The following is a 1,153,433-nucleotide window of genomic DNA, read 5'->3' on the forward strand; positions in this document are numbered from 1 at the left end:
TCGGCGTCCTGTATGACAGCGCCGGAGAGGGCGCTGGCATCGTGCAATCTTCTCAGAGACGGGAGGTGAGTTACCTGATTTGCGTATACTGCCACACTAGCACCAACCCTTGGTCCTGCAAATAATGATGCTCCTGTTGGCGGGCTTTTTGTGACCAATGCACAATTAGTGTCTTATGATGATGCCACAATATCGACTCCAGTGCTTTGGTCACCTGCGCTAGGTTCCTTAGTTGAGGATCCATGACGTGAACAGTCTGATTGATGTGGTCACAGAGGTTCTCGATTGGGGTTCAATGCGGGGAGTTCAGTGGCTAGTGGAGTACAGTAAACTCATCCTGGTGCTCGTCGAATCTCCAAACACAGCTTATAGTGTGCGACACTCCAACCCTCACCACCATGCCCCTACTCCAGAGGGAGATTAAAAACTTTACAACTGAAAATAAAAACCACTTTCATGGAGGAAACTGAGAACTGGTTCAAACATCCAGGAATCGACCATCAATATTAAAGGTAAAGTGAAGGGAAGTCTGTACTTAGTATGCAGAGCCAAAAGAAGGGGGCATTCCACCAAAAAGTGGACTACTGACTGGAAGGCTCCACAACCACAAAGTGGGGGTGGCTCTTTATGCACAAGAAAACCATGGGTCAGTCTGGTATGGCCGATGCGGAGATGACACAGGGTGGTCAAGTCCTTTCGGGAGAGGCGGAAAGAAGAATGCTACAGGGCAGGTGTCACTTTAATGGCAATAAGTTTATTAGACAGGGGGGTAGCCTCCCAGGAGTTGGCCCATGATTGTGTGAAGTGGGATTTGATATGAAGCCGTAAATCCGCCGCAGGTAGGGTTACAGGGAAGGGGGGGAGTAAGTGACTGCGCCCCCAGCCAAAGATTCAGCAATCTCATTACCTGGGATACTCACATGGCCAGGGACACAAAGGAAGTCAGTGGAACAAGCAGCACAGTGAATATCAGTGAGATGGTCATGGATGGCCGAGACCAAGGGATGGTGGAAAAACACCGGTCAAGAGCCTGAAGGCCACTTATTGAGTCTGGACTTAACAAAACGCAGTCGAGTTGGGACTGTTTAATAAAGGTATGCGCCTGGGAAACTGCCATCAATTCTGCAGTAAACACCCCACATGCAGTTGGCAGGAGATGATTTTCCATGCCAACAGAGGATGTGAAGGCATATGCCACATGATCAGCAGATTTCGAGCCATCAGTGTAAAACGCAACAGCATCCTGATACTCCCATAAAATTCGGCGGAAAAAACAACGGAATACCATCGGGGGAATGGAATCTTTTGGACCTCGGTGGAGATCCATCCGAATCTGGGGCTGAGGAACTAACCAAGGAGGGGTGTTGGGAAGGGAACGTGGGAGACAGGACAAAGAAGGAAGCTGAATATCACGGCGAAGAGATGCAAGGTAGATCCCAACCAGTAAACCCACCTGAGAGCGAGAATCAGGTGGGTGATGTATTTAGTCTGGGAACAGGATAGAATAGGAAGGATGAGTGGGAGTGGAATGGACAGTGATTGCATAAGAAACCAGAAGCTGGGACCGCTGAACAGAAAGAGGGAGGATACCAGTCGCAACCAGGAGACTATCAACGGGGCTAGTAGGGAAGGCACCAGTGGCCAAATGGATGCCATGATGGTGGACTGGATCCAGGACGTGCAGTGTAGAAGGAGCAGCTGAACCATAAACTTGACAACCATAGTCCAAGCGAGACAGCACTAAAGCCCAATAAAGGCGGAGAAGAGTGGCACGAACTGCATCCCAAGAAGTGTGGGTAAGGATGCGAAGGACACTGAGTTTATGGGAATATCCTATCTTCAGAAGTCTGATAGGGGCAGCCAAGTGAGCTTGTCGTCGAAAAGAATACCAAGGATACGAAACTGTGGGACCACAGGTAATCGTTGTGCATCGAGATAGAGCTCCGGATCAGGGTGGACCATAGTACAGTGACAGAAGTGGACGACCTGCGATTTTAAAGAAGAGAATTGAAATCCATGTGAGAGGGTCCATGCAGAGGCACGCCATATAGCACCCTGGAGCTGCCACTTTGCAGAGGCCATCGAAAAGATGGCACAATGCAGAAATCATCCATATATAGAGCAGAGGTGACCAAAGGACCGACAGAGGCCACAAGTCCATCTATTGCAATGAGGAAAATAAGTACACTCAAGATGGAACCCTGTGGGATGCCATTCTCCTGGGTCCATACCAACCCGAACCCTGAACGACCGATGAAACAAGAACTGGCGGATAAAAACAGGGAGTGGGCCCCAAAGACCCCACTCACGAAGTGTAAGTAAGATATGGTGGCGCCAAGCCGTGTCACAGGCCTTGCGAAGATTGAAAAATACTGCAACCAAATGGCGGCACTGGGAAAAAGCCTGCTGAACTGCGGATTCCAAGCAGTAAATGATCCATTGGAGACCGACCGTCTCAGAAGCCACAGTGATAAGGGGACAATAGATCCCGAGATTTGAGGACCCAATTGAGCCGACCGGCTACCATCCATCAGACTAATTGGCCAATAGCTTTCGACAAACAGGAGGTTCTTATGAGGCTTAAGGACGGGAACCATGATGCTATCCCTCCACTGAGAAGGGAAGTCACCCTGGAGCCAAATACGGTTAAACGCCCAGGGAAGATGTTGCCATTGTGGAGCACTGAGATGTTGAAGCAGTTGGTTATGAATGGAGTCTGGGCCAGGGGCCGTATCATGAGTAGAAGAAACTGCAGAAAGAAGTTCCCATTCAGTAAAAGGTTCGTTGTAAGATTCTGACTGATAAGGGGTAAAACGTAAGGTGGAAGCTTCGGCCTGCTGTTTCTGGTGGAGGAAAGCAGCCAGACAGGAGGCCGATGCTGTTGCAAAATGGGTTGCAAGATGTTCTGCGAGAATCAATGGGTCCGTGCAAAGGCCATCCAGGAGGTGAAGGCCCATGAGGGTAGACCGCAAATGGCAACCTTGGAGAGAGCGAAGTGTAGCCCATACCCTTGACATAGAGACAGTAGAACCGAGGGAAGAAACAAAGCGTTCCCAACACATCCGTTTGCTCCATTTGATTAAGTAATGGGCTTTAGCGCGAAGGTGTTGCAAGGCTTGACGGCGATCACAGATGGCAATGGCAATGGCTGTACTCCACCACGGGATCTGCCGGCGGCGAAATGGTCCAGAGGAGCAGGGGATAGCAAGGCTAGCAACGCGAACAATCGTGTCAGACACGTCACGTAGGACGTCATCAGTACAACCTGACAAAAAGGGAGAGAAAACGACCTGTGCAGTACATAGAGCCCAACTGGCGTGTTGGAAAGACCAGTGAGGTAACCTATCCATCGGGGAGCGGGAAGGGAGCGAGAGAATCAATGGGAAATGGTCACTATCGCAAAGGTCGTCGTGTGACGACCATTGTAATGAAGGGAGGACGGAGGGAGAAGAAAGAGAAAGATCAATGGCATAAAATGGCAGAAAAGGTACCATGACTGGCACTGAAATGAGTAGGGGAGCCATCATTAAGAAGGCACAAGTCGTGGTCTGCAAGAAACTGGTCTGTGAGAAGACGCCAACTAGATGGAAATGCACTGCTCCACAAGGGACAATGAACATTAAAATCCCCAAGAAGGAGGAAGAGAGGAGGAAGTTGCTGAAGAAGGACAGTTAAGGCAGCAGGTGTAAGAGTCCTGTCCGGAGGGAGATAAAGACTGCAAACTGTGACCCCAGAGTCCAGGTGGACCCTAACAACAACTACTTCCAATGTAGTTTGAAGAGAAATCCACGTATTAGCAATATCCATACGGACCAATGTATAAACTCCACCAGAGGCCCACAGGGGTCAACCTGATTTCGACAGAAAGCATGGAATCCACAGAGGATTGGTGAGTGATCATCAGTAAAATGAGATTCCTGCAGAACCACACAAGCTGCAGAGTAAAACGAAATAAGGGATGTCAACTCCAGAAGGTGATGGTAATATCCATTACAATTCCATTGGATAACCACAGAACGATGATTAAAACTGGGGGTGAACAGGCTAAAGCCAGTCATGCCACTGGGTCACCATCTGTCACTGACAAGGAGGGGGCGACATCCATGAATAGCAGGTCAGAGTCAGGTTGCGAAGGTGGGGATGGGACCTCTGGCGACACCAGAGGCTCCTTGTACCGGGTCTTATGTTTCTTCTTCTTTTCTGTTTGAGATCGAGGAGGGCTGTGCTGCAAAAAGGAGCCAGCTGCAGCAAGATTTGGAACAGAAAGAGAACGGGCGACCTGGAGACCCACAGACTGTGGTTCTCGTGGTCGCCATGTGGCAGCAGACCTTTAGCCTGGAAGGTGCCGGGAAGGGGGAATTCCGGGAGGAGCGCCCTTGACCGGCAGACACTGAAGAAGTGGGACACTTCCAGCTGGGGAGGGGGAGTGGCACCTGGAGGGGAGGCTATGGGAACTGCAGGGGAGGAGGGGAGGAGAGGGGTGTGGGACTGGGGTAAGGAAGGGGGAGGAAGGGGTGAAGATGTAACTAAACCATAGCTTGACGTCATTGACACAGGATGAAGATGTGCTTATTTCGTTATGAGCCTCAGTGTAGGTTAGACGATCAAGGGACTTATACTCCTGTATCTTCTTTTCCTTCTTATAAACCAGGCAATCCAGCGAATCTGGAGAATGATTGCCACGACAATTATCACACACACAGGAGGGGGAACACAGGAACTCCCCTCATGGAGGAGACACCCACAGTCACCACAGAGAGGCGTCTGCAAACAACGGGAAGACATGTGTCCAAAACACAAGCACTGAAAACTTCTCATAGGTGGTGGGATGTAAGGCTTCACGTCACATCGATAAACCATAATCTTGACCTTCTCAGGGAGGGTATCGCCTTCAATGGCCAGGATAAAGGCACCAGTATCAATGTAGTTGTCCTTTGGGCCCTTCTGAACATGCCGAACAAAGTGAACACCCTGCCATCCTAGATTGTCCCTAAGTTCTTCATCAGTTTGAAGGATGAGATCCCTGCGAAAAATTGCACCTTCAACTGTATTTGCAGACTGGTGGGAGGTAATTGACACAGGAATTGTGCCAAGATGGTCACAGGCATGAAGGGCTGCAGATTGGGCAGCTGAAGCAGTTTTGATCAACAACAAATCCGACCGCATCTTGCTCAGAGAGTCCACTTTGCGAAACTTGTCCTCAATGTGTTCCACAAAAAAATGGTTCAAATGGCTCTGAGCGCTATGGGACTTAACTTCTGAGGTCATCAGTCCCTGAAAACTTAGAACTACTTAAACCTAACCAACCTAAGGAAATCACACACATCCATGCCTGGGGTAGGATTCGAACCTGCGTCCGTAGCGGTCGCGCGATTCCAGACTGTAGTGCCTAGAACTGCTCGGCCACTCTGGCCAGATGTGTTCCACAAAAAATAAAGATTTGGTATTGGTGAAAGTATCCCCATCAGTACTGGTGCAAATCAGATAGTGGGGGAAGGGTTTCACCCTAGCCGACGAGCCTGACCCTCCTCCCAGGGGGTAGCCATGGAAGGGAAGGCCAAAGGGACAGAAGAAGCAGCACGAAAAGAATCCTTGTCATTCAAAGAGACAGCTGTAGAAGAATGGCCAGAGTTCTGGATCAGTATGCATTTCATTTGAATAGTGTCCGCCCTGGTACCACCCACTCCAATCAGGGGCTCTCCACACAGGCGCCATCCAGCCACAGCAAGGGCCGTCTGGCACGGCGGCCGTTGCCAGGAGTTCCGATGCTCCAGGATGACAAGCAACCACTACTTACATGAGGAGGTCACAGCTCAGGTATCAGAAGTGTGATCCCTGTGTATTCAGGGGCCTCAACCAAAAGGGTGCATAGTGACCCCACCACTTGGGCTGGCTACCGTGCTGGCTATGGACCCTAGCATCGGACAACGACGTGAAGGAGAAGATGATAGGAAAAAGGAGGGCACACGCCGGAGACACTAGGTAAGGTGCTCTTCCCCAAATGGCTCACAATATGGAATAGAAATTTAGTAATGGAGGTCAAACCCCATAGGGGGATCAGAGAATGCCAGAAGGATGGGATGATTACGCAACTAAACCAAATGGCAAAGGCAACATAACCAGGAGAACAGCGGGGCTGTCATAAACAAGGACACCAAGAGAGGGAGAGGATAGGGTGGAGGGGAAGGAGCAAGGACAGGAAAGGAGGGGATGGGAAAGGAAATGCAGCGCAGGAAAGAAGGAAGGCTGCAATAGCTCATGGCGCCGTGCTCGCCACGCACGTACTCCCCTCTGGGGAGTAGATGTCATCGCGCCAACGAGAGACAAACTACATTTAGGGCTGGACGTGGTCCCTAAGGATGGACTGATACTTTCGTTGATCCATTGTGCATTCCAGAACGACTAGATCACCCAAGGAAAGGTCCGAAAACATTCCCCAGACGATAATGCTCCCTTCTCTGGACTGGATCCCTTTGCTTTCAGATATTTCACGTCGTTCACACCAACGACTATCAGTCCGATGGAGCATAAAACGTGATTCATCTGATAAGGCCACCTGTCGCCACTCAGTGGGCGTCCACTCGCGGTATTGGCGTGCAAATTCCAGCCTTCGTCGCCGATGAGCAGCAGTCCACGTGGGTGCATGAAACAGCACCTGCTGTGGAGGCCCATATGCAGCAGCGCTCGTTGAACAGTCGTTGAGGAGACACTGTTGGTAGCCCATTGGTTTATCTGTGGCCCATATGCAGCAATGCTCGTTGAACAGTCGTTGAGGAGACACTGTTGGTAGCCCATTGGTTTATCTGTGGCCCATATGCAGCAATGCTCGTTGAACAGTCGTTGAAGAGACACTGTTGGTAGCCCATTGGTTTATCTGTGGCCCATATGCAGCAATGCTCGTTGAACAGTCGTTGAAGAGACACTGTTGGTAGCCCATTGGTTTATCTGTGGCCCATATGCAGCAATGCTCGTTGAACAGTCGTTGAGGAGACACTGTTGGTAGCCCATTGGTTTATCTGTGGCCCATATGCAGCAATGCTCGTTGAACAGTCGTTGAAGAGACACTGTTGGTAGCCCATTGGTTTATCTGTGGCCCATATGCAGCACTGCTCGTTGAACAGTCGTTGAGGAGACACTGTTGGTAACCCATTGGTTTATCTGTGGCCCATATGCAGCAATGCTCGTTGAAGAGTCGTTGAAGAGACACTGTTGGTAGCCAATTGGTTTATCTGTGGCCCATATGCAGCAATACTCGTTGAACAGTCGTTGAGGATATACTGTTGGTAGCCCATTGGTTTATCTGTGGCCCATATGCAGCAATGCTCGTTGAACAGTCGTTGAGGAGACACTGTTGGTAGCCCATTGGTTTATCTGTGGCCCATATGCAGCAATGCTCGTTGAACAGTCGTTGAGGAGACACTGTTGGTAGCCCATTGGTTTATCTGTGGCTCATATGCAGCAATGCTCGTTGAACAGTCGTTGAGGAGACACTGTTGGTAGCCCATTGGTGTATCTGTGGCCCATATGCAGCAATGCTCGTTGAACAGTCGTTGAGGAGACACTGTTGGTAGCCCATTGGTTTATCTGTGGCCCATAGGCAGCAATGCTCGTTGAACAGTCGTTGAGGAGACACTGTTGGTAGCCCATTGGTTTATCTGTGGCCCATATGCAGCAATGCTCGTTGAACAGTCGTTGAGGAGACACTGTTGGTAGCCCATTGGTTTATCTGTGGCCCATATGCAGTAATGCTCGTTGAACAGTCGTTGAGGAGACACTGTTGGTAGCCCATTGGTTTATCTGTGGCCCATATGCAGCAATGCTCGTTGAACAGTCGTTGAGGAGACACTGTTGGTAGCCCATTGGTTTATCTGTGGCCCATATGCAGCAATGCTCGTTGAACAGTCGTTGAGGAGACACTGTTGGTAGCCCATTGGTTTATCTGTGGCCCATATGCAGCAATGCTCGTTGAACAGTCGTTGAGGAGACACTGTTGGTAGCCCATTGGTGTATCTGTGGCCCATATGCAGCAATGCTCGTTGAACAGTCGTTGAGGAGACACTGTTGGTAGCCCATTGGTTTATCTGTGGCCCATAGGCAGCAATGCTCGTTGAACAGTCGTTGAGGAGACACTGTTGGTAGCCCATTGGTTTATCTGTGGCCCATAGGCAGCAATGCTCGTTGAACAGTCATTGAGGAGACACTGTTGGTAGCCCATTGGTTTATCTGTGGCCCATATGCAGCAATGCTCGTTGAACAGTCGTTGAGGAGACACTGTTGGTAGCCTATTGGTTTATCTGTGGCCCATATGCAGCAATGCTCGTTGAACAGTCGTTGAGGACACACTGTTGGTAGCCCATTGGTTTATCTGTGGCCCATATGCAGCAATGCTCGTTGAACAGTCGTTGAGGAGACACTGTTGGTAGCCCATTGGTTTATCTGTGGCCCATATGCAGCAATGCTCGTTGAACAGTCGTTGAGGAGACACTGTTGGTAGCCCATTGGTTTATCTGTGGCCCATATGCAGCAATGCTCGTTGAACAGTCGTTGAGGAGACACTGTTGGTAGCCCATTGGTTTATCTGTGGCCCATATGCAGCAATGCTCGTTGAACAGTCGTTGAGGAGACACTGTTGGTAGCCCATTGGTTTATCTGTGGCTCATATGCAGCAATGCTCGTTGAACAGTCGTTGAGGAGACACTGTTGGTAGCCCATTGGTGTATCTGTGGCCCATATGCAGCAATGCTCGTTGAACAGTCGTTGAGGAGACACTGTTGGTAGCCCATTGGTTTATCTGTGGCCCATAGGCAGCAATGCTCGTTGAACAGTCGTTGAGGAGACACTGTTGGTAGCCCATTGGTTTATCTGTGGCCCATATGCAGCAATGCTCGTTGAACAGTCGTTGAGGAGACACTGTTGGTAGCCCATTGGTTTATCTGTGGCCCATATGCAGTAATGCTCGTTGAACAGTCGTTGAGGAGACACTGTTGGTAGCCCATTGGTTTATCTGTGGCCCATATGCAGCAATGCTCGTTGAACAGTCGTTGAGGAGACACTGTTGGTAGCCCATTGGTTTATCTGTGGCCCATATGCAGCAATGCTCGTTGAACAGTCGTTGAGGAGACACTGTTGGTAGCCCATTGGTTTATCTGTGGCCCATATGCAGCAATGCTCGTTGAACAGTCGTTGAGGAGACACTGTTGGTAGCCCATTGGTGTATCTGTGGCCCATATGCAGCAATGCTCGTTGAACAGTCGTTGAGGAGACACTGTTGGTAGCCCATTGGTTTATCTGTGGCCCATAGGCAGCAATGCTCGTTGAACAGTCGTTGAGGAGACACTGTTGGTAGCCCATTGGTTTATCTGTGGCCCATAGGCAGCAATGCTCGTTGAACAGTCATTGAGGAGACACTGTTGGTAGCCCATTGGTTTATCTGTGGCCCATATGCAGCAATGCTCGTTGAACAGTCGTTGAGGAGACACTGTTGGTAGCCTATTGGTTTATCTGTGGCCCATATGCAGCAATGCTCGTTGAACAGTCGTTGAGGACACACTGTTGGTAGCCCATTGGTTTATCTGTGGCCCATATGCAGCAATGCTCGTTGAACAGTCGTTGAGGAGACACTGTTGGTAGCCCATTGGTTTATGTGTGCGGTCAGTTGCTCAGCAGTTGTACATCTACTCGCCCTTAACACACTTACACAGTCGTTGTTAACCCTCGTCATTTATGGTCTTTAGTGCACCACAGGTGCATCGGCGCTGGTTTTGGATAGCGCCATTCTCCCATGCACCTTATACTTTAATCGCGGCGGCATACGAACACTTTATAAATTTAGCCCTTTCCGAAATTCTTTTACCCTTGCCCGAGAGCTTGTGATGATGACCTTTTGTATGTCAGATAAATCGCTGTATCCGCATTATAGCAACGACCAAACTGTTTTCAGCGTTCCCCGGACATGCTTTGTATACCCTCTACTAATAGTGCTGCCACTTGCCATCTGTGAGTAGTTTACTGCTTCATTGCAGACTCACCGTCTCTCTCCGGTCATATGTTGCACTGAACTCTTCTGTGCCGTTTTCTGTCAGAAATAACCCTGTATATAGCCTGCATTATGTTTCATAAGAACGTAAACGTTGTTAACCGTAAACAAGAGAGTGTACCATTCCGTGCCTATCTCAGTACCACAAGCAAGGCAGAACACAGTCAACAAAGAAACACACATACAACAAACAGGATCCGCGAAAAAGGACAACGTTCACAGCGAGACCTAGTAATCAGAATTTTCGCGAGCGTGCACAGGTATCGGACAAAGTAGATTGGCCGATCGTAGCAGGAGCGTTGTTGGGCTATCGGGTGTTGTGTGTGCCGCGTAACGTGACGAATGAGGTCACGGTGCTTTGTTTGCGATACTCTGTTGTGTTAGTTTCCATTATCTCCATCACAAAGCTTTCCGTATCGCCTTCAGGCCACGACACTAAATCCCTTTGCCGGAAGGCGGCACATATGATCAAAGAGGTTTGTGTTGGCTCTTTCAGGTGGATTGACAATAATGACGTAAGATTTCGGGTGGCCAGTAGCATGGTCATCTGCGTCCTTCCTGGGTATATAAATACATGTATCTAGTGATGTAAACAGTGGCTGTTCTGACTAGCGAAATTGTGGAGACGATTCCGCTGGAACAGATGTCGAAGTATTTCGGTACAAATACGTGGTTTGTCACTGATAAAATCAATAAATCAGTTACTTGTGATATATTAAAATTCACCAATCGTTTAGAAATACCTCCTTATAAGACACTCAACTATGAAATATTCAGCTCATTCTTTTGAAGTTGGGTGGTTAATTACTCCGCTCACTCTGTCATCTTCACAACTAAAGAAAACTGTACTTGTACCGACTTGAGATTTTACTTAATGGAACGAGAATCAATTGAATAAAAGTTCTAAAACTGCCTGTTATATGTGAATGCTGACTACATGATAAAAAATGGACCCGCCATCCACTTAAAAGTCACTGGCATCGTCATCTCAACACTTTTACTGGGAAAAGTTGTAAAACGCATGTTACACTGTTGCCGTTGGCAGTTAGTGTAGTAGATTGGTTTCCAGCGAAGCTAGTAGCTTGCAATTAAAATGTTGTGTATCGAATGTGGCACTTCACAGGCTTCACTTACTGATCGATCTTTTGCCAGAGAACGAAACTGTGTGCCAATGGACAATATCCTATTCTTAACCTGATGAGCATTAATTCCTTCCATCTGTGTCACTGGCATGAGGTTCATGACACCTGAGTGGTTGATTTGATTGAGTGCAGTATCTTTACCACCTGCAACAAGTTGTATTTCGACTGATGCATGATCCTTATGTCTAACAGTGAGATGGACGCGAGCAGGGCGATGGCATATAGGACAACAACTCCTCCAGTACACACTTACTAGGCCGCTTTATCGCCTACATCATTTAGCCATGTCCCGAAGTGTTCTAGTATCTAGCAGATGTGAAACATTCTACTGTGGTGGCTTCTCATCTGCTCTAGTGCCTTCAGTACTCTGTATGCCTCATCATCATGATTTGTTAATTGTTTTTGAGAAGTGATCTCTGAAATACTTCTCAGGGAAAGTAGATGAATAGCCAAGTGTATTCCCTGGTTAGGTCAGTCTGTATTTATAACAACAAGAGTCAGGCAGCAGCATCCGGCCGAGACAGACGCAGCAACAGGGAAGTAACCGATTTTGTGACTTTTACGAGTTCCTATCTAGGAGCGAATAGTATAATTTAATCTATGTGCTTTGATAATTTAGTTTCTGAGTTTCTATGTGTTAATTTAACAGTTCTCGCGTTTTCGTTTGTGTCGGAAAGTAAATCGATTTTGTGACATATTACAAGTTCCTAATCAAGGGAAAATTGTTTCATTAAATCTGAGCGCTTTTGTAGTTAGATTTTTGAATCTCTGCGTATTAATCTAATTTATTGGACACAGTTCCTACATTTTGTCAGGGTCTACAGTAGAGTTCTACAGCACATGCCGATAGTTCGTTGTCTGGATAGTTTAGTTTTCCACGATCCTTAGTAGGGATAGGGATTGTGATTGTTGTGTACAGATGCGATCCGAGTTGGTGACCCTTCTCTCTCAGATCCAGACTGTGATGGCTTCAGTTACACAGCTTGAAGCTGCAGCAAATGGGCACCATTATTGTGGGCCGGCCGTGGCGATCCAACAGACATCCAGAACGTGCGATTCCTCTGATTGGTCCTCGCCGGTGGCCGGCCCAGTTACTGACCACACTGATTGACCCCTCACCTGTGGTCAAGTGGGAGGTCGTCCTGGGGCATAGCAGGTGGCGAAAGATTTCCCAGGCGGCCACATGTAAGGCCTCCCCAGTCTGTTTGACAAACAGGTTCCAGGTGCTGTCGTGGCTGACAATGTCGCTCAACCAAATGCCATCGCCTGTCCTGTTTCAGAGGAAACCACTCAGCTTGCAAGATCTGGGCAATCACAGACAGTGGGATTATCAATAGTTAGGAGCTCCAACGTTAGGAGCGTTATGGGGCCCTTAGGGACATACAGGTAGGTACCAGGAAGGGGAAGAAAGCGAATGTGCACTCCGCGTGGAGTCCTTCCAGACGTGGATCGGGTCCTTCCAGATGAAGAGCACAGGGTGCAGCCAACTGCAAGTGATGGCTCTCGTCAGGACCAATGGTGTGTGACACTTTGGATTGGAAGAGATTCTCTGTGGTTTCGAGCAGCTAACAGAAGTGGTAAAGGCTGCCAGTCTGCTTGCGAGATGAAAGGAGAGCTGGCCATTGGCAGTGTAGTCGAGAGGACCGATTGCGGACCTCTGGTGCAGAGCGGAGTGGACGGTCTGAATCAGATGCTCAGACGGTTCTGCGACCGTGTAGGCTGCAGATTCCTAGACTTCCGCCATAAGGTGGTTGGGTTTCGGGTTCCACTGAATAGGTCCGCAGTCCACTACACGTAGGAAGAGGCTACACGGGTATCAGGGACTGTGTGGCGTGGACTGGGCGTTTTTTTTTATGTTAGAAGGTCGCGGGAAAGAAAACTTGAGTTTGATTTCAAACACGTACCCGACTCATACAATTGTAGTTGGTGGTGACTTTAATTTACCATCGATATGTTGGCGAAAGTACATGTTTAATTCCGGAGGTAACCATAAATCATCGTCCGAAACTGTTCTAAACGCATTCTCTGAAAATTATTTCGAGCAGTCAGTTCATGAGCCCACGCGAATAGAAACGGTTGTGAAAACACACTTGACTTCTTAGCGACGAATAATCCTGAGTTAATAACGAGCATCAAAGCGGATACAGGGATTAGTGATCACAGGGTTGTCGTAGCGAGACTGAATATTGTAACCCCAAATCCTCCAAAAATAAACGAAAAATGTACCTATTCAAAAAAGCAGATGGAAATTTACTTGACGCTTCCTGAGAGACTCTTTCCAAATTAATAATATAAGTATAGACCAGATGTGGCTTGAATTAAAAGAAATAGTATCGGCAGCAGTTGAGAGATTTATACCAAATAAAGTAACAAACGACGGAGCTCATCTTCCTTGGCACACAAAACGGGTCAGAACACTGTTGCAGAAACAACGAAAAAACCATGCCAAATTTAAACAGGCGCAAGATTGGCGATCGTTTACAGAAGCTCGAAATTCAGCTCGGACTTCAATGTGAGATGCTTATAATAGTTTCCACAACGAAAGTTTGTCTCGAAACCTGGCAGAAAATCCGAAGAGATTCCGTTCGTATGTGACGTATGCTATCGGCAAGACATAATCAATGCTTTCTCTGCGCGATAGCAATGGGGATACTATCGAAGACAGTGCTGCCAAAGCAAAGTTACTGAACACAGCCTTCCGAAATGCCTTTTCAAAAGAAGACGAAGTAAATATTCCAGAATTCGAATCAAGAGCAGCTGCTAACATGAGTAACTCAGAAATAAGTCTTTTGGTCCAGACAGTATACCAATTCGGTTCCCTTCACAGTATGCTGATGCAATAGCTCCATACTTAACAATCATATACAACCGTTCGCTCAACGAAAGATCCGTACCCAAAGACTGGAAAGTTGCACGGGTCACACCAATATTCAAGAAAGGTAGTAGGACTACCCTACTAAATTACAGGGTCATATAATTAACGTCGATATGCAGCAGGATTTTGGAACGTATGTTGTGTTCGAACATTATGCATTACCTCGAAGAAAACGGTCTGTTGACACAAAGTCAGAACGGATTTAGAAAACATCGTTCTTGCGAAACACAACCAGCTCTTTACTCGCAAGAAGTGTTGAGTGCTATCGACAAGGGATTTCAAATTGATTCCGTATTTCCGGAAGGCTTTTGACACTGCATCACACAAGCGGCTTGTAGTGAAATTGCGTGCCTATGGAATATCGTCTCAATTATGTGACAGGATTCGTGGTTTCCTGTCAGATGTCACAGTTAGTAGTAATTGACGGGAAGTCCTCGAGTAAAACATACGTAATTTCTTGCGTTCCCAATGGTGGTGTTACAGGCCCTTTGCTGTTCCCTATCTATATCAATGATCTGGGAGACAATCTGAGCAGCCGTCTTCGGTTGTTTGTAGATGACGCTGTCGCTTCTCGTCTACCAAAGTCATCAGAAGTTCAAAATAAATTGGAAAACGATTTAGAAAAGATACACGTATGTTGCGAAAATTGGCAATTGACCCTAAATAACGAAAGTGTGAGGTCATCCACATGAGTGCTAAAAGGAACTCGTTAAACTTCGGTTACACGATAAATCAGTCAAATCTAAAAGCCGTATATTCAACTAAATACCTGGGAATTACAGTTACGAATAACTTAAATTGGAAGGAACACATAGAAAATGTTGTGGGGATGGCTAACCAAAGATTGCATTTTATTGCCAGGACACTTAGTATATGTGACACATCTACCAAGGAGGCTGCCTACACTACGCTTGTCCGTCCTCTTTTAGAATACTGCTGCGCGGTGTGAGATCCTTACCAGATACGATTGACAGAGTATATCGAAAAAGTGTAAAGAAGGGCAGCATGCTTTGTATTATCGCGAAATAGGGGAGACAATGTCACTGAAATGATACAGGATTTGGGATGGACAACGTTAAAATAAAGGTGTTTTTCGTTGTGAAGGAATTTTTTTTACGTAATTCCAGTCACCAGCTTTCTCCTCCGAATGCGAAAATATTTTGTTGATGACGACCTACGCAGATAGAAACGATCACAACGATAAAATAAGAGAAATCAGAGCTCGTATGGAGAGATATAGGTGTTCGTTCTTTCCGCGCGTTATACGAGATTTGAATAATAGAGAATTGTGAAGGTAGTTCGATAAACCTTCTGCCAGGCACTTAAATGTTAGTTTCAGAGTATCCATGTAGATGTAGATGATCTTGATACAATATTAAAATGGAAGAAAATGAAGTTTTATATATGTAGTCCGGAGTTCAGCCTAAAATCGTTTTGGGCCTCTGGAGACACCAAATCGGCAGTCTGTCCCCTCACTGTCTCCTTCTTCTGAGGTCTGACGCATTCGGAGCCTGGGTGGGTTCATTACTTGTGGCTGATTCCAGAACATCCGCTCAAAGTTTGGACAGTCCATCACACTAAAAGTCAACGGTGAGGCAACACTAACATTTTCGGTTCCCGTCTTACCATGACGTGGCATACAGGTGTCGTGGACTCCATTGACAGATCCGCATGAAAGATGTTACAGTCCACTGGTGGTGGTGGTAGAGTGTCGGAACTGGTAACAATTGCTCTGAGAAATGGGTCTGCTAATTGAGTATGTGTGTCCAACAAATATGAAGTTGGTTAAGAGGGACCTGTCTGCACTGTCCTGGGGTAGGCTGAGGGTGCCTGGAGCTGGCGTCAGGAAATTTAAAAATCCAGCAGATGGAGATTCGATTACTGCTGTGACGAAACGTTGTTTGAGTGTAAATAGTATTTGCTGTGGGTACATCCAGCGAGCGTATATGACCGATACATTCAGCCCAGAGTGGATCACGGTGCAGCTATAGATTTGTGTGGGGCCCTAGACGTACAAATGTGCTACCGGATGTGGTTGAAGAGACTTCGCCGTTGACAAGTGTCATCCTTTAAGTGCTTCTCAATGACGGTAATGCAGCTGATGTTGAATTTCCTGTAACTGTCTCTAGCACCTGCTTTTTAAACATTCAAAATATGAGTTCCGCCTCCTCGTTATTCTGATGATATAATTTGAGTAAGGACGAAAGTGTCTTGCTTTGGTGAGAAATGTGAATCCCTGCTGGCTCGACGATAATTTTTGATAAGCTATCTATCGTCAGGACCTCCCTAAGTTGCCTTCAGTAATAGTAATACATGTTTCAGTAATGTGTTGATACTTGGACAGGGCATCGCCCACAGTTAACCATATGATTTTTAAAAGTTCTGGGCTGTACATGTGTCATCTAAGATTTCTGTGCAGTAAAGTAGGAACTTTTGCTTGTAGGGTCTCAGAAACGACCTGGTCTGTGTTGGTACCAAATAACTACACTCAGTCAATGAGCAAAAGGCAAAAGACGATGGCGGTTTTAACGGAATGTGCCATATGAGGGATGCTTTGACTATGGTTCTACAAATCCCGGTATGTGAGCTGTACTGTGTTTGTCACTATCTCGTTGGCATGTATGACCAAGCCAGCTGTTCTGGCCGCGATTGGAAAAACCTATATGAACCAAAAATTGTCATTTTACAGTGTAAACTGTTAGTTGTTTGATGTATTTTATAACAAGATGATAATAGCGATAACATTAAATAACGTACACCAGTAGATGTGGGCATGACGTATATAGGGTGGTCCATTGATAGTGACCGGGCCAAATATCTCACGAAATAAGCATCAAACGAAAAAACTACAAAGAACGAAACTCGTCTAGCTTGAAGGGGGAAACCAGACGGCGCTATGGTTTGCCCGCTAGATGGCGCTGCCATAGGTCAAACGGATATCAAGTGCGTTTTTTAAAAATAGGAACCCCCATTTTTTATTACATATTCGTGTAGCACGTAAAGAAATATGAATGTTTTAGTTGGACACTTTTTTCGCTTTGTGATAGATGGCTCTGTAATAGTCACAAACGTATAAGTACGTTGTATCACGTAACATTCCGCCAGTGCGGACGGTATTTGCTTCGTGATACATTACCCGTGTTAAAATGGACCGTTTACCAATTGCGGAAAAGGTCGATATCGTGTTGATGTATGGCTATCGTGATCAAAATGCCAAACGGGCGTGTGCTATGTATGCTGTCCGGACCGATCGCCGGATAGTTACGTTATTTAAGGAAACAGGAAGTGTTCAGCCACAGGGGAAACGTCAACCACGACCTGCAACAAATGATGATGCCCAAGTAAGTGTTTTAGCTGCTGCCGCGGCTAATCCGCACATCAGTAGCGGAGAAGCTGCGCGAGAATCGAGAATCTCAAAAACGTCTGAGTTAAGAATGCTACATCAGCATCGATTGCACCCGTACCATATTTCTAAGCACCAGGAATTGCATGGCGACGACTTGGAACGTCGTGTACAGCTCTGCCACTGGGCACAGCAGAAATTATCGGACGATGACAGATTTTTTGCACGCGTTCTATTTAGCGACGAAGCGTCATTCACCAACAGTGGTAACGTAAACGGGCATAATATGCACTATTGGGCAACGGAACATCCACAATGGCTACGACAAGTGGACCATCAGCAACCTTGGCTGGTTAATGTATGGTGCGGCATTATGGGAGGAAGGATAATTGGCCCCCATTTTATCGATGGCAATCTAAATGGTGCAATGTACACTCCTGGAAATGGAAAAAAGAACACATTGACACCGGTGTGTCAGACCCACCATACTTGCTCCGGACACTGCTAGAGGGCTGTACAAGCAATGATCACAAGCACGGCACAGCGAACACACCATGAACCGCGGTGTTGGCCGTCGAATGGCGCTAGCTGCGCAGCATTTGTGCACCGCCGCCGTCAGTGTCAGCCAGTTTGCCGTGGCATACGGAGCTCCATCGCAGTCTTTAACACTGGTAGTATGCCGCGACAGCGTGGACGTGAATCGTATGTGCAGTTGACGGACTTTGAGCGAAGGCGTATAGTGGGCATGCGGGAGGCCGGGTGGACGTACCGCCGAATTGCTCAACACGTGGGGCGTGAGGTCTCCACAGTACATCGATGTTGTCGCCAGTGGTCGGCGGAAGGTGCACGTGCCCGTCGACCTGGGACCGGACCGCAGCGACGCACGGATGCACGCCAAGACCGTAGGATCCTACGCAGTGCCGTAGGGGACCGCACCGCCACTTCCCAGCAAATTAGGGACACTGTTGCTCCTGGGGTTTCGGCGAGGACCATTCGTAACCGTCTCCATGAAGCTGGGCTACGGTCCCGCACACCGTTAGGCCGTCTTCCGCTCACGCCCCAACATCGTGCAGCCCGCCTCCAGTGGTGTCGCGACAGGCGTGAATGGAGGGACGAATGGAGACGTGTCGTCTTCAGCGATGAGAGTCGCTTCTGCCTTGGTGCCAATGATGGTCGCATGCGTGTTTGGCGCCGTGCAGGTGAGCGCCACAATCAGGACTGCATACGACCGAGGCACACAGGGCCAACACCCGGCATCATGGTGTGGGGAGCGATCTCCTACACTGGCCGTACACCACTGGTGATCGTCGAGGGGACACTGAATAGTGCACGGTACATCCAAACCGTCATCGAACCCATCGTTCTACCATTCCTAGACCGGCAAGGGAACTTGCTGTTCCAACAGGACAATGCACGTCCGCATGTATCCCGTGCCACCCAACGTGCTCTAGAAGGTGTAAGTCAACTACCCTGGCCAGCAAAATCTCCGGATCTGTCCCCCATTGAGCATGTTTGGGACTGGATGAAGCGTCGTCTCACGCGGTCTGCACGTCCAGCACGAACGCTGGTCCAACTGAGGCGCCAGGTGGAAATGGCATGGCAAGCCGTTCCACAGGACTACATCCAGCATCTCTACGATCGTCTCCATGGGAGAATAGCAGCCTGCATTGCTGCGAAAGGTGGATATACACTGTACTAGTGCCGACATTGTGCATGCTCTGTTGCCTGTGTCTATGTGCCTGTGGTTCTGTCAGTGTGATCATGTGATGTATCTGACCCCAGGAATGTGTCAATAAAGTTTCCCCTTCCTGGGACAATGAATTCACGGTGTTCTTATTTCAATTTCCAGGAGTGTATGCTGATTTCCTACGTAACGTTCTGTCGATGTTACTACAAGATGTTTCACTGCATGACAGAATGGAGATGTACTTCCAACATGATGGATGTCCGGCACATAGCTCGCGTGCAGTTGAAGCGGCATATTTCATGACAGGTGGATTGGTCGTCGAAGCACCATACCATGGCCCGCCCGTTCACCGGATCTGACGTTCCCAGATTTCGTTCTGTGGGGAAAGTTGAAGGATATTTGCTATCGTGATCCACCGACAACGCCTGACTACATGCGTCAGCGCATTGTCTTGCATGTGCGAACATTACGGAAGGCGAACTACTCGCTGTTGAGAGAAATGTCGTTACACGTATTGCCAAATGCATTGAGGTTGACGGACATCATTTTGAGCATTTATTGCATTAATGTGGTATTTACAGGTAATCACGCTGTAACAGCATGCGTTCTCAGAAATGATAAGTTCACGAAGGTACATGTATCACATTGGAACAACCCAAATAAAATGTTCAAACGTACCTACGTTCTGTATTTTAATTTAATAAACGTACCTGTTACCAACTGTTCGTCTAAAATTGTGAGCCATATGTTTGTGACTATTATAGCGCCATCTATCACAAAGCGGGAAAAGTGGTCCAACTGAAACATTCATATTTCTTTACGTACTACACGAATATGTAATAGAAAATTGGGGTTCCTATTTAAAAAACGCAGTTGATATCCTTTTGACCAATGGCAGCGATATCTAGCGGGCCAACCATAGCGCCATCTGGTTTCCCCCTTCAAGCTAGACAAGTTTCGTTCTTTGTAGATTTTCGTTTGACGCTTATTTCGTGAGATATTTGGCCCGGTCATGATCAATGGACCACCCTGTATACATCACAGATATTCTGTAGGTTTTGACAAATGCTCAGTACAATTTTGCAGTATTCCACTTGGTATGGCCACACGGCTGAAAACTGAAATAATAAGTTTTACAAGTAAATAATCTTGCAGTTAAAGGCGACCATCATGTCATTTAAAGGGAGGTGGTTTGTAGAGGTGGTAAAAGATCTGTCAAGAATTCTACACAAAAAGCTTAATGGGCAACAGATATTACATCCAAAATCTGAAAAGAAATATAGAGGCCAGACGTGAATCGTGAAGGAAAGGAAATTAACCAAAGAAGAGTATGAGAAAGCCAGACTGAGACTGAGCCTCAATGAAGAAAGTTTTTGATGTAACACGCATCACTGCTATCTGATACACATAACAATATTAATATTATATTTCATAATAAATAATTAATTAAATAATGATAAAGGCAAACTAATTATGGAAGAATAAAACACTACAAAATTTAAATATCTATGTGAAGTAATACAACCAAAACCTTTGGACAAAGAAGATAAATTAGCAAAGACAAGGAAAATGGAAGTGGCTTTTCAACTAACCAAAGACTTATTAACGTGGAATCTATTTACATAAATGCTAATCTCCAGCACTACAACACTATCATTAAACTAGAACGCCTTCATGCTTCAGAATGTCTTTCATGAAATACAGCAAAACAACTGGGTGAAACAGAAAACAAGAAAAGAAAGATAATTCTGAAAGTCTTGGGTAGAATTTATGAGTGCCAGATATGGAGATTAAGAAATAATAATGAAAGTTACGAAAAAATAGATTCGATATCAAGTGCAATGATGGAGAGTTATATTCTACAGACAAATCAAATGGCTCTGAGCACTATGGGACTCAACATCTTAGGTCATAAGTCCCCTAGAACTTAGAACTACTTAAACCTAACTAACCTAAGGACATCACACACACCCATGCCCGAGGCAGGATTCGAACCTGCGACCGTAGCAGTCCCGCGGTTCCGGACTGCAGCGCCAGAACCGCTAGACCACCGCGGCCGGCTTCTACAGACACTTCAAATGGTTATATGAAAAGTAGGTAACAAAAAGAATATTTAACTTTCTTGACAGAAGCCCAAAAATACCAATGCCATAGATGAAAGACGTTAAGGCAGACCTGAAAGAAATGGAAATAACAGAGGATGAAGCAGGAGAAAGAGAAATGTTCACACCAAAAGTAAAAAAATTTAAAGACATCCAAGAGAAAACAAAGAAAAAGACAAGTGCAGTAAGGACAGAAGAAAGAAGAGAAAAGCATTGGGAAAGAATGAAAAACTACTGGAAAGAAAGAAAGGAGAGAAGAAAGAAGACATGAGTTATTAATGTGGTCCTTAGTAGGCGAAATCAATAAAACACACACACACAACAAATGAAAAATATCAAACCACACACACAACACAAACACGACAGTTAAACACACAACAGGTGCCAACACCACAGACCAAAAAAACACGTATGTTGATCACAAAATGAAAGCGAAAGTGATGTACGCGACGTGACAAATGTCGGCGAAAGAACGCCAGAAATCGGCCAGCTGGAGGATGGAAACCAACGAATACATACCCATGACCACACACGAGTTAACAACGCTGGAAATTTTAACAGCGAACGATAATTTCACATATGAAATTTGTGCTACAAAAGTTGATTCTAACCTAAAAACAAGAGCAAAACACGACAATATTTAACATAGCAGCATATGGTACCACCACATAATACGTTTATTGTATGTATAAAAAGAAACATGTATTACAGGCCACTGAAGATGCTTTCCAAATAAAAGAAGCGAAACGCGTATGGCAATAAACAAACTGCCGTCAATTAGTTGCATAGATGGAACATACGTCCACGAATCAAGATAAGTTCACTGGCTGATAACCTTGTTACTTGAAGTAATTTTGTTGGGCTGTGTGTCAGAGTCGATCCGTGTATGTTCAAGCAGGTTTCTATTTAGTCTCCTAAGTATTTAAAATTGGTCGACCCTATTTCAGACATATACTTGAAAGAAAAAGACGAGATAGCTGAACATTGCAACAACCCGGAGTAATGGTCGCAGTCGCTCCAAAAACATTGTTGTTGTTGTTGTGGTCTTCAGTCCTGAGACTGGTTTGATGCAGCTCTCCATGCTACTCTATCCTGTGCAAGCTTCGTCATCTCCCAGTACCTACTGCAACCTACATCCTTCTGAATCTGCTTAGTGTATTGATCTCTTGGCCTCCCTCTACGATTTTTACCCTCCACGCTGCCCTCCAATGCTAAATTTGTGATCCCTTGATGCCTCAAAACATGTCCTACCAACCGATCCCTTCTTCTAGTCAAGTTGTGCCACAAACTTCTCTTCTCCCCAATCCTATTCAATACCTCCTCATTAGTTACGTGATCTACCCACCTTATCTTCAGCATTCTTCTGTAGCACCACATTTCGAAAGCTTCTATTCTCTTCTTGTCCAAACTGGTTATCGTCCATGTTTCACTTCCATACATGGCTACACTCCATACAAATACTTTCAGAAACGACTTTCTGACACTTAAATCTATACTCGATGTTAACAAATTTCTCTTCTTCAGAAACGATTTCCTTGCCATTGCCAGTCTACATTTTATATCCTCTCTACTTCGACCATCATCAGTTATTTTACTCCCTAAATAGCAAAACTCCTTTACTACTTTAAGTGTCTCATTTCCTAATCTAATTCCCTCAGCATCACCCGACTTAATTCGACTACATTCCATTATCCTCGTTTTGCTTTTGTTGATGTTCATCTTATATCCTCCTTTCAAGACACTGTCCATTCCGTTCAACTGCTCTTCCAAATCCTTTGCTGTCTCTGACAGAATTACAATGTCATAGGCGAACCTCAAAGTTCTTACTTCTTCTCCATGAATTTTAATACCTACTCCGAATTTTTCTTTTGTTTCCTTTACTGCTTGCTCAATATACAGATTGAATAACATCGGGGAGAGGCTACAACCCTGTCTTACTCCTTTCCCAACCACTGCTTCCCTTTCATGCCCCTCGACTCTTATAACTGCCATCTGGTTTCTGTACAAATTGTAAATAGCCTTTCGCTCCCTGTATTTTACCCCTGCCATCTTCAGAATTTGAAAGAGAGTATTCCAGTTAACGTTGTCAAAAGCTTTCTCTAAGTCTACAAATGCTAGAAACGTAGGTTTGCCTTTTCTTAATCTTTCTTCTAAGATAAGTCGTAAGGCTAGTATTGCCTCACGTGTTCCAACATTTCTACGGAATCCAAAGTGATCTTCCCGGAGGTCCGCTTCTACCAGTTTTTCCATTCGTCTGTAAAGAATTCGCGTTAGTATTTTGCAGCTGTGACTTATTAAACTGATAGTTCGGTAATTTTCACATCTGTCAACACCTGCTTTCTTTGGGATTTGAATTATTATATTCTTCTTGAAGTCTGTGGGTATTTCGCCTGTCTCATACATCTTGCTCACCAGATGGTAGAGTTTTGTCATGACTGGCTCTCCCAAGGCCATCAGTAGTTCTAATGGAATGTTGTCTACTCCCGGGGCCTTGTTTCGACTCAGGTCTTTCAGTGCTCTGTCAAACTCTTCACGCAGTATCTTATCTCCCATTTCATCTTCATCTACATCCTCTTCCATTTCCATAATATTGTCCTCAACTACATCGCCCTTGTATAAACCCTCTATATACTCCTTCCACCTTTCTGCCTTCCCTTCTTTGCTTAGAACTGGGTTGCCATCTGAGCTCTTGATATTCATACAAGTGGTTCTCTTCTCTCCAAAGGTCTCTTTAATTTTCCTGTAGGCAGTATCTATCTATCCAAAATCATACGATGTGGAAAACAGCGGAACCGGGATGAGTCATTATGATCGCAGAGAGATGGGGAACACTTTAGGTCCAGCATCGCCCGCTTTTGTGTAACAGGGTAGGTCATTTACGCCACATTCAGTGGGTGCAGGGCCGCCAAACGAAGTGGAAACGCATGAAAAAGTGCCAATATGCCTCGTCGACGTGAAAGGGCGTACTATCAGTACGTGAGTGAATTTCAACGGGCCCGTATGACTGGTCTGTGGGAAACGGGTTTATCGTTCCGTGAAACTGAGGCTTGTTCAGCGCACGCAGCTACTACAGTTAATCGTGTGTGGAACCAGTGAATAGAAAAGGGTAGTACACAGTGAAGAGTGGGTTCTGGATCACACAGTATGACCACAGCGAGAGATGACAGCCATCTTGTCTGCATCACCGTAGCTGACAAAAGAGCATTGTCCACAGTGAGGACGCGAACACGGAGCGCCGCTACTGATGTCGACATGTCTGTATCGATGGTTTTACGCCACCTTCGAGGGCCGGCCTGGTGGCATGCATGCCATTGCTTCGACTGCCATTGATCAGAAGCCACCAAAGCTTCAGGCTGCAATGGGCACGTGAGTGCCGTCATTGGCTTGCAGAGTAGCAAAATGTAGGGTTCTCGGACGAGTCCCGCTTCAAGTGGTCCTACAATGATGGCCGCGTACGTGTTACACGCTACAGTGGTGTATGCAATCGGTAGGTATATGTTGTTGAGCGGCACAGCGGACAAACGTCAAGTGCGATGATCTGGGCCACCACTGATTATGACCAGCGATTTCGTCTCCTCCATATTCAGGGCAATCTGAAAAGCAGCCGCTGCATTGGGGAGCTTCCAGAGACTGAGGCACTGTCCCTCCCTCAGGGAGCTCAAAGTGGCAAAATTTAGCAGGACAATGCCCAGCCACATGTGGCTAGCGATGTGCAATCTTTCTTCAAAGTGGCTCTGAGCACTATGGAATTTAACATATGAGGTCATCAGTCCCCTAGAACTTAGAACTACTTAAACCTAGCTAACCTAAGGACACCACACACATCTATGCCCGAGGCAGGATTCGAAACTGCGCGACCGTACATTCGCGTGGTTGCGGACTGAAGCTCTTAGAACCGCTCGGCCACAGTGGCCGGCGCAATCCTTCTTCGAAGAGCAGCAGGTACCACTACTTCGCTGGCCAGGCATGTGGCCTGTCGAATATGTCTAGAATATTGTTGGTCGACAAATTGTTTGTTCTGGTTCTCCTGCAACCACTGTCGATACTTCGTGGTTGTATCTGCAAACCACGTGGCAATGTGTTCTGCAGCACCATATTCCAGCCCCCTTTGATTCCATGTCACAACGCCTAGAGGCTCTGACTGCAATATGTGGCGGCTCCACATCGTATTGGATTCTCATACTCAGAGTGTTTGTACAGTTACGTATTTCTAATCGGTTGTGTAGTGTTGTGTTCGTAATCTGTGGAATAAATTCTGTTGTAATCGGATGTCTCCTTCTTGGCGTTGCAATTTTCACAAACAGTGGTGTAGTTAGGAATGCTTTCACTTTTCTTGCAGAGGAGGAGGAGAAGATTAGTGTTTAACGTTCCATCGAATACGAGGTCATTAGAGACGGAGCACAAGCTCGAATTAGGAAAGCATGGGGATGCAAAGCGACCGTGTCCTTTTGAAGGAGCTGTATAGGGGTTGGGTTGGGTTGTTTGGGGGAGGAGAGCAGACAGTGATGTCATCGGTCTCATCGGATTAGGGAAGGACGGGGAAGGAAGTCGGCCGTGCCCTTTCAAAGGAATCATCCCGGCGTTTGCATGGAGCGATTTAGGGAAATTACGGTAAACCTAAATCAGGATGGCCGGACGAGGGATTGAACCGTCGTCCTCCCGAATGCGAGTCCAGTGTGCTAGATCTATATGGGGAAATCACGGAAAACCTAAATTAGGATGGCCGGACGCGGGTTTGAACCGTCGTCCTCTCGAATGCGAATCCATTGTGCTAACCACTGCAACCACTGCGCTACCGCGTTCGGTTTTTCCTGCAGAGATCGTCAATTATTTTTAATGTAACACATTCTGCACAGCATGCTTCAAACAATCTTGGAAATCGCCAAACAAGAAAAGTCTCGAAAAAAAAAAGAAGGTAACGAACCTCTACGCACTTCTGTCTGTCTTCTTGACTTTATCGTACAGATCGGACTCTCTGCATACTGTAGTACGAATGCACAAGGGGAAAAAGACGCAAACTACTCATGAGTAGGGTGACCAGACGTCCTGATTAATCCTGAAATGTCGTCCTTTTTACCTCTTTGTCCGGGATCCGGACGGATTTTTACAGTGTCCGGTTTTTTCACAAAGTTGAGCGTAATACAGTTAAATTTACAATTCGTCCCGTTCTTTTGCTCCTTTCTTAAATACCTTAACTATTGGAACACCTTCGTGATAAACACGCACGAAGGCGGTGTTAGTAGGTGGCACCAGGATCGTCGATGTTATCGTTGATCGACCTATAAGCGAATGCATATATCGATTATTTAAAATTTTCGTTTCATATCTTCGCTTTGTATTGACTTTGCTCCATGTGGTGCACATGTGATTTGTGAGTGTAATTTTTAACTGAGTGAGTTACGTAAAATATTTGGCTATGGCTAAACGAAAGTGCACATTTTATGATGTCCTTTCCTGCAAATATCCGGCTTTCAAGAAAGGGAGAAATGAATATGAAGCGGAATGTAAGATATGTGGAGCTGGAACGTACGCCTCAGTGGCCAATAAGATAAGAAATAGCTCGACAGATTAAATGTCATGGTTTTATTTCATTGTTTCATAGTTATTCAATTTATTTGTATTCGGAAGGTTAAAATGCAGTTTACATGTCGTCAGCTACTGCTTGAACTGTAGATATTGGTAGCGGTGGGTCGAATGAAGGGAGGTGAATGGTCTTACGTTTTTCGCTTTGTAAACAATTCCGTGTTGTTGAAATAACAAAACGCCACACTGTCACCACAATCAATGTTTTTAATTTTTTTTATATTTCTCAGTTAACCACCACCTGACCATCAGTAACAATTAACTACTAGTTTTACCTGTATTTCCCGGCAGTCACGTGACTTGTCCAAAGCAGACGGGTGGTATCCTCATCTGCAGTGTCCTCTTTTTTCTTCCTTTGTCCTCCTTTTGAAGCTGTTTCTCCTCCTTTTTAAACAATTGCATCTGGTCACCCTACTCATGAGAAATGCAGGATTTTTCTTTTTTTTGCGATCTGTCGTGAAACTAGAACATTTTTCGATGTACCGACGTATTGAAGTGTAGGCGATGTTTTGGAGTCTCGTGGAATGCTATCGAGTGCTGCCGGCTCTTGAAGCTTTCTGACTGGTCTCACCCTCTCTTCGGGGAAATGTAGCGCAAGTGCATCATAGCTTTTTAGGGCAGCGCACAAGAACTCCGCATCAGGCGGAACAGGCGCGCTGGAGTGGAGTGGGCGGAGATCCTTCCAGTTCTTTATGGCAGCGCCCGGGTGGGGCAGTGAAGACGCCGCGGCCGTCGAGGCTGAGTGCAGCAGATTGATGGCGTCCACCCGGACCGCAAGAAAACCGGCTGCCGCGCGCCTCGCCGTAATTCAAGGTGGCAAAGGGGAGGGCGAGAGGGGGGGGGGGGAGGAGAACGCGGCGGACAAACGACGTCCACGTGTTCTGCGCGTGTCGCTGCTAGTCCCGCGGCGGAGTCGACAAACAGCCCCGGCTCTTCCATTATCCAATTCCGGCCGCGGCCGTGCAATGTCTCTTGTCTTCTGTGTTCTCCCACGAATTTTACTGGGGTTTGAAAAGGCTTTGCGGCAGTTATACCACTACCACATGTTTCTGCTTGGTAGTCTTTTTTTGTTGTGAATCGTAACTTTTACAGTGATGTATTCAACATCACGTTTTCATTTCTGTATCTACGTAACGACCAATTCACAATGGGTATAAGGCCCAAATAGAGATGGGGCCCCTCCACGCCCGCACCAACGTGGTGACCAAACCAAAAGTTCTACTGTCATCTCCGTCAACATGTTAAGTTATCTAATAGGTTGATCAGAGATGCTGGGCTGTGATGTTATCCGTGCGTCTGGGCAAGACTACGCATTAACACGGTCCATCAGGTGGACGAAACGCGAATGAGGGTAGCAATTTGAAGAGCAGAGGGAAAAAAGTGGCAAGGCTCGTGCTGTGGGAAAAAAACCTCTGCGACAGTGGGATGGGTAGTAAGAGCAGTAGTGGCTTACTAGCTGCGATAGTTCATGCAAGGTTGGGTTTGTTAGTGCGGATATCATGCATCATTACCGTGGCAGGCGATGGCGATGTATCCAAGTCTGCTGCAGCCGCTGCATTCCTGGAGCAATCAGGATCGTTATATATTAGTGGCAGATCGGCCATAGATCACCTCACTGTGTGGGGGCGTGTGGAACTTGTCTGCATGTAGTGTACGGTACGGCTTCCCTCGGTGGTGGCAGTTATTGGGCAAGTGTGTTCCAACAGGATATCCAGGAATGGTGGCTGATTAAGAGGGGCTCACCTGTACCGTTGTGTTTGCGTGTACTTGGCCATAGATGTTAGGTCCTTACAAGTAGTCTTTTGGTCTTTTATGTTCCCATGTATGGTTGTGGTCGTAGTTCCCTAGATACAGAATAAACGGGTTCTTGTGGTGAGTTTGTGGATTACCTCCATGAGAGTCTCAAGTCGGTATTCTCGGTGAAGGTCCGCGATGCATGTGTATCGTGGAGCATTGCTTATGATTTTGAGTACTTTGTTTTGTATGACCTGCAGACGGCGCAGGCGTGTGGGCGCAGAGTGTCCCCAGATAGGGGCTGCGTACGTCATCAGGGGTCGAATAAGTGTCATGTACATGGACCTCGACACCCTTCTGTTCAGTGTGCTACGCCTGTTGAGCATAGGGTAGAGCTGTTTGAGCCTCGCGCTTGCTCGGCTGGTCATGTGTTGTATGTGGTCCCCCCAGAGTAATTTCCGGTCCAGCCAGATACCGAGGTATTTGACATTCTCGCGGAAACGTATTGGGCGTGCATGTAGAGTTATTGGTCTGCAGTATCGGATAAGGTTTCTATATTGTACAATTATCTGCCATGCAGTTATGTTAAGGATCGTGCAGGTCTGCAAAGATCTCCAAAGAGTTACTACGGGCATGCTGAAAAGTAATGTCTCCAAATGCTTAGGCAAAAACTCTTAAAACTTTTTAAATAAAACAATATTATCAACATTCTGCATCTTGATTCTTCATGTCTACACATTTATTTCTCAACATATTCATCCAGGCGACGAACACATTTCTCCCAATAAGAGACCAATTTATTGATACCGTCATTGTAGAATGTTTGACTTCATTGAGGGAGCTTGTAATGGTTCTTTATTTACGTGACCATTACGGCACTCCAACCCCAGTTCTCGATACCAGTAATATCGTACTACTTTTCTGCGAAGTAACACACATATTTTTGCGACAACATTCACATTTTGTTTTATTAATGTATAGGTACTCCGATGTATCGATATATTACAGTGATATGGTTCTTGTGTGTATTCATTTCTGTGAGACTGTCATAATCTTTGACTTCCTTGTAACCGTTTTGGCGCTAATGCGCACAGAGCAGTCTTTGTTTCACTTTGCAGAAGTTTTCTTATTTCGCTTTGTAGAAGAACAGCCAAGTCTTGTGATTGGTTAAAGTGGAAATTAAATATATGAAGATCGATACAAAACTGTTTTCTTGATGATGTGACAATTAAGAAGTAGTATATTTACAAGAAGTTTGATAAAAATGTGGATCGTAAACACCAAGTCAAAAATTATTTCTACCACACCATTGTCCTGATCTGGGATTGTTTGATCATTAAGAATTTCCTGAAAAACGCATTTGTTAGGTCTTCAAATATTGCTAAAATACAGATCTGGACCTTCTAGCAGTCTAGAATCAACAAGATGAGGCATAACAACTTCGACGAAATCTCCGTGGGAATCCATTCAAGATAAGTGCCAAAATTAATGACTTTTTTACAGTGACTTCATTATTTCCATTCTGACGATACCATCCACAGTCAATAACTTTGTTGTTGCCCGATAAAGCGAACATATGCTGCATGAGCAACATTATTAATCTGGTGTCTAACCTACTTTGCAAGTGGTGGTATTGTTAGAAGCTACAACGTCAGCTCTGCTTACATCGCTTTATCATTATGTAAGTGAAGTGCTCGAGGGTGTTCTCTAAGTTTTGGCAATAGATGAAAATTGGATGGTGTCAAGTCGGGACTGTCTGGGGGATGATCGATGACAGTGAACCCAAGGCATCGGATAGTTGCAGATATTGTAGCGCTCATGTGGGCTCTGGCATTGTCATGCTGAAGGAGACGATGTTCCTATTGTGGACGAACACTTCGAACTCGAAACTCGATTACAGAATCCTGTTCCTCACGCACCGACACAGGTATGTTGCCACAGCCACGTTACACGTTACAATTCGGAGCCCTGTAGCGGCAGAGATTTGCAAATACGTAGACATGAAGAATAAAGATGTAGAATCTTAACACTTCGGAGACTATGCATAATTATAGATATGGACAAAACAAGGCAGTACCAGTCAAGAAGCCGGCCGCGGTGGTCGTGCGGTTTTAGGCGCTCCAGTCCGGAGCCGCGCTGCTGCTACGGTCGCAGGTTCGAATCCTGCCTCGGGCATGGGTGTGTGTGATGTCCTAAGGTTAGTTATAGGGGACTGATGACCACAGCAGTTGAGTCCCATAGTGCTCAGAGCCATTTGAACCATTTGAACCAGTCAAGAGGCGGGTTGCGAGACTTGCGTACATTGTTGTCATATGAAATGAGACCAGTCTGAAACCGAGCGAAGTGGCGCAGTGGTTAGCACACTAGACTCGCATTCGGGAGGACGACGCTTCAAACCCGTCTCCGGCCATCCTGATTTAGGTTTTCCGTGATTTTCCTGAATCATTTCAGGCAAATGCCGAGATGGTTCCTTTGGAATGGTACGGCCGATTTTCTCCCCAATCCTTCCCTAATCCGAGCTTGTGCTCCGTCTCTAATGACCTCGTAGTCGACGGGACGTTAAACACTGATCTCCTCCTGCTCCAGTTTCAAAGCGACTGGTGGCTCGCGCTTCGAGAAAATTGCAGCCCGACCTCTAATCGGCCGCGGTCTTTGTAACACAGGCGCGGCCCGAGCTGCGTTCGGGCTTGGTCTTCAAAGTGTTAATAACGTTTGTTTTATTTAAAAAGCTTTAGGAGTTTTCGCACAAAAAGTTACAAGGCTCTAGTTTTCAGCACGCCCTCTCATAGACCTACAGAGTTCCACGGATTTAGTTGAAAGTACTGGCAGCTGTTTTAAGAAGATGAGGTTAAAGGAGGGCTTTACTGGTATGGTAATGGATGCAAAAGTTCTTACAGACAAACTTAGATTTGAATTAGACTTTGAAACAGAAAAGAAAATCCGTCCCAGGAGAGTCAAGAAGCAATTTACCTGTGAGTCTAATGATGAAGGCGGAGCAGGATATGCCTTTAAGATAATTTTTTTTACTTTATCGTTTGTGCAGCTGTGTATCCACTGAAAGTAAGATTTGAGCTTATGGGTAGTAATAGTAAGAGCTTCAGCCTTCTACCCAATATTCATGACGCAAGATTATGAAAAAAAAACCTTGTGCATGGCCCTTGAAACTGTGTTAAGTGGTCGTGATGAATGTGACATCAATGGGAAGGAACTAAACTATGAAGAATTGAGCTTAACTCCCAGTCTTCCTGTTGCAAGTTCTCTGCAAAGCTCATTATCTTGTATTACAAAAAGAATAGACATTTTATCCAACATTTCTGTAAGCTTACGAATTCCGTTGATCGTATGTGTCCGTAGCTAGTGGAGAAGGCAGCTTTTTCAAAACTTAAATTGATCAAGACACATCTTAGCTCAACGCTACACAAGAATGTGCTCTGTCAACTTAAGGTAAAATATCTTGCACAGTTTAACAGCTTCTTATGTTTAACACACCAGTGTAAAATTTTATTATTTTTTTGTATCTTTAGCCCATTTTTTCTGATAGAGAGTAAAATAATTTGAAAATTAGAGGTATAAGAAGCTTCGTTATTGAAGGAAAAGAGAACAGAAATTTTGTACATTTATTATTTCCAGCCAGTTTAGTAGGTAACATGTTACTATCGAAGCTATAACAATATAATGAGCTAGTTATTTCTGCTTTTACTGAAAGTTTTTAAAGATCTCAGCAATTGTCTTCAATGGAAATGAATTGTTTCTTTTTTTAATATTTAGCACAGGTATACAGTTAAAAATTTGTTGCTGTGGAGAAATGCTTAAACAGTATTTATTTTGTGGCGTCACATATCAATACCCTCCCACGGCCGTTATAGCAGTGGAACTGTAAGTTTCTGTTAGATGCCGATAGCAGTTGCACAGCATCTGGTGGACTCAACAGCCGAGTAACACCCCAGGCGGCTCTAGACCATGAGCGCCCTCTGCTGCCCCAATATATGACAGCTGGTGGCAGACATTAGCTCCACGTACACTAGGAAGCCACGAAGGTGCCGCCTAGTCACGGCTCTGATTTCATCATTCGTGCTTTATTACAGAGAGCCTCATCCTTGTCGACGTTGACAGCTGGATTCTGTTTCTCGCTGCTACACTGGTGCACAAGACGTGAATGCTTTGCATAGTTTTCTGATTAATCACGGGAAAATTGCCCAAGTCACAGCAGCGGATCGTGATCTGCAGATTCTGTTGCACTACATCCACACTGGTTGGCTGCGTTCAGCTTGACAGATTCGTAGCTCTGCGGCTCGCTGATATTTTGCTCATTAGCACGCCCCTGCGTTTCAACAAAGGTGTAATTTTGCTTCGCACGGATAATGGCCAGTCACATGTTGTGGTTCCCTAGGCTCTCCAGCTGTACGTACTTCGATTGTTACACCGCTTTCATTGGGTCGTCGTTCGCAGCAAGCAGTCGGCGCGACGTCATAGCACTTGGTTTGGGTGCACAAATTGTGTGGTTGACTTCTCAGTGCCAAGGCTGTACTGAACATCGATGAGCCACACATCAGCAGTTCTTTGAATGGCCCAAACCTCATGCGCCTTGGAAACATTTGCAGTTGAATTTCATAGGTCCTTACTAGAATACATGTTCGCTCATTGTCGCTGGCACTTTCAGCAAATTTCGCTTCATGGTTTCTACGTACTCTACTATGGCTCAGTCGGTGGTGTCACCGCCAGACACCACACTTGCTAGGTGGTAGCTTAAATCGGCCGCGGTCCATTTAGTACATGTCGGACCCGCGTGTCGCCACTGTGTGATCGCAGACCGAGCGCCACCACAAGGCAGGTCGCGAGATACGGAATAGCACTCGCCCCAGTTGTACGACGACTTTGTTAGCGACTACACTGACGAAGCCTTCTCTCATTTGCCGAGAGACAGTTAGAATAGCCTTCAGCTAAGTCCATGGCTACGACCTAGCAAGGCGCCATTAACCGTATCTGAAGATAGTCTTATTTGTATTATCAAGAGCGATGTACCACAAGGGTAATTAAAAGTTAAGTATTCGAGGAGCTGCATACTTTTCTTGCATACCATTCACTACTTATCCTGTTCCAGAATTCGCGCCAGTCGGCGTGTGTGTACGTGTGCCTTTCGGCTACCCGTCACTGTGGACTGGCTGCCTTGTCAGTCCACTACACAGTCCACAATCCAGACCTTATCGTTGATATTTTGCTTCGAGGGTTTTCCTGAAATGATTGTGACTGATAACAGACATCAATTTGTCGTCCTCGAATTTCAATTGTTTTGCACCAGCTCCAGCATCAACCACATCATGAGTGCACTGTTTCACCCGTAATCCAACGTCAAAGCTGAACGCTTTGTACGAAAATTTAAGCTCTATAGCTATTCTTGTCTTCCTACAACTCCCAGCCACATGGTGGACCATCACTGGTGGAGTTGCTACATGGACAGCGTCACAGCACCTTGCTTCAGTTACTGCACACGCCACAACGAGATACGCCTACATCACCTTGATTAGGAAAGTATCACACTAACGATTTGGTTTTTTAGAGATTGAAGAACGGCTGAAGGCTCTGAGAATGAGACACCACTGTACGTTTTTTGGGCATTCTGTGTTTCTCCTACAGCGTCCAAGAGGATTGCTACAACACCATCAGAATCAAACGGATCCATGTGAAATGCGTGATCATGCGAAGACTTTGTGCTTTTGGATTACATGCCTCCCCAGAGGCAGTGGCCCTCGCTGCCTCCAGCTCCTGTGGGTCCCTCGATATCGGCGCCAGTCCCAGAACCGAAGAAATTCGATGCCCTTTCATGGTCGCCGCCGTCTCGACAGTTACCATCATCTGTGGATGGGCTCCTCTCCCCAGCAGCTGTCCACATGCTGTCTACTCTGCAGTCATCAAGAAGCCACCATCTTCGTTTGCTTCTCTGCTTTGGATGTGTGTGTGCGTCCTCTGTCCAGTTTTTTGCCTGGTGTTCTTGCGTGGACACAGGGCTTTGTAGTAGGGCAACAAGGACATCAGTGCATTTTGTTACTGTGAATTGCCTACATCATGGGCAAGTATGCAGAAGGGACAAAGCTATTGTTCTCCTTTGATTGACAGGTCATTAACCTATTGTTCTGCTAAAAGGATCCTTCCTTTTGATTGGCAGGTCCTTAACCTCTCGTTCCCCCCCTCCTCCTCCCATCCTCCCCTCCTCCCCTCAGGAAACCTCCAACCCACCCCCTTTCCCTCCCTGATATGGGTACACTTTAAGGTCTAAGTTATTCGAATAGCCCCCTCTCACTCCTTAAAATTTGATTATTTAATCAAATTCATCAATTAATTAACCCCTCCCCCTCTGGTAGATCTTCTCTGCCCCCACTCCCAAGAAATTCGTGGGAAAAAGACTGAGTTGATTGGTCATTTGGAGAGAGTTTTAGTTTATGGAACACTGTTTCAACAATTTAGACAATGTATAGAATATTGCTTAATTATTTATGGCAGTGTATGGAATATATGGAAATTAGTGGCTCTGTGGTGGAGAGGAAGGACCTCATAACAGGAAATTCAAGGGTATATTGTTTATTTATAAAAAATTCAGTTTGTTGGGGTTGGATTTCTCTTGTTTATCATTCTCTGCTATTTGGGAAGATATAGGTCTTTTAAGAAGTAATTACATGGGGCAAACATATTGCATAACCTAATGTTTGGCACTGTAGTCTTGGTGCTCGGCCCTTTGTCGGCACTTAACCTATTGTTCTATTAAGTGGTTTTTCATGTCACCAACATCCCCTTAAACTATTATACTGTCTTTGATACCAAATTAAGTAATTTTTTATGTCCTCCCACCATTTTCTTCTACATTTTTCGAATTTCACACAACTTTGAATACCATTTCTGGTGCACTCCCCCTTGAACTATTGTACAGCGATTTACATAAAAAATTATGCAAATTATTTATGCAAATTAACCTAGTGCACTGCTCTTAACTTACTGTTGTGCTCCATGTTCCTCCCCCCCACCCCCCCCTACCATCACCCCTTAACTATTGCACTGTTAACACCATATTAATATAAAAAATTTATGTCAAATAATTATCAAAATTAATTAAATCCATATTCTTCACATGTATGGAGTAGTTTATTTAATTCCCAGGATCCTATTGATGTGAGACATCAATGAAATATAGCTTAAACGAAAGATCACTAATAAAAAACACATCTTGCCACCAGCACCCGATGCCGACACCACCAACTCTGCACACACGCATGACAGGGCCAGCTAGGCTTGAGTACTCGTAACCGCTGGAGAGATGGACCCCGGGGCATGAACCACCACTCTCACGCTGCTGTCAGCTGCAACCAGTAGGTGAAAGTCACATCTATTTTTGGGTATACAGTTAAAATTCTTCAAGTGTTATACTAATGTCACATGTGTATGTAAATAACAGCCAAGTCTTCCTCTGGATGCGATATAGAAAACTGATTCAACTTGTCTTTGAACACTTGAACAAAGAACGCATCACCTTACTTGCAGAACATTCCATAGATACCTTGCCCCCCTCTTGCTTGAACCAGTCTGTAGAGGTTCCTATGCCCCAGCACAAAGGATGTCTTGTGAATGAAAGGAGCATTTTGACTGGCTCTTACTGGATGTACATACAAAACTGCTGCTGCCGGTGTGGGAGCACTGTTCGCCATTTTTTTCTGCAGATGAGACTTTCAGCAGCAAAACTATTTTGTACAGATCGCAATATTGCACTGACAGTTAAACCCTGCAAATGTGGTCTATGGATCCTCAAATATGTTTCCTCAGCTACACTGCTGTACCACAAATGATGGAAGCTTGAATATGTCAGCATGAAACCGATCTCCACATACCATATCGATGTAGTTAACATACAATTCGTATCCTGCGCCATACAAAATTGCCACTTCTACATCCTGCAGATAGCTATCGACCACCAGACACTCATACATATACTACAAAGACAGACAGCACAAGTACATGCACTGTATGTACTCCTCACAGCACTAAATGTTTTCCACAAGGTTGGGTGGTCATCCACTGCAGCTGACGGTCACAAGTCACCTGGCCCCATACACACACTGGTCTGATGCATGACCAGAGTGCCCTCAATGGACCAAGGTCACTCTCCAAACTGTTGTACAAAAGCTGAGGTGGTTCCAAATGTGTTACTGTTTCTGGCCCCTACCTGCTTGCTTGCTTGCTTTCTACACCCATCTCCAGCCTCTGGGATTACAAGACGATATGTATTTTCACGTGGTTTGCCAAAATACCGTAGTATTTGCGCGATACTTCTCGATATCAAGCACTTAGCAATATGCTATCGATCGCTTGCGCACTATAATTCCGAAGGTATAGGCTGGAAATTATTTCTCCAGAAACCCGAAACTTCAGCGAGGTGGAGCATGCTATAAACCACTGAATAACTAGAAACTTATCTACTCTGCGAAGACCTTTATGTGAAAACTCGAAAAAAATAGAGTGAACTGATATGTCTACTCGCAAATATTGATTTCGGTGATATAACAGATTTCAAATCATCCTTATAATTTGCAAAGTGAACTAAGTGTTTCTCATGTCTAGAGAACCAGCAAAGTTTCTTCCACACGTCTTTCACCTGCCAGACAGACACAGTCAGTGTTGTCTCAACCAAATAAAGATGGAAAATGTGCAGAAGCAGTCAACTGGACAATATACATGGTAGGGAACAACTGTCTAGCGCAAACGCATGTCCATATTGAATGTTCTCAAATTTCCACAGACAACATACAATCACGAAGGTTGCCCAACACATACTGAGTATCAGTATTATTTAGCTATTCAGCCCTCTAGAGGGCGACACAGTTAGGTCAGCTACATTTGTGTACCCAACCAGTCTCTCCATTCGGACGGCTCCTGCAGTTAGCTGGAAATGTGAATTTTTATCGCCACAGACCACTGCCGATGTGTGCTGCACACCTTGAAACAGAATATTCCTAGGAATCCGGCCACACATTTATTTGATCACTTAAATATTATGATTGCAGTCTCAATTGAACGACATTCGACAGTGAACGAAGTATCAGAAATACTCCCTGCTAACGGCTGTTCGAAATGTTCAAATGTGTGTGAAATCTTATGGGACTTAACTGATAAGGTCATCAGTCCCTAAGCTTACACACTACTTAACCTAAATTATCCTAAGGACAAAGTCAAACATCCATGCCCGAGGGAGGACTCTAACCTCCGCCAGGACCAGCGGCCACAGTCCATGACTGCAGCGCCTTAGAGCGTTCGGCTAATCCCGCGCGGTGAAATGGTTCAAAAGGCTCTAAGCACTATGAGACTTAACTTCTGAGGTCATCAGTCCCCTAGAACTTAGCACTACTTAAACCTAACTAACCTAAGGACATCACACACATCCGCCCAAGGCAGGATTCGAACCTGCGACCGTAGAGTCGCGCGGTTCCTCACTGTAGCGCTGACGGCTGTGGCTCTGAAAATAGAAATATCTGTGCCATTCTTATGAATTGCGATAGTTTTTCAAGTAAAAAATAATCTTTCATTTCTTTGCGGTATAGAAGTATTCTACGTCAAATCCATACCTTCCCTTACGACATGACATAATCATTTTCTTTGCACATGCCGGAACACACACACACACACACACACACACACACACACACCTTATAAGCCTGATGCTCAAGACGAACCTATCACGCATTACCTACTACTTAGTAAAATACTCCTCCAATAACCGATTGCTGGCGGTACGAAACAATGCTGACCGAAAATCAGCGATGGGTGGACATGTCTCACAAGTTTTTCTTGTGAGTAGTACCACGCTGTCTTAGGGAGGCGTAATCGTCATACAAACCGCCAGATGTTAAAAACACGACGGTCTTGATTCTAGAGCTGCTCATAAATATCGCTAACGATATCCTCGCTGAAAACTACACAAACCTTACAAATCGAGGCATGGCATTACCTCCAAATGAAGTCGTTTTTCCAGACAAATATCGCGACAATGAATATAGACAGTGATCGAAGGAGTTTATATTATCAGACCAAAAGTGCGGTTACACGTTGCCAGAGGGTTTAAGATCGTAACAAAATCACCGAATTTCGAAAGTGATTCTGGTAAGGAACTCGGTATGAAGCCGGTATTTGGAGCTCCCTCATGCCGTCGCTAGATATTTCTCTAGGAACTGGGAGAAGGACGAGAATTTTGCTACTGCATTGTGGTGCGTCTCCAAAATACATACAGTGAAAGGGTCCTGTAGCCACCTTTCATTAGTCCAGTAGCCCATTTGCACTAGTATTTCTCTTTCCTTCCTTGTTTCTCTTTTCTCATAATTATCATAGTCGTGTGATTGAATGAATGTGGTTATGTGTCACGTTGCTAGACGGTGGCGTAGTCTGCTGCAGAAAGTCTACGATAGTCGTACAGATTCAGCAGCAGTTGTACAGAATAGCCAACTCTCGTAGTGGTCAAGTAGGCAAAGAGGTTTTCGATACTTGTGAGAAATGGCATCTTTGGGTTTTCCGGGCCACGCGGAGCGTAGAAGAGGCTGGAGAAGAAGCGGGAGGCAGTCTGCAGCCGGTACAGGAAGCGTCCACAGCTGTGCTCCAGTCGAAGAAGGGTGAGTTAGACTGACCGCGTGGCGCGTTGTTACTTAGCAAGAGGAGAGCTGTTAGCTTTTGGTCTCGCTTTTCAACTCTGAAAGATTGCTCTGCCTTGTCGCAGCAAGGAATGCAAAACTTTGGCAGATTTTTCTTTTAGTGAATTTCTGTAGGAGCCTTGGATCCGCCGGAAGAGCGCCACACAAAGGTGTCGATAAGAAGTGAGCACTCGCTTCTGTATGAATGTCTGTTTGCCGTCAGCTGTGCCTGTATAAGCTTTCATTTTTCTAAATATTAATAGCTTTGCCTTCTCGTAAATTTTCCTTGCTTTATGTATTTTTCTTCCATAGGGAGCCGACCACGTGGTTTAACATTAGGGTTTGTTGGGCTACCGTCATCACTAACTGCCTGGTCTCATGTTTGTTTTAAAGAATGTTAACTGTTCATGATTGTGTGATGTGATATTGTTGCAACTTGGCTACGATACCTAGAAATTGCGTCTCCACAAACCACGTGGGCACGCGAGTGTACTGCGAAACGTGTACCGTTTCACGAGTTATTGCGATCGGTTATCAGACAACAGCAGTTGTATGAATGATTCAAACCAATGATTTTAGGTGTAGATTATAACGGTGTATGTATCGATGCTTTTCTTTAATGTTTTAGGATGTTATCAGGAATTGTGTACATGCCTCACTTCCATATCTTAGGAATAAATGATTTTATACAAAATTTTCTCTTGCATTCCGAGGTTACGTTTTTGCACCTAAGCCACTCACCTCGTAGCTTTCCTGTTAGCACATCCAACGAGTTTCCTTACGCACAGGTCCAGTGATTAGTTTCCCCTTTTATTTTAAAACAAATGCTTTAGATTAAGTCTTATTTTCAGGTGTGTTGCTGGGAGCTGATCTTCTGCACAGTGTTCATGCATGTGCTGTTTTACTTTAAATGGTTGATTCTCGTGGGCAGTGCACGGGAAATACTATTAATTACATCGCATCTCCTATGAGCGATATCACGACGTACGAATTTTTATGAGTTTTTGGTCTGTGATCAAATTACTTTATTTTCCGACTCGGCCAAACCTTTGATTAGTTTTATTGTTAGAGTCGGTGGCGACCCTAATCTTCTCACGTTAGTTTCACAATCAATAAACATTTCTATTCCCACTCTTGACGTAATAACCCGTAGAAACAGGTTAGTTACAACAGGTACTGCAGTCCAAAGCAGATCCGCATCCTTAAGGGTAGATGCACATCTATCACCCCAACATTCTATCATCGTTATTCTGTACCACGTAATAAAGAAAAATTACGAACTATAAAAGCTTTGCTAACTTCACCCAGTAGGAACTCGACAAGATTTTTACATCTCTCTCTTCACCGGTTATGACATACCGTCTGCGATGCAAACAAACGATCAATATACACTCCTGGAAATTGAAATAAGAACACCGTGTATTCATTGTCCCAGGAAGGGGAAACTTTATTGACACATTCCTGGGGTCAGATACATCACATGATCACACTGACAGAACCACAGGCACATAGACACAGGCAACAGAGCATGCACAATGTCGGCACTAGTACAGTGTATATCCACCTTTCGCAGCAATGCGGGCTGCTATTCTCCCATGGAGACGATCGTAGAGATGCTGGATGTAGTCCTGTGGAACGGCTCGCCATGCCATTTCCACCTGGCGCCTCAGTTGGACCAGCGTTCGTGCTGGACGTGCAGACCGCGTGAGACGACGCTTCATCCATTCCCAAACATGCTCAATGGGGGACAGATCCGGAGATCTTGCTGGCCAGGGTAGTTGACTTACACCTTCTAGAGCACGTTGGGTGGCACGGGATACATGCGGACGTGCATTGTCCTGTTGGAACAGCAAGTTCCCTTGCCGGTCTAGGAATGGTAGAACGATGGGTTCGATGACGGTTTGGATGTACCGTGCACTATTCAGTGTCCCCTCGACGATCACCAGTGGTGTAGGAGATCGCTCCCCACACCATGATGCCGGGTGTTGGCCCTGTGTGCCTCGGTCGTATGCAGTCCTGATTGTGGCGCTCACCTGCACGGCGCCAAACACGCATACGACCATCATTGGCACCAAGGCAGAAGCGACTCTCATCGCTGAAGACGACACGTCTCCATTCGTCCCTCCATTCACGCCTGTCGCGACACCACTGGAGGCGGGCTGCACGATGTTGGGGCGTGAGCAGAAGACGGCCTAACGGTGTGCGGGGCTGTAGCCCAGCTTCATGGAGACGGTTGCGAATGGTCCTCGCCGATACCCCAGGAGCAACAGTGTCCCTAATTTGCTTGGAAGTGGCGGTGCGGTCCCCTACGGCACTGCGTAGGATCCTACGGTCTTGGCGTGCATCCGTGCGTCGCTGCGGTCCGGTCCCAGGTCGACGGGCACGTGCACCTTCCGCCGACCACTGGCGACAACATCGATGTACTGTGGAGACCTCACGCCCCACGTGTTGAGCAATTCGGCGGTACGTCCACCCGGCCTCCCGCATGCCCACTATACGCCCTCGCTCAAAGTCCGTCAACTGCACATACGGTTCACGTCCACGCTGTCGCGGCATGCTACCAGTGTTAAAGACTGCGATGGAGCTCCGTATGCCACGGCAAACTGGCTGACACTGACGGCGGCGGTGCACAAATGCTGCGCAGCTAGCGCCATTCGAAGGCCAACACCGCGGTTCTTGGTGTGTCCGCTGTGCCGTGCGTGTGATCATTGCTTGTACAGCCCTCTCGCAGTGTCCGGAGCAAGTATGGTGGGTCTGACACACCGGTGTCAATGTGTTCTTTTTTCCATTTCCAGGAGTGTATATAGTATTAGAATTAAGGTACTAGCAATGACAGAGTGTATTAATGGTCAAAGTAGAATTCATAACAGATGTTCTTGACAAATTTTGTATGATAAACTACTAAGAAATAATAGTGAAATTTTCTAAGGAGTTATCGTCTGATTGATGGAGACGCAGCGATGTGTTTTATGCTCTGATGCCCATTCCAAAACGAATTGTCCTGCGAAGATCAATGCGAAATTTAAAAAAATGACGGGATATTGAAAATAGTCCTCTTGTAGTAAGTGTAGAATCCAGGATGGTGGACCTAGGCACACCCCTCTGATATCCCGGGCTACTTTTACTAAAATAAAATAGTGGGGAATTAAAAAAATCCGAGATTGGCAACTGTCCTATATTTGGCAAACTCAAAAATTAAAAACCGTCACTCATCAAATCCAAGACAGTGGACCTGAGCGTAGCCTTCATCATGGGCAATCCAAGATGGCAGAAATAGAGAATCCAAGAAGGTACACCTAGCCCACTTCCTACTGCGATTTTCACCACACTTCTGATGTTTCAGTGAAGGTAGGTCGCTTGTGCTGACTAAGTTTAAAATGGAGGGAAATTAAAAAAATCAAAGCTGATTGAACTAGCACAGTCGCCCTAAATTTAAAATGGTGGTAAATTCAAAAACTTCACTGAATTTTCCCAAACCAAGCTGTCCTAAGCTTAAAATGGTGCCACAGTAAGCATTTACAGTCGCTGGCATGGGATGGGAGTCTTTATTTATTTCTTGCAACAATTGGAACCTCAGCTCTAAATAGCTGTACGACTAAGTCACATACAGCACCATCTGTGTGAGTTGGTCAGCTAGACCAGTCAGAACAGACTACGACATGTCCATGGTCTTCACATTCCAATCCTGCTGATATGGGGCATTCAATAGGTGCAACATCATGCTAGCTTTCATAAGTAAGCCAGTCACATCTCCGTAGGATGAAGCGATCACGGCGACATCACCTGGCTACTGGGAACAGCCTGCTTCCATACAATACACTGCTAGTAGAGCACTGACATACCAATCTAACTGATATGGGGCTATTAATTTTTGCAACATCGTGCTAACTTTTACCTAAGTGAGTTACACCAATGCAGATCAGAATGTTCCGGTAAAATTCATATTCAAAATGTTATTAAGCTGTTGTTAATGATTAAGTTTCTTCTCACATATACAAAACTGTAGTATGTTTTCAAAATGCACTGACGGAAAAATATCACAACACCAAGAAGGATTTCTATGACGTAAACGAAACTTGATAGGCGTGTTTCTACATATGAAAATTTATACCTATTCCAGTTTTGCTCCAGTCGCTTAAGAATCGTACTAGTTGCACCACTATGAGAATTCAAATCAAGTTTGCCTTAAATACACGCTGCAACGGTCGTTAGCGCTAGTTACCTTAGTCTGAATGTATTGAATTTATGTTTCTCAAGATCATCGAAACATCCGGCAATGTCTCGTAATGTGATGGCAACACAGCAGAGTGATTCGCATTACTGAATTGAAACAGCATCCTTGGTTAAAATTGTTTTGACAGAAATACAAAAAAGAGGTCTTCCCCAACGACTTTTACAAGTTGATGAATAATCCAATTGTCGGGGAAGCTAGAAACCATCTCCATCACCATCACCATGGTTCGCAGGAGAGCTTCTGTAAAGTTTGGAAGGTAGGAGGCGAGGTACTGGCAGAAGTAAAGCTGTGAGGACGGGGCGTGAGTCGTGCTTGGGTAGCTCTGATGGTAGAGCGCTTGCCCACAAAAGGCAAAGGTCCCGAGTTCGAGTCTCGATCCGGTTGGTTGGTTGGTTTTGGGGAAGGAGACCAGACAGCGTGGTCATCGGCCTCATCGGATTAGGGAAGGATGGGGAAGGAAGTCGGCCGTGCCCTTTCAGAGGAACCATCCCGGCATTTGCCTGGAGTGATTTAGGGAAATCACGGAAAACCTAAATCAGGATGGCCGGACGCGGGATTGAACCGTCGTCCTCCCGAATGCGAGTCCAGTGTCGAACCACTGCGCCAGCTCGCTCGGTGTCTCGATCCGGCACACAGTTTTAATCTGTTAGGAAGTTTCACCATCACAATAGTTATTTAGTCAACTTGTGGGACGGACGTTCTGGCAGAAGGAAAACTGATCATTAGATCAAATGTTAAATGGACCATACCATTAAATAAAGAGTTCGCAGCTCGGCGAAGATTTCGGTACTCTTCACAAAACTTGAGCATTTGTAAGGATGAGATTGGATTCCTACCACACTCACAGTGTTCACTTGAGTGTGAGGGAAGAGAGAGAGAGTCGTTGTGTATCTTGCATATGTACTGTGTATGTGTGTGTATGTGGAACAGAATGACCCATTTAACATTTTATACACCTGGATTTACTGTATGTGCATGCATGCGGGTGTGTGTGTGTGTGTATGTGTGGGGGGGGGGGGTCCCGATGTATCTGTATATCCAAGATTGACTGCATTTAGTATATGCCAGTTAGACAGGTTGCACACTGTGTGTGACGTGACATATTTTATTCCATGCTGATTGCCATAAAACCAAGATAATATTTTTTATATCTCACACGCGAATTGTAGAGTTCCACAATTGTGTTAACTTAAAATTGAGCACAGCATAAACCGCGAAAAAGATGCTATGACGTTGTAAAACTGTTGAACTGTGTTACATCAATAACTGTTCTATGCTGTGAGAGCTGTATTTTGTAAATATTGTGCACTGTAAAATTGTTGCAACTTGTTGGACAGATATTTTGTAAATATTGTACACTGTTAAACTACTACTATGTGTTTTATACTTCCATTCATATGTTTCTACCTTACCCTCAGTGAAAACATAATTATTATTATCCACACTCTTAAAGTGGCTGAAGTGTATTATCTGTTAAACTGTAAATATGTAGATACAGCAAAAATATAGTACTATTTTATATCTGTGAGAAAAAATAAATTTACTTTTTTAAATTGCAGTCACTCATTTTCTCTCTACATCAACCTTATCACATTTTATCAATAATTGTTCACAACACTTGAACAGAGATAGATATGCCATACAATGTGCAGTCACATCTGCATTGCATGCATCTTCTCTATAAGAAGAGATGCATTTGCACTTCATTAATAGCAGCCTGATAGTGTGGTTGGGTCCAGTTTCACAAGATACAGTGGCCAGGCACATCCACATTGCAAGCATATTTTATACAAGAAGTGGTGCATTTACATTTCCTCATTAACAGCAGTCTGATGCCGTTGTGAAGTTAAATTTTACTGCAAAATTGTGGTCTGAATCGACATGCCTGACAGAGTTGTGAATGGTAACATGATGTTGAAACTGTTAATAGCCCTGTATCATTGAGACTGGTATGTCAGTGCCCCACTGGTGATGTAGTACATATTGTCAGGCTCTTCTCAGAGGCTGTGTAGGGTTGCTCTATGGTCATGCGTATTGATTCTGGCCTGTATTGCTGTAAGAGTTAGCATGATGTTGAAATTATTAGTAGCCCTCTATCCGCAAGATGTCCACCATGGACATGTCAAGACTCTTCAAAACTCATTTGGGTGGCCTATTCAGGTAACTCACACATATGGTACTGCAGTAACTGCCCCCTGATGTCACTACTGTATCAGGTCGGAATTGTGGTGTTAATTGTTGAAATAAATAAGTAAACATTCCCATCCTTTGTCAGTGGCGGTAAATGATCGGTGTAACACCGTTAGCCACACCAGTTCAGACCACAATTTTTCAGTAAGCTTAGGGCACTCTGTCTTGGGGAAATTCAGTGAGGTTTTTGAATTTCCTGCATTTTAATATTCGACTAACTATGCTTGTTCGTCATCTTGGATTTTTTGAATTTCTCTTCATTTTATCTTAGGACAGGCTTAAAGTTGCCACAAGCGATCTACGTCTGCTGTGACATTAGCGGTGTGGAGGTACATATCTGTAAAACAATTGGACTACGTCCATCATCTTGATTTCTTTGTTTCCGCCATCTTGGATTGTCTGTCATGTAGGCTGGGTTCGTACCTGCCATCTTGTGTTAGACAAATGCCCAACTTGGATTCCATACTTACCAGAAGTATTTGGCGACCATGCATGCTGTTCTCAAATCCTCCTTCTTGGATTCTCTTATTCTACAGTCTTGGATTGCGCATGTAGGCTGTGCTCAGATCCACCGTCTTGGTTCTGTCAAGTGGCCATGTTGAATTTTTTAATTTTCCATCAATAGGACAATTGCAGCTTGAACTTTTTATTCAATTTTCCGACATAATTAGCTCAGGTGACCTGTGTCATGAGAGGACGGTGCTCAGGTTCACTATTTGGAATTATATTATTAGAATAATTGGACTATTTTGAATATGCCGCCATTTTTTGTATTTCCTGCCATTTTATGAACGGGAAATTGATCTACGTCCACCATCTTGGATTTTGATGTTAGAGGTATGGGAGAAGAGTAAGGATAAAATCTGGTAAAACTGCATGTCATCAGTGCAGTTTGCAACTTAATGTAGCTCAACGGCCATATTTTACAGAAATGTGCGAAGTGGGAAGTAGATTATATCCAAGCCAACTGCAGGTGAGTGCAGTTGTTATGTCTTAAAAATGCAACACAGCCGTTGAGCATTACAAGGTGAGCCAGCCAGCAGAAAGAAAAGTGTTTACTATATGTTCTACAAGGTACCGTAAAGCCACAGCAAGTGCAGCCCTGGAGCATAGAAATACCTAGCTGCTTGTACTGAAATATTCTTGTGTTAATATTGTAGCAATACCAACATGGGGCTGTGATACTTGAGCTGGAGTACAGAATGGTATATGGGTTCTGCAGTATTATTTGATGTCAGGCAGCCTGCTGTGAGACATGAGACACAGAGCTGCTGCTGCTGCAGGGACTGCCAAGTCCCGGGACACGGCACGCTGGCCACAGTGCTCCTACAGTGGATGATGCCGCCCCTAGCGCTGGAGACATCAGCCAAGCCTCAGCCACCGCTGCCTTACCAGACGAGCCTTGAGGACGTCACTGACGGAAGCATTGGTGATATGCCACCAATCGACCATGCCACACTGTCAGCATTGTAGGATGCCATGCACACACCTGAAGGAGGCAACTGGATGCCTCAGCCACACTGCCAGTGCTTGAAAGGTTTCCTGGCGGAGAGGTACACTAAAGGAACTAGAAAGCACAAAATAAATCTACTTACTGCAATCCTATTTCATTAAGTATAGGCTGTTCAGGGATAGTTGGTGAGACCTTGTAGTGCAGGTTACTTATGAATCTCCTGGGCCAAAGCACCCCTCCCTAGGATACCCGCTCATCCGCCATGCTGCCGTGCGGGGTAGCAATGCGGTCTGCAGCGCCTTGTAACGGTTCGCGCGGCTGCCCCCGCCAGAGGTTTGAGTCCTCCCATGGGCATGGGTGTATGTGTTGTCCTTAGCTAAGTTAGTTTAAGGTGGATTTAGTAGTGCATAAGCCTAGGGACCGAGGACCTCAGCAGTTTGGTCCCATAGTCTTTACCAGAAGTTTCCAAAATTTTTCCGTCGTACTAATGTCGTCTTTTATAACAGATTCTGATAAAGTTTAATTACCAAGTCGATGACCATTAATTATAGGTAGGCATATCGCAAACAAAAGTTTCATGGTTTATTTCTATGTTGTACATGATCTGTTGCAAAAATCCGATTGCTAAACAATTAAATAAACAGTTATGTATATATCTCAAAAAGGACAGCTTGCATTTGTTTACATGTCTCATTACGGCATGCTTTGCAACTACGTCCTGTTGCAGATTATGAATGAAAACCTCAAGAGATGCTCCATCCACCAGTAGATGAAGTTTTTGTATATATCTTATAGTTTTTGTTCAGTCATATTCTGAAACCATAGAGGTACTTCGAATGACCCTGTGCAGTCAACATGTAATAACTTTGTAATATTGTTTACCTCTGATCCTTCAAGCACTGGAAACAATAACTGGAATGAAAACTTCACAAGCTAAGATCGCTAAAAAAAGCATTTTATTAGATGATTGGTTTCAACAGAGCTATGCTGTCATCATAGGACGTTATGCTTTAAAATTTTTACAACATATTGCCCACCAGTACTGCAAGTCGCTTCACATTGTATATGTACTTTCTTCTAACATGAAGATCACTACACCTCGGCATATCAAATGCAAAAGTATTATGTACAAACATAAACACAACTACACTTCGCCGGTAGCAAGTGTTTGTGTTGATCACCAGCTGGCATCTGACTTCATCCCTCTCTCTGCCAGTCTCTTCTTCCTCCTTCTTTACGTCCTTTTCCTCTTCTACAATCCTCTTACGTATTTTTCCTAGCCTGAGCCTTATTTATTGTTATTACACGGGAAATCTTGATTGGGAACTGAAGTGACTTAAGATGAGTTTATACAGCAGTTGGGGTCATTGGTTATGACAAAAACCTCTCCAGCTGTGACAATAACATCACAGTGTTTCACATGGTTTTAATTTGTGAATGAGTAGGATTATGAAGCCCCAGGCATTCAGGTTCCACAATAATATTCTAATCATAGGTCGATAAGGCATAAACTCAATTTCCCTTTTTCTACGTAGCTGACAGGAAAAAAGAAAACGAAACACCATGTTGTTATATAAACAATTTTTATTTGAAAATATATTTGAGAAAAAACAATTTGAGTGGGAGAAACAATTTGTATAACACTTTACAAGCGCTCCTATCATAGCTGAAACAGACTATGAGAAAGAAATTGAAACAACAGGTTTTCACAGCACAGCAAATCATTTTCTTTGTCGCAGTCGTTTTAATTGAAAACCTGTACATTGTATTTTAGAAAAACAAATAGTCTCCATCCATCTTAGTCACCATCCATCAGGATATTTGTTAGAGTATTGTGTAAAAAATGAAGTTAATTGGTCAAAAATTTTTCGAGGTATCTGGTATCAAACTTAATAGTGGCACCTATTTATTCACAACCGATACAAAAGAGTTAGACGTTTGTACCTGATACTGTACTTCAAAGTAGTCACCAGCGTTGTGTAGAGCCCGTTGCCAGCAATTTGGAAGGTGTAGTATACCGTTCGCAGAGACTGTTCTGTTGATGGTGCGAATCGAACGGTCTGCTGCCTGTCGAATCTCTGGAACAGTTCTGAAGCGAATGCCACGAAGTGGTTTCTTCATCTCCGGAATCAAATCGAAGTCACAAGGACTTAAGTCGTATTACTGTTCGTTTTTGGAGCATCACCTGCGACCAGCTTTGTGAAAGAAGAGCCGACACTTTCTGTGCAACCCACCTGTGGTGTCACCGCCAGCCACCACACTTGCTAGGTGGTAGCTTTAAATCGGCCGCGGTCCATTAGTACATGTCGGACCCGCGTGTCGCCACTGTCAGTGATCGCAGACCGAGCGCCACCACACGGCAGGTCTCGAGAGACGGACTAGCACTCGCCCCAGTTGTACGGACGACTTTGCTAGCGACTACACTGACGAAGCCTTTCTCTCATTTGCCGAGAGATAGTTAAAAAGCCTTCAGCTAAGTCCATGGCTACGACCTAGCAAGGCGCCATTAGCATTATATTGCATTTATCTAGAGAGAGTCTCACTTGTATCATCAAGAACGCTGTATACAAATGATGGATTAAAGTTAAGTATTCCAGAAGCTACGTACTTTTCTTTATAGCATTCATTACGTATCCTGTTTCAGACCTAACGCCCGCCTGCGTGAGTTAGCGCGTGCATCTTGGCCGCCTCTTTCAATTAGTGTGCGTAGTGTTGGCAAGTCTGCCGACACTACACCACCCATCATTTTGCCCGACAGTGCGCGGGTGCATACAGCGCAAGCTGTGGCTGCTCAGTTCGGTCGATGGGAATGAGATGTACTGTACCGTCCACCATAGTCCCCAGACTAAAGACCTTGTGACTTTGATTTGATTCCGAAGATGAAGGAACCATATACCATTTTATATTAGATACATTAAATATATATAGCTCACGTCTGTTCAAATGTGCAATACATTATCATGTAAAAATTTGAAGTAAGTATGTCAACAACTTTTCGAAATTTTTAGTATCAAAGTTTTCCATTTATAAGTTGCATATACATATATTTATATTTAGAGCCTATGTCCATCAAATGTTCATTGCAGTATCACATAAAAATTGGAAGTAAATTAGTCAAGACTATTTCCCCTTAATGTATTACTGATATATCTGTATATTAAAAGTATATATCGTATGTCTTTCCTAATTTTCATCAGAGTATCGTATAAAAATTTGAAGTAAATCATTCAAGAACTATTCTAGATTTTTGGTAACAATGTTTCTCCTTTGTATATATATGTATAGAGTGTATGTCTGTCCAAATCAAATTCATTAAAGTATTGTGTATAAATCTGAGGTAATTCGGGCCAGAACTTCTTGAGACTTATGGTGACGATATTTCCCATTTATTATTACATATATCGTTATATATTACATATATTAAAAATAAATATCCAATTTCTTTACAGTGTCATCTAAAAGTTCGAAGTAAATCGGTCAAGTACCTTTTGAGATTTTAGTAGCAACGTCTTGTCTATATATAGTAGGATTTACTGTGAATGACAATGGTAAGTAGCCATATACTGCAGTACTGGTCAAAAATATTATAATCAAGACCGTTTACTGTATTGATTGACTCACAAGAAATCTATTTTATAAATCTGCATTTACATCTGGATCTGTTTAATAAGGATGGATACATTGGCAGCACAGTTGAAGCACAAAGTACTTTGTGAAATGATGATCACATCTTATCAGGGCATGGGGGATGCAGGGTGACGATCGGAGAGTGGTGAAAAAGTGCTAGTGGAAGGGAAGGAAGAATGATGTTGACCAGTATATCAGAAACTGTGTAGAATGTGCACTGTGCGTGGATTGGAATCAGAAGCAAGTACTACTTCTGCAGAGGTTGTCAAAAACAACAGCAGTATTTTTTGGGCAGCGAGATGTAATATTATCCATCCACAGTGGGCCACTTAGTTTAATTGCAAAAGAGATAATTAGGCTGGTATTTTCAGGTGTACAAGGATTAGCAAATAGTAATGGGATGCTTAAGGAGGTATCAAAGGAACACAGGAAGTTGCTCGGGGCATATGCATGACTGGGGAAGCAGCTGCAGGAAGGTTGGGGGTGGTGACATGTGAGTGAAGGAAGGTAAAAAGGTGGTGAATTGATGTTGAAGGTAGAACATTAAAGACAATATTCAGGATAGTAGACACAAGCGACATGAGCAAATTGAACAAAACAGTGGAAGTCACAAGGGGGTTAGCAGAGGTGAATAGTTAAGTCCAGTCTTGTCCCCTGAACAGTATCTGATGGGGTTGAGAAAAATGCGGGGAGAATTACCGCTGTGATTACAGTTGGTAGCGGAACTAGCCATTTTACTACTGTGGAGCAACTGTAGGTATGATGACAGATAACACACAGCTGTACACATCAGTGAGGATTTGGGTAGCAAATAAGTGTCCATTATTAAACGTTACATGGTTCACACTTATTCAGTGAAGCTCTTGGCAGTAGGGAAATTCATGTAAGAGATGAGGGGGTATTACAAGTGGCAAAAAATTGGCATTGACATATGGTGGTGGCCAAGGGTGAGCATCAGCAATGTTAGAGTGGGATGGTCATCTTACACTTGACTAATGAGGTTGTGATGGGTGGGAGCACATGCATCATGTAGTTGTTCAGGAGTGAAGTAGAACATCCTTGCCAAAAAATGGTCATGGAATCAAAGCCATATTTCCAGAGAGTAGGTGTGCACTGGATGTACTCAGTACACATTGGCATAGTAGTGGCTGCTAGTTACTTTGAGCGAGGAAATCTGATGGGAGCAATATATTTGGAATTACAAAGCAGTGGATTGTTGATTGATGGGACTATGTGTCATGTCTCTAGGCCCATGTTTCATTTTCCAGCTATGATGATGGCGTTCACTTGATCGAGTGCAACACAGCTGCAGCTATATTGGCCAGACAAACTTCTAGAAATATTGTCCAAACAAAACTTTATCTTCCTAAATGACACCTGGAAACAAAGCCTTGACCATTCTCTAAGCCAGATGATAGCCACGCAGGAGGGCTATATCACCACAGACCAGGATGGTAGACATCAGGCTACCATGACTTTGAGTGTCGTATTTCCTAGGACCATAGTAACTCTGACTCTTCCCTGTCTAGCTTTTATCGTATTTGAAATGACGGGCTGTGCGGAAACCTGATCAAGTGATAATTTGAGTTCCTGTGGACTGGATTCCTCAAGCAAGGGATGAGAAATAGATTTACAAAGCGGCCAGGTTTTCTTCATAGAGGGAGGCAGTGTAGTGTAACAACCCAGTCTTTTAGCAAAAGTAGTAGGTATTTTAGGAAAAGCAATTTGAAGTGGTGAAAAACCCATCTTGAAGTATTGTATTAGTCACTGCAGGCTGGTGGGTCAGATTAACATGCATGAAGGGCTTGTGAGATGATGCTAGCTGCATTAATCAGAAAAAAGCACTGCATATTGGTAATAACTGTAGAAGGCAGGTTGATGTCACCACATCAGGGCAGGTCTCTTGATGGATGATTTGACTAGGTGCCAAGTTATAGTGAAACAAATGTGTCTCAAAAAATGGTTCAAATGGCTCTGAGCGCTATGGGACTTAACATCTTAGGTCATCAGTCCCCTAGAACTTAGAACTACTTAAACCTAACTAACCTAAGGACAGCACACAACACCCAGCCATCACGAGGCAGAGAAAATTCCTGACCCCGCCGGGAATCGAACCCGGGAACCCGGGCGTGGGAAGCGAGAACGCTACCGCACGACCACGAGATGCAGGCAAATGTGTCTCAGAGCTATACAAACATGTCTGAATCTTGAGGTGGTAGCACTTGCTTTCACTAGAGTCCAGGAATACCACCATAATACCTAGGCCACTCTGAACAGTGAGATGACTGGTTGTCACCAGCATCCGCCATTGGTTCAGGATCTGGCTGTGCCTGTTGCCACCAGCACTGAGTTCCTCATGCGACATAGTGCCTCATGGCCAGCCGCTGTCCAGCCCCTGGCAGAGGGCAGTTGGTCGAATCTCATGCACAGCTGTTCCATATGCTGCCACAGTGAACACATGCTGGGCTCAGGGGGTCTCCAGGTGCCATGCTGCTGAGTTCATGGCCATGGGCTACAGAGGCCTGCAGCCACCCACAGAGCTGCTGTCAGCAATGCAGGGTGCCTACACAGCATTCTCTCACTGGGGTGGAAGCCCCCAGCCATGCATCTGTGGCAGCCAGATTCAACAGAGCGAGGCACGTTTTGCCTCACTGAGCCACAACAAAATGTGTACCGAACTTATATAAAAGAATTTTAGCTATCAGAAATGTTTCCACTGGCTCTATGGTGCATCACCACTCATCCCACCAAGTACAACTGCACTCTTCACAGATGACATCTCTGTGTGCGTCTGGCACAGATGGCGAGTTTAGACAGACAAAGGCGCAATCAGTCAAGAGCTGACTGACTGCATGACTTCTGTGTTAAATTGTAGGTATGAGTTAAGAGATGATGCTGACAATGACATGGATCCAGATACTTCTCATTTCAGTATTAATTTTAAAATGAATTTATATTACCAATCTGTAGATATATGGAAGATTTTTGCTGTCAGTATCATTTTACTGTGTAAGGTTGTAAAAGAAAGGTGGTTACCGTGTTTTTTAGTGCTTACAGACAATGTATCGAGTCTATGGTGGATAGTAAAAGTTTGCCTTTCTTTCTAGAGAACATTATAATGGAGTCAGTGTCCATAATTGTGATAAAGACTGGCATACAACGATTTCTTCATGTGTGCAGCGTAAGTACTGTAGTTATAAATCAAAGCTTAACAAACACAGAAGTAAATCAACTTTTTTTGCTTAAGTTCTACGAAATAACATTGCTTGATGGTATTGTGTTGAAAAAAAAAGTTTTCCCCACTGCATTAATACAACACTTGTATAATGGTACAGGTGTTGGTTTGCACATGACAGTAGATAAGCTATGGCTTGCAAAAATACTTAGTCAGTACTTTTAGCTGTCACTGACTTCAGGGAAATACTTGTGGGTAGTTACAACAAAATTGTGATCTGCCTAATAGAGAGATTACGTCGAACAAATATTCTAAGATACGTGATCCCTAATGCATATTAATAGTACCCAAATAGTTAATGTTAATGCTTTACACAGTCTTGATATTTGTGGGGTGCTTAAGCATATGTTCAACACTTTGCTGTTACATATGAAAACCATTAATTATGGAAAAATTGGCTACCATTTTCTTTTGGTCTAGTCACACACAATTCTCCTAACAGTCTAAAATACCCCTAGGATTCACGCACACCAGAATGTCGAAGCATCTTACTGTAATATTTATCACATTTTTTTTGGAATGTGCTGTGACACAACACACACTCTAGTGTCAATGTATCTCCCCTCGCCATTTTTTTTAAAACTCTGCTTCTCACTACAGTGGATATGGATGATAGCAGTTCAGCAATCATTAATGCTCAGCTCTCGAATATTTTAAATCTAAATGCACATTCACAATAATGGATACGTTTGCACGTCCAGCAGTCTTCATTGCATGAAATGTATTCAAAGTTGTGAATATGAACAACCATCAGCTGTACAAGGGAATGACAACAATGCAAAATTTGTATTATGCTGGGACTCGAAATTTCCTGATTAACACGAATGGTTGGGTTAATCACTTTGGTAGTCCATGTGTGACACACAGCCATCCCAAAATTCCATATCTCGTCGTCATTCCTGCTTCACAGCCTGTACTCAGACAGATACTATGTAATTCCCATATGGGTGAGGACATTTTAATTCAAAGTCATTGCCTGCTATAAGGGTCTATCTGCTACGAAGAACAATGCAATGTTCCTTTGGACATGCATGCACGCCTGAAGGAACATGACATCGTTCTTCTTAACAACACATTGTAGCCTTTTTTGGCTGGTACATCTATATAATGGTCTATTATACCAATTTTACCAATTTCTGTTTTCGCCTCCCACAAGATACCAGTTTTATAGTCAGTTTTACCAGTTTCCATTTTCGGCACCATTCAACTAACATTTTTATAGACTACACTCTGACGTCATTGTTTTATACTGTCGAAATATCTTTCTACATCCTGTGCGTGACATATGTATGCTTATGGAAAGTGTACATGTAGTGTATATATGGATAAGTATGGTGTATATGTGATGTATTAGTGGTGTAACTGAGGCATATGTGGAGCATACTTACTGCATAATAGTGGCACAAGCAGCGTAATTATGAAGTAGTTGCGGTGTTTGTGGCTTGTGTATAGCACTGTGACGCCGATTTACTTACTTTATAACTAATTTTACCAATTTATGATTTGGCACCTTCCCAAAATGCCAATTTTAAAACCAATTTTACTAACTACCAGACTTGGCGTCTGATCAGTTTACTGTTAATGAAGTCAGTTTACCAATTCCCAGACTGAATGTCCTATCAATTTTACAACCAATTTTAATAATTTCCTATTTGGTGTCCTATCGATTTACCAACAGTACAAGCAGTACTAAAATTTTCCTACCAATTTAAAAACGTAATACGCTTGACAGCTGCAAGACTGCTGCTGCAAAGTGAACTACTACCACTATATAAACTTCAAGTATGTGTGTGCTGATTTTGATTCATAGGGTTGAAAATAGAAAAGATGGTTTTATATTTTTTGGCACACACACACACAGATATATATATATATATATATATATATATATATATATATATATATATATCCAGTTGACACTGGCTGCCGTTATTAACGTAATAATATGTCACCAATCACATTTATGTTTCGATACAGCACCAGATCAGGTTCCATATAAATAACAACAAAAGCCAAGTATAAAAACATTCAATATACTGTTTGTATGGAGTTCTTGTAACATTATTAATTTGTCACAATAGCTCAGCATGTCCATAAAATAAACATGTAGTAGTTCTCTAATTCCTGCATGGAAGCAGTACAATGTTAACTACTGCCCTCGCACTGTGTTGGAGTGCTGGGACATTCACACACAAATTGATAGGTTTTTCTAATAATAACCATAATAAAAAAGAACTGACAAATACTTACTGATAATATTCTTCTTTGCAGTTTATTGTTTCTACTGGTTGTGCATCATATTGGACACAGTACAGACAGAAAACTATGGCGCTCAAGCAATCGAATTATAAATATTAAAATTTTCAGAGGTTGTGGCAGAGTTTGCACACAATTCATGCCCTGGGGTCCCACAGCAATTCGCACGTATGTAGCACCACAGTTCTCAGTAAATAGTTTAGACAGTACCGCATGCAAATTAGAGCACTCCCACTATGTGTGGGTGTACAAGGGTGTGGGGAGCAGAGGATAAGAGGTGGAGGAGTGGGTTACGGCAGGGTGGGGGCATGGGGTTGGGAGGGGGGACTTCGTAGGGCAATGGCATGATGGATTCTTGGTCTTGGTGCAATTGTATGAACGTGGTGTCAGAATGTATGGAATGCTGATGATGTCAGTTAATATACACTGCTGGAAAAAATTAGTGCACACTTTTAGAAGTTTACAGTTCACTCAAGATTTATTGTTGCAACAGTCCATACACAGGACATGAAATGACTAAATTTACAGATCAACAGCACAAGTGGGTATTGACCCATGCTGAAACACCCATATTAGTACATGGTGTAGACTCTCTGGCATCCAGTCGATCATACAGATAGTGAAGCCTGTTCTGGAATACGTTATTCTATGCCTGCTAGACTTGTTCATGTAGTTCTGTAAGAGATGTTAGTTGATGAGTTGCACGAGTCAGTTCTCATCCCATAATATTGAGACTGTTCACATGACCCCTGATACCAGCATTGTTGCATAACTCATGCAGCATGTCCCATTTGTGTGCCAATTATCCGAAAGGACTATCCCATCACTTGGAAGGCCACAGTCTGACCTCTTTCAAACTCGCTCAGTTGGCTGGAGGATGCATGAATGCATCTCTGTGGCATGGCTGCCTGTTTGCTCGTATATTTGTACCACACTGAGCCTTCTGGCTGTAGCATTCTGTATTGACAGGTAGACACAGATGGCGCCCTGATAGATTTTCCACTACAGTATCAACTGGCAGACGACATTGAAACTGTTATCAGTACATCTACTGTCCCCCAGAGTGACTGAAAAAACCACATGCAGTCAGCGCAAGGAAACATTCATTTTCGAACGGCTACAATCAGTCTAGGTAGCACAGTGATTGTACAGAATGGAGTACAGTGGTCGATTAGCTCCTCATAAGCGACGCATTTCTGTAGTCAGTGGTAAGTGATGCTTGAGGTGGTGTAAAGAGAGACGACGCCACTGGACAGTGGATGTCCGAAAACAAGTGATTCCGAGCACACTATTCCCTGTGAAAATAGAATTGAAGTGTTTGAGTTCGGCGGAAGCTGGAGTAACGTTACCTACGTTCATGTCTAGTGCTGACAGTGAAGTATGGAGTAGGTGGTGTTACAATATAGGTATGTTTTTCATGGTTAGTGTGAGGTCCTCTTATTGTGCTTAAGAAAATACTAAATGTCGAAAGATGTGAACATATTTTGGAGAATCGTGTACTGCAAAGAATAGAGGAACTATTCAGTGATCATCATTTGTACCAGTATAACAATCCACCCAGTCATAAAGCAGCGTCTGTGAGCCAGGTGATTGTGAACAGTGACATTCCAGAAATGGACTGGCGTGCCCAGAGTCGCTACCTGAACTCGATGGCACAACTTTAGGATGAGTTAGAGCGTCGACTTCGATCCACGCCGCAGGTCCCCTTCTCTGATTTTTGCTCTTAAGAAGGAATGAGCTGCAAATCCTCCACACAAATTCAGACACCACATTGAAATGTACCCAGTCGATTACCAGCCATCATAAAGGATCGACACACACATATTAATATCCACTCACGGGTGTCCAAATACTTTTGATCAGCTCGTGTACAGGTCGACTGAAGATGATCACTTGATGAACAGTAGCCCTGACAGCGAAGAATACATCCCTGCAGTAGCATTTTGGTGTTTCATAATGACGTTTGTATTTTGTGAAACTTCGACAGTCTGCACGACAGTCTGCAGAACGTGTCCACAGTATTTACATGAGGATAGCTGCTATGTCACCTCTGATGGGTATTTACACTACTGTCCATTAAAATAGCTACACCAAGAAGAAATGTAGATAATAAACAGGTATTCATTGGTCAAATATATTATACTAGAACTGACATGTAATTACATTTTCACGCAATTTGGGTGCATAGATCCTGAGAAATCAGTACCCAAGACAACCACCTCTGGCCGTAATAACGGCCTTGATACGCCTGCGCATAGAGTCAAACAGAGCTTGGATGGCGAGTACAGGTATAGCTGCCCATGCAGCTTCAACACGATACCACAGTTCATAAAGAGTAGTGACTGGCGTATTGTGATGAGCCAGTTGCCCGGTCACTCTACTGACCGGACGTTTTCAATTGGTGAGAGATCTGGAGAATGTGCTGGCCAGGGCAGCAGTCAAACATTTTCTGTATCCAGAAAGGCCCGTACAGGACCTGCAAATGCGGTCGTGCATTATCCTGCTGAATTGTAGGGTTTCGCAGGGTCGTAACACATCTGAAATGTAACGTCCACTGTTCACAGTGCCGTCAATGCGAACAAGAGGTGACCGAGACGTGTAACCAATGGCACCCCATACCATCACACCGGGTGATACGCCAGTATGGCGATGACGAATACGCGCTTCCAATGTGCGTTAACCGCGATGTCGCCAAACACGGATGCGACCATCATGATGCTGTAAACAGAACCTGGATTCATCCGAAAAATGTTTTGCCATTCGTGCACACAGGTTCGTCGTTGAGTACACCATCGTAGGCGCTCCTATCTGTGATGCAGCGTCAAGGGTAACCACAGCCATGGTCTCCGAGCTGATAGTTCATGCTGCTGCAAACGTGGTCGAACTGTTCGTACAGACGGTTGTTGTCTTGCAAACTTCCCCATCTGTTGACTCAGGGATCAAGACGTGATTGCACGATCCGTTACAGCCATGCGGATAAGATGCCTGTCATCTCGACTGCTAGTGATACGAGGCCGTTGGGATCCAGCACGGCGTTCCGTATTACCCTCCTGAACCCAGCGAATCCATATTCTGCTAAAAGTCATTGGATCTCGACCAACGCGAGCAGCAATGTCGCGATACGATAAACCGCAATCGCGATAGGTTACAGTCCGACCTTTATCAAAGTGATGGTAGCATTTCTCCTCCTTACATGAGGCATCACAGCAACGTTTCACCAGGCAACGGCGGATTACTGCTGTTTGTGTATGAGAAATCGGTTGGAAACTGTCCTCTTGTCAGCACGTTGTAGGTGTCGCCACCGGCGTCAAACTTGTGTGACTGGTCTGAAAAGCTAATCATTTGCATATCACAGCATCTTCTTCCTGTCGGTTAAATTTCGCGTCTGTAGCACGTCATCTTCGTGGTGTAGCAATTTTAATGGTCAGTAGTGTACTTGTTCTCCAGTCCAATTATCAGTGGGCCTTTCACATTTGCGGCGAGGGGCTTTGCCATAATGCAGAATCTGAAATTGCGAGTCGTGTTTATTATGTATAGCTCTGTGAGTGCATCGTTTGCACGCAGTGTTTGCATCGCAGAACGTGAGTTCCGCAAATTATGAATTGCGAATGCGAGGTAAGTGCTTCTACCGGAAATGCAGCGGCAGTTCCTGTCTGCTACTGTCCGCGCTCACGCCGGAAGCATTCAGTGTCGCACACAATGGTCCCCATCCCCACTCGCCAGCTGACGCCGTACCTGGCGCAGCACTCAGCCATGGCGGGCCGGGCGTCTGCGGTTAGCTGAAAGAGCGAGCAGGATGATGAATGGGGCAAACGCTTGTACAAAGCTATGCTTACCGCTCCTCAGTCAGCACTACAGTAGTTCCTCCGTGCCACCTCGGAAGCTCATCGCCAGCTGTTTCAAAGCGATACGCTAGTACTGCATCACCTGAAAATATACAGCGGCGCATCGGCGGGGTCTATAACGTCTCTATTCATACCCCTTTCTCTTCAGCTAATATTATTTTACACGACGCAGTTCGATCGTTTATGCGGCACCTAGGATTTTGGAGACATTGGTTTGCCATTGCTCTAGCTGTAGTTATTTCAGAGACTTTAGGGAACATGAAAAAGTCGAAATAGGGAACAGAAGAACACACAATACTGAGCGCTACGAAACACACTGAAAAATGCTAAGAACACGCTGCTTTCATGGAAGCTGATGAAGAGAGAATGTAGGCTTCACAACGAAAAAAAAAAAAAAGTTCAAATGTGTGTGAAATCTTAAGGGACTTAACTGCTCAGGTCATCAGTCCCTAAGCTTACACACTACTTAACCTAAATTATCCTAAGGACAAGCACACACACCCATGCCCGAGGGAGGACTCGAACCTCCGCCGGGACCAGCCGCTCAGTCCATGACTGCAGCGCCTTAGACTACACCGCCGTGGCCGAGCGGTTGTAGGTGCTTCAGTCCGGAACCGCGTGACCGCCACGGTCACAGGTTCGAATCCTGCCTCGGGCATGGATGTGTGTGATATCTTTAGGTTAGTTAGGTTTAAGTAGTTACAAGTTGTAGGGGACTGATGACCTCAGATGTTAAGTCCCATAGTACTCAGAGTCATTTGAACCATTTTTTTAACTACATTTGTATGCGTACATGTTTTACTGTTGGCCAGCAAACGGTTCATGACATGGGTTTGCAGAAATCTCTTACAGTGCAACCAGTGGCATACAATATTCATGTGAGGCAGAGAAGTTGTAAATGTTGACATCTCTCTGTGACTCAGGGTACTTTCATACTGAGTCGATAATACGAGAATTGTGTTCATGTAGTGACAATATTAGTAGGTGGGTTCATCATTGCAGGTGGCAGTTAAGTAATTATAAGGAGTGTAAGGGGTGTAAGTGCAGATATTTCTGTTGGTGACTGATGATGGTGTGCTGACCGACATTACGTTAGTATTTCTATCATTTGCGGACTGATAATTGTACCCAATGTAAGTTTTATGTTTTAAGTTGGTTAGTACCTACATGTGTCAAGAGCAAGTCATTAATGTTTATTTTCCCCTGGACAGCAGGTCAGGTGTTGAGGTGTGGGTGCATGGATGCCAAACGGTTAGTCTATACTTATAGGTGTTGCCCACTTACTCGTGCAGTACAGACAGCTATACAGAAAAGATCCGACAGTGAAGTTTGTGATGCATTTGTGGGAACATTGTTCGATGCAGTGAGAAAGGAACCAACACACTGATGTGTGTACGTATCAGGGTACCACATATAAAATTATCGGCACTTATAGCCGTTATGCCGCTTACTATGATGAGTCAAAACACTATGGCCATCTGCTTAACGGCATGGGTATCCATCTTTCGAATGCAATACAGCAGCGATCCTGCACAGCATGGATTCAGTCGCTCCTTGCTGTTATTCCAGAGATATGTGGCACAAGATGTGTATGCACAAGACACTCAGTCCCCATAAATTACTGGCAGGTGGTTTGTGGGTGGAGATATGTCACAGATGTGTCACAATGGGTTCAGATCAGGCGGGTATGATGGTCAAGACTTAAGCTTGAGTTCACCATGATGCTCCTCAAATGACTGAAATGCAGACACGGAGAGTTATCCTGCTGCAAGACATAGCCGCTGTCGAAGAAACCAAACATGAAGGGGTGCTGGTGATCCTCAGTAATGCTGCCATATTGCCTTCGATTACTACGATAGGTCCCATTGAAACTGAAGAGAATGTCCCCTATAACAAAACAGTAATACTGCCCTCATTGGCCTTCGTCCGAGATGCGGCTTAGTTTGGGGCAGCTGTTCGAAAGCAGTTCCGGGCAAGACCTGATCTAAGAAGAAACGTTATTCATCCGAGCAGACGACACGTTTCTATTCATCCACCGTCCAACTCGACGACCCTGTGCACATAAATATTGTAAAAATGGATGTATACGTACACTGGGTGATAAAACTTATAGTATAGTAATATGCAAATATACCGATGGCGACAGTATCGCTTACACCAGGTATAAAGTAGTAGTGAATTGGCGGAGCTGTCATTTGTACCCAGGTGATTCATGTGAAAAGGTTTCCGACGTGATAATGACGGCATGATGGGCGTTAACAGATTTTGAAATTGGAATGGTAGTTGGAGCTACACGCATGGGACATTCCATTACGGAAATCGTTAGGGAATTCAGTATTCTGAGATCCACAGTGTCAAGAGTGTGCCCAGAGTACCAAATTTCAGGCACTACCTCTCACAACGGACAATGTAGCGGTCGACGGCCTTCATATGACGACTGAGAGCATCGGCATCTGAGTTGAGTTGTCAATCCTAACAGACAAGCAACACTGTGTGAAATGGCCACATAACTACTGTGGGACGTAGGACGAATATATCCGCTGGCATAGTGCATCGAAATTTAGCGGTAATGGGCTATGGCAGCAGACGACCGACACGAATTGCTTGGCTCATAGCACGTCATCGCCTGCAGTGCCTGTCTTGGGCTCTTGACCATTTTGCTTGAACCCTACACTATTGGAGAACAGTGGTCTGGTGTGATGAGTCTCGATTTCAGTTAGTAAGAGCTGATGGTAGTGTTCGAGTGTGGTGCAGACCCCAAGTAGCCGCGGACCCAAGTTTTAAACAAGGCAATATGCAAATTGGTGGTAGCTCCATAATGGTAAGGGCTGTGTTTACATGGATTTGACTGGGTTATATGGTCCCACTCACCCTGTCATTGACCATTTGCAATCATTCACGGACTTCAAGTTTCCAAACAACGTTGGAATTTTTATGGATGACAATGCGCCATGTCACCGGGCCACAACTGTTCGTAACTGGTTTGAAGAACATTCTGGACACTTCGAGAGAATAATTTGACCACCCAGATCCCCTGACATGAGTCCCATCGAACATTTATGGAACATAATTCAGAATCCTTTCGTGCACAAAATCCTGCACCGGCAACACCTTCGCTATTATGGTGGGCTATATGGCTCAATATTTCTGCAAGAGTCCATGTTGTTGTTGTTGTGGTCTTCAGTCCAGAGACTGGTTTGATACAGCTCTCCATGCTACTCTCTCCTGTGCAAGCTTCTTCATCACCCAGAACCTACTGCAACCTACATCCTTCTGAATCTGCTTAGTGTATTCATCTCTTGGTCTCCCTCTAAGAGTTTTACGCTCAACGCTGCCCTCCAATACTAAATTGGTGATCCCTTGATGCCTCAGAACATGTCCTATTAACCTATCCCGTCTTGTAGTCAAGTTGTGCCAAAAATTTCTCTTCTCCCCAATTCTTTTCAGTACCTCCTCATTAATTACGCGATCTACGCATCTAATCTTTAACATTCTTCTGTAGCACCACATTTCGCAAGCTTCTATTCTCTTCTTGTCTAAACTATTTACCGTCCATGATTCACTTCCGTACAGGGCTACACTCCATACAAATACTTTCAGAAAAGTCTTTCTGACACTTAAATCTACACTCGCTGTTAACAAATTTCTCTTCTTCAGAAACGCTTTCCTTGCCATTGCCAGTCTACATTTTATATCCTCTCTACTTCGACCATCATTAGTTGTTTTGCTCCCCAATTAGCAATACTCGTCTATTAATTTACGTGTCACATTTCCTAATATAATTCCAACAGAATCACCTGATTTAATTCGACTACATTCCATTAATCTCGTTTTGCTTTTGTTGATGTTCATCTTATATCCTCCTTTCAAGACACTGTCCATTCCGTTCAACTGCTCTTCCAGGTCCTTTGCTGTCTTTGACGGAATTACAATGTCATCGACAATCCTGAAAGTTTTTATTTCTTCTCCATTGCTTTTAATTCCCATTCCAAATTTTTCTTTTGTTTCCTTTACTGCTTGCTCAATATACAGATTGAATAATATCGGGGATAAATGGCTCTGAGCAGTATGGGACTTAACATCTGTGGTCATCAGTCCCCTAGAACTTAGAACTACTTAAACCTAACTAACCTAAGGACATCACATACATCCATGCCCGAGGCAGGATTCGAACCTGCGACCGTAGCGGTCACGCTGTTCCAGACTGAAGCGTCTAGAACCGCACGGCCACACTGGCCGGCTGACATCGGAGATAGGCTACAACCCTGTCTCACTCCCTTCCCAGATACTGCTTCTGTTTCATGATCGTCGACTCTTATAACTGTCATCTGGTTTCTGTACAAATTGTAACTAGCCTTCCGCTCCCTATATTTCGCTTGTGTCACCTTCAGAATTTGGAAGACAGTATTCCAGTCAACATTGTCAAAAGGTTTCTCTAAGTCTACAAATGTTAGAAACGTAGTTTTGCCTTTCCTTAATCTATCTTCTAAGACAAGTCGTAGGGTCAGTATTGCCTCACGTGTTCCAACATTTCTACGGAATCCGAACTGATTGTCCCCGAGGTCGGCTTCTACCTGGTTTCCCATTCGTCTGTAAAGAATTCATGTTAGTATTTTGCAGCCGTGACTTATTAAACTGATAGTTCGGTAATTTTCACACCTCTCAACACCTGCTTTCTTTGGGATTGGAATCATTATATTCTTCTTGAAGTCTGAAGGTATTTCACCTGTCTCATACATCTTGCTCACCAGATGGAAGAGTTTTGTCATGGCTGGCTCTCCCAAGGGTATATTTTCTTTCGAGCTTACAGGGATGTTCGTGGAGTCACTAATATTTGATTAGAGTGATGCTATTTTTCCAAGGACTTTGTAGGAAAACTCACGCAATTTGGATCAGACGATGAATGTTTATGTACGATACATTCGTGACATATCACTCCTGCGTACGAGCGATTATCATGTCTACATGTCGATCATCGTAGAGACTATGATACTCAATGTTTGCTCTGTCGTCTTCTCAACCATCGCGCTCCCTCTTATTTATCTTCAACTCATATACGGCTATCTGAACAGCACAACAGAAAACTTTTTCGTAAGAGAGAAATCCTCGCTGCACCAATGCATAACACTAAAACGGTTTTTAAATAATTTTTTGCATCAGAAACCCGAATTTGGAACAATCTCCCTTAAAATATCAGAAAGATTAAATCTCACTCAAACTTCCAACAGCGGTATCTCCCGCACACTACTCTGCAAGTTACTCTCTTCAGTACCCTCTTCCCCACGACTTTTCCCTTCCCGCTGTCGGCAAATTTCTCCACCATTACTGTCACTGCCATTTGAGTCTTCACCCCTGTCTTTATCCCTTCCGATTCTGATAATACTAAACTTGGCTTCAAATAAGCTAAACTAATCTATACCATTCTTAATGCCCTTCACTATTATTATTACTATAATTATTATTATAATTGTGAATACTTTCTATCATTTTTGTTATAGGTTGTTCCTGGTCAGACGTAAGAAGGGCGTTAGTGTCCTAATCTGGTGAGCCCTAAGCAGTAAATAACTAACTAACTAAATAAATATATAACTATTGCTATAGTCTTTTCTAAGATCTTCAAAAACGTCAGAAGAGAAGGTGTCAGTCACCACCTTGATGCATCGCAAGACAAATGGAGACAATTTCAGGATTCTCGGGATTCATGGCGTCGACGAAGGACAGTCTCAGAACATAAGTTACGTACAGCAGCTGCAGTAGAAGTCAACTTAGAAAATTACGAGCTTTGGACATGTGTGCTCCTTCGTGGTTCAGAAACACTGTTCTATAACCAGAAGACGAAAAATCAGATGCGCGTTATTCTGATCGAATCTTGAATAATAACAATACAGTATTTTACGTCTAGTATAACCAGCAACTGGTTTGATATTGTCCTTCATCTTTTTCTATCCAGCAATAATTTCTCGTATTTATGTAACTCCTACATCTATTATCCCCTATAACCTGTTTGACACTGTCTTGTCCTTGCCTATCCGTATTACTTTTTCTCTATACTACTCCTGCCAGTGCCACTTTAATCGTTGTGTTCAGTGTTACACAGATCAAAAAAAGTTTTGCATCACATCGCTTCCGAGAGTTCCGGAAGCTGTACAGAAAATTGGAATAGAGATCAACATAAAAATCATTTCCACCCTTTTCATTGCTCATGAAAACCACACATTGCGTGTTGTACCATCATACAGCGAGACCTTCAGAGATGCTCGTCCAGATTTCTGTACGCACCGACACCTCTAATACCCAGTAGCATGTCCTCTTGCATTGATGCATGCCTGTATTCGTCGTGGCATACTATTCACAAGTTCATCAAGGCACTGTTGGTCCAGATTGTCCCACTCCTCAACGGCGATTCGGCGTAGACCCCTCGGAGTGGTTGGTGGGTCACATCGTCCATAAACATCCCTTTTCAACCTATTCCAGGCCTGTTCGATAGGTTTCATGCCTGAAGAATATACTGGCCTCTCTAGTCGAGCGATGTCGTTATCTTGAAGGAAGTCATCCGCAAGATGTGCACGATGGTGGCGCGAATTGTCGTCGATGAAGAGGAATGCCTCACCAATATGCTGCCGATGTGGTTGCACTATCGGTCGGAGGATGGCGTTCACGTATCGTACAGTCGTTACGGCGCCTTCCATGACCACCAGCGGCGCACGTCAGCCCCACATAATGCCACCCCAAAAAGGCAGGGAACCTCCACCTCGCTACACTCGCTGGACAGTGTGTCTAAAGCGTTCAGCCTGTCCTGGTTGCCTCCAAACACGTCTCCGACGATTCTCTGGTTGAAGGCATATGGGACACTCATCGGTGAAGAGAATGTGATGCCAATCCTGAGCGGTCCATTCGGCATGTTGTTGGGCCCATCTGTACCTCGCCGCATGGTGTCGTGGTTGGAAAGATGGACCTCGCCATGGACGTCGAGAGTGAAGTTGCGCATCATGCAGTCTATTGCGCACGGTTTGAGTCGTAACACGACGTCCTGTGACTGCAAGAAAAGCATTATTCAACATGGTGGCGTTGCTGTCAGTGTTTCTCTGACCCGTAATGCGTAGGTAGTGGTCATCAACTGCAGCAGTAGCCCTTGGGCGGCCTGAGCGAGGCATGTCACCAACAGTTCCTGTCTCTCTGTATCTGCTCCATGTCCGAACAACATCGCTTTGGTTCACTCCGAGACGCCTGGACACTCCCCTTGTTGAGAGCCCTTCGTGGCACAAAGTAACAATTCGGACGCGATCGAACCGCGGTATTGACCGTCTAGGCATGGTTAAATTACAGGAAACACGAGCCGTGTACCTCGTTCCTGGTGGAATGACTGGAACTGGTCGGCTGTCGGACCCCCTCCGTCTAATAAGCGTTGCTCATGCATGGTTGTTTACATCTTTTGGGTGGGTTTAGTGACATCTCTGAACAGTCAAAGGGACTGTATCTGTGATACAATATCCACAGTCAATGTCTGTCTTCAGGAGTTCTGGGAACCAGGGTGATGCAAAACTTTTTTTGGTGTGTGTATATATACCATTAACCTCTCCCTTCTTCTGGCGAGGTCATGAACAAGCCGGTTTATTCACTTTCTTTTGGTACTTCTTCATTTCGTACTTTGTCTGCTGTAACATTATGTGATTGCCTTATCATTTTAAATCATTCACTAATCGAGTAGTCGCTCGGCAACAGCTACAGTTAGCAAATAATGTTGCGAGAATGTAAAAGGTGAACGACCTGTGACGTAACTTGTTTATTGTCGAAGCGCCGTCAGAGATGCAGTGAGTTATTGACTTTGAAAACCGCGGCGCGGAAAACGGACAGAAGAAGAACACTTTTACACATTTTTTTTTGATGTACGAGATATTCTCGATGAATAGTTACTCTTTCTTCTCTTGTCTCTTGTAACTTGTGTCGGACGCGCATGTCTTTTCGCCGTATTATTATCGTTAAAAATAATAATATTTTAGTGTAAAGTAAAAGAGCAATACTAAAAGTGAAATACTGCATAGCAGTAGAGTTATTGTGTTACGTGTATGTGAAAACGTCAAAGGAATTATTTTTATTACGAGAAGAGAAGTGCCAGTCAAAACGGCATCCATGTTAAATCCTTCATTGCAGTGTAAGTTCATCTATTAATTGCCATAAATTCAGAGTTAAATGGAACTGGTGTATGGACTATTTATTTAATATAGAATCCATGTCTCACTCCTTCATGAAGTTATGTAATTTTCTTTATGTTTCTGCCAAATAGAGAGTTCACAGTCACGAATTCTTTCGTCGAAATCGGACGGAAGTTGTATGCGGCGAAATATTTTCTCCGCGCCATATTCTACTGGTAAATGCATGATAAACTACGGTCCCTTAGGAAATTCATGTGGAGCTATCCAAAAATAATTATATTTTGAATAGGCATTTACTCTCCTCTGCAATGCAACTTCCGACTGATCAGACGATCCAACAAGAAACAGCCCCACACGGTCGGCGTTCGCAAATATATTTCCACCGCTGATTATAGCTATATGTTACAGCACAAAAGTAATCATATTGTTATAATTAGTGACTACGAACGGGGACATTTATACTGCCCACTCAATTTTTAACGTATAGCTGTAGCCTCTCATTTTTAACTTACCGTTGTAACCTCTCACTTCAAATGCCTCCAGTTTTTTTCTTCTCTGGATTTGCTATGGTCTACGTTTCACTTAGTTCCAAACAACAAGAAGTACATTTTCAGGAACTTCTTATGAATATCCCAACAGAGCTTTTTGCAACAATTACGAATTCTTACATAAATAAATAAATAAAACTAAGGGAATGACAGAACCAGGGAATCGTAGGACGAGCTGGAATTTCAAAGCCACCCACCAGCGACGCAAATGTCCACAACAGGAAAACGTGGTGCTGAAGCCATAAAAGCTGGACTACGGAGCAATGAAAGAAAGTAATTTGGTCGCATTACTCTCATTCACATTGTTTTCAACTTCGTGGGAGTGTACGTCCTAAGAGTGAAACATGGCGGAGGTTCGGTTATGATTTGGGGAGCCATATCGTGGTATTCCACCGACCCCATGGTTACTCTGCAACGTCGCACTGCGGTCAGGAATTATGTGACTATTTTGGCTGATCAGGCCCAACCCGTGCTCCAATGTTTCTTCGCCAATGCCGATGCTGTGTTCCAAGCCGACAGGGCCCCTGCTCACATACCTCGCATCGTCTACGAGTGGTTTTGTGAGCATGAGCAGGAATTGTCGCATCTTTCCTGGACACCAGAGTCACGAGACCTCAATGTTATTGAGCTCTCGTCGTGTACTTTGGAGACAATTGTGCGTGACCGCTATCCATGTCCATCCTCATCACCTCAACTTGCCACTATTTCGCAGGGGGAATGCTACAAAATTCCCTTGAAAACCGTATTGTATCTGTGTTTATCTATTCCGAAACGAGTAGAAGCTGTTTTAAAAGCCAACGTTTCCTACATCATATTAGGCACGGTAATATATCGTGTTTTTGGTGATTAATGTTTTTTTGTGCACCCCCTGTAGAGTTTAGTGGATTTCGTCTCCAGTTTTCGTTCTAGTTTTTCGTGTACAACCCTACTAGCAGATAATAGCGATGTGTTTACATCGGTGGCATTTAGGAGTTTCTGCTTCGATATGAGAATAGCAGATACTGTCACAACACCTCGCTACCCTAATCCCCCATTTCCGGAGCACGTGAATCGAAATTTCCGTGCAGCACTCATTACCTCCTATCAAAACGACCTCACTAAGTGGAATATGTCCTTCTGTCGGTTCAGCCACGCTCTTAAGACTGCTGTCCATGAATCTCACAGGAATACCCCCACCAATCTGATGTTTTCAATTAAACGTAGTTCGCTTGTCTCCGACATGTCGTCCTTAATTATTTGTTGCTGGAGGAGATTGATGATGTACAAACCTGAGAGATGTGGAGAGTGGCTTGAACAAATCTCATAATGAATCATGAAAGGACTAATCAGCATTACGAAGTGGGGAGCCGACACACGTCGTTGAAGTTGCCCCCTTCTAACAGCCGTGTACCGCAAGTCTCTAGAGGAACGGAAGGTTCCGAATGATTGGAAAAGAGCACAGGTAGTCCCAGTCTTCAAGAAGGGTCGTCGAGCAGATGCGCAAAACTATAGACCTATATCTCTGAAATCGATCTGTTGTAGAATTTTAGAACATGTTTTTTGCTCGCGTATCATGTCATTTCTGGAAACCCAGAATATACTCTGTAGGAATCAACATGGATTCCGGAAACAGCGATCGTGTGAGGCCCAACTCGCTTTATTTGTTCATGAGAGCCAGAAAATAGATACAGGCTCCCAGGTAGATGCCATTTTCCTTGACTTCCGGAAGGCATTCGATACAGTTCCGCACTGTCACCTGATAAACAAAGTAAGAAACTACGGAATATCAGACCAGCTGTGTGGCTGGATTGAAGAGTTTTTAGCAAACAGATCACAGCATGTTGTTCTTAATGGAGAGACATCTACAGGCGTTAAAGTAACCTCTGGCGTGCCACAGGGGAGTGTTATGGGACCATTGCTTTTCAATATATATATAAATGACCTAGTAGATAGTGCCGGAAATTCCATGCGGCTTTTCGCGGATGATGCTATAGTATACAGAGAAGTTGCAGCATTAGAAAAGAAAATTGCAGCGAAATGCAGGAAGATCTGCAGCGGATAGGCACTTGGTGCAGGGAGTGGCAACTGTCCCTTAACATAGACAAATGTAATGTATTGCGAATACATAGAAAGAAGAATCCTTTATTGTATGATTATATGATAGCGGAACAAACACTGGTAGCAATTACTTCTGTAAAATATTTGGGAGTATGCGTGCGGAACGATTTGAAGTGGAATGATCATATAAAATTAATTGTTGGTATGGCGGGTGCCAGGTTGAGATTCATTGGGAGAGTCCTTAGAAAATGTAGTCCATCAACAAAGGAGGTGGCTTACAAAACACTCAGTCGACCTGCACTTGAGTATTGCTCATCAGTGTGGGATCCGTACCAGGTAGGGTTGACAGAGGAGATAGAGAAGATCCAAAGAAGAGCGGCGCGTTTCGTCACAGGGTTATTTGGTAAGCGTGATAGCGTTACGGAGATGTTTAGCAAAGTGGCAGACTCTGCAAGAGAGGCGCTCTGCATCGCGGTGTAGTTTGCTGTCCATGTTTCGAGAGAGTGCGTTTCTGGATGAGGTATCGAATATATTGCTTCCCCCTACTTATACCTCCCGTGGAGATCACGAATGTAAAATTAGAGAGATTCGGGCGCGCACGGAGGCTTTCCGGCAGTCGTTCTTCCCGCGAACTATACGCGACTGGAACAGGAAAGGGAGGTAATGACAGTGGCACGTAAAGTGCCCTCCGCCACATACCGATGGGTGGCTTGCGAAGTATAAATGTAGATGTAGATGTAGAAGGAAGGTGATCATAAATTTGTCGAAAATGTAAGTGTAATGTGCTTTTAACTCGTTTCACGGGCTTGTCTGAATCTTATGATTCATAACTACAGTTGCCTTGCTGGTAAGGGACCGGAAGAGGAGACGTATTTTTAGGGTCCATGTCTTCCAGAGTACACCATGTCGGTGCGACACTTTTTCTAAACTAAGACATAATGAGGATATTCTTCATCGTACAATGTACCTTAGTTGACTTACACTGCAATGTTCTTTGGTATTTAATGGTAAAGTTTAGTGTCAATTACATTCTTGTTTGTTTTGTGCAATCTGAGAGTTGTATAAACTGCGTGTTTTGTGGCAGGCTCTAATGTTGGTTAATGGACGTGTGGGATTTTTCCAGCCCCATCTCTTCACCTGGGATTTCAAGTTTTGTGTTAGGGAGGATATGCCGTCGCCAGACGTCACACATCCGTGGCAATTTGGAAGGTCGCGCTAATAGAATTCCGGCTGCGCCAGTGATACAGCGCGGAGATGCTGCATGTGGGAGCTCCAGTATACCAGCGCCGTCCGGAGGCAACGTGGGAGGCGGCTGTGACGGGAGATCAGAACACGGGGTACCGCGGAGAAGAGCGTTGACCACCAGGGGGCAGGATCTTTTGTAGCGCTCAGACAGGAAGCACTGGAAGACACGCTTGGATGGCCGTTATCCGGTGGACGCACGCCGTAAGATCATGCTTTTTGATGGACTCCAATACGCCACATCCTTCTGTCCTGTGCATATACAGTGTTTGAACTGGGATTTGGTCTTTAAGCTGCGTGTGTATCTGTTTTGCATGCAGCTCTCTGCATGCTCCGGCACATGTTGCAGCTCTGCCTGTTGCACGGACGGTATCGTGTTTAGAGGAAGCAGTGTTGCATGTATACGCAATATCTCCGTTGGAGCTTCACAGTGTAAATTTGCACTATTGTCAAATGATACTGAGCACAAGGCTTAAGCAGTTATGTAACAGTAGTCAGTGAATCGAATTCTGTTTGCCCTCTTGATGTATATGGATCTGACACGATGTGCTTACTTCATTGATTTCTTAGTCACCGGTGCCCCCAATACCTATCTTCTCACAACCGCAATACCAGATCGGATACGTCTAGCATCTTGGCTGTACCTTCACATAACACAAAATCTTTCTCTACGTCATTCTCAATCTCAGCCATACGACTATGGAACGCGCTCCCCTGTGATCTGAGTCTTATCCAGAACCACTCAACATTCAAGAGGGAACTCAAGACTTACATATTAGGGGCGGTATAGCCACCATTGTTGTGCCCCTCTCATCTCTTTCTTTCTTCTCTCCATCATAGCTTCGAATTTTACCATTCTATTTCTCTTCCTCTAACCTAGCTATCTGTTCTATATCTCTTTCACCCCATTCTATCGTCTTATGTCTCTGCTCGATGTGAATAACTCACAAGTTGCAAGAACATAACGAGAAAATTCCCAGCTAGCAATAGGACTGACATTCATAAAAGAAAAATATGTTTACTTTCATATAAATAGTCATTACTATTATTATTATTATTCTTGATTGTTATAATTATTTTTTTGATTGTTATAATTATCCTTATACTTCTGTTATAATCTCTATTTTTTTCTTTAACATTAATACTGTATAACAGGTGGTATGCCCATAATGTTCTGTACAAACTGAAATTCGTTCAATCTGAGTATGCCTGGTTAGGTGTAAGAGAGGGTATGAAGGCCCTAATCTTGCCAGGTAAAATAAATGCATAAATAAATAAATAATACACTGTTCGAAAGTATCAGGCTTCTTGGCAATGTCTAATTGCAGGGACGTGGCCTGCATTTAACTTAAGTTGAACCTCCTCTGTATTTGATATTTTGCGTAGTTTAATTTTATCTGGCTCCTTGATTTTATTTGCATGGAGTGTAATAGTTTAAATTTATTCTCTTCTTGGACAGTTCTGATCATTATCGCTATTACCCTTTGGGGTTTGGTCAATCACTGCAGGCTTTAATTATCTGCCAGTGACTCTTACATTTGGCTTCTATTGAGGAATCGTTATCTTGTCCATAAATCTTTATTGTCATTTTGGCTAATCGGGCGATTGATTTAAAATTAAAGCCATTTTTAGTGAAGTCTCTGTAAAGTTAAATTTTATGCGGCTGTCAAATAAAATGTTGAAAGCATATGCTGACTCACTGTTCAGCCCAGCCCAACCAGTCTCACTACCACCGATACAGATGTTGCATCAAAATTCAAATCGTAGAAAAATACTTCCGCGACTAACGAACAAGATGATCTAATTTCCCCTCTTTTTTCGTCTCGGGTACACAGAAGACTGTTACGCAAATTCAGCACTTATATATGATTTGCTAAACGAACACCCACACTAGAGGCTATGAAAGTGTCTTTGGTCACAAAAATACATTAAAATCTCAATCCGTTTAGATGTCTCGCTCACAGCAAGTTTTCCTGTAGTTTACTGCTTCAACTCTGCTGATTAAGTCTCAGCTCCTGTATCATATGTGATACGTAAAACAGACTATTTTTTGGAATGAGCTACACTGGCCAACATCATAGATAAGTTTGAAAATTCCATCAGTGTATTTGGAGCAATGAAACGAAACCGGGTCAACAGAGTCTCATTACATGCTATTTGCTGTGGACACGTGCACTGAATGAGGCCAGATCAGTTGCAGTTTGTGCGCGCCCACATGTTCGTTTATTGCGACGCGGTTTGTGTATTCGTCAGACATCAAAAATAGAGGATAAAAAGATATGACAGAGACGTGACTACAGTTTTGTTGCTGTCGGGCGAAGCTAATTCTGCCTCGGCGAACTGTGCTCTGCAGCCTAGGCGACCGAATTTCGTAGGGGGGGGGGGGGGGGGGGGGGGGAACGACATTTGTTATGCCGAAAAGCGAAAATCTAAACAAACTGACAGTAATTCTTGACATTATCAGGAAATGGACACAGCGATCTTATGCATTATCAGGAAATAAATAAATGTATTCAAAATCTTTTAATTGTCTAGATCGCAAACAAAATATATTAAATTTTATAATACGTTCCAGTTGTTCACAGACCCATTCTCAGTTCGATGTGTTTACTATGATTGATCTGAGGATGGTTGTGTGATATCTAATTTAATGTTATATTTTTTTGCAATCTAAACCAAAAGATTTTGTATAGCTTTTTTCTAAAATTTTTTGGGGCCAACAAATTGAACTTGTCAGGTGATGTTAATCGCGACTTAGCTCTCGACAATATAATACATTACTGGCCATTAAAATTGCTACACCACGAAGATGACGTGCTACAGACGCGAAATTTAACCGACAGGAAGAAGATGCTGCGATATGCAAATGATTAGCTTTTCAGAGCATTCATAGAAGTTTGGCGCCGGTGGCGACATCTACAACGTGCTGACATGAGGAAAGTTTGCAACCGATTTCTCATACACAAACAGCAGTTGACTGGCGTTGCCTGGTGAAATGCTGTAGTGATGCCTCGTGTAAGGAGGATAAATGCGTACCATCAGGTTTCCGACTTTGATAAAGGTCGGATTGTAGCCTATCGCGATTGCAGTTTATCGTATCGCGACATTGCTGCTCGCCCGAGATCCAATGACTGTTAGCAGAATATGGAATCGGTGGGTTCAGGAGGTGCTGGATCCCAACGGCCTCGTATCACTAGCAGTCGAGATGACAGGCATCTTATCCACATGGCTGTACCGGATCGCGGAGCCGGCCGTGGTGGCCGTGCGGTTCCAGGCGCTACAGTCTGGAACCGAGCAACCGCTACGGTCGCATGTTCGAATCCTGCCTCGGGCATGGATGTGTGTGATGTCCTTAGGTTAGTTAGGTTTAATTAGTTCTAGGCGACTGATGACCTGAGAAGTTAAGTAGCATAGTGCTCAGAGCCATTTGAACCATTTGAACCGGATCGTGCAGCCACGTCTCGATCCCTGAGTCAACAGATGGGGACGTTTGCATGACAATGCACGAATGGAAAAACGTAATTTTTTCGGATGAATCCAGGTTCTGTTTACAGCATCATGATGGTCGCATCCGTGTTTGGCGACATAGCGGTGAACGCACATTGGAAGAGTGTATTCGTAATCGCCGTACTGGCGTATCACCCGGCGTGATGGTATGGGGTGCCATTGGTTACGCGTCTCGGTCACCTTTTGTTCGCATTGACGGCACTTTGAACAGTGGACGTTACATTTCAGATGTGCTACGACCCGTGGCTCTACCCTTCATTCGATCCCTGCGAAACCTTAAATTTCTGCAGGATAATGCACGACCGCATGTTGCAGGTCCTGTACGGGCCTTTCTGGATACAGAAAATGTTCGAGTGCTGCCCTGGCGAGCACATTCTCCAGATCTCTTACCAATTGAAAACGTCTGGTCAATGGTGGCCGAGCAACTTAGTCGTCACAATACGCCAGTCACTACTCTTGATGAACTGTGGTATCGTGTTGAAGCTGCATGGGCAGCTGTACCTGTACACGCCATCCAAGCTGTGTTTGACTCAATGGCCAGGCGTATCAAGGTTGTTATTACGGCCAGAGGTGGTTGTTCTGGGTGCTGATTTCTCTGGATCTATGCACCGAAATTGCGTGAAAATGTAATCACATGTCAGTTCTAGTATAATATATTGGTCCAATGAATACCCGTTTGTCATCTACATTTCTTCTTGGTGTAGCAATTTTAATGGCTATTAGTGTAGCAAACGCTATGAGAGTCTTCTGTTCACCAAAGTCATTCCAACCATTCAACAGCGTCGATCAGTGGTTAGGTTCATTTTATGGAAGGTGGCGCTTCTCCGGCTGATGCAAAGGCATTTGGGATTGGTAGAATTATCAGCCATTATTCCCCTACAGCCTGGCCGTCCAGATCACTTGATTATAATCCGTGTGACTTCTGGCTGGGCCGTTATGTGAAGGATGTTGAGTTCAGTGCTCCAACTACGAACTGGCTTCAAGCATAGCGCAAGGCATTCTGAAGGAGCCCCCGAGACAGTCCTAGCTGTTGTGGAACATACTGTTTCTCGATTTCAGCTTGTGGAAGAAAACGGCGTGCAGCATATCGAACACGTCTTGCGCTAGTCTTACGACTGTTAGAAACCGATGGCATTTCTCTTTTTATGCGGTTTTTGGCCCCAGGATGATTAAAAACAGATTTTTCATATCCATTGTGGTTCGACCTTGTCGTTATGGATGGTCTTATTTAACTAACAGTTCTGACACTCCACTCCTTTTCACATTCTTCAGACATAAGCAAAAACACTCCGTGAGTGCATTAACATCGCTAGAACAAAATCTACGACAGAGCACATCGGTGTTCAGCTGTACAAATTTTGTTTAATTTCTGTATTGTTGTTATGAAGCACACTGGTTTACATAGATTGTGATATGACAATTTCAGGACAATTGTCAAAATAACGTGTTACATCCTGATTATCAGAAATGAACCTGAACACAACAAAATCAAATTTAGATAGAAGGTTCTCTACAAGATTTTTCTTACACCTAGACAGTGAAGCACCACTGTCTGAGTTGGCCAATATTACGTCAAATCAGCCGATTTCGGTTCTAAGTTCGGTACTGTTTAGGATAACCATCAAGTCTACGGAGGATGGTTAGTTTTTGTGACAAGATATGCAAAAGATTACTCAAGGCTGCTCAAGTTCACAATGAGGAAGCGAGCAGGTGATCCAATAATTTTACGCCTCGCCAGGAGCATTTACCTTTAGCAGCGACGTGTTGTCGGCTGCATGGCTGCTCTTGCCCTCTGAAAACCGTATAAAAAGCTAATCAAAATCTTTACTGATTTTATCAGCTGAAACTGCCCTATGTTTCTCGTTAGACGAGAAAATATGCAGTCATCTCTAGTCTGGAAAATATGGATATACTCACGCACAGATGGAGAAGCGTCTATACTTCAACGCTCTCTCAGTTCTTGCAAGAAAAATTAGCTACTGGCTGTTTCGTTTCTCCACTATCAGAGCTCAACGACTCTTCAGCTGATTTCTAGCTAAATGTCAGCCAAAGTGAACGCAGTGATCACACAAAATTCATCTTTTATCGTGGTACAGAGCGTGATGAGCCCTGTTCTACACTTGACACTGGTTCAGAGGAGAGTCCACGAAGTTTTCAGTATTCTGTCTTTCGTAGCATAAATTGTACCCCCCCCCCCCCCCTCCACCTGTGTCCTTTTATGCTTCGCATCACGGCCTTTCCAGACCAATGAGAGCGTTCCGTCCGAGTTTATTTCAGCCAATCAGACATTTTTGCCCGCTCCTGACGCACAAAAGTTACACGCGTACATCTTGAGAGCATCATGGACCTTTCACGTATCAGTATATGCGACGCACTTTTAACTGTGTCTCAGCCCTGTTTGTATCCATCTGGAAATTCCCCAATGCAATTTTCTGAAGAATTTTTCCGTCGCAGGCAGCGCTGGGTCGCTACCTGCTCCCCTCCATGTATCGCCGGCCTGTTTGTTGTCCCCTCACCAAGGATCACCGACCCATGTTAGAAACCGTTCGTTGCATGTGGGCCGTGGCTGTGCAACTCAAGTCTCTCCCAAACTAAAGCATTTCTTACAGCAGCTTTTTTCACCTTTTGATCACTGACATGCAGGATTTGGGTTCGGTGTGTTAATACCGATGAATCGAGTGTCATACCTTTTTGCACTACATATTGTTCATTTTGATAGCCAAATCAAATCTGCTCACTATCACTAAGTATGTCAGGTGACATATCCATCTACACTACTGCCCATTAAAATGGCTACACCACGAATTTGACGTGATTTTTTTTTTAGTCTACTGACTGGTTTGATGCGGCCCGCCACGAATTCCTTTCCTGTGCTAACCTCTTCATCTCAGAGTAGCACTTGCTACCTACGTCCTCAATTATTTGCTTGACGTATTCCAATCTCTGTCTTCCTCTACAGTTTTTGCCCTCTACAGATCCCTCTAGTACCATGGAAGTCATTCCCTCATGTCTTAGCAGATGTCCTATCATCCTGTCCCTTCTCCTTATCAGTGTTTTCCACATATTCCTTTCCTCTGAGATTCTGCGTAGAACCTCCTCATTCCTTACCTTATCAGTCCACCTAATTTTCAACATTCGTCTATAGCACCACATCTCAAATGCTTCGATTCTCTTCTGTTCGGTTTTCCCACAGTCCATGTTTCATGTATACTCCAGACGTACATCCTCAGAAATTTCTTCCTCAAATTAAGACCGGTATTTGATATTAGTAGACTTCTCTTGGCCAGAAATGCCGTTTTTGTCATAGCGAGTCTGCTTTTGATGTCCTCCTTGCTCCGTCCGTCATTGGCTATTTTACTGCCTAGGTAGCAGAATTCCTTAACTTCATTGACTTCGTGACCATCAATCCTGATGTTAAGTTTCTCGCTGTTCTCATTTCTACTACTTCTCATTACCTTCGTCTTTCTCCGATTTACTCTCAAACCATACTGTGTACTCATTAGACTGTTCATTCCGTTCAGCAGATCATTTAATTCTTCTCCACTTTCACTCAGGATAGCAATGTCATCAGCGAATCGCATCATTGATATCCTTTCACCTTGTATTTTAATTCCACTCCTGAAACTTTCTTTTATTTTCATCATTGCTTCCGCGATGTACAGGTTGAAGAGTAGGGGCGAAAGGCTACAGCCTTGTCTTACACCCTTCTTAATATGAGCACTTCGTTCTTGATCGTCCACTCTTATTATTCCCTCTTGGTTGTTGTACATATTGTATATGACCCGTCTGTCCCTATAGCTTACCCCTACTTTTTTCAGAATGTCGAACAGCTTGCACCATTTTATATTGTCGAACGCTTTTTCCAGGGTGACAAAACCTATGAACGTGTCTTGATTTTTCTTTAGCCTTGCTTCCATTATTAGCCGTAACGTCAAAATTGCCTCTCTCGTCCCTTTACTTTTCCTAAAGCCAAACTGATCGTCACCTAGCGCGTTCTCAATTTTCTTTTCCATTCTTCTTGTAAGCAGCTTCGATGCATGAGCTGTCAAGCTGATTGTGCGATAATTCTCGCACTTGTCAGCTCTTGCCGTCTTCGGAATTGTGTGGATGATGCTTTTCCGAAAGTCAGGTGGTATGTCGCCAGACTCATATATTCTACACACCAACGTGAATAGTCGTTTTGTTGCCACTTCCCCCAATGATTGTAGAAATTCTGATGGAATGTTATCTATTCCTTCTGCCTTATTTGACCGTAAGTCCTCCAAAGCTCTTTTAAATTCCGATTCTAATACTGGATCCCCTATCTCTTCTAAATCGACTCCTGTTTCTTCTTCTATCACATCAGACAAATCTTCACCCTCATAGAGGCTTTCAGTGTATTCTTTCCACCTATCTGCTCTCTCCTCTGCATTTAACAGTGGAATTCCCGTTGCACTCTTAATATTACCACGGTTGCTTTTAATGTCAGCAAAGGTTGTTTTGACTTTCCTGTATGCTGAGCTTCCGACAATCATATCTTTTTCGGTGTCTTCACATTTTTCCTGCAGCCATTTCGTCTTAGCTTCCCTGCACTTCCTATTTATTTCATTCCTCAGTGACTTGTATTTCTGTATTCCTGATTTTCCCGGAACATGTTTGTACTTCCTCCTTTCATCAATCAACTGAATATTCCTTCTGTTACCCATGGTTTCCTCGCAGCTACCTTCTTTGTACCTATGTTTTCCTTCCCAACTTCTGTGATGGCCCTTTTTAGAGATGTCCATTCCTCTTCAACTGTACTGCCTACTGCGCTATTCCTTATTGCTGTATCTATAGCGTTAGAGAACTTCAAACGTATCTCGTCATTCCTTAGTACTTCCGTATGCCACTTCTTTGTGTATTGATTCTTCCTGACTAATGTCTTGAACTTCAGCCTATTCTTCATCACTACTATATTGTGATCTGAGTCTATATCTGCTCCTGGGTACGCCTTACAATCCAGTATCTGATTTCGGAATCTCTGTCTGACCATGATGTAATCTAATTGAAATCTTCCCGTATCTCCCGGCCTTTTCCAAGTATACCTCCTCCTCTTGTAATTCTTGAACAGGGTATTCGCTATTACTAGCTGAAACTTGTTACAGAACTCAATTAGTCTTTCTCCTCTTTCATTCCTTGTCCTAAGCCCATATTCTCCTGTAACCTTTTCTTCTACTCCTTCCCCTACAACTGCATTCCAGTCGCCCATGATTATTAGATTTTCGTCCCCCTTTACATACTGCATTACCCTTTCAATATCCTCACACACTTTCTCTATCTGTTCATCTTCAGCTTGCGACGTCGTCATGTATACCTGAACTATCGTTGTCGGTGTTGGTCTGCTGTCGATTCTGATTAGAACAACCTGGTCACTGAACTGTTCACAGTAACACACCCTCTGCCCTACCTTCCTATTCATAACGAATCCTACACCTGTTATACCATTTTCTGCTGCTGTTGATATTACCCGATACTCATCTGACCAGAAATCCTTGTCTTCCTTCCACTTCACTTCACTGACCCCTACTATATCTAGATTGAGCCTTTGCATTTCCCTTTTCAGATTTTCTAGTTTCCCTACCACGTTCAAGCTTCTGACATTCCACACCCCGACTCGTAGAACGTTATCCTTTCGTAGATTATTCAATCTTTTTCTCATGGTAACCTCCCCCTTGGCAGTTCCCTCCCGGAGATCCGAATGGGAGACTATTCCGGAATCTTTTGCCAATGGAGAGATCATCATGACACTTCTTCAATTACAGGCCACATGTCCTGTGGATACACGTTACGTGTCTTTAATGCAGTGGTTTCCATTGCCTTCTGCATCCTCATGTCGTTGATCATTGCTGATTCTTCCGCCTTTAGGGGTAATTTCCCATCCCTAGGACAAGAGAGTGCCCTGAACCTCTATCCGCTCCTCCACCCTCTTTGACAAGGCCGTTGGCAGAATGAGGCTGACTTCTTATGCCGGAAGTCTTCGGCCGCCAATGCTGATTATTTATCAAAATTTAGGCAGTGGTGGCGATCGAACCCGGGACTTAAGACGTTTTGATTATGAATCAAAGGCGCTACCCCTAGACCACGCGAAAATTAACCAACAGGAAGAATATGCTGTGATATGCTAATGATTAGCTTTTCAGAGCATTCACACAAGGCTGGCGCCGGTGGCGACGCCTACAACGTGCTGATATGAGGAAAATTTCCAACCGATTTCTCATACACAAACAGCAGTTGACCGGCGTTGTCTGGTGAAACGTTGTAGTGATGCCTCTTGTAAGGAGGAGAAAGGCGTACCATCACGTTTCCGACTTTGATAAATGTCGGATTGTAGCTTATTGCGATTGCGGTTTATCGTATCGCGACCTTGCTGCTCGCGTTGTTCGAGGTCCAATGACTATTAGCAGAATATGGAATCGCTGGGTTCAGTAGGGTAATACGGAAGGCCGTGCTGGATCCCAGCGGCCTCGTATCACTACCAGTCGAAATGAAAGGCATCTTATCAGCATGGCTGTAACGGATCGTGCAGCCACGTCTCGATCCCTGAGTCAACAGATGGGAACGTTTGCAAGACAACAACCATCTGCACGAACAGTTCGATGACGTTTGCAGCAGCACGGACTATCAGCTCGGAGACCACGGCTGCGGTTACCCTTGACGCTGCATCACAGGCAGGAGTGCCTGCGATGGTGTACTCAACGACGAACCTGGGTGGACGAATGGCAAAACGTCATTTTTTCGGATGAATCCAGATTCTGTTTACAGCATCATGATGGTCGCATCCGTGTTTGGCGCTCATTGGAAGCGTGTATTCGTAATCGCCATACTGGCGTATCACCCGGCGTGATGGTATCCCGTGCCATTGGTTACACGTCTCGGTCACCTTTTGTTCGCATTGACGGCACTTTGAACAGTGGACGTTACATTTCAGATGTGTTACGACCCGTGGCTCTACCCTTCATTCGATTCCTGCGAAACCCTACATTTCAGCAGGATAGTGCACGACCGCATGTTTCAGGTCCTGTACGGGCCTTTCTGGATACAGAAAATGTTCGACTGCTGTCCTGGCCAGCACATTCTCCAGATCTCTTACCAATTGAAAACGTCTAGTCAATGGTGGCCGAGCAACTTAGTCGTCACAATACGCCAGTCACTACTCTTGATTAACTGTGGTATCGTGTTGAAGCTGCATGAGCAGTTGTACGTGTACACGCCATCCAAGCTCTGTTTGACTCAATGGCCAGGCGTATCAAAGCCGATATTACGGCCAAAGATGGTTGTTCAGGGTACTGATTTCTCTGGATCTATGCACCCAAATTGCTTGAAAATGTAATCACCTGTCGGTTCTAGTATAATATATTTGTCCAGTGAATACCCGTTTATCATCAGCTTTTCTTCTTGGTGTAGCAGTTTTAATGGCCAGTAGTGTATATACTTATACACCTCATTAACGCCTCATAATTATGTATATGTACACCCACATATACTTCGCTAGCTACTGTGCAGTATTCTCATGATCCCTTTGCGAGGTACATTATGGTGGCTACATAATAATCTCATAATATTCCCATAGGGTTTACGCAAGAACTACGATGTCTTTCTCCAAGGTGTCTGTTGCGCAACAAGCAAGACGTGCACAATATATGTCCTGAGAGGCTGCTACCACACAGGCACAACCATTCACCTATTCGCTTGGCGCTCACAAAGCTAAACCTCTTCCTGCTTCCACACCACTATCGCCAGGTATCACACGCGTTTACCTGAAGTGTGAACAACAGCCACAGGGCGCGCTGCCAACCTGTGGCTACTTTGCTTCGTCCTTATAATGGTGTTCAAAAATTACGCGCATGCTACGTTAAGTCTTCCCAAACTCACCGGCCAGCGTTATTGTGGCACTGTACTCCTTCCCCCTGTACGTATTACAGGGGTGTATTCGGGCCTGACGTCAATTTTATGGACGATAGTACGCAACCGCATCGAACAGAGCAGATGGAGGAACTCTTGGAATAAGAGGACATTCGGTGACGGAACTGTCATGCCCGTTACCTCCTCCCCCCCGCCCTCACCCCCACCCTGAGACTTATATCCTATGGAGCCCGCATGGGACGCGCTGGGGAGACGTACATCAGCACGTGCACATGCACCAGCGACCACCCAGCAGTTGTCAACCACGCTAGTGGAGGAGTGGAACGCCCTGCCACAAGAACTTATTACCAACTTACGTGGCAACAAGGGGGCACGTTGCACAGTATGCACTGCAATCCTTGGAGATCAGAAACTCTACACTAAAACCATGTCCCGTCTTTTGTAATAACCGGGGGACCATCATAATTGACTGTACTTTCAATAAAAGAAAAATACCAAATCTGCTCTTGTCATTGCATATTTCTTTGAGTCACGTCCTGCGCTATACTGTGGTAGTTCTATTTGTGGTCAAACTTTCATCGATTTGTGCTACACAGCAGTGAGATATTGTGCTCAAGTAACTTTCGTCCTTAAGTTTTGCACACCATTGTAGTTATACGATATGATGTTCTCATGATGTTAACACGAATCACGTAACCGAATACTATCATGCTCGTTCTGTTTATTATAGTCATTTTTCACTTACCAATATTTAAAGAGCGACGCTATTTTTTACACTACACAGAAACTTTATCAAGTATTTCTGCATTTCCTTACTATGGTCGAGAAACAATACTTTTGTGTAGACAACGGCATCGTCGGAGAACGATTTTATATTGCTGCTGATGCTGTGTGACAAATGGGTTACTGACTTTTTTTTTCGGGCAGGGGGTTGGGAAATGGTAAAGTGGCAGGAATAATTTCGACGAGCATACCAGCATGAGTTTTTTATTAAATTATTCTTGCACTAAATTACAGATACAAAATTCATTTGAAAACATATTTTCATGTTTCATCATAAAAGACCATTTTCTCAATTTGATATTTACCTCGAAAATCTGTGACAGTATTAAACAGTAAAAAAATAAATAACTAACTGGTTATATTAATTAATTTCTCTTTTTTCAAAACAATAAATAAAATCTAGTTCTGCTTCAGTGGCGTGGGCATAACCAGCCGACCGGCGCCTTAGAATGGTAATAATAATGAGCATATGGCATTGGTGGCCGGGAGACCCCTCGCGAGGCAATTCGGCCGCCGCTCCAGAAGTTCTTTAACGACACTACGGCGACTTGCGAGTGAATAAGGATGAAATGATGAAAGACACACAACACCCAGTCGTCTCGAGGCAGAGAAAATCCCTGACCCCGCCGGGACTCGAACCCGGGACTCCATGCGCGGAAAGCGAGAACGCTACCGCAAGACCACGAGGCGCGGACGCCATAGAATGGTATACACTCGTCAAAAAAAGTTTTACATCTCCCTCCCCCCCCCCCCCCCCCCCTGTTCCCAGAACTCATGAAGACAGACGCTGACTGTGGATTTTGTATCACAGACACAGTCCATTTGACTGTTCAGAGATGTCACTAAACCCGCCCAAAGATGTAAACAACCATGCATGAGCAGCGCCTATTAGACGGAGGGGGTCCGACTGCCGATCAGTTCCAATCACTCCACCAGGAAGGAGGTACATGGCTCATGTTGTCTGTAGTTCAACCATGGTTAGACGGTCAATACCGTGGTTCGATCGCGTCCGCGTTGTTACTTTGTGCCAGGAAGCATCCAGGCGTCTCGGAGTGAACCAAAGCGATGACCCAAGGGCTACTACTGCAGTGGATGACCGCTACGTACGCATTATGGCTCGAAGGAACCCTGTCAGCAACGCCACCTTGTTGAATAATGCTTGTCGTGCGGCCACAGGACGTCGTGTTACGACTCAAACCATGTGCAAAAGGCTGCATGATGCGTAATTTCACTCCCAACGTCCATAGCAATCTTTGCAACCACGACACCATGAAGCAGCGCGGTACAGATGGGCCCGACAACATGCCGAATGGACCGCTCGAAATTGGCATCATGTTCTCTTCACTGATAAGCGTCGCGTATACCTTCAACCAGACAATCGTTGGAGACGTGTTTGGAGGCAACGCCTTAGACACACTGTCTAGCGAGTGCAGGAAGGTGGACGTTCCCTGAATTTTTGGGGTGGCATTATGTGGGACTGACGTGCGCTGATTGTGGTCATGGAAGGCGCCGAAACGGCTGTACGATACGTGACTTCCATCCTCCGACCTACAGTGCAACCATATCGGCAGCACATTTGCGAGGCATTCGTCTTCATGGACGACAGTTCGCATCCCCATCGTGCATATTCTGTGAATGGCTTTCTTCAGGATAATGACATCGCTCGACTAGAGAGGCCAGTATGTTCTCCAGGTATGAAACCTATCAAACGTGCCTGGGATTAATTGAAAAGGGCTATTTATGGGCGACGTGACCCACCAAACACTCTGAGGGATCTACTCCGAATCACCGTTGAGGAGTGCGACAATCTGGACCAACAGTGCCTTGATGGACTTGTGGATAGTGTGCCACGACGAATACAAACATGCATCAGTGCAAGAGGACGTGCTACTGGGTATTTGAAATACCGATGTCTACAGCAATCTGGACCACCACATCTGAAGGTTTCATTGTATCGTGGTACAATATGCAATGTGTGGTTTTCATGAGCAATAAGAAGGGCGGAAATGATGTTTATGTTTATCTCTATTCCCATTTTCTGTACATGTTCTGGAATTCTCGGAATCCAGGTGATGCAAAACTTTTTTGCTGTGTGTAAAAGAGACAGAACAACAAATAACGGATTACTATAATAGTGTAGAGTTAGAATTTGTTGTGGGTTGGCAGGAGAGCCAACACCGTGATTATTGGAGGAAGCCGAAAGGCACACGTTTTAGCTCACGCAGGCTGGCGTGAGGTCTGGAACAGGACAAGGAAATTAGAATTTAGAAAAACGGACGTAGCTGGTGGAATACTTAACTTTAATCCATTAATGATGAGCGTCGCTCTTGACTGTACATTATTCACAATATCAATAGTAACTGAACATGGCGCCTTGCTAGGTCGTAGCAAATGACGTAGCTGAAGGCTATGCTAACTATCGTCTCGGCAAATGAGAGCGTATTTTGTCAGTGAACCATCGGTAGCAAAGTCGGTTGTACCACTGGGGCGAGTGCTAGGAAGTCTCTCTAGACCTGCCGTGTGGCGGCTCTCGGTCAGCAATCACTGATAGTGGCGACACGCGGGTCCGACGTATACTAACGGACCGCGGCCGATTTAAAGGCTACCACCTAGCAAGTGTGGTGTCTGGCGGTGACACCACATAATTATTCCTAATATTAACGCCACGTATAAATCCTTCAGAATATGCCACCCGGCGAGCGTCATTCTGCCCGAATGCTATGAAGTTATACGGAATTGTGATGAATGATATGTAATCCCGCTTGATAGGAAATCAGAGTTACAGTACAGAGCATTACGATTCATTTATTTCACTTGAATTTCCAATTTGTTGTATCCTATGAATTAATGTCGGGAACCGCAGCCTGGCTGCGCGTTCCTTGGGCTCAGGTCGAAAGGGCAGGACCAGCCGTGTCGTCACACTGCCTGCGGACACAGTGGGCGTCCGAAAAGATCGGCGGAACCGATCTGGTCCGAAACTAAGCTCGCTTCCCTAGTTCACTGTAAGGAAACGCTCAAGCCGCAAGACTGTCAGGCGTACACACCTTACGCTCCTTTTACAGGGTGTGTAAGAGCGTGCGAAAATGTTACTGGACATACAGATTGCTCCACAGAACAATTTGAAGTAGGGAACCTCGCGTCGGAGAAGTCAGCTTAAGCAGATATAGAAGTAAACTTGTCTAGCGCTTTGTCTAGCATTGCTGTTTTCCAGTTTGTTTACCACTAACATTCGTTCAAGTTTACACGTATTGTTTTGTTTATTTACTTGTACATTCCTTATTTCCTTCAAGCAACCAAGGAGAACGAGCCTCTTTACTAGGAAGTCATGATGCATGTTTTGTTTGCTTTACGTGTCTATCAGCTGACTCTGTTGTACCCTGTTTATATTGTCTCATGGCAGAACGTCTATGACTCAAACCCATTCACGATGACGGTGCACCGCTTCACTTCAGTGTAGACGTCCGCAATCACCTCAGTGCTGTACTTCCCTGTCGTTGGATTGGAATGGGAGGTCCTTATCACTGGTGTATGAGACCCACGTGTATACGGAGAAGGAATCACTTGCCAGAATTGTAGCTTCCTGTGATGTGATTCTAAACACACTAGGGATATTTGTGAAGATACGTCGGAATTTTATTCGCCAATGTCATGCTCGAATTGAGATTGATGGCCGTCGTTTTAGCACATTTTGTAATACATATCAAGTGTCCTGGTATCACCAGACGTCAATGAAATCAATCTGTAATTTTCTACAGCCGTTTTTATATCCTTTCTGCCATCATAAGAGATCTGCGCTCTTTTCCAATCACGAGAGGGCCATACTCGATAAATGTGAGCTAGGGAAAGAGCTAATTCCAAATATTTTGGCAAGAACTGGACAAAAACTTCTGTTTTGAACCAATTTTATTAAGGTACTTCCGGTTTCTTGGCTTGCAGTCACATCATAAAGTGCACTAGCTATAAGCGACGAAACCGATAATGCCTTAATAAAACTGGTTCAGAATAAAACTGTTTGCGGAGTTCTTGCCAAAAAACGCATTACAACAGCTACGAATGCCCCGACTATAGAGTAGTTCGTAATTTCACATTTTATTCATTGTAAAATGTAACTGGAATGGTTTGCCCCCTTTACTTAGTGTCAGCTGTTTTACTATACCGGAGGTGCTGATATGAATATATGCCTTCCGCGAGTCTGTACAGCGGCTAAACATTAGTATTGCATTACTCATCTTTTGGATGTTGCAGCTCTTCTTAATTTCCGCATTTGCTAAGAAAATTTGGAGAGGAATTACGCCTTATACAAGGCACCATTTGATTAGTTTTGTTTTACCCAAACATTTCAGCACTTACTGCGCTACATTCGATTGGTTTTTTCTTTTCTTTTCTTTCTGAAAATTATTATTACATATCAACATCTTATGGAGATAATATCAGCATTTGGTTAGATGTATTTTTATGTCAAATTTTACGCTCGTTTTATTATGAAAATAAGATAAAGTCAAAATTCATGTTACCTTAATCGAAGCTTTTAACCATAAAATTTTCTTAAACAAAATGAACAAATTTGCAAAATTCTTTTCACCTTGAACCTTAAGTTGAATAAGCTTTTCATCTTTGCACAAGAAATCTGAAGTGCTGTATTGCAAAACAGCAAACAATATGACACTGATTCCCAGACTGCCGGACCTGCAGCCCGCCCGTTTTCGGGTGAAACAACGGTGTTTACTAATGGGCTTGACGCAGTCTATCTTATTAAATGCCCTTCTGCAACACATGAAACTATATAAGCACCATTGATGTCAAGAGTGTTTCTATTACTCAAACAGATGACGTAACTTTTTGTGGTGTCACCGCCAGACACCACACTTGCTAGGTGGTAGCTTTAAATCGGCCGCGGTCCATTAGTACATGTCGGACCCGCGTGTCGCCACTGTCAGTGATCGCAGACCGAGCGCCACCACAAGGCAGGTCTCGAGATACGGACTAGCACTCGCCCCAGTTGTACGGAGGACTTTGCTAGCGACTACACGGACGAAGACTCGCTCATTTGCAGAGCAGCTAGTTAGAATAGCCATCAGCTAAGTTCATGGCTACGACCTAGCAAGGCGCCATTAGTATTATATTGCATTTATCTAGAGAGAGTCTCACTTGTATCATCAAGAGCGCTGTATACAAATGATGGATTAAAGTTAAGTATTCCAGCAGCTACGTACTTTTCTTTATAGCATTCATTACGTATCGTGTTTGAGACCTCACGCCGCCCTGCGTGAGTTAGCGCGTGCATCTTGGCCGCCTCTTTCTTCGTATTAGTGTACGTAGTGTTGGCAAGTCTGCCGACACTACACTTTTAATTTGAAAGCTGTATATCGAAAGGTTCGGGGGTTAAGATGCGCACATGTGTTTAAAATTTAAACAGATTAGCAAACAATATGACAATGATAAGGCTTACTTCAAAGCGACCAGCCTCTTAATTTCAATCGGCAACCAAGGTGCGACTGGATGCCAACCCGTCCCTTTGGACTTTTATTTTCACTAAAGCCCTGGTGACAGTTGGCTGTTAATATTTTCAAAGTTAAACTGATTGTCAATTATTAACGCCGCTCTGAAGGAATGTCTTAAAACGTTACTTGTTAACACTTATTACAAGAGAACTCACTCTGCGGAACCACAAGATCCAGCTAAAATACTCTAATAATGACGCAGTCTTTCAATGACAGAAACGAACAGTTTAGTACAACAGGTTTTTCAGATTATAACTAATGACTGAGAAATGTAATTACAATCAAAGAATTGAACCTGTTAACAGCTAAACCTAACCACAAGGTCCCTCTTTTGTTTAACGGCAAACTGTGCCTTAGTACAATTGTTCCGGCTGTATTTATCAGCAAGAGCTGATTAATTAAAATATTAATGATCAGGCACAAACCAGAAAGGGAAGGCAACATAATAGCGGGACAAATTTTCAAACGACAACTTAGTCTTAGTACAATACTACTTCCTATATTTATGACCAAAGAGCCGACCGAATAAAACTCTGAGGGCACAAACCAGAAAATAATAAGGAGGGAGTTACAGTGAAACAAATCACCACAAGGATTACAGAACGTTATTCCCCTTTATCAGCAATCAGTTCCATGGATCCACGTTGCGTCGCAGCGGTTGCTGAGTGATGCCGATGGAAGCCAGGTAGAAGAGGGCAGCCAGGCCAAGAGCGGTCGTCCGACACGAATGTTGCCAACCAACCGACGGGATGTCGGCCTGCTGCTTGTAGTCGACGCTGACCCCGGTGAAATACTTTGGTACCTTCGCTGTGCGCAGGTCCTCCTTGCGCGGCTCGTGCCTTCGGCCGCTCGGACTTGGTGACCATCTCTCGTCGCGACGATACCGCCAATCCCCAAACTTCGTCCCTTTCTCTCGGGCTTTTTTTTTTTTTTCTTTATTGTGATTTTTATCACCTTACACAAGGCGGGCTGTCAGCAGCTGAGTACGCCGCTCTTCAGCCTTGAGATTTACAATAAGTAATAAATAGAGGGGACACAGAGAATACAATCAAAAATGGCGGGCAAAACAATGTAGACACCAAAAAACAACAAACACAGAGCCGTTCACGCCTGACGAGAAAACATCACCGACACTAGTTGACACGGCACACAAAACAGGGATGATGGCGATGGTACACGTGAACAGTGGCGGCGTTTCGCGAACAAACACTAAACACAAACGAAGGCACACACACGAGACACTAATGGCGCGCGAATGTTCACTGTGCGTGTGCGAGTCCGGGGACCTGCCAAGAGAGGAGGAGGAGGAGGAAGGGGAGTGGGAGAGCGAGAGGAAGGGAGCAGAGATGCCACGGGCAGGGGAGATAGGGGGAGGGAGGAAGGGGGAGGGGAAGCCCGGGGGAAGAGGGGTGGAGGGACGGGATGGGGGAAAAGGAAAGAGAAGGGAAGGGAAGAGAAGGGAGGGAGGGTGCCTAAAGGTAAGGACACCGGAAGTGGGGGGGCAGGGTCAAAGTTGATAGGAGGGGTAGATGGAGGGGAGGAGGACATCATCAGGGAGGGGGAGCTGGTGGAAGCCACCTTGGGAGAGGGTAAGGAGGGTTGAGAGATGGAGACCGGGTGGGACGTGAGAATACAGGCGCGGCAGCGGGCGGGGGTGGGAGGGGATTGGGGAGACGAGCGGGTGAGGAGGATCGAGTTTACGGGAGGTGTACAGGATCTGTATCCTTCAAGGAAAAGGAGGATGTGGGGGAAGGGGATGAGATTGTACAGGATCCATGTGGGGGAGGGGAGACGGATGCGAAAGGCGAGGCAGAGAGCATGACGTTCAAGGATTTGGAGGGATTTATAAAAGGTAGAGGGGCAGAGATCCAAGCCGGATAGGCATAACAAAGGATAGGGCGAATGAGGGATTTGGGATTTATAGGTGTGGAGGATGGTGGAGGGGTCCAGACCCCACATATGGCCGGAGAGGAGCTTAAGGAGACTGTCGGGAGCGTGCCTTGGCTTGGATTGTCCGGAGGTGAGGAGTCCAGGAGAGGCGACGGTCGAGAGTGACGCCAAGGTACTTGAGGGTGGGAGTGAGGGCGATAGGACGGCCATAGATGGTGAGATAGAAATCAAGGAGGCGGAAGGAAGGGGTGGTTTTGCCTACAATGATCGCCTGGGTTTTGGAGGGATTGACCTTGAGTAACCACTGGTTGCACCAAGCGGTGAATCGGTCAAGATGGGATTGGAGAAGGTGTTGGGAGCGCTGCAGGGTGAGGGCAAGGGCAAGGAAGGTGGTGTCATCTGAAAACTGGAGAAGGTGGACGGGGGGTGACGGCGGCGGCATGTCCGCCATGTACAATTGGTACAGAAGGGGGGAGAGGACGGAGCCTTGGGGCACACCGACAGAGGGGAAAAAGGTGTAGGAATCTGTGTTATGGATGATGACATAGGAAGGACGGCGGGAGAGAAAGGAGCCGATCAGACGGACGTAGTTAATGGGAAGGGCGAAGGTTTGGAGCTTGAAGAGGAGACCGGAATGCCATACGCGGTCATAAGCACGTTCGAGGTCCAGGGAGAGGCAGATTGCGGAGCGACGGGAATTAAGCTGTTTGGAAAGGAGATGAGTGAGGTGAAGGAGAAGGTCGTCGGAAGAGAAGGGCGGCCGAAATCCACACTGGGTTACGGGAAGGAGGTGGTGCTGGCGGAGATGCCAGTGGATGCGTCGGGTGAGGATAGATTCCAGGACCTTGCTGAAGACCGAGGTAAGGCTGATGGGACGGTAGGAGGAGACGGTGGACGGTGGTTTGCCAGGTTTAAGGAACATGAGGATACGGGAGGTTTTCCACAGGTCGGGGTAGTAACCGGTGGACAGGACTACATTGTAGACCAGGGTGGAGAGGAAAGAGACAGGAGCTTCACAAAGGTGGCGGTAAGTGACACGATCGTGACCAGGAGCGGTGTTGCGTTTTGTGCGGAGTGTATCAATGAGATCCTGTGTAGTGATAGGGGCATTGAGTTCCGTGTGTGCAATGTTGCCCAAGTACTGGAAACCAGGAGCAAGGGGAGGGACAGAGGTGTCAGTTCGATCGCGGATATCCGGGAAGAGGGAGTAATCGAACTGGGGATCATCAGGGATGGAAAATACATCGGAGAGATAGGAGGCAAAGTGATTGGCCTTACTAATGGTGTCAGGGAAAGGGTGATCATCATGGAGAAGAAAATAATAGGGGAAGGGTTTAGTTCCAGTAAGGCGACGGAAGGCCGACCAGAACTTGGACGAGTTGATTGGTAGGGTAGCATTTAAACAGGTGCATGTCTGTCGCCAGTCCCTGAGTTTCTTAGCCGCGAGCAAATTACGAATGTGTTGCTGGAGTTGCCGGTGGCGTCGTAGTGTGTCCGGGTCACATGTGCGGAGGAAGGCACGGTAGAGACGACGGGATTCATGGAGGAGGAGGACGGCCTGTGGGGGTAAGGTAGGACGGTGGGGGTGGACGGCGACAGTAGGGACGTAGGTCTCCACGGCCTCAGACAAGGTCTGCTGGAGAAAGGAGGCGGCATGGGTGACATCGTCAGGGTGGTGGTAGGTGAAGGGGTGGCTATCGACCTGGGTGGAAAGGGTATCCCGGTAGGCATTCCAGCTGGCACGGGAATAGTCATGGACGTACTTAGGGGGAGGGTCATGACGAGGGTCGGGGCGGGGGCGACGACCGTCTGAAATGGTGAGGAGGACAGGGAGATGGTCGCTACCAATAGGCTCCAGGACATCCACCGTTATGCGGCCAAGGAGGTTGGGGGAGGAGAGGATAACATCAGGAGAGGAATTGGATTTGGGACGGGTGTGCTGGGGGATGGGGATGAGGTCGCCTTAAAGGGAGGAGAGAAACCGATGCCACCGCCGTAACTGGGCGGCGGAACGACTATGGATGTTGAGGTCGGCGGCGATCACGTAGGAGGAGAAGGTACGGTCAATGTGGGAGAGGAAGTCGAAAGGAATAGGGGCGTTAGGGCGGACATAGATGGTGGCGCAGGTATCTCTCAGGCCAGCGAACCCCGTATATATATATATATATATATCGGCAAGCAAAGACCTTCAAAGGACACAACCCACAGATGCCAACTCTTCGTCATAAATATTGCCAATGGGGCCGCAAGAGGGATAGTCGATACTACACCTGAACCAGTGGCGCCAGACAGAACAGTCTACTAATTCAATGGCGCCACGGCTCAATGATCAGAAATATAAAGCAAATCACCCACTGCAGATAGCAAAGAAAGTGATGAAACATGTTTGAGTAAAACAAAACTAATCAAACAGTGTCTTGTGTAAGGTGGAACTTCTGTCCAGTTTTTACTGTACTATCCTCATGCGGAAAAACGTTTTTAAATGTGGTATTCAATGTCTCTTTTTACTGCTCCCTGTCTTCAATTTTCAACACCAGACGGATATACAAGAGGCATAAGCTCATCAGACAAAAAATTACTCATGCTTACAGAAATCATTACAAGTACCATTTCATACCGCGTAATTCCGTCACTGGACTTGGTAACCAACTGGATTTGGTTAGGAAGTGAGTCGACAAGGTTGTGCAGGTACGTCGCCTCCAGGTTAAGCCATTCGCTGAGGATCTGATCAATCAGTTCCACTAAACTTTGCAAAAACAGACATAATGTCTGATGGGATAACGGCAGTCACTGGTTTTTCCAATGTTATTTATAACCTGTCTTGATTGCAAAAAATGTTTAATCACATGACCGGTTTCGGATCATCTAGAAAAATCTTCAGATCTGCAATTTCGGTTACAGGAGTAACCCGTCCATACACAGCAACCTTCTGATCACTATGGGACTTAACTTGTGAGGTCATCAGTCCCCTAGATCTTAGAACTACTTAAACCTAACTAACCTAACGACATCACACACATCCATGGCCTTGGCAGGATTCGAACCTGCGACCGTAGCGGTCGTTCGATTCTAGACTGAAGCGCCTAGAACAGTTCGGTCACACCGGCCGACAGTGACGCAACATGTGAAGCTTGCTGTGTATGGACGGGTTACTCCTGTAAGCGAAATTGCAGATCTGAAGATGGTTCTAGATGAACTAAAACCGGTCGTGTGATTAAACATTTTTTTGCCATCAAGACGGGTTATAAATAACATTGGAAAGTTCCACTAAAATTGCGGGGATGCCAATAGGGGCACTTTACCTGCTATTCCAACATGTATAACATATTTTCTACGGGGTTCAAGTCAAGCGATTCTGCAGGTCAATCGAGATGTAGTAGAGTGGTAGACTGTTCATAAAACCAGTCACGTATTCTTTCAGTCGCAACAACTCTGCTGTTATCGTCTTGAAAAATAAGGGTATCAATAACATGCTCCTTTTGCAGATATTGACTAAAAGGCATCACCTGATCATTCAAAATGTTTAAATAAACATGCTGGTTCATGTTAGTAGTCATCTCAGACAAACTGAGACTATCAACGTATAGTTATTCCGAGAAGATAATTCCGATGACCAGTGAGTATATCGTTTCTAAGTGTGGAAGAGGCAGGGATCAGCTATTAATGACAGAAACATCCCAGCTCTGGGATCGGTTAAGGAAGACACGGCAAAGGAAACTGGAGGAGAAATTGTCCGTATTTTGGATTGCGGACAATTGCACAATGGCGTTCATTAAGGAACTGCCAAAAGTCAAGAATACTTTTGTCGCCATAGCAAACAAGTTGTGTGCTGCGTGTCCACAAATCCACTTCACAGAGTTCGTCTTCGCTTGCGGGAAGTATCCTACGTCTGGAAAGAGGAGCAGTTGAGTAGGTATCTGATGAGGAGTCGTACGGGTAATTAGGGACATCTGTCGCACAAAGAACCAAACACCTCTCGCCGATCTGCAACCCAAGCGGTGCTCGTGTGTCCATAACATCACAGTCGACACACAACAGCATGTTTTCAAGGTGAATTTTGTGAAGGCATGACCGGCATACCTGCTTCCCATCGACAGTAAGGTACCATGCAGACTTGACGTCAGCACACCGATCGCCAAATGGAACGCAGTTGACCTGGGGAAGCCTCCCCTCAACTACATTCGGTTACCTGTGATGCTGAAGGAAGCTGTAGAACGCCTTCGTGGAAAAAGTGGCGGAAGTAAAAGAAGGGCGGCGGGACTTCCGAAAGCTGGACTGGTGCTGAGAGACGATGAGTTGAAAGGGCCTCCAGCAATAGGCTGGTAAGGTACGTAGGATTATGGCGCCAAAACATCATGTGAGAGCCAATGACAAGGGATACCGCTCTGTCAGGCACATGATGTAGACCTAAACCACCCCCTCCACTGCGGGAGGGTGAGGATCTCGTACCTTATCTTGAACAGCCAAGACATGGCAAACAGACGAACCCAATGCATACGGCGGTCCACGGATGGTGGATTGGGAATTGTCTGTGCCATGTGGGGGACACGTGATACCAAATATACATTTACGTATAGTGTCCGTTGCAGAAGACTGAGTGCTCGTAAACGGTGATTCAAGAGCCCAGCTCCGATGGCAGGGTGTAGATATCGCGAATGCCCGGTGAACGTCATTTGCCAGCGTATGTAGTACCTACAGTAAAATTCGGAGGCGGTGTTCTTATGATGTGATCATGTTTTTCATGGAGGGGGCTTGCACCTCTTGTTGTTTCGCGTGGCACTATCACAGTACAGGCCTACAGTGATAAGACCTTCGTGCTTCCTACTGTTGAAGAGCAATACGGGGATGGCGACAGCATCTTACAACACGGTCTGTGGCAGAGTCGTTACACGACAATAACATTTCTGTAATGGACTGGCCTACACAGAGTCCTGACCCGAATCCTATAGAACACCTTTGGGATGTTTTGGAACGCCGACGTCGTATCAGACCTCACCTACCGACATCGATTCCTCTCTTCAGTGCTGCACTCCGTGAAGAATGCGCTACCATTCCCCAAGAAACCTACTAGCACCTGATTGAACGTATGCCTGCGAAAGGGGAAGCTGTCATCAAGGTTAAGGATGGGCCAACACCATATTGAATTCCAGCATTACCGATGGAGGGCGCCACGAACTTAAGTCATTTTCGGCCAGGTGTCCGGATGCTTATGATCACATAGTGTACCAGAAGCTTCGCCGTAGGTGGTAACCGTTGCCAGTGATTCCCTGACCTAAGCACCGCTACGAAGAATGATAACGAGATCGTCTGCGTAAGTAGTACAGCAGAATACATGGTCACCGCGAGACACCCGAGAAAGGCGTTGACGAGCACCACATACCACCGGTTCCATGACGAATGCATACAACAGTGCAGAGAGCGGGCATCCAGACGCACTGATCGACGGATCGAGATGGGAGGAGTAAGACGGCCATTGTTGAACACGAGACGTAGCTCCACGTCGACGGTAGTATCAAGGTAGCTCATATTACAGAGGACCCCTTCCAGGTAGTCGTGATCGACTCAATCGAGCGTCTGGCTTAAGTCAAGAGCTGCCACAAGTCCAGGCATACGACGAACGTGAGCAACAGCGATTATGTCCCGGTAGCGGCAGAGGGCAGTACGGAAGTTATTGTCACCTACCAAAGAAGTTTGATCAGGGCAAACTACATTCCGAACTGACCGTTTAAGCTGCGCAGCCAACAATCGGGTTAAGGTCTTTGTACCGCTGATGAGTAACGTCAAGGGGTGGTAATCGCACATCCGTGAGGAACCCCAAGGCTGGGATGGGAATATGTAAACCATCGAGGAAGCCACCGGAATCGGCACGAAAGGTAACATAAGGTCCTCACAAATTTCCGTTCACACTGGCGCCAGAAAGGGACGAAATGTCCTATAAAATTCCAGTGGGAGACCGTCAAAGCCAGGCGACCTGTTCGTAGAACCAACCTGGATAGCGACATAGACTTCATTCTTCGTGACTTTAGCAATCAGATCCATCGTCGCACCGACGGGAGCCGAGCCAACGGAGAGTCTGAAGACCGCCTTAATGTTGGCAGGGCGGTGACGTTGTTCAGTGTAAAGCGTAAAAACGTACATGGAGTGCAGACCTGATATCCTGTTGGTTATGAAAATACTGCCCCCCAACAGTCGTAAGAACAGAAATCAAATGCCTCCGACGGTTTCGTCGATCCGTTTGACATGATACACAGATGGACGCTCTTGCACTAATCCATCGTGTGTGAGCGCCCTGACCACAGCTCCTTCAAGTTGGCGGCGGGAGAGGGATGTGAGTTGTGTCTTGGCACGATTCGCCATCGTCTTGCGCTCTGGCGAGTACGGCACCAAAGTACATTCCCCTGAGAACGTTGAAATAGAATTCCTGAGTTCGTCGCCCAAGCCGCAATCTCCCTTCATTAACCAATCAAGGCCTTGCGGAGGGCAGGCTTTGCACAGAACACCCACCGTGACAGGGCTGACTGATAGGCATCCCGGAATCACAAGTTGCCCACGTGGTCTCGATGAGCTACCGGCAGTGGGTGAAGTAAGGTAGATCGTGTTCAGTTTCCATGGTCCACGGCCGCACCACGCCCTTCGGCGGCAGAGATTGATGGCGCAGATATGTGCGACATGGTCAGAGAACGCAACGAAACAGACTTCAGTAGCCCACTGACAATATCCTGGGAAATACAGAAAGATGACTCGGCTGGAAGAATGGCTAATGAAATGCGTAAACCCCGGACGATCGCCATGAACATGCTTCCAAGGATTCACTAGACTGAAATGGTGGAGAAACGTCGCCAGCGCTGCGCACGGGGAGTGACGTGGTAGTTGGTCTTTTGGGTGCAGATGAAATCGCCTCCCATGATCAATGGATCCTGCCGACCCAGGAAGACAGACGTAACTGTCTCTGAGAAGAAGATGGAACGTTCACAGCGGCGACCCGAACCAGATGGCGCATTGACATTGACGATACTGACGCCACTAAACGTGAGAGTCATACCTTTAGTATCAGGGAGATAGGCAACTGCATCAGCGAGGATACCGTCATGTAAAACGATAGCCACCCCACTACAAGTAGGGGAAGCATGGGAGACATGTTCTGTAAACCATGGGGAGCACAAAAAGTTGCAACATGCACCTCCTGGAGGACAACTACCTCAACGTCCGCGACATGCAACATGTCACGGAGTAAAGTCAGTTTGTGGCGTACGCGAATGGTGTTGAGATGGACCGTAGCTATGCGATAAGTCTGGGAAGTTGCCGGCCGCCCGGAGTGGCCGAGCGGTTCTAGGCTCTTCAGTCTGGAAACGCGCGACCGCTACAGTCGCAGGTTCGAATCCTGCCTCGGGCATCGATGTGTGTGATGTCCTTAGCTTAGTTAGGGGACTGATGACCTCAGATGTTAAGTCCTATAGTGCTTAGAGCCATTTGAACCGCCGGCCGGAGTGGCCGTGCGATTCTAAACGCTACAGTCTGGAACCGAGCGGCCGCTACGGTCGCAGGTTCGAATCCTGCCTCGGGCATGGATGTGTGTGATGTACTTAGGTTAGTTAGGTTTAATTAGTTCTAGGTTTTAGGCGACTGATGACCTCAGAAGTTAAGTCGCATAGTGCTCAGAGCCATTTGAACCATTTTTTTGGAAAGTTGCCATCGCCAGGGGACAGGCGATTCAAACACGGGGAACTCCCTGTTACGCCCCTGTGGAAGGGCACATCACTTTGACCGGGAGGGAGCCGACTCCACCAAGGGGGTGGGGGGTCCATCGTTCTGTACACCTCCAGACTGTCTATCCCCAGCATTGACGATGTCTGCCTAAAAGACTAGAAGACAGACGTGTCACCGGGCCGGTTCAATGGAACATTATCAGAGGTGCGCGCGCAGGTAGCGTCAAACACAGAAAGGGAGACAACCGCATCAGACGCTGTCGGTGGAAGTCGCTGGCCTGAGGTGGACGTTGACTGGAGATGGAGGCGAGGAAGGACGTCGCGTCGTCAGGTGTCAGGGCGTCAGAGGACAGCGCACGATTAGTAGTAGGGTCGTCATTCTGCGCAGACTTGCGATGGAGGCAGTCATCAGAAGGGGTATAGCGTTGTCTCTTCCGTTTCCTCGACGACCGTTGCTTCCTAACATGCTGTTACGTGTCGGAAGGAGGGCGGCTATCGTCGGAGACGTGGCCAGAAGGCAGAAAGACCAGGTACAGCTCCAACCAGCAACCATGGGATCGGGAGAGGCAGCTTGTGCCTGATGACGATCTTGGATCAGTTGTATTGCCTCCGGCAGGGGCGAAGGAGAGACAGGCGAAACGTCCATCGCGACGTCGAGAGGAGCTGACACCGGTAGCGACTGATTCAGAGGGTGTGTAGCGAGCAGCACCGTCGCAGGCGCTTAGACAGAGGTAACAATATGGGCGCCGTAGGAAGAGCGACGTCTCCGATCGGCGTCTGAACCAGTCTACGCCGAGACATTGAGAATGGGTATGGCCATCCTAGCCACAGCCTGAACAGATACTCGGCTCGCCATCGTACATGACGACAGTCCTGCATCCTACGAAACTGGGTAGGAAAGCACGTGTTTCAGTAGTTCAATTTTTATCTGATGGACACCATTGAAGACACGGTATGTTTCGAACGTCTTCCACGTTTCAGACCAGTGACTGACGACGTTGCCGTAAGGTTTAAAGGCGGCCACCGCAGCGTCCGATGGTACTTCAAACGGGAGTTCGAAAACCCGCAACGTTCAGAGGCCAAAACCACCGTGATCAACCACGACAGTTCCTGTATGTCCGCCAGAGTATCGGAACTTGAGATCGTGAGCACAGCCCTTCATTCGCCAGCTTTATGTACACTGTAGTACTGAGGATCGGAAAATGATTTCTGAGAACTTCTTGTGGCGCGAGACGCATTTCATCCCGTATAGAACGTTCAACTTCATACGCCTTCGGTCGTTCGTGATCTAATGCAAAAGTTAATTTAATTGTAGCTTAGCGGTAAGAAAACGCCATGCTGGTCGATGAAGCCATTAGGTGGAAATACAGAAACACGCTTTCGCTCGCAAGCAGCACAATAGGCGAGATGCAAACAAAGCGTGCGCGTCTCACCACAGCCAAAGGCCGACTGTCGGACCTTCATTCACTGCTTGCAGCAGTTGGTGACGAGTTTGGAAGTGATTTTGATTCACATGCTGTGAACGCGTCTCCGATCCCTCTCAGTCGCGATCTGCTTCTGATCACAGTTATGGCCGTCGTGTTTCGCGGCCACGTGTGTTACACCACTGTTTGTTCAAAATGGTCCAAATGGCTCTGAGCACTATGGGGCTTAACATTTGAGGTCATCAGTTCCCTAGACTCAGAACTACTTAAACCTAACTGACCTAAGGACATAACACACATCCATGCCCTAGGCAGGATTTGAACCTGCGACCGTAGCAGCAGCGCGATTCCGGACTGAAGTGCCTAGAACCGCTCGGCCTCCACTGTTTGTAGACACGATGAACCGTCCGCCGCGAAACACGAAAACTACAGCAACTTCGCTCGCCATATGGCCATGGGCACAGCCAAACACGACAGCCACTTATTGCCACTCCGTAAGGTCCTTCCGTACAGCACTTACAATGTCCGTTTGGAACATAAGTGTCTCATTATGGAATTGTACAATGTCTGTGTTGAAAATTCACAAGAAACAATGTTTCTTCAGATACTACGAAAATTGATTAGGAACTAGCGGATTTAAATTGACTTCAGATGTGCTATTTAATGGTGACACATGAAATTTGTACCAGACCGGGCCTCGAACTCAGATTTCACGCTTTACACGAGCGGGCGCCTTAACTGCTTCGACTATCCGAGCACGCCTCCAGGGCCGACCTAGTCTTCAGTATGCCGAAGCGGTAGCGGGCTGAAGGGACATGGTTTCAAGAGAATTTTCAGCACAAATATTGCACAATTACATAATAAATATTACATACCTTGACGGGTCAAAACGACGACTGGCAGGAGTAACATAGTGCGTAAGTGTGTGTGTGTGTGTGTGTGTGTGTGTGTGTGTGTGTGTGTGTGTGTATGTGCGTGTGTGCGCCTTACGAGATGCGGACAAGAATACACAAGAAAAAAAATTTAGTAGTCCGAATAAACTTTTAGGGAAAGAAAAATAGGAAAAGTTGCCCGGAAAATTGGAAATTCGGGAGAGCCTGAAACTGTTTTTTCTGCGTGATTTTTATATAAAATCAAGATCATAACCTACGAATCGAACGACTGATGTACAAAATTCTTTTTAATTTTGTTCGTTGTGGTCCTAGAAAACTTTTCAGGAAAAAAATCTGGAAAATTACAACGGCAGCTAAGAAAATACGAACAAACTGGAAAATCATAATTTTTGTATGCATTCGCGATCAAAACTGACGGTGGGAACTGAACATTTGGTTGATCCTTTTTTCGTTTTGTTCGCTATGCTTCCGAGATGGAAATAACCCAGTTGAATGGCTTAAAAAAATCTGGAAGATATGGAGAAAAATCTGGAAAAAGTCCAAATTAAAATAAAGTTAGATGTGATTTTACTTTCGTGTTGTTTCGTAATCTGTCTAATTATTATATTTCTGTTGCAATTCCAATTTATTTCGCTATTATGTGGGCAAATGTCGTTTGGTAGTTGATTGTCAAATTTTGAATCAAGCCAACCGGTTACATAGTGATGAAAAATTGATTCAACTGTTTATTTTTAGTTGAATTGTGATTGTGTTGTAAGTTCATCGCAATAGTTTCATCAAATGAATTAGATTTCATCGTTTTATCTCAAACAATTTGACAGATTTACCTACGAAATACTGTGAGATTTGTAGTGACAAATGGCTGTACCGTAACAACAAAGTGAATCAACTGTTCATTTTCGGTTAAACTGTGGATATTCACAACGGACATTGTGTCGCAATCGACACTACTGAATTGAATTGACAAAATCTAATAACACTGCAATGTCGCGAACAAGAAGGAGCAACTGAGGTCGCAGAACTCGCAATGTTACAAACCAAACGCATTTTTGATCAAATCGAAGTGCAAAGCAACGCGAAGAACGAAATGAAACTGAACGGAATCGATTATCGCGAACACGTTCAACACTTACACAAGAAGAACGTAAACGAAGATGATCAACATCGAATGAAACATCTTCGGTCTGTTAAAGACAGTCGGGAGGCAAAAAATAATCGTTCAAGACAACAAGCAAATGTTGCGTGGAATGCTCATCGAAATACATTCCGTTACAACGTGCCAATTGTTTACAGTGCACTGGAACAAAACTACATGGTTCCAATTCGATCACATTCCAAGCACATCACACATTTCCAGTATCTCAGTGTTATTATAGGAAAGAATTAGTCTCGCATGTAAAATTTCTCACTGGCGTGCTTCTGAACGTAAACCACCTCAAATGGAACATCCATGACCAAAATCGTGAATAGATACAATGATTACTCAAAAAATAAATTTTCTCATTTTTACTTTGACATTTCCGACAGATTTTCAAAATTCACTAGACAGAACAACGTCTGTTGAATCAGCTAGTTCCATAATTAACGTCTCACAGATAGCTACTGCCTTAAGCTCACGTAGAGGAAATTCGTGCGCGGCTTATCACGTGACTCGATCGCTGCGCCATATGTAAAGGCTTAACGATTCATCTGCGAGTGCGCGCCGTGAAATGACTACTTTTTTGTATGGTGAGGTTTTATACGACAATGTTTCGCTGACGTCAATTATTGGAATTCGTGGGAAAGTATGTACGTGGATCATGTGCGAGCTGAAGAGCGCACCCATAGATCTAAACTGTCGTGCGCTATCGAAAATTAAGTTCTCGGTGATTTAGAATGCAATTTGTGTGTCATTCGAATTCTTAGAGTCACGTCGTTTTTAGAAATAATGAAATTTAATGTTTTTCGTCCTTCAGACTGGGGTCATTGAGTTGTTTGACCTAACGACCTAAGCGCTGAATCTTTCACGGCGACTAACTGTTACGGTTATTCCAATGAGAAGCACGTGGAATAGAATTTAATGTCACCATTACTGGTCCAGCGGCAACGCAGACCTATCACTGAAACGCACGCTTTGCCATAGGAAGATAAGCTCCATGGATTCGTCCGGGGGAGCAGTATCAAGTAATGGAAACGATGTAGCTACGCTGTTGTGCGTTGTGCACATTATGCCGCCGTAGCCAGATCGCCGTAAAATAATACGGCCGCCGCAAATTCCGGTAAACTGCCCCTATTCTAACAGACTTGATGCGTACGTGTTGCTTCAAGGGAGAGCTTACAATCACGACGTATTCTCTCGTGAGGCCCTTGACGAGATGGGAAGGTGTTCTGAGAAACTTTTGGTGGTTCGGATTTTCTAGTAAATAACTGGTCTTCACTAATCAGACACTTTCATTCCTAACGATCGTGAATTGCGACATACATCAACCATGGCAAAAACTTCAAACAACTGAACATCCAATAATGACTCCTTTCAGATACCATCTGCGGGATTAGGAAACCGCTTCAGCTGAATTTAATCTTTTCATTATCAAATCACAACTGGTTTCGTGGCACTGATGAATATATCCTCAGGTGACATCTGCATAACAGTGAATTGTGAAAGAGTAACAGACCCTAAAATACCCACTAATACGAAGAAAATTTTAAAATCTTTAAAAAACATCTAAAATAGAGAAAATTGCACTCACTTAACTAAATCATAAGAGCTACGTAGCCAGGAATATGGAACCTAACACTCATTGTCAGACCAAACTGATAAACCGCTGTATTGGCGGTATGTCAATCAATAAAAAATCAGCCGTACGTAGGTTCAGATGGCTCTGAGCACTATGGGACTTAACTGCTGAGGTGATCAGTCCCCTAGAACTTAGAACTACTTAAACCTAACTAACCTAAGGACATCACACACATCCATGCCCGAGGCAGGATTCGAACCTGCGACCGTAGCGGTCACGCGGTTCCAGACTGTAGCGCCTAGAACAACTCGGCCACCTCGGCCGGCCCGTACATAGGGATCCAACTTCAAAATGATCGGTGGAACCTAAGCAAAATACTTCACGGTAATAGATCGTGACCACGAAGATACATAAAATACTACACTGACGGAAAAATCGCAACATCAAAAAGGAGTTGTGTGACATAAACGAAAGTTTTTAGCCATGTTTCTATATCTAAAAGATGATGTCTGTAAAAATTTCGCGCCAGTCGCATAAGAGTGGCCCTAACAGTGCCATTATTAGGATCTAAGTCAGGTTTGCTTTAGATACAAGCCGTAACGGTCGTGAGCGTTAGTTACCTTTCAGATTGGACGTGGTGTTAGTTAACAATCCCTTTAAGGCGACAAAGACGGACGGCACTGTCGGCACTCCTGAGCTTGAAAGACCTTGTATAAATAGGGCTAAAACAAGGTGTAAGTTCTTTCTGCAATGTTGTAGAAAGAATTAGGAGGAATGTAGCCTCTGTACATGATTGCTGGCAGCGGTGGTCACGAGAATGTAAGGTCTCAAGAAGACTAGGCTTCGGACGACCACGTAGCACTGCCGAGAGGGAAGACCATCGTGTTCGGTGTATTGCTCTGGAGCATCGTACTGCATCTGTATCTGCAATATGAGCAGCAGTTCGCACCACAGTGATACAACGAGCTGTTACAAATCGGTTACTTTAAGGACAGCTCCGAGACAGACGCAATGTAGAGTGCGTTTCACTGACCCTAGACCACTGCCATTTGCGATTTCAGTGGTGTCAAGCGAAAACTCATTGGAGAACAAGGTGGAGGTATGTTGTGTTTTCAGAAGAAAGCTGGTTCTAGAACGAGATTTCCACTCTGTAGCGGAGTGTGCTCTGATATGAAACTTCCTGGCAGATTAAAACTGTGTGCCGGACCGAGACCCGAACTCCACTTGTGCGTCTCACTACAGGGTGGTTGAAACCTTAATTACTGAAACTTGCTGGAAGATTAAAACTGTATGCCGCAGCGAGACTCAAACTCGAGACTTTTGCCTTTCGCGGGCAAATGCTCTACCATCTGAGCTACCCAAGCACGATTCACGACTCGTCCTCACAATTTACTTCCGCCAGTACCTCGTCTCCTGCCTTCCAAAAGGCAAGGTTTCGAGTTCGAGTCTCGGTCCGGCACACAGTTTTAATCTGCCAGGAAGTTTCATATCAGTGCACATTCCGTTGCACATTGAAAATTTCATTCTGGAAATCTTAAGTACTGTTTACACTTGGTCCCACTACAGTATAGGAGACTGCAGAGCCAAGACGCTGGGAGTCCGCTTTAAGTGGGGAGGGTTCCTGTTTTTGGGCATTTTCTCCATAGTCAACTAGCTTTTCTGGAAAGCTGATGTCACGGACACATCGAAGCGCCTGTTGTCCAAATTATTGGTTATATGAACCAGAGGTGGTCGTAATTTGTACCGAACGGCACCCTATGCCATCAGCGCCATGAACTGTGGCGATGACTAAAGAAATACCACCAAGTTCATTCTCCTTGGAGCCTCCACACTTGGATGCCTCGATCGTGATGCTGTGCCCAGGAATGGGACTCATCTGGATTGATGATTTGGAGTCACTCGTGTCTGCAGTGCTCCGCTGCTACTCAAGAGACGTGGCTGTAAGACCCTGCTGCACGGCAAAGTGAACAATGTTTGCTCTCTCGGACGTTAATAGAGTGAGGGTTCTGAGATCCTGTATGGTGCCGTGTACAGCTCTCCTGGACTCATCGATTCCATATTTGGGTGGCAGTCGTGGGATCCCAGCCACTGCGGTCAGCGGTATTACGGAACGTTAAACCACTTTCTGGATAGATCACGATCCTACGACTGTCAAATTCACACAAGTGCTGGTAGACACTTCTTCTGAAAAGAGAAGTAACACATTCTTTTCACAAATAGAAAGTTAGTAAAAGACCTTTTTGAGAAATCGAGAAAATTCTGGTCCTCGGTAAAATCGTTGAGCGCGTCTAAGGCTTCTTTCCAGTCACTCGTTGACCATTTTGGTGGCAGTAGAAGACAGCGAAAGGAAACCCAAAGTTTTAAATTTTGCGTTTAAGAAATCGTTCACGCAGAAGACATACCGCTGTTTGACCGTCGCACAGACTCCCGTACGAGAGACATAATAATCGACAGAAACAAGTGAAAATTTGAAAACAAATTTCACCAGGTCCGGATAGAATCGCAACTCCTTCTTACAAAGAGTGCTCTACGCCATTGGCCCTTGAATTTATCGCAGCCGGCCGTGGTGGCCGTGCGGTTCTAGCGCTGCAGTTCGGAACCGCGGGGCTGCTACGGTCGCAGGTTCGAATCCTGCCTCGGGCATGGATGTGTGTGATGTCCTTAGGTTGGTTAGGTTTAAGTAGTTCTAAGTTCTAGGGGACTGATGACCTAAGATGTTAAGTCCCATAGTGCTCAGAGCCATTTGAACCATTTATCGCAAATCTCTTGACCATCGCAAAGTCCCAAGCGACTGGAAAAAAGCGCAGGTGATTCATGTATATATTTTTGTTGTTGTTGTCTTCAGTCCGAAGACTGGTCTGATGCATCTCCCCATGCCACTCTGTCCTGTACAAGCCTCCACCTCCGAGTAACCACTGCAACTTACATTCTTCTGAAGCTGATTGCTGTTCTCTTATTCATCTCTTGGTTTCCCTCTACTGTTTTTACCGCCCTCTCCACCATCACCCTTCCACACTGCCCTCCGGTACTGAACTGGTGATCCCTTGATGTCTTCTAATCAGGTCGTGCCACAAAGTTCTTTTCTCCCCCATTCTATTCAGTACCTCCTAATCTTCAGCATTCTTCTGTAGCCCCACATTTCAAAAGCTTCTGTTCTCTTCTTATTTAAACTGTTTATCATCTATGTTCCACTTCCATACATGGCTACACTTCATACAAATACTTTCAGAAAAGACTTCGTAACACTTAAATCAATATTCGATGTTAACATCTTCCTTTCCTTCAGAAAAGCTTTTCTTGTCGTTGTCAGCCCACATTCTTTATAATCTGTACTTCGGCCATCATCAGTTATTCTGCTGTCCAAATAACAAAACCATCTACTACTGTAAAGTATCTCGTTGCCTAATCTAATTCCCTCAGCATTACCTAATTTAATTCCACTGCATTCCGCTATTCTTGTTTTGTTTTTGTAAATGTTAATCTTATATCTTCCTTTCAAGGTATTGTACATTCCGTTTAATTGCTCTTACAAATTCTTTGCTGTCTCTGACAGAATTTAAATGTCATCCGGAAACCTCAAAGTTTTTATTTCTTCTCCCTCAACTTCAATTCCTGCTTCAAATTTTACTTTAGTTTCTGTTACTGCTTAGTCAATGTACACACTGAATAACACCGGTGAAAGGCTACAATCCTCTCTCACTTCCTTCTCAACCACTGTTTCCCATTCATGTCCTTCGGTTCTTATAACCGCAGTCCGATTTCTGTACAAGTTGTAAAAAGCATTTTTCTTCCTGTATTTTACCCCTGCTATCTTCACAATTTCAAAGTGTGTATGCCAGTCAGCATTGTCAAAAGCTTTCTCAAAGCGTACAAATGCTTTAAACGTATGTCTGCCTTTACTTAACCTACCTTCTAAGACAAATTGTTTGGTCAGTATTGCCTCAAGTGTTCCTAAATTTCTCCAGAATCCAAATCTATCATCCCTGAGATTCGCTTATACCCCTTTTAGATTTTTTGTAAATAATTCGTGCTAGTGTTTTGCAACTACAACTTATTAAACTGATAGTTAAGTAATATTCACACCTGTCAGCAACTACTTTCTCTGGAGTTGGATTTACTATATTCTTCTTGAAGTATGAAAGTATTTCGCCTGTCTCATACAGCTTGCACGTCAGATGGAAGAGTTTCGTCATGGCTAGCTCTCCTAAGGCTGTCAGTATTTCTGACGGAATGTCGTCTACTCCCACAGCCTTGTTTCGACTTAGGTCTTTTAGTGTTCTGTAAAATTCTTCTCGCAGTACCATATCTCCATCTCATCTTCATCTGCATCCACTTCCATTTCAGTAATATTGCCTTCAAGCTCATCTCCCTTTTATAGACCATCTATATATTCCTTCTACCTTTCAGCTTTCCTTCTTTGCTTCGGACTGGTTTTCCATCTGAACTCTTGATATTCATACATCCGCTTCTCTTTTCTCTAAAGGTCTCGTATATAAAAAGTGTAGAAGACCAGAACCTCAAAATTACAGACCAACATCCTTAACATCGGTTTGCTACTGACTCCTTTAGCATATTCTCAGTTCGTACATAATAAATTTCCTTGAGACAAAAAAGGTTCTGTCAACAATCAGCACGGGTTTAGAAAGCATCGCTTGTGCGAAACTCATCTTCACCTTTTGTCACATGATGTCCTACAAACCATGAATGAAGAGCAACATGGAGATTCCATGTTCCTACATTTCCGAAAGGCATTTGACACGGAGCCCAACTGCAGACTGTTGACAACGGTTGAGCATACTTAAAGACATCATAAATAACACAACCTATTACGTTGTCCTCGACGGCGAGTGTCCATCAGAGACAAAGGTATTGTCAGGAGTGTCCCAAGGAAATGTTATACGACAGCCATTATTCTCTATGTATACATTAATGATCTGGCGGACAGGATGAGCTGCAGTCTACGGCTGTTTGCTGATGACGCTCTGGTGTCATCATTGAGTGACTATAGGATGACACAAGATGAAAGTTAGGTTACTCCCAATGTAGAAAAATGTAGGTTAATGCAAAGGAGTGTGAAAAACAATCCCATAAGGTGCGAAAACAACATTAGAAGTGTGCAGCCCGACAGAGTCACGTCTATTAAATATCTAGGCTCAAATAGTTCAAATGGCTCTCAGCACTATGGGACTTAACATCTGAGGTCATCAGTCCCCTAGAACTTAGAACTACTTAAACCTAACTAACCTAAGGGCATCACACACATCCATGCCCGAGGCAGGATTCGAATCTACGACCGTAGCAGTCGCGCGGTGCCACACTGAAGCGCCTAGAACCGCTCGGCCACACCGGCCGGCTAAATATCTAGGCGCAACGTGGTAAAGTGATATGAAATAGAACGAGCATGTGCCGGCCGTTGTGACCGAGCGGTTCTAGGCCCTTCAGTCTGGAACCGCGCAACCGCAACGGCCGCAGGTTCGAATCCTGCCTCGGGCATGTATGTGTGTGATGTCCTTAGGTTAGTTAGGTTTAAGTAGTTCTAAGTTCTAGGGGACTGATGACCTCAGCAGTTAAGTCCCATAGTGCTCAGAGCCATTTGAACCATAAGAACGAGCATGTAGGGACTGAGTAGGGAAGGCGAATTTTAGGAATGTGTGGTTCATTTGTAATGCAGACCGCATTTGGGACACTAGTACGACCCATTCTTGAGCACTGCTCGAGTCTCTGGGATCGTCCTCAGGTCGGATTAAAGGAACAAATTGCAGAGTCCGGAAGCAGGCTGCTAAATTTGTTACCAGTAGGTTCGAACAACACGTAACTATTATGGAAATGCTTCGGGAACTCAAATGGGAATCGCTGGGGGAAAGCCGACGCTTTTCGAAGAATACTATTGAGAAAATTTGAATAAGTGGCATCTGAAGCTGATTGCAGAACGAGTCTGTTGCTGCTATCATACATTTCGCGCAGAGACCATGAAGATAAAATAAGAGAAATTAGGGTTCGGACGGAGACTTGTAGACATTCACTGTTCCCTCTTTCTATTTATTGATGCCACGTTCATAACATCTGGACAAAATCAGCTAATGGTGAACTGTCTGGAAGGTGAAAGTCAATCATAACAGGTGTCAAACAGTTCTAGTGATTACGAAACTCAAGCTCTGCAATCGCCAACTCAAAACAGGTGGCACGAATTTGATCTGGTCGCACACAATCAGCGCGATCGGCAAGGGTTGCGGCCTATTTTATCAATTGTACATGTCTTAAGCGTGATGGACTATCAGACGACGCAAAAATAACAATCTTTGGCTCATACGAGGGCATACAGACAATCGCTTTTCCCTCTCTCTACCTGCGAGTGACCCAAGAAAGGAAATGACTAATGTTGGAAAAATGTACCCTCCGTCACGTGCCGTATGGTGGCTTACAAAGCATTTATGTAGATGTAGAACAATTAACGTTTAAATGTCATTTCTGAATGAGAAACCTGCTGCGTAATCTATCCTTACAGACTGAATGCAGATGGCTTTGTTCTACCTGCTTTGTGCGGCAGTGCTGAATTGCTGTTTATTTCTTTATCCACGCTTGTCACGACAGTTTCATGTTAGTTTCATACTGCCTTCATGGCGCTGCAGCTGTAATTGACAGCTGTGTGATATCCGTATTTTTAATCAAAATGTGAATTCGTCTAACTTACATATTATTAAAATATATAGGCTACTGTAAATTTTAAGTGGTATCTTCGCGAGGAGAACCATTTAAGTGACCAAAGTGGAGACTCTATTATTTAACCGCCCTTCGTAGTCCGTCATGACAGAGGAAGTCGAGTGAACAATGGACAGAGGCAGGATGTGAGGGAATGTTTAACGTCTGGTGACTTTCCTGGAGGTCCCTGGTGGGTAATTAATCAGGGCACCATCTGGGAACGACAAGACCACACTGTGTCAATAAATGTTGCTCTTTATTTATTGATATTGCACATGAATGTCTTAATAAGGCATAGCGACGTAATGGAAACCTAACAAAGCCTCTAGGAGGAGAGCGCCAAGCTAAGGGTCGACGAAGGAGGTGTCTCGCCACCCCACTCCGTCATCGCCAGTGGACGCACTCTAGTCGAAGGTGATATTTGTTATGTTTTCCATAATAGAACGTTCATCTAAATTTACGTGACACAATTAATTGACAGAGAACGCCGAAGAACGCCATTTCCCCTACTGCACGATTGTAGCGTGTGTCAACAACCGTTGTTGAATAGTACTGGTTGAAGTTCCAAATGTTGAGTTGTGAGTGCTAGCCTTGCGAAGTCTAAAATTCACATGAGTTATCCTAAGCATGCTTGTCTCACATGAGATTGTTTTAAATTCAGCTACTCCACAGAACTTAGTTATCACTCTTGTACATAAAAGTAAGACTCCGTACTTTTTATGGGAAAATTCTTAAAGTTATTTTCAATGCCACAAACGTTATTAACAATCTACATCAACATTCTTCATGCCTAGATATTTGCAGCCCTCTGACGCTAGCGGACTCCGAGCTGTATTGTGTAACATGGCAGCGTGTAAAGTATGTCGGTGCATGTGAAACAACGAGCTGTAATCGAGTTTCAATTCGAAGAGTTCGTTCACACATGGAAAACCCTTACCACCCTTCAGCATGACAATTTCAGATAACTCACAACTGCTGTGAAATGTGCAACAATCCAGCGCCTTGGGTTCACTGTCATCGATCATCCTCCATACAGTTCCGACTTGGTCCCATACAAATACCATCTGTTTCCAAAACTCAAAGAACTCCTTCGAACACTTTACAGTGACAATGATGAAGCGGTGCAAGCAGAGGTGAAGTTGTTGCCGGCCGGTGTGGCCGAGCGGTTCTAGGCGCTTCAGTCTGGAACCACGCGACCGCTACGCTCTCAGGTTCGAATCCTGCCTCGGGCATGGATGTGTGTGATGTCCTTAGGTTAGTTAGGTTTAAGTAATTCTAAGTTCTAGGGGACTGATGACCTCAGATGTTGCGTCCCATAGTGCTCAGAGCCATTTGAACCATTTTTAGAGGTGAAGTTGTATCTCCGTCAACATAGCCAAACATTCGACAATGACGGTATCAACAAACTGACCTTCCGCTGGGAGAAATGTGCTTGTCGCCAGGGTGACTATGTTGAGAAATAAATATGTAGCCATGAGCAATAACTAATTTTTGTAAACATTATTGGAATAACAGAGATTGAAGGGTAAAATTTTGAAGTTAAAAATTAAAACAGTGTGATTGAATGAAAGTATTATTACGTAGTGACTGGTTCCAGTCTAGTTGCAGACCATCTGCAGACCATTCTACAATGATGGCAGGCGAAGGTGGTGAACGGAACAGGTACCGTCTGTTGCAAGCACTTGACGTTCATCTCTCAAGAGATGGTACCTGCTCCGTTCACCACCTCCGCCTGCCACCACTGGAGAATGGTCTGCAGATGGTCTGCAACTAGACTTAAACCGGTCACCATTGTAATAAATGTATTTATGCGATAAAAACTGTTTTAATTATTAATTTTAAAATGAAGAATAAATATGTAGAATGGTACTATCGTTTGTTTAATTTAAGAAGCTGTACGAGTTTTCACTTTAAAATTTCGGAGACATTGCTTTTTCAGTGACCTTATAGTTCGTGGGAAGTTAGTTTGACGTAATCAGCGGTGCGCATTTTCAGCACCTCGCAGCGTAATGAATAATGCATTGAAGTTCGGGCAAGCAGCTGTGCAAATTCCAAGTCTTCTACTGATATTCCGGCTTCATATCTTAGGGCCATCTTTCGAGACGTAAGTAATTTTTTTGGTATTTTTCATCCGTTACCGGCGAAGACAGCATAGGCTCTTCGAGTTCGGACATGTTGTAGTATCAGGGTCTCTTCAGAAAAATGACAGGTGAGTTGGCGGCGGGAATTTCCAGGTGCGGCATTAGTCTTGCAACAAATGGAAACCTCCTGAAAACATTGGTCAGAAGCCGGGTTGGAACAGTTTTTAATTTAATTCTGGGAAAATATGTACCGGACAAAAGATGAAAGACATGTGCATATGTAAGAAAGAGTGTCTGTTTATCTGTGTCTTCACTTAAAACTTCCGGGCTGATAGGCCGTGGTCGAAGTATAAAACTCTCCCCTGACGTTTCGTCTCCGACTGCGGGAGACATCTTCGGAGGTACAGCGGCGTACTGTCTCCCGCAGTCGGAGACGAAACGTCAGGGGAGAGTTTTATACTTCGACAACGGCCTATCAGCCGGGAAGTTTTAAGTGAAGACAATACCGGCCGTGAAAGCTTACATTGTATGATCAAAGCTTACATTGTATGATGTATATCTGTGTGTTCAATAAAGCCGATGACTCATTCGGCATTTGCAATGTACCTATGACACTGCCGACCGTAGGCAACTTTCGATGGGCACACGGAGTTTTTTTTTAATTTCTGTCATTGTTACTGACGTTTCAGTTACTGGAGGCAGGCTGGTACTGACAAACTGGCAGTCTTCAGGCATTGGGTTAAATAATTTCAAATTAATGTAAATAATTTAAGAAATTACAAAGGCTCTGAGCACTATGGGACTCAACATCTGAGGTCATCAGTCCCCTAGAACTTAAAACTACTTAAACCTAACTAACCTAAGGACATCACACACATCCAGGTCCGAGGCAGGATTCGAACCTGCGACCAAAGCAGTCACGTGGTTCCGGACTGAAGTGCCTAGAACCGCATGGCCACCGCGGCCGACGAGAAATTACACGTGATGATCATTTTGACAAGATAACGATGATGTGATGTACAGTCTTGTCACTACAGAAAGGGGCGCTGAGGACTCATGGTTGTGGATAGAATTTAGGCTGTGAGAATTATTAGAGACGATGATATACATGGAGTGTTTCTAAAATGAATGTAAAAAATGAAGCGGCTCGGAGAGTGTGTCATAACTAGCAACTTTCGCAAAGCAACGCATGTCCGCATCCCTTAGCATTCGGCGCTAGGCGTCATTTAAAAGCGTCACGCGTCGCCGGGAATGTAGGTATACAAACCGCCATCCGAGTCGACTTGGTAGGCAGGTTTGTAGGGAAACGTTTACAATTTATTTACGATATCAAGTTAAAAGAGAGGTGGGGTTGACCTTAAAGGACCCCTGTTGCGTGACTGCACGTCTTGCAACGACGCCTGAGTGAATTTCGCAACCTTTCAAACGCCGCTGGCAGAGTGGGGACTGCACTGCCGTAACTGGCGGTATCAGCTCATCATCTATCTTGATAGATGTTTCGAGAACAACAGATTTCAGATGATCCAGACCAAAAATCAGGTGGCGTCAAGTTGAGGGAACATACAGCCCCTGCCATGTGCACACTGCGCCCTATCTAGTTCTCACCAAAGTTCTCATCCAAATGATTACGCACCGAATGATTGAAGTGCGAAGATGTCCCATCATCTTTGTACCACACGCGCTGTAGGACCTTGAGTGGGACGTGCTCCATTAACTCTGGCAGTGTTTTGCTTAAGAAGATTAATTATAATAAATATAATTATTTCTTGGCGTTCAGTCCTCAGGGGAGCTTGTCTGGACCAGTCAGATTATCGCCTATGAAACCATCCCAAACGTTGACGCCAAAGGGGTCTTTGTGGCTAGAAACGATGGCGGCGTGTGGATTTTCCCATGTCCACATGTGTTGATTGTGACTGTTAAACGCAACTTCCCTTGCGATGGGCACACAGTGTGGGAATTCTGGATGAATGCAAAAACTACTGGCAGAAGTCAATGCGACATGGAAAATCTTATGAGTTAAGAGCTTGAGCTTTCTGGAGGCGGCACGGGTGCAAATCATTCCGCACACGGTAAACGATGCCCATTTCTCAAGCAACACTCCGTGATCTTGTTGAGGACGTGTTTTGCAGTGGTGCTATGTCTCCTACTCAAACTCTGGTGTACGCACTGTCCGATGACAACTGCATCTCTTAGGCCTTAACACCTGTATCACAAAATGAATGCATCGGATTTCGATATCAGCTCACCTCAAATGTACCTGTCTTTCTTAGGTACCTGTGGATGGCGGTGAACGTAAGTGGATCTGACATTCAACGATTCAGTAACTGCTGAAAGTACAGCCGTTGAATAGCAAGGCCATTTTCATCCACTGCCCCGTAAGCTAAGTGCATTCCTGTTCTTTAATCCTAAGAAAAACGCCGCATTTCCCGTCCGCTCCCATCAGTACCAGACACTAGAGAGTTCCTTTTTGTTGGCACTCTGATGCAGAGCGAACCACACCTAGCAGTGTGCACAGGTGTTGCTCTCTGTGCGACATAATATCAAAAAGGCATTTGCACTGCCACAAATAACGCATTCGTGTCTCAGCGAATGCCGGAAGAAACTCTGTCGTGTTGCGCCGCCCGGAATATCTGCTACCATTTCGACTCGGATGCGGGTTGTGTGCCTACCTTCCTGGAGCGGCGCTGTTAAATGACGCCTAGAGCCGAACGATAAGGAATGTGGACATGGCTACTATGTGAAAATTGCTTGTGATGACCCACTCTACCAGTGGTCTGGAGTATGAGTCAGAGCCTTATTTGTTTCGTATTCTGGAGCACTATCGATACAGAACCGACAGAGATAGCGATATAGAGGATGACAATTATTGAACTATATGAAATAAACGTAAATTATTTACAAACTATATCGTGCACACACTTTATTCAACATGTAAACGTTACTACAGACACCCGGTTTTACGTTATGACATGTTCGGTTTACCTGCCATCCTTGGCGATGATGTGGCGCTGACGAAGGGCGAAATTCTGTATGACCAGCTCAGCAATGGTTTCAGGGCTATTGCTGTCCACCTTGTCTTTAATATAGCCATACAAAAAGCAGTCGCATGTGTTCAGATCCGGAGAATATGGCGGCCAATCGATGTCCATCACAGTGGCCTCTGGGTACCCCAGAGACAGAATGTAATCCTCAAAGTGCTCCTCCAGGACATCAAACACTCTCCTGCTTCTATGAGGTCGAGCTCTGTCTTGCATGAACCACATCTTGTCGAAATCGGGGTCACTTTGGATAATGGGGATGAAATCATCTTCCAAAACCTTCACGCACCGTTCAGTAGTCACCGTGCCATCAAGTAATATCGCATCGATTGTTTCGTGACTGGACATTGCTCATCACACAGTCATCCATTGAGGGTGAAGGGAATTCTCGTTCGCGAGATGCGGATTCTCATTACGCCAAATGCGCCAAATTTGCTTATTGACCAACCCATCCAAATGAAAACGGGCTTGGTCGCTAAACCAAACAACAATGCACATACTAGTTCCTATTATGTCCCACGGCCAACTGTGCTGTTTGAACGTCCTAACACGAACGGTTCAGACGTTATGGCGATTTTATTTCGTGTAGTTCAATAATAGTCACCCTGTAACTGACGTCGTCCTGGCTCAGCCGCTATACGAGAATGAGCTGATACGTTCACAGGCCACACTCTGTCACGTGGAAGCGACCAATAGTCTCGGATTTTGGATAAAAGGGGCCAGTACGGCAACATAAACCCTTCAAAACCTACACAAATTTTGGGATGTGATCAATCAACAGAAGACACAGGCCAGTGTAGTAATGTCGCTGCTCTTGGTTGAGTATATATGTACAGCAAAGAATCAAGAAGCGACCACTGAAGATGTATTTCTTTGCACAGAAAAGGCTTTGACATCGCCTGCCTTTGTAGCTTTATATTTAAGTTCAATATGGTAGGCTGTCCAGGACGTGTATTCAAAATGATTGATTCGTTCAAGAAGGAGAGCAGGTTTTTCGTGAGGAACGGCAATCACTGCAGCGGCATAAATCCAGTGTTAGCTAGGACCTCGCAGGGTTCGGTTCTAGGACCAGTGCTGTGCTCTATACAAACGTACCCAAGCAGGCGGGAAGAGACGTCGCTCTGTACGCCAATGACGACGACTTATTGAAGCAAATACAAAAAAGTTTTCGCCCCCTAATCTCATAAATTCACTAGGCCAAGAAACCTAAAATTCACTTCATAATAGACCAAAGGTGACTCTCAAGCGACACTTTATGGACTGACACATTTGTAGACCAAACAAATAGTGAGACCATACACATATATATTTACTTGTTTTTCTAATCATCTGTAGCACTGCAAAATCAGACAGATACAGTGCCTTGTGAAATTTCCACTGTTAATATGACCATCTGCTTGTAGCGTAAGCACTTTCATGGTACAAAACCTCTGCTATTTTCCACAGGAATCTGCGAGATGAACTCAAAGCGACTACTGCTGCTGCCGCTGCTGCTGCTGCCGTACTCGATTTTCCCTCCGGACTCTGATTGGTGCTTGAACTGTAGACGACTCTTGGTTACGAATAGGTTTCAGAAGTATGTTACACTGTCGAGTAACCTTTAGTGTTCAGTCCTGTTATTTATTATTCGAGCAATAAGGACAGTTGTGAGCCGTAATGAAAATTTGGCATGAGAAGGATAAGGTAGGTTATGGTTGAAAGAGTAGATTCCGGTGGAGTTGCTGCTTGAGCTTTGCTGAGGACGCTTTCAGTTAGATGTCTGAATATTTATGGAGTAATGACAGTCGCTTTTTACACCACATTAATCATCGCTTAGCACTGTCTACAGAAGTATGCGGCTTATGAGGACACGCTCGAACATTGTACACCGTTGCTTTTAACTTCCTATGCGCAGCATATGTGTTAGCTGGACTACTGGGAGCACTTTGGAACTCACGTGTCAGCCCTTCTGCTGAGTTCAACAACCAACCTCCGCAATGATCGACGGTTCCTGTCCGTCACTATATGAGGTCTGTCTCGTTTTGGTTAGCTGTGGTTGTTACTTTTGGATTTACGCTTCACAGTCATTTCATCAACATTCGACCTGGGCAAGTCTAGAGGTGTTGAATTGTCCCTGGTGGATTTGTTACTCATGTAGCATCCAGCGACTAGCTCACGTACAAAGTCACTGAATTTCCCTGGTCGGTCAATTCTGCTGTTACTGCTTTTGTAGTATCAACACAACACTCCCGGCCTCCTCCTACTGGCAGGCCCACCTTTCATGACGTCTAGTGGTCAGTTTCGAGTTACGATTTAACTGCCGATTTCCTTCCTCTCCTTTCGCTATCCGAGCTTGCGCTGTGTTTCTAATGACCGCACTGTAAACGGGACATTAACCTCTAATCTTCCTTTCTTCTTCCACTTGCATTGCAGACATTTAAAGCTAATCTAGTAGGACTAATTTTCCAAGAAGTCTACAAAACAGACGATTTGAAAGATAATACACGTTTGATCAGATAGTGTTACTTCATCTGTGATATTTTTCACATCGTAAGCCCTACGCACTATTACCAGGAGCCCCCATAATGCCATCATCATCATCATCATCATCATCATCATAAAGAAAAATATGAAGTCACAATCATAGTGTCATGAGCACCACCTATTTCAACTTCCAAATCTTTCACATTAAAACAGTAAATTATGGGGACGCCCTGAAAACCAATGCCTCAGAATTTTTTAGCTGGAAAGTCTTATACCTTTTAAATGAAATAAAAATGTTATTAAGATCCTACGTTTTAATTATTCATGTCCACATATTTATTTCTCGACATAGTTACCTTGGTGACGAACACGTTTCTGCCAACGAGAGACTAATTTTTTGATACCATCATTCTAGAATGTAAAACTTCGTTGATGGAGCCGCAAACTCACATGTGCTTGCGTCGCCTCATCCCTATCAAAGCGAAGTCCTCGAAAGTGTTCAAGTTTTGAAAATAGAAGAAAATCGGGTGGGGTTAAGCGGAGGCTGTATGGAGGATGATCGATGACACTGAACTAAAATCGTCGGATTGTTGCAGATGTTGCAGCGCTCGTGTGTAGTCTGGCATTGGCATTCTGAAGAAGAGGGTGCTCCGTGTGCGGATGAACTCTTCGAATACGAAACTCAGTTACAGCAAGGTATTTCTCACATACCGACATAGCTACGTTACTCTCTACCATGCTACTCGATAAAATTCTGAGCTCTTTAGTGGTAGCTGGCTGAATATATGTAGACCTGAAGAATAAGGACGTAAAATATTAACAACGTTTGTTTTATTAAAAAAGGTTAAGTTTCCACATAAAAATTTTGGTGGCTACTTTTCAGCATGTGTTTGTACGTAATAAATTACTGTAGTTCGGAAATTTGGCGGCTTTTAGCCAGCTCTCGTGTACTCAGACTCCTGAATTACTCACAGGAGTGACGAGTTCGAATTTGCACATTTGCATGCCCCAGATTTAGTCGATTTTAAGCAACATTTGCCAGAAAATCATATTGCTAATCTAGACCTTGGATTTCACACAGTTTGATCTTTTCTCGGAAGCAAAGAAGAATATCTGCAATACTTGGTCGGAAAACCGAAGCGCAAAGTGATTCTCGTAATCTATGATTCTATAGTTATGCAAGCTCGTTACTTGCAGTCTGGCGAGCGCCTACCTTCCATCGACTCTGCACATGTAGTGAACAAACAACCCGTGATTATTCAGCCCATTGAGAGCCGAAGCGATCCAGTTGGGAAACGTGTTCAAACTTCGTGACAGTTTAAAAAATGGCTCTAAGCACTATGGGACTTAACATCTGAGGTCATCAGTCCTCTAAACTTAGAACTACTCAAACCTAACGACGACACACATATCCATGTCCGAGGCAGGATTCGAACGTGCGACCGTAGTAGCAGTGGGGTTCCGGACTGAAGCGCCTAGAACTGCTCGGCCACAGCGACCGGCGACAGTTTAAAACCGAGAGCCTCACTTCGATCATACTTCGTCTCCTTACTTTTCGCGGTCTGTGCAGGCTAGCATTAGGATCCGTTAGTAACTGATTACAAGAACATGCTGAGCACGTCACGTCGTATGGTGATACTGACAAGCGGTATGAAACGGACCATTCCCGAAAAATCATGACTAGGGAAGGAAAATGGAAAGTGCAACGTGCCACATGAAAATATGTTACCTTACAATGTTGCTCGTCGCCTCAACGTGTGCCATAATGTCGGTAGTAATGTAGAAACCAAGGGAATGTAATGTAATTTTTTTACAATATGTTTGCAAACTGTGTTGTTCAATACATTGTAAATTGGCTTTAAATGAAGGCTGAGAAGTTTGGACGTTCCTTACTACGGTTTGGTTGGTCGGGGCAGAGGAGTGTTACTATGGCGGCAAAGAGTTTGTTGCTGCCACGAATCGGTCTTGCAGTTGACTGTCTCCAAAAACCCGCCTCCTTGGTCGAGATCGCTAAAGCACACTTGTAAGGTGGCGCTCAACCTAGGGATAAGCTGGTTCGAATCACGACGGTAGAAAACATTTCACTGCAAGTACTTGACCGGCAAGGGGAGGAGAGGTGATGCGCAAACTTCCCGCTCACCAGACTTTGCGTCAGTGTCCTGGTTTAAATACCAAACCCCTCCAAGGTGTGGGCATGTGGTAACGTTGATGGTGAGCCGTCCGTCTGAGGGGGACGCTAACATTGGCGGTCCCCTTGGTGCTATTCGCGAGAAGTACTGTATGTATCGGCATCGGGTTTCGCCCTCTCCCTTCTATTATCGTCGTCGTACACCACAAACATTACACTATAGTACACGCACACGCACACGTGCATATAGTATTACAAATGTTGTAATGGAGCATGTGGTAATTAAATAAACGAGAATAAAATAGCTGTTACCGAAGCCGACGGCAAGGCAAATGCAAATTTTATATTGTTGTACCAGTTTAGCGCTGTTCTATTATTCGAGTAAATGGTTCTACGTCGCTTTACATTTCCAACCTGAGATCTGCAGATGACAGCGGTGGGAAGATTAAAGCTTATAAAAAGGTGGGTACGCGTATAATTACAGCTGTTAGTGGTCTCCAGTTGAGGAAATGTCATTAAAAAAGGTCCTAAGGAAATTATTGTAGCGCCGGACGTCGATATACGAGAGTGATTTGTAGTTAGCCTCTTGTGGTTTGGAGTTAATATTTCGAAGTTTAGTACGTTCTTCGAGAAGGTTTGTATATACGATTGCTGAGGAAGTAATTCCGATGATTAAATTGATAAGAATTGCGGTTTTTGACCGGTTATAGGTTGTGTGCTACAATTACGTAGATTTGTTAGTGGGGAGTTTGGACCGAAAGGTCATCGATTCGAAAGTCTTCGTGGCACCACTTACCAACCATTTTTTTCACAGCGCTACTCCCTGTTATACATTTTGGAGCGACGAGTGATCCAGCGCTGATTATTGGGACGTCAGTAGGTATTGCTAGTCAGTGACGTAAGAGGTTGAGGCTTTTTTTTATGTGGTTCTGTGTAGGAAAATGTTAGCCCGACACTCGTCCAAATCTTTGTTAAGCACCCTATAGTAGTATTGCTTTATATTGAATAAACCAGTGGATATTTGTTGGATACAAAAGAAACCCACTTTACAAAATTAAAATTTAGATCACTGCCTACCCATATCTTACCACTATTATAAATCCATAAAAGCTGGAATGTCTTTATATAGCAAAGTATTGAGAAAAGTTACATTAAAACCAAAGGAGAAAGAATTATTAGAAACATATGAACTCTTTTTATAAGGATGGTAAATATAATTTTTTTATTTTTCTCTAAGACAGACAAATAACTTGGAATTGTGACGAATTGCAGTCACAATAATCAGCAAAGGAATAGTGGTTGTGTGGTACTGGCGATCGCAGTCCAGTTCTAAAAGATTTATCTTTGACTCACGACGAGAGGAATATTAACTTTGAATGATAAAACTTGTTTTAGTTATCAAATAACGTGAAGTTAAATAATCTAAAGTACTAACAAAAAAGGAAAAATAAATTAGTATTAATATTTTTGAAGGGGGGAGCAACTGAAAAAGACACATTTTTAAACCTACATGTCTGATGACACCGAATGTAGCAATAATCACTAATGAAGTCGCAGATATTGTGGTGAATACAAGGAACATCTCTTCTAGAAAATGGCGTAATAAATTCGATTTAAATATAGAAACAAAACTTTAGATATTCTTTGAGAGATGGGATAATCTGCAAGTATAAGGTAATGTTTCTATGTACCACCTCTAAGGCAGTAAAAGCAACCGTTCGTGTTTAATAACTAATAAAACTAGACCTGTAGAAGATACTGCTGCGGTGTTGTCACGAGACTTCTGATCATCTATTGTAACAAACTACATCAATAATTAAGCGGACAGGTACTCACGTTAACACCTTCGTGAAAGAAAATATATTTATTATGCTGTAATATATGACGCCTACTGGGTAGGGAGATCACATTGACGTTTTATGTTCGTAGCAAACATACGTACTTTTGGTTTTACCAGCTGAGGACACTGCAACGCAATAAATAAAAAATTCAAGTATCTGAAATAAATTTTTGACTTCTAAGTGGGTGTTGCAGTATTTTCAAGTGATTAGACTTTGGTCATTAACTGAGAAATAGAATTACTTATTTTTTTACTACCTAGTGGAAGCAACAGTATAAGTGAAGTGAAGTATGTATCGGCATTTTCTGGCTCATGAAAGAAATACGACTAATGAGTCACTAATACTTATATTAGACGTTTAATAATCTTAACATTGAGAGCGATAATAAGTAAACCGGTTTTGGGATTTTTTTCACTGCTACTCGGTCGTGTATCTGTAGTATTGTACTCTAACTAAAACGTACACTTATAATTTAATAAAGGCATAAAGAACCTAGATTGTGAATCGTGATGTATAGATAGTCCGTTGCGCAAATAGTCTACTTTTTACTCTGTCTTGAGCTAGTGTTGATTCCTGTTTCTTGGTATTCTGAGCTGTGTGTCTTGCTGAAAGTGATAGACTACTGAGAATGAATTCACCTGGGGATAAAAGAATGGCTGGAGGCAACCAGCTTGTCCTCTGTTAAATAAAAAAGTTTGAAGTGATTGTTGGAAGTAAATACCCGCTAGTGATAGGCTCATTGCTATTCGGAAACGCATTTTACGTTTGTGGTAAGTACATCTGGACCAGGAGGAGGGTTGTATCTTTTGTCCACGGTATAGTAGATACATTGAGACTTAGTACCGCTCTAAAAAGGTTTTCTTTTGTAAAATATTGTACAAATTGATCGATTAATACTGGTAGTATGCGCTGTAATGTTGCTCGCTATTATGACATATCATCCCGGTAGGGCACTCTGCAAAGACTTAGATTTGCTGGAGCTGTTCTGGGCAAATTCAGAACATTTGTAAGTGAAATCACTTACGAAGCTGCATGTGACCAATTCTAGAGCAACTTTCCAGTGCCTGGGATCTTTATCAAGTAAGTATAAACACAGGCATCGAATGAATTCAGAAACATGATGCTAGGTCCGTAACAGGTCACGCAGTGAGGACGAGGCCTGAGTCGTGCTTGGGTAGCTCAGATGGTAGAGCACTTGCCCGCGAAAGACAAAGGTCCCGAGTTCGAGTCTCTGCCCGGCACACAGTTTTAATCTGCCAGGAAGTTTCATATCAGCGCACATTCCGCTGCAGAGCGAAATCTCATTCTGGAATGCGATAATCTCCTGTTTCGTATATGCTCCAGGTAAGGTATTTTTCTCTGTAACCTACATCATAATAGGTAAAAAAATATTTATTTAAATAAGCAAGCCAAAGAAATGTACTTCCTGTGAATTTTACGAACATAGTTTATTTTGTTATTTTACAGGAAGTTACAGCAGCAGATTATAATTTTTTTAAACCATTTTTTCTACCAATTAGCTAATGTATTTTAACCAACTGTTTATAAATTAATTTAAATGAAATTTCTTTCAGTTTTAGTTAAGGAGTTAGAAAATTTCAGTAGTGGTGCAGGAAACATGCTCCACACAACTCGGTGTGTCCAGATGAATGTTTTGCTGATCGGAACGTTAATTTAAGTGAGGTGTTGGAATGGCTGTCCAGTTTTTTGAATTCACAACTCAAAGTGCCATATAAACTGCCTCCGAATGAGGTGTTAAGTTACTGGCGTCGTGGAGCGACAAGCTTCCTCGATGCGCTCTTTGATCCCATTTGGTGATGTGCATTCGGTGCCATAAATACTATATTTTAGCTATTCCCACCAAACGAGATCTACTGAAGTTAAGTCGCACGATTGTGCTGGCCATTCCTGACGATAACGGCTCCAAAACACTGTTGTTCAGTTCTTGTGTTGAGTGGTACGTAAGTAAATAAAATAGTGAAATCAAAGTGAAGTAGAAATTAGAATATAAATGAGAAACTTAGTTTAGTTTAGAAGAATTACACACTGGCAAACAGTGGGCAGAACAGCAGAGCAGAAGAGACAATGACCATGAAGTCAGCAAGTTCCACATAAGCGGACGCTGTCGATTCAGCCGTCAGGGTATCGCCCGACTGGCTCACGCGTTTCTCAGTTGTCACATGTGAGCAAAGGCCCTCGCCTACATTCCAAGAGCCAATGACTGACGTTAAGAAGACTTCTCGAAAAGCTTTTCAACGTGACAGAAGAGGCAATGACCGGCTCTCGTGTTTCTCAGTCATCACATGTGACCAAAGGCCCTCGCCTACATTCCAAGAGCCAATGACCGACGTTAAGAAGATTCTTCGAGAAGCTTTTCAACGTGACAGACGAGGCAATGACCGTGAAGTCGTTCACCTCCAGTGGACTGAAGTGAATAAATACGCGAGACGCATTGGGCCCGAGAGACGAAGGAAAAGAGAAGAGTAGCAGTAGTTTTCAGGCAGTTTCGGTGCTGAAGACCGTCATGCAAGAAGAGACTACATCATGCACAGACGCACCAAGTCCGCCGCTGTAATGGTATAGCAATCAGCAGCCTCGGCGCCAGAAGACAGAAGTTAAAAGGTATTTGAAGTCTGATTTTTACGTACCCGGGTGACTCGTGAGGACGGGAAGGAGACGGCCTCACATCAGCAGTCACCTGTTAGCTGGGATGAAGATCTGACAGCCGAAGACTGGCAAGCGGCAGTCCGTTGTTCGAGTCCGGGACACGGGCCTTCCCCCGCCTCGCTGCTCCGCTGGCCGACGCACAACACACGCGGCCGCTTAGAGAAGAGAAAGACTGGGACGCCACATCCAAGGTATCACCATCCGATGCACGACTTCGCTCGCAATAATTAAACGGGCCACCTCGCGCTGCGCGTCTCCAGTCAGCTGGGCGAGACGGCGACATGAGATACACACTGCCACGCGTAATCAGACGCCGCCGCTGCCGCAGCAGAAGACTTCGCAAACGACACAGCTGCCGCTCTCCGAGCCAGAACATCGAGTAAGAAATTGTTGTACAAATCTTCAATAAAAGTTATCTTATGTAAAAATGATGTTTCATTCGACCTCATACCCGAGCCAAGGAAGAACCCACCCTGCCCACGTGTTGTTAAGAGAGAAAAATTAAGTAATTTAGTATTTTCACCCTGACATAATGCTTTAGAATGCTCATCCTGACAATTGACTAGCATCAAAAGAGAAAACCCAGTTACATTTAGTATCAGAACTGTTACACTTGCACAACGCCGCCATCAGAACGGGCTGGGTGACCAATGTGCTGCGTCCACATACAGTCTCTAATGTCTAGACTGATCTTTTTAGGAGAGCAACTTAACTGTCGACGATGAATGCTCGACAAATCTCAGCAGCGCCGGTGCCTATAAGCTGCTGCGAACAGATGATTTCATCTCCAAGAATTCAATAACTTTTCCTTTGACGTTCGGCATGACGTACACCAGCTAGAATTTTTTCATCTGAGTAATGCATATTATGGCAGTTCATAGCACCTTAATTGGTGAACGTGGCTTCATGAGAGAATAGATAATAGTTTTTAAGGCGTCTGGAATGAAGTTAGCCGCTGCCCATTTGAAGAAAGCAGCTTTCCGACTGATTTGTTCCTGCGCGCCTCCCCTGTGTCTGTGACAGGAGCTATGCGTAAAATTTGTAACCGTGTACGACTCGCCGTACAGATTTAGAGTGATTGCAGCAACTTCTCATAAGCTGATATGAGGATCGAGGTGTACTGCAACTAAAACTAACACTTTCACATCCTACATCTTGTTGTCTTCGTTTATTACCTCCTCGCCTTCTCAAACTACTTGTTTTTCGGGGTCGTTTCCATCACATCTTAAAGTAATGGCTGATAGAGCTCTTCTACAGGTTTTCTCACGCCGAACGCCATCACTGCTTTACTGGCATCGTGCCGAAATTCTCTGAGAATTATCAGCATGCCAAATTTATGGTTGAATGTCATGTTTATTTAACTATAATACTTTTGTCTGTCCGTACTTCACTTATTTGTGCTTTCCTAACCGCATTGTGTATAAAAATATATGGAATTATATGGATATATAGGACAAGCCAATTGGAAATAATATCAAACAGTGCATCGAGGAACATTGTTGCTCCGTGACGCAGGTAACTTCACATCTCGTCCTTAGGTCGCTTAGGAAGCATGTGCATTCAGGAAATGGGCGCTCGTTTGAATACCTCACTTATATAGACATTGCAAACACATGAAGACACACAGTTAAGTGCAGCATGTTCGATTTCCCCATGACTGACTCAAATTAATAGAAATGTAATTTAAACTGATTTGTACACAATTGTTTTAAATATGTCAGGCACATGAAAAAAATATATTCAAGAAATTATAATTCATTGCTGCAACTCTCTGGAAAATAAAGAAATAAACTGCACTGAAGAGCCAAAGAAATTGGTACACCTGCCTGATATCGGGTAGGGCCCCGTGAGCACGCAGCAGTGCCGCAACACGACCTGGTACGGACTCAACACATGTCTGAAGTAGTGCTGAAGAGAACTGACACCATGAATGCTGCAGGGCTGTCCATAAATCCGTAAGAGTACTAGGGAGTGGAGACCTATTCTGAACAACACGTTGCGAGGCATCCCAGATATACTCAATAATGTTCATGTCTGAGGAGTTTGGTGGCCAGCGGAAGTGTTTAAACTCAGAAGAGTGTTCCTGGAACCACTCTATAGCAATTCTGGGCGTTTGGGGTATGCCCAAGTCCGTCGGAATGCACAATGGACATGAATGGTTGCAGGTCATCAGACAGGGTGCTTAGGAATGTATCACCAGCCACATTCGTATCTATATGCATCAGTGGTCGCGTATCAGTCCAACTGTACACGCTCCCTTCATTACAGAGCCTCCACCAGCTTGAACAGTCCCCTGCTGACATGTTCTGACAGGCAGGGTCCATGGATTGACAAGGTTCTTTCCATACTTCCATCCGCTCGATACAATTTGACACGAGGCTCCTTCGACCAGGCAACAGTTTCCAGTCATCAACGGTCGAATGACGGTGTTGACGGGCCTAGGCGAGTCGTAAAGCTTTGTGTCGAGCAGTCTTCAATGATACACGGGTGGGCCTTGGGCTCCGAAAGCCCATATCGATGATGTTTCGTTGAATGGTTCGCACACTGACACTTGTTGATGGCCCAGCATTGAATTCTACAACAGTTTGCGGAATGGTTGCGCTTCCGTCACGTTGAACGATTCTCTTCAGTCGTCGTTGGTCCCGTTCTTGCAGGATCTTCTTCCGGCCGCAGGGATTTCGGAGATTTGATGTTTTACCGGGTTCCTGATATCCACGGTACACTCGTGAAATGGTCGTACGGGAAAATACTCACCTCATCGCTACCTCGGAGATGCTGTGTCCCATCGCTCATGCGCCGACTATAACACCAAGTTCAAACTTACTTAAATCTTGATAATTAGCCATTGTAAAAGCAGTAACTGATCTGACAACTGCCCCAGACACTTTTTCTCTTATATAGGCGTTGCCGACCGCAATGCCGTACGCTGCACGTTTACAGATCTCTGTATTTGAATACCGCATGCCTATCTTTGGTGTTTCAGTGTACGTTTAAACTAAGTTCGTAACTTCGGAAAGAGAGCAACGTTTCTTACGTTCATCTAAAGAAAATATTCATTTCAGTTGTTGTTTTGCAAGTTAAAGAAAAAACAGCTTGTTCGAAACACTGTATAGATACAGGCTTAGCTTGAGGCTGTAATCTGCCTATCTCTGGGATTCGAGCAATCTCTGATTCCACCCGTCTGCTTTGACACATGGTGTCATATTTTGACTTAACAGCATACTTTACACGAGTTAATAATGCTATCACAGATAAAATTTAATAACAGGCCAATTACATCTTTCGAGATGACGACTAGGAGACATACCATTACGAGCAAAACCAAAGGTAAAAAACACACAGAATATTTCAATCGCTGAAGGAAATAAAACTAACTGGACAACCGCTGGAATCTGGAGTCTTGGGCTGGAAAACTACACACACACACACACACAGTGTGTGATTTTTTTTCATAGTCCATCTGAAGTTTCGGATGAGATTATCTCGAAAACTTACATCAGGTAAAAATAGTGGGTAAGACAAGTTCGTAATCTCAAAGGGGGACATCAAATGATACTACACGTGACCTCCAGCCCCCACCCCCTTGGGTGGGATGGGGGACAACTTTTGAATCTCAAATGGAAACACCCATTTTCTTATTGCAGGTTAAGATTATCCATAAAAAAGTAATAAAGTTTTGCTGAAACAATTTTTTTAACCCATTGACAGATGACGCTGAAATCGAGAAAAATTAAAATTGGGGAAGAACTCCGATTTATTTAGAATGATCCGAGAAAGACACATCAAATCGATAAAAAATGTGCACCAATTCTTTCGTTTCGCCAAATTAAGCTATTTTTGTACAAAATGTATTGTATCCCACTTTTAGCGTTACCCAGGAACAACGACATGGACGTAGTAGAACGATGTTCCCATGGGGTGCTTCATTAGTGTGAGTCCCCTTGCCTCTCACATGTTGGGGTGCTTCATTAGTGTGAGTCCCGTTGCCTCTCACAATTTGGGGTGCTTAATTAATGAAATTGGCCATGAAGAAATTGTTCAAATGTATCCCCATTTGCTTCAATGCATAAAGTCAATCGTCTGCGAAAGTCGTCCACAGTTTTGAGCAGCACATCCCGTGGTATGACTGCACACGCTCCATAAGATTTAAATGTTGCCCCGCACCCCACCCAAAGGGACGGGGGCTGGGGGTCACGTATAGTATTATTTGATGTCCTCCTTTGAGCTTACGAACTTGTCTTACTCACTATTTTCACCCGATGTATAGTTTTCGAGATAATCTCATCCGAAACTTCAGATGGACCATCATATATATATATATATATATATATATATATATATATATATATATATATATATATATGTTGTTGTTGTGGTCTTCAGTCCTGAGACTGGTTTGATGCAGCTCTCCATGCTACTCTATCCTGTGCAAGCTTCTTCATCTCCCAGTACCTACTGCAACCTACATCCTTCTTAATCTGCTTAGTGTATTCATTCCTTGGTCTCCCTCTACGATTTTTACCCTCCATGCTGCCCCCCCCAATACTAAATTGGTGATCCCTTGCTGCCTCAGAACATGTCCTACCAACCGATCCCTTCTTCTGGTCAAGTTGCGCCACAAACTTCTCTTCTCCCCAATCCTATTCAATACTTCCTCATTAGTTATGTGATCTACCCATCTAATCTTCAGCATTCTTCTGTAGCATCACATTTCGAAAGCTTCTATTCTCTTCTTGTCCAAACTATTTATCGTCCATGTTTCACTTCCATACATGGCTACACTCCATACAAATACTTTCAGAAATGACTTCTTGACACTTAAATCTATACTCGATGTTAACAAATTTCTCTTCTTCAGAAACGCTTTCTTCGCCATTGTCAGTCTACATTTTATATCCTCTCTACTTCGACCATCATCAGTTATTTTGCTCCCCAAATAGCAAAACTCCTTTACTACTTTAAGTGTCTCATTTCCTAATCTAATTCCCTCAGCATCACCCGACTTAATTCGACTACATTCCATTATCCTCGTTTTGCTTTTGTTGATGTTCATCTTATATCCTCCTTTCAAGAAGCTATCCATTCCGTTCAACTGCTCTTCCAAGTCCTTTGCTGTCTCTGACAGAATTGCAATGTCATCGGCGAACCTCAAAGTTTTTATTTCTTCTCCATGGATTTTAAACCTACTCCGAATTTTTCTTTTGTTTCCTTTACTGCTTGCTCAATATACAGATTGAATAACATCGGGGAGAGGCTACAACCCTGTCTTACTCCCTTCCCAATCACTGCTTCCCTTTCATGTCTCTCGACTCTTATAACTGCCATCTGGTTTCTGTACAAATTGTAAATAGCCTTTCGCTCCCTGTATTTCACCCCTGCCACCTTCAGAATTTGAAAGAGAGTATTCCAGTCAACATTGTCAAAAGCTTTCTCTAAGTCTACAAATGCTAGAAACGTAGGTTTGCCTTTCCTTAATCTTTCTTCTAAGATAAGTCGTAAGGTCAGTATTGCCTCACGTGTTCCAGTATTTCTATATCTATATTCTATTATATATATATATATATATATATATATATATATATATATATATATATATATGTGTGTGTGTGTGTGTCAAGTGAAATATATATGGAATCCGAATATTACACTTGACCTATAGGTCAGACGAAAGCAGAGTAATGCAAAAACAACCACTCTGGAGAAGGGCCATTGTTCCGCCGTTCCAACTGAATTCGGTGAACCCATACACATCGGCCAACGCTTCGACAGTGAATCTGTCCGTAGTAGTGTTGCGTATCACTGCTGGGAAACAAAACTCTAGATTGGACCGAACAGTACTGAACGCAAACTTGAGGGAAACGATTCAGGGAAGGCATTACTGTTATCTACAGCATGCACTCTGAGGGAATGGAAACAAAGCAAACAGCGCATACTATCGACAGAGCGTCTGAAAGTTGGTCCGTGGAACTTTGGTACACCTCATATACACTGTCAAATGGGGCCATTTCAGTTGTGCTGATTGCAAGTACTGTTTTAAGACTGGTGCTTAAGTTCGTAGCGTTTTTCCATAAGTTTAATAAATACAACAGATACACATAACAGAGACTTTGGTCGTCAGTAATACATTCTCCTTCACTATTTATAACTGGCTGTCAGCGCTGAGGTAACTTTTCGGTTCAGCGACTGTAGAAATCACGTGATTTTGAGGCGAAGAACTCGTCGATCCGTATTTGGAGCATATTTTCATCCGGAAGAGAAGTTCCTTGAAGATTGTTAGATAGAGAGCGGAAACGGTGGAGATCTGAGGGCGCAGGATCTGGTGAGTAAGGCATGTGCGGAATGAGTTCCGAACCCAGCTCCTGTGCAGTGCTTTCGTCAGTCTAACAGAACGAGGGAGTGCGTTTTCGTGGAGTAGCATCACTTCACGCAGTCTTCCTGGTCGGCGTCTTGCACTGCGTCTGCAGCATGTCTCAGCAGTAATGGTTACACCTCGGGGAAGCAATTCGTCGTACAACACACCATCACTGTTTTTGATCCATAACAATATCTTTTGTGGACGCGCGCAGTTCTTTGTATGAGGAGTTGCTGCTTTGTTCGGCTCAACCTTAGCTTTCCCTTTTGTTAGCGTAAAGACACCATTTCTCGTCACCAGTAACAATGTAGGATAGGAATGGTCGGTGTTCTTCACGAGCCAATTGATGGCGAGGAAGCAGAGATACACATATTGCCACCTGCTGATTTTTACGATTTTTGGCTAGGAACATGCGGTACTCACAAAACCCTCTGCATGCATATATAGCACGATGGTGGAATGATCACAGTTCATTACATTTGCCACTTCTCGAGTACAATGACGTGGATCGTTATGGATTAATGAATTTATACGATCTTCAGACCTGAAAGTCCTCCTGAACATGGAAGTCACTAATGTCAAAACGATCCTCCTTAAAAATGGAAAACTATTTTATTGCCGCGCCCTGTCGAGTGGCATTATCCTCACACTAGGCGCAAATGTTTCTGGCTACCTCCGTTGCTGTTACCCCTCTACTAATCTCAGGCAGAAGAATAGGTCGACAGTGTTCCCACTTCTCCATTGGTGCTCCATTTTCTAGAGGCCACAGCTCCGCTCACTATTTCTAAATGAGAAAATGCCAATACGTAAACTCAAAGGCAACAGTGAATTACAAATAAAGAATGACAATCGATAAATAAACCCACAGCAACCGGAATGATGATGATGAGGTCCCATACTCCGAGGAGCGTATGGGACGATGCGGGAGACCCGCACCGCTGTACTAGGCAAGGTCCTAGTGGAGGTGGTTTGCCATTGCCTTCCTCCAACCGTAATGAGGATGAATGATGATGATGAAGACGACACAACACCCAGTCATCTCGAAGCAGGAAAAATTCCTAACTCCACCGTGAATCGAACCCGGGACCCCATGCGCGGGAAGCTAGAACGCTACCGTAAGATCACACGAGCTGCGGACAGCAACCGGAATAACATGCGAAACAAAAACGCTACGAACTTATACACCAATCTAATACATCGGCCACACTATAAAATAAATAAATAAATACATATTCGGCAGTAAAGCAGTAATTCAGTCTTTTAGAGACAAAGAAGTTCGTCGCCTCTAAAAATGCTTCCTAAGCTTTCGAAGAAGCTTGCAATAATTGATAAATCGCATTAAAAATTTAATGTTCCTTATTACAAGGCATAGTTCACCACCGAGTCTTCCTCTCTATAACAGAACGCAACAATACGAATCGCCAACGAACTTTATCGATGAAATATCTGGGTAATGCTATACAACGGCACATACTGCTTCGAGCGATATCATATTGTTGAGAAAGTTCCCTGGAATAAACATTAAACATCTAGAACTGCAGAACGCTCTACAATATTTAGTTGAGCATGAGATACAGTTTTTCTATAAATACCACGTTTTAGAATAACAACGTAACTAGAAACCACTTACCGCTATGCATAGAAATTATTAATTAAACTTCTGATGAGACTTAAACGTTCATTGACAAGTCTATGGTTAGCTTACAGACTATATAACGGGACGTTTGTCCCAATTGGAAGTAGTTATGTTTAAGTGCTCTATTGGTGACAGATGTGTCGGAAGATGTTGAGCAAATGTGGCTGAAACTCTTAACGATCGACATTATTTTCCGTTCTCGGGAGTCTTGTACACAGTACGATCACAATAGCTATTGTTAACGACGTTATAAATATTCAGACTGCTACCTGGTTACCATCTTTCATTAAATGCGGTGGACCTAGGCGACAAGCTGTCCTAGAAATAACCACCGTATACGACCCTTGGCACATTGTAAAGTAACCCTACAAGTCACAGGCCAATCCAATTACGTTACACAAGCCACCGAATGCTGGACAGAAACTAAAGCTATATCTGTCAAACGTAAGAATGCGTAATACGAGGTGTGATTGGAAAGTTTGAAGAATGGACTTGTAATTGTACACTGGTGGTACTTACATGCTACTGTGATGCACCTCCTTCAAAATACTCCCCTTCTGATAGAACACACCGACTGCAACGGTGTTTCCGCTATTGAAAACATTCCTGGAAATTTTTTCCCTGAAGTGTGTTAAGGATGCTCTCCGTATTTGCCTGGATGTCTTCAATCGAGTCAAATCGCTTCCGTTTCAGTGAAAATTTCAGTTTAGGAAACAAGTAGAAGTCCGCAGGGGCCAACTCAGGGGAATATGGAATTTGTGGAAGCACAAGAGTTTTGAATTTGCTCAAAAAATCAACGATGGAGTAGGTACAATGAGCTGAGGCATTGTCATGGTGTAGCATCCAACTCCTGTCTTTCGACAATGCAGACATTTTCTTCTGCACCTTTTCGCGCAAATGCTCATGGACACATTTGTAGTATTCATGGTTAATTGCTCTCCAGGGGTAAATTCATGGTGCACAATACCGGTAGAATCGAAAAAAAAAATCACCAGCATTGTTTTCACCTTCGATCGACTTTGCCGTGCTTGTTTCAGTCATGGTGAACCTGGAGTCTTCCACTGCAAAGACTGCACTTCGGTTTCAGGATCATATCCATATACCCACTATTCATCACCTGTAATTGTCCTATTTAACAGATCTCGGTCATTTTTAGTCCGATTAATTAGTTCTTGGCACACTTCAATTCATATTGTCTCTGGTCACTTGACAACACTTTTGGAATGAATTTTGCGGGCACTCGACACATATTCAGATCTTTAGTTAAAACTGACTGAACTGCATAGGAACTTAAATTCATCAGCCGTCTCCCTAATTGCAAGTCTACGATCAGAGCGCAGTAAGTCCCGAGCTTTCACAACATTTTCATTCGTTTTTGAGGTGGGAGGACGGGCGGACAGTGGTTCATCTTCAAATGATTCATGGTCATTTTTAAATCTTTTGAGCCAGACAAAAACATTTGACTGGCTCATACAACTATCTCCAAAAGCAGTTTTCAATCGTTGGTAAGTCGTGCACGGTTCGTGTTTATCCCATTTATTATTTGTCATCTTCTATTATAGTACTGCCGCCTCGTTTTCTTATTCCATTTACTGGCTTCAATAACTTCCTGCCTTACTTGCCCGTGAGTGGCAGCAGCAGCTCGTATCGATAAGTGCACTGTCGTACCATCTCTGGAGTGACCGATAGTATTTCTGGGTCGTCGTGTGTCTGGCAGTCAGCTGGAGACGGACCAGCAGTGCAGTCGGGACGCAGCAGCAGTGAAGTCGGGGACAGAGCTCCGGTGAGGCGCCGACAGCCAATGCTCACCGACCGCTGGCGACACACCATGGACTGTCCAATGGAGGGAGATTGGAACGGGACGACCGTTGGTTGGACGTTCGGTTGGTCGTCTCGACGTATATTTGGTCCTTTCATCGTTTCCGAGTCTGGGCAGTTGGTCGGTTGACGTGGAGCAGCGAGAAAATCTCCGCAGCTCGTAGTTTGGCCAGGCCTGCTGGCAGCCTCTATGCAGTTTCGGAGTGTGTGGTGCTGTTCCCATTGCTATGACGTTCGTGGCTCACCGATTCTGGTAATTTAAGTTGAGCTTTGACTTAATCTAACAGCAAGTCACGACTGTTCACATTGTGTCGTTTGGAGTTCGTTGTCGGCTGTTGGGATATTCCCGAGAGCAACAACATGTGTTTTCAAGTTGGCAAATTTTAGCCACCCTCCGGTGGAGTTTAACTGTACTTGGTTATCTGAATTGAAGTGCACCAGCGAAATCTTCTGCCTTGTGGCCATTAACGTTCTGGTAAAAAATGGAAATGTCGTGTGGCTAGGGCCTCCCGTCGGGTAGACCGTTCGCCTGGTGCAGGTCTTTCGATTTGACGCCACTTCGGCGACCTGCGTGTCGATGGGGATGAAATGATGATGATTAGGACAACACAACACCCAGTCCCTGAGCGGAGAAAATTTCCGACCCAGCCGGGAATCGAACCCGGGCCCTTAGGATTGACAGTCTGTCACGCTGACCACTCAGCTACCGGGGCGGACAACGTTCTGGTTACCTGCCCTGGCTGTCGACGCGAATTCAGGCAGTATCGTTTCCTCACCATGTTGTCGCTGTCCAGCACGGTGTGTAGTTTGACAGCTCAATGTATAATTCGTTGTGGGCACCAATATCTTCTACGTTGTTCCGTCGAACTCCCTGTTGTGTGGTGGTCGGGTAAAGCGGAGATTATCTTGTTGGTGGGTCCATTGACTGTTTGTCGGTTGGGTTGTCGTCGGATCAACAATGGTTGGGCCAACTGCCTGTCTCACCTAACCGAGCGTTAGTGTTCGAATTCCAAGCCGATCCTCAGAACTTCTGAGCGCCCTTGGGTGTACTGCCTTTTCTTGTTTGTTCTTGTTGTTTGTACTTGTATGACTTCTAGCTGATTTTAGATTGAGGTTGTTTTGCCTTTAAGGCATCAAATGGTGTGGGCCTTCATCCTAATTTAAGAACTTTTACATAAAGTCTTTGGCATTAATAAATGAATGTTATTGAGTCTTAAGTGTTGGGCCTTCAGCCGATTTTGAATTTATGTTGTTTGCTCTTTAAGTATCAGATTTTTTCGGGCATTCAGCCTAATTAAGGAACTGTTTTAAGATAAGACTTTGCCTTATAAGTTTCTGGTTTTGGTTGAGCTTTAAGTTATTGGCTTTCAGCCGTTTTTAAATTAAAGTGGTCTTGTCATTAAGTCATGAGATTGTACGGCACATTCAGCCGCTAATTAAGTTCCAAAACTCAAGCTGTATTTCCTTTTAAAGAAAGATTTTTCTTGGCTCTTGTAATGTTTGATCAAATAAAAGGTTGTATGTTCGAGTGTAACTGACAGCCGCTTATTTTGGCCCCTTTCCACAACTTAAACTACCTGTCCTGTGCGTTTAGCAGGGCGTCTCATTTCGTAAGTCTCAGAAGGTGATTTATCGGTTTTAAAACAAAATTTCATACAAACTCGTTTGCTCCGTTTTTACGTCCATTTTCAAGGAGACAGAATCCGGCAACAAGCCCTAACAGACCCGCGCTCGACCATCAGCTACAACAAACTGAATAAAGGAAACTGCGTTTTCTGTCAGAGGGCGTTCAACGACAAGGCAATGACTCACTCTCCACCCTCCGTGTACCTGCTCGCCAAACCAGTATGCAGTAACGGATCCATTCTTAAAACTTTCCACACACCACGTAGGTCAGCTTAGCAGCACTCTCAGACAGTGATGTTTGTCTACAGGAGATATCGCCCCTGGATGATTGTAATAAAATGTGGAATGACTAGGACAAACCACGCTTTTCCGAAACCCAAAGAGCTATTCTGCGTCCGTTAAAATGCTGTTGTAAATGTCCTCACAACTGAACGGGTGTTTTGAGAACAAAGCGATATCGATTTTGAGTACTATCGTATAGGAAATATTAGAGGTCACTCCGTGTTCTACGTTAAGCTAATAAAAGGTTGAAGAGAGGGAGAAGAACAAGGTGGTCTAGAAGCTTGGAACTAAGAGAGACAATAGCCTCAACAGATAAATTATTAACTCGTAGACAAATAAAGGCCCATGCTGATACTACTACGTAGTGGGAGACTTTACGCAGGTTCACCCTCTGACATGACATAATATGGTGGTTAAATAAGGCTGTAACGTAAATACAACAAAAGATTTGGAGACTTTCTTCGATTTACGCATTCCCTTCAACAAATCAGATAACGTGAGGTCGAAAACGAGAGAAAGATGGAAAGGAATAGATAGGAGCGATATTTGCTTTGTATATTTTACTTTCTTTTATCTAGGGTAAAGATTTTCATTGGCAGTTTAATTTTTTTGTGTAATATTTAGGAAAACAAGTCTGCGTAAAAATGTTGACGTTTCTTTACTTCCATTTCCGTGTCATTTATTGAGCATCAGTCAACAACGTTTACCTGTAGGCAAGGCGGTTCTGTCCTGCATGCAGCGATTCACTCCTTGTAGCCGCGCGGAGTGACCGCGCGGTTTAAGGCGCTAAGTCACGGACTGCGCATCCCCTCCCTCGGGAATGGGTATGTGTGTTGTTCGTAGCATTGTTTTGTGTAAGTCTAGGGACCGATGACTTCAGCAGTTTGGTCCCTTAGTAATACACACACATTTGGACACATATTTGAATTCCTTGTAAATAAGCAAATCACCACGTCCCTGCTAGCTGTCACTCTGTTGCCACATTGTTCAGTCATATCGACACGCCGTCTGACGAGGATTTCATCTCATTACATTACAATCTCTTACTCAGCTGAACATGTGAAACTAGTAGTAGGGAAGTAAAACGGAAGATTTCGCGAGGTATAGTGCACTTGTTCGGGAAACCACATACAAGACTATTGCTGCAGTATTTGAGTTCTTATGCCTAAGAAGCCTGATATCATGTATCGACCTCAAATGCTTCGTGAACTCAAATGGGAATCGCTGGAGTAAAGACGACATTCTTTTTGAAAAACGCTATTGAGAAAGTTTAGAGAAACGGCATTTGAAGCGGAACGATTCTTTTGCCGCCAGTGTATACTTCGCTTAAGGGCCATGAAGGTAAGAGAAATTAGGGCTTTTACCGAAGCATATAGACGGTGGTTTTTCATTCGCTTTATTTGCAGGTAGAACAGGAAAGGAAAAGAATACCAGTGATCCAAGCTACCCTCTGCCATGCACAACATGGTGGCTTGTGGAGTATGTACGTAGATGTAGAGATGGACACAAAAGAAGAAAAGAAAAAAAACTAAACAAAAAAGAAGTCTAGTGATTACGTTGTGGGCTACAGACGCAGGCATTCGAGCGTCGACTCCTGGTGACTGTAGAGGATTTTTATCAGCCTAGTGAGGTCAACTGAGGAGCATCGTGATAAAAAAAGTGACCAAAACCATACGCCAGCCACTGAGGCGCTGTCAAATTGAAATGCTTACCCCCAATAACGAGCCGCACAGCATTTGCTGAAATATACTCTTGGAAACCATTTTGTATCCCCATTTGTACTGTTGCAGGTATATTTTGGTTTCCTTCTGTTTACTTATTGTACTGGAAAAAGGTGTAGTGAATTGGACACAGCGGACAAAACGCTCGCCTTAGTCCTGGAATCAGTCAGCATCAGTCAAACAATTACGTGGGAACGGTGTAGCTTGGAACTGCGAGAATATATTGGAAGAGGAGTCTTTTCCAGACACGCGCAGCTGCACTGCCATTGTTCACCCAGACGCGGCCAGAGATCGCCGAGTTAACTGCTCTCCCGGACCCGTCGTTAAGCCTCCTACTCTGCCCTCAGCGAGCCAGTCACCCACCGCAGAGCAGGACGACTAAAACAGTTTGCCAATATTGATCTATTTAAATGAAGAGGAAGGACGGCGAGCCGTCGCGCGTGGAACTCTCTCTCTCTCTCTCTCTCTCTTGTGTTTTCTGTCTGCGAATTGAATCTCCCAGACCCTCCCCCCACTCCACCCCCCCTCCACTTTTCCCAGACCAGCCACCCTTTTCCGCTGAACCGCGGAGCCCTCCGCCGCTTTTGCCTCCCTTACCCTGTGAAGGTAGTGGCTATCTGAAACTGTAATTTGCATTTGAAGTCCCCTCCCGCCGTCCTGCTTGCTCCCCGTCCCATACCCCTAACATCCTGCCCACACCCCTCTCTGCGAGGAAGCCCCTAATCCCGTGCTGAGACTTGCTTTCCCCGTTTCTTCCCAGGCCTGGCGGGAGGCGCTCGAGTGCCGTCCCTTGCACAAGTTTGGAAATTGAAGAACACCGCTGGTGCATAAAGATAAGGGATTCATTATTGTCTCCCACTCATAGCGCTCTGCCATGTTTGTCTTCACTCTCATTACTTACTCTGGAGAGGCTGTTGACTGTTCACCTCCACTCGACGGCCCCAGGGCACTCCAGTGGTAGTTGCTCTGCAGTAGGGGTGCCAGATTCACGAGGTGGCGTTCTGTTGCTCTCTGGTATCCTATTCTCCTGCCATATTTGATTTATTGTGACTTTTCCTGCCTGGTTTGAGCGTATCGAAGAGCAAACAAATAATAATTAATGGTAATAGTATGTGATCAGTTTATACAAACTGTGCGCGCTTGACAATGGCTTTTGCGTAAGGTCAAATGGTTCAAATGGCTCTGAGCGCTATCGGACTTAACATCTGAGGTCATCAGTCCCCTAGAACTTAAGACTACTTAAACCTAACTAACCTAAGGACATCACACACATCCATGCCCGAGGCGACCGTAGTAGTCGCGCGGTTCCGGACTGAAGCGCCTAGAACCGTTCGGCCATCGCGGCCGGCTTGCATAAGGTCCTTTCATTGAAAATTCACCGCGATTTTTCTTAAAATGTCGGACTTCGTACTTTGAATAATTCCAAACCTTTGGTTCGTACTGGACCTTTCATATAATTTGTAACACGGAAACTTTAGCCTTGCCAAGACGCCATTTAATTGGAACAATAGCTTGCAACATAAATGGAATACAAGATTAAATAACATCAGTGTATTCGCAAACTATTATACCAAATTAAACCTTATAGACACTTACATAAATTTTGTTGCTATGTGCAACTATGAGTACGCCTAGTGAGATTGCGTATGTATATATATATATATATATATATATATATATATATATATATATATATATATATATATATATATATATTTACGCCGCCACGTTGCGTAACCCTGTAGTCGGCAATGGTGGGGTCAAAGGTCAAGCGATAAGAACTTTAACATGGAACATGCTGTTGCCTCCTTGAGCCCCCGGTTCGTGATGTACCCTTGTCCGGTTCTCAGCTACGCTACAGATCACTTTATTTATGAAAATACAAAGTACAATCACCGACAAACTTTACATATTCACATACTCCTTTCCTTTAATCCAAATAAATACAGACTCATTTACAGATATTTTTCTCTTACTACGAGTATACGAAGACAATGCAGATGGTGACATATACACTGATTTACCAAAGTCTTTATTTGCAAGTTCTCCTATATGATAGGTACGGTAAGCAATAATGTCTCTGTCTACACAACTTTCAAGGCCAGGCACGTTAGGAACTCCTGTACCACCTCGTACAATAGCTACTGTAAGCCAACCATTACCATGAGTAAAGGAATCGTTAATGTCAATGCTAAAATTAAGTCTACATCCACAGGAAACACATGGTCCATCGACAAGTGCAGTGGCGGCAGTATTCTTCACAGTATTCTTCTTCTTGTCTGCAGCAGATGTCGTGAATTCGATGTTCTCAATTGTTTTGTAAATTGTCTGCTTAGAACGACGACGGCTCAATCGCGCTGCCGCTGCCGCACACGCAACTGCATTGAACGCCGCCACGATGCCGTACAGACGTATTCGTCATCGTTCTAAGCAGACAATTTACAAAACAATTGAGAACATCGAATTCACGACATCTGCTGCAGACAAGAAGAAGAATACTGTGAATAATACTGCCGCCACTGCACTTGTCGATGGACCATGTGTTTTCTGTGGATGTAGACTTAATTTTAGCATTGACATTAACGATTCTTTTACTCATGGTAATGGTTGGCTTACAGTAGCTATTGTACGAGGTGGTACAGGAGTTCCTAACGTGCCTGGCCTTGAAAGTTTTGTAGACAGAGACATTATTGCTTACCGTACCTATCATATAGGAGAACTTGCAAATAAAGACTTTGGTAAATCAGTGTATATGTCACCATCTGCATTGTCTTTTTATACTCGTAGTAAGAGAAAAATATCTGTAAATGAGTCTGTATTTATTTGGATTAAAGGTAAAGGAGTATGTGAATATGTAAAGTTTGTCGGTGATTGTACTTTGTATTTTCATAAATAAAGTGATCTGTAGCGTAGCTGAGAACCGGACAAGGGTACATCACGAACCGGGGGCTCAAGGAGGCAACAGCATGTTCCATGTTAAAGTCCTTATCGCTTGACCTTTGACCCCGCCATTGCCGACTACAGGGTTATATATATATATATATATATATATATATATATATATATATATATATATATATATATTAATGGCGGTGTGGAAAATAATTATCTGCAGCGATGGCAGATATGCATCCGATCAGGACGGCTTCCCGAACAAAAGAAGATGTCGTCTTCTCGGAAAGACAACTGAACTGCATAATTATTCTATTGTTTCAGCGGTTGCAAGCCACAATCGATACAACCGCTTATACTAAGTAATATCTTGTGTAATTCTTTATTTACATTCTGAATATATATCTACGTTTTTTCTATATATCCACGCCCACCCTGCAAATGTACTTTTAAACATCCTAGTGTCGATCATTCTGTCACTGAAAATATCGGAAATAGGTTTTCAGCATGTGATATTTCGCTTTGTAGTCAATGTTTGGAACTTTTCGAATACTTGGTATATCAATCAGCTTGTGCTACGACGCACTTAAATAGCAATGACTGTTGAAAAAATGTATATGTGGATACTTACGGAGAGGCTCAAGGGGGGTGGGGGATGTATGTAAAATTGTCAAAAATGTTGAAATTTGTTTTTGATAGCGGGTAGTTCTGTAGGAGGTTGGAAATACTGTCTCCAGTTTTCAGATTTTAATTAGTGCTTCGAATAATGTAAACGCCATCTTGTCTCAACCAATGCGCACTGCCACGCCTCCTTTTCTACATAACTCTGTCCTTGTTTGCGAAATTTTACTATTTCCTGCCATCAGTAAAGACAGCTGTACAGTGTATGAGGCTGCGAACCCATTTATTATGTGATTAATTATTATTTATTAAAGAAACGCACACACGGTGGAACACAACATCCAGACAAATGCTTTAATAACCCCAAATAGAAGAGGCGCCCGAAGAAATTTTGCTCATCTGCTATTGTTAAAATTTGTACATGATGCTTGTCTGGTGTTCAATGATTGTAGCACTGCAAGAATCAGATCCCTTATGAAACTAGGATTTGATGTACATTACTTCACTGAAAACATATTGAAGAAGATAAATCTTGTGGTTATTGCAAGTTCTGAAGAGTCAGTGAAGGAAATTGTCAAAAGGACACGCCAAAAGGATCAGGCTAGAAGAAGAGCTGCATGAAGAAAAAAGACCGAATGTGTGATTATGGCTAAGATTCTTTTTTCTGGCATAAGTGCTAGTTAAATCTTTTTCTTGCATTTCGCGCAATTTTAATTTTTCAGTGTGTAAGGAACATTTTCTGCTGAACCACTGCAGATAAAAAGGTAAAATTTCGTACAGAGTTTGTAAATACTATAACACAGCTTTCTGCGGTAAAATATTTTCAAAGTGCGTTACTGTAAACTTTTTAAATTTATTTGTCATACATACAAATTTAAAAAATTGTTGCAGAGTTCCAAGACTGACAATAAAAAAAACTAGTACATCTAATTACTCAGAATGATCCAGCACTTTTTGAAAGTGATAAGTTACGTAAACCTTGAGAAAATGTTCCTCATATGATAGTATGTATTCTAAAAGTATTCAGTAACATCTCGATCAAACTGGAAAAATCCAGTTTATAGCCAGTAACATACTGAGAACATGCGCAAAATTTAGTTCAATTATCCTTCGGACAGTAAAAGTTACATTAGCTTATTTGTACTGATGTATCTTCTCATACATCCTCCCCAATGCGGAGCGGAAAACAGTGTCTGTGCACTACGGAGAATGTGTTCACTGCCGGATTCCACGCTTTGTGTCAGCAAGTTTTACGCCCTGCCCACTCAAAAAGCCGAAGTGAGGCCCATACTCAGTGAATGGGCGTGGGGGAGATGCGGATCTTGTAACCTCATGTAGGTCGCAATACTTGTACTTACTTTAGAAGCACGCTCTTACACCAGAGGTAACGCGAGGTTTTGAGGTCACCTGTTCCTTGGTACACGAGCGGCTGCATATGGCTCTGAGCATAATGAGACTTAACAGCTGAGGTCATCTGTCCCCTAGAACTCAGAACTGCTTAAACCTAACTAACCTAAAGACATCACACACATCCGTGCCCGAGGCAGGATTCGAACCTGCGACCGTAGCAGTCTCCGGTTCCGGACTGAGCGGCTGCATACACGAGTGAAACGGCGGCAGGGTCAACCTGAAATTTTTCAGGTCTCTGTGGCTGGAGACAACATAGAAAGACTTGGATGTCAAGCTAAAGGAGGTACATATGGCAATGATAGTGACATGACACTTTGGGTTGGTTACTGGTCTACTTTTTATTGCTCCTGCATGGGTTAACAACGCAGAAGAGCACACACACTGGTTTAAAAAAACATAGATGAGGATTCCTAGATTCTCCAGCCAATTATCAAAACAAATGGCCACCTAGTTGTACAACTTCTTTAAGATTCACATACACACAGTGAGCTATGGTACCACAGACCACAGACCAAGAAAGTGCCAGACTTCGTTGTTATCATGGATCCTTTAGGCTCAAGTACCCGTCACAGAGACATAGGTACAGTTAGACGAAAGTAAGATGGGAACCACTAACCCTAGTAGTCGTTCGCTGGAACTCTCGAATTCTGCCAAAGTTTAGTTCGCTTGCCGTTTGAGGACCTCTATATATGGCGTTTGGCGCTGTTTGTTTATAGAAGATTCGTGACTACGTCGCTATTTACCTCCAACTCCCAATCAGTGAGGGTGAAATCAGTGGTTAGCAAATGCGTGTGACCTCTTAATGGTCTGACGAAAGTGGCTTGCACTGTATCTCTCTACCTAAGCTTACACCTAATGGTCATAATTAGATGATTTTTCTCTTTGTTTCTTTTGCAACCTTTCATGATTCGGTCGCTGCACGGAAATCTCACATAACAAGATCCTAGTGGGGGTGGGTTTTCGTCGCTGTCCTCCCTCCACCCTTAATGTAATGTCAAATGTGTATTTGTGCCGTGTGGATGCCTATGTTGAGCGCTTTTACATTGTAAAGTGGTGTTTGTCTCGTTGTGGGTCAAGGGGAACTCAGTGCCACAACATACCATACTCGTTTCGAATAGCACCGAGGGGACGGTTGGGCGCAACGTTCCATCTTACGGATGGATCACTATCAACAATGTCACATGCCTTCTCTCCATGAGGAGAGGTCATTAATTTAATTCAGGGAATTGCTGCAAAGTATGGTAACTATATAATATTTCGTTTTCTACTCTTGTTGGAGATGGAAATTTCTTCCACCACTATAATTCGAAAAGGCTGCCATTTTATCGAACGCCTCTCCGCAGGCGAGCGTTTGCGATCCCGACTAGGGGGTCGGTTTCTGTTCGGTAAAATTGTTGGCTCAAACTCTGAACACATCTGTGGTGTATTTCAGGCAGATACATGTGGCTGTTTCCATGTTTCTGTATTATAGAGAGGTATTTATCAGCTGTCTCTGTGTGTCATGGCAGCATCACGTCACGTTGAGGCCAGAGAATGATAAGGACTTGGCCGTTAGTCATGTGAGAACGTTTGGAGGCGACCAGTAGTGACAACTGGAGACTTCACGGGTCTTTTACTGGCATTCCGAAAGACTCGGCGCTACTACAATCGCTCTGTGAGCTGATTATTTGAATTTGTCTACTTTACCTTTGCAACGCAATACCGTGTGAGTTCTGTTTCTTCCGATTGTTTATCACGGAGTTTCTGAGGAACCTAGCGCATGACTGGCTAGTGAGCTTGGAAACCCATTGGGTTACGCATCTCGGGAGTAAACGAGAGGAACCAAAGTGTATTACTGCCGCACAAGACCTTCTATAGTCTTTTCACGTACGCCACTCTCCGGCCTCACACACTACCACCACTCCTGACAGAACTTTCCGCTACTGTTGGCGGTAAGTCACGTTTATGACGACTAACAGCAAAGCGTAATGACGGCACAATATCGAATAAGTCCGAAAAATGTGGGCTTAAAATGGACGACTGTTTATGAGTCTGGGGAATTTTAGGCTAGAAATATCGGTGTTAATGCCGTCGACCTGTGTTTTAAAAATTGAATGATGAGAAGGGATAACACAGATGAAAACTGTAGAAGATTTCATTCATACGGTTGACTAAAATCCGTCACCTCCATAACCCACAACTGCGGAGGATGAGACGATTGTCACCAATTTGATAACCAGTAGAGGAGACAACTAACACGATTGCAGTGCACAGCTATCTGCATTATGTCCAAAGACATGTGCAATCACTGCTTCGTTCGACTCTGAAAGAAACTCTTGCTTTCCGTTTCCTTCAGCGTTATATATCTCGGATCCGCCTTGTGATGCCACAATCAGTATTAAAAAACAAGTAAAAAATTCCACGTCTCGTACACGGGGTATTTAAGAAATGTTCATATTATTTGGAAGACTATATCTCCTGTGTGGAGTAAATTTTAGCCTATAGCAAAGTAAAGGAAGCTTTTTAAAACAACCATCGCTTTTACGAAGGTACATCATTTACACGCATGCACCCTCCATAAATATCCAGTCGGCAGGCGAGAGTTTTGCAGTATCGTCCGGCTTGCAGTACCGGTCACTACGATGATTTCCCTTGCCGTCACAGATGGGAGAAGTGTACAGTAAGCAGAAGCAAGCTTGGGTATCTGTGTGAATTGGAGTTGGATATTTTCTTCCTCTTGGGAGGTTCCTACCCCATTCTGTGGCATCTAGTAGTCAGGCCTAGTAGATGAGTGGCTTGCCAAGCGAGTGCTTTCATTATTCGTACATCAGAAATATTTTCATGATTATCATACCCACTGCAACTATGCTTGAAATATGAGCCCTGGTGCCTATCAGTTAAGGTATAATTTATTCTCGTCCTTACTTTTTAATGCAACGGAATGGATAACGCATCTGACTAGTAGCTAGAGCACATTTCTGATGGACTCACTCCACCTTGGCAAGGCCACATTCCCTTCCTGTTGTATATATTTTATCCAAAGCTTGGACAACCCAGAAGAAAATGGAAGTTATGTTAAAATATCTCAACAAAATGGCTACCCACAACTCAATAATCAAGACCACTATTTGTCTCACATATCTCGTCTTTTATTACAATAAATTCTTTCATGCTAATGTTGAAAAATTCCTTGCATTACACTCAAACACAATAGTTAAACAAGTGATTCTCCACCCAATGGGCATAACATCTCATAAGCACTTTACTATTCTATGGTCTCGTACTGTTTCTGTATATCGCTACTGTGCACTTTCTGGATTGGTTATCGCCCTACTTTTCTACATTGGTATCCGGCTTCGGTGTATTAAATAAAAGGGTGTTATTCTACAAAAAACTCTGTACTGACAAGAACAACAAAGTATGTTGTTATACATCTTTTCTATGTCGAGCAGTACTGTACCCTTTCACTCTCATCAGTACTTTTTCTGCTGAAAGTGCTTGGTGGTTCTTGGCGCACGGAATACATCTTGTGGTACCTGTTTATAAGGTGAGTGGTTAATTTCAGTCCTGTATTTCAGTGCGGTTATCTATATTACGCAAGGAATGACATCTAACAAACGTTTCATAATAATTTCTATGATTTGAATTTTACTGTTGCCCAGAAGTAATTTCAAATTTGAATTATATTTTTTTCGCCTTGCTTCTTTGCAGAATGAAATGACGGAAAATGAGAAAAAATTAAGAGGAAGAGTGAATGAAGAGCATACGAAAATATCTATGACCAACGTTATGTCCAACACAATGACGACAAGAAAGGCAGCTGAAGCTTTTTCAACAATTGGAAAAGAAAAAGATCGCTGTCGAAGAGAAGAAATTAAAAGCAGACAAAGTCTGAAAGAAAGATAAAGAAATCTCGTGTGTCCCAAAATAAAATGAACACGAAAGTGGTGACCATGGAAAGCCGATTATGAAACAGCAAAAAAAAAAAAAACTGAAATTATCTGAAAATAATGAGTCAACAGAATAAACTGGTAAGTGGCGCTATGCATTTGGAATCGTTTGAAGAAAACTGAGTGCTGTGTATCGAGTGTAGTGGTTGGCCACGTGTTGTATGTGTGGTTCAGAAGGATATTTTGTATTTTCTTTCTGATCTCTGTAATATAGTGAGCTGATAATTGGTCAACTGAACTGTAATAGTAACAACAAGCTTCCATGCTTATGTGTTTGTGATTATTCAATTAGTACCAGTGTAATGTATCATTAACAACCGATATTGCCACAGAAAAGACAATGGCCAACACGCAAGGCAGTTTCTACAAGCCTTCTAATCATAGCTCTTTTACTTTCGATGTAACTGATTACTGTGAATAAAGAATAAATATTATTACAGTGTGCTTTTCGTAGAACATGTCTTGAGGTAAGGGAATAGTACTTTAATATTCCGATTAACCACCTCAGTTACACAGTAAAGTCAAGAAAGTCAAGCTGGCCGATACTACGATTCTCCACCCATTTCTGAACCGGGGCAAAAAATTCGTAACGGCGCCCCCCCCCCCTCTCCCCTCCCCACCGCTTCGAGCGTTTGAGATGGGACGTCAGAATTTTTAATGAAATTTGATTTCTCAAAACTGGGCTCATTTTATAGTGCACATCTTTCTGAAAAGTTTGGTATATATAACAAATACGTTCGAAGACATGTAAGACATATTTGGTCTTAACTTTCAAAGTGCAGTGCCACGTCTCTTCACACAGCTTTTTTCTATCGCATGTCACTGTATTTCGCTCTGTGGAATTCAAATCTGTATATTTTACAGAAAAAAATCACAAATAATAGTGGGGAAGGGGGGATTATTCGTGACTAGGAGAATAAGAACACTTCAGAGAATTTACACTCTTTATTGCCTATTAGCTAACAACTTGAAACTTCCTGGAAGATTAAAACAGTGTGCCAGACCGAGACTCGAACTTTGGACCTTTGCCTTTGCCTTTGCCAGTTCTGCAAGGTTCGCAGGAGAGCTTCTGTAAAGTTTGGAAGGTAGGCGACGAGGTACTGGGAGAAGTAAAGCTGTGAGGACGGGGCGTGAGTCGTGCTTGGGTAGCTCAGGTTGGCATTTGCCCGCGAAAGGCAAAGGTCCCGAGTTCGAGTCTCGGTCCGGCACACAGTTTTAATCTGTCAGAAAGTTTCATATCAGCGCACACTGCGCTGCAGAGTGAAAATCTCATTCTGGAAACATCCCCCAGGCTGTGGCTAAGCCATGTCTCCGCTATATCCTTTCTTCCAGTAGTGCTAGTTCTGCAAGGTTTCGCAGAAGAACTTCTGTGAATTTTGGAAGGTACGAGGCGAGGTACTGGCAGGATGGAAGCTGTGAGGACGGGTCGTGAGTCGTGCTTGGGTAGCTCAGTTGGTAAAGCACTTGACTTCGAAAGGCGAAGGTCCCGAGTTCGAGTCTCGGTTCGGAACACAGTTATAATCTGCCATGAAGTTTCACATCAGCGCACACTCCGCTGCAAAGTGAAAATATCATTCTGGAGCTGATAACTTTCTCTTTTGTGTCACATAAAATTAAATACAGTGAACATAAAAGAGACAAGCAGGACAGTACACATTTCTTCAGATCGTAGGTCCCAACATCTTTTTCTCTCTAATCTTGCTACAGTTTTACAAGACGTGCTCTCCTTTCAGCGAAAGAATATATTACTTTATCAAAGTTCGTCAAAAGTTTTGCTAAATGAAAAATCAAAATGTTGTTTAATATTGAAAAAGCTGTTAATACGAATATACCCATGACTGTTGTGGTTTCTCGATTTGATTACGTCTGTTTTGTCACTGTCTGCTAGATAAAAGGAAACTGGCCTTCCTAATATTGCAGAAATTATAATACACGCCAAATAAGAGAGACTGTTTTGGCACAAATTGCCTTTTAATCTACCTCATTTACACAAGTAACAGGACAGAATATAATTCACGAAGTACCAATATCAAATGGCTATTAGGCCTACTACAAAGAAAAAGTTTTATGTTAGGAAATAGTTTCACGTTTCATTCATATGCTCCAGTTTCTCAAGCACGAGATCGAAAAGTAGTAGTAGTACGAAATTTTTATATAAATTTAGAATCGACATATTCTTCCATATAATTTGTGTGATGCCCTCGTTTCTTCTCCTTCCTCATTCTAACAAACAACTTCATCAACACTACTTTTGTAACTATTCCTGCCATTGACAAAACTTGTTCTCCTGTTAACTTAAATAACCCTGTCAGAATCGCCGGTTCAATTATCCCGCTTTTAGTCTCTGGTTAGGCGTAATTACTTGTTCGTACAATGCGTTTTCCGCGCTATTCCGTTAACAGAACTTAAAAGTTTGCTAACTGGGGATTGTACAACTAGCCCTTAGTAGTATAGCGCTCTGGCAGAAACTTTCGGCCACAATTTCATTTTCTTGGATACACCGAGAAGATAATATGCAATCTTTCTTAGCTGTTATTCGTGTTAGTCGTTTATTTCCACTCTGATAGTATGAATCTATGAATTTCGCTAGTAATTATAACAACGCTTATCATTGATCCACCCAATCAACCACACAAACAAACAGCGATTGGCATTCACCGGTTCGAGTGTATTCGGCTCAGCTCGTACAACCCCGTCCCCTTTTGTCTTCGGGAAAGTTTTTTATTCCTAGATACGATAGGGATTTTCCTGTCAGAAACGCCACGTACTTTATGTACGCATTCAAAATAAACTTATGATTTGTTCAGAAATCAACTCAGAATATGTTAAAAGATGTTCAAAAGCCAACGGGGCTGCGTTTTAAAATCATATGAACAATCGGTAGTCCACAATGCGCTGGATGCTAAGGGCATTGTGAAACAAGGCTTTTTTCTTCATGAATACGAATCTGACGCCCCGTAAAATTGCCTCCGCCAGTGATAGATACCCCATAGTGCCACAGTGCTGAGAGCCATTTGAACCATTAGAATAGGCACCGGTGGCACAGAGGAGCAGGTGAAAGAGGTGAATACAAACATGTCTCCAGGTTCTGATGGAATACCAATTCGGTTTTACGGAGAGTATTCTGCAGCATTGGTTCACTACTTAGCTTGTATTCATCGCGAATCTTTCATCCAGTACAAAGTCCCAACTGACTGGAAAAAAAGCAGGTGACACCTGTATATAAGAAAGGCAAAAGAAAGTCTCCTCAAAATTACAGAGCAATATATTTAACATCGGTTTTCGCATTCTGGAGGGCGTCAGTTCAAAGCCGCTTCCGACCATCTAGATTTGTGTTTTCCATGATTTCCATAAATCGCTCCAGGCAAGCGTTGCGATGGCTCTTTTGAAAAGGCACGACTGATTTCCTTCCCCATCCTTGCCACATCTGAGCTTGTGCACCGTCTCTAATGACCTCTATGTCGACGGGACGTTAAACTTTGTCTTCCTTCCTGTAGAATTCTTGAACATATTCTCAGTTCGAATATATCACCCTGAGATAGAAAAGTTGATATCCACAAATCAGCACGGATTTAGAGAGCATCGATTCTGCGAAACTCAGCTCTCTCTATTCTCGCACTGTGTCCTGGGAACCATGCATTCAACAGGCAAATTCCATATTCCTAGATTTTAGTAAAGCATTTAACATGGTGCCCCACTGTAGGCAGTTAACGAAGGTGCGAGCGTACGGAATAAGTTCCCAGATATGTGCCTGACGCCAAGACTTCTTAAGTAACAGAACCCAGTATGTTGTCCTCGACGGATAGTGTTAATCACAGACAAGAGCATCATCAACCGTGCACCAAGAGAAGTGTGAGAAGACTGCTCTTATTTTCTATATCCATAAATCATCTGACGAACAGGATGAGCAGCGGTCTGCTGATGATGTGTTGATGTACGGGAAGGTATCGTCATTGACTGACTGCAGTAAGATACAAGATAACTTAAACGATATTTCTAATTGGTGTGATGAATGACAGTTTGCACTAAATGCACAAAAATGCAGGTTAATGCAGATGAGAATGAAAAACAGTCCGGCGATTGACAGTCGCTGTATTTGCGAATGGCACAGTAAAGGGAATGATTAGCCCTGCATCATACGTTAGCTTGTAGAGTATATATGTAGATGTAAATATAGATAACGCAATGGTAAATTACGGTTATCGCCTTTTTAAAGACCTTCTTCATTAAATTTCAAGAGCAGACTCAGAGATCATGCGCCAATATTAGTACTAAAAGAGCGTGCTATAACAAGTCGTGGAGAAATCACTGAGGTAAACGACAGATTGTTGTGGGCCGGCCTCTTGGGAATGAGTATTTCGGAGATGATGAAACTGGTCGGCTGTCCGCGTGCAACTGCCGAGATGGTCTGAGGTGAGGGATCGAAGGACGCTGAAATTTCGAGTAGCCGATAATGTGTTGGCTATCCACGCCTCTTCATAGAACTTAGAAGTCGGAGGCTTGCCAGCTCTGTAAAGCAGGATAAACGGCGATCTGTGGATGATCTCATGACAGAACAGCGCAGGTGCGGGCACGGGTGTTTTGAACATGGCGGTCCGCAGCAGATATTAAGCGAGTGGTCATAATGCTCTGGCTCATCTGTGTATACTTTCAAATGGACGTACCATTATTATACCGATCAATAGTGACATACAGTGATATAAACCTTGTAATAAAATGCAGAGAAATTTTAGTAGAAAGAGGAAAGAAAGTGTTGAATATGAAGGTCAATCCTGCCGTCACAGCAGAATTTTTGTCACTCTGTCACAAGCTTAAGTGACAAAGCAGGTGAGACTGCAATGAGCTGCCATCGTTGATCTTCTTGTTTAGTGAGTTTCCATAACATTTTTCTAAGTGTTTCACTACAACCCACAATGAAACTCGAATCCCTACACTCTTTACTCCGATTCTGATTCGTAAGAAAATATATCGATCGAGAATGCAGAGATGCTGCTTACTTGCAAGTTGCAGCCACAATCTCGACAGCAATGCGCCACACTACGTCCTCGCCGACACACTATTAAACGGAGTGATGTCAGGGCAGAGGTCCATGCATAAAGGCACATCACAGCAGAGCGAGATCTCACTCGTGTATGGGACTCTAGTTGGCAAACCTACCGTAGACGTTGTTACTGGTATCATCTTTGTTTCGGCTGACCTTGAATGGGTGCTCATCCATTATGATGTATTTGGAGGAGGCAAATCTCCGCTGCAAAAATTTACACGGAGTCCGCAAACAGAGCCCTTGCGAAGTCCTGCTCGCACTGTACGTCTACGAGATCTAGAGTGCCGTATCCAATGAGGTCCGTGTTGACGCCGTTTTTATTGACTTCTGAAAGCCATTAGATACAGTTCCACACAGTCGTTTAGTGAATAAAATACGAGATTACCGAGTATCGGATTAGACTTGCGATCGGTTTGTGGAGTTTGTTACTGACAGAACCCATCGCGTCGTTCCTAGCTAAGCAAAGTAAACAGATGTGAAGTTAACCTAACCCAGACGGGTGGTATAGATTCATTATGGTTACAATAAATGTTTATAATCGAATAGATAGCGCCTTAAGCTCGGTAAGACTCTTCGTAAGTAATGATATTTTATATTGCAGGGTTGGAACTTCAGGAGAGTGAAGCAAAGCTAAGGAGGATCGACGACTAATGAACCTAAATAAACGTAACTTATCGCTCATAAATATGCGAACATCTCAACAACTGCTCGAATGCAATAGTGACGTTAAGTCACTGGCAATAGTAGGCACCGTAAAATGAGTAACAGTCCGGACCGACCATAAGCCGAATGTCCACATAACACGCATTGTGGAAAAACAGATGATCGGCTAAGTTCCATAGAGTGAATCTTACAGAAATGTAATTTATTCACGAAGAAATGGATCACAAAACGCTTGTTTGATCGATTCTTGACTATTGCTCATCACTCTTGGACACATATTAAGAATAATTACTAGAATAAATAGAAGAAACCCAAAGTACAGCCGCACGTTCAATCAATGGATCCTTCGATAGATGTGTCAGTGTTTCAGAGATGCTGGACAAACTGCAGTGGCAGACACTACAAAGCATGAGAGATTTACTGTTCAAATTTGTCTTAGGTGTTTTCCTAAGTTTGACAGGTCAAAATTACGAATTTTGACAGATCAGAATTACGAAAACACCCACGATAAATGAACCCGGGTGACACACCGCATAATCTAATGAGAACCAATTCTCCATTGTATATAAAATATCGGTTTCACGTGGATCACACTATGCTAGATAACGAAGACCTGAGATACGTATATATGTGATGACATAAACAAAACTGTTCGCACCAGACAGACCCCAAATACAGAATACGTGATGTGTGCACACGGGTAAAGTGAGAAACTGGTCAGCCAGTATACAGACAGATGCAGCTGCCCCTACCAATGGGTTTTATGTAACCTGCAATGCCTTCAAATAACACACACACAAGTTTTTCATATTCTCTCGCTCACTACGCGCAAACTATAAGTTCTACAGATGAGGTGAACAAGATATTTTTGTAGGAAACTTAATGTAGTTAAATTTTGTACTGGGATACTTTCCCGCTAGCGGGCGTAGTTTTTGAGTAATTCAAGAAAAAACAACAAAACTTGGCTCTGAGCACTATGGGATTTAACATCTGAGGTCATCAGTCCCGAAAAAACAACAAAAGTAATCTTCAAATGCGTTCCTTTTAATAACTCTAAAACCATGGCCTCCGGCGAAAACGTATCCTCCTACAAATTTTAACTACACTAAATTTCCTAAAAAAGGGTCCCGTTCATATTTTTTGGAGGACTAATAGTTTGTGTTTAGCGAGCGAGAGAATATGAAAATTTCGCCCATGGTTTTTTAAGGAATTGCGGACTGCATAAAACCTATCGGTAGTGGCAGCTGAGTCACTCTGCATGAACAGATATTTTCGTGCTAAATACTTAAAATTGTCGTTTCTTCAGTATTTGAGAGCTGCAAGAAGCGATGTACTGAAAACGTCTGTATCATATCTCAAGGCTAATCATTCGTATTTTATTGTGCTCCTTAGCTCTGTTCCAGACAATCGTTGCCTTGCGCTCCTTTACGAAACTTTGAACAACCTTTCGTTCTTTTAATTTATCCAGGTCTCATCTCCTCCATTTCCTACATTTCTGCAATTTCTTGAAACCTGCTGTAAAGTGATTGCAAACAGACAATACCACGCATTGAGTTTCATGTCGACCTATCGCAGAACATGCTCACGTAATATGTATGGCTCTTTATGCCCTGCAATCATCGGTGTTCCCTTATACACGTTTTACCTTTCTCCAAAAATGTGAGCCAACCGGGGTGTAGTCTGGTGAGTGTATTGGTCATTATATTTTCATGTTGGTACCACATGGACTGCCTCATGCACATCTGTTAGGAACTGTAGACACTGCTGCTAGAGCTTCATCAATGAAACAAGGACCAGCTACGGCATTCTCGAGAGGCCGGCACTATTCGTGGACATGCAAGGTCGTTGTTTATCCACTCCATCAGGCAGCGTGGATTCTCAACTGATCAGCAGTGGACTTTGCGAAGGTTGATTTGGAGATCGTTTGTAAACGATATCTCATTCGAAAACTATATCTCGCACTGAAACACCGCATCACGTTGCAGTTTTCGGAGATGCCTTTCGGAGAGGTGTAACCATTTTTTGAGAATATCTGTCATGTAACTGTCGACGTGGGAAAAGGTGGAGAGGGTGAAATGCTTCGGAATGTTGTATTCACGAACACATCTCTGACTGATCCCACTCCCACATTCTAGTTGCCTCGTAGAGTCATGTGGGCCGTGCGATACCGCTGCTAAAATGTCGGTTGTATTTCTCGCACCAGTTGCTGAACTTTTTTTTTTTTGTTGGCGTAATTTATTCTTCAGATCTACAGTTTCTTGAGATTTGTTATAATGTTTATAAGACAAATCGTGAGGAGTTGGCACAGTAAAAATAAATTCAGCATATAACGGTACTGCTGCGGCAACAGTTTGACGACATTCGCAGTTACGAAAACTACACGCACTTTGTTGACTGTCGTGTAAATTGTGAAACTCTAAATAAAACATCGAACAAGTTATCTCATCGGTACAACAGCGGAACACAGACAGATGGGGTGCAAGTTCACATGCCTAAATTACGTGTCTGTTTCCGTTCGGCGCAGTAGGGAGGATCATTGTGGTACCTCTTCTCCTCACGGTAGTACAGTTGTTTCCGTCGCTATTGTCTTATTGCTGTCGGATCAAGTTACAGACATGTTACGTCGCTGAATCCCTTCTCGATGGCTCTTTCAAATGCGAAAGAAAAAAGAATATAGTTCTAATCAAAAAATAAATTTGGCTTCATAATTCAATAGCTATTAATGTTAAAAATTACTTGCGTACGTCAGAAAATTCGGCACGTTGTCTTTTATAACTTATCGCAAACCGCATCTCGATATATTTACTCGTTTTGGATGTCTCTGGAGTGGAGTAAGTTAAATGTCTTACTCAGTATTTGGTCTAAGATAATTCCACAGAACTGCCTCCTTTACCTGGTTGAGACTTTCCCCACCTCTAAACAAAGGTCGCAAGCTTCTTTGAACACATTTGACATCTTACTTGAAAAAAACTACAGTAAAAGCGAGCATCTCTATGACAAAAGCGCGTTGTTGCTTTTTTTTCTTAAATTCTATAACATTTAGCTATGCTGTAGTGTGTTCTTGCATAAAGATGTAAGCTACAAATATACGCATTACACGTGAGCTCGTCACAAAGGCATATTTTTAGGTTCTTTGAAAACTTCATGCTATTGCCGACAAATTTGAAAAGCTCGCTAATAGAAGGAAACATGATGTAAATAACTTACTGAATAACAGTTAGCCGCCCGGAGTGGCCGTGCGGTTCTAGGCGCTACAGCTTGGAACCGAGCGACCGCTACGGTCGCAGGTTCGAATCGTGCCTCGGGCATGGTTGTGTGTGATGTCGTTAGGTTAGTTAGGTATAATTAGTTCTAAGTTCTAGGCGACTGATGACCTCAGAAGGTAAGTCGCATAGTGCTCAGAGCCATTTGAACCATTTGAATAACAGTTAAACCTTAAACATATTTTCTTCCCCGTTGAAAAAGAGAAAAAAGTTATTTCCATAGATTATATTGAGGTGACAAAAGTCATGGGATACCTCCTAATATGGTGTCTGACCTTCTTTTGCCGGGCGTAGTGTAGCAATATTGCAGAAACATTGCCTCCATATCAATCCTTACTTGCGAAAGTGTTGCCGCAGCAAGATTTTGTGCAAGAACTGACCTCTACATTATGGCCCATAGATGTTCGATGGAATTCCTGCCGGACGATCTGGGTGGCAAAATCATTCACTCGAACAGTACAGAATGTTCTTCAAACAAATCGGCGACATGTTGCATTGTCAGTCATCAAAATTCCATAGTTGTTGGGGAACATGAAGTCCACGAATGGCTGGAAATAGTCTGCAAATAACCGAAAATAACCATTTCCGGTCAATGGTCGGTTTAGTTTGACCAGTCCATACCATGTAAACACAGCCCACATCATTACGGAGCCACCATCAGCTTGCATAGTGCCTTGTTGTTAACTTGGGTCCATGGCTTCGTGGGGTCCGCGAAACACTCAAGTCCTACCATCAGCTCTTTCCATCTGAAATTAATAAAAAAGACAAGATTTATTTCGCATTATAACTTTGTCTCTAAATGTGGTCACACACATATTCAGAATATTGTTTTAAATGTGTCATGATTTATTGTTTTCATACCAGTGAACTTTTAAATTAGTGTCTAATCGTTTGATCTCGTTACCCCGCTTAGAGGATACAGTGTTAAATGTAGCTGTTATGACCTCTTTTTGGTTTCAAGGTTTCAGTGGACGGATTTGTAAATAAGTGTGTAAAAACGTCTCTTTATCTTGCTCAATGTAGTTTAGCTAAGCCGTGTGTCGGCTCTCAACATAGATCGCGCTGTAAAGATTGTTCTGAGTCCTTCCATTCCATCGTTAATTGATTCTTTCATATTTATCGTTATGCTGCGTACGATTCTGTTGAGATTCCCCTCTGGCGGCATGTCTGGTCTTATCGATATTCGAGTCGTTGCTTCTTGTTAGCCTTGTGTAAGGGAATAAGGTCTTTGGGGGCATGGCCGGCTGGTTGCCTAGCGGTGACGAGTCGGTCGGTCGGTCGGTTTTTAAAATCGGGAATTAGAGAACGTCGTACGATGAGACCGCGGCGTGGCATGGCGTGGCTGTGGAGAGTTGACTGTTGTTCTGAGAACCCGCGTGGTCTACCCTGGCGGTGCCAGACGAGTTGATGGGACAAGGCTGTAAGCTCTTGCTGTGAGCACCCAGGGGCACGGCTGTGGTTCCGAGTCACTACTTGGTGGGAGCGGCAACGGATGTCTTTAAAATTTCCGTCTGGAGGCGGGAATAATCCTCTCCTGGACTCCCCACCTCCGGACAATCCAAGCCAAGGCACGCTCCCGACTCAGTCTCCTCAAGCTCCTCTCTGGCCGTACGTGGGGTCTGGACCCCTCCACCATCCTCCACCCCTATAAGTCCCTCATCCGCCCTATCCTTTGTTATGCCCATCTGGCTTGGAACTCCGCCCCCCCTACCTTTTATAAATCCCTCCAAATCCTTGAACGTCATGCTCTCCGCCTCGCCTATCGCATCCGTCTCCCCTCCCCCACGCGGATCCTGTACAATCTCATCCCCTTCCCCCACCTCCTCCTTTTCCTTGAAAGGATACGGATCCTGTACACCTCCCACAAACTCGATCCTCCTCACCCGCTCATCTCCCCGATCCTCTCCCACCCCCGCCTGCTGCCGCGCCTGTATTCGCACGTCCCACCCAGTCTCCATCTCTCCACCCTCCTTACCCTCTCCCAAGGTGGCTTCCGCCAGCTCCCCCTCCCTGATGATGTCCTCCTCCCCTCCATCTACCCCTCCTATCAGCTTTGACCCTGCCCCACCCCCCACTTCCGGTGTCCTTTCCTTTAGGCACCCTCCCTCCCTTCTTTTCCCATCCCTTCTCTTTCCTTTTCCCCCATCCCCTCCCTCCACCCCTCTTCCCCCAGGCTTCCCCTCCCCCTTCCTCCCTCCCCCCCTACTGCCCTGCCCGTGGCATCTCTGCTCTCCCCTCTCGCTCTCCCACTCCCCTTCCTCCTCCTACTCCACCTCCTCTCTTGGCAGGTCCCCGGACTCGTACACGCTCAGTGAACATTCGCGCGCCGGAGATCATCGCCATCTGTGTGTCGTGTGTGTGCCTCGATTTGTGTTTAGTGTTCTGTGACCGTCACGCATCAACTGTTCACGTGTGCCGTCGCCGTCATCCGTGTTCTGTGCGCCACGTCACCAAGTGTTTCCTGTTTTTTCGAGTCCAGCGTGAACGGCTTCATGTTTATTGTTTTTTTAAATCTCCTTTTTTTGCCTGCCGTTTTTACTGTAGTGTCTGTATCACCCATATGTCTTGTTATTGTTCCGCTTAAGGCTGAAGAGCAGCGTACTATGCTGCTGACAGCCCGCCTGTATCAGGTGATGAAAATTACAATAAAGGAAAAAAAAAGCGGGAATGATGGACTAGTAACTCGCCTAACCTGAGGAGTGGTATTTCGCCGCCGTGGGTGCAGGGAAGACGAGGGCTCCAGTGACAGAGCGCGTGGCTGCGTGACTGCCCAGTTGGGTGCGCTGGCGACGTGTACACGGTCGGGTGTGAGGAACCTTTGCATCGGAGTTCACCTGCTGTTTCTCTGATAAACTGCAAGTTAAGTTGGTTAAAGGTTTAGATGTTAACTGAAGAATTTTGGTTTGTGCAACCAGCGTCTTTTCTGCCTTGTGGCCTCCTGCGTTCGGGTTTCCTGTCCCTGTCGCCGGTGTATTTACAGACAGTGATCTTTTCCGCTTCTTATTAGTACTTCCCGGTAGGAAGTGTATTTTTGGGCAGTGATTCTTGTTTTAGATTACATTTTTTTCTGCCTTGTGGCTTCCTGTGTTCGGATTTCCTGTCCCTGTCGCCGGTGTAATTATAGACAGTGATCTTTTGGCTTCTTATTAGTACTGCCTGGGAGGAAGTGTATTTTTGGGCAGGGATTATGGTTCCTGATTTGATTCCTCCTCCTCCTCCTCCCCTGGCCTCGCATGAGGTCGATGTGATTGCTGAATCTGAGGCGTTGTGGGTCTGTTAGTCCGCTTCTAGCCTGAGCATCCTTCGGGAGACAAGTGTGGCCGCCCTTACACCCGGTCGGTTAATTATTTCTATCCCAGGACATTTTGGTGGCAGGACATGGTATTAAAGTTGTTATTGTGAAATGTTAAATGGTTGTATTTTACTCTGATTGTTTCGGACAATGTTTAAAACGGTTAAGTTTACCTTTCATTGGCGGGATTTTAAAATTACGTGGCTTTAAAATTGTTAGTTATTGTAAAAGGTGAATGACTGTATCTTTACTTTGCTTGTTTTAATCTACTTCACATCCTTTGAAAATGCTAGTTCTGCCTCCCTATTAGCGAGCCCTTGTAATTTAATACCTTGTTGGGCCAAAGTTTAAAAGAAGTTGACTCCCTACATTTTCGGTAGCGAAATTGTATGCAAATTGGTGGTTGTTTTGTTTCATTACCTGGAAAGTTTTAATTTGTTATTAAATGCTTTATCAAAGTCTATTTTAAGTAAGATGGCTTGGCTATTAGCGGTAAAGGAAAGTTTTTAATTTCATTACTTGGAAAATTTTGATTTCTTATCAAATGTTTTATCAAAGTCGGTTTTAAGTAAAATGGCTTGGCCGTTAACTGTAAAGTAAATTGTTTTGAAAAGGCACTCACGCCTACTAGCTTTTTTGGATACGTTCCTGGTCAAGTGATAAAGAAATGACTTTTAATGGTTGAAGTAATCAATAAAGAAATTGTAAATTGCAACTCGACAGTAACCAACTAATTTCGGCCCTGTTTCCCAACTGGGGGTTTTCCTTGATTAATCGTAACACCCATCTCATTAGCTTCTTTTCATTATTTTCTTTGAATGTCGATTTTGAGAAAATTACAAAAATAAATCTCTCGAACTTGGCAACATTGTGACAAATGCTTTTCTATGTATAGATAAAACAAAACTGATGAAACCGTGCAAATTTTTAAGGAAGTTATAACTGTAGGTCATAAACACTACGTCGCCCATCATTTTGAAAGATGATTTCAATAGTGGTAAAAGTCCATTACCTCCACTTTTCTGCCTACAATGCTTCTGAAATTAATGATCCAAACAAACAAAGAAAGGTTCATCTCTAGCAAGAAGCCATATGCTTGAATATTTCTGGTATCTCAACTGCAGATTTTTCAGCGCTCTTTTAACTTTAGGACTCTGTCTCTCAATATGAACAAAAATGGACTTGTACCACTGTTGAAATAAGCCCTCTATTTTATCTTTGCTCTCCCTGCATTAGAATTCGTGTCACGATGTTGACCATGCTATGAATACTTTATTATTCATAAAAACTTTATTGACCTCGAAACTAAAGGATAAAGGTTATAAAATTCCATGTGGAAATTAAATGTCGCATTACATATTTGTATAAGTTAGGGTACAGAGAGTGCTAAATCATCAGTAAGTTCCCCATTTTAATTTATGGAATTCCTCCATCGACATTTAAACATGTGCACCAATGAACGAAAGTGCTTTTCATGCTATGTGTTGCACCTGATCTCTGCTAGCTTCAAATGTCGTGTCTACATGTTTTCCTGCTTCTATATACTGGAGACGACTGATACAGAAGTTTAATTGCGTTTCGCAGTCTAGCGCTATAGCCGCGATAGAATTGCCATTAAGGGAGCCATTTGGAGCTACGGGCGTCTGCTGATTGTTCTCGTCCCCCATTCCAGAGGGCGGCCTAATTTACTGTCAGTCCGGGGAGGGCTATTTCACGCTTCGCCGGTTTTGAAAGATCTTTTATTGCGCGTCGGAGCCAGTCACACGAAACTGTAAACAAACGCATGCGCCCCCTGTGCTGCCGGACAACGCCGTAGGAATGGCGCATCCTCTTCGTGCATGTTTCGTGGAAGTCAGTGTCCACTGTGCGTTCTTTCCTTTAAGAACCTCGCAATGAGTGCATTCAACATCTCTGTATTAATAAACGTTCTCCACTAGGTTTTATCTTGTTTCTTTAGCGAAGAAAAAATTCGCAGAAACGGAAAAGGAATCTGACGTAAAACAGCATTTGTTTGTTTATTTATTTATTTTTTAGTCATCAGTCTTCTAAATTGTTTGACGCACCCCTCCACGAATTCCTCTCCTGTGACAACCTTTTCATCTGAGTAGCAACTGCACACCACGTCCTCAATTATATGCTGGTTGTATTCCAATCTCTCTTCTACAGTTTTCACCCTCTGCACCTCTCTCTAGCACCAAGGAACTTATCCCCTGGTGCCTTAAGACTTCCTGTCGTTCTGTCGTTTCTTGTTGTCACTGTTCTCCATATGTTCTTTTCCTCGCTGATACTGTGGAGAATCTCCTCATTCCTTACCTTACCTTACCAGAACAACTAATTTTCAACATTCATCTGTAGCACCACATCGAAAATGTCTCGATTCTCTTCTGTTCCGGTTTTCCCACAGTCTATGTTTCACTGCCGTACTCCGAACGCACATCTCAGAAATTTCTCAAGTTTGATATTAGCAGACTTCTCTTGACCAGGAATGCATTTTTCGCCGGTGCTGGTCTGCATTTTATGTCCTCCTTACTCCGTCCATCATGGCTTATTTTGCTGCCTAGGTGGCAGTATTGTTTAACTGAATCTGCTTCGTCATCCACAATTGTAATGTTAAGTTTCTCGCTGTTCTCATTTGTGCTACTTCTCATTACTTTGGTCTTTCTTCCATGTAATCTCAAACCATATTATGGACTGATTAGTCTGTTCGTACCATTCAACCCATCCTGCAGTTCTTCTTCACTTTCACCGAGGATAGCAATGTTATCAGCGAATTTTATCATTGATACATTTTCACACCGAATTTTAATTCCAATCTGGGAGCTTTCTTTTATTTCCATCATTGCTTCTTCGATGTATAGACTGAACAGTAATGGCGAAATATTACATTACTGTCTTAGATCATTTTAATTCGAACACTTCGTTCTTGGTCCTTCACACGTATTGTTTTCTCTAGATCGTTGTACGTTTTCTCTAGGTCGTTGTACATATTGTATATTACTCTCCTTTCCCTGTAGCATACCTCTATTTTTCTCAGAATTTAGAACTTTTTGCAACATTTTATATAGTCGAACGCTTTCTCCAGGTCGACAAATCCTGTGAACGTGTCTTCATTATTCTTTAGTCTTGCTTCAATTAACTGATCGTCATCTAACGCATTCTAAACTTTCTTTTCCATTCTTCTGTGCCTTATTCTTGTCAGCAACCTGAATGCATGAACTGTTTCTCAGTTTGAGTGTTATTTATCCCTTCTGCATTGTTTGATGTTAATTCTTCTAAAGCTATTATAAATTCTAATACTGCATCCCCTGTCTCTTTCCTGTCGGCTCCTGTTTCTTCTTCTGTCATGTCAACCGACAAGTCTTCTCCCTCATAGAGGCCTTCACTATACTCTTTCGACCTATCGGCTCTCCTCTGCATTTAACAACGCAATTCCCGTTGAACTTTTAATGTTACCGCCCTTGCTTGACTTCGGTATACTGGATCTGCCTTTCCGACAATAATTTTGTTTTTCGATTTCTTCACATTTTGCATGAGGCCATTTTGCCTTAGGTTTCCTGTAACTCCTGTTTATTTAGTTCATATGTGAGTTCTATTTCCGTATTTCCGAATTTCCCTTAACGTTTTTGTACTTCCTTCCTACATCGATCAGCTGAAGTACTTCGTCCGTTTTCCATTGTTTCTTCGTAGTTGTCTTCCTCGTACCAAGATTTTCTTTCCAGCTTCTGCTATTGACCTCTTCAACTGTACCGCCTGCTGTACTTTTCATTATCGCAGTGTCTATAGCCTCAAAGAGCACCAAACTTATCTCTTTAGTTCTTAGTGCTTCCATATCCCACTTCTTTGCGCGCTGATTCTTCCTGACTAGCCTCTTCAAACTTTAGCCTGCTCTTCATCATTACTAAATTGTGATCTGCTTCAATATCTGCTCAAGGATAAGCCTTACTATACAATACTGATATCGGGATCTCTGCTTGAGCATGATGTAATATAACTGAAATCTTCCCGTATCTCCAGGCCGTTTCCAAGTGTACGTCCCACTCTTGTGATTCTTGAACATAGTATATGCTATTAATAAAAGGTATTTCTTGCAGAAGTCAAATAGTCTTTCTCTTCTTTCGTTTCTAAGCCAATATTCTCGCGTAAACTTTTCTTCTACTCCCTCCCCTACAAACGCAACCCAATCTCCCTTGACTAATAGATCTTCATCGCCATTTACGTGCTGAATTAGCCGTTCTGCACGCCGCTCTGCTTCTTCTGCTTGCGACGTCATCATGTGTACCTGAACCGTTGTTGTTGGTCGGTGTTGGTTTGCTGTCGATTCTGATGGGAATAACTCTTATCACTGAACTGTTCACAGTAACCCACTCTCAGCCGTACCTACCGAAACATAACGAATCCTACTCCAGTTACACCATTTTCTGCAGCTTGTCTGACCAGAAATCCTTGTTTTCCTTCCCTTCCATTTCACTTCACTGAACCACACTACAGGGTGATTCAAAAAGAATACCACAACTTTAAAAATGTGTATTTAATGAAAGAAACATAATATAACCTACTGTTATACATCATTACAAAGAGTATTTAAAAAGGTTTTTTTCACTCAAAAACAAGTTCAGAGATGTTCAATATGGCCCCCTCCAGACACTCGAGCAATATCAACCCGATACTCCAACTCGTTCCACACTCTCTGTAGCATATCAGGCGTAACAGTTTGGAAAGCTGCTGTTATTTCTCGTTTCAAATCATCAATGGTGGCTGGGAGAGGTGGCCGAAACACCATATCCTTAACATACCCCCATAAGAAAAAATCGCAGGGGGTAAGATCAGGGCTTCTTGGAGGCCAGTGATGAGGTGCTCTGTCACGGGCTGCCTGGCGGCCGATCCATCGCCTCGGGTAGTTGACGTTCAGGTAGTTATGGACAGATAAGTGCCAATGTGGTGGCGCTCCATCCTGCTGAAATATGAATCGTTGTGCTTCTTGTTCGAGCTGAGGGAACAGCCAATTCTCTAACATCTCCAGATACTGTAGTCCAGTTACAGTAGCACCTTCGAAGAAAAACGGACCAAAAACTTTATTGGCTGAAATGGCACAGAAAACGTTCACCTTAAGCGAGTCACGTTCATACTGAGTTGTTTCCCGCGGATTCTCAGTGCCCCACGCTGAACAACTGTCGTCGATTCACTTCTGCCGTACTCAATAACACAAAAAGCTTTCTGTTGAGCGGCCGCCATCTTAGCATCAACTGACGCTGACGCCTAGTCAACAGCGCCTCAAGCGAACAAATGTACAACTAAATGAAACTTTATAGCTCCCTTAATTCGCCGACAGATAGTGCTTAGCTGTGCCTTTTGTCGTTGCAGAGTTATAAATTCCTAAAATTGTGGTATTCTTTTTGAATCACCCTGTACATCGTGGCCACGCGGTAGGCCTGGCGATGCTGCTGTTGGGCGGGATTATCCATGCTGATGGCGGAGAGAATAGTGTCACGAGTGACGTCGCACCCCACCGACCGCGGGCCCCACGCTGCTGTCTAGAACTCAGCAGGCTCCGGATTGGGCTCCTGCTCAGACTCCACGTCCTCGATCCACGATGTGGGCGCGGAAGTCTATTCATGTTCCATGAGGTCGTGGTGGTTAATAGGGAGGGATCGAGTAGCTTCGCTGCCTACATTGGAACCTTTCTGTTGATCACTGTTCGCCGCAGAGGACTGGCACGCGGACGCCGCCTGCCCACTTGTCCGTTTGCATGGATGGAGTCAGTGGCAATGGTATCAGCCTCATGGTCAGCGTCCTGCAAGATCAGTTCTTCTTCCTCCTGCGAGTGTGAACTGCCGAGTTCTGACGTGGTCCTACGGCGTCATTCTCGGCGTTTATGAGAATCCTGTTTTCGTGTGTGGCCCTCCGTGTCGGATTTACGCCCCTCAGGCACAAAGGCTTCCATTGGAATGATAAGTGCTTCGACTGTCATCCTGCTGGCGGCGATGACTGCAGTGTCTGCTGGTATCAAATTGTTCAAATGGCTCTGAGCACAATGGGACTTAACATCTGAGGTAATCGATCCCCTAGAACTTAGAACTACTTAAACCTAACTAACCTAAGGACATCACACACATCCATGCCCGAGGCAGGATTCGAACCTGCGACCGTAGCGGTTCTCCCACTGACCAGTCTGACTTATAGGTCCAGTATCAGTCTGTGGATGGTGTTTCCGGTACAGCAACGTCGGTCTGTTGCGTCAGGAAAGACGGAGATGTCGTGAGCGCCACCTCCTAAGTTACTGGGAGGATTGTCACTGTCGGTGGAGGTGCCATGTCCTGCTGTGGAAGTTGTGTGATCCGACATTGCACACGCTCGGAACGTTAAGTGACTGTCCTTGCCGCACCCGGAACGTGTTTGACTGGCCATCGTGAATAACTAAGGCTGGTCAGCCTCCTATTTGAAAGGATGATGGTACATGCCGTGAGAGTACATTGAGCACCTGCTGTACTCCATTGAGGACCGGATACGTCTTAAATTGGGTCCACTTGTCTACCACGTGCTCGTGTACTGTACCATAGATGCGGATCGGTGCCACTGACCTTTGAAGGTTAGTTCGAATATTTCCAGTCCGGCATGACAACATCGACGTTGCCAACATTTCTGTCTGCACGGCAGAAGCGTACTCGTTGTTTCATGCCTCGCAGAACCCTGTCGCATGCAAGTTTCACGTAAACTGTTTCACTTATGGCCGGCCGGAGTGGCTGTGCGGTTCTAGGCGCTACAGTCTGGAACCGAGCGACCGCTACGGTCGCAGGTTCGAATCCTGCCTCGGGCATGGATGTGTGTGATGTCCTTAGGTTAGTTAGGTTTAAGTAGTTCTAAGTTCTAGGCGACTGATGACCTCAGAAGTCGCATAGTGCTCAGAGCCAATTTGTTTTACTTATGATCGAAAAGTAGACGCCGACGATGTCGGCAGCCGTAATCTTGGCCTCTATTTTTAAAAGGTGCTTTTGGTCTAGCATAGTCGTTTCTAAAAGCGAATCAGCGAAACTCAGTGTTGATTTTAGGTACTGATTCGCCATGGTCTCGTCGCGCTACTACGTCACGTTAGTGTCAGCCGAAGGAAGCAAACAAGAAGAGTGCCCGCGCCACAGGCGGAGACACGTAGCACGTCAGCTCTGCTCGGCCGCTAACGCTGTACTGAAGGCCCCTAGACCACTGGTGCTTATCTTGGAAGATACGGACTAGTGACTTGGTGCAGCATGACCATATGCAGATTGCTGTTGCAACTTACAACTCAGTCTAACTGCGATGAAGGTACACCTCTGCTGAATCGTTCACAACGGGAACAACATTATTAGACATTCTGGTAGTTATGTTTAAAAACTAGTACAAAATGCGTAACTGATAACTGAAATGACGTACTCACGTAACTATTATTTTACTTCATCCTTTTTACAGCAATAGTGGACACGCCTAATCGTAAGTTCAAAGTGTATTTTAACATACAAAGACAAACTTATATATTATAATATTATTTGTCTTGTAGGTGAAAGTATGATCTGTTGGCACCATAAATAGGCATTAATAGTCATAGACTATGTGAAACATAGTCTCTAAAATTCTTGGCGTACAGTTAAGACGTTAAAATGTCAGCAAATACATAAACTATTTAAGGAATACAGTTCAGTGTATTTTGTCTTTAGAAGCATCTTCAACTCTTTTGTCATAAAGACTTACAATGTGGGTTTATTTTCCATGTTTTTACTCCTGTATATATTACGGAATTATCTACAGAGGTCTACAGGGACAGTGCATCCAAAGTGAACGAAATGTATATTCAGCAGGAGCAAGCATCAAGCATATTGTATGAAGTTTGTATATCTAGCAGAAATCTCCTTAAGAACCTTGAAATTCTTACACTTGCTTCCCAATACAGTAATTCTTTAACGTTTCACGTTGATGCCAATAAAGGTTAGATTGAAATGAACTGTGATTTACGCGTTCTAAATACAAGACGCAAAGATAATTTTCGTGTAAAATTCGCCACCTTTTGTAGGGTTCAGGGCGGAATTATTCAACAAATTCCTATTTAACATAAAGCGTGATTTTGGGAAGCTCTGCGAAATGAAATATTTAAAAGCATTTCTCACTATTCTGCAAATCATGTAAATAAATACATTCAAGTATCGAAACGTACTCTTAGCCCCAGCTCCAGTAGGAGTTTTCAGCAAAAAATTTGGTATCTACCAATTCAATAGAAGAAAACATATCTTGTCAACAACTTTTTCTACAAATTATATAAATATCTAGATTCTAGGGTTGGAAAGTTCTGTTAGCTATGTGGCAAGCAGCAGTAGCAGACATGTGAATATACAGTAATATAATGTCGGTATTTGCGAATGCAGATAAATATTTTCTTGAAAAGTATATTATATTCAAAGCAGTATTATACTAGTAATACCAGATTAACCTCAGGTCTGTACTCTATCTCAGGAGACAGCAACATATTTTCGCAGTACAATTTTTCTTTCTGACTTACTTGATTAAACTCTGATAAGTAAGCAAAAATAGTATTAAGTAGTATACTTACACACGCTCCAGTCATATTAACGTCGCCACCTTCCAAGAGCCTGAATAACCACCTTTTGCAGAGTGTTTAACATTTTTTAAATGTTCGGATAATAAGTTGCCGTCTCTTCATCTAAGAATAAATGATGAATGCAGCTAGCCGCTAACTCTGTGGAATGTCTTGTCTGTATAGACGTGTATCTGTTGCCCTTAACATCCCTTCACCTTCACCTTCACACACAAATCTATACAGTAAAGTAAGGGCCCCCCATTTCTTGGCTGATCCGTGATAAGACAGGCGAAAAGTTAGACTAATGGATTATTAGTATTATCTCTATTTTCATTCGCTCTCTCTCTTTCTCTCCTTTATCTATGCACAGTTTCTAATATAATATTTCATTACGTGAAATCAGCCAAATAGAATCTTTGGTGGAGTTCTTCGTCTTTGTAATCAGCGGCTGGCTTGCTGTAAGAGATCTTTACATTTATTATTACTGTTAAACACTGCATTCAGTCGGGGGAATCAATCGTTTGGACAATTTGTTCCTTTTACGAAAGATTGCGAATTCCAGATGTGTACGAAGCCTTTTTGGACGATTTAACACACTCAGTGATTGCAGACTCTCTTCGACATCCCCCCCCTGCGGGTCCGGGGTAAGAATAGGCCCGAGGTATTCCTGCATGTCGTAAGAGGCGACTAAAAGGAGTTTCAACCGTTTCGGCCTTTCATGTGATGGTCCCCCTTGGGGTTTGACCTCCATTTTTCAAAATTCTACAGAAGTACGAGCCTTTTGGGGAAGGACGCCTTACGTGGTGTCTCACTGGTACTCAGTGCACTAAGACCTTGGCACTCAGCATTGTAACAGCGTTGTAACCACACCCACTATTCCTCAAATTGGGCCTAAACGCCTGATGGATTGCACAAGTTACGCCCATAGTGCGTCCCCATCTGCACCTACGATCATGATGGACTTTCCATGGCACCCGAAATCCAGCACGGTAGCCAACCCGTTGTGGTGGGGTCGTCATGTACCCTCTAGGTTGTAGCCCCCTGACAACACAGGGATCGTACTGCCGATACCTGAGCTGCACCCTCCCCACGTTGGCCAAGGAGTAGATGCCCGTCTCCTTGGGGCATCAGGACTCCCGGCAACGGTCATCATGCCAGGTGGCCCTTGCTGAGGCTGGGTGGCGCCCGTGGGGAGAGCCCCTGGTCGGAGTGGGTGGTATCGGGGCGGACGTTTCGCAGATGAAACGTCAACATGTATCAGGTCGCTCTGTGGCCGAGTCTTTTAAAAAGAACGGTACTGTCTCTGGTTCTGGTTCTCCTGCCCTTTCCCCCTTGGCCACTCCCTGGGAGGAAGGACCGGCCCGCCGTCTTGGGGCGAAGTACTTCCCCCGTTATTTAGTCTGTTCTCGGACCGATGGGGGGGACGTTCGCCACCTCCAAGCCCATGTTCTCTGTCCAGCACATCGAGGACATCTTCATGGAAATCGAGGCTCTCAGTAAAATGCGTTCGGGGTCCGTTCTTATAAAGACCACCTCTGCCACTCAGTCGGCGGCGCTCCAGGCATGCGACCGTCTAGGGGACATCCCAGTGTCCATTGTCCTGCATCTGGCACTGAATAGGACGCAGGGGTTATTTTTCATTGGTACCTCCTGCTGCAATCTGATGAGGAGCTCAGGGCCAACCTGGAGCGCCGCGGCGTGCATTTCGTCTGGCGAGTCCAGCGCGGCCCCAAAGACCGTTGCATCGATACCGGGGCCTTTATCCTCGCCTTCGAGGGGGACGTTCTCCCAGAGAAGATAAAGGTGATGTGCTACCGGTGCGACGTGCGACCTTAAGTCCCGCCTCCTATGCACTGCTTTCGGTGTTTGTGCTTTGGGCACATGTCGTCACGGTGTGAGGCTGAGCCCCTTTGTGGCGATTGTGGACGTCCTCTTCGTGAGGAACATACATGCACCCCACCACCTCGGTGTGTCAATTGTCCTGGCATCCACTCGCCTAGATCTTTAGACTGCCCCGCGTATCAGATGGAGAAGAAGATTCAAGAATTAAAAACTTTGGATCACCTCTCTTATTCTGAGGCCAGGAAAAAGTATGACCGCCTCCATCCCGTGACATTGACAACTTCGTTTGCCTCAGTTATGTCCACTCCTTCCACAGTATCTTCCCCCCTATCCTGTCCCCCCTCCACCTCCTCACCCCATCCGGGGTCTATGCCTCCGCCTCCCAAATACCTCCCTTCCAAACCCTCTTCTCAGGCGTCTATCGGGGAAACATTCCGGACCCCGGCTTAAGAGGTCCAGCGTTCCAAAATGGACCCCGAGCGTGAGGACCTTCTTTGGGTCCAGCCCACCATCCCCGTGCCTCATCGGACTTCCCAGAAGGCCTCCAAGAAGTAGTCTTTATCCCCCTCTCCACCCCGGCGCGTTTCATCTGACGCTCCATCCATGAGTCGCTGCTCCTGGCTGTCCTCAGTTTCGCTGGGACGCTCTGCTGCCAGGCGCTCAGCTGGCCTCTCATCGGCGAATGATGCTGCCCCTCCTATGCAACCCGGGAAAGTGGCCGCAGCTGGCGATGACTCGATGGAACAGGATCCGCCTCCCACCGATTGTAGCGTTGTTCCCTCGAAACCTGGCCCTCCGCGGCCGTTGAGGTGACCAGCTCTTCACCCGTTTCGTTCCCCCTTTTTTCTGACTAGCGATGGCTTTGTTACATTGGAACATCAGAGGTATTCGATCTAATAGGGAGGAATTACAACTGCTCCTCCGCCTGCACTGTCCGCTCATCCTTGGTCTCCAGGAAACCAAGTTGCGCCCAACTGACCGTATTGCTTTTACTCACTATACCTCAGAGCGGTCTGACCTCACCCCTGTGGACGGTATTTCAGCTCATGGTGGGGTCATGTTGCTCGTTTGGGACGATGTCTATTACCATCCCATCTGTCCGCCCCAGTAGCTGAGTGGTCAGCGTGACGGATTGCCGTCCTCTGGGCCCGGGTTCGATTCCCGGCTGGGTCGGAGATTTTCTCCGCTCAGGGACTGGGTGTTGTGTTGTGTTCATCATCACTTCATCCCCATCCGGCGTGCAGGTCGCCCAATGTGGCGCCGAATGTAATAAGACCTGCGATATGGCGGCCGGACCTGCCCCGCGAGGGGCCTCCCGGCCAATGGTGCCAAACGCTCATCATCATCATCACCATCCCATCCCACTGACCACCCCACTCCAAGCAATAGCTGTCCATATTACTCTTTCTGCCTTTACTTTTTCCGTTTGTACTGTCTATACTCCATCGTCATCCGCAGTTAGTCGGGCTGACATGATGCACCTGATTGTTCAGCTTCTTCCACCGTTTTTATTGTTTGGCGACTTCAATGCCCATCATCCCCTTTGGGGCTCTCCTGCATCCTGTCAGAGAGGCTCCCTCTTGGCGGATGTCTTCAACCATCTCAATATTGTCTGCCTCAATACTGGCGCCCCGACTTTCCTCTTGGACTCTACTCATACCTACTCCCACTTGGACCTCTCGATCTGTTCTACCACTCTTGCCCGTTGGTTCGAGTGGTATGTCCTTTCAGACACCTATTCGAGCGACCACTTCCCCTGTGTCGTTCGTCTCCCGCACCACACCCCATCCCCACGTCCTTCGAGCTGGAACATACCGAAAGCTGACTGGGGACTTTACTCCTCCCTGGCGACCTTTCCGGACCACGATTTTCTCAGTTGTGACAGTCAGGTCGAATACCTCACGGCTGTTATCATCAATGCTGCCGAACGTTCCATTCCTCGTACTACCTTCTTCACGTCGCGTTTCCATCCCCTGGTGGAATGAGGCTTGTAGAGACGCTATCCGTGCTCGACGACGTGCTTTACGCACCTTTCGCCGCCATCCTACGTTGGCGAATTGTATTGGATACAAACTACTCCGAGCGCAATGCCGTAGAGTCATCAAAGACAGCAAAAAAGCTTGTTGGGCCTCTTTCACCAGCTCCTTTAACAGTTTTACTCCCTTTCTGTCGTCTGGAGTGGCCTGCGCCGGCTGTCGGGCATTAAGGCCCACTCGGTACCTGGCCTGACTTCAGGTAATGAGGTCCTTGTTGATCCTGTGGATGTCTCCAACGCCTTCGACCGCTTTTTCACGGAGGTTCCAAGCTCCGCCCATTACCACCCTGCCTTCCTTCCCAGGAAAAAGGCAGAAGAGGCTCGGCGACCTTCCTTCCACTCACTGAATCTGGAAAATTATTATTTACTATGCGGGAACTAGAACGTGCACTTGCACTGTCCCAGTCCTCTGTTCCGGGGCCAGATGCTATTCACGTTCAAATGCTGGCCCACCTTTCTCTGGCAGGCAAAAGCTTCCTTCTTTGTACCTACAATCGCGTCTGGACCGAAGGTCACGTCCCCATGCGTTGGCGTGACGCCGTCGTTGTTCCTGTACCCAAGCCCGGGAAGGATAGACACCTTCTTTCCAGTTAACGCCCCATTTCTCTTACAAGCTGTGTCTATAAGTTGATGGAGCGCATAGTTAACGCTCGGTTAGTTTGGATTCTTGAATCTCGACAGCTAATTATCAATGTTCAATGCGGCTTTCGTTGCCGCCGCTCCGCTGTTGAGCACCTTGTGACCTTGTCGACATTCATCATGAACAACTTTTTGCGAAAGCGCCAAGTGGTAGCCGTGTTCTTCGATTTCGAGAAGGCTTATGATACCTGTTGGAGAGGAGGTATCCTCCGCACTATTCACAGGTGGGGCCTATGCAGTCGCCTGAGCCTTTTTATTGATTCCTTTTTAACAGATCGCAAGTTTAGGGTACATGTGGGTTCCATATTGTCCGATGTCTTCCTCCAGGAGAACTGAGTGCCTCGGAGCTCCGTTTTGAGCGTAGCCCTTTTTGCCATAGCGATCAATCCCATTATGGATTGCATTCCACCTACTGTCTCAGGCTCTCTTTGTCGATGACTTCGCGATCTACTGCAGTGCCCAGACAACATGCCTCCTGGAGCGCTGTCTTCAGCGTTGTCTAGACAGCCTATACTCATGGAGTGTGGCAAATGGCTTCCGGTTCTCTGAAGAGAAAACGGTTTGCATCAACTTTTGGCGATGTAAAGCGTTCCTTCCGCCATCCTTACATCTCGGTCCCGTTGTTCTCCCATTCGTGGAAACAACTAAGTTTCTAGGGCTCACACTGGACAGGAAACTTTGTTGGTCTCCGCACGTCTCTTATTTGGCTGCCCATTGTATACGTTCCCTTAATGTCCTCAGAGTTCTTAGTGGTTCATCTCGGGGAGCGGATCGCACTGTCCTGCTTCGCTTGTATTGGTCCATAGTCCGATCAAAGCTGGATTATGGGAGCCTCGTCTACTCGTCTGCTCGGCCATCCCTCTTACGCCGTCTCAACTCCATCCACCATTGGGGGTTACGTCTTGCGACCGGAGCATTCTACACCAGTCCCGTCGAGAGTCTTTATGCTGAAGCTGCCGAATTACCATTGACCTACCGGCGCGAGGTACTGCTTTGTCGATATGCCTGCCGGCTGTTGTCAATGCCCGACCACCCCTCTTATCAGTCCTTCTTCGCCGATTCTCTCGACCGTCAGTATGGGTTGTATGTGTCTGCCCTGCTGCCCCCTGGAGTTCGCTTTCGTCGCCTGCTTCGACAACTGGATTTTGCCCTCCCTACCACCTTCAGGGAGGCTGAGAGCCCGACATCACCGTGGCTCCAGGCTCTGGTTCATATCTATCTCGACCTCAGCTCGCTCCCGAAGGAGGGTACTCCGTCTGCAGTGTATTGCTCACGGTTTGTCGAACTTCGTGCGGGACTTGCCAGTCACACCTTTATTTACACTGATGGCTCCAAAACTGACGATGGTGTCAGCTGTGCCTTTGTCGTCGGGGCCGGCACCTTTAAATACCGGCTCCTCGACCAGTGTTCCAGCTTTACGGCAGAGCTTTTTGCTCTCCATCAGGCCGTTCAGTATGCCCGCCGCCACCGCCATTCATCGTATGTACTCTGCTCTGATTCACTCAGTGCTCTTCAGAGCCTTGGAGCTCCATATCCGGTCCATCCCTTGGTGCAACGGGTCCAGCAGTCCCTCCATTCTTCTGCTGCTGATGGCTCTCCTGTCGGCTTTCTGTGGGTTCCCGGCCATGTAGGAGTGCCTGGGAATGAGGCTGCTGATGCTGCAGCCAAGGCTGCAGTCCTCCTGCCTCGGCCAGCCTCCCGTCATCTGACATTAGTGGGGTTGTTTGTAAAAGGCTTGTGTCTTTGTGGTGGGATACTTGGTCATCACTTCAAGGAAACAAGCTCTGGGCAGTGAAACCGTTCCCAACTGCTTGGACAACCTCCTCCCGACCATCTCGGCGAGAAGAGGTTTTTCTGACCAGGTTGCGGATTGGGCATTGCCGGTTTAGCCACCGCTACCTGCACTCCGGTGACCCAGCCCCGCAGTGCCCTTGTGGTCATGCATTAACAGTGTGCCATGTTTTATTGTCGTTTCCCCATTTTAGTCAATCTCGTGTTGTCCTGTCTCTGCCATCTACTTTACAGGATATTTTAGCTGATGACGCTCGAGCAGCTGCTCGTGTTCTTTGTTTCATTACTTTGACTGGCTTGTCCAACGACATCTAACTCCTTCACTTATTTTATCTGCATCTTTGTACGAACTTTCTGGTGTCCCCCCCCCCCCCCCCCCCCTAGAGTTTTACTAGATTCTATGTGCTCTAACAATTGTGACTGGGCGCTAATGACCTCAGTAGTTGAGCGCCCTTAAACCCCAAACAAAACTCTCTTCGACACAGCTGAAACTTCCCCACTAATTACAGGGCCAACGTGATCATCAAATGAGTCAGAAAAAACTCATTCATTCATTCACTCCAGAACAAAAAGTCACAAACCTTATTTATGAAGGAAATTGTGCATTAAATCCATCTCCATTACATGTCCACATCTCCAGTGATTCCAGGTCTTAATTGTTTTCCATTTACAGTCTCTTTCTCTTCAAACAAACCGCTAGCGGCACAAAGGTTAATTGGCTCGCTTTAGCGAGGAGAAAAGCAGAATATGTATCTCTCAGAAACACGTCAATCCCTCAACAGATACTCCTGAAGCTGTCCTAGTTACCACTCTCACAACCATGGTGAATGCATATATGCATATCTGTTATTTCAAAGAATAAACGCACTAGAAAATACACTCCTGGAAATTGAAATAAGAACACCTTGAATTCATTGTCCCAGGAAGGTGAAACTTTATTGACACATTCCTGGGGTCAGATACATCACATGATCACACTGACAGAACCACAGGCACATAGACACAGGCAACAGAGCACGCACAATGTCGGCACTAGTACAGTGTATATCCACCTTTCGCAGCAATGCAGGCTGCTATTCTCCCATGGAGACGATCGTAGAGATGCTGGATGTAGTCCTGTGGAACGGCTTGCCATGCCATTTCCACCTGGCGCCTCAGTTGGACCAGCGTTCGTGCTGGACGTGCAGACCGCGTGAGATGACGCTTCATCCAGTCCCAAACATGCTCAATGGGGGACAGATCCGGAGATCTTGCTGGCCAGGGTAGTTGACTTACACCTTCTAGAGCATGTTGGGTGGCACAGGATACATGCGGACGTGCATTGTCCTGTTGGAACAGCAAGTTCCCTTGCCGGTCTAGGAATGGTAGAACGATGGGTTCGATGACGGTTTGGATGTACCGTGCACTATTCAGTGTCCCCTCGACGATCACCAGTGGTGTACGGCCAGTGTAGGAGATCGCTCCCCACACCATGATGCCGGGTGTTGGCCCTGTGTGCCTCGGTCGTATGCAGTCCTGATTGTGGCGCTCACCTGCACGGCGCCAAACACGCGTACGACCATCATTGGCACCAAGGCAGAAGCGACTCTCATCGCTGAAGACGACACGTCTGCATTCGTCCCTCCATTCACGCCTGTCGCGACACCACTGGAGGCGGGCTGCACGACGTTGGAGCGTGAGCGGAAGACGGCCTAACGGTGTGCGGGACCGTAGCCCAGCTTCATGGAGACGGTTGCGAATGGTCCTCGCCGATACCCCAGGAGCAACAGTGTCCCTAATTTGCTGGGAAGTGGCGGTGCGGTCCCCTACGGCACTGCGTAGGATCCTACGGTCTTGGCGTGCATCCGTGCGTCGCTGCGGTCCGGTCCCAGGTCGACGGGCACGTGCACCTTCCGCCGACCACTGGCGACAACATCGATGTACTGTGGAGACCTCACGCCCCACGTGTTGAGCAATTCGGCGGTACGTCCACCCGGCCTCCCGCATGCCCACTATACGCCCTCGCTCAAAGTCCGTCAACTGCACATACGGTTCACGTCCACGCTGTCGCGGCATGCTACCAGTGTTAAAGACTGCGATGGAGCTCCGTATGCCACGGAAAACTGGCTGACACTGACGGCGGCGGTGCACAAATGCTGCGCAGCTAGCGCCATTCGACGGCCAACACCGCGGTTCCTGGTGTGTCCGCTGTGCCGTGCGTGTGATCATTGCTTGTACAGCCCTCTCGCAGTGTCCGGAGCAAGTATGGTAGGTCTGACACACCGGTGTCAATGTGTTCTTTTTTCCATTTCCAGGAGTGTACTTTGGCGTCGTCGAGCTGTCGCCGCATATATTGCGAGAAAATCAGATCAGATAACTTTTCCAAAGTGAATGAATGTGGATGGTTTGATTGAAAATGATTAATTGGTGCGTGGTAGAGGGTGTTTCCTGGGGGACATTACAAGTGGATGTGCGGGAAGAGGGTTAGTGAGGTTCTGGAAGCTACCAAGAGAAATGTGGAACCATGCCGACACCGTCCTGTGGCCAGCTGCGCTAGATTTATCGGTGGAGTATCCATCACTTTGACATCACGATTGGGTTTAAACCTGGGTAATTTGGTGACCCAGGCAGTACGTTAAACTCATCCTTATGCTCTTTCAATCACGCACGTACACTGCGAGCTGTGTGACATGATGCATTGTGTTGCTGGAAGATGCCATCGTGCCAAGGAAAAACATAGTGCATGCAGGGGTGGACATGGTGATCATCTGCGATTTATGCACTACACTAGCCATTACTCCAGCCGCCTCCATCGTGTTTGCCGTGCGGGATTAGCCGAGCGGTCTTAGGCGCTGCAGTCATGGGCTGTACGGCTGGTCCCGGCGGAGGTTCGAGTCCTCCCTTGGGCATAGGTGTGTGTGTGTGTTTGTCCTTAGGATAATTTAGGTTAAGTAGTTTATTTATTTATTTATTGTTCCATGGGACCAAATTAAGGAGAAGTCTCCATGGTCATGGAACGAATCAATACATGCAATTATAACACGATATTAGAAACAGATAAAATGAAATATATAAAAAAAATATTCAGGTGACAAGTCGTAAGTTTAAATAAAGAAACTCAACAATATAACACTAGAATTTGCTTAATTTTATAGCTCTTCCAGGAGCTCCTCGACAGAATAGGAGTAAGCCGTGAGGAAACTCCTCAGTTTAGACTTAAGAGTTTGGGCTACTGCTAAGATTTTTGAGTTCTTGTGGTCGCTTATTGAAAATGGATGCAGCAGAATACTGCACTCCTTTCTGCACAAGAGTCAAGGAAGTGCATTCCACATGCAGATTTGATTTCTGCCTAGTATTAACTGAGTGAAAGCTACTAACTCTTGACCGAGCGAGGTGGCGCAGTGGTTAGACACTGGACTCGCATTCGGGAGGACGACGGTTCAATCCCGTGTCCGGCCATCCTGATTTAGGTTTTCCGTGATTTCCCTAAATCAGTCCAGGCCAATGCCGGGATGGTTCCTCTGAAAGGGTACGGCCGACTTCCTTCCCCATCCTTCCCTAATCCGATGAGACCGATGACCACGCAGTCTGGTCTCCTTCCCCAAACCAACCAACCAACCAACCAACCAACCAACCAACCAACCAACTAACTCTTGGGAATAGGCTAATGTTGCTAACAACAAACGACATTAAAGAAAATAAATACTGTGAGGGCAATGTCAGAATTCCCAGATTATTGAATAGGGGTCGACAAGAGGCTCTCGAACTTACACCCCACATAACTCGAACAGCCCGTTTTTGAGCCAAAAATACCCTTTTTGAATCAGAAGAATTACCCCAAAAAATAATACCATACGACATAAGCATATGAAAATATGCGAAGTAGACTACTTTTCGTGTTGAAGTGTCACTTATTTCAGATACTGTTCTAATGGTAAATAAAGCAGCATTTAGTTTCTGAACAAGATCCTGGACATGGGCTTTCCACAACAGCTTACTATCTACCCAAACACCTAGGAACTTGAACTGTTCCATCTCGCTTATAATATGCCCATTCTGTCTGATAAAAATATCGGTTCTTGTTGAATTGTGAGTTATAAACTGTAAAAACTGTGTCTTACTGTGATTTAGCATCAAATTATTTTCCACAAGCCACGAACTTATTTCATGAACTACATTATTTGTTACTGTTTCAATATTACACACAAGATCCTTCACTATCAAGCTGATGTCATCAGCAAACAGAAATATTTTTGATTCACCTGTAATACTACAAGGCATATCATTTATATAAATAAGAAACAGCAGTGGCCCCAGCACTGACCCTTGGGGAACACCCTACTTAACAGTGCCCCGTTGGGACTGAACATCATTACGACTCTCAATATTGCGGAGAATTACCTTCTGCTTTCTGTTCTTAAAGTAATAGGCGAACCAATTGTAAGCTACTCCCCTTACTCCACAATGGTCCAACTTCTGCAGTAATATTTTGTGGTCAACACAGTCAAAAGCCTTCGTTAAATCAAAGAAAACACCTAGCGTTGGTAACCTTTTATTTAATCCGTCCAAAACCTCACAGAGAAGAGAGAATACAGCATTTTCAGTTGTTAAACCATTTCTAAAACCAAACTGAACGTTTGACAGCAAATTATGTGAATTTAAATGCTCCAGTAACCTTGTATATACAACCTTCTCGATAACTTTAGCAAACACCGATGGCATAGAAATAGGTCTAAAATTGTCAACATTATCAATGTCCCCCTTTTTATAAAGTGGCTTCACTACCGAGTACTTTAATCGATCAGGAAACCGACCACTCCTAAAGGAAAAGTTACAGATATTCCTAAGTACTGGGCTAACATACATAGAACAATACTTCAGTATTCTGATAGATACCCCTTCGTATCCATGAGAGTTCTTGGTCTTTAGTGATTTAATTATTAACTCAATCTCCCTCTTGTCAGTATCATGGAGGAGCATTTCAGGTAACAGTCTCGGAACACTTTTTTCTAAGAGCGCTATATGATTCCCTGTTGGGACTAGGTTTCTATTTAGTTCACCTGCTATATTCAGAAAGTGATTATTAAATACTGTACATATATGCGACTTATCAATAACACGCACATTCCCACTACGCACTGATTCTATATCCTCGACCTGTCCCTGCAGCCCAGCCACTTCCTTTACGACTGACCATATGGTTTTAATTTTATCCTGAGACTTAGCTATTCTATCTGCATACGTCATACTTTTTGCCTTCCGAATAACATTTTTAAGCACCTTAAAATACTGTTTGTATTGGGCTGCTGCATTTAGATTTTGACTGTTTCTAACGTTTTGATATAATTGCCACTTTGTTCTACAAGATATTCTTATCCCTCTAGTCAGCCACCCAGGCTGCCTGTTTGTGCTAGTGCCCTGTTTTGAACGTTCTAACGGAAAGCAACTTTCAAAGAGCATGAGAAAATTCTTAAGAAAAGCATTATACATATTTATCGTCTACTGTATCAGCGCTATAAACATCTTGCCACTCTTGTTCCTTGATAAGGTTTACAAAGGTCTCTACAGCAACTGGATCAGCTTTCCTAAATAGCTGATGACTATATTTAACACGTGTTGCAGCACAAAAATCTTTTAGAGTTAAAATTTGTGCATCATGATCTGAAAGGCCATTCACCTTGTTTGCTAACAGAGTGCCCTTCTAGTAATGAGGAATGAACAAAAATGTTGTCTATGGTTGTTCTACTGTTCCCTTGCACTCTCGTTGGAAAGAATACGGTTTGCATAAGATTATGTGAATTAAAGAGGTCTACCAGCATCCTCTTCCTTGCACAATCACTTATACAATTAATATTGAAGTCACCACATATAACTAACTTTTTGTATTTCCTATAAAGTGAACCAAGAACCTCCTCTAGCTTTAGCAAAAATGTTGTGAAATCGGAGTCTGGGGATCTATAAATAACAACAGTTAGAAGTTTAGCTCCGTTAAATGTAACCACACCGGCACAACATTCAAACACCTTTGAAACATCAATTGACTCAAATGGGACACCGTTTTTCACATACATGGCTACTCCCCCACACCGCAAAGAGCTCCTCGAAAAGCTGCCAGCCAACCTGTATCCTGGTAAAGGAAGCCTCTGAATTATCTCCTTATTTAAGAAGTGTGTAAGTTTAGGGGCTAATGACCCTAGCAGTTAAGTCCCAAAAGATTTTTTCCATCGTGTTTACATCTCCTGCGATATTGTCAGTGTGTGGGGGGGGGGGGGGGGGGGGGGGGGCGGGGGTGCAGCTGCTGAAGTCTCCCTGTTGCGTTCTCTGAACATGGCGCATGTATTATCTGCGCCATCAATCTCTGCCGCCAAAGGGTGTTGCGCGGTTGTGAACCATGGAAACTGAACACGATCCGCCTTGTTTCACCCAACTGCTAGCAGCTCATTGCGACCACGTGGCGAGCTTGTCCACGCCGTGATGCCTGTCAGTCTGCCCTGTTTTGGTGGGTGCGCTGTGCAAAGCTGGCCATCTGCAAGGCATCGCATTGGTTCCAGAAGTGAGGCTGCGGCGTGGCGGTGACGAATTCAGAAATTCTATTTCATCATTCTCTTGAGCCGTGGTGGGGCTGGCGCCAGTAGTATTTCCGACATGAGTACGATCGATTTCCTAGTGCAGAGGTTTGTCTTTAGGCTTGGGCCGGCTGGAGATATAAGGGAGTGCAGACCGCGAGTAGAGAAGAGGACACAACGCTTGAGAACGGAACGCGGCGGTGCGCGAGTCGGCGATTGGTTGGCGGACGGTAGCGAAGACGGCGTGCCTGAGGCCGGGCGGCGATTGTCACGTGGTTGTACTGGAGTCGGCGGGAGTTGGCCGGCGCTGTGCATTCTCCGGCAACCTCGTGAGCCGTGGATGTGCCCGCTTCCTTGGAGGGACACGCTGTTATGGTCTTGCGAAGTGATGTTCTGGCATCTACACGAAATCGCCCCAGCATCAAGACACCCAGTTAAGTACGATCTTGGTTCAGTAAGACGTTGCACGACGTGTGATGTTCTGCTTGTTCCGTTTCATTTGAGGCCTTCTACTAAGCGTGTGCTCTGCTTCCGCATAATACTAATGTATTTGCCGATGTGTGTCATTAAGTTCTAGTGAGTGCCGGTTCTCGTAAGCCGTTTCATTTCCCACTGTTAGAGTTTGTCAGGTACTGTTTCAGTTAAAGGGAGAACTTTCTAGACAAATTATTTATTGTTTAACCTTGATTTTATAGAGTTCATTTACTGGTCAATCTGCAATCTTAAGGTTAAGAACGGTTTTCCTACCTTCTGTTGTCAGGTGTGGTCTGTGTTTCAGTGAGCTGAAGCGGCGGGCAACTGAAGCGCAGGGCTTCTACAAGTTTGGCTTACGGGCAGTGGGCTTCGCCTGAGCTCGTGTGTTCCTCTTCGGTAGCGTTAGCTTGGTTACATTTTGGTGGCCTACTCGACGTGGGGTTGCAAACGGAGCCACGTCTTGGTTCGAAGTCAAGTATTACTTCTCCCAGTCGGTTCCACCGTTCGTGGTTAAACTTCGGCCATACAAGCTTGGACCTTGCTTCTGTTGTTACACATTTATCATTGTACAAAGTTGTAATTTTCTATGCCCTATTCGTGTTAAAGTTGAGGCTGTGTGTCAAATGTTATTTTACATGTAATGTAAGGTTTTAATTGAAAGTCTTAAATAATGTCTTAACTAGAGTTTTTTGTTAAAGTTGTTTATTAACTTGCTCATGATTTATGTAATGAGCGTCTCTTAAATAATCTTGCCCGAGTGGCGCTTGTCAAATTTTAAGTGAGATTGTTTTCGTTAATTAATAAACCCATTGGAACTGAAATGTTCACTTTATTGGCTCAGCCCTTCCACCTCTTTAGATTGAAAGGTTAAACAAAACAGCTGTTAAGTGTCTCCGTTCCAGTACTATGGTGCCATAGTCGCCAGAGCGCCAGGCGATGGTGAATCTTGCCAAGGCACATCTCATATCCCTCTCTCGCTGTGACCTCGAGGGAACTATGGTCAGGGCTTGCACACACTATGTTTTAGTGCTAGCGTGTCCATCTGTGAGTCATTTCATAGCAGAACGACGACGCCGTCGGGGACTTTGATTAATGTTCCTACTAAAGGGTCAGCCCTGCATGCACATTATGTTATGCTATAGTCTGAATAACGTCACCTCCCTACCAACATTAGGTAGTCTTCGGACTCTCCTTTGGCTCAGTTCCCCCGGATGCGATGATGGATCTGCTTGCTAAGGCCGCGCTGGGTAGTCGTGCGGTCTGAGGGGCCTCGTCACGGTCTGTGCGGTTTCCCCCTTCGGAGGTTCGAGTCCTCCCTCGGGCATGGGTGTGTGCGTTGTCCATAGCGTAAATTAGATTAAGTAGTGTTTAGGCTCAGGGATCGATGGTCTCAGCAGTTTGGTCCCATAAGACCTTCCCACAAATTTCCAAAACCCTGCTTGCTAACACAGAGGACGAGGTCCTTGATGCTATAGAGGTAGGTTCTATGAAAAGGTTACCCTGGCCCTAAGGGCCTCGTATTAGTTTTAACGGACATTTCGTCCCCTTCTGGCACCCGTGTGGACGGAGATTTTTCATGAGCATGTCACCTTTGTAACCTCCCCACAAAAATTGTATAAAAAATAATAATAAATATTGATATGAATGAGTGTGATTCTTATTTAGTGTAACCTCTCTACAAAACTGGTTCCCATTTAATGTACACACAAGATTCTTTTCTCATTTAATATAAGCTCGAAACAGAAAAATTCCTAAACCTCGTAATAAAAAATAAATTTAGTAACCTGGTAAAATTTGGACGACAGCAGTGCTGCGTCATGGCCTTGTAAGATCATTCTGAATAAAAGAAGCAAAAATTCTCACCTCGATAAAGTCGGCAACTATCTGCTCTTACAATAGCTCTTTTCCGGCACAGCTCTGTGCAATGCTGGCCTACACATTTGTTATTTATGAAAGGAAGCAAATGATTTTTTTGCGACAATCTGAATGATCATGCATTAAAAAAATATATTAAATTCTTTAAATTGAAATGAATGCTTGTTGTTATTGGGACATCTTTAAAAGATATACATGGGAATTTACATAATATTACTAGATATGCGTGAGGCTGCTTTTTTACCTTATACAATAATACTCAGGCTCCGTCATCGCTGCACCGCGACCGGCCCAGCCAACTTGATACACCAGACTAGAGCAGACTCCAGACCAGACAAACACTGGCACACTTACTGCTACTGCTACACAGTTCGTACAGTTAACACTGCTCTCTGGTCAGCGATTCTCTTATACCTTGCATATCGCAGGCAGCGCATGAGCAATACATCGAAATTACATCTGCTCGGACCTGTTACATAACCCTCCACTGGGGGGGGCAAAAATTTGGCAGCGATGGTGAGTCAATTGGACTTGCCATGAGCAACAAATTTTTCTTAATTAACTAAGTTTACAGTCACAGAGTATATATATATATATATATATATAAGTGCAGACCATGAAATGGAGTGCACATGCACTGAGTACAGAACATACCAAGAAATCACAAAATGTATACGCAATGAGTACAAATCATATTAACAAATGACATAAAGTGCATACGCACTGTAGTATTTTTTTACCATTTTAAAAGAACTGGGATAGGAAAGGGAAGGATTGCATCATGGTTGTAGCACAGTAGGTTGCACGTAGCTGCACTGAAAGTCCATATCTTTCTACAGAAGCACAACACCAAGTGAGACAATCTGAAGTTCTCTTCCCTGAAGTATTAATCAGTGTAGCCAAGACACTGAAATGTCGTATGAATATTCAATGTTATCATTTTGGTAGTACATTAGGTACACCAAACAGTGGAACCATAATATCTCCATTGTTCAAGGTAGTGGACACCATGATGTGTCAACACCACACTCTTTCACCAACGTAGAATTAGTGCAGAAACCGAATATAGTGCTCCATGATCATAAGGATAGACAGGACAAACGTATATTGCAGTAATTTCTGGTAATTAGGTCAGAAGATGAAGGACATTAAGTCTTACGCTAGTCATCATTGAGAATTACACTAGTCTATCAACCGATTTGAGTAATTGGTGGCACTCATTGCCTAGTTAATAAATGTTTCTGTATTATGTATGGAGTATTACAGAATATTATTCATAAGTCATCTGATGACAGTAAATATTGGCACTCATTGGCCAGTTACAAACCATTTTGATACATTATTTAAAAGTGATCATTCAAAGCAAGAGTTAATTAATGGCATACCATTTACATAATTCATCTAGTAATAGTAATCATTGGCACTCTTTGGCCAGTTACAAACCATCAGAAGTCATCCTTCAAAAGGGGAGCTAATGAGTGTAACATCAAGCTACTGGTATTCATATATAATAGCATGTAGGTGACATAATACAAAATTAAAATAACAGTGGCATTCATTGGCCAGTTAATAAACATATAGCAAGTACTGAATAGTACAAAACATTTTTCATCATTCAAGTGACATACGACATATTTAAAATAATTATTGGCACTCATTGGCCAGTTACAAAGTATTCTTATATTTTTATAAAACCTTATTCAGTATTATTCAGAAGTTATCATTCAAAATGAGAGTTAATTATTGGCCTAGCATTTATAGAGTATAACAAAAATATTATTTACAGAAATTATTGGCATAGTATTTATGCATTATTATAAAACATCATTCAGTATTACTTAGAACTCATCATTCAAGTGACCTAGGAAATATTGAAAATGTAACACACTATAACTATTACTCAAGGTCTGTGATTAGAAAACATCATTCAGTATTACTCAGAACTGATCATTCCAGTGACATAAGACATATTTAAAATGTAACACACTGTAACTATTATTCAAGGTCTATTTTTTTGTGCTAGCAATGCATTGCGTTGGGATCGATAATTAATTGCTGGTGCATGAAAATATTTGCTTCTGACTTATTGCTGCAAATGAGGATAGGTAACGTGATTCGTCATGAGTCAGCTGTAGCAAGGTTATGAAACAAGTAGAGTATATGTGATCACATTCATGAATGACACACACACAAATGGGTAAAAAAAATGCAAGTACTAGAACAGGTTTAATGACTAACTGCTTATAGCACATTAATTTCATGAATAGCTTCTCCTAGAAAAAATACAAAATGGGTTATTAAGCAGAAAGAAGAAACGCATATTATGCTGAATAGTAGTGAACTTCGAATTAACAGGTAATGAAAAGTGTACTCAATATATATGTACTCTAGCTGTCCTTTCCAAAACCTTCAGTCATTATACCATGCGACATAAGACATACTGTCAAAACGAACTGCAACAAATACTTAAATAACTATATAACATTTCTTAACTAACAGTAAATATAAAAACTTCATTATCATCCTCATCTGCAAAGAAAAACTTAAAAGTGGTGCGTTTAGTGGCCATATAAAATTTATCACTATCATCACCTGCAAAGAAGAACTTCATTATTCATATTACCATATTCTTCATCACTATTCATCATCATTCATTATCATCTGCAAAAAGACACTTCATTATTCATTATTCATATTACCATTTACTTCATACAACTATTCATAGTATAGAATTCCTTATTTCTAGCATATTTCATCACTAAAACTAGGATGTGTAGTTCTGTCTGACAGCCTGCATCAATCGCCTCGTATTCTGAAAGAAAAATAATTAGTTAAGACTGCTATCATACGATGTGTATAGTATATTCATGTTAATGTTTGTTAATTCTGATCCATTTACTCTTCGTGACGAGGTATTGCACCTTCTTTCGTTCATTACGAAGGTGAAATTCCCATTTCATAGTAATCCACTGTGGTTTGTTTCATTTATTTCATTTACACGTTATTGCTTTCTGAAAATGATGAATGATTAATGTCTTGCATTTAAATCATATACCCATTAAATAAAAACTGGTTTCTAGTGATATAATTAAGCATACAGTATAGCATGACCGAAAACGTAATATGTCAAAAACATAGACAGTGTGCAGGTGCAAAAATGTACACAGAGTATCATAATGTAGTAGCAAAAAAAATGTAAAATAGTCACGATGTTGAGATATCATAAGGCAAAAATGTCAGTCAGCTGGTGTTTGTTATATCTTAAAGATTTCATAGTGCATACAAACAAACAGGAAAACAATAATACATACATGAAAAATGGAAAATGTGCACGGTCTGATATGTAACGACAAGAAATGCGACCTGCTTACCTTACCTTGCCGGGCACCTGCCAAGAAAAAATATAATAATCAACAGTAAGTAATCACATAGATATAATTGCATAAGTGGTTATAAAATGTGTAAGTTTATCTGGAAAAATGTGCACGGTCTCATGTGTAACGACAAGAAAGCGACCTGCTAACCTTATCTTGCTGGGCGCTTGCCAAGAAAAAATATGATAATCATCAGTAAATGTTCATATAAATAGTTGCATCATTGGTCATATAAAAATAAGGAAAAGGCATTACAGTGTGATAAATCGTAAAGTATGTTCATTCAATAAAGGGTTTAATATTGGAGACATGGTGATTGCCTTTACTTTTTCTGGTTCTCAGAGTTTCGACATGTACTACATTGGGGTGACGGATGCTGCGAATTCTGTATGGACCTGCATATAGAAGCTCAAATTTACTACATCTATTCTTTCCTCTGTTAGATAAATAGTGTGTACGTACTAACATCTTCTGTCCAATGTGAAAGTCACGGCGTGTACAAACCTGTTTCTGCTGTCTTCTCCGGCGCTCTGCGGCACGTTTGACGTTGTTCAGCGCAATGTCAATTATTTCATGGTGTCGTAGTCGACGAGATGTAGGAAAGGATACTAATTCTTTAATTTTGTTAGGTGGTTCAACATTTTTCAGTATAACAGTCGGAGATAGCATAGTAGATTCATTTGGTATGGAATTAATTACATCCTGAAATGAGAGTATGTGTGTGTCCCAATCAATATGTTTTTTATGGCAGTATATTCTACACAGTTTACCAATTTCTTTCATTAATCGTTCACAAGGGTTCGAAGAAGCATGATACTTGGATATATAGATCGGAGAAATGTTTCTTGTTCTTAACATATGTGTCCATACAGCAGATCGAAATTGTGGCCCATTGTCGGAAATTACTTTCAATACATGCCCTACATGAAATAAAAAATGTTTTACAAATGCTTTCGAAACAGATTTAGCAGTAGCTTCGCGTAACGGAGTGAAGGTAACAAATTTTGAAGTGAGTTCAACAGCGCCAAAGATGTAGCAAAAACCTCTATTAGTTCTGGGAATCGGACCAAAAATGTCTACAGCGGCAATGTGTCTCAATTTAACAGGTACAATGGGATGTAATGGAGGAATATCTGAAGTCGTGTCTGACTTAGCTTTCTATCAGATTTTACATGACGCTAAAACTCGTCGAATACGTTTCTCCATGTTGGTAAAATAACAGTTCTGTCTCAGTATTAGAAAACATTTTCTGGCTCCATAATGTGCGTAACTTAAATGAGTATACCAAATTAATTTGTTAACAAGCTCGTCAGGAATGCATAGTACCCAGTTGTTGCTGTCAGGGTGAGAGCGGCGAAACAGAATATTATTGCGTACAGTGTAATGGTTTCTAATGGTAACATTATTCCTATCTTGCCAAAGGTGTTTAATTTCTTTCCATACGTTGTCTTTACTCTGCTCTTTTGCTATGTCTCGTAATGACGACGAAATGAAATTTTCAAATGCAACTTGTTGAATATACATGACGATGAAATTTGCTTTGCAGAAGTTGGTTGCGATGTCTTGCTGATTGTTGCTGAGAGAACGGGATAGTGCGTCTACTACAATATTTTGTGTACCGGGAATGTGAACAATTGTAAAATTAAATTCCTGTAAATAAAGTTTCCATCTGCTTAATCTGTCGTGTGTAAATTTAGCGGAAAGTAAAAACTGTGTAGCTCTATGATCTGTGTAAACGGTAGTGTCTCTTCCACAAAGAAAATGCCTAAATCTCGTAAATGCCCATACAACACATAATGTTTCAAGTTCTATAACAGAATAATTGCGTTCAGCAGGTGACAGAATGCGACTCGCAAAGGCGATGTTTTTAATTACTGTAGCACCATCTTCTTCAATTTCCTGAAAAATGTGTACGCCTAAAGCGGTGTTAGAACTGTCGGTAGCAATGGAAAAATTTCTAGTAAGATCTGGATGTGATAAAAGTGGTGCGTTCAACAAAGCTTCTTTCAGATTCACAAATTCAGAATGTGCTTGGCTATCCCAGGACCAAATGGTATTTTTACCCGTCAATTGACATAATCTAGGGGTGTCTAAAGCAGAGTAATGAATAAATTTACGAAAAAAGTTAATTAAACCCAAAAAGCTGCGTAGTTGTTTCTTCGTCGTAGGAACAGTAATGTCACGTAAAGCTTGAAGTTTTTCCGGGTCAGGCGCAATGCCTTCTGCTGAAAATGTCCAAGAAAAATGTCCAAGAAATTTTATAGAAGTTTTGCCAAAGTGCGATTTGCTGAGATTAACTGTGAGTCCTTGTGCACGAAAAGTTCGTAACAGTTGTTCAAGAAGCAGATTGTGTTCAGACCAGTTAGCTTCTGCAATAAGAATGTCGTCTACATACGTTGTGATTCTGTCTTTTAATTCTGTCGGTAGTATTCGAACCGCGAATAAATGCTGCTGAAGAAATAGTCAAACCGAACGGTAACTTACAAAATTGATAAGTCACCAAAACAGGGAAAAGCCGTGTACCTTCTGCAGTTCGGATGGAGCTGAATGTGCCAAAATCCCGATTTAAAATCTAACGTGGAATAAATAGCAGTACCATGAAATTTCTGTAGAAGTTCTTCTAGTGTCTGTGGGCGATCTGTTTCATTAATAATAATGTCATTGATGTGACGCGAATCAAGTACGAGGCGAAGTGAACCATCCTTTTTCTTAACAATATGGAGTGGGTTTATGTACGGACTAACTGCCGGTTCAATAATTCCTTGGTCAAGCATAGCTTGCAATTCTTTCTTAACTTGTTTTCTGTGAATATAGGGAATGGGATAATGTTTGGCTTTAAACGTGTCGTGCTGTTTAACTTGAATTTCATACATAAAACAGGACATAGTACCAAGGACGTTGTCAAAAACTGGAGCTTGCTGTAAAAGAATTTTGCGTAGTGGCGTGCGTTCGTCGTCTGTATTTGCACTGCTCTGTTTAACTTTATCAGAAATCATTTGCATAACGTCATAGTCGGCTTCGTCTGGAGTATTATAGTTGTGTACGTACGTATCTGTGAACAGTGTGGAATGACAGTCTGTGTTACGTGATGCGGAAATGACCTCTGTACGATTAATTGTTTGTTCTTCTGCAGATAAAGAGTGCTGAAATTCTAAAGCCAGTTGTACATTTTCATCGTTTAACATTAAATAGGAATTTTGAAAGTCAATAATAGCGTCGTATTGTACCAGAAAATTCGTACCTAAAATAACGTCTGTTGTCAATAAGGCAACAATCCAAAAATTTTAGTGAAATGTATGACCTGCAATATAAAATGATAAATGTGTCTGTAATTTTACATCTACTCCTTTACCAGATGCTGCTCCTTTTACTTTAGTTTTGCCTAATGGTAATATAGGACAGGTATTCTCTTTGTTACATTCGTTGAAAGTTTCCTCATTTATAACTGACATAGGTGATCCAGAATCGATTACTGCTGAAAATTTGGATGATCCAATCTTTACTTCAATGACAGGGTGTGAAATGGTTTTTTGAATACCTGGTCTTACCTGCAAGAGAGTGTCTCGGATGTCGTCAAAAGTAATAACATTTTCGTGAACAAGATTCTGCTTGTCAAAAGCATTGCTTGCGTTGCTGGAACATTCAACCTGTACTGTATCTAGTCAAATTCTATCTGACGTGCTATCATTTGCGGGAGGATGCTATGGCATTTCCACTATTTGTACTGTTCTGTTATTTCTTCCTGACGTATTACGTACGGAATGATATCTACTGTCTGGTTCATTCATGATAATCTGTTGTTGCGGATGATTTTGCTGCTGGTAAGACCGACTGTTATTAAACGTATGCTGAAAATTGTGCTCATTACTTTTACGTCTGTCATAATAGTCATTTCTATACGGTGCATTGCGATATGAGTTGAAATGGTGTGTTTTCTGCACGTACTGATTTCCTTGTTGCTGTGCGTTACTATTTGGTGGAGCTGATGCTATACGTGCACGCGGCGAAACATTAAAGCTTGGCTGACCTTGCAGACTGCATTGTTGGTTAGGTATGCTAACCGGCTGATTTTGATGCTGTTGCGGAGAAAAACCTGTATTGTTACCAAAATGTGTTTGCGACTGCTGAAAATTTTGTACATACTGATGATTACAATTTTGTCTATTATTAAAATTACGCTGGTAGTTGTCATTTCGGGAGTGTCTAAAGAAAACTGTCACTTTCGGTAAAATTTGTCATATCAGGTTTTCTTTACTCATTCCTAATTCTAGACAGATCGATAGTTGAAAAGCTGTTTTGATAGATATAAAGGATAGTACAAGAGAAGGCAGCAGTGCAGAAAACTAAAGAGGAAACAGCACTACTACGGCTCGGGGCCCTGTGCATGCTACGGCACATATTCATCGAAGCGTAATGAATCCCCTGAGGTCTATTACGCGCTGCAAATAAATTTTAGTTTCTGCGTTACAGGCAATGCCAGTGAAAATTCAAAAGCAAGTTGTTGTATCAAATCCAATTCTAGTTTCTGCATTACAGGCCAAGCTGGTGAAAGTACAAAAATAAATTGTCGTATCCAGTTCAAAGCGTGTACCTGTGCTCTGTAATTTTTAAATACCTTAGATTTTCTCACAGATAGAAAGTGCTTGTAATCAAAATTATCGTCTCTCTCTGTCTGAACAGGTTCAGGATTGTATGAGAATCTATGTGTTTGTGACTGTTCAGAATCTAAGTCATGTACTCTCTGTGAATTACCTAAATTATACTGGCTGTGTGAGTCTGACAAATGTTCGGAAAGTAGCGTATGCTGTGATGTGTTAAAGGCTGAAATATTTTTCATCTCCGTCACTTCGTGCTGTAAAGATGACAATTTTCTACGTAATGTATTATTGGACGAACCTATCTCACTGATTGTCTGCTGTAAATTTTGGAATTCGGGTGTTTGATTAAACGAAACTGGTGACGTATCGTCTGATTTGGTGTCATTATTACTTTCGATAACATCAATACGACTGGCCAATTCATCATATTTTTCAGTCAGTATTTTTATCTGATCATCGTTTTTAGTATCGCAAGCATTAATTTCTTCTTGTATTTTACGCGTGGTTTTGTTTAATTTCTTAACGTCTGCTTTGATGGCATCGGGGTCCTGTATTAGTTCTAATTGTTCAAGTCTGTCGGTCACTGTCTGAAAGTCTACTGTGTGTGTGTCTGTTTTTGTTTTAAGGTCAGAAATTTCATCATGTAATTCGGTGTTCAACTGTTTGATAGCATTAATTTCGTCTGATACTGTAGCAATATTGTTGTCTACGTATGTTTTTGCTTTCGTAAACAATTTACGCTTATCTTCCTGTCTCTGTGCAGTAATTGTTTCCATGACTTCTCGCTTTACTTTATTTTGTTCCTGTATAAATTTACGGTAACGCGTTTCACTGTTTTGTAGGTGGTGATTAAAACATTCGTCAATTTGGCTGTTCTGTTGGTCAAATTTCGTATCTACTTTCGCGTCCAGTGTGTGTGAAAGTTCTGTTGACATTAATTTAAACTCGTCGCGTAACTGTGTTGCGTTTTCAGAGCATTGTTTAGCGACTGCACTAATTTCGTCTCTAAGTATTTTAGTTGTGGCTGCATGTGTATTACTTAATTCTTGTGCCACAGATCTAATTTCTTCACTACTGTTCCTAGCACAAGCCTTAATTTCCTCACGTAATTGTTCTTTAGTATCATGACATTGCACGGCAACGGCTGTAATCTGTTCACTAAGCTGTTTGGAATTGTTGTCTAATTTTTCATTCAACTGTTTGGAATTGTTGTCAAGTTTTTCATTAAGTTGTTCGTAATTTTCATTAAGTTGTTTGAAGTTGTTATCTTGTCTTTCATTCCGTTGTTTGAAATTTTCACTAAGTTGTTTGTGATTGTTGTCTTGTTTTTCATTGAATTGTAGCAATAATGCTACAACTTGATCCAAGTTAAAATTACCGACTCTATTCTCTGTACTGTGTGATGGTGTATGTGCACTTGTCACGCTTTGTGTAAACATTAGGTCATTCTCCGATTCACAAAAAGGTTTGCCAATCGGATGTGCACTGTTGGTCAATACACCGGAATCAAATAAATCTGACGTGTTTTGTGAACATTGTTCACCTTCCTTAGAAACAATTATCTGTTCACTACGTAGATTTCGCAGATTAGGCGTGTCAAACTGGGCAGCGTTGATTGTATCAGAACGTGCCGCGTCATCAATTGTCGTTAAATTAACAGAGGACACAATTGAATTTGTTTGCTCATAATTAGCATTAAAATCATTATTAGTGGTCGGTACGCACTGATTGTCTGTAAATTGAGGACTATCATTAAGACACTGAGTGTCGCAAGTATTATCGGTCAAATTATTCGAGTCGGCTATTTCACTCATTGCAAATCGCGATGTACTGTTAACAGTTTTTCGCGGCATTTTTACACAAATCAAAATTAAGCACAAAATGAAACAAAGACGAAGCAATAAATGGAACAAACACAATTACAACAAAGAGCAATAAATTGCTGATGATCTGTGAAAGCAAGAGTGACAAATTAGTAAATGCGTTCCGCAGATGCAAACTACGTTTAAGTAAATAAGAGCAGATATATGACTACTTCTCAGAGATTCACAAAGAAATACGATCCTGGCCGGTTGTCGCCAAGTGTAACCTCCCCACAAAAATTGTATAAAAAAAATAATAAATATTAATATGAATAATGAGTGATTCTTATTTAGTGTAACCTCTCTACAAAACTGGCTCCCATTTAATGTATCCACAAAATTCTTTTCTCATTTAATATAAGATCGAAACAGAAAAATTCCTAAACCTCGTAATAAAAAATAAATTCAGTAACCTGGTAGAATTTGGACGACAGCAGTGCTGCGTCATGGCCCTGTAAGATCATTCTGAGTAAAAAAGCAAAAATTCTCACCTCGATAAAGTCGGCAACTATCTGCTCTTACAATAGCTCTTTTCCGGCACAGCTCTGTGCAATGGTGGCCTATACATTTGTTATTTATGAAAGGAAGCAAATGATTTTTCTTTTGCAACAATCGGAATGATCATGCATTAAAAAAAATATATTAAATTCTTTAAATTGAAATGAATGCTTGTTATTATTTGGACATTTTTAAAAGATATACATGGGAATTTACATAATATTACTAGATATGCGTGAGGCTGCTTTTTACCTTATACAATAATACTCAGGCTCCGTCATCGCTGCACCGCGACCGGCCCAGCCAACATGATACCCAGAATAGAGCAGACTCCAGACCAGACACACACTGGCACACTTACTGCTACTGCTACACAGTTCGTACAGTCAACACTGCTCTCTGGTCAGCGATTCTCTTATACCTTGCGTATCGCAGGCAGCGCATGAGCAATACATAGAAATTACATCTGCTCGGACCTCTTACACCTTTCGTGTGAGTTCCAGACAGTTTCCTCGACTTTTTCCTCATTCCCATCCAAAAACCTCCGGGTATCTTACAGGCATGCAATTACTGCCCCTTGGCGTTACTAGACTGCGACACAATGATCTTTGCCCGGCTGTTGGCTGCACGACTTATACGGACAGCTTGGTGCGTGGTTTCTCCCGATAAAACTTCTTTGGGAGGTGGCAATAGCATCCGCACTACCCTCTATCGCTAGCGGGACGTAATCGCTCTTGCTCATTCTCGTCGTGTGGCTGGGCTTTTGGCAGCTCTTGACTTCAGCAATACGTTCAATCAGGCCGATCATGACTACCAGGAAGGGGTGCTCTGCAATATGACGTATTGGGTCTCCTTCACTGAGCTACGTCTCGTGTACTCTAAAATGACCGCCACACTCCTCCCATCTCGATCCGTCGGTCAGTACGTCAAGGTTGCCTGCCCTCTGCACTGTTGTATAGGTTCACTATGGAATCGTTGCTCAGCGGCGTCCGTCAGCGCCTTTCTGTGACCACGTATTCAGCTGCACTGCTTATGCTGACGATCTCGTCATTGTTCTGCGTAGCGGTGCTGAGGTTGGGGCGTCACTGGCATGTGTTACCAAATACGGCGAAGCTTCGGGTAGTTGCTTTTAACGTCTGCAAATCGAGCATCATGGCTATAAGTGCGGGGTGTCCAGGGACAGAGCTGCTCCCTTGCGGGTAGCTGATACTAACCGATGCTTAGGACTCGATTTCCCAAAATGGTTCAAATGGCTCTAAGCACTATGGGACTTATTACCTGAGGTCATCGGTCCCCTAGACTTAGAACTACTTAAACCTAACTAACCTAAGTACATCCCATACATCCATGCCCAAGGCATTCGAACCTGCGAACGTAGCAGCAGCGCGGTTCTGGACCGAAGCGCCTAGAACCGCTCGGCCACAACGGCCGGCTCGATTTCACAAATGATTTGTGGCACACGATTGACCTCAACTGCCGACGCCTACTTTCCCAACCACGAGCTGGGCTATTAGATCTGCGTTTACGAGTGCTCGATCTTCTGCAATAGACACCGTAGGTAAATGTATATTTGGCGTCACACATCCCCCACGTGGCAGGGACACTGCATATTACACCATCCATGGCCGGCCGCATGCTAGTGGCATTGGGTTCATTTGTTTGTCACGGTTTACTATTCAAGGTCAGGTAAGAGACCCTCCCCTTACCGCGGTGCAGGGGCGTTTTAGGTCTGTGTCATGTGACTGACAGAGCGATAACCCCTTTCATTGGCTCTCGCGTGGCACTGAGGCGTCGTTATCCTACTTGCCTTACCAGCCTATTGCTGGCGGCCCTTGCACCTCACCGTCTCTCACTACCTATCCCGCTTTCGAATGTTCCTCAGTGCATCTTTTACTTCTGCCACTTTTTCCTCGACCTGAGCTACATCCTATAGGTCAGCCACTTTTGTTATGGGCCAATGGTTTAAACCAGGTGTAGGCAAGTAATTTTAGATGGGGTCCGGATACTTTTGAAAATTTTCATCGGAATAAAAAAAGTAACTTACTAATTTTTATTTTAATTTTCGATCACAAAGTAATATGAAAAACAATAGTTGTAACTATCAAAAATCAATGGGAGAAATTACATTTGCAGTCTTGAGGCAGTTTTTTTAAGTTAGGTTCACGCGAGGTTATGCGAAGAGTGTCTCCAAGGCAGGTAGTCGTTAATCTTCAGCCATATTAGTTCTTCAGAAAATTCGTTTTGAAAATGATGTTTCACAAACGTATGAGGAGCTAAACCTAGTAAACGGATAATTTTTTAAAATTACCGTATTTTCCTGGGACATGTTTACTCCAGTATTCTTCGCCGGATGCCGGCCGGAGTGGCCGTGTGGTTCTAGGCGCTACAGTCTGGAGCCGAGCGACCGCTACGGTCGCAGGTTCGAATCCTGCCTCGGGCATGGATGTGTGTGATGTCCTTAGGTTAGTTAGGTTTAGTTAGTTCTAAGTTCTAAGCGACTGATGACCTCAGAAGTTAAGTCGCATAGTGCTCAGAGCCATTTTTTTCTTCGCCGGATGCTGTTTTATACTTTTGCAAGGAAATGTCATTTGGAGGAATGACTTTGAAAAGCGGAACATCATCGTAGCCTCTGCTGGTGGCGAAACTTCAAAAGGCGATTTTAAGAATCGCGACAACATCTCTATATCTGCAAAGTCTTATGATCCTGCTGCAAAGTCCTTCCTAAGATCTGAAATAAAATCTGAAAGTGCTTCAATATCTAGTTCAGAATTATTGTTATATTCAATTTTTGCTGGAAAGTGAATAAAATCCTGATGTGCAATGTCTTTTTGAAGGTAATCCCGCTTGCGATGGAAAGAAAACACGCTGTATCAGATTACATACTAATTTCGCATTTCCCTGTAGCTCAGCATTGAGAGCTTCTGAACGTTTCAAATGTCTTTCACGAAAGCCACTGATAAAATCTTGCGTACGTTTGCTAGGAAATCCAGATACGTTCTTCTTCTTGTCTACGAAAGAGATTATTTTTTCTTTCGTTGGCCAGAAACGTTCAGTGACGTGACCTTTACTTAGCCAGCGAACATCGTCGTGCTGCAGTGACTCCGAAAGCGCTGAAACACGCTCTTTGAACCGTCTGCGATGAAGAGCGATACGAGACCATATAAAATAAGTTAACTTCATCGAGCTATCCATTACTTTTTTCAGAGTAGCAGTAAGCTTTCCACAAAGGGCTGTAGGGTGAATTATGCAATGATAACATAGTATCCCAGAACTCTTATACTTATTTCTCTTTGATAGTCCCTTTTCTTTACTGATCATCACTGGCGCCCCGCCGGTTGAAAAAGACATTATTTTATTGTACCTAATGGTTGATATTGTCATAACGATATCAAAGGTCTCGAATGAACCTTCTCCGCGAACCTTGTCTTTGAACAGCAATATCACTAGCAGTTCTTCCCTAAATACTTTACTTTAAATATCGAAAAATCGCACGAAGGTAGGAATTTCCTCATCATTAAAAAAGTCACAAGAGTCCGCAAGTGGTGTGGCGTCTTCTGCAGAAGTTCAAGCAAACTTACTATCAGCGCCAAAATTTCAGTTCTTCTTGCGTCGGTTGTTGCTGACAATGAAATTTTGTTTGGTATCTCAGACACTGAAAATGGCTTTTTCTGTTTATGAAGCACCCAGCACACTCGCAACACTGTTTCGGCAGATTTTGCTTACCCGCTTGCAGAGCGATTTTGTAAGGCCGCTCTATTTTTTGCAGTAAAGTAGATATGAGTAGAGATTTTTTTGACGAGCTACGCTACCCAGAGGAAAATTTTTCAGAACTGTTGAAGAGACGTTCGGTAGTGTCGCTTTTAAATTGGCGTGTTTAACAAAGGCGACAGTTTCAACAAAAGGTAAACCGGAACAGCTCCAACTCTATCACGCAGCGCATAAAAAAAGAGAAGTTCTTCAGTTCACTCAGCCGAAAAAGTTCCTATGGGACTAAACTGCTGAGGTCATCGGTCCCTAGGGTTACACACTACTTAATTTAACTTAAACTAACTTACTCTAAGGGCAACACACATGCCCGAAGGAAGACTCGAACCTCCGACGGAGGAAGCCGCTCGGACCGTGGCGCGGCTGCCTCGCACGGCTTTAGATTTGTTCTTTATAAAAATACCGCCGCCTGGCAAAAAGCGTGCGCCGATGAACCGTAAAGGAGCAGCTTCCATGTCACAGGTCGGCGTGTACACCCGATAGATGGATAAAATGTCATTTCACATCAAAGTTTCTTAAAGCGAGCGGCGTTAAGCTTTTGTTCGAGCTACGAACACAAAAAGTGTGTCAAAATGATTATGCCTGTTCAGATTACAACAGGCTTCATAGGCTGCTAGAGTCACGGACTGATTTATACAGTTTCCTATCCCATTAAACAAAATTCTCATGTTGCCTTCGGGAGTACAGAGCTTCTACGTGGATCAACACAACACGCTGTGCCGGTCGGCCAGCTTTCTTCGTTCAGGCTACGCCCTTCAGCGCACTCTCCCCCACTACCGACCGTAGAAACTACGTATTTAATCTGCCTACTAACCATTATCATATGAGTCACGCAGTTACTTGCACTCAAACGTATGTTACCCACGGAAAAATATTTTTTAAGCAATTTTCTTGACTATACTTTCAAAATATTTTTGGTGGTCCAGATTTTGACCTCCAGTGGTTCGGACCTGGACCACGGTCTGCCAGTTGCCGACCGCTGGTTTAAACTAGAGAAATATAAATATGGGAAAGGTTAGGACACCAAGTTTCCTTGACCTGTACATAGCGAGATCATAGGTGCCTGAAAGTTTCGAAATATGATAGATCACACGTATGCGAGTGGCACATGCACGAGAGAAAACTTCCTGATCCGTCGCATTCGCAAAAACTTACAAATAAAAATAAATTTCCTTTTTCCACGTCTATGGTCACAAATTTTTATGTCATCAGACTACAAGTTTCGGTCTATAATGTACAGCAGTGCTGCTGACGAGATGATTCTTGGGTGTATCATTATTTGCATATGTTTGACGATGTCGGCGCTGATTTTGTGTTTAGCTTTTGAAGATGCCACTATGTCTCCAATATATGAGGACATGTTTTTGTAAAACAGATCTGAAAATGATCGTGATATAGCAAAACCTGTAGTCTGATGACACAGAAATTTGTACCATAGATGTGAATGAAAGGAAATTTATTATATTTTCGCGTCACTGTTCAATTCGCGACCATGTCCCAGCTTGTGGGACTTACTAAATAATTCATGGCTCACATTGTCTTTTTGTACCATGGCACGACACACACAGAAATCAGTGACTGAGGCAGGGATACAAATAATAAACATGAAATAATCACTTAAATGTCAATGAGGATCATGAAAATCGTAATACAGTCGTCTAATAATTTGTTGTGGTGTGCAACTTAAAGTACTACATCTTTCGCACTTCATACGCTCCGTCGTTTATATGCACAAGAAACTCTGCTCCCTGCAGAATAATTTTGTTTCTTTATGAGTTTTTAATAACGCTTAGCACTGAGCCCTTGTGTGGCATGCAAAGCGCAATACGTAGTACCGGGTGGATATAATTACCTGTTCCTTATTTAACATGTTATAACACGGAAACTAATTATTGTACGAGTACCAAACTTGGAAGCATTAATGTCCAGAGTAAGGGGTGCATGGTTTTCATGCGTTACGGCACCATCGTCCAGTTCCAACGATGGCGACCAGGTGCCGTGATCAGTCATCGTGATTCATGGTCTCACAAACTTGACCAGTCGCAATGCACATGTTGACGTGTCAACATGAGCTTGGACAAAAGGAGCAGCAGTAATACTACAGCTGCTCTTCGAGAATATCGCCGGCTGAAAGGATTATGGAAGGGTCATCTTGCTCCACCTGCTGTGCACAGCATGATGAAGAGGTTGGAATCAACTGAAGAACTGGGCGTCGCTTCGGGAGGAGGCCGAAGACCGGTTGCACCACTGGTGGTTAATGAAATCGCTGTTGCTACGGCAGACAACGCTGCGCAAAATTCCCGATCACCTGGCGGGGCGCGTGCTGTATCATGACGGTTGAACATTCCGTGGTCCACTGTATGGAAAGTGCTTCGAACCAGTCTCAAATGGTATCCGTATAAAATCCATAACCATATTGTACAGCAGCTTGCACCGCAGGACGCACAACGACGTATTGACTTCGCTCTCAACTTTCTCGCAAGTACTGAAGATGACGAGGACTGCCCCTACCTATAGGAAGACGAAGTTCATTTTTGTCTGAGGTGAACACAAAGAACTGCCGAGTGTGAGGATCTTCACGTCCAATCACTGTGCATGAAGTTCCTCTATATGGTGAATGTGTCACCGTATAGTGTGGCTTCACGGCTGCGTTAATCATTGGCCCATTCTTTCTTGAACAGGTTGGCGCTCGAGAACCAAAGGCGTGCAATGCGGATGGCCAGCTTTGCTGCAATATGCTTTGCCAGCATGTCATACCTGCCCTACAGGAGAGACACGCACTAAACTCAACAGTTTCCATGCAAGGTAGGAGCCCAGCGCACTCCTCTAACTGCACTCTGATTTCTATACAAGTTGTAAATAACTTTTCAGTTCCTGTATTTTAACCATGCTTCCTTCAAAATGTCAGAGAGTGTATAAATCGCTCGTGAAGCTCACCTGCTTTCGTTTCCAAATACTAGGCCGCCACGATCACCTGATCTCACTACCTGTGATTTCTGGTTGTGGGGGCTACCTGAAGGACGGGGTTTACCAAGGGAACATTCACATATGGGCTGATCTGAAGAGCAGTATATCAAGATAATTAGCCAGTGTACTTACGGATATGCTTCGTTCTGCTGTGCAGAATGCAATCCTGCGTTTTCAGAGCTTCTGGACACTCTCGGGCGCCATATTGAGTCTCTTTTGTAGCAGTAATGATACCGGTATGTAATGGTATGCTGTACCGTACCAGCATATTAAATGTGTTTCACCCGACTTGATTCTGCAATATTTCTCTTCCCCATGTCGTTGACATTAATGCTACCAATTTAGTCCTCGCACGGTAATTAGTTTCCGTGTTATAACGAGTTAAGTAGGGAAAATTTAACTACAATCACCCGGTACAAATGGTTTCTAGCCTTTACACTTAGTCGGTCCCTTCATGAGCAAGTACTTTATTTCATAAAGATAACACACAGCAGTTTGTTTAAAAGTTCAGCAGTTGTTTCACTTCCAAAAAGGATCGATGTTTTTTGTTATTATGTTCTATACAAGTATTTACAACATGTAAAATTCACAAAAGGAAAAATTATCTTGTCTATTCCCTGCACGTTTTTTTTCTTTATATAGCTAAGAAGATCCTACAGTGGAACACGTTTCCATACATATTAATCACTCAATCCTTAGAAGTAATAATCAAAAAATCGTAGAGACATTCGTAATGATGCAATATGAACTATGTAGTTTTTTTAGACAGCTTTGGTGACACTGTAATTACATGTAGTCCAATCACTCTCTCATTCATTAAATAATGTTGATTAAATAATTAAATAATGTTGATTGATCACTGAAAATATTAAATCAGAAGAGGATGATCCAACAAAGAATCTTGCGAATCACAGCCTCCCTCTTGGCCCACGGGATGCAATAAATTTGGTGACAGAAAGTATTGTTGGGAACAACATTCATATGGTACTCGCATTCTATAATTACTCAGGTCTTGCCAGAGAATACTTGAATACGTAACAACAACAGGTTCGCTAGTTCAGCCTTCTGATCTTCTCCAAGGCACTCAGATTCTTGAGGCGTGTTGTCGATTTTAGTCGAGTCAAGCTGTTTGTTGTTTATAGGTGTTGGCACAGGTTCTTGATCGTCGTCGACAAGGTAACTGTCTACTCACAGTACCTTGCTACCCATTGCCTTCAGTTTAAAATCCCGGCAGAATCTGCAGTGTCTTTGCTTAGTACGAATTTAATCTACAATCGTCACTCCTATTTCTAAAAACTTCTGCTTTTAATGTCGACCTTCGTGTTACTCCATCCATACCTAACAAACACGGCGCAGACAACCCTCTTACTACGAGAAAAGTGTATTCTATTGCTCCGTTTTCGAATTCTATCAACACCTGTGCTTGCTTCTCCAATCTTTGAGTACGGACGCCAACAGCTTCCGATACCACACAATTCTGCACTGACAACGTCGGAATCTTGGTCGTTTCGCAGTCTTTTATAAGAAATGATTAGCCAAAACTTTATGACAGATACTGTGGTAACCATTATCGTAGTCGGAATTCCACCGACAACACCTTGGACTGCGGCCTGAACCCACTGCTCCTTGCACGATATAGCATCATCGAAAAGTTTTTTGTGTATTGGTATAGTCAATGTGACGTAGTGTGTTGGTTGGTTCGCTATAGCAAGTCCCCCATTCCTTCATGCGGTCATTCTCACGGAGCGCGACAAGATTTCTTATAGTTTGCAGTCTCATTTGAGGTTGAGGATTGCCCTTCGGCGCCTCAGCTATCCATGTTGGTTCCTGCTGGTGCTGAGACCAACCACGGGGTGGTCCAGAATTTGGCACAGAACATTTTCGGTTATCATTCGCTTTCTGTATTTGGGGTGGCCCATGAAAATAAGACCATCGCTGATTACCGTTATGAGGAGGTGACCAGAGCCCTGTTTACGGCCCATTTCTACTCAATTAAGTAACCAGCTGTGACAATTTTGTTTCGTATTGTGGAACCTGCAGCATATTGCATAGGCTCATTTCTGTTTACATTTTCAGGCCCACCTGGAGGTCGGGCGTCTGTGCCACGAGTGACGTTATTCCGGCCGCTGCTGGAGTGGCTCGCAGAGTGCAGTGCCCCAGCACCACCGTTGCCGCTACTCTGCTTGGTGACCTTCTGAATCAAATACAACGAATCCATCGCGGACAAAACATTTTCTTTGTTGTTCTCTGGTGCTTATATCAATTTTTCCCACATACTAATCGGTAATTTAGCTTTCGATACCCCCATAACGTCCTTAAGCACTATCGGCTTGTCACAGTATCGATTTTTACTGAGATATCTCTAGAAATACTTCCTGAGATTGCCTTGCTTTTGTTTATAAGTCTCAGGATTGAATACCTCACGCCTTATACGAGCTTGCACGTGAACAGACCAATATTTTGAAAGCAATGCCAGTTCAATCTGATCGTAGGTTAAACAAGTTTCGGACGTTTCCACGGCACGGATTCCCCTCGAATATAAGGTACTGAAAATTGAATTTTTTGTATTCACTCCAAGTTTCGCGCAAAATTGCTCCAAAACTGCGAATGAATACGAGCTCATGGGGATATTTCCTTTCAGGCGTAAAGACATGAAACTGCCGGTGCTAAATTAAACCTTCTTCCATATGTACGGCTGTTAATGTTGGTGTGCACCCCACCGATTGTATGAGCATTCTGCACATGGGATAACAGGCCCTGCACTGTGCAAAAATGTCTGGTTACGCAAACTAAATTTTGCGTAATTTTTGAAAGAACGTTTTTTGGTTTGATTTGATTTGATTTTGAACTTGTACTGGCTTGTAATTCTGTCAGAGACAGCAAAGGACGTGGAAGTGCAGTTGAACGGAATGGACAGTGTCTTGAAAGGAGGATATAAGATGAGCATCAACAAAAGCAAAACGAGGATAATGGAATGTAGTCAAATTAAATCGGGTGATGCTGAGGGGATTAGATTAGGAAATGAGACACTTAAAGTAGTAAAGGAGTTTTGCTATATAGGGAGTAAAATAACCGATGATGGTCGAAGTAGAGAGGATATAAAATGTAGACTGGCAATGGCAAGGAAAGCGTTTTTCAAGAAGAGAAATTTGTTAACATCGAGTATAGATTTAAGTGTCAGGAAGTCGTTCCTGAAAGTATTTGTATGGAGTGTAGCCATGTATGGAAGTGAAACATGGGCGATAACCAGTTTGGACAAGAAGAGAATAGAAGCTTTCGAAATGTGGTGCTACAGAAGAATGCTGAAGATAAGGTGGGTAGATCACGTAACTAATGAGGAGGTATTGAATAGGATTGGGGAGAAGAGAAGTTTGTGGTACAACTTGACTAGAAGAAGGGATCGGTTGGTAGGACATGTTTTGAGGCATCAAGGGATCACAAATTTAGCATTGGAGGGCAGCGTGGAGGGTAAAAATCGTAGAGGGAGACCAAGAGATCAATACACTAAGCAGATTCAGAAGGATGTAGGTTGCAATAGGTACTGGGAGATGAAGAAGCTTGCACAGGATAGGGTAGCATGGAGAGCTGCATCAAACCAGTCTCAGGACTGAAGACCACAACAACAACAACTGGCTTGGTTAGTTGTAACTGTCCTGTTGTTTAGCTTTACGTGACTTTATGCATTTCCAACTGCGAGAGAAAACAAATACGTATATCTATCTGCGAGGATACAACATGAATTTGGGCCTACTTTATGATCTTTCTAAAAAATGTGCAAACTGATTAAATCCTGAACTTTTCTATTAGTCTCTTTAATTAAAGGAAGTGGTCGCTCTGCGTTAATGATCTGTCAAGTAATTCTTTTCATAAAAGAATCACTGTGCGTTGATAATTTTCGTAGAAAACTGATTCTGAAATGAAAAATATCTTACCTCTCAATGTGCACCAGCTCCAAATTTCTAACTACGATTGCTGAGAGCTTAATGCAATGCACCAGTCAACAAGTAAACTATTTTATACACATAATTGCGTGAGACTGTCAAAATAAAAAGGACTTGGCTCGAGGATGTGGACAATGCTCTAAAGTGAATTGTATCTTTAACAATCTTTTTTCGAACTTTGTGACATGTTATTAACTGTGTGAAATTCGTGTTACAAAACTCATTAATATTGACAAAGGGAAAAATTGATATGAAATTCTTACACTCACAAATGTTAGACAAGTAACTGATTTTTTTTTATATATATTTATGAATTTGGCCAGCTATGGACCGCATACAACTTTAGACTTATGGTGTTTCTTTTTCTTCCGTTCTTCCCAATACTTCTTCATTTTCTCGCCAACTGCTCGTCGCTGCTCATCTGTCCACACTCTCCTGGGTCGAGGTTTTGACTCTTCTTCTTCATAGTTTGCGTTTTTTATAAGTAGCCTAAAGTGATTCCTGTCACGTATTATCTCTTCTGTAACACCTATTTTCTTGGCGTCTTTCTTTACTGCTTCTATCCGTCCTACAGTTTTTTTCAGCTTACTAACGTAATTAAAAATTTTCTTTGTAATCCGTGTTTCTTCCATTCTTTCTAAATGTCCATAAAATTTTAGCCGTCTCTTCCTCATTGTATCGGTGATCGTTTCTATATTTTTGCATAGGTCTTCATTTCTCCTTTTAATCCACCTATTTTCCTAGAATTTTTCTTAGTATTTTTCTCTCTCTTTTTTCTAGTTCTCTTAATTCACCTTTCTTATTCAATGTTAGACGCTCTGATACATACGTTGCTTGTGTCCTAATAACGGAATTATAATGTTTAATCTTCGCTTGTATGGATATTGATTTCTTATTGTAGTAGTTTTGTGTTAATTTATATGCAAATTCTAACTTTTTTATTCTTTCTTTATTTGTTGTGTTATCCAGTCCATTGACTTGGATCCACTCCCCCAGGTATTTGAATCTATCAGCTCTTTCAATTTTTCCATACTTTGTTTTCATAAACTTTTCTGTATTATGTTTGTGTTCTATATACTCGGTTTTTTCATAGGATATTTTTAGCCCAGTCTTTTCATCAATCTAGTGTAACAGATCAAGCATAACTGTTGCGTCCGTTCGGTTTTCAGTTATGAATGCCATATCATCCGCAAAGGCTAAACATTTAACTTCAAATTTGTTCTTTCCTTGGTCCATGCTTATACCCTTTGTGCCTCTGTTTTTTAATGTGCTTTCCCATGTTTTTGCTATTTTATCTAAAACCAAATTAAAGAGAATTGGGGACAGTACGTCTCCTTGTCGAACTCCTGTTTTGATTTTGAATGGTTCAGAAATTTCGCCTTGAAACTTAATTCTTGAAGTTGTATCTGTGAGCGTTTGTTCACAAGTCTTCTGGTGTTTTCATCTATCCCTGATTCATAAAGCATCTGGAATAGTGTTCGTCTGTGAACTGAGTCGTAGGCCTTCTTGAAGTCTACGAAAGTAACTACTGCATTTTTATTCTGTATAGCTCTCACTCTCAAAATTGTTTTTAATTTAAGAATCTGTTCTGCACATTATCTAACTTTTCTAAATCCTGCTTGATAATCTCCGATATTAGGTTCTGCTTGTTCCTCTATTCTACTTAAAAGTGCTTTAGAAAGTATTTTGTATGTCACTGGTAACAAGGATATGCCCCTGTAGTTGTTGGTGTCTGTTTCATCTCCTTTTTTATGGAGAAAGTGGATGAATGCTTGTTCCAGTCACTGGGTATGATTCCTTTTGTCCAAATGTCTTTAATTACTTTGTGAATTTTCTGCCATGTAACTGATAAATACAAAAAATACCTTACAGTGAAAATTGCACGATCTTTAATGAAAAATCTAATGTTCCCTGATGTGGAGGTGTCATTCAACAATGGTTGCAAACTACGTGCGGCTGCAGCGACACTAAATAACAAAATATTACCTTCATTCTTGTTCATACTCTTTCCTAATCTCATTACATCTCAATTAATTCTAAATTACTAATCAAATATGTCTCCTGTGTTCCACAACATATAATTTTATTTAAACACAAATGCACTCAATTTTATGTCTACTTTGCCACGAATCGTCTGCTGGGCGTCTGTCTCACTACTTCCTCACAATAGAACTTCCGCTTTCCTCGCTGTTAAACAGAGATGACAAAAACAAGCACATCTTCCAAGGGCACAGTTACAATGACCAAAGACTGCGCGCGGGTTCGTGCTTTAAAAAGAAAGTAAGCTTAGGGACGGATGACCTTGGAAGTTAAGTCCCATAAGATTTCACACACATTTGAACATTTTTGATTTTTTATAAATTTTAAAACTTAATAAACCACGGAATAATGTAGATAGAGAGGTAAAAATTGACACACATCATGGGGTTTTATTAGAACAAAAAAAAAAAAAAGTATTCTTAGACGGGTGAAAGATCTCTTGCGCGCGTCGTTTGGTGGTGATCGTGTGCTCAGCCGCCACTTTCGTCATACTTGGCCTCCCAGGACCCCAGACCTCAGTACGTGCGATTATTGGCTTTGGGGTTACCTGAAGTCGCAAGTGTATCGTGATCGACGGACATCTCTAGGGATGCTGAAAGACAACATCCGACGCCAATACCTCACCATAATTCCGGACATGCTATACAGTGCTGTTCACAACCTTAGTCCTCGACTACAGCTACTGTTGAGGAATGATGGAGGACATACTGAGCATTTCCTGTAAAGAACACCATCTTTGCTTTGTCTTACTTTGTTATGCTAATTATTGCTATTCTGATCAGATGAAGCGCCATCTGTCGGACATTTTTTGAACTTTTGTAATTTTTTTTGGTTCTAATAAAACCCCATGTCATTCCAAGCATGTGTGTCAGTTTGTACCTCTGTGTCTACATTATTCCGTGATTTATTCAGTTTTCAAATTTATACTGACTTTTTGGTCTCCCGGTATTCTAATGGTTCAAATGGCTCTGAGCACTATGGGACTCAACATCTGAGGTCATCAGTCCTCTGTAACTTAGAACTACTTAAACCTAACTAACCTAAGGACATCACACACATCCATGCCCGAGGCAGGATTCGAACTTGCGACCGTAGCGGGCGCGCGGTTCCAGACTGAAGCGCCTGGTATTCTAAAAAATAGTGAATGAGTACATATGTACGTCAGAATTGGAGGAGATGAAAGTGTTCGCTACACGATAGGTCACACACTAGTTTAATCTTATTTATCTTTAATCTTATTTATCTATATTTAGTATCATGAAGTCAGCTAGTAAAAAATGCGTACAGATTAACTCAAATTTCACGCGACGAAGACGGAAGACAAGATAGAAGTGAGCTAGCGCTAAAAAAAGTACAGCTACATTTTCTTGTTTTAGCAAATGAATAATGCCCCCTCCTTGACTTTTTGGAATATTCTGATCTGAAATGTGGATAGCTGGTATCTTTCATAGGATATATGCGTTATACAATGTCGATTTACACGAAATTTTTTGTATCTGTAATTGAATAAGTAAGGTGCACATACGTAATAGACCTAGTCTCTACCCTTAATATCGATAAGAAAAACGTAGAAACTTTATAAAGAGATAGCTCAAAATGTAATAAAGCAACTGTGTCGATGTGTGTTTAGTATCGGCATAAAAATTGTTTTGATTCCATTCGTAAAACAGTACTCGCTTCACTTTTTTTTTTCGCCAGTTTACTCCATATGACTCGTACAATATTCGCTAGTTATTGTTCAACGTTTGCGAGGTGAACAATCATGAAGTCAGCTTGTTCTTCCACGAAACACTGTCCAATTCGGTCCTCTTACCCGTTTACTGTTTTCTGGTGAGAGATCACCGGCTTCTTGCGAAAACCTTTCTATCAGACTTACATCAATACTCCGCAAGCCACCCTAGAATGTATGGCAGAGCGTACGTTTGATATGAATTTTATTGCCGCCTATCCCCGTTCCATTCACGACAGGCGCGTGGGATGTACGACTGCCGGTGAACCCCCATATCATTCTGATTTTTCTGATTTGTTTGTCGTACACATTTCGCTTCGTCGAGCACATGTTGGGGCGGGGGGGGGGGGGGGCATTATATTGCTCCACTCTTCTTGGAACATAGGTTCTCCGAAAAAATTTCAACAACAAACGTCTCTGTGACGCACAACGGCTCCCTTTCAGCATCTGCCGCTGTCATGGACATGTAATAATGGGAGATGGCACTACAGACTACGCTTCACGTTGCTTTGAACCCGCCGCCGCTATATTACATGCACCGAAACGTTATCAGACTACTTTTACTACTGCTTCCCGTTCTTAATTTCTGTCATCTGTAGGCAGCAGTTGCTGTAAATTGTAAAGCGCTCGCGTGAATAAAACAGTTTCTCAAAGGCATTTTCAGATGTTTTCCTGATCTTAAATGCACTTTTGGCCCAGTAATATGACGTATTAAGCCTCGTTAATGTAACATTGTTTTCGTTTTACTTTTAGATATAAGCAAGAATACGAGTATGTAATGTGACAGGGTTGTTTTATAATCCGTTCATCATAACAATAAACTAGATGCATTCTTCCGCGGTTGCTGGAACCTCATTGGATTTCCGTTTCACGTGGGACTGCAGCCAAGCTGTCTCGAGGACTGTCAAGTACGATAATTAGAGTACATTTTGTGCTGTGCGTTATCCGCACATCGACTTAGCGATAGTACGGGACAACGGCTTTACCGGCGCATTTAACTTGGACAGCACTGGCCGGTCAGATGGTACAGCTAGCCTTCAGTGACGTGTCCATCTGCAGTTCACACGTGAAAAAAAAAAAGACGAGCAGAGGAGCAATAAGACTTCGAACGTCATTTAATTTTTAAGCAGAATGAAATAATACACTGCACATCTCTCACAAAACGCTCCTTACACGACTAGACGAAAACCGCAACACGTTATCATTTTTAGCTAAAGTACTATTGTAATTAAAAACAAGTATGATGAAAATTTCTGACTTAACCACACCGTAATAGGCACATAGGGAACACACACGACACAGATCTGTAAGTCCAAGCTATTGGTGCTACAAAACGCCACTGTTTACTGCTCATGTACCCCGACATCAATATGGGATATGGTCAGCATGCACACGTACACAGGCCGCACAACGTGCTGGCATACTATGGATCAGGTGGTCGAGCAGCTGCTGGGGTATAGCCTCCCATTCTTGCACCAGTGCCTGTCGGAGCTCCTGAAGTGCCGCAGGGGTTTGAAGACGTGCAGCGATACGTCGACCGAGAGCATCCCAGACGTTCTCGATGGGGTTTAGGTCTGGAGAACAGTCAGGCCACTCCATTCGAATGATATCATCTGTTTCAAGGTACTCCTCCACGATGGCAGCTCGGTGGCACCGTGCGTTACCATCCATCAGGAGGAAGGTGGGGCTCACTGCACCCTCGAAAAGGCGGACATGCTAGTGCAAACTGACGTCTCGATACACCTGACCTGTTACAGTTCCTCACTCAAAGACATGCAGGGGTGTACATGCACCAATCATAATCCGACGCCACACCATTAAACCACGACCTACATACAGGTCCCTTTCAAGGATATTAAGGGGTTGGTATCTGGATCCTGGTTCACGCCAAATGAAAACGCGGCGAGAATCACTGTTCAGACTATATCTGGACTCGTCCTGAACATAAGCTGGGCCCACTGTTCCAATGACCATGTACTGTGTTCTTGACACCAGGCATTACGGGCTCTCCTGTGACCAGGGGTCAGTGGAATGCACCTTGCAGGTCTCCGGGCGAATGAGCCATGTCTGTTCAGTCATTTGTAGACTGTGTGTCTGGAGACAACTGTTCCAGTGACTGCGGCAAGATCCCGAGCAAGGCTACCTGCAGTACTCCGTGGCCGTCTGCGGGCACTGATGATGAGATATCGGTCTTCTTGTGATGTTGTACACTGTGAACTTCCCATACTGTAGCGCCTCGACACGGTTCCTGTCTGCTGGAATCGTTGCCATAATCTTGAGATCACACTTTGTGGCATACTGAGGGCCCGTGCTACGACCTGCTGTGTTTGACCATTGTCCAGCCGCTCTAGTATTCTACCCCTCATAACGTCATCAATGTGTGTTCTTTGAGCCATTTTCAACACCCAGTCACGATTAGCACGTATGAAAACCTCTGCACACTTACTCGCTGCCCCGTACTCTGACTTGCACCAACACGCCTCTGCGTGAGTGGACTGCTGCCAGCGCCACCGTGCGACGACCGCAGGTCAAATGCATCGCATGGTCATAACCCGAGGTGATTTAAACCCGCAAACCGCCCACCAGAGCGATGTTTCACCATGTATCAGCATTATCCTTAATTCATGCGTATAGGTGTTTCAAAAGTAATCACCGTAGCTGTTAATATATTTATCCCACTGTGAGACAAGACGAATAATATCTTCGTGGAAAAATGTTAGCGTCTGCCTATGGAGCCATGATTGTATCTCCTCGTGGGAAGCAAATCTTTCTTCAGGGCACTAAAAATAGGAAATCGCGTGGGGAGCTATCGGGTGTGTATGGAGCATGTTAAGCGCTTCTCAGCAAAGCTGCTGCAGCGTAGTCGACATGACCTTGACAATACGTGGGCGGTTTCGGCGGTTGTCGTGGGCCCACTTCTTCCCAAGGTTGTTTCGACTACGTTGCACAAGTTTCGCTTGGAAGCCCTTACACATCAGTCACACAATCCCGATCTCTCTAAATGCGATTTCCATATTTTTGGTGCCCAGAAGAATGTGCTATTGACAAGGGATTTCAGATCGATTCCGTATTTCTGGTTTTCCGGAAGGTTTTTGACACAGTACCACGCAAGCGACTCTTAGTGAAATTGTGTGCTCGTGGAATGTCGTCTCAGTTATGTGACTAGATTTGTGATTTCCTGTCAGAGAGGTCACAGTTCGTAGTAACTGACGGAAAGTTATCGAGTAAAACAGAAGTTATTTATTGTGTTCCCCAAGGTAGTGTTATAGGCCCTTTGCTGTTCCTTATCTGTATAAACGAGTTTGGAGTCAATCTGAGCAGCCGCCTTCGGTTGTTTGCAGGTGACGCTGTCGTTTATCGACTAATAAAGTCATCAGAAGATCAAAACAAACTACAAAACGATTTAGAAAAATATCTGAATGGTGCGAAAAGTGGCAGTAGATCCTAAATAACGAAAAGTATGAGGTCATCCACATGACTGCTAAAAGGAACTCGTTAAACTTCGGTTACACGATAAATCAGTCTAATCTAAAAGCCGTAAATTCAACTAAATATCTAGGTATTACAGTTACGAACAACTTAAATTGGAAGGAACATATAGAAAATGTTGTGGGGAAGGCTAACCAAAGACTGCGTTTTATTGGTAGGACACTTAGAAAATGTAACAGACCTACTAAGGTGACTGCCTACACTACGCTTCTGCGTCCTCTTTTAGAATACTGCACGGTGTGGGACCCTTACCAGATAGGACTGACGGACATCGAAAAAGTTCAAAGAAAGGCAACACGTTTTGTGTTATCGCGAAATATGGAAGAGATTTGGGTTGGGCATTACTAAAAGCAAGGCGTTTTTCGTTGCGACGGAATCTTCTCACGAAATTCCGATCACCAACTTTCTCCTCCGAATGCGAAAATATTTTGTTGACACCGACCTACATAGGGAGGAACGATCACCACTTTAAAATAAGGGAAATCAGAGCTCGCACGGAAAGATATAGGTGTTCATTCTTTCCGCGCACTGTACGAGATTGAAATAATAGAGATTTGTGAATGTGGTTCGATGAACCGTCTGACAGGTACATGAATGCGATTTGCAGAGTATCCATGTAGATGTAGAAGACATTCTTGCCCGCCGATAACTTCAGACGAAGACGTGCACGCCTGGCGAAAATCATGATGCCACAGGCAGCCGCAAACATTTTTCCATGAAGGCATTGCCCATCTTTTCTCGTAGTGGTGCAAATGTATTGAGAGCTTACTTAATTTTTTCCATGTCTCGTTTTCATTTGACTTACCCTTATAGTACTCCTATAATGACCTGTACATCTGACAACTACGTCTCCTTATGAAAGACGTGATGAATTCTGTGTACAGACATGTCCTGCATCAAATCACAAAGCCTATTCGATCTTCGATAGGCTAGTATTATATTTTCTTAACGACAGTGCCGGACTGAAGCTATGAGGCAAAACATGGTGGTACAGAGGGCACACGACACGGTAAATACAAGGTGTCTCCCATAAGAGTTGTCAGGCTCATTTTCCATGGTGTTTCAGTAGATATCTGCAATTTTGTTTTTACATTGTGTAACTGGAGTCGGGCCAAAAAAATACTGCTCATCACATCTTCCATGTGACCTCCAGTGTGGATAGAAACCGGCGGTTCGTTTCCCGTTAGAAACAAAAATATTTTTCAAGCGGAATCTTACATATCCATTCTATAGAGCAGTAGCAGGTTAGTCTACTGCGATAGTCGTTTTACCGACATGTGTTAACAGGGACAGTAAAACACGAAGAGTAATCGCCTTTGAAAATCTTTATATGTTATAACTGACCTGGCAAACGTTATTTTTCGATATAAATAATCTCTAGTCTATAAGAATAATGTATACGTGTAACTCAATGTATACGTGTAACACAATAGCCGTTGTTGGCGGGAGCTCGTGACACGAACAATAATAATGGCCGAAAACTCTGTAGGGCGTGAGAAAAAGGCTTAGGGGGAAGTCCGGCATTATCGGCCCCTATTGGTTCTAGCGTTTCTACAGTGGATCGAGCGGATTTAACAATTGTAGCCGATACACGGCTCGTCCATGAGCATACAAACACAGCGGCAATTTAGTGTCGAAACGTGTTCGCCAGCATTATGAATAAGACCAAGCACACACGCATCGATTTTTATCGTACGTAAAAATATTGTGGGATTAAATTCTTTTAGAGGAACAAAGGAGAGCATAGGAACTTCTTTGTTCCACTAAAAGAATTTGATCGCACGATATATTTCCGTAGGATAAAAATCGACGCGTGTGCGCTAGGCCTAAATGTCAGTTTGACGAATGATGCGTGCTACCTAGTTACACTTCTCGGTCTAGTTACGTCGATTCAAAGAGTCGTTGCTTTTGGTACGTTTTCTTCAATTACCTATATATCGAATAGTGAAAGACTATCACCGGTAGACACCTGGCGGGGATATCTGATCAAGTGATAATTGATGAGTTATCGACTGGGGTTGAAAATTATTAAATTACTAAAATCGCTATTAAAATATGGGTTGGTGGTAGAAGGGTGAAAATTTAGGGTTGCGTGTATTTTGTAATTTCCACATCATAAGAAAATAAAAAAAAAGTTCTGTACAAAAATAAGAAAAATTTTTTTGGGGTGGACCACCCTCATCACTTAGGGGCATGAAAAAGAGATTACGGCCGATTCTCAGACGTACCGAATATACATGTAAAATTTTATCAGAAACGATGGAGCCGTTTCGGAGGAGTATGTCAACTAACACTGTGACACGAGAATTTTGTATGTAAGGATATCGGTTCTAGAATAATCTGCGATTAATCTGTAGAATGGGCACCTAAAATCCCATTTTTTTTTCACATTTTGAACAGGAAACAAACCGCCGCTCTTCGTCAGCGATAGGAGCCGTAGGAAAGCCGTTATGAGCAGAATTTGTGTGGGATGGCTCCAGCTACACACAGTAAAATCGAATTTGCGAATGTGTGTCGAAACATCAGAGAAAATGTGCCTGACGACTCTTGGGAGAGACCCCCTGGATAAGCGGAGCAAAGACAAATGGGCAGTCGTTATAGTGACGACACGGACCGCAAGCGGGAAAATTCTCTGACATAAGCGACTTTGACAAAAGGCAGATTGCTATGGTCGGCGCCAGCGAACTAACCTCTCTGAAACGGCGCAGTTCAATATGCAGCTCGTGTGCTGCTGCCTTGAACATCTGTGGAAAGCTGTTGAAGGATAGTGAAACCGAGTAGGCGACAAAGTAAACTCTGTAAGTAATCTATCGCGGAATTCATTTACGTCCATTTCCATGCATTTGAGAGTTCAGATTCCTCAAAATTTCCATGACACTCTACCATCAGTAAATAAATGTTCAGTACCCCGGTTAGTCCTATTTTATGTGAATGCCACAGCCTTCAGAAATATTTTACTATGAGGTGCACAAGTGTTTTCTAAGCAGTCTCCTTTGTATACTGACTGCATTTCTCCAGTATCCTACCAACAAATCGAATCCTACAATCAGCCTTACCTAACACAGGCCTACCTCATCATTCCATTTCATAAATCACAATTTGTTAAACATGTTTCTCTGTTTCATGGGCGCCTATTTGCACGTGTCACTTCCAATGAAACACTCAAGCTTTCGAAGGCTGTCGTCATCAGGAGTAGAAGCCTCCGAAAAGTGGATGACAAATTTTGAACATGTAACGTCACCAAACGGCGTATTTCGCTGTACATCCTGCGAATGGGCTTGTGGATCTTACTCTCGCTGATAGGGAGCAGTCCTACACATCGCTCCGCTAGACTGTTTTGTTTTCGTAAACGGAAATCAATTCATCGTAGTATTGGATTACCACTACCGTGAGCAGTACCGTATCACATCGGATAATGCAAGAACGGAAACAGAGTACCCTAGCGGAGAATGTGTAGTGCTGCCCCATACCAGCGAGGGTAGCATAGACAAGCCCAATCGCTGCACGTGCGGTGATGTATGTCATCTGGTACCGTCACATGTTCAACATTTGACATCCACTTTTGGGCTATTACCCGACGTTTCTGCCCCCATGTGTTTTATATTAATTGCCTCAGCGTCATCTTCGTCGCCTTCGGAGTTTTTTTTAAACGTTAATAAGAATCAACCTGCATAGACGCAATTGCAGCGGCTGCGATCTTCCAGAGACGGCAGAAGTGACGCATGCGCGAAAGGACGAGTTGGACTGTTCATAGCAGCTCCGGAGGATCGATGGTCAGAAAGCATGAGATGCAGGCGTCACGTCTGGAACTGCTGGTCTTGCCTCCCTACAAGTGTCAAGCCTCCGTGTTTGCTTTCGCTCGATATCCAGTCACCTACTAAGTTTCCAACAATAGTCTCTGTTAAAATTGTTACTGTTTATTCGAGCCTCGTTCACCTCCTTTGTAATGGAATACTCGCATGATGACACATGAGCGAGGATTCTCGTTTTTTCAAACGGTATTTTACGTCCGTTTTCCAGGCAATGGTCAGCTATGGCCAACATCTCATGATGCCTTTCCTTGGTATGCCGCTTATGCTTAGTGCAACGCTTGCCAACAATGCGAACAGTTTGAGCTACATAGATATGCTGCATTCGCAGGGACACCACACACAGGGCACTCGAAGAGCTATGTCGTCCTTAATCGGCGTAACATATATTGCGTGTCTTGGACCAGGGCCAGAACACTGGTTTCAGTCAAAAGCACTGCAACACACTTCATGACTTGTAGCTTGTTGTTCCACAGTGTAAGGTGTGTATGTCATTAAAAAAAAGATGGTGAACTACTCCAGAACACTGGTTTCAGTAAATATCACTCCAACACACTTCATGACTTGTTGTACCACAGTGTAAGGTGTATACGTGATAAAAAAGACGGTGAACGTTTAAGCTGTGCAGTAAGCATAAACCAAAATATATTTGTGGAATGCGAGTCGAATCCTCGATATGTAACAAGATGGAGGCCAAGCAACGTGGCACTGTACAGAATTATTCAGCTGCGCCTGACCATGGGTTTCTAGCAACCTGTAATGCCTTCAGATACTATGTGCAAGATTTTTATTACTTCTCGCTCTCTACGTGCAAGCTATTAGTCCTACAGAAAAAAATGAAGAGGACCTTTTTGAAGGAAATTTAATTTTGTTAACTTTTATACTAGGATACGTTTTCGAATTATTCAAGAAAACGGGCTATACTGACTTGCAAACTCGCTTTTATTGAAAAACTCGAAAACCATGCACTCCAGCGAATCAGTGACGTATTTCGGTCCAAAGACAGACAAACAAGCTATTAAGCAGGTGCTCATAATGTTTTGGCTTATCAGTGTATACCACTCACATGTATAGTCCACTTTTCCTTAAAAATTACGCTCTTGTTATGTCGTAGCTATACTCTACATGTCTCGAACTCACTTTATTAACAAACTTCACTGCATTTTAACCAATTGCTCTGAAGTATGGATGGGAATGTTGGATTTATTTATTTTAACAGTTAGATGTGCTTTATTTAACGTTTGAGCAATTACTTAAACACTTTACATGTTTCAAAAACACTGGATGAAAATGGCCTAAGTCCGAAAATTTCAGCTGAAGGCATGAAAAAATCATTTACAACAACTGAATTTCAGTTTCTGACGGGGTGGTCTGTTGTTCTGAGCGTCCCATGGAAATCTGTGCTCTTACATCAGGATTACTAAATACTATAGACAAACCACTTCTGAGCTATTACCTCAACTACCTAAAATTCAGCGAGATTACAAAAGGCCTTTGGTAAACTGGAAGCCACTTTCCAAGAATTGGCCAACACTCTGAAAGTGAGTATTTGTTTGGTCTGATGCTGTCTCTTTTCTGAAGGCAGAACGAAATTTATCGACAAACTGAATATAATCTGAAAACATGTACAGATCCGAGGAGAGCACTACTACCACAATGTACCAAACACGAAGATAAGGAACTCACAAGAATCTGTGAACAAGGCGCTGCAGTCATGGACTGTGCGGCTGGTCCCGGCGGAGATTCGAGTCCTCTCTCGGGCATGGGTGTATGTGTTTGTCCTTAGGATAATTTAGGATAAGTAGTGTGTAAGCTTAGGGACTGACGACCTTAGCAGTTAAGTCTCATAAGATTTCACACACACACATACACATCTGTGAATAACGCCGAGTATGCAATATCCATGAGCTGCAGAATTCAACTCCAGTACAGTCGGCGGGTTGTTCGAAGAGGTGTCACGAACTGTAGTCAGAATATTATAGACGAGAATGGGCACGAACGGTATCGGGTCGTATCTCGCTCGACGTGCGAATCTCCGTCTAGGCCAGAGGAAGTTTCAGAGGGATTAGCAGTGGGAGAATAATAGCCAGTGACCTACTCGACCGATTAGTAGCGTTTCCAAGTTAAATAAACTCTTCAACGATCGGGAGATCGATGTGCTGAATGCATGCTCCCTCCATACCGCATCCAATGCCGTTATCGGCGGAGGATGACACTGCGGTCGCTCGGAACCGACTGGCTCGTCTAGAGCCAGAAAGGAGAACTTCACCTTTTTCACCCTCGGTGTAATAGTTGTTGATTGCCGGATCTAGCAGAGTGGGTTGCGCTTTCCCAAGTCTGCGGATGTGTTACAAGAAACGGATTTCTTTCACAGTGAGACTAATGCATCTTCTGGAAAAGCAACAGCGATAGTTGTAGCTTTAAGTTGCCTGCAGAACCTGATGTAAGAACCATTTTGTTTTCAACAGACTGTAGAAGCTTACTCCAAGACGCTGATATCAGCCCTTCTTAGTGAAACTAATTTACTGGATCCGAAAAAAAAGCAACGAAAATCTCGAGAGGAAGGTAAGATTTATGTGGATTAAGGGAGACGTGAACATTATATACGATTAAATAGTCCATGAAGCAGCGAAGATCACCTCTCAAAACAGCGCTTTTCATATCATCTTATTACCACGGTAAGACCGGAAGACTAAAATATATCTGGAAGTTCAAAAATTGGTTCAAATGGCTCTGAGCACTATGGGACTTAACTTCTGAGGTCATCAGTCCCCTAGAACTTAGAACTACTTAAACCTAACTAACCTAAGGACATCACACACATCCATGTCCGAGGCAGGATTCGAACCTGCGACCGCAGCGGTTGCGCGGTTCCAGACTGTAGGGCCTAGAACCGCTCGGACACTCCGGCCGGCTATCTGGAAGTGCAAGACGCCAATGCGAAGACAAATATCAAAGATCGATACGCAGTAAAGGGGAATAATGCGAATAAAGACAGCGAAAGATTCACTCGAAGCCCAGGCTCCACACAGTTAAAATGAATAAAATGTTTATAAGTTCCATACGTCGCATTAACTTTAATCATGGATCACTCCACATCCATCTTGACCTAATTCATGTTCAAGTTAGTCCTCACTGTGAATATGATAGAGTAACAGTAGAAGATATCAATCACCTTTTTCCGGATGTGAACTGCGTGCAAATCAGCTCTAATTTCATAGAACATTTAAACAGTATCCATCAACCATAACGAATTAATTCGGCAGCAAAATAATATCTTAATTTTCAAATTAATTATGAAAATTTTAAAAGTAACGTTATCCCGTAAAATTACAGAAAATTCATAAAACGCTCAGAGACAAGTCTTTGGCCTTCAGATCAAAAGAAAAAACTATAGCCGGAACCAGAGCCGTATTTAAGTCCTGTGGTTGCGGGTTGTCGTCGTTGTTGTTCTCGAAGCTTTCCAGAAGTATTGGTGTGTTTGCCACTATCGACTTGGATTCCATCGGAATATCCTTATTTTTATCACAAGGGGAATAGAAACTAACTTGGTACAGTCCTCAGTCAGGATACAAGAGCCTCAGATATTGGTCGTTATCATCATCCCCTTCCTCGGATTAGGTGTTCCAATACCCTGTTCCGGTTTCTGTCATCCATCCATCCATCCATCTCTTACCTGGTCTACCTACTTCTCTCTTCTCAGTCGGCCGATAATTCACTATGTTTTGTGGGAACCTATTTTCTGTCATTTTATGAACATGATCCTTCCATTACATTCTACCTCTCTCTTGCCATTAACTGTTACGATTTTTAAATCTGATGTTACTGTTTTATTCCGTTACATTCTATTTTCTATCTCGTCATTTACTGTTAAGATTTTTCAATCTGATGTTATCGTTTTTATTCCTTATTTTATCCATTTTATTACACTGTTACGAACCTCATGAATTTCATCTCTGCTGCTTGTACATGTGATTTTTCTTTCTTTAGAATTTTTGAGAACATTTCTCGTGGAGAACAACGGTTTTTGTAATACTTTCAAATGAATACAAACAATCTCGACCGCTAGAAACATTTATTTTTGTGATTACCAGTTTCGGTCAGTTTTAGACAATCTTCATACCTCATACCATGATTGTAGGCGGTGGCGTAAACGGAGCAGGCGTCACGGCTCCACGAACAATTGCTTGAGCCTACCACCGTGGTATCAGATTTGAAGATGGTCTAAAACAGACCGAAACCGGTAACAAAAAAGTAAAGGTTTTTTGCGGTCGATACTGCTTATGTTCATTTTTCTGTTTTTGCTACTGTCCGTGATTTGGAACCACACACGGGCATATTATCGAAGTAGCGTGGAATGAATCCTTTACTATGCTACAGAGGGTGTGCCGGACTGGGAGTGGAACTTGGAATATTGGCTGTCACGAAAAATGCTCTTTCGACTGAGATATCCACTCGCTCTCTCCTACATTCAAATGTTGCGGAGAAATGACTTATCCACGTCCTGGGTGACTCATTCATTTTCGAATGAATTCGAGAATGAATATTCCACTCTTCAGTGGAGCCTGTACTGTTTTGAAACTTGAAAGAGGTTAAGAGCGTGGTCGCGATTCGTGCCCGGAAGGCTCAGTCGGTAAGAGCATTGCCCATGAAAGGCAAGTCTCCTTGTTCGAGTACCGGTGCGGAAAACAGTTTTAATATGCCAAGAAGTTTCGGCGTAGAGCAATATACCCCAAGATAACATACGACTCAACTGTTATCATTTCTATGTGCGATAGCTAGACACTATTGTAGACAATGGGGACTACACTGTGCACTGAAATTTTTATCCATGTCAGTAGGTTAATGATTTCTGTTTACAGACATGCACAGCCTGCAACCTTGATCATCATCATCGTACTCATATGCAATTTTTGTTTATGCACTCTGTAATCTACATCCTCCTTCCTACTTTCATCTATTGTCCACATTAAACAAAGTCTTTCATAAATATTTGAGAGGAGTGAAGATCACAGTAAACTTTCTAGTTTACTTAACTTCTCATGTTGAGTTGGTTCCAGTTCTTCTTGTCTAGTGGTCTGATTATTAAACTTGAAAATGTCACGTCTTAGTCCTTACGGTTGGATTGAACTAAATAAATTTGAAAGTTTTTTCTGCAGATTTTATTCTTTATTATTGTTATTTAGCGTATGGCTAATACAGACATATCATAAAATGAATTTACATATACATATGTACATATTTACACACAAGCAACTTAAGTTTGGCTTTACAACTGAATATCCTGTCCTTCAATCCAGCGCGCTGCATCTGGAATTGGTAGCAGGAAGTCCTCTTCAGCTCCTTGATAGGCTTGAATTCTGCATTCACTGACAATGTGGTGAACAGTCTGGCCTGGAGCCCCGCAGTCACAGGCTGGATTAGGCAGCTTCTTCCACTTAAAGAGAGCATCCGTGCATCGGCTATGGCCGGTACGGATTCTGTTGAGAATAGTCCAGGTCTTGCGTGGTAGGTCGAATCCACTTGGAAGTTTAGCACCTGAGAAGATGTCATGCAGGCGCACATCTGTCACTGCTTCCCACCGACCTTTCCATGCTTCAAGGGGTTGGAAATCCTTAGCAACCACGTCAACAGCATCGCACAGAGTTGGATGGCGTGATTTCAGCCTCTTACGATTTAAAAGTGGTAGGTCGCTATGCATGGGTAGATTAGAATTCCTGGAGATCTTGTGGAATTCCCTCATAAAAGCAGTACATCTGCGTAGATCAGGAGGCATTATACCGGTTAACAATGGAAGCCAATTAACTGGAGTAGATCTGATTGCGCTAGGTATTATACGCATTGTCGTATTCAGTTGGGTGTCAACAAGCCTTGTATGATGACTGTTCATCCAAACAGGTGCACAATACTCAGCGCTTGAGTACGCCAAGCCCAGAGCTGATGATCGCAGGGTAGTTTCTGAAGATCCCCAGGTAGTTGCAGAATTTTTGTTTTAATGAAAATATATTTTCTCACACTTCAGTATATCATACAGTATTTTGATTTTTCACATTAACAAAGCCGAAATAACATTGTTCGCACAAAAATACGTCCGATTACATCAGAGACGTGCTTATGACACTCACACTCTGCGGAAATAACCTCATTACAAAGGGTTCACAATTTTTGTTAAAAGATGAATTTCTGCTAGTTTCTGTTACATTATTAATTTCGATTGTTTCACAAATGAATCCAGAAATAAACATGGTAACCAGTACAATACTGCGTAATTAATAATATAAATTTTAAGTGCGCCAATACTTTGTAATTTCACAAGTTTCTAAAAAATAATTTTCTCTGTACATTCAGAACTACTATTTATCTATGATAACATCAAGACTAAAATATTTTTTAAAGTAATTGATTTTCATAAATTTTAGCTTGAAATATAACGCACTGTGTATAAAATTATATGACGGTTTTGAGAAAAGTGACTCAGATAATACTGACCCGTCCAAAATTCGAAAAATAATACTGGTGTCGACAAATACTGTTGAGAAAAAGTAACGCTAGAGGAGGATGTCCCATTACAACCCTTTTGCCTGTTATTTCGAGTGCAAAGGATCTTTCCATTTCTTCTTAGGACGACCAGCATTTCTTTATTCTTGAAGTGTATTCACACTGCTTGACAAAAGAAATGGAGCGCCCAGATGGGGAGGAGGAAATGAAACGAAACTTCACTATTTGAGAGGGTGTATGACGTTATTTCAATGATTACAAAACCAAGTCAAATTTACAAAAAACTTGGATGCATGAGCTCACTTATTATGACGTTGCACCCCATCGCGACGGGATGCCTGCACTGACTCGGATGGGAAACGTGTCATAAAGCCGCTTTATCTTCTCCTGAGGAAAACTGGCCTCCAAGAATTGTAATAGGTCCTTTATAACTTGCATACTGGCACTGGAACCGAGTTGTCATACGCGCTTGCCCCACACATATTGTATCGGGGAAAGATCTGTAGAAATTTCTGGACAGGAGAGTACGTCAGATCACGCAGACAGTTCATAGAAACAAATTCCATGATATGGTGAGCATTGTCCTTCCAAAAATGGCTTCACTATAGTGTCGCATGGAAGGTAACACATGAGGACGCAGGATGTCCGTGACGCGGCGTTGTACAGTCAGAGTTCCCCCATTCACTATCATTCGGGAACTGAAGATATACCCGATTGCTTTCCACACCATGATGCTGACATCGCTGTGCCTCTCCAAAACCATGCAGCCATTATGATTTCATAATCGTTTCTTTTCCATACACCGGAGTGCTATATAATACAAAAGATTTATGACACATAGTGTAAAGAAAAATTTCAGCCGCTACGGAAACGAGACAAACCAGAAAGAGAACGAATGTTGACGCAATATTATCTCTCAGTAAAGTGCGACAAGAAAATAAGTTATTCATTCACAGTTAAAGCAAATAGATTCTTGTGTATGTAGAGTTTTCCGTATTGAAAAACTGAACTACATACGAAATAAAACAACAATAGAGTGGAAACAATGTACGTACCTGCAAACTTCGTCTACAAAGAAATATCCTAGCAATTTTCTCGCTTCTGGACAAGATAGTGTTTCTTTCTTCTACTTTGAAGTAACTGGCGTCAGTCCTGTGTATACTGTACTACTTCGTCGATTAAATTAATCAGTTCATATAACCGATACACTCTGAAGAAGATGACAACTGTATGTACAATAAGACAAAAATTTTCAGAAACAGAACTGGTATGTACAATAAGACAATAAATTTTCAAACTTCTGACAGTAATTAGTACTAGCTTTGATCTTTGTAGTCACTGCACCGTGCATGACATTTTTATGGGTTGAAACCCTCACCAGATTGTGACGGTCGGTATAAATTCACTATTCAGAATATATTCACATGTAAAACACAATGTAAGTCACTAAGAAGTAAATAACAGAAATGCTTGTATCGCTCACTGTCGCGGTGAACCGAAAAACATTGGGGGACGGATTTCTGTGCGTACGTCACCTCTGTCAGCCATTAGTTGGGTAATCACTTTTTCTAAACGAGAGAAACATCGATTCCTAACAAAAATTTTATTCAAGATACCACCACAACGAAACTGCAACAGTACTGTAGTGGCGCTGCTCTTAGAATCCAGCAATCGAACAGCAGCATTTATCACCTGACACAGTATTCAGGTAACGTATGCAATGTCCTTTGGGAACAATTACCTCGCGAAGAAAGTACCACTGACAGGAACAACTTATGGAAACTGAACACTGGGTGCGAATCAAAGCACGTCTGCCATGTCAATAAGGTCACAACCTGCCAGGTTCGACCCTCTACAGCATAAAATTGGCACAGTTTAAGTCTATCACAGCATGGTGTTGGCAGATGCTTTCTAAGATACTATTGCGGGAAGCAGATTCTTTACTTAACCATGTTGTTCCTTTGCTTCGAACCAGTGATCTTCATGTTATTCGAAGTTAAATATTGTACAATATAATCAATTATTACATGTTGTGTTGAATGACTAGTATTTCTGTAAGACTCGCTGCTTTCAGTCTGCACCTTGGGCCGTTACATATACGGTCACTAGTTCGTAAAACATTATAGCAATTAAATAATGGAACCACACATTCCGCAATGTTCAAATAAAACTTTTATTTGTGTATGTTCTTCAACTCCTGGTGCCATACTCTAACTGAACGGAAGAGTCAAAATGGAATAGCGCAATGTATCTATGTTTAATTTTTATTATATCTATGTTTAATTTTTATTATTTTTTTTTACAGGAATGAGATGGGTGGAAGTACCAATTTGCACAACAAGATAATGATTTAAGAGTCAAGTGAAAGAACATGTCTACTCAGTAGATCACATCCCAACGTGTACCATCCGCTATCATACGTGTACATACTTATTTATCTTTTGCGCAAAGATTACGATTAAATCAACTATTAAATTAGACAAAGCACAGATACTTCTCCATTTTTCAGATTCGAAAGACGTGTTATTGCACATTTACTTTTTCTTGCAATGTAATAATTACGGAGGTGAATTAAGAAAGAGCAGCTCTTGGTGAGTATGTACAGGCGTTTTGTTTAACTGAGAATGTACTATTATCTGAAGGTCAAAAGTGTCCTCTTCTCTTGACTAATAGTGATTCTCAATCACATATTTTCTTTTATTTTGCTATCTTCATACAAGAAAAAACGGTCTAAAGTTCTTTGTTGTATTGTGTCTGCTCTAGGTGCACCATGGAGTACCTTTATTATGTTACTACATTTTTCATCCATATTACCTTGATGCAACGGATGTAATAGTCAGCACAAAATTCCTCACAAGGCAATTCAGTCCCTCTCTTAGACATTGGACCACACTTTAAACTGCAAACTTTTCTCCAGTCCATGTCAAACATTTGTACGTGTAACTATCAGTTCATAGATGTACACGAGTTCAGTTCTGAACATTCTTAAAAAAAATTTTGTCTGAAACAATTACGTCCTTTTGTGCCATTGTATAAGAGTGGCCGTGCGTTTCTAGGCGCTTCAGTCTGGAACCGCGTGACCGCTACCGTCGCAGGTTCGAATCCTACCTCGGGCTTGGATGTGTGTGATGTCCTTAGGATATTTAGGTTTAAGTAGTTCTAAGTTTTAGGAGACAGATGTTAAGTCCCATAGTGCTCAGAGCCGTTTGAACCATTTTTTTCTCCAATTACAACAATATTTAAACAGTACACACCATCAAATACAATTTACATTAGGGCGTTACTATCCTGTTTAGACCTTGTTGTCTGCATACGAGGTACCATTATCGTGAATGATATCTGTGGGAAGGGGTCAACCCCAAACTATATTATTTATTATTCATCAAACTATCCCACAATTACAAGATGGCTGCTTAGCGCGCTATGTCAACAGCGACTCCATGTTGTACCTAGAGCAGATACAATATAACAAAGAACTTCAGACCGTTAAATTCACTGCGCATACTAACGGTTACCGACACAAGCCGGCGGTTGTATTTATTGGTAGATACATTATACGAGGGTAGGAACTTTAATAGTGGCAACTAGTTATTTACAGCTCGTACGAAATAGATACGTGTTTCAATTTTGACTGACCTTCAAAGTAGTCACCAGCATTGTGTATAACCCGTTGCCAGCGATGTGAAAGTCGTAGGATACTCTTAGCAGTGCCAGTTGTGCTGACAGTTCGAGCGGCGCGGTCTATTGCCCGACGAATTTGTAGCAGCTCTGAAGCGAATGCCGTGAAGTGTTTCCTTCAGTTTAGAAATCGAGTTGAACTTACGACATTACTTCTGCCTCTATGCTGTTCATTTTTGGAACACAACCTACAACTAGCTTAAAGACAGAAGAATTAATTTTAATAATCAACAGCCTCAGTTGCAACTGAAGCTGTTGATTATCAAAATTAAAATTAATATTTATTCAGTTGTTGACAGGGCCGCGAAATGTTGAAGATATTTAAGTACAGAAGTGATGACACTTTCTGCAGGACCTGACCACGATTTTGCAGGAAAATGCTCAAGCACGTACAATGTCCAGCTGTTACTGATTTGTTTGACTGATGGGGCTGCTAAGTGCTATACCACCTACTGCACTCCCATAACTTTAGCCCTTGTGAGTTCAACTCGATTTCTGAACTGAAGAAAACACTTCACGGCATTCGCTTCGGGCAATAGACCGCGCCGCTCGAACTGTCAACACAACTGGCACTGCTAAGAGTATCCTACGACTTCCACATCACTACCAACGGGTTATACACACTGCTGGTGACTACCTTGAAGGTCAGTAAAACTTTGAAACACGTATCTATTCTGTACGAGCTGTAAATAAATAGTTGCCACTATTAAAGTTGCAACCCTCGTAAGTACTAACCATGAGGTTATCCTTACACCCATTAATCAGGTATAACAAAGTTTTCGCCTGAAAATATCGATAAATGGTTGAATAAGTCTGGCAGTTCTCCAACTTTTGTGCATGGCAAATCAGGTGGTCTTAAATTTAGACATCAAGAAACTATAAGCGCAGCTGGGAATTTACATAATCAAGTGTAATGATAGAGGGTGTGTGCACGTCATTCAAACAGGACTTCCATTTTCCACCATATTTGAAGAACATTAGGACTTGGGTAAATCAAAGCGTACCCTAGCCAACCATCTTAAAGCCCGTAACCATAAGATACCTGACATCAGTAGAAACCCTAGCGTACCGCACCTCTAACTTTAAGGACGTGTCCTTGACTGTCTAGCAAAAATAGGAGTCCTGTGCAAACTTAGTCATAACACTGATCTTACGTTAAATGAGCAAACCACGCTCAAAGATCTATTCTCAATAATTATGAGTTCCGTGAACACCATAACGATGCATCCATGTCTATATGTCAAGCATCCCTGAATTCCGATATTATATGAGTCGTTATGACGATGGTATTTCTGTTCATTTCACATCTTATATTTTAACCCAACACCTCATGTTCCCAGGTTGTCTCTAACGCATATGAATTATACAATGTCATGCACTACATAAAAGAATATTTTTTTTACTACTTATGTATTTTTTATCTTATCCTGTTCTTATATTATGAACCTTCACGAGGGATACCTATTTTATTCCTGACTACAATGTTTTTGTTCACACTGATTTATACCTTATGGATACACACTTCATAAGTGAACTGACAACCGAGCTGGGTTTTCTGCACTCCTACATGATGTATCTTTTTTACCATCACAAACAATGCAGACAAGTGTGTTATACATTCTATGTACCCCTCCTCGTGCTTATCACATTTTACTGCCTTAAATGTCATTTTACATTAGACTTTTGCATATTTTTCCATTTTTATTAATTACTTTATCAAGTATTTTTACATATACAATTTTTATGGGAAATATTAACATTTCTTTATCGTATGATTCCCTTGCTCCATCTCTTCTTTTATTCGTGATAATTATTTGTATGTAAGCAGACAGTCCAGTCACCTCTGGTTTTCTTTTGCATTCCTGTGGATTTCCCTACCTTATCATGTATTTAATTCTTGTGATGGTCGCCTGAGCCACCACGTCCAGCTAGTAAGCTATCAGGCGATGCCATTTAATTTCTTCTCTTTTGGCGAAGCAGACGGCCTGTTCACTAATCGAGGTTTCCTCTTCCCAATTACTTTCAGTCTGAATCTTATTCACATACCTCCTCTGACTTTAGTGTTATTGTTACAGTCTCATGTCTCGCATAGGCGTGTGCTTGAACCCTTGTGACGGACTGGCCCGTCCGCCATACACCCATGACTTAATAAATAACGTCTTTTCAGTTGTAGATTTTTTCAAATCAGATTCTGTGTTTTTTGAAAGGACCTGCGTGGGAGATAAACAATTCAGATAAGAAGAAGATAGAATTTTTAGAAATGTGATGCGACAGAAGAATGATGAGCATCAGGTAGACAGATGGGATTACTAGTGAGAGGTAGTAAACCGAGCAGGCAAGAAAATAAATTTGTGGCATAGATAGGTGTAGAGAAGGGACCCGTTGACAGTACACATCACATTTGGTAATGGACGGAAGTATGAGGAGTGACAACTGCAGAGGTAAACCAGGGCTTGAATACACGAAGCATGTTTAGACAGATGTAGGTTATCGGTAGTTATGCATAGATGAATAAACTTCTACAGTGTAGTGCACTTATACATGAGCTGTCACAATGCTGTATTCCCTGCCTAAGCAGTTACATATGGGAATACATGTAATACAAGCTAAAGTGATTTTGTATCTATCCAAAAAATTATATTGTTTTAGGGTTGAAATATTATAGCAAAATATCTTCCTTAAATTTCCTTGTTTCTCTGCTTCACGTTGAATGCACGAACACTGAGCTGCCCCCGCCTCAACTTACACTAAAGTCGGCGATCGTAAAAAGAGCCGTCCGTTCAGCGTTACAGACCTCTGACTTCATTGTGAATTAAAAAAAGATTAAAATAATTGATTGACTATTATATATCATGTAGTTGGTCAGACTGAAACGATTTAGTTTTTGTTTAGTCATTATGAACAACACACAGACTGACATTACATGTCATTGCACATAACATCTGTATTGAGACCAGTAAATTGTATTGCATTAAGAATATTTCCATGGGGTGATGATACATCCAAGGGAAGAAAAGGAGTGATTTTTTATTGAAAGGTACTATACCACATTCTTTTACTTGTTTTAAAGAAAATTAAAAAGAAAGAAATATCAACGATTTCGTCAAGAAGGACGAAGTATATTTGTGAGAACTTACGGTAAACATCTACACGACACATACATGAAATTGAAGATAATCTACTTTATTCTTTCTGTGATAACAAGAACCTGCAATATGAAAACATGATATATTACTTTCCAAATCAGCAGAGTTAAATGCACCCTCAGTACTTAAGGAAATTATTGTTCAGAGCATAATCTATAAAAACTATAGTTGTAGTGTCGCAGCAAGACAAACTAGCGTGGAGAACTGTATTAAACCAATGTTCAGACGGAAGACCAAAACAACAAATCTCTAAATGTAGCTCTACGAATTAGGTAAAACCAATAAACCTCCCACCACTGATTCTTTAAAGAATCCAATTTCCCTGCGTAAAATATCTTCAAACGTCTGATTACTATATAAATCGTTTAGTGTGTTAGATATTTGATGTTAATCATGAAAGCGATAAAACGTCTAGAAAAGGTTTGAAATTATATTTAAACTCGGTAAGTGCCCTCATTCTCAAACACTGGATGAATATAGTTGAGGTAATTTGTGCTGTCAACTGCAATACACGTCTTTTTAAGTTACATCTTTAACACAAGATAATGCCTCTAAATCAGTAGATTATGACAGGATTTTAAATTTTTACGTTTTGTTGATAATTATAATATTAAAAAATCATAATTTTTGTTGCCCCTGCAAGCCATTACACAGGCAACCTGCAACTCGGTCAGCACACTGGGTTAGCCATTTAATAATATATATAGCCTGTAAACTGATTAGTTCCGCGCCACTGCCGTGTAGGACACTAACGAGTCACGGAACGCTTAACTAATCTAATTTAATCCCACTCAAACGGAGCGTCCCTGGGCTCCCGGCGATAAGCGCCTACTGAGTAGGCAGACGCGGGGAGCAGAATCGTGCAGTCAAACAGGCAACCCGCATGACTCGCCGACCCCCCGCTGTCGTGTCTCTGACGCTTGCCGGCGCCCCTACCTGCGCAGATCAATGCAATCCGCCGCCACCAGCGCCTAGTACGATCTGATTTCCATATAGATGAGCTGCGTTCTGTCGGATTAAATTCCATGCGTGGCGGGACACATACCTTCTAAACTCGGTTTTCCCGCCGACGTGTCTGCTGATGTAACGCGCCTTCGCTCACCTTTAGATTCTCGGCTTTTGAATTCATCAGAATTTTTTCGCTCCGCTCTCGCCTCATCTCCCCCCCACCCCTTCCCGTCAGTACAGAGGACAGCTGGCCAGCTATGCCGCGGCGCCACAAAAGGGTGGCGGATGTGCTCCGATTGCCTCGTTAATCTCTGTCGAGCTCGATTATTGTTCCGCTGTAAGCGCCTGCACCGTTGGTTAGCGGCCATTCCGAATTTGTGAATGCAGTCGAATTTATAAACGGCTTTAGAGAGCAAAATCGATTCCTGTGAGCGCTAGAGATATTTTTTGTTGTCTGTAACCGTTTCCGCGGAACAGGCGCGAAGAGCGTTCTATTCAATCTGTAATGCTCGACCGCAAGCAGTCCGTTGCAATATTTCGAGCCGGTTTACTCCTGTCATTAGTTCAGCGAAATGAAAATTTTTCTCTCGTTTTTCTCAACTTTTTCCCGTTTTACTTTCCGTGTAACTCCCCCCCCCCCCCCCTCCCATCCCCCCACCTTTTATACAAGTGAAGGACACTTTCCTCCATATTTGTAGTACAAACTGGTAAATCTACATCACACAACTGTCCCTTACAATTTTATCTTAGGTAATTTGTTGTTTCTCAGAAACGATAGTGATATGCCATTTGAGTTATCAGAAGATGCAAGCACTTTTCTTTCAGCAGACAAGACTAACCTAAGGACATCACACACATCCTTGTCCGAGGCAGGATTCGAAACTGCGACAGTAGCAGCCGCGCGGTTCCGGACAGAAGCGTCTAGAACCGCTCGGTCACAGCGGCCGGCTCAAAAATAATTCATAGTGACACGTGCTAGGTGTGAAAGAACACTGCACAGCTGAAAAACGTCACCAGTGTGGCAATAAAAATAACACTTAGTATATTTCTGGAAGTGAATCTAGGAAACTCAAATATCAATAAATGTTGTTGTTGTTGTTGTTGTTGTTGTTGTTGTTGTCTTCAGTCCTGACACTGGTTTGATGCAGCTCTCCATGCTACTCTATCCTGTGCAAGCTTCTTCATCTCCCAGTACTTACTGGAACCTACATCCTTCTGAATCTGCTTAGTGTATTCATCTCTTGGTCTCCCTCTACGATTTTTACCCTCCACGCTGCCCTCCAATGCTAAATTGGTGATCCCTTGATGCCTCAGAACATGTCCTACCAACCAGTCCCTTCTTCTCGTCAAGTTGTGCCACAAACTCCTCTTCTCCCCAATTCAATTCAATACCTCCTCATTAGTTATGTGATCTACCCATCTAATCTTCGGAATTCTTCTGTAGCACCACATATCGAAAGCTTCTATTCTCTTCTTGTCCAAACTATTTATCGCCCATGTTTCACTTCCGTACATGGCTACACTCGCCTGGATGCGTGCACTGATTATCAGGAAGGGTGTCATAAGACTGTTCTATCCTCTCCTGAGGCAAGCTGACCGACAACTGTTATAACTTGTCCATACTGTCGTGGATACTGACACTGTGGTTGAGTTGACGTCCAAACTGTTCCCACACGCATTCTATTGAGGACAGATATGGGAAAAGTCCTGGTCACAAGTATTCCTCAACACCTCAAAAATAATTCAAATGACTCTAAGTACTATGGGACTTAACATCTGAGGTCATCAGTCCCCTAGACGTAGAACTACGTACACCTAACTAACCTAAGGACATCACACACATCCATGCCCGAGGCAGGAGTCGAACCTGGGACCTTAGCAGCCGCTTGGTTCCAGACTGAAGCGCCTAGAACCGCTCGGCCACATCGGCCGGCTCAAAATTAATTCATAGAGGCGCGTGCTAGGAGTGAAAGAGCATTGCACAACTGAAAAACATCACCACTATGCTGCCACATGAGAGATAACGCGTAAGGACCCAGGATATGTGTGACGTACCATTGTAACCTCACAGCTCCTCAGTCACTAACAGCCATGACTTGAAGTCATACCCAATGGCTTCTCACATCATGAGTAGCATCGCTGTGCTCTCCAGTGTTAGCTGTCTAGCCATTCGCTGTCATCTGTAACTCCTCGCACTCAGTATTTAGCTTATGACGGTTGTTGTAGTTGAACGATATATGCTTTAACGCTGATGTCTTTCTGAAAACACGGCTAGCATCCATCCACAGTTTCAATGCTACCCCAAGTAGGGTGGTGAATCATTGACCTCCTGACCTGTGCTAATCCTCTTTCATCACCAATGTCTAAACGTTATACAATGCGTAAACGTTATACTGAATTACTCTGATCAATCTAAACCCCTAACAAACAAACTTTCGTTTCTTACAATATCGCCAAAACTTAAATCAAGGAAAAATTGGTTACCTCAGTTTGCTCACTTCGAGGGGACACAATCTGTCCTTGAAATACACGGAGATGAAGCAGCTTGCTACTACGATGGTCATAAAACTGAACGAAGTAACGCAGACACTAGACTCACATTCGGAAGGACGGCCGTTCAAATCCTCGTCCTGACAATCAGCTGCAGGTTTCCCGTGTTTTTCCCAAATTTGTTAAGGTAAATGCCGGAGCGATTCCTGTGAAAATGATGCTACCTGTATCCCTCCACATCGTTTCTAATTCCGATCTTGTATTCTATTTCGAAAGACCTCGTCGTTGATGGGACGTTTATTCTTTCCCTTGCGACATAATTTCCCCCACGCTTACACTCAACAGTTAGTTTAAAGATCATAATAGTCACATGAGAACCCAGATGCGGTTGCTGTTAGATCTCACCAACAAATGCTTTCTGTGGACCTTTAGAATGGAATAGTTTTTATTCATTTCCTAAGATGAGCTTCAGTAGTGCAGCTTACAAATTATTAATTAAATTGGAGTCCACTGGATACCGGTCACGCACAGCGACCGTTGAATATTCAGATGTAAAGAAGGACAGCCGTCAATCGCTGAATCCGTAATTTATTGCAACGTTCATCATCGATGCATTACCAGCAGAGTAACCATGATAGAGCATAAATACGTGACGGTTGACGCTAGCGTCATGTAGCTATAACCACGTCAAGAGCGCAAACATGGTTCTACTATGTTTTTTATTCCAGTGTTTGATCATAATAGCAATTCTTTTGACGATGACCGGTTTCAGTCAGTAATGACTACCCTCAGATCTTTTCTACACCATGTCCTAAAGTGATAAGGTCGTAATAGCATCGTCAAAACATATAAATATACTCAGCATAGCATCGTCACATAGATCTAAAATAAGGTGTAGAATAGGCCACATCGTCCACACAGTCATTTTTGCAACATTAGGACATGGTGTAGAAAAGATCTGAGGATGGTCATTACTGACTGACACCGGTCATCTTCAAAAGAATTGATATTGTGATCAAAGACTGGAATAAGAAACATTTGACAGTATTGGATAACTGTTCCTACACGCGACTATGTTGCAGCTGGTGTTCTACTATATGTCTCTGATGGTAATGCATCGATGGTGAACATGTTATTGTCGAAATCTAGATCTGCAATAAATTACGGTTTCTGCGACTGACTGCATTCCTTCTTTACGTGTGGGTTTTGCAAATTATTTTTGCATACCCACTTGTAGAACTAGTGAACACTCTATAGTCTGCTGTTCTCAGATGTTTCTGCTTCCTTCCTGATGGAACAAATTTCATTGCTTACATAGTTGCACAGCTGTTGTCTTTGGGGTACGTTGTATGGGAGGAGCAGAACCTATTGCATGAATAGCGCGCTGACATGGCTTAACTCCAATTGATATCTTTCTTTTTGGGCATATGAGGTGTGTGATGGACATTGCGCAAATTGATGCCAAAGCGCAATTAAATGTACCTGTCAATTATGTGTTTAGCAGCATTACTCACATTTCTGCCATCTTCGACCGACAATGTCATGGCTGCGAAAATACAAGAGATGGACAAAAATGTGGGAACTACACTACTGGCGATTAAAATTGATACACCACGAAGATGACGTGCTACAGACGCGAAATTTAAGTGACAGGAAGAAGATGCTGTGATATGCAAATTATTAGCTTTTCAGAGCATTCAAACAAGGTTGGCGCCGGTGGTGACACCTACAACGTGCTGCCACGAGGAAAGTTTCCAACCGATTTCTCATACACAAACAGCAGTTGACAGGCAGTGCCTTGTGAAACGTTGTTGTGATGCCTCGTGTAAGGAGGAGAAATGCGTACCATCACGTTTCTGACTATGATAAAGGTCGGATTGTAGCTTATCGCGATTACGGTTTATCATATCGCGACATTGCTGCTCGCGTTGGTCGAGATACAATGACTGTTAGCAGAATATGGAATCGGTGGGTTCAGGAGGGTAATACGGAACGCCGTCCTGGATCCCAACGGCCTCGTATCACTAGCAGTCGAGATGACAAGCATCTTATGCGCATGGCTGTAACGGATCGTGCAGCCACGTCTCGATTCCTGTGTCAACAGATGGGGACGTTTGCAAGACAACAACCATCTGCACGAACAGTTGGACGACGTTTGCAGTAGCATGGACTGTCAGCTCGGAGACCATGGCTGCGGTTACCCTTGACGCTGCATTACAGAGAGGAGCGCCTGCGATGGTGTATTCAACGACGAACGTGGGTGCACGAATGGCAAAACGTCATTTTTTTCGGATAAATCCAGGTTCTGTTTACAGCATCATGATGGTCGCATCCGTGTTTGGCGACATCACGGTGAACGCACATTTGAAGCGTGTATTCGTCATCGCCATACTGGCGTATCACCTGGCGTGATGGTATGGGGTGTCATTGGTTACACGTCTCGGTCACCTCTTGTTCGCATTGACGGCACTTTGAACAGTGCACGTCACATTTCAGATGTGTTACGACCCGTGGCTCTACCCTTGATTCGATCCCTGCGAAACCCGACATTTCAGCAGGATAATGCACGGCCGCATGTTGCAGGTCCCGTACGGGCCTTTCTGGATACAAAAAATGTTCGACTGCTGCCCTGGCCAGCACATTGTCCAGATCTCTTGCCAATTGAAAACGTCTGCCAATGGTGGCCTAGCAACTGGCTCGTCACAATGCGCCAGTTACCACTCTGCATGAACTGTGCTATCGTGTTGAAGCTGTATGGGCAGCTGTACCTGTACACACCATGCCAGCTCTGTTTGACTCAATGACCAGGCGTATCAAGGCCGTTAGTATGGCCAGAGATGGTTGTTCTGGGTACTGATTTCTCAAGATCTATGCACCCAAACTGCGTGATAATGTAATCACATGTCAGGTCTAGTATAATATGTCCAAAGAATACCCGTTTATCATCTGCATTTCTTCTTGGTGTAACAATTTTAATGGCCAGTAGTGTAAAAACCACGACACATTATCATGTCTGATACGGTGTAGGAAACCTATTTGCATTCAAAGTTCCGGAATATATAAATACAGGTCCTGTCTAGTTTTCAAGGGAATGTTACACAATTTTTCCTGCAAAATTGCGGCAAGTTAGGTAAAGATGGTGGAGATGGATAGAGATCACACTTCCATCTCTCCAAAGTAGGCCACAAAGGTTCAATAATATCGAGGTGACTGGGTGACCAGGGTAGATACGACAATAGATCCTCGTGCTCACAAACCAGTCCTGAACGCTTCGAACTGTGTGAATAGGAGCCCAGTCATCTTGACACACAGCAGTCGTCTTGGAACAAAGCATCGCACCTGGGGAACAAAAATTGATCCATTGGGTGGACCTGGTAAGCTAAAATGGTCACGTAATCTTTGGTCAGTAGTTCGACCTTGCAGAGTAACCTCTGGGCCCATGGAATACCACGATATGGCTGCCCGCCATACTTTACTCTTAGGACAGAAAGTTGGAAAGAGAAACAAGAATCATTCCACTAAGTGACTTCCTCTCATTGTTCCATACTTCATGTTTTATGACTTCGGCACCACATCTCTCTGTTATGGGCTTTTGCATCATTGATTAATGGTTTTGGAATTCCAGCTCGCTCTGCTATTCCCTACCTATAGAGCTCCTTCATGTTGTTTTGGTGTTGGTAGGATTCGCGAAATTGAATTCTGTAATGACTTTTGCAGTTTTCGACCTCTTATTTTTCGTGACAATCCTCTTGAATGCCCATTTGTCACGATCACTCAGCACACACTTTCGTCCGCATTGTGACTTAGTGGATGACGTTTTTCCGCCTTTCCTACATGCGATATTAATCTTGGATACGGAGCCTCTTGAAACAATAAGCATTTCGGTACCATTGGTTAAGGAAGTATCGACAATACGAGCACCGATAATTTCCGCACTTTTGAATTCACTTAGCTCCGACATAATGCCCTCACAACTACACAAAACTCTTTTCTGACCACGACTGAGAGTTGCAGAGTATTGAGGACACTGCACAGGGGCCGTTAGTGGTCAAGCACAACATCTCCATCTCTTGGCAGGTACGTTTGCTTCTCTCGTTGCTTTATAATAATATAGGCTTCTTTATACCTTCATTCCATCTTCCATTAGGTCGTTCTTCGGGTTCTCTATTATCACGAGAAATCCAAAACAAAATCTCTTGACACCATCTCTTCTTATTTCGTATTGCTATATGCCCAGGCATCTCAATTTAATATATGACCTGAGGTTGTCTCGAATGAAAAACAGCCCACAGATGCACTAATTATGTTTATTCTAAATCTTGACCCTGGTTTCCACTATAATAATATACCCTACTTATTATAGTTGAAACCATGGTCAAGATTTAGAATAAACATAATTAGTGCAACAGTGGGCTGTTTTTCATTAGAGACAATTCCGTAACGGTTGCTGGTGTTGCTGCCATGATGAAAAAAAAATGACCTGAGGCTTTCCCGGTGTATATGCTGCTTCCAAGGTTTTTGAGTGTACTGTCGGTTGCAAACGTCAAAGGCCCACGATATTTCGGCGAACAACCGTTCCGCTGTCATCAGGTGGTGCTGACGGAATGAAGTGCTTGCTGCGTGCTGGCGATATCTATACAAGCCGCTCCAGGGTTCGAACCACACCGGTCCCTTGTCGTGTTAGGCGCTGGTGATGATATGGGAGAAGGGGGTGGCGTTGGACTACGATGGTGGGCAGAATAGTCTCAGTTGCCTTCTGCCCGACGTCCCTGTCGCATCTAGCGCCCGGATGTCACTTAGGGTCCCATGCCTTGCCAAGTTGGAAGTTCGTGTCCCTGTGGACTAAATTATTAGTCGCACACATTTTAATTGCTTCTATAAAAGTGCAGTCCCAAAATTTATCGGTTTTAGCCAGGACTTTCATTTGCCGGTAATTCATATTATGTTCATTTTTAGCGCATGTTCCGTTATTGTGAACTTGTTGGGTTGCAGTAACAGGGTGTGGCATTCATGCTCTATCATCGATCTTCAGTTGTGCGGATCGTTAGATAATATAAGTTTTTCCGCATTCATCTACATCTACATCTACGTCGCTATACATTCTCCGCAAGCCACCTGTTATATGAGGCAAGGGTAATACCACTGCTTCGCTGTTCCACTCGCAAACAGATAGAAGGAAAAACGACTATATATATGCCTTCGTACGAGACATATTCTCCCTAATCTTATTTGCTCCGTCCTTTCACGAAACGTACGTTGACGGCAGTTGTAACAACATTCTGCAGTCAGCCTTAAATGCCGATTTTCTAAATTTTCTCTAGTACTCCTCGGAAGAACGTCGCTTACCCCGCAGTGATTCCCGTTTGAGTTCCCGAAGCATTTCCTAATAGCCGCATGTTATTCTAACCTAGTAGTATGCGATCTCCTCTACGAGTCAACCACACATTCCTAAATTTCATCCAGCAAACCGAAGTGAACTATTCGCCGTCCTTACTGTAATTCTTAATTGTTACATGCTCATTCCATTTCATACTGCTTTGCATCGTTACCTCTAGATGTTTATCAGACGTGACTGTGTCAAGCAGCACACTACTAATCTTGAATTCGAACATTACGAATTTGTTTTTCATACTCATCTGAGTTAACTTACACTTTTTCGACATTTAGAGCTAGCTGTCATCCATCACACCAATTGGACATTTTATCTAAGTCATCCCCCCCATGAACCATGAACCTTGCCGTTGGTGAGGAGGCTTGCGTGCCTCAGCGATACATATAGCCCTACCGTAGGTGCAACCAGAACGGAGGGGTATCTGTTGAGAGGCCAGACAAACGTGTGGTTCCTGAAGAGGGGCAGCAGCCTTTTCAGTAGTTGCAAGGGCAACAGTCTGGATGATTGACTGATCTGACCTTGTAATACTAACCAAATCGGCCTTGCTGTGCTGGTACTGCGAACGGCTGAAAGCAAGGGGAAACTACAGCCGTAATTTTTCCCGAGGACATGCAGCTTTACTGTATGGTTAAATGATGATGGCGTCCTCTTGGGTAAAATATTTCGGAGGTAAAATAGTCCCCTATTCGGATCTCCGGGCGGGGACTACTCAAGAGGACGTCGTTATCAGGAGAAAGAAAACTGGCGTTCTACGGATCGGAGCGTGGAATGTCAGATCCCTTAATCGGGCAGGTAGGTTAGAAAATTTAAAAAGGGAAATGGATAGGTTAAATTTAGATATAGTGGGAATTAGTGAAGTTCGGTGGCAAGAGGAACAAGACTTCTGGTCAGGTGACTATAGGGTTATAAACACAAAATCAAATAGGGGTAATGCAGGAGTAGGTTTAATAATGAATGGGAAAATAGGAATGCGGGTAAGCTACTACAAACAGCATAGTGAACGCATTATTGTGGCAAAGATAGATACGAAGCCCACGCCTACTACAGTAGTACAAGTTTATATGCCAACTAGCTCTGCAGATGACGAAGAAATTGAAGAAATGTATGATGAAATAAAAGAAATTATTCAGATAGTGAAGGGTGACGAAAATTTAATAGTCATGGGTGACTGGAATTCGGTAGTAGGAAAAGGGAGGGAAGGAAATTTTGTAGGTGAATATGGATTGGGGCTAAGAAATGAAAGAGGAAGCTGCCTGGTAGAATTTTGCACAGAGCATAACTTAATCATAGCTAACACTTAGTTGAAGAATCATAAAAGAAGGTTGTATACATGGAAGAATCCTGGAGATACTAAATATCAGATAGATTATATAATGGTAAGAGATTTAGGAACCAGGTTTTAAATTGTAAGACATTTCCAGGAGCAGATGTGGACTCTGACCACAATCTATTGGTTATGATCTGTAGATTAAAACTGAAGAAACTGCAAAAAGGTGGGAATTTAAGGAGATGGGACCTGGATAAACTGACTAAACCAGAGGTTGTACAGAGTTTCAGGGAGAGCATAAGGGAACAATTGACAGGAATGGGGGAAAGAAATACAGTAGAAGAATAATGGGTAGCTCTGAGGGATGAAGGTGAGAACGCAGCAGAGGATCAAGTAGGTAAAAAGACGAGGGCTAATAGAAATCCTTGGGTGACAGAAGAAAAATTTGAATTTAATTGATGAAAGGAGAAAATATAAAAATGCGGTAAATGAAGCAGGCAAAAAGGAATACAAACGTCTCAAAAATGAGATCGACAGGAAGTGCAAAATTGCTAAGCAGGGATGGCTAGAGGTCAAATGTAAGGATGTAGAGGCTTATCTCACTAGGGGTAAGATAGATACTGCCTACAGTAAAATTAAAGAGATCTTTGGAGATAAGAGAACCACTTGCATGTCGAAGAGCTCAGATGGAAACCCAGTTCTAAGCAAAGAAGGGAAAGCAGAAAGGTGGAAGGAGTATATAGAGGGTCTATACAAGGGCGATGTACTTGAGGACGATATTATGGAAATGGAAGAGGATGTAGATGAAGATGAAATGGGTGATACGATACTGCGTGAAGAGTTTGACAGAGCACTGAAAGACCTGAGTCGAAACAAGGCCCCCGGAGTAGACAACATTCCATTAGAACTACTGACGGAGAGCCAGGGCTGACAAAACTCTACCATCTGGTGAGCACGATGTATGAAAAAGGCGAAATACCCTCACACTTCAAGAAGAATATGATAATTCCAATCCCAAAGAAAGCAGGTGTTGACAGATGTGAAAATTACCGAACTATCAGTTTAATAAGTCACAGCTGCAAAATACTAACGCGAATTCTTTACAGACGAATGGAAAAACTGGTAGAAGCCGACCTCGGGGAAGATCGGTTTGGATTCCGTAGAAAAGTTGGAACACGTGAGGCAATACTGACCCTACGACTTATCTTAGAAGCTAGATTAAGGAAAGGCAAACCTACGTTTCTAGCATTTGTAGACTTAGAGAAAGCTTTTGATAATGATGACTGTGATACTCTCTTTCAAATTCTGAAGGTGGCAGGGGTATAATACAGGGAGCGAAAGGCTATTTACAATTTGTACAGAAACCAGATGGCAGTTATAAGAGTCGAGGCACATGAAGGGGAAGCAGTGGTTGGGAAGGGAGTGAGATAGGGTTGTAGCCTCTCCCCAATGTTATTCAATCTGTATATTGGGCAAGCAGTGAAGGAAACAAAAGAAAAATTCGGAGTAGGTATTAAAATCCATGTAGAAGAAATAAAAACTTTGAGGTTCACCGATGACATTGTAATTCTGTCAGAAACAGCAAAGGACTTGGAAGAGCTGTTGAACGGAATAGATAGTGTCTTGAAAGGAGGATATAAGATGAACATCAACAAAAGCAAAACTAGGATAATGGAATGTAGTCAAATTAAATCGGGTGATGCTGAGGGTATTAGATTAGGAAATGAGACACTTAAAGAAGTAAAGAAATTTTGCTATTTGGGGAGCAAAATAACTGATGATGGTCGGAGTAGAGAGGATATAAAATGTAGACTGGCAATGGCAAGGAAAGAGTTTCTGAAGAAGAGAAATTTGTTAACATCGAGTACAGATTTAAGTGTCAGGAAGTTATTTTTGAAAGTATTTGTATGGAGTGTAGCCAGGTATGGAAGTGAAACGTGGACGATAAATAGTTTGGACAAGAAGAGAATAGAAGCTTTGGAAGTGAAACGTGGACGATAAATAGTTTGGATACGAAGAGAATAGAAGCTTTTGAAATTTGGTGCTACAGAAGAATGCTAAAGTTTAGATGGGTAGATCACATAACTAATGAGGAAGTATTGAATAGGATTGGTGAGAAGAGAAGTTCGTGGCACAATTTGACTAGAAGAAGGGATCGGTTGCTAGGACATGTTCTGTGGCATCAAGGGATCACCAATTTAGTATTGGATGGCAGCGTGGAGGGTAAAAATAGTAGAGGGAGACCAAGAGATGAATACACTAAGCAGATTCAGAAGGATGTAGGTTGCGGTAGGTACTGGGAGATGAAGAAACTTGCACGGGATAGAGTAGCATGGAGAGCTGCATCAAACCAGTCTCAGGACTGAAGATCACAACAACAACATTTAAGTCATCTTGTGTCCTCCTACAGCCACGTAACGACGACAGCTTTCCGCACACCTTAACGTCATCAGCAAACAACCGCAGGCTGCTCCTTACGCCAGATAATTTATGTATACAGGAAATAAAAGCTGTCCTAATACACTTGCCTGTGACACTCCTGAAAATATCCGTATATCTCATGAACACTAGCCGCCGAGGACAACATACTGGGTCTATTACTTAAGAAGGTCTCGAACAAGTTATATATCTGGGAACCTATTCCGTATGCTTGTACGATCATTAACAGTCGGCAGTGTGGCACCGTGTCAGATCCAGAAATCTAGGTACGTGGAACCCACCTGTTGTCTTTCAGCCACAGTTCGCTGTATATTGTCTGAAGAAAGGGCAAGCTGAGTTTCGCGCGAGTGATGCTGTCTAAAACCGTGCTGACTTCTAGACAGAAGCTTTGCAAAAGCAACTTGATTCATCCTGCTTTTTTTAGGTCCAGGTCGTCTTTCGTCTTTCACTGTCCCTAATAAGGCTTGTATTTTGCCTGCTGGGCGGCAAATTTTCGTTGTGTAGTGCTTTTGCAGTAGTGTTCCAACCTTTGACGATACATTGCCAGTAAACGATATGAAAATGGTTTGCTTGTAGTCTTCTTTCGCGTTTTCGTCCTGCCTGCCGGTCTTGGGGCCCTTCCCCCGCATGGCCGTCCGACTCTGTTTGCTGCTGTACTCATTCTCGTGGAAAACGGATTCCACGCGCCGCAGCTCTGGCATCAGACTTCGTTCGTCTGAAATTATGCCCTGTGTGCCAGAGACTTGAGCACGCTTTTTTCTTCTGACAGTAATGGTGACAGGTGGAGGACTGGTAAAATCAATGTTTTCACGCACAGAATTCAAACGTTCTAAGAATTTCTGCCGTTTTTCGGGTGCATGTGGCCAGATGACAAAATGTCGTCGATATACCTAAAAAGAAAAACAGATTTTATTTCAGACGTTTCCAGTGCTCTTTTCTCGAGGTACTCCATTTCAGTTTCGTAAAAGTATCAGGTACTCGACTCCTGTCATTCTCTTATCCATTTCTTTTTCTGTAATTTTTAGCTTTATATAAGGGAAAGACAAATGAAAATAACAAAGATAAAAAAAAGAAAATAAACTCTTTATTACTTAAAATATAATATCGTATCTGTAAATAAATTTGTAAAACAATGAAAAAATTTTTTCCATATCTTGATGGAAAAATGTTTGTGCTTGTCAATGGAACCATGATTATACCCCGGCGTTCACATCTTCGTAAGAAGTAAATCGATGGCAACGAATGTCTTTTTTCAGGGCTCCAGAAATGTAGAAATTGTATGGGGACAGATTAGGAATACAGAAATACAAGTCACTGAGGAATGAAATAAATAGGAAGTGCAGGGAAGCTAAGCCGAAATGGCTGCAGGAAAAATGTGAAGACATCGAAAAAGATATGATTGTCGGAAGGACAGACTCGGTATACAGGAAAGTCAAAACAACCTTTGGTGACATTAAAAGCAACGGTGGTAACATTAAGAGTGCAACGGGAATTCCACTGTTAAATGCAGAGGAGAGAGCAGATAGGTGGAAAGAATACATTGAAAGCCTATATGAGGGTGAAGATTTGTCTGATGTGATAGAAGAAGAAACAGGAGTCGATTCAGAAGAGATAGGGGATCCAGTATTAGAATCGGAATTTAAAAGAGCTTCGGAGGACTTACGGTCAAATAAGGCAGAAGGGATAGATAACATTCCATCAGAATTTCTAAAATCATTGGGGGAAGTGGCAACAAAACGACTATTCACGTTGGTGTGTAGAATATATGAGTCTGGCGATATACCATCTGACTTTCGGAAAAGCATCATCCACACAATTCCGAAGACGGCAAGAGCTGACAAGTGCGAGAATTATCGCACAATCAGCTTATCAGCTCATGCATCGAAGCTGCTTACAAGAATAATATACAGAAGAATGGAAAAGAAAATTGAGAATGCGCTAGGTGACGATCAGTTTGGCTTTAGGAAAAGTAAAGGGACGAGAGAGGCAAATCTGATGTTACGGCTAATAATGGAAGCAAGGCAAAAGAAAAATCAAGACACTTTCATAGGATTTGTCGACCTGGAAAAAGCGTTCGACAATATAAAATGGTGCAAGCTGTTCGAGATTCTGAAAAAAGTAGGGGTAAGCTATAGGGAGAGACAGGTCATATACAATATGTACAACAACCAAGAGGGAATAATAAGAGTGGACGATTAAGAACGAAGTGCTCGTATTAAGAAGGGTGTAAGACAAGGCTGTAGCCTTTCACCCCTACTCTTCAATCTGTACATCGAGGAAGCAATGATGGAAATAAAAGAAAGGTTCAGGAGTGGAATTAAAATATAAGGTGACAGGATATAAATGATACGATTTGCTGATGACATTGCTATCCTGAGTGAAAGTGAAGAAGAATTAAATGATCTGCTGAACGGAATGAACAGTCTAATGAGTACACAGTATGGGTTGAGAGTAAATCGGAGAAAGACGACGGTAATGAGATGTAGTAGAAATGAGAACAGCGAGAAACTTAACATCAGGATTGATGGTCACGAAGTCAATGAAGTTAAGGAATTCTGCTACCTAGGCAGTAAAATAACCAATGACGGACGGAGCAAGGAGGACATCAAAAGCAGACTCGCTATGGCAAAAAAGGCATTTCTGGCCAAGAGAAGTCTACTAATATCAAATACCGGCCTTAATTTGAGGAAGAAATTTCTGAGGATGTACGTCTGGAGTACAGCATTGTATGGTAGTGAAACATGGACTGTGGGAAAATCGGAACAGAAGAGAATCGAAGCATTTGAGATGTGGTGCTATAGACGAATGTTGAAAATTAGGTGGACTGATAAGGTAAGGAATGAGGAGGTTCTACGCAGAATCGGAGAGGAAAGGAATATGTGGAAAACACTGATAAGGAGAAGGGACAGGATGATAGGACATCTGCTAAGACATGAGAAAATGACTTCCATGGTACTAGAGGGAGCTGTAGAGGGCAAAAACTGTAGAGGAAGAGAGAGATTGGAATACGTCAAGCAAATAATTGAGGATGTAGGTTGCAAGTGCTACTCTGAGATGAAGAGGTTAGCACAGGAAAGGAATTCGTGGCGGGCCGCATCAAACCAGTCAGTAGACTGATGACCAAAAAAAAAAAAAAAAAAAAAAAGGGGGCTCCCCATCGAAACTTTTGCAACTATTGGAATCAACTGGTACGCCACCTCCGGGAAAGTCAAAGTGACGTTTTTCTGTACCTGCAAGGGCCTGTTGCTCATTGACTTTCTGGAACACGGTGCCACAATTAATTCACAGTGATCCATGGACACTTTGAAATAACGACTGAAGTCCAAACGCCCAAAAACGTTGATGGAAGACATCGTTCTGTTGCTATATAATGCACGCGCACATGTTGCCAAGATTGTTTTAGCAACGCTGCAGAGATTTTGCTGGGAAGCGCTTACACACGCCCCATACATTCTCCATCTCTCCCCATGCGACTTCAATGTTTTTGCAGCACAGAAGAAAGACATTAGTGGCCGTCGATTTGCCCCGGACGAAGAGTTCTACTACACGTGAGTACAATCATGGTTCCGTAAGCAGCCGCAAACATTTTTCTATGTCGATACCGCCCACCTTGTCTCACACTGGGATAAATTCTATTAAGAGTTATGGTGATTACTTTTAAAATAATGAACAGTTTACTCACTTTTTCTTCAGCTCCCTCATTTTCATTTGAGTGGCCGTCATACATTACGCGTGTTTCCATTTCAAATTGGCCAATCCTCAATTTTTGAATTGTTTGCACATTTAACGTCCATGTTTCACTTCTATAAGATAAAAATGACTATGTACATTGTTTCTATAGTTTCAGTTTGAGACACATTGGGATTTCTGAATAAAGCATTCAGATTCCCTAGAGAGCTCCAAGCCAGTTTTGCTTTCCGGACTATTTATTTACTTGTCAGTTCGTTTCCTGTTTTGAATTTTCCTAAGTCAAATGTTTTTGTAACGCCATAAATCAATGCCATTTTCCTATCGACATTCTGATTTACATTACACTATGTGATCAAAAGTATCCGCACACCCCCAAAAACATACGTTTTTCATATTATGTGCATTGTGCTGTCACCTACAGCCAGGTACTCCATATCAGCGACCTTAGTGGTCATAAGACACCGTGAGAGAGCAGAATGGGGCGCTTCGCGGGACTTACAGACTTTGAAAGTTGTCAGATGATTGGGTGTCACTTGTTTCATACGTCTATACGCGAGATTTCCACACTACTAGACACCTATAGGTTCACTGTTTCCTATGTGTTAGTGAAGTGGAAACGTGAAGGGACACGTACAGCACAAAAGCGTACAGGTCGAGCTCGTCTGTTGACTGACAGAGACCACCAACAGTTGCAGAGGGTCGTAATGTGTAATAGGCAGATATCTATCCAATCACACAGCAATTCCACACAGCATCCGGATCGACCGCAAGTACTAGACAGTTAGGCAGGAGGTGAGAAATCTTGGATTTCATGGTCGAGGGGCTGCTTATAAGCCACACATCACGCCGGTAAATGCCAAACGACGTCTCGCTTGGTGTAACGAGCGTAAACATTGGACGATTGAACAGCAGAAACGTTGCGTGGAGTGACGAATCACGGTACACAATGTGGCGATCCGATGGCAGGGTGTGGGTATGTCGAATGCCCGATGAACGTCATCTACCAGCGTGTGTAGTGCCAATAATAAAATTAGAAGGCGGTGGTGTTATGGTGTGGTCGTATTATCCCTGAAGAGGGCTTCCACCTATTGTTGTTTTCCGTGGTACTATCACAGCACAGGCCTAACTTGACGTTTTAAACACCATCATGCTTGCCACTGTTGAAGACCAATTCGGGGATGGCGATTGCATCTTTCAACACCTGTTCATAATACACGGCCTGTGGCGCAGTGGTTACACGACAATAACGTCCCTGTAATGGACTGGCATGCACAGAGTCCTGACCTGAATCCTATAGAACATCTTTGCGATGTTCTGGATTGCCGACTTCGGGCCAGACCTAACTGATCGACATCGATTCCTCTCCTCAGTGCAGCACTCCCTGTAGAATGGGCTGCCATTCCCCAAGAAACCTTCCAGCACCTAACTGAACGTATGCCTGCGAGAGTGGAAGCTGTCATCAAGGCGAAGGGCGGGCCAACATCATACTGAATTCCAGCATTACCGATGGCGCCACGAACTTGTAAGTCATTTTCAGCCAGGTGTCCGGATACTTTTGATCACGTAGTGTATTTTGGTCTTACTGTCATTAATCTTCAGGCCTACTGTTATACTTGCTCTGTTCAGCTCCTCCGTCCTTTGCTAATGTCTTCTAAAGTCAACACAACAATTTCGTCTGCAAATCGAAGATGGTTCGGACAAGACCAGTTTATGATCATTACTTTTCCATCCCGTTTGTTGATTGGAAACCTCTTATTTTAAGAAACTTGCATACAGTTTTACTTAATAATCTCACGTCCGGAAAGGTAAATTCATGAATTTCGTTTTGAAAATAAAATGCTGTTTATGAAAAACTGATGTTGAGTGGGTGGTCTATCGCTCCTTAGTTTGTCGCTGGTTTATGGTAACACTTTGGACATCAGTCATATTCATGAATTCTACGATTTGTAAAACATTTGGAGCCATGATGGAAGCTTGAAGGCGATGCGAGAAAACAGCGCAGTCAAAGAATTTTAACTCAGTGTAATTAAAGAGAGAAGCCATGTAAATAGCTTTAACATCGTCCGGTGTCTACAAAGCGCTTTAAAGGGTCATTAAACGACGTTTATGCCTACCAGCCGTAAACTGTATACTACAGTGTTTAGATGTTTTACCGCGAAATTACGGCCCCTAATCCAGATACAGTGCTGAGAGTGTGGAGAAGGTGAGGATCAAAGAGAAACAAACGAGCCATGAACTTGTGAGCGTATCCAGTAATGAGATATCAACACGGGATGACGTGTGCGAGTAATATACACTCACGCCTTTAACGTACAACGGAAGTTCGTCTCTAGGTTTGATACGTAGCTCACTGTCATGGGTATGCCATTGTCTTTTGTTTATCTTATAACTAAGGCCAATTGCACCATATTTCCATTAAAAAGATCACCGGTTATTTCCTTCCCATCTTTTACGAACGCCGGCCGCTGTGGCCGAGCGGTTGTAGGCGCTTCAGTCCGGAACCACGCGACTGCTACGGTCGCAGGTTCGAATCCTGCCTTTGGCATGGATGTGTGTGATGCCCTCCGGTTAGGCTTAAGTAGTTCTAAGTGTAGGGAACTGATGACCTCAGATGTTAAGTCCAATAGTGCTTGAAGCCATTTTGAACCTTTACGAACTTCAGAATGTGCTCTACCTACAATGATGTTAGTTACGTTTTAAGGAGTTTTATATAAAGACGATAATTTTTTTCTTTGTGTTCGACAACATTGGCTACCGCAGGAGTTGTAAACAGTTATCTGAGAAATACAGTGTATCTATATTCTTTGGGCTGACGCGAAGACTGCTGACTTTCCAGATTCAAGAAGTGATTGCCTTTCTGAAACCAGAAAGAATATATTCAGTGTTTAAATTATCTCTAAGAAACCACTCTAAGAGAGATCTTACGTGTATTGCAAACTGTCGAATACAATCGAGAAATACTCCATCAAATCCTCATTTTCAATATTTTCCTCATGATAAATTTGATGGCAAACCAAATATTCATATGGTTACAAATGAAAAGCCAGTACAGGCCTAGACTCGTCAACTGACATCAAATTCAGTTTTACAATGGTGGCAGGCTATGACTGCTGTAGATCTTCTACACTGCATGATTCAGCATCATGTCAAACAAATTCTATGTATGACGCAATGTCGCACCGTTCAAAATCGCGAAAAATTTAAGCTGCCCGAGTGGGCAGGTACTCCCAACAACGACAAGTCATGGTTAACCTAGGGATTGTCGTCGTCGTCTTCGTTGTTGTTGTTGTCTATGCGGACCGTTGTCCTCGACATATAGGTTTCAGAGTGTCGCAATGACAATTAGAGTGGAGAAATGAAATCCCTTAATATATGATCCAGTAAAATACAAATATATATGAAATTGTTTTCCAGATACAGTATACACTGATAAGTTAGAACATTGTGACCACTGGTGTGCGAGAGAATGAATGGACAAGTGAGGCCCCAAGGAAATTACATAATTGGAGGATAGACTTATGGGGAATCCTTCTAACGTCGACGTACAAATGGGGAAATCTGCTGACAAAAAGAGACGTTGACAAAGAGAAGATTACGAAGCGTCATTGTCTGCGAAAAAACATTTCGTAAATGGTGAAGCTGGTTGGCATCAAGGAGGAAAAAAAAAAGAAAGCGGTTGTCATTACGTCATAGACTTGAAGCCGACGTCCACCATCTTAAGTAGCCCAAAACATTTGGTTTACCGCATTCATATGTCCACGACTCACTATGGTGATACTTCCCCGTGACGTCACTCTGACGTGCCCGTGTCCAGCTTCGCTAGTGTGGGGTGCTTTGACTGTGTGGAGACGTAGTTGTCTCATCAAAACTGCTAGCTTGCGTTGTTTACGGATGTACTAATCGAATGATCGTAATCTAAAGTTTAAAGAAATCACGTTTCATTCGTAAGTGGAGCCGTTTCTGTCGTTTATAAGAACAATATGTTTGCACTGCTTACTTTTATTGTATTAGTTTCATTTCTGTCGTTTGACTTTAGATTTGCGTTGCTTTGTCCAGTGTCCGTACTTATTTTCTGTGTTTTTCATTGCCTTCCAAATAGCAGATGCTCAGATGTCCGAGCCACACTGTATAACGGTCTCGTCCCCACACAACAGACGGCTACGTCACGGCACTGATCGTTGGGGCAGTATCTGATGCTCTAAATTCATCACGCCGATAATTATTCATTGTTCACATTTCCTTCCTCTTCAAAAAGGAATCTGGCCAGAACAGCCGGAGACAGAGATCGTGTGTCTGTGAGTTTGTGTATGTGATAGTACACTGAAAAGTCAAAGCAACTGGACACCGCGAGCACGAGCAACTGCCGCAACAGGATGAGGCATGGACTTGAGTAAAGTCCGAAGTAACGCTGAAAGGAACTGACACCATGAATCCTGTAGAGGCGTCCATAAATCCGTAAGAGTAAGAAGTGGTGGAGATCTCTTCTAAACAGCATGTTGCTAGGCACCCCAGATATGCTCAGTAATCTGGGAAGTCTGGTGGCAAGCGGAAATGTTTAAACTCGTAAGAGTGTTCCTGGAAACACTCTATAGAAATGATGATAGATGTGTGGGGTGTCGCATTGTCCTGATGGAATTGCCCAAGTCCGTCGGAAAGCACAATGGACATGAATGGATGTAGGTGATCAGACAGGGTGCTTACGCACGTGTCACCCGCCAGAGCCGTATCTAGACGTATCAGGGGTCCCATATCACTCCAACTGCACACGCCCCACACCATTACAGACCTTCGACCATCTTGAACAGTTCCCTGCTGAGATGCATGGTCCATGGATTCATGAGTTTGTCACCATGCCTGTACACGTCCATCCACTCGATACAATTTGAAACGAGACTCGTTCGACCAAGCAACATGTTTCCAGACATGAACAGCTCCAAAAGCCCATATCGATTATGTTTCGTTGAATGGTTCGCACGCTGACACTTTTTGATGGCTCAGCACTGAAATCTGCAGCTTTGAGGAAGGGTTGCACTTCTGTCACGTTGAACGATTCTATTCAGTCGTGGTTGGCCCATTTTTGCAGAATCTTTCTCCGACCGCAGCGACGTCAGATATTTGACGTTTTAACGGATTCCTGATATTCACGGCACACTTGTGAAGGGGTCGCACGGGAAATTACCCATTTCAACGCTGCCTCGGAGATGCTGTGCCACATCTCTCGTGCGCCGACTATAATATCACGTTCAAACTGACTTAAATCTTGATAAACTGCCATTGTAGCAGCAGTAACCGATCTAAAAACTGCGCAGACACTTCTTGTATTATATAGGAGTTGCCCAGCGCAGCGCCGTATTCTACCTGTTTACATATCTCTGTATTTGAATACGCGTACCTATACCAGTTTCTTTGGTGGTTCAGTGTACTACTTACTGAAGTAGGCTTTTTTCACAGCATAGTGTGACATTTGTTGTAAATAATGCACGGCACTTCATCTGGGACAATGATGTACATAATTACGATACCTGAAGAAAAAATGACTTTCATTGTGCCACGTTAAGATTGTGTGTAGCAAAACCTGGGGTTCACAGTGCTGCAACCAGAAGTTTTGATCACTTACCCATTGATATAAAATGACTGACAGACAGCAACGTAAAATTTGAAACTAAACTGAATACGTTTCTCTTTGATAATTCCTCCTATTCCGCAGAAGATTATCTGTTACTGTAATGTGCAAATTGTGATGGGTAGTAATTACCAACACAGGTTTGTATTTAATTAAAAAACGAAAAAAACGGATAAATGATAACCATGGAGGCAAATTTATAAAAAATATTGATTTCACAAAATTCGTCGTGCAATGATACATGGAACATGAAACTAGCAAGTAACTAAATGACTATTAGTTTATCACAAAGGATGGTATAGGCTTGTATGCATTGAAAACCTCAAAATGACAGTCAAAAATGAAATTAAGCTGATGATCGAAGTGTACGTACACTCGAACTGTGCTATGTTTGGTTATCCCCGAAAAACTGGCAAAGGTACTGGCGAGAAACATTCCGGGAAAAGAAGCAAATAGACTGCTGTTGGAAAGGTAGGTCTACATGTTACACCACTGAGACCGTTCCTTTAATCAAATTTATAGCATTTCGCAAAGCTGGAAGACATAAATAATTAAATCTTCCTTTTACCCTGTAAATTGCTATCATTGACCATACACTAAATTGCGCATCGTAGGCAAGATTTCAAAGTGAGAAGATGTGTGACCTACAGCGAGCACTGATAATCTAATAAAAGAAAAAATTGTATTCTGCATGGAGGTATACCTATAGGATGTTTTGTTACTTCAACATTTCAATAATCGATGCACAAGATTCGATAGCATGCCTTGCTTCTTTCCTTAACAGGAATTCAGTGTTAATATATCCACCTTCCCAGCCGTTTATTGATTCTTCAAGGTTACAATAAATGATATGCGACTAACAACGATTGACCCATAAAAAAGTGTTACACAAAAGTCTAATCAAATTTAGTTAGAAAAAATAAAATAAAAGAAATCACTAAATCACCGCCGCCACTTAATGCCTTAATCTTAATCAATGGTGTCACAAAACTAGACCTCTTCAGGCGCTGGCTTCTAATTATGATGACTCTTTTTCATAAGTTAATCCCAGTGGTCACTCGTTGAACATTTAGTTTAAGTCGTAGCTAAACCTGTTCACCTGTCGTCACGATGTTTCCAAGAAAAATTATCAGTTCCTATGTAGCAAATGATCTCAACACAAAACTGGTATGTGCTGTAGTTCAGATAATTCTGAACAAAATTAGTAGGCTGGTATCGTTCACCTTGACACTGTTAGACCCAACAGTAAACCCTGCAAGGAACCTCACATGCCAGACAGTCTCTCACCACATCTCCAGTACTAAATGACACCTCTATCCTCACAAGTGTGTCGAACATTAATCAGTTGCAAACCTGGACCAACAGACTCTTTCTGACAATACTCCAATGAAGCTCTAAAATATGGATCTGATGTAAGTAAATTGTTCTTGAGATATTTGAGTCTCAAATTTGTGTACGACAACGAAAGAAACTGAATAAATGAATGGAAATTTATGCCATTGCCGGGACTTGAAGCCAGACTTCCTGGCATACTAGTCAGGTGTGCTAGCCACCACACCACCGCAGCACCGTAGGTAACACACCTGCATGAACAACCCCAGTCCAGGGTCTTCCCTAACACAGACTTCAATTCACGTCTTCAGCTAATTTTCCCCTTCTTAAATGGTAGATAATGTTAAGACTCAAATTCTTCGAGGAGAATTTAATTATATCAGATCTATAGATCACCTATGCCTGAGGTACAGGCAGGATTCCCCTATTATGTCCAATGCTGGGGTGCTATTCCAACACCAAAGAGTCCCGGCAGTAGTGATGATTTAAGAAGGAGAAAATAAGCAGAAGATGTGAATTGAAGTTTGTGTTAGGGAGGATAGTGGACTGCTATAGTCCGTGCAGCTGTGGTACTCATGCTGCTGTAGTGGTGTTAGGGGTAACACATTTGTCTTGTAAGGAAAGAGCCCCAGGTTCAAATCTGGTTTGTAGCGCAAATTTGAATTCATTTCTTCAGCTTCTCTTATTATCATTACAATATGCTTCACTTAAAGCCATTTGTAATCACCCATTTTTCTTAGAGAAACACATTTCTATTTCTACCAACAGTTTTCTTCTTCTATAAGCTTAATGATATCAGTAATTCAAAGCTTCCAACCAACGCTAAGCAACTTCCATAACAGTCGACAATATGACTAGTTAAGTCACTATTTCAAACTCCCAAAATCGGTGATCAAACCAAACTATGATGATCAAAAATCCTAATTCCCTCCAAAAATGAACATCCAGTATTTCTCCCTGTCCAACGTGCATCGAAGGATTCTATACTAGAACTGTAACTTTATTCTTGGTGCCAGTGGCTCCTATCCATACTGTTATTAAAACCAGACTACTAAGTAAGCAACATTAATCATTTGGAACCATTTAGGCAGTAAATGTACAGCGTTAACGACACTTTTAACAGTTTGTGTTCCATAGACGTATGACGTCGTAGCTGTACAACTGTCAAATTATTGTCATAAAATAATTACCACCATAATCCAGGCAATATAGCAGTTAAAATACAAAATGGTTCAAATGGCTCTAAGCACTTTGGACTTAACATCTGAGGTGATCAGTCCCCTAAGCCTTAGAACTACTAAAGCCTAAACAACCTAAAGACACACACATCCATGCACGAGGCAGGATTCAACCCTGCGACAGTAGCAGCAGCGCGGTTCCGGACTGAAGCGCCTAGAGCCTCTCAGCTACAGCGGCCGGCAGAGCATCGAGTGACATTATACTGAGTGCACTATCCGAAAATTACCTCGAGCAATTAAACAGAGAACCGACTCGTGGAGATAACATCTTGGACCTACTGATAACAAACAGACCCGAACTTTTCGACTCTGTATGTACAGAACAGGGAATCAGTGATCATAAGGCCGTTGCAGCATCCCTGAATATGGAAGTTAATAGGAATATAAAAAAAGGGAGGAAGGTTTATCTGTTTAGCAAGAGTAATAGAAGGCAGATTTCAGACTACCTAACAGATCAAAACGAAAATTTCTGTTCCGACACTGACAATGTTGAGTGTTTATGGAAAAAGTTCAAGGCAATCGTAAAATGCGTTTTAGACAGGTACGTGCCGAGTAAAACTGTGAGGGACGGGAAAAACCCACCGTGGTACAACAACAAAGTTAGGAAACTACTGCGAAAGCAAAGAGAGCTCCACTCCAAGTTTAAACGCATCCAAAACCTCTCAGACAAACAGAAGCTAAACGATGTCAAAGTTAGCGTAAGGAGGGCTATGCGTGAAGCGTTCAGTGAATTCGAAAGTAAAATTCTATGTACCGACTTGACAGAAAATCCTAGGAAGTTCTGGTCTTACGTTAAATCAGTAAGTGGCTCGAAACAGCATATCCAGACACTACGGGATGAAGATGGCATTGAAACAGAGGATGACACGCGTAAAGCTGAAATACTAAACACGATTTTCCAAAGCTGTTTCACAGAGGAAGACCGCACTGCAGTTCCTTCTCTAAATCCTCGCACAAACGAAAAAATGGCTGACATCGAAATAAGTGTCCAAGGAATAGAAAAGCAACTGGAATCACTCAATAGAGGAAAGTCCACTGGACCTGACGGGATACCAATTCGATTCTACACAGAGTACGCGAAAGAACTTGCCCCCCTTCTAACAGCCGTGTACCGCAAGTCTCTAGAGGAACGGAGGGTTCCAAATGATTGGAAAAGAGCACAGATAGTCCCAGTCTTCAAGAAGGGTCGTCGAGCAGATGCGCAAAACTATAGACCTATATCTCTGACGTCGATCTGTTGTAGAATTTTAGAACATGTTTTTTGCTCGAGTATCATGTCGTTTTTGGAAACCCAGAATCTACTATGTAGGAATCAACATGGATTCCGGAAACAGCGATCGTGTGAGACCCAACTCGCTTTATTTGTTCATGAGACCCAGAAAATATTAGATACAGGCTCCCAGGTAGATGCTATTTTTCTTGACTTCCGGAAGGCGTTCGATACAGTTCCATACTGTCACCTGATAAACAAAGTAAGAGCCTACGGAATATCAGACCAGCTACGTGGCTGGATTGAAGAGTTTTTAGCAAACAGAACACAGCATGTTGTTATCAATGGAGAGACGTCTACAGACGTTAAAGTAACCTCCGGCGTGCCACAGGGGAGTGTTATGGAACCATTGCTTTTCACAATATATATAAATGACCTAGTAGATAGTGTCGGAAGTTCCATGCGGCTTTTCGTGGATGATGCTGTAGTATACAGAGAAGTTGCAGCATTAGAAAATTGTAGCGAAATGGAGGAAGATCTACAGCGGATAGGCACTTGGTGCAGGGAGTGGCAACTGACCCTTAACATAGACAAATGTAATGTATTGCGAATACATAGAAAGAAGGATCCTTTATTGTATGATTATATGATAGCGGAACAAACACTGGTAGCAGTTACTTCTGTAAAATATCTGGGAGTATGCGTGCGGAACGATTTGAAGTGGAATGATCATATAAAATTAATTGTTGGTAAGGCGGGTACCAGGTTGAGATTAATTGGGAGAGTGCTTAGAAAATGTAGTCCATCAACAAAGGAGGTGGCTTACAAAACACTCGTTCGACCTATACTTGAGTATTGCTCATCAGTGTGGGATCCGTACCAGATCGGGTTGACGGAGGAGATAGAGAAGATCCAAAGAAGAGCGGCGCGTTTCGTCACAGGGTTATTTGGTAACCGTGATAGTGTTACGGAGATGTTTAATAAACTCAAGTGGCAGACTCTGCAAGAGAGGCGCTCTGCATCGCGGTGTAGCTTGCTCGCCAGGTTTCGAGAGGGTGCGTTTCTGGATGAGGTATCGAATATATTGCTTCCCCCTACTTATACCTCCCGAGGAGATCACGAATGTAAAATTAGAGAGATTAGAGCGCGCACGGAGGCTTTCAGACAGTCGTTCTTCCCGCGAACCATACGCGACTGGAACAGGAAAGGGAGGTGATGACAGTGGTACGTAAAGTGCCCTCCGCCACACACCGTTGGGTGGCTTGCGGAGTATAAATGTAGATGTAGATGTAGATAAAATACAGTTGCCAGCAACGTGATATGTATGTCAGTCCATCTAGACCGTGCTCACTGTTCTAATATTACTTAGAAATGTATAATGAAAATAATGTCACCCACATTGTACCGCAGGTCACTCGATAATGTCAATTTAGACGAAACAGATCTGTAGATCTAAGAATAACAAATAAAAATTAAGATCACACAGTAACTACATTTTATCTATAGTTCAGTGTTGATCACAACACTTATGTCTCAATAACATACATGACCGGTTTCGGTTATATTTGTTTAACCATCTTCAGACCTTTTAATTAATTTTAGAAAATACTATAGACCAATCTTAAAATAAAATGAAAAGTGTCTAATGACGAAAAAATTTTAACTAGATAAAATAAAACTTCTTATACCCATGGCTTCCTTGGAGGATGGTAGGCGGAGCTCTCTTCAGCTGCTACGAAGTCAACTGATGGTTATGAGTGCTGAGCATGAGCTTAAATATGCAGAGACTCCGCCTATTACCTCTCACACTACTTCACAACTGCTAATCAGCGTTCATAATATGACGCTATCGTCGAAGTATAAAAGTACAAAATACACTAATAACATAAAATTGATTCATTTAAAATGTCTTCGTAGCAGCTGAAGAGAGCTCCGCCTACCATCCTCCAAGGAAGAAGCCATGGGTATAAGAAGTTTTACTTTATCTTGTTAAAATTTTGTCGTCAATAGACACTTTTCATTTTATTTTAAGATTGGTCTCTAGTATTTTCTAAAATTAATTCACAGGTCTGAAGATGGTTATATAAATATTACCGAAATCGGTCACCTATGTTACTGAGACATAAGTGTTGTGATCAAGACTGAACTTTAGTTAAAATATAATACTCTATTGATCACTGTTTCCAAAAATGTTTACCAAAATTGTACACAATAACTAGTCTGGAAACTCCTTACAAACCCTTTTAACAATTAATGTCTTTTCGCTCGTAGCTGTCACACTGTAAGATAGTGGCCAGCTCACTGACTACCCATCAGCATCTTTCCCGCACGACAGCACGGCGTGTACCGAGCGAGGTGGCGCAGTTGTTAGCACACTGGACTTGCATTAGGGAGGACGACTGTTGAAACTCGCGTCTCGGCCATCCGGCCTGGTTTCCCGTAATTTCCCTAAATCGCTTCAGGCAATTTCCGGGATGGTTCCTTTAAAAGCGCACGGCCAACTTTCTCCCCCGTCCATCTCTAATCCATGCTGTTTGGTCCCGTCCCCCAAATCAACAACCAACGAAACAGGTTGGTCTCGCCCACCGTCACGACGTAATCTCTCACAACTTATTGTTTCTACATCTTACATACAGCAAAAATATTGAAACCTGGTTGGTAGGCACTCAGAGAGCGCACAGGATAAAGTTACGATTGTGGATGGGGCTGTAAACAGTTACTGTGAGTTGCACAATCAAACACACAACTTTATTTTTCTAAGAACCACTTATTTACACATTGCTTTAAAATATCACAATTAGACAATACGGCTGAAGGCCTAGCTAACGAAAACTTGAGATGCTTTCTGAGCTGAAGGCCCAAAACCACACCCAGAACAAGAACGGCTGAAGGCCTGGCTTAGAAATCAAAAGCAATTAAAAACAGAAGGTAAATTAAAAAAAAAACATACAACTGAAAACAATTAGTGACTGCAGTCCTACACTACACGTCTGAAGGGCAACTATAATTAAAACACATTAATAAACAATTTTTCTATCCAAAAAATTTCTTTTTGAACTTACAACAGAACGAACGAAAGCCTAATTAAAGAAATATCAACTTATTGCACGGCTAAAGGCCACAAGCAAATCTGAAACAATGGCTGAAGGCCTGAACAACAAGTCAGACAAACAGTTTAGAATAAACCCCTTCTTTCTTGTAAAAAATTTTACTTTAAAGAATACACATGGCTGAAGGCCTTATTAAAAAAGTGGTTTACCAAAATCCTCAGCTGAAGGCTACACATGACACATCGAACAACTAACGGCTTAGTGCCTGGATTACGAACAATTTCAGATAGAACAAATTTTAAGAAAAAATTTTTTTTAATAAAATAATCTTCAAAATTTTAATTTAACACAGCTGAAGGCCTTTATGTAAAATTTAAAAGGAACTGAATTAATACACGGCAGAAGGCCTCGCACAATACTTCAAACTAATATGAAAGTCACAATCTAAAACAAATACACAAGTGGTGCTCAGAAGTGTTCCAAGGGTCGGCTTGGAAGGTAGCTCAAACGTAAGGTGAGGTGAGACAGGCATCCAAGAGTTGAAGTTAGATAATCGAATGGCAACCCAATCTAGAGACAGCCCAAGGACCGACCAACAATTTTACCAATTCCCTTCCGTCCAACCAATGGCATAACGATGGAAAATATTGGCCGAAGACGAGGATACGAACAGCACTATGTCTTCAGAAATTTGCGTCTAAAAACAGCCACGGGAACAATAACCACTCTAAACAAAATACGAACCAAACAAATTAAAAGGCTGTCGAACTACACGCCGTGCCGGACAGCATCAACACGACAATGAAAGGCACACTGCCAGAAAACTACGCTAACGACCAGGGCAGGTAACTGGGGTGTTAACAGCCACAGGGCAGAAAATACCGCTGGTGCACTTCACTGGCAAGTAACAGTCAATTTAATAATTAATCACAATATAGGAAGACGGCTGCAAGATTTCACCGACACCAACACATCATACGTTGCTGCTAGCCCGAACAGCCCAGGGAGCAACGACCCGCAAATGAAGGAAGAGATGTCATTATAGATGAGGTTTCGTAACAGGTTAACGAATCACTCAACTTCAGCGTCCATTTTCGGTGGGCAATGAACTTTGTCGCTCTCGCAGCTAGCGCCTCAGGATCCGGCAGCGCATCCACGCCGCCAGCGGTCCCGGCCTGGTCTGGCGCAGCAGAGACTTGCTCGCTGCTCTGTCCCAACCGACTGACCACCACACACATCACCACCACCACGCGGAAATACTAGTGGTCGCACCAAAGATAGTACGACACTACTAGTATCGATAAGCGCTGCTGCTGCCACTCAAGGAGGCAAGCCAGCAACTTCGTTATGCCAGTAAGTAACGAAGAAACAAGACGCCACTCGATGTGACAAAATGCCAAAGAACGAACGGCATGAATGCACACGGCTCACATATAACACCTTCACACTTAGAATTACAACTCCACAGAGTAATAAAACATAATAAATGCCGCTTGGTCACACTACAATGAGTTGAAACGAAATTAAATCCATTATGCACTTTATCTCTTTCGTTATACCTATGCAAGATACACGTGGTGGTCTCTCAATTTTTCCAATAAGATTTCGCGAGAAATACGTTGTCTTCCTTCCAAGAATTCCAGATAAAGTCTCGGAGCATATCTGTTACACTATCATAGGGGCTATAGCGACCTTTTACTATCCTAGCAGCGTATCTCAGAATTGGTTTGATGTCTGTTGTCATTCAGACTCCAAACAATGTAACAGTATTTTAGAACCAAATCGACGTCAGCGACATTGAATTTGGTGAAAGCAGAGTGACCTGTGGCCTGTTTCAATCAGACAGGACTATACTCTCAGTAAGTGATTCTCGACCATTGTGGGATAGGATTGGAACGAATTTCGTGATAAATTCAATGCAAAGCGTTACTGGATATCGTCAGGTTCTGGTGCTTTAAGTACTTTTTAATTTCGGCGATGCAAACATTAATATGCTCGTGTGTGAATGTGTGCAGCGATCAAACATTGGTACAACAAGTTCGTATTGCATGAATACTGTTTCAAAAACAGAATTTAAAATTTCAGATGTCTTCAGTTTCGACAACAGATCGATCTACGAGAGGCTGAATGGGACACACTGACGTACGTATGACCAAAAAGCCCTTGTATTTTCCCGGAACCTTTCACCAGGATCTGACTCTAAAAATAACGGCAAGCTTCGTGTATGGTCCTTCTTACAAAAGCATCTTACAAAAGCACGAGTTGCTATTCAGTTTTCTGTCAGTTTCCGTGCAATATCTCTTCTAACGGATGTGTGGTAGCCTCTATTTTTACAATAATCTGCAAATGGTGCCATTAAACCAAGGAGAGTCTTCACCGTCTTCTATTACTTTCCTTAGAACTTACTTATCCCTTTATAACCTCTTTCAGTATTAACCGAAATGGTCGTGTGTTTGCCAGATTTGAAATGTTTTTAGTTCATTAATTAAATAAGCTGGTAATGACTCCTTATTAGATGACATAAATACAAATACTCTCTTTGCTACCTTGACGATCTTTTTGCCTTTGTTTACCATTGTTCATGTTACAGCATCATGATTGCTAATTCTTCTCTCATAGGTGACACATTCGGGGAGACTGGATCTATTCGTAACTAAGAGGTCTTGAACATTTCTTTTACGTTCGGGTTGTTCGACGCAGTAGCCGGACAATGTATTCAGGGAGAATGACGAAAATCGCTGTGGCAGACCGTCTCTCTGAAGATCCGGGAATTGTAAGGGACATAGAATTCCTGATGTTCGAAGGCCGGCGTGTCACAATCGACACTATAGCGGGAAAAGTGAAAATGAGCCATTGACCAGTATCCAAGTTTTTGCTCGTCATTTCAAACATGACAAAGTCGCTGCCCGCCGGATCTCAAAACTGTTCACATCCATTCAAAACTCCGGCCGAACAGGGATAACGACATAAATGTTGCAGCTGACTTCCTTAGCTAACTAATCACCACGGGCGAGTGCTGGGTATGTCACTAGGACCACCAGAGCAAGAGGATTCAGCGCAGCCGACAAAGCCAAAGACCTCTCATTGAGCTGGGCGATATTATTTACTGTGACTACCATGATACAGTGCTCGAGATTATTCTCAACACAGGCAAAACCTCACATGAGTGGCCGGCCGCGGTGGTCTAGCGGTTCTAGGCGCGCAGTCCGGAACCGCGCGACTGCTACGGTCGCAGGTTCGAATCCTGCCTCGGGCATGGATGTGTGTGATGTCCTTAGGTTAGTTAGGTTTAAGTAGTTCTAAGTTCTAGCGGACTGATGACCACAGATGTTAAGTCCCATAGTGCTCAGAGCCATTTGAACCTCACATGAGCATACTACCCAAAATATCCTGGCGACTTTATGGGAGGCAATCGAGACGAAGAGTAGCGGTAATCTCTAGAAGAGGGTGTTTTTCACTCGACGACAATGATGTACCATATTCGCAGAACACAGTCACACGCCCTGTTTCTTTGGATTACGAATTTTTGACGTCACCCTCCCCCCCCCCCCCCCCCCATTTCCCGTCACCTCCGAGATCTACTTTTCCTCCCTCTCAGGTACAGAAATGATTGCCCTGCAATGATTGCACGGCAATCATTTTTAGAAGGATGACGTGATGCGAAAATAGGTCACACTAAAAAGTGAACATATAGGGAAGGACTGACATTAGTACCACAATGTTTTATAGTGGGAGCACAGGATTTACGTATTCTAACAAAACGTATGTACTGAAAATTAGAGTTGACTTTATCTCCAGCACAAAGCTCACTTCCTTCGCTATATTTTTGCCTTTAGCTCGCACTTTAACACATTTTGTCGCTATAAGTCACAACAACACTATAAAAGTTGACAGTGTTGAGAAATTCAGAAACGGTAGAATAATCAACTAATTTCATTCTTTACAGTAATTTTCCTACTTGTTATGCACTGGCGATTCGTATCAGAACGATGCCATTATGCATCCTTCTTACAACTATCAAAATATCAACCAGCCGTTCCAACGCTTTTTAAGTGTAGTATGAACTGAATATACTTTCTCCTTTCAAGACGATAGTAAAATAGTTATAGAGCAATCATACTGTGTTAGTAATTTCATTTGAGGGCTGATCAGGAAGATCTGTTTTGAGTGCTCTTGGTGGTTAGATGTTAATGACCACACTGGAAATTGTGATGGATTCGTCGTTGGGTTTCACTGAATTCCAACAAACAGCCAGGGATGTACATCTCGATTCAGGAGAAACCCCGCTTGCCTAAGCAATCATTACGCAGGTCAAGTGCACGAATGTTGCTCCATCATAAACGAAACATTTCCGCCCCTGGTAGCTGAGTGGTCAGCGCGACAAAATGTCAATCCTAAGGGCCTGGGTTGGGTTCCCGCCTGGTTCGGAGATTTTCTCCGCTCAGGGACTGGGTGCTGTGTTGTCCTAATCATCATCATTTCATCCCCAATGACGCGCAAGTCGCCGAAGTGGCGTCAAATCGAAAGACTTTTGCACCCGGCGAACTGTCTACCCGACGGGAGGCCCTAGTCACACGACATTTATTTTCAAAAGAATATGGCAAACATATTCCTAAAGGAGACTCACAAGTAACATCAAAATTGTGAACGACACAACAGTGAAAGGTGTTCAGTCTGGGAATCAAGACAACACAAGAGTTGACAAGCAAGGATGTATCGGAGGTATATTCGCACAGCGGCCTGTGCTTCCTTCAAGTAGACAACTCTACTAATATCAGATAATGATATGGAAATGAGAATTCATTTCCGGAAAGCAGGCATGTGGAGAACAGGAAGGTAGAAGGTGGACCATTGACAATTCGGAGAAGAAACTGAGTCATATGAAGTATGTTGCTTTCGAAGAAATGATGATACTCTCAAAGAATGTTACACTGATCAGCCGTAACATTACATAGGCATCCATCGGTTCAGTGGAGCTCGTGCAAGGTAGCATGATGGCCAAGGAATGATGTATACTGGCTGCAGACCACGTACATCCCTTCATGACGTTCATGTTTCCCGACGGCAGTGGCATTTTTCAAGGAACATAGCGGCGAGTTCCAATTAATGTTCTAGCCCCCCAACTCACCAAATCTGTACCCAATCGAACACATCTGGGATGTGATTGAAAAAACGTCAGAGATCATCACTCCCCTTAATTCACGGGCATTAGGTGACAAGTGTGTGCAGATCTGATGCCAGTCCGTCCAGCTACCTACCAAGCCCTCACTGCTTCCGTGCCCGACGCGTCACCGCTGTTATCCGTGCAAAAGACTATTGTGCAGGTGGTCATAATGTTCTGTCGAATCAGTGTAAAAATTAAGTGGACACACAAAGTGCGAAATGAAGAAGGGGATAAAGAAATTTTGTGGAAGATCCTTACCACAAGAAGGGACAGGTTAGAGGGACATTAGTTACGGTTGCCAGGATTAACTTACTGTTGGAAGGAGCAGTAGAAATAGTAGGACAGACAAGAACTACAATATGTAAAACAGGGTTTAAAGTAGGTAGCAGTTGCGTAAAGATGAAAAATATTAGCAAATGGTTGGAAACGCTGGAGAACAAAGAGCGTAGAAACGCTTTTATTTTATTTAGTCGTATTGTGATTTTATACAATATACAGTTGATATAAGGCAAATGATTTTATAGAACATACATATGTTATTAGACAAGATAAACCTTAAAGTCCGTGGTTTTGAATTATAATAAGCTGAGTGTGAGAGTGAACAAGTCGTCGGGAATTCCAGGGTATGAATGAAGTGGACAGCTTTGTACTAAATGTTCAATTGCCTGCTCTTCTTGAGTGCATTCACACATTGGTGAACTGATCCAGCCCCATTTGTTCCTGAAGTACATACAACAACCATGTCCAGTACTTAACTGTTGAGGCAGCACCAAAGGTTCCGTGATAGGTCAAAACCTTTTGGCTTCTTTGTGGGATCAAGGTGATGCGCTCTTGTTCCCAATGTTTTTGTTGACCATTCATGCTTCCAGCTTTCATTTAGATCAAAACCATCCGCGATGAGTTGTCCTGCAGTAACACTTGCTGGTCTTCTTAATCGTAATCGTTGCTGTGGTGGATGACAGAATTCCTGGTGCAGTGGTAGAGAGGGTGATGCAGAGATTTTCTTGGCCTCCCTCAGTAGAGCTTGTTCCCGCCTTAAGTGAGGTGGAGGGATGTGACTCAGTACAGGTAACCAGTGGCATTGGGTTGATTTGATGGAACCAATAATGCAGCGCATTGTGTCGTTAAGTTTTGTGTCTACCTTCTTCACATGTACACTTTCCAACCAGACAGGTGCACAGTACTCGGCAGCAGAGTACACAAGACTGATCCCAGTTAAACGCAGACAGTCAGCAGGGGTTCCCCAGGTGGTACCACTGAGCTTATGTAGTATGTTGTTCCTTGCAACAACTTTATGAGAAAGCTTGGTGATGCGCTCTATGTAGCTCAGGGTTCTATCTAGAGTGATTCCGAGACATTGAAAAAAAAAAAATAACCAAAATCTTAGGGAAAACACATGGCAGTGAAGGAGCTTTATGGTTTGGAAACAGGTTTTGTAGCACTCGTCATACATTTGGTTACGAATTGACTGTCAGATATCTCTGTTACTCATACATGATTGTCCTTGAAGAGGATGAGATATTTGAACGAAATGCCGTCGACTACCTCACAGTTAGAAGTGTCCACAAATGGAGGACTAGGATCAATACTTAAAAGTACTTCTGTGCTCCCTAAATGCCCCCGATCTTAATATAAATGAACATTTACTGAATAGCGTCTATAGCAGTAATCACTACCCTTATCCTCTATCACACTCCCCGCATCGTACTGCAAATTACCCAGTATCTTGAATGAGTCATTTGAACTAATGCAACGGTTGAGTGTATTTTGGTTTAACAGGTGATCATAACACGTGTAATGTAAATGGACAAAGTAGCATAACCCCCCCTCCACCCGAAGGTCTTTCTGGGTGTAACATTTGCTGGAAGCGCCAGACCAGCATTCTTAGCCCACAGTGTAGCGGCAGTAATGCAGTAGATGTTCGCGGCTCATTCTCGTCACAGTATGTCGGCAGGGACGAGGAGAGCAAGATAAGAGAGATGAGTGAAGGCAGCAGTGACGGCGCAGTTGGGGAGATTGTGGAGGGCCCGTTGTCACGTGCAGACTCTCGCAGAGTCGTAGCTCTCCCTCTCTTTCCAGATGGGGATCATCATGCGCAAAGCTGAGGCGCCAGATGTGAAGCAACTGCGCAAAGGCCAGGGGAGTCCGCAGCTCCGTGCAACAGGAGGGGCTTCCCCTCGCTCAGTGCTGCCATCCTCATTCACGGTCTGCTGCTTGCAGGGAGCTGCTCCTTTGTTGCACGTTTACTGTTGCCTTCCATCGACGCATGTGGGATGTTCCGAGGGGCCAGAGTGGACATCAGGTGCTCGTGATGACTTGGGGCTGGAGACCCTTATTGCTGTCATAAGCATAAGTGAGGGGGAATGGCTCCCTCTGATTCCATCATTAGCGGTATCAGTGGCTCCCTTCTCCTGCATGTTCTGCTACACCACGTGCTCACATGACGTATAAATTTTAACCGTGTACGCACTATTTTCGTTTAATATAAAGCTGTCATCTCCGTAAGCCAAGGAAAATGACAGTGACACTTAAGTAATTTATGTGAAGGAAATCGGAATACAAAGTGTATACATGCTATAGGGTGTTCATGACACGTGGAGAAACGAAAACTTACATTAAGCAAAAATAAAACTTTGCCCTGACAAACAACAGAATTTATGTAGTTGAAATAGCGCCAATTTTCTAGAGAATTGAGGAAATAACCTACGAATGTACGTACTGCAACATTATAAATGGAGGAATATGTATTAATTTGTTTAAACTAGGATTAAGAAAATTTACTGAAATTTCTTTTTTGTTTGTACAATACACTATTGAGAGCCGCTGAAAAATGCTACGAATCAACGGAGGAGCGACCTGTTAACACTGTAAAAGAGCCAGCCAGACCGATGGAGAGCAGCACCTCCGGGTTAGGGATCCATTAAGATTTTTTTTTTTTTTTTCTTAAGGAAAATATGATATTTTCCTGACGGTAACGCGTCTTGAGGACAGCGTCATTTTGACCTGTGAAACGATTGTTCGTAGCAAGTAGTCCATTACTGGAATTGTAATTTGATTTGCTTATGTCTGAGTGACTTGAAGTGAACACGGATGAATGAGTACACGTGAGACAGAGAACAGGTAATCTTAAAAGATCTTGTATTTCAAGAACATTATTTTGACTGGAAAATAATAATTTTCTGTCCCTGAGATTACTTCAACAATGACTTTGTTTTATTCTGTATGAATAAGAATATCAGATTTGCTTTACCTTACGAATTTTAGATAATATAGAACAATAATACATGTTTGTTTGTTTCACATCAGAAACTGACCAGTCCGGTTCTGTTGTTGAAAGTGAACTGTTACATCTTTATTGCAATAAAAAATATTTGCTAGTGGTGAGTATAGAAAGAAGTTTTTATTACAAAACTTCACATTCTATGCTTATTCACTGCAGCGCCAGAGAAAGTGGTATAGACATGCGTATTCAAATACGGAGATATATAACAGGCAGAACATGGCGTTGTGGTCGGTAGCGCCTATATGATAACAAGTGTATGGTGCAGTTGTTGGATCGGTTACCGCTGCTACAATGGCATGTGATGTTATAGTCGGCGCACGAGAGAAGGGACACAGCATTTCCGAGGTAGCGATGAGATGGAAAATTTCCAGCACGACCTTTTCACGAGTGTGCTGTGAATATCAGGAATCCGGTAAAACGTCGAATATCCGACGTCGCCGAGGTCGGAGAAAGATTCTGCAAGAACGGGACCAGCGACGACTGAAGAGAATCGTTCAGCGTGATACAAGTGCAACACTACCGCCAACTTCTGCAGATTTCACAGCTGAGCCATCAACAAGTGTCAGCGTGCGAAACGTTCAACCGAGCATCATCGATATGGGCTTTCGGAACCGATGGCCCACTCGTGTACCCTTGGTGGTTGCACGACACAAAGCTTTACACCTCTCCTGAACTGTTGATGAGTGGAAATATGTTGCCTGATCGGGCGAGTCTCGTTTCAAATTGTATCGAGCGGATGGTCGTGTACAGGTATGGCGACAACCTCATGTTAGCAGGGGACAGTTCAAGCTGGTGGAGACTGTAATGATGTGGGGCGTGTGCACCTGATACGTGTAGATAGTACTCTGACAGAGACACGTTCCTAAGCGTGCTGTCTGATCACCTGCATCCATTCATGTACATTGTGCATTCCGATGGAGTTGGGCAATTCCAGCAGGACAATGCGACACTCAACACGTGCAGAATTGTTAGAGAGTGGCTCGAGGAACAACCCTTTGAGTTTACACACTTCAACACAAGCCGTCTCTTCAGGTGGATACATAACTAAAACAAGGTTGCGTGCATCAAAAATGGTGTTAAAGGTGCCACAAGGCAATTATGTTCGGAATACTTCACTGTATCGTCGAATGGTGTCGCCAGTTGCATAGACACTCTGTTCAAGTGTCTGAATATCAGAAATTGTAACATATAACCGCCATTTCACTGCACAGCAGATTTTACTTCATAATCTAGATTTCGGCCTTGAGCCGTGGCGGTTGGGTTTGCTGGGCTACCTACCTCTGGCACCGGTATCGATAGTCACCTCCCTTTTGAGTTACCTTTTGTTTTTCTGGTCGAGGTGTGGAGACTCGGCGTGGTGGCAGTGAGTTGTGAACGGCACATGACGGAAGAAGGAGGGCTGGAGAAGCAGTGGGAGTTTCGGTTGGGTCGATTTGGGATTGACAACGCATGTACCCAGCCGCATCTCCCAACGACTTGTTGAATGATGGGCAGCCGCTGAAGAAGGTGACTAAGGTCGTGCTCTGGAGCTCTGGTAACGGGGACCTCCTTCTGTCATTTGAAAAGGAGTTAAAAGGATAATTGACGGTGGGGAGAGCGCACCGTAACATACAGCCTACTGATATTGTAGACTTGTGGTTTCAGTGTTTAAAGGAAAATTGGCGCAATATTATTGTGTCTGGTTCAGGGAATAATATGTATTTGTTTGTTCCGCAGTGTGTCTTGGCTTGATTCTGTTAACTGATAAACCGCTTGTGTGCACCCGCTTGGAGTGCAATGTTATGAATTGAAGTGGTAACACCGGTGAGTGGCACCGTACTCAGTGGCAATGTTATGGTACTGTATCACGTACTAGGTATGAATTTGAAATCTTATTATGATTTAGTAAAGTGTATTTATTCTAACCTACGTCGATGTGTTTTAGTCATAACTGAATTACGTATGGCTACTACTGAGTGAAATTTTCTGCTTTGCTGAAGCTCACCTCAACTAGTGTTTCTTACGGCGTTTTAGCAATACTTATTCATCCCTCAGGGGAGGGGGGGGGGTTCGGGTTAACTGGAACTGCTCTTTTGTATCTGTACCTTTTCAGTTACATGTACTCGCTTATAATCTTACCTAGACAGAGGCGTATCTATTTATTGTGTATAACAAAATCCATTCTAATTGTCTCTGTCAATCTTAGCGAGTTTCCCCTGATCTAAAAGCCTTGTGAAGGCGTGTACGGCTTCAGGGCCGCTATCTTGGCAGCATCCTGCACAACGTCCGAGATCTGAGCTATTGCCGCGGGAACGCTTTGCCGCATCGTCTGTCATACCTGGCGAAAGTTGAGTAGACGTCTTGTTCCTTCTAGCTATATCTGGATTGGGCGACTGCCGCCAGGGCTGTAAGCTGTGGAGTGATTCAAATTTCATTCTTATGTTCATAAACTCAGATGCTTTGTGTTTATTGAATACTGTTTCCTTTTGATTATACTGATAAATTTCAGTAGTTTGTCACTTTACATGTCACTATAATCCTGATGATTTTCATGTTGTTATAAATCTGGAATTTAATTGGTCAGTATGATTTTCTTAAATAAATGTTAGTTAGGTGAAAACGACGAACTATCTAGTGGGTCTCCCTTCCACGTCTTGATGTTTGAACCTTTCCTGTGCAGAACTTGTTACCTTGGTAACAGGCCTTAGGCCATTTCAAGTGTTGCAAGTATTAAAAGTCATTAGACTTGAGTAGAAGACAAGTCATCGTCAAAATACACTCCTGGAAATTGAAATAAGAACACCGTGAATTCATTGTCCCAGGAAGGGGAAACTTTATTGACACATTCCTGGGGTCAGATACATCACATGATCACACTGACAGAACCACAGGCACATAGACACAGGCAACAGAGCATGCACAATGTCGGCACTAGTACAGTGTATATCCACCTTTCGCAGCAATGCAGGCTGCTATTCTCCCATGGAGACGATCGTAGAGATGCTGGATGTAGTCCTGTGGAACGGCTTGCCATGCCATTTCCACCTGGCGCCTCAGTTGGACCAGCGTTCGTGCTGGACGTGCAGACCGCGTGAGACGACGCTTCATCCAGTCCCAAACATGCTCAATGGGGGACAGATCCGGAGATCTTGCTGGCCAGGGTAGTTGACTTACACCTTCTAGAGCACGTTGGGTGGCATGGGATACATGCGGACGTGCATTGTCCTGTTGGAACAGCAAGTTCCCTTGCCGGTCTAGGAATGGTAGAACGATGGGTTCGATGACGGTTTGGATGTACCGTGCACTATTCAGTGTCCCCTCGACGATCACCAGTGGTGTACGGCCAGTGTAGGAGATCGCTCCCCACACCAGGATGCCGGGTGTTGGCCCTGTGTGCCTCGGTCGTATGCAGTCCTGATTGTGGCGCTCACCTGCACGGCGCCAAACACGCATACGACCATCATTGGCACCAAGGCAGAAGCGACTCTCATCGCTGAAGACGACACGTCTCCATTCGTCCCTCCATTCACGCCTGTCGCGACACCACTGGAGGCGGGCTGCACGATGTTGGGGCGTGAGCGGAAGACGGCCTAACGGTGTGCGGGACCGTAGACCAGCTTCATGGAGACGGTTGCGAATGGTCCTCGCCGATACCCCAGGAGCAACAGTGTCCCTAATTTGCTGGGAAGTGGCGGTGCGGTCCCCTACGGCACTGCGTAGGATCCTACGGTCTTGGCGTGCATCCGTGCGTCGCTGTGGTCCGGTCCCAGGTCGACGGGCACGTGCACCTTCCACCGACCACTGGCGACAACATCGATGTACTGTGGAGACCTCACGCCCCACGTGTTGAGCAATTCGGTGGTACGTCCACCCGGCCTCCCGCATGCCCACTATACGCCCTCGCTCAAAGTCCGTCAACTGCACATACGGTTCACGTGCACGCTGTCGCGGCATGCTACCAGTGTTAAAGACTGCGATGGAGCTCCGTATGCCACGGCAAACTGGCTGACACTGACGGCGGCGGTGCACAAATGCTGCGCAGCTAGCGCTATTCGACGGCCAACACCCCGGTTCCTGGTGTGTCCGCTGTGCCGTGCGTGTGATCATTGCTTGTACAGCCCTCTCGCAGTGTCCGGAGCAAGTATGGTGGGTCTGACACACCGGTGTCAATGTGTTCTTTTTTCCATTTCCAGGAGTGTATTTAGACTATGACTTGTGTTCTGCTCAAGTCTAAGGTTCTTTAATGATTGTAACACTTGATAATGGCCTAAGACCGAAATATAAATGGTGGAATAACACCTGTTGTACGATCAAATGGGGGTTATATATGTCAAAAAGTTTTATATGGCTGAGCCTCCGCACAAAAGTAAAATTGTCAGAAATTGGTGGGAATACCCACTAGCAAAAGATAATAGGGCTGGCCTTTCGTGATATGAATGGAACATCCCCAAGAACAAAAGCCAGTGTGCTCTGCAGGAATTCAGATGGAGTTGTTCTTTTAAGGGTCCATTTGAAAAAAAAGAACAATGATGCAACCAAAGTAAATCTTTTTACGCATTATTTATTGATTCTTGGGCATCATTTTCCGATTTTTTTAAAGAATTGCAGTCATCATTAAACCTCCCATCCGAGGAGCTTAAGTTGCTTTGTCCAAATTGAGTGAAAAAGCAAATAATTTTCTTAATCTATAGGATATTGCACACAGAGTAATAGCACAGTTTTTTGAAATCTGACAAAATAATAAAACTGCGGACGTTCGAAACGAAGATGGAGTTTTATTGTGTGTTTTTGATCGTGCTTTTTGCAACAAGTAATAAATAAATTAATATAAAAGAACTTGACTTATTACCCCTTGTGGTCGTATCTGAGAAGTAATACAGCCAAATTTCAGAAATATATCTTTATTAGTGTGCCCGTAATTGATTCCGTCAGCTTGAGATATAGTTTTCCGTGGACCCAGTTTCTGAGAGAACAGTCTAAAGCAGTGTGTGGTGGGTGCCGTTCGGATTCAATGCGGGTACAGGGGTGGTCGTCCTTTACATAGACGCTATAACATCCGGATGTCACATCCAGCGAACGTGGACTGCCATTTCTGTGAGACATCACGGATAGACACAATTTGCTATCGTGCATGTACACAGTGAGCCCGAACTCTTCAGAGAACATTCCGGAGGTTATTTAGGGATAAATTCTGAGTATTTTGGTACGAGCGGCCTGTGATCTCCCTTACAGAGTAATAACGTAATTATGATGTATCCAGTTTGTTACCAAAATTATCTTTTATCGTATGAAAATACCTTCACAATAGCAAAAACGCCTACAGTGGGCTGGCACCAAAATTTGCAATCAAAAATACAGAGTAATGTAAAATACATTCAGAAAATCCATAAACGAAATTAATATTGGTGAAATCTTCTTTAGTAAAGCCATCCATACCGCAGTGTGTAATTGTTAATGGGCAACTAATATTGACAGAAAAAAAGCAAACTCGAGAGAGAACCGAGCGGTACTAAATACAAGTTTATGCACAGAGATTAAAGTGAGCACTACTGTTGTCGACAACGAGTACCGAGAGTGCATGCAACACGTATCTTTTCAAACAAGACGCAAAGCACTTACCAGTGGCATTTGCGCAACTGTGCAGGTATTTGCAGTGCAATGCAGTTACAAAGATGCACGGGCAAAGGAATCAAACGAAATAAAATTACTCTGTACAGAGCTTCCGAGACCTAGTTACTTATACTAAAACAGTGGTCCTCAAAATTTTTGAATTACGAAATATTTTACGAATCCCTAAAGTAATAAACTGGTTCTACTTTCGTTCTTTACTTCTTATCATCTAATAAAAATCGTACAAAAATAGGCACATAATACATTACTGGGATGTGTAACAATATACAAAACAACACACAAAACAAAGCTGTATTGATTCCACTGTAAGTTGTTTCCGTTTAACGGGAGGTATGAATTTGTTTCCGTTTAATGGAAGGTATGAATTTGTTTTTCGTTTTTGACCAGCTTTTAATGCCACACTTGACAGAAGAGAGTTGGGTAAGGTCTAGCATCAAGTGTCTTGCGGTATTTTGTCTTTCTAGCTGCATATGCTGAGAATTCAAATTTTGTTGGCAACGGGAGAAGCACAGTCAGAGGCTGTGTGACAAGTTGTGCATATGCATCAAGAACCCTGAACCAAAAATCAGTAAGTAAATTTGTTTTTAACAGTGATTCCACTTTTGAAGCTGAAGTCTTTTGTAATAAGAATTCATAGGTTTCGCTTGACATATTTTCTGGATTTTGCAAGCTCTGGACAAAAGGATTCTTTCTATTCCAATGAATTCACTTTCAGTTTTGCATTTTGCTTTTTAGGAAAATGTCTCAAAATATGCGCGCGTATCTTGGAGCAATCAAACCAATTCTTTAACTATTTCATCTGCTGTTTCTGCTGTCTCGCCAACGACTGCATTTAGCGTTAAAAGGCCCTCTAGTTCTCTAATACCACCACAAACCATCCAAAAATCCAACTGATACCTCACAATGAGGGTTGGGATAATTTTAAGGAAAAACGCACATATTTCGTCACTTGTCATTTCATGGAATACACTTCATTACATAACAACAACTATTATGATTACAAATCAAAAACCTTATTAAAAATGAATAACAGTGCTCAAAATAATTTGAGTGAAGCTACAAATTTAACAACTGTAGTCAGTAACAAACGCGAATCGAATTTAGAGCGGATTTTCCCTGCCAAATTGGACATCACATTGCAATCGCAAACTTGGGTAGGAATTGTACTCTGTGCTGCGCGGTTCGGCTTTATATAGAACCTGGCGGTGGGGCATTTACAGCGAAACGACGAAACCTTTCGAGGTTCTCACGCGTATCGAACTGCCACATACCTGCTCGTAGAAGATAATTCTTTTGTTTGTAGTTTTTGATCGCACCATTACTGTGGATACAGTACGCTGCTTGTCGCTTCGGTTTTGGCTACTAAGCAGTGAGAAAGAGATCAACTTTTATAAAATCAATACTGATATGGCATAAGAGTTATTTTTCTCAATGCTTGACAATAATTGATGTGGTTTCTTTTTTAGGTTAATATTGTTTTGTTGAAGCCGTCAAAGAGGCCTTGTGTAGCGCCAAGGCTCTGCAGAGCACACTTTGAGTCTCGCTGTTCTAACATATCAGTAAACAATCTCCAAAATTCTGTCGATGGACTTCGGATACAACCTGTACGACAACAGTAATGTTACTAGATGTTCACTCAAGAGTCAGCGAATTGGGCGTAACTGTTATGTTGAACAGAAAGAGAACTTATCATCATGGGGAATACCTATAGAGGGTGATTACAATTAAAGGACAGCTACTCACTGAGGATCAGTGTGTGCTGTGATTAACTTATGGCAGGGAAGTTTGTTAGATACGCTAATGCGTTAACGTGGAGCCAATTTACGCTGGAAACAATTAGTTCCAATTTTGGAAACCAGGTGCAAATCTGACGCGGTACAGCATCTCGTTGACATCTCCAGTGCTCATACTGAACAAATTGTGTAAATGGGCGTTAATAATAGAATCAATATTATGTGTTTCTCACTTGTTTTACCTTTCTGCCCGCTTCACGTCCCTAATCCAGTACGTATGGAAAAATTAGAACTAATTTTTCCCAGCGCATACCGTTTCCGCATTGATCCATTAGAATATGTACCAAGTTTCGTTGCCATACGATAATTACTGCCCATCCTAGACCTCTGTGAGTAACTGTGCTTCAGTTATAACTACGCAGTACATATTACTGGCTACTAAAGTTGCAACACCATAATGGTTACATGCAGCGATAGCCAAACTGGCATGATATTAGTACATAGGAGGGTTGGAACTTTAATAGCGGAAACTATTTATTTACAACTCGTACAAAATAGATACTTGTTTCACGGTTTTACTGACCTTCAAAGTAGTCACCAGCATTGTGTATAGCCCGTTGTCAGCGATGTGATAGTCGTAGGATACTGTTAGCAGTGCCAGTTGTGTTGACATTTCGAGCGGCGCGGTCTATTGCCCGACGAATTTGTTGCTGTTCTGAAGCGAATGCCGTGAAGTGTTTCCTTCAGTTTAGAAATCGAGTTGAACTGACGAAGGCTTAGGTCAGGGGAGTGCAGTAGGTGGTATAGCACTTATCAGCCCCGTCAGTCAAACAAATCAGTAACAGCTTACACTGTATGTGCTTGAGCATATTCCTGCAAAATAATGGTCAGGTCCTGGAGAAAGTGTCATCACTTCTGTCTCTATGTTGTTCATTTTTGAAACACAACCTACGACCAGCTTAGAGACAGAAGTGATGACACTTTCTGCAGGACCTGACCATCATTTTGCAGGACAATGCTCAAGCACGTATAGTGCAAGCTGTTACTGGTTTGTTTGACTGAAGGGGCTGATAAGTGCTATACCACCTATTACACTCCCATGACTTAAGTTCGATTCCTAAACTGAAGGAAACACTTCACGGCATTCGCTTCACACCTGCTAGAAACTCGTCGGGCAATAGACCACGCCGCTCGAACTGTCAACACAACTGGCACTGCTAACAGTATCCTACGACTTCCACATCGCTGGAAACAGGTTAAACGCAATGCTGGTGACTACCTTGAAGGTCAGTAAAACTTTGAAACAAGTATCTGTTTTGTATGAGCTGTAAATAAATAGTTGCCACTATTAGAGTTCCAACCCTCGTACTTGGATATGGATTGATAAACATTTCAGTGCAACAGAGCAAAATAGTTAGGAGTAATGCTATCTACATACAAACAAAATAAATGTAAGAGAATATTACGCAGTAGGTTTCACTTTCAGGAATAGCTGCTGAACGTTACTTGTTTGTGAGGAAATTGTATGTCTTGTGTGAGAAGGAATTCGACTGTGGAAGGGTCGTGGCCTTTACATCGTATGGTTTGGTGTTTCGCGATATTGTTGATCGCATTAACCAGGATACCACGACTATCCTGCAGATATCGAATAGATGGATTTAGGAAGGCTATACTCATCGCCAAGGAGAGTCTCAATGGATCTAGCGTCATAGAGAACATACCATTCACTGCATTGCAGAGGATTATAAAGACATGTCACTTGACTCAGGAAATGGGCTTTTTCGCAGAAAGGCAAGTATTCAAGACGATGTTTGAAACATTGTGGACTGTCAACACAGCGATCATTGTTATGGCAGTAGCAGAAATAAGAACACTGACACTGATAAGTCCAACGACAACACTGGACATTGGAATAATACCATGTTACCGTCCAAAAAGAGTCCTTGTGTGCAGTATCGCAGTGGACGTAGCCCCAGCAGCTGGTGTGATAGTAGGGGATGCTATTGTATACAATGCACCGTCACTTCTTTCACACAGCTGACAGCTCCGAAAGTAGCCACGACATTTCTGGTGTTATGAGGGCTGTGACTTATCTTCAAAGTCTATTCCAGCAATGTAATGCAAGACCGCTTCTTAGCTGCGTTGTCCTGATCTACTTAGGTCCAGAGAATGTTGGACTGTTGACCTGGTCGATATGTTCTCCAGACTTCTCACCCACTGAAAATATCGTGTCATGGTTTGCTGCCACCACTCGTCAGCGTCTACGATGATAAACTCCGACACAGATTTCATGCCTAATGATATATTTTTTGTACCTGTGGTTCAAGCTCAGTTCGACTAGATATCCATTTGTGACAGAGTGTTTCAGTCAGAGGCGTAATGTATTCTTCCTTCTATACTGAATGAGCACGATAAGTAACATTTGTCCTTCGAGTTGCTTTTTCTCTGTATCGAACAATCTTCTCATAAATGTTACTACCTGAAGTATCCTGGATGGTATAACTGCACCACCAAGAGGACTACGCCTGTCAGTATAGACTAACTGTATTGCATTCATGCATGCGCACTGCGACAGCCACCCCGCTGTCCAGGAGAAAACAGGCGTTAATAGGTTGCTCTTGCCACCTCCACCAGGTGCTAACCAACCTAAAAACATACTGCTTCTAATAGCTATAATTATTAGTCTGAAAATGAAGTAATCTGCCTTTAGCCACCAACAGAAATACCTGCACTTATACGCATTACACTCTTGCATGTGCAGCGTGTCCCATAGAAAATCGATAAACTTTGTTGCAGGATCCCTCACAGCAAACAAGAAAAAAAGTCTGTTAAACAAGGGCTCTAGGGGATAATTTTATTGATATGAGCACTTGTTCATCTTCGATGGTATGAAACACTTCTACTGTAAGTTCCTTTGCTTTTCGTGTTTTGAGAGGAGGTGGCATGAACAAAAACAAGAAAAAATATTTAATAAACATGGGCTCTAAAATGCATACCTTTGGTCATAGCGCTTAAAGTATGCATTTCAGACCCCGTGTTTAATAGATATTTCTTATTGTTTTGGTCAATACTTCCTCCTCCCAAAATATGGAAAACAAGGACTTTGCAGTAGAAGAGATCTGTCGCTTATTATCGAAGGTGAACAAGGTTTGCATTTTAGAGTCCATGAGTGGACTTTCTTTCTTACTTCTGTATAAGGAAAATGTCCCTCACGTTTGTCGGTGTTTTTTGAGATACGCTATATGTACACTGACGGAAAAAATGCAACACCAAGAAGAAGTTGTGCGACATAAAGGGAAGTTCGTAGGCGCTTTTCTACACCCGAAACAAGGTGTCTGTCCACGTTTCTCACCAGTCACATAATAGTGACGGTAGTAGTGCCACTATGAGGATGTAAATCGGATTTGCTTTAAATATACGCTGTAGCAGCCGTGAGAGTTACTTACCTTTGGGATTGGACGCGGTGAGTTGATGTTAGTCAAGAATGCCTTTACAGCAACAAAGACGCCATTATCAGTACCTCACTGAGTTGCCGTGAGGTCGTGTACTAGGGCTACGAGAAGCTCGATCTCTCTTCTGCGATATTGCAGAAAGGCTTGTTGGAAATTTAGGCACTGTAAACGACTGCTGGCATTGGTGGTCATGAGAATGTACAGTTGCAAGAAGACCGGGCTCTGGACGGTCAAGTGGAACTGTCGAAAGGGAAGACCATCGGTTTCGGTGTATGGCTCTGGCTCATCGTATTGCATCTGCAAAAACGATTTTAGCAAGAAGAGGCACAACAGTGACACAACAAAGTGTTACAAATCAGTTACTTGAAGGACAGCCCTGTAACGTGTATTCCAAACCACCGCCGTTTGGGACTTCAGTGGTATCAAGCAAGAGCTCAGTGGAGGGCAGAGTGTAGGTCTGTTGTGTTTTCTGATGAAAGCTGGTTCTGCCTTGGTGCCAGTGATGGCTGTTTTTGGTTATAATATGGCCAATTGAGGGCCTGCAACCAGCCTGTCAGCGTGCTAGACACGCTGGACCTACAACTCGAGTTATGGTATGACAGCAGGAGCACTGTCATGGTTGTCCCACGCACCATGACTGCAAATTTGTATGTTAATTTGGCGATTCGACCTGTTGTCCTGCCATTCATGAACAGAACTATAGGAGGTGCTTCCCAACGGGATAACACTCGCTCACACACCGCTGTTATAACCCAATATGCTCTGTAGAGTATCGATATGTTGCCTTGACCTGCTCGATCAATAGAGCAGTGTCCAATCGAGCACATATGGGGCATCATCGTACAACAATTCCAACGTCATCCACAAACAGCATTAACCGTTCAGATGGTTCAAATGGCTCTAAGCACTATGGGACTTAACATCTTAGGTCATCAGTCCCCTAGACTTAGAACTACTTAAACGTAACTAACCCAAGGACATCACACACAGCCATGCCCGAGGCAAGATTCGAACCTGCGACGGTAGCAGCAATGCGGTTCCGGACTGAAGCGCCTAGAACCGCTCGGCCACAGCGGCCGGCAGCATTAACCGTCCCTGCTCTGACCTACTAAGTGCAACAGACTTGGAACTCAGTCCCATAAACTGACGACCAGGACGTGTACAACACAATGGATGCAAGTATGCATGCTCGCATTCATCATTCTGACGGTTGCACCGGTTGTTAATATACCAGAATTTTGCATTTGCAATGGCATATCTCGTGCTTACGTTAACCTGTGATCTTGCAATGTTAATCACTTAAATATCTTCCCAACATTACATTACCGTACATTGATTTTTTTTGTGTTTCCATTTTGTTCCCGTCAGTTTATATATTTGGCAACGGCATTGCTGCAGTGGATACACTGGTTCCCGTCAGATCACCGAAGCAAAGCGCTGTCGGGTGTGGCCGGCACTTGGATGGGTGACCATCCGGGCCGCCATGAGCTATTGCCATTTTTCAGGGTGCACTCAGCCTCTTGACGCCAACTGAGGAGCTACTCGACCGAATAGTAGTGGCCCCGGTCAAAGAAAACCATCATAACGACCGGGAGAGCTGACCACACGCCCCTGCTATCCGCATCCTCAGTGAGGATGACACGGCGGTCGAATGGTACTGATTGGCCACTTGTGGTCTGAAGACGGAGTGTAGAATTGCAGAAGCAGAAGTTTATATATTTATTCAGCAGGGGTCCTACCATACATACATGACCTATTCTTCAAATATCAGTTTCTATTTGTTTAACACACGCAGGTAATGAAATACATTTCTTCCGATTTTGTATGTTAGGATACTAAAACTTTCAAACAATATAATCAGGCATTATCAGAGGCCAAACGTTGAACGATGGGAATTTACAAGAGAACTCTCTTTGCATTATACAACATAATGTGAGCGGCTCGACTACATTTTAAGTAACGTAATCCAGTACGCAGTCCTGAGCAGCGAGAGACAAAATATCGCCAGCAGTACACATGAGAAATATGATAGGGCCGCTCTTGTTCTCTTAATACATAAACGATCTGACGAACAGCACAGGCAGCATTCAGCGACTGTTTGCTGATGATACTGTAGTGTACGGGAAAGAGCCGACGTTGGGTGACGGCAAACGGGTACAGGGTGACTTGGATAGAATTTCTGTTTGGTGCAATGAATCCTCTAAATGTGATAAAATGAAAACTAATGCAAGTGAGCAGGAAAAACAATCATTTAATGTTCAAATACAAAATGATTGGTGTGGTTTTTGATACAATGACATCGACTAAATACCTAAGTGTAACGTTGTAAAGCTATGTGAAATGGAAAGAGTAGTTAAGCGCTGTTATATAGGAAAGACGAATGGTTAACTTCGGGTTTTTGGGAGAATTCTTTGAAGGAAGAGCTCATCTAAAAAGCAGACAATTTGCAGAACAGTAGTGCGACCCATTCTTGAGAACCTCTTGAGTGAAGTTAACTTCAAGCAAGACAACGAAGTAATTCACACAAGTATTACAGAAATGCTGCATGGACTCAAATGGAAATCCCTGGTGGGAAATAATCATTATTTTCGTGAAACACTATTGAGAAACTAGAGAACCGGCATTATCGACAGACTGCTGAATGATTCTACTGTCGCCAACATACATCTCACGTAACAACCGCGAAGACGAGAGGCATCAGTGATCGTACGAAAACAGAGATAGCCGTCGAAACTTCCTGACAGATTAAAACTGTGTGCCCGACCGAGACTCGAACTCGAGGCCTTTGCCTTTCGCGGGCAAGTGCTCTACCATCTGAGCTACCGAAGCATGACTCACGCCCGGTACTGACAGCTTCACTTCTGCCACTACCTCGTCTCCTACCTTCCAAACTTTACAGAAGCTCTCCTGCGAAACTTGCCGAACTAGCACTCCTGAAAGAAAGGATATTGCGGAGACATGGCTTAGCCACAGCCTGGGGGATCTTTCCAGAATGAGATTTTCACTCTGCAGCGGAGTGTGCGCTGATATGAAACTTCCTGGCAGATTAAAACTGTGTGCCCGACCGAGATTCGAACTCGGCACCTTTGCCTTTCGCGGGCAAGTGCTCTACCATCTGAGCTACCGAAGCACGACTCACGCCCGGTACCGACAGCTTCACTTCTGCCAATACCTCGTCTCCTACCTTCCAAACTTTACAGAAGCTCTCCTGCGAACCTTGCCGAACTAGCACTCCTGAAAGAAAGGATATTGCGGAGACATGGCTTAACCACAGCCTGGGCTTCTGTAAAGTTTGGAAGGTAGGAGGCGAGGTACTGGCAGAAGTAAAGCTGTGAGGACGGGGCGTGAGTCGTGCTTGGGTAGCTCGGTCGGTAGAGCACTTGCCCGCGAAAGGCAAAGGTCCCGAGTTCGAGTCTCGGCCCGGCACACAGTTTTAATCTGCCAGGAAGTTTCATATCAGCGCACACTCCGCTGCAGAGTGAAAATCACATTCTGGAAACATCCCCCAGGCTGTAGCTAAGCCATGTCTCCGCAATATTCTTTCTTTCAGGAGTGCTAGTTCTGCAAGGTTCGCAGGAGAGCTTCTGTAAAGTTTGGAAGGTAGGAGACGAGGTACTGGCAGAAGTGAAGCTGTGAGTACCGGGCGTGAGTCGTGCTTCGGTAGCTCAGATGGTAGAGCACTTACCCGTGAAAGGCAAAGGTCCCGAGTTCGAGTCTCGGTCGGGCACACAGTTTTAATCTGTCAGGAAGTTTCATATCAGCGCACACTCCGCTGCAGAGTGAAAATCTCATTCATAGATAGTCGTTCCTTCCTCGCTCTAAGGAAGGGGGATAACTAGGAGGGGTAGCACTGAGTGCAGCTCGCCATGTACCTTATGGTGGCTGCGGAGTTCACATTTGGATGTAGACGAATGTAAATACTTAACTGATAAGAACATCAACAGTAAGAAAGAATTTTTAAAAGTATCATGACTTGTTGGTAGAGCTAAATAGGGCCGCTTAGTGCATTTGGATGTGAGCAACTGTTATAATGATTTACTACGCTTTTGATGGAGGATTAGGGTTTAACGTCCTGCCGACGACGAGCTCATTAGAGATGGAGTTCAACCTAGGAGAGCACAAGGAGGAATATAAGAGACACATTACGTTCAATGGAGCTACACTGGTATTTATCTTAACGTGATTTAGGAGAACCACGGAAAACCTTATCTTGCGTTACCAGTCCGAGAAACGAACCAGTTTCTCCCGTATGTGAAACTGGTGCCTTAATCACTACGCTATGTCATTCATTACATGCCATTTTATAGGGACCGATATTCTTTCTGAGGTTCTATGAACCAGTGGAGAAAGATAAAAGGAAGAAGAAAATTGAAATGTCCAGGTACCAGCATACGCAATTTCGAATGGTGTATTTGTAGCGTATACCATGAGCCTATCTGAAAGGCTGTGGGACACTCAACATTCGACGAAAGAACGAATAATGAACACAGGTCGTTCACTAAAGTCGAATTAAATGAAAGTACTACGATGTTATACCAATTTAACTACGTTATTTTATACATCATGCTCACTTTCAAGGCAAATATCGTAGTCCTGTGTATAAAAACGTGTAACATCCTACGTTAACAAATATGGACAACAAAAGCTTACATAATACATAAAATGTAACAAAATTAACCTACACAGGAAATAAAGAAAGACGCAGAACATTTTGTGTCAAAACTTTAGTCGCTATAAATTTTTACCTGCTGAGTCAGATGCGAATTTGGGTATCAAGTTTTACGGGAGCCCTATAATATACAATAAGCAAATAGTTGTGATACCTATGGCTACTATTAATACTGTTTTCTGACAGCTGTGGTTAGAGCTACGACCAGCTACTTTTCGTTCTAGGTTCAAATAGTCGGGTGTTTGAATATTTTCTGGAAGCTATCTTAAATGATTTATTACATTTTATGCTCCTAACACGTTTTCTCCCTCTTGAATTTCAGTATTTTTTTTAAAAAAATGGAAATGAAATTCAAGCAATATGAAAGCCCGCTAAAACGCTCCATTCGACGCATGTGGCGTCACTAGCTATCTCGCTGCGCCTGCTGTCATAATACTAAATGATTCAAATGGCTCTGAGCACTATGGGACTCAACATCTGTGGTCACCAGTCCCCTAGAACTTAGAACTACTTAAACCTAACTAACCTAAGGACATCACACACATCCATGCCCGAGGCAGGATTCGAACCTGCGACCGTAGCGGTCACGCGGTTCCAGACTGAAGCGCCTAGAACCGCACGGCCACAACGGCCTGCGTCATAATAGTGGTGTCTTATTTTGGAATTTACGTTTCGAAAAGTGGGTTATAAATGGTGTGTAGTACCGTACTGTACAAATATATCTATAGAAACTCCTGAAATGTTGTTTTTGAGTATTCCAGAGAATGAGAAGATGCCTAAAATGTGGTTACACTGTATCGGCAAATTGCCACCACGGAGACGCACAGGTTCATTAATTTATTAACGATGAGTTGCACTGTGAAGTTAACACGGTTAAAAGGAAGGAAAGCGACATTCACGAAATTAAATTCTTAGTAAAAATTTTCATTTAACCAAACTTCACGTAAGTTATTCCGTAGCTCAGTTGTTAGAGCGGTAACCGTCGATTTTTATAAGATGACATCCATAGAACGCCGGTTCGAATCAAATCTGAAAGAATAACTTATTTGTAAAACCACCCGAAAAGTACGCCGTAGTCTACGAAGCCGGCACGGTGGCTCAGCGTGTTCGGTCAGACGGCTGGTTGCCCTATGTAATGAAAAACTGTTTAAAGGAATCAACGATCAATTTGAAGGGATGCCGCTTAAATTTTGATAAATAATCAGCATTGGGTGCCGAAGACTTCCGGCATAAGAAGTTACCCTCATTCTGCCAATGACCTTGTCAAAGAGGGCGGAGGAGCGGACTGAATTTCAGGGCACTCTCCTGTCTCTGGGGTGGGAAACTGCCCCTCTAGGCGCAAGAATCAGCAATGATCAACGACATGAGGGTGCAGAAGGAAATGGAAACCACTGCATTAAGACACATAACGTATATCCACAGGACATGTGGGATGTAATTGAAAAGTGTCATAATGATCTCTCCAATGGCAAAAGATTCCGGAATTGTCACACATTCGGATCTCCGGAAGGGGACTGCCAATGGGGGAAGCTACCATGAGAAAAAGATTGAATGTCCAACGAAGGGATAACGTTCTTCGAGTCGGGGCATGCAATGTCAAAAGCTTGAATGTGATAGGGAAACTAGAAAATTTGAAAAGGGAAATGCAAAGGCTCAGTCTTGATATAGTAGGGTCAGTAAAGTGAAATGGAAAGAAGACAGAGATTTCTGGTCAGATGAGTCTAGGGTAATGTCAACAGCAGCAGAGGATGGTATAACGGTAGTAGGATTCGTTATGAACATGAAGGTCGGGCGGAGAGTAAGTTACTGTCAACTGCTCAGTGATAGGGTTGCTCTTATCAAAATCGACAGGAAACCAACACCGACAACGATAATTCAGGTATACATGACGACTTCGCAAGCTGAAGATGAAGAGCTAGAGAAAGTATATGAGGACACTGAAAGGTAGATGTACAGTTCGTAAAGGGAGATGGTAATGTAATAGTCATTGGGGTCAGGAATGCAGTTGTAGGGGAAGGAACAGAAGAAAAGGTTACAGGAGAATACGGGATTGGGACAAGGAGTGGGAGAGGTAAAGACTACATGAGTTCTTTAAAAATTTCAGTTAGTAATAGCGAATACCTTGTTCCAGAATCACAAGAGGATGACGTACACGGGAAGATTTCAGTTAGATTACATCTTGGTCAGAGAGAGATTCCAAAATCAGATACTAGATTGTAAGTCATACCCCGGATTAGATATAGACTCAAATCACAATGTGGTAGTGATGAGTAAGCTGAAGTTCAAGACATTAGTCAGAAAGAATCAATACGGAAAGAAGTGGGATACGGAAGTACTAAGGAATGACGAGATACGCTTGAAGTTCTCTGAGGATACGAACACAGCAGTAAGGTATAGCTCAGTAGGCAGTACAGTTGAAGAAGAACGGAAATCTCTAAAAAGGGAATTCACAGAAGTTGGAAAGAAAAACGTAGGTATAAAGAAAGTAACTGCGAAGAAATAATGGGTAACAGAAGAAATACTTCAGTTGATCGATGAAAGAAGAAAGTACAAGAAAGATCAGGAAAATTCTGGAATACAGACTTACAAGTCACTGAGGAATAAGATAAATACGAAGTGCAGGGAAGCTAAGACGAAATGACTGCGTTAAAAATGCCAAGAAATCGAAAAAGAAATTATTGTCAGAAGGACTAACTCAGCATATACGAAAGTCAAAATAACCTTCTGTGAAATGAAAAGCGAGGGTGGTAACATTAAGAATGTAACGGGAATTCCCCTGGTAAATGCAGAGGAAAGAGCGGATAGGTGGAAAGAGTACACTGAAGGCCTCTATGAGGGGGAAAATTTGTCTGATGTGATGGAAGAAGAAACAGTAGTCGATTAGAAGAGATGGGGAATCCAGTAATCAGAATTTAAGAACAAATAAGGCTTAAGGGATCGATAACGTTCCATCAGTATTTCTAAAATCATTGGAGGATGAGCCTACGAAACGACTCTTCATGTTGGTGTGTAGAATGTATCAGTCTGACGACAAACCGTCTGACTTTCGGAAAAATATTATCCACACTGTCCCGAAGATTGCAAGAGGTAAAAAGTGCGAGAATTATCGCACAACCAGCTTAATAGCTCATGCATCCAAGTCGCTGACAAGAATAATATACAGAAGAATGGAAAAGAAAATCGAGGATGCGCTAGATGACGATCAGTTTGGCTTTAGGAAAGATAAGGGCACGAGAGAGGCTATTTTGACGTTGCGGTTAATAATGGAAGCAGGACTAAAGAAAATTCAAGACACTTTCATAGTATTTGTCAGCCTGGAAAAAAGCTTTCGACAATGTGAAATGTTTCAAGATGTTCGAAATTTTGAGAAAAATAGAGATAAGCTTCAGGGACAGACGGGTTATATACAATATGTACAAGAGCCAAAAGGCAATAATAAGAGTGGACAACCAAGAACGAAGTGCTCGGATTAAGACGGACATAAGACCGGGATGTAGTCTTTACTGTTCAGTCTGTACATCGTAGAAGCTATGATGGAAATAAAAGAAAGGTTCGGGAGTGGAGTTAAAATTGAATGTGAAAGGATAGCAATGATGCGATTCGCTCATAAATTGCTGCCCTGGGCGATGTTAAGAAGAATTACATGATTTGCTAACTGGAATGAATAGTCTAATGAGTACAGAATATGGATTGAGAGTAATTCGAAGAAAGACGAAAGTAATAAGTAGCAGAAATGAGAACAGCGAGCAACTTAACCTCAGGGTTTATAGTCACGAAGTAGATGAAGTTAAGGAATTCTGCTTCCTAGGCAGTAAAATAACCATTGACAGACGGAGCAAGAATGACATCAAAAGCAAACTAGCAATGGGAAGAAGGGAATTTTTGGCCACGAAAAGTTTATTGTGTCAAACATAGGTCTTAAATTGAGGAAGAAACCTCAGAGAATGTACGTCTGGATTACAGCATTGTATGGTAGTGATCATTGACTGTGGGAAAACCGGTACAGAATAGAATCGAAGCAGTTGAGATGTAGTGGTACAGACGAATGTGGAAAATTAGTTGGATTGATAAGGTAAGTAATGAGGAGGTTCTGTGCAGAATCGGAGAGGAAAGAAATGCATGTAAAACACTGACAAGGAGAAGGGGCGGGATGACAGGACATCTGTTAAGACATCAGGGAATGGCTTCCATGGTACTAGGGGGAACTGTAGAGGGCAAAAACTATGGAAGAAAACAGAGGTTGGAATACATCCAGCAAATAATTCGTGACGTTGTTTGCAAGTGCTACCCTGAGATAAAGACATTGGCAAAGAAGGGGAATTTGTGGCGGCCCGCATCAAACCAGTCAGAAGACTGATGACTAAAAAATAATAATAATAAAAAATTTCTGAGACTTCCCGGCGATTATGTGAAATCTCGTTGGATCGGGTGTACTGCCGGTGGTCTGCGTTTATCTAACACAATATTTCGATGTCGTACCTCGGCGTCTTCATCAGGTGCTTCCTGTGAAGCAGTACACCCGGTTCAACGAGATGTCAATAATAAAAAAACTCGACAGTGCTCTCATAAGAAAACAAAATCATATTTACAAAATTCACCACGACGATGAGAAACAATATTATTGTGTTTTCCTTGCTATTTATATGCGCTTACATTTGCAATCGCTGTTCATACGCGTGAGGTTCAAAAAGTTATAGTTAATGTGAACACACATTTTTTTTCTTTATTAGAAACAATGTTTTTTTTTTTTAAATCCTCATATCGTCAAGATAGGATCCTTATTGTTTAGACTTCTGAAGTTTGACAAATTTATATAGAGAAAAGTAAGTCTGCTTACACTCAAAAACATCAGAGACCTTACGTTTGTATTACTCCGAGTTGTGCACGCTTTTTACACTGAAGCGCCTATCAAACTGGTATAGGCATGCGTATTCGCATACAGAGATATGTAAAAAGGCAGAATAGGGCGCTGCGCTCGGCAATGCCGGTATAAGACAACTAGTGTCTGTTGCTACAATGGCAGGTTATTAAGATTTAAATCAGTTTGAACGTGGTGTTATTGTCGCTGCACGAGCGATGGGACACAGCACCTCCGAGGTAGCGATGAAGTGGGTGTTCTCCCGTATGACCGTTTCACGAGTACCGTGAATACCAAGAATCCGGTATAACATCAATTCCCCGGCATCGCTGCTGCCGGAGAAAGGATCTGCAAGAACGGGACCAACTATGACTGACGAGAATCGTTCAACGCGACGGAAGTGCAAGCCTTCAGCAAATTGCTGCAGCTTTCAATGCTGGGGCATTAACAAGTGTCAGCGTGCGAATCATTCAACATCATCGATATGGGCTTTTTGAGTCGAAGGCCCAGTCGTGTACCCAGCACGACACAAATCTTTACGCCTGCCTGGGCACATCAACACGGACATTCGACTGTCGATTACCGGAAACATGTTGCCTGGGCGGATTAATCACGTTTCAAATTGCATTGAGTGGATTGAGGTGTATGGGTATGGAGACAAGCTGATGAAACCATGGATCCTGCATGTCAGCTGGGGTCTGTCAAGCTGGTGGAGGCTCTGTAAAGATGTGGGGCGTGTGCAGTTGGAGTGGTCTGGGACCCCTGATAGTCTAAATACGACTCTGACAGGTGACACGTACGTAAGCATTCCTGTGTGATCACCTGCATCAATTCATGTCCATTGTGGATTCCGACGGACATGTGCCATTCTAGCATGCCAGTGCGACACCCCATACGTCGAGAGCGAGAGTTGCTACAGAGTGGCTCCAGCAACACTATTCTGAGTTTAAACACTTCCGCTGTCCACCAAACTCCCCAGACTCCTCTGTTGAGGATTGTTGAGGATGCCTTGCAAAGTGCTGTTGAGAATAGATCTCCACCCCCTCGTACTCTTACGGATTTATAGAAAGCCCTGCAGGATTCATAGTGTCAGTTCCCTCCAGCACTACTTCAGACATTAGTGACCATGCCACGTCGTGTTGGGGCACTTCTGCGTTCTCGCTGGGGCCTACACGATATTAGGCAGGTGTACCAGTTTCTCTGGCTCTTCAGTGTATCTCTCTGTATAAAAAATGTGTCGTTGTACTGTGGGCGTATGGTAATATCATCGCTACTAGCAGTGCTTTCCAGATATGTGAATTGATTGTTCTCAAATTAAAAGCTTTTATCCTCTGTTGTCCATCTCTCAGACTAAGATTAATGTGAAGCATTATGTAACACATCTCACCATCGATACAACTTCTATACTCAGTTCTTGATTACACTATTTTCATATTTCGTCTAAAACTTTTAAAAAATATGACTTTTGTAGCAGGATTCAATTACGTGATCTATAGGGTTGCAGGCAGATACGCTGTCCATTGCGCCACCGGGCGACTGCGCAGAGCTGTATCTGTACTGAGTGTTTTCTATAGTGTAAATCAGCAGTAAGATTTGCCAAGAGTAACTTTATTGTGCTTCGAGTAGTAACTCATGACAGACAGCCGACAATCTAGTTATAATATACAGACCTATTTGCAAAAGTTCTACAGTTTTTCAGTTTCGTGCGAGTTTAATGATATTGCGCGATGAGGATCCCTCACTGCACATTTCGCCGCTCCTAATGGTTGAAGTATGAACGCATCAAGTTTCGCAAGGTTTCCACTAAGAGTGCTCACAAAATTTCTCTATGTTGTTACTTAAAAGTTGTAATTGTGTTTTCCATCGCTAAATAACTGAACTGTTTGCAGAAAAATTACGTAAAAATTTCGTAACTTCGGCTTACATTCTTGTAACACACCTTTAACTTCGTCTTACTCTTGGCCTGTGACGCCAGCAGAGCTTCAGCCAATAGCAGAGCGTTATCTATCACGTGATCAAATCATGATATTTAACGATTTTTACGCTTTAATTATATAAAAATAATAGATATTTTGTGACTATATTGACTATAAATGCTATTTTTGTGTTGCAATCAATCAGAATATGATCAGTCCGAATTATATTTTTAACATAGGAAAATAACCTATTGCAAAATCTGTCAACATATGTTTGTTCATACTAGTAGGAGCAATTATTTTCACAGAGCTGCAAAGTGGTGGACACGTAAATTCATAACTGTCAAATATTGCTTGCGGTGTAAGATCACGAAAAAATTGTATATGGACTCATCTATAAATTTGCAGGAACTTCCTTATTAGAATAGCAGAGACGATAACGAGAAGTTATTCTGAAGACCGCTGGCATCACTGGTTAGAGACTTTAACGGGTGCTAAATTTCAAACTCTGTTGCCAGAATGTCATAAATTAAGTCGCAAAGCAGATAACTAGAACGTGCTTCTGAGAACAACTGGTGTCAGTGGTTAATTGCCTAACAGACGTTAATACATATTAAATTCGCGCTCTAGTTGGTAGAACTGCAATGAATCGTTTCTCATGCCAGGTAACTATACTGTTCCTCTGAGAACAACTAGAAACGGTGGTTAGTTAAGGGCATTAGTATCACAACATATTGCTCGTCCTGTGTGATACGTGGATTCGTGAACTGTGAGAGAGAGTTCAGGAGGCGAATGACGCAATTTAATTATGTTTTTATTGATCTGCGATAAGCGATCAGCAGTCACTCATCGAGATTAGATATCACACACGTTAATACACTGAAACTGGAGCTGGGCGGAATGTGTTGTAAGATCCTATCTGTCCACACAGATCTAGGTTAATTATGCCTTCGTTAATACCATTTTTATTTCTATGGCATCCTAAACGGTGCAGCTGCCATGTGTAAAGTAGCAATCTATTTTCTTCAGTTACTATATATCCCTAGTCTTAATGCACTTCTGATTTAGTGGTAGGAGCTCGAACTTTTATTTTGTAATTTCTTGTTTCCGAGTTATACGTATAACATAAAAAGATATATATTCTCTGGTATAAAGATGCAGCACGTTATTCATCATGTAGCCGTCGTTCGTGTATGTTTACCAGAGAAATTATAGGCAAGGTCTAACTAAAATTGTCGTCTTTGTTCCGAAACTACATATCAAGTCATTTGTGTGTTTAGACTTAATAGTATCTTACGTCACAACTTACTGCAGATGTGGTTTCCGAACATTTACTAGCTTTTAGTTTCACTTTAGGTGCAGTTTACTATATAAATTAACACATCAGCTGGCCAAGTGATGAATGCTGCTGTGTATCAGTAATCGATTGAGTATAAAATAATTAGTGCTGTGTATGTAAAGCCCAAACAAGGAGTTACAGAAAGAGAGAGTAAGCACACATGACGGTAACTTAGAAGTAAATAGATGTGCTTCTAATGGTGGATACGCCTACATTTTCGGCCCAACAGATGGAAATGCGAACGCATCATTTCTACTTTATGCTTAATACTACTCTGTGAGGCAGTTATCCCACACAAGTACGTTTGTACGATTCCATCAACTCCTATGAAAAATGTGCTCATTTGAGAAGAGCTGATGCTGATGGAAGACCACTAGTACAACGAGAACTACGACTAGTAAGGCGTTAATCACATGACGATACGGAACACAGCGCGTGAAAATCGTCTTTAATCGTATCACCTTCAACCCGTGTGAGGATGAAACGAGGCAGATTTTTAGCCAAGAATAACTTTCTGTCAATGCATGTTAGCCAATGTGCGTGTTTCTGCCGTTAGTAGCATTTACCTTATTCACTAATGAGACTGGCTTTTCACTTGATGGGATATTCAATTATGATTACAATCAGCTCTGGGCGTATGGAAACCCACATGAAGTGCGTCAAGACAGACAACAGATATTAGGCTTGAACGCCAGGGTGGAATCATTCATGTCCATCTCTTTGGCCCCTACTTCTTTCCGCGACGTCTTACTACAGAAATGAATCTCCAGTTTCTCACACATTAGTTGCTTCATTTAGCAGATGATGTACCTCTAGACAAATGTGGTTGGTACAAGGTGGTGCTCCAGCAGCTTTTAAATGCACAGTTCGCTGTTATCCCGATAACCGGTTCCTGAACAGGCGGATTGGTCGAGGGGATTCCATTTCATGGCCTCTCCGATTAGATTTGGACTCAATGGATTGTTTCCTTTGCTTACATTTAAAAACCTTGATAAATTCAATTGCTGTACCAAATGTAGATGTTCTGAGGCAATGTAATCAAAATGGACTTGACATAGTACGGAAGATGGCGAAGTGTGGAACGAAAGCTCAGGCGTTGAATGGAAGCAGGAGGTGGTCACTACGAGTAATTTCTGTTCATGTAAACGTGTTTGGTAAATTCATCAGCTCTGCGTCATGAATAAATCATTTCTTACTTAATAATGAATTATTTTCTGATCCATCTTCATATGAAATTCTTGCTACGCTTTGGTGTCAAGAATAAATCCCTGAAATTTTTGACACATGTTTTTATACACCCGGTATTACTCTGTTACACCAGATGCAAACGTGTGGAAACACGAGGCGCTCTCTAGCATAAATAAAGCTGTATAAAATATGGTTGGTTCATGTAGTCCTTAGAGTAATTTAATCCACAGACGCAGTGCTTAAGAACCAGTAGCATGGATAGTTTTAAGTTTGGGTTTCCGTGGTTTTCTGAAATCCTTTCACATGAATGGGGGAATGATTTCTATTACAACGGTACATTCTCAATACTCTCCAGCTATTGTTCCCGTTGCAATGAGTAAAAAGTGTACACAGCAGTAAACTCTAATTCTCTTTTCAGAACAACACACTTTCGTTCCATTCAGCCACATTTCTACATCAATATAAGGTGGACATCAACTAATTATACATTTCTACCGATCCGTCCCGGCTTCGCACAGGCAGCACAAAGTGCCTACAGCCAGACGACTTGTCTGGCGCAGCGGTAATAAATTGTACGCGTATATTCAAATCTTCCTTGTGAATCAGTCTGTCTATTAGTGAAAGCCGTGTCAAAATCCCTGCTGTAGTTCCTGAGATTAGCCTTCACACACAAACAGAAAAATTTCTATGGGGGATTTTAATTTACAATATAGATTGTCGCACTCAAACCTCCCTAGTTTCAAAGACCCAGGAAAAAAAACCCACACTAGACATGACAGTGAAAAATACACCACATTGTAGAGCATCTCAAGGAATTTATTTACTATCACTACACCTCTAGATGTGAACCATTTGTAGCACGAAGAATATCGAGTGTATATTCAACTTCTTGCCAAGTTCTTTGTAACATTGCCTCTGTTATTGTTGCAATCGCATTATTGATACGATGTCGCAACGTAGGAATATCATCCACTTTGGTCGCACACGCAGTCCTTTACGAATCCCCACGTGAAGAAATCGAGTGGCGTAATGCCGGGTGATCGTGGTGGCCAGGCAATGGGTCATCCGCGACAGATCCAACGATTGGGAAATTTCCTATCCAGGAACTTGCTGACAGCCGTTGACCAGTACGGCGGAGCTGATCTTGTTGGAAAATGTTGTTGGGTTGCAAGTCTTGTATCTGAGGCTACACAAACTGCTCCAACATGTACAGATACACTGACCCATTCACTGTTTGTTCCGCAAAGAAGAACGGTCTGTCGTGCATTAGCCTGCACCAGACGTTTCTTTAGGGCTATTACGAACATGTTCAATGACAACGTGCTGATTTTGTGAACCCAAAATCCGAACATTATGCCTATTACCCCTTCCTGGTTGATGAAAGGTTGCCTCATCTGAGGACAAACATCTTTCCAGGAAGCTGGCATCCATATCAATAAGCTGCAGCATATCCACAGCAAATTGTTGTCGGCGTGGTTTGTCGTTCGGCGTCAGATGTTGCAGAATTTGCACTTTGCAAGCACAGATACAAAGACGTTGGTGAACTACACGATGCAGTGTTGATTGAGGTACATCAAGTTGCCTAGATGCTTGACGAATTGACTTACGTGGACTTTTGAGAAACGTTTGTCAGATGTCTTCCACTGTCTCTTCTGAGAAACGTTCGTCAGATGTCCTCCACTGTCTCTTCTGAAACTCCGTAACATGCACTGCCAGAATGTTTCAGAACACTTCCTGTTGCCAGAAACTTCCTATAACATTCCTCAATTGTTTTCACGTCAGGTGGATCACATTCATACAAACGACGATAATTCCTATGATCAGTAATAGGCGATTTTGTTTCTGCAAACCACTTCACTGCTTTCGCGCGCCTCTGTGGAGTCGCCATTTTCACTTCATGCGACCATGCTGCACTCTGGCGACGATACTTGGCACTTCTGCCACGGGAATATAAATGCTCTGAGATGCTCTACAATGTGCTGCATTTTTCAATGTCGTATCTACTGTGGTTTTTCTCTCGTGGGTCCTTGATATCAGGGAGGTTTGAGTGGGACACCCTGTGCAATATGTGTACACGAAGAAAAAGAAGAAGGCCGGCCGTTGTGGCCGAGCGGTTCTAGGCGCTTCAGTCTGGAACCGCGCTGCTGCTACCGTCGCCGGTTCGAATCCTGCCTCGGGCATGGATGTGTGTGATGTACTTAGATTAGTTAGGCTTAAGTATTTCTAAGTCCAGGGGACTGATGACCTCAGATGTTAAGTCACATAGTGCTTAGAGCCATTTTTTTTAAAAAGAAGAAGATATCTGTAGGATTTCGTAACAGCTCAGTGCCCTGGTACAAGCTTTCAATTGGATGTCACTTCGGCGACTTGCATGTCCTTAACCCACCCCAATTATTCAAATCTGGGAAGGGGATTTAAAGTTTAATGTGGAATACCGAACTATGTTTCATTGTTAGTGAGTCTCAGTAGCTCGCTGCAGACCCCTGGTAAGAACAGCTGGTACTAGCCTGTATAGCGTCCCCAGTGCCATATTACGAAAAGACTTTAAATTATTTATAAAGAAGACATTCATAATTTGTAAGAGATTTTTTTTCATGTAGCCGTAAAATAATAATTTCTCTGTCCAAGTTTCAAATGCAAAGAAATAATTTATGACAAAATGATCTAAAGAGGTGACAAGATACACTCTTTTGTTAATTTTTTAGTCGTCTTCACTTCCTCTTTTGTCTTGAATGTGTCTAGAGGGACATCGTGCGTGTGCTGACGAATGTAAGCATATTTGTATGAGTTAAGCATATAATATACTGATTTAATATTATTGTGCACTTTTAATTTGTAAGAGGTGATCCCGATTTCATGTCCGCCTTCCTTGAATTAACCTGCATTCAAGTAATTTACAGCTCAACAATCGCAGCGGCCGATGCAGCCAACGACGCCATTACGTGGCGATATTAACTTATGAAAATTTAACGGAAGCTGAAAACTCGCCCGCTATTAGCATAATATCAATTTTTCTCCACAGCCGCACGAAGTTGCAGAAATACTTAGCTTTAAGATTCTTATTTTCAGTACCATAGCTGAGAGCCAGAGCCAGGACTCCGACTACAATACAATGGTCAACGGAGGTAAGAAAAATACTCTCGCGCGTGTGTGGGCCGCAATTTTAATTAATAACTAAAGATTTCTTGCTTTAAAGTGAACTGACTAGCCGAGGAAAGTAATATGAAAAGTTTATTACATTGTTCAACTTAAATATCATTTTTATTAAGGCCCACCACGTAAGTCGGCAACAATCAAAAAATAATATAACAATAATAATATATACATTAAATTACGACGGCCGACGGACGCGAGACCTGGTGATGCAGTCGGGCGGCTTTACAACTTTCACCACTAGATGGCATTGATAGGGGAATTTAATTCATCGTACTTCAGCCAGTTTGCACGAAATATTTATAAATCACCTTCCCCATGGATCAGCAAATCTATTAATCTTTCCTAAATCCCTACTGTAGTTCTTGAGATTAGGCCGAACATACAGACAGAAACCGTGGCAGGGGGACTTCAATTTATATATGTATAGATTTTGTCCCTTTACAACGAGACGTTATTGTTGTATGAACAAAGCTTTATATATCAATCCGTAAGCCGAATTGAATCGCTCTTCCTATCAACTATGTCCATCTGATCGGGTCCTTTCTTTCCCAACGTCCTTCCTACGTCATCATCCATAACATGGATTCCTACACCTTCTACCCCTCCGACAGTGTGCCCCAAGGTTCCGTCCTCTCCCCTCTTCTCTACCTTCTGTATATGGCGGACATGCCGCTGCCTTCACCCCCCCGTCCACCTTCTCCAGTACGCCGATGACACCGCCTTCCTTGTTTTCGCCTCCACCCTACAACGCTCCCAACACCTTCTCCAATCCCATATCGACCGGTTCACTACCTGATGCAACCAGTGGATGCTCAAGGTCAATCCTTCCAAGACCCAGGCGATCATTGTAGCCAAAACCACCCCTTCCTTCCATCTCCTCGACTTCTACATTTATGGCCATCCTATCCCCCTCACCCCTACTCTCAAGTACCTTGGCGTCACCCTTGACCGTCGCCTTGGCTCCCCCCCCCCCCCCCCCCCCAATCTCCAGACAATCCAAGCCAAGGCATGCTCCCGACTCCGTCTCCTCAAGCTCCTTTCTGGTCGCACATCCTCTACACCTATAAATCCCTCATTCACCCTATCCTCTGCTATGCCCACCCTGCCTGGATCTCTGCCCCTCCTACCTTTTACAAATCCCTTCAAGTCCTAGAACGCCACCGCTCCTCCTCGCCTATCGTATCCATCTCCCCTCCCCCATGCAGATCCTGTCTGATCGCATTCCGTTCTCACACCTCCTCCTTTTCCTCGACTGGATACGGATCCTCTACACCTCCCGTAAAGTTGATCCCCCCCTCACCCTCTTGTGTCTCCCATCCTCTCCCACCCCCATCCACTGCCACACCTGTAATCCCACATCCCACCTGCTCTCCATCTCTCCACCCTCCATACCCTCGCCCAAGGTGGCTTCCACCAACTCCCCCTCCCTGATGATGACCTCATCTCCTTCTTCTACCCCTCATACCAACTTTGATCCTCCCCTTCCACCCCCTGCGTCTTTTCCTATGAGCACCCTCTCTCCCTTCTCTCCCTCCTCCATTCCGCCCTCCCTCTCTCCCCCAGGCTTCCCTTACCCCTCTACCTTCTTTCCTCCCCCTAACATCTGCTCTGCCACTGGCATTTACCCCTTCTCCTTTCCCTCCTCCTCCACCTGTTCCCCTTTGGCAGGTCCCGAGACTCTTACACGTCTAGTGGACTTTCGCGCGCCAGAGATCATCGCCTAGTGTTTGTGTGTGCCGTTATGTTCGTGTTCCAGTGTTTCATCGTTTGTGCTCCATTGTTCGTGGGTGTCATCTTTGTGCGTGTCCACATTTCTGAACGTTTTTATTTTTGGACACTGCGCCCGTGAACGGCTCCGTGTATTTTAATTTTGTATGTCTACGATTGAATATCCATCATGTCTGTTTTTCGATTGTCTTCTTTTGTATCGTTTGTCATATCTGTGGCCGAAGAACGGCGTAGTATGCCGCTGCTGGCCTACCTGTATCAGGTGTAAAAATAACAATACAGAATAAAAAAAACCGAATTGAAGACCTGCACAGGCTGGCAGCACTGTTGTGCGTTCTCCCGAGAAACGGGGAAGGGAGATAATAGGGGGAATACATCAGCGTCTCATAAAACGTCCATAAAGGACTGAGTGGAAGGACTGGACATTTTTTTTGGGGGGGGGGGGTGGAGGTTTAATTAACAAATCAGAATGCAGCAACCAATTTACGCTAGTCCAACTTTCATGTGATTATTGTACCATGATTAACAGTAGAGAATGATTGAGATCAATCGTTACAGATCAAACAGCAGAAGCCAAATTATGCTAATGCAAATTTTATGAAATTATAGTAATATGATTGCAATAATGATTAATGTTAAGTATCTCGAGGACTAGACTGAAGAAAAACTGAACAGTGAGAAAATTGGCTTACAGACAATAAATGACACGCTTTTGCAAATGCATTAATAACTGAATAACTGGAATAAGGAACGTTAAACACTCAAGTCTTTCACCTGAAACACAATTTAGCTAATACCCGAAAAGGACAGTCAGTAATTACACACACAGAAATTCTTCTTAAATTTGTGAAACTTGGATCAATACACGACACTTACAAATATATTTGAATTTCAGGGGCAACCCGCCAGAAACACGAACGCCTTACACGACAGAGAGCGTGGACAACGGCCAGTTGTCCCGCTCGACCACCGATTGTAGGCCCGATCGATAGTGGGAGGCATACAAGTCCCAGGCCGACTTCGTCTCACATATACTCCTTCAAACAGTATTAACTTCAGAACTGTTACAGGGTGTACCTGGAGCATAAACGGAACGTTAGAATTTACTCAATAAGAATGACACGCAAGGGACCGAAGGCGTAGGTGAAACACACAGCCCAGGCTCAGAGATACAACAAATCGTAAGAAATTATGATCCAATAAATCGTGTGGCTCAATACGATAACGAACACACTACAACTTAAACTCCTTAAATAAATGAGGCCCCATCTGGGGAAGTTCGGCCGCCAAGTGCAATTCTTATTTCAGTCGACGCCACATTGGGCGATTTGCGCATCGGTGATGTGAATGAAACGATGATGAGGACAACACAACACCCAGTCCTCGGGCGGAGAAAATCCCCAAGCCAGCCGGGAATCGAACCCGAGCCTGCTTGTGTAGGAGGCGAGCACGTTACCACCCAGCTAAGCAGGCGGACTACCTAAATAAATAATCCTACCCGAATGAACCAAAGGCAAAGCAGTTAGAACAATATTAGATAAAACAACATCAAATTAGCATCAAAATACGTTAAACAAACTGTCACTGCCTCCAAGCAACAACCGAATCACACTCAAACCTCAGATATTTAAAACAAGCCATTCAACTCACAATAAAATAATATTACCTTAAGGGAAGGCACAAAATGATAAATTAGCCTTACAATAATTACACGTCCTTGATGGACTCAAACATTCAAGACCCCGCAGAAAGATTTGGCCGAATGACCATATATTGGTGCATCGATCTGTTCTATGATACACAGTGTTCTATGATACACGACGAACCTAGGTGCGCGAATGGCAAAACGTCATTTTTTCGTATGAATCCAGGTTCTGTTTAGAGCATCATGATGGTCACATCCGTGTTTGTAGACATCGCGGTGAACACACATTGGAAGCGTGTATTCGTCGTAGCCATATTGGCGTATCACTCGGCGTGATGGTATGGGGTGTCACTGGTTACACGTCTCGGTCACCTCTTGTTCGCATTGACGCCACTTTGAACAGTGGACGTTACATTTCAGATGTGTTACGACCCGTGGCTCTAACATTCATTTCATTCCTGCGAAACCCTACATTTCAGCAGGATAATGCACGACCGCATGTTGCAGGTCCTGTACGGGCCTTTCTGGATACAGAAAATGTTCGAATGCTGTCCTGGCCAGCACATTCTCCAGATCTCTCACCAATTGAAAGCGTCTGGTCAATGGGTGGCCGAGCAACTGGCTCGTCACAATACACCAGTCACTACTGTTGATGAACTGTGGTATCGTGTTGAAGCTGTATGGGCAGCTGTATCTGTACACGCCATCCAAGCTCTGTTTGACTCAATGCCCAGGCATATCAAGGCCGTTATTACGGCCAGAGGTGGTTGTTCTGGGTACTGATTTCTCAGGATCTATGCACCCAAATTGCGTGAAAATGTAATCACATGTCAGTCCTAGTATAATATATTTGTCCAATGAACACCGTTTATCATCTGCATTTCTGCTTGGTGTAACAATTTTAATGGCCAGTAGTATATAACAACGTACACTCCAGTATAGTCTTACAGGTGCATAGCTGAAACTTCCTGGCAGATTAAAACTGTGTGCCCGACCGAGACTCGCACTCGGGACCTTTGCCTTTCACGGACAAGTGTTCTACCAACTCAGCTACCGAAGCACGACTCACGCCCGGTACTCACAGCTTTACTTCTGCCAGTATCTCGTCTCCTACCTTCCAAACTTTACAGAAGCTCTCCTGCGAACCTTGCAGAACTAGCACTCCTGAAAGCAAGGATATAGCGGAGACATGGCTTAGCCACAGCCTGGGGGATGTTTCCAGAATGAGATTTTCACTCTGCAGCGGAGTGTGCGCTGATATGAAACTTCCTGGCAGATTAAAACTGTGGTGTCACCACCAGACACCACACTTGCTAGGTGGTAGCCTTTAAATCGGCCGCGGTCCGTTAGTATACGTCGGACCCGCGTGTCGCTACTGTCAGTGATTGCAGACAGAGCGCCGCCACACGGCAGGTCTAGAGAGACGTCCTAGCACTCGTCCAGTTGTACAGCCGACTTTGCTAGGGAAGGTTCACTGGCAAATACGCTCTCATTTGCGAGACGATAGTTAGCATAGCCTTCAGCTACGTCATTTGCTACGACCTAGCAAGGCGCCATTACCAGTTAATATTGAGATAGTAAAACTGTACCATCAAGAGCGATATACACCAATTATGGATTAAAGTTAAGTATTACATCAACTACGTACTTTATTTGCTACTATTAATTCCCTTAACTGTTCCAGACCTCGCGCCAGCCTGCGTGAGCTTAAGCGCGTGCCTTTCGGCTACCAGTCATAGTGGATTGGCTGTCGGGCCAGTCCACTACAAAAACTGTGTGCCCGACCGAGACTCGAACTCGGGACCTTTGCCTTTCACGGGCAAGTGCTCTACCAACTCAGCTACCGAAGCACGACTCACGCCCGGTACTCACAGCTTTACTTCTGCCAGTACCTCGCCTCCTACCTTCCAAACTTTACAGAAGCCCAGGCTGTGGTTAAGCCATGTCTCCGCAATATCCTTTCTTTCAGGAGTGCTAATTCTGCAAGGTTCGCAGGAGAGCTTCTGTAAAGTTTGGAAGGTAGGAGACGAGATACTGGCAGAAGTACAGCTGTGAGTACCGGGCGTGAGTCGTGCTTCGGTAGCTCAGTTGGTAGAGCACTTGCCCGTGAAAGGCAAAGGCCCCGAGTTCGAGTCTCGGTGGGGCACACAGTTTTAATCTGCCGGGAAGTTTCATATCAGCGCACACTCCGCTGCGGAGTGAAAATCTCATTCAGGTGCATAGCTGTTAGCAGTCACACGTCTTTACGCCACTGCCTTGCAGAGGACAAGAATAAAACACTAAGCAGCAGATTTGTTTGGCGGAACACCTCGCACGCTACTACTTTGGAATTATTTAGTCCACTGCACTTAGTCCAAGTTTCTTCTGAATAAATGACTAAAAAATGTAGGACGTTGTTTTTTTTGGAACTGTGCCGTCTCGTTCGCACAGAATTAGCCATTCCGGCACATTCTGAAACGAAATCCAATAGGCAAAATGATAACCTTCAAGTCCAGTCCTGTGCGACGTAAACTGTGAGTTTTCTGTAAATTTGGTATTTCTTTGTATTGCTCGTAATGCGAAAATTATTGTTTGCTAGGAAAATTATTAATACCCGCATCGTGTCCCTCCTACCATAATTTGCAGATCGTAGAATTACATTGTGCTTGGCGTTCTGTTACATTTGCTGTTAGCACCGTCATTCATTTTTTCTTTTCATCGCCAATAAATTTAATGATAATAGGAGCAAACCGCTGAAGTTCCTAGCAATGGAATTTTTCGCTATGACTTTCCGTACTTCCATTACGAATTAGAAAATTGCACTAGTTCACGCTCTTATGTCGCGGTATTTAGTCAAATGATCGAGTTAGTTCCCGCTACGGCCAGGTCCACGGTTTGCTTTGTCGAGTGATAAACGTAAGCAATATTTTTGAGTTTTTCGTTGCTCTATTTGTCAGAAATTGTTGCGTATATTTTCATTTCCTACTAAACGAAACTTCGCCACTTGACGTTGTTGCCACGCCCAACAGCAACGAAGACATCGCACTAAAGTGATTCTTCTGTTGTCCGGACGTACACTGGACACAGCGTCGAAGACCGAGGCTGAGTACTTGGGAGAGTATGGGGGCGACCTGCGGAGAGGTCCTACTTTTCTAATGTTTCGGGGAGGCGTAGCGTGTTACTGCTGACTTCCACGGTATAGGGAACCATCGGGTGTAACTTTACGTCATGGCTGGTTGTGACTGAGGGAATTCTGAAGGGACAACGATACGTCACGGTCATTCTGCATCTTCATGTGTTACCTCTCAAGCAACAGTATCGTGGCGCCATTTTTCAGCTGAACAATGCTCTTTCACATGTGGCACAGGTCTGCGCGAAATTGAGATACTCCTGTGCCCAATGGGATTCCCAAGTTGTCGTCGATAGACAATGGACGTCAACTCCGTGCCAGAGTCAATGTCCAGGATATAGGGATCAGTTACAACAGCTGTGGGCCATCTGGCCTCAGGAGAGAATACAGAGGCTTTATGTCACCTTCTGCAACCCAATCAGTGCTTAGATCGAAGCCAGAGGGAATAAAGTGTCGTACTGATAAGAGAGGTCATGCTGGCAATTTTTTTTTTATATATTTCACTCGGTTTTGTAATCACTGAAATATCATCATATTCACTGACAACCTGTGAAGTTTCGTTTTGTTTCCTCCCACCCGTCTTGATGTTACACTTTTTTTCTTGTTAGGCGTGTATTTTCATATTGTGGAAAGCAGAATGAAACGGTAACTGTAACAGACAACAGTGATATGGTTTGTTACCATTCTGACAAGAGGTAAGGAGAACTGGCAAAACCTCTTGAAAGGAACGACATATAGCACAGAATATGGCATAAAGGAATGTGATGAAGAGTAGCAGGGAGGAAAATAGGAGTTGCTATTTATCGTAATTGGGAACGACACAGTAGTGGAAGAAGTGGAACTGTTTTCGAAACTAGGAAACACGATTACACAGTACATCCGAAACGAGGAAGATATCAGGAGTAGATTAGCATAGGCGAAAGTTATTTCTGCAGTAAAAAACTGCACCCGTATTTGCTATTGATAAGGAAATAAGGAAGAAGTTCCTGGAAGTGAACGTCTGGAACAGGGAATAGTTCCGGTGAGACTGTCGCAAATTCGGAGAAGAATAAACGGGTGACATGTGAAATGTGGTACTATCGAAATACGTTAAAAATTGAATTTATAGGTAGAGCACAGCGTGAAGAAATGTTAAAAGTAACAGATGAGGAAACAAGTATGTGGAACACATACCACGAGAAAGGACATGATAATGCGATTTCTGCTACGGCTTGCAAGCTAGTAAAGCAGGTATTAGATGAAGGAGTAGAGAGGGTGGTAAACAGAAACTAGAATACTTCACCCAGTTACTGAGAATGTTGGGTGCATTAGCTCCCTAGAGCTGATAAGACTGTATACTTTCTTTGTCTTAGACACAATATTTTTAGATACTACAGTATTAGTTTTCTTAAAAAATCCACTTTCTTTTGAATATATTCGTTATCGTGAGTCAATACGGTTGTATTCGAGTTACCCACCTTAATAATAATTATCCTGTGGACTTCCAAAAAACTTTTGCTTTTAATAGCACCAGTGAACTGCTCATGTTTGCTCACTTTGTCTAGCTCGTGAGCATAGGCGTCCTCAAATGTGGAGCAAAAAGTGGCATTTGTACCACATGGAATCTATAGCACAGAGTTTTTATTCAATACCGAATTCTCATACACTTCTCGTTTTCCCGCTAAACTTCACCTAAACACGCAGTCCTCGAATGGCACGTCTAAAGGCTGACCAACTCATTTATACCAAAAATAGCAGTTTTAGAACCTTGCTCTTCCGCTGGAGAAACTTCTGCGGACGTCCATATTCGTGTGACATTTTAACCCCAGCTACAATGTCCTTAACTTGAGCGCTGTCCTGCGTTTTATTGTATTATTTTACGAACTTCTGCTTGATGAGTGTCATTCGACACTGTGTAAAGCCACCACTTTGTGAACTTCTTTCACTTTATATTCTTGCTGCCTGTTTCTGTTAATATTTGTAAATAATAAAATTCTAGTTCTGTTTAGACATGCACTTGAGCTAAATTTCACACTTGAAAAACTAGTTGTAATGGCCAATTCTTACATATTTAGGAACTACCCAATAGGTTAAACACTTCTTGTTGCTCAGTTTTAGCCTTTTCTCTTCGTTCTTTTAGCTTTTTATTGGGAAAAGGCATAACCTTTCACCACACCTATCGAAGAACAGTTTTCCTTTTACTTTTTTTGTGGAAAGAACGGCACCCTGTCGACGGAGAAACACTTCGAACTATGAATCGCAATAACATTTGACCCTTCAAGAGGATTGCAAACTATCTTTGCCTGTGACTTTAGTAGATAAATCTAAGTCGCAAATCATTCATATTCGGAAATTTAGAATCGAGTTGCAGATTATTATTGTTATTATTGTTATTATTTCACTCACACTTTTTTCTAAATTACAGCAATTCCGCTTGCAACTAACATGTCAACAACAAATTTACTAAAAACGACTTAGATACTATTCCCAAACTATCGGAAGTGAGACCAGGAAGTAACGATGGAAGTATTTTAGCATTTAATTTTACTTAATGAGTAACTAGATTAGTTAAATACAAGAAAAAAATTCAGTTGTTAGATTACAAGTTGTGCACCTACGGATATCACGGCGTGATCAGTGTCGAGCTACTTTGTTATTTCCATTCGTACTGAGTACAATAAAACAAGACAATGGTTTCCTAACGATGGAAATACGATGCTTCCGAATGACTTTTAAATAAAAGGATTCACATACTTTAATTTTTTGTCGAAAGGATTCCACTGCAGTTCATCGTGTAATGATAACGCCTTTGTCACGTTACCACTTTTAAAAGATTCTGTACAGTGTAAATGCTGCTGCTGGTGGTAAGTTAGCCGCATTAATTAGCTAACGAGTGTTTGTTTTTGGTCATTTCGTCTGTCTCTGGCTGACCGTAAACCAATTAGCGTCCATGTTTTGCCTCTGACGGCTTTGAAAACAGCTACGCTGGAATAAAGCGAAACGCGTTTTTAGACAATTACGAGAAGTCCACTAACACTAAAGAAGAATAGCCAGCAACTTTTAAATAAAATGTTGCACAAAAGACATAATGAGGTCTACATTTACACTTTGGCGTCAGTATAACAAATAGTTGGTGTTTCCTGGATGTAATGGAACTATACTGAAGGAAGTCTCCGACAAAAGAGGAAATCCACATTCGTTGGAGCGAATTCAGTGGTCTACAGGACTTCACTAACGCACACTTTCATATAAAAAAAATCGTTTTGTTTGCGATTTAAAAGAGTTAGTACATTATGTGTCTTCACTCACATTTACAATTTTCTCTTTAAGTCAGGTGTCTTACAATTTTTTTTAATCGTTCCTCTCTTTGTGCCAAATTTCTCTTATCATCGTTACATACGTCATGCAATTAATATCCTCGATAATCTGTATTATAAAAATTCGTTCATTTTGCTGACGCTGCATTCGTCCGTAAATGAGATTAGCAAACGCTGGTAAAGTAGACTACCTCGGATGCTACAACTATTCATTATATATATATATATATCTCTAAAAACACAGATGATGTGACTTACCGAACGAAAGTGCTGGCAGGTCGATAGACACACAAACAAACATACACATGAAATTCAAGCTTTCGCAACAAACTGTTGCCTGATCAGGAAAGAGGGAAGGAGAGGGAAAGACGAAAGGATGTGGGTTTTAAGGGAGAGGGTAAGGAGTCATTCCAATCCCGGGTGCGGAAAGACTTACCTTAGGAGGAAAAAAGGACAGGTATACAATTGCACACACACATATCCATCCGCACATACACAGACACAAGCAGACACGATCTGCAGCACTATATAATATATATATATATATATATATATATATATTATATATATATGCCAACACATATATATTATATATATATAATGAATAGTTGTAGCATCCGAGGTAGTCTACTTTACCAACGTTTGCTATATATATATATATATATATATATATATATATATAAGCAAAATTACCTTTTGGTAATGGCCTTAAGGCCGAAACTGCAATTTTGAAGTAAATAATTTCTACGGTCTTGCAGCCACATAATCTATTTCACCACTTATTAATCACTGCAGATTGGAAAAGTATGCACACCTGACAAGGGGCACTTGAGATGTAGGTATTGTACATGCTGCATCATTTATAGTCTGTCTGGCTGCAGCAGTCTGATATCACGAGCTTACGAAAGCGTACCCCAACCGGATGGCAGGGGACATCCCAAAAACGGAGGTGAGACGGAGATGCAGGTCAAAGTTCAAAATCCCTAAAAAGCAACGAAGCTCATGGTAATTCTGGGGAAGAGGAAGCTGTCTTTCGGTGTCCAGGCTCAGTGTGATCCCTGCAGCACTACCTATGTCTTTTGTTACTCAGATTTATCCTTGTTGATCACCAAGGCCTCATGTGTTAGGGCAGTGAGAACTTCTTCGAAGTGTCCGTTGTGGCCCTTAGGCGTAGCTGAAAAAATGAGAATGTCGTTGTAGCAGAAGTAACACTGAAAAAGAATCCAATCAATAAATGCTGCCACATCTAAGCTGAAAAGATATTCATAGAGACCAAATCGTGGCTTTTGAGATACCGTCTTTATGCATGGGCGTTTGTATGTAAGCTTTTTTAAGAGTCAATACACTGAATACAGTTGTACCTGATAGTGAAAGCTTGGGGTACCACATTGACCATGCAGGTGTCGTCACGAAGTTTAAATGTTCCATCCTTTTTCGGTATTAATCTGATCAGTGATAACCATTGGTTGGTGGGTGGGCAAACTATGCTTACCTGTAACAGTTCATCAGTCACTGCCTTAATGGCGCATAAGCTAACTGGGCTAGTCAGCGCGCCTTGTAAGCAACTGGCAGCCTGACGACTCTTAGGATACAACGAACCCAGCCACTGTATACAGTACAATCTTGCACCTTCACTTGTGAGTGGGTAGACAATGTTGTGTGGCCCGCAACTGATATGTTGCACTCTGTTGTGCGTTGAATTAACCTTTGCGTTGCACCTGACACTCAGGGTTGTTGGCCGTGCGGGCGCTGGATGCATGGGTGGAGTGTGATCGGTCAGCAAGGGTGAGGTGGTGTATGCTTCTTCTCGCTCACTGAAGTGGTGGGCGCGTGAGATGACTATGAGGTGTGGAAGTGACCTGAGTCTGTTGTAGGAGAGATGTATGCTCAGTGCAGTGTGTGTCGAAAGCTGCGCGAAAGTCATTGTAGCGTTGATGTGCCAATAGCAGTTTTTCTGCCGTCATGACTCACTCCCTGAATATGTTGACATATGGAAAATCGTCTTCCTGTCGTGCAGGAATGTGGTTGTTGGGACAATAGCTCTTGGATGCATCAACACTTAGCATGGAACAGGAGTGCAGCATGGAGAGAGATGCAAGTGATGCAGGGAGTTGATTCCCACTACCAGTTCCGTGATAACAATGAAACAACAGGTGCTTGTGAGATGATGATGATGATGATGAGATGTCAATTGTAAGGTACATATGGTAGATCCATAAACATTATGATCTTTGAAGGATTAGCCACTTGAAATGGTAGAGCCCACACTTTGATGAAATTCTATGTGCTCTCCAGCGGTATTGAGCTTATGTCAGATCCAGTGTCCACTAAATGCGCTAGCTCCAACTGAGGTCAAAGATTTACAGTTGGCCTTCCAGATGTGTGGCTGAGGCATCGTGTAGTTGACTCACTATCTGACGTTAAGATACGAGCCAGTGCACCTTCTGTGGCCCACCTTTTTGCCCATTATTGTGTTTATTTGTGTGAGTTGGTCGTATTATTATTAGGCTACATCCTAAGATATATACTATTTATTGCCTACACAAACCGAAATATACTTCATGGACATTTAATTAAAACTATTTGAACAGCATTACCAGCAATCACCTTAATTTTTATTGCACTCCCATTACTACAACTTGATGATTCAGTAGATGCAATAATTAAAATCAAAACAATTGGACGACGATGATACTGAAGATATGAATATTCAGACTTAATAGATGTAGAATTTGATACCTACATAACACTTTTCATTTGAATGCCAGTGCCACATACTCCATAAACCATAGGCTCTTCCCACTTTCCTGACAAGATACTGTCGCCTAATATGTTCCCAATCAACATTTTGCATGACATCCAACCCTCACAGCATCTATCCTCAGGCCATAGCATAGACAGATCCTTCCTATTATCGTGACATCCGCAAACCAAACCCAACAACCTTTTCTCTATGTCAATAACTCCGATGTCAACTCCCTATCTGCGTCTTCTGTCCAGCCTTCACAATGACCATTTCACACCTTTCATTACCTGGAGCTAACCATTAAGCAAGACTTGACGCCAATGTCATATTTAGCATCTTATCACCTACTAGAAGCTCGCCACACAACGTCATCTCCACCGAATTAGCATCACTCTGTTTTTAGTAATATCACGTTATCAGTTTCGATTAATTTAATACCACCATTAACCGTCCGATTATTGAGCTGTAGGCCGAAGGACGGTTACATCATAGCTGGCAGCCCGCTCCTCCATGGGGAACAAAAACAAATGCATTTGAGAACCAAGTTTTAAAATTGGACTAAAAAGTATAAAATGATTTTTCATACCCCATATAAATTTCTAACCTCATACGGATAGTCCAGAAATATGTGACTTTGAAATTTTAATAGTTACGAAAACACTTGGAAAATTTATAACGGAAAATAGGAGGCGCATGCAATAGAGAATAGTAAGGAGGTGAACTGTTTGTGTATCAGTAAGTAGTGCAGTAGCAAGAAGGTGAATTCTTCACGCATAAATTATGTCAAATGTTTTTTATTCCAGTCTCTGATCACAATATCAGTTCTTTAGACGATGACCGGTTTCAGTCCGTAATGACAATACTCAGATCTTTTTTACACCATGTCCTAAAGTGATAAGGCTATAATGGCATAAATTATGTATTGCATGTGCCCCACATTTTTTGTTTTAAGTCCTACAAGTATTTCCGTAGATTTTAAAAACTCACAATCACAAATTTTCGGGACAATGTGTATAGTGTTAGGAATCTACGAGAAATTGTTTTGTACTCTTAGTCCATGATTAAAACACGGTATACGAAAATGTTTTATTCAAATAATTATTTTTTTGCTTTTTAGCCTTGGTATGTCAAAATTTTTAGCCGATTTCAAACTTTTTGATAAGATTACAGTGTGGTAAATTTCAGGTTTATTCAATTTATCTTCACCTCTTCTAACTCCTGTATATATCTCAAGAAAAGACCATAAAGGTAAAGATTCGAGCTCGCAGGTAGCTTACTAGGTAATCTTCCTTCACGCGAGTTATTCGTGGCTAGAAAGAGAAAAGGAGAAAATGATAGTGAAACATGGAATCGCTTCTGCCATATACCAGACAAGGAAGCGAATTAACATTGTACTGTCATCCATTTCAGAGCTGTTTCAAATTTCAAGTCTTTAGCTCATTGCAAAGTTAGTTTAAAAGCAAATGCAAAATTTGTACAGAACAGTTAGGCAGAGAAGTAGCATAATAATAACGTGATAAAAAATAAAATAGTTTTTGATAGTCGTAAGTGGAAACGACTATGTTTAATAGTTTTGAGACTGGCTGCACCGCAGAGGTTATCCACCATACCGCTACGCCTTTGTTGTAGACCGCGTCCTGTGGATAGCGTGTTCAGCAACTCGGCGCTCCTAGCTGGGCTCCGTGCTGTTCGCTGTCGGCTGCAAACAGGGGATCTGGCTCCGCGCCGTAGCTTTTGTTGGACTGTAAACCCTGTTATGAGAAACAGCGCGACTGCCTTACTGTACGTAGTTACCTCGGCTCTCGCTGCTGCTGCTGCTGCCGCTACCGTCGTCCACCGCCGCCCGCGCTGCCTGGTGATAAATGAACGGCGGCGCATGCGCGTGACGTACGACCGGCCGCGGTCGGGCCCAACTTCCTGCGGCCCGCGCAGGTGTTTTGTTTCATTAGGTGGCGCGCACCAGGCGCCACTGGTGTGTTCACAAGCGCCCCTAACGGCAACTTATGGAACCCGTTTCCAGCGATTTACCTTCTCTTTTCTGGACCGTAGAGATGCACAATGAAGAAAACGCATAGCGTGTGATACGTAGCAGTAAGAAGCAAACAGTAATTTAATGTTAGTACAATTTCTCAGTATTTAGTAGCCTAAATAAACATAATACATGACTTTCAGAAAGCTAGCTGATGTTTTCTAAGATGAACAGAGGAATTTGACTGCATATATTACAACGCAGTTTTGAATAAACTGTAATTTGAAACATTTGCGGTAATTCTTAAACAAATGATAATGATTTTAAGCAGCTCAGATCGCTTCGATAAGACTTCGACTTGTAACTGGGAAACATCGCTGCTCGCTTGCCACGAGATTTGATACTGGTACCACTACTATTTTTGTTAAAAATGAATGACCTCTCAGCTTATACCTAAAAACAGAAGGGGTCGTTTAAAGGGCATCATATTTGCGGTTGACTGTAGAAATTATTTATTTCACACTTGCAATTTCAGCCTTAAGGCCATTATCAAGCGGTATTTTGTTTGAGAACATGTTAAACTAAATCCTCTCACACATTTACAACTCATTGTCTGAATGAAGCCTTTTTGCTATAAGAAATCAGCAGGACTAAACAGGCTCTGCAGCAAAATTACCACTGGTATTAAGTACGAAATTGCAATAATGAAATAAATAATTTCTACGAATGTAACACACTTTAAAAAATTCTGCAGGACTGTGAACCTCAACCATGAGAAGTTCATCAGTTCTTTGCTGATGAAAAAGCGTCTCGATAAGTTTCCCAGTAGCGCAGAATGGAACAGAATGCATACCTGTCAAGGGACACTTGGCTTGTACACAACTAGCTATTAAAATTGCCACACCAAGAAGAAATGCAGATGATAAACGGGTATTCATTGGACAAATATATTATACTAGAACTGACATGGGATTACATTTTCACGCAATTTGGGTGCATAGATCCTGAGAAATCAGTACCCAGAACAACCACCTCTGTCCGTAATAACGGCCTTGATACGCCTGGGCATTGAGTCAAACAGAGCTCGGATGGCGTGTACAGGTACATCTGCCCATGCAGCTTCAACACGATACCACTGTTCATCAAGAGTAGTGACTGTCGTATTGTGACGAGCCAGTTGCTCGGCCACCATTGACCAGCCGTTTCCAATTAGTGAGAGATCTGGAGAATGTGCTGGTCAGGGCAGCAGTCGAACATTTTCTGTACCCAGAAAGGCCTGTACAGGACCTGCAACATGCGGACGTGCATTATCCTGCTAAAATATAGAGTTTCGCTGGGATCAAATGAAGAGTAGAGCCACAGGTCGTAACACATCTGAAATGTAACGTCCACTGTTCAAAGTTCCGCCAATGCGAACAATAGGTGATCGAGACGTGTAACCAATGGCACCCCATACCATCACGCCGGGTGATACGCCAGTATGGCGATGGCGAATATACACTTCCAATGTGCGTTCACCGCGATGTCGCCAAACACGGATGCGACCATCATGACGCTGTAAACAGAACCTGGATTCATTCGAAAAAATGACGTTTTGCTATTCGCGCACCCAGGTTCGTCGTTGAGTACACCATCGCAGGCGCTCCTGTCTGTGATGCAGCGTCAAGGGTAACCGCAGCCATGGTCTCCGAGCTGATAGTCCATGCTGCTGCAAACGTCGTCGAACTGTTCGTGAAGATGGTTGTTGTCTTGCAAAGGTCCCCATCTGTTGTCGCAGGGATTGAGACGTGGCTGCACTATCCGATACAGCCATGCGGATAAGATGCCTGTCATCTCGACTGCTAGTGATACGAGGCCGTTGGGATCCAGCACGGTGTTCTGTATTACCCTTCTGAACCCACCGATTCCATATTCTGCTAATAGTCATTTGATCTGGACCAACGCGAGCAGCAATTTCGCGATACGATGAACCGCAATCGCGATAGCCTACAATCCGGCCTTTATCAAAGTCGGAAACGTGATGGTACGCATTTCTCCTCCTTACACGAGGCATCACCAGGCAACGCCAGTCAACTGCTGTTTGTGTATAAGAAATCGGTTGGAAACTTTCCTCATGTCAGCACGTTGTAGGTGTCGCCACATGAGCCAACCTTGTGTGAATGCTCTGAAAAGCTAATCATTTGCATATCACAGCGTCTTCTTCCCGTCGGTTAAATTTCGCGTCTGTAACACGTCATCTTCGTGGTGTAGCAATTTTAATGGTCGGTAGTGTAGATATTCTACATGCTACATAATTTACACTGTGTCCGAGTCCAGCAATATAACATCATGAACTTATGGAACTATTTCCCTATCTGGCGGCAGAAAATTCCCAATAACAGAATGGAGACTCTTAATGTTGAATATGATTTACTCATAAAACGCGATACATCATTATGTCAGTATTGCACCAAGAATCGTAATGTAATGCTGTCTTTCGCTCGCTCGCAGAGATTCCTCTGTTTTCTGGCCAGCAATGCGTGTTGCTGTCGATATCCCCGTAGAGCTGCCCTCTCGTAACGTGGAGCACTGAACGGAAGATATGAATGGCGTCGTCGTCTGGTTGGATCATGTGCACAAGGGTGCATGATCAGCTATGTCGTTGCTGGCTGCAATATTGGACATATCAGGACTATTTACCATAGTTGTGTTTAGCGCTGGTGATGTACAGGTGATAAGACTAGCAGAAGGCGTCTGGTGCTACCAAACGTGGACTCTGGGGATGAAGGTAGTGATTGTGACAGTACCCTCAGCCAGGTGACTGTGAGGGCACCATCTGCTGAAAGGAAGGATTATGTGGAGGCATAGTCTATGTCGTTTGGTAGCCTGTGTGCGTGGCTGCTCCGTCGGATTCGAGCAACGGTGCGTGTCAAGGTGTCGAGGCACAGGTCGTTATCGACAAGTTTAACGGTAATGCCGCCTGGGTTGAAGTCTCTGAGGTCGAGCCTGATAATAGAATGTGCCGCGTTTCGGTTGATCGCCCATGAACTGGTTAGTGACCAGACGTCGCCATCGTTGTTCGTTGTGGTTCGGACGATGTTCGCTTGGAGAATCCATGCTGGTTTCAAATGGTTAACAGAAACGGTCATTGTTTTGTCATTAATCCGAAAATCAAATGACGGTGTGCCTCTCATAAGAAATTTGAAATGTCTTTTGAATGGCGGCTGCAGTGCCAGCTTCACTGTGGTGTCCCGTAGCAGAGTGTACGGCTTTAGGCACCGAATGTGGAGTGGCAGGTGGCAAAGGTATATATCTACTGTGGTCATTTACACGTTTAGACACTGCAGGTAGGTCCACCTCATGAGGGTCTTGCATGGCTAGAACAAAATCAGCAAGAAACACCAATGATTTGTCGTACGGTATCTCGTCAAGGACGCTTCTTCCTTGAAGGCCATTTCAACGATGAATAGTGCCCATGGTAATGCTACTGTGCACGTAAGGGTGGCTTTCATGCCATCACTTGAATAACCTATTACTCTGGGGTGATAGCCCGTAGTGCAGATGCGTGAGAGGCAGAATGGGATGCAACTGCTCTAATGGCACGGAGGGGGGGGGGGGGGGCGGTCAGACGCTGAGGGGGCACAGGGAAAGCCGGTCCAGAGTCACAGCCCAGCTGCCTTGGGTTATGTGGATTTTGATGAAGGCCAGGCCTGCTTGCTCCCCGCGGTGTTCATCGATTAGGGCGAGCTTGGTGCGCTGCCACGCTGTCTCGCTGGAACACAGATAGCAATGGGGTATCCCATTCATGGCCGCCTCAGGTAACTTTGAGCACTCGGCCATCTTTTACCTCCTCACTTGGCTGATGGTGCGAGTCTCCGTGACTGGTGGATGAGGGATGACCTGGAGCGGCTGGACTGCGCACAAGAACACTCACATAAGCGATGGGCAAGACAATGGTCCATTCGTGTTTTATGAAATCCCAGAGAGTACATGGTGGGCCAACGTCTGCAAGTATCTGTCATTTTGTAAACTATACATACATCGCCAAAATTAACTTTTCCTTGTGAGAATTGCTATAATGAGTAGATCACTACATGCCAATCAGTGCTACAGAAACTCAGATTACCATTTTCTCCTTGTGAGAACGACAGTCTCGTTCCACTTACCAAGCAAGTCGGTAATGCTTGGACGATGCCAACCGGTTTTCTCGAGAATCCACACCTGTGCAGATACTGAGAATACTGTGCTCAATATCTCTGCTTTTTAATGATTATAAAGAAACCGCCTCGATTACAAATAGAAACCGGCTGTTGACCTAGTTTCGCCGCGGATAACCACGCCTTCTTCGGAACACACTAAACTACAAACTGCCTAAAGAGGCATGGTCCAATATTAATACAGAACGCCCAAAGGGAAAAAAAGACTCGCAAAAAATGTTAAACAAGCCGTACGTATGTACCATGTCAATAGCTGTACTTAGCTTAAACGTCAGAAGCGTGCTTCCTCACCCCAGCCAACGTTCGGTGGGCCGCGGGCTCTCAGGTTTACCATGCCTCTTTAGGCAGTTGTAGTTTAGAGTGTTATGAAGAAGGCGTGGTTATCCGCTCACAAACCTAGGTCAACATCCGGTTTCTATTTGCAATCGAGGCGGATTCTTTATAATCATTAAATTATTCACGATTGCCGACGCGCAGCAACATTAAACGTTCTCTACTTTTTGCTTATGAGTACGTTACTAGTGCATCTTGTTATCAACAAGAAGCTCTACATGCCGTGAAGCTATCCATTTCGTTATGAGAATTATGCTAGCTCTGGCAGTAGCCTGTCTTGTTTTGCCCGCAATGTAGTCAGCCAGTCGCTGTTGGGAAAACAGCCTCACCAACTTGTGATGCACCAATCTCGATGTGAAAGTTCTTTAATGAACTCTATCCTGATGTAAATCCCCTCAACAAAACAGAAGACAATGCCGTCGTGGAATGGATGTTTACGATATGCCTTTTTTTTTTGTCTGTTCAGTGTCTGATAAGTGAGAGTTCCAGTGTACGATTGTCTGTGTCATTCTTCGACAAAGCAGTGCCAGGTACTCTCTCATTAAGTGGCCAGACGTTGTGGCCGGGCGGTTCTAGGCGCTTCAGTCTGGAACCGCACGACCGCTACGGTCGCAGGTTCGAATCCTGCCTCGGGCATGGATGTGTGCGACGTCCTTAGGTTAGTTTGGTTTAAGTAGTTCTAAGTTCTAGGGGACTGATGACCTCAGATGTTAAGTCCCATAGTGCTCAGAGCCATTTGAACAATTTTTTCTCATTAAGTAAGACCTAAAGTGGTCAGTGCTAAGAATTGCGTTCTGTTTTATTTCCTACAGCTAGATGCTACGTAGTTTTTAAGATAAGGGAGTCTGTAAAGTCTATGTTTGATATTTTAATTTATATGAACGCGTGATGTCTGATCTTTTGGACATGTCTGACAGAACAGACACCACAGATTCATATAATGATTCACCACGATGGACAATGAATCCACCACTTTCAGTGTGGATGCAGTATTGTGTTCGACGTTCTGCAGAAACCTCAAAGTAGCGAGCATAGAGGACGCGGATGGGGACTGCCGACAGCCGGCGCCAGTCAACCAGGAGGTGTGTCGATATAATCCGCATACGGGCGATAAACACCGTGTACAGGTGGTGCAGTGGTTAAGGCAACAGCGTAGTAAGTAGGAGATTCCAGTTTTGAATCCCTGGCTGGCACACATTTTACCGCATCGCCGCTGATTTTGCATGAAGTCCCGACGCGCCTGACATCAATAGTCTTTCCATTCCCTATCCTTTCTCCCCCTCCACCTTCGCTTTACATCGTTTTAATGTATGTTAGTGTATTTAGCATTAACAGTGTGACACAGGGTTACTCAACTTGTTATTGCTTGTACGGGATTACTAGGGCACTTGAAGTGTTGTTGCTGAGTGTCTTGTATATACCTTAAGGTATTGCACTATTCAGGTGAAATTAAATAGAGACCATCCTGAGCACATTATTCACTATTTTTGTTAGACTTTGTTTTGGTCTCAACGATAACCAGTGCTTGGTTTTACACATCATTCCATATTCTGTCTTTATGTCTTTAGGAGGATGCACATTCAAGGAACTTGTTCGTGTAATTACGTGTTGTAGTTCAATATTTATGCTAGCAATTGCCTCTTCATTCATTTTCATTTAGCATGTGTTAGTCAATATCATTTACAACCTTTCAATGTATTTTAAATCTGAATAAGTTTAATGTGTGTTGGTTCTTTATGAATAGTGCATTTAGGTAGGTGTGTGTGAATGTGGGTGTGTGTGCTAATTAGAAGAAATTGAATATTGCTCAATTAATGTCTGGATGCATTTATTGCTACACTGTTAGCATGTAAATTGCGTGAATCTGGTAAATGAGGAGCCATTAATGGATTGTGCAGTATGAATGTTACTATAACCAGAGAGTTATGAAATTATTGAGTAAATACGTATGAAAGTGTGTTCAGTCAGTCTCCTACTGTAAAGTTCATCAAATTTGAATGAATTTAGCCAAGCGGGCCTCCATTTTCTATATTGTAACATTACGTATGAAAGAGGTGAAGGCTCAGTTGGTAAGACTGCAGTATGAGTGGCTCATTTAGAAATTAGCGAGACCACTTTCCGTCTTCTTTTCCTGATCATTTCTTTCAGTAGGGTCAAAGGTTAAAAGAAAAAAAAAGTGATTTGATGATTCATCACCGAACCTTGTTCAAGTCTGAGAACGTGATGGGAGGCGTCAAACTGAGGCTAGGCTGCCTCCGTTTTTAATTCGTTTCTTCGTACTGATACGCTGATTTGGAAACCGACTGGATCGTGCTAGTGCAGTGGCGGGCAAACGTTGCACGCGGCTCATGAGCGCACAGCGCTGCACGTGTGCTGCTCGCGTGCAGGCGTCGACCGGGGCTGTGGCGACAGCCGGCAGGTTGCGGCAGTGTAATGCCAGGCTAAGCTGCGGACGTTGATGCGAAGCGAACACTATGTAGTGAACGTTGTATTTCAAGAAACGGAGAAGTGGAGATTTGCTATCTTTTAAAAAGTAATGGGAGAATCATTTTTTCTTTGTGCAAAAACGTGAAAATTCGAAATGTTTAATATGTGGCAGTATTCTCGCTGGTCAACGGAAGTTTGGTATTGAAGGCCATTATAATAAATTTCACAAGGACGAGTACAATTTATTGTCGGATTCTGAGCGGATGGGGAATTGACTGAGCTTAAGAAGAGCGATCTGACGATACCAGATGAATCTCTCGTAGTTGGCCGGCCGGAGTGGCCGAGCGGTTCTAGGCACTACAGTCTGGAAACGCGCGACCGCTATGGTCGCAGGTTCGAATCCTGCCTCGGGCATGGATGTGTGTGATGTCCTTAGGTTAGTTAAGTTTAAGTAGTTCTAAGTTCTAGGGGACTGATGACCACAGCAGTTAAGTCCCATAGTGCTCAGAGCCATTTGAATTTGTCGCAGTTGCTGTTGTCACGAGAGATCTGCGACTTTCTCTCGTCATGTCTCTCATCTAACTGATCTAACGTTTTATGGAGCACTGTTTTCAAGTTTTCAGGACGACAACAATAATAGCCCAGCGGTATGTGCAAGTTATAAGACTGCGCTTAATATAGCGAGAGCTGGAAAACCATTTGCTGAATTAATAAGTCTCGGTTAAGAGCAAACATCAGTGATGAAAATTTACGTAACTGTTTGTGTTTGTCTGTATGTAGAAATTTTGTTCCAGATATTAAACGTATTGTATACTCCACTTGTGATAATTAAATAAAACGTATCGCAGGTAATAGGTACTCTTTCAAACCATGATTTCTTTCAAGCACTCCTACTAACCTTATTCATTCACTCAATAAAGCAAGCTAGGAAACAAAACGCATTACAGAGGAAGGAGCGGACAGAAGGTATGGTGGGGATGGGAGATAAGCGGGTGGCCAGCTTGCCCCTGTGTGCACGCGGAACACCTGTTAACTGCACGCGTGCAAGTGCACCGCACATGTGCAGGATTCCTGCCCGACCCTGTGCTTGTGATTTCAAACTGATTCACATGAATAGAGGAGTGGTTAAGTGACTTTTGGCAGTTTAAGATTCAATCGCGCATAGTGTACGTTTTTTAAACGAAGCCACGATAGTTTCGTAGTTCCGTATGAGCTATGAGGGCAAGTGTTAAGGGGAAGCTAGTCATGGTTTACCTGCCGGCCGTCCAGGGATGGGGGAGATTCCTAGTGCAGTAACGTAGGATCAACACCTGCCTCCGAGCGCCGCATTAGCAGGCGCCGGGACGGCACTGTCAGTGGCGAGCCCCGATTGTTAAGGAACATAGAAGCGGACGATGCTTGCGTTTCGACCGGCTCACTGAATGTTTCCCAGAGGCAGAAAACACGAAATCGGTTTCTCACTAAGAGGACTTGCTCCTCGGGTGCTGGGTGTAAATGTTTATACCGAGATAGCATCTTTCTATGTTGTGTGAGAAGTAGATGGCACTTTGCGGTATGCCTTGTTTTCTCTTTTGTGGGGACGGAAGGCGAATGGCTGTCACTGAGCCGGGGAAAAGGATTGAATGGTCATTTCTCTGTACGCAGATATACAGCTTATTGGCCCGTTGAGAAAATTTCTGCAGGTGGAAGATGTAACTTAATAACAGTTTGCATCGGGCAGCAGCCTTGGACCTAGCTCTCCAATTGTCGGAGGAAGGTGCAAGAAACTACTATAATACCAGAGGAGGTTACGACAATTACGTGGTAGGCACTGTTGGTGTAAAGTTATTTCGGCTCTCTGTTTTCATTAAGCACTTTTCGTGTTCGCTCTTGACTTATAAAATCGCGTACCCATGGACAGAGGAGGCAGAAGGACATCGGAAACAAAAGGCATCTGGCCGTTACACGTCTGATGTTTGGGACTCATCTGGTGCAAAGCAGCTGCAATTTTCAGCACACAGTTATTAAGATGTATATGTGGCGCAAGGTTTCGAAACTTTGATGGAGTTTAGCTGCAATCGTATTCAATCTATAACCATCATTCCATGTATGTCAATATTTGCGTCGCGCACCAGTGGTTTATCGGGCACTGTACCGTGCCTGGGCCTATGTAAAACATTGCAGTCAAATTCGTGTAGCCACTGACATGCCTAACTACTAATGGTAAATTTTGTGGTTGTCTTTGAAATCCAGTGTGGTATTATCCATTCGCTCACCCACTAAAAGTATGATTTGCGACACTTATACTAATTAACTATATCAGTGTTTACGCTCGTATGTCGTATTGCGTCAGACTTTGTGATGCCATATTACTGTACCTTGAATGAGATTTTCACTCTGCAGCAGAGTGTGCGCTGATGTGAAACTTCCTGGCAGATTAAAACTGTGTGCTGAACGGAGACGCGAACTCGGGACATGATACATACGATGATATTAATGTTATAATTCCACTGGATCATGAATTTACTGTAAGGATTTAGAAATTATATCCCTTTCTTTTCAGGTGTTGTAAATGTTGAGGTACCCGACACCATAATCCAGTTACTTGGGCACATTTTGATACCGACCTGAAGAGGACCGCAGCAAGTCGGTCGAAACGTCGGTAATGACGCAGCCCAATACCCAAAATTATTTTTCTCAAAATCTGAATTTCTGGTGCTTAACGGTATTAATTTGTGATTGAGTTCGCGGGCGCTGTCTGTCTCACGGAAGTTACAGGCGGAGCGCACATGTACTTCGCATCGAACTGTGGTTCGAGGTTGATCGGTATCTTGCAACTGCGGCTTCTGCTTTGGTAAAGTTGTTGTAGTATGTTCAAAATGTTCAAATGTGTGTGAAATCGTATGGGACTTAACTGCTAAGGTCATCAGTCCCTAAGCTTACACACTACTTAACCTAAATTATCCTAAGGACAAACACACACACCCATGCCCGAGGGAGGACTCTAACCTCCGCCGGGACCAGCTGCACAGTCCACGTTGTAGTATGTGGTTTGAGTATTGAAATTGTATTTCCTACGAACCTGAAAGCAGAATTCCCGCTAGTAAAAATTTACATAAAATTTCTGTATTATCTGTACAAATCAAAAGAAAAACGTTTATTAATTAATGCATTATAATAACGTTTCATTCTTACCAGTCCGTAACAACATTGGAAACCGCCATTTTGATCGCAGAAGTCAATAGAAAGCTGTACAGAGTTTCGTAGCTGTAGGCATCGAGGCGGAAATAATACTGTTTTTGTTTACTGTCTGTTCGCTTTTCCCCGTAACCTCCGTCCGAGTGAAATTTACCTTGCACTGGGTCCAGACAGAATACAAATACGCTCCGCCAGCTGGTTAAATTTTTCTCTCTTATTTTCTTGCCTGGGAGAGCATCAAAATAAAATATCGCACCCGAGGCGGTAGCTCGTACTCGGAACGAAGTCGCCTAAAGAATTTATAATTATATTCCGCCGAATGCGTCCGCGAAGATGGAACGGCGCGGAAAGAAACGGAACGTGTAACCGCGCGGGTATAATTTCGTCGAGTATGCAAACAGCAACTAGGGCTTTTATTAATATTTAGGGCGGCTCGTACAGTTTTAATGCGCTCTGTGGCGCGGCGGTCTTGGCGTGCCGTGTCCCAGAATGCTGTGCGCGACCGACCCACGGCCTCGTCCGCCATTCTTGGATCGGCCAGCGCGCCTGCGGGTACCAGATTTGCAATTCATAAGTGTCGCCTAATGCACCGCGGACGTGCTCCCCGCGAGACGTATAGAAAGCAACGGCGGGTGCGATATTGATCCCCCCACCACATGCGAGGCATCTTAAGGGAATTCTTCAAGCAGACGTACAGAGGCGACGTTCCGATGTCTTTGACGGGAAATAAGCAGAAAAATACTACGGTTTAGTTACAAACAAGCAGTTTGTCATTATTTACATCTGTAATCTGTACTCTACAAGCCTCCTAACGCTGTGCAGCAGAGGGTACTTCCGGCAGAGCTATCGCTTCGCCTATTTGGCATACCATTTGCGCTTGGTGCGTGGGAATAACTACTTCTGGTAAGTGTATCAGATTTATCATTGCGCGAGATGCATTTAGGAGGAACTGAAATAATTTAATGGTCTTCTCAGAACTTACGCTCTCAGTATTTCAACAGTAAACTGTATCTTCTACTAATACTATCTACGAAGAGTCCCAGACCAATAGAACCATTCTGAAAGTCACTTCTTTCGTGGATCAGTTAATTTTCCTTAGGATTCTTCTGATGAATATGTCTGGCAAAAACTTCTCCTGCACCACGTTTTATGTACTCGTTAGTGAACACGGCATTGCTTCACAGCTGGAAAATATCAGTGGGAATTGAGTATAAGTTCTGATTTTCTTCTCCTCCCTCCCTCTGTTCATTTCCTCTCACCCACACTCTCCGTTCGTCACCTGCTTCCCCTCTCTCACTCTGTCTCCTCTTGCCCCCTCTTTACGTTCATCTCCTCACTGACGGTCTCTGTCTATCTCTGTCCATCTCCTCCTCCCCAGGATTTCCATCACCTCTTTCCCTTGTGCCACTCCAACTGCTCCTCCCCCTCTCAGTACCCATCTCCTCCATCCCCAGGTCCATTTCCTCCCTCCCTCTTTCTGTTCACCTTGCGTCTCCCTTCTCTCTGAACTTCAACCTTGTTTATTGTCATTGTATACTAAACATTAATGGGGAACTGAAAGTCTTAAAATGAATGTATGAACAGTTTGGGATCATTGGTATATGAGGCATGAGAGAGACCACTCCAGCTGTTAGGCCTGGGAGGATAATACCTTCAATGACAGCATTTCACATAGTTTTAATCTATGAAAGCGTAGGTTTGCAATTTGAAGTAAAATGGTCAAGAAGTTCTCGAATGGACTTCAAAATGAGTATACGGGCTTTACGGCTTTGTAGCGGCACCACCGTTCAGGATAGGGAAAGTTAGTTTTGTGCAATATTCTGAGCATAAGTTACAGCCAGGTGCGGGACAGATTGCAGTGAGCTACGCATACCAACAGTTGCGAAGTAGAATAGAGGCCACGGGGCCGTCAAATTGCTGAAAGAGCATATGTAGAGGTTTTGCATGCCGCAAATCACAGGCAGAAGGGGCCCACTGGCCAACCTAGTGTGTTATGAGTCCATGATGCGAAGTGGCGCGTATGGCAAAACAGAGGTGCACAGCCACATATAACTAGGTGCGGGTTTCTAATGAGATTGATTGAAGTGTGGCAGCTTTCCTGGATGGCGGGGCGTGTCACACCACCAGATACATGCAGCAGCAGATGGTGAGCCAGCGTTCCAGTCCACAGCAGGTCACTGGTTTGACCCTCTGAGGCCAATGCAGGGTCCGTAGCCCGCCAGCGGCAGGCTACTCCATGGCTCACTACCGCGGGCAGTCGTCGTGGCTTCCAACACACGCCAGAGGCATCCCAAGGTGAGGGTTGCAGATTCGGACTTCGGATCGTGGGCACTTGTTGTCACTGCAGTCTTACCCACGCCAGTGAGAAGCATGCACCTGACCGCCTGCGGCTCACACGCTGAGTTGGCAGGGACGCAGACTGCTTAGTCAACTGCTGGTATTCTAACGATGATGCAGTTCCGCTGCCATACAAGCCCAACACACAGCAGCGCGTGCACAGGTTGCTGAGGCAACCATTCTGCACCAAGCCATTTCGCAGACAGCAAAGTGGTGCCCTCAGCATTGTGGGAATCAGTAACACAGATAGAGAGGAACAGGGGCACTGTAATTGGAAACAATAAATCACTTGGAAAGCTCAGACGAGTCTTAATACGATGCCTTCTACCTCTTCCCAATACACATTTATTACATACAGCTTACAATTATAAATAATGTATCAAAGGAAAGGAGAAAATCAAACTGTTTTGTTTATATACCCGTCTGCATGGAACGACCAAGAGTGACTGAAGAACATGTTGAAGGAGTGAGAGTCTTTCATGCGTAGCCCAAGAAATCAGTTCGTAAAGCTAGTCGTGAATTAGGAATTCACGTCATGTCAGTGTGGAGACTTTTAAAGAGACGCTTACGACTACGTCCTTATCTTTTGCAGTTGTTACAGGCAGTAACTACTTTGCAAACGAGATATTGATTCATGACAATGAAGATTTTCTGGATCTTTGTGCCTTCAGCGACGAATCGGCATTTCATCTAAATGGAAATATCTATGCTCATAATCTGCACCTCTGTAAATTCTCACGGGTTTGTACATTTGCAAAGGGACTCCCCTAGGTTGAATGTTTTTTGTGCCATATCCTGGGCCTTCCTTTTTGGGTGAAGCAATTGTAATTGGTGGTTCTTATCTTAATGGGCTAGAACTATGGATCTTTCCTCACTTAGAAGAAGAAGGCGAACCACAGAACTTTATTTGGCAGCAAGATGGTGCGGCGCCTCACTGGCGTAACTCAGTATGCTATTTTTTAAACAATGTTGTACTCGACCACTGGAGTGGCCACAAGGGGCCGGATGGTAGAGATTGTTTTGCGTGATGTCCATGTTCACTCACGATCTGACGCCATGTCAGTCTTAGCTTTAAGGCTTCCTAATGGATCGTTTGTATGTGCCGCTGCTACCAGCTAATCTACCCGAATTAGCATTATTGCAACAATTACTGCAGACACATAGACACATTGATCAAGAGTTGTGAAGAACTCGCCTACTGACTAGATGCGTGATCAGTGGTGCTCACATTGACCACTTATAATAAAAACTATTTCAGTAGCTCTTTAGTTTGATGTATTATTTGTAAGTTGAATGTGGTACTTGTTACAACGCCTCAAAACCCATAAGTTCATTTTGAAACACCCTTAGCGTTTTAGTTTGCTCCAGACAAATACACTTCACAGTTGTTACCATTTCCAGCATGCTTTCACTAACAATGTACACGAACAGGGAGTATGATATTCTAGACGAAGTCATTGATCTATTTTTTATGAACTGTACTGTGTAGATAACTGTTTCATGTAACTGTTTTGACCTGTTTCATACGACTGACGCTTCCTGAGATTTAAAACTAAAATACAGTACTTGAGCTAGCACCTGTGTCAGCTGAGGTCCGTCATTTTAAATCTAATGATACCCTAATTCGATAAAAACCGGTCATAGCACTTAAATAAAACCATTCTGTAGACTATTTTGTTCACAGAATGATAGATCACTCCGAGTATACCTATGGAATACGCTACACTTATTTACAGTCAGAGTCAAAGGCAATCAGTGTACGGTCAGTTCATCATTGAAAACACGATCGATTTTGCAGTACTAGGGAAATCAATTTCTGTATGTCGTGAATTGTCGATTGCTTTCTTCGATTTGCACCTCTCAAACGATATCGATATTTTCATACTGTCTCAATCTGCCTCTGGATTTCGCTACTGTCTTCTCGCTTTGCTACCTTCTTATAGACAACAACACCATCTGTGAACAGTCTCATGGACCTTCAGTGTTATATACTATATTGTTTATACACGTTCGAGTCACATAAATGTAACCACCACCTATGTTCGGTGTCAACATGCAGTAACGACTCACAGGCGACAGCGGGCAGCACTAGTGGTGGATTGTGTACAAATTGCAGCGGTGGGGCGGGGGGTAGGACGAGCTGGGAAACAGTGCACTCTCTGCAGTAATACATAAACGGTGCGATTTATCTGACGTTTAAAAGGGCATGATGGCATGATTTTTGGTATTCAGAAGAAAGGTGGAATCTTTTCTGGAACAGCTAAATTTATAAACTGTTTGTCTGCCGCCACGGTTAAAGCATAACGTGCTTGACAAAATGGCCCCATCCAAATTCGGTGTAAAGGAAACTGTGGTGCACCACGAGGGCAGCGGAGATGTGGTTGGTTGGTTGGTTGATTTGGGGGAGGTGACCGAACACTGAGGTCATCAGTTCAATCGGATTAGGGAAGGATGGGGAAGATAGTCGGCCGTGCCCTTTCAAAGGAACCATCCCGTCATTTGCCTGAAGGGATGTAGAGATATCACGATAAACCCAATTCAGGATGGTTTGACGTGGGTTTGAACTGTCGTCCTCCCGTATTCGAGTCCAATGTGCTAACCACTGCGCCACATCGGTCGGTGAGGAGATGGCTAAGCACGAATAGACATGCAACTGTTGGCAAAAACGTCCCAGATGAACCAGGGGCTACCAACAGTGTCTCCCCAGCGACTGTTCAGCGAACTTTGCTGCGTTTGGGCCTCTGCAGTAGCCGTTCAGACACCAATGGTAACTGCTGTTCATCGGCGACAAAGGATGGAATTTGTACGAAAGTACCGCATCATTAAGTAGCGACGGCTGGCCTTTTCAGATGAGTCATGTTTTACGCTCAATCGGGCAGATGAGCGTGTGCGGCGTGAAACATCAGAAGCGAACAACCTGCAACCAGGAATGTTTTCGTGGAATTCCCTGGGTGATATTGTCATTCTTGAAGCCGAAATGAATGAACACAAGTATCCATCTATTCTTCGGGACAATGTCCGTCCCTACATGTAATTTATTTTTGCAAGGCACGAAGTCGGCCGGAGTGGCCGTGCGGTTCTAGGCGCTACAGTCTGGAGCCGAGCGACCGCTACGGTCGCAGGTTCGAATCCTGCCTCGGGCATGGATGTGTGTGATGTCCTTAGTTAGTTAGGTTTAATTAGTTCTAAGTTCTAGGCGACTGATGACCTCAGAAGATAAGTCGCATAGTGCTCACAAGGGAACCTCCCCATCGCACCCCCCTCAGATTTAGTTATAATTTGGCCTTGAAAGACTGAACACAGATCAATCGAGAAAACAGGAAGAAGTTGTGTGGAACTATGAAAAAAATAAGCAAAATATACGTCACCGATACCGTAAAATACTTCCTGACTAGGGGTGGTGTCATTCTGTAATACAACTGACGTCCGATGACGGCAGTGAGAAACTACCATACAGGCGTGGACCAGACGGGTGAGGCTTGCACACTGCATGTGTATGGGTACTATTTAATAGGCCGCGCCACGTGATAACAGGTACATTATTGTATCACCAACGCTGTCTCAACTCTTATGGTGCTCGTTTCTGTCTTTTCCCATTTTCGACAATAATACATGAATACAATGAATAACAATTAGACGATCTTGTAAAAGGGATTATTGAAAAAAGAAACATTTTAGGACTGCTGCTATGGCTAATAGATGTTTTGGTATGTTTTTCCCCGGTTATTAGTAAAAAATAAAACAGCTGTTGTAACTGGGACCAGAGAAATGCAGGTCGGTTTTTCCCATCCTTAGGTACACAAATACACTCCTAGAAATTGAAATAAGAACACCGTGAATTCATTGTCCCAGGAAGGGGAAACTTTATTGACAAATTCCTGGGGTCAGATACATCACATGATCACACTGACAGAACCACAGGCACATAGACACAGGCAACAGAGCATGCACAATGTCGGCACTAGTACAGTGTATATCCACCTTTCGCAGCAATGCAGGCTGCTATTCTCCCATGGAGACGATCGTAGAGATGCTGGATGTAGTCCTGTGGAACGGCTTGCCATGCCATTTCCACCTGGCGCCTCAGTTGGACCAGCGTTCGTGCTGGACGTGCAGACCGCGTGAGACGACGCTTCATCCAGTCCCAAACATGCTCAATGGGGGACAGATCCGGAGATCTTGCTGGCCAGGGTAGTTGACTTACACCTTCTAGAGCACGGTGGGTGGCACGGGATACATGCGGACGTGCATTGTCCTGTTGGAACAGCAAGTTCCCTTGCCGATCTAGGAATGGTAGAACGATGGGTTCGATGACGGTTTGGATGTACCGTGCACTATTCAGTGTCCCCTCGACGATCACCGGTGGTGTACGGCCGGTGTAGGAGATCGCTCCCCACACCATGATGCCGGGTGTTGGCCCTGTGTGCCTCGGTCGTATGCAGTCCTGATTGTGGCGCTCACCTGCACGGCGCCAAACACGCATACGACCATCATTGGCACCAAGGCAGAAGCGACTCTCATCGCTGAAGACGACACGTCTCCATTCGTCCCTCCATTCACGCCTGTCGCGACACCACTGGAGGCGGGCTGCACGATGTTGGGGCGTGAGCGGAAGACGGCCTAACGGTGTGCGGGACCATAGCCCAGCTTCATGGAGACGGTTGCGAATGGTCCTCGCCGATACCCCAGGAGCAACAGTGTCCCTAATTTGCTGGGAAGTGGCGGTGCGGTCCCCTACGGCACTGCGTAGGATTCTACGGTCTTGGCGTGCATCTGTGCGTCGCTGCGGTCCGGTCCCAGGTCGACGGGCACGTGCACCTTCCGCCGACCACTGGCGACAACATCGATGTACTGTGGAGACCTCACGCCCCACGTGTTGAGCAATTCGGCGGTACGTCCACCCGGCCTCCCGCATGCCCACTATACGCCCTCGCTCAAGGTCCGTCAACTGCACATACGGTTCACGTCCACGCTGTCGCGCCATGCTACCAGTGTTAAAGACTGCGATGGAGCTCCGTATGCCACGGCAAACTGGCTGACACTGACGGCGGCGGTGCACAAATGCTGCGCAGCTAGCGCCATTCGACGGCCAACACCGCGGTTCCTGGTGTGTCCGCTGTGCCGTGCGTGTGATCATTGCTTGTACAGCCCTCTCGCAGTGTCCGGAGCAAGTATGGTGGGTCTGACACACAGGTGTCGATGTGTTCTTTTTTCCATTTCCAGGAGTGTACATTGCGTAGCTCTTTGGACGGGCAGGTATCCAGACGAGTGACGGGTTCCATGCTAGGCTCTTTGGATATCCCAAGACATTCAACGAGAGTTTGAACACAGCTGTGATGTTTCTCTGGGTGTCCTCCTTTAGTCGGCGTGCTGCCTACAGCCAAGTTGTGGCTGGTGATATCGCGATACGCTTTTGGCTTGGGAAACGAATTACTATCACAGTCCGCTGCACTGACTTGGGACAGTCTTATTCATCCCAAAGTCACTGTTACCTACAGTAAATTCACTGATTTTTCTCTTGCTTCTGACTGAAATCGGATGTTAGATTTTATGAACAGGTTTGAGACCAGTGTCCACATGGAGATATATATATATATATATGTCCACATGGACATATATATATATATATATGTTTGCCGGCTGCCCCTCCTCCCCCCCCTCCCCCCTCGTCAATCGGTAGCAACTCAGTGTTTGATTTGTAAAATCTTTTTCTCAGTGTGGCTTGTTTCTGTACTTCTTTTGTCTTTCATTGGCTTGATTCTTATCATTCTGATTAATTACCATCATTGTGTATTAATTTGTCTTGTGAAATAGCCAACCCGTTGCAAATAACTGTTTGATGCATTGAACTAGGTTTCGACACCTCTAAGGATTTCATCAGAATGAAATTTTAAGGTCTGATGTTGCTCCCAGCAAAGCATCCGTGCTCTGGAACATGTTTCATTTTAATTTTCGACTTGAGAATATCTGCACTAAACTTCTGCAATTGTCTCCCCGCGATGTAATTTACGGTTTCTTAAAATTTCATTCTAATGAAGTCAGCCTCGGAGGTTTCGAAAACTAGCTCAGTTTGCCAAATAGTTATTTAAAACCGGTTGGCTGTGTGATTCCTATGTTGAAACTTATATACGGTTGCTGATAGGCAGTCATGTTTAAAACTGTCTTTTACAAATTTCAAGGATATTTTACTGAGTAGAGAGAATTAGTGACAAATATTGTGTTCATTATAACTGCATTTTTCCGAATTTTTTACCTTATTGCGTGTTCAAGTAAACTCCTGGTCTGTAGCAGACGATATTATGCCTTGCTCTCATTTCCTGTTTTAAGTACGTCACTCTCTGCAAACGTTCGGCACATTCCGTAGCGCTGCTGTTATCTTTTCTGCATTACGTAACTCTTTGGCAGTCGAAGGTAAGTCGTGGACCAGGAAAACTGACAATAACTACAGCAACACCGCCATAATTTCGGATCCTCTGTAGCCAAACGTTTAACTGAAAGGTCCCTCCTTTTCAGGAAAACTATTATATATGTCTGTCAAAGAAATGATCATACATCTTGGAAATTATAAAAACTACACTCACATGGTACGGACTATTCCTACAAACAAGATTTAATTTACACTAAAAGTTCTTAGCTGCATATCCTTCTGTAATTAGCTTTCCGGTGTAAAGAATCATTCTTGCAATTAATCATTTCTGGTGATTCTTGCGATGGTTAAGTATTGTTATCACATTACATGGTCAGATAATTAAGCAGGCCTATCGGGAAAGATGTTCAAACAAATTCCAAATGTTACTGACTTCTGTTCATATTGTAGATAAAAGACAGCTTTCAGTATAATAAGGAAGTTTTAAAGCCAGTCAGAAATCTGGGCTGATACTTGCATTTGTACATTAGGCTACAGTGCGAACTTGCATCGAGTGACTTCAGGGAGTTCAAGAACACAGCAACTATTGAGACGCCGTTGTCGCCGGTGCTCTGATCTCATGTAATTACACAACTTGCTGATTTTCGCAAGAATGCTGGTCGCGAAATCAGTGCTTATATTTACAGAATAGATTTTCATTCTCAATAAGAAATATGTGTTATCTTGAAGTTAGAAGTCGTAGTGGTCTGTCTAAGAAGCCATCCTGACATTCACCTGTCGTCATTTGGAAAAAAAATACCAGAAGACAAACACAATAGTTGAACAGGTATTTGAACTACGCTATTCTCGACTGTGAGAGAACCGTAAAATGCACCGTTGGATGTGTGGAGTTGCAGAAAAAAGTGGAGTGATAACAAATGAGAAAGTTCTCCATAAAAGCGGCGAGGCAAGGAATGTGTAAAAAATACTAATGTAGTAGAGGAGATTAATGAAAAAGTAGATTGATGAAAAAGAACTGTAGCAATGAAGATGAGTGAAAATACTTCAACGAAATATCGAATTGCCCAACAATTCACATTTGGAAATTTTATGGCTAGGATAGTCGGCACAAGAAGAGAAAAAAATTGAGAACTTGCTCTGTGAGGATAAGTTTGTCAGAAGTGTGAAGGTTCTTGAACAGAAATTATGAACTTGCAATTTGCAATGAACATAAGAATAACCAGAAACCAGGGTGTGTCAGTGCTAAGGGGAAGTGAAAGTCTTGGTCAATTTTAGTGGAATGGGATGTTAGAAATGATGAGATGAATGGGAATAAAACAAAAAGCCTGATGAATGATCTCCGATAACCAACCGGGAGCTATGAAATAGTGGAAATTCAAGGGGGATGGGGTTAGGGCTATGAAGAATTTATAACGAGGTTGCAGGTTGTCGCCTCTGTTTCTTAACTTGTATGTCGAGAACGCCAGGCGGGAAGAGTCATAAAATTTCAGACCACAAATAAAAGCTGAACGTGAACAGAAATCAACACTAAGATTCGCACACTTAGTTGTTCTGGCAGGAAGTAAAGAAGACTAAAAGGCTTTTAGAATGGAACAGATAGCATACTCAGGGCAGAGTTTGAGTTAAGATGCAAAGGAGAATTATAAATCAACATTCCACCAACGATGTGTTTGATAGAATATAAGTCCGGATTGTGGAAGGATAAGAAAGAAAATTGGTCGTGTAATATACAAAGGGATCACCACAGTTTTTGCTTTAAGCGAATTTAGGGAATATACAGTTAACGAGTCTGGATGATAAGGCGGAGAACTGAAGTGCGGATCGCCTGAACTTTCAATCACTGGCTCGCTGAATGTACATTGACACGAGAATAAATAAAGGTAAGGCGAAAGAGATGAAGTACAGTGGAAAGAAAAGCATACAGACATCAAGACTTATAGCGACACAGTAGTAATGCGTCTATTAAACAAGATTGTGCGCGACTGCCGAAGTAAGGAAGACACGAAAAGTATACTCATACAGGCGAATAAAGCCTTACACAGGTACCTCTGGTGTTTCCAGGTACTGAAATGTAGGTAAGGAGGAATTTCCTGAAACCGCAGATCCAAAACATTGCATTGCATAAGAGTGAAATGTGGATTACTACATTTTGGAAGCGTATTAACTCTCTGCCAGGAAGGATTTTAAAAATCGTATAGGCTGGCATGCAAGTAGTTTAAAGAATAGGTGAGGTATGAATTGGGTAGGAAGACTTATCTTGTGGAGATACATGTTGACCTAAAATCTGCTAATCCATGCAGATATATATGGTAGTGTTTCATCCACTGAAACAATGCACCTCTACGTTGGGGAGCCAATTTGTGAAACGTAAATTCCTGTGTTTCTCTGAGTAAACATAGAACATTCAAATTAAATGCTAATTAATTAATTAAATACAGTACAAAACCTCCATAGTATATGATGCAGTTGGATATGTAAATGAGGTGTGGTGTAATAGCTGCGTGAAACAAATAATGAGGTAGAAGTAAACTGTAATTACTTTAATTTCCCATTTACTCGAGTGTGGTGGTGCACACCAGCACAGAGCGGCGAGTGATGATTGCGGTGTGATGGTAGGCGAGATGCAACAGCATAGCAGGTACTTTGCTGCAACATCGCTCTAGTCACCCCACGTCAAGGTTGGAGCTGACGGCATCCCATTCAACATTCACCTGCTGTGTATAGGCGTTTACTCACTCATCTGTTCTAACGACCAATTTCTTACTAAAATCCAAGCAGTTCCACGACGAGGATAAATCGAAGGTAGAATATGTAACATGCTTCTAATGAAGCTTTATTAAAACTTGCTCCAAGAGAGTCTTGCTATCATTGCTTCTAATGTGTGCAAGTTATGATTTCGGTTTCACTAATCGATTTAAATGTTAGACGCAGCCGTCATTTTCGATGACATTCATAATACATTTTCTTCTAAAATATCTTTATTTTATTTTTCAACGTTTGGTTTTGTTGGAGCCTGTCACGAATTTCGCGCCTGCGTCAACCTCTTGATCTCAGACTAGCACTTGCACCATGTGCAAGTTTTCCAGCCTATCTTCCCCTACAGTTTTTACCCTCTACCGCTCACTCTAGTATCATGGAACGTATTCCCTGATGTATTATCATATGTCCCCTCGTTATGTCCCTTCTTCTCGTCAGTGTTTCCAATACATTCCTCTCTTCGCCAATTTTGCAGAGAACCTCCTCAGGCTTTAGCTTGTCAGTCCACCAGATTTCCAACTTTGTTAACGCAGCGCCACATCTCAAATGCTTTGATCCTCTTCTGTTTCGGTTTTCCCATAGTCCATCAGTCCATGTTTCACTACCATACAAAGCTGTGCTCCAGACGTACATTCTCAGAAATTTCTTCCTGAAATTGCGGCCGGTGATTGCTACCAGTGGACTTCTCTTGGCCAGGAAGTCCTCTTTGCTTGTGCTATCCTACTTGTTTAACTTCTTGCCTCGTGAAGGGTTATTTTGCTTCTAAAGTATCAGAATTCCTTAACTTCGTCTAGTTCGTGATCGCCTATTTTAATGTTAAATTTCTCACTATTCTAATTTCTGCTACTTCTCATTTTCCAATTTCCTCTCAATCTATATTTTATAGTCGTCAGACTTTATTTAATTTAACAGATCCTGTAATTATTCATCATTCTCGCTGAGGATATCAATGTCGTCTTATCAATGATATACTCTCACTGTGACTTTTAATAATGTTAACTGAATCTTCCGTCGTTTCTTGGTAGAACAACATTATAGTAAATGAGAAGCTCTAGTTTGCTTTTGTTCTACAATATTAATTTATTGTGTTAAGCGATTTTCGGCTTACAAGGCCATCATCAGACATTTGCTGACTATTGTCTCCAAAGGAGTTTTAATCTTACTCTTGAAACCTTTTTTTTATTTCCATCACAGTGTAAGGTTTTGAGGTCAGATCAACTACGGTGTAAGCTGTAAACATTTTTTGTTTAATGTTGCAATCTTATCACAGAAACACACGCATTTACGCAGTTTACAATGTGACAATGCTACGACAGTTGTCAAACGAACGAATCTCGTCCTCAGAAAGTGAAATAATTCTAAACACAACAATGGTAAATTTTAACTAGAAGTTTCTTTACAAAATTTTTCTTACGATTACGTCATGATGCTGGCCAGTGATACGATAAATCATCCGATTATGGTAAGAAGCTCGGTACTATTTAGGATGACAGTCAAATCTACTGAGGATGGTTAGTATTGTGAAGTTGAGTAAAAGATTACCCAAGGTAGCTCGAGTTTACAGTCGACGCAAACTGGTGAACAAACAAGTTTACGCCTCTGCTCGCGGTATTTACCTTAGATGCGATGAGCTGTCATCTGCATGGCTGCGCTCACCCACTGAAATTCCTATAAAAACTAATTAGGCCTTGGCTGTTTTTTTCAGCAGAAACTTCCCCTATGTTTCTCGTAATGCGAGAAAACATGTTCTCATCCCTAGTCTTGGAATATGGCGATATGCACGCTGATGGCTGGAGCAGAGTGCATATTGAAATGTCCTCTCAGTCCTCGCAAAAACAATTAACTAACTGGCTGGTTCGTTTCTCCACAGTTGGAGCTCAACGACACTTCAGCTAATATCTGGCTGAATGTCAGCCACAGACAACCCAGTGTTCACACTAATTTCTCCTTTGCGTCGTACAGAGCGTTATGCGCCCGTACTGCAATTGACGCCAGTTCAGAGAAGAGTCATCGAAAATTTCGCTCTTGTCTTTCTTGTAGCCGAACTGTTTCCCCAACTAGGTTCTTTCGTTCTCCACATCACGGCTTTTTTTAGACCAATAGGAGCATTCCTCTTATTTTGCGGAAACTCTGTCTGCCAATCGCAAGGGCCCTACCATTGAACTGCGTCGAAATCTCGGCACTTTACTACTACCTACTACTACCTAGTTCGTTTCCGCCAATTGGACGTTTTGTGGCCGCTCCAGACGCCTAAAAGTTGCATGCGTACATCACATATGTACCATTCATGGCTCTCGTGGTCAACTGCATCACTGGTTATGTTCGTATCTATTTCGAATTCCGAACCGCAGTTTTCTAAAGCTTCTTTCTGTCTTACTTCTGGTGGCCAATTACTTGCTCTCCAGTAGCGTCACCTGTCTGGTCGCTGACTCCCACCGCGGGAAGCCCCCTAAGAGCTTTTCGTGGTGCCTCCCATGGTGCGGCCTCTGCCTCTGCCACAGCTTGCTTCCACACAAAACGTTTCCTCTCGCTGCTTGTTTCACTTTATGCTCATTGACATGCATTACATAGGGGCTGGGTGTTTATACTGTCGATTGAGTGTCATCCCTTTTGCATTACTTACTTATAGGCAATTCTGCTCATTACCGCCGAAATAAGTTAGGTGTCATATTCACCATATGTATAAAACTCTTATGTAAGGTGCGAAATTGACCTCCATTTGACGGCCGCTGTGGCCAAGCAGTTCTAGGCACTTCAGTCTGGAACCGCGCTGCTGCTATGGTCGCAGGTTCGAATCCTGCCTCGGGCGTGGATGTGTGTGATGTTCTTAGGTCAGTTAGGCTTAAGCAGTTCTAAGTCTAGGGGACTGATGACCTCAGATGTTAAGTCCCATAGTGCTTAGAGCCATTTGACCTCCATTGATTCTGCCAACTTACAACAGGTTCTTCGATGTATAGAATGAAGATCTATGGCGAGACACCCATTTGTAATCAGAGAACTTCGTTCTTGGTCTCACAGTCCTTTTGTTCCCTCTTGATTCTGCTACGTATAGTGTATTATCCATCTTTCTTATAGATTACTTCTAACTTTCTCAGAATTTCGAACATCTTGCACCATTTCCCATTCTCGAACGCTTTTGCTAGGTCGTCAAATCCTATGAGCGTATCTTGAATTTTCTTCAGTCTTGCTTCCATTATTATGTGCTATGTCAAAACTGCCTCCTGTGGGGCCTTTACCTTTCCTGAAGCCAAATTGATTGTTATCAAACATATACTGAATTTTATTTACCATTCTTCTGTATATTACGTATTTGCATTAGTACATATAGAACACTTAGCAGCTGATAACAGGTAGAATTAACATTACTAAGGAGAAAAGCTAATTTAAGAACCATAAAAAATTTGTTTCAATGGGATACTGCGACATTATCTTCTGATAATATGTTGATTCCTACCAGACGAAGATTAAGCAATGCTTAGATATGGCACTACAACCTGTGGAATGGTACATGGTACAGCAATGGGAACAGACAGCAGTATATACAGCTTACAGTCTCTTCGCCCTCAATACCGAGCCCGCGGGGGGGGGGATACTGTATGGCCACCTTTTGAAACTATTTTAATCTAATCAGTCATTCATATTTTAAAATTTTGAAGAAAATATCACTTTTCTTAATTAATTCTTCAGATTCCGTATATGTTTGAAAATTTTCAGTTATACTTAACCCAAAAACTGATGTCTAAGTACTAGATGTTACTTTCCCCAATGAAGGTCGGATTCTGTTATTTCCAGGTTCGTGACCTTACTGACGCATCAGTACCCTTTGAAAGGCATGTTGAGAGGAAATTCGCATTGTTTATATTTTGTGGTTGTCATACAGTCGATAGTACACGTTACTGAAAGTGGGTTGATGTTTAAAAGAGTGTCCTAAAATGTATTTTAAGGTCAGATTCCACAGCAGTACCTTTTTAGAAAGAATATTGTTAATGTAATTCAGCAACAATTAACAACTTTTTTTTTAATTTTTAGGGTAACTACCAAGTACCTCCTCCCCCTTTCCTTGGTAATGAGCGTTATGCAAAATGCCTTGGTATTGCAAGGATTAAAAACTTTAGATTGTTTGCAAGGTGTTGCATTTTCTGACACACTGATGGTGGTAATGTTAGTGGGAAAATGGCTTCAGTCTCCTGCACAAACTTACTTACTGACTAAAACAATACTCACAGAAAATGAACATATGAGTTAAATCTCCTTTTATCGTTCAGTCACACCAGCAAACTTTAAAGTCTCTAGTGCTACCCTGTGCAGGTGACTATGGAGGAATCTGTGATGGAGGCACATTGTTAACATTGATCTTAGCTACCGTCTGCCGCATTTTCAATCCGTAAATCACGATCTTGTGGTCGGGCAGATTGGAGGCAACAACTACGGCACTCTGTATACCATTGTATTTTTTCACCATCTTCTTTCCACTAAGTTAGCAATGTGTGTCATGTTTAGTTTAGACTGCTAAAAATACTTGAAATTATTAAAAAGATTTTCAAATGAACCAACACAATTTCCATTTTCTTCTCAGAAATTAAATTTCCATCATATATGTCTGTGAAAACTGCACTACTATAGCGGACGACGTGACGCAGTGGTCACTACACTGGACTTGTGTTCGGGAGGACAACGGTTCGACTCTCCGTTTGGCCTTCCACATTTATGTTTTCCGTGATTTTCCAAAGTGGCTAAAGCCAAATGCTGGGATGGTTCCTTCGAAAGGGCATGGTGATTTTCTTCCCGATCCTCCCTTATCTGAGCTTCTGCTCTGCTTGGAATGACCTCGTCATCGACGTCCTTCTTCCATACTACAACAGCAAAATTAGCTTCATTCTTCGTATTAAAATGCGAAAATTTCCTTTTTCTAATTTTCTTAAAAATGTAACGCTTTGCCAAAATATAACTAAATTGCATAATTTGTTTGTGATTGCAACAAATGGTTCAAATGGCTCTGAGCACTAAGGGACTTAAATCTATGGTCATCAGTCCCCTAGAACTGAGATGTACTTAAACCTAACTAACCTAAGGACATCACACAACACCCAGTCATCACGAGGCAGAGAAAATCCCTGACCCCGCCGGGAATCGAACCCGGGAACCCGGGCGTGGGAAGCGAGTGTGATTGTAACATTCAGCTGTTACCTGTTGCCGGACGGAGTGGCCGAGCGGCTCTAGGCGCTACAGTCTGGAGCCGAGCGACCGCTACGGTCGCAGGTTCGAATCGTGCCTCGGGCATGGATGTGTGTGATGTCCCTAGGTTAGTTAGGTTTAAGTAGTTATAAGTTCAAGGGCGCTGATGACCTCAGAAGTCAAGTCCCATAGTGCTCAGAGCCATTTGAACCATTTTTTGACACCTGTTGGTGCCTTAGAAGCCGAAAATTGATTTGTATGTTAATAAATAACAGGCCTAGTTTCAAAAGATAAAAAAGTATATTTTTCATATTATTATGACGATCTATAGCAACCATGGTGAATTCAGTTAATGTCGTGGTACCAGGATTTCTCTAGAATTAGAAACATATGACAGGAAGCCAGCGCAGTGGTTAGCGCTCTGGTCTCGCTTTCGGGAGGACGATGGTTCAAACTCGCGTCCGGTCATCGTGATTTAAGTTTTCCGCTTCATGCAAATGCTGAGATTGTTCCTTTGATAGGGCACGGCCGCTTTCCTCCGCCATCGTTCCCTAATATGATGGGACCTATGACCCCGCTGTTTTGCCCCCTCTCCCAAGCCAACCAAGAAAGAGAATGGCAGCTTAGCTTTTAATGACCAGTTTAGCTCTCTGTCAAATTAAGTTTCAGTTGCAAATGTTAGATAACAATAGTAAAGTCAAGTTTATTTTACTCCTGTTGTTAAATATAACGATTCCACAGAATATCTTTTTTCAATTTATGCTAAATCTAACGATCTGCGTAATATAAAAAGAGCAAAAATTCCATTTCTCTATAAAGATTGTATACGGATGGCCAGAAACCGTCTGAAAAGCTTGTAAGAGTGTTGCAGGGGATGCTGTGCTGACAGATAACTGTTAAGAAAAATATTAGATATCTTGCCCCATTTCCGAGTAATTTAGCATTGAAGTTAGCCAATCAACTTATCGGGCTTGCAATTTCAAGCGTTTCCCAGAGTTAGTGTCGCCTAACGTGTTCTATGTTTAGTTTCCTCAAACTGAACAAAAAATGGTTCAAATGGCTCTGAGTACTATGGCACTTAACTTCTGAGGTCATCAGTCCCCTAGAACTTAGAACTACTTAAACCTAGCTAACATAAGGACATCATACACATCCATGCCCGAGGCAGGATTCGAACCTGCGACCCTAGCGGTCGCACGGTTCCATAGTGTAGCGCTTAGAACCGCTCGGCCACTCCTGCCGGCCAAACCGATCAAACGTAGCTTATTCTCATCTAAATTTAATTTAGTATTTCCATAAAAGGCGCATTTTAACTGGTGATGAGCGTTTTAGCCAGTGGTAACTCACGGACCCACAGATGCATTACCGCATTTTAGCGCGTGCAAGTGCTTCACTTTGTTCGCACAAGAAGTTGATTGGCTGTCTTTAATGCTAAATAACTCGGAAACAGCGGAACTTGGTGAATTTTTGTCTTAAAAATTATTTGTCAGCACAATCTCCCTTGAACACCTTTACAAGGTTTTCAGACTGTTTCTGGCCCCGCTGTATACCTTGGATACTTATATCACTGATATGTGTAAGGCGCAAGTTGTTTTAGTAGTAGTAACTTTTTTTTCAGCCACGAGTTGCTTTCTCAGGTACGGTGGATGATATATCGTGATGTTATTGACTGAGAACGAAAAGTAATTCATAGGTACAGGCATGTTACATACTTGTACGTATAGTCGGATAAGGATGGCCTTTTACCTGTATTGCGCCATTAAGCCGTCACTCGACGATGGCCTAAGAAGCCGATAGCCAGTTCGTGATCAGCTAAATAATATGTTTCAGAAAAACAGGAATGAGTTTAATATTTAAACAGTCTCAAAGACAACTGCTGATAGTAAGACGTACATTTCATTTCTGCGGAGGAAACGATTTAGGCGATGTGTAGAAACTGGTACAGGCTCTCTCTCGAAGGTAAATGTGAGATGCGAATGCGTACCGAAACGGCTTTTATGATAGCCAAGGGGCAGTTATTCATCGCACAGTTCTACCGCTTCGGCACTTGTGCGATGTAAAGTCAGGGAGCAGAACAAAGGGAGAGACGTGCCTCAGGCCCGTTGTGAGCCACTGCGAGGTCTGCTAGGGGATCAGAAGCCACTGGCAATATCCCGAGTTGGTCCGGCTTAGCACCTAGGCGAGCCTCTCACCGCCGCATTGGAGCGTGGCGCGAGCGCAGCTCTCGCGGACTGTGATCCATAGCTGAGATCTTACCGCCTCGCCTCGCCTCGCAACGGGTAGCTGCGAGCCGTTTCGCGTTATTGAGCAGAGCGCCGCTCTCGCCTCAGCCTTCTGACATTATACGTCTCGCTAAGCGCTTGACGTCAAACGCTCTCGGTCGTGTCTGGAGGCGGTCGCTTTGCGCTGAAATCCACTTCAGTGTCTGTACCTAACGCTGCTTCTCTTTCTTGGAATGGGGTCATTTGGACCTCTGGAGGAACTCGTGATCTCGAAATTTAAATAAACTGTGGAATTCAGAACTTTGTACACATTTCGGCGGTACATCGGAATTTCACACTTATTGCTCATAAACTGTAGAAAACAGTCTTCATTTACAGTCAGCGGAGGTCATCTACAGATGTTCATTCAATTATACTTCTCTTAAAAACCAGAAATACACCAGCCGAAAAGCATTTTTTAAAAGAAACAGATTTAAAATTATAATCAGAAAACACCCCCTAAATATCAAAGTTACAATTTATTCAGAGGCAGAAAAAAACAAGTTTTGACTGTATGAGCTTTCGGGCAGAGAACCCTTTTGACTCGGCCGTAGTTACAATCGCTCACAACAGCCTCTGAAAGACCACACTGGTGAAAATCTGCAACACACCAGATAACTTTAAACTAAGAGTTTTAACAATTTATAGAAGCACACAAACTATGCATCCCTCCCCCCCCCCCCCCCGTAGGAGGGATGGAAATGGTACAAATAATTAACAATTAAAATATTAACATATTAACAGAATCTTCCGTCGGTTCTTGGTAGAACAACATTATAACAATCAATGAAAAGTGCTTTTCATTGATTGTTAAAATATTAACCTTGCTACCGAAGGTGCAACTTGATTTTAACTTCTAAGAAAGTCTTACGGTGAAAGGGTAGAAACTTTATATACTAAAATGATCACTTAAATAAAAGCCAATGAAATGTAATCATATATAAAATTCTACAAGGTTGGACAAACAATAGTTAAGATGCTCTACAGTACACAGATACTGCCTCTCAAGATCATAGGCAATAATATCAAAGTTTCCAAAGATCAAAACATATTTCAGGTATTAGGCCGTTACACTCCAAGTAATAAATTCGTTAACACACCCAATCCGACAAACATGACAGAGGCAGCTACTAACGTACAGTAGATTGACAGGGAGTTTACCGAACAACCGCAGGTTGCTCTAACGCGCCCCTACTCCACAAGGGAAAAACGGATCACCCAATTTATAAACAACCACCTTTCCGCGGGTGGGCAAACGGAGAAGAATGGTGGGACGATCCCAAAGCAAAACGGCTGGTGACCTCACCAAGAAAACAAGTAGAATTTAACAAGAGTAAATCAAACAACATATCACCAATCACTTCTAATAAACTGCGATTTCTCGAGAAGACCTGGCGCAGCACCCCCAAATCGCTCTCCCGAACCGTCCACTGCCAGCCGCTTCAACGGACGCAGGAAGGCGTGCCGATTTCCCGTCTCACGGCGTCGCATCTCGCACCGGCCAGACTGATGTCGTGGATTGACTCCTGTTGCTCTCGTGTCGACCGCGAAGTCATTACCCCTCGCTATACGCCGCGGCCCACTGGACTCGCGTGGCAACCTCACACGCGCCGACGCTCAAGACGGACAAGTCATATTGTTTCTCAGTGCGCGACCGACCAACCGATCGATCCAGCCGCCAATGACCATTGCCTGAGCAAACTCGAGCAGACTGGTGGCCTAACGCGCAGACTCAGATTCAGGAACTAAGCCACGACCGGGTGACATCTCGCTGAGTTCTCTTACTGGTGGAGTGGAAAGACTCTCATTTTACCGGCTTTGAAGATTGATCCGAACGACAGACATATTAGCACACCGAACGACTGACAGACACTAACTGTCTAACAAATGTGGGCGAGAGACAGACTAGCAAGCTGGGGACGAGAGACTGACCCAGACTGACCGACTGGCGAGCTCATAGCGCCCCTTAAATGCACGTGAACAGGCAACCTTTCCTCTTTCCCACCAGAGGGAGACACCAAAGCTGCGATTGCCACAGCGGCGCCACCGCCGGAAACGAAGGGCGACTGCTTCACACTACGCGCTGCGGCGCGCTCTTCAAAACTGCAATTTTTACCACGGCTCAGTACCGCTTACATAGAAACGCTGAAAGATGCGTTATAATACTAATGCGATATAATACTATTCCATTTCGGTGTGATAAACTTCTGAAAAATCCGTTAATGTTCTTACCGGGTTTTTTGAGCTTTTAAGCAGAGCAAATGTGAAGGTTTTTGACAGATTGAGACTTCCTAAATCTGACATATAGTTGACATGCAAAAATTTAGTCAAACTATCAGTCTCTTCTGTAAACGTTTTTAAGTGAAATATAACATATTGAGACATAGTTTTCAATTCCGATCATGGACTTTCGGTTAAACTAATGGTGGCATATGCTTTCTGCTCAAGTCACCCACTTTTGGGATAAAAAAATAAAAAGGTTACTTTGCCATGAGAACAACGCCGTTCGTGCACTAACTAAACTGTCGTAAAACACACTTTACACAACTTTACACACTGAAGCACCAAAGAAATTGGTATAGGCATACGTAATCAAATACAGAGATACGTAAACAGGCAGAATACGGCGCTGCGGTCGGCAATGCCTCTATAAGGCAACAAGTGTCTGATGCAGTTATTAGATCGGCTACTGATGCTAAAATGGCAGGTAATCGAGATTTAAGTGAGTCTGAACTTGGTTTTATAGTCGGCGCACGAGCAATTGGAAACAGCATCTCCGAGGTAGTGATGAAGTGGGGATTGTCTCGATTGACCATATCACGAGTGTACCGTGAATATCAGAAATCCAATAAAACATCAAATCTCCGACATCGCTGTGGCAGGAAAAAGATCCTACAAGAACTGGACCAACGTTCAACCCGGCAGAAGTGTAACCCTTCCGAAAACTGCTGCAGATTGCCATTAATGTCAGTGCGCGAACCATTGAAAGAAACATCATTGATATGGGCTTTCGGAGCCGAAGGCCCACTCGTGCACCCGTGGTGACTGCACGACACAAAGCTTTATGCCTCGCCTCGGTCCGTCGACACTGACACTGGACTGTTGTTGATTGGAAACATGTTCCTAGTCGGACGAGTCTCGTTTCAAATTATATCGGGTGGATGGACGTACACGGGGTATGGAGACAACCTCATGAATCCAGGGAACGAGCATGTTCAGCAGGGGACTGTTCAAGCTGGTAGAGGCTCTGTTATGGTGTGGGACGTGTGCAGTAGGAGTGTTGGGAGCCCGTGTATATACGACTCTGACAGGTGACACGTACACAACCACCCTGTCTGATCACCTGCATCCATTTATCTCCATTATGCATTCCGATGGACTTGGACAATTCCATCAGGATAATGAGACACTCCACACGTCCAGAATTGCTAAAGAGTGGCTCCAAAAACTTTCTTCTGAGTTTAAACACTTATGCTGGGCAGAAAACTCCCCAGGTATGAACAGTATTGAGCATATCTGGGATGCCTTGCAAAGTGCTGTTCTCCGCTCCCTCGTACTCTTACGGATTTATGGACAATCCTGCACGTTTCATGGTGTCAGTTCCCTCCGCTGTTAATGGCAGTAATGTGTAATCTACATCTTCTAAGAAAATGAATATTTCTGAGGCAGGGTGGATGGCTCTTTAAACACTTTCTCTTCCAAACGATTTATGTACGAGCTGCTATTCTATCAGATATAGCTGATGCCATTGCTGACCATTTGGCTTCTTTTAAATGTTAACATTAAATATAAAATAATTCTAGCAGAAATGCAATCAGTCCATAGTTAAGAAGGCACACAAAGGCAATATATTAACCATGAAAGTGGGTTCATAGACAAAATACATTAATTATTTGATACTAATAATATTCAGCACATGAACAAGACCAAAGAAATCAAATTCAAAGCAACATTAAGGAGCAACTAAAGAACACAAGTTTCCTCTTGACAGTAACTGAAAACAAATATCTAAAAGCGTGACCCCAAAGGCACTACATTTAAGAATACACCGAAAAATACACATAGTAGGAATACACTGAAGAGCCAAAGAAACTGGTACACCTGCCAAACACAGTGTAGGGCGCCTTGTCACAGTCCTTGCGGCCACCCCCGTCGGAGGTTCGAGTCCTCCCTCGGGCATGGGTGTGTGTGTTGTCCTTAGCGTAAGTTAGTTTAACTTACATTAAGTAGTGTGTAAGCCTAGGGACCGATGACCTCGGCATTTTGGTCCCATAAGACCTTACCACAAATTTGCGAACATTTTTTGAAAGAACATCTATTACGTTATGCAAAAACTCAGACATATTAAACATCATACACACTTCTCTGTTCACAGTACATAATGAAATACATAAACAAAGAGTTACAAAGATGTTTCTGGGTATAGTCAACAGAGATAACGCTACAGATCGTTTACGGAGTGTGCATGCCTTCACACGGAAAACATTTATGTTAATGATGCGAATCATTATTTATTTATATGTGCTTAGGATGATACGTATTTCTATGAGTCATGAGTCACTAATTTTATATATGTACACTGTCTAAGTGTCTAAAAAATACTGATTCATTTTCTAGTTTTACGTTTAATATTTTATCTCCATATTCTTTTAATGCGGAAATGTACTGTATGAGTGAAATCCTGGTGCAAAGTAAGAGATGGCCTTACAACCATTAAGAAATAAAGTAAATGTAATTTTCTAGTGTATTTGATTAAAAATTGTCTTGGTTGCTATGTAGTCTTTTATTAATAACATGTTTTGTCTTCGTGATGCACTTTCAGATTAGGTTAAAATTTTATTTTTAATAACTCTGTGCTCAAATGAAGCATGCCTGCAATTAGGTGAATCTGCAGAGACCTTTTTCCTTTTTTTAACATTTTAAAAACCGTAAAATGTATCTTTGGTAGGCTGAAGCATTCACCGAGTCAGACGAACCTGCAGAGATCTTAATAAAGTCGTACCAGCAGACCAGAATGGTGCAATGATAGGAAGTGTACACATTTAAACATGATACACAGAGATGCCACCGTAACATTACGGCAGGAGCGTCAGGTGGGTACACTTCGTTATAAGTGTGACCCTATCATTGCACCATTCTTACCTGCTGGTACGATTTTATTAAGATCTCTGAGGGTTCATCTGATTCGGTGAATGTTTCAGTATAGTACAGAGCCATTTCAGGACAATCTGAAGATGCTTCACGAAGGCGAAACGCGTTGTTAATAAAGGAATAAATTTGCAACCAAATATTCTACATACAGTTGCTGTACCAGACGGTCTAATGGAGTGGAAGATATTTTCTAGCGTAGACCACTAAGAATGTCCATCATATCTTTGGAATCCGCTGTTAAAGGCAGTAATGTTTAATATACATTTTCTAAGAAAATGAATATTTCTGAGGCAGGGTGGATGGCTCTTAAACACTTTCTCTTCCAAACGATTTATGTATGTATCTGCTATTCTATCAGATATAGCTGATGCCATTGCTGACCATTTGGCTTCTTTTAAATGTTAACATAAAATATAAAGTAATTCTAGCAGAAATACAATCAGTCCATAGTTAAGAAGGCACACAAAGGCATACATTAACTATGAAAGTGGGTTAATAGACAAAATATATTAATTATTTGATACTAATAATATTTAGCACATGAACAAGAACAAACAAATTCAAAGCAACATTAAGGAGCAACTAAAGAACACAAGTTTCCTCTTGACAGTAACTGAAAACAAACATTTAAAAGCGTGACCCCAAAGGCACTACATTTCAGAATACACTGAAAAATACACACAGGAGGAACTCAAAAAAGTCCATTAGTAAATGTAAATAGCCTAGCATGCAAACTATCAAAGAACTGAACAAAATACTGAAGAAAAGTTATAGATATGAAACAACGCATATTCCATAGTAGAGTGCAAAGTATTAGCTGACCAATGAAATACCACAAAACTCTCTCAACATTTTAAGTTTTCACATTTTCATTCTTCACTGTACGTATCTATATGAGAAATTATACTTGTCATCCAAAAGAACGTTATGAATCGAACGAAACTTGCACACACAGAGATTGCCTAATTCATGAAACATCTCCAGTTATCTCTACGTTACAACTATTTTACACTTAGTGGAAACATTTATAAGCAGCCAAATGGCCTAGCAAAGAGATCATCTATGTCTGAAACCATAACTGACAAATATATAAATCATTTGGAAGAAAGAGTGTTCCAGAACCCTGCTTAAATAAAACTGAATACTGTAAGAGTTATGTAGATGACACACTACCGCTAGTAAAAGGGGATTTCAAAGTCTTATGGATATTCTAAATTGCTTCAGCAGTCTACACTAGAAAATTACATATGAATCACATTTACAGTGGAACATAAAAAGACATAAGCATAAGATACTTTGAATTATATATTAAAAGACACAATTATGTAAGTACATTCAAAATTTAAGGAAAAAATACAATGACCAACACACAATCCCTACAAATTCATGTCATATGAAAATTCATAGACAAGCAGCACATAGATCAGTGCTCCAAAAGGTAATGAAAATACCTTTGAACCAAGAAAACACATACAGCAAATAAAAACAATGAAACAGATTCTAGTTGCCAATGACTATATTGCTTCCCTAGTTGACTCAGTACTAGGCAAGGTGAAGAAAGACGCAGACGCAAACCACAGCACAGGAGATAAAGATAAAAACAAATATGCATCTAGAATCCCTTACATTGACATCATAAAATAATTTGATTAAAGAAAAATTTACATTAACAGAACATTTTTGTTTCTACATACTGTTATCTTCAAAATCTCACCACTCATAATAACATAACTTCTATTCAAGAGCCGTATCTAAACTGTGGACTATACAAAATAACATGAAGGAGGGTTTATGTTCTGTTTAGCTCAAACAAGCTGAGATTTCAACAACAGGTGTACAGAACACATTAAAGCCAACACACACAACATTAGTAACACCCACACAGACATGCTCACCGCATGACACCAATTTGGAAAAGACAAGTAAAATGCTGAAGTTCTCCTCGGACTAAATGAAGGTTATAAAATGCATGTGTTAGAAGAACTGGATATACTTTCATATTACAAAATTATGAAGATAAAGTATTACATGAAAAACTGGAAAATGAATCAGTGAATTGCTTCAGATGTTTCGCTAGTATACTTAAATAAAAAAAAACTGAAACATACAAAGAAATACTGCTGTAAATATATGTAAGCAAATAATGACCCACGTTATTAAGATGAATATGAAATTGTATCTACCCTGCGAATGGCGTCTAGGGTTGTAACTGTTGACTACATCTAAAAACATCTTTCTATCTGTTCCATTATGTATGTCTGCTATCGGAATATCGGCTCTGTGTTGATGCCGTAATCTGCTTTTGCTGACTTATCTGATGAAGGAAAAAAATTCGTATACTCGTAAACTAGAGTGCACAAAGCCACCTGTGAGCTTTGACTATTGCGTCATATAAAGCCCAAAGATGCTACGCAATCTGGACCTAAAACGAAAATATAAACATTAAATATACAGAATCGTACAAGTTCTTGATGATAAATATTGAAGCTAACGGAACAGATGTGGGAAAATGTGGGTGTTGGGCGGGCACAAATTCCGATCTAAAATTACAACTGCAGAATCACGATAATAGTAAAAGATACAAACAATCAGATAAGCCTAATACACCATAATTATTCCAAATGCAAAAAAGAAAACAGAGCGAACCTGGTACTGAAAACATCATTTCATCTATATATCTCAAGACATGGATACCAGCACAGAAGACCAGGAAAAGACCTATACAGAAACCCAAAAACTATCAAAAGACGCTGTCGAAAACAACAATCGAGCTATATTGCTCATCATGGGACACCGATACCAGCGCAAGACACCAAAAATCGAAAACATTGCAATAAGCCAAAAGGCGATAACTATACACATCGCAAATAATCACGAAGAATAACGGGAGGCGCTATCTAAAACATCATCTGAGTTGTACAGCTCAACGTGAAAATCCAATGTAGAAAGTATAAAGACGATAACAATATAAAACAAGGCGCTACTTGTACGTATCGCGAAAAGTAACCCAAGACGGTATCGAAAACATCAACTGAGCTAAGATCAACTGAAAGGGGCAATATCAATGCAATGGAAAAAAATCTACAAATTTAATAGCACTTGTTATTATCAAACAACACAATAATATGAAACATAGTATTAAAAAAACAATCTGCACCAACACCTCCAGTTACCAAATATAAAAGTCGCAAATTCCACAGCCATATTAAAATACAATCAATTTCAAAAACTAAAAGTATAAAGAAAAACACAAGTAAAGGAAATCAATGAAAAATACGAAACGAATTCAACAGAAACCTCCCTTCCCCACCCAAAGCAATAAATATTAAACACCGACTCCCCCCCCCCCCCCCCCACTAATTTAGAAGCCAGGAACTAAGTATTTCCGCTAAGATCTTTATTAACCCACCATAAATATAGAAACCCTGGGGAACACCGTTCCATCAGCAGTACTCACCAACGTGAGCTTACTTGACAGAACAGCGCCTTTTGCCTCTTTTTACGATAGTACGGAGCAAGAAGGACGTCGAAAGCACACTAGCACTGGCAAAAAGGGCATTCCTGGCCAATAAAAGTCTACTAGTATCAAACATAGGCCTTAATTTGAGGAAGAAATTTCTGAGAAAGTAGGTCTGGAGCACAACATTGTATGGTAGTGAAACGTGGACTGTTGGAAAAGCGGAATAGAAGAGAATCGAAGGATTTGAGATGTGGTGCTACAAACAAATGTTGAAAATTAGGTTGACTGATACGGTAAAGAAAGAGGTTCTGAGCAGAATCGTAGGGGAAAGGAATATTTGGAAAACACTGACAAGTAGAAGATATCTGTTAAGACATCAGGGAATGACTTCCATGGTACTGGATGATTTGCTGGATGTATTCCAAAATCTGTCTTCCTCTAAAGTTTTTGCCCTCTACAGATTTTGGAATACATCCAGCAAATCATTGAGGACGTAGGTTGCAAGTGCTATTCTGAGATGAAGATGTTAGCACGGGAGATGATGTGTTGGGCTGCATCAAATCAGTCAGAAGACTGATGACTCAAAAAATAAAAAACCAAAAATAAAAAATAAAAATGCAAAAGATGAAGAAGACAGGTTTCACAGCCCCTCGGAAGCATTCGTATAGCCCTCCCTATCATAGTCTTTAAATTTCAGTTTGTGGTTCACAACAACGTGGTTGTAATCCTTGTGTACAACCATTCGTAAGAAGCGAAACCATCTGACATAATCGTAGAATCTTCAGCAACATTTTCTTCTATAAGAGAAACTAAAACTGACTTATTACGATTGTCAACCACCCGAAATACAATATCAGAAGAATATCCATCTGAAATAACTTCCTACCAAGCAGAAAGACCCAGAACGTCGTCCTCCCTTCCAATCTTCTTACCAAAACTAGATTCGTCAGTTTCCGCTACTATCACATACCTTTCTATTGGTCCCCTATGTTAAATAAATTCACCATTTACGTCCTACAAAAAGGGAACCGATTTATTACTGTTTGTTCAAAAACACTGGCTTCGTGCATGGCAAACCTTACAGAAAATTCAGATCACTTTAAGAGAGAGACTGCGTCTCGATCTCTCAAACCATGTATCATATTTGAGCGACCGCCACAAATTCACAAGACAATACATCCGCACGTAATCATCGGATGACTGCTCGGACGAGACCTTCGTCAAATTCATGGAACACACATACGTATCACCTACAATATTCTCCGATTGCCTCTAACTTTTTTAAAGCTACACCAGTCGATTCCTGTTATTCTGTCTCCTGGCACAACATACAACTAATAAAGGTTAATGAAGCATCAGTTTTGCAAAAATTACAGCGCGAGATCACAAACAATAAAGCAAAAACCAAAGGCATAAAACAATTAAATAAAACAGAAGATTAACAAGTTACATCTCTGTAACACACCAACTGCTACTCGACCTGTCAAAGCAGTTAGTATACCGAACAATAAACTTATTTTAGGAATAGAAATTTCTTTATATGTAACCCAAGGTTCATTTAAGCTGTAATCACTGTTTGCGCCCATCACTAAAATAACAGAAGATAAAATAATCCCTGAACGCTTAGGAGCTTCAGCTTGTTCACAAACGACTTTATTTACCATACCATACCATGCCTCAAAGCTGAATGGTGGTATTGAAGGCTCAAATTAACCTATAAGTAAAAAATTATAATGCTTACATCCCCCCCCCCCCCCTCAATGGTATGAGCTCTGCGAAAACGTTCTACATGCCTTTTTTGACCCAAACTGATGCTACTAATTTTACGACGATAAAATGTAAAATAATTCCACAAAAATAGTAATGATCTATTGACGGACCTACGCACAACATTAAAATTAAAACTCCACAGTTGCTTGCTATAATTAAGCTCTCTACAAGTTGTACTTATGTTCTAGCTATTTTTGAAATATGTTAACATATATATTGTTTAGTTCGTTTAGTTCAAAAAAAAACTTAACACAGAATAATCATATATCAAACACTATATTACAATACTGTAATTAATTAATATTGAAAAGCTCATTGCGGCTCCAAAAATAGGTAAATCATACTCACCTGACCAAGCTCCACTCAAAGGTATGCCACGTATCTTATGTTAGTAGTAGACTGATGAATACTCCAGTTCTGTAGAGTCCAATTCAATCCAGAGTTTAAGATATAGGTGTAGAATTTTACGGTCATCTTCACGATTATTGGTATACATTAATGTTACACTTTGCGTGTGATTGGTGATAAGAAGTCTGAGACAATCTGCTCTTGTCTGTAATTGTGGACTAAGGTGACGTGCAATATGTGCAGTTTCACATTCATTGAAACCTGCTTACGCACATCATGTACTATGTCATACGTTATCTTTTCACTTCTAAATACAAGAGTAGGCGCACTAGCTTTCTGAATAACATTATTATCTGTTTCACATTCATTCACAACCGCTCCATCTCCAGCCTGTATATCTTCCTCTGTCATATCTAAATCAGTATTACTCTCACCTTCATTTCCAAAAACTGATTAATTATTACTAACACTCTTCTTAAACCTGCTAAAGCCTGCTCGAGACTGTAGCTACTTTCAAAACGTTTATTGTTATCCATGACAAATAAAACACAGCACCAGGTCTTACTTCAGCAAAACGCAATTCCTAACTGTGAGTGTGTCATATCAATGCACGTGTCTATGGCTTGTTTACAACAATGGACGTATAAATACCGTTTTTGAAAGCGAATTGTTGCCAAATTTTTATTTTCGTAATAAAGCTGAAATGTAACATTGAAAATCCCATATTGTATGTCTGGAACATTTTCTGACACTGCTGCAAAAATTTCAAATTATTGTACCACGAATCGTGGAGTAAAACATAAATATTTTACGTTATTACAATAAAAAGCCCATAAAAAGCTTATGCGCAGGACTGGAAGTGTACATCCACATTAAAACTATTTCTTTGCGGTTAAACGAACTTAGGGGGTCTATAAAGAATCTGGACACCATGCGAGGGTTACACATCAGCGCCGATATATGCCCATTAACGATGTACGATTCACATTGATAAACGTTTGAAGAATTGGTAACTGTTTCTAAACAGAGAATATTTCCAAAACTAAGCACATCTACATTCATCTCAAAAATATTATGCCAAGTCAAACATAGAGCTGAATCAGTTATATTAGGCTATGTAAATACAACATAGCAGATTCTGCTGTCACATAAATATTCTTTTATATGATTTTGCTTTCCCGGATACACGATTTTGACACTGGCGCGCTGAATTTGTCTACTTTTTTATGTCCTTTGTAGCTATGCATCACCTGAACAAATGTACTGAATTTCAATTTCTATTGTATAGCAATAATGAGCAATTACTGAAATACCAATAAGGTAAGTTTTAGCCCCAGAATACTGCTGCATTTATAAACGAAATTATACGCACGCATGTTTCAGCAACAAGAATTTGAAAAGAAATTTTTACGGCATTTATTCTACGAAATTTATGTAACCAGTTACTTTATTTACACTACTGATATGCACCAATCTTGACGAAATAAATTGTTTCTTCAGTTCCACGTATTGCATTCTGAAGACATTACGCTACTGCTATTTATTTATATTTTTAACACTTTTCAGTTTTATATACTTCTTCTGCTACTTTTCAGAAAATATGACACTTGACATTTGTCTTGCAGAAATCGTTATTTGCATTACAAATACATAACACTTTATGCTTATTTTGGTTCTAAATGCGAGTCCACATACTTATAATACATACCAGACCTTTTACCTAACGCATTCCCATGCTTATGCAAATTCTATTGGTACCTTGTTTTCAGGATTCGTTGATTATTCAGCATTTATTAGGTGGCGCCGTGCCCGGTAGGGAGAATCTTGCAGGTCGGTTCTCTTGCTGTAAGGCCTTGCACAATTTTTTGTTTTCATACTGGTGTATATGAAAACAACAACTGAAAGAGACAACATTTATATTGACATGTGTCCTGCGGATCACATCCCTTGCAAACGGTAATTCTAACATTTTTTATAATAAGAATTTGTGTCCTTTGGTATACAGCCTCTTTATGTCTTATATTCATTTATTTACGATGCTAGTTTGTCTTTGCTGATACCATACACTCGCTTGGCTGTGTATCTCCCATAGTGCTACAGTGTTTGTTCAGCCAAATAGTGGTGAATGGAATGTATCATAAACCAATTATCTGAATAAACTTTGATACAGGAAAAGTTTATAAAAGCCCAGAGAATACGATCTGACAGTTATTTAACTAAAATAGTCGGGAATGAACCTTGGGTGAACCAAACAGCTATGTAAGGAAAATGACAGGCTTACTCCTACGTGATAGTACTTAATAATTGGATCTTACAAGAACACTTTCTTGTGTGGTTTTTAGACAGGGGAATCTCCAACAAAATTTTGACACATATGTTAAATACAGGAAATTTTTGTTAAAGCAAGCAAAATATGAAAGATTAAGTGCAAAATCCTTAAAAACACTTAGGATCATAATTTAATCTGCAATATTTTTGTCATGGCTTATTGCCAAAACACCTTCCCAGTATACTACAGCACAAGAAAGCCGAGGGCCATATCCTTGGGAAAATGTAACGTTAATGTTAACAACTGAATTTAGTCTTTCATAGTGCGTATAGCCAACACAAATACATTACAATGAAGCTCTCAGTGATACACAGGAATCCCGAGTACAGACAAAATTACGTTTACAGCCAAATATTGAGCTGATCGGCCTTAGCTTAGATAATTACGCTCAAACAAATATTTCAGTAAGTCGCCAAGTGCAGGCAATAGAGGTGTGCGTATTGCAATGTGAGAAATACTGAGCATAAACGCACAGTCTGGGAGATACATGATAATTCTGGGAATTTCCAATGCGGCACCCAGCAGCCTGCACCACACAGCATCGAGTATCAAAGCCATACAGATCAGCGGACACCGACAGAAGGACGCCGTGCTCAGCTCGGTGTCGCTACTCTGACACCACCAGCTACACCATGTCTTGACATAAACAAAGCTAACGACAGACTGACCCACTATGTCCACTACTCGGTCTATGATGCCTTCTAGTCCGCTGTCACTCACTGCCTCGCTCTTAATATCCAACCAACGCTGTTCTATGCTTGCTTTAGGACTCGCTCTAACAGAGATAATCAGCGACAAGCTGCAATCGATTCACGCTGGTAATAGTAGCGTCAGTTAATACTGCTCGAAATCAAGACACGCGATATCGATTACGATCCTCCCCCCCCCCCCCCCCTGCCCCCACTACTCCATCTCAGAACGTAGTGCTTTCAATTTGATTTACTGAGATTATATTAGCTCACCATCTCATCTGAAGAACGAGATTTCGTGCACAGTGTTTGGGAAGCATTACCACATGCTATGCTGTTCTCAGATAGTAGCTCAAAAAATGGCTCTGAGCACTATGGGACTCAACTGCTGAGGTCATTAGTCCCCTAGAACTTAGAACTAGTTAAACCTAACTAACCTAAGGACATCACACACATCCATGCCCGAGGCAGGATTCGAACCTGCGACCGTAGCGGTCTCGCGGTTCCAGACTGACGCGCCTAGAACCGCACGGCCACACAGGCCGGCTCAGATAGTAGCACCAGATCGTCTGCAACATCGGTTACACCTCAAGAGGTCACGACCAATTACTGGGAGATAGACTCAATTATTTCGTAATTAGCAGTGAGATTGTGAATGAGCTGGTAACTATCACAACATATATTCACCCCTCTTTGCCATCTTCTGCAATCATAAATTAATGACGATGGAACACATTTTAAATTTTTTCAAGCAGAATAACATAAACATTTTGAAATGTAAAGTCAATTAATCACTTTGAATGGAAAGCCAATTAGGTTTACGAGCATGTAGTGTTACGTAACCTTCTGCCTTTAAATAGGTAATTGAAATGTAAATCAAATTAGTTATAGAAGCATGTCCTGTTAAGCAATCTTGCGCCTTTGTTTCAGTAAAAACATGTCATTCTGTACACAGTTTTAGGAACGCTATACCACAGAAAATCGGAAATATATCAATACTTAGGTACTCTAGTGAAACAGCAGAAAGTAATTCAAAATAGGTAACTGAATATCTACACGATAATTGTAATTTACAGGAAGTGCAAGTTGCCAGTAGGAAGTACGTAGACTTAGGGTTCTGTACACTTGTTAAAACACATAGTGTAGCATGAATTGTCACTATAGAACCATTAAAAGTCTAGAAAATAACGTTAAAAAAAACCTGGATTGATCAAGATTCGAACTCACGATCTTTGGATTAACAATTTTAAAACTCTACCCCTGTGCTACAACGCCACGTTAGTAATACCTCCGTTTCACATAGTTTTATTTTGATGGAGGGGATGTAACAGTAAAAAGGTTGTTCTGTAATTTTTTAATGTCGTTTTGTAGGCATTATAAGCATATAGAGAGAAATTGATTGTTCGATACACAAAGAAACCAAACGAGCTTTCTCACAGTTTCTTCATTTCTTGGGAAAACTAGCATATTCCCTTCGGCTTTTGCACCCAACAGCGGAGCAACCAGGAATTCCTCTTGACTGTCCTTGATGATTTGTAATTCATATTATCAGTGACACTCAGTAAATCATTTTAAATAAAAATTTTGCCTCTAAAATTACTGTGAAATTCTAAAAGTGTCGTCATAGATCCGATCAACAAAGTGACTGTAATACGTAAATAGAACCGACAGAGAACATGCAAAAGTCCTTCAATATTAGCGTATTACAATCTGTACATAATTGTACAATGGAATTGGCGCTCGAAGCGTTGAAGAGAACCAATGATCCAGAATCACACACAGTATTTACTTATACTCGTATCAAATCAACGTCAGTTTGGTAAAAACATGACGTCCCCGGCTCTTAGTCAATCAGCGACGCTATCACCTTTGGTCACCCTCTCTTTCTATATAAGTAGGATCTCTAGAAGGAGCCGGCCTGTGGTGACCCCTGGGTAGCGCCTCGGCAAGCAGCGCGGCAGCGTCCATGCCGTAGAATGCGGCTTTGGGGGTACGGGTGCTCTGGGCAGAGGCTGGTGTATGGTGGTGGGGGGGGGGGGGGTTGGGGGGAGGGGTGGGAGCTAATGCAGAGGCCGCACAATTAGAGCTACACTGACCCAGGTACCCTGGATACGGAGATTTACTTAATTCTGATGAAAATGGGACGAGATAGACGCTGTAAGCCTACCACACACATGCAGGTCTACAGACTTCGTCACTAATAATAAACTACTTAGGTGGGTAACAGGCCATATTACGACGTCGAATTGTCGTGAACATTGAACTGATCTCTTCTCACCTAGGTCTTCCTGACAAATACAATGGCGCAAGAGCCAGAAACATCTGTACTTGGGGAGTGTTTCCATTTATCATTTTACCTCTATCGTAAGTAGAACTACCCTGAAAACAAAAGATGGTCCTCAAACTAGAAAAGAAATAGGAGTACAAGTAAGAATATGTGAAGACACAAGAGAAGAAGAAATTAAAGAAAGATACAATGAATCAAGAACTCAAAAAAAAAAGAAAAGAAAAAAAAACAAGATATCAAAATAAGCGACAGTTATGAGGTGATTTTTATACTAACAGCAAAGCTGAATTTCCAGGTATGAGGCAGTTCAGGAACGCAATCGACGGATCTCCTTGCACCACAGAACCATAAGGCCTGATCAGCATGTTTCCCATGTCTGGACGTTGGTGATCGCCAAGACTTTCAGAGTCTACTGCATACTTTGATAGCTCTGCAGTTGAGCGACTGCCATACCACGGTCTTCGAGAGTCGGCAGTTACTTAAAATTAGTGCTTTACCTCCTCTCATAGTTGAGCGAATGCTTTCAAAGCAGTAGTGTAGCAGTACGAGTTGCTGTCAAATACCACGCCGTGCCTGATTCTACAGGGATTCCCCACCAAGCCAAAACCAGTTACCCCCGTCCAGGAAAGCTTCACATCTTAGCGAGTGAATTTGAATATTATGTGCGACAAAAATAGTGTATCCATTACCTACAAAGTCGCAAACAAACAATTTTCTTCTGCAAATACTAATACTTTGTGTTTTCCCATTATTTGTCCGTTTTTTACTGTTTTAAAATGATTTTCCTGTAATGTCATATACTGTATACTTGCTCAATAAGTTCTGTGCTAGGTGCTAAGTACATGTCCTGATGTATAAAACGAAATAATGGCCACGATGATTGTCCAACTGATCACCAATAACTTCTAACAGAGTAATTAAGGCAATCACAGTCACAGTTTTAAACATGGGTGCTGCTCAGCCGCCGTGTACTAGTTTCAACGTAGGACTATACATCCAATCGGTTGCACATAACTGGTAGGTACATTGACCTATGTTTCGACACCTACTATGGGTGTCTTCAAGACAATGAAATTTTGATAAATTGTAAAATTACATTGCCAAAAAGCAATAATCAGAATTTAGAGTGACTATGCTTGAGTCTGATGGTGTTCCCAGCTGGGCAGACGTGGCAAAGGCTAGAACTTTTTTTTTCAGTTTTGACTTGAGCATACTTGCTCTGAATTCTGACCATTGCTTTTTTAGCAATGTAATTTTACGATTTAACAAAATTTCATTCTGATGAAGACACCCCTAGTAGATGTCGAAGCCTGGGACAATGTACCTACCAGTTACGTGGAACCTGTTGGCTTTATAATAGTATGTTGAAAATGCAATCACAGTTACGTTGTTTACATTGTAATACGACGGCCCCGCATGACTTTTGATAAAATCTCTTTGGATGGCCATAATCAATCATACTTTAGTATTTGAGTGTCATGTAATACGAATATTTGGGGAGTGAATGTGTTACGTCTTGACGTTGCGTTGCATCAGCGAACTCACAAGATTGGTTGGAGTCTGCCATTGCAAGAACAGGCCGTGTAGAGACTCTGTATCTTTGATACTGATCTGTTGGCAAATTTTGTTTGTCACTAGTCATTTTGCTATTGATCTGTACTTACCGCGACACTGAACCGAGGATTCTACTGCAAGGTGACGGTTAAGATGTAAATGATGTCCAGAGGTTAATATTTAAAGACAACTATCTCCAAACAAGAGGCATGATAGAGATTGGCAGAACATGAAAGTGGTCTGTTTTTAAGAGTACACAGATGTTCTGTGGGGAAAATTTTTTGCTGGATCAAGCAACACCATAAGTGTTCCATAATCATAGCAGAAAATTAGTCGATAAGGGGTCGGTGGTGTAAGTTGGCAAGGTTCTGCCACCCTACATTTAATATTCTTGTAGATTTATATTTACTTTAAATCATATTTACAATGCAAAATCGGGTTAATCATTTCAATGGCTGTTACTGTCTAACACCACGTACTAACAATTTCTGTGATACTGAATGTCTGGGAGTCAGTGAGGGCTGAGCACTGGCAGAAAGGGCCACGCGGCCTCGTATGTCTTAGAAGCTGCTATTGGCAAAGGAGGAAGGAGGAGCTGGATAGCATCGTCATATTCTCCAGGGACGGACATTTATTGACGTGAAAGAGAGCAGCGCGAGGCGGCGGTGGTTTATGATGCTAGAGGCCCAGATAGCCTGTAGTGCGGACAGAGTGGGTGGCAGGTGCTCTCTGGCGAGACGAAAAAATTCCAGGATAGCTTACCTGGAGAAAGAACGTTGGCAGCGGTAGAATGCGAAAGGACGTCCTTTTAGTGTGAAGCAATGCGTGGGGTCACGAATGATACTCGTGACATGGTCTCTCTGGAACCTTTTCATAGGCACCGACGAAGCACGCCTCCAGTCGAAAAAATCAGAGATGATGGGAAATGGAGCCTTTCAGAAATTTTTCTGAAAAGTGTTTGAGCTCCAGGTGATTGGCTGGCAGACTCATGACCCATGTTGTGGACGTAATGTTTCTGTAGCGACCGCCGGGAGTGGCGTACGACAGAAAAAGGGACTTTTCTGCCGGCAGCGATTGAGAGCGCTTGCCACTGAGGATCACCACAAGGGAGTTTGCTGACGGTAGAGATACCGGAAGAGCTGGCGTCAAATTGTATGTGCTGCTTTCGACACGGGGAGCGCGCGAGTCGTTTCTCTGAGACAGAGTTGTTATTCTATTTATTCGAGTGGAGTTTAGCACACAATTCAGTGCTTCTTTACGCGAGAATACTCGAATCCAATTTCTGTTCCTGGATAGTGAGCAAACAGAAATCTTGTCACGTCTTGGGTTGAAGTAATTTCAGCCGTAGGAGTTTGCAGACGGCATAGTACGTGCACTGAATAAAAAAAAAAAAAAAGTGGTTCAAATGGCTCTGAGTACTATGGGACTTAACTTTGGAGGTCATCAGTCCCCTAGAACTTAGAACTACTTAAACCTAACTAACCTAAGGACATCACACACATCCATGCCCGAGGCAGGATTCGAACCTGCGACCGTAGCGGTCACGCGATTCCAGACTGTAGCGCCTAGAACCTCACGGCCACTCCGGCCGGCTGCACTGAACAGGCAGAGAATTGAAATTGCGCCACTTCCATCATCTGCACAGCGGCCGGCACTCGAAATGCGGATCGTTGGAGCAGTACAACTGCTGTCTGCACTCATAACAGGTGGTATGCGTACTCCAGTTCGGCGGTTAGGTAAACAGTCACAGTAAATGTGTTGAGTTCCCTTTGTCTGTGGACTGAGCTTTCTTATGAAAGCGCCAGTCGAGTTGTAGGTCATCTGTCTCTCACCACCAGGATTAGCCAACTCTGCGTGCGTCTAATAATGGGGACACGCAGTCTAAAGTGAAACGTATGTTCTGCTTATCTCGAAATTATATGTAGGGTATAGCCAGATATTGTGTATTTCATATTTGTACAATGTTTGCAATCCACATGTTTTTTTAAGAATAAACATGTTGCAGTTCCCGTTGTAGCATCCCGACAGGAATGATTGGTTTGATGTGTTAAACTGATGTGAAGTAAAACCACAACCCGGTACTTCGTTTTATGGAAATCTCTAGGTGTAGGCTGTCAATGAGAGGGTCAGTTTAATAAGCTACAGGCGTGATAATTTCATTGCGGAGACAACATTAGGCAGACGTGTATACACAGCCCCATTATGTTATACACACGGGGGGTATATAATGTTCGGGGTTTGCTTCATTCCAGATACGCTTTACGAACTAACAAGCATGTCGACGACGTATTAGTTTTTTTTTAATGCTGACACCATGTACCGAGTGCTCCTGGAAATGCCAATTAATAAAAGGCTCTTGGTTTAAATAAAGATTAATAACTAAGTGTGATAATAAAAATGTAAAAAGTGATTTTTCAGTTACGTTGCTGAGAAAATACGGCAGTGAACCTGTCCATAAAAATGTATTTTCTTTGAAGCAAAGAATATTATTTAACACTTCACGGCACAATGTAATTCAGTCCTGTCTGAATAGCAATCTCCGTCGGCCATTGCCCCTGCTAATTATATGTTATCTAGTGTAAAATTGTTTTTACTTAAGTAAGTATTTGGTCCACCCCTTCTCCCAAAGCACATTTTTATTAGTTTTTAGGAACATGAGCGGTGCTAAGCGCTGCCAGACCGGTAGCATTGTTGACAGCCATTAAGCGCCACAGATAATAAAAAATTCCTGTACAGCTTCCTGCACGAGATACGGCTGCAAGTACGACATATACGTACTCTGCAAATAAATTTCAAATAAAGCAATAACAGTTGTTTTAAAAATACTAAGAAATTCAACCAGGACGACAGTTCAGTGATGTCTTTAAGCCGCTTCTCGACCGGTGTTTGATTAATAACTTTTGAAGAATTAAAGAGAAAAATACTAAGAAAAGAAATTATTAACAGTTGCATACAATATTCACAACGCGACTCCAAGATGATTAATTTACCATGCTTTTCATCTGTGGTAAATCCACGAGATAAAAATTGTATTTGTAATATTCTTACGTGGTTGGCTTCGGGATATACATTTAGGCGCTTCACGCTGAATCATAAACAATAAAACCAATTAGTAAAATGGCTCCACAACTATGGGGCTTGAATTATTCTATGTACTTGTCTGTTTGTACATGTTTGTAACATACAATGTGTTCTTTTTCATGTACAATCCACACGACTGAGTCTGTATATACATAGAGGGGACAAAAGGAGAAATGTGACTTCCTTCTTACAATCACTTTAATTCACAGTGATTATCTGGTGCTCAGTTTGCATTTGTAATAAAAACTTTGTGCCCCAATAAATTAAATGGGTGCTAAACGAACTGTACTCAATTTCCCCACCTTCCCCCCCCCCCCCTCCCCCCCGCCACTATGGACGAACAATTCCTAATGTGATCACTCGCAGTGATACCGTTGTACCAAGCTACAGTATAGAGCGCAATTTTCTGCACCAGTATTCTACGAAAACTGAGCGAATTCAAATAACAAAAAGGTCAAGTGGGAGTAGGGCTCGCGCTGTGAGAGTTCCGTACAAACTTAATAATGTATAGCCTATAATTAGTTTCTCCATTGCAGGATTCGAGAATATCGACGATTTTTGCATGTTATCGATATCAGTACTGGAAACATATCGGTCCAAGCAATTACAAGCCTTTCGAGAATGTCTTCACTGTAACTTTAAAGTTTAATTTATCTGTAATTTCGCATTTGATATCGTAATTTCTGAGAAAAATGGTTCTTAGCAGACGGAGAGACTGACATTCGGATAAAAAAAATTAAAAATACGTTTTTTAATAGTTCTCGGATTTCTTTCCTTTACTTGTACTGTGAAACTCCACTTCTTGCCAAATTTCACAATTTTAGGTCAGTGGGACCATAAGGGTTTTATCAGTGGATTTACTAGTATCAAAGAATGGAAGCAGGGGAGTCGCAAAGTGATGTGGCCGCATGGCTTAATGTGAATCGTTTTTCGGATGAGGCGACAGTTTGCAGCCGGCCGCTGTGGTCGAGCGGTTCTAGGCGCTTCAGTCCGGAACCGCGCTGCTGCTACGGTCGCAGTTCGAATCCTGCCGCTGGCATGGATGTGTGTGATGTCCTTAGCTTAGTTAGGTTTAAGTGGTTATAATTCTAGGGGACTGATGACCTCAGATGTTACGTCCCATAGTGCTCAGACCCATTTGAACCATTTGACAGTTTACACAACCCGAAACTGTATCCCGGAGACCAGGACTGAGCCGATTATGTGTAACATCAGAAAGAGTGGACCGTTATTTGGCCGTACGGGCACGACGTACCACCTAAATAGTGCACTGCAACTGGCATCTAACTTCGCAGCATCCGCTGGACGTGTTGTATCGGAGCAGCCGGTGTACAGAAGGCTTCAGCAGAGTGGCCTTTGTTTTTGGAGACCTGCTGCCTGTTTACATCAGGCATGTCTTCCAAGAAGGGAACATCTATAGTGGAGCCGTCAACTTGCCACCTGGGCGGTCGAACGGCGGCCCCATTTTCTTTTCACAGATGAATCCCGATTTGGTCTGAAGAGTGATTCTCGACGGATTCGCATCTGGAGGGCAATTGGAACATGATTCCGAGACCTAAACATTGCGGAAAGACACCGGCATCGAGGAGGATTCCTAATGGCGTGAGCAGGGACTATGTTGACCACTCGAACACCTCTTCATGAAACTGTAGAGGCGAATTAGCAAGATTTAAACTGCTCTCAAGTACCGTGAGGAGTTCTTGGGATCCCATGCATGTTTATTGCGAGGTGCTGAGGGCCCAGACTACGTACTGATGGACGATAATGCTCGACCCCATAAGGCACTGGTGGTTGATGTGTTCTTGGAAACGGAAGATATTGCACGGATGTCGTGGCCTGCTCACTCCTCCGATTTTAATTCCATAGAGCATATCTGGGATGCACTACAGAGAAGGGTTGCATCACGTCAGCATTCACCAACCACCTTGCAAGACCTGTGAGCAGCTCTGCAGGAAGAATGGGCGTTATTGCCTCAACATGAGATTGATGACATTATTCGCAGCATGTCAGGCCTGTATTGGTGCCATAGGTTGTCACAACCCATACAGAGCACGTTATCCAGCTGTCAGAAAGTGTGTGCAAATCCGTTAAGTTAAAAAAAATAAAACCAAAAAGACAAAGAAAATTTTTGTCTGCCGTTATGCCTGTTGCAGTTGATTACGTTCTGTATTCTTTACATTGTTTTTACATTATTATCACCTGTTTATACTGTTATGTAGCAAAATAAACACAACATTGCAAAATTTCTGTTTGTTACTTTAATGTGGACAGCAGCGCATGAGTTGCGAGTGTCAAACTATGTTACTTAAATGGCCGTATCTTTTGATTACATTGACATAAAAGCTTAAATTTTTTATATCGCCAAGAGGCCTTAGACCTCAGTATGTGATATAAATTTGAACTCGATATGTCTACAGGCTCCTGGAAAAAAGGGGTCTTAACAGTCCGGCAGACATACAGACGGACAACAAATCAATCCTATAAGGGTTCCGTTTTTACCGACTAAGCCAAGGAATCCTAAGAAACAAAACAGAGTGATTAAGTCGGTAACTATCGTTTTTGATATACTTTTTCTCCGAATATGCGATCTGTTGGTTTGGTGACATCATTTAAATGACAGAGACGCATGATTTATTGAAGTCATATGACTTTTAATTTGAGTTACTTACCAGACAAGATCTACCTATGAGACCTTGAAATTACTGAGTGCTTTGAGGCTCCGTCATTTCGCGTGCAAAGAGTGTCCAAGGCACGGGCAAGTTTCGCGAGTCGCCTGAACGACGTTTGAAACGTGTGTGATGCTACCTTTAGAGATAAATCCATGACTTACAGTTAAATAACTTCTCGTTTATTGGTTCGTCTGATTTACAGTGTATTTCTTTGTAATTGCTTTTCTTAAAGTCGATAGCTACCTGTGCCGCTAAAGGCAAGTGTTTCTTTAGCGTATCGGTATTCCTCAAGGGCTGTTGTTATCTAATAGCATTTGTATACAGTGTACTTGATCTTCCTGGAATGTTCGAGGTCAATGAGAATCTGCTTTGGAGTCGCACATTGATTAAACAGGCCGCAGGCAAACACTGCAACCTTCCTTTGAATCAGCTAGACCTCATTCATTAGTTCGACATGCTAGCAATTCCACGAGCATCCGCGCTCATTCTCTTTCTCATATAAATGCACGTACGCATAATGGATGCTTTGAGCAGAAAGCCATTGGGGTTTTCTTAATGAATAGTTGCAGTTACACGCTTCCTTTTCAGTTCTTTCAATGGCTTCATCAAAAGAACTTTCGTCTTATTGCAGGAGAGTATGAGGCTAACATTTTTATGTACAGAGTGATTTACTGTATATGTTGTCTAAAATTATTCGACAACTTGGTTTCGTTACAGTATGTGTGCAAGCGGTTGTCAAACTCTAGTCTTTTCCGTGAAAGTCTTGACAAATCATGCACTGTGTTAATATCTCAAACGAGAAGTCTTACAAAAAGCATAACTTCCTAATCGTCTTGTATGGCACTACTTGAATAGTTCTTCAGTGAATATCGCAAGAGTCGCTTTCTAATTTATTATCTTAGAGTTAACCAGTGTGGAAAATTTGAGTATTTTAAATGTTGTGCTACTGAGGGACGTACAAACTGAAATAGAGAGAAAAACTCCGAAACTGAGATTAAGTTGACTTATGCGCTGTAAATTCATGGTTTGGCTAATTTGGCGTCGTAGGTGGTAGCAGGTGGACAATTCTACGGGATAATATGAAGTACGGATTGCTGCAGATAACGGTTGTAGTTGGTACACTGGATTGAAGATATGCTGGACAGAAAAGAGTTAGCTGTCGTAGCTTCCACTGAGCGTTAGCGATGTAGCCATGGCGGAAGCTATGAGATAAACGGGAAGGGAAATGTAAACGCGTTACATTGTTCACTTGGTGGTTTTTCTTGTACTAATCATATGTATCCTGTTCTACAATCAAAGCATGCCATTGTTATTACCGTATTTGTAGATTTGTTTTAAATGTAGTCGTTACTAGAGTAAAAGTCGGTTACTTTATTTTACCTAGCAGATGTTGGGTACCACAACAGTACTGGAAATTCCGTTGGTCTAAGTTGGTAAGTGTGGCGAGTGTGTGTGTGTCGGCTCGATGGAAATGGATGTTCAAGTCTGGTTGGCACAGGTCGGCGTCCGTCGATCGCAACAACTCCGAACTGTATGTAACTCTTAACACAAACTCCTCGCTTTGTTTGGTTAGTTTCAGATACTATCTCCCTTTAACAGATATTCGCGTATCGTTGAAAAAGCACGCCGAAATTTATAAGCGGCCTTCGCTTATAATTGAAGCAATGGTGTTCGAAGGATGCCTGTCTTCTTTACTGCAACACACAGCGACTGCACCACTCGGCACCACAACAACTTCCTTTATCTGAAACAATAAACCAAATATCCTTCGCGTGTTCTCGACGGGCTTATAGGTTTACGCGAAACTTGATAACAGTAGTTTTTAAGCCCGGTTTGCAAATGAATATTCAAACGTAGGTAATATGATATCTAGAATTATAAGTTCCACCATTCAAGCCGATGCCACATTATAGCCTTGCGAGGATGGCGACTTGTGAAGTACTATAACATCGTTAATGCGTCGCTACGGTGCTAATTCAACAACTCCTAAGTCGTAAATCCAGAGCTAATGTATTCTCTGAATAACGTACAGAAAGCGTCATAATACAATGTTCAATTACTGTTCGCTGTTAATAATGTCACTCAATCACCTTTAGCTCCGGCGTTCTATCAGAAAATAATTATTCACAGTTACACAATAAAGTTCAATTAAATGATGTATACGACATGAAATATTAAAGTTATAACTGAGTTTATTGAACTTCTGAAGCATACCGATCTATCATTCAAGGAATTGAAGCTACGATTTACATCAGCAATTCTGACATTGGCTACAGCTTCCGACAACTCGGCGTACCTGTGAATTCTTCATGATTGCGTGTATATGTTTCCTACTCAAATCTATTTGTAGAATTTATGTCGGCGTCTGGTACATTGCTGTGTCCTTCAATGTTCATGACGATTACAGATCACGACTAAATCCCAGAATAGATTGTGTATCACACGTGTTACTTTTCCCTCGCGTATAATATCGGTTCCGTTGTCTGGCTAAACAATAAATATTGTATCACCTTTCTTCAGAACTTTGACTAATACGTAAGACGATACTCGAAAAACTTAAAAATTCCAAATCGAATTGAAACAATCTAATATCGGTCAATAAGCGTGCTTCCACCGCGACGTCTACAGGATAGCGTATTATCATCTCCATTGAAGTTTTTCATTGTAGTCTCAGCGAACTTACAGCTTGATTCGGCTACAACTCTTTACTTGGATAAATATTACCTCTGATCCCTTTACCTCGTCTGGGTTTTAACATTCGTAAAGCATATATTTTGAATTATTTATTTAGAGTTTCATGGTTCGTAGATTAAGTGATCATCTGATAGTCTTTGATTTAGTTCTTTCCGTGGAATAGATGTTAATTCCCTAGTATTTCTGTTGGTCAAACTTTCAATAGTGTTAATACTTTGTTGCCAGTAGCTACCGTCAAGGTCAGGACAACCAATTCTTATATCTTTTTCTCTTAAAAGGGATATCATTATGGGCTCTATATTCGGGGTGTTCTGTAAGGGAACCAGAGTGGCAAAGAATACTCAACATTGACTCGAACAAGAGATTTTCAAGTGACTTCTTTGCTGTATGAATCACACTGGTCATAATTCCTCCAATAAGTATGAGCCACTCATAGATTAATAATCGTTGCACCTTAAATCGCGCCGGCCGGTGTGGCCAGTGTGTCTAGGCGCTTCAGTCTGGAACCGTGCGACCGCTACGGTCGCAGGTTCAAACCCTGCCTCGGGCATGGATGTTTGTGATGTCATTAGGTTAGTTAGGATTAAGTAGTTCTAAGTTCTAGGGGACTGATGACCTCAGAAGTTAAGTCCCATAGTGCTCAGAGCCATTGAGCCTTAAATCGCAATGGAAAGAGAATCGTAGATACTACATTGTTATACTGATCGCCTAACGAGTAGCCAAACGACATCGGATTTTTTCCCCTACTTGCCCGCATTAAATTATCTTTACAGGCATCTGCTGATCTTTGATTAGGGCACTAATCATCTGTAATTTGCCTCCTTTTTAAAACACGTTAGTAAAACCGTATTTTGCTTTAAAAGAGTTGAAATATGGTCGGGATCTATTTTGGGACGTACCTTTGGTCATCATTATCTTCCATATATCTATCTCATAATTTTTTCTTCGTGTAAAACGTACCGCTATTTTTCTTCCGATATTTCTTGGAGATCTATTTCAATATTTTCTAACGCCGATAGTCCATTATTATTCACTATCTATTACTGAAGTGTTAGTATGTCCTAGACGTGACTCATCACACAGAGAAGTAAAATCATGTTTGAATCGAGCCGCCCCTCTCGTAACGGTTGAAAATGAAGAAATGGGCCTTACAAGCCATCACAAATTATGTTTTACAAGGTTATCGCCAATATAAATTCATCAAAAGAATTTTATGACGTCGTAAATTTCCAATCTATTCCCTTTTATGAGGCATGCATACTATAGTTACTTGAAAACGGCGGATAAACAAAATTATACAGGAAATAAAGTTGAGAGTTTACGGAGCTGATGTCGAGTGAAAGAATATAACAAAACCTAAATTTTATTGCAATGTGGTAGGGAGCTGATGTCGAGTGAAAGGATACTGGGCGCCGAATTATTAACATTATTAAAAACACTAACCATTTCATTAAAACACAGGAAATGATTCAAGACAATATGAACAGCTCCCCCCCCCCACCCCCGCAATTAATTCAATTAATTTCGAACAAAACAACTGCTGGTATATATAACATAACTTTCAGAAATCACGGAATGAAATTTAAGAAATATGTTGTTTCTGAGGACAGTATTAATTTTAAAAGAACATAAATGCTTAGCGTACAAGTCACAAGTCTTTATAACTAACCTGCACTTTCCTTATTACAAGTTCAGAAAACATATCGAAAATAGCTGACAGGTCATTAACATAAGCCATCCACTATCACGTGACTGTTCGCAGATAATTAAAAGGAGTACCTTGGTTCCAGGCAAACGGATATTAAATTCAAAGTGTGAATAGCTCGGAGTTGCAGAGCCAAGCAGTTTCTCTTTCTTCACTTTTAGTGTGAATGGCGATCGCCACTAGAAAGACAGGTAGTCTAAGTAAAGGCGTTTATCGTACCCTGTCCTCTTTAGCCGGACACACAATATAAACAACATATACACCGAGCCCTCCTGTAACATACGAACCACTAATTAACAATTTGCATTTAGAACACAAACAGATACTGTAAATACACTTGAAAAGGGCGAACGTTGCGCATGAAGCACCTGATTGCAAAATAAACAACAAATTTTAATAACAGGTGCGACCAAACTTAGTCAAACGGCTCGAGCACCACTAGTTTACTCACACACATTCGCAGAAACGTAAACTGAGTGAGGTCATTTAAAGTATTCGTGGATCAAGATGTTAACATGTCATGATGAATAACCAGGATGGCTAGTTAGTATACGCACTGCGCATCCCATCATATTCACGCGCATGGTAACCGGACGAGTACCATAATTTCTTGTAGACCGAAGTGTAACTTGAGAATTGCTTGACCAAGGGCTGCCATCAAGCAGATGTTATGACGGGTTTGCTGGGAATCAGTCACCAATGGATGCTATTCACCAAATGCCTCTGCTACCGGCTTTTGAAACTGGCAGACAGGAACCCAACCCAGCATCCCAGTGGACACAGGCTTGTTGCAAATTCAGATGTCGAGAACAAGTCGAGTTCCGCGCATCGCATAGTTGTAGCTTGTTCAACGAGCAATCTTCACGGCCCCAGCCAACACTCAATCCCACTGAACCCACAGTGACAAAAAGCACAACTTTTAGCAGCGGGCCAAGGATACTGTCGGCCACGACATCACAGCGTCCACTGCCATTCGCTCTCAAACACACCACTTAACCCTCCGTCACTTCCAGAGCGCTTCCTGGTTTTTTTTTCTTTATTGTAATGTGATTTCCCTTTCCCATACAGGCAGGGGAGGGCTGGCAGCGGAACGGTCCACCGCCCTTCAGCCAAATGGTTTTAACAAAAATACGAGGGGAACTCTAACAACAGTTACATAAAACGGGCGTAAAAAGGGAGACATAAAAATACAGTAAATAGAGGTGATGGTTGTTAAAATATACACCAATTTGAGGACATTGGGAGTCAATTAAAAAGTTGACATAAAGTTGCATGCTTAAAATCACTGGAGTCAAACACAAGGTAAAAGTCGGCCACAGTATAAAATTCACACAGAGTGAGACACTTAAAAAACAAAACCACTGGAAACGACGAAACACACACAAAGAATAAAAAAAACCTCTGGTAGGGACCTGCTGAGAGGCCAGAGGTTGGAGAGGAGGGAAAAAGATGGGAGGGGTTGGGATGGTTGGGGAAGGAGACCAGACAGTGAGGTCATCTGTCTCATCGGATTAGGGAAGAATGGGGAAGGATGTCAGCCATGCCCTTTCAAAGGAACCATCCTGGCATTTGCCTGGAGCGATTTAGGGAAATCATGGAAAACCTAAATCAGGATGGCCGGACGGGGCATTGAACCATCGTCCTCCCGAATGCGAGTCCAGTGTGCTAACCACTGCGCCACCTCTCTCGGTGATTGGAGGGGGGGATGGGAGGCGGGAGGAAGAGGAAATAGGGGGGCAGGGGGCGCCCCGAACCGCAGGAGGCGCGCAAGGTGGGAGGTGAAGAGGGAACACTACACAGGAAAGAGTGCAGAGACAGTGAAGGGAAGCATGGGAGAGGGAGAGGGTGTAGGAGGGGGAAAGCCGCTCAGGAGAAGGGAGGGGTAGCCCTGAGGAGGAGGTAGGAGGAAGGTGGGGCTAGAGTTGGTAGGAGAGGTGGACATCAGAGTGAAGTTCATCATCCGGGAGGGCTAGGTGCTGGAAGCTGCATTGGGAAAGGAGTTGGAGGATGTGGAGATGGGTGGGACACAGTGGTAAAGGAGCGGCAACAGGCTAGCTGTGGGGACAAGGGGGACACTAGGGGATGGTGAGGATCGAGTCTGCGGGCAATATACAGGGTGCTGATGTGTTCAGGGAAAAGGAGAAGGTGGGGGAAGGGGGTGAGGTCTTAGAGGATGCCCATGGGAGATTGTAGGCGGATACAGAAGGCGAGGCAGACTGCGTGGCGAGGATTTGGAGGCGTTAAAGAACCTGGGAGGGGCAGAAATCCAAGCAATGCTGGTATAACAAAGGATGGGGCGGATCAAGGATTTGTAGGTGTGAAGAATGGTAGATGGATACAGTCCCCATGTCTGGCTGGACAGGAGTTTCAGGAGGCTGAGTCTATTGTGGGCTTTGTGTTGGACTGTAAGGAGATGGGGAGTCCAGGTGAGGTGGCGGTCGAGGGTGAGGCCTAGGTATTTGAGGGTAGGAGGGAGGTGGATAGGACAGCCATAAATGGTTAGGTAGAAATCATGGAGACAGAAGGATCGAGTGGTGTGGCCTATGATGATCGCCTGGGTCTTGGAGGCATTGACACTGGTTGCACCAAGTGGTGAACAGGTCGAAGTGGATAGCACCTCCTGGCCGCGAGAGCGCTTAAATGCTGGCCCACAGAGGTGCCATCTGCAGGCTTCAAACCGCTTGAGAAGCTATCGCGGCCAGAGAGGCTAATAAGGAGCTATCGACATCAATACGTGCCCGCACAGTAAACATACGTCAGCTGCAGTATCTCCGCATCGATAATTTTTCACCAAATCCTCCTACTTCATTATACTAATACGACACGAAGACGGGGCGATTCTGCAATGTGGTACATCTCTCACTGGAAAGAGGAGAAGACAAATATTTGGGAATCTGTGAACTGAGGGATTAAATTCAGTTTTGAAATCGTGTAAGTTGTGTAATTGTGCGCATCTGGTAATCGTACGCATCCAGTATTTGACGATAGCAGTAAACTTGGCATATTCCAACGAATGTTGTCGTCTTTCTAGTTCTTGTACGTAACAAGAAGGCAGGTGCCTTTTGAGGTGTGTAATGCTTGAATGTGGGGCAAGTGAAACGGTGCAGTTTCTTGTAATTTTCAGCAGATGGAAAATAGTTATTCTGCAAGTAATTGTATCATTCAATGGATTTACTTTCCATATATGACAGTTTAAAGTACTGAACCTGATGGCGTTGGTGTATAATGGCAGACCGAGGTAATGGTGCGCTGAAAGACTACAGTTGGGAGCATCCATAAATTACGTGAAGCGCTTAGGGGGGTGGGAGGGGGGAGGGGGGAGGGAGGGGAAGGGCGTCGAGCAGAATCTCACCCAATCTCAGACAATTGCAAGAAAAGTGGATTAAATTAAGTAAAACATTTTTCTCCTCTAAAATACGACTAACTCGTACACAAAAATAGGTATGGCTGGTATGCTAATGCCGCACAGTAGCACAGAGGACCCTAAATTGTTTATACTAGTTTTAATTAAAAATAATTATGCAAATTATGTTTTTTTCAATAAATCCAACGCAATCGAGCACAGGTTAATGTATTTACACTAAAAAGACGCATTTTGAAATATATCACTTGAGAGTCGGCAGCTCGTGGTCTTGCAGTAGCGTTTTCTCTTCCCGTACATGGGGTCCCGGGTTCGATTCTCGGCGGGGTCAGGGATTTTCACCTGCCTGGAGATGACTGGGTGTTGTTGTGTCGTCTTCATCATCATCATCCATCCCCATTACGATCGGAGGAAGGCAATGGCAAACCAACACCTCTAGGACCCTGCCTAGTCGACCGAGCGAGGTGGCGCAGTGGTTAGACACTGGACTCGCATTCGGGAGGACGACGGTTCAATCCCGCGTGCGGCCATCCTGATTTAGGTTTTCCGTGATTTCCCTAAATCACTCCAGGCAAATGCCGGGATGGTTCCTCTGAAAGGGCACGGCCGACTTCCTTCCCCATCCTTCCCTAATCCGATGAGACCGATGACCATGCTGTCTGGTCTCCTTCCCCAAAAACCAACCAACCAACCTGCCTAGTCGGCGGTGCGAGTCTCCCGTATCGTCCCCAACGCTCCTCGGAGTATGGGATCTCGTCATCATCATCGAGAGTAATAGTGGGGAGGAGGAGATCGAGCCAAATCTCACATCATCTCAGCAAGGGGGAAGGAGATTCGAAAAAACACCAAAATTGCCTCATGTAATTAATGAACGCCCCCCAGAGAATCACATCCCCGTGAAAAGTAAGGAAAACTTGTTGTGGCCGGAAGAATCTGAAACCAAAAGTGGAAGAGAAAGCAAACAATGAAAAGAAACAACTGACTGGATGAAAGAACAAGACCTGGTAAACTGTACGTTGGTGCTTTAGTGAGCAGCCATCAAAGAAGAAAAATAAAATCAGAAGCAATCATTGGAGTCATGGCAGGTTTCGGATGTTTCGAAACATTTGTGATTAGACGATGATGATTTCAATAATTAGTTCAGTGTTGCGTTGAAATCATTATCTACAAGTTGGAAAAAATCCTTATAAGTTATGCTACATGTGTGGGAAGCAGGTAATGACAAAGAACTATGGTACACGTGTGCTGGGTGCTCTGCTTGCACTCACGTTGCATGTATTGACGAAAAGACATGACAAGACTATGTTTCATGATGACTGCTTATCAAAGAAATGAACACTCCAAAAATTGATGAAATGCGAATGTAAAAGGGAATACCCATTTCATTGTTCTAATTCCTCAGTAGAAATGGGCAGATAATTTATGCTGCCATTGCATTCACTAGTGTGTATTTAATATAAGCTTATATTTTCACAGATACAGTTCCCGAACCATTGTGGGTAATTACCTCATGGGACGGAGACTCGAGGAAATCGCAGCTATGTGATATTTGCACTTTAGTATGCTGTTTTAACATTTATCCTGATTTTGTATAGTAAAAGTAGAAAAACTGCATAAATCTTACGTACCGTTTGTTTTAAGTTACTTATAATGAATGTGTCAAAATAATAATTTTTGGTGAGGTGTGCATTGCTCCCCCTTTTCCCCATACTATATTACTGTAAACATGACAAAAATACTTTATTCAAAATACGAAACGTGAGAGTGTTTTCGTCAGAAATAACAGTAGATGTTTTCAGGACATTCGTTAACCGATAAATTTCTTTTTCTTTTCTGCCTCTATGTTTACAAAACATACTCCGCAAGGCAGAGTACAGTGCACAGCAGAGAGTATTCTTTAGCACCACTAGTCATTACTTTCCTCTTGCCGGCCACAGTGGCCGAGCGGTTCTAGGCGTTTCAGTCTGGAAGCGCGCGACCACTACGGTCGCAGGTTCGAATCCTGCCTCTGGCATGGATGTGTGTGATGTCCTTAGGTTAGTTAGGTTTAAGTAGTTCTAAGTTCTAGGGGTCTGATGACCTGAGATGTTAAGTCCCATAGTGCTCAGAGCCATTTGAACCCTGAACTGCTTCTTTGTCTTCCTGTAATCCGACCTGGTGCGGATACCAAACACTCAAACAGTTCTCGACAATGGGTCGGGAAAGTGTACTATGTGTAGTCTCCCCTACAGATGGATTATACGTTCCTAAAATTATTCCAATAAACCGATATCCACCATTCGTCTTCCCTACTACAGTCATTTCATTCTCGTCACATTTCATACAGCTTTTCAATGCTACACCTAGATATTTAATCGACGTTACTATATCAATTGCTGCTCACCTTATGCGCCAGATCATTTATATACATATTAAATAGCAGCAATCCTATCAGACTTCCATGGGGTATTCCTGACGATACCCTTGTCTCTGTTGAACACTTGCCGTCGAGGACAACGTACTGGATTCTGTTAGTTACTATGTCTATGAGCCACTCGCATATCTGAGGACGTATTTCGCACTGTCGTATCCTCATCAACATTTTGCAATGGGGCACCATAAATGCTTTTCGGGAATAGAGGAATGTGGAACCCGCCTGTTGCCCCTCATCCACAGTTCTCAGGATGTCACGTGAGAAAAAGGGAACTAAGTTTCGGACTAACGATGCTTTCTAAAACCTGCCGATTCGTGGACATTGTTATCTGTTGTTCAACTAGTCAGTGCCTAGAAAATTATGAGAAAAAGAATCCTGTAGTGTTGAGAGCTCTATTTAATTACATTGTTTTGATTACTACCCCCCCCCCCCCCCCCCCGCGACTTAAAACTGTTGTGAAGCTTTCAGTGAAGAGAGGTTCATCCCTTTATTCAGCTTCAAATCCTTACGTAAAACACATTTCACGCCCGTAAAAATTTCTACTCGCCGTGTTTGAAAAAAAAAAAAAAAAAAAAAAAAAAAAAAAAAAAAAAAAAAAAAAAAAAAAAAAAAAAAGAAAAAGCTGGCTGACACGGGAGATCGGACACACCTCGTGTGTGAGCCAGCTTCTCTTTATATCGCTCGCTGACTTTATCCGTTTTTTCAGCGCTCTCCCTGACGACTGTGGGGACCGGCTGTAAAAACAGCAACCCGCGCTCGCCGAACGTGACGTGAATCTTGCTGCGGTGCGGCGCTGCTGCTCCAAGAGAATTAACGCCGAATGAGACTCCTGCAGCCTGCGCCAAACACTGCGTCACCCCGAACTACGTCAGACACAACTTTACTTGGCGAATCTGGAGAGCGCCATGTCTTAGCTTTGAGCTATTCCGCAACTTTTGCAACAGGGCAGTCCGACCTCAGCTTACCTGGGCCACACTGGAAGAAGAAGAGTATTTTTGGTCCGCACATAACGTACAGGCCTATTACAAATGATTGAAGTGATTTCATAAATTCACTGTAGCTCCATTCATTGACATATGGTCACGACACACTACAGATACGTAGAAAAACTCATAAAGTTTTGTTCGGCTGAAGCCGCACTTCAGGTTTCTGCCGCCAGAGCGCTCGAGAGCGCAGTGAGACAAAATGGCGACAGGAGCCGAGAAAGCGTATGTCGTGCTTGAAATGCACTCACATCAGTCAGTCATAACAGTGCAACGACACTTCAGGACGAAGTTCAACAAAGATCCACCAACTGCTAAATCCATTCGGCGATGGTATGCGCAGTTCAAAGCTTCTGGATGCCTCTGTAAGGGGAAATCAACGGGTCGGCCTGCAGTGAGCGAAGAAACGGTTGAACGCGTGCGGGCAAGTTTCACGCGTAGCCCGCGGAAGTCGACGAATAAAGCAAGCAGGGAGCTAAACGTACCACAGCCGACGGTTTGGAAAATCTTACGGAAAAGGCTAAAGCAGAAGCCTTACCGTTTACAATTGCTACAAGCCCTGACACCCGATGACAAAGTCAAACGCTTTGAATTTTCGGCGCGGTTGCACCAGCTCATGGAAGAGGATGCGTTCAGTGCGAAACTTGTTTTCAGTGATGAAGCAACATCTTTTCTTAATGGTGAAGTGAACAGACACAGTGTGCGAATCTGGGCGGTAGAGAATCCTCACGCATTCGTGCAGCAAATTCGCAATTCACCAAAAGTTAACGTGTTTTGTGCAATTTCACGGTTTAAAATTTACGGCCCCTTTTTCTTCTGCTAAAAAACGTTACAGGACACGTGTATCTGGACATGCTGGAAAATTGGCTCATGCCACAACTGGAGACCGACAGCGCCGACTTCATCTTTCAACAGGATGGTGCTCCACCGCACTTCCATCATGATGTTCGGCATTTCTTAAACAGGAGATTGGAAAACTGATGGATCGGTCGTGGTGGAGATCATGATCAGCAATTCATGTCATGGCCTCCACGCTCTCCCGACTTAACCCCATGCGATTTCTTTCTGTGGGGTTATGTGAAAGATTCAGTGTTTATACCTCCTCTACCAAGAAACGTGCCAGAACTGCGAGCTCACATCGACGATGCTTTCGAACTCATTGATGGGGACATGCTGCGCCGACTGTGGGAGGAACTTGATTATCGGCTTGATGTCTGCCGAATCACTAAAGGGGCACATATCGAACATTTGTGAATGCCTAAAAAAACTTTTTGAGTTTTTGTATGTGTGTGCAAAGCATTGTGAAAATATCTCAAATAATAAAGTTATTGTAGAGCTGTGAAATCGCTTCAATCATTTGTAACTCTATCAACGATTTATGATTGTATTGACGGAATATTCCGTCGGTCCTTGGGTTTTTGTGGAACCTCAAAATTTTGTATTCAAGTTTTTAATGAATGATTTTCTATTTTAAGCTGGAATTAATTTGACATTTTATATGTGAAATTTCATTAATAATTTTATATGTAAATAATTACGAATCACGGAATTAATGTCATATTTCCCTTTCCGTTTGTGAAAGTAATGTATCACTATCAGGTTCGATCGAAGTGTTTGCAATTCTCAGGGTATTCTCAAGGTGTTCGTCTCATATTTTCTTTCTATTTTTAATCCTTGTGAGCTTTACACTTGAAAATAACTGTTCACGAAAGTACTTAATTTCAAACAAAGATGACATATAAATGGAAGAGACAAAGAAACTGGTACACCTGCCTTGTATCATGTAGGGCCCCCACGAGAAACAGAAGTGCCTCGACACGACTAATGTCTGAAGTATTGCTGAAGGGAATTGACACCACGAATCCGTAAGAGTATAAGGAGGATGGAGATCTCTTCTAAACAGCACGTTGCAAGGCATTCTAAATATCCTCAACAATGTTTATTTCTGGGGAGTTTGGTGGTCAGCGAAAGTATTTATTAATTACCGAAGCCACTCTGTAGCAATTCTGGGCGTGTGAGGTGTCGCATTGTCCTGCTAGAATTGCCCAAGTCAGTCAGAATGCACAATGGACATGAATGGATGCAGGTAATCAGACAGGATGCTTACGTACGTGTCACCTGACAGTGTCATATATAGACTTATGAGGGGTCCCATATCACTCCAACGTCCCACACCATTACAGAGCCTCCACTAGCTTGAACAGACCCTGCTGACATACAGGGTCCATGGATTCGTGGGGCTGTCTCCATAACCGAACACGTCCATCCACTCGATACAATCTGAAACGAGACTCATGTGGGCAAGCAATATGTTTACATTCATCAACAGTCCAATGTCGGTGTTGACGGGCCCAGGGGAGGCTTAAGGTTTGTGTCATGCAGTCATCAAGGTTACACGAGTGGGCATTCGTCTCCGAAAGCTCATATCGATTATGTTTCTTTGAATGGTTCTCACGCTGACCTCATTGATGGCCCAGCATTTAAATCTGCAGCAACTTGCGGAAGAGTTGCGCTTCTGTCACGTTGAACGATTCTCGTCAGTCGTCGTCGGTGCTGTTCTTGCAGGATCTTTTTCCGGCCGCAGCGAAGTCAGAGATTTAACGTTTTGCGGGATTCCTTATACTCGCGGTACACTCGTGAACTCTTGCTTATCACATGTTGACTTCACAAGTTGAATCGGTTAAGTGGAAATAATGTACATTTGAGTTTTTGGGTAACTGCCAAGATTGTATGGACGTGTTGCCTTGCTTAGGAAACAGCTACGACATGATGCTGGAGATCGAGGAAAAGGAGGGCATCGACGGAAGTAAACTATAAGGAACGTAGAATACGTTAAATTTGTGAACTGAACATAGGCTACTGAATGTACTTAGTTAGAAATAAGTATAAGGATTAAAAGTAGAAAAGAATATGTACAGGAAATGACCTATCATATTATATACAACAGGATTAAGACAAGTTTGAAAGAGAAGTAATAACACGTACACTTAAAAGATAACGATTAGCACAGAACTTAAGAACTAAGCGACTTACGTACAGCACGCGAGTAAGCTACTATGAGAAAGGTATAATGAAATATACACACAGAAAAATGCATGTGACTGAGGCGTAAGCTATAAAATAAAATATCGTACAAGAGGAGCAGTTGTACACTTATAGAACTACACTTCTTTACAGACAACATTAGAAGTAGTGAGCTTAATGCACAGGGAGAATACATAACCGCAAATTTCCTATTAGAAAACTCACTTATGTTAGTTGCTATTAATTACATAGTATCTTATGGGAAAAGCATAGGCAGCAGAATTGTAAATATGAATCGTACAACACTCGAGAGATAAGCTAAGTACATACGAAAACAAACCAATATGCACACAGCGTAATTACATGAACTTCAACAAAATAATTGAGGTAAGTACGGTATGTTTAAAAATCAATATGAAGAAATAACTAAAATTTCACTGCTGGATTATACTTGGAAGTAGAGAGAGTGTGAAAGATTTTAGATTTAACTGGAGGTATTAATTAATTAATCGACGTTTGTGGTGACATATCATACATAGAGTGAAACTAGGAAGAGAATGAAAGTGTATTAGAGTAATATGAGATTATTTATATTTATGGGAAAAAAATAAATAGAGTGGTGGTGCCAGCGTGAAGACTCTACAGGTAATATATGGATATAAATGGAGATTTGTGTGGAAGATTTTTAATGAATAGTTGTAAGGATGTACGGTGATGAATATAAAAATGACTATTACAGTGGTACCTAGGAAAGGGACACGAAAGCGACGTAAGAAACAATAGATTATATAGTTTTAAGTCTTAAAATGAATAACTGTATGAGAGTGGACAGCGAAGTATGATGAGACATGCATGGTAAATAATTGTGAAAACAAACATCTTCAAGAAGCAGTGAAGAATAAAGAAGGGAGAGTGAAGTCAATAGTACAAAGGTACACAGTATATTTAACGTACATCACAGCACAATAACTTACCACACATACATCAGAATGAAAAACAACTTCGTATGAAAACTATTTCCTTATCGACTAACTGTTACAGTTTGAGCAACCATAAGTGAATATAAATGGGAATTTTATATACAATTCGAACGAGCCGCGCGGGATTAGCCGAGCGGTCTCAGGCGCTGCAGTCATGGACTGTGCGGCTGGTCGCGGTGGAGGTTCGATTCATCCCTCGGGCATGTGTGTGTGTTTGTCCTTAGGATAATTTAGATTAAGTAGTGTGCAAGCTTAGGGGACTGATGACCTTCACAGTTAAGTCCCATAAAATTTCACACGCGTTTGAACACAATTCGAACGAGGGATGAACGCAAAATGCAGCGAAACAATATTTTCTGCACTGAGTTCTTGACACACGCAGAAGTGAAAGCAGTACATTTAGCATAAGCACCTTATTCCTTAGAGGGAATGAATTATGAGTGAAATTACGCGTGACAAAAATACAGTAAATTTGCTAGTCCACACTTTAGGAAGGTAAACATGTATATGCCGTCGCACCAATAAGGCAGATATACAGCTTGAAATATATGTACATGACAGCAAAATATTACGATTGGCGAAGTCAGGATTGTGAAGGGGTTAAATATTCAGCATACTCTCTCACAAACGAGCACTCGTAAATATTGTACATATGCTCGTAAATATTGTACATGGTATGAAAAATCAAATGGCTCTGAGCACTATGGGACTTAACTACTGGGGTCATCAGTCCCCTAGAACTTAGAACTACTTAAACCTAACTAACCTAAGGACATCACACACATCCATGCCCGAGGCGGGATTCGAACCTGCGACCGTAGCAGTTGCGCGGTTCCGTACTGCGCGCCTAGAACCGCTAGATCACCGCGGCCGGCCATAGTATGAAAGTTTATCAAATGCCAAGGATAGAATAACGCACTACAAGTAGCTTGATCTCTGAAACAGACCCTAGCAAATTCTCTTTTTTCTATGTATTGAGTAGTGTTGGTACGTATTTTATATGTGTAGTTGTGCAGGTAGAAATGCGCAGGACGTCTCTTCTACACGACAAGAAAGGAAAAATACAAATATTCGAAATAAATGCGAGATTCCTTCTAATTTACACATTGGTCTGTAAGATGATGCATGTCACGGAGTCCATGTATGAAATGTGAATGTGAACTGTACCTTTATTTGTCAACTTCATTATTGTCAAAGTCTGTGTTAACGTAAAATGTATGTACTATTTTCTACGTGTAGTTGTGAAGATAAAAATGCGCAGGAGGTCGGTCCTGTAAGACAAGAAAAGAAAATAATATTCTTAATAAATGCAGATTCCTTCTAATTAGTGTGTAAGATCGTGCATGTCATGGAGTGCATATATGAAATGTGAATGTGAATTGTACATTTATTTGTCAACTTTGTTACTGTCAATGTCTATGTCTGTGTAAAATTTATGTACTGTTGTCAATTTTATGTGGAATTTTACTCTTGAAGGAGAACCATTTATATATGTATGTGAAGTGCAACGTGACGGAGGAGTAAAATACTCACACGTGTGATGTGATACAAAAATAGTAAGACCTGATACTGTTGAAAATAACGGCTGAGCCGTGATAAGAGTAAACGCTACAGCCTAGTGAGTGTGATGTGTGTGCGTGTGCGACGGAGAAATCAGAGGAAATCCATACAACCACTAATCGATTTGTGAGAACCGCCGAATTACGATACACAACGGAAGGCGATGCCGAATCCTGCAGTGCGGCCCTTGCCTACCATTTTACTGGCAGAAAACTTCTTCCGGGTGCTAGATGAGGTATTTGTTTTCTCCAGGTTGGGCGTTGGAGCAGAATCTGTCATATCCAGCCACCGGACTAGAGGGCATACACAACACCGACTTCATAAGCCTGGAGCTACATTACAACGGATTCGCGGGCAGTGCTACTGCTCACTGCGACGGGCGAGTCAGAAAATGAGCTGACGCTGGCGATAAGTACAGCGAACAATGAGATAGCGCGTGCTGAAAGGACACCTTCTCAGAATTGCCAGTGAACCGAAAGCAAATGAGAAAAACAATTTTTAAAACATAATGATAGGACAGTTTAAGAAATTTAAGTTTTTTCCCGTCTTCACACCATACAGCTTAACAAACGTAAGGCTAAATAACAAACTAAGACGGTTGCACAACATGGACTTGCAGTCATGTAACATAAATGTATGTGAGTGTATTTATGTGTATGAATGTGCAATGGACAAAGAAATGAAGCTTTGTAAACATACTTGTAGTAGCATAAGGGTATTAAAACTCCATTGACTTGCACCATGTAACCAAACTATAAGCCTCAATGTAAATAAGGCTATTGTATACTGTCTCCCCAAATAAAGAGACTTATTTCCGACATCATACAGTACGGGGCATTTTTGATGTACCTTTTGCATTTCTTGCTTTTATGTTTTCGTTTCCTTCAAGGCAAAGAGAAAAAGTGAAGCGGTAGCCCAGCATAGAGCCTGCGCCTACCGCCATATACTTCTGATTTTCACATGTAAAAAACATAAGATGTTTTTTCTGTTTCGCTGTAAGAGGAAGGACTCACTCTCTGTTAATGAACAAAGGTAGACGCACTTTTTTATTACAGCGTAATCGGCGATAGCCATTTTCGTTGTGAGAATAAGTAAAAAGTCTGTATTACTGATGTGCCTAGAAGAAAGAACATAGTACTATATGAAAAATTGTTTGAATCATCATCCCAAGTGGTACTGCAATATACAGGGTGTTACAAAAAGGTACAGGCAAACTTTCAGGAAACATTCCTCACACACAAATAAAGAAAAGACGATATGTGGACATGTGTCTGGAAACGCTTAATTTACATGTTAGAGCTCATTTTAGTTTCGTCAGTATGTACTGTACTTTCTCGATTCACCGCCAGTTGGCCCAATTGAAGGAAGGTAAGGTTGACTACGGTGCTTGTGTTGACATGCGACTCATTGCTCTACAGTTCTAGCATCAAGCACATCAGTACGTAGCATCAACGGGTTATTGTTCATCACGAACGTGGTTTTGCAGTCAGTGCAATGTTTACAAATGCAGAGTTGGCATATGCCCATTTGATGTATGGATTAGCACGGGGTAATAGCCGTGCCGAGGTACGTTTGTATCGAGACAGATTTCCAGAACGAAGGTGTCCCGACAGCAAGACGTTCGAAGCAATTGATCGTCGTCTTAGGGAGCACGGAACATTCCAGCCTATGACTCGCGACTGGGGAAGGCCTAGAACGACGAGGACACCTGCAATGGACGAGGCAATTCTTCGTGCAGTTGACGATAACCCTAATGTCAGCGTCAGAGAAGTTGCTGCTGTACAAGGCGTTGACCACGTCACTGTATGGAGAGTGCTACGGGAGAACCAGTTGTTTCCGTACCATGTACAGCGTGTGCAGGCACTATCAGCAGCTGATTGGCCTCCACGGGTACACTCCTGCGAATGGTTCATCCAGCAATGTGTCAATCCTCATTTCAGTGCAAATGTTCTCTTTACGGATGAGGCTTCATTCCAACGTGATCAAATCGTAAATTTTCACAATCAACATGTGTGGGCTGACGAGAATCCTCACGCAATTGTGCAATCACGTCATCAACACAGATTTTCTGTGAACGTTTGGGCAGGCATTGTTGGTTATGTCTTGATTGGGCCCCATGTTCTTCCACCTTCGCTCAATGGAGCTTGTTATCATGATTTCATACGGGATACTCTACCTGTGCTGCTAGAACATGTGCCTTTACAAGCACGACACAACATGTGGTTCATGCACGATGGAGCTCCTGCACATTTCAGTCGAAGTGTTCGTACGCTTCTCAACAACAGATTCGGTGACCGATGGATGGGTAGAGGCGAACCAATTCCATGGCCTCCACGCTCTCCTGACCTCAACCCTCTTGACTTTTATTTATGGGGGCATTTGAAAGCTCTTGTCTACGCAACCCCGGTACCAAATGTGGAGACTCTTCGTGCTCGTATTGTGGACGGCTGTGATACAATACGCCATTCTCCAGGGCTGCATCAGCGCATCAGGGATTCCATGCGACGGAGAGTGGATGCATGTATCCTCGCTAACGGAGAACACTTTGAACATTTCCTGTAACAAAGTGTTTGAAGTCACGCTGGTTTGTTCTGTTGCTGTGTGTTTCCATTCCATGATTAATGTGATTTGAAGAGAAGTAATAAAATGAACTCCAACATGGAAAGTAAGCGTTTCCGGACACATGTCCACATAACATATTTTCTTTCTTTGTGTGTGAGGAATGATTCCTGAAATTTTGGCCGTACCTTTTTGTAACACCCTGTATAAAAACCAAAGAATTCCACCTTTGTACTTCGGAGTTATTATGAAGATCTGATCACAAACCTAGCTGTGAACATGGTCAAGATTTCGTAGATGGATACGGCGATCAGACCTAGTAATATTAATTGGTGAGCATAAATCTACAACAAGAGAAAGACTATTTCGTTTATGTGGAACTAATATGAAAAGATTATTTGCCCATTTACAGGCATAGTTCAACTAATTGTGCTTGTCTGACACGCTGGAAAATTTATCTCATTATTTCCATACATCTAAAGTTTATTTATTATTTATTTTTATGTTATATTATTAAGTGGCGACCGTGACAGTATTCCTACCTGTAATTTTCGCTAATCTCGAACGGCGTGTGGTGGATGGGACTCCGTTACATTTGGGGAGAGTTACAATTGGTGCTACACTGCCGCTGGGTTTACTCTGAGGCCAAGAGGGTTCATTTAAACTGCCAGAGCGGTCACTGAAAGTCGATTTGCGATTGTACCGCAAGATACAGAGAAGCTGATTTGCCTGCGAACACTTTATGTGTAATAGAGACACTAGATGGAAAGCGACGACTTTCGTGTATTGAAAAGCGTTATGAGTGCGAGAGTAAGGCAGGAGTGTCCGCAAGGTAATATGGACGTGAGGCAGTTTAAAGGATTACTGACAGCTTTAAAGGAGTAGTGCAGTCTTGGAAGCTATGACAAACCGATAATGTACGCTTGCCGTATCGCTGGCTTCTGGAATTTTCGAGGTAGAGAGTGCCTTTTCTCAGGAGGGAGCATGGTCTCGCTGTATAATGTCAACAAAGGCCCAGCGGAACTGGTCACTCGCCTAGTAAGTGCGTAGGGAGAGTTGTGTTCGGAGAGTCGTTGTTGGGCTTCAGAGCGAAGCGGTCAAGCGCAGCTGAAGTAGCGGAAGAAAAAGGACGAAGGATTTGCCAGAAAGTATAATTTCGAAGTGAAATGTTACGTCTGGTCGTAGTTTGAGTAATTCCGTTATTTCTTCGAAAGGCGTGCGGGATTATTGTTGAGATTTGTGGTTGAAACAGTATCGGGATTATCAATCAGTAGTTTTCGTGGAGGAACATACTGATAGTATAACATAAATAAAAAGGGTTTCGTGATTAGTGGTTACCTTTTAAATTAATGTGCAAACGCAACATAGCAGTGGTTACTTCTGTATAAATGTGAGATGAGATCAACTGTTAAGAAAAAACTGGATGCCATAGGCATTATTAGAGAAGTCTATTATGAGTCCAAGGGACAAAGCAAGAAAGTAATTTGACTCGTACTATACTTATTCCAAAGCAATTTCCTGTCATCGGGACAGTACACAGTTTATATTCTTTTTCACCGCAACACTACAACCATATTACACTTGGCTTACAATGCATGGTGAAGAACAGAGACATGATATACAGTATTGAGTATTAAACTATAGACTGACGAGTCCGCGAGTAACGAGAGTAATAAATGTGAGTTATTGACGTCAGAATCGCGGGTGAAGTGGAATCTACATCACACTGCATTGGAGTAGTTCAAGACGACCATTTCACCAACACAAAGGACGCAGTTTCCAACACCACACCACGACACACCAACCAACAGTTGCAGTGATCAACGTATGTGTAGCAAAAATGTAAATTGAGCGTAGTTGGCCGGCCGCGGTGGTCTAGCGGTTCTAGGCGCGCAGTCCGGAACCGCGCGACTGCTACGGTCGCAGGTTCGAATCCTGCCTCGAGCATGGATGTGTGTGATGTCCTTAGGTTAGTTAGGTTTAAGTAGTTCTAAGTTCTAGGGGACTGATGACCACAGATGTTAAGTCCCATAGTGCTCAGAGCCATTTTTTGAGCGTAGTTTGAAATTACTGTTGTAGGCGAAATTTTTGAGTTATTTGGCCTGTGACGAATTTTGCATGGATGAGGTTAGCTTGGCTTGCTTTTTGTACTTTTGACTTTTAAGTGTAAAAAAATCTTCAGAAAAGTAGGAAGCACCAGCTCATAGTATTGTGGAAACTCAGCTCGGTAAAGACGGAGGGTACGATAGTGCAAAGGTTCAGTTTTTGAGGACGTGACTTAGAGAGGATCTGTAGGTACAGAGCCACCGGAGGAAGTCAGCTTTAGCAAAACTTCGGCGGCTCAGATTAAAAAGAAAGGGCAGAAATAGAGGAGACATCACTTAGTAGTATAACTGAGCCACCTCCAAGTAGCAGTCAATGGGATATGATGGCACTACGCAGTGAAACAGACAAAAGATTTGAAAATATAGAGAAAATAAGAAATTTCAGAGGAACCAAAGAGGTAATTAAAGGAGAAAGTCAAGCGATATCTGCGGAAGGAATAAAATCAGTATTTAAGAAGGCTCGAGAGGAAATGGCGAAGATGTTTGAAGAGAGACACGAAGAGAAGCACACAGATGTATGCAACAAATGGAAAACACACCTACTATTGTTACAGAATGTTCTTTACCTGTGCATTCACAATTAGAAGCAACTTTAGCTCAGAGATACCTATATCTGAGATTAACGGCAACTGCTGCTATTTTTGCAAGTACTGCGATCTCATATGACGAAAGAACTATTACGTGTGTAGACGGTGCTGACATTCGTAGTACAATATGGATTCAGATGTATTGATAGTGGCTCAAGAATGCAATTTGAGGCGGAACAGCCAAACAGATGAAGTGAGGATTACAAATGGTAGCGCCGACCGTAGTGGCCGAGCGGTTCTAGGCGCTTCAGTCTGGAACCGCGCGACCGCTACGGTCGCAGGTTCGAATCCTGCCTCGGGCATGGTTGTGTGTGCTGTCCTTAGTTAGGTTTAAGTAGTTCTAAGTTCTAGGTGACTGATGACCTCAGATGTTAAGTCCTATAGTGCTCAGAGCCATTTAAAACAAACGGTGGCAGTACCTCATCGGATGCACAGATTCTCTGTACAGATTCAGATGTTTTGTCACTGGGTGAGGTACGGACCTCGAAATGAAATATTCAGGCAGAGGACCCGAAGATAATTGTTGCAGAGGACGTGCAGCAAACGAAACAAAAAGCAAGATGAAGAAGAATACTGTCATTGTTCGTTAGGCTGTGAGAAGAAACTTGTTATTTATGTTGTCTTTGAAGTAAGAAGAACAAGACATCTCCTACGAAAAGGCTGAGACGATCTTCCTGCAAAACTACGAATCTAAAAGCACAACATACGAGAGTTTAACTTTTATTTGCAATGATCCGCACTACAAGAGAAACGACGAAATGCCTGAATTTTTGGAAACAGAAGTACAGAGAAATTAGTATTTTGAAGTACCAAACGAAGGAAACGCGCAGCGTTTATGAGACGGAAGTACCCGTGGTACGTGGGATTACATGGTGCATCACCTTCATAAATATAAATACTGCAGGAGACGATACGTACGAAACCAAATTAGTAGGCTGAAGCAGAAGAGGTATAGGCTTCGTTAACACACGCTTACTGAAATGTGGAACCCCAGAACGGCTAATTACAGATCAAGAGATGAATTCCATAACCTAATTAATGGTGCAGTTATGTCAGCTGCTACAGATTAATAAACTGAGAATAAGTGATTTGCATTTGCAGGCCAATGACACATCAGAACGCATCAGGGATGATGCTGAGTGATTATTTAAACAGTCTTCAGAATGACTGCGACATTTTCTTGCCATACGTAGTGGCTCCCTATAATTCAGAGGTGCATGGGAGAACAAGGTTCTCATCTTACAAGGTGGTATATGGTTATAAGATGCGCTGATCTTTCCAAACTGTAAAATACCGGGCTGGGGAGAGTACACAGCAGTGTCAGACTTCATTAAAATTTTGAAAGGTGTATGACATCAGGTGCAGAAAACCGACACAAAAGGACTAGAGTAGCAGGAAGGTACAATATGGCATGACGCCATACTGAAATACTGTGTGGGACAATGGGTAACGTTGAGTAGCTCTGACGCCCTGAAGGCAGTTGCAGCTGGTTATCACGTGCTAATGTGCTACAACACACTCTGAATATCGTACTAAAAATATGCCATTTGGCTTCGAATGCCAGATGAATGTCAACCAAAGTAAAACAAGGTTGAGGGAATGAGGAATTAATTCAGGCACTCCAGAGGAAATGAGATTTCAAATGAGACACTAAATATAGGAAATGAGCTCTTTTATTTAGACAGCCAAATGACTGACGATTACCGATATAGAAGTGTATCAAATGGAAAGATAACATTTCTGAAAAAGAGAAATCTGTTGTCATCGAATAAAACTTTAAAGGTTAGAAAGTATTTGATGATGGTATTTTTCTAGAGTCAAGGGCGCCCATGCCAAGTGGCAAGGAGGAAGGGAGTGGAGAGTGCCCCCGCTAGCTGTCATGGAATTGAAAAAAAATATAACACAGTTAGGTGGTTTTCTTTTAAGAAAATTATTTGAAAGTCGATGTTACGTAGGTTTTTAACGGGGACGCCCCTGGAAACTTTTTATGGCTACTTACAAGTCGCTGTTCGTCTTCCTAAATATTAAAAACACACTACAACACCAGGTTTAGGCACCCACTACGCACAGACTGTCATATGCGCGTTCTTGTCTGGAGTGTAGCCTTGTGCAGAATTGAAACGTAAACGATAAACAGTTCAGACAAGAAATGCGATACTACAGAGGAATGTTGAAGATTAGATGGTTCGATCTGAAAACTATTGAGGAAGCATTGAAATGAATGAGGGAAAGGGAATTCCTGGCACAACTTAACTGAAAGAAGGGATTCGTTGGCAGGACACATTGGCACTATGGAATCATCAGTTTGGTATTATGGTGGGGAACACGTGGGGGGGGGGGGGGGGGAGGCAAGAGGCAAAGGGGTGCAAGGCTTCTAGTGAGCAGGTTCATAGTTCATATCAATGTAGGTTGCTGTAGTTGCCCGCATCTCGTGGTCGTGCGGTAGCGTTCTCGCTTCCCACGCCCGGGTTCCCGGGTTCGATTCCCGGCGGGGTCAGGGATTTTCTCTGCCTCGTGATGGCTGGGTGTTGTGTGATGTCCTTAGGTTAGTTAGGTTTAAGTAGTTCTAAGTTCTAGGGGACTGATGACCATGGATGTTAAGTCCCATAGTGCTCAGAGCCATTTTTTTGCTGTAGTTGTGCGGAGATGGAGAGGCTTGGACACGATGGACTAGTGTAGACAGGTTGTCAAACCAATGTTTGGACTGTAAACGATAACAAAAATCCTAAGCACTGGTCCTACTTTCAGTTCAAAACTGCTAATAATGTGCATGATGGGTCTGTGACAACATGGGTGGTGTGCTGCATATGGACTAGAGGGATTGTGTGTGTGTGGCGGGGGAGGATTACAGTGATAATATAGGCAGTCCCTGGTAACTGCTCGCGTGTTACTGGACTCACACACTTGGCCGCTCGAGACGGATCGTTGATACTGGAGCCGTAGCGTAAATTCACAGCGACGCTTACGACTCTGGGAGGCGCGCCCACCTCAGCTGGGTGGTAAATGGGGCGCAAAGATGGCCGCCATGATGGCCTCGAGGGCTGAGTGGCGGCGGCCATCCCGTGGCCTGTCACGCGAGAGGCTCGTTCAGTGCTGCAAAAAGAGGAAGTTGTGTGTGTGTGTGTGTGTGTGTGTGTGTGTGTGTGTGTGTGCGTGTGTGTGTGTGGGGCCCAGTTTCAGCCACTCCCGCCATCTGCCTCTCTCGCCTATGACAACTACTTTCGCACTTGTGTAATGCTCTTCAGGAAGGCACACAAAATATAATTCGAGTCCCCCGAAATAAATCTGTAACACAAAACACAAGGTCGACTCTTGTCTTAATAACGGATTTATTACAGCAGTAAGGAAATACATTCCATAGGATATCATGAAACTTTTAACATATGCTGCTGTTTTACCTTACAACTTCTTGAAGTGTCACCTGTGCGATTGTGCTCACTAAATGATGGAAATGCTGGGTGACTCCTTTACCTCGACCACCATAATAACCTTTTTGTTCAGAAACAGAATTATAAAAAAAGTGTGAAACAAGTGTTGTTTAGCTTTCAGGGGAACATAAACCAACATGACTGCCTGCCTTGAAACTTCATTCGTCACAAAGGTTTGAACTGCAGTAATATTTTTTTAAATAGCTCTTCTTCTCCTCAAGGCCATCTCAAAAACGTCTCACAGTGTACCCTTCACATAAACGTAACGTTGTTAAAAAACGTTACACAAAATTAATTCTGGCTCTCCTAAACTAGCACCCAGTCTAAGTACCTATGAAGTAACTTATCCACTTGCTAGAGTTGACGGTAAACAAATGGAAACATAAGGAAACTGCAAACCGTTCAGTCAACTATCTTCAGTTGGAAGTTTGTAAGTATTGGATTGCGTTGTATGGAATTGGGGACCTAGAAACGACGGTGAGGCTTTTTCCCTGCCGTGGCCCGCAGTGATACACAACCCCACAACGGGCTACAGAAGTCCACTCCCCCACAGCCGCCCCACACTCAACCCAGGGTTATTGTATGGTTCGGCCCCCAGTGGAACCACCCCCCCCTCCCCTACCAGACGAGTGTAACTCCAGTGTTTGTGTGGTAGAATAATTATGATGTACGCGTACGTGGAGACAGTGTTTGCGCAGCAGTCGCCGACACAGTGTAACTGAGGCGGAATAAGGGGAACCAGCCTGCATTCACCGAGGCAGATGGAAAACTGCCTTAACAACCATTCACAGCCTGGCCAGCACACCGGACCTCGACACTAATGCTCAGTTCGTAGAGCACTTGCCCGCGAAAGGCACAGGTCCCGAGTGCGAGTCTCGGTCCGCACACAGTTTTAATCTGCCAGGAAGATTCACTTCACCTAAATGTTTAACATGATATTTTATATTCTCGCACAGACAAGCACATTGTCAAGGTATACCATGCAGAGTCTGGATTGTAATCCAAGTAGTACCCCGTTTATAGGCGTTGGAATTAGCTGGAGCAGTTTTGAATCCAAACGACATTTTTCGATAGTGAAAGTGTTGTAAAAGCTGTCTTGGGTCTGTCTTCGGGACACACCTTCAGTTGGTGGTATCCACTTCTAGATCAATCGTTGAGAAATATTTACAGATTCCTAGGTTGTCTAATGTATTAGTGATGGCCGAGTGGAGTGGCCGCGCGGTTTGAGGCGTCATGTCACTGACTGCGCGGCCCCTCCCGCCGGAGATTCGAGTCCTCCCTAGGGCATGTGTGTGTGTGTGTGTGTGTGTGTGTGTGTGTGTGTGTGTGTGTGTGTGTGTTGTTCTTAGCATAGGTTAGTGTAAGTTAGTTTAAGAAGTGCGTAGGTCTAGGGACCGATGACCTAAGTAGTTTGGTCTCTTAGAAATTCACACACATTTGAACATTTTATTCGTGATGTTCAGAATGGGATAAGCATCCATTATAGTGCATGCACTCAAGTAAGGGTAATCACAACAAAATCAGTGTTTTCGAATACTTTGTAACTGACTTTTCTGGTATAATAACAATATTTGCTGACAAGGGGCTATCACTATGCTCGATATTACACTCACGTGATTGTTGATCTATGAATTCGACCTACTAGCGGCTTTAGGTGTTTCACTATACTGTATGGTTTCCCATAAACGGGTGAATTAGCGCCTACTGGTATAGTGTTGTGTGATAGCAGCTGCTGGTAGTGGACCATCTGAATCAAATACTTTTTAATTTTATCCATATTTTACAGCTTCAAACGTGACTGTACTCAATACACTCGAGGTATGAATAAAGAAATTCATTCAGTCACAATTTTTCGTGTTTTATTCAGTACACGATGCATTTCGGACCATGTGGGTCCATCTTCAGGTGTAATTCGTCTTAATAAATGCTTTATTTGTTCTCTTGAATGAGATGGTGCATATTTCTGTCACGAAAATGTTTGGTGTTAGGTTACGAACTTCGTAAGTCAGACACGGAAAATATTTCTCCAGTGACTTGGGTTCGTGTTGCTGCTCGTAGTGTTGCCGAGGCGATGAGCAGCGAGTGGAGTGCCTAGGGAAAGCGGATCTGATTTGCTTTCCTCGACTTCTTATTACTATTTACTGCGTTCAGCTTGTTACAATTTGTTAAGTTCAACCAGCGGTATTTTTCCTGCCTGGTGGCCGCTAACGTCCCAGTCACCTGCCCTGGGGGTTAGTGTATGTAACGGCAGTGTACTTTTCCTCGCCTTGCCTCTGCTGTCCAGTAAGGCGTGTAGTTTTGACAGCTTTCTTGATTGTAGGCCGTTTGTGATTCTTCTACTCTGGTGGTAGTGATTCCTTTCTCGTTCCGGGCGCTCTAAGCACAATATTCTGGGGGTGTAGTGCAGTCCGCCGGTATCGGCTTTGGCGTGGTGTTCCATCCTTCCATTTTGTTTGCTGGACGTCAGGTAGCTTCAGCAAGATTACCATTAGTCATTCGTTAGACTGCCACTAGTCTGAGTTACCATCTAGTGAAGTGAAGGAATGCAACTCTTGGCTGCCTATCTCATCGCTCCCGAAAGTGTTTGTTGCTGGATCTTCTCAGAGGTCGATTCCTGGAGCACCGTCTGTGCCTGGTCCTTGTGTTTTATTACTGTATTATTTATTACCATACCTTTTAATGCCTACATTATAGGTTATGTGTGTCTAGTTAATAGTTCCGGTCACCTTCTGGAAGAAATCTAGCAGGATAAGGATTGTGTTACAATGTTACCATCATCTTATTTCACCCATTTGGTGGTCAGTTGCCTGTTTCTTTTAATTAACCGTTGCTTGTATTTGCTGTTTTACAGCAGGTTTCTAAATTTTTTTTATCTATAATTGCCGTTCCTGGCATGAAAGGCCTTTAGCGGTGACTGTGGTCATTTGCCTTGAAAAAATAATTCAATATTTGTCTTTCAGCAGTAAGCCTTAAAACCTTATTTACTGTCATTCCTGGCATCTAATACCTTCTGCTGTGTTTGTGGTCACTTTTAATATTTCAATACCTGTAAGTTGTAATTGCAGCGATTTCTTAAATATTCTTAATTTATTGCCATTCGTGGCGTGTAAGGCCTTCAGCCGTGATCACAATGGCTTTTTTTTAAAATTATTATCTGTATCTGTATTTTATGGTGATTTGTTAAATTGTAACGCACTGAAAACATTATTATTTACACAGTTGTTTATTCCTTCATTAACAACGTGTGGTATTTTTTATTTCTTGTTGAGTCTGGAATTACTGTTTTTAAAAAAAATGTGTTAACTGTAAGAGGCAACCAGTAGTAACTGATTACAGCCCCGTCCAGAATCGTAACCGAATCCTGCCTTCAAGTTGTAAGTAGGCTGTTTATGTTTTCTCTATGTAAGTAGGCTGTTTAGGTTTTTTTATTGGTAACGCCACCTCTGTATGAAAATCACTGGCTGTGCTGTGTGCAGTCTGTGGCTGCTTTGCATTGTTGTAATACTCGCCATTGTAGTGTTAGGCAGCTGGCTGTGAACAGCGCGTAGCGTTGCGCAGTTGGAGGTGAGCCGCCAGCAGTGGTGGATGTGGGGAGAGAGATGGCGGAGTTTTGAAATTTGTCATGAACTGCTATATTTATATATGATGATATCAAGGTAAATACATTGTTTGTTCTCTATTAATATCTTTCATTTGCTAACTATCCCTATCAGTAGTTAGTGCCTTCAGTAGTTTGAATCTTTTATTTAGCTGGCAGTAGTGGCGCTCGCTGTAGTGCAGTAGCTTGAGTAGCGAAGATTTTTGTGAGGTAAGTGATTTGTGAAAGGTATAGTTTACTGTTAGTCAGGGCCCATTCTTTTGTAGGGATTATTGAAAGTCAGATTGCGTTGCGCTAACAAAATATTGTGTGTCAGTTTAAGCACAGTCATTTGTAACTGTTCAAAAGGGGACGTTTCAAAGTATATGCCACCTGCAGGCAGTAGATGTACTTATAATGGTGTCAGATGGTGGCAGATGAGACGAGCTCTCCGCCCCACCTCTACAGTACAGCGTGTGGAGACGGAAGAAGTCACCGAGAAAGAGATAGCCACTGCCTATATACCGTATACTGGCGTAATATCAGGGAAAATAGGACGAATATTGAGGAAACACCGAGTAGGAACTGTCTTTTGCTTACCAAATAAAACGCGAGCATTATTGGGAAGTGTCAAAGACGAGCTCGGATTGCGGAAGGCCGCCATATAGCAGATTCCGTGTCGATGTGGGAAGCCTTATATTGGACAGACACTGTGCACCATCGAAGATCGTTGGCGAGAACATCAGAGGCACACTCGACTTGGGAACCCCAACAAGTCGGCAGCCGCAGAGCACTGTGTGTCCGAAAATCAGGAAACTACCAACATACCAGGGTCTTGGCGCTGACATCTAAATACTGGGACAGCACCGTAAGAGAGACTATCGAAATTCGTACCAGGGACGGATTAATCAACCGAGATAGTGGCTACAACCTTAGCAGGGCATGGGAACCAGCACTGAGTGTAATTAAAAAGACGCTCAGCAACGGAAATGAACGGGGGACTAGTGCGAACGAGGCAATTACACCGGCGCCACCACAGACGCCTACGCCAGCGTCTCACTGACCGCTGACGCGCGGTGGCGGACCGCGGAGGGAAGACCTCGCGAGGGGAGGGGATTTAATACGGCCGCCCGCCCTCAGCAGCTCAGTACGTCACCGCACGTGACGATGACGACATGTCTGATTGCCGAAATACGAGGTGCGGCTAGAAAAAAACCGGACTGATGCTGGAAAAAACATTTATTTACAATTATTTACAATTTCATGTTATCTCCTTCAATGTACTCTCCTCCTCGGTCTCTACACCGCTCCATACGAATTTTCCACTGTTCATAGCAATGCTGCAGATCATTTTCGGTAAGTCCATACATTACTTCCGTCGCTTTTTCTTTTCCTGCTTCAACAGTCTCAAATCTAGTTCCTTTCAAAGCTGACTTGACTTTAGGGAAAAGAAAAAAGTCACAGGGGGCCAAATCAGTTGAGCAGGGTGGATGATCTAAGATGGGAATGTTGTGTTTTGCCAAAAACGTCTTCACTGACAACGCACTGTGAGCTGGGGCATTGTCTTGGTGAAGGATCCATGACTTTTTTCTCCACAAATCGTTCCGTTTTCTCCGTACTCGCTCACGTAGGGTAGCCAGGACGCTAAATGTAGTAATGCTGATTCACTGTTTGTCCCTCTGGTACCCAATCAATGTGCACAATCCCTTTGATGTCAAAAGAAACAATCATCATTGCCTTGAATTTCGATTTTGACATTCATGCTTTTTTTTTGTCGTGGAGAACCAGGAGTTTCCCAATGCATCGATTGGCGTTTAGTTTCGGGATCGTAAGTAAAAAACCACGATTCATCGCAAGTAATGACATTTTGTAAGAAGGTGGGATCACTTTCAATGTTTCCCAGGATGTCAGAACAAATCATTCTTCGGCGTTCCTTCTGTTCAATTGTGAGACACTTTGGAACCATTTTTGAACACACTTTGTTCATGTTGAAACTTTCATGATGAATCTGCCTAACACTTTCCTTGTCAACTCCTGTTAACTTAGACACTGCTCTGATTGTTAAACGGCGATCTTGTCGAACAAGTTTACCGATTTTTTCAATGTTTGCATCAGTTTTTGCTGACAATGGTCTGCCAGTGCGAGTGTCATCACTGGTGTCTTCGCGGCCATCTTTAAATCGTTTAAACCACTCAAACACTTGTGTTCGCGATAAACAATCATCGCCGTACACTTGTTGTAACATTACAAACGTTTCACTTGCAGATTTTCCTAGTTTGAAACAAAATTTGATGTTAACACGCTGTTCTTTCTGTACACTCAACATTTTCCGACGCACAGACAAACTACTTAAAACAGACGCCACGGGCAGACTGAGTGCAGGAGGCAGATGAAACTCGAGCAGTAGGCGGAGCGAGAGTCACATGACAGGCCACGCGACTTTCAGCCTTATTGCATTCGTTTTATTGTTTCACCAGTACTAGTCCGGTTTTTTGCTAGCCACACCTCGTATTGTGCCCATTGGACACTATGGACCGGCAGTACACCCGTGGACTGTTCGAGCTAGAAATACGCCGGGAGAAACTGAAGAATCACAGCTTATGTTACTGATCCGGAAATGAAATCGTTTCATATACTTCACATGCACTGTTGCTACTCTAAATATTGAGTAAACTGGATATCTCTCCAAGTGTGTATTGATTTTTGTGAGCAGTGTATAAACATCTGAAGGCAGAGTAGACATAAAATGAACACACTCTCAAAAGTGGGCGTTTTGAAGCATAACTTGTTGGCGTGGCGTGCCATTCATATCGGTGCGGTACACTGTTAACGTTAAAGTCACAGACGCTATAATTTCGTCTTTGTGTGCAAGGAGAATTTCTGTCATCTCAGGCGACGAGGCAGCCCGCGAGCTTAACTAAGTTTGTAAATCAGGCCAGCCAGTCACTAAGGATTCCCGTGTCAGCTATAGCGCGTGCCTGGGATGCTTTTCGCAGGCATGTTTACAGGGCTTCCAATGAAAGTCAAATCATTTTACAAAATTTTTAACAAAAAGCGTACTTTTAAAAAGAAACATATAACGTAATGTTGATAATCAAGCAGTACAAAAAAGGAGAAATTAATTAAGAAATATCTGTACCTAGCCACAGATTTTTAACCATATAATTTTTACATTTTTAAATGCCGTTGCTCTGGAAATAAAGCAAAGTAACATCAACTAATCACCCAAAAGTTTCCTTCTTTGCGTTCAGTTAAAAAAAAAAAAATGGTTCAAATGGCTCTGAGCACTATGGGACTTAACATCATCAGTCCCCTAGAACTTAGAACTACTTAAACCTAACTAACCCAAGGACATCACACACATCCATGCCCGAGGCAGGATTCGAACCTGCGACCGTAGCGGTCGCGCAGTTCCAGACTGAAGCGCCTAGAACCGCTCGGCCACCAGCGGCCGGCGCGTTCAGTTCTAAAAACTTCCTTATTACATCTTTTAAATTTACTTGATCAGCAATTTCAGGCTGAAATCACAGGATTGCCAGATCATTAAGACGATTTTCTATAGCCGAATGTAGAATATTTTAAATTAACTTTAACGTAGAGATTATCCTTTCGCCACTTTCTTCAGTTATTGATGTCGTTAGCAAAATTCTTAAAGAGCCACAATTATTTGGGGCAAACTTCGTAATTAAAGTAAGCACATTGGTTAGACTTTCTTTCTTGCCCAAAAGCGCAGATACTGCTGAAATTTCCTCTGATAATTCAATTCCATCTATGTCAACAGAATCACGATGAGTTAAATTACGTTCTAAATGCTTACAGCGCTTTAGAAGCATTTCCTCAATAATGGTCTTTGAATCGCATGTATTTTATAAGAATTCGAAATAGTTACTATGATTACTAAGTCGTATAAATCTGTCTGCTAGTGGTTTTAGTGCTTGATCGGTTGTTAAATTAAAAAAAGAAACTGTATTTTATATTGTTCTTTTGGAACCACGCGTGCTTCGGACGAGAATTTCCTTTTTATTCTTGTGGCGAATTCCTACGCGAATGACGCACGGCTGCCGCTCGTCTTACCGCGAGACACGTAACAAAAGGTCACAAAAGAGCGACAACGGTGTCTCGGAGCGAACGGAGAGGATTCTCCACCGCAGGGAGCGGCGAACATTACAGGCTCTCTATCGATCAGCAACCGGCAGCACAGGTTGGTAAATTTAGGTAACCGACGTGGCGGAAACCACTCGCAGGATCATTACTGCCTTTTTATGCTTGGATGCAGTAATATTTTTCTATTACTGAGTATTTAATATATCAATATTTTTCTCACACCTAATAGCCAAAATGGCATACCACACAAATATTCACGGTGCCCGCCACAAGAACAGGCTCTGTGTGTTCCTCAACGAGCACCCTATCTCGAATCGTGTAGTTGACAACCTCCTAGGGGGAGGAGTGGGACAATACCGCGAAATACTCGTCTAAAGTTTGGTAGCCAACGTCAACAACAGCTTCGAGTTGTGCATTTTTCCCGAGGAGGGTACATTCGTTACTGAGAGTTCAAAAATGGTTCAAATAGCTCTAAGCACTACGAGACTTAACATCTGAGGTCAGCAGTCCCCTAGACTTAGAACCACTTAAACCTAACGACATCACACACATCCATGCCCGAGGCAGGGTTCGAACCAGCGACCGTAGCAGCAGCACTGTTCGGGACTGAAGCGCCTAGAACCGCTCGGCCACACCGGCCACCTACTGAGACTTCGATATCGACCTCTATGTTGGGAGTATGACATGTAGAAAACACGGACGTTACTTACAACTGCTGTTGCTTTCTCGCGTGGTGAAATCTGTACCATTTTTCAACATACCACTCCACCTCCATTACGTGTGTACTGTGTTTCAGGTCATCCATCATTGCCTGTGATTATTCTTGTCCAACAACGTCTCTATTCATTGAAAATTGTCAAGAGTGTAATCGCCGTAGGTATCATTGTAAGCAGATTACGTTTCTCATAATTGCTTCTAATTTTTTTACTTTGCTCTATTGTCACATTTGTCTTTATGAAGATAACAGGTTACATACAAATACTGAATACAAAAGAAAAGTTCAAATGTGTGTGACTTCCAAAGGGATCAAACTGTTGAGGTTATAGGTCCCTAGACTTGCACACTACTGAAACTAACTTATGCTAAGAACAACACACACACACATCCATGCCCGAGGGAGGACTCGAACCCCCGGCGGGAGGGGAATACTGAATACCTTCAGATATGTTAGAACAAATAAATGGTAAACGTGTGATAAATATAATAGTGTATGCGGTAACTATTGTAGATGCGGAGCAACCCGTCAATTCCTGTGCAGTGTGAAGCCTCCATCAGTCACTGAAGTCTCTCCTTCATGATAGAATATAAGAATATTTCGTTTGAAAGAATGGGTGAACTGGCTGTCAATTGAGTTGTGATTTTGTATAGTGTGATTCGGCTGTTTATATGTTTCGTCATAATGTGATAAAAGTACCTTCCAAACACTTTATAAGCGGTTGTAGTAGGAAAAAGAAGCGTCAGGCTATTTTCTGATATCTCCATATAAACTTTTAGTGTAGAAAAAGGTTAAGCAAAAACATTACTTACAATTGAAATTAGAGCATTACTCCGGAATTCTGGACCCTCAATTCGTAAGTTACTCTGTACAAGACATGTGGCAGACAAATTATTTTAATTTAGGACAAAACCTGTAATCATTTCTACAGCTTTCTTAAAGTATATGGCACCACCTAAAATCATGAAGAGAAACTTGTAAATGTTGGGGGCAGACAGAGGTCAGCCCAAGCCGCCTGTAACTACAACTTGAGATACTAAGAGAATCTTCATAGGAGGGCCTCGAAGCCGTGAGGTGCCACCTTATTTATGCACGTACTTGCGTCTCCAAACGCACTTGAACTTTATTTTCCTCCATGTGATATTGGCTTCTTCAGGTACCAAATGCTTTCGGTCACGTGTTTGTTCACGAGTGGTTCACTCTCTCACGCACTTCATTATTCCATGTTTTCACTAGAGCGTGCAGCTGTGTATGTGTGTTCTCATTAAGCGCGATCTGTATTTAGGATTAGTGCGTTCCCATTTCATTAGAAAAATCTGCGTAAGTTTCAACGTGCCGCTCCCCAAGTCTATATAAAGCTTCGTCCAAAATCTCGTTCCTCATCTCTTCTCTAGCCTCACCACGTATTTTTATTAAATATCACTCTAAATAAGTACGCCCACTGCGTGGCAATTTCACGCGTGCAGTGTGTGCGGCCCATGGCTTGGCCTGCCATTCGGCTTTGCTCGGCCCTTCTTGGAAGTAAACGGAACGGAGCGACATTTCATATAGCATTGTGGTAAGGCAGTTTTCGATCGCCAAAACGCTCCGAATTCGGCAGAATCGTGCCGTCCCGGCGTTTCTTCGTAGTATAAAGGACGTTCACAGAGGCAGTCTAGCGCTCTATCGTCGCAATCCTTTAAAACGAATACGAATGACAGAAGAGAGGGATGAGAATTCTCAATTCGCGTAAGCGGCAGGTACTGCGCATTTGCTATGAAACGGCTTTACAATACCATGCATAAAGAATTTAAAGATTTAGTTGAGAATGAAAGAGCAAAATATTACAACGAGCGACGGACTGGATTCATCGTTCTCTGGACGTCAAAAAGCAATTTCTGCTACAATTGCAGGCCTAGAGCACGTGACGAAGTTAGTGGTGCGAACAGTAAAAGGCGCGCATTACTGCATTGTCATTGCAACAGTTTTTAACAGAACTGAACGAAGAGTATGGAGACTTCATATACCAGTGAAAAGCACGTTAGTTAAGTCAAGGCGCATGCCTGGAACGATTCTTCGATTCTAAACTCCATATTGTTGAATTTATGAAGGATAAAGGAGTGCAGAAATGAAAATCAGAACATTCAGAATGGATTGCAGACCCGGAATCTTAAGCAGACTTGACTGCACACTGCCCATAGATATTGAAAGGCAACTTCTTTCTGATTTGAGAAGGTGCATTTAAAAAGAAAATCGCGTTGTAGAAGGGGCATAATCTGACAAAAGTAGTGAAGCTCCCTAAACTCAATGGGGTTAAAGAAAACGCAAGGTGTGAAGAATTCAGTGTGGCCTTGAAAGAATTACAAGAAGAGCTTTATAAAGATTCTGAGGCCACTGTCAGTCTCACATCTGTTTCCAAGCTGTTTTCGAGACTGTTTTCCGCTTCTTTGAAAGTACCTCTGTGCATGTGAAGATATAACTGATGGACCTGCAAGGTAATTCCAGTTCCACGACACCCGGCTGCAGTGGCCGAGCGGTTCTTGGGGCTTCAGTCCGGAACAGTGCTGCTGCTACGGTCGCAAGTTCGTATCCTACCTTGGGCATGGATGTGTGTGATGTCCTTAGGTTATTTAGGTTTAAGTAGTTCTAAGTATAGGGGACTGATGACCTCAATGTTAAGTCCCAAGTGCTTAGAGCCATTTGAAACAATTTGAAGTTCGACAACAAATCTTTTTACGTTAAAACTGTCCGTGATGTCTACATTGCTTTTGTCAACTGGAGTTTCCAAGCCTCTGTTACGGCGTAAAGTCAAGTGCCGGCACGCCAGTCAGGAACGAGATAGAAGGGATGGCTGTGAGAAGACGTCAGCCAATCGCATGCTGACCGACCCCTCTCCAGGATGACAACGTGACAGCAGCGGCCCCTATGTGAAGAGGACATAAGTGCAGCGACCGACGGGTGACGGTTCAGTTCAATAGCAGCTTCAAGATTAGCGAGTTCTATAGCAGCGTCAACTATAGGCACTATTGTTGCACTCTCTGTTGTCTATACGGAAGAAGATCAATTATTTTACATGTCGCACTTTGCATGTGACACATCTGTGTTATTGCAAAAGTTGTTGTTGTTGTTGTTGTCTTCAGTCCTGAGACTGGTTTGATGCAGCTCTCCATGATACTGTATCCTGTGCAAGCTTCTTCATCTCCCAGTACTTACTGCAACCTACATACTTCTGAATCTGCTTAGTGTATTCATCTCTTGGTCTCCCTCTACGATTTTTACCCACCACGCTGCCCTCCAATGCTAAATTTGTGATCCCTTGATGCCTCAGAACATGTCCTACCAACCGGTCCCTTCTTCTAGTCAAGTTGTGACACAAACTACTCTTCTCCCCAATTCTATTCAATACCTCCTCATTAGTTACTTGATCTACCCATCCAATCTTCAGCATTCTTTTGTAGCACCACATTTCAGAAACTTCTATTCTCTTCTTGTCCAAACTATTTATCGTCCATGTTTCGCTTCCATACATGGCTACACTCCATACAAATACTTTGAGAAACGACTTCCTGACACTTAAATCTATACTCGATGTTAACAAATTTCTCTTCTTCAGAAACGCTTTCCTTGTCATTGCCAGTCTACCCTCATTTCAAGACACTGTCCATTCCGTTCATCTGCTCTTCCAAGTCCTTTGCTGTCTCTGACAGAATTACAATGTCATCGGCGACCTTCAACATTTTTATTTCTTCTCCATGGATTTTAATACCTACTCTGAACTTTTCTTTTGTTTCCTTTACTGCTTACTCAATATTCAGATTGAATAACATCGGGGAGAGGCTACAACCCTGTCTCACTCCCTTCCCAACCGCTGCTTCCCTTTCATGCCCCTCGACTCTTATAACTGCCATTTGGTTTCTGTACAAATTGTAAATAGCCTTTCGCTCCCTGTATTTTACCCCTGCCATCTTTAGAATTTGAAAGAGAGTATTCCAGTCAACATTGTCAAAAGCTTTCTCTAAGTCTACAAATGCTAGAAATGTAGGATTGCCTTTCCTTAATTTATTTTCTAAGATAAGTCGTAGGGTCAGTATTGCCTCACGTGTTCCAACATTTCTGCGGAATCCAAACTGATCTTCCCCGAGGTCAGCTTCTACCAGTTTTTCCATTCGTCTGTAAAGAATTCGCGTTAGTATTTTGCAGCAGTGACTTATTAAACTGATAGTTCGGTAATTTTCACATCTGTCAACACCTGCTTTCTTTGGGATTGGAATTATATTCTTCTTGAAGTCTGAGGGTATTTCACCTGTCTCATACATCTTGCTCACCAGATGGTAGAGTTTTGTCAGGACTGGTTCTCCCAAGGAATGTTGTCTACTCCTGGGGCCTTGTTTCTACTCAGGTCTTTCAGTGCTCTGTCAAACTCTTCAAGCAGTGTCGTATCTCCCATTACATCCTCATCTACATACTCTTCAATTTCCATAATATTGTCCTCAAGTACATCGCCCTTGTATAGACCCTCTATATACTCCTTCCACCTTTCTGCTTTCCCTTCTTTGCTTAGAACTGGGTTTCCATCTGAGCTCTTGATACTCATACAAGTGGCTCTCTTTTCTCCAAAGATCTCTTTAATTTTCCTGTAGGCAGTATCTATCTTACCCCTTCATGCGATAAGCCTCTACATCCTTAAATTTGTCCTCTAGCCATCCCTGCTTAGCCATTTTGCACTTCCTATCAATCTCATTTTTGAGACGTTTGTATTCCTTTTTGCCTGCTTCATTTACTGCGTTTTTATATTTTCTCCTTTCATCAATTAAATTCAATATTTCTTCTGTTACCCAAGGATTTCTACTAGCCCTTGTCTTTTTACCGACTTGATCCTCTGCCGCCTTCACTACTTCATCCCTCAGAGCTACCCATTCTTCTTCTACTGTATTTCTTTCCCCCATTCCTGTCAATTGTTCCCTTATGCTCTCCTGGAAAGTCTGTACAACCTTTGGTTTAGTCAGCCTATTCAGGTCCCACCTCTTTAAATTCCCACCTTTTTGCAGTTTCTTCAGTTTTAATCTACAGTTCATAACCAATATATTGTGGTCAGAGTCCACATCTGCCCCTGGAAATGTCTTACAATTTAAAAGCTGGTTCCTAAATCTCTGTCTTACTGTTGTATAATCTCTCTGATACCTTCTAGTATCTCCAGGATTCTTCCATGTATACAACCTTCTTTTATGATTCTTGAACCAAGTGTTATCTATGATTAAGTTATGCTCTGTGCAAAATTCTACCAGACGACTTCCTCTTTCATTTCTCTCCCCTAATCCATATTCACCTACTATGTTTCCTTCTATCCCTTTTCCTACTCTAGAATTCCAGTCACCCATGACTATTAAATTTTCGTCTCCCTTCGCTGCCTGAATAATTTCTTTTATCTCATCATACATTTAATCAATTTCTTCATCATCTGCAGAGCCAGTTGGCGTATAAACGTGTACTACTGCAGTAGGCATGGGCTTCGTGTCTATCTTGGCCACAATAATGCGTTCACTATGCTGTTTGTAGTAGCTTACCCGCACTCCTATTTTTTTATTCATCATTATACCTACTCCTGCATTACCCCTATTTGATTTTGTATTTATAACCTTGTATTCACCTGATCACAAGTCTTGGTCCTCCTGCCACCAAACGTCACTAATTCCCACTGTATATAACTTTAAGCTATCCATTTCCCTTTTTAAATTTTCTAACCTACCTGCCCGATTAAGGGATCTGACATTCCACGCTCTGATCCGTAGAACGCCAGTTTTCTTTCTCCTGATAACGACGTCCTCTTGAGTAGTCCCCGCCCGGAGATGCGAATGAGGGACTATTTTACCTCCGGAATATTTTACCCAAGAGGACGCCATCATAATTTAACCATACAGTAAAGCTGCATGCCCTCGGGAAAAATTACGGCTGTAGTTTCCCCTTGCTTTCAGCCGTTCGCAGTACCAGCACAGCAAGGCCGTTCTGGTTAGTGTTACAAGGCCAGATCAGTCAATCATCCAGACTGTTGCCCCTGCAACTACTGAAAAGGCCGCTGCCCCTCTTCAGGAACCACACGTTTGTGTGGCCTCTCAACAGATACCCCTCCGTTGTTGTTGCACCTACGGTACGGCCATCTGTATCGTTGAGGCACACAAGCCTCCCCACCAACGGCAAGGTCCATGGTTCATTGTATTGTAATTATCTTTTTGTAATAAAACGCATTAATACGATTTGTTTGAATGTTTGTCTAGCGAATCGGAAATGAGGGCTTCCAAGACACCACAGTCTCCATGACGACGTTGCCAAAGTTTTACTATACATGGATCGACGTATATATGAAATACATTTTTTCATTATTATTAAACGCAATAATTATGTGGCAACTTGAATGCGAAACTCTGTGAAATTGTCTGCTTCTGTTCGTATGTGAACAAGAAGGAAAGATAAGTTTGGTTTAACGTCCCGTCGACGTCTGCGTCATTAGAGATGGAGCACAAACTCGGATTGTGTGATGAATGGAATTATTCCGGCATATGTCTGGAGCGATTTAGGGAGATCACAGAAAACCTAAATCAGGACGGCTGGCTGCGGGTTCAAACTGTCGTCGTCCTGAATGCGAGTCCAGTGTGCTAACCACTGCGCCACCCCTCTTGCCTGCATGCTGATACTTTGCAGCAGATAAAAACTATGTTATGATGTTATGTCCTCATCGCGTCATAAATTATTAAATTGTGCTGAACATTTGTTTTGCCTGTGGTATGTATTGTTGAGAAATGTGAAATATAAAACCAAGTAGTATGCAGTACAACTGCACTACCATTTAAATGCGGCGCGTTCGCAATTTCACCCTCTTCCCTCTCCTCGCGCTCAGACAGCGCCCTGTGACGATGGGGGAAATGTGAAGCGAGGCTGTGCTGCGGCATTTGCGCCCAGGCACGGCCCGAAAGCCGAAATCTTGGCCGCCTCTGCTCTGGATCCTCGTCTTATAGCTGCGTTCTTTGATTTCTGTTGTCATCTTAACGATCTCTCCATGAACTGCGTACCTGTTACACCTATTTTATCATATTATGAGCATACCATTCGAACCTTACACATTTCTTCAAAGCCAATTTTTTATTCAGGTCCTGATAGTTCTGATAAATAATTTGATTTCCTACTCTGCTTTCGTTCATGTATTTCTGCTGCGACCTTCTGTAAGCTTCTGTCTAATCGGATTCCGTAACTCCTAACGTTTAGCTCCACAGTTCAGACCAAAGAGAATGGCCGTGTGAGATGGAAACCGAGCATCACTAGGGGAAACAACATATGTACAAAACGATACCGATAATATTCACTAGGTCGCAGTTGGTACCTTGAGGAATAAACTGTGGAGGAGAACTTTGAGTGTGTGGGAGTACCACGAGTCAGTTTCTGGGAAACGGCGAGTGGCCGTACGGACAGACTGGTCGATGGAGAAAACAGTAAAACAGTTCACGGTCATGAAAGAATAAACTGAGAGTAGGGGATAGCTAAGATTACACAGTATACAAAAAAGCGACAGTAGCAAATTGAGAGAACGAGTGAAAACAAGCAAGGAACTGTGTGCGCAAATAACGTCGCCGATCGGAAAGTTCCGGCAACATCAACATCACTGGACGAGGCAAGCGCAACACGTGTTCCTCCTAGCTTAAGCCACAAGGGGATGTTGCCAATCCGCGGAGCGAGTGTGTAATCAAACAACTCTTGATGACCAATGCTGGTGCGTCCATCTAGACTTCAGTGTCAGAGTCCAGCGCAGCTACTAAATAATCCTCCTCCAGAAACATCATCTAAGAGCTTTGACAGCCTATTTGACAACTATTTAGATGTAGGCCACCACTTCAGCAGTAAACGTGAGCTTGAACGCTGGAGTACTGGAAGTACAATTTCTGTCACTGGACCTGACAGCTTTGAGACTTAAAATGTCACGTTCGCACCTGTCTATTTTCAGTGTAGCGTTCCATCAGGGTAGAAAGCCGCCTTTGCTGCCAAAGGGGCGGTCTCGTGGCTGGCGTTCGTATCTTAAATGCTCTGTAGCACAGCTATATGACGCTGAAAGACGACTCTCAACTTCTTGTGGAGGTACTTGAATAAAATGAAAAATAAAAGTTTACTATTAATTTTATAATTAGTTAACTGTCTTCCAGCAAAAAATTATAACAGTGAGACAATTAATTAAGCAAAGGTCTGAAGTCAAAAATTATGCTGATCACAGTTATAATGTAGTCCCAGAAGTTCCTTTCCTTAAAATGTCATCTTGATAGCAGTAAGTTTAGCGAGATGATGCCAGGCAGCTCCTTAGCTGCTCTGCTATCGTTCCCCACTAAATTTTTCGGAAGGAAAAATACGTTCATTGTAAACTTAAAGCCGGCCGGGGGTGGACGAGCGGTTCTAGGCGCTACAATCTGGAACCGCGCGACCGCTACGGTCCTGCCTCGGGCATGGATGTGTGTGATGTCCTTAGGTTAGGTAGGCTTAAGTAGTTCTAAGTTACAGGGGACTGATGACCTTAGAAGTTAAGTCCCATAGCGCTCAGAGCCATTTTGTGAACTTAAAAAATATTGCAGTGGCGTGGTACAACATCCAGAAAGATTTTAATCATCGAAATGCCGGCCGCAGAAGCCTACGTAGTTATTTTAAAACTTCGTAATTTAATAATTCCTTTTACTTTAATAGAAATCAGTGAGCAGATGAAACTTCTTTATTTAAAATTTTCTTCTTATATTTCTGAGTGAAACTGACTATACTGTCTCTTGCTATTCTTTATCATCTCAACACTGACCTGCAGAATTTGCCCAGTCAAACAGAACTCAAACTTTTCCTATTCATTAATTACTCACAATATTCAAGGATAATGCCATCTGACTGCTTTAAAATTAATAATCTGACTTCAAACAATTAATACAAAAGAATGGCCCTGAATTAGAGGAAAGTCTAACAATAACCTGTGCATATCATAAGTCACTTACCTCACAAAAATCTTCATTACACGAACTACTCCCATACAGGAAGCGCCAATACAGGCAGCTAAATAAAAGATTCTAGCTACAGAAGGCTCTAACTACTAATAGCCATTTGTTTAGCAAAGGAAAGCTTTTGTTCAAGAGCAAACAATGTATTTACCTTAACAATGTGACTACCAGTTCAAAAATTATATAATCATCAGTAATGAATCAGTACACATTAAAACCGTCCGCTCGCGCTAATACTGCAAACCTCCAAAACTGCTAATTATTAACCTCTAACCTCCATCACTGCTAACTACTCACTCCCAACTTCCATCACTGCTGGCTGTCTACCTCCAAGTTCCACCACTGCTGGAGATTCACCTCCAACTGCCATCACCGCTGATAGTTAATTTCCAACCGTTAGTCCGACCAGCCACAGAGTCTCTTACAAAGTGCGCACATCGCTGTCAGAGTTATTATTGCAGAGCGCTGCCAACATACAAACACATAAACAGGCTACTTACAATTTCAAGAAGGAAGTTAGCAATAGGCATAAAATTAGTAACTTATAATGACTTCGGAGATTTTAACTCACAGGTTCAAATATCTTATAACAATGATATAGGCATAGCAAATGTGGTAGCTTAACTGAAATTCAGAACCTCAGTGTCAGCAGTTTCCCGTTGTTGGACGGACACCGCGGTGACGATGTGGTACAAAGGATGTCCAAACAGAAGGACAGTAGCATGCCGGTTCGAGCTGAGCGAGTACTCGGCGTTCTGCAGGGAGCGTATAACGGCGCGCGGAACCTGCCCTCCCGCGAGTAATCAGCGGCCTGGAACCCCTTTCCCGTGCCGCCGTAGCAGTCGTATTGTCAGCGGGCGCAGGGCGTTTTAATTAGGGCTTACATCCCACAGCACGCCACCACACACGGCACGTGCCGACCTCGACCATGGCAGAGGCGGGCGCCGACAGAGCTGAAGAAGTTCGCAACGTCAGCCCGGTTCAACCTCCCCTTCCCCCACCGGATCTCAGCTGTCATTTTCACCTCCGTCACGGCTTCCATTTTCGCCCGAGCTCACAGACGTTGACGTCAATTACAGAGCCACAGGATCAGGTGGAGACAACCGCTTAACTCCATCGAAGTCTTCTGTGCTGCACACAGAGATCTACGTCTACATCTACATCTATATCTATACTACGCAAGCGACCTTGTGGAGACAACTTCTGGTACTGCTATAAGCCCCCCCCCCCCCACTCCACTCTCCCATCCCCCGTTTCACGAGTGAAACATGAGAAGAATATCTGTAGCAAACATTTCGCATGTGCTCCAATTTCTCAGATTTTGTCGTTGTCGTCATTTCGCGAGACGTACGTGGAATCGACGCACGACTCCCCACGGAATCCACTTTCTCCGAATTTCAATAGTAAACCTCTACTCTATTCACAATGCCTCTCGTATCTGCCAGTGCTGTTTGTTGAGTATTTCTGTAACGATATTGCGCCGACTAAACGATCCCATGACGAAACGTGCTTCTCTTCATTGGATCCCCTACATCTTTTCTATTACTCCAATCTTTTAGGGGTCCCAGACTACTGCGAAATGCTGAAGAATCGGTGGTACAAACGTTTTGTAAGTCACTTCTTTCGTGACTGAATTACATTCCTTTAATATTTTTTCCATAGATCCCGACAATCTGGAGTAAAATAACAGCATCAGTTGCTTTTTTCTTTTAGTTTTAAAAAATAACGACCGGTTTCGGTCTCCAAGTCCACTGTCCGTAGTATTTACATAGAATCGAACAAACGAAGTACAGTGGAATTAGACATATAGAGAAGAATGTAGCAAAGGGTATCATCCACAGAAAGCGTGACAAAATATTGTTAAACAAACAACTCGTCCAAAGACTTCATAACAATAGTGCCGAACGAGGTGGCGCAGTGGTTAGCTCACAGGACTCTCATTCGGGAGGATGACGGTGCAATCCCGCGTCCGGCCATCCTGCTTTAGGTTTTTCGTGATTTCCATAAATCGCTCCAGGCAAATGCCGGGATGGTTCCTTTGAAAGGGCACGGCCGACTTCCTTCCCCGTCCTTCCCCAATCCGATGAGATCGATGACCTCGCTGTTTGGTCTCTTCTCCCAAACAATCCAGTCCATCCAACAATAGTATAATGAAATATATATTGTTGTATTAACTGGTCTACAATGTAAGAAAGTGATACGCATGATATGAACTTGTGCGTCAGATGTCCTGAGAGAACACAGAACGACTGATGAGACGTGCTCGAACGTGACGCTTAAATAGGGTACGAACAAGTTGCAGGGAGTGCCTTCAGAAGGCCAGGAGATAGGCAGGGTGATGTAAGTAATGATAAGAATATAGGTGTACAATGCGTCGAAAGTTAAATAAAATACAAAACTATAACGTAGTTAAAACATTGTCATATATAAGAGGAGGAGGAGATTAGAGTTTAACGTCCCGTCGACAACGAGGTCATTAGAGACGGAGCGCAAGCTCGGGTGAGGGAAGGATGGGGAAGGAAATCGGCCGTGCCCTTTCAAAGGAACCATCCCGGCATTTGCCTGAAGCGATGTAGGGAAATCACGGAAAACCTAAATCAGGATGGCCGGAGACGGGATTGAACCGTCGTCCTCCCGAATGCGAGTCCAGTGTCTAACCACTGCGCCACCTCGCTCGGTATAGTAAGAAAAAAGATATGTAAAAAGTAGTATCATGAAAAGGATAAGGACAAAGTGAAACGTTCCTCCTTCTCTTTATAAAGACTGAAATATTTCAATAAAAAATTTCTCAGCAAGTCACGATATGAAGATAGTACGAATACAAAGAAATTTTGTGTAACTCAATTATTGTGACGAGAAAGAGAAAGCTCTAATGACACTGAATTAAAGTTAGTTCCTTTTTAGACAAAATGCTGTAAAATCCTTCATAATTATGAGTCGACATGCATTTATGAAATAATTCGTCGTTAGAATTAAATTAAGAACCTGTGAACATCAGACCATTTAGGCGACTGACGACGTCATTGGTCGGCGATAGTTGGCCGATCGTCTTGGTAAAATTCTTACGTAAGAATGTATTCGAGAATGAGGAAACGACCGACAAAAAGTATCAAGGTGGTTCTGTTCAGTAACAAGGAATAAATAACGATAGAACAAGTGAAGTGATCGGTCGTTATACCAGCGAACAATCCGCCCTCAGTGTGGCTGCTGTAAAAGCAGAGAAATACATATAAATTATATTTATTTCGTAGGAAACAAGAAAGGCAAACCCTTTTTAAATGAAGACAACCTGTAGTAATATTGCAATATAATCTATTTCCAGCCAGTCACAGGAATTGCCACTTATGTGTCCACACTTGAACACCAGACAGAAAAAAGCCGCGGAAATGTGGAAAAAAATTGAAGGTAGGATGCTTCATTTACCAAAGAACTGATAGTATCACTGCTGAATACGTCTAGAGGTGCGGCTCATTAACTACAGTGTTTGGACACGATTACTGTAAAATTATTACTTTGATCTCACAGCACTATGCATCTAAACGAATTTACTGTTAAGCGTGACGTTAGTTTACATATTCCAGCGCTTGATACGTGTACTATACATACACAAACATGTAACGTGGGAACCGAAGACAGACGAAGAGTCTTGGAAACAATCGATGGCAAACAAGTGAAAGCTGCAAAGTGTATTTCTGCACGCACGCTCGACGTTGACGCGGCATAAAGCGAGCGTGATACTTTGTTTATAAGAAGTGGGTCAACCGTACTGTGTGTAACGACAAGTGTCAATGCTGCATTCATTTATGTTGTAATACATAAAACACGTTGCGACAGGCATCCAGAAAAACAAGCATTATTTTTTCGTTCGTTAAGAGTTCCATTCTCACTGTGGTGCAATTTCAGTTTCCTCCAAGACGTCCATACGAATGCTTTTCTCCGTGCTTTGCATAACTGAAACATTATTGTCAATTTTATTGGCACTGTGATCTTCTGAAATTGGTGAGAAGCAAAAATGGAACTTTCTTCATCGGTTTTGCTTCCTATTTTAGTACGTTCTTAGAACGTGTTCACGAAGTCTCTACCTATTTGGTCGACGCAAAAGGTTCTGTAGGCAGTGCAGATTTTATGTATGTCTGCAGTTATAAATTTGTTGTCGTGTTTTAAAATAATGTGCAAGTAATTGGCCCAGTGAGTTAGTTGTCTTGAGGGAAATTCTAACATTAAACATGCGAAACAATAAACGTAGCTTATAAGAAATATTACCACAACTGGGAGATAAATTTCAAGCTTTTTGCAGAATCTTCGTATATTTATTGCCTATATTCTGAAGGACTTGGAATTTACAACCTGATGTGTCATCAGGTGTGGGGCAGTGATAGTCATTTCTGGATGCCGAAAAGTACTTACACTGGTGTCTAAAATTAAAGCAACAAAACGCTGTTTCCACATCCTATGTCTAATCAACGATATAATCATATTAAGTGTTAAACAGATGTCCGTATGGTCGTGTTGTGAACGGAAGATGGCATTCCGGTCAACGGATAACCGTGCCACAGACGACGCCAGAGCACCTGTGAAACGAGGAAATTTTGCTGGATAACCCCATCTCCACAATCGACGAGTACACAGCCAGAGACGGCGCAGTATGGCTCTGTGTGAAAGAAAGAAAGGAGCAGGATGGTTCAAATGGTTCAAATGGCTCTGAGCACTATGGGACTTGACATCTGATGTCATCAGTCCCCTAGAACTTAGAACTACTTAAACCTAACTAACCTAAGGACATCACACACATCCATGCCCGAGGCAGGATTCGAACCTGCGACCGTAGCAGTCGCGCCGTTCCGGACTACAGCGCCTAGAACCGCATGGCCACCGCGGCCGGCAAAGGAGCAGGACAGTCGCAAACTGATTTGGCTCGATGGCTTAATCTGAATCGTTCTGTTGTTTCTCCGATGTGGCGACAGTGTATAGTGACAGAAACTTGTGTCCCACAGACCAGGGCAGGGCGCACCACGCATGACTTCAGAAGAGAGGACTGTTATTTGGCTCTAAGGGCACGCCATTATCGCATTAGGACTGCACGGCAAGTGGCATGTGAACCAGCAGCATTCACTGGACGTGTTGTATCGAGGCAAACATTGTACAGAAGGCTTCGGCGGAATGGCATTTATTGTCGGAGACATGTTGTATGTCTATCTCTGACGCGTCTTCACAAAAGTGGAATTCGAGTGGAGTCATTAACATGTCACCTGGACGGTCAAACAGTGGGCCAATGTAAATTTCACAGAAGGGCCCTGATTATGTCTGGAGTGATTACCGATGGATTCGCATCTGGGGGGAACGTGGAACACGATCTTGGGACCAAAACACTGTGGAGAGTAATCCTAATGGTGTGGGCAGGGATTATGTTTATCACATGAACCCCTCTTCATGAAATTGTGTAGGTGAACTGGCAAGGTTTAATTGCTGTCAGGTATCGTGATGAGATCATCTGCAATTGTTGCGACGTGCTGTGGATCCAGATGTCGTATTGATGGGCGATAATGCTCGACCTCATAGAGCGCGGGTGGTTGATGTTTTTTGGAAACGGATGATATTGCCATGCATGGCGTGGCCTGCTCGCTCTCCCGATTTGAACCCCATAGAGCATGTTTGGGATGCACTACAGAGAAGGGTTGCACCATGTCAGCATCCACCCCAACCACTCTCCAAGACTGCGAACAGCCATGCAGGAAGAATGGGCGTTATTGCATCAAAAGGAGACTGATGGCATCATTCACAGCATGCCCCGTCGTTGTCAGGCCTGTAGTGCTGCCAAAGGGGGTCAAATTCGACACTGAACGTATTAACCAGTTGGCGGAATGTGTGTGCAAATCTGTGAAGTTGAAAAAAAAAAAACAAGAACATTTTTGTCTACCATTATGAATGTTGCAGTTGTTTACGTTCGGTGTTTTTACATTGTTTCTATGAAGATGAATTTCGTTCATTTTATGAGCTATCAGATCAATGTCTTGCTTAGGTCCTTGATACAGAAACCGAGAATGCCATAAATTTTTCCTTTGTAATAAATTGTTTTCAAGCCTCTTGAAAAATGTTTATCAAAGAAACGGTTTGCTAAATGAGATGTGGCTAGGGCTTCCCACCAGGTAGCGCTGTAACCTGGTGCAATTGTTTTTAGCTGACGCTACTTCGATGACTTGTTTGGGATGATGAAATGATAATGAAGACAACAGCCAGTCGACTAGCGGAGAAAATTTCCAACCCGGCCGAAATCGAACCCGGAGCGCTCGCGTGGTATTCTCCCGGGCCGACCACTTTTTTCTATCTCATTTTGTTCGATATTGTTCCTTGCAGAATTCCCATGAGACCCGTTCAAGCTCATCTTTGATCTATTCATCTAGTCTTTTTATTACAAAGGACAACTAACCCTATGACCGAACACGACGCGCTACCGTGCCAGCAAGCCACTCAGCTAAGGAGACGTACGTTGCTAAATACACTACTGGAAATTGAAATAAGAACACCGTGAAATCATTGTCCCAGGAAGGGGAAACTTTATTGACACATTCCTGGGGTCAGATACATCACATGATCACACTGACAGAACCACAGTCACATAGACACAGGCAACAGAGCATGCACAATGTCGGCACTAGTACAGTGTATATCCACCTTTCGCAGCAATGCAGGCTGCTATTCCTCCATGGAGACGATCGTAGAGATGCTGGATGTAGTCCTGTGGAACGGCTTGCCATGCCATTTCCACCTGGCGCCTCAGTTGGACCAGCGTTCGTGCTGGACGTGCAGACCGCGTGAGACGACGCTTCATCCAGTCCCAAACATGCTCAATGGGGGACAGATCCGGAGATCTTGCTGGCCAGGGTAGTTGACTTACACCTTCTAGAGCACGTTGGGTGGCACGGGATACATGCGGACGTGCACTGTCCCGTTGGAACAGCAAGTTCCCTTGCCGGTCTAGGAATGGTAGAACGATGGGTTCGATGACGGTTTGGATGTACCGTGCACTATTCAGTGTCCCCTCGACGATCACCAGTGGTGTACGGCCAGTGTAGGAGATCGCTCCCCACATCATGATGCCGGGTGTTGGCCCTGTGTGCCTCGGTCGTATGCAGTCCTGATTGTGGCGCTCACCTGCACGGCGCCAAACACGCATACGACCATCATTGGCACCAAGGCAGAAGCGACTCTCATCGCTGAAGACGACACGTCTCCATTCGTCCCTCCATTCACGCCTGTCGCGACACCACTGGAGGCGGGCTGCACGATGTTGGGGCGTGAGCGGAAGACGGCCTAACGGTGTGCGGAACCGTAGCCCAGCTTCATGGAGACGGTTGCGAATGGTCCTCGCCGATACCCCAGGAGCAACAGTGTCCCTAATTTGCTGGGAAGTGGCGGTGCGGTCCCCTACGGCACTGCGTAGGATCCTACGGTCTTGGCGTGCATCCGTGCGTCGCTGCGGTCCGGTCCCAGGTCGACGGGCACGTGCACCTTCCGCCGACCACTGGCGACAACATCGATGTACTGTGGAGACCTCACGCCCCACGTGTTGAGCAATTCGGCGGTACGTCCACCCGGCCTCCCGCATGCCCACTATACGCCCTCGCTCAAAGTCCGTCAACTGCACATACGGTTCACGTCCACGCTGTCGCGGCATGCTACCAGTGTTAAAGACTGTGATGGAGCTCCGTATGCCACGGCAAACTGGCTGACACTGACGGCGGCGGTGCACAAATGCTGCGCAGCTAGCGCCATTCGACGGCCAACACCGCGGTTCCTGGTGTGTCCGCTGTGCCGTGCGTGTGATCATTGCTTGTACAGCCCTCTCGCAGTGTCCGGAGCAAGTATGGTGGGTCTGACACACCGGTGTCAATGTGTTCTTTTTTCCATTTCCAGGAGTGTATGTTGCCAGTTGTGCCAATTAGAGGGGTTCCGTAGCTAGTCCTCCTTTCTCAATAAAAATTTTATTTTATTGATAAAGGAGAGGTAGTTGTAATGAAGTATTAATGCTGATAGACTACTGTACTTTGTTATATTGTTCTGTGGGTGAGGAACTTATTTTTAAGTACCTCAATGGTTTCATCCACAGGAACGTTCTGTAAAGATTGGTTCAAATGGCTTTGAGCACTATGGGACTCAACATCTTAGGTCATAAGTCCCCTAGAACTTAGAACTACTTAAACCTAACAACCTAAGGACATCACACACACCCATGCCCGAGGCAGGATTCGAACCTGCGACCGTAGCAGTCCCGCGGTTCCGGACTGCAGCGCCAGAACCGCACGGCCACCGCGGCCGGCGACGTTCTGTAAAGGCTGGTTATATAAAAGGAAACAGATCTGGTTCCTTGTGCAATGGTGGTGAGTCTAATTGAATCCAGTTAGAAATCTCGTCCAATACTCGGTAACCCTGTATTTTGGTTACTAAATGATAGTACCTGAGTGTATGAAATGTCTTTCTGATATCAAAGACACTATGTAAATCTGGCGGCCGATGGATCTCATGGACGAACATAGTCAGTTGAGTTTTGCGAGATCTCTGATTGCAAAATCCGTATTGTTTTTTGTAGAGGAAATTTTAGTTCGCCAAGTTCGTCATAATACATGAGGATAAACCATTTCCATAATTGTACAGTAGATTGACTTTCGCTGTATATGCCTTTAATTATGTGTTTCCGTCCTACAGACAACCCAGAACACAAGGAAATTACCTGTACTTGTTTCCAGTCGGTAGTTACCCTTCGTTGCACCAATTTAATGTCGGCCACAGTATTGTTCGGCGGAGGTCAGTGCTCATAGCGGCCGATACACTTTTTTCGTGATAGTTCCGCGAAAGCTGCGGGGTTTTCCCCACAGTGTGATACTTGTTCAGATGCAACGTTAATGGATGACTTATCTATGGGTTGGATATTCACTGTCTACCTGCTGCGGGAAAAATGCTCTCTGACTGCTAAATTTTCAGCGACTCTTCCCAGTGGCAATAATTAGCAAATTCTGCCACTTGGTTACAGTGCCGTACATGGTTTTGTTGTGTAGCTACATTTACAATTTTGCTACGAATGTTTTTGATTTCGAGGTGAAACATGTTGTTTAATTGATTTTGCGGTTCATATTTTGTCACGTAATTTTAATGGTTAAAATGAGATGTTAAATGTATGTCCTTCATTTACATTACGCATCAGGACATTCTATTTCGGAACACAACCTACGACCAGCTTAGAGACAGAAGTGATGACACTTTCTACAGAACCTGCCCATCATTTTGCAGGATAAAGATCAAGCACGTACAGTGCAAGCTGTTACTGCTTTGTCTGACCTACGGGGCTGCTATGTGCTATACCACCTACTGCACTCACCTGTTTTAAGCCGTCGTAAGTTCAACTCGATTTTTAAACTGAAAGAAACACTTAACGGCATTCGCTTCAGAACTGCTACAAATTCGTCGGGCAGTAGACCGCGCCCCTCGAACTGTCAACACAACTGACACTGCTAAGAATATCATACGACTTACACATCGCTGGCAACGGGTTATACACAGTGCTGGTGGCTACTTTGAAGGTCAGTAAAACTTTGAAACACATACCTATTTTGTACGAGCTGTAAATAAATAGTTGCCACTATTAAAGTTCCAGCTGTCGTATGTTTGTTATTACAACTGATTATGGAAATGAAAATGAGGCCTTAAGTTGTAACGTAGTTTATTGCTCTCGAATAACATCAAATGGACCAACGAACTTGGAGCTCTCATACTAAGAGTGGCTCGTCTCAGTAGTGTCACATACTCTAACTACATGAGGCAATCGATACTTAAACCAGGACGTTTCTGTGACGTCAGGCGAGCAGATGTTACGGAGTCACACCACGCCCGCTTGTCGGAGAACTGAAGACGAAAAATGTTTCCACGACACAAGTGAACAGTAGTGAACTCCGTCTCAAACAGTAAGTGTCACTACAGAAAGTGTCCCTCTTCTAGATGACCGTGTGATTTCAGTTTCAGCGACGAATAGCAGACATTCTTCCTATTTTAATCGCGGAGACACTCTGTAAATTTAATACCTCTTCATCTGGCGAGAAGAGCACAGCATGACGCAAAATTTACAGCTTTGGTGGAAAGTCACATTTCAGTGACTGTGCGGGAGGGACTGGCCCAACAGAGAATGATAACAGTAAGCTAAGCATCATGAACTGCAGATTTAGCTCCCACCGAATTCTTCTTGTTGCTTTGGATTAAGAAGTATGTTTTATAACACACTTTTGGAACGAAAGTGGGATGCCGGCGGCTTCTAGAGAGAGTTGAAACAGATTGGTGGTTGCAGTTTTTAGGGGCTGGTAATGTTGTATTGATGCAGGAGGAAGGAAGGTTAGCGTTTAACCCTCACAGTAACAGGGGGGGGGGGGGGGGAGGGAGGGGAGGGGTGGAATACTTTGGTACTTTACGTTCACCTTTTGAAAATATTATAATTTAGTCATGTACTTCATATTTTAAAATTTTGAAAAAGATTGTTTTTAATGAATTCTTCTGTCAGATTCCATAAATGTTTCAACAGATTTTTAGATGTTTAAGTCTTAGTAGATGTTTAAGTCTTAGTAGTAGAAGTCACTTTACCCGACGAATGTCATACTGAGTATTCTCCAGTACACACCTATATCTCTTTAAAAAGTAAAAAAGTATATTCTGAGTAGAAGATAATAACAGGCAACGAAATTTGCATTTTTTTTTTTTTTTTTTTTTTTTTTTTTTTTTTTTTTTTTTTTTGTTTACGGTGGGCGTAATGTATTTCCCGCCTCATGGTTGGCTGTACACGCTACTGAAAGTGCGTTGACATTACTAAGTGTGCACTAAAAGATATTTTCAGTGCCTTGACCCTACTTAAACATCCGTATCACCCTGAACCCTACTTACACATCCTCCCTCCCCTCCCACTCTAACTCTGGAGCGATTTTGGAAATTACGGGAAATCTGGATGGCCGGTCGGGGATTTGAACTGTCATTCTCCAGAATGCGAGCCCAATGTGGTAACCACTGCCCAACATCACTCTGCACGTTTCAAGAAAGTATGTTTTCAATAAATTTACTTTTTCTCCAGTTATTCGTGGTAGTTTTTGGTCAAACACAATACATACTGACATAATATTTCGCTAGTTATGTCGACTTTCCTCGGGCACATAGCGAATTATTACAGATTTCATGGTTGTGAGACCGGGAGTAATCAGATGTCAAAGAAAAGTTCTTACCATAAGGAACAAAGGTGAAAATAAATATAATGACAAATAGCCCTTCATCATTTGTCATAATGCTCAATTTGGGGTTCATTCATTTACTCAAAGAAAAAGTTGCTCTGGGTTTGGATAAGCGTAACGTATTAGGCATAACAATTGTTTGATATTGACTACAAATCACTGGAAAAAATAATTACTGTAAAATATCTAGGAATATCCATCCGGAGCGACCTAATGTACTCGTAGAACGATGACTTAAAACAAATTGTACGAAAATTATGTCATGCAGCCGTGGTCTAGGGGTAGCGTCTTTAATTCATAATCAAAATGTCTTCGTTCCCGTGTTCGATCCCCGCCACTGCCTATATTTTGGTAAAAAATCAGCATTGGCGGCCGAAGACTTCCGGCATAAAAAGTCAGCCTCATTCTGCCAACGGCCTTGTCAAAGAGGGCGGAGGAGCGGATAGAGGTTCAGGGCACCATCTTGTCCTAGGGGTGGGAAATTGCCCCTAAAGGCGGAAGAATCAGCAATGATCAACGACATGAGGATGCAGAAGGCAATGGAAACCACTGCAGTAAAGACACGTAACGTGTATCCACAGGACATGTGGCCTCTAATTGAAGAAGTGTCATGATGATCTCTCCATTGGCAAAAGATTCCGGAGTAGTCCCCCATTCGGATCTCCGGGAGGGGACTGCCAAGGGGGAGGTTACCATGAGAAAAAGATTGAATAATCAACGAAAGGATAACGCTCTACGAGTCAGGGCGTGGAATGTCAGAAGCTTGAACGTGGTAGGGAAACTAGAAAATCTGAAAAGGGAGATGCAAAGACTCAATCTAGATATAGTAGGGGTCAGTGAAGTGAAGTGGAAGGAAGACAAGGATTTCTGGTCAGATGAGTATCGCGTAATATCAACAGCAGCAGAAAATGGTATAACAGGTGTAGGATTCGTTATGAATAGGAAGGTAGGGCAGAGGGTGTGTTACTGTGAACAGTTCAGTGACTGGGTTGTTCTAATCAGAATCGACGGCAGACCAACACCGACAACGATAGTTCAGGTATACATACCGACGTCGCAAGCTGAAGATGAACAGATAGAGAAAGTGTATGAGGATATTGAAAGGGTAATGCACTATGTAAAGGGGGACGAAAATCTACGAGGGCAGTTCAATAAGTAATGCAACACTTTTTTTTCTGAAACAGGGGTTGTTTTATTCAGCATTGAAATACACCAGGTTATTCCCCAATCTTTTAGCTACACAACACTATTTTTCAACGTAATCTCCATTCAATGCTACGGCCTTACGCCACCTTGAAATGAGGGCCTGTATGCCTGCACGGTACCATTCCACTGGTCGATGTCGGAGCCAACGTCGTACTGCATCAATAACTTCTTCATCATCCGCGTAGTGCCTCCCACGGATTGCGTCCGTCATTGGGCCAAACATACGGAAATCCGACGGTGCGAGATCGGGGCTGTAGGGTGCATGAGGAAGAACAATCCATTGAAGTTTTGTGAGCTCCTCTCGGGTGCGAAGACTTGTGTGAGGTCTTGCGTTGTCATGAAGAAGGAGAAGTTCGTTCAGATTTTTGTGCCTACGAACACGCTGAAGTCGTTTCTTCAATTTCTGAAGAGTAGCACAATACACTTCAGAGTTGATCGTTTGACCATGGGGAAGAACATCGAACAGAATAACCCCTTCAGCGTCCCAGAAGAGTGTAACCATGACTTTACTGGCTGAGGGTATGGCTTTAAACTTTTTCTTGGTAGGGGAGTGGGTGTGGCGCCACTCCATTGATTGCCGTTTTGTTTCAGGTTCGAAGTGATGAACCCATGTTTCATCGCCTGTAACAATCTTTGACAAGAAATTGTCACCCTCAGCCACATGACGAGCAAGCAATTCCGCAGAGATGGTTCTCCTTTGCTCTTTATGGTGTTCGGTTAGACAACGAGGGACCCAGCGGGAACAAACCTTTGAATATCCCAACTGGTGAACAATTGTGACAGCACTACCAACAGAGATGTCAAGTTGAGCACTGAGTTGTTTGATGGTGATCCGTCGATCATCTCGAACGAGTGTGTTCGCACGCTCCGCCATTGCAGGAGTCACAGCTGTGCACGGCCGGCCCGCTCGCGGGAGATCAGACAGTCTTGCTTGACCTTGCGGCGATGATGACACACGCTTTGCCCAACGACTCACCGTGCTTTTGTCCACTGCCAGATCACCGTAGACATTCTGCAAGCGCCTATGAATATCTGAGATGCCCTGGTTTTCCGCCAAAAGAAACTCGATCACTGCCCGTTGTTTGCAACGCACATCTGTTACAGACGCCATTTTAACAGCTCCGTACAGCGCTGCCACCTGTCGGAAGTCAATGAAACTATACGAGACGAAGCGGGAATGTTTGAAAATATTCCACAAGAAATTTCCGGTTTTTTCAACCAAAATTGGCCGAGAAAAAAAATTTGTTGCATTACTTATTGAACTGCCCTCGTAATAGTCATGGGCGACTGGAATGCAGTTGTAGGGGAAGGAGTAGAAGAAAAGGTTACGGGAGAATATGGGCTTGGGACGAGGAATGAAAGAGGAGAGAGACTAATTGAGTTCTGTAACAAGTTTCAGCTAGTAATAGCGAATACCCTGTTCAAGAATCACAAGAGGAGGAGGTATACTTGGAAAAGGCCGGGAGATACGGGAAGATTTCAATTAGATTACATCATGGTCAGACAGAGATTCCGAAATCAGATACTGGATTGTAAGGCGTACCCAGGAGCAGATATAGACTCAGATCACAATATAGTAGTGATGAAGAGTAGGCTGAAGTTCAAGACTTTAGTCAGGAAGAATAAATACGCAAAGAAGTGGGATACGGAAGTACTAAGGAATGACGAGACACGTTTGAAGTTCTCTAACACTATAGATACAGCAATAAGGAATAGCGCAGTAGGCAGTACAGTTGAAGAGGAATGGACATCTCTAAAAAGGGCCATCACAGAAGTTGGGAAGGAAAACGTAGGTACAAAGAAAGTAGCTGCGAAGAAGCCATGGGTAACAGAAGAAATACTTCAGTTGATTGATGAAAGGAGGAACTACAAACATGTCCCGGGAAAATCATGAATACAGAAATACAAGTCGCTGAGGAATGAAATAAATAGGAAGTGCAGGGAAGCTAAGACGAAATGGCTGCAGGAAAACTGTGAAGACATCGAAAAAGATATGATTGTCGGAAGGACAGACTCAGCATACAGCAAAGTCAAAACAACCTTTGGTGACATTAAAAGCAACGGTGGTAACATTAAGTGTGCAACGGGAATTCCACTGTTAAATGCAGAGGAGAGAGCAGATACAGGGTGTTTCGAAAATGACCGGTATATTTGAAACGGCAATAAAAACTAAACGAGCAGCGATAGAAATACACCGTTTGTTGCAATATGCATCATCATCATCATCGTGTAATGAACACAACGAGAAAATCAGAGAAGTTAGAGCTCGTATGCAGGTATAAAAATCATCATTCCCATACGCCATTAGCGAATGGAACGAGAAAGCGGGAAAAGCTATTGGTACATGAGGTATCTTCCACCTCACAGAGCAGGAAGGCCTGCTAAGTATAGCTGTAACTGTTTACAGAAGAATTTACCTTACTATTGATGAAATAAACATCTTAAATTCTTGAATGTATCTAGAGTGAACTGACAAACTGCAGGGATGAATTCCTGACTGGAAATCGAGGAAAAAAGGTCCCATGAACATGTGACCAGAGATAACACCGACTCAAAGGAAGGCCTCGGCGCTTGTTGGTGACGTCACGTCAGCTAGGCACGGCGAACGCCAGGTCTGTTGCAGACAGAAACGCCTGGGCGTGCTTATCACTACAAATCTCTTATTTTTGGACAAAATGTTTGGTATTGTTTTGGATTCTGCAGTTTTATTTAGGAAAGATTTTCTTACTATCATAAAGCTACAAATGAAGATAATAGTTCTGTATTACTGGATCCCTTAGAAACAAACGTAGATCAATATGAGAAGATGCTTTGCCCCATTGCAAGCTTCTGAAATTTTACATTCAAGTAACTATATTTACTTGATCCATTTTGTTATCGAAACTTACCCCAACCCCCTTACAATTAACTCGTATCTTTTATTTATTCATTTATTTTCGTTTGACATCGTCACTGGAAATGTGAACTATTTTACATGTGTAAATGCTGCCAGTCATTAGATTACAGTCGTTTTCAACGAAAGGAATTCTAAACAGGAAACAAAATAGCTTCATACATCGAAAATACTGCTGAGCTTAAACTTTTTTAAACATGTACATTAGAAAAGATAAATATTCCCCACTTGCAACTGAAGGGAGAAACTTTATAAGATAAAAACATTTTATTTGATAAAACAAGTATCTCTCTTTTGCCTCTTCTTCTGTCCCCACCCCCTCCCCCAACGTGTACAATCGCAAGATATTTCATTAACATTCAGTGCTCCTCACCCAATAGTCAACCAAGATACCTAAAGAAGAGCACCAATATGTTCAGAGTTTCTTGTAAAAGCAACCCAGTACAAACGTAACTACCTGAGATTTACAAATAAGGTAAAGAAGCACGAATTCTGTTGCTGCTGGACCATGAAGTTGTTTTTGCATGTCAATCCTTAAAACAGGTGGAAATTTAAGTTCAGAAGTACACTATTTGTTAAGAAGTGTAATAAATTGTACAATTAATTGATTGCAGAAATCTCTCAGAACAATGTGTGTTGGTCAACTACAGCCAATAGTTTCACATTTTCGTGTGTCAGAGAGGGAGACACAGCCATTATGAGTATACCTGCAACAGACCTGTCGTTCGCCGTGCCTAGCTGACGTGACGTCACGAACAAGCGCCGAGTTCCTTTGAGTCGGTGTTGCCAGAGACGCATCGTTGGCACGGTAGATGGCGGTGACGAATGAAAATTCCTCTGATTACGTGCCTTGCGTTCCTTGTGTTGCAGGCTGTGTAACTGACGCAGCCTACTGTAAGCAGCAGAATAGTCCAGTATTCATGTAGGGATCAAGCCGACATGGTGTTTGTGTACCGCCAAGCACATGCAAACGGTCGAGAGGCAGCACCGCTATACCAAAACAAGTACCCTCGCACACGAGGCTCATTGCACAACATTCACATTTCAAAGTCTTTTTGAACGTTTGTCTGGTCATGGGTGTTTCAGGTGAACGTGCAGAAAGGCGGAGGACTCTACGTACACCAGAGTTCGAGAATTGGGTTCTTCAGAATATGGAGAAGAATCTAGTATGAGCTCCTGGCAAGTGGCCCACCAATATGGTGTAAGCAAAAGTGCGATGACGTATATCCTGAGTGCATTGGATCCCATGGAGTCCATTCGACAACCCTTTGTGAGCTGGATGTAATGCAGCTTTGTACTGTATTCTGGGACGATATGTTGTCATTGCACGCACAACGTCCATTTGCAGACAAATGTCCTCTCCAGTCAGGAATCCGCCCCTGTAGTTTGTCGGTTTTATTGATGTTCACTCTGTACATTCACAGACAAATAGCTGCTGTGATATTTCATTTATCAGCACTTTGATATGTTTCACAATGAATCGATTAATAACAGTTAGACGTGAAAATGCGCAAAATTTTACGTGTTTACGAGCACACGCCAGGATTCGATAACTCGTCAACTAACGTGCACATTGAGCTACGGTCGCAGTGGTCGGCACGTTGGACTCGCATTCAGGAGGACGACGATTCAAATCTCCGTCCGACCATCCAGATTTAGGTTTTCTGCGATTTTCCTATACCACTCCAGTCAAGTGCCGGGATGGATCCTTTGAGAAAGGAACGGTCGATTATCTTCCTCTAAGGGTTTCGTAATTCGAGATTGTGCTCCGTCTCTAATGACAGCGCTATCGACGAGACATTGAACTGTAATATTTTTCCGTCTGCCGTACGCTAAAATTTCAGACTTTTGCCCGTGCATTTCATAGTGCACGTACGTAAAATTGTGCCGACATGCAAATGGTTTTATGTGGAAATGATTTGATTTCGTTCTAGTTCTGCTGCAGCACGAACTGCTGAATGTGCGTACAGTGTTAAATATGGACATGCGGATACTGCAAGGCATTTTAGTACACGACAGTGAAGAAGTGTAACAACTATGGTGACTCTAGGTAAATATCGTTAATTTGCACAATTTTAAATGCTACTTTTGATAAGCGGTTATCCTCAAATACCGTTAAGTACTGATAAATAATAACAGTTGATCCAGTTGTATGGTGTTCGTGAAAATGGCGTAATTATCAAGAGTTTTGCACGTTTGTTTGACGCAGTGCATGATGCTCAGGAAGTATTCTGTTTTGGACATTCGGCTCTTTCCCGAAGGGACCATGGAATGACTTGTCCGACACCCTTGGTTCCATACTTGTTGTCCAGCAGTGACAAAGCTATACCTCGGATATAAAAAACACTGGGTGGGCAAGTGGAACGGATGAGTGGAAACGTTTGGGCGTGAATGTATGTATATAGCCACGTCCAACAGGATGGAGCAGCTGCTCATACAACCAGCAGAAACTTGGAGCACGTTTACGCAATCTTCATGCCAAGAGATGAATGGTGGTCACTTTCAACACCGCTACAGTCAGATTGGAACTGTATTTTCTTTCCTCTGCTATGTTTCTTTGTATCCACGAACTCTGCCCTCCGTGTCATTTTTATTTGCCCTACCCTAATTCCAAATACTGCCGAACTGTTTAATAACTCATTGTTACTGATAAAAATTCTTTTCTGAAGATGGCAAGATTGGCTGAAGTTGACGTCGGGAACGATGAATTTGGCTCCAAGAGAAGTGTGGAACATACTAGGCAATTGATTCTACTTCTCAACTTCTGGAGATAAACTGGAGAAAAACAACGTGTGTAACATTTGTTGATTTGTAGAAAGCTTTCGAAAATATTTACTGGAATACATTGCTTGAAATTCTTAAGGCAGCAGGAATAAAATACAGGGGGCGAAAGGTTTACAATTGTAGCGGGGTGCCAGGATGGCTGATTCAATTAGTTTTGCTGCTACAGGTGGCAATGATAATGTGGTTTGATTACCCGGTTGGTGGCCTTTGGAGATAAGTAGATGTCCGCTTATAAATCATGAAAGTAGAAGTAATGTGTACGGGTCGCGTGGGTAGATCAGCTAACACACGTCGTATTAGGTTTAGGCGCTCTCAGGTGAACGGAGGAACTGCAAAAATGCAAACAAATTAGTGACCCAAAAATATACACTTTATTGCGCTGCGATACTTAACTAAAGTTGTACAGCAACTCGTTCGATGTGCCTGCGGGCAGATACAACCAAGCAATACCCTGACAAGGCGTGCGTTACTGGATACAGTATCAACAAGACTATGGCTGTCCTGGGCGCCACACTGTCAACCGAAGGCTAGAGGAGACTCCATTGTAGACTGAGTCTCGTAGGCTGATCTCCATTACGAACTGTAGCTACAGACAGCAACCCTGAACTCCGTTCTTTAACTGTTGTGCGCTAACTCCGAACATGAACCCCGCTGATGCCAGTGGCCGCCGCTTCTCACAACGCGGAGGTCCATCTCATTGGCGGCGGTGCGGTGACTGCAGATTGGGCCACACTTGTGGTTGCGGCGAACTTCAGAGCGCCGCCTGTGGCGCCAGTCGGAAAGTGTCTCAGTGCGCCAGCTATGGCTGCGTCGAGTGGCCACAATCGTTTATCATTCTATCGGGTACAATTGTTGTGTTTTTCCGTTCAGCAGCCAGGGTCGGATGCAGGCCCTGGAGCATGGCGAGGGTACTGAACTCAGCACGCGGACTTCGTTGAAACGGCCAGCTCACAGCGGTAAACGGGCTGCAGTGAGGTAGAATTCCGTCGTCAGCTCTAGGGCAGCGAGTAACTGCAGCGGCAGAGGTCAAGCTGGGACGGCAGACAGCTCTGCCGTCTTTGCACTAGTCCGCAACAATTGCTGGGGCAGACACTTGGCTCAGTAGAGGAAACGACAGAGCAGGCATGATGAACCAAGGACCACAGTGTGGGCAGCAGCGATAGTGACTTGCTGTGGTAGAGTGTGGCTGCCCAAGTTATGCCAGCAACAGCAATGTGTGCCCACTCAAGGCAAGTGGCGGCTGGACAGCTGGTCAGGGCCAGATAGGAAGCATGGAACCCCAAGTAGGCATCTGCAATCAACAGAACTTAGCCGACAGGCGCCTTTCCAGCGCCGGCGGCAACTATACTTAGGCGCAGCTCATTGCCCCGCAGATAGCTAAGATGGCGTCTGGTAGTAGATTAGGTGACCTACTTGAGGTCGGTAGTTGACGTTGAGTGCCTCTCGTGTCTGGTTGCAGGCCGTGACAGATACTGGGTTTCTCAAATTGGCGATGTTTGTGTGGGCGTGGCACACCACTGTTTCGGCAGACCAGTACTCCTTGTGACACAGGACGGGGGGAAGAACCGATGCTGGGTCAGAACATGTGGTAAACGACGGAGCGGTTACTGCAGTCTGACTTTCGTATTCCTGCAGTATCATCAGCGGGTAACTCTGGCAGAGGCACCGAGAACTAGGTGAGGGGCAACATTGCCTACCACATAATCGAGGGCAGCGATTATTTCTGGGTCAGGCCTGCTCGTCCACAGTGCAAAGAACGTCTCCTCCCGTCCTACCACTTATATCAGCACATTGCGATGTCTGCTATTAATTCGGCCGTGGGCTTCAGCCACCACGTGAAGAGGCTGCGCAGTATTACAACGTGTACACTCGCAATTTTGGTAGGTCATGAAAGGGAAACTCGGTTTAGAGAAAACAACTTTCAGAGTTGTTGATGATTTACAGTGTTATTCAAATTGTATGTCAAGGAAGCAGAAGAAGAAAAAAAGAGAAATTACTATAGAGAAATAAGGTTAAGGGGCAATAAATAAAAACTTTGAGGTTTCCCAACACCATAGTAATTCCTTTGGGGACGGTAAAGAACAGGGGAGAGTAATTGTATGGAACGGATAGTGTATCGAAAAGAGGTTATACATGAACATCGGAAAAAGTAAAACAAGCATAATGAAATATAGACGAATTAAATTAAGTGATGCTGAGGGAACTAGATTCGTAAATGAGACAGAAAATGTACTAGCAGAATTTTGCAATTTCGGCATCAAAATAAATGACGATGGCCGAAGTAGACAGAATGTAAAATACAAATTGGCAAGAGAAGCGCTTCTAAAAAGAGAAAGTTTATTAACGTCTAATATAAATTTAAGTGTCAGGAAGTGTTTTCTGAAAGTATTTGTCTGAACCGCTGTCTTATAAACGAATGAAACGTGCACGTCGTTCATTATAGAAAAGAAAAGAGGAAAAGATTCTGAAATGTGGTTCTACAGAATGCAGAAAATTTGATAAGTAGATTGGATAACTAAGGAAGATGGTGAAAAATGAAATCCGTGGCTCAAATTGACTATAAGAAGTTATCGACTCATGGAACACATCCTGAAGCATCAACGAATAGTGGAGGAAATTGTGGAGAGTAAAAACTATAGAGGAAGACCAAGGCTTGATAACAGTAAACAGCTTCAAATTGATGTAGGTTGCAAGTAAATATGCACACAAGGTAAATATTGTACAGGACAGACTAGCGTGAAGAGCTACAGTAAACTAGTCTTCGAGCTGAAGACCAGCATATCATTAGCTTTGGCACTGTACGTGAAATCAGTGTCTGATTTCTCCCTCAAAGATTCGACGGGAATCGCAGCCGATCAAGTCCTGATGAGCTACCCTGGCAGGGGTTCAAATGGCGGTAATGCGAGGGCAGTATGAAGAAGGGCAAGAATGTAATGAACGGCGACTGCATAAGAAGAGTAGGCTGTGTATCTGCTGGCTTCCTCTTCGCAGCGGATATCGGTTTTTCGAACAATTCCGGCGGCCATCCAAAGTCGACAAACTCTCTCCCATTCCACAGGGGAATTAGTTTGTTTAACGCCTGCGGCACGTCCGTTCGTTTACAGTTCCCCCCCCCAGTTTGCCGTGTTTCCAGCGTTCCTCATCAGGATGGACAGGCCTGTAAGAGAGTGCGTTTTAATTGGAAACCGCTGGTCGCCTAGCAACGAGAGTCTCGCGCGCGTGCCGAGGGTAAACAATAGGAACGCCGGCCTCTGTGCTGCTGCCTGCTCGCTGTTGTGTTCACAGCGAGCGTGGAGCTATCTGCTGCCGGGTACCCTGGCCGCGTCACGCAAGCCACACAGCACTGTGCTGATGCACATCTCAGCGACAGGAGATCTACAGGGCGACACAAATGTATGTATATATAAGGATGGGGTTATGGGTGATGGTGTTGTGAGGGAGTGATCCAGAAAACTCACGGCTGGTCGCACAGATTACATATGAGCATGGTGAAACTGATAGAGCAAGATATCAGATGTGAATAATGAATGTGTGAAGGTATGAAAGAAATTGTGCTTGCGAGATGTCGGTTCACAATTTCCGAACTTCCTATAATGTAAATCAGATTTCCATGACAATTTTCTTAAGCATTGTCACAAAGGTTGTAAGATGTGTAACCGATGTTCAGAAAACTGAGAGAACGTCTGCGGCCTAGACATTCCTTTAACACTACCTGAAGTGAATCTTGAAGATGAGACATGGTCGCTGTACGTGAATTCTGAAACTAAGTTCAAATGGATCAAATGGCTCTGAGCACTATGGGACTTAACAAAAAAAAAAAAAAAAATGGTTCAAATGGCTCTGAGCACTATGGGACTCAACTGCTGAGGTCATTAGTCCCCTAGAACTTAGAACTAGTTAAACCTAACTAACCTAAGGACATCACAAGCATCCATGCCCGAGGCAGGATTCGAACCTGCGACCGTACCGGTCTTGCAGTTCCAGACTGCAGCGCCTTTAACCGCACGGCCACTTCGGCCGGCTGGGACTTAACATCTGAGGTCATCAGTCCCCTAGAACTTAGAACTACTTAAACCTAACTAACCTAAGGACATCACACACATCCATGCCCGAGGCAGGATTCGAACCTGCGACCGTAGCAGTCGCGCGGTTCTGGACTGAAGCGCTTAGAACCGCTCGGCCACCGCGGCCGGCTCTGAAACTAAGTAGCAGTCCAAGGAGAGCAGACACAGTCATCATTTCAATAAACCCAGAAAGTTCTAGCAGGCGTTGTCAAACTGCAAAACGATGAATATAAATTTTTGGGATCGCAAAGGAATTTTAGCAACGTACTTCATTGGGGTAACACGTGAGAATATCGTGATGTTTATGCTGAGGAGTGGGATGTTTGCCGAAGGAATCACCCCTTCACGACAAGAGCGATCCAATACTGCTCATCGAACGAAGAAAACACAGAGACCTTTTGGCTGGGAGTATTTTCGGAATCCTCCCTATAATTCATACATGTCAACATGCGAATTTCATCTTTTCCTCAAGGTGAAGGCCTGGCTGGCTACTCAGCTCTTCACGACGGACGATGCACTCAATGACGCAGTCCAGAACTGGCTTAGGCACCAGATGGTATCAGTCTTTGATCATGGGGTAATGAAGACAGTGTCACTGTAGGACAAAAGCTTGAATCTGTGTAGTCAAAATATGAGAATATGAGAATATTTGTACATAAAAATTTGTCTATTTTCATTCTTTTTTTTAATGGCCATCGGAGGTTACTTTATGAATTTCCCTCCTACATGGCTTTTCCGCACCACCTTCGTATAAGTGTTGTTATTCTCAAGAGTTAATTATTTCCTTCTGTAGTACGCCGGCCGCTGTGGCCGAGCAGTTCTAGGCCCTACAGTCTGGAACCGCGCGACCGCTACGGTCGCAGGTTCTAATCCTGCCTCGGGCATGGATGTTTGTGTCCTTAGGTTAGTTAGGTATAAGTAGTTCTAAGTTCTAGGGGACTGATGACCTCAGCAGTTAAGTCCCGTAGTGCACACAGCCATTTGAACCATTTGAACCTTCTGCAGTACATTTCACCCTAGTGAACCAATCCTGAAGCTTTTACTCAAATCGTTGCTCTCGGACGTTGATAATTTTCACGTACAGCACTTCTGATCTAAATTTTCGGTTATTTCAGTTCATTGTGTCGTAGCATTCCGTGATCGTCTTGTATTTTACCTTGAAATTCTTCACTACATACCCATAACGTGAGTCCATACCCGTACATGGATATGGTTTGCAGTATAGTACATGATTGATATTTCGGCTTCTAAACTTGATGTAGCAAGCTAGGTAGCTTCCTGCGTCTCTTTCGTAAGAAAACATATTTTCTTGTGATTTTGGTGAGTGGTGTTCACTAAAACCTGTCTCTGAAGCTGCTGTTCTCTTCATTTCCTTCCATCGGATTATCTTCTTATGTATCTCTCGTTTCCATTGTCTTGCATAATACAGTATTTTAACCGTGTAATACCATTTAATTTTTTTCGCTCTTAAGAAGTAGTTTTAATTTCTCGTCTATCTCACATTTTTCTCTATTTTATCGTTAGCTTGAGATACTGGATGTCAACGTAGTCAGTGATGAACGGAAATGGCTTCAGTTCAATACTTAAGGGAACAAATCTCTTACAGCGTTGGTAATTTTAACTCGCTACGTTACCTGTCTTGCTCTTCATAACGTTGCCCATACCTATCTAACCACTCACTGATTTTGTTTTTATTACATTTCAACTATCTAACCAGATACCTCCGTATAATTTCCGTTTCATATCAGAACTCTACCAACTCCTAGTATGATCTGATCATCATCATTTTAGATTATCCAGGTCTCTTATAGTTTTCCAACTGTTGATAATCAACGAGCTGTTTCTTAATATCAAAATTTTAATGTTCGCAAGTACTGTGAATACTGTATTGCACTATAAAATGGTCGTATTGTTCAGGCATCAAAAGCCGAGTACAAACTAACTGAACTACTATTGGTTGTTACGTTTGCGGTAGAGAACTGCCTTTTTCTACTGCTTTTTTTAACCATGTTATTGTCTTTTACCCTTTGTTGAAAAAATGTTCAAATGTGTGTGAAATCTTCTGGGACTTAACTGCTAAGGTCATAAGTCCCTAAGCTTACACACTACTTAACCTAAATTATCCTAAGGACAAACACACACACACACACACACACACACACATGCCCGAGGGGCGACTCGAACCTCCGTCGGGACCAGCAGCACAGTCCACGACTGCAGCGCCCAAGACCACTCGGCTAATCCCACGTGGCACCCTTTGTTGAAGAATGACTTTGTTTTCATATAGTCTGACTGCTGTATAATATTAATAAAAGAATCTATGGCACTCAATGTGTGTTGTTGGATACCGATTTCCAGTATCTTCATGTTCAAAGTGATTGCCAGAATTGATGACTTGTGGAGCATGCTTGTTTTACCCGTACTATGGCAACGAACTGTAGTTGAGTGCATCGTTCTTATCATGGCGACGTCACGGCAAAACTTTAACAGGTTATTTGTGGGAAGTTGATTATGAAAAATAACGCTAACGATTGTATTTATTTTTGATTTGCGAATTATTATTAATTACGTAGACTATAGACGTCAGTTGTTGTTGCACTGAGCTAGTACAGGTTATACTGTGTTTGTCAATGACGTTGTCAGCGCGGGGGGGGGGGGGGGGAGGGGGGGGGGGACGAGGAGTCTTTTTTTCTTGTAAGACAGTCCGGGCAGGTAGCGATATATGCGCTCGGTAGCGTAAACCCCACTGCTAAACGGATTCTCTTTCCGTAGCACGGCCAACGCTACAGAACGATACAGAAATTATTCTGTACATCATTACTTCCATATTAAGCAATATTAGCGAGTCATACAGCTAAATATTGTCACGTTCGTAGTTAGAAGTATTCCTTTCCCTGCTACGTAACTCAAAAATCTTCCGATTACACGCGATTCGGGCATTTAAAACACAAAGGCGAATCGGTCGCACGTGGAAACGGCGGGTTCGGTTACATCCTCAAGTCCCATTTTAACAGAGAGGCAGGAGGCGCTGTTAGAGATGAATAGACTATTTGTTGGCACCTGATTTCGCCTCTACCTTCTCTCATCATCACACAACACAATAGGATACCATACAGCCGTTACAGTCACCAACACTCCAGAGATAAACTTAGGACACGTCTCTTATAAACCATATAGGCCACTATGAGAAGAGAAAGAGCGGCTGGACGACCTGCCCCCACTCCCAGGGCCCGGACACTTCCACCAACCCGGAGCTGTACACTTCCAGCTACGTTTTTTTTTTCTGTTTGTCCCCTAGTCTGTTCAAAGTATTCTGTCACTACGTATAAATGTACACGAACGCTGTAAGAAGACCATATCCTCAGACATCATCTTACGTTTTTATTAATACACGAAATTTTAATTTTTAATATGGAAACTGAAACCTGAATTTGCTTCTGGACTCAACGCCTATTTGATTTAATCCTTTGGCTTAAAAGTAATATGAAAAAGGGAACAGGATCAGAAAATTAAAGTGCTCGTCACAATTCCTTGTGAGAAACATGTGATACAACCGCCCGTGTAGCGTTCACATCATCAGAGGATAACACACAGGTAGTGGCACCGTGCTAAATGGACACCAGCATGGCAATTCCGCAGGTCGCAATGTGGGCAGTGGGAAGGAGGCGACTGTCAGACGAACGGGAAAGAGCATGGCGAGCGGTCACAATCGGCATTGTGAGAGCAGAATTAACGAATTTTAACGGACTTGATGAGGGTGCCAAAAAGGTGTGGGTATAACGAGCGAATAATATCAAAGAGCTGGGTTCATTTCAATGTTCGTCAAAATGTCTAACGTCATTGACAAACACAGTATAACCTTAGGAAAATAACAGTTTTTAAATCGCTCAATAGAACATTTTCATTAAAACTGCACCACATTACACTGTTTTTACTAACATCAACAACAATCTGTAACACAAATTTTGACATGTGCTACCTAACAGAATACTATTATTAGCAAGCCACCTTGAGCCGTGGCGCTCGTTACTGGCGCGCCAGTCTCTTGGATGTCCATTATCGATCCTTCGATGTTTCTTATCTTTGCTTCCCTTGCTGTTTTCGGCATTCTCGGGGCGAGTGGCAGTTGACGTTTGCTCGGGCTACCTGCTGAAACGCCGCGAGGTACGAGGGGCACGTATATGTGGAGTTGGTTGTACGCGGTCTGCCGGTTTAGGATGGAGGATATGTGTTGGCTGCCTGCCTGTCTGCTCTCCTGATTTTGCTCGCCGTGCCTTGCGACCGCCTAGCTTGGGTTGCTCCCTGGTGTATCCTACACGAGCCATACCGGACGTCCAGCAGAGGCCAGCAGAAGTTAAGCAGCCTTGTGTTTCTTTAAAGAAAAGGAGCAAATGTGTAAGACCAATTTTGGTGGCCTCTTAAGTGTGGCCTTCGCGTTTACACTGCCTTTGGGGAGAGCTAATTCTTTTAAATTTAAATAGTTGGCGTTCCCTGTCCTTTATAATCTTTCGGGGGTTTTATTTGAATTTTCTCTTTGGGGTTCCTTCCTTGTGGTTGGTTAAATGTTTACTTGTATAGCGGGAAGTGACTCGTGGTTAAAACTCGGAGAAGGTGTTTGATGTTACTGCCGCTTCCGGCATTTGTCTTTTCAATTAAATGTTGTCATCCCTTCGAGCGACCTGGTGTCACTCCTCGTTAATTAATGCTGGTTTATGTGTACTTAATTTTGAATTAATATTTTGTAGCGCAGTATAGCACTAAGGCAACCTCATTGTATACCACCTTGTGCCCCGGTCTAGTACCCTAATTTCCAGTGGCACGAGTTAGCTCCACTACCGGTTTTACTGATATGCTCCCTTCAAAATCTTGTCTTGCATAAGTTTGCCCCATGTGTGTCTGGGAACACAGAGATTAGCTTTAGTGTGACTTCAGTGCTAGTCAGTTAATGGAATCTTCATTTTGGCTTGGCTTCCACTGAAGAGTGTAGTGTGTTTGATTTGTTATTCATTTTATTGCTGTAAGTTTATTTAATGGGGAGCAAGACGTTTAAAGACTGTTGTTATTAACTCCTCTAGTTGCGGGGTGTTGCTAATTCGTTCCAAATGGCCTACTACTTATTCAATGGCAAGGCTGTTGATTAGTTGGTTACTGTGAGTACGAATTCACGCTGTTTATTTGTTACCGAAATTGTTGAAGTGTCTGTGTCGTGATTCAACCACTAGCTACGTGTTTGAGCTAAACTGATATAAACCTTACATTGTCTCCTTAAAATTTGTTGCCAGCAGAAACCCTTAAGACAACTAAGGTTTGTCACTGCTTATGTTAACCTTTACTGGGAGCAATATTTCATGTAGTTAAATTTTGTTTTAAAATGTGTATTTCTCTGCTGTAATAAACAAGTGATAAAATAAAAAAGCAAAGGGGCCTCGTCCTTCCCATTGTGTCCGGTTGGTAACACGTATCACACCTATTTATGCTTTAAACTTCTCTCCAAATTTAGGTGTGATCATGGGGTTCAATTTTCAGGATCGGTACGACACACATGTTATTACACACACAACACTTTAAATGGCATACACGGATTTGGTTTTATCCGCAACCATCTAGCAAACAGCTTGCAGCTTTGTAGTCGTACTTTACGACAGATCCACTGAAAGAAAACCATATCTATCGCCAGCTCTGAAGGATCAATTTCAATTCTTTTCTTCAGTTTATATTTCTTGTGCCAGAAGTTACTTTAATGACGATTGTGGCAACAATTTTACTTGGAAACAAGATGAAGGCAGACTGAGATATTCTGACGTGGCTTATTGGCTGCCATACGTAAGTTAATATTATGATAAAGCAAGTTTAAAGGTAAGAAATAACATTAAATTGAACATTACCATGACATATCAAAGCTACTACACTTCTTGAAAATAAACATTTATTCTTCGAAGTTACTTTTATGACTGCGAGATGGTCGTAACATCAAAATTAATTTGTCTCTTAACAGTACAGCATGACAAAATTTACATCTACCAAAACGGCAAGGAACTTTGGATCGGTATGACTTTCGGACAATGATTCTAACAAATAATCTTAACAAAACTTTTTTGAACTTTGGAAAACCGTGGGGTTGACTGTACCATTCTGATGCACTGCTAACGACTGCTAATACGAAAATGTCTTGCCTGGTTCGTTGCAGTTGTGTTGATGTTGAAGTGGTGCTTGCCGTATGAAAATCTGGACAGGCTCTTCACGTTTCCAGTGACGGAATTAATTAATAACCACCACGCTCTTGTGGTAGCCATGTCAACTGCACCGTATTCCATCATTTAAAACCAGTCGGATGTACTTGTTTTCCGACACAAAATAAACAGGAGACGGCTTCAGGAACTATAAACTACTGCCACTCCAAATACTAAGCCCATTCACTCAGAATTGTTATTGCTTAAGGATCACATGGCCAGACATGGCACGTCACGATACGTACACTGCCAAGGCTCGATTGCAACTGCTTTTGGTTTTCCGCTCTTTTCCTCCCTTACGCCAGTGTTCTGGATTATACTCCCAAATCTCTCTCTAATGTATCTTAAGGCTAAGTTATACTGTTAATGGTGTCCCGTGCAATGACAGAGTTAAATTCAAATTGCAATGCCCGCCCCAAGGCCATCCAAAGACTGGCGGTCGAAAACCCATACTGGATTCCTTTCTTTCGATTTCATTTTGTTTAAAAGAATTAGATGTTCTAATACCCTTATAATGTCACAGTCAATACATTAACTTACATTCGAACATTTATCACAGACATTACTCTTTTACATTTTGACATAGTTATAGAAGTTTCTTTAACACTAAGCTTTAGTATAACATTGATCATTTTACTCGGTCGATTTTCACTCGACATTGTTTAAATAAACAAAAAGATTTTAGACATTGCAATTTGAATTTAACTGTGTCATCGGACAGGACATCATCAATAGTATAAGTTAGTCTTAAGATACATTAGAGAGGGATTTTGGAGTTTAATTCAGAACATTGACGTAAGGGACCTGTAGGCCACAGTTGTGAAAAATGCGGTAGACATTAGCCTTATGGAAACAAAGATCACCCTTTACAGACCCTAAAAGGGTCCCAATCTTTGATGATGATCGAAAAACTCACCTACAGCTTGTTTCTGTAGATATGGCAAAACGTGTTTGAGGTGCTAACTACATAAGGCGAAAAGACCGTGTGGATTTCAAAAATGCAGAGGTTCTGCCGAGCATTTTCAGCTACTGTGATAGTTACTAAGACAGCCTCTGAAATTACTTAAACAAGTGACCTTATAAACAAAGACGGACGTTTCTGCTTAAGTACTGCTTAAAATCCTGCACTCTACCTAGCCAAAAAACAAAGGAGCAGAGTCATGGACGTCCGCAGAAATTTTTACAAGAGAGGACAAGTTTCCGGAAAAATTCCTGAAACTGCCATTTTTTATATACCTGATTCGAAGAGTTTCGAAATGTGTCGTGCACCAGGAATTAAATTTGACAGGAAGTACTCAAAACTTCATGTACCTCGAACGACAGATAGCAGTTATCCAATCAGTATTTTTAAGACAGATCACATTGCTATTTAAACTGTAAGTATATTCAACTTCATATACAAACTACATATTTTTAAAATGAATTTCGAGATTGATTTCAGTTTATGCCTCAGTTATCTGAAATTTAGTCCTTTCGTGATCAAATCCTGGCCATCAAACGCTTTGTAATGTAAAGCTGGCAAGTATTTCCAAAGAATTTATTTTATAGCCACATACTCTCGATTGAAACGCAAATTAAAAACTGAAACAGGATGAAACCAGAACAAATAAGTAAATCCTGCTCGATATCAACAGAAATAACACTCATCGAAGAGGAAGAAGGGACCGTAAATTTTGAAAAACGTTATAAATTCGATGCCATCTACAACACTTTCTTTGCGTACGAAATACACGTGATGACGTTAATGGTATTATTGCATACATTCCAGGCATTCTGTTTTCAATACTGTCTGGAAAGATTATAAATGAACAAAATATTTTAGGGAACTACAATTTTTGGCATATCTACATAAACTGTAGCCCTGATAGTGTAAAGGACTAGGTGAACATAAGTCTTCTAAACACGCCTTCAAATTAGCGAATAGAGTCGAGTTTTAACGCCTTCGACCGAACCAAGTCAGTCTTAGTCTCTCCAGTTTGTCACATTATTGTGCAGCCAAATCAAATCGTCTATTGAATTCGTGGTCAAGAGGTAGCGTCTTTAATTCATAATCAAAACGTTTTCGGTCACGGGTTCGATCCCCGCCACTACCTAATTTTGATAAATAATCAGCATTGGCGGCCGAAGACTTTCGGCATAAGAAGTCAGCCTCATTCTGCCAACGGCCTTGTCAAAGAGCGCAGAGGAGCGGATAGAGGTTCAGGGCACTCTCTTGTCCTAGGGGTGGGAAATTGCCCCTAAAGGCGGAAGAATCAGCAATGATCAACAACATGAGGATGCATTAAAGACACGTAACGTGTATCCACAGGACATGTGGCCTGTAATTGAAGAAGTGTCATGATGATCTCTCCATTGCCAAAAGATTCCGGAATAGTCCCCCATTCGGATCTCCTGGAGGGGACTGCCAAGGGGGAGGTTACCGTGAGAAAAAGATTGAATAATCAACGAAAGTATAACGTTCTGCCGGCAGCGGTGGCCGTGCGGTTCTGGGCGCTTCAGTCCGGAACCGCGGGACTGCTACGGTCGCAGGTTCGAATCCTGCCCCGGGCATGGATGTGTGTGATGTCCTTAGCTTAGTTAGGTTTAAGTAGTTCTAAGTTCTAGGGAACTGATGACGTAAGATGTTAAGTCCCATAGTGCTCAGAGCCATTTGAACCATTTGATAACGTTCTAAGAGTCGGGGCGTGGAATGTTAGAAGCTTGAACGTGGTAGGGAAACTAGAAAAACTGAAAAGGGAAATGCAAAGGCTCAATCTAGATATAGCAGGGGTCAGTGAAGTGAAGTGGAAGGAAGACAAGGATTTCTGGTCAGATGAGTATCGGGTAATATCAACAGCAGCAGAAAATGGTGTAACAGGTGTAGGATTCGTTATGAATAGGAAGGTAGGGCAGAGGGTGTGTTACTGTGAACAGTTCAGTAACCGGATTGTTCTAATAGGGAATCGAAAGCAGACCAATACCGACAACGATAGTTCAGGTACACATACCGACGTCGCAAGCTGAATATGAACAGATAGAGAAAGTGTATGAGGATATTGAAAGGGTAATGCAGTATGTAAAGGAGGACGAAAATCTAATAGTCATGGGCGACTGGAATGCAGCTGTAGGGGAAGGAGTAGAAGAAAGGTTACAGGAGAATATGGGCTTGGGACGAGGAATGAAAGAGGAGAAAGAGTAATTGAGTTCTGTAACAAGTTTCAGCTAGTAATAGCGAATACCCTGTTCAAGAATCACAAGAGGAGGAGGTATACTTGGAAAAGGCCGGGAGATACGGGAAGATTTCAATTAGATTACATCATGGTCAGACAGAGATTCCGAAATCAGATACTGGATTGTAAGGCGTACCCAGGAGCAGATATAGACTCAGATCACAATGTAGTAGTGATGAAGAGTAGGCTGAAGTTCAAGACATTAGACAGGAAGAATCAATACGCAAAGAAGTGGGATACGGAAGAACTAAGGAATGACGAGAACCGTTTGAAGTTCTCTAAAGCTTTAGATACAGCAATAAGGAATAGCGCAGTAGGCAGTACAGTTGAAGAGGAATGGACATCTCTAAAAAGGGCCATCACAGAAGTTGGGAAGGAAAACGTAGGTACAAAGAAGGTAGCTGCAAAGAAACCATGGGTAACAGAAGAAATACTTCAGTTGATTGATGAAAGGAGGAAGTACAATCATGTCCCGGGAAAATCATGAATACAGAAATACAAGTCGCTGAGGAATGAAATAAATAGGAAGTGCAGGGAAGCTAAGACGAAATGGCTGCAGGAAAAATGTGAAGACATCGAAAAAGATATGATTGTGGGAAGGACAGACTCAGCATACAGGAAAGTTAAAACAACCTTTGGTGACATTAAAAGCAACGATGGTAACATTAAGAGTGCAACGGGAATTTCACTGTTAAATGCAGAGGAGAGAGCAGATAGGTGGAAAGAATACATTGAAAGCCTCTATGAGGGTGAAGATTTGATTGATGTGATAGAAGAAGAAACAGGAGTCGATTTAGAAGAGATAGGGGATCCAGTATTAGAATCGGAAATTAAAAGAGCTTTGGAGGACTTACGGTCAAATAAGGCAGAAGGGATAGATATCATTCCATCAGAATTTCTAAAATCATTGGGGGAAGTGACAACAAAACGACTATTCACGTTGGTGTGTAGAATATATGAGTCTGGCGACATACCATCTGACTTTCGGAAAAGCATGATCCACACAATTCCGAAGACGGCAAGAGCTGACAAGTGCGAGAATTATCGCACAATCAGCTTAACAGCTCATGCATCGAAGCTGCTTACAAGAATAATATACAGAAGAATGGAAATGAAAATTGAGAATGCGCTAGGTGACGATCAGTTTGGCTTTAGGAAAGGTAAAGGGACGAGAGAGGCAATTCTGACGTTACGGCTAATAATGGAAGCAAAGCTAAAGAAAAATCAAGACACTTTCATAGGATTTGTCGACCTGGAAAAAGCGTTCGACAATATACACTCCTGGAAATTGAAATAAGAACACCGTGAATTCATTGTCCCAGGAAGGGGAAACTTTATTGACACATTCCTGGGGTCAGATACATCACATGATCACACTGACAGAACCACAGGCACATAGACACAGGCAACAGAGCATGCACAATGTCGGCACTAGTACAGTGTATATCCACCTTTCGCAGCAATGCAGGCTGCTATTCTCCCATGGAGACGATCGTAGAGATGCTGGATGTAGTCCTGTGGAACGGCTTGCCATGCCATTTCCACCTGGCGCCTCAGTTGGACCAGCGTTCGTGCTGGACGTGCTGACCGCGTGAGACGACGCTTCATCCAGTCCCAAACATGCTCAATGGGGGACAGATCCGGAGATCTTGCTGGCCAGGGTAGTTGACTTACACCTTCTAGAGCACGTTGGGTGGCACGGGATACATGCGGACGTGCATTGTCCTGTTGGAACAGCAAGTTCACTTGCCGGTCTAGGAATGGTAGAACGATGGGTTCGATGACGGTTTGGATGTACCGTGCACTATTCAGTGTCCCCTCGACGATCACCAGTGGTGTACGGCCAGTGTAGGAGATCGCTCCCCACACCATGATGCCGGGTGTTGGCCCTGTGTGCCTCGGTCGTATGCAGTCCTGATTGTGGCGCTCACCTGCACGGCGCCAAACACGCATACGACCATCATTGGCACCAAGGCAGAAGCGACTCTCATCGCTGAAGACGACACGTCTCCATTCGTCCCTCCATTCACGCCTGTCGCGACACCACTGGAGGCGGGCTGCACGATGTTGGGGCGTGAGCGGAAGACGGCCTAACGGTATGCGGGACCGTAGCCCAGCTTCATGGAGACGGTTGCGAATGGTCCTCGCCGATAACCCAGGAGCAACAGTGTCCCTAATTTGCTGGAAAGTGGCGGTGCGGTCCCCTACGGCACTGCGTAGGATCCTACGGTCTTGGCGTGCATCCGTGCGTCGCTGCGGTCCGGTCCCAGGTCGACGGGCACGTGCACCTTCCGCCGACCACTGGCGACAACATCGATGTACTGTGGAGACCTCACGCCCCACGTGTTGAGCAATTCGGCGGTACGTCCACCCGGCCTCCCGCATGCCCACTATATGCCCTCGCTCAAAGTCCATCTACTGCACATACGGTTCACGTCCACTCTGTCGCGGCATTCTACCAGTGTTAAAGACTGCGATGGAGCTCCGTATGCCACGGCAAACTGGCTGACACTGACGGCGGCGGTGCACAAATGCTGCGCAGCTAGCGCCATTCGACGGCCAACACCGCGGTTCCTGGTGTGTCCGCTGTGCCGTGCGTGTGATCATTGCTTGTACAGCCCTCTCGCAGTGTCCGGAGCAAGTATGGTGGGTCTGACACACCGGTGTCAATGTGTTCTTTTTTCCATTTCCAGGAGTGTAAAATGGTGCAAGCTGTTCGAGATTCTGAAAAAAGTAGGGGTAAGCTATAGGGAGAGACGGTTCATATACAATATGTACAACAACCAAGAGGGAATAATAAGAGTGGACGATCAACAACGAAGTGCTCGTATTAAGAAGGGTGTAAGACAAGGCTGTAGCCTTTCGCCCCTACTCTTCAATCTGTACATCGAGGAAGCAATGATGGAAATAAAAGAAAGCTTCAGGAGTGAAATTAAAATACAAGGTGAAAGGATATCAATGATACGATTCGCTAATGACATTCCTATCCTGAGTGAAAGTGAAGAAGAATTAAATGATCTGCTGAACGGAATGAACAGTCTAATGAGTACACAGTATGGTTTGAGAGTAAATCGGAGAAAGACGAAGGTAATGAGAAGTAGTAGAAATGAGAACAGCGAGAAACTTAACATCAGGATTGATGGTCACGAAGTCAATGAAGTTAAGGAATTCTGTTACCTAGGCAGTAAAATAACCAATGACGGACGGAGCAAGGAGGACATCAAAAGCAGACTCGCTATGGCAAAAAAGGCATTTCTGGCCAAGAGAAGTCTACTAATATCAAATTCCGGCCTTAATTTGAGGAAGAAATTTCTGAGGATGTACGTCTGGAGTACAGCATTGTATGTTAGTGAAACATGGACTGTGGGAAAACCGGAACAGAAGAGAATCGAAGCATTTGAGATGTGGTGCTATAGACGAATGTTGAAAATTTGGTGGACTGATAAGGTAAGGAATGAGGAGGTTCTACGCAGAATCGGAGAGGAAAGGAATATGTGGAAAACGCTGATAAGGAGAAAGGACAGGATGATGGGACATCTGCTAAGACATGAGGGAATGACTTCCGTGGTACTAGAGGGAGCTGTAGTGGGCAAAAACTGTAGAGGAAGACAGAGATTGGAATACGTCAAGCAAATAATTGAGGACGTAGGTTGCAAGTGCTACTCTGAGATGAAGAGGTTAGCACAGGAAAGGAATTCGTGGCGGGCCGCATCAAACCAGTCAGTAGACTGATGACCAAAAAAAAAAAAAAAAAAACCTACACGTGTGCACGTGGCCCTATGTTAGATTTGAAATGAGAAAGTGACAATTACTGGAGAGAACACCTTTTCAGCCTATAAATTCCACACTTTTTTTCATTCTCATATAGTGCATCGAATTTGTTTTCTGTTTCGACTCGTGCTTTTGAAATCACAGCTTTAGCACAGAAGACTGTATTCTGCAGTGTTTGTCGTTTAAATCTGAACATGGAATTGACAAGGCATCGCAGTTGTCCACAGCAAAACGGTGAACTGCTGTTAGGATTCGATTGTACAGCAGCTGGAGGGGGCGTTCTTGAGGAAGGTGGGAACGGATGACAGGCATGTGTGCTACTGCCATGCTTATGTTGTACTGGAATCTGCGATACAAGGTACTGGATGGTCCTTTCCTGTAGCAGAAAAGAACTATTACAGAAAAAGGCAGAAAAAGATGGGCGACACTATTTTACCATTGTTCTGTGAAAGTTCACAGCAATCTTGACTGCACAATAGCGCCGAAACTGCCACCGCACAAGCAGTCACCATAATTAATCATTCAGTGCGGAACACAAAATATCCAAAGTCCTAAATTATCAGTGTCCTTCATCAGCCTCGGGAATATATATCTGCAGCTTAATAGGATCGCAGACAATCGTTACCAGAAAATTCGTGATTCGGTGATGAATCCTCCAGATTCCAGGTCAGATCAAGTGTTTCCTCTTGCTTCCCCCAGCCGACGCCCATACGTGGAGTTATTGCTACTTGCTCATTCGTTGGTCACTGATATTCACTATCGATAAATTCCAACGCCAGTCATATTTGATTGTTTTATGGCGCCAGTTACTTGCGGTATGTGTGGTTTGTCTCCTGTTGTATTGCCCCACATGCCGAAGTTTTAAATTTTTTTGCGCATTGCTGTCACTGCATGAGAATCTTTACAATGACCATGTGTGCACGTTTAGAAATACCGACGGTTGTCGAAGGCGTCGCACCGATGTATGCCCGTAAGTTGCCTAAAGAATTTATACGCGGGGAGAAACTAGAGTTTCACATTGCTTATCCTTACCCGGCGGAAATGTATTGTCACTTGTGGAGGTCACATAAACTTAACATTTGAAGTATGACATTCCATTGTTTTTGTCGTGGTGTTGAAACCATAAGCCAACGGCCTTGCCGCAATGGTAACACCGCTTCCCGTGAGATCACCAAGGTCAAGCGCTGTCGGGCTTGGCTAGCACTTGCGTGGGTGACCATGCGCTGTCGGCAAACTGAGGAACTACTCGATTGAGAAGAAGCGGCTCCGGTCTCGGAAACTGACATACGGCTAGGAGAGCGGTGTGCTGACCACATGCCCCTCCGTATCCGCATCCAGTGACGTCTGTGGGCTTAGGATGACACGGCGGCCGGTCGGTACCGTTGGGCCTTCATGGTCTGTTTGAGATGAGTTTATTTTAGCTAAAACCATAATGTTGCTCCTATGTTTACCAAAACCGTGCGTCATATTAATTGTTCCGCCATTAACCGCGTCAAGCAAAGTGCTGGTTTAGTTCATATTTATAAATGGATCCATTATACTCGCCGACAGTTCTATTTTTTTCCTTTATTTCGGCATCATATGGAGATTTCTTAGAAATTTTGGTATTTTCTAGTGATTCCCTAGACGATTGCTCCTTAGTCGCAGTCTGACTGCGAATATAGTCTTGTGGAGGTACGTCACATCTCGACAAGCTATGATCAGTCTCACTGAAAAAGCTGAGAGAGTAATATTACAGCGACATAGAGCGCTGATTTGTGTTCATTCTGGATGAAATCTGATAGTATTATTGTTCCCACAGATAAGGCAAATGCTACGATTGCGTTGAAGAAGCAGATTTACATCCAAAATACGCAGTGTTTACTATATGATCCAAAGTGTAGTAGACCTAGTGCAGTCCCGACGTACAGTGATGTAACAAAAATCATAGGATACCTCCTAATATACTCGTAGTGCCGGATCATCTTTTGCCCGGCGTAGTGCAGCAACGCGAAGTGGTGTGGAGTCAACAAGTCGCTGGAAGTGCCTTGCAGAAATATTAACCCATTCCGCCGCTTTTGCCGTCCATAATTGCGAAAGTGTTGCCGGTAGAACATGTTTTAAGAAAAAATGACGCTAACACCCAGAATTCATCTCTTTCCGGAAACCTTCTAATTACAGGTAACGTGCCTAAAGCCGTTCACAATATCAATGTTTTGCACCCAGAGAAGCAAGGACGTCGATTAGATATTCTTGAAGAATTAGAAATTTTTAAACATCTTCCTCGAAATGATGGCCTCTTTCTTAATGATCAGCTACAATTACGTAATAAAAACTTCAACGGTATAAAGCCGTTACGTGATATTTAACTTCAAATACACTCGTGCAGATACCGAAATGTTTTTTCTATCTAAGTTGACTTACCATTTTTATTTATAAATGGTTGATATTGGCTGCATTTCAAGTTATATCGTTTCTCTACACGCTGAGTCATTCAGCACCCTTTGTAATTCCATAATGGTGTTTCCAGGCTTTAAATTGTACTTATAAGCTCTTATGTAGACAAAATATTAACATGGCTGCTGCTGTCAGAGAAAATATTGCTTTTTACTTCATGTTGTAAATGATGTTCGTCATAATATTCGCCTATATTTTGAATATTAAGTAGCCAGTTTGTATTTGCGGCTACTAGATGGCACTCTTGGTATAATGTTCACCTGCCCGCAACTGCTAACGCGGGCGTCTCACAAGGGGACGGCCTCAGACACGGCCAACAGATTCGGCTCATATTTGGCAGATCCCTCGTGCATGACCTAAAACAAAGGACTCTAAGATATTTTGGCTCAACGCCCTCCCGTTGTTGAAAAAATCACACCTGAAAGTTATGGCGAGCAATCGACTCAAAATTGTCGGGATCGATAGATAATTGTAAATAGAGCACTTTTCATCATTAGATATGGGGTCTACAAATGCATACTTTTGCAGAAATCGAGGAAAGAAACTTTTACAACTGCCGCTTGGGTATCCACATGGTAAACGCTTTTTCGCAGCGAGTGCCGATAGCTGAGCAAGTCAGCGTAGGGCAGCGGTGAAGGTTCACTGCTACCGTGCTGGAGGCACCGTGTTAGAATCCTGCTCGTGTCCTTTTTGCCGGCACGGTTGCTCAGCGTGTTCGATCAAAGTACTGGTTGGCCTCTGTAATAAAAAAACTGAGTGGAAGGATCAACAAAACGGACTAGAACGGATGTCATGTACGTCCGCAACGCTCAAGCACAACGATCAACTACGAACACAATACAAAATAAATAAATAAATAAATAACAAATAGCGCAACGGCCAAGGTAACTGGCTGGGAAGCGAAGACCCTGGGTTCGAATCTCGAGGAAACATTGTTGTTGTTGTTGTGGTCTTCAGTCCTGAGACTGGTTTGATGCAGCTCTCCATGCTACTCTATCCTGTGCAAGCTTCTTCATCTCCCAGTACCTACTGCAACCTACATCCTTCTGAATCTGCTTAGTGTATTCATCTCTTGGTCTCCCTCTACGATTTTTACCCTCCACGCTGCCCTCAAATACTAAATTGGTGATCCCTTGATGCCTCAGAACATGTCCTACCAACCGATCCCTTCTTCTGGTCAAGTTGTGCCACAAACTTCTCTTCTCCCCAATCCTATTCAATACTTCCTCATTAGTTATGTGATCTACCCATCTAATCTTCAGCATTCTTCTGTAGCACCACATTTCAAAAGCTTCTATTCTCTTCTTGTCCAAACTATTTATCGTCCATGTTTCACTTCCATACATGGCTACACTCCATACAAATACTTTCAGAAATGACTTCCTGACACTTAAATCTATACTCGATGTTAACAAATTTCTCTTCTTCAGAAACGCTTTCCTTGCCATTGCCAGTCTACATTTTATATCCTCTCTACTTCGTCCATCATCAGTTATTTTGCTCCCCAAATAGCGAAACTCCTTTACTACTTTAAGTGTCTCATTTCCTAATCTAATACCCTCAGCATCTCCCGACTTAACTCGACTACATTCCATTATCCTCGTTTTGCTTTTGTTGATGTTCATCTTATATCCTCCCTTCAAGACACCATCCATTCCGTTCAACTGCTCTTCTAAGTCCTTTGCTGTCTCTGACAGAATTACAATGTCATCGGCGAACCTCAAAGTTTTTATTTCTTCTCCATGGATTTTAATACCTACTCCAAATTTTTCTTTTGTTTCCTTTACTGCATAGAGGATGTCATTCTTCTCGTTTACATTTTTCCATATCTCAATTGATAGGGATAGGAGGAATAATAAGGTAAGTAAATCAATAAGTAATGATAAAAAGGCAGGCAAATAAATTTCATAAACCTCTTGGGATAGTAAACAACTAAAATGTTACTCCTGGTCACTTTACAATGGCTCTTCCTGTCACTGTTTCGTATCCTCACTTTTCTTCGAACAAGTAGATGGATGGTACTTGTCATACGAGGCCTGTTCAGAAAGTAAGCTCCGATTGATTGACAAATTGAAACCACAGTGAACATCAGAAATGTTTTACTTGTAACAATTAGCTACACCTTTCAGCTACTTCTCTACGTAGTCGCCGTTCTGACTTAGACTTTTGTCATAGCGTTGTACCAACTTTTCAATAGCCTCATCATAGAAGGCAGCCGCCAGTGCTTTCCGCCAATTCTCCACGCTGGCCTACACCTCGTTGTCTGTGTCAAAATGTTGTCTTCAAAGACAGCGGTTCATGTGACCAGAGATGAAACTCAGGGGGAGACAATTGCGGACTGTATTGTGGGTAATCTCACATTTCCATTTGAAAACGATGCAGGATCATCTTCATTGCCCCTGCAGAATGCGGCTGAGAATTGACGTGAAGACGAAACAGCACGACAGTTATGTAATGTTAGCTGCATAGCTTCAGGCGAAATTTCTCACCAGGCCCTCGTACTTGGCGGCAGACACTATTTTCTAGACATCTTTACGCACTCACTGCGAGCTCAGAAATGAGAAGAGCGACGTGATGCTAACTGGGGTTATACTAGAGACACTACCCAACACATCTGTGCAAAGCTTTATCGGATTTTCATAGTCGTTTCTATTTCGCGATTGATCGGAGCTTACTTTCTGAACGCCCCTCGTATATTCGAAACAAATATACTCGCGGCACCAGGAACATCTAATGAATGCATTCTTTTGATAGTTACGCTGTTCCTTCCGAAGAGTCGGCGGAAAACACAGGGTTTACATTTAAAATTTTGTGTTTTCCGGGAATTAATATTGGTGCTCACCACGCATTCGATATTATTGCCTGAAAAATCGGTGCTGAAAGCTGGTTATGAATTATCCTGTGAATAGTTATTGTATCCGTGCGGTTGTGCAATTCCCGCTGGGTTCCCAGAAGCACAATGCAATTCTGAAGCCTCGAAATAAAGTTTTTAACCTGGCGATAGAAATAAATATCACACGGCTGGCACAGAGATGGGCAATTTGGCGATATTACTTTTACCGTGCCCGTCGGTTGACCCTCGTCATCTATAAACATGGTGTCATTCATTAGAGTATTAGTTTGCCCACCTCAGGAATCCAATATTAGACGAAACTTGTTATCAACAACGTATGGTTTTAAAAATTTCTCAAATGTTCAGTAAATAGCATTTGTCAATTTCCCAGATCTGTAGCAAGTTGTTGTTGTTGTGGTCTTCAGTCCTGAGACTAGTTTGATGCAGCTCTCCATGCTACTCTACCCTGCGCAAGCTGCTTCATCTCCCGGTACGTACTGCAGCCTACATACTTCTGAATCTGGAGGAAGTAATATTTCAATGAGTCGGTTAAACGATTGACCTTCTCTAATGTAACATTCGATTGCCGCGGGGGATAGCCGTGCGTTCTGAGGTGCCTTGCCATGACTCGCGCGGCTTCCCCCTCAGAGGTTCCAGTCCTCCCTCCAGTGTGTGTGTGTTGTCCTTAGCGTACGTTAGCTTAAGTTAGATTACGTAGTGCGTAATCCTAGGGACCGATGACCTCAGCAGTTTGGTTCCATAGGAACCTACCACGAATTTCCAAAATTTCCAAACATTCGTTTCTTGTAAACACAGAAAAGCCTTAGGTAACACTTTTCCAGAGGCTGTGATGGCATATTGCGCCGTGTACCAATGTGTTAGTGTATTTTTTCTACCAACTGCGACAAGAGTTCGTTTTTCTTCCTTACGTGATAGTAGTAGGACAAAGTTCATACGGCCTCACTTTTCATTGTTGCCAGATATTCAATACGGCGGTGATGATGTCATCCAAGCCAGCGGCCTGTAGACTTGACGTAATCCAAGATGGCGGTCGTGACGTCAGCTGATGGCACGAGTACCGTTATCCAAATTGTCGTCTTTTGGAGGGAAAGTGCTATGCCCCTTTGCCACACCCTCGTGACGGGAAGTTCAAATTCCATCATGACAATGCAACAGAAAACAGCCACCTTCACTAACCTAAGAAAATTGCCCTCATCGATTTGATTCATACTGACAGGATGTGTAGATCATGGCTACGAATTCAATGTATGCGAAAAAGAAGGCACAACTCTCAATCGTTTTCGAGAGAATAGAGTTTGCAAGTTTGAGGCATGCACATATACTGTGTGGTCGCTAGCAGGCAGTGAGCCTGTACTATAAATAATTAAATAATAATATTACCTCTGTGTGTGAGGATGAGAATACAGGACAGATAATTAATAATATTTCAAAGTATTAAGATTAAACAATGTTATTTCCTCACACATTGTCTGGCGTGTGAACAATGGCATTGGTGGGTGAGGTCGTACGTTTGCTTTACCATGTGAAATATCGGACTTCTTGCAGTAAAATTGCCGTGAATTTTCCTTCGTATTGCACACAAACCTCTGCCATGTCGCAGCTGCTTACATCATTGTTAAAACAACTAAAATGAAAAAAAAGACATAGAGATTAATGAAATATACATTCAAGAAATCACAAATTATGAATAGACACATATAAATAACAATTATTGCTTGGCAATATTAACATAAATGAGTACATCGATGTGGCTCTTTAAATCTACTTATGTTCAGAATGTAACAAAATGTCTGGACTTACAGAGCAATGACAAAATGCATCTGCAGTGAAACAGATTGTCTCGTCACTATAAGTAGCACGAGAGGAGTCACAGCTGAAGTACAATATTAAAACATTTGCTGTTTTTTCACCGCAACTACATATTGTTTATCGATAGTTCATCACATCATATCTTTGACAGTCGAAAAATTATATTATCGCTTTCGTGTGCTGATGAGCCCTTAAATCCTACCTAAATTTCAAAGCTTTAGTACTAAACCTGCAGGCGAGCAATTTATTGAATGAAATTTTGTTGTCAATCGACATTCATGTGAGATAAATATGGTAAAATGTGCAAAATGAGTTTTGTTTACATGTGAAACATGACGTGGGGAACGCAGAAAAATATAAATATTATAAAAAATGGTAAAATCCTTAAAATTATCTTATATCTAAGTCATTGTGGTCATTTTATATCATTTATAAGAAATAAAAATATTTTCCTACGCTCGGATTAGATACTGAATCTTAGGCATGAGAGTCAATCACTGTACCGTCTGTTTTAAATTTTAGTTTTTTTGGAGTGCTCTACCGATATTTTTTTCTGAAGGGGTAGTGAACCAGTGGGGGCTCAGGGCGCAAAGCGGGCAGGGGTCGAAATCTGTTGCCTGGCCCCATTGTCCCCCTCACACCACCGGCCCTGTGCAGCTCATAAAAGTGGAAGACACAGGAATCAACGGCAGTGAAAGGTGTCGCTGTTGTTTATTTAGTTGCATATTGTTTTTGTAATATTCACTATTATTATCAAATTATGTGGAATATACATCAGCGACAGAGAAAAGAAATATAAATGCTGGATAAAGAAAAAGAAAAGGAAAGGCAAATAAAATCCGCGCAATTTACGTTACGTTCTTCCATCCGCAGGGGTCAGAGGCAGAATCGATCATAGGCGGCTAAAAATCAGACACCACCGGGGCCGGAAGGGGGGGGGGTGGGGGGAGAGTGGTGCCGTCAGCTCCAGGCACGCCCCAACTTAGTGGAGGTCTAACAAAGACCCCTCGAATATAATTAGCAAATAATGTTCGGCAACGTGGCATGTTTTTGAGAGCTGCATGGGTTGTTCGTAAATAGGTCCAGAAGTCAAGGAGGGATTTAGGTCCCTTATGAAAGAGATAAGCGACTGCCCACCCCGTGATTCACGTAATTGCTTGATATTTGACGGCGGGAAAATGTTTGCCCTTTGGGTATAGAGACATTCTGTCTGGTGGCACTCGGAGATAGCAGGCAATGATTTGCTGCAAGAAGCGCCAGACATCTTGCGAAGAGGCGTATTGACATACATGACAGTGGTCATCAGTCTAGTTGCTGGCGAAGGAGACAGAGGGGAATCTGACAAACCAATGTTGTTCAGTCGCTGTTTTGTGGCAAACTTTCTGCTGACTTTGCAGTGAACACATGGTGTGTCGTGAAGCGATCACTCTGATTTTAAAATAATTGAAAAGCCACGATCGCTTCAATTGTTTATTAGATGACCGGTTTCAGCACTCTGAAGGTGCCATCATCAGATCTGTGAAGGTATAACAGGTTTGAGGGAGTGCTTACATGAGTTAACTGTATACATTACAATTATTGCAGAACCACGTACCTGAAACGTGGATTAACAATTAGAAAACCATATGGACATCATGGCGTGTGAGGCAGACCGTCTGATAAAATCATTGTCACAACCAATAAAAATTAATAAAAAACTGCTCTCATGGTCGTTCTTTCCATAAAATATAAAACTGAAGTCACCAGATAAAACTATCACTGCTCGCCTAACACTGGTCGGCATCATCACTGCCCTATTCCGCGTAGGCTTACCTGCTGTGGTTCTAGCGGTTCACAACCGGCCACCAGATAGCGCTGTCCAAGCAGCGCATACACAGTCCCACGGTATAACCATTCATTACAACTAAAACACAACTTTACTATAACTGCTTGTTACACACCCATGCACCCACATTTGCGCATGCATTTCCTGTACATACTACATTCACTATAAAGTACGTCAATTATAAAGTAAAAGCATCCGAGGCACACACATTATCCAGGGCAGTAATGATGCCGACCGGTGTTAGACGAGCAGTGGTAGTTTTATCTGGTGACTTCAGTTTTATATTTTATGGAAAGAACGACCATGAGAGCAGTTTTTTATTAATTTTTATTGGTTGTGACAATGATTTTATCAGATGGTCTGCCTCACATGCCATGATGTCCATATGGTTTTCTAAATGTTAATCCACGTTTCAGGTATGTGGTTCTGTAATAATTGTAATGTATATAGTTAACTCATGTAAGCCCTCCCTCAAACCTGTTATGTTATACCTTCACAGATCTGATGATGGCACCTTCAGAGTGCTGAAACCGGTCATCTAATAAACAATTGAAGCGATCGTGGCTTTTCAATTTTCTGTTGACTATTTGATACCACTGTGCCTGGACATCCGTAGGGAGGAAGGACTGGTGGATGGTAGTCCACACTGTGGGCCACTGGATGGAGGGATGCTTGGTCTCCATTACATTCTAGGGAACGCAGCACAATAGTAGGCTGTAAAAATCCTTAGTCCTGGGCGGGCGCGTATCTGGGAAACTGGTATGCGTGTAACTGTAGTTAACGAAAAAGGTCGAAATGTGAGACAATGAGGCATTGTAAGGCCGGTGGTGGAAGTAGGCAGGAGGACCTCAAGCAAACTGCATGTTAGAGATGTGCCCCTTCCGGTCCACTGCCTTCTAACGGTACTCATATACAAGGCCGCAGCTCGCATATGGACACTGACGAGCCTGAGGCCACCATTCTGTGGGAGTGGGGTAAGTGTCTCATAATGGACTTAAAACATGGAACCAGCTGTGAGATAATAGCCAAAGGTCTCCTGAAGGTTGTGCCCGATCGCCGTCAGCAGAGGTAGAACTTGCACGATGGACCAATTTTGATGCCACATAACGATGCCGATGACGTGTAACAGGCGACGGAAATTCATTGCCGCTGTGCGCGATACCATGGGGGTAGGTAAAGGTAACGCCCAAGTTCCGGGACGTCTACACACGTTGTAGGGGTGCCACTTCACCTTCCTGGCGGCTTCGTCCAGTGTACATTGCAGAAGATTTGGCGACGTTCATGGCACTGTCAGTGGCAGTCCCATAACATGTGATTAATTCGAGGACTGCTCAGATCTCGGAGACGGAACGAATGAGGAGGAAGAGGTCATCAGCATATGTCTGACAGCGAAAGCTGTGTTGGTGAAGGCTGAGGTCAGAGAGATTGGTTGTCAAGCCCCAAATGAGGGGCTCGAGGGCAATGGCATGCAGGAAAGTAGAGAGGAGGCACACCTGCCGTATAGAATGCCAGATGAGTACCAGCCCAGCCAATCGTCCATGGACTTGGACTCGTGAACTGGCACTGTTGTACAGACGCCAAAGTACGTCGATGAACGGAGGGGGGATGCCCATTCGGGCTGCCATTGGAAACAAGAAACGATGACGCACTTTATCGAAGATGCTATCGAAATCTATAGTGACGACCGCTGCATGGAGTCTGCAGGCCACTGCCATCGCAATGAAGTCGCAGCATTCCCCTGTGGCAAAGTTAACCTGTCCCCCAGGCATAATTTGCTATGGGGAGAGGATATGAGGGAGTATTGTTTGGAGACGCATTGACAATAAGCGGACAAAAATCTCGTAAGCGACATTGTATAGGGTGAGCGGTCTGTAGATCGTGACCGTCAAACCACGGACTGGTTTGTGCACAGGAATGATAATGCCCTCAACAAAGGTGGGTGGGATTGCTTGGTCAGATGTCACCAGTTTTTGACACATAGTCATCCACCGCAGTGGCATGAGGTTCCGAAAGGCACAGTGTAAACCATCAATATCGGGCGATCTGCTGACTGCACCCCTGTCGATTGCAATGTCGACTTCGTCCCGTGTGACCACCACTGTCGAAGTATCTGCCTCCGTGTGTGGGATGGCGCATCTGACGTAATGCAAAATGGATTCGTCTTCTTTCCTATAAGTACAACGGTAGTGTTCGACGAATGCGTGAACGATGTCATTCTTATTGGTCATTTGCGGGCCATGAGGGGTGGTCAGAGTGTTGATGACGCCGTCGTTCGTCTGACACTATATGATGCATGGATGGAATTTCAAAACCCGCATGATCGTGGCGCCGCGTCCGTATCACCACCTCTTGCAATTTCCGGCGTGGCAGCGCAATTATCCTCGTCTTAGTTCTTTGCCTTTCCAAATGGTTGTCTGGGGTTGGCGGCCGACTGTCCAGATCTTGCAGAATCGCGTAGTAGAAGTCAACAGTGTGGCAAAGCCAGTCGGCCAAGTCCTTTCCATATCTCATTAGTGTCCTCTGGATGGCTGGTTTGGCGCAGTCCATCCATCACATCAATGTCGACCAGTAACGGGGAAGGAGTCGTTAATAGGCTGTCCATGTCTCAGTGACTCACTGGCGACAAATCAGGTTATGCAGATGAGAAGTATTTAGTTTCCATTGCGCACTCTTGCGCCATACAGATTGCGGCGGAAGGATGACCGCGCAGATCTAAGCGCAATGGTGGGGAAATCGCTAGTGGCCAGCGTTTGGCGCCCCGTATCACAGATCTAAGAGTCTGTGAGGCATGTATCTTGTCTAGACGGCTTGTGGAAGGACTGATTAGAAAGGCATGGCCCGAACGGTTGCCACGTTGAACTTTCCAGGTATTGTGAAGCAGGAGGTCCTGCACCACTATACGAAGTTCCTGACATGTAGTACAGAGTCGAACCTGATCTTTGAGGTGCAGAAAGCAGTTAAAATCACCTTCCAGTAGGCAGTGGTCGTATCATCCTAAAAGCAGGGGGGCGATTTCCTCTGAACAAAACTGGACCCATTCATGTCGTTGGTCAGTGCCTGAAGGCGTGTCCCCATGGCAGTGAATGCCATGCCCTGAGCTGATGGAAAGCGACGTCCGTGACAGAATTCCCGTGGCGGACATAGATGGCCATACCTGGCCCATAGGATCACTCACAGAGGCGTGAGCGGTGTATTGATACCCGAGAGACTGGCCAAGTGAACTTCCTGCAGAAGTGCGAAATCAATATCAGAAGCCCAGGCGGATTTTCACCCTGTTGTTGGTGTTGATGGTTGATGTCCGGTAGGTCTGGTAGTGGACTGCTGGAGGCTGATTCACTCTGGCGTCAGCGAAAGGGCGTGGGAATCGCAGTGGATCGTTATCTTGCTCGATCGAAGGGGATTCTGGGGAGAGTATGTGAAATGCCTGGGCTAGCAGGACAGAGCGGATTAGGTTGTGAAAAGTGACCAAAATAAATTTCTGTCTGTTGCACTCAACATACAAACTATCGGACGCTCCAGAGATGGTTCCACAGTGCACTTATGGATACGCGCTGCTGCTGCTCACGGGCAAGTAAGGCAGGAAGTTAGTGACGCCAGTAAAATAGAATAAGAAAACGAGGTGGCAGTACGGTAATAGAAGATGACAAACCATAAATGGCATGAACATGAGCCGTGCACGATTAGTGGATCAGCTCCGACGGTGCAGGGTCCCTTAACGGGTCCTGCTCCTAGAACTCCTCCTCGTGCCACCCCATGTGGCCGGGCACTGGTGTATCGTCCATTTTGTCTTCAGAAGATGATGTAGTGGTCAGTGGTGTAGTTTCGGCTGTGCTATATCCATCAAATAATTCAACGTTCGCATGGGGCGCTGGGGAGACGGGCGCAGGCACACCGGTGTATGTCTCCTCCCTCATAATATCTTCGTCGCAGTAGCGGATTCGGGGGCGTCGTGCAGGTCGACGGCGGTGTCGTTCTCCAAATGCAGCATCTCCTCTGGCCGGAAACGGTGCGGTGTCTTCTCAGGCGACGATTCGGAGAACGTTGCCTCCTTATACGATCTTCCGTGTCGGACGACGGAAGGGAGTCGCATCGGTCTGGTAGGAAGGCCGCCATAGGGACGGTTAGTGAGTCGATCTCCATCGTGTTGCCGATGGCTGGGACAGCGACCGGTCGCCTCGGCACGGCCGGAGCGGGGTCGATGGCCTGCCGTGACGGCGAGCCCTCCGAGGCGCTCTCCGTCGGTGTACGGTCGGGCTCATTTGTGGCATCGTTTTCAGCGTCCGGGCGGCGTTGCAAAGCGGTAGGAGAAGCAAGAGCAGCGTCAAAGGTCACCGGTAGTACTGTAGGTTGCGACGAGGGTGGTCCTTCGGCAGTTGGATGTTGCGTAATGCGCCGTTGCCGGCAGTCGGATCTAAGGTGGCCTTCTTTGCCGCACCCGGAACAGGTCCGAAGCTGGCCGTCATATATAATTATTGCACGGCATCCGCCGATCGGTAAGTAGGACGGGACGTGGCTTTGGAGGTCAACGGTGACCTGTCGGACGCCGTTTACGAACTGTGTCCACTTTTCCGCAGTCGTGGACTGTGTCGTATGGTCAGAGTGCTGCGACGACTGCCTCTGCAGGAAGCTCGAATGGTAATTCGAAAATGTATATCGTACGCATACCTAAACCGCGTGGTCGACGGTTACCGCCCCCAAAATGCCATCAGCATGACAGGAGCGTAGCCACTGCTTCGTCTCACGTAGGATGCGTCCGCACGCCTCGTCGTTTATGATTTTAACATAGACCGTGTTGCTCACGATCGACAAATGTATTCCAATAATATCGGTCGCCAGGATCTTTAGGTCCTCTCACAGAAAACGCTCCATGTCGAGTGTTTTGGGTCGCGCATAATCGTTGCAGAAAGTAAATCGGAGTGTAGATTTGCGGTAACGGTTCGCCATGTATCGTAGACGGTATGACGGCGGCTAAGCAACGGCCGTCAGTATGTAAACAAGGCGAGCTCGCGCACCGCACACGGAAATCGCGGACGCGTCCGCTCTGTTGCCGTGCCAAAGGCATACTGACAGAGTTGCTCATAAACAAGCATAGCTGTTACAAGGTTGCATTACATTGAAAACTAATACACGAAAAATTAATGTATTTACAAATTGCATGTAATTAAACATTGAACGTTAAAAGATCGGAGATAATAGGTCATGTTGTGCAATTTGCATGGGGGCTTAATTATATTAATGAATGCAATGCAAATAGTTTTTAATTTTTTTAGTAGCTGTCTGTCCGATTACGAAGTCTCGTAAACGGTTGGCCCTGACTGGTTTTAATACGCAATCTGACTGCATAGAATAACAACAAAGAATGAAAGAAAATTTCCGTTAACACAATTAATTAATTAAGTCCCCAGCAACTATAAAACCTACGAAACCAAAGCACAAGTGTAACTGTTCTGTGTGTGGAAATGTGATTCAACGTACACATCTGGCACGGTTCTTCTTCAATAAGACAAGAAATTTTAAATATCATTTATACTGAAGTAATTAAAAAAAATAGAAATACTATAATTGTGCAAGAAAACCAGAATTACACTCTAATACAAGAACACAAGCCAGATGCTTTGTTGACTGAACCTGTAATGACGCATTATTTAAGACATTGAAATAATAAAAAGAAAAGGGAATTTTTTTACCTTCATATATATTGACGAAAAGCACTCTAATCATTACAATATCTCCATTCGAACAACATCTTCTGTCTAGCCCATCAAACAACTGCATAAAACATGGAATAAGCACTCCCTACTACAACATCTCAACACCGACTCACTACTGCCACATCTCGATAAGCACTCTCCACCACAACTTCTCGACAAGAACTGCCAGTGGAGGCGGCGGAATAAAACTCTTTGGCGCAATCTCTGGCGCTGTGGCTCAGTGTAGCCACCTTTCAAATTCTTTACATGTTTTTCTCTCTTATGAAAGTTTGTTTCGATCAAAATACGCTCAGTTAAATGTGATGACCCATAGCCGTGTTCACAAATATTACAGTTTTCAACATAAGAAATTGTAGGTTAGTTTTGTTAAAAAAAAGTGAATCAATAATGTATTCGTGGCTTATTTTGTCGCGGATTTGCACTACTAGAGCATATTTTCACTCATCTGTTAGCATATGTCACTTAATATCACTTGCACTTTGTGTAGATGATTGCATACTTTTGGGAGCAAGATTGTCTCTGAAGAGAGTAGATGGGAATTTCCACGTATTTCCCGACGTGGAAGTTGTGGACGTACAATGGAATCTCCATGGCAGCTTTACTGATGACCTTCTTCAGGTGGCCTCTAAGTAAAGGTCTGTCATGGAATAGTGTTCCTTTTGTTCAGCTGCTTCCTCCACTGTAGTAGGATTCTTAAAGTTATCTTGCTGTATATCGCTTCGTTTTACAGTAGTTTTGTTCAGAATAGTTCATAGATTTGATGCACTTGGAATGGTACATGAGTAGTGCAAAATGTTCAAAGACAAACAGCACTTGCTGTGTTTCCATTACAAATATTTTCTCTGTTTCTTGATACTGTGTGTCAGCTACATATTCTTCCACAAAATTACCGCTTACGTTAGTGCAATAAAGTTCTTTCGTCACAGGTCTTATATTCTGTTCTCACATCCACATCGACATCTACATCTACATCTATACTCTGCAAACCACTGTGAAGTGACAGAGGGTACGACCTACTGATCTAGTTATTACAGTTTTCTCCGTTGCATTCATATATGGAGCGCTGTAGTTAATCTAATATTGTCCTCATGATCCCTATGGAATCGATGTGTAGGAGGTTGTCGTTTAGTACTAGAGTTATCATTGAAACCCGGTTCTTGAGACTTTGGAAGTAGGCTTTCTCGGGATAGTTAATATCTATCCTCAAAAGTCTGTCGGTTCAGTTCCTTCAGCATCTCTCTGACACTTTCATGAGTAAGACTGTGTAGTCATTTGTGTTTTCAAGATCTGTGTTGTTATTGTGTAACCCTTATAGTAACCTAGAAAGTGTGTGAGCATTGATGTTATCTTTCCCTTTGAAGTGTTTTATTTCAAATACGTAATTTTGGACAGATAGTGTCCAACTTGTCAATCTGGCGTGTATAAGGTTGTATGTAAGGATAAAAGTGAGTACTTGGTGATCTTTATCTATGTCTTGGTGTGTTTGCCATAAAGGTAGTGCGTAAACTTCTTAAAGGCCCAGACTATAGATAAGGTCTCTAATTCTGTGGTAGAATAGGCTCTTTCTATTTATGTAAGAGATCCGCTGGCAAGAACAATGATATTGATCTGCTCAGATCCACCAGTTTTGACAATCTGGAATAGGCAACAACCTAGACCACTAAATGAAACATTTCAAGCCAAGCAGAAATATAAGATAAAATCTGGGTGATCAAGAATTTGTGAGTTTACTAAAGCTTCTTTGATTCTGTTAAAGTCATTGTGAAACTTTTGATCCCAAATCCATATCTAGTTTTTCTTCTACAAATTTAACAGCTGTCTGCTGTTGAGAAGTTGTTCAGAAAGGAAACTATGGAAGAAAGAACATAACCCAAGGAATGATTTTAACTGTTTCTTGGTGGTAGGACTTGGAAAGTGTCTGATTGCATCACGTTTTGTAGGATGTGGCCTAATGCCTTGTGTATTGATTATGTGTCCTAGGTATTTGATCTCTGAAGAGGCAAATTTTGAAATGTCCAAATGTGTGTGAATTCCTAATGGACCAAACTGCTGAGGTCATCGGCCGCTAGACTTACACACTACTTAAACTGATTTAAACTATCATATGCTAAGAACACACACGTCCATGCCCGAGGGAGGACTCGGATCTCTGATGGGAGTGGCTGCGCAATCCGCGACATGGCGCCTCTAACCGCGCGGCGCAAATTTTGACTTACTAACATTTATAGTTACTCCTGATGCTTGTGTAAATCTGTGTAGTAATGTATTTAGAGTTTCAGGATGTTCTGTCCATGTTATTATCGCTATGAATATGTCATGAACATAGTGTGCAGCAGATTCCATCAAACCATCACCTAAAACAGTATTTACAGCGGTTGTAAATATTCCTGAACTTATCATTGAACCGAAAGGTAATACACAAAATTAATAGGTACGACCAACAAACATAAAAGCAGTATACTTCCGGGACTCAGGTGTGAGAGGTACCTGACAAAACAAATTTGTCAAGTCAAGTGAAGAAAAGTACTTTGCGCCCAAAACTAGCTGTAGCTGTTCCTCTAAATTCTCAGGTTGTTTTCTGACTCGTAATATTATATGGTTAATAGCTCTGGCATCATGTACAAGCTGTATGTTTCCATTAGGTTTTCTCAGTACGTGTAACGGACTAGGATAGGGTGAAGTGGATGGCTCTATAATTCTCCATGCTAGCATTTACTTTAACTCGCGCTAAACTGCAGGTTGTAGAGCTATTGGTACGTTATAAGACTACGGAAATGTATCTGGTGAGGCTTCACTTCGATGGTGTATGTGTAAGTTTTGATCTCAGCGGGTCTTTTTGTAAATACATTCATATTTTTCACTAGAATCTGCTTTAACTGTGACTTTTCCTCTTCTTCGATCGCTGTGCATTCTGAAAGCTTAGAATAAATCTGTGTTTATATGTCTTCGCAATCACGCTCTGTCTGTGGCATAGGTGCAGGTGTGCAGTGTTGATCGATCTCGTGTATCATTTGTAGTTCATATACAGTGCCGTTTTTGTTATATTCAACTGTTCTTATGTCTAATTTCACACGGATCTGCCTTCACTTAAAACGTAACATATACCTTTGGAGAAGTTTGTAGTGGGGTCCTTCTCGCACAAAAAATCTATACCTAAAATACAATTCGTAGATAACTGTGGAACGACGAGTAATGGCCATTGTGTAGTCCCACTGCCTATCGCCAACTTCACAAACACTTGTTTACTTGCCCTAGACTTATTACCCCATGCAGTAAGTATCTGACAATTCTGAACAGGAAATTATGCCACATCGTTCATCTTTACATAAAATCTGTAATACTTCGCTGACTACAGCTCCTTATCAATGACAATAGTAGTGGGTACTCCTTCTATTGTACCTGTAGTGGATGATAGCACAATTTGTTTCTTCTTGGATAGACGCTGTGTGTTTTCACTCGTGAGGTCATCAGCCAAGTTGTCTTTTTCTTTGTATATCAAGAACAGTATGCGGGATTCATGTGGTGTGAATCTGATCGTATTATTGTGTGGTGTGTTGGTGTTTGGTGTGTGAAATAGTAATTGTGTGTCGAAACTGCCCCCCCCCCCCCCCCCCAAATCTTCCTCAGTAACGCCCTGATGCACACTAATGACTACGTCTGGTTTAACTCTTCTTTGTGTCAATGTTAGCTAGACGTGGCGTTTCACTTTCCATTTCAATTACATTTACCTGTGGGTATTGGTGTCGCCATTCTCCGGGTTGATTTTGGTGTTGCTGTTGTGTATGACATGGTGTCAAAAAAATGTGTGCGAATTCCTAAGGGACCAAACTGCTGAGGTCATCGGTCCCTAGACTTACACACTACTTAAACTAACTTATGCTAAGAACAACACACACACCCATGCCCGAGGGAGGACTCGAACCTGCAGAGGAAGGCGCCGCGCAATCCGTGACATGGCGCCTCAAACCGCGCGGCCACTCAGCGCGGAGAGATGCTGTCGACATGTTGTTTTGGTTTGCATAATTGTTCTGTTTTATCGGCTGCAGAGGTGGCTGACAGTGTTGCTTGTCGTGAATTTGATTATGTGGATAAAAGTTTTGGTTTTGCATGTGGTTTTGTGGTGCTGTGTAATTCGTATTATGTATCTACCACTGTTTTCTGTTTTAAGTTGTTAGTGCTTTGTCTGTATTGGTTATGATTTGTTCTCGGATTGAAAGTATTAAATTTTCGTCTTTTGTTGGAATTGCCCTCTTGTGTGTAATTGTTTTGATGACTTTAGTTATTTGTATTGTATTGTAGTGGCGAGTTTTGAAAATTACTCTGTGTATTTTGTAGATTCACGAAAGAAACATTTTACTGCGCGCCTGAGTTGTGTTGGCTAACCTGCAAGTTCGGCTTAGTCACTACGTAAATATTATGATTTCTGTTCCAGGACTGGTGTTGTTCGTTCTCCTCGTAGAGTAAATCAATAGCGTCAAATCTTTCTAAAAAGTATTCTGCGTCGTCGTCAGGGAGATGGGCTAATATTTTTTATGTGAAATGGGAATTTGGAATTGAGTGAAGGAATTATATCACGAGGTGCGACTGGCTCGTCGAGGAAGCGGATGATGTTGAGATATTACTCGAAGGATCGTCTCAGGTTTCCGTTTTTTTGTTTGAAGTGCTCAGGTTCGATTACTTGTTTACTAATGCGTTCCTGAACAGTCTCTGACCAGTATCTATTTAGGAATGCATTTTCGAATTGCTTGCATGTGTTACATTTGTCACTCTCTTTGTATGCCCAGACAGAAGCTTCACCCTGAATGTAATTAACAATGTGGGAAACGTTATTTCTAGCGCTCCAAGAGCCAGGAAAGGCGTATTTGAATGTTTTGAGGAATATCACATGGTGTAAGGCATTCTTTCCTGGAATAAAGAGTTGAAACTTCCTGTGTTTAAACAGGCTCTCTTCGTCCTTATAGGCATTGCATCTGCTGCCATCTGAAAATGTGTAGTGTTTTTGTCGGTGTTGTGAATGTATGTCTTCTGAGCAGTAATCGTAATTGTATTCTGGTGTCATGTGTTGGTTCGTGTCACTATTCATATTCAGTGTTCCTGTGTGCTGCAATTCATGACGATTAAATTGTTCGTTATCAAATCTTCTGTTTTTTTTTTTTCGTGTGTCAGCCTGTTGTGTAGGAGAAGGACTGTATGTATGTATGTGTCTGTTCAGATGTAGTATTTTGTACTGTGTGGTCGATCACCTGTTTGTTTTTCGACATATAATGAGTCAATCTCTTGCACTATGGCTGGAAATTTATCATTCAAACACGTGTCGAAATCTTTATCCGTCTGTGCTGTTCGAATTCGAAATTGTTCATTGAAGTTTGCAAAGCGTGTGTCAGTTTCTTTCTGTACAGTATCGGGTATATGCGAGTGTACCTCATTGAGTTTACATTCAAAATCCTTCACTCTCGTGTGTATTTCTTCGTTTGTACTAGTATTGGTTGTGTACTTCTTCGTTTGTACTAGTATTGGTCTTAATCTGAGTAATCATATTTTCACAGACTGTGGCAAGGTCTTTTATATGATGTTTGACGGCATTGACATCTGACATTGTCTGATCGTGCTGCAAAGTAAGCTCTGAGAATGTCTCCGACAAGTCGTTCACTTGCTGTGTCAAACGAGTGTTACTGTTGTCAAGCCGCGCAAGGTAGCCGCGTGGTCTTGGTCGCGTTGCCACAGTTCTCGTGGCTCTTCGCGTCGGAGGTTCGAGTCCTCCCTGAGGCATGGGTGTGTGTGTTGTCCTTAGCGTAACAAAGATTAAGTAGTGTAAGCCTAGGGACCGATGACCTCAGCAGTTTGGTCTCATAGGAACTTACCACAAATTTACAAATTTCCATTGTTGTCCAGTAATCACGTCAATCGTTCTTCGATCTTTGTTAGAAGCTTTGCATTGTCTTTCACTAATTGCGGAATGCGTTCGTCATTCTTTGTTTTTTTTTCATTTAGGTTGGATGTATCTTTCATGATTGTGTTCAACATTACGATAAAATTTGTGTTGGACAATGGCGCTGCCCCCACTGCATTATTAGCTGATGCATGCAAGCGCAAGTTTGGTTCCGAATTTGATCTTCCGGATGGAAGATTTTGAAGTCACCCCTCCCCAGTCTCATCTCTGCGAGAATGTAGTGGTAGAGGGTGCTTCTTCCAGTAGTGATGCTTTGAATAGTGACGATTCCTATTTCGCCAAGGATGATGAAGCTGGTTCTATTGACGTTGAAATTAATGTTGCGTCTGCGCCTCTCTTCCACCCACAGAACCGTGTGTTCCGATGGGTTTCAGTGATTTAATTGAGACTTCGTGTGCTATTCTACCTATCCAGTGATCTACTGAAATGCCGTCCCTTTCTCAACCTGATTCGATGGAGCAACAGGTTACTGAAGTTTCTCTTCCGGGAGTTCAGATGATGCAGACAGCTTCAGAGGCTTCATTGCCTGTCTCTTCTTTATCTGGTGATTCTCCAGGACGAGGTGGCGCCTTTGTATCATTTAATTCGGCTTCAAACGCGTCCTCAAGTGACATGTATCACTACCATTCATTCTACAGATTAATCATGGTGTTTGATTTGTGGGGCGCTCAACTGCGCTGTCATCTGCGCCCGTTCAAAGTCCCAATTTTTACGCAGTCCTTTTTCTTTTCACAGTCCAGTCTAGTCACTTTCACGATGATGATGATGATGAGGATGAAATGATGAGGACAACATAAACGCCCAGTCTCCGGGCAGAGAAAATCCCCAACCCGGCCGGGAATCGAACCCGAGACCCCGTGATCCAGAGGCAGCAACGCTAGCCACTAGACCACGAGCTGCGGACGAACAGGTGGACGTGAGTGGTCATCCTAAATCGATATAATGTGTCAACTTTTCTGGTATTTTTCTGATCTTTACACTGGTGTGGCATCACACGGTATACCGCCTACTGATTTTACTTTCTTCCTTAATAGTGTTGTTACGCCAGCTCTTCGTGAGAAGTTTTTAGAAGTTTCAAACCGTGATGAGGTATCTGACATTGTAGTTTATGCTCCATCCCAAAAATCGGCGGGTTTGGATGGAGTTTGCAAATGATTTTGTGTTTGGTTTTGTCCTCTGGTAGGGGATATGGTAATACCTATGGTGAATGAAGTGGTGCAACGAGTACACATCCTGCTCTCCTTTAATGTCGGAAAAATCATTTTAATTCCCAAAAAGACTGGACGTTTGTCATGTCCTGCGGATACGATTACTCAATTTTGATTGTAAAATCGCAGCGCGGGCGGCAAATAGCCAAGTATCGGTTTCGTTTGCTGACATTGTCAAGCGTTACCTCCCAGGTCACACTCTCCTGATACCTGTTGTGAACGTCGTGATCTTATCTCGATTGCTTTCACTGTTCCTATGTAGGAAGCTTTACTTTTTATTGATTTTAATCAAGTTTTTGACTGAGTTGGTCATGGTTTTCTGTTGCAAGTGTTGACGTCAGTTGGTTTTAATGAAGCCGCGCGAAGATATTACTCTAATTACTGGTATTCAAGCGTCTATTTACGTGAATAGTCGTCTTACTCCCTCAGTAACATGGTGTCTAGGTGTCCTGTAGGGGAGTCCCCCATTTTATGTTGTTATTCGTGCTATTTATGGAACTCTTACTGCGGCCCATAGCTTCTCGATTGGGTGGCTGGTCATTATTTGGAGAAAATTTTATCCTTCGTGCATATGCCAATGACGTTATCGTACTTCTTCGTCTTCATGACGAAGTTCCGATGCTTAAGGACCTATTTTGCCGTATTAAGGGAGCACATATTAACGACAGGGCGTATTGGTCATTTTATTTTCGAGGCTTTGACACTGCTGAGACACCACGGGTTGTGACGGCCGTCCACCATCGACCGCACGGTGGTCATTGTCCGACGAAGATAGCTGCATTAAACCAGAAGTGCGTCACTGACAGGGTCAAACAATGGTCCTTGAACACTAGGTCCTCTCGTTACTTCATAGCGTTCGGACTTTGGAATCTTATGTGTTGAGCGAAGCCTAACTCACAGCACAAATTTTTCTGCTTTCTGGGAGGATGTTCCAAAGGATACAACCCTTACAGGGCAAGTTTATCTGCCGAACTTCATTTTCCGGGTGTGCTATGCAAAGGCTGTCTAGATACAGTAGGGGTCAGTGAAGCGAAACTAAAAGAAGACAAGGAATTCTGGTCAGATGAGTATAGGTAATACCAACAGCAGCAAAAAATTGTATAACGGGAGTAGCATTCGTTATGAATCGAAAGGTAGGACAGATAGTGTGTTACTATGAACAGTTCACTAATAAGGCTACTGTTATCAGAACTGTCAGAAAACCAACATTGACAACAATGGCTCTGGTATACATGCCGACATCGCAAGCTGAAGATGAAGAGATAGCGAAAGAATATGAGGATACTGAAAGGGCCATACTGTACGTAAAGGGACAGAGAAAGTGTATGAGAATATTGAAAGGGTAATACAGTATGTAAAGGGGGATGAAAATGTAATTGTCATGGGGGATTGGAATGCTGTTGTAGGGGAAGGACTAGAAGAAAAGTTTACGGAAGAATACGGGCTTGAGACAAGTAATGGGAGAGGAGAAAGACTGGGTTCTGCAATAAATTTCAGTTCGTAACAGCGAACACACTATTCAAGAACCATAAGAGGAGGTATATTTGGAAAAGGCCGGGTGATACACGAAGATTTCAGTTAGATTATATCATGGTCAGACAGAGATTCCGGAATCAGATGCCGGATTGTATGGCGTACCCAGGAGCAGATATAGACTGAGATCACAATATAGTGGTGATAAACAGTAGGTTGAAGTTTAAGACATTAGTCAGGAAGAATCAATACGCAAAGAAGTGGGATACATAAGTACTAAGGAATGACGAGATACTCTTGAAGTTCTCTAAGGCTGCAGAGACAGCAATAAGGAATAGCTCAGTAGGCAGTACAGTTGAAGAGGAATGATAATCTCTAAAACGAGCAATCACAGAAGCTGAAAGAAAAACAGAGGTATGAAGAAGATAACTGCGAAGAAGCCTTAAGTAACAGAAGTAATACTTCTATTGAATGACGAAAGAAGGAATTACAAGAACGTTCAGGGAAATTCAGAAATACAAAAATACAACTCGCTGAGAAATTAAAAGAATGGGAAGAGCAGGGAAGCTAAGACGAAATGGCTGCATGAAAAATGTGAAGAAACGGTAGTTACACTGTTAAACGCAGAGTAGAGAGCAGATCGGTGGAAAGGGTACACTTACGGCCTCTATGAGGGGGAAGATTTGTCTGATGTAGTAGAAGAAAAAACAGAAGCCGATTTAGAAAAGATGGGTGATCCAATATTAGGAACTGATCTTAAGTGAGCTTTGGAAGACTTAAGATCAAATAAGTCAATAGGGACAGATAAGTCCATCAGAATTTCTAAAATCATTGGGGAACTTGCAATAAACGATTATTCACATTGGTGTGTAGAATGTATGAATCTAGCATCATACCTTTTGACTTTCGGAACAATATCATCCACAAAATTCCGAAGACTACAAGAGCTGACAAGTTCAAGAATTATAGAATAACTTAAAAGTTCATAAATCGAAGTTCAGCTTCATAGCTTTTGCATCTAAGTTGCTGACAAGAGTAAAATACAGAAGAATGGAAAATAAATTTGAGGATGTGTTACATGACGATCAGTCTGACTTTAGGCAAGGTCAAGGAACCATAGAAGCAATTCTGACATTGCGGTTGATAATGGAAGCAAGACTAAAGGAAAATCAAGACACGTTAACAGGACCTGGAAAAAGCGTTCGACAATTTAAAGTGGTACAAGATGTTCCAAATTTTGAGGAAAATAGGCATAAGTTGTAGGGAGAGGCGGGTAATATACAGTATGTACAAGATCCAAGAGGGAATAATAAGAGTGGACAACCAAGGACGAAGTGCTCGGATTAAAAAAGGATGTAAGACAGGAATGTAATCTTTCGCCCCTTCTGTTCATACTTTACGTCGAATAAGCAATGATTGAAATAAAAAAAGGTTCAGGAGTGGAATTAAAATTCAAGGTGAAAGGATGTGAATAATATTATTCGCTGAAGACATTGCTATCCTGAATCAAAGTGAAGAAGAATATGTTCGGCTGAATGGAAAGAATAGAGTAACGTCGAAGAAATGTCGTCGACTTTTTGCTTACCACTTATCGATGAAGTATCAAAAAATTCGAGAGGATTCCGATGAAAATGAAGAATGAAGTTTGCTACAGATACGAATGAAATATGTACTGGTGGCTCGTGAGTATACATTGTGGGTATTCACAGATTTTTAGTTTCAGATAAATTTGAGAGTATGAAATTAATATCATCTTCTGTATAACAGTTATGCTTATTAACAAGTTAATATAAGCACAGCCACTGACAACAATTGTAATAACAGTAATAATAATGATAAGAATACGCATAGCTTGTGGAACAAAAGAAAGACTTGTTTTTGTCGAATTTTCTTGTATTGTACATAATTAAGTGCAGTGTAGGGCAGGAATGAACTAATGTGTAAGCTTTCTCTACTCCCTCTTTCGAATATTTGAGTAGGTGGGAGTTTTCGTGCTTTTTTTATTTTTTCAGACAAACGTTATAAGCTCCCTTCGTCTTGGAGATTATATGGGTTAATTAACGATTATTATGTTAGAATCCTCTTGTTGTAGTTGACCGTGTATATCGAGACTTCGTTCATTATTAAATGCAATGGTGTGGTACTAACTGATGGAGACGCATTAAGAACTGGTAAAATTTAATTTATTTCCTTTATCACACTGCACGAACATAAACACACTATTATTCAAACTGTGTGCCACTACTATTAAACATAGAGGTAAATCCTTCGCTACGCAACCGCCTTTGGCTCACGCAGCCTACACCTTCCACAGCCTCTCAACAACTGCCTCTGCTTGCGACTCTCTTCGCCAGTGGGCATTGTCGCCCTCCAAAGAACAACCACTTACAGATACTACACACCAGTACCCTCACAACGTGTGAGATCCTTAACAAATGTGTGAGTCCACGAATTAACTTCTGGGGCGAAAATCAGACGTTCTTACGCTGCACCAAAAACAAAAAACAAAAAAACCGCTTATCCTACTGTAAATTTCTTCGTTAAGTGTTAGTTTGTACGGAGGCTTATTTCATTTCGGCACTTTCTCGAGCAACAGATCTGGTCTGGGAGGCTAACATTTCCTGGTAATTTTCACTTCTAGTAGTACTTAAAAACAGATTCAACAGAGTTAATACTGACACTGCACACGAAAAACGATTCCTGCTGGGCCGATGGTATCATCGCCACATGTCCGACGCCTTTGAAAGCCGCGCGCAACCCTCCCGCTCCGGTACTACAGTGTGGCGCAACCAGCGCCATTCAGTGTCGCTCTCTGCCGACTCTCATGAGGGACGGCCGGAGCTACGAGGTGAATGGTGGCAACCAGGGAGCGAGACGGAAGAGCGGAGCCCCGGACTGCGTCAAACTGCTACACGACGTGTTCCGGTCAGAAGACGCCTATGGTCGGTATCGCCGACGCAGTGGATAGTACCGATCATTAACCTTTTCGATCTATAGTGAGCTGTGCTGACTGGAACGGTCGTCGCCCAGGGGTATGAATACCGCGCGTGTTCTATGTGGCTCAACTGAGGCCTATATTTAACTTAGAGAACTCTGCGAGAGGGAAAGTCCGAAAACTTGTCATGCAACTCATATTTACTGTATTCAGATGGTAATTTTTGTGTCCCTTCCAGAGACAAATTCTGATAGTTGTGTTTTCTTTTGTAACTGTTTGCATTAAACAAAGATAGACAAATGAGGAACTGCAGTAATTTGGATAGGACGAGCGCACGTGTTATATTCACTTCTGGCTGTAAAGTTTTTCTTGGCCAAGGTACCACATTAAATTAAATCAAACGTTTCATTGTAAAGTTTTTTGACATACTGCTTTAAATCAATTATTTCGTCTTGTTTTTTAAAAGTTTGGTTTTAAGAGTATCAGTGGATTTTACTGGATGGTTAGTCAAACCTTTCCGTCTCCTCTATATCTCTTTTTATTTTTTTGCTACTCAACCTTCCCTTCTCTTCTATATCTCTTTTGCTGTTACACAACCTTCCCTTTTACAAAAACCTATGAAACCTTTCCGTAGGATTTCTATCTCTTGCTTAATAATAACAAATGAAATCTTCCCTTTGAAATTTATTCTCTTTCTCAATCTTCGCATACAAATTTAATTGCTGCTTATTAAAAGTGATTTTCTGATTATTTCGACGAAACATAGAATGTGTCGTCGTCGTGGCCCTCAGTCGTTATCTGCAATAGCCCAAAACTGTTCCTTACTTTTTTACTGTTACTGGATCGCCATCTGACTGCTACATCGAACTGCGACATGAATATACTTACTCTGGTTTACTATACTCTATTAACTGCCAGTGGGCCGTCGTAATAAGTGGCTGTATTTATTACCAAAGCTGACGTTATTCTTTAATAGCAAAGCTGACGTTATTCTTTAATTAATTTGGCTGAAGTTACGTTATTCATAGTTACACTTTTTCATGACAACAATAAAATTTTTGCAAAGTTTTACGTTGATGGCTTTTGGGATGGATTATAATCAGTAATGCAACATCGCTGGCAAAAATTAATTATATTCTGAAAACGTTTCTTCTAATATGTACTGCTGGTAATGAAATGATTTTACAAACGTTCAAATGGGACTTACTTTTTACAATAATCTTACAACTAGCATTGCGCAAACATACCTTCAGTAGTCTTGCGTTTCGCAAAGAAAATAATTCAGTAATATTAGTTCCTCTTATGATAATAGTTAGCTGATGTCTCTCAGGCACACTGCTCCTCTCAACCTCTCGCTTCAGACCTGCTACCAACTCGCTTCACATATCGCTTACTACTGACTTCCTACGAACGCTAAAGTTTCTCCTGCCAACAATGCTTTCTGGTACAGACAATCCTTGCTACCATTACAAAATGTATCAATGCGCGGTCTTTCCCGCTCTTTTCTTAAAATGTATCCATACGCGGTCTCTCCCGCCCTTTATAAAATTATATCAATTAGAGGTCTCTCTTGCCAACAATATTTTGGTGCAGACATTCCCTGCTACCACGTTGGAAATCCAACATGACAAATATTAATTATTCCTCCTTAATCCTATTAATAAAATATAAACATATTTCATAAATTGTGGTTTGATAATAGACAATAGAAATATACAGGTCTTACGTTAGCTACAATAAAATTTTGCTTAGAACTGGAATGAGATTTCCACTCTGCAGCGGAGTGTGCGCTGATATGAAACTACCAAGAGCACTTCCCCGCGAAAGGCAAAGGTCCCGATTTCGAGTCTCAGTACGGCACACAGTATTCATTTGCCAGGAAGTTTCATATCAACGCACACTCCGTTGCAGAGTGAAAATCTCATTCTGGAAACATCCCCCAGGCTGTGGCTAGGCCATGTCTCCGCTATATCCTTTCTTCCAGGAGTGCTAGATCGGCAAGGTTCGCAGGAGAGCTTCTGTGAAGTTTCCAAGGTGAGAGACGAGGTACTGGCAGAAGTAAAGGTGTGAGGACGGGGCGTGAGTTGTGCGTGGGTAGCTCATATGGCAGAGCACGTGGCCGCGAAAGGCAAACTTCCCGAGTTCGAGTCTCGGTCCGGCACACAGTTTTGATCTTCCAGTAAGTTTCATGCTTAGAACTGTTGTATTACCTCCTCACCCGCAGCCCTTCCGCTTAATGCTCTGTTACACTGCACAGTAAACAACCAACTCCGAACACAAAGTGGCGTTTGTGGAAATGATTACATTCAAGTCGTAAGGTCTACCAACATGGTCACTTGACTAAAATACAAATGAGGCGCTGAGAGCCATAAAGGTCAAAAGCACATATTTAAGATAACGTAAGACAAACCAGTGAATGTTCATCTACATACTGTAGTCCTAAAGCACAGATAAAAGTGACTCACCGCAAAATCAACAGATGTCAGAAGAGTGAATAAACGCTACGTTCTTACAATTGACGTTGATGTGGTTTAAGCCCTTATGGTTCCCACTGCCCCAAATGGATTACTGTATGACAAAATCCAAAGCTTAATATGAGGGCTATTCGGAAAGTAAGGAACGATAGGTCACGAAATGGAAACCACAGTGAAAATCAAAACTGCTTTGTTTGGAACAGTTAGCTACAACTTCCAGCTACTTATCTCCATTGTCGCCGATCCGACTTAGACATTTGTCGTAGCGTTGTACCAACTTTCCAATACCCGCGTTATAAAAGGCAGCCGCCAGTGCTTTCCGCCATTTCTCTACGCTGGCCTACAGCTCGTTGTCTGTGCCAAAATGTTGTCTTCATAGACAGCGGTTCATGTGAGCAGGGATGAAACTCAATTGAAAACGATGCAGGAGCATCTTCATTGCCCCTGCAGAATGTGGCTGAGAATTGTTTTGCAGAAGAAAATGCACGACAGTTATGTAATGTTGGCTGCATCCCTTCAGGCGAAATTTCTCACCAGGCCCTCGTACCTGGCGGAAGACACTATTGTTATAGGTATCTTAAGAACGACGTAATGCGATTGATGGGCATACTAGAGACACTGACCAACACACCTGTGCAGAACTACATCGGATTTTCAGTGTAGTTTCCATTTCGTGACCGATCGTTCCTTACTTTCCGAATAAGCTTCGTATACTGTATATCATTCACAAACCGACAAAGTAGGTTTTTCTGTTTGCACTACTACAGCATATACTGGCGCCAGATCTAATTTTATTATATAATAAATGAAATGACATAGAAATAATTCAAAAGCCAAGATCGCTTAAATATTGTTTACTGGATAACCGGTTTCAACACACTAAAGGTGCCATCATCGGTGCCTTTAGTGTGTTGAAATCGGTTATCCAGTAAACAGTATTTAAGCGATCTTGGCTTTTGAATTATTTCTACAACAGAGTGATCGCCCCACTACTCACTATGTCAATTGACATATCTGACGAGTGCGTTACCGTCTAGCGCCATTTATGCCAAGTGAACTGGGATAAAAGTCTGCTGCAGTGTGCTACAACCAGGGGGCAGTCACGTAAACTTTTAGTTGCCTGGTATAGAATAGCTGTGCACAGCGTGGACCGTGCACATTATTTGTCAAATGCGTATATATTTGGTCCATAAGAAAATAATGTCACGACAGATGCGCATGCACAAAAGCTCCTTAAAATGTGCACAACAGAAGATGGACCTGCGACCCTGATGCAAGCTCCACAGTGCCTAGAGGAGTAGCAATACATGGCGTGCTAGATTTAGTGGCGTGTATTTCAGATTACCGCATCTATATTACGTTTAACTGCATTCAAAGATAAATAACCCAAAAATCCGCAAGGTGTCAAAAGTTAGGTGTTCACGTACTCTTGTGCTCTCATGTATATCAGAAAAAGTTTTGCATCATCTAGGATCCGAGAGTTTCGCAACCTGTACAGAAAATTGGAATAGAGACCGACGTAAAAATCATTTCCGCCCTTTTTATTGCTCATGAAAATCATACATTGCATGTTGCACCAACATACAGAGAGACCTTCAGAGGGGATGGCTCAGATTGCTGTATACACCGGTATCTCTAATACCCAGTAGCACCTCCTCTTGCACTGATGCATGCCTCTATTCGTGCACGATGGGGGCTCGAATTGTCGCCCATGAAGACGAATGCTTCGCCAGTATGCTGCCAATATGGCTGCACTCTCGCTCGGAGGATGGCATTCACGTATCGTACAGCCGTTACGGCGCCTGCTATGACCACCAGTGGCTTACGTCGGCCCCAAAACAGCAGGGAACCTCCACCTTTCTGCATTCGCTTGCAGTGTGTTTAAGGCGTTCTTCCTGATCGGGTTGCATCCAAACACGTCCATAGCGATTTTCTGATTAAAGGCATTCCGATGAAGAGAACGTGATACCATTTCTGAGCGGTCTATTCGGCATGCTGTTGGGCCCATCTGTACCGCGCTGCATGGTGTCGTGATTGTAAAGATAAATCTTGTCGTCGGGAGTGAAATTCAGCATTATGCAGCCTACTGCGCACAGTTTGCGTCGTAACACGACGTCCTGTTGGTGCACGTAAAGCGTCGCTGTCAGGATTCCTCCGAGCCATAATCCGTAGGTAGAGGTTATACACTGCAAAAGGAGCCCTTGGGCGGCCTGAACGAGGCATGTCAGCGACAGTTCCTGTCTCTGTGTCTCCTCCATGTCCGAACAACATGGCTTTGATTCACTCCGAGACGACTGGACGCTTCACTTGTTGAGAACCCTTCCTTGCACAAAGTAAAAATGAGAACGCGATCGAGCAGCTGTATTGACCGTCTAGGTTGAACTACAAGACAACACGAGCCGTGTACCTCCTTCCTGGTGGAATGATTGGAACTAGTTGGCTGTTGGACCCCCTCCGTCTAATAGGCGCTGTTCATGCATGGCTGTTTACATCTTTGGGTGGGTTTAGTGACATCTCTGAACAAAGGGACTGTGTCTGTGATACAATGTCCATAGTCAACCCCTATCTTTAGGAGTTCTGAGAACTGGAGTGATGAAAAACTTTTTAGATGATTGTATATCATCCGTGTCTGTATCATTTTCTTTGGCATAATTGGAATTTTTGAAAAGTAAAGATAAGTGTTGTACATTTTTAAGAAGAAATAATGCTAAATCAGAGACACAAAATTCGTTCGTCAAGTTATGCTCAGCTGTTCTGAACCCATTTTTATGGTTGATGCTGGCACACAGCACTTATTCGGAGGAAAACAAATAGCTGCCGTGACCGCGCTGCAGAGTAATATATCTGACATTCATACGAAATACAGTGCACTTCTCGAACAAACACAATTAGTACGGCCGTATCATCTAAGATCCAGGCGGTCACTGAAGTTTAGTCAAGAACACCTTTAAGTGTATAAAGCCGCTATTATCAACACATTAATGAGTTAGAGTGAAGTCGTATAACAGGGGTACGAGAAGCTGGATGTTCCTTCTGCGATACTGATAAAAATGTAGCCACTGTACATGATTCCTGGCAGCTGTGTTCACGAGAATGTACATTTGCAAGAAGACGTATTCCGGGGGGGTCAATTGGCACTCCCATGATAGAAGGCGTATCGCTCTGGCGCATCGTACGGCTTCTACAGCAGCAATTTCAGCAGCAGTTGGCGAAACTGAGACACAATAAACAGTTACAAATCGAGCCCGACGCCCTGTAGCACGCATTCCACTCACCCCAAGCCACCGCCACTTGCGGCATCTGTAGTGTCAAGCGAGAGCTCTTCGAAGAGCAGGGTGGAGGTCAGCCATGTTTCGTGATGAAAGCTGGTTCTGCCTCGGTGCCAGTGACGGCCGTGCGTTGGTTAGATGGACAGTAGCAATGTTGTTGTTATCCCAAGCACCGTGACTGAAAATTTAGATGTTTAGATTCGACCTGTTGTTCTGCCATTCGTGAACAACATTCCAGGGGATGCTTTCCAGCAGTATAACGCACCCCACGTAGCACTGTTGTAACCCAAAGTGTCCTACAGAGTCTCGACATGTGTAGCCTTGGCCTTCTCGATCACAAGATCTGTCTCCAATGTAGCACGTATGGTACATCATAGGACGAAAACTTCAGCACCATTCATAGAACAGTGGTAACCGACCAGGTGCAATAGGCATAAAACTCCAACCCGCAGACAACCTGCACCTGCTCAACACAATACATGCACGTTTGAATTCTTGAATTCAACATTCAAGAGGTTACTCTGGTTATTAATTTACCAGCTTTTGACATTTGGATGGCTTATCTTTCATTACTGCACATATTTACTTTTTTGTATTGTAATCGTTTTTTCTGTCAGTAGTACACTCACACACACACAAACACACACACATATATATGGGGTGGTCCATTGATCGTGACTGGGCCAAATATCTCACGAAATAAGCGTCAAACGAAAAAACTACTAAGAACAAAACTTGGCTACCTTGAAGGGGGAAAGCAGATGGCGCTATCGTTGGCCCGCTAGATGGCGCTGCCACAGGTCAAATGGATATCAACTGCGTTTTTTAAATAGAAAGCCACATTTTTATTACATATTCGTGTAGTACGTAAAGAAATACGAATGTTTTAGTTGGACCACTTTTTTCGCTTTGTGATAGATGGCGCTGTATGAGTCACAAACGTATGGCTCACAATGTTAGACGAACAGTTGGTAACAGATAGGTTCTTTAAGTTAAAACACAGAACGTAGGTACGTTTGAACATTTTATTTCGGTTGTTCCAGTGTGATACATGTATCTTTCTGAATTTTTCATTTCTGAGAAGGCATGCTGTTTCAGCGTATTACCTGTAAATATCACATTAATGCAATAAATGCTCAAAATGATGACAGAAAGAAATCCGGGGACGTCAGATCCGGTGAACGTGCGGGCCATGCTTCGACTACCAATCCACCTGTCATGAAATATGCTATTCAATACCGCAAGCGAGCTATGTGCCAGACATCCATCACGTTGGAAGTACATCGCCATTCTGTCATGCAGTGAAACATCTTGTAGTAACATCGGTAGAACATTACGTAGGAAATCAGCATACATTGCACCATTTAGATTGCCTTCGACAAAATGGGGCCAATTATCCTTCCTCCCATAATGCCGCACCATACATTAACCCGCGAAGGTCGCTGATGGTCCACTTGTCGCAGCCATCGTGGATTTGCCATTGACCAATAGTGCATATTATGCCGGTTTACGTTATCGCTGTTGGTGAATGACGCTTCGTCGCTAAATAGAACGCGTGCAAAAAATCTGTCCCGTAATTTCTCTTGTGCCCAGTGGCACTGTACACGACGTTCTAAGTCGTCGCCATGCAATTCATGGTGCATAGAAATATGGTACGGGTGCAATCGATGTTTATATGTAGCATTCTCAACACCGACTTTTTTGAGATTCCCGTTTCTCGCGCAGTTTGTCTGCTACTGATGTGCGGATTAGCCGCGACATCAGCTAAAACACCTACTTGGGCATCATCATTTGTTACAGGTCGTGGTTGACGTTTCACCTGTGGCTGAACACTTCCTGTTTCCTTAAATAACGTAACTATCCGGCGATCGGTCCGGACACTTTGATGATGTCGTCCAAGATACCGAGCAGCATACATAGCACACGCCCGTTGGGCATTTTGTTCACAATAGCCATACATCAACACGATATCGACCTTTTCCGCAATTGGTAAACGGTCCATTTTAACACGGGTAATGTATCACGAAGCAAATACCGTCCGCATTGGCGGAATGTTAGGTAATACCACGTACTTATACGTTTGTGACTATCACAAAGCGAAAAAATGTTCCAACTAAAACATTCATATTTATTTTCGTACTGCACGAATATGCAATAAAAAATTGGGGTTCCTATTTAAAAAAACGCAGTTGATATCCGTTTGACCTATGGTAGCGCCATCTAATGGGCCAACCATAGCCCCATCTGGTTTCCCCCTTCAAGCTAGAGGAGTTTCGTTCTTTGTAGTATTTTCGTTTGATGATTATTTCGTGAGATATTTGGCCCGCTCACTATCAATGGACCATATATATATATATATATATATATATATATATATATATATATATCCTCAAGTGACAGATTACTATGAACTAAGTCAAAGTTACTAAAAATGTCACACCTGGTGCATGGGGAGTGGAAATTAAGATGTACAGTGTGACTGACATGACTTTGATGGAAATTATTATATGAAGTACTACCATTGTATAGGCACACAGATGACAATGACTCCGGTCTTATAATAAAAATGGAATTCGTAAACATAGTTAACACAAAGAAAGTGTTGTCTCAAAAGGAATTATAAAGCATTCAGACATCAAACTGAGCTATCACTTGAGACTCTTAGAACTGTCAAACTAACGATTTTGAATAAATACATTCAGTAACAGTCTGTGGGGAAGCAAGCTGGGATATTTTAGTCCCCCTCTTGTTTTGCAATCTGCCTCCTTAAAATTAATTTCTTCTTGTATAATTACCATTAACATAAAAGAGAAAGAGTATGTAACAGATTTTCTAATTTATTTTGACTCTTCATAATTAGTCTCTTTTATTATAGAGTGAAATCACTAACTGTTTCTTAACTTAAATTTTATTGTTGATGTATAAACAAATATACATTCTGTACTAATTATAAACATTTGAAAGATGAAATACTAGTAATCTTGAAGTATCTATTTGGCTCTATTCGGAAACATGTTAGCAAAGCCAGCCTTTAATTAATTCCAAAGTAAATAACAGTTTTGTCAAAAGTATTGTTTACTTAACTATATATGTTAATTTCATAATTTAAACAAATAATTCGGGTAACCCTTGCAGTGGGAGAAACACTTAAAAAGAATGAAGTTTTCGATGTATTCAGTTATTTTAATGAATTGCGTTTTAATTGTAATTTTTTTAAATTTAACTTTGAACAATTTGTAGTTTCAGCACCTATTATTGTGAGTATATATAAGGAACCAGTTTTTGATCATGAGACAGTCAGTCGACAGGCAAGTTTCACATGAGGAACCTGTGTTAGTTAGATAAACAATAATGCATCTGTGAAGTAAGTGTTAGACAATTAGGCCATGTGTAAAAATAATGACACTGTCTACTCCATAAGTACCTTTCTATTCTTCAAGAACTGTGAACTCTACGGTTAGGCTTTTACTGCTCATAGATGTTCAACAGTAAACTACTGCAGCAATATGTGGATGTTCGCCTGCAACCTACTTATGAGGCATACCAAAAGCTAAACAATAGTGCAACTGCCATATTAAATGTGTATATGAGGGGTTGTGAAAAATAACAGTATATATATATATATATGTGTGTGAAAAATCAACTGACATAAGCGTACGTGGGTGAAGCCGCAGTAAAATGATAGTATTGCAAGTAGCATCTGTGGTATTGCAGATTTGAACGGCATGACATCCATTGTTGAACTTCCTGTGTTTACGAATCGATGGATAACAACCACTCGACAATGACGAGAGCCATTGCAATGTCCTATATTCTGTAAAAAAGGCTGCTGCTAGGAACTGCAAACCGGAAAGACAGAGTCTCACTCAGATGGATACAGTCGTGCTTTTTCTCTCTCATCTCTGCTAAAATCCGTTTTTCTGACGGCGTTATAGCTACAATCGCACAGTTTATTTGCGGACCTACACAAAGCACTTTTTCCTACCGTAACTTTTGACGGAGCCCCCGGCAGAGCGGCGGTGCTTTGTGTGTGTCACTGCGAGCGCAAGTGTGGACGCGGCCAGTCCGTCCCGCAATTTGCCTCCCTCCCAGGTCACGAAGTTCCTCCCCATCTGCCTCAGCCCCCCCCTCCCCCACCTTCCCGTCCACACCCGCGGCACGTCAAAGGAACGAAAGCCGCTTTGTCCCCGTGGCCCTTCACTCCCCATCCACTGGTCGAGAGTCAATTTACATGTTAACGGGGAGGAGTCAGATCAGGCCCCTGTGTTCACCTCGACGGCAGAGAGGAATTGCCACTCCGCTCCACTATGGCTGTGCCAATCAGTCTCTCCAGGTAATTAAACGGAGACCTAGCTCCTCCTGCACCACATTACATTCTCTTGGACCGCGTCTGTGGTGCCTCCGGACAGTAAAAGTACATTACTATCCGTGAGAAGTTGTTGAAAGTGATATGTGTACCATACACTAAGTTGTTATACACAATCAAATTTCACATTCTTTTCACTTTTGTCTGCAATTAGCATAGTTTGCCTTAGCATGTAATTTTTATTTTGCCTACATCTACGCACGCAGTAGGCGCAGCTACTGGAATGACTATATAAAGAATAGCATCGCATGAATTTTTCTACAAGAGCAGATCACCGCGTATTTTAAGGCAAGGGATGTTAAAGATTATTTCTCAGAAAACATCCATCGCTACCCCAATCCGATAAAGGGCTCAATTTTTCGGTATCAGTTTCCACGATATGATATGAGAAAATGTCAGTTTCGTACCCATGGGCGATCGGTTCACCAGAAACATAAGCATTTCTTGCAACGTTTAGAACAACAGGGAAGAATCGCGAGAAAGTGGAAGACGTTTAGTTAGTTGGTTAGCTGCACATTTTGGAGATCATTTGAACAATTTTTTTTGTAAAAATGATGTGGAACGAGTCAGTTTACACGATATGTACATATTTTTAGTTTCAACATTAATGTACATGTTTTTTAGAAACATAATTCGTAAAATGGAAAACAGTGCAGCAGCAGGAATCATTAACAACGAAAGTAATACATGAATGATCGAAACAACTCGTCCACACAATTCATAAAAGAAACAAATTATTATGTCTACTATTAAAATAAGTATGTTAACTAAATAAAATTGAAAAACTTCTTCTCAACGAACATCGCAATACACCATTAGAGCAGAAAAATTGTACTAAGTCCATTAATAGTTAGGAAATCGCCATACATACATATACGGCGTCCTGTCAAAACACAGAACGACTGCTGAGACGTACCAGGAGGTGACATTCAAATAGTGTAGAAGCATGTTACAGGAAGAGCCTGTAGGAGACAGGTAGATAAGCAGGCAGAAACAAGTGATAAGATAAAACGCTTGAATGTACAATAAAATACAGAACAAAGTAGTATTTAAAATATTAACATAATAAAAAGACTTATATAAAATATTGTTACCAAAAGAGAAATGACAATGGACGACGCTCAGAAGCTCTTCGACGAACGAAAAGTTGATCTAGGAAACCGATAATGCGTAGAAACGCTATGTTAAGACGATGTTAGCCATGGGGAACTGAGTGTGGTCTGTTTACAATTAACTGGTCTTCCATATTATGTAACAAAATGTAACAGCACTGGCATTAATTACATTAGGATACATAAAAACTTTCTGAAAGGCTTCCAGGAAAACAATGTTTTTAGGCTTTTTTTTCGTTTCTGTGGAGCACATCGCTCTAAATTACAATTTCCTCGAAGATGTCCATATGTGTAGGGTTTTGAATTTTATTCGAAACTTGAGTTTGCTGACAATATTAGTAACATTGCATCAGTTTGAAATTAAGTGAGAAGAGAAGGTGGATTTGTCTTCAGCAATTTTCCTTCCTACCAATCTTGTTTTAAATCTCCTCCTACACTCCTGGAAATGGAAAAAAGAACACATTGACACCGGTGTGTCAGACCCACCATACTTGCTCCGGACACTGCGAGAGGGCTGTACAAGCAATGATCACACGCACGGCACAGCGGACACACCAGGAACCGCGGTGTTGGCCGTCGAATGGCGCTAGCTGCGCAGCATTTGTGCACCGCCGCCGTCAGTGTCAGCCAGTTTGCCATGGCATACGGAGCTCCATCGCAGTCTTTAACACTGGTAGCATGCCGCGACAGCGTGGACGTGAATCGTATGTGCAGTTGACGGACTTTGAGCGAGGGCGTATAGTGGGCATGCGGGAGGCCGAGTGGACGTACCGCCGAATTGCTCAACACGTGGGGCGTGAGGTCTCCACAGTACATCGATGTTGTCGCCAGTGGTCGGCGGAAGGTGCACGTGCCCGTCGACCTGGGACCGGACCGCAGCGACGCACGGATGCACGCCAAGACCGTAGGATCCTACGCAGTGCCGTAGGGGACCGCACCGCCACTTCCCAGCAAATTAGGGACACTGTTGCTCCTGGGGTATCGGCGAGGACCATTCGCAACCGTCTCCATGAAGCCGGGCTACGGTCCCGCACACCGTTAGGCCGTCTTCCGCTCACGCCCCAACATCGTGTAGCCCGCCTCCAGTGGTGTTGCGACAGGCGTGAATGGAGGGACGAATGGAGACGTGTCGTCTTCAGCGATGAGAGTCGCTTCTGCCTTGGTGCCAATGATGGTCGTATGCGTGTTTGGCGCCGTGCAGGTGAGCGCCACAATCAGGACTGCATACGACCGAGGCACACAGGGCCAACACCCGGCATCATGGTGTGGGGAGCGATCTCCTACACTGGCCGTACACCACTGGTGATCGTCGAGGGGACACTGAATAGTGCACGGTACATCCAAACCGTCATCGAACCCATCGTTCTACCATTCCTAGACCGGCAAGGGAACTTGCTGTTCCAACAGGACAATGCACGTCCGCATGTATCCCGTGCCACCCAACGTGCTCTAGAAGGTGTAAGTCAACTACCCTGGCCAGCAAGATCTCCGGATCTGTCCCCCATTGAGCATGTTTGGGACTGGATGAAGCGTCGTCTCACGCGGTCTGCACGTCCAGCACGAACGCTGGTCCAACTGAGGCGCCAGGTGGAAATGGCATGGCAAGCCGTTCATCAGGACTACATCCAGCATCTCTACGATCGTCTCCATGGGAGAATAGCAGCCTGCATTGCTGCGAAAGGTGGATATACACTGTACTAGTGCCGACATTGTGCATGCTCTGTTGCCTGTGTCTATGTGCCTGTGGTTCTGTCAGTGTGATCATGTGATGTATCTGACTCCAGGAATGTGTCAATAAAGTTTCCCCTTCCTGGGACAATGAATTCACGGTGTTCGTATTTCAATTTCCAGGAGTGTATATGGCCAATACAAAAGGCTTTGTAATCATTGAAACACATTTTAGAGGAGCCTGAAGTTATAGCCCCTTTATTGTTAGTTTTAATTAATTTACAAGTAGGTGATGTAGTGGGTTATTAGTCTTGAAGACAATTCTATTATTAAATCTTCGCAACAATTCACTGATCGCTGTTTTGTAAAAAACTGACATATTGAGCCCGTTTCTGTGAGCAGAATACAGGTTGACTCTTCAACAGAAGATTTCAGCAACCAGCCACTTCTTAAAATGCAATTTTTCACATATACAGCGCCGTTACCAGTTTCGAACCGATAGGTTCATCTTCAGATGGCTAGCTCACGTTTTACATTACATTTCATGTTTTGTTTTCCCACCTGACGAAACTTCGTTGGGGTGGCGAAACACTACAACCAAAACAAGATATGAGGTAACGTATTTTTAATTGTAACTGTGCCTCACGACGATTTTAAGTGATGTGAACAAATTATTATTACTAAATGGAAAATGTTTCAGTTACTTATAATGAAGAATCCGCGACGTTACGTTCCAGTGCAGGGTGCTTATCATCTTGCAACATCCAGAACTTTGCACTTTTTGGTATAATGTAACACACCACTCACACACTTAGAAGTTTCGTCACATGAAGGTATGCATACAAAGATGGCGATATTACATCCATAACAATGCCAAAGACATCCATTCTCTGAGTGGTTTTTACGCAGTAAATTTAGTAGTGGACTACTGTTCAACAATTGCTGTGGCAGAAATTTCCTAAAAAACGAGGCCAGTCACAGAAAACCTTTCAATTGTTTCTTTGTATAGGGTGTCGGGAAACTGAGTATTACATCTATTTTACTGGGGCAAGGTACAGTTGCTGTTGGTGAAATTTTATTTTCTTTTTTTCCGAATTCGAACTTTTTAATGTTAACTGTGACATCGTATTCATCAAATATTTGAAAAACTTCTTCCAAATAGTTACATGTTAATTCCATGTTTGGGTCGTAATTAATAAGTAGTCTACATAGAGTGTAATCTGCTTAAGCATACGCAATTCCTTCAATACTTCAAAGAATACACCAGCGCTCATGTTTAATCCGAAAGGTGGCACCATAAACTGGTAGTTCCTTCCGGCATTTATGATGACAGCTGCATGCTTTTTACTGTCTTCATTTAATACAATTTGCCACTGTGAAGCCTTTAAATCGACAGACAGACGTTAAGTACCTAACGCCATGAAACTTTAATAACTGCTCTTCTAAATTATCTGGCCTTGTTCTTATAGGACCAAAGATTTTGTTTATTTCTCTCGCGTCTGACATAGGGTGACCAAACGTCCCGGAAAACCGGGATTGTCCCGATTTTCATCCCTGTGTTCCGGTGTCCCGAAAATTTGTTTCGGGACGCTCAAAAGTCCCGGAATTCAGTTTTTAAATACATTTCGTGAAACTTTCTCAAATTTTTTGGGTTTTCGCTATATTAAAGGCAATACAACACTAGAAATTAATATATTTTAGCTTATTTGTCTAAAACCTCCATTGTCCCATACCAGTAATCACAGTATCAGTATTGATACACTCAGGCAATAATTTACTTTGAGCGGTACTTTGGCCAACAAGTAGTAAGATGTATTATTGTAACAGTGCTATGAAACCGTCCGATTGTCGCGCCACTTATTCACACACTCATTGTCACAACAGTGTAGTGGTTGCTGTTTTGTCAGACAAACTGCAATAGTTTTTTCTCATATTAGTCGTATTATTGCTGCAGTACTGTGAAACGCAATGCCGAAACGTGCCCGCAAGTTCAGTGACAGTTACTCCAAAGAATGGAATTTTATTAAGAAAGGTCGTTTTGAGTACGAAGCAGAGTGTTCCGTATGTAAGTGTTCTATTAGTACGTCATGGTGGACTTTCCGACATAGTTGATCACATCAGGTCAAAGAAACACGTTAACAGATACAGTGCACCAAGCTGCAGTAAAACTCTAAAAAATTATTTTGTGAAACATCAGTCAAGTGAAGAGACAGAAGTTCGAGCAGCCGAGCTTACACTAGCCTACCACACCGTAAAACATCACCAAACTTATATATCTAGTGATTGTACTAATAAGCTTAACAGCATTATGTTTGATGATTCTTCCATGCAAAAAAGTTTAGTTCAGCAAGAACGAAAGTGTCAGCCTTAGTGAAAGGAGTTATTGCTCCCCAGAGTGTAAAGGAAAGCCTTGAATACATCAAAAAGTCTTCTTTCTACGGGATATCCACTGATACCAGCAATTATAAGGCCACTAAAATATTTCCGTTTGTTGTTCAATTTTTCGATATTGATCAGGGAATTCAGACCAAACCTTTGAAGGTGAGTTCCCTACTTGATGGAACATCTGACGAAATTTCAAGATTTTGTATGAATACTATCGAAATGTTTGATCTTGAGAAAAATAAATGTGTGGCATTTTGTGGAGACAACATCAACAGAAACTTTGGTGGTTTAAAAAGACAAGGCAAATGCAACGTATTTACCAAATTTAAGGCAACATTGCATGAAAACATTGAAGGCATAGGGTGCCCTGCACATGTTTTACACAATAGCGTGCAGACATCTGCTGACAGTTTAAGCTGTGATGTTGAAACTATCGTCATGAAGGTATACTCACACTTTTACATATATACTGTTAGAACAGAGAGGCTTAAGGAGTTCTGTGATTATGTGGGAACTGAATATATGAATGTAATATGTCACTCGAAAACTCGCTGGTTATCACAGTTTCCAGCAGTTGGAAGAGTAATGCGCCTGTTTGAACCGTTAAATGATTTTTTCCTAAATGAAGACAAAGCCCCCAAAATATTGATTCAGTTTTTCAGTAACCCTTTAAGTGAAGCCTACTTATGGTTCATTCACAGTCAGCTTAGCACTTTGCAGCATGGGATAAAGGAAATTGAGGGAAACACGAAAAGTGTAATAGAGGTAAATGATGTTTTGAAAAATACTCTGGAAACTGTTACTAAGAGGAGAGAACAGCAGTTCATTTTTTTTATGTTAAATCTGTCCTTAAAAGAGCAGAAGTATCAGAAGCAGCGGAACGGAGTTTTAGAGAAGAAGTTGACAAGTTTTATGACACTTGTGTAGAATATCTCAGCAAGTGGAGCGCCTCATATTTACCTCATCGCCGGTGTTTAATTGGATGTTACTGAAGAGAGTGCCAAAATGGGAAAGTGTTGAAGAGACAGTTTCTTATTTGAGAAGTAAAGAGATTGAAATCGATGATTCCATTCTCTTTTATCGGTTCAGCATACTGACAAATTTTGTACAAAAAAGTCTTCACAAGTGGAATGATGAAGAAGAAAAAAAAAAAAAAAACGCCATTGAATGTTAGGAGAAGTGGGTGAGCTTTTTTTAAAAACTGTGACTGTCTTCAGCATTACTCTGAGTTGGTAATAATTGCAAGGTATTTATTTGCAATCCCAGCCCATAATGCCAATGTGGAAAGAATATTTTCGTTCATGAATATCCAATGGACTGGTGAAAGAAACAGAATGGAGGTGGACTCTCTTGAAGCAATCCTGCAGATCCTGTACAACTACAAAATTGACTGTGCCGAGTTTTATCACTGTGTCTCAAAGAACAAAGACATGATCAAGAAGGCTGGAGGCAGTGAAAAATACCCTTTTCTCCAAGGACAGTCAATTCCATCTACAAGTGCTCAGTAATATTAAAGCTCATGTTAATATTAATTGATTAAAAGTTGAATGGCTGTAAAATTTTGTAAAATCGTAATACATTTCTTTATTACTGCATATGTTTATTAAATGTCATTAATTATACAAATAATCTAGGTTATATCAATCTTTTGTATCCTCTTATCAGTTATAATAAAAATTAATATTTAAAATTAAGAAACCTCGGTACATGTGGAATGAGGTGTCCATTGGCACCCAGGTGAACATGTCCCGGTGTTCACCGAAAATAATTTGGTCATCCTAGTCTAACACCAACTGCGAGAATCGGACTGCAATAAGATGAGTGCGATGTTTCAATAACCTTCCATCTAATCATACGCTCTATCTCTCGTCTTACTGCCTCTTTCTTTGCTCAAGGAATGCTATACTACATTCTGCAATAAGTTGCATGCGGTTACACTTCTATCTTGTTTTCATGTCCCTGAATAACAATGGATTGTTTACGAAAAATTCTTTGATACTTAGAGTTGTTTTGTCAGTTCACTTCGCTGTTCACTGTTAAGACCAGTACATTTACTTGTTTTACTGTCTACTGTTTGCTCATCGAGGATCTCTCTGTCAACATCATCATGTCCTATTTCATTTACCACTAAGATTTGAGGGTAGATAAGTTTAACATAAATGTCAGGTGTCTGCCTAGTCTGATTGTCGTAGTTCTTATTAAGACTACTGTCAGTGTGCGTTCTCCTACGTAAAACTGACTTTCCTCGCTGCCGATATCTATCTTTACCTCATATCTTCTGAACAACTCCATACAAAGTATATTGTTCACTATAAGTTTGTCTGCCAACAACAAAGAACACTGCAAAATTACACCACATATGCTAATGGGTATGCTGGCCTGTAATTTTATAAATTTAGCTTCACTTCCCATCGCTGTTACGATGTTACAAATCTCTACGCGTAGCGTGGGTACATTTACTTCCGCAGTATCTCTTTAAGCAAACGGATTGACATCAGGCTTGTTGACTCGCAAGTATCCAAAACATATGGTATATCATGTTTCCCACTTTTACCTTTATTGTTGCTTGAATAATTTCACTTACCTTGCATGTTATACCTTTCTCTTCAGTGATTAAATCTTCTTTCATTTCGTCTTCCCTATCATACTGTAAAAATAGATTACGGATATGCTGTACGTGTAAGCTTGTTTCAGTATCTTCTTCCTCTTTCCTATCTCTGTCCATGTTATTGTTTATGTCGCTAATATTATTACTGTGGCACACCGTCAGTTCATTACTTCTTCCTACTCAAAATCTGTTTTTAAATTGTGGCTTAGTCATGCACGATTGTTATTATTTTCTGAGGAGGGCAGAGGTATTGTTTCATTTTCTGCTGTCACTTCTACTGTGTTCACCGTATGTCCGCATGCTCCCCAGCTCGTGTCCCAGGTATTTCGGTTTGACTGTACGGGCTGCCGGTTCTCTCTTTGTTCCCTGTGTTGCACATTCCGATCCTGGTAATTTGCATTTCCTTGTCGCCTAGTATCAAAGTTTTCTCTCGAATTTCTCCTATCTCGGCCATTGCCGTTCCAAGGGGCTGATATTTATTTTCGTACCTTCGATCACCATCGATTGTATTGATTTCCGTTGTGGCGCGGCGGTGCGTAAAGATGCCATTCATTCATATGTAAACGACCATTATAGTTTCCAAAGCCATTGCCAGAGCCGTTCCTGCTGTATGGGCTGTGTTCATTAACATTACGACAACTAGCCGTGGTTTGCCCACCCTCCTGAATTAGATCTGTTGAGTGGAGCACTGAGAAAAAATACTCGAGATCATATTCGGGAATGGTCACTAATTTTTCCCTAATATTTGCAGGCAATTTGCTGTCCTAAATTTTCAATACATCAACTTGAGATATCGGATTATTCCAGTAGCTGGTCTTGTTGAGATATCTTTCAAAATAGTTTCTTAGCTCCCCGGATTTTGGGCGATATGATAATGGATTTAATACCTCTCGTCTTAATCTCCCCAGGGTAGCTGTCGACCAGTATTTATCTAAAAATCCATTCCCAGATTGATCATATGTTTCGCGGAGTTCAGACATTTCTGTAGTCCACAAAACGGTGTCATCTTCTGTGTGTCCTACCACGTATTTGATCTTTTGGGCTTCTGTCCGAGTCCTACGCAGTACATTCCTAAAGGCTCGGACGGAAAATACCGGGTGCGTTCGATTTGTTTCATTTGAAAACACAGGAAACTGTTGGTGTTTTATTAAACTCTCGTCCATTAACAACGCTGTTAAGCAGGACGGAACAGCATTCACATGCGGTGATGACATACCTGTCTCATAAAAGTTTTGCCCGTCACCGGCGGACGGCTGTAAGCTCCGCTTACCGCCCCTGGCGGTGATAATACCGTACTTCGTTTGCTAAATATTTCGTCCATTGATCTTTGTTTTATTTGTTTGATATCATGTTCTACGCGTTTTAAAATTTCTTCTTTCTTGTCCGCCATTACTTCCTTTACCGCTTCCACCTAATTACACTGTTCGCGTACGCATTTTTTTCGCGAACATCGTGTTTTCTTCTTTAGTATCATCCTTTACTATTTGGTAAAGTTGCACAATATCTGAGATGATTCTTTTATGTTCTAACTTAAGTAACCCTATCTCCATTGTGATTTTGTCTACATTTTCTGTTAAGTCCTCACAGAACAAATGCAGCTTCGCTACTTCCGATTGTACATTATCTATGTTAACCTCAGTATTCTTTTGCATTTCTGTAAGTTATCCTGAGTTTCTCAGATTCCGGATATCTCCTGTCCAACCGTGCTTATGACCGTTTCAAATTTTTCTTCCACTGTATCTCTTAATTTCTCACTCATATCGTGAAGTGAAGTTTGTACTTGTTCGGTAATTTTTCTGTCCACCTCCGTTGATATTCGCGAAATCTGCTGTGTGAACTTCGTATGCAGATTATTAAGTTCTGTGCGCAGTTTTTTTACTTCGCCTGATATGTGTTTCATGTTTGTATTTACCTTCCCGATCTCGGACTTTACTGAAGTCATGTATACATTCATATTAGTCATATATGTTTGTATTGTGTCTAAACTCGACATCTTTGAATTTATTGTGTTCATGTCTCCTTGTATTGTTTCTGTTAAGGCTCGAATTTAGGCCTGCATATCTCCCCTACTCACTTCTGGCCTACGCCTGTCAGCATCTGCATCTGTACTAGGCGCACTACTTCCATTTAAAATATTACTTTGCCTTGCGGTGTCGTTAATTTCATTGACTGTAATCAACGTCTTGCTCGTCCAATGCAACAATGGCATGTCGCACCCAGCATCCAAATAATCACCGCTTGACGGTTCGAAACAACTCGTTGTTACGTTTCGCACATTGGTATTTTGTTTTTGAAATGACATTTCATTATCGTTTTATCCATCTATTATGAAAATCTTTACCTCACTGATCAAAATTAACATTTTCTCTGTTTGTATTTTACTTGCGCGCTATTTCTCGCGCATGTATAGCTACGTGTAATTGTAATCTCAAATGTTGTTCACTCAATATGCTTTTCGCACTCATAAAGAAATCTCACTCTTTCTGCTTGGTTGCCGTTGCGTTAGCCTTTAAAGGTTTAGGTTCTGGATTTTAGGAAATAGATGCTTGGATTTTCTAATGAGTCTATTAGGAACGTATTCTCTACTTGCATTGCGCGGTTCTACCTTATTGTTGTCTTGTAACTAGTACTCCCTGTATTGTACTTTTAGTTGTCCACTCTTGGTATTGTTATCTTCTTCCTTCTAAATTATTTATTACTATTTTTCCAATTAGTATTTTTCCAGTATTTCATTTTCGTCTCCATCGTGTCATCAAAGTACATGGAAAATAAAGAAATTATTGACATACATGTATATCCATTGTCTTGACAATACTAGTACTCATTGTTTTGGCCACTACGTATCGTGCCTGTCGTCACTTGTCGCCACTTTATAATGTAACAAAAAAAATAAAAAATAAAAAAAATAAAGTTCAGATATATGGAAATAATGAAATAATGAGATCAATTTTCCGGCTTGTCAAACAACCACACTAAACTGAACTATGCCTGTAAATGGGTAAAGAATCTTTTCCTATCAGTTCCACGTAAACGAAATATTCTCTTGTTGTAGATGCTTACCAATTAATAATACTACGACCGATCGCCGTATACACCTACAAAATCTTCACTGTGTCCTTCCTAATTAGAACTGACATGTGATTACATTTTCACGCAATTTGGGTGCAGAGATCCTGAGAAATCATTACCCAGAACAACCAGCTCTGGCCGTAATAACGGCCTTGATACGCCTTGGCATTGAGTCAAACAGAGCTAGGATGGCGTGTACAGGTACAGCTGCCCATGCAGCTTCAACAAGATACCACAGTTCATCAAGAGTAGTGACTGGCGTATTGTGAAGAGCCAGTTGTTCGGCCACCATTGACCAGATGTTTTCAATTGGTGAGAGGTCTCGAGAATATGCTGGCCAGGGCCACAGTCGAACATTTTCTGTATCCAGAAAGGCCCGTACAGGACCTGCAACATGCGGTCGTGCATTATCCTGCTGAAATGTAGGGTTTCGCAGGGATCGAATGAAGGGTAGAGCCACGGGTCGTAACACATCTGAAATGTAACGTCCACTGTTCAAAGTGCCGTCAATGCGAACAAGAGGTGACCGAGACGTGTAACCAATGGCACCCCATACCATTACCCAGGGTGATACGCCAGTATGGCGATGACGAATACACGCTTCCAATGTGCGTTCACCGCGATGTCGCGAAACACGGATGCGACCATCATGATGCTGTAAACAGAACCTGGATTTATCCGAAAAAATGACATTTTACCATTCGTACATCCAGGTTCGTCGCTGAGTACACCATCGCAGGCGCTCCTCTCTGTGATGCAGCGTCAAGGGTAACCGCAGCCATGGTCTCCGAGCTGATAGTCCATGCTGCTGCAAACGTCGTCGAACTGTTCGTGCAGATGGTTGTTGTCTTGCAAACGTCCCCGTCTGTTGATTCAGTGATCGAGACGTGGCTGCACGATCAGTTACAGCCATGCGGATAAGATGCCTTTCATCTCGACTGCTAGAGATACGAGGCCGTTGGGATCCAGCACAGCGATCCATATTACCCTCCTGAACCCACCGATTCCATATTCTGTTAACGGTCATTGAATATCGACCAACGCGATCAGCAATGTCGCGATACGATAAACCACAATCGCGATAGGCTACAATCCGACCTTTATAAAAGTCGGAAACGTGATGGTACGCATTTCTGCTGCTTACAAGAGGCATCACAACAACGTTTCACCAGGAAACGCTGGTCAACTGCTGTTTGTGTATAAGAAATCGGTAGGAAACTTTTCTCATGTCAGCACGTTGTAGGTGTCGCCCCCGGCGCCAGCCATGTGTGAATGCTCTGAAAAGCTAATCATTTGCATATCACAGCATCTTCTTCCTGTCGGTTAAATTTCGCGTCTGTAGCACGTCATCTTCATGGTGTAGCAATTTTAGTGGCCAGTAGTGTAGTGTATCATGCGAACAAGTGAACATGTGGCGCCACTCTAATCGCAGCAAATACATTCGAAAGCCTGCGACAAGCAGTACCGAAATGAACCAACAAAATGCAACCGCATCCAAGAATTGCTCAGCACCAACACCTGAAATATTCAGTGAGAGCTTGTCCATGCTGCAACATGGATGTAAGCACAGCGGAATTGCGAGTATATATAAAAACTGCGGTTCTCGCAGGCAGTGTCATGCGAAACTACGAGCAGCTGCGGGTGACGGCGAAAGCTTCCGGTCGTGCTGGATGACGCTGTAATACTGAATGATAACGTTACAGCCCACACAGCAGACGTCATCAAGAATTATGTACAGCGTTGGGATGGGAAATCCTCCCCCACCCACCCTGCTCTACGCAATCTCTGCGATTTCGACCTTATTAACTAAAGAAACCGTTGCGTAGGGGTGCTTCCCAAAAAGGGTGGATTTCCTTACGGCATTTCGACGACAGGTAACACTCACTGATGACAATGGCAATGTCGCATAACGACTTCCTCATCGTTGGCAACGCTGTGTGAAACCACTTGGGTACTATTTTTAAGGACAGTAGTTACTTTCATTCATTGTTGCATTTGTGAAAAATAAATGTACACAGCGTTCCAATATGTGTGTTTCATTTGACCCTCTACTTCGGCCTCATTTTATGTTGGCATTCAGATACACAATACTTACGGGTTCAATGAACGTCGTGGAATTCCCATGTCGTTGCATTAACTTAAGATATGCTGTAGTTGCCACGACTTATGCAATGTCTCCTGTGCATCTTATCAACAATTGGATAATGATAGTCATTTCTGAAGACAATATGGCGCAATATGTTCAGTTTCTGTATTGTTAATTAATCTGCTTACTCTGTTTTTGTTGCGCTGGGTGGGAAGAACGCTGACAAGTAATGGCACAAGCTGCCGCACGCGTGCGATAAATGCTTAACAAATGATGTCGACTGACCTTAGTAACGCATAAGTCCAGAAGATTAATGGGCATATTTTGCCATAAAGTGAATATTAGGCTTACCTTGGTTCATCTTACGGCCTAACACATCAGTGTCATCATTAGAGCCAATTTGTAATTAATCATCTTCTAAGCCTCTTTTAAACGCATACTGAAAAACCAGTTTTCGAGATGATTGATAAATAGAATGGCAGTAGTGCCAACAAGTGAAGAGCACATGGGTAGTTCTTCCTCCTGCATAAACATTGTGTTGTTGAAGGAAAAGTAGTTATAATGAAGTATTAACATTAATAATACAATCAGTTGGATTGCCGCATCCTGCAACAATGTTTCCTGGTGAGGAGATTATTTTCAGTTCTCTTAGTAGCTTCGTCCACAGTGATGTTGGAGAAGAGACTGATAATATCATACAAACCAAATCTGGTTCTCACAGAATAATAATGGATCTAATTGATTTAGCTACCTCATAGAAGTTTTAAGGTTTATGGCGAAGTGTTCAATAGAAATAACACAATTTTCTGCAAAACAGAAATGATGATGATACGTACAAAAAAAATGGTTCAAATGGCTCTGAGCACTATGGGACTCAACATATGAGGTCATCAGTCCCCTAGAACTTAGAACTACTTAAACCTAACTAACCTAAGGACATCACACACATCCATGCCCGAGGCAGGATTCGAACCTGCGACCGTAGCAGCAGCGCGGTTCAAGACTGAAGTGCCTAGAGCCGCTCGACCACCGCCGCCGGCGATGATGCGTACAGTATTTCAGCACAGCCTCATAATAAACTAACATAATCCAAGGTCAAAGATCTTATTATTCATACTAAATTAGTGTGTGAACAATTAAAACTAAACAAAAATTAGAAAGCTTCTGAAATTCTACAGTTTTGCTAAATAAATATGAAAAAAAGAATCTTTGAAGCAATGAATCTATTGGAATCATGATTGAGGACCAAATATACAATATATGAAGACAGTTCTCCAATAAAGCCTATTGTTGATACTATTAACAATTGAATCTATTTAATTTCTAAAAAATTACAAATAGATTACATATTTTATAAATGCTTTCTTATTACGAAACTGCTACAACCTAGTTGAGTCAATTGTATCCATTACCATGACACAAAGGGAAGGATTTGGTTCATTTGTTATCACCAGTATTTACACTAACATCCACATGGATATTTGAAAATAATCTCCTCACCCATAAAACTATATTGCAAGGTACAATAGTCGAACTGATTGAATTATTAATGTTAGTACTTCACTGTAGCTACTTTTCCTTCAGCAATACAGTTTTTATACAGAAAGAAGAACTATCCATGGGCTCTCCACTTGCTAGCACTGATGCCACTACCTTTATCAATCATCTTGAAAACCAGTTTTCAGTAGATATTTACAAGAGATACAGAAAATGATGTATTACAAAAAATAAGTTAATGATATTAATCTAGGTTTTAAGGATGTCATAGATCTGCTAGCTCATAAGAGGAATGAACGTAACCCTAATAATCACTTTACTATAGAACACCAGAACAATATGGCCATTAATTTCTTGCATTTATGCATCACTAATGTCAATGAGCCTTGACAACACAGAAGCTACAAAAGAACTGAATATATTGTGTCATGTTGCCTCCAGAAATCAGTATCGTTTTTTCATAGTTGATAAGATATACAACAGACGAGCCAATTTATTGACCTTTCTAAAGAACGGTTACAGTTCACCTCGATTTCTTCTGTGGGACCGTAGGTATGATGTCGATTTCAGGTGCCACATCTTAGGGTGATTGATGGTTTGATAAGTCGATGGGTCGATGGAGCCCAGTGACAGACTGGTGGTTGGATGAAATATTTTATTAGACTTCAGTCATTACACATTTGGTCGTTGACAGTGTGACGTAGTCACGTTTAGCTCTGGTGTGACAGGTCAGTGATAGCTAGCAGGCATCCAACCCAACTAAAAGATACACGTGTAAGGCCCTGCGTAGCTGACGTCAGGCTGAGCAGCAGCCGGCGATCTGCCAGTGGACCGACGCCCTGACATCAGCGGTGCACTTCTTCTTGCTGCGACTGCATTCAGCTGCTGAGCCCCTGCACGCTGGTGACTCAGGCCCGGCTATTACCCACTGCGGAGACGAGGAAAGACCACCGTGCACCGGAAATGACCCACTGCCCCTGATGGCAACAAGTGAGGACGGCATTTCAGCGGCACTGTGGTACCAAGTCCACAGAAGAGGCTTAGTGCAATCCGCGGCTGTAGGAGGCAGTGCCCGTTTGTCTCGTCGAAAGCTGTATATAGGGCTACGGGGCGCATCTGTTGCACTAATACAGCTGGCCACGTGGCTCACAACATGGTTCTTGCTCTGCTGTGGTGACAAAGCCCTACCGCCGGCCGGAGTGGCCGTGCAGTTCTAGGCGCTACAGTCTGGAACCGAGCGACCGCTACGGTCGTAGGTTCGAATCCTGCCTCGGGCATGTATTTGTGTGATGTCCTTAGGTTAGTTAGGTTTAACTAGTTCTAAGTTCTAGGCGACTGATGACCTCAGACGTTAAGTCGCATAGTGCTCAGAGCCATTTGAACCATCTGAACAAAGCCCTATCCTGCCGTGACATTTGAGTGGTGAAGGTTTTGCCGAGAAAGTCTGGTGTGTCCCGCAGTCCTTTTGTGTACTTGCTGCTATAACCTAAACGTCATCGTGCCGCGTCAGTTTGGCAATTGTATCAAATTATTTGAACTTTTAGCATACAAAGTTTTGATATCAGCGAGGACAGAAATTTTGCAGCATTTGAAGGGGTCAAACACACAGGATTTTCTGATCCTTTAATGGACTTAATTAATTTTTGAAGTTGTAGCGACATTTTAGGGGGCAAACAGACCGGGTTGCGTGAACTTTTAGACCAGATTTTATGAACTTTAAGAAGACAAAATTCTGGTTTTAGCGGGGAAAAGAAATTTAGCGACATTTTAGGAAGTCAGAACGACCGGATTTTATCAACTTTTTAAGGACAAAATTCAATATGCAGGTTTTAGTGACCTTTTAGGGGGCAAATAGACAGGGTTGTGTGAAATTTTAGCGGACAAAAATCTGGTGCTTGCTGCTGAAATCTAAGCGTCATCACACCGCAGCAGGATTGCTGTTCATGAACTTTTAGTGTGCAAAATTCTGGTTTTAGCGGAGGTAGAAATTTAGCGACATTTTAGGGAGTCAAACAAACCTGATTTAATGAACTTTTAAACGACAAAATTGAAACTTCTGGTTTTACCGATATTTTAAGGAGAAAACAGACCGGGTTTTATGACTTTTTAGCGGACAAAATTCTGATTTTAACGGGAGAAAAAATTTTGATGCCTTCAGACGGCATTTTAAGGCGTCAAACAGACGTAAGGTCGCTTATGTTTTAAAATAATAACGTGCAACTAACCTAACATAATCAAATAAATAGAATATAAGTATTACATTCATGCACTTATCAGATTTTAACTTATGATAGTTATAACTGCAACATCGAAACAAATAAAACAGGAATTCCCGGACCAGAAATATCCTGTCAGACAGCAACGAAACTCTAGGGCAGGACTGTAGTGACATATGACTGGTATCAGATAAGCCGAGAAACAGCTTGTGGAAACTTCGGAACATAAATGTTGGCGCTAACTGGGAAATATACACTCCTGGAAATTGAAATAAGAACACCGTGAATTTATTGTCCCAGGAAGGGGAAACTTTATTGACACATTCCTGGGGTCAGATACATCACATGATCACACTGACAGAACCACAGGCACATAGACACAGGCAACAGAGCATGCACAATGTCGGCACTAGTACAGTGTATATCCACCTTTCGCAGCAATGCAGGCCGCTGATCGTAGAGATGCTGGATGTAGTCCTGTGGAACGGCTTGCCATGCCATTTCCACCTGGCGCCTCAGTTGGACCAGCGTTCGTGCTGGACGTGCAGACCGCGTGAGACGACGCTTCATCCAGTCCCAAACATGCTCAATGGGGGACAGATCCGGAGATCTTGCTGGCCAGGGTAGTTGACATACACCTTCTAGAGCACGTTTGGTGGCACGGGATACATGCGGACGTGCATTGTCCTGTTGGAACAGCAAGTTCCCTTGCCGGTCTAGGAATGGTAGAACGATGGGTTCAAAAAAAAAAAAATGGTTCAAATGGCTCTGAGCACTATGGGGCTCAACTTCTGAGGTCATTAGTCCCCTAGAACTTAGAACTAGTTAAACCTAACTAACCTAAGGACATCACAAACATCCATGCCCGAGGCAGGATTCGAACCTGCGACCGTAGCAGTCTTGCGGTTCCAGACTGCAGCGCCTTTAACCGCACGGCCAAACGATGGGTTCGATGTCGGTTTGGATGTACCGTGCACTATTCAGTGTCCCCTCGACGATCACCAGTGGTGTACGGCCAGTGTAGGAGATCGCTCCCCACACCATGATGCCGGGTGTTGGCCCTGTGTGCCTCGGTCGTATGCAGTCCTGATTGTGGCGCTCACCTGCACGGCGCCAAACACGCATACGACCATCATTGGCACCAAGGCAGAAGCGACTCTCATCGCTGAAGACGACACGTCTCCATTCGTCCCTCCATTCACGCCTGTCGCGACACCACTGGAGGCGGGCTGCACGATGTTGGGGCGTGAGCGGAAGACGGCCTAACGGTGTGCGGGACCGTAGCCCAGCTTCATGGAGACGGTTGCGAATGGTCCTCGCCGATACCCCAGGAGCAACAGTGTCCCTAATTTGCTGGGAAGTGGCGGTGCGGTCCCCTACGGCACTGCGTAGGATCCTACGGTCTTGGCGTGCATCCGTGCGTCGCTGCGGTCCGGTCCCAGGTCGACTGGCACGTGCACCTTCCGCCGACCATTGGCGACAACATCGATGGAGACCTCACGCCCCACGTGTTGAGCAATTCGGTGGTACGTCCACCCGGCCTCCCGCATGCCCACTATACGCCCTCGCTCAAAGTCCGTCAACTGCACATACGGTTCACGTCCACGCTGTCGCGGCATGCTACCAGTGTTAAAGACTGCGATGGAGCTCCGTATGCCACGGCAAACTGGCTGACACTGACGGCGGCGGTGCACAAATGCTGCACAGCTAGCGCCATTCGACGGCCAACACCGCGGTTCCTGGTGTGTCCGCTGTGCCGTGCGTGTGATCATTGCTTGTACAGCCCTCTCGCAGTGTCCGGAGCAAGTATGGTGGGTCTGACACACCGGTGTCAATGTGTTCTTTTTTCCATTTTCAGGAGTGTATTTAACGCCGATTAGAAACAGTGTTTAGCTCTACGAATATTTTGAAAAATTCGGCACTGTCTTTCTGATCAAACATCAAATTCTCCTCTTCTCATCAGAAATCAACTCAAGACTAAAAACACGAGTTGCTCCATTTACGAACTCGAAATGATGTTATTAATCAAGTTGGTAAGGGAAAACCAACAGAGACTGGAGAGACTTCAACTTTCCTTCTCATCATAAAATGTTACACGAAAATTCCAATGTATCTACTCATCACTGGGAAAAATTTTTACGTTAGGACCAGACCTGAAATCGCAAAAGCAGTAAGTGTTCCATTTATTAATTAACTACCATTGACACTTTTGTATGGAACAGCCGATTTCTTTTGCGAGTTCAAGATTACTAAGACAATTTCGAGTTATGGCTGTATTATCTGAGGTTTCAATGTAACACATTTAAAATGTCACAGAATATATATTTTATTTTACGACTAATCTCGAGTTCAATTACAACAACAAAATTTCAATACCTAAAAGAATACTTTTTATTTTGTCTTCTAAGATCGAAAGCCTAAGACGTGAATTATTTACAATTTCTGCTGAATGTAACAGTTAAGGGTATTTTTAATTAATTTAATGTCTTTCAGATTTTTACAACTGTGCGTATGTTAGAACTAATTATTTTGTTAAAAGTACCATATATCAGTAAATTGTGATTTTTAGTCTTCCATATGAAGTTTGTAAAATATCGCTAGAATAAAAGCAAAATAGGATCACTAAAAATACAGTGATTTTCTAACAAATTGCTACAAGCTTCACTTAAAACAAGGTAGCGTCACTATAAAAAGTTTCTTAGAAATCAATGCAATATTCCCGAGATATAATGTTAGAATTTTCGTCAAAACTGATAACACAAAGTACACTGTATTAAAGTTAACATTAACAGTTTTACGACTTCAGGCTTCTATAAAATGTGCTGCACTGATTGCAAAGCCTTCCTGATTGGTCAGATAGGACGATATTTTGAAACGAGATTAAAAATGCATACAGATGTTGGAAGAAAAATGCTGAAGAGAAATTCACCCTTGGTTCTCATTTATAAAAGACACAGTGTCAGAAATATTGCCAGTAACGTCGAAGCTCTGAACAAAATTCCAGAAAGGTACCTGTATAGACATCTTAAAGGAAATTGAAATTTTCAGCCATATGCAACACAAAAACGAACAAAAAAGCCTAAAAATACTTTTTCCTGGAAGCCTGTCAGAGTGTTCTTGATGCGGTATAATGTAAATAGTTCCAGCGGTGTTATGTTTTATCACATAATACGCTATGCCCATTAATTGTACATAACAGATTAGAGTCAGTTCCTCGTGGTTACATGTCATCTTAATACCGTCTTTCTAAGCAGAAATAGTCTTGTGGGACTGGAATACGATAGTAGGGAAAGGAAGAGGTGGAAAAACAGTAGGTGAATCTGGACTGGGTGGTTAGGATTGAAAGGGGAAGTCGCCTGGTAGAATTTTGCGTGGAGCATAACTTAATGATTGTTAACACTTGTTTCAGTACCATGAAAGAAGGTTGTATACATGGAAGAGGCCCGGAGACACTGGAAGATTTCAGATAGATTATATAACGGTAAGATAAAGATTTACGAACCAGGTTTTAAATTGTGAGACATTTCCAAGGGCATATGTAGACTCTGAACACAGTTTATTAGTTATGAACTGTAGATGAAAACTGAAGAAATTGCAGAAAGAAAGGAATTTAAGGAGATGGGACCTGGATAAACTGAAAGAACCAGAGGTTGAAGAGAGTTTCAGAGAGAGAATTAGGAAACGATTGACAAAAACAGGGGAAAGAAATGCAGTAGAAGGCGAATGGGTAGCTTTGAGAGATGAAATAGTAAAAATTGCAGAGGATCAAGTAGGTAAAGATACGAGGGCTAGAAGAAATCCGTGGGTAGCAGAAGAGACACTGAATTTAACTGAAGAAAGGAGAAAATATAAAAACGCAGTAAATGAAGCAGGCGTAAAGGAATACTAACGTCTGAAAAATGAGAGCGACAGTAAGTGCAAAATGGCTAAGTAAGGATAGCTAGAGGACAAATGTAATAATGTGGAGGCATATATCACTAAAGGTAAGATAGATACTGCCTACAGGAAAACTGAAGAGACCTTTGGAGGAAAGAGAACCACGCGTATGAATGTCAAGAGCTCAGATGGAAAATCAGTCTTAAGCAAAGAAAGGAAAGCAGAAAGGTGGAAGGATATATAGAGGGACTATACAAAGGCGTCGTACTTGAGGGTAATATTAAGTAAATGGAAGAGGGCGTAGATGAAGATGAAATGGGAGACATGACACTGCATGAAGAATTTGACAGTGCGCTGAAAGACCTAAGACAAAAGAAAAGGTCCCAGAAGTAGACAACATTCCATTAGAACTACCTATAGCCCTGGGAGAGCCAGTCACGACAAAATTCTACACTCTGGTGAGCAAGATGTATGAGACAGGCGAAATGCCCTTGGAATTCAAAAAGAATATAATAATTCTAATCCCAAACAAAGCAGGTGTCGACAGGTGTGAAAATTACCGAACTATCCGTTTACTACGTCATGGCTGCAAAATACTAACACGAATTATTTACAGACGAATCTAAAAACTGTTATAGCTGATCTTAGTGAAGATCAGATCCATAGAAATGTAGGAACAAGCTATCTTGGAAGATAACCTACTTTTATAGGCAAACCTACTTTTCTAGCACTTGTAAACTTAGAGAAAATTTTTGACAATACTGACTGGAATACTCTCTTTCAAATTGTGAAGGTGGCAGGGGTCAACTACAGGGAGTGAGAGGGTACTTACAATTTGTACAGAAACCAGATGGCAGTTATACGAGTCGAGGGGTTTCAAAGGGAAGCAGTGGCTGAGAAGGGAGTAAGACTGGGTTGTAGCCTATCCTTGGTGTTATTCAATCTGTATACTGAGCAAGCAGTAAAGGAATCAAAAGAAAAAATTTGGATTAGGAATTGCAGTTCATGGAGAAAAATAGGTTTGAGGTTTGCCAATGACACTGTGATTCTGTCAGAGACAGCAAAGGATCTGGAAGATCATTTGAACCGTATGGACAGTGTCTTGAAAGGAGGATATAAGATGAACATCAACAATAGCAAAACGAGGGCAATGGACTGTACTCGAATTAAATCAGGTGATACTGATGGAAATTGGTTAGGAAATGAGACACTTAAAGTAATAGATGAGATTTGCTATTTGGGGAGCAAAATAACTGATGATGGTCGAAGTAGAGAGGACATAAAATGTAAACTGACCGTGGCAAGGAAAGCGTTTCTGAAGAAGAGAAACTTGTTATCATCGAGTATAGATTTTAAGTGTCAGGAAGTCTTTTCTGAAAGTATTTGTATGGAGTGTAGCCATATATGGGAGTGAAACATGGATGATAAGCAGGGTAGACAAGAACAGAATAGAAGATTTTGAAATGTGGTTTTACAAAAGAATGCTGAAGATTAGATGGGTAGATCATGTAGATATTGAGGAGGTACCGGAAAAAATTGGGGAGAAGAGAAATTTGTGGAACAACCTGACTAAAAGGAGGGATCGGTTGGTGGGACACATTCTGAGGCATCATGGGATCACCAATTCAGTGCTGAAGGGAATCGTGGAGGGTAAAAATCGTAGAGGGAGACCAAGAGATGAGTACACTAAGCAGATTCAGAAAGATGTAGGTCGCAGTAGTTATTCGGAGATGAAGAAGCTTGCACAGGAGTAGATGGAGAGCAGCATCAAACCAGTCTCTGGACTGAAGACCACAAGACAACATAGGCAGAAATAAACTTCGTTGCTTCCATTTGTTAGCCGTTGTTGGTTTCCTTGATCGACCTTTTGTTCATCGTAGAGCCTCTGAGTGTCATCTGGTGTCGTTTCTATTTTCGCAATAATTTTTATACAAATATGTTTATTATGCAACCATAGTAATATTTTAAATACCAATTTGCATTGTATTTTATTTAACCCGAAAGCATTTAATCCAGTTTTATCACATCAACTGCGTCCGCCTGCTTACGTAAGTAACCCTGTACCCTGCATCCGTTATTTAAGTGCCACCTCCTAGTACGTCTCAGTAGTCGCTCTGTGTTCTCGCCGGACGGCTGACAAGCAAGTACATGTGACGTAAGTCGATTTTTAACATTTAATTGACTTCATGGAAGCTTTGTGTTATTCAGCATTATTTAAATTACGTAACATATACTGTGTATATTTTAGTAGGAAACCAGTTCAATCTATATTATTTTTTATATTGTTGCTTTTATGGAGTGTGTGAACAAGTTGTTTTAAACATTTACGTATTACTTTTGTTGTTGATGATGTCTGTTACTGCATTCTTTTGCATTTGACTTTTTTATGTTTTACTTTGTTCCTCTACATTACAGGGGTATGTAGATACTACTGGATACTGGCCCTGGGCGCAAAACCGGTCGTAGTTTTTAAAATAAATAATAAAATAAAATAAATAAAACTGCTAGCAGTTTATTCATAACCAGTATTACAGTTGCGTAACCCTCATTAAGATTTTCTATACACTGGACTAAAAATTTAAAATTTTATTAGATGCCAACAAGTTTATCTTCTGTAACTGCTATTGCCAGTCTGCAGTTTATGCTGTGTCTTCTTGAGTAATCTGTGCCTATTTTGCAGTCAGATTACCAAAACTCATTTATGACATTTTGTTTCTCATTTACTAATCAAATCGTCCGAGCAATACTTTGATTAATTCCTCTTCATGCCGTTACCATCATTTACTATTATTGACATTCTTCTTATAACCCCTTTTCAGAACCATTCTGTCTGTTCTACTGCTGCTCATAGTATTTTGCGGTTTCGTATAGGTCACCAGCAAATCTCATTTTTTTCGTCCTTTTCCAATTTTCTCCTTGGTGTCTTTCACTTCTTGCTCAGAGCACAGAATGAATAGCATCGGAATTAGTCTAGATTACTCTCTCACTCCATTTTTAACTACTGCATCTCTATCATAGTTTTCAACTGCAGTCTGTTTTCCATATCAAATGTTAATAACATACTGATTCCTATATTCTTGATACCTTCAGAATTTCAGAACATATTCGAATCAAGCATGTTTAACGTTTTCTCAGAGAACACTAATGCTATGAATGTAGTTTCTCCTTTCCTTTACGTGTCTTCTAAGTGACAAAGGCAATATTACCTCGTATGTTTGCAATTTCTCTGCAACCCAAACTTATCTTACATAAGCTCCGTTGCTACTAGTTTTTACAGTCACCTGAAAATTATTCACTTCAGTGTTCTGCAGCCATGACGTACTGAACTGATAGTTCGGTAGCATTCGCACTTATTTGCATCTACCTCCTTTGAAACTGGAATTCTTGAAGTCTGTGGGTATCTTGCCTGCATCTTTTCTCTTGCACACTATTGTCGTGATATTATCGTAACTGTGTTGGGAAAATACCAGAGCTCCAAGCGCCAATAGGAAGTACTGATGCTCAAGTTGTTACAGGCAGTGAAAGCTGGCTAAAGCCGGAGAGAAGTTCAGGAATCCCCTAACGGTGTTCCGGAATGATAGGCTACATACAGTTGGCAGTTGCATGTTTTTGCTGTTAGAAGTAGTTTACTTTTTCCTGTGAGTTGGTATGAATAGATGTCTTTCTTGGCAACCAGAATAAAATAATAATTGGATCCTTTCACCGACCTCCCAGCTCAAATGATACGATTGCTGAACGGTTCAAAGAAAACTTGAGTCTAATTTCAAGCACGTACCCGACTCATACAGTTATAGTTGGTGGAGACTTCAATTTACCCTCGATATATTGGCGGAAATACATGTTTAAATCCGGAGATACTCATAAAAAATCATCCGAAATTGTGCTAAACGCATTCTCTGAAAGTTATTTCGAGCAATTAGTTCATGAGCCCAATCGAATAGTAAAAGGTTGCGAAAACACACTTGACCTCTTAGCAGCAAATAATCCTGAGTTAACAACGAGCGTGAAAACGGATACAGGGCGTAGTGAACATAGTGCTGGCGTAGCGAGAGTGAACTCCCAACTCCATCAAAAATAAAAGAAAAAGATATCTATTCAAAAAAGCAGATAAAAATTCGCTTGGGGTCTTCCCGAGAGACGATCTGCACTCCCTCCAAACTAACACTTGAGTACAGATCAGATATGGCTGAATTCAATGAAGTAGTGTCGACAGCAATTGAGTGATGTATACGAAGTCAATTAGCGCATGACGGACCTGAGACTCCGTGATAGAGGAAACAAGTCAGAACGGTGTTGTAGAAACAACGAAAAAAGCACACCAAATTTAAACGAACACAAAATCCCCAAGATACTCATCTGACCAGAAACCCTTGTCTTCTTTCCACTTCACTTCACTGATCCCTACTATATCTAGATTGATCGTTTGCATTTCACTTTTCAGATTTTCTAGTTGCCCCACCACGTTCAAGCTTCTGACATTTCACGCCCCGACTCGTAGAACGTTACCCTTTCGTTGATTATTCAGTCTTTTTCTCATGGTCACCTTCCTCTTGGCAGTCCTTCCCCGGACTAACATGGAATCTTTTGCCAATGGAGAGATCATAACGAGAATTTTCAATTACAGGCCACATGTCCTGTGGATACACGTTATGTGTCTTTTAATGCAATGGTTTCCATTGCCTTTTGCCTCCTCATGCCGTTGATCATTGCTGACTCTTCCGCCTTTAGGGGTAGTTTCCCGCCCGAGGGCAACAGAGTGCCCTGAACCTCTTCCGCTCCTCCGCCCTCTTTCACAAGGACGTTGGCAGAATGAGGGTGACTTCTTGTACCGGAAGTCTTCGGCCGCCAATGCTGATTATCAGTATTTAAGCGGTGGCTGGTTTGCAACCCAGGACCGAGGACGTTTGGGTTGGTTAGGTTGTTGTGGGGGAGGAGACCAGACAGCGAGGTCATCGGTCTCATCTGATTAGGGAAGAACAGGGAAGGAAGTTGGCCGTGCCCTTTCAAAGGAACCATCCCGGCATTTGCCTGGAGCGATTTAGGGAAATCAGGATGGCCGGACGCGGGATTGAACCGTCGTCCTCCCGAATGCGACTCCAGTGTGCTAACCACTGCACCACCTCGCTCGGTGGACGTTTGGATCATAACTTTTTTTAATCTCATTTTGTTCGTTATTATTTGTTGATGGGGGCGGACGTCCCATGACATCCATTCAGGTTCATCGTTGACCAGTTCACTCAGTTTTTTTTTTTTTTTTTATTACAGTGGGCAGTGAACCCTCAGACCGAACACGCTGAGCTACCGTGCCGGCATAAACGAAGTAACGATTCGGTAGTTCGAGTCGGCCAAAATGTTTGTTACTCAGCGCCGAATACAAATGGTTTGCAGCAGCTATGGTGAGGAGTGGCCGACACAGAGATGTTACTGCAAACGCGCAGTGTCTCAGATAACACTACGCGATGTCTGAGAAACAAAGTAAGCGCGAATGCAGTCTGTGAATACACATTGTAAGGGACGCTGATACTGAACAAATATCAACACCCCTTTCTAGCTTAACTCGCACGTAACTGAGGCTCAAATGGCTCTGAGCACTATGGGACTTGACATCTGAGGTCATCAGTCCCCTAGAACTTAGAACTGCTTAAACCTAACTAATCTAAGGACATCACACATATTCATGCCCGAGGCAGGATTCGAACCTGCGACCGTAGCAGCTGCGCGGTTCCGGACTGAAGCTCCTAGAACCGCTCGGCCACAGTGTCCGGCCACGCAACTGAGCAGTGTGACCCAGCCACCCAGTAACAATACCACATAGTATTTAGTGAAACGTTAAACCTAAAAGCAAATTATTTCTTTCTTTCGATTTGTTTATGTTGGATTATGCTATTTCTGTTCTTACATTTCGCTGTCACCACTGATTTGTTAATCATTTTTTATGTATCGTTGGCTCGGTCAATGTAATAATTTTCGACAATGTTTCATGGACATGCTACGAGCGATGGGCTTTGATAAGTGCTGAGTGGGCGGCTGTGTTTGTAACTGCATGACTTACTTTTTGCTCTTTTCACATCGCTATGGTTCTATGCAAACTGTAGTTTACTGTTCAGGAGATATTCAGTCCTTTTCGCCATCTCGTTTTATCTGTTCTGGGCAGGAATTCCGCAGCTTATATTGACAGGAGGCTCCGACAGTCGTGTGTGTGTGTTTAATTTTGTAATGTGTTTTGGATTTACATGTTAACTCCAACATAAGTGGACCTAGTATTGATCTGTGTGATACAACTGTAGTTCACTTCATTGTGTGCACTCCCAGGATTTCTTAATGTTGCACTCCGCTTTCTTTTAGTAGCTGCAGGAGGTTACGCAATATTGCTTAAATTTATACACCTAAACATGAACTAGCAAGTGATTTTGATGGTTTCCCGAGTACTGTGTTTGGTACTTGAGCGCGGCAGACCGCAGCGTGCCGCGTAGCGAGGCTGCTCTGACGGCAGGCGCCGACCAGCGGACACAGACAGCCTTTCCGTTGGTGCAGCAGACAGCCGGCGTCGGCGGAAACTTTAGCCTTACAGCACCACAGCGCTGAGTGCCGCTAAGTGCTTTCGGTATTGTCGCGCCGCTGGACCGCTGCCGTTCCCTCCTGCCCGCCGCTTTGCTGTTCTGCGTCTCTCGGTTCAGAGAGCAGCGCTGGGAAGCGGTGTTCTGATACATCACGGTGCCGTTACGCGGGGCGCAGACAAGTTTTAATTAAAGTCACTGCGCTGCGCAGGGAGGGGCACTCGAGGTGAGCACCCACCCAAGTGGGCTGCCGCTAGGTCGCCTGCTGGTCACGTGATCACCGTCTCCTCCATCTTGTATATTCGCACTTGCATCTAACCAAAGAGTGCCCACAGAACGAAGTATCGTGCAGACAATGAAAACAAATTACAAATAAAAGTTCTTAAGTTACCACTGTTTCTATTTTATTTATTACTTGCTCAGTACACGGCGTTGCTAGCAAGTGTATTACCTCCAATTAAACATCATGCTTTATGAGACAGTTGTACTCCATGGGCAGCGAAATTGTAGTGCGCGGTAAACTTTATTCCTTTTGTAATTTTGTGGGGGTTTCAGCTAGAAAAATTTTCGTAAAGATTTGAAATATGTGTGAAGTTTCTTGGAATTCGCTAACTGATCTCACTCTGAAATAGGGGATGAATGAAGACTGGGTATTCACTTCTTTCTCACTCCCATTGCTACCCATTTGACCTGTAAGTGGTTCTTACCCCACGCCCCCAGCGATTATTTTTAAACAGTAAGTGATATGTGCGCCAAGTCTAGTTGAAATTGGTCTAGTGGTTTAGCAGGAGATGTGAAACATATATACATGTTTAGGGTTTTCTTTCATTTTAATTTAATTCAATGTATTTTACGAAAGCAGAAAATGTAAAACGCAACAAATTAAGCAGGCAAAATGGAATACACTTGTATAAAGAAAGAGACTGAAGTGCATAAAGAAAAAGCAGGAATAGCCAGAAGAAAAAATGCAAGTCTTTAGACGTATGTATGAGTAAGGGAAAGTAAACGTAGATGCTGTCCAGACAAAAATTGAAGAGACCTTTGGACAAATGAGAGGTAGTTGTGTGACTATCGAGATCTCATATGGCAATCCACAACCGAACGGAGGAGGAAGAGTAGAAGGAATACGTAAACAGGAAACAGACAATGTTATAGAAAGAGAAGTGGAAATAGATAAAGATGAGACGGGAAATATGAGACTACGAGAAGAATCTGACGCTGTACTGAAAGACTTAGGCAAAAAACGAACTATGGTGTAGATTACATAGTCAGTATTTTTGAATGGCTAGGATAGCCCACTGTGACAAAATTATTTCTCTCGGTATGCAAGATATTTATGACAGGTGAAATATCCTCAGATTTAAAGAAAAAATATAATAACTCCAATTCCAAAAAATGCACATGTTGACAGGTATGAATTTTACCGAACTATCGGTTTAATAAGTCATGGTTTGCAAACCACTGACTCAAGTCATTCACAGAACAATAGAAAAAATCTGGAAGAAACCGGTTTTGGAGAAGTTCAGTTTGTGTTCTGTAGATATACGGGAATACGCAAGGCAAACCGACCCTTCTAATCATCTTACAGGAGAAATTAAAGAAAGATAGACCTGCGTTTATAGCATTTGTAGATTTAGAGAAAGTTTTTGACCATTTACACTGGACTACACTCCTTGAAATTTGGAAGGTAGCAGGGATAAAATATAGGAACTGAAAATTTATTTAGTACTTGTACAGAAACCAGACTGCAGTTGGATGAGTAGAAGGACATGAACGGGAAGTCGTAGTTGTGAAGGGAGTGAGAGAGAATTGACGTTATTCGAGCTGTACATTGCGCAACGTCCGAAGGAAACCAAGAACGAATTTGAAAGTGAATTAAAATTTACGTAAAAGAAATAAAAATATGAAGTGTGCTCTTGACGTTGGAACCTTGTCGGTGATGGTGGATGCATTTACGCGAGCAATTGAACAAAATGGATAGTGTCTTGAAGAGTTGTTATGAGATCAATGTCAAGAAAAGTAAAAGTAGGGTAATGGAGTGTAATCAAATCAAATCAGGAAAAGGGGCACAAGTAGTCGATGACCTTTGTTATTTGGGCTGTAAAGTGAATGACGATGGCTACAGTAGTGAGGATATAGAAAGCCTACAGGCAATAGGAAGAAAATCACGCGAGAAAAAGAGAATTTTGCTAAAATCGAATACAAACTCAAATGTTAGAAAGTCGTTTTTAAATATACTGGGAATTTTGCGTTGTACGGAAGTGAAATGTGGACGGTACGCACTGCAGACAAGAAGAGACAAGCTTTGGAAATGGGTGATACAGCGGATCACTGAAGATTGTAATAATATAATTAATGGGTAGACCGAATGATGAATGAAGAGATACTGAATCTAATTGGAGAAAAAAAAAAATTGGCACAATTTCACTAAAAGAGGCAGCAGCTGACAGGACATATTCTCAGGCATCTACGAATCTGGTAATGGAAGAGAGTTATATATCCTCTTCTGTATAGTAAATGATTAAAGTTAGTTCGTTACATTTAATTAGCAAAGAGAGAAGACGGAAAATATCGCAATGTGGCTCGACTTCGCTGTTAGATGAGGTATATTACAAGAACGGCCATGTTGTGACCAGGACAAGTGTTGCACTATGGAATTTATTTTACATGTAATTAATTTTTTTTTACTTGTAATGGACGAAGATCACAGTGTCAAAAGCTGTACGCACATTAAGATAAAAAAAAAGAAAAAAATATGCTCTCCTTTCTTTAAGTGATGGCGTGCTCCTATTAATTTGTTCATGTAAAAATCATAATATTTTTATTTTATGGAGTAATTCCTCTCATTTCCATGGAAATAAATTTCACAGCTCCGTTTAGGTATGGGACTGAAACATAAACAAGCAGTGTAAGACATTTAAGAATCCTGTCACGACTGCCATAGTATTCCCTCGTCTCTCTCATAAATGATTAAATTTTGTTTGTTTCATATAATTAGCAAAACGAGAATTACTAATCACCACAATCTGTGATTGCTGGTCTGCTACTAAAGGAGTGAGGCATGACTTTGGAAAGAAATGTAAGTATTTCAACGCTGGCATTTGCCTAAAAGAGAAATGTTTATTTACGTGGAAAACCGAAGTCTGAGACAAACGTTAGTTCTTTTATTGATCATGCAGTATGCATTTAAGGCTGCAGCATCGGGCAAAAATCAATAGTATCGGTCTATTAGAAACAACAACGTAGATTTCTCTCCCTGATTACATTTCTGTAAAATAGATTCAAAAACAAGTTTAGAACAGGAAATATTAGTCATGAGAAATAACATTAGTTCAGGTTTAGATCAAATGTAATTAATCTAAATTGTACAACGCCATCACCTTCTGGTATCCACGCAGACAGATTAAGGCAGCAAAACACAAGTCAAAGACGAAGAAATTAAGCAGACGTATCAGACTTTTTTAGACGAAACATTAACGAGAACATGACAGAGATTATAATGTCTCTAATACTGAGATCTTCGGAGGCTGTAAATTCATTTCTTAATTTATTAACGTCGTGTTACAGAGCGTATGACGTAAATATTGTGGAGGGAGGCCAAGGTTTGCGTGCAATAAGCAGGTGGAAATGGATGTAGGCTACGGTTGTTGTACACAGATGAAGAGGCTGGCTTGGAGGATTCCATCTAGTCGGTCTTCGGACTGAAGATCACAACAACTACAACAGCAACAAGAGGTATTTTGGAATGAAAGCTTCTGAAACATAATTTTCAAATTTCTCTTGGAGCTCTTTGACATGGCCTAGTGAAACAGTAGCATCTGCATCTGCTTTAATGTTAATCTATGGTGAAACTGAACTACATAATACACATAAGAGTAAAAAAAAAAAATATGGGTGGAAACACACATCACTTGCTTGTGAAGATATGTGTGAAATAACTACTAACGAGTGTGCTGTCTTTCATACGTAGAATATACAGCGTGCATCATAATTAATAGTGCTGTCTGATGGGGGCGAAAATATATAAAACAGAAGCTAAAACTTTCAGTGGATCCGAAAACGAGTTGTTCGCGAAATAATTGTGAATGTGTTGCTATAATCCGCATTTGACTTGCGTAACAAATATACTTCTAGTAATGGTAAAATCAGTAAATTATTGGAGAACCTTACCGCATTCAAGAAGGAATAAAAGAATTGGGAAAGAGACGGCTCTAAAGGAAACGTCTATTGCCAAATAAGCTGTACGGAGCCACTTCAGAAGATTATTAGCATGAAACACTCCCCTCCCTCATACTGTCTCTCCCTTCTTCCTCGTCCTCGTCCTCCTCCTCCTCCTCTCTCTCTCTCTCTCTCTCTCTCTCTCTCTCCTTGTCTCTCTCTCTCTATCAAAACAGACACACGCACACAGACACACACACATGCGACCATCGTTAGTCAATAAGCGTGCTTACTGGAACCAAGCAAATTACGTCGCAACTGGTAGCAGTAGCTAAACATACATTGTGCATTAAAGTTTATCCATGTGTTTCCTACTGTATCCTGGTGAAACCGATGTAACAGTGGAGTGGATAAGGTTATGAAAAAAGCAGCGTTCATCAAATACATCACACAGAACACACAAAGGACCCCCCCCCCCCGTTACTCGGGCTAAACCTTCTTGCTTGAACAAATAAATCGACTTACTATAAAGACGATCTGCTGTCAATACATAAACTTTACAACAGAATGCTAGAATGCTATTAATCAAATTTAAGTTAAACAACACGCATTATGTAATGTGAAACCCGACATATTAAAATCGTCGCGTATCGTACATCCCACTTTATACCCTCATGAAGTGGCTGTTTCGTAAATATTTCGTTTTGTGCTTCATAATGTTGTTGCACTGGTTTATATGGTAATCCAGTCAAAAACATGTAAAACTTTATTCTAAATCTACAAATGTCATAAATGTGTGTGTCGCTCTTTTTCAGTCTTTCTAATACGTAGGATCAGTACTACCGCACATATTCTTATATTTCTCTGCAGCTCCTAATCTTCTCCAATCAGCCTTTAACAGCCGTTCCATGTTTTTATACATATTGTGTGTAAAAATGTTGCTATCACCAATTATTAAAATAACTGCTTCTAACCATTCACGCTTTACTAGTTTGTAGTTTCCGTCATTCTCCATTTTAGACGTCAGTCTTCCCTTTTTCCTGTTTTTGTGTTTTCTTTCGTACATCAAATATATGTCTCGTTTGTTGCCCAAGGAATCTTGCTGAGACCTGTCCTTTTTTCTAGTTTTCTTCCTTTATCGCCTTCAGTATTTCATCTCTCTTCCGTTCCCCTAATGCAGTTAGTCATTGACTAATTCTCCATTTGAGTCAAATGTTTCTTGATGTTTCAACATATCCCGGTTCTATCTCCTTCTTGTCCTCCACATTTTTCCATTTTATGCATACTTAATATCACTTTCTGAGCTAATAAATTATATTTAGAATTCACAAGTGCTCTTGGAAACGTTTTGTTGTTTGAGACCTGGATTCCTAATTCCTGTCCTATCATAATGTAAATTATTTTAAATCTTGTTTCTAGAGGGAATTACTACATATCCAATTTTCTTTCATAGTCCCTAAAGAAAGTATTTGCAGTAATCAAACCTATCAGTGCACGTTTTCCTAACAGTTTTCCTTCGTTTCCTTTTCTCATTATCGATTTCAAGTCCCTAGTCACAATTAAATTTTCGTTTACCTTAAAGTGCTTAGTAGTTTCTGCAATGCTTTATCTCTCTTATCACCTGCGGAGCTAGTAGGCTTGTATACTAGTGTTGCTGAGGTGGATTATAATTAAGTGCCTCTGTTGCGCTGTTCTCTGAAGGTTAACTTGCATGCTTATTTTCTTGACGATTATTAAACCTACTCCTACATTTCCCCTATTTCGAGTCGATAAATCTCCACTGACATTAACCTAACCATTAATATTTCCAAACATGGCTTTGTTATTCTCTTACCTACCTCTGTCGAATTACTTTAGCAAATTGTCAAAATCTCTTCATTTCTTAACCGACTGATCACCGTGTATGCTACGCATAGTGCAAAACTTTAACACTCCTGTCTTTTCTCTCCTGATTATCAACTACGGTATGGCGCCGAGCCAATACCAACACAACCCGCTGACACAAGCCCAAACCCCATCAACTCTTTCTCAGTGCAACATCGATTACCCGTCCCTCCCCGATATCAAAATCTGTCCTGACATTTATCCTTCCTATCTCATCTAAGGAAATCTTCTTTATCCTTTCCACATCAGAGTATTCTCGTGCTGTCTCACCCTTTCCTTTTTCTCCGTCTCCATAATAATGGCTCCGTTTCGGTTCTGCTGCAGTTTCTACAGATCCCATTATCCACTATTCCACTATATACAGTACCACGTATCACACCAGCAAACCGTCACAGCTGCAGTTAACCATCTTTCTCACAATTTGACCTTTCCCATTACTGGTCCTGCAACTTCGTGCTGCGAAGTGAAGCGGATCATTAGTCAATAAAAACCACCATCAATCTCTGTCCTGTCAACGACATAAAATAGTTTTAATATCACAAATGTAGTACCATAGTTTTGATAACTTTAGGATTCATTTCGTATATTATAATTTACAGACACCTTCTACGCCTCACCGTGCTTTTGTTCACTGCAATGTCTGCGTAGACATTGTGCAGTCACCTATGAAGATCTGCAGTGACAGCACTCTGCTCGGAGCGCACCCCCGTTACAGACGTCATTTTGGAGGCTACGTATAGAGTCTCTTGATGAAACTACAAGATCAGAAGCTGATATATTCCACACTGTCCCACAACTAGTTCAGCATTTTTTCCACAATAATTTGTCGAGAAAGGAAATGTGTTGCGTTACTTATTGAATGTCCGTTGTAGACTTGGAATTCTCCAGTATTAGTGAGGGTTTGTATTAATTTCATTTCAAATAAACTTAGCTACTGGTCTTCACGTGGAATGAATCCGTTATAGACGCCATTTTGAAGGCTACCTATCAGAGATTCATGAAAACTATATGGTTTGAATCAGGAATACTCCACGATGTCTCACAAACAATCTCGCATTTCTTCAGTCGTAATTGGCTAACAAGGGAACCTCTCCATCGCACCCACCTCAGATTTAGTTATAAGTTGGCACAGTGGATAGGCCTTGAAAAACTGATCACAGATCAATCGAGAAAATAGGAAGAAGTTGTGTGGAAGTACGAAAAAAATAAGCAAAATATACAAACTGAGTGGTCCATGCGCAAGATAGGCAGCATTAAGGAGCTCATGAGCTCAGAAGCGCCGTAGTCCCGTGGTTAGCGTGAGCAGCTGTGGAACCTACAGGTCCTTGATTCAACTCTTCCCTCGAGTGAAAAGTTTACTTCTCTTTTTTTAAGTTATGATCTGTCCGTTCGTTCATTGACGTCTCTGTTCACTGTAATAAGTTTAGTGTCTGTGTTTTGCGACCGCACCGCAAAACCGTGTGATTAGTAGACGAAATGACGTGCCTCTCCAATGGGAACCGAAAACATTTGATCCCAAGGTCATAGGTCAACCGATTCCTCCACAGGAAAACACGTCTGATATATTCTATACGACACTGGTGACGGCATGTGTGTCACAGTACAGGAATATGTTGTCGACTCACCTAACTTGTACACTTGGCGAATGGGTAAAAAGATTCTTCTACCTTGCCCGATACTACGGCGCAGTTACCTCACATCGGACGGACGGACAGATAATAATTGTCTGAAAATAAAAAATTTAACTTTTCCTCGAGGGAAGACTTGAACGAAGGATCTCTGGTTCCGCAGCTGCTCACGCTAACCACGGGACCACGGCGCTCCTGAACTCTCACTGCCCTTGATGTTGCTTATCTTGCGCATGGACTACTCAGTTTGTATATTTTGCTTATGTTTTTCATAGTTCCACACAACTTCTTCCTGTTTTCTCGATTGATCTGTGTTCAGTTTTTCAAGGCCTATCCACTGTGCCAACTTATAACTAAACCTGAGGGGGGTGCGATGGGGAGATTCCCTTGTAAGAAAGAAATGTGTTGTATTACTTATAGAAAGAATGCCCCTAAAAGATATGAGCTTATACGATATTAGTGAGGATTTTTATTAATTACATTTAAAATAAAATGCGGATTCTACGGTATTATTGTGGATTGGTATTAATTTTATTTCAAATAAACGTAGCTAGTTTTCTCGTGGAATGAGTCGTAAGAGAGATTACTTAAAAAATGTTTTCTCCTTCGTGTAATTCATACACAAAGTGTTGTAGACATGCTTTAAAAGCAGGTCTTACCAGCGATGGGCTGCATCTGTAGCTGCCGTACATATCTGTCAGAGCGGAGAAAGTTCCGCCGGCCCTAGTGGGTTTCCTGGTAGTTCCACCACGACGACGCGGCCCCTGCGCGGCGGCAGTGCAGGCAAACTCTGCGCCGGGGAGCGGCCGTTGCAGGTAGGGGCAGGCCGTCTGACGTGACGCTGGCGTGCGGGTGGCATAGGCGGCAGGCGGCGGCCGGCTGTTCCGGCTCGTTAGGCAGAGCGCTCGGCAGGTGCGGGGCAGGTAACCGACCGCCGCTCTGCGCAGGTCTCTCGTAGCCGCAGCGGAATGCATCTGCTGGGTGTTCACCCAGCGAAACTCTGCCAGAGTGTCGATGATATCTTATTACTGCAGGTACTGGCACGGATTCAAGAGGGAAGAGAGATTCGTGGGAATTCTAAACCCCTCCCCCCATTATAACCATATATTACTGCAAGCATTCATATTTTCATTACGTCAATTTCTTGCATGTCTGTCTGTTCGGTATAAATTTTGAAGTTGATTTTAAACTAACTACCTAATGAGCTTGACAACTGAAATTTTAAATACAGCTCAGACAGGAAAATGCTGCCACACTTTCTTGTATGGGATACTGCGGATATTACTCCGTGTACCGTTGCCATTTGCACCTTTTTCTGTTCCAGTGGCGAATGGAAGAACGGTTATGATAAGCCTCTGTGTGTGCTCGAATCTCTTTAATTTTTACCTTTTCGGAGGAAACAATATATTCATTGACTCATGTGAAGAACAATTCAAATAAACTTTAAATTTGCCCTGTGTATCTAATGTAATCTCATCAAGATATTTGAAAGCGATTGGAAAATTCACATGTACAAGACTAAAACTTAGAAAATATTTATTTAAATTAAAGTAACTGTTTTGTAAACCCCTTTTCACATTGGACTTAAAAGTATAAAATAATTTGTTTGATTTCAGGTAGTTCTGAAAGTGATGCATGAATAGTTTTTGTTACGGATCTAACAAGTATTTTCGTGGCTATTAAAAATTCATAATCGCAAATTTTCAGAACTATCTTTATGCGCTTAGGAATCAGTATGGGGCTAGGAGAAACTTTTTTCTACTTTTTAATTCGATTTAAAAACGTGCGGTATTAAAAATTTAATTTTATTTAAATAATTATTTACGTACACATATTTACAAAATTTTCGGCTAACTTTCAAACAATATCATATTCAAAGAACTAAGAGTCTCACAATGGCAGGGGAGTCTACAAAACTATAAGCGTCCTTTAAGTAAGGATGCTTCTCACCTTTGTGGCCCGGTTTGAGTCTTTACAGGCTGAAGAAAACATTGCAGGCAAAAAGTCCGGCCATTCACAGGTTGACTGTACCTGCTACCAACAAAAAACCTGACATGATTCCTGAGGCCTCTGGTGGTACTGGTGAACTACAGGAAGTCGAGGCAGGGCAAGAACACGAGAGGGAAGATACTCCACTCAGAAAAAATGTAGAAGCTCTATATTTCCCCAACCTAGCTGAAGACCACAGAAGGATGCAGCATCCCGTTTCCCCTCCCCCCTCAATTTATACGCTCGTGTAACTGTAGTTCACTGTCATGTGTTAACAGTTTTAGAACTAAGTGAAATATAAATAGCGGTGATGTAGACTTCGATTCCACACAGCATTAATTTCGAAGTTTTCAAAGTTGTAATTAATATGTTGCTATTGCAATTCTTAAGACAATTGTGTGACATAGATACACCTCAAATTTATGGAAAAATGCTTTTCCTATGTATGTATCCGAAATGAAATTTCTTGAAACTTATGCCGAAGAATTAAATGGGGCAGTTTGGCTGCTTTGGTGACCGTGGTTGTATGGAATAGTTATTTGTAATTTTCTATTACCTGTCACGACAGACAAAACTATCACTACAATAAAATCTTCTCTATCATTTTCATTTTTTGTTCCTCAGCAATAATAATTCCTCATGTTTACAGCTCATGTGTCAAAGTTTTGTCCAGCTTAATATTCTAAGGATGGAAAATAAAATTTAGCATCTGTTTGATGGTGAACAGCTTGGCTATAGAAATAATAATGGCATCAGGAAGACACTTCTGACGTCGCCTTGATAATGGAGGCAAAATACAAAAAGTATGAAAACACTTTCAAAGGATTTGTCGTCCTACAAAAAGTATTCGGCAACATAAAACGGTGCAAGAAGTTTGAAATTCTCAGAAAATAGTTGTAAACTATACGGAAAAGCGGGAAATGTACGATTAGTATCTATATCGAGGTGAAACAAAAAGAATGCAAGACCCAGGGAGAAATACTCTGATTAAAAGGGTGTAAGGCAGGTGTTCAATTCTACTGTTCAAAACACATCGCAGAAAAAACGAAGCAAATAAATTTGTGGTGAAAAGGTACCGAAAGTAAAATCTGATGGTGACATTGGTGACGAATAATTTAGCAACGTGAGGGACTGGGTAGTATATTGGGTGCAGAAACTGGTCGAAAGTTAACCAAAGGAGTCGAAAGTCTTGAGCAGTAGCAGCAATGAGATTAGCCACAAACTTAACACCAAAACTGGAACTAGAAGAAGTGAAGGAATTCTGCTGCCTCAGAAGGATAATAAGGTATGATGGACAAAGGAGAGAAAATGTAATAAGCATATGTGAAGATAGTATTCCCTGCCAAAAGAGGTCTACGATGCTGAGACGTGACCCCTACTTTAAGAAAGAGGCTATATGTCTATAAAAATATTACATTGAAGTTTATCATGGATTGAGGTAATTCCTGATACAAACTGTTTGTAAATGGAAGGCGAACTCTTAACAAAGATACCGTCGCAATCAGTGACTTTCATAACAAAGAGACTCAGTTACTTCATGCAGGGATCTTGACAGTAGCGAGAGACTATACAGTGTATCTGTCGAATGAAATTGTACAAACTAGCATTGTTCTACGGAACACTAAAAGCATGTTAGTTGGGGCTAGTGATCAGAACAATGTAAATGTGAATGAATGAATTGACAGAGTTTCCAGGAATGGAGAGCAGATTTTGACTGCAGAATATTTTGTACAGTGGTCACTCCACTAGAAATCCACAGTCAGGGTGCCAAGGGCACGGTAAGAGGAGAGTTCCCTGTGTGAATGTGCAGGAATAGCAAATACGTAATGGGAAACGTCATCCCTCTGCCTCTTAGTTAGTGTGGTAAGTGGACAAAGTTGGTAGCTTATGCTGCATCACTGGGGCGATCTGTGATACCTACAAGCAGCTGTGACTGCTCCTGGCATGTGGATACTACAGATGACGTATTTGACGTTAAATACGTGACGGAACCGAACAATGAGTAAATTTCAGAACACTGGTCGGAGCAATGTGGCATGCAACGACAACGACCTGAGGACTTTATGTCCTTTTGCGATAATATTTACACGGACTTCAGAACCTATGACCCCACATTTCGCTTTTGGGATAGCATATTTACGTAGACTGCAGAATTAACAAAGCCCCATTTTGCTTTATGTATTGCACAAACGTTGAGAGGTGGTGGTCACAGGTATTGGGCCTGATCGTGTGCCGATGATTTATGTGACAGCCGGATAAATGGTGCAAATGGCTCTGAGCACTATGGGACTCAACTTCTGAGGTCATTAGTCCCCTAGAACGAGTTAAGCCTAACTAACCTAAGGACATCACACACATCCATGCCCGAGGCAGGATTCGAACCTGCGACCGTAGCGGTCTCGCGTTTCCAGACTGTAGCGCCTAGAACCGCACGGCCACTTCGGCCGACGCAGCCGGATATCTTAGGGTCACAATGCTTCCTACTGCGCTTCCAATAGGACACTGAGTCAAATCATGTCACATCAGTTTGACAGGCACAATCATCCACTCTTCACTGTATACCATATGTGTAAGGAGTAAGATAAGCATGACAAAAAAATCCAGGTATATCCCGCTTCCCGAACCGGCATAAATATGCCAGGCACGGTACATGCACTGTAAGGAAATGCAGCAACTCCCTGCTTGGTTTGAAGTACTTTAATTGAAAATGTTCCCTGGTGTTTGGCAACACTTGAAGGGTTCTTCTCCAGGATTCCTCAGATTCACAAAATTCTTACCAAATCTCTTCCCCCCGCCTTTTTGTCGTTCTCTTACCGACAACTTGAGCGCTTAGAATGTCAGCCGTTTTCCCGATTTGCTTTTTTTCTAACTCAATAACCATGCTGCCTTAGCTTTTGTCATGTTGCCTTAGCGCTAGCAGAGCCCCACCCGGAGATGTTGTTCATGAGCCGTCGGTTGCCGTGTCCCAAAATTGCTCGTCTCAGCAGACTCATATTAACTTCAGCATGCTATCCAGAGACAAACCACACTCGCCAGCCGCAAATTTAAAACATTGTTGCCATCCCGCGAAGCTTATTCGATGTTGTGCTACACACGGTATAGAGATGTGGTGTTAATGAAAGATACTTAAAATTAAGAGGACTGATAAACAATGAGAAGGTTTTCCATAGAATCGGCGAGCAATGAAATATGTGGGAAACATTACTTACAAGAAGGGGCAGGATGATAAGACATTTGTCAAAGGGAGTAGCTTCCATGGAGCGTGAAAATACTGTAACTATTAAACACTACTGTCAAAACTGTTCCACATGGCTCTAAGCACTATGGGACTTAACATCTGAGGTCTTCAGTCCCCTAGACTTAGAGCTACTTAAACGTAAGTAACCTAAGGACATCATACACATCCGCGCCTGAGGCAGGATTCGAACCTGCGACCATAGCTGCAGCGCGGTTCCGGACTGAAGCGCAAAGAACCGCTCGGTCACAGCGGCCGGATCACTCCTGTCAAATGAAAAGCTTGGTGCAGGGAAGGAAGTCGTGATGGTGCACATTAAACTAGTCAGAAGACTGACGACAAAAGCAGAAAATAGAAGCTCGAGTAAATACGACGCCAAACGTAGAATGACCTGAGAAATGAGCTGCTTGGACCATAGCAAATCTGTATGATTGGTATGAATGTGTAATAGGTGCCCTCAGGGTCTTTAATGGAAATGTAAGAGGAGCTATTAGAGAAAAATCAGTTTGGCGTTCGGAACGGTAATGTCACCAGAGAGGCAGTCCCGATGTTGGTCTTGATAATGGAAGAATGATTTAAGAAAAATCAAGATACGTTCAATGGATTTGCGGACTTAGGAAAAGAGATAGAGAACGTATAACACTGAAAGGTGTTCGAAAATCTGAGAAACAACGAAGTCGTCAAAGACGGAGCACGAGCTCGTATTGTGTCAAGGGTGGGAAAGGAAATCGGCTATGCCCTTTCAAAGGAACAATTCAGGCATTTAGGGATATCACGTTAAACCCAAATCTGGATGGCTACACGCGAGTTTGAATCGCCTGCCTCCAGAATAGTAAGCTGTAGGAGACACCAGTTAATCTACAATAAGATCAAGAATGAAGTTGGGGCAAAAGAATGGAAGGCCAAGAACGAAGTTCTCGGATTAAAATGAGCGTGAAACAAGGCTGCAGTCTTGCGTCACTGACGTTCAGTTTGTACGACGGAAATAAAATAAAGGTTCAGAAGTAGTATATAATTTATTCTGAAAGGATATCAGTATTAAGTTTCACTGATGACAATTCTGTCTTTAGTAAGAGTAAAGAAGAATTACAGGGCCTGTTGCATAGAATGGTCAGTCCGAGTACTCAATACATAGTCTGAGAGCAAAGAGTTTACTTTCAGTCAACAGTAGCATGACTAAAGTACCGTATCAAGGCAAAAGTACTGAGGAGTAGTATAAAAGAGATTAGCTATAAAATTGATATCTAAATTGGTTACTACGAAGGAGACGAAATAAAGGCATTCTTTGAAAGTAAAATAACACATGACGAACGAAGCAACGAGAGTACAAGAAGACTAGCAAGGCAAATAGAGGATTTCTGAACAAAAGAAGTCTACTAGTATGAAACATAGGCCTTAATTTGAGGTAATTTTCTGAGAATATAGGTTTGGGGCACAGCATTCTGTGGTAGCGAGTCATGGACTTTGGGAGCACCGAGAAAAGAAGATAATCGTAGCTTTTTAAATGTGATACTATAGAAGCACGTTGGAAATTGTATGCAAGGATCAGATTACACGATTACACCATTATCTTGTGTGGGTGCTTACAGTGAACATTTTTTTCTGTATTGTTATTTTATCCTGCACGCCCCAAATTGGTGGTGGGTGGTCTGCAAGTGGCACAACATTCCGCTCTTCAGCTAAGAACTTTAAAAATATAAATAAAGACGAGAGAACTACGATTAAAATAAAGTTTGTAGTTGGTTTTAAGAACTATAAAAAGTATGAATTTTGTTTGCTTTTACAATAAAAATAAACACTATTGACTTCCTTTGTTTTTGAATAAATAAACCAAAAGACAAAAATACATATATTTAAAACACACTGCAGAAATGATGGCGTTCTTCTGAAAATAGAGCTGCATTTTCACTTAAAACATGAAGGACCTGAACCAGAAGAAAAGTTTTGAGGGAAGAGGGGATGTGTTCTATCGGTTTGTAGGGTGTGGGTAAAAAACAGGATGTCCTTTGGATAGGAACTGTGAAGACGAAGGCAAGTGTAATGGTAGATTGTGGGAAGACAGAACGTGAGTAACAGCCTGAACGGTGGACAGGGCCATGGTATCAAGAAGAGGAGGAACAGGGAGAGATGCAGAGGGAAGAGGGAGACGGAAGCCCTATGTTGAGTGAGGTACTTGAGGAGAAGTTGTAGTTATTAAGATGGACGGTGCAGATTTCAGTGTCTGTGAGAGGGAATCGGCTGACGTTGCCTTGGGAAAGAATATGAAGCATGTGTAGGAGTAAGGGTGGTACAATGTGTTGCTAAAGAGGTAGCAGTTTTCCAGGATAAGTCATCATAAGAGAAACAATATGATTATTGAAATCTCAGTTTGTAAGATGTATGGAAGCGTACCATGTGGGTGAGAAGAGGTGGGAGTTTCAATAGAAGCTAAGGAACTCACTTGGGGGAGGTTAAACTGGTGCAGAAAGAAAAGTGGAGTTCATGACAATCAGAGACGTGGGGAGACGGACATGTGGAGCAAACAACCACTCAATGTTAGCGTAGTAGAAGATGGATCCGATCAAAGCTTTGTAGGTATGTCGGATAGTGAAGGGATCAATTCCAAGTGCAGCTAGACAGTAATTTTAGTAGTATGTTTTAGTGGGAGCTTCCTGTTTGGTGGCTCCGAGGTGAGACTTCCATTTCGTTGATTGTTGAACGTTAGCCCAAAATATTTTAGTATATTGACTTATATTAGATAGAATTCATGGATGTGGAAGCTGCAGGTGGTTCATTTTATAATTATTGCCAAGTATTTATAAGGTTTGATCTTGAGAAACCATTGGTTCCACCAGAAGGTAAACAGACTGAAATGTAAGAGTTTTTATGGATCTATGGGTTTTCTGGTGTTTAGGGTAGAAGGCTAGGAAAGCAATCGCATCAGCATACTAAAAGAGGTAGATTGGAGGGGATGGTTTGTGTATCTCAATACTATAGAGGACATAAAATAGAGGAAAAGGGGGGAAGACTTGGGCACACCTGCAGCAGGACAGAGGATGTGGTTTTATTAACTGTGACCAGTGCTTGGTGTTTGGATAGGAAAGATACGTTAATGCAGAATTAGTTAACTGGAAGCGCCCAACCCTGGACCTTGGCCTTCATGTTTCAACCCCACGTTCCAAAGGAAACAACTCCAGCCTCCAGATTATCTCCTGGCGGTGGCCCTGAAATCATGACACATGAGTTGGAATCCATTACTACATTCCTGTCCTTCTATAGAAATCCACATCTACAATGACTGCTATTGAAATCCACAAAGCTCTCCACATATACAAGGACTTAGGCCCCACCTCTCCCGTGCGCGTTTTCGCTGAGTCAGCTCCTTCACTGATCCACCTCTTTATTGAGGGAACCCTGATCTACAACTACTGCCACAAAGTTGATCCTTCTACATAATTCCCCCTGTCCTGTCATTTCCAGAAGTGCCTCCTCTACATCTACATCTACATCTATACTCCGCGAGCCACCTTACGGTGTGTGGCGGAGGGTACTTATTGTACCACTATCTGATCCCCCCATCCCTGTTCCATTCACGAATTGTGCGTGGGAAGAACGACTGCTTGTAAGTCTCCGTATTTGCTCTAATTTCTCGGATCTTTTCGTTGTGATTATTACGCGAGATATATGTGGGCGGTAGTAATATGTTGCCCATCTCTTACCGGAATGTGCTCTCTCGTAATTTCGATAATAAACCTCTCCGTATTGCGTAACGCCTTTCTTGAAGTGTCCGCCACTGGAGCTTGTTCAGCATCTCCGTAACGCTCTCGCGCTGACTAAATGTCCCCATGACGAATCGCGCTGCTTTTCGCTGGATCATGTCTATCTCTTCTATTAATCCAACCTGGTAAGGGTCCCATACTGATGAGCAATACTCAAGAATCGGACGAACAAGCGTTTTGTAAGCTACTTCTTTCGTCGATGAGTCACATTTTCTTAGAATTCTTCCTATGAATCTCAGCCTGGCGCCTGCTTTTCCCACTATTTGTTTTATGTGATCATTCCACTTCAGATCGCTCCGGATGGTAACTCCTAAGTATTTTACGGTCGTTACCGCTTCCAATGATTTACCACCTATGGCATAATCGTACTGGAATGGATTTCTGCCCCTATGTATGCGCATTATATTACATTTATCTACGTTTAGGAAAAGCTGCCAGCTGTCGCACCATGCATTAATCCTCTGCAGGTCCTCCTGGAGTACGTACGAGTCTTCTGATGTTGCTACTTTCTTGTAGACAACCGTGTCATCTGCAAATAGCCTCACGGAGCTACCGATGTTGTCAACTAAGTCATTTATGTATATTGTAAACAATAAAGGTCCTATCACGCTTCCCTGCGGTACTCCCGAAATTACCTCTACATCTGCAGATTTTGAACCGTTAAGAATGACATGTTGTGTTCTTTCTTCTAGGAAATCCTGAATCCAATCACAAACCTGGTCCGATATTCCGTAAGCTCGTATTTTTTTTCACTAAACGTAAGTGCGGAACCGTATCAAATGCCTTCCTGAAGTCCAGGAATACGGCATCAATCTGCTCGCCAGTGTCTACGGCACTGTGAATTTCTTGGGCAAATAGGGCGAGCTGAGTTTCACATGATCTCTGTTTGCGGAATCCATGTTGGTTATGATGAAGGAGATTTGTATTATCTAAGAACGTCATAATACGAGAACACAAAACATGTTCCATTATTCTACAACAGATTGACGTAAGCGAAATAGGCCTATAATTATTCGCATCTGATTTATGACCCTTCTTGAAAATGGGAATGACTATTTAACTACTGACTGCAAAAATTCACTCTTCTGTCATCATAGTAAAGTATCAGTTTTTAAAAACAATCTCCTAACGTCTCTTTCCCTCCTACCTGTAACACCTGCAACGATACCCATCCTTCATACGCAACTAAACGCAATGCGGAGCCCATACTCGTGAAGCCAGAACAAAGCATGCCAATCTGACGAACTGAAAAACATATCCGTTCCAGCAAATTCCCATTGCTGAAGATATTACCTGATTGCAAACCAATATACTCACCCCTTCCAACACTCGTACAACACTCGTACAATCTCCATTTCTAGCCTGATCTGTATCCCACCTCATTATACGAGCTACGTGTTCCTGAACCCGAGTCCACTTCGTGTCCAATCACCTCTACATCGTGATTTAAACCCTCTCTCCCTCGCCCACTCAAACCAGTTCTTAACATTTTTAAGGCCCAACCGTAATATGGCATCCTGTTCCATTGTATGCATTCCTTTCCAACTAACAAGCTGTTTTTAATTTACACCCTATATCAACACAATATACTCACCTTCATTCTTAATTAAACGTTCCTCCAACTTTCATATAATCCAAACCTCTCCTATATCCCACACAATGTGGATAACTCCCTTCCCCTAACCAGAGGTGAGAGGCAATTGGCCACCAAACGAAAATCACTGTTGAGCCACAATCCATATACAATGCTCCCACCGAACACATTATCTTTATCCTCTTCTTCAAAATCTTGACCGTTACCTATGCCATCATCTAAATCTGACGTAATTATCCTATTTAATATGACTTCCTAATCTATATAGACATTACATATTTCATCTAAATTATTGCTAATGACCTTAACGTCCACAGAAGATCGCCTGCAGAACAATCCTGGCGATTCAAACTTTTCACAACCTGATGATATTCCTCATGCTGTGTCTTCCCTGCAACGGACCTTGTCAGACACTTACCAAGTGATGTAAGGGATTTTGAGGAAGACAATTGTGTAGAAGTTTGGTGATTTAATAAGGACACTTATCAGCGTATTATTTGGCTAATGGGGAGATTTGGGACGTATTTTTTCATTTGAACTATGAGAATTCGAGATCATCGCAGGATAAGATAAAAGTGTGAACACTGAGGGAAGAAGCTGGTGTGGGGAATAATGTCCATTTATATTGGTATACTGTTTGTTGCTAACAGTGCTGGCAGTGGATTCTTTGTTAGGGGTTGTGGGTGATATGTGCACATGAACTATCAGACCAATTGTGTGATTGGATTGAAGAGTTCCTAGATAACAGAACGCAGCATGTCATTCTCAATAGAGAGAAGTCTTCCGAAGTAAGAGTGATTTCAGGTCTGCCACAGGGGAGTGTCATAGGACCGTTGCTATTCACAATATACATAAATGACCTTGTGGATGACATCGGAAGTTCACTGAGGCTTTTTGCAGATGATGCTGTGGTGTATCGAGAGGTTGTAACAATGGAAAATTGTACTGAAATGCAGGAGGATCTGCAGCGAATTGACGCATGGTGCAGGGAATGGCAATTGAATCTCAATGTAGACAAGTGTAATGTGCTGCGAATACATAGAAAGATAGTTCCCGTATCATTTAGCTACAAAATAGCAGGTCAGCAACTGGAAGCAGTTAATTCCATAAATTATCTGGGAGTACACCTTAGGAGTGATTTAAATAGGAATGATCATATAAAGTTGATCGTCGGTAAAGCAGATTCATTGGAAGCATCCTAAGCAAATGCAATCTGAAAACAAAGGAAGTAGGTTACAGTACGCTTGTTCGCCCACTGCTTGAATACTGCTCAGCAGTGTGGGATCCGTACCAGATAGGGTTGATAGAAGAGATAGAGAAGATCCAACGGAGAGCAGCGCGCTTCGTTACAGGATCATTTGGTAATCGCGAAAGCGTTACGGAGATGACAGATAAACTCCAGTGGAAGACTCTGCAGGAAAGACGCTCAGTAGCTCGGTACGGGCTTTTGTTAAAGTTTCGAGAACATGCCTTCACCGAAGAGTCAAGCAGTATATTGCTCCCTCCTACGTATATCTCGCGAAGAGACCATGAGGAAAAAATCAGAGAGATTAGAGCCCACACAGAAGCATACCGACAATCCTTCTTTCCACGAACAATACGAGACTGGAATAGAAGGGAGAACCGATAGAGGTACTCAGGATACCCTCCGCCACACACCGTCAGGTGGCTTGCGGAGTATGGATGTAGATGTAAATGTAGACTTCTTCAGATGCAGAGGTGGTTTGGGATTGGGATATGGCATGGTACATCAAGCTGCCTATTTTTCAATATGGCTCACTTAGGTGTGTGGTTGTTGCTACTATAGTGCTGCAGGACATAATCATTGTTATCTATAGAGAATGGAAAGTGGTCTGCGTGGGAGAGGTTGGAAGTGGAGACTAGACAAAGGAAGTGTCATAAGGCGGGAAAGAAATCATAGTAAGAATGGGGTAGGCAAAAGAAGTGTAGATGAGGACGAAATCCTGGAAAGGGGAAGATGACAAAGGGTGATGGACTGAAGGGACTGTTGCTTGCAGTAACAGTGGGAGAATAGGATCGGATCCTATGAATGTCAGAGATACTAGTATCATCTGAGACAAGATATGCCAAAATGTTACAGTCAGTAATAGAGAATTGTTATTAGTGACAAAGTCGATAAAGTGAGGCAGCAGATGACAGCAGTGATGTCTAGAGTGGTTGGGTAGCAACCACAGCAGCAGATGAAGGTGGAGTTAATAGTGCTGGCAGCAGAAGAATATGAGGAGGCATCAACAGTAGCAGTAGAAGAGAAGGAGTAGGCAATAGTGACAGCGAAAAAAGTGCTGCATTGATGGTAGTGTTGTTGACAGCGGGCAAGTAGGGAGAGGCAAAGGAGATTGAGGAGGTGGATGTGGTGGCGACAACATGGGAGAAGAGGCAGTGGAGATGATAGCAATAGAAGAGGAGGAGGTTTAGCTTGTGGTGGCAGTGGAGGAGGAGGAAGAGGCTGCCATGGTAGTGAAACAGCCAGTGGCAGTAGAGGAAGAGAAGGAGGTGGAGGCACTTGGATCAGAAGACAAGAATGAGGAGGCAGTGATGTCGAAGGGTGGGGAGGAGGAGGAGGAGGTGGTGGCAGTAATGGCAAAATGACTGCAGTATAGGTGGCAGTGTTGAAGTGCAGTATAGGCAGGGGAGGAGAACGAATAGGCAACAGTTATGGCGAAATGGCTGCAGCACATGTGAGAAGATATGCAGCAGTGGTAGCAGTAGCTCTAACAGAGATAAGGAAGGAGGCAGTGGTGACAGCAAAATGTCTGCAGCAAAGTTGGTGGCACTGGCACCAGAGGATGAGGAAGTCGTAACTTTGAAGGAGAAGGTAGAAAACGGAGAAGAATGGTGCTTTGGTGACAGCAATAAAGCCTGTAGTTAGCTGCAGGTGAGGAGGAGGAGGAGGAGGAGGAGGAGGAGGCAGCAGTGGGGGAAACAATGGAGGAAGAGGATGAGGAGAGAGAGGAGGAGGCAGCAATAGTGGAACAGAAGGAGGAGGCAGCACAGACGATGAATAAGCAGTGTTGGTCGCAGTAGAGGAGGAGAGAAATCTGTGTCAGCAGAGGAGCAATATGAGGCAACAGTGATAACAAAAAACTGCGGCAGAGTTAGCAGGGTCATCACCAGAGACAGGAAAGGCATCTGCAGTGACAGCAGAGGTGAAGAAGGACACAATGCAAGCAGCAACATGAGTTGCAGTTGTGGGAGGCAGAAGAGGAAGTAGGGTGTTGCGGTGATGGCAGTGGAGGAGATGGAGAATGAGGAGATAGCGCCATCAGAGAAAGTCTTGAAGCAGCGGTCACAGCAAATCGATTGCAGTGGAGGTAGCATTGGTGAGAGTAGTGGAGGAGGAGGAGGAGGAGGAGGCAGCAACAGTGGTAGCAGAGGAGAACGAAGAATAGCCTGAAGTGGCAATCGAGAAAGACTGTTAGGCGGCAGCTGCAGTGGAATAGAGGTAAGAGGCAGTGGTGTCAGCGTGATGACTACAGTGCAGGCAACAGTGCGGAAGTAACAGAGGAATATTAGGCATCAGCAGCTGAAGGAAAAGGAGGAAACGGCGGTGAAGGCGAAACAACTGCAGTACAGGATGGGGTGAGGATGTTGGCAGCAGAGGAGAAGCCAGTGGCAGCAGTAGATGAAAGCTGGAGTAGGTAGTGTCAGCTACCGAGGAGGAGGAAGAAGAAGAGGTGGCGTTGGCAGTAGACGAATAGAGGAGCTGACAGTGACGAAAAAGCTACCGTGTCCAATTTGGCCACAGTTCCGCTGGCATTGCAGGATGAGAAGGCAGTTGCGGCGCCACTGATGTAGCAGGAGAAATTGGCACTATTGGCAGTGAAGAAGAAGGAAGAGTTGGCGGTGACTTTGAAGAGACTACGTGGCAGCAGCGACAGCAGCAGCATAGCACACTGAGGTGAAGTAGTGACGAAAAATATTGGGATGGTAATATCGAGGTTACTGCAGTAGACGCAGCAGAGTCGGTAGTAGAGGAGGGGGTGGCAGTGGCAGCAATGGCAACAGCGATGGTAGCAAACGAGGTGGCTGTAACAGCGGCAATGGTGCAGAGGGAGTAGCAGGCAGCAATGGCAGTGGAGGAGGAGGGAGAGACACTGGTAATGCGAAGCAAATGCAGCGGAGTTGGCGCCAAGGCAGTGACTGCAGAGGAGGAGGAGGAGGAGGAGGAGGTGAAAGCTCTGGCAGCAAAGGGAAAACAGGAAGAGACTACAATAGTGGCTGAGTAGAAAGTAGGTGACGCAGCAGCGACAGTGAAGAAGAAACAACTGCAGTAGACGCGGCTGTGACAAAAAAACTTCTGACAGATTTGAAGTCACCCACCACGAATTCCTCTTCATCTCAGAGTAGCTCTTGCAACCTGTGTCCTCAATCATTTGACGAATGTATTCCAATCTCTCTCGGCATCCACAGTTTTTACCTTCTATAACTCTCTCTTAGTACCATGGAATTCCCTGATGGCTTAACAAATGCCCTGTCGTTCTGCTCCTTCTTCTTGTCAGCGTTTTCCGTGAATTCCTTTCCTCGCCAATTCTACAAACACTCTCCTCATTACATGCTTTATCAGTCTACAATATTTTCAACATTCTTCTGTAGCACCACATCTTAAATGCTCGGATTCTCTTCTTGTCTGGTTTTCCGTCAGTCCATGTCTCATAGCCAAACAATGCTGTGCTCCAAATGTACATTCTCAGAAATTTCTTCCTCGAATTAAGGTTTATGTTTGATACTAATAGACTACTCTTGGCCAGGAATGCCCTTATTGCCAGTGCTAGTCTGCTTTTTATGTCCTCCTTGCTCCCTCCGTATGGCTTGTTTTGCTGCCTAGGAAGCACAATTCCTTAACTACATCTACTTCATGACCACCAATTGTCATATTAAGTTTCTCGCTATTCTCATTTCTCCTACATCTCATTAATATCATGTTTCTTCATTTTACCCTCAAAACATACTCTGTACTCATTAGACTGTTCATTCTATGCAACAGATCCTGTAATGCTTCTTCACTTCCACTGATGGTAGAAGTGTCACCAGCGAATCTTAAGACTAATATCCTTTCACCTTGAATTTTAATTCCACTCTTAAGCCTTTCTTTTATTTCCGTCACTGCATCTTCAAAGCATAGATTGAACAGTACATCCTTTTTATTCCTGGTCTTCCACTCTTTGTTTCCTCTTGACTGTTCTACTTAGTATATATTACCTGTCTTTCCTTATAGCTAACCCCATTTTTCTAAGGATTTCGAATAGGTCACACTTTGTTCAATGCTTTTTGCAGGTCCTTCCGATGGTCAATTCTTTTCCTATTTCTTCACATTTTTGGTGTAGCTATTTCGCCTTAGTTTCCCTGCACTTCCTATTTATTTCACTTATTAGTGACTTTTGTTTCTGTATTCCTGTATTTTCGGGAACATTTTTGTATTTCCTTCTTGCGTCGATCAGTTGAAGTATTTCTTCTGTTATCCATATTTTCTTCGCAGTTACTGTCTTTGTACCTATGTTTTGCTTTCCAGGATCTCTGATTGCTGTTTTTAGAGATGTCCAATTCTCTTCATTTGAAATGCCTCATGAGCCTCTCATTATCGCAATATCTATAGCCTTATAGAACGTCAAGCGTATCTCTTTATTTGTTATTACTTCCGTATCCTATCTCTTTCCACACTGATTCATCCTGACTCGTCTCTTAAACTTCAGCCTACTCTTCATAATTACCAGATTGTGATCTGAGTCTATATCTGCTCCTGGGTACGCCTTACAGTCCAATATCTGATTTCGAAATCTCTGTCTGACCGTGATGTAATCTAACTGAAATGTTCCTGTATCTTCCGTCCTTTTCCAAGTGCACGTCCTTCTCTTGTGATGCTTGAACAGAGTATACGCAATTACCATCTGAAATGTATTGCAGAACTAATTTAGTCTTTCTTCTCTGTCATTCCTGCTGCCAAGTCCATGTTCTCGTACAATCCTTTCTTCTGGTCCTTCCCCTACAACCGCATTCCAATCCCTAATGACTATTAGGTTTTCATCGCCCTTTAAGTACTGAATTGCCCGTTCAATGTCCTCATATATTTTCTTTGTTTCTTCATCTTCAGCTTGCGACATCGCCATGTGTATCTCAGCTATTTCGTTGATGTTGGTTTGCTGTAGATTCTGATGAGAGCAACCTTATCACTGAAATGTTAGCAGTAATTCACTCTCACAAATCCTACTCCCGATACACTATTTTCTGCTACTGTTGATGTTACCTATAGTCGTCTGATCAGAAATTCTTGCCCTCTTTCCAGCTCATTTCACTGATACCCACTATATCTAAACAGTGACAGAGAAGGCGTCAGCTATGGGACTATCACTGGAGAGTGGCTCTAGAAGGTCTGGGTCATAGGTTGCTGGGGTGTGTGATTCAAACTCATGGACATACACTCGCATCCTGTGTACGTCTGCTAGCATAGTAGGCTCGAACGATAACTAAGTTTTATACTCTTCACTGGTATAAATAGTACTTCTGCCACAGCGGTGTATGTACATAAACGTGAAACTCGTGACGTACTGCACAGAATATTGTTCTCCATGCATTGATTTGACATCGCCAAAATCAGCTGATCATGTGGACTAAATGACTGCAATCACAATACATTACATACAGGGTGAGTCAGGAGAAAAGGTATATGCTTTTAGACGCGATAGTATTAATCATTCTGAACAAAAAACTTCATATGGACATGTGCCTTATTGCGAATGGTTTCCGAGATAGAAGACGTTTAATATTGCTTTTGTACGTTTTTGTGTTATAACTCGAAAATCCCACACTACAACGAAAACGTGTCTCAGTAGTCCATTAAACTAAACTAAATTTGCTACAAGGAAAGGTCCTTTTTTGTCTAGGACTAACAGTTTGCGCGAAGAGATCGCGCGACGCGCATGTGTTGTAGGTTAAGTACTTTTGTAGGACACTTTGAGGTAGTTTTCCGACTTGATTGACCACAAGCGTCCTGTATCAAAATGTCCGTCTCAACTTTCTCTATAATACTGTGGTACCTGGTAATAAAGACAATGAATAATACAGAAAATAAACAGAAATGTACTTTAAAAGTGTTCTCTCTCGGAAACCATTCGGAATAGAGCATATGTCCACATCAAATTTTTTGTTCAGAATGACTAATGCTATCCGGCTACCTCCGTCGGACGTTAGAGTCCTCCCTCGGTCATGGGTATCTGTTTCCTTAGTGTAAGTTAGTTTAAGTTAGATTAAGTAGTGTGTAAAGTTAAGGACCTATGACCTCAGCATATTGGAGCCATAGTACCTCACCAGAAATTTACTACTAATGCTGTTACCCGTCAAAATACGTACCTTACCTCCTGACTCTTCCTGTATATCAAGTCACTGCGTATGTAAATGGTACAGTCACATTAATCAGCCACACAATCTTCGTCATAATTAGTGAATGAATTTGTAGGAAAACAGTTGTAGAGGGCACACCTCTATGGCTGCCACGCATATGATGATGTAACAGCCGAATTTAGATGACGACTTCCTGATCATGACACGTATCACCTACTTAGACAAGAGGAAATTATATACCTTGGCTAATGAAATTTAACAAAAGATCTTGATGGTATTCTTATGGAAAAACGATCAATAGTAGAACACTGTAGATGTACTCGTAAATAGTTAGCATCTGTCCGTTGAGGAGGAAAGTGAGACGATTATCAACAGCATTTGATTTGGTATTAGTGTAGAAGTGGATTTAGGACAGGAAGTATATTTGCATTCAGAATACTGCAGCGAGTGATGAAGTTTTGCTGACCAGCCCAGTGCGAGGTTGGTTGGGTTGATCTCAGGGGAGGAAAAAATGGCTCTGAGCACTATGGGACTCAACTGCTGAGGTCATTAGTCCCCTAGAACTTAGAACTAGTTAAACCTAACTAACCTAAGGACATCACAAACATCCATGCCCGAGGCAGGATTCGAACCTGCGACCGTAGCGGTCTTGCGGTTCCAGACTTCAGCGCCTTTAACCGCACGGCCACTTCGGCCGGCTCAGTGGAAGAGACCAAACTGCGAGGTCATCGGTCTCATCAGATTAGGGAAGGATGGGGAAGGAAGTCGGCCGTGCCCTTTCAAAAGAACCATCCCGGCATTTGCCTGAAGCGATTTAGGGAAATCACGGAAAACCTAAATCAGGATGACCGGACGCGGGATTGAACCGTCGTCCTCCCGAATGCCAGTGCGAGGGGCACCCCCTGTGGGGATAGCTCGGTGGGCAGTGGCTGGTAAATTACGATAGGCTAATACATTTGTTGGCAGAACCTATACCGCTGCAGGCAGTTATGTAATTTTTAGAAATAAAGAAAATGATACAATATTATTAATTGTATCTGGATTTCTGTTCGAATTGTATGTTTTGCTGCCTGTAATATCACTGTAATATCGCTATAATTGTACTTGTACTAATAGAGCCCAAGGAATCATATCGTCGGCATGTTGTGTGCATGTTTGGCTGTGGCAAGATATCTTCAGTTTGAACAGGTGCTGTAATCTTAGAGATATTATACCGCAATTAGCTAAGAAGTATCCATTGAGTTTGTTTTGAATAGTAGTGCTGCGACAAGATGACTCTTGCATATGCTGTTATTTATATGTATTTGACGATGCCGGTGCTGATTTTGCGTTTAACACTTCATGATGCCACTATGGCTGCAGTACATTAGGACACGTTTTTATAAAACAGATCTGAAGATGAGGATTCTAGATCGAAACCGGTAGTGTGATGACAAAAGTATTTGTGACGATAGACGTAATGGAAAGGATACTTATTCTATATTCGGGTCACTGTTTTATTCGCGACCATGTCGCAGCTCGTGAAGTATCTACTGCTTCGATTTGGTGCATAACAACTGATTGTATTCATTGGGGTCCCACAATGTTTTATATAATGAGTATATGATATGAGTGGACAGGTGGCTTGCACGATATTGTGTGTCACGAGTACGTCGATAAACTGTGTTAGTAGTTTGTTCTCAGGGATCCACAATATAGTACGTTTGAAATTACAATGAAATTCAGACCACTACCTGTAATTTAATTCTTTGAGAGCTGCAAGATTACCAATGGTATCTGTTCTTTCGGACATGTCAGAAAGAACAGATACTCCTTCATACAGATAAGGCTTACCTGCCAATGATCTTCTTCATTGCGGGTGCACTCACAGTGCTCAAACTCTTTTGGGAATGGGTAGATTAACTACCGCGAGTAATGAGTATAGTGGGCAGCGGCACTACAAATATAGTATGTGGACAGTAAGTTGAAAGTGTGGGACTCACGGGGAACGTGCCAGAGATGTCCCTGCAGTCGCACTATCTTCTGTGTCCTCGATGGCTTAGGTGGATAGAGCGTCTGCCATATAAGGAGATCACGGGTTTGGGCCCCAATCGGGGCTCACATTTTCAACTTTCCCCGTTGATATTTATCAGCGGCTGTAAGCAGCTAATGGTCTGGATTTCATTGTAATTTCATTCTTCGAGGGCTGCAAGATCACCAATGCTATCTGTTCTTTCGGACATGTCATATTCATACTGTGGTGTCACCGCCAGACACCACACTTGCTAGGTAGTAGCCTTTAAATCGGCCGCGGTTCATTAGTATACGCCGGACCCGCGTGTCGCCACTGTCAGTAATTGCAGACCTAGCGCCACCACACGGCAGGTCTAGAGAGACGTCCTGGCACTCGCCCCAGTTGTACAGCCGACTTTGCAAGGAACGGTTCACTGACAAATACGCTCTCATTTGCCGAGACGATAGTTAGCATAGCCTTCAGCTATATTTGCTACGACCTAGCAAGGCGCCGTATTCAATTGATATTGAGATTCTATTAATGTATCATCAAGAGCGATGTTCTACAAATGTGGATTAAAGTTAAGTATTCCAGAAGCTACGTACTTTTCTTTATAGCATTCATTACATATCCTGTTTCAGACCTCACGCCAGCCTGCGTGAGTTTAAGCGCTTGCCTTTCGGCTTCCTCGCATTGCGTCTAGGCTTTCTTGTCTAGACACAACATAATTGGCGACTCGGATACAAACGGTCTCCTTTATATATAACTAATTTACTTGTGTCATGGCTTCGCCACAATCTCCAGATGTACTGTCCGAATTTTATCGCTTGCAGAATCAGCAGACGCAGGCGTTATTGGATACCCTTGGACAGCTCGTCCAGGGTCAACGTGCAATGCAAAATGATGCGGCCGCCGCCGCTCCACCGCTACCGCAGCTACAACATGCAGTTGCACCACCTTTTCGTCAGTTCGATGCGGCGATGGAAAGCTGGACGGAGTGGTCACGCCAATTTGGATTCCATCTCGCCGCCTACAGAATTCAAGGTAATGAGCGGCAGCCTCACTTATTAGCGTGTGTAGGGGTGCAGACGTACCGTGTGATAGTGAAATTACAGAATGAGATTTTCACTCTGCAGCGGAGTGTGCGCTGATATGAAACTTCCTGGCAGATTAAAACTGTGTGCCCGGCCGAGACTCGAACTCGGGACCTTTGCCTTTCGCGGGCAAGTGCTCTACCAACTGAGCTACCGAAGCACGACTCACGCCCGGTACTCACAGCTTTACTTCTGCCAGTATCTCGTCTCCTACCTTCCAAACTTTACAGAAGCTCTCCTGCGCAGGAGAGCACGACTCACGCCCAGTACTCACAGCTTTACTTCTGCCAGTATCTCGTCTCCTATCTTCCAAACTTTACAGAAGCTCTCCTGCGCAGGAGAGCTTCTGTAAAGTTTGGAAGGTAGGAGACGAGATACTGGCAGAAGTAAAGCTGTGAGTACCGGGCGTGAGTCGTGCTTCGGTAGCTCAGTTGGTAGAGCACTTGCCCATGAAAGGCAAAGGTTCCGAGTTCGAGTCTCGGTTGGGCACACAGTTTTAATCTGCCAGGAAGTTTCGATCGTGAAATTGTTTCCCCGCCGCGACGTAGCAACTCTGTCCTACGACGAAATTTTGTCGGCATTGGATGCATATTTCAAGGAATCAGTCAATGTAGTTGCAAAAAGGTATACGTTCTTTCATACAAAACGTACGGCCGGTCAAACTAATAGGGAGTGGGTTGCAACTTTGCAAGGCCTTACAAGGGATTGTGCTTTTGAGAGTGAATGTGGACTCCCTTATTTAGATGCTATGGTACGAGATGCAATTGCACAGAACGTTTCTGATATTCGTATACGGGAGTAAATTTTGAAACTAGTCAATCCCTCCCTTCAACAAGTGATGGACATATTGGACAGGCAAGACACACTTGACTTTGCTCAGGAATCATTTGAAACTTCGCCAGCTGTGTGTCACATTAACCGGCCAGCCGGGCGAGCTGCACGGAACTGTAAACAGCCCTCGCGCTCGGCCGCGCAGCTGCCGCCCAGCTATCAACCACGTGTCCCGCGGCAGCAAGCACATGCAGTGCTAAAATCATGCCCGCGGTGTGCTACTAGACATTCGCGTGAAAATTGCCCGTCACGCCAAGCTATTTGCTTTTTCTGTAATAAAAAAGGACATGTTCAGAGTGTTTGCCAGAAAAAGCTCAGATCGGACACTCGCGCAGCTGCCGCCCAGCTATCAACCACGTGTCCCGCGGCAGCAAGCACATGCAGTGCTAAAATCATGCCCGCGGTGTGCTACTAGACATTCGCGTGAAAATTGCCCGTCACGCCAAGCTATTTGCTTTTTCTGTAATAAAAAAGGACATGTTCAGAGTGTTTGCCAGAAAAAGCTCAGATCGGACACTCACAACCATTCCAGGCCCTTTGCTTCACACCAGAATCGGAATCGAACCAAGAATACTCAGGCTCGTGAACCTTCGCCCATGGACATTCATGTAGTTAATTCCACTCCGCCCAGTGCCACTCTCTCTAAAAGTGACTGTGTGCGTCCCACAAAAAGTGTGCGTCGACGTCGCCGGAAATCACGTCAATTAGCAAGTGATTCTGTACCAGTGTCTGTTCAAATTGCACGAGACAGTCGCTCTTGTCGTCAGCAGGACAATAAACTTTTTGTCGACTTGGACATTAATGGCAACGTGATCCCATTCCAGCTCGATACCGGAGCTGCAGTTTCATTGATCAATAAAGACACGCACAAACAACTGGGCACACCTCCGTTGCATGCCGCAAATGTTCAGTTACTTAGTTATTCAGGTCAGAATATCCCTGTGTTAGGACAGTGCAGCCTTCTTGCAACATACAAGGGACAAACAAAACTTGTGTCATTTTACGTCCTTCGTTCTTCTTCTGCTGTGAACTTGTTTGGTTTAGATTTATTTCAGTTGTTTAACTTGTCTATAGTAAATCAGGTCCTATCAGTGAACCAGACTGTGCCTTGAGCCAGTGTTTCTAGTCTATGTGAAGAATTTACAGACATTTTTGCACCGGGCCTTGGTTGCGCTAAGAACTATGAAGCACATTTGGACCTGAAAGTAAACGCGCAACCGAAATTTTTCAGAGCGCGCAATGTTCCCCACGCATTGCGTGATGAGGTCGCAAGAACATTACACGATTTGGAATCACAAGGTGTGATTGAATGTGCGCAATGCCCTTTCCATTTCAGCTCCACTTCATCGCTTACGCCGTAAAGATGTTCCGTTCATCTGGACGACGGAATGCGAAAGCGCCTTTCGCCAGTTGAAATCGGCGTTTCTTTCAAATACTTGCCTTACCTCATTCGATCCCCAGAAACCCCTTTTGTTGATGGTAGATGCATCGGATCTCGGGATCGGTGCTGTGCTTGCGCACAAAGATGGTTCACACGATCGCCCTATTGCCTTTGCGTCCAAATTGCTCTCGTCTGCGCAAAGAAATTATTCCCAGATGGAGAAAGAAGCTTTGGCTCTCGTATTTGGTGTTACTAAGTTTCATGATTTCTTGTATGGTCGTCACTTTGCCATCATCACAGACCATAAACCTTTGACATCGCTTTTTCATCCGACCAAGCCTGTACTTCCACGTACAGCGCAAGAAATTCATTCGCTGGTCTATTTTCGTCTCGCAGTACCGCTACGATATCTGCTAAGCACGGAAACGCTGATGCGTTGTCCCGTTTGCCTGTTGCTGCGGATACAGCATTCGATTCTTCCGAACTTGCTTGCATGTTCATTGATGCGGAAACCGATGACGTGGTCGAATCGTTTCCGATTGATTTTCGTCGTGTAGCTACAGCCACAGCTGCTGACCCTGTCCTTGCTACAGTTTTGCGTTTTCTTGCTACGCAATGGCCCTTGTCGGAATCACGGATCGAGGATCCGTTGGTTCGCCGATTTTTTGCTCACGAGGAGAGACTTTTTGTTCGACGTGGTGTTTTGCAGTTGCGTTCTGATAATGATCAGTCTCGAGTCGTGGTTCCCCGTTCGTTACAGTCCTCTGTCTTACGGCTTCTCCACCAAGGACATTGGGGTATAGTGCGAACGAAACAGCTTGCTCGTCAGCACTGTACTTGGTTCGGAATCGATGCTGCGATTACGAATATGTGCTCTTTTTGCATGGCGTGTGTCGAACAACAATCCGCACCACCGCGGAAATTCTTTGCATGGCCGAAAGCCACTTCCCCTTGGCAACGCTTACACATCGATTTTGCTGGTCCATTCTGGAATGCTCGATGGTTGGTTGTTGTCGATTCCTTCAGTAATTTTCCTTTTGTCCAGATGTCTTCCACGACGTCATCTGCCACCATCCAAGCGCTATCCGCTATCTTTTGCATTGAAGGTCTTCCACAGACTATTGTTTCCGACAATGGCCCACAATTCATGTCCGCAGAATTTCAGTCATTTTGCAAGGCCAATGGTATTCAACATCTGACATCCGCTCCGTTTTCGCCTCAGTCCAACGGTGCCGCTGAACGATTGGTCCGGACTTTCAAGTCACAGATGTTGAAGTTGAAAGAGTGGCATTCTCTGGAGGACATGTCATTGCTCTTTTTGTCCTCGTATCGCTCTCAGTCCCGAGATGGTCTCTCGCCGGCTGAGTTGCTCCACGGTCGTCCTCATCGAATCTTGATGTCTTTGCTGCATCCGCCGCATCAGGTTCCTGTGAGCGGCAGACTCCTGCTTTTGCTCCAGGCGACGTTGTATTCTATCGCAACTATCGAGGTTCACGGCGTTGGCTCGCAGGGCGCATTCTTCGCTGCCTCGGCCGCATAGCCTATGTATTTGGTTTTGGGGGCCTCTGGTGAGGTGCGTCGGCATCTCAATCAGCTGCGCCTCTGTCGTCGCACAGGTTCTGCCGCTCCCTGTCTGCTTTCAGCGGCAGTGCCGTCCGGTCAGCGCCCTGGGGACCCATCTACTGGCTCGCCTCATCCCCAGGTGTTACCGACGCTGCCTTCGATTTTGCCCCATGGCGACGCGCCGCCGCCGCCGCCGCCGCCGGTCCTCCCGCCGGCGCCGCCCGCAGTGGACGCTTCGCTGCAACCTCCAGGCGCCTCCCTGGGTCACGCGCCGCCGATTGCTTCCCGTGACCAGCTGTCCTCCGACATAGAACTCTTGCCCGCTCCGGACCAGATGTCGTCTTCGCCCGTCGGGTACCCCGACGCGATGGAGGTCGACCCTTCGGCCCCTCCTGTCTCTCCACGGGCGCATACACCGCATGTTGACGTGCACCCTGGACTAGGTTTTCAGGAGTTTCCTAGCTCCCCTCGTACCGAATGGCCGGATGCGGGTGGCACAGCCTCGCCTGTTGTTAGGCACCCCACCTCGTCGCATACGTCAACATGGGGTCCTCCCCACGGCGGGCGGAAGCCTTATAACACGTCCTTTCGCCGATTTGCGGGGGAGGAATGTGGTGTCACCGCCAGACACCACACTTGCTAGGTGGTAGCCTTTAAATCGGCCGCGGTCCATTAGTATACGCCGGACCCGCGTGTCGCCACTGTCAGTAATTGCAGACCGAGCGCCACCACACGGCAGGTCTAGAGAGACGTCCTGGCACTCGCCCCAGTTGTACAGCCGACTTTGCAAGGAACGGTTCACTGACAAATACGCTCTCATTTGCAGAGACGATAGTTAGCATAGCCTTCAGCTACATTTGCTACGACCTAGCAAGGCGCCGTATTCAATTGATATTGAGATTCTATTAATGTATCAACAAGAGCGATGTTCTACAAATGTGGATTAAAGTTAAGTATTCCAGAAGCTACGTACTTTTCTTTATAGCATTCATTACATATCCTGTTTCAGACCTCACGCCAGCCTGCGTGAGTTTAAGCGCTTGCCTTTCGGCTTCCTCGCATTGCGTCTAGGCTGTCTTGTCTAGACACAACACATACATACTACGCTTGTTCTATAATCTTACGGACGTTTGATGGGTGTAATGTGTTTAGCAACAGTGTACTTGTATTATGAGTAACGCTTCTGTTTATTGCGCGGCTGCACCGTCGGTAATTTCTATTACTAATAGAGAGCACAGTTGTTTCTGTTGAGACGGTCCGTAGTCTATTGCAGAGCATCTTGCCATCGCTCACCGCCAGGTGGCTAGCGTGCAGCGCCCAAGCTTAAAGGAGGTAAACGTGGACCATTGAAGACATTTCTGGACGGACAAGTGAATGTGGTGGTTTACTACCGAGCAGATTTCAGTACTTCAGTACTTTGTCGAACCTAAGTTTACGGTAGACGTGAGGCTGTGTGGAGACGAAATATACTTGTGGGAAACAGTAGTGGAAGCCGAGTAATGTTGTGACATGTTTCTTCTTCCTTTATTGGCTTTCGGGACGTGCCCTTGCAGCCATCTCAACAGTGAAATGTCAGTTATGGTAATACGAATGTCAGGTCAACACAAAACCAAGTCCCCGAGTGGAGACTGTGACGTGTCGTTAAGCCGTCGTGTGGAGAGATGGCGGTCGGTATAAAGGACGTTTCTTCGTTGTAGCGGGCTGGGTTGGCCATTGTATCCGTACTGAGCGGCGGCATTTTGTGGCTCGCTAAGGTGGAATGCGATGAGTGGTAAGACAATTTAGTTTCTGTCGGATAGAGAAGACGTTGTATGCTCATGGAAGATTATTCTGCGTGGCTGAACAGAACTGAACTTCGCTTCGACATAACGTGGGCGAGCATCTACAAGTCTGTAAAACATTGCTCAGAGCCTGTGATTTCACTGTTTAGTGTGTTTTGCTGCGTTTACAACGACTGAGTTTTATTAGTCTTACGTGAATCTGGTATGTCATTGTGCTACTTGCTTTTAAAAATAGGTATTTTATTTTCGTATGTGTGTTACTAAGAAATGTTAAGAGCCGAATTTACTGAAACACACTCTTGTTTAATAACTTTAAATTTGCAATCATTGTGCCCTTTGCTTCTCACACCAACCGTTCACTAATTGCTTGTTATTGGACGTCTATTGCTAGAGTTTATTACCTTTTGCAAGTGAAATAACTGCTGGGTAATTTTGCCGCCCCAGCAGCTGACGCCGTAGTACTGCACGCTGAAGAACTGCACCTATACCACTACCCGATAACTCAACATCATCGCATTAGGCTAGTATAGTTTTGTGAATGGCTTTTGTGCCAAGTGGAAAATAACACAGCGCAGTATCCGTGCTATCTGTTCTTCACCACGCTGCACGCAGTTACAGCGTTACCAGAGCCACGTTTCTGAAATTCCGTTTCTATTAAACCAAAGAAGAACTGTGGACATGTTTGATGACGATCAATTTGGCTTTAGGAAAGGGAAAGGCACCAGAGATGCAGTTCTGACCTTGTGGTTGATAATGGAAGTAAGATTAAAGAAAAATCAAAACACTTTTATAGGCTTTGGCGACTTGAAAAAAAGAGTTCAACAATGTCAACTGGTGCAAGATGTTCGAAATTCTAGGAAAAACAGGCTATAGGGAAAGACGGGTAATATACAAGATGTAAAAGAACAAAGAGAGATTAGTAAGAGTGGAAGACCATGAGTGACGTTCTCGGATTAAAAAGGGTGTAAGACAGGTCTTTAACCTCTACTGTTCAATCTATGCATCGGAAAACCAATAACGGAAATAAAAGCAACGTTCAAGAGTGGAATTAAAATTCAAGGTGTAAGGATATCAATGATAAGGTCTGCTGATGATATTGCTATTCTCAGTGACAGTGAAGAAGAATTACAGGATATGCTGTGTGTAATGAACAATCTAATGAGTACAGAATATAGACGGAGAGTAAATCGACGAAAGACGTAAGGTATGAGAATTATCAGAAATGAGAACGAGGAACCTAACTGGTGATCACTATGTACATGAAGTTAAGGAATTCTACTACCTAGGCAGCAAAATAGCCCGTGACTGACGCAGAAAAGAGGATACAACAGGAAGACTAGCACTGACAAAAAGGACGTCCCTGGACAAGAGAAATCTACTAGTATCAAACATAGCTCTTAATTTGAGGAAGAAATTTCTGAGAATGTACGTTTGCAGCACAGCATTGTATGGTAGTGAAGAACGGATTGTGTGAAAAAGAGAAGAGTATCGTAGCATTTGAGATATGGTGTATCAGAACAATGTTGAGAATTAGGTGGACGGATAACGTAACGAATGGGGAGTTTTTCCAGAGAATCGAAGAGAAAAGGAATGTACTGAAAACACTGACATGAAGAAGGGAGAAGATGGTAGGACATTTTTTAAGCCATGGTATTACATCCATGGTATTAGAGAGAGCTGTAAATGGTAAAAATTGTAGAGAAAAACAGGGATTGGAGGACATCCAGCAAAAAATTGAGGACATAGGCTGCAAGTGCTGCTTTGAGAGGATTTGTCACAGGAGTGGAATTCATGGTGGGCCGCATCAAACCAGTCAGAAGACTAATGATTCTGTGGGTCTAGGATTTGCTAGATACACATTTGTCTTGAATTTGGATGAGGAATCGCATCCCAACCTTCAAGTGCTTGTCATTAGGTGTTGTTCATAACTGCTTATGCGTCTGCTTGACAGTTATCACAGTCCAGAATAAAATTGTCACTCTGCAGTGGTGTGTTCACTTATATGAAATTGTCACAGTAAACCCGTATGTCGTATCGAGACTCGAACTCGGTACCTTTGCCTTTTGTCAGCAAGTGCTCTACCAACAGAGTTACCAAAGAGGGACTCGCGACCTGCCCTCATAGCTCCACTTCCAACACCACAAAATCTCCTACCTTCCATGCTTCATGGAAGTTCTCCTGAAAAACTTGCCGGACTAGCACTCCTGAAAGAAAAGATCACATGATATGTCACCTTAAGGTTTTTCGTAGCTTGTTTGGTGCTAAGGTAAGTATCGTTAGAATCGTAGTGTAAAGGAACCTTATTTAAGAAATCTAAAACTGTGTTTAACTTCTTCAATACGTCCAAATTCTTGACTGAAATGAACTCATTACTCTGCTGCCGAGTGAAAATTTCGTTCTGGAAACTTCCACCGGGGCGTGGCTAAGCCACGTCTCTTCAATATGCTTTCTTCCAGTAGTGCTAGTCCTACAAGATGCGTATGAGAGCTTCTGGGACAGTCAAGCAGACGCACAAGCGGTAATAAACAACAAGTAATTACATGATAGAATTTCTTGGCCACTGAGACGTGGGTTCCCCGTTATCAATCTGAACAATGTGTTAAAATTCTTCTTAAAACAAGGGATAACATCTAGGGGATGCGCATGAGGAAATACGAAATTCGAAAAAATAAGGACCGAACTAATATGTACAGGGTGATCTTTTCCACAGTGTACAAACTCTAGGCATTGATCGATGAGAGAATACGGAACAAAAAATGTTCAGTGAACATCTGTCCGGAAATGTATGATTTACGTGATAGAGACCATTTATTCAGTAATATGCGCTGTACCATGCCGCCACAGTAACAGTATGCGCTGAAAATGGTTTCCATGTGCCTCAACACATGCGTATACTCACTGTAGCATGCTCTGTCCGGACGTTCACATCTGCCAGGCTGCATCCGAACAGTCTCAATGGCAGCATGAATAGGCTGCTCCAGTGTCTCCACGTCTGGAATGGGCTCTGCATACAAGATAATTTTGAGACGGTCCCATAACCAGAATTGCACAGGTTGTGATCCGATGAACAAGCAGGTCATGCAACTGGACCCCCTCATCCGACCCATCGACCAGGACCCACACACCATTGAGGTGCGTTAGGACGTTATTGGCTGGAGCACCATCGTGTAGCAGCCACATAACCCTTCGAATCATCACTGGTACTTCTTCCAAAAGGGGAATAAAAGTCTCCAGCAATAAACGCCGGTAGTTCCGGCCTGTTAGGCGACATGGAAGGAAGACTGGTCTTCACAAAATACGGTTGCCAATTATCCCTGCCCACACATTCCTGCTGCGCCGATGCTGATGATTCGGTCACCATACCATGGGGGCTCTGCACATTATCCCATAAATGACTGTTATGAAAGTTGAAGATACCACTGCGCGTAAAAATGGCTTCATCTGTGAATAGGTTGGATGACACAAATCCCGGAATCGTGGTTGCCTGTTCAAAAAACCGGTGACAAAACTGCTCCTGATGTGGAAAGTCTGTCGCTCTTCTACAGTGCTAATCACGTTCTCCTTCAAGTGTGGTTCCGAACATTTCGGGTACACCCTTCATGATTTTCTGTTTTCTGAAACGACCCTGTCTCAGACAAACCGCGGAGAGATAAGCGGTTGCGTATTGGCCAAAGTCAAGGCTCACACAGAGTATCTCCTATGTGGCTGATGCAATAGGTTAATTAATTATGTTTGTTTGTGTAATATATTTTCTTCGGTAAGCATAAGGGAAAGGAAAGATTTTATTTAATTTTTATAATAATGGGTGAGATCACCAACGAGTTTAATTTTCTTACAGTTCTCAACACTTTTAACTCACACTGACACAGATTCAGATTCATTTATTTTACGATGATTCTTGGTTCTGAGAAAGAAATGCATGGTAGACAGGTAATATGATTTACCAATATCTCTGTTGTAGACTTCTGCGATGTGAAATGTGCGATGAGCGATGACGTCCCGGCTGTTAACATTTTCTAGCTCTGGAACTTTGTCGACTTAGGTCCACGGACGAGGGCTATGGTTACCCAGCCGTTACCATGCTGCAGGGTATCACTGTTGCTAATAGTAAAGTTCAGAACTCCACCACAGAACACTGAAGGACCATGCAGGACGACTTGTGCACCTACATAGTTCACAGTATTAATGGCAATATTGTCTATTGGTTTATAAACTGTCAGGTGCGTACGCCTTCTTCTCCTATAATATCGTGGCATCGTGGTTGTTGTCAGCGGGGATAAGTCTCCTGATACAACCTTGCTCCCCGCCGCCCGTTGCCATGTCAGCAAATGCCCGAATCGAATACCGAACACCATTGTGTACAACAGTATATCATATCCATTACAATGTGAGTCAGCAAGAGAAGTGTATGGGACACAACATTACCAATTACTATGACAGGAGAGGGCGTTACGACACGACGTATGAGGAACAGTACCACCCTCTAAGAGAAAAATATATTTACTATAAATGTAGCTGCTTTTTACTGCGCTTATTAGACCGCAGTCTCTGTAACAAAGTATGATTGAACAAATTGTGTCTAAGATGGGAACGGAAAAGATTTTCAGTTCACTGCTGCAGTTTATGAGATGGTTAACTACTGCGGGATTTCTTGTTCCTTCTACATCTAGCCGGCCACGGTGGTCTAGCGGTTCTAGGCGCGCAGTCCGGAACCGCGCGACTGCTACGGTCGCAGGTTCGAATCCTGCCTCGAACATGGATGTGTGTGATGTCCTTAGGTTAGTTAGGTTTAAGTAGTTCTAAGTTCTAGGGGACTGATGACCACAGTAGTTAAGTCCCATAGTACTCACAGCCATTTGAACCTTCTACATCTACATGGATACGCTGCAAATCACATTGAAGTCCCCGACAGAAGCTTCATCGAACCACCTTCACAATTCTCTATTATTCCAATCTCGTATAGCGCGCGGAAAGATCGAACACCCTCCTATATCTTTCCGTACGATCTCTGATTTCCCTTATTTTATCTCGGTGATCGTTTCTCCATGTGTAGGTCGGTGTCAACAAAATATTTTCGCATTTGGAGTAGAAAGTTGGTGATTTGAATTTCGTGAGAAAGTACCGCCGCAACGAAAAACGCCTTTCTTTTAGTGACTGTATCATTTCTGTAACACTCTCCCCCATATTTCGCGATAATACAAAACGTGCTGCCCTTCTTTGAACTTTTTCGATGTACTCCGTCACTCCCATCTGGTAAGAATCCCACAGCGTGCAGCAATATTCTAAAAGAGGACAGACAAGTGTAGTGTAGGCAGTCTCCTTAGTATATCTGTTACATTTTCTAAGTGTCCTGCCAATAAAACGCAGTCTTTAGTTAGCCTTCTCCGAAACATTTTCTATGTGTTCCTTCCAATTCAAGTTGTTCGTAATTGTAATCCTAGGTATTTAGTTAAATTTAGGGCTTTTAGATTACTGATTTATCGTGTCACCGAAATTTAACGAATTCCTTTTAGCACTCACGTTGATGACCTCACACTTTTCGTTATTTAGGGTCAACTGCGAATTTTCGCACCATTCAGATGTCTTTCATAAATCGTTTTGCAATTTATTTTGATTTTCTGATGACTTTGACAGTCGATAAACAACAGCGTCATCTGCAAACAACCGACGACGGCTGCTCAGATTGTCTCCCAAATCGTTTATATAGATAAGGAACAGCAAAGGTCCTATAACACTACCTTGGGGAACGCCTGATATCAATTCTGTTTTACTCGATGACTTTCCGTCAGTTACTATGAACTGTGACCTCTCTGACAGGAAATCTCAAATGCAGTCACATAACTGCGACGATATTTCACAAGCACGCAATTTCACTACGAGATACTTTTGTGGCACAGTGTCAAAATCCTTCCGGTAATCCAGAAATACGGAATCGATCTAAAATCCCTTGTCAATAGCACTCAACACATCATGTGAATAAAAAGCTAGTTGTGTTTCACAGGAACGATGTTCTCTAAACCCATGTTGACTGTGTGTCAATAGACAGTTTTATTCGAGGTAATTCATAATGTCCGATCAAAACGTATGTTCCAAAATCCTGCTGCATATCGACGTTAAAGAAATGGACCTGTAATTTAGTGGATTACTCCTACTACCTTTCTTGAATATTGGTGTGACCTGAGCAACTTCTCTTTCTGGACCAGAAGACTTGCTTTTATTAAGTGATTTAAGTTGCTTCACTACTCCGAGGATATTTACTTCTACGTTATGTTGGTAGTTGTTCTCGATTCGAATTCTGGAATATTTACTTCGTCTTTCGGAAGGCTGTGTTTAGTAACTCTGCTTTGGCAGCACTGTCTTCGATAGTATCTCCATTGCTACCGCGCCGAGAAGGCAATTTTGTATTTGTTGGTGGAATGAGGTTCCAGTACCAAGATCTATGTGACGGCGCTTTTCTGACTGGAAACATCGAGACTTCTGCCTTCGTGCCTAATTATTGTCCTCACTGTGATTGTTGCCTTGACGCTCTCTATTTGTTGACTGTTTACAAAGTGAATGTTGATGCTTTTCGACTCAGTGCTGTTCTGAACTTGATGTAGCGGTTTGGTTCCTATGCTATAATACTGCACACGTTGCTAAATGTCAAATATTTTCTTATATGTCTTGTTATCGTTTTGAGGTCGGAGTGATGCCATTCAAAAATTTACTTGCTTTCCTTGCCTTGCAGCTGTGAATTCTTGTTTTATGCTGTTATACTGAACACAGCGCTTAGTTATAAATTGAATGTTCTCTTCCTGTCGTTGTTGTCATTTCTGAGTGTAACGTATTAGTGAAAATAATGAATATATCTTACTGCTGGGATCAAATTAAAATTGTAGTGTTATCAATAAACGAATAATGGTTGTACTGTTCATCAGTCGATTACAGCCCTTTATTTCTCCTATGGGCCCTCCCACACGTGTCAGTGTCGAACGCTTCTATTCTTTCTTTTCCGATATCCCATAGTCCATGATTTCCTTTCTTGCTGCTATGTGCTCCAGACGTATATTTTCAGTAACTTTTCCTTGAACGAAAGACCCACATTCGTTAAAGAGAAATTCTCTTTCTACTAGATAAGAAAACCAAGCAATGCTGCAGTGTTCTACAAGCGGATGATCTATGACTCTGAAAGGTATTTCCTTAAAGGATGAGCTGTGTATTTCCAGAATCACCCCATCTGCCTTATTTACTTCTGACTGCACAGATTCTTTCAATTTCATATTGCGTCTAAGTATTTAAGTAAGGTGACGGGTTCCATAGATGTACCACAAAGCAATCTAAGAGTGCTGCCTATCCTTCTCATAAATAATTCACCATTGTGGCCGACGCTCAATGTTACTTTCATTTCTATTGGCGTTCCACGCACACTACTCGTTATTAACAGCTTCCAATATTGTTTTTTAGTGGTTTCTATATCTAATGCCGCATGAGTTCCACGGTCAACCTTCCATCGATTATGCCTGTGGACCTTAGGCAATACACTCCTCACACCGTCCCTGAAACGGGGAAAACCATGTCCGTAACATACTAAGGTGTAATTTACGTAATTACTTTAAATTCATGTAACTAATAAAATTATAAACAGCCGACCAGTTGCAATGGATAAAGAATTCCTTACCTAGGTTTCAACAAATTTAAATTTGTCTTCTTCAGAAGGTGGCCTAAGGACAATGAACATCGTAGCTTACATTAGAAAGGTATGAAACGTAAGTCAAGAATAGATTTTAACACAAATTAGAGAGCTCTTGCATTACAAAAATATGAGAACGACGACTGATACTAACAATTTTACATTAGTATGGACTGATTTATCATCGCCGTTTTTACAAATGTCTACATAGATCCATTTGTCAAAATTAAAATATAGCCCTAAAAATAGGGTTTGTCACGTAAATATAAATTAGTACATGGATGTTGCAGAGCTCACAACCGACTGAGTGTAATCGGCCAGCGTAGTTACTCTGCGGCCAGGGCAGATGGCGCTCATGGCGCGAACCATGTGCCGATTGGCCTACAAAAGCAACGTGTAAATTATCAGTATTAATAACGTCCTTAGATAAAGTAACAATAAAAAGAAGGAAAGCGTTTAACACTCCCGTTATAACAGTATGGGAGCCTTCGTACAATTAATGTAGTTATACACCAAAAAGGCAGGTGGCGCTTACGCCGAGAGAGTTACGTACAGTGGCATATACAGCCAGAATATAAAAATTACATTACATTACAATATTAGTGAAGCCCACACACGGTATATATGTCAGAACTTTAAAATTGATAATAATGGCTCTTAAGACAGAATTACGAACCCTGGTCCACAATCCAGTTAATACACATTCGCAGGGAACCAACGTTTTAGAGCCAGACAAAATCACATAATGGCCGATTTAGTGGCAGCCATACATCGTGAGAAAACCACATTACATAAAGGGTAGTGAGCTTAAAGATTTGAAAGTGCATCATAGCTTCCTGAGAAAATAGACCACTGAGGTTACCAGCATTAATGTTATACCATAAACAGTACAGGTTTAAAGCCTTCGAAAAATTGTCTACAAGCAAGGTTCAACTGGTCGTTCAGTATATTACCGTCTTTGAGCTCTAGATGTTTAAAAATTTGTAACTCTTCCCACAGATCTAGTCTACGCCCTTTGACTTGTCTGTGTAGGATAACCGTGTCTTCTAACTGTTTAGGCGTATGGCCGGCTATCAAGAGGTGTTCAGCAAAAGTAGAGCTGTGTATATTCGCTCATTTTTTACCTAATAGGTGTTCTTTATATCTTGTTTTCACAGCTCTGCCTGTTTGACCAATATAATATGAAGGGCAGTTATTACAGGTTAGTTTGTAAACACCTGAACTGGAAAACCAATCGCTGGCGATCTCTACTGAATGTACAAGATTTCTTGTTAAACTGTTATCTGTAGAGAAGGAGACGTTACAGTTATATTTTTTCTTTGGAAGACGTTTAATCCTGTTGTTGTTGTTGTGGTCTTCAGTCCTGAGACTGGTTTGATGCAGCTCTCCATGCTACTCTATCCTGTGCAAGCTTTTTCATCTCCCAGTACCTACTGCAACCTACATCCTTCTGAATCTGCTTAGTGTATTCATCTCTTGGTCTCCCTCTACGATTTTTACCCTCCACGCTGCCCTCCAATACTAAATTGGTGATCCCTTGATGCCTCAGAACATGTCCTACCAACCGATCCCTTCTTCTGGTCAAGTTGTGCCACAAACTTCTCTTCTCCCCAATCCTATTCAATACTTCCTCATTAGTTATGTGATCTGCCCATCTAATCTTTAGCATTCTTCTGTAGCACCACATTTCGAAAGCTTCTATTCTCTTCTTGTCCAAACTATTTATCGTCCATGTTTCACTTCCATACATGGCTACACTCCATACGAATACTTTCAGAAATGACTTCCTGACACTTAAATCAATACTGGATGTTAACAAATTTCTCTTCTTCAGAAACGCTTTCCTTGCCATTGCCAGCCTACATTTTATATCCTCTCTACTTCGACCATCATCAGTTATTTTGCTCCCCAAATAGCAAAACTCCTTTACTACTTTAATCCTATACGATATATTACCCAAGAAAGGAATGGAATAAATTTTTTAGCTTCTTTGCTATGATGTTCATTGTCCTTAGGCCACCTTCTGAAGAAGACAAATTTAAATTTGTGGAAACCTAGGTAAAGAATTCTTTATCTATAGCAACTGGTCGGCTGTTTATAATTTTATTACGTGGAACCGTTGCTGTTGTGCAACTATGTTTAAAATACTGAAATTCATGTAACTGTTTGGTCTACGAACATTCAGAAGATTTTAAATTTGTTGTGAAAGATAATGTACTTGCTTTGTCAATGGTCAGCACGATATACGATTACGTAACATTTTTAAATCTCAAGTATACGACGTGTTCCAACTAATGCATCTCGACACTGTATCGTGTGATTTACAAAGCTCACGTTGACGAACAGTGTCTGGCGAGCAGCAGTTACTGCTCATTTACAGACGGACGTGTTCTTAAGTAGCACAGTGAGCACATGTGGGCATACTTTCAAGTAGACAGTCCCACCAGCGGATACGTGACGCGAAAAAACAACAGTGATTACACTCCACAGACAGACGCGGATGTTCACAGTACGCGTCGGGACGCGGCTCGCACAGAAACTACGTCACCATAAAGCGTGCGAGCTGAATTAATTTATTTTGGAAATAATGGCCAGGAATTATTGCAGGAGGTAGAGCAAAATTATATTGCTGCAAGTAATGAAAACAGCAGCTGTGGAAAAAAAGTACCGGATGTGGCTCATGTTGAACAAACGCTCGGTAAATATTCTAAATCGCTATAATTTCACGTTTTAATTAAAGTACATTCCTGAGCTTCCGTGGATCCGAAATTAAAGGGGGCACCCGAATTCTCAGAGACCGTTACATACTCACCCCCGCCATTTTTGGAATAATTAACAAAGCTAAAAAAATGCATGAAGCGTAATTCTCTGGCAACACATACGGGTAACAAAGGTACGGATATTGCGTCTCTCTCCTTCTCTTTCTTTCTTTGTTTCTCTGTCTCCCTCCCTCCGTCCCTCTCTATTTCTCTCTCTCTCTCTCTCTCTCTCTTTCTCTCTTTCTGTCTCCCTCTCTCTCCCTTGCTCTCTGTCTGATACTCTACTACTATCTCCAAACTACTACGGAACAATGCAGATATTGCAAATCAGAATTACTACAAAAATATGTAGAGTAATTCTTCTTGCTTGTTTAATCTTTCTCTATCCATTAAAAATAAATTATGTTGGGAAAAAGAGACTTTTTATACACTTTTTCATCTTAGGCATAACAATAGGAAAGAAATCACGAGACAGGGCTCTATAACCATTCATTAACCTTTAACAGCTAATCACAATTCAATATTCTTCTTATGTGATGGTAACAGAACATCGCCACGTTGACATTCAGGTGAATGAGGCCCAATGGATATGTGAACCAAACAGATGTGTGCATAAGATGACGATACAGCACTTTCAGGAAGGCAAGCAAATGCTCGTAAATAAATGTATGATAAATCGAAAGTATCACTTGAGAAAACTGGTCCCATCACAGAAAAAAGGGATTGTTAATGCCCATATCCAAAACAAAGAGAGAAGTGCATCGTCTAAACGTAACTCACGTAATTTGTTTGGGGAGCAAAAGTTATTTTGTTACTACTTTTTTCCAATGTGGCACTCGACTTGATGTCAAATCCAATATCTCCCAGCCGTCTAGTTTCCAAACTTCTTTTATTTGGCTACCAATTTCGGCGATTTACTACTCCATCTTCAGGCCCCTGACCGACGTGTACGAAGATTCCACCTAGGTTATGGTCAAAACAGGGGCCACAATACTGGCATTAGTATATTTCTGGTTGCTTTAGCGATCACTTTATCGGCAGACGATGGTTGACGTGACTGCTATTTCTACTAATACCAGTATTGCTGGCTCCTGTTTTGACCATAACATAGGTGGAATCTTCGTACACGTCAGTCGGGGGCCTGAAGACGGCGTAGTAAATCGCCGAAACTGGTGGCCAAATAAAATAAGCTTGGAAACTAGACGGTAGGTAGATATTTGATTTGACATCAAGACGAGTGTCACATTGGTCTCTAAGTTAGTCATGTCTTCAAAACGTTGACTCTTCATTTGAATGTCTGCACTTTTGTGATAGATCACCCCCACTGATTTTTCCAGAAAAATAATTGTCCTCGGTTAGCATTTCAGTCAAGTCATGGAAGCCACCCGTCTGTCGCTTCTATTCAGGAGTCAAGATGTGCCGGACAAACTTTTCTCTTCTTGAAACCGCTCTGGAGAATGTCTTCAACAACTGATTTAGACATGTTTCCTCATTGCTATTTGTGACAGAACAACGTTAACCCATTACGGCTGCACATCCACTATTTAACACTGACGACTCACAACTGACTTGTTGAATGCACCTATGCTGTTTACGCAGCAAAATATATAAATGTTTTGTGTGATGTTGTGGTCACTTTTAGTTCACTCAAAAACATAGCAGTCTTGGTCACTGTATTTATCAATTTTATACTGCCTTTCGCGTTTCGGCCGTACGCCTTTGAGAAAGACGTAAAGCTGAAATTTATGAAGCAGCATAAAATTTATACTTAGTGATCATGGCTAATGTCAATTTTTGAGTGTTAGTTGTATACAGTTGTTAGTTCAAGCTGCTACAATAGTTACTTCAAAAACTTCGTTTATACGCCAGTAATAAAATAATCTTTAATTTTTCAATTTTATTTCTTATTTAGTTCTTATAGTTAGCCGTGAATTAGTTAATTACAACTTAATTTCTTTTTTAGTATCTGAGTATTTATTTTTACCTTCTGTCAGTGTATCAAGGTACTTTTGTAGTGTGCGATTTATTTTGAAGGTTATTTTAATTTTTTGTTTCGTGAAATTGTTTTTGATTTGGCTGATTTTCTGCGTGAAATGATTATGAACTACTTGTGCCATTTTCTGTTTGCATTGTGTGATGAATTACCCGGTGTGTGTTGTCACGTCAAACCATAAATTATTTAAAATATTTTTCGGTGCTGAGAGACTCTTGGTCAAACATAAGAAACAGTTACTACGTTTTTAAACAATCCCTGGTGGAACTACCTTCTTCATTTATTTTATTTAACGTTCATTTATTCGCTGTCTTCTTCGACGTCTTCTAGTGTTGGTATATAAGCGAAGGGACGGAATTTATTGGATTTTTTACTGCTTTACTGATAGGCCAGGAGCACAGGCGCCAGTATTCCATTAAATTATCGGAAGTAGTTATGAAATGATAATTTGAAACATAAGATGAGAATTGTATCTATTACATTTAACCGCCCTAGGAATGCAGTCATAATTTTGTATGCTTGGAATCTGAAAGATTTTCTGGCTGCCATGTATATTACTGGAGATGTAGACATCAACGAAATATGTTATTATATGAAGAAACACACTTCTCTAAGAGTCAGTGGTTAATTTGTAATATAATGAGGAAGCCAGATAACAGCCTTCGATGATGTAACTATAATACCTTAGCTACGTGATTCAAATCCACATTTGCAGTGACGAATAGTTATTATTAAAGAAAGATTTCGCATAGTTTTTATATAAATCACACGAAGTGTATGAACTTAATTTCTTTTATCCCAAGTCGTATAATCTTCTTTAATACATGTGCGTTACATTGATGAGAGATAGGGCTCGATTGTTGTACACCCATCACTGTATTATTTTCTGTTTCATAAACAAAAATCAGAATTTAGCCTCACTGAATATATGGAGATATTCCAACAAGGAGGAAGAGAGGGAGAGAGAGAGAGAGAGAGAGAGAGAGAGAATTGAAGGTGAGCCAGATGATAACTTCCATTGCTGGATGTAAAAAAAGTCAGAACTTCCTTTTTACTATTTGTCACTTGTGCACAGATAAATAGCATTAATTTTTTTCCAAAATTTTCATTCTGCAGGATCCTAGTAGCGCACATAACAGTGGGATTCCTGTTACGACAAGCAGTAACGGCAGAAGTGCCATGAGCTTGTTTGATCTTACAACTGGCCGCCACTGCATTGTATATGGCTAAGGGCGATAAAGTTTCTGATGCAGGAACACAAATTAATGTATATTATAGTGCATGGGTAGCTTTTTAGTACATTTAATATGTTATTTAGTGTAACTCTTTTTGAATTATTAATTTTTCTAGCTATTATATAAAGTAGAGTCTGGTTCTGAGCAATGCAAAAGATTCCAACTCCTGTTAGTTATACTGACAGGATGTTATGTAAGCTCGAAACACTGACATTAGCGATGAGTACCGTTCTGCAAACGCAAAAAAGACTAAATCAGAATTAACGACGCCGCAAGCGAATCGAGATTAACGAAATTTCACTTACTCAACAAGAAACCGCAAATGGACAAGATCAGATCAAACATGAAAATAAGTAACCGAAAACTGAACGCGTAAAAAAATTAGAAAACCCATCTATTTAGCAGCTGAGAGCATAAGAGTTTAAGTCGCCATCAAGAAACGATGAAACAAGAGCTGACCAACTGATTACGAGACAAAGAACAACATTGTGATCAAACAATCGTAATAAGCTTTCCCAATGGCAAGCTGAACTGCATACATTTATGAAGGAAACAGACAAGTGTGTCAACAAAATAATTGTTAACAAATTGACACGAATAGAAAGCGAAAACAAATAGCGAGGGCAAAACCTATGTGCTCAAGTAACTGATGCCGAGGAAAAATAAGAATAGCAAGAAGCTGTAGTGAAGCCGGTTACTACAATCAAAAGGAACATCGAGGAAACTGATCAGGTAATAGGGAGCGATGACTCGTCTTTATTTTAGGCAACAATATGTCTGTACCTAGCGGTACTTCTATGCTGAGTTCTGTGCTGAGCATAGAGCAGCAACCCATTGCTGCTACTACCAATGTATTGTATACCTTAGGAACCACTCCACTCATTGAAAATGCAGTGCTGGAAGAAAACGTGATACAACATTCACAGTTTAATGTGTTTTCTCCTGAAGAGATCGCACCACGCCCCATCGTATTCACAGAATCATTTAGTGGGATATTACCGAACTGATGGAGTGATATCCAAACGATAAAGTTCATGGGTGGCTTTATGCAAAAGACACAGAGGCTGCAGCCTTATAAGATTTATGAAGAGTTTGAACGCGCGTTTCTGCTAAATACTGGTCACGCGGAATTGATGAAAGGTTGTGGAAGGAAGTATTTTAATCGAGAACCGTACAATGAATGGCAGTGAGCCATCACCGGAATACATAAAAATAAGTATATAAAACAAGAGTACTGTAATGACACAATAACAACTCGCAGTGTACTGCGAATTTCAAAAGCCAAGTTACCTGTCACAGCACAAGGAAAAACTGTTAAATGCTCTGGCTGAAGACCTTGATGCTTTCCTATCAGTGGCTGAGTATTGATTTGATGCACGAGGATGAAAGGCAGCACAGAGCCCGTACCCCCAGTATTCAAATAATAATGAGCAGTTGCACAATGCCAACAATCAACATTCTGACTGCATGGAAAACGGCTGCACCAGCTGTAAGCAGCATCGATCTAATAACATAACAAGGTCACATAATCACAGTACCCAGCATTGCGCGAGAAATGAACACCATGACGACCGCGACCTCCCGAGCAGGTCGCGAAGGCCCAACGGTACCGACCGGCCGCCCTGTCATCCTGCCCATAGGCGTCACTGGATGCGCATATGGAGGGACATGTGGTCAACACACCGCTCTCCGGGCCCTATGTCAGTTTACGAGACCGGAGCCGCTACTTCTCAATCAAGTAGCTCCTCTGTTTGCTTCACAGGGGCTGAGTGCACCCCGCTTACCAACAGCGGTCGGCAGACCGGATGGTCACCCATCCAAGTGCTAGCCCAGGCCGACAGCGCTTAACTACTTCGGTGATCTGACGGTGTTACCACTTCGGCAAGGCCGTTGGCATCGGTGTCATCGCAATCCTAAATTTAGACGGACAAAGCAGAGTTGTCATGATCGCTTTTCGGATAGGTAAGATGACAGGTCACATAGTCGTTAATGTTGAGTGACTATCGTTGAAGTTCACTATGCAGATGTTCATACGAAATCAATAAACTAAACAAGATCGACAGTACATCTGCTGACACAGTCCTCACAGACTGTAGGGGCGTGGAACATAGTTTAAGTCTCTTAAGGTCTGTTAAGGTTCTCTAAGATACTGTGATAATGAATAGCTCAGTAGGCAGTTCAGTTGAAGAGAAATGGACTTCACTTAAAAGGATAATCACAGAAGTTGGAGAGAAACACGTAGGTACAAGTAAGATAACTGGGAAGAAACAATGGATAAGAGAAGAAATACTTCAGTTGATCGATGAAGGATGGGTGTACAAATATGTGCAAGGAAAGGTTCAGGAATGCAAAAAATACAAAACACTTTCTAGGAACGAAATAAGTTGGGGGTGCAGGGTACAATGGGAATTCCACTGTTAAATGGAGAGGAGAGAGCGAATAAATGGAAAAAGTCCATTGAAGGCCTCTAAGGGATAGGACTTATGTGATGACGTAATATAAGGAGAAATCTGACAGGGACGAGACAGGGCAACCAGTACTAAAATCAGAATAAAAAGAGCTTTGGGCAACTTGACATCACATAAAGCGCAAGGGATAAATAACGCTCCTTCAGAATTTCTAAAATCGTTGCAGGAATCGGCAACAAAACGGCCATTCAGTTTGTGTAGAATGCATGAGGCTAGAGATGTACCAACAGACTTCTGGGAAAACATCGTCCACAGAATTCAGAAGATAGCAAGAGCCGTCAAGTGTGAGAATTGTCACATAACCCAGTTTACGGCTCATGTATCCAAGTTGCTGACAAGAATAATATACAGAAAAATGGAAAAGACAACTGAGGATCTGTTAGACGCCGATTAGTTTGGCTGTAGGAAAGGTAAAAGCACCTGAGAAGCAACTCTGACGTCACAGGTGATAATGGAGGCAAGACTGAAGAAAAATCAAGACACGTTCATAGGGTTTGCCGACCTGGAAAATGCGTTCGACTATGTAAAAGTGTATAAGATGTTCAAAATTCTGAGAAAAGTAGCTGTAAGCTTTAGGGAAAGACGAGTAACGTACAATATCTACAAAAACGAAGACAGAACAATGAGACTGGAAGACCAAGAACGAAATGCTCCAATTAAAAAGCGTATAAGACAGGAATGTAGTCATTCACCCCTATTGTACAATCTGTACATCAAAGCAGCGATGACGGGAATAAAAAAAAGTGTCTAGAATGGGATTAAAATTCAGGGAGAAAGGATATCAATGGCAAAATTCGCTGATGACATTGCTGTCCTCAATGCAAATGAAGAAAAATTGCAGGATTGTCGAATGAAGTGAACAGTCTAATGAATATGGACTGAGAATAAGTCACAGAAAGACGAAAGTAATGAGAAGTAGCAATACGAGAACAGCGAGGAACTTAACATTAGGATTAGGAATCAATAGGTAGATGAAGTTAAGGAATTTTGCCATGTGGGCAGGAGCAAGGAGGACATAAAAGGCAGACTAGCAGAAATGGCACGGAGGACATTCCTGGACAAAAGAAGTCTACTAGAATCAAACAGAAGGCTTTACTTCAGGAAGGGATTTCTGAGAATGTACTTTTGGAGAACAGCAATGTAAGGTAGTGAAATATGAACTATTAGAAAAGCGGAATAGAGGAGAATAGAAGCTTTTGAGATGTAATGCTACAGACGAATGTTGAAAATTAGGTAGACTGATGAGGTAAAGGAGGTTCTGCACAGAATCGGAGAGGAAAGGAGTATTTGGAAAACGCTAACAGGGAGAAGGGACAGAATAATAGGACATCTGTTAAGACATTAGACAAGAGCTTCCATGGTACTGGAGGGAGCTGTAGAAGATGAAAACTGTGGAGGAAGACTGACAATGGAATACATCGGCAAATAATTGAGGACGTAGGTTGCAATTGCTACTCTGAGATGAAAAGGTGGGCGCAATACAGCAGTTCGTGACGGGTCGCATAAAAAATAAATGTTCGAAAAGTGATGTGCAAGCTGCCATTCGCACCATGGTAAGTCATTTATCAGATAGCGTTGTTTTAGATAATGGTTTGCATATGAGCGCTGTATCACGGAATTAATGAGCACAAACAAGTTTCGTTGCTTAGGGTAGGCGCATGCAAAATTCTTGGAGCTGTGAGCTTAAAATGATAACTCCAGGCCTTACTGCAAGTCAGGGGGAAACAAAGTATGCACACTTATTCCTCGTTGTGGACGCTCTAGCAACGGAGTGCATAACAGGCATTGATTTTGTGATCGAAACAGACACAATAATGAACCTCTCCATTCCTCTCCATTGGTAAGCTACATGCCTGATACGTTGTGATGACGTCACCTTAGACTCAGTTCCTAAAACCCTGGACCATGGCAAATACTGCCAAAAAGTGCAAATGTGATCTGCTGGCGAGCTCATAGTTCCTGGCCAGCCATACTGTAATCATGAGCGGACTCATGTACTACAAGTTATACGTGCAAAATACATGGATCAAACTAATTCATGTATCCACAAGCCGACTTGGAGAAAGTACTCATAGCTCATGTCACGTTATTTGATTAGCGCCACAGAACTTTCTTAGGCCATTAGTGGAGACCTATTGTTTACGTGCACCAAGCATACTGCCATGCCTTTTACAATGTTCTTGGTACTGACTGGCCAGCCTTTACAGAAGAAATGGAGGACCTGAATTTAGGGGCCAAAATACAGTGTATGACTATGCTACGTTTTCACTCCTGTCTTTCTTCAACGTCAGAATACCTAACCCCGGCTTTTATTTACTCATATGTACTTAATCAGGTAGGACGAAGTGACTGTTCGGCGTTCAAGACTTGAAACCATTTCGTAAGTTACAGGTCGAGAAGTAGACAGAGACTATGTGTAAAACTGTATATAGTTAGTAATACTACTCTCCTGAGCATATAACATATAAGCGAAAGTTTAACTGTATAATATATGAATTAATTTGTGCACCCAGCTGTAAGAAAAGGTTTTCTTCTACATGTGTATAATTCTACGTAATATATTTTACTTGCATGTATTCCTGATGGAATCTCAGTTCAGTGAGTTACACTGTTGAGTGATTGAAGAACTCATATACATACTACTCACTCGTTTTTACTTGACCCAGTCGTGTCAATAAATTGAGAATTTATTTTAATATTGCTATTGTCAGAATAGTTAATCCAGTTAGATTTCGATCCATAGACACTCTCCTGTTTCCAAAAACCATGAGTCCTTTTCACCACCTTAATACGCATTTCTTTTGACAGACGCTATTAGCTCTGTGCACATGTTTGACTTGTTGATGAGGGAAAGCTACCATGTTCTATTTTCGACTTAGGTTACGTGTGTTTTGAATGTAACTGTCAGTCAGATATAGTGAGGACATGAGCATTTACTTGTAATTTTATACGATTAAAATGTAGTTAAACAAGGAGGTGGGTAGTTAAGTATTGCAAGTGAATTTGAGGGCATTCATAAGTATTGTTTGTTCCCACATGTTATTACAAATGTCTTAAGGTCAGTGATATTAAAAGACTAACATTCGGTCCAATGAATCGTTTCACGATGTCTACTGATAAGCAGTGTGTACAAACGAATTACTGTAGGAAGCTGGAGAAACTCTGATTCTCTATGCGGCGTATTTTAACGTGTTTGTCTAGATAAACTATGAAAAGTACTGGAATGATGTAAGTAGAATTTGCTTAATGTCACTGCAAGTGAAATATGTGGAGGGTACTTACCACTTCGACGCTATCACTGGCGAATGAAAAGTGTGTGTGGTGCAGGGCTTGGTGAAGTTGATGTTTTCCTGTGGAACACTACCCACGTTTTGGAGTGACATGAAATTACACGAACACATACGGGTGATACCACACGCCTGGCAAGCGACAGCTGAACTAACTGCTTTCCTGCCCGATAATTCTTGTAAAGATTTAAATCTGTGTGTAACAGCTATGCCAACGCTACACAGCTCGGTGTAGAATGTGCATACTACGTCGAGCGAGGGACTATAGAAAACTGACATTGCGTCTCGCTTTGCAGCCAACAACTGCGCCGGTTGGGTAAAATGCAAATTACGTCCAGCATCCACCGCTACAGAGCTTAGGTACCCCGATGTACTTGCTGTGTTCTCTAAGTGACAAGCGTGTGTAGTCACCTGCACAAAAACACAGTGCCACTCCTGGACCATCGCGCAGCGTTCTCTGTGTGAATTACATAATACACTAAGTGGATCACAGATGCTACTAGCGAATAACGCTATTTTCCTACTGAACGAAGTCTGTTTGACGCTGCACCAAGTGATTATTTAATCATATGTACTGTGATTTCAAATGTTCTCTGCGCACTTCAGATTGTAAGAGAGTGTACTCTAACAAATAAACTTTCCTTTCAGAAAGCGCACTTCTTTTTGTTTCTCTAATATTTTTTATGCGATTTGTATTTATGTTACATGGTGAATCATGTCTGAACCACTGTTACCGAATGCCTGAACCATTGGCCGTAAGCAAGTAACACACTCAGTTTCACCTAGCTGTTCTGCCAGCAACCACTGTTCATCTCCGAAGACACACCTGTCTATAAAATGTAGGAACTGCACGTATGGGAGCATCCATCACCAGGTTTCGGTTTGTTACTTGTGTGGCTTATGCGAATGCCAAGATGTCACCACTCCGACCACAAGTACAAAGCATTCACACCGTCTGCGACATTGAGGGAAAAAATTTGTAACTATCGTACCACCAACGCTTAGTTACAATGTAATGTAAAAGTAAAAAACAATATTTATCTGTGATTCCTGGGATATTGTAACTGACCTTACATAATTCCTACTAAAAAGGCCATTTCAAATCGCAAAATTATTGCTTAGTATTAAAACTACAAAAATTATATTTCTTATATTGTATTAATATGTAATATTATACGTACATTTTACGCAGTACCTATGCTTTTCATACATGTTTACCAATTCAGATAGGTACACAAAGTAATTACACCACTTGCTACAAACATGTACGACGTCTTCGTTTTGCCTGCAGGAGAATTTTGTGTAAATCAAAACTATTATGTTATTATATACTGAGCTTACGTGATTATCTTCCTGCTTAGATGCTCAGATAGGCACAATATAGAGCACACATTGTTAACTGAGATCTGTAATGACTTCCTTTTCGTACGGCTTACTCACTAACTGGTGGTGGATATTAATGTCAGTTACTAACTTTTGGTGCTGACTTTAAAGTTCTATATTCATAACATGGAATGTAGTCGAATTAAGTCGGGTGATGCTGAGGGAATTAGATTAGGAAATGAGACACTTAAAGTAGTAAAGGAGTTTTGCTATTTGGGGAGCAAAATAACTGATGATGGTCAAAGTAGAGAGGATATAAAATGTAGACTGGCAATGGCAAGGAAAGCGTTTATGAAGAAGAGAAATTTGTTAACGCCGAGTATAGATTTAAGTGTCAGGAAGTCGTTTCTGAAAGTATTTGTATGGAGTGTAGCCATGTATGGAAGTGAAACATGGACGGTAAATAGTTTGGACCAGAAGAGAATAGAAACGTTCGAAATGTGGTGCTACAGAAGAATGCTGAAGATTAGATGGGTAGATCACATAACTAATGAGGAAGTATTGAATAGGATTGGGGAGAAGAGAAGTTTGTGGCACAACTTGACCAGAAGAAGGGATCGGTTGGTAGGACATGTTCTGAGGCATCAAGGGATCATCAATTTAGTATTGGAGGGTAGCGTGGAGGGCAAAAATCGTAGAGGGAGACCAAGAGATGAGTACACTAAGCAGATTCAGAAGGATGTAGGTTGCAGTAGGTACTGGGAGATGAAGAAGCTTGCACAGGATAGAGTAGCATGGAGAGCTACATCAAACCAGTCTCAGGACTGAAGACCACAACAACAACAACAACAACAACATTCATAACATGTGAATCGTATAGAACATAAGGTCATTGCAGCTTCAAACCAGACTCGTGTGCAAAGATGAGAAACAGTTAGCACGTTTTTACAAAATTCCTGGATGAATTGGGCTCATCAACTACTTTATTTAATGTTCACTTCTTCACTGCCTTCTTCTGCGTCGTTTGGTATTTTATATGCTTTGAGTCTGTTTAAGAAATGATTTATAAATTTTTTAGTTGCCCGCGTTTGCTCTTGGAGATGTAGACTTCAACGAAGGTATACTATTGTGTAAAAAAAAATACTTACCTCTAAGGGCACATGGTTAATTTCTTGCATCACGAGAGAGCCAGGCTTTCGTGACGTAAGTACAAACTCTTAGCTGGTTGAGTCAAATTAACATTTGCAGTGACGAATAGTTATTATTAAAGAAAAATCTCTCAGTTTTTATATAAATAACGAGAAGTGTATGAACTTAATTTTTAGTAGCCAGTGCTATATTATGCCAACTAGGACACCGCGCATATGCCGCAGGGCTCTTAAATAGGGGAGCTCAATGTGTTGTTCGTCATTAGTCACCTGAAGATGGCCAGAAGACTCTGTGCCGAAATATCGGACCAGGAAGTTATAGACATCCAGCAGTACTCCCCAAATTTTATAGGCCAATCTGCAAGCCCAAAAATTTTTAAATTTCACTTGTTTCACTTACTTTTTACGTACTATGCAGGTGGTCTCATTAATGGTAGCTTCTCGACACTGGTATGGTATCCTGTGGACTTCAGGGTTTCGCACAGCCCGATAATCCTTTATGGAGCAGGGCACAGGTCTTTGTGGATAAGCAGAAGATTACTTTAAGATAATGTCTTTCGAACGTTAGTACTCCCGGCACATGTGTGTCAAAGGTGCTGGAACATCTACAGTCTGTGTTCACAGATAATTGCTATTTTCCACTTCAGATTCTCCCCCACACAGCGTGGTGTGACTTGCGGAGTTCATATACAGATATAGATGTCAACAACAGTGAAAGGTACAGTGTGAAAATCGTAGTAGTTCCAAGAGGAGAGGCACCAGCCGTAGAAGAGATGCATTGAGTATACAAGGACGGCCTTCTGAGCCGGCAACGTCGGACAGCCCTTGTGACTCGAGCGGACAGCGGTCCAGTTCTCCACCTCATGAGAGCGGACAGTGTTGTCGAACATGTCCGCTTATCTCACCCGTCTATAGAAGCGTCACGTAATCTCCGTTGTTCAGTGTGTGCCATCCGTGTCGACGTAGCAGAACTCATCCTCGTCTGACGCTGTCCCGGTCAGCATCGCGCAGGGCTCTTCAGTGTTGCTCTTTCGGCAGCAAGCCACTCGCCGAGAGTTAACTGCAAACAACAGGGAACAAAAGCGTCTGCAGTTTGCGGAAGGTATTAGCGGTCAGATAACTAATGGCGCGGCACTTGCCGCCGAGTGCTTTCGCACGCGCGCTACAGACTGTTATTAAAGTAAACGCCGCCAGCTCGCAGCCGAACAATGGGCGACAAACAGACGGGGCCGAGCAGACCACTCCATTTAGCCCGCATTGTCCGTCCCGCAGGGCGGTAAAATTGGTCGCCCCTGTTCCGTCCTCGCACTTAATGAACCTTTATTGTTGGCAGGTATTTCGCGATAATTAAGGACATTATACACGAGCTGAATCTGGAGGTCCACGCAGTGTGCTGTGCTCGGAGTGGCTCTTTCCGGGTGGGCTGCCCGGCGGCCGGTAACCGCATCCTCCTCCGGTCGGCGGCGACCGGGCGGAAATTAGCGAGCTGTCGCTCAGCCACTTGGGGGAACTGTGTCTGATTAAATTACTGCAGCTAGCCGTGCCGGCTGGCGGGCGGGGGACTGCGACGCCGTCACCGCCTCCCCCTTCCTACCTGCCGGCGTGTGGCTGCCAATAGCTTCAAACTCCCTTGCTAGAAGGGACTCCTACTCAGAACATCGTTTACTCCTGTCTGAGTTAAGATGGTAGGTCTAGAGACGTTGTAAATGTTCAGCTGGAGCGTGCATCTAGCAGTGCTTCTCTGTACCTTTGCTTTCTCATCACCATTACCTCCTGTCCTACAAGGCTTTACTTTTTATGTCTCTTTATACAGATTAGTCCACCCTTTGGATTTGTTTCTCCCTAGTCTGTCAGCCCCAATATTACTTATCTGTTGTTGCCATTTTCCCAAGTGCCAAGAAAAATTGTGCCAGCTATTCTCGTATACAGGGTGTTACAAAAAGGTACGGCCAAACTTTCAGGAAACACTCCTCACACACAAATAAAGAAAATATGTTATGTGGACATGTGTCCAGAAACGCTTAATTTCCATGTTAGAGCTCATTTTAGTTTCGTCAGTATGTACTGTACTTCCTCGATTCACCGCCAGTTGGCCCAATTGAAGGAAGGTAATGTTGACTTCGGTGCTTGTGTTGACATGCGACTCATTGCTCCACAGTACTAGCATCAAGCACATCAGTACGTAGCATCAACAGGTTAGTGTTCATCACGAACGTGGTTTTGCAGTCAGTGCCATGTTTACAAATGCGGAGTTGGCAGATGTTCATTTGATGTATGGATTAGCACGGGGCAATAGCCGTGGCGCCGTACGTTTGTATCGAGACAGATTTCCAAAACGAAGGTGTCCCGACAGGAAGACGTTCGAAGCAATTGATCGGCGTCATCGGGAGCACGGACCATTTCAGGACTCGCGACTGGGGAAGACCTAGAACGACGAGGTCACCTGCAATGGACGAGGCAATTCTTCGTGCAGATGACGATAACCCTAATGTCAGCGTCAGAGAAGTTGCTGCTGTACAAGGTAACGTTGACCACGTCACTGTATGGAGAGTGTTACAGGAGAATCAGTTGTTCCCGCACCATGTACAGCGTGTGCACGCACTATCAGCAACTGATTGGCCTCCACGGGTACACTCCTGCGAATGGTTCATCCAGCAATGTGTCAATCCTCATTTCAGTGCAAATGTTCTCTTTACGGATGAGGCTTCATTCCAACGTGATCAAATTGTAAATTTTCACAATCAACATGTGTGGGCTGACAAGGATCCTCACGCAATTGTGCAATCACGTCATCAACACAGATTTTCTGTGAACGTTTGGGCAGGCATTGTTGGTGATGTCTTGATTGGGCCCCATGTTCTTCCACCTTCGCTCAATGGAGCATGTTATCATGATTTCATACGGGATACTCTACCTGTGCTGCTAGAACATGTGCCTTTACAAGTACGACACAACATGTGGTTCATGCACGATGGAGCTCCTGCACATTTCAATCGAAGTGTTCGTACGCTTCTCAACAACAGATTCGGTGACCGATGGATTGGTAGAGGCGGACCAATTCCATGGCATCCACGCTCTCCTGACCTCAACCCTCTTGACTTTCATTTATGGGGGCATTTGAAAGCTCTTGTCTACGCAACCCCGGTACCAAATGTAGAGACTCTTCGTGCTCGTATTGTGGACGGCTGTGATACAATACGCCATTCTCCAGGGCTGCATCAGCGCATCAGGGATTCCATGCGACGGAGGGTGGATGCATTTATCCTCGCTAACGGTAGGACATTTTGAATATTTCCTGTAACAAAGTGTTCGAAGTCACGCTGGTACGTTCTGTTGCTGTGTGTTTCCATTCCATGATTAATGTGATTTGAAGACAAGTAATAAAATGAGCTCTAACATGGAAAGTAAGCGTTTCCGGACACATGTCCACATAACATAACATATTTTCTTTCTTTGTGTGTGAGGAATGTTTCCTGAAAGTTTGGCGGTACCTTTTTGTAACACCTTGTGTAAGAAGACCAAAAGAACTGAAGCGTGTCCAATGATTGAAGAAGTTAATTTGCACGCATCCTCTCGTGTGGTGTAACTCTGACATTTTGTTCATATTTAACCACAATCGTCATCACAGCTTCCTTCCAGCGAGCCGGATAAATATTGGCATTTTTGTCGGTTGTAAACCGTAATTAAGTATTTTATGAATATAACTAGTGTAAAAGATATAGTTAATGTTCTTGAAACAACTGATATGCAGCGATAATTAAAGAGTAGCATCTTTATTTAATGTCTATGAAAATAAGAAATGATCAAAAGAGACGCGATTGTACGGCCGAGGAGGAAGGACGTATTTTGTGGTACACACACACTGTTTTTTTTCGCTATACGGAAGGCAGTCATTGAGCGGCTACACATATTTTATGTAAGTTATTCGTATTTATTGCTAAAATAAACTTGTTATTATTATTACAAAATGAATTTCTTTGTAATAGTTGTCACCTCAAATGCTCGAAGTGGCTAATTAGTTTTAATAAGCATTTTTTCAGTAATTTGCTCTGCGAGAAGCTCATCTTCCGATGCAGCCTCTGGTCGGCCATTACGCGCCGAAGTATTAATTTATTCTTCAGTGTTAACAGTAATTGTAAATGCGAGAGATTTCGTTATAATAACCTTTTTAAATTGCAACAGATAATTAATTTACGTTAAAGTTCATGTTTTTAAACTATACAGATTCCATGAGTTCGGTAAGTTTTATCTTCGCCGCGCCACGGCAACAATCGAAATTCTCTCAACCCTTGCTTTGCAATCAATAAATAGCAATTAACAAAATTACATTCAGTTCAGTTAACGGCAACTATATTTTAGTCATCACGTTCAAAATCTAAAGTTGGTACATGAATAACTGAGGCCCTTCAAGAACCCGTTTCATGTTTACTTATGCACGCTAATAATAGTGATAAGAAAAGAAATCCCTGAGAGAAAGAAACATGCTGATAAATTAAAAATAAAAATATATAAAATATATATGTAATTTTTTTGTATATGACCTAACGAATGACACCGGACGTCACAAACTGATGCGTGTCTAATGATTGAAGAAGATAATTTTCACGCATCCTCTCGTGCGGTGTAACTCTGATATTTGGTTCATATTTAACCACCATCATCATCACGATTTCGTTCCATCGAGCCGGGTAGGAGCTTTATGAACGACATGCTTCCATTCATTTTTGTCCTGTTACAGCTTTTCCCTTTCCATGGAGAGGGGGGGGGGGAGGGGTGCATCTCACGTTACTCTCAAGACCTCCGTTAACCTGGTCTGCCCATCTCTTCCAAGGGCGCCTAGTCAGCCTTTATCCTGTTACCTCCATTTCCAAATACTGATATGTAGTTTGAGTCGGGTGCATTCGCTTCAAATGACCTAACCACTTCAGTCTCGCAGCTCTCATTCTTCCCTCCATGATGGAGGTCACCTACAGGTTTCTCCGTACTCTGGGAATTTTCGATTTTTGGGGAGCTGACCTAAGGAACTTCATTTCATATGCTTGTATTTGACTCTCTCCTCTCTTATTTATGAAACAGATATCCAGACTATACGTCATGATTGGCCGGAGATAGGCTTTATACAGGGTCTGTTTCCCTTTTAGAGGGCCGGCCTAGGTGGCCGAGTGGTTCTAGGCGCTACAGTCTGGATCCGCGCAACCTCTACGGTCGCAGATTCGAATCCTGCGTCGGGCATGGATGTGTGTGATGTCCTTAGGCTAGTTAGGTTTAAGTAGTTCTAAGTTCTAGGGGACTGATGACCTCAGAAGTTAAGTCCCATAGTGCTCAGAGCCATTTGGACCATTTAGAGGGAGTCCCTTGTTCCAGGTTACAAGAAACTGGTTTTGCTACTGTGTTTAAAACTTTTAGTATGGCACTTTCGTCACTTGGTATGACACTTTTTACACATTCGATCTACTCTCCTTCCAGTATGACGTTACAAGGTGTGGGTGTCCAACTCATCTTCAAAGCCATTGTCTTGCTATTACTCTGTCAAGTCGAATTCTGTAAATTTGTTATTCCAGTAACCCAATCTCCGCTGAAGCTCCAATTGATGTCACAAGTAAAAGCAAAAGAATTAGAATCTTCATTATCTATTGCCTTGTGTCCATAGGCATTATGAAAAGTAAAGGTGAAAGCAAACTGTCTTGCTGAACACTTCTCTTTGTCTTAAACCGGTTTAATCTTCCACCTCCGACCTGTACACGGCTTTCACAACCTTCGTACAGTACCCGAATTTTTTAAATTAATAAATCAGGAACTACCTCAAGTTTTCTCAAACTTTGCCATATCTTATGCCTTGGTACACTGTCATATGATCGTTCCTAATCCAAGAACACTGCCATCAGATCCTTTCCGTTTCCACAATACATCTCCATTAACTGAAGAAGGAAAAAACTGAAGCGAATTTCCTCATGTTACTTCTGAATCCACAGTTGTTACTCATGTTGATGATCTAGGAATTCCCTCAGTATATTTTCTACAATCATTTCCATTATTTTAAGGTAATGTGACAGCAGTGTGATGCCTCGGAACGTGGTGCACTTCTTTTTACTTCATTTCTTAAGCAATGGTATTACAGTTCACTTTTGCTAGTCATCTAGTTCTCTTTCCATATCAACCCCAGCATGAGATGTAACTATTGCATTCACAGGATTAAAGCTACTTTAATCACATTCAGTGTCACTCATCTACTCCTGACGTCTTCCCGACTTTTATCTGTTTCAGGACATTTTCGGTTTATGTCCATCAAATAGGATGCTATTCTTCCTTTACTTCAATGAATTTGGTGCCACTTTCTTATTCATTATCTCCATTCAGTAACAATTCAAAATAAATCGTCATCTCCTCACTGACAACTTCCATGTCCCTGATGATACGCCCACTTTTGTTTCAATCGCATTTATATCTTCTCTGTGAGATATTTTACTTTTAAGAAACCCGTATAATGGCTCTGGTTCCACTTGCTGTCTTCCTCTAGTTTCTTGGTTAATATTTTCGAAATCTTATCGTTTCCTTATTTCACTACTCTCTTTGCTTGAAGAAGAATGGGATATAGTAATAACGACCTGCCGCTTGAGTATTACATAGATTAAATGTCTAGTCCTAGCGTTGCGAAACGGCATCAAATGCAACGATCACATAGTGGTCAACTGTGGGTTATTAGGTGAGGAATGGATAAGTGTGATACATCAAGTGAGGTGCATACAGAAATCTTATGTCACCCATTCTTGAGTACTGCTCGAGTATTTGTGGTCTACGTGAGGTTGGATAAATAGAAGTAATTCAAAGGCGTTTTCCCATATTTGCTACTGCTCCATCCTGTCAGCACGAGAATCTTACGAACATGTTCCGTGAGCTCAGGTGGGAGTCGTTGGACAGAAGAAGAGCATCTTTTCGCGAAACACTATCGAAGAAGTTTAGATAACAACCATTTTTGACGGACTGCAGAATAATTCCACTGACTCCAACTTTCGTCTCGCATGGAAATATTAACTCTAGTAGAGAGGCACTAGTCAATAATTTTGTCCTCTCCAAGTTTGTGACTGGAACAGGAAAGCAGATGACTGGCAAAGATATAAAGTGCTCTCCGCCATGCTCTGTACAGTGACTTGTGGATTGCGTGTATACGTATAGTTGTAGCTGTTGAGGCATTTAAACATGGTCAGGTTATAATTTATGATTTTTCGTCTTTTTAGCAGAAACCGCTACCTCTAGATTAGAATATTGTCAGTTACCGATCGACTAGCGTCACACGATATCCAAACAACGAGAATTAGGGGAAATTAAATAGGTCTTCCATGCATTCAAACAATGAGCCTTCTCTTATTCTTATTACACGTGAAAAATCCAACAGTTTATTCCAATCAGGAGGTAGATGAATTTAATTTTGCATGTGATACAAGTGTTTTCGACAAGTGTGTTACAGAAATATTCAGTGAGTATTGTTCTTTAACAATGTACAAACTGAATGTACACAAACAGACTTTTTCAGCAAAAATATGTAAAGCAATCAGATGTAAATTGTCGAAAACGTAAGTTTCAATTAATGAACACTGCCTGACAAAAAAAATGAACCACCCACAAGACCTGCTCGGATATAGATGCAACGACGTCATGCAATTATGCACTATCGGTGAAACTTCCTGGCAGATGAAAACTGTGTGCCGGGCCGAGACTCGAACTCGGGACCTTTGCCTTTCGCGGGCAAGTGCTCTACCAACTGAGCTACCCAAGCACGACTCACGCCCGTCCTCACTGCTTTAATTCCGCCAGTAGGTAGAGACCAAAGCAGTGAGGACGGGCGTGAGTCGTGCTTGGCTAGCTCAGTTGGTAGAGCACTTGCCCGCGAAAGGCAAAGGTCCCGCGTTCGAGTCTCGGCCCGGCACACAGTTTTAATCTGCCAAGAAGTTTCATATCAGCGCACACTCCACTGCAGAGTGAAAATTTCATTCTGTACACACTATCGGTGTTAATGTAAATGAGCATAGTTACTGTTTCCTGCGACAGGTAGTGAAACGCCCGCTAAACCCGCTGGGCAGAACAGGTAATTAGGATTGTGGAAAGGGCCAAATTGGGTTGGGGTCAGTTTCACCTTCTAACTGTAATTTATTGTAATGTAATAACACATTTACAACCAAAGCGGCACATAGCCGAACCTTTACCAACTGCAGCTCTTTCACCGTTGAAGGCCTCCAAACAAGAAATCTTAAAAATCAGCAAGATAAAAAATGCAGTTAAAATAGCAAATAAAATAATTAAAAGACAAATATCACAGCTAGGTGGAAAGCCTCAAGGCAAAGTAGATAGAACAAACATATGCAAGGTGCAATACAAATGGCTGAAGGCCACAATTAAACTTCCAAAATTTTTAAATCTATTACCATAATCTTTTAAAGGCAGAAGGCCGCAATGTTTAAGCTTGACAGATAATTTTAAGAATAAAGCTGCAAGGCTGAAAGCCCACAATTAATTTTCCAAAAAGGTTTTAAAAAATATAACCATAAGCCTTAAACTTTTAATAGCTGAAAACGGATAATTAAACACCGGTGGGAAAGACAATAAAGACAACAGCAATCAGAAGCCTGCATGGACGTCGGTCTGCCCTCGTTCACTTAGGTGAGACAGGTGGTGACTCCAATTACACTTGATCCGTCGGAACCCAACCAGGGGACAGCCATGGACCGACCGGCGCAACGACTTGCTTGCCATCAATCAGTACATGTGAACTCAAACACAAAAGGTTACGGACGTGATAATCCACAATGAAGTATTTATTAGCTATCAAAATTACACACCATGTTGGACAGCAACAACAGGTGAGGAAAGGACGCTGCCTGAAATTACGTTAGTGGCCAGGACAGGTAACCGGAACACTAACGGCCACAAGGCAGAAAATTCCGCTGGTACACTTGAATTTGAAATAGCTAATATAGTTAAGTTCACCCAGAAGAACACTGCCTGAATTTACGTCAGTGGCCAATGCAGGTAACCAGAACACTAACGGCCATAAGGCAGAAAATTCCACTGGTGCACTCGTATTGTAATCAACCAAGGCGGCTAGATTTCAGCAATAGAAGCACTCGGTGTTGCCCACAGGTAAACGCCCCCAACAGCGAACCACCGAAATGAACCACCACAACATGAATGGACGTGGCTTGTGTAGTAGAAACCACTACTCGACTTTGACTTCCTTTGTCGGTGAACCACGAATCTCGTGGCTATCGTACAGCTCCACACACTCTCGAACACTGTGCAGGGACCACCAGCGGACCCAGCCGACTGCACTGCGCGAAGATATCTTCCCTGGTCCGCAGCAGCCGACTGACTGCCCTCAGAATGCCGTCAAGATCTAAAATAGTCGTCAGTGGAAATAACACTAACTACACACTCACCTGACAAACACTTGCACGAAGACCTGAACGATATGCAACAGTAAATAAGCACAGACGAAGACAAATCGTGAGTCGATGCGCACACACACACACACACACACACACACACACACACACACACACACACAGAGCCGACTCATGAACGATCAGTGAGCCAAAACGCGTCGTCCGGTAGGACGATCGACCGACGATCCACGAAGACCGTGGCCCGGCTCAAGAGATGCGTGGCTGCAATGGTTGGGCGAGCCATGTCGACTAAGACCTCACAGCTCCAACCCGACTGCACTAGTGCCACATTGCAACTCCAGACCCGAATTCGCGGCCTGAACTCGCAACCGGAACTGTCTTACGACAGACAACGACCGGGAAATAATAGCAGTTAAGCAAAGATACTACGAGAGGGGATATATCGATACGCGCTGCTAACGCCGCTCACGGTCATGCAAAGTAGCAACTCAGTGAGAGTAGTAATTTAAATTAATTTAGTGAGGTGGGAGTAAGTTAAAAACAGGGTGTAAAATACATGATGGCGGGAAAGTGAGCCACGCGCGGCTCAGGTAGTGTGACCACCATAGCGCGTTAGTGTTGTTCATGTTTAATGCTGGTAACAGGACTGGTAGGGTGTATATGGGGACGTGAACAGCGTCAGATGTGAGTGATCACGGGGGAGGACTCGGAGATGCCGCGTATTCGTTAAGAGACAGCGTCAGCAGTACCTGGAAATATGGAAGTGGCAGCGTTCTGGGTCTACATTTGATCGACTGCTCGAGCCGTGCAGTATCCAGATTTTTGTGACATTCGGCTGTGACAGTAGCCCGGTGTTCGACTCCACGGGAAAGTGAGAAAAGGCATACTCGTCCTCAAGGTTTCGGTGACCGCGTCTCACCACCCTGAGGGATGCTCGCCGCATTCAGCACAAAGCACACTGTAATCCCTACCACATCTGCGTTTTCCATCCGAGAACAAATATTGCACTCCCTGCAACAACCACATCATTGGTTGAACAAAACACCTGGGCTAGGGAATTATCCTCCTATGCGTCGGCTGTTCTTTTAACACCGCAACACAAACTATTGCGCCTGCAATGGTGTCGTGACCTGACAGCGTGGACTGCTAGTGAATGGCGTTGCAGCGTGATCGTTGTTGAATCACTGTTCTGTGCTAAGCTGGATGACCATTGTCAGCTAGTATGCTGACGTCAAGGTGAGAGGTTCTATCCTTTCAATGTTTGGGAAAGGCACAGCAGTATTATGCCTGGATTCATGGTATGAGGAGTCAATACGTATGACTTCAGGTCACGGCTGGTAGTGACTGTGGGAGGTCTGATATTACAAAGAAACACTACGTGATCAAAAGTATCCGGACAACCCCGAAAACATACGTTTTTCAATATTAGGTGCTCTGTGCTGCCACCTACTGCCAGGTACTCCATATCAGCGACCTCGGTAGTCATTAGCCATCGTGAAAGAGCAGAATGAGGCACTCTGCGGAACTCACGCACTTCGAACGTGGTCAGGTGATTGGGTGTCACTTGCGTCATACGTCTGTACACGAGATTTCCTCACTCCTGAACATACCTAGGTCCACTGCTTCCGATGTGACAGTGAAGTGGAAACGTGGACACGTACGGCACAAAAGTGGACAGGCCGACCTCGTCTGTTAACCGACAGAAATCGCCGACAGTAGAAGAGGGTCGTAATATGTAATAGACGTACATCTATCCAGACCATCACAAAGGAATTCCAAACTGCATCAGGATCCATTGCAAGTTCTATGACAGTTAGGAGGGAGGTGAGGAAACTTGGATTTAATAGTCGAGCAGCTGCTTCTAAGCCACACATCACGCCTCGCTTAGTGTAAGGAACGTAAACATAGGACGATTGAACAGTGGAAAAACGTTGTGCGGAGTGACAAATCACGGTACACAATGTGGCGATCCGCTGGCAGGGTGTGGCGAATGCCCAGTGAACGTCATCTGCCAACGTGTGTAGTGCCTACAGCAAAATTCGGAGGCGGAGGTGTTATGGTGTGGTCGTGTTTATCATGGAGGGGGCTTGCATCCCTTGATGTTTTGCGTGGAACTATCACAGCACAGGCCTACATTGGTTTTTTTAAGTACCTTTTTGCTTCCCACTGTTGAAGAGCATTTCGGGGATGGCGATAGCATCTTTCAACACGATCGAGCACCTGTTCATAATGCACGGCCTGTGGCGGAGTGGTTACACGACCATAACATCCCTGTAGTGGACTGGCCTGCACAGAGCCCTGACCTGAATCCTACAGAACGCCTTTGGGATGTTCTGGAACGAAGACTTCGTGCCAGGCGTCACAAACCGACGTCGATATATCTCTTCAGTGCAGCACTCCGTGAAGAATGGACTGCCATTCCCTGAAAAACCTTCCAGCACCTGATCGAACGTATCCCTGTGAGAGTAGAAGCTGTCATCGAGGCTAAGGGTGGGCCAACATCATACTGAATTCCAGCATTGCCAATGGAGGGCACCACGAACTTGTAAGTCATTTTCAGATAGGTGTCTGCATACTTTTGGTCACATAGTGTACTTCCAACGATGTCCTGCACCCTTATTTATTTCTCATTGTGACAGTACCGTGGTGCTGTTTCCTCACAGGACAATTCTCGTTCACATACGGCATGTGTGTCTATGAACTCTCAGCGCGTGACATTCGGGTACTCAAGCGGTCGGCAACACTTGTGCGACCAGCTCGGATGTCAATTCCACCCAAGAGCCAATATCCAGGATATCAGGAACTATAGTCCAATCCACGAACGATTGCGGTTCACGAATGCCGAGGCACGACCGAGGACTGCAGTGTTGACGATTCCAGGTGCGACAGTTGCGGTACGGGCATGCGCGTGCTTTCCACTTGAAAGCGGATATCCTGCAAATTATGTCTCTCCCTAACTTATACAGCATTTATCACTTACTGCGACAAACAGTGATAAAACCTCTCAACAAATGGAATCTAAATTCACTAAACACCTTTAATGCTCGCATTAGCAATGGCATTCAGAGCAGAGCGCTCAAAACATACAGAACACTCATGGGTTGTCTGTGCATACATGGCGTAGGTGCGCAGAACAAGTCCAAACTCCACCGCCATCGTTCGCAACTCCATCTATAGTTACAAACTACTACAGCTATAGTTACAACAACTGTGGGCCAAATTTGCCCAGCTGTATTGATAAGTTTTTTGAAACTTTGACTTGAATTTGTAATCACTGAAATAACATAATTTTTTTAGTCTTAAACATTGATGGAAACTTAAAATGTTAATGTTATATAACAGGTTGCCTAAAACTTTATGGAGCTGCAAATATGTAATAAAAATAATTGTTAAATATTGGAGAGTTAAAAATCAGAAAAGCAATATACAGGGAGAGTCACTAACTATTGCCACCAAGAATAACTCCGAAAAGAAAAAGTGGGACAAAAGTAGCCAGAGAAAACGGCGCTATAATATGACGTTGGTTTTTTGTTGCTAGGTGGAGTCGCTTCAGAGATATGAAGGTTACCTTTTTTTATTTTTAAATGGAATGGAATTGTTTGATAATTATTTTCTGATAGCGGCTATCGAGACGAATCCAATGATGTGTAACAGTCAGGTCTTTGAGGATCAATGAAGGTGACAAAGGTGGCATGAACGTCCATTTACAGAGGGTGTTCGAAGTGATGACCATTGGTATCAATGCAGTGCTGCAATCTTCTTATCATGGAGTGAGTAGTATTCCTTATCACTTCGGCACTTATCGAAGCACATGCTCTAACAATTCTCTCTCGCATATCTTTAGGTGTAGTTATAACGTCTTTATAAACAATGTCTTTTAGGAATACCTATAAGAAAAAATCCAAAGGCGTCAAGTTTGGCGAACGACTCGGCCACGACACATCTCCTCCGCGTCCAACCCAACGATTTGGGAATTGTCTCTGCAACTCATTTCTAGCCATCAGCGAAAAATGTGCTGGAGACCCATCGTGTTGGTACCACATTCTGTTCCTTGTTCCTAAAGGTTTTTCTTCCTATGACAGACCTAATGTTTCTTGCAGGTATGTGGTGTACATCCTACCATTAGGATTTCCTTCGATAAAATAGGGGCCAATAATTCCGTCCTATAGAATCCCACACCGTACATTCATCGACCACGGGTTTTGGTTTGCAACTTTCCGCAGCCAGCATGGATTTAAAGCTACCAATAATGCATGTTATGCAAATTAACATTTCCATGGTTCGAGAATGCCCCCTCGTCAGTAAATAAAATCAAATTAATAACTTTGTAATCCCTCTGAATCTGAAGTTGAGCCCATTGGCAGAATTCAATGCGACGCATGCAATCCGTACCAGTTAATTCTTGGTGGAGACTGGTATAGTAAGGATGATATTTATGGCGATGCAGAACGCGAACAACACTACTCGGGCTCATGACAGATTCCCTTGCGATGTGATGTCAACTAACACAAGGATCTCGAACAACAATGGCAAGAGTACGGATTTCCGTTTCCTCGTTAGTAACTTTCCTTAGCTGGATATGTTTCCGATGCGTTAGAGATCCAGTTGTTCTCAATTTACCATACACATATTTAAATGTACGACGTGTAGGGTGAGTGCGTTGAGGATATCTTTCAGCGTATAAGTCTCTAGCTCTCACTGAATTTCGTTGGCATTCTCCTTAAATGAGAAGCATATCGACTTGTTCTTCGAAGGAATACATGATTCACATTCGCTTGATTGGACGTTAGTAGTCTTACCGTTCCTATTAGTATTGTATTGCGAAACCGTTGAATGGTGTTTACATGCCAATGGCAAGTTAGATGGATAGGCCGTATTCGGCGAATGCTTAATATTTCCACAATATACGAGCGAGAACTGTCAGAGCAATCCATGATAAGAATATAGCAGCACTGCATTGACAGCAACGGTCATCACTTCGAACACCTTCTGCAAATGGACGTTCATGCCTCCTTTTTGACCTTCTTTGACCTTCAAAGACCTTACTGTTACACATCATTGGATTCGTCTCGATAGCCGCTATCAGAAAATAAGTACCAAACTTATTTAAACCATTAAGATCTGCTAAGTATTTAACAGACATACTGAAATGAAACATTTTGTAAAAAATGTAAATAAATAAAAACAGAATAGGTCAAGACAGAAAACAGAGATCTACAGTACGTAACAAATTGCCAAAATGGTCAATAAATGAAGAGGACAGTTTAAATACAGTGAGAAATGTTACTACAACAAGGTACAGCCATTAGAACCTGACATAAACTGCTAGCATGTGAAACGAAAAACTAAAATAAATTCCAGTGCTATCAACAGCAAGTAAAATTATTACTTTAAATAATGTTCTTGATACGTGTCATCCCATGTGGCCTCCTAAGTTTCAAACGCAGTGAGAACATTAACAGCAATATTCTAATGTTCCATAAGAACATTTATTGTTTCTGGCTTATTTCCTTAAATTTCTATCTTTGCCACTTTTTTCCACAACGCAAGTATATACATGTATATATTGCATTGCAACAGCAAGATTGGTATATGCGCCTACAGAACAGTCTACCCCAAAAAAATAAAGTATGTGATAAGTATCAGCATAGTTTTTAGATGTTGATCAGAAATATAGTTGCCTTAACAACTTGTTTTATGTTACCGATTAATCTTGAAGAGAAATAAGTACCGGCAAGTGGCCAATAACTTGCAGTGAATGTATGTGTTAAGGAAATGTGTGGATCTAGTGGTGAAAGTGGTGGTGACGTGGCAGACTCCACTAGTATCTGGTTTCATTCAATAGGAAACGAACCGTCATAGGTCTCTCGTTTTCGTTATTTGACCACATACTTCAGTCATTAGTGTGACTGAATAGACATGGCCAATTTCTTCATCTGTTGTTGTGTTACTGGAACTTCAGTTCCATCTCTAATGACCTTGTCCTAGACGTAATGGTAAGCCTTCCTTTTCTTAGAACCGCGCGTCTTATATTACTGATCTTGCTACTAGAGTTGTTAAATATATGCTGATCTAATACAAGGAGTCTTCAAAAACTTTACCAGTCTACAATAAATGTTCATGAATGTTAACTTCATCGAGATGTTTTAAACACTCTGGGAAAGATAAGGGGCAATCAAAAAGTTCCCGTTCGCAGGCCGTACAGTTCAGAATCGGTATGCCAAAAGGGACAAAATCGCTGTGAGCATTGAAGCAATCTTTCCAACGACGCGCCCGGTTAAAGAAGATATCAGGTCGGTGAAATACTATGTCCTGCTTCCTGAAGAAGTGAATAACTACAGGTGCACTTCCACGTCCGACAGGAATCGTCGACCCTTTAAGACCTTTTTTTAAGAGATCGCCAATCAGATTGGCAGAGATCAGGACTGTATAGCGGGTGCTTGAATGTCTCCCACTTGGGTTACCATAATTTCTGAGTTACGACATTTGTGACATGGAGATATGCGTTATCGTGAGGAAGCCACACGCCTTGACTACCATTACACAACGGTGGTTTCCGATAAACATTCTGCCCCATACACTTTCTTCTTTTTCATATGGATGTCAATCGGTGTTTGTCATTCGGCAGCCAAGAAAAGAATAACGGCACGTTGGTCCTGTTTGGAGGCATTTGATTATAACGTCGCTATAGTTCACGTTTTCACATTTACTGCACGCACGTCGGAAAGACATGAATGTCACACTAACCCCTTGCCTGCATGTTGGCGCTTATATTTCTCGTTTCGGAGTCGTGCTACGTTGCAACGCCCTTAGACGGAAACCTTTTTATCTCCCTTTATAAGTACATCATACAGGGAAAAGCAGATAAAATAGAAGAGTACCAAGAGGGCACAATACGTAAAGAATGTTAAGATAGATATGAGAGGTTGAAGAGATTCTAAGGCAAGGATGCAGGCTTTGTCGTCTACTGCTTAAGCTCTACAACGAAGAACCCATGAAGGAAATGATGAAATCAGTTATAACATACGCCGAGCACATTGCTGTCGTCTGTGGAATGAGAAATGCATTTCAGAACCTGTTGAATTGAATGAACCATATACGGACCATAGAACGTGAATTGAGAGTCAATCAAATAAGTGGAAATTATAGATACGTAGTAGAAATGAGATTAGCTACAAACCTATCATCAAAACTGGGGAGAGCCTAGCAAACGAAATGAAGAATTCCACTACCTTTCAAGCAAAATAACGCCTGACGGATGACGGGTAGAGACAGAAAAGTAAGGACAAAATCTATGGCGAAGCACAGAGGAGTGCAGTCCTGAGCCTGACGGGAGCGTTTAGAACAACACCAGCTGAGGCGTTGCTGCTGGTTGAAGTGGTTGAAATGGCTCTGAGCACTATGGGACTTAACATCTATGGTCATCAGTCCCCTAGAACTTAGAACTACTTAAACCTAACTAACCTAAGGACAGCACACAACACCCAGTCATCACGAGGCAGAGAAAATCCCTGACCCCACCGGGAATCGAACCCGGGAACCCGGGCGTGGAAAGCGAGAACGCTACCGCACGACCACGTTGCTGCTGGTGCTAGGTTCGCTACATCCGTACCTGCCAGTAAGAAAGGGAGGTGCGCAGTATTGGCAAAAACAGAAAGGCCGAATATTATGATGTTAAGGAGGTACAAGAGCAACACCAAATAAAAATATATGGACACACATTGGCAGCGAATGACAAGTAATCTGCGATACCGCAGGATCAGAGAGCAGAACGTACAAATCCCTAACATAAAAGAAAGATCTAAAATGTCATACGTACTTCCGACCAAAGGAGCTACACACTGTCGGGAGAAGGCCCAGCTAAACCTAAACTAAATTCTGTCCGAACGGCTATGAAGACCTAACGGTACAGACCGGCCGCACTGTCATCCTGAGCAGATAGGCGTCACTTGATGTGGAGTGGTGGAGAATATGGTCAGCACACCACTCTCCCAGCCGTTATCAGTTTTTGTGATCGGAGCCGGTACTTCCCCACCGAGTAGCTCCTCAGTTGGCCTCACAAGGGCTGAGTGCACACCGCTTGCCAACAGCTCTCGGCAGACTGGAAGATCACCATTAAAGTGTGTGCCAAGGCCGACAGTGCTTAACAGCTGTCATCTGAGGGGAACCAGTGTTATCACGGCAAGGACTTTGGCAAATATCCCAGTCTCTTACGACAACGCACCACAGACACTAGAGAATGTGAAAGTCTATCTTTCTTGTGGACGTGGTAAAGCGGCTGACAACACAAGTAATGGAAACGGAACGCTACAGTCGTATTTTCCGAGTATTGTTGTTCAGACGACTACTTCCGACCCTGAATTTGCGTCAAATACAGGTCCTGTTTATCATAAAACTTCTATAGTTACAATGACTGTGTTTAATAACTGATGTAAAAATAAGATACCACAAGTGCTTCGACTTCCGCTCTTTACGTCCATTTCGTCCCATCCCTCTGTCCATATTCTGTTCTCCTTCCCCCTCCCCCCTCTCCCACATTCAGCCTTGTGTATTACTATAGCAAATTAAGATTCAGTAACAGTAGTTCAATCAAAAGCAGATAAGGCAGAAATGCAGTTTCCGCGTTTTGTGTGAAAATCACCTGCGAGGATGAAAACAAAGCAACACATTGTTGTCTATACAACTTGTGTCTAGAAATATGTATAATGTAAGGAATATATATGGAAGAAACAATTTGTCTAATGGTTTGAATGCCCAGCTACTCCAGTTAAAACTGTCTTCAATAAAGGAAAGAAACTGTACATTTTTACAGCAGTCCACAACAGAGCATTTTATTTCTCAGTCAGTTTTAACGACAAACCTGGACATTACTGTTTAATAAATACTGTCGATAGCTTATGTCCCTCTGAATCGTTAGTAGAGTATCAGATAAAATTTGAAGGAAACAGGTCAAGAAATTATCGAGATCTTTTGCTAACAACATGAAGTAAATTGTTCAAGCACTTTTTGAGATTCCTAGTAGAAATCTCATAAAGTATTTGAACAATTTACTTCATTTTTTTACGCATTACTGTAACAAAGCTTCTGAAATGTTGTTAGCAAAAATATCGATGATTTGTTGAGCAATTCCCTTCAAAATTTATACAGGGCGAGTCACTAACTATTGCCACCTAGAATAACTCCGAAAGTATGATAGTAGCTGAAAATTTTGTAGGACGAATATTGCATTTGAAAATGGGGGCAATAACATAACGTTGGTTTTTTGCTGCTAGGTGGGGTCGCGTCAGAGATATGAAGGTCAATGTTGTTTTTTAAATGGGATGGTATAGTTTGGTACCTATTTTCTGATAGCGTCTATCAAGAGGAATCCAGTGATGTGTAACAGTAAGGTCTTTGCAACTTCCTGGCAAATTAAAATGTGTGCCGGACAGAGACTCGAACTCGGGAGCTTTGCCTTTCACGGTCAAGTGCTCTACCAACTGAGCTACCCAAGCACGACTCACGCCCCGTCCTCACAGCTTTACTTCCGCCAGTACCTCGTCTCCTACCTCATTCTGGAGTAAGGTCTATCATGGTCAACGAAGGTTAGAAAGGTGCTATGAACGGCCATTTGCAGAAGGTGTTCGAAGTGATGACCATTAGTATCAATGCAGTGCTGCAATCTTCTTATCATGCATTGAGTGGTATTCCTTGTCAATTCGGCACTTATTGAAACATTTGCTCCGAATACGGAGTACCCATCTAACGTGCCATTGACATGTGAACACCATTCGACAGTTTCGCAATACAACACTAATAGGAACGGTAAGACTACTAACGTCCAATCAAGCGAATGTGAATGATGTATTCCTTCGGAGAACAAGTTGACTTGCTTCTCATTTAAGGAGAGTGCGAACGAAATTCAGTGGGAGCTAGAGACTTATACTGTGAAAGATATCCTCAACGCACTCACCCTACACGTCGTACATTTAAATATGTGTATGATAAACTGAGGCCAACTGGATCTTAAACGCAACGGAAACATCTCCGGCTGAGTAAAGTTACTAATGAGGAAACGGAAACTCGAACTCTTGCCACTGTGTTTCGAGATCCTAGTGTTAGTTCGCGTCAAATCGCGAGGAAATCTGGCATGAGCCAGAGTAGTGTTGTTCGTGTTCTGCATCACCATACATGTCATCCTTACCATATCAGTCTCCACCAAAAATTAACTGTTACGGATTGTATGCATCGCATTGAATTCTGCCGATTGGCTCAACTTCATATTTAGAAGGATGACACATTTATTAATTTGATTTTATTTACTGATGAGGATACATGTACGAACCATGGAAATGTTAATTTGCATAACATGCATTATTGGGCAACGGAAAATCCATGTTGGCTGCAGCGAGCTGCACACCAATATCCGTGGTCGATTAATGTATAGTGTGGGATTCTAGAGGACAGAATCATAGGCCCCTATTTCAGTGAAGGAAATCTTAATGGTGGGAAGTGCACCACATTCCTGCAAGAAACATTGTCTGTTATTGGAAGAAATACCTTTAGGAACAAGAAACGGAATGTGGTATCAACACGACGGGTGTCCCTCATATACAGAGTGAGTCACCTAACGTTACCGCTGGATATATTTCGTAAACCACATCAAATACTGAGAATCGATTCCACAGACCGAACGTGAGGAGAGGGGTTAGTGTAATTGGTTAATACAAACCATAAAAAAATGTACGGAAGTATGTTTTTTAACACAAACTTACGATTTTCTAAATGGAACCTTGTTCGTTTTGTTAGACCATTTGAACTTATAAACAAATACGTAATCAGTGCCGTTTGTTGCATTGTAAAATGTTAATTACATCCGGAGATATTGTAACCTAAAGTTGACGCTTGAGTATCACTCCTCCGCTGTTTGATCGTGTGTATCGGAGAGCACCGAATTACGTAGGGATCCAAAGGGAACGGTGACGGACCTTAGGTACAGAAGAGACTGGAACAGCACATTACGTCGACATGCTAACACCTTTTTATTGGCCTTTTTCACTGACGCACATGTACATTACCATGAGGGGTGAGGTACACGTACACATGTGGTTTCTGTTTTCAATTACGGAGTGGAATAGAGTGTGTTCCGACATGTCAGGCCAATAGATGTTCAATGTGGTGGCCATCATTTGCTGCACACAATTGCAATCTCTGGCGTAATGAATGTCGTACACGCCGCAGTACATCTGTTGTAATGTCGCCGCAGGCTGCCACAGTACGTTGTTTCATATCCTCTGGGGTTGTATGCACATCACGGTACACATTCTCTTTAACGTACCCCACAGAAAGAAGTCCAGAGGTGTAAGATCAGGAGAACGGGCTGGCCAATTTATGCGTCCTCCACGTCCTATGAAACGCCCGTCGAACGTGTACCTCACCCCTCATGGTAATGTACATGTGCGTCAGTGAAAAAGACCAATAAAAAGGTGTTAGCATGTGGACGTAATGTGCTGTTCCAGTCTCTTCTGTACCTAAGGTCCATCACCGTTCCCTTTGCATCCCTACGTAATTCGGTGCTCTTCGATACACACGGTCGAACAGCGGAGGAGTGGTACTCAAGCGTCAAATTTAGGTTACAATATCTCCGGATGTAATCAACATTTTACAATGCAACAACGGAACTGATTACGTATTTGTTTATATGTTCAGATGGTCTAACAAAACTAACGGGGTTCCATTTAAAAAAAAAAACGTTGGTTTGTGTTAAAAAACATACTTCCGTGCATTTTTTGTTGTTTATATTAACCAATTACACTAGCCCCTCCCCTCACGTTCGGTCTGTGGAATCGATTCGTCAGTATTTGATGTGGTTTACGAAATATATCCAGCGGTAATGTTAGGTGACACCCTGTATTTCGCTGATGGCTAGAAATGAGTTGCAGATACAGTTGCCAAATCATTGGATTGGACGCGGAGATGTGTCGTGACCGGCTCGTTCGCCAGGCTTGACGCGTCTGGATTCTTTCTTATGGGGTTTGTAGCTACACCTGAAAATATGCGAGAGAGAACGTTTGAGCATGTGCTTCGATAAGTGCCGAAGTGATAAGGAATACACTCAATCCATGATAAGAAGATTGCAGCACTGCATTGATACCAATGGTCATCACTTCGAACACCCTCTGTAAATGGACGTTCATGCCACCTTTGTGACCTTCATTGACCCTCAAAGACCTTACTGTTACACATCACTGGATTCGTCTCGATAGCCGCTATCCGAAAATAAGTACAAAACTATGCCGTCCCATTTAACAACAATTAGGGTGTCCAGGTATCTTGTCCACCCAAAATATCTCTGGAACAATAACAGCTATTGGAGAACGACTTTCACCGGTATCAATGTAGGGCTGGGGCCCATGAATGTACATATTTGGAAAGATTCTAAAACGAAGGCATATGTGTTTTTTAACACAAAGTTATGTTTTTTTAAATGGACCTCTTGTATTTTTTCTTCAGCAATCCATAGCATGACAAAGCATGTACACAATGGCGTTGATTGCATCGCAATATTCCCATTACATCCCGAGATATTGAGACGCGAAGTTGACGCTTGAAACATCCGACATGCGCAGGTAGCGCACGTCCTGAGGCTCAGGCGTGAACCCCATGCTGCCCGTAATCGCGATGTGATTGACATGTGCAATCAGACCTCCATACTTATCAAGAGGTCCGAAACGAATAATACGGTCTGCTGCCATCAACTCTCATAAGCACATAATGGTTTCCCTCTTGCACGTTTTACGTATCTACGTACAGAATATGAACCAGTACCGATCGGTGTACAGCCGTCAGGTTGTCTTATTTATCCTGGACACCCAAAATAATGTTTATCTAATGCGTTATATGACCCATTGTGCCTGTCGTACAGGGCCTGGCTCTACCTAGTCAAGTGTCCAACATAGTTCCCACTACTACCGCAGTTACCACTTCGCCTTGTTTATGATTTGCGACCCATGCAAACTCCTGTACTCCACCACCCTCCGAGTATCCCATTTGTTGTTGCCTTGGCGTGCAGTACACCGCTTGCCAGTGTAATCGCGCATCAGAGTAATCTAGTGACGGCACGGAGGTAGTACACATTGTGAATAAACGTTGTGTTGTGGAACTTATACTGTACAGTATAATGTACACACCTGAAGATATGGTAGAAATGCTGCTGATCTATGGAGAATGTACGTTGACGGGAAATACGTTATGAGATAGCTTGTTTGTTTATAGTACTGTTAGCGAACATTATGATTATTAAGTTAGTATGTCTGTTTTCTACCCTACTCTACATACCTGTACTGTACCCTGTTCTAGGTGGACGAAATGCTGTTCAGGCAGAACGACTGTACAGAAGACGATTCCCTTACAAGCCATCGCCTTCGCGCCGGATGTTTGGTCGTCTCACATCTCGTCTACGTGAAACGGGAAGCTTAAATCCAAGACCTCGACATCGTCCTAGAACACGCACAGATGAACGTGCTGAAGTTGCTGTGCTCGCTACCATAGCTGTGAATCCTCAAATCAGCACACGTCAAATTGAACGTGGTGTGTCGAAATAAAGTGCACAGCGTATTCTTAAACGTCATAAATTTCATCCTTATCATGTTCATTTACACCAGGATCTTCATGGAAATGACTTCCGCAATAGGGTAACATTTTGTCGGTGGGCTCAGCAAAAACTTCTGACTAATCCAAATTTTTTTGCAGATGTTCTCTTTACCGACGAGGCATCATCCTCCAAAAAAGGAATTGTCAATATGAGGAATATGCATTATTGGTCCGCAGACAATCAAAAATGGCTCCGTCAGGTAGAGCATCAACGTCCGTGGAAAGTTAATGTTTGGTGTGGGATTATTGGAGATACCATTATCGGACCTTTCTTCATGAATGGCATCCAAAATGGCAGACAATACTCCAGATTTATACTACTCAATCTTCCTGTTCTCTTGGACACCGCACCTCTGAACCGGAGAATGGTCATGTGGTATCAGCATGACGGATGCCCTGCACATAACGCCTTACGACCACGACGACTTCTGAACCGTAAGTTCCCTGATAGGTGGATTGGACGAAGTGGCCCAGTTAGGTGGCCTGTCCGATCTCCGGACCTTAGACCGCTGGATTATTTTCTTTGGGGAGCAGTGAAGGATGCTGTTTACCAACATGAACGAACAACACCAGAGGACATGAAGCAACGCATTATTGATGCTTGTACAGCCATCAAAGAGGAAACAGTAGCACGAAGTAGGGCATCCCTCATCCGCAGAGTGACCCTATGCATGCAAGCCAATGGGCATCGCATTGAGCATGATATGTGAACGCTATGTTTAGTATGTAGTGATGGTATCACAGTGGAAGTTTCTACAAAGGGCCATTTTATCCAGTGATGTTAAGAAACATTTGTTTGCAACAATTTGTCATTTAACGCATTAGACAAACATAACGTTGATAATTATATAATAATAAAACTAATTGGTTAAACATATTTACATTCATCTTCTATGTCCTACCTGAACTTCCCAAATCAAAACATTTTTACCTAAACAACGGTAAAACTTTTAGTCCACTTGCTCGTTTCACTAAAACCATCAACATGAATTTTACTATTACGAGTGAATGATTAACTGTCACTTGGGCTAGATCTACAGTGAAGTAAAGTTTTAACGCTGAACGGCATTACCTTTTTAGTAACGGATTAACGATAAGCGAAGTTAACTTTGTGACTAACGTTGCGGTACACAGATATTTTAAAGAAACCGTATTACCCCTAGCCTATGGGATAAATACCTGCTGGAATGGACGACGTTAATGCAGGATGGCAGCAGACCGTATTATTCGTTTCGGACCTCTTGATAAGTATGGAAGTGTGATTACGTATGTCAATCACATCGCGATTACGGGCAGCATGGGGTTCACCTCTGAGCCTCAGGACGTGCGCTAGCAGCGCATGTCTGGTGTTTCAAGCGTCAACTTCGCGTCTTAATATCTCGGGATGTAATTGGAATATTGCGATGCAATCAACGCCATTGTGTATGTGCTTTGTCATGCTATGGATTGCTAAAGAAAAAATGTATGAGGTCCATTTAAAAAAACACATATGCTTTCGTTTTAGAATGTTTCCAAATATGTACATTCATGGATTCAAAAATGGTTCAAATGGCTCTGAGCACTATGCGACTCAACTGCTGTGGTCATAAGTCCCCTAGAACTTAGAACTACTTAAACCTAACTAACCTAAGGACAGCACACAACACCCAGCCATCACGAGGCAGAGAAAATCCCTGACCCCGCCGGGAATCGAACCCGGGAACCCGGGCGTGGCAAGCGAGAACGCTACCGCACGACCACGAGATGCGGGCTACATTCATGGGCCCCAGCCCTACATTGATACCGTTGAAAGTCGTTTTCCAATAGCTGTTATTGTTCCAGAGATATTTTGGGTGGACATGATAGCTGGGACACCCTGTATATATATGGTGTATCATAATTATGGCCTAAATGCATGAAGATGAAAGTACACGATACTAGAAGCAAAGAAAGCTCAGTAAACATAGGGTCGAAAATGCATACCTTAAGAGCTACGAGCAATTTTTCATCTTCAATACTGTGAAACAAATATACTGCAAGCTCTTTGCTTTCCGTGTTTTTGCATACCTTAAAAGTTATGAGAATTTGTTCATTACAAGAGTTATGTTTCAAAGTAGCGAAGATGAAAAAGTGCTCATAGCTCTTAACGTATACATTTTACAGCACATGCTTACTGGACATTTTTTTCTTGTTTTGGTCGATACTGCCACTGTATGCGTTATGCGTTTACGCAAATAAACATGACACACACACACACACACACACACACACACACACACACACACACATATATATATATATATATATATATATATATATATATATATATATATATATAGAGAGAGAGAGAGAGAGAGAGAGAGAGAGAGAGAGATAGAGAGAGAGTGGTACATAAAAATACACACATATTCGAATGCAATGGTGTGTCAATATTGCACATCAATCGACTGACTACTTTTCGAATTTTGCGACCACAAACATACTCAGGCTGAATATATGTACTGAATGATTAACTTATCATCGTCCAGCTCAAACTGATAAGAATAGAGATTTGATGAGGGCATGGATCTTATATTGTACGCATTTTAAGAAGGGGTATTTCGAAATGCCATCCCTAAGGGGGCAAATGAGGCTGAAAGGCCTTTGAAAGTATGTCGATATTAATGCAATTTTGAAGCTATACCTACATGATATTTGGTTTCTCTGTCAGAAATAAAGAAATACACGCTTCATCATTTTTGGGAATTTGGCCTCTATGGGGTGAATAGTGGACGAAATTCTTTTTGGTAATAAATCGTTATTAAAGAACTACCAAGTCATTTTCAAAGCTACAACTACAAAAATTGATGTTTGTCTTTTCAGTTAGAAATAAAATAAGTTGTCTAAGTGCTTTTGTAAATTCAACCCCTAAGAGGGTGAAATAAGGGATGAAATTTTTTGTGAAAATATTTTATTGTGAAATCATTTTGAAAGCTAAATCTATAAAATTTGAATTTAGCTTCTCCGTTACAAATAAAAACATAAGCGCTCCACTGTTTCGAAATACAGCCCCTATGGTGGTAAAATAAGGGATGAAAGTTTTATGGAAATATTTCATCTAGGGAGCATTTTTGTAGCTAAATTTATGAGAATTTGTATTTAGCTTCTCTGTTAGAAATACAGAAAATCTGCAATTCACTTTTTTGTAAACTGAACCCCAAAGGGGATGAAATAGAGGATGAAGTACTTTAAGAAAATATTTCGTTTTAAAAGCATTTTTGAAGATAAATGTTTGAAAACTCGTGTTTGCTTCTTGGGTAAGGAATGGAAAAAAAACTTGTTTCGTTGTTTTTGGAAATATAACACCGAATCTTATGAAAAAGCACTGGACTGATTCACTAACTCATTATCGCGCCAAGCATAGAAATTTGGAGAGGTTGTGGATTTTAAACTGTAGGCATCATTTAAGAATGGATTGTTCGAAATCCCACTCCTAATGGGGTGAACGAGGGAGTGAAAGGATTTTTGATAAATATGTTGCCGTTGAGGTAATTTGGAAACTAGAACTAAGAAAACTTATATCTGGTTGACTCAGGTTTTTTAAAATAAATAATTATTAAGGAACTAATATACTTTTTCAAGATACATATATGAAAATTTGTATTAGCTTCTCTGTCAGAAATTTAAAAAAATAGGATACTTGTCACTGTATTTGGAAATTCAGCCCCTAAGGGAGTGAAATAGGAGGTAAAATTATTAACAAAATATTACGTTAGATAAAAAAGTTTAGAAGCTAAATATATGAAAATTGGTACTGTAAAGCGGGGCTACTTTGCTCCTACGTGGTTAACTTCGCTCCTACTATGAAATGAAACATGAAACATGAGCTATGACGTTGTCAGTATGCAGTTTACACCACCGAAAATCTAAAAGAATGTCTGGATCGATAAGATATGGAACAACTGCTTGAAGTGTCACAATACGCTAACCCAGTGTCAGGAACTAGTAAACAAATTAAGAAGGGACAATTCTAGACAGTGCTTGATTATCGTAGTGATGAAGACCCATAAGAAGAGAAAATTCCCGATGAAAGTTCGGGCGAATTTTGGGACTCATTCAGAAGACGTCAAATGAAAGTATTACGAACATCTACTGAGAACGAAGAGAAGCTATCAAAACCACAGGGTATACCGAAATCCGTATTCAAGGAGGTCGGTGTGTTTGCGACTACACAGTATGAAAATAAATACCATGGTATTATCGACGATGGTGCAACCATTAAAACCATGATGCCATTCCTTGACAGTTTGAAATAGCCTGTTAATAAAGATGTGCTTTTTTTGCAAATGGATTGCTGCAGTTGAAGACATAAACCACTGAAAATGCTTAAGCGAAAGAGATGTCTTCTCAGTGCCAGTGTTGGTCGAAGGTGATGAATTTGGGCAAAATGTTTTCCTGGTATAGTCACTCATATTTTGAGGCACCAACTTACGTAATGAAACTTTGACCTTTTCTACAACTCTTTTATGTGTTAAAAAAAGACTGTTGCAGGTCCCTCAATTTTTATTATTTTTGTTTGTCCATAATTTTTGGTTACATTGATCCTGTAAGATAATGCTATAAATTTTAAAAAGGACAAACATTGCTCCAAGCTTTTATCCGGTATTAAAATAGTGTTTATATTACGTGGGGCAAGGAATCCAATATAAAATACACCTTTAATATCTTTGTATGTTACTAGATGGTTTTAAAGTGTTTTATGACAGCTTACCTCATTTTCAAGAGTCATTTGACAAAACTACTACGCGTTACACGATTTGGTTGGAAAACCTATCCAAAAGTGGATCAAAGTAGCCCCGCTTTACGATATTTCGCTTCTCGGTTAGATATAAAGAAATGCGTCTTATGGGATGAAAGTTTCTATGATGTCTCGTCAAGAGCGTAAAAGGCATGATTAATAAAAACCTTGAACTGCAGCTACCAGGACCGGATTTTGGTCAGAAATACATTCGGAAAAGACCACGCTCCTATGACCTTAACTAGCGTAAAAAGTGTAGTGGGTATAAAAATTTGTGAACAAAATAAAAATTCGATTAAAAAGAAGTCTGTGCATATCGCACTGTGCACGTGAGCGAACAGCCGGTGCTAAGCTACTTTTTATAGACAAAGATATACAGGGTGGTCTATTAATAGTGACCGGGCCAAATATCTCACGAAATAAGCGTCAAACGAAAAAAGTACAAAGAACGAAACTCGTTTAGCTTGAAGGAGGAAACCAGATGGCGCTATGGTTGGCCCTCTAGATCGCGCTGGCATAGGTCAAACGGATATCAACTGCGTTTTTTAAAATAGGAACCCCCATTTTTATTACATATTCGTGTAGTGCGTATAGAAATATGAATGTTTTAGTTGGACCACTTCATTCACTTTGTGATACATGGCGCTGTAATAGTCGCAAACGTATAACTACGTGGTGTCACGTAACATTCCGCCATTGCGGACGGTATTTGCTTCGTGATACATTATCCGTGTTAAAATGGACCGTTAACCAATTGCGGAAAACGTCGATATCGCGTTGATGTGTGGCTATTGTGATCAAAATGACCAAAGGGTGTGCGCTGTGTATGCTGCTCGGTATCCTGGACGACATCATCCAAGTGTCCGGACCGTTCGCCGGATAGTTATGTTATTTAAGGAAAAAGGAAGTGTTCAGCCACATGTGAAATGTCAACCACGACCTGAAACAAATGATGATGCCCAAGTAGGTATTTTAGCTGATGTCACGGCTAATTCGCACATCAGTAGCAGACAAATTGCGCGAGAATCGGGAATCTCAAAAAAGTCAGTTTTGAGAATGCTACATCAACATCGATTGCACCCGTACCATATTTCTATGCACCAGGAATTGCATGGCGACGACTTTGAACGTCGTGTACAGTTCTGCCATTGGGCACAAGAGAAATTACGGGACGATGACAAATTTTTTGCACGCGTTCTATTTAGCGACAGAGCATCATTCGGCAACAGCGGTAACGTAAACCGGCATAATATGCGCTATTGGGCAACGGAAAATCCACGATGGCTGCTACAAGTGGAACATCAGCGAACTTGGCGGGGTAATGTATGGTGCGGCATTATGGGAGCAAGGATAATTGGCCCCCATTTTATCGATGGCAGTCTAAATGTTGCAATGTATGCTCATTTCCTACGTAATGTTCTACAGATGTTACTACAAGATGTTTTACTGCATGAGAGAATGGCGATATACTTCCAACAAGGTGGCACATAGCTCGCGAGCGGTTGAAGAGGTATTGAATAGCATATTTCATGACAGGTGGATTGGTCGTCGAAGCACCATACTATGCCCCACACGTTTACCTGATCTGACGTCCCCTGATTTCTTTCTGTGGGGAAAGTTGAAGGATATTTGCTATCGTGATCCACCGACAACGGCTGACAACACGCGTCAGCGCATTGTCAATGCATGTGCGAACATTACGGAAGGCGAACTACTCACTGTTGAGAGGAATGTCGTTACACGTATTGCCAAATGCATTTCGGTTGACGGACATCATTTTGAGCATTTATTGCATTAATGTGGAATTGACAGGTAATCACGCTGTAACTGCATGCGTTCTCAGAAATTATAAGTTCACAAAGGTACATGTATCACATTGGAACAACCAAAATAAAATGTTAAAACGTACCTACGATCTATATTTTAATTTAAAAAACCTACCTCTTACCAACTGTTCGTCTAAAACTGTGAGCCATATGTTTGTGACTATTACAGCGCCATCTATCACAAAGCGAAAAAAGTGGTCCAACTAAAACATACATACTTCACGAATATGTAATAAAAATGGGTGTTCCTGTTTAAAAAAACGCAGTTGATATCTGTTTGATCTATGGCAGCGCCTTCCAGCGGGCCAACCACAGCGCCATCTGGTTTCGATCTTTGTAGTTTTTTCGTTTGATAGTCATTTCGTGAGATATTTGGCCCGCTCACGATCAATGGACCACCCTGCATAGATAAGAAAGAATTTCGAGGACTTTAGGTGTAGGTGTTACTATAAAATGAGGATGTGGAGGCACAAGACGAAATCGTTACAGGTCGCACTAAACCAACCAGAAGATTGATAAAAGTAAGTCCTCTGACTACATACCCTAACATGTCTTGTACGTTTGTCTTGATCTGCGAAGTCCAGTCACTTCATATATCTGTTTACATCTCTCAATGTGTGTGAGTGCGTGTGAGTGCGTGTGTGTGCGTGCTGATGAGCTTTCACTAGGACGGCAAAGCAGAAAGTCTCGTGGGAGCGAGCCAGTTGCTCAGTTGCTCGCCGCCCTGCGGTGTGGTTGTACAGCAGTTGGCGAACGATGCAAACGTGCCCGGCGCCCCGGCGCTGGAGTCTTTGGGTCTGTGGTTTCCAAGTTGCGACGAACGGAACGCCGAACAGCCCCTTCGGGCAGCACGCTCTTCAGATGAAACCGCAGCCAGTAGCGTCCCAAGTTTTAACAACTGTAGCCGCTGACCGGCAGTGTGCTGCAAGTTCCCTTGGCGAACGCCCGTTACTACCCATTCACACGTTCGTATGCAGAAACGTCACTCACAGCATGGAGCTGAGAGTTTTCGCAAAATAGCATTTAGCACATTTATAATTGAGATGTTCTAAGGTAATGCAATGTCCTTAAACTATTTTGGGTGGTCGATGAGACCGATCTGAGTTTATAACGGTACTTCTATATTTGCAATTTAGTATACTTTTACCTAAATAACAGAAAACACTGTCTCTATGTTGCCACATCTAACTCTCTTATTAAATTTAGTTTATTTTTCAAATAAAGTGCACCATGGGAGGATAATCCTGTAATAGGAAAAACTAATCGATAGTGTTACCCTTTTCATCCGTCCAGAGCCACTTTCGTTTCAAACAAAAGCACCTACTTCTTACATTGTTCTTAAGTGTGACCATTTCTTAAATTCTCAAATTCACATCAACATGAACACAAATATTTATAAGTACAGAATGTCACCAGAAAATTATTTAATGTAACAAACACTTTATATAGTATTTTACATACATTACTCGCATACAGTGCAAAGAAGTTCAAACTCCAGTACAGCACACTTTACATCTACAGAGAATGTAGTGCCATTATGCGAAAATTTTAAAAGCAATAAAATGATAAAAATTTTAATGAATCATACACAAATAATGTTTTATATGCCCCTTTTTCAATTATGTGTCCCTGCAGGTAAGCATGATTGAAATAGCCAAAAACAATATTTTTTATTGGTTCAATTACATTAAAGCATTATCCTCCTGAACAAACAATATACACTTAAGTCTATTACAAGTTACAACATAAAAACACACTTTACACATGGACGTTTTAACGTTAATAATACATAATTACTATACTTTAATAGAACAATTTGTTGCCTCCGGTATGGGTACTATGGCAGTCCTTATTGGGTCCTGTGGAGCAATTGCATACACTTTACTTTTGTCTGCCTCTTCATGATATCAAAAGCAGTCCATTTTACATTTTCTTTAAGAACACTTTGTGCATTCTTCCTTGTAGGCAGCCCCTTTTATTTTGGCATAATTTTTGGCAGTCCTTTTTTTCTTCAAAAACTATGGGTTTGTTATGCTCCTTAGGTTGCATTATTTCACTTAACTGTCTTCTAAGTGACACATTTGTTTCAATTTTCCATCAATGCATATTTATACAAAAGTATATCAGAACCTTAAATTTAACAGTTATTAATATGGTTGTAACAAAATTTGTACGTATTACAGACATTGGATAATAATAATATTAAAATTTTTACACATTTGTGGCTATATGCTCCTCTAGGTCAACAGTTTTTCTAGTTCAAAGTGGTTTTCTGGACTTAGAATTAACCAGAAAGAATGTATTAGGGTGAGGTATTCCTCGAATTTCAAAAGGACCATACTAGACGTATCCAAACTTTGAAATCTCGTGATTTACCTCAATAGATTTTTATTGAGCTTCATCAAGTACCAGTACACCAATGCTAAATTTTGAAAATTTTATCATTTCATCTTGCCTTTTGGCTCTTGCTTCTGTTTTCGTCTAGTTACTTCTCTCACTATTTCCTTTTTCTTTGCCAAATCTATTTCATTAGTGGGTGGGTATTCTAACACTTCTTCTATCAAGCTGTTAGCTGTATGGCCTAACATAATTCCTTCAGGGGTGCAAACAGTGTTTCATGTTGTGATGAATTCATGATTACATCAAATTTTGGAATAAATTTGGCACAAGATTTATGGTTTTTGTAACACTATGTGATGCATAGTCTTCCTAATTCCCGCATATAGCATCCTATGGAATTACTAGATGGATGGTAGGCTGAAATGTCAGTTACTTTTATTCCTCTTTGCTCAATTTCTTCTAACCATAATTTTGCAGTAAATTGTGGACCATTGTCAGATAGTACCCTCCTTGGTATTCCATCTCATTAAAGTATTCCAACATTTTATGGAAAACTGCTTTAGCTGTGGCTTTCCTGATTGGAAGAAGTTTAATATATTTTGAAAATACATCTAAAATAATAGAATGTGGGTGAAATTTCCAGTGGTTTTATGTAGGGCTCAGTATAGGTCCACAGACAGTAGCTCTAAGTTATCTAGTGGTTTGAGACTATACATGGCACCTCTGTTGATATTGATGGCCACTTCAGCACTTTAACAAACATCGCATGACTTTGAACGTTATGTAACCTTTTTCAAACCGTTACTCCAAATTTTAACAAATTATCTCATCTCACTTTTCGCCCCATTATGTCCATATGCCAAATGACAGTAATCCATTAATTCTATTTCAAACTGTGATGGCCAACAGACTTGCCATTCTTCACTATGTAAACAGTAACCCTTTAAATAAATATTTTGTAAAATTTTGGTATCTGTGGACAACCATTACTGTCAAATTTGACCTTCACTGATTTACACACTTCATCTTTGTTTGGAAATATCCTAATATTCTTATATATTGGCTATTCTTTTGCTACCAGCTACCTGTTCTAAATATAACATTTTAAAAGTTCCATCCTCATTGATTTGTTTCCCCCACAATAAATCTTGATCTACCTTTGCATCTTCCCATGGAACGGCATTCATTTCTTTACATTCTATGTCGGGCGGTTCTTTCTTCTTTCCAATCGCATACTTCGTTACGATCTTTAATTGTTGCTGTTTACTAATCATTTCGTCTAGTAGTTCCTTTTTCTTAGTATCCGTTATGTCTTCCGGAACCTGTATTGAGATTACTACTTCTTCACAGGTCTCGTCATTTACATTTTTTATTTCCTTTTGATTAACTTCTTTTGCCTCTTTACTGTCCAGTTTTGGCAACTTTTCAGACGAAATATTCTCATTGTCTGGTATTCTCATTCTATCAGACAGAAAATTCCAGTAAGCTTCGTTTTCTCCGCTACTGAAAAACTAGATTGACTGATGTCTTCATTTACATTTAAGTCGCCATCTTCATTACCACTGTCACTTTCTAACATGAAAGCCATTACCAGTTTATTTGAGAACTCTGGATCGTCACTAGTCTCGCAATTCATGCGTTTCTGGATTCGTCCGTAATAACGAGTTATAATTGTTTATCTTTTGTAGCAAGCAGATGGTTTTCCTGTGTTGGTAGTTCATCTTCATGAGAACTGTCTTCCTTATCTTCTCTGACGTCATCAGCTTCCACTTTATAAACATTATAATCTTTGTGGATTTCTATCAATCGCACGAATTCGTTTTCCTTCAAACCAGGCTTATAAATGACAGAAACGTTACCTGCAGATTCGTTGTCATGGAATGATTCTTCAGCAATGTGTAAATCTGCATCTCCTACTTTGCATCTACTTACGACCACTTCATTTTCCCTAACATTTGCGACACACGTCCTCTGAGCGGCGCTTTTTGATACAATTGTATTGGTAGCTCGCGTACTCGGCACAGATCCACACAATAAACGTCTCTCCTTTCCGATTGTAGTAACACTATCTTCCTATTAGTTACACTGCTTTATTTTTTTGGTAATCGCTCTTCTAACTGGTTTTTATGCGGACCGCCACGAATTCCTCCCCTGTGCCAACCTCTTCTTCACAGAGTAGCACTTGCACACCCACGTCCTCAATTGTTTGGTGGGTGTATTACGATCTCTGTCTTCCTCTACAGTTTTTGCCCCCTAAAGTTCCCTCTACCACCATGGAAGTCATTCCATCATGTCTTCACAAATGTACTATCATCCTGTCCCTTCTACTTATCACTGTTTTCCACATACTCCTTTCCTCTCCGATTCTGCGCAGAACTTCCTCAGTCCTTACCTTATCAGTCCATCTAATTTTCAACACCCGTCTGTCGCACCACATCTCAAATGCTTCGACTCTCTTCTGTTCCGATTTTCCCCCATGTTTCACTACCATACGATGCTGTACTCCAGACCTCAGAAATTTCTTCCTCAAATTAAGGCCTATGTATGATACTAGTAGACTTCTCTTGGTCAGGAATGCCCTTTTTACCATTGCTAGTCTGCTTTTGCTGTCCTCCTTGCTCCATCTGTCATTGGTTATTTTACTGCCTAGGTAGCAGAATTTCTTAACTTCATCTACCTTGTGACAAACAATCCTGATGTTAAATTTCTCGCTGTTATCATTTCTGCTGCATCTCGTTACTTTCGTCTATCTCTGATTTACACTCAGTCCATATTCTATACTCTTTAGATCGTTCATTCCGTTCAGCAGATCATGTAATTCTTCTTCACCTTCACTCAGGATAGCAATGTCATCAGCGAATCGTATCATTAACATCCTTTCACCTTGAATTTTAATTCCACTCCTAAACCTTTCTTTTATTTCCGTCATTACTTCTTCGATGTACAGATTGAACAGTATGGGGGGAAAGACTACATCTTTGTCTTCCACCCTTTTTGATCCGAGCACTTCGTTCTTGGTCGTCCACTCTTATTATTCCCTCTTGGCTCTTGTACATATTGCATATTACTCGTCTCTCCCAATAGTTTACCCATATTTTTCTCAGAATTTCCAACATCTTTCACCATTTTACATTGTCGAAGGCTTTTCCCACGTCGACAGATCCTACGAACATGTCTTCATTTTCCTTTTGTCTTGGTTCTACTATCAAATGCAACGTCAGAATTACCTCTCTCGTTCCTTTACCTTTTCTAAACTCAAACTTATCGTCATCTTACTCATTCTCAATTTTCTGTTCCATTGTTCTGTGTATTATTCTGGTCAGCAACTAAGATGCATGAGCTGTTAAGCTGATTGTGCGATAATTCTCCCACTTGTCAGCTCGTGCAGTCTTCGGAATTGTGTGGATGATACTTTTCGTAAAGTCAAAGTGTATGTCACCAGACTCATACATTCCCCACACCAACGTGAATAGTCGTTTTGTTGCCACTTTCAAAGTGATTATGGAAATATTCATGGAATGGTATCTGTCCCTTCTGCCTTATGTGATCTTAAGTCCTTCAAAGCTGTTTTACATTCTGATTTTAATAGTGGGCCCCTATCTCTTCTAAATCGACTCCTGTTTCCTCTTGTACTATATCATACAAATCTTACCCCTCATAGAGGCTTTCAATGTAATCTTTCAACCTATCCTCTCTCTCCTCTGCATTTAGTAGTGAAATTCCCGTTGCACTCTTAGTGTTACCACACTTGCTTTTAATGTCACCGAAGGTTGTTTTGACTTTCCTGTATACTGAGTCTGCCCTTCGGACAATCATTTCTTTTTCAATTTCTTCACATTTTTCCCGCAGCCATTTCATCTTCAGTTCCCTGCATTTCCTATTTATTTCATCCCTCAGCGACTTGTATTTCTGTATTCCTGACTCTCCCAGAACATTTTTGTAATTCCTCCTTTCATCGATCAAATGAAGTATGTCTTCTGTTACCCATGGTTTCTTCGCAGTTACTTTCCTTGTACCTATGCTTATCTTTACAGTTTCTGTGATTGCCCTTTTTAGAGTTGTCCACTCCTCTTCAACTGTACTGCCTACTGAGCTGTTCCTTATTGCTGTATCTATAGCCTTAGAGAACTTCAACAGTATCTCGTGATTCCTTAGTACTTTCGTATCCCAGTTCTTTGCTGATTGACTCTTCCTGACTAATGTCTTAAACTTCATCACTACTATATCGTGATCTGAGCCTATATCTACTCGTGGGTACGCCTTATAATCCAGTTTCTGATTTCGGAATCTCTATCTGACCATGATGTAAGCTAACTGAAATCTTCCCGTATCACCTGGGATCCTGCAACTTTTTCTTCTAGTCCTTCCCCTACAGCTGCATTCCAGTATCCCATGACTATTAGATTTTCGTCTCCCTTTACGTACTGTATTACCTTTCAATATCCTCATATACGTTCTCAGTCTCTTTATGTTCAGCTAACGACGTCATTATATACACCTTAACTATCGTCGTCGATGATGGTTTGCTGTCGATTCTGATAAGAGCGACCCTATCACTGAACTGTTCGCAGTAACACACTCTCTGCCCTAACTTCCTATTCATAACGAATACTACTCCCGTTATATAGTTTTTTGCTGCTGTTGATTTTACCCTATACTCATTTGAGCTGAAATCCTTGTCTTCTTTCCATTTCACTTCAGTGACATCTGCTATATCTAGATTGAGCCTTTGCATTTCCCTTTTCAGATTTCCTCTATTCCCTATTACGTTCAAGCTTCTGACATTCGACTCTCCGATTTGTAGAACATTATCCATTCGTTGATTATTCAATATTTTTCTCATGGTAACCTCCCACTTGGCAGCCACCTCCCAGAGATCCGAATGGGGGACTATTTAGGACTGTTTTACCAATGGAAGGATCATCATGACACTTTTCAATCACAGCCCACATGTCCTGTGGATACACGTTACATGTTTTTAATGCAGTGGTTTCCATTTCCTTCTGCATTCTCATGCCGTTGTTCACTGCTGATTCTTCCACCTTTAAGGGCAGTTTCTCATCACTAGGACAAGAGAGTGCCCTGAACCTCTGTCCACTCCTCCCCTTTTTGACAAGGCCGTTGGCAGAGCGAGTTTGACTTCTTACGCCGAAAGTCTTCGGCCGCCAATGCTGATCGTTAATCATAATTTAAGCAGTGGCTTATACTGTCATACAATATACTCATCTGTATACATCAATTATCAATTGCATACAAACCCTTCTCCATCTCACTTACTGCACATTGTCTATCAGTAGCTTCTGAATTGGTTACAGTGGGCGATGGTCCGTTTACTGGTTTACACACAGCCTAAGCTGATTGCCCTGTGACATCACTCTCCATCGCCACTGGTATAAAATTATTCTCACTACCAGTGGTCTGCTGCAGCGGTTTGTTAGCACACGAAAGACGTCTATTGCTAGCTGACTGAGATTCATCTGCAGTACCGTCTGTCAAAGTAGGCCTAGTGCCTGGCCTCTCATCTGCACTGTACTGCAGTGTATCGATGCTTTCCTGTCTATGTTGAGAATATTTCTTGCATTTAGGCCTCCTGCATCTTATTCTCGCGTCTGTCTGACCCTCAGCATTCGCGTTATTGGTTTAACTCCTCTCTATGGGAGTTATTTCGCAGCCTATGTTCTTTTCCGCCTCTTCTTCTTTGAACAGTATTAACATTATACTGGTTATCATTCTGCTCATCATTGCTGTTATTCCTACCGTTTCTTTCATTATGGCAGTTATTATTCTGACGGAAATTGTTTTATCGCCAGTGGTCTTCGCCAATCACTTTTCCTAAAAATGCAGAAAAAGTGCGGTGGCTGCTGTCCACATATCTTTTGGGGTCATCTGGTAATTTCTTCCAGAGTTCCCATATGATCTCGGAATCACTCCTCCGATTCCTCAGGTGAGCCAATGTAACGTCTATTAGCAAAAGACATATTTTGTAGTAAAGAGAAAATATTGTGTATCATGTTTTGTTATTGTATGGAATTATGTATTTTTTTTATTATTATTTATTTTAGATAATATCTGTGTCGGCGAGTACTGAAACCGCACAGACGATAAATATCATACAAAGATGAAAAAATACCACTAGTATAAATAATGCAGAACGAACATTAATTTCTCTGTAAATGCTAATGTAGTCTTCTTTTGTCATGGTCAACAGATGTACGCCATTACGTAATCATTGTAAAAGGTGTGTATTAGTTAACATATTTGAATGTTTTGAATAGAGTTATTTAATGAAGCCTTGCATTATTATTTGTAGTAGCTTGCTTGTAATATTATCCCATCCTTTTGAGATATTTTCAGTTATTTAAATATTATCCGTGGTGCAGAGCTGCGCTACGAACGAACGAGCCGCTGCCGCGGCGCATTCAAACTGCATAAAAAGAAATCGATCATACCGCAAAGAAGCGGGAAGGTAATAGTGAACTAAAATCATCTTTTTCAGCTTCCGGACTTGCAGAGCAGCGCAGCAGATTTTATGATGTGTTTTGCAGGTTGACGCGGGCTGCTGGTAATATATTGCTAACAGTACAAAAGAGATAATTTACCATCGTAACATAATAGGAATTTTGCTGTGCTTAGTTCTGGTCTGGCAAACCTTATAGTAAAAACGTGTTTTTCTCCGACAATAGTATCATGTTCTTGTGCTAGTCGTGGTAATTATTGGTGTTTTACTCTTATCAAAAATCCACTGCAAAATTTGGATGTTGAACAATCTTCGTGAACTGTAACATCAGTATGTCATAACAAAGTAATTTCATTTTCAATAACTATAAAGTAGGGAAGATATGTTGACTTTTATAGTGAGTTACAGTAACAGAAAATGTTCCTTTAATAGAAAGCCAGATACAGAACAATAAGAACCCAATATATTCAGTTTTGTTGAAAATCAATGATTATAAAGAAATTCAAGGCACAGCATTATTAAAAGGTATTTCGCGGCTCTTTTCGTATATGCGTTATTACGCAAATAATAATAATAACAATAATAATAATAAAACAAAGCAAAATAAGAGAAAAGAGTCTTTACGAAAAGTGAAAAAGACGCGAAACTGTCGCCCAAAAACGCGGGGCTCGAATTTGCAGTGGCCACGAAAATAAATGTTTATGTAATTTCATTTCAGTGTCTATTGTTATATATATACATGTATGTATTTAGTGATAAATGTATGTATGTGTATCATGATTAATGCCATGTATTAATGAATGTACAAACATTTTTCATGAAAAAAACGCACCACTGCAAGCGAGTCAGAGGAAACGATCCTGATAGTACTGAGAAACTGTAACGACTACATAATCCCGGGGGCAGCCGAACCCCGAGATCAGATAAATTAATGGTAAGACTACAGTGTAGTTGTCCTGTTTGTAGAGCTTAACTCCAGTGAAGTGATCTCATATCGCTAGTGGTGTGTAGTTTGATGTTAGTGTTTATGACAGGACAAAGTTGATTGTAGATAGTAAATTTTTAGTGTGCAGTGTATTGTAGATAAATTAACATATTTTGTGTGCAAGTGAAAAAACTGTCTGGTCTTGTGTTCGAGTAGGTAATTTATGAATATGGTTAAATTGCGTGGTCAACGTCCGAGCAATATGGATACTGAGGAACAGCCATTAGTTAGTGCAGGAAATGTAGAAACGGGTGCATTAAGCAGTACAAGTACTCTCTTTGAGGATATACCATGCGAAAATGTGGGGGCAGGGGCACAGGAAGTGGTGCCACCGCCCACCAGTGCTCAAGGAGAGGTAGATAAAGAAATTGCACCACCTCCAGAAAAGCAGGAACCAGAGAGTGGTAATCTACCTGGTGGATATTCACTTCAGGCGATATTAGAGCGCGTGCTGGATTACCAGACAAAATCTGCGCAACAGCAAGCTGAAAAAGACGAAAAAATTGAGATCTTTCTTGCACAGCAGGCTGAGCGAGATCGCCGGCAGGCTGAGCGAGATTGCCAGCAAGCTGAGCGATATCGCCAGTTAGCAGAAAATTTACTTGCCCAGCAAGCTGATCGAGATCGCCAGTTAACAGAAAATTTACTTGCCCAGCAGGCTGAGAGAGATCGCCAGCAAGCTGAGCGGGACCAGCAACTCGTGCAATCGTTAGAAAATATGAAAAAAGAGATTGCCTGTATGAAACAGAATTATGAGTCGATTCCTAAGGCCGTGCAGGAGTTGACTGTACAGGTCAACAACCTGCAAGTAGCAAACACTAACAGGGTAGACGAGATAGGTGTTTTAGCCAACCGGTTAGAAAAGCTAGAGGTAGATTCCACACAGCTTGTAGAGCAGAAGTGGAACGAACAAGCGACTAAAATTGAAACCGAATTCAACTCATGGCTAGAAGTGAAGGAGAGTGAGATTGAAAAAAATATTAATTCTAAGGTACAAGCAGCCATAGCAGATAGAGATTCCGAATCGTTCAGTACCGCAATAAATAGTCAGGTACAGAACGACATGCAAACCATCAAACAAATACTCAGTGAGGATATTCCGCAGTGGCAAGTGAATATTAACAAACGGATATCCGACTTGGAAAAGGGTTTAGCGCAAAGTAGCAAACATCTTGAACATGAAACTATGTCGCCAACAGCCAATGTTTCTGGCAACGCACAAACTTATACGCGACGCAACAATGGTGAATCTTTAGGCGATAATGCGAAGAGCTGTAGCTTCTGTTCGGAGCACACAGCCTATGTCCCAGGAACAAACCAATATAGTCCAAAAATATTAGTTGAAGAAAGTTTGATAAAAAATAGGCAGTTTCAAACGTTTACTACTGAACGGAAGTCAGTAGACCCAGTAGTATTCATAAAAAGCTTTAAAAATATCTTGCCTAGTGTGTGGAATGAAGCACAGAAAATTCAATACGTAATGTCATACATTCAGGGTGATGCAGCATTGTGGGCTACGGAAGTAGCAGACAGCTGCATGACATACGAACAGGTCGAGAGGGCATTTTTGTCGAAATACTGGTCGCCTTGTATACAAGAGCGGCTAAGAAAAGAAGTATACAATCCCGAACCGTACTCACCCCGTCTTGGGAATCTGAGACGACATTTCGAGAAGTACATAAACAAAACACGTTACTGGGACGAGCCTATCTCACCAAGAGACATAATAAGACTCCTAAAATCACATTTACCCCTTCATATCAAAGAGAAATTAATACACGTACCAGAAAGCGACATGGAACATTTCCTGTCTGTTCTAGATTCAATAGACTTAATCCAGGAAGACGCAAAAGCAGCGTGTGATCACTCGCGGAATAATGGATCAGGGTGTAAACATGACAGAAATAATAGTGCACAAAACCACAACCAGGGAAATGGTGGGAGTGGTAACAAGCGGCAAGAGCACTCGCAAAATTGTAATAATGGGAGAAGTCAGAACGAGTATGGGCAGCCGTCCCATAATAAAAAGCGTCGATTTGACGACCGGTACGATTCCGGACTGCCAGGGACCAACCGCTGGAAAAATGCGCGAGGTCAGTGGCGTAGCAATTACTGTGACAGTAATCGAAATTGGAATCAGAATCAGCGACCAAGCCCAGAGCGGCAGGGTAATGACCGGTACGACAACAACAGACCACCACTGCAAAACGCGCCTATTGCGCAGTCGTGGCGGCCCACAAACCAAAGCGTAAACATAGTAGAGGTCGCGGACAATAACCGTCCAAGTACCTCGCAAGCAAGCCATCCAACAAACTACGAGGCCTGTTCAGAAAGTAAGCTCCGATTGATTGCCAAATTGAAACCACAGTGAACATCAGAAATGTTTTACTTGTAACAATTAGCTACACCTTTCAGCTACTTCTCTACGTAGTTGCCGTTCTGACTTAGACTTTTGTCATAGCGTTGTACCAACTTTTCAATAGCCTCATCATAGAAGGCAGCCGCCAGTGCTTTCTGCCAATTCTCCACGCTGGCCTACACCTCGTTGTCTGTGTCAAAATGTTGTCTTCAAAGACAGCGGTTCATGTGACCAGAGATGAAACTCAGGGGGAGACAATTGCGGACTGTATTGTGGGTAATCTAACATTTCCATTTGAAAACGATGCAGGAGCATCTTCATTGCCCCTGCAGAATGCGGCTGAGAATTGTCGTGAAGACGAAACAGCACGACAGTTATGTAATGTTAGCTGCATAGCTTCAGGCGAAATTTCTCACCAGGCCCTTGTACTTGGCGGCAGACACTATTTTCTAGACATCTTTACGCACTCACTGCGAGCTCAGAAATGAGAAGAGCGACGTGATTCTAACTGGGGTTATACTAGAGACACTACCCAACACATCTGTGCAAAGCTTTATCGGATTTTCATAGTCGTTTCCATTTCGCGACCGATCGGAGCTTACTTTCTGAACGCCCCTCGTAGAATCGGCCTCGATATGCTCTCCATCGCTGGCCGAGGGCTGGAGTGAGAGCAACACGAATGACAATAATATCCCTGGAATACATATGCTGCGATACAACGACGGTATCAGTATGGATAAAGATCTACTGACCGAACCGCATGAATGTAAGAAAGATAGCAACGAAAATGTGCAAGCCATAATAGAAGCGAAAATCAATGATGTTGTAGTGAATATAATCATTGACACAGGTGCCTCAGTGAGTGTAATGAGTACAGAGTTGTTTAAAGCGCTAGGTAAGGGACGTAGCATACCGACTTTCCCGGTTAATAATTGCAAGGTGTCTGGAGCTATAAGTGCACAGAGCCAATTAGTTAAGTACCAGGTGCAGGTGGAAATTTGTAAGGAGGGCGAAGCCATAGTGAGCTCGTTCCTCATTGTTAAAGGGTTAAAGGTGGCCTACATTTTGGGAGTAGATTTTCTCCGTGAGAGGGACGCAGTGATCGACCTCTCCTCGGGAAAACTAAGCATAGTTAATAAAGGTAGGAGGATTGAGTTGTCTATGATGAAATCGAAGGAGGTACTTGTGCCATGTTGCAATCGAATTAACGTCAAATGTAGGAGCCCCTGGGTACTACACCTCAATGATTATTCACCTGTGACGGATCTCTATTATCCGAATATAGAAGATAGAAATTTTGAACCAAATGTTGATGAATTTCAAACCAAAGTACAGGAATCTGAAAGTTTAAGCAACATACAAAAGCAACAGTTGACGCAGCTGTTATCAGAATATAACATGGTATTTACTGACCGACCAGGAATAGTCAAAGGGTACCACTATCACATAGAGGTGATGCCCCATAAAACATACTGTCGTGCATCTTACTCCATCCCTTGGTCGAGGAGGGAGGTAGTGGCTAAAGAGATTCGGAAGATGTTAGGATGGGTATATTCAGGGCCCTTTGAAGTAATAAAGGTGCCACACGAATGTAGCTATTTGCTAGCACATCCCCAGACGGGGAAAATAAAAGGACTGTATCCACGTAAAGATGTAAAATTATTTATTCAGTGACATGTCTGATGTAAATAGTAGTAGTAAGAAGATTTCAATTGTGTTTTAGAGTATAAGTATGTTAGTTTTAAGAAAGAATGTGTGTATAGTTAAAACTTTGAGGAAGTAGAGTCAGTAAACTGAGCAATAACAGGCAAATTGAAGACTTTGTTTACAGACAGTTAGTGTCATTAAAATACGATATGCTCTTCAAGCAATGAATAATCTTTTTGTTGACAAAATAATGATTAATTTCTTGAATCATTTTTCATTTGTAGTAAGTAAGTACAATTAATGATGCAATCTCGTATAATTATGTAACAGATGTAATTGTGTTAGAATTAAGGAACCCTGAGAGAGAGTCTCTACTAGACAAAAATGGACTTTGTAATACGAAATAATTATGTGATGCAATGTTTACTGCCAATAGTGATCTGAGAACGACACTGGAGCAGAATTCAATCAAAACAAAACCGTTCCGTGTGACCTACGCTTTGTATGTATCGATGCTTCAATTGAAGCCTGTGTACTGGGTACACGCCCTTGAATATTAATTACGCGGTATGCGAATCAAGTTACGCGGAAACTACACTGTAGTCCTGTAGGACAAACCGTTAAAAATAATACTAGTACTAAATGAAGTATTTATTGAACAATATGCCCAAGTCAAGCTGTCATGCACATGGTAAAATCTGTTTGCTAGATGGGTGATAACCTGGCAAGCTACACTAAAAAAGGAAAAGAAAGCTATGTAACAAAAATCACACACCTTTAAATAATTACAAAAAAAAGCCATATATGCCTAGTAATAGTAGTAAAAATGTGTAATGACAAGGTAAACACAATGGACTCAATGTAGATGAGAGTGATTATGCTAAGAACAGTTGTTATGCATTAAAAATAAACTGTGTGCATAAACATTCTAGGAAAGGACGGAATATTGTGTGTAGTAGGGACAGAAAATGACTGTTGTATCTGCACCAATATATACGTCGGTATAAGTTAAGTGTTGAGTGACTAACTGTCATAGTGCAGTGCTCAACGAACAAGACACTGTGAGTAGAAACGGTAGTTAGTGATCCGTTCGGAGTCGATACAAACAAACATCGCTCGACGGAAACATTTAGTGTGTGTGTGAACCGAAACATTTCACGTGTTGAGAGACGCTTTGGCAGCGAATCGACCGTGAGAACAAATGAGAGTGTGTAGTACAATGTGTGTGTGACGAACCCTAAATACCAGTGTCACAAGAGACCCGTTATCACGCCAAAACAGCCTGTGCATACCAGCGAAGCGACGGCGTAATGAACAATAAACGCTTTTAACCAAAGTGCATTTTCTTCCACAGCTAATAATTTGTATCTTTAAAGACAGTACACCGTTGTGGAATATTTGTTTCATGCGTTACGACGGGGAGCCATTCGGAGAAGCAGAGACGGGTGCCGTGCCGCCAGCCAGCCGGTCGCGGGAGACCACTGCAACACGCCGACATTGGTGAATGATTCGGCGCGGTTCGCGACTGCTCGGGCGCCACCTCAGCACGCAGTCGCTGTTACTGCGAGCAGGTCGTCGACTTCAGCGGTCGTTGGCACGCCGCGCTCCAGACGACGCTACGCAACAATTGCTTCGCGCCGCCCGCTCCGTACGACATTGTTGACATTCAACCGAACATTACCAACTACGTTGTTAATGTACTAATATGAAAATGATTCATTGGACACGAAATTACGTGACAAACATTTTTTCTTTTTTAATTTACTGTGTATAAACTCAAAACATTCACTTGTTCGATGATATATGTGATATGTTTTCGTCATATTAGTGAAGCAAACTGACACGAATGCCATACAATGGTAGAACATTTGTCGTGAGTAAGTGTAGAGACAATCCATTACCTTGCTATAAAACTGTTTAATGATTGACTTTCATTGTGACACAGAACACAAATGTGAAAGAGTGTAGAAGGTACATTTTTAACAAGGAGACTAAAAGTTTAACATTGGGTAATAAATAACCTTTGTTATCTGTGAACATTGGATAAAGTCCAACCTTTTTTGATGAACAATCAAACTGGGTGTTAAGACAAACCATGCGAGATGACCATGGCTCCGGCGCTGTTTTCCCAGGCTTTCTGACCGCACGTAGCCCAAATGGGGGAGCCAGAAAATTGTAATGACCCTGGGACTAGGTTTACGGTCACCTCGCAAAGTGTGAAAAAACTATAATGAGTGTAATTAAAACTATAATGTAAAAGAGCAAAGAAGTGAACAGTGAATATTCCAAACAAGGTGATAGACAATGACAAAACGGACGTTAGTGGCAGCATATTGCCGAACATTCTTAACGTTAGTCAATTGCTGCCAGGGGGCATTGTAACGTCTATTAGCAAAAGACGTATTTTGTAGTAAAGAGAAAATATTGTGTATCATGTTCTGTTATTGTATGGAATTATGTATTTTTTTATTATTATTTATTTTAGATAATATCTGTGTCGGCGAGTACTGAAACTGCACAGACGATAAATATCATACAAAGATGAAAAAATGCCACTAGTATAAATAATGCAGAACGAACATTAATTTCTCTGTCTTCTTCTTGGAGTTGTACGAGTAAGATAGCCTCTGACGTTGCAGTAAATGCTAATGTAGTCTTCTTTTGTCATGGTCAACAGATGTACGCCATTACGTAATCATTGTAAAAGGTGTGTATTAGTTAACATATTTGAATGTTTTGAATAGAGTTATTTAATGAAGCCTTGCATTATTATTTGTAGTAGCTTGCTTGTAATATTATCCCATCCTTTTGAGATATTTTCAGTTATTTAAATATTATCCGTGGTGCAGAGCTGCGCTACGAACGAACGAGCCGCTGCCGCGGCGCATTCAAACTGCATAAAAAGAAATCGATCATACCGCAAAGAAGCGGGAAGGTAATAATGAACTAAAATCATCTTTTTCAGCTTCCGGACTTGCAGAGTAGCGCAGCAGATTTTATGATGTGTTTTGCAGGTTGACGCGGGCTGCTGATAATATATTGCTAACGGTACAAAAGAGATAATTTACCTTCGTAACATAATAGGAATTTTGCTGTGCTTAGTTCTGGTCTGGCAAACCTTATAGTAAAAACGTATTTTTCTCCGACAATAGTCTCATGTTCTTGTGCTAGTCGTGGTAATTATTGGTGTTTTACTGTTATCAAAAATCCACTGCAAAATTTGGATGTTGAACAATCTTCGTGAACTGTAACATCAGTATGTCATAACAAAGTAATTTTCATTTTCAATAACTATAAAGTAGGGAAGATATGTTGACTTTTATAGTGAGTTACAGTAACAGAAAATGTTCCTTTAATAGAAAGCCAGATACAGAACAATAAGAATCCCATATATTCTGTTTTGTTGAAAATTAATGATTATAAAGAAATTCAAGGCACAGCATTATTAAAAGGTATTTCGCGGCTCTTTTCGTATATGCCTTATTACGCAAATAATAATAATAATAAAACAAAGCAAAATAAGAGAAAAGAGTTTTTACGAAAAGTGAAAAAGACGCGAAACCAATATCCTATCCCATGACTCACAAAAGTCTTTCACGTTCATTCAGTCTTTACCTTCAAACATTCTCAGCATTATAAGCTCGCGCCAGATGCTACTTTGTATCTTTTTTTAGGACATCATGGTAGTGTAGATGAAGCAGCGATTAGTATGATTAGTCAATTATTCAAAAACAGTCTTAATCACAGTTATTATTGTTATACCGCCAACTAGTGATAGTTTCCTGACGTTCTGTAGACAGGAGTGACACCACCAGCTGTCGACCAATGGTGTAAATGCCCAAAAGATGACCCCTACGTAGGATTGAAACCAGTTGGCAATATAGTAATAATAAATGCGATTAAGACAGTTTTCGAATAATTTACTTTGAATCTGCTCGCACCAATACTCGTCTAAGAATTTCTGTCTAAATTCACTGAAGGTCATTGCTTCAGTAAGTTAATTGCCCATCGTGTAGCATCTCTGGCTAAACCACTAATTATGATATTTAATATTCCTGATCTGTGTTATTTTCAGGAAATGGCCTTTTTCAGCTCTTAATAAAATCCACAGGGGATATCCACTATGTTTTCGGTAAGGGTCGAATTTTTCTTCGCCCTCTAGTACCTTGTAAATTGGTATTCTGTCTACCACATTAGGGCCATTACACATAATCTTTTTTTATAGGTCACTAACTTTCTCTTGTATACTGGAAGTGTTATTGCAACATTTCTCTTCGCAAAACTCTACTTTCCTTTCTGGGTTTTTCTAAGTCTCTTGAAGAGCCATTCTCCGTTGAGAAACCCGTTCTTTGTTCATTTCCGTTATTTCTCTCCTAACATGGGAAAATTTTTCTCAACCTTTGACTCTACCATGGGTTCGACCTGTTCCTGCATCTTCTCTGCTTCGGTTTCAAACCTATCATTAATATCCACAATTTCTGGTCTTATTACTTACAGTTTCAACTAAATCTTTCAAATCTTTCGTCGTGTTAGTAAGTCCCTTGGTCAAAGAATCTATTTTATTATTAACTTTTTCTAACTTTTGGTTATTCCTTTGCATTTGTTCACTCTGTTTCCTAGATTTTCCGTTTACAGTAGCAGTGTTTTCAGGTAGACTTTTAGCAAACTTATCCTGTTCATGACTAATTTTATTTTCACTTTCAAATTTTTTCATTTTGACCCTGCATTTGTTAGCTTAAAATTGAAATGTTCTTGTTTTGTGCAATCAGCTTTGAATGCATACTGTGTAGTAATGCATACAAATCAACTGGTCATTTTGTTGATTGTTGTCTACCCGTTCGTCTTCCTCCTCTGAATCTACTTATTTCTTAATCTGAGATTGGCTTAACAGCATTCCCCAAGTTAATAATTTCAACCTGCTTTTTCATCATGAAAATCAATACCTTTCTGCCCTGCTCCTGATCACTGTTTACAGAAGTGTCATCACTGTTATCCTCCTGCTTTACTTCTCTATACTGCATATATTTCTGTTTATCAATTTTTAATAATTGCTTAAACCACATATTTAATAATTTATACAGCTATACCTTTCTCTTAACTGCTTTAACAAATTCATGCCCCTGATACGTTTATACATTTTCCAAAAGACTCCTACATATCTGTAAAATGTATAAATGTGCTTAACTACTTATGGACTCTTTAACTGCTGTAAAAGGTCCTGTCACCAGGCACCACATATAACCCGACCACTACTATTGTAATTTATTACACTTTTACCTAAATAACACAAAAGCTTGTCTCTATGTTGCCACGTTTAAGACTCGTACTAAATTTAATTTATTTTTCAAATAAAGTAAACTACTGAAGGATAGTCTTTTTAATAGGAGAAGCTAATCGATAGAGTTACCCTTTTTACAGGATTTGGCCGTATGTGGTGTCTAATGGATAAGTAAATCAGACTATTCACTTCTTTTCCCAAGACCTTACCTGGCGGTTGGATAGAAACGCAGAGTGAATAATATTATATTGAAGCTCGGAAATCCCAAGTTCATTTAGTGGTTTAAAACATGCATTAGTAGTCGTCAGCCTATCCAGGCGATGAAACTGTAAATTATTAGAAAAGCGGAAGTATGAATTCTGTCTACTTCCTTGCTACTGTATAAGTTTCTTCTTCCTACTGGGATTTACTTTCAAAAGCTATTGTCTTTGACCTATGTATAGTTATTTAACAGATTCTAGTAACTAGGCTTCACTATGATTTAATTTACGTAAGCAAATTTTTACTATTACACTTTGCAGTAGTTAAGAAAATTTTCTCATTGTTTACACAAAAAAATTTAAATGGTACCTCTTTATATTAACTTGGCACTTCATAAATTTGTAAACAGGATACTCGGATTATTGAAACACCAGGAAGAAACCCTATGTAGGTATATGATTAGTATGAAATAACAGGGTGAACCAGTTTTTTTGAAGTTTAAGAATGATTATAGAAACACAATTTTAAATTAATGGTTCACGATGTGCAAAAGTAAAATACAAAAAATCTTATCTGGTGGCTGTTGGCTTGGGAGTGGCGAACCATTATGACGGCTACACTACCCAGAGTACGGCCTGCAAGTATATTGCTGTATGGTCTGAATTTCTCTTCTTGGTGTCGTTCAGTTTTACATACAGTAGCCCAACAGTTTGCAGGTATGCCGTAAGCCGTTTGCAGTCTTCATCCGAGACAATTTTTTTTCAAATCTGCAGGCCATGCTTCTGCTCCACAAGGGTGTTGCCTCAATCACTGCTGCCTACGGACTGTGTGACTTACTTCCCGCACTTGGTGTAGGTAGCGCGCAAATTCGCCGTTGCCACCTTTTCCACTCCCCAGAGCCACTTTCGTTTCAAACAAAAGCACACTGGGTTCTACATAACACCTTTTTCTTAAATTGTTCCTAAGTGCGACCATTTCTTAAACTGTCAAATTTACATCAGCATGAACACAAATATTAAAAAAAAATAGAAAATGTCATCAGAAAATTATGTAACGTAGTAATCAATTGACACAGTATTTTACATACATTACTCACATACAATGCAAAGATGTTCAAACTCCTGTATAACACATTTTACATCTACAGGAAATGTACTACCAAGCAGAAAGTTTTAAAGCAAACAAAATTATATAAATTTAAATGGACTGCAGAAAAACAATGTTATATGTTCTCTTTTTTATTTGATGAGTCACACTTCATACTTAACGCTCAATATTGTTCAGACGGAGGTCTTTAATAGATGTTATGTTACGTTACAGAGGTTCTGAGTACATGAAATGTGAACTTTTGCTGTCAGTAGTTTGTCGTTGCCGGTGTAGCATTTGCGTGTATTAAGTGACAGAGCTTGGTGTCGATCATGCTGCTGGGCGGTTTGCAGAAATAAGTAACTGAACACAGAGATGCAGACGCAGTGTTCCTTACTTGTCTTCCGCATGGCATTGCAGATGTTTCCGCAAAGTTTCATTGTCCTACGGTCACTCGTCAGTCACAGGTGCCGTCTCAGATCACACTGCAGCCGCTCAATCCGTGCCCATCAACTCGTTTGAGGTGGCCGTAAAACCATCCATGTCCTTTGCGGATTATTTTTACAGTTTTCTTTATTGTACAATAGACTTTATTGTTGTGTCTTTATTGATGGATCTGTTCTTGTAATCCTATCCCACGATGCCACCATGACTCTGCGCTCTTCTTTTTCCGGTTCTGTAGTCAATAATAATGAATTAATAATAAAGACTACTGTACAGCAAGAGCCACAAAAGAAAATACAACAGAACTTTTGAAGGGAAGTTAGGACAAACTATAACTAAAACAATACATTAATGCAACAAAACTAAAGACAGATGTGAGTACTTTCGTAACCTTCACGCGCTTCGGAATGCGGTTATGTGGATATGTCTACAGGTTTTCCTACGCCATGAACTAACATGTTCCACATCTGCAGCTAAATCTACATTCTCTACGTGTACTGTTAGTGAACACCACTACAGGTATTATTCCGTTGCAAATAGTTCTCTATTGTGCGTGAGCTGTCGGCTCCTTGGCACAGTACAATTTTCGTACTATCTAAATTACACAAGTTGTTTCATTGAAAACGCTATACTGAGCGATTGCGCAACTATGTCATTACAGCACCTGAAGAATACTTCTCTCGTTTCCGTCAACGACCCATGGTATGAGATACGTCAGTTTAAAGTAACAATAAAACTTAACCAAAAGTTAAAAAATGCAAGTGTATAAAAATGCAAGTGTATGAATATGTAAATTAATGTCACACTATTTATTCACATGTCATTACGTATCAGTGCATTCACGTACTTACTGTACACACTAGATAATCTTCCTTTCGGTTGACATCAGAACCATTATGATATTATGCATTTTTAATGAGTCTTCATTTGTGTCATCTACACATTGTATTATTCAAGTAATCTGTCTTCTAGTACATACTCAAGTAACATGTCTCACACAAGAAGTATGTTCAAACTGCTTTTTCTAAACTCGTTCCAATTATCTCTTTCTTTGAACAGTTTTGACAACAATCCTAATTCGGTCCCGGAAGAAGTTTTGGGGGGTTTCAAGTCCCGCAGTAGTTACTCAGTGTTTAGATGTCAGGAGTGTAATTAGTCGACAGTGAAACTTTCACATCTCAAAACAACCTCATGATCAACTTTCCTAAAGAAATGTAGCGTTTGGTCTTTAAGCTGAAGGTTAAGGTGGAATGATGCATACTTTTAAAGCGATTTATCCACTCGCATTTGTTTCATTCAGGACGTCGATACTACAGCTGCATTCTGCGAGGAATCTTCACTGTTTCAGTCCATAGAGAGAGCAGAAAATGAATCACTTCTCTCCTTTCCCCCTTGTATCATCGCGATAAGAGGGCACTCATAATTAGAACGCTGATTTTGATGTAGTAAAAATGCATGTTAGGTGCCTAAAATACGCCGTAAAATACTACTCAGAAAAAATAAACATAATTTAATACGCGCAGTGTTGGCATATGGGCATATTATTATTAATTAAAAGCATGGAAAATGAAAATATGCACAGTTGCACAAGACAGCGAACAATATATTACTTTAAGTGATCCCTAATATTTTTAGTTTTCCCAAGATGAAAATATGGTATAGAATGTATGTAGCCATTTGTTGAAATACGTGTAATATATAATTTAATAAATGCCGGATAAACCAGTGGTGTCAGACCTGCAGACCCTAGCTGGCTCCACAGAAAGTAAGTGAAACCTCTAGGTATTTCGCAGAAAAACTATGGTGCTTGTCAGGCAGTATTAATTTATATACTGAAAAAGAACGTTCTACATATCGGATGTGACAGGAGCGTACTTCACTTTCGGCACATGTTGTGCAGGAATTGAGTAGTCATGGGAGCTGGATTTTCAGCTAAGTATGCATCCTGCTGTGCATAAGTCCTCTAGGCTGACGTTCTTCAAAATCTTTTGCAGTTTTAACTTACTTTTTTCCTACTTCACCTGGTGCTTCATTACTTTTATTTTCAGCTTTTTCCAGTAAATAATTGTTCTCGTAATAGGTTTCCCTGATAGTTCTAATTCGGAAATAATAACTGCCTTTAATGTTTAATTTGCTCTAATATAAGGCAAGTACCGTTGGATTGAGGGATATTTGAGTAACTGTTTTGCTGAAGTTGCAGAGACGGCACCTTGGTAGGTTTTCATTTATCTTCTGGTCTGTTTGGAGGTGCTTACTGTAATATTTCATTGCTGCTAACCACGTGCTCCTGCGGATATCAACAGGTTCAGGTGGAAAGGGGGGATCTAGAAGGTCTTTTCTGAATGCCTGTATCCCTCATGTTGCCTTAACAAAACTTCCTTTGCAGTGGATATTAAAGTATTTACCTTAGGCAGTTATAGCCCTATTTGCTCTGTATACGTTTGAGATCAAGCGCTACACAAGTTACATGCAACATCAAAATGTAGAATACTTGTAGCAACGCAAACGCTGCAATCATATATGCAATGCCATCTGTGAAGGCCAGAAGCACCTTGCTTTCGTCCACGCCGTTTGAATATAGCACCTTCAGTCCATCGTTGACAAAGTATGCAACAGTCTGCTAGCTAGTCTTTGGGAATCGTTTTGAACCAATCAGATAAGCCGTGGATGACATATTTGGCTTCACAATGCCAACAATCAGATTTACAGAGTATCGATCAAGATTGTCAGTAGTTTCATCGACAGATACTCCTGTGCAAGACTCGCAAAGATATAGGATTCTATTGCCTACATGTCCTTTATATCAAAATTGAGCTCAGCAACTTAAAAATTATAATGAAAGTGAACAATTGACGTGGGTGTGTGTGTTGTCCTTAGCGTAAGTTGGTTTAAGTAGATTAAGTAGTGCGTAAGCCTAGGGGCCTATGACCACAACAGTTTGGTTCCATAGTCGTTACCATAAATTTCGAAAGTTGAACAACTGAGTCGAATGTCTCTTAGGATAATTTCAAACAATATTTACAAAATAATCTGCTTCAAAAATGCTTAGAGCATTTGAGAAGAAATGTGAGAAGAAATTCGCAATTCCGAAATGGCAGGAAAGACTAAGAATCATAAAACGTAAAAAAAATTTAGCAACTAACCTTTTAGTTGAATGCTTGGCAGATTGCACTTCTTGCATCTGTCGTATAGTTAGGGCTGACAACTATCCGGTTTTAGACCAGACAGTCCGGTTTTTAAATAAATTCGTATTCACTAATCTCATATTTTTAAAATTTTCACAGAAAACAAATATTAAAGTTTACTTTTTAATTTGGTTATTCTTTGGATTCAGTATTACGTACCAGATAGTGTCGCAAGTTCAGAGCATTGTGGATTTGAGGCAATGAATTCCAATATATTGTTATATATGTTGGCGCGTTTTGTTTGACAAGCCATGTCAAAGAGGGCGAATAGGCTTTATGTTTTCATTACACTGATTTTTATTGCACCACGCTGTTCACTGTCGTCCATTGCTGACAGTTGTTCGACATACGACAGCAGTGCCACCGTCCACTGCATTTGTTGAGGGAATTTTCAGTATGATGCTAAATATATTGAGCAATGAAAGAAACAGACTGAAATGTGAAAATGGAGAAAGCGAATTTCTTGCGAATTTTTACTACCGTATTAAATGTGCTGAATCTACTACATTTGTCATATCCGACAACAGGAAAGAACTCGCTAAGGCTGTAAAGTCAGAAAAGAAGTACGATTTTAAAATATAACTAGCAAAGAAATTAGATACTTGCAGAAATTTCTGGTTTCCCAGTATTAACAGCGAGTATCTTGTTGAATAAATGCATGCTTCCTGTTGTAGCAGCTATAATGTATGTATGGTGTAACATGTTATGAAAAAATGATAATAATAATAACAGTAATATAATAATAATAGATTTCGGTGCTCTCCGGTCTTGGCTCAAGCTGAGGTTGGCAAACCTTCGCATAGTGAGGAAACTCTGGCGGACTCAGTCTTATACTGCTGACTTTGAACTAAATGTTTTCGCGTTTTCTTCTGTTGAACTATTCACGCACTGAAACTAGAATAGATTTTGAGCAATGAAAATGTTACTTTATATGTCCATTGGTACACCACTTACTAGTTTGTGGAGTTGCAACAAAAATTCGACAATGGTCTAGTTTTCCTACAATGAAGTACCGTACGTAACCAACGAGTGGGGTAGGATTTTTTCCTACAGTGTCTAGGCAGCTTGAACTATTTTGTGTGTGTGTGTGTTTTCTTCATTTGAAGTCAGTTCAACAAGCAATTTGCCGGCAGTCTCTGAGCTATGACCTAAATATTTATTTTTTACAAATTATCGCCTTCAGTCCTCCCACTCCCGAGTCTTGCAAAGCAATTCTAAGCTTTTGAAAGTACAAGAATTTTATGTTGTTCAAGGAAATAAGAGCCTTTCAGGATTTTAAAGCTAAAATAGGCAAAAATTGGCGTTATCAATGAAATAGACTGTTTTAGGTGCTATAAAATTGACGGTCTCGAGTATGATTAGTCATGGAACACATAAGTACAATATTATTTCAAACTAGAAACTGAGGAAAAGAGTAGGTTTTAAAGTAACGATCCACGGTCTGTTCATAACGAAATCGAATGAAATAATGCACAAGAACAACACTGAAGTTAACACTAGTAATACAAATTTTTATTTTGTTTCTGTTGACAATCCAGTTTTTCAAGAGTTACGGATTTTTATATTTAGTCCATAAATTGAATTAGACTTAATTTTTTGGTATAAGTTTACTGATAATATTAAAAAGTTTTAGAATGTGATAGAGTAATTCATTGAAAGCAATAAACAGTTTTTTAAAATTTTAAAATACGAAGTACTCTGCTAGATTACAATATTTACAAATGGGGGGCATCAATTACAGCCCCATGCTGGTAATACAAGGGTAGAAGTATGCCATTGTTAAGTCAGTGTTGTCAAATACGGAGCAGAAAAGAATGCCATTGCTTATCGATCTGCCTTCGTAATTACTGACGTTTTACTAGAGTGTGTAGTGGATTCGAATATGTAGTCAGCTGATGCACCTTAGTACTTAATTAGATTGTTACAATTAGCCTAATTACAGGTCTTCTTCTATAGACTGTATACTATCCTATAATGTGATAAGGGTAACTAGTATGAAAGACGAACCGTGAGCTCACATCGATATCTGACTGACTGTGACGTCAAAGATATGATGATATGAAGTCGTAAAGCTCAGTTATTCAGCTGAGAAACAACACGGGAGCTGAGGGCGTGCATCAGCACCCCATGGGAATAACGCAGCCGACTGGGTAGGGGTGGTATCCTCCGTTGTGATGCGAGCCGTGCTCGATATTAGTTTTTCAAACTTTGCGCCCCGCGCCGTGCCATGCTGCGGTGTCAGCTGCGCCGCGTGTGCTCAGAGGTTGGCAGCCTGCCAGGGGCTTCCCGGCCGCTGCCACTTTAAACACCTCACGCGGGGACTGGCTGGGCCAGGCCGGGCTGGGATTCCATTATTGGGCGCCATCTATCAGCAGGATTGCGCTCCGCGGCGCTCACGATTCACCGCCTTGGCAGACAACTACGTACCCCCCTCCTCCGCTCCCCTCCTCTTCCTGCTTTCCACTTTTTTCCTCGGTGAGTCTCCCTCCTACCCATCCCGTGTCGCTCCTTGCACGTCTGCAAAGGCTTCTGCACACAGATCTCCCGGTCCATCTGTCTTAACAACGTCCGTTGTTAACGCCGCCGCTATCGACAGTCAGTACGGAATGGCTTGTCGTCCAGTACGGATCGGGCAAGTGGTGGATACCACCAATAATTTCTCAAGGCGGGAGCAGCTTCAATGCAACGCAGCATCAGCTCTTTATGTTTCTTACTCATGTACTTCCCTTCAGAGCCTATCGCAGATCCGACGACTAAAATGGAGCTACTTTATCGACGCGAAGCAAAATGATACATTTCCAGAATGGGTAAATAAATTTTATTTCATTTTTAATATGCATGTTGGCGTCTTCAATACAATACTAAAGTAGATTAGTTACCGAAGAGATCCTCGGAATTTAGTAACATATCAGAAAAAGAAAAACACATGTCTGCCAAAGAAATGCTACGCAAATAATTTTTGAATGCATATTAGGAAAAGCAATGAAAAATAATCGGTCAGATTGCAGTGATGTCTTATTTCATTACTGGATTACTGGTGACCGGTTTGTCTTTGTAAACCATCTTCAGACGATCGAGTGACACTGAAACTTTATAAAATTCTTGGGTGGGCAGAAACTGCAGAACTATTCATCTTCCACGGCAACCCGAACACAAGCAAGTTATAAAAACAGAATACAATCTTTATATAACCCCTGACGACGTGGGAAAATATAATATCTGCTGGGAGAAGCCAGTTGTCATCTTCTTAGTAACAAACGAGTACTATGAGGTACAAAGCTCTGTGCGTGACAAAAACGAACATATATAATTAACATTTGCATGCTGCATCTAAAAAACCATAAAAACAGTAGTAAATGACAAATGCATTCAATCAAAAATTTAAGTACACTGGCGGAAAAAAACTGCAACACCAGAAAATAAGTAATTTACAGTAACAAAATTTCAGGAATATACTGGTCTAGGTAACACATTTTAGTGTTTATCATTGCAGGCTCACAGGTAAATACACACATCAAAAAAATTTTGCATTATCTCGGTTCCGAGAATTCCGGAACCCATACAGAAAACTGGGATAGAGATCAACATAAACATCATTTCCGCCCTTTTTTTTGCTCACGAAAACCACATATTGCATGTTGTATCCTCATACACCGAGACCATCAGAGGTGGTGGTCTAGATTGCTGGTCAAACCGGTACCTCTAATACCCATAGCACGTCCTCTTGCATTGATGCAAGCCCGCATTCGTCGTGGCATACTATCAACAAGTTTATCAAGTCACTGTTAGTCCAGATTGTTTCACTCCTCAACGGCGATTCGGCGTAGATCCCTCAGAGTGTTCGGTTGGTCACGTCATCCACAAACAACCCTTTTCAATCTATCCCAGGCATGTGCGATAGGGTTTGTGTCTGGAGAATATGCTGGCTGCTCTAGCCGACCGATGTCGTTAAATGGTTCAAATGGCTCTGAGCACTGTGGGACTCAACATCTGAGGTAATCAGTCCCCTAGAAGTTAGAACTACTTAAACCTAACTAACCTAAGAACAGCACACACAACCATGCCCGAGGCATGATTTGAACCTCCGACTGTAGCGGTCGCGCAGTTCCAGACTGAAGCGCCTAGAATGAAATAAAACGTCATTACTAACGTGAATGATTATTTTCCATTAAACAATTTTTTACATCAAAATAAGATATGCTAATGCTCTCTCCTCACATCCGACGTGACTTAGTTGTCAATAATGTAAAAAAAAAAAAAATAAGGGCTTCAAACACTAAAATGTGTACACATTAAAGTGCGTAAGACAATGCATGGATGTTTACGTTATTGGCGAGAGTATAAGAGCATAGGGCTAAGCTGTAGGGAGGGACGTGTAATATACAATATGTACCATTGCCAAGAGGGAGTAACATGAATGGACGACCAAGAATGAATCCTTTCCCAAAGAGAAACTGATCGTCATCTAGCGCATCCTCAATTTTCATTTCCATTCTTCTGTATATTATTCTTGTAAGCAACTTGGATGCATGAGCTGTTAAGCGGATTGTGCGATAATTCTCGCACTTGTCAGCTCTTGCCGTTTCGGAATTGTGTGGATGACGCTTTTCCGAAAGTCAGATGGTATGTCGCCAGACTCATACATTATACACACCAACGTGAGTAGTCGTTTTGTTGTCACTTCCCCCAATGCTTTTAGAAATTCTGGTGGAATGTTATCTATCCCACCTGCCTTATTTGACCTTATGTCATTCAAAGCTCTTTTAAATTCTGATTTAATAGTCGATCACCTATCTCTTCTGAATCGTCTCCTGTTTCTTCTTCTATCACATTGGCAAATCTTCCCCCTCATAGAAGCTTTCAGTGAATTCTACCCACATACCCGCTCTCTCTTCTGCATTTAACCGTGGAATTCCCGTTGCACTGTTAATGTTATCACCCTTGCTTTTAATGTCACTGAAGATTGTTTTGACTTTGCTGTATGCTGAGTGTCTTTCCGACAATCATTTCTCTTTCGATGTCTTCATATTTTTATTGCAGCCATTTCGTCCTAGCTTCCCTGCATTTCCTATTTATTTCATTCCTCAGCGACTTGTATTTCTGTATTCCTGAGTTTCCAGGAATAGTTTTGTACTTCCTTCTTTCATCAATCAGCTGAAGTATTTCTTCTGCTACCCATGGTTTCTTCTCAGTTACCTTCTTTGTACCTGTGTTTTCCTTCCCAACTTCTGTGATGGCCCTTTTTAGAGATGTCCATTCCTCTTCAGCTGCACTGCCTACTCCTACTGCCTACTCCTTATTGCTGTATCTGTAGCCTTAGAGAACTTCGATCGTATCTTGTCATACTTCCGTATCCCTTTCTTTGCGTATTGATTCTTCCTGACTAATGTCTTAAACTTCAGCCTACTCTTCATCACTACTACGTGTGTCTATATCTGTGTCTGGGTACGCCTTACAATCCAGTATCTGATTTCGGAATCTCTGTCTGACCATGACGTAATCTAACTTAAATCTTTTCGCAGTATACCTCCTCCTCTTGTGACTCTCGAACAGGGTTTTCGCTATTACTAGCTGAAACTTGTTAAAAAAACTCAATTAGGCTTTCTCCTCTCTCATTCCTTGTCCCAAGCTCATATTCCTCTGTAACCTTTTCTTCAACTCCTTCCCCTACAACTACACTCCAGTTCCCCATGACTATTACATTTTCAGTCCACTTTACACTCTGTATTACCCTTACAATACCCTCATACACTTTTTCTATCTCTTCATCTTGAGCTTGCGGCGTCAGCATGTATACCTGAACTATCGTTGTCGGTGTTGGTTTGCTGTCGATTCTGTTAAGAATAACCCTGTCACTGAACTATTCACAGAAACATACTCTTTGCCCTGCCTTCCTATTCATAACGAATACTCCTCCCGTTATACCGTTTCCTGTTGCTGTTGATATTACCCTACACTCATCTGACCATAAATCCTTGGCTTCTTTCCACTTGAGTTCATTGACTCCTAGTATATCTAGATTGAGTCTTTGCATTCCCCTTTTCAGAATTTCTAGTTTCCCTACCACTTTCAAGTTGTCCTTTCGTTGATTATTCAATCTTTTTCTCATGGTAACCTCCCCCTGGGCAGTCCCCTCTCGGAGATGCGAATGCGGGACTATTCCGGAACCTTTTGGCAATGGAGAGATCATCACTTCTTCAATTACAGGCCACGTGTCCTGTGGATACACGTTACGTGTTTTTAACGCAGTAATTTCAATTCTGCATCGTCATGCCGTTGATTATTCCTGATTCTGCCGCCTTTAGGGTTAATTTGCCACCCCTAGGACAAGAGAGTGCCCTGAACCTGTGTCCGCTCCTTCGCCTTCTTTGAAAAGGCTATTGGCAGACTGAGGGTGACTTCTTAGGCTGGAATTTTTCGGCAGCCATTGTTGATTGTTAATCAAAATTTAAGCAGTGGCGGTATTAGAACCCGGGACTTAAGACGTTTTGATTATAAATCGAAGACGCTACCCTCACCTCTGGTGTACTAGTATCAAACAGTGTCCTTAATTTGAAGAAGAGATTTCTGAGAGTTTACGTGTAGAGTACAGCACTGCATGGTAGTGAAACATGGACTGTGGGAAAACGCGAAACAGAGAGAATCGAAGCCTTTGAGATGTGGTGCTACAGACGAATGTTGAAAATTAGGTGGACTGATAAGGTAAGGAATTAAGAAGTTCTACGCAGAATCGGAGAGGAATATATGGGAAACACCGACAAGAAGCAGGGGCAGGATGATAGGAAATCTGTTAAGACGCCATGGAATGAGTTCCATGGTACTAGAGAGAGCTATAGAGGGCAAAAACTGTACAGGAAAACAGAGATTTGAAGATATCCAACAAATAATTGAGGACGTAGGTTGCAAGTGCTACTCTGAGATGAAGAGATTTACGCAGGAGAGGAATTGGTGGCGGGCCGCATCAAACGAATTGAAGACTGATGACCAAAAACATAAGCCACATCTGTTCCCGACATTGGAGTGCGACTTACCTGTGTGACCTTGAAAATACCCGTATATCTTTTCACCATGAAATCTTCAACTGAACAATAGCACTAGATTTTGTAAATTAGTCGTTCTATGTGAGGCAACATTTTAACCGCCTTCCATTGATGACTATTGTGATTACTATCGTTCTCACTGTTCCAGTTATTTTACAGCACAGTACAGGCGCAGTTTTTTCCTAACTCAGAAGAAAAATTTAGTATTCACCAATGAGAGATTACGTCGACAGAAATCATGAAAAAATCAAATTTCAGATCAGATGATGAAAATTTTAACTCCACGGTTCCTCGTTACGAGAAGAATACAAATAGTAAGCTTACACGAGGCATTGTTTAACGAGCACTGCGTGCCTAAAAGTGATGAAAGACAATGCTAACACTAATGAAACAAATGCTACAATTATATGTGAAATCAGAGGCATTGCAGCACACTATTTCACGCCAAGACAAGTCTGCGACAATCGTAAGTCTCTTTCAGTGCGGGAATCACAGCTACTGTGCAAGAACTGGACGTAGACACAGTAATATGTGAAAGTTCGGGTCGGGCTTGAAATCAGAGATGATTGTGTTCAGGATGCTAGTATTTCAGTTTTATGAAAACTTGGCAGGATGTCAAGTGGAGATAATTCCGTGGCACCTGAATTATTAAAGTAAAACAAATGTATTCGAAGTTGCGAATATGATCAGACTCATGCTGCACAATGAATTGGTGACAATGAAAATCTGTGCCGGATCAGACGCATTTCTTGATTTACGCAAGCCGTCGCCTTAACCGCCTCGCAGCCATCCGAGCAAGCATCCAAGCCCGACCCGAACTTTCACATATTACTTGTGTCTACGTCCAGTTCTTGCACAGTAGCTGTGATTCCCGCACTGAAAGAGACTTACGATTGTCGCAGACTTGTCTTGGCGTGAAATAGTGTGCTGCAATGCCTGTGTTTTTGTGATGTACTCCATGCATATCTGAAGAACGAGTCAGAGACCACAGTAAAAGCATGGGCACTGCAATATACACTACTGGCCAGTAAAATGGTTCAAATGGCTCTGAGCACTATGGCACTTAACTTCTGAGGCCATCAGTCCCCTAGAACTTAGAACTACTTAAACCTAACTAATCTAGGGACATCACACACATCCATGCCCAAGGCGGGATTCGAACCTGCGACCGTAGCGGTCCCGCGGTTCCAGACTGTAGCGCCTAGAACCGCTCGGCCACCCCGGCCGGCTGGCCATTAAAACTGCTACACCAAAAAAAAATTCAGATGATAAACGGATATCAATTTGGGTGCATAGATCATGAGAAATCAGTACCCGCAACAAACACCTCTGGCCGTAATAACAGCCTTGAAACGCCTGGGCATTGAGCCAGACAGAGCTTGGATCGCGTGTATAAGTACAGCTGCTCATGCAGCTTCAACACGATACCACAGTTCATCAAGAGTAGTGACTGGCGTATTGTGACGAGCCAGTTGCTCGGCCACCATTGACCAGACGTTTTCAGTTGGTGAGAGATCTGGAGAATGTGCTCTCCAGGGCAGCAGTCGAATATTTTCTGTATCCAGAAAGGCCCGCACAGGACCTGCAACATGCGATCGTGCATCATCCTGGTGAAATGTAGGGTTTCGCAGGGATCAGATGAAGGGTAGAGCCAGGGGTCGTAGCACATCTGAAATGTAACGTCCACTGTTGAAAGTGCCGTCAATGCGAACAAGAGGAGACCGAGACGTGTAACCAATGGCACCCCATACCATCACGCCAGGTGATACGCCAGTATGGCGAGACGAATACACGCTTCCAACGTGTGTTCACCGCGATGACGCCAAACACGGATGTGACCATCATGATGCTATAAACAGAACCTGGATTCATCCGAAAAAAAAAATGACGTTTTGCCATTCGTGCACCCAGATTCGTCGTTGAGTACACCATCGTAGGCGCTCCTGTCTGTGAAGCAGCGTCAAGGGTAACCGCAGCCATGGTCTCCGAGCTGATAGTCCATGCTGCCGCAAACGTCGTCGAACTGTTCATGCAGATGGTTGTTGTCTTGCAAACGTCCCCATCTGTTGACTCAGGGATCTAGACGTGGCTGCACGATCCGTTACAGCCATGCGGATAAGATGCCAGTCATCTCGACTGCTAGTGATACGAGGCCATTGGGATCCAGCACGGCGTTCCGTATTACCCTCCTGAACCCACCGAATCCATATTCTGCTAACAGTCATTGGATCTCGACCAACGCGAGCAGCAATGTCGTCTCGGTCACCTCTTGTTCGTATTGGCGGCACTTTGAACAATGGACGTTACATTTCAGATGTGTTTCGACCCGTGGCTCTACCCTTCATTCGATCCCTGCGAAACCCTACATTTCAGCAAGATAATGCATGACCGCATGTTGCAGGTCCTGTACGGGCCTTTCTGGGTACAAAAAATGTTGGACTGCCGCCCTGGCCAGCACAGTCTCCAGGTCTCTCACCAACTAAAAACGTCTGCTCAATGGTGGCCGAGCAACTGTCTCGTCACAATATGCCAGCCACTACTCTTGATGAACTGTGGTACCGTGTTGAAGGTGCATGGACAGCTGTACCTGTACACACTATCCCAGCTCTGTTTGACTCAATGCCCAGGCGTATCAAGGCCGTTGTTATGGCCAGAGGTGGTTGTTCTGGGTACTGATTTCTCAGGATCTATGTACCCAAATTGCGTGAAAATGTAATCACATGTTAGTTCTAGTGTAATATATTTGTCCAATGAATACTCGTTTATCATTTGTATTTCTTCTTGGTGTAGCAATTTTAACGGCCAATAGTGTAAAATGATGTCCCTATACTTGGCTTAGGTTTGAAATACGGTTCTGGCTGCAACGCAGTTTTGATTCTGACTTATGATTTTATTTGCGAAAAAGGAAATTCTCGTCTTTATAATTGTAGCAATGACTTTATAACCAGAATTAAGCAGCTGAATAGGGCTGTTGTTTATTTTTAGGAGCATTTTATCTGTGTTTAAATTCTGAAGGTTTCGTTTTGTGTTGAATAGCTCCGTTGGCATTATAAGTCATATTCCCGCTTACCAGTGTCCAATAACGTTCATAACAATCATACTTCCTCTTCCATGACTTCCGAACGGATTTCTTCATTGATAAGTTGTTATAATTTCTAGAAAGTCCCGAAGAGATCGGTCATAAGGAAGATTTTCGGTGTAGAGTTCATAACAGTGATAATTCTCATACAGTATCTCCTTGTGCAATCTGAGTACTACGCTATTTTAGTTCGTACTTTTACTTCGCATTTCCTCCTATTTCATACTACTTAAACATAGCTAACCTAAGGACATCACACACATCGATGCACGAGTCAGGATTCGAACCTCCGAGCGTAGCAGCAGCGCGAGAAATAGGGGTAACGAAGAAGTAGCTTTAATAATGAATAAGAAAATAGGAATGTGGGTAAGCTACTATGAACTTACTACTGTAGTCGAGATAGACACGAAGCCCACGTCTACCACAGAAATACAAGTTTGCTTGGTTGGTTGGTTGATTTGGGGGAGGGGACAAAACAGCAAGGTCATCAGGCTCATCGGGTCAGGGAAAGATCGGGAAGAAGTCGCCCGTGCCGTTCAAACGAACCATCCCGGCCTTTTTCTGATGCTATTTAGGGAAATCACGGAAAATCTTAATTAGGATGACCGGACGCGGGTTTGAACCGTCGTCCTCCCGAATGCGAGGCCAATGTGCTGACCAATGCGCCACCTCGATCGGAATGAAAAGTTTACATACAAACTAGCTCTGCAGTTGATGAGGAGATTGTAGAAATGTATGATGACGTAAAAGAAATTATTCAGATAGTTACATGAGGCGAAAATTTAATTGCGATGGGGAATGCGATACGATAGTAGGAAAAGAAAGAGAAGGAAAAATAATAGGTGAAAAAAAAAAAACAGAAAGCCGAATGGTAAAATTTTGCACATAATTTAATCATCATTAACAAAAAAATGGTTCAAATAGCTCTGAACACTATGAGACATAACTTCTGAGGTCATCGGTCCCCTAGAACGCAGAACTACTTAAACCTAACTAACCTAAGGACGTCACACACATCCATGCCCGAGGCAGGATTCGAACCTGAGACCGTAGCAGTCGCGCGGTTCCAGACTGTAGCACCTAGAACCGCTCGGCCACTCCAGCCGGCCATAATTAACACTTGGTTTAAGAATCATAAAAGAAGTTTCTGTATGTGGAAGAGGCCTGGAGATGCCAGAAGGTTTCACATTGATTATAAAATGGTTAGACAGAGATTTAGGTCCCAGATTTTAAATTATAAGACATTTCCAGGGACACATGTGGACTCTGGCCACAATTTATTGGCTATAAACTGTAGATTAAAACTGAAGACATAGCAAAAAAGTAGGAAATTATGGATAGGGGGGACAGATAAGTGGAAAGAACCAGCTTCAGGGGGAGCATTAAACAATGGTTGACTAGAACAGCGGTATGTAATACAGTAAACAGAAGAAGAATGGGTAGCTTTGAGAGATAGTGATGGCAGCAGAGGATCAAACAGGTAAAAAGACAAGGCCTAGCCGGAATCCTTGGATAACACAAGAGATACTGAACTTAGCTGTTGGAAGGAGAAAATTTAAAATGCAGTAAATTAAGCAGGCGAAAAGGAATACCAACATCTAAACAATGAGATTAATGGGAAGTGCAAAACTGCAAGGCAGGAATGGCTACAGCACAAATGTATAGACTTAGAAGTATATTTTATCAGGGGCGACACAGATATTGCCTTCTGGAAAATTAAAGAAGTCTTTGGGGAAAAGAGGGCCACCTGTATTAATATCAAGAGGTCTGATGGTAAACCAGTCCTAAACAAAGAAAGGAAAACTAAAACGCGGAAGAAGTATATAGAAAGTGTATACACGGAAAATGAAATTGAAAACAATGTTATAGAAATGAATGTTGACGTAGATGAAGATGAGATGGGAGATATGATACGGCGAGAAGACTCTTGCAAATCTCTGGATGATCTAAGTCGAAACAAGGCTCCGGGAGTAGACAACATTCCATCAGAACTACAGATAGCCTCGAGAGAGCCAGCATTGACAACACTCTTCCATCTGGTACGCAACATATACGAGACTGGTGAAGTACCCTCAGACTTCAAGAAGAATGTAGTAATTCCAATTCCGAAGACAGCAGTTGCTGACAAGTGTGAAAATGACCGCACAAGCAAGTCACAGTTGTAAAACAGAAACACGAATTCTTTACAGACGAATGAAAAACTGATAGGAGCAGAAAAGGCAGTTTTTATTTACAAACAAATATTTCTGTGCTTGCTGCGGAGGATGACCAGGCAAACAAACTTAAGGTCAGGGCAGCCTGTAGTGTAATTAATCAATTCATGTTAACATATAAAGCTGGGAAGAAATAGACCAGTATCAAAATTAGTAACCTCACCTACAATTTTATCAACTCGACAGATGTTAGCACCCCTTGTTTAAGGTAATTAGACAGAATCAAAGTCAGTAACCGTATGAGGAGCAGTATTAAGAAATAACCACGTAAGAGGTTACATATCAGCTTAATTTATTAGCTGTGATGTATCCAATGACCTATCATTAAACAAAATATGTAACATATAAGTACAGGGTGATAAATATTGAACTATGTGAAATAAAATAGTCGTAACTTGCGAACGGTTTGTGTTAGGATGTTCAAACTGCACGGTTGGCCGCAGGGAAAAATCGGAATTTTGGATACGAATATAGTTTGGTTTAGCGACGCAGCTCACTTTAATTTGGATGAGTCAGCCAATAAGCAAAATTGGCGCATTTTGGGGACTGAGACGGCATTTCGCGATTGAGAAGTCTCTTCACCATCAATGGGTGTCCAATGTACATTCACTCAATAATCGGTGCGATATTCATTGATGGCACGGTGACTACCGAACGGTACGTGAAGGTTTTGGAAGATGATTTAATCCCCATTATCCAAAGTGACGCCGATTTCGACAAGATGCGGTTCATGCAATATGGATCTTGATCCCTCGTAGCAGGAGAGTGTTTGATGTCCTGGAGGAGCACTTCGAGGACCGCTTCCTGGTTCTGGGGTACCCAGAGGCCACTGGCATGGGGTTCGATTGGGCACCATATTCTCCAGATCTGAACACACACGACTCCTTCTTGTTGAGCTATACTAAAGACAAGGTGAACAGCAATAACCCCAAAACCATTGCTGAGCTGAAAACTGCCATTCAGGAGGTCATCGACAGCATCGATGTTCCCACACTTCAGTGGGTCATGCAGGATTTTGCTACTCGTCTGCGCCACAGCGCTCCAATTAGCGAGGCATATGGAGCATGCCATAACTTGAATATTCGACTGTCTCTAGTGACGCGTACATGTTGAAAAAAATGCATGCACGTCGCAGTTTGTAAGTAATTTACTTTTCTTCACGTAGTTCAATAATTGTCAATAGAGATTATAGGAAATTTGTACACTGTTTGTCACAAATAGATCTCATTTGGCGTCATCTATCACCCACATGGATGGGAAAGCAACTAGGCTAAAGGCACGTTTTTAAGTCGAATGATAAAAACACACAATCAATCAACTAAAGGGTGTCTTAACAGTATAAATTATCAAGTCTTAATAACAAAGTCCAAGAGAAAAGTTATTGTCAGTTAACAATATATACCTTTAACTTGCATACTCAAGCGACCTACAGCTAAAACAATCAGACATAAGTAATTTTTTTCTTGATGATTTCGAAATAAGTTTTGATCTTGTAGGTTGGTTCCTTTCTGCGCTTTGACATGGTTTTTGTTTTGAATTTTGTACAGTACCGTGAACGTGGTTTATAACCGATGCCGGTCGGCGGAAAATACAAATAAATTCAGCATGTGTGTGTCATCCATTTTACAAAGTAGGTATTTACAAGCTGATAACTGCCTTAACAGGATGTTTCCAACAATTTTCCTACGTTCGAATTCACTTAGTTTTGACATAATGCACTCACAGTTACACAGAACACTGTTTTGACCACGACTGGCTCTTGCAACTGATTGAGGGCATTGTACAGGGGTAGTCCATGATCAAAAACAACAGCGCAACCAGCAGGCTTCGCTAGTATCTTCATTTAGTATGTTCAAACATGCATTTCCGCGGTGTGTCCATATTTTTGAGAAAGCCCTGTACACACCAGATGTCACTTACTATTTTCGTTAAGAATTCGCCTTACAGCATCAGTTATAGATATTGAATCAGTGAGAAGACGGATAACTTTAAGAAGATGTAGTCAAATAACAGGAAGATGAAACTATAGATTCGTATCTGCCCGGGTAATTCATCTGAAGTTTCAAAACATTGTAACACTGGTTTTCTTCTTTGTGATGTAGCTACATAAATCTGCGAGGTGCGTATATCTTTTTAGACTCAGCGAAAAGCTGTTATGCATGTTGTGTTATTACCATGGAGTGGGTGTAGTAAGTGGAAAGGCTGTTCGTTTGAAATAAACGGTGGGCCTCACTCCGCTGAGTTTCCTTCTCTTAAGTAATTCGGCTAAATGATTTATGAGCAGCAATAAATCACGTCTGTGAAAAGAATATTAATAGCATCGGCGGTTAGGTGGGCACAATGGCGAAATGCGTCTATAAATCTAGTCTCCAAGGACACCTAGAGTTGCCGCCCTTTTAGTGAATTCGGCCGCTCGCTTACGGCTTGTTTTAAGCAACAAATTATGGACGACGCGGACCAAAAAAGGAAAAAAAGCTGCTTTGCTGACTACATTCATTAAGTGCAGCTGGTATTAAAATTTTCGCTGTTAAAACGAAAAAATGGAAAGCCCATACATTTTACGATAAATTAATGCCTCTCTTTGTTCCGCTAAACAAGGCCGGAGTTTCATTGCGTGGAGTAAAGAGAACGTAACTTTCACAAAGAGAGATATGCCAATGGAGTCTTATCTACTGCACTCATTTGTTTCACCGGGCAGGTAGATATTCATTCACTTTGTCGTAACTGAAACAGTTAATTTACTTACACTGGTGTGCAAAACTTAAGGGCGAAAGTAATTTTCGCAAAATGTGTCACTGCTAAGTAACATTGCTCTACGAAATTTGAGCCAAACGTAGAAAGAACTGGTACAATATAGTACAGAAGGTTAGTGAAAGAAATACTCCATGAGATGAAACGCAATAATTATACTCAACTCACCACATTTTATGATGGTCACCTAGAGACTACGTAAGGCGGGACATGGTTTTTAATAATGAAATGATAGTTAAATCAAGACCGTAAGCTGTCGACAGACGTTGATATACATCGCCGGGGGAGTTGAAAATGTGTGCCCCGACTGGAACTCGAACCCGGGATCTCCTGCTTACATGGTAGACGCTCTATCCAGCTGACCCACCGAGGACACAGATTAAAAGCGCGACTGCAGGGACTTATCCCTGTGCACGGTCATCAATGGTATCTGTTCTTACGAGACCAGTTACTATCTTCATATATAGTTTAATGGCTACCCGGCCATTGACCTTCATTTGTGCGAATGCGCACAGGTTGCCCGAACTCTTACGGGACTCGGTAAGATTGTCTGCCGCGAGTAATGAATCTAATCGGCAGGAGCACTACTAATGTAGTGTGTGGACATTAATTTGGGAATGTGAGTCTCACGGTCGGGTCGGGGCACACATTTTCAACTGTCCCCGTTGATGTATACCAGCACCTGTCGACAGCTTAGGGTCTTGATTTAAATATCATTTCATTCTAAGAGAGATGCATGGTCACCGATGGTATCTGTTCCTCCGGAGATTTCCGAAAGAACAGATACTATCTTCATATGGTTTTTAATAGGATGCGTGATCACCACGGACGGCTGTGCATGTTCTCCAACGTGTTCCCATGCTGGCCTCGAGTTTGGTAAGGGGTTCTTGTGGCAGGTCGTTCCAGTCCTCCAGCCGCACGGTTCAAATGGCTCTGAGCACATGGGACTTAACTTCTGAGGTCATCAGTCCCCTCAGAACGGTTGTCAATAGTTGGATGGTAGTTGTCGCATGTGACTGTGCTGAAATACGGCTCCCCAACGCATCCCAGACGTGATCCATGAGGTTTAAGTCGGGGAAATGGGCAGACAAGTCCATTCGCTTAATATCCTCTCGTTGCAAGTGTTTCTCTACCTGCACAGTTCGATGCAGTCGCAGTTCGTCAGACGTAAATATGAAGCGAGTGCCGAAGACACCCCAGAAAAGATGCACGTGGTGAAGAAGTAGTGTCACAATAACACTGACTGGTGAAGGTATGACGTTCAGTGATTTGGAGATCGGTAACCTCATACAGCGCTCTGTCTGCTCCCACTTTAACACCTGCACCGCCATTGTTTCTTGGTGCGTTAAGCGTTTCCGCCTCTCGCCATATGAAGGTACGTAATGCACCCATGAACGCTGTCAAACATTATCTTTTGGTGGTCCAGGTGTTATGGTTACGCGAATTCATTCTATTGCAAGGACATAATGACATCAAAATCTCTGAAAACGTTACACCTACCGGTTAACGTTATTGCGACACTATCCTCACTCCTCATTTGCGTCTTTCAGTAGTGCGTTCAGCCCGGACTTTGTTTTTATGGATGACGTTGCTCGACCACATCGAACTGAGCAAGTGAAGGAGCTATCGGAATGAGAGGATATTCAGTGAGTGGCATGTCCTCTCCGTTCCCCTGACTTAAATCTCAAAGCACACATATGAGGTGCGCTGGACAGCCGTACTGCAGCACGCACACATATGAGGTGCGCTGGACAGCCGTACTGCAGCACGCCCACAAATTGTTAACGACGCTGGTGGATGAATGGAACGCCCTACTACAGGAACGCATTAGCAACCTTGTGACCTGCATGGGAGTTCGTTGCAGAGCATGTATTGCGGTCCGTGGTGATCACATACACTGTTCAGAGCCATGTACCATCTTTTGTATTGTCCAGGAGGCCATCGTAAATAGCTGTGACTTCAGTGTAACTGTTGTCCTGGAATAAAAGTGAAGTTTCTGTTCTTGTCATTGTGTATTTCTTTCAGCTACCTCCTGTACAATAATGCAGCAGTTCATTCTATGTATGATCCCAGAAACATCGAACTATGTTACGTAGCGGTGAATATCGTGCGAAAGTTACCTCCTTCCTCTATTTTTTTACACCAGTGTATATGCTCCCATGGTTTAACTTTTAAATTAATTATATTGCTCAGTCTATACTGTGCCTACCATAAGGCCAGTTAAATTAAGAAACCAAATATGTAGCAAAACACATGTCTTTCAAACAGTCAGTTTAAGCCAGAAATTATCAAACGGCTTTTTTCCTTGTAACACATCCTGCCAGGGCCGACCGTTGTGGCCGAGCGGTTCTAGGCGCTTCAGTCCGGAACCGCGCGACTGCTACGGTCGCAGGTTCGAATCCTGCCTCGGGCATGGATGTGTGTGATGTCCTTAGGTTAGTTAGGTTGAAGTAGTTCTAAGTCCCATAGTGCTCAGAGGCATTTGAATCATCCTGCCAGGGTATTTAAGCTGCCAATTCAGGTAGTAACACAGTAATGTTAAACACCTAACTTTCATTTGATAAAATCAACGTAGAACTTTAACTCGGAAGAGGATCTTATATCCCTCAAGTGAGAGCTGGAACACGAAGGTGAAACGTGAATCGTGGAACACAGGGGGTGGGATAGGGTGGGGGGGGAGGGGGGTTTGGTGACAACGTCCTAGAGAAAGAGGAGGAAAAAATTTCGGTTTAGCAGACTATATTCTTGTTTTTCTTAAGAGGAAAGAGCCTACTCAGTACTGCTTACAAGCTACAGAAGAATTATTAACAGTAGAATGAGAAATATTGGTTATGCCATCCTAATGGAGACACACAACGGCACAAAGTCGTCGGTGCAGTAATTTACCTACCATAATTTACCTATCGCCTGTCCTCAATTATGCATTTTAAATGTTGATGTTTGTGGGTGTCTTGCACGTTATACTAGACAAGAGCCTTGTGGCTTCAATATTCGTTTATGTCAATATGTGATTTTACGAGTATGTTCTTCTAAAAATTATTGTACTTATTGTTTATGGACTTTTGTTCCTTCTATGATTGACATTTGTAACAAATTTGTAATAATTTGTTCAATAGGTCCATTTTTCTTTTGAAGAAGACAAATTAATATTCGTCGAACCCATGGCAAAGGCTTGATAAGCCTTGAATTCTGCAACTGGTTGGCTATTATTTTCCAATCTTACCAAGATTCAGAAAGATTCGATCTTGTAGCGACACTCTTACTGTGGCGCACCAGTTAACTGAAGAACGATGAGAACAGAACCTGCAGATTCACATAATGCTTATTGATTACGAAATGGCTTTGGACAGAATGGACAGAAGCAAACTGGGTGTTGTGTGATGTCCTTAGGTTAGTTAGGTTTAAGTAGTTCTAAGTTCTAGGGTATTGATGACCTTAGATGTTAAGTCCCATAGTGCTCAGAGCCATTTGAACCATTTGACAGAAGCAAGATTTGGAATATGACGGGAAAACTATGGTACCCGAGTCTTTTAATACAAGAACAAGATTTTAGAAAAGCACACAGAAATACTAATAAGAGAAAGATAAGACAATACCAATAAAGGAACGACCAATAAAAAATCAATAGAGTGGGAGAAGGATGCAGCCTTTTACCTATTATATTCATTACACAAGGTGTATCACAATTAATGGCGTAACCGCATACAGTTGAAAGTACACGATACTAGAGGTAAAGTTTTATTAAACATGGGCGTCAAATCGCCTACTTTAAGAGCTATGAGCACTTGTTCATCTTCAATACTGTGAAACAAATCTCTTCTAAAGCAAGCTCTTTGCTTTCCATATTTTGGTAGGAGGTAGTATGGGGGAGATGGAAGGAAAAAAAGAAAAAGAATCCAGTAAGCATTCCTCACTAGCTGTGACACCCGTTCACTAGAAGAGACGTTTCACAATTGTGAAGATCTAGAAGGGCTCACTGCTCTTAAGGTGCGCAGTTTAGCGTCCATCTTTATGTACTTTTCTCTTTGTTTTGGTCTCTTCCATCAACCCTCAATATATGGAAAGCAAAGAGCTTGCATTGCAAGAGATTGATTTTAGATTATCGAAGATGATCAAGTGCTCACATTTGTCAAGGAATGCGTTTTAGAACCCATGTTTACTAAGACCTTTTTACTTCTAGTAACTTATACCTTTAACTGTGTGCGTTCATGTCATCAATTATTATACATCCTGTATGCTAGGCACTATAAGACAGTTGAAATGCAAGTTAAACAAGTTGTCAGATTAATAACAGAACATACACAAACACTCTGCTCTTTGCCGCTGGCGAAATAATTGCTCAATAGTCAGAAAATGACCTCCAGTTTGCATTCTGTCGCCTAAATCAAATATGTGTGAACCAGCATTTAAAAATTTCAGTGATAAAAAACTGAAGAAATGGCTTTCACAGTAAAATTTCAATTTCACTCCAAAATATTACTAGATGAACAAGCAATAGAGCATGTGTCACATTTTCAGCTGTTAGGATCCGACATTAAATACGCTTATTAAAAAAATCACTAATGAATTAAATAGGTCGAAAAGATACTGGGCACAATAGGCATAAATGATATGCGCCACGATACGCGTAACACTTCGAAGGATGCCAAGTTAATCTGTCTCCTAAAACAACACATTAAAAAATGCAACGAAACTATGTACCACATTACGGTAATTGCCAGTATCCTTCAAAGATCTTCACTAGTAACTGGAAGTCAGTTCGAAACGGAACTCATAACCGAGGACAATTTTACTCCAATCAATCAAATTACGGGTCGATGACGTGTCTGGAGGCAGCCCGGGCAGCAGTGCGATACCAACATGACCGTCGCCCGCCTAGAGGCTGGACAGCCGGAAGTGATGGTAGGATGTGCCGTTTCTTTTCATGCTAGGTCCTCTTTGGTTTTTATCCGCGACACCGTTACAACACAGCCGCACGTCGACCCCATTTTGTTACCCTTCATGGCAAGCCGCCCTCCACATACATTTCATGCTCGCCCACACGTGGCGAGAATTTCTACTGTTTGTCTTCGTGCTTCCATAATGGCCACAGAGGTGGATCGTTGCGTTATTGACTTGCTCAACTGGTAAAGCTCTTACTCTTCAATAAACTATCCAGCTTTTCTGAAATCTTAATCATTTGTTCGTCTGTACATGAACGTCACATCTACCGATTTCCGTCCAATTCAAATAATTCTTTTGTGGGGCATCGTTTGCTTCGTATCAGAGCGTACGTGAAAGCGAATGTTGGATATCAACTAAAAAAAACACGAATATAGTCTGCTAAAACGAAATTTTAGGGAAAGTTAAATTCTGCAACCGCAGGTAGATTATTTCCCTTTCATGTTTTTTTTTCCGTCATCAGTCATCTCGCTAGTTTCATGCTGCCCGCCACGAATTCTTCTCCTGTGCCATCTCAGAATAGCACGTGCGACCTACGTCCTAAATTATGGATTTATTCCAGTCTCTGTCTTCCTCTACAGTTTTTGCTCTCTACAGCTCCCTCTAGTACCATTCTCTGATGTCTTAACAGATGTCCTATCATCCTGCCCTTCTTCTTGTCAATGTTTTCCACATATTCCTTTCCTCTCCTATTCTGCGCAGAACCTCCTCATTCCCTACGTCATCAGTCCACCTAATTTTCAGCATTCGTCTGTAGCACCACACTTCAAATGCTTCGATTCTCTTCTGTTCCTGTTTTACCACAGTCCGCGTTTCACTACCAAGTCAAATACAGCACAATATTATACGAGAAGCACTCAATGTTTACTGTATATAAATGAAAACAAAATTCGCGCGAGGGTTCCTAAAATGGAAACAACATATCAACAGAACGGTTTGAGACAGATTAGTTAAACAACCAATGAGCTACAAATCAACAGGAAAGAGATACGTTACACGACTGAGCAGCAGGTGGATTCGATCAGGACAGAATAGTCTGTAAGTCTGCTGCATGAAGTGAAAAAGAGGGGATGAAAAAGAAGAAGCCAGACTTTCAGCTTACAACTTTTGCTAAAATTAATCAGATCACAAGAAATATAAAACTGGTGCCTTTCATGGTTTACTTTCCTAGGATTAATTATAGCATACAAAGTAAAACCTGTTGATTACTTTGAGAATGATCACTTTTCTGTACTTCGTGCGTCCAATGTCGATGTTCCTGAGCCATTGCAGTTACTATGTCCTGTGACGTGCAGTGAACAAAGGTGCACATTGGTGGCTCACCGTACAGCTAGCTACGGAGGTTTTCAGTGTGGTGTGGTCGCCCACCAGTTGCTGTCGTAAGAAATGTGGTTGGCTAATGATCCGTAGCACTGCGAACGTTATATCCGCTGTGACAGTCCGCAATAGCCAACGGTGACCCTTTTCATCAACAAGGTATTTTCCACAGTAACTTATTCTGGCGACGACGATATTTCCCGAGGAAGGGTAAGTCCGAGGCAAACATTAGATGTCAAGCGAATGCACGGCACAGATGCAATTTAATTGACGATCAAATGTGTTCAAGGGTGCGACTTTCACAATTTACGCTCTGTTGTCACGACAACGACAATCCTGATCCTTACAGAATTGCAGCACCATGACATGTCAAACTATGACTTTCGACGTAGTGACGTGGTAGCGCTCCCTGTACAGGATGGCAGTCATCTCTGATTCATATGCTCATCACCGTGACGTCTGTATATGTTACTGTAAAGAAGTCGTTATCACTTTTTACTAGCAATGCATACGAGGACTTTATCAATAACGTCACTTCCAAACTACCACTTGGCTGTCTGGGAAAATCTTCGCTCCCTCACTCGCGTTTGAAATCAAAGATTTATAATTCTGCTCATTGTCATACATGTAGGATACCAAAATAAATAAATTTTAGCATTCATTTGTTGTTACAGAAAATAATAGTAGAAAGGGAGCTGAACAGAACCTACTAAAAATGTCAGAGGTACTGGCAGGACATAATTACAAATACTGGCATATAATGTGGCACAAAATATTGTTGTCATAGGACATAAATTAATTATCTAAGGTGGTCACCTTGCAATTAATTGAAGAAACAGTGCTTAATTTACCAATGCTAAAGGCATACTTTTCCCGCGAGGCGGTGGCTAACAGTTTTGATCGAGTCATTGGTAGGAATTTAGAATTCTGCTAGTACCTGGCTGGCAAAGAAAGAGTACTAGAAGATACAAAGTACTTAATTAACCAATACGTCTTTTCAATATTTCTTGCGTCAATGGTATGAGTTGAATGCCAAACCTCTAATGATGTGAGGACAAATGGAAGTTTTAATGCTGACTGGCGGAGAGAATCAACTAGGTAGCCTCCTCATTCCCTCCTCCCCCCCCCTCCCCATACACACACACACCTGTTCTTACCCCTTCACCCTGCCACAGTATAACTGGAGTGAGGCATTGTATATGTCAGTACCATATATAACTCTCTCCCTTTACATCCATTCCATAATCTATAACAACGCGAACACGATGTCACTTCCCACAAATACTCATTGCAGTCAATCACAGCACACTAACATAGCTGACAGAAAGAATGCAACGAAGAAATAACTTCTTCTAAGGTCTTATCTTGGATGACAAAGCTGGATTCTAATGTATTTTATGCAGATATTTGAGAAAAGTACTTCAGAATCACACGGAGTTGCTGAGAGAGTAAACTGTTGATAACTCCAGATTTAGATCATTTGTTTGACATCTGGTACCAAAATTATTTACAGCAGCGTACGAAGCAACATTTTTACTTCGGCTTGAAATAAATAAAATCCTTTTAGGATCACAGTCATAAACACTGAAATTTAATGTATGCTTAACAGTAAAATCAGTTGTTATTGCTAGTAGTTTTTGTATTGTCTGTATATTGCGTTTCACTATTGACCACAATGATCCGAAAAGCTTTTTATTTTATTTGACAGCGCAGCATTACCGTACAAACCACTGCAAATAATTGTATGATGCTTGATGAAGATCATATGAACGAAATCAGTGGTTGATAAAAAAGCTATTTCATCAACATGTCTGTGAGGATTTGAAATATGACTTTCCAACAAATGTGGGATTCCTAGCGATCAATGCCTCAATACGGCAGGAACTGTGACACAAGCAGTCGTGTGCCTGTAGGTGCCTTTACGAGTAATAGTCACGAATTAATTTGATGTCTACAGAGACGTAAGGTTTATAGCTTTGGAAGTACTAAGACTGGACCACTGTCGTTATTTTTAAGGAATCTACCTTAAATTATGTGGTGTAATCATGAAAAATGTAAAAAAACGAACGGGCAAAAATTTAAACACTACTCTTCCTGGATACTAGGCCACAGTCTCAGCTGTAGCGCCACCACTTACTTTACGTTTATTCCTCTTATAGGCAAGTGTGTCAGACCTGTCTCCTTCTGTATGGCTTTCTTATGTGAGATAAAACCAGCATCCAACTGAACAAGAGAACGTATTTGTCTTACAAAGAAACTACTTGGAAACACCAGCGTTGTACTAGGAACAGACCGTCCCAAAGTAGGATTAAAATGTAATGTTCGTAACGTGAGGGGCAGTGGCTTTAGTATGGGTTGCATATCAAAATATTCACCCATGTCAATTACTAACGTGCTCAGCATATAGCTGAGAGTCCATGCATACTGAATGGACAGCAAAACTTCAGAGCTTCAGTTGAAGTTTCAAGAAACATATCTGTGACTTGACGTATGATTCCGCACAACCAGCTACGTACAAAGAGGCCTACAAGGCAGACAACAACTTTAACTTCCATTTTTGTATCAGCATCGACAATAATTACTAGCTCTCAAGGGAACATATGCTCATGTATGAACGTTTGCTTTATGGGTTTTGACAGAAAATTTAGCTTCTTGTTACTCTGAGAACTTCATCACATCTTCACAAAGTATTTTTCTTAAAACTCTGTTTATGCGACTTTCGTAACACTCGAAGCCGCTTACTGAGACTCATCTGAGACTCATGTTCTAGAAAAGAAATGGATGCTATATATTTAAATGTTACATTATTAATTAATGTTCTGACTTGAGGTGAAAACACCGAAACACAAGAGTAAATGGCAAATCTTGGAATCAATACACCGTAAATATTTCAATATCAACCTATCGTACTAAAATGCTTTTCGAAAAAATTACAATGTACCGTCAACGAAAATAATGTGTGTCTTGATCGTAAGTTAACAACCAAATGATGGTAAAATATGGAGAAACGATGTTCGACAAACTGTTAAGTAACATTTCTCATGGGGAGATCCAAGGCGGAAAAGATGCTGAAATTTAAAAATTAGAAGTATCCTCATAGACGACTTTTTTTTCTGCTTCGACCTATATAACTTTAATTTTTTAATAAGTTATGTTTGTGTATGACCAACTGTTATTTAAGATTTTTTATTCGTCTTCTCCTATTCTCACATTTCCATATTACAGTAGTTATTATTAATTCGACTTCCTACATGAAACAAAATTGTCTATCAACGCAGTATATTCCCAGGTCAGAAGTGTGAGATATTGTAATTCTTCATAGATTTTTGACAAGCTTGTTTTGCATATACTTGACATTAATAAATATGTAACTCATTAGAAAGTTTCTGTAAATTCTAAACATGACGGCAGGAAGACGACCCTGGAATAATCTCCCGTTTTATATTAGAGAACTGAACAATGTATCTAGCTTCAGAAGAAAATTAATGACATATCTGCTAAAGCAAGAAGAAAGATTACCATTACCCCTGCACGCAGTCGTTACCCTCGTACATCCTCCTCCCCAACCAGATCTCTTCCCAGTATTCTTAGCTGAAGATATCCTTTCCCCAAAATCGCTATATAAGAAAACATCTATCTTGTACAGCTATAATTTATTTTTGTATATGCCACTATCATTATTGTTATTACTATTATCCTTATTAATGGCAGCAGTAGCAATAGCAGAAGTACTGACCGTATTACCATCGTTAGGTCATAGTCAATATTATATACTCACATTGTCACTACATACATACAATTTTAACACTATTACTCATAGGAAGAGTGTTATTTCTTAGGGCACTATGATGTAAAACAGGTTTTGTATGCTTGAAACCCTAGTCCGAAGTGAGAGAGGTCTGATGGTGTAATATACCTACGTTTTGCACTCACTTGTCACTTGTATAGATGACTACCTTTTTGCAAGTGGTTTACAGCAATTCACAGCAGCATGCATCCGCAATGGCTATAGCTTCACGTTACTAAGAAATAATTTAATACAAAAGGAGTTAGCTTGGGTCCTGTTGACAACTAAGTAACTTGTAAGAATGGATTTCAAAGATTAAATCTATTTAAAAACTTCAAAATTCATCGTGACCCATAAACATATTAACAAGAATCTAAAATTACTGTGCATAAAACTCTTATGTGTGGCATTATGGGAACTGTTTGATTTTAATTAAGATATCCGCTCATGAAGCTTGTTAAGGTGAAACCTCCCCTTTGAACAATTATACATGACTGTGCTTAAACTGACACACAATATTTTGTTAGCGCAACGCAATCTGACTTTCAAAATTCCCTAAAAAAGAATGGCCCTGACTAACATTAAACTATACCTTTCACAAATCACTTACCTCACAAAAATCTTCGCTGCTCAAGCTACTGCAATACAGCGAGCGCCACTACTGCCAGCTAAATAAAAGATTCAAACTATGGAAGGCACTAACTACTGATAGGGATAGTTAGCAAATGAAAGATATTACTAGAGAACAAACAATGTATTTACCTTGATATCATCATATATAAATATAGCAGTTCATGACAAATTTCAAAACTCCGCTATCTCTCTCCCCACATCCACCACTGCTGGCGGCTCACCTCCAACTGCGGAACGCTACGCGCTGTTCACAGCCAGCTGCCGCTGCCCAACACTACAATGGCGAGTATTACAACAATGCAAAGCAGCCACAGACTGCACACAGCACAGCCAGTGATTTTCATACAGAGGTGGCGTTACCAATAAAAAAACCTAAACAGCCTACTTACATAGCCCCCATGCTCCCCACAAAAAATTTTACAAATTGGATTGGGCAGTGGCCAATACAGATTTGAAAAAATTTTTCATAATTACAATAACAAAGAAATCAAATGCACACACTTATTGATACAATTTTGGTCAAAAGCTCAAATTTTCTCACAGTCCATAAAGATAGTCCTGAGCGTTCATTACGGTAAAATAGTAGTGTTTTTCTCAAAGTCTGAGCAGTAGAAGAAAATGCACACGGAAGTAGTGGATTTCCATGCAGTCTTGAAGAAGTAGTGTTGTCCTTCCAACGGAAAGACAGTGCTGACTCTTGACATGCATACAGGTAATGGACTACAACTGAGCAAACCCATCGCAGAGTCAGTCGAAGTTTTGAAGAATATTGGTAGGTAGGTCATCACAGAGCAGACCCACTGTAGTCCTGGTAGAGAGTATGGTATTGGTGGGCCACCAGAGGCGCAGACCCACTGCAGTCCTTGTAGAAATAATGGTACTGGTGAGTCAGCAAAGACGCAGACCCACTGTAGTCCTTGTAGAGACGGCCAGCAGCCATCTGTTGTGACTGTGCAGGTGCACAATCACCATTGAAGAGTCTTGCGGATAATATAGCAAGTCCATAAACCACCACTTGTGCACTCACAAAGTTTTCGGAACTGTCCTTAGAACCAACAATGCTGTTATCCAGTCCCTTGCTGAATTATTAACACACGTGCAAACACTAACAGTCCCTACTTCTCACATATTGTCCATATACTATGACCAACAGAAACACGTGTGCAGTGAAATGTAACTTACAAGTTAATAATAAGATGAACTGGTGTCAATTACAATTTTATAACATGAGAATACAATTACAAAGGTACAAAATACGTCATTAAAGAACATAACAATACAGATAACATTTGTAGTACAGGCTTTACAAAAGAATCGAAATAACATATACATCAGTGTTACAGGAATTATGACATGAGTACATACATAAAAGATCAGAATAACTTTCGACACATCAACTTCACACATGAGCATTAACACAAAACAAAATAAATAATGTCTAAGCATCTTTACAAAGTAAATAACACATTATTAATGCCAACTGTATTTGAGGATAACAGTATTCCTCATCATAGTGAATGTAACTTAGTATTGGTCGCCATATGAAACCTCCCCTTTGAACAATTATACATGACTGTGCTTAAACTGACACACAATATTTTGTTAGCGCAACGCAATCTGACTTTCAAAATTCCCTAAAAAAGAATGGCCCTGACTAACATTAAACTATACCTTTCACAAATCACTTACCTCATAAAAATCATCGCTGCTCAAGCTACTGCAATACAGCGAGCGCCACTACTGCCAGCTAAATAAAAGATTCAAACTATGGAAGGCACTAACTACTGATAGGGATAGTTAGCAAATGAAAGATGTTAATAGAGAACAAACAAAGTATTTACCTTGATATCATCATATATAAATATAGCAGTTCATGACAAATTTCAAAACTCCGCCATCTCTCTCCCCACATCCACCACTGCTGGCGGCTCACCTCCAACTGCACAACGCTACGCGCTGTTCACATCCAGCTGCCGCTGCCCAACACTACAATGGCGAGTATTACAACAATGCAAAGCAGCCACAGACTGCACACAGCACAGCCAGTGATTTTCATACAGAGGTGGCGTTACCAATAAAAAAACCTAAACAGCCTACTTACAAAGGTAAAGATATAAAGTATAAATCGAGTATTAATAATTCTGCACAGGTAGTGTTTGCTTATAATATAAACATTAAACAAATTGTGCTGCATTGTACAGTGTCATACACAAAATGAAACAAAAAAATTTATAGTGCCCAAGAAATGCTTTGCATATTGCAGTGTCATACACAAAATGACACAAGAAAATATTCTATTGCGTAACAAATAAATATATGGAACTTGCATATGACGCTTGAGGCAGCTATATGCAACAATGTTAAAAAAAAATTCTTCTGTGCAACTGGTATTTGGTGCATATAGATTAAAAATCCTAACAATGACATATATCAGTGTTTTACTTAAGTAACCTTAATGTCTTAAGAGACATATTTTGAATAATGTCATACTGCTCTAGCAGTTATTTGTATGATCAGAAGTTCACTTTTGTTGGGGAATGGTGGTAGTATCCTACCATCAACCAAACTATCACAAAACACACAGGAATGTCTACTACACATAAACTGGATTCATCCTTTTGCAGGATGTGGACTGTAGTAAAGGGAATTGGTATAGTTAGCTTTTTCATTATTGTGTTCACCATGGAGTACTGTTCAATAACATGTTTTCCATTGTCTTTTGGTTAGTCCTTACTCTAATAGTAGTATAAATGTTACGCAAAATTCTTTCTTCTTATGGAGGTCATCAGCTCCTGTTATTCGGAAAAATATTATTAATTCATATTTTAACATTCGTGGTTTACGTTGCAGAGGGTGATGGAACGTTTATTGTCATTTTGGTTTCTAAAGAAAGAAATTCGTTAGTGTCCAAGCTAACATATAATACGTTATCTTCTTTCTGGAGTGGCTGCCAAGTTCAGTTTCCTCTGACACCTGCAAAAGGGTTATTAGTACAGCAAATATTATTATGTTTCTTTTAATTAATCTCTTGTGATTCGCTTGATTTCATTTTATTATGATTTACTTCCGTCTCTGGTTGTTTCCATTCCTATTTGATTTCTAATACTATCTGAAAAGATTTCATTAGTGGCATACATATATGCATTATAAATTCTACAGCTCTCTATTACTCTATATTTACTTGTAACAGTGAAAAACTATATGAGACAAACCTGAGTGTTACGTTGTTCAACAGTTTTAGTTTTATCTTCCTCCATAATTAGCATTGTTAGCATTTCCATCTTTTTTTTCGAGCTATGCCACGAACTATATTTCGGTGAGACTACCATTTGACACCTTAGAAATGTTTGGTTAACCTAGAATAATAGTAACAATGACGATTTTTTAATAATATAATAACTGAAGTGTCTTCCACGGACCTTCTTACAAAATATTTAGTATTGGAGATGTCTACAATGGACTCCCAAGGCATCTTACCTTCATTTACTTACTTTAATATGGAGAAATTACTTTGAATCTTCTTGTATAACTTAACAGTAATCCTTTTCTGGGAGTCGTGTCATCCTATTTTTTACATTCTGCTTTCCGCTTCTGTGACTACTGCTAGTTCATACGATGGATAAGTGTTAATATGCATCAACATCTGGAGTGTTCCGAAAACCAACATTGTGCTTTAGCAAGTGGAAGTTTCTACATATATCTCATCGTAATCAGTGAACAATAATCATTTCCTCATTTAGTAAGCGCTGGAGTCTTGTATTAAGCTGATGATACAACAATTTGTGTCGTTTATTATTTAAAAGTGGAATTATTTGTGTTTCCATGGAGGCAACGGCGATCACTTCCTTTCACAAAGTGGTTAATCTGTTTCCTTCTTAAAAGGAATGCTTCCACGAGCGCTGTGACGTATTTTACGACCCCTGCACTGGAGTTACACATAAAAAAGGTGAACTGGTAACAGTGTCCTAAGCTGGGTGTCGAACTCCCACTAATGCGTTTGGCCTTGACCTACCTAATGGCCAGCTGAGTAAGCTAATGGAAAAAAATAAAATACTTCACTCGCATCGCTTCTCTTGAAAGTTTATTCCGACGTCGAGTATTAGTGTACAAAATTTAGTATTGTATTGTCATTGTCGTTTCTACTATAATGTGCATGTGCTACTAGCTGTCCTATTTCACGGTAACTGTTTGAGGATCTGGTATTCTTATGTCAACTAATTCACAATGGTTTTGCTGCTTTACATCATCATGTGGTTGTCAGTCTGGAGCTGACGTTTGCAGTTGTCTGCTGTGAAAATTGGGAGCAGAATTATTATAACTATTGCTCTGAGTAGGAATTGCCCAAGATTGATTTGCTTTGACATAACTATTAGATGGCAAATCACATTGATTGTTATAGCTATCTGGTGGATGGTTACCACCACTGGTAGCCGCTTAGTCTCGGGCTCCTTGTCACGGTCCGCGCGGCTCCCCCCGTCGGACCGTCGGAGGTTCGAGTCCTCCCTTGGGCATGGGTGTGTGTGTTGTCCTTAGCGTAAGTTAGATTAAGTAGTGCTGTGAGTACCGGGCGTGACTCGTGCTTCCGTAGCTCAGATGGTAGAGCACTTGTCCGCGAAAGGCAAAGGTCCCGAGTTCGAGTCTCGGTCGGGCACACAGTTTTAATCTGCCAGGAAGTTTCATTTCAGCGCACACTCCGCTGCAGAGTGAAAATCTCATTCTTGAAACATCCCTAGGCTGTGGCTAAGCCATGTATCCGCAGTATCCTTTCTTTCATGAGTGCTAGTTCTGCAAGGTTCGCAGGAGAGCTTCTGTAAAGTTTGGAAGGTAGGAGACGAAATACTGGCAGAAGTAAAGCTGCGAGTACCGGGCGTGAGTCGTGCTTCGGTAGCGCAGATGGTAGAGCACTTGCCCACGAAAGGCAAAGGCCCCGAGTTCGAGTCTCGGTCGGGCACACAGTTTTAATCTGCCAGGAAGTTTCAGATTAAGTAGTGTGTAATGTTAGGGACCGATGACCTCAGCAGTTTGGTCCCATAAGACATTACCACAAATTTCCAAATTTTTACCATCCCTATGAAAATTATACTGATTTGAATTATCATAACATTTGTCCTGGGGAGCATTGTTTCCCTGGAAACTGTCACTGTTATAATAATTGATTCTTCTATTACCCTTGTTTCTAAAATTTTTCTTACCATTAAAGTGTGTGTTCTGGAAATTTCCATTGCGTTTGTTTCTTTGGAAATTACCAGAGTTGACATTGAATTGTTGATGGTTCACACTAACTTGATCATAATGCGTTGATGGTTTTGTTGGTCGTAATTGTTGTGCGTCTCAGGATGACTGAAAACCTTGGAGAGGCTGATTGTACTGTGCAAATAGTTGCGATTAACCATGTTGGAAAGCATGATTTTTGTAACTGTAACGGTCATTTGAGCAGTCGTTACAGCAGAACTGGTTCACAGAAGCTTGCATTTGCCTTTTATTTTTACTTTTGTTATTATTAGAACCCTGTCTGTTGAGGTGATTGTCATCATCGTCTTCCGGTTCTTACAAGAGTATACAGGGTGAATCACCTAACGTTACCGCTGAATATATTTCGTAAACCACATCAAATACTGACGAACCGATTCCACAGACCGAACGTGAGGAGAGGGGCTAGTGTAATTGTTTAATACAAACCATAAAAAAATGCACGGAAGTATGTTTTTTAACACAAACCTACGTTTTTTTAAATGGAACCACGTTAGTTTGGTTATCACATCTGAACATATAAACAAATAGGTAATCACTGCCGTTTGTTGCATTGTAAAATGTTAATTACATCCGGAGATATTGTAACCTAAAGTTGACGCTTGAAACCTCCGACGTTCAGTTGCATGTTGTAACAAACACGGGCCACGGTCGGCGAGCAGCATCTGCAGGGACATGTTTAGGATGACGACCGTGTTTACAAGTGTGGCTGTAGTGCACTGTTGTGGTTTGGTCTAGCTGTCGTAGTGTCCGCATTTAGCGCTTGCTGCTATTGTTATTCTGCATTCATCTCTGCACGCAGACCAACTGTAGTACACCGTGTTACCAGACGTCTGTGATAGTGTAGTGTTGTAGGAACTGTGACCATGGTGTATTCGAACTCTGGAAAGGCGGAGATGATACTCATCTATGGCGAGTGTCGACGAAATACAGCTGAAGCCTGCAGGGTGTATGCAGAACGGCACCCGGACAGAGAGCATCCAACGTGCCGCACATTGCAAAACATATACCGCCAACTGCATGCAACAGGTATTGTAGCACGCAAACGGGTCCGTAAGAGGCCCGTCACAGGAGAAGCGGGTGCAGTTGGTGTGTTAGCTGCTGTTGCCATGAACCCACACATTGCGAGAGCCGGTGGACTGAGTCAAAGTAGTGTCGTGTGCATACTGCATCGTCACCGTTTTCACCCGTTTCATGTGTCGCTACATCAGCAATTACATGGTGATGACTTTAATCATCGAGTGCAATTCTGTCAATGGGAATTAACAGAGAATGCGTTGCAGTTCTACCTGTTTACCGATGAAGCGGGTTTCACAAACCACGGGGCAGTGAATCTACGGAACATGCATTACTGGTCCGTGGACAATCCTCGCTGGCTCAGACAGGCAGAGCGACAGCGACCGTGGACTGTAAATGTATGATGCGGAATCATTGGCGACCACCTCATTGGTCCTCACTTCATTGCAGGGGCCCAAACAGCTGCAACATACATCGCGTTTCTACAGAATGATCTGCCAACGTTGCTCGAAAATGTCCCACTGGAAACGCGTCGACGTATGTGGTATCAGCATGATGGTGCACCTGCACATTGCGCAATTAACACTAGACTGACCCTTGACAGGAAGTTCGACGCGCGTTTCATAGGACGTGGAGGACGCATAAATTGGCTTGCCCCTTCTCCTGATCTTACACCTCTAGAATTTATTCTGTGGGGTACGTTAAAGGAGAATGTGTACCGTGATGTGCCAACAACCCCAGAGGATATGAAACAACGTATTGTGGCAGCCTGCGGCGACATTACAACAGATGTACTGCGGCGTGTACGACATTCATTACGCCAGAGATTGCAATTGTGTGCAGCAAATGATGGCCACCACATTGAACATCTATTGGCTTGACATGTCGGGACACACTCTATTCCACTCCGTAATTGAAAGCGGAAACCACGTGTGTACGTGTACCTCACCCCTCATGGTAATGTACATGTGCGTCAGTGAAAAAGACCAATAAAAAGGTGTTAGCATGTGGACGTAATGTGCTGTTCCAGTCTCTTCTGTACCTAAGGTCCATCACCGTTCCCTTTGGATCCCTACGTAATTCGGTGCTCTCCGATACACACGATCGAACAGCGGCGGAGTGGTACTCAAGCGTCAAATTTAGGTTACAATATCTCCGGATGTAATTAACATTTTACAATGCAACAAACGGCACTGATTACGTATTTGTTTATATGTTCAGATGTGCTAACAAAACTAACGGGGTTCCATTAAAAAAAAACGTAGGTTTGTGTTAAAAAACATACTTCCGTGCATTTTTTTATGGTTTGTATTAACGAATTACACTAGCCCCTCTCCTCAAGTTCGGTCTGTGGAATCGATTCGTCAGTATTTGATGTGGTTTACGAAATATATCCAGCGGTAATGTTAGGTGACTCACCCTGTATATGAAGATAGTAACTGATCTCGAAAGAACGGATACCATTGATGAGCGTGCAGCTTCTCTAGAATAAATGATAATTAGTTGAAGCCCTCAGCTCCGACAGGTGTTGTTGATATACCTCGATGGGGACAACCGAAAATGTGTGCCCAGATCAGGACTGGAACCTGGGATCTCCTGCTTGCGTGGCAGACGCTCTATCCATCTGAGCCACCGAGGAAACAGATGAATATCGCGACTGCAGGGACTTATCCCTTTTACGCTTCCCGTGAGACCCACATTCCCAACTGTCCACAATCTACATACGTAATGTTCCTAATGGATGTTTGTCCATCCACACATTACTCGTTTCAACTATGGTGACGATACCCGTAAGAGTTCGGGCAACCTGTGCGCATTCGCACAAATGAAGGTCAGTGGCCGGGTAGCCATTAAACTATATATGAAGATAGTAACTGTTCTCGTAAGAACAGATACCATTGATGACCGTGCACAGGGATAAGTCCCTGCAGTCGCGCTTTTAATCTGTGTCCTCGGTGGCTGAGATGGATAGAGCTTCTGCCACGTAAGCAGGAGATCCCGGGTTCGAATCCCAGTCGGGGCATGCATTTTCGGCCGTCCCGATCGAGGTATATCAACAACACCTGTCGGCAGGTGAGGGTTTCAGTTAATTATCATCTTACAAAAGACCTGCGAACTCGTCAGCATCGTCTTTGCATCTACTGGCAACAGTGACATGTTCTGTGTAAGTGGGAAGTTTTGTTATGCAAATGCCGATACGTTCTGCTGGACTTGAATATTGGCAACTATTTATTCACAACAGATACAAAAGAGTTACATGTTTGCACCTGTTACTGTCCTTCAAAGTAGTCACCAGCATTGCGTATAACCCGTTGCCAGCGATGTGGAAGGCGTAGTATACCGTTAGCAGAACCTGTTCTGTTGATGGTGTGAATGGAGCGGTCTACTGCCTGTCGAGTCGCTGGAACAGTTCTGAAGTGAATGCCACGAAGACAAAACTGAAACACCAGTCCCACGAATGGCGTCATTATGGATCACCACGAAAGTCGAAAGTGCGTCAGAGCCCCAGTATGGTGGAAGTTAAATTTCAAAAATTAAGACTTTTTATAAACTTCAGAAATCAGCATGACCAATAATTGTTTGACAATTATCAATAATGGCAAAATTCCTGACAATGACATAAGTGTCTATAATGGCTGAGTGGCAGATTAAAAAATTAAATCAGTTTCAAAGTTACATTTACATTTAATAGCCACTGCATTTTTGTGAATTAGATGTGGATACCGAGTGAAGTGACGCAGTGGTTAGCACACTGTACTCGAATTCGGGAGGACGATGGTTCAATTCCGCATCAGGCCATACAGATTTAGGTTTTCAGTGATTTCCCTAAATCACTTCAGGCAGATGCTGGGATGGTTCCTTTGCCAGGGCACGGCCGACTTCCTTTCCCATTCTTCCCTAATCCGATGAGAACGATGACCTCGCTGTTTGGTCTCTTCCTCCTAATCAACCCAACCCAATCAACACGCTAGATGTGGAGAATAATTATTATTATCTTTTAACTGACAAGCAAAACATTGGATCATTGCAAACTCGGACAAATAATCACGAGCCTGACCCTGCAATTGCGCTTTACGCTATGCCTGCGAATTTTACCTTGAATCCCATCTTCAAGCGTAGTTAAGCCTTCTAAATCTCCCCTGGACATATGAATGAAATCAGGCCTTTAGTGTGGTAAGATCTGCCATCACCGACGTGAGGGCAGGGTGATACGTCTTCTGTCTCCGAGCTCACAACAGACGCCACTGACTCGTCTCACAACAATATTCAGAACCGCCCTCCCATGTTTCGCCCTCAAATTGTTACTATCGATATCTGAGTGCTTACACAATGCAAAGAATAGCCTTAAGTTGCTATATTGTTGTGGGTGCTCAGTGTGATATTTAATCACTGTAATGAAGAGTTCTGACACACTTCTTACAACGGAGCTAATCAGATCAGGTTAAATAAATAAATAAATATTCGCACCATATCTTGCCTTGATAGCAGTAGAGAAAAAGAGAAACACTAAAAAATGTGAAGAGCATCGGACCATCAGTCTAATTTCTCTTGCAGCTAAAGTCTTGCTGAGAGTGTTGAATAGAAGGTTATATGGCAAGCTGGATAGAGGGATTTCAAAGCAGCAGTTCGGATTTAGAAGAGGAAAAGGAACAAGAGATGCTATTGGCCTGCTAAGAACTGTAGGGGAAAGACATATGGAAAAGGGTAGAGAAATCTTTGCTGTTTTTATAGATTTAGAAAAGGCTTTTGACAGAGTTCAGTGGAACAAGCTGATGGATAAGAAGAAAGGAGTAGATTGGAAAGAGAGACGACTGATACAGAATCTATATTTACACCAGAAAGTAAGGATAAGGACTGGAAATGAAATGTCAGAGGGAAGCAGAATTGGCCGAGGTGTTAGACAAGGTTGTTGCCTTTCCCCACTGTTGTTTAACGTATATCTTGAAGAGATTATTGCGAAAAGCTTAGATGGGAAAAGAGGAATATGTATTGGTGGAAAGAGAATAGAATGTTTAAGATTTGCTGATGACATGGTATTAGTGCCAGAAAGTGAGCGGACAGTGAATAACATGCTCAAAGATCTGAATGAGGCTTGTGCGGAATATGGGATGCAAATAAACACAGCAAAAACAAAGAGTATGGTCATCAGTACAAGGCGCAGACTGTCCAATATTAAAATAGGACAATGTACCATTAGCCAAGTAAGTGAATTTAAATATCTCGGAAGCACAATAACTGAAGACTTGAGATGTCAACAGGAGGTGTAAACTCGAATTGCCATAGCGAAGGTGGCATTCAACAGAAAGGGGAGACTCTTATGTGGCAAATTAGATAAAGGACTAAGGAAAAGGCTTGGCAAATGTTTTGTCTGGAGTGTGGCACTATATGGGGCAGAAACATGGACACTGAGACGAGAGGATGAAAAATGGTTAGAAGCATTTGAGATGTGGATGTGGAGGAAAATGGAGAGAATAAGCTGGATGGAAAGAGTGAGTAATGAAAGAGTATTGGAAAGGCTTGGTGAGAGAAGATGTCTGCTGAAGGTTGTAAGAGAAAGGAAAAAGAACTGGTTGGGACATTAATTGAGAAGGAGTGCTTGCTAGTAGATGCTGTGGAAGGACTGGTTTTTGGAAGAAGACAGAGAGGAAGAAGGAGACACAAGATGATGGACGACATAAAGGGAAGAGGTAATTATGCAGACCTGAAGAGGATGGCAGAATACCGGACAACCTGGAGAACTACCATGTGAAAACCTGCCTTTAGGCAGAACACTGATGATGATGATGATGATGATGATGACATCCTGCCTGAGAAATAGATGCATCGCTAAATTTGACATCTGTGTGTCAAAATTTGCAGACAGTTCCATCTGTAACCGTCAAGCTTTAGCTTGCTTTCACTCTAGTAAGCTTTCAGAATAATCAGTTAATACGTACTGAATTACACTGAAGCGTCAAAGAAACTGGTACAGGTATGCGTATCCAAATGCAGAGATAGTTAAACAGGCAGATTACGGCACTGTGGTCGACAACACCCTTATAAGACAAAAAGTGTCTCGCGCAGTTGTCAGACCAGTTACTGCTGGTACAAGGGCTGGTAATCAAGATTTGAGTGAGTTAGAGCATGGTGTTCTAGTCAGCACACGAGCGATGGGACACAGCATCTAAGACGTGGCGATTTAGTGGGGATCCTCCCATACGACCATTTCACGAGTGTACCGTGAATATCAGGATTGAGGTAAACCATCAAATCTCCGACATCGCTGTGGCCGTAAAAATATCCTGGATGAAAGGGACCCACGACGACTGAAGAGAATCGCTCAACGTGACAGAAGTGGAACACTTTCGCGAATTGCTGCAGATTTCAGTTCTGGGCCATCAACAAGTGTCAGCGCGCAAACTAGTCAAGGAAGAATCATCGATACGGGCTTTCGTAACGGAAGGCGCACTAGTGTACCCGTGGTGTCCGCGTGACACAAGGCTTTACGCTTCGCCTGGGCTCGTCAACACGGACATTGGACTGTTGATGACTGGAAACATGTTGGGAGACAACCTCATGAATCGATGGAACCTGCATATCAACAGGGGAATATTCAAGGTGGTGGAAACTCAGTAATGGTGTGGGGCGTGTGCAGTTGGCGCGATATAAGACCCCTGATACGTCTAGATTCGACTCTGACAGGTGACACATACGTAAGCACCCTGTCTGATCACTTGCATCCATTCATGTCCATTACGCTTTCAGATTGACTTGGCCATTTCCAGCAGGACAATGCGACACCTCACACGTCCAGAACTGCTACAGATTGGCTCAAGAAGCAGTCTTCTCAGTTTTCTGGCGTACAAACTCCCCGGAGATGAATATTATCGTACATATCTGGGATGCCCACCCCCTTGTACTCTTTCGCATTTATGGACAGCCCTGCAGAATTCAAAGTGTCAATTCCCTCCATCACTACTTCAAACATCAGTCGAGTCTATGACACGTCGTGTTGCGGCACTTCTGCGTGCTCATGGGGGCCTTACACGATAGTAGGCAGGTGTACCAGTTTCTTTGGCTGTTCAGTGTATTTTCAGTCGACTTAAAGTCTTCATTTATCATATCAAAAACTAGCACCAGTACTGTGTCTGCGGCTTTATCAATATACTCTACGATGTTAATTTTACTCTCTGTAGTTGTGATGGTCTTCAGACCAAAGACTATTTTGATCTCATTCTCCATGCTATTCTGACCCCTGCGAGCCTCCTCGTCTCTGCAGAGAATTACAACCAACATTCATTTGAGCCTAATTAGTCCAGAACCTTGTACCCCCCTACAATTTTGGGTACTACATTGCATCATTGTGAAACACTAAAAGAACTACAGCAAAATACCGACACAATGAGGACAGCTGCGGAATCTTTCGAAATGTCGGTATTTCAGTCGTCTTAATGTCTCACAATGCACAATGACGCTATTTTCTCTCGCATTAGGTTCAATACTTTATTACGTATTCTGGCTGACCATCTAATGTTTGGTATTCTTCTGCAGCATCCAAACGTGGCAAGCTTCTGTTGTCTTCTTGTCTGTATTGATTATCGTGCACGTTCCACACCAGACCAATACTTTGAGAAAATAACTGCTAAAACTTAAATTTATATTAGATGCTAATAAACAATTTTTTCTAAAAGAGAAAAGCTTTCCTTACAAATTTCCGAAGTGCATTTTATGTCTTGCACGCTTCGCCCATTGTCACTATCATGCTGCCCAACTAGCTAACATGGGTATGTAACTTTTAGAGCCTCAGTCCCTAATTTAATTCTCTCAGTGTCGCCTGACTTAAATTTATTTACCTACGAAAAATCACACAACAACAAATCAATTTATTTTCACCAAAGTTATGAGCAGAAGTAGGCACTTGGTATAACAGGCGGTCGCTATGGTATGCCAGAAGTTCCATGCCAGTGGATGTCATGGAGCTCTGGAGCACGTGGTGTTTAGGTGTGGTTAGTTAGCCACGACCTCTAATACGAACGGAACTACTTCAACTAGCATAAATTAGTCACTCACCAACAGCAGTCGGTGATTGGAAGAAAACAAGGACCATTCTTGTCTACAAGGGAGGTAACAGGAGTAATCCACAAAACTACCATCAACTTTCGTTGACGTTGCAGTAAATCGACGTGGGTCACAACATACTTGCTAAGAAGCTCACGCTCATATCAGAGGTGACGCAAGATTGGAGGTGGTCCATTACTTGGTACACTAACGGATGTGTTCAGGAGACACAAGGCGACGGAGTCAAGCTCAAATTTTTCAGGTCTCTATGATAGGAGACAGTGCAGAATGACTCTCTTGTTTGGCTAAGAACGTAGATGTGGTGATGATAATGACACTAAATTTGGGATTGTCTTACTGATCTGCTCTTTATTGCTTCTCCACGTGTTTGCAATGAACTTGCAGAAGAGCACGGACACATGTTCTATTGCTCTGATCGAACCCTTAGCTTCAAGTACTAGTCACAGTGAAACTGACATATAGACACAGGTGCATGCAGACAGATGTACGACTGAAAACAGTAACTCTAGGCTAGAGGTACCTACAGAGAAATTTTGCAAGTCCTTCTTGGTGAACAAGCTTAATTGAGTATAATGTTGACAATGTATCTGCTGCAGGCTGTTGGTCATCCTACGTTCCTCGATCTGACGTCTTCCGCTACTTCGAACTCTCCTCTGACCAACACTCTGTCTGGAACTCTGCTTTACTTGACCTCTCAGCTATATGGGGCTGTCTGCTTACAGGCTGTACGTGGCTGCATCACTTTTACCTCCAATTCGTAATCAGTGAGCGTAAGATCAGGTTTTTTCCAGTGTATGTGTATGATCCCTTAATGGAATGACGGAAGTGACTCGTACTTTATGTGTCTACCTACGTTACAAGGCATGCTGCTAATGTTCATCCTTGGATAATTTTCCTTTTTTTCTGGCTACACTTCATAATTCGGTAATTACAATGTCTAAGTTTTATAGAATAATAGAATATATTCTGGTCTCAAACATAGTGACGTATCTAGAACAGAATGACTACTGTGTGGACCAGCACGAATTCCGAATGCATCGATCTTGTGAAAAACAACGCATTCTTCTCTTATGGTATTCTTGAAGCCATTGATCAAGAAAATTAGATACAAGCAGTGTTTATTGACTTTCAAAAAGCATTTGGCACGGCACAACATAAATTTTACTAACGGAAGTACGATTGTAAGGGTTCTAAACAAAATTTGCAACTGGTTTCAGGATTTCTTGGTAGGCAGGACGCAGCGTGTTATCTTGGAGGGATATCGACGAAAAGGGAAGCACATGACGCAGGGAACTGTGGTAGGACCATCGTACCTCATCGTGTATTGTACAAGTCTCGCAGCCTATATTAATAAGCTCGGAAGTTTCGCAGACAATGCAGTTAACTATAATGCAGTACTGTCCCAAAAATCTGCACAAATGCTGGTTCAGAAAATTTTAAGTGTACAATGATAGGTAGCTCGTTTTAAATGTTTGTAAATGCACTAATCTGCACTTTACAAGAAGAATCAGAGTATCTTCTGGCTACTGTATCAATGGAACACAACTGGAATCTGTGTACTCATACAAATAGCAGGGTGCAATAGTTGGGATATGAAATGAAACGGTCACATGGGCTCAGTTGTATTTGGTTCATTTGTAGTATACTACAAAATTACAATCATTATACAAAGAAATCGAAAAACACTTGGGCGACTTATTCTGGTGTATTACTTGAGTGTGTGGGAGTCTTACCAATTAGGACTAAGGAAGGGTGGCATGAACGGGTCGTACGTCCAACATTGATTCCAACGGTTACTTCACGCAGTGTTGCTTGTCTGTTAGCACTCACAACTATACGCATGCGCCTCTAATGCATGAAATTTGGTACTCTCGGTGCACTCTTTGCACTGTGGATTTCGGAATACTGAGTTCCCTAACATTTTCCGAAATGGACTGTCCCATGTGTCTAGCTCCAACCACCGTTCCACTTTCAAAGTAAGCTAATACCTGTCGTACGGCCATAATCACGTCGGACACCTTTTTACATGAATCAACTGAGTACAAATCACCCCATCCGCCAATTTACTACCCTCTTATGCCTTGTGTACGAGTTACTACCGCCATATGTAAATGTGTACGTCGCTATTCCATGATTTCTGTCACGACAGTTTATAACACTAGACATTAGATGGAAAAGGTTTTCCTTCTGTTTGTGGAATGTACAGTCTGTATCAGCATCTGTACTCCGAAGCCCACCTTATAGAGTGTGACAGAGGGTACGTTGTGTCACTTCCAACTGTTCCCGTTCCAGATTCGAATAGTCTGTAAAAGGGTGATTGGCGGCAAGCATCCGATTGGACGAGAGTCTCTCTAACGTTATATTACTAGTCTTTTCGCGAGTTGTACGTAGGAGGAAGCAATATTTAGGCTGGTTATTATAGGAAAATATGGTATAGGAATTTTATTACTAAGCCACGTAGTGATGCACAACGCCTGCATTTTAGCATCTGTCACTCGAGATGGATCAGAACCTCCTTGACGCGTTGGCGTCTAAATCAACGCGCTGTCCTTCTTTGGATATACTTTATTTCCTGTATCAGTTTCTTCTCGTGCGGATTTCAGACTGGCAATGTTCAAGGGTTGGTCCAACAAATGTGTTGTAAGCTACCACATTTGTGGGCGGACTGCAGTTCCTGAGGATTCTTCCAGTGACTCCGTCAACAACTGCCTTACCTCCGATTACTTTTATGTGGTCGTCCCATTTCAAATCATTCTGTGCACACACTCCTAGATATTTAATAGATGTGACTACGTCCAGTGATTCTTCTGCAATCGTTTAATATACAACAACTGACCAATTTTTATCTGCCAAGTGTCATGAGAGTAGAACTGTGTCACACACACACACACACACACACACACACACACACACACACGCAAGTACAATTCCTCAACAGTTTTATAAGCAATAGTGTACTCGCCGCTTTCTAACGGCCGGCCGGAGTGGCTGGGCGGTTCTAGGCGCTACAGCCTGGCACCGCGCGACCGCTACGGTCGCAGGTTCGAATCCTGCCTCGGGCATGGATGTGTGTGATGTCCTTAGGTTAGTTAGGTTTATGTAGTTCTAAGTTCTACGGGACTGATGACCTCAGAAGTTGAGTCCCATAGTGCTCAGAGACATTTTTTTTTTTTTTAGTTTAATGTCTCTCATTTTAAATTGTTTGATTTTCCTTCACATTATGTACAAGTTGTTTAGCTGTGGTTGCCCGACCTATAAGATTATTTGTAGATTTACACCGGTTCTCATGCTCAGAATAATCGTATCTTCCTCTCAACTGAGCATACCATCATTCTAAGGTCGTTTAGGTCAAAACACTTTATAACTTTTTATGTCCTGTGCTTTATTGCAGTTCAGAATGAGCCTATTGTCTGTGATAAAGAGCAGATAAATGCTTGAACATGTCCATTCAGAAAATTATTGGCTGCTGTTACACGATGACGTATCTTTATCCTGTTATCTGCGTTTGAAATCTGTTTCCCGTCATGAAAGCCTACGCATGTTATATCAGCCTGCTCAGTAAAAACTCATTAATCTATATTTCATAAACATCGAAAGCTTGTCCTTTAAGCTGCTAACGTAAACTGTAGCCAACGTGCCATTTCAAAGAAAGCCATTTCGAGAGTGGGCCGCAGCAACAGACGTGTTTTAATTACTTAACGCGTTCGGCTGAATAAACCTTCCGGCAGGGGGAGCTGAGGGGGGCGAGAGCAGATTTGGCGGTGCAGCGGATACGATACGGGGCCGTACACTTTTCCTTTCAGGCTCACTTTGCAGGGAAACTCGCCGTCCTAATGGTCCCGCCGGCGCCTTTGAAGTCGGGGCGAATTTTGCAATTCATACGCGCGCGTCCCTCCCAACCGGACCGGCCCGGCGAAGCCCCACGGGCGCCTTGGGCCAGCACAGCACGGGACAAGCCGGGGTCAGAGGGAAGGGGCGTGGCGGCGCTCAGTTGTCGGGCCTCCGGCTGGAGACACAAAAGCGCCGGTGAAGCAGACCCCGTCTGTCGGCCAGGGCAGACGCGGAACCGCTCTGGAAAGTCACCTGCCCTTCTCTTGCCACGCTTTACACCGGGCTCGGGAGCTACAATTACAGGAGGAAAGTACTGAAGTGCTCGCTTTCGCATATGGAAATATCCAAAAGGTTACTGAACGATATGTATCGGGTGTTAAAAAAACAAGTATTCCTTATTTTGAGAAGTAGCAGTATTAGACAAAAACATGTAGAGAGGATACAAAATGTAGACTGACAATGGAAAGGAAAGCATTTCTGAAGAAGAGAAATTTGTTAACATCGAGTATAAATTTAAGTGACAGAAGGTCGTTTCTGAAAGTATTTGTATGGAGTGTAGCCATGTATAGAAGTGAAACGTGGGTGGTAAATAGTTTAGACCAGAAGAGAATAGAAGCTTTCGAAATGCGGTGCTACAGAAGAATGCTGAAGATTAGATGGGTAGATCACATAACTAATGAGGAGGTATTGTGCACTTTTGGAGAGAAGATAAATTTCTGGCACAACGTGACTAGAAGAAGGGATCGGTTGGTAGGGCACATTCTGAGGCATCAAGGGATCACCAACTTAGTATTGGAGGGCAGCGTGGAGGGTATAAATCGCAGAGGGAGACCAAGAGACGAATACACTAAACAGATTCAGATGGATGTAGGTTGCAGCAGGCACTGGGAAATGAAGAACCTTGCACAGGACAGAGTAGCATGGAGAGCGGCATCAAACCAGTCTCTGGACTGAAGATAACAACAACAACAACATGTATAATGTAACATATTTTAAAAAATTTGTTATCTCTCATTAGTTGCTTCAGCATTTTCAAATATATTTAGACTATGTAAAAAAAAACCTATTCCTTTATATCTACCTCTAGTAAAGTATTCTCTAACTACACTATGTCTTTGAAGTATGAAGTCATCGAATACCACAGGTAAACTAATCTTGACATGGAATCAGTGATGAAATTTCATCATTATTTTCAAAAAAGGTAGTAATTTGATCATTATTGAGGACTCACCCTGAAGCTTCTTTAGCTGCCGCTTATTTTCCATTGTTTTACACATTTTTATATATTCTTAATATTTTGGATGATCTAAGCTTTTGGAGTAAACATACAAATATTGATTTTATTCCACTTCAACCATCCTGGAGCTCAGAAATAATTTTCGGTCATTAATGTTGTTTTTCCACAAGCAATTCGTCCTGTTATTACACACTGAACAGAATTTGGCAAAAGTTAACACTATTTATTTTGTTATTTCTTCTCTCGAATTACTATTTTTGGTCCCCAATTACTTTTTCTTTAACTAGTAATAATTTTACTAGTAATAAGGGAATCATTTATTTCAGGTGAAAGGTAAATCATCTCTTCTATAAAATAAGAGACTCACTGTACCTTTATGAGACAGCTATAGCAATGTGGCTTTATTGTTATTCATATAACATTTTTCACTCCAAATATTACATTGACAGATAATGAACTGTATTGCAATGGTGAACCGGTAGAAATTCCTGTAGGGCAATGTAGTTTAAAAGCTTAGAAAAATTTATTCATGCAAATAAGCCTAATATACTTATTGAAGAAGATGAATGCTTAAATAGAGCTACTACTGAGAGTGATGTTATATTGTACATGGATTTAAAAGATAGTACTAGAAGTGTGTTTGGATTTAGTGGTCAAACTATTCTTGGTAGTGGAAAGACTGTCACTAATGGTGTTGCTAAAATTATTCCACTTGAAATACTGTACATAAATTTTAATTTTGCTTTTGGATTGCTTATGAAGTGTAGTGTTCCCTTTCATGAATAAACTAATATTATTATTACTTTCAAGACTAATTCAGAATTTTGTGCACCAATAATTCACAAAAAACTTCATCCTGTATATATTTCAATTTTTAACACTACTCAGGAATTAGAAATAACTATAACTCCAAAAAATGATAGTTTATTTGACTTCAATAGTGACAATATGACAGTTGTTTAGAAACGTCTAATTAAATTTTTATCATTATTAAATGAATAATTTTGAGAGCAATCAGTTTTACTCATTGCCTGTGAATGAGAAATCTAAAAATTATCCAGATATTCTTAACGAGGATACCAAAATTAAAATTCACATTGGTCATTGTTTGGGTCATTCTAATCATTCTCTGTTGTACATGAGCTTTAGTATTGTTGATACCAATGGAAATGATTATCTAGCATATGATGGTAAATCGTATAAAAAATTAATCGATAATTATGTGGCAAAGCTATTTGATTTTATAACCATGATGAAAGGAAATAATTTTATGTCTAAAATGAATCATACTTTTATTTTATTATCAATTTTGTTGCATCTGGCTTCATCTCTTGCTGAAAACATAAGAATGAAAAGTAAATTTCAAGAAAAATGAAGTGCTGTATCCACTGGAAATGTTTGGTGGATTTATTAAAATCCTACATCTACATCTACATCCATACTCCGCAAGCCACCTGACGGTGCGTGGCGGAGGGTACCCTGAATACCTCTATCGGTTCTCCCTTCTATTCCAGTCTCGTATTGTTCGTGGAAAGAAGGATTGTCGGTATGCTTCTGTGTGGGCTCTAATCTCTCTGATTTTATCCTCATGGTCTCTTTGCGAGATATACGTAGGAGGGAGCAATATACTGCTTGACTCTTCGGTGAAGGTATGTTCTCGAAACTTTAACAAAAGCCTGTACCGAGCTACTGAGCGTCTCTCCTGTAACAACTATGACGGCTTCTGCCACTAAATGTAACAGTTGTGTTACTAAATGTGACACTTCCGTCACTCAATGTAACTGGGTTTTCTCTTTTGATGCTGTCAATTGTCAGGATGAGCATTCTAAAGCATTCTGTCAGGGTGAAAATATTAAATAAATTAACTTTTCTCTCTTATAACATGTGGGCAGGGTGGGTTCTCCCTTGGCTCGGGTATGAGGTCGAATGAAACATCATTTTTACATAAGTTAACTTTTATTGAAAGTTTCATACAACTGTATCTTACTGGGACGTTCTGGTTCGGAGAGCGGCAGCCGGGTCGTTTGCGTAGCCTTCTGCTGCGACAGCGGCGGCGGCGGCGGCGGCGGCGGCGGCGGCGTCTGATTACGCGTAGCGGTGTGTATCTCGTGTCGCCGTCTCGCCCAGCTGACCGGAGACGCGCAGCGCGAGGTGGCCGGTTTTAACTATTGCGAGCGAAGTCGTGCATCGGATGATACCTTGGGTGTGGCGTCCCAGTGTTTCTCTTCTCTAAGCGGCCGTGTGTGTTGTGCGTCGACCAGCGGAGCGGCGCGGCGGGGCAAGGCCAGTGTCCCGAACTCGAACCACGGACTCCCGCTTGCCAGTCTTCGGCTGTCAGGTCTTTATCCCAGCTCACAGGTAACTACTGATGTGAGGCCGTCTCCTTCCCGTCCTCACGAGTCACCCGGGTATGTAAAAACCAGACTTCCAATACCTTTTAACTTCTGTCTTCTGGCGCCGCGGCTGCTGCTTGCTATTCCATTACAGCGGCGGACTTGGTGCGTCTGTGCATGATGCAGTCTCTTCTTGCATGACGGTCTTCAGCACCGAAACTGACTGAAAACTACTGCTACTCTTCTTTTCTTCCTTCGTCTCTCGTCTTCGTCTCCGTCTGTCTTCATCTGTCTTCATCTGCCGGGCCCACCGCGTCTCGCGTATTTATTCACTTCAGTTCACTGGGGGTGAACGACTTCACGGCCATTGCCTCTTCTGTCACGTTGAAAAGCTTCTCGAAGAATCTTCTTGACCTCGGTCATTGGCTCTTGGAATGTAGGCGAGGGCCTCTGATCGCATGTGACGACTGAGAAACACGTGAGCCGGTCATTGCCTCTTCCGTCACGTTGAAAAGCTTCTCGAAGAATCTTCTTAACGTCGGTCATTGGCTCTTGGAATGTAGGCGAGGGCCTTTGCTCACATGCGACAACTGAGAAACACGTGAGCCGGTCGGGCGATGCCCTGACGGCTGAATCGACAGCGCCCGCTTATGTGGAACTCGCTGACTTCACGGTCACTGACTTCACGGTCATTGTTTCTTCCGTTCTGCCCGCTGAATGCCAGTATGTAACTCTCTAAACTAAACCAAGTTTTCCATTTATATTCTAATCTCTTAGTTCACTTTGATTTCACTAATTTATTTACTTAATTAACACTCAACATTCCTCCACCCTTCGGAGAAATTCGCCCTCGAATTTACCACTCAACATTCCTCCACTCTTCACACGGCAAAAGCACAAACACTGAAAACTCTCGAGTTATAAGATTACACACGCTTCACATTAAGTATGTGGAAAATACTTTATCACTTTACAAAAACACTGTACGGTCATGAATCACATAGTTCTTACATAAATGGTTGTAATAAGTGTAACAAATCTTGATGACAATGAATAAACAAAAAATAGGTTTTGCACTTAGAAAATTACAGGGCAACAGCTGTTTAATCTACCCTATACTAATGTAAGAATATCTATTCTACAGTATTGTTTATGTTAACAAGAGACTGTTTAATAAAAAATGAAGTACAATAAACAAAATTAATACACTAATGCTCAAAAGTAACTACTGAAGTACATCAGTTAAGAATGTGGTATCCAGTTAACAGGGATTTGATGAAGTGGTATATTATTATTTGGCTTATTTTTTCGTCTTAAATAAAAGAAAACGGTACAAAGCAGAAACACCAACACAAAGGTTCCAGATGTACTCGTTTCTAGCATTATAATTTTAGTTTTGTGTTCACCTTTTAATTGTAAGACATGTTGCATCATAACATTAGTATCAATTTTGCCTTGCTGCGAGTTTATGAACATATCTAATGACTTCAGAAGGGAACTGTCAAGGGAGTAATTGAGGTAGGATAGGTTTTATGTAGGAAATGCCTGCATGGCGTTTTCTGAAAAAAGCAAACAACATGGTTATGAACCTACCAACCTAGTAAAAACAAAAATAAAGAAAAGAGGAAATACATTGTTAACTACAAGATCTACATGTTTCTACGTTCCACTTTTCTTTCTTAAAAAATAAACCATTATAATTTATTAGTTATTTACATTTGTATACTACAGTCTACTAAGATTCAACTAGGACATTCGCACCCTTGAACGAAGATTGTATGGTGCCATGTCTGTATGTTGTGCTGGCGTGGCCACTCTTTTTCCTTTACGGGAACTTCCTCCACCCTTCGGAAAAGCAGACACTATTGTTGAAGGAATTACATCTGGAGCGCCCTTAAAAGGTTTTAAACGACTTGCATGGACAATGGTAGTTCGGGTGGGCAGTTGCAATTTAACGTTGACTGGTGACGTGATCTCAATAATTTGGTAAGGACCTCTGTAGTTTGTTACAAATTTCTTCGTTTTTCCTTTAGCTATGTAAGGAGTTGAAACCATAACCCACTGACCGATTTTGTAATTTGGATATTTAGCTTGGGTATTGCCTAATCTTTCCTGTCGTTCCAAAGCCTTTGTATTAGATTTTTGAACCTTTTTCCATACATCCTTCATCATTCGACTAAAATCTCTTACTGTTTCTCCGACTTTTCCGTTTTTCTGCCTGATTACATCAAAAGGGGACGGCATTTTTTTCCCATAGACCACTTCATAAGGTGACATGCCAGTGGCTTCATGCGTTTTGGCGTTGTATACCGACACGATTATTGGTAAATACGTATCCCAATTAGAATGTTGTTCGTTAATATAATAACTAAGCATCTTGCCAATTGTCCGATGAACTCTTTCTGTGCGCCCGTTGCACTGAGGGTGTAACGGAGTTGTGCGTAATTTGCGTATTTTTAATAAGTGGCATAGCTGTTTCATTAATTCAGACATAAAATTAGATCCCTGATCTGTGATAATAGCTTCAGGTACTCCAAATTTAAGTATCCAGTTGTTAACTAAAGCTTGGGCAACTGTATTTGCTTGCTGATCTGGGAGACTCACCATAGCTAGATAGCGTGAAAAGTGATCTATAATTGTAAGAACATACTTATTACCAGCAGGTGTTTTATGAAATGGCCCGTAGAGATCTATTCCGCAGATTTGAAATGGACATGAAGCCTCGGGGAGCCTCTGTAAGGGTATTTTTGAACGAGAAAGTTCAGCTCGTTGTGCGCACGCAATGCAATTACGAACGTACTGCGCAACATCCTGCTTTCTGGTTTGCCACCAAAATCGTTCTGCTACTCGTCTTTCGGTTGTCCGCTGTCCACCGTGTCCTGCAAGGATATGATCGTGGGCCTCTGCCATTATTTCTTGTCTAAGGTGTTGGGGAACAACAATTCGCGGTCCAAGTTTTGTTTTACGGCATAATACACCATCTTCAAAGCAAAATTGTTTTTGAGTTGCGTATTTTTTACATTCTGTATCCTCATCTTGTGCCTTTCTCCAGTCCTCAGTATCTCGGCCTGTTGCTTCCAAAAGTGCTATTTTCCGACTTAGGCAATCTGCATTCGTGTGTTTTTTGCCTGGTTTATGGATAACTTCGAAATCCATTTCGGAAAGACATAGGGCCCAACGGGTAAGACGACTAGATGGATCCTTTAATCCAAGCAACCATTTTAAAGCTGCGTGGTCTGTAATGACCTTGAATTTCCTACCATACAAGTAGCATTTAAAGTATTTGATACCATAAATAACACTTAACAATTCTTTCTCCGTTGTGGAATAATTTCTTTCTGCCGTTGTTAGTTGTCTCGAAGCATAGGCTATGGGGTGTTCCGCGCCATTAATATTCTGACTCAAAACAACTCCTACTGAATGACCACTTGCGTCACAGGACAAAATAAATTCTTTATTATAATCTGGGTAGGTTAATACAGGACTGTGTGTTAACTTATCTTTAAGGGTTTGAAATGCTGATTCACAATCTTCAGACCAATGAAATTTTGCACCCTTTTTCAATAATTGGGTTAAGGGTCGGGCAATTTCAGCAAAATTTTGAACATATTTTCGGTAATACGATGCGAGACCAATGAAACTTTGTACTTCCTTAACGCGTTGTGGTGTTGGGAAGTCCTTAACTGCCGAAATTAATCGAGGATCTGTTTTAATTCCTTTTTCACTAATGACATGCCCTAGGTATGTAACCTCTGTCAATGCAAAACTACATTTTTCCATATTTAATGTTAATTTAGCTTTTCTAAGTCTCTGAAAAACATTACGCAGACGCACAGCATGTTCATTAATGTCTCTGGAGAATACAATAATATCGTCTAGATATACACAACATTGCTGAGTTTTGAGTCCTCGCAATACTCCATCGAGTAGTCTTTGAAAAGTTGCTGGTGCATTTTTCAAACCGAAAGGCATTCTTTTAAATTGCCAGTGGCCTCCAGGGGTAGAAAATGCTGTTTTATGCCTATCTTCAGGTGCAACTTCCAATTGATGATATCCGCTACGTAAATCGATTGTTGAAAAGTATTTACTGTTACCCAAACTGTCAATGATATCTGTAATGTTTGGAAGAGGATAAACATCTGAGATAGTTTGTTTGTTAAGGTGTCTGTAGTCACAACAAAATCTATATCGTTTCGTACCGTCGGGAGACTTCTTTGGAATAATTACGATATTTGAATTATAAGGCGAATCAGAATATTCTATAATTCCATCTTTTAGATGCTGTTCTATAAATTCATCCAGTACTGGTTGTAAGTGATGCGCAACTCTATAAGGCTTCCTATAAACTGGGGGGCTATTTCCTGTTGGGATCCTATGCTGTGTGATGTCTGTTGCTGGCAATGGACCTTCTGCATTAAATAAATCTTGGAACTCAACTAAAACTGCTTCTATTGTGTCTCTATCCTTTCCTTTCAAATGCTCAATCTTCTGGCGTAATGCGGTTTTATAGGCGTCTGGTTTCTGACCATCATTAATATCTGACCAAATGAAATCTTCTTCTTCAAAAGTACTGACTGTAGCCACTAATATTCCCTTGTGCAACTCTTTGTCCTCCACTCCGAAATTGTCAATATGTACCGGTACTTTTCTTTCTCCCTCAACGTCTTGAACCCGTACAACACTCCTACGTACAAAACAATGTGATACATCTAATTCCTCATTTTCCTCTAAAGGCTCTATTAGACACACTGTATCTGTAGGTACTTCGTGGTCAACGGTCATCCAAAGAAGTTTTCCTGAGCCAGATGGTATCTGATCCCGCGAATCAACCTTCAAGGACGTTGCACGCAGTATAGTTGATTTCGCCTTCCGGTTAGGGAAATCTTGCGGCAGAGGGCCCTTTGCAGCGGTGTCACCTAGCTGAAACACTATTCCGCTAAGTTCTACAGTTTGCTGTCTGAGGTCGATTTTAGCGTGATGTTTATTCAGGAAATCCAACCCTAGGATCGCGTCGTACCCGTCAGTTACCTTTGTTACCACTTCTACATCTTCCTGAAATTGTACACCGTGAATATAGAAAATCAATGATGTACATCCTAATGACTTAACTGTACCTCCTCCTACTCCACTCAATCTATACCTTGGAGGGTCATATTTCTTTTCTCCAATACATTCATTACTTACTATTGATACGTTTGCGCCTGTATCCACCAGTATCCTTGCCTCTTTATCCTGTATGGTAGCAGATAACCAGCATTCCGCCTTCACATTCGCCTTAATGGCATGAAATTTTATTGGGAACGCCTGGCGGCGGCTCCGACATTCCCGTTTGAGTTTAACTGATTTCTATTTCCAAAAACTTTCTTAGACCTGCATTCCTTGAATGTGTGACCTATTCTTTGACAATTAGTGCATTGAGGTTGTCTGCAGTTTTTTGCTATATGTCCGTGTCGATCGCACCTAAAACATCGTACTCCTGCTGAAAATATATTTCGCTTCTCCTTGTATCTGGTGGCAATGTCAATTTCTTCAAAAGCTGTCGCCACAGATACAGCTTCTGCTAAATTTTTAGGAAACTCTGCCCTCACACGACGGGACGTTTCAGGAGGTAACCCACGTAAAAATGTATCCAGAGCTCTATCTTCTGCCTCTTGTAAAATAACTTTATTTGCTTCATCACTAGTTGTCAACTGATAGGTGTTAATATTAACTTTTCTAATCCTATCTACAAAGCTTTCTAACGACTCGTTTTGCCTCTGAGTGATAGTGTTTAATTGTTCCCTATAAAATCTACAGCTGTTCTGTTTTTGAAAACGTTTAAGCAATCCTTTCTTCAATTCCTCAAATGTTGGAGCATTCCGTAATTCTTCATGGTATAAGACGTGTGCTTTAGCCTCTCCTGTCAACCTTAACTTTGTCATTTGTAAGAGCTGTTCATCTGACCATGATCCTAACTTTGCAGCTGCTACTAAATCATCAAAAAAGGCTGTTATGTCCTCGCCAGGTTTACCTGAAAATGGAGTTACTAAGGCTGCTGCTGAGGAATCTAGGGTGGGAGGGATTGAACTGTTTTGCCTAACCTCACTCAACTGTTTAAATAATGCATTATTATCACTTTTAAGCTGTGCTATTTGATTAACTAAGCTCTGAATAGCTTCATCGGTAGAAACCGCTTGTGGTGCTGACTCTGACTTTGTACGATTTCGTGTCATCATTTTACAAACTGTTAGTTACACAATCTTCCTATACTGAATTTAAAAGATGTTTAAATATTTCCGACAAACTCTTAAAATCATGAGAGAAAATACACTTCTAAATAAAGAAAATATTACGACTGCTATGCAAACCTCTATCCCTTCACACATTAAAAAATACTAACTGTGGACCTTTAGTGACTGTCATTCACACCTCATATTGAGCCAAGGGTTTTTTTTCTCTGACACCAAATGTAACAACTATGACGGCTTCTGCCACTAAATGTAACAGTTGTGTTACTAAATGTGACACTTCCGTCACTCAATGTAACTGGGTTTTCTCTTTTGATGCTGTCAATTGTCAGGATGAGCATTCTAAAGCATTCTGTCAGGGTGAAAATATTAAATAAATTAACTTTTCTCTCTTATAACATGTGGGCAGGGTGGGTTCTCCCTTGGCTCGGGTATGAGGTCGAATGAAACATCATTTTTACATAAGTTAACTTTTATTGAAAGTTTCATACAACTGTATCTTACTGGGACGTTCTGGTTCGGAGAGCGGCAGCCGGGTCGTTTGCGTAGCCTTCTGCTGCGACAGCGGCGGCGGCGGCGGCGGCGGCGGCGGCGTCTGATTACGCGTAGCGGTGTGTATCTCGTGTCGCCGTCTCGCCCAGCTGACCGGAGACGCGCAGCGCGAGGTGGCCGGTTTTAACTATTGCGAGCGAAGTCGTGCATCGGATGATACCTTGGGTGTGGCGTCCCAGTGTTTCTCTTCTCTAAGCGGCCGTGTGTGTTGTGCGTCGACCAGCGGAGCGGCGCGGCGGGGCAAGGCCAGTGTCCCGAACTCGAACCACGGACTCCCGCTTGCCAGTCTTCGGCTGTCAGGTCTTTATCCCAGCTCACAGGTAACTACTGATGTGAGGCCGTCTCCTTCCCGTCCTCACGAGTCACCCGGGTATGTAAAAACCAGACTTCCAATACCTTTTAACTTCTGTCTTCTGGCGCCGCGGCTGCTGCTTGCTATTCCATTACAGCGGCGGACTTGGTGCGTCTGTGCATGATGCAGTCTCTTCTTGCATGACGGTCTTCAGCACCGAAACTGACTGAAAACTACTGCTACTCTTCTTTTCTTCCTTCGTCTCTCGTCTTCGTCTCCGTCTGTCTTCATCTGTCTTCATCTGCCGGGCCCACCGCGTCTCGCGTATTTATTCACTTCAGTTCACTGGGGGTGAACGACTTCACGGCCATTGCCTCTTCTGTCACGTTGAAAAGCTTCTCGAAGAATCTTCTTGACCTCGGTCATTGGCTCTTGGAATGTAGGCGAGGGCCTCTGATCGCATGTGACGACTGAGAAACACGTGAGCCGGTCATTGCCTCTTCCGTCACGTTGAAAAGCTTCTCGAAGAATCTTCTTAACGTCGGTCATTGGCTCTTGGAATGTAGGCGAGGGCCTTTGCTCACATGCGACAACTGAGAAACACGTGAGCCGGTCGGGCGATGCCCTGACGGCTGAATCGACAGCGCCCGCTTATGTGGAACTCGCTGACTTCACGGTCACTGACTTCACGGTCATTGTTTCTTCCGTTCTGCCCGCTGAATGCCAGTATGTAACTCTCTAAACTAAACCAAGTTTTCCATTTATATTCTAATCTCTTAGTTCACTTTGATTTCACTAATTTATTTACTTAATTAACACTCAACACTCCTGCAGAGTCTTCCACTGGAGTTTATCTATCATCTCCGTAACGCTTTCGCGATTACTAAATGATCCTGTAACGAAGCGCGCTGCTCTCCGTTGGAAATTATCTCGGAAATCCAAACATTCTGATATCCTTCTCTGAATTGCAAACTTTAGAGGTGCCTGATTTGATTTGTAAGGACGACCTAGATGTCACAAATTACTACAACTCCCTAGAATTTGCTCTGCTTTTTTATTTTAATTATGCTTCAGACTAATCATAATCAGCTGTTTGATGCACCTTTGTATGATTATGTTAAACCACAGAACATCTGTTTCAAAAATGGAGAAATGAAGTTTTCCCACAGGAGAGGTGGAATATTAATCCACCAAATAATTTTCTCAAAGCTTCTTGATTTTAATCGTGTCACACAGTTGAAGGACTATGTAGATGTAAATCTGTATAATTTTACTATGAATTATCCCACTTACACCATTAATATGACTTATAGAAAAAATATTGCTACAGGTCATAAGACAATGATGAAGCTGTGTGCAGCTTTTAATGGTAAAATTTCTGCAGACACTACAGTATATTAAAGAAGAAAAATGTTACATACAATGCACAACATGGAATATTAACATATAATATTTAACTAAAATTTATTTGATCTGCTTAGTAAAAATTCTGTCGATTTATTCCAGCATATCGGTCTCATCTGCATGAGAGCACTGACTCGACTCTCCAGTTCAGGAAGTGTGTGCATGATTGGTACAGTACAGCAGTGCTGCCTACTATATGTCGACATCGCAACTTCCTGTTTGCTGTGTCATGCTTGTACAGTCAGTCTGTACTGTTCACACATCGTAACTACGCAGTTAATCATTCAGAAATGAGGCTGAAGTAGTCTCCATTCCCGTGAGTACAGGAGACTTTTTCCAGGTAAAACATTATTTCAGAACAAAAACAGCCTCAATTCGCAAAAGAGAGTGGATAAATCTCGAGCAGTGGTGAACGTTTCATGGGATTCCCACGGAAGAAATGATCGAATCCGTGGAAACAGCACTCCGGCACACATCTGCGATAGAAGGTGAGAAACATAGGCAGGAAATCGTTAGAGTTCTACTATATGCCAAGACATCGAAACACAACCTTAGCCAAGAGGAAAGGGCAGCTATCGAGGAACTCAGGAACAACAACGAAATTGTGATATCAACAGCATACAAAGGAAGTGCTACTATCATCTCAGACATCGTGTAGTACGAAGACAAAATGAAATAATTATTAAATGATCCCATTTAGAAAGAACTAAGGGCGGGGCCTGCGGCGAAGATAATTCGAAAGAGACAGGACTCGATTGAGGACTCGAGAATTGACGCTGATACAGCCAAGTGTCTTACTCCAATAGTACCAGTCTCTCCTAGAATTTACAGTGTTCTAAAGATACATAAGGAAAGTTATCCTTTGAGGCCAATAGTGAATGGGATCAATTCGCCTACTTACAATTTGGCAAAGTATCTAGCTTGTAAATTAAGACGTCTTGTTGGCAAGAAGGACTCATGTGAAGAACTCGACGCACTTATAGAACGCCTAAAGGAACAAACAGTTTTACCTACGGACATTATGGTCAGCTTTGACGTGAAGTCACTATTTGCGAAAGTGCCAGTAGATGAAACTATCCGTATCTTTCAGGAGCATTTAGAGCCAGACATACGCAACCTGGTTGAGTTGTGCGTTGAGTTGTGCCTGACTTCAACGTACTTCAAATAGCAGGGAAAATCGAGCAGACAGAGGACGTGGCAATAGGGTCTCCCCTATCTCCACTGGCTGCCGACATACTCATGGAAGCCTCTGAAGCAATGGCCCTTAGTTCAGCTCCTTTACGCCGACGTTGCTGGTTCAGATACGTGGACGAGAAGTTCGCTACATGGCCTCATGGTGAAACGGAGCTACACAAGTTTCACGAATATTTTAACAACATGCACAGGAAGATACAGTTAATGCTCAATTTCTAGACGTCGAAGTATACAGTACAACGGGCGGCATACTGGGGCACAGAGCATATCGCTAGTCTACACACACACACACAAATACCTGCACGCCCAATCCTACCACCACCCAACGCAGAAGAACTCGGTCATTCGTTCTTTGGTAATCAGCGCGCAGCGCCTAAGTGATGCTCAAAACATAACAGCGAGCTCAAAAGGCTACGCACAACGTTTCTAGCCAATGGCTACAGCCATAAGTCGGTCCACACAGCCTTGTCGACGAACACAATTACGAAAGATATGCAAGAAACAGGCAAACTGCAGCCAACAGTGTGCTTATTTTATCTGAAAAATGTTCAAACAGGCAAACAGCTTCGCCATGTTGGGGTGCTGCTTGTCTTCTATGGTGGTCACAGGATCCAAGACGTGCTAGGTTCCACTAAGGACAAGGTAGCTGCATTACACACTGGAGGAGTGTACAAGTGTAATGCGAATGTGGAGAGGCATACATCGGCGAAACTGGCAGGTCAACGGCAACGCGCATTCTCGAACAAGAGCGATATATTCGTGTAGGGCAACACAACAAATCTGCAGTGGAAGAACATCAGCAAGACTGCGGAAAAGAAATAAAATTCAGCGAAGTCTCTGTGTTGACCAAGAAGCCGATTATGACGAAACGCAAAATCAGAGAGGCCATCGAAATACTTAAACACTGTGATAACATGAATGGAGAGGATGGACTCAGGCTTGCCCCATCTTTACTGCCAGCAATCAGAGCCCAACAGACCGCACTGTCAATACGAGGCACGAACACTACCGGCGAGTAACTGCCGCCACGCGGCCGACTTCCAGCATTTGTTAAGAAGCATTTAACCTCCCAACAGATATTTTACGTAACCTACCAATAATACAAATATATATAGCATTCACATTCAGCGTAACCTACCAACAGATAAATTCCGTAACCTCCTAATAATACAATGTGACTAATCTCTCAATAAAATTGTGGCTCACTTATAACCTTTCAAAAAGTGACAGTGAATTTAAACTGGTAAATTTTGGACGTCAGCAGTGCTGCGTCATGGCCCTGAAAGATCATACTGAATAAATTGAAAATTCTTACCTGAATAAGATCGCCGGATAACGCATATATATATATATATATATATATATATATATATATATATATATATATATATATATGCTCCTATAAGAAATTTTTCTGGCACAGCCCTGTGCAATGCTGGCCGATAGATTTGTCATGTATAAAAAGAAACAACTGATTTTTCTTTCCATAATCGGGATGACCATGGATTGGAGAAATTAGTAAATTCTTTAAATTGAGATGAATGATTGTCAAAAGTTACTTTTTATGAGAAAGATTATTATTAACAGATTTTTTTAAACATTTACATGGTACTTGATATAATAATACTATATATGCGCGAGGCTGCTTTTACCTTATACTACAATGCTCAGGCACCGCCAACGCTCCACACGACCGGCACAGCCAACTCCACACACACGACTGCTCGCTACTACTACTACAACTGCTACACAGTTCCTACTGAATACAACACTGCTCTCTGGTCTGAGATTCTCTTACAGCTTACATATCGCAGGCAGCGCGTGAGCAATCCATCGAAATTACATCTGCTCGAGTGCGCTAGCAACAAATTCCTTAATCATACACCTCTTACAAGCAGCCAACTTATCATACGTCAGTGACCACCAGTCATGGCACGTATTACAAGAGCCAATAGACAACAAACGTTACGCTCTCCCTCTACCGCAATAACCGATCAAAATAAAGTTCCCTCGCCTTCTTCTTCAAGTGACCAATGAAACAAACTATCTTTTTAAAATTATGACGTAATCACATGCGCAGTGAACAGTAACAACAAAATATAAAGGACACGGCATAGCTAGAGCGCACCAGTAGTTCCAAAAGAAGGCCGCTGCAACCGTGGTTTTTCTCCAGCAGCAGTAGTTTTACACATTATGACACGGTAACAGACCCATAAAACTTTAATGTCGATAATGTTTTTATTCTGAAACACTTTTAAAATGGCTGCTGTAAAAGTCTCCATAACAGAATGCGAAAATGTTTATATAAAACATTCTGTTTTAATCTTAATTTGAGAGTCCACATTCACATTTATATGTTGTCTACAATTAGTCTCTTCTAAAAAACCGTAATAACGTAAAGAAAATAATGACTTGTACGTAAAATAAACCAAAGAAGGTAGCACATTTTACAAAGTCTTTCGTCCTTCGCTAAATTACTATACAAACATGCTACAAATGGGTTCATTTGCTCCCAGTGAGCCTCAGGTGTGGAGCAGGTTGGCCATCCAAGTTACTATGGCTCGTTGATCATCGTTCATTAATTCACCTCTGTCTGAGCTTTGCCCCATAATTAAAGAGTCAGGTGACAGATACAAGGAGGGGAGCTATTATCAAGAAGCTGGATCATTGTCAAGACCTGGCTGTAGACTTTCACTTTGAGTTCGAAAAAACCCCAGAGAGATAAGAGATGAGAAATAGGAGAATGTGTGTGAGAGAGAAAGAAAGATAGAGAAGCTGAAAATCATCTGGGGCTTCCTTTATAGGTCTGTGGGGTTTACTGAAATATGTTAATAAATATTTTGTCTATGTAAATGGAGGCAGTCTTCAAGAAGCTTAGTAATGCAAGCAATTCTAATTTTCTTACAAATTAGTGATCTAGAAGAAAACGTTTTGTACAACATTAGAGCATATGAACACTTCAATACTAGTTGATTTGGTGAAAAAATATGTATTCACCTTAATGAGTTTAAGATTATTTTGTCAGATAGATATTTAAGAATAGTAAGTGACTGAGATTTTCTGATTTTTGTAGATGGGCAGGTTAAATTGAGATACAGTGAAGAAGTTTAGAAATAAGAATAATGAATTTCACGATCTGGATTTCACTCTGTGAATTCCATAAAAATTTTTACCTTACTTACTTACTGACGTTAATTTATTTGAAAAGAAAAATATTTGATGTTTACTATTATGAAATACGATGGGTGATGAACATCCCCCTCCCCACCTAGAATTATTAAAAAACAGAAAATACTAAAAGTAAAAAATAAAAAAGATTAAAAAGAAAAAATTTTATTTTTATCGAATGAGCTAACTCTCATCACATTGTTTTCTTATAATATCTTAGGAAAATGTAATAAAAAATTGAAATGGCTAAAGATGGGAAAAATGGTAAAAATCATGAAAAATTTCTTATAGTAGAATATATTTGTAGATTCCTGCTAATTTTTCCCAAAAAATCGGGAAGAAAATCAAGTAATTTCGAGGAAATCCAAGAAATTTTTCGATTTTCTAATGTTTTGGAAGAAATGGGCTTGAGCCCACAAATACATGTTACCCACATTGTAATTATATGTTAAGGAGACAGATACCACAGTACACAGTCCAACATTAGAGAACACAAAAAGGTACAACTAAACCTGGAATCTCGCACTCGAATACTCTAATGCAAAACTACCCTCTGGACTACATAGGAATCGCAGTTAGATTGAATGAAGGTACTTGTTGCCAAACTGCCCTTTTATATCGTAAATACACGGGATGAAATTCTGTTACAGACATTTTGGGTCATTAGCATGCAAGGAATTGCGCTGTGGTGTCCGAGAGCGATAATTTTGGTTCATTCTGATTTGATGAGGTCCCACATTCCGAGGAGCGTAGGGGAAGATGCGCGAAACCCACACCGCCGTACTAGGCAATGTTCTAGCGGAGGTGATTTGTCATTACGTTCCTCCGACCGTAATGGGGATGAATGATGATGATGAAGACGACACAACAACACCCAGTCATCTCGAGGCAGGGAAAATCCCTGCCCCCGTCGGGAATCGAACCCGGGACACCGTGTGCAGGAAGCGAGAACGCTACCGCAAGACCACGAGCTGAGGACCATTTTGATTTACAGGGTGTTAAAGAAGTATTCCACATTTTAAGAGGTGGTAACACGGCCCAAAACAAGAATCAAATGTCCAGTAGACCTGGGCTATATAATGCCTATCTTAAGACCTTTATCTTCACTACTGTGAAATTCATCTCTTTATCATTGACCTACGAAATGGAATAAACAAATGCAGACACACTACTGTGTTACTGTGAAGCAGCTGAGCTTCTAATGTAATCTACTTGCTACAACATACGATCTGCACTTGTGAGCAATCACTAATGGGAGCGCTCAGTATGTTGTCCATTCATTATAAGCCATGCCTCTGTCCGATGTCTTACGGAATCAAAAAAAAAAAAAAAATTCCACATTGGTCATAGATACGCTACCAGGCACTGATAACATGTAGGAACAGAGTTTGTACACCATTAATGGGGCTTGCATGCAGAAAGGATGTCAAGTCTCCTCACAACCAAATATCCGAGGAAGTAAGAGGGAGGAGGAGGAGGAGGAGGAGGAGGAGGAGGTTAGTGTTTAACGTCCCGTCGACAACAAGGTCATTAGAGACGGATCGCAAGCTCGGGTTAGGGAAGGATGGGGAAGGAAATCCGCCGTGCCCTTTCAAAGGAACCATCCCGGCATTTGCCTGAAACGATTTAGGGAAATCCCGGAAAACCTAAATCAGGATGGCTGGAGACGGGATTGAACCGTCGTCCTCCCGAGTGCGAGTCCAGTGTGCTATCCACTGCACCACCTCGCTCGGTCGAGGAAGTAAGACCGGGGGGAAGTAAGACCGGGGGACTGAGCTCGCCAACATAATCGACCTCTCCATTTCTTATTAGATGTCTATGTGCTGTGTTCACAGGACCCGCATCTCCACCTCTTGTACGAGTAGTATCTCCTCTAGCAGGACAGGCCTGTTGTTTGACATGAGCCGCGCGTAGTGGCCGCCCTGATTAAGGCACCGTGTCACGGATTGCGCGGCTGATTTCGTCGGAGGTTCGATTCTCCCCTTGGGCATGGGTCTGTGTATTGTTCTTAGCGTAAGCTATATAACGTAGTGTGTAAGTCTAGGGTCAGATGACCTCTGCAGTTTGCTCCCTTAGGAATTCACACACATTTGAACATTTTGTTTGACATAAACTGACTATACTTTCCAGCAGACAATCCGTTCGATAGATGCAAGTTCCTCATAGGTTTTCCACTAGAAGACAAGTGCTGCACGGTAACGAAGATGAACAAGTGCACTCAGCTGTTAAGGCAGTGGTTGATAACCTTTCTTAGACCATAGCCCTTGAGATTGCAGCCCCTACTCCCACCCCCCATCAACTCGCCGCCGCTGCCCACACCGACTCCCGCATCTAATTAAACTTCAGAATAAAAAAATAATTTTCTTTGAACGAATAATACTTAGTTTTTGTGCGTGTTTTATTGAGTCAGTGAGACAACTGGTACTGCTTATGTCTAGCAACTTATTATATGTTTTTGCTCTCAGTGATTGCTCATTATAAATCATGCTTCAGACTCATTCAGTTCCTAGTTTTTATTTCCATTGCTATCATAGTCAAAACTCTTTTGCAGCCATGTAGCTTGAATGCCCCATTTCCTTCCCATTTGTCGTTTTCGTGTTTGATTGAATGAGTCATGGATCAATTCCTGGTGAATCGCGAGGGCTAGCTAGAACTCACATAAAGCTAGCTAGCTGCAGTGGGGGCAGACCCTTGTTTCATAACATGCTACTCCTGCACTATTTCTCCCCTTAGCGGCACTACCTTAACCTTCTGCCTGCACCCTAGAGTTAAAGTCTGTGCACTACACTTCCCAATTTTTATTTTGGCTGGACCCACAGTCATAGAAAACTTTTGTGATGGCACTGCCACCATTTGACTGAAATAATTGTTATTTTATCCGGAGATCGGCCTTCGGCCATTTAGAAGAACAAAAACTTGACACATAAACAAGTTTCTTTACTTGAAAACGGCCTAAGGCTTACTCTGGATCGCAAACAGTAAAATAACAAATGGCGGCAGCATAATTAAAGAAAGACCGATACGTACTCTTCGTAAATCACTTGATTGCAGGACTCCTTACATCTCAATTGGCAGAACTAAAAGACTTTAGGCTGGTAATGTTTCGTATCTGATCACTCTAATAATAATAATAATAACAATAAATAATATTAATATAATCTATCTGAGATCTTCCAGTATCTCCAGGCTTCTTCCATGTGTACAACCTTCTTTTATGATTCTTGAACCAAGTGTTAGCTATGGTTTCGTTATACTCTGTGCAAAATTCTACCAGGTGGCTTCCTCTTTCATTCCTTACCCCCATTCCACATTCACCTACTACGTTTCCTTCTCTTCATTTTCCTGCTGTCGCATTCCAGTCACCCATAACTATTAAATTTTCGTCTTACTTCACTACCTGAATAATTTATTTTATATCATCATACATTTCATCAATTTTTTCATCATCTGCGGAGCTAGTTGGCATATAAACTTATACCACTGTGGTAGGCGTGAGCTTCGTGTCTATCTTGGCCACAATAATGCGTTCACTATGCTGTTTGTAGTAGCTTACCCGCACTCCTATTTTTTTATTCATTATTAAACCTACTCCTGCATTACCCCTATTTGATTTTGTATTTATAACACTGAATTCACCTGAGCAGTTGTTCCTACTGCCACCGAACTTCACTAATTACCACTATATGTAACTTTAACCTATCCATTTCCCTTTTTAAATTTTCTAACCTACCTGCCTGATTAAGGGATCTGACATTCCACGCTCCGATCCGTAGAAGACCTGTTTTCTTTCTCCTGATAACGCACGAGTGACTGCTACAAGTTCGACCATCAATGACGTTCGGCGGCGGCCAGCAAACAATATGTCAGCAGTCTTGCAGTTGTCCTTCCTGAGACATAGAAAGGTTGGCAGGCGAGGTTAACGTTATTGAAACATTTGTAAACAATAACAATTATTCATATATTGACAATTCTTTTACATAGTTGAATACTTTACATACCTTGAAAATATGACTCGAGAGACCGAAAAGAGCAGAGACATCAATAGAGAGCGGGCTTCAGGAGAGAGAAGAGATTTAGAGAGAGAGAGGTGGTATCCATATACAAGTAGACAATAAAGGCAGATTTACTGTCATTTTTCCTCAGTCTCTTCCTGTTGTGGAAGCCTCTTGCTTGGAAAAATGTTTGAGAGACTCCGCTGCACTCATTTCATACGCGCTCCATCGCTTAAAATTTAATTGCTGACGCCGCATGCTCTGCGTCTGATGTACTATTTCCCAATTAAGAAATACAATTGCTCTCTTTTCGTAGTTTTAACATATGTATGCTCTGTCACATTTAAGAAAAATTAATTGCAATTTTACATTATAAGACAACATAAAGACAAAACACGGAATTAATACAAAAATACTGCGTTTCTGAAGTAGGTTTACATAAATTATTTTAGATTTCGGGGCTTTGATTTATTTACACATAAAAAGAAACATTTCACCTTCCTTCAACATACTCGCCAGTTTCTTCCTCAAGATTTTCATTTTGGATGGCGGGAGACAATAACGAGATCATCGCACCGGAATATCGTCAGCCAAGCGGATGTGGTGCTGTATGACGTTAGGGACTCCCAACACATTAGGGAGAACCTCGGGAGACTCTCCTAATAAATTCAACTAGTGTCCTGCCTGACCTGTCTCAAGAAGAGCCACATCAAATTCACCAGAGTTAAGATTCCCCGACTCCTTCACACTTGCGCAACAGCAAGAGCAAAAGGCTGTTTTGTCACTAGGCGAAAACCTTAAAGAGAATGTGCGGCTCGCAAAGTCGAGAACTAATCCAGTTTTCTGAATAAAATCATACCCGAGCCAAAAATTAAGCGCTAGATTTTTAATAAGCAAGCGCGTTACGTGCCATAAGAAATTACAAATGGACGAACTACCGCGCACCTCACCGACCACAGGCAACTCTTGCCCATTGGCCACACGACGTCTCGACATCTCTGAGGGCAGGGGCGCACGGGAGATAATTCCCTGCGCCATGTTTCGTGCGGCTATCTGCTAGACTTGCTCCCACTTCCTGGCTTTCCAAGCTTAAGGACGCCGCTTGGAGCTGCAGATCCCTCGCTCGGTCACTCACCTGTCCTATCCTGGTAACTTCGGGCTGATTGAGTGACAATGAGGCACTTCCGCTCAAACCGTTCCACAAATCTGCTAGGTGAGCCTGAATTCTAGCAATTTGTCTAACAGTAGACTGACTGTCCTGCAGAAAGGACAGGTTCCGCTGCACCTCATCCTACGCCGCAGAAATATTATCGAGAGAAACACCTAACTCCCAATGGTGCTTGCTGAAACGCACAACGAGGTGCCCAATGCCGCGCGCAACCTGGCCGCCAGCTCTGGAACAATATCCTCGGTGCTAAGGTCCCGAATATTAAGTTCATAGTGCAAGTGCTCCTTCTTTAGATGCCCGATGCCGGGGCAGCCCCTTTGATTCCTAACAAACTAGCCCCCTGCGAACAACGGAATAAATTAATACAATGTTCGACAGACAGTTAAGGATCGTTACGCAATAAGAAAATGAACTCAGGAAATGGCAAATGACCAGAGAAAGGATAGACGATTTTAAACCACCTCTCCCCTGCCAACAGAACGCAACCGCATTCTGTGAATACCAGTTGAAACCTATAATTATGGATGAAGGGATGTAAGACGAAAGATTAGGGTCCATGTTCCATCATCTGTCATTTTATTGAGAAGGTAGGCCTTTGGCAATCGCAATTTCATTTAATTGGAACACAGGTTGAGTAAGGTATCATATCTCCATAACAGGGCAGCAAAAACAGATAGACCTTACTTATTAAGAGTTTCAGCTAATCAGAATTATGAAATGGATCTTAATTCAACCAAAAAGGAACAGGCAAGCCTTCAATAATAACAGCTTCAGTTAAGTAAAATTACCAAATATCAGTAGGAAGGCATTTAACAATAAAAGCTTCAGTTAAGTAAAATTACCTAATAGGTAGGCTTCCTTTCATAAGAACTTCATTTACGTAAAGTAATAGAAAACAGGCAGGCGTTCTTTAATAACAGCCTCAGTTAAGTAACAGGCAGGCCTTCCATAACAACCGCATCATTTATGCAAAATTGCCAAAACAGGAAACGGGTAGGCCTTCAATAATAACAGCTTCAGTTAACTAAAATTACCAAAGACAAAAAAAGCAGACCTCCAATTATAATAGCTTCAGTTAAGAAAGATTACCAATTATGAAACAGGCAAGCCTTCTTTATTAACAGCTTCAGTTAAATGAAATTACCAAATGCAAAACAGGCAGACCTTCAATAGCAACATGTAAGATGTCAAAATCCAACTTCGCTGAAGTTCACGAATCGAAGCTGAAGCTTGCCGGTTCCAAATGGGGCACAGCCGAACTGGTTTCAGCTCTCTCATCGAAGTGCGACGTCCCGGAGCTGGCTGGCACTCGAAGTCTGCCACGGATCCAAATTAGCGCACAAATATGGCCAGCAACCACTCGGCGGTCTCCGTGCCCAAGACGCTTGCGCAAAGTGCTCGCCTTAGTCACGGGACGAACCTCACACCAACCACTCTCCAACTCGCCACGCCACATGTCTCGTCCCCATTAACAGCCTCGAGCAAAGATCTTAGTGGCCTCAAACCAGAGGGACATCACACAACAGATCGAGCTAGTGGTGCCAAGAATTCGAAAGGCGACGCCAGCAACCACACCACCACTCAACCTCGTCAATAAAAGTTTGTAAGCGTCCCAAGCTGAGGCGTAAATTCAAGAGATAGAAGCACGATAATTATGTGACTCCTTTATTGCGACAAATTACGCACCTATACAATTCTTCCATTCGATCTCAGCCTGGATTCGGCGTCCTCTCCACCTCAGATATTTCGCCTCATGTCTCTGTGGTTACTTAGACGCAGATACTTTACGTCTGTGATTGGTTTTAGTGACGGTCTTGTAGTCTATGCATACCACTGAGAGTACTGCAAAACGATGCCTTTCAAATTTGATCACATATATTTCAGTAATGGGAATGGGCAGAAAGGTGTGGCCTGCGACATAATGTTCACACACACCTAAATGTTTTTTTTTTTTTTTTTTTTTTTACTGTCACGCTGACCACTTTTTTTTTTTCTAAATGGAACTAAGAAAACAAGTGCCACCGCCACTTTTCATCCTATAACAAAAAAAAAAAATCTGGGCCACTTCAGGCGTTGGCTCCTGACTAAACCTACCCCAGAGAGCTGCCTATATACCAGGGGAAATATGGGAAATCAAGGTTAGGGCTATCCTAAAAAACAAAACAAAATCTTCCTTTTTCTGAATTTTATTTGAATTTTTTTGTTTTATATTTATTTATTTTTTTATTTGTTTTATTTTTTTATTTTTTTTTTTTTTTTGTGTAATTGATCAGAGGCCTTCTGCGCCCCGCTGGTAATATGTTGAGTCACGTCTTCTCGAAATTGATGTGTTCCGTTCAATTGTTCAGAAATGTTCATTGGTTCAAACAGGAAACCTTCTTCTCTCTTGGCTTAACACATTCCAGCTACGAGGCGGCTCGTGGAAAGCACTCCCAAGGAAGTTCGAGAAAAATGGTCTGAATTTTGGGTGACGGAAACGACATAATGACGGTCATTGAGGTATGTCCAAAAATCGAGTGCTGAGTCTACAGTTTGTCCAAATAAGTAGTGAATGGCATGTCCGCGAATCCAATTCACAGCATTGGTCTTTGTCCGAGGAAAATAGTCACGTTCCGGAAATAATAATGAAAGGGGAGTAATCCGATCCGGAATGTCCCGCGTTAGAAAAGCCACAATACGTCGAACCAAGTGCCAAACCTCCGCCGCCGGTCCGCAAACAAACCGATGTTCATCATTGTCTGGCACTCCACACGTGGAGCATAGAGGTGATTGGGCGAGGTGGATACGATGAAGGCGAAATTGGTTGATTTGCTTACCATTGACAGTTATGTACCAGACAGATAGAACATTCGTGTCAAGGTAACAGGCGAACACCGCGCGCCATACATGACGCCAGTCAACCTGGGGGAACTTTTGTTCAATCGGGTTAGGTGGACGACCTAATTGGAGGACATTGTATACCGCCTTTGTCTTGAGTAAAAGCTGTCTTGGTAAGGTGAGGCGTAGATAACTGAATTCCAGAAAGAAGTACCGTATATAATGGAACTGGGCCGGAACTTCCGAGATGATCACTGGGGCTGACAGTGAGACCGGCGAGTATGCCGACAGGAGGAGACCAGTGAGGCTCGTTGGGCAACGTGTCCATACCGCCATCTGTGAGCTGACAAATAGGGCGCGAGCTCTATCCGGCACGTGAAACAGACCTATCCCACCTCGTTCACGGGGAAGAGTAAGGGTCGCATAGCTAATTTTGAACAACATCCCAGAGCTGACGAAAGATGCCATCGCTGCCAACATGCGACGTGCCACAGTAAGCGGGAAAGGTAGAACTTGCGCTACATGGGGAACTCGGGATGCGATATATGTATTGACATATCGAGCTCGTTGGAGAATATCTAGGGATCGAAGGCGATGGTCCATAAGACCTGCTCTGATCATTAAAAGGAGGCGTCGGCAGTTGATGGTGGCTGAACGCCGGAGATCAGATGAAAAATCTATTCCCAAACAACGAATGGTATCAACGGTGGTGAGAGGTGTAACGCACTCCACGGGAAGTCCCGTGCCAACGAACATAACTTATGACTTACGGACGTTTAAAGAGCTACCCGACGCCTCACCATAAGTCGCTACCCACGTCAAAACAGCTCGAACTTCGTCGGCATTACGTAAACAGATGACGACATCGTCAGCATAGGCCGTGCAACAGAATCGGTAGCGATCTATGGACAATCCTACCAAACGTTGTCTTAGTCCACATAGCAAGGATTCCAAGGAAAAGGCGTACAAAATTGCTGATAGAGGGCAACCTTGACATACGGATCGACCTATTATTATCGGTGGAGTGAGTCTGCCATTGTACAGAATCCTGGATGAGGCACCCCGCAGAAGGCGCATCACTACCGTGATAACGGCGACCGGGAAACCCATATGGTGGAGAACGGCCGTAAGGAACGAATGGTCAACCCTATCAAAAGCTTGACTAAAGTCCAAAGACGCAAGTGCCCCAGAGAGGCGTTGTGCCTGGGTAACGGCGATCATATCCCTGTAGCGGCATAAAGCCGTGCGAATATTGTTGTCGCCTCCCAAAGATGCTTGGTCTGGCGACACAACATAGCGGGCAACGTTTTTAAGTCGTGCTGCCAAAAGGCGAGTGAAGATTTTCATATCACTGTTAAGGAGGGTGAGGGGCCGATAATCACTGATATTGTTGCCACCGTGCGGTTTATGTACAGGAATAATAATTCCTTCCATGAAAGCGTCCGGCACAGGTACTTCCGGAGACATCAGTTCCTGACAGATGGAGGTGAAGGTGGACTCTAACAAATCACGGAAGGTGCGATAAAATTCGAGGGGAAGACCGTCGGGGCCCGGGGAGCGATTGATGGTTCCTGCCCGGATCGCATCGCGGACTTCCTCATCAGTCACCTCCGACATCAAGTCAATCGCCGCATCTCCTGGGATACCACCGAAGTTGAGCTGTGAGACTTCCTCGATCAACTCTGGGGAATGTGGAACTGCGGCGTAGAGCTGCCGGTAGTGGGCGTGAAGCACATTCCCTATGGCAGATTGGGTTACGTAGCGACGCCCTTCTTGATCCGTTAGGACGTGAATCAATTTTCGGCGTCGATTTTGTCGTTCTTGGATGATATGGTACATCGACGGATGTTCATGAGGCATGCGATCAGCAGTACGAGATCGTACTATCGCCCCTTCCAAATGCCGTCGCATGAGATTGGAGATATGGGCCTCAGCTTGGTTCATCCTTGTATGGCGCTCAGGGGAGGCTGGCATCGTGGAGCATTCTCGTAGGATCCTGTAGTAAAAGTCCATAGTGCTCTTCCTCCAGGCGACAACATCTTTGCCATACCGGATTAAAGTTTTTCGAAGAGCAGGTTTTGCACACTGGATCCACCAGGATATGGTAGACGGATACGTGGGTCGGCGTTTATTACATGTGATCCAAGTGTCTTCCATTAGAAGTCGACAGTCAGGTGAATTAAGAAGTGCCGTGTTCAGTTTCCATAAACCACGTCCGTGCCATACTGCCTGTCTTGTGAGAACAACATCACAGAAGTAAGCCTCATGGTCTGAGAAAGCAACAGGCCAGATTTCAGCCTGTCGAGTATGTTGAATTAGGGATCGCGAGATGTAGATGCGATCCAGTCGGCTAGAGGAGTGTGCAGTGTGGTACGTAAAGCCCAAAAGATCACCGTGAACATGTCTCCACGTATCGACAAATTGTAGCCGCGTGACGACTGTTTCCAGAGCTGCGCATGGTGAGTGACGTGGCAATTGATCCTGAGGTCGCTGGGTGCAGTTGAAATCTCCACCCATGATCCAGTCATCGTGTGGTCCCATTAAAAGGGGTGTGACTTCATTCGCGAAGAAGGCATTGCGTTCACGACGGTAGCTGGAGCCCGACGGCGCATAAATATTGATGATGCGTACACCAAAGAGAGTAAGGGCCATACCTCTGCCGCTGGGGAGGTATAGGACATCTTCGGCAGGAAGACCTTCGCGTAAGATGATGGCAACACCACTACCGGTGTCCGAAGCGGGAGAAAGATGCACCGTGAAGCCATGTGGTGGTGAAAAATCGGCGACATGCACTTCCTGAAAAAGCGCAATATCTATGTCCGCATCATAAATCATATCGCGGAGCAGCGCTAGTTTGTGGGGCGCACGAATGGTCGCGAGGTTAATCGTTGCGACACGATAATGCTGGTGTTGGAGTCCCACAGGCACAGGCGGGGCTTCTTCTTCAGGAGCGAGAGGTCGTCGATCTTGCCGGTCCGCTGAAGAGGCTGCTATTGTGGAGAGTTTGCGGGCGCGGGCGCAACCGATGGGGGTGCCCCATCATCAGCAGCATCCACTCCAGTCCCTTCGATCTCCACCTCGTCCGCCCAGGAGACTGATGCTGCGGTAGGGCATCGGCTGTGCACGTCATCCACGTGGAGAGGAGACGTAGTTTTCGTCTCATCGGATAGGCTCTCTTCAACGTCGACCTGTGGGGGCGACGGCGTCAGTAAGGAGGGGTGTTCGTTGCCAGTGGTCGCCTGTGGCGGGTCTTTCGCATCAGCCTTTCGGTCATCAAAGATCGGTTTGTCGTCCATCTTCGGGTCTGCATCCCCGGTATCCATCCGTAGAATGGATTCATCAGGGGGTGTACGGCTACGTTTCTTTCTCTTTCGTGTCGACCCTTGTTTTCGAACAAGTCGTTCAGAGTCCGATTGCGGGGGGCTTTCGTCTGACTCCGGACCAGTCTGAAGGAAAGCAGAAGTAGGTACCACTCCCAGATCAACGTCCATCTCAGTAGCATTTTCAGTCACAGTGCTGCGATGATTCGGCAGGTTAGGATCTGGCGTCTGGGGCACCTCAGAAGGAATCTCAGGAGCGGTTGCATCTACCTGATCAGACGACGTCAACGGAGCAGGAAGACTCTGTGTAGACGTGCTACCTTCCTGGGCAACCTTGGCGTATGTGACAGGGATCTGAGTCATCACCGCTGGGGACGCTTCCTCGCCGACCGGCGTCTGGATCAGGCGGCGTCGCATGCAGGCGGATCTGACGTGGCCTTCTTGTCCACAACCCGCACATGTTCGGGGTTGGCCGTCGTACATGACAATGGCTCGCACCCCGCCAATGGTCAGGTATGATGGAATATATTTTTTCAGTTCAATTTTGACCTGACGCACACCATTAAGGACATGGTAGGTCGTGAAGGTTTGCCATTTTTCCTCTACGTAACCGATGACGTTACCGTATGGTTGTAACGCAGAGACAACTTCGTCCTTCGGCACTTCAAAAGGTAGTTCAAACACCCTAATCGTGCGTTGACCGTACTCTGCGAGTTGAAGTGTTACAGCTCCGACTTGACCATCAGAGTATTGGAACTTAAGTCCATTGGCATGGCGGCGAATAACATCTTCACACACCTCGGTGTTTGTCATTTTAATATGAACGACACTACTCGTGATCGAAAAATGGATTCCGATAACGTGGTTAGGATCTAAACGAACTTCTTCACGTATGAACGTTTCAACTTCATGTGCACGAGGTCGCGCATGTTCAGCTGGGAAGGAAACTTTAAGGGTCGCACGGCGGTAAGCGCTCGACATGTTGTTCACGGTGGACGGACGCAAGCCTGAAAGCTACGACGCGGAAGTAAACAACGCCTGCAGCGGAGCACTGGCCAGTGCGCGGGGCCGTCCGCACGCTGCCACGGCTGAGAGCCGACTGTGTGTTCAGCAGCTATTTAACAGAGTTGGCTCTTAGCACTATGGGACTTATTATCTATGGTCATCAGTCCCCTAGAACTTAGAACTACTTAAACCTAACTAACCTAAGGACAGCACATAACACCCAGCCATCATGAGGCAGAGAAAATCCCTGACCCCGCCGGGAATCGAACCCGGGAACCCGAGCGTGGGAAGCGAGAACGCTACCGCACTACCACGAGATGCGGGCTTAACAGAGTTAAGCGCATGCTTCATCTATAGCATGCAAACTATCTATGTGATATTCCAGTTCCTTCGACGTCATGTCAAGTATGTTCCAATTAACCTGTCCTATTGCTGATATGGTGTGTGCTCGTAGTTCCTGCAAGGCCTGCATAAGTGTCTGGTAGACAGCATCTTTCACAATCCATAAATAAAAAAATATACTGGGCCAATATCTGGAGACCGCGAGTGTCAGGAAATGGGTCCTCCTCTGACAATATAGTCACCCAACGATCGAGGCTTCGTGAGGAGGCGAATTGTTGCTTTTTGAATAATTAATAGAATACGCCCCAATCATTTAATTAAGACTAAAATACATTAAGAATAAGTTTCCTTTGTGTAAATAAATCTGTAAAGTAAGGAGAGACGGTCACGATCTAAGGTAAGAAATGCTTTTTTTTTTTTTTTCTTTTTTTTTTTTTTTTTTTTTTTTTTTTTTTTTTTTTTTTTTTTTTTTTGCTGTTCCGATAAAGTAAGTTCCAGAGAAATGTTTATATGTTGAAAATTTACGCTCTGTAAAGCAACTTGAAGGCAGTCGCCTTATTTTATTTTTGGATTACGTAAAAGCAGGAGCTGTGAGCTCTTCGCTCTCTCTCCCGTTTGTTTCAAAGGCTGTTTCACAAAATGTAAGTGTCGCTCTCGTACCTGTAACTTCTTGTTAAATAATCACGCTGATTTAATTCCAATAGCCGTGTTTGAATTGAAAACCTACCGTCCTCTTCCGTTAATTCCAATCTAAATTTCTGATGTTGCATTTTAGAACTACACTCCTGGAAATGGAAAAAAGAACACATTGACACCGGTGTGTCAGACCCACCATACTTGCTCCGGACACTGCGAGAGGGCTGTACAAGCAATGATCACACGCACGGCACAGCGGACACACCAGGAACCGCGGTGTTGGCCGTCGAATGGCGCTAGCTGCGCAGCATTTGTGCACCGCCGCCGTCAGTGTCAGCCACTTTGCCATGGTATACGGAGCTCCATCGCAGTCTTTAACACTGGTAGCATGCCGCGACAGCGTGGACGTGAACCGTATGTGCAGTTGACGGACTTTGAGCGAGGGCGTATAGTGGGCATGCGGGAGGCCGGGTGGACGTACCGCCGAATTGCTCAACACGTGGGGCGTGAGGTCTCCACAGTACATCGATGTTGTCGCCAGTGGTCGGCGGAAGGTGCACGTGCCCGTCGACCTGGGACCGGACCGCAGCGACGCACGGATGCACGCCAAGACCGTAGGATCCTACGCAGTGCCGTAGGGGACCGCACCGCCACTTTCCAGCAAAGTAGGGACACTGTTGCTCCTGGGGTATCGGCGAGGACCATTCGCAACCGTCTCCATGAAGCTGGGCTACGGTCCCGCACACCGTTAGGCCGTCTTCCGCTCACGCCCCAACATCGTGCAGCCCGCCTCCAGTGGTGTCGCGACAGGCGTGAATGGAGGGACGAATGGAGACGTGTCGTCTGCAGCGATGAGAGTCGCTTCTGCCTTGGTGCCAATGATGGTCGTATGCGTGTTTGGCGCCGTGCAGGTGAGCGCCACAATCAGGACTGCATACGACCGAGGCACACAGGGCCAACACCCGGCATCATGGTGTGGGGAGCGATCTCCTACACTGGCCGTACACCGCTGGTGATCGTCGAGGGGACACTGAATAGTGCACGGTACATCCAAACCGTCATCGAACCCATCGTTCTACCATTCCTAGACCGGCAAGGGAACTTGCTGTTCCAACAGGACAATGCACGTCCGCATGTATCCCGTGCCACCCAACGTGCTCTAGAAGGTGTAAGTCAACTACCCTGGCCAGCAAGATCTCCGGATCTGTCCCCCATTGAGCATGTTTGGGACTGGATGAAGCGTCGTCTCACGCGGTCTGCACGTCCATCACGAACGCTGGTCCAACTGAGGCGCCAGGTGGAAATGGCATGGCAAGCCGTTCCACAGGACTACATCCAGCATCTCTACGATCGTCTCCATGGGAGAATAGCAGCCTGCATTGCTGCGAAAGGTGGATATACACTGTACTAGTGCCGACATTGTGCATGCTCTGTTGCGTGTGTCTATGTGCCTGTGGTTCTGTCAGTGTGATCATGTGATGTATCTGACCCCAGGAATGTGTCAATAAAGTTTCCCCTTCCTGGGACAATGAATTCACGGTGTTCTTATTTCAATTTCCAGGAGTGTATTTCAGGCTTCAGCGAAGGGGAGTTGCCTACGAATTATTCGGTGGCCATAGCCGAATGCTGCTAGTGTTCAATGGGCATTTACTTTATGAAACTTTTATTTCAGCTTCCCTGAGATCTCTTTAACCGATCTTTTTGATCAGTATCCGGGCAATGTAAATGACGCAAACTGCGAAATTCTGAGATCGGTCACTGGCCTCTAAACAATAGCGTCGGTCGGCGTTCTCGTCGGTCTGATGGAATCTGTTGCTGGTTGGCGGAATATAATTTCTTTATCAAGAAATGAAAGTTTTCTCGCACCATTTTAGCTTTTCAGCTTTGCCACCGGAAAAAGTGATAAATATAATACTACGTTATTTATTTTAAATACCAGTAATACTATAGAGGAGCGCCATCGTGCAGCAGCAAGAAGTGAGGTTGCATTTCTTCGACCAGTTGAAATGCAAACTTTTCAAGTACGCCCAGGTAAAGAGGCTACGGTATCGGCACCTCCTCAAAGAAATACGGTCCCGATAAGTAGTCGTGAAGCAGACCGCAGCACACGTGTCCGTTGGACAGAAGCGCTCAATTTCGTGCTAAGTGGGGGCCTCAGAGCCACATATCCGCACATTTTATTGGTTTTCCTTCCCGGTCACGTGGAAACATGCTTCGTCCGTGAGCATCACCTTCTTCAGATAATCTGACCCCACGCCGCGTGCCTCAGAATCTCAATTAAAAATGCTTTGCGCTCAAGCATGGTGTCAGGTTGAAGCGTTGCAGGCATGCAGGCAGGAGGCTTCCGTTTCATACGTAGTGAGTGCCATGTGCACCATGGTTGGGGGTAGATACTGTTGATGTCCCCATTCGGATCTCCGCGAGGGGACTGCCAAGGGGGAGGCTACCATGAGAAAAAGATTGAATAATCAACGAAAGGATAACGTTCTACGAGTCGGGGCGTGGAATGTCAGAAGCTTGAACGTGGTAGGGAAACTAGAAAATCTGAAAAGGGAAATGCAAAGGCTCAATCTAGATATAGTAGGGGTCAGTGAAGTGAAGTGGAAGGAAGACAAGGATTTCTGGTCAGATGAGTATCGGGTAACATCAACAGCAGCAGAAAATGGTATAACAAGTGTAGGATTCGTTATGAATAGGAAGGTAGGGCAGACGGTGTGTTACTGTGAACAGTACAAAGTACAGTCACTTTATTTATGAAAATACAAAGTACAGTCTCCAACAAATTTTACATACTCACATACTCCTTTACCTTTACACCAAATGAACACAGACTCATTTACAGATATTTTTCTCTTACTACGAGTATACAAGGACAATGATGAGGGTAACATATACACAGATTTACGAAAGTCTTTATTTGCAAGTTCTCCAATATGATAGGTGCGGTGGGCAATAATGTCTCTATCAACAAAACTTTCAAGGCCACCAACAGAAGGAACTCTCTTACTACGAGTATAAAGGAATCATTAATGTCAATGCTAAAATTCAGTCTACATCCACAAAATACACAAGGTCCGTCGACGAGTGCAGAAGCAGCAGTGTTCTTCACTGTATTCTTCTTCTTGTCTGCAGCAAATGTAGAGAATTCGATGTTCTCGATTGTTTTGTAAATTGTCTGTTTAGAACGACGAAGTACAAAGTACAGTCACCAACAAATTTTACATATTCACATACTCCTTTACCTTTAACCCAAATAAATACAAATTCATTTACAGATATTTTTCTCTTACTACGAGTATACAAAGACAATGGAGACGGGGACATATACACAGATTTACCAAAGTCTTTATTAGCAAGTTCTCCAATATGATAGGTACGGTAGGCAATAATGTCTCTGTCTACAAAACTTTCAAGGCCACTGACTGACGGAACTCCTGTACCACCTCGTACAATGGCTACAGTAAGCCAACCATTACCATGAGTAAAAGTGTCGTTAATGTCAATGCTAAAATTAAGTCTACATCCACAGAAAACTCAGGGTCCGTCGACAAGTGCAGTGGCAGCGATGTTCTTCACAGTATTCTTCTTCTTGTCTGCAGCAGATGTAGAGAATTCGATGTTCTCAATTGTTTTGTAAATTGTCTGTTTAGAACGACGACGTAGTCTTCTGTAAGGCATCGTGGTGGCGTTCAATGCAGTTGCGTGTGCAGCAGCAGCAGCGCGACTGAGCCGCTGCGCGGCGATCGCTCGCTTATATACATGCGGTGGCTTGGACTTAGAAAATTTCACACTGCCAGCAGCGCGTTATCCCGGACGGGAGCACTGGGCCGTACTAGAGTGCTCCCGTCCGCTGCTGGCGCGCCGCCACGATGCCTTACAGAAAACTACGTCGTCGTTCTAAACAGACAATTTACAAAACAATTGAGAACATCGAATTCTCTACATCTGCTGCAGACAAGAAGAAGAATACAGTGAAGAACATCGCTGCCACTGCACTTGTCGACAGACCCTGTGTTTTCTGTGGATGTAGACTTAATTTCAGCATTGACATTAACGATACTTTTACTCATGGTAATGATTGGCTTACTGTAGCCATTGTACGAGGTGGTACTGGAGTGCCGTCAGTCGGTGGCCTTGAAAGTTTTGTAGACAGAGACATTATTACCTACCGTACCTATCATATTGGAGAACTTGCTAATAAAGACTTTGGTAAATCTGTGTATATGTCCCCTTCTCCATTGTTCTAATCAGAATCGACAGCAGACCAACATCGACAACGATAGTTCAGGAATACATGCCGACGTCGCAAGCTGAAGATGAACAGATAGAGAAAGTGTATGAGGATATTGAAAGGGTACTGCAGTATGTAAAGGGGAACGAAAATCTAATAGTCATGGGCAACTGGAATGCAGTTGTAGGGGAAGGAGTAGAAGAAAAGGTACAGGAGAATATGGGCTTGGGACAAGGAATGAAAGAGGAGAAAGACTAATTGAGTTCTGTAAAAGGGTTTCAGCTAGTAATAGCGAATACCCTGTTCAAGAATCACAAGAGGAGGAGGTATACTTGGAAAAGGCTGGGAGATACGGGAAGATTTCAATTAGATTACATCATGGTCAGACAGAGATTCCGAAATCAGACACTCGATTGTAAGGCGTACCCAGGAGCAGATATAGACTCAGACCACAATATAGTAGTGATGAAGAGTGGGCTGAAGTTCAAGGCATTAGTCAGGAAGAGTCAATACGCAAAGAAGTGGGATACGGAAGTACTAAGGAATGACGAGACACGTTTGAAGTTCTCTAACACTATAGATACAGCAATAAGGAATAGCGCAGCAGGCAGTACAGTTGAAGAGGAATGGACATCTCTAAAAAGGGCCATCACAGAAGTTGGGAAGGAAAACATAGGTACAAAGAAGGTAGCTGCGAAGAAACCATGGGTAACAAAAGAAATACTTCAGTTGATTGATGAAAGGAGGAAGTACAAACATGTTCCGGGAAAATCAGGAATACAGAAATACAAGTCGCTGAGGAATGAAATAAATAGGAAGTGCAGGTTAGCTAAGACAAAATGGCTGCAGGAAAAATGTAAAGCCATCGAAAAAGATATGATTGTCGGAAGGACAGACTCAGCATACAGGAAAGTCAAAACAACCTTTGGTGACATTAAAAGCAACGGTGGTAACATTAAGAGTGCAACGGGAATTCCACTGTTAAATGCAGAGGAGAGAGCAGATAGGTGGAAAGAATACATTAAGAGCCTCTATGAGGGTGAAGATTTGTCTGATGTAATAGAAGAAGAAACAGGAGTCGATTTAGAAGAGATAGGGGATCCAGTATTAGAATCGGAATTTAAAAGAGCTTTGGAGGACTTACGGTCAAATAAGGCAGAAGGGATAGATAACATTCCATCAGAATTTCTAAAATCATTTGGGGGAAGTGGCAACAAAAGGACTATTCACGTTGGTGTGTAGGATATATGAGTCTGGCGACATACCATCTGACTTTCGGAAAAGCATCATCCACACAATTCCGAAGACGGCAAGAGCTGACATGTGCGTGAATTATCGCTCAATCAGCTTAACAGCTCATGCATCGAAGCTGCTTACAAGAATAATATACAGAAGAATGGAAAAGAAAATTGAGAATGCGCTAGGTGACGATCAGTTTGGCTTTAGGAAAAGTAAAGGGACGAGAGAGGCAATTCTGACATTACGGCTAATAATGGAAGCAAGGCTAAAGAAAAATCAAGACACTTTCGTAGGATTTGTCGACCTGGAAAAAGCGTTCGACAAAATAAAATGGTGCAAGCTGATCGAGATTCTAAAAAAAGTAGGTGTAAGTTGTAGGGAGAGACGGGTCATATACAATATGTACAACAACCAAGAGAGAATAATAAGAGTGGACGATCAAGAACGAAGTGCTCGTATTAAGAGGGGTGTAAGACAAGGCTATAGCCTTTCGCCCCTACTCTTCAATCTGTACACCGAGGAAGCAATGATGGAAATAAAAGAAAGGTTCAGGAGTGGAATTAAAATACAAGGTGAAAGGATATCAATGATACGATTCGCTGATGACATTGCTATCCTGAATGAAAGTGAAGAAGAATTAAATGATCTGCTGAACGGAATGAACAGTCTAATGAGAACACAGTATGGTTTGAAAGTAAATCGGAGAAAGACGAAGGTAATGAGAAGTAGTAGAAATGAGAACAGCGAGAAACTTAACATCACGAAGTCAATGAAGTTAAGGAATTCTGCTACCTAGGCAGTAAAATAACCAATGACGGACGGAGCAAGGAGGACATCAAAAGCAGACTCGCGATGGCAAAAAAGGCATTTCTGGCCAAGAGAAGTCTACTAATATCAAATACCGGCTTTAATTTGAGGAAGAAATTTCTGAGGATGTACGTCTGGAGTACAGCATTGTATGGCAGTGAATCATGGACTGTGGGAAAACCGGAACAGAAGAGAATCGAAGCATTTGAGATGTGGTGCTATAGACGAATGTTGAAAATTAGGTGGACTGATAAGGTAAGGAATGAGGAGGTTCTATGCAGAATCGGAGAGGAAAGGAATATGTGGAAAACACTGATAAGAAGAAGGGGCAGGATGATAGGACATCTGCTAAGATGTGAGGGAATGACTTCCATGGTACTAGAGGGAGCTGTAGAGGGCAAAAACTGTAGAGGAAGTCAGAGACTGGAATACGTCAAGCAACTAATTGAGGACGTAGGTTGCAAGTGCTACTCTGAGATGAAGAGGTTAGCACAGGAAAGGAATTCGTGGCGGGCCGCATCAAACCAGTCAGTAGACTGATGACCCAAAAAAAAAAAAACTGTTGATGTGGGTGAATTTAGTGCGCTCCGGATAAATTTCTGCTGCGTCCTCTCCACAACTGCACCACCCGTCCTTGTACGTCCAGAACTCTTCCTGTTCGTGACGCTTACTGAATCCTTGAACCTCGTGTTCCGTATATGATACTCGTGATCAGAGTTGCGAAGATCATTCTGGAACACCCTGTATTACAGTACTGAATTCTTCGTTCTGCAGATTTTCTTAACGTTACTTTTGCTTGTATCGTAAATGATTTCTCATCTGTGGCGATTGATAGTGAGATGTGATATTTACCGGCGTTAAGGAAAAGGTGGAAGGGAGTACACACTAGTGTAACTTTCTTTTCGCACAACCTGATTATTTAACAATATATATAATCCTAAATTTGTTTTCTTTGCAAATTAACAAATTTGTGAAATGAATAAGCTTTTACAAGAGAAATCAAAACAAGGACAATATGACAATAATTAAAAGCCCCAGACCTGCAGCCCGCCCGTTATCGGATGAAACAGCGGTGTTTACTACCGCTCTGGACACAGTTTCTCTTATTAAATGCCCTTCTGAAACACATGAAAAGATGTAAGTAATACTGATGACAAGGGTGTTTCAATTACTCAAACCAAAAACATTTTTTTGTTTGGAAACTGTACGTCGAAAAGTTAAGGGTTAAGATGCGCACCTACGATTAAAGGTTAAACAAACTAGGAAACAGTTATGACAATCATAAGGCTTTCCTCAAAGCGAGCAATCTTTTCATTTCAACCAGCAACAAGGTGCGACTGGACCCCAACCCATCCCTTTTGACTATCTTATTCTGATTAAGGGCCTGATGACAGTTGGCTGTTAATATGTCAAATGTTTAATTGCTTCTCAGTTATGAAGGTCGCTCTGAAGGAACGTTTTAAAACATTACGTATGAGCACTTATTACATGAGAACTCACTCGGCAGAACCACAAGATCCAGTTAAAAATATACCACTATTGATCAGGTCCTTCATAGACAGGAAAGCACAGATTAGTACGACAAGTGGTTCAGATTATCTCAAATACAATTACAATCAAGGAATTGAACCGGTCAACATATAAATCCAACCACAAGACCCCTCTTTGTTTAACGGCAATCTGTGCCTTGGTACAATTGTTCCGACTGTATTTCGGATCAGGAGCTGATGCATTAAAACATTAATGGTCAGGTATGAACTAGAAAGTACAGGCAATATAATATCAGAACAAATTGTCAAACGACAACTAGTGTCTAGTACAATACTACGGTCTGTATCTACGACCAAAGAACCGACGAAGTTAAGCTCTGAAGGTCGTGTGCAAACCAAAAAATAATAACGAAAGGCAATATAGTAACGGGGCAGTGTCTTAGTACAATTACACTGCCTATATTTACGACCAAATAGACAACCGAGTAAAGCTCTGAGGGTCGGGTACAAACCAGAAAATAATTGGGAGGTCGGGTAGACAGTGACGCCAATCACCACGAGGATTATTGAATGTTACTCCGCTTTATCAGCAAGCAGCTCCATGGATCCACGATACGTCGTAGTGGTTGCTGAGTGGTGCCGATGACAGCCAGGTAGAAGGGGGCAGTCAGGCCAGGAGTGGTCGTCCGACACAAATGTTGCCAGCCAACTGACGGGATGTCGGCCTGCTGCTTGTAGTCCACGCTGACCCCGGTAACATACTGCGGTATCCTTCCTCTGCACAGATCCTCCTTGCGTAGCTTGTGGCTTTGGCAGCTCGGACCTCGTGACAGCCTCTTGTGGCGACGATACTGCCAATCCCCAAACTTGGTTCCCCTTCCTGGGGCGAGCGAACTCGTATATATATCGGCAAGCAAAGAGCTTCTGAGGACACAACCCACAGATACCAACTCTTCTTCATAGATATTGGGAACGGGGCCGCAAGAGGGATAGTCGACACTACCCTTGAGGCAGTGGCGCCATACTGAACAGTCTAGTATCTTAATGGCACCACGGCTAAGATAGCGTATATGATCTGTGCATAATCAGCACAGCTACCTGTCAAAATTCTAGCGCTGGAATGGATAGCAAATGGTGGTATTTTACTTTTAGTCGCCGGCCGGGGTGGCCGTCCGGTTCTAGGCGCTACAGTTTGGAGCCGAGCGACCGCTACGGTCGCAGGTTCGAATCCTGCCTCGGGCATGGATGTGTGTGATGTCCTTAGGTTAGTTAGGTTTAATTAGTTCTCCGTTCTAGGCGACTGATGACCTCAGAAGTTAAGTCGCATAGTGCTCAGAGCCATTTGAACCATTTACGTTTAGTAGGAATGTTGTTGTTGTGGTCTTCAGTCCAGAGACTGATTTGATGCAGCTCCCCATGCTACTCTATCCTATGCAACGTTCTTCATCTCCCCGTACCTACTGCAACCTACATACTTCTGAATCTGTTTAGTGTATTCATCTCTTGGTCTCCCTCTACGATTTTTACCCTGATCCCTTGATGCCTCAGAATATGCCCTACCAACCGATCCCTTCTTCTAGTCAAGTTGTGCCACAAATTTCTCTTCTCTCCAATTCTATTCAATACCTCTTCATTAGTTATGTGATCTGCCCATCTAATCTTCAGCATTCTTCTGTAGCACCACATTTCGAAAGCTTCTATTTTCTTCATGTCTAAACTACTTATCGTCCATGTTTCACTTCCATACATGGCTACACTTCATACCAATACTTTCAGAAACAACTTCCTGACACTTAAATCTATACTCGATGTTAACAAATTTCTCTTCTTCAGAAACGCTTTCCTTGCCATTGCCAGTCTACATTTTATATCCTCTCTACTTCGGCCATCATCAGTTATTTTGCTCCCCAAATAGCAAAACTCCTTTACTACTTTAAGTGCCTCATTTCCTAATTTAATTCCCTCAGCATCACCCGACTTAATTCGACTACATTCCGTTATCCTCGTTTTGCTTTTGTTCATGTTAATCTTATATCCTATTTTCAAGACATTGTCCATTCCGTTCACCTGCTCTTCCAGGTACTTTGCTATCTCTGACAAAATTACAATGTCATCGGCAAACCTCAAAGTTTTTATTTCTTCTCCATGTTTTTTAATACCTACTCCGAATTTTTTTTTTGTCTCCTTTAGTGCTTTCTGAATATACAGATTGAATAACATTGGGGAGAGGCTACAACCCTGTCTCACTCCCTTCCCAGCCAGGGCTTCCCTTTCGTGTCCCTCGACTCTAATAACTGCCATCTGGTTTCTGTACAAATTGTAAATAGTCTTTCGATCCCAGTATTTTACCCCTGCCACCTTCACAATTTGAAAGAGAGTGTTCCAATCAACATTGTCGAAAGCTTTCTTTAAGTCTACAAATGCTAGAAACGTAGGTTTGCCGTTCCTTAATCTATTTTCTAAGATAAGTCGTAGGGTCAGTATAACCTCACGTGTTCCAACATTTCTACGGAATCCAACCTGTCTTCCCCGAGGTCGGCTTCTACCAGTTTTTTCATTCATCTTTAAGGAATTCGTGTTAGTATTTTGCAGCCATGGCTTATTAAACAGATAGTTCGGTAGTTTTTACATCTGTCAACACCTGATTTCCTTGGAATTGGAGCCGCGCGGGTTTAGCCGAGCGCTCTACGGCGCTGCAGTCATGGACCGTGCGGGTGATCCCGGCTGAGGTTCGAGTCCTCCCTCGGCCATGGGTGTGTGTGTTTGTCCTTAGGATCATTTAGGTTAAGTAGTCTGTAAGCTTAGGGACTGATGACCTTAGCAGTTAAGTCCTATAAGATTTCACACGTATTTGAACATTTTTTTGGGATTGGAATTATTATATTCTTCTTGAAGTGTGAGGGTATTTCGGCTGCCTCATATATCTTGCTCACCAGATGGTAGAGTTTTGTTAGCCCTGGCTCTCCCAAGGCTGACAGTAGTTCTAATGGAATGTTGTCTACTCCCGGGGCCTTGTTTCGACTTAGGTCTTTCAGTCCTCTGTAGAACCCTTCACGCAGTATTATATCTCCTATTTCATCTTCCTATACATCCTCCTCCGTTTTCATAATATTGTCCTCAAGTACATCCCTCTTGTGTAGACCCTCTATATACTCCCAGTTTTCTGATTTCCCTTTTTTGCTTAGAACTGGGTTTCCATCTGAGCTCTTGATATTCATACAAGTGGTTCTCTTTTTTCCAAAGGTCTCTTTAATTTTCTTGTAGGCAGTATCTCTTTTACCCCTAGTGATATGTGCCTCTACATCCTTACATTTGTCCTCTAGCCATCCCTGATTAGCCATTTTGCACTTCCTGTCGATCTCATTTTTGAGACGTTTGTATTCCTTTTTTGCGTGCTTCATTTACTGCATTTTTATATTTTCTCCACTCATCAATTATATTAAATATCTCTTCTGTTACCCAAGGATTTCTACTAGGCCTCGTATTTTTATCTACTTGATCCTCTGCTACCTTCACCATTTCGTCTCTCAAAGCTACCCATTCTTCTTCTACTGTATTTCTTTCCCCCATTCTTGTCAATCGTTCCCTAATGCTCTCCCTGAAGCTCTCTACAACCTCCGGTTTAGTCAGTTTATCCAGGTCCCATCTCCTAATATTCCCACCTTTTTGCAGTTTCTTCAGTTTTAATCTACAGTTCATAACCAATAGATTTTGATCAGAGTCCACATCTGCCCCTGGAAATGAGAGATTCGGTGTACACACTTGTTAGGGAGTGGAGGCGGGATCTGGATATCGAATGAAAGCAAAGACGGAGGCTTGGCTCTTGTAGGGAGGTGGGAGTGGCAGTTTCAAACGTGGCGTCAGCCCCTCGCGACACGTGACGTCACTTGTCTCGCTTGGGACTGAAGCTGCCGCGAACCGCGTTAAGCGTCGTTACGGCCCTGTCTGATTGTTGCCAGAACCACAATCGTTATTGTTTGAATTTAGGCTTTCTTCGTGTCGTTGCTTTCTGAAAAGAATAATTTTGAGTTGTCTGTGTTGCACTTTTGATCCCTACTCTACTGCATAACAAAGAAATAATGCAATTTCAGACAAAACTCTTTAACGCTTTACTATTATTTTGAGTGTACATTATACTCATGAACTGTGTGCAGTTACTTTTAAATTAGCCAGTAGGTTAGTAGACTTTCACAGCCAGTATCGTTCCGAATAAAATAATTTTGGGTATTAGGCCGCATTTAACTGACCTGAAGAGGACCATATCCAGTCCGTAGAAACGTCGGCAGTTTATTGGGCCTACAACTTTGCTTCCGTGGTTTCTGCTCGGAATTCGAGGCTTTATTGTGCAAAAATTTACGATTCAAAGTATTCGACATCTATGGCCACTACACTCTCCCATCTTTCGGGCACCTTGTATTGTATTGTATGTTAACCAGGGACCTAGAAACGACGGAGAGGCTCTGTCCCCGCTGCAGCCGCAGTGGTCCATAACCCCACGACGTCTACCGCAGTCCACTTCTCCCCTCCTCCGCCCCACATCGAACCCAGGGTTACTGTTCGATTCGGCCCCCGGTGGACCCCCCAGGGAACGTCTCACACCAGACGAGTGTAACCCCTATGTTTGCGTGGAAGAGTAATGGTGGTGTACGCGTACGTGGAGAACTTATTTGCGCAGCAATCGCCGACATAGTTCAACTGAGACGGAATAAGAGGAACCAGCCTGCCTTCGCCGAGGCAGATGGAAAACCGCCTAAAAACCATCCACAGACTGGCTGGTTTACCGGGCCTCGACACAAATCCGCCGGGCGGATTCGTGCCGGGGAGCAGGCGCTCCTTCCCGCCCGGAAAGCCGTGCGTTAGACCGCACGGCCAACCGTGCAGGCATTTCGGGCACTTTACCAATCCCATGTCGGAAGTACTGGGAGACTTTTCAGGAGATCGATGATCGATCCAGTTTTGCCTTTGTCGGTATTACCGGAGATGCTGGTTATCCACGACGTGTGGTGTTGATCTAAAAATGCGGTAGTCAGAGGGAGAAACATGTGGTAAACACAACGGGTGGGGAGGGAATTTCCATTTCAATTTTTCCAACTTTGTTTTGAGCGGTTTTGTGACATGGGGTCCAGAACTGTCATGCTGCAAAATCAATTTTTCATGTCTATCGCTTTATTGTGCCCGTTTGTCTTTCAGTGCTCCGCTCAAACAGATCGATTGTCTTCGATAACGATCTCCTGTGATTGTTTCCATTGATTTCAGTATCTTCGAAAACCTTCACTTTACACTGCCTGTTCAGTCTTCAATGTCAAATTTACCATCCTTAAAGCTTTGAAACTATTCTCTAAACGTTCCCTCTCCAACATGTGCCCCACCATAGATGGGCTGCAGATTTTTATGTTAAAACAGAAAATTAAAACTTTCTGCAAATGACGAGAACTGGGCTCGTAATTAGACATATTCAGTCGGGAGCTACTTTCGTTGCAATCTCAACTCGACGAATATATTAACGGAGTTATGGTTACAAATGCTTAAGCTTATTTTATGACACTTACAACCTACCATGTGCACGAGAACTTGCTGATACTGCCACCTATTGCAAAACGGTGGAAGCAAAGTTGTAATCGTAATAGTTTCTTTAGTGTTTTACAATGACACAGCCTATACTCATCTTATTGAGAGGTCATAATGTTGCATCACACGATGGGCGTTATAGCGACAGAATTGCTAGTTTATACCATGACACTATGACACCTTGACCCCCGAAACGACCATTTTCGCCAACTTTCCTGGGTACATCACGTGTTTTTGATCTCTTCATATGAGGGTACATCCAGAAACACTACTCAGAATAAATCTGTTCTCGTCTGAGAAGAGCACGCGATGCCTCTCCTCGACTACGTATTTGCAGAATTGAAGCTGTGAGGACGGGGCGTGAGTCGTGCTTGGGTACCTCAGATGGTAGAGCTCTTGCCCCAAAAGGCAAAGGTCCCGAGTTCGAGTCTCGGTCCGAAACACAGTTTTAATCTGCCAGGAAGTTTAGTTGCTGGTTTCTGTTCAGCGGCAATTGCGGTCGTGTGTGACCTAGTGGACCCAATGGAGCACTCCTGCTGCGTCGTGCTTCTGGTGGCTCTGAACTACAAGCGCCCTCTGCCGCCACGATACAGGACGGCCGGCGGCAGCGACTCAGCCCACTTGTACTCTGAGCCTCATAATCCCGTGATACTGCGTAGATGCCGTTCAGTCGCCAACAGTGTAGTTCGTGCTTAGTACAGGAAAACTCTTCCTTGTTGACACCGTGACAGCTGGATTCTTTGTTGTTGCATTGTGTGTAATGTGTCTTCGTTCGCTTGAAGAAGGATAAGTTAAGTAAATCTGTGTATTGTGTTAACCTGTTCGCTAATCATTTCTGCTCCTGTCCAGCTTTTCTACGACGACCACTGTTGCGCCACTCTACTGTATAGCGCACCACTCCTTACTGTCGTGTATGGTTGAAACTGTTCAAATGGCTCTGAGTACTATGGGACTTAACATCTGAGGTCAGCAGTGCCCTTGATTTAGAACTAACCTAAAGACATCACACACATCCATGCCTGAGGCAGGATTCGAACCTGCTACCGTAGCAGCAGCAGCGCAGTTCCGGACTGAAGTGCCTAGAACCGCTCGGTCATAGCGGCCGGCTGTTGTGTAGAAACTATACACAACAGATTATGTTGTATACTCAATGACGTCCCATACCATGCACGTTGCTCCCATATGTTGATGACGAATGCGATCTGGCAACATTTGTTGTCCTCGGAGCCGATATGCAATGATGTGTTCGTCGTGATGTCGTATGTAGAACCAGGGCTAGCCTGAAAAGACGACGGGCCGCCTATCTTGTGTCCAGTTGGGTGACTGGCTGAACCTCTGTTGGCGGGCTACCCTCTGATGCTGCGTCAAGAGGAGCCGCAAAAATGATCTCCGTGTTGAACGTCCGAGGTAATTCAGATATCGCAATGCTATCTGCTTGGATATCTGGCTGCAAAGGTGTCCATTGCCTGACTCAAAGTACATGACTTGGAAGTACGAACCTGTACGGTCGAGTGAACAATGTATGTTCTCTTCGGCAATGGTGAGGTTTGTTGCAAGCCGCTTTCATGACGTTGCAGTTTTTATGGCCATCAGGGTACACTGAGGTGTCACAAATCATGGGATACCTCCTAATTTCGTGTTTAACCTCCTTTGTCCCGTTGTAGTGCAGAAACTCAACGTGGCATACACCCAACAAGTCGTTGCAAGTAACTGGCAAAAATATTGAGCCACGCTGCCTCTATATCTGTTCACAATTGCAAAAGTGTTGTCGATGCAGGACTTTGTCCACGAACTGCCCTTTCGATTATGTACCATAAATGTTTGATGGAATTCATGTCGGGCGACCTGGGTGGCCAAATAATTCTCTCGAATTGTCTAGAAAGTTATTCAAAAAATCACGATAAATGTAGCCTGGTGATACGGCGTATTGTCATCTATACAAATTCAATCTTTTTGGGGAAAATGAAGTCCAAATACTCTCCAAGTAGCCGAACACAATCATTTCCTGTCAGTGATAGGTTCAGGATCCAGTATATTCCATGTAAACATATCCCACATCATTATGGAGACACCACGAGCTTGCACAGTACCTTGTTCACAGCTTGGGTCCACGGCTTCATATGGTCTGCATCACACACGAACCTTACCATCAGCCCTAACCATGTGAAATCAGATCTGATCAGACCATGATGTTCCAGTCGTGCCGGCCGCGGTGGTCTAGCGGTTCTAGGCGCTCAGTCCGGAACCGCGCGACTGCTACGGTCGCAGGTTCGAATCCTGCCTCGGGCATGGATGTGTGTGATGTCCTTAGGTTAGTTAGGTTTAAGTAGTTCTAAGTTCTAGGGGACTGAGGACCACAGATGTTAAGTCCCGTAGTGCTCAGAGCCATTTGAACCATTTGTTCCAGTCGTCTAGTGTCAAACCGGTATGGTCACGAGCCCAGCAGAGGCGCTACAGGTGATGTCTTTTTGCTAGCAAAGGCACTCGCGTCGATCGTCTGCTGCCATACGAGCCCTTTAACACCAAATTTCGCCACACGTCCTAACAGAAACGTTCCTCGTACATCCCACACTGGTTTCTGTGGTTATTTCACACATTGTTGCTTTTCTGTTAGCATTGACAACTCTACGCAGATGCAGACGCTCTAGGTTGTCCGTGGCGAGAGGTGAGGCCTCAGATTTGGTATTATTAGCACACTATTGACACTGTAGATCGCAGCATACTGAATTCCCTAACGATTTCCGAAATGGAATTTCCCATGTGTCTAGCTCGAACTATCATTCTGCGTTTAAAGTCTGTTAATATCCGTAGTGCGTCGGACACTTTTTCACGTACAGCACCTTAATATAAGTGACAGCTCCGCCAAAAACTGCACATGATACTATGCCATCGTATGTGCATATCGCTATCCTACGTCTTTTGTCATCTCAGTGTAGTTCTCTGTGGTGTGCAAACATGCGGCCGCCTTTCCTTGTGTACAGTGTTGACTCTGAAAAAAAGTAGAAGGATGCATTGTAACGAGGACTGTGTTCCCTCATTACGCGTCAGCAGCGCTGGCACATTCAGTATGTTCACCGGTATGTTGCTGAGCCAGCAACGCTTTTGCTCTTTTGTGCCCACTTTGGTTTCGACAAGTTCTAGAATTGTAAAGGGTGGACGGAGGGGTGGAACGGTGACGGGGGAGAGGGGAGGACGAGAGTGGAGTAGAAAGGACCGGAACGAGCCCACGCGGACTCGGTTTATGTAACAAGTTGGAGCTCCGTTGAGCGCTCGTAAAAAGAGGACGTCGAAAAAAATCCAATCAGGCAGCGGGGCTCGCTTTGTGGCTGCGAGGGCCCCCAGCCCCTTAGGGCGGCCCGCAAGGCGGAGTTGTCGCCGGAAGTTAGTTTGACATACGGTGCTGGCTGGCCCTCTCTCCTCAGACGACAGATTTTTACGTGGACCTCGCTCTCGGTGTAGGCGATGACAAACTTTCGTTAGCCTCCTAGAGACGCTAATGCATCTTGTTTTAAATTTGCTCCGATTCTCTAAATATGCGAGTTCTTTGTGAGTGAGTGGAGTTTAAAGAGTTTGTGGCGCGTGGCAGTTTATAAAGTTTGAAGAACGCGGAGCGGTCGTTATGCAGGAGTATCGACTAAGTGCGTTACAGAAGAGGTTCAACTTTGTTTTCCGCTGTTGACGACACTTCTGTACTGTCCTTTATCTACCATGCTATTCTCAGAAAATGCAACAACGCATACTGGGTGATCAAAAAGTCAGTATAAATTTGAAAACTGAATAAATCACGGAATTATGTAGATAGAGAGGTACAAACTGTCATACATGCTTGGAATGACATGAGGTTTTATTAGAACCAACAAAATACAAACGTTCAAAAAATGTCCGACAGATGGCGCTTCATCTGATCAGAATAGCAATCATTAGCATAACAAAGTAAGACAAAGCAAAGATGGTGTTCTCTACAGGAAATGCTCAATATGTCCACCATCATTCCTCAACAATAGCTGTAGTCGAGGAATAATGTTGTGAACAGCACTGTAAAGCATGTCCGGAGTTACGGTGAGGCATTGGCGTCTGATGTTGTCTCTCAGCATCCCTGGAGATGTCGGTCGATCACGATACCCTTGCGACTTCAGGTAACCCCAAAGCCAATAATCGCACGGACTGAGGTCTGGGGACCTGGGAGGTCAAGCATGACGACAGTGGCGGCTGAGCACACGATCATCACCAAACGACGAGCGCGAGAGATCTTTCACGCGTCTAGCAATATGGTGTATTTTTTGTTTTTTGGTTCTAATAAAACCCCATGTCATTCCAAGCATGTGTGCCAATTTTTACCTCTCTATCTACTTTATTCCGTGGTTTATTAAGTTTTCAAATTTATACTGACTTTTTGATCACCCGGTGTATATATATATATATATATATATATATATATATATATATATATATATATATATATATATATATATATTTGTGTGTGTGTGTGTACATAAAGTCCGGGAATACTTTCAGTTATTTATTGCACAAGAACTAAACATAGTACAGATAGAACACATATTGCGTCTTGAAGAGAAGCCGCCCCGATAGCTGAGTGGTCAGTGACGGATTGCCGTCCTACGAGCCCGGGTTCGATTTCCAGCTGGGTCGGGGAGTTTCTCCATTCTGGGACTGGGTGCTATGTTGTCTTCATCATCATTTCATCCCAATCCGGCGCGCAGGTCGCCCAATGTGGCTTCGAATGTAATAAGACCTGCACCAAGGCGGCCGGACCTGCCCCGCAAGGGGCCTCCCGGCCAATGACGCCAAACGCTCATTTCCATTTCCCGGAGCTCTGCTACATTTACGTGGTAGAGGCGGTACATAAATCAGATTTTTCATGTATCCCCATAGAAAAAAGTCACACGAAGTGAGATCTGGTGATGTGGGAGGCTATTTCGAACTCCAACACACAGAAAGCTCGCTGCGCAATTCAACTCAACATGTTAGCGACTAGCACTGACAACTGGCAAATTACAAAACTATGCTGTGGCGTTATACATGTAAACAAACTTTCAGGGTTTCTCTTGAAAATGACATATCTGTGATATCTGTACAATGTTTGGTTCTTGTGCTATAAATAATAGAAAGTGTTCCCGGGAATAAAAACTCAAAGGAGACAGTATATTTATTCAAGTAAAAGGATGAACTGCTGGAGCTCCATATAGTGCCCTTTGTCAACATTTAGGCGAAGTTCTATCTTTGACAGCAACACACTGAAATACACAAGGTCTGTAGTAAATTTTCGTTATATTGTGTTAAACAGAGGTGGATTGTAACAAAATTGTTTGTTTATTATCAAGGTGGGCACCTTTCAAAATATGGGCAGTTTAAAAAGAGATATAAATCTGTTTTCATGCTGATTTGTCATTTAGATTAGGATTTTAGAGAAATACTGAAGGTTTCTCGAACGCTTGTATCTTGTGTCAATCCATCGACACCATTTCCTCCCATGATAGTAAGGGCGACTATTATACACATTTAGTCTGAGTTTTGTTGTTTAGAATATCAAAGAAACCTAAAGGTGTCAGAAATATATCTTGTGTCAGTTCATTGACAACATTTCCTTCCATGACATTGGTGGCGGTTATGGTACAAATTCAGTCTAAGCTCTGTTGTTCAGAATACAATTTCAAAGAAACACTAAAGGTGTCAGAAGTATATCTTGTGCCAGTTGTAGCGTCGCAAGTTCTTCCCAACGAAAGTTTGTTTTAGGACAGTTTGCTGCATGTAACTTTAGGGGCTGACATCTAGCTGCCTACCCGGGGGACCCACGTGCACCTGGCACTACCTGCCGTGGGAAAGCTTTTCAGCGTCTCTTACTGAACGCGTACATTGACCACCTTTAAGAACCTAAATAAACGATATTAAATATTATTCAGTCATTTTTAAAATCGGTACATTACCTTTTGTTATTTAGGAGAAGACTGTATCAAAATTTCAACATTGTAACTATCATAGTTTCGGAGAAACTTAGGGAATTAAATTCAGTTAGGGACTATAATAGTTTATCCTTTGGTATCAATTATAAAAAAAACATAAACAAAAATTTCAGTGTGCAGGATTAATTAATTGAGATTTCATATTAAAATTTTAATTATATTTCGTTTTTGTAATACAAAAATCAGACAAAATTATTATTTGTGTCGAATACTATTGTGGGAATAGATGTGAGTAAATTAGAGTGTGTATGTGGGACATTCGTCAAATTTTAATGGTTCATTATGTACCGTTTTAAGTAAACTGCAGGAGTTACACAAGCCTATCATGGGAAAATGATCCTAGGGAATTTACCCACTTTGCTCATGATGTATGTCTAGGTGTGATTGCTATTTTAACAGAGCAGCCAGACAGTCAGCTGGAGTAAAACCTGTATCTAAAGAATATTTACAGAATTATTGTCTTTTCGTTTCCGTTTATTAAACATTACTTTAATATTTGCAGGTGAGATTGACGTAAATGCGTCTGTGAATAAGGATTGGTGCAGGCCAGTTTTGGCGCGAGTATAATCACGAGCGAGCATTCTGATTGGCAGCGAGTATGGTCGCCAGTCAGAATTGAGACGGTTCCCACTCGTTACCTGACAGTTATACTGGGAGTGAGGTTGGAAATCGCTCGCCAGCTTTCAACGCAGACGGTCGTGTTACTAGTGCCTGTCAAAATAATGTGTAAGATGAAGAATTACTTAGTGTTTGAGTTATTGGTGAGCTGAGTCGACAGCAGTTGTTGTTGAGGACTGTTTGGCCGAATCCCAGAGATTTTGACTAAATCTGTTGCTTAGATATTCACGTGGGAAATATTGGCCTTCATAGTATCCGCATGGCATGTTTCAGTATTCAGCCACTGAGCATTTTTGGCGAGCAGTTTCTGTTTTAGAAATCCACAAGAAGGACCGAATGTAATAACTCATATCAGTGTTGGAATTAATGACTGTGGAAACGTTGTTTAATTCTGGTCGGGTTAGGAAAGATTTGTGTCTGCTGTGTGTCTGAAATGTGTAAGAATCATGAACTGGAAGGTAATGGCCAATAGTTTAAATGTGGACTGAATACTACCTTTTCTTTGGTTATCAAGGACAAAATAAATATTTTTGTGTGGAAATTTCGGACATTATTTTCTAGAAGTCAATCAATTTTCTTACCGCCCGATACAAATTTTTGTACTGGATTTCTACAGAAATTTCTTTCATGACTAGAGTTGCGCAGCCTCAGTAATTGTAGATATTAGGTGGTGTTTTTCATCAACGCTGCTTTCACATCGTCTTGTTAGTATCTACATTGCCGAGTAAAGGGACACTGAGCAGACGCCGTACGGAGGTAGGTGGACTTTAAATTTGAACAGTACGACGAAGAGTTGCAATTAAATCCCGACACGCCGCACAGTCCATCGACATCATTCCCTCCAAGATATTAGTGGTGGTTATGTCATACGTTTAGAGTGAGCGTTGTTCAGATTAAAATTTCAAAGAAACACTGAAGGTCTCAGAAACGTATCTATCGACACTACGTTTCCTCAATGATACTGCTGGCGGTTGTGCTACACTTTAAGTCTGAGCTTCAGGTAGGCCTTTGCAAACCAATCCAGGGATATGTGTTCCATCCACTGACGTATCTCTGTAATTTAAATCGTATCACGTCTTCTGTTTTACGTAAACTTCCCAATCTGAAGCATCTTGAAGTGTTCGAAATCAAAGACATCTCGTCATTCTTCGGGATGTCTTTGGTGGGTACGTACTTTATCCAAAATCATGAAGACTACCACTTTCAAGACCTCAAAGAAAAAAAACAGAGAACTCTTTTCTACACACAAAGTGATAAAACCACGCCAAACCTAAACGTGTCTATGTTTAAAATATTTATTCTTCTCCTGTTTACAGTATGTGGTAGCCAGATTCTAACCATACGTCTGGCGTCCTGCAAGTTTAGACTGAGCTCTGACACATAATGCCCCTCGTCACTTTCTTCATGCGACGCCCGGAGTCGACGAATATTGTAGGTTTGTTTCTCGTTATTAACAAAATAACTGGAATAAATGCCCATTCTATAGAGCAATGTTGTTGTTGTTGTGGTCTTCAGATCACAGACTAGTTTGATGCATTTGTCCATGCTAATCTATCCTGTGCAAGCCTCTTCATCTCCGAGTGACTACTGTAACCTACATCCTTCTGAATCTGTTTAGTGTACTCATACCTTGGTCTTTCTCTGCGATTTTTACCCTCTGTACTTCCCTCTAATACTAAACTGATGATCCCTTGATGCCTCAGAACGTATCCTACCAATCGATCCCTTGTTCTAGTGAAGTTGTGCCACAAACTCCTCTTCTCCCCAATTCCGTACCTCTGCATTAGTTACATGATCTACCCACCTAATCTTCAGCATTCTTCTGTAACACCACATTTCGAAAACGTCTATTCTCTTCTTGTCTAAACTATTTATCGTTCATGTTTCACTTCATACAAATACTTTCAGAAAAGTCTTCCTGACACTTACATCTGTACTCGATGTTAACAAATTTCTCTTCTTCAGAAATGCTTTCCTTGCCATTGCCAGTCTACATTTTACATCCTCTCTACTTCGACCGTCATCAGTCATTTTTCTCACCAAATAGCAAAACTCATACTTTGCTGTCTCTGACAGAATTGCAATGTCATCGGCAAACCTCAAAGTTTTTATTTCTTCTCCATGGATTTTAATACCTACTCCTAATTTTTCTTTTCTTTCCTTTACTGCTTGCTGAATATACAGATTGAGTAGCATCGGAGATATGCTACAACCCTGTCTCACTCCCTTCTCAACCACTGTTTACCTTTCATGCCCCCCCCCCCCCCTACTCTTATAATATACATTCCTTACAAATTGCTAATAGCCTTTCGCCCCCTATATTTCATCCCTGCCATCTTAAGAATTTGAAAGACAGTACTCCAATAAACGTTGTCAAAGGTTTTCTCTAAGTGTACAAATGCTGGAAACGTAGGTTTGTCTTTCCTTAATCTATCTTCTAAGATATGTCGTAGGGTCAGTATTGCCTTGTGTGTTCCAACATTTCTATGGAATCCAAACTGATCTACCCCAAGGTCGGCTTCAACCAGTTATTCCATTCGTCTATAAAGAATTCGTGTTAGGTGTTTCGCAGCCGTGACTTATTAAATTGATAGTTCGGCAATTTTCACAACTGTCAACACTTGATTTTTGGGATTGGAATTATTATATTCTTCTTGAAGTCTGACGGTATTTCTCCTGCCTCATACATCTTGCTCACCCGATGGTAGAGTTTTCTCATGGCTGGCTCTCCCAAGGCTATCAACAGTTCTTTGGAATGTTGTCTACTCCTGAAGCCTTGTTTGACTTACGCGTTTCAGTGCTCTGTCAAAATCTTCATGCAGTATCATACCTCACATTTCATCTTCATCTACACTCCTGGAAATGGAAAAAAGAACACATTGACACCGGTGTGTCAGACCCACCATACTTGCTCCGGACACTGCGAGAGGGCTGTACAAGCAATGATCACACGCACTGCACAGCGGACACACCAGGAACCGCGGTGTTGGCCGTCGAATGGCGCTAGCTGCGCAGCATTTGTGCACCGCCACCGTCAGTGTCAGCCAGTTTGCCGTGGCATACGGAGCTCCATCGCAGTCTTTAACACTGGTAGCATGCCGCGACAGCGTGGACGTGAACCGTATGTGCAGTTGACGGACATTGAGCGAGGGCGTATAGTGGGCATGCGGGAGGCCGGGTGGACGTACCGCCGAATTGCTCAACACGTGGGGCGTGAGGTCTCCACAGTACATCGATGTTGTCGCCAGTGGTCGGCGGAAGGTGCACGTGCCCGTCGACCTGGGACCGGACCGCAGCGACGCACGGATGCACGCCAAGACCGTAGGATCCTACGCAGTGCCGTAGGGGACCGCACCGCCACTTCCCAGCAAATTACGGACACTGTTGCTCCTGGGGTATCGGCGAGGACCATTCGCAACCGTCTCCATGAAGCTGGGCTACGGTCCCGCACACCGTTAGGCCGTCTTCCGCTCACGCCCCAACATCGTGCAGCCCGCCTCCAGTGGTGTCGCGACAGGCGTGAATGGAGGGACGAATGGAGACGTGTCGTCTTCAGCGATGAGAGTCGCTTCTGCCTTGGTGCCAATGATGGTCGTATGCGTGTTTGGCGCCGTGCAGGTGAGCGCCACAATCAGGACTGCATACGACCGAGGCACACAGGGCCAACACCCAGCATCATGGTGTGGGGAGCGATCTCCTACACTGGCCGTACACCACTGATGATCGTCGAGGGGACACTGAATAGTGCACGGTACATCCAAACCGTCATCGAACCCATCGTTCTACCATTCCTAGACCGGCAAGGGAACTTGCTGTTCCAACAGGACAATGCACGTCCGCATGTATCCCGTGCCACCCAACGTGCTCTAGAAGGTGTAAGTCAACTACCCTGGCCAGCAAGATCTCCGGATCTGTCCCCCATTGAGCATGTTTGGGACTGGATGAAGCGTCGTCTCACGCGGTCTGCACGTCCAGCACGAACGCTGGTCCAACTGAGGCGCCAGGTGGAAATGGCATGGCAAGCCGTTCCACAGGACTACATCCAGCATCTCTACGATCGTCTCCATGGGAGAATAGCAGCCTGCATTGCTGCGAAAGGTGGATATACACTGTACTAGTGCCGACATTGTGCATGCTCTGTTGCCTGTGTCTATGTGCCTGTGGTTCTGTCAGTGTGATCATGTGATGTATCTGACCCCAGGAATGTGTCAATAAAGTTTCCCCTTCCTGGGACAATGAATTCACGGTGTTCTTATTTCAATTTCCAGGAGTGTACGTCCTCTCCCATTTCCATAATATTGCCCTCAACTACATCGTCCATGTATAGACCCTCTATATACTCCTTCCACCTTTCTGCGCTTCCTTCTTTGCTTAGAACTGGTTATTCGTTTCAGCTCCTGATATTCATATACAGAGCGATGGTCTATTAGAATTCAGTACGGTCTCCTAAAAGTACATGAAAACAAGAACACCGTAGCGCTAATAATAAGTATATTACTGAGTACCGTTGCCATAAGACAGTATACAGCAAGGAAGACGCCACGAACAAAATATGTTTACTGATGTTATCGTTAAACCAAATTCGGGCAAGACTAGCTGGAAACATTGTACTGAATAGGCTAATGAAATTCTACTTTCACCGACGCTGGGTCTCTCATGAAACGGATAAAGAATTACATTTATTTGAGCGAACGTTAGCGGTTTAGGATGACGAAGAGTTAGAAAGATTTGAAATGAGAGAATGGAATGTTATTATTTTATTAGTCATTGCAATGTCATTCAGCATTGTGCTAGCTATACCGGGAAAAGTCATATACAGTGGCAACGAAGAAGAATGCTCCTTTCTGAAACAGTACTGGGTGATGCTGTTGTTCCACATTTCAATGATTGGGAGTGGGTACATTTAACATTTTTGGCTTTTAAAAATACATTGCTGTAAGTTTACTCATTTATAATGAACTGAAATTTATTTGGCACGATACTGCCAGTGCAGCACAAAGCCCCATTCACTTGGGTGTCAGACCGCCATGACCGTTTGTCTGCAGCTGGGAAGAGGTGACGACACTACATACGAAATCAGTATTCTGGGACGTCGTGTGGGCTGTTACAAGAGTTTCGAAGGTGGTAAATAATTCCAAACTTGGTGGTAAGACAGGTGCATTTTCGGTTGCAATGCTACACTATTTACTCTTTATCAGATTATATGTTTTGATTTACATATAACACAGTGATATGCTCGACCTAAATTGAAAGTAGTGGAAGCGAATGTGTGACTAAAGTGGTGACCTGATGTCATTATGTTACACTGAATGAAACTGCGATAGTCAATAGTGATTAATTCCACATATGGGTCTCCGGTGAAAAGAGTGAAATTAAATTAACGGTGTACAACTCTTCCCTTGTAGTGGCCAGACCAGTATCGGCCTCTATTTGTACTAGAGCGACTGTACACGGCGTGGTCTTCGTAGAGATGTGTGAGACCTTCACTGCCCGCGTCTGTTGTTCTGAAATCCACTAACCTACTCCTTTCAGACGATGTCCCTTTCAATGCAGTGGAAGCGCTAGTCGTGAGCTGGTCAGACCAGCAGTAGTGAGTTGTGAAGAGAGTCCTCCACTACTGATGTTTGGTAGTAAGGAACGCACAAAGTTTTAAGAAGGGATGCCCTACAATTATACAACTGTCCTGTAGTGTCGTCCCATACCCTGCACTTTACACTTCGTTACGTATTAATATGCTACTCTACAACTGTGGGGCGTCAGGCCATCTCACAGTAACAGACCGCGTATATGCACATATAAACACCGATACTGGTTGTATTAACGAGAGCCACTTCCGATCTGTTAATTACTGAGGCCACCGATACCGATTCTACTTTGCATGTGCAGGAGGTAAAAGTGAGAAATGTTTGCTGCTGATGGCCTCCTCTCCGTGACTAACTTGCCAGCTTTGACCTTCAACTGCATGCAGAAGATGAAGACATACAGAAAGTATGGCTACAGGACACGTAATTCAGTATGATAATGAAAGTGATTGGAGCAGGGTTGTATCGGAAGGAATAGAAGAAAGAGATGCGGTAGAATATGGGCTTCTCATTAGAATGAGAGAAGAGGAAGTCTAATTGAGTTCTGCAATAAATTTCCGATTATAATAGCGAATTCTCTGTTCAGGAATCACGAGAGGTGGGCCGGCCATTGTTGCCGAGCGATTCTAGGCGCTTCAGTCCGGAATCGCGCTGCTGCTACGGTCGCAGGTTCGAATCCTGCCTCGGGCATGGATGTGTGTGATGTCCTTAGGTTAGTTAGGTTTAAGTAATTCTAAGTTCTAGGGGACTGATGACCTCAGATATTAAGTCCAATAGTGCTTAGAGCCATTTGAACCATTTTGAACGAGAGGTGGAGGCATACCTGGCATAGATCCAAGACACCGGAAGATTGCAGCTATAGTACATCGTGGTCAGGGAAAGATTCCCAAATCAGATATTGGATTGTAAGGCGTACACAGGAGCAGACATAGACTCAGATTACAATTTAGTAATGATGAAGAGTAGTCTGAAATTTAAGTGACTCATCAGGAAGAATTAGCATGGAAGAAAGTGGTATACTGACGTAATGAGGAATGATGAGACGTATTTGAAGTTCATAAAATACAGTATAATTATGCACAGTTGTGAATACGGACAACCATCAGCTGTATAACGGAGTGATGACAGTGAAAATTTATGCCGGACCGGGAGTCGAACCCGAATTTCCCACGTTACGGGAGCGGCCGCCTTAACCGCTTTGGCTACCCGTGCACGACTCACGGCCTGTCTCAACCATCCATACATCGCCGTTCATGCGTCACAACCTGCACTCGTACAATTTATGTGTCTCCCGTAGAGGAGGAGGACATTTCAACTGACAACCGTTGCCTGGTATCAGCGGATAAATAAGATAATGAAGTGCCTCTGGTAACAAGTTCGATGTAGTGTTTCTTTGGACATGCATGCATGTCGGAAGGAACATTACATCGTACTTGTTAACAACACAGACACTGCAGCAGTACATCTGAATTTTTTCTAAGGATACTGAGATAAGGAGTGCCAGAGTAGGCACTTAAATTGAAGAAGGGAGGACGGCTGTAAAAAAAGACAATCACAGATGCTAGGTAGAGTAACAACAGTACAAGGTAGGTAACTGCGAAGTACCATTGGTTAATAGAAGAAATATTTCAGTTGATAGCGGAAAGAAGGAAGTACACAAACGTTCAGGAAAAGATGGGAGTACAGCAATATAAATCATTTAGGAATGAAATAAATAGGAAGTGTAGGAGAGTAAAGGTGAAATGGCTGCAAGTAAAACGTGAAGAAATCGAAAAAGTAATGATTGTCTAAAGGACAGACTCAGCATGCAGAAAAGACAAAATAAACTTTGATGAACTAAAAGTAAGAACGGTAACATTGAGACTGCAATTGAAATTCCACTGTTAAATTCAGAGGAGAGATCGAATGGATGGAAGCAGTACACTGAAGGCCTATACGCTGGGGAGGACTTCCTTAGTCGCGATAGAAGAAGAAACAGGAGTATATCGGGAAGAGATAGGGAATCCAGTATTATAATCAAAATTCAGAAGAGCTTTGGAAGTTTTAGGATCAGATAATTCAGAAGGAATAGATCACATTCCATCGGAATTTCTAAAATCATTATGAGAAGATATTCGCGTTAGTGTGTAGAATGTATAAGACTGGCGACGTACCATCAAACTTTCGTAAAAATGTCGTTCTCACAATTCCAAAGACAGCAAGAGCCGAAAAGTGCGAAAATTATCGCACATTCAGATAAGCAGCTCATGCATACAAGTTGCTGACAAGAATAGCATACAGAAGAATCGAAACGAAAACTGGGAATATGTTATATGACGATCAGTTTGGGTTTAGGAAACGGAAAGACACCAGAGACGCACCTTGCGTTTCATAGCGGAAGTAAGATGGAAGAAAAATCAATACACTCTCCAAAGTGTCAAATGGGGTAAGATGTTTGAAATAGGAGTAAGGTATCGGGAATGACGAGTAATACACAGCATGTACAAGAACCAGGAAGGGGCAATAAAACTGAAAGACTAAGAAAGAAGCGCTCATATTACAATGGGTTTAAGACGAGGATGTAGCCTTTAGAACCTATCGATGACATTGCTATCCTGAGTGAAAGTGAAGAAGAATTCCAAGATCTATTGAATGGAATGAACACTCCAATAATATATAGACGAAAGACCCTAGTAATTATAAGCACCAGAAATGAGAGTAGCGAGAAACTTCACATCAAAATTTGTTATCACAAAGTAGACGAAATGTTCAGAAATGATGCTACCGAGGCTGAAAACTAACTCATGGCGGACAAAACAAGAAGGACATGAAAAGTAGACTAACACAGACAAAGAATTCCTGGGCAAGAGAAGCCTACTGTTACCAATTTAGACCATAATTTGGTGAATAAATTTGTGAGGAAATCCGTTTTGAGCACATCAATGTATGATAATTAATCATGAGCAATGGGAAAACAGGAATAGAAGAGAATCGAAGCATTTGAGATGAGGAGCTAGAGAAGATTGTTGAAAATTAGATAGACTGATAAAGTAAGGAAAGATAAGTTTCTCTTCAGAATCGGTGAAGAAAGAATTGTATGGAAAAAGAGGAAGAAATAACCCTATGCCAAAAGAGTTTTAGTTACCTACACGTCAATAAGCTGTTATTAAAAACTAACTTTTTATGGCTTTGTCCACGTACGCATACGTCACATATATTTCACACGCAAGTACACAGAGGTGACAAAATTCATGGCATAGCGATATTCCCCTTATACAGATGGCGCTAGTACCGCGTACACGGGGCTAAAAGGGCAGTACCTTGGCGAAACTGTCATTTATAATCAGGTGATTCATGTGAGAAGGTTTCCGACGTGATTACGGCAATACTACGGGAATTAAAATACTTTGAACGCGGAATGGTAGTTGGAGCCACACGCTTGTGACATTCCATCCCGGAAATCGTTAGGGAATTCAATATTTCGAGAAGCACAGTGTCAAGAGTGTGCCAGAAATACCGAATTTCCGAAATGAAATAACAGCAGAAATCGATGTGGGACGTACGAAGATCGTATGATTTAGGACAGTGGGGCGAAATTTGGCGTTATTGGGCTATGGTAACAGACGATCGATGCGAGTGCCTTTGTTAACAGCACGACATCATCTGCAGCGCCTCTCCTGGTCTTGACCATATCGGTTGGACCCTAGACGCCTGAAGAATTGTGACCTGGTCAGGTAGTTCCCGATTTCAGTTGGTAACGGCTGATGGTAGGGTCAGAGTGTAGCGCGGGCCACACGAAAACATGTACCCACATTGTCTACAAGGCACTGTGCAAGCTGGTGCTGGTTCCATAATGTGTGGGCGGTGTTTACATGGAATGGACTGGGTCCTCTAATCAAACTGAACCGATCATTGACTGGAAATGGTTACATTCGGCTACTTGGAGACCGTTTGCAGCCATTCATGGATTGTATGTTCCAGAACAACGGTGGAGTTTTTATGAATGACAATGCACCATGTCACCGGGCCACAATTGTTCACGATTGGTTTGAGGAATATGCTGAACACATAGATTGCCCAATATGAAGCCCATTGTACATTTATGGGACATAGTCGAGAGTTCAGTTAGGGCACAAAACCCCGCAGCAGCAACATTTTCAGTATTATGGACGGCTATAGATGCAGCATGACTCAATATTTCTGCAGGGGACTTCCAACGACTTGTTGAGTCCATGCCACGTCGATTTTCTGCACAATGCCGCGAAAAAGGTGGTGCGATGCGATATTAGAAGGTGTCCCATGACTTTTGTCACCTCAGTATGCATTCCACGTACAGCTAAGATACTGCACACGTATTTGTACACATGTTGCAGCTGCATGTACAGCGAATATCCACATACAGTTTCTTCTGAATACTGCGGAAACTTGTAATTCTGTCTGGGTTAGAAGTAGCCGGTACGTCTCTGACAGTGGTTAGGTGCTTATATTCCCGACTTGCTTGATGCACTGAGCAACGCAGATAAGAGACAGACTGGCCTTCACTTACAATCAATTAAATACTGGATAGAAATACTAAAAGGTCGATTACGACCATTTTTACTCTTCACTACCTCTCGCACCTATCACCACTCCTACGGCTGGTTGAGGTTTCTTACACGCACAGAAATTTTATACAAATAACATACCAAATTTGGCTGTAAATATTCGAGACGTTCTTGAGTTATGCTTTTATGTAACCCGTTAGCCATAATGGTGATAGTGATGTACTGACACACCAATTTGTTCCGCATTATTAAGCTTTCTGAGTTTTCTATATTTTCTTTAGATGTCACGCTGATACGTCATTTGTCTTTGAACGCCCCCCTCCCCCCCCACGCCCCCTCCCTCACTTCTACAGGGATGAAACGTCGTCGGAAGCAACGAAAACGACCATAGCGATCTCTAAAACCACCCACAGAGGAGGTAGGGGTATATTAATATTACCCTTCATCTCACCCTACAGCACTTTTATACAAATAAGAAAAATAAAGTCATATCTGTATAAAATTTGGTTTATATTGCTCTAGAGTTCCTCAGTCCATCCCTACCCAACTCCTATGGAATGTAGTGTACGTGATATTTTTTCCAAACTTAACTGAAATTGAGCTGTCGGTTCAAATGGTTCAAATGGCTCTGAGCACTATGCGACTTAACTTCTGATGTTTTCAGTCGCCTAGAACTTAGAACTAATTAAACCTAACTAACCTAAGGACATCACACACATCCATGCCCGAGGCAGGATTCGAACCTGCGACCGTAGCGGTCGCTCGTTTCCAGACTGTAGCGCCTAGAACCGCACGGCCACTCCGGCCGGCTGAGCTGTCGGTTTAGGAAGTTATGTAGTATGTACATCTATACACACACACATACATATACTTAGAAAGGGGCGACCATAAAGTTTCCGTTTGTAGGCGATGTAGTCCAGAACTGGCATGCCATTCGCTTGAGCATTAAGGCAAGAATCCCACCAGCGCACCAGGCTGGTAAAACATTTTCTCCTGCTGCATGAAGAATATCATAGTTGACTGACGCACACACTCTTCGAAATGGAATCGGCGACCCTTCAAGTTCAGGATCATAGCGCGTGTGCTCGAGTGTTTCCCAACTGCGTTGGCGTAACTTCTGTACTACTATATTAGCGATAGGGGGAAGCAGCAGCACTCTTTGTCGCAATTATCCCCGACGGTTCGTCTTAGTTACACGACGTAATATCTGTAGGTCTGAGCAGAACCGTTCCCCAGTAATGGAGACACAAGGTTTCTGGAAATAAGTAAGCATTGGGCTGCGGTAACTCAAGAAAAGCGTGAGCATCACCTTTCCACTAGATGGTAGGCTCTTAAACTTTTTGGGACGACGAGATGATGGATACATCACTGCAACATCGATACTTTCGACTCTGGTTCTCAGCAGTGGCACTAGTTTTTGCCACCTGTAACAATGCGCCAAAACAATGTGTTGACTTAAAAACTGAAACGCTAGTTGGTGGTTATCACACTCGACAGGGGTCAGGTACTATGTTTATATGTTTACCTCTGTCGTGGAGCGGCTCTACGTAGGTAGACTCGCTAGACTAGACGCACCATTCCGTATCTGTTCGCCATACTTCTGCCATGGGGTCAGGAGAACGTTTACGATCACTGTTCTTGGATTTAGTCTTTAACATTACTTACGACAACCAGACCATTCATGTCATGACTTCAGCACAATTCTGCAGCCTGAAGATATTAAAATAAAAGAAACCCTTCGTAATACAATAGATGTGTTGTAAAATATATGAGGTCGTTTTCATTAAACTTTAACACGATATTGAGATCCTTTGCAAGTGTACGAACGGTTATGCAGTGGTCCGCCCTATTCGCTTGATCAACCACCGTTAATGTTATAAGTAATGTATGAGGCTGATCTCCCCGATCGACCAGCGTCTTGTATCGAATCGCAACTAGCACGGAATTTGGTGTGTCATTCCGCAGCGGTGGTTTTCGAGAGATATGTTGCCCTATACAGATTCTTCTTTGTTCAGTGGGTGTGTATAAGTATTTGTCCTTCGGCAGGGCTGTTTGGACGCATTGTTAATAACGTCGCAATAGTGCGCGTTTCCGCATTTACTGCACGCTCGTGAAAAATACACGAAAGCTGCCTGTCGGTGCTTATATACCCACATCAGAGTCGCGCTACATTGCATATACGCTGCAACAGCACTCTCAAACGGCAAATTATTGATTTTCCCCTTTTACACAGATGAGGAAAATGATAATTGTAACAATAAAACTAAATAACTTCATGATGGAACGTAAGAAGTTCCAAAGTCACATGAATGTGAAATAATTCACAAAACGATTTCGAAAAATAAATGCATGGAGTGGTATTGGGTTCATTGGAAAGTGCATAAAAGTCAGATGTCATTATGTATCAATGCGGATGCTTTGAAAGAGGATATGACCTGAATCTGAAGAAATTCTTCCCTTTTGTATACAAGATGTATCTGTTATTAGATGACCGTATTAAAGCAGAAGCAATAGCGTCCCTCAAAATGTGGAAGCTGCTGGTAACGGTCTGGGAAAAACTACCAATGATATCACAATATCATGTGGAAGTATTGAAATCAGCACCTAAACAGCTCAACTCGTTACGTGATTGCAGCAGAATCAGCGATCTGAAGACAGCAAAAGACCAGGTAGTGGAATACATAGAAAAGTTAAATGCTCACACAATGAAAGAGGTTACGAGCCCCGACAGTGGCGCCAAAGACACTGCCTGCGGCACGACCGCCCACATGGCGCCGGCTACGGCACGCACAACACGGTCAGGCATTTGACACAGGTGGAAGGACACCACATAAACACAGGGCGCTCGGTTCCAGGATGACCTAACTGGGCATGAATCACGTAAACACTGGAGGAACCTCGCTGTCACGGCCCATCAACCTGTGCGCCGACAACAATGTAATTACTGACTGCCTGAGATCAAACAGCCTACATGAGAATCAACAGCGGGCTACAGGGTCTTGACGCTAATTCCACTGAATTCTGGTATATGTTGCTTTCGTGCGAAATGCGCACGGAAAGTATCTTTTTTTCTTCATTTACCCTAATATTAGAAAATATTTCACTTCTCCTGACTAATGTGTAACACTATTCAAAGCTATAAACCCATTTATGAATACTAATAGCTATCTAGTGTAAAGGAATTGTATAATTTTTTTATTAATATATAGACACTAGTTCAACTACCAGAGATTAATGAGTAAAGCATTTGGTGAACAAAAGAAGCTTTACGCTCTTCGTTTATTAATTTTAGAATACGTTAACTTTCGCTGTTATCCTGTGCTAGTGTTAAGACGTGTTGTGCCATTTCTTAATGATAAAATTGGGTTAAATAATGAAAGTGATTTTGAAACAGAGCGATTTCGTCTTTTTTTAACACCATGGGTCCCAGCTCCTGAAATTCCGGAAAATTATTACTATTATTTGAATTTTATGCAGAGAATTTAGATGGAGGCGACGATCTTCACGGTGACGCTGCTCAACAATAGAGGTATGTGAATGTCTTCATCTTTTTCGTTTCGTGGCCGCTACCGTCAATTTCACTATATTTGCCGCGACATTCAGAACTTGCAGTCTTTCTTATCATTTAATTTCGAAGTCCATGCTTTTTAACTGTAATTCTTTTTATCCAGGCCACGGGGGATGATTGCACTCAAAATGTACGTGCCTCTATCCCGTTCGTATGTTGGCGTACATTTGAGGGTGTACAAGCGTAACTATATTTAAGACTCATTTCCTACACAGTATTAACGCCCTTTTTTTTTTTTTTTTTTTTTTTTTTTTTTTTGACCACTCATTCGCGAATGTACGTGCCCTCTTATTTGATGTAGTGAGTCGACCGTATTCTTTAATAACATTATCTGTAATATTCAGTGGCTTAGTTTACACAATTGATCTTTGCCTGTGTCGCAACAGCGCTTCACGCGAAATAATTATTATGCGACATCCACAGTAACTTTTATTTCAAAATGTCGACGACCGATTGAATAAAGATTTTTCTAACAATAACAATAGCAAAACATAACAATATAAGAGGAAGCGTTACACTAGTAATAAAAATATTTTTTCCGTTCAGCTCGCATACGTACGAGAATTATCTGTATGGTATCATCAAACTAAAATGGTTCAAATGGCTCTGAGCACTATGGGACTCAACTGCTGAGGTCATCAGTCCCCTAGAACTTAGAACTAGTTAAACCTAACTAACCTAAGGACATCACAAACATCCATGCCCGAGGCAGGATTCGAACCTGCGACCGTAGCGGTCTTGCGGTTCCAGACTGCAGCGCCTTTAAACGCACGGCCACTTCGGCCGGCCATCAAACTAAACGTTTCGTACGTCTAGGATAATAAAGATGTCCCATAAGAGTAAGGTGTTTCAGGATACGTTTACTTCTTGTCTGCTGTCAAATTAACAATATCTCAGTGAGCAAGGGTACTGTAGTATATAGGCTGACGAGCGAAAACATTATGACCACTGCCTAGTGGGGCTAAATACCTCGTAGTGGCGTTGTAGGCACTTGACATGGCAAGGGAAGTACACTGCCTAACACAATTGAAGGATCGCTTCTTCGAAATTATGTAATTATTTCCCATTACGAAAATTTGGTACAAAGTTGTCTACAACCTTCCTCTGCAGTAATGTTAAAGTATGGCACGCTGCGACGTCACCCTCGGGACCGGCGACACTTCGAAGAGCAAGGTGTCGACAACTGTGAAAAAAAGGTCAGAACTTCATATGAGGTGCGGTGGTACAGGCCACTCTCCACCGTAAATGGATTAATGATGTCACATTGGCACTAAATTGCGCAACAATTCTCTCCAACGCCAACGTTAGCGTGTCACACCATGGGGAGGTTGTCGCAACCAAACTTACTCACATTTTACCCCTTTTATCACGCGTGCGCGATGGAGGATAGAATCACGACACCTAGTGCTTAAATTATCCGTTTTTCTTACATGTGACAGAGGAAAACATTTCAGACACACCACCCTTCAGGATCGATACGAAAAGGCCACAGGAGGTGGTACAAAGAGCGTCGAAGAAATTACATCTTCCCCTGAGGTGTTGCGTCCCACACATTCTTCTGTCTGAAACAACAGTTGGCAGTCCGCTGAGCAACCGGACGACCTTCTTGACACCTTTGATACGGTTGCATCTTACAGCCCAGTGAATTTATCTGGTGCCATTCAGCCATGGATATGTTTCCGCTTCAGATGACTGCATCGCTCGTGGAAGTAAAAACAGAAGAAACGGAGGAGTTTCGGGAGATATCTTTCCCGTCTTCACGAATTCACAATACTGTTTTCAGTATGAGGAAACTCGACCATGCTCTCACCTGGTTCTAGGACCGGACGATATTCACTTTGAGATCTTGCACCACCTATCGCTTGACGACAAGAACCTACATATGTATAATCCCGCGTGGACGGTCGGCGCGTCTCCCAGACAGTAATCCCCAAACTCAAGCTGGTGAGGACAAACATTTTCCATCCATCTACCGCCCAGTTTCCCTCACCAGCAGTGTCTGCAAGGTGATGGAACGCATGATAAATTGTCGGCTGGTACGGTGATTGATTCTCGGAATTCGGTAACACGTACATAATGTGGATTTCAGAAGCACTGCTGTGCGGCAGATCATGTCGTCACCATGACAACCCATATTATGAACAATTGTCTTCGGAAATGCTAGCTTATAGCTGAGTTTTTTTTTATTTAGAGATGGCTTACGACACTTGCTGGAGGACGGGTATGCTACGTACAGTGCACACGTGGGCCTTCCGAGGCAGTCTACACCATAATATTCGTGAGTTTTTAAAAGATAGGATTTTCAAGGTACGTGTGGGTTCGGATTTGTCGGACACTTTTGTTCTGAAGAACGGGGTGCCTTAGGGCTCTGTGGTGAGTTTAGACATACTTGCTACAGCAATTAACCCTGTCATGGACTGTGTCCCGCATGACATCTAAGGCTCTTCTTTCGTCGATTCGTCTACCGCAGCTCTCAGCGGACCTGTGTACTTAAGGGCCGAATTCTGCGTTGTTTCAATAGTATTTATTGTGGAGCATCGACGGTGACTTCCACTTTTCCACTGAAAAAACTATCTGTATGAACTTCTGACGGCGTAAGGAGTTTCTTTCACTGTCGTTACTTCGCGGTCCTGTTGCTCTTCCGTTTGTCGCGACCACTAAATTCTTGGGGCTCATGCTCGATAGGAAACTATTGGTCCTCCCGTATATCTTATCGGACAGCACACTTAAGAGATCTCTAAATACTCTATGCGTTTTAAACGGTGCTTCATGGTGAGCAGATTGGGAAAACCTCCTTCGCTTATGTCAATTCCTCGTCCGATCAAAAACAGACTAAGGGTGTTCGTTTACTCATCTTCACGACCTTCTCCTTTCACAGTCTCAACACAATTCACCATAGAGGCGTACGTTTGGCCACTGGAACTTTCTACAAATCCCAGTTATGAGCCTCTATGCAGACGTTGCTGGGTTGATGTTCTCCTCAGAAAACATGCTTTCCGTCTGTCCTGTATGCCCAACCATCCATCCTATGCGTCGTTTCTTCATGAATCTCTTGACCGCCAATACAGGGTAAGCGCAACTTCCAGGGTTCGCTTACGTATGCTGCTTCGGTAGCATAACGTTACCTTGCCTGGCACGTTCCTGATGGGTATGAGCCCTTCACTGCCTTGGCTTCGTGCAGAGGCCAGAGTTTATTTTAAGCTTAGTTCGCTTCCAAACGACACTACTCTAGATTAGATCTATTGTAACTTCCCTGAACTTTACACACACACGACTTGGAGACAGCACCTTCGTCTACACTAATGATTGTAAGACCGAAAGTAGTGTCGGATGCGCCTTTGTCATTGTCAACAAACCTTTTAGATATCGGCTTGTAGAACAGTACTCGATTTTTACAGCAGAGCTTTCCGCCCACTACCAGGCCACCCAGTATATCCGACGACACAACCTTCTAAATTTTGTATTACGTCCCGATTCAGTGAGTGCTCTCCAGAACCAATGTGTGCCATATACATACCACCCTTTAGTACAACGAATCCAAGAATGCCTCCACCAGCTCGCTGATGATGGAGCCAACGTGGTATTCATGTGGGTCCCTGGTCACATTGAAGTGTCAGGGAATGAAGCTGTCGATCCCGCTGCCTTTTAGCTATTCTGTTCCTCCAGATGATCTCCGTGTTGCCACATGTAAGAACATTGTGTCACTCTAACATGAACACTAATATTCTCTGTACGGCAGAAAGTTCATAGAAATTAAACACCTCTAACGGCTTGGACGATTTTCTCTAGCCTCTCTCGTCGCCGAGGGATACATTCAGCTGGACTGTGTAACATCATACATTAAGGGTCGACCTGCGACAGCAATCGCACAACTTGCGTACGGACCACTAGACGCCGCCGCGATCGCTAAGTGTGCATTGCGGTCGCAGGCGCACGTGTTGCGTACTGGCCGCGAGGTGCCGCCACGGGCGCAACCGTATAGAAGTGCCGACGGAGTTCGGCCAGCTCTTATTTTGTTGGCACCTAATTTTTGCCTATTCTCTTATTTGCTCAGTTGCTTAGCTCTCATTCGCTTATGGCTCATGTTATTATGCTCTCATTCAGCCATTCTGATTGTTTTGATTTACTCCCAATTGAGAAGTGCTCATTTTGGCATTTCACTTTTGCATATTTCTCATTTTGCTAATAATATGCTCCTTAGTTTTTTACAGTTGAATTGATTGATATAGTCTCATGTATTGTTTGTTCATTTCAGCCTGTTCATAGTTTGATGTTCTTTAAATACTTTAATAATTATCGGAAGCATTTCTTCCCTTAAACTTGTGTAAAGTATTCTCGATGTAGGATTTGTTCTGTGACACAGGTGTAAGGTTTTGAATATAAATTATATACGAAACTGTGCTTTAAAAGGAATTTATTTTTTCAGTTTGTACTACATCAGACGACAATTTTGCGATATGAGGGAGAAATCTGAGGGGCGAACCCATGGAAATTGTCTTAAGTGATCCCCTTTAAAAATAAAAATTTGTGTGACACTGAAAGACATGACACTGTAGGCACCGAATATATATACACACACACACACACACACACACACACACATATATATATATATATATATATATATATATATATATATATATATATATCAAATTATATGTCACAACTGCATGCTAGCCATTGTCGTTTCAGTCACTGTCATTTAAGTGGATACCCAGACCACTATGTGCTTACTGCAACAAACCTTTGCCTATGCACCTCTTTACGGCATAATTTCAATTTTATACCAGTTTACGTTTTAATGTATGTTTGCATTAGAATTTGCAGATGTTTTAGCAGATACGGCACGAACTGTAGGTAGCTTTTTACTTGTATTCTTTGTAGTAACACGACGAAGGAAATTAAATTTTCAACAGTTTGAGCAACTTTCTCACAGTGGAAGCGATCGTTTTTAGCTATTCCTCTATTCCAGAAGATTAGGCTCTATTACTGACCAGATTCGTTCAGAGATTGACCATTTTAAGTTGTGACACGGCCGCTTATGACATCAGCTATTTTGCGCCATAAAGCAACAACAACAACTCTTTGACACTGCTGGCACACCATGGACACTTCAACTCTTCTCTGAGGATATCGTGGACTAGGAAGCCCCACTTATCGCACCACAACGGAATGCACTGCGACCGCAAGTGTGTGACACCACAACTGTTCGACGAAATTTGAACCCGATACGAAGTTGAAAAGGGTGCATACAGTTTTTTAAGCTGTCCTGCTTTGCGCGGAAAAGGGCCCCTCCACGCCCCCCCCCCCCGCCCCCACCCCAGAAGATCGCTAATAGAGTCATTGTCAACCCCCATGCGTGGTGAGCACTTTAAAGGTGTACCTGCACGGACGAAACCCACGAGAGAGTCCTCACCGCCTGCTAGCAGGTATGCTGGAAGGGAGTGTACATTGTTGCGCAGTGCATATAAACGGAACGGAGATGCATGGGGAGGTCCATCCCTTGGATTTTAATAGCCCTGCGCCTGGAAATGAGCATCGCAGACATAGGATAGATGATTAGTTGTTCATGTCACGTTGTCTTTTTTTTTTTAATTTTGACTCATCAGACTGGTTTGATGCTTTCCGCCACAAATTCCTATCCTGTGCCAACATCTTCATCTCAGAGTGGCACTTGTAACCTACGTCCTCAACTATCTGCTGCATGTATTCCAATCTCTGTCTTCGTCTACAGTTTTTGCCCTTTACAGCTGCCTATAGCACCATGGAAGTCATTGCTTGATGTCTAAACAGAAGTCCTACCCCCCTGTCCCTTCTCTTTGTCAATGTTTTCCACGCATCCTATTCTGTGCAGAACCTCCTCATTCCTCACCTTATCAGTTCACCTCATTTTCAGCATTCGTCTGTAGCATCACATCTGAAATGCTGCGATTCTCTTTTGTTCCGGTTTTCCCACACTCCATGTTTCACCAGCATAAGATTCTGTGCTCCAAGCGTACATTCTCAGAAATTCATTCCTCAAATTAAGGCCTATGTTTGCTACTAGTAGACTTATAATGACCAGAAATGCCCTTCTTGCCAGTGCTAATCTGCTTCTGATGTCCTCCTTGCTCCATCCGTCATTCTTTATTTTTCTGCCTAGGTAGTAGCACTGTCAACGGCCTTGCCATAGTGGTAACACCAGTTCCCGTCAGATCACCGAAGTTCACTGTCGGGCTGAGGTAGCATCTGGATGGGTGACCATCCGGTCTGCCGAGCGCTGTTAGCAAGTGGGGTGCACTCAGCCCTTGTAAGACAAGCTGAGGAGCTACTTGATTGAGAAGTAGCAGCTCCAGTCTCGTAAGCTGACATACGGCCGGAAGAGCGGTGTGCTGACCACAGGTCCCTTCATATCCGCATCCAATGATGCCTGTGTGCTGAGGATGATACGGCGGCCTGTGAGTCCCATTGGGCCTTGCAAGGCCTGTTCTAGCGGAGTTTAATTTAATTTTAGGTAGAAAATTCGTTTACTTCATCTACTTCGTGATAATCAATACTGATGTTAGGTTACTCGTTGTTCTCATTTCTGCTACTTCTCATTACTTTCGTCTTTCTTCGATTTATTCTCATTTCATGTTCTGAATCATTAGACTGTTTAGTCCATTCAGCGGATCATGTAGTTGTTCTTCACTTTCAGTCAGGATAACAATGTCATCAGTTAACCGTATCACTGATATCCTTTCGTGCTGGATTTTAATTCCACTCCTGAACCTTTCTATTATTTCCATCATTGCTTCTTCGATGTACAGATTGAACAGAAGGGGCGATAGACTACATTCCAGTTTTACCCCCTTTTTAATCCGAGCACTTCGTTCTTGGTTGTGCACTCTTACTATTCTCTCTTGGCTCTTGTATATATTGTATATTACCCGTCTCTCCCTATAGCTTACCTCTAATTTTCTCAGAATCTCGAACATCTTGCGTCATTTTACATTGTCGAACGCTTTTTGCAGGTCGATAAATTCTATCAATGTGTCTTCATTTTTCTTTACTCTTGCTTTCATTATCAACCACAACTTCAGAATTGCCTCTCTCGTGCCTTTACCATTGCTAAATCAAATCTGATCATCATCTAACAAATCCTCAATTTCCTTTTCCATTCTTCTGTGTATTATTCTTGTCAGCAACTTGGATGCATGGATGAATGGTATCAATACCTTCCGCCTTACTTGATCTTATATTCTGGTTCTAATACTGGATCCTCTATATAGTCTAAATTGACTCTTGTTTCTTCTTCTATCACATTAGACAAATCCCCTCCCTCATAGAGGCCTTCCATGTACTCTTTCCACCTGTCCTCTCTCTCCTCTGCATTTAAAAGTGGAACTCCCGTGGCACTCTTAATGTTCCCATCCTTGCTTTTAATTTCGCTGGAGGTTGTTTTGGCTTTCTTGCCGAGTCAGTCCTCCAGACTATCATTTCTTTTTCTACTTCTTCTCATTTTTCATGCAGCCATTTCGTCTTAGCTTCCCTTCACTTCCTATTTATTTCACTCCCAAGCGACTTGTATTTCTATATTTCTGAATTTCCCTGAACATTTTTCTACTTTCTTCGTTCATCGATCACTGAAGTGTTTCGTCTGTTACCCATCGCTTCTTCGCAGTTACCTGCTTTGTACCTATGTTTTTCTTACCAACTTCTGTGATTGCCCTTTTTAGGGTTGTCCGTTCCTCTTCAAATGTATTGCCTACCGAGCTATTCCTTACTGCGGTATCTACAGCCTTGTCATGGACATCTACAAAAAACAGTCGAACGGTCGTGGAACCACGGATAAGTGACAAGATGTTGGATGTCCATACAGAGCGTGCAGATCGGAGGCTCGCTCGCTTTGCAGGCGTAAGTGTTTCGGAGCATATAGTTCAGAACAGGAAAAGATTGTTGAACATTACAATACACGTTCCCATATTGATCCAATGACGTCGCTAATTATGATTGCAGTGGGCGTGGGATCATCTAATATGGACCATGGATCAATGGAAAAGTGTTTCGTGGTCGAGGGATGGTGTCAGGATACGATGGTGCCCGATGACTGGCTGCTCGAAACAAGCACTGCAGCACGGACACAGTTCTCTGGGCAGTATTATACCGTGGGGACAATCTTAGCCTTCCTTCACTTCCTATTTATTTCATTCCAAAGCGACTTGTATTTCTGTATTTCTGAATTTACCCGAACTTTTTTGTACTTTCTTCTTTCATCGTTAAATTGTTATAAAATGTTCAAATGTGTGTGAAATCTTATGGGACTTATCTGCTAAGGTCATCAGTCCCTAAGCTTACACACTACGTAACCTAAATCATCCTAAGGACAAATACACACACCCATGCCCGAGGGAGGACTCGAACCAACGCCGGGACCAGTCGCACAGTCCATGGCTGCAGCGCCTTAAACCGCTCGGCTTACATTGTGTAAGTCCATTTTCAGTTTCCTTCTATAGCACCATAGCTCGTACACATCCATTGTGTAAATTTTCATATTTTCCATTTTTCCCTCGTCCCATGATTCACTTCCATACAATGCTGTGCTCCAAACGTACATTCTCAGACATCTGTGTGATGTGTGGGAGCAATCGAAGGCGCCATGATAGCTGTGGACTATGTCAACGTTGGTGCGAACCACCAAATTTTTTTCATACCTGATGTCTTCTCCTACGGTAGAGGAATCTTACAGCACAATAAGCGTCCATTTAACAACGTAAGATTCGTGCTACATCAGTTTCAGGAGCATAATAGTGATTTCACATTGATGCCTCAATCAGGAATTCCGGCTTATCAGACCCAATGGAACACGTCTGGGACGATATCGGGCGCCAGTCTGATGGGCACAAAATCTACTAGCATTTAATTGAGGGGCATTGCGTGAACTGTGACTAGATGTGTCATATACCTTCGGAAACCTTCCAAGTACTTGACGATTTCGTGCTACGCAAACTCGTTCCTGCACTGCGTTCCAATGGTAGATCAATAGGCTGTTGAGCAGACGGTAGCAATATTTTTTGAGAAGTTAACAGTGATGTAGCCTCATACTTATGTGTGTATTTTTTGTAGCTATTTTTGGGAGGGATCTTATTGATTGGCATACGAGAATCGGAAATAGAGCAGGTACTGTGTGGAGATTGTTTCCGTCTTACATGAGCGCTGTGGTAGCATTTTTGCTGCCGGAGACAGTTTCAGCAAACCGAAACATTACATCTTCACTCAGCATTACTGCTGAAAACTTGACGATGTGGGCTGATTGTAAGATCCAGAAATTCCCCGCGGGTGTTGCAGGTGGCAATGTGAGCTTCATGTTTCGAGCTTCACGTTCATCTGGATGATGGCGTATTCGGACACCAGCACTCACCTGGTGTAAAGAGAAAACTGATTCATTCGACCAGGAGACACGTTTACGTTCATCCACCATCCCATAGTTGCGAGCCCACTGCAGTTTTAGCTAACGTTGTCGCTGGGTCAATATGAGAGCATGTAGGGGTCGCCTGCTACGGAACCCTATTTTCGACACTGTGGACAGAACGCTGTTCTCCGAAATACTTGTGCCTGCAGCAGCACTCTCTTGTGTCGTCAGAACTGCCCCATATCTATGCCTATCTAGAATTTCAGACGGAACAGGCTTCCGGTCTCTACATTTCATGCTGAACCGTGTATATCCAACACATAGAAGCCCATTCGAGGTTTCTGTGTCCTTGAACCACCCTCCATAGATGATCACAACAGCACTACCGTAACAGCGGAACACTTTCGCCCTTCCCGAGAAGGATGTTACCAATTGGTGGGACATAACAATCTGCCCTCTGCCAAATTCGCTTATGTCAATGGCTTTCCCATTTACGTCGCAACAATGGTTTTCTGCTACTGTCCTTGTTGCGTCACGTACACACAGCGCAACCAGGCTGTACGTTTTCGAAAATCAGTGTATTTCATCCTACTTTTTCTGTTACGTGGTGATTAAAAATACAAATACTTGTGAATAATCAATCAAAAAATAGTGTAATGCAGGCAATTGTATACTGTATTGGCAACTGCGCAATGAGACTATTCCTGTAGCAACTTCGAGTGTTAAAAGTATTGGTACTGCGCTATAATTATGTGATATTTCCCCCTGCTATAGCCGGAACGTTATACGGCGGTGTGAGCAGTGCACTTGCACTACTCTGCGGATGTCTCCCTGGAGCTGCAGCGGGCGGCCTGTTAACTGCTACACAGGGCAGCCTGGCCTTCAGGGGCTGGCCAGCCGTTACTGGCGTGTTGTTATCGGGCAGCGCTTGTGGTCTCGCGGGGGCTGTTACTGGCTTCCTATCCGCCACCACACACAGACCGGCGATGGCCCAGAACACAAGGCCGCCAGCTGGACATTGGCTGCCACTGGACTCTATGCAATGCAACTTTAGTGCATATTCACCAGGACTATTCATTTTTTACTGCCTACCTGTCAGGACAGCGGGCATTCCAATACTATATTGAAAGTAATTGTAGAGTGGAAGATTAGGAAAAAATTGGTGATTTGGCTTAGGAAAAGTAAATACATCGCAGAGGCAGTTCTGACGTTGCACCTGATAATGGACGATAGATTTAAGAAAAATGAAAACACGTTTACAGGACTTGTAGGCTTGGAAAAAACCTTTCAAAAGTACAGAATGCTGCAATATGTTCAAAATTCTCAAGAACATATGTGTAAACTATAGGAAATAACGGGTAATATACAATTCACACAATAATCAGGAGGAAAAATTTGGAATGGATGACCTAGGAACAAATGATTGGATTAGAAACAGTGTAATAGAGAGAGGTAGTATTTTACTATACTGTTGAATATAAACACCGAAGAAGAAATAATGGAAACATAAAGTATCGGAATTGGGATTAAAATTAAGAGAGAGAGGATGTCAATGATGAGGTGTACTGAAGACATTTCTATCCTTAGTGAAAGTGAGGAAGGACTGTAGGATCTGTCGAATGGAACGAACACACATTATGGATTGAGGGTGAACTTAAAGAACAAAATAATGAGTGGTAACCGAAATGATATTAGCACAAAAAGTCACACCTGGGATCACTAAGTTGACGACGTGAAGGAATTCTGCTGCTTTGGAAGCCAATTAATACGTGTCGAACGAAGCACTGGAACATAAAGAGCGGTGTAGCACAGGCGAAGAGTGCATTCATTGCCAAAAGATGTCTGACAGTATCGAAAATTGGCTTTAAGATGAAGATCAAATTTCTGAGAATGTACGTTTGGAGCACAGCATTATACGGAAGTGAATCATGGGATGAGGGAAAACTGGAAAATATGAGAATCTACACAATGGATGTGTACAAGCTATGGTGCTATAGAAGGAAGTTCAAAATGGACTTATAACAATTTAAGACGTTCTTCACAAAAACGAAGAAGAGAGGAACATGTGACCGAGAGAGGTGGTGCAGTGGTTAGCAAACCGGACTCGCATTCAGGAGGACTATAGTTAAAACCCGCGCCAGACCGTCCGTGATTACCCTAAATCTCTCCAGGCCAATGGCGGGATGGCTCTTTGATAGGACGCAGCCGATTTCCTTCTCCATCCTTGACTCAATCCGATCTTATGCTCCGTTTCTAATGACGTCGAGGTTGATGGGACATGCCGACCGGATCTTCCTTCCTTCAGGAGCATGTGGAAAACATTAACAAGGAAAAGGATCAGGATGATAACAAATTTATAAGACGTAATGGAATAGCTAAATATTTTGACATCGCTGTGAATACTTTTCTTAGTTATGTGCTTCTACAGAACGGGACAACGGTTGTGTACATAATGGGCAGCCGACCCCTCGTGGCCGAGTGGTTCTAGGCGCTTCAGTCCGGGACCGCTCTGCTGATGCGGTCGCAGGTTCGAATCCTGCCTCAGGCATGGATATGTGTGATGTCGTTAGGTTAGTTAGGTTTAAGTAGTTCTAAGTCACGGGGACTGATGACCTCAGATGTTAAGTCCCATAGCCGGCCAGAGTGGCCGTGCGGTTCTAGGCGCTACAGTCTGGGGCCGAGCAACCGCTACGGTCGCAGGTTCGAATCCTGCCTCGGGCATGGATGTGTGTGATGTCCTTAGGTTAGTTAGGTATAATTAGTTCTAAGTTCTAGGCGACTGAAGGCCTCAGACGTTAAATCGCATAGGGCTCAGAACCATTTGAACCATTTTTTTGTTAAGTCCCATAGTGCTTAGAGCCATAAAGGGCAGAGAGAAAAAATTATAAGATAACTTGTCAACAATCACTACAGAGAGGTGTGAAGGGATCTCTATCAAACGAGACTTGTATATCTGTGTAAAAGAAAGTTCATTCTGCTTTGAAAAGTCATGTAACTCAAAATTAACGAAACATAGTGCTTCAGTGCTGTAATGCCTCACGAGTAGAAAGCGACGAATGATGGTGACAAACTGGGATGGCATGTGAGGCAAAGGTTTATCTAAAAAATATCTACACCTATTTCGCCTTTTAACTTGACTTTCTATTCTTTTGAGCGAGTTATAATGTATTTTCCGTCTTACTCAAGTCCTGATCACTGACTTGCAAGCCTGTTCGGAAGGCCCAGGACACAACCAAGTTACAACAACAAGTAAAACTATTTCATTTAGTGTCGTTATATAGCTCAGAATATAACTTTATTAAAGAAATTTTACTATATTTATTTTATATCTTAAACGAAGCAAGAACATTTTTATTTTCTTATCTTAAAAAAACTTGTCTTTTGCAGAACTAAAGTTATTTTCTAGCAAATGCCAACTAAGGCAACGTAACCTCAAATGAGTCAACGCTGACGAAGGCGGAAATAGCGAGTGGAAAGCAGATCTAGAATGAGACAACGAATGTCTTTGAAGAAAAGTAGAGTGCGTGAATTCCTAAGGGACCGGACTCCTGAAGTGATCCGTCCCTAGACTTACACACTACTTAAACTAACTTATGCTAAGAACAACACACACACCCATGCCCGAGGGAGGACTTAACCTCCGGCGGGAGAGGCCGCGCAATCAGTGAAATGGCGCAGGGCACATGTCCACATCTTATTATAACATTTATTATGTAAAAAACGTTTGTTTCATAAATTAATCAATATATCTATATTGTGAATGTTTTTATTTGTATGATGTTGAATAAAAATTAATTATGAATAAAAACAGAATGTTCATTTCCTATGCAATTAATATTCATTTAATGCCATAATTATTTGCTATAATAATCCAGAATTTGCATTAATAATAGATACAGCATGTGTAATTCTGTATCATTAATCTAAGATCAATTCATTTGTTCTGTACTTCACAAGCGTCCGACGGGGCGATGGAAACATGAAGCATTTCTTCACCAAGTGTGACAAAGGAATTAGTGATCAGCGCTGACAGTTTTTCCTCTGTATCATTCGTGGGAAACAGATCCGATTGACATTAATGAAATGTTTCTTTTATTAGCTATGACGTAAACCAAGAATACAGCAGCATACGATCAAAAACTGACTATTGAAATGTTTTCTAATGTGGTCCTTCGAATGTCACCTTTCTTAATGCAGAAGATGAAATTAGACGCAAATTCGCGATGCTGGCATAAACGCCACTATGTATATTCTCATTGCCAAGTATTTTACCTTGTGATGTATTAAATTATTACGATCGTGGTTGACATGCGAAGTACCAATCATCCCCGCTCCTGATAGTGATTCAAATCTTATGCCATATACAGTACCACACGTCCTGTCTGTTGCTTTACTAAACACTGCCAATCTATGTGCTATCTCTACTATAATTATCCATCGTGATTCTTCTTCAGTTTCATCCCCATCTCCCGTATTCATATTCTTCTTATTCTTATTTTCCTCTTGTTTCTACAGCTTCTGTTTTCATATATGCTTTCTCTTGGGCTTTATCTTTTCGTCTTGGTCTGTCTTCTCCTTTTGCAATAATTGTCCTTCTTGAGTCAACTTTTGTAGTGTTTGAGAAAAATATCATATGAGGATAAAGAAACAAAGCTTATTTAAAATGGCAGGAATTGATAAAATGCACTATTCCTAGGTTCAACTGGATACTCTTTTCGGGCAGCAAACTGTAGTAAAAAACGTCTTGTCATGAGCGGCCTGCAGCTGAGCCATGAAAACTAATACTCCACTACCGACTTAACAAGGTCATCATAGAGATGTCATTCATTTGCCACTGAAGTCATCAAGGCCTTCATTCAGTATCAAGCTAGCAGCCACAGTCAAGTGTGTGAAGTCTGACATGTGTACATAATATGTTTCTTAGATGATGTGTGTGTGTGTGTGTGTGTGTGTGTATGTGTGTGTGTGTGTGTGTGTGTGTGTGTGCGTGTGGCGGAGAGAGAGAGAGAAGGAGAGAGAATTTTTGTTGAATAGCGCAATTTACCCACGTTTCAGATGAAGTTTATGTGATTTGTTTCATATGGAAATACTGTAGAACTGGAAATATTTTAATATGGCGTCATTTTATGCGATTCAGGTGTAGTTTACATTTTTCAAAATCATACAAGTCATTTGGATAGAAAATATTGGATAAGCACTTACTGCCTCTTTTGGCAGTATTTTTAAAAAGATTTCCGCCAACATGACGTCAAGGAAAAAGAGACGAGGCTTCTGACGTCATGATTATGACACTAGTAAGAGTCATTCCATGTCACATTAGTATCACTGACAGTGAGGGCGTACCTTCTGACGTCATGAGAAGATACTTACTTCCTGAGGTTGCGTCACAAGTGGAAGCAAAGTGTGCTGTAGTCGCCATAGCAGTTCTACCATCCTTGAATCAACTGTACAACCATTTCTTACAAGAATACGTAAAAATCACACACTCATTTTTAACGTATAGGTAGCAACTGTTTGTTGTGACAGTGTCCTATACAAATGTGTGGCGCGTCGTTTCCTTACATTATTTCTTGCAATTGATAGATGTCTCCCAGAAAGCTCAATCTGTCATAATTCTCGATCAGTGGAGATGAGCTTCATCTGTAAAGATCTCGATACCGATATCGGCTAGCGCTACACTATCCTTACTCTCTTCATAAAGTAGAATAGGAGTCCAAATTACCACTGTAGTGAAACGTAAAGGCACTCTTACTGTAATTTAACGATGTCATCGGTAGAATGTCAGCTCACACTTAATGAGTATTCATATACGGTATCTTGTTTTGCGTTTCTGTAACAAATTCGTATTTTTATCTAGTTTCGCCCCTATGATACCTCTTGACATCGGTACTCTCAAGTAGGGCACTGATTTGTTATTGTGAAAAGATGCCATCTACCACCATAATTTGTACCCCACTTTAAAGTGTAGTTCCTCCGCTGTTTGGCTGGATAAGTCAGCCGGAAGGCCAAGGTGAAGTGACAGCATACCACCCTATATACGACGATAGAGTGTGCGCCACTGTGGCGTTGAAACTAACGTTCGTATTAATATTGTATCAACAGAACCAGCTCTCTGACACTAGACTGCTTCCTATTTACACTAAATAGTAACATCTTGATTGAAATAATTATGTGGGGTGAACATTAATAAAACCGGCAAACTCAACGGACAGATTCCTGATTGGAAATGGAGGAAAACATTTTCTATGAACATGTGTCCGGTAATGCTTCGTTGTCACAGTAGATGGCGCTGATGAATGTAAGCTCCTCTCACCACGTGCCGTGTGTTCCTTGCGTGTTGCAGGCTGTGTGACTGACGCAGCATACTGTAAGCAGCAGAATGGTTTGGTAGTCACATAGGGAACAAGCCGAGGTGGTGATGGTGTACGGCCAAACAGACGGAAACTGTCGAGAGGCTGAACCTGGTCCTCTGATCTGGCGAACTCACAATACACCGCCTCCCCGTACGTTCGTTTCTTTGAAAGGACCAATAATTACACAACCGCCAAAAAGGACTTGAAATGTTGTGTGATGTGGTTGATGTCTCTGAGGATACTCGTTTTGGTACAGCCATGCTGCCTCTCGATCATCTCCATCCGCTTGGCTGTACATCAACTCCATCACAGTTTGCTCCCGACGTGAATATCGGACCATTCCACTGCTTGCAGTACACTGCCCCAATCACACAGCCTGCAACACACAAGGAGCACAAGGCACGTTAGAGGAACTTTCATTCGTCAATGCTCTCTGCCGTGGTACCGATGCATTTGGAGACACATGTTTATAGGACCTTTCTTCCTCCATTTCCAAACAGGAATCCGTCTCTGCAGTTTGTCGGTTTTATTAATGTTCACCCTGTATGCCAAGAAGAAATTATATGCTTTCGTTCACATTTTTCACGTTGCCAGAATATCCAGTAGCAATCGAAGGCCTCGCGGAGTGGCCGAGCGATTGGAAGCGTGTTCGGCTTATGGTTCTGGCGCATCGTACTGCATCTGCAGCAGCAATCTGAGCAGCAGTTGGCACCACAGTGACTTAGCGAACTGCTACAAATCTGTTTCTTCAGGGATATCTCCGAGTCAGATGCCCTGTATGTAGCGTGTGTTCCACTGACTCCAAACCACCGCAATTTACGACTTCAGCGGTGTAAATCGAGACGTCATTGGAGGCCAGGATGTAGGTCTGTTGTGTTTTCTAATAAAAGCTGGTGCCAGTGATAGACGTGCGTTCATTACAAGAAGGCCAGCTGAGGGCCTGCAACCAGTCAGACTGCATGCTAGACACGCTGGACTACACCTGGAATTATGGTCTGGGGTGCAATTACGTATGAGAGCAGGAGGTTCGAAAATGGCTCTGAGCACTATGGGACATAACATCTGAGGCCATCAGTCCCCTATAACTTAGAACTACTTAAACCTAACTAAGCTCAGGACATCACAAACATCCATGCCCGAGGCAGGATTCGAACCTGCGACCGTAGCAGTCGCGCGGTACAGCAGGAGGCATCACGTGTTTTTCCCAAGCACCCTGATTACAAAATTGTACGTCAGTCTGGTGATTAGATCTGTTACGCTGCCATTCATCAACAACATTGCAGAGGACGTTTTTTCCAATAGGATAACGCACGCTTACGTACTACTGTTGTAAACCAACATGCTCTACGAAATGTCGACTTCACTGTTGTAAACCAACATGCTCTACGAAATGTCGACTTGTTGGTTTGGCTTGTACAACGACCAAATCTTCTCCGATCGAGCGCATATGGGACATCACGGTGCGGCAACTGCAGCATCATACACGATCAGCGTGGACTATGTATTTGCGACTGATCATGTGCAACAGGCATGGAACTCCATCCCACAAACTTCATCCGGTTCCTGTAAAACACAGTGCACGCACGTTTGCACGCTTGCATTTCACATTCTGGCGTTTACACCTGTTGTTAACGTACCAGCATTTTACATTTTCAATGGCTTATCTAGCTCTTAAATTAAGATGCGAACTTGCAACGTTAATCATTTAAATATGTTACCAAGCCAAATATTTTCCTGAAGTTTCATTACTCTACATTAATTATTGTTTGGTGTTGCGATTTTTTCCTGTCAGTGCAGTTTAACCAGAATGTCCAAGGAACCAGAGTTAAGTTACCGTACGAAATGTAGTAATCCACTAACAAAGACAGGTTCCCTCAATAAGTCAGACAATGTCTGTAGCTGCATGATGATCCGACGTGTTCGTGCACACTAACGTTGATCCCCATATACCGGCCATTCACCAGAGATAAGCGACCACAAAGCATGTTGTGAGCACCTTCTAGTGTGAACTGTGGTGTCATGCGAATTAACGGTGCACATTGTTTGTTAGTGGTCATGCTGTCTTGTTTACACATTTTTGCCATCAGGTTCACCCATATTTCGTCTGTGTTGCCGAGGATGTCCTGGCCGTTGATGGTGGATGCGCTCAAGATGGGGGAGTCGGTAAGGAGTAGCCTCCCTCTACCCACAGGCTTCGGCTGCAGTTGACTGCAGGGGTGGTCTCGTGTCAACGTCTGTAGACCTCAGTGTCCGCGTTTTCCATCGGGCACTTTCCACATACCTCGGGGCGAAACAGCTACATTGAACGTTTTCTGAAGAAAAACAGGAACAGGAAGGTTTCCGGACGAGGATGCCAAGAGTGAGGTGTAAGGTTGTACTGTGAATATGGAGGGGGAGGCTGGTCCCCACTCGTAAAGTAGGGTGCATTGCATGGGCGACGTTGGCACTGGAGATTCGTTCCATTAGCGCCTACATCAAAAAGCATTTTAACGCAGGTGGCGGTAACTGTGCCTAGAGTGCCCACAGAATAAAGTACACGAGCTGACAGGTCAAGGAGTCAAGAGCTGTAAGAAGATGTGTTAGCACTGCAAAGGAGTATCTTTGTTGCTGTCTGTAGACATTTCTTTCTTAAGTTTGGCGGTATGTACTGCTTCGCCATTTGAGACTGGCTGGATGATGGAGTGAATATGCGATCAATGACAGTAGAACGACAGAAAGAAGCGAATTTAACAAAGACAAATTTTGAACCATTATCTACTTTGAGGGACCAATTGACATCATCAATAGAAAAAATAACTTTGAGAGCTGAGATGCTAGCGCAAGTAGTGGCTGAGTCCATACGTGTCATGTAAGGAATTTTAGAGAGAGCATCAACGTCGATCTGCTACATGCTACTGAGTAATGACTCGGTGAAATCCATGTGGATGCTGCCCTATGGAGCTTGTGGCGTGGGCCAGATTGTGTATTGCTGTGACACAGTGACCTGGCAGGTGACACAGTCTATGCTGGAGGCACAGCTGTGCTCTCGATGCTTCCATCGCTTCTCGGCCAGTGCACGTGACGTCATTCCTGGTCAGACAGATATTGGGTAATATCAACGGTAGCAGAAATGGTATAACAGAAGTAGGATTCGTTATGAACGGAATGGTAGGCCAGAGAGTGATTTATTGTGAACAGTTCAGTGATATTGTTGCTCGCATTACAATCAACAGCAATCCAGTGCCAATAACAGTTGTTCAGGAATAGATTCTGATTTCGTAATCAGAAGATGAAGTCATAAACAAAGTTTATGTAACAACATTAAAGAGATAATTGAGTACTGAACTGAATCACGGTAGTGGAAGATAAAATATGGGCAAGGTAGTAGGGATAAGAGAGGAGAAAGGATAACTGAGTTCTGCAATAAATTTCATCTATAAGAGCGAATGCACTGTTCAAAAATCATAAGAGGAGGAAGGAAAGAAGGTTAAAGTTTAAACATCGAAGTCGAGCTTATTAGAAACTGAGCACAAGCTTGGAATGTTTCAAGGATGGGGAAGCAAATTGACCGAGCCCTTTCCAAGAAACTCTCACACATTTCTCCGGAGCGATTTAGGAAAATCACGGCAAATCTAAATCAGGACGGCTGGACGCAGATTTGTACCATTTTTCTCCATAATATGAGACCAGTGTGCTAACAACTGAGCCACCTCGCTCGGTACAAAAGAACGTGTTATACAGTACATGCAAAAGGCCTTGAGTTATAGACGGATTCCACTTGAATTAGGTTGTGGTCCAGAGATTCCCAAATGAGATACTGGACTGAAAGGCGTGCCCAGGAGCAGAAATTGACCCGGTTCAGATTAATAATCATTAAAACCAGACTGAAGTTTAAGAGATGCATTTTAGTTGAAGAGCAATGGACATCATTAAAAAGGGCACTTACAGAAGTTCGATAGACAGACATACATAAAAAAATGAACTGTGAACAAACCTTGTGTGACAGAAGAAATACTTACATTGCTCGATGAAGTACGGGAAAGTGGTGGAGACTTGCAGAACAGTAGAATGTAATGAACGGTCTAAAAAAACTCCTCCCGGACAGGCCATGAAGGCTCAACGGTACCTACTGGCCGCCGTGTCGTCTTCAGCCCCTAGGCGTCACTGGATGCGGATATAGAGGGGCATGTGGTCAGCACACCGCTCTCCCGGCCATATGTCAGTTTACGAGACCGGAGCCGCTACTTCTCAATCAAGAAGCTCCTCAGTTTGCCACACAAGGGCTGAGTGCATCTCGCTTCCCAGCAGCGCTCGGCAGAGCGGATGGTCACGCATCCAAGTGCCAGCCCAGCTAGCAATCAACTTCCATGATCTAACGGGAACTGGTGTTACCACTGCGGTAAGGCCGTTGGCAATGAATGGTCTAATGAATACAAAATAACGAGTCAAAACTGAAGAAAGACGAATGTAGCAGAAATGAGATTAGCTATAAACGGACATTAAAACTGGTGACGCTGTAGTAGACAATTTTAAGGAATTCTGCTGCCTCGGTAGGTAAATAAAGCAAGACTGATAAAGGAACGGGGGACATAAATTTCAGACTATCGTAGACAAAGAGTGGATTCTGACCAAAAGAAATCTATTAGCATATGCCTTAACCTGAGAAGAAATTTTTGGGGATGTACTTTTTGAGCACAACATTCCGTGTTGGTGAATCATAGGCTGTGGGAAACGCATAAAGGAGACAATCAAAGTGTTTGAAATGTGGTCCCACAGATTTATGTTGACAGTTAAATGGCTTTATTATACAGGGTGGTCCATTAATGGTGACCGGACCAAATCTAAGTATCTCACGAAGTTAGCATCAAACGAAAAAGTTAGAAGAACAAATCTGTTTGAGCGTGACGGGGCAAAACGATGACGCTATGGATGGCCCATTAGATGAAGCTGCCATAGGTCAGATTGATAGAAACTCCATTTTATTACATATTCGTATAGTACGTAAATAAATAGGAATGTTTGATTTGGAACGTTTGTTTCGCTTTGTGATGGATGACGCTGTAATATTCTCACAGAAATAGCAACGCACCCGACAGCACTGTGTGCAAAAAATGGCTCTGAGCACTATGGGACTTAACTTCTGAGGTCATCAGTCCCCAGTCATCTAGAGCATCCTCAATTTTCTTCTCCATTCTTCTGTATATTATTGTTGCTAGCTACTTGGATGCATAAGCTGTTAAGCTGATTGTGCGATAATTATCGCGCTTGTCATATCTTGCAGTCTTCGGAATTGTGTGGATGATGTTTTTCCGAAAGTCCGATGGTATGTCACCAGACTCACACATTCTACACACCAACGTGAATAGCCTTACTGTAGCCATTTCCCCAAATGGTTTTAGAAATTCTGATGGAACGATAACTATCCCTTCTTCCTTATTTGATCTTAAGTCATCCATACATTTCTTTAATTCTGATTGTAATACTGGATCCCCTGTCTCATCTAAATCGACTCCTACTTCTTCATCTATCATACCAAACTAACATGCCCTCTCCTTGCTTATACACTCCTGGAAATTGAAATAAGAACACCGTGAATTCATTGTCCCAGGAAGGGGAAACTTTATTGACACATTCCTGGGGTCAGATACATCACATGATCACACTGACAGAACCACAGGCACATAGACACAGGCAACAGAGCATGCACAATGTCGGCACTAGTACAGTGTATATCCACCTTTCGCAGCAATGCAGGCTGCTATTCTCCCATGGAGACGATCGTAGAGATGCTGGATGTAGTCCTGTGGAACGGCTTGTCATGCCATTTCCACCTGGCGCCTCAGTTGGACCAGCGTTCGTGCTGGACGTGCAGACTGCGTGAGACGACGCTTCATCCAGTCCCAAACATGCTCAATGGGGGACAGATCCGGGGATCTTGCTGGCCAGGGTAGTTGACTTACACCTTCTAGAGCACGTTGGGTGGCACGGGATACATGCGGACGTGCATTGTCCTGTTGGAACAGCAAGTTCCCTTGCCGGTCTAGGAATGGTAGAACGATGGGTTCGATGACGGTTTGGATGTACCGTGCACTATTCAGTGTCCCCTCGACGATCACCAGTGGTGTACGGCCAGTGTAGGAGATCGCTCCCCACACCATGATGCCGGGTGTTGGCCCTGTGTGCCTCGATCGTATGCAGTCCTGATTGTGGCGCTCACCTGCACGGCGCCAAACACGCATACGACCATTATTGGCACCAAGGCAGAAGCGACTCTCATCGCTGAAGACGACACGTCTCCATTCGTCCCTCCATTCACGCCTGTCGCGACACCACTGGAGGCGGGCTGCACGATGTTGGGGCGTGAGCGGAAGACGGCCTAACGGTGTGCGGGACCGTAGCCCAGCTTCATGGAGACGGTTGCGAATGGTCCTCGCCGACACCCCAGGAGCAACAGTGTCCCTAATTTGCTGGGAAGTGGCGGTGCGGTCCCCTACGGCACTGCGTAGGATCCTACGGTCTTGGCGTGCATCCGTGCGTCGCTGCGGTCCGGTCCCAGGTCGACGGGCACGTGCACCTTCCGCCGACCACTGGCGACAACATCGATGTACTGTGGAGACCTCACGCCCCACGTGTTGAGCAATTCGGCGGTACGTCCACCCGGCCTCCCGCATGCCCACTATACGCCCTCGCTCAAAGTCCGTCAACTGTACATACGGTTCACGTCCACGCTGTCGCGGCATGCTACCAGTGTTAAAGACTGCGATGGAGCTCCGTATGCCACGGCAAACTGGCTGACACTGACGGCGGCGGTGCACAAATGCTGCGCAGCTAGCACCATTTGACGGCCAACATCGCGGTTCCTGGTGTGTCCGCTGTGCCGTGCGTGTGATCATTGCTTGTACAGCCCTCTCGCAGGGTCCGGAGCAAGTATGGTGGGTCTGACACACCGATGTCAATGTGTTCTTTTTTCCATTTCCAGGAGTGTAGTTTCAGGGAAGGTTGTTTTGACTTTTCTTATGCTGATTTAGTTCTTCCGATAATCATTTGTTTTTCGATTTTTAATGTTTTTTCATGCAGCCATTTCATCTTAGCTTCCCTGTACTTCCTATTTATTTCACTCCTAACTGACTTGTATTTCTCTATTTCCTTGCACGTTTTTGTACATCCTTCTTTCATAGATCAACTGAAGTATTCCTTATGTTACCCATCAGTACGTTCTTTGTACTGACGGTTTTCTGTCCAACTTCTGTGACTGCCTTATACGCCCATTCTCCTTCAGCTGAACTTCCTCCTGAGCTATTCATTATTGCACAATCTACAGCCTCAGAGAACTTCAAACCTACCTCTTATTCCTCAGTAATTCCGTATCCCACTTCTTTGCGTATTGATAGGAAAGTTACATCACATCATGGACCTCTGTGAGTAGGTGCACTTTAATTATAATCACCCGTTATTTCCTATGGCTTCACTACCTCATAAATGATGCGGAACACGGGGAAGAAAATTTTAAATTTAGTTAATATTGCGGAACAGGTTGATACATTGCTAACCTGTAATTTCTATGTGACACATGGGTGCCATGCGCTCGCTTATATCGATCCATGTTCTTGCGGAACCTCTTTTGATTTGGTTGCTCAGCTGTAGGTTCTCTGGCGTCTCAAGAGGTGTTGCCATTGTGGCGCCTCGTGCCGCATTTACGCGTGCGCGCAGGCCACAGTGAGGTCTGTCTACTGGGGGTTTGGTAATTTGGAAGGAGCCTAATTGGGACGCGGCCTCGAGTTGCTAGCAGTGTGCGCCCGCTCGCCGAATTTGCCTGAGGCGCGTTTACTTTGCGTAGTGTGCCTACGCCTTCTGGAGAGTCGGCAGTCCCCGCAGGATGTGCGGCGCCGAGCCGAGCTCTGGAGGTAGACTAGTCTGTCTGTTCCTGCTGCCTTGGGACGTGGAAGTGGGCACATACACCGACCTTTGTTCTCCTGGGCCCAACACAGGAACAACGGTGAACACCATGCAGTTAGATATCCGACGGTTCTTGAATACCTCTCCGTTTTGGTCCTGAATTTCATCTGATATTCTTGCCGTAGGCTGATTTCACTTTTACTGCTAGCCCTCGTATCGCCGAAGACCTTAATGTGCATCAGCATGTCGTTAATTAAGGACGTGCTCCAGTTAGCCGGCCTGGTGGCCGAGCGGTTCTAGGCGCTACAGTTTGGAACCGCGCGACCGCTCCCGTCGCAGGTTCGAATCCTGCCTCGGGCATGGATGTGTGTGATGTCCTTAGGTTAGTTAGGTTTAAGTAGTTCTAAGTTCTAGGGGACTGATGACCTCAGAAGTTAAGTCCCCTAGTGCTCAGAGCCATTTGAACCATTTTGAACGTGCTCCAGTTAAGCAGTTATTCAGGCGTAAGAGAACTTGCGTTTTATCGTGTTTGTTTGCAAAATTTTTGACGTTTACCTGCACTACGAATGATTAACTTTTCTATCTTTTTTGTAAAAAAAAATCTGCTAGCGCTTTATCTTTATCTATGCTACTGGCACGTGCACTTTCCGGAATTAGTTTTTTCTTAATATTTCTCCTTGCCCATTAAGGTTACAAACGTCCATGTATATGCGGTAATTTATGTCGTTATGTAAATTTTTCTGTGATGACCTGCAGAGATTGTGAGTCAAAAGGAATCAGTTGGCTGCCGTCATTTCTTCTGTCATGTTTGGTCCCCATTTACGTTATGTAAATTTAATGTATTTTTCAGTGTGTCTGTTCTTTCTGCAGCACGTCCGATCTCGAACCGATTACTGTGTTTCGCTTAATTCATATTCTTCAGCCCCTTTACTTGTCTAGAATTTTTTGCCTCCTATAAATAACTGCTTTAGCCTGGCGATTTGACAATGGTCCTCTTCTTAATTTTAGAGCTCGCGTATTTCATTCATACTTTAAAGCCGTTGTTTGATCCCAACTTATGTTCGCCTCCATAGCTCAGTGGTCAGCGCAAATGGCTGTTGAAATCTGGTTTCGCAGGGCAGAGCGGATCAGGATATGATTGTGGAAAGGGGTCAAGGTCAGTTACTGTTAGATGCAGAAAACACACAAACTTTATTTCCTACAACACTTAATCACACATGCCCTTAAAGACATTTAAAAACAATATGGCTGAAGGCCCGAACACAAGTTATTAAAATTGCCTTAAGGAATACACACGGCTGAAGGCCTTAGCTACAAAAAATTTACATAAATACTCGGCTGAAGGCCACACACACTGGACATAGAAAAACTGAGCGCTTATGGCCTGGATAATAAGAATTTCAGATGGAGAAGAAAATTTTAAGAGGTTTTACACAAGCGACTTTACAAATTTTAATTTAAGAAGTCTGAAGGCCCTATCATAAGATATTACACGTAAAAATTCGGCTGAAGGCCACATACTGAACATTGAACAACTCAAGGCTTAAGGACTGGATAAAAATAATAATTTCCAGTGGGAAAATTTCCCTTCTTTTTTTAGAAAAAAAAGATTTTTTGGACAAGAATCTTCAAGGTTTTAATTCAAGACGGCTAAAGGCCTTACTTAACATTAAAACAAACTAAATTGATAGACGGCTGAAGGCTTCGCACAGTACTTTGAGACTAGCAATCACAATCAAAGGCCACAGATCAATGGTGCTCAGAAGTGTTTCAAGGGTCGGCCTGAGGAGGTAACTCTAACGTAAGGTTAGGTAAGATAGGCAGCCAAGATTAAGTAATCAGATGGCAACCTGACCCAGGGACGCCTAAAGGACCGACCAACAACCTAATCAATTCTCTTCCGCCAACCAACGGCACGACAACGGAACATATCAGCGGAGCACGAAGATACCAACAGTACTACACCTTCAAAACTGGCATCTAAAAACAGACAAGGCAGTATATCCACTGAAAAATATAACCGACACCAAAGGCTGTCGAACTACACGCCGGCCGGCCGGTGTGTCCGAGTGGTTCTAGGCGCTTCAGTCTGGAACCGCGGGACCGCCACGGTCGCAGGTTCGAATCCTGCCTCGGGCATGGGTGTATGTGATGTCCTTAGTTAGGTTTAAGTAGTTCTAAGTTCTAGGGGACTGATGACCTCAGATGTGAAGTCCCATAGTGCTCAGAGCCATTTGAACCACTGAACTACACGCCGCGCCGGACAGCATCAACACGGCGAGGAAATACACACTCGCTGCTCTGTCCGAACCGATCGACTGCCTACTCCGGTACGCAGACAGCATTCATCTGCTCGGTGGAAATCACAGATGCTACACACAGTTCCACGTAAACACTTGCACCAAGAACTCCGATAATCCTAAAACCAATCACTGTGGAACAACAAGGAGAAATCACAAGTCGACACACACAGAGTTTCCATGAGCGGTCGGCGACCAAATACACGTCGTCCGATGAGATGACCGACCGAACGACCAACCTAGGCCGTCCCCACTCAAGTTATACACTCCTGGAAATTGAAATAAGAACACCGTGAATTCATTGTCCCAGGAAGGGGAAACTTTATTGACACATTCCTGGGGTCAGATACATCACATGATCACACTGACAGAACCACAGGCACATAGACACAGGCAACAGAGCATGCACAATGTCGGCACTAGTACAGTGTATATCCACCTTTCGCAGCAATGCAGGCTGCTATTCTCCCATGGAGACGATCGTAGAGATGCTGGATGTAGACCTGTGGAACGGCTAGCCATGCCATTTCCACCTGGCGCCTCAGTTGGACTGGCGTTCGTGCTGGACGTGCAGACCGCGTGAGACAACGCTTCATCCAGTCCCAAACATGCTCAATGGGGGACAGATCCGGAGATCTTGCTGGCCAGGGTAGTTGACTTACACCTTCTAGAGCACGTTGGGTGGCACGGGATACATGCGGACGTGCATTGTCCTGTTGGAACAGCAAGTTCCCTTGCCGGTCTAGGAATGGTAGAACGATGGGTTCGATGACGGTTTGGATGTACCGTGCACTATTCAGTGTCCCCTCGACGATCACCAGTGGTGTACGGCCAGTGTAGGAGATCGCTCCCCACACCATGATGCCGGGTGTTGGCCCTGTGTGCCTTGGTCGTATGCAGTCCTGATTGTGGCGCTCACCTGCACGGCGCCAAACACGCATACGACCATCATTGGCACCAAGGCAGAAGCGACTCTCATCGCTGAAGACGACACGTCTCCATTCGTCCCTCCATTCACGCCTGTCGCGACACCACTGGAGGCGGGCTGCACGATGTTGGGGCGTGAGCGGAAGACGGCCTAATGGTGTGCGGGACCGTAGCCCAGCTTCATGGAGACGGTTGCGAATGGTCCTCGCCGATACCGCAGGAACAACAGTGTCCCTAATTTGCTGGGAAGTGGCGGTGCGGTCCCCTACGGCACTGCGTAGGATCCTACGGCCTTGGCGTGCATCCGTGCGTCGCTGTGGTCCAGTCCCAGGTCGACGGGCACGTGCACCTTCCGCCGACCACTGGCGACAACATCGATGTACTGTGGAGACCTCACGCCCCACGTGTTGAGCAATTCGGCGGTACGTCCACCCGGCCTCCCGCATGCCCACTATACGCCCTCGCTCAAAGTCCGTCAACTGCACATACGGTTCACGTCCACGCTGTTGCGGCATGCTACCAGTGTTAAAGACTGCGATGGAGCTCCGTATGCCACGGCAAACTGGACGACACTGACGGCGCCGGTGCACAAATGCTGCGCAGCTAGCGCCATTCGACGGCCAACACCGCGGTTCCTGGTGTGTCCGCTGTGCCGTGCGTGTGATCATTGCTTGTACAGCCCTCTCGCAGTGTCCGGAGCAAGTATGGTGGGTCTGACACACCGGTGTCAATGTGTTCTTTTTTCCATTTCCAGGAGTGTATGTGTCGGCAACGGTCAGAGGTAACACTTGCCCAATAGCGACCCGACATCTCTGCACAAGGAAGGAACCGACCCCAAATAAATATCTTTTTCTTATTTAACAGTTTCTTTATGCAAGTGGCTTTTTGTTCTTTTTTTATTTTAACTATTACTGGCTGCACTGACATCATCTGTTGTTGTCGCCTCCGCTACCACGTTATCTGTGCAGGTAAACACCAGATTTTTTGCTACTCACTCTACATCCGAAGAACGGCATTTGTAGGAGACAAACAGCACGCATATTATGAATCTGTATGTTCCAAGAAAATGCAAGGAAGATAAAACCTCTGATACCTTTAACGTAATTATCGTGCCTGTTAATGTAATTATTACTTTTAATGTGGCGTTTCAAAATGGCTGTGCAAGTCCGTGTAGGTGTCAGAGGTCAAGCAGGAAACTGTACGTATTTCTGAAACATACGTCCGTACCTTCGTAAAACAGCGTTGATGGAAGGCAGCACTCACGGTCAGTCGGCCGGAGATGCGATGATGGAGGCCACAATTTATGGAAATAAATGGCTGCATCAGCACATGTGATAAGCGGACGGCTAACACAGCGCAGTGCCGCAGTTCTCCCCGGCCGTATTTACCACTCTGGGCGGCAATTTGTATCTGCGTAGAAACGCATTTGCTGCTCCAGTGCTGCTCAAATACACTCTGGCTGCACCAACGGCCGTTCCGTCTCTAAAACCAACAACATAGCCGTTTCGCAGTTTCACGATTCAGTCAGTCCGTAGATTAGGGCAAGCTGTAACCAATGAAATGTATTTATTTCATATTCCTTCATTAAGATATGAACAATAGGTTGTTAGGATATTGACTCGTTATTTAATCTCTGTCAAGACACACAATTTTGGGACACTTTCTAGGTATCTGACTTTATTGTCAGCGTCAGACCCATTTCATATTTTCTTTTCTATATTTTGTATTCTCCTTATTTATAACTGCAATTTGGTCTTTCACATATACCGTCATATGATTAGATCAAACACGTTTTTTATAGGATTTAGGAGGAGCCCTACCGTGCTTCAGTTTGTCACTTCATTCATTCAGTATATTTCTATGTCCCCTTTTTTCTCCTACACATAGATTTCAATGCAGGGATTGTTTACAGTGCATTTGGATCAATTTCCCTCTCTAAAGCGTAATTGCTTATCGAACTAGTTATCTTCTTCCTTCTGTACCTCAGCACGTTGAAAAGCAAACCTCCGCAATTTTTCTCTTAAAACTCTTACAGGTATTAAAATAAAACAAACGTTATTATCATTTTACATCTTTATTCACCATGGCTACAAATTTGGAGCCCTGTGCCACTAGACATCTGAAACAATCAGAAGCCTGGGATTCACGGTCGTTAATCATCCTTCATACTGTCCCGAATTGACCCCACCCCATTTTCACCTGTTTCCGGAGTTGAAAAAACACCATCGAGATGAAGTTGTGCAAGGAGAGGAGAGGCTATCGCTCCATCTACAAAGTCAAACATTCTACAGTGACGATATGAATAAACTGGCCTCTCGTTTTGATAAATGTGTTCGTCAAAGTTGTCAGTATCTCGAGAAATAAAAACATACGTATGAGGAATAGAGATTTAAAACGTTAATAATGTTTGTCTATTAAAAAGCCTTAAGAGTTTTCATATAAGAAATTCGAAGGAATTACGTTTCAGCACGCCCTCTTCGCGTTAAGACCACACCGTTAAGCAGATTTACTTCGTATATTCAGTTTTTACAACGTTACTTCGGAACATGATCCAGCATTAGTTATCGGACGAGATGGCACATTGACCTTACATTAAGACGTTGCTCATAGCGATCGTCCAGACGTCTGCTGTTAGACCTCCTATGGATTTCACTAATCCTTCCAGACGAAGAAATGGTCATGGGTGATAAGAGCTGCACTTCTGTTACCAATATATAACACACATCAATATTATTCAGTATCTTTTTAAAATTAAAACAGTTCACGTCATGCCCAAACATCCGAAACGGAAAACAAGGAAGATCATTTTTATCCCAAATAGGGACCGTTAAATTAGTGACTCAGGTTTAACGATGACTCAGGAATGGTACTGCTAAATGGAAATATTGCGTCCTCATATCAGGCACTAATATCTCTGTTATTTGTGCGTAAAGTGGTACAAGTTTTTCATTCTTCTGGAACGTAAAGCATTCACGATACGACTTCCACGACGTACATAATATTCTGTATTTCGATGTATTATTTGCAGAATGGAGTGAAGAAGGCTGTAAACCCGTTGTTGTGGCTCTTGTTGTTGGATAAACAATTCAATAAGATCAAATCTACCGCGGCCTTTGTGAAGCAATACTCCAAAATTTACGTGCAGAACTTCAGGAAATATACATAGATCATGCTTACTGATGGCTAGTCAACATTTCAGTTGCCTCCTACAAGTTAACTGTACAGACACTTAACCGACACATCTGATTCGTTGCTTTTGATGAAAGTACTGTTAAAGGGCACTCACTATGTAATATAATCTTGTAACGTCCCGTGAACCACATTGTTCACAAACTAAATGCTGGTGTCTAATTTATGGTATCTTTTTTTTGGCGACTCTGTCCACGTTGTTGTTCTGGTATAGAGTTTGGCACACTGTTCTGATGAAGCTCTCCACATTAGCCTGGACAGCACTTTTCAGGAGGAGTCGGGCAACATATTACTGCCCCACCCTCTTCCAAATACATCTCGTGTATTGACCACGAGGAGAAAATTTGAGAAATTAGAGCCAATACAGAGAATTACCGACAATCATTCTTTGCACGCACTATTCGCGAGTGGAACCGGCTGTACGGATCAGATAGTGGTACCCAATGTACCATCCACCACCCACAATTAGGTGGGTTGCGGAGTATGATGTAGATGGGAGCACAGTGCGTAACTACTGCAACCTACTTCGATTTGAATGTGCTTATTTTATTCAAAGCTCGATATAGCTCAGAAATTCAACACCCACACATTCCTCTGTTAAAAACTGACGCGCCCCTCATGCTTCTGAACGTCTCCCATCAACCGATCCGTTCTTTTAATCAAGTTGCGTCACAGATTTCTTTTTTCCCCAGTTCGATTCAGTACTTTATTAGTATCATGAAAAAAGAAAACACTTCGTAATGTTGCTCAAAATTATATTTATTTTGCCGTGAGCCGGCTTTCTGTTTCTCAGGCCATCTTCAGGTGACAATTGAATGTCCAAGGCAAAAAATAAACATGATGTGCGGCTTGTGCGTATGCGACATTCAGTTGTCACCTGAAGAGAGCCTGACAAGCAGAGAGCTGGTTAGTGACCAAATAAATATAACTTTTCAGAACATTAGTAAGAGGTTTCTTTATTAATATTATTATCATGTTCGTCCAAGCGCAGACGGAAATTCGGTTAACTTTCCTATTAGTTCTTCTAGCTATCCGTCTAATCTTCAGCGTTCTCTGTAGCACCAAACTTCAAAAGCTTCTACTCTCTGCTTGCCTGGACAGCTTATCGCCCACGTTTCATTTCCATACAACGCTACACTTCGGCAAATACATTCAGAAAAGACATTCTAACACTTAAATTTGCATTCGTGGTTGACAAATTTCTCTTTTGCAGAAACTGTTTTCTTGCTGTATAAAATGAGTATTTGAACCACCAGTTGTTTTTATTTTAAACCCTAATATCTAACGGTCTAAGTCATGGACCGTCTTCATGGATGAGGGTTAATATGATTTAACCAGTCATATTGCATTAGTCATTACTTAAAATGTGTAGTGCCTGACATACTAATACTAAATGTATACAGAGCAGTACTGAAGCAACTGCATGCTCTAATTGCACAGCTACAGATAAACAATAAAAAAAAATCATAAGTGCAGCTACAGATCCAGTATCATATTGCAAAAGACGGTAACAAAAATCTCACATATGGATCATATAAAGATTCGGAAAATACTGCAAAACGGTACCCAAACAAAGTTAATAACGTCGCCTATACCCACCTACATATAATATAAAGATCTGGAGATATTGCAAGTACCATGAAATACACTTCGCCAAAAATCCTAAACTTCACATACAGCTCATAAATACGCACCCGACATACAGAAAAAGGAGTCTGCAGTAATACTAGCACCGTCTGTTAACAAGTCTAAGCAGTTGCATGGTGCTAGAAAACACAATTACTGCACTGCATCGAGCGCTCTGTGGTTTGTAGTGGATCACTCAAAAACATTCCTAAAAGGACTGGCTGCTTAACAATCTTTCCTGTCTCCCCACCTGCGTTCGGTGTGTTGGTGGTCCTGAAGAAAGTGAATAAAACCTGGTGAGTTTGAGCCTGCAGACATGGGTTATTCCCCTGTAGAGAGATTCCTATTGGCTCCAGCGAAATTTAGGGCTGGGTTTTCCCCCTGTGTAAGTGTTCCCATTGGTTCCCACCAAATTAGCGGGTAGAGCCTGAGTCTAAATAAACTTTATCCCCTCCCCTCATGTATCTGGTTTCAGATGCTTTCCAATGTCATCAAACTACACACACTACGGCGGCTAAAGTGACTGCAGAGCTCAATAGCCATTTTATAGACCCCCGTATCTATCGAAACTGTCCGCCGAGAACTACATAAAGCGAATATTCATGGACGAGCTGCTATACCTAAACCATCAATGACGACAACCAACGCAAAACGGCTGGGAAGTGGAAACACGTCGTATGGTCCGACGAGTCAATGTTTTCGTTATTTCCAACATCGGGCCGGACTTACGTCAGAAGAATGTCAAAACAAGCCTACAATCCTGATTGCTTCATTCCAACGGGTAAGCATGGAGGTGGAAGTGTGACTGTGTGGGCAGCCATATCACGGTATACTGTTGGTCCCATCATCACTCTCAAAGGCCGTGTTGTAGCCAACGATTATGTGAACATTTTAGGTGGTCATGTGCACTCCATGGTTCAAATATTGTTGCCTAACCATGACACAATATTTCAGGATGATAATTATCCCATTCACATAGCCAGGACAGTACAATCTTGGTATGAGGAGCATGCAATTGAACTGCAGCGTCTTCCCTGGCCAGCACAGTCCCTGGACTTGAACATTGTGGTGCCCTTGTGAGCGGTATTGCAGCTCAGACTCCAGAGGAGATTTACACCTCCCTCGCCACTACTGGAGTTGGCAGGAGTTCTGATCGGAGAGTGGCATAACATTCCACTGGAGACTGTATAATCATTGTAACCAGTATTCCAAGAAGAATCGCAGCTGTATTACGGGCAAATGCAGTACCAACCCCTCAGTAATAAAGCATTCCCAAGTAAGTACCGGTGTTCACATTATTTCGCCTGTTGCCTGTATGTTCTCAAATTCTCATAATATCTGTTTACGTCCCTATAAAGTATCTCATTTATTGCTTTAACAATCAGCTCTGTTCTTTCTCGCAGTTCTTCTAGGCGAGAGAATCTGGGGATTTGCACTTTATCTCTCATTTCTTCCCTGAGACTATTATTAAAGCACTTCACATTTTCCTGTGTGAGCGCCAACAGCTTTTCTTCTACACATTCTTGTGGAATTTCTGTACAGAACCTGAAGTTTGAAACTTTTGAAAACGTGTGTCCATAAAATGTAAATATTCCATGGGCTATTCTGTTGCTACATGCACAGCATTCAGTTTACCACATTTAGGTATAACATAACCATTTTTAAAGCCAGTCCAAATGGGAGTGGAAGTTTATATAAAATATTTCGTATATTCTTTAATTTAGTAAACATTCTCGAGGCCATTGATTTTGTCCAGAACACTAACACATGGTCAATTTCCAGTGGAGTTTACTGTAAATGCAGCTACTTTATATTCCAAACTGCTTGGACAAACCTGAAACTGGAGATGAGACCAAAGATCTTCATCTGTCTTTTACAAAGTAATACACAGTCACCGTATGTCACTATTCCCTCTGGACGCTTGATTTCTCTCTAATAAAATAAATTGAAATCCTACACCAAAATACACACTTTTTCAGTGTAATGAAGTTATAATAATAATTTACTATAGCTATATGGTAGATCGAAAATCTTTCAGTTGGAGGTTATTTCGGCGACCTGGGTGTCCCTAACTTACTCCAATAAAACTCCAAGAAAACAACTGGGAAAATGGAGCCTATAGGTAAATGTGCCGTCCCTGACGGCTCCTTACATCGTTGAGAAGGGAAGACTAGATTAAAAGCTGTCTGAAAACTTTTCATGGCCCAAGCTGGTTTGCATCCAACGACCTCTTAGTTTCTAGACACGCGCTTTTTCAGTAGACTACCAGGATGGACGTATCGAGATGTAATAGTGATTCGTGATTATGTAGTCATTTAGTTCTTCACACATTAATACAGCTATCACAGTGAGTAATGTATACCGAATTTACGTCTCTCCTCTCCTCTCCTCTCCTCTCCTCTCCTCTCCTCTCCTCTCCTCTCCTCTCCTCTCCTCTCCTCTCCTCTCCTCTCCTCTCCTCTCCTCTCCTCTCCTCTCCTCTCCTCTCCTCTCCTCTCCTCTCCTCTCCTCTCCTCTCCTCTCCTCTCCTCTCCTCTCCTCTCCTCTCCTCTCCTCTCCTCTCCTCTCCTCTCCTCTCCTCTCCTCTCCTCTCCTCTCCTCTCCTCTCCTCTCCTCTCCTCTCCTCTCCTCTCCTCTCCTCTCCTCTCCTCTCCTCTCCCTCTCCCTCTCACTCTCCTCTCTGTCCCGCTCTCTCTCACTCTATGTATCTATCTGTCTTATCTATCTTTCTCCGTAACGCTCAACCAAATACTTGGATCGTTGCAGCCAATCATGTGACTTCGGAAATGAACAGTAAAAACAATGATAAGCAGTATGATACATTCCTGCTGAGGTATTATTCAGATGACTGACCCTAACGCAGTAAGTTCTGACTTCTAGATAACGATGACGTAACTGTCGATATCAGGTTTTTAAAATAAAATCAAGATTGTAGAATATTAAAGCTGTTTCGTCATAGTTTTCATTCTTAAAGTTGAAAGACATTAAACGCAAGCTATAGTTGAAAATGGAATAAGACAGGGTTATAGCCTCTCCTACTGATGTTATGTACACTGTACATTGACCAAGGAGTAAAGGAAACCAAGAAGAAATATGGAAAGGAGATTATATTAGGGCCAATAAGCAAAATAATTGAGACTTGCTGATGTTGTGATTGTGTCATAGTCGGCAAGGGACTTGGAACAGCAGTTGAACGGAATGGGTAGTGTCTTAAAAATATGCTGGAGATGAACATCAGCAAAAAAGTAGAACAAGGATTAAGAAATATAGTCAAACTAAATCAATTTATGCTCAAAGAACTAGATTACTAAATGAGGCACTAAAAGTAGTCGTGACTTTTGCTATTTGAGAAGAAAAATAATTGATAATGCCCGAAGTACAGAGAGTATGATATACAGCTGCCAATAGTAAGAAAATGTTCATAAGGAAAGAGAAATTTTATTAACATCGAATATACATTTGAAGTTTACGAAACCTTTCCTGAAGTATTTGTATGAAGTGTATCCCAGTGTGGAAGTTAAATCTGGACGAACAACAGCGCGGACAATAAGAAAATAGAAGAATTGAAACATGGTCGTATAGAAGAATACTGAAAATTAAATACGTGGATCGAGCACCATATGGGAAAGTAATGAGTGGAATTGAGGTCCGTCCGCGGTGGCCAAGAGGTTCTAGGCGCTTCAGTCTGGAACCACGCGGCTGCTGCGGTCGCAGGTTCGAATCCTGCCTCGGGCATGGATGTGTGTGATGTCCTTAGGTTCGTTAGGTTTAAGTAGTTCTAAGTCTAGGGGACTGGTGACCTCAGATGTTAAGTCCCATAGAGCTTAGAGCAATTTGAATGGTTTTTTGGAATTTAGGAAAAACTGTAATTATGGCACAGCTTGACTACAAGAAGGGATCGATGCACTGGAAACATCCTGAGGCATTAAAGAATTGAGACAGTTTGGGAATGAAAAGAAGTGTGAGGATACACGATCTAGAGAAAGATTAAAGCTTGGGTTTGGTAAGATAGTTCAGGTGATTGTTGGTTCTAGGTGGTATGCAGAGATGATGAGGCTTTCACAGAACTGAGTGGCGTGGAGAAGTGGTTAAAACCAGTCTTCGGATTAAAGAGCTAGCAACGACCATTCTTAAACTAATTTTTTATTTTAGTATATGTAACGAAGGGGGAGAAGTAATTGCGGGGGGGAAAGAGGAAGTATTTCTTAGGCATATTATAATGCGGACATATTAAAAAAGGAAATCGATGGATAACCACTCCGAATGCTAAAAAGTTTCTTATTTTAGTCGACAATTTGTTTCGGTTTTTTAATGAAATCTGAAAATAACGTTGTGAACGTAACCAAACACTGAACACAATTATATAATGAATATTCAAATAATTTACATAACAAGTGTTGAGGCAATTAAAAACTACAAATTTAGAAACGTACAGTATAAGAACAGGAAAATAAATAAGAAAACTTTAGTTATATTGTGCTGTGGGGAAGTAAAATCATATGATTATGAAAGGAATATTCGGAGAGATTTTAGAATTATATACCAGTTATCATCGTAGGAAAAATGGACTTGTCGTGATTGTAAGGACAGTACATTTTGATATCTGTAAATTATTGACATCCTCTAACAGTAAAACGAAATTATATTTTGACAATTTTAAATCGCATACCTTACCAACGAGGAGCAAAAGTTTGCTGTTTGGATTCAATGACATTCTAAAATATTGTCAGTGGATTGTGCGTCGAGCTCAAGGGCAAAGTTTTTCCCTGTAGCGTTTTTGAGCAAACATTAGAAAGTCAACAAGCAATGGAAACTGCTTGGAAGATAAGAACTACTTTACCAACATCTGAATGCTGCTGTGAAATTGCTGAAGGAAGCTATCAAGCGGGGTACATCCAGGAAAATGATGTTTTCAAGTGTGCTCTGCTCTTTGAGCATCCTTTCCTTGCATTTTTACATGTAAACATAAGTTCATATTTCTTCATATGTGCCACAAAGAATCCCTCCTTCACTATATAAAGATACGTGACTCTGTAGTCGCTATGAAATACGATGACACCATCTTCCATGAGATAAGTTGCGTGGGAGAAGCACTGTGTGCATTGTACCTTGTTGTAAACTTCCTTTCCGTCAGTCTGATGTAGCTAGACTTCAGTCAAGCTTGGATATGTTCTGGTAAAAGTCTTGTATTATTTCTTGTTTTAAAAGACGTAAAGCCTTCCAAATGTGGAGAAACTACCAAACAAGCAAATTCTCCATTTCTGTAGCGAATATAATTATTACGCTGATACATGGCTTTGCGCCGTAAAAAACGAAATAACATAATCAGTCGCTCACTTAATCTCCATGGACAGCATGTTAATCTTTCTTCAAACAAGTGAAATTACTAGCTGAGGCTACCACCAGGTCCCCAGTGCCAGAAGCGCACGTCTCTGTAGGGATGGCGTTGGGTCGTCTTACGTGGCGTCCCAGGGGTGCGTTCCAACAGCTATACGGGCCACGGGGGCGCCGGCTGTTTTGCTTCCGGTTACAGCGGTGGGGGGCACAGTGCTCGTCTGCCGCTAATGCGGCGCAGACAGCCCTGGTGCTTTGGGACGCCCTGGTCGTCACTCCAGTTAGGCGCCTATGTAGCGGACGCGCGCCACCCCACACAACAGCCAGGAGCTAAAAAGCCTCACGCACTCGGCAAGCCACAGACGCGCTGCGCAGAGCACACACTACGATTGTGCTGTTTAGAATCTAAATGTAGTAGACTGTAGGGTGCTCCAACAGGACGCCTTCACTCTTATACACTGATGTGCAAAAAGTTTATGACCACCTGTTTAATAGCGTATTGGTCCACTTTTGTAACGCAGTACAACAATGATTATGAGCGGCACATATTCGACAACCTCTTGGTAAACTTCTGCAGGTATGTGGCACCAGAAATCCACGCACATTTCACGCAGTTTCCATTAATTATGGGTCCTTGGTCTGTGGGCGAGGAAATGGCGCCCTATGGCGTTCTAAATGTGTTCCCTTGGGTTCAGATCGGGCGAATTTGGTAGCCAAGATATCAACGTTGGCTATCAGGCTCCTCCAAACACTGGCCGTGTTTGACAGACAGTTATCCTGCAGGAAGATGTCATTGTACAGTTACCCTACTGTAAGACGCCGTTGCCATCAAGTGTGACAAGCTTGAGGGATGAACTTGGTATGCAGCAACATTCATTTAGTTCCAAGCTGCCCTGATGCCTTTGATTACTACCATGGAATCCCATGTCCCGTGTTGGATAATGTGTGCATAATTGGTCAGTCAATGGCCAGTTACCTATTTAACGGCGTATCAAGAAACAACAAAGACACCCAGTATGATAAGAAACGCGATTCACCCAAAAGGTGAGACGTCTCCATAGACCCACTGTCCAATCTCGATGACCCCGTGCCTACACAATCACTCACTCACTGTTGGTTTCTTTGGCACGTGACGATCCCGCGCCGTTCTTACAATCAGCCTACGGTTTTTCCTATCTAGCGCCATCTCTTTCTCTTCAGTGATGTCAGTGCTTTGCAGTCGGAGGTCATCTTGTATTGCTATCTCCTTCTTGGTCGTCCAGGCGGTCTCCAGCCTTCCATTTTCTTGTCGCATATCTGACGCACTGTTCTGCCAGGGTCCATTCTGACAACATGCAAATGTCCCCCTTTGACCAAGAGTTGGTAGGCTAGTTTTAGTCCTTCATTGGATCTCCAAACAGATCTTTGCCTTACTTGGTCAAATATTGTCCCAAAGATTTTTCTGTACATTTTATTTTCGGAGATAAGAGTATTCGTACTCTTCTCTTTTGGTCAAGTTCTACACAGCAGCACTGATCTGATGGGTGTGTTTGAAATTTTCAGCTTGGTTTCCCTCATCAAGAGTTTGGAGACTACAAGTATTTGGAGAGAAAACGCATTCAGTAGTCTAGTTCTGTATTAGGTTAATCTCCTACTGCAGTGCTTTAAATTTACACCAAGGTATTTGGAGTTCGTGCTGTTCTTGATGGAGTAGTTTTCTGTGTGAAGGTCATCATGTTGTACTTTAGTAAAGTTGTATTTTCACATGAGCATGTACTCTGCCTTTTCTTCATTAACTGCTGAACCTATTTCTGTTGTGGTTTCGTTTAGTTTCTTGAACAGCGTTTCTATTTCTTCTGTTAAAACCATGTCGTCCGCATAGGTCAGTATATTTGCACATTTATCTGTGATGTTCCCATTTGTTGTTTGGTTTCTCTTAATAGTTTCTCCATGGCGAGCTTGAACATAGGTGGGGATAGAGCATCATCTTCCTTCAGTGTAGGTTTATCTCAAAACGATCCGCGGTGTCTCATCCTGCTTACTGCTTTCCCCCATAGGGGTGGGGGTGGGAGGGGGGTGGGGGGGTGGGAGGTGGCTTTGCAGTATTATACATGAGATTACTTTCTATGCTTGAGCTGTGACTTCATGCGATGCTCTTGGCAGGCTAGTTTCTCTGTCGAAGCTACGAGTTTGTGGCGTCCTGGTTGGCTAACGCCCTCCATTTAGGACGGCCGCGGCTCGTGAAGGGAGACTCAGTCGGGGCAGTGACAGGGGGAACACAGGGCACTGAGCGTCGCGAGTAGTAAGTCATCGCTTGGTGTACTGCGAGGACCCACGGTGTTGACTTTCCGGCGCTATGGCGGAAATGGGGAGCGGTTGCAGTCACAGGTCTGTTTAAGAGGCTCGGTTTAAGAGGTGTGTCTGTCTCGAATACTGAAGAGAGCGCAGGTGTTTACCATGGCGGGCATGTTAACAGCGAGCTCCTGGACGAACTTTAAATGGTGAGCCATTTTGTGGTGGAACCTTTTGGATATGACTGCTCCGTGTAGCCACTTTGATTTTCGCTAGTCATTCCTTAAACCACTTGGGTTGGGGTCCGGGATACTTGGTATTGCAAGTCCATGTAATTGCGCTGCGCTCTGGTTCCGTTGCATTTACGCTACTGGACATTAAAATTGCTACACCACGAACATGACGCGTGCTACAGACGCGAAATTTAACCGACAGGAAGAAGATGCTGTGATATGCAACTGATCAGCTTTTCAGAGCATTCACACAAGGTTGGCGCCGGTGGCGACACTTACAACGTGCTAGCATGAGGAAAACTTCCAACCGATTTCTCATACACAAACAGCAGTTGACCGGCGTTGCTTGGTGAAACGTTGTGGTGATGCCTCGTGTAAGGAGGAGAAACGCGTACCATCACGTTTCCGACTTTGATAAAGATCGGATTGTAGCCCTTCTCGATTGTGATTTATCGTATCGCGACATTGCTGCTCGCGTTGGTCGAGATCTAATGACTGTTAGCAGAATATGGAATCGGTGGGTTCAGGAGGGTAATACGGAATGCCGTGCTGGATTCCAACGGCCTCGAATCACTAGCAGTGGAGATGACAGGCATCTTATCCGCATGTCTGTAACGGATCGTGCAGTCACGTCTCGATCCCTGAGTCAACAGATGGGGACGTTTGCAAGACAACAACCATCTGCACGAACAGTTCGACGAAGTTTGCAGCAGCATGGACTATCAGCTCGGAGACCATAGCTGCGGATACCCTTGACGCTGCATCACAGACAGGAGAGCCTGCGATGGTGTACTCAACGACGAACCTGGGTGCACGAATGGCAAAACGTCATTTTCTCGGGTGAATCCAGGTTCTGTTCACAGCATCATGATGGTCGCATCCCTGTTTGGCGACATCGCGGTGAACACACATTGGAAGCGTGTATTCGTCATAGCCATACTGGCGTATCACTCGGCGTGATGGTATGGGGTGCTATTGGTTACACGTCTCGGTCACTTCTTGTTCGCATTGAGCCGGATGAAGTGGCCGTGCGGTTCTAGGCGCTGCAGTCTGGAACCGCGAGACCGCTACGGTCGCAGGTTCGAATCCTGCCTCGGGCATGGATGTGTGTGATGTCCTTAGGTTAGTTAGGTTTAACTAGTTCTAAGTTATAGGGGACTAATGACCTCAGAAGTTGAGTCCCATAGTGCTCAGAGCCATTTTTTTGTTCGCATTGACGGCACTTTGAACAGTGGACGTTACATTTCAGATGTGTTACGACCCGTGGGTCTACCGTTTATTCGATCCCTGCGAAACCCTACATTTCAGCAGGATAATGCACGACCGCATGTTGCAGGTCCTGTACGGGCCTTTCTGGATACAGAAAATTTTCGACTGCTGCCCTGGCCAACACATTCTGCAGATCTCTCACCAATTGAAACCGTCTGGTCAATGGTGGCCGAGCAACTGGCTCGTCACAATACGCCAGTCACTACTCTTGATGAACTTTGGTATCGTGTTGAATCTGCATGGGCAGCTGTACCTGTACACGTCATCCAAGCTCTGTTTGACTCAATGCCCAGGCATATCAAGGCCGTTATTATGGCCAGAGGTGGTTGTTCTGGGTACTGATTTCTCAGGACCTATGCACCCAAATTGCGTGAAAATGTAATCACACGTCAGTTCTAGTATAATATATTCGTCCAATGAATACCCGTTCATCATCTGCATTTCTTCTTTGTGTGGCAATTTTAATGGCCGGTAGTGTATCTTCAATATTCGGCTATTCCTTTTTTTCTTATTTTTATTGTTAATATTTTAAGTTGACAATTCTACGAATCAAAGTTTATTCTCTGTACAAAACTTCAGCCGCTAATTTAAAATGGAATTGCAAACTTCCTTGTTCGCAACTGTAATAGTAACAATTTTGCGCCGTCAAACGGTGCTTTGGTATTTCAGGATGTGTGCAGATTCTCTGCTCATTATCATTCTCTGGTCATTATCACCTTGAACTAGTTGTGCTTTATAAATTTATCGTGTGAAATTCCATGTCATTGGAAATTGTTTAATGAACTATTGCTTCAATAGTAACTGCTTTTGTCACACCATAGACCCTAACGTTTAACATCCCTTGCTGTATTTGGTGCTACCCAGTGCTTGTCTGTTGGTTTCAGTATTTTAGCGAACTGTGTATTAATACTGGGTTTGTGTGTTCTAGAAGCCGTTACTGATGTGCGCAGGTCTTCGTGCCTGTTCTTGTCGCTTGAGCTCTCGAGCAAGGAATTGAGACGCGCGGTCGCTGAGAAAGCCAAACGTCGAGAATGTCCTGATTGTGTATAGATTTTTCAGCTTATTATACCATCATATTGCCGAATGTTTTTCTTAATAGTTAATTCACTTATTTATGAGATCATGCTATTTAAGTATTTTTGAAACTTAATAGCTTTTACACACTGTTATATTCCATATTCACAAGGCCTGATAATTCACTTCATTTCATAACCAGTGAGCTCAGATCTGCAGTTATGGCAAAGTTAAATTTGTGTAAAGTAATTTTTTATCACTTTAAAGTTGGGACCATCAGGCCGGTTTTCTTTTAAAACTTTTGTTTGAATTATCCTCATTGCTTTCATAGAATTGAATAATCGGTATAAATCACCGCAATTTGCAAATGATAATTAATCATTGCGTTGTTACAGTGCTTTTGTTTAATTAACGATGTGAAAATAAATTTTTGTATCTTCAAATGAGGTCAGCGTTCCTCTGCAGCAGCCCATGTGCCCTGCCTACCGGTCCTATACCTTACCAATGCTGTCACTAGTAGGGAAACTCCCCTGTAACTCCTGTAGTTCCATTTATCTTCTTTCTTGAACACAGGGGTAATGACATTTTTCTTCCATTAATGCGATCTTTTCCTGTCTCTCCAAATTTTCTTAATAAGATGAAGCAATTTCTCATAAAGTTTATGACCACCATATTTCATCAATTTCACTGGTATGTCTGTTCCAGCTACTTCATGGTTTTTCAGTTCTTTCGCACTGCTGGTTCCCTTTTTCAGTGTTAGAGCATTTACAAGAGATTTAGCAGTTGTAAACAAGTTTTTCCCAGTTTTTTTCTGGCACGGGGTAGTTAAACAACTGAGATTGCAGCATTATTGGAAGAGGTTCCTTTAGCTACAAGAACGCGTATGTGCCTCCAGTATGACGGGACTCCCGCACACTCTAGTCGTCAGGAGATACATCGTCCAAACCTAACATTTCCTCTATGATCGATCAGCAGATAGGGGCAGTTTCCTTGGCCACGGAGGTCTCCGGATCTTATCTCTTTGGTTTTCTGCCTGTGGGGATGGTGAATGGCGAAATCTACAAAAGAAAGTAAACTAAAGAGCCGATTTGATCGTTCGGATTACGAATAATGCAGCCCTCATAAAAGAACGCAAAGACGATATCAGAAGAACTACATGTGGTGTTACCAAGAAAAGTCGAAAGTGGATTGAAGTTAGTGGGGGACTTTTTGAAAATCAACTTTGCACGTCCTCATTTGCCTTTGCTTTGAGTTTGTTAGGGTTACGTACTAACAGCTGTATTCTGTGCTCAATAAAAAGTGGACACATTTATATGGAATTTTTAATGCAATTCGTCTATACTGTGACCTGCTAAATTATATATATGTGTGTGGGGGTGGGGGAGGGACATGTCCGAAAGAACAGACCCCCCCCCCCCACCACACACACATATACATTTCTATATTAAGTGCTATTCGGAAAACGTTTGGCAATTCAGTGATAACGACGGACTGGAGCTGCATTAACCCACTCATTTCACTAAATATAGTAATAATTTTCTGAATAATTCAAGTTTAATAAGTGACAGCGACAGTGTCTCTCTAAGATTGTACCTTACGTTAATTGTTATGTATTGAGTTCATGGGATTGGAATTTGTTGAGAATATAAAGTTTGTGGTATTTCACATGCAATTTTTTCAGAAATTATCGACTGATTTCTGCTGAGACATTTGGACGTTAACTTAAATTATTCTTAGAGAAGTATGATAGGTATAATTTCATGCTGGCCATTCGTCATTTGTTTACTTTCCCCAACTGTAAATTTTAATGTATTTCCTAGTGAAAATTACGTGGACCACTCCACCTGAGTAGCAAAAAGAATGAACTACTAGTTATCATTTCTTTTTGGTGTATGTAATGTTAAAGAGATTGAATGACTTAGTAAATACCTGTATTTCAAGATTTTTCAGTAACGACAGATCAGACTGAATCATAAGGAGCATGAAATAGTGAATGGACTTTATGTGGATATATTGAAATCTAATTGATTTAAGAGTAATAGGTACCGATTTGGAACTACGGACTACTCTTCGACGTATTAGTTGATAACACAAACAAAAGTAATGAATGAGTCAGTCCTCCCATTGCAAGGAGAGAATCAGCCATTTTTTTACTATCAGAAAGAGATGATGGAACGGAACTACTTATTTGATTAGGTTATCTCAGGGTATCTCAGGGTATCCAGAATTCCTGTATTAGTATTGCTACTTTGATCTTTGTAACTATTTTCTCTGGGACCTAAAACCTCTGGTAAGCAGGTGGACGCCACTGTGTTTATCTGATTATGTGTGAAGGCACATCTTCTTCCCATTCCTCTCATGTTGCTCTTAAATGTCAGAACGAAAGTCTGTTTTGGGTGTGATTCTGTAGGTAGGACAGCCGTATTGCAAAGATGCATGTTTTGTGCCACCCTTACTCTCGTAGGTAGACTGGCAAAAATGTGACCAGTAGTGAGATAGTATACTGAGGTTGTGATTCTTGAGTTTCTCCCGGCGTATTTGATAATCAAAATATCCACGGGTGTACTGCCGGTCTACAGTGTCCAATGGGCACAATATTTCGGCGATCATACATGTCGCCATCATCAAGTGAACTGATGGACTGAGCTCCTGTGAACGTGCCGGCACGGAGATCCATACGCTAAGGCTGCTCAGAGGGAACTGGGTTCGGTCGGGCGGCGGCCGATTTAAATACCCTCCGCCCGCGGCACGCTCCTTGCGCCGTCCGCGCCCCGAGCCACGGTCGCGCGGTGGAACAGATTGCGACGGCGTCTGAGATGACGTCGGTGTGATGGCTCTGTCCGCCGTGGTCGCCACAACTATACGTTTGCTCGATTTACTCTTTATTAACCCAATCGCTGGTTCCCAAGCATTGCTAAGATTATAGCCACAGTCACGGTTTATGAGGTCGTCATTGGTGCGAATTTCGATGGCCTCTCCAACAACACTGTCCCAGTATCTCGACGTCTGTACTAGAATCCTCGTGCGTTCATACTCCATAGCGTGATTTTCCGACAATGTTCAGCGACCGCCGACTTGCTCGGATACATCGGTCGAGTGTGCCTCTAGTGTTCACGGCATCGATCCTCAACGGTACGCATCGTCTGACCAATATACGACTTGCCACATTGACACGGAATCTGGTACACACCGGCCTTCCTCAAACCGAGGTCATCTTTGGTGCTCCCCAACAGTGCACGAGTTTTATTCGGAGGACAAAACACAGTTCCGAACCGGTGTTTCTTCAAAATGCGGGCGATTTTCCCCGAGAGTGCGCCTGTATATGGAATAAACGCAGTGCTTACCTCCTCCCTCGTGATTTCATCCATCTCCACAGGTTGTGCTGTAGTGGGTGGGCAGAGCGCACGTTGAATCTGCCACTCTGAGTACCCATTTTTTCGAAATACAGTTCTCAGATGTTCCAATTCATGGGGTAGACTCTCTGCGTCAGAGATAGTGCGCGCCCTATGTACTAGAGTTTTAAGTACCCCATTCCTCTGTGAAGAGTGGTGGCAGCAGTGTGCGTGCAAATACAGATCACTGTGCGTTGTCTTCCGATACACCCCATAACCTAGGGTGCCGTCAGCCCTTCTCTTGACCAAGACTTCAAGGAAGGTAATTTATCCTCCGTTTCAGTCTCCATAGTGAATTTGATGTTGGGGTGTATGGAGTTTAGATGTGTAAGGAAGTCAAGGAGTTTATCCATACCATGTGGCCAGATGACGAACGTGTCGTCCACGTAACGAAAAAAGCAAGTAGGTTTCCATTCGGAAGACGACAGGGCTTCCTCCGCGAAGTTCTCCATGTAAAAATTTGCTACCACCGGTGAGTGTGGGCTACCCATGGCGACTCCCTCCGTTTGTTAGTAGTATTCTCCATTAAAAAGAAAATACGTGGAAGTCAAGATATGCCTAAAAAGTTCAGTGGTCTTCTCGTCAAACTTCTGACTAATCAATTCTAGTGACTCTCGCAGGGGTACCCTCGTAAACAAGGAAACGACGTCAAAACTCACCATGATATCTGACTCATCCAACCTGAAGCTATCAAGGCGTTTAACAAAATCCACGGAATTACGGATGTGATGAGGGCATTTACCCACATAAGGACTTAACATTCCCGTCAGGTATTTGGCCAACAAATATGTAGGTGCCCTGTTGTTGCTGACAATGGGGCGTAATGGTACCCCCTCTTTGTGAACCTTCGGGAGTCCATATTTCTTAGCGTCACCCTCCGGTAAATCTGCGTCCTTGAGAAGCGACCTCCTCTTGTTCTCCACCTTCTTTGTAGGGTCAAAGCCGATCTTCCGGTCGGAATCGTCATTTAGCAGGCTCAACATCTTGTCAGTGTAGTCCTTATGGGAGACAACAACTGTAGTTTGCCTTTGTCAGCCGGTAAGACAACAATTTTACAGCGCTCCCTCAGATCACGAATGGCCGCCCTCTATTTACTGGTGATATTTGACTTCATCGGCTTGAATTTCGTCAACGCACGACAAGTTTCACGAGGTATTTCCTCAGCTGATTCAGACGGAAGTCGAGCTGCAACCTGTTCAACAGCACTAACAATTTCTGCGACCGGAGTGAACTTGGGGATGGGAGCGAAGTTGAGACCTTTCTGCAAAATCGAGACCGCATCATCACTCAACACTCAGTTGATTCTGTGTCAATGTGGCAAGTCGTATATTGGTCAGACGATGTGTACCGTCGAGGATCGATGCCGTGAACACCAGAGGCACACTCGATTGATGTATCCGAGCAAGTCGGCGGTCGCTGAACATTGTCGGAAAATCACGCTATGGAGTATGAACGCACGAGGATTCTGGTACAGACGTCGAGATACTGGGACAGCGTTGTTAGAGAGGCCATCGAAATTCGCACCAATGACGACCTCATAAACCGTGACTGTGGCTATAATCTTAGCAAGGCTTGGGAACCAGCGTTTGGGTTAATCAAAAGTAAATCGAGCAAACGTATAGTTGTGGTGACCACGGCGGACAGAGCCATCACACCGACGTCATCTCAGACGCCGTCGCAATCTGTTCCACCGCGCGACCGTCGCGCGGACGGCGGAGGGAGCGCGCCGCAGGCGGAGGGTATTTAAATCGGCCGCCGCCGCGACCGAACCCAGTTCCCTCTGAGCAGCCTTGCCGTGCCGGCACGTTCACAGGAGCTCAGTCCGTCAGTTCACCTGATGATGGCGACATGTATGATCGCCGAAATATTGTGCCCGTTGGACACTGCAGACCGGCAGTACGCCCGTGGATATTTTGATATACTGAGGTTGGTACGAAGTCCTCCCCTCCGCCGGCTGGAGTGGCCTAGCGGTTCTAGGCGCTACAGTCTGGAACCGTGCGACCGCTACGGTCGCAGGTCGAATCTTGCCTCGGGCATGGATGTGTGTGATGTCCTTAGGTTAGTTAGGTTTTAGTAGTTCTAAGTTATAGGGGACTGATGACCTCAGAAGTTACGCCCCATAGTGCTCAGAGCCATTTGAACCATTTTTCCTGCCCTCCCCTTCAGGGAAGAAGTGGAGTGCTCCGCCATTTTTAGTCACTCAGGTTGTGGATGGATCAGAGTATGGACGGAACCTACGGTGCTCTCTGTCAGGCAGTTCGCTAATTTAACGAAAGGTTGAGGTATATTACAGTTTACGTCACTAATCCGTTCTTCTCCAGGACCATCACAGTTAGGCCTACTTTCGATAACCCTCTTTTTGTTTTATGAATGTATTGGATTGTTTGCATTCACTATTCTAACGTGAGCATGGAGAGCTTTGTAATCCAGATGATGATTATGTGTTTAAAGGGACCAAACGTCTGGCCCATCAGTCCCTCCAGGACCTGAGAGAAACACATAGAAAGGTAAAAAAAGAAAAAGAGTGGGCATTTGGGTGCTCACTAACTAATGCCACGTAGAATTACTCCGAATGTGTGATAGTAGCTGAAAAGTTTGTGGGACAAATGTTGCATGGGACAATGGGGCCATAAAATGACGTTCGTTTTCTGTTGCTAGGTGGCGTCGCGTCAGAGATATGAAGGTCAACTTTGTTTTATTAAATGGGATGCTATAGTTTGGTACTTATTTTCTGATAGCGGCTATCCAGACGAATCCAGTTATGTGTAACAGTAAGGTCTTTGAAGGTCAACGAAGGTCACAAAGGTTGTATGAACGGCCGTTTACAGAAGGTGTTCGAAGTGATGACAATTGGTATCAATGCAGAGCTTCAATCTTCTTATCATGGACTGAATGGTATTATTTATCAGTTCGGCACTTATCGAAGCACATGCTCTTATAATTCTCTCTCGTATATCGTGAAAATAGTAAATATTCGCCGAATACGGCGTATCCATCTAACGTGCCATTGACATGTAAACACCATGCGATGGTTTCGCATTGCAACACTAACAGTACCGTTGAATCAAGCGATTGTGAATTATGTATTACTTCGAAGAACCTTACTGTTACACATCATAGGATTCGTATCGATAGCCGCTTTCAGAAGATAAATACCAAACTACAGACTTTAGCATTAAAAAAAAATTACCTTCATATCTCTGACGCGACCCCACCTACCAACAAAAACCCAACGTCATATTAAGGCTCCCATTGCTTTTCAGCTCCTATCATATTTAAGGAGTTATTGTTGGTGGCAATATTTAGTGACTCACCCTGTATAAGCAAATGAAAGTGGTTGAAAAAGTGAATGGCAATAGTTGAAACACGATAAAGGAAAATAGATAACACAGGCAGCATCTTGCATAAGAGATCTGAAGGCAAAACAAGGTGGGGGGGGGGGGGGGGGGAAGATGGTAATCTGTGCAGTACCCGCCTGAAAGGGAGACTCTCCCCTCCAAAACACCCATAACACTGAAAATGGATGGGTGTTATACACTCCTGGAAATGGAAAAAAGAACACATTGACACCGGTGTGTCAGACCCACCATACTTGCTCCGGACACTGCGAGAGGGCTGTACAAGCAATGACCACACGTACGGCACAGCGGACACACCAGGAACCGCGGTGTTGGCCGTCGAATGGCGCTAGCTGCGCAGCATTTGTGCACCGCCGCCGTCAGTGTCAGCCAGTTTGACGTGGCATACGGAGCTCCATCGCAGTCTTTAACACTGGTAGCATGCCGCGACAGCGTGGACGTGAACCGTATGTGCAGTTGACGGACTTTGAGCGAGGGCGTATAGTGGGCATGCGGGAGGCCGGGTGGACGTACCGCCGAATTGCTCAACACGTGGGGCGTGAGGTCTCCACAGTACATCGATGTTGTCGCCAGTGGTCGGCGGAAGGTGCACGTGCCCGTCGACCTGGGACCGGACCGCAGCGACGCACGGATGCACGCCAAGACCGTAGGATCCTACGCAGTGCCGTAGGGGACCGCACCGCCACTTCCCAGCAAATTAGGGACACTGTTGCTCCTGGGGTATCGGCGAGGACCATTCGCAACCGTCTCCATGAAGCTGGGCTACGGTCCCGCACACCGTTATGCCGTCTTCCGCTCACGCCCCAACATCGTGCAGCCCGCCTCCAGTGGTGTCGCGACAGGCGTGAATGGAGGGACGAATGGAGACGTGTCGTCTTCAGCGATGAGAGTCGCTTCTGCCTTGGTGCCAATGATGGTCGTATGCGTGTTTGGCGCCGTGCAGGTGAGCGCCACAATCAGGACTGCATACGACCGAGGCACACAGGGCCAACACCTGGCATCATGGTGTGGGGAGCGATCTCCTACACTGGCCGTACACCACTGGTGATCGTCGAGGGGACACTGAATAGTGCACGGTACATCCAAATAGTCATCGAACCCATCGTTCTACCATTCCTAGACCGGCAAGGGAACTTGCTGTTCCAACAGGACAATGCACGTCCGCATGTATCCCGTGCCACCCAACGTGCTCTAGAAGGTGTAAGTCAACTACCCTGGCCAGCAAGATCTCCGGATCTGTCCCCCATTGAGCATGTTTGGGACTGGATGAAGCGTCGTCTCACGCGGTCTGCACGTCCAGCACGAACGCTGCTCCAAGTGAGGCGCCAGGTGGAAATGGCATGGCAAGCCGTTCCACAGGACTACATCCAGCATCTCTACGATCGTCTCCATGGGAGAATAGCAGCCTGCATTGCTGCGAAAGGTGGATATACACTGTACTTGTGCCGACATTGTGCATGCTCTGTTGCCTGTGTCTATGTGCCTGTGGTTCTGTCAGTGTGATCATGTGATGTATCTGACTCCAGGAATGTGTCAATAAAGTTTCCCCTTCCTGGGACAATGAATTCACGGTGTTCTTATTTCAGTTTCCAGGAGTGTAGTTCAGGGTAAAATCCGCTCTCGCTCAGGAAATGCAGCACTTTGTGGCTGTCTCGTCCGCAAGCATATGAGGTGGTAAGCAGAGAGGATGTCTCAGATCGGCCACGAGGGCGCAGTTAACAAGAACATTCGCTGTTGTCAGTAGATTACCGCAGTTACAGTGAGGAGGATCCTCCCATTGAAGAAGAAACTCAAAGGGCAGTCTAGTGTGGCCGATGCGTACTCGGCACAACACGATGGCTTCTTTCCGAGAGGCTTGGAAAGGTGTATGCCACACCTTAGTGGATCCTTTAATCGCTGTCAGCTTCTTTCGGGCCATGGTAGCCTACGATTCCAATTACAACTGCGTCGATGTCTTATAAATATGTAATAGAGCGCAGCAATCAGTCGTCTTTTTTTTGCATATTTTATTACGCAAATCCAGATTTCGGCTAGTGCCTAGCCATTATCGATGCACTATTTTCTATTGTCTATGCGTGTCAGTTCCCTGTTGATCGGCCGTCAGTCACAGTTTCTTGAATACTGCGAGTATGAAGAATGGTCGTCATGCTGACAGTCCATGTTGACGGCGTTATTCGAGGCGTTCTTGTTTTTCTATAAACAACCCTAGTATCTATCTCAAAGTACATGACTTGACTGTCGAGCGAACTTTACATATTAGCCGAGCGGTCTAAGGCGCTGCAGTCATGGACTGTGCGACTGGTCCCGGCGGAGGTTCGAGTCCTCCCTCGGGCATGGGCGTGTGTGTTTGTCCTTAGGATAATTTAGGCTAAGTAGTGTGTACGCTTAGGGACTGATGACCATAGCAGTTAAGTCCCATAAGATTTCACACACATTTGAACATTTTATTGAACTTTACATCATTCGTCTCAGGCGATAGTTGTGGCGTCTAGATCATGTACGGCGTTGAGTAAGGCCCTCACACGCCTGTTTGTTATTGCACAATGTGTCTCTGACCAGAGGAGCTCAAGTTTCCCTTTGTTTCCCATGTGCATGTGCATTTCAGTGTACACAAATGCTAATAACGGTATTTTTATTTAATCTGAATATATGCTCTCTGTAGGTACTTCACATTGCTAACTACGTATATCCGAACATAATAGATTACTTGAACATGTAGAATTTCTCGACGAATTTTACAAATGAAATCTCTTTCATTTATGAACTGAATAACAACGGCTTCTTGATGACACGTTTTAGAGAGTACCGTATTCGTTTTACTTAGGCCCTGACAACACACGACGATTTTGCCAGTAATAGGAATATCTGTACTATAGTAATCATTAATCTTGTTCGAAAATGAATGATAAGAGCTTACTACAGTGCTACTGCAGTTCGTAAATACCTGTGGGCAGCTTAACTTAGCTCCATCGAATACGTGGCTGCATCAGTAGCTTTCAGTAGCTACTTTTTGCCCCTGTCTCGTTTAATGTTCGGTACCACTGTTGCGCTCAAGTAATACAAAGATAACGTTAACTCCAGTGTTCATAGAGTTCCACATGTTCTCCACGCACAAACGGAAAATGCATGTCCGCCTCAGAAGGTGCGACACAAACATTTAAAATAAGGTAGCAGGTACAACAAATTTCACACTGTTCACAGACAGTGCACATGACGTTCCCTCCCGTAAGTTAACTGACGTCTGTGGGCGTTACTGAGTAAGTTCGTCATCAGGGGTACTCCCCGGCAGTATCATTGACTTCCAAAATTGCGACTTCTAACACGTTATATCCATTCACTCAGTCTCTCAATGACAATTGATGCATCTCCTAAATAGTGATACAGTTTTCGTTTTTTCACACGGATTTCTAAGGGAAAACTGGTGGTAGAGAGGTCACATCACAATAGTAACAGAACATTAACTAGATCAGTGATGTGGAATTTATCTGATCACAATAATAAATACCACAGAACTAAACCTAATGATGTCAACCAGAAGTCCGAAGATAATCCACTGTGTTGAAATAGGAGATTAATCCGACGTCGTTAGCGTCCCGCTGGATATTTAACGTCCCAGTTATATTTCGGGTCGCTTGTCAGTGCAGCCCAGAGATGGCGTCACGAGAGCTCGTTAAAGTATAAGAGAGTTGTAGGGTAGTCGTAATCAAATTAAGACCCAGAAAGTGCAGGGAGATGGCAATGGGATTAGGGCTTCCACGAAACAGCTAAAAAGTTGTGTAAGAGACTTTTTTCCGCAAGAAGGGAGAAAGACGGGGTTCAGTAGCAAGAGACCAAGGAACCCCTCCCCCGGTCTCTCCCCCCTACTGCGACGAAGCCACACAAAGAGGCAATGTCATTTTTTTTAGGGCTACAGGCTTGTTCGTTTAGAGAAACCGTATTTCCTCAGAGCACCGACAAAAACTCCATTATTTTTTCCCTGCTTTTAAACGGTAATTTCTTGAAAGTTTTTTCCCTCTAAGCCGAATAAAAACATTTGGCTGTTGCTGCAGCAAAATTTGTGTCCCCTTTATCAGGTAATAATTATCGTCTCAAGTCCTTGGTGTTTGTGTTGTCCTCATCATTTCATCATCATCCATGAAAGCGGCGAGATTGGACTGAGCAACGGTCAGGAATTTGTACGGGCGCTGATAACCGTGCAGTTGAGCGCCCCACAAACCAAACATCATCATCGTCATCATCAAGTCCTTGGGAACGAGACAAGAAATGTAAAGGTGCTCTTTCTTCTTCCACTACAACTACAAATTTTTCTCACTCACATGTAGTAAGTAATGTACAGGGAAGCATGTTATAAACGTTTTACGTTTACTATCCATGGAGCTTCTGCCTTCACTCCTCCTGAAACTGGCAAATTTATGATAAAAGCGATCTATGACAAATCTCGCCTACCTATATGCAATTACATAGAAATTCTGATGACATTTAAGACGAGTTTAGGCGTGTAGGGAGAAAACAGTTTTCAAATTGTTACCTGCTTCTAACTGTACAAAATGTAAGATTAGTACTAAATGCAGTGGAAGTGCCCAAGAATTATAGGAACCCACTATTCTTCACAGCTTCATTTCGTTTCAAGAGCAAGTGTCGCAGTAACAGAAACAGCTTTTATTCAGAGATGCGTTGTTCAAACCTCTGTCCAGTGATCCGCGTATATGTCCACTATGTGATCAAAAGTATCCGTACACCCCCATATCATACGTTTTTCATATTAGGTTCATTTTGCTGCCACCTGATTGCCAGGTACTCCATACCAGCGATCTCAGTAGTCGTTAGACATCGCGAGGGAGCAGAATAGGGCGCTCCGCGGAACTCACGGACTTCGAACGTGGTCGGGTGATAGGGTGCCACTTGTCATATGTCTGCACGCGAGATTTCCAAACTCCTAAACATCCCTAGGTCTACTGTTTCCGATGTGATAGTGAAGTGGAAACTTGAAGGGACACTTACAGCACAAAAGCGTACCGGCCGACCTCGTCTGTTAACTGACAGAGACTGCCGGCAGATGAAGAGGGAGGTAATGTGTAATAGGCACACATCTATCCAGACCATCACACAGGAATTCCAAAATGTATCAGGATCTAATGCAAGTATTGCCCAAGAAGCCTTCCAGCACCTGACTGAACGTATGTCTCCGAGAGTAGAAGCTGTCATCAAGGCTAAGGGTGGGCCAACACCATATTGAATTCCAGCATTGCAGATGGAGGGTGCCACGAACTTGCAAGCCACTTTCAGCCAGGTGTGCGGACACTTTTGATCACATAGTGTATATTCTCCATTCTGACATAAACTGCTTCAGGTTTTACCGTAAATTATCTTTAAACACAGCTGCAAGTGAATCATGGCTCGATCCTACATCCAGTCTCAAATCTATTTCTTTCCTGGTGACATCGCACACGATGCTCTAAACTCGCTTCCCTTCACTTTGATGCAAGGCTTCATCTAATACACTAATATTTCTTCCTTTTTCTTGAAAATCCTAAATACCTCTTCCAAGAGCAATGCAGCAGCTAATGTACAGATCAGCCAGTGACATTTCATTTGTTAAAATTGCTCTGGAAATCAGTTTACGGTCATGTTAGGTGTTCACTCTTTTGTACGTATTCTATTCTACCACTGGAGACTTCCCTTTGTCTTTGTTTATTCGTAGTTTACTTCAGAAATGTAAACTGACGATCTACGAGCGAATGCAGAGCGTTGTACTGACGGCGAAATTTTACCGTGTAAACAGCAGCTGGAAAAGAAGGCAAAATTCTGTACACCGTTGCAGAATAATTACAATATGAGAACAGTTTTAAGGTAAGCAGCACTTGAATCACCAACAAAAAGAAGTCATCAGTTTTATCTGTTACATAAAAGAAAGAAGGTATACATTTTTGTTAGCATTTTCGTAACTGTTGAAGCCTTTCATAACATAGGCACATTTTATTAAAGATCTAACTACATGTAGAAAATGTGTAGTACATTGTCTCCAAATCTAAATCTCTGACTTAAGAGAGTAATTACTATTGTGATTACTGATTATAGCGTCCCAAGCTGTTAAATTTTTAACTACGTTTCAACTGTTCAGCATTCATTTGATATAATTATGGATCGCTTCTGCATCGAAGTTGTTGCCAACATTATTTACTTGTGAGTGCTCATAATTAACATTGGTATAGGTCTCTATGTGCAAGTAATGGGCAGCATGGAAAACACCGTTGATTTTCCTGATTCAGAGATGTTTGATTTACACGAGCAAACGAAACCATGATATGTGGATCGATCTTACTGCCAAGCCAACAGGTGAGCTCACGCAGCCCCCTGCCGCGTCACATCGACCACTTCCGAACTTCACAGTAATTTCGTGACACATGTTTCAGCGACAACAGAGAGCCCACGTCAGACGTAAACACGATCTTGGCCTTCAATACCACAAATGATCGGTGCACAGTCTTCTGATTCCGAAGTATCCCAGCAAAATCCGCCTAAACGAGCGCAACAGGACGTGGATTGCACAAATTATTATATATATAAAATTTCTACGCTTTTTTTCCTGTTATCGACATTCAAACTGGTAAGATATCAGTCCCGGAAATTCCAAAATATCCAAGAATATTTTACTCTTCGTTATAGAGTCGGAAAACAGTGGCAAAGAAATATTTTTCCCTGTGACATAATTGAAAACTAATAGTTTTTTGATTTTTTCTTTATATGTGCCGTGAAACTTGGATACCTGCCAAATTTACTCTCTCTAGGCCAAAGGAAAATACCCTCTAGGTTTTAATGAGTATGTTTAGGAGTATAAAGATATGTGACATAAATGTTTGTATCTTTTGGTTGCCTTGGCTCAGAAGCTTCAATCTTTTCCAACAGCAAGGCACCGTAGACCTTTGTATGTGACGTAAATTTCAGGTTGATACGAGCTACGTATACCAGAGAACACGAGCTTTTAACAGTCGGAGAGTAAGACACACAAACGGATAAAGAACTAGTCCTAAAACGCTTCAGTTTTGATCGGCTGACATACAGAATACTAAAAATATACAGATAATGAGGAACCAGTGGCAATGTCTTCATCTCCATCAGCAGCAGAGCGCACAAGTAATGGAGAAATATCAGTTTCGGACGTCACGCCACTTTTCGGGGCATGAAGATATGGAAGATTAACTCAATACTCCATTTTTTTTTCATCAGACTGGTTGGATGCGGCCCCCCACGAATTTATCTCCTGTGCTAACCTCTTCATCTGAAGAGTAGCACTTGCAACATACGTCCTCAATTATTTGCTGGATGTATTCCAATCTCTGTCTTTCTCTACAGTTTTCGCCCACTACAGTTCCTCTAGTACCATAGAACTCACTCCCTCATGTCTTGACAGATGTCCTATCATTCTGTCCTCCTTATCATTTTTTTCCATATGTTCCATCCCTCTCTGCTTCGGCGCAGAACCTCCTCATTCCTTACCTTATGAATCCACGTAGTTTTAAACATTCGTCTGTAGCACCACATCTCAAATCCCTCGATTCTCTTCTGTTCCGGTATTCTCACAGTCCACGTTTCACTAAGATACAATGCTGTACTCCAGAGGCACGTTGTCAGAAATTTCTACCTCAAATTAAGGCCGATGTTTCATTTTAGTAGACTTCTCTTGGCCACGAACGCCAGTTTTGCCATAGCTAGTATCTTTTCGATGTCCTCCCTGCTCCGTCCGTCATTGGTTATTATACTGCCTAGGTAGCAGAATTCCTTAACTTCATCTACTTCGTGGCCTTCAATCCTGATATTAAGTTTCTCACTGTTCTCATTTCTATTACTTCTTATTACCTTCGTCTTCCTTCGATTTACTCTCAATCCATACTCCGTACTTATTAGACTGTTCATTCCGTTCAGCATATCATGTAATTCTTACCTTTCACTCAAGATAGCAATGGTATCAGTGTGGTTTCATTTCACCTTGAATTTTAATTCCACTCTTGAACTTTTCTTTTATTTCCATCATTGCTTCCTCAATGTAGAGATTGAACAGTAGGAGCGTAAGACTACATCCTCTTTTATTTCCATCATTGCTTCCTCAATGTAGAGATTGAACAGTAGGAGCGTAAGACTACATCCTTGCCTTGCACCCTTTTTTATACGAACACTTAGTTCTTGGTCATCTACTCTTATTATTCCCTCTTGGCTGTTGTACATACTGTGTATGACCGTATCTCCCTCTAGCGTTCCCTACTTCTTCAGAATTTCGAAAATCTTGCACCATTTTACATTGTCGAACACTTTTCCCAGGTCGGCAAATCCTATGAAAGTGTCTTGATTTTTCTTTAGTCCCGTTTCCGTTATTAACCGCAATGTCAGCATTGGCTCTCTGCTGCCTCCACTTTTCCTAAAGCCAAACTGATCGTCATCCAGGGCATTCTCAATTTTCTTCTCCATTCTTCTGTATATTATTCATGTAAGCAACTTGGATGCATGACCTGGTAAGCTGAATGTACGATAATTCGCGCACTTGGCAGCTCTTGCCGTCTTCGGAATTGTGTGGATGATGTTTTTCCGAAAGTCAGATAGTATGTCGCCAGACTCATACATTCCACACACCAACGTGAATAGTCGTTTTGTTGCCATGCCCCCCAATGATTTTAGAAAGTCTGGTGGCATGTTATCTATCCCTTCTGCCTTATTTGTCCTTGAGTCCTCCAAAGCTGTCTTAAATTCTTACGCTAATACTGGATCCCCTATCTCTTCTAAATCCACTCCTGTTTCTTCTTCTATCACATCAGACTAATCTTCCCCATCAGAGAAGCTGTCAATGTATTCGTTCCGCCTATCCTTTCTCTCCTCTGCATTTAACAGTGGAGTTCCCGTTGCACCCTTGCTTTTAATGTCACCGAAGGTTGTTTTGTTTTTCCTTTATGCTGAGTCTGTCCTTCAGACAATCATTTCTTTTTCGACGTTTTCATTTTTTCGTGCAGCCATTTGGTCTTAGCTTCCCTGCACTTCATACTTATTTCACTCCTCAGTGACTTGTATTTCTGTATTATTAAGTTTCCCGGAACATTCATGTACTTCCTCATGTCATCGATCAATTGAAGTATTCTTCTGTTATCCATTATTTCTTCGCAGTTACGTTTTTTGTATCTATGATCTCCTTCCCAACTTCTGTGATGGCCCTTTTTAGAGATGTCCATTTCTCTTCAGCTGTACTGCCTACTGAGCTATTCCTTGTTACTGTGTCTATTGCCGTAGAGAACTACAAGTGTATTTCGTCATTCCTCAGTACTTCCGTACTCCACTTCTTTGCGTATTGGTCCTTCCGGACTTCAGCTTACTCTTCATTACTACGATATTGTGATGTGAGTGTAGTACATTGAAATGTTGATTGGTATTAGAAGAAGTGGAAGGGATAGTGAAAGAGGAGAAGATTGAAATGAAAGTGAGGGTGGCTGCTGGGAAACAAAAGGGGAAAGAGGGAAAAGTGGTGGGGGAGTGGGCATTGACGAGAGTGAGCTGCAGAAGAGATACCTTTCGAGATAGAAAGTGGGCCATAAACTGCCTATAGATGTTTGGATGGGAGGATTTTAATTTCTCCAGTATTGAGGAAGATTGTTCCAAAGTAGGGTTCCTGATACAGAAAATGATTTGAAGAACATCAGTACTGTACAGTGGACAGAGAGGACTTTACTTGGTTGGATGATCCATTAAAAGAACTGTAGGAAAAAGGTTGGTAAGAAAATTAAATATGTGCACAAATGACAACGTTTTTTCCTATATTGAGAAAAGGTCCTTAAGGCAGATTTTAAATTTAATGAACTTCTTAACGTAAAAACAATACACTTTCCTATCTCTCAAACCTAACAACTTCCAGTACAATAACCAAGTTCGGTGATGCAGCAACTAAAAAAAAGATAACATCATTATTGTATTTACTTTACATTCCATTAGATTTTTTTCCTTCACAAAACACTTCCATAATCATGTCGATTGAAGAAACTGATAAATTGATACATTAAATTTGGATCGTAATACTGAAATAGCTTCCTCACTGACACTACTCTCTACCAGAGCTAAAAATTGTCTGCTTCCACTACGCCCTCGCGTACATCAGCGATGTTAGCTTAACTTCTGCGATACAGCTTACAACATCACCGCTTGCTCACAATCGATTCAGACACCAAAAATTCAGATACCAAAATTATACATGACACCTATCATTACCCCGCTGTCCGGCGGGCAAAAATTTCGCAGACCAGATGATGTCAGTGACATTGCTGCGACTGGGAAATTTTACTTTACAAAAACAATATTCTCATAGAAAGATGTATAAAGGTGAATAATAAACTTTAAAAATACAATACGAGTACGCAGGTAATAATAAAGCTATAGATGACAGAAAATAAATACAAATTATTGCTGGATATAAACAGTTGCATAACTGAAAATTAGGACAAATCATTGCTTGACAAAAACATATCGTTACTAGTGTAGTATTTGCTAAATATTAGGGTACACTCACTGTAGTGCAAACTGCATGTGTAGACTGTTAATATAGCGAGCCGATAGGATACAAATATGCACTGCACATAGTAGTATCGTAAGTGCAAAGAAAATGCTTATCTCCACCCTATGTTGCAGCAGAAGAAAGTGTCCTAAGAGCAGTAAAACTTGTAAATAACTGCCAACCATAAGTGCATAGGCATACTATGTGACAATTTGCGGGAAAATCTTGGTCCCACAGACAATGACAGAATAAATGTTACTTGAAAAGCACAGTGAGACAATCTTGCAGACCCACTGGCACCCATACCGGAAGTATTTGATATTGGCAGTAATCAGGAGGTAGCAAGCTCAGAATGTGCTACAAAAATAGTCCACCCACACTGTAGCATGAACCTAGCCACTCATTACAAACATGGCTCCACGAGACCTCCACAGTAGGTATAGTCCTAGCGGAGTACGGGCTAAACACAAGCCAGTGTACAATCAATTATAATATGAAAGCTACCAGTGGCTCCCAATGAAAATATTTCAATATCTATGAGAAGTGCAAATAAAGTACAAATGCTTCACATAAAACAAAAGGATATGTCCAGGCAATGAAGTACAATGGTGAACTAGTACACATATTACATCGAGAAACAAAATGAGAAAGATATTACCTTAAAGAGCAAAAAAACAATACTAAAATACAGTACATTTGAACACTGACCAAACGGCTTAAAACTAAGCAAACAATCATATTTTGAAAAGTATTTGTGAAGCCCACATGTCAGAGTAACGTGCAAACTTAGTTGCTGTGTGACAAGAATTTTTGACATTAAAGAGCAAAAATATCATAATACAGTACATTTTAACATTAAAGAAGTGGCTTAAGACGAAGCAAATAATCAAGGTAGCAATATCAGCAAGAAAATGGTATATATAAAGTCCAATATATAATAGTACAGACAAATGGCATGGGAACACCTCATTATATTCAGTGTAATGTGCAAAATTAGTTGCAGTAGGACCAAAATCATTGGATACAAAGTTATAGTGGCGGCATGTGAAAAATAGTTATCAAATGCAAAGAGAATGCCGCTTTCAGCAACATGACTAAACAGTTCTATAAAATAATTGTTGTATACGCTCAGAGAAGTGTGGAAACATAGTTGCTTTATGAAAAGGTACTTTTCATATGATTACTAGTACACCTCTATGTTAACGTAATAAATACACTCCTGGAAATGGAAAAAAGGACACATTGACACCGGTGTGTCAGACCCACCATACGTGCTCCGGACACTGCGAGAGGGCTGTACAAGCAATGATCACACGCACGGCACAGCGGACACACCAGGAACCGCGGTGTTGGCCGTCGAATGGCGCTAGCTGCGCAGCATTTGTGCACCGCCGCCGTCAGTGTCAGCCAGTTTGCCGTGGCATACGGAGCTCCATCGCAGTCTTTAACACTGGTAGCATGCCGCGACAGCGTGGACGTGAACCGTATGTGCAGTTGACGGACTTTGAGCGAGGGCGTATAGTGGGCATGCGGGAGGCCGGGTGGACGTACCGCCGAATTGCTCAACACGTGGGGCGTGAGATCTCCACAGTACATCGATGTTGTCGCCAGTGGTCGGCGGAAGGTGCACGTGCCCGTCGACCTGGGACCGGACCGCAGCGACGCACGGATGCACGCCAAGACCGTAGGATCCTACGCAGTGCCGTAGGGGACCGCACCGCCACTTCCCAGCAAATTAGGGACACTGTTGCTCCTGGGGTATCGGCGAGGACCATTCGCAACCGTCTCCATGAAGCTGGGTTACGGTCCCGCATACCGTTAGGCCGTCTTCCGCTCACGCCCCAACATCGTGCAGCCCGCCTCCAGTGGTGTCGCGACAGGCGTGAATGGAGGGACGAATGGAGACGTGTCGTCTTCAGCGATGAGAGTCGCTTCTGCCTTGGTGCCAATGATGGTCGTATGCGTGTTTGGCGCCGTGCAGGTGAGCGCCACAGTCAGGACTGCATACGACCGAGGCACACAGGGCCAACACCCGGCATCATGGTGTGGGGAGCGATCTCCTACACTGGCTGTACACCACTGGTGATCGTCGAGGGGACACTGAATAGTGCACGGTACATCCAAACCGTCATCGAACCCATCGTTCTACCATTCCTAAACCGGCAAGGGAACTTGCTGTTCCAACAGGACAATGCACGTCCGCATGTATTCCGTGCCACCCAACGTGCTCTAGAAGGTGTAAGTCAACTACCCTGGCCAGCAAGATCTCCGGATCTGTCCCCCATTGAGCATGTTTGGGACTGGATGAAGCGTCGTCTCACGCGGTCTGCACGTCCAGCACGAACGCTGGTCCAACTGAGGCGCCAGGTGGAAATGGCATGGCAAGCCGTTCCACAGGACTACATCCAGCATCTCTACGATCGTCTCCATGGGAGAATAGCAGCCTGCATTGCTGCGAAAGGTGGATATACACTGTACTAGTGCCGACATTGTGCATGCTCTGTTGCCTGTGTCTATGTGGTTGTGGTTCTGTCAGTGTGATCATGTGATGTATCTGACCCCAGGAATGTGTCAATAAAGTTACCCCTTCCTGGGACAATGAATTCACGGTGTTCTTATTTCAATTTCCAGGAGTGTATTTATACTGAAATCTAGGCTAACTGTCTCTGCAGAGTAACACACACAAGGTAAAAGTAGGAGCTTCACTAACTACGGGAACAAATAGGACATACGGAGAAAGAGGAATGGTTGTATAGTGCGCTAGGCCTATTATAACTGTAGAAAGAAGTAATTTAGTCATTCGTCGTGCGTCAGTCAACATAGCAACAAGAAGAATTTCCTGAACGCTTACCATTTACATGTATATGTACCAATCTGACTATATTATGCTACTGAAGTATACAGAGCTGTCACTCCTTAATAAAATTATGGTAAGACGACGGTAAAAAAAGAAACATTTACAAGCACATAGTGGGTCTCTGACGTTCCATTCGATTTCTTCCTTCACAAATCAGTTTCATAATCATGTCGATTTAACAAAATGATTGAGACATTAAATCTGAATCATAATATTGCCATAGCTTCCTCACTAGCACTCCTAACGTTATCAGCCTAACTCTAACATGCCTGAACTTCGACTCCTCTCTTTACCATAGCTAAACATTGTTTGCTTCCACGGCGCCCTCGCGCGCATCAGATGTTAGCTTCTGCGATACAGCTTATAATATCACTGCTAGCTCACAATCGATTCAGATACCAAAAATTCAGATACCAAAATTATACATGACACCTATGAAACCGTCGCCTCTTCTTTGTCCATAACTTGCTCCAGTTCGTCAGTCACTTTATAAGAGCTGTCAACGTGCTGCGCTTTTTCCAGAAAATAATGTAGGAATAAAATGATGAAAAGGTATTATTTTCTGACACGGCGACAAGTATGTATTAAATGCAGCTCATGGTCTTAATAAGATGTCCTTTTACAAGTATTACAAGCTGCGGTGTACCAAGCATTCAACATTTTTATATCTTCATCCCGTAAGTTGTGTCCAAAATACTGACAATCAAATAGGTCAAAGCAAAGATCACTAGAACACCAAACCGCAGCTGGTTTCAAAAGTCGTACCCATGTATACCCATGTATACTGGTCCTCCATTCACCATACGAACCAAGGAGGCTCACTCTTGTTTAAACACCACCACACGACATAACGAGAGCATCCAATAAAGGGGCAACTTGATATAAAAGCCCTCCTTTCTGAGCACTGCATCGCTTTGTAAATGAAATCAGAGGTCTAGCATTAGTTAAACAGTGGCTCGGAACACCTCATCACTTCAAACGATCACCGACGAGTCAAACACAGCCACAACCGCACGATTCAAAACAGACTAACTGCACCGAACAGTAAAATAATTTAGGTTACAGACGATCTCCAGGTAGTTGTACGTCCATCCTTCTGACCGAAGGTTTGAGGGACTTCGGTCGTTCAACTACGTAATAAAATGGAACACTTGCAGCCGTCCTTTCGATGTTATTTATTGTATTCAATACACCATCTTCAGGCAAAATCATCGCCTCCAGTCCTCCCCCACCCCTTCCCCGCCCCCACTCAGAGCATCAGTTAAGGCTTGAAGACGGTGTATTGAGTCACCGAATAAATAACATGGAAAGGACGGCTATAGGTGTTCCATTTTATTACATATATCTATGGAGGTATAGTTTTATGTGCATTTCCGGCACCTCTTCGACTATTTCCTAACAGAGACGATTAAGTAACAGTTGCAGCTAACTTCACTGAGAGAGTCACGTATACTTTCGTAGAATGACGAAATCTGGAACTGTGAAACTCTGTCGTGAAGTTGCAGACACGTGCCTTGTACAACAGTTTGAAACCTCTTATCTCGTTCATCTTGGGATCGTATCACACAGTGCCACTAAATAGATGCACTCCTTACGACCTACCAACGGCACATATTAACCGCCAACGAATTTTTAGTCCTAAAAAGGGCGAATAGCCGACACGATTATGGTTAATTATTGCACACGTCTACTCTTGGTTTCCATTTTAACTACACTGACATCATCGTCTTATGTGTCAGCGGCACATCCACAAAATTAGAAATAAATGGAACCTATCCTAAGAGCAGTTTGAGAGAGCGTCTTTTATTCGACAGTTTATTCGGATCACCACTGAACCTCTGCTAAGACGTGTCTACTACAGTATTCGGCTCGCCCAACAGGTTCCAGGGAGCTGCCAATAGTTCAACGGTGCATTCTTGATTATACGCAAATCTGTAATCTTACCCACAGACAGACATCCGTATGAACTGCAGAACCCTTGGTTGTCATGAGCAGGTATTAATAAACTTATGGAGGGATATCAGTTGCGGTACATAAAAAAGTGGAAATTCTGTTTTAAGAAAACTGTGGGAGCGAATGTCTGACGCGTGTGGATATGACGCTAAAAGGATACAACGTAGCGATCTTTGCAGCATATGTACCCACAAATAATGGTACTGACGCTGAGAGAGTAACTTCTGTAATGGTTTGACAAATCTCCGAGATAGCAACCGGAAGGATCTGCATCTTTTAAGAGATTTTAATAGCCGAATGGCTAAGCAGGATGCTACCAAGATTACAGCAAATTTGGGGAGAATATTGTGAATGATACTGGAGAGATAATGCTAGAAATTTGTGGACAGTATAGTCTTAAGATATGTAATGTGCTTTTTCAGCCCAAAGAGATCCATAAATATATTTGGATACAGCCTACAAGGAAGTTAAATCTATAATTGATTGTGCTGTAGGGAAAGAGAGTAGTCACACAAAAGTGGAAGATTACAGAGTCTGCAGGGAAGCAGAATGTGAGTCTGACCATTTTCTGCTTCAGAGTGCACCCTGGTTTCCCTTTCAAAAAAATTAGTAGGTGCAAAACCAATTGTAACGAAATGGAGGGAAACTGGCCAAGCATTGTATGCGTTTAGACTGAGTGGAAAGTTATATCAGACGAAGATACAAAAATGGAAGTAGTGTGTAGGACTATTCTGAGAGCTATTCATTAAGCTGCCTTTGAAAGTCTCAAAGTAGCTGAGTACATGTCCGGCAAATTTAAAAGTAATTCGTGGGATGGTGATATTGCCGCAAAGGTGAAGGAGAAAATGGAGGCCTATAACAGATGGCTTATGAGCAGTAAGACTAATGATAGAAGTAGGTATGTAATACTGAGGAAGAGGCAATCAAAACTGTAATGTGAGACTTTAAATGCGAAGAAATTAATAACTGCATAGGGAGTTCAAAGTAGCATTGAAGGTGATGAAACACTTAAGGACAAAGGACAGAATTAGTATAAACTTACAGCAGATAAACCTAGATGGATGCAAGACAAAATATGAAGAACGGTTTGAAGAAAATAGAGCCTAATTTCAGGATATATTCTCCTTTGTAGTCAACGAATCCAGTTAAGGAATCCAGTTGATAACACTGGAAGTACAGGGTGCAGTTAAGCAAATCAAAACTGCAAAGCGCCAGGACCTATAGCTGCCTATGTGGAGTTGTTGAAGGGAATCAAAGTCGACTCGCACATTATCGAGATCTATATCGAGACTGTGTAGTAAAATAGCTAAAGCTACACATGAGAGAGAAACTGAACTGGCTTTTAGGCAGGAAAGTCATGTATCGAGATTATCTGAAGCATTAGACAGTTGACAGACAAGAGTCAGACAGATAGTTTGGAGACACGCATGGTTTTATAGAGTAGCAGCAGGCCTATGACACTGTACCACTTTCTAGGATGAAGGAAGCATTTAAAAACCAGACCATTCATAAGCCGTTAGGAAGCTTTATTCACGTAATACTTGAGAAGCTACTATAAGAGCAGCTTAAGGTTAGCAAAGGACTGAGTCAAAGATGCTGTTTAGTGCCTATCTTCTTTGAGATACTTTTTAAAAAGCACCGAAAAATTGGAGAAGGGAGTGCAAAAACATGAGAATTAGAGTAGGTGATGACATCCCGTTCTCCCTAAATTTCACCGACAATCAGGTTATCTTCGAAGAAGAAGAAGAGGATGTGTCTTACATGTTAAGAAAGTTTAAAGAAATATGGACAGTGCTACATGAAAATATACTTTGCAGAGACTGAAGACTGTCGAAGATATAGGAAGGGATCTTGGTATGGATACTGGATTTATAGTAAAGTTTAGCCATTTTAATAAATATTTAGGGACAATCATTTCGAATATAAGTGAAAGCAACGAAAAAATAAGGCACAGAATAGGAAAGAGAAAGGTGGCAATTTAGCAGTTATACTCCATTACATGGAATAAAATAAAGCCAAAAAATTTTAAAAGGAGGATATACGAAACTATAGTTGAGATCATTGCTCTGTATGGCGCTGAACTGTGAGAAGTCTCCAGTGTCAGTGAGAAGAAATAAAGGCAATGGAAGTGGAGTTTTGGAGACGAATTTTTGAAGTAACAAAAAGAGAAAATAAGAAATAAAGTGCTCTGAAAACGGATGGGAACTACAAAAGATAATGTGGATACTTCTGGTAACATGAGATGGACAATTTAAGAGAATGCCAGAGGAAAGACGACCCTCTAAAATATGACAATGGAGACGTTTTTTTTCTTTTTTTGTCATCAGTTTCCTGACTGGTTTGATGCGGCCCACCACGAATTCCTCTCCTGTGCTAACATCTTCATCTCAAGAGTAGCACTTGGAACATAGGTCCTCAATTATTTGCTGGATGTATTCAAATCTCTGCCTTCCTCTACAGTTTTTGCCCATTACAACACCCGCTAGTATCATGGAAGTCATTTCCTCATGGCTTAATAGATGTCCTATCATCGTGTCCCTTCTCCTTATCAGTGTTTTCCAAATATTCCTTTTCATTCCAATTTTGCGTAGAACATCCTCATTTTTTGCCTTGTCAGTCCACCTAATTTTCAACATCCGTCTGTAGCACCACATCTCAAATTCTTCGATTCTTTTCTGTTCCGGTTTTCCTACAGTCCATGTTTCACTAACATATAATGCTGTACTCCAGACGTACATTCTAAGAAATTTCTTTCTCAAATTAAGACCGATATTGGATATTAGTAGTCTTCTCTTGGCCAGGAATGCCTTTTTTTCATAGGTAGTCTGCTTTTGATGTTCTCCTTGCTCCATCCGTCATTGGTTATTTTACTGCCTAGGTAGACGAATTCCGTAACTTCATCTACTTCGTGACATGATGTTAAGTTTCTCGCTGTTCTCATTTCTACGACTTCTCTTTACCGTCGTCTTTCTTCGATTAACTCTCAGTCCATATTGTGTACTCATTAGACTGTTCATTCCATTCAGCAGATCATGTAATTCTTCTTCACTTTCACTCAGGACAGCAATTTCATCAGCGAATCCTGTCATTCATATCCATCACCTTGAATTTTAATTCCACGCATGAACTTTCTTTTTATTTCCATCATTCCCTCCTCAACGTACAGACTGAACAGTAGGGGAGAAAGGCTACATTCTTGTCTTACAACCTTTTTAATACGAGCACTTGGTTCTTGGTCATCTACTCTTACTCCTTTTTCCATTATTAACCGCAAAGTCAGAATTGCCTCTCTCGGGCCTTTGTCTTTCTTAAAGCCAAAGTGATCGTCATCTAGCGCATAATCAGTGTTCTTTTCCATTCTTCTGTATATTATTCTTGTAAGCAACTTGGATGCATGAGCTTTTAAGCTGATTGTACGATAATTCTCGCACTTGTTAGCTATTGCCATTTTCGGAATTGTGTGGATGATGCTGTCCCGAAATTCAGATTGTATGTCACAAGACTCATACATTCTACACACCAACTTGAATAGTCTTTTTGTTGCCCAGTCCCCCAATGATTTTAGAAATTCTGATGACATGTTATCTATCCCTTCTGCCTTATTAGACCTTAAATCCTCCAAAGCTCTTTTAAACTCTGATTTTAATACTTCGATCCCCTATCTCTTCCAAATCGACTCCTCTTTCTTTTTATCTCACATCAGACAAATCTTCCCCCTCGCAGAGCCTTTAAATGTATTCTTTCCAGCTATCCTCTGCATTTAACACTGGAATTCCCGTTGCACTCTTAATGTTACCACCCTTACTTTTAATGTCACCGAAGGTTATTTTGAGTTTCCTGTTTTCTGAGTCTGTCCTTCCGACAGTCGTTTCTTTTTTGATGTCTTCATATTTTTCCTGCAGCCATTTGGTCTTAGCTTCCCTGCGCTTTCTACTTATTTCATTCCTCAGCGACTTGTATTTCTGCATTCCTGAGTTTCCCGAAACTTTTTTGTACTTCCTCCTTTCATCAATCGACTGAAGTATTTCTTGTGTTACCCATGGTTTCTTCGCGGTTACCTTCTCTGTACCCATGTTCAACTTCTCAACTTCTGTGATGGCTCTTTTTAGAGATGTCCATTCCTGTTCAAATTTACTGCCTACTGAACTATTTCTTGTTACTGTATCGGTAGCCTTAGAGAACTTCAAGCGTATTTCGTCATTCCTTAGTACTTCCGTATCCCACTTCTATGCGTATTGCTTCTTCCTGACTAATGACTTTAAACTTCAGCCTACTCTTCATCACTGCTATATTGTGATCTAAGTCTATATCTGCTCCTGGGTACGCCTTACAATCCAGTATCGGATTTCGGTATCTCTGTCTGACCATGAACTAACTGAAACGGTCCCGTATCACCCGGCCTTTTCCAAGTATACCTTCTCTTCTTGTGATTCGTGAATAGGGTATTCGCTAATACTAGCTGAATCTTGTTACAGAACTCAATTAGTGTTTCTCCTCTGTCATTCCTTGTCCCAAGCCCATATTATCCTGTAACTTTTTCTTCCTTCCCCTAAAAATGAATTCCAGTCCCCCATGACTATTACATTTTCACCCTCCTTTACATACTGTATTAACCTTTCAATATCCACATACACGTTCTCTATCCCTTCATCTTGAACTTGCGACGTCGGCATGTATACCTGACCTATCGTTGTCGGTGATGGTTTGCTGTCGATTGTGATAAGAACGACCCTGTCACTGAACTGTTCACAGAAACGCATTCTCTGTCCTACCTTCTTATTCATAACGAATCCTACTCCTGTTATACATTTTCTGCTGCTGTTGATATTATCCTATACTCATCTGACCAGAAATCCTTGTCTTCTTTCCACTTCATTTCAGTGACCCCTACTATATCTAGATTGAGCCTTTGCATTTTCTTTTTCATATTTTCTAATTTTCCTACCACCTTCACGCTTCTGACATTCCACGCCCCGAGTCGTTCATGGTTACCCTTCCGTTGATTATTGAATCTTTTTCTCATGGTAACCTCTCCCTAGGCAGTCCACTTCCGGAGATTCGAATGGGAGACTATTCCGGAATCTTTTGCCAATGGAGAGATCATCATGACACTCCTTCAATTACAGGCTGCATGTCGTATGGATACACGTTACGTGTCTTTAATATAGTGGTTTCCATTGCCTTCTGCATCCTCATGCCGTTGATTATTGCTGATTTTTCCGCGTTTAGGGGCAGTTTCCCACTCCTAGGACAAGACAGTGCCCTGAACCTCTATCCGCCCTCTTTGACAAGGCCGTTGGCAGAATGAGGACTTCTTTTGCTGGAAGTCCTAGGGCGCCAATTCTGATTATTAATCAAAATTTAAGCAACGGCGCGGGATTCGAACCCGGGACCGAAGACGTTTTGATTACGGATCAAAAACCCCTTTTTTTCCTTTTGTTCGCTATAGTTCGTTGCGTTTGGTCTGGGCGGATGTCACAAGACATCTGTTGAAGTTGATCGTTGATTCCTTGACTCAGTTTTTTTTGTTACAGAGAGCAACCCTTTGACCGAACACGCTGAGCTACCGTGCCGGCAAAACCCCTAGACCATGGTTGCAATTAGACTTCCACAACACATAAAAAGAGAAAGACCCCGACTACACTGGAACGATGGAGAGAGGCGTGAGACGCAGGTCAGGGACATGCAATTAGAGGACTGTTGGGATAGAAGGAAATGAAACCTTGGATGCAAGAGACGCTGCTTGGTGTAAAAACTCGCAGAAAGAATAAGAGGATCTAGGAATCTTCTGTACTGCCAGCCGGAACAAACAGCCACATAAAGGTACGAAATGTCAAAGCCATCCTATATAGACCAAAAAAGCAGCACTTTGATCGCCTCCAAAAGGTCGTCGGCAACCAGTACATTCTTTCGTCATTGCAGCATGTAGCAGCAGTGCTCTCCATGTCCAGCGTGTTTGCACAGTAAATCGTGCCCGTATCGTTTACGTGTTGTACTCCAGTGTGTTCGTCACAGCGCCGCAATCAACAGTATCGAGGGCTTGGACTTAAAGAAGTAGGAATCCACATCGCGGTGATCCTCCTATACAGAGTACAAACTCGTCTATGATACTAAGGGGAGAGTACCTATATCGTTCCAGCAGGAAGTCGATACGCGAAATCACCACTAATGTACCAGAATACGTTGCATGTATTACCAAGTTCTGAAACAGCTGAGAGAGGGTATTCTTCGCTGCTTGCCGTAATTAATATGCAACATTTTGCGTTTTCCTCAACAGCCGCATTCCCTAATAACCAAGTACCCGCATTTCATTTGGTTCACGATATGGAACAACGTCTTCCATTCAATGTTACCGGCTTTAGTACAGCTAGCATGGTATGGAACGGTCTCAAACACTGTGGTTATGCGTGAGAAGTTGAACTGAGCCAACATTACTCAGAGAGAACTACTAGGATTTTTTTTGTATGACCGCATCACATAGTCGCAGTGGAATTGGTGTCGATATACGAGTTGCCCTGCACGCATTTTAAAATTTCTGATATCATCAAACATCACTTCAGGGCTCACCTTGAAAATCGTCAATCTTAGCATTTCCTTCTCATAACAATCTCTAAACATTAACACACGACCAATCACGACTCTCCTCAAGTCCCTAGCGCCCAGTCCACATCGTCCCCTTCGGCACACAAGAAAAGAGAAAGTGCGACTTAATATTTTGTTTTATCATTAGTTCCGTTAAGTTGTGTTTTAGGTCTGACAGGCAAGCCATTGGCCCAAGCAGCAGTAGGAGAGCAACACATATTCGCGGAACCATCTCATTAAGTTAAGAAAATTTTGCTTTGTTTCATTTTAAGATAAGATTCTTTTGATATTAAAGCCCAGAAAACATTTCCGAAAGTGCGCCCTTTAGCACTGGAGGAAACACTTCCGTGCAGATCACAAAAGCACTTTTGAACAAATTTTATGGACCAGCTATCGAAAGTGTTAAATGACGCAGGCAGATACCACGTTCGAAATCTTTTATGTTGCAGGAGAAGTCGATGCAGATGAAGACGGTCTTTTTAAAAAAATCGGTAAGAGCGGTTTAAGGGAGAGATAAGGTTCATTGTACGGTTCCCAGTATGGCAACAGGCTTAGCCTGCTAGAAAATTTTATTATTTACCAAGTTCGTTGACAGCTAAATGATGGGGATACCATCCTCTCCTATGGTGGAGGATTCTTGAAATTAACGTGAACAACGGTAAATACAGCTGAAGCGAAAGTTAGTTTTATTTTCTTCTCCACACTATGTGTACACGAAATGCATCCCACCTTAGGAACAATGTGAGCATCCGGAATATTTCACTCAAATAAGAGGTTGTCTTTGATGGTTGAGTATCTTGGCCACACTTTAATCCACTATCTTCAGTAACTGTACTCTATCAGACAACTGCCATTGTATGCTGTGAGTAAACTAATTGCAAATTTCGCTATGTTGTTTGCATTGTCACTGGGATATCAAAAATGTCTCTTATTAACTGCGTTTCTGCAAACCGTTAACACATAATGTAGTTGCTGACGTGTTTTCATTCTAGCACTACTGTGGCAGCCGAAACCACTTTGTAGCTCAGAGGAAGGAGCCTCATGCCGCAGCACACATTCCCTCTACAGACACCAGACAGACCGTCGTGGGATCCATCCGTCTCTCTGTCAGTGTTGGCAGCAGTGAGCTGCTGGGGGATTCCCCCGTCGCTGCTACCTTTCCTTTTTTCGGCCCGCCTCTGAGGATCTTCCGTGTCCAAGAATACCAACCGCAGCCGTGGCGTAAATATAGCGCTCGCTCCCCGGCGACCCACGCCAACTGCGGTGGCACAGCCCCGAATACCAAACACGGCTGGCTGTCTCTGCAGACACCCCATACTGACTCCGACTCGCGATGCCGTGCTTTTCTAGTATTCAGGTTGTGCTCCCATCCCTACAAAACGATGCTGTGCATTTATTCCTTTTGTTTGCGATCAATGGAAGTAGATTACTACCTCTCATGCTTTGTAGAACTGTAGAGGGACGTAGGAACTGTGGCGGTACGCCACATAACGTGATAAAAATGATATTCAATAACTTCGCAAATATAACAAAATCGACCTCGTAACGAAATAAATATTATCACACAAAAATAACAAAGACTGTAATCAGTTAATATGATCTGCGAATGTAATTGCAATCTCTGTTCCTCCTGCTTAAGGATCGTTCTCTTTTCCCTTTTGTTTCTTGGTAGTGTAAGAAGCCATTTTGTGACGAGGCACGAAAACGTGTAAGTTTCATGTAATATTTAGCCTAAATATATTCAAATATTACTTAAATGTGTCGCTAATGTTTTACTGTAACAGATCCTATATTCATCAAATGAATGACTTAAATCCCTTATGCAAATTTCATAGGGGAACACTGGTGCAAAGGTCAGCGCCGTTGTTCTGAATGATAACGGCGCAGAGCCGTAATAAATATCTAAGTATTCACTAATTTTGACAAATAAAAATAAATATCAATGCAGGAGATTTCTCTTGATTAGCGGTTTTTCCTTTGAAACAGTAAAAGTTATCAGTTTTTCCAATATAAAATCACATTTGAGTAAAGTGACTTCAGAAAATTGTTTGGATCCACACTTAACGAAATTGCAAAAATCTCCTTAGCGTTTAATTTCCAAATAATCAATAAACTAATTATCTACAGTTACTTTCCGAATCATAATGAGAAACGCAGTATATATTTAGCCCTTTCGTATGTGGGAGGTTTTTTTTTTTTTTTTAATGGACTTGTAGTCCGGGGTTTTTTTTTTTAATGGACTTGTAGTCCGGGGTGATATGTTACAATACAGCATCACCGGTCTATTGCGGTCTAGCTGTGTTGGTGAGGCGGTAAATTTCCACGGGGCAATGACTGCGTCACTGCAATTCACTTTGGAGGTGTGGCGGTGGGACTTGTAGTCCCGTACCACCCTCTGACGGTGATAGTGCTGCATGAGTGAGGCAGACAAATTTTGCCTAACATGGATGGTGTCTTTTAACATAAAAACATCATGTCGGGCAAACTAGCTGCGAGAAGTACCACAACTGAGACACTGTCGTAAATAATTTTCCAGTTCCGAAGCAGGCAGAATAACACTACTTCCAATTTTTAATAACATATAAATACCAATACAGAAAAAGAATCACCACAGCAGCACTGTCATAGAGAAGTTACAAGCTTCAATGGGAAAGTAAAGATACAGGACACAGAAAAATAGGCGACATAAACGATTTTAGAACGTCACAATACAACCTATCGTCTAAGTAGTAAGAGAGTAAACTTTTTCGGTAGATTATTTCAATATGTCGTTCAGCAATCTTTATTCTGTCATCAGTCACATGGACAAAACTTATCTTCGAAGATTATTGCACCAATGATTACGATATATATATTTTCGCGGTACTTGATAAAAATTAATAGTCTCATATTTTAGCATGACCCCAGAGACGAAAGGCACAAAGAACTTGAGGTATGAAGATTTAACTGCAATTTAACTTTTGCAGAATCCTGTCGTCCAGCATTTGACATGAGGTACAGCTACAGCGAAAATGAAACCTGCAGTAATCACACATTTTTTGTGTACTTTCATTCGTTTGGACGATATTCTACTCACGAGGTAACATGTTTTGACAAAATATTTAGTAGACAATAATGAACATATTTAAGAATAAGATATATTTACATGTGATTCAAAATTATTATGAAGAGCACTCAATAAGTAATGCAACACAATTTTTTTAGGCCCATTTCCCTTGAAAAAATGCATAATTTGTTGTGGTACGTCATGGGATATTCCTGCTTCATCTCATACAGTTTCCCGAAGTTCCGATAGGCGGCAGCGCTATATGTAGCCTTCAAATTGGAGTCTGTAACGGAGGTGAGTTCCAAGCAGAGAGCAGTGACTGAGTTTCTTTTCGTCGATAACCAGAGCATCACAGACATTCGTAGGCGCTTGCAGAACGTCTGCGGAAGACCTATCATTGAACAAAAGAAAGGTGAGTTTATGGGCGAGGAGTCTGTCACCGCAGCAACAACATCGCGTCAAATTGTCCGATCTCCTGTGTGCCGACGGCTGCACATGGCTGGGACTTCTGTTGTTTTCGAACGTGCGGACACTCTCATTCGAGGTGTTCGATGGATCACATACAAACACCTTGCTGTACAACTGGACGGCTCTGTATTTAGTGCTGACACACTTGTCCACCAGTTGGGTTCTTCGCTGATTAAAGGAAGACGACAAACGGCAACGAGTTTGACCCAATGAAAGTTGCACTTCGTGGGTAGCAGTACGTGGATGATGAGAAGGTTATTTATGCAGCAAGACGTTGGCTTCGATATCGCCCTGTGGAGTGGTACCATGCATTCATACAGGCCCTCCAAGTAAGGTGGCACAAGGCTGTCCCATTGAAAGGAGATTATGTTAAAAAGTTGGGTTTGGTAGCCAAAGAAGAGGGGAATAAAATGGTGTATTGGAATCATGAATAAAACCAAACTGCTTTCAGAAAACAATGAGTTTCATTTCTTACTGAACGCCCCTCATAAAAATAGGCACTCAGAAACAACGGCATAAGGAAAGCTCTCAGTGTCTCCAGATTTAAATTCTATTTAGCGCTTATGGACAGTCTGCAAGATGAGTCAGAAACATGGAAGTCGATAGTATCTTCGGAATCCTATTTAGTTTCGAGTGACAGAATATTTGAAGCGCCTTCGTTGCGTCCGTATCTAAAGAAAATCTCGTCAATGCGGTGATACACACATCATTCGAGCGAGAACAAATCTGGAGAACGATGATTTGTAGTCCTCATATACAGGAAAAATAAGTAAATTGATTTAAGTTTCTCAGTTTTTAGTTCTTTTCTATCCTTATTTTAAAAAACGGTCTATGGAAACCCGTTGATAAAGATCGTTTTTCACAGGACGATACCACGAAGTTATAAAAATTTGGTCAGCTGTAACTAAATTGCTTTGCGTGGTTCTGCATGTAAAGAACTAATCGATGATTGCTTGTTGGCTTCCGTTGATGGTAACCAGTAACAAGAGGACGTCAGCAATCGCACTCACTCACAGACGAAAATTTCAGTCGACTCCTGCAGCTGTCATGAACGGATTCTCGATGTTTGCATCTAAAATGGCTCATGTTGGTCCCTAGTATATGCTTTAGGCATTCCAGTTTTTTAACGAGTTCCAAGTGATCCTGGACGCTGCACTTCTTCCCTTCTCGCATTTCGGTTTTCGCTGTTACTTCTGGAACTACAGTTCCTTCTGCAGAACGAGCAACTGGGATACCACAATCTCACATATTAACAATATGCCCTCAATTACCTCAGATAAGTAAGATTTGGCTGTGAATGAACTTCTTTTCGCTACACACTCCCGAAAAAAATTATTCAACACACTTAAAGACAAGGCCATTTTATTGAGAAGTTTGGTGATTTCATGATTGTAGGAATATACAGGGTGAGTCACCTAACGTTACCGCTGGATGTATTTCGTAAACCACATCAAATACTGACGAACCGATTCCACAGACCGAACGTGAGGAGAGGGGCTAGTGTAATTGGTTAATACAAACCATAAAAAAATGCACGGAAGTATGTTTTTTATCACAAACCTACGTTTTTTTAAATGGAACCCCGTTAGTTTTGTTAGCACATCTGAACATATAAACAAATACGTAATCAGTGCCGTTTGTTGCATTGTAAAATGTTGATTACATCCGGAGATATTGTAACCTAAAGTTGACGCTTGAGTACCACTCCTCCGCTGTTCGATCGTGTGTATCGGAGAGCACCGAATTACGTAGGGATCCAAAGGGAACGGTGATGGACCTTAGGTACAGAAGAGACTGGAACAGCACATTACGTCCACATGCTAACACCTTTTTATTGGTCTTTTTCACTGACGCACATGTACATTACCATGACGTGGAGGACGCATAAATTGGCCAGCCCGTTCTCCTGATCTTACACCTCTGGACTTCTTTCTGTGGCCTACGTTAAAGGAGAATGTGTACCGTGATGTGCCTACAACCACAGAGGATATGAAACAACGTATTGTGGCAGCCTGCGACGACACTGCACCAGATGTACTGCGGCGTGTACGACATTCATTACGCCAGAGATTGCAATTGTGTGTAGCAAATGATGGCCACCACATTGAACATCTATTGGCCTGACATGTCGGGACACACTCTATTCCACTCCGTAATTGAAAACGGAAACCACGTGTGTACGTGTACCTCACCCCTCATGGTAATGTACATGTGCGTCAGTGAAAAAGACCAATAAAAAGGTGTTAGCATGTGGACGTAATGTGCTGTTCCAGTCTCTTCTGTACCTAAGGTCCATCACCGTTCCCTCAGGATCCCTACGTAATTCGGTGCTCTCCGATACACACGATCGAACAGCGGAGGAGTGGTACTCAAGCGTCAGCTTTAGGTTACAATATCTCCGGATGTAATTAACATTTTACAATGCAACAAACGGCACGGATTACGTATTTGTTTATAAGTTCAGATGTGCTAACAAAACTAACGGGGTTCCATTTAAAAAAACGTAGGTTTGTGTTAAAAAACATACTTTCGTGCATTTTTTTATGGTTTGTATTAACGAATTACACTAGCCCCTCTCCTCACGTTCGGTCTGTGGAATCGATTCGTCAGTATTTGATGTGGTTTACGAAATATATCCAGCGGTAATGTTAGGTGTCTCACCCTGTATAACAGCAAATTCAGATCAAAGGAAACAGACATGTCACAGTAAAGGATGTAAAAGCAGTTACTTAGGTACACAGTTATACCTCTGGCGGCAACGTGGAATTATATTCTTGCATCCAAACGATTATGAAACTGCCAGATGGCATCTTGTCATATATCGTCCCAAACATGTTGCGCTTTGTGTTTAATTTGGCAATGGTTCTTGCAGGCCCTGGTTAATTAGTAATTTTCCAATTCATCGTGTCCCATACTTATTCAATTGGCAGGAGATCTGGCCAGGGCAGCGGTTGTTCACCACGAAGAGCACCTTGTGTCTCGGCAGCCATATTTAGACATGCACTGTCCTGTTGACATAGCACGTCACCTTCCCAACAAAGAAACGCCAGTAGGATGGGGATACCAGCCTGTACAATGTAGCAGTCACTGTTTGCATTACCCTGCAAAAAACAGCACGTCTGACTGCGAGTTGTAACTGTTGGCACTCACACCATGAAGCCTGGGATAGGGCCTGCGGCTCGTAGACAAATGCACTGTGGAACAGGCAGCACACTGGCTCTACGCCATACACGTGTACGTCCATAACTTGCATGTAGACGGAACATACTCACATCACTGAAGACAGCAGAGCGCCTTTCCACTCTCCAGACAATTCTTCTACTTCACCAGAATAGTCATGCCTGGCGGTATCGTGGAATCAGTGATAGGGTGGCTAGAGGAACGTGTGATCTTAATCCTGCAGCTGGCAGATGATTTCTAACGATCTGTACCGACTCAGCTGGCGGAAAATAGCCCGGATATCGTCGCTGGAAGATGTTTGGCCGACCAGCGTTTCTCGCACAGTGGTCTATTTTGACAAGCGTCTGTGTTTGCACACGCCCAGAACCTGGTCTACGGGTGTGGAAATGTTCCACAGACCACTTATGACTGACAGCAGCGACACACCGCCATTACTTTGTGAGCAGCACGTACTTTCTCTGTAACTGTTGTTACTCTGCCAATGCTTGTCATACGAGTGGTGTGTGTTTTGATCACGATTTGTGCTATAAGAATAGCCTTGTCGTGTCCAGTTATTATTTCTGTCACCACCAGATTGTAATGGAAGTGACATGTATGTGTTGTTGTTCTTCTGTATTCGCACCACGCGACTGTCTGTGTCGATTGTTCTTGCAAAAGTCCCTGAAAAGCTTCGATGTCTTCTTCACAACGTCCTGCCACAATAATAAGTCTCAAATGTTCAGGCAACTTAATTAAGCAACTGCGGATAAGTTCCGAAGAACTGTACGGGTTTGACAAATACCGATATTTGTGTAACATATCTAAAATATTTTACAGGGTTGGAAAATTCAGACTGTTCGAAATGTTTCATCATTATAATGCCGTGTTTTACTCGATCTTGAGTAGCTTGAGACCAATATGCAGAAAGGAAGGTATGATAAAAATCTCCTTCATTGTGACTGTCACGAGTAACCGATCGCATTCCTACTGCAGGTTCGCTTTCTAGACAGCCACACATAAATTCTAATCTGTGCTCTAATGACCAATTAGGAGGAATGCAAAGAGAAAATTTATGAAGCTTGTGCATATATGTCATTACTGGAATTCTTAAATTTTTTAAATTTACGCGTTGTGATGAAGCTCTTATAGTCAAAGTAATCGTGACGCGGAGCCGCAAATCGGTCATTGTTACGTCGTGTCGGCGGTTCCATCTCAAGGCTCGCTGCAACTTTCTATCTCCTTTAAAAATCTCCGAAATACCCTGTGTTATTACTTTGTGACTTTTCCTTATTTCTAAATCCCTCTTCCCGTGTCGGAGCGCGAGTATTCTCCGAAATACGTAATTATTGTATGACATGAGCCAACTGATCTTGTACTTACCGCATTTACCTTTTATGTTGCGTGTTAATTTGATTCTGACTTTGTTTAAATTTCCTAGTTTCCTTATACTCCTCTGTGTCAGTAAAGGATACCGGTCTTTTAACATTCAAATCATCATTTTCCTTCACAGATGAATTTGTTAACTGATCCGAATGCTCGGTCACTTTTCCCGATAATACGCTAATACCCTCCGTGTGTTTTTCTTAACCAAATTTTAGAGTATCTTTTAGGTTTTCCTGATCTTTTACAATTTGCGTAACCTTATCAGTAGATGCAACTGAGTTAATTTTAGCCTGCAAGGTGTCGTGATTTTCGTGAACAATGATCTGCAGTTCTTTTATGGCTGCTTCATGATTCTGTAATGCATTTTCATGTAATAGGCTGAAAACGCTCACAAATTCATAAATCTTTTGATATTTCGATTCAATGTTGAATAACTCAACCGTTAAACCTTCATGTGTTTGTTCTAGTGTATCTTTAATTTGTTTCTGATTTTGTTCCATTTGTAGCATTAATTGCAGTAACAATGTATTACTGAATGAAACATGTTGCTTTGTGCTTTTCGACAGTGCATTGGCACCGGCAATATAGGGATTTTGAAGAGCAAAGAATGAATCTTGACTTAACTGAGAAAAGGGTAATGACGCAAAACCTGAATCTATGTTATTTGCAAGGTTTTATTTTGTTATTTCGCATTCCTGAGACGAACTGTTACCGACCGATCGATCGACAAAACTTCTGTGCGCTAATTGTTTCAATGTCTACCCCATTATTTACTGCCTGATCCACGTCCCTACGCACAATTATCAGATTATTGTATCGTATATTTGTGACTTCGTTACAAGGTGGTGCTAACAAGCTAAACTCGTCATCACCGTCATTTCTCAATTAGCTTTGCGGCCTACTTTAATCTTTTCACACGCCATGGTTATCACAGTATTTCATGCGATAACACAGAAAAAAACATAATTTGGAAAGCAAAGAATAAGAAGACATATTAAAATAGCCCTGAAAATGGCCAATATCTAATTAGTTGCAGGCCGGCCGAAGTGGCCGTGCGGTTAAAGGCGCTGCAGTCTGGAACCGCAAGACCGCTACGGTCGCAGGTTCGAATCCTGCCTCGGGCATGGATGTTTGTGATGTCCTTAGGTTAGTTAGGTTTAACTAGTTCTAAGTTCTAGGGGACTAATGACGTCAGCAGTTGAGTCCCATAGTGCTCAGAGCCATTTGAACCATTTAATTAGTTGCAAACGCGACTGCGAAATAATTAGTGCAAATCCACGTGCATGCCACAACTTCTTTTCCCACTACAATACAGCTCAAGAATAAGAAACTACAACTACAAAGGCAGTTCCGTATATATAATTACGCGTTGGCAGTAGACAATAACTAATTTCCGATAATGCACTAATTATTCAAAGTACAAGAAAATCAGAACATTCCAGTCATGTATATTCGGCTAAGGGTCGACAGGTGAAACTTCTGTGTTATTACTTAAACTGCTAAGTGAAACTGAACGTATTGTCTCTGCTATTTTTGATCATTTCAGCGGGCCGGGGTGGCCGAGCGGTTCTAGGCGCAACAGTCTGGAACCGCTCGACCGCTACGGTCGCAGGTTCGAATCCTGCCTCGGGCGTGGATGTGTGTGATGTCCTTAGGTTAGTTAGGTTTAAGTAGTTCTAAGTTCTAGGGGACTGATGACCTCAGAAGTTAAGTCCCATAGTGATCAGGGCAATTGTGTGCTGTCCTTATGTTAGTTAGGTTTAAGTAGTTCTAAGTTCTAGGGGACTGATGACCATAGATGTTAAGTCCCATAGTGCTCAGAGCCATTTGAACCATTTTTTTGCTCAGAGCCATTTGAACCGTTTGATCATTTCATTTCTGACCTACAGAATTATTTTGACAAATACGACTCAAACTTATTCATTTATTACCCACAATATACAAGGCTAACGCAATCTGACTATTAATTAACACAAACGAATGGCCCTGATTTAGAAGAAATCCTAACAATAACCCATACATTCCATAAGTCACTTGCCTCACAGAAAATCTTCATGACACGAACTACATTAAATACAGCAAGTATACAGCCAGTTAAATAACACGATTCTAAGTACTGTAGGCTCCAACTACTAATAGGCATGTGGTTAGCAAAGGAAAGATTTTGGTGCAGAGCAAACAATGTATTTAGCAAATTTTACCTCAATCATGTGACATCTAGTTCCAAAAATTATATAATCGTCCATGACATCCACTTCCAAAAATATATATTTTTGTCAATAATTCCATTACCCACATTTTACAATCCATGTCCAACCAATATTAAATTTCCATGACGGACACACGTCCAGACCGTCCGCTTGCGCTAACACTGCTTCTAACCTCCATCACTGCTAACATTTAACTTCTAACTGTGAGTCCGACCAACCACAGAGTCCCTTACAGAGAGTGCACAACGCTGTCAGAGATATTAATGCACTCTATAGCACTGCATAGCGCTGCCAACATACAAACACATAAACAGGCTACTTACAATTTTAGGTGACTAATATGCTGTCTCAAGCTACGACGCTATCCCTCCGCCCGCATAACCTCAGAAAAAATCTTGCTTAAGCTCTAAGGGGTAACGGATAAAGGCGTGTGAGATGCACAATGTATCAGCATTAAATTCAAACCGAACCATCAATCATAACACGAATTTGACTTGCGTACCTGCTCAATAGAAAGCTCGTTAATCCCTCGTACCAAATGCAAAACGGAGTTAGGCAGTCTAACAAAAATATTAGAGAATGTCATATTTTGCGGACCCTCGGTTTCCTGCTCGTTCTCCTGAGGACGTGGATTATCAAGTACACCTCCTCCTCCTCCCTCTCCCTCCCGACTTACAGTCAATTGTTCATCTAATGTGAGAAGACTCAAATCTACAGGGTTATTACAAATGATTGAAGCGATTTCACAGCTCTACAATAACTTTATTATTTGAGATATTTTCACAATGCTTTGCACACACATACAAAAACTGAAAAAGTTTTTTTAGGCATTCACAAATGTTCGATATGTGCCCCTTTAGTGATTCGGCAGACATAAAGCCGATAATCAAGTTCCTCCCACACTCGGCGCTCACTGCAGGCCGACCCGTTGACTTCCCCTTTACAGAGGCATCCAGAAGCTTTAAACTGTGCATACCATCGCCGAATGGAGTTAGCAGTTGGTGGATCTCTGTTGAACTCCGTTCTGAAGTGTCGTTGCACTGTTATGACTGACTGATGTGAGTGCATTTCAAGCACGACATACGCTTTCTCGGCTCCTGTCGCCACTTTGTCTCACTGTGCTCTCGAGCGCTCTGGCGGCAGAAACCTGAAGTGCGGCTTCAGCCGAACAAAACTTTATGAGTTTTTCTACGTATCTGTAGTGTGTCGTGACCATATGTCAATGAATGGAGCTACAGTGAATTTATGAAATCGCTTTAATCATTTGTAATAGCCCTGTACGTGTAAGTCCTGAAATTGACTAACCAAGCTATAAATTGCACCACTTTTGCCAGGCTTAGAAGACGCCCGTTTCAGGTCGCGAAGACGATTCAGTCTGTGTAGCCTGCACGTGGGTCGTATACACTTATTTTTGTGTAGGCTGACTACCTCGGAAGAACTGCAGGTTCTCCCACAATCCTGCCGAGCACGGCACTTAACTCAGCACTGTAGCTGGGCTTGAGGTCCAAGGGCACCAAGCAAACGAGCAGCCATTTGAGGTGGAAATCGTTAACACAAAGGCGTTTTTCGTTGTGGCAGAAACTTTTTACGAAATTCTTATAACCAGCGTCGTCCTCCGAATGCGAGAAGATTTCGTATGCGCCCACATACACAAAGAAAATTATCACTGTAATAAAATGAGAAAAATCAAAGGCTCATACTAAAAGATTCAAGTGTTCATTTTTCTCGCACTCTGCTCGAGAATGGAACGGTAGAGAAATAACAGTACGATCTTTCGATGTACCATCTGACAGGCACTTAATTGTGAATTGCAGAATAGTAGCTATATGTGTAGGATGTAATTATAATATCAAATGGTGACTAGAATGATGCATAAGTAAATTTGTTGAAGGGCTTTTCCATATAAATAGAATAATAACAGCGAATATTTTGTACCACAGTTACCTATATTAGACTTCGTCCCTAGAAAAATGTGAAAATCGGTTAAGTACAATAAACGACGAAAGCTTTGTCTTGCATTATCAGTTACCGAATGTTGAGCTGAGATTGAGGAGAAAGACTATGAAGTACCTTATCACAACTTACAAACATAATACCCATAAAATGTACAAAGAAAATTCAATGTTTTTCATTGTATTTTTGATGCAAGCACTTACTCACAATTAATAAAATATTCCGGGCTATTGTGCCGTAGTCGAAGGGATTTCAAGTGAGAGGAAGTGAAATCCCTTCGACCGCGGAATAATAGCCGGGAATATTTTATTAATTGTGACAGTTCTGGCCGTGAAAGTTTACATTTTACGAATTGTGAATTAAATTGGTCAATAAGATAGAAGTTTAGCTCTAGTTTTTTACCTACTTCAGCACTTGAGATAAGTCTTTAAATATGGATGTATTTACCTTGTCTTCTGTCCCCCAGACAGTGCAAGGTAGTGAAGATTCTCGTTTAAGTGCCTAGAGGTAAACGGGACGATACACATTCACTGGAAGTCCTTGGTACACCACTATAACATCCAGATTTTTTAAAAACTGCATGGTGGTTTATTTTCGTCAATTATACGGCAACAGTTACCAGCGATAAAGACTACAGGACAAACTACGGGCATATGTCAAATCACCGTCTTGGAGTTGTACGATACATATATTTGTACTTGCGAAGAATATTAAAAACTCTTGAACGGTGTAGTTCTGTGTCAGTACTCAACTCCCGCGAAAGATTATTAATACTTTAACCCTTGAACTACCGGTGTATATGTGGACGAACAATTACCCTTCATGCAGACATTTTCACTTCGAAATGAAACTGATTTCCAATCTTATGCATAACTCTTACAAAGTATTCAATTCTGCTCAACAGCCGCAAGTAGAACTTTGCGGCAATCTGAAAATGGTTTATTAGTTATGTTTTGCCGTATCTTCGAAAAGAATCAATTAACAGATAATCAACCGTCGATCCAGAGACACAGGAAACAACCAAATTCGATGTAACACTGGCAACTTCCGTAAGGTGAGAACGACTCAAAGACCACAGGTAATCTGACGATTAAACTTTCCATAGTTTACTATGTGTAACAGTTTCCTTCACTTTTACCGCGACAAAGTAAATGCACATAATCATCTATGCCCCCAAGGATTGTTAATCACAGGAACTGTCCACTACACGTGCATTCAGTATCTTAAATGACATGTAATCATAACTCAAAGTTTCATAGCCTCTGATGATTTTATCAACTCCATTCCATGAAACACTAACGTGTCCCATTATCAGTCTATAGGGTCAGTGTCCTAGAAGTTCTTATTCAATAGGACTGAAGTTTTCATTACAGCACCAGAATGCAAATACTACACCCATCGTCCACTACAGTTTCTCACTGGCTGACTCACGAAAGAACTCACAGTGATAACTTTGGCATCCGCAACATCTTTTCTAGAAAACCCATCACTAGCAGACTGCTTTCACCGGGGAATGTTCGCTTTGTAGGTTTTAGTTTGCTTCTTATCTTCTTCTTTTGTCAACGATGCTTTATTTTTCCCTCAAAATTACCAATAGTCGATTAGTCCTTTCCTTAAGTGTCCCAAGTTTTGATGTTAACTTCATTAGTGCTGCGCCTAAGATAGTTTGTTTTGGGTTCACTCTCAGTCTATATCCTCTTCTCAATAGAGTTTTCATTCCATTGGAATCATCCTGTAATTCGTTTCATTTTCACTGAGGACAGAAATATCGTCAACGAACATCATCATTGATATTCACGGTGGATTTTAATCTCAGTTATAAACCTTCGTTTTATTTCCATCATTGTTCCTTCGATGTACATGCTTCACAGTAAGGCTGTAAGCCTGCATCCTAGCCTTATCCTTACTTAATTCGAGCACTCTCTGTCTCTCATCCTTATTGTTCCCTTTCTGTTCTTCTTGCACATGTGCATGAATATTTCCTGCTGTTCCCTACAGCTTATAGCAGTTTTTCACAAATTATCAAATTCATTCATTATTTTGAATTATCTAACACTTTCTGTACGAAGAAAAATTAGACTGGGCTAATTAGCTACAGAGCTGAACTCTCTGTGGCTTTTAGCCTTCCGAAACTGAAATTGATGTGCATTTAGAGAACCCTCAATTCTCTTTTTCATTTTCTGTGGTTTATTTTTCTCAGCTACTTTGATGTATGCGCTGTTAAGTTGTTTGTGGGACAACTGTGGCATTTTGTTAACCTTTCTATCTTCTGGATTGTGTAGATGATATTTTAAAAAAAAGTTTGATGGTGTACCTGCAGGCTCAAAGATCATCTTCTTTCTCAGCGTTTATACCAAACTGCAACGGTTCTCTGGCTCCACTTGAGGCGACATTGTACAAACTTTGTAAAGAATGAGCCCCGATGTCTTGAAGTCTATATGGAACCTATTCAGTCAACGTTGTCTCGGTCACCCAGTAGGTCGTTTACGATTGTATTTCGGAGAAAACCTGTAGTTTGCCATTGTACGAAGTACGCGTCCGTACCTACTCAGATGGCTTGTCCTTACCTTCTCAATAACAGGTGCCATTTCGAATCGCTTTCATACCTCCGCCAAGGGTTTTCCCTTCTCAACAACAGGTGCCACTTCGTATCGCTTGCGACTTTTTATTTATTTTATTTTATTTTATTGTTTATTTATTTATTCTCTTGCTGGTCAACATTATACACTGTACAAGACATCTTGGTGGACTTGAATCGGTCCGGCATCCTCTTATCACAAAGCACAAAGCACAAAGCACAACAGTCATAGTCCGTCATGTAGGCCGTGCATTGGTAAAGCAGTTCGTGATTTCACAAAGAGTGAACCGTCAGCAGCGATTTTTGACCCACAGTTCGTCTTTGGCAAATGTATACCTTCGATCTTCCTTGTGTCCGTATTGTTTGCATCTGTTGACAGATATTCGATTTTCTTTACATTGAGATGTAGTCCGTAGTATTCACAACTTTTCTTCCATGCTTGGACTTGTTGTTGAAGGCGTTCTTGCTGTCAGTACCCAGCAGAACTTCACCAGCACACAGCAGGGTCGAAGTGCTATTCTGTAGGGACCATACAATTATTATAATGGCCAGAAGAGGAGACGGAACAGATCCCTAACTTCTCAGACTGTGGTAACTCAGCCCGATCCAGTAATTTAGTTCTTCAGTTACTTCATGATCCCGGAGAGCAAACCATATGAGACACCATGGTACTCGGTCAAAATGCTTTTCCAGGTCCAGAAAATTGAAGGTGCATGGACAACTCAAAGCGTTTCTCAATAAGCATGGATAACAGTGGGAGAACCACAGGCTTTCACAAAGGCTAATACTGTCAACCATGCCTGTTCTGCTGTCTACGGTGCTCACTCAGATCATCATTGTATGTGATGAAAGGTGTACAGGTCAGTCGTTGGGACTTTCACCTGGACTCTCCTGTTTCCAGAATGGGGCTGTACTGCTCAGTGGCTGCCCGGAGTGGCCGAGCGGTTCTAGGCGCTACAGTCTGGAACCGCGAGACCACTACGGTCGCAGGTTCGAATCCTGCCTCGGGCGTGGATGTGTGTGATGTCCTTAGGTTAGTTAGGTTTCAGTAGTTCTAAGTTCTAGGGGACTGATGACCTCAGAAGTTAAGTCCCATAGTGCTCATAGCCATTTGAACCATTTTTGAACTGCTCAGTGTCTACACGGCTGCTATCTTTTTCACGAAACCTGTCAGCCATTCAGCTGTCCCCAGAGCCTTGAACTCCAAAGTTCTGCTGACAGATCAACAGGCGTCCTTGAACAGCAGCCAGCTGCTGTACTGGGGATGTGTAAAATCTTCTTTGCAGACCACTTCGAAGTATCGCCGCCAGTGCTGTGTTGCCTTCTTTCGGTCGACGATAAGTTTACCTTGTCCCTCACTATAGCCACAGAATTTCTCTATATCTTCTGTATGCCTATGCCTTTCCTTTGCTTCGCGGTAGATAAGACAATCACCATCTTGTGGCGTTTTACCGTCTGTAGTAGTTGGAAGAGTAATATTTCAGATGATGTATCTTTTTCTTTGATCCATTCAAAAGGCTCTGTACCTCTTCCTCACATTCACTGAGGCTAACAACATCACAAGCGAATCTTGTCACTACTATCCGTTGACTGTGAGTATTAAATGCCGCTACTGAACCTTGTTCTTATTTCCGTAATTGCTTCTTCGATGTATAGACTGAATAGTGGGAGAGCAAAAGACGGCATCCCTGCCTTACACCCCTTTTTATCAGAGCTCTTTTCTCTTGGTCTTCCTATTTTATTGTACACTGTTCATGTAGATTTTTATTTCCTGATGTGGTTAATACCACTTCAAGAGGATTTCAAACATTTTACAACATTTCATGTTGTACTTGTTCTAGGCGGGCTGAGAGATGTCCCGGTTTTTCTCAAATTTTGCCTCCATTATTTATCGCTGTTTTACTTTAACGTTTCTTCTTTATATTGTTCAGGTCAGAAGCTTCATTACTTGGACTGTTAAGCTGATTGTAAATACTTCTCACATTTATCCCTCTTTGATGTCTTCAGGATATGATGACATTCTTCTGAAAGCCTCCTATCCTGAAGACATCAAAGATGGATCTCCAGTCTCACAGATTGCACACACCATCGCGGATAATCGTTTAGTTGCCGCACTGCCACTTAGTGGTTGTAAAGTGCATAAGCCTGGTACTCGAATTATAATCGGTTCTAGCATGACTACTACCTCTGTATTCTCCTGCGACAGGCCATTACACACGAGAAAGTCCACGCTGTACAGTGATTGAAAACCAAAACTCTGCTTATGAAGGGCTAGATAAGTTAAGGGGACACGCCCTTGAACGGGCTGCAGTTTTAGCATTACCTTCACCCTCATAGTGCAACTGATCTATAAATGAGAGATAGCTCAAAATTCTTACACACAATTAGGGTCATTAGTCAAAGCACTTCCCAAACAATCATGAGACATATATTATATTTTGGTATTGACATCAATATTTATAATAGTATAAAAAACGGAACACTATTTCACTACGGTACCATTTTCTATGGAACTACTGACTGCACGGCTTGGAAAGAGTCAGAGTACATACAACATTCACATAACTGTTTTATGCCTCCAATTTCCGTCTCTGTTGCTGATCTGTGAAAAGACTAGAAATTTATTTTACTACAAAAAATATTTGTAATTGTAACTCAAATGTCACCGACATCATCATCGTGCTAAAAGTTTTTCAGGAAATAGTAGGCAAGGCAGGTAGAGGAGGTCATTCTAAATATCTGTACCAATTTTTGTAAGTTTAACTTCAATTATTTAGGAGAGAAGTGTACCTGAATGATGAAAATTCAAGTTTTCGGTAAATTACAAAAGAAGATTTACAGATTTATTAACTTACCACTATGCTCGTTTAGAACATTCCAGCTAGTTACTCCAGTTTTTCTCTTGTCTCCTTATTCTCCATACTCTTTCTCTTCATTCTTTTCTTGTCTTTAGCATTGCGCAACCAGTACTTGTACCACGAATGTTACCCTTTTGGACACAAACCATGCTGTGGGATTTCATGTGTTGAGACTCTGTGAAACCGTTGGCCTAAACAGCTCTTCTCATGTTCTTCCAAATTTCCTACTTTCCTCCTTATTGCTAGTCCATAATATTGATTCAAACAACCAATTCCACTTTTTATAAGACGACCTGGACCTCCTATGTTTTTCCATCTGACAGTTTTTTTCCACTGAAGTCTCTACATAATTTTCTCAGCGGAGCCCCCATTCCTTTCTGTACGTGCCCAAGACATTCAGGCTTTTCTATCAGTGTCCCCATATGGTCTGTCATTAACAACAGTAGTGTGTCCTTTACGGTCTCCATCCCCAAGGTAGCCTACATACCTCACACCACGATTAACCTCCGATCTTCTAAAAACGTTTAGAACTACTTTCGTTTTCATGTTTCCATTTGGGCCATCAAAGTTATTTATACAAACATGGATGACAATAAATTTAAATGAACAACTGTGGCAATGCTTTATTAGACATTCATAATCTTTTATCTTAAAAATTTCAATAAATGTGGCAGTTACAACCCCATGCAGTGATGCAGTGGAGTATTACCTCTCTTCTGCCAAGATCCATCAAATGCTGCTACTATGTGTGTATTCTCAGACAAGCCTACTGCTTCTTCTGCTGCTCTTTTCATCGAATGTTCACTTACATCACCCCAAGCGTTATGTATTAATTTATTGTATCTGTTAAACCTCAGTGGAGGTGGAGGCAAATCCATCACTACACAAAAAATCAGGGCAGCTCTCCTTCCCCTTCCAGTACATTGCATTGCATAAGCAGGATGAATATTTACACTGTAACGTCGACTATAAGTTACTGGCGATGTCATAGTATCACTGTGCATCTTACACGAGTTACAGGCAATCACTAACCGACTTGAAAAACCCTGTCTTGCTGAAATGTCCTCAGAAACGTCAATACTATCTTCACATTTGCAGTACTTACATTTCACAGCACTCTTCAAAAGACTTCACAGCATATTTAGGTTCACAATAATATTTCCGTCGTTATTACTGCTCACAATACTACTATGCGTGTTCTTATTACATTCAGAAAGCGAAAGATTACGTCTAGAAGCACTGCCTGTAAACGCAGTTTCCGCGGGCGAATTTTGAAGCAACTGATGTGTATTATCCGGTTGTGTTTGGAATTGGTTGCCGAGGAACTTTCGTCTGCGGCTAAATTTCTTTACTCTCGGCATTTGTAGCACGGGAAACAGACACACAGAAACAAAACAACGCACAATAACTACAAAACCAGACGTTTATGAAATTCCGAAATCATATAATCTCAGATCTTTGTTTACATTCGAACCATAGCCTTCTAGACATGCCTGTACTTTGGTTCCAGGAGACAGTGCCTTCTACAATACACCAGTGTTAACGATTCGTAGCTAACGACGGATAAAACGGAAGAATAAAATAGTGCATCACGTATGCTGACGTACTTCAAACTGACAGATGGGCGTGGCCCTGTGCAACATAACGTTCAACCTCAATTTTAGAACGAATGGAAAATGATAATGCCAATAGAGTATAATTATTGAAATCAGCATCAAATGCTCTTTTCTATAGACCAAGAAATTGTTTTCAAATTTTTGGTCATTTTCACGAACATGTCCCCTTAATCTACAGACAGGTCAAGGAAATCCAACCAGAATGGTGGAAAGAACAAACTTATTCAAACCATTCTCTTATATTTCTCTCCTTGACTTATTAAAAAAGCAACAATAATATATAATGAGAACAATAATAATTTCATAAATTTATTTAAAAAATCTTAATGCAAAAACCCTTTAAAACCTAGACTACAATCTTCACTTTACAATTAAAGCATGATGATGTAAATGTATTGACATGCATCGTATTTATGGCCAACAAGACTAGGAAAGTTTGAACTTAAAGACTTTATCGAGAGCGAACCAGTTTGTAAACCATAATCTCGCAAGGTGCACTTAATAGAAAAGAAAAAATTGCCAGTTGCATTAATGAAAATTGCAATACTACCTGCATATTACGTGATTATGCTTTACAACCTCGCTCACTCTAGATGTGCCCTTTAATAACATATTGTCCTAGTCCTGTTGGCTATAAATATAGATGCATGAGTGTAACTAATGATGATTTTCAATGCATATTCAACCCGTTTTTACGATTTGAACAATCTGATGATCGTTGTAGGAAACAACCGTATCTAGTCATTATGTTTTAACTGTAAGTTGAAAACTGCGGTCTAGGCATTACAAGTTTTTACACGAAATTTTTTACTTAACTAACTACGTTAAGACATTTGTCTCTTTCCTGACAATGTCAGGCTTCGCTTTGTCAATCGTTTGTAGGGAAAGACTTGCATTTCCACAGCGTAATAACTATAGCAACATGTAACATTACTGACAGGAATTAGCATAAATGTGGAAAAATGGAATGTACACAAATCGGAATATATTAATATCTTGTAAAATCTAATATGACACAATGGGTTTGACAATGCTCTCTTAGTAACGCAAAACAGACTTATAATGTCCATCAGGGCATCAAGATTTTTACATTTTTTGAAGGCGGTTTTCAGCAGCTGTCAAATGTTGTAGGAAATGCTTGTCACGCAACTGTCGATGTGCCATTTGTTATCACTACCGGTTTCGGTTCATTAAAATGTTATTTATGTCACACGTCATATCAATATGGAAATGTTATTAATACAGCCCCGTCACAAATACTATATATTGAAATATAAAGTAACTGTAGTCAGGAGGTGGTGTGCTTTTGATAGTGAGCAGTTCTGATGCGGGTTTATTAATAACTTCTCCATACTGACATACGTTATTTGACATTATTTTTAACATTATTTTTATACTACTGTGACGGTTATTAACGGAAACCAGTAATGAAAATAAAGGATGTATAGGCAGCGGGGTGTAGTGCATTTTGTAACCTCATGATTTAGGTATTCTTTACGATTTCCTTCCATTATTTCAGTCAAATAGCACAGAAGTTTTCTTAAGAACAAAATGTAGCTTCTTTCCGCATCCTATCTGAAGAAAGAGCGCACTCTCGTTTAGTTCCACTGAATGTCGGCGATTTGTTAAGCTGTAATTTGTTCATTTAAACAATTGAACTATAGATGTCCGTTCCGTTTCCGAAGTGAATTTACACTCTTTAGTGGTATGTGCCTTGCCGATGAAATAAGACTGTATGTTGGATCAGTACTCGAACCCAGAATACTTGCCTAACATGTGCTAATGATCTATCCGGCTGAAGCAATTTTAATGTGCCAGGGACGTTACATACGTTGCATTTGTCCAACAAACTAGAGCATAAATGAAGGGAGCTGCAGCAAATGATTACAGTTCTGTATAATCAAAGTACTTTGTGGGACATGATACCAACTTTGTAAGAAAAAATAAGAAATCCCTGAAATGAAGACAAATAAACATCTGGCTCATATGGTGCGTCCACTACTCACTGTCGTGGAGAAATAATTTTAATTGAAAGTAGCGAATGCTGATCCTGCTTGAGGTCTATTAGAATAATGTACGGCATTTCAAACGTGACGTCAAGCGACAGTGATGACGTATTTCGCATGTGTATGCTCTCCTGGGAAATGTCTCGCTCACTGAATTTCTCTTTCGCCTCTCTGGTTCACGAAACTTAAATAGCTGCAGATGGTGACAACGAGTGGCTGAAAATTACCAAATTTGGTCCGCTGATTACGCTCTTTGTCCGGCAACAAATGCCCACCAGCTCATTTCGCTGCGAGCGCAACGAGTAACTTTTTTTCCGATTAACTGATATTTTGCGGAGAGATGGTCCTCTTAATTAGCAATTTGTAATCATCCTGCAGTTAACGAGCCAGTAAAATCGCAATTTAATTCCACATATTACTGCGTTTTTGCCACACTGTATTAAAAGCGGGAAGTCTCCAACACAGGACGTGCACTGTAAATACCACGGAACTGTTTATCTCATGGGGAAATTGTGTTTTAATAGATTTTCACTTGGAAGTTTGATGTTGTAGGCTTTCTGTTTATTTGTTTGAGCCGAGTGGAAGACGAAAGATCATGAGCTTGTGAGTGACAGCCCTTCCTTTCCGTGGGCGATTTTTTTCAGTTGTTCAGCGAAGATAATTCTTTTGTTGTCCTATCAGAATTGCGATCAACTGACTATATTTAATTTTTCATAATTTTATATTTGTGATTTGGGACCAAAAACTATAGTGAGGTATTAAAACTATGGTGGTAAATAGATTTCCCATTTCTCTTTTGTGAGCGGTTATGTGTAGCCATTACACGTAAGAAAATAATGAACAGTGTTTCCTGTCTTCTTTTACTTTAGTTAAAAAGTATTTGTTATCGATATTAAACAACCCTAGTAACTTTATCACTTAATAAAGGTTTGTGCTGGTACAGGTCACAATAATGTATATTGCAGACATGAAGCAATGTGTTCCGACAACAGCAGTAAACTGATTGTTGTAGCAGTTTTCGTATATCTGGTGCACGGGACGATTCTCTGTCCATCACAAGGATAAAGCTGTGTATACATTACGCCATGTATCATTCCGCGTTTGTTTGGATCTCATTGGATTTCGTTTCACGTGAAGTGAAAGCCAAGCTTTGATCAGTACAGTCAAGTACGACTCTAAAAATACATTTCATGCTGTGTTACAGTCACATAGACTAAGCGATAAGGCGGGACAACAGCTTTACCGGCGCATTAAGATTGGACTGCACTGTCCAGTCAGCGGTCAAACTACCCTGCAATGGTGTGAGCAGTTGCAATTCAGACGTAAGAAGGGACAAGCAAAGAAACAATAAAACTTGAAATGTCACTAAATTTTGGAAGAGAATGAAATGCTATTTCGCAAAACTCAACCACTACAACGCGCTCCTTCTCACCTGACATAGTATTCTAGTTACAAACATTATTGATGACAATTCCTGACATAAAAACAGGGTAATTTTTCTGAGTGATTAATGTGTGATGCAAAAGCATACTGTAGGCATCTCACTGTACTGTTGAACACTGGAGTCACTGAAGGTATTAATTACAGTCAGTCGTCTGGTAATCTCTTAGCTCCTTCACTATCCGAATCCGAGAAATACATTTCAGTTCTGGAACTGTCAGCTACTACGTTGATAAGGAGTCGATCAGAAACAAAATCCACGAAACCAATCAGGCGCCACATTTTCTCCTCTTCTTTTATGACGTGCAGTTGTACATCTCGCCAGCGTTCGACAGTGACGTGTAAAAAAGGTACGTGCGTCAGTTCCAGTACGTCTGGGACCTTAACAGTCTTGTTACTGCTCGGACCAAATCCCTTAGCTTGGATCCGGATATGTTCTGTTGGGTTCATATTAAATGAAGCAGTAGCAAATGTAAAAATACAGCATTTGAAATACAGCATTTGTATGGTGTGCTCGATTTTGTGAAAAATGATTGTTTTTCCTGTTTCTACACGTATCTACATATGTCGTATAAAACAATGGACAAAGTCAAATAGTATGTTTGGTTTTTCATTTCCGCCTTACAAAATTAAACTGTTATGTCTTTTTTTTTTTAAATTTGAGCATCTTTTGTTTTGACAACATGTTGGTAATTATGAATACATTTGAATATCTTAAAATTTCATTTAATGTAACTTAGTAATAATATATCTAATACGTAAGTAGTACCTACTTCCAAGAGCGTAACAACACCAGTGAACGGCTTCTGACCAACTATCGCATTTGTGTATGTTTGCATAACGTTTATTCTTATGATGAACGGAGTATACCATTGGCATAGATAGAGGTGGTGAGACCTATTCCTAAAGGAAAGGCTTTGGGGTACTCTTAAGGATGATAACAAAAGTTCACCTTTGTTTTTTCGGATAGCACCGACTTGTGTCAGATCTTTTGACAACAAATAATAAGCCAAATCGAGAGACGAAATAAAAAAATATCACGGGTGATATTACGACGAGACGTTTCAAGCCCAGTCACCTATGTTTTCTGAACAATCTTTGCAAGTCGCACTGCTCTTCCTCCTTCCTCAAACTTTTATTTTCCTGCGGTAGCTTGTTGCACTGTCACCAACTGCCGTGTCTACCAGGCTTTGATGTGATGTGTTGTCCGAAACTGACAGCTACCTCGAAATATGTCCAACTGTTCACCCACAGTCATGCACCATTCTGGAATGTAGGCATCCCAAATCTCAAAAACTTCTCTGATAGGTTCCAACTTGTCACTTGACCTATTTTCTCGTCAGGTGGCTGAATGTCAAAGCGCAACACCCTCACAATAGCACGGAAACGGTTGCAAAATATAATTTCATTGAACAGTGGTCGGCCTATCTCAACATTCCAAAGCTGATTGAAATCTTCGTTTCTTGACTTGTAAACTCCAGTCAGGATCAGAACACCAACAGACTTTTTCATTTCGTGGATATCTGTATCCTCACAGACCCCGTAAACGATTCGACCTTCCTTGTTCGTCCAAATACGCAGTTTGTCGAGGACGAGTACACGAAAGAAGAACATATAACAATATTCTTCATTATCAACTTCCTAATCGAATAACTTGTAGGTCCCTGGTCTTATTTCTATACTTTCTTTTTGCTCTGCCTATATGAAGTTTGAAGAGCCGCAGTCCATATTTCATTCCCATTACGAGGAAACAATAAGTCACCCTTAACAGAATTTGCACTCAATTGTTCTCCATCTTTGCAATAGGATTTTTCGTGAACATCATCTTCATTTATTTCTACCTCATTATCATCATCACTGGAAGATTAACATTCACTAGGTGGCTTTTCTCAATCAGAAGATTGCTCCAACAATTTCCCTGTCTCCTCGTCTAACAGTCCTCTTCTCCGTCACATTTTCAGTTTGTGGAACAGACAACTGTTATTAAATAATGCACCAAAATAAACATGTGCTTATCACAAGAACGATTGTTGAACACTAAAAGAATGACAACGCGAGTCAACGATGGCAAATCGCTTAACAGACGCTGCGCCGACATCTGGTTGTTGAAAAATTTCTTCTAACCGCAACGTCATCAACACTTTAACACAAAGTCAGAGGTAAATTTTTATAATTTTTTCGAAAATTATGACAAATTAGCATAAGTCATAAATTTCATTAAAATGTAGAATTACTAATAGAGAAGATATAAAACATCGCGCACGGGACTATGAAGTAGTGTTTTACTGCATGTTGTCAATAACTGAAAAGTAGAAGGGACTACGAATTGCTGGTGAAGTAAAGTAAATGTTAAATTTTAACTTAAGTGACTATTACAATTTTTTATGTGTTTGTATATATTTCATGTGCACTGATTTTCGCGTCAGTAATGTTGCAGAGTGCTGTTAACGATTTTCACTGAAATAATACCTGTTATAAAACAGTGATGTCGTGGGTGTTTACTCGACAAAACGTGAGGACAGACAGCAATGCAGTGAGTGACGTCGCTTAGTACATATCACCTGACGTACTGCTTGTAGGTAAGCAGTATCGTGTCTTAGTAACTACAGTGCATTGCTAATTAACCTATATGCGTTTTCTCATATATGGCTTTTACATTCAAGCTCGCGAATGTATTTCTGTTTCCACTCTTTCCGACTCATACATCCGACATTATTTTCGTAATATCTGTTTAATTTCAGTGGTGTACAATTATCATCTTCTTCTCACTTACCAGCTGGCGATCGTAATTTGTTAATCCGCAATCAAAATTTCAAACAATTTCAGTTACAGGCTCAGAATTATAGCTAAATACGGTGCATTACTTAATTACATACAATTTTTTCCGTTCGTTTTCGTCTGCGATAAGTGCCTGTGCGATATCGATCAATTTATAATCTTGTTTGCAGTCTCGGGGTTAGCGTTGTTCTTCGGAATCTATGCCTTTTTCGTAAGACAAGGAAAGGAAGAAAAATTGGGTTTAATGTCACGTCACCATCGAGGTGATTAGAGATGGAGCACAAGCTCGGATTGGGTCAAGGATGGAGAAGGAAATCGGCTGTAGCCTTTCAAACAAATCGAAACGGGTTTGAACCGTCGACTTCCCATCCGGTATGCTAACCACCGCTCCCTTGCTCGGTTTCCGTAAAATACGAAATGTTAGATAACACGGGTCATTAAATAATTAATATAATTGCCGAAGAATGTAGGCAGATTATCGTGTGACAAATTTTTAACATTTAGCAACTGAGACACCCCACACTCAGACTCACATACACACATCGTGAAGGGGACAGCTATTCAAAATATAAGAAGGAATCAAAAAGTCTCCGTTCGAAGCCCCTTTCCCACTTATTGATGATTATATATCCGCATCGGAGTCGCGCTGAGTTGCTTCTACGCTGAAGCAACGCCCTAAAACGAAAACATCCTGATCGCTCCGTATATAATGTCAAGCAAAGTGGAATTCTTTGAGCGGCCCAATGGGTTAAGAGTTGGTAATGTGCCACCATGTGGTGTGAATCCTGGCAGATTTTTTTTGTTTAGGTGCATGAACTTATGGCGAACTATGCGGGAAACAATGTCGTCAGACATTTACATTGATGACACAAAACATTATAACCACCTGTTTGATAGCTTGTTAGTTCGTCTTTAGAATGAAATACATCACTGATTTTGGGTATCAGGGGTTCGAAAGATTGTTGGTAGGTTTGTGGAGGTATATGGTTTTACATGCCTATGCAAGGATCATGTGATTCGCGTAATTAACGGGCCGCTGATTTACATACATGCTGGCGGCTAACGTTAGCGACCAGAGGGGTTCCATAGAATTTACATCAGACGAATTTGGTCGCCGCGACATCAACTTTGGTTCGTTATAGTGCTGCTTGAACCACTGTAGCATGGTTCTGGCTTCAAATACGGACCATTATACTGCTCTGCGTCCGTGGCGCGCTGCACGTTTCGGATGCCATTCACCTCGAGACCCCGGTTGTGGTGACGATCATCGGCCTAGTGTAGCAAAAATGTGATTCAGCCGAACAGCCGACACGTTTCCGTTGATCGCTGGTCGAATCCCGATGATACCGTCCACACTACAATCATAATTGACGATGTCGTTTGGTCAACATGTGAACTCGTAGAGGTAGTCTGCTACGGAACACCATGTTTAACAATGTACGATGAACGGTGTGCTCCCATACACTAGCTCGTGCACCAGCATGTTTTTCTTTTGGCAGAAATACCACAGAACAGCATCTGTCCTACTTTACAGAGTCTGTAAAGAGTCATGAGCGTCCAACCATTAAGCACTTAGTGGTAGTTTCACTGTCCTTCTACCTCTTTCCGTAGATGCTCACGGGAGCAGCATGTGAACATTCGACCAGCTTCACCGTTTTCGAGATACTCGTTCAAAGGTTCTGTGTAATAATAATCTTCGCTTTTCAAAGTCACCTATCTCAATGGATTTCCCCACTTGCATTTCTTTTCTAGAGTGATCTCCCGTTACCGCGTCACGTGTCCGGAACGCCACCACGCGGGTTACATGGTCGCGGTGGACAGTGGTCATAATGTTTTGACTTATCAGTGTGTATTTACATCACTATGTTATCGCGCCGACTATGGATCGCATCATCGTCGACAGAACGAATGTGTGCGATCCCACCACCTGCTGCTGGGCCTCGTTAGCACGAATGTGCAAGGGCTCGTGACCTAGTAAGAGCGTTTGTGTACCCTAGAATCGCTGTCAACGACACCACAGTCTTGTTGTGGTCTTCAGTCAGGAGACTAGCTTGATGTAGCTCTCAATGCTACCCTATCCTGAGGAAGCTTCTTCATCTCCAAGTACCTACTGCAGTCAACTTCTGAATCTGCTTAATATATTCATCTCTTATATTCTCCTTTCAAAACACTGAACATCCCGTTCAACTGTTCTTCAAGGTTCTTTGCTGTCTTTTACAGAATTACGATGTCATCGGCAAACCTAAAAGTTTTTATTTCTTCTCCATGGATTTTAATTCCTACTCCAAATTTTTCTTTTGTTTCCTTTACTGCTTGTTCAATATACACATTAAATAACATCAGAGATAGGCTACAACCCTGTCTCACTCCCTTCTCAATCACTGCTTCCCTTTCGTGCCCCTCTACTAACTGCCACCTGGTTTCTGTACAAACTGTAAATGGCCTTTCGTTCTCTGTATTTTACCCCTGCCACCTTCAGAATTGTAATCTTCCAGTCAACATTGTCAAAAGCTTTCTCTAAGTCTACCATTGTTAGAAAGGTAGTTTTGTCTTTCCTTAATATATCTTCTAAGATAAGTCATGGGATCTGTATTGCCTTACATGTTCCAACATTTCTACCGAATCCTAACTGATCTTCCCCAAGGTCGGCTTCTACCAGTTTTTCCATTCGTCTATAAAGAATTCGTGTTATTATTCTACAGCCGTGACTTATTAAACTGATAGTTCGGTAATTTTCACACCTGTCAAGTCCTGCTTTCTTTGGGATTAGTATTATTATATTGTTCATGAATTCTCAGTGTATTTCGCCTGACTGATACATCTTGCTCATCAGATGGTAAAGTTTTGTCAGGGCTGATTCTCCCAAGGCTATCAGTAGTACTAACTGAATTTTTTCTACTCCCGGGACCTTGTTTGGACTCAGGTCTTTCAGTGCAGTATCATATGTCCCATTTCATCTTCATCTACGTCCTCTTTCATTTCCATAACATGGCCCTCTAGTTCATCGCCCTTATACAGGGTGTTACAAAAAGGTACGGCCAAACTTTCAGGAAACATTCCTCACACACAAATAAAGAAAAGATGTTATGTGGACATGTGTCCGGAAACCCTTAATTTCCATATTAGATGTCATTTTAGTTTCGTTAGTATGTACTGTACATCCTCGATTCACCGCCAGTTGGCCCAATTGACGGAAGGTAATGTTGACTTCGGTGCTTGTGTTGACATGCGACTCATTGCTCTACAGTACTAGCATCAAGCAAATCAGTACGTAGCATCAACAGGTTAGTGTTCATCACGAAAGTGGTTTTGCAGTCAGTGCAATGTTTACAAATGCTGAGTTGGCAGGTGCCCATTTGATGTATGGATTAGCACGGGGCAATAGCCGTGGCGCGGTGCTTTTGTATCGAGACAGGTTTCCAGAACGAAGGTGTCCCGACAGGAAGACGTTCGAATCAATTGATCGGCGTCTTAGGGAGCACGGAACATTCCAGCCTATGACTCGCGACTGGGAAAGACCTAGAACGACGAGGACACCTGCAACGGACGAGGCAATTCTTCGTGCAGTTGACGATAACCCTAATGTCAGCGCCAGAGAAGTTGCTGCTGTACGAGGTAACGTTGACCACGTCACTGTATGGAGAGTGCTACGGGAGAACGAGGTGTTTTCGTACTATGTACAGCGTGTGCAGGCACTATCAGCAGCTAATTGGCCTCCATGGGTACACTTCTGCGAATGGTTCATCCAACAATTTGTCAATCCTCATTTCAGTGCAAATGTTCTCTTTACGGATGAGGCTTTATTCCAACGTGATCAAATTGTAAATTTTCACAATCAACATGTGTGGGCTGACGAGAATCCGCACGCAATTGTGTAATCACGTCATCAACATAGATTTTCTGTGAACGTTTGGGCAGGCATTGTTGGTGATGTCTTCATTGGGCCCCATGTTCTTCCACCTACGCTCAATGGAGCACGTTATCATGATTTCATACGGGATACTCTACCTGTGCTGCTAGAACATGTGCCTTTACAAGTACGACACAACATGTGGTTCATGCACGATGGAGCTCCTGCACATTTCAGTCGAAGTGTTCGTACGCTTCTCAACAGATTCGGTGACCGATGGATTGGTACAGGCGGACCAATTCCATGGCCTCCACGCTCTCCTGACCTCAACCCTCTTGACTTTCATTTATGGGGGCATTTGGAAGCTCTTGTCTACGCAACCCCGGTACCAAATGTAGAGACTCTTCGTGCTCGTATTGTGGACGGCTGTAATACAATACGCCATTCTCCAGGGCTCCATCAGCGCATCAGGGATTCCATGCGACGGAGGGTGGATGCATGTATCCTCGCTAACGGAGGACATTTTGAACATTTCCTGTAACAAAGTGTTTGAAGTCACGCTGGTACGTTCTGTTGCTGTGTGTTTCCATTCCATGATTAATATGATTTTAAGAGAAGTAATAAAATGAGCTCTAACATGGAAAGTAAGCGTTTCCGGACACTTGTCCACATAACATATTTTCTTTCTTTGTGTATGACGAATGTTTCCTGAAAGTTTGGCCGTACCTTTTTGTAACACCCTGTGTAGACCCCCTATATACTCCTTCCACCTCACTGCTTTCCCTTCTTTGCTTAGAACTGGTTTTCCATCTGGGCTCTTGATCTCCATACAAGTACTTCTCTTTTCTCCAATGGTCTCTTTAATTTTCCTGTAGGCAGTATTTATATTACCCATAGGTATATATGCGTCTACCTCCTTACATTTGCCCTCTAGCCTTCCCTGTTTAGCCATTTTGCACTGCCTGTTGATCTCGTTTTGAGAAGTTTTGTATTCCTTTTTGCCTGCTTCATTTACTGCATTTTTATATTTTCTCCTTTCATCAATAAAATTCCATAACTCTGTTACCTCGTCTTTTACCTACTTGATCCTCTGCTGCCTTCACTATTTCATCTCTCAAAGCTACCCATTCTTCTTCTGCTGTATTTCTTTCCCCCGTTCTCGTCAATCGTTCCCTAAGCTCTATCTGAAACCTCTGGTTCTTTCAGTTTATCCCGGTCCCATCTCCTTAAATTCCTACGTTTTTGCAGTTTCTTCAATTTTAGTCTGCAGTTTATATCCAATCAATTGTGGCCAGAGTCCACATCTGTCCCTGGAAATGTCTTACAATTTGGTAAAGATGGGGTAAAAGAGTCGATTATCTTGCAGTCTCGTACCGACTACGTCAGTACTGGTCTATTTTCGGTAGAATGTAATGAAAGCCGCAAGTAATAATTCAACAACTCTCACGTTTTTTGAGCTGTGGTTAACATGTGGGACTCGCGCTCGGGACGACGGCGGTTAACATCCTCGTCAGGCCAACCAGTAAAGATATTTTGTGGTTTTCCTGATCCACTAAAAGTAAACACCACGGTGGCCCTTATGTTCAGAACACGACTGATTTCTTTCCTGTTATGCGAGCTCGTGCTGCAATACTCTCGACACCGACGGAACACAAAACTCTAAAATTCCTGCCTTCCTTCGTCATTTTCTTTAGAATCCTGTCTACATGCAGTCCATAAAGCGAGTAACTCCAGAATTTCCTGACTCTGTTGTATTCGTGTCACGAAACTTCAGGAGCCATCAACATGATGTACGCACGCTAGTTGATATCCATAGTGTTCTGAAAGCTCGTCACGTAGGCTTCAGTCCTGCAGTATAACAAACGCTTCGTACTTTCTATGACACTGTTGATGTTGTGCGAGCGGGAACTGTGTCCATAATCTGCTTGGCCCGACGCAATTCCGTAATTCCGTTTTCTCCTTTTTTTGTTGTCATTTTTTGTTCGGTCTTATGAGCGACGCTGGAACAGACAGAGTACAATCTGCCCGGGATCACGGCAGTGAGCCGGGGGACGTGCCTGCGGGCAGGAAGCGGCGGATTGAGGTCGCGCCAACAGTGTACAGTATACTCAGCCGCAACGCATTATTTACACAGCGACGTCCGGCTTTCCCGAGAGTCGGTACTGCGCCAGAAACTTTAGTCAATACGCATTGCTCGGAGCGTTATCGTCCAGCGATTTTAGTGTACCTGAGAGTGAATATCTCTGTTTACATCGGGAAATCATTGTAGCGTTCAGTGCTTATGATGCAAGGGTTTCTGACTAGGAACCCCTTGAATGCGAGGTCGCAAGTTCAATCTTTACTAAGGCTCATTTGAAAGTGTTGTGTTAACACTTATGACAGGAAAAATATTAGCTGGTAATGACAAACCTTGTGCATCACAAGTGCAGAGATCAGCCTTCAATGGGCTACATGTATTATACTTCACAAAGTGGACGTAGTCGGCAATCGAGAAATGTTCAAAACAAAAAATTAACTTGCACCTTGAATACCGAACGAAACCAATCAAGATCGAAGGCCAACTCTGAGCAAGACGTTCAGTTAGATATCCGCTCTTGAAGAAGATATACAGGGTGTTACAAAAAGGTACGGCCAAACTTTCAGGAAACATTCCTCACACACAAAGAAAGAAAATATGTTATGTGGACATGTGTCCGGAAACACTTACTTTCCATGTTCGAGCTCATTTTATTACTTCTCTTCAAATCACATTAATCATGGAATGGAAACACACAGCAACAGAACGTACCAGCGTTACTTCAAACACTTGGTTACAGGAAATGTTCAAAATGTCCTCCGTTAGCGAGGATACATGCATCCACCCTCCGTCGCATTGAAACGTCCCCTTAGAACAATTTATACATGACTGTGCTTATCCTCACACACAATATTTTTTAGCGCAACGCAATCTGAATTTCAATAACCCTACAAAAGAATGGCCCTGACTAACATTAACCTATACCTTTCACAAATCACTTACCTCACAAAAATCTTCGTTACTCAAACTACAGCAATACAGCAAGCGCCACTACTGCCAGCTAAATAAAAGATTCAAACTACCGAAGGCACTAACTACTGATATGCATAGTTAGCAAATGAAAGATTTAGATAGAGAACAAACAATGTATTTACCTTAACAGTCATAATATATATGTCACTTCATGATTTTCCAGTCTTACAAATTTCAAAACTCCGCCATCTCTCTCCCCACATCCACCACTGCTGGCGGCTCACCTCCAACTGCGCAACGCTACGCGCTGTTCACATCCTGCTGCCGCTGCCCAACACTACAATGGCAGACAACAATGCAAACTACCCACAGACTGCACACAGCACAGCCAGTGATTTTGCATATAGAGCGCTATGTGGCGTTACCAATAAGAAAACATAAACAGCCTACTTACATAGCCCCCATGCTCCCCACAAAAAATTTTACAAATTGTTTTGGTCAGTGGCCAATAATGATTTGATAAAATTTTTCGTAATTACAATAACAAAGATATCAAATGCACACACTTATTGATACAATGTTGGTCAAAAGCTAAAATTTTCTCACAATCCATAAAGACAGTCCTCATCATTCGTCACAGTAAAATTGCAGTATCTTTCTCAAAGTCTGAGCAGTAAAAGAAAATGCACACAGAAGTAGTGGATTTCCATGCAGTCTTGAAGAAGTAGTGTTGACCTTCCAACGGAAAAACAGTGCTGACTCTCTACATGCAGACAGGTAATGCGCCACAACAGAGCAAACCCACAGCAGAGTCAGTCGAAGTTTTGAAGAATATTGGTAGGCAGGTCATCACAGAGTAGACCCACTGTAGTCCTGGTAGAGATTACAGTATTGGTGGGCCACCAGAGGTGCAGACTTACTGCAGTCCTTGTAGAATTAATGGTATTGGTGGGCCATCAAAGGTGTAGACCCACTGTAGTCCATGTAGAGACGGCCAGCAACCATCTGTTGCGACTGTGCAGGTGCACAATCACCATCGAAGAGTCTTGCAGACAATACAGCAAGTCCATAAACCACCACTTGTGTACTCACAAACTTTTTTGGAATTGTCCTTAGAACCAGCAATGCTGTTATCCAGTCCCTTGCTGAATTATTAACACACGTGCAAACACTAACAGTCCCTACTTCTCACATATTGTCCATATACTATGACCAACAGAAACGTGTGCAGTGAAATATAACTTACAAGTTACTTAATTTGAGAACTGGTGTCAATTACAATTTTATAACATGAGAATACAATAACAAAGGTACAAAATACATCATTAAAGAACATAGCAATACAGATAATATTTGTAGTACAGGCTTTACAAAAGAATCGAAATAACATATACATCAGTGTTACAGGAATTATGACATAAGTTCATACATAAAAGATCAGAATAACTTTTGAAACATCAACTTCACACATGAGCATTAAAACAAAACAGAATAAATAATGTCTAAACATCTTTACAAAGTAAATAACATATTATAAATGCAAATTATATTTGAGGATAACAGTATTCCTCATCATAGTAAATGTACCTTAGCATTAGAAGAGAAAAAAATTCTATGAAACAGTACACAGAGACAGGAAGAAAACAAATACACAAGGGTACACAAACACATAGGGGGATAACACAATGGAAAGGACAGGGTTCGTTTTCAGTGTAACATTTGGTACTGCAGTATTTTGCGAACAAAACCTTTTTTGTTCTTGGAGATCTCCCTTCGTTCATCATTATTCCCAAAAAGTCCTATCTATACCCCGTTTTCTGTATTCTAACCATATTTCTTTCAAAATAATTATGGCTCATTGTACAGTACTCATTTTGGCCCAAATCGTTTTCATATAACTTCTCAATGCATTTCTTCCAATTTATCACAACTCGTTCTCACATATAGCCTACCCCATCTTAAGCTAACTTAAATCTACTGAGCTCAGATGCTAAACTAAGGGACGAGGCAATGCAGCAGCACAAAACAGTTAACACAAACAGCAATGACAAAATATTCAAATTGGCAAAGCAAGCATCAATATTACAACTAATATAAGGCAATGAGCAGCAAACAAGAAAAATAAATCAGTAGTAAAACTGGCTTAACAGAGTAATACAAAGTGACATTCAGTAGCACTATGCATGGCAAACAGCAGCAGAAAATGCTATAACTAATACCTAAGCATGGCAAAGATCAAGCAGAAAAAATATTACACTAAAGACAACAGATAAGGGAAATGTCTATTCACATCTTAATATCTAGTCATTAAAGTGGTGCACCACAAAAACTAATTCTACAAAAAATTACCAAGTACTTGAAAAGAAAATTATGAATGCAATTCCTGTGAAGGTAAATGTCTTTTTGTGCTCCCTCATGTTTTTGAAAAAAATTATTATTTACTCGATCTGTAGACAGAAAATATTTATATTAGTACATCTATAAAATTTTATTTTAACCAATGCTGCAGTGCAGCTAGAAACTAGATATCAAATGAAATAAGCAACTATGTACAAAGCAAAGCATAAGAACATCGTTCAACAGCCATGTGGCATTTCATAAGTAGTAAAAAAATCTCTCATCTAGAAAGACGGTTGTCATAATCAGGTGTGTAGACCAACTATTTCTTGCCATTTCATTAGGCATTTCAGTAAATATCAGAAAGTACGATATGTTTCCAAGTAATGAGTGTGTCTTATTTGCGATGCTTTCTACAAAGGAATGTCAGAAGCGAGGTTAATGACCTCTTTTTTTTCACCTAATGGCTTTTTCTCCAGGCGGCTGGCCCAGCTGGGCGCCACAACGCATTACATCAAGGTCACTTAGCTTTCTTACCGAAATATTTACGACAGCAGTTTCCGCTACAGTGACAGTCTCATATAAAAAATTTTACAGGTCGAAAATATGCGTTCCAAACGTGTAGAAACAAAATCCTATAAATATAACAGTGTCCAAAAATTTTCGCCGACGTTGTGATACATTCACGCATTTACACACATTTCATAACTCTTAAAGTACGGTTCTTGGTTTCCAACATCCTTCTCCACAAATCAGAGTCCCTAACCACTACTCATTATTCCTTACCTCATTATACATATACATATTCGTCGACACTTCTTCAATATTTCATCATGAGAAATACGTAGTGATGTGTTGGTAAATATGACAACACCTTGTAGATAGAGGCGGCCAAAATGCACGCTATCTAACGCAGACGGGCATGAATTCCGGAACAGGATAAGTAGTGAATTCTAATAAGAAAAGTATGCAGCTCCTCGAATACTTTTCTTTATTCCATCCTTGTGGTACATCACTCTTGATAATACAAATAAGACTATCTTCAGATACGGTTAATGGTGCCTTGCTAGGTCGTAGCCATGGACTTAGCTGAAGGCTATTCTAACAGTCTCTCGGCAAATGAGAGAAAGGCTTCGTAAGTGTAGTCGCTAGCAAAGTCGTCGTACAACTGGGGCGAGTGCTCGTCTGTATCTCGAGACCTGCCTTGTGGTGGCGCTCGGTCTGCGATCACACAGTGGCAACACGCGGGTCCGACATGTACTAGTGGACCGCGGCCGATTTAAGCTACCACCTAGCAAGTGTGGTGTCTGGCGGTGACACCACACGTAGCATAATCAAATTCCTCATATACGGTATCATCATCTTATTGATCATAAACATACCTTAACAGCATAATACATATCGTCGTCATAATAATATAACATCTCAGTCAATTCTCAAAATCGTCGTAGCTTCCTCCAATAATTTCAAAACCTAAAAAAAATTCTCTGCTCATGTCAAAAGTGTCATCTGCCTCAAACGTACTTTAAAAATCATGATCCCATACCAAATGCATCATTCAAAGCTCTCATAATATCGCAATGGTTCCGAAAAAATATGAACAGTTCACAAAGTACAGACAAAATACAATTTCATAAGTGTGAAGTTACCCAACTGTGTAATTGCGTAAACATGTGTCACTGATGTAGTAAGAAAAAATGTTGATCTCTCAGTTAAATGATCTGATAGCTGTGTAATTTGTGTGTTAGAGAAATATGGTACCGATGTGTAAAGTTGTATAAGCAAATACCATATTAGCTAGGGCTCCTTGTGCTTGCCAAACACATGGTACACAAAGTAAGCGTGTACCCCCCTGAGGATTAATGTAATTATACCCTCAGGTGTTACAGATTACAGCAATGGAATGAAATGTATCACGGAGAACTTTCTTTGTAATTCAAAAATCTTCAAAAATAAATGGTTTAAGTACAAAATTAAGCACTCAAATGCGTGTCCTGTAGCGCTAAATGTGCGTCTTGCTGTAAGATAATTCTGTGGAAGTGTCGTAATTACCGTCCTCTGTAAGCTAAGTTCTGCAGAAGTCAATGTACTTACCTCATCATAAACGAAAGTGAAATTCTTTGTGTATAGCTATCGTAGTTATTACGTACCTGACCATGATCAAGAAAGTACTATAATGTAATGTATTGTTGTGCTACAGAAAAGTCTGTCTCATTGTAGCTATACCACAAAAGTTACTACTAAAACATGTTTTACTTTCCAGAAGAATTCAGAAAAACTGTGCAGATATAAAACAGATACACCGCAAAAGCAACAAGGTAAATTGTGTCACACATTAGTAGCGTCGTGATATAGTCGTGTAGCTGTCAAATAAACTAACCACTGTGTCATCTGGTATCTCTCAGAAAGCACCTTGAATCCATAATGTATTTTCAAGAAAACCAAAATGTTGCACTAAAATCTCATTAGCAGTACAATTACATGTTCTAAGTATGTAAGCCTGATAGTCGTTACGTAATCGTGCAACTAACAAGCAAAAATGTACAAATAACAACACTGTGTCGTCTGTTCATTATAACAATGCATTCGTAATTTCTGTTTAAATAAGTTCTCTTGTTTCTTGACTGGATATTTAACTTCAAACATTGTTGCATGTTAACAGATTCTAAGTCTGACAAAGCATACTAGAAATGTGAAGTGAAAAGTTTTATGGCAAAGACAAAGTTAAAAAGCAGATTATCTTTCAATAAACGGTTTTACATGTGAAATGTGGTGCAAGCCTTTACTCTTACTACTATGCAGAGCTCCAGCTTCAACGGAATGATCATGTGGTATATGTCGGTAAAGAATACTGGAATTTTTCTCAAGGTTAGCGTCTATGTTATTTTTCCCTGAGCCAGCGGGCGCACGTGGCTGCCTGCGGTGCGAGTCATTGTCTGTTTCTTTGTTGGCGCGCGTCATTACTGGGATTAGGAGACCTAAGTTCTACAAATTCGCCTTGCCGAGAGGGCCCAGCCCTGTTTGAAGGTCGCCAGTTCTGATGGAATTCAGGTGTGTCGTTTTGTCGGTAGTATACATAGTTTCTTGTTTGTCAGTCATGTGGTGGAGAATTTCTCCCGGAATCGTAACTGCGCGCTAAACTGTTGCGTCTGAAGTTATTCTGTCTCCCTTGATAATAATTGTTTTTGTTCCCATATTGTATGTTTCTCTGACTGTCTCTGTGATAGTCATTACCGTGGAGAGGTGATCTTTCCCTGTAATTATTACTACTCTGCCAACAGTTGTCATACGGGTGGTGTCTGTTTTGGTCACGATTTGTGTTGTGAGAATAGCCTTGTCATGTCCAGTTATTATTTCTTTCATCGCGGAATTGCGACGGATGTGACCTGTAATTGTGTTCCTTTTTTCGCGTTCCGCGATTGTCAGTGTCAATTTCTAATTCTTGTAAGAGTCCTTGAAAAGCTTCAATGTCGTCTTTGCAACGTCCTGCTAAAATAATATGTCGTAAATGTTCAGGCAGTTTGATTAAGCAAATTCGGATGAGTTCTGAGGGGCTGTATGGGTTTGACAGGTACTGATTCTTGTGCAACATGTCTTCAAAATATTTCACAAGACTGGAAAATTCAGATTGTTCGAAATGTTTCATCATTATGATGCTATGTTTTACTCAGTCTTGTGTAGCTTGAGACCAATATGCTGAGAGGAAGGCATGATAAAAATCTCCTTCATTGTGACAATCATGAATGACCGATCGCATTCTTACAGCTGGTTCATTCTCCAAGTAGCCACACATAAATTCTAATCTGTGCTCTAATGACCAGTTGGGAGGAAAACAATGAGAGAATTGATGGAGCCACACTTGTGGATGAATGTCGTTGGCAGAATTCTTAAATGTTTTGAATTTACGTGTAGTAATGAACAGCTTATAGTCAAAGTCATCATGTCGGCGAGTCGCATATCGATCATTGTTACGTCGTTTCGGCGGTTCCATTTCAAAATTCGGTGCACCTTGCCAATTTCTTTCATAATTTCCGAAATGCGCTGTGTTATTATTTTGTGGCTGTTCCGTATTTCTATGTCCCTCTTCCTGTATTGGGGTGCGAGTGTCCTCTGAAATAAGTAATTCTTGTATTACATGTGTCAGCTGATCTTGTACTTCCCGGATTTCGCTTTGGTGTTGCGTATTAATTTGATTCTGATTTTGTTTGAATTTCCTAATTTGTTCGCACTCTTCTGTGTCATTCAGATTATCATCAACCTTCGTAGATAAATTATTTAGCTGATCCGAAAGTTCAACTACTTTCTCTGATAATGAACTAATTTCCTCCATGTGTCTTTCTGAACCAATTTTCAGAGTATCTACTGTGTCCTTTAAGTTTTCCTGAGTTTTTGCAAGTTGCGTAACCGAATCGGTAGATGCGACTGAGTCAATTTTAGCTTGCAAGGTCTCATGATTTTCATGAACAATAGTTTGCAGTTCTTTTATGGCTGCTTCGTGATTCTGTAATGCATTTTCATGCCGCGAAAAAATAGGTTGAAAATGTTCACAAATTTGTGTTTTTACATCATTACAGACTTTTTGACATTTCGATTCAATGTTATGTAACTCAGTAGTTAAATCTTCACGTGTTTGTTCAAGTGTGGTGTCTAACTTTTGAAGATTTTGTTCCATTGCGTCTAACTTTTAAAGATTTTGTTCCATTGTGTCTAACTTTTGAAGCTTTTGCTGTGTTTGTATCTGATTTTGTTCCATTGTGTCTAACTTTTGAAGATTTTGTCCCATTTGTTTCTGATTTTGTTCAAGCGTTGTGTCTAACTTTTGTAGCCTTTGTCCCATTTGTTGCATTAGCTGTAATAACAGTGCACTGGTGTCTGAAACATGTTCCTCAGTGCTATTCGGCATTGAAGTTGCACCGGCAACATTCACATTTTGACAAGCAGAAAATGTGTCTTGACTTATTTGAGAAAACGGTGGGGACCCAAAACCTGAATCTGCAGTATTTGCAAAATTGTGCCCTGTCATTCCCGATTCCTGAGGCGGGCTGTTGCCGACCGATCGATCGATAATGCTTCCCTGTTCACTAATTGTTTCTCTGCCTACGCCATTGTTTGCCGCCCGCTCCATTTCCCTATGCACAGTTACCAAACGGCTACTTTGAATGTCTGTTAATTCATTACACAGCGGTGCTGGAAAGCTACGCTCGTCGTCACTATTATTTCTCAGTTTACTTTGGAGCCTGGTCTTACGTTTTTCACACGCCATTATTGTCACAATATTTCACACGATAACACAGAAAAGCACAATTTGAAGAGCAAAAATAGGGGAACACATTAACATAGCACTGAAAATAATATCTAGTTAATTGCAAGCGCAGCTGCGAAATATTTGCTGCAAATCTACATTCATGCCACAACTGCTTTACTGTACAACAATGGAAAACTACAACTACAAAGGAAATTCTCTCTATAATTACGCGCTAGCAATAAACAAAAGCTACACTAATTACACAAACTACAAGAAAAATCAGAAGATTCCAGTGAGGTATCCTCGGCTAAGGGTCGACATATGAAACGTCCCCTTAGAACAATTTATACATGACTGTGCTTATCCTGACACACAATATTTTTTAGCGCAACGCAATCTGAATTTCAATAACCCTACAAAAGAATGGCCCTGACTAACATTAACCTATACCTTTCACAAATCACTTACCTCACAAAAATCTTCGTTACTCAAGCTACAGCAATACAGCAAGCGCCACTACTGCCAGCTAAATAAAAGATTCAAACTACCGAAGGCACTAACTACTGATATGCATAGTTAGCAAATGAAAGATTTAGATAGAGAACAAACAATGTAATTATCTTAATAGTCATAATATATATGTCACTTCATGATTTTCCAGTCTTACAAATTTCAAAACTCCGTCATCTCTCTCCCCACATCCACCACTGCTGGCGGCTCACCTCCAACTGCGCAACGCTACGCGCTGTTCACATCCAGCTGCCGCTGCCCAACACTACAATGGCAGACAACAATGCAAACTACCCACAGACTGCACACAGCACAGCCAGTGATTTTTCATATAGAGCGCTACGTGGCGTTACAAATAAGAAAACATAAACAGCCTACTTGCAGCATGGAATCCCTGATGCGCTGATGGAGCCTTGGAGAATGGCGTATTGTATCACAGCCGTCCACAATACGAGCACGAAGAGTCTCTACATTTGGTACCGGGGTTGCGTAGACAAGAGCTTCCAAATGCCCCCATAAATGAAAGTCAAGAGGGTTGAGGTCAGGAGAGCGTGGAGGCCATGGAATTGGTCCGCCTGTACCAATCCATTGGTCACCGAATCTGTTGAGAAGCGTACGAACACTTCGACTGAAATGTGCAGGAGCTCCATCGTGCATGAACCACATGTTGTGTCGTACTTGTAAAGGCACATAGTCTAGCAGCACAGGTAGAGAGTATTCGGTATGAAATCATAGCGGTGAATCGAGGAAGTACTGTACATACTGACGAAACTAAAATGAGCTCTAACATGGAAATTAACCGTTTTCGAACAGATGTCCACATAACATCTTTTCTTTTTTTGTGTGTGCGGAAGGTTTCCTGAAAGTTTGGCAGTACCTTTTTGTAACACCCTGTATAGAATCATTTTAGAGGGACAGAGTAATGAGAACTGATGGAATGCCACTGAATGTGAAACAACCTGTCGTGGATATTATCGTGAAACTGACTATCCTTTAAGGCGTAGCAGCAGATAGTGCAACAATACGTTTCATAGACAAAGGAAAAACAAACATGCAGAGGCTTAATTTGTCCAGTGGTCCCACCTAATATGAACTATAACGTCACACATTTTTCAGCAGGGATAGTTTGCTTTAAAGGATTATAACTTTTATACGCAGACCAAGCAAAAGTAGATTATTTTGACCAGCTGTTGACCAAAAGCAGTGCTCAAACCATAGTTATAATTCTATTACGCCCATTTTCCCACTGTTGCTTGCTGTGACGTAAAACTGCGCAACGCTACGCGCTGTTCACATCCAGCTGCCGCTGCCCAACACTACAATGGCAGACAACAATGCAAACTACCCACAGACTGCACACAGCACAGCCAGTGATTTTTCATATAGAGCGCTACGTGGCGTTACAAATAAGAAAACATAAACAGCCTACTTGCAGCATGGAATCCCTGATGCGCTGATGGAGCCTTGGAGAATGGCGTATTGTATCACAGCCGTCCACAATACGAGCACGAAGAGTCTCTACATTTGGTACCGGGGTTGCGTAGACAAGAGCTTCCAAATGCCCCCATAAATGAAAGTCAAGAGGGTTGAGGTCAGGAGAGCGTGGAGGCCATGGAATTGGTCCGCCTGTACCAATCCATTGGTCACCGAATCTGTTGAGAAGCGTACGAACACTTCGACTGAAATGTGCAGGAGCTCCATCGTGCATGAACCACATGTTGTGTCGTACTTGTAAAGGCACATAGTCTAGCAGCACAGGTAGAGAGTATTCGGTATGAAATCATAGCGGTGAATCGAGGAAGTACTGTACATACTGACGAAACTAAAATGAGCTCTAACATGGAAATTAACCGTTTTCGAACAGATGTCCACATAACATCTTTTCTTTTTTTGTGTGTGCGGAAGGTTTCCTGAAAGTTTGGCAGTACCTTTTTGTAACACCCTGTATAGAATCATTTTAGAGGGACAGAGTAATGAGAACTGATGGAATGCCACTGAATGTGAAACAACCTGTCGTGGATATTATCGTGAAACTGACTATCCTTTAAGGCGTAGCAGCAGATAGTGCAACAATACGTTTCATAGACAAAGGAAAAACAAACATGCAGAGGCTTAATTTGTCCAGTGGTCCCACCTAATATGAACTATAACGTCACACATTTTTCAGCAGGGATAGTTTGCTTTAAAGGATTATAACTTTTATACGCAGACCAAGCAAAAGTAGATTATTTTGACCAGCTGTTGACCAAAAGCAGTGCTCAAACCATAGTTATAATTCTATTACGCCCATTTTCCCACTGTTGCTTGCTGTGACGTAAATATTGCCTACTGGCCTTATAACATCACGCCCACGAGAAAGAATCGTGAGAGCGAGAGCACTTTCAACTTCTCGCAGCACAATAAATAATTTTCCAGCCAATTTACCATCCAGGTTAACAGCCGACATAATTGCATACGAAAGCGTTACGTCGTTGATGTTGGCTGATCTTGATAAAACTCTCTTGGTTGTCTAATTTGCAAGGTTCCTTTCATAATCATTTCATCTTCAAATCCTGATTGAACTGAAAACGAATACCTTACTGAAACATGAGGTAAATTTGTCACATCAACTAATTTTCTGGTACATTGCGCAGTTTGCTGTCCATCGTCAAGTTGATGTTTCGATTCAAATTTCGTTACCTCACGTCTTCCAAATCTGCAGCACCGTCTAAAGTTACGCAGCCATCCAATGCTTCACTTGAAATCACTGCAATCCATATTGCGTGCATTTTTGTGTGCGCAGTGTAGTAGGTCACTATCATGCATATTCTTTAAGTTATATCTAGCGTCTTTGAAACGCCCAAACACCACCTTTTGTAGCAAATGCGCCTTGTCCTCTCTTGAATAGCCGTAGTTTTTCCACGTATTGCTGCGGACGTATTCAAAATCTGTTCATAATTGTTCTTTAACTACGCTGTGGAATCTTCCATATATGTAATTATTTACCGCTCCTTGGACAATGATAGGTCCTTACTACCTTTCGCTGGAGACGGGATTGTGGCTCCTTGTCCGACAAGGATGATGAACTACATGGCTCAACACCTGTTTCAGTCTCACTTTTAATTGTTAAGCACGTACAGTCATCTTTATATTCCTCATGCACACTCGCCGCACAGTCGAGCGTATACGACACCACACCACACTGAGTCATTTTGCACAAACGCTAATATCTCATGCATCACATCTTTCTCACTCGGAAAAATTCCTTGGGTTTCTCTATGAGGAACTGTCAACTTCGGCAGCTGTTGTACATGAGACCGAGAACATGGCTCGGGATTAATGTTTCGGAAAACACCTTGAAGGGTGGCCCAACTTGATGCGTTATTTACCATTCCCAAACAAATATTTTTATTTCATAACAATTGAAACATAAATCAACTGACAGTTACCGAGATTCTTGCGAAAAACGTACAAATAGTAAGTTTTTAAATTAAATTCACAATGTGTAACGACATTTGCGTTATACACAAAATTACAATGGTGGCCCGACTACAAACAGTTGATTAATTAAATTACCATGCCATTGCACTCCGTAACTAGATAACAAGTGTGGTCTAACCCACGACAGGACTTGTAAGTAAGTTCAACAGACATTAAATTTAAAAAAGACGGTAAAATGCATACATCTCCACTAGCTGTTCTGCTCTCATATGGACAACATACGGCCAAGCTGCCCGAAGACTACCCACCTGTAAAACCGAAGCAACGGTAGTATTCATTGACTGATCACAACCCTATTCCACATAAATCATGTTAAGTACTTAAATAAACTACCGGTCCCCTAAAACGCAAAATGATAAATAAAATTAAACCCTTAATTTTTTTAAGAAATCAAGGAACGTAGTGCTCAGTTTGCCCAAAGACTTTTATCACACGCTCTTAAGCGCTATACAGTAACAGAAATACTGAATTAATTACTTCCTAATCCGACGACACCCCCGTCGTGATACGATACCTAAAGACTAACAACAAGCTACTCAACTTGAGGCCGGAACGGGAGATCCGCAGAACCGTGTGTGACCCGCCAACACTTAGGCCTCGTGCGATGACGGGGAAGCAGTCGAAGCAGAAGGAAAACGTGTTCCTGCCCCGGACTAGCAGAACAGGTGCGCGTCAACCACTGGCGATACAGGGCTGTCAGCATGTACCAAACAACTACAGCAAAACAGGTTTGATAAAAATTAAACGGGCAATTGAATATTAAACTATTAAGCTTCAGCAAGGTAGCTGCCCGCTAATAACATTGCTAGTTAACCTTGCCAGAAATAAGAAGAAGCAATGTACATGGTCATTTAAAAGAATAATAACATAATAATTCAAACAAAACTTAAAAAATCAAGGTATACCTTTACTGGGACCTCTTAGGCGCTAGTAGACACTAATGGGGATATGCACCAGATGGTATATGGCCGGTTAAACTGTACACCTATAACCCGAAGGGCTCCTCAACAGTGAGTAAGAGCCGGCTGGAGTGGCCGAGCAGTTCTAGGCGCTACAGTCTGGAGCCGCGCGACCACTACGGTCGCAGGTTCGATTCCTGCCCCGGGCATGGATGTGTGTGTTGTCCTTAGGTTAGTTAGGTTTAAGTAGTTCTAAGTTCTAGGGGACTGATGACCTCAGCAGTTAAGTCCCATAGTGCTCAGAGCCATTTGAACCATTTGAACAGTGAGTAAGAGTGTGAGCAAAAACAGATACGCATACATACGGCGCGCACTTGCGCATCTTTAAGCCGAGCGCACTCAACTTTAGTTACTGTCCAAATCCAATTACCCGCCCCAGGAAGGTCATGAGATCTACAAATCAAATGGCTCTAAGCACTATGGTACTTAACATCTGAGGTCATCAGTCCCCTAGTCTTAGAACTACTTAAACCTAACTAACCTAAGGACATCACATGTACGAGGCAGGGCTCGAACCTGCGACCGTAGCAGCAGCGCCGTTCCGGACTGAAGCACCTAGAACCGCTCGACCACGGCGGCCGGCATGAGGTCTACAACAGTCATAAATTACAATCAGTAGTATCAAATATTCAATGATAACAAACCTCTATTTCAAGTACGAGATTAACCTCTAGACTGTGACTCACAGCCCCAAAGGGATCACCGAAAGGCATAAAGAAACTGCATTCCTGGCCAGCTCACACGGGGAAGAATTGACAGTTTTTAGGTACAGTACTTACTAAACAGTCTTCATAGATAATTTCAAAAAAAAATGTCAAAGAAGCCAATAGCTTCAGGACTCCTAGCAGCAACTGGACAATATTGCACTGCTGTTCGTGACTACTAACAAGTTGTTGGATACATCTCGGCGTATTTAGCACACCACGGTTCACTGATGTACGTCGTGAGCAGGATGCGCGCGACAAACGCCACTCGTCGCTCACACTATACTCATCGTTACCAACGGTGAACGCTGCAGGAAAATGCCGGCCCGCATAGCCCAACGGTGAACCGTGTTAACTCGCTGCGATCACCAGGGCCCCGAGTAGTCAGGACGTCTAGCTCTGTGTCAGACCCACCACCCGCCACAACACCATCCCAGAGGGGACACATGACCCAGCAAACATGATACGACGAAGATCAGAGGCGATGGAAAGCGCGCACAACTGGCGCTAGTTGGGTCAGGCGCACGCATTCAAGGAAGCCGCCACGGCTGAGTACATATAATGCAATGTTTGCTTTGTTCGGCCTTCCATTCGTCTGAATTATATCAACACTACTTGCCACTGTTGTGAGTTACACGTCAACTAAGCAGTTCAACTATGCTACGTAGCATCATTCTGTGCTCACTATTGGATACCTTCAGTACCCAGTACCACCTGTTGCCATTAGCAGCCAATGCATGGCAGACAATATGTGGGGCTTCGAATTCCGCAAACATCGCTTGGCCTTTCGCGACATCGTACTGAATGGGTTCCTTACGGGATGGTGTTTTTTGTAACATATGTTTGCATTTCCCATATAGAAGGATCATTGGCAGCCATCACATTGCCAATCTGCCCTTATTCCATTATATAAAATTCCTACTCTAATATAAAATAGTTTAAGGGGTTAAATACATGTAAAATTTATGACAAGATGACGAAGACATGATTTAGATTCTTTTTCTTACAAGGAGGATTTGATGAGGACTCATGGTAATTGTGGATTGGATGATGTGATGATTGAGATGTGGAAAGTACTGTAGAAAACCATAAGAGATGTCTTTGTGGGGAAGAACAGCTGGGATGTAGACATTAGGAGTAGAATGGGATGTTAGCTGAACAGGGAAACTCCTGGTTAATGCCTTTATATGAAGTGGGACGCAGTGGGTAGAGTAGATTATGGTAGTTATGTAGAATAGACGGGTTCACAGCCTTGGAGGTGAAACGACATGAAGTGCTTGGGATTGGAAGGAAGGTAGTACCATTTTGATGGTTAGAAAATAGGCAATGGGTTTCAAAAATGGGCAGAATAATGATGGGGCTCTAGTTCATGCAAACTATGAGAGACGCTGATGTATTTGAGGAGGTGAGGAAATAATTGAGCTGGTGTAGGATACATGTAAGAGAAAATAATCAGATACAAAATGTGAACTGATGTGGCTGTCGTTCCAAAATTTGAAGGGATAAGACTTGGCAGGAGCGCAAGTCCATGCTACGTTGGATGAGGCAAAGATGGGATGGATGATGGTTTTCTACATATGGATGATGGTTGTCCTGAGATGATAAGAAGCAGAAATGTAATAATTCGAAATGCTTAACCGAGGATCTGAAACGATCGTTTGTTTGATGTAATGAACCGATTTATTATACACATAACTGACAAGGTCCTAGATTCTATAAATCCCAATCCTCTTGTACACCATTCACATCAGGAGAAATCGCAGCGACTTTGATCATTCCTGCTAGCACCAAGGCTACAGCTTAAAGTGCTAATATCGACTGACTTGTGGCACTGACAATGAGAGCCTGACGTTATCGGCTAGTGCTGCACATGCGCTCTGCATGCTCCTCTGAGGGGTGGGTATACGAAGCACTACACCCTCTTTGCGTGTCACGTGAAGCACATTACCTCATAAAAATATTCGGACGCTAGTTGCTAGATATTAATATAGGAAGTATTCTCCGTTCGTCTTATGATGGTTTGAACTCTTTAGTGACACTTTCTATGTATATATGTATGTCTGTGGAGGAATGGCAGCTCATGCCTGCGCAAGAGCCGAAACCAGAAGAGGTAGTTATGTTAGTGCCATTGACGTTCTAACTCATCCAAAACTTTTTCCACTGGGCTCAAATTGGGACTCTGTGCAGACCAATCCATTTTCATTCATCGTCTCTGAAATGTTCTTCTACTGTACACAGTGCACAATGCTGTGATGTGTGATCACATCCCTTTGCATGTAGTGTTTTCTTGAGCACAATGAGAATGTCACACCCTAATCACGAAAACACGCCCATACCTTAGCACTACCTCATTTGTGTTTCATTGTTGTTACTACACTTGATGCAAGGTAAGGTTTTACAGGCATTCGTTAAGCCGTTCTCTTCCACCGCATTCTCATCACTCCAAATCACTCGTTTTCAGTCATTCATTGTACAATGGCGTCTCTCTTTACACCGCCTCAAGCGTCCTTCACAGTGACTGCAAAAATGTTTAGATTTAAGGAGCTGCTCGACCATTTTACGCCCTTTTTACGCATTGTCATGGTGCTGGATTAGCTGCTGGTAGAACTTTAGAACTCACCAGAGATTCCTTACGCTGATTTCACCGAATACATTTTTACAACCATTCTCCGCAATGCTTGACGGTCCCTGGCCGTCAGTATATTAGGTCTACCAGTTGTCACCAACATTGGACTTGTGCAGCTTAAGAAGAGCTGAAATGATACTGATGGTTCTGTTTTCCAGATGACATTAAATGATTAGTCCTCGATCAAAGACACTGAGCTCTTCTTAATTCAACAATGCAACAAACAAGACGTACAACGGAACTATACAACTCCATCTTGGAGACAGAAGGGCAGCCTTTAATCAGTAATAAACCTGCTGTAGTGTGCGTTATGTAATGTAGAAACAGTTATCACATCTCAGACAGTATTAAACACAGCAAGCCTTAACAGCTGCCGACATTGGACTTATATCGTATTCAGTAGGTACACTACTGTCAGTCCGCTTTCTCCACCAAATGCACTTTTCTAGAATGAAGTCTGTTACACGGAGATAGTTTTAGTACTCACATATGAGCCGTTGAGATAAATTATTTATAAGAAATTAGGCATTGAGAAAACATCCCTTTCCGGAATTCAGTTTTAACTATAATTTTGTTCTGCACTGATTGGCTTTGAATGAAGCAAACTAATTTAGTACGTCGCTCAAGCAAAGGTAAGCAGTTGTGTCGCATTCTGTCAACAACATGGTTAAATTTGACGGTCTCCTTTCACTCATACTCGATTTTAAGTAATTTTTATCAACTTTATTTTTCCGAAACTGCCTTCATAAGAAGAACTCTGGAGGGGTATTCGTTGTATAATGGTCAGTGAAGGATTCACTACGGCACTGGTTTCTTTATTAATCTGAAAAGTTTATCAGGCCTTTTAGTGTCTCGAATTACACAGCGTTATAGAGAAAGGGTTGTACTTCGAAAAGTATATCTTACATATACAGTGACTAGTAAGAGGTCTATTACATAAAAAAAAGCACACTGGACTCGCATTCGGGAGGACAGCGGTTCAAACCTGCGTCCAGCCATCCTGATGTATTTTTTTCGAGATTTCCCTAAATCACTTAAGGTAAATGCCGGGATGATTCCTGTGAAACGGCACGGGCGACTTCCTTCCTCATCCTTGCCTAATCGATGGAATCGATGACCTCACTGTTTCGTCCGTTATCACAAAACATAAAAAGTTATTCTTCATTGACTACCTCCGTATATACAGGGGATATACAATAACCTCAGTGGTTTCGATAGCAATTATGCTAATCATATTCGTTTCTATTACAGCACTCAGTTCCAAGCACTGTGTGACTTACACATCAGCAGAAATCTCTTGTCGACTGCGACTGTCTCTCTCATTAATGTGGTTTACTTCTCCATTTTTGTCGTACCGACATTAATAATTTGTCGTAAGCCGAATGAATCATCCACAACTAGTTTAGGAATTACAGGGTGATTCAAAAAGAATACCACAACTTTAGGAATTTAAAACTCTGCAACGACAAAAGGCAGAGCTAAGCACTATCTGTCGGCGAATTAAGGGAGCTATAAAGTTTCATTTAGTTGTACATTTGTTCGCTTGAGGCGCTGTTGACTAGGCGTCAGCGTCAGTTGATGCTAAGATGGCGACCGCTCAACAGAAAGCTTTTTGTGTTATTGAGTACGGCAGAAGTGAATCGACGACAGTTGTTCAGCGTGCATTTCGAACGAAGTATGGTGTTAAACCTCCTAATAGGTGGTGTATTAAACGTTGGTATAAACAGTTTACAGAGAATGGGTGTTTGTGCAAAGGGAAAAGTTCTGGACGGCCGAGAACGAGTGATGAAAATGTAGCACGCATCCAGCAAGCATTTGTTCGCAGCCCAGGAAAATCGACTCGCAGAGCTAGCAGAGAGCTGCAAATTACACAATCAACTGTATGGAGAGTCCTACGAAAAAGGTTAGTTATGAAACCTTATCGTCTGAAATTGGTTCAACTACCCGAGGCGATGGATCGGCCGCCAGGCAGCCCGTGACAGAGCACTTCATCACTGGCCTCCAAGAAGCCCTGATCCTACCCCCTGCGATTTTTTCTTATGGGGGTACGTTAAGGATATGGTGTTTCGGCCACCTCTCCCAGCCACCATTGATGATTTGAAACGAGAAATAACAGCAGCTATCCAAACTGTTACGCCTGATATGCTACAGAGAGTGTGGAACGAGTTGGAGTATCGGGTTGATATTGCTCGAGTGTCTGGAGGGGGCCATATTGAACATCTCTGAGCTTGTTTTTGAGTGAAAAAAAACCTTTTTAAATACTCTTTGTAATGATGTATAACAGAAGGTTATATTATGTTTCTTTCATTAAATACACATTTTTAAAGTTGTGGTATTCTTTTTGAATCACCCTGTATTTCGGGCATTGAATTAAAATACGACAATTCACCTCTTTTTCAGTCATTCTTGAACCAGTTAGCTCTATTTCATTATTTTTGTTGTTTATCAACTATAGCTTTCATAACTGTGTTACGGACTTTCGTTTGGATGATTCACACCTTAACCTCGTGAAGTCGCACTACCATTCACGATATTGGCACTATTATGTAGATGTGAGTGTCGCTTCATCATATCAAAGGTTTGACAACCTATATTTGGTTTGACAAACCAATACAAATTGGCGAGGGCGCTGTTCACTCGCCACCTTGAAAATGTGTTCACAGTGGTCAAATAGGCCTGGAGGACAATTAATTGTATGCGTGGCAAATGTTCAAATGTGTGTGAATTCCTATGGGAATAAACTGCCGAGGTCACCGGTCCCTAGACTTACACGCTACTTAAACTAACTTACGATAAGGACAACACACACACACACACGCACAAAGGAGGACTCATCAGTGGCTAAATGGCTCTGAGCACTATGGGACTTAACTTCTTAGGTAATCAGTCCTCTAGAACTTAGAACTACTTAAACCTAACTAACCTAAGGACATCACACACATCCATGCCCGAGGCGGGATTCGAACCTGCGACCGCAGCGGTCGCGCGGCTCCAGACTGTAGCGCCTAGAACCGCTCGGCCACTCCGGCCGGCCATCAGTGGCTAAGATCTTAATAATAACTACATAATATAATATAACTAAATCAAACCTGGTAAAATATGCGTAATAATAATCATAATACCATATGATGAAACAAATAATTATTATGTTTTAGGTATCAAATTTTCCCTGTGAGGTGGCTACCGAAACGTAGTTCAAGAAACATGGAAGCTAAGAAAGAGAGAATAATACTAGACGTTGAAGATATGTATCCATAATTATCAGTACATGTACGAATGCCGTCCGTGGGCGGGTAGCTAGTAATACAGTCAGAATGTGGAGGGAAATATCTCAACATAGTGCCAGTCATTATCAGACACCTAGCAAATATTTGTCTTTCGCGGCAGAAGGACTACTTTCAAAAGATGATGAAGCGATTTCTACTCAAAGAAGAAGATTACGAGCAGAAAACGCTAAAAAGTTTTTTGGTTTGGAAATGACCATTTTTTTATATTACCAATATTTAGAGTGATTTCGGTTATCAACATTTTTACATTTTTCTGTGTGCAACAGTATAAAATTTTTTTAAGTTTTTTGCTAATACTTCTCTATTTATAAGCAAAATAATATGTAGTTAAAAGTTGTTACTGTGGTGGTCTTCAATCCAAAGGCCGGTTAATGCAGCTCTCTATGCCCCTCTATTCTGTGTAAGACTCTTGTGCTCCAAATAACTACTGCAACCTACATACTTTTAAATCTGCTTACTGTATTCATCTCTTGGTCTCCCTCTACAATTTTTACGTTCAGACACACACACACACACACACACACACACACACACACACACACATGCGCACACACACACTACTAAACTGATGATCCATTTATATGTCATAATGGGTCTTATCATCGGATCTCTTCTTTCAGTCAAGTTCTGCCACTAATTTCTTGTCTCTCCAGTTCTATGCATTACCTCTTCATAACTTACGTGATCCACCTATCTAAAATTCAGCATTATTCTGTAGCAGCACACTTTGAAAGCTTCTAATCTCTTGTCCATACCGTTTATCGACCATGTTTCGCTTACTTGTATGGTTAAACTCCAGACAAATCCCTTCAGAGAAGACTTCCTAACACCTAAATCTATATTCTTCTTCAGAAAACATCTTCTTCCTCTGTTAGTCTACATTTTAGCCGCTGTCTACATTAGACTTCATCAGTTACGTTGCTGTTCAAATAGGAAGTTCATCTACTACTTTAAATGTCTCGTTCCATAATCGCCTCAGCATCATTTGACTGAGGCTACATTCCATTAGCCTTGACTTGTATTTGTTGATGTTTATCTCATATCCTCCTTTCAAGAGACTCTGCATACCTATCACCTACTCTTTCAAGCCATGCTGTCTCTGACAAAATTACTATGTTTCCTCCCTGAACTTTAGTTCCTACTACTCTTTTCTTTTGTTTCCTTTACTGCCTGCTCAATGTCCAAATAGAATAATATTGGGGGTAGGCTATAACATTGTCTAACTCCCTCCTCAATCACTGTTTCCCTTTCGGGTCCCTCGTCTCTTATCACTGCCGTCTAGTTTCTATACAATCTGTAAATAGCCTTTTGCTCTTGTATTTTACCCCTGCTACCTTCAAAATTTGAAAAAGAGCATTCCACTTAACTTTGTTAAAAGCTTTATCTACAACTGCTAAAAACGTATGATTCTCTTTCGTCAACTTATCTAATAAGTCTTAGGTTCAATGTTTGCTCGTATGTTCCTATTTTTTCTTCGAAATCCGAATTAATTTTCCCCAGTTTTTATGTAAGAAACTCGCATTAGTATTTTGCAACCACTCCTTATTAAACTGAGAGTTCGGCAATTTTCACACCTGTCAATACCTGCTCTCTTTGAAATGGGAATTTTTGCATTCTTCTTGAAGTCTGCGGGTATTTCGCCTGTCTCATACATCTTACACACCGTAAGGGCGCATTTTATCTCGGCTGGCTCTCCCAAGGGTATTAGCAGTTCTGACGGAAGGTCGTCTATTCCAGGGGCCTTGTTTCGACTTAGGTCGTTCAGTGCTCTGTCAAATTCTTCTCATACTGTAATATCTCCCTTATCATTTACGTCCTCTTCCATTTCTAAAACATTGCCTTCAGGTTCAGCTCCCATGTATAGACCGACTATATACCCCTTCCAGCTTTCCCCTCTTTGCTTAGTACTCCTTTTGCAACTGAGCTCTTGATATACAGCTTATTATCTTTCCTCCAAAAATGTCTTTAATTTTCCTGTAGACGGTATCTACACTCTTGGAAATTGAAATAAGAACACCGTGAATTCATTGTCCCAGGACGGGGAAACTTTATTGACACATTCCTGGGGTCAGATACATCACATGATCACACTGACAGAACCACAGTCGCATAGACACAGGCAACAGAGCATGCACAATGTCGGCACTAGTACAATGTATATCCACCTTTCGCAGCAATGCAGGCTGCTATTCTCCCATGGAGACGATCGTAGAGATGCTGGATGTAGTCCTGTGGAACGGCTTGCCATGCCATTTCCACCTGGCGCCTCAGTTGGACCAGCGTTCGTGCTGGACGTGCAGACCGCGTGAGACGACGCTTCATCCAGTCCCAAACATGCTCAATTTGGGACAGATCCGGAGATCTTGCTGGCCAGGGTAGTTGACGTACACCTTCTAGAGCACGTTTGGTGGCACGGGATACATGCGGACGTGCATTGTCCTGTTGGAACAGCAAGTTCCCTTGCCGGTCTAGGAATGGTAGAATGATGGGTTCGATGACGGTTTGGATGTACCGTGCACTATTCAGTGTCCCCTCGACGATCACCAGTGGTGTACGGCCAGTGTAGGAGATCGCTCCCGACACCATGATGCCGGGTGTTGGCCCTGTGTGCCTCGGTCGTATGCAGTCCTGATTGTGGCGCTCACCTGCACGGCGCCAAACACGCATACGACCATCATTGGCACCAAGGCAGAAGCGACTCTCATCGCTGAAGACGACACGTCTCCATTCGTCCCTCCATTCACGCCTGTCGCGACACCACTGGAGGCGGGCTGCACGATGTTGGGGCGTGAGCGGAAGACGGCCTAACGGTGTGCGGGACCGTAGCCCTGCTTCATGGAGACGGTTGCGAATGGTCCCCGCCGATACCCCAGGAGCAACAGTGTCCCTAAATTGCTGGGAAGTGGCGGTGTGGTCCCCTACGGCACTGCGTAGGATCCTACGGTCTTGGCGTGCATCCGTGCGTCGCTGCGGTCCGGTCCCAGGTCGAAGGGCACGTGCACCTTCCGCCGACCACTGGCGACAACATCGATGTACTGTGGAGACCTCACGCCCCACGTGTTGAGCAATTCGGCGGTACGTCCACCCGGCCTCCCGCATGCCCACTATACGCCCTCGCTCAAAGTCCGTCAACTGCACATACGGTTCACGTCCACGCTGTCGCGGCATGCTACCAGTGTTAAAGACTGCGATGGAGCTCCGTATGCCACGGCAAAATGGCTGACACTGACGGCGGCGGTGCACAAATGCTGCGCAGCTAGCGCCATTCGACGGCCATCACTGCGGTTCCTGGTGTGTCCGCTGTGCCGTGCGTGTGATCATTGCTTGTACAGCCCTCTCGCAGTGTCCGGAGCAAGTATGGTGGGTCTGACACACCGGTGTCAATGTGTTCTTTTTTCCATTTCCAGGAGTGTATTTCTCCATAGTGAAATATACTTCTCAATCTTTACGTTTGTCCTACAGCCATTCCTGCTTAGCCATTTTGCAATTTCTGTCAATTTTTCAGACGTTTGTATTTCCTATCGTCTACTTTTTTGTTGTATTTTTATATTTTCTCCTTTACTCGGTTAAATTCAATATCTCTTATGATATATAAGAATTTCTACTAGGTCAGTCTCTGGGTCTTTCAACTTATCTAGGTCCCATCTACTTAATTTCTTACCTTTTTGCAATTTCTTCAGTTTTAGTCTGTAGCTCATATTCAAACATTCGGAGTCCACATCTGTTTATGGAAATGTCTATCAGTTTAAAACCTGGTTCCAAAATCTCTGTCATACCATTATGTGATGAACCGGAAATTTTCGGGTGTCTCCAGTTCTCTTCCACGTACACAACCTTCTTTCATGATTCTTAAAGCAAGTGTTAGAGATGATTAAAGTATGGTCTGTGCAGAATTCTACCAGATGGCTTCCTCTTTCATTCTTCCCCCCCCCCCCGCCCCCCAATCCATATTCACCTACAATTTTTCCTTCTCTTCCTCTTCCTAATATCGAGTTCCAGTCCTCCATCACAATTAAATTTTTGTCTCCTTTAACAATCTAAATACTCACAAACTGCGACGTAGTAGCGAATACAAACAGTGATCCAGGTACTGTCAAATGTTTTTTATTCCAGTCTTTGATCACAATGTAAAGTCCTCCGACGATGACCAGTTTCAATCAGTAATGACGATGTGACCTATTTTACACCATATTTTAGTCCTACGTGACGATGCTTTTCTGGGGTGTATTTATATGTTTTGACGATGCCATTACGGCTTTATCACATAAGAGATGGTGTAGAACAGATCTGAAGATGGCCATTACTGACTGAAACCGGTCATCGTCGGAGGGCTTTACATTGTGATCAAAGACTACAATTAAAAAAAACATTTATCTAAATGATTTTGTTTATTTCATTATACATCTTTTCATCTGCGGAGCTAGTTGGCATATAAATCATACTATGGTGGTAGGTGTGGCTTCTTGCCTATAGTGGCAGCGAAAATTCATTCAGTATGATGTACATAGTAGCTTACCGGATTCCTATTTTATGATTCATTGTTAAACGCTATACTGCATTAATCGTGCTTGGCGCTGTGTTTATAACTCTGTATCCACCTGACTAGAAGCTTTGTTCTTCCTACCACCGAACTTCACCAAGTCCCGCTAGATTGAACTTCTTCATGTCCATTTCCATTTTTAAATTTTCGGGCCCAGTGTAGTTTCTTCCTATGACTACATCCTCCTGAGTGGCCCTCACCAGGAGATGAGAACGACAGAGGGGGTGGGGGGGGGAGGCTTTTCCAAGAGGTCACCATTATCATCCGCTCACACAGTAGAGTTGTATACCCACCGTAAAAATTGCTGCTGTAGTTTCCCCTCGCTTTTAACCATTCATAGTAAAAGCACAACACAGCAAGGCTGTTTTGGTTGGTGTTTCATGGCCAAGTTAGTCAGTCATTTTGTCCGTAGCCTCTGCAACAACTGAAAATGGTGCTGCCATCTTCAGGAAATACAGGGGATAGGCAAAATAATGTGAGCAGTGGAAGTAATGAGATGGCTGTGTTTGACAGTCAGCAACTCAAATAGGATACATGTCGTTCTGGACTGTGCATCTTCAGTACGGACTAGGCATCAGTGCAAGTTGTTTACGAGTAGTGCACACTTCATATTTGCATTCAAAGGGCGAGATCGATGTGCAATGAAAGCCCTAACAGAGTTACAAAGATGGCAGATTGTGGGGGCCGGATTAGTTGGAGAATCGGTAACAAAGGCAGCCAACTTACTGAACGTTTCAAGAGCAGTCATGACAGCTTACACAATACGTGGAATGACATCATCGTGGCGCAAATCAGAAATGACAGAGATCGTCATACGCTAACACGAATTGTATGAAACCAATACAAAACTACGGCGGCTAAAATGAGTGCAGAGCTCAGTAGCCATCTTCGAGACCCCCATCTATCGACACTGTCCGCTGAGAACTCCATAAGACGAATGTTCATGGACGAGCTGCTATAAAGAAACCATTAGTGACACCAACCAGCGCATAGAAGTGTAAAATATGGCGTCAAGAGCATAAATCCCAGATGTCTGATCAGTGGAAACACGTCTTATGGTCCGACGAGTCAGCGTTTTCGTTGTTCCCAACATCGGACCATGTTTACGTCTGGAGAACGCCAAAAGAAGCATACAATCCTGATTGCTTTATTCCAACGGCTCTCAAAGGCTGTTTTACAGCCAACGATTATGTGAACATTTTAGGCGATCAGGTGTACCCCACGATTCATATGTTGTTCCCCAACAATGATGCCATATTTCAGGATGATAATGCACCCATTCACACAGTCAAGATAGTACAATCGTGGTATGAGGAACATGCAATTGAATTGCAGCGTCTTCCCTGGCCAGCACAGTCCCCGAACTTGAACATTATCGAAACCTGGAAGGCGGTATTAGAGAGCAGACTCCGGAGAGGTTCTGATCAAAGAGTGGCATGACATTCCACTGGAAACTATACAATCATTATATGCCAGTAGTCCAAGAACAATCGCAACTTTATTACAGGCAATTTGGGGTCCAAGCCCATTATTAATAAACCCTAACCAAGTAAGTATAGCTGTCCACATTATTTTGCCTATGCCCTTTAGATATTTGTCAGGCCTTTCAACAGACAGCCCCCCGCCCCATATCCTCCCCTCCCCCCGTTGTGGTTGGACCTATAGTACGGATATCGGTGTTGCAGAGGCACATAATCCAGCCCAACGACGGTATGGTCCATGGTTCATTGGGGCTGTGGGAGTGGCAGACAATATATGGTTTACTTTACAAAATACGGTTTATGTAACTTTTTATTAAATCACAAGTACCACTCCTAGCAGTTTTAGCTAAGACGTGGAATCAGAGGCGTACTACTAGATTTGTTACCAGTAGGTTCGAGCGGTACACGGGTATTAAGCAGATGTTTCATGATTTCAAAGGGGAATCCCAGGAGGTAAGAAAGCACTATTGCGGGAAATTAGAGAACCAGCATTTCGGCTGACTGCAGAATGATCCTTCTGCCACCCTCTCTATCGCCACGCGCTTGGCTGGAGGATGTCTCGCCACGTCCTCGGTACGGTACTGCACTGTAGCAGGACATTCAAACCGCCACTGCCATCGCTGCCACAGTGCACCTGTATCCACACCAGCCGGTATCATCCTGTCATGTATCATCAGTATCGCGATTGAAATTGTCTGAGCAATACTTCAACAAATGTTAATGAAACATTCAAGGCAAACAAGTAAATGTATTTACTGCGCATGAAAAAATTAGCTTTCAAGAAAATGATAGAATTTTGGATAATTTGAATGCGCTCCAATGAGCTTGATTGCATCGCAACAATAAAAGTTATTTTGGAAACAGAAGAGGCTGAAACTGGAGCACTTACTCAGCAGCTGAAATGTTTGAACGAAGCTTTTAATTAGTTTTATTCCGAAAGAACCGCCGATGAAATATGAAAATGAATTTTAGACTGAAAATCCATTTATTGTCAATGTGCGACCTTTCAGCATGTCAGCAGATGAATATAAAATTTAAATTGAGCTGACATCCTATTTATTGTTGGAAGAGACATTGATATTACAGCTTTTAGCAGTATTATGTTCAGTTTAAAAACAAAATATTTTCAACTATCTCAAAACGTCTTCTTAGTATTTCAACGTTTCGCAACATCTCATTTGTGACAAGCAGGATTCTCAGCTTACTTGTTAATGAAAAATAAATACTGAACCTCTCATTAGAGTTCAGGGAATTAATACTGGGAAAATTACAAGTTCCAGCGTACGTGGACCACAGATTTTTACTCTGCGCAACAAAATTAATGTACTCCATTTCCAGTTTTGGTTCTGATCGTCGGTGTGTCTGAAATGTTTTCTTCAGGCGCCTATAAACCAAGTGAATTCAGCTCTGAGTCGCGGCACATTTCTCCATCGCAGAGGCGTGAAAAGAAGGTCTGAAATATGGCTAAGAAGGGCTGTGTCGATCTTCCTATCGTGTAAAATGTCCAACGAGGTGATGGGTAGAATTGTGGTGAAAATCAGTCCCAATACGACATCATTAAACCACCTTACAAGTCACATGCATTTCTGAGGTGTGGCCTTTATTTAATCATGTGTCGACAGCTTGTTGTCTGAAGCGTCGCCAAGTCCTATGATGAGGTCGCAGGATGCCACACCTTTGCATAACTAGAGGGGCAGATTCTAGGCACGTTTGAGCCAAATTTCAAACATATTTATCGGAATGGGAGACAATTACAGGGTTTCGAAAAGTGATCCTTTAATTCTGTTGCGCAATGTAGATGCATGTGCGTAATTATGAAACGCATGACCAAACAGAAGCAGCTCTCGATATCTGAATAAAATGAAACCACTGTATGAGGCTGAATGACTGCAGTGACACAACCACATCAAACAATTTTTTTTTTTTTTTGCAGAACGGGGCATAACACATAGTTCAGGTTTATCAGAGAAATTGTGTTCTCTGACCATCTCCGCTAAAAAATTAGCAGTCAGACACATAGAAATAAGTGAGAATGCACGAAACATTTGACTTGAAGCTTTAGAAAATGTCGTATCGAAGGGGATGTGGTTTTTTGGAAGCCCAAACGCGAGTGTTGGTAAAAAATGAGAGAATGAAAGTTTTATCATTGCACACTATACATTGCCCTGAAAAAGTCATTTATTATTTTGTAATATATCCATAAATTCGGTCAAACACCTTAGTTTTGTAACTGTTTAACTTCAGATGTTCTCTCACAAATGTTCTCTGGATTAGGATTGTCCAGAAACTCAGAGGTAATTTGAATCGTGTCGCACCGCCAGATTTTTTAAAACTATTTCGTCAGACGATCTTAATTGCATTTTAGACAACATCGCCCACGTAGCGAGTTCGTTAGCCATAAACGGAACGCACAATATTGCCTCCTCTTGGATGGTCGCCATTTTACTGAATTCTCGCAATTCATGACAGCTTTTAGGGATGCCTCGCTTAATAGAATCAGGAAATGTCTTTTCATTTTGAATTTGCTGTGTACACAGAATTATTATTCAGTGCATAATTCGTGGGCACTGTGTAATACGTTAACTGTTTTTATACCGGGCGCGAAATCTCTCCACACGATTACGTATGCAACGTAACGAGTACGAAGTTATGTAGCAGTTTAATAAACCGTGTACATGCCAAACAATTTTTCTCCGTGAAAAAGGGGTAAAGGAAACACTCATTCTGTGGTTCTTTAATAAAGACTCACTAATTTCAACGGCTCAGCAGTAATTGTGATGAAGCACCCGTTTTGTAATGTGGTAATTTCTTGTCATCAGGCGGCTTTCAATTTTACTGTAAGAAATAAACAACGATATAACCGCACTGCCATGAAATTCTAGACTGGTCGTAGAATTTTAATACTGCTATAAAAGTTCTTGCAGTATATTTTTTTGTCCCCTGAGAACATTCAGCATCCTCAAAACGACATTCCGGCAAATTGTCATTATGATTCTATCATCATTTACGGCGTTAAAACATCAAGCTGTCAAGCCATCGTACTTGATCCCATACTCAAGAAAATATTATAATTTATGTAATTCCACTTTTAATCAGACAAATACTGGTTAATTTTGAAACAAACGGGTAGTTCCAAGCTTGTGCATTAGGGGACGTTCTGGGGTCAGAAATGTTAAGCAACATTAAAAAATATACCTAGTTTGTTTTACTATATAAACAAAGACTGGTAATTTTAAATCATAATTACTGACGTCAACTGGACTTCAGCATAAAATTTTCTTGCAAGACCATGACAGTTTAAATTTATATTTACGCAAGTTCTTCCTATAAAACTATAGCAAAACAGATGTAAATTAATGTACAATATTAAGCCGTGTCACGGCTCAGCATATTCGATTTACACGCGAGATTATTTCACTGTTTTCGCCGCAGCGATAGGGGGCGTGATCGCTGAGCAACAGTTTTGGGATGACGACTCGGTCGATATATGGCGACAGGATGTAAGCGGCGGGGAGTCAACTGGTGCCTGCCGATTAAGGACTGTGATGAGTGTGGCTTTTGCGAGCATGTTGGGAGGACGGAATGCTCGCTTGCTTAGCTTGGTTCTCCATGACCAGCTGTTGTTTGTTGGGCCTAGCACTCGAGCGTAACAGGAAACTGCATTGGTGTGGTTCTCGTCACCTGGATAAGGCCGAAATTTTCATATACTGTTATTATATTTCATGATCATTACCTTATTATGGGGTTGGTACTTGATGCCAACATTTTATGATTTGAAATACTTCAGAGAATGTCATCACGTGCCAGGTGTCTACTGTGAATAATTCTTAATTTGTTTCATAGTGTATGGCACGGTATCCACTATCATCGATCATTTTATGAAAGTTCTGTCCAAATTATAATTACATTAGACTTTGTTAAAATTGGTGCGTTTAAATTGCAAATTTCCTAATTCTAGTAACATTGCTTGGGATAAACCCATCTATTTCTTGATATTGCCATATTTGTGGATTAAGTTGTGTTTCTTATCGAGACTGACTGAACTGATTTTGAACACTTGCGGGGGGGGGGGGGGGGGGGGAGTATTTAAATGAAAATTTGCTAGATAGCACAACCGTCGTGAAATTGAAAACTTGACAGTGTTTACTCATGTCACCAGTCGTTAATGTTATTTCTGTCTTGTAGCTTACTTACCTGATATAAATTAATTTAGAAATTTTGTGTATTTGTCACACGAAAGGTGAACTGATGTCACAAGACATTGACATTTGTGTAGGGTTTACGTAAGCTTAAGTGAAATCAGGAGAAAAAACTGTCTATCATTGCCACATTATTTTTTTTTTTTTTTTAAGCAGGCAGTAGGGAATTTGTTGCACTCTTGCCAAATTGGATTTTTTAAGGTTTGATTTACATGTAGTGTAAATCACAAGTTCTATATTTTCTGGTGTAATTGTTAATATTTGTACATGTTGCACTATTGTACGATATAATATATGTTTTACTAACAGTACCTTTATGTAATGTTTCAGAGTGGGGCCGCATGTTCTTCTAGAGAAAGTTTAAAAAAATTTATTGCTAAAATTTCCTTTTATACTGTTAATTGTGTTAACTTGGATGTATAACCAATTAGTGTTAAATAATAAATTTGTGTCAACAAGGCTTGGACCAAATAAATGTGCCTACACCTTCCCCATCCTGGCTCTGCTACCGTCTGTACTTCTCAAATATATTACAACATCAACTTCAAGATTTTCACAGCTTTATCAGCTTTAAAATCTCTTTTGTTAAACTTTTCAGTAAATGCTAAGAAAACAATTTTAAACATTTGATTGGCTGTGATCCAGTAACCGAACCCTACTCAATTACGGGACGTGTATACAGTTACTTGGTTGGAGAAAATTGTTCTCAATTGACCACGGTTTCGATTGCATTGGGCCAATCTTCGCCAGAATATAAAGTTACTTGGAATAGCTAAAACTGTAATGACGTGGACTGAAATAATATTCACTTAGTAGGATTACTTCTGTAAATTGTGTACAAACAGAATGTACTTGAACGTAATCAAAATGGTTCAAATGGCTCTGAGCACTATGGGACTTAACATCTATGGTCATCAGTCCCCTAGAACTTAGAACTACTTAAACCTAGCTAACCTAAGGACAGCACACAACACCCAGCCATCATGAGGCAGAGAAAATCCCTGACCCCGCCGGGAATCGAACCCGGGAACCCGGGCGTGGGAAGCGAGAACGCTACCGCACGACCACGAGATGCGGGCTGAACGTAATCACAGCATCGTTTAAAATGTCTCAGCAACAGTGCTCTCGTCAAACAGAAATGTCATAGGAATAAACATAAAATGTAAAAATATAACATGACTGTAAACCAGATAAAATACTCCATGGTTTATGGCTATCACGCCGAGGCAGCTACGAGGTGGACACGAAAACAAATTCGCGCCATCTAGTAGAAAGTAATCGAAATACAGACAACTTGAGAGCAAATGACGCATTACAAGGACGATTTTGACCCTTACTGGCAACAAACAGGAACTTGAGTGTTAAAGTTACAACATGACGTAAGTCTTTCGTATAAAATAAAATACACTTGGGGTAATGTACAGAGAAAACATAAGATTCGAGGGGAAAACGATTTTAGGTGACGACTTTGAGGAGAGTGTCGCCATTCAGACATTTTTGATTAGCTGCTCTATACTTTGAAAAAGTTTTTGTTGCGTAATTGCAACTATTCGTTAAGAAAGAGACCGTCCTTTAGAGATAAGTATTTAAAAATTTCTAGTTCTTATAAGATGTTAAGCCTAAAGCATATTTTTGTGAGTGCAAGATATGTTCGTCTTTTAAGTCTTTAGGATTATGCCCTGTGGTTAATAAATGAAAGGCGGAAGTTCAATTATGAACATTGGTCCCTTTTTTCCCTAGAAGGTGTTCCTTGAATCTTATCGAAATAGCACGACCTGTTTGTCCTATGTTATAGGCGGGACAAATGTCGTAAATAATTTTATAAACAGCAGAATTTCACAAAGGGGAAAGCATACGTTTCAAGATACGTAAGGTGTTATTTGTTAAAGAATTATTGGTGGAAACGGCTACTCTAGTGTCATAATTATTTTGAAGCAGACGCTGTATTTTATTTTCAACTGGACGAGAATTTTTTTTTCTTTCCATTAGGTTCATTATTAGAAATGCTTGGGTTGGTGAGTCTCTTATTGGTTTTACTACTAACAATATTATCTATTATGGAAGAGCCATAACCATTATTGTCTGCAATAATCAGATTGATTTTAGATTTAAGATTTTCACTAGAAAGGGAGATGGAAGTTGTTCTATGGATAGCTGAATGAAAAAAAAAAGGCTTTCTTATGAGAATGTGTGTGTACTGAAGTGAAAGGTATAATTTGATCATAGCTGGTTTCTTTTTGGAAGATATTGAAGCTTATTTTGTCGTCTACTAAGTTTAGCAGCCGGAACTCTTTTTCAAGTTCACAAGTGAAAGAAAGATTTTCTTGAAACTCGTTAAATTTTTGAAAAGTCAATCAATATCGTCGTTAGGTCCTTTGCAAATGATCAAGATGTCATCGACGTACGTAGCGTGTGAAAGAAAGTCTACAGCTGATGCTGAGAAAATTAGTAAAAAATTTTACTTCTTAGGAATTCATGAACCCGTCTGCAAGGATTATCTAGTTGTTGATATAGCTTTCCATTAAACTCAAAATAATTATATTTCACTACGATACGAAGTAAATTCGTAAAATCTGTGATTACCTCACGAGATAAGCCGTTTTTGGTGATTTACTCACCAGATAAGACTTTTTTGAATAAACGTAAGTCTTTTCTGCTTTGCCTGAGGTTGCAAGTACTAGCACGTTTGTGTAGAGATTTTGAATGTCAGAGGAAAGTAATTCCGTATCTCTGTTACAGTGAACGTCTTTAATTTTATTAACTAAATCTTAACCATTGGAAACAGAATAAGTATTATGGAAAACGATCAATTTTTTCAATATATCTTGCAGAAATTTGGCTTTGCCATTTAACTAGAGACAGAGCAAGACAAGTTAATTGCCAAGCCAAACGACCAATTTAAATATTAAAAATAAACACTTCAGTTAATTGTGCTATTTAAAGCAAGGAATTTAAATTACAAAAAAAAACTTCTTAGTACTAAAAGCAGCTAGGCAAACTCTGTTGACAAATTTAAATATGCATAAACCGCACCTCAGTTGATTGGTGGACTATATATATGTATGCAGGTTTTTCCATCGTGTTACTACGCGGTCACTGGAACTAAATCTGTGTCTGGTAACCAGTGTGCCGAACTTCACACAGGTTTGCTTTAGTGCAAAGTTTTAGAGCAGGATGTGTGTTTACGCAGTGTAAAAATTTCACTGCATCCTCCGTCGTCAGAACTGGAATACCACTACTGCACTACAAGACCCGTGCAAAGGTGAGCGCGTTGCACTCACTAAGACCAATAACTTGCTGCACAAGTTTCCTCCAGACTCTGAGCAAAACTGGAGCAAGGCTGAGCGCGCCACTCTTTCGCGTGCCTGGAATTACGAGTGCTACTTATGACTGAAGTCGCACGGAGTGTTCCTATATTAAGTCTTATTAAGTCGTAAAGTATTACAAGAGTTGGCTCAATTTAATTCAAATTTGTAAATTAAGATTTTTCTCTTATCGACTTTCTAACAATTAGGAAAGTTAGTTTACTCGTAAGAGAAACACTGTTGCAGGAAATTATACATAATAATCCTTACATAATAAAAGCTTGTGTCACTGTTGCCTTTTTTGTGTGTCATAGAGTCCTTTGCCACATAAAAAAGTGTGCTGTACTCATCCAACTACGGTGATGTCTGGATGTTCTTTACTTTAATATAAGTTTATACGTCTGTTGTGGACATTAATTCTAAATTGTGATTCATACACGTTTATTCTTCATAATATAGTTGATGCATCGGTGATGTTTCTTACACTCTTTAGTCTTTCAGTTATACTACATTCATAGAGTCTACGTCCTTAAATGTAGTGCGGTTTCGTGTTGGACTGTATGGGGAAACATACATTGTGCAAAGAGTAACTAAGCAAAATTGTGTACTTACTCTTCCGTCAAGATAGCATCATTCTGCACATCATAAAGCACCCGTGTGATGTTTGTATGGATATATATCTCTTGTAAGGTCCTCATTATCTATATTGTAATTTACCTAAACTGAACTCATTTACTGCATATTAGTATCACACTACAGTATTTATAATCCTCTAACTATAGCCACATATTTGGCACATAAAACGAGGGGTGCACACTGCAAGGTTTTAAGTCAATTTTTGTTATTCAAAAAATGTGAGCTCATTATTTTCCTTCGGTGTCTCATACTTCATGTCTGTACTCTGGATATTTTTCAAACAATAGTCTTCAATAATAAGCATATTACGCTGCCAAGGATCTGAGTACAAGTGCTGTGATCTTTGGTTGCCAGTAGCATCGTAGCCCTGGAGGCACCACCTTATCGTAGCACTGTCCGTGCGGGTGGGAGAGTTTGCGTGTTCCTGTGATGCTGAGAGCTATAACGGTGGTAGCGTAGCTACTGGCAGGTTCAACCTAGCCGGTCAGGTCTCAGCAGAGGAGCCAGACGAAGTGTGCCTCACAGCGACCTACCGTCCTTTCCTCCCTTTCCCTTCCAGTCCCTTCCCTTTCCTTCTTCCCTTCTGTCAGTCTCTTCATCGGTGTAGGAGGCGGGTAATATCGATAGGTAAACACTCACAGCTTCTGTACCGACGAAGCAAGGCACCTGTGATGTGCCTTAAGGGCGTATGTCAGGATACTTCCAGTGGCATATGGCCATTCACTGCATCCCCTGCCTCTTGCCAGTCGTATCGGCCCTACGATCCACTGCCAACCAGAGGCAGAGGACGAGAGAGTGGATCTGCATCTGCGCAACTGTTTGTCCACTTTAAATACCTTCACGCGCAGATGACTCCGGCAAAGTTTCAATGGACTAGGAGCTTTGAAAGACCTGCGGCGATGGAGTACTGATGGTGAGGCAAGGGTTTGGTGTACCTGAACCGTAGTTGGTGCTCTAGACGTTAGGCGGTCAGACGGTGATGGTCGTTCTGGTACTCGTGAGAGACGAGAGGACTGGTTCGGCAGCTCGTCAGACGACAAAGCAGCCCTATTTAGGATCGCTCTGCTTTCCCTAATGCAGGGATGGGCCTAGAAAAGGTGGCCTAAACATAGCCCGTCTCAACCCAGCACAAGTGGCAAACCGCGGTCACTTGTTCACCAACATATGCGGTCAAAAAATAATAAAATAAACAGTTACCTTAAATATCTAATGATTGGAGCCTGGAACGTCCGTACTTTACAGGATAACGACCATAATCAGTGCCCAGAGAGAAAGACAGGACTTATCGCAAGGAAATTGGCTAGATATAACATCGACATTACCGCCATAAGTGAAACACATCTTAGGGACTCTGGACAGTTATGTGAACCGCTCGGAGGTTATACCTACTACTGGAGTGGAAAATCATCCACTGAAAGGGCGGAAAGTGGGGCAGGCTTTGCCATACGCAATAAATTGGCATGTTCACTAACAGAACTCCCAAAAGGTATCAGTGACAGAATAATAACACTCAGACTTCACCTGGCATCCAAGAAATATCTTCACTTGATCAATGTATACGCACCTACATTGCCATCTCCGGATGAAGAGAAGAACAAGTTCTACCAAGACCTCCGACATGTCCTTAGGGATATTCCTTCTGCAGATAAACTTCTGTTACTTGGTGATTTTAATGCTCGTGTTGGGAATGATTTCATGCTTGGAATGGAATCCTCGGTCGCCATGGGATTGGAAAATGCAACTCGAATGGTTTGGATCTTCTAACTCTATGTGCCGAGTTTGAACTCTGTCTGACAAATACATATTTTCGTCTGCCTGTAAAATATAAAACGACATGGATGCATCCGCGATCTAAACACTGGCACCTTCTGGATTATGTGATAGTACGGAAAAAAGATCTTGGTGACGTATTGGTCACACGTGCAATGAGAGGCGCTCAGGGATGGACAGACCATCGACTTGTGAGGTCCAAATTACAGATAACTTTGAAGGCACCACGCCGAGCTTCACACAAAATACTAACAAAATTGTCCTGCAAAATCTTGGCCAATTATCAGACTATGAGAGCAAAACTGGATGAAAAATTTGGTGTCGATGGCCTTTTGATATCTGAATCTGCCCCTGTAGATGAACAGTGGAGTGCATATGCTAGCAGACGGCGTGGCTGTGCTTCAGAAGTCTTGGGAAAGCCTCAGAAGAAGCACCAGGACTGGTTTGACGACTCAGATCCAGAGATCAGAAAGCTAATTAATGATTTCAGAACCTCTCTTCGCACCCCTGATGATAACAAGCGTAGAGCAGCGCATTACAATCTGAAAGTGAAGGTACGTGCTCTCAAAGACAGTTGGTGGGCAAATAAAGCAAATGAAATACAGTTATGTGCCGACACACACCAAACGGGCAGATTCTTTGAGTCCCTGAAAACTATCTTTGGTCCAAGAGTTGGGAAGATAGCACCAGTCTATAACAAAGATAAAAGTTGGCGGCTGACGCAACAGAGTGATATCCTGTCTCGGTGGGCGGAACATTTTAATGACGTTCTTAATCCCGACCATCAGACAACCGATATTCCATACATAGAAGCACTTGAAGACCTGCCAGTTGAGGAACAACTTGCGGATGCCCCTTCCTACTATGAATTCATTTCAGCATTGGCTAAGCTGAAAAATGACAAAACAGCAGGATTAGATAACTTGCCATCAGAGCTATATAAATATGAGGGGCCAAACATCAAGAAACCATTGTTTGCTCTGATCTTAAGTATTTGGGAGTATGAAATGATTCCACAAGACTGGAAAGATGCCTGTATTTCCAAGATCTATAAAGGCAAGGGTGACATATCAGACTGCAGCTCCCACAGGAGCATTTCTCTTCTCTCAGCAGCGGGAAAAGTCCTTGCCCACATAATTAACACCCGGTTAACACACTTTGCAGAAAAACTGCTACCAGAGACCCAGTGTGGCTTTCGCCCAAACAGAGGCACAGTGGATGCCATATTTGTTGTCAAACAAATGCAAGAGAAAAGCTTAGAGCAACATCGGCCTTTGTTCATGTGCTTTGTAGACCTGGAAAAAGCTTTTGATCGTGTCCCACGGGAAGCTCTCTGAATCATACTGAAGAAAACTGGGTGCCCTGACAAAATTGTCAGTTTGATTCGGCAGTTTCATGAAAACATGATGGCAAAAATCCGCCATGAGGACAAGCTCTCAGAACAGTTTCCCGTGACATGTGGTGTAAAACAGGATGTGATCTGGCTCCCACACTCTTCTCACTTTACTTCGCAGCTGTTATGAGAGACGCGACCAAAGCCTGTAGTAATCAAATTAGTCTCGACACAAGGACAGACAAAAGTGTCTTCAACATCTCTCGCCTCAGAACAAAAAGTCGCGTAACCAAACTATCCATGTTAGAGATTCTCTCCGCGGATGATTTATGCATGATGGCTAATTCTTGCGAAACTCTTCAGACTTACATAAATCTGCTAAATGCCTCCTGCAGAAGATTTGGCTTAGCCATTAGCATCACTAAGACGCAAGTTCTCAAACAGCCACTTAGAGGTCTTAATGCAGATGACTCCAGTATTGAGATAAATAACAAACCCTTGCAAAATGTGTCAAATTTCAAATACCTGGGAAGCCAAATCAGAAGTGACAACAGCCTGCAACGGAAATCGCAGCCCGTATAGCCAGCGCAGCCTCAGCCTTCGGTAAGCTGAATGACCGAGTATGGAAATCACATGATCTCAAACTACAAACAAAAATTGCAGTCTACAAAGCAGTAGTATTATCCACCTTATCTATGCCTCGGAAACCTGGTGCTGTTACAAAGCTGACATTAAGAAGCTAGATAAATTTCATCTTCGATGTCTGAGATCAATTCTGCGCATCAAATGGGAAGACCGTGTCCCAAACACGGAGATTTTGCGCCGCGTGAAACTGGCTGGTATTGAAGCTTTAATAACGAAACATCAACTGAGATGGAGTGGTCACATAGTACGCATGGATGAGAGTAGGCTACCTAAAGCGGTGTTCTACTCGCAGCTCTCGTGGCATTCCAAGCAACCGTTGGGAGGAGCTAGCATTGCGCCGATCGGAGTGGCGATCAACTGTACATAAGAGCATCGAACATTTCGAGCAAAAGCGTCTAATGAACCTGGATGCTAAAAGAGAGCTCCGAAAATCTCAGCTCAAGCCTGTCAACATGTATACTTACAACTCTGCTGGTCAACTTCACTGTGCTTCATGCAACAGGATATTCAAAGCGAAATTCGGATTCGCGAGCCACATCCGAGTCTACCACAACAAGGACAGAGAAGACTGACGGAGTCGCTGTCGCCGGACACGGCGAGGAGGACATCATCATCATCATCATCATAATGTTACAATGGCACAGAGTGAGAAGTAAGTGACTGTGATTTGGTCACACTTCTGAGCGGTTTGGAAATATCTTGCAGAGCGTAAAGATTGAGAAGTGTCAAAATTTACGGGTTATGTTGCTGTCGTGCTTGCCTGCAAGGAATTTAGGATGTACTTGGAAAATGGCCTCCCCCATGAACCATGGACCTTGCCGTTGGTGGGGAGGCTTGCGTGCCTGATCTGGCCTTGTAACATTAACCAAAACGGCCTTGCTGTGCTGGTACTGCGAACGGCTGAAAGCAAGGGGAAACTACAGCCGTATTTTTTCCCGAGGACATGCAGCTTTACTGTATGATTAAATGATGATGGCGTCCTCTTGGGTAAAATATTCCGGAGGTAAAATAGTCCCCCATACGGATCTCCGGGCGGGGACTACTCAAGAGGACGTCGTTATCAGAAGAAAGAAAACTGGCGTTCTACGGATCGGATCGTGGAATGTCAGATCCCTTAATCAGGCAGGTAGGTTAGAAAATTTAAAAAGGGAAATGGATAGGTTAAAGTTAGATATAGTGGGAATTAGTGAAGTTCGGTAGCAGGAGGAACAAGACTTTTGGTCTGGTGATTACAGGGTTATAAATACAAAATTAAATAGGGGTAATGCAGGAGTAGGTTTAATAATGACTAAAAAAATAGGAGTGCGGGTTAGCTACTACAAACAGCATAGTGAACGCATTATTGTGGCCAAGATAGACACAAAGCCCATGCCTACTACAGTAGTACAGGTTTATATGCCAACTAGCTCTGCAGATGATGAAGAAATAGATGAAATGTATGACGAGATAAAAGAAATTATTCAGGTAGTGAAGGGAGACGAAAATTTAATAGTTATGGGTGACTGGAATTCGTCAGTAGGAAAAGGGAGAGAAGGAAACATAATAGGTGAATATGGATTGGGGGGAAGAAATGAAAGAGGAAGCCGCCTTGTTGAATTTTGCATAGAGCATAACTTAATCATAGCTAACACTTGGTTCAAGAATCATAAAAGAAGGATATATGGCTCTGAGCACTATGGCACTTAACATCTGTGGTCATCAGTCCCCTAGAACTTAGAACTACTTAAACTTAACTAACCTAAGGACATCACACACATCCATGCCCGAGGCAGGATTCGAACCTGCGACCGTAGCAGTCGCGCCGCTCCGGACTGAGCGCCTAGAACCGCGAGACCACCGCGGCCGGCGAAGGTTGTATACCTGGAAGAATCCTGGAGATACTAAAAGGTATCAGATAGATTATATAATGGTAAGGCAGAGATTTAGGAACCAGGTTTTAAATGGTAAGACATTTCCAGGGGCAGATTGGATTCTGACCACAATCTATTGGTTATGAACTGCAGATTGAAACTGAGGAAACTGCAAAAAGGTGGGAATTTAAGGAGATGGGATCTGGATAAACTGAAAGAACCAGAGGTTGTAGAGTGTTTCAGGGAGAGCATAATGGAACAATTGACAGGAATGGGGGAAAGAAATACAGTAGATGAAGAATGGGTAGCTCTGTGGGATGAAGTAGTGAAGGCAGCAGACGATCAAGTAGGTAAAAAGACGAGGGCTAATAGAAATCCTTGGGTAACAGAAGAAATATTGAATTTAATTGATGAAAGGAGAAAATATAAAAATGCAGTAAATGAAGCAGGCAAAAAGGAATACAAACGTCTCAAAAATGAGATCGACAGGAAGTGCAAAATGGCTAAGCAGGGATGGCTAAAGGACAAATGTAAGGATGTAGAGGCTTGTCTCACTAAGGGTAAGATAGATACTGCCTACAGGAAAATTAAAGAGACCTTTGGAGAGAAGAGGACCACTTGTATGAATATCAAGAGCTCAGATGGCAACCCAGTTCTAAGCAAAGAAGGGAAGGCAGAAAGGTGGAAGGAGTATATAGAGGGTTTATACAAGGGCGATGTACTTGAGGACAATATTATGGAAATGGAAGAGGATGTAGATGAAGACGAAATGGGAGATAAGATACTGCGTGAAGAGTTTGACAGAGCACTGAAAGACCTGAGTCGAAACAACGCCCTGGGAGTAGACAACATTCCATTAGAACTACTGATGGCCTTGGGAGAGCCAGTCCTGACAAAACTCTACCATCTGGTGAGCAAGATGTATGAGACAGGCGAAATACCCTCAGACTTCAAGAAGAATATAATAATTCCAATCCCAAAGAAAACAGGTGTTGACAGATGTGAAAATTACCAAACTATCAGTTTAATAAGTCACAGCTGCAAAATACTAACACGAATTCTTTACAGACGAATGGAAAAACTGGTAGAAGCGGACCTCGGGGAAGATCAGTTTGGATTCCGTAGAAATGTTGGAACACGTGAGGCAATACTAACCCTATGACTTACCTTAGAAGAAAGATTAAGAAAAGACAAACCTACGTTTCTAGCATTTGTAGACTTAGAGATAGCTTTTGACAATGTTAAATGGAATACTCTCTTTCAAATTATGAAGGTGGCAGGGGTAAAATACAGGGAGCGAAAGGCTATTTACAATTTGTACAGAAACCAGATGGCGGTTATAAGAGTCGAGGGGCATGAAAGGGAAGCAGTGGTTGGGAAAGGAGTGAGACAGGGTTGTAGCCTCTCCCCGATGTTATTCAATCTGTATATTGAGCAAGCAGTAAAGGAAACAAAAGAAAAATTCGGAGTAGGTATTAAAATTCATGGAGAAGAAGTAAAAACGTTGAGGTTCGCCGATGTCATTGTAATTCTGCCAGAGACAGCAAAGGACTCGGAAGAGCAGTTGAACGAAATGGACAGTGTCTTGAAAGGAGGGTATAAGATGAACATCAACAAAAGCAAAACGAGGATAATGGAATGTAGTCAAATTAAATCGGGTGATGCTGAGGGAATAAGAATAGGAAATGAGACACTTAAAGTAGTAAAGGAGTTTTGCTTTTTTAGGGAGTAAAATAACTGATGGTGGTCGAAGTAGAGAGGATATAAAAAGTAGACTGGCAATGGCAAGGAAATCGTTTCTTAAGAAGAGAAATTTGTTAACATCGATTATAGATTTAAGTGTCAGGAAGTCGTTTCTGAAAGTATTTGTATGGAGTGTAGCCATGTGTGGAAGTGAAACATGGACGATAACTAGTTTGGACAAGAAGAGAATAGAAGCTTTCGAAATGTGGTGCTACAGAAGAATGCTGAAGATAAGGTGGGTAGATCACGTAACTAATGAGGAGATATTGAATAGGATTGGGGAGAAGAGAAGTTTGTGGCACAACTTGACTAGAAGAAGGGATCAGTTGCTAGGACATGTTTTGAGGCATCAAGGGATCACAAATTTAGCATTGGAGGGCAGCGTGGAGGGTAAAAATCGTAGAGGGAGACCAAGAGATGAATACACTAAGCAGATTCAGAAGGATGTAGGTTGCAGTAGGTACTGGGAGATGAAGAAGCTTGCACAGGATAGAGTAGCATGGAGAGCTGCATCAAACCAGTCTCAGGACTGAAGACCACAACAACATTGGAAAATGGAAACATTTTAATGAGATTTTTCTTTGTTGGTTCTGGTTAGTTAATGCGGTTATTGACACATGATTAAGTAAAGTGATCAGTTCACATGCCTTGCACTGATGCGTACTCCTTAACCATTTCAGTAATTACTTTTAGGTCGGAGTCGTCTTTGTAAAGAGATGTTTGTAATTGTAATTGCAATTGTTAAGTACAGTATCAGAGTTTCAGTGTAGTTTCTGAATGCTAATCTCTTCACATTATCCAGTAAATGCAATATTCTCCACCGTCTCCTGAGGAACTTTCTATTTTGACTGTTTATGTCGCCGAATAGCACTGAGTGGACGCAGTTGCACAAAAGTACAGTTGAAGTGCAATGTGCTTAGCATAGTTGCATGTCCTTGTATTTTACTACGCAAGGATTTTTTTATTTAGCTGGTTTGCTGCAGCACTGTACTTTTTATTTTCATCACTTGGGAGCAGTATCGAGTTTTCTTTGCCAAGGTAGGCGATAAAAATTAGTATGGTCAGTTTAGCACCGCAGTCGGAAGGTAGCAAGGTGATTTACAGCTCGTTTTGAATTTCGAGGTTGTTATCAGGTTCAGTCTAGGAAAGTTCATATCAGACTTCATTTCATGTGCACACACTAATATCCGTACACTGCAATGCTACATTTGTGTGTGCATCACTTAGTATCGGAATATTATTCAGTCAGTTTGCGAAGGTAGAATCGCAGGACATTTCACAGATGCGTAATGATTACATGGTATTTCAAATTTATTTTGTAATTTTATCCAGCAGTTCTTACTCTGTTAGTTTTATGTGTTGAAATTGCAAATCACATGTAATGACGTCACTCAATGTAGTAGTGCTCACTGCACTGCCTAATACAGAATTTCAGATGACATTTACTTTAGTTTACAGATTTAACTTTTATAACTAATTTTTTTTGAAGTTAACTGACACAGAGTTTTAAATTCTTTGGCGGATTATTATACAGCAGTGTTACGTCACACGACAGCTATCCAAATTCGTCTCCTTTTTCTCTATAGTTTTAGGTTTAGATTCTTATTTAAACTATTATTTGTGATAATATTTACTCTGTAAGTGATTTATTTCTCGATTTTCTTCTCAGCCCTTCTTGTGCCGTTATTTCTGTTATTCGTGAGTGTGTTTGAGTCGTGCGTTTCCGAAAGCCAAGTAGTGATAAGTTGTTTGTGTATTGTAGTCAATTATTGAATGTAGCAGCCCTCAACCGGAATTTCTTGCCGTTTGTGTGTAATAAGTGAATAGGAAACTTTTGAAAACATTTCCTCACTGTGTTGATGAAGTTGTTTGTGCGTTGCAGTCGATTAGTGAATTTAGTGTTCGGCCGGTTTTTCTTGCTGTTTCTGTCGAAATAACTCTTGAAAAAACTTTTTCTCATTATGTTTGATAAAGTTGTTCGTGTTCTTTAGTATTTAGTATTTTTCAGACGGAGTTGCTTGCTGTTTCTGGTGCTATAGATATTGTGCAAACTTTCATAGATTTTAGATCAGAGTGTTCAGTTTCGTTAATGAATCAGCATATGTAGAATGAGATTTTCACTATGCAGCGGAGTGTGCGCTGATATGAAACTTCCTGGCAGATTAAAACTGTGCGCCGGACCGAGACTCGAACTCGGAATCTTTGCCTTTCGCGGGAAAGTGCTCTGCCATCTTTTTTTTTTTTTTTTGGAATCTCATTTTGTTCGTTATTGTTCGTTGCCTTTGTCCGTGGCGGACGTCCCATGACACCTACTCAGGTTCATCGTTCATCAATTAACTCAGTTTTTTCGTTACAGAGAACGGTAACCCTCTGACCGAAAACGCTGAGCTACCGTGCCAGCATCTGAGCTACACAAGCACGACTCACGCCCCGTCCTCACAGCTTCACTTCTGCCAGTACCTCGTCTGATAGAGCACTTACCGCGAAAGGCAAAGGTCCCGATTTCGAGTCTCGATCCGGCACACAGTTTTAATCTGCCAGGAAGTTTCAATCAGTACATGCTTCAATTTTTTGTTTCAGGCAAGCAATCACGTGAAGTTTTTGTGCTATCATTGTTTGTTGTGCATTAATACTGTTAATAACAGGATTTACTTTCCTTGCAGAGAGTGAAATTTGAGATTTTTGTATTTAGGTCTTAAAACTGTTCAGTTGTAGCAACATAAATTAGAAAACATAGAACTTTAGTTTTTTTCAGAAATTGTAAATTTTTTTACCAAAAGTGAGAAGTGTGGGATTTGTCGCAGTAGTGTATTACGGTGTGGGATTTGTCGAAAGTATTTTCATTGGGGGGATGTAGTTGGGATGCCAGTGAGCAGTCTTGTGGGATCCTCTCCTAGAATAACGGGACATCTAAGTTAACAGAGGAGCAGGAGCGTTAAGATTTGTGCCCTTCAGGTACAGTTGCAAAACGCAAAGGAGGAACTAGATAGCATAAGGAAAGAGAAGGGGACTGGGGAAAGGGAACTGACAGCTGACAAGAAGGCGTCTAGAAGGAGATATAGAAATAGTTGCACTTTGCGTGTTACCAGTAGATGCGATCGGCTGTCAGACGCTAGGGGAGGGGAACCTCTTGTAGCTCTAGGTGTAAGAAGCATGCAGCAAACCTCAGCAATTAGGGAGCCCAAATCTACACTTACACCTGTATCTCCACGGATAATCTGCAAATCACACTTAAGTGCCTGGCAGAGGGTTCACCGAACTCCTTACACAATAATTCCCACTTTCTTCAATCTCGAACAGCACGGGCAAAAAAAAAAAAAAAAAAAAAAAAAAAAAAAGGAACACCGTATCTTCGAGTGCGAACTCTGATTTTCCTTATTTTATTATGATGATCATTTCTCCTTATGTAGGTCGGTATCAACAAAATATCTTCCCATTCGGAGGATAAAGTTGGTGTCAGAAATTTCGTGAGAATATTCCGCAGCGACGAAAGACGCCTTTGTCATAATGGTGTCCACCACAAATTCTTCATCTTCTCAGTGACATTTTCTAACCTATTTCGCGATGATACAAAAAGTGCTGCTCTTCGTTGAACATTCTCGATGTACTCCGCTAATCCTATCTGGCAAGGATCCCACATTGCGCAGCAGTACTCCAAAAGAGGACGGAAAAGGGTAGTGTAGGCACCCTCTTTGGTAGTTTCGTTACATTTAGCAAGTGTTCTACCAATAAAACGTAGTCTTTTGGTTGCCTTCCCCCGACACTTTCTATGTGATCTTTCCAGATTAAATTGTTCGTAATTGTAATTCCTAGATATTTAGCTGAATTTACGACATTTAGGTGTGACTGATTTATCGTGTGTCCGAAGTTTAACCGATTTCTTTTAGCACTCATGTGGATGACTTGACACTTTTCGTTATTTAGGGTCAGCTGGCAATTTTCACACTATTCAGGCTTCTTTTGAAATCATTTTGCAATTTCTTTTGATATTTTGAAGAGTTTACTAACGATAAACGACAGCATATCTGCAAACAACCTAAGATGGCTGCTTAGATTGTCTCTTAAATCGTTTAGATAGATAAGGAATAGCAGGGGACCTGTAACACTACATATCTTGGGGAACGTCAGAAATCACTTCTCTTTTACTCGATGACTTTCCGTCAGTTTCTACGAACTGTGACCTCCCTGACAGGAAATCACGAATCAAATCACGTAACTGAGACGATATTCCATAAGCACGAAATTTCACTTCAAGCCGCTTGTGTGGTGTTAAAAGCGCTTTGGAAATTTAGAAATACGAAATCACTTTGAAATACTTTCTCAATAGCACTCAACACTTCGTATGTGTAAAGAATTAGTTGTGTTTCACAGGAACGATGTTTTCTGATCAGTATTGACTGTGTGTCAATACGCCGTTGTCCTGGAGGTAATGCATCATGTTCGAGCTCACTATATGTTCCAAAATCCTACTGCATATCGATGTTAATTATATGGACAGTTAATTCACTACTACCTTTCTTGAATATTTGTGTGACTTGCGCAACTTTTCAGTCTTTAGGTACGGATGTTTCGTCTAGCGCGCGGTTCAATATGATCTTTAAGTATGAAGCTATAGTATCAGGATACCCTGAAAGGAAACTAATTGGTATATAGTCTCGACAGGAAGACTTGCTGTTATTAAGTGGTTTAAGTTGCTTCCTACTCAGAGGATATCTACTTTTAAGTTACTCATATTCGAATTCTTGAATATTTACTACGTCTTCTTTGGTGAACGTATTTCGAGACGCTGTGTTTAGTAACTCTGCTTTTGCAGCACTGTCGTCAATAGTATTTCCATTGCTACCCCGTAGAGAAGGCATTGACTGTGGATTACCGTTAGCATACTTTATATAAGACCAGAATCTGTTTGAATTTCCAGTCAGGTTTGGAGACAAAGTTTCGTTGTGGAAACTATTACAAGCATCTCGCTAAATTTCAAGCTTCTGTAAAGGATCGCTAGGCTTAGAGATTTTGCGTTCGTTTGAATTTGGCATGCTTTTTTCATTGATTCTGCAACAGTGTTCTGACCTGTTGTGGGTACCAAGGAGAATAAGGTCCGGCTAATGTTAATTTATTTTAATTGCTGTCGATCCTATTTCTTTGAATTCAAGCAATATATTGTCTACACTTACATTGTTCATTTGGAAGGAGTGAAGATTGTCTCTCAGGAAGGCGTCAAGTCAGTTTTTGTCTCCTATTTTCAATAGATATATTTTTCGTTTATTTTTGGAGAATTTGGTGCATACAATATTCACTATCGCTTCGACAACCCTTACTATTCGCGTGAGCTCATGAACTAACTGCTGGAAATAATTTTCAGAGAATGTGTTTAGCACAATTTCTGATGATGTTTTATGGGTACCTCCGTATTTGAACATGTATCGCTAGCATATGGAGGATAAATTAAAGTCACCGCCAAGTGTAATTGTATGAGTCGGGTACACGTTTGAAATTAAACTCAAGTTTTCTTTGAACCTTTCAGAAATTTTATCATGTGAGTTGGAAGGTCGCTAGATGGATGCAAATATTATTTTATTACGGTTTCCAAGATTGATCTCTGCTCATACTAACTCCCAGGAACTATCTGCTTCAATTTCGCTGCAAGATAAACTACTTCTAACAGCAAAAAAGACGCCACTGCCAACTTTGTTTAGGCTTTCCTTAGGGAACACTGTTAGGTTCTTCGCAAAATGAAATTATTGAATAATATTATAATGAAAATTGAGATAAAGATTAATTTTGTTCCATTAAACTTATCTCTGGCTTTGGCCAGCTTTCGGTGCCTATAACGATTTCAGCGTCAATGCTTTCTATTAGCGCTTGGAGCTCTGGTACTTTCCCAAAAGAGTTACAGCTTTTATACCGCACTACGTGTACCTACAATGGTACCTGTATCTACTTTCTTCCTATGTTCGACCTATACTCTATGAGACTGAAGCCGTTTTTGTATTTCACCGAGACCCTCTAACCCAAAATAGCGCCTCCTGCATGTCGTGGACTCCTGACCTACTCAACAGAACCCGAAGCCCAACCACCAAATGGCGCAAGTCGACTATCTGCATCCTGCACGGTCGCAGAACCGTCTGACTCAGACCCTTTAATCGGCTCTATACCAAAAGCCCGCTATCGGTCCTGTCGACTATGCTCCAAATGGTGAGCTCTGCTTTCATCTCGCAAGCAAGACTGGCAGTCCTTACTGTGGGGTCCTGCCCATTCGTCTCATATAGTGTGCCTTAAAGGATGCTGCGTTCCCGTAATGCTATACAACAATTAGAGCAAATAACATTAGAAGTTTTATTTCTATAAAACAGGTTGACAATAGTTAACTTGAATATACAAAGGTGTCACAAGCAATGGGCGACATGCAACATAAATCCGAGTCCTTGCTATAGAAAATGTGGAAACAACGAATGCACATGAATCACTACAATCTGATACCGTAGCACTCTCTGCTAGGCCGCGCTAATACTCCACTAATGTACGGTTGAGGCTGGCAGGAGCGGCACTTATATTCACTTCTTGCAGAGGTCGCTCCTGTCGTGGCGCAGTCCCTGTCAGTTGGCTATTGGCTGAAGTCGTCTCACCGCCTTCTCTGGTTTTGCGTTCTTCTTCTTCGTTCCGGTGCTTGTGGTTGCGCCAGAGCATTCCCCTCCCCACTCCATCCCAAAGAGACGGACCGTCGTCATGAATGGGGTGCGACCACATCGAGGGATGCAGTAGTGTGGGCGTAACGTTGGGCCAGGAGCTGAGGCTGCAGGGGACGTCTAGCTTCCGGCCCCACCCCGCCATCCGTCTTGCGCTCTGGCGGGAACGTCCCCCATAAAACGATCAGAAGGGCACTTCCAGTTGCCATGAACCAGATGAAGAAGGCGGCGACTGCTGCTGCGGTATGGACGGGTCCAGCTCCATCGATAGGACGAGAGGAGGCGGAGGATGCGAAGGCTTCGTCTCCATGGGGTTGTCCCGCGGTGTCGTGATGACATCCTCTAGAGGCTGCTGTGGCCGCGCTGTCGTCTGGATCCGCGAATCTGGGGGAAGAAGACTGAAAGATCATCGTGTACATGACAGAGGCGAAGTTCATTTTGATGGCAATGCTGCAAGCCATCTGGACTGGAAAGAAGATATATGCAGGCGCCAAGTCGACGGACGATCTCGCCTCTCGCCACCGTCTGCTGCCGCTAAAAAACGCTGTAAAATGACAATGCCATGCGGCGCGAAGCGATACTTGCGGACTTCCTTCGGCGCCGGATGCTGAGGCAGGCGGAGCAGCGTCCGATGGCGGCTGCCGCGAAGTAATTCCGCCGGTGATGGTCCATCTCGTGGGTGCGAACGATATGAGGCGAAAAACAGTTGCAATGATTGTTCCCTGGTGTGTGGGAGGCGAAGTTTGGCCATCTGCTACTTGAACGTTTGGCTTCGCCGTTTGACTGTTGAAGGAACGGTGCACTAGTTAGATGCAGTATGCCATTGCGTTCACAGAGTGTCTCAAATTCATTTGAGGTGAACTGACGTCCGTTGTCGGTCACTATTACTTCAGCTAAACCTTCGAGGCAAAAAAATCGATGACAAAACATGAATTGTGGTACGTGACGTTGTCGAGTTCATGGGCACAGCAAAAGGAATCTTGGTATATCAGTCAACCACAATCAACCAACGAGTATTTCATAACGGTCCCGCAAGGTCGATGTGCACACGTTGCCATGGCGATTGCGACTTAGGTCAAGCAGAGAATTTTTGTGGCGGAGCGGACTGATTTTCCGCACATCCTTGACACTGTGACGTCATCTATTCTATTTGGACGACCATACCTTGCCAAGTACAGTGTCGGCGCGCTAACTGTTTCGTACAAACCATTCCTCAGTGTCCTTCGTGAAGTAACTGTACCACTTCTTTTTGCAAACCTTTAGGGATCAATACACGTGACTGTCCACTGTCATTCTGAACAAGAATTACACCTTCCTGTACAGCGAGGCTATGGCGACGTGCAAAGTATCATACTACAGAGTTCTTTATGCTATTCAATGAGTGAGGGCAAGATGTGCGAATATAACTGAGCAAAATCTTCAAATCTTGATCAGCTTCCGTGGCCTGTGCAGTTTTCCTATAGTTGAGCGGAGAAGATTGAAGTAATTCAGAATTCTGAGCATGTATGACAACAAGATGCATCAGAAGAGCCAACGTCTGTGCCAGGGCCAATCAGAAGACATGAAAGTGCGTCCGCATTATCATGTTGAGCTGTCGGTCGATACAGAATCTCGTACTGGCATTGAGTCAACAACAAAAAGCCCATATTTGCAATTTTTGGGCAGTTCGTATGGGAACCAGCTTCGTTGGATGAAACAAGGACTGCAAAGGCTTGTGTTCCGTTATTAAGTAGAATTTTCTGCCATACAAATAGTGGTGAAATTTGGCGACACCGTACGCAACAGCCAAGGCTCTTTTTCAGTTTGGGAGGAGTTACATTGAGCTTTGGACAACACTTTAGATGATAAAGCGATAGGTCTCTTTTTCTCAATAGTTCTGTGCGAAAGCACTGCATCGATTCCGTAAGAAGAAATGCCAACTTGGAATACAACTGGTTTGTCAGGATCAAAGTGAACTAAGCATCGATCACTGAACAATCATCTTTAAGTTTTTGGAAAGCTTCTTGGCACTCATTTGTCCAAACAAAGGGGACATTCTTTCGACGCAAGCGATGCAGTGGAGCTGAGATTTGTGCAGCATTCGGTATGAACCGAATATAATAGTTCATTTTCCCCAAACAGAATGTAAGTACGTGATATTGCGAGGAACTGGAAAATCTCGTATGGCTAACAGATGTGACTGAGGAGGAGGTACACCCCGACTGCTTATGACATTACCAAGATACTGCAACTCACGTTCTCACTTCAGTCCTGCCTCAGATTACATACGAAACAAAGCAAGCAAATTTCCAATATGTTCTTAAGGTGTACGACCGGCTACTACAATATCATCCAAATAGTTTGAATAGTTTGGCACTTGTGCAGTCAGCTGTTCCAAATACCGTTGGAAAATGTAAGCACTGCCAAAAGGTAAACGCAAATATTTAAAGAAGCCCAAAAGAGCATTTACTACACACACTTTCTGAGATTCTTTATCGAGTGGTATTTGAAGATAAACGTCGCACAAATCAATTTTTGAAAAATAGTGTCCAGCGCCTAACCTGTCCATGAGATCCTCTGGGCGTGACAATGGATAAGTATCAATCACAGTTTGTGGGCTTACTAACGTCAATACAGAGGCGAACGTGACTTGGAAGTTTGGGGAGCAATACAAGTAGACTTGCCAATTGACTAGTTGATATGGGTGCAATAAATCTGTTATCTTGCAATTCTTTAAGATCAGCGGCGACTTTGTACCATAATGCTATGGGACTAGTTCTGGCCTGGCAAAATTTCGGCTGAGCATTGTGACCACCCTGCACGCTTGCTTGTCGCAGTCTTGGAATACGCTGCAGTAATGACATGGGCCTTGTGATGAGAGTTTCGTGAGTGTGCCGAATTCTTACGTTTGTTCCATTGCAAACGTTCGGATTGCACATGTCCTTTCCTACCACAAGCATAACACTGAACTTGTCGGGAGGGGCAGCCTTGGCGTTTTTGCCGTGAATAACACCTAGGGCAAGACTTAATTCCATTCGCCTGTGTAACCGCTGGTTTAGCAAACTGCTTACGTGGCGTGGAAGGTTGTTTACTCAGCGTGGCTACAGTAAGCCGACGGTACAGAATGTGGCGATCACGAGCAAAGGACTCAACCTGACAAATAGCTGGCTGCTCAAATATATGAACCGACAAGGCACTGGAATCGTACTGATCTAGTATTTGCACTATCTGCTGAAATGACGGATCGCACTGTTTCAAAATCTGTTTGATATCAGATACATTGCACACGATCGCATCACACATCTGAATATAAAGCACCGCAAACACATTTGAATTTCCATTTCCTTGTCATACCCTGCAAATCTGTTACCCACTCGCGATAAGTTTGTTCTCACGGTTTTTTGCAATGAAAGAATTTGTATCTAGCTGTCTTGTTCACTAAGCTGTTGAAAAGGAGGTACAGCAAGCAGATATAGTAAGCGGTGCTTGCTCCGTCAGGCGCACCGCGTTGGCGAGTAGCTCTGCACCGTGTTGAGCAGTGCTGAGATCTGCTGCGTCTGGAATCAAACATCTGCATCTAACGCTTGAAAAAAAAAAAAAAAAAAAAAAAAAAAAAAAAATAAATAAAAAAAATAAAGGTTCAAATGGCTCTGAGCACTATGGGACTTAACATCTGAGGTCATCAGTCCCCTAGAACTTAGAAATACTTGAACCTAACTAACCTAAGGACTTACCACACATCCATGCCCGAGGCAGGATTCGAACCTGCTACCGTAGCAGTCGCGCTAACGCTTGCATCTGCGGCGCCTGAACAAGGGGCGGGACAGGCATATTGGTAGACACAAATGTAACAAGGCAAGTAATCAACAGAAGGATAAAGGCAACGCCCACCTGAAAACACTGATTAGCAAAAACGACAAGAAACTGTTAAAGCATGAAACGTCCCCTTAGAAAAATTAATGAATTACTGTGATGATAAATCTCTCACATTATTTGATTTTCAAACAGCTGAGCAGAGCTGAACGTACTAAGACATTTCGCTCTTTACCAATACTTAACTGACACACAATATGTTTAGCGCAACGCAATCTGACTTTCAATAATCCCTACAAAAGAATGGCCCTGACTAACATTAAACTATACCTTTCACAAATCATTACCTCTTAAAAACCTTCGTTACTCAAACTACTGCAATACAGCGAGCGCCACTACTGCCGGCTAAATAAAAGATTCAAACTACTGAAGGCACTAACTACTGATAGGTATAGTCAGCAAATGAAAGATTTTGATAGAGAACAAACAATGTATTTACCTTAATAGTGTTCAAAAGTCATAATATATAGCGGTTCATGGCAACCAGTCTTACAAATTTACTGTCTCTGATGGACACACGTCCAGATCATCCGCTCTCAAAACTCCGCCATTTCTCTCCCCACGTCCACCACTGCTGGCGGCTCACTTCCAACTGCGCAATGCTAGACGCTGTTAACAGCCAACTGCCCAACACTACAATGGCAGATTCCAACAATGCAAACAGCCACAGACTGCACACAGCACAGTCAGTGATTTTCATAGAGAGCGCTACATGGCGTTACCAACATAAAAACCTAAACAGCCTACTTACAAGCAATAAGCGCTCCTGCAAAGTAAAGACAAGAAAAAATTAAGGCACCAGCATGATATAAACGAAAAATTCGTGGCCATCGGCTCATAGTTCGTTTGGAAGTCCTCTCGACAATTCTGGTTTCTTGCCCAATCCTCTCGTATAGGGTGCCTTAAATGATACTGCGTTCTCGGAATGCTACACAACAGTTCAAGCAAAATTAGTAGTTTTATATCATCAATAAAGCAGGTTGACAATACTTAACTTGAATGTACAAAGGTATCATAAGCGATGGGCGACATGCAACATAAATACGAGTAATGATTATAAACAATCCGCCTCGATTGCAAATTGAAACCGGATGTTGACCTAGGTTTCGCGTGGATAACCACGTCTTCTTCGGATCACACTAAAACTACAAACTGCCTGAAGAGGCATGGTCCAACATTAATACAGAACGCCCATGCCTCTTTAGGCAGTTTGTAGTTTTAGTATGTTCGGAAGAAGGCGTGGTTATCCGCGCCGAAACCTAGGTCAACATCCGGTTTCAATTTGCAATCGAGGCGGATTCTTTATAATCACTAAATTATTCACGATTGCTGACACGCAGCAATGTTAAAAGTTCTCATAAATCCGAGTCCTGGCTATGCACAGTGCTTAAACAAGCAATGGATATGGATCACTACAATCTGATATCGTAGAACTCCCTGCTAGGCAGTGCTAATACTCCACTAATTTCCGGCTGTGGCTGGCAGGAGTGGCGCTTATATTCACTTCTTGCAGAGGCCGCTCTTGTTGTGGCACGATCCTTGTCAGAAAGCTACTGGCTGTCGCCACCTCACTGCCTATCCGCCTTCTCTGGTCTTGCCTTCTTCGTCTTCGTTCTGGCGCTTGTGGTTCCGCCAGGACATTTACCACTTCCGTTATCCACTGGAAAATAGACGGAATCTCCTCTGATCGAAAATGACGCACATCATTGGTACCGACGTGAGCGACCATCTGCAGTTGGTTGCATCCTGTTCTCTTTGAGGCATCCGGAAGGACCCTTTCCATGTCTGGAATGACTCCGCCCGTTATGCACGAGGAGTGCACATTGGCTTTCTTCCGCTCCCTGGCAGCCATGTCCCTAAGGGGCCCCATAACATGCCTAACTCTGTAGCCCCCAACTACCAATAATCTCACCCTCTGTGAATGCCCAGATCTTGCATGTTGAGAGGTTCGCTCTGAAACAGGACAAGCAACTGCACCTGGCTGAGGGACAGTTTCATACACTGACATCACCTGGATCATCAGACTAACCGGGGAGGCATTACATGCGGCCCCCTGGGAAGTCCGGCGCCCATCGTAGCCCGAGTCAATCTCCCACTCGACCACGGGTCTGGGGTCATTCTCATTTGCAGATTTTAACAGAAAGGATTCTGCTTTTACATAGTTCCCATGGCAGAGGTGTAGATTGGCAGCAGAAGGAGGTGTTGCGGTGTGACTACCAGGTCACAGCATGGGGAAGCTTGGTGCAGGATTTGCTCAGTTGACTGTTGACGTATGACAGATGTGTAGCAATTTTACAAAAGAGTATCAGGTAGTGCTTGTGTGTGGAGCTGGGAATAGTCTTGATAAGGACGGGGTATACAAAGTAGGTGGTGACCTGGAAAAAACAGCTATACAAATTAGTGGCATAAATTGGCATTTCGTACAACTGTTTCAGCGTAATAATCGGCCTGACCTTAATACAGCTGACATCTACATTTACATCTACATGGCTGCTCTGAAAGTCACACTTCAGTGCCTGGCAAAGGGTTCGTCGAAACGCCTTCACACTAATTCTCTATTACTTCAAGTAACTCAGTCTTTGTTGCAAATTGTTTTAATCTATTTGTTGACAATGTCGCGTTTCGCACTTGTGAGTAATCTTCAGATTAACCTAGAGGTCAAAATAACAAAAAATTCAAATATGTGTGAAATCTTATGGGACCTAACTGCTAAGGTCATCAGTCCCTAACCTTACACACTACTTAACCCAAATTATTCTAAGGACAAACACACACATCCATGCCCGAGGGAGGACTCGAACCTCCGCCGCGACCAGCCGCACAGTCCATGACTGCAGCGCCTCAGAGCACTCGGCTAATTCCGCGCTGCTTCAAAATAACATTGTCGTGCATAGGTACATGAAAAACAGGGTATTGGGTACTATGGGGCAAAGTTCTAGGTTGTGTAACAGTCACTACAAGTAACAAGTACTGTGAACTTACGTAAGAAGCAATGCAGTGAGCCAACTTTCGCCTTTTAATATCAGCATTTCGGAGCCAACTTACGTCCTTTAATATCAGCATTTGGCATTAAGACAAAAATTATAAAGAAACATCCTCCCATAGCCACAAGGCAAAGAAAAGCATAAGGGACATAATACAAAGCCAAACGCGCTCCGGCGTACACAGCATGGAGTGTTGCGTACAACTGACGAAATGTAAGTAGAATGTGGTCGAAAACATAGTCGTTAGATACGTCAGACAACGCAGCCGGCCACACACAGAGCCATTAAGAGGTTATACAACCATAGTAACAGACATTGGTTAACCAATAATTCAGAAAATCCGCTGCACAGTTAAAATACGTATGAGGTAAACAAAAAGTTAGGTAAATAGTAAAATTATGAAAATGAAATTAGTGCAGGTATTGTGGTATGTCAAGTACAAATCACAAGCTGTGTAGGCGTTAAATAGCCTCCATAAAGTAGGAAACTGTTAACACCTGCCAAAAAATAAAACTTAAAATGAGTAAAACATAAGAAGTCAGAACATAAAACAACCGGTTGCAATATAGAACAAATACGACAACATGACATTCGCGTTATAGAACTATTGATGAGTTAGTGTAGGGGGTATCATAATAAAGCTTGCTTCTACTAACCAATTTATCATTCAACAACCTATCTTTTTCTGCCACGGAGTGCTTAAGAATTTACCATTTCTCTAAAAGATTTAGCTTTTTCCCTTTGCGGCGGTGAGGAGTAGATGTAAATTCTTCAACTTTCGGGTCCGGCGGCAACTAGATTTGAAGTGCTCAGCAAAAGCCAAACGCCCCTTAATCTGTCCTTTCTTTTTAAGAAAATGTTCACTAAATCTCGTACGAAATTTCCTACCAGTATTGCCCACATGTAAAGCTTCGCATACTTGTCATTGGTAGAAAGTTCGTTATGGGAGTACCGATGCTGGGCTTTATTTGTCAACAGGAAGGTGATGTCCACACCATATTTTCGAAATAGCGTTGCCAGTTCATATGATAGAGTGCCTACAAAAGGGAGTTTAAGAAATTTAGTATTATCGGATAACAGGCATCGTGGAAATTTAGACTCATCAGGACTGGGTTGTTGCTAATAATGATCATGTATAAATGAGAGTTGAATTCGTTGGTGATTGCATTATATTTGTTGTAATATCCTATGTTAAATTAAATCAAGACAAAAACACGAAAATCACAGCCATTCTTACTTCTCTTTGCAAAGATGTAGCACAAGTGGAGAAAAAGAATGACGATAGTGCATTATGGATAGAAACTTACCTTAGGAGAAAAATGTGCCTGCGAAATACTTTGGTGTTATTTCTTTTGTGCAATACATGTATTCCGATTTAATAGTCTAGACTATCGCCTTAGATCCGTGGATCGCGCAGGTTAGAAGAAAAATCCATAGTCGCTAGTCGCTTGGAGAGAAAGCTTCATCTCACCACGAAAACAAGGGAGCGAAAGGAGAGGGTTGGCAGGCTTTCCCTCCTACGCAATCTTCAATGTGAGCCATAAATCTGCGTGAGAGCTTATCTGTGCACTCCGGTGTTCATTTGCCGAGTCATTTACCAGGACGAATCACTACGCGCTCTCCTGGGAAATGACTGCAGAAATTCCTAAGGGAAAAAGAGTGATGGGGGAAAGAGGTACACAATAACATCGAACCGTACTGCAGACACTACGAGATATACTTTGTAATATCGAGGAGATATTAGATTTCTTACGCGTAGGACATTTTGTTTTCGTTTGAATATGTCTTGCATCAAAACAATATTTCGATAATATACATTCGGAAACAGTCTTACAGATTTTATGAATTGTATAATTTTTGTGTCAATCTTAAGAAGTACCAAAGTAAACAGCTTCGCGGAAGCACAAAAATATTTCTCTCTGACGTTACTTCCAATAACCACACTTAGAGTCAACAATCGTAGCGTTTGGAGGTAAAACTGGCAGTATCCCCGCACTACTTGTGCTCTTGTGCTCCTTGACTGAAAACGTCCTTCTAACTGCGTCGTAAAGTATCGGTGCCACTCAGACACAAAGGTCGTAAAACTGTCTGTGGAATTTCTATGCAGATTAAAACTTAGCGGGCGCCTCGCATCTACTGGGGGAACAAAATAAAACTGTCCAGGAAAATTTTTACTATAACGCTGACGCGGGGTTGACGCTTGTTAATGAACGTCACAGAAGACGCTGGGAATGGCCACCGATGATGACAAAGCAGCGCTGTGCTCAGTTTTTCACACATTGCTGGGGCTTTTTTCCAAAGATTTCCAGTGTTAAAATCCTGCACGAACAGTTCCACACACATTTCTCACCAATTGTGTTGCGTAGAACACTCGACAACGAACATGCACTACTTTATCGTGGACACTATTTTGTGTTGTATTCAACTAGTAACTAATACGTCTGCTCACACTCACTCCGACGTAATGTCACAGCTGAATATTCTGGACAGAGTACGTGGGAGACTCGCATTCATAGACATGTGACAGCAACCAATTAACGCATCTAAATCACGTTTTCCTGTTTCTCTTGTGAGCAGCATATCTCCTGCTCCTTAACTAGGGCCAGTTTGAGTTAATGAACATTTTATGAACCACTTTTATTTTGCCTTAAGTGTATTGATGACGCTCAAATACTGCTCTCACTAATCCATTGAAACAAAAAATCGATTAAAATCAAAACCAAAATTGAAACCATCAAAGTGACATGGGCCTCTTGTACGCTCCCTTTGACTCTCACATTTATCTACTCAATCGTGCAGAAAGTAAAACTCTGTCCACATAATACTGTTGTAATTCTGAAACACTTGGGCTGGCCGCATAGCCACTCAAGGGAATATCGTAAATTTTTATTATCATTTCTAAATTTTGTCCATTTAAACTTTTAATATGTAAGAAACTATCAGCCTCGATTGCGGTAATGAAACCAACCTTGACCTAGATTTCAGCCCAAGTAATTGAGCCTTCTTCAGAAGATACACCTGATTCTATAATACGTCTACGAGGTCATAGTTTAGAAATAAAACTAAAACAGCCTGAATAGGTGTAGTCACTTTTTAAAAATGCCATACATAGGCATTAAGTCACCACCAAGACTTACCTTGCCGTTTCCTATGTCAAGGGTCTAAAAAATTTTCCTATGTGTCTTTTCGTGTCAAGCACTTTTTATCATATCTCATCTAATTAACAATAGCCTTTAATATAAGAGGCGATAATTCTCTTTTGTAGCACGTTGTGAAACTGACGTCTGTCGGTCGATAGAGCGTAAGGGCGATGAAAGGACGTTCACGCAAATACCATATTTTTTACACGTAAACATAATTTGAACTATGGTGGTCAATTGCTATTACATGGCGATGAAGTGGCGTTGTTCGAGCACTCACGCATTATTTTTAGTAATAAGATAAAAATTAATCTTGATAATATTCTTCAAAAATGGCCCTGAGAACTATGGGACGTAACTTCTGTGGTCATCAGTCCCCTAGACTTAGAACTACTTAAACCTAACTAACCTAAGGACACCACAAAAGTCCATGCCCAAGGCAGGATTTGAACCTGCGACCGTAGCGGTCGCGCGGTTCCAGACTGTAGCGCCTAGAACCGCTCGGCCACCCCGGCCGGCTAATATTCTTCATTCAGTTCGTTTAGCAAAAAGAAGTATATCTACATCAACTGATAAAAACACCTACTGGACCATCTGTGTATAGGTTATCCGAAATTATTGCATTTTGGCATTTACATACTACAGTTTCTCTGTTTTATGTCATATTTCATTAGTAACGATGGCTACGTTATGCAACATTCGTTGTGAAACGGCCAATATATTCTAACAGTGTGAGTCGGGGTAGTGTGTTCGAACTTATGTAAATCAATGCGTAGTTTGTTACATTTTAGTCAAAACCTGGTGCAGAGGCTTTATGTTACAGAGTTTCAACCATTCTATAAGTTATTTGTTTTGAGATATAACTGCGTTGGTCTTTTTTCTTTGACAGTAATGGTCTCAGTTAGACATGCGCAATGTTCCCCAGCATGCTGATATACAGCGCGTCATCTAGGTCTACTTAGCTTCACGTGAGCTTCCGAGGCCCACCGCACGGCGTCCATGGAAACGAGGCGCTCGCCGGAGCTTAAGTCTTGGTGGTGACTTAGTACCTATGTACTGCATTTTTAAAATGTGACTACACCTATTCAGGCTGGTTTAGTTTTATTTCTAGACCATGCCCTCTAAGACATATTATAGAATCAGGTTTATCATCTGAAAAAGGCGCAATTACTTGGGCTGAACCCTAAGTAAAGGTTGGTTTCATTACCGCAATCGAGGCTGATAGTTTCTTATATATTAGATTATGACGATTGCTGTCTGGGCTGCAATGTTGAAAGTACTAACGTTAAAAATTTTGTCTACAACCTTCGAGTGCATTTCACTGTGGCCTACGAGCCGAGCACGATCATCAGTTTAGCCCGGGTTGTTTGCTCCCACAGAATACGCTATCCCAAAAGCCCCAACGCGCCACTTTTTCAACAGCCAACAAGGAGCATAAGAGAGAAATCACGTTTTGGCCCCAGGACAGAGCTGAAGTGGCGGTCCATAATAGGGCACTCACTTTGATTCCATTCTCCAGCTAGAAATGAAGTGCTCCATCTTCTCATTTCACCCTGATTAGTCTTGATTTCGTTCTAACTTTAAAAACTACATGTTTCTCTGAATATCCTGACTGGCTAATGGTCTGGCAATCTGGTTCTTGCGCACACAGTTGCATTCTGTTTCAGAAAATGCACACTGTCCAGTCACATTAATGTGACCACCTACCAAAAGCCTGAATAACCACCTGTTGCAACGCGGACTGTTGCGTATAGTGTAGGAAGAGTGTCACTGAGGTTGTGGAAGGTACTGACGGCAGTGTAATGCCATCACTACTCCAGTGTCGTGGCAAGTTGCGGTAGGTTTCTCCGTTGAGGATCCGTGACGCATACAGCCCGATGAAGATGGTCCCACAGATTCTCGATTGGGTTTAAATACGGGAACTTTTAGGGCAGGGCAGTACGGTAAACTAATCCTTACACTTACACCGAGAACTGTGCGACAATTGTGTTGTCCTGTAGCTGGATGCCACCTTGTCGAGGAAAACCAAATAGCATGTAGAAGTGGATCTGGTCTCCAAGGATAGACGCACACTCTGTTGAACCATCGTGCCTATCAGAATGACGAGAGCACCCAAGTAATGCAACGAAAACATTCCTCGGGCCATAATGATCCTTCCTCTAGTATAGACCTTCCTGATGATTGTTGCAGACGTTTCCCACCGTACACACCAACGGTCACTTGTCCAATAAATAATAAAACGTGATTCAACTGGAAAGGCCGCCCTTTGCCACTCAGTGGATACCTAGTCGTGGTACTGGCTTGCAAACTCCAGCCTTCGTCACTGACGAACAGCAGTCAGCATGGGCCCATGAACCAGGAGTCTGCTGCAGAGGCCCAACTGCAACAATGTCCGCTGAACGGTCGCTGAAGACACACTGTTAGCAGCCACTTGGTTCATCTGGATAATCAGCAACTCATCAGTTGCACGTCTATTCGTACGTACACTTCTTCGCAACCTCGCTCATGCCTGTCCATCTATGACCATTGATTGCCCTCGCAAAGTTTGGTCAACTCTTAATCGCATCAGAACCAATTGTGGGAGATGCGTCGACTCCTTACACAGATGGGGTAAACTTCCTTCGGCCGGTTACGACTGTGGCCCTGAGAGACAGACGGTCAAACACGTCGTGCAGGAATGCCCACTAAGGGCATATGAGGGTGACCCACAGGATTTCCTAATGGCGACCCAAGAGGCAATCGACTATATATTATCTAAGCTGGACGTTTGTTTGTGATTGCTCTTCTGTGAGTGTAAATTTACAATTGGTGGTATCCTTACATACAAACTGTTATTTATTGCTCTGTCTACACATATGTGATTCTTTTTTTTTTATATCGTGTTGTTTCTGTAATTTTTACTGTGAAGTTATGAGCCATACGCTAAATAAATAGGGGCCATGGTACACGACCGTTGCCTCGGTGCCGCTTGTAGATAGCACCATTTTCTTGTGCACGGTGTACTTTAACCACGGCGGCAGGTGACTGTTTATAAATTTAGGCGTGTCGGGAATGCTATCACCCGTGGCCGGAAAGACAGTGATAAGGCCTTTTTTAGACGCTTCCTCATTACGACAAGGACTACACTGTTTCCTGCGTCGCCCTGACACGATTTCTGTATCATCCGCAGCTAGTGCTGCCGCCGACCGCCTGTGAGAGGTTATTGCACATAAGCGTCGAACACAGGCGGTGGTGATACTAATATGACTAGACCGTGTGTCTGCTACCAGCTGGAAAATGGAAGATACTTCCGACGTGGAAAGTAGAGATGAACTTCTGGCTTTGGTGGATCAGATTAAGAGAATGGCCCTGCTGGAGCAGCTGTAGGCAGTGCAAGCGCCGCCATCTGACCCACAATTAGACTTAAGCAATCAAGCTATGCATGATCTTGTATTGCACTCCAGAGCGCTAAAAGATTTCTTATGGACAATTTAACATCTCCGTTCTTGGGGAAGACACGTGAAGATATCACTAAAGTTTTCGGAAAATGTCCATGATGTTGGCCAACTGCATTCCTCCCTGACAGTATATCGCACGTCTATATTTACATAGAAACAGAAGATTCTGGGTAAACTCAGCAGAATCACTGCGCAATGCCTGATACTCCAACTGCATGTTTGTGACTTTTCACAGAAACGAGTTGTTCACCATTCATCAGAAGACTCGGGAAGATTTTCAGAGTTTTTTGATCCTATTTGCTCAGTTTGTGCCACACTCACGTCGTGAGGTTAGCTTTACAGAGGAATGACGTGCTTCTAGAACAAAGGAAAAGAGCTATGGATAAATTTATCAAGGGAATAAACCCGCAAATGGGCAGAGAAATAGAATCTTTACAAAAAACTGTGCACCTAGCACTGCTGAGAGAGGAGACTAATCAGCTTCTCTCGTCTTATTATCATGGAAATGCCTCCCATATCGTGTTAATTGTTGAGACAAATTGTAGGCATATTAACTACTTACAGTGTCAATAAAACGTATTAAAATGATATGTGTAGTTATTATCGCAAAGTGACTTTCCGTATTAAAATTCATGGACTCTGATATTCACAAAGTATACAGACATGTTTCCGTATTTGGTACAGTTACAGTTAGTAACGAAACGTGCTCTCTCTGCAAATCTCCTATACTTGAGTCCAATGGCTGCAAAATTAATAACCTGAATGCAGTAGGCGATGTTTACCACACACAGTCTGCTGTTCCCACTGCAGAGATATCAGCCAGTTGAGTCTGCAGTCATATGTAGTATAAGCGAAGTAGAGGCCGTGGAATATTTCGAAGACACGGATGTATTGTGAAAGGAAATAGGAACCAGCGTAGCCGCCGATCAGAACTAGTAATAGAATCTGTTAACCTCATTAGTATTCGTGAGTTACCTCAGGTGGCCAAGCGGTTGTGAAACGCAATATCAAAGGCAAACCAGTCAAATTTTTAATAGACATGGGCATTCACGTGCTCCAATTACTATTACCCCCCGGCCTTAAGTAGGCATTACAGCTGCCTCCCTGTTGCATTAGTGGTTTGGGTACAAAAACAATTAACCCGTTGGGGACATATCGTGTTGAGAAATAGATCCGGCAAAGAAAACATCATTGTGATATGGAAGTCCTTAGGAAAAGAGGACAGGACTTTTTTTGTTGTTCTTGGAAATGATTTCCTGTGCTACTCTCAAGGAGTTAACGACTTTTAGTTGCAAACTCTCCAACTCAACGCCTCTATGCACCAACTTGATGGCAATGGCACTCAAAAGCGATTAGTAGCTCGACGGAAAATGACTGTTCGTCTACTCTATTCCACACCGCATACCTTAGTGTTTAAAGCGCGCTCTCTTGAAATTATTTGTGGTTGAATGTGGAAACGTCTCTGGATAACAGCCGAAATCCAAGGGCCTACAGGAAGTGTCATTTTGGCCGATCCGCTCACCAGAAACCTAGTGCTTCACCACTAGGAGATACAACTGAAAAAAAAACAAAAGAAAAAAAACTTTTGCTGGTCCAAATGCATTAGCAGAGAGAGACTTCCGCATGCAACAATACTGGTCAGTGTACACGAAAAATACTTTTTAGGAAATTTCTGGGACTCACAATTGTGTTGGTAAACATCGTAGCGGTAACTCATATGAACTCAATTGAGGGAGAAGTTAATGCATTTGTCAGACGTGGAAAAGAAGGTGTTGTATCTAGTATTCAAGAAATTCACGTGAATGTTTGAGGAAAGACAGTATTTAAAAGATACAGATCCAACAAACCACGAACTGCACACTTTGGCTCAGAAGACTTTGTACATACCCTACCATTCAGAGTCAGTCGTAGACGAAATAATGTAACAACAGTCAGTTTCGAGAATAATTAAGCCTTCCTCTGCCTAAAAAAGAGCCATCAATGGAGTAGATATTACCGCCTCTCAGAAAATTATGCGATCAGATATGTATCCACTCCCCTATATCCATAAAATGCTCGACCACTTGGGAAATTCCGAGTATTTTACCAAAATAGATATGAGGGAGGGCTTTCACCGGATACCAATTCATCTGGTCTATATGAATTTCTGTGAGTCCCTCTTGCCTTGGGAAATCCACTGACCACTTTTCAGTAGGTTGCACATTTAGTATTGTGTGGACTGAAACCCACCATGTGTCTGGTATATATAAAATCGTATCATTCTCCCTTTGTAGAGAATCTAGAAACTTGTAGATCAATTGAGAAGTGTATTACACAGTGCTAGTTTTAGTCTGACAGTAGAGAAACATTGTTGTGATAAATCTGAAGTGCAGTAACTGAGTCACACTGTAAGTTGTGTGGGCGTTAACCTCAATGAAGTCCAAGCTGTAGCGATTGACGGCTTTTCTCTGCTGAAGCATGTAAAAGAATTGCAGTCATTACTGGATATTTCCAGTTATTACTGCAGATTCGGGCAAGATCATGACACAGGTGGAACCTCTCATTTTCATTATTATGTGGTGTGGCTGTGTGAGTAGTTAAAGAATTTTTTGATAAAATCTCTCTTCTTAATATACCTGGTTTTGAAAAACCTTTCATTCTGTTCTGTTATACCAGATGTTCTGTCAGTTTGATAAACGCTCAGAATGATCGCAGAACCCATGAACCAAGTGTCAACGTACCCAGCAAGCAAAACATCCGAAAGTGTGGTCCGTTTTAGACAAGGGTGTGCAATAGCGTGACAAAATGAGAAAATAACATTACAAAAATGCAAACCAACATTGATCAAGTAAACAAGGATGAGACTAGCACTATCGACCTATCGACTACAGGCACTGCCCAGTGTATGCCACACTCACACTGCTCACGTATCACTCTTGAGTTTTAAATCTGAACAGATCCTCGTGTGACATGCCTGTGTCTGGTGGGGATACCAAATCCCTTTCTCGTTTAAGGGGCACATCGGGTTGAGAATGCCCACACCTATGCAGGAGTTGTGAAGTCAAGGGGCAACAGGCGACAGACATCTCTGTTGGGACATCTATGGTGAAACAGGTGGTAATTGGCTGAAACTCCAGCCAAGGATGTTGATTGGTGCCAGAGCTGGAGAGGGATGGGGTGAGGGGTGGGGGCTGGGGGAAGGCAACTGCTGCTGCGATGAAAGGAGGGTGGGAATGCAGCTGCTCTGCTGCTGTAATGATTGAGTGAGGCATTCGACCTCCACTATATCTTCCCAACTACCTCCCCCCCCCCCCCCCCGGCCCCCCTGGAGCAATTCTCCTGGGTGGCAGGTTTCTCAGGGCAATGGCACGCATATTGTGGCGATTGGTAGATGGGTAGTGGGAATGATAGTAGGTGCCACTTGGTGCTTGGGCAACGGGTGTACACAATAATATAAAATTGTCGACCAGATTTGTGGACCCAGATGGCTGAACTTTAATGATACTACGACAAAGGCCTTGGGCCATGGGATCATGTTGCTGTGTAATAGGTCGAAGAGTCAACGAGGCCGATGGCCATGCAGCTCACAGTTTGGGGTTGCTCGGTAAGATGCCAAAAAACTGGACAGGGCTTGCTCTCTATTGGCCACCAGAATGTTTGCAATTTGAATGTCCTGATGAACCAGTCGTCATCTACGGTACATGCTGAATGGAACACTATGGTAGTCGGCTGCTGAATGCCACTTTGATGGTAAAATGCTTGAGATTCGTCCAACAGGACCAGGCATCAATCGTCTGACACTAGCGTCACGGCAGATGTTAGAGACCTAAAGTAATAGGTAAGCTCCAAACTATAATGTGCGATGATTCCATACCTTCCATGATCACAAAAAGCCAGCATGGTCACCAATTTTGATAGTAGGTGAAAATTACCTATTGCTCGCAAAATGTGCCTGTTTGAACAACAGCAACGGGTGCCATAACTTCGTGAAGAAATTAGTTATCTCTTGTCAGTTAAAGTGTAATTAATTTTATGCATGTGCTTCCATGCCTCTTTACTGAGTTCATTCTCCCAATATCTGGCACTAGAGTAAGAAAAATGAGTGCTAAATGTTGCAACTTGAAGAGAAATGGACGATTATTTATTCACCATATGAAATGCTAAATCTGAAACTTCCTCTGAGATTAAAACTGTGTGCCAGACCGAGACTCAAACTTGGGACCTTTGCCTTTCGCGGGAAGTGCTCTACCAACTGAGCTACCCAAGCACGACTCACGCCCCGTCCTCACAGCTGTACTTCCACCAGTACTTCGTTCCTGCCTTCCGAACTTCACAGAAGGTCTCCTGAGAAACTTTCGGAACTAGTACTCCTAGAAGAAAGGGTGTTACCAGAATGTTTCAAGGATGAGATTTTCTTTCTCGGTCCGGCACACAGCTTTAATCTGCCAGCAACTTTCATATCAGCTCCCACTGCGCTGCAGAGTGAAAATATCATTCTGGATGCGAAAGCTGTTTGCTTGTTGTGTAGCGAATCGTTACCTGCTGTGAAGGAATAGGTTAGGTTAGGTTAGTGTTGTTTTAACGTCCCGTCGACAACGAGGTCATTAGAGACGTAGCGCAAGCTCGGGTTAGGGAAGGATGGGGAAGGAAGTCGGCCGTGCCCTTTCAAAGGAACCATCCCGGCATTTGCCTGAAACGATTAAGGGAAATCATGGAAAACCTAAATCAGGATGGCTGGAGACGGGATTGAACCGTCGTCCTCCCGAATGCGAGTCCAGTGTGCTAACCACTGCGCCACCTCGCTCGGTGTGAAGGAATACAAAGCGAAAAGTTCTACGTGAGCGTTGCTGAACAACAGCTTACAGGACAATTTCAGGAAGACAATTTGGACAAAGAAGAACAATTGTTTGACAAACAGAGAACATGAGGTAACAATTCGGTTAAAGTTAGTTTTATGACAATTAGAAAAATACCGTAATCGTTTAAACTTCGAGTGCAGCGCCCGTAATTTACGTTACCTTCAAAATTGGAAAGAACGCCATGCCTTTGTAATTCGTAATATTTTGGGCAAAGAATCTTAGCTGTCGTGCCCATAGTACACCCTAAAATAAAAAAAAGAAACAAAAACCAAAAAAGCCGCCTTCCCACAAGAATTATCTGAATCCGACGGAAATTCGTATATGTGATGTAAATTTGCAGACAAACAAATGATTAAAATGTCGGGAAAATGGGATGATTTATTCAGGAGAAAGACCTTCAGAATCTGAGCAAGTCAGTAATCCTCTGGCCCTAATGCAAGCAGTCAGTTCTCTTCCCACTGACTGAAAGAGTTGTTGGCTGTCCTCCTGAGAGATATCGTGTCCAGTTCTGTTCAACTGGCGAGTTATATCGTCCAGATCCCGAGCTGGTAGGTAGGCCCTTCCCATAATGCTCCAAACGTTCTCAATTGGAGAGAGATCCGTCGACCTTGCTGGTCTAGGTATGGTTTAGCAAGCACGAAGACAACCAACAGAAACTCTCGTCTTGTGCGGGCGGGCATTAACTTGTTGATATGTAAGCCCAGGATGGCTTGTCATGAAGGGCAACAAAACGGCCCGTAGTATGTCGTCACCGTACTGCAGTGCTGTAAGGGTGACGGGTGCCCGAATGACAACCAAAGGGGTCCTGCTGTGAAAATAAATCTTACCCCTGACCAACACGCCTCGTGGTCCGTCAGCGTGGTGGACGACAGTCGGGTTGGTATCTGACCGCTGTCCGGGACACCTCTAAGCACGTGTTCGCTTGTCTTCGGGGCTCGATTCGAAGCGGGACTCATAGAATTTTTTATATGAGAATGTTGTTAGCTTTAATCTTTTTAGGTGGTGGTTTTTATTCTTTTATATTCTGCTCGAAAATGGGACTCCACTTCTAAGTACTTTTTACTTTTAGCATTACAACCATTAAAAGGGAACCACTACTGGAGACGATAAATTTGGAGAAGTATAAAAAATCATTAAAACGTTCAATTTGCGAGGAGTCAGCTCGCTTCAGTTTGTTCTGATGGACTACTTGTGATGGTCACTTCATTAGGACATTAAATTAGAACACTATAACTAAATAGTGTGCAGGCTAATTTAATTCTTGATTGTATTGTTATCGAACGAAGTTCGTGTGAAACCTGCGAAATTAAGTAAGAACATGGTTCAAAATGGTTCAAATGGCTCTGAGCACTATGGGACTCAACTGCTGAGGTCATAAGTCCCCTAGAACTTAGAACTACTTAAACCTAACTAACCTAAGGACAACACACACAACCATGCCCGAGGCAGGATTCGAACCTGTGACCGTAGCGGTCGCGCGGTTCCAGACAGTAGCGCCAGAACCGCTCGGCCACCAGCGGCCGGCTAAGAACATGGACTCGCCCTTCGGGTCACCAAGGTTTCCCATGCCTACCTTAAACTATCCGTTCCAAATCCGCTAACAATCATGCCGACCCTGTGCAGATGCAGGTTAGATGCACAAAAAGGAGAAAGTATGTCATACAAGTGTTGCATGAGACTGAATGTACCTGTTGCTCTTGTCATTCGTCTGCCAGATGGGCTGGGGAGTAGGGGCAGAAGCTGACAATATTAACATGTTACACACCCAGCCACCATCCGAGCAGCTGTAGGCCACTGCTAAGACCGGTTAAAAAATACAATATACTGACTGTATACTTTTATCTGAACTTGTCTGATGAACCTCCACTTCAATTTTTTTGTTCCCCCTAGTTATAAGCTACCGAAAATGGATCACCCCACCACTACACGTGAGCTTCCGGAAGGAGGAAGCAATGTGCGGGTCGCTTAGGAAGTCTAGCATCTATTGCAAATTTTAGTGTATCTTAAGTTTCGATCTACAGTGATCTAGTACAGCTAATTATGTTCTACGTTCCGGCTAGGATCGTCAGCTTAGCCGAGACTGTTCGCTGCCATCAAGGGCGCCGACCCGAAAGCCTCTATGAATTACTTTTTGAACAGGCAAGAAGAAGTGTGAGTTGGCTGCAGGACGTAGCTGGAGCGTCGATCCGAGACACGACGCTCTCTCTGGTTGCAGCACCCATGCATACATTGTGTCCATCTCCTCTTTCTTAATTTGTCTGGACTTCGTTCAGACTTTAGAAGTTACAACCTCCCGTTACTACCTTGAATGGCTGATGGTCTAGCATTTTGACAAGATCGGCCCAGTTTTATTCCTTCCCAGAGAATACATATGATTATATGAAAGGTTTCAAATTTATACTTTTAAATTTAAAGAGCAAGTGCAAACCCTTGATGATCCTGATCAACTTCCGAGACTACCCTAGCAAGCCTCCTGTCAGACCCAAGTACTCAACTTATTCACCTACTGATGTAGTGCCCCTTGACCATTTGCCCATAATCTTCATTACTCGCGGCATTCCGCCGATTCCATTAAGAGTTTGAGCGTGGTGTGCATCCGCACTCAGGTGATCAATGGGTCGTCCATACCTTAATTATATATGTTGTGATGTTCTTTCGGGCGTTCCCGAAAGAACAGATACCACATATCTAAAATACACACACTCACATTAGCAAAACAGAAGTATTACTTATTGGATTTGCTCTTGATGGGGTTGCGAATCTAGTCATGGAACTATGCCTACACCAGTGAACAAAACGAGATCCGACGTATATCAAACACGTAATACGAATCACCTCCTACTCATTATTGGTTATCGTCTTGGGCCTCAAAAATTCAAATGCGCAGCATCTATTGCGATACAATTAAATGAAGACTCAACCATTCCTAAAAAGTAAATACCTGAAATACCTTGTAGGCTCCAATTTACATCGTCCACGGAAACATATATAGACTTCATATAGCAATCTATACTCTTTAACACGAGGTTGTGCATATTAGCAGTGTTCCTTTTGAAATGGAACTGAAATTCAGTTGAGGGCTTGATTTTATTCGATACATGTGAATTTGTGAATTATAAAATTTTATCGGCGAACTAAACGTTCAAATTTCACCCTCGCAGCTGGTCGTAGTTGAATTCATTACACGATATTTCGACTGAACACTTGCCTGTCGTATTTAGGGAGCCATCGAAGTCCATCTTCGATGGCGTCACCTGAAGATGACTGGCAGGAGTCCAGTCGAAATATCGTGCAATGAAACGACGACCGGCTGCAAGCCCGAAATTTGTTTGAACAACATACAAACATACTCAGCAATCACAGTCCCTGTAAACCAGAAGCTTCCACGAACCGCCTCCATTCCTTTTTGTTCTGCGCTCGGTTCCTCCAGATGACTTCAATACCCAGCGCTGCCCGATCTTTTGCCAGTTCGCCCATCCAGCTCCTCCTTGGGCGTCCTACGGGGCGCCTGGTGTTCGGTTTCCCCTCAAATATGCTTTCTTCCCCTGTCCTTCTTCTAGCATACAGGCTACAAGGCCAGTGCACTGGATTATTTTTGTCTTCAACTTCCGTAGAATTGATGGTTGTTGCATCGAGAGGGACATTTCTTCATTATTACTCCTCCCTTATTCTCCATTTTCGAATATAAATCCCCATATTTCCACATTACTCTTCTTTCAGATTTTTTTTCTTTTCTCCTATTGTGATGCTCCAGGTTTTGAACTGAGCGTCTCCTTGAGGGAATACACGTATTTCATTCCCACTGCTATCCCTTCGCTGATGTCCATCCTTATGCTGTGGTCACAGGTGCATCAAGATCCCAAGTATTTGAAAATTTGAACTTCCTTCAAACTCATGCCATCTAGGCCAAGAAATTTATCCTGCTCATTTCTTCTTCCTAATTACGTGTACTCTGTTTTGCCATGCTTCACCATTAGCTTAATCTTCTGTGCCTAGTTATCCATTTTCTGATACATTTCTTTCAACTCACTGTTTGATTCATTTAGTAGTACTATATCGCGAGGGTATGCGAGACAACTGAAATTACCCTCCTCCTGTACTTTGGCCCACTCCTGTTCCTACATTCCTTTATCCCTTTCTGTAAGATGACATGAAACAGTACGCTTTTCTGGGACCTGTCTGAATTTCGAACTTGAATTTCCATTCAAGTTCGCAACATTCTCACAATCTTCTCAGGAATTCTGAAGTTACGCAGTTCATTTTATAGGCTATTCCTGTGGATGCTGTCATATGCAGATTAAATATCGACGAACGGGCCGCAAGCATATTCTCCGCATTGTGATTGTTTTTCTAACAATTGTCTTAGAGCGGAGATTTGATCTATTGTCTGTCGGTTTGGTCGAAAGCAGCTTGGTATTCCCGTATGTTGTTCTCTATGAATTTTTGTAATTTTCGGACGATAGAGACAGTCAGTATATTAAGCAATCTGATACCACTGTAATTACCACATACCATTTTGCTTTTCTTCTTGTATATCTGGCACCTTATGGCCAATTTCCATTCTTCTGGTAATGTCTCATTCCTCCATATCAGCTGGATCGGTTTATATATTTCTAAGTGCAAGCTCTCACCTCCCTCTTCGATTAATTCTCCAGTTATTCTGTGCTCCCCAGGGCCCTCTAGTTTCTGAGTCTTTTGATTGTAGTCCTCACATTTTCTTCCGTACTTCCCATTCTTACTTATCTTTCCTTCTTCCGTGGTGTCTGCAGATAGCATCTCATCTGAGTCTGGGCGACTCAAGAGTTATCTCCTACGAATGCGTTGGACCTTAAAATCCACGTTTTCGATTGATGATGCATTGGAAAAAATATCTCCTAGACGTGGTTCTCCATCTCAATTCGTTAAACTGGCTACATATATTTTTTTCTGAGGATTCACTTCGTCTCCCTTACGATTTTGATAAAACGTTCCCTTTTCTGATCATTCTCCCTGTCACCCAGCCACTTCTCCTTCATATTCCTTCTCTTTGAGGTAGCGTACAGCACGTCTTTTCTGACATGCATGAGTTTACAGCGTTAGACCACCAAGACATGATCTGTCTGGTTGGTACTTCTTCTATCCAGCGTGCACCACGTTCCCTTAAGTGTTCTCCTTTCTTCGAAGTAAGTCAAACTTATTCTCACGTTCTTTGAGATAGCTAAGTTGATCATCCTCTGACTATTCTCATTAGCCTCGTCATGCGAACTGTGACTTCCTGTAGTTGGTATATAGAATTATTCTTTTATTGATGTACCATAGAAATCGTCCAAAACTATCTTGATATTTCTAGTTGGTGTGGTCTCAATTGTTCGTTCCAGTTGGTCATAGAACTTTTCCATTTCCTTATATGTCTTATCCTCTGTCGGGGCGTGAACATTGATAGGTGTGATATTAACACTTGGTTTCCGAGTACTCTGAATTATTTAACCGAATTTACTGCTTTGTTATGTATTACAATACCTGTACCGAAAACTTTTTTTTTTAACACCCCCCATTAAGTAGAACGTAGCCATTCTCTTTTTGAGTACCCGCCATCACCCAATCTGTCTCTTGTACGGCCACCTGCTCCAGTTTGTGTAGCTTACTTTCTAACACCATATACTGGATGCTTCCTTGTCTATATAGGATTTGAACATTCCAAGGTCCAAAATTAAAATTTCCGAATCGCAGACCGTTTTTCCTTTACACTTTTCGTCTTCAATTGTATCCATCCGTGTCCAGCTTCGTGTTTCATAATAAAGAGCTTTTTACGGGAGTGGGTTGTTAGCCCAGTGCCTAACTGCCCTCCTTCATGGGGCTTTGGGGCCGGCAGTAACTGTTACAGGGCAGCTGAACCGAGGCAGAGTTTTGTGTGACATAGGCATCGTAATAAGACGTTACTACCTTTCCAATCGTTCATCGCAGTGAATCCACGCTGTATATAATTCTAAAGTCTAACAAGGATAACAAGACAGATGTTGACTAGGAAGATGTATTATATAGGTTTTCTATACGACAAGGTTAATAATTCTCATCGAAGTTTGTAAACAGTAAATTAGCCTTTCCAATCCGAATGAATTTTCGCTGTGCAAGGCAGTGTGAATTGATTTAAAACTTTCTGGCAGATTGAAGCTCTTTACTAGATCCAGGACTTTGTCAGAGTACCCTTACGTAATTATGAAAACGGATCACTGTTTTTCAGAAAGTTACCCAACAAAACTCCGTGAAGCAATTTTCGTGAACTTCATTGACCACTTCCTCGTACGTTTTGTTGGCTCCGAGCACTATGCGACTTAACTTCTGAGGTCATCAGTCGCCCAGAACTAATTAAACCTAACTAACCTAAGGACATGACACACATCCATGCCCGAGACAGAATACGAACCTACGACCGTAGCAGTGCTCGGCTCCAGACTGTAGCGCCTAGAACCTCACGGCCACTCCAACCGGCCCGTACGTTTTGTCACAGTATCCAATAGTCAACATATCATAGATCATAGATATATAATAGTCGTTAAAGCTGTGCCCTGGTGTTTCAGAGAAACACTGCTCATGATCCTAAAGACACATCTACTTAAGGCACCGCCGGCCGCGCTGCCGAGCGGTTCTAGGCGCTTCAGTCCGGAACCGCGCGACTGCTACAGTCGCAGGTTCGAATCCTGCCTCGGGTATGTATGTGTGTTTCGTCCGTAGGTTTAAGTAGTTCTAAGTTCTAGGGGACTGATGGTCTCAGACGTTAAGTCCCATAGTGCTCAGAGCCATATCACTACAGTCAAATGCAGCAGAGCCATGCGCAGTTAGTTGCATATATTACTGAAATTAAGCTAGTCTTTGGTTTATAACCGTCTTGATGTCGACGGAAACCATATCCTAATACTAATTCTTACTTCGATATAAACTTTCAAGTAACAGCCAGGATCATTTTTCATATTCGTTCCTAACGACAAATAAGAAATTGCATTCGTGTACTGCAGAATGGGTTCAGTTGGTCATCTTCTTCTTTGAGCGTTTTTCCCACTTCAATGCGACGTCGGCCTCGACACTATGGATTTAGCACTGTTAGTATCAGGGGGTGGCTGGATGCCTTTGCTATCGCCATCCCGTACCCCCTGGGACGGATTCAGTGAAGTAACAGCCAGGATCATTTTTCATATTCGTCCCTAACGACAAATAAGAAATTACATTCGTGTACTGCAGAATGGGTTCAGTTATCATCATTTTCTTTGAGCGTTTTTCCCACTTCAACGCGAATTTTTCATATTCGTCCCTAACGACAAATAAGAAATTGCATTCGTGTACTGCAGAATGGGTTCAGTTGATCACATTTTTCTTTGAGCGTTTTTCCCACTTCAATGCGAGGTCGGCCTCGACACTTTGGATTTAGCACTGTCAGTATTGGGGGGGTGACTGGATGCCTTTACTATCGCCATCCTGTGCCCCTGGGACGGATTCAGTGAACCCCACCTGTCTGCGTCTAATGTAAGCCATGAAATAGTGCGAATGTTTTCAAAGGCCTGCGAGTCGCGTAACTGAGGCGGGACGGGGGGGACCAGCCTGGTATTCACATAGTGACATATGGAAGATCGCCTGAAAACCATATCCAAGCTCGCTGGCAGACCGGCACTCGTCGTTAATCCGCCGGGCAGATTCGATCCGGGGCCGGCGCGCCTACCCGAGTCGACGAAGCAGCGCATTAGCGCTCTCGGTTAACCTGGCGGGTTAGCTGGGTTCACTTGTTAATGCAACGTGCTATTTTCCTCTACCAGTTTCGGTTAAATCGGGTATTTTGTGGGACATTGTGGAATATTTTCGCTTCAGGCCCCATAATATCATGAGCTTCCGATATATATATATATATATATATATATATATATATATATATATATATATATATATATATATATATATATATTACGGAATGGTGTCTTTAACGAACTTTAACGGAGGTGTTTTCAAAGCAGACAGCTGTCAATGAGTTTCTTTTGGTGGAAACGCAGAACATCTCAGATATTCATAGTTGCTGTTCACGGAGAATGGCAGTGAACAAAAGCACGGCGAGTCGTTGGGCGAGATGGCTGTCATCATCGTAGCAAGGTAGTGCAAACGTCTCCGATATCCCGCGTTGTGGCTGGCTGCACACAACTGTGACTTTGCAACGTTGGAACGTGCGGACACTCTCATTCGAGTCCGCCGCTCGTGGTCTCGCGGTAGCGTTCTCGCTTCCCGAGCACGGGGTCCCGGGTTCGATTCCCGGCGGGGTCAGGGATTTTCACCTGCCTCGAGATGACTGGGTGTTTGTGTTGTCCTCATCATTTCATCATCATCCAGGAAAGTGGCGAAATTGGACTGAGCAAAGATTGGATAATTGTATGGGCGCTGATGACCACGCAGTTGAGCGCCCCACAAACCAAACATCATCATCATCATCACTCTCATTCGATGTGATCGACAGATCACAATGCTTGACTGGACATCTCCTTTGATAGGCTGACACACTCATAAACCAGTTAGGGTACTCAAAGTTGTGTACCTACTGGGTTCCTCGCTGGCTAAAAGAAAACCATAAAGAGTGTCAAAAGACAATCCGTGAAGAACTGCTTGCGCGTTACGAGGCTGATTTTTTGTGGAACATCGTCATACGTGATGAAATATAGGGGCCTTCTTGGACTCTTGAAAGAGTTGTTCTGTTTGTTATCCTGCCTCATGAGCGACGAACAACCCTAAAGTGCAATGTGCTACCCACAGGAAATTGAAGAAACGACTTCAGCGTGCTCGTCACCACAAGAATGCAAACGAACTTTTCTATGAGAACGCCTCACCCAAGTCTACGCACCCGAGACGAGCTCCCAAAACTTGAATGGATTGTTCTTCCTCATCCACCCTACAGCCCGGATCTTGAATGGATTGTCCTTCCTCGTTGATCCTACAGACCGTATCTGGCAACTTCTTACTTCCATCTGTTTGGCCCAATGAAAGATGTAGTCAGCGGGAAGCAATACATGGACAGTTGGAAGTTTATCGATGCAGGAAGACACTGGCTCCATCAGCGACCAGTGGAGTGGTACCATGCCGGCATACAGGCCCTCCCAGTAATGAGGCGTAAGACCCTCAGTTAAACAAACATTACGTTGGGCAATAGGCTTTGCAGCCAAAAGAGATGGAAATAATATGGTGTATTAGAATCCTGAATAAAACCAACCTGATTTCGGAAAAAGAAATGTGTTGTATTATTTATTGAACGTTCATAGTATTTTGAAACTGACACGAAGTAAATGAGCTTGATGATTGTGGCCAGAGAAGGATACATTTTGAACGCCTAGTACTGTTCCGCAGGTGCAAAAAAAAAAAAAAAAAAAAAAAATCAGGCAACGATAAAGGGTAATCGATAGCCCTGCACGTGACATCGTCCACTTCATCAGGATATTATTAATTGTTAAAGAGTATCTGACTGATGAATAAGTACGTGGCATGTTTCAGTACCGACATCTATACGTTGAGCAAAGGACACCTTTACTCGGCCGTTACGTTTGCCCTATAAACAGCTACGACATAGATGTTTAAACGCGATACAATTATGTTATCCTATTAAATACTTCTTAAATTTATTGTCTCTACTGGTTTCAATAAAATTACGGCATAATACAGTAAAATGATATTATCTTAGAACGTGTCCCACTCTTATAAATACATTTGATTTACAGAAGTCGTAGCCTAAACTTAAGCTAACTCTTTCCCTATTTGTGAGTTCTATATAGCGAAGTATTGTTTTGGGGTGGGAGACGCGTGGGATGGTGAAAAGGGGATCAATTATTTTAAAACTATAAAAATACGACTGCCTGGGAAGAGAGGCAGAACACCAGCACGAATACATCACAAAGGATACCAATATAAATAGCTGCTACTGATGATGACTGAAAATTCCTGAAACATATCGTGCATGGGAAAGTAATTGGTGCAATGTTTTATGATTAAAATCATTGGTAGGCATTTTAATTTTATTCTAATATAACCTCACTTTAACGATAATTACTGGAAGTGTAATTATAATATTATATGTTTTATATATATTTTGTATCAGAGGAATTAAATTAATTTTATCAGTTTGTTTCACGTTCTGATACTAATTATCACTATTCGAAATCTCACACGCTTTCATTTTGTCAGTTGTGATAAAAGAGGTACATATTTAACACTCGAAAACGGAAGAGATATTCTGCGCACTCTCTATTAGTTTAAACGTCTTAGTGTGAGAAAAGGAATTTAGCCATAGAAAACACAGCCGACATTATTAAAAGTCCCACAGTCGAATGCAAATGAAGATATTAGAATATAAAGAAACAGAAATGCAGTAGTAATGCCCGCAGAGAATAGCCAAGAGCGACTTCGTTGTATAATGTTTTCCTAATGAGAAACATGAGAACACGGTCCAAGCGCCAGAGACGGAATACCTTGACCTGCTTGCATTAAGTTCTTTCGTCGCTACATCCAGCAGGATCAATGTGTAAGGCCGTCTGCGAAAGATTCCTATTCGCTGTAGTTCCTATTCCTCTGCCTGCGTTCTTGAGCGTCTTGTCCTTTCCACAATACTCGCGCCCTTGAATAGGCAGAGCACGATTGTGTGACTCTCAAAGGGAAGATGCAGAAAGGTTTTACCGTTTTCATAAGTTTCAAAAACACATAAAGTTGAAAAAATCAACACCGACCAATTAAATGCACTTGAAAAAGATCTTTACTACTAAATATATGTATAATACAGCTAAAGCCGGATTCTTTGTGCGGTTCAGTAAAGCGCTCTGTGTCTCAATGTTCAACGGGGCAGTGTAATTTTCTTACGTGTCAACATAGTTTGAATGGTTAGTGAAGTGTAGGCGGAGCGCACATTCTGACGTTGCGACAAGTTAGCATGGAATGTTTCTCGGCAAATTAGCAGCCTCATCGGAAAATTGAGTACCCATCTCTCAATCGTCGCCAGTGGTCAACACCAGCTAATGTCCACCAGCCACAAATTATGGATCGTAGGCATTCAGAGGAGAAATCAACACAATTTCCTGCTACCGTTCTGAACGCAGGCAGTACGCAACTACTTCTTTGTGCCCATTACGGACATCATAATCCCCAGTAGACTGAAGAAGGCTGGACAAGACGCACTTGGAATGACACTACGATCAATGGTGTAAGGTTCGCTTCATCGTCGAGTGCACCACTATCCGAATCCTGAAATTTCATATTCTTAAAGAGTGTGTTTTGATCACATGTTATTTCTCACAGAAGATTGTGGAGTCGGTCACTTACCGATGGATGTCTCAGGCAAGCATTTTCATGGATTCAGCAGAGCGGTTTTAGGTGGCACGTAAGAGTGATGGATGCCTCTCTTTGGCATAAAGCATGATTTAGAAGGGTCTTGCGGTACAGGCATTGGAAGCTAAATAACCTCACCAGACAACAAATCAGTCACTCCTGTGCGCACGCACTTATGAAACCTTAAGCCTTTACGGATGGTGCAGCGATAGAGTTACGTGATCGAACACGCGCTCACTGCCTCTACGTGAGCATAAGATAGTAGCGATCAGTGAGACATTTGTGTTTCAATCGGAAATTGTACACATGGGTAAATCTAAGGACGTGACAGAGTGGCGAAATGGGGCAATCGTGTTTCGTCCTGCCATTGCCATAGGGTGTGTGATATTGATGGATTTGTTCGTGTTTCACGGCGGACTGTTCGGCGTGTGTACAGGCAGTAGTGTAATACGCGTGGCCACTAAACATGACGTCGGAATTTTGGTCGGAGAAAGATTCTGACAGAGGGGAACCGCAAACGCGTTTCGCGGCTTGTGAATTAAAATCGCCAACAAACACTGCAGGAAACGCTGCTAGTAGTGAACGGAGGTCCTTCTCAATCTTTCAGCGAGAGAACATTGTGACACGAGCTGCATGCAATGAACATTTGGAGTCAGTCATCTCGCAAAGATGTCTGCTCACATAGGAACATAAAAAGATAAAGCGAAGTTCAACGTGCTGTAAGAACATGTGACTGGTTTTCTGCACACTTCCGCACTGTATTACATCTCTATTTAGCCGAACCCCGTAGGAAATCTGGGTGGACGTACCTGCACAACGTTCTGGCGTCATTTCCTAAACGAATTCGTGTTCTTATTAAGTCCAGAGGTGTCATTGTACGGTATTAAATGATTGTAATGATTTCTCTAGTGGTGACTAATTTTTGGTCCCGTGAGCTTACTTCAGTGCTGAATTTGTTTGACAAGAGACACTGCATCCATCCCGAGAACACTTTTCTCCCTGAAGCTGAAATCAACCAAATTGGACGGGCTGTGATGTTGACACGAGCCTGACTGAGCATGCTTGGGACCAGTTGAAAGTAGCAGCACGTCATCGCAAGGATTATTTTTTCACACTGTCTTTTAAATTCGGCAGGTATGAGTAGCAGAGTATCAAGCACCTTGTGGACGGCATATCCAGGCGGAAACAGCCCATGGGATGGAACAACACACTGATAAATTTTACTAAGCAGCAGATTTCAATTCCACTTATGTAAAAATAAAATATCAACAGGTTTTTATTCAGTTATTGTTTAACTTTTATTTCACACTATAGCTACCTTTCTGATTTCATAGGATTTAGAGGTCTTGGGGTAGCGTCTATGATTCATAATGAAAACATCTCCGGTACCGAATTATAACCCCGCCGTTGCTTAAATTTTCATTAATAATCAGCACTGGCGGCCGAAGAAGTCACTCTCATTCTGCCAAAGGCCTTGTCAAAGAGGGCGGAGGAGCGGACAGCTTCGGGGCACTCTATGATCAACGGCATAAGGATGCAAATGCAGTGTCGTCATGATCTCCCTATTGGTAAAAGATTCCAGAATAGTGCTCCATTCGGCTTGTCGGGAGGGGACTGCCAAGGGGGAGGCTATCATGAGAAAGAAATTCAATAATCAAACGAATGGATAACGTTCTACGAGTCGGTGCGTCGAATGTCAGAAGCTTGAACGTGGTAGGAAACTAGAAAATCTGAAAAGGGAAATGCAAAGGCTCAATCTAGATATAGTAGGGGTCAGTGAAATGAAGTGGAAAGAGGATTTCTGGTCAGATGAGTATAGAGTAATAGCAACAGAAACAGAAAATGGTACAATAGGAGTAGGATTGGTTATGAGTAGGAAGACAGGGCTGAGAGTATGTTAGTGTGAACAGTTCAGTGACAGGTTTGTTCTTATCAGAATTGACAGCAAACAATCCCCGACAACGATAGTTCAGGTATACATGCCGACGTCGCAAGCTGAAGATGAAGAGATAGAGAAAGTGCATGAGGATATTGAAAGGGTAATACAGTATGTAAAGGGGGATGAATAACATATAGTCATGGGGGACTGGAATGCAGTTGTAGGGGAGGGAGTAGAAGAAAAGGTTACAGGAAAATATGGGCTTGGGACAAGGAATGAGAGAGGAGAAACACTAATTAAGTTCTATAATAAGTTTCAGCTAGTTACAGCGAATACTCTGTTCAAGAATAACAAGAGGAGGTATACCTAGATACAGGATGATTTCAGCTAGTCAGACACAGATTCCGAAATCAGATACTGGATTGTAAGGTGCACCCAGGAGCAGATATAGACTCAGATCACAATATAGTAGTGTTGAAGAGTAGGCTGAAGTTTAAGACATTAATCAGGAGGAATCAATGCGCAAAGAAGTGGGATACGGAAGTTCTAAAGAATGACGACATATGATTCGAGTTCTTTAAGGCTATAGATACAACAATAAGGAATAGCTAAGTAGACAGTACAGTTGAAGAGGAATGGACATCTCTAAAAAGGACAATCACAGAAGTTAGGAAGGGAAACATAAGTACAAAGAAGGTAACTGCGAAGAAACCATGGGTAACAGAAGAATTACTTCAATTAATCAATGAAAGGAGGAAGCACAAAAATTTTCCGGGAAACTCAGGAGTACAGAAATACAAGTCGCTGAGGAATGAAATAAATAGGGAGGGACATTAAGACGAAATGGCTGTAGGAAAAGTGTGAAGACATCGAAAAGGAAATGATTGTCGAAAGGACAGACTTAGCACACAGGAAAGTCAAAAGAATCTTTGTTGCCATTAAAAGCAAGGGTGATAACATTAAGAGTGCAATGGGAATTTCACTGTTAAATGCAGAGGAGAGAGTGGATAGGTGGAAAGAATAGATTGAAAGCCTTTATGAGGGGTAAGATTTGTTTCATGTGATAGAAGAAGAAAGAGGATACGATTTAGAAGAGACAGGGGATCCAGTATTAGAATCAGAATTTAAAAGAGCTTTGGAGGAGTTAAGATCAAATAAGGCAGGAGGGATAGATAACATTCCATCAGAATTTCTAAAATCATTGGGGGAAATGGCAGCAAAATCGCTATTCACGTTGGTGTGTAGAATGTATGAGTCTGGCGGCATACCACCTGACTTTTGGGGAAGCATCATCCATACAATTACGAAGACGGCAACAGCTGACAAGTGCGAGAATTATCGCACAATGAGCTCAACAGCTCATACATCCAAATTGCTTGCAAGAGTAATATACTGAATAATGGAAAAGAAAATTGAAGTTGCGCTAAATGGCGATCAGTTTGGGTTTAGGAAAGGTAAAAGCACCACAGAGGAAATTCTGAGGTTGCGGCTAATAATGGAAGGAAGACTATAGAAAATTAAAGACACGTTCATAGGATTTGTCTACCTCAAAAAAGCGTTCGACAATGTAAAATGGTGCAAGATGTTTGAAATTCTGAAAAAAGTAGGGGTAAGCTATAGGGACAGACGGGTCATGTACAATATGTGCAATAGCCAAGAGGGAATAATAAGAGTGGACGACCAATAACGAAGTGCTTATGTTAAAAAGAGTGTAAGACAAGGATGTAGCCTTTCACCCCTACTGTTCAATCTGTGCATCGACGAAGCAATGTTGGAAACGAAAGGTTCAGGAGGGGAATTAAAATACAAGGAGAATGGATATCAATAATACGACTCGCTGATGCAATTGCTGTCCTCAGTGAAAATGAAGAAAAATTACATGGTCTGCTGAACGGAACGAACAGTCTAATGAGTATACAGTATGGATTGAGAGTAAATTGAAGAAAGACGAAGGTAATCAGAAGTAGTAGAAATGAGAACAGCGAGAAACTTATCAGGATTGATGGCCACGAAGAATTCTGCTATCTAGGCTATAAAATAACCAATGACCGACGGGGCAAGCAGACTAACTATGGGAAGAAGGGCATTCATGGCCAAGAGAAGTCTACTAATGTCAAATATCGGCCTTAATTTGAGGAAAAAATTTCAGATAATGTCCGTCTGGAGTACAGCATTGTATAGTAGTGAAACATGAACTTGGGAAAACCGGAACATAAGAGATTGGAAGCATTTGGGATGTCGTGCTGCAGATGAATGTTGAAAATTGGGTGGACTGATAAGGAATGAGGAGAGTCTGCGCAGTATCGGAGAGGAAAAGAACATGTTGAAAACACTGATAAGGAGAAGGCACAGGATGGTAGAACAGCTATTAGGACAAGAGGGAATGACTTCCATGGTACTAGAAGGAGCTGTAGAGGGCAAAAACTGTAGAGGAAGACAGAGATTGAAATACTTCCAGCAAATAATTGAGGACGTAATTAGCAAGTGCTGCTCTGAGTTGAAGAGGTTAGCACAGGAGAGGAATTCGTGGCGGGTCGCATGAAACAAGTCAGAAATCTGATGCAAAAAAACTTTGTTCTTTATTATTTTCCTACCTCACTTGAATATGTACTACGTATTTTCGCTAATACGTAGATATTGCAAAATTTTATTTTGAGCATTTTATTTGTGGTACTATTTATTTCCTCTTATCGACTACAAGTGAATCATCCTATGATCAGTCTGAAAACTGTTTCGTCATATGCTCCGTCGGATTAGTAACAATCTTCAAGAGCTGCAGATCTAAATATATCGGCGCCACAGCGATATAGAGACGGATTCAGAAAATCGCGAGTGTTACACAATTCCGCATTCAGTAGTCACAAGCCTATATGTTGCGGAAAACACGTCATGTACTTACTGTAGTCCCCAAACGAGTGAAAAAGTTCTTTTGGGGTTTAATTTCGCGTCAAGTACGAGGTCAGCAGGGACGGAGTACAAGCTCGTGTTTTTCTAAAGACGAGGGAGGAAGTCAGTTATGCTCTTTCAAAGGAATTTCGGTATTTGCGTAGAGCAATTTTGGGAAATCGTGGAGAAAACCTTGATAGTCGGACGGCGATCTGAACCGTCGCCCTTACAAATGAAAGTGCAATATTCTTACCGTTGCATCATCTTGCTCAGATTGTAGTTTGGACACTGTCGGATACACACTGATGAGAAGAAACCTTATAACCAGATACTTAACAGAATGTTGGACCACAACACACAGCATTTCCGCGTGGTAAGCATTTGCCGAGTCCTTGGTAGATCTTCAGGATTGTGCGACATCAGGTGTCTAAGCGTAGATAAAAAAATTCCCTTAAATTACGTTCCGTTGGATTGTAAGCGCGGACCTTGCTTCCGATATCGCCCCAAATGTGATTCATCTGGTTCACATAAGGCGAATTTGGTAACAGGACATGGACGTGAGTTTACTAAGATGATTATCGAACCTCTGTAGAACGACTGTAGCATTGTGACCCGGACAGTTATACTGCGCCAAGATGCTATTGTCATCGGGGGCATCAGTACCTAGTGTAGAGTGAATGCCTAATACTTTAACAGTACAACTTCTGAAAAAATTTTCTTCCGGTGAGTTTATAAAAATGTCTGCTAGAAAGCCGGCTAAGTGATTACTCATTGCAAGCACATTTTGTTGCTGAAACTGTTTTTCATTAAATTAAAAATAGTTGGATATATCTACCACTTTTAGTAGCTGTTGAGGTCCGTAATTTGTTGTTCTGTTATGACTTTTATGAAGGCATTTAGTCCTATTTTAGGTACATAGATGATATCTTTAGTGTATACAATGGAAGTAAAGAAGGGGTTATCCAACTCTTCGAGTTATTTGCTGATCTTCACGAGAAAATTAGCTTATCTTTTGAGTTACAGAATAAAAAAAAATCGGAAGCTAAATTGTTTGAATCTAAATTTGGCCATTGTAGATGTTAAAAGAACTTTTGATGCCTTCTGGAAGACTACGAATACTGATCAGGTTGTGCCTTCGGGTTCAACATATCCTTACTCATATAAGACGCTTTCTTTCATTCAGCTACATCACATCACTATCACCAGATAAACTAGAGAAAGAAAATAATTTAAGTAAAACAATGGCATTAAATAACGGTTATGAAGCTCATTAATAGCGCTAACGTGCTGTTTTCTGGATTCAGGTATACGCTTCGGTCCTAGATCGAATCCGCCCACCCGATTAACGGCGAGGGCCGGTGTGCTGGACAGCCTGGTTGTAGTTTTTAGGCGGTTTTCCACATCCCACTAGGTGAATACCGGCCTGGTCCCCACGTTCCGCCTCAGTTACACTGGTCGCTGACATCTGAAGACATTCGCACGCTTCCGTGGCTTACACTAGACGCAGACAATTAGGCTACACTAATTCAGTCCCAGGGGGTACGGGATGGCGACAGGTTGGGCATCTGGCCACCCATTAAATTAACATGCCACGTCCGATTTAAGCATGACCGACCCTGCATAACCGCGGGACAAGGCTCAAGAAACAGAGATGAACCCTCATTAATAGACAAAATTTTTGAAACGAAAAACCAGTAAAAAGTCATTACTGTAGGCAAGGTTCTGAACGAGGATACTGATAACTGAAAATATATTTTAGTAACTTGCTTTGATAATGTATCATATAGGATTCACCGTCTGTTAGTTAAAAAAAGCTGCATGGTTGCTTTTTCCACTAATAGAAGATTAGAAAAAGAAAAAAATCCGTAATTCAAAAACGTCAAATGACCCTTTAGGTAGCTCAGGGCTTTACAAAATCACTTACAACAGATGCTCGGTGTTTTATATCGGACAAACCGATAGGACTTTAAGGAAGAAAGTTTCTAATGCTCATAATCCTATTTTTTTAATATCGGGATACAATTCTCATTGTAAACGAATAACTACAGCTACGACACAGAATCTTCATTAGCGCCTTTAAGCCAATGCTCGCTTCTTTATGACGCATTGGTTCTTGTTTATATTCACTTACACTTCGCAACCGTTTTTTCTCCCTTTGCTTTATGGACTCTGTGCTTGCTTACTGTTTATATGCCGGAGGACATTGCGTATCACATACTGTTTCGTAAAGATGGTGTGATGCACATTTCCCTCTTTTTTGCTTGTTGTAAGATCTTGACTAAAAAGAAATCCTTCAACACTATGTCCCTCTTTTTTATAACAATTATTTTGCTCCTTTGTATCTTTTATAAATCCTGTTTTTTATACCGCATACAATTATTTTGATCAAAACACGTAACATGTATCATACTGCTCTGTTATCGTAACTGTTATGTATTTCATAAATCTGAGCGTTTATCATGCTGCTAGCACCCAGTAAGTGGCGCACGCAACACCATATTAGCCTGGCATCGTAACTAGTTGCCACAAGTTCAGTCTAACGTCTGCTCTTAACAAGCTGTACCTGTGGTATCAATTTTTACTGCTCCCATAGAGATTTTTATTTCATATTTTACGCAGTCTGACTTGATCTCCTTAGCTCATCATGTATGTTTACGATTTTAACGTCATGTAATTTATATAAGTACCCGTTTTATTCCATGTTCTCCTTCAAAGTTTGGTCAAGTTTCAAGTGTTTCAGATGTTTATTTTATAATGTGTTTGAACGTTATAGGTGACATCCATCTGAAGAAGATTTTTACATTAAACTTTTGCAACCCATTGGCTGTAACCTTTATATATTAAAAATTTATTTGCGTGTGCTACAGGTACAGATGTTTAAACTGAGTTTTCTGAAGGTATTTGTCTGGAGTGTAGCCTTGTCTGAAAGTGAGACGTGGACGATAAACAGTTCAGACTAGAAGAGAAGAGAAGCTTCTGAAATGCGGTGCTACAAAAGAAAGCAGAAGCTTAGAGGGGTACATCATGTAACCAGTGAGGATGTACTTAACAGAGCTGGGGATAAAAGAAATTTGTGGCACAACCTGACTAGAAGAAAGGATCGGTTGACAAGACGCATTCTGAGACGTCAAGGGATCACCCATTTAGTACTGGAGGGACGTTTAGGGCCGTAATAACTGTAGAAGGAGACCAAGAGACAAATACAGTGAGCAGTTGCCAAACGATGTAGGTTGCAGCAGTTATTTAGAGATAAAGAGACTTGCAAGGGATATAGTAGCGTGAAGTGCACGAAATCGCTATACGGACTGAAGAGACAAAAACGAATTGGGAAATTGTATATGCTCAATGAAATTTTGTGATCGTTAATGCATATTTACTGATCCGTGCCTCGGATTTATCGGTACTATAAGCAGCGTAACTTTATTGAAGGAAAACCAAGGAGGGGGTGGTGGTGGCGGTGGGGGGGGGGGGGGGGGGGGGGGGGGGGAAATCCCTCTGCTTTCAGTCGAAAACACACCGAAGGAAAAACTGGTCACCAGGAGGACAGCGCACTAAGCCAGTACAGTAAGGAGTGGCCACCGGACCGTACAGTCAGTCGAATGCTGTTTATCAGTCAGTTCAAATGGATTTAAGCACGATGGGACTTAACATCTGAGGTCATCAGTCCGCTAGACTTAGAACTACTTAAACCTAACTAACCTAAGGACCTCACACACATTCATGCCCGCAGCAGGATTCGAACCTGCGACCGTAGCAGGCGCGTGGTTCCGGACTGAAGCGCCTAGAACCGCTCGACCACAGCAGCCGGCTTGTCAATCAGTAAAAATTTTATTGTGAGCTGCTGGTCCGTAAAGTAGGGCAGTAGTATGGCATCGTCATGTGTTACGTGGTAATGAAGACACCGAAGCTCCATTGTGCGTTACATGATGTAGCACTACATGTTTGATGCACTTTATTTTTTTAAATAGTTTGAAAACTTTTATTGTGCCTAGAGTGTTCTTAATAGCGTTCTTAATGACTTACTTTGTCCCATTTCTGTTATCTTGCGTAAAAATGTAATGACTGATATGCAAATAATGGGAAGCCAAATTTCGGTTAAGACCTTGTGGTATGATCGTTTCGCTCCTGATCTAATGACTGAGCCGACGAGTATCTTGATATATTAACTCTCAACTGACCTTGTTAAAAGCTGAGGAATGCCACGGTCTCGCAAAACTTCTCTTAACTTAGCTCTCGCTACCCAGTCGATGCCCCTCTCATAATTCACAAAAGCTACATGAGTTGGAGGATTATATTCTCTGTGCTTTACCGGTACCTGATTTATAGAGAAAACAATGTATACATAATTTGGCGGCCTAAAGGCATTTTGTTCTTCTAACAGAAAATCTGCTGTTAAATCATTTTGTCTTGTGGAAACTATCTTGCCATATACCAGAATCTTACATCCGCATTTTAGTAGTAAATGTGGTCTCCTGTCTTATACACAAGTAACTTTATTGATGCCTACCAACTTTATCAAACATGATCATCCTTCCAGCACAGATTAGTAATATTTAGAAGCATAATATAATGATTTTCATTATCGTTCGAATTTATTTTGTCTTTTACTGGAAACTATTGCATATCCCAGTTCTTCCAAAGAGATTGGATCTACACTCATATGTGACTGAGCTGTTAACACCACTTTCTTCCTTTCCTGTCCATAGATTTCGGAAACAGTCTAGCCGTGCTCCATCGGATATGTTATTCCGCTGGAGCGGACTTTCTCCTGTTTACTGAGAGCTTTTACTGCTTTGTAAGCTCTTAAACTTTTATTGCTTTGTAAGCTTTTACCTTTTTTCTATCGATATCGTATCCTGTTTCCAAGGGATGCTCCATCTCTGCCTTTTTCATTCGTTTCTCTTTTAACTTAAGCTACTTGTATTTTACGTTCGATGTGATTTTATACACGTCTCTTATAGATATTTTAAGTAAGCGTATTTCTTTCGCCTCATCATGTTTGCTAACTCTTTGTTCCGGGCAGGGAGCCTTTTTTCTTTGGTAAATTTCCTCCTCTTTCCCATTGCCCTTTCAGCTAATTTTATTATTTTATCACTGATTTTTCTCTATTATTTATTTATGTTTTGGTTCACTGTTGAATCTTTCAACTTTTCATCCATTCTGCTTTGATGTAAACGACTCGCTCTGGAGTCTTGCGGAAGACGTATTTTGAAGTCTTCTTCTCCCGGTGTATAAGTTTTAAACTATACTGCATTTTTATTTTAAATTCCACAGATAGCTCTTCGAATATGTTCGTGCAATATCACCATAAATAGTTCGAATATATACGTATCGTACCCTCGTTGCACTCCATTATTTTGCACAAAAGGTGAGGTTTTCTCATTTTTGAGCATGTTGTCAACGATTGACCTCGTTTCTCTCGCATAACAAATGAATTTATGTAAATTTTTATCTCAGAAATGTTCTTTGTTGTCCTCAGATTATTAAATGATGCGAAGTGTCTTAATTCCTCACCACTCAGATTTTTATAAATTTCTCCGTTAGTCCCAACTGTCCCTTTCGAAAGTGTATTTCCTAACGATCTGTTAAACTCTTTAGTGATTTTGGTGTGCTCATGACTACAGGGAAAGATAAAACTCGCGTGTATTTTCTAAGTTATAGATACATGACCCTTACATATGATTTATGGTCCTTAGGTATAATGGCAAAACAGTGTAATCTTACCATATTCTCAAAGACAACAAATGCAATGGCTTTTTGTGCAAAAGAAAATTACAGAGCTAAAATCATGATAACGAATAACATATCGGAATAAGTTCATAAATTCAACTTCCAGGGCATGTGATCTTGAAAAGAAACTGCAAAAGTACTTGAACATGTCAGTACAATTAAGGGAATGCATCTCAATGAAGCCAGAGAAGAGATGGTACTTCAATTTTTAATACTATGGTCCTATCTATGCTGCTCTATTGGATTTGAAGCATGGCATTTAGCGGAACAGCAACTACAGAGAAACGAAGCTGCAAAAATGACACTTCTAAGACCTTTAGCAGGATACAAATTAGAAAATCACAAGAAAAACAAGAGAAATAAAATTGGCGCACCATGTCTTAGAAATAGCAGAAAAGATTCAACAATACACAAAGAAATGGCATGACCATCTACTACGTATGGATCAAAGCCAGATACCAAGGAAAACCTATGAGTACAGACACTATGGCAGAAGAAGAATAGGGAGACCACGAAGAAGTTGGTGCGATCAGCTTCAGATTGCTTTCTTGCGGAACAGGTAAACAGACCCACACGGAAAATTTACGTGATGATGACATGAGGTTCAAAATGGTTCAAATGGCTCTGAGCACTATGGGACTTAGCTTCTAAGGTCATCAGTCCCCTAGAACTTAGAACTACTTAAACCTAACTAACCTAAGACAATCACAAATATCCATGCCCGAGGCACGATGCGAACCTGCGACCGTAACGGTCGCGCGGTTGCAGACAGTAGCGCCTAGAACCGCTCGGCCACACCAGCCGGCGATGACATAATGCCTTGTGATGTTGATAAACTAGTTTTTGTGGGTTTTTCATGGAATACGTTTTCATTTTGATTACGTGAATGGAAGAATAAATGTAACTTTTATGGTTACAGTAAATTATTGCATTTAACAGATGCGATTGAGGAAGGAAATGACAAATGGAAGACAATGACCAAATACGACTGAAGATCCCTCTTAATTGCCCCGATGAAATAAACGAGTTGTTTACCACGAGTATAATCGCAATAAATTCACACATTTGTATTACTTTATGATGTTATACCTTCGGAATTACAATTCAATGATTATGAATGTGAGATCGAAATGCTATTCATTTGTTTCGTCATTACAACTTAAGACCTAATTTCACTTTTGAAATGTCAAGGCAACAGGCCGACGGTTATAAACTTTTGCAAATCTCGTGGATGCGATGGATACAGTTCCTAATTGTATAAAACGCTTTGACGAGCAGAAGGATCATCGGTCTGTAATATTCATGGCCATTTTCTTCTTTCTTTTATGTCAGTTTTACTACAGGCGGGGAGGTCTTTGTTTATATTATTATTGGAAGCAATGGGTCTGAAACTCATCGAACACTACTCCACACAACTTAATGACACAAGTAAGTTTCAAATTATGTGTCAGCGCCAAATAACGTAGCATGGAATTTGGACCATACATAGAAAGAACGAACACAGTGCAGTTTGGATCGAGACTGAAAGAAATACGTAATGTGACGAACAGAAACGACACTTTGTTTCAAAGGAAATTATTACACTGAAGTCACCACGATATGTAATGATGCCCTGGACATTACAAATGGCGTAATATGGTTTTTAATATGTTACGTTATGACCACAGACGGCAGTGCATGCTCTGCAACGTGTTCCATTGCTAGCCACGAGGTTGGTAAGAAGTTCTTGTGGTAGTGCGTGCCTTTTCTGCAGCAGCTCGGATGACAACTACTGAATGGTCATTGGTGGTCTCCCGGCCGTATGAAACATGTACTCGACGGGCTTTAAGTCGGTGGGACAGGCATCCTCTCATTCAAAGAGCTTCACCACTCATGCAGTTCGATGTTGCCAAGTATTGTCATCTGTGGAAAAAAAAAAAAAAATCCGGGCCGAATGCACCCCTGTCAAGACGGACATGTGAAAGAGGTCAAGAGTCAAAATAACGCTGACATGTGAGTGTGCCGTGTTCAAAGATTCCGAGGTCAGTACGCCAATGCAACACTATGCATCCCCACACCACTACAACTGGACCAGCTCTAGCCGCATTAGGGAACATCCAACACTGTGTGTCTCTTTGAGTTACCTTCTGTACTGCACCGTTCTATGTGTGGTCCATGTTTGATTGGCAACATGCTAAAGTTACTTACGTCTTCAAGTATTGCGCAGCAGCATTCTATCAGTTTCAGGCTCATAGTTTCCAATAATAATATAAACAAAAGAATACCCACCGATAGGAAAAACTGACGCATAATCTGTTGATCCCAATGGTCGTCAAAGAAGCGGAAGTGGATTTCCAACTGGATTAAAACAGAAAACAGTTTTCATTCACTGTCTTTAAAAGGAACTAAACGCAAACTTAAATGGCCAAAGCTTGACAGATATGTGTTTGAATTTCTAAGGGACCAAACTGCTGAGGTCATCGCTCCCTAGACTTACAGACTGCTTAAACTAACTTACGCTAAGAACAACACACACACCCATGCCCGAGGGAGGACTCGAACCTCCGGCGGGAGAGGCCGCGCAATCCGTAACATAGTGCTTCAAACCACGGACCACTCCGCGCGGCTCTTCACAGATACACAAAAATCAAACGGAGCCAAAACTAGTGTTAGTGCACGGACGGCTATGCGTGATGCGTTCTAGAAACTTTTTTTTGTTTTGGTCATGAGTCTTCTGACTGGTCTGATGCGGCTCGCCACGAATTCCTCTCCTGTGCTAACCTCTTCATCTCAGAGTAGCACTTGCAACCTACGTCCTCACTTATTTGCTGGATGTGTTCCAATCTCTGTCTCCCTCTACCGTTTTTGCCCTCTACAGCATCCTCTAGTACGATGGAAGTCATTCCCTCATATCTTAAAAAAAAAAAAAAAAAACACATGTCCTATCATCCTGTCCCCTCTCCTTGTCAGTGTTTCCCACATATTTGTTTCCTCTCCGATTGTGAGCAGAACCACCTCATTCCTTATGTTATCAGTCTACGTCTATATCTACATCTACATGACAACTCTGCAATTCACATTTAAGTGCTTGGCAGAGGGTTCATCGAACCACAATCATACTATCTCTCTACCATTCCACTCCCGAACAGCGCGCGGGAAAAACGAACACCTAAACCTTTCTGTTCGAGCTCTGATTTCTCTTATTTTATTTTGATAATCATTTCTACCTATGTAGGTTCGGCTCAACAAAATATTTTCACATTCGGAAGAGAAAGTTGGTGACTGAAATTTCGTAAATAGATCTCGCCGCGACGAAAAACGTCTTTGCTTTAATGACTTCCATCCCAATTCGCGTATCATATCTGCCACACTCTCTCCCCTATTACGTGATAATACAAAACGAGCTGCCCTTTTTTGCACCCTTTCGATGTCCTCCGTCAATCCAACCTGGTAAGGATCCCACACCGCGCAGCAGTATTCTAACAGAGGACGAACGACTGTAGTGTAAGCTGTTTCTTTAGTGGACTTGTTGCAGCTTCTAAGTGTCCTGCCAATGAAACGCAACCTTCGGCTCGCCTTCCCCACAATATTATCTATGTGGTCTTTCCAGCTGAAGTTGTTCGTAATTTTTACACCCAGGTATTTAGTTGAATTGACAGCCTTGAGAATTGTACTATTTATCGAGTAATCGAATTCCAACGGATTTCTTTTGGAACTCATGTGGATCACCCCACACTTTTCGTTATTTAGCGTCAACTGCCACCTGCCACACCATACAGCAATCTTTTCTAAATCGCTTTGCAACTGATACTGGTCTTCGGATGACCTTACTAGACGGTAAATTACAGCATCATCTGCGAACAACCTAAGAGAACTGCTCAGATTGTCACCCAGGTCATTTATATAGATCAGGAACAGCAGAGGTCCCAGGACGCTTCCCTGGGGAACACCTGATATCACTTCAGTTTTACTCGATGATTTGCCGTCTATTACTACGAACTGCGACCTTCCTGACAGGAAATCACGAATCCAGTCGCACAACTGAGACGATACCCCATAGGCCCGCAGCTTGATTAGAAGTCGCTTGTAAGGAACGGTGTCAAAAGCTTTCCGAAAATCTAGAAATACGGAATCAACTTGAGATCCCCTGTCGATAGCGGCCATTACCTCGTCGCACAAGAACGATGTTTTCTGAAACCATGCTGATTACGTATCAATAGATCGTTCCCTTCGAGGTGATTCATAATGTTTGAATACAGTATATGCTCCAAAACCCTACTGCAAACCGACGTCAATGATATAGGTCTGTAGTTCGATGGATTACTCCTACTACCCTTCTTAACCACTGGTGCGACCTGCGCAATTTTCCAATATGTAGGTACAGATCTATTGGTGAGCGAGCTGTTGTATATGATTGCTAAGTAGGGAGCTATTGCATCAGCGTAATCTGAAAGGAACTTAATCGGTATACAATCTGGACCTGAAGACTTGCCCGTATTAAGTGATTTGAGTTGCTTTGCAACCCCTAAGGTATCTACTTCTAAGAAACTCATGCTAGCAGCTGTTCGTGTTTCAAATTCTGGAATATTCCATTCGTCTTCCCTGGTGAAGGAATTTCGGAAAACTGCGTTCAATAACTCCGCTTTAGCGGCACAGTCGTCGGTAACAGTACCATCGGCACTGCGCAGCGAAGGTATTGACTGCGTCTTGCCGCTTGTGTACTTTACATACGACCAGAATTTCTTCGGATTTTCTACCAAATTTCGAGACAATGTTTCGTTGTGAAACCTATTAAAGGCATCTCGCCTTGCAGTCCATGCCAAATTTCGCGCGTCTGTAAATTTTAGCCAATCTTCGGGATTTCACGTTCTTCTGAACTTCGCATGCTTTCTCCGTTGCCTCTGCAACAGCGTTCAGACCTGTTTTGTGTACCATGGGGCATCAGTTCCATCTCTTACCAATTTATGAGGTATGAATCTCTCAATTGCTGTTGCTACTATATCTTTGAATATGAGTCACATCTCGTCTACGTTTGCATAGTCAGTTCGGAAGGAATGGAGATTGTCTCTTAGGAAGGCTTCTAGTGACACTTTATCCGCTTTTTTTAAATAAAATTATTTTGCGTTTGTTTCTGGTGGATTTGGAAGAAACGGGATTGAGCCTAGCTACAACGACCTTGTGATCACTAATCCCTGTATCAGTCATGATGCTCTCTATCAGGTCTGGATTGTTTGTGGCCAAGAGGTCAAGTGTGTTTTCGCAACCATTTACAATTCGCGTGGGTTCGTGGACTAACTGCTCGAAATAATTTTCGGAGAAAGCATTTAGGACAATCTCGGAAGATGTTTTCTGCCTACCACCGGTTTTGAACAAGTATTTTTGCCAACATATCGAGGGAAGGTTGAAGTCCCCACCAACTATAACCGTATGAGTGGGGTATTTATTTGTTACTAGACTCAAATTTTCTCTGAACTGTTCAGCAACTATATCATCGGAGTCTGGGGGTCGGTAGAAGGAGCCAATTATTAACTTAGTTCGGCTGTTAAGTATAACGTCCACCCATACCAATTCGCACGGTGTATCTACTTCGACTTCACTACAAGATAAACCACTACTGACAGACACAAACACTCCACCACCAATTCTGCCTAATCTATCTTTCCTGAACACCGTCTGAGACTTCGTAAAAATTTCTGCAGGACTTATTTCAGGCTTTAGCCAGCTTTCTGTACCTATAACGATTTCAGCTTCTGTGCTTTCTATTAGCGCTTGAAGCTCAGGGACTTTCCCAGCACAACCACAACAATTAACAACTACAATTCCGACTGTTCCTTGATCCAAGCACGTCCTGTATTTGCCATGCACCCTTTGAGATTGCAGCCCATCCCGTACTTTCCCGAGGCCTTCTAACCTAAAAAACCGCCCAGTCCACGCCACACAGCCTCCGCTACCCGTGTAGCCGCCAGCTGAGTGTAGTGAACTCCTGACCTATTCAGCGGAACCCGAAACCCCACCACCCTATGGCGCAAGTCAAGGAATCTGCAGCCAACACGGTCGCAAAACCGTCTGAGCCTCTGATTCAGACCCTCCACCCGGCTCTGCACCAAAGGTCCGCAGGCGGTTTTGTCAATGATGCTGCAGATGGCGAACTCTGCCTTCATCTCGTAAGAAAGACCGGCAGCCTTCACCAAATCAGGTAGCCGCTGGAATCCAGAGAGAATTTCCTCAGATCCAAAGCGACACACGTCATTAGGGCCGACATATGCCACCACCTGCAGCTGGCTGCACCCTGTGCTCTTCACGGCATCCGGAAGGACCCTTTCCACATCAGGAATGACTCCACCCGGAATGCACACGGAGTGCACACTGGATTTCTTCCCCTCCTTAGCCGCCATATCACTAAGGGGCCCCATTACGCGCCTAACATTGGAGCTCCCAACTACCAATAAGCCCACCCTCTGTGACTGCCCGGACCTTGAAGGCTGAGAATCATCCTCTGAAACAGGGCAGGCAGCTGCATCTGGCTCAGCCACAGTGCCTGAAACCTGTTTGTCAGACGCACCGGGGAGGCTTTCTGATCAGCCTCAGGGGACGTCTTTCGCTGCCTGCCACGCCTTGGAAAGACCTCCCAATCAACCACAGGCCAGGGCTTAGCCCCACTGCGGGCAGCAACCGGGGCAACCACAGCGGCAGACCGATCTGGGGACAGACGGGTTGACATCCCCGTGCTACCCAAGTCCGGCTCCCCACAGTGGTGCCCATTGGCAACAGCCTCAAGCTGCGCGACCGAAGTCAGCGCCGCTTGCAGCTGTAAGCGAAGGGATGCCAACTCAGCCCTCATCCGAACACAGCAATCACAGTCCCTGTCCATTCTAATCGATGTTGAACAACAGTTACTGAAACACGAGTCCGTGCCTAGATAACGCAAAGGAAACACGCAAAGAATGTATTAACTAACCTGTACAAATGCCTAACGACTGCGCTACAATCTGCCTGAATCTACGATTGCAGTAACTAAAACTCGAAATTACACCTCCTATACGAAACTCACACCCAATTTAAATAAGAATCTACGAAGTAAACACTAAAGCGCGATGCTACAACTCTAAACTACTATAATACGCCCGAAATTTATGAATTAAACAATGCAAGTACCCAAAAACACGCAAAGAAATTAAGAATTAAACTATGTAAGAAATAAGTAAGCTAGGGGTATACGACTTGCTGCTGCAGCTGCTTATCCAACGGCTGTAGTACCACATCCCAAATTCTTCGATTCTCTTCTGTTCTGGTTTTCCGACAGACCATGTTTCACTACCACACAATGCTGTACTCCAGAAATTTCTTCCTCAAATTAAGGCCGATATTTGATATTAGTAGATTTCTCTAGACCAGGAATGCCATTTTTGATGTTGCTAGTAAGCTTTAATGTTCTCCTCGCTGCGTCCTTCATTGATTATTTTGTTGCCTAGGTATCAGATTTCTTAACTTCATTTACTTCGTGACCATCAATCCTCGTCTTAAGTTTCTCTCCGTTCTCATTTCTACTACTTCTCATTTCTTTCGTATTTCTTCGATTTACTCTCAATCCATACCGTGTACTCATTAGTCTGTTCATTCTGTTCAGCAGATTATGTAATTCTTCTTCACTTTCACTCAGGGTAGCAATGTCATCAGCGAGTCGTTTCATTGATTCCTTTCACCTTGAATTTTAATTCCATTCCTGAACCTTCCTTTTATTTCCGCATTGCTTTCTGGATCTACAGATTGAACAGTAAGGGAAAAACGTCCTTGTCTTATACCAGTTCATGGTCGTCCACTCTTATTATTCCCTCTTGGCTCTTGTATATATTGTATATGACCCGTCTCTCCCTATTTCGTACCCTACTCTACTCAGACTTTCGAACATCTTGCACTATTTTATATTGGCGAACGCTTTTTGCAGGTCGACAAATCCTATGAACGTGTCTTGATTTTTCTTCAGTCTTGCTTCCATTATTAAACGCAACGTCAGAATTGTCTCTCTCGGGCCATTACCTTTCCAAAAGCGAAACTGTTCGTCATCTAGTGGATCCTCAATTTTCTTTTCCATTCTTCTGTATATTATTCGTGTAAGCAACTTGGATGAGAGAGCTGTTAAGTTGATTGTGCGGTAATTCTCGCGCTTGCAAGCTTTTGCCGTCTTCGGAATTGAGTGGGTGATGCTTTTCCGAAAGTCAGATGGTATGTCGCCAGACTCATACGTCCTACACACCAACGTGAATAGACATTTTGTTGCCACTTTCCCGAAAGATTTTAGAAATTCTGATGGAATGTTATCTATCCCTTCTGCCTCATTTGATCTTAAGTCCTCCAAAGCTCTTTTCCCCTATCTCTTCTAACTCGATTCCTGTTCGTTCTTCTATCACATCAGACAAATCTTCTCCCTCATAGAGGCTTTCAATGTATTCATTCCACCTATCCTCTCTATCCTCTGCATTCAACAGTGGAATTCCCGTTGCACTCTTAATGTTGCCACCCTTGCTTTTAATGTCACCGAAGGCTGCCTTGACTTTCCTGTATGCTGAGTCTGACCTTCCGACAAGAACTTCTTTTTCTAGGTCTTCACATTTTTCCTGCAGCCATTTCGTCTTAGCTCCCAGCACTTCCTATTTATTTCATTCCTCAGCAAATACCAAAGTAAAAATCTACCTGCCCTAAGTAGTTGTGATCTTACGTTAAATCAGTAAACGGATTGGAGGGATACGTCCAGACACACCGCGTCCCTAAAGTCACTGAAACAGGCAATGACATAAGGAAGACCGAAATCATAAACGTCTTTTTTCCAAAACTGTTTTACCTAGGAAGATCACACTGTAGTTTTTCCTTTAAATGGTCGCACGAACAACAGAATGGTAGATATCGAAATAAGTGGCGAAATGATAGGGCTGAAATCACTCAGGACAGGTGTGTTGGGGTAAGCTGTCGCCAGCACACCGGTCGGCAAAGATGAAGCGCGAGATGGATAAAAGTAGGCGCTGGATCGAGAGCGCCTTTTATGGGAGAGTGCAGAGAGACACTCGGAAGCAACACGCCGTCTCTACAGTACGTATTTAGGCCACCGCCGCTGACCGGAGGGCCTCACTCACGCATCAAGTGTGGCGCCTGTCAGTACAACCGCGGAGCGTGCGCAGTTCACGTCACAGGCTACAACAGCACATAGCGACCAGATTAGTGACGATAGCGGGACATGTACTACTCCATCAGTGAGTTTGTAATAGCAAGATTACCGGTATTATTTGCAAGAGGACAATTATTGACGAGCTCGTACCATAACACATGGACTCTGGAGTAAAGTTGTTGTTCATGTAAATAAAGAATCCTATGAATCCAGAGGTGTAGTTGTGTTTAAGAAAGAGGATACCGGCCACCCACAACATCCTCTCCTTTGCTTTCTTGCGGAAAAAGACGCTACAATAGGAAAGGCCAGTGGACCTGACGGAATAGCAGTTCGGTTCTACATATAACATTCAAAAGAACTTGCCCCTCTGCCAGCAGCAGTATGCTGTAGTTTTTTGGACGAGGGAAGTGTTCTGATGATTGCAAAAGAGTACAGTTCATTCCCGTTTTCAAGAAGGGTCGTCGAGCAGATGCACAAAACTATAGGCGTAGAACGCTGACGTCAGTCTACTGTAGAGCTTTGGAACACATTTTATGCTCGCGTATTATGACATTTCTGGAGACCGAAAATCTACTCTGTAAGAACCAACATGGGTTCCGAAAACAACGAGCGTGTGTAACCCAGCAGGCTTCGTTCATCCACGAGACGCAGACAGTAGTAAATACAGGCGCCCAGGTAAATATCCTATTCCTTGACTTCCAAAAGGCATTCAACACAGTTCCGCACGGTCGCCTAGTGAACAAAATGCAAGGCTAAGGAACAGTAGAACAACTGTGTGACTGGTTTGAAAAGATTTTAGGAAACGGAATACAGTATCTCATTCTGAACGAAGTCTTCAGACTTAAAAGTGATTCGGTAGCGCACTAGGAGAGTGTTACAGGACTCAAAATATTTATATGCCCCAGTTACATAAGGATTTTCACAGGTCATGCTGCTTTGTACAGAGAATTGACGACGCTAGAAAAATGTAGCGAAATACAGGAAGACTTGCACAGGATTGACGCATAGTGCAGGGAGTAGCAATTGACCGTTAAGGTACACAAAAGTGACATCCAGCGAGTACATAGAAAGATCCTGTATTTTATGATCGCAAAATTGCAGTAGAATCACTGGAAGTAGTTCTTCCGTTAAGTATCGATGAGTATGTGTATGAAGCGCTCTGAAGTAACAGCGAGTAAGGAAGATTCCAGATTAAGACTCAATGGAAAAATCCTCAGGAACTGTAATCTACCAACAAAAAAAGAAGCTTAGAGGACACTTGTCCGATCAATATTTGAATATGGCTGGTCCAGCCGGATAGGACAGAGAGAGGAAATAGAGAAGATCCAAAGAAGAGCAGCACGTTTCGTTACAGGTTTGCTAAGTAAGGGTGAAAGCGTCACGGAGATGCTCAGGCAACTCAGTGGCAGAGGCTGCAAGAGAGGCGTTCTGCATCACAACATGGTCTAACGCTAAAATTCCTGGAGCGTACATTCCCAGGGTCGTTAACCAACATATTGCTTCCTCCATCAAAATAAAATAAGAGTTTTTCGAACCCACACGAAGGCTTAGCAGCAATCGTCTTCTCGCGAACAATACACGACTGGAACAGGAAAAGAAGGAACCGACGCTGATACAAAAAGTACACTCTGCCGCACACCGTAAGATGTTTTTCGAAGTATAAATTTAGATGTAAATGTAAACCTCGTACAGGAGTCTGTAGCAATCACCTTATTACTGTAAAAATTAAGTAACAGTCAACCTTTCCCATCAACGTGTATGAATGCCAATAACTTTCTTAGTTGTTCTTTCACCATTAGTAGCTAACATTTTTGAATTCGATTCCTTTATCTGCTTCGGTTGTCAAATGAAAGATTCAGATAACATAATAACAATAGAATTTAGTAAATTTTACACTTTGTATCGGGTATAAAATGATTTATTTAAATATAATTTGAATGTGCACGAAACGAAGGGGGGCACATATAATTAAAACTTAATCCCATTCATAGGTTTGTTCTGGGCTAGGTCTCTGACTTCTTTTTTATGAAGGGAGGATTTAAAACACAATTAGACGTTTACAGGCTTAAGGGCCTGTGACATCAAATGCACCTAGTCAAGAACTCACGCCCATGATTGTAATTAAAGAGGATAATCGTAGAAATTAGATTTGTGGCAACTATAAGTTACCTATTAACAGTCAGTCTTGCGACTGTATGTAGACGAACGGCTGACAACTTTATCAGGATCCCAGTTAAATTCTAATATTCAATTATCGGACGTTTAAATTGCCCTTATTGTTCTATGAAAAATACAAGCATATTATGCTAAGCAACAGGCCTTTCAGATGATACCAGAGTAATAAATTACCTTTTGCTATTGTGAATATTCTTGTAATCTTTCATAAATATTAAAGATGGGTAGAAGCATAAGCTGCGAATAATTTAGATATTACAGTCACTTATGCTAGCCGGGAGCAACGCCTCAACAACTTAAAATAGTCATTCGATAGACATAGAACTTATTAGGGTCGTTTAAGTTTTTCCATCGTAACTGAGCAATCAAGACTTCAACCACGCACGTAACAAAGATGGTCTCAAACCCACATCAGTTCAAATTGAAAAAAGAATGAAAATTAATTTCTCTTTCTTTAATCACAGCAGGTAATTAACTGTAAGGACCAGCTGTAGGAGATTATAATAATTTCGAGAACACACACCTATTCAACAGATGGCGTCGGGATGTAGACAGTGAAGAGGAGTTCGCATATTATGATGACACCACGTACATCAAGTGACGAGTTATTCATCATTCGCAGTGGTAATGCAACTGCGTATTTGGTGTTCATGGGACTCCACCAATAACATTTACTACGAAATAATACCAAAATATGGATTCTTTAAGCCTTCTATCGTCGTGTTGGCCATAAAAACCCAAGAGATAGAAAACAGAGGTTTTGTGCACTAAACACCTACAAACCCTGTCGTCCTCCAACAGTCTCCAATGCTGGTTGGATACAGTTTAACAAAACTGAAGATTCTGTTTCCTCTGCACGAAATTTTTTTGTAGATGCCTCGTGATGCAACTGTTGAAGAGGACGCATTTTTCAGAATTATAAAGAGATTTTCAGTTAGTTATAGAAAGGAAAAACATTTACTACGATAACATAATCTAAGAAATCAACGTCTCTCCTTCTTTGAGTGTCTCTCTCTCTCTCTCTCTCTCTCTCTCTCACTCGCTCTCACACACACGCACACACACACGCACACGCACACGGACACGCAGACACATACCACATACACACACGCACACGCACACAGAACTAATGTGAGATACAGCCCCTATCAACATTGTGCGGATTACACGGAAACGGTACTGCAGGTAAAACGTAAAACTGAGCTAAAGAAAATATCATTTTAATCTTTCTGCTTATAAGAGAGGGGTGGGCAACAGCTGGTTTACGTTGTGGACTGATGCAGAGAACAGGTAGAAGATTGGTACGTAATCGACACCTCCTCCACGAAAGGATGGTAACCTAACCTGAGAAAGCAACTGTTGAAGTAAAAATGACCTCTACAGATGTAACAGATGGCAAAAAATATCTTCTGAATTGGAATTTGAGGAAACCGTATAAAACATTGCGGAATGACACAAACAGTCAACAATGCAGCAAATAATGCTGCCACTGCAGGTCGTACTATTCGAACGGAAAGATTGTTCTCGAAGACGTTCTGCTTTAGCTAGTTTGTCACCGAGGAGTCTTCATTTGAGGAGAATAGTAACAAATATCTGGAAAAGGAAGAAGTATTAGAGTTTAACTGCCCTCAGATATTCAGGTAACTAGAGAGGGAGCACTAGATCGCATTGTTTCAAGAGGGAGGGAGAAGCAAATCGGTTGTGCATTTTTCGAAGGAACCAAAGAGACGATTTAAGGAAATCAAGGAAAATATACATCACAGTCATCGGACACGGATTTGAACCGCTGTTTTCCCGAAATCGAGTGCAATTTGCCAACCACTGCGCCACTTTGCTTCATAGAAATATGAGAGTCACCTCTGACATCAACTCTCTGAAGGCGCCTATGACCTTTCCCATCCACATTTCCTCCCATTACCAAAGTAACTTTTCATTGATAGCTTAAGATTTTTCCTATCGAACTAAATATTTTTTTCGTCAAGTTTTATCAAAAATATCTGGTGTCCCCTTCTAGATTCAGGACCTCTTCTTGAGTTATGTAATCTAACCATCAGCATTCTTCTACAGAACAACATTTTAAATTTTCAGTTCTCTTGTCTCGTGGCGTTTATGCCACATGTCGGCCCATATTTTATTAGAGTTCGTCGTACAATTTAGACAGTTAACGTTGCTATATTCCAGCTAGCAGTTAGGGTCGGTAGCATTCCCCATCCGATAAAACGACAGATGGTCACCGAGCGTGAGGAAAGAGACGTGAGCAGGAGCTGTGTCATTCCGGAACAGAGAATATGGTGATTCACACTGCGAGGCTCCACAGCAAACGCATAACTTTGTTTATTAATATTAACTGTTTAAACGTTTTTATACGATTCCAACTAAGTTGTCGATATTATTCACATTGACAACTTTTGAATCATGATTTCAGTAACTTCAAAATCCACCTCACATTTTAATTAGAATTTTATTTAAGACTGTCAGTCATTCGTCGATTAAACCGACCTGTCAGAAGCTCTCCTTACACAGGTATGTGCGAAACACCTAAGCTCGTTCTGGCTGCAGCGTCGGGCGAGTTTCTGGAGAAACACCACACATGTGCAGTGTACTGAGTATGTTTCCCCGTGAAAGAGGTTTAATGAGTTAAAAGTGATCTCTTACTGTCTTTACGTTCGTGTGGAGATAATTACAAGAACTTGAAACGGACTCGATATATGACGACTAGAATGGGCAAACTTACATTAAGGTCTGGTTCTAAAGACTGTCTTTCCCTCTAGCTTTTCTATTAAAAAGATAGGCTGACATCCAATTATTTCCAGACTTTCATTAAAGCAGCTTTGAGATTTTCCCACTTTCCATTCCATTATTCACAGTCTACTAGCACTGTATGCTCATGTGGAGCTACAAGCTGCAGGAAAAAAGACCACTGAGACGTCAAGGCAGACACTGACTTTTCTCGTCTTGAAAAATGAGATGGGACGATCCATGTTACTTGGGAAAAACTTTCTAAAGTAAAGATCACACATTTGTGCTACATTTCATCCACTAAGGCGGAGGTTCCGATTCACAACGAACACGTTCTGTAACAAAAAATTTGAAGACCCGAAGACGAAGGCAATCTGTCGAAACCGGTAGAAATATTTATGCAAGCCTGGTTTTAGAAAGTTTTGTTACCAAGCCTTAAATGACACGAGGAGAGCAAATTTCTTGGTGGTGAATGAGGGGCCTAGAATGGTGTTGTTGGTAACTGTACACCTCATCATGCAACAAATGGTCAGAAACAACTTACGCTGTTAACAAGCCCAAGCCAATACTTTGTCACGGCAGGAACACTACTTATCTCACCATAATTCTTTAATGAGTTAGCCACCGATATAAAAAATGTTATCCTAAGGGAAAGTGCTGCAGTCTGAACTGTTTATCACCAATGTTACATTTAATAATGCTACAATGTAAACATATGCCTGCTGCAAAGGCTTCTTAATGCCCCCATTCACTTAGTTCGCCTCATTTATGTCATGCTCTCATATACGGTGTGTTACACATGCGACGCAAATCTGTACCACTGCAGAACGGGATTAATTAGTTTACTGAAGTGGCAGAATCCATACGCTACCATTCATTTCTCTGTCTGTGAAAGACGAAAGAGAGTCAGGAAGCTAGAATGCCCAGGTAGTGTGCCGCAATTTATGAGGGTGTGCTGAAATGTATGCCTTCGAATTTTTTGTGAGAAAACTCTAAAAGCTTTCTAAATAAAATATATGTTATTAACATTCTTCATCTCAATTCTTCATGTCTTCATTTTTATTTCTCAAGATAGCGATCCAGGCGACGAACACATTTCTCGTAACGAGTTGCCAATTTGTTGGTAATGTCACTGTGGAATATTTGATTTTGTTACTGAGCCACCACCTCACTTCTGCTTGCACCCTTTCACCATCAGAGTGAAGTACTCAGAGGTGTTCCTTAAGTTATGGAAACAGATGAAAATCGGTTGGGAAGGATGATAGATGAAGTGAAATCAAGGCGTTAGATTGTTGCAAATGTCGCAGCACTCGGGTATGGTCTGACATTGTCATGCTACAGCAGGAGAGGGCGCTCCATAATATGTGGACGAACTCTTAGAATTCGAACTCGATTACAGCGCGCTGTTTCTTACGTACGAACATATTTACTCGTACATTACAGACCGCCGTGTTGCACCCTACAATTCGATCCTTCTAGTGGCAAATATGCGAATGTGTAGACATAAAGAATAAAGCTGTTTTATTTTAAAAAAGCTTTAAATGTTTTGACAAATTTCAGCACATCCTCGTACATTATGACCATATTGTGACTCCGCCAAATCTAAATTTCTGTGGTCTGGTAGACATGTGCCAGCCAAATCCATAAGGTGCAGGTTCAGTTCACACTTAGGCTGACCATTTTTAACCCTTTTCACTTCTGGTAAAGCCAAGGTAAGAACTATCGTAGCAAATCCTAATTGAACATTATGCCCCTTTAACGTAGACTGGAGGAAAGTCGGTCTAGTTTGAACCATGGAAGATGCGGAAGCAGTGGCAAGTAAATCATTGTCAAGAGTAAGGCTTCTTACATTAGAAATTTAATTTTATTTGATGTACCAGTCTATTCAAAAGTTAAAGAACACATATTTCTTATTGTATTTGAACTTGAGATATTGAAAATATTGGTGCTCTCTGAGACGATATGACCCCTAGGCAATGATTCAGTTCCATTTCATTGTTTCACTAGGATTCATAACTCGCCGAGGTCTCCACGAAATACTGATACAGAGCCAACACAAACATTTTCGTTCCCAACTCTAGCATGCACTCAACAACTGTTGGTGAAGTATAATTTTGATTTTTAATGTCGCTTCGTTCTTTCTCATCAGTAATGGTAATTTCCGATTTCTACTCCCAGTCACACACAGAACTTTTCGTCTCATCACTTCTGGTTAAAAGATGACACTCTCAGTAACTGGTTGGTTGGTTAGATGATTTGGAGGAGCGGACCAAATAGCAAGGGCATCGGTCCCATCGGATTAGGGAAAAATGTGGAAGGAAATCGGCCGTGCCCTTTCAAAGGAACCACTCGGCATTTGCCTGAAGCGATTTAGGGTAATCATGGAAAACCTAAATCAGGATGGCCGGGCGCCGGTATGAACCGTCGTACTCCCGAATGCGAGTCCAGTGTGCTAACCATTGAACCACCTCGCCCGGTCCCCAGTCTCTGGTAAAAAGGATTTCGACTGTAAATCTCTTTATGTATTCAACGAGGAAGTTACGTGTGAGATTCTCCTTCTAATCAGCACACCACTTTTCCACATGCCATAGTTTGTTCTAATGTGATCTCTCAATTTGTGGAAATAAAATTGAAATTTAACGCTGTTAATAGATACAAAACAATAGTGATAGATGCTAGGTTACAGTCCCAGTAAAGTAAAAATTTTTGGTCTCTTCATTTCAGTTTCAGACATCTCGATACCGTTAAAAATATTCAATATCTAACTTCTTATTATGCTTAGTCAATAATACGATTAGGTACTGGGTTAGAATCACCACACGATGCTGAACTTTACCTGGTGTCAGGTTTAAACTGCGCACCCTTAGTTACTTATGACTAAAATCACGTTTGAGACTATTCGTGGTTAGTTAACACAGGCAGTAGCTGCTGGACAGGAGTCCTGGGATGGAGGTCAATATGAAAACTTGTCATCATGTTATTTTATGTTAATTATTCAGTTTAGAAATGTCAGTTACTGTAAAGAATTTCAATTTACCAGCGTTAAAGGTTATCTTATCCCTAATATCATGGTTACGATATTTGCAGCATAGTTGTATTAATTTACGCCTGGACTGATTTACATCACGAACAGAATAGTCTAGTAGTTATTAACGTAATCATGTTATATAGTTAAGAGATTAAAGGAGCTGCAAAAACTTAGATAATGTACGGTGTGGTAAATTGGGCTAAAAGGAATTCGGTTCATTCAGATACATTTTTGTGTGATACTGCATAAGGAGTAGCAGAAGTGAGATTGGCAATACAGTTAACAAAATCTGGCAGCACGGAGTAAATGCAGTAAAGGAATTACTCTGGTTTGGATGTAAACCAACATAATCCATGGAAGGAGGACATAAAAAGCAGAAAATCACAGGTGAAGACGGCATTACAGGATGCAAGAAGTCTATCGGCACCAAACACAGGACTTATTATAAGGCATAAATATGTGAAAGTGTGTATTTCTATCCCAGAATAATAGAGAAGGGAGCAATAGACAATGGGAAAACTGGGAAAGGGAAAGAACCGAGGGGTCTGAGAGATACTGAGAAGTAAATGGAGCGATCAGATAATACGTGAGGTGGTTTCTCGGCAGAATCTGTGAGGAAAGGAATATGTAGAAAACGCTGGCAGGAAGAACGGATAAGACGATAGAAAATCTGCGAAGACACAGTGGAATAACTTTCGCTGTACTAGAAGGGGCAATATAGGACAAAACTCTGAGGCAAAACAGAGATACGAACAAATGACTGAGATTGTTAGGTGTAATTTCTACTCTGAAATGAATACGTTGGCGTAGCAGAGGAACTCGTGACCAGCCACATCAAGTCGTTGACAACACTTACTTTTTTAAAAAAAGAATATGAACAAGTAGGAATATTTAATTTGCATTTATAATTATGTGTATATAATATAATATTTGTAATTATGTATACACATTGTTCATCCAACGTGGGATTCGAGAATTTCGACGATTTTTGCCTGTTGTCGATATTGATACGGGAAAGATATCGAAATATTGGCATAAATGGTCGTATCTTCTGATTGCATTGACGTAGAAATTTAAATGTCGAACACCGCCAAGAAACTGTGGGTTTAAGAATGTGACATAAGTTTCAATTTGATACGTCTTATCAGTGATAAGATACGCTGTCGAAGTTGCTATTTTCAGTGAAACTGGAGAAGAATTACAGGTCCTGCTGAATGGGGTGAGCAGTCTAATGAATGAAGATTAGGGATTGAGATTAAATCTAAGAAAAACGAAAGTAAAGAAAGTGGCTGAAATGAGAACAGCGAGAAACTTAACAGCCAGTCAGGTGATCACAAAGTAGGTAAAGTTAAGGCACTCTGCTACCTAAGCGGCAAAATAACCCAAGACAGACGGAACAAGGAGAAAATACAAAGCAGACTAGCATTGGAAAAAAGAAACACTCCTGGCCACGGAAAGTATACTAGCATCAAACATAGACCTTAATTTGAGAAAGAATTTTCTGAAAATGTACGTTTGGAGTGCAGCATTATATGGTAGTGCAACATGAAAGGTGGGAAAACTTGAAGAGAATCATATTATTTGAGACGTGGTGCTACAGGAGAATGTTGAAAATTCGATGGACTGAAACGGTAAGGAACGAGAAGGTTCTTTGCAGAATCGGCGAGGAAAGGAATATATGGAAAACACTGGCCCGAAGAAGGAACGGGACGGAAGGATATCTGTTAAGACATTAGGGAATAACTTCCTTGGAACTAGAGGGAGCTGTAGAGGATAAAATGGAATGATCATATAAAGTTGATAGTCGGTAAAGCAGATGTCAGACTGAGATTCGTTGGAAGAATCCTAAGGAAATGCAATCCGAAAACAAAGGAAGTAGGTTACAGTACGCTTGTTCGCCCACTGCTTGAATACTGCTCAGCAGTGTGGGATCCGTACCAGATAGGGTTGATAGAAGAGATAGAGAAGATCCAACGGAGAGCAGCGCGCTTCGTTACAGGATCATTTAGTAATCACGAAAGCGTTACGGAGATGATAGATAAACTCCAGTGGAAGACTCTGCAGGAGAGACGCTCAGTAGCTCGGTGCAGGCTTTTGTTAAAGTTTCGAGAACATACCTTCACCGAAGAGTCAAGCAGTATATTGCTCCCTCCTACGTATATCTCGCGAAGAGACCATGAGGATAAGATCAGAGAGATTAGAGCCCACACAGAGGCATACCGACAATCCTTCTTTCCACGAACAATACGAGACTGGAATAGAAGGGAGAACCGATAGAGGTACTCAAGGTACCCTCCGCCACACACTGTTAGGTGGCTTGCGGAGTATGGATGTAGATGTAAATGTAGAAACCTATAAAAAGCAGTATCTGAAAAATCTACACTACTGGCCATTAAAATAGCTACACCAAGACGAAATGCAGATGATAAACGGGTATTCATTTGACAAATATATTATACTAGTACTGACATGTGATTACATTCTCACGCTATTTGGGTGAGAATGTAATGTGGGTGTATGGATGTTGAGAAATCAGTACCCAGAACAACCTCCTCTGGCCTTAATAACGGCCTTGATACGCCTGGATATTCAGTCATACAGAGCTTGGATGGCGTGTACAGGTACAGCTGCCAATACAGCTTCAGCACGATACCACAGTCGACAAAGAGTAGTGACTGGCGTATTGTGACGAGCCAGTTGCTTGACCACCATTGACCAGACGTTTTCAAGTGGTGAGGGATCTGGAGAACATGCTGGCCAGTGCAGCAATCGAACATTTTCTGTATCCAGAAAGGCAGGTATAGGGCCTGCAACATGCGGTCGTTCATTATCCTGCTGAAATGTAGGGTTTCGCAGGGATCGAATGAAGGGTAGAGCCACGGATCGTGACACATCTGAAATGTAACGTCCACTGTTCAAAGTGTCGTCAATGCGACCAAGAGGTGACCGAGACGTGTAACCAATGGCACCCCATACCATCACGCCGGGTGATACGCCAGTATGGCGATGACGAATACACGCTTCCAACGTGCGTTCACTGCGATATCGCCAAACACGGATGCGACCATCATGATGCTGGATTCATCCCAAAAAATGACGTTTTGCCATTCGTGCACCCAGTTTCGTCGTTGAGTACACCATCGCAGGCGCTCCTGTCTGTGATGCAGCGTCAAGGGGAACCGCAGCCATGGTCTCCGAGCTGATAGTTCATGCTGCTGCAAACGTCGTCGAACAGTTCGTGCAGATGGTTGTTGTCTTGCAAACGTCCCAGTCTGTTGACTCAGGGATCGAGACGTGTCTGCACGATCCGTTACAGCCATGCGGTTAAGATGCCTGTCATCTCGACTGCTATAGTTCAATTCTTTTTATCTTGGCGGCTCGCGCATGCCCGCCCAGACGCTGGAGATTGCTGCGTTGCCAGTTGCACACGACGCACGCGCCAATAGAAGCAGCGCCATAGTATAGCATAGTTCGCAAGCTTACGTGTAGGGGGGAGCGCGCAGTTCATGAAGTAAAGCCACCACGGCCGCATTAACCCTTTCGCTGCTACAGAGACGTGCTCCCTGCATTCCGCGCTGTGGGCGATTTTGTCACTGCACTGCTCGCCTGTGCAGACACATTGTTTCCGACTGCTTTGACACTCTTTATCATTCGATTCCACAAAAACTATTTGTCTCAAAATTTAGATTTTTACCTATCTTCTTGACTGATACCTTCCACCATAAATGACTTAATTTTGTTTCGATGTTCAGCGCAGTTATTATGCAGCATTAAATATAGTAAACCTTTGCACGAAATTTTGAAGAGTTTGCAGAGGTAAAAGTCCATAGCGTATACTTTCCGTATGGTCGATTTTAGTTGCCACAATGTTGAGAATGAAATGTGGACAAGATACCTATATATTTCATTTAATTTAAGTACCACATAATTGTCTTATGTAATATTGAGATAATATTGAGAAATATTCCACCTTTCGCGACTGTAACAAAAGTTTTACTTACACTGGGCACGTTTGGCTTTATTTTAAAGCACTTCAATCAATCAAAAGGAAGTAGACAAAATACATTAAACAAAACTGTGGACTTACAAAAACATTAGGACTTGAATATACCGTCTGTCAGTGAAGTGCTCAGAGCTATGTCAAATATAATTTTGTGTGTGGCACACACAAACAGCATTTATTTACTAAAACACTGATGAGCCAACACAAACGTTGAATATTGTGCTACCGCAGCACAAAACGACGAAAGGTGACTTGGCAATGGAGGACACAAAATACAGTCCTCTTATGATGCTTCAAAAGAGAGAAACGCGTCTGGTCTAAATAAGTCGCTTATTACAGTTGCAGAAGAGGGATATATTTCAATACCATTGGTAAAAGTGCGACTGTGGAACAAAAACAAGAAAGAGAACATGAATACAATTGCGTATGTGCCATACCTTTCACCGATGGAAGTGCTCTAAAATAAAGCCAAACGCGCCGTGTGTATATAAAACTTTTATTACAGTCGCGAAAGACGGAATATTTCTCAATATTACATACTGTTGTGTCGGTATCTGGGCCGACACCGTGAAGTTGAGATGGCTGAAAAGGCAAGCTAGACTAACGCAGAAGGGCGTGAAGTACTGGAACAGGATACGTAATTAATGTTAGGAAGTAAAGTACGGAGCAGGATTAATACTTATCTTTAATATCATTGTGGTACATCGATCTTGACGATACACAGGAGACTTTAAGTACAATCACTGTATGGCTAATGTCGCCTTGCTAGTTCGTAGCCATTAACTTAGCTGATGGCTATTCTGTCTCTCGGCTAATGAGAGAGAAAGGCTTCGTACATCTGGTCGGTAGCTAGGTTCTCGTACAACTGGGGCGAGTGCTCTCTCGTATCACGAGACCTGCCTTGGTGGTGGCGCTAGGTCTGCGATTACACAGTGGCGACACGCGGGTCCGACATGTACTAAATGGACTGCGGCCGATTTAAGCTACCACCTAGCAAGTGTGGTGTCTGGCGGTGACACCACATTCCTCCCCCGCAAATCGGCGAACGGTCGTGTGATAAGGCTTCCGCCCGCCGTGGGGAGGACCACATGTTGACGTATGCGATGAGGTGGGGAGCCTAACAACAGGCGAGGCTGTGCCACCCGCACCCGGCCATTCGGTCCGAGGGGAGCTAGGAAACGCCTGAAAAACTAGTCCAGGGTGCACGTCAACATGCGGTGTATGCGCCCGTAAAGAGACGGGAGGGACCGAAGGATCAACCTCCATTGCGTCGGGGTAGCTGACGCGCGATGACGGCATGTGGTCCGGAGCGGGCGGGAGTTCCATAGCGGAGGACAGCTGGTCACGGGAAACGATCGGCGGCGCGTGACCCTGGGAGGCGCTTGGCGGCTGCAACGAAGCGTCGAATGCGGGCGGCGCCGGCGGGAGAACAAGCGGCGGCGGCGGTGGCTGCTGCTGCTGCGGCGGCGGCGGCGCGTCGCCATGGGGCAAAATGGAAGGCATCGTCGGTAACACCTGGGGATGAGGCGAGCCAGTAGATGGGTCCCCAGGGCTCTGACCGGACGGCACCGTCGCTGAAAGCAGACGGGGAGCGGCAGAACCCGAGCGACGACAGAGGCGCAGCTGATTGAGACGCCGACGCACCCCACCAGAGGCCCCCAAAACCAAATACATCGCGCGGCCGAGGCAGCGAAGAATGCGCCCTGCGAGCCAACGCCGTGAACCTCGATAGTTGCGACAAAATACAACGTCGCCTGGAGCAAAAGCAGGAGTCTGCCGCTGCACAGGAACCTGATGCGGCGGATGCAGCAAAGACATCAAGGTGCGATGAGGACGACCGTGGAGCAACTCAGCCGGCGAGCGACCATCTCGGGGCTGAGAGCGATACGAAGACAAAAAGAGCAACAATGCGTCCTCCCGAGAATGCGACTCTTTCAATTTCAACATCTGTGACTTGAAAGTCCGGACCAATCATTCAGCTGCACCTTTGGACTGAGGCGAAAACGGCGCGGATGTCAGATGTTGAATACCATTGGCCAGGCAGAATGACTGAAATTCTACGGACATGAATTGTGGGCCATTGTCGGAAACAATAGTCTGCGGAAGACCTTCAATGCAAAAGATAGCAGACAACGCTTGGATGGTGGCGGAGGACGTCGTGGAAGACATCCGGACAACAAAAGGAAAATTACTGAAGGCGTCGACCAGAACCAACCATCGAGCATTCCAGAATGGACCAGCAAAATCAATGTGCAAGCGTTGCCAAGGGGAAGTGGCTTTTGGCCACGCAAAGACTTTCCGCGGCGGTGCGGACTGTTGTTCGGCACACGCCGGGCACGAAGAACACATATTCGTAATCGCAGCATCGATTCCGAACCAAGTACAGTGCTGACGAGCAAGTTGTTTCGTTCGCACTATACCCCAATGTCCTTGGTGAAGAAGCCGTAAAACAGAGGACTGTAACGAACGTGGGACCACGACTCTGGACTGATCATTATCAGAACGCAACAACAAAACACCACGTCGAACAAAAAGTCTCTCCTTGTGAGCAAAAAATCGGCGAACCAACGGATCCTCGATCCGAGACTTTGACAAAGGCCATTGCGTAGCAACAAAACGTAAAACAGTAGCAAGGACAGGGTCAGCAGCTGTGGCTGTAGCGACACGACGAAAATCAATCGGAAACGATTCGACCACTTCATCGGTTTCCGAATCAATGAACATGCAAGCAAGTTCGGAAGAATCGAATGCTTTATCCTCAGCAACAGGCAAACGGGACAACGCATCGGCGTTTCCGTGCTTAGCAGTGGACCGATACAAGATATCGTAGCGGTACTGCGAGAGGAAAATAGACCAGCGAATGAATTTCTGCGCTGTACGTGGAGGTACAGGCTTGGTCGGATGAAAAAGCGATGTCAAAGGTTTGTGGTCTGTGATGATGGTAAAGTGACGACCATACAAGAAATCATGGAACTTAGTAACACCAAACACGAGAGCCAAAGCTTCTTTCTCTATCTGTGAATAATTTCTTTGCGCAGACGAGAGCAATTTGGACGCAAAGGCAATAGGGCGATCATGGGAGCCAACTTTGTGCGCAAGCACAGCACCGATCCCGAAATCCGATGCATCTACCATCAACAAAAGGGGTTTCTGGGGATCGAATGTCGTAAGGCAAGTATTAGAAAGCAACGCCGATTTCAACTGGCGAAAGGCGCGTTCACATTCCGTCGTCCAGACGAACGGAACACCTTTACGGCGTAAGCGATGAAGCGGAGCTGAAATGGAAGAGGCATTGCGCACATATTTATTGTAATAATTAATTGTACCCAACACACTCTGTAGCTGTTTCACATTTTGAGGGGAAGGCAATTCTTGTATGGCACGGAGGTGCTCTGGACTCGGATGTATGCCTTGGGCATTAATGACATGTCCCAGGTATGGTAAGTCACGAGCAAAAAACACACATTTGTCCTTCCTCAAGCGAAGACCATTTTGCCGCAAGACCTGAAATAATGTTCGTAAGTTCGCAAGATGATCTTCTTCTGTCTGTCCGGAGATCACTATATCGTCCAGATAGTTTGCTGCAGTAGGGACCGACGCACAAATAGTTTGTAAATATTGCTGAAACAAGGCAGGGGCGGATGCACACCCGAATGGCAGTCTTTTGAAGCGGTACAATCCAAGATGCGTGTTAACCACCAATACGCGCTGGGATTCGTCGTCCACCGGTATTTGCAAGTACGCATCGGCTAGGTCCAACTTTGAAAAATATTTTCCCGGGCACAGTTTAGCAAAAAGATCTTCCGGGCGGGGCAAAGGAAAAGTAGCAGTCACTAGCTGTGGATTCACTGTGGCCTTGAAGTCCACGCAAAGTCTCAATTTTCCGGAAGGTTTTGGCAAAATTACTAAGGGTGAGGCCCAGAGAGAAGCTTGCACACGTTCAATTACACCCTGTGATTCGAGATCGTGTAACGTTCTTGCGACCTCATCACGCAATGCGTGGGGAACATTGCGCGCCCTGAAAAATTTCGGTTGCGCGTTTACCTTCAGTTCTAAATGTGCTTCATAGTTTTTAGCGCAACCTAAGCCCGGTGCAAAAATGTCTGCAAATTCGTCACACAGCCGAGAAACACTGTCTGTAGGCACAGTCTGATTCACTGATAGGACCTGATTTACAATAGACATGTTAAACAACTGAAATAAATCTAGACCAAACAAGTTCACTGCAGAAGAAGAACGAAGAACGTAAAATGACACAAGTTTTGTTTGTCCCTCGTATGTTGCAAGAAGGCTGCACTGTCCTAACACAGGAATTGTCTGTCCGGAATATGTAGTTAGCTTAACATTTGCGGAACGCAACGGAGGTTTGCCCAGTTGTTTGTACGTGTCGTGATTGAGTAATGAAACTGCAGCTCCGGTATCGAGCTGGAATGGTATCACTGTGCCTTCAAAGTCTAAGTCCACAAAAAGTTTATTGTTCTGCTGACGACAAGAGCGACTGTTTTGTGCAATTGGAACAGACAATGGTACAGAATCACTTGCTAATTGACGTGATTTCCGGCGACGTCGACGCACAGTTTTTGTGGGACGAACACAGTTACTGTTAGAGAAAGTGTCACTGGATGAAGTGGAATTAACGACATGAATGTCCATAGGCGAAGGTCCACGAGCCTGAGTGTCCTTGGTTCGATTCCGGCGCGAAGCAAAGGGCCTGGAATGATTGTGATTGTCTGATCTGAGCTTTTTCCGGCAAACACTTTGAACATGTCCTTTCTTATTGCAGAAAAAGCAAATAGCTTGGCGTGATGGGCAATGTTCACGCGAATGTCTAGTAGCACACCGCGGGCACGATTTCACTACATTTGTGGGCTGGCGCGGCACACGTGGCTTAGCGCGCGGCGGCAGCTGTGCGGACGTGCGCGAGGCCCGGTTACCGGGCCGCGCAGCGCGTCCAGCGAGCCGGTTAATGTTACACACGGCTGGCGAAGTTTCAAAAGATTCCTGAGCACAGTCAAGTGTGTCCTGTCTATCCAATATGTCTATCACTTGTTGAAGGGAGGGATTAACTAGTTTCAAAATTTGCTCCCGTATGCGAACATCAGAAACGTTCTGTGCAATTGCATCACGCACCATTGTATCTGAATAAGAAAGACCACAGTCACAATCAAAGGCACAGTCCCTAGTAAGTCCTTGCAATGTTGCTACCCACTCCCTATTAGTTTGACCGGCCGTACGTTTTGTACGAAAGAACGTATACCGTTTTGCAACCACATTAACTGTTTCTTTGAAATAGGCATCTAATGCAGACAAAATTTCCTCGTAGGACAGAGTTGCTACGTCGCGTCGGGGAAACAATTTCACTATCACACAGTATGTGGACACACCGACACAAGAAAGCAAAAACGGCTGCCGCTCTTTACCTTGAATTCTGTAGGCTGCTAGATGAAAGTTGAACTGGCGAGACCACTCGTGCCAGGTCTCATCGCCTGCCACGTATGGTCGAAAGGGAGGTGCAACAGCGTTTAGTGGCAGCGGTAGCGAAGAAGCGGCGGCGGCCGCATCGGTTTGAATGGTACGTTGACCCTGGACGAGCTGTCCAAGGGCATCCAGTAACGCCTGCGTCTGCTGATTCTGCAAGCGATAAAATTCGGACAGTACATCTGGAGAATGTGGCGAAGCCATGACACAATTAAATGTAAGCAATCAGAAAGAACTCTTTTCCCTCGTCGCCAATGTTGTGTCGGTATCTGGGCCGACACCGTGAAGTTGAGATGGCTGAAAAGGCAAGCTAGACTAACGCAGAAGGGCGTGAAGTACTGGAACAGGATACGTAATTAATGTTAGGAAGTAAAGTACGGAGCAGGATTAATACTTATCTTTAATATCATTGTGGTACATCGATCTTGACGATACACAGGAGACTTTAAGTACAATCACTGTATGGCTAATGTCGCCTTGCTAGTTCGTAGCCATTAACTTAGCTGATGGCTATTCTGTCTCTCGGCTAATGAGAGAGGAAGGCTTCGTACATCTGGTCGGTAGCTAGGTTCTCGTACAACTGGGGCGAGTGCTCTCTCGTATCACGAGACCTGCCTTGGTGGTGGCGCTAGGTCTGCGATTACACAGTGGCGACACGCGGGTCCGACATGTACTAAATGGACTGCGGCCGATTTAAGCTACCACCTAGCAAGTGTGGTGTCTGGCGGTGACACCACACATACGACACCTATGTGGTACTTAAACTAAATGAGATATTGTTATACAGTAAATATTATATGAAATTTAGGCATCTTGTCCACATTTCATTCTCAGCATTGTGGCAACTAAAATCGACCATACGGAAAGTATACGCTATGGACTTTTACCTCTGCAAACTCTTCAAAATTTCGTGCAATGGTTTACTACATTTAATGCTGCACATCAAAACAAAATTTAGTCATTTATGGGGGGAAGGTATCAGGCAAGAAGACGTGTAAAAATCAAATTTTTTGGCCAAATAGTTTTTGTGAAATCGAATGATAAGTGTGTCAAAGCAGTGGGAACACCATGTGTCTGCACAGGCGAGAAGTGCAGTGATGATAAAATCGTGCACAGCGCGGAATGCGGAGAGCACGTGTCTGCAGCAGCGAAAAAGTTAATGAAGAGGCAAAGCACTATAAATTTCATTCAAACGAATAAAATTCGTAAAGTAAGGCACTCCATTATTGTTTTTAAATAAAGAAAATATTAAGCACCACACAAGGTTTGAACTCATAATCTTTCACATGGCAGCCCAACACCTTAACCATTCTGCTACCTCAGCTCATTGAACAGCATAAGGACTCTAACACCTCACGCAACTACTTATAAACACTGTTGGTATGACTATGAATTACTCACGCTTCGTCGAAGTACAACAGGAAATAAACAATTACCGCTGTTCTTTATTGCGAAAAAGCAGTTCGTGAGATTGAAACAAACACCTTTCCTTGCTATCGCCTGAATTAGGAGTCTTATTGCTTGTTTGGTTTAAGTAATTAATAGAATATGAAGCAATTGGTATAAAGAATGCTTTTCCCAAACTTTCTGTAAAAGAAAGTCTGCTATCAAGACATTGCTTTTGTTCTATTACTTTATTTGTGACTGAACGTTTCTAAAACTGAAGACACTCGTCCGTGCTCTGCACTGCTGTCGAGATCTGGCAACGTCGTTCTCTGTTCATTGGCTGACTGTGTTTTGTGACATCAGATGCGCAGAACGAACATAAACTCGGCCGCCAAGATATATGACGCGCACTTCAGTGATACGAGGCCGTTGGGATCCAGGATGGCGTTCCGTATTACCCTCCTGAACCCACTGATTCCATATTCTGCTAACAGTCATTGGATGTCGACCAACGCGATCTCGCGTCCATCGGCCATCGTAATTTAATATCTTATTATTATTATTATTGATTGTTGCCGACTTACGTGGTGAGCCTTAATAAAAATGATATTTCATTCAATTTTGATTTAAGGTTAAATACTTTCCTGAAGTTCTCCTTTTTAACAATATTAATCTCAAATTATTTGCTACGATAATGAACGTTAGACTCGGTGAATCTTAAAGCATGAGCAATACAATTTGAACAATCTAATAAACTTTTCATATTAATTTCCTCAGCTAGTAAGCTCACTTTAAAGCAAGAAATCTTTAGTTATTAATTACAATTGGGGCCCACACACGCGCGAGAGTATTTTTTCTTACCTCCGTTAACCATTGTATTGTACTCGTAGTCGGAGTCCTGGCTCTGGCTCTCGGCTATAGTACTGAAAATAAGAATCTTAAAGCTACGTATTTTCTGCAACGTCGTGCGGCTGTGGAGAAAATTTAATATTATGTTAATAACGGGCGAGTTTTCGCTTCCGCTAATTTTTCATAAGTTAATATCGCCACGTAATGGCGTCGTTGGCTGCATCGGCCGCTGCGATTGTTGAACTGTAAACTACTTGAATGCAGGTTAATTCAAGGAAGGCGGACATGAAATCGGCATCACCTCTTACAAATTAAAAGTGCACAATAATATTAAATCAATATATTATCTGCTTAACTCATACAAATATGCTTACATTTGCCAGCACTCGCAAGACGTCCGTCTACACACAACCAAGACAAGAGAAGAAGTGAAGACGACTAAAAAATTAACAAAAGAGCGTATCTTGTCGTCTCTTTAGATCATTTTGTTATATTTCTTTGCACTCGAAACTTACACGGAGAAATTATTATTTTACGGGTACATTATAAAAAAATCGGTATCATTCAAGTTTTAAATGTCTCTTCTTTATAAATACTGTTTTGTAAGTGTTTTCTTATTACCTCAGGAGCCGAGAGGCCGCTACGGTCGCAGGTTCGAATCCTGCCTCGGGCATGGATGTGTGTGATGTCCTTAAGTTAGTTAGGTTTAATAGTTCTAAGTTCTAGGCGACTGATGACCTCAGAAGTTAAGTCGTATAGTGCTCAGAGCAATTTGAACCATTTTATTACCTCACTGGGGACGCTATATTGCTCCCCGAAATGTTTATGTTATAAAAAATGTTCGCGTTTTTTGACATAAATATTTCCCATTTCCTGTCCACAGTGTCCACACGCAGATTTTTCTTTCACAGTCTACATATGTCACATCGTATGTTTAAACCGTTGTAATTACTGAGGTTTGTTGCACACAAGGTGTACTACAGATGAAGTTATTCACATAACAATATAATATACAATTGGTTACGTATAAAGTCACGTGCAAAAGAAAAGGACATAGAATACAATTAGTTTCATTTTGGCTGCTTCTTTTTAGGGTTGCAACTTTTACAGTGTCCAAAGGTATATAATCACGAGTTAATCTGTAGTACTTGAAGTCCCAGGGGTGTCAACTGTTCGCTCCTCATTTGGCGCGGCCGTAGGAAAACCCTGGGGAAAACCTCGGCGGAGCGACAGACTAATTGCTTTGGTTACTTTCACTTAATTGTTTCTGGGATGTCACTGGAGTAGATGATGTGCATACATTACAAATATTTTTTTGTTGCACTATGCAAAGAAATCAGGTCATTATAACAATTGATTGCGGTGTCGTTGATGATCTACGCCGCGACGTTTAACTCGCGACCGCGCAGGTTGGTGTGTTCGGTGCTTAGCGTTCGCGGCGGCTGCGGAGAGGTTAACGCCCGCTCGACGCCAGCGTGTCTCGCCGTCGCCGAACGTCAGAATCAGCTGATCGGCTGCACGGTTGGCGATGCGTTTCTGTCTCAGCCGGGCGTGGCGGAGTGGGATGATATCCGCCCCCCGCGCTTGTTGGCAGGAGTCACCTCTGCTACGCATCTCCGACGTAGTACATGAAACATACACACAACCAACGTAATATTTGTTTCCCGCTGCAGATGGTTACGCTAGTGGGAAAGAAGCATTTATTAGTGCGGCAGTTCTTATTAAGTTTTCGCCAGTTTCCGAGTGACAAGCTAGCACTGTCCTGCAGAATACATGATCTAGAGTTATACTTTCTGGTCGTTTATTAATTACTGTTGTAATGAAGTTTACTGCACCAAGGATGGATGATACACCTGCTAAGTGAAGTGAAAAAATAGCTAGGTCTACGGATGCGCCTCCGTGTGCGATATGGATCTTCTTCCGTGAATGCAGTTTTGATGCAACACTGTTTCCATTACACGTCAGTTTTTATCTTGGCAAAATTATTTATGTTTTCGCCGCACTCGCAGGCACTGGTGAGTGTCCCAATACGAGCTTAGCACAAACATCCGCCGTTTCTGCGGTCGCTGTTTTGCAACAGTCCACGCATCGCATTCCAATCTCGCATTGTTGTACTCACTGAAATTACAGTCTGTCCCAAAAATATTGACTGTGGGTTCACTTCACGTTAACAATTCGCATTTATAAGTAAATTCACAGCTTTTCGTGCGTAATATTGGTGTTTGGCGTCTTCACCGCTGTTGAACGTTCAATACTAGCACTTCACTGTCCGTATCACAGTTTCACCTTCACGGTTTTTCACACTGTTTAAAGTAACTGTTTCGATTATTTCACAAACACTAATGTATTTCATTCAGTCTGAGCTGGATTTTGGCTCTGGCTCTGAGCACTATGGGACTTAACATCTGAGGTCATCAGTCCCCTAGAACTTAGAACTACTTAAACCTAACTACCCTAAGGACATCACACACATCCATGCCCGAAGCAGGATTCGAACCTGCGACCGTAGCCGTCACGCGGTTCCAAACTGAAGCGCCTAGAACCACACGGCCACACCGGCAGGCCGCTGGATTTTGGCTCGTGCTGGATTTTACCAGTCTCTCGCACTAATTATCTCTTTTCATTTTCCACTTAGAGTCGTACTTGCTTTCAGATTTTTGACTATACAATTGTATTTCCGTCTCATCTGAGGTAAGTCCCCATGTCATGTCTGCCCACTCATTGCGTACTTGCCCTCCAGAGCCAGGCTCGACTTTACAAAACTTTGCCTCTCGCATTATTGTACGCATTTTATAATCTAGTCCTAGCGTGCAAGTTCCTAGATTAGTGTTAGATTTGTGACTTTTGTTTACACGATAAATTCGTGCAAATCTCTGCCTTAGCAGATGGCATTATATTTTAACAGTGCTTAGCGGTAGTCGCGTTTACTGATTTGCTTTGTACCTTGTCCATAACACATGAGGTACCTTAGGTGATACACCCCGCACTCATGTTGTTTAGTAAATTATGATTGAGCGTATTTCAGGATCGGTATACACATAAATACATGGAACAACATACACACTATAATATTGAATTTTCATAAGTTTCGTTACTACTACAGTTCAAAAATATTCATAACACACTAATGAAAAATTCTTTCATCATTACATGCTGTTGGATTTTTTTTAATATTTTTAAAGCATTTTTAAAAATGAAATTTGTAAAGTATTCTATGTTCATTTTTCTTTCAAAATGCAATTACTTAAAAATACTGTTATCCTTAACATCTACAAAATTGAATAGTACTAATCCTGTGTGCCTCATTATCTTTACCAGTTACAGTAAAATATGAACATTTACACACAGAGAAAAATACACTATAAATTTAACACAGTATTCACATATGTAAAAGTTACTCTACCGAGCGAACGTCTTTGTAAGCATTTTTCTTGTTTCCTTCGTAATTGCCTCCTTCTTTGACCACGGGATGATGTAGTTTGCGTGATATAAAGTATCGTGAGGTACCACTTCGATGTTATAGGTGTAGCCCTCGATAACACCGGGTTTTTCCGAAAACACATTCTCATAATCGTAAGTAGCTGAGTCAATTCGCTTTGTTGTGCTTCAGTCAAATGTTCTGACTCCCTGACTTTCATGGATATCAGTTTCCTTTTTTCCTCTTTGTCTTCAGCAATAAACTCTTTATAACATGCTTGTCTTGTACGTAAGTCAGAATATAAATTCATTACCTGTATTCCTTCGAATCTAGACCAACAGTTCCGGCAATATTTACCGTGCACTTCCCGTGTCCTCAACAATGGCAAAACTGCACGTCTACCCTCATTCATAAGGCTTACTTCCCGGCACAAGAGGTCGATTTTTGCGTCCCTCTGGCGTAAAATTTCCATCCCCAGGATGCAAGCAACACCTAATCCCTTAAGTACTAGGAACGAGCTTTTCATTGCTTCATTTCCTACCGTAAACTCGACTTGCACCTGGTGCTTTATGATATGAGATTGTGCACGTATTGCACCTGTTACACGACAATTCTTCACTGGCAATACTGGTATTCTATTATTTTGACTCAAGTACTTGTAAAAGTTTGCACTCATGACATTGGTTGACGCACCAGTATCGACTATTATCTGTATTGGTGCTCCGTACATATCTGCTTGCAATATAGCCTGTACAACACTTTTGTCGGTTCGGTTACATTTCTGCGGTATGTCTACAAGTTCCTTTTCTATTTTTATTCCCTCATTGTATCTCAGGATACAAAATTTATGGCTGTCATCCGTGAATGGGCCCTCACTACACCATCCTGCAGCCAACAACGGAGAGCGTATTGTGGCTGTCTTTAGTTTAATGGATGAGCATCAGAGGGTTGACAGTTGTCTGTCACTTCCACTAACCTCACATTGTGGTTCTGGTTGTTGTTGTTGCTACTGTTGGGTTGGCCGCCCTGCCTCCCCGATGGCGTATTTTGATACTGTGTATGGCTCTGGTTTTGCGGTGGCCGGTTGTAACTTCCTGACATGTTCTGTGATGGACCAGGGTTGGCGTTCCATTGTGGTGTTGTGTTTTGTTGCCACTGTGGTGTCGGTTCATTACTACCACGCCACTGGTTTCGGTTGTTCCGCCATTGCGGATTGCCGTTACCATTATATCCATTAGTCATGCGTCCATCATGATGTCTCTTTAGATTTTGACGATGATAACCGTTGCCGTTATAACCATTGCCATTGTTTGTGCCTCGATTCTGTTGCCGGTGCTCTTGCCTATTCCCGCTACCATTTGGTACTAAGTTACTACCGTTACTGTGGCTGCCATTGTAATCGGCGTTTTGTTGATTACAGCCTGCATGGTTCCACTTGTTTTCGGTTTTCATATCTTCGATCAATAAGTCGACAGAATCCACTATTTCCATGAATTGTTCTATATCATATTCCGGCACATTGATGAAATATCTTTTGATTTCACTGGGCAACTTCATTTTTATTAATCTGATTATGTCACGATCGGACATTGGCTCGTCCCAGTACCTGGTTTTGTTTATATACTTTTCAAAATATTTGCGTAACGTTCCCACCTTAGGATTGTACTTTTCTGGACCTTACAACTCCTTTCGTAGTCTTTCTTGGACGCTATCGGACCAGAATTTTTGCAAGAAAGCACCTTCAAACTGTTGCATCGTTAGACATTTTTCGGACACGTCGGTGGCCCACAGTGCCGCGTCACCTTGAATAAAGGAGACCACGAACTGTATTCTTTGTCTTTCCGTCCATGTCCTGGGAAACACATTCCTGAAGCTCTTAATAAATACCACAGGGTGGACATTTCGTTTTTCGCTATTGAAGGGTTGGAATGTCCTGTGTTTTATTACATTGTCCTCTTTTTTGCACATCTGATTGCTACAATCTGTGACCTTCATTACTTCGTGATGTGCGCTGCACGGTATCGCATGTTGTTCGTGCTCATAGTTCGCATTAGGTTGCGGTTGCGCACTCGCACCCTGCATACCGTCAGCGTTATTATAATAATCAGTACGCGGATTCGGATTCATTATCTTTCCGCCACTGTTTACATTGCTTTCCAACGCAGACAGTCTCCGCGCGACCTCCTGTTGCCAATTCGGCAACTCCGCTGGCACACGGGATTTGATCTGTGTTAATTCGGCGTGTAGTGCGGCAGCGCTAGCGTCAATATTTACACTCGCAGCCGCAGTCGCATGTTCTACAGCTGTTTTTACGTCGCTTTCAATCTTTGCAGATATCTCGTGATCCTTTACTTCTAGCCATTCATTTAATTCTTTTTCGACTTTTTGAGCTTGCACTTCCAAATATGCGTCACTACTTTTCCGTGCATCTATTTCCACATTATCCACGCGGTTGGTTAAAGTCTGGACGTTGTCTTCAAGCCTAGCCTGCGATATCTGTAATTTTTGCATCTCACCGGCTAAGCTTTGCACAAGATCGGGTATTTCTTTGCAAGCGTCCCGCATCTCGGCAAGTTCGCTTTGGATACTGTTTAGCTTCGCTTCACTGCGCTGCTCTTGCTCAATGAGCTTTTGCGTTAATTTTTTCTCCTGCTCATGTAGCATCTGAGCCAGTTCTTCGTCCCTCTCTCTTTCCCTCTGTTCTGACATTCTTTCTTTTTCCCTTTCTTTCTGTTCTCTTTGTTGCTCTTGCTCATAGAGCATCTGAGTCAGTTTCTGATCTCTCTCCCTATCTCTTTCTTCTAACCTGCGCAGAAATTCTGCAAATGGGTCGGCAATCGATGAGCATACTGGTGCCACGCTTAATCTAGCACTCAACTGCCACCCCCCCCCCCCCCCCCCCCTGCCCAGGCAGTGGAGTTCTTGTTACTCTATTCCCATTCTGATGTGGAGCGTCATTCACCGTCCACAGATCCTCGCCCCCCGCTCCGGAAATTGGAAATTATGTAATCCGAGGCGGTGGCATGGGATTCGTTTGCGTATTGCAAATGACCCTCACTTTCCATATTAACAAAATTTTGTTCGTCTGGTACGGATGCTTTACCTTGTCCTATCTTACCCATAATAAATTCACTTTAAACCACTGACGAATCTTTAACACTGATACACACACGAATAATTATCCCCTCCAAAAATAAACATAAATACACAAAGATTAATTTGCACTTTACTTACTGTTTTTTCACAGAAGGTATCTCATGTGCATATGGGTTCGATATCCCGCACAGAGCTACACAGGATGCGTGCACAATAGGCCTTACCTTTATTTATCTTTCTCGTAATTCTTTTTCTTTTCTACTCTTTTTCTTCTCCAGCTCTCCTCAGGGTGTGGTTTTGCTGTTGTACATGTAAAAGAATTCATATAGGCATTAATATTTTACAACAATTAGACACATACATAATTGCATTCATTACAATAGAGTCAGATTTAGTAAATTTCGTATTTTCTTTGATCGGGCCCCAAAGTTGCGGCGCCAATCTCGCGTCCGTCAGCCGTCGTAATTTAATATATTATTATTATTATTTTTGATTGTTGCCGACTTACGTGGTAGGTCTTAATAAAAATGATATTTCATTCAATTTTGATTTACGCTTAAATGCTTTCCTGAAGTTCTCCTTTTTAACAATATTAATCTGAAATTATTTGCTGCGTTAATGAACGTTAGACTCGCTGAATCTTAAAGAATGAGCAATACAAGTTGAACAATGTAATAAACTTTTCGTATTAATTTCCTCAGCTAGTCAGCTCACTTGAAAGCAAGAAATCTTCAGTTATTAATTACAATTGCGGCCCACACACACGCGAGAGTATTTTTTCTTACCTCCGTTAACCATTGTATTGTACTCGTAGTCGGAGTCCTGGCTCTGGCTCTCGGCTATAGTACTGAAAATAAGAATCTTAAAGCTACGTATTTTCTGCAACGTCGTGCGGCTGTGGAGAAAAATTAATATTATGTTAATAGCGGGCGAGTTTTACGCTTCCGCTAATTTTTCATAAGTTAATATCGCCACGTAATGGCGTCGTTGGCTGCATCGGCCGCTGCGATTGCTGAACTGTAAACTACTTGAATGCAGGTTAATTCAAGGAAGGCGGACATGAAATCGGCATCACCTCTTACAAATTGAAAGTGCACAATAATATTAAATCAATATATTATCTGCTTAACTCATACAAATATGCTTACATTTGCCAGCACTCGCAAGATGTCCGTCTACACACAACCAAGACAAGAGAAGAAGTGAAGACGACTAAAAAATTAACAAAAGAGCGTATCTTGTCGTCTCTTTAGATCATTTTGTTATATTTCTTTGCACTCGAAACTTACACGGAGAAATTATTATTTTACGGGTACATTATAAAAAAATCGGTATCATTCAAGTTTTAAATGTCTCTTCTTTATAAATACTGTTTTGTAAGTGTTTTCTTATTACCTCACTGGGGACGCTATAGCGAGCAGCAGTGTTGCGATACGATAAACCGCAATCGCGATAGGCTACAATCCGACCTTTATCAAAGTCGGAAACGTGATGGTACGCATTTCTCCTCCTTACACGAGGCATCACAACAACGTTTCACCAGGCAACGCCGGTCAACTGCTGTCTGTGTATGAGAAATCGGTTGGAAACTTTCCTCATGTCAGCACGTTGTTGGTGTCGTCACCGGCGCCAGCCTTGTGTGAATGCTCTGGAAAGCTAATCATTTGCATATCACTGCATCTTCTTCCTGTCGGTTAAATTTCGCGTGTATAGCACATCATCTTCGTGGTGTAGCAATTTTAATGGCCAGTAGTGTAATTTCCGATTCGGGAACCACCAGCTGCTGTAGTACATTATTAATGATAACTGATTTTCGTGCATGATGAGGTATAAGGAAGTCTGACATTTCGTAAGGTAATACCGTTGATCTTCTAGACATCAACGCCCTCTCCCCGGTCTATCGTAAGAAGATTGACAGGAAACTACCGTATCACAACGTAATGAGACAGAGAGACGATTCATTCCGGAAGCCAAGGAACCTCCGCAGTGCACTGCGCGAAAACGTGAATATAAAAAAGTCAGGTACCACTACTGAATTAGGCAAGATATACCACTAACGATCATAATTAGAAATTTGGCAGCTCTCGCTAACGAGCTATTAAGGTGAACATCAGATCGTACGGCCGCAATCAGTTCTTACGGCCGCGCCTGTTGAGTTTCCGCAGTCAGTTCAGGCGTCGCGCATTTGATAATAATAGCGTCGGTCGCGCACACGGAATGCAGAAATTTTACTGTTAAAGACCGCGTTTTCAATGGCCATTCTGAACCACCGAGAGGCCTCTAAAACGTAGCCGTGTACGGTAGATCGATAGATCGACGCGGAGGGATGGGGCAGGCGGTGTGGTGGGGGGGCGGGGGGGACGGTGTCGCGTGGCATCTGACGCCACATAAGCGCCGCTATGAGAAATAATCGCGGCGGCTGCAGCGGCGGGGACGCTAGGCGCTAGCCGTGGTGTGTGGAGCGCCGTGCGCTTTACGACCGGCAGCCCACAGGCAGCGCTGGCGCCCATTTACGGTTAGCGCACTGCCAGCTCCGCTCGGAGGTTTTTCGGCGCTTCGGTTATTTCCGAACGCGAGAGCGGCGACACAGCTGGTGTGGCCGTAAAATTGGAGCCGTTCCTCGCGCTAATATCCCGCCTTTTACACGTGTTCTTTTGCAAATGAAAATTTTTTGTCCGCGAGTCGCGGAGGGACGGCTGATATTCTACACGCTCATCTTTTTTTTTTTTTTTTTTCAGTACCGGGTTTGCTCGATGTTTCAGCAGACAAAGGCCCACACCGCATTCCTCTTTCTGTGACACCGTTTGCATGTGAGACAAAGAGTTACGTTGCGAAACGCTTTACATAGACAGCATTACTTTTTGACAGCGGGCTGCGCCTCTTTCCCGCAACATGGAGTGAAGAACGATTTTTTTTTAATCGTACCAACGCTTGTCAAAGCATCTTCGGAATCTAGAGTACGTCCCATTTAGAGTTCTGGGATAGAAGATGTCATACCTCGTACATACACAGCGCTAGGTAGAACCACAACATATTTTAAAATTATAGAAATGTAATGTAAACCATTTTACTATTTTGCCTGATGATGTTATACTGTTGAATATAGTTGAAAAGCAGAAAAATATCACTTTAGCCAGGAAGTGTTGGAGAGCATCTCCAATGATCCCAGAATGAGATTTTCACTCTGCAGCGGAGTGTGCGCTGATATGAAACTTCCTGGCGGATTAAAACTGTGTGCCGGACCGAGACTCGAACTCGGGACCTTTGCCTTTCCCGGACGAGTGCTCTACCAACTAAGCTACCCGAGCACGACTCACGCCCTCTCCTCACAGCTTTACTTCTGCCAGTACCTCGTCTCCTAGCTTCCAAACTTTACAGCAATGTTCGTAGGAGAGCTTATGTAAAGTTTGGAAGGTAGGAGACGAGGTACTGGCAGAAGTAAAGCTGTGAGGACGGCGCGTGAGTCGTGCTTTGGTAGCTCAGTTGGTAGAGCACTTGCCCGTGAAAGGCAAAGGGCCCGAGTTCGATTCTCGGTCCGGCACACAGTTTTAATCTGCCAGGAAGTTTCATCTGCAATGATGCTGTAATGTAATGATTGTAAGTGATTGCATACCGTGTACCGATGTTAAAAATCTGATGGTGGGTTAATATGAAAGCGCCATGAAAAGTTGGAAATAAAGAAAATAGTTGGCGGTCAGTACAGTAGTACAATCATTTAAAACAATAAAATGTTTTGTTTACGTGGATTTTGCTAAGCACCAAATATCCGTAGTCCTACCAGCACTTATTTATTACAAGAAAATTCGATTTATTTGCAAATGTATTTTTATCATATTTTGATGTTTATCTCATATACATGGCTTGGATAACAAGTAGTACCAGCACTGCCGTAACATGAAGGATGTGCTTCACATGGTTGTGTGTCGTCCGAACGAGACACAGCCAGGGAAAAAAGCACCACAGGCGCAGAGATGAGAACTGGTGGCAGTGACATAGAGATTCGCCACTTGCGTGAGTTCCATCGCCGCCAGCGGCGGCGCAGGGGATGATGATATCGACTTCGCCTCGCCCAGTTGCCGGTCGAGTACAACCCGCAAAGGACTGGACGACAACGGACAGAAGCCCACTCAGAAGAGCAGCTCTGGAGCACTTGGTTATAGATCATCGTCCAGGGCTCACTTTATGCAGGGAACGTCGTTTAGTGAACTCTTAGAAGTGAACAGACTGTTGCTCTAAATTGGATTTGCTATGTACTGTGAAATTTGCCTACGACTGTCCGCACTTCGATCTTTTTTCTGTTATATTAAAATCAGTGTTACAGACTCTTATCTCGACAAGTCACAGCCTTCAGCTCCAGGCTTCTTGAGACCGTTCATTCTGATGACCATCGCTGCCAGCAATCATGTACAGTGGCTATAGTTCCGCCGAGTCTTCCTGCAGCATCGCAGAAGGAACATTCAGCTTCTCGTAGCTAACTCATTTGTGTGACTTCGTTACTAATTTGTTGGCGTGCTGTAGAACCTTCGTTCTCCTATCCTGTTACCTGACCCTGGGGCACTGCTGTGTAATAGTGGCAGGGAGAAATTATCTTAGCGGTGTTCTGCACCAGAAACCGTTTCACGAACTCACAAACTAGACCGACTGTAACAACAGTGGCAACTTGGTCTCCACAGCAGTTGCGACGAGGTCTTTACCAAACTGGCGACGAGGGTTTGGTTTACAAAACGTGGCATGCTCGCTGAGTGTTTTATAGCAGAAGGTAAATTGTGCAGTGAGCTGTGATGCCTATATTTGAGTCACTTGCTGAATGTACTGTCTGAAAGTGCGGGAGGCCACTTCAAGCACTCTAACGGTATGTTTGGAAACACAAACTACGTGAGTGGATGTAGACTGAAGTGCACGTGTTCCGAGCACACGACAGTGTTACTGGTGGCACTACATCCCATTATTATCCATGACAATGCACGATGAAACAAGGCGAACCCCGTGCAGGAGGTCTTGCGTTCATGGGGCTGGGAGACACTGAAACATCCACAGCGTTCACCCGATAGGAATTCGTGCTACTGCGACCTGTTCGCGAAAAAGAAGGAACCTCTTCGTGGCAAACGCAAGAGAAGACGTCATCTGTCTATAACGTCTGGTATGAAATATAAACATGTTCCCACAATTTTTTATCCAATCCATTACTACTCATTTAAAGATAATATTATCTCAAATACCTGTTGGGCGTTAATTCGTTAATCAAACGCTGTGAGTACTGTAACTGGCCTTCCTTCAAGGAGGAGCATCTAATGAACCTTCCATACACTTGCGTAATTCATATCACATGCCTTGTACTGTTTTCGTCCAAACAAAAATTCTCTGACAAAAAGGTGGTTCAAAATGGCTCTGAGCACTATGGGACTTAACTTCTAAGGTCATCAGTTCCCTAGAACTTAGAACTACTTAAACCTAACTAACCTAAGGACATCACACACATCCATGCCCGAGGCAGGATTCGAACCTGCGACCGTAGCGGCCGCGCGGTTCCAGACTGTAGCGCCTTTAACCGCTTGGCCACCACGGCCGGCACAAAAAGGTGGGGAGTAAAATACGGGCGGAATGCAATATGTGGTTACGGACGAATGAAATACGTAAGTTCAAAGAAAATGTCAGCCTCTGCTCAAATTTAGGGGCTGCAGCTGTACCTTCCGCGACTGATGTACGTATACCATATACGCGAGTCACATTGGCAGGGCCAAAATTTGAAATATAATAGGGAGGAATAGCGATGCTGCATGAGCGAGTAATACAGTGACGGGCAGATGCAAATTGTAAGGGAGATAGCCGCACATCCAAAGCTGGAAAGCTAGAGAGCCAGTCGTAGGCGTCTTAAAGCTGTGTCGCCCAGAAAAGTAGCACAGCTGCAGATGTCATGAGGCACTTGCTCTCTACGAAATGCTGAAGACAAGAGAGAAAGTTCAGAGGGGTCTCCGTGCAAAAAGACGCAGTAGGCAGTAGCAGGGTCTCTCACCCAAGCCTCCTGATTGCATGTTGTAATAGTGCTGGACTACGTCGCATCTTAGCACGGGCTCTGTACTGTCCTTTGCCTATCAAGGCAGCACACTTGTTGTGGCTCGTATAGCTGGCCAGGACAACTTCGTACTGAAGGCTAGATCTTCAAGTAAAACGGAAAGATGAAAAGAGATTAATTTGTATGCGTCCACATTGCGACAGACAGTTGCTGTTGATGTAAAAGTTTTTACGAACTTTGTGGTGGTTGTCAATAAAAACATCTTTTCATAAAAACTTACAAAGCGAAGTTTAAAGAAGAGATACGAACGCCTGGTAAATTTCTTAAAATCTGACAAATATATATACAATAGCACACATGAATAGTTAATTAGCCTTAATATGCATGTCACTCCTTTCTCATCCCTACCGCCAATGTGGTTTTCGCAATTTGAACTACTGCCTCCTCTTTTGGTATGACATCACTATATCTTGAACTTTTAATTTTTGAAGTAAACTATCGACTTTTTAACGTATCTTAATTTTGGTATAACCTCAATATTTTTAGCAAGTGTTAATTTCATTTTCTGTTTATAAATCGGAACATGGCCTGTGACTATTGAAACACACAATTTCCTTCCATATTTAATGTGTTTATTCCCGACAACTAATTACTTTACAAAGTACAATTTGCTGATGCTGACTATTTCAATTTTTCAAACAAGGTTTCGACTAAAACTGATCATTCCATTTCACGGCCTCCTGTGCAACAAACCCCATGCCTACCATTATTCACACAGATTGACGACTCCTTTCCATCGTGCAGCAGGAGGGGGTATTAAAAAGTTTCGAGACACCCCTGTGACACGTAAGCATATGAAACTTGTGAGTAAGGATCGTCGGAGAACTTTCCACATCATTGCTGCCACTGTCGGTGTATCGCACGCAATAGTGCAGACAGGCAGTTGTCCCGTGTGATATTAACTTGTGGTTTGTGGCTGCCAAGCTCTTCCCCAAGCTACTGATACAAAAGCAGAACCGAAATTTGCCACAAGCTCCGTCGGCATGTCGTGGATGACCCGTCCTTCATGTCGATGGTCACTACTGGCGAAGGCAGTTATAGGTCACCGTATTGTTACCTTTGCAGAACACCAGCGCTTCGAAGGAAGGCTTCCAGAACACATTTCAGCGCTGGCAGAGGATCTGGAAACGTTATAACACTGTACACAGTTACTGTTTCGAAGGTGCAAAAGTTCATAAGCGAAGTACTTTCTTGTAAATAGAGCTAGTCTAGAGACGTTTTCATACGCCCCTACTGCCTCCTCTTTTGGTATGACATCACTGTATCTTGAACTTTTAATTTTTGACGTAAACTATCGACTTTTTAACGTATCTTGTTTGGATTCTGCAAGCAGTGGCTATGCTTGTGGCAGCTGTATGTACACACAGCACAATTTGGCTGTAAACCAGATTTTTAATGTAGCTTTAAAGACGTTTAAAAGCCGAAGAAGAATGCCAGTGAGGCATGGGGACAGGTATAAAATCTGTAATATTTATAAAGGAAACGGTATAATAAAAGTGAAAAATCAAAGAATGTGTGCCCTTTTAATTGTCTTTTAATTCCACACAATGAAATCATCATTACCAAAGTAAGCATCTAAGTGTAGTGGGAACTTCTGACACCGAATGTAACAGCAACACCAAATGTAGCGGGAAGAGGTAGAAGGCACCGCATTAAGACTTATCCCAGCTTTCCAACTGATATATTGTTTCCAATTACAGTGCCGCATTGCTCTCAGTCTGCGTCGTGGGGTACCGCAATGCTAAGGACACCAATTCGCTGTGTGCGAAACGGCTTGGCACCGAATGGCTGCCTCAGCAACCCGTGCAATGCCGAGCGGTGTGTCGGCCTTGTAAGGCCACGGAGTTGTGGCGACATCAGGATGCATCTGCAGTCGACTCAGCGATGTTCGCCTCTGCTGTCTCAGCGCCGCCCGCTGCAAGGCAACCCACGGCTGGCTCTCTCGCCGGCGTGGCTAAGAAGGCGGTGACAACGAGCACCCACTATCCGGCGTGCGAATCTGTGGCCCTCACCCTGAATGTCTTCGGTGCGTGTTGGGAGCCAAGACGACTGCCCACGGTAGCGAGCCATGGAGTGACCTGCCGCTGGCTGGCTTCTGACCCCACGTCGGCCTCCGAGGGGCGAACCAGCGACCCACCGTGGACTGGAACGCTGGCGCCCCATCTGCTGGTGTGTGTAGCTGGTGGTGTGACACGCCCCGCCGTCCAAGAGAGCTGTCACACTTGAAACCCGCGTTGGCCTCAGAATGTCGAACCGGCGATATGCCATGGACTGGAATGCTGGCGCCCCATCTGCAGCTATGTGTAGCCGGTGGTGTGACACACCCCGCCGTGCAAGAGAGCTGTCACACTTGAATGTTTTGTTAGTGAACCGGCACCTATTTCTGTGTGGCTGTGCTTCTCTGTTTTGCTAAACGCACCACTCCGCGTTACGTACTCAAAACACATAGGTTGGCCAGTGGGCCCTTCTGCCTGTGACTTGCGCCGTACGAACCACTGCTTGTACTTTTTCCGGCGGTTCTACGCCCCTGTGGCCTCTATTTTACTTCGCAACTGCTGGTGAGCGTAACTCACAGTAAACAGGCCTGCGCCTGGCTGCAACTTGCGCACTCAGAAATATTGCACCAAAACTGACTTTTCCTATCCCAAACGGTAATGCCACAATGTAAGTGAGCACTAGCTCAGATAGACAAGACTAGAAGGAAGACACTCATCTCAGGTGATTCAGATGCACTGTAGGAAAACTTAAATGAAATTGTCTGGCTGGAGAATGGAACACAGTTCCACCGAAGTGCGAACCAGTGTGTACCTCTGTGCCATTCTGCACGTTTGTTTCCTCCAGTGCATTCCACAAGGAATAACAGTTTTTTTTTATTTCTTTACTCTTTTCATTTTCTAAGCCAAAGGGTAGACAGGGCTCTTTGAGGTCCTGCACATTGGCTATTTTAAGCAGATGGAGAAAAAAGGACAAACATTCTCTTCCCGACTAGTCCCCTATAGTTTATCTAAATCAACTGAGGCGAGAGGTAGGGTAGCCTCTCCTAGTCTGGTCTACCTGAGCTACTGCTCCCGCTCAATGTGATGTCAGTTACGAGGACGTGTTGAAAAGAAATGCCACCGAATTTCTTATGTGAAAACTCGTGATGCTTTTTAAATAAAACGAACATGCAAGGCAGCCTGTGGCGACGGCCATTCTCTGTGTGCCATACGACTAAAAAGTCGTGACCACCACACGAAAGAGGTGCCACGTCTATCAAAAGTGCAACGAAAGCTGATATTCATTAAATAATGGCCCCTGTGTTCATCAGCTAATGCGTTGAATAACTTGACATAAAACTAACTTAATTCCTTTAAACCCACAGCAAAATAAATGACACCGCAGGGAATGAGAATGGGTGTCATTCTAAAATTAATAACAAAGAGCTACGATATCACAAAGATTTATTAACTAATATAAAGGGCGAGAGAGAACAAACAAGTAAACAGAAACTTCAGCTGCATAACATTCTATTAATACGAACTCAGGTTCGTTGGCAGTAGACTTGGGGAATCTAACTGGAATTTACGTGTAGGAGAGACTTGCCACTATGAGTGGAAGGATGCCAATCAAGGCAAGTACACTCTGCTGTGTCATTCCACGAATTAGTCTCACGTCAAAGTGTAATTAAGCTTGTTAAGCACACAATGGACACTTGGAGTGAGAACTGCGAGGACAAGGCTGCTATAAAAAAGATGGCCGTGAAAACGATTGATAAGCTTCTGAATTTGCCGAAGTTGTGCAACGTTACCAATGTAGCTGGTGAAAGACGAGATACTGTCGTCTGCGTGTGGGCACTGCCAAAGCTTCTAGGAGGCATATCACACCACGTCCGCCAGCATTTGTGTCAGGTCCGCGATAATATAAAGTTTGGCCTGGAGGTCTGCACTTGTTTACAACTAACAGCTCTATCTGTAGAAATGGAAGAGGTCTAGCTACTGTACTCTGCGATGGTTGAAAAGCAAGTCCTAGCCTCTACCGTTGCTCAAAACCTTCCAAAAGACGGCGTTCCCCCCTATGTTCTTGAATAAACCTATCATGGCCCTGCTATGGTTCCCTTGCTAACCATGTTTTCTAGCAAGGAGACCTGAACTTCCTCAGCCAATCACTGCAGTGCAGTACACATTCTGTTCCCCGAAAGAACAGCTCTCACACAGGAGGTCCTGCAGCCAAACCTCCGACACATTTCACAAGATACGATACGTCTCCTAGTGAAAATAAGCTCCGTCTCTTCCATAAAATTATTTAATGGGCGTCCTTTTGGCGAGTCGCACCGGCATCTGAGAAATATAACATCTGGAGAAATTCGTCATCCTGTCTCACAAGGTACGCTGTTCTAGTAACACACACATTAGCCAGGCGCCAGCCTGACGCCGCTTTACTTGGATCCGCACACGGAATAAGGAGACCAGACTCTCGCACCACGTCCACTCACTAATAAAGTGGTTGGGGTGGCATCAGGATGTTTGGCGCCACCAGTTTCTAAAGAAGTGTCATTTCGCATTCAGTCACGAGGTTTCCACACTCTTTCTTCGGCTGCTAGCGGAACAAGATCGGCCGCCCCTGCCGTTCAGGGCCCACAGCCAGTTTCGATGACTACAAATGAAAGCTAGCAAAGATAACGTGCCGAGAACTCTCCTGCAGCTCGGGGAAAGTTATAAAGCGGCCCCTAATGCAATGGTCACCTCCAGGGTCCAAAAATATGTTCCTATAGCTGAGTTTAGTTCTACTACTGCTACTCAAGTCATGCAAGTACTGTAAGATCAGTCAGTGGTTTACCTTAACGCTAATAGTTCATCAGATTAATATCAATCAGGGAAAATTTAGATACACAGAGGTTAATGAAATTGTATGGTAATCAGCGAAACCAAATGAAGGGGGTAGTGCCTGATGGGTATTACCATTGCAGTGGCCTGCCTGGAACGAACCTCCACCTCATTACCCCTCCACTCACAATATATAATTCTTTTCCATTTGTGGCTCACTTAAAGCAAGGGACAGTGTGACACGAGGAAAATGTCTCAATTAAAACATTATAGCAGCTACTAGTTTTGTTGAAGCAAGAAAAGCAGTGATCAAAGAGGCGAATATTGCCAACCTCGTAGCCAATTATACTCGCATACCTCGAGTGACTCTCATTCATTCACAGGGATACCCACATTCATCCTCTCCTCCAGTTGCAAGAAAGTTGAGTACTGCTGAGTGCTGTCATTGTCAGTTCAAAAATGGTTCAGATGGCTCTGAGCTCTATGGGACTTAACTTCTGAGGTCATGAGTCCCCTAGAACTTAGAATTACTTAAACGTAACGAACCCAAGGACATCACACTCATCAATGCCCGAGGCAGGATTCGAACCTGCGACAGTAGCATTCGCGCGATTCCGGACTGAAGCGCCTAGAACCGCTCATCCACCGCGGCCGGCTATTGTCAGGTCCATGGACCACATCGTACAGCATACATTCATAGTCTAATTGTGCCCAGCGCTGCAAAAGAAAAAGGGGAAATCCTTACAAGGGATATTCCACCCTACGTGAAAAGTGACCACCTACATTCGGCATCCCTGAGCAAAGGAAAGACAGCCATAGCGACGTGGCCTAATGTCCTTCCTGCAACAAGACTATCACGCAAATTACATGCACCTTTTATTAATACATGGCGGCCACTCTTGTGTGGCTGGATTCACAAATTGTGTGTCACATTTTGTACATGAAAACATGTTGTATTACAAGATTAACAGTAAGTGAAAAACTGGTGAGTATACATACAAAGATAAATTATCCAGTGTACGCAAAAGAGAGAAAAAAAAAATGAAATCTGATAGAAACGTTACATGAAAACCAAAACTAGAAATATTTATAGCTAGTATTGAGTGGCAGTGGACAGTTGTGGTTTAATGGTTACCAAAACAAAAATGAGATCTACTTGAATCTATGGCAAGGAAACAAACAGATAATTATAGTGTATAATATTCATTAGTGAACAGTTGCGCATACAACAAGAATGAAATACATTTTTTCTTTGGTTTATGAAATAAATTGTGGATGGTAGTGTTCTTGGGCTCGACCTATGTCATATACGTGTCTATAGAATTGTTTTACACAAGACACTACATAACACAGGCTGACAGCACAGTAGCCTTTTTTAGAACTATTTGTTCAAGGAGGTGTGTCAAAGTGGCAGTGCGGATTGGTGGTGGAAGTTGCAGACCGTCTTACGGACCAGGCCCATGCGTGAGTCGGTGGGTGTGCCACGCCCACATGAAGACCACCTGCACACATGACAGACATCGTTTGTCGCAATGTATTACACTTGACGTCTCCCTCCGGCTGGCGCTCCGTTAGGAGGACCACATGGTGCGTCTCGTAGGGCTGTGAGGTGCCGGTGACCTGAAATGACTGCGGGTGGACACGTGGACCATGCCTACATGTGGACCAACTGTCTGGCAGCATGTACGAGGCGCTCCAGAACATCCTGGGACCGATGGAGACGCCTTTCCATGGGCGCTGTTCACAGTTAGTTGTGTTGACCGTGACACGCTCCGGGCGCCCGTCCTTCAAGCTCACACAGCTTGTCGAGCCGAACCACCAACTGGCGTCGCCTCATTTGACAGCCATCCGAGCGTCACCTGTTGGCGAAAGCGAACGTGGCATGTGGCGACCATTGTTCGCTTCTCTCAGTAGGAGTAGCCCTGGTCATCTGCCTGATGTGGCGTTGACTACCGTGCCGGCTGCCTGGCGAGTTACACCACCCGCTTCTCTTCAACCGCCGTAGCCTTATCCCATGGTGGCCAGTTTCGCGTCCGACCTCCTCATACCCCCATGAACAGTGCCTGTACAAACCTCACTGAAACCCAATTGGTACACTATCCACACTTTTTACAAAATCTTGTACTTAGTCAGAGTAGGGCGTCGGATTCCGACTCACAAAAAAAATTAAAATATTTATAATCTGGATGATACTAAAATCACAAAAACGATTAAACTATTTGAAGAAGCCTTTGATAGGGTGCAGCGTCAAGCCATCTGGATAACAATGCAGAGTTACAGAGTACCTCCAAAGATCATCAGTATCGTGAACATGATACACAAAGAGTATACTTGCCAAGTGAAACAACATGGAAATCTCTCAGAACTATTCATTTTAAATTCTGCAGTGAAGCAGGGTTGTTTGCTTTCACCACTATTGTTTTTGCAGACATTAGATGGTGTCATGAAGTAGGTAACCCGAGAGAAAGGGATAGTTATACAGTGGACTCTGTATGATTGCCTGGACTTTGCGGACGACAGCTGCCTTCTGTCCCACAGTTTCAAGGATATGAGTGAGAAGCTTAAGGAATTGGAAACAGAAGCTCAGAGAAGACGGCTAAGACTAAAGAGCTTAGGGTGAACAGTAAGAACAAGAATGCACTAACCGTGAAAGAAGAGGAGGCTGAGCAGATGGAAAGCTTTTGTTATCTGGCAAGTATTGTTTACAAAAATGGAGGGGCGACAGAAGAAGTCGAAAGCAGGATCAAAAAGGCAAAACGGGCCTTTGCCCAACTGCCACCAGTCTGAACCTCTCGTGAAATATTGTTGAAGATAAAGCTTAAAACCTTTAACTCAAATGTAAAATCTGTTCTCTTTTACGGGTGTGAGACGTGGAAGGTGACAGCACAAATTAAAACAAGAGTACAAACCTTCATCAATAAATGTTTGATGACTATACTGGTAGTATGCTGGCCAAATGTTATCTCAAACCAAGAACTATGGCAACGCACCCAAGAACGGAAAGCCTAGATAGCCGTAAAAGAAAAGAAATGGAGATGTATTGGTCACATCTAGAAAAGAGGCCCGCAACATATTCCAAAGCACTCTTTAGAACGGAACCAACAAGGAACAAGGAGGAGAGGCAGACCGAGATTGACATGCCGCAGGACTGTTGAAGCTGGAGTAACATCAAGAAGATGGCAACGAATAGGGTCAGATGGAGATCTCTAATAGGTACCCTATGCTCCACATCGGAGTAAAAGGAATTAAGTTAGGTAAGTCACTACCGTATATAAAGATAAAACACAATACAAAAACGTGGCACTTGTCAATAGAGATGAAAAATCACAAAAATTTCTCTAATATCTAACTGTGGACAAGGGTACTCCTTACTAATTACTTTATATGTAGCTTCACATGCCTTACACTCTGCCTACTGTACTTAAAAATACCCTCCAGCAACTTTTATATCCTAAACATTCAGGCACTCACAGTGGTAAACACAAACAAAGACCACATGTAACATGCAAAACTAAATGATTAAGCCCAACATGCAACAGTAAGTCTAAAAACGTTGTCTTCATACGTAATGGCAAAATCTGGGAGAGAAGTGAACATTTTTAAGACAAGTACAGGGATTCACAGTAACAAAACAAAAGTGCAACACAAAAACACAGTGAATACCGGCAATACAACCTGCATGAAGGGAAATAAAATGACCTACGAAAACCGACGCGCGAAATGCCGTCTCCCCCGTCTCGCCGAGATGTTTTGTCGTAAGTTCTTCTCCGATTCTTCAGGTTTCTTTGTTTGTGATTAGGTATTCCTGTAACCTTGAGGACGAGATGCTCAGCAGACTCTGAAAACCGACAAGGAAAGCAGGACAAACGTCCAGACGTGTGCGGTTATACCAAGAGCCAAGAAACACAATCAATAAAACGGAACTATTGCTGCAATGAGAAATATGCATTTCAGCCCAGTGTCCCGGTTTTGTTGTTGGGGTGCGAATCACTATTCCCCACTGTCTTTGCTCCTCGATGAGGTTGCACACCAAACCTGGAGATGATTCAAATCTCTCACAAAATAGAAGTATGTGCCAATGCACAGAAGCGAGGGCGGGCTCGGCGGTCTCCTTAGCATTTCACGAATTCGAATTCAGCAACCGCAACTCAGGCGTGGCTAAGCTCACTCGCAAAAAACACCACAAGGAACTGGCGCAACTCTAAAAAACTATGCATTTCTAAGAACAGCTAATAATATCTGACTCTCAAACATACTAAACAAAAACACACAATTTCCCCACCAAAAAAAGAGTTTTGTCAACGCAGGTAGAAACTCTGAACTGCCAAATTCGTGGATGTGGTACAGGACCCACAGAACCAAAACATGAGCACAAATAAATATGTTACATAGCGAAAGAGAAATTTTCTCTTTTTATCACACTCGTGCCAGCATTAAGAACTACCATGGAATTAAACAAAAGGACTGAAACAATAAAAGAAAAACACAAATGTAGTTACAGACTGTTTACTGTAATCATAAGAAACAGACGGAAAATATCGATCACTGGACGGTCACCAATATGCTAGTCTATTGTGCTGGTAGTTCTCCGTCTGCCAAACGATTAAAAAGTCATGACCACCACACCCAAGAGGTGCCATGTTTATTAATAGCGCAAGGAAATCTGACATTTGTTAAATAGTGGCTCCTGTGTGTAGCACATAATGAGCTGACTAACTTGACAAAAAATTAATTTAATTACTTCAAACCCACAGCAAAGTAAATAACAGCATAGAGAATGAGAAGGGGTTTCATTGAAAAATGAATAGCGAGGACCTACAGCATCACAAAGTGATTTGTTAACTAATATCAAGGTCAAGAGAGAACAAACATATAAACAGAAACTTCAGCTGCATAACATTCTATTAATACGAACTATGGTTCGTCAGCAATAGACTTGGGGAACCTAACTGGAATTTACGTATAAATGAGACTGGCTACTGTGATTGTAAGGTTTGCAATCTAGGCATGTACACTATGCTGTGTCGTTCCACTGACTGGTCTCTCATGTGACAATATAATTAAGCATGCAATGTACACTGGAAGTGACTACTGAGAGTAAAGGGATGCTATAAAAAAGATGGCCGTGAAAACGATTGATAAGCTTCTGAATTTGCCGAAGCTGCGCAACGTTATCGATATAGCCGGTGAAAGACGGGATGCTGTCGTTCGTGTGTGGACGTTGCCGAAGAGGCAAGCTTCATAGTGAAAACAAGCTCCGTCTCTCCACAAAACAATTTTGTGAGCGCCGTTTTGGCGAGGCACGGCAACATCTAAGGAACGCAACATCCGGATAATTTCGTCATCCTGTCTCACTAGGTACGCTGTTCTTGTAATAATCACATTAGCCGGGCGCCAGCCCGACGCCGCTTTACCTGGATGTGCACACGGGATAACGAGACCAGACTCCCACACCACGTCCACTCACTAATAAAGCAGCTAGGCTAGCGCGAGGATGCCTGGCGCCGCCAGTTTCCAAAGAAGTTTCATTTCGCATTCAGCCATGGTGTTACCAACCCTTGCTTCCGTCGCTAGTGGAACAAGACCGACCACCAGAATGGCGGCCCATAAACCACTGCCCTGCAGGGCCCACCGTTAGTTTCGGTGCCTATAAAAGACGGCTAGCAATGAGAAGTTGCCGAAAACTCGCCTGCAGCAACTGTCACCTTCAGCATCCGAAAATCTGTCTCTATAACCGAATTTAATTCTACTACTGTTTCTGAAGTCATGCAAGTACTGAGAGATCAATCAGTGGTTTACCCTAACACTTGCAGTGCATCAGAATAATATCAGTCGGCGAAAAGTTAGATACATGAAAGGCGAATGAAATGTTATGATAATCACCAAAACTGGTTCGACATGCACTGTGCGTGTCTGACTAGCAGTCATTCCTCGGCATGTAGCACTATGTCGATAGTAGGTCGATGATCATAATATTCTGACTGATCAGTGTATATTAACGATATAGTAGATAGCGTCGAGAGCTCTGTAGGAGCCCAGCAGATATGGCCTAGTACGTGAGTGAAGAATAGAGGACTGGAGTCTTGTGGAGCGCCAGGCGCCAAAGAGATATAGTTCAATTGAAAATAATTCGTTAGCAAGAGTTTTAAATTCGCTCCTCTTTCCGCCGCTGCCTAGGAACGGCCGTGCTGAGCCCGCGTGCCACGAAGTCGCAGAGCAGCACGTCAGCGTCCATCAAGTAATTTTTAGGCGAAGGCTCTCGTGTTGTCGAGCATCAGTGCTGCGGCCCGTCTTAGGAGGGTCCGGCGGATGGCGAGTCGACACAGCCCAGAATGACTGTGACCGTCTCTTGGAGCCTCAGCGCCCTCGCTGAGCAAAGCTGCGTTTGGGCTCAGCCCCAGGAATCTGCATACCCTTATTGTCGAGATGTCGTGTAGGCGGAAGAACCAACAGCGACACGGAGTACAGCCGGATAAGCGGTCTCAGCACACAGTCGGTAAGCCGGTACTTGTACTGCCCAGGAGTCGCCCTGCTCCCATGTCGAACAGCTCACAGATGGACAGTTACCCATTCACGGAACATCGGCCACAGCCCTCATCTTCAGTCAGTCACCGTTATGAACAGAAGGAGTGCAGCTCACAGAATCGATGTTCCCCCTACAGCCAGATGGCTGCCGATTCGTAGCAGTGGATCCCAAGGTAAATGTGGCAGCAGACACTACGTTGTATTTACCAGAGCATCCTGCAACTACTAGAGCTAATATTTCATCGGTATCCTTGAGGGAGGTGGAATAGCCGAACTCTGAGAATCTATAGAAGAAAGGCAGCGGTTTCATATCAGTCGATGACGTGATCCCCCCTGTACGGGGAGCCAAATGTGCTTCCGTATTCTAAGCGTCACAGCATTGTTGGTTGGCATAATGTTTTGTTTCGTTACCTCAGAGCTCCTTTATTCAAAATTTGCTGCCCGACAAGTGTCCTTGTGTCATTCTTAGGTGGAGTTACTACATGTAGCCTCATTAGAGAAAACCGTTGTGTCTGGTTTGCGCTATTGTCCTGTTGTCTAACGGTTGACTCAGTGGGTCCTGGCGTCCTCTCTCGCACGCGATGAGGCAGTAAATGGTTCAAATGGCTCTGAGCACTATGGGACTGAACTGCTGTGGTCATAAGTCCCTTAGAACTACTTAAACCTAACTAACCTAAGGACATCACACACATCCATGCCCGAGGCAGGATTCGAACCTGCGACCGTAGCGGTCGTGCGGTTCCAGACTGTAGCGCCTTTAACCGCTCGGCCACTCCGGCCGGGATGAGGCAGTAACTCTGTAGCTCATTTCTTCTGAATGCTGAGAATGGTTACACCACCGTTGTGCAGCCAGGGTCGTGTTCCACTTAGCATCCTCCCCCGCCCCCCTCCCCCCCCCCCCCCCACAGTTCTATGAAAATCGATTCTTAATTAATATTCTGCTGTTCAACAGCTCCAATAAGTAGTACGCAGATGATGCCCTTGTTTATAAAAAGCTAGCACTGCCAAAAGACTGTAGCTAACTGCAGGAAGACATTTCAGAGGACTGATAATTGGTGCAAGGACTGGCAGTTGACCTTGAATGTACAGAAGTGTAACATATTGTGAATAAAAGAGAGGAAAGGTGACTTCAGTTCTATTGAAGCACTGGCGAGATATCACTGGATTACTTTAAAGTACGCAGTAGTAAGCGTACGAAGTGACTTTAAGAGGAGGGCTCACATAAAAGAAAGTAATTATGAAAAGTAGACTGGGATTCTCACCAGGAATCTTAAGGAAATTTAACGGAGGAAGGGGAGGGGTGTACAATAAGTAATGTAGCAATTTTTCTGAAAGCAGGTTGGTTTTACTCAGGATTCCAATACACCGTGAGATTCCCCACTCTTTTTGCTACCAAACGCCACTTTTCAATATTCTCCACTAAATGGAATGGCCTTACGCCAAGTTAGTTGGAGGTTCTATATGTGTGCATGATACCACTCTCCTTGTCGATGTCGGAGCCAACGTCTTGCGCCATAAATAACCTCTTCATCATGCTGGTGCTGTTACCCATCGACTGCATCCTTCATTGGACCAAACTCCTTGATCCTTATGGTTTTGTGTTAGGCGGCGAGGAATCTATTGGGCACACACCTCTTAGTACTTCAACTGGTCGACGGGTGTGTTAGCACTACCAACTGACACGTCCAGTTGTGCAGCGATATGTTTGTGATCCCCCGATTACCTCGAATGAGAGTTTCCACGCTTTCCAACATTACAGGAGTCACAAATGTGTGCGGCCGACTGGCACTCGGGAGATTGGACAGGATTGCCCATCTTGTTGTGATGATACGACTCACCCAGCTTTTGTTCACTGACAGGTCACCGCAGACATTCTGCAAGTGGTTGCGAGTATCAGCGATGCCCTGGTTTTCCGCAAAAAGAAACACAATGACAGCTCTCTTAAAGCCCTCATTTATCCGAGCTTCTTGAAAATATAGAGGTTGAAGAAGGAATGTCCCCCGACGTCCCACATCTAATTCTGCATTTTGCAACCGAAATTGGCAGAGAAGAAAAGTGTAGCATTACTTATTGAACGCCCCCGTAATTCAACCAGAAAAGAAGTGACTAACAAAACAATTGATATTTAATTGAAACCCTCAGCTGCCGACAGGTGTCGTTGATATATCTCAATGGGGACAGCTGAAAATGTGTGCCCCAACGGGACTCGAACCCGGGATCTCCTGCTTACGTGGCAGACGCTCTATCCATCTTTTTTTTTTAAATCTCATTTTGTTCGCTTTTTGTTCGTTGCAACTGCTCGGGGCGGAAGGCGTAAGACATCCGTTTAAATTAGTTGTTGATCGATTAACTCAATTTTTTTATTACGGAGGGCATCTAACTCTCTGACCGAACACGCGGAACTGCTGTGCCGACTAAGTGAGCCAGGGAGGACACAGATGAGTAGCGCGACTGCAAGGACTTACCCTTGCACGCTTCCAGTGAGACTCACATTCCCACCTGTCCACAACCTAAATACGTAATGTACCAAATAGAAGCAGCACGGTCATCAATGGTTCCTGCTCTTTCGAGAACTGTTACTATCTTCAATACATACAAAACACTTGTTCGACCGATAGTCGGGTATTGGTCATCAGTCTGGGACACCAGTTTGGTTTAATAGAACAGATAGACAACATCCAGTGAATAGTTCATCACGGTATCGTTTCGTCTGTCCAAGCATATTCGGAGATGCTCAACAAACTCCAGTGGCAGATATCACAAGAAAGGCGTTGTAGCATCACGGAAAAATTTACTACCTTAATTCCGCGAGAATACGTTCCGGAAAGAGTCGGGAAACACATTACTTCCAGTTTCATACGGATCCCGCACAACGACAAAACCGAGAAATTAGAACCGAAAGGAAGCTTTAACTTCAGCAATTCTTCTCAAGCACCATTCGCCAGTGGAACAGAGAAGAGGGGAAGAGATATTGTTATAAGAAGTACACGTCCTCACACACCGTAGGGCTGCTTGAGGAACGTAAACGAATATGTATACGGAGGTACACATGGAGAGGCGATGCAATAATGAAAATTGTAACTTCTCGTGATGCGTGTGCACCGATTTCTCCATACTCACTTGCGCTAGTGACTGTAAAAGTAAAACAATTCTCCAGTGTTTACAAAGTCTTGATAACATGTACCCAGTGTACTGATTTACAGTCTGCCACGATATACAAAAACACGTGACAAGCAAACATTCAAAAGGACATGACTCCGCTAATACATGGGTTTGTAGTTCTTATCTGCTGTACAAATAAGGGAATGACAACCATTATATCGGAAGGTAAATCTCGCGAATGAATTGCTTTCCCGAATTGGCCAAAGTCAACAGTCATAAAGCACGTTTTATCGGGCGCGCTGCGCAGGAAACAGGCCTACCCATAAATTGCCGGACGGCGCTCAGCCGCTGTGCGGCAACAGGCCAGGGAGCGGCTTATTCGGAATGGGAGGGCGAGCGCCAGATCTGCTGCGCCAATTTCCTGTTTCTTGTCCTCTGACGCCATCTATCTTCGCGGTGGATTAATTGCTCTATATCAAAACCGGTTCTTCAGTTCCTGGGCGTCCCTCACTCCACGTCCAATACTCCATCAAGAGTCACAAACCTGCAATATTGCGGACAAATTCCTCAAATTTGACAGATTGTTAAATGAAATGTGTACCAAATGAATATTCGAAAGGCGAGGAAATAAGATAAAAGTCTATCAACTTTTTCTCTGCTAGTCACAGATCTCGGAACCTAATCAGTATGGCCGGACCTTCGTTGACAGTCAGTTGAGGGACACCGTGTCAACCAATTTACGGAAATGTAGAGATGTGAAATTTCTTGTTGCCCATGGTTCGCAGAATGTCGTGTAAGAAAGGGGAAGCTTTTCGCATAGGGATCACCTGCGCTGTTTTCCAGTTACTTTGGACTTCGCACTTGGCGAGAGATTAGAGACAAATGTAAGCTAAGTAAGGGGCAAGTGCCATAGAATATTTTTTCTTTTCTTTCTGAATCATCAGTCTTCCGACTGGTTTGATGCGGCCCGCTACGAATTTCTCTCTCGTATCAACCCCTTCATCTCAAAGTAGCCCTTGCAACCAGCGTCCTGATTTAGTTGCTGGATGTAATCGTCTCTGTCTTCCTCTACAGTTTTTGCCCTCTACAGCTGCCTCTAGTATCATGGAAGTCATTCCATGATCTATTAATAGATGCCCTATCATCCTGTCCATTCTCCTTGTCAGTGGCTCGCATATATTCCTTTCCTCTCCGATTCTGTGCAGAATCTCCTTAACACTTACCTTATCAGTCCACATGACTTTCAAAATCCGTCAGTATCAACACACATCTTCTGTTTCAGTTTTCTCATTGACGATGTTTTACTACCATACAGTGTTGTGCTCCTAAACCATATTCTCAGAAATTTCTTCCTCAAATTAAGTCCTATGTTTGATCTTAGTAGACTTCTCTCGCCCAAGAGAGCCCTTTTTGCCAGGCCAAGTCTGCTTTTGATGCCCACCTTGCTTCGTCCGTCGTTGGTTATTTTGCTGCCTAGGTAGCAGAATTCCATAACTTCATCCACTTTGTGGCCTTCAGTCCTGATGTTAAGTTACTCGCTGTTCTGCCCTTAACAGTGGATTTCCCGTTGCATTCTTAATGTTACCATCCTTGCTTTTAGTTTCTCCGAAGGATCTTTTGACTTTCCTACATGCTGAGTCAGTCTTTCCGACAATCGTTTCTTTTTCGATTTTTTCAGTTTTTTCGCACACCATTTTTGTCTTGTATTTCTGTATTCCTGAATGTCCTTGAAAATTTTTGTACTTCCGTCTTTCATCGGTCAGCTGAAGAATTTCTTCTGTTACCCATGGTTTCTTTACAATTGCCTTCCTTGTAACTACACTCCTGGAAATTGAAATAAGAACACCGTGAATTCATTGTCCCAGGAAGGGGAAACTTTATTGACACATTCCTGGGGTCAGATACATCACATGATCACACTGACAGAACCACAGGCACATAGACACAGGCAACAGAGCATGCACAATGTCGGCACTAGTACAGTGTATATCCACCTTTCGCAGCAATGCAGGCTGCTATTCTCCCATGGAGACGATCGTAGAGATGCTGGATGTAGTCCTGTGGAACGGCTTGCCGTGCCATTTCCACCTGGCGCCTCAGTTGGACCAGCGTTCGTGCTGGACGTGCAGACCGCGTGAGACGACGCTTCATCCAGTCCCAAACATGCTCAATGGGGGACAGATCCGGAGATCTTGCTGGCCAGGGTAATTGACTTACACCTTCTAGAGCACGTTGGGTGGCACGGGATACATGCGGACGTGCATTGTCCTGTTGGAACAGCAAGTTCCCTTACCAGTCTAGGAATGGTAGAACGATGGGTTCGATGACGGTTTGGATGTACCGTGCACTATTCAGTGTCCCCTCGACGATCACCAGTGGTATACGGCCAGTGTAGGAGATCGCTCCCCACACCATGATGCCGGGTGTTGGCCCTGTGTGCCTCGGTCGTATGCAGTCCTGATTGTGGCGCTCACCTGCACGGCGCCAAACACGCATACGACCATCATTGGCACCAAGGCAGAAGCGACTCTCATCGCTGAAGACGACACGTCTCCATTCGTCCCTCCATTCACGCCTGTCGCGACACCACTGGAGGCGGGCTGCACGATGTTGGGGCGTGAGCGGAAGACGGCCTAACGGTGTGCGGGACCGTAGCCCAGCTTCATGGAGACGGTCGCGAATGGTCCTCGCCGATACCCCAGGAGCAACAGTGTCCCTAATTTGCTGGGAAGTGGCGGTGCGGTCCCCTACGGCACTGCGTAGGATCCTACGGTCTTGGCGTGCATCCGTGCGTCGCTGCGGTCCGGTCCCAGGTCGACGGGCACGTGCACCTTCCGCCGACCACTGGCGACAACATCGATGTACTGTGGAGACCTCACGCCCCACGTGTTGAGCAATTCGGCGGTACGTCCACCCGGCCTCCCGCATGCCCACTATACGCCCTCGCTCAAAGTCCGTCAACTGCACATACGGTTCACGTCCACGCTGTCGCGGCATGCTACCAGTGTTAAAGACTGCGATGGAGCTCCGTATGCCACGGCAAACTGGCTAACACTGACGGCGGCGGTGCACAAATGCTGCGCAGCTAGCGCCATTCGACGGCCAACACCGCGGTTCCTGGTGTGTCCGCTGTGCCGTGCGTGTGATCATTGCTTGTACAGCCCTCTCGCAGTGTCCGGAGCAAGTATGGTGGGTCTGACACACCGGTGTCAATGTGTTCTTTTTTCCATTTCCAGGAGTGTATATTTATCTTTCCAACTTCCTTGATTGTCCTTTTTAGAGATGTCCATTGTTCTTCAAATGTACTGCCTACTAGGCTATTCCTTATTGCTGTATCTAAGGGTATCATTTCGTTCCATACTACATCCGTATCCCATTTCCTTGTGTATTGATTCTTTCTGACCAACCTCTTAAACTTCAGCCTACTGTTCATCACTGCTACATTATGATCTGAGTTTATGTCTTCTCCTGGGTACGCCTTACAATACAGTATCTGATATCGAAATCTCTGCCTAACTATCATGCAATCTAACTGAAGTCTTCCCTTATCGCCCGGCAGTTTCCAAGTATACCACCTCCTCTTGTGATTCTTGAACAGAGTATTCGCTGTTACTACCTGAAATTTATTACAGAACTCAATTAGTCTTTCTCCTCTCTAATTCCTTGGCCCAAACCCATAGTCTCCTGTAACCTTTTCTTTTACTCCTTCCTCTACAACTGCATTCCAGTCTCCCAAGCCTATTTTATTCTCTTCTCCCTTTACGTACTGTATTATAGTTTCAATATCCTCATATACTTTCTTTGTCTCTTCATCTTCAGCTTGTGACATCGACATGTGTACCTGAACTATCGCTGTCGGTGTTGGTTTGCGGTCGATTGTGATGAGAAGAACTCTATGAATGAACTGTTCATAGTAACACGCTCCCTGCTCTACCTCCTTAATCACAACGCATCCTATTCCCGTTATACCATTTTCTGTTGTTGCTGATATTACCCTACACTCATATGACCAGAAATCCTTTCTTCTTTCCATTTAACTTCACTGACTTCTACTATATCTAGACTGAGTCTTTGCATTTTCCCGTTTCAAATTTTCTCGCCGCTCTACCACATTCAAGCTTTTGACATTGCACGCCCCGACTTGTGGAACGTTATCGTTTCGTTTGTTATTCAGTCAAATTCTCATTGTCTCCTCTCCCTTTGTTACGCCCCTCCCGGAGATCCGAAATGGTGGGAACCCATAATGCATACGGGAACGTTGTCGAACATGACACTTTTGGTGGTCCAGGTTCTATGACGCTGTGAGGCATGGGCGTACAGACCTCGTAAATTCTTCTAGTTCTCATGTCTAAGACATAAAACTTTTCATTATTTACAATCAACTACCACTTTATGCACCACTACCAGATGGTAAAAGACAGAATCAGTAGAAAGAGGTAATGGGGAGCAGAATGGGAACCAGTAAGTTGATGGAAGGGGGACCAGTACTTGGAGAAGTAGGTAGGGAGGGTGGCGTTGAGTCGTGTACAGGTCTGGCGCCAGTCCCGGCGTTTCTTTGCTGTAATAAGGTTCCGTACGTGTCACTGTAATTTTGCTATTTGGGCAGTAAAATAACTAATGATGGCCGAAGTCGAGAGGCTGTAAAATGTAGTCTGCAGATGGCAAGAAATAAGTTTCTGAAGAAGACAAAGTTGTTATAATCGAATATAGACTTAAGTATTACGAAGTCTTTTGTGAAGGTATTTGTCTGGAGTGTAGGACTCTCCCACTTTTCCTGAAAGATTGGCTGGCGTGTGCTCCGGCTACCGAAAAAAAAAGATTGCATCCGGCTGCATACACAAAACGCGGAATTGCCCAGAATGAATATCTGTGCAACGAGTAAGGTACGTTAAATTACTGCTAACTAGTACGTCAGTGGAAGACATTCATCTTCCCTCACTGTTGTCAACGCTGTAACGAAAATCCAAACCTCGCCCGCGACAGTCGCGCGCTCGATGTGTCTCACTTGAACGGATCTGAGAAATTACCGATATTTCCAGCGAACTTCTGCAGCATAGTCTTGACGAAACGCGGGCGGGTATCTTCGTGCAACAGAATGATGTCGTCGTCAACATTCCTAGGCGTGTGGACTTCACGGCACACTTCAAGTTTGGATTTAGTTTAGGTATGTGGGCGGCCGCAGTTCGCGTCCGCCACCCACCGGTGCGTTGTCACGTAAACAGCTTCCAAGAGGAGAACCGTCCTGTTATTATTCCCTGTTGTAGCGCACTACAACATTTGCCATCGGATTAGGCCTTTCTTAAAGTTGGTAATTACCTACACTAGAGAAATGTGTTGCAACTCGGTTTCCTTTACAGTGTGTGTGTTTCTGTATTACTTTGTATTGTTTCATTCTCATTCAAAGCACTCTTTGCCAACACTTATATGCTCACGTAAATTAATTAACATGGTTCCCGTAGTGCATCGATGTGCTCTTTGCAGTGATCTGTAGAGTACCAGGATTCTTGCCAGTGCTTGTTGCACCGATGCGAAGTTGTTATTTGATCGACCTAGGCTGTTTACAATCTCTCTAGTCCCATCTCCGCCAATCACAGTACATGGAACAGAAATAAATACATTGATTTATACATTACAATAAAATTACGTTCATACTCTGTCCTTCTTTCCGAGCCAGGACACGAGCTGTAATTTTATTGTAGCGTGTTAATTAATTTTTTGTATTTATGTTCTATGTATTGATACTGGTGGAGACAGAACTGGGGTGCACATGAAGAAACCAGGCCTATCGCAAACGAATATCGCATCGCTGTAGCAGTGCACACAAGCAGGCCCTGACAAGAGTCCTGGTATTCCTCTGACCTTGAAAAATGTACACCGTTGGACTGCGACAACCGTGTTAAATAATGTTACATTAACACGTAGCTGAGGTCAAAGTGTGCTCTGAATTTGAAGCAATTCTATGGATCATAGAAACTCACTCACACACACACACACACACACACACACACACACACACACACACACACACACACACACACACGGTAAAGGAAACATGGTTGCAGCACACTATCTACCGCAGATAGTCATCCACTTTAAGAAAAGCTTAACCCGAGGGGAAATGTTGCAGTATACCGCAAGCAAGACGGAGTAATGTCGGTACAGCTCACCTCATGAAAGCTGTTCACAGACGACGCAGACCGGTCGCAGAGGTGAACCACGGACATACCCCAAATAAATCCAGCGGACATTTTCTAAGACTTGAAGTGGGTCATTAAATCTAAACGCCTAGGAATGCTCGCAGATGGCGTCATTCCGTTGCAGGATTGTACCGTCCTACACGTTTGCAAGGTTTTTGCGACTGCGCCAGAGAAGTTGCTCTGGGCATTCCCGTAATTTACGAGATCCGTGCAAGTGATATACATCGAGCGCGCAACTGTCCTGGCGCGAGGTATCGATTATTATACAGTGTTTAAGTTAATTGGTTGTTAAAATAATTTTTTCATAATGCTTGGCCACAGTCATAATATATTTCTTTAAAGTCAGTACCGCCATTAGACTGTTGTTTATTTGCAGTGTTACAGTTACACTTACACGATCATGATTTCGGCTTCAAAGTGCCATCATCAAGTGTTTTATGTGTTATACAATGTAAATGTAACACTGCAAATAAACAACAGTCTAATGGCGGTACTGACTTGAAATAAATTTAAGTCTATTATTTAGGGGACAGTCTTTAGGATATAGTTTGCAAAATTATTGTGTGCAAATGGGTAATTCTTCTGTAATAACATCGCAAGAACTTTTCAATCTGTTTACTGTTTCATCAATGATTCGAGGACTGGGTAAATGATTAAATGAATGTCTTACTTAGTGTCACTTTGATGTTGACGAACTACTGAAATGGCTTGAACGTAAAAATATTAACTTCGTGTCATTGGAATTTTGTTGATTGAATTTCTGTTCATGTTCGTGGATATTAAGGACAATCCAGTGTCAGAGTAGCTCTCTCACACGGAAGTACCATTGTTCAAACCGTTAAAACCGACAGGAAGGAAATTTAATATATGCTGTTGTATCTGTTCGAACAGCAGTCAACGTTATTCATCTGTAAAACTGCGTGTGCGGCCGCTGGAGCCTCCTGGTCAGCGTAATAGCCCCCAATGCACCGTAGCTGCACAGACAGTTCGCGTGTGACCGTTGCAGTGTGCACAAGTAAATTGAAAGTACAGACATCAGACATGAGTAACCTGTAATAATTTTATTCTGACAACGTTGTGAACCTGCTACGCAGAAGGGTACTTTGAACTTACACGTCGGATAATCAGGATGTAACTGGAGTGGAGGATGAGCCGTTTGCATACGTATTATGTGACATCATAACGCAGAAGCACTATGAGAAACAATAGTGACACATTGGATAGGGATATTGATTCTGAGTCTGACGGTGAAGATGAAACTGCATGCGAGTATGGGAGTTCCAACACTTCGAGAGTTCCTCTCCAGCAAATGAAGGAAATGCAAGTGAAAGTGAATAAACACCTTAACCTCCAAAAATATCACGATCCGGTGTTTGCTGATGACCGAACATTGGACGATATTTATAAGGACTGCGTTGAATCGTGGTTACCATACCTACAGAAAACTTACGAACCATTGTAGCTGCATCCATTCGTGATCCAGCTGCAAGATAACTTTAGATTATGCGACTTAAAGAAGGTAATCCCCAGACCACTTCAAGGGAAAGAAAACACGGAAACTGAAGGCTGTAAAAGAGTCAGGGATTATGGATCACTAGTGGACGATTGGCACATTCACACGTGGGCTCTGGGGACTACGAGGGCAATTGCTCTGGACAATTTTAAGGATTCGTTGCAGTTCGTCACAGGCTTCATAGAAGAATATAAGATGTCGCCCAGACATATATCACTGCAGTCACGGTAGGCAAAGAGACTGAACATCATATTATCAGAAAGAGAACTCAAACATTTATGTCAGATTTAAACATTTTCTTTAACGAGAAGAACATTAAGGAACACGAAAATAATATTGACCACAACGATTTTGCCCGCATCTCGTGGTCGTGCGGTAGCATTCTCGCTTCCCACGCACGGGTTCCCGGGTTCGATTCCCGGCGGGGTCAGGGATTTTCTCTGCCTCGTGATGGCTGGGTGTTGTGTGCTGTCCTTAGGTTAGTTAGGTTTAAGTAGTTCTAAGTTCTAGGGGACTTATGACCACAGCAGTTGAGTCCCATAGTGCTCAGAGCCATTTGAGCCACAACGATTTTTTAATGAACTACCGTCTTTTCCAGCACTATCACACGGGGAAAAAAAATCAATAGCTAGTGTGGTGCAACATGTTCACAGTGCTGCAGATAATTACACAATGGATAGTACATCAGTGAACAAGCTATGCGTCTGTTTGCTTGATTGCAAAAGAAACAATGGGGACGTTTCGTTCGAGGGTTGCAAAGAAACTAGCAGCAAGGTGTCCATGAAAAATCCATATTTAAGCTAGTAAAAGTGAAAAAATGACCGAAGGGCTCATGATAAACTTCTTGAATTCTTTGTGAATATGTTCGTTAGAATCGTCTATTACTTTGCGATTTCATGGTCAGGGCACAAAGACTACAATCTTATAGAAGAACGTTTCCACAACAATAATAATACTTTACAGATACTGCCACAAAAGACAACGAAATACTGTCAAACTCTGGATATAATTTTCTTTAGACAGTAAATACTCTAATGCAGATGTCTTACTGTTTATGTACGCTTGCGCAACCGACAAACCACATTTATCATTACATAATCGATATTTTCGCTACCACTGTGTTACCTACAACCAACTTTGTGCACCGAGCTATAGACCTATGTTAACATATGCATTGCAAAGGTCCCGATGTTGATATTCCTGTCGAATCATTTGATAGAGTGGTCTCTGTGACTTTTGATATTCGACTTTTGCAGTGCGGATACACCAGAGACAATGTACTACGTCCACATGTTGCCCTTGTCAAGTTAATTCATAGGCTGAAACCTCAACAAAAAATTTTCTTTACATAATAAAAGAGAGGCCTTAAAGATAAGCTTTTACACAGTACAACAGAAAAAAAATGTTAAGAAAACTTGAACTATCTTGTCGGCTGAAGGCCCAAACAATTACTCAAGAACAATTAAAGACAATATTTACAGAACACGGCTGAAGGCCGTTTTAAGAATTCAAGATAATGAAAGAGAATCTTTACAAACAAGGATTTATTGTTCGATCCCGGTGTGTTTTAATCACATCATTTAAATTCAACATTTGCACTTTTTTGACGAATACATGAAGAAAGCTCCACAACACAGCATCTATTAATTTGGAAAATAAGCACAGTTACGTTTTGCGCCTGTTAATGTCATATTGTTTACAGCAAATATCGTGTAGACTTTTGCCAAATAATATGTCATTTACTTCTTTTATGAATCTGATGGTTGTAACTGTCTGTTACATGGTATTATTTCTTCCGCGACTTGTGTGGCATTAGTCTTTAGCTTCATAAGTTTGAAGTTTTGCAGGTAAATTACTCTGACAGGTGGTGGAAAAGGGACAACTTTATTATCAATACGAAATATTACATCCGATCACTGACGCCACCTCTCCATGCATAAATAGTCTTATAAATTGTTCTAAATCCTCATGTACTCTACGTCAACATACATAATCACAACGTCATCGAATAGTGCGTTGACATGTGGTTGCTGTCAAACTACTCTGTGTGTTGCAATCCATACCGAACCGTATAATGAATCCATTTTAACTATATATAAATGATGTAAATAAACATACTGCAAGGGGTTTTCAGTACGCTAACTTCAGTGTATGAATTCATTACATGTCGATGTTAAAGACTTTGGAGTTCGGACGAAAATGAGATGGATTGTACTCTTTTGTCATTACCCCATCGATGTACTTCATCTTGCTTCAGGTACATACATGGTCCCACTGTTCTTGGTAAGCTGCACTGTAGTATTACGTTGAACATTCTAAAATTCTATTATTGCTTCACAGTCACTATCTGAACCTAAGCCAACAGTTACATATTTCGACCCACTTGTTGTTTATATATATGTACTGACACATAGCAGCATTGCGAAATTAACTACTAGTAAGTTACAACTGTTGAGGTTTGTATACAGACATACAACCCCTCCACAGTGATGGGTGGTGTTTATACGTTAGATGTGATGACGTACAATCGTGAATGTATATCTCATACCTACAGGGCTGGAATAGATGGTTGGATATAAAACTGGTGATGTTGTTCTAATTGTTTAAACAATAAGTATGTTGAAAGTAAACTCATTTTTAGAAAATGACACATTCTGTGCTTCCAACTGTGAACTTTACAATTCAAAATAAGTTTGGCAGTTGGTGGTTTGCGTAAGTGGGTAAGGTGTTCTAGTAGTTGAAACAATAATTTTGCTGAAAATCGTCAAGAAGATGAATCTGAAGAAATTTTTACACGCCACAGATCGAACATGAGGCATATGAGCCTAAAGATATCTGGTAATTGGTTGGATGTAAAAGTGGAGGTTGCACTTAGGCAGTCAAAATCAAATGAAATTTAAGAAAATTGAGCATGTTGAGGTTCGAATTGAGAACCTTCCGACTAAAACGGCGTTTGAAAAGTGGGTAACCTTGTGACATTTTATAATCTTTGTCTGTCTTAGGACACTTGGGCTGTTTGCGACTTTGTATTGCATTATATTTGTTCATGTCGTTTGAAAGTTGCCTAAAGGTGAACGGCTCACATTCATGCCGTTTATTGCTCGTCATCTTGTACTGTGGTTCTGTTGCCTAGTTTTTCTTTAATTAGATTTACTGGCGTCACTAGGTTGCTGGTTTGCACTGTCGTACCATCTCTGGAGCGACCACTAGCATTTCCGGGTCGTCGTCTGTCTGGAGTTCAGTTGGGGGCTCAGTTGGAATGCAGCAGTCGGGGTCGGAGCGCCAGTGGGGTGCTGACAGCGAGTACCCGCCGACACTGGCGACACACATGAACGGTCCGACGGAAAGAGATTGGAACGGGACGACCGTTGGTTGGTCGTTTGGTTGGTCGTTTCATCGGGCGACGTGTATTGGGCCTTTGGCCGTTTCTGGGCTTCGTCGCGTCACGTCACGTCATTCCGGACGTGGGTCGGTTCCTTCCTTGCACAGAGATGTCGTCGCCAATGGGTAAGTGTTCCCTCAGCATGGATGGGTCCGAGCCAGTGTGCCGGATCGCCGTGTCCCGGAATTCCGAACGGACATCGAGTTGAGTCGGGTTGGAGCTGCACTCAGCTTCGGACAGCCAAGACCCGCTCGACCGTTGCCGCCACACGTAACTTCAGTGGGAACGACACGGGTTGGTCGTTCGATCGGTCGTCTCATCAAACGCCGTGTATTTGGTCGCCGGCCGCTTGTGGAAAATTTCTGTGGGTCAAATTCATTCGTCCTTGTTGTTCTACAGTGATTGCTTTTACGATTGTTCGAGTTCTTGTGCAAGTGTGTTAACGTGGAACCGTGTGTAGCTTCTGTGATTTCCACTCAGCAGATGAATGCTGTCTACGCACTGGTCGGTCGGTTGATACAGAGCAGCGAGTGTGTCGGGTGGAATTGCTTAGGCTGTTGGTTGGTTCTTCAGTCGTCCCTAGGTCGTGTTGTCACCCGGTTGTTTAGTGTTACGCTTGGCTGCCTGTCTCACCTAAACTGTGCAGAGTTTTCTCCCAGGCCGACCCTTGGAACACTCCTGAGCACCACTTTTTGTTGTTTATGATCGTCATTTTATTTGGTCGCAGGTATTGGGCCAGGCCTCCGCCGTCGATTAATGTTGTCTGTTTAATGTTTAGTACATGGGCTTCAGCTGAACGTCATGTCAACTATTTTAAGATTAGGCCTTCAGCTGTGTTTCATTTAAAATTCTTGTTGCTGTGTATTTAGGCCTTCAGCCGCGTTGTTTCAGACTCTGTGGCTTTAATATGTAAATCCTTGTTTGTAATGTGTCTCTTTCATTATCTTGAATTCTTAAAACGGCCTTCAGCCGTGTTCTGTAAATGTTTATCTTAAGGTTGTCTTTAATTGTTCTTGAGTAATTGTTTGGGCCTTCAGCCGACAAGATAGTTCAAGTTTTCTTAACATTTTTTTCTGTTGTATTGTGTAAAAGCTTATCTTTAAGGCCTCTCATTTTTTGTTGGGGTTTCAGCCTATGAATTAACTTGAATTTTCCTTAATATGGCCTTTAGCCGGAATTTGTAAATGCTTGTTTTTTAAAGAATTTCCTCAGCTGATCTGAAATATTATTTCGGCCTTTAGCCGAGAAGATATTGTAATTTTACTTAACTAAGGCCTTCAGCCGTTACTCTAAATCCTGGTGTTTTAAAGGCAATCATTTAGACTTGTTCTGGAGAAGCTACTTGAGCGCTCAGCCGTGAATTGACCTTTGTTGTTTTAAAGAGAAAACTGTGCACTTGTCTGGGCAATAAAGTTGTGTGTGTTCTCGTGTAACTAACAGTAACTGATCTTGGCCCCTTTCCACAACCTGATCCGCTCTGTTTTGCGAAACCAGATTTCAAGTAGGTTAGACTAATTACGTTGTTTACGGCCTCGAGCTGTCCCAAAGACCGCAAAATAGCCCCACTTGCAGCATTCTGTGACATTCTATACCGTTAGTCTGAGATTAGTAGCAGCCAGACTAGGTAATTATCTTTCTGTAGATAGACAGCTGTTAACACCACAACAAAGACGATTGCATTTGTAGTGGTGCAAAGTGGTACAATGAACAGGAAGCACGGCCTGTGGCAGAACTACCTTGGGTGATTATCTGGCGAATACGACGGCTACCTTAGGAGAGGTCCCAATCTCACAGTGTTTTGGAGAGTCACAGCTGTGTTACTCTTGGCACCATTGTGTGAGTCGCTGTGGAATATGATTTCAGGTCAGAACTGGTAGAAAGGGTGAGGGAAGTCTGATGGTACAACGATACAGCACTGACACCCTGTGTCCGTAGATGTTTCCTCTCATGCGACAATATCGTGGTATTAATTTTCAACAGAGCAATGGGCGTAAGACATTGCACGTGTCTCTATGAACCCTCTGAGTTGTGCTGTGCTGCTCCCGTGCCTCCCGTGCTGTGCTGCTCCCCGATAGAACACGTGTAGAGCATGGTTGAATATCAATTGAATCACAGTGCCACTATCCGGGATATCAGGGACCAGTTGAAAAGGCTGCAAGTTAGTTTGCCTTAGTACTGGACACAACGTCTTTATGACGCCCGTCCCAATGGAATCAATACTTTCATAGAGGGTAGACTGAGCGGAACGGCATACTGATAAGTGGGCTCATGCAGCCACGTTATTTATAAATATGATTTGATTTTGTAATCACTGCAGTAACGTCACATATCCTCTTAAGCCGTGAAATTTCCTTTTGTTTCCGCCTCTCCTGCTGGGTGCTTCGTTTTTTTGTTTTAGAAAGTGTAGCATTCGTGGAAACAAAGATCGCCTTCGGTTTTATACGCTGATATAAGGAAAGCATAGACTATCTATGATTTGGGCTCGAGTATAAGACAGATGGTCAGCTCCTCGTGGTCTCGCGGTAGCGTTCTCGCTTCCCGAGCACGGGGTCCCGAGTTCGATTCCCGGCGGGGTCAGGAATTTTTCCTCCCTCGAGATGACTGGGTGTTATTGTGTCGTCTTCATCATCATCATTCATTCCCATTACGGTCGGAGGCAAACCACCTCCACTAGGACCTTGCCTAGTAAGGCGGCGCGGTTCTCCCGCGTCGCTCCCCTACGCTCTGTAAAGAAGTATGGGACTCATCATCATCATCATCATAAGACAGATGAGTAACTGATAACATCTAGAAAGCCCAATAGACGTAATAAGTAGCAGGTCGAAGGAGACAGATTCTTGTTAAGAAGATAATTTGGCTGGTTTGCAGCCTAGTACTGTTGTTGCTCAGTATTTACTTACAAGAACCGTGAAGAAACTGAAAGAAAATTTCTGAAGAAGAATGTGACGTAGCATTTGTGGCCCAATGTAAGGGAGACTTAGCAGAGACTTTGGCAGTAGAAAAGTCGTCTTAAGGATAAACAAAGGAACGACGAAGCTCATGGAGACTAGTAGAGAGGAGAAATTAAGCAGTGGGGACAACCCGGAAGAGGACGAGGTGAAACAATTCGTCTTTCTAGGAAGCACTATATCAGAAGGTGGATGAAGAAAGATAGGTGTCGAATGCAGATTGCCACTGACGAAGAAAGTTTCCCACAATAAAGCAGTTATCTGATAACCGGCACTGATAAGGAATCTGGTAAGAAATTCCAGGAAGCGAACGTCTGTAGCACTGCGTACTACGGGAGCGAAACCATCAAAAATACGGAGGAGAAGAAAGAAAATACTTTGAGATGAGAATGTTAAAAATATATTGGAAAACTGTATTGCGGAACGAAGTACTGAAGGAGAAAGAACAAGTCAGTGGGACATCTGCTACAGCAATTTCTACATCTACATCTACATTTATACTCCACAAGTCACCTAACGCTGTGTGGCGGAGGGCACTCAACGTGCCACTGTCATTGCCTCCCTTTTCTGTTCCAGTCGCGTATGGTTCGCGGGAAGAACGACTGGCGGAAAGCCTCCGTGCGCGCTCGAATCTCTCTGATTTTACATTCGTGATCTCCTCGGGAGGTGTAAGTAGGGGGAAGCAATATATTCGATACCTCATCCAGATACGCACCCTCTCGAAACCTGGACAGCAAGCTACACCGCGATGCACAGCGCCTCTCTTGCAGAGTCTGCCACTTGAGTTTGCTAAACATCTCCGCAACTCTATCACGCTTACCAAATAACCCTGTGACGAAAATCAAGAGTAATTAACTTGTATCTGGACGAAGGTGCGGAGAAGATAAGTAGTAGGTACAGAAAAAGATAACTGAGCAATCATTTCTGACCTTATTTCCACGGGTTTTTCTCTTTGAATACACCGCTCCTCGTCAGGTCATCTAATGTAAGCAACGTCAGGCGTTATCACTACTTGGATGGTGAACTGCCTGGGTACGCCTCTTGTTTGCTTCCCTTTGCAAAATCCCTGATTGCCAGACTAGGACTAAATTCGAAACGTCTGCCGTGTATCACGAAGTGAGAAATGTAACATTATTGAGGGTGATCCGCCCATCGGGTGGTGATCTCGTCTCGGTGAAACCGTAGGTGCTATTCGAGAGGAGTAGGCCGCGTGCTGGCACTATGTTTCACCCTATCATCATCTTTCAACACAAACGTGACTCCACACTACACTCATCCGTTGCTGATACCTACAGCTGTGATATACAGGGTGTAAATTTTAAGTCGACAGACCAAAATAACTCCAAAAATAAGCTTCAGACGAAAAAATGTGTAGAATTCAAAGTTGATTATTTCCGAGTGGGACGTCTGCTGGTGCTAAAATTAGCCTGCCTCTCCAGCCCCCTGAGGGTGGGGCGAGTCCTCCCTCGGGTATGGATGTGTGTGTTGTTCTTAGCCTAAGTTAGTTTAAGTAGTGTGTAAGGCTAGGGACCGATGCATCAGCAGTTTGGTCCCTTAGGAATTCGCACACATTTGAACATTTGAAGACAGGGCCGACGTGCAAACTGATATAATGCGCTATCAAACAGTTTTCGTTCGACGACCATACTGTCCACAGTCGGTATGCCCATCTGGGAAAATGACCGTGATCCTTAAGGCAATCATCCCCTCGACACATCTAGTTGACCATAACCATTCGGTTCAATACGAGTGCCATATCCTACTGCGTGGAGAAATTCTAAATGCCTGCTGCACATCCCCGTTCGACAGGAATCGTCGACCCATTAAGGCCTTTTAAAGGGATAGAAGGGTGACAGTCACATGGTGAGAGATCAGGACTATATGGCGGGTGCTCGAATGTGTCCTAGCAGAGTTGGAGTAACTTCTGTGTTACGACATCTACAGTACGGGGACGTGCGTTATCGTGAAGCAGCAGCAACTCTCATCGCACCTTTCCACAACGGTACTTTTCGACAGACTTGCTGCCCCATACACACTGTGCTTTCCCTGAGGGATGTATACCGGTGTTTGTCCTTCGGTAGCCACGCAAAGAATAACAGCACGTTGGTTCTGTCTGGACGCATTTGCTAATAACCTTATCATAGGTTACGTTTCCGTAATTACCTCAAGCATGTCGGAAAGACACGTTCGCCTCTGTAATTTCTTGCCAAAAAGTTGGTGCTTATATACCCGCATCGGAGTTGCACTTCGTTGCATATACGCTGCAGCAGGACGCTAAACGGAAACTTTCTGATCACACCTTACGCAGTATCGCCACCAACCGCGTAAAAACACACAACAGCATTTGAAGCTGACCTAAGACGCTCGACGTCGGTAACGGCTTGACTCTATGTTACTGAAATAGAGAGGCATTTGTACTACGTCATTAAACACTTGATCTGTCGCGTTAGAAAGCACCAATTTGGGGACTGCTTGCCTACTGTAAACCCGACTGCCTGGCTAGGGCTGCTCGTGAGACGATGAGGCAGTATTCAACACGTAAGCAGGATCAAATTTTCGAGATGTGTATGCAGGCCGCGCACTCACGTCGGTCAGCACTCGTTTCGTCTCATGTGCGGAAACTTTTTCAGTTGATGCCTTATCTGAACAGCTGTCAACATCTGAATGGGGATCGTTCAATTGAGAAGCTTCCCCTTAAGTATAATATTGGTTTGGCACTGTTGGCTGAGAGATCTCGAATTGCAGGTTTAACTGACTAGATGTAGAGGTTTTTCTCATTTCGCGCACAGTGGTTTTCTTTCCTTTGCGAAATATGGGGATTGAGTGCCAAAGTGTATACCATAGCTGAAAACTTGCTGAATATAAACATTGGATCACCTCACTTTCTTTTCTCGATCTGAACAGGACGTTATTGCATCTGATGATACAGCTAAAATGCTATGAAACCGATCGTGTCTATAATGACTTACAGCTAAAGTGGTCTTATCGTTTCAAAATTATACAGGGTGTAAATTTTACGTTGACAAACCATAAAAACTCGAAAAATAAGCTTCACACGAAAAAATGAGTAGAATCCAAAGTTGATTATTTTCGAGGGAGACATCTGCTGGTGCTAAAATTAGCCCACCACCCCAGCCCCCTGGGGGTGGGGCGGGAGGTAACTTTAAAATTTCAAATGGGAACCACCATTTTTATTGCAGAATCATTTTCCAAGTATACCTCCTCCACTTGTGATTCTTGAACAGGGTATTTGCTGTTACTAGCTGAAACTTGTTACGGAAGTCTTTATCCTCTCCCATTCCTTGTCCAAAGCCCATATTCTCCTGTAATCTTTTCTTCTACTCCTTACCCTACAACTGCATTCCAGTCCCCCATGACTATTAGATTTTCATTCCCTTTTACATACTGTATTACCCTTTCAATATCATAATACACTTTCTCTGTCTCTTCATCTTCAGCTTGTGTCTTCGGTATTTATATCTACACTATCATTGTAAGTGTTGGCTTGCTGTCGATTCAGATAAGAACAACCCTGTCACTGAACTGCTCACAGTAACACACTCTCTACCCTACATTCGTATTCATAAAGAATCCTATTCCCGTTATACCATTTTCTGCTGCTGTTGATATTACCCTATACTGATCTGACCAGTAATCCTTGTCTTCTTTCCATTTCACTTCCATGATCCATACTATACCTAGATTGAGCCTTTGCATTTCCTTTTTAGATTTTCTGGTTTCCCTACTTCGTTTGAAGTTTTGAAGTTCCACGCCCCCATTCATAGAATGTTATTTTTTGTTGATTATTCAATCTTTTCTTCATGGTCACTTCCCCCCCCCCCCCCCCCCTGGCTGTCTCCTCTCAGAGATCCGAACGGGTAACTATTCCGGAATCTTTTGCCAATGGAGAGATAATCATGACACTTTTCAGTAACAGGCCACATGACCTGTGGATACAAGTTACGTGTCTTTAATGCAGTGGTTTTCATTGCCTTCTGCACCCTCTTGCCGTTGATCACTGCTGATTCTTCCGCCTTTAGGGCCAGTTTCCCACCCATAGGACAAGAGAGTTCGCTGAAAGACTATCTGCTCCTACGTCCACCTTGACAAGGGCGTTGGCAGAAGGAGGGTGACTTCTTATATTGGAAGTCTTCGGTCGCCAATGCTGGGTAGTAATCAATGTTTGAGCATTGGCGGGATTCGAACCCGCGACCGAGGACGTTTTGATTACTAATCAAAGACGCTACCCCTAGGCCACAGGTGTCGTTGCTCTCTGTCAATTTATTATCAACACAGATAATGTAAAAATATTTTTTCAGTTATGTGACTTACTAAAACTTTGAACTACTATGCAGTGTCTCATAAATTTTCAAAGAATTTATAAAAGGCAAAGATGACGTTTCCTATAAAGATTCGTCGAAATATACTTTTATAGTTCTGTGCTGTATCACTTAAATGAACTTTGTGAATCAGTAGCAGTTCGTGTCAGGTTATTACTGAGCATCTGTTCAGAAGATACATCAATATTTTGAGACATCAATACTTCAAGAAACCGGTATGTGATAAGTGTAGTAAAGTTAGGGCAACCTAGGTTACGTGAAGTTTTCCCATAATATAGTACTTTCTTCCGAACGTGGAAAAATGAATTTTTCGCCAATCTACTTAAATCAACAGATTTCAATCGAATTAAAGAATATATTTCCCGTTCATGTCACTCGCTATTAGTGAGTAAAAGGATTATTTTGTAAGAAGTCAGTACTACATCGTTTGTCCAATAACTATATCCTCTTAAGCCTTTACAGATTTATGCTGTAAAATGTTACTTGCATAAGCTCAAGAATGTCTCAAAAGCAACTAACACATTTAATTTTCTCTGTATTTCCTCCTTTTCTAATATCTGACTATCATTCATTATTCTCACCTTCGCAGACTCACCTCATCTGATCGTTTTATGATCGTCTAATGGCAAGTTCTATGGGTTGTGTCTGCAGCCAGTTCTGAAGCGAGTCGCTCGACTGCCACCTTGCAAGGTGCACGTAAAACAGAGAACACAGAACAAGGAATTAAACCTCACACTAAAATAAAATATTTCCTGTACTTACCATGAGTTGCTGTAGGGTGAAAGTGTTATTGTCATACTTTACATTTTTTGACACCATGGTGGTTTCTTTGTTATACCACCGTAATTACTTAATGCAGGATGCCAGCACTGAATGTCAGGTGACAAAATATTCCATTCAGATTTACACAATCTGTGGATTATAAAAATGTCATACCTTACATGACTGTTGAAGAAATGAAAACAAAAACACTTGGATCACTTACTACTTAATGCCAGGTAGATCATTAAAATTCTGGAAACTGATGTGCGCCATTTTCTCTTATCATGAACAACACTGACTGATGTATGTATTCTATATACCACAAGTTGGAACATACTACTTCGTTTTTGATTCATGTTTTGTAAGGTGGGGTGGTCCCCTGACCTTCATTTCTCATATATTCTGTCCGCACAATCGTATTCTGCACACTAGGACGCTTCATTTGAACCCAAACTCGATAAGGTAGAGTCAATTTTGTATGAATTCATGTAAGCGATATGCAAATCTAATAAGCAAATCTCAAATGTGCACCGAGGTTGAAAAAGTCTAGGCTCGCATACACAACATGACAGCCACAAGAATTTTCGATCTAGGGAGGCGGCCGGCCCACTGGGAGGCCTGTGCCTTCAGAGGGGTGGGTCGGCACACACCTACTTCGGCCAGAACGACCGCCCAGAGAGAGGACAGCTTTTGCCAGAGTGAAGGGATAACAACCCCTGTGTTCGACTTAAAAGCAAATTCCGCTACACTGTTAGGGAGCGCCCAGAAGACGCATTTTCTCACGGACTGGCTGTGTAGTTTAGGAGTTCTCACTGGAGGACTGTATATGACTAACAGAGATGCTACATGTTTCTTCATTGGTCGACTCAAATGAAACGTCATTCTCCAGTTTAAAAGAGCAACGCTGATTGGCGGAATATTTCTGACACAAAGAGCCAGAGGAGTGAGGGAAGGCAGTGAATGATATACCCTTGCAACTTTTCCAGAAAAGGGGGCTGTTACGTTGTCACTCTTTTTAGCAGGAACACGTAACAAGAGCGAGTGCGCTCGTGCGTGTATGCAAAGAGCGAGGAACAAAGTCTCTCCTCAGTACTTCACTGGGAGAGCACCTCTGCCTTTAGCGAATCGGAGTGATACTCTATATTAAGTCGCTCGTGACTAAGCATTGTTCACTGTGTTGGCTGCCACACTTATTGTGTGGTGTGAACACAGACAGAGTACTACTTAAGCACCTGCAAGCGAATATTGAGTGGCATCATGGTGGACTGGTTATTTGACCGCTGTACCACGCTAATAGTTAGACTAGGATCGAATAGGAGTCCTTGACTTCATCAAGGCATAGGGAGAGTTTCCTTGACGAAGGTCAATCCAGATAGAAAGAGATAGTTGTGTTATTTGTCAGCAGCGAGCGATGCAGGCAGAAGTCGTTGCAGCTAATGGTATTGTGCGCTACAGCGTATGTGAGCCCCATCCGTCCTCCATAACAGTACACTCATTACATTTCTCACACGACAGCCTTGACCATACCTAGAAAAGTTATTCAAGTTGTGTAGGCACAGCTCGCAGTCATTCTGACGAGTAAATAACATTCTTAAAGATAAGGGAGAAAAGAACCTTTCCATACTTTGGAAATTAATAGCATTCCTATCCATAAGAGGCAATCTTCTGTTCCAAAATGAACCCAGAAATCTATTAATTTATAAGAAAAAGTTTCACTTGATTTCCCAGAATTTCTTGCAGTAAATAATATTTTTCGTTCGTTTAATGCTTTTTTTATACTATCTAGCGATACTCCAGTACCCAAGTAATCCACTAGTTACGTAAGAATATAGAAGAATTTTGTGTCTTTTCCTTACAGTGGACGACTCCAGAAGATACGTATTTGTTGCTGAATGTTTTTCAAGCAGTTCTTGTTGGTACATTAGGAGTGTCTGTCTGACTTCTGTAGTAGTGTGAGGTGGAAATTATTTCTTGCAGGAGCCAAAGGGTACTTGTTGGATCACCAACTTGACAAAATAAAACCCACACACTCTCAGTTTTAATAGTGCCAAACAATATGTGTTTTTAATTATTTAGCAACAGACGCATTTTGCATATAATATCAAAGCTCTAGAGATATTGCTCTGTACAGATCAGAATTAGTATTGTCTGTCTCCGTCACATAGCTTCAGAGTGTCATGATAAGCTTTGTATTAAAATTTTTGTCGTTCTCCTCATGTGCACTTGATATTTCCTCCAAATATTTTCAGAACAGCGTAGTTGTCCACCCTCAATATCTGTTTAAATAGTTAAAGCAACATATTGTTCTTGTGACCAAGCCCTTCACTGGGCGCTGGTGGTGGCATTATATCAATATTCCCAAGTAAGCCGTGGTAAAAATTGTTGTTTTGAAGAGCGCGCCACAGCGTGTAGTGTGAAGCAGTCGTCCTCCGTTTCTGGCGGTGGCGCCGCTGTGGCAATCGCAGCTTTGGTGTCTCCTTCTGGTGGGAAAGGGGAAAGGTTGCCTGTTCACGTGCATTTAAGGGGCGCTATGAACTCGCCAGTCGGAGTCAGTCTGGGAGTCAGTGCAGTGAGACAACAGAGTGAGTCGGAAGGCAGATACTCGCATGTTAGTAAGTCGGCTCTAAGTCTCAGCTGCTGTTGGGTTGTAGACTGAGTCAGATTTGCCGTTACTCCACTGTTGGACGAGTTGGCAGTCAGCAGCAGGCAAGTCTGCACAGTGCAAGTATGCGCTGGGACCGTGGTCGACGCAGACGAAAGCTCGTTGGTCGATCAGTCGGCTGGTTGTCGGATGGCGACATGTGGTCTGCTAAACACTGACGCCGGTATCAGTTGGGAAGAGTTGGCAGCCTGCAACAGTCGGGTCCGTATGGTGTTAGTATTCGCCAGGACCACTGTAGACGAAAGCGGGCTGCCGTTGGTCGTTTGCTTAGCCAGTCGTCTTAGTCGACGACGTCTCGGATCCTCAGGATGAACACCATTTTCCGAGTCGGGATGTGGTTGGACCTTGTTGGTTCGTTGAAACTGAGCAGCGACGAAGTTTCCGCAGCATGAAGCCAGGGTGGGGCTTTTGCCGACGGGCACGCGCTGTTGCATTTGGAGGCGCTAGCTGCGAGAGCGTCATTTCGCTTTCCTCCAAAGCAGGATCGTCAACTTGAGTAATTCTTTTTAAATCTCGACTGTTACGATTTGTTCGTTATTTGTGGATTGTTGTTTCCTCAGCCGTTCATGCCTGTGATAACAAGTGGTGTGTGTTGTTGTCTAGAACCCGCAGCCTTCTTCCGTAGTGATTTGACAGTTGTGACTTGTGTTTCTGTATTCTTTTAAACTTGTCTTGAGTGGTGTTTCATGCCTTGCTCTTGGTGAGGCCCAGTTAGAAGGCGTAGGTAACTCGGTTTACTCGACATCGGCCGATAGTCTCTGTTGTTTGTGCAGTTGAATCTGGCGGTTGGAAATCGGTCAGATTGTCGGTCGGAATGGTAGTGTGTCTGTCGTTCGGAGCTGCCTCTGTCATATTTGCCGGATTTGGTGTGTTAACGAATTTATTGCTGGGAGTATAACGGCCTAATACCTGAAATATGTTTTTAACTTGCCTATCATCTTGAGAGGCGGTATATGTGTAATGTAGAGCAACCTTGTATAATATTATATAAGATTGCATTTCATGGGCTTTTATTTAAATGGTCATTTTAGTATATAAAGTTACCACCCTGTCACCGTAAGACTTTTCTTAAAAGTTAAAACCAACTTGCACCTTTGTTGGCAAGTTAATCTTTTAATTTTACTGTTTTGTACTATTTTAATCCCTCCTGCATAGTTTGTTTGCTTGTGTGAATTGTTAAAACTCCTACTTTAAAGTAATCTGGTGTGTTGCAGATTTGCACCAGTGTAGTCTTTCAGAGGTTGTTGTGAATGGTCGTGACTACGGCCGTGTCAAAAGGGAGCAGCAAGGTTATCAGCCCGAAAGCTCATACACTCAAAAATTTATTTCTTTCTGCCTCTGAAGTAATTGTAACTTGATGTTTAGAGCATGCTTTCTGCTTATAATTGTAAATCTGTTTCTTAAAAAGAAGCTTTTTGGCATAAAATTCCCATTTGCTAAAAGCAATTTGATTTTGATTTCATCAGTTACGTCCTGTCAACTTATTCCACGCTCACATAGTGTGATTAAATGTGTTAATGTTCTTGATGAATTGCTAGTAAGTAGAATAAATTCTTGAAAAAAATCCACGGTTCACCATGGAATCGTTAGAAGTGATAACTTGTTATGGTGTGTACCTGGTATAATGTACCTGACATTTTTGCTATTTTCTCAGGTAAATTTATTCACGTTGTTACTCCACAAAATTTCTCTTCAATGTAGATTATTGCGTGTCTAAAAATGCCACTTCGTAAACCTATGTTTGAGAATGAGCTAAGCGAAAACACGCAAAGAGCCTCACCAGGTCAGTTCCATTCTTTCATTTAAATATGTTTTTTACTTTTTAACTTTCCTTATCCTTTTCATGAAAATATATTTGTGCTCATATCCTACAAGTAAAGTGTTTCTTTCAGTGTTCCCCTTACTTAGCATTTCGTTTTCTACTTTCTCCAGTTTAATTTATACTTTGAAATTGTTTAACCGCTAATTCAGTAAGGGGGTCAGCAAAGAATGTAAATTTAGTGCCTATGAAGTGCAGTAGATGTGTATGTAACGCCTAAACTGTGTCAGGAGCCTACGACAGTCTAGTAGGACGGATGTAATTTCACTGACAAAATCACTGTGCACCTACAGTTGAAAAGAGGGACACTAACATGCCATGTTGTTTATTTATCAACTAATAAGTGCTCCCAGGCTGAGAAGAGAACTTTAGCGTTTATGACATACCCTCTCCTCAACAGTAATTCTGTCAATACTTTTGTGGCACTTGCTCATCTTTACCCTTAGATGAAATGAATGGTTTGCTTTCGTTATCGTTTGTCGGATATGCTATGGTCTTTTTTTATGAAGTGGATGCTTACAGTTAAAGTACTTCAAATGTCAAGAACACATTGTTCAGACTTGCCCCTCATGTATTTTTGTCCCTTTTCTTCATTAAAATTACCAGTACTTGCGTTTTTATCAAAATGAGTGGCAGTTCGCGTTATTACGGTTGACAGTTTTATGGAAGGTTTGCTTGGGCAAAGAACTCTAATTAAAAGTGAAGAACGAATTAACTGTGTCTGTAAGTTAATTTAGTTTTTGAGCTTTGTGAGTGTATGGGCTGTCAGAACAATGTCCAGATGTCAACGAACTAAAATAACAGACTCTTTCAACGATGGTTGCACAGCAAATAACGAATATGTGGTAATGAACTACAGGTGGTGGTCATTCACTGCCTTTAGCATACTATATATACTTGTGTTAATTGAATTTCAGATTAAAAAAGACAGACGAAATTGAAACGTTTGATTAGCTTCCCTGTTGGTTTAGCGCAATTATTTCGTGACAGTCCATTAAAGTAATTAGCACAGATATTTCTCAGAATACTGTTCCATTGAAAATTATTTCCTGTTGAACATCATCGTTAGCATTGTACCACATTATATTAACGTTTTAACACCTCTAGTTGATGCATGTTATTTACTTAGAAGTTTCAGGTATCTGAGATAGTAATTTCCATAACAATATCATTGGAATGTGACAGTACTGCTATGCCCCAGGATAGTATTCCTGGCAGACACTAAAAGTTCATCCAAGTTCTACCTCGGCAGCTGCTGGAAGCTGAACTACATGTTTCATTAACCAGTGCCAGCTAAAGGGAAATGCTAAACGAGCTGTGGCAGACTATGAAGTTGTTGCAGCACAGGGGAACGACTGAGTGCTGAAGTCTTCAAGTGAAGCGTAATGACATTGTGGAAGCCAAGAGATATCATCATACTAATGACAACGCAGTGTGTCATAAGGAGGCCTAGGTACAACAAAACAATAATGGTTCAGGTGCCAAACCACAAAATCAGCTTCTGAAACGCAAAGTTGCGAAAATCCGAACTCACTAGGCGAGCTGACAACGAAGGTAAACCAGGCAGATAATGGCACTGCCATCCACAGCACTTCAGAGTGCATGGAAAGTAACAATGTAAACACGCCACCATTCTTAACGTATGTCTCATTGCTGACTGTGGATTGCTGACTGCCCAGTGCGTAGTTTCAGCCCATGTGCCGCAAGCCAATGAGAAGGGAGGCTGTGGAGATCGACCCTCGGCATGCCTGGCTTTCTTTGATTGTCTAGGAAGCCTCGAGTCTGGTTGGAAGGACGCTGCTGCCGCCAGCTGAACTGCCAACTTTCAAGGCAACGCTAATGGGACACAGAGTCCACCATATCTTTGCAGGCCGGCTGAAGGCCTGACCAATGATCATACCCCTTCGAGATGGAGGGCCCTGCTGCTGCTCATCCCATTCTGAGGCCCACACGGATGCTGCCAGCTCCTGTCTCCTAAATGGGGGCGAGTACATCAGGTGGACCTGAGCGTACAGCTTCTGAGTGCAAATCTTCATTAACAACGAAAGCATTTTGGAGGCCGATACGTATAGATGAAGGCCACCAGTGTCCACAGGTTGAGAGTCACCCCGTCACACAATCACCACCAACCCCTCACCCCCCCCACCCCCACTCCAACACTTCACTGTGGTGATGGAACCACGAGTCACACACATACTGACCCTCGACTCTCTGACGAGGCCCCCACTTTACTCACCCAGTTGTGGTGCGGTGATTTGGAAGAAAATCCTGTATTTCTGTTTAATAAATGTGTTATTGTCTGTGATTCATCTCTGGTGCTCTTGAGTATAGCTAGGTCTTCATTATGACATTCTTCTCAGCTCTCTCCTGATGACTGAAGGATTGGGCTCCTATAATACCTTTAGAGGGATTTGATGCTCTTTCCTAAATGGCTGTATGCCGGAATCTATGCATAATGAATTTCACTCACCTTCCATTGTAGCATATTTTCTAATCACCATAAATCCATGAAGTAACCCTTTTCTGATAGATAATTACATGTCATTTCAAACAAAGAGTTTCATACCACATCTTTTTGAAGAAATAGTTTTTCCTATATATCTTCTTTACTTCTTCTCTTATCACTTCATACCAAAGTTTTGAACTGCATTTTATGTATTCAATTTCAAATCAGTCTTATTTGTTGAATTACGTATCACACATTTTTCACTCCAAAGTGAAGCTACGTCTGTCGTAGCAGAATTCTCAACTGCGTTTATCTCAGTGTACCTTTGATACCTTCCTTCTGGCATTTAGAGTAACCTCGCTTCCGAAGCAGCTGAATCGTTACACTTGCTATACTACACATTTTTCAGTTTTAAACTTCATCAAATTTCTGTCATTCTTCATCTTCAGTAACATTTTGCTCATCATTAAAAAGACTTCTACGGGGCTGATGATCGTGCAGTTGAGCGCCTCACAAACCAAACGTCATAAGCCTGGGGCTTCGAGAGTCCTCAGCCACGCTAACCACTCAACTGTGAAGGCAGATGCTGTGGTATGGTGATAATGTATTACGCTCTTATACGGAAAACAAAGTGTCACAGGGAGGTTTCTGTTCCACGAAATCTCCACAGATCTTCCTATGCAGGACACATCTGCAGACGCTGTTTCTTGGGGCTGTCAAGTCTTGCCTCACTGCTATATCCCGCAAACTGATACATCATTGGTAAAAATTGTCTGAACGATGAATGTGTAAAGAATGAATATGACTCTCATCAAATTTCATGGCTGATCCGACACATTTTGGAGTTAATAAATAAGACTTAATCGTAGCCCCTCACAAATTCTGCTTAAAAAGTACATAGCTCCATCGAAAAAAAATTATTGTTTGCTCTACAGAGCGAGGCGCCTCTTTTAGAATCGTTAAATAATTTTAGAAAGATTCTCATTTTTCAAGTCATTCTACGTATATATGAAGAAAATAAACGAAGCTTACAATGTTAATAATTTAATGTGACATTTTTCTCGAAGGATAACGACACAGTATGGAAGTATGGAGCTAAAGCTACTTGTTTGTTTCAAGTTTTACCATATACGTTATTATGAGTTGTCCATTGTTCATTGCATGATCTTATCTAGCCTGGACTTACGCTGGTTTTTACGATTTTCGCCTTTTTTCCTTATGTATGTAAGTGTAACTTCTGATTGGAGGAATACGTATTGTAAACATTCAGCAAACCTTCTTTACGTACTTGGATGTGAGGTCCGCCAGTTATGCAAAACACCGTCTTTTCTCAGTACACAAACATGTTACGGCACCATTGTGCCATCATCAGCGGATTTTCGTTTTTATTTATTCTGTAACGTGAACATTTTTGTTAAATGATCATAAAATTATGTGGATGTTTAGTTCAAAAAATAGATCGTTTCTTTTTGTAAATACGTTTACATTTGGTGTGCATGAATTTTCCGGATCACTTGTGTGTTAATTACTACAGGTAGCTTTTAATCTGGAAACAAACGATGTTGATGATAAAGTTTTTTGTTTTGAGTTCACCTATCTCCTTGAATTTAATTTACTTTGTCGCGATGTTTTCGCGCCTACATTTGTTTTTACTTACGTTTTCGTATGGCAAGTGCTTGTTTTAATTAGGTTTTCCTGCGGCAAGTGCTTTACAACTGAAACACATAAGCTAAAGTACTTTCCCCAGGTCTCAGGTGGAATCATCGACATATTACAACACCCATTTATTGAGATCGAATTAATGAACTGAATTTAAAATTAAAAAATGACTTTCATTATTTACAAACATAAAATAGGACTACTACAATACTTATTTACAACGAACACATTACTGCACTGACATGGTGCAGAAGTAGTTAGATCGTAATACAAATACATATACATTTACACAGGGTGTCCCAGTTATCTTGTCCACCCAAAACATCTCTGGAACAATAACAGCTATTGGAAAACGACTTTCACCGGTGTCAATGTAGGGCTAGGGCCCATGAATGTGCACATTTGGAAACATTCTAAAACGAAAGCATATGTGTTTTTTAACACAAACTTATGTTCTTATAAATGGACCTCCTATATTTTTTCTTCAGCAATCCATATCATGACAAAGCACATACACAATGGCGTTGATTGCATCGCAATATTCCCATTACATCCCGAGATATTAAGACGCGAAGTCGACGCTTGAAACACCCGACATGCGCTGCTAGTGCACGTCCTGAGGCTCAGGCGTGAACCCCATGCTGCCCGTAATCGCGATGTGATTGACATGCGTAATCACACCTCCATACTTATCAAGGGGTCCGAAACGAATAATACGGTTTGCTGCCATCAACTCTCATAAGCACATAATGGTTTCCCTCTTGCACGTTTTACGTATCTACGTACACAATGTGAACCAGTACCGATCGGTGTACACCCGTCAGGTTGTCTTATTTATCCTGCACACCCAAAATAAGATTTATCTAATGCGTTATATGACCCATTGTGCCTGTCGCGCAGGGCCTGGCTCTACCTAATCAAGTGTCCAACGTAGTTCCCACTACTGCCACAGTTACCACTTCGCCTTGTTTATGATTTGCGACCCATGCAAACTCCAGTACACCACCCTCCGAGCATCCCATTTGTTGTTGCTTTGGCGTGCAGTCCACCGCTTGCCAGTGTAGTCGTGCATCAGAGTAATCTAGTGACGGCACGGGGGTAGTACACATTGTAAATAAACGTTGTGTTGTAGAACTTATACTGTACACATGAAGATATGGCAGAAATGCTGCTGATCTATGGAGAATGTACGTTGACGGGAAATACGTTATGAGATTGCTTGTTTGTTGATAGTACTGTTAGAGAACATTATTATTATTAAGTTAATATGTCTGTTTTCTATCCTACTCTACACACCTGTACTGTACCCTGTTGTAGGTGGACGAAATGCTGTTCAGGCAGAACGACTGTACAGAAGACGATTCCCTGACAAGCCATCGCCTTCGCTCCGGATGTTTAGTCGTCTCACATCACGTCTACGTGAAACGGGAAGCTTAAATCCAAGACCTCGACATCGTCCTAGAACACGCACCGATGAACGTGCTGAAGTTGCTGGGCTCACTACCATAGTTGTGAATCCTCAAATCAGCACACGTCAAATTGAACATGCAGTTGGTGTGTCGAAATCAAGTGCACAGCGTATTCTTAAACGTCATAAATTTCATCCTTACCATGTTCATTTACACCAGGATCTTCATGGAAATGACTTCCGGAATAGGGTAACATTTTGTCGGTGGGCTCAGCAAAAACTTCTGACTAATCCAAATTTTTTTGCAGATGTTCTCTTTACCGACGAGGCATCATTCTTCAACAAACGAATTGTCAATATGAGGAATATGCATCATTGGTCCGCAGACAATCCAAAATGGTTCCGTCAGGTAGAGCATCAACGTCCGTGGAAAGTTAATGTTTGGTGTGGGATTATTGGAGATACCATTATCGGACCTTTCTTTATAAATGGCATCCAAAATGGCAGACAGTACTCCAGATTTATACGACACAATCTTCCTGTTCTCTTGGACACCGTACCCTTGAACCGGAGAATGGTCATGTGGTATCAGCATGACGGATGCCCTGCACATAACGCCTTACGAGCACGATGACTTCTGAACCGTAAGTTCCCTGGTTGGTGGATTGGACGAGGTGGCCCAGTTAAGTGGCCTGCCCGATCTCCGGACCTTACACCGCTGGATTATTTTCTTTGGAGAGCAGTGAAGGATGCTGTTTACCAACATGAACCAACAACACCAGAGGACATGAAGCAAAGCATTATTGATGCTTGTACACCCATCAAAGAGGAAACAGTAGCACGAAGTAGGACATCCTTCATCCGCAGAGTGACCCTATGTATGCAAGCCAATGGGCATCACTTTGAGCATGAGATGTGAACGCTATGTTTGGTATCTAGTGCTGGTATCACAAAGGGCCATTTTACCCAGTGATGTTAAGAAACATTTGTTTGCTACAATTTGTCATTTAACGCATTAGATTAACATAACATTGATAATTATGTGATAATAAAACCAATTGGTTAAACATGTTTACATTCATCTTCTATGTCCTACCTGAACTTCCCAAATCAAAACATTTTTACCTAAACAACGGTAAAACTTTTAGTCCACTTGCTCGTTTCACTAAAACCATCAACATGAATTTTACTATAACGAGTGAATGATTAACTGTCACTTGCGCTAGATCTACAGTAAAGTAAAATTTTAAAGTTGAACGGCATTACCTTTTTAATAACGGATTAACGATAAGCGAAGTTAACTTTGTGACTAACGTTGCGGTGCACAGATATGTTACAGAACCGCATCACCCCTAGCCTATGGGATAAATACCTGCTGGAATGTACGACGTTAATGCAGGATGGCAGCAGAACGTATTATTCCTTTCGGACTTCTTGATAAGTATGGAAGTGTGATTACGCATGTCAATCACATCGCGATTACGGGCAGCATGGGGTTCACGCCTGAGCCTCAGGAGGTGCACTAGCAACGCATGTCGGGTGTTTCAAGCGTCAACTTCGCGTCTTAATATCTCGGGATGTAATGGGAATATTGCGATGCATTCAACGCCATTGTGTATGTGCTTTGTCATGCTATGGATTGCTGAAGAAAAAATATAGGAGGTCCATTTATAAGAACATAAGTTTGTGTTAAAAAAACACATATGCTTTCGTTTTAGAATGTTTCCAAATATGTACATTCATGGGCCCCAGCCCTACATTGATACCGGTGAAAGTCGTTTTCCAATAGCTGTTATTGTTCCAGAGATATTTTGGGTGGACAAGATAGCTGGACACCCTAAATATATATATATATATATATATATATATATATATATATATATATATATATATATATATATATATATATATATGTGTGTGTGTGTGTGTGTGTGTGTTTGCGTGTGAACACACAGACACACAAAATCAGTTGGTTCTACTGAGAAATTCATCAATGGAGTAGAAGATGCTGGCCACCAATAAATCCTTTAGTCTTCTCTTAAACTGAATTTCTCTGGTTGCTGGCAAGTTATTGAAAATGTGTGTTCCTACATAACGCACACATTTTTCTACATGAGTAAGTGACTTTAAATCCTTGTGAAGATTATTCTTATTTCTAGTATTCATTCCATGAACTGAACTGTTGGTTTGAAAAAGTTATATATTTTTAATGACAGATTTCATTAAGGAATAAATATATTGGAGACCAGTAGTTAATATCCATAGTTCCCTAAACAGGCTTCTGGAGGATGTTATTGAGCTCACACCACATATAACTCATACTGCAAGTTTTTGTGCCAGGAAACGTTAGCTTGGCTTAATGAATTACCTCAAAAAATAATCCCGTATGACATTATGGAGGGAAAGTAAGCATATTATGCCAGCTTTTTCATTTTTATATCCCCTGTTCCTAACAGAATTCGCATTGTAAATAGAGATTTGTTTAGACACTCCAGCAGTTCTGTGGTGTGCTTCTTCTCCCAGCTATAATTCCAATAATTTAACACTGTCTACCACTTCTATCTGCCTGTCATCATGTGATAGGCATATACTCGTGGGACACTCCACAAGTTCTGATCGGCATGTAGTGTGTTTTTTCAATGTTTAGTGACAATGAATTAGCTAGGAACCAGTGATTAGTCTCCACAAGTATGTTATTAGCCGATCTTTCTAAGACTAAACTTGATTTGCTATTTATTGTAATGTTTGTGTCATTGGCAACCAAAACAAACTTGACATCTGGTAATGTTACTGATAAAAGGTCATTGATATACAAAAGAAAAAGTATGGCCCTTAAGATGGAACCTTGTGGGACCCACATGTAATCAGTTCCCATTTGGATGCTGCCTGATAGCTTAATTAATGTTTCTTTCATAATGCCATGTTTCCTGCCAGAGATATAAGATTTGAACCATTTTGCAGCATTTCCTGTTACACCACAATATTCTAATTTACATAAAAGATTATTGTGATTTACACAGTCAATTGCCTTTGACAGATCATAAAAATACCAGTTGCCTGCAATTTTTTGTCTAACGAATTAAATACATTTCACTGTAGGTGTAGATAGATAGCTTTCTCAATATGAGAACCTCAAATCCGAACTGCGACTTTGACAGTATGTTATTTGTGATAAGATGGTACATTACTTTTTCTAAAATTTTTGAGAATTCTGGCAAAAGTGAAATTGGACAGAAATTTGATGCTATTTCTTTATCTCTCTTCTTAAACCTTGGCTTAACTTCAGCATATTTCAAACATTCAGGAAATATTCCACTGCTAAACGACTGGTTACATAGATAGATTAGTATGTTACTTAACTCGGAGTCACATTCTTTAATTAACTTTGTTGATATTTCATCATTCAAACTAGAAGATTTTAATTTGAAAGGTTTTATGATGGACATTACTTCTGCTGGTGTAGTGAGGGTCAAATTCATATTATGAAAGTTACTTGAAATGTCTGGTCTGATGCCCGCATCTCGTGGTCGTGCGGTTGCGTTCTCGCTTCCCACGCCCGGGTTCCCGGGTTCGATTCCCGGCGGGGTCAGGGATTTTCTCTGCCTCGTGATGGCTGGGTGTTGTGTGCTGTCCTTAGGTTAGTTAGGTTTAAGTAGTTCTAAGTTCTAGGGGACTGATGACCATAGATGTTAAGTCCCATAGTGCTCAGAGCCATTTTGTCTGGTCTGAGATATCCCATGGCACACTCTACAGGATCTGACAACCCAATCTTTTCGGTAAGAGTTATAAAATATCTGTTAAAAAGTTCTTCAACACTATACACACCTGTCACCAACGTATCATTTACTCTTAATGCTATTTGCCCCTCTTCATGTCTGATTCTACTGGTCTCCTCCTTCACTATATCCCATATTGTCTTTACCTTGTAATATGTTTGCTTTGATGTGCTTTAATATTTTGGAGTATTTCTTGTAATGTGCTATAGCATCAACATAGAAACGTTTCCGATTTACAGAGAAAGTTTTCTTTTTGTTTTGCAAGATACCTCTATTCCTTGAATACTCCGCGGCTTCCCTGTACACTTTTCGCCAACCATGGTTAGTTTTGGGGGAAAACAGTGTTCAGATAAAGTAAGCACTTTATTAGCAAAACTGTTATTTTTTCATTCATGTCATGAGCACTGTAAACATCACTCTAGTGAATGTCTCTGAGGAGTGTCTTAAAATAATCAATTTTTGCTTACTGATTACCCTCTTGAGTTCTGATTTAACATATTTTATATGCTGTTGAGTATTAACATTTAATAGAAGGAACTGCATGTTACAGTCTGAGATGCCATTGACTCTTCGTTTTGTAATATAATTTTGTTCATTGGACTTTTCTATAAAAATATTATCAATGACTGTTTTGAGCAATTGGCTACTCTAGCTGGGAACTTTACAGTGGGAATTAAGTTGAATGATAGTGTTACTAACTCAGATAAGTTCTTATTTGGAGAGTCTTTAAGGAAATCTACATTGAAGTCATCAGCAACCACTATTTCTTTGTTTTTGGTTGTTAAGTGGGCTAGTACAGCTTTGAGGTGGTTTATGAACAGATTAAAGTTACATGCAAGTGCTCGATATGCACTTAATATTATGAAGGACTTTTTGTGAAATTCTACTTCTTCTGCACAAGTTTTGATATGCTGTTCTAGACAAAATTTATGAAAGACTGTGTTCTTAAATTTATCACAGTTCCTGATGAGTGTGGCAACTGCTCCTTCCTCCATTTCTGCTCTACAAAAGAGAGATGCTAACTTAAATCCTGTAACACTTAAAAATTCTATACCAGTGGTCAGGTGATGTTCAGAGAGGCAGATTACGTCAGTTGGGTTTGAGAACACTAATTCATCTATGCAGATTATTAGTTCATTAATTTTATTTCTCAGTCCTCGAATATTTTGGTACAATGAAGAAAGCTGATATTTCACATTGACTGATTTAAAATTGGGTAGAGTTAAGATTGGGAAAGAAACCAAATAAACAATTCTGTTATTTGAGAATGAGATTTTCACTCTGCAGTGGAGTGTGCGCTGATATGAAACATCCTGGCAGATGAAAACTGTGTGCTGGACCGAGACTCAAACTCGGGACCTTCGCCTTTCGCGGGCAAGTGCTCTACCAACGGAGCCACCCAAGCACGACTCACGCCCCGTCCTAACAGCTTTACTTCCGCCATGAACTCTGTTAGTTCCTGAAATTACCCTCTACTAAAAATAAGAGAACATAAAGTCTCTACAGTATTCCAGCACAAATTACGAGAAGAACAACATTTCTACAAAAATCTATCAATTATAATTAGCATTTGAAAATAGAGTCTGATTACTTTATCAAACCTGGGCTCCACAGTAACGACTCTCCTTATAATTTAACACCAGTAGTCTGTTAAATGAAGAGAACATAAATTGCATAGCACTATTCAAGAACGAAGTTGGCTATGATACCAGTTCCCCAGCCAAGAGAAAAACTACCACGTTTAACCTATATTTACATACACCGATATAAACATATGCATACAACTACGTAATTGTAACTAAATGAATACAGGTAATGATCTCTACCCAAAGGCTTTCTGAAATCTAATTAATGACACACAGAAAAGGAAAACAAAGAGCAACAAAGATTTGTAACTCAGTTTCAAACGTAAATCTATCACTACAGAATATACTGGGTGATCAAAAGTCAGTATAAATTTGAAAACTGAATAAATCATGGAATAATGTAGATAGAGAGGTACAAATTGACACACATGCTTGGAATGACATGGGGTTTTATTAGAACCAAAAAAATACAAAAGTTCAAAAAATGTCCGACAGATGGCTCAATATGTCCACCATCATTCCTCAACAATAGCTGTAGTCGAGGAATAATGTTGTGAACAGCACTGTAAAGCATGTCCGAAGTAATGGCGAGGCATTGGCGTCGGAGGTTGTCTTTCAGCATCCTAGAGATGTTGGTTAATGACGATACACTTGCGACTTGAGGTAACCCCAAAGCCAATAATCACAAGGACTGAGGTCTGGGGACCTGGGAGGCCAAGCATGACGAAAGTGGCGGCTGAGCACACGATCATCACCAAACGACGCGCGCAAGAGATCTTTCACGCGTCTAGCAATATGGGGTGGAGCGCCATCATGCATAAACATCGTACGTTCCAGCAGGTGTTTATCAGCCAGGCTAGGGATGATGCGATTCTGTAACATATCGGCGTACCTCTCACCCGTCACGGTAGCAGTTTTGCTGTCCAGCGCCGTCTGTCGGACATTTTGTGTTTTTTTTTGTTCTAATAAAACCCCATGTCATTTCAAGTACGTGTTTCAATTTTTTCCTCCCTATCTATATTATTCCGTGGTTTATTAAGTTTTCATATTTATACTGACTTTTTGATCACCCGATATATCTCTCACTCTCAACCACACTACTTAGTTCATGATGAAGTCATAGTCTTTAAGTTGATTCACACGTGAATTTCATCCTTACCACATTTGTTTAATCACCTTGACTATGCAGAGTTACTGTAAAAAGGCATGGTAACTAGCCCTTTCTGGTCAACAAGATTTATGATAAAGTTTTATACTGTAAACGAATTTGGCCAACTTCAACAGAACTTTTCGTTAAAAAAAAAGACGCGTATCGGCAGTAACACCCAACCTCATGGTATACCAGTTCACAGTACAGAGTTCCGTATTACGACATCAACGCAGTCGACATGATGTCGGACGGATCATATGGTGCAATCTTAGTTCGAATCGAACTGAGTAAGTACCTTATAAACAGCTCTGAGAGATGAAATAGTGAAGACAGCAGAGGGTGAAGTAGGTAAAAAAACAAGTTCTAGAAGAAATCCTTGGATAACACAGGAGATACTGCATTTAACGAATGAAAGGAGAAAATATAAAAATGCAGCACATGGAGAAGCCGAAGGGAATAAAACGTCAAAAAAATGAGTTTGACAGGAAATGTAAGGTCGGTAAGCAGATTTGGTTAGAGGACAAATGTAAGGATTTAGAAACATATTTTACTAAGGAAAAGATAGATACTACCTACAGGAAAATTAAATAGCCCTTTTGAGGAAAGAGAAGCAGCCGTATGAATATGAAGATCAAAGATGGAAAGCCACTACTAAGCTAAGAATGGAAATGTGGGAGGAGTATATATAACGTCTACACAACTTGAAAGCAACGTTATAGAGATACAAGATGGCATAGATAAAGATAACATTTAAGATATGATACTACAAGAAGAATTTGATAGAGCGCAGAATGACCTAAGTCAAAACAAAGTCCCTGGATAGACGACATCCTATCACAGCTACTGATTGCATTGGGAGAGCCAGCCATGAGAAAACGGTTTGATTTGGTGCGCTTAAGGTATGAGAGATACGAAATACCTGCATTCTAGAAGAATGTAATGATTCCAATTTCAAAGGGAGCAGGTGCTGACAGGTGTGAATATTACTGAAATAACAGTTTAATAAGTCATGGTAGCGAAACAGACACTAATTCTTAACAGAAGAATGTAAAAGCTGGTGGAAGACAACCTGAGGGAAGGTCAGTTTTGGTTCCAGAGAAATGTAGTCACACATGAGGCAATATTGAACCTGCAACTTATGTTAGAAGATACGTTAAGGAAAGGAAAACCTACGTTTATAGCATTTGTTGACTTAAAGACTACTTGTGACAATGTTGACTGGAATACCATCTTTGGAATTCTGAAGGTAGCAGGTAAGCGAAAAGGTATTTACAACTTGTAGAGAAACCACGTGGCAGTTAAAAGAATAGATGGCCATGAAAAATAAGCAGTGGTTGAGAAGGGACTGAGACAGGTTTGTAGTCTATCCCCAGGGTTATTCAATCTGCACATTGAACAAACACTAATAGAAACAAAAGAAAATTTTGGAGAAGGTATTAAGTATCAGGAAGAAGAAATAAAAACTTTGAGATTTGTAAATGACATTGCAATCCTGTCAGAAACATCAGAGGACTTTGGAGAACAGTGGAATGCTGTGTCTTGAAGAAAGGATATAAGATGAACATCAACAAAAGTAAAACAAGGGTAATGGAATGTAGTCGAATTACGTCAGGTGATGCTAAGGGAATTAGATTAGAAAATGAAACTCCGAAAGTTGCAAGTGATTTTTTTTTTCTATTTGGGCAACAAATTAACTGATGATGGTCGAAGTAGAGATGATATAAAACGCAGACTGGCAAAAGTATGAAAAAAGTTTCTGAAGAGGAGATATTTGTTAACATCAAATACAGATTTAAGTGACAGGAAGTCATCATCATCATCATCATCATCATCATCATCATCATCATCATCATCATTTAAGACTGATTATGCATTTCAGCGTTCAGTCTGGAGCATAGTCCTCCTTATAAAATTCCCCCATGATCCCTTATTCAGTGCTAACATTGGTGCCTCTTCTGATGTTAAGCCTATTACTTCAAAATCATTCTTAACCGAATCCAGGTACCTTCTCCTTGGTCTACCCCGACTCCTCCTACCCTCTACTGCTGAACCCACGAGTCTCATGGGTAACTTTGCTTCTCCCATGCGTGTAACATGACCCCATCATCTAAGCCTGTTCGCCCTCACTGCTACATCTACAGAGTTCATTCCCAGTTTTTCTTTGATTTGCTCATTGTGGATACCCTCCTGCCATTGTTCCCATCTACTAGTACCTGCAATCATCCTAGCTACTTTCATATCCGTAACCTCAACCTTATTGATAAGGTAACCTGAATCCACCTAGCTTTCGCTCCCATACAACAAAGTTGGTCGAAAGATTGAACGGTGCAGAGATAACTTAGTCTTGGTACTGACTTCCATCTTGCAGAAGACAGTAGATCGTAGCTGAGCGCTCACTGCATTAGCTTTGCTACACCTCGCTTCCAGTTCTTTCACTAAATTGCCATCCTGTGAGAATATGCATCCTAAGTACTTGAAACCGTCCACCTGTTCTAACTTTGTTCCTCCTATTTGGCATTCTATCCGCTTATATTTCTTTCCCACTGACATTACTTTCGTTTTGGAGATGCTAATCTTCAGACCATAGTCCTTACATTTCTGATCTAGCTCTGAAATATTACTTTGCAGACTTCCAATCGAATCTGCCATCACAACTACGTCAACCGCATAAGCGAGACTGCTTATTTTGTGTTAACATATCTTAATCTTACCCAGACAGTCTATTGTTTGGAACATATGATCCATAAATAATATGAACAACAGTGGAGACAGGTTGCAGCCTTGTCTTACCCCTGAAACTATTCTGAACCATGAACTCAATTTACCGTCAACTATAACTGCTGCCTGACTATCTATGTAAAGACCTTTAGTTGCTTGCAAAAGTTTGCCTCCTATTCCATAATCTCGTAGAACAGACAATAACTTCCTCCTAGGAACCCGGTAGTATGCCTTACCTAGGTCTATAAAGCATAGATACAATTCCCTGTTCCACTCGTAACACTTCTCCATTATTTGCCGTAAGCTAAAGATCTGGTCTTGAGAACTTCTAAGAGGCCTAAACCCACACTGATTTTCATCCAATTTGTCCTCAACTAATACTCGCACTTTCCTTTCAACAATACTTGAGAAGATTTTACCCACAACGTTGATTAAAGAGATACCTCTGTAGTTGTTACAATCTTTTCTGTTTCCATATTTAAAGATTGGTGTGATTACTGCTTTTGTCCAGTCTGAAGGAACCTGTCCCGACTCCCACGCCATTTCAGTTATCCTGTGTAGCCATTTAAGACTTGACATTCCACTGTATTTGATGAGTTCCGATTTAATTTATCCATCCCAGCCGCTTTATTGCACTGCAATCCATTGACCATTTTCTCCACTTCCTCAAACGTGATCCTATTTCCATCATCATTCCTATCCCATTGTACATCAAAACATCTGAAATATTACTTATCGTATTTTCACCTACATTGAGCAACTCTTCAAAATATTCACTCCATCTGCCCAAGGCATAAAAAGGATTCGCCGGCAGTTTTCCTGACCTGTCCAAAATTCTTGTCTTCTTACCTCCCTTTCGAAGTCTGCTAATTACACTCCAGAATGGTTTTCCAGCAGCTTGACCCGAAGTCTCCAACCTTTTTCGAAAGTCTGCCTAAGATTTATTCTTGGATGCTGCAGTTATCTGTTTGACTTCGTTTCTTTCTTCAACATAACTTCCTCTGTCTACCTGAGTTCTAGTATGCAGCCATTTTTGATACCCTTTCTTTTTCCTTTTACAGGCTGCCTTGACTGTGTCATTCCACCAACTGTTTGCTTCATTCTAGTCTTTTACGAAAGAATTTCCTGGGGTGTAGCCGTGTGTGGAAGTGAAACACGTACGATAACTTAGACAAGACGAGAGTAGAGGCTTTTGAAATGTGGTGCTATACAGTAATACTGATGATTAAATAGGTAGATAACGTAACTTATGAGGTGGCACAACCTGATTAGAAAAAGCGATCGGTTGATAAGGCACATTCTGAGAAATCAAGGTATTACCAGTTTCGTAATGGAGGCTAATATGTGTGTGTGTGTGTGGGGGGGGGGGGGGGGGGGTAAGTGGGAAAGAAATCGTTGAAGGAGACGAAGAGATGAATACAGTAAGCAGATTCAGAAGGATACAAGTTGCAGTAGTTATTCGGAGATTAAGAGGCTTGCACAGGACAGAATATCATGGAGAGCTGTATCAAACCATTCTTCGGACCGAAGACCACAATAGCATGTTACTATACAGAATTCAGAGTCAATACTGCGTTTGACAAATAAGGTTCTAAAATTTACGAGAGCTTAAGCGGAGAAAAAAATAATGGTGTGAATTTCCACGGTAGATGCTAGATACAACATTCATCGCAAAACAACAGCGTTGGAATAGGTGGTATTCATTGAGAATGCATGTAATGAATTCACCCTGCGCACGGTATGCGACAAAATACGAGAAGCATCCTCATGCTGTGCATCACATTCCGTTGATCCCACAGATAGGATGCCGGTTGAATATCGACCTCTGCTTTCATTTACTAGCAAAAGCCGCTGAAGGAATTTACGTCACTAATACTTTTGCATTACCGAGAAATAGGAGAGAGCGTCACGCACATAATACAGGATTTGGGGTAGACATCATTAAAATTAAGGAGCTTCTCGTTGCGCCGGGACCTTCTCACGAAATTTCAGCCTCCAGCTTTCTCCTCCGAATGCGAAAATATTTTGTTGACAGAGGCCTACACAGGGAGAAACGAACGTCATAATAAAATAAGGGAAATCAGAGTTCGCATGGGAAGGTCTAGCTGTTCGTTTTTTCCACCCGCTGTTTGAGAGTAGGGTAATAAAGAATTGTTGTGAAAGTAGTTCAATGAAACCTCCGCAAGCACATAAGTGTGATTTGCAGATTATCCATGTAAATGCGGATGTAGATGAAGATATGCAGCAAGGCATAGTTTTGAATACCGAGTTAGTCATTCCATTATTTTGTTTCAGCTGTAGCATTTACGTAAACTATTGTGAAGCTAATAGTTGTCGGCAGACCGCCTAAGCCTCAGGAACATCTTCTGCAGCATAGTTCTATAAGGCTTACTGAAGCATGATGGGTTCTATTTGAGTAGACGATTATTTTCCTAGCCTCTAGTGGGACCAAAATAGCTAACTATTCCCTCACACACAAAACCTGCAGCGGCGCGGGTGTGCCTCTGGTTGGTATGGACACTCGGACACCTACGAGAGCTTGACAGGCTAGGCCTCCAGAGTACTCAGTGAAAGAAAGTAAAACTGTCCGTAGTAACAGGTAGAACGGTAACACAATATAGTCCCTGTCATTACACAGAATAAATAAACTTTTCAGAACGTACGGACCTTTTTCAAACAAAACGCACTATAACCGGTTGCTATAGTCTGTAAAATGTCTCCAGAATGGAACACTTTTTATGGAAAGAATGTATTGCCATCAAGCACAAGGAAGACTGAAACGCAATAACTTATGGTTGGGTGCGTACTGCAGAATAATATTGACACAGAGAACTTAGAGCATGAATGGTCTGATGATGGAGAGACGGCATTCAGAAATATTATGAAACTAGTAAACGGCGCTTTGGAAAGAAACTTGCTCTTTCACAATAGACTCACATCCCATGGCGGTAGGCATCCTACGTCTGACATTCAATTTTTTGCGGTGCTTCAGTTGTGAATTGGATCTATACATGAAATTTGCACGTAAGGGACAGGCTACGTATGGCAGCTGATGGTCCATGAAGCAAGTGCTTGGTTGCTCCAGTCAGTCAGTCCTTCAGACATACTACCCGGATCCTTGACTGCCTTGTATTTTACGAAGAAAATATGACGGAATAGCTCAAAATCACCGAGAGTATCTTGTAATGAAGCGAAGAATATTTTTAGTTCGGTAGAACAGCCCATCTTCATCATTCAGTGTCATAGTACAAGCAACGTGAAACCAAATCCTATAAAACGACAGAGACACAAACTCGAAGCACAAACGCAAATAACTGTTCACGACAGAGTTTCTATTCCAGTAGCTAGCACTTACCTCTAGGATTCTTTTACAGTATTAAAAACGTACAGTCAACCGAAACAAAAGAACTGTCCGTGCTTGGCAGAACAAGATAATAATATAGAAAAAGAAAATGTTTTTAATACTGTAAAGAACAATGTACCAAGGTATTCATGGTCACCCACGTCTCCACACAAGGAAAAAAATGTCCAGAGACTAAATAAAATCCGTTCTGAGCCCTTCGATCTTGATTGACTGTTGTCGTGAAACGAATTCGAAGCTGCAGAAACAATGAAATATGAAGTCTGCCAGCGGGAAACCAGTCGCTGCTCAAAAACTCCGTCGAAGATATCGCAGTAGCGCGGGGACAACCTGAAGAACGCAGCGCGCATTGGTTACTTTGCACTGCATAAACACCAAATGTGACAGCGAGATGCAACGTAAAGGCTCCAAGAGGCCTAGCATATGATGTGTGTGTGTGTTCGTCATTCGTATACAGACCAAACCCGCCTCGTTACTGAAGACAACAGAGTGCCATTCCAACCTCCAGTTAACTCTTTCATGTCGTCAGAGTATCAGTGGACGGTGGTGTCGTGGTGTCGGTGGCTGCCTGGCCAGAGCCGCACGTGAGCTCGCTACTGCCACTAGCAGAAGGTTCCCAGTTGTCCTCGGTGACCCAGCAGGTCTAGCATGTGCTCGAATTAACTATATAAATTAAATTCGGTCGGCCAACATTGATCGAACAGTGCGTCTATCATGATGTGCGCCTGTGCTAGGTAGACGTTCAGAACGTGGTCTGCAGGGTTGGGAAAGTTCCACAGACTACTAGTGAAAGCAGCGATACAGCACTGTTCCCATTATTTGCAGCAATCCGTCAATGTGTTCATCCAGATTCCTGCCGGGCAACGTCGAGGCCCCGTCCTAACGGCTACAGCTGTTCGACTGCCCACTCGGCGATGGGGCATGCTTGTACGCTAGAATGAATGTTACAAACACTGTTCACCTCTAAATTCAGCACAGTTATTTCCTGCAGAGAAATAGCAAAGGTTGGACAGACAAACCTCCTGAGTGCTATCTGACAGCTGATGACCGTGACAAAGGAATCACTAACACTATAACCCCTCAGTGTACACATGTCATAGACTAGTGCGACTGAGAATGTTGCACTTTTTCCGTCAGTGTATTACTTACTACAGGTCACATGAGGTGTAATAACATTTTCCAATAGCATCTGAGTTGCTGATTTACCTATCACAAAGTAACAGAAACGTGACAATCCAAACCAATGAAAAGTATATACGCGGTGGCCAGATACAGTTGGAGAAGCTTGTAGGGGTGTTACAGGATAGGTTTGCTGAGAAATAATTGTTAAGAAAAAATATTCCATACGTTCCGTCGTTTCCAGGATGATTAGCATTGACGTTTGCCTGTAACGCCGTACTGCGCGCATGTTCAAACGGCCCCAAGATGCAAACAGTGTCAAATGTTCTCGTAGCCTGGATGATAGCGCATCTGACTGCTCAGCCTTTGGATAGAGTTCAAACATTTCTACCGCCCCACGCCCAACTTTTGTATCGTCCTCTTCTTCGGTTTTGGGAAATCAAACGAAGCACACGCTTGGCGACATCGTCTCTGGCGGGCTGCTTGAATTTGCGCGAGCAACGGCTTCATTTGCTGACATCAATGTTGATTAACTCGTAAACAGCGGACCGTATGGAATTGTTTTCTTAACAAATATTACTTTGCAAAATCTATGCTGCAACACCTCTGCGAGCATTTCAGACTCACCTCTCTGTATAATTACGGTATATATAGTACTTTGAAATAGGAGTCACCTACCGAAACGGTTATATGAACCCGAGAAGTCTGGTAATCTCCTATACAACTGGAGACGACAATTTCGTACGACTGGTACGTGCCAATACACACTGTTAACCAGAACTACACCAACAAACTATCACAGATGACAATATGGACAAAAAAATAATGCAGTAAACATATGGTCCAAAACGCATACCTTAAGAGCTTTGAGCACTTATTCATCTTTGCTACTGTGCATCACATCTCTTCTACGGTACCGGTGCTCATAGCTCTTGAGGTGTGGATGCAGCCCTTGCTCCCCCTTGCTCCCCATATGTTTTTTTCTTGTTTTCGTCCGTAGAACCATCTCTGAAAGTATGCTGGTGAAGTTCGTGTTCATCCTGCACAGTAGTGTATGAGATAAAGCATACACGGACTTCCTTGTCTACATGATGGCCATTTACATTTGATTTATTAGCTACTATTCGTGGTATTCAACCTAGTGGCACGTCCGTGTCTCCGTACGGAGTGTTTCTGACACAAATATTCCCGGTCTTCAACCTCTTCCTTCAGTCTGTTGCATCTCCTTTCATGTTTCATATCATCCAGATGTTGAATTCTTCTTCTTTGTCCTGAATTTTCTTTCATCTTCCCTTCCATGACGTCGTGTACAAGCCCCTCGTGTCCGATTCAATCGGTCCTCTGAAGAACTGTATTCAGGATATACACTGTAAGTATTAATTCAAAAACGCTTTCAGTCAGAAATTTGTTTCATTAAATACACTATGGATTTCTGACCTTGTTGGTCCATCATCAGCTGTAAATCGTCTTAGTACACGATTTATTTTTGCACTTGAATGAGGTGAAATGCATTTTCCTGTCACGAAAATGTTTCATCTTAGGTTATGAAATCTTTAAGTCAATTGCGGAAAATGTACGAAAGAGTGGAAGAATAAACAACGTAAATTTACCGCACAATAAAAAAGGGCTTTTAACTATTTAACACCGTCACACAATGGTTTCTCCACCTGTTCATGCACCTTACTTCATTCAAGAGGCACTTTTGTACACACATTTTTGTAAACACATGACAGGTGTTGTTCAACATGGTGCGATGAAAGATGAATTTATTCGTAGTGCCAGAAGTATAATTATTAAGAAGTTGACATATACAGGAAATAAATTAAGTATGAGTCTCTAAACTTACTAAAATGACCGTGGATTGCGAAATATGACTGTTCATTTAACACAGATTCTGGTATTCTGATTTTATGGAGACAGTTGTTCTAACAGATTTAGGATCTTACCATTGATTTCATTGGGCAGTACTATCAAATTGTTTTGTAGACTGTTGATGATAATTTTTCGATTTCAACGTATGTTGTGCAAAGCTGATATTGTGGTTGAGCCTGAAAGCATTTTTGTGTTCCCGAAGACTGGTTTGGAAGTTTTTGCCGTTTTTCCTACATAGTAGGCAGGCCGACAGCCACTGCTGATCAATTTTTGTGTATTTGATTTTATGTTACGAATGAGTAAGTTTCCTACTTATTATTAGTTGAGAATGCAACTCTTACACCTGTTTTTCTTTTTTCGAAGAGGTTCCCGATTTTTTGTGTTATGGGGTGCAAGTATGCGATACTTACAAATATTTCTCTTCTTTCGCAGTATGGCCATTTATTGTCTTTTTTTAGTGTATTTGTCTGCGTAAACTGTCAGTTGTTTGAGCTGCGTAGCCCTTTATTGTGGCAATGCTTTTCATTATATCTAGCTCGTTCCCAAGGATGCTTTCTTATGAATCGAGAGAGTGTACTCTGTGTAGCATGGACCTAAATGGAACATGTTTCTGTGTGGTGGGGTGGGATGATGGGAGGTCCAGCGTTAAGTTTGTGTATGTTTGTTTCCTGTGTGTGATGAACTTCTGTTCTTGTTAGTGGTTGGTGATTTTATGATCCAGCAAATCGATGCCTTTGCTGTCCTCGTCTTCTATTGTGAATATCACGTTTTTGTGGAAAGAGCTGAATAATGCTAGTAGTTCTTTAGTCTCCTCTTTTGTTCCATCTAGTAGCAGCATGGTATCATCAACTTGTCTCCAGTAACACATTATTTTACTTTCGATTCTATTGTTTTCTTTAAAGAACGTAAGTTGCACATGAGTGAGAAATATGATGCTAGGTAAGTTGAGATGTTACTTCCCACGGCAAGATCCGTTTTTTTTTTTGGGAAACTTTCCCATCAAATGTAATGGTTCGACAGCTTTAGTTGCAACATGTTTTTCAATCTTGATGTTTTTGAAATTGACAATTTCTTATGTTTTTCTAAGTTTTCGAAGATTATTTGTGTTGTTTCTCCAGTTGGTTCATTTTTAAAAAGCTTACTTACATTAGAAGAGGAAAACCCGTCACCTGTAGGAATTTCGATATCTTTAAGTTTAGACGTTAAGTCATTTGTGTATTTAACTGAGTATGACTTATCAAAAGTATAGTTCTGCTTCAGAATTTCACACAGTAATGACTTTGAAGACGTGTGTATTTCTAAAATTAACAAAAGCCTCAATGAAACATGAAGTTTATAGGTCTTGGGTTGAGATCTCAGTCTTGAGGATGTGGGATTCATTAAAATGCATGTTTTTGTATGTTTTCTGTGAAGAAAATTGAATTTATTAACTATCCTTCTGATTTTCTTTTTGAATTTTATAGTTGAATCTTGTTTAAATTCTATTATGCTGTTTTCAGAAAAGAAAGTCAGTGTTTTAATGATGCATTCATCTTTTTTTCATAATAACTGCATAATTAGTTTTGTCGACTTTCAGAATCATGGCGTTGTTATTATTGAGTTTCATGTTTACCCCGTTTACTAGTTTTCTTTCCTGAAAATAGCTTCACGTGTTTATTTACGGTTACTTATATTTTCTGAATAATTTTATTTCTGTTGTGAGCTAGGGCGATCTGTTCAGTGTTGTTTGGATCAGCTAAATCAGCTGTTTTTTTTTAGTGTGTATGTTGAGGTATTTTAGGTTATTATCACTTAATCTGGGTTTTACATTGCGCTTTTCCTCTTTCCTAGGAAGAGTTGCTCTCTTTCACTGAAGGTGATGTCACTGTGGCTAATGACTCTTTCATAAAACTGTGTTTCTTTGGCTGATTGTTTGTCCATTTACTGGTGCAGTTTTAATTCCATGATTACTAATTTCTTTTGGTGCTTGTGTGTCATTTCAGATTACATTTTGGTTAAAATACTTTCAACATAAGTTTCAGCAGCTTTTAGTTTTAATGGCTGAAGTGTATTAGCAAATTCTAAACACACTTAAGCGCCAAAGAAACTGGTATAGGCACGCCTATTCAAGTATTCAGATATGTCAACAGCAGAATACAGCGCCGCGGTGCGCAACGCCTACATAAGACAACAGGTGTCTGGCGTAGTTGTTAGAACTGTTACTGCTGCTATCATGGAAGGTTATCAAGATTTATGTAAAGCTGAACGTGGTGTTATAGTCGGTGCACGAGCGATGGGACACAGCATCTACGAGGTAGCGATTAAATGAGGGTTTTCATGTACATTTCACGACTGTACCGTAAATATCAGGAAACACGACAAAATATCAATCTCCGACATCGCTGCGGTCTGAAAAATATCCGGCAAGAGTGGGTCCAAAGATGATTGAAGAGAATCGTTCAACGTGACAGAAATGCAACTATTCTGTAAATTGTTGCAGACTTCAATGCTGGGCCATCAACAAGTGTCAGCGTGTGAACCATTCAACGAAACATCAACGATAAGGGCTTTCGGAACTGAAGGGCCACTCATGTACCGTTGATGACTGCACGACACAAAACTTTACTCCTCACCTGGGCCCGTTGGACTGTTGATGACTGGAAACATGTTGTATGGTCGGACGAGTCTCGTTTCAAATTTTAACGAGCGGATGGTCGTGTACGGGTATGGAGACAACCTCATGAATCTATGGAGTCTGCTTGTCAACAGGGACCTGTCCAAGCTGGTGCAGGGTACATGCAGTTAGTGTGATATGGGCTCCCTCATACGTCTAGACACGACTCTGACAAATGACCAGTACGTTTGCATCCTGTCTGATCACCTGCATGCATTCATGTCCTTTGTGCATTCCGATAGACTTGGGCAATTCCGGCAGAACGATGCGACACCCCGCACGTCCAAAATTGCTACAAATTGGCTCCAGGAACACTGTTCTGAGTTAAACACTTCCGCTGGCTATCAAACTTGCCAGACATGAACATTATTGACCGTATCTGGGATCCCTTGCAACGTGCTGTTTGTACGAGATCTCCACCCACTCGTACTCTTACGAATTTATGGACAGCCCTGGAGGATTCATGGTGTCACTTTCCTCCTGCACTACTTCAGGAATTAGTCGAGTCCATGTCACATCGTGTTGTGGCACTTCTGAGTGCTCGTAGGAGCTCTGAGCTCTACACAGTATTAAGCAGGTGAACAAGTTTCTTTGGCTCTTCAGTAGATATGTAATAACAGCACTGAATAATATCTTCTTTCTCCTTATGCAGAGATTTTACTTCTGACTTCATCCACAGTATCTCCCATTTCCTTTTGACAATCTGGGCTGCAGCAGACCTGTTTTTTATCTTCATTTTGTCATAATTAGGACGATAATCACACGCTAGACGTTATTTGGTGAACTTGATACTAGCACTGGATTTCATAACTTTTATTTTACAATTCCTATATGAGTTTAGCGCTTTCAGTTCCTGGCTGGGCAAATTCAATTTAATTTTATCCAAAATTTGCGGCTGCAAACGTGACTGTATTCAGTACACTGGAAGTATTAATTAATAAACACCTTCAGTCACAAATTTTCGTTTTTTATTAAATAAACGACGCATTTGAAGCGGTGTGAGTGTATCATGAGGTACCACTCGTCTGAATAAATGATTTGTTGTAGAAAACAACCTCAGGCACGAGATAATTACAATAAAAGTCATTGCGATGAACAATGGCTACACAGCCAAGACAACTGACTATTTAGATAGATACACAAAAAATAACACAAATAATGGCCACGCGTGAAAGAAGATATTTTTGCTAGTGTCCTATACCTGGGCTGCATTTAACGAGCCGGCCAGAGTGGCCGCGCGGTTCTAGGCGTCTGGAACCACTCTACCGTTACGGTCGCTGGTTCGAATCCTGCCTCGGGCATGGATGTGTGTGATGTCCTTAGGTTAGTTAGGTTTGAGTAGTTCTAAGTTCTAAGGGACTGATGACCGCAGAAATTAAGTCCCATAGTGCTCAGAGCCATTTGAACCATTTTTTGAACCATATAATGAAAATTCGCGAACATTCTAAAAAAAGTTTAGGGCTTGCCTTTCTCAACTAATAGTGAATTAAGAAACTTATTCATCCATAACATAAAATTAAATGGTCAAAGTATCATGCCCTGTTGGCCTGCCTACCATGGAGGAAAAAGGGCAGAGACTTCAAAACCAGCTCTCAGGAACACATAAATGCTTGCAAGCTCATCTGAAAAATCGGTTGATCCAAAACATATTTTGGAAACGAACCACATCACCAACAGTCCGTAAAACAATTTGGCAGTACTGCTCAATGAAGTCAGTGGTAAGACCCTAAATCTATTAGAATAACTGGAGTTATACTTCCATAAATCCGAAAAAACCGGAATCTGTGTTAAATAAACAGACAGATTTCGCAAATCACGGTCTTGGTATATTTAGAGACTTATACTTAATTTGTTGCCTGCATATGTGAACTGTTTCATAATAAGATTTTTTGCACTACGAATAAATTCATTTTTTATCGCACCATTTTGAGAAACCCCTGTGTTTACAAAAATGTATATTCAAATGTGCCTCTTGAGTGAAACAAAGTGCATGAGTGGGTGGGGAAACCACGGTGTGACGGTTTTAAAAAGTTAAAAGCGCCTTTCTTGGTTTGTGCGGTAGGAGTACACTGTTTATTTTTGACTGTTTCGACGATTTTCTGCAATTGACTTGATAACCTTAGATCAAACTTTTTCACGACAGGAACATACATTTCACCACAATGAGGAGCAAAAGTAAATCATATATTAAGACGATTTACACCTGGTGATGGACCCATCAGGTCCGAAATCCATAGTATATTTTAAAAAAAACACTAAAATCTGTGAGTGAAGGCGTTTTAAATTCATACTTAGAGTGTACTGAATACAGTCATACGTTTGTAGCTGCAAAATGTGGTAAAATGAAAAACTATCCAGAATAGTTTCCTTCTGTTTTTCTCAGTTCATCGTCGTTTGCCACCAGATCTATTCACCTGATCGTCTCTATTCTTATCCAACACCGTATTTCAAAACTTTCCAGGTATTTTTTCTCCATTTTTCTCGTGGTCGACTTCTCTGCCTCGTATAGTGAATTAGTCTAGGAGTAACACTTCACCAGTTTCTTCTTTAACTCTCAGCTCAATTTCCTGCTCAACAGAGTCCTTGTTGAATGCGGCTTTGCCCATGGCGATTCTTGCTCGAATTTCATTTGTGGAATGGACTTCCTTTGTCAGCAAGATCCTCTAGTGTTTGAATGGCATCTTTAAGACTGTGTGCATTACTGTGTTGATCAACTGATCCGACGATGGAGATGTTGTTTGTGGGTGTCACAACGGTTGCCGGTAACGGTAACCACGTCGGGGAAGAGAAATATTACCCCGTAAAATGTCTGAACGTTGAAACATCTGATCGCTGATCCATTATACCAGAAGAAAACTTTGAAATTCATTGATTATTTCAAGCATTTGTTCAACAGTTCAACAGTTAGGTTTGAGTGATAGGATATGACACGCAAGATACAAGGGGCGTTCAGTAAGTAATGAAACATATTTCTTTTTTATCCGAAAGCAGATTGGTTTTGTTCCGGATTCCAGTACATCATATTATTTCCCACTCTTTTTTCACTATAATCTCCATCCAATGTGACGGCCTTACGCCATCTTATTGGGAGGGCCTGTATGCCTGCTACCACGCTACCGGTCGATGTGTGAGTCAACGTCTTACCGCATTAATAACGTCCCCATCACCCACGCAATGATTCCCGTGGAGTGCATCCTTCACTGTGCCAAACAGATGGTACTAGGAAGGTGCAAGATCCAGATTGTGCGGTGGATGAGGAAGAACAGCACAATAAAGTTTAGTGAGTGTTTCATGTGCGAAGGCTTGTGTGAGGCTTAGGATAGTCATGGAGAAGTAGAAGTTTGCTGGAATTTTTTGGGAACCGACACGCTTAATTCGTTTTTCAGTTTCCTGAGGGTTGAGCAGTACACTTAAGAATTGATCTTAGCGTCAAGAAGGAAGAAATCAACCAGAATAACACCCCCGGATTTGCAGCAGACTGACACCATAATGTCACATTCTGAAGGTGCCGCTTTGAACATTTTCTTCGGAGGAGAGGTGGAGTAGCCTATCTATGGATTGTCGTTAGGCGTCCGGTTTGAAGTGATGGACCCAACATTCATCGACTGTGACGATATTCGACAAAAAATTATCACGTTGAGCCTCGTAACTGAGAACCAAATCCGTGCAGATGGTCCTTCGTTGCTCTTTGTTGTCTTCTGTTAGGCGGTGAGGAACAGAGACGTCCAGCTGAGCAGCGAGGAGTTTTGTTGTGATCTGTCCATCATATAGAATGAGAGTGTCCGCACGTTCCAGTACTGCAGAAGCCACAGCTGTGTGGGACCGGCCAGCACGCGGGAGATCGAGCAGATATGTGTGATTTTCCACTGCCAATTTTCCGTAAGCGTTCTACAAGCGCCTATGATTATATGCGGTGCTGTGGTGTTTCGCCAAAAGAAACTCAATGATGGATTCTGCTCTGAACGCATCTCAGTTACATACGCCATTTTGGGGACTATGTACATCGCCGCTATCTATCTGAAATTTATGAAACTATGGGGACTGAATATCCCACAATGCTCCACAGCTAATTCTGCTTTTATCATCCGAAATTGTTCGAGAAAAAAAAGTGTTGCATTACTTATTGAACACCCTTCATACATCGCATGAGTGGTAACAAACCAATAAGTGCAGTGTACATGTATAATAATCACTCCGGAGCTGGCCATATAAGAACTACTAATAATATACCACTAATGATACGAGAGATAGTGATCCCAGCCCAATCCATCAAGCCCGTCGCCATGTGAGCCGTTTCAGCCAAGCCGAGCGTTCTCTTCACTCCGCCAGCCCCTCTTCCTTTACGCCCTTCACCACCCCCACGCTTTATCACGTCTCAGGTGTCGTCTACGTTCTCTCCCCCTCCGCCTTCACCCCCCCCCTCCCCCCATCTCCCCGACGGTACATCCAATTTGCGCGACCGGCCGGCAGCAGTTTTTAGATTGAACTGCTGTCAGCGCGGAGCACCGCTAACGAAGACAGAATTAGAGGCAAGCTCCTTGCCAATTAAGCACAACAGACTCGCGTGAAAAACAATAAACGGTTTAATTAAAACGTCCGGCACGTTGCGCGCCGCCTGTGACGTTGATGAAATGCCGCTGAAATACGCTCGTATCGTCTGGAAACGAATTTAACGCTCTTTGCCTTTTACCATGCAGTTTGTTTCGCTGACGATGACTGCTGTCTGTTGTATTTTTAATCTCTGTGGTACTCTTCTGAAGGAGAAAAGTTATGGCTTTGGCCGTTTTCGCGAACAGGAATTCAGCGAGTAATTCTGAAATATGACGGTAAAGCAATATAAAACGTACATTTCCTATGCACACTCAATCTTGTCTAAGATCAGCTTATATAATTCGAATTTTTCCTCTTACTTTTGCAATTAAAATGCCACAAGTATAGGCGGATGTTCGGGACATTTCCATATTAAAAAGATACAGTATGTCTATCACAACATAAAGACTACACCAATTCAAAAATTTAATACACGAGCAAATGAAAAGGAATATAGAAATCTAAGACAAAATGAGATATATAAATTTGACGTTTTAATGCCCTGGCTAAGACACCTCTATATGTTGAGGAAGTTAGATTAGGAAAAAGACACATTAAATGTGCTTATTCAGTTTTGCTACTTGAGCTGTGAAATAACTGATTATGGCTATATTAGGTGGACGTAAAATAAAAAGTGCCCAAGAGAAGAAAAACATTTCTGGAAAAGACCAATTTTTTAGCAGCTTATATAAAGTTACGTGTTAAGAAGTATTGCCTCAAGGTAGTCGTTTGGAAAGTAGGGGAACGTTAACATTAAGCAGTTATGATAAGAAGAGAAGAGAAGCTATTGACATGTGGCACTACAGAAAAATACAGAAGACGAGGTTGATAGATCGAATAGCGAATGATGGGGTACTAATTTTGAGCTGAGGACAAAAGAAATTAATGGAAAAAGTTGATTTAAAGAAAGGATCAATTAACAGCACACATCCTGAGGTATCATTGATTAGTCAGTTTGGTAAAGGAGGGAAGTGTGCGCGCATAGGGAGGTAAAAATGTATTATATGGGGAGACCAACGCATGTATGTGATAAACAGATTCAAAGGAATGTACGTTTCAACGTAATTCAGAAAAGAAGGGTCCTGCATGGGATAGAAGAGCTTGGAGAGCTACATCAAACTACTGTTAAGACTTAACAATACAACAAAAACAACAGCAACTTATGGGACACCCCCCCCCCCCCCACTAGCACGAAGGATTCAAGACGCTGCTCACTATCTTGCTATTTTCACTCTAACCTAATCTCTTCAGTGGTGCCAATGGCATCAACAATCCATCGCTTCATATCAGTGATTTTTTTCATTTTCTTTCGATAAAGTATGTCTTTGACATAAACGACATGGGAAGATGTTGAGGGTAGTGATGTTTGGTGAAGGAGGTAGACAGAGAACTGGGCCAGCATTTCCAATTCATCAGTCAATCCCATGTTTCATTATGAACTCACGAAGAAGCAGTGCCCAACGTAGTTGTGGACTATCTTGCTGGAAAATAATGGTTGGATGTAGGTCGCGTAGTAATGCTATAAAATCCCGTCAAAGACCTAGCTAAATATTGTCAACTATTGATGTCTTACTGAAGGAATGCGGACCAGCGATGATAATTATAAGCGCAAAGCACGCATTTAGCTTTGGACTATCGCTAATTCTACGGGTGTGTACTGATACCCAGATTCTCACATTGTGTGCTCAGTTTCCGTGAAAGATGAAAGATTGCCTCATCATTGAGACAAATTCGGGTGAGGAATATTTCATCCACAGACAGTCGTTCAAGCATTTTATCCACAAACCTCTTTCGTTTTAGTGTGTTATTTAATTAAAATGTCTGTAACAACTGCTCTTTGTAAGAGTGCGATGCAAATTTTGGTGTAGAACTTTGTATACTACTGAACGTGGCAGTTGTAACTGTCAGGCATCAGTACGGATAGGCTTATTGTGAGAACGACAGAGGGCTTGTTTCGAACGATACATGTTTTCCTCATACGTTCTTGATCGTTTTCTCCGTCTTTAATCGAACTAGGCATTGAGCATGGAGTTCATGTCATAGAATTTCATGCATCTACAGAGCAGCTAAAAAACACGAATTCAGTGTGGTTAAAAATTGTGATAATCATTGACTGCATGGTATAGATCTCACGATTTCATCAATTGACTTCGTAAAACTGTTCGAAAATGTAGTGCCATTTCGGCCACTGCTAGTATTTTTTTTATTCACGAAGAAGAGCTGTTTGATGCTGACGCCGGACAATGAAGTTGTCTATAAGCAGTTGTTGTCTGTGAAATTAATTACGAAATAATAATGAAAAAGACTTGAAGATGATGAAGACATATCGGAACGGCTTGTAGCAAAGTCCAGAAATGAGTGTATACAGTGCTATATGGGGTAAACAGTAGGAAACGATTCATGAGAGGATAAGAAGCAAAAAATTTTGTATGGGCATCTGGCCGAAAATGCGATCATGCGCGGTGCGCCCACTGGGATGTAGAGGTAAAAGATATTTGACAGTGTAGGTTTCAGTGCTTGAAGGTGCACATGTGAACACACCACGGAAGTGCGAAAGTTCTGTCTGTACTCTTGTTTTGGTGATATGGCGCCAGCGAGTCATTAACACCAGTGTGGCCGAGATCGATGTTGTCAAGATACGTCTACATGGAATGCAGAGGTGAAGTAGAAGACCATCATGTAGTAGCGATAATTCCCTCCTTAGCAACAAAGGCACGTCGTGCAGTAGGCAGGGTGACCCGTAGGAAGTTCAGAAGTGCCTCGACTGTTTGGCGTTGTGGAAGGGTGGTTGATCCCAGTAGGCGGTTCCTGATAATTCCCGTCCACAGGATGAATCGCTGCTGACGGATTTCTGCCATCATGCCACTGCAACATATACTATATTATTCAATGCATGGCCGGAGACCAGTTAGTGCAAAGTCATACTAGTCTAGATTGTAGAAGATGCACTCTAAAGCGGTTAAAGAATAACGATCATTGCACAGCAGAGTGAGCATTGGACTCATTAATTACGACACTTTAAGAACAGTAAGAAAGTTAGACTAATTAATTGTCAGTATTTATTATGTCCAATATGTTTTGTGAAGGTGTGCAGTGGATGTAATTGTGATTTATCGTGGTTACAAATGAAGTTCCTAGACACTCTGACAATTCTATGTCAGTGTACAATAGTTTTAAGCTTGTTCGCCTGCATGTGTTTGAAAAAAGTTATTGTATTTACCGAAGTTGCATTGTGAGTTTTAATGTGTTTCCAACATGAATTACCTGCAACTAACTAGTGACTAAATAAACGCTAGTATGTCATTTGGTATCATGTACCGAGCAGCCAATGTTGCTTTAAAAGTCATGCTGTGAGCATTTTACTCAGTATATTTCTAACACCAAGTGGCGACAACTTTGATTCATAACTTAATGTCGGTGTGTTACATTCCGCACTCACTTCGCCGGCTTGCAACAAGGCTAAAAAGGTAAAAAATATCATAAATAGATAAAGTACAAAAAAGGGCTAGATCAGCAGCGTCCACGCAATGAGAAATAATTCAGCCTCCAGAAGGTGACGATAATGTCTGTGTAGTTTACTTTGTCGAGTTGCTCCATTAATTACAGTACAACATTCTAATATACAATACGAATTTTAGTATTACTTAAAAGAGTCACCTCCCTGTCTGCAGTTAGGAATGATCTTCAGCAATTCCCAAGGAATCTTAGTCTTAATTGCAACAGTTCAGTAAGCTGTATAAAATTATTTTTTCAGTTGTTATCGTAGTAGCTCTTTACTTTCCGGAGTTATAGAGGATATGTAACGCGCAACTAACTCGTACTGAGACCGTCGAGGCCATTACACACGAGTTACTGTAGAATGACTTCATTTCTGGTTTTATGAGCTAATCAGGGGATCGGGCTTTACAAGATCGTCATACACACTACATCTGTGATGAAATACGAAATAAAAGGGGCTAGGCCCGTGTCTCAGGATCTGGACGAGAAGAGAACTGAAAATTGCAGCACCGCGAAGAATACCAAGTAAGGAATTGTGCATATACAGAAAAACAAGAAGAGTACACGACTATATCTATAGATGATGCTGTGTATACAGGCTTCCAATATAGTACGCAGAGAGTGAAACTCTCGGAGCAGAAGCAGTATCGAGTCGAAATGCGCGTAGCTAATAGACACGAACACGTCGTTCCATGGATGACCAAATGTTTTCTTAACATGGGTAACCTAGAGAGCGATCTGGGCGACGCAACAATCGAAAAGGCACCGTGTGATGGGAGGCCAGGGTAACACGGCCACATGACGCCCTGATGATCATCTTAAAAACCATGACATGGATATATGGAACGTACAGTGCAGCAACCGGCTCAAAGACGTCATAAATATAACGGACGCTGTCCAAACTACGCTTATGCCATCATGAGCTGATTGTGCTGTGCAGTAAAAGGCGGCCCTTGCCATCACGGTAGGTGCTGAGCCGGAATGACTATGACGAATGCACTGTGGCAACGTTTGTTCTCCTTGGACCCCGCACGCGCTGATACGCGCACAGTGAAGCAGTGAGCAGTACTGGGAATCGTCTGGAAGGACGAAATGGTGTCCAGTGGAGTCGTCGGGCGAACCATTGTCGGCTACCCTCTCTCTGCCGTGGCATCAACGCCGCGCTTGCACTCTGTGCTGTTCCAGATGTCGCTACACTAACCGTATGAATGCCTGTCTTGGTGCAAACAGGCCAATTTCGTGATTCGAGATGCGTGGCGTGGCTGTACGATCCAACACGTCCAGTAGCCTCTGTCAGTCTTCTCGGTAGCTCATCCACTTCGCGCCGTTGGGATCCTGTTGAGCTTTGGGTGAGACCTTTCTAAACCTGCTGATATCATATTTCCATACAATCGTGCGATTGACACGGGGCATTTGGCACAGTGCCCCACTGCAGATTCTTGACGAAAGTCCGAGCGTGCGGCTTACGTTCCCTGATAGTGTTTCGAAGGCTTTTTGAGTGATGGAAGGCGGTACGTGGTCCTCTACGGTGAATGTTCATCAGAGACAAGGGAATCATTGACTGCCCCAAGGAAATATGATACTACCACCCTTAATCTCTGTATATGTAAATGACTTGGCGGAGGGTATATTGTCATTTTTATTGCATTTTAAAGTTTTAAATACAAGATTAGCATGTATTCATCGTTTTCAAATAGTTTATTTATATGTCCATTTACACTAAACTCGCCTTATGTGCATTCTGTTGTGTGATAATATGTTGGTAAGGAGCTATTGCAGATTCCTTGACGCGTGCTCTTGATACTGTTGAAAGACGCCGTGTTTACATGCAATTCGTTCGCCAATCTCCCCAGCGTTTCTGCAACTCCACGTCGATGTAGGGTATCTGAAATTTTCTAAAGCAATTAGAATGATTAGACTGTGCAATATTTACGTTCGAGTCTCGCTTAATTATTTATCAGAGATGAGCACTCTTTTGTTTCTTCCTTGACTGCAACTTTTACTAGCGAGCTGTAATACGTAACAGTCTCAGTTATAAGTTCCCTTCCTCTTTATCGGAGCAAGAGCATAATCAGAGTAAATAACGTTACATTCATCAGCAGAGATAATAAACATCAGAGATAATGCAATGATAATGTTCACTTTTTTATGCAAGGGGTAATGTTCCTACACACGGCGCAGTATCTGTCACAGTTATTTCCGCAATAAAATGTACAATAGGGCTAGCAGCAATTTACGGCTGTTTGCTGATGACGCTGTGGTGTATGGGAATATGACGTCTTTGGAGAGCTGTAGGAATATATAAGATGAATTAGAGAAAATTTATAGTTTACTTTATGAATGGTGGTTGCCTCCAAATATAGAAAACGGTAAGGTAATGCGGTTTAATATGAAAATCCTTCCTGTAACGTGCGAATAAGTAGGGTACAGCGTGTACTTTCCATTTGTTTAAATATCTAGGCTGAATGTTGCAAAGCGATATGAAATGGAAGGTCGGTAGTTGGGAAGGTGAACGCTCTGCTTCGTTTCATTGTGAGAGTTTTGGGAAAGTGCAGCTCCTCCGTAAAGGGAGGGCATACAGAACGTTAGTGCATCCCATTCTCGAGTTCTGTCGAGTGTCTGTGATCACCACCAGGTCGGATTAAAGGAAGACATCGAAAGAAGTCAAAGGCGTGCTGCTAGATTTATTACCGGTATGTTTAATCACCATGCAAGTATCACGAGGATGCTTCGTGAACTCAAATGTTTTGTACTGTGTTGACTAGCGATTAGCAAATTCGTGCAAGTTTTTGTTTTTGCCTCTATATCTTTGGGTAAGGGGGCTTCCTAGTGTAATTTTCCCGCTATCACACGGGCACGTCACGTCACTGCGCTTGAATCTCGTGGTGGTTTACAGTTTAGATCAGTGCATTATAGTTTGCGTAGTTATTTCCTGTAGTATCTTTCTGGTAAGGAGAGTTTCTATTCATTTCAGTAGAGAAACTTATTTCTGTTAAGGCATTAGCCGTCTCAGGGCTAGTGAGAAATCTGCAGAACAGATTTTAGTGTTCCTTTATTCTCCTCATATTTTGCGCACATTCCAAACTCAGTAGCGCCATTTGAGATCTAATATCTATTTCATCGAAGCATTTGAGATGTGGTGCTATAGACGAATGTTGAAAATTAGGTGGACTGATAAGGTAAGAAATGAGGAGGTTCTACGCAGAATCGAAGAGGAAAGGAATATGTGGAAAACACTGATAAGGAGGAGGGACAAGATGATAGGACATCTGCTAAGACATGAGGGAATGACTTCCATGGTACTAGAGGGAGCCGTAGAGGGCAAAAACTGTAGAGGAAGACAGAGATTGGAATACGTCAAGCAAATAATTGAGGACGTAGGTTGCAAGTGCTACTCTGAGATGAAGAGGTTAGCACAGGAAAGGAATTCGTGGCGGGCCGCATCAAACCAGTCAGTAGACTGATGACCAAAAAAAAAAAAAAAAAAAAAAAAACTATACAATTGACTGCTGTCCGCAAACAGCTGGAAGTAGCGTTGGCTACCGTCGAAGGTATTGGATGTGAATTTCTCGACCTCCTCTATCGGGTATAGAGTTACAGCGTTCCCCTTAATAGGTCACGCGTGACCTACATGCAGGAAGCGGCTACTAGGGTAGCGGAGTACGTGTGGTGTGCACATGGGGATTTTTTTTAAGTTGGGAACCTTCCCTTGAGATCAAAGACGATTTTCCTGATAAAATAGCCACAAGGTCGTCATAGAAGGTTCGTCGTCGCAGATCAGAAATAAAAAATGTTAATATGAGTTTAGTAAACTGCAGGAGCATCCAAGGAAAGGTCCCAGAATAAGTATCGCTTACTGAAGGCTACCAAGCACAGATAGTATTGGGAACAGAAAGCTGGTTGTAATCGGACGTTAACGACAATGAAATCACAAATTCGGATTGGAGTATTTATCGTGAGGATTCGTCAGTCGGCAATGGTGGGGGTGTGCATATTGCAGTACAGAATTCGATAAAATCTATCGAAGTTATCACGGATTCAGATCGTGAATTAATCTAGGTGAAGTTAAGTGTCAAATATTGGTGAAAAATGGCAGTTGTATGCTTTTATAGACCACCTTGGTCAGGAACTCTAGTGGTAGAGCGCTTCAGATGGAACCTGCAGAATATCGTTGGTAATTTTCTTGAATATGCGGTTGTAATAGGTGGTGATTTCAATTTGCAAGGTACAGACTGGGAGTATCATGCTACCAAAACTGGTGCCAGATATATTGTCCTCTATGTCTTGCCTGAAAATTACTTTGAGCATACAGTTAGAGAACTGACACGTGACGGTAACGTCTTAGACCGCCTGGCAACAAACAGATCTGAACTTATCGAATCGGTTAACGTAGAGGTAGGCGACCATAAGGCTGTGATACCATTTATGACAAAAAATGCTAAGAAAGATAGGAAGATATTTGTACTTAGCAAGAGTGCCAGGATACAAATTTTAGAGTATCTGAGCAGTTAGCGTGAAACATTAGGTGATGAGAACAAAAATGTGGAAGACAAATGTAACAAATTCAATGGAATCGTGCAATGTGTACTAGACAAATATGTTCCGAGTAAGGTCTTAAGGAATGGAAAAGACCCACCATGATATAATAGCCGTGTTAGAAAACTGCTACATAAAAAAGAGAACTTCACCTCAGATTCAAGAGAAGTAAAAACCTAACTGACAAAAAAAGTTGAACGAAGCGAAAAAGAATGTAAGGACAGCAATGAGAGATGATTTCAATGACTTTGAAAGTAAAACTTTGTCAACCGATCTGAGTAAAAACCCTAAAATTAGTTAGAAGCTCAAAATCATCTATCCATTCACTTACTCAGTGGCCATACTGGCACCGAAACGGAAGATGGCAGAGAGATGACCGAAATACTAATTCGGTCAGCCAAAATTATTTCACCGCGAAAGATCGTAACACGGACCCTCCTTTCAATCGCCATACGAACGTAAAAAGTCAGATATTCAGTTAACCGATCGCGGAATAGTTAAACAACTACATCGCTTAGTTGTGAACAAGATTAGATAGCTATAAGCTCTCCTTCTAGCAGTAACTTATCGTAGATCGCTTGAGCAATGAAGGGCACATAGTGAATGGAAGAAAGAGCTGGTTGTCCCCGAGCATCGGAGCAAATTTGCTACTAGATTCAATATTTCCTTGGCGACAGAACTCAACACGTCGCTGATAACGGAACAAAATCGGCAGATGTAAAGGTAATATCCGTTGTACCCCAAGGAAGTGTGATATGTTACAATGTATGTAAATAACCAAGTAGAAAGAGTCGGATGCTCTGTAAGGCTGTTCTAAGATGATGCGATTGTCTACAACAAAGTAGCAACGCCAGAAGATAGTAAAGATTTGTAGAATCACCTCCAGAGTATTGATGATTGGTGAAGAATCTGGCAGTTGACCCTGAACATAAGTAAATGTAACATACTGCGCAGATGTAGGGAAAAATTCACTACTCTATAGTTATAGTATTGACGACAAACCGCTGTAAACAGTAATTATCCGGAGCGACATTATGTGGAATAACCATGTAAAACAAATAGTGGGAAAAGTAGACACAATACTCATCCACGAAGAAACTGGCTTATAAGGCGCTTGTTCGCCCGATTCTTCAGTATTGGTCATCTACCTGGGATGCCTACCAGGTAGGACTGATAGAGGAGACAGAGAAGATGCAACGAAGAGCGGCGCGTTTCGTCACGGGATCGTTTGGGTTAGTATGAGAGCGTTATGGAGAGGTTGAACAAACTCCACTGGCAGACGTTACAAGAGAGTCGTTGCGCATCACGGAGAGATTTACTACTGGAATTTCGAGAGAGAGCTTTCCGGAAGCGTCGGAAAACGTAGTACTTCCCTCCACATACGTCCCACGTAATGACCTGAGGAGGAAGTTCGAGAAATTGGAGCCAATACAGAGGCTTACCAACAATAATTCTTCCCAGGCGCTATTCGCAAGTAGAACTGGGTTGGAAGGCTCAGTTAGAGGTACAAAAAGTACTCTCCACCACATACCATTAGGAGACTTGTGGAGTTTAATGTAGATGTGGATGTGAATCTCTGGAGGGAAAACGACGCTGTTTACGCAAGGCACTATTTCACAAATTTGAATAACCGGCATTTGAGGCCAACTGCAGAAAGTTAATTCTCCCGCCAGCGTACACTTCGCCTAAGGAGCATGAAGATAAGATGCGAGAAATTAGGGCTCCTACGAAGACTTTTAGACACACGTTTTTCCCTTGTTCTGTTTGCGAGTGGAACAGAAGTGGAAATGATTATGAGCAGTTCTAGGTACCATCCGCCATGATCCCAACGATGGTTTGCGGAGTATGTACGTAGACAGATGGAGATGCCAACCAAAATCGAGGAACGAGGCAGCACACTCTATATATTCCGTAATCCTGCAGCTGTCAAATCCCGACAAATACTGGTTGATCTTCTTGTTTCTTTCGTATGTAAAACACAGCCTTGTCACGAACATTAAAATCCACTTTCTGAATGGGGAAGGTGCTGCACAATCTTTCCTTTTATACAGATGATATACGGCATTACTCCTACCTATCTGTGCGATTGCGCTGAACTAATCATTTGTATATCCGATCACATCGTTCTACACTTTGTGCAAATAGGATATTTGTTGCATGCTACCCTCTTTATGTTGCAATTTAGTGGCAAGCAGTGTACTTCTGACAAATGTGTGAAATTAAATACTTAATAATCAACTTAGACAATAACATAAATTGACACTGAGGCGTCCGGTGGAACGTCCGATATGACTGTATCGTGTTGGGATTGTAGCAGTCCAACTATATTGATCGTACCTACATTTTTTTATTTCCCCGTTTACAATAATAGCGCTGTGTAGCTGCGTTAAAAACGTTGGCTGGGTGATGGAAGAGGGGTGGCAAGAGTGGAAAACTTTTTATTGCTGTTTGTGAAAAATATGTTGCGTATCAACGTCAAAGAGAGTATAAGACGCTATGCAATAACACTTGCTGGGCGGCATAGTGTCTGGCTGACCAATGTCTAGGCACTGGAGGCGCAAAAGAGTCATCAAAATGCACACTGTGTTACAAACCCCTCCTCCCCTCTTTTAAAGTTTTGAGCAGATTAAACAATAATATATCAATGTAATAGCCTTAGCGTCGTGTCAATTCCTGACTGACATAATACTTTTAGTTTTACTTGGCCACAAAAACAACTGGTATTCAGCTTAACATTATGTGACTTCCATAAAAAAGTTCAGTATGAACATTACTGAAAGCGACGGGTTCCTGACTAGAAGGTAGGAGAAATGGTCTTATGAACCTCTGTCCGAAAATGCATCGCTGCCACGGTAGATGGCGCTGACAAATGACAATTCCTCTGGTCACGTGCCATCTGTTCCTTGTGTGTTGCAGGCTGTGTGATTGACGAACAATGGTGGTCGAGTATTCATGTCAGAACAAACCGAGATGGTGTTTGGGTACGGCCAGACCGATGGAAACGGGCGATACGCAGAACAAGTACCTCCTTTAACACAAACCATATCACACGTTTCAAGCTCTCTATGGGCGTTTGTGTGATCATGGGTTCTTTCAGACGCACGAACTTGCAGAGGGCGGTGGACTGTACGTACTACACATTTTGAGGACCGAATTCTCCAGGATATTTGGACGAACCGTAGTACTAGTCAAGGCAAGTAGCCTGTCAACAAGATGTAAGCTAAACTATGATTTGTGCACTCCGCATGACAACCGCTACTGTCCCTATCACCTGCAACGAGTGCAAAGATTATCAACAGCAGATATCCTTCTACAGGAAAGATTTGGTAAGTGGTTTTGCATCAGACCATCACAATTATGGCATTACTGTCATCAGCTCCCTTTATGGACGAAGGAACCTTCATCAAAACTGGCGTCAACAGTCTGCAGTATCATCATGTGTGGCGAATGGCTGAGGCATCTCACCAGCATCGGTTCAGCAAGGATTCTTGGCGACCACATATTTGGACCGGCTGTTATTCCATAACGTCTCGACAGAGGAATATACCTAGATTTCGTAGACGGAATACTCTGACTGGGCTGCTTGAGGATGTGCCTTTAGCAATATGACAGGTTATGTAGTTTCTGCATGATGGAACACCACCCCAGTTCTATCATTAAAAAATAATATAATTACACTACTGGCCATTAAAATTGCTACACCACGAAGATGACGTGCTACAGACGCGAAATTTAACCAACAGGAAGAAGATGCTGTGATATGCAAATGATTAGCTTTTTAGAGCATTCACACAATGTTGGCGCCGGTGGCGACACCTACAACGTGCTGACATGAGGAAAGTTTCCAACCAACTTCTCATACACAAACAGCAGTTGATCGGCGTTGCCTGGTGAAACGTTGTTCTGATGCCTCGTGTAAGGAGGAGAAATGCGTACCATCACGTTTCCGACTTTGATAAAGCTCGGATTGTAGCCCATCGCGATTGCGGTTTATCGTATCGAGAAATTGCTGTTCGCGTTGGTCGAGATCCAATGACTGTTAGCAGAAAATGCAATCGGTGGGTTCAGGAGGGTAATACGGAACGCCTTACTGGATCCCAACGGCCTCGTATCACTAGCAGTCGAGATGACAGGCATCTTATCCGCATGGCTGTAACGGATCGTGCAGCCACGTCTCGATCCCTGAGTCAACAGGTGGGGACATTTGCAAGACAACAAGCATCTGCACGAACAGTTCGATGACGCTCGCAGCAGCATGGACTATCAGCTCGGAGACCATGCCTGCGGTTACCCTTGACGCTGCATCATAGGACAGGAGCGCCTGCTATGGTGTATTCAACGACGATCCTGGGTGCACGAATGGCAAAACGTCCCCTTTTTTCGGATGAATCCAGGTTCTGTTTACAGCATCATGATGGTCGCATTCGTGTTTGGCGACATCGCGGTGAACGCACATTGGGAGCGTGTATTCGTCATCGCCATACTGGCGTAACACTCGTAGTGATGGTATGGGGTGCCATTGGTTACACGTCTCGGTCACCTCTTGTTCGCATTGACGGCACTTTCAACAGTGGACGTTACATTTCAGATATGTTACGGCCCGTGGCTCTACCCTTCATTCGATCCTTGCGAAACCCTACATTTGAACAGGATAATGCACGACCGCATGTTGCAGGTCCTGTACGGGTCTGGATACAGAAAATGCTCGACTGCTGTCCTGGCCAGCGCATTCTCCAGATGTCTCACCATTGAAAACATCTGGCCAATGATGGCCGAGCAACTGGCTCGTCACAATGCGCCAGTCACTACTCTTGATAAACTGTGGTATCGTGTTGAGGCTGCATGGGCAGCTGTACCTGTACACGCCATCCAAGCTCTGTTTGAATCAATGCCCAGACGTATCAAGGCCGTTATTACGGCCAGAAATGGTTGTTATGGGTACTCATTTCTCAGGATCTGTGCACCCAAATTGCATGAAAATGTAATCACATGTCAGTTCTAGAATAATATATTTGTCCAATGAATACACGTTTATCATCTCCATTTCATCTTGGTGTAGCAATTTTAATGGCCAGTAGTGTATTAATGAAGTAGTTTGTTTAAAGAAAACTCTTGTTAAAGTGACACATTCCACATCATTACGAAATGTCGTATTCATGATCTATGGAACATGTATGCATGTATGCATGTACGTATGTATTACAGTTCGCAGACCCATCATCTTGGATAGGTAGCGAACGCCGTGTAGCACGGTCTGCTAAATCATTGTACTTGAACCCCCTGGATTTTTACCCCTTGGTGCATGTGAAAGGCGATGTGTATGCTGAACTCGTTGCTGAAGTGCAGACTCTTGAATAGTGTGTTCACTATAGCTGTGATGCTCTCCGGAGAGAGGCCGGAACATGCGAAAGAGTTCGGCAATCCACGATGCGACGTGTGAACGCGAGCGTTGCATCTTATGGAGACAACAACATCTGTTGTGACATAAATGCGATGCAGCTTTGTGCTGCGTTCCAGAGCGATTTGATGTCGTTGCACACACACCGTCAATGTCTGAGAACATGTTTATAGGATCTATTTCCAGTCAGGAATCCGTCACTGCAGTTTGTCGGTTTTACGAGGGTAATCCCAAAAGTAAAGTCTCCTATTTTTTTATAAGTACATATACCTATTCATTTCTACAATGGTTTACATCAGTTTGAAGCTTGAACATTTAGCTATTTTTCGACGTAATCACCATTTCTGTCGATGCATTTTTGTAGACGATGTGGCAATTTTTGTATGCCCACGTCATACCAGCTAGCCGCCATGCTGTTCGTCGTGAATTTCGGTCCGACGAGCTGCAAACTCTCTACACCACTTACGAACATTTTTGACATCCATGCACGACTCACCATACACTTCCGTCAATTGGCAATGGATTTCAATCGTCGCAGTGCCTTTTGCGTTAAAAAACCGAATAACTGCGTGCAATTCGCACTTGGTGGTAACATCCAACGGGAGCTCCATTCTCAACGGCTGCCAAGCCAAGACTGAGCGCCTCAGGGCGGCGTACGCATGCTTACGCACAACGCGTGAAGCACTCTTCATAACAGTGTGACTAATTCACACACAAGTAGAGTTCTGTACTTATAAAAAACTAGGAGACCTTACTTTTGGGATTACCCTCCTCTCATTGTTCATCACATATGTAAACAAAATTAAATTTTGAAAACATAATGTAACTGAACGGATAAAAACATCTACTCAACAAGCGGTGGCAGGAGAACACACATATAAAGATACTAAAATTTGCAAGATTTCGAATCCAATGGGTCCTTCTTCTGGCAGAAGTCTTCTCCGACCTGCAGCTCTAACGGCCTTTCCGACATTCGGCATTTCCAAAATCTCACCAATACTTTTCTTCGCCTCTCTTCCTTCCCCTTTAACCATTCTGCCAGAAAAAGGGGCCACTGTCTCTGAAAGCTTGAAAATGTTAATACCCTTAAATATGTATTCTCCTGCCACCGCTTGGTGAGTAAATTTCTTATCTACCCAACCACATAAAAACATTAGATATCACTAGGTGCAGTGAACGTTAACATTACCCAAAAAATGTGTTGAAGTAGTTTTATTCCAGAATTGGTCGTTTTTTCTTGGTGTACTGAAAAGGTGCGAGTGAAAGTGTGGCGATTATTTTCCATTTATGCAATGCAATTTCGTTTGACGACTATCCCGAGTTTGGGGAGAGAGGGTTATTCTTTGCTTGTGGTGAATTACTCCTGGGAACTGTCATACCATGAGAGTGCCAGATCCATGTTATGGTTGAAAAACTACCGTAGGCTGCTGTAGGCCATAATAAATAAGCATAGACTACCATGTTTTCCTAGTAGTTTTGGACAGTTAAGATCATTGCTGCGTTATGTGTACGTCATGTGTGTTGCCTACCTACTGGGCGTTACTTCATTTCCACCTCTTTGTTTGCGTATGTGGTCAGTGTCCCACGAGCTTCCTCTAAAAGCCGGAAATAGGGAACTGTCTAGAAACTGAATGAAGGTATATACGAGGGCAGTTCAATAAGTAATGCAACACATTTTTTTCTGAAAGAGGGGTTGTTTTATTCAGCATTGAAATACACCAGGTTATTCCCCAATCTTTTAGCTACACAACAATATTTTTCAACGTACTCTCCATTCACGCCACCTTGAAATGAGGGCCTGTATGCCTGCACGGTACCATTCCACTGGTCGATGTCGGAGCCAACGTCGTACTGCATCAATAACTTCTTCATCATCCGCGTAGTGCCTCCCACGGATTGCGTCCTTCATTGGGCCAAACATATGGAAATCCGACGGTGCGAGATCGGGGCTGTAGGGTGCATGAGGAAGAACAGTCCATTGAAGTTTTGTGAGCTCCTCTCGGGTGCGAAGACTTGTGTGAGGTCTTGCGTTGTCATGAAGAAGTTCGTTCAGATTTTTGTGCCTACGAACACGCTGAAGTCGTTTCTTCAATTTCTGAAGAGTAGCACAATACACTTCAGAGTTGATCGTTTGACCATGGGGAAGGACATCGAACAGAATAACCCTTCAGCGTCCCAGAAGACTGTAACCATGACTTTACCGGCTGAGGGTATGGCTTTAAACTTTTTCTTGGTAGGGGAGTGGGTGTGGCGCCACTCCATTAATTGCCGTTTTGTTTCAGGTTCGAAGTGATGAACCCATTTTTCATCGCCTGTAACAATCTTTGACAAGAAATTATCACCCTCAGCCACATGACGAGCAAGCAATTCCGCACAGATGGTTCTCCTTTGCTCTTTATGGTGTTCGGTTAGACAACGAGGGACCCAGCGGGAACAAACCTTTGAATATCCCAACTGGTGAACAATTGTGACAGCACTACCAACAGAGATGTCTAGTTGAGCACTGAGTTGTTTGATGGTGATCCGTCGATCATCTCGAACGAGTGTGTTCGCACGCTCCGCCATTGCAGGAGTCACAGCTGTGCACGGCCGGCCCGCACGCGGGACATCAGACAGTCTTGCTTGACCTTGCGGCGATGATGACACACGCTTTGCCCAACGACTCACCGTGCTTTTGTCCACTGCCAGATCACCGTAGACATTCTGCAAGCACCTATGAATATCTGAGATGCCCTGGTTTTCCGCCAAAAGAAACTCGATCACTGCCTGTTGTTTGCAACGCACATCCGTTACAGACGCCATTTTAACAGCTCCGTACAGCGCTGTCACCTGTCGGAAGTCAATGAAACTATACGAGACGAAGCGAGAATGTTTGAAAATATTCCACAAGAAATTTCCGGTTTTTTCAACCAAAATTGGCCGAGAAAAAAAATGTGTTGCATTACTTATTGAACTGCCCTCGTAAATGGCTGCTTCACATCCAGAACATTGTTGTTCTATGTAGCTATCTTCTTGTCTCTTACATAAAAATAAACAGTATTTATAGCAAAACTGAAACTATCAGTGTTTGACTGAGGTGTTTTATTTTAAATTGTTGATTTGTTACGTGAAACAGAGGGATACTGTGGTAAAAATTTTGAAAAATACAGATTTATCATGTATCACCAGAAAACGCATCTTTCTTAAAAAATGCCCAATTAAGAAACATATCAAACATCCCTTCAGTACTTCGTCGAGCTTACATACAACATATTCCCGCTATTTATAATAAACTTTCACACTTATCACTAATCAGGAAACTCTTGGCTTTTATCATAATGGAGAAAGTTCTATTAAATACAATGCAACATCTATGACCAAATGTTATTACTTATAAAATGTGATTTATATTTTGTAAGATTATAAAATACACAATGGGCTAACAGTGAATGGTGCGCTCTCTAATTATGTGTAAAACAAACAAAAAATGAAATGAAATTATAGTATGGCAATTCTGATTAGGAGACGCCCACCTAGGGTTGTTTAGCAACCTGGAGCAAGTCTATCTATTTGACGCCACTTGGCAAGTCGCTTGTCGATAGCGAATAAATGATGATGAGGTCAACACGATACTCAGTCCGCTGGAGGATAGAATCTTGGACCCAGCCGGGAATAGAACCTGGGTTCTCTGATGGCAGTCGCCCACGCTGACAACTTTTCTTCCCGTTGTTGTCGTAATCTGGTCTGGAACGATGTCACATGACACCTCTTCAAGTTGATCGTTGAATATTTCACTTATTTTTATTTTATTACAGAGTGCATCCAGCCCTCTGACGGTATCATTCACCTACAGAGGTTGCAAGAGAAACGAATTAAAAATAAGGAGAAGTCGCGGGCACCTAGTTTCTCTCACACATACACTTGTGGTTCTTTGCCTACCAATGCTACCAACACCACCCGTAATCCTGCCATTTATTACATTTATGTAGTGCACCAAAACTACAGAGCGATACTTTTAGTAGAGTACAACTCTGGTCTCCGTTTATGGTAAATCTTCGTTTATTGTAAGGATTTCGTGTGTTTAGGCAGTCAAATGCCAATTTAGGACGCCAGTAAGACTTCATATACTGTATACGTTGTTTCCGGGGATTCTTATGTTACGCATCTTCGTTATCGAAAGTTTGTCGGAGATAGATTACCAGAACGGACATTTCTCTGAAAATGAGTGCTAGGGAACTGGAGGTTGAAGTTCTGTAAATTGACTCCTATTTTTTATAAGACTAAATAAAAGAACAGCCACAAGATTATGCACCGCCTTTCTTTGTCCTCCGTGCTTGCTAAGCAGTAAGTAACGAGCCACGTGCTGTAAAACATGGACTTGTGGGTTCAGCGTGCGCGGAGACTTCCTGCATGCGTTTGTAGTCCTTTCTCCGAAATCGAGAAGGGGAAGGAGTATCAGGCGGTGGGTGGCGGTGGGGGGGGGGGGGGGGCGAGCGGATTGCGAAGCGAGCGCAGCACCGCCCTCCTTCGCCATCCCACTCCTTCCATCGCTTCAACCTAAGGGTTTCAGGCGAGCGCCACAATCCGCCGCCCCCTGGTGTGTAATACCTCTGGTGCTGACAGTTCTCAGCCCAGAGAGCGCCGATAACAGACACAGAGGAGGGGCGGGAAGGGGGGGGGGGCGGTCGCGTCTTCATCCCGCGGACCTCAAAGAAGCACCGTCGCCCAAGATTGGCCGTGGACCGCCTGGGGCGGAACCACCCCCCGCCGTGCATACGCACATCGCGTCGCTGAATCAGCGGCAGGGGGAATCCAGCCGCTGGCATACGGCTCAGGTCCCGTGGAAGGCGCCCGCCTCGTTGCTTTCATTCAGATTCCTTTCTTTTCGTTCCTTTTCGCTTTCAGCACTCAACAAATACTACGAAGTGTCTTGCGCTCTGTTACATTTAAAAACTAAAATAGTCACCAGTATCCACAGCTTAACTTCAGTTCTTCACAAAAAAAAGAGTAAAGTACGCAGTAATAAAAACGTTTGACCACCTCTCTTGCAAATTAACGTGTTCTCGGATAACGAAAGTTTTAATAACGAAGTAAAAGCACTTCTGCTTCAGATCTCCCTCTACCCCGTAGATGTACAGGGAGAAAAATATTAAATCCGATAAACTGCAGGGACAGATTCCTGACTGGAAATAGAGGGAAAAGGTCCTATGGTGGAAACGCATCGCCTGCCTCGATACTTGTTGCTGACTAATAAAAGTTCCTCTGACCACATGCCGTGTGTGCAGTCTGTGTGACTGACGCAGCGTTCTGCGAGCAGCAGTTTTTAAAGGTAACAGAGCGCAAGACATTCTAACGTCGATCAGTTGTAGAATTTTGGAACGCGTATTATGTTCGAGTGTAATGACTTTTCTGGAGACTAGAAATCTTCTCTGTAGTAATTGTCATTGGTTTCGATAAAGACGATCGTGTGAAACACAGCTCGTGCTGTTCGTCCTCGAGACTCAGAGAACCATAGACTCGGCTTCCCTGGTACATGCCGTGTTTCTTGACTTCCGCAAGGCTTTCGATACATTTCTCCACAGTCGTTTAATGAACAAAATAAGAGCATATGGACTGTCAGACCAATTATGTGATTGGATTGAAGAGTTCCTAGATAACGGAACGCAGCATGTCATTCTCAATGGAGAGAGGTTTTCCGAAGTAAGAGTGATTTCAGATGTGCCGCAGGAGAGTGTCGTAGGACCGTTGCTATTCACAATGTACTTAAATGACCTTGTGGATAACATCGGAAGTTCACTGAGTCTTTTTGCGTATGATGCTGTGGTATATCGAGAGGTTGTAACAATGGAAAATTGTACTGAAATGCAGGAGGATCTGCAGCGAATTGACGCATGGTGCAGGGAATGACAATCGAATCTCAATGTAGACAAGTGTAATGTGCTGCGAATACATAGAAAGAAAGATCCCTTATCATTTAGCTACCATACAGCAGGTCAGCAACTGGAAGCAGCTAATTACATAAATTATTTGGGAGTAGGCATTAGGACTGATTTCAAATAGAATGACCATATAAAATTAATCGACGGTAAAGCAGATGACAGACTGAGATTCATTGGAAGAATTCTAAGGAAATGCAGTCCAAAAACAAAGGACGTAGGTTACAGTACACTCGTTCGCCCACTGCTTGAATACTGCTCACCAGTGTGGGATTCTACCAGATAGGGTTGGTAGAAGAGATAGAGAAGATCCAAAGGAGAGCAGCGCGCTTCGTTACAGGATCATTTAGTAATCCCGAAAGCGTTACGGAGATGATAGTTAAACTCCAGTTTAAGACTTTGCAGGAGAGACATTCAGTAGTTCGGTATGGTCTTTTGTTGGAACATGCCTTCACCGAGGAGTCAAGCAGTATATTGCTCCCTCCTACGTATATCTCGCGAAGAGACAATGAGGATAAAATCAGGGAGATTAGAGCCACACAGAGGCATACCGACAATCCTTCTTTCCACGAACAATACGAGACTGGAATAGAAGGGAGAACCGATAGAGGTACTCAAGGTACCCTCCGCCACACACCGTCAGGTGGCTTGCGGAGTATGGATGTAGATGTAGATGTAGATGTAGAGAATAGTCCGGTATGCATGTCGGGAACAAGTCGAGACGCAGTTTTTGTGCGGCCAAGTTGGTGACCTTGTGAGGCAGACCAGCTACACCAAACATGTACCCTCATGGACACCAACCAAACACATAGTACTTGAAGTCTTTTTTGGCGTTTGTGTCATAGGTCCTTCAAGTAGACGAACCTGCAGGGAGGCGACGGACTGCGCATACACCTGATCTGGAGGACAAGGTTCTGTCTCTCGACCGTTTTCATCTCCTAGGTCACACACAGACACCGTCTCCGCTTGCTCCCAACGTAATACCAGACCATTCTGCTGCTTACAAATCGCTGCGTGAATCAAACAACCTGCAACACACGAGAATCACACGGCACGTGGTCAAAGGACCTTCAATTCCACAGTGCCAGCTACAATGGCAACCATTCATTTCCGGGAACGTGTTCATAGGACCTTATTTCTTCCATTTACAGTGAGGATTCCGTCCCTGGAGAGTCAGAGTCGGTTTTGTTAATGTTTACCTGTATATCTTATGAGACAGTATACATGGCGCGTAAACAAATGTGTCACATTTTCCAAAAGGAGGTAAAATTGGTCAAAACAAGACGAAAAATTCCTATAATGGTATGAGTGGAAATGAAGTTCCGCTGCTCAAAGCTTGTATTGTAAATAACTGGCTTTGATGGGTATCTATTTATTGTAATTCCACTAGTCCATCTTCTTCTCCCTCACTATGTCTATCCTCTCTGCCCTCACCTCTGTCCTCCTTCCACCCTCTCTCTATCCACCTCCTCCACCTCTCATCTGCCCATTTCCTCCCGTCCTTCTCTCTGTCCATTTACTACTCCCTTTCTATGCCAATCTGTAACTGCCATTCTCTCACCACATCTCCTGCTGCCTATCTATCTGTCCATCTGATCGTTCCCCTCTATATGTTACCTCTCCACCACCTCTCCCTGCCCTTCTCCTCCTGATTCTATGTCCCTCCATCTATTTCTATTCCCCATCTCTCTGTGCATCTCCTGCTTCCTGTTCTCTCAGTCTGCTCCACATTCTCTCCGTCCATATCGCCTTCCTCTTTTTTACCCATCTCCTCCTCTTCCCTTTCTTTGTCGATTTCCCTTCCTCCTCTCTCTATCCATCTCCTTTTCCCCCTATCCATATCCCCTTTCTCTGTCCATTTCCTCCTCCCTGTCTCTCTGTCCATTACGTCCTTCCCCCACCCCATCTCATCGTCATTTCCTTCCCTTTGCTTTCTCTTCTGTCTACTCTCTTTCTGCCACATAGTCTTCCCTTTCTGTGTTAATTTCCTCCTAGCTGTCACTTTGTCCATCTAATCCTCAACCTGCTTCATTCCATGTCCTCCTTTCACCTCTTTGACTGCATGTCCTCCTATCCTCTCTGTCTGTCTCCTCTCCTGTCTCTCTCTCTCTCTCTCTCTCTCTATCCACCTCCTTCCAGTTCTGTCCATTTCCCACTCCTCCTCACCCTGTCAATCCCTTTCTTTCCCCTACCTGCGTCCATCTCCTCCATTCTTCTCTCTGTCTGCCCACCGCTCCCCACCACTGTTCTCTCCCCACGTGAACACCATTACCTGGAGAGGGTTGCTTGTTCCTGCTCCCAGAATATTTTTTTCCAACAGTAAGCAGTATGTGTACAAACTTTGATTAACATCTATGCAGGGCTTTAGGATGAGATTTTTATCCCGCCTTTGCAAAAATGTGAACGTCACAAATATTTCACATGTAGTTAATATATTTCACACACTTTTCTGTATCTCTAGCAAATTTTGTCCTGCCGTTTATGACGTCATACCTCCTGAGCTATATGTCGTTCAGTGATGTAAATTTCTTGGTACCTTGTCTACACCAAATTTTTTTGTGAGGACGTAACAAAGAAGTAATAAATTTAAGAGACATGAACGGTGTGACCGGATTTCACAAATCTCATTGTTTATAACATCATGTCTTCTGCAAAAAGTGTCGCGAGTGCAGTTAGCAAAAAATAAGTAATAAATTCAAACATCATAACTGATGCAGCAGATTTCTGTATGAACATCGAAAACGTAGTAAGTGGTAAATTCTTTCCTTTCTTCATTTTTGGGAGTTTTTAGCAGCGAACAGTTTCGTAAGGATTCAAAATTATGTATAAATTTCTTTACAACTTGTATCACCTATTTTAGACCTATTTTGTATCTGTATCGATATTTCTATCTCAGTATGTAGTGTTGCTCAGGTAGAATGTTGTACCTGTCGTGGAAATTCTTTGACTACGTATATAAATTTCAGTTATGTGAACTTTTTGAACGATGTTTTTTAAAGTGTGCTTGTGGTTTTAAATAACTACTGGAATGATTGTTATATAATGCACTGTAAATGACTTGGTCCATTGTTAGAGCACTTAAGGTTGAATGTAGAAGATGTGGGGAAGCCCTGCAGCTAAGGAAGTAGCCTGGCGGAGTGGAAAAGGTGTGGCTGGTGCGCGAGTGGCAACTCATCCTTTTGTGATGGGTAAGGAGTCTGGGCTGAGCAGTGCTGTGGTTAACACCTCGCTAGCACTAGTGGATCATTGTGACTCATATTATTGGAGTATTGAGGCCAGATGAGCTTAAGAGCAGTAGTTATGAGCCTCAGAAGCTGAATTTGGTGGTACTATTATCATGGCATGGTTTTCGGCCCTGTAAAAAAATTATTACGACACCAAGAAGATCTGTAACAGGGCGAGGGCAATAGTATTGCCATGACTTCATCGCCGCCATGAAAACGGCCACTGAAATTGCGCCACCAGTGCCACCAGCCTTCCACTACACTGCTTGTATTTAGCACTCTTAAATGGACCTTGTATTTGTGAAATTTGGTTGATTTTAATAATAACCGTGGTGCTGCAAAAAACGGTATCTTACACCCTTGATTATCCCAAATCACAAGCCTGGATAGGAACCCTGTCCTAGTGGATTTAATTCCGAGTGTCCTAATTTATTATGGAAAGACTTATTTGGCAGCTGTAGAATAATTGTGATTGCTTTCTAATGTGTGGACTTATAGTGTTTACAGTTTTATAGTTTCAGAAATACTCCACTTCCAGTGCATTTTTAAATCAATCTGGAGTCATTTAGTTAAATAATTTGTCTTACTTGAAAAGCTGTCTAAAAATAATAAAGTTGTTAGTTAACTGGTCTGAAGTGCAGAAGATGATTAATTGTTTCATTTATGCACATTGGTCGAAATTACTTATCAGTGTTCATTTTATGAGAAAGTGTTTGAACTTGAATTTAATGTTGTGTTGGGATTTGCACAGCCACCTATATTTTGAGTAGGTTAAGAGACTGCTCACCAAAGCACATTCATTATTTAAAGAGGTACAGTTTGTTGTGCTTCACTTAATTAATAATTATTGATGAGAATCCTTACCATTTCTCATAAAGACTTGTGCAGTTTTGTTCACGAGCATGGCTCTTCCAACGATGAATGTTTAAGGGCCCTCATGTGCTAGGCTAGCTAGATGATGAAGCAAAGCAAAAGATCCTTCAGAGCCAGTGTAAAAATGTTGTTTGGTCAAATAAAAACACGGATCGGTCGTCTTGACAACCGAATTGCAACCTCAATCTTTAAAGCCAGCTTATAACAAAGGCTAGAATCTCAAAAGTCGAATATAGTTTCATAACACAAAAATAGGTCATCAGATTGAATAAGTAGACCAAAAAGTAGGTACTTTAAGTTTTACTGTCGCTGAAATGAAAAATGTATTTAATTCCATAAAAAGCTTGGCTAATATACAGGGACAAATTAATGATATTAATGAAAAGTTCGATGTAGAAATCATTAACATATAGCGAAAAATAGAACCTTTGGAAGTGACGAAAGTGGATGAAAAAAGTTTTTCATCTGAAAACGGAAATAGTAGGCGAGTGCAAGAACGAAATCTCACGTTTTAAACGAACAGTTTCAGATACTGAGAAAGTTGTCGAATGCGAACAGAAGTGATTTCAAAACACTTCGGAAATTGAAGGAAATTTTCTGACATTGAATGCAAATAAGAGGCACGCCTGGTGTTATTGGTAACAGAACATCACTAAACAATTTGTTGGAAGGCGAGTACCAGTTCGATCCCACCAAGAAACATAACGGATGGAGCTGTTAGATTTCATAAAGAATTGTGCAAGAATTTTCGTGATTATTTATCCGATCAGGAAAAGTTAAACGTGATGATCAGCGTCTTGGTAGCTGATAACTAGCACTGAGGACTTAACCCAAATAGTGAGCATATGACTTAGACGAATTTAAACAAAAATTCACAGAAGAATACTGGTCTGAACACAAGCAGGATTGCTTACAGTGGGTAATTATCATGTCTAAGCTTCCTGGTAACAGGAGCAGGAATTGTTAATAAGATTTCTCCGGAACTGGTATCAGATGTTGACATATTTAAGAAGTAGACGATCGGAATCTGAAATTATTTGGGGACTATGGAAAAAGTTCCCAGAAGATTCTAAAAGATAGGTAGGAAGCAACCACCAAAGCTTCTTAGCTTGTTAGAATGTGTGGAAGACGAAGACCACTGGCGAGGAGATAGGGATAACTGCCAGATTAATACTATCAGAAGCATAATCATGATGAATGAATTGACGGTTATCACATCCATGTGATTCAAAGAGGGGCAGAGAAAGAGGAAACTGTGCCGATCGCAGTAGAGGTTTTTCCACGTGAAATGCACACCTGACTGATAAGGAAAATTGAATACCGCCGATGTTTAGGGCCAAACTGGCGCATATTGAATTCTCTGGCCCAGACGAAGTAGCTTTGACCAAAATAGTCACTAAATAATCAAACAGGAAAACCGTACAAATAGTAGAGTAACTGGTGAAAATGAGTTTTCAGAGGTGACAGAACGGCGAGTGCTAATGGACAATATTTTCAGGGGCTGCACACAATGCGAATGAAGGATTTTAAGAAAGCATATGCTACTAAAAAGTTAATTCAAGGTAGGAGAGATAATAGGGAGATAATAAGGAAGAGGAAATAAAAAGCGCCACACAGAGTTCGCATACAGTCAATAAAAAGGTCCTTATGGATATAACGATGGTGGAGGACGAAATCCTCAGCATTAATGGTGAAATAACCTCTGGTAACGATTCGCAAACAGTACAAACTGCTACCAAAAGGCACGAATCTGAAGATAATGAATATATACACAATTGTCCACTTGTTCTGGAAGGCCATGGAGATTATACGAGGTACGAAGTAACTTGGACGTTACTGGAACTAATGAGGATGCTAGCTCATACGAAGAAACCTGCAAGCCTAAATTAAAGTCTGACACGAATTCAAAAAACAAACTTAGTGCCTGTGTTAGAAAAGCTTTCACGTTAGATCCAGAGAGTGAAATAGAACGCTCTGATTCGTGCGCATGCTCAGATGACGAAAATTTCGCTGTACCTGAAACCAATGAAGAAGCAACTAACTGCAATGCTGTACCCACCAATGACGATGTTTGGAAACAAAATTCTGATGGCGTTTTTGAACAAAGGAGGAAAGAACCATTCATGATATGGTACCATTTCAACTAGGAGTGCAACTATTTACAAACTTTGAACACCAGAAACCGAAGAAGCCTTCTGATATAGTTGATTTGCAGAAGGACATGTCTTGTGGTGGCATTATGGTCGACCATGATCTATTGTGGGAGGAAGAAAATAATGAAAATAATATAACCATCAGACAAACACCAATCCTGTTTGACATTTATAATGTCAGTATACAAGTACTTCTGGATACTGGCTCTCAGATAAGAGCAATTTGTCAGTCATTTTACGAATACCTCTGTGATAAACCTGGACTGATTACGATGTCCGTTAGTGGCGTAAAAATCGTAAGCGCCACAGGTAAGTCTAGTAAATCAGATTAATATCAAAAACGAAAAAATAGATACACCAAAGTATATAAAATTGTATGATAATCACGGAAAAAAAGAAAGGGTAAGTGCCTGATGGGTATTACCACAGCAATGGCCTTCTCAGAACGCGTCACCATCTTTCAGTCTGTAGTGAAATTCCATTTATGCACATAATTACAAAGTTGTGTTCATTTCATGAGAAAGTGTTTGAACTTGAATTTAATGTTGTATTGGATTTGCATAGCTGCCTATATTTTGAGCAGGTTAGAAAACTGCTTATGAAAGAACAATTGTTATTTAAAGAGTTATAGGTTGCTTTGCTTCGCTTAATTAATGAGAATACTTACCATTTCTCATACATACTTCTGTAGTTTTGGTAATGCGTGTGGTTCTTCAAACGATGAAAGACTAAAGGTCCTTATTTGCTAGGCTAGTTAGTTAATTATACAAAGCAAAGTTTCTTTCAGAGCCAGTGTAGTTTAATTGCTGCAAACTGAACTTAAGAAAGAAATATTTACTATGTTAGCTATGCTATTGCAGTTTGATTAACGTACTGGCATAGGACCCTGTACTAAGCAACGACAGAGTCAGAATCATTTCATGCTCTTCTCTGTGTATTATTGCTATTAGTTTCATGTATGCTGGTGATTGGTTCTATTAACTGCTGCACCTTCTTTTGAGGTACATGTTCCTGAGAGGCCTATGTGAATGTTTGCTATCTCATTGGTTATTTGTTTGTCAGACTTCCACGTTAGTAACACTTTTATCTGCAGGGTTAGGTTACTGTGTTATATAGTGAACCGATGTAAAGAGAGTGTTTAGTGTGTGTCAAAGAATGTTAGGTTAGCCTTAGCACTGCCTTCTGCTTTGTTATATTGCTTGACACAAGGATGCCTATTTACTGTCGGTTATACTCTGCTGGAGTGTTTCGGAAACGAATCCCTGTCCGATTGTGCTGTTCCAATTGGGTTATCTTACGGTCACAACTTCCTCAAAAATTCCTTGCAGAGGTTTAACGTTGGCATCGACTCCCGTTTGAGGTGGTTGGTGTTCCTGTTACAAACTCACGAAGTGCTCTCATTCTCAAATAATGGATGAATAATATTTGGGTGGTGTTGCATCATGGACTACACTCTTCCTACTCCTCCCGTTTGATAGACAGACGGTTCTTACGCCCAGAGCGATTCCTTACTTGCAATAAGTCGAGTGGTTTAGGAGAAGATGTAGTATATATATAGATACACACATATGTACATCTATTTTTTTATTATATGTACGGGTAAGATAGGATTTACAAGAGATGGCACAGTATATTACCACAGTATCCAAGTGCAGGTAAATGCAAGTGCTCGAGCACTAATGGAGATGAGATTTCAGTATCGCATCGTATCAATGTATGGGATGGGATTTATAGGGCCATAGACTTCATCAGACCGATTAACGTAGTAGGTACGTGACAGACAAATTTAGTTCACCATCTTGCTGTGTACGGACAGGGCGAAAATGAGCGAATCTAAAGTTCAAATGTTCTCTGATGAAGCTTTCTTTTGTGAGACTCTAGAGGATCTAAAATGAATATTAAGTGATTGAAACCAGATTGGTAGGTACTCAGAGAGCATACAGGAGAAGGTTCCAGTTGAGGATGGGGCCGCAAACAGTTACTGTGAGTTGCACAATCACACACACAACTTTATTTTTATAAGAACCACTTATTTACACATTGCTTTAAAGATCACAATTAACAATATGGCTGAAAGCCTAGTTAAAGAAAACTTTAGATGCTTTCCGGGCTAAAGGCCCAAAACCACACCCAAAACAACTACGGCTGAAGGTATGGCGTAGAAATCAAAAGCAATTAAAAACAGAAGGTAAATACAAAAAAATACATGCAATTGAAGCAATTAGCGGCTGAATGCCAACACTGCACGTCTGAAGGACAACCATACTTAGAACACATTAATGAACAATTTTTCTATCCAAGCAATTTCCTTTTAAACTTACAAGAGAACGGTCAAAAGCCTAATTAAAGAAATATTAACTTACTGCATGGCTAAAGGCCACAAACCAATTAGAAACAACTGCTGAAGGCCTGAACAACAAGTCAGACAAACAATTTAAATAAACCCTTCCTTCTTACGAAAAAAATATCCTTTAAAGGATGCACACGGTTGAAGGCCTTATTGAAAGGGGTTAACGTATATCCTCGGCTGAAAAGCACACAACATCAAACAACTAACGGCTGTGGGCTCGCATTCCAAACAGTTGCACATAGAACCGATTCTAGGGAAAAATATTTTTATAAAATAAAATCAATATCGTCCGAGGACGAGGATATAAACAGCACAATTTCTTCAGAAATTGGCGTCTAAAAACAGCCAAGGAAAAAATAACCATTGTAAGCAAAATACGAACCAAACAACTTAAAAGGCTGCCGAACTCTAGAGGTTTAACGTTGGCATCGACTCCCGTTTGAGGTGGTTGGTGTTCCTGTTACAAACTCACGAAGTGCTCTCATTCTCAAATAATGGATGAATAATATCTGGGTGGTGTTGCATCATGGACTACACTCTTCCTAATCCTCCCGTTTGATAGACAGACGGTTCTTACGCTCAGAGCGATTCCTTACTTGCAATAAGTCGAGTGGTTTAGGAGAAGACTTGCGCCATAGGGTGGTGGGGTTTCGGGTTCCGCTGGATAGGTCAGGAGTCCACTATACGCAACAAGCGGCTACACGGGTAGCAGGGGTTGTGTGGCGTGGGCTGGGCGGTTTCTTAGGTTAGAAGGCCTTGGGCAAGTACAGAAAGGGCAACAGCCTCAACGGGTGCGGGGCAAAGTCAGGACATGCGGGGACCAAGCAGCAATGGTATTGTAATTGTCAACTGTCGAAACTGCGTTGGTAAAGTACCAGAACTTCAAGCGCTGATAGAAAGCACCGAAGCTGAAATAATTATAGGTACAGAAAGCTGGCTTAAGCCAGAGGTAAATTCTGCAGAAATTTTTACAAAGGTACAGACGGTGTTTAGAAAGGATAGATTGCATGCAACCGGTGGTGGAGTGTTCGTCCCTGTTAGTAGTAGTTTATCCTGTAGTGAAGTAGAAGTGGGTAGTTCCTGTGAATTATTATGGATGGAGGTTACACTCAACAACCGAGCTAGGTTAATAATTGGCTCCTTTTACCGACCTCCCGACTCAGCAGCATTAGTGGCAGAACAACTGAGAGAAAATTTGGAATACATTTCACATAAATTTTCTCAGCATGTTATAGTCTTAGGTGGAGATTTCAATTTACCAGATATAGACTGGCACACTCAGATGTTTAGGACGGGTGGTAGGGACAGAGCATCGAGTGACATTATACTGAGTGCGCTATCCGAAAATTACCTCGAGCAATTAAACAGAGAACCGACTCGTGGAGATAACATCTTGGACCTACTGATAACAAACAGACCCGAACTTTTCGACTCTGTATGTGCAGAACAGGGAATCAGTAATCATAAGGCCGTTTCAGCATCCCTGAATATGGAAGTTAATAGGAATATAAAAAAAGGGAGGAAGGTTTATCTGTTTAGCAAGAGTAATAGAAGGCAGATTTCAGACTACCCAACAGATCAAAACGAAAATTTCTGTTCCGACACTGACAATGTTGAGTGTTTATGGAATAAGTTCAAGGCAATCGTAAAATGCGTTTTAGACAGGTACGTGCCGAGTAAAACTGTGAGGGACGGGAAAAACCCACCGTGGTACAACAACAAAGTTAGGAAACTACTGCGAAAGCAAAGAGAGCTTCATTGCACGTTTAAACGCAGCCAAAACCTCTCAGACAAACAGAAGCTAAACGATGTCAAAGTTAGCGTAAGGAGGGCTATGCGTGAAGCGTTCAGTGAATTCGAAAGTAAAATTCTATGTACCGACTTGACAGAAAATCCTAGGAAGTTCTGGTCTTACGTTAAATCAGTAAGTGGCTCGAAACAGCATATCCAGACACTCCGGGATGATGATGGCATTGAAACAGAGGATGACACGCGTAAAGCTGAAATACTAAACACCTTTTTCCAAAGCTGTTTCACAGAGGAAGACCGCACTGCAGTTCCTTCTCTAAATCCTCGCACAAACGAAAAAATGGCTGACATCGAAATAAGTGTCCAAGGAATAGAAAAGGAACTGGAATCACTCAATAGAGGAAAGTCCACTGGACCTGACGGGATACCAATTCGATTCTACACAGAGTACGCGAAAGAACTTGCCCCCCTTCTAACAGCCGTGTACCGCAAGTCTCTAGAGGAACGGAGGGTTCCAAATGATTGGAAAAGAGCACAGGTAGTCCCAGTCTTCAAGAAGGGTCGTCGAGCAGATGCACAAAACTATAGACCTATATCTCTGACGTCGATCTGTTGTAGAATTTTAGAACATGTTTTTTGCTCGAGTATCATGTCGTTTTTGGAAACCCAGAATCTACTGTGTAGGAATCAACATGGATTCCGGAAACAGCGATCTGTGAGACCCAACTCGCTTTATTTGTTCATGAGACCCAGAAAATATTAGATACAGGCTCCCAGGTAGATGCTAATTTTCTTCTGGAAGGCGTTCGATACAGTTCCGCACTGTCACCTGATAAACAAAGTAAGAGCCTACGGAATATCAGACCAGCTGTGTGGCTGGATTGAAGAGTTTTTAGCAAACAGAACACAGCATGTTGTTATCAATGGAGAGACGTCTACAGACGTTAAAGTAACCTCTGGCGTGCCACAGGGGAGTGTTTTGGGACCATTGCTTTTCACAATATATATAAATGACCTAGTAGATAGTGTCGGAAGTTCCATGCGGCTTTTCGCGGGTGATGCTATAGCATGCAGAGAAGTTGCAGCATTAGAAAATTGTAGCGAAATGCAGGAAGATCTGCAGCGGATAGGCACTTGGTGCAGGGAGTGGCAACTGTCCCTTAACATAGACAAATGTAATGTATTGCGAATACGTAGAAAGAAGGATCCTTTATTGTATGATTATATGATAGCGGAACAAACACTGGTAGCAGTTACTTCTGTAAAATATCTGGGAGTATGCGTGCGGAACGATTTGAAGTGGAATGATCATGTAAAATTAATTGTTGGTAAGGCGGGTACCAGGTTGAGATTCATTGGGAGAGTGCTTAGAAAATGTAGTTCATCAACAAAGGAGGTGGCTTACAAAACACTCGTTCGACCTATACTTGAGTATTGTTCATCAGTGTGGGATCCGTACCAGATCGGTTTGACGGAGGAGATAGAGAAGATCCAAAGAAGAGCGGCGCGTTTCGTCACAGGGTTATTTGGTAACCTTGATAGCGTTACGGAGATGTTTAATAAACTCAAGTGGCAGACTCTGCAAGAGAGGCGCTCTGCATCGCGGTGTAGATTGCTCGCCAGGTTTCGAGAGGGTGCGTTTCTGGATGAGGTATCGAATATATTGCTTCCCCCTACTTATACCTCCCGACGAGATCACGAATGTAAAATTAGAGAGATTAGAGCGCGCACGGAGGCTTTCAGACAGTCGTTCTTCCCGCGAACCATACGCGACTGGAACAGGAAAGGGAGGTAATGACAGTGGCACGTAAAGTGCCCTCCGGCACACACCGTTGGGTGGCTTACGGAGTATAAATGTAGATGTAGATGTAGATGTAGAACTACACGTCGTGCCAGAGAGCATTAACACGACGAGGAAACGCACTACGCTAATGACCAGGGTAGGTAACTGGGACGTTAACGGCCACAGGGTAGAAAATAGTGCTTTTGCACTTCACTGGTAAGTAACAGTCAATTTAACAATTAATCACAATATAGAAAGATTGCAGCAAGATTTCACCAACTTCAACGCATCATACGTTGCTGCTAGCCCGAATGGCCCAGAGAGCAACACCCCACAAATGAATGACGACATGTCACAGCAGTTGAGGTTTCATAACAGGTTAACTGATCACTCAACTTCAGCGTCCATGTTTGGTGGGTAACGAACCTTGTCGCTCTCGCAGGTAGCCCCTCACAATCTGACAGCGGATGCACGCCGCCAGCGGTCCCAGCCTGGCCTTGTGCCACGGAGACTAGCTCACTGCTCTGTCCCAATCGACTGACCACATCCAGCACACAGGCAGCATTAAAATAACTGCTCAGTCAAAACAACACAGGCTACACGCTGTTCCACGAAAACACTTCCACAAACAACTCGAACTATACTAAAACCAGCCAATGTGGAACAACAAAGACGAATCAAATGTCGCCACATACAGAGAACCCAGAAGCAGTCGTTGACCAAATACACGTCGTCCGATGTGATGACCGACCGAACGACCAACCAAGTTCGTCCCCACTCAAGTCGTGTGTTGGCAATGGTCGTGCGAGTCATGGCTATCCGAACCTCACTGCTGCTCCATCCCGACTAAACTCCCGACACACAATGACACGGAAATACTGGCAGTCACTCCAAAGATAGTGAAACACGTATGTATTCATTACCAGCGATGGCGAGGCATGACTGAATCTCTGACCAGAGAGTTATTTATCGTTGCTAGTCTGCGCTTGACCGCGCGAGTCGTCAGTAGTAGCATGTAGCGAGTCGGCAGGAACAGTTGCGTGTAGCGAGTCGGCAGTAGAAGTCAGTCTGCGCTAGTCTGCGCGAGTCTGCAGTGGTAGTCAGTCGGCAGTAGTAGTAGCGAGTGGACAGTCGTACTGAGCAGACGTCGGCATGCGTCGGCGGCGTGCTCTTCTTGCGACTCTGGTCAGGATTGTGGTGGACGATGAGTATTGTTGTAGAAGGTAATGAAGCAGCATTGCGCACATCTAGTAATGTATGTTAATTGTAATTAATTTGTTAAAAAATGCCTCAATAATAATTTTTTTATAAAGTAACTCTTTTAAAGAAAAACATTCATTTCAATTTAAAGAATATTTGCTATGTATTTCCTCCAAGAATGAAAATTAAATATACGCCAGCATTTCACGAAGCTGTGTCGATAAATAAGAGCAGATATAGATGCAGTTTTTTATTCAGGTAAGAATTTTGCTTTTGTTATTCAGAATACAGGGCCGAAGGTCAGCGCTGCTGTCCGTATAAAATCTATCATGTTTAATTATTTCACAGGGCCGAAGGTCAGCGCTGCTGCCCTTATAAAATTTATCAGGTTTAATTATTTCTGTTCAGATGTTACATTCAGTTCATGATTCATTATCTAATTAATATTATTGTGTGGTTTTTGGTCAATTTTCATTCGTTAATTATTGCGGGGAGGTTACACTTGGCGACATCCGGACCAGGATGATATTTCTTTGTGAATCTTCTAAAAAGTAATCATATATCTGCTCTTATTTACTTAAATATAATTAGCATTTGGGGCAACGCTTTTTCTAATTTGTCAATCTTTCTTCCACAGATCATCGGCAATTTGTTGCTCTTTGTTGTAATAGTGTTTGTTGGATTTTGCATTGTCTTTGTTTCATTTGTGAACAATTGTGATTTGTGTAAAAATGCCGCGAAAGACTGTTAACAGTACATCGCGAAGTATAATGAGTGAAATAGCCGACTAAAACAACTTGACCGATAGTACTTGCGACACGCAGTGTAATGATGACAATTCTCCATTTACGGACAATCAGTGCGTACCGACCACTAATAATGATTGTTATCTTAATGATGAACAAACGAATTCAATTGTGTTCTCTGTTAATTTAACGACAATTGATGACGCGGGACGTTCTGTTGCAATGAGCGCTGCCCAGCTTGACACACCCGTTTTACAAAATTTACGTGACGAACAGACAAATTTTTCTAACGAAAATGAACAGTGTACTCGAAGTACGTCAGACTTATTTGATTCCGAGATAGTGACTAACAATGCACATCCGATTGGCAGACATTTTCAAGAATCACAAAATGACCGAATGGTTACACAAAACGTGACAGGTACACCATCAAACTACACAGAGAATAGAGTAGGTAATATTGGCTTGGAACAAATTGTGGCAATATTGCTTCAACAGAGTGAAGATAACAAACAATTTAGAGAAAATTGTAAACAAATCAATGAACACAACAAACAACTTATTAAAAAACAAGACGACATGATCAAAAAACTTGATGAACGGAACAAACAACTTAATGAACAGAACAAACAATTTAATGAAAGTTTTAAAGAGCCGAACGAAAAACACGACAACCTTAACGAACAGAACAAACAACTTAGTGAACAGATTACAGCTGTTACCGTAAACGTCATGATATTAAAGAACAATTACGTGACGAAATTAAGACTTGTGCTATGAACAATAGTGAAGAAATTAAATCTATTGCACGTGAATTAAGTAATACACATGCAGCCACAACAGAATTACATAGAGACGAAATTAATGCAGTCACTGATCAATGTTCCGAAAACGCAACACAGATACGCGACGAGTTTAATTTAAAGTCACCAGAACTTTCACACACTGTGGATACGGAAGTCGATAAGAAATGTGAACAACAGATCAGCCAAATTGACGAACGTATTAAAGTGACAGAAATGAAAATTGTTTCAGTCACTAACACGTCACAGCATACACCACGTTGCGAACACTTGTCACACTCCCACAGCCAGTGTAACTTAAGTAATTTACAGAGACTACGCGACTTAAAATCCGAAAAGCTACGCGACTTAAAATCCGAAATGACACAGACAAACAAATTCTCACACGAACCTGAATGTGTTCTCAAATTCAGAGACGATAACGTTGATTATAAGCAATTTGTATGTGTAAAAACATCTAAGGTATTCAGAAATGATAGAGCACAGATACACGCTTTGAAGTATATACGACAATTTGCTCTTGAATTTTTACCAACATTTCGTGTAATGCAGAAACTACAATTAGCATGGATACAGCAATTTGCTTTCGAATTTCCACTGGCATTGCCTGTAACACAAAAGCTAAAATTTATTTGCAGCGCGTAATTGACCTCAGGGGATTCATTACGCTTTAATGAGTATGTGCTATAGCGCGCACAGGGCCCCGAGCCGTAGTAGTGCTGTTTTATCTTTAGTTTTCTGCACTGCTGCCCTCTTTTCTACTATCCTTTATATCTATCAAAACAGCTCTTCAACTATTGCCCTACCTAGTATTAAGAAATGAGTCAAGAAAACCCGATAAGATAAGTTTTTAACGAAAGCGACAATTTTGATTAGACACTCCAGAAATGACAAACACGAGAACTTTAATATCAGGTGTAACCTCCCCGCAAAAATAAATGAAAATATTTAAATGTGAATAGTCATCACGCTAAGTGTAACCTCCCCGTAATTATTTTTAAATGATATGAATTAAATGAAAATGCAAATAGAGCTAAATGTTAGCTTCCCACAGTAATAAAACTCAATGATAATAAAAATGTGAAAAATGTTAAGTCCCTACAAAATTAGCGTTAAGATCAACCTGCTAAATTTTATAAGGGCAGCTGCGCTGACCTTAGGCCCTGTGCAATAATTAACCTGATAAATTGATTCTGGGAGGAAAAGCATAGGAAATATTGTTTCAATTGTAATGATTATTTTCTTAAAACGATTGATTTGAGAACAAAATTATTATTGGGGCAATTCTTGAACAAATTAATTACAGTTAACATACATTACATTATCAGATGTGCGCAATGCTGCTTCATTACCTTATTTAAAAATATACCTCGTCCCGAACCGTGACCAGAGACCCATGTCGACGCCTGCCGACTCCTCACACACGACTTCCGACTCGCAACTGAACTACATGCTCTCGCGACTCGCTATGTACAACTACTGCACTCACGCGCGGTCAAGCGCAGACTAGCAACGATAAATAACTCTCTGGTCAGAGATTCTGTCATGCCTCGCCATTGCTGGTACATATGAGACGTTCGCGTTTCATAACCCTCCACTGGGGGGGCAAAAATTTGACAGCGATGGTGAGTCATTTGGACTTGCCATGAGCTACAAATTTTTTCTTAACTAATTAACTTTTACAATCACAGAATATTCAGATGTAGAACATGAATTAAATGTGGTGCACATGCGCCGAGTACAAAACATTTCAGACAATGACAAAAAATATATACAATGAGTACAGAACATATTAGCAAATCAGAAAAATGTATATACAAATCATATTGATAAATGACAAAAGTGCACACACACTGAAAAACTCTTTAGTATTTTCACAACAAATAAACATAATGGCAAAAAATCATGTTGACAAGTGACATAAGTGCACATGCACTGTAGTTCAGAATATACGAGCAAATCAAAATGTACATACAATGAGTAGTAATCATGTTAGAAAATGACAAAAGTGCACACGCACTGAAATTCAGAATATATCAGCAAATCACAAAATGTATATACAATAAGTAGAAATCATGTTAGAAAAATGACAAAAGTGCACACGCACTACAGTTCAGAATATACGAACAAATCAAAATGTACATACAATGAGTAGTAATCATGTTAGAAAATAACAAAAGTGCACTCGCACTGTAGTTCGAAAAAATGTATAGGCTATGAATACAAATGATGTTAGCAAAAAATGATTTTCACTATGTTACAAGAATTAGGATAGGAAAGGGAAGGATTGCATCATGGTTGTAGCACTTTAGGTTGCACGCAGCTGCACTGAAAGTCCATATCTTTCCACAGAAGTACAACACCAAGTCAGACAACCTGAAGTTCTTTTCCCAGAAGTATTTATCAGCGTACCCAAGACACTGAAATGTCGTAGTAATATTCCATGTTATCCTTTTGGCAGTACATCAGGTACACCAAACAGAGCGACCATAATACCGTCTCCATCGCTCATGGTGGTGGACAGCATGTCGTGTCAACGCCACGCTCTTACAAGGCACACAAACGTAGAATTAGTACAAAAACCAAATATAGTGCTCCATGATCAAGAGGATATACAGGACTAATGGATATTACAGAAATTCAGGGTTTTAGGTCAGAAAGTGAAGGACATTAAGTTACATACTAGTCTTCATTTGGAATTACATTAGTCGTTTGCGGCATTCATAACCCAGTTATTGAACATTTCTGTACTATGTATGTAGTATTACAGAAAAATGTTCATTAATTGATTTACAGACAACATTGTCATTGGTCATTTCAATACTGTAATCAGTAGCGTTCATTTCCCAGTTACAAAGCATAATCAGTAGCATTCATTTCCTTGTTACAAAGCATTATTAATTAATCATTGGTCATTTAAATACAGTAATCATCTCAATACAGTAATCAGTAGCATTCTTTTCCCAGTTACAAAGCATAATCAGCAGCATTCATTTCCTTGTTACAGAGCATTATTAATCATTGGTCATTTAAATACAGTAATCAGTAGCATTCTTATTCAAGTGGCATATTATTCGTAGCTGATCAGCATTACTCAGAACTCTCTTAAACTGGTATCATTATTTGGGACTGGTAATACATTTTTTTGTTAGCAATGCATTACTTTGGGTAATTATAGGGAAAAGCAAAAAAAAAGTTGCTTCTGGGTTGTTGCTGTAAATGAAAATGTGTAACGTCATTCGTCATGAGTCCGCTGTTGCAAGATTATGAAACAAGTAGAGTATATGTAATCACATTCATAAATGATATAGATTTAATGAACAACTGCTTATAGCACATTAATTTCATAAATAATTTCTCCTGCGAAAATATATAAGAAATGCATTATTAAGCTGAAAGAAGAAATGCATTTTATGCTGAAAAGTAGTGAACTTCGAATTTACAGGTAGTGAAATGTGTATAAAAATGTGTTCCACAGCTGACCTTTCCAAAATCTTCCGTCATTATACTATGCAATATAACACCTGCTGTCAAAGCAAACTGCAACAAATACTGAAATAACTACATAGCATAAATACATAACTTCAACAATATCCTCATCTGTAAAGAAAAAACTTCATTATCCATCACTTCATTATCATAACTCCTTTATTATCATCACCTGTAAAGAAAAACTTCATTATCCATAGTAGCACATTCTTCATCATTATTCATCAGCATTCATTATCATCTGCAAAAAAATCACTTCATTACTCATTACATAACTATTCCTTATCTCTAGCATATTTCATCGCTAAAACTAAGATGTGTAGTTCTGTCTGACATCTTGCATCAATCACCTTGTATTCTGAAAGAAAAAATTAGTTAAGACTGCTATTCTACGATGTGTATAGTATATTCTTGTTAATGCTTGTTAATCCTGATCCATTTACTCTTCATCACGAGGTTTGCATCTTCTTTCGTTCATTCCGAAGTTGAAATTCCCATTTCTGTTTAATTTATTTATTTTACACATCATTTCTTTCTGAATTGACGAACAAAGATTAATGTCTTGCATTTACATCATATACTCACTAAATAATGACTGGTTTATGATAACATAATTAAGCATACAGCATACCATGACAGAAAACGTGATATGAAAAAAAATAGACAGTGTTCAAATGCAAAAATGTACACAGAATATCACAATGCAGCAGCAAAAATGTAAAACAGTCACGATATTGAGATATCATAGGCTAAAAATGTCAAAGTCAACTGGTGTGTGTTATATCTTAATTATTTCACAGTGCATATGAAAACAATCGTACATAAATAAAAAAAAATGATGACAAGAAATGTGACCTTCTTTGAGTTCATCTTGTATGTTGTGTAGTTAGTAGAGGCGAGAATTAAAGACTTTAATGGAGAGAGAATTTAATAAAATTAATATGTCACTAGATAAAATTGCATAATTATTCATAAGATACGTAAGTTTCTCTGAAAAAAATGTGCACAGTCTGATATGTAATGACAAGAAGAGCGACCTGCTAACCTTACCTTGCCGGGCACTTGCCAAGAAAAATATGATAATCACCAATAAGTAGTCACATAAATATAATTGCAGAAGTAGTCATAAATGTGTAAATTCATCTGGAAAAATATGCACGGTCTGATGTGTAACGACAAGAAGAGCGACCTGCTAACCTTACCTTGCCGGGCACTTGCCAAGAAAAAAATATGATAATCATCAGTAATTAGTCATGTGAATATAATTGCATAAGTGATCATAAAAATTTAAAAAAATGGCATCATAGCATGTTAAATCATAAAGTGTCTTCATTCAATAAAGGGTTTAATATTGGAGACATGGTGGTTGCCTTTACTTTTTCTGGATCTCAAAGTTTCGACGTGTACTACATTGGGGTGAGGAATGCTGTGAATCTGATATGGACCTGCGTATAGAAGTTCAAATTTATTGCACTTACCTTTTATTCTGCTGGATAAATAGTGTGTATGTACTAATATTTTCTGTCCAATGTGAAAGTCACGGTGTATACAAACTTGTTTTTGCTGTCTTCTCCGGAGCTCTGCGGCACGTTTGATGTTATTCAGCGCAATGTTAATTATTTCATGGTGTCGTAGTCGACGAGATGTAGGAAAGTTTACTAATTCTGTAATTTTGTTAGGTGGTTCAACATTTTTCAGTATAACAGACGGAGATAGCAGAGTGGATTCATTTGGAATGGAATTAATTACATCTTGGAATGAGAATATGTGTGTGTCCCAATCAATATGTCTTTTGTGGCAGTATGTTCTACACAGTTTACCAATTTCTTTCATTAATCGTTCACAGGGGTTCGAAGAAGCATGGTACCTGGATATATAGATCGGAGAAATGTTTCTAGTTCGTAACATCCGTGTCCATATAGCAGAACGAAATTGTGATCCATTGTCAGAAATTACTTTCAACACATGCCCTACATGAAATAGAAAATGTTTTACAAATGCTTTCGAAACAGTTTTAGCAGTAGCTTTGAGTAACGGAGTGAAAGTAACAAATTTTGAAGTGAGTTCAACAGCGACAAAGATGTAGCAAAAACCTCTATTAGTTCTGGGAATCGGACCGAAAATGTCTACAGCGGCCATATGTCTCAATTTAACAGGTACAATGGGATATAATGGAGGAATATGTAAAGTTGTGTCTGACTTTTCTGGCAGATTTAACATGATGCTAAAACTCGTCGTATACGTTTCTCCATGTTGGTAAAATAACAGTTCTGTCTCAGTATAAGAAAACATTTTCTAGCTCCGTAATGTGCGTAACTTAAATGGGTATACGAGATTAATTTGTTAACAAGTTCGTCAGGAATGCATAACAACCAATTGTTGCTGTCAGGGTGAGAGCGGCGAAACAGAATGTCATTGCGTACAGTGTAATGGTTCCTAATCGTAACATTATTCTTATCTTGCCAAAGGTGTTTAATTTCTTTCCATACGTTGTCTTTACTCTGCTCTTGTGCTATGTCCTGTAATGACGACGAAATAAAATTTTCAAATGCAACTTGTTGGATGTACATCACGCTGAAATTTGCTTTGCAGAAGTTGGTTGCGATGTCTTGCTGATTGTTGCTGAGAGAACGAGATAGTGCGTCTGCTACAATATTTTGTGTGTCGGGAATGTGAACAATTGTAAAATTAAATTCCTGTAGATAAAGTTTCCATCTACTGAGTCTGTCGTGTGTAAATTTAGCCGAAAGTAAAAATTGTATTAATCTATGGTCTGTGTAAACGGTAGTATGTCTTCCATAGAGAAAGTGCCTGAAGCTCATAAAAGCCTAATCAACACATAATGTTTCCAGTTCTGTAACGGAATAATTTCGTTCAGCAGGTGACAGAATGCGACTTGCAAATGCGATGTTTTTAATTATTGTAGAGCCATCTTCTTCAATTTCCTGAACAATATGTACGCCTAAAGCGGTGTTGGAACAGTCGGTGGCAATGGAAAAATATCTGGTAAGATCTGGATGCGATAAAAGTGGTGCATTCAACAAAGCATGTTTCATGTTCATAAATTCAGAATGTGCTTGCTTATCCCAGGACCAAATAGTGTTTTTACCTGTCAATTGGCATAATCTAGGTGTGTCTAAAGCAGAGTGATGAATAAATTTACGAAAAAAGTTAATTAATCCCAAAAAGCTGCGTAGTTGTTTTTTCGTTGTAGGAACAATAATGTCACGTAAAGCTTGAAGTTTTTCCGGGTCAGGCGCAATGCCTTCTGCTGAAATTACATGTGCAAGAAATTTTATAGAAGTTTTGCCAAAATGCGATTTACTGAGGTTAACTGTGAGTCCTTGTGCACGAAAAGTTTGTAACAGTTGTTCTAGAATCATATTGTGTTCAGACCAGTTAGCTTCTGCAATAAGAATGTCGTCTACGTACGTTGTAATTCTGTCTTTAAGTTCTGTCGGAAGTATTGTGTTTAAACCGCGAATAAAAGCTGCTTATGAAATAGTTAAACCGAATGGTAATTTGCAAAATTGATAACAGTCGCCAAAACAGACAAACGCGGTGTACTTTCTGCAATTCGGATGAAGCTGAATTTGCCAAAATCCCGATTTTAAATCTAATGTAGAATAAATAGCCGTACCATGAAATTTTTGTAGAAGTTCTTCTTGTGTCTGTGGTCGGTCTGTTTCATTAATAACAATGTCATTGATGTGACGTGAATCAAGCACGAGGCGAAGTGAACCATCTGTTTTCTTAACAATATGCAACGGGTTTATGTACGGACAACCGCCGGTTCAATAATTCCTTGGTCAAGCATATCCTGCAATTCTTTTTTAACTTGTTCTCTGTGGATATATGGAATGGGATAATGCTTGGCTTTAAATGTGTCATGCTGTTTTACTTGATATTCATACATAAAACCGGACATAGTACCAGGAATGTTGTCGAAAACTGGAGCTTGCTGTAAAAGAATTTTGTGTAGTTGCGTGCGTTCGTCGTCTGTATTTGCACTGCTTTGTTTAGCTTTATCAGAAATCATCTGCATTACGTCGTAGTCAGCTTCGTCTGGAGTATTATAGTTATGTACGTACGTATTTGTGAACAATGTGGAATTACAGTCTATGTTACGTGATAGTCTATGTTACGTGATACGGAAATGACCTCTGTGCGATTAATTGTTTGTTCTTCTGCAGATAGTGAGTGCTGAAACTCTATAGCAAATTGTATATTTTCATCCTTCAACATTAAATAGGAATTCTGAAAATCGATAACTGCGTCGTATTGTACCAGAAAATTCGTACCTAAAATAACGTCTGTTGTCAATAAAGGAACAATCCAAAAATTTGAGTGAAAAGTATGACCCGCAATACAAAATGATAAATGCGTCTGTAATTTAACGTCTACTTCTTTACTTGATACTGCTGCTTTTACTTTCGTTTTGCCTAATGGTAATGTAGGATAGGTATTCTCTTTGTTACACTCGTTGAAAGTTTCTTCATTTATTACTGACATAGGTGATCCGGAATCGATTACTGCTGAAAATTTCGATGACCCAATTTTAATTTCGATGACAGGGTGAGATATAGTTTTCTGAACAACTGGTCTTTCCTGTAAAAGAGTGTCTCCGATGTCGTCAAAAGTAATAACATTTCGTGAACAACATTCTGCGTGTCAAAGGTAGTGCTTGTGTTACTGGAAGATGCGACCTGTACAGTATCTAGTCAGATTCTATCTGACGTGTTATCATTTTCTGGAGGATGTTGTGGCATTTCTACTATTTGAACTGTTCTATTATTTCTTCCAGACGTATTACGCTCTGGATGATATCTACTGTCGGGTTATTCAGGAGAATGTGTTCTTATGGATGATTTTGCTGTTGGTAAGACTGACTGTCATCATATGTACGCTGAAAATTTTGCTCAATATTTTTACGTCTGTCGTGATAGTCATTTCTGTATGTCGCATTGCGATAGGAATTGAAATACTGTGTTTTCTGTACGTAGTTGTTCCTTTGCTGGCGTGCGTTACTATTTGTTGTACCCTGGACTATACGTCCACGCGGCGAAACATTAAAGTTAGGTTGACCTTGTGCATTATATTGTTGGTTAGGTATTCTAACCGGCTGACGTTCATGCTATTGCGGTGAAAAACCTCTATTGTTACTAAAATGTGTTTGCGACTGCTGAAAATTTTGTACATACTGATGATTAAAATTTTCTCTGATATTAATGTTACGGTGATAGTTGTCATTTTGGGAGTGTCTAAAGAGAACTGTCACTTTCGGTAAAATTTGTCATATCGGGTTTTCCTTACACTTTTCTTAATACTTGGTAGAGCAATAGTTAAAGAGCTGTTTTGATAGATATAAAGGATAGTAGAAGAGAAGGCAGCAGAGCAGAAAACTAAAGATGAAACAGCACTACTACAGCTCGGGGCCCTATGCACGCTACGGCACATATTCATTAAAGCGTAATGAATCCCCTGAGGGTAATTACGCACTGCAAATAAATTTTAGCTTTTGCGTTGCAGGCAATGGCGGTAAAAATCCAAACAAAAATTGCTGTATTCTTGCTAATTCTAATTTCTGCATTATAGGCAATGCTGATGAAAACACCATAGCAAATTGTCATATCGAGTTCAAAGCTAGTTTCTGCATTACAGGTAATAGCGGTGAAAATACAAAAATAAATAGTCGTATACAGTTCAAATCGTGTATCTGTGCTCTGTCATTATTAAATTCCTTAGATTTTCTTATGGATAAAAATTGCTCGTAATCAACGTTCTCGTCACTGAATTTGAGAACACGTTCAGGTTTGTGTGTTACAGGCCAAGTCAGTGGAAAAGCAAAGCTAAATTGTTGTATCCAGTCTAGTGGGTGAATCTGTGTTCTGTCATTTTTGAACACTTTAAATTTTCTCACTGACAGAAAATGTTTGTAATCGAAATTATCGTCTCTGTATGACGGAACAGGTTCTGTATTGTAAGTGAATCTATTTGTCTGTGTCTGTTCTGAATCTAAGTCCCATACTCTCTGTAGATTACCCAAATTATATGCGCTGCGTGAGTCTGACAAATGTTCGAAAAGTGGCGTCTGCTGTGATGTGTTATTAACTGAAATATTTTTCATCTCTGTTACTTCTTGCTGTAAACTTGACAATTTTTACGCAATGTGTTATTAGATGAATCTATCTCATTAATTGTCTGCTGTAAATTTTGGTTAAACGAAATTGGTGCAGTATCGTCTGATTTATTGTCATTAGTACTTTTGATAACATCAATACGACTGGCAAATTCATCATATTTTTCAGTCAGTATTTTTGCCTGATCATCGTTTTTACTGTCAGAAGCATTAATCTGTTTTTGTAATTTACGTGTGGTTTCGTTCAATTTTTTAACGTCAGCTTTCACGACATCGGAATCCTGTGTTAGTTCTAATTGTTCGAATCTGTCTGTCACTGTCTGAATATCTGCTGTGTGTGTATCTGTTTTTGATTTAAGATCAGAAATTTCATCATGTAATTCTATGTTCAACTGTTTGATGGTATTAATTTCGTCAGACACTGTAGCAATATTGTTGTCTACGTATGTTTTTGCCTTCGCAAACAATTTACGTTTGTCTTCTTGTCTCTGTGCTGTGATTGTTTCCATTACTTGACGTTTTACTTTATTTTGATCCTGTATAAATTTGCGGAAACGCGTATCACTGTTTTGTATATGGTGATTAAAACGTTCGTCAATCTGAGTGTTCTGTTGGTCGAATTTCGCGTCTATCTTTGCATCCATTGTGCGCGAAAGTTCTGCTGTCATTAATTTAAACTCGTAGCGTAATTGTGTAGCTTTTTCAGAGCATTGTTTAGCGACTCCGCTAATTTCGTCTCTAAGTGTTTCTGTTGTAGCTGTTTGCATTTCCCTTAATTCTTGCGCAACAGATCTAATTTCTTCGCTACTTTTTCTTGAACAAGCCTCAATTTCCTCACGTAACTGTTCCTTAGTATCATGACATTGTGCGGCAATGGCTCTAATCTGTTCACTAAATGTCTGGAATTGTTGTCTAATTTTTCATTTAACTGTCTGTAATTATTGTCTAATTTTTCTTTTAACTGTTTGGAAATGTTGTCTAATTTTTCATTAAACTGACTGGAATTGTTGTCTAATTTTTTATTAAGGTTGACTTGCTTTTCGTTCTGTTGTTTGACCTGTTCACTAAGTTGTTTGAAATCTTCACTAAATTGTTGTTTGAGATCTTCTTTATTATTGTCTAGTTTTTTATCAAGTTGTTTAAAAAATGACATAATTTGATCCAACACAATATTACCTACTCCATTCTCTGTTCTGTTTGACGGTGTATTTGCAATTGTCGCGTTTTGTGTGACCATTTGGTCATTCCGTAATTTACAAAAAGGTTTATCAGTCGGATGTACACTGTCAGACACTATTTCGGAATTAAATAAATCCGTCGTACTTTCAGTACACTGTCCATTTTCATTAGAAAAATTTGTCTGTACGTTACTTGAATTTTCCAAACCGGGAGTGTTAAGCTGGGCAGCGCTCATTACAATAGGGCGCCCCGCATCATCAATTGTCGTCAAATTAACAGAGGACACAATTGAGTTCATTTGTTCATCATTAAGATAAAAATTATCATGAGTGGTTGGAATGCACTGATTGTCAGTGAACGCAGGATTGTCATCATTACACTGCGTGTCACAAGTACTATTGGTGAAGTTGTTTAAGTCGGTAATTTCATTCATTATACTTCGCGATACACTATTCACAGTCTTTCGCGGCATTTTTACAATAGTCACAATTATTCACAAATGAAATAAGCACAATGCAAAAAGCAACAAACACAAATACAACAGAGCAACGAATTGCCGATGATCTGAGGAAAGAAAGTCATAAAATTAGTAAAAGCGTTACGCCAAATGCTAATTATATTAAGTAAATAAGAGCAGATATCTGACTACTTTTCAGAAGATTCTCAAAGAAATACGATCCTGGATGGGATGTCGCCAAGTGTAACCTCCCCGCAAAAATAAATGAAAATATTTAAATGTGAATAGTCATCGTGCTAAGTATAACCTCCCCGTAGTTATTTTTAAATGATATGAATTGAATGAAAATGCAAATAGAGCTAAATGTTAGCTTCCCACAGTAATAAAACTCAATGATAATAAAAATGTGAAAAATGTTAAGTCCCTACAAAATTAACGTTAAGATTAACCCGCTAAATTTTATAAGGGCAGCTGCGCTGACCTTAGGCCCTGTGCAATAATTAACCTAATAAATTGATTCTGGGAGGAAAAACATAGCAAATATTGTTTCAATTGTAATGATTATTTTCTTAAAACGATTGCTTTGAGAACATAACAGTTAACATACATTACATTATCAGATGTGCGCAATGCTGCTTCATTACCTTATTTAAAAATATACCTCGTCCCGAACCTTGACCAGAGACCCATGTCGACGCCCGCCGACTCCTCACACACAACTTCGACTCACAACTGCAACTGCTTGCAACTGAACTACATGCTCTCGCGCCTCGCTACGTACAACTACTGTACTCACGCGCGGTCAAGCGCAGACTAGCAACGATAAATAACTCTCTGGTCAGAGATTCTGTCATCCCTCGCCATCGCTGGTACATATGAGACGTACGCGTTTCACAGGCAAAATTTTAATTATCAGTGTCGTCAAAATTATCAGCAACAGCAAACACATTATGGTAACAATAGAGGTTTTTCTCCGCAACAGCATGAAAGCCAGCCGGTTAGCATACTTAACCAACAATGCAGTGTGCAAGGTCAGCCAGGCTTTAATGTTTCGCCGCATGCACGTATAGTCTCAGCTCCAACAAGTAGTAACGCACGGCAGCAAGGAAATAACTACGTTCAGAAAACACAGTATTTCAATTCCTATCGCAATGCACCGTATAGAAATGACTATCATGACAGACGTAAAAACAATGAGCACAATTATCAACATACGTTTAATAACAGTCGGTCTTATCAGCAGCAAGAACATCCGCCACAACATATAATCATGAATGAACCAGACAGTAGATATCATCCCGAACGTAATACGTCAGGAAGAAATAATAGAACAATTCAAATAGTCGAAATGCCACAGAATCCTCCTGATAATATTAACACGTCAGATAGAATTTGACTAGATGTACAGGTCGCATCTTCCAGTAACACAAGCACTACTTTAGACACGCAGAATGTAGTTCTCGAAAATGTTATTAGTTTTGACGACATCCGATACACTCTTTTGCGGGAAAGACCAGTTGTTCAAAAAACCATTTCACACCCTGTCATCGCAGTTAAAATTGGATCATCGAAATTTTCAGCAGTAATCGATTCTGGATCACCAATGTCAGTTATAAATGAACAAACTTTCAACGAGTGTAACAAAGAAAATAGCTATCCTACGTTACCATTAGGCAAAACGTAAGTAAAAGGAGCAGTATCGAGTAAAGGAGTAAATGTTAAATTACAGACACATTTATCATTTTGTATTGCAGGTCATACATTTCACTCAAATTTTTGTATTGTTCCCTTATTGACGACAGACATTATTTTAGGTACGAATTTTCTGGTACAACACGATGCCATTATTGACTTTCAAAATTCCTATTTAATGTTGAAGGATGAAAATGTACAACTGGCTTTAGAATTTCAGCACTCTTTATCTGCGGAAGAACAAACAATTAATGGTACAGAGGTCATTTCCGTATCACGTAGCATAGACTGTAATTCGACATTGTTCACAGATACGTACGTACACAACTATAATACTCCAGACGATTTCTGATAATGTTAAACAGAGTAGTGCAAATACAGACGACGAACGCACGCAACTACACAAAATTCTTTTACAGCAAGCTCCAGTTTTTGACAACGTTCCTGGTACTATGTACGGTTTTATGTATGAATTTCAAGTCAAACAGCACAACACATTTAAAGCCAAACATTATCCCATTCCGTATATTCACAGAGAACAAGTTAAGAAAGAATTGCAGCTATGCTTGACCAAGGAATTATTGAACCGGCAGTTAGTCCGTACATAAACCCGCTCCATATTGTTAAGAAAAAGTATGGCTCACTTCGCCTCGCACTTGATTCGCGTCACATCAATGACATTGTTATTAATGAAACAGATCGCCCACAGACACCAGAAGAACTTCTACAGAAATTTCACGGTACTGCTATTTATTCCATATTAGATTTAAAATCGGGATTTTGGCAAATTCAGCTCCATCCGAACTGCAGAAAGTACACAGCATTTCTCTGTTTTGGTGACTGTTATCAATTTTGTAAATTACCATTCGTTTTAACTATTTCTTCTGCAACTTTTATTCGCGGTTTGAATACAATACTTCCGACAGAACCTAAAGACAGAATTACAAAATACGTAGACGACATTCTTATTGCAGAAGCTAACTGATCTGAACACAATTTGATTCTTGAACGACTGTTGCAAACTTTTCATGCACAAGGACTCACAGTTAATCTCAGTAAATCGCACTTTGGTAATACTTCTATAAAATTTCTTGGACATGTAATTTCAGCAGAGGGCATTACGTCTGACCCGGAAAAATTTCAAGCTTTACGTGACATTACTGTTCCTACGACGAAAAAACAACTACGCTGCTTTTTGGGATTAATTAACCTTTTTCGTAAATTTATTCATTACTCTGCTTTAGACACCCCTAGGTTATGTCAATTGACAGGTAAAAACAGTATTTGGTCCTGGGACAAGCAAGCACACTCTGAATTTATGAACATGAAACATGCTTTGTTGAATGCACCACTTTTATCGCACCCAAATCTTATTAGAAATTTTTCCATTGCCACCGAGAGTTCTAACACCGCTTTAGGCGTACATATTTTTCAGGAAATTGAAGAAGATGGCTCTACAGTAATTAAAAACATCGCATTTGCAAGTCGCATTTTGTCACCTGCTGAACGAAATTATTCTGTTACAGAACTTGAAATTTATGTGTTGTATGGGCTTTTACCAGATTTAGGCATTTTCTTTATGGAAGACATACCACCGTTTACACAGACCATAGAGCAATACAATTTTCACTTTCGGCTAAATTTACTCACGACAGATTAAGCAGATGGATACTTTATCTACAGGAATTTCATTTTACAATTGTTCACACTCCCGGCACACAAAATATTGTAGCAGATGCACTATCCCGTTCTCTCAGCAACAATCAGCAAGACATCGCAACCAACTTCTGCAAAGCAAATTTCAGCGTGATGTACATTCAACAAGTTGCATTTGAAAATTTTATTTCGTCGTCATTACAAGACATATCACAAGAGCAGAGTAAAGACAACGTATGGAAAGAGATTAAACACCTTTGGCAAGATAGGAATAATGTTACCATTAGAAACCATTACACTGTACGCAATGACATTTTGTTTCGCCGCTCTCATCCTGACAGCAACAATTGGTTATTATGCATTCCTGACGAACTTGTTAACAAATTAATCTGGTATACTCATTTAAGTTACGTACATTACGGAGCTAGAAAATGTTTTCTTATACTGAGACAGAACCGTTATTTTACCAACATGGAGAAACGCATACGACGAGTTTTAGCGTCATGTAATATCTGTCAGAAAGCTAAGTCAGACACAACTTCACATATTCCTCCATTACATTCCATTGTACCTGTTAAATTGAGACATATGGCCGCTGTAGACATTTTTGGTCCGATTCCCAGAACTAATAGAGGTTTTTGCTACATCTTTGTCGCTGTTGAACTCACTTCAAAATTTGTTACTTTCACTCCGTTACGCAAAGCTACTGCTAAAACTGTTTCGAAAGCATTTGTAAAACATTTTCTATTTCAGGTACGGTATGTGTTTGAAGTAATTTCCGACAATGGACCACAGTTTCGATCTGCTATATGGACACGTATGTTACGAGCTAGAAGCATTTCTCCGATCTATATATCCAGGTACCATGCTTCTTTCGAAACCTTGTGAACGATTAATGAAAGAAATTGGTAAACTGTGTAGAATATACTGCCATAAAAGACATATTGATTGGGACACACACATATTCTCATTCCAGGATGTAATTAATTCCATACCAAATGAATCTACTATGCTATCTCCGACTGTTATACTTAAAAAATGTTGAACCACCTAACAAAATTACAGAATTAGTAACCTTTCCTACATCTCGTCGACTACGACACCATGAAATAATTGACGTTGCGCTGAACAACATCAGACGTGCCGCAGAGCGCCGGAGTAGACAGCAAATACAGGTTTGTACACGCCGTGACTTTCACATTGGACAGAAGATATTAGTACGTACACACTATTTATCCAATAGAGTAAAAGGTAGGTGCAGTAAATTTGAACTTCTATACGCAGGTCCATATCGGATTCGCAGCATTCCTCACCCCAATGTTATACACGTCGACACTTTGAGAACCAGAAAAACCAAAGGAAACCACCACATATCGAATATCAAACCCTTTATTGAATGAAGATACTTTATGATTTAACGTGCTGTAAGGCCATTTTTTAATTTTTATGACCACTTATGCAATTATATTCACATGATTACTTACTGATGATTGTCGTATTTTTTCTTGGCAAGTGCCTGGCAAGGTAAAGTTAGCAGGTCGCTCTTCTTGTCGTTACACATCAGACCGTGCATATTTTTTCAGATGAAGTTACACATTTTATGACCGTTTATGCAATTATATTTATGTGACTACTTACTGATGATAGTCGTATTTTTCTTGGCAAGTGCTCGGCAAGGTAAAGTTAGCAGGTCGCTCTTCTTGTCGTTACACATCAGACCGTGCATATTTTCCATTTTTATGTATGTTTTGTTTGTATGCACTATGAAATAGTTAAGATATAGCAAACACCAGTTGACTTTGACATTTTTGCCTTATGATATCTCAACATCGTGACTACTTTACTTCTTTTTTTTTTTTTTTTTTTTTTTTTTTTTTGCTACTACATTGTGATACACTGGGTACATTTTTGCCTCTGAACACCATCTATGTTTTTGACATATTACGTTTTCTGTCATGCTATGCTGTATGCTCAATTATGCTACTATAAACCAGTTTTTATCTAATGGGTACGTGAATTAAATGCAAGACATTAATCTTTGTTCATCATTTTCAGAAAGAAATAACGTGTAAAAGAAATAAATTAAACAGAAATGGGAATTTTACCTTCGGAATGAACGAAAGAGGATGCAATACTTCGCGAGGAAGAGTAAATGGATCAGGATTAACAAGCATTAACAAGAATATACTATACACATCGTAGAATAGCGGTCTTAACTAATTTTTTCTTTCAGAATACAAGGCGATTCATGCAGGCTGTCAGACAGAACTACACATCTTAGTTTTAGTGATGAAATATGCTAGAAATAAGGAATAGTTGTGTAATGAGTAATGAAGTGACTTTTTTGCAGATGATAATGAATGATGATGAATAATGATGAAGAATATGCTACTATAGATAATGAAGTTTTTCTTTACAGGTGATGATACTAATGGAGTTATGGTGATATGGATAATGAAGTTTTTCTTTGCTGATGAAAATAATGATGAAGTTTATATATTTGCTGTTAGTTAAGAGATGCTATGTAGTTATTTAAGTATTTGTTGCAGTTCGTTTTGACAGTATGCATAGTATGATGACTGAAGGTTTTGGAAAGGACAGCTAGGGAACACATTTTTTTATACACATTTCACTACCTGTTAATTCGAAGTTCACTACTCTTCAGCATAAAATGCGTTTCTTCTTTCAGTTTAATAATCAATTTTTGCAGGAGAAATTATTTATGAAATTAATGTGCTATAAGCAGCTGTTCATTAAACCTATGTCATTTACGAATATGATTACATATACTCTACTTGTTTCATAATCTCGCTACAGCTGACTCATAACGAATGACGTTACACATCTTCATTTGCAGCAACAACTCAAAAGCAAATATTTTCATTCTTCAGTAATTACCCAACGCAATGCATTACTTAAAAAAAATATGTATAATGCTTTGTAATTAGGCAATGAATGCCAATGTTCTCTGTAAAACGATTTATGTACATTATTCTGTAATACTATGTCATTTATTAGCTCCTGTTTTCAATGATGACCTCTGATGGTTTATAATTAGGCAATGAGTGCCAATGTTCTCTGTAAAACGACTCATGAACATTATTCTGTAACACTATGTCATTTATTAGCTCCTGTTTTCAATGATGACTTCTGATGATTTATAATTAGGCAATGAGTGCCAATGTTCTCTGTAAAACGATTTATGTACATTATTCTGTAATACTATGCCACTTATTATCTCCTGTTTTCAATGATGACTTCTGATGGTTTATAATTAGGCAATGAGTGCCAATGTTCTCTGTAAAACGACTCATGAACATTATTCCGTAATATTGTGTCATTTATTACCTCCTGTTTTCAGTGATGTCTTCTGATGGTTTGTAATTAGGCAATGAGTGCCAATGTTCTCTGTAAAACGATTTACGTACATTATTCTGTAATACTATTTCATTTATTATCTCCTGTTTTCAATTATGACTTCTGATGGTTTATAATTAAGGAATGAGTGCCAATGTTCTCTGTAAAACAACTCATGAACATTATTCTGTAATACTACATACATGGTACAGAAATGATTGCCACCAGCTATTAGTGTAATTCTCAATGAAGACTAGTATGTAACTTAATGTCCTTCACCTTCTGACCTAATTACCTGGAATTACTGCAATATCCGTTTGTCCTGTATATCCTCATGATCTAGGAGCACTATATTTGGTTTTTGCACTAATTCTACGTTGGTGTACCTTGCAAGAGCGTGGTGTTGACACGACATGCTGTCCACTACCGTGAGCGATGGAGATGCTATTATGGTCCCACTGTTTGGTGTACCTAATGTACTACCAAAATGATAACATGGAATATTACTACGACATTTCAGTGTCTTGGCTACGCTGATACATACTTCTGGGAAAAGAACTTCAGATTGTCTCACTTGGTGTTGTGCTTCTGCAGAAAGATATGGACTTTCAGTGCAGCTGCGTGCAACCTAAAGTGCTACAACCATGATGCAATCCTTCCCTTTCCTATCCTAATTCTTGTAAGATAGTGAAAATAATTTTTCTAACATGATTTCTACTCATTGCATATACATTTTTTTGATTTGCTGATATGTTCTGCACTTCAGTACGTGTGCACTTTTGCCATTTGTTAATATGTTTTGTACTCATGGTGTATATATTTTGTCATTACCTGATATGTTCTGTGCTCGGTGCATGGGCACTAAAAAAAATATTTGTTTCTCATGGCAAGTCCAAATGAATCACCATCGCTGCTAAATTTTTGTCCCCCCAGTGGAGGGTTATGAAACACGTATGTATTCATTACCAGCGATGGCGAGGCATGACAGAATCTCTGACCAGAGAGTTATTTATCGTCGCTAGTCTGCGCTTGACCGCGCGAGTCGTCGGTAGTAGCATGTAGCGAGTCGGCAGGAACAGTTGCGTGTAGCGAGTCGGCAGTAGAAGTCAGTCTGCGCTAGTCTGCGCGAGTCTGCAGTGGTAGTCAGTCGGCAGTAGTAGTAGCGAGTGGACAGTCGTACTGAGCAGACGTCGGCATGCGTCGGCGGCGTGCTCTTCTTGCGACTCTGGTCAGGATTGTGGTGGACGATGAGTATTGTTGTAGAAGGTAATGAAGCAGCATTGCGCACATCTAGTAATGTATGTTAATTGTAATTAATTTGTTAAAAATGCCCCAATAATAATTTTTTTATAAAGTAACTCTTTTAAAGAAAAACATTCATTTCAATTTAAAGAATATTTCTTATGCATTTCCTCCAAGAATGAAAATTAAATAAACGCCAGCCTTGCACGAAGCTGTGTCGATACATAAGAGCAGATATAGATGCAGTTTTTTTATTGAGGTAAGAATTTTGCTTTTGCTATTCAGAATACAGGGCCGAAGGTCAGCGCTGCTGTACTTGTAAAATTTATCAGGTTTAATTATTTCACAGGGCCGAAGGTCAACACTGCTGCCCTTATAAAATTTATCAGGTTTAATTATTTCTGTTCAGATGCTACATTCAGTTCATGGTTCATTATCTAATTAATATTATTGTGTGGTTTTTGGTCAATTTTCATTTATCACTTTTGTTGGGAGGTTACGTTTGGACCATTATTATTCCTTAATTTTGTGGGGAGTTAACATTTGGCTCACTTTTTTATCATTTCTGCGGGAAGGTTACAATAGTACGACAGTGCTCTTTTAGATAAGCCCTGTTGCTGCCATTCACGGGCAGGCAAGCCAGCAACTTAGTGACACCAGTAAATCGAATAACAAATGGGACAGTAGTACCGCAAAGAAAAGATGTCAAGTAATAAACGACATGAACACGAGCCGTTCACTGTTCAAGCTCTCCCCCTGAAACAGGAACCCGGGGGTCACATACCGAAATGAAATTGACTGGCAGCTCCTTAATGAAAGCTAAGGACAATGACCATGAAAAAGCCCCAGTGAGACACTCGCTCGGACCCATCCATGCAGAGGGAACACCTGCCCACTGGGCACCCGACATCCCTGCACCAGGAAGGGACCGACCTAAGTCACGCAAGATGATGAATTCAGGTACCATTTGTAGCTCAACAACTAAAAGAAGTGATATATCCTCTCGAAGCCAAACAGGCAGAGGGAACAAATGTCGCTAGGCAACCCGGCATCTTTGTACTAAAGAAGGTACCGAGCTAAGCCTCACAAGATGACCAACTCCAAAAACTATTCGAAGTTGACAACGAAAAGAGCTACCAGAATTTAAGGCAATAAGATGATATCTGGGAACTAATGCATTAGCTGTGCCCGCACCCTGTCTAAACTGACTGCCACTAGATTGAGTGACTTGCAAAACACAAATGGTGTCCTCAAGGCCCCTAATAGCATTAAACAAAACTCAATGGCTATTTCTGTCGCACCCACCATACCCAGCGTGACGTCAACAGGGTGAAGAATGGTAGCACGCAATCGGGCTACCATTCGACTGTCCTCTATAGACTGGCGCCTTATCGCCAACTCATAAACAAGGTGGTCCTTCCTCAATTGGCCGATCCCTGTGCACTGCTTAACCGCCATTAAAATAGGTCAGCTGAAACAATCAACAAACAAGACAAGATCGTACAGCTCTAAGAGAAATACAGTTCAAACCAACAGTAACTGTAATGGCAATATCACAATCGTAACCACGTTCTGCTACCATTTGAAAGCAGATTGGTAGGTACTCAGAGAGCACATAGGATAAGGTTACGGTAGTGGATGGGGCCGTAAACAGTTACTGTCAGTTGCACAACCAAACACACAACTTTATCTTTCTAAGAACCACTTATTTACACATTGCTTCAAGGATCACAATTAAAAATACGGCTGATGGCCTAGCTAAACAAAACTTCAGATGCTTTCTGGGCTGAAGGCCCAAAACCACACCCAAAACAACTATGGCTGAAGGTCTAGCTTAGAAATCAAAAGCAATTAAAAATAGAAAGTAAAATTTAAATAAAAAACACGCAATCAAAACAATTAGCGGCTGAAGGCCTAAACTCCACGTATGAAGAACAACTATAATTAAAACACGTTAATAAACAATTTTGCTAACCAAGAAGTTTCCTTTTATACTTACAACAGAATGGAAAAAGCCTAATTAATGAAATATTAACTTACTGCATTGCTAAAGGCCGCAAACAAATTTGAAACAATGGATGAAGGCCTCAACAACAAGTCAGACAAACAATTTAAAATAAACCTTTTCATTCTGACAAAAAAATTTTCCATTGACGAATACACACTTCTGAAGGCCTTATTAAAACGGGTTCACATAAATCCTCGGCTGAAGGCCACACGTAACACATCAAACAACTGATAGCTTACGGCCTGGATTACAAATAATTTCAGATGGAACCAATTTAAGGAAAAAATTTCTTTGAAAAATAAAATCAATCATCAAAATTTTAATATGACATGGCTGAAGGCCTTTACGTAAATTTTAAAACAACAGAATTAATAGATGTCCGGAGGCCTCACACATCACTCCAAACTAACATCAAAACACAATCTATAAGAAATAGAGCAAAAGGTGCTCTGAAGTGTTCCAAGGGTCGGCCTGAGAAGGTAATTGAAACGTAAGGCGAGGTGAGACGGGTAGCCATGAGTTGAAGTGGATGACATCGCAAACAGGGACGGCCCAAGGACCGACCAACAATTTAACCAATTCCCTTCCGTCCCACCAATGGTACAACGATGGAAAAAAACGGCGAAGGACGGGGATACAAACATCACTACAACTTCAGAAATTGGCCTCTAAAAACAGCCAAGAGAACAATAATCCTTTTAAGTAAAATATGAACCTAACAACTTAAATAGCTATCGAACTACACGCCCTGTCTGACAGCATCAACATGACAACGAAAGGCACAATGACAGAAAACTACGCTAACGACCAGGTCAGGTAACTGGGACGTTAACGGCCACGGGGTAGAAAATACTGCTGGTGCACTTCACTGGTAAGTAACAGTCAATTTAATAATTAATCACAATGTAGGAAGATGGCTGCAAGATTTCACTGACTTCAACACGTCATACGTTGCTGCTAGCCCGAATGGCCCAGGGAGCAACAACTCGCAAATGAAGGACGAGATGTCACAATAGTTGAGGTTTCATAACAGATTAACTGATCACTCAACTTCAGCGTCCAGGTTTGGTGGGCAACCAACCTTGTCGCTCTCACAGCTAGCGCCTCACGATCCGACAGTCCATGCATGCCACCAGCGGTTCCATCCTAGCCTCTCGCCATGGAGACTTGCTCACTGCTCCGTCCCAATCGACTAACCACATCCAGCTCACAGGCAGCATTAAAATAACTGCTCAGTCAAAATCACACAAGCTACACACTGTTCCACGAAAACACTTCCACAAACAACTCGAACCATACTAAAACCAGTAACAGTGGAACAACGAAGACGAATCACAAGTCGCCACACACAGAGAACCCAGAAGCGGTCGGCGACCAAATACACATTGTCTGATGAGGCGACCGGCCGGAAGACCAACCGAGGTCGTCCCCACTTAAGTCATGTTTGTTGGCAATGGCTGGGTGGATCATGGCTGTACGGACCTCACTGCTGCTCCGTCTCGACTGAACTCCCAAGACAATGACCCAGAAATACTATCGGTCACTCCAAATATAGTACGACAGTGTTCTTATCGATAAGCGCTGCTGATGCCACTCACGGGCAGGCAAGCCAGCAACTTAGTGACGCCAGTAAATCGAATAAGAAGCGGGACAACAATACTGCAAAGACAAGATGTCAGCTAATAAACAGCACGAACATGAGCCGCGCACGTCTCAGTGACAGAATGTACATAACTGCAAATGAGCTCCAGAAGATAAAGAGTAACGTCTTTAAAAACTTCGACGTTTCCACACTATAGAGGAAAACAAACAAAGTTTGTACAGTACAGACAAAATAGTTGTATTCTTGTTTAATATACCGGCATCATAAAGATATATTCGTGCTCCATCAAACAAAAAAGGGGCGCAGAATGACGTCAGTATTACATCTCTGCAGCCAAATAGTGCACTGTTTATGATTCGGTGGCGTGCATGTGCACGCGCATTCTTAGTCTTTCCAATGTGGTTCATGGTTCCAGGTTTAAAAAGGCACTTCTGGTACTAATATCTGTAAGAGTTGATTTCAAAGCCGATGTTGAAGCTATACCACTTCATCCAACTGTGATTAAGAATCCATTTATCTCCATGGTTGTGTGTCGTCTCGTTGTTCTAAGAATGGTTCTAAACACTTTGTGACTTAACATCTGAGGTCGTCAGTTTCCTACACTTAGAACTATTTAAACCTAACTAACCTAAGGACATCACACACATCAACTTCGTCCAACTACGATTAAGAATCCATTTATCTCCATGGTAGCGTGTCGTCTCGTTGTTCAAAAAACGGTTCTAAGCACAATGGGATTTAACATCTGGGTTCACCAGTTCCCTAGACTTAGAACTACTTAAACCTATCTAACCTAAGGACACCACACACATCCATACCCAAGGCAGGATTCGAACCTGTGACCGCAGCAGCAGCACGGTTCCGGACTGTAGCGCTTAGAACCCTTCGGTCATAGCGGCCGGTTTGTCGTCTCGTTGTCACTGCAGGCTTGTACCATGGAAAGTAAGGAGTGGATGTTGTTTGGTGGCCGATACCCTCTTTCAGTAACACATTTGCTCGCGTGTATTAACAGGCTTCTTTATTAACATAATCAGAGAGCTACTTATCTCAAAGCAAGTTGTTGTGTTACGAGTTATCCTGTAATAGTCCATGTTGGCCTCACTGCTGGTGAAATACAAATCCCGCTGTGCACACTACTCTAATCGCTATGGGCTGCCTCAGGCTGAGAATCTGCTTGCGACTGCAACTGCCTGCGACAGCAAGTGATGGTGCTGGTAACTAACTAGATGAGTGCCTGGTCCCTCCGGTCCGTGGTGGCGACCTAAATACTGGCGGACGAGAGGGCGTTAGCGGCGTGTTTCTTGCAAGTCTGTCGGTGGCCTCTATCGTGATAGATCCGCTTGCTCCGGTGCCTACTACAGATCTTCTCGCAGCCTGTTTACCGATCAGAGTTCCGCACCGTTGTCATGTAGTTATGCTGTGAACGACAACTGGGAGTGAAGCGAGGTGCTAGACGTAGAGATGCGCCGGGAGTCGTAGCTGTGGAGGATGACCTAGTCACGAGCGTAACCCGCCCTGTGGCTGGCGAGGCAACAGGAACATCCTCCAGAAAACTTGCCAGTGCACACGTCCAGGCCTGAGTGCGTGTCCCGAGGCGATGACGGCGACGGCGCACTGTCCAAGCCAACAACACTGTCCAAGCACTGGAATTTCCTGTCCGTTGTAAGCAGTGAGGTGCTTGCTTGATTGAGAAAGACGTGCTGAACCTAACTGTTCGTGCGTGGCACGATTAAGGAAAGTTACTGAGGCATCAGTGTCTAATTGAAAGTTCGCACGACGGCCAGCAGTTTTTGTTAGAACATCGTTGCACAACACGAAGCCGAGATTGAGGCACAAGTGTAATCTTACTTTTGACAGAACGAGTTGTAGATTTGTAAAACACAACGGTCAATGAATGACAATAAGCCTGTTGTTTCTCAGAGCGGGCAAAATTGTGCGTTTTTGTGCCGTTTGCAAACAAAATGCTTGGGCATGGCCTTTTTCCGTAGCTGAAACACGTTGCTTTACGTGAAGGGCAAAACTGTCTTTTATAGCGAGGAAAACATATAATCCAAGCCTTTACTAAGCTGACCGGTCTGTTTACCAGTCTACGTGGCCGTCCGCGCGGCTTTGTACGCGCTCGTTGTTCTGACTCTTTGGGGCGGTCGCGAGCAAGGGGCGACTCGACCCGACAAATCGGAGCCTGGTCAAACTTATCGGCGGCTATGGCACCCGTGTCGTATTGCTCTAAGATTTGCAATACTTGAGGAAGTGATGGATCTGAGTACTTGAAAATCTGTTCCCATATATTACTATTGGAGGCATTGAATGTTATTGCATCCCTAATCACTAAATCACTGTAAAAGTTGCCACATCTATGCTTAAATTTACACTTCCTAGTCATGCCCGTTAATTATGTGTACCACTAACGGTACGTCTGTTCCGGCTTTTTACTGCAAGCAAAAGAACTGATTTATGGCTACAGCTACTTGGAGTTGTTGGTCATATTATTTGGTTAATACAGCGATTACTTCGTCATAACTGAGTTAGTTGGAAGACGAAGTTGAAATAGTTTTTTTATTAACCTGAACACTGGGATTCACAACAAAAGTACATCGGGCCTAACTGAAGTCCCAGAGGTATGCATGAAGTCTGAATCATGAAGAATTTACTCGCTGGCAGCCGGTCCACGTCCTGCAGAAAGCGCTCACCTCGCTTCTTTCTCCCACATTCCTTTGTCCTCACTCCATTTTTAATTTCAACACACAACACAGCTTTATGTACTGGATCCATTGTGTGTAAATGGGGATTTTGATGTTACTCTGTTACTCCCCTTTTCAAGGAATGTTTTTCCGAGACAGATTAAGAGAACAGATATTTAGCTTCAAGTGACTACACAGGAATTGGAGGTTAGACTTTTACATATCCAACCCTCTTAACTACCAGATAAGATCTCATCAGACTGGGTGTTATTTATAACAGCTGTTGGCGGCTGATTTCTATGACCGCCAGTGGAGAACATAGAGCTAGATGCTGAATAGAAAGAACTCGTCTCCTATGAATCAAATTCTTTGTTGTCTGACTGTATCATGGTTTCGAACCCAGGTTTCTACCCACAGTTTATTTTTCTCTTGCTCCCTTCTGAAGCTTCCAATGGTGTTTGGTATACAGGAGGAAAATAAACTGTGGATGTAACCTGCGTCCGAATCCGTCATCCACCAAAGCAACAGAACATCGCATTCATAGAAGACAAGGGCTGTCAATGGAGCAGCGGGCTCCTCTTTCTTCACAAGAGCTCGTGGCAGTCGGTTGTTCCTGTATCGTTTATTATCTTTTCATTCTTTCATTTATTCTCCTTTCATCGGTAATAGCAGCGTCGAAACAGCACCTTCTCAATGGTATCCGCTACAGTACGCCACCGTAACGTTTCATGAATGTATAACGAAATAATAAGTAACCAGTTGTATAAAAGAAATTTAATTACTGTAACGGTTTCGGGCAGTTAGCCCCCTTCTTCAGAATATCAATCGCATTATTTGCGAGTGTCAACAATAAGATGCAACCCATAGTCTCTGAACAGAAATAATGATAAATTGGTCAAGCAGGTCCGGTAGCAAGTCCTCCGCGTTCAGTGGACCTGAATCCATTGAATTTCTGCTTATGGGGACTTTTAAGACCATGTGGTGCATTCCCAAGTCATCGACACGGGCAAACGTTACACTGACGTGTGGATCAAAGTATGTGATGCAACCCGGATGGGACCAGATATATTTGAAAGGGTGCTTGATTCAGTGTGGAGAAGGTATGAAGGATGTCCAGGATGCGTGGTAACCATATGCAACACTACCTGTAGCGTCTACTTCTACGAAGCACACATAAGGCAATTAGAGAACAGATTGGCAGAAGTTTCAAGAGATATTAGTTTCTGGGGTTATCATCGTAGGAACTTTTCTTCTACACTTCGCAACGGAACTAAAATATTACTTTCTCGCAACACCGAATTGTCTCTCATCATAACGCACAAGTTTGAAATTTGGGTCAAAGGTTCGCTAGAACCTTCCTCTGCAGAGGTGCAAAACCGCGGCGCCATGCGGCGTCACCCTCGGGCTCAGCGACGTTTGAAACATGAGGGTGTCGCCAAAAAAAAAAAAAAAAAAAAAAAAAAAAAAAAAAAAAAAAAAAAAAAAAAAAAAAAAAACGGCCGCAGCTCAGACGTTAATGGGAGCTTTACGGTAGGTTAACGGAGATATATTGGCACCACGTATCACCACAATTCCCCCCCAACCTCAGCGTGGACGTGTTGGAAAGGTCTTCACACACTTTCTTACTCATATTTCACCCAGCTGCCCTTTCTTGTTGCGGCTTCTGCGAATTAGGTCAGAACTGCGACAGCCGGAGTTGAAATCACATAGTTTTCTTATTGGTGGCCCAGAGAAACATTTGAAACACATCGCCGCTCAGAATCGATACGAACGGGTCTCAGAGTGTGGCATAAAGGGCGTCAGTGGAACCACCTCTTCCATTGGTGCGCTGATTCCAGCTCGTTTCTTAGATGGAACCCTTTACCATTTTGTTCACCCACATCATAATGCAGTAGCATTCTCTCCCCCCCCCCCCCCCACCCCCGTTCCCCCGTAATGACGCCACAGGAGGCAGTGGAACAGGAGTACTGAAAATGTACAGAAACCATTTGCTGCTTCGGATCACGTTCAAATGTCTTAGACTGACGTTGGGCGGTCTGTATACCAGAACAAAAATTGCACTCGCACCACACTCCAAAGGGGTCAGATCACGTTCCACGGGGTAGCAGCACCTCGATGTCTTCACAGTAAGTTTGAAACGCTCAGAGGCTGCCAGCAGCGTCGAACGCTGTCGGAACTGCCCTGTTGCTGATCGCACTGCAGACTGTCGTTTTCGACGGCGAGATACATGGGAATTATAGCCCTAGGGGAAGGGTTGGTTTCATTGACGCCATTTATGCCACGCTCTACGGCCTTTTCATGTCTATCTTGAGTGGCAGTCTACCTGAAAAGTTCGCCTCTGGCACCCATAAGAAAACCGCATGTTTTCAACGATAGGTGTCTCGGTTCTGACTTCCATCGCAGAGGAGGTGAAAGAAGGTGTGAAATGGGGATAGGAGGGGGTGTGACAACCTTTCCATCGTATGACGTGCCAACGGTGGCGATTGGTAGATTTCTGGCCAATTTTGGTGCCAATGTGACATTGTAATCCAGCTTAAAGCTCACATGAACTCATGAGCTGCTGCATTTTTCAGCATGTGTGTCGACACATTTCTGTTTGAAGCGTGTCTGAGCGCAAGGGTAATGGCGCATGCTACCACGCTTTTACATCAATACGCAGGAAGGATGTAGGCAGCTTCGAGCCAAATTTCAACATTATGCGTCAGAAAGGAAGACAGTTGCGGACTTTCTAATAAGTTATCCTTTAATTTTGTTAAGCACTATCCTTTTGACTAGTACTATCTCCTGTTGCAATATGTGATACTTTTCTCAATCACACTATACTAGTGGTTCATCAATATTTATATTATAGCTAGTACTTACAAATATGATCGTCAGAAAAGGCTAAAAACTAAATTAAACTGGATTCCTTCCACTCTTATGTAGGACTAAATCAACATCTCATATTTTGGTAACTATATACACAATAACTGTGGTCCCACTTGGATTAATTGGTTTATTTATGACTAGTATGAATAGAAAGACTTGTTTTTAAATCTCTGTTATGCCGATATTTTAGTTAAATTATTACTGCTCGTACTTTATGGCTATGCCCCTTGTTGAATGAAAAGTGATATATTTGTTTGACTCGCCTTCTTACCACCCGTATGTTAACGTTATGAGACGATTGTGATTAATGAGATGAAATCATAACATGTTTAACGAGGGTTTTACGAATTCTTAAATACGAGCTGCATAAAAGCACTGTGACGCCCTGACTTTTACCGCTTGCATTACTGGAGGTCTCGATCGCTGGGCTATGAAGATACTGCTAATGCTTCCAAGGGAACAAGAACGGACTCTTGCACGTGCACATGCACATGCTGTAAGTCTGCACATTCAAGAGGGTCTCCCTCCACCCCTCTGCACACACAAAAACACACACACACACACACACACACACACACACACATACATACACACACGCGCGCGCGCGCGCGCGCGCGCAAACATACACAAACACTCAGGGGCGGCGAACGTGTCCCTGCGTTCATACACAAGTAGACTCACAATTACAATCCTAGCAGACACCCTTGCACTCTACATTAAGTTTAGATATGTTAGAAAACATTTGATAAACAGCAAAAAAGCAATTTTATAAGAAGAATGTTACTGGGTGATCACTGAATGACAATAAGATGAATCAAATAGGCTGGAAAACATTAAATGCTCAAGAAGAAAGATGACATCCTAAACAAATAATAAACGAAATTTTAAAAGCTTTATTATCCTCTTCTCTCTGTCAGATGAAGTTTCCACTGAAATTTACCACGCGGAGTGGTCGCGCGGCGCGCAACCCACCCATCATTTTGCACGACAATGCCCGGGCGCATACAGCGCAAGCTGTGGCTGCTCTGTTCGGTCGATGGCACTGGGAAGTACTGTACCACTCATCATACTCCCCGGACTTAAGTCCTTGTGACTTTGATTTGATTCTGAAGATGAAGGAACCACTTGGTGGCATTCGCTTCAGAACTGCTCCACAGATTCGACAGTAGACCGCTCCTTCGCACCATCAATAGAAAAGGCTTTGCTAACCGTATTCTACGCCTTCCACATCGCTGGCAACTGGTTCTACACAAGGCTGGTGACTACTTTGATGGACAGTAACAGGTGAAAGACGCAACTCCTTTGTATCGGTTGTGAATAAATAGTTCCCACTATTTAAGTTCTAACCCTTGTTACTACAGGCCAAAGTGGGGCAGTTAAAATATTACAATAACTGCGCAAATTGCTGCTCCGCTGAGCTCGCTGCACCGGAATGGTATTCTCTTAAGGTGAGCCCACATTTCAACACTTAAAGGAATTCTATGTCTAGTCATTGTTTGATTCATTTAATCTGGCTTAAACATGTTGTGTTAGCTGTGGATGAATATTATTAGAGGACAGTGCTCTCATATAGAATTGGTTCATATGATAATCTGATTGCTTTTGCCCCAACAAAGCACAGTACAATTGTTGTCAACTTGAGAAAGAGCCACTCGCCGTTGTGTATGGTATATCAAGTTCCACCAATGCTTGTACAGTTGACAATTCTGTTTGATTACAGATTGGGTTGTGTTCCTTTGGGGGAGGAGACCAGACAGCGAGGTCATCGGTGTCATCGGATTAGGGAAGGACGGGGAAGGAGGTCGGCCGTGCCCTTTCAAAGGAACCATCCCGGCATTTGCCTGGAGCGATTTAGGGAAATCACGGGAAATCTAAATCAGGATGGCTGAACGCGGGATTTAACTGTCGTCCTCCCGAATGCGAGTCCAGTGTGCTAGCCACTGCGCCACCTCGTTCGTTGATTACAGATCATCGTCCTTTAATGGCTTTGTTCAATCCAGCCAAGTATCTCCGCCCAGAGACAGTGCAAAACTTGCAATGTTCAAAGCCTGACTCGTTGTCTCGTTGATGGGTCAGCGCTGACACAGCGCTTCATTTTAGTAAACTTACGCTCGGGATTTTGAAATTATTAAAATTTTCCTATGATTTTCGGCATGTAGGTGGAACAACAGCTTCCAACCTGCCTGTTCGGGCAATTTTGCAATACGTGCGACATGGGAGGCAATGTAGTTTGCAAGAAATTCTCCTCCCTGTGGTGCGTCGCTGCTTTTTGTGTCGTAACATGCTATCCGGTTTATATATACATACAGAGGTATACGTACAGTGGATGAGGACGCGTGGTGGGTTGTGATTCCTCGCTCCCTCCAGTACGTAGTTTTGTCTCTTGTACACTAAGTTCACTGGGGAATAGTTCTCACAAAGCAACTCGCCCAACGTTTTTGTACTTCGCAGGGTATGGACGCTCAGGTTCAGCAAATTACCTCTTATGGTAATGCTTGTTGAGAGCATCAGAACAATCTACTTTTACTAATGGCCACACCAATTGGGACCGTGATAATGCTTGCAGATTGATTTCGTGGGTTCATTCTGGCACACTCGATGGCTGTTGGTGGTAGTCATATCCCCTAAATTTCCATTTGGTGTTCTTATGAAATGCACCAGTACTAGTAGTACTTTACTGACTGTGTCCTCCATTATTTGTCTTGAAGGCATTCCCAAGTTCCTTATCTCAGACAATCCATCCCTTTTCACGTCAACTGATTTTCAGCAGTTTTTTTGCTGACAGCGACATAATCCATGTAAGTACCGCTGTTACTCACCCTCATCTAACGGTGGAGCTCTACGGATCGATGGAATATACAAAAGTCACATGAAGAAAGTCTGTTGCTACCATACATGAGAGCAACCCATAAATATTATTTTTCTCCTACCACTCCTAGCCGTTTGACAAAGTCACCAGCAGAAATACCATGTAGTCGTCATCACGGTATCCTGTGGCGTGTTCTGCAACTGCTGCAGAAACGGATTGTTCCGCCAATTCAGACACGTTCAACCGCCAGCCAATGATTTTGTCGAAGTTTCTGACAAGGAAAAGCGTTTGGAGTATGGAGCCATTGTTGAAGATTTGGGCCCTCAAATTACGCAGTTCACGGTTGCTCTGGGCTTCACTGACCTGACCAGTCTGCTGCGGCACTCTTACTGTATGTCAGTGATTCTGCCGCCGCAGGATATTTACCCACAGCATTAGCAAGCCGCTGGTGTCCGCAACAGCAATCATTCCCACCTCTCTGCCTGTTGCGGTGGGCGCTATGCCACACAGTGCTAATGGAGATCGATGTCGTGCCGCCGCAACCAGACAACAATGATATCGCAGCCAGTCCTGCAAGCATAGCCGCTGTCTATGGAGGCGCCTATTCTGCACGACAGCCGTCATGCTCCGAGCGAGTTCCGCCCGTTGTCATCCCGACCACAGCGTCTGCGTCCCCGGATACTGGTGCGCATCCTGTGACCGGTAATTCGGCCAGTGGTTCTGATCACTCACAAGTTGAATATCGAGGTGCGGACAGGTGTCTCCTCATCTGCGTTGTCATTCAGGACAGGCCCCCGCCGTCGTGACGTGATCCATCTCCGCAAAGCGACGGTGCGATGGTTTCGGAAGGGGGTGGAGGGTCGGGGGAAGGAATGTGGTGTCGAGTGAGGTCCCATGGTAAATTGATACTTCGCGACAGAACCAACAGTTAAAGTCAGTCGCTTCGTGGTGCAGCCATGAACTGAAAACGTCGATGCAGACAAGCTCTCGATAGGTTCTCTATACTGCCGCTCCTGGAAGTCTGCTTTCGTCAGAACGCAGCGCCGCTCGCCCGCCAGTGACATCAGCCTCACCGTAGTTCAGGTACAGGAGCGATCTGGTCTCTTGGTCAGAGCAGAGTGCCAAAGTTCAGAGTTAAATAATATTTCACTGTCATGTCTGGGTGAGAACATTTCTATGTAGAACAATTATTCAGTACAAGAACTGTAACCATTGCGACAACAGCAGTGCTATTATTCTGTTTGAAGAACAATTTTCCATTGAGTGTGTTGTGAGGTTGCGAATCTTTATTACGTATTATTGTCTCAAAAATGGTCATGATTGTCTTCCAAACTATTAAAACAATAGAAAAGTCGTATTAGTTCGTTACGACATACATATTTGTCAGTTTAAAGCAAACCTGGCTGGAAGAGAATAAGGCCGCGCTGGGTAGCCGCCCGGTCTAGGGCACCTTGTCACGGTCCGTACGGCTCCCTCCGTCGGAGGTTCGAGTCCTCCCTCGGACATGGGTGTGCGTGTTGGGACCGATGACCTCAGCAGTTTGGTCCCATAAGACATTACCACATATTTCCAATTTTGGAGGAGAATAAACACTGAAGTCAGCAGCACGGTAAATGTATAAAAGCTACTAAGTACAATCACTAGTGACAAATAAAAAGAATTTTGATATATACATGGTGTCGCATCTAATTATGTCACTTCATACTTTTTCGAAATGAAACAAAATGACAAAAATGCAATTGGCCAGGCTTGCATTTATGTCATGAGCTCACACAGTGGACAGAACGCGCAGTCCCTACAAGTAAACAAACATCACTTTCAACTCAAAGTTAGGCCTTTTTAAACGATACATATTCGTTTTATTTTCTCTCATAATGAAAGCTAGAGGTACAATAAGTGATGGCAGATTTGGTTTTACTGTTGTAAACCTCATCCATTCTGAAACACTTAGATGTTAAAGGATGGCAATGGCGTCATAGTTTTTGTCGTAATGATGTAATGGTATAATGCGGGTTGCCTGCACTGTCGTGAAGCCCGCTGTAGGCAATCCTTGCTCTGCGAATTACAGCAGAAACTGTGGCGCTTTTGCCGTTCTGTAAAGTCCACGTATTTCAAAAGATATGAGGTATAGAACAATGAAAACAAGTCTGCCGTCACCAACTGCACCTCTGATTTTCATTTAGATAGAAAAAACATATCGATGCCATCTAAGAAAAATGTATCTTTGTGGTGAAAGTGATGTTTGTTTACACTTATAGATCGTGAATTCCTGTCCATTTTGTCGGCGGTTGACGTATATACACTCCTGGCCAGTTGCAGATTTCAATTCTGTTTCGTTTCGGACATACATGAGTTTGCAGAGATAGGTGGGATTCCCTGTATATGTATACCGTATTTTACACTAGTCATTGAGTTAAAATAGGTATTATTTCGAGGGTTACTGTGGTATTGTGTCACAATTCAAGTTCCTCGCCGCTCATTACCAGGCATCGTTGCTTCAGTAGTTTTGTCATCTCCTCTCTTGATACCAGAGTTTCGACAGTGCCACACAGAATCAAGAAGCTTGGGACATGGTGTCTGGAAATCAGTCTGGAGGGGGCACGAGATCAGAGTGGACCTGAAGCGTGCGCCTGTGGAGGTGAGTGGCAAGTGGCGGCTGAAGACTAAAGACAGATAAGAACCTAGTGCTCGGAGAATGTTATCGCTGGAGTTGTGTGTTCTGGTGCCTAGTAAGAATGCGCCTGGAATGGGAGGACGTGACAGCACATAGTATTCTGAGTCCCATGCTCAAGACTGCTCAAGGAAGCTTTCATTTCTTGCAGTGTGCTGTTACCATCTTCTTGTTGCCAGTCGTGAATTCCTATGAGTTAACACGTTGATTGTGCTTAGATAAGTGCTAGTTGTATTATTCTTGATACTGTGTGGCTTATTGCAAACAACGTACTCGCAGATGTTTTACAGGCACTATTGTTAGTCCAAAGAGACATTGTTTATTTTTCTCAGCGTAATGGCAACTTGTGTGTTGGAAAGACGTTGTGGTGGATTAATGTTTATACTGGTAAAACATTATTTCTTGAGCTACTAAGTTTTTGGTTCAAGTATTGCACTAACTCTTCCCATTAGTGTTTAGCTGTGTCAGTATATCGTCATCAGCTCCTGTTCAGATCTCTGGAACAAGAAAACGACTGACTAACTAACGAACTAACTGTTTGATATTATTCGGCTGGGTTAGACGACATGTGTGTACGATAAAGCTGGTTTTCAGAGAATATTGTTTCAAGCCGGGATTGTGTGTGTGTGTGTGTGTGTGTGTGTGTGTGTGTGTGTGTGTATGTGTGTGTGTATGTATGTTGTGTGTCCCTTGTTGGGCTCTGACATCCTATGTTTATTTTCTGTCGTGCAAATGTTAATATGTTAATTGTGTTGGCATGTTCTGCTCTTAGGTCAATTGCTCCACGAACAATACGAGACTAGAATAGAAGAGAGAATCGACAGAGGTACTCAAAGTGCACTCCGCCACACACCGTCAGGTGGCTTGCGGAGTTTGGATGTATATGTAGATGTAGATATTGGCTCTGCCTTATTGATTTATTTTCTAAGTGAGATTTCTAACATTTTGAGTTGGAACTGAGGTATGAATTAAGAGATATTGTAACATACCTTGGAAGTGTGATTTAGTACCACGGTTATTTCTGCTACAGATTTCGTCGTAACGCCATGAAAGATTGTTGAAACTGTAGTTTTGGATAGTATTACTAAATGTGATCCAGAAAAACCATCATTGTTTTAAATAACCTTTTTGGAGTGTTTCACACAATATTTTGGTAACTGTGTTCCGTAATAGCTTTGTCAATGAATGACACTGTTAATTTTGAATTACGCCTTTATAACCTCCAACCATTTCCAGTCCACAGACTATGTTAGTGCTTATAATTTCCACTGTACGAGAGACTTCTATGATGATCCTTCTGTAGCTGATATTAATGAAGTGATATATTTCAATGTTTTTGCACTAAGAATAAAGCAACTAACAAAATTTGTTTTTTTGTCGGTAGTTATTCTTTGCTTGTCGGAATCGCGATGGCGCTGTCATACCCGACCAGCAGACAAGAACACGCCAACAACTGCGGAATACTCTTCATTTAACACCAGATTCCAGTGGCTCATTGTAGAAGAGAGGTGTGAAGACCCATCCCAAGGACACAGCCAGGCACCGGCCTCCAGCTTTCGTGAAGGAGTTCAACGGTAGTGTGCTGATGCAGCTGGGTGCTGACTAGGCATCTGGTGGTCATGGCCCCTGCGACTTGGCAGGTACATGCAGGCGTTGTCCAGAGAGCACTTAGAGTAGTGGTGCAGCGTGGCCACATAGGCGACCCCAATGGTTACGGCTACTCAGCTAAAGAGAGTCGTAGTGAATAGCATACCATCTGATTTGGTGGTCAACATATCAGAGAAAAGAGCTACAGTTGCTCTATATCTTGTGTACACAAGCAAAAAACACAAAAAAATTAATTTCTGAACTGAATCGCGGGTGGAATGGCATGTATGAACTGGGGCTTTAAAGAGGCTAAGAAATCCAGTGCATTTGGTCTCCCAGTATTTCTGTAAAGAATAACATAACAAAAACTCAAAATCAAATTGAGTCTTCCCCTGCTCGTCTTTATCTGTCCAGTTCTGACGTAACATAGCGCTGGAAAATACCATACATTCTTTGCTCTGCTTCAGGATTAAAGTTTTATGTAACTATTTTCGGTGAACGAATGTGAGAAACGTAGACCGTACTGCGGATGGAGATCCTATATGTCTACATTGAAAAAAAAAAAAATGGTTGCAGTAGCATCTTTAGAGCCACAGAAGTGAACTGTATTGACTGGAATTACATGGAATGGTATCTTAGCTTTAGGTGGCTAAACGATCTTCTGTAAGTCTTGTGGAACAAAGGCTTGCGTACTTTTTTAATTTCTCAATAATTTTGAAAACTATGTCGCGACTCAGAAAGATGTGATCACTCATGAAAGATTGTGTCCTGTCTCTTCAAATTATTCTAGGCTAAATGGAGGGCGCACTGACGCTTGGCACTTGGAACCGAAGAAAGGATCGGCACAAACACCATGCACCCTCCAGTAATGAATGTTTGAAACATTTTCTCCATGATCTGACATTTGAAACAGTCTAGTAACATGCAACAGAGTACCGAGGGCACAAGAGTACCGAAAACGTATTTTGCTAAATAAATGGCACTTGTATCACTATTCCTCTCTTCATCTGACTTTCAATGCTTGACAGCGTCACAATTTAGGTATTTCTACAAAGTAGCTCGTTAAATTGCCTTGAGAAAATTCAGTTATTATTTCTCACCTTACACTGAAAGTCATCAGACTACAATAATAATTTAAATCAGTTCTGCACAAATGAATAGCTCCACTCATCAAGATAACTTTACTGAAAACTGTTGATAGGAATACACATAACATTTTAAAACATCGTTTACATTTCAAAATCCTGTGTTGCCCACCACGAAAATTTAACAAAGTTCTACAACATTCAGGGCAAAGCGCGGGTAGACGTGGCGAGTGGGTCAACTAACACATCCTAATCATCCTCTAGTGGTTCATAGGGTCAGATTTCGTTCAAGAGTGCGGCTGGTTTACTGAAATCTTTACTTTGAACAGATAGTGTGTGTAGGCACTTCCAGAAATCATGCGAAAGTCGATTCCTGAAACTGGTCATTTCCTTTCTGTGTGAAGCTTTGCAATTTATTTAATACAGAAAGGGTGTGTTCTTGCAAAGTAAAATCAATACAATTTTCTCTTTGTCCTGTATAATGATCGTTCAAACGTAGACTGCGGTTAAAAATATTTATGAGGCAATAGTCGAGTCACATCACATTATTAAATGCTAGACATTACAAAATATTAGAATTTCAAAACTGTAAGTCAAAACCAATAGGTAAATAATTTAAGCACTTCTGCTTCATTTTGTACAGCATTAATTATCACTTCTTCAGTATATGGAAGTACGATATGGTAAAATGAAGAAAGCTTAAGAATTTAAATATTTGGCAGAAATAATCCAGGCAGATGTTCCAGTCAAAGTGGCTAACATAAAAATAGCCATAAGAAGATGAACGACAATCCACTAAACCAGGGGTCTCCAAACTTTTTCGCGGGCCACATTGACTCCCCCACGAAGCCATAAAGGCGAATATCTACCTAGTGTAGGGTGACCAAACGCGCCGGAAAACCGGGATTGTCCCGGTTTTCATCCCCGTATTCCGGTGTCCCGAAAATTTGTTTCGGGACGCTCAAAAGTCCCGGAATTCAGTTTTTAAATACATTTCGTGAAACTTTCTCAAATTTTTGGGATTTCGCTACGTTAAAGGAAATACAACACAAGAAATTGTTATATTTTAGCTTATTTGTCTGAAACCTCCATTGTCCCATACTAGTAATCACAGTATCAGGAATTGATACACTCAGGCAATAATTTACTTTGAGCGGTACTTATGGCCAACAAGTAGTAAGTTGTTTTATTGTAACAGAGCTATGAAACCGTCCGATTGTCGCACCATTTACTCACACACTCATTGTCAGAACAGTGTAGTAGTTGATGTTTTGTCTGACAAACTGCAATAATTTTTTCTCATATTAGTGCTATTATTGCTGCAGTACTGTGAAACGCAATGCCGAAACGTGCCTGCAAGTTCAGTGACTGTTATTCGAAGGAATGGAATTTCATTAAGAAAGGTCGTTTTGATTACGAAGCAGAGTGCTCCGTATGTAACTGTTTTATTAGTATAAGTCATGGTGGATGTTCCGACATAGTTGATCACCTCATGTCAAAGAAACACATTAACAGATGCAGTGCACCGAGCTGCAGTAAAACTCTAGAAAATTATTTTGTGAAACATCAGTCAAGCGAAGAGACGAAAGTTCGAGCAGCCGAGCTTACACTAGCCTCCCACACGGTAAAACATCACCAAACTTATAGATCTAGTGATTGTACTAATAAGCTTAACAGCATTATGTTTGATGATTCTTCCATTGCAAAAATGTTTAGTTCAGCAAGAAGTAAAGTGTCAGCCTTAGTGAAAGGAGTTATTGCTCCCCAGAGTGTAAAGGAAAGTCTTGAATACATCAAAAAGTCTTCTTTCTACGGGATATACACTGATTCCAGCAATCATAAGGCCACGAAAATATTTCCGTTTGTTGTTCAGTTTTTCGATATTAATCAGGGAATTCAGACCAAACTTTTGAAGGTGAGTTCCCTATCTAATGAAACATCTGACGAAATTTCAGGATTTTGTATGAATACTATCGAAATGTTTGATCTTGAGAAAAAGAAATGTGTGGCATTTTGTGGAGACAACACCAACTTTTGTGGTTTAAAAGACAAGGAAAATGCAACATATTTACCAAATTAAAGGCAGTATTGCATGAAAACATTGAAGACATAGGGTGCCCTGCATATGTTTTACACAATAGCGTGCAGACATCTGCTGACAGTTTAAGCTGTGATGTTGAAACTACCGTCATGAAGTTATACTCACACTTTTACATATATACTGTTAGAACAGAGATGCTTAAGGTGTTCTGTGATTATGTGGGAACTAAATATATGAATGTAATGTGTCACTCGAAAACTCGCTGGTTATCACTGTTTCCAGCATTGGAAAGAGTAATCCGCCTGTTTGAACAGTTAAAAGATTTTTTCCTAAATGAAGACAAAGCCACCAAAATATTGGTTCAGTTTATCAGTAACCCTTTAAGTGAAGCCTACTTATGGTTCATTCATAGTCAGCTTAGCACTTTGCTAATAGAGGTAAATAATGTCTTAAAAAATACTCTGGAAACTGTTACTAAGAGGAGAGAACAGCAGTTCATTGCTTTTAATGTTAAATCTGTCCTTAAAAGAGCAGAAGTATCAGAAGCAGCGGAAAGGAGTTTTAGAGAAGAAGTTAACAAGTTTTATGACACTTGTGTAGAATATCTCAACAAGTGGAGCGCCTCATATTTACCCTCATCGCCGGTGTTTAAGTGGATGTTACTGAAGAGAGTGCCAAAATGGGAAATTGTTGAAGAGACAGTTTCTTATTTGAAGAGTAAAGAGATTGAAATCGATGATTCCATTCTCTTTGATCAGTTCGGCATACTGACAAATTTTGTTGAAGAAAGTCTTCACAAGTGGAATGATGAAGAAAAAAAACACCATTGGAATGTCATGAGAAGTGGGTGAGTTTTTTAAAAGCTGTGACTGTTTTCAGCATTACTCTGAGTTGGTAATAATTGCAAGGTATTTATTTGCAATCCCAGCCCATAATGCCAATGTGGAAAGAATATTTTCGTTCATGAATATCCAGTGGACTGATGAAAGAAACAGAATGGAGATGGACTCTCTTGAAGCAATCCTGAAGATCCTGTACAACTACAAAATGGATTGTGCCGAGTTTTATCACTGTGTCTCAAAGAACAGAGACATGATCAAGAAGGCTGGAGGCAGTGAAAAATATCCTTTTCTCCAAGGACAGTCAATTCCATCTACAAGTGCTCAGTAATATTAAAGCTCACGTTAATATTAATTGATTAAAAGTTGAATGGCTGTAAAATTTTGTAAAATCGTAATACATTTCTTTATTACTGTATATGTTTATTAAATGTCATTAATTATACAGATAATCTAGATTACATCAATCTTTTGTATACTCTTATTAGTTATAATAATCGGGTTAACAAAATGTATCAACAAAACATTAATATTTAAAATTAAGAAACCTGGGTGCATGTGCAGTGAGGTATCCATTGGCATCCGGGTGAATGTGTCCCGGTTTTCACCGAAAATAATTTGGTCACCCTAACCTAGTGGGATTAAAGCACCCTAGCAATCCATGATAACCGCAATGTAAGGCTAAAGGAAAGATGAAATCGCAAAAATCTAAGGTTGTGGGAATAGCTAGCACTGAAACGAACTACGATTTTTATTTAATTACATAATTTTGACGGGTGGACTTAGCTGACCGAAATTCTGGCGTATTTTATTCTGGAGAATTTCACCGACAAAGAAGTATGTCACTGCACATTCTACACGAAAGCGTCCTGCAAAGTTAACGAAATCTCAAAATCATTTTTAGCAACACTATTACTGCAAGACGTAACAGAGGTAGACTATGTCAACGCATTGTTATTTCAAGCGGCGCAACAATAAGTTTAGTTTTTTAGTCTTGTAGCGAGTAGCAGAGCCAGAGGATATATTTGATAGTTCTGTTGCGTGATTTTGTCTACGTTGCGAGTGTCTCACGAGTTTTTTAGTGTGTTATGCACTATACTAGTAGCTGAGACGACGAAGTGAGGGACAACTCAAAGTTTGAATTCGAAGAGACAAGGAAAATCTGACAATCGAAATACGTATAGCACGACTTGAGTATTTTTTCACTGTATTTTTTAGTGGAACTGCAGTGTTATTATGAGTATTTAATTTAGTAATTAAAGTACCTTAAAAATAAATTCATTGCATTTTGTTTAGGCAGACTACTCCCTAGTTTTATTAGTATTAAATAGGACTATTTTTAAAGAGCAGTGTGGATGTCAATATTTCGTGGTGGAGTCAAGCAACAAACCAATGTGTATTATTTGCAATGAAGCAATATCAGTCTTCAAAGAAAACAATATAAAACGTCATTATGAGACCAAGCACTCTCAGAATTACTCCAGCTTTACAGGATGCGAACGATTAGAAATGTATGAGTCTCTAAAACGCCAGCTAAAAACCCAGCAGTCGCTGTTTAAGAAAGTAAATGCTCAACAACCTGCAGCAACTCGCGCTAGTTTTCGTGTGGCTCATTTAGTAGCGAAACAGTGTAAGTCATTTACCGACGGTGAATTAAGTAAGAACTCCATTATTGCAACATCAGAAGAAATGTGTCCAGAAAAAGCTAATTTATTTAAAAACATAAGTTTGTCGGCAAACACTGTGGCTCGAAGAATAGATGACATTGCACAAAATATATCAGCACAACTGCGTGACAAAATCAAGACTAAGACTGGTTCTCTTTGGCCGTGGATGAGTCAACAGATGTATCAGATACTGCTCAAGTACTACTATTTATTCGAGGGACTGACAAAAGTTATGAAGTGTATGAAGAGCTCCTTGATGTTCTCAGTATTCACGGGACGACCACTGGCGAAGATATTTTTAAAGGAGTTGAGAGGGCAGTTCAGAAAAACAATCTTCAGAGGAAGAAATTAAAATCTATTACAACTGATGGTGGCAAAAACATGTGTGGAAAAAATAAAGGTGGTATTGCTCTCCTTTCTAAGGTCGTAGGAAATGACGGTGGCTCAAAACCATTAGTAGTGCATTGTATTATTCACCAACAGCCTTTGTGTGGAAAACATTTAGATATTTCAGAAGTTTTAAAGCCAGTTATTTCAATTGTTAATTATATCAGATCCCATGCACTCAGTCATCGCCAGTTCCGCGAGTTTCTTGAAGATATTGAGGAAAGCGACTTGCCATATTATACTGCAGTGCGCTGGCTTAGCTGCAGTAAAGTTCTGACCAGTTTTTTTGAACTCCGAACAGAAATCGAAATTTTTTTGAACGAAAGGAATCGCCCTCTGGCTGAGTTACGGAACGGTGAGTGGTTATGGAAGCTAGCATTTTATACAGACTTAACTAAACATATGACTGACCTTAATTTAAAATTGCAATGCCTGATTTATACACGCATGTTAAGTCCTTTCGACAAAAGATTGCTTTGTTTCAGTCTCAGCTGAACAAAATATACTTCACGCATTTTAATATATGCCAAACATTCAGTCAGCAAATTGAGATTCTGTTTCCTGTAACTTTCGCATTTGTAGCTTTGGGTGCTTTAAAAATTAATTTTGAATCACATTTTTTCAGATATCGATGCAAATTCAAACGATATCAAGATGTTTCAAAATCCCTTTGACCTCGATACAGAGGCTTTACCTGCAGAACTTCAGTTTGAAATTATTGATTTGCAATGTAGTGACTTTTTTAAAGAAAAACATTCAAAGTCAACACTACTGGGATTTTATAAGTGTCTTCCATCCACGCAGTTTCCAAATTTACGTAAATTTTCCCGTGGTTTTTTTTCCGCTTTTGGCACAACTTTTTTGTGTGAAAAAACTTTCTCCAAAATGAAACAAGCAAAAAGTATTTACAGATCAAAATTAAGTGACGAGCATTTGAAGTCGCTGATGATTATCCCTACCAGTAAACTTGATCCACAACTGGAGGTAACTATGAAAGGAAAGTTACAGCTACATAAAAGTCACTAATTATGACTAAGATGTTACATTGTTTTCAAGATGTAAATTAATTACAGTTTTTTTATACATCAGTTACAATTATAATATCCAATATCATTATGTACACCAGGTATTGTATTTTATTTAAATTGCCTTTAAATAAAAATATTTTATACGATTTACTTGCTATATGTATTTTACAATGTAATCAAAAGAAAGTGAAACCTCACATGAGGAGCATCTTCCATTATGATTGATTACTAAGGCTAGTCGTCGAAGTGGCGTCCATTTGAAAGACTTGCACCAGACTCGTGAGTAGAATAAAATGCAAATAATTTTTTTACTTAAAATGTTTTGGCCAAACTAGTCTGTTAGCCGTTCTTTTTTTTTCAGTATCTCACGGTCTGTCTGTTTATTGTGGATAGCCACAAGTTTAGCCATAACCTTCCGCTTTGTAAAGATAGAGTTCCGACAATGTCGTGCTGTATTGGTCGCGATAGGCCTCGAAACTCAATTGTTGGCAGTGTAGGTACCACCTCAAATATTTGGCGGGCCGGACACCGGGGGTGGCCGGCCAGCTAACGAGGGCAGGTTTGCCGGTCCTCGCGGGCCGGTTTCGGACCGGGGGCCGTAGTTTGGAGACCCCTGCACTAAACAAACACCACTTGTAATAACATTCCTTATTTATTAATACAAAATTCAGATATCACAATGTTGGGAAGAAAACTGTATGTTTTCTTACTTCAGAATGCCGTACCGTAAACAAGTAAACAAAGTCAAACAGTTAAATAATTGGAGAAGGAAGAAAGAATATAATTCGAAAAATTTTGCGTCTAAAGTAGGAAAATGTGTTTCCAGATTGAGAATCGACAAGGTGGTATATGAAAAAACTGGTAATAGAACGAGAAACATTATGTGGCCACTTAAAAAGAATGATTAACGGGAGGATAAACAAATATGTAACTTCCTTGAGAGAAGATGAAGAACGCGAGTTTCATGGTTTATAGAAATTAAGAGAAATATGCAGGAATTGGGAATAACAAGGAAAGGCATAGAAAACAGATACGCATTGAGGGAAAAGGTACAGAGTTTCAATGGTTTCCAGAAGATGAGGGTAAGGGCATCGACAGAAAAAAGAGAGCAATAGAGCAAGAATGAAGACTTATTGGAAAGCCAAGTAAAAGGATGTGATTTTATAAATCAGCTGGTTTACGTAGTTCTGAATTGGTCAAATTAGAAAGGCAGAAAAATAAACCCACTGAAATAATATTGAATGTACGGCTACAGGTTTCTGCCAGATTTGGATCTTTTTTATTTCCTGCTGCTCATATACTACTACTACTACTCCTACTACTACTAATATGTGATCAGGCCTAGAGGACCGCACGCTGCTATAAGTTTCCTCCTCCACTGTATTCCGTCCATTGCTTCTCTCCGCCATCGGTCCACATCTATTGATGCTTGGTTTAAATCTTCATGGAGGCCATCCCTCCAAAGCTTTTTCAGTCTCGCTGGGTGTCTCTTTCCTGTAGTGTGACATCCAGGAGCTTCCGAGGCCGTCTGTGATCTTCCATCCGGGCCAAATGGCCGGCCGACTGCATTCGTTTGGCTTTGACAGTTCCTGCTATGTTGGGCTGCTGGTGTAGTTCCTCAAGCTCTTGGTTGTATCTGATCCTCCATTCCCCTGTGTCTGCATCCAGAATCGGACCGAAGATCTTTCGAAGCACTTTTCTCTCAAAAACGAGGAGCTTATCGAAGTTCCAGGTACTCCATGTCTCACATCCATATAGTACGACAGGCCAGATCAGGGTTTTGTATAGTCGAATCTTGAACTGTTTGGAGAGATATCTGGACCGAAGCAGTTGTGCTAGGCTGTGCTAAATCGGTTTCCTGCTTGCATTATGGCACTGATCCCTGCTTCACATGACGAGTACTCTTTGCAAAGTGATCCTAGGCATTTAAATTCATGCCATATCTTGTAGGACTGGTCTCCCACCTGTAGTGGTTGTAGATGACCATCAGTCTGACAATGACCACGCTTCATAACGAGGCACTCTGTCTTGGCTTCGTTTATGTCTAGCCCAAATTTGCTGGTAGCCTCCTTAAGTGTTCTGGTCATTTGCTCCAACTCCTCTTCAGACCCAGAGAGTAAACGGGTGTCGTCTGCATACGCCGAGCATGCCACTCTCTTTCCTTCGATTTCAACCCTTCGTTCTCTTGGAAAATCTCGCGCACGTTCTTCTCGAGGGCAAAGGGGAACAGGAATGGGGGACAACCCATCTCCTTGCCTGAGTCCTGTCACAATTTCAAATTCCTCAGTTATGCGATTTCCCATCTTCACCTTCGCACGTGTTTTGCTCAGACAGATCTTCATCAGATTGATGAGTTTCTCTGCCATACCAAAGTCCCTCAAACACCTGAGGAAGCTCTTGCGATGTATACAATCATAGGCATTCTTAAAATCAAAATCTCATACAAACATTTCTTTGAAAAATGCAAAATGTCTCTTTTCGTATACTACGAAATAGTGATAGTAAAGTTGCCGTATAAAAATTATTGTTGGTTTCAACTATCTAATGAACGTGGCGTTATTGTGGGCGCACTGCTAGTGGACAGCTTGAGAGAGCGGTTGCTCCCTTAATAAAAACCATTTTCTGGCGAGGTCTCATAACACAGCGCCTTATTGCATAAGCAAAGGTTGCATGGGAGGTCAGCCCCTCCCTCCTACTACCTCTTCCTCACCCTTCCCCCTTCCCCACCCTCACGCAGCGTCATTAATTCCTACCACTGAATCACTCATCAGTAGGAAACAATCTCTATGGTTTTTCGAGCACTTTGCGCAAGTGGTAATGAGAACCTCCTTTGTCAACGTTCTTCTTTTATCGAACCATATGCAAGAGATAAATGAGCTGTGTGTGAGAGTGGCGCTGTCACCCAGCGGCTGAGGTACGCAGGTGAGACGGGACGTCGTCTTCTCTCGGTCGTTGGCCAAAGGACCGCGGGTGACGTCGGCAGCTGAGTCGACACTTGTCGGTTCGGCACGACGTCGCGCCTGTTCGTCTGGGCCTGGTTTAATGGCCCTGCCACGGCAGAGCCGAGATAGGAGGCGAGCGGCGTAGCACCTTTGTGCCGCTCTGCCTCAAAAAACTGACGAGGAGATTCTCGCTGCGACAGCACGAGAGCCGATGGGTTTGCCATCATTCACCAGCGAATTGTGCAGAAGCGGTTTCTTCAGGCCGTAGCGTAATACGTCGTAACTGACTTCAGTTTCAGTTCATTCACGTTTCGCAGCACAAACATAAAGCATAAATACTAGCTTTGATACTCTGAAGCATACGCGATTGAAGGAAGATTGCAGTGTGTCCATAAAGTTGTTCTATCGTTTCAAGTAATCGTAAGCCGTGCTATTAGAGAGACATAGAATCTTCATATGTTGTAAAATGTTAAGCGTCTTTTTAAGATCATTTTCTTTGTCCTTTAGAAACATGACTTGGACAGCATCGGAAGAGTGGCAGACAGACGGAAGATGCAGTACGTCATCTATTATGCAGAATTAAACACTTTACCTACGATATTGCGGATTTATCAACGCCTGCGTGGGAGCGTAGCGTCGACAAAACTAGCATAGTAAAGTCGTTTGGAAACTATAAAGAGGCAGGCAGTGTCAAAGAGCTTTCCTGAAGCGGACATTCCTCTGTGTCTCGAGCACATGTTGACATTGTGCAAGAAGCTACGCTTCTATGTCCATTCACCGTGGATCATTCGACGTGCAGGGAGCAAGTATAACTTTTCGTAATGTGTTACATAAACGGTTAGGCCCTTTTACGTACATAGAGCAAATAGCCCAAACAAATGTTCGATAGAAGATGACTATGACCACTTTAAAAAGCTCCTGTTGTCAGATGAAGCGGTGTACCACATTTCCGGAGATGTCAAATCCATCTAAATTTCGTATTTGCGCCTTTGAAAACGCAATCAACGGACGTGAACACACTCACGGTGGCAGGAAATCTAATGTTTGGAGAGGCCTAATGCACCGTAGGGCAATATGTCCAATTTTCTACGCAGTGTAAATTATAACAAGAAATATAACCTCCTGATTAAAATTCTGTACCGGATTTTGACTCGAACCGGGACTTTTGCCTTTTGTGCACAAGTGCTCTACCAACATTTTTTAAATAATTTTTTTTTCATAAAAGGAACACAGTTCAAATTAATACATGACCTCAGTATAGTAAGTGAAGACAAACACTTTGAAATATCAGCTATAGAATTATTTGGTCTTCGTATCACCAAGAAATTAATCATTTTTTGTGTGAATAGGTCTCCCAGTGGTAGTGTTGAGACTTTTTTCAATAAATTAACAAAAGCTCTTGATAAAGTCTCAAGTACAAAGGTCAACTTAATTCTGTGTGGGGACATAACATCAACACTAATATCATAAATGAATCCAGCAGCACCCTCATAAATATCCTTCAAAGATTTGGCATGTCCCTATTGATCAATAGTGCAACAAGGCTTACTACAATGACTGCACCAGTAATTAACCATGTGGCCACAAATATGAACAGAGAAAACTGTGATGTAGCTGTAAAAGATCTCGGACTCAGACCATCTCTGTCAAATAACAACAGTAAAATCAGGTAATCGAGCATCGAATCACTACCTGAACTACAAGCCTACAAACGACATCCACCACAAATCAAAATACAGATTTTGCGGAAGAACTAGCAAATACAGCTGGGATGAAGTATATAAGGAAACCAGTGTGAATTCTTTATGTGAATTCTCTAAATTCTCCACATTATTTAAATTGAACTTTGAAAAGGCATTTCTAAAAGTGTGAATGTCTGTATCAACAGCCCACAAAAACAAATGGACAACAGTCGGTATTAAGAAGTCCTCCTAGACACTTAAATACCTCAGTTCCATAAAAAAGAGTCGCAATCATCCAGAATTCCTAAATTTCTATCATAGATACAAAAGATTCATAGGAAGGTCCTGATGGCTGCAAAAAGGACATTTAAATACAAAGTAATGTATAATGTCAACAAACATAATGATGTAACTTCCAACCACAGAGAATGAAGTCAAAAAAACTGTTCAAAAACTACAAAATAAAATGTTAGTAGGCTTAGATAAGTACCCATATGTTTACTGAAACAATGCATAGAGATTATACAAGATCCCTTAAAAATATAATAAATGAATCCTTCATATCAAGGACATTTCTAAAGCAGTTAAAACAGGCAAGAGTTGTACCTTTACCTGAATAAATACAATCTATTAAGCGTATCGCAATTTGGTTTCTGAAGTGTCAAAAATAGTGACTTGATGCTCTTCACAAAGATGAATGTATCACCGGCATATTTTTGGATCTTTCTAAGGCCTTTGGTACAGTTGACCACAAGATTCTATGAAATGGAAGCATCAGGAAGAAGTGGGATAGCTAATTGACTGGTTTCGATCATGTGTAGCAGATGGGATACAAAGACTAAGATAACACATACTACAAGTACATCTAAACATTTAGTAAAACACTTATCATAACCAAAATATATTAATATAGGGGTTCCACAAGGTATCGTATTAGGACTAATACTATTGCTGACATACATCAATGACTCTCTCAGTAGTGTTATTCATGTTGAAAAAATTCTCTGATGACAGCAAAATTACAGTTGCTGAGAAAAAAAAGAGAACTCCTAGCAGAGAAAGCAAATGAAACTGTCAAGGAAGGCTATAATTGATCAATAAGCACCAAGTGACATTGAATATAAAGAAAACTAATAGCATGAATTTCAGTTTGAAGAGGGAAAATGACAATGTTAAATTAAATGTAGATGTCATCTCTATAGACTGTGTAACAAATGCAAAATTTTTAGGAATGAATATTGATTCTCAGTTGAAGTGACGTGAACACACAAAGATACTTGCAAACAGAATGTCACCAGCATGCTATGCCCTTAGAATCCTGTCATCAGTGTGTAACATGTAATGTCTTTTAGTTACATGCTATTCATATGTACACTTAATTTTTAGCTATGTCATCCTCTTTTGGAGAACAAGTGCACAAAATATGAATTTTCAAACTCCAGAAAAGAGCCCACAGAATCATAACCAAAAATAGTAGTCGATCTCATTGTAAACACCTGTTCAAAACACTGATGATTGTAACTGCTCCATGTTGATACATTTCCCAGTCAGTTGCGCACATCAAAAATAACATTTGTAATTATGACACAAACAGCTCTATCCATAACCATGGAAGAAGAGCTAGACTCAACTTACATTAACCAAGAAAAAATAAACATAATACTCAAAACAGCGTTTTCCACCAAGGAATAAAACTGTACAATTAATTACCAAAAGAGATTAAAGAAATGGCAAAAATACACTTCTTTAAAAAAGCAGCTAAAAGTAACTGTTATGCAATACATTTTATACATTGAAGGATTACTTAGATAAAACAAAGTAAGGATTTGGCAAAAAGTGTTATACAAATAAATAATGATAATGATTATAAAACATCCAACATTCCACATAACACCTTCACATTGTTTTTTTGCTTTGCTAGAAAAAACTTACCCTCAAGCTATACATAGTACAGTACTAACACCTTTTCCACTTTCTGAGCTCAACATCTCTCTCATTATATAGGGATACTGACTCAGTTTTTCAGGATAGCAAATGGAAAGCTGCGTTACAGAAAATTGCCTGGAGATCACCATTGTGTGTATGTTTGTGTTTGTAGTGAGAGAAGTGTTATGAAACAATGTGTGTATAGTGTGTGCAGTGACTGGTATTGAGATATGAGTGAACAGTGGGCCATTACATATTTAATAAGTTATTTGTAAAAGTATTATTTACCAGGAGTAAATGTAATGATTGTCTCTAACTAGAAGTCTGCAAACGTATGTCTGTACCAATTACCTTATTTTAAATTGGTCTAAACTTGTTAAAACTATGACATGTCCTTATCTTTGTAAAAAAAGAGACCTACGGATGAATAGAGCTCGTACTAATACTACTTTTCCTGAGAGGCTGATGAGTCGTGATGATTCCATTGCATGCCCTTCGCGCTCTCCCGGCCTCACGCCATTACACTTCTTTTTGTGTCACCAGCTGGTAAACAGTGACAGTGACAATTCAGTACACAGAACTTGGCAGTAAAGAAAATGAGGGAAAAAAGAAAACATGACAAACAGTAAAGAAAAGCAGACACTGTACAAACGTAATACAGCAAGAGAACCACACCATTTTTTAAGAAGCCATAAAATAAAAAATGAACCACTGATGATACTGCAACTGCAGTGAAACGTGTCCGGGACAAAAACAAAATTGTGTTTTGCTAAAGGCGGACCCCATCCAAAAACATATGTATTGTTAAGGCAAACAGAGACAAAAGAGCTTCAGAGTAAAGATGATTAATAAACATTATTTTTATCCGACGGCCTTGTACTTCTGTAAGAGACGAAAAAGGGCGTGGGAGAACAGTTAAACGTTACGGATAGTGCCTCGTAAAGAGATTAGAAGATGAACATCAAGAAAAGTAAAACACAGGTACCAGGAATGTAGTTGAATGTAATCAGGCGACGCTGAGAGAATTAGGAAATGAGATCGTGAAACTACGAGATGAGTTTTGCTGCTTGGGCAGCAAAATAACCGACAATGGGCGAAGTAGAAAGGATATAAAATGCAGACTGCCAATAGCAAGAAACATCACAATGTAAACTTAACTATTAGGATATCTTTTCTTAGGTTCTTTTTTGGAGCGTAGCCTTGTTCTGAAGAGAAATTGGTAGAGGTGACAGAAAATGTGTTGCTCCAAAGTAATGCTTCACATAAGACACGTTGATAGGGTCATCGAATAATTAATCAGGAGGTACTGAAACGAAACGTTCCAAAACGGAAAGAAAAGGGAGAGTTTCATTGCAGCAGGTATCGGTTAACAGGGCACATCCTAAGCCACCAGGGAATCCTGAAATTGGTAATGGAGCGAAGAGCCAGTGGAAAAATTGTAGAGGGAGACCAACGCTTGAAAACTGTTCTCAGGTTCAAATGGATGTGGGTTTCAGTAGTTGTATTTTCAAGAGGTGATGACCTACTGCTCATATATATTTGACAGATTTTACATTATCACCTTGAGCTGCTGGTAAAATTCTTCATTTGAACAAGTAGTTTAAGCCGTCAGACAGTCATCAGATTCATAAAAGAATTTAGAGCGTTATGGTTTTATCAACTGATGATAACCACTTTGTATTTCACCTGACATGATACTGTTGATTCTTTTATGAATCTGATGATGGTCAGGTGACTGAAACTGGATCATAAATAAGGAATTTTACCAGCATCTCTAGGTGGTGATACGACAATTTTCCAATTTCAGTACTTACATAGAGGTGAGAAGCCTTCCACAGGACAGACCAGAGTGGAGAGCTGCATCATACCGGCTTTCGAACGGGAGACAATTACATCTTTAACAAAAACAACAACAATAACTGAAATTAAACTCTCATTTTCTAAATAAATGTTAATAGTTTTCTTTGGCAATATAGTGCTGTATAAAATGACTGTGCATTGAAGTGTCACATTGTCCGTGGCGAAAGTGGAAATTCATTGTAAATAATCACGATCTTCGACACAGGAGCTGATGAACTGTCTATCACAGTAATCGGGATATAAATTTCATCTTCTCCACTCCTGACAACATTCAGAATATGAGAATTTGAACAAAAAGAAGTTTTTACCAGCACGAGCAGTTAAAATGCTCCGTAAATAAGATTTCATCTTTTAACTATTTTTCTATGTTAAATATTAGTTTAGTTATTTAGACGTTAAGGTAGCAATTGCAAATAAAAAGCAGCTATAATCGAGGAATCCGCAATATTTTTCTCTTTTAAAAACACAATTTAGCTCGACTGAGCACAAATAGTGGGATCCACGGAACGTGCGAAATGAGTGAACCACTCTCATCTACATTTGTTGCGCCGCAATGCCGAGAGTTTTGTACTGTAATGTTTGTACAGTACTTATTTTGATGATAACCTTATATTACCGTGGAAGCAAAGCACCCTTTGTTATTTTAGTGCTAACCCACACGATTTTAAAACCATACTGACAGATAAAAGTAGCAGAGAGGGAGAATAAAGGTGTAAAACAAGAGAAGAGAATCGGCTCATAAAGATGTCAGACATAGAGTTATGAAACTCTGATACGCAGAACACGAAACAAATCCAAATAAGAGCAGCGCGTTTCTAGACAAGTTCATTTAGTAAGCACGAAGGTATCACGGACATGCTCAGCCAACTCCAGTGGAGGTTGCTGCAGTAGAGGCGTTTTGCATTACGCTGTGGTTCACTGTTAAAGTTGCGGGAGAGTACATTACGAAAAAGTCAACAAACGCTTTGCTTCCTCCCACGTATATCTCGAGAAAAGACCATGAAGGTAAAATTCGAGAGATTCTAGGTCACACTGGGGTTTGCAAGCAATCATTCGTCCCTCGACACTTTCGTGACTGGAACTGGAAAAGGGAAACTCACTGTCATATATAAAGTTTGCCCCACCACACAGCATAAGGTGCCTTGCGGAATATAGATGTAGATGCAGATGTAGAATCTCTATAGCAGAAGAAAAATGTCACCCAAAAGCACAAGACTAGGTACGCATATATCGACGAATCAAACAGACAGGAATTGCTGAGTCATTTGGATGATTTAAAAGCAACCTACAACATTAACGTTATAGTAGGACGTAAAGAAAATGTCAGAACATGGAAATGGGGCACAACCAATTCCAAATTCACCACGTTACCATATTACCTCTCACAAAACATGATACAGATATCACAATTCATAGGATAGAGAATAAGCAGAAATTAACCATACTTCGGGAAAATTTGTAAATACAAAATGCAATAGCCAAGTAACCACATAACTCCAATATCTAATATTTTAGCTTTGTCAGACAGACAAAATGATGTTCCAAGTGAGTGACACTTACTATATCTGAGACATATGCAACCTTTCACAGTGCGAAGTAATAGATTGCTACTACTCAGTAAGATTTCAACAACACACACTATACACGGCTCTCCATTTATCCAAATAGGAAAACTAATGTGAGAATTGGATTGGTGTAGTAAAGATTAAATTCCCTGAAGGAAGACACTAGATAATACTTTTTTTAACAACAGTTTATATGGCTATGTACAAATAAATACAAGCAGTAAATGAACAACACCATCAGAATGACTGAGTGGGAAGGAAATACGGATTATAGACTTGAAACGCCCTTGTGGAAAGACAAAGAGAGAGAAGGGAGTCATGATATCATAAAGAAAGGCTAATCACAAAAATGGTTCAAATGGCTCCGAGCACCATGCTGAGGTCATCAGTCCCCTAGAACTTAGAACTACTTAAGCCTAACTAACCTAAGGACATCACACACATCCATTCCCGAGGCAGGATTCGAACTTGTGACCGTAGCGGTCGCACGGTTCCACGCTGTAGCGCTTAGAACCGCTCGGCCACTCCGGCTGGCGGCTAATCACAGTTCTTACGGCAGTGTGTGATGGCCGACTGTTTTCAGGTACAAACAAACTGTCGAGAATTACATGTTACATGACATCTTCGGAGAAGTTTCTCTGATATCAACATGAAAAAAAGACTGGTCGTAATAGAAACCTTCACTTCCTGCAGCTATAAATGGTGAGTCAGTGAAACCAGGAAAAGAGTGGCCTGGAATTGACATTCTCGTGGATTCATCAGCTTCTGTGCAAAACTACCATACCAGAATGTAATATCTACGGGGAGGGACAATTATTGAACTATATGAAAACAACGTAAATTAGTTGCAAACTACGGCGTGTACACACTTTATTCAAGATGTAAACGTCACTACAGATATTCAGGTTTAGGGTATGACATGTTCGATATGTCTGCCATCATTGGCGATGATGTGCCACAGACGAATAGGGAAATTCTGCAAGTGTCGGAACATCGATGCTGTTGATGACCTCCTCAATTGCTGCTTTCATCTCAGCAATGGGTTTGGGGTTACTGATGTACAGCTTGTCTGTAATATAGCGCCACGAAAAGGAAACCCATGCGTTCAGATCCGGAGAACATTGTGGCCAATGCCAGTGCCTCTGGGTACCTCAGAGCCAGAATGCGGTCCTAAAGTGCTCCTCCATGATATCAAACACTCTTCTGCTTCAATCGGGTAGAGCTCTGTCACACCTTGTCCAAATCAGGGTCACTTTGGATAATGGGGATGAAATCATCTTCCAAAACCTTCACGTACCAGTCGGTAGTCACCGTGTCATCAAGGAATATCGCACCGATTATTCCGTGACTGGATGTTGCACACCACACAGCCACCTGTTGAGGGTGAAGTGACATTTCGATCTCGAAATGCGGGTTCTCAGTCCCCAAATGCGCTAATTTTGCTTATTGACGAACCCATCGAAATAAAAATGGGCTTCGTCGCTAAACGAAACGACATGGTGCGTACTAATTCCCATCATGCCGCATAGACAATGGTGCAGTTTGAACGTCCAAAAGTCCAGAAGGTATGAATGATTTTGTTTCATATAGTTCAACAACTGTAACTCTGTAACAGTGCTAACTCGTCAGTATTCCTCTCTCGGCGCAGCTACTTTTGGAGAGTAGCACCCTATGGTGCTGCAATTCCTGTAGCAAGTGTTTATGGCGTGGTCCGTAAATTGAACACTGAGTGGGTTGCCAGTGAATTTACTCTTAGGGCGACAGTAATCAGTCGTAAAATTCGTTTAATGCGAAAACGAAATTCGCAAGTTTCAAGAACGGGCTTCAAGTGATGGCTGTAGGAATGTGCTGTAACCGTTCAGATATCACTCCGGTAGGGGTCATAAGAATAAGATTATTCTAATTATAGCCATGCACTTTACAGTGGATTGCAGAGTACAGATGTAGAAGTGCGATTGTAAATACTTTTACGGCGATATTGCATTTAACATTGTCTGAACACTCATAGTTAACTTTGTGTACAACACAACGTGCAACAGCCGATTTAGTGCGTCAAATGTGGGTCTGATATTGTGTCATTTCACATTCACGACACGACCGCGGAAAGTTCGTCTGTATCAGGTGAATTTAGTTGTTGCTGTTAATAAGATAGTTTTTGCAAAACGGAATAATTATCAACAGTTAGTTAGTATAGTACCTTGCCCCCTCCCCCTCACCGCAGAACAGACACCCGGTAATATCTTCTTGACGAGCAATCTGCTGGTTTTTGCGTGCTAAATCACCTCTTATCACTGTAAAAAAAGAAATTATGTAAATTGAAGGTAGATGGGGAGAAAGGAAATTAAAGGGAAGAGGCTGTTGATATTAGGTGCACCGTGACTGTACGCGGAATGATCGGCGACGACTGAAAATGTGTGTCGGGCCGGGATTCGAAGGCGAGATTTCCCACTTTTAGGCAATTACATTAACCACTGCGCCACGCGGATGCGGTGTATATCGCAAGCGCGGACTAGCTCGGCACGCCTCTCGGCAGACCCACAATCAAACCTAGCGCCACCTGTTCGCAGTATTTGCCCATGTTCTCCATGCTCGCCACTCTAAGACTCCCACAGGAGGTCGGACGTAATTGTACATCCGCACCCAAGGTTGTGGATTCATTATCCATCAACACGAAAAAATCATATGAAAGCGAGGAGCTGTTCTTTGTGACATGTTGGAGTGTAGATCAGACGATAGGCGTGCTGAGATAGTCAGCGCAGTTGCGATGAGCACCGTGTCCGGGTGGCGCAGAGATTAACGCAACTGTCTAGTAAGTCGGAGATCCCGGGCTGGAATCCCGGTCCCGCACACATTTTCACTCATCGGCGATGATTCCGTATAAATTCCTGATGCAAAGGAAGTACAGTCTAACTGAATGCAATTTTCCATGTAGATAGTGAATTTGATATGCAAATGTGAAAACAGAACCAACGAAACAGGTATTAAGTGAGCGGTGGCCTGTAGTGAACTGCTTCTAGGTAATGAAAATCAAACACAGAAGCAGTTGTATTAGGACTGTTCATACGAAAAGGTACGGAAGTTCGTAACAATCAAACCAATTGAAATTATCATATGCCGCTTTGGAATAATGTAGTGTGAGACATGTAGAGAACGAATTTAGTGTCTAGTAAGTAGCGACAAGGAGTCATCTGATTTCTGACTATGGAACGGGTTAAACTGGCTGACTTTTGTTGGTGGATGATGACCGTACACAGGGGAGACTGTATGTCTGACAAGTCAGTGAGAGAAGGAGTGTCCTTTTCCGTAAAGGTCGTGAGTGTCTGAATGATGACACGAGACCAGTTCAGGAAAACACGGTAATGACCGCCGAACTTATCGACCAGGTGAACTACATAGTAAGCAGTTATGCGAATGTTGGCAGTGATGGTGGGGGTCAGTGCAGGGACAATGTGGACAGTTGTGCACGAAACGTTGGGTTCTCGGAAGGTGTGCGACCAGTCGGTTTCGAAGAAAGATCAGGGAGCCGCAGTACGAGCTTCGTGTGGAGCTATAATTGCTATACATGTTCCGGCATTACGAAGATACCAGTTTCCTGGAGCGAATCGTCGCCGGTGACGAGAGCTGGTCCCATCGCTTCGATCCAGAGACGAAGTGGGACAGCATGCAATGGAATCACGCACCGTATTTTTCGATTAAAAAATTCAAAGCTGTGTCCTGGAGACGCAAGGTGACGCTCAATGTCTTATCTAAGTCCGAGGTCCGATACTCCTCGAGCACGGGCGCGCCCCCTGAGACTCTTGGTAGCCTACACAAGGGCAAATGCCCGGGCTACTTACGGAGGGAGTGACTCTGCTCCACGATAACGTGCGTCCACTTGCCTTCAAGGCTCCACGAAGTGTAATGGCAAGTTAGAGCAGGAGCAACTTGAGAGTCCTCCCTACAGCCCAGACAAAAATGGCTCTGTGCATTATGGGACTTAACATCTGTGGTCATCAGCCCCCTAGAACTTAGAACTACTTAAACCTAACTAACCTAAGTACATCACACACATCCATGCCCGAGGCAGGATTCGAACCTGCGACCGTAGTAGTCACGCGGTTCCGGACTGAGCGCCTGATCCGCTAGACCACCGCGGCCGGCCAGCCTAGACACATCGCCCTACAACTTATATGTAAATGGTCCGCTAAATATCTCAAAGGGAAGCATTTCAATTCGGGCGACGAAATGAATGACTCAGTGGAAGACTGGCTTCGTCCAATAGACAGGAATTCTGGGAACACGGAATCGCTCGGCTCGTGAAAAGTGTGATAGTTGTGCTGTAGGTTTCCTTTTCAAATGGCCCTAACCATGCAATCCTATGAAGTAAGTTCCTTCTAATTTGTAATCGGTTTCTTCGTTCTTATAGTTTATCATACGACCTTTGTTTGTTAGTGATTCTGACAACAGCAATAATAGGGTTCTAAATGATTAACTTAACTATTCTGAAAGGGTTTTGATTTATTCCATAACCACACTTTCATTTACATCGCTTTTCTGATACTAATTTATGAATCTTTATTTGGTTACTATTGATTATGTGTGTTAGTAGCAGACAATATGATTTTATTATCATTGAATTCACAATCAAATCACACAGGGTTATTCATTATGAGAATAGTTAATGGGTGCAATGATCATAAAACTCTTTACTCAGGGAAAGTATTTTCTGCGACCTGGGTTCAGTGGTCCATGCTGCTACGGATGCCGGTGTGAAGACAGTGTAGAGAATGGCTGCCCTCTTTCAGCCCTTGTGTAGAAAATATTATAGGCCGGTTCATGGAAACCAGGGACCCTTCACTGGGCAATAAAACGGTAGTAACGCCGCTGCCAGCGACACCCTGGCACCAGTAGGTAGCGGATCTGTGGCAGGCTTCAAAGGATGACTGACACTGGACATGGTATATTCGGGTGACCCACTGTGGGTGGCTCCTGACAGCAGCGACTATGGAAGCACAGCTTTGGGCCCTGTTGCAAACGAAGGATGAGGCGACTTGCTGGTGCTTGTGGGTGAACCTTTGTTGCTTCTTTTTCCATCTCGCTACATTCGAGCCGTGATGACGAGATCCATAGTTGATTGGTCCGACGCCTTGGGACGTTAGGAGTGCTGAACTGAAACTCGCGTCAACGTTCCAGACGTGGTTTCCGTTCATCGAGTGTTGCGCTTACGAAATGAGCTAGAATTTTCCAAAAATGATGTAGCCTTTACCCACAGTTCCATGATAGGATAGTATTGATTGTGGCGCTAGTCCTGAGGGCCGCGCAGGATAGACGCGCTTCGCACACTGGTAACAACGGCAGTCTTAACTGCGGCTGGCTGAGTTCGAGGACGCAACTCGGGCCCGACTTTCACGAGGCATGCTTGCATCAGGAAAATTGGAAATTTGTGGTAAGTTCTATGGGAGGAAACTGCTGAGGTCATCGGTCCATAAGCTTATACATTACTTAATCTAACTTAAACTAACGTACGTTTAGGACAACATACACACTAATGCCCGAGGGAGGACTTGAACCTTCGACAGGGGAGCCGTGCGAACCGTGACAAGACGGCTACCTCGAGCGGCTTTCTATCCTGCTACGAGAGTGACACTGATTCTGGGCACACCTTGAGGACTCTGAAAGGAGGTCAGTGATCAGTCGTCTGGCGTAGTCAATGCGCAACACAGGTAAGATAATTGGCGCTTTTGTATGGGCAGAACACAGGTTGAACGTTCGCAGTACTTTAATAAAGTTCGGAACAATACGCTCAACGGGGTCTCTAGGCTCATCTCCTTGAATACCAGCACTGTGTGATTTAATTACGGCTTGTTAGCGTTATCCATAATAGTTTTCTTGGGGAGCATTAGTGAACGGCTTTCTCTTTTTCCATTTGTCAACTGCGACTTGTTAGTTTTCTGAAGAAGTACTGTAGGTTATGACATTTTCTTGTAGTAAATCATCTTTTGATACCAGTGATTAATGTTTTCATTTCAGAAATTCAGTGTCACTTTATTTTGGAAGTGAGAAGATGCAACGGCTACAGCCGTCCTTGTGATTTTATTTATTTTGTAGCTAGCAGTTTCGGCTCTTCAGTGCGCCATCTTCAGGCTGAAGCTGATACTGAAGGGGTTGACACGTTGAGACGATCCCTATATATACCGCATCAGTGGCTAACATGACTGGCTATGCAGACCATCTGAAAACTTTGGTGTCAGTCACTCCAACCATTAAATGCCAACTCTGGTAGCTACAAAATAAATAAATAAAATCATAAGGACGTGTGTAGGCATTTAATATTCTCACAATAGTGAACGGCCGTCGTCCCCAAGGCATCGTTTCAAAAGGAAGGACATACAAAAACTCTTTTTTGAAAGATTCTCACACATTTTTTCTCAGTTTCCTTATAATCGTGGAAGTGCTGCTTTGCGCGAGAACTTCAGTGAGTTTCTGTTTGGTGTCGGCCTGTTTATATGTTACATTCTGGTGAGCACTAAGTGCAATTGATTCGTGTGCTCGACAATTGAGGCTCAGCACTGTCCACAGCAGGGAGAAGTTGGCAAGACTGCTTGTACTGTTCAGTATTCGAAGGTATCAGTCTTGAGGCCTTACGTGGCTCCTTTGAAGGCGCGGCTGACAGACATATTTGATTTTTGAAACGACCACACTTCTTTCGATTTTCATACGTTTCTTCGATTTAATCCATCATATTAGAATTACCAAGAGACCATATCCAGTTTTAAAATCTTTAGATAACAGCATCAATCAAGATTTAAAATTTGATTTCTGAAAACCGTGATGAAACATTCATTGGTTTTACTGCGCGAAATTACATTTCCCGTGTTTCCTCTGAGCCCGAACGTTGGCACATTACATATTAAAATGTTTAAGTCATGTTAAACCTGTCAATGGCACTGTTTCAGCTGTTGTCTCACTCTGTCAATTAACGTTCGTAACACAAGAGCAATTTGACATCCGTTCGACGCACAGTAGCATTTGCGGCGACACCACGTGATATGAATACTGAACCGCGAATTGCAATCTGACATAGTGCTGTTAGCATCTGTAAATTACGAGTTAAATGTTTTCGGCTGCCGGCTCAAACCGAGTGGTTTTATCTCGTAATCGAGAAAGAGTTGGCTATTTGCCAGGGGGGGCAGGTGCCACTCAGTCGTTTTCGGGGACATTAAATTCCATAGCCGCGAATGCCACCTTTACAAAACATCCGCAACAGCTTCGTTAGCAATTCAAAACCTGCTGTGAAACACTTTAGTATTTTTATCTGTAATGGGTCAGTTTACTTATTTCTCTTGTTATCCAGGAAATCGTATGTTTTTTACGAACATTAAAATTAGTTTGCCGGCTATCCCAATCTCCTATTACAAATTAAAAACAATCATACATACGCACACGCACACGCTCACACACACACACACACACACACACACACAAATATATAATGTTAAATTCAAATCAGTATATCCGTATATTTTCAAACAAGAGCGATACGCAAATTATCAAGTAAAATCTCTAAACCATTATATGTAAATAAACTGTGATATTAAATTCAACCCAACACTATTATAAAGAGCACGAGCAAATGATTTGACTGAGCAAACCTGAGTGTATGTTCTGCGTGTGTACAACTTTGGAACGATTGGAGCAAAATGCTACAGCAACTGATAGTAGCTCCCACTTCTTCTGACACTTAGAAATAGCATATGTGTAAGTTCATGTGTCTATATGCAGTATATAAAGAAATGTGGATTTTCTTCTGTAGAATTCCAGAAGATTCTGTGCAGTTATATACGATTAGATATAAATTCCGAGGAATTGGCATTAGCAGTAACACGCAGGCTGTGGAGCGATAGTGGTTCTGAAGGCATAGTGACAGTTTACCAGAAATGTCTCTTATTAACAACCATACGATCGGTGTCTGCAGAATTTTATTAAATAGCGGGCATAATAACTCTAAAATAGCCCTTTCTTATGCATCACATACGGAGAGTTTGAATACGTGTCTTCCTCCACGTAATAATTATGGCAGGAAGTATACAAAACTAGCTGGGCAGCAAATGACTAATAATTATCAAAAATGGCTCTGAGCACTATGGGACTTAAAATCTATAGTCATTAGTCCCCTAGAACTTAGAAGTACTTAAACCTAACTAACCTAAGGACAGCACACAACACCCAGTCATCACGAGGTAATAATTATCCATGTACTATATTTAAAGGAGATTATTTTGATGCTTAAACTATAATCGTATTCCAGTTGCATGAGCAATCTATTGATTTCAGTACAAATATGGATGCTACCAATTTTATTCAATATTCTGAAATAGAGACTTCCTGTGAATACGTCCAGGATAATCAATGAATTATGGAATATACCAGGAGAGTTCAGTAAGTAATGGAACACAATTTTTCTCGGCCACTTTCCGTGAAAAAATGATGAATTTGTTGTGGGACATCCTGGCATTTTCCCACTTAAACCGCTACAATTTTATGAAGTTTAGATAGATTGCGGCACTGTACGTAGCGCTCAAAATGGCGTCTGTAACGGAGATTCATTCCAAGCAGAGAGCTGTCGCTGGGTTTCTTTTGAAAGAAAACCAGATCATCGCAGATATTCATACACGCTTGCAAAGTCTGGCAGTGACAACACAAGGCTCACACAAGTATGCCCATCCGAGAGGAGCTCACAAAACTTCGCTGGAATGTTATTGATCATCCACCCTACAGCTCGGATCTCGCACCTTTCAGTGTCCATCTGTCTGGTACAATGAAGGATGGACTCCACGGGAAGCATTACATGTACGATTGGGAGGCTATTGATGCAGCAAGATGCTGGTTCCGACGTCGATCAGTATAGTCGTACTATTCGCGCATACAGGCACTCCTAGTAAGGCCGTCTAAGGTCGCCACATTGAACAGAGATTATGTCGAAAAATAGAATTTTCTAATTCTGCAGGCTTTCGCGGCCGTTGTCACTGAAGTTAAAATATTCTGGGTTATTAGGCCGTGTCATATTTGTACTAAAATGATCGACGTTACGCCCCTCTTCTGGGATTTTCCCCAGGATCTTCTGGTGTCCACTGCTGCTAGAACACGTCAGAGACGAGTGTCGCGTCCTCTTATAAGGGGGAGTTTTCTCGCGTTCGTGCTGGAGAAGTGATAGTATTTGCTAAAATTTATATGTCTTCCATTGATGGGCCATAGACATAGGCTATTATTCCTGCTCTGATGCGGAAGAGGGGGCGTTGTTGGCTAATCTCCTGTACATACCATTGGCGGCCCAACGTCATTGAAGAGAAAGGCACTATTCCACACTTATACTGGAGAAGGAATATTGGTTGAAATTCCTGCTTCTGTTACTGGTTGGTCGTCATCATTGGCTAGATTCGAAACGGACAGAGCAAGAGAGGGGGAATGTTTACTCAAAATATTATTGTCCGACGAGATGACTTGCACCACGTTATTTGTATTGCTCGCTCACTGCGGCCGCATATTCACAATGCTGGAAGCCTATAGCCGTCCTCTCTATTGAAATTAGATGCATTCTTGGAAATTTCAACCGCTTCTGGGACCTTCCTTCTATAAATGTTTGTTTCCTTGGCCAGTACACGTACGTTATTAAATTCGATGTCAGAGCCACAGTTTTCATGCTGTTCCGCTACTGCCGATTTTGCACTTTGTTTTAGCCACAAGTGCCGTTCGTGTTCCTTAATGCGTTCCTTAACAGTTCTTCCCGTTCCGCCTATAAACACTTTGCCGCAGCCACCTGTCACTCGATAGACGCCTGCATTGTGGAGACAATCCGGTGCATCCGTTATCCGTCGGAAAAAATCTTTTCTTTTGTTTTGACTAAAGAAAATGTCTGAATAACATTTTTCTTTAGAATTCTGCTATTGTAATCAAAAGAGTGGAAAATAATATGTTTTACTGAAATAGTGAGTAAAACATACATGCTTTCAGAAAAAAAGTGTTGCATTTCTGACTGAACGCCCCTCGAAGATAGAAGACATTCACAAAAAATTATTACATCCCAAAAATGTTAGATCGACAGTGAAATAAAAAATCTGAAATAAGAGAGCCGGTCGTTGTGGCTCAACGGTTCTAGGCGCTTCAGTCCGTAACCACGCTGCTGCTACGGTCGTAGGTTCGAATCCTGCCTCGGGCAAGGATGTTTGTGATGTCCTTAGGTTAGTTAGGTTTAAGTAGTTCTATGTCTAGGGGACTGATGACCTCAGACGTTAAGTCCTATAGTGCTCAGAGTCATTTGAACCATTTCTGAAATACGAAAATTCAGAACGACTGAGAAAATTCTTTTGGATACCAACAAAAATAACGAACAAAAAAATGTCACTTTGATGTTTCACAATTAGGAGAAACAGGGGTTATGACAATTTCTTTCTTACGAAACTTTACATCTACTCACGTTAATGAGATTATTGCATTACTTCAATGCTTTACTTCTTGAAATATAGGGGATATAAAAATGAAAAAGCTGGCATACTATGCTTACTTTCATTCCATAATGTCATATGGGATTATTTTCTGGGGTAATTCATCAAGCCAAGGTAAAGTTTTCCGGGCACAAAAACGTGCAGTAAGAATTATATGTGGTGTGAACTCAAGAACATCCTGCAGAAGCCTGTTTAGGGAACTAGGGATACTAACTACAGCTTCCCAATATATTTATTCCTTAATGAAATTTGTCATTAAAAATATATCACTTTTTCAAACCAACAGCTCAATTCATGGAATCAATACTAGAAATAAGAATAATCTTCACAAGGATTTAAAGTCACTTAGTCTTGTACAAAAAGGTGTGCATTATTCAGGAACACACATTTTCAATAACTTGCCAGCAGCCATAAAAAGCTTAACAACCAATGAAATTCAGTTTAAGAGAAGCCTAAAGGATTTATTGGTGGCCAACTCCTTCTACTCCATTGATGAATTTCTGAGGAAAACCAACTGATTTGTATATAAGTACAACATAACTTCTGCACAATTTCAGTGCAGTAATGTGTTCACTGAAAATTTGTGTGTGTGTGTGTGTGTGTGTGTGTGTGTGTGTGTGTGTGTGTGTGTGTGTGTAAGTATAATCTAACTTCTGCACCATTTCAGTGCAGTAATGTGTTCATTGTAAATAAGTATTACAGTAGTTGTATTACATGTTTCTTACCTTATAAATAAATATAAAACTTTTTTATTTTAAATTCAGTGCAATAGTATTTGTAAAATGACTCTTAGTGTTCATTAAAAAATGACGATCATTCCACTTGGGACCTGTGGAATGGTACATTAGCTTATTTGTTTTAGTTTAAATATTTGTCATGTATTGTTGTTTTTCTGACATGTTCCACATCCTGGAGGACCTCCTCACTACGGATCAATTGGAATGAAAGTAAATCTAATCTAATCTAATTTACTTCTTCAATGGTGACTGAAACAAATATAATTCTGTAAAATGTGTTTTGAAAGCCAAATTTTTTGGTTTCCTGGAAAAAAAATCTAAGGGAGGGCCGTAATTCTACAGGGTGTATATGAGAAATCTCACAAACGTGCCGTCAAATTGGCCGTTAGAACCGACTTTTGACAGATTGAGACTGAGCTGTTCAAATGTTTCAAATGGCTGTGATCACAATGGGACTTAACATATGAGGTCATCAGTCCCCTAGACGTAGAACTACTTAAACCTAACTAACCTAAGGACATCGAACACGTCCACGCCCGAGGCAGGATTCAAACCTGCGACCGTAGCAGCAGTGCGGTTCCGGACTGAAGCGCCTAGAACCGCTCGGTCACAACGCCCGGCTGCTAAAGGTCTCTTCAGTGTCTCTAATTATAATGCAGTCTGGACAACGGAACTGCAGATTTTGTAGTTCTGTGGCTGGATCTGGCCCTGTGTTGCACCTCATTGAGTTTGAGAATATTCCAATCCTCGGAATGGATATCTTTTCGACCTTGAAACTAAACACATTTTTCCTCTCTTGTCACCAAGAAATCGATATTATTTTTGTCGACTGATTTATTCATCTCCCAAGATTAAATGCAAATTGATACACTTAACAGAATAACGAGGTAGAGTTATTCGGAATGTACTGCAGTAGCCCTGCAATGCTAAACTGAGTGTATGCTCAGAAGGCCATCACGGGATTTCTTCGTCCACAGACAATGGTAAACTACTGTTGCGAATCTGTTGTGTAGCAGAAGGAGAGGGCATCGCTATGGGAAGACCGGCACGTAAACTGCTTCCAGGTTAATGTCGTTCCAGGAACCGACATCGCAACTCAGGCGCCAGGAAATCTGTCCTTCGTTAGGGGCTGTATGACTACGTGACAGAGACTGAGAACGCTGTTTCAGCACAGTTCTGTAAGGTTTCGTATACACCTTCACTGATCACTGTGGTATCAAATAATCTGGGCATGATTTCTCTTGAACAGCACTACAGCCACAAACATCCAAGATACACAATTATAGTGGTAGCTAAAGTCATGGTATTTTCTGTCGAGCTCAGCAGTGCTGCTCCGTAGTAGAACCCACCAAGATTGCTGGAGGGGCAGGTGACTCTTCTCCCTCCTCCCTTTACCCCGCTCCCCCATCCCCTTCAAAAATCTTTTACGAACGCATTTGAACAATACTACTGAACACCAATTATTAAGCAAAATACTTCTAAAACACTTACTTTCGAGGTGCACAAGAATATAAGTCAAATTAAACTGATTCAAAAATAGTAATAATAACGCCAAAACAATAATACAAAACTGTTCAGTCAAAGAAAAACCTTTATCGATAATTCACTACCAGTTGAACTAAATCATTCTGTATGTATGGAACAAATCTCACAGGTCTTACGATCTAGGCAATACTCGAAACTGTCAATCAGAGATTAATCAGAAATTATATTAAAATTAGAACTTAAATTATACAGAACAAAAAAACAGCTACGCTGCAATGCTGGATTGAGCCAAAACATAGTACTATTTGAAAGCCTTCCTTTCATAATCCCATGTCGCTTCACAATACGAATATCATAAAATCGTATGACGACACCTTAACATAGCTACACTGCAAAGCTGAAAGGTTCAGTGATAACAAGCTCAATACTTGACAATTTAAGAACAAGAAATGCAGCTCCTTTTTTACCATTGCGAAATGCAGGAAAGACATGCCACGAATATGATAAGCAAATTGGGGACGCAATCGAAAACAAATGAGTTGCGACAGAATCTTCTCATGAAGTTTCAGTCATCAAAGCTCTGAATGCGAAAATATACTGGCGGAAACAAAATTAGTACACCTGGGCACACGACGTCGATTTTGGTCGGATAACGGTATACGGCACATGGAGGATTAATTGATGTATAGATAATGGTTTCAAAGTCTTCCACCAACAGACAGCATGGTGACATAGCTACCAGAGCACCGTGTCTACCCTTTAACAAGGAATGCTCACAGCCAGAAGGCTCAGTGTGATGTAAATATATGAAGCAACCAAGCAACCACGTCACGGAGACGGGTTCGTGCTTCCTACAGCCAACTTAGCGAATGTGAAAGGAGTCAGACTGCGTCCTTCCGTGTGGCAGTATGCTCATTCGGGAGAATTGCCACACAGGTTGGACATACTGCAACAGTTATGCAAAGGTGATGGTGTCAGTGGTCGTGTGAACATTCTCACCTCATTAGAAGAGGTTGTGGACATCTACGCAGTACAGACGCCTACCAGGGTCGTTGGACTGTGAGCGCAACAGTGGCAAATCGTACAGCTATCACAGTAGAGATAAGGGGGCTTGTGAGTCTAGACCTTTAAACACGAACCGTTTCGAACCGGTTACTAGCAATGAGACTGCAGGCAGGCATACATCTAGCCCGCCTTCCACTCCCCATAGCATCGACGAGCGCGGCTCGACTGGTGCTGTCAGAGGAATACGTGGACCATGGAATGGCACGCCTTGATCTGCGGCGATGTAATCAGATTCTGCCTGTACGCAAGTGATGGTCATTTGCGCGTACAACGTAGCCATGGTAAGTGTTGTCCTGTAGAGTGAATTTGCCCAAGACACTCTAACATCCACGAGATAAATTTTAGCTACAGTGCGACGAGAGGAAATTATGCCTGTAATAGTTATAAACATTATCTATTCGACATATGAAAAAATAATGAAAAAGATTACAAATATTAATTATTTATATAATATTCTATGATGTAATTGGACATATCGATGTGTGTCATACAAAGACAATGATAATTGTAAATTCCTTTTATGATCTGCGTTTGTCTTCCTTTGTTTTTACCTTTTGTTGGTTGGCTTTTGTAAGTTGCGGACGCATATCAAACTGAGGTCTGTTAAGAAATTGTAATTATTTGTTAATTATTACTTCAAAATAGAGTTCATTATTATTATAAATATGAGTGATTAATTATTTGTAACTCTAATTCCTCTCTCAGTAAGCATTATCTGTGTTAATTATTTCTTTCCGCTGCAACGAGCGCAGCCATTGATGATAGCGATTTGTATCGCGTTTTTGTCTGTGTTTTCCTTAGAAACAAATCAAATGTTTGCTTGATGAAGTCTACATAGTGCACAATACGAGAGTAGAGTTTATGTAAAATTTAATAAGCATTTAAAATACTTATTTGCTCTAACAATAGAAAGTCTCTATCAATTGTCTGCCGCCATCTTAACAAATTGTCTCAGCGGCAAATTCAAATTACGCAACTCTGCAGACATAACCGCCGAACGTAATACAAATGTGTAAAAATAAATGTGCACCGGTGGTCCCGAACTGATTTGAATGAAAATAATTCGAATCAGATTGGTTCTTTAAAAACAATGCTCATAGCACGATCGTTATAACAAACTTTTCTAGCTGATGTGTGGAGCCGAAATTAATTACCCATGAACTGCGAAGAATATTGTTTGAGGTAACATACGTCAGTGTTGTGCGCGGCTGATATTCGGTGTTTTCAATTATCATTATGCTGAAGATAACTGTTTCCATCATAATCCATAGTTGTATAGAATCTGTTGAATGAACTGTGATTTAGTGACACTTCCACAACTTACAGACAACACTTTAACACGACGTTAACTTGGAGTTCTTTAGCAACTTGATCAAATCTTTAGCCGGGAAAAAATTATTTAGTAATTACTCAATGTAAGAAAATAAGATTTCATTTCATTTACAAATTAGTTAAATACCAAACCACTAAGTACCAACAGCGAACGCCACACTGGCGCCCAACGTGGGGTCACCAATGCACATTTATTCATTTTAGTAATTGAAATTGTGAACTATTACAGGTACGGAGTACCAAAACAAGCTATTAATCATTGTTTATTTACTTGTTCCATGAGCATTGACATCTTCCTACCTAACTGCTGTACGAATCTGCGTCGATGCGACAGTAACTTCATTGAAGCAGTAGACTCCACCACTCTCAATCAATACAGGTAGGAACAGATGTTCATGTTCCGTAACTACATAGTAGCATACTAACATCATTGGCAGAGTGTGCAATTTGAAATTAAAATCAGTACCTGCAGCTATAAGTAGTAATAATTTAATATTCTGGGTGCGAGAATAATATTTTTGAGTGTTATCTACATCTACATCTACATTTATACCCCACAAGCCACCCAACGGTGTGTGACGGAGGGCAGTTTACGTGCCACTGTCATTACCTCCCTTTTCTGTTCCAGTTGCGTATGGTTCGTGGGAAGAACGACTGTCTGAAAGCCTCCGTGCGCGCTCGAATCTCTCTAATTTTACATTCGTGATCTCCTCGGGAGGTATAAGTAGGGGGAAGCAATATATTTGATACCTCATCCAGAAACGCACCCACTCGAAACCTGGCGAGCAAGCTACACCGCGATGCAGAGCGCCTCTCTTGCAGAGTCTGCCATTTGAGTTTGCAAAACCTCTCCGTAACGCTATCACGGTTACCAAATAACCCTGTGACGAAACGCGCCGCTCTTCTTTGGATCTTCTTTATCTCCTCCGTCAACCCGATCTGGTACGGATCCCATACTGATGAGCAATACTCAAGTATAGGTCGAACGAGTGTTTTGTAAGCCACCTCCTTTGTTGATGGACTACATTTTCTAAGCACTCTCCCAATGAATCTCAACCTGGTACCCGCCTTACCAACAATTAATTTTATATGATCATTCCACTTCAAATCGTTCCGCACGCATACTCCCAGATATTTTACAGAAGTAACTGCTACCAGTGTTTGTTCCGCTATCATATAATCATACGATAAAGGATCCTTCTTTCTATGTATTCGCAATATATTACATTTGTCTATGTTAAGGGTCAGTTGCCACTCCCTGCACCAAGTGCCTATCCGTTGCAGATGTTCCTGCATTTCACTACAATTTTCTAATGCTGCAACTTCTCTGTATACTACAGCATCATCCGCGAAAGGCCGCATGGAACTTCCGACACTATCTACTAGGTCATCTCATATTCCGTAGGCTCTTATTCCGTAGGTCTCATATTCCGTAGGCTCTTACTTTGTTCATCAGGCGACAATGCGGAACGGTATCGAACGCCTTCCGGAAGTCAAGGAAAATAGCGTCTACCTGGGAGCCTGTATCTAATAGTTTCTGGGTCTGATGAACAAATAAAGCGAGTTGGGTCTCACACGATTGCTGTTTCCGGAATCCATGTTGATTCCTACACAGTAGATTCTGGGTTTCCAAAAACGACATGATACTCGAGCAAAAAACATGTTCTAAAATTCTACAACAGATCGACGTCAGAGATATAGGTCTATAGTTTTGCGCATCTGCTCGACGACCCTTCTTGAAGACTGGGACTACCTGTGCTCTTTTCCAATCATTTGGAACCTTCCGTTCTTCTAGAGACTTGCGGTACACGGCTGTTAGAAGGGGGGCAAGTTCTTTCGCGTACTCTGTGTAGAATCGAATTGGTATCCCGTCAGGTCTAGTGGACTTTCCTCTGTTGAGTTATTCCAGTTGCTTTTCTATTCCTTGGACACTTATTTCGATGTCAGCCATTTTTTCGTTTGTGCGAGGATTTAGAGAAGGAACTGCAGTGCGGTCTTCCTCTGTGAAATAGCTTTGGAAAAAGGTGTTTAGTATTTCAGCTTTACGCGTGTCATCCTCTGTTTCAATGCCATCATCATCCCGGAGTGTCTGGATATGCTGTTACGAGCCACTTACTGATTTAACGTAAGATCAGAACTTCCTACGATTATCTGTCAAGTCGGTACATAGAATTTTACTTTCGAATTCACTGAACGCTTCACGCATAGCCCTCCTTGCGCTAACTTTGACATCGTTTATTTGTGTATTTGTGTATATGTGTTATTTATAAGATCATTTTGTGTCAACTGGTGCTTGTCAGTGATTTATATATTTGTTGTGCTATATTGGTGATAGAATGGTTAAACAAAAGAAAAATAAACCGAATGTTGCATACTGATGCAGAGATGACATCAGAGTCTCAGGTAGAACAATCTACCAATATTTCTATCGAATTACTAGAAAATTTAGTTATGAATGATAATTTAGTAACTGATGTCCCGAGTGATAGTAAAACCAAGGGGTTGCCGAAACAAATTGACACTCCTGGATTCAACCAGTTAGGAATTAATGACAATATTTCTTCTGGGCAAGGGGCAGAAGTTAGCAATGCTCAAGCTATGTCCATACAGGATATGCTAACAGCATTATTTGAAAAGTTTACTATTGAAGAGCAGGAGCGTGAAAAACAACGCGAGCTTAAAGAGCAGGAGCGTGAAAAACAACGTGAGTTTAAAGAGCAGGAGCGTGAAAGACAACGTCAGCAGGAAAAGGAAAAACGTAGACAGGAAAAGCTTATAGAAAAACAACAACAGGAGCTCAGGGACCAAGAAAAGGAAAAGAAATTTATGAAAAATATAAACAATATTTTTCTTGAAAGAGATAAAGAAATTGTCCGTAGGATAAATCAAGTGTTGGTCGAACGTGATAATGCTATTACTACCCATTTTAAGCAGGAGATCGATGCAGTAAAAACCACTATTGAACCGTTAACAAACATTCCAGTTCAGGTCAATAGTGTTCAAACTGAAGTAGATAGACTAGAGAACCAATTCAAAGCTTTGGCTACCGCTGTGGAAACAATGCAGGAGGGCATTCCCTCGGAAATCCGAAAGCAAGTCCGAACAGAAGTAGCCAGGCTGCTGAGCTCTGAAAATCAACACTTTGAAAATCTGACAGTATGCAGTAATGACAACACTGATACTGACATGCAAAAGACCGCAGATAATCTGACGGCGAATATTAATGCACCACAAGGAAGACCAAATTTTGGTAATCAACCGATATTGCCAGAGCAATATGTGACACCAAGGAACAATAATAGTGGAATAGAATGTACTTGTAATAAAGTAACCACACCACCTGCGAATGATAGCAATTCCATGCACTTAACTACTTTGATGCATGAAGAAAGCCTAATTAAGCATAGACAGTTTCAAATATTTAACGAAGAAAGCAAGGAAAACATAAATCCGGTAGTTTTCATTCGAAACTTCAAAAGTGTTCTTCCGAAATCATGGTCGGAAGAACAGAAAATACAGTTTGTGGTTTCACATATTTCTGGTGAAGCGTCGCTCTGGGCACTAAATGCAGCAGAAACTTGCAAGACTTTCCAGGACTTTGAGAAGGCGTTCCTTGATCAATTTTGGTCAGCGTCTAGTCAAGAGCGACTCCGTAAAATTGTTTACATCTACATCTACATCTACATCTATACTCCGCGAGCCACCTTACGGTGTGTGGAGGAGGGTACTTATTGTACCACTATCTGATCCCCCCTTCCCTGTTCCATTCACGAATTGTGCGTGGGAAGAACGACTGCTTGTAAGTCTCCGTATTTGCTCTAATTTCTCGGATCTTTTCGTTGTGATCATTACGCGAGATATATGTGGGCGGTAGTAATATGTTGCCCATCTCTTCCCGGAATGTGCTCTCTCGTAATTTCGATAATAAACCTCTCCGTATTGCGTAACGCCTTTCTTGAAGTGTCCGCCACTGGAGCTTGTTCAGCATCTCCGTAACGCTCTCGCGCTGACTAAATGTTCCCATGACGAATCGCGCTGCTTTTCGCTGGATCATGTCTATCTCTAATGCAGAAATGTACAATCCGAAGTCAGGTTCCTTAAGAAAGTACTTTGAAAAATATATTTACATGACCCGGTACTGGGATGAGCCAGTAACCACCAGAGACTTATTGCGAGTGTTAAGAGCTAGATTACCCATACATATTAGAGAAAAATTATTTAATGTTACAGACATCGATCTGAAACAATTTCTGTCTGTAATTAATTCTCTGGATCAAGTGCAAGAAGGCGCCAGAAAAAATTCTGACGTGATCAGCAATGATAATAGTCCTAATAGAAAAAATTCATGGAATGTAAATAATGGAAATAGGGGCGAAGGTAGTCCAACGAAAAATAAAAGTAAAGCTTATAGTAACGGAAAATACAATAATAGTAATACTAGTAGGAATCCATACAACCAAAATCTTGGTTATGCTAATAATAATAACAGTAATTATCAAAAGGCCGAAGAACACCAACGACCGAATGGTAATCAGAGGCCATACCACAATGAAAACCCAAACAATAACAATAGCAACCAAAAGAGACGAAATGACAACAGGTCAGACAGTCCATATAAAGACAAGCCTAAAAATATGCGGGGTGACAGTGAGTAATGGCGACAGCCAGGGCCAAGTCATTGGCAGCCGCAGCAAAATTCTATCAATTCAGGTCAGCCAATAAGTTATGTACAGGCTATACCTATACCAAGCAATCAATATCCACCGTGGTGGGATCCAACCAGGCCTCCTCCGACTGAAAACTCACAAAATGTTAGAATAGTGGAGGTACCTTTGGAAACAAAACACTCAGAAGCCAACAAACTAATTTCGGTCCCTGTAGGTCTTCGCCAGGTGACCGAGGCCAACAATGAAGGCAATAGGTCGACGGAATAAAAAATAATCATGATAGGGTATCAGGATGGCAACAGGATCGAAGATGAGCTATATCAGGAACCTGCTGTCTCTGATAAGCCACAAAGGGAAAATATCCAAGCAAGTGTCACCGGAGCTGTAAATGGTTTAACAACTACTATTCTGCTTGACACAGGTGCTAATGTATCAGTTATGAACACGCAGTTTTTCAAGGAGGTATCGGAGATAAGGAGATTGCCGATTTTGCCGGTTGCAAATTGTAAGGTTATAGGGGCATTGGGAAAAAAGGCACAGAGTATAAAATACCAGATACAGGTGGAAGTTTCCTTGGGAAATGATCGCCTATTATGCACGTTCCTACTAATGGATAACTTGTCAGTACCGGTGCTTCTGGGTCTTGAGTTCCTTCGGGAAAGGGAAGCTGTAATTGATCTCGCCCGTGGGACATGTGCACTTAAGTACCAACAGCGACCCATAACATTAATGCTGAATCGGGAGTTCGGTGCGAACCTTCCGCTGATGAGAAGAATGAATCTTTCTGTCAGCAAACAGAAGCTTTTAGTGTTGGATCATAAGCACCCACAGATGTGTCACAAAAATCGAAATAACGATGCACCCAGCAACGTGAGTGACATCGTCACAACAATAGAAGAGAAAGTACAGGAGGCAACTTGCATTAATGCTTCAGAGGCTAGACAGTTAAAGAGAATTATTATCCGGATACCTCGAAGTAGTCACTGAACGCCCTGGAATCATAAAAGATTACCATAATATGAAAGTATATCCGCGCAAGACCTATTGCAGAACATCTTACTCGGTCCCCTGGACTAAGAAAAACGAAGTGATACAAAGGACCAATCAGAAGTGCAAGTGCACTACCCCATAACTGTAAATATAATGTTTATGGTAAAATAATTAGTAGTAATAATGTGATAATCTTATGTTGGTATTAGTTTATAAGCTTTTATGTCAAGTATTACACTGTAATATTCTTGAATTATTTGAACAAGGAGTAGAGAATCCCCATAATAGGGTATTTTTACTCTAAAAGGGATCAATAACTTGATAAACACTTGAATGTTATTGCATTAAATGTGAGGAATTTTACCTTTCTATACGTAGGATAGAAATGATTAAAATGCTTGAATAATGTATTTGTTCGTGTGTAAGAATGGATATAACAAAAATATTTTCATAAGATCGAGTCATGTAGTCCCACACACGTAGTGAGTGTTGGTGGTGTGTGAGCTGTGTGACTGAAAAAAAATAAATAAAAAATAAATAAAATAAACTGCTTTCAGCACTAGTGAAGCGAAATCTGAATATGTAGTGATTTACGTACACGGTTTCATTACAAAGTCATTTAAAATGCTCTTATGAGCAACGTTCCGGTTAGATAAACCGAACATGGACATCTGTCCCAAAAACACGGTAAATAACAATCCCAATAAAAAAAGTAAAAAATAGAAATATATAAATATATGTATCTGTAATAAAAATGGAAATGTACTATTATCTGGACAGTTCAGTAATGATCTCGTGGTCAACATAATGTAGTAGATTCAGAAAGTTTTGTATTGTCTCATGTTTATGTGACAGTGTAAAATTTTAAATTTTGTTATTCAGTCATGGTAATATGAACTTATGTGCAAGTGTACCAGACCTCATTACTTGAAAAGTGTCATTGTCTGTTAGGTACTGTGGAAAACTACTGACAGCAATCAGAACAGTGAAACGTGTTTCGCAGGAACTAGTGGACGCGTGAAGAACTGTGATTTACTTTGTGATTAATGATGAACAGTGATAAAAACAGTGATCACGTAACCTTATGAACGCTCTTGGAGTGTCAAAGTTAGCAGCAACGCTATGAACGTTGAGTACTGTTGACTGAATTAATAATTAACGTGAACTGATGACCTTAAGTAATTTGATATGAAGCGTCTCCGCGTGCCAAATTTAATCTGACAGACTGTACAGCCAGCCGCGCGGCAAGACAGTAATGCAACGTTGGCTACGCAGCGCGTCGCGAAAATATTTACATTACGCTTAAGTGAACGAAGCACATTACGGACACTTGTATGATTAACGGTGCAGTGTTCAAAATGTGCATATTGTGATAAACTTACATTTGAATCACTACATTGTGTTGAACAGTGTCAAAATACAGAACATACACCAAAAACAGTATAATTCCATCCGTGTGAATGCAAGTGAAATGGACACTAATAAACTTTTCCACAGGATGAGAATAGTAATTATCTTGTCACTGATGATTATATTTTGACATTTCATGTACCCGCCTTAAACTGAGGGACGTGGGAAAGGCGAAACAAGACCTGCTGCAGCGCGACTTGTAGCCAGCAGCAAATCCAAACCACGATGCAGCCGACGGCAACCGACGCCCCACCGACTCGGCCGGGGGCGGTCCACACTACCTGTCTGCGGTCCCACGGCTCGACACGAGGGCGGTCCTACGACGTCAGCAGCAAATTCTTATGACATTCGATAAATGAGTGATATACCACCATGAAAAAACATTCATTATCTCAGATGCTTACAACAGAGTCATAAATTTGCATTTTCCACCATATTTTCTTATATTCATGTCAAGCCTGACTGTTAAAAGTAGGTGTCTGTATTTTCTTGACGGTTTTATTCCCGGTTTTCCGAGTCCAGTGAACCCAAATGGGGGGGAGGGGGAGAAGTTAATCCGGGAAGTATCCGCAGCAATTTCCGAGATAATACAGTCACTGAAGTCATTTAAAGTACTCGATTCAACTATAATTTTATCATGTCTAAAACAACATTGAAACTAAACATTTGCATCTTAAGAGTAACAAATCTACGTGGATTACGTGGACCGATTAAAAAAAGATATACAATAGATAACCTATTTTTTTTCTCAGCCCAAGGGGCATTGTAACATCCACGAGATAAATTTTAGCTACAGTGCGACTAGAGGAAATTATGCCTGTAAAAGTTATAAACATTATCTATTCGACATATGAAAAAATATTGAAAAAGATTACAAATATTAATTATTTATATAATATTCTATGATGTAATTGGACATATCGATGTGTATCATACAAAGACAATGATAATTGTAAATTCCTTTTATGATCTGCGTTTGTCTTCCTTTGTTTTTACCTTTTGTTGGTTGGCTTTTGTAAGTTGCGGACGCATATCAAACTGAGGTCTGTTAAGAAATTGTAATTATTTGTTAACTATTACTTGAAAATAGAGTTCATTATTATTATAAATACGAATGATTAATTATTTGTAACTCTAATTCCTCTCTCAGTAAACATTATCTGTGTTAATTATTTCTTTCCGCTGCAACGAGTGCAGCCATTGATGATAACGATTTGTATCGCGTTTTTGTCTGTGTTTTCCTTAGAAACAAATCAAATGTTTGCTTGATGAAGTCTACATAGTGCACAATACGTGAGTAGAGTTTATGTAAAATTCAATAAGCATTTAAAATACTTATTTGCTCTAACAATAGAAAGTCTCTAACAATTGTCTGTCTCAGCGGCAAATTCAAATTACGCAACTCTGCAGACATAACCGCCGAACGTAATACAAATGTGTAAAAATAAATGTGCACCGGTGGTCCCGAACTGATTTGAATGAAAATAATTCGAATCAGATTGGTTCTTTAAAAACAATGCTCATAGCACGATCGTTATAACAAACTTTTCTAGCTGATGTGTGGAGCCGAAATTAATTACGCCCGAGTTGCGAAGAATATTGTTTGAGGTAACATACGTCAGTGTTGTGCGCGGCTGATATTCGGTGTTTTCAATTATCATTTTGCTGAAGATAACTGTTTCCATCATAATCCATAGTTGTATAGAATCTGTACAACTTACAGACAACACTTTAACACGACGTTAACTTGGAGTTCTTTAGCAACTTGATCAAATCTTTAGCCGGGAGAAAAATTATTTAGTAATTACTGAATGTAATAAAATAACATTATCATTTCATTTACAAATTAGTTAAATACCAAACCACTAAGTACCAACAGCGAACGCCACACTACACTGGATCCACCCCAAATCTCATGGTTTCGGTCGTGATAAGGTATAACTCTCGTTCACCTTTGATGTTTCTGAAAGGGTTCTAACCCTTACTGTGTACGCACAGAATCTTGTTAGATCCGTTCTTTTTCGTTTCTTGCAGTAGGAAAGTGCTGTCTTGTTCCAACAGGATAATGCTTGCTCACACAATGCCATTGAAAGTCAACGTGCTCTGCAAGACTGAAGAAACTTCCATGGTGCATGATCTGTGGACTTGTCTACAGTAGAGCATGTGCGGGATATGATAGAATGAGAGATTTCTTTGCCAACAGCTCTATGTGCACACGTCGAGCAGGTAGCATAACGTTTCCAAGGACGGTATTTTCAAGTGTACGATCGACTGGATCGAAGCCTACATTGCCGTCTGTGGAGGCTACACCATGTTCTAACATCGTTGTTTCGGCATAGGTTGATTCCTGGTACTTTGTAACCGTTCGTGCTATTGATATGTAAATGTAATCATTTCATGCACTCCGTATGTACTGTTGCAACTATGAATCTGGACTGAACTAGAAACCTCTAAAAGGGTATACTACTTTTTTTTACGGCAGTGTATTTTGCTAGCACATGCCTCCATGGGGAGAAATGATCATCGTAATAGAATAAAAGAAATCAGACCTCCGACGGAAGTATTTAATACTAAAATGTAGACTTTCACGGCCGGAAATATCATGTCCATTATAATTATCCGGGCTGTTATACCGTGGTCGGTTGATGAATTCTGTGGTGATTCCCAACGTTTCGTCTCCGACAGCGGGAGACATCTTCAAGGGGGTCCGTAGCGAGCCAGTGGGTGTGTTGGACCTTCCATCGAGCTACGGAAGATGTCTCCCGCTGTCGGAGACGAAACGTTGGGAATCACCACAGAATTCATCCACCGACCACGGCATAACAGCCCGGATAATTATAATGGACATGGAAGTATTGAAGTGTTCCTTTTTCCCGTGCGTTGGAACAATAGAGAAATAGATTCAAGGTGGTTCGACGCCAGATACTAGATTGTGACTTACGGAGTAATCATGTAGAAAATATACAATGTTCTATCGATACAGGTACGATTCTTGACTGAGGCCTTCCCATTAACTGTTACTATGAGAATGAACAAGTAAGATAATATTGCTGTGCCAACCACATTGCGTATCCAATCGCCCATAGTAGACAGTAAGTAGACACCCAGTTTCAAAATTCAAGCACGCTACTGAACCAATCGACCCTGGAAATCCACGATGTCCATAACCAGTATGAAAAATTGCCAATACCAAGCTGTGGAGCCTGAAAACATTCTTGAGCAATTCAGTGTACAGACCAGACAGCGCTAACCACAGCCACATCCGTGTACTCCGGGCACAGTATTACCAGGATCCACCAAAACACCTTCCGGTCCACTTTCCCTGTGCCTCGCGCTGCAGCCATCAGCTGCCACTCAGCCTCGGCTGGCGCACGTTTCCAGACTGCACTGCGTCACTGCTCCCCAACGGAATCCGGACAGGTCGATAGCAGTAGCCGCTACCACTAGTTTCCAGAAATCGACCCCAACTCGTCTCCCTACGCTCCAAGATTCCACTGCACCCTGACGCAATGTCGGACAGCAAGGCAACGCCTGTCCACCCATACCCCTGGCATAAGGCGCAGCTCGTATGTGTCGTCAGCCACCAAAGTCCCTAGGCGCACGCAATAAGGCTCGGCGGCGCGGTTGCTTACCGACAATTCAATAACTAACCACTGGCGCACACCCCACCGCCCCCCCCCCCCCCCCCCTCGTCATGGACATGGTGCAGCTCACGGCCCCGGTATTGGTTTCAAGTCCTGGCTTGTCCACTGTCGCACACAAGATCGACTCCTGCTGTCGTGCTCGCCCACGGGTCGATTTGGGGGCTGCGCTCGACCACTTTGATGGTTTGCACGCCATCTGCCCTGTCAGTAAAAAGAGACCATGACGGGACTGTAACAGCTCCGTGTAATCACGCCATGATGTAATTTCATCACCATTTAGCTTCGCGATCTCTAACACTATAGAGCTATCATAAACTTTCCACATCCACCCTTATTAACACAGCTGCCATTAATAATATCAGATGTCTATTTATTTTTTATTCATTTAGGCTGACCAGATTAGAGCTTTATGGCCTTAAATTACACTTGACCTGGAACGACACATACAAATCATATTATATAACAACCGAAATAATAATGGGACTGCGCATTTGCGTCTTAGCATTACACAGAAAGCAACACGCCCGTAATATCAAACATACACAGCTTGTGTCAAACAATTTTATTGGCTGAGCCGTGGATTTAATTTCAAAGAATATATTCGTAAGAATTTACTTTATTTACTAGCGATTCATCAAGAACATTAACACATTTAATCACACTATGTGAGGGTGGAAGTAGTTGCCAGAGAGTAACTGACGAAATCAAAATCAAAATCAAATTACTTTTAACAATTGGGAATTTTATTCCAAAAAGCTTTTTTATAAGAAACAGATTTAAAATTGTAAGCAGAAAGCATCCTCTAAATATCAAGTTACAATTTATGCTGAGGCAGAAAGAAACAAATTTTTGACTGTACGAGCTTTCGGGCTGAGAACCTTGCCGCTCCCTTTTGACACGGCCGTAGTCACGACTGCTCACAGCAACCTATGAAATACTACACAGGTGCAAATCTGCAACAAACCAGATTACCTTAAAGTAAAAGTTTTAACAATTTACACAAGCACACAAACTATGCACCCCGTAGGAGGGATGGAAATGGTGCAAAACACTAAAATTAAAAGATTAACTTGCCACCAAAGATGCAACTTGATTTTAACTTCTAAGAAAAGTCTTACGGTGGAAGGGTGGCAACTTTATATACTAAAATGACCACTTTAATAAAAGCCCATGAAATGCAATTATACAAGGTTGCCCAAACATGCCATACTGTACACATATATCGCCTCTCAAGATGATAGGCACGATAAAAACATATTTCAGGAATTAGGCCCTTACACTTCAAGCAATAAATTCGTTAACACACCGAATCCGACAAACATGGCAGAGGCAGCTATTAACGTACGGCAGATTGATAGGGAGATTACCGAACAACCTGAACCGCAGGTTGCTCTAACCCGCCCCTACTCCACAAGGTTCAAATGGTTCAAATGGCTCTGAGCACTATGGGACTCAACTGCTGCGGTCATTAGTCCCCTAGAACTTAGAACTATTTAAACCTAACTAACCTAAGGACATCACAAACATCCATGCCCGAGGCAGGATTCGAACCTGCGACCGTAGCGGTCTTGCGGTTCCAGACTGCAGCGCCTTTAACCACACGGCCACTTCGGCCGGCCTACTCCACAAGGGAAAAACGGACCACACAATTCATAAATAACCACCTTCCCGATGGTGGGCAAACTGAGAACAGTGGTGAGACGATCCCAAAACAAAGCGGCTAGTGACCTGACCAAGAAAACAAGTAGAATTTAACAAGTAAATGAAACAACATATCACCAATCACTTAACTTCTAATAAACTGCGATTTCTGGCGAAGACCTGGCGCAGCACGCCGAAATTGCTCTCACGAACCGTCCGCTGCCAGCCGCAGGAAGGCGCGCCGATCTCCCGTCTTTCCGGGTCCGCACCAATCGAACGACTGCCCGCTGCTCCGTCCGCGACTGCTGCTCCGTCGTGACTACACTGCTGGTGCGTCTCCCACTCACTTCCAGACACACGACGGCGGAAATACTGGCTCGGACCCAACCATGCAGAGGAAACACTCCCACTCGCAAAACGACATCCCTGCACCAGGAAAGGACCGAGCCAAGCTCCTCAAGATGGTAATTGAAGGGGCCCAGAAGAACTCGGAGAACAAGTTACATCACGGCGTCGCAGCTCTCACTCCTGTTGCTCTCGTGTCGACCGCGAAGCCACTATTCCTCGCCATATGGCGCGTGCCCACTGGACTCACATGGCGACCTCACATGCGCCGACGCTCATCTTGTGTCTCAGTGCGCAACCGACCAACCGATCGATTCAACCGGCTTTAAAGGTTGATCCGAACGACAGACATGCTAGCACTCAGGACGACAGACAGACACTAACTGCCTCACAAAATTCGGACGAGAGACAGACCCAGACTGACTCCAGCCTGACCCCAGACTTACCGCCTAGCTAGTTTTTTCTTTTTTTTTTTCTTTATTGTATTTCAATTCCCCATCGGGGCGGGCTGGCAGCAGCATATGCGCTGCTCTTCAGCCGAAAGACATAGAACGAACAATAGAAGACATTTAAAAATAACAAAGGAGAGAATATGGTGAACATAGATATAAAAAAAGGGGAACATCATGGAAGGCAATAGACAAAAAACGGGGTGACCATAAAATGGAGATAAAAAACTGTTAAAACTGTTTAAAAATAGCACACACTAAAAGCCGCACACTGCGACAATTAAAACAACACAAGGCACAGTATGACTGGAGCATAAAAGGTATCGACAGTTGGTGTAGCACATAACAAACACTGATGGTGAACCTCAAGGCAGAACACAATTAAAATCACACCTCTTGACGCACGGGAGAAACAGCACTAAACACAACACTGATGTGGCACACTGACGATGATCATAACAGAGGATCTGCCAGGCGCAAGGAGATGAGGGAGGCCAGAAGAAGGGAGGGAGGGGAAGAGATGGGGGAGATGAGCGGGGGGCGTGCTGAAGAGGACCAGGTAGGGGGGGATGTAGGAAGGAAAGAGGCAAGTATTGGGTGCAGGGTCTCGGGGGGGGGGGGGGGAAGGAGGAAAATCCGCTCTGGGAGAAGGAGGGAAGAGGAAAAAAGGGGGCCCTGGGGAGGGGGGGGGGGGAACAAGGCCAGGTTATAGTTGGAAGGAAGGGTAGACGTCACGGCGAAGTTCATCATCCGGGAGGGGAGGCGTTGGAAATTGCCCTGATGAAGGAGATGGAGGGTGTGGAGGTGGAGAGAGGGAGGGATACAGCGATAGAGGCGCGGCAATGGGCGGGGGGTGGAGAGGAAGGAGGAAACCACAGGGTGGGGGGGATCAAGCCTGCAGACAATGAAAAGGATGCCGAGATGTTGGAGGAACAGGAGGAGGTGGTGGAAGGGGATCAGTTCATACAGGAGCCGTGTGAGGGAAGGAAGGCGGATACGGGAGGCAAGGCGGAGTGCATGGCGTTCAAGGATTTGGAGGGCCTTGTAAAAGCGGGTGGGGGCGAAGATCCAGGCAACGCTGGCGTAACAGAGGATAGGATGGCGCCTGGCGAGCTCATAGTGCCCCTTAAATACACGAGAACAGGCAACCTCTCTCCTTTCCCACGAGAGGGAGACACCAAAGCTGCGATTGCCACAGCGGCGCAACCGCCAGAAATGGAGGGCGACTGCTTCATACTACATACTGCGACGCACTCTTCAAAGAGCAATTTTTACTATGGCTCATTGACCTTGCACAATTTAATACAAGACAGCTTGGAGTTTAACAGCCTCACCACAATTATAATAATATTTTTCTCAAACCCCTATCAACATTTACAAAACGAATGTATAAAATATTGAGTAAAGTTGCTTCTGGCACACACATTTCATAAAACGAAAACTTTCCATGCTCAAAATCGGCACGACTACGCTGTACAATGACTTTGCTTTGCAATAACATTTCACACAAAAGGAATGACGTAAATAAATATTATATAATCCAAGGAATAAATAGGTAACTTCTAGAATCTTAAGCCTCCCTACTGAAAGCAGTCGGTGCCTAAACTTCTGACTAAAGAGTAATGAAGTAGATGCCAGTACAGATAACACTAATTAAACTAACAAACAATTAATGAAAGAGACCCTTGACATCTAAGTATTGCTTGGTAACATACACACATAGAACCTTGCTTTATAAAAACTTAAACTTTTATAACTCCACACAAGGTACAAGAATCACCACCCTGAATGATAAAAAAGGGATAATTAACCAAGCAAGCCTTAATCGATCTGATCGGGCACTATTGTTAGAGTGCCACTCAATATTACAAGATCGAAGCCCACAGTACATTAGCCAGAGCGACGAAGGTACGGGGTTTCGAGGCTTAATGACCTGGGAGTCAGAAACAAAGAGCGAAGCAATACTCAACTTACAGATGTGACCGAGGAAGAGGGCCTCCACAAGGAGCCGGTCAAACGGATCACAGTTCCGCTGGCAACGGCCAAATCGTCAAGCCCCGATGCCACGCCTCAAATGGTTCAAATGGCTCTGAGCACTATGGGACTTAACAGCTGAGGTCATCAGTCTCCTAGAACTTAGAACTACTTAAACCTAATTAACCTAAGGACATCACACACATCCATGCCCGAGGCAGGATTCGAACCTGCGACCGTAGCGGTCGCGCGGTTCCAGACTGAAGCGCCTTGAGCCGCTCGGTCACAGCGGCCGACGCCACGCCTCACCATACCTGACGAAATGCACTGTGCGCCATGTAACTGAAACATAAATCTACTTAAGCATTCTTTTAAGCACCATAACACCACTCGATAGTAACAGCTGAGTTTATTTTACAGACAAGGCCGAGCAGAACTATATTTTCATGTTTCATGATATGATTTTACAACACAGCATCGTCTTTGTTACTCGTCACTAATGGGCAGATATTTGTATTTCAACAGCACTGTTAGCATCACCATAAACATACAACTATTAGATAATGAGCATCTCACCAGTCTTTCTTACATGTATCTGCTGATCCTTTATCAAACAGTAAGAAACCAAGATCGAATGCCTAAGGCCCGTTATCATAGCATGTGTGACTTAACTTGTCATGGCATACTCGGAACCAAACTCACATTGCAGGTAACATTGATTATCCATTAATAGATATAACTAAGCACTCAGTTGCACATGCTTTAATAAGACACGCACCATATGAGCAGGCGGACGGTTAATCCAGGCGACGAACCGACAAGCTCTTCTTCGCAACGTTCACTACGTGGTGTGCACAAAACCAATCACCACGCGTCGTGCCAGTACCCAACTTCGCCGTCGTCTCCGGCCGCAGCAACCCGCTCGTAACACGCGCAATGAGCATGCGCACCAAGTAAGGGCCACCCTCCCGACCCCGTAGTACCTCTCGTCCGACGGTCCAAACAGTCCCCCGCTGCCTTGACACCGCAGACTTAAATAGCCGGACCCGCCTTGAACAACTGACTCGCGGCCGCCCAAAGGAAAGTCGTAAGTAAAGATGACACTAACGGGGTAGAAGTACTGGCGTCAGCCGCACGACGTATCAAATAAAAAATAGCATTATTAACAAAATAATAATTGGCAATAATACTAACAATAATAATAATAATGGATATTTTTTATGTTAGCATTTTTAAAGGCTAGGTTGGTAACAGAAGTGGAAAGGATAATGAAAGAGGAGGAGATTGAAATTAAAGTGACTATGGCTTGTAGGAAAAGAGAACTTCAATAGAGAACTTTGAAGATAAGGAACACTACTGAGCTATTTTCAGTATTAGAACCTTTCTATCGACTGTAGAAGTTGGAATTACATTTTCCTGGAAACATAAGGGCCTCATCTTGGGTAAGGACAGAAGCTGAAGCAATGAATTTAAATTTGTGCCTTAGCCAGGACTTGAAACCAAGTCTTCTGCTTATTAGGCGGACGTGTTGAAGATTACACCACCGCAGGATTGTAGCTGCCACAATTATATGGACTACCCTACTCCAATGCCCTACCTAACACAAACTTCAGTCAGACCTTCAGGCCATTTTCTCCTTCTTAAATCGTCAGTATTACCGAAGCTATCCGACCCAGACTAGCACCCTAGCTTTCTTCATATTGGGATTGTCTTGCCTGTAGCTCAGTCATATGCGATGTATTAATCTGGTGGAATTACATGTTCCTGGAGACATTAGAGCCTCAGCCTCAATTCATTGCTTCGGCTTCTATCCTTATCGATGCTAAAGTTGAGACTCACATGTCTCCGAGAAAATGTAATTCCATCTCGTGTATTAATCACCTATGCCTGAGGTATAGGCAAGAGTTTCCCAGTGTCGTAGAACCTCTGCAATACTAACGATTTAAGATGGGAAAAATTGGCTGAAGGTGTGAATTGCAGCGTGTCAGGGAGGGCATATAACTAGGGTAAGCCGTGCAACGGTTATCACCATGTTATTATCGTATAACGGTTAGCACATCTGCCTAATAAGCAGATGATCTGGGGTCAAGTGCTGGCCGTGGAACAAACTATAATTAAACGCTTCAGCCTCGGAAGAAGACATTATGAGGTACGTTAGTTTTCAGAAATCAAAGGAAATTTTTAAGAATAACTATAACTCGAAAAGTTTTGTTCAAATAAATTAGTCTAACCAAAAGTGCGGATGACATTACAAAAACATCGAATGGCAGTTGAAGAGAATGCATTTATACTCCAAACAAAAAGTTTTTTCAGATACACAGTCTAGTACCTTCCACCGCGGAAGTCGAACATGCGGCAGAACAAATGGACGTGGTTAGCCCATAGAGGGCTCCGCCTCCGCGGCGGCGGCTATTCCGCCCAGCGGCTCTCGCGCAGCGAGGGTGCCACCGCTACGCCACGTGCAGACAGCGGCCAACAGCCGCTCCCTCCGGTTTCGTATATAGGGACCCGTTCTGCCCTAGTCCAGTCAGTCTGGTACTCGCTCTGGATTTCGTTTCTATCTCGGCGGTACTGCGTTCTGGTCGTTGCTCGTTGTTGACATGTGCCTGGCTCTGGTTCCTTGTGGATTTACTGTTGGTGTTTGGTGCTGTGGTTTCCACAAGCCTCCGTTGTTTATATCTTCCTTGTTGTGTCGGTCATAGTCGGCCGTGGTCAGTTTGTTGTCAGTTGTTGGTCTGTCGTCCGACTCGTCCTTGTGTTTACGCGGTGGTGCGTGCTCCACCGCCGGCGGTTTCCCCGCCTGGCGGCTCCGATCCGCAGCCCAAGGCGTTCCTGCAGTTGGTTTTGTTGCTACACACAGCATAGGTGGTTGGGTCTCGTACAGATCAAGCGAAACCAATAATGAACGCCATGACCGCACAACAATTTACAGTGAAGGTCAATGGTGGTGACTAAGAGATCTAGGAAGTGAAACGCACCCATCCTCGACGATGGCTTCTAACGCGTGTCTCTGAAGAACAGCACAGCTGCGGAAAGTAGCACATGTTCCGTAAATGTCAGACTGTACAATGGGCGTCTGTTCGTGAAAAACATTAACAAAAGAATTAATAATACACAAACCGTTGCTGTGTGTGGAAGAAACTTTTAACACCTGTCAATGTTGTGTTGGATCACATTGCCTCTTTTTTCGTAAATATTAAGTATAATGCAAGAAACGACTGTTCTGATTTTTCCACTAGCAATGGAGGGTTCATTGTTCATTTCACATGACAATTCTTGCGGAAACTTTGTTTGGTCGGAATAATGGATGCGGTTCAAAGAGGAACGTTGTGCGAACAGCCAATTTTTGAATCGTGAGGGTCTAGCATGTGGAGACACCAAGCTCAATGGACCTATGGACACTTATATAACTGTTGCTGACCCAAGAAGAACTGTCACTGTCGAAGGGTACGTCGATAACATAGCGCAATACATGCTTCCTCTTCGTAGAAACACTGGAAAACTTTTGTTGTTGTTGTTTACAAAATGAAAACTGCTGTGAAGCAAATCCCCAGACTATTCTATCTTGTGCAAGCCTCTATCCCTTTACATAACTGCTACAACTAAACATCCTTTTGAACCGGCTTACTGTATTCAAGTACAGGAGCTCCTCTATATTTTTTTTATATCTCACACTTCCTTCCATTACGAAATTACTTCTTTACGCCTCCAGAAGTGTACTATCAATATAGCTCTTCCTTTTGCTGAGTTGATCATGAGTTCCTCGTTGGTACTATTGAAATGTAGTACTTTAAGTCCAATACGAGGTCTCTCCTCTGTCATCTTCAAACAATACAAAAATGACATACATATTACAGTGGCCCAATATCATACACTGCTGAGCTAAAGCGAAGGTAAGCTTATATCTGCCGTCTTATAGAATGTCAGGGGCAAGCATGTGAGAATGGGAAGTTGCGTAGACAGCTGATATGAAATGGCGTCTGGCTAGGGCCTCCTGTCAGTATAACGGTCGCATGGTGCAAGTCTTCACTATTGAGGCCACTTCGGCAACTTGCGTGGCGATGAGGTTGATATGTTGATGAGGACAACAAAACACACAGTCCCAGAGCGGAGAAAATCTCCGACCCAGCCGGGAATCGAACCCGGACCCCTTCCATGGTTTTCTACCGCGCTGACCACTCAGCTTTCGAGGTGGACGTAGCCAGCTGAAAGGGGCAATCAGTGTCAGGACAAGAGCAAATTTCCATATTGTTAACATGATTTGGAAATTGTTGCAGTAAGCCTAGAGCAAGTTATTGTGGCGCCTCTGCTGGTGAAAGATCGGTGAATGTAGTAGATGGTCAAGAGCAGCCGACTGCCGACAGTCTTGTGAAAATGATGTCACTGTGAAATACTCACACAGCGCAGACAAATATTTAAAGAACAATAAAATATTAAAGAATAGTTCTCTCCTGTTCGTATCTTCACTTGCATGTAATGGTTCGTAACGTGCCAAGCATGATATTCTCAGATTTTCTAAATATAATGACTGAATGTATAGAATAAGTAATGATTTTGAGTGGCACCTAGCTGTGAATATTATAGAAAAATACAGTGATGTGACATTTGATTGCTACTGGAAGTGATTGTTATAGCTTTACTCTGCTCAACGACAGTGTTACTGTATGCATAATTTGTACGACTGGATTGATGAGAGCTAGTTTTGAATAGAAGTGTGACGGTATATATATTTTTCAAATGACGCTTTATTTATTCTGTGCGAATGAGTTACTCTTAAGAAGCTGGGGTTTTAGTCAACATTCGTAACATTCAGTTTCTCCCTCAGCAGTTTCTGAGTAGTCAGACATATAAATAATTTAGGTCTGGATTTACTAACGTGAGACAGTAAAATATACACGGATAGTTATACAGGCCCTGCATTCGTGTGATATCTCCTTAGGCCGATAACTCGTACTCGGTGCGCCTAGGTTTCTACTGGTGTGCATACTAAGTGCTAGAGGAATACAGAAAAACAGTCATTACATGCATGCCTCCGCTCGGTACATGGGGTTTGGAGACTTGCCTGCTCTAGAAAGGCTCAGTCTGTGGCAAACCTGACGACAGAGTTCAAAGCTGATGGATGCACAAGAACTTTGGACCACACAGTTCAGCGCAGGTTGTTTGACTTAGGCTTCGCAACAGACGAATATACACGTGCCCATGCTGACACAAAGCCGATTACAGTGGGCACAGGATCATTGAGAGTAGATCAGACGGCAGCCTATTGGACTAATTTAGTGTCTTGTAACAACAGGTCGATGGTCACGTACGGTTATCGATCATCCAGCCGAATGGCGGCTGGAAACTTACACAACCCCACCCGAAGGGGTAGTGACAGCAGTGGACTGCGTCAACATTATTGGGGACTAACTGGATTCCTTCATGTTTGTTGTTTTCCCCGACGCCTGCGACATCTTCCAGAAGCATAACTGTGCATGTCACAATGTCATAATCGTGAAACAATGAGTTTGGGAGTGTAACAGTGAAATCACGTTTACTCAGTCGTCACAAAATTTGTCAGTTCCGAGTTTAATGCAACAAATCTGACATTTGCGTGAACTTCTAGTGCTACATACCTCTGGAAATCTACCAAGGAATTTTTGAATCCATGCAGCTCAGATTCTCTGCTGTATTGCGTTCGAAGGTTACCAACACTCTGGTAATAATGTTTTGGCTCATCAGTTTTTGATACACTTAAATAACTCTCCCTTAAGAGCCGAGCCACACACACACACACAGCGACGGCGGGGGTTACTGTGCGCGGGTGGGGTTGGGGGGCATGTAAACTGTCTTCATTAGTAAGTCTTGCCTACCCGTCGGCGTTGCCCTTCCAACAAAGTTACAGGAATCTGTCTGTCATTCTTTCTTTCTGTGCTTTGTCAGATTGTTCTTGCAGTGTCGGAAGACCTGTCTTGTCTTCATTCGTTTCCTCTCCATGCTTCTTTTTATTGGCATTTAAGTCACTTGCGCCATAGGGTGGTGGGGTTTCGGGTTCCCCTAAATGGGTCAGATGTCCACCACACACAGGAGGCGACTACACGGGTAGCATGGGGTGGACTGGGCGGTTTTCGAGGTTAGGCAGTGCAGGGAAAGATAAGAAACGGGCTCCGGTCTCAAAGGGTACAGGGCAAAGAAACGACGAGAATCGACCAAGCAACAGTCGGTATTGTAGTTTTAAATTGTCGTAGCTGATAGAAAGCACTGAAGCTGAAACCGTTACAGGAACAGAAAGCTGGTTAAAGTCGTAGATAAATTCTGCCGAAGTTTTTACAGAGGCGGAAACCGTGTTCAGGAAGCATAGATTAAATAAAGTAGGTGGTGGTGTGTTTGTGTCTGTTGGTAGTAGTTTATCTTGTAGTGAAGTTGAAATAGATAGTTCCTAGGAATTACTATGAGTAGAGGCTATACTCAACAGCCGTACCAAAATAATAATGGGCTCCTTCTACCGACAGCCCCCCCAACCCCCGACTCAGATGATATAATAGCTGAACGCTTCAAAGAAAACTTGAATCTCATTACAAATAAGTACCCCACTCATACAGTGATGGAGACTTCAATCTACCCTCGATTTGTTGAAGAAAATACATGTTTACTGCCGGTGGTAGACAGAAAACATCTTCCGAAGTTGTACTAAAAGCTTTCTCTCAGAATTACTTTGAACAATTAGGTCATGAGACCACACGAATTATAAATGGTGGCGAAAACACACTTGACCCCTTAGCCACAAATAATTCTGGTCTAATAGAGAGCGTCATGACGGATACAGGGATTAGTGAACTCAAGGTCATTGTAGCGAGGCTCAAAACCATATCAACCAAAACCACTAAAAATAAATTTCTTTAAAGTTGGTACCGCCATTAGACTGTTTTTTATTTGCGGTGTTACATTTACACGATCATGATTTCGGCTTCAAAGTGGCACTATCAAGTGTATTAAGTGTAATCATGATCGTGTAAATGTAACACTGCAAATAAAAAACAGTCTTATGGCGGTACTGACTTTAAAGAAATATATTATGACTGTGGCCCCACATTATGAAAAAATTACCTAAAATAAACGCAAAATATGTCTATTTAAAACAGCATCTAAGAATTCGCTTGATGCCTTCCTAAGAGAGAGTCTCCATTCCTTCCAAGCTAATTATGTAAGTGTAGACCAGATATGGCTCAAATTCAAAGATACAGTATCAACAGCAATACATAGATTCATACCTCATAAGTTAATAAGAGACGGGACTGATCCACCATGGTGCACAAAACACGTGAGAACACTGTTGCTGAAGCAACGAGAAAAGCTGCCAAATTCAGAAGAACACAAAATTCCCAAGACTGGCTAAGTTTCGCGGAATCTCGAAATTTAGTGCTGACGTCAATGCAAGATGCTTTCAATAGTTTCCACAATGAAACATTGTCTCAAAAATAGGGTAGAAAACCCAAAGAGATTCTGGTCGTATGTAAAGTACACCAGTGGCAAAAAACAGTCAATACCGTCACTGCGAGATAGCGATGGAAATGTTGCCTATGATGGTGTCACTAAAGCGGAATTACTAAATACAGTTTTTCGTAATTCCTTCACGATAGTAGACGAAGTAAATATTCCAGAATTGGAAACCAGAACTGTTGTTAGCATGAGTGACATAAAAGTAGATATCTTTGGTGTTGCGAAAAAACTCAAATCACTTAAGAAAGGCAAATATTTCGGTCCAGATGGTATACCAATCAAGTTCCTCGCAGAGTATGCAGACACAATAGCGCCTTTCTTAGCAATCATGTACAACCGCTCACTTGACGTAAGGTCTGTTCTTAAATACTGGAAAGTAGCACAGGTGACACCAATATTCAAGATAGGAAATAGGAGCAACCCACTGAAATACAGACCCATATCACTGACCTCAATTTGCGGTAGGATTGTGGAGCATATACTGTATTCGAACATTATGAATCACCTTGAAGAAAAGAACTCATTGATACATAACCAACACGGATGCAGAAAATATTGTTCTTGTGCAACACAGCAAGCTCTTTGTTCCCAGGAAGTAGTGAGTGCTGTCGAGAAGGGATCTCAGATCGATTCCATATTCCTAGATTTACAGAAGGCTTTTGATACCGTTCCTCACAGGCGATTATTAATCAAATGGCGTGCATATGGAGTGTCGTCTCAGTTGTGTGACTGAATACATAATTTCCTCTCAGAGAGGTCACAGTTCGTAGTGATAGACGGTTAATCATCGAGTAGAACAGAAGTGATATCTGGTTTCCGCAAGGTAGTGTCACAAGCCCTCTGCTGTTCCTGATTTACCTAAACGTTCTAGGTAATAATCTGAGCAGCCCCCTTAGACTGTTTGCACATGACTCTGTATTTTACCGTCTAGTAAAATCATCAGACGATCAATTCCAATTACAAAATGATCTAGAGAGAATTTCTGTATGGCGCGAAAAGTGGCAATTGGCACTAGACAAAGAAAAGTGCGACGTCATCCACATGGACACTAAAAGATATCCAATAAATTTAGGTTATACGATAAATCGCACAAATCTAAGGGCTGTCAGTTCGACTAAATACCTAGGTATTACAATTACGAGCAACTTAAATTAGAAAGACCAGACAGATAATATTGTGGGGAAGGCGAAACAAAGACTGGGCTTTGTTGGCAGAACACTTAGAAGATGCGACAAACCCACTAACGAGACAGCCTACGTTACACTTGTTCGTCCTCTGCCGGAATATTGCTGTGCGGTATGGGATCCTTACCAGGTAGGATTGACGGAGGACATCGAAAAAGTGCAAAGAAGGGCAACTCGTTTCGTGTTATCGCGCAGTAGGGGTGAGAGTGTCACTGATATGATACTTGAGCTGGGGTGGCAGTCACTGAAACAAAGGCAGTTTTATTTGCGGCGAGATTTATTTACAAAATTTCAATCACCAACTTTCTCTTCCGAATGCGAAGATATTTTGTTGACAGCCACCTACGTAGGGTCAATGTTAATCATAATAAAATAAGAGCATTCAGAGCTCGAACGGAAAGATCAAGGTGTTCCTTTTTCCCACGCGCCATTCGAGAGTGGAATGGTAGAGAAGTAGTATAAAAATGGGTCCATGAACCCTCTGCCAGGCACTTAAGACTGAATTGCAGAGTAACCATGTAGATGTAGATGCAAATGTATTTTACATACACTGAGGCGACATAAGTCATGGGATACCTCCTAATTAATTGTCAGACCTCCTTCTGACCAGCGTAGAGCAGCAACTCGACGTGACATAGACTTCAAATGACGTTGGAAACCCCCGCAGAAATCTTGAGCCATGATGTCTGTATAGCCGTTAAGAATTGTAAAAGGTTGTTGGTGCAAGACTTCATGCACGAACTAACCGCTCGATTATGTCCCTTGAACGTTCGAAGGGATTCCTGTCGGGAGGTCTGGGTGGCCAAGTCATTCGTTCGAATTGTCCAGAATGTTCTTTCAATCAATCACGCACAATTGTGGCCGGTAATATGGCACATTGTCATCTACACAAATTCCTCGTTGTTTGGGAACATGAAATTCCTGAATGGCTGAAAATGGTCTCCAAGTATCCAAACATAGCCATTTCAAATCAGTGATCGGTTCTGTTGGATCATAGTCTTTCCATATAAACACAACCCACACCGTTCTGAAGCTACTACCAGCTTGTACATTGCCTTGCTGACAACTTCGTTCAGTCGATTTATGGCGTTTGCGCCCTGCACGAGCACTAAAATCAGCTCTTACCAGCTGAGTGCGGGACTTATCTGACCAGACCAAGGTTTTCACTCGTATAGGGTCCAACAGTTACGGTCACGAGCCAAGGAGAGAAGCTGCGAGCGACGTCGTCTTGTTAGCTGTGGCACTCGAGTCGGTCGTCTCCTGCCACAGCCCATTAGTCTCACTCTGCTGGCAGATACTTCGTCGCACGTTCGACACTGACTTCTGTGGTTATTTCACACAGTGTTGCGTGCCTGTTAGCATCACCAACAAGGCCACTGTTCTACTTTGTTAACTGATGGCACTCGACCACTGCGTTCTCCGTGGAGAGCATAAATGACTGAAATTTGGTATTCTTGACGCACTCTTGACAGTGTGGATCGCTAAATCCTCTAACGATTTCCAAAATGAAATATCCTGTACGCGTAGCTCCAACTACCAGTCCTCGTTCAAACTCTGCCGTGTGGCCTTAATCACGTCGGAAACCATTTCACATCAGACAAGTGACAACTTCACCAACGCACTTCCCCTATATAACTTGTGTACACGATACTACTGCCGTATGCATGTGTGCACATCGCTATCTGATGCCTTTTTCGCCTCAGTGTATTCTGTTTGATGTACTGCCACCTTCGAGGCAATTTTTTCTCATATCTACCTGTAATTTTTGCTGTTGCTTCTCTGCAACTGGTGGAAGAAATCTGTTGCCTTTTTGGTTCATATTTCTCAGCTTATCTGCTTACTTTCAACATAACTATAAAGTGCTGAAACAGAAAAATAACTAAGGTATCCCCACGTATCTTCTTATATCCGCCGGTTATATTTGCAAATTTGTAACAAAAAAGGTGAGTGCGCCTCACTTTGCCTCTGCTCGGCTTCACAACTGCAGCAGAAGACCGATAACATTTCTATCCTTGCCTTCATCTAAAGACAAATAAAAATGTGACGATAACAGAGATAAAATTGGTCAATTGATCGCTTATTCGATAGTTACTGATACTTAAGGTGGAAAAGTAAGACAGTAACATTACACAAAAACACGAAATTAAACAGTTTTGTATAGTAACAGAGGGGGGTATAATACACATAAAAATAAAATTTATAAAAACAACTGGAAGGAAACCGACTTTCACGAGAATAAATAAATCACAACTGTACGTTCTGTGAATATTCGGTACATAGTCCGCACCTATTTCGTAATGACTGCTTTTTTTTACCTTTCAGACATCGTTACACTTGTTAGCTTTCTATTCTTTGTTTAGTACCTGAGTGAGTAGCAGCTGCAAACGCTTCCACCGTATGTAACGATGAAAGACCCATTTTCTATCTTGGTTTCTCCATGGATAGCTTAGGTCCTGACAGGACTGCCCATGGGCTACGTCTTGGCCAGTTCTCTTTGTAAATTGTTGATTTTTACGTTGTGGGTGTCAAGAATGTATTTGCATTTAATCTCTCTATTCAAGATGGTGCCATACGAAGATTTCAGTATTTATCCACTGTGTTGTGTCTTAAGTTTCCTCCATAGATTTAGCGTATTTAATTAAAAAGCAACCATTTAGTTATAAGAATCAAGTAGGACGGCCACACACTGTACTGGAAAAACCTGCAAGAAAACTTGTACGAGAATAATCGTGTGCAGGAAGCCCCGAGGAAATAACCGTGTGGTGAGGTTAAAAGGCTTTTATTATCTCCTAATCTGGTCTCTATGGCCCAACCGATACATTCATCAGCTCAGGAGAGACGCTGCAAGTGATTCCGTGCTGTTAGATACTGCACTCACGTCGGTCGTCTGCTGCCACAGCTCATTAACGCCAAATTTCACTGCACTGTCCTAACGGATACGTTCGTCCTACGTCCCACATTGATTCCTGCGGCTATTTCACGCAGTACTGCTTGCGTGTTAGCACTGGCAACTCTACGCAAACGCCGCTGCTCGCTGACATTAAGTGATGGTCGCCGACCACAGCGTTGTCCGTGGAGAGAGCTAATACCTGAAATTTGGTATTCTCGATACACTCTTGACACCGTGGATCGCGGAATGCTGAATTCTCTATCGATTTCCGAAATGGAACGTTCCATGTGTGTAGCACCGAGTACCATTCCGCTTTCAGAGTCTGTCGGTTCCCGTAATGCGGCCACAATAACGTAGGAATCTTTTCATAGAAACAGCCTGAATACAAATGACAGCTTCCCCATTGCGATACTCTTTTTTTTGCTTGTTATGCGATACTACCGCCAACTGGATGTATGCATATCGCAATCCATTGACTTCGTCACCTCTGAGCATAAGTGCCTGACGCATAACAGCGGGCTGTCAAATTAAGTGCCCCATTGCCATTCTCATGCCTACATAATTACAACTAACATGCTAAACAGACAATGTACATTTCATGTTATGTCTAAATGAAAAGTAACAGAACAGACCAGAACGAGCTTACAACTGCCGAAAACGCATGCTGGCTAAAATACTACGCTGAGCATGCAAGCACACTTACGGATAGGCAGTGTATTTGTGTGTTTATTACTGTCACGTACAAGAAGAATGTATTTAATTCCATGTTTAGGCCTACCCTTTGTGCAAGCTCAAGTGAGCCCTCAAATAAAAGATTTCTGTATCTGAAATTTTCTCTGCTGCTTGTCGACTGTTGCAGTAGTATCTCCAAGTCTGAAATACGTAAAGTGGGCAGATATTTCAAAAATGGTTCAAATGGCTCTGAGCACTATGGGACTTAACATCTGAGGTCATCAGTCCCCTAGAACTTAGAACTACTTAAACCTAACTAACCTAAGGACATCACTCACATCCATTCCCGAGGCAGGATTCGAACCTGTGACCGTAGCGGTCGCACGTTTCCAGACTGAAGCCCCTAGAACCGCTCGGCAGGTATTTCAGTCTCACGCTTGGTTATTCGTGATTTGTAGAATGTACTCTCATCGCTTGATATTTTAAATTTTTTTTTCTGTTATGGTTCACCTTAGAAAAAAGTTCAAATCTGTGTGATTTCATAAGGGACCAAACTGCTGAGGTCATCGGTCCCTAGACTTACACACTACTTAAACTAACTTGTGCGAAGAACAACACTCACACCCATGCTCGAGAGAGGACTCAAACCTCCGACGGGAGGGGCGGCGCAGTCCGTGACGTGGCGCCTCAAACCACGCGTCCACTCGTCGTGGCTGGTTCACCTTAGAAAGCGTCATTTTTGATGGGGTTGGGAAAAGGATAATGCATTATGTTCTACAATAGAAACATATAATCGATTATAATGGTTGACAATCATTGATTTGTATTTCAAATGTTTCAGGCCTACTTGATCGTATACACAAAAACATCTTTTGAGGAAGGCTTCAATATTTGTGAATCGTAACTATGTAGCCAAAGTACACATTGGGTCTCCCGCAATAAACTGATAAATACTACCAAAAAACTTTCCAAAACAGAGGTAACCACACGCAACCCAGCCACAGAGAAACAAATGACGAAACACCGTTTCAGGAAGAATGAAGAAGATGTTTTGATGAGATATTCACATATTTTCGTAATACACTTGAAGAATTTCATACAACTAAATGTTTATACAGTACACGACACGACCAAAAACTGTGGGGAACAAGAGACAGATGCAAGGTCTGCATCTAGAAAATACAAATTTGATTTTACATTAAAATGAAATTGTACTTCTTCTCGAAAAATATATTTCTTGCCCAAAACATACATGACACAGCTGTTATTACTTAATTATTCTACAAGAGTAAAATACATATAACTTGCATATTCGCACTGCTGATAAAATCTGTAAGTTAAGCACCAATTGTTGATGAGCAGTGTTCGATTATCATAAGGAATTATGCAACAACAATGGCTATTCAGTTTAAGTATTTCTACATCTAAATGGATGGTCATCAATTCAAACACCTTCTGAAAATAGACGTTTTTGCCACCTTTTTGACCTTCGTTGACCCTCAAAGACCTTACTGTTACACATCATTGGATTCGTCTCGATAGCCGCTATCAGAAAATAAGTACCATCCTATAGCATCTCATTTAAAAAAAAACATAGTTGACCTTCATATCTCTGACGCGACTCCATCTAGCAACAAAAAACCAACGTCATATTATGGCCCTCGTTGTCCCATGCAACATTTGCCCCACAAACGTTTCAGCTACTGTCATAATTTCGGAGTTATTCTTTCTGGCAATAGTTATTGACTCACCCTGTGTATTCTGATGGGAAGAAAACTTGGGCGGAAAGAGAGATTGGATACAAATGAATGATTCGACTTCTTTACTAACAGAGACTTATTTATGTGAGTTATGTAAAAACATATACAAATAATCAACAACACCACAAACCTTATTTTGCATAAATTCACTAAGTATTATCGTATTGAGTTATCTTGTATGTGGTACGTTGGTGATAAAAAGAAGGTACACCTTTGACAAAGGCGAGAATAATCTGTAAAGCAGGTGAATACAAATATTTCTCATTCATTTTCATTGGCTTTGGAGTAATCATAGTTATTCCTATAGCTATATCTGTTGCTCACAATAATAAAAAGACTGTTTTTCGTGGATTCCGCTATGTACCAACTGTGCATAGAAATTTCAGCTATTATTTATGTGTTCCAATGAAAGTCTATTCCATTCCAGTTGTATTGTCATTTTATTTTGATGTTTACCTCAAGTACATACAATCGATTTCAAGGCAGTACCATCTCATCTTCATGTACTTATGCACATCTCAATGGTTTTACACAATGGGGTTGCAAAATTATTCCCTCCCCTCCTGTCTTTGATAAATGCTTCGAATGTATGAGAGTTTACTGAGACATACTGATCGGCCCTGCCTGTTAGAATCTCTCCTAATAATTCCGTATAGTCTTAGACGTACCATCAATAGGATTTTAAAGCACACATACCAGTTTATACCAATGCAATGCTATTGTGAACATAACTGTTTTTTTTTTTACTTATGTATAAGGTATGCATTTGTGGTTGTTAAAAGATGAATCCTTGAATAATATGTGTGTGTGCACATGATGACTGTTGACGATAACTTGTATTGTTGCAACGATATTGGAACACGAAAAAGAATATCTTGAAAACGATTTTGCATGCATGACATAGAATTCTAAATAAAATAAAAAAAAAGTAAATTAAGTAGTACACTTGCAGGGAAATTGGCTTTAACTGGAATAATGAGCAATATATAAAAAAACTTGTTTACGTTGACTTTGATTCAACGAAATTCAAGAAAATAATTTGCTTGCACACTTTACCTCTTTGTCTTGAGGTCACAGTGGAGCTATATATTTCAGCTCTCAGTGGTCCCCTATAAAACACAAAGCAAGTAATTTATAATTATTATAAATTTAAAAGGAAAAATAAGACGTAACCTTAAGTCACCTCCGTTAAATGATCTGAATATATGTAGATTCAAGTGATTAAAATTCCTGTTAGATGCACGAAAAGTAGCAGAGCCCACTGTGAGCCTGCCTGTACACTTACAAACTTAGATAACAACGTTATCATGCAGCTGTAAAGAGGGGACGGGCAATCAGCACAAGAGAGGAAATAGCAAGTTACTTTCGATGCTGTGGATTTCTTGCTACTCTTGGTATATTTAGTACAACTTATGTAGTCACGATGAGTTATCACATTACCATAACCGTTAGTTGTTAATAAAGCTTTTATCAAGTGTTTCAGTGTGTGAATGAATTCCTTGAGTCGTTCCAGACTTCTAGAGGTTCTCCTGTATAGTGAGCGCCATTGAACATGAAGAATGACTGAATAAATGAGCATCGGAAACAAGATGAAAAATACTGATGCTACGTTTCATTTATACACTGTGGTGACAAAAATCATGTGATTCCTCTTAACGTCGTGTAGGACGCCCGTGAATCCGGCGTACTGCTGCAGCTCGACGTGGGATAGACTAAACGAGTCGTTGGACGTCCCCTGCAGAAATACTGAACCGTACTTTCTTTTTCGAAGTCATCAGCTTCTGTCTGTTTTGATACGGCCCAACACGAATTCCTCTCCTGCGACAACGTCGTCATCTCAGGGTAGCACTTAAACCTACAACCTCAATTATTTTCTAAACGTATTCTAACCTCTGTTTCCCTCTTCAGTTTTTACCCTCTACTGCTCCCTCCAACACAACGGAAGTTATTTCGTGATGTCTTCACATATTTTCTACTATCCTATCCCCTTCTGTTTGTCGGTATTTTCAATTTTATACCTCTCCTCTCCGATTCTTCTGCCTCTGTAGCCGCCGATAATTCCGAAAGTGTTGCCAGCGATGAACTGTAAGCACGAACTGATCTCTCGATTCGATGGAATTTATGTCGGACGATCTGAGGGGGACAAATTACTTGCTCGAATGGTCCAGAACGTTTTATAAGCCAATAGCGAACAATTGTGGCCAGTGATCGGCATATTGTCACCCATAAAAATTCCATCGTTGTTTGTAAACACGAAGTCCATTAATGGCTTAAAATAGTCTCCAAGTAACCGAAATAACCATTTCGAGTCAATAATCGGTTCAGTTGGATTAAAGGACACAGTCCAATGTATGTAAACACAGTCCATACCATTAGGGAGTTACCAACCGCCTACACATTGCCTTGTTAACAGCTTGGTGCCTGGCTTCGTGGGTTCTGGTCCACATTCGAACCCTACAACCAGCTCTTACCAGCTGAAAGTGGGACTCATCTCACCAGGCCACGATTCTCCAGTCGACTAAGGTCTAACTGATATGGTCACGAGCCCAGAAGAGGCGCTGCAGGCGATATCGTGCTATTAGCAAAGGCACTCGCATTGGTCGTCTGCTGCCGTAGCCCATTAACGCCACATTTCGCCGAAATCTCATAACAGATACGTCAGTGCTGCTTGTTTGTTAGGAGTGACAACTTTACTCAAAGGCCGCTGCTCTGGGTCGTTAAATGAAGGCCGCCGACCACTACGTTCTCCATGGTGAGAGGTAATGGCTCAGATTTGAAATTCTCGGCACGCTCTTCAGACTGTGAATCGGAATGTTTAATTCCCTGAGAGTTTCCGAAATGGAATCTTTCTTATGTCTATCTCCAACTAGCATTCCGCGTGCAGTCTGTTAATTCCCTTCGTCCAGCCAAAATCGTCTCGAGAAACCTTTTCATACGAATCATCTGAGTACAAATAACTGCTACTCCAGTGCTCCTTTTTGTACCTTGTACACGACACACTACCGGCATCTGTATATGTGCTTATCGCTATTCCATACGTTCTGTCACCTGATTGTATAATACATTGACCTCCAAAATTAAAGGAAGAAACAGAAATTTTGCAAGGTTATGTTTATTTTCAGTTCTGCATGGTTCGCAGAAGAGCTTCTGTGAAGTTCGCAAGGTAGGATACGAGGTACTAGCAGAATGGAAGGTATGATGACGGGTCGTGAGTTGTGCTTGGATAGCTCACATGGTAGAGCACCTGCCCGCGAAAGGCAAAGGTCCCGAGTTCGAGTCTCGGTGCGTCACACAGTTTTAATCTGCCAGGAAGTTTCGTATATTTTGCCACAAAACATTTTAAACAGGTGTAGGCAAAGTAGAAACAATTTCAAGAATACAGCATTTAAACAACTGCGATATGCGTAACGGTAGACATAAATATTCTTCGTGTTTTCCAACTTAACGAATTTGCGCTCACATACCCACAACTGGTTGTGCTGACGTGATGCAAGCCGTCTCCCTAGTGCATCTCAACCATCTATGAAATCTGGAGAACAATCAGGCCACGCCATGCGTGCAATGTCTTCTGCTGGAAGAAAACCTCAGTCCTCTTGCTCCATGAAGTGGATCATTTTCGTCCACCAATACGAAGTCTGGGTCCGCTCCATCTAGCAACACCCGCACCTGGGATGCCGAGTTCTGGTCGCGATACTTGGCAGCTGTTGAACCTTGGTCATTCAAACCATACAGCTTCATGAGGAGATGTTCATGTGGTCACCATAATCCTTGCCTACAACGTTAGGGATCCTCCTCGATATCCGTCTCTTTCCACAATGTTTGGGTTCCGTAGCCGTGTTCCAGATTCCCTCCAGATGGGAATGCATCGAGAATCACTCTCCAGACCAGATCGGGACTCATCTGTGAAAAAATCATTGGCACACTGTTCGACTATAGAGGTGGCATGTTGATGACTCTACTCTAGACGTTCCCGTATGTGAAGAGGCATCAGAGGTACACACAGCAGGTCTCCAGCAATAAAGGCCACTCTACCGAAGCCTCTGTACACCGTTTGTCTCGATACAACACGTCCAGTGGATGCTGCGAGGTCAGGTGCTAGGTGCCGTGCAATACTAAGGCGGTACTCAAATGTCTCTAAGGACTATGGGACTTAACATCTGAGGTCATCAGCCCCCTAGACTTAGAACTACTTTAACCTAACTAACCTAAGGACATCACACTTATCCTGCCCGAGGCAGGATTCGAACCTGCGAACGTAGCAGCAGCACGGTTCCAGACTGAAGCGGCTAGAAGAGCTCAGTCACAGCAGCCGTCCTAAGGCGGTACTGACATTGCCTTACATCCAAATCAGATAGCGACTATCCTGCTTCTATTCTTCTTGTTTCCCTCCACCGTAGGATCTCTGATAGGCGTCTTCTTTGCGCTAAACTGTACCGCCGGTGACTGTTTACACAGTGACTTTGGTTGTGGGACTACCTAGGAAACACTACCCCCTTTGATAGGTGCCCTGACGTCGTCGTTCGTGTGGTTTTTCGTTGACCGGAATGCGATTTTCTTTGCAGAACATGATTGTAAGCACATCTGTTGACAGTTTTTATGGTTATACGGTGAATTAGACACAGAAAGGGGAAATAGTTCTTCGCTGCTTTAATTTTGGACACCAGTGTATTTCCAGCTTCACTCTGCGTCCCAGGCTCGTCGTAGTAACTAAATAACACACAGTGGGAAAATGTCAGAAGTTGCTATTGAGACATTAGTCTATTGTTGCAGTTCGTACCACCAGGTTCGAACACCACCACCGAAAGGGAAGGAAATCGGCTGTGTCCTATTCTACATCTACATAGATACTCTCCAAACCACATTTAAGCGCCTGACACAGGGTTCATCGGGCCACCTTCACAAGTCTCTATTATTCCAATCTCGTACAGCGCGCGGAAAGAACGAACACCGACATCTTTCCTTACGAGCTCTCATTTCCCTTATTTTATCGTGGTGATAGTTTTTCCCTACGTAGGTCGGTGTCAACAAAATATTTTCGCATTCGGAGGAGAAAGTTGGTGACTGGAATTTCGTGAGAAGATTCCGTCGCAACGAAAAAAGCCTTCCTTTTAATGATGTCCAGGCCAAATCCTTTATCATTTCAGTGACACTCTCTCCCATATTTCGCGATAGTACAAAACGTGCTGCGCTTCTTTGAACTTTTTCGATGTACTCCATCAGTCCTATCTGGTAAGGATCCCATACCGCGCAGCAGTATTCTAAAAGAGGACGGACAAATGTATTGTAGGCAGTCTCCTTAGTAGACATGTTACATTTTGTAAGTGTCCTGCCAATAAAACACACTTTGGTTAGCCTTCCCCATAACATTTCCTATGTGTTCCTTCCAATTTAAGTTTCTCGTAATTGTAATACCTAGGTCTTTAGTTCAATTTACGGCTTTTAGGTTAGACTGACTTATCGTGTAACTGGAGTTTAACGAAATCCTTTTAGCACTCATGTGGATGACCTCACACTTTTCGTTATTTAGAGTCAACTGCCAATTTTCGCACCGTTGAAATATCTTTAAATCGTTTTGCAATTTGTTTTGATCTTCTGATGACTTTATCAGTCAATAAACGACAGCGTCATCTGCAAACAACATAAGACGGCTGCTCAAATTGTCTCCCAAATCGTTGATATAGATAAGGATCAGCAAGGGGCCTATAATGCTACCTCGGGGAACGCCAGAAATCACTTCTGCTTTACTCGATGACTTTCCGTCAATTACTACGAACTAAGGAAGCATCCTGGAATTAGCCTTAGGCAGTCTGGGGAAAGTATGTCCAGTCCAGACGGGGATTTAAAAGCTGTCCTGAATGCCCTTATCGGTGTACTCTATTTCCGGCTGTTGCCACGAATAACGCTTATTAGTTATTTCTGCCCCAATTCTCCACGCTAGCGTATCCCTGTTTCCGACTGACGTTGAAGTGGGCAGTCCACATATGTATGAAAGGTGCAGTCTTTTCGAGGAATTCATCGTGACACAGCAGGTTTCAGCAACACTGGAAAATCCTTGACTTTGGAGGCCCCACCCATCAAACGACTGTTCCCAATACGGACCTTTTTCTGTCCCTTTCTGAGCGTCAGATCTGCCAGTAATACAAGGCAGTCAGGACTGCTAGTTATTCTAGTCTCAGGATTAACTCTAACGAAATACTGTTGGTCTCTAAAGTCGACTACGTCGTATCTCATTTCCACTGATGGAACTGGTGCAGTGATTATGACTCTGTGTTTTAAT

At 42.5% G+C, this 1,153,433-nt stretch overlaps 2 non-coding genes across 2 annotated transcripts; both read right to left on the minus strand.

Annotated features, from left to right (window-relative positions):
* Nucleotides 1-531,173: 531,173 nt before the first annotated feature.
* Nucleotides 531,174-531,248, minus strand: Trnas-cga (transfer RNA serine (anticodon CGA)). Its single transcript has one exon. It is a non-coding gene; the product is annotated as a tRNA-Ser (tRNA).
* Nucleotides 531,249-566,225: 34,977 nt separating this feature from the next.
* On the minus strand, nt 566,226-566,300 carry Trnas-cga (transfer RNA serine (anticodon CGA)). The gene has a single exon. It is a non-coding gene; the product is annotated as a tRNA-Ser (tRNA).
* Between the last annotated feature and the right edge of the window lie 587,133 nt (nt 566,301-1,153,433).

Source organism: Schistocerca serialis, chromosome 1, assembly GCF_023864345.2.
Source record: "Schistocerca serialis cubense isolate TAMUIC-IGC-003099 chromosome 1, iqSchSeri2.2, whole genome shotgun sequence".
NCBI lineage: Eukaryota > Metazoa > Arthropoda > Insecta > Orthoptera > Acrididae > Schistocerca > Schistocerca serialis.